The sequence below is a fragment of the Anolis sagrei genome, chromosome 1 (genome assembly GCF_037176765.1).
Source record: "Anolis sagrei isolate rAnoSag1 chromosome 1, rAnoSag1.mat, whole genome shotgun sequence".
NCBI classification, from domain to species: Eukaryota; Metazoa; Chordata; class Lepidosauria; order Squamata; family Dactyloidae; genus Anolis; species Anolis sagrei.
Genome location: NC_090021.1, coordinates 41,590,636 through 42,594,752, shown reverse-complemented (window position 1 = coordinate 42,594,752; position 1,004,117 = coordinate 41,590,636). Strand labels below are relative to the sequence as shown.

Below are 1,004,117 nucleotides of genomic sequence, written 5' to 3'. Positions count from 1 at the left end.
TCTATTAGAAAAGAGAGAAAAGAAGTCCTTATAAAGGCAAACAACATGTAAAGGCAAACAACATGTTTTCCTTTCATTTCTTGAGACAGGAAAAGCTTTATATGACACAGGGAAAGAATTTTAGCTCAGTGTGATCAACTTTGAAATTTCATGATCATCTTGTTTCCAAGTGGATTTCTAGTTTCATGTTTCAAGTTTAGCCAGGTTCCTGTTCTGTGTATTGGATCTCCATGCTGTCTTGTTCTTTTGGATTTTACATCCTTGGATTCTGTGTTTTTACCTTTGTACCTTGAAGTTCATCGACTATCTGTTATCTTTGGAGAATACTGTTCTGGACTGTACTCTTTTTACCATTTTTACTGCTTGCTTACATATATCCATCAAAAAACTACTTGCTGGTTTTACTGAACTGGTGTGGTATTTAAAGACAGAGGTGTTCCTGATCTGAGATACAACAGTGGCCATACCACACCTTCTCACTCCCATTTTGTTCCACACCCATTTGAACACCAAACAAACACCCATGCCAGACTATTAAAAATAGCTAGGCATCCATCTTTACAAATGCTTACCTGCTTCCAGAGTACTTTACACTTTCATTATTTATTTCCTTGATACTTAATCTTCCTTCCTGTAACTTCAATGCAGTGTACATAGCATTTCTCTTCCCTACTTTACCCTCACAGCTAGCCTGAGAGATAGGAGAGACTGTAAGAGAAGGTTTTTCCTCTTTTTTATAGCTGCTCTCCCTGACATTAGCTGAGAACTCTGATTTATTTTTTTTCCTTTTTAGAGGAAAAAGATCCCCATATTTGGACTAAAAAGGGTTTGCAGGAAAGTAGAGAAGAGACTGGGTCAACTGTGACAAATTAGAATTATTACTGCTACCCTGCCCCATGTTTTCTGGTGGTCTTGGTATTTTTCATCTCACAGTTAAAAAACTTTGTGGTTCCTTCCACATTGATTTTTGTATTACAGCCACCGTAACCCTCTCATTCGTAAATGTGCTGCTGAACATTTGCTGACTGTTGTGGAGCAGATTGGAGCTGAGAAACTGCTCTCAGGCAACCGGGAGAACACCGAGGCCCTGGTGCACACATTGGTCAAGCTCGCCCAGGACCGCAACCAAGATACAAGGTAACTCCCAACAGCTTGGACTAGTCTTCATAGCTTTTTGCATAATGTAATAGTCTCTGTGTTTGTCTCCTATGCTTTGATATTCTTAAAAATGATAACAAAGAAACGGATTGTATTTATTTTGGAGGACAAATAAGTATAGCTAATATATATAGAATAATAATTTAAGTTATCTGATGCTACTCTTTGAACAGAGTTAGGATTTTGCACTCAAGTCTTCTTAACTCTTCCTCTTTCTGCATTAGATTTTATGGCCGGAAAATGCTGCACATACTTATGTCCCATACAAAATTTGATGGGTACTTGAAGCAGAGCCTACCCTCCCATGACCTGCGCAATGTCATGGCTGCAATTAAACAGAAAGTGAGTATGGACATGCAAGAAGCATCCCAGTAATATTTGGTGTCACAAGATCAAAGGCAACATATTCTTCATTTGTTGGTAAATTATGTGCTTGGGTCCATGTGGCTCTTTTTTTATTGCTACAAAAATGTTGAAATGTATCTCTTCCAGATGGGCAAAAATATTGGGAATTTGAAATATTTGTTGTTCTATTTCTACCTTTAAAATTAAAATAATATTTTCCCCATATATGTATGTTTTGGGCTCCCCAGCTTTCCAACGTATTTCCTACCTACACAATACAAGACTTTAAAAATTGCTTATGATGTAAGGGTGGTGCAGTGGGTTAAACCACTGAGCTGCTGGACTTGCTGACCAAAAGGCTGTAGGTTCGAATTTAGGGAGCAGAGTGAGCTCCCGCTGTTAGCCCCAGCTTCTGCCAACCTAGCAGTTCGAAAACATGCAAATGTGGGTAGATCAATAGGTACCACTTCTGCAGGAAAGTAATGACACTCCATGCAGTCATGCTGGCCACAGGACCTTGGAGGTGTCTATAGACAATGCTGGCTCGTTGGCTTAGAAATGGAGATGAGCACCAACCCCCAGAGTCTGACATAATTAGACTTAATGTCAGGGGAAACCTTTACTTACTTTACTTATGATGTAAGCTGAGACATCAAATTTTTCTACTTCCAGGATGTTTCTGCCCTGCTTAGAATAATAGATCATAGAATTGGAAGAGACTCCAAGGGACATCCAATGAATTCTCCTGCCATGTAGGAATACACCATCACAGAATTCCTGACAGATGGCCATTCAGCATCTGCTTAAAAACTTCCAGAGATGGTGATTCCACTGCTGAACAGCTCTTGCCAACAGGAGGATTTTCCTAATATTTAGATGGAATCTCATTTCTTGTATCCCTGCTCTCTTCCATCTGAATTGTGTCCTTTGGATCCTCCCCATCTTCCATAAACCTCTCTCTTAAGTGCTAAAGTGATACACTCCAGTAATGCTATTGCTGTGCTGGAAAGGATCACTTTCTTCCCCGTATAACTCACTGTCTCATGAGGTTTATGTCTCTGGGAAAAAGAAGTATGCAAAGGCAGGAACTGGAGAAGAAGGGGGAAGCACATTATTGAAAGCTTTCCTCCATTTGAGTCCTGAAGAAAGAGAAATACGGCCTGTGAAATGAGTGCAATTGCTTCACACACAGTAACAGTCCTGGAGGATTTGACAATGCTGAAGAGAGGAAGAAAGGCACCATTAAGCCATTAACTGAATAATGGTTGTGTGGGTGGGAGGGAGGGATTTAATCTTTTCCAGAAAGGCAATAGTGGTATTGGAACCTATAATTTAACACTAAGATTTGAGAGAGATTTCAAAATCTTTCCATTTGGAGGTGTGTGTGTGTGTGTGGGTTGGAACAGGAGAGCAAGAGAAACAAGAATAGGTTGCTATCAACAAAAGTTTGTTTCTCCCACCTCCAGCCCTCTATTTTCTCACGATCATCACCCCTCAAAGTGTGTTAGGCCAGGGAAGAGGAGAAAAATGTCAAGACATGATTTTGTGTGTGTGTCAGGAGTGACTTGAGAAACTGCAAGTCGCTTCTGGTGTGAGAGAATTGGCTGTCTGCGAGGAGGTTGCCCAGGGGACACCTGGATGTTATGATATTTTACCACCCTTGTGGGAGGCTCCTCTCATGTCCCCATATGGGGAGCTGGAGCTGACAAACGGTGCTCATCTGCACTCTCCCCGGATTCGAGCTTCCGACCTGTTGGGCTTCAGTCCTGCTGGCATAAGGGTTTAACCCTTTGTGCCACGAGGGACTCCAAGACATGAAATGATATGGGTTTAATTGACACAAGTTGCCAATCTGGATGAGCCATATAGTGTGAAAATGTTGGGACTTGTCCTGAACGCAGTTCAATGAAAATTCTGTTCTTACTGAAATGTGTTTCTCTACACAGGGAACAGAAGACCCACTATCCCAGGCTCCTTCTGCCAAAAGTCACAGGGGCTCCAAGAGCAGCAGCTTGGCAACTTCGTTGGACAGCCTGCCTTCAGATGAAGGGTACGGAACAGAGCCTGCTTTTGCCTAGCAGGGCAGGGAAGCTATTTCAGACTATTTTAAACTTTGTAACAGAGCAAAAAATCTTGTGGCATATTCAAAGAAGAACACATTTAATTTTACATTAGTTTTCATCTATTGTACACTTTGGAGGAAGTGGTGTGCAATCCACGGAAGCATGTGCCAAATAAAATGTGTTGATCTTTAGGTGTCACCTTCTTTTCTGCAACTCTTGATTATAGAGATCACACAACTGGCACACAGCGAAGTAATTTTTGCTTTGTTAAAAAAAACTCCTCAGTTGGTCGTTTTATGTTGGCTGTGAAAAAGCTATAATCAAAGAAAGAACTCTTCAGCTTTTTTTGGAAAGCTGTGTTTATGTGATGTGCTTCCTTTAAAAAATAGTCTTTATAGTTGCAGAAAAGACTACTTTTTTATACAGAACACACACACAGGCATGCAGTAAACAATCACTCAGAAAAAGTTCTGCTTCCTTTCCAAAAAACAAAAAAAAAAAAACCCTGTCCCTTTCTGCTTGGGTCATGAGGTACTCTTGGGACCAGACTTGAGCCAAGCAGAAGATTTGGAGTGTAATTAAGGGCAATAAATGAATTATTTACATTAACATAATTATATTTTGCTGCAATGAAGTGATAGAGGAAGAAACACTTGTGCCTCTGGTGTCAAAATAATATGATTGGCCTTGAGTAATATGAACCTTGGCTCTACCATGTGGGTGTATGCGATATAGGAAGGGTGGAATTAGAACATTGCTTCCCAAATATGAAAATGAAGGTACTGCCTTGCTCCCCACCCAACCCGGATCTCCAAATTTCAATAAGACACTGAAAACCTCACTACCTCTGAGGATGCTTGCCATAGATGCAGGCGAAACGTCAGGAGAGAATGCCTTTAGACCATGGCCATATAGCCCGAAAAAACCTACAACAACACACTGAAAACCACTCATATGTGTACACAGTGCTCATCCTATGTTACTTTGACTGCCCCCCTTTTCTTTGGATATGTAACTGTATTTCTAAATGCTTATCTGACATTATATTTTAATGCAATGGTAGGAATTTGGGGATGGAAAAAAGTTTCATGGATGGGAAAGAAGTCTTACCAGGAGGGAACCCAATGCCCTCTCACCTTGCCCCATAGTTACACCTGATTGCTTTTCTATCCAGGTAAAAAGACGCCTTGGACTAATCTAGTCTCCTCCTCAGCTTTCCATCCCTCCTGGACTTTCTTTAGCTTCCCCCCCCCCCCCCAATAATAATCATATAGCCTCTGTAAATTAGAGCATTGTTTCTGATTTTCCATTAGTATTTTTTCCATCAAGTAGTTTTCTAGAAGAACACAATGAAAAATAATTTCATTTTTAACCCCAGGTCAATTTCTATAGCTCTGCCACAACCTATGGGTCGACGAACCTCCCTCCGCAGCATTGAAATGATGGAGCAGCTTAGGGAGCTGAACAAGCTACTGATGGCAAAGGAATTTCAGATCCGAATGAATGGAATCACATTGCTCATGGAGTACTGTGAGAACAACCCCCAGCTTGTCTCCTCAAACATTGTACAGGTACTCAATTGGAGCATCCTATTCACTGAGACTGGACTGGGCTAGACAAATATTAAAATTTAGTTTTAGTTTGGGCTCTTGTGATTTTTCCTTCTAGGGTTTGCAAGGCTACCCAAACTTGGGATTATTATGAAAGGCAGTTCTCTAGTGCAAAGGGACTTAAACCGGTGAGCGAGAAAGAGTGACTGGGTTCTGGATAGGATACGTTTTAGTCTTGAAAACATTTCAGTGCAAACTACACTCTACTCCTAGTAAATACGGAGTGTGATTTTAACTGCTCATAGAAAAAACTGGGTCCACATGTAAAAATTGTTGTGGTTTCCCATTAATAGCAGCAAGTGGCTGAGAAGCTGAAGGAAACTAAATAAATTACATTAATAAAGGATCCTCCCTTCATGGGACTAGTCCATGTCCAACAAAATTACCCATAGCCACCAAAATATATTTACGCATTTTCTATGTTCTCCAGCATGAGAGATGTCCTCGTGGTTTGGCGGGAGGTCCTTCATTTCAGTAGAGTTAGCTATTCTTCATTGCTTCTTCTATCCATGCAAAGTTCAAAGATGTATTTCCTGTGGATACAGTGTTGTACTATAAATTAGATAAAGTTCACTCCACCTTTTTTTCTTGGGGAGAAAAAAACTTGAAACAAAACAGAAATTCCTCCTAGCTTCCCTCCTGAAGGTTTTTGGGGTGCATCTCTCTCTTGCACTGGGTAATTATGCTAAATGCAAAACTGGTTTTCTTACACGGCAATGAAAACACTGTATTGCTTTTATATAAAGACTTGTAACTACCAGTATTTGGGATGGGTCTTCTTTCATGTGCCTTTGGTAAACCAAATAGCATTCAGTTTATAGCACAATTTGCTTGTTCTTATTTTAATACACACAGATCTTTGATGTATTTACTCTGAGACTCCAGGACTCCAACAAGAAAGTGAACCAGTATGCATTAGAATCAGTTATCTCTGTGATCGTCATCCTTAAAGATGGCTTAAACCCAGTCCTGGTATCAGTGGTGGCTGTGGTCACTGACAACCTTAATTCAAAGAATTCTGGGATTTACAGTGCAGCAGTGAAGGTGTTGGACACAATGATCACACATTTAGGTAATTGCTGTTTTTCCTTTTTTATATTATAGTTATCATTCTGTTTCTGACCATCAAAATGTAGCTGTGTTTGTTTCCATAGAATGACCTTTTCTGAAACAGTTACAACCACATCCCACGAGGAAATTTTATCATCCTGCCACCCTAGTTGAGTAATGGAGCCCCATGCTGCTCATCACATGATGTAGTCTCACTTCTGGTGGGCCCCATTGCTCAACTGGAACGGCAGCATGGTAGGACTCTACCATGGAGCTTTCCCATGTTCCATTTGTGATGGGGAAGCATGACTGCTGGCCGGGTGGGCACAAGGCGGTGGGATTGCCTTGCCGATTCGCCATGGAGACTGGCAAAACAAAGCAGGGCGATCTCATCAAGAAATGTTGCAGGCTTAATATTAAATATTTTAAAACAGGCTGTGATAATGAAATATCATCCCCAAACTTCAGATAGCTCCATAGCTATATTAGGCAAATGCCTAATATTAAGCAAAAACCCAGCTCAGGTGACAGGAGATGGGAGCATGGTTTTGAAGAAGACCATTAGAATATAGTCGCATTTGGTGGGAACGAGAGACAGGGACTTCTCCGTGGTAGCCCTTTGTCTGTAGAACTCCCTTCCTATTGAGATTAGATCTGCCTCATTCCTCCTGAACTTCTGGAAGAAACTCATATCTTGGTTGTGAGATCAAGCATTTGCAGAATAGACTGATTTAGTGGTGAAGATAAGGTTTTAGTGGATTGCAATTGGACTGATTTGGATAACAATTTGAACTGGCGAATTGTTTTAATGTATATTTATAACTCTTTTTAATGTATGCCAATTGTATTTCATGCTATGTTATTATATTGTGTTGGCATCGAAGAGTTTCCTGTTGGAAGCCGTCCTGAGACCTTCTTTGGAGATTGAGAAGGACGGGGTATAAATGATCTAAATAAATAAAATTGAAAGGGACTACAATGATCATTCAGTCCAATCCCCTGCCATGCAGGAAAACACAATCAAAGCACTTCCAACAGGTGACCATCCAGCCTCCACTTAAAAACCTCCAAAGAAGACGACCATACTCCAAAGCAGCACATTCCATTGCTGAAGCAGCTCTTACCATCACAAAATTATTCCTAATGTTTTCTTGAAATATTTTTTTCCTGTAATTTGAATCCATTGCTCCCTGTCCTAGTCTCTGGAGCAGAAAACAAACTTTGCTCTTTCCTCAATATAATATTCTCTAAAATATTAAAACATGGCCATCGTGTCACTTTTTAACCATCTCTTCTCCAAGCTAAACATTCACTAAGCCACTCTACCTAGGAATTGGCTTCTAGTCCGTTGACCATTTCAGTCCTCTTCCCCTGAACACATTCCAACTTGTCAATATCCTTCATGAATTGTGATGCCCAGAACTGTCCATGATGTTATTCCAAGTGAGGTCTGACCAAAGCAAAATAGAATGAATATTAGAGGCAAAGATGAAGTACTTTGGCCACATCATGAGAAGACAGGAAAGCTTAGAGAAGACAATGATGCTGGGGAAAATGGAAGGAAAAGGAAGAGAGGCCGACCAAAGGCTAGATGGATGGATGTTATCCTTGAAGTGACTGGCTTGATTCTGAAAGAGCTGGGGGTGATGATGGCTGACAAGGAGCTCTGGTGTGGGCTAGTCCATGAGGTCACGAAGTTGGAAGCAACTGAACAAATACACAAAAACATGACTTCTATTGATCTAAAATTAAAGGAAGAGGAACTGCCCAAATTATCTACCTGTTGATCACATAAACTATTGAGGTATACTGCGGAGGATGGTAGCTTTAACTGCATAAACAGATTTCATAAACAGACACCTGTCGCATTGAGAGGTAATTAGAAAACTGATCAGCAAAGATATCAGAATCAAATCAACACAGAGCATTGTTTATTGCTTCAGAGTAAGAAATTAAAATGAGCTTTTCAACACAACCATTACCACTATCTAATATGTCTGGGTGGAAACTGGGAGAGGACCTATTGACTGGCACTCCCAACAAATGGCCATCCAACCTCCACTTAAAACTTCTGGAGAAGGAGAGCCCACCACCCTCTGAGACAGGGTATTCTACTTCCAAAAAGCTCTAACAACAAAAAATTCTTGCTAATTATTTTTTTTTTAAATCTCTTTTCTCTGCAATCCACTACTCTATGTCTGAGTCTCCAGAGCAGCAGAAAGCAAGTTTGCCCTTGCCTCAATGTGTCATCCTTTCCAATATTTAAACATGCATAACATGTCTCAAAATGGTGGCCTGCTGCTAAATATACCATGGTCCCTAAACCAATTCCCATAGGACTTGCTTCTAGACCTATTGACCATTTTTCTCACTATAGTCTGGATACGTTTCAGCTTGTCAATATCCTTCTTGAATTGTGGTACCTAGATCTGGACACAGTATTCCAGAGGTGGTCTGGCCAAAACAGAATAGAGTGGGACTATGACTTCCCTCAATCTAGACCAGGCATGGGCAAACTTGGGCCCTCCAGTTGTTTTGGACTTCAGCTCCCACAGGAGTTTGCCCATGCCTGATCTAGACACTATACTGTACTCCTGTTAGTGCCTCCTAGAATCACCTTAGCTTTTTAGGCTACTGCATCACACTGTTGACTCATGTCCAGCTTGTGGTCAATTAAGATTCCTAGTTGTACACTATGTTGTCTGCCCTGAATCTGCCGAGCTTAGTCTGCTGCTTCCAGGTGTTGTGGATGACACTTTTTCATTGTCCTTATTGAAGAAAGACTCAGCTATCAATACAGATGAGTTTAGAACACAGAAGGGGATAACACATTAAATTAATCATTGATATGATACAAAAATCTAGTTCAATTATGCTTATCTTAAAAGAAAGACTTTAAAAAAAGAAAATTAATTTTTCATTCATATTTCAACTTACATTACATTCCAACACTACATTCTAAGAATGAAGATGAAAAATCTCATCTGAGTTTATTCTCATTTCCTGCACCTCAGTTGTTCTTGTTTTTATACTTGCATAGGAGGAAACAGCTGCTTGAAGTTTAGAAATCCTTTTCACCTCTTGAGAAACTCTTTCCTTTGAATTTCCTTTTGTTAACTTCTCATTTTTTTAAAAAATTCCTGTGGATTCTTATGGAATCCATTATGATTAAGAGCTTCCAAACTCAGTTTCCTGGGACTGATGGGACCCTGTGAACCAAGGATGAGGAGAAAGGTGCCCTCACCCATTGTAGTACATCCCACACCTGCTTACAGGTGAAAATTTCCCCCTAAAATGTCAGGTCCACACCTGCTAATCATCCTTTCTGGAGGCCTTCAAGAAAGGAACCTCTCCAAAATCTTCCTTAGATCCCCAAAACTCCCAAAGGCATAGCGGTCTTCTGGTGACTTCCAAAGGAGACGGAGGAGTTTATAAATGCCCTGTCCTGAATTCCGGATCCTAGGATTTAATGTGATGTTGCCATAGGACTAAAAGTTTAATTTCACACTATAACTGCACTGTGTAAATCCCTTGGTGAGGCATGAAGCATCACCTACACTGCCACATAAAATCCAGATTTTCTGCTATGAACTGCCAGTGTATACTCATATAATCCAGTTCGAATAAGATAATCTGAATTATATGGCAGTGTAGATCCAGCCTGATAGCTCTGTAGCAGAGAATTCTAAGTACTCCCCCATATAAGTAGTAGATGCCAAAGGATGAAGCCATGGCCATTAGAGTGGAATCATAGCATTATAATAGTGTGTCAAGTACCCCAGTGTCAAGACTGCTGTCTTTTTACATCTATCATTCTTAAGGGTTCATAGTGATATGTTTTCTCTCTCTCTCGCTCGCTTTAACACAGTGTTTTGCCCTACTTTTCAATGCATACAGCAAACCCATTCCTGGGGCTATAAATCCATCACCTTTCAACTCTACTAAGGTCTTACAGGAAAAGAAATGTTATATATGTGAAGTCGAGGCAATTGGGGATCTGAGATAGCCTTGCAGAAAGGGTCATAGGAGGACAAGCCAAAGGCTGGCAGAGGATAACCTCATTAAAAACTGATACGGTGCAGTGGAAGTATGTCCTAGGTGACCTGTGATCTGTTAAGATCTGAGACATATTGCTCTTAATGGGACATTTGGAGAAGTTTGATTACAAATAGAATATGGGGTGCAATACAAGCTGCTGTGAAATAGAGGTCACATCTGCCCATGCTTTAGAATTGAGGCAGTATGTTTCTACAACATGTAACATGAAAAGCAGGATAGTCAATATAGAGGTCATTACAACATACAGTGACTATTATGTCAAATTATAGGAAGGGACTCCACTTTTCATGTTACATCTTATACACTTCAAGATGAGAGGTTCTATCCGGCTATCTTCCTCTCATGATGATTTTCTAAATATACAGAAATGTATTTTAAAATGTGGTGCTCTTCATCCTGTGTTCTTAATGGCTAAAGTTCATTATACCACATAATTCTATATTATATATATCCTATATCCTATATTAAGACTTCTGAGTACCTGAAAGTTTGCATAGTATTTTCTGACCTTTGAGTTGATGTAGTAAAGGTTATACCATGGATTAGCACTGAGATTCTTTGAAGGTAGTGTGTGTGTAAGTTTGTGCACACATGTATAAATACAAATTTGGCTGGTGTCATCTTTCAACTCTCCTCAGATGTGTGTCTATGAGACTGTAATGATGAGCACATAGACTTTGGCGTTTACCACTGTACCATAGTTTACAAGTAGCCTCGTTGTCACCTGTATCCTCCCCTCAAAACGTTTTGTCATGAAAGTTTCATCCGATCTGTCTGGACTTCCTATTGAATTATGTCTATCTCGATTTGGAGGACATTTCTCCCAATAAGCTTATTCTGAGCTGGCTTCATGAAAGTCCTAAATTATGAGCTTCAGTTAGCCCCTTCTCCTGTCTCTAGTCCATAAATATCTCTAACATGCACTCTTCATTTTCCAGGAAAATTTACGGTTTACTGAGTTCATTTCTGAAGAACAAACAAACATAAATTCATGTCAGAATGACGACTTGCTCCAAATGTTGTTTTCTGTAGGCGGAAATTGCAGTTGCCAATAACTACATAACCAAGGACTGCTGTAAATCCCAACCCATGTGGATTTATGTCAATTTAGAGACACAGTATTGGGCGAATGGTATAGAGTGTTCAAGGATCACGACAGACATTTGAGCTAATATATAGGGGTAATATGAAGTAGACTAATATTCATACGTATAAGATCTCTAAGGACAAACCATCTCCGTATTAAACAGTGTGAATGGGAATAGAAATGAATGTCCTTCCAGTTCTGATTTCTAGTGACAGTGGAATGGATGAGAATGATTTTCTTGTAAAATATAGCTTGATTCACTTGCTTAAGCTCTTTGGATTCTTCAGTTCTTTGGCACAGGACTCCACAGCCGATTTCTAGAGAAAGACAGTGCTAATTAAATTATTTTTATTTTATTTTAATGAAAGTGGTTCTGGCATAGCAACATTTGTATGAAGCAGGACTATTGAGATTTAGGAAGCAATTGATCCTTGTGCATTTTCAGATTTTGGAGCAAAACTGTTCTTTTCGCCTGACTGGGATTATCTGTCTTCTCTCATTGCTTTAGGAGTCATTATAGTGTAGGGGGTCAGTATGTGAGTGGATGTTTGAATTTCCATGACCGCATTCATGGACTAGATTAAATGTATCTTATCCCATCTCCTTAAGTGTATGGAAAGGAACAAACCCCTCATTTTGCCTTGATTGTGGAACGGCTACTTTACTTAAGTTTTCTGTCTTAATTTCTAGACAGAAAAATATGCTCTCTCTCATGTTTGAACAGAAAGCAATTGTGAGCAGCAAGTGACTCAAATGCCTAATTGATATTAGGGGACCATCCCTAGTTATCTGGTTTTGGCCCAGAAGTTTCAGGATTGGTGATAATCCTGAATTTGTAATTCTAATATTTGGAAAAGTACTTTTTGGACTACTGTTTTATAGTCTGAAATAATTTTTCTAGCCTCTACTTTATCCCCTCTCCTAAATTGCCTAGAATTGCAATGTACACACAATCACAATGCAGGGGGTGCAAACTGCACTAGGCGACACCATCCAGGATAGTAATATCAAAATGACTGTTTATAAAAATTGTGCCATGTTTCAGTAGGAATTTATTATTGTTTTTAAAATAACAATATCCCGGGCTTAGTGAGCTTTCCTTCTTGTCAAAGTTGGATGCATTTCTTCCATCTTTCCCCACACCATGGGCATGTTGTCCCTTAAACTCTAACTAACTTTCTTAGTTGTCTTTTGGCACAGAACCATATAACCTTAGTCCCACACCACCTTTTCAGGTAGATCAGTAGTTCCCAATCTGTGGTCCATGGACCACCAGTGGTCTGCAAGAACGAAAATATGGTTAGTGGCCTCACCATTACTACACCGTTGCCTTAAAACCATGCAGCAACAAGAGTGACTGGTCTCATAAAAGCCTCTTATAGTGCCAGGGCAGTGGGGATGTTGGGTGGAGAGAGGCTGACTACCTATGAAAGATTACTGCTACCACATCAGCTCTAAATTATTAAATATGGTTTGCTGTGGGTGAGCAGATGGCGACTACTAGATGGCATATATTCTGTATCAAAAACTAGAGCTGATGAGGTCTACCCAATGTAATTTTCTGAATCAGTGCCCCAAATAACCAAACCAAATCTAAAGTTGACCAAAAACTTTTGGCACTAATTTTGGAGAGTGGTCCCTGGTTAAAGTGGTCCCTAGTAAAAAAAAAGAAAAAGGTTGAGAACTACTGAGTTAGATGTATGGTGACACTGACTCTAGTGATGCCAATTCATGCCTACATTTTCCCACCTGAAATTGGCAAACCACCTTTGAGTATTCCTTGCCTATAAAAACCCTATGAAGTTCATGAAGTTACCATAAGGCAACAGGCAACTAGAAGGTATATACACAATGTCTTTCAAGGACCATAAATCCATCCATATGGATGTAGCAATGGTGGCTTTCAGTGGAGCTATGATGATAATAATGATGACGACGACAACAACAACAACACTTTATCTATATACTGTCCTATTTCCCTGAAGGGACTCAGGACAGTGAAGCTGTTTTTAGATAGCACTGCAAAATAGATACAACATGTAGAAAACCTTTGAGAAAATCTAGACAAACCCTGAGTCGGGATCACAATCCCATTTTCTGTTGATGTGTGCATCAATAGGCTTGATATTTTTGTATCAAAAACTTTCCAGACTTACGTTAAAGTAGGCAATAAAGGAGAGTCAAAATAATATATTTCAGTATATAATCTCAAGTTTGTGCTTCTAAAAAAAGGTACTGCTTCGATGCACAAAATCATGAGATTTATTCAAACAATCTGTTGTTCAATCTTGCCTTCCTATCTGGTAAATGAACAGAAAAATGTATCTTTTATTACTGGTGGTGAAGGCAAAGGAATGTGTTAAAGTCACATATGCCACATGCTTTTTCTTCTCCTTTGTGGAAAGCCCCTTTGAAGCTAAACTCATGCTAGTTGCTTATAGGTCCTTTCATGGATAGCAAAATGCACAGCCTGTCTCTAAATGACAAAAGAGAGAGAAGTACACATGTACTGCACTTACTTTAAAACAGAATTTCAAAGGCAGATTTAAAGGTGACCAGAAATCTTTATCGATACTAATAAGGGAATAATCATTAATAATTAATACCCTGCCAGGTTCCTTTACTTCTTGCATTAGCACTTCAAAGCATTTATTCATCTTGCTGAAGCCAGCAGTTATTCTTTTTCATTCATCATTGAAACAACCATGTTGGCTGGCTCAGCACACGCATCATCATCCATCGGAAAACAGAGAATGTAAAACAGAAAAATGGATTTTCTGTTCTCTGTTTTGTCAGCTTCGTGGCAGTTGACTCTTGGCTGCATAAACTGTGAAGGGTCAAGCATTTTAAGAAAAACAGTCTGTTAGTAAAACAACAAAGCCTTTCATAATAACTTGCTCGCTTTATTTGTAGATCTATTTCATTCCACCATGGCGATTTGGAATGGTTTGCCAACTTAAAAACTGCTTATATAAGATATACGCAGTAAAACCAAGTGAAACAAAACATATTTGGAGACAAGAATGTGGAACGTGTGGCTTTCTAGATGCTGTTGGACGACAACCCTCATCGTTCTTCACCATTAGTTCTGCTGATGAGGGCTAACTGGAAGTTGTATTCGGACAATATTGGGAGGCCATTCATTCTAAAACTCTTGCACGTTAAAAACTAGTTTGGATAGATATGTTTCATATTGTACTTCACTGTGGTAACGATGAGCCCTTCCATACAGCTCTATATCCCAGAATATCAAGGCTGAAAATCCTACAATATCTGCTTTGAACTGGATTATCAGAGTCTACACTCAGATAATGTGGGATTTTTTTGCCTTGATATTCTGGAATATAGGGCTGTGTGAAAGGTCCTTATGTAGCATAATGTGACCCTACACATGTTGTTAATCCATAACTCCCAGCAGATCTAACCAGCAGAACCAAAGTAGAGGAATACTTGGAGTTGCACTCCAATATCCCTCCAAGGCAATGGGAAACCTCTCTAGAAATATTGCCAACAAGACCTAAAGGAAGCTTGCCATAAGGCAGAAAAGATCTGGCGACACATTATAGTAAATAAAGGCTGTTAAAATTTGTCATCTGAAAGATCTTGAAAGCAACTGATATTGGCCGGAATAAATCATCCTGAGATAGGGAGACCAATGTCTTGACTCAATATAAGATGACACTTGGTTGCTATTGAATCCTACATGGCCATAAGATTCTCATAATCTGAAAATTTGGGGAAACATTGTCAGTTCTTTAAGCAGAATGCAAAGAATTAAAATCTATATTATGCATGGAGGGTTTGGGCGCACTAGAGGGCAAAGATGGATTAGGGAATTTATATATTTATTTACCTTATTTATACCCTGCCTTTCTCAACCCCAAAGGGTACTCAAGGCGGCTTACATATAGGCAATTATTAAATGCCTTAGAGCAACATACAATTCTAATAAACATTAAAATTAAATTTAAAATTAATACATATCAAACATTTAAAAACATTACATTCAATATTAAATCCACACCATTCATAATCGTAGTCCAGGGCCGTTCCAATAGTCATTGCACATATTCCATATTCCACTATTCTCTGAAGGCTTGATCCCAAAACCACGTTTTCACTTTCCTTCTGAAGGCCAGGAGAGAGGGAGATGATCTAATGTCACTGGGGGGAGGGGGGTTTCCACAGCTGAGGGGCCACCATTGAGAAGGCCCTGTGTCTCGTTTTGAAGTTCACTTCCCAGAGCCAGAACGTAGCTGGCTTTCACACTTATGCAATCTGTTGCTATGGGGTGACCCTGACTATCTGTCCTTCCCAGTGTGAGAATGTTAGAATTGCAGTGTAAGGGTTAAAATTCCTGCAAAACTAAGTGCGTGTATGCCCCAGTTGTATTTCACATTAACGTTTCATATGTGAAACTACCAATACTTTCTTTACTCCATTTGGAATTCTTTTCTATATCCCACTGTGTGTAAATCAGCACCCAATGCTTCAACAGGATTGTCCTTCATGAGACACATTTTACTCTTGTCAGGAGTCTGGAGAGATAGTCTGCTGGGTCTTTCATTAGATGGATATGTTTTAGGTGCAACCAAAGATGCTGTTTGAGGTTCACCATTATACCTCTAATGTATAGCAATGATCTGTATGTGTACAGGGGCCTAAACAGCTCCATTGTCACAGAGGGGGAAATGCTCATATTACAATACTTTGTGGTGCTTCAAAACACAATTCTTTAATTGTGCTCAATTCACCCTTGAGTTGTATTTGCCTGTATGAGATGTCTTCAAGAACTGGGAAGCGAGTACCTCCTTGACTCTTTCTTTTTAAAAAAGGGGGCACTTTGACTCATGTACTGTGCAATACAAATAATGTTCTTTCCACCCACCCACCCCCATCTTCTTCTTCCTTCATTGGCAATAATTTTCACACACAAATGTTTCTGTCCCTTTCAGATAATCTTTTTCTGCTTCAAACGTTTGCCAGCAGGGTGCGTTTCATCGTTGGCCAAGCTCTGCAGGATATTACAGATCGCCTGTCAGGTAACAAACAGACTGCACACAGTTAGGAGTTTCTTCCAAATGAACAAATCAATAACTCAGATAACAGCAGGAGGCAAAGGGCTTCTTTCTTCACAGCAAAATGTCTTTTTTTTTTTTATTTTTTTTTTAAATAATTTTTTATTCAAATTTTCATCCATATACAATAAAAACAGGGAAAAGGCGGAAAAGAAAAAAAAAAAAAAAAAAAACCAAGAAAAGAATACATTTAGCCAACAAGAGAGTGCCCAGTAACCAATCCAAGATATGGAAGAGAAAAAAAAAAAAAAAAAAAAGAAAGAAAACACACACCCGGAAGTGACCTCCATTCAACTTACTTTGTACTTAACCCATAAGCTATATAGGCTTTTACCGCCTGGTTTAATATATATCTCTATCTTATATCATATAACTAATATCTAATATATCGTAACTCGTCGTATTGATCTGTAAGCATATGCAATGTCCCTTTTTATATCTTCTAATCTCCTTCTTAGTCAATTCTAGGACCAATTGTCTTTGTTTTCTAAATACTCTTGTAATACCGACCAGTCCGTAGGGTTGGTTACCCGACCCTTCCATTGTTTGAGCCAGTATGTAAGTTCGTCCATGTCCTTGATGTCTTTTATTTTAACAATCCAATCTGTTTTAGTCGGTATATTTTCCTGCTTCCACATCTTGGCATAAACCATTCTTGCCGCCGTAGTAAGAAAAGTAAAAAGTTTTTCCTTATTGTCGTCTTTCAATAGGTCTGAGTCAAACATCCCTAATAAATACAGTTCAGGTTGCAGAGGAAATTCTAATTTTAATATTTTCTTGCATTCAAGATGGATCATTTGCCAATAAGTCTTCGCCTTATCACAAGACCACCACATGTGGTAAAAAGATCCATCGTGGTTTTTACATTTCCAACAATTTATGTTCATTTGTTTGTACATTAATCCTAATTTTTTGGGGGTCATATACCACCTATGCATCATTTTTAGTAGATTCTCTTGTAAGTCTGAAGCATAGGTATATTTCATCCTTTTCACCCAAATTATTTCCCATTCCTTTAATGAAATCGATCTGCCAATATTTCTCGCCCAATTAATCATTGAGTCTTTTATCACCTCTTTTTCTGTAGCCCACTCCAGGAGTTTACTATATAATTTTGTAATAGTTTTCCTTTCTGATTGCAATAGTTTTCCCCAAAAGTCCTCTTTTTCTACAAAACCTCTCTTTTTATCAATATTGTAAGCCTCTTTAAGTTGTGCATACTGGAACCAAGATATGTTTTTAAATTGAGAAACAATATCCTCTTGTCTTTTTAATTCAAATAGATCTCCTTTTTTGCATAGTATGTCACCATATTTCGGCCATTGGGACCATCCCAATAGCCTTCTTTGTTTTGCCTCTAAGGGCGATACCCATAAGGGAGTTTTTTGGCAAAAAAGGTTTTTATATTTTCTCCAAACTTTTAATAATGCTGACCGTACGAAATGGTTCCCAAAGTTTTTCTCCTTTTGGGCCCCCTCATACCAGAGGTAATTATGCCACCCTTGTCTCAGGTCGAATCCTTCGATGGTTAGTATTTTGGGTTTTTTCAAAGAGGACCAGTCCTTTATCCACGACAATGCCGCAGCCTCATAATATAATGTCAAGTCAGGAAGACCAAAACCGCCCTTTTTCTTTGGTGTAATCATTGTCACAAATTTGATTCTTGGATGTTTCTTCTTCCAAATAAATTTTGAAATGTCTTTATTCCAGTTTTTAAAATAACTGTAATTTCTAATAATAGGTAAATTTTGAAATAAAAATAACATTTTAGGCAAAATGTTCATCTTTACTGCGGCTATCCTTCCTAACAGAGATAGATTAAGTCTTTCCCAGCTTTCCAATTCCTTTTTAATTTCCTTCCATTTATTTAAATAATTATTTTCCAGGAGATGGAGATTCCTCGCAGTTAACCACACTCCTAAATATTTAATCTTGTTGACTATCTTAATTCCAGATTTGTCTTGCAGTTCTTTCTGCTTTTCAGAGGATATGTTTTTAGTCAGCATCTTTGTTTTTTCCTTATTTATTTTAAAACCTGCCACTTCTCCGTAATTCTCCAATTTCTTAATCCAGTTCTCAATATTATCTCTAGGGCTTTCGATTATGGCTATAAGATCGTCCGCATAAGCCCTGATCTTACATTCCTGATTGTCTATTTTCAGTCCCTTCAGAGTCTTGTCTTGTCTAATATTTCTCAACAAGACTTCTAGCGCAAAAATAAAAATCAGGGGGGACAGTGGACATCCCTGCCTCGCCCCTTTTTCTATCTTTATTTCTTCTGAACTTGTGCCATTAATCCATAATTTAGCTTTTTGGTCGTCTAATATAGTTTCAATCACATTTTGGAATTGAAATCCAATATCTACTTCTTTACAGAGCAGTTTGACAAAGTCCCATTTCATATTATCAAACGCTTTCTCAGCGTCTATTGTCAGTAATGCAATCTCTTTTTGATGGTGGTGTTCATAATATTCTAAAGCATCAATGATTATTCTTAAATTGTCTTTAATATTTCTTCTGGGCAAAAAGCCGTTTTGATCTTCTCCAATCCAATCTACTAAAAATGTTTTGAATCTATCCGCCATGATACTTGCAAAAATCTTATAATCCAGATTCAATAATGAAATCGGGCGGTAATTTTTTATTTCTGTTGGGTCTGTTCCTTCCTTCGGAATCAATGTGATGTCTGCCAGTTTCCATGTTTCTGGGATTTCTCGCTCATTTAAAACTTTATTCATAATTTTTTGTAACATAGGTGTAATTTCTTCTTGAATAGTTTTATAATAAGCAGCAGAGAAGCCGTCCGGCCCTGGTGCTTTATTATTCTTCAAATTGTTAATTGCTTTCTTGATTTCTAATTGGGAAATGGGTTTGTTTAGGTTTTCTCTCTGCTCTTCTGAAATTTTTTCCAATTTCTGATTACTTAGATAATCCGTTATTTTTTCTTTGTCAATATTATGTTCTTTGAACAGGTGTTGATAATATTCTCGGAAGGCCTCCAGAATATCTTTATCTTTAGTTATCATCCGCCCATTAATATTGACTTTATTTATGCCTAGCTCGTTTTTCTTTTTCCTTAATTTTCTTGCTAGCCAGCGGCCAATTTTGTTAGCGTTTTCAAAGGAGTTTTGTTTGAGATATTTTAAATCTTTTGCCAGTTTTTCTATCTCCAAACTGTGTTTATCTTTCCTAAGGAAGGTCAATTCCTTAACCAACTTTTGATTTTTTGGATCTTTCTTCAACTCAATTTCTTTATTATGTATCTCTTTCTCGACCTCTGCTATTTTTCGGTTCTTAAGTTTGTTTCTTTTTGAGTTGTGTTGAATTAGCAGGCCTCTCATCACAGCCTTATATGCGTCCCAAACTATCTGAGTCTTTACCTCATTTGTGTCATTAATTTCAAAGAATTCTTGTGTTCTCTTTTTATAGTTATTAATATCTTCTTGTGTTCTTATAAGGTTTTCATTCAGTCTCCATCTCCTTACTGGTTTCCTGTAATTTATCTCCATTATAACAGGGCTGTGATCTGATAAGTCCCTTGACAGGATTTTAATTTCGTTTACTTTGGATGTTAGTAGTTTTGTAGTCCAAATCATATCGATCCTAGACCAGCTGGCATGACGATTTGAATAGAATGTATAGTCTTTTTCATTTGGATGGTGGGCTCTCCATGTATCCTCCATGTCAAACTCTCTTTTCAGCTGGTGGAAAGAATTCGGTAAAGTACTCTGAGTTTCTTTATTTTGTTTTCGATGGTGTTTTGTTGAGTCTAACCTTTTGTCCATGATACCATTAAAATCCCCAAAAACAATCATGTGGTCTATTCGAATGTCCAGTAAGTATTCTTTGAGAGTTTTCGCAAAATTAGCCTTCGGTCCGTTCGGAGCATAAATATTTACTATAATAATGGTTTCCATCCCTAGGGATAGTTTAACTGCAATCATTCGACCCTCCTGGTCCTTGAATAATAATTCTGACGTGAGTTTTTCATCTATATATAATGCCACCCCTCTTTTTTTCTTATCTGCTGATGAATGGTATAATTTACCTAATTGTTTTTGTTCTAAGTGTTGGGCGTGTTTATGTTTGATATGCGTCTCTTGTAGTGCTATGATACTATATTTGCCGCGTCGTAATTGGTTATAGAGTCTCCTTCTCTTGTTGGGAGAATTTAATCCGTTGACATTGTTTGAGAAGCAGTGTAAATGATATGTAAAATCCATCATAATTATTCTGTAGTCTGTATGTCTTCCGATTCTACCACGTCTTCTTCATCATCCTCGTCATCTCCGTCCTCATTCGTCGATTGCATGCTGGAAGTAGCGCCGTGTGGTTCTGGGGATTTTGATCTTTTTCTTTTGGGCTTTTTCCCTTTTTCTGCTGATTTCGGTGAGGTTTTTATCAGTTTGTCACGTTCCAATCTTTTATAAAAATCTTTGGCCTTTTCTTCCGACGTAAGCCAGTACTTTTCGCCCTTGTAAGTTGCCATGATGCCTTCATATTTTTCCCACCGAAATCTGATATTGAGTCGTTTGAGTTCATCCGTCAAAAAGAAATATTTTCTGCGCCTGTTTAGAGTAGAAATCGGGAACTCTTTTAAAATCAAAATTTTGTTATCTTTAAAAAAAATCGGCTTTATAGTACTTTGTTTAAGAACCTCATCTCGCACCCTCTTTCTAACAAATTTGACTATTGTATCTCTCGGGGTTTTGTTTTTCTTTGCATAGTTAGTTTGAATTCTAAATACGCGATCTATCCCCATGTCCAGTTCTTGTTCTGTGCAGTCTAATATTTTCGCTGTTATCTTGATTATTGTATCTCTAATATCTTCATTTTCGGCCTCCACTACATTTCGATATCTTAATTGGTACTCCGATTCATTCTGTTCAAGTCTATCTTGCAGTTTTTCTAGCTTGGAGTTCTTGTTGTCTATTTGTTCAATCTTCTTCTGAAGCTTAATTTGGGATTTTTCAATTTTTGTTTTATCTTTTTTTAAATCAGTTATGTCCTTACTCATCTTCTCCAGGTCTTGTCTTATCTCTTTTTTGATTCCTACCATCTCTTCTCTGATCAACTTTTGTTGTTCCTCATGTCTTATTGATCTCTTCTCAAAGTCTTTTTGTAAAAGGTCTTGTTTCTCTGATAGCTTTTGTATCTCCTTTAATATTTCCTTCCATCCTATTGAAGAGGATGCGGCCGATGTGGTTGGTGCCAGGGCGGCTAAAAGTTCTTCTTGGCCTGAGCCTCTTCTGGCTGCGGTTTTAGGATCCTTCAGCTCTTTTTCCATTTTAAATTTTGAAGTTGACATTGTGATATATTGTCGATGATATATTTTAATTTAAACTTATTGAATATTATTATTATTATTTATTATTATTATTATTGTTTTAATATTAATATTATTATTTTATTTTATTTTGTTATTATTCAATTATTATTCAATTATTTGTTTGGTTTTTTAACTGATGATTTAAATTATTTATTATTATTAATTTATTAATCTATTATTTGTATTGTATTGCTATTTCTCCAGATTATTGATAATTTAGTAGTGGGTGGATGAGTATGTCAGTTATTTTAAATGTACAGATATTATTATTATTAATTTTTTTTATATTATTATTATTTTTATTATTAATTGATTAATAGCATACATGTATTTTGTCTGTTGGTTCTTACTTCGTCCCAAATGGGTTCTTCAAGAAAATCAAAGTCTTCCAAAGTTTTTTCTCCACCCACTTAGTTAATCTTTCCTCCACAAATATTCAAAAAACAAATCTTATTTCCGTCTTCTTCTCGTCCTGGTCCGCTGCCCGTCTTTTTCTCGTCCTGGTCCGCTGCCCGTCTTCTTCTCTTCCTGGTCCGCCGCCCGTCAACTTCTCGTCCTGGTCTGCCGTCGTCTTCTTCTCATCCAAGTCCGTTGTCTATATTTTCATAGCTCTATAGCCTTTGCCCATTGAACTCGTCGCCACGCTGCTCTCTCCACCTCTTCCTGCCTCTATACTTTTACTAACTCTAAAGTCTCAGTAGTTTGTGGGTTTCGTTTCGTCACTTCCTGTTCCTGTTCCTGAATACACCCGGATACAGTCAGTCGTCAGTCAATCGTCAGCACTGGAGGTGGGGACCATGCGGGGATGTTTACAAGAAGAGCCCTCAGTAGACACAACAATTGCTTCTCAAGGTTAGCGACTCGGCCGTGGTTGTTGTTCTACCTTTTACATTCTAGTCCGCCATCTTAATTTCTTGAAATGTTAAGGAATATACTTATATCTTATGTCTTTGGCAAAAAGCGTTATGTTAATATAATATAGTATAATAAAGCCAAGATAAATGGAGCTGGAGGGTTGGAAGGCTTCTCTGCCAACCAACCCTGCTGGCTATATCGGTTTATATTCACTAAGTAAGCTTTTTCTTTTGGCTCTCTCCTTCCTCTGTAATCTTATATTTCCCTTTATAGATGATGGCACTTCATAGTGCTTCTCTTATCCAGTCAGGTATTTTGTTGAATATAATATCTTCCTCCCTCTGTAAGTCTCGTGGAGGTTTTGTAAATAAATCTTAATTCGGTCTATTTCTTAGGCTCCCCCTCGGGGCTTGGAAATTAGAATAGTTTCAAAGTAAGTGAATTCTCTCAGCTGAGCACTTACGTTGCTCTATGCCAGCATGTCTGGCCTTATTCTTCGTTCCGCTCTTCGATCAGCTAAAACGGACGATGGAGCAGTAATTGCGGGGTATCCCCCGCTTCCCGTTCGCGATCCGCTCGCCCGACCAGTCTCCTCACCGCCCTCTTGTAGCCCCCTCCTTGAGGGTGGGGGCCGTCTTGGGGCTTTGTGAGGGGGTCCGCTGGCTCCGCGACTCAGCCCCCTTCAATCCGTGGGCTGAGGAAAGGGATTACCCCTCTCGATCTGTCGAAATCGGGTGGCTTAGCTGAGAGCCCTCAGCAAGCCGCTCCTGCCACCATTTTCGTCCACCGGAAGTCCCACAGCAAAATGTCTTGTATTGGCATCTACACCTGTTCAAATTGGGGGCGAAGGCTGCATCTCATCTTTTCCCGAGAGCGAATGTGCCAACGTTCATTCTTTTTGGACGCCTTCTGATTTGTTGGTACAAGAGTGTTCCAAACTCCTGTGGTGGTGCTTGAGTGCTGGCCTACTTCTGTTTATGGCTGGCTTGAAATGATAACAGCCATTCCAAAGCTATACCATCTGCAATAAAATGTATGTTCTTGATGCATCCATCTTTGGGAGGAAACAGTTAAGAATGTCCTGCAAAACCATAAAAATGGTTTATTCAGAAGCAGACCTGTAGAATTGGGTGTGTGTATGTCAGGGATTAACAATGCATTTCTATCTGTGTCTAAGAGTTCTCAGCAGGACTTATTTATACTCAAGGAATGCACTGAAGAGTCAGTGTGAGCCATTTCACAAATCCATTATTGAGTTTTGCAGTTTTTGGACTGAATGATTGTTTTGTCACCTAGTCTTGGTCTGATGTGATACATTTATTTATTTATTTCGAACATTTTTACCCCGCCCTTCTCAACTCCTGGGGGGACTCAGGGCGGCATCCAATTGGCAATAATTCAATGCCGCATCATAAAATACAGAATAACAAATGTAACAATTAAACATGAACATTAATAAATAAAGATTAAAACAGTATACTTACACTCTGATTAGCTATTGCTAGTCTGGTGGCTGTTTAGCTAGCCATCTACTAATGATTACTCCGCTTAACTTATCCAAATCCATGGCTGTTGTACCGCATGCCCCTCCTTTCCTTCCTTTATTTTTCATGTCTTTAATGCAATATTTGTTGTGTTTTTCAAATTACAATTTCCTACTTCATCTCAGCTAGGAAACTCTTATTTACATCTTTGACTACATACCAGAGCATCAAGGGCGTATACACTATAAAGCGGACTTCTAATACGCTGTTTAAATTTGGAGATTAAACTGAGTTTCATGGCTCAGACGTAATAGGAAAAGAGATTTAATGAACTCTGGATGGGTGAGAGGTAGAAAGAAATAAGATGTAGCAATGCTGTTTCCTTGTCTGATAATTACGAGTTCATATGAAAAAGCTCTTGCACATACAGAGTGCAATAAAAGTGACATTTTAGGGTTAAGAGAAAGCCCAACCTCTTCAATCAAGACAACATATTTATATTTTCAAGTACAGTAGTGCACTAGTGAAGCAGGTTTCTGCGCTATTGGGGGGGGGTGTCTTTTTTTTATACTTATTCTGTATTCTTCATTCATACTCAAGGTGCATTACAATAACATTAAAATATTCATAAATTTTAAAATAAGAATCTAAAACATGTTTTTAAATAGAATCATAGAATTAGAAGGGACCACAAGGGCCATGTAGTTTAACTTTCTCCCATGCAGAAATATATAGATGACCTCCAACCTCTGTGTAAAGACCACCAATGCAGGAGAACTCTTTTGTGGTACTCTGCTTTATTCGCAGACAACTCTTATTGTTAAGTGCTTTTATCTAAAGTGTATGTTTGAAACCATTAGTTTATGTCCAAGAGTCTGGAACAGCAGAAAGCAAGCTGCTATGCTGTCCTTTCAGATATTTAAAGTTCTCAGCCTTTAGTTAACCAAGCTAAACATACCCTAAGCCATTCCTTATAAGACTTGGTTTCCAGGCCTTTGGGGGCACATCTAAGTACATTAACTCTATAATTCAGCATGGCAATGGTTTCACTGTGTGGGTGATTAATGCCATGCCTGGAACTGGTTTGAGACCAGGACAGTGATTACATTGAACATGGTCTGTAAACACTGTGCAAGTTTTTTTTTCATATTTCCTGCAGAGATGCACATCAGTGCACCAGAAGCATTCAGGATATCTTAAAGGGAAAGTGACAGTTAAGAGTTTAAGGGTGGTTCCAGACAGGCAAAAGATCTGAGAGGAATTGGGATTTTAAATCCCAGTTCCTCTTGGGATGGAGGCCACACAGCTGGTCTGAATTCTAGGGTTTTGCAGGAGGTGTATCCAGATAGGGGTAGGTATTCGCACTGCCAGCCTCGCCCTCCCTTCCCCACATTTTCCCCTGCACTTACCAGGAGAAGACCCCATAAGGCTTGAAAATCTTTTCCCTCACTGCACCCTCTCTTTCGGTAGGTGAGGGGGGATTTCTGCTCCAAGGTCCTCTGTTGGATCTTCCAGGAAGGTGGAAGAGGAAGAGAGACAAAGGCTTCAGTCCCTTCCACTCAGCCCTATGTCCCAGAAAATCAAGGCAGAAAATCTCACAATATCTGCTTTGAATTGAGTTACCTAAGTCCACACTCAAATAAGGTGGTATTTTCTGCCTTGATATTCTGGAATATAGGGCTGTGTGGAAGGGCCCCTAGAGCAACATCTAATGCTCTTATAGAGGGACATCTAATGCTTAAACTTGACTTGGTCACAGATTGGAAGCTAATGAAGTTTTCAAAGCTAGGCTGTTATAGATAACTGATGATTACAAAAGTTGAGCAGATACTTGAATTCATCCTTATCCTTTGTCTCTTGCATGTCAGTTCTTGTGGCTTTGGCTTATCCACGGAAACCTCAGATTGTGGAGCGTCATGTCCTTCCTGTTCTCTGGTACTTCCTGAACAACATGATTGGCAATGGGATATTACCTGGAAAGAGCGGGAATGTGAGAACTGTGGTGTCTAAACTGGCTAAGAGCCTTCACAAGCAAATGGGACTCAAGCTTATTGAATATGCCTCCAGCCATCCGCAACATGTGATTAAACTCTTGCAGGACCTTCTAGATGCAGACCTCTAGTGAAGAAGGCCAATGTTCTCTGGGACCATGTACAATGTGCCACTTCACGAGACAGGGAAAACGAAGTGATGGACATGATGCAGAGCTTGCCATTATTTAATTATGCTATTTTTATTTGATCAACTTCATATAGTAATAACTCACCATGGAGAATGTATATAATATTTTTGTAGTAGAAGTAAATCACATATTTTTCTAAGGCTTAATTTTCTAAAACTTTGATGTGTTAATCATAGTAATTTCACAATTATAATTCTCATATGTATCATAATAATATTGTTTATATAATAAATGTGTATCAAGGAAAGGATGGCAAAGATGAGCCTCAAGGCCAGAATTTTATTAATAGTCCCAAGTAAAAAAGACCCACTGAATTACTATGGTTTACATAAGTGTTGATTCGCCATTCATCAATTGATCCAATAGGTGTATCTTAGATGTGATTACCAACAGAATTGAAGTCTATATCATGGACAATACATTCTACTGTAGTAGTTTGCTAATGCAATAGATTGTACATTACATGGGCATCCATTGGATCTGATGGTGTTTTTCTTCTCTTAGCAGATTTCAAGTCAGAACACATTTTTAAAGGACCCTGTGGTCTCCTCCAACTCTGTGATTCTATAAAATAGCTCAGTTCTTTATCTTTCTACAGCAGAAATGACAAACCATGATCTTTGGATGGATGGGGTGGGGATAATGGAAATATCTGAATAAGAACCAGTTTTTTTTGGGGGGGGGGGAGAATGGATCACTCACTAAATGTTTTAACTGCAGATTCCCAGCAACCCTATATGTTTATTAACTGTAATTCCCACCAAGCCTATTTAACATAGCCAGTGCTGTCTGAAATCTGCAATCTACTAACACCTGGTGCATGGAAATTGCTCTCCAACAACATCTGGAGGAACACAAATTGCCTACTTCTGAGCAAAATGAACAGAGATGTGATATTTAGTTACTGTTTCAAGTATTAGTGAACATAACCTTAATTTCAGGTGTTAGATTAGGATGGCCTCTTAAAATGCTAGGCACACCAATCTGGCGTTCCTGAGATTTCAGAATTGCTCGGAGTTAAGAATAATCTGAGTGGAGTAGCCATCTGACAGCTACAAGATTCACATCACAAGACATTAATTTCTGTTTTATTCCAGAGGCCTAATACTTTGTTTACTGATAAACCTGTATTATGCAGGCTGGCATGATTAAATGGAGCTTCATACAAATAAATGCTTACAAGAAATAAATCAGAATTGAAAGGAAACAGCAAGTAGTCTCAGAAAACTGGACTTTTTATTAGCAAATTTACTAGCAATCCAGTTCAAACCATTCCTGTAATCCCTAGTTATCAAGACAGTCATGACAAATGGAAGACAAATGCATCACAGGTTGAAGGACACAGCCCAGCAACTATAATGCGATTATAAAAAGTAATATAAGGGTTTCTTTTTTTAAAAAACCCTTATGCTGCTTTTGCTAATTCATTAAAATATCAATTCATCTAGTTTTCCACTGTGAGCCTCCTCTAAAGGACTGATGCACAACATTTACATTATTCTCTGTTAAAATGTAGTTATTCCAAAAGCACCATTTTGAGACATGAGGAATTTGTTGAAATTAATACACAATGACAATAAATATTGGCTCAAAATTTGTAAGGTGTGGTGCAACTGAATAAATTATAAACATAATCCAGAGCTTGGAATACTTACTAAAAATGTTACTGTTTGTCCAATGCAATTTTTTTATTGATTTCTCACCAATTATAAATGTTCATATGCTATTAGAATATTTCTCTCAATTGTATTTTCTTTTTTTAAAAAAAAAATTAATATAAATAAATGAACTAAAAATGGCACCAAGATCCCTTTGCCCCCATCAGTGTATGTATGTATGTATGTATGTATGTATATAATTTTTAAATCATCACCAAGATCCCTTGAAACTCTCTATTAAGTAAAATTTTCATTGAAAGTGACAAATCTTTGAAAACCATGCAAGTTTTTAAGGCTACTCACAATTCGGGACTTAATTTTGTGCAAAATTCACATGTGGGGTTTTTGTTCAGAAAAGTATTTTCTGTGCAGGAAACCATATTTGCTACACAGACAACAATGTTTCTATGCAGAAATGTGTTTGTATGTTCCAGAAAAACTTTCTCCTGTGCAAAAAATGGTTTCTGTATAAATTCTATGCAGGGTAAGTTTTTCATTGTGGTATTTTCTGAGGAATAAACAGCTTCTTCGAATTTCCCCCCAGTATTTTTGCTGTAAAAATATTATTTGCTGTTTCATGTGCAGAAAAAGATGTTTTGTGTACAACATAAATATAGCATGTTCCTCATTGGAAAGATTCTTGTTAGTCAAGGAAGTTTTTCCAAAAATGTTTTGAATATATTTTAATATTCTTTCAATTCCTACTTCTCTTCCCTTTGGGGGGGGGGGGGAGGATTTTTTTTTTATACTGGCATTGACATAATAAATCAAGGGTGGCTGTCATGCCCAAATGGAGTTCTAAATCTGCTTTTGCCTTTGGAGTAATCTATAGTATTGCATTCGACTAGACCAGTGGTTCTCAACCTTTTTTTGACCAGGGTCCACTTGACCAGGACTCACTTGACTAGGACTCACGTTGACCAAGGACCACTCTCCAACATCAGTACCAAAAAAGGTGGGGCTGATCAGCTCTGCAGAAAGGAGCATAAAATAAATAAAGAGGACCAGATTTTTGTTCTTGTGGCCCATTACTGGGCCACAGCCCACAGGTTGGGAACCACTGGACTAGACAATCTCAGATCACTAGAGGACGCTTTGTCTTAGTAATATGATATGGTTTTAGATTACCTAGTTAATAAGGAATGCATATAAACAGTTATCTTTCAGGAGGCAGTAGAAGCCTAAAAATATTATTCTATTCCCCAACAGAACAAAATGGAGTGTCTTCCTTCTAGGTTTCAGTTAAATGACTGAGCCTTACACATGTTCATAATGAATGGATATGTAAAAAAATTGCTGACTCCAATAATTTTTGATCTAGTATAGTAATTATGAAAATTAGTTTGATGTAGTGGCTTGCATGTTGGACTAAAGTGCATCTACACTGTAGAACTAATGCAGTTCTAGTAGTGGGGTACCAGTGTGCAGGCAAGGGGGTGGAAATATGGCCTCATTTCTAAATGTGTGATGCCTGCTTAAAATAACTCCAAAGCAAAGGGGGATTTTTGTAATATTACACCAACAGTGGGACTCATGTAAACCTCCAGATGTTGTTCTAGCAATCCTAGACAGGGCAACCAATGACAAGAAATGCGAGAAGATGCAGTCCATTGCAAAACACATAGCTTCAAATTGACAAAATATATAGGAGAGAGAATAAATAACACACAACTGTGGCAAAAGGCTGAGTGACAATATGCTAAATTGTAAGTATCAGAGTACCTGTATAAAATAATTACACAATATATACTGAATATAGAAATATGAAGGACAGAATATAAGCAATCATTGTTCATAACTTGGGCACAAGACAAGTATAATGGAGTTTTGAACGTCTTTGTCAATATGAATACCACTTCTTAATTAACTTTTAAAATGCAAAAGCATTGAAACAAACCCACAAAGAGGTTAATAGAGAAGTCACATATGACATTTCATCCAATTCCAATAGAATTACTAAAGAGATATACCCACTTTGTAGCTTATAAACATTCAGTGTATGCAATAATTCACAAGCCCTGGATACAATAATAAGAATAATAAGCTGAATATGTTCCCGGAACGAATCTTATATTTTTCCAAATGAAAGAATTACTGAGGAAACAAATACGAAAGACTTCATTTTTAGATTACAACCAAATATATCTGAATAGAATGAAACATTACAAAACAACTGGCATTTAACACTAGATTCTAATTTAAACTTCCTTTTGTAGACAACATATTGCAACCTTGTTTATTTATTACTTTATATGTTTGCATTTAGAATATTGTGGAAGTATTTTTATGCATATATTTCAAATGTAATCATTTAGTGTATTGTCATTCTGCCCTTCATTACAGTATGCAATTCATTTCCATCCTACTCTCCTATAAACTTTATGTGCATTTGCAGTCACTTTGTATCTTTTTTGTGTGATAGCATATACAACTGCTACCCTACAACTGTGGGTAATTGCTATTCAAAATGTGGAGGGCTGCTTGATTCCTCATGGAAGAATTTTAAAAAGCCCTTATTCTACATTTCCTACTTAGCTGCACATTTGAGCCGGTGTGGGATTGTGGTTTGAACATTGGACTTCATAGATTCTGTAGACCAGAGCTTGATTCTCCATTTGACCATGGAAACCCATTGGGTCCCCTGGGTGAATCACATGTTTTCATCCTCAGAATCCCAGAGGGCCTCCATAAGTTGGAAATGACTTGAAGGCAACAACAAATGAAGTAACATCCCCTGAAGCAGACAACATTTGTTCTGAGAAACAGGGATCTGTTCTGATTGTGATCAGGATGCCAAGAAAATGACTTTTCCACCTTTCTCCCATCTATGAACAAGGCTATGGTAAAGATTTGTGATGGAGTCCTGCTTCTAATTGTCACAGCCTCACTAAATGGTGGGAGGACAAAACCATCATTCACTTTGTATTTTAATCACTATCAAAATAGATCTCCAGCTCCTGGAGAAGCTGCTAGTTTATAGGCTAGCTGGGGGCTGCTGGCTGTTTTAGTATTCAGGATCCCCCTGTCCCACCCCCATCCCATTTCTGCACACTTTAAAAATGGTTTACAGATGGACTGAATTCCATGGAACCCACCTTACAACAAAAAATCACTTCCGCTGGTTGCCCTATGGGTCTCCATCTATTAACTGTTTCAGAAGTGTTTGGAAATGGACAATTCTGGACCCAGGAAATACTTCTCTTCAGAGCTCCTGATGTGCGTGGAAACAGCTAAAGTCTGGGATGGGAACTCTTAGTTTTGTCTCTTTTAGTTCATTTTAGTGATATTTAGGGTAGGCGTCCCCGTGATCATTCTTGAAATGAGCCTTGGTGTTCCTTTTCTTGCTGCCACTCCTCTTTTACAAAACATTTACAGTAGTTTTTATATTTATTTATTTATTTGCTTTATTTCTATACAACATTTTTCAGCCCAAACAGGTGACTCAATGCGGTTTTATTAATTTATTCTTCAGGAATTGTGCAATTGTGGTATATCACCACTTTGCTGTGACTATATTTCCTCCTTTTTAGATGTAGATTTCAGACTTCTGCTATTGTGAAGTTTCCATTTTAAAAAGAAAAGAAATAAAGAATGCGGAATGGTTGGGGTCCACACTTGTCTATGTGATAGTTCAGAATGTGGAGGGTTACAGTCAAAATACATCTCATTTGTTGGGGTTGAAAATATTATCAGTTTCCTTTAAAAACAGAACGGAACCAAATGCTACCATAAGAAGATTATCCCCCCCCCCCCTTTCTATATAGATATAGTGAATATGGAGCAGTTACGGAGCTGCAACTCTAGATTATTTATTTATTTATGGTATTTCTATCCTGCTTTTCTTGAATCTGAAGGTGACTCAAGGTGGCTTACGAATCCTGACTCGCAGTACAGAATGCCAGACATCACTATGTTTTGAAAATAAATTCAAAATACACTTTAAAAGCTGACAATCAAAATATTTCAGAGTATAGCATAATATAATAACATATAAAGAGCTGGGGTTGAATCATAGTGTCTTCCTCTGTTAAATGTACAGAAACTAAGAGAACTGGTAGTTGAAACTGGTACTGGCAGCGGTATAGTCTCCACTGAATTGGAAAGTAACGTTCTAACTTGAGTATGTGCATATAACCAAATGGGTTATGAAAAGTCAAAGAGTTCAGAAACTACACATGGAGAGGGAGAGGGAGTCATTGATTTGATTGCACTGCTTGAGGCAGTTGCTTCAAGCAGTGCAGTTAGGCAAGATTACCCCTGCCTAATTGCAGGGGCAACCTTGCCACCTTCTAAGACTCTGTTACTGCTCCTGATACTTCACTATCTGTGACCTTAGACAACAGCCTCATTCTGCCTAAGAGGAGGGAACGGAAAGTAAAGCAGGTCAAATTTGGAATATAGGCTCAGCTGAAAGCCTTCATTACTGGTTAATAGATAAATTGAATCTTGGCATTCAAGAACTAACACACGTGAGCAATGAAAAAAGAAAATGTTTCTATTTTTGTCCGTCATTACACAGGGATGCTGGAAATAGGGGCACTGATTTAATTGCTGATTACCACACAGCTGACACTGGGTCTGGATGCCTTAATTAAGTCATGAACCTTAATTTGTTTGTGCCCTAGTTTGGAAAAGGCATACAAATAAAATGGCAGCCCCCAGAAATGTTTCAGCCTCGTTTCAGTCTGGCCTCATTGTATTCCTAAAGACCCGGAGACATATGAGGTGTAATGAAGCTCAAGCATTCCCATTAACCCCATTTGGACTTTGTGTACCTCCTCGAGGAAAGATCTGTGAAAGAGTTCCATATACGCTATATACTTCTGTTGTGTTTATCACAATCTTTGGTCCTCCAGGTGTTTGGGACTTCAACTCCCAGAAATCCCAGCCAGTTTACCAGCTGTTAGGAATTGTGGGAGCTGAAGTTCAAAACACCTGAATGACCAAGAACCACTGATTTATCATATTCTGAAATTTCTATATAGTCAATTGAATTGTACCCCTATATGCAATTTATTCCTAGTACAAAGCAGGATCAAGCACCAAGCAATACAATAGTCAATCCCCAACCAATAAATGCATGTGTTTAGGGGGTAGGAGTAAGGTCCAGTATGGTGTAGTGGTTTAGAAGTTGGACTTTGATTCTGGAGGCAAATGTTAAACTCTCCACTTGGCCATGGAAACCCACTCAGGATCATACGCTTCCCAACATTTCTTCCTCAAAAGGCAAATGTGGATGTATGCTTGTGGAACAATTACAGAAAAAAGTAGGTAGTTGGAAAGATGCCCGACCCCTTTTGTCCTTTGATACTACACACCTGAACACTGCATTGATTGAACTGCCTTTGCTACCCAACTCAGGAACTTGTGAAAAGGCCAGATGAGGAAGAGAGAGCTGAAAGAATGGGCATTTGCCAAGGGGAAAAAAGTATGGATAGGAGAAGATTGATAAGTATAATTTCAATTTGTTTGTTTTCTACTATCACAAAATCAAAAAGAGGCACGCAGATAACTCATGATAATCTGGATTATATGACAGTGTAAAAGCTGACATATTACTACTATTACTACTGCTGCTACTACTAGTCTCTTTACTGAGATGCACATCCTGGCTTTTCTGAATTAACTGCCACTGATAGCAGTGGTCCAAGATCTCTATTGCTTGACATGAGAGCAGAGGTGATGTGGCTGTTCTTGTTTTACAATGCCCTGGCCAATGCCTCCCTGTTCTTTTAAAAATCATTGTTTTGGTTAATTATGTATTGAACCATTGTGTGGAGAATGGAGGGACAGAGATATGGGAAGTTCATTGGAAAGGGAAAAAGGAGGGAGAGAAATGCTGGGCTTTGCCATGTGAGGCAAAGTGGTTGGGAAAGGGATGAGTTGAGGCAGCAGCAGCAGCAACAACATAGGGACATAAAATAAAATGGCAGAAATCCTCTGCTCCTCACCCCCCAAACTAAACTCTTTGTTGTACATCCATGGTTTTGGGTACTCTGTTCCAGCATCTCACTGAAGCTTACATTTTAAAGTTGGAATCTCCAGCTTCTGTTGTGGCAAAGAGACAGAATTAATTGTGATTATACATAACCCAGTGCGACTAGAAAAGGAGTGGTCATTGGCAGGGCAATTGTTAGTTGGCAAGAGTTTTGATACTGCTCAGGTTGCAGTGGCTCCTACTAGACTTACCCTGTTGACAAACGGAATGTTGCAGTTTCCACTCCATCCTATTAGCCTGACCTCCACAGACTGCAGCCAGTGGCACTTGGTTTGTACGCACAGAGAACACACTTGACAGAAGGAGGAGTTGGGAGACTCTGGAATAGCTAGACCTAAATTCCTTGGGCTTTCTTTGGGTTTTGTTTATCTTTGTGCCACTATGTTATTTGCTCTTTTTGGATACAGAACAGAAATAGAGCTCTGAAACGACATTCCTGTGGTCTGCGCTGCTGTCTCCTAATGTTTCAGAAATGATAACTCAATAAAATAAGATGGTAAAAATCCCTGTGTATTTTTGTAATGCAGAGTAGACCATTCTTTTTTAATTGCAGTGATTCCAAAATGTAAGAATGTCCTGAAGAAATGCACTCTCCAAGGCAGTGGGAATAAAACTACAATACTGACATTTGGAGGCTCCATCTCCGTAGTACACACATAACAGTAAATATTTACACAGGCATACTTTTCTACAAATTGTGGCAATTCTCTCTAGGGCAGTGGCCCTCAGTCTGTGGGCCGTGCATAGCAGTGGGTCATGAGAATGAAAATCTGGTCCATGAACCTCCTTCCTTTTTATTTATTTTATTTATTTTATGTCTACCCCTTTCCACAAAGCTGACCGGCCCCGCCCCTTTTGGTACTAATATTGGAGAGTGGTCCCTAGTCAAAGGGTTTTCTGGTCAAAGGGTCTCTGGTCAAGTGGGCCCTAGTCAAAGTGGTCCCTGGTCAAAAAAAGGTTGGGAACCACTGCTCTAGGGAATGAACATTTTAATAACTTCTTTTGAACCTGGGGTTGGATCTGTGAAATTGTGGTGCTAAAGCACTAGACAAGGGTTTTTTTTTTTGCATAACAACATGCTTACACTGTGCTCCTCTTCAACTCTTATAGCTGCATCCTATGGAATAGAGTTTAGAGATACAAAATTATATTTAGAATTCCCAGCCCAAGAGCTCTAGTGCAGTGGTTCTCAACCTGTGGGTCCACAGATGTTTTGGCCTACAACTCCTAGAAATCCCAGCCAGTTGACCAGCTCTTAGGATACTGGGAGTTGGGGGCCCACATCTGGGGGCCCACGGGTTGAGAACCACTGCTCTAGTGCATCATTAAATACAAACCCCGGGGGTCCACTGGATACAGCCATGCATAATGCAATAACTATGCTGTGTGAAAAGGTCCTGCACTGATGTTTGTTAAACTATATGATGCAAGGGACTGACATCAGGAATCAGTGCCATATTTGTGCTACAATTACCAGGGACTACCAGCAGAAGTCTTTGAGACCACCATGTCCATGTATCAACTCTTTGAATACCTTTGGAATAAATGGTTCCAGCAAGCATTTAAAAAACTGTTTTAAACCAGTAAATGGTTTGGTACCTGCCTATCTTTGTGATCACATCTTCCCCTAGGAACCAGTATGCACTCTAAGGTCATTTGAGAGGTTCTTCTCTCACTTCTGCCACCGTCTCAAGTGTGGTTGGTGGGGACAAGGGAAAGGGCCTTCTCTGTGGTACCCCCTCGGCTCTAGAACTTTCTCCCTAAGGAGATCAGACAGGTTGTTCCATTGTGCCTTTGGCTAGGCAGTTCACTAGAGAATTTTCCCAACCCTATCTAGCTCCCGAACTTTGATTGGTTCCTTCTTTGCACTTTTGATATGTTAATAGTTAAGGACATTCAAGCCAAGCCCTATATATCTCACACTTTCCAGTGGCTCTATGTAGGAACTATTGCATATAGGAATGATGAGCCCGAACCCAGCATTGATGCTCAGCCTTGATATGATAATTACAATGTTGTCTGATTATGATTTTTTTTTATTTTTTGTTGTTGATTGGATTTTCTGTGCCTGCTTTTAATCTGTATTCCTGGGCTTGTCCCTTTGTAAGCCACCCCGAGTTCCTTCAGGGAGATGGAGGCAGGGTATGAAAATAAAGTTGTTGTTGTTGTTGTTGTTGTTATTATTATTATTATTATCAACGAGCCCTATGAATAGATTCCACCTTCCTGTTCATAACAGATCCATTATGTTTGGATCTTTTTTTAAAGTTCAGAAATGTAAAAAATTGTCAAAGAAAAACTAGCCAAAATACGAATATCAATTTTACTATTTTTCTTTGTCAGGTTAAAGAAAAGCTACAACAGCCACAACAGAAAGTTGTTTACCAGAAAAGAATTAACAGCTCAGTTCTGCCCACGATTTACCTCTGAACTCAGTTGCTATTTGAGAAGGAGGTGGATATAAATAGATCTGAACAATCCTTCCCCACCTGTTGCTGCCTGCAGAGCCAGCTTTCCATTTAAGAAGCCCAATTGCAGAGGAAGATAGGGCTCTCTACTGGTAAACGTTGTACAAAGGAAGGAATTTCAGGAGGTCAGCATGTTACAGATATGAAAGTAAGCTGGATCTCTGAGGGCCAAATGACACTTGATGCTCCCTGGCAATCAATTTTCCTCCCAGCCTTTTAACAAAACGCACTGCAGAGATTGCTGCCTTCAGTGGAAAACCCAGAAAGGGAGAGTTTTCTTAACCTTTTTCTCCCCCATTTAAATGCTAAAAACCTTTCAGAAAATTGCTCCCACTACTTCAGTCCTAAAGGGAAGGATACAAACATCATATATTACTTGCAGTCTAAAATGAAATTGGGAGCTGCCATATACCATACTATATGAGGAATAGGAGTCAACATTTTAGATAGCTTCCTTAAAATCTGAACTAAAATCCAAAATGGATTCACCATCCTACTGATACTGTAATAAATAACAATACCTCCCATTACTTTATAGGTTTTTATTAGTTAGGGAACATCAGTCTTGAGTGTTATATATTCGCCCCATAAGCATTTGGTAGCTTTATGGCTGGCATCCTGTTGGAAATGTACATCATTGTAAATTGATTTATGGCCATGTAGTTGGAACTGAATACCCTAAATTACGAGATCCCATTGGGTCTTGGAAGCTAAGCAGGTCCAGTTTTGATTAGCTGTTGAATGGGAGACTGCTGATGCATACCAGGTGCTGCTGGTTATATTTCAAAGGAAAAACCTGCCCAAACAATTCTTTGCCTAAGGAAATCCTATTATATTAATGGGGTTGTGTGATAGTTGATAAATGACTTGGTATCATCTATACATACATAGCTGAATTCCTCCATTACACAACATTTGTATTCTCAGGAGGACAAAGGCATGGCTACAGAGTAGGGAACAATGTTCAAGCAGAGCCAGCATTGTGGCTGTTTCACAACAGTCTTGATTTGCAACATGTTCTGATGAGCAATGGGAGCTCTCATTGCAAATGACATCTTGTGTGGTTCCTGTTGTGCATCATCACAATTTCAATAGCACAGTTGCACAACTTGTCAGTGATGTAGTTCAGATATCATAACCACCTTTCCTCCCTCCCTATTTAATGTATGTTGTACTACAGATGAAGTTAGGGAACAAAACACTGAAGACAAGGAGCTTTTGTCTGATGTGCAGCCTGAGCACAGAAATTTCATGTTGTCTTGTTTTTTTTAATTTAACCACATCACCTTAGTGCTAGCATAGGTATTGTTCAGGTAATGCACTTCAAATTAAAAACTGCATGAAGTCCTTGCTTTGAGGCTGTGCTGGAAGTAACTCCTGGCTGGAAAACTGACACCACTTGATCTTTACTGCAAGGTAGTGAAATGTGATGAGAGGAGAAGGAGCGACTTCACTGTACTTTACGCACCCTGATGAGGTCCTGGCTGTGCATAAAACTAAACCAGTTAGCCCTGTCAAGCAATCTGCAGATCACAGTCCAGGTCCAGCCCTTTGTGTGAGATCATTCTAGCAACAGCAGTGCATTTAGAACTAGGTGTGTTCAAAAATGTATTTCAGAAAAGACAGGAGAGAAGAATCTTCCTTTTGTGATACAACTATGCAAAGCCATTGTATGATATTAATTCTTTGACAGTTATCTGGCAAGAGGAAATTTTAGGGAGATATGTACAGTACACTCATTTACTGTATAATTATACACATGTATAAATCAACCTCGTGTATAAGATGAAGGCAGATTATGCAGTCAAAATTATGACTTTTGCCATGGCTTCTGATAAATTGAGGGTAAAATTTAGAGGTATGCTCTTCTCATTTTAAAAATAGAGGGAACATGCTTAGGAAGAGCTAAAGAGAAGGAGAAAATCTGTTCATTTGAGGCATCATAACAAATGGGTGAAATGAAAAATAGGGAAAGGAATGTAAATATGGAAAAATAATCATAATGCAGCCTTAAAGGGGGGGGGCTTATTTTAATTTGGTTTTTATAAAAAGAAATTAAAATTAAAATTTAAATATTTCAAATATTTCAAATATGACTTTGTTAATTTCTCCCATCTCCTCCTTCTACCATTTATATTTTCTTTGTTAGTCTACACAAGACAGCTAGAAGATGTTCAGACTGGGTCCCAAAAAGTTCAGTATCTGCTATGAGACACTTAGCTGAGGTTTGAGCTGGTTTAGGTCTCAATCTTGAGAAAAAAAATGGGATGTAAATTAACAACATGTTGATAATGATGACACATTTACTTGAACTGTGTGAAACTTCTCCAAACTGATTTAATGCCTGATGCAAAACTTCAGATGAATGCTGACCCAATCTGACATGCTTCAGATTGTCCAAGAAGGAAGGATCTCCTGCCATGAAATGTACAGATATATTTAAGTAAATTCTTGTGAAACTTTTTTCATTACTTTACAAACTGATGGATAATGATAAAGAGATACAGATAAATGAGAAGAAATGCAGTTTTGCATATACAACAGTGCATCACTAATAACAAAAACAATTTTTGCATTTTATCACCAGATCTCTGTTTATGGACCTTATCCCATGCAATCATTTCCCCTCTCACCTCATTTCTAAACAGTTCTAAAACATTAAAGAGACAAAGTAAAATGGAGCCCATCGCACGACACAAGGAGACTTCCCCCTGTTGCCTCTTATGCTTAGTTAGGGAACTGTTTTGAAAGTATAAAGAAATGGGGAGGAGACAGGTGATGGGAGAAATTGTCTTCTGACCTCAGGAATCACTTGGAAACAGGGAAAAAATGGTGAAAAACACGTAGGATGGGATCTGCCAGATTCACCCGCATTGATTTGGTGAGGTGGAGCAATGAGCATTCGTATAGAACGTATCCTACAAAGCAGTGATGTCTTGGTAATCTCCCAAAATCCATCTACCTGATCCTTGCAGAGTATTTTAAAAAATCAATGTATTCAATAGAAATTGAACTTCTTCAGGAGATCTCTACTTTGCTTTCACTTGATTCTAACCTTTCAAGCTTGCTCTTTTCCCTGCCTTTTCTCCCTTTTTTAAAAAGTAGAGTTAGCAATCCATAAAAAAACCAATTGGGAGGGAGAGCAGAAGAGCCCATGGGGAAAAATGGGATCTGCCTGCACTCATGTGATAAATCAGAAAACTGATAATTTTGGGAGAAAAGGAAAGAAAAACCATGTGATATGTACTGATAAATGATATGATTTGCTTTTTAATCTAGTGCACTAAACACGACTTTAATACAACGCTTTCCCTCCGTCATAGTATGAGGTCCAAAATCTAAATCAGAAGGAAATTCCATTGTGCTTCCTGGGATTTAATATTATTAAAATTCTGAGAAAATAACACACTTTTTGGGCTTGCTGTCAGAGGATTCTTTCAGACTACCCAATAGTTTCAACAGAAGTTGCATGATTTTGGACATCATTGCATCTTGTAACAGCTGTTTCCGAAAATTGTTTGCATGACAAAGAATATCTCAACTTGGATACTGTTACTTGATCACCAACATGCCTATGTATATATATGCAATATAACTGAGAATGAGTTAAGAAAGATTTGATTTCCTGTTGAACATAATGTCCATATGTAAAGCTGCCTTGAGTTCCCTTCAGGGTAGAGAAAGGCAGGATATAAATAGAGTAAATAAATAAATAATATATTTCTCATGGACACATCTTTCTGCCCTTAGCCATGTAACGTAACCCTTTTCAGTAGCTTTTTGAATGGACTCTACGTGCTCTTTATTCCAGTTCCAAACCCCAAAGTTTCAAACCCTATACCAACAGTCATAGGGCTGCACTAGAGTTTCAGATCACAGGAGCTCTGCAAACGCACACTACAGTTTGGTTAAAGAGACGCTAGCAGATGATTTTGCTCAATCCAGGGAAAGTCTAACAAGTGCATAAGGTTGTTCAGGGTAGGTTTTACATCATTCTCCCATCCCCTTAACTACTTTAGCTGTACATATAAGCAGGTAAATACTGGCAACTGGCTATAGATGGCAGAAGATGAAGGTGTCAGTGGCAACAGGAGGGAATTGGCAAGTTTTCGCTCCTTTTTAATTGCCTTGGAGAACAAGAAACCTTTGTCCAACTCTACCTTAAATTAGACAGGCCTGAACTCTATCAGAGAAAGGTATAATGTCTGCAAATTTTATGTCATTTGGAGCCAGAATGCCATAATTATACATCCATCATAGACCCAACGATGAAATTAACCTTCTGAACTCTTCCTGTCCTGTGACTTCAGGTACAGACACATTTTAAAAGGAACTTTCCTCACTTAGTTTGCAAAATGGACAGTCTTTGTCAGACCTTTGTGAACTTTCACAGACATTATGTTCTCAGTAAGCAGGTTAAAGCCTACAATTTCATTCAGTTTGGTTTTAAAACTCTAATATGGAGCAGAAGCCAAGGGAGAGCTCCAGTTCAAAATAATGAAAATAATTTGTTAACCCCTTAAAAATGCACCTCTCATATATACGTGCTTTTCCATTTAAAAAAAGTTAGCAGGAATATGTCTCTGAAACAGATTTTATTCCATTTAGGCTTGAAATGCTGATGTTATCAATGGATTGGGGTGGGGGCTATAAATGTATGCTTGAGCTCCGTTATAAATGCTGTCCAACAAAAGTTCTGAAACTTTGACTTTATTGCACAAGGCAGGGGAACTGACATTGCAACCCCTTTGTATGACACTGTGCAGATGCCACCACTGGTCTGTCTCCTACCCAGCAATAGCTCCCTATCCTGCAACATTTATATTACCTACATTGGTACAATTGTAATTGTTTCCACAGCAATGTGTGGAAACAGGGAGTGGACAACACCTTTTCTGAAGCAGCTCCACTGGCTGTTGGTAAGTTTCTGGACCCAATTCAAAGTGCAGGTCATTACCTATAAAGCCCTAAACAGTTCAGTTCCTGCTTTTCTGGGGGACTATATTTCCCTATATGAACCGGCACAAGTGCTAAGATCTGCTAGGAAGGCCCTTCTCTTGCTCCCATCTCCGTCGCAAGCATGGTTGGTGGGGATGAGAGAGAGGACCTTCTCGGTGGTGGCTCCCTGGCTCTGAAACACTTTCCACGGGGAGATTAGATTAGCCCCCCACCTCTGTCCACTTTCTGGAAAGACCTGAAGACTTGACTGTTCCAATGTGCCTTCAAATAATGATTCAGCTGTTCTGTCTAGACCTCATCTTTTGGTAGGATCTCCAGCACTTTGTTCCCAGCCCCGGCCCTACATTTTGTGTTTGCACTAGCCCTTGTCCTGCCCTATGTCTCAAATCTGCACATGCCCACTTTTCTCAGCTATTGGTTGTTTGTTGCTTGGTTTATGTTTTATGATGCCTTAGATTTTATTGATTTTTTTGTTTTAAGATAATTGATTGTTATATGTTTTTAATTATATTACTTTGTAACCTTGTTTATATTGGGCTTGGTGCCCGTGCAAGCCGCCCTGAATCCCTTCAGGGAGATCGAGGCAGGATATAATAATAAAGTTGTGGTACCAGGCCTTCAGGTAATTAAGCGGACACTGACAATAACAATGTTGACAATGGCTTGGAAATGGATTATGGGTAAGTTTGATGGAGCATCCAACCATAGTTTTTGGCTAATAATGGCTACCAGAGTGGTAATTCTTAGTAGATTTTAATTGTATTGTTTTAATGTTTTTAATATTTGTAATTATTGACTGTTTTTATTATGTATATATTGAGGCATCAAATTGCTGCTGATTGGAAGTTGCCCTGAGTCCCCCCAGGGAGTTGAGAAGGGCGGGGTACAAATATTCAAAATAATAAATAAATAAATAAATATTATTATTGTTATTATTATTTCTAAAAGTCCAGATGGAAAATTTCCTTTCCTTTTTGGGCTCACTTTTGTCAATGTATGGATCTAGTTTGCCTATTGCAGCCCATTTTAATACATAATTTTCGTACCATCAATTTTTTTTGTATATACCTTCCTCCACAATACGTACATTAGAACAAAGAAAAGTAAAACCCAGAACTTTAAAAAGTGTGAATAATTGTGTCATGTTTTTCAGTTCATGTATTGGTTCAGGAGCTATGAATTCTAATTCTAATAATAATAATAATAATAATAATAATATTTATACCCCACCCCATCTCCCTTGAAGGGGCTTACAATCATAAAAAGAATTCAATCTAAAGAAATTTATCCCTTTTTTTTTGAGGATGCATTGGATTAATTTTTTTATAGACTATCTTGTAGAGACTTCAAAACCAACTGATGTCCCAGGTTTTAGTTATTACATTGCCTAGTCTAAAAACTTTGCAAAGTGGAAATTGAAGCGTCTACCAGTAAAATTAAATGAAGAGGAACTGCCCAAATTAGCCATTTGTTGATCACATAAACTCTTGAGGTATATTGCAGAGGATGGTTGCTTTAACTGCACAAACAGATTTCATAAACAGACACCTGTCCTATTGATAGGTAATTAGAAAACTGATCAGCAAAGATAGCAGAATCACATAAACATGAGGCATAGTTTATTGCTCTAGAGCAAGAAATTAAAATGAGCACAACCATTGCCACGATATTATCTGTCTGGGTGGGAGGGTAGACACTGAGAGAGGAACTCTTGGCTGGCACTCCCAACAAATGGCCATCCAACTTCCACTTAAAACCTCTTGAGAAGGAGACTCCATCACCCTCTGAGGCAGGCTATTCCACTTCCAAAAAGCTCTAGCCAACAAGAAATTATTTGTAATGTTTTCTTGGAATCTTTTTTTCTGCAATTGGAATCCGTTGCTCCATGACCTAGTCTCCAGAATCAGCAGAAACAAACTTGTCCTTGCCTCACTGTGTCATCCTTTCCAATATTTAAACATGGCTAACTTGTTTCATTCTTAGCCTTTTTTTCCTCTAAGCTAAATATACCCATCTCCCTCAACCGATCCTCAGAGGGCTTTTAGACCAATGGACCATGTTTGTTACCCTTCTCTGAACATGTTCCATCTTGTTGATGCCCTTGAATTGTGATACCTTGATTTGGACACAGTATCCAAGAGAAGGTCTGACTAAAGCAGAATAGAATGGGACTATGACTTCCTTCAATCTAGACACTATACTCCTATTGATGCAGCCTAGAATTGCATTGGTGTTTTTAGCTGCCACGTCACACTGTTGTTCAGCTTGTGGTCTACTAAGATGCCTAGATCCCATTAACATGTTATGTTTTCAAGCCAGATGTCATCTATCCTATGTCTGTGCATTTCATTTTTATTGCCAAAGTGTAGTACTTTGTATTTCTCACTGTTGAAATTCATTTTGTTCATCTTGGCCCAGTTCTTTATTCTGTTAAGGTAATTTTGGATTTGGAGTCTGTCCTCTGGGGTATTAGCGATCCCTCCAGTTTGGCGTCAACTGCATATTTGATGAGCATGCCTTCTATTCTGTCATCCAAACAGAGATAAAGATGCTGAATAACACTGGGCCCAGGACAGAACCCAGTGGTCAGTTCTATTCAGGATGAGGAGGAGCCACTGGTAAACCTCTTTTGCATTCAGACAGTTAACAAATTTCTTATCTACCATATATACTCAAGTTTAAGCCGACCTGAATATAAGCCGAGGTACCTAATTTTACCGTAAAAAACTGGGAAAACGTATAAGCTGAGGGTGGGAAATGCAGTAGCTACTGGTGATTTCAAAATAAAAATAGATACCAATAAAATTATATTAATTGAAGCATCAGCAGATTAAATGTTTTTGAATATTTACATAAAACTGTAATTTAAGGTAAGACTGTCCAACTGTGATTAAACCATTATTCTAACCTTCTTCAAAGTAAATGTGCTTACATATCTTTCCAATAATAACAAAAAGAGTAAAATAACAAATGTAATAACAATAATAGAGAAAAATAATAAATGTAATAATAATCAAGTAAAATAATAAATGTAATATAAATAATAATAATAGAGTAATATAATGTAAATGTAATAATAAGTGAAATAAGAAAGCAATTGGAAACCTCACTATGCCAACTAGTTTTGATGCGGATGACCAAGAGAGTTTTAAACAGTGGTCTTAATGTTGAAATCAATGATTTTAATGTTGATGTATGTGCATAATTTATTTGTCCAGGCATTGAATGTTTGCCGTTTGTATGTTGCATTCTGCTCCAAGTCCCAATCCGGGTGAGAAGGGCAGAATAAAAATGCTTTAAATAAATAAATAAATAAATAAATAAATAAATAAATAATAGAGCAAAATAATAAATGTAATAAAATAGTAATAATAACAGAATCAAATGAAAAATAACCTTGACCCGAGTATAAACCGAGGGGGGCTTTTTCAGCCTAAAAAGGGGGCTGAAAAACCTGGCGTATACTCACGTATATACAGTACTTAACAATAGATTTATTAAGTGTACTTACCAGACTGATCTTCTCAATTCTGGTTTATGGTTCGGCTACTGCTGAAAGCAACAATAGTTTGTTTTCCTGTTGATTGGGACAGAGCATTTGTACTCTCCTTCTCTAACATTCTCTTGTGCAGCAATTAAAACTGGATTCTCACCATTTCTCCTTGTATTAGAGATCACTGGTGTGTTTGTGTGTATGTGTAACTGTTAGGTAGCTTCACTCTGGTTGATATAAGAATAGAGCTCTGCTGTTCACGGCAGCTGCCGTTTGATAAAGAAAGATTGTGGGACTTTTATATTCCTGACAATAGTTCTACAATTGTGAATATGTAAGAACTGTGAATACATGAATGCATAATTCTATGTTACACATCTGTAACTGAAATAGTGAATTCCAGCCTATGTATTTTAGATCTTTAACATCAATACCATATTTGCTGTAGCTCTCATGGTTCAAAAGTAAACAAATACAAATGCAGTCTAAAAGTGTGAGCTTATAAAAAATCATATTTATTGAATCACAAAATTTCTCAGAGTGCATTAAAAACAGTAAATGAATGCAATTCCAAAAACAAAGAAAGTGATTTGGATTCAAAAATATACCAAAATAGAATAAATTGAAGCAGTGTTCACAATATATATGTATAAAGAGCTGTGTAAAACAACCTTTTAAATATTACAATTTTAAAAGCTCCAAACATATAAAACAGATTGGTACAAAAAGGGGAAAACATATGTATTTTGATTACTATTCTCTGAAAACAAGCAAGTAATAAACTACACCGCCTACACATTACAATTTTTCATTACTTGTAAAATCAATCTTCTGCAATGGCCCTCCAAGTATATTAGCTTGCCATAGTCATTATCACCACTGAGTATGTATCCAGCTAGTATGATGCTTGTAAGCCATATATCATAAACAAATCATATACATACAAGTCATATATTTTAATGAAAACACTTTATTCTTTCTTCAACATATCATTCTTAATCATCTCAATATTAATACAATTAATTATGGAAGAGAAGAACAGGATAACAGATGTGTTTTTTATTGTATTCTGAATCCACTCTAAAAACTTTTTAGTGCTTCCAAAAGATCCCACTTTATGTGACACTTTTGCTTTAATTTGAATGAAATTTTATATGCAGATACAGAAGTATGAAAACAATTAATTTATATGGTACTTATTTCATCCACTGGGAGAAAGAAAAACAAAATTTGCAAAAAGAGCCAGATTTAATAGTCATTATAATTAATTAGTATCCACCACTTAATTAACATGATTTGTCATTGGCTATTTATTTCTCATTCCCATTGATGTTACTGAGACCACTGAAAGCTCTGTGCAAATAAGCGGAATACTCAGTTATAATATACTTAGCTATTGCTTGAATTTCATCATTTGTATCCAAAAGACAAAGATAGAGCATTGTAATTTTTCTGTGCAGAAATGTGTTTCACTGGAAAAAAAAATCACAAATCCTAATGGGCTTTTCTGCAGAGAAAATTCTTTTTGCACATTTTTAAAAAAAACTCACGATGTGGGAAATAGTTGCAAAATGTGCAACAAAAGAGTAGCCAGTAGGAAAAAGTTTTTTCTAATTATTTGTTCTAACATACAGGAATAAAATAAGCAAATATTTACAAACCTAATTGTATTGGGCACAAGATCTGTTCTGGGTGTACTGCTTCAATGTGTGATATCTTCCTATACTACAAATGTCTGCTTTACTCACTTTCATTTGCAAATAGAAGCCATTCCTGAGGTCATGAACAGAGTCCACACATTGGGAGAATGATAAGGGCCCCAATTCTGCTTTAACACATACACACTGGTGCAACCAATGACAATATTGTCTTCGAATATTGTTTTATTTTTCTTGTCTTTGCCTCTTTTGCTTAATAACAATAATAATACACTTTATTTATATTCTGGTTTATCTCCTCAGAGGGACACAGAGCAAACTACAGTACACATATAAGGCAAACATTCAATGCCTTTTATACAACAAACAACAACATACAATAAACAGATAAGGTAAAGGCCTTTCCTTTTTATTTCCGGCCTCTGGAGGAGATGCTTAACTCCAGCCATGCGGAAGTGCTCTTGTTCCATTGTCCATGCCGAGGTGCCTGCTGTTCATAGACATCTCAGATCTTTTTGGTGGCCTGTCTGCGTGGGGCGCCCTTTTACCTTCCCAACAAGGTGGTACTTATTGATCTACTTACATTACACGCTTTTGAACTGCTAGGTTGGCAGAAGTTAGGGCTGACAGTCAGGAGCTTATCCCAACTCACGGCTTCAAACTGCTAACCCTCTGGTCAGCAGCTTTTCCTGCAGCAGTTTTTTTCTGGCAGTTAAAATTGAGTGGATGATTGAGTGGATCAGTTGAGTGGATCACTCAAGAAAATCCAATATTTCACTCTGGAGACACTTTCTTGTGGTTCACAAGTTCCCTGCAGCTCACCACATTCTGAATTGTCATTTGGGTCCTGGTTCATACATAGTCTTGTTTGTTTGAGTAGAGAATTGCCCAAACTGAATTTCAGAACTTTCCAATGATCAGAATTCAGTCTAAAAAGGAGACAGTAATGCTCCTAACAATATTGATTATGAGGCATGGCCTCTATATAAGAATGGCTGTATGCAAAGATTGTCAATCCTGAGTTGTAGACTCCACCTCTCAAGCTTACCATCTCCATTCAGTCTTTATGGAGTCCTTGGCCCACAATGTAGAGTTGAGAATGAGGAAATGATTTGCCATCTGGGAAACATGTATTTAGACCTTCCCCGCCTCTTTGAGAGCTATCTTCCAGGCTGTAGAGAGAAAAAGGCAGATGAAGTGTAACTTTTCCAACAATGAAATTATAATTGCAACATGATAATCCATTAAAGATTAGTAGCAGCACACTTTGGACAACCTAAATTGTTTATTACTGTGCAAAGAAGAAACTATGCAGCTTTTAATTTCCTTTTTTTCACACCACTTCAAAGCCTCATTAAAAGAAACCCTGAAGGGGCCAAAAATTATTATCACAAGCCTGAAAAAAATCAGCTAAATTTTGTGCCACAAAAAGAAGACTTCAGTACCAGGTGTGAAACAAGGGTGGGGAGACTTCAGCCCTGAGGGAAGTGTTCACTGGAAAGCAAAACTCCCCAAAACAGAGCTAGTTGCAAATGAGCTTCACCCCGTAAGGGATATACTTTATATACAAATCCACATATGAGTTTCCACAAATCATTGATTCAAAATAATACACAGTTAGAAAATGAGCTGGTTAAAGGCAACCACTTAATACTCATATTTTAAAAGTGAAGTACAACTGCAACTAAGAGGCAAACAATTAATAGTAGACCCCTCATGACAGGTTTTTTTTTAAATAAAAGAATAAGTTATTGTTAAACTAATGCAAGATTAAAACATAAGACTCAAAGTTAAAATTCATGATTAAAACTGACTGGGCAGGCCTGCCAGAAGAGATAAGTCTTTAGATGGTTCTGATAGCTCATTTAGTTGTCAGCTCTCTTCTGGCAGGTCATTCCATAGTCTTCAGGTGACCAATGAAAAGATCCTCTGGGTGACAGTTGCCAGTCGAGTTCTGACAGGCTGGAGTAGCTCCTCCCCAGAGGAGCTAAGTGTTGATTGTATGGGAAAAGACAATCCTGTACGTAACCTGGACCCTACAGGTCCATGTAGAGCTTTAAGGGTCAAATCAACACTTTGTGCTTTGCCCAAAAACTAATTTGCAGCCAGTAGAGTGACTTTAGTATGCGTGTAATATGCTCACCACTGGATGTTCCTGTAACCAATTTGGCTGCCATATTTTGAACAAACTGGAATTTCTGAACTTGGTACAAAGGTAGCCCAATGTAAAGTGCAGTGCAGAAGTCCAACCCTTGAGGTTACCAGCATGTGCACTACCATCTTTAGGTCCTTCAAATCTAAGAAGGGGCGCAGTTGGCATATCAGCTGAAGCTGGTAGTAAGTATTCCTGACTGTTGCGTCTACCTGGGATGACATTTGGAGAGATGGATCCAGGTACACTCCCAATCTGTGAACACAGTCTTTCAAGGGAAGTGTAACCCCATCCAGAACTGGTTGACACACCTCCACCCCCGGATTACAACCTCTGATGGCAAGCATCTGTTTTGTCTGGATCCATGTTCAATGTGATGAGGTTGTTAGACATACAGTGGGTTCTTCATATCAGGACTCCCCCATGGATATAGAAATCTGTAGCTGCTCAAGTCCTGGAAAATATTTGAGTCATAGTTCTTTGAATCCATGGATGTAGAATCTATTAACAGAGAGGGCTTATAAATCAACTAGTATATTCCAATCTAGTATAAAATGTCAAAATCAAGGTTTATCTTTTGGAATTATATATTTTTGAACATATTTGAGCCATAGTTCTTTGAATCTATGGATGTAGAATCTATGAATAAGGATAGGTCTATAAATCAACCAGTATATCCCAATCTACAAGCAAATGTGCATAGATTAGGCTGTATTGAAAAGTCTCTGCATATCTAGATGATTTTTTTTAAAAAATAATGAACTCCTCAGGCAGGCCCATAGCCAGAATTTTGTTTTGGGGGGAGCTGAGTTTGATTCGGGGGTGGGGGGCTGAGTCTGAGTGAAAGAGGGTCTACCCTAGCAAACCTTTTGTATCGTTACCCCAATACCTCCATGCATATGGGATACATTGAGCATGGTGATCAGATCATGATATGAATAACATAACAGTTTAAATAATGTACCAATAAGGCCTTCTCGCAGACCACCATGAGAATTTCGGGGGGGGGGGGTTGCTTTACAATTCCACATGTATCTATGACTTTCTTAACTTGTACAGAATCATAGTGTATGAAGACTTAAATGTGAATGCCCTTTTCCATCAACCAGTGTTTTGCAATTCAGAGAAAATACTGGTGATACAGTGTTCCCTGCTACTTCGCAGTTAGCTTTTTGCAGACTCGCTGTTTCGCGGGTTTTTCCTCCCCCTCAGGAGCCACGAGGAGGAGGAAGAGGAGGAGGGGAGGGGAAACCAGGCACTGGCAAATAGTGGGGCTGGAGGATGCTGGAACCCCAGGAGGCAGCGGGGCCTTGCTCCCTTCGGGCCAGGAGGAGGCGGTGGTGGCAGCGGAAGAGGGTGAGCACAGGCCTCAACTGAGCTGCTACTGGGCCAGGAAGAACTTGCTCAACGGGAAGCCCGTAGCCCAGTTCAGATTAGAAGAAGAGCAAAGGAGAAGAAGAGCACTTGCAGCGGGTGGCAACAGCGCAGCAGCAGGAACTCCCTCTTCCTCTGCCTCTTCCTCCTCCTCTTCCTTGGAGGCCCCTTGGGAAGCCCAGGACAGATGCAAAGAGTGAAGAAGAAGAAGAAGAGAGCCCCCAAGCACTTGCAGCAGTCGGTGACAGCACAGCAGCAGCTACTCCCTCTTCCTCTGCCTCTTTCTCTGAGGAAGAGGAGGAGAAAGAGGCGGAGGAGGAGGGAGTTGCTGCTGCTGCACTGTCGATGCCTACTGAAAGTGCTCAGGGGTGCTCTTCATTTTCTTCTCCTTTGCTCTTCTCCTCATCCGGCCTGGGCTTGAGGCGATTGAGTGTATGGATACTTCTACCCTTTTGAATGCAGAAAAGGTTACATGGTTGTTTAATATACCGCATGCGTCTCACATGGGGTGGGGGTGGGGGGTGGGAACATATGATTGGTTTGTGTAGAAAGATTTTAAATGCTATGTTTTTAGAGTGTAAGAATTTGACCCATGATGTTTTGGTCATGTTAATGGCGGAGGTGACAGCCATTGTAAATAGCCACCCATTGGTGCCCATCACCACAGACTCAGACATTCCACAGCTTCTCACTCCTGCTTCCATTTTGACTCAAAAGACTTCTGAATGGCAGGAGATTATGTACCCTGTCCCCAAAGGGTCTTACAAAGCACTCTGGGGAAAAACTCAAACTCTTGCCAATCTGGAAGGCAGAGTACTTGGCTCAACTCCAGAGTCGCAGAAAGTGGAAAGACTCTAAGCCCAACCTCAAAGTTGGGGACATTGTTTTGCTGAAGGACAAATCCTTACCCTGCTTCAAGTGGCCTTTGGCCAAAGTTTCAGAGACCTTGCCAAGTCCGGACGGATTGGTAAGGAAGGTAAAGCTAAGAGTGTGCCAAAATGGCAATGTTTCTGTGTTGCACAGACTAATTTGTGATATTGTGTTGTTATTGAAGGGGCAATTGTTTATTGCCAAATCAGATTTGTCAATTTTCTAGTGTAGATTTCTCATCATTGAGAAATCTAGGCCAGGGGTGTTCTGGAACGGTTGTTCCAGGGGCTTCAATTTTGTGTTTTGCACTGAGTGTTTGTTCATAGTCCTAAGTTGCAGGTGGCTTCCTTTGGCTGCATTCATAGGGCAAGCCACCTGTCAATAATAGTTAGAATCCATGGTCCCGCCCCTCTCTGGGTTTCTTGGAGGGAAGGGGCCATTTTTCAGTTAGTCTCAGCAAAGGAAGTCAATGCAGAGGATGTATACAGACACCCTCCTGTACAAAGGCTTCGTCCCTTAAGACTTCCCGGGGGAGAACAGTCTTAAGAGCCTCTAAAGATTCCCAAAGGTTCTGGGGAAACAGCCTTACAGCCCTGAGGAATTCCGGAGGGAATAACAGCTCTAATTGTCAAGATCTCCAGCTAAGAGACTACAGGCCTGCTGGTACGTCTGCTCGGTTTTGAGACACAGTTCAGCCGGTAGTGGATTCAAATCAGTCAGGTTTACGTTCACAGTAGCCTGGGAGGAGCTAGAAAGGGGAATTTTCCTTTGAACAAAGTTATTGAAGATAGTGCCTGTTCCCTGTGGACAAGTTTGAGAGAACTGGTTTTTTTTTTTGCCAAGAAAGCTTTACAATTCCTGTTTGTTCATCAATAAAAGACTGTTATATTTAAGCTCAAGCCTCCTAAAGACTGTTTAATGAGGGAAATTTCCTTAAAGGCTCCTTTTTGGGCCCCCTGGCTTCCCGCTGGATTCAAGCCATACATCCTTTCTTAAAAGCACTTCATTTCAGGTCCAGCGGCGACAGAACATCAGTGATTTTCACTTATCATGGTGGTCCTGGAACGTAACACCCACAATAAGTGAGAGAACGCTGTATTTATTTTTGGTTACATGTCAAGATTTAAGGTTCTACTTTTATATAGATCCGGAGATGTGGTGCTTAGGGCCCATTCACACTATATAATTAAAGCGTCAAGCTTCCACTTAGCTGCCATGGTTCCATCTAACTGAATCTTAGGATTAGAAGTTTAGTTAGGGGCATTTATAGTTCTTAGCCAAAGAACTCCTCCAGTATCCCATAGAATTTTGACATGGCGGTTAACAGTAGAACAATAATACTAAATATTTTTGAATGCTTTTAACTTAATTTTGTACAAATGGGCCTAGGGAGTCAATTGTATAAAAGCAATATTAATTTTTAAACAATTAGAAAACATTTAGCACAGGGCTGGACATCATGCAAGCCTCAAGAAATTGCTGGAATACAACTACCAGAACAATTTATCAGAACAGTTAATAGTGAGAAATGTTGGGCAGATGTAGCCCAACAACATCTAGAAGACCGTTATCCCCTCCTTGATCATTGTATCATATAGCAAGGTGAGCTTCTACATGTGTATGCAGAATCAAGCTCCCAGTTAAGTAGGTTCAAGATTGCTGTCCTGCATATGTGGAATAATCATGACACTATATGGGAAAATCCCAATGAGGTCATGATCCCATGGACTCCAGAAAAAAGATCAGGTAGATTTGAGTACCTCTAAAATTGGGTAGGTGAAAGACGTAATGATCAGGTAGAATTGGATCACCAAGACTGCGAGCCTCGGAAATTTACTAAATGAACCAGCATGTATTAAAATATTAAACTACGATTGTTATTGTGCCCTGCTAAGAATAATAAAGGAAGCCTGCTATCTATTCTAAGAGAACTGACTTGGGAGTAAGCTACACTGAACTTTCAAGGGATGGGGGGCACTTCTAAGTACACATTAGGCTTGTAAGAGCCTTCACGTTTAAGGATATTTGCAGAAGAATGGATGGGGAAAGCAATCCCCCCACCCCCTGTGAGTACCTGCAAGCAAGTAAAATTATGAACAACTTGCCTGCCAATGTTGATCCTCTTTAAAAACAATATTAGAGTCCCTGCTGATTCCATACAAATCTATCTGTACTTTGGAGGGATTCAGAAATGAAACTTTGCTTGGGTCCAAATCGCTAAATCAAATCCATGGCCTTGAGTTGCATGAAATATTTGAAGAATATTTCCTCTAAGCTTCTATCCCAGCTGTTACCCAATGGGAAATTCTTTAATCTGATATTCATCAATGGACTAAAATTAACTTTTTTCCCTATTACATATGCACAAATCCTATTATAGATTAGTGGGATTTGTACGAAGAGAGCATTCATGCTGTGAAAAGTGCCCCTCAGGGTTGATTTCCAGCCAAAGGCCAGGCTTGGGAGAGCAAAATAACTCAGTATGTAGCACCCCCTTCCTATTACATGACCAGATGGTTGCTACTCACACAGCTTAAAACACCAAAAGCCCATCCCTTGGGGACTTAAGAAACTACGAGAGACACTGGAATGCTAATTGAGGTTGTGACACATTTCTCTTTTACGAATGCAAGTTAGAAGGAAGAGTGAGCAAGTGCCTAGCAGAAAACTGATATCAGCTTTGTTTACATAACTGGTTATTCTGGGATAACAACCCCGTGCACTTTACTTCAGTCTCCTATTTGCTAACATACTGAAAGGCTGGATCCAATATGCACAGGGCTTTGTTAAAATCAAATATAGAACAAAGCATGGTTAAGATCAGAGGATTTTGATGCCCTCTCTTACTTCCCAGAATAAATGAATAAAGAACAGAACTGCTTTCTCTTTCTCTCTCTTCTCTCTTACAACCAAACTAGCTCAGAATATAACTGGATATTACAAGTACAGTTGTCCCCCTGTAGTAATAGATTCTGCATCCACAAATTTAATCACCCATGGCTTGAATTTTTTTAAAAAAATCCAAAAAGTAAAGCTTAATTTGCCATTTCAAACTGGGGACATTTTTTCTCTATGTCAATGTATATAACGAAACCTGGGCATCCACATTTTTATACACTTGGAGTCCTAGAACCAAACCTCAGTGGACATCAAAGGCCTGCTGTATGGCTGCCAATATAGTCTTGTTTCTTCTCCATCAACCTTACAAAATAATGCATGTTGCGATGCCATGTCCTAAACTGACTTCATTGGCTGCCATTTTCAAAGAAAGGAAAATCCCAGTGCAGTGATACCACCCCATAGATGTTATAGTATTATTCAGCTTTATTGGTGGAAGAGAAGGATGAGATGCAAAAATGCTGTAAAGTACTGAGAGATACAGGGCAAATACTATATGCCTCAGAGGCTGGATCTACTGCATGATTTGGCATGCAGTTTGCGTTCTCACCTGGTGGTACTTTTTTGACCAGTTCAAGTATGCAGAGGCACAGATGAACACATGCTGCCAATGTGAATTAGTGTTTACATCATTTGAACATTCTATTACACAATGTTATGATTAACTAAAGCACAACTGTCTCAAAACTTGAGTGCAAGATCACATTCCATCTCCTTGTTGGAGAATCTTGACTATTATCTCTAAGATTATTTTTTAGATAATAATCTCATATTGACTTGAACAAAACATCTCTGAGTGCTGTTTGTGAAGAGGCGCTCAGTCTAACAGCCACTTTCCACACTGCCACATGCTGACATGAATGCCTTAAGGCTTAAGAGAATATCTAGAAATGGAAGAGTCGCTCCATCATTCTCACCCTTCACATGCCTTTGTGGAACTCTTTTTAACATTCATCATTCCAGTAACTCATGGAAGCGATTGATATTGCACACATATTTTGTACCCAAAATGTGAGAGGGTAAATGCTGAGCTTAGAAAATTGGATTTAAGCAGAAAGCACATAGGTTGAAGCCGTTCATAAGAAAGTAATAGTAGGATGTCACTGTTGATTTCCAGAACAGACTCGTACGGCTTCTCTGGAATGGATGGCTTTAGCATCTTATTACCATATATTCATTTGTTATGAAACTAAATTTCAATTGTGGTGCTTCCTCAGTTAAAATTGGGGTGGGGAACCCCAAGGGGGCAACTTCTTCCAAACCATTTTAGAGGTCAACTGGAAACGTTTTTATTTATTTTCAAAATTCTAGGGTGCTGTGCATCCTAGCAGTTTGTTGAACAATGTATGGTTGGTTAATAAAAAATACAATGTAGAAATAAAGCTAACTAAGATGAATTTGTCTGGGCCAAAAAGTTTTTATCTGTTGGAGAAATGAACAAAACTTCCATCAAAAGTAGCAAAAGGGTCAAAATGAAGGCACTCTCTCCTCCAAAATAAAATCCCCACATGAAGTTTTTGTACAATCTTCAAATTTCTAGCATTGCAAATAGTGAACCATTAAAAATAATTTACCCATAGATTAATTACATTTGCTAGTCTGTATACCCTTGGTAACTTTGATTCTCTGTTTTCATTGGATACTTAAACTGTATTCTTAAATGCAAAGGGATCTTATAGTACATTTGAGACTGTGAGGAAAAGGTTTGTCGATTGGGCCTATATTATCAGATGCATGAAGTGGTTTTGGATAGACGTTTATACCCATGAATGAACAAATATGTATGTGTAAATAATAATAGAAATGCAAAACTTGTGAGTAATAATGTGATAAGTTTGGTTTCAACAATGGTTATTGGGGGATATTCCATATTATAGGTCCCCAGAGCAGCTGTCCTTGAGCCAAAAACAAAACAAAACCCATGCCTCATAAGGAAATTGGAAGAAGAATAAGCAGATTTATACAAACTCCATTGGCATTGACATTTGTTTCCTGGCACACTACACATATTATAACACTAGTTAACATCTCAGCCTCTTGGGGGCTCTCTTCCGTCTTTTATCAAAACTCTTTTCTGGTTCTCAGCCAGTGTCAGACTACATTGCATAGAATCCCTCCACCATTCACTTGGTTGCTTACTCATTTTGGTGATAGGCAATATATTTTCTCCAACTCTCTTCCCCAAAAGCAATCAATTATAACTGAACTTGTCACTTCATCACCATATCTACAAGTTTTGCCTTTCTATTACTATTCACACACATGCCTGCTCATTCATGGGTATAAATGGCTGTCTCTATCAACTTCATTCCATGCATCTGATGAAGTTGACTCCATCTATGAAAGCTTATGCTACAAACTTCTTTCTTTCAATTAGTCTCAAAGGTGCTACAGTATCCTTTTGCATATTGATCCAGACTTAATATGGGTATGTCTTATGTAGTTCTAAATGCTTGACTGAAATTTTAAATTACTGCTCTGCCAGCAAATTGGGGATTGAAGAAAATAATTATTTGAAGTGAGGCAGAATTTTCATTTTGTCTACCCATAGCTATACCCCTCTTTCATCTTTGATCATGAAATCATTATATGTATTTCATACTATTCCTTCAAGAAGTTCAGATAGGGTTCTAGCCCCAGAATTATTTTGTCAAACAGGATACTTGCTAAATGAGGCCACCTAGGCAGCTTCGTAGGTGAGGAGGGATTAGGAAACCCGGATTTCTCACACCCACACGTAATGGCTGACTCACCTTTAATACCATGTGGAAGAAAGCAAGCTGGTCCAAATAGACAGGAGCTGGGAAACCACTAGCCACTATATTTATATTTGTATAAGCATGATGGTGTAGCTGTCTGTCTGTCTCATTAGAGGAAGGATAAACTAATGGTGAGTGCTGTAATGACAGGGAGACTTTTCTTTGATGAGAGAAAACTATCCTTCCAGCTCCTCAGCCTGTAGGACAGCTTTCTTTGGCAATGGAGATGACTTTTTGATTCCTCTGTTGCCACTATGCATTGCTCCTCAATCTGCCTTACAGTTTAACACAGCATTAATTCAGTGTAAGGCACTAAGAGCATTCTTGCCAACTTATCAAGCCTTGGTGTTGGACTTCTTAATCAGTGATGTTATATAGAATGCTACTTCAGGGGGACGGAACAAATCAGAGTAGTAGCATATACCATATATACTCATGTATATGTCACCCATGAATATGTCAAAGGGATGTTTTGTGGTCAAAATTATGGATTTTGATATGACACATATATATGTTGAAGCTATTATGTGGGGAAAGGACTAGCTGCCCTAGCCGCCACTGCCACTTCCCTGCCCAGGCATTAAAGAAGGCCAGAAGTAGTGCCATGGTGGAGAGAGTAGAGAGGGCTGGTGCTTCTTTTATAATCTTGTGATCAAGATGTTCTTGTGATGCAGGTATCAGTGTAACAGGCAAGGTAGTTAACAGTCTCTATCTTAAAACCAGGTGATGCAACTAAATACAAAAACTTTTGAAAAGCACATTTCTTACCTTATTTGGCTAAGCACAGGCTCACCACCAGGTGCAGCAAAAGATGGTATTGGAACTGGGAATCCCGGTCGCCGGTCAGAGAAGCTCCTTTTAACAAAAGGCTGGGGAATGGCAGCACCAAATGCTGATTTTCTCTGCAGGTCCCCATACTGCCTGAGTTGTGCACTGTTTCTCCGTGGAAATGCAGATACTTTAGGGTTGTTTGTAACAGCCTCTGATGTGAAGCCCTGTGGTGACAACACTGGCTTGGCTTCAAATAAAGAGGATGAGGCTAGACAAAATATTGAGTGTGCATTGCTGACAATCTTTGGGGAAGCGAGTTGCTGCTCATCACCAGAGTCAGTATTGTTTTGTAATCCTTTCTGCAACCGAGAGGGAGAAGCAGGTGGGGAAGGTGTAGTTGAGAAAGGAGGTGAGCTTGTCTCTCTGCGATGGGCTGGAGAACTGGACCCTTTCCGTCGGGTTGGAGGGCTCTGCTGTTTACGTAGCACAGGAGGGCTAGAAAGTTTTTGTTGGGTTGGTGGTGAAGGCAGTTTCCTTTGGACTGGGGGGCTTGAAACCCTGTGGTTTGCTGGAGGACTAGGCTGCCGTGAAATAGTAGGTGAAGAAGCCTGACTATTGAGTCTGTGATGTAGTGGTGGGCTCGGGAGCCTTTTCTCACCAGTGGGTGAGGAAGGTGATGTTCTTGCTGGTGACACTCGCCTGACAAAACCTGTTGTTTTCTCACCTTTTCTGAGTGAATCAGGAGAGGTTCGCCTTTGAGCCAAAGCAGAAAATGCATCACTTCCATTCTGTTCTGACATTTCTTCGGGGTTTTGGAGAGGTATTATTTTACATGATTGGTTATACAGTTCTGCAGTTTCTTTCATTTCATTGTCCTTTTCAGATGCTAATAGGGTCTCTTGATAGCAACAAGATGTAGAATCCAACTCCACAGAATGTTTTCTAGGCACGGAATCCACTCCAGCACTTTTGGGTGCTTTGCTGATAATGAGATTAGGATTGTTGAGATTCTTACTTGGTAACAAGTTAATGGGACATAAAGAAGCTTTCATCCGTGGAGAAATGTGAGTTCTTTTCTTTGTGCTGTAATGTTCATTTTTTTGGGCTGTCTTCTTGGCAACATTTGAAGACTTTTTTACTATTCCTCCATCTTCTGAAGATCCTGTTGAATGAGATGAGATGTCCACTAACATTTCAGGAGGAGGTGGGGGCAAATTTTCCACATCACTGGCGTCATCATTATCGTCATCATCAGTATTTTCATTTGTGTCGCTTCCATTTGCAAGTTCAGGTGAACCAGTTGTATCAAAAATAGAGTTTGTTGGACTGCTGTTTTGACAATTTATATCTCCTAATGGTGAAACTCTGTGTTTGTGATTTAAAGGCACAAGCCCTCTAGGAAGAGGGAGATTGGGAGTAATGCTTGGAAGTCCAAACCTTCTGATACATTTTATTGGGCCCAAAGTTCTTAAATTTGCAGGTTTCACAAGGTTATCAGAAGGACAGAAGGTTTCGATTAATGTTTTAACAGATTTACGAGGTGGAGCACAACCAACACTATTTAACTTCTGTGTCCCAGGAGCCTCATTCTCTTTCCTAGACATCTGATCTCGCTTACATTTCCATTCATCAAGTGAAGGAATAATGGCATTTTGATCTTGCCTAAACACAGGCACCTTATCTTGATTTGGCAATATATTGAAGTTTTTGGCAAGTGATGCCTTCAATTTATTAGTAGATGATCTATGAGTAACATGCTCAGAATCTTGCAAGTCAGATGGTTCTTTTAAGTTCAGGTATATCAACTTCTTGTGTGCTTCTTTGTTTCCATTAAGTGTGTAAAACATCTCCAGTCTTTTGTTGAGTCCTTTTTGAGTCCTTTGAAGTTCCAGAAGAGTTGGGTCCTCAGTATGACTTTTGAGAGACTCTTCAGACCTTGATCTTTTTTGTTTAATGTGAGACTTCTGACTCCCAGCTGATGTTCTTGGTCTCAATGGTCCTTTTCCATTTTCATCTTCCATCCATTCCTTCTTCCCAGATTTGCCAGGGACAAATTTGATCTTTTCACTTATGGCATCTTTCATCTTGAGTATAATTTCTTCATTCTCGGGGCTATCTAGTCGTTTGGTAGAAAGCCTTTGTTTGCTATCTGTTGTTGCAGGTAGAGACACTCGTCTTTTAGGGAAAGCATTCTGGTCCTGCTTAGACAGACCTATATTGTCACCTTCTTCTTCAGACAAGGTATTATCATCACTGTTTGTGGAAGATGCATTGGGTGATTCACACACTTTAAAACAGTCACCCTTATTAGGAAAGCCACAGTGTACAGAGCTAAAAGGAGGTTTGATGATGTTTTGAAGTTGGACGTGGTTAACTATATTTTCTGGCATTATGCCTGAAGATGGGATTACATTCTTGGCAAGTGCAGGTGGGTAAAATATATCTTTAAATTGTCTTTCCAGTGCACAGTCATGGGACCTGGTAGTGGCAAACATGGAATTGGATGACCACTGGTTTTCTCCTGTTTTCTTAGTCTGACTTGCAGACAGATGAACATGTGAACAAGAGTCATAATTTGTTTGCATTCCCTGCTTTTCAACAAAGTGCAAGTCCTTGACTGATTCACTATCAATACCTATTCCACTGTCTTCAGAATAAAGAGTCATGTCATCAGGGTGAGGATGAGAGGGTCCAAGTGCAGATGCTTCAAGGAGTTTTATCATCCTGAGCAAGCGTTCATCAAAACCATGTTTGGCTTTCAGTTTTTCTTCTAAATTGCAGCCAGCATTAAAGAAAAAGCTACAAGACTCTTCTAGGGCATCAGAGGTTAAGGAGGCCACAGTTCCATTTAACAGTTGCATTTTGTTTACTGTGTACTGTAACAACTGCTGCAAGAGATCTGGTTGCTCTTTCGGGTCCCCTTTACTCGCTGGCCAAGCTAGATTCCCTCCCACTTCTTTCAATAAACTTTCTCCATCTTGGGCAATTTCTTCCAAGAGATGGTTGATTTCATCAAAACGAAAAAGTAAGAAGCTTACCATTTGTTGCACAATTAATTGTGTTTCAGTGGCCTGGTTGGCCATGCACAAAATGACCTCATATTTGGAAAGGTTTGGGTTCAGATAGCCATAAGCATTCTGATGAGCCTTAACAAGAAGATCTGGGAAATCCACCTTTTTCTCAGCCTCACTTACAGGTAAACAAGATTTTTCTTTAGTTTTGCCATTACGGCCTTGTTTTCCTTGCCTGTTGCTCTTTTGCTTTTTCACTTTCTTTGCATTTGGTTTTTCACCACTTTCATTTTTGTCTTCCAGGGTAAAGTCCTTTTCCCCAGAAGCACACGAGTTTTGTCTTTTGACCTTAATATCCTCTGCCATATGTTTGTCGGAATCTATCAGTTCAGATATGGCTACCTCAGTCTCTGAAACTATCATTTCAGTTTCCTTCTCTTCTTGGTCAAGGTCTGGTAGTGAAGGATCCTCAAATGACGACTGGAAATTAGTATTTCTGTCCTCATCTGATGAATTTTCCAAAATGTGATCTTTAACTCTAGCCTTTCTCTCACATACATCTTCTAAGTCATAGGAAGAGGAGTTTTTGATCAGCGATGGAAGTGAGAAGTTTTCACTTCCTGAATCAATTGGCAGGATACCATGTTTGGCATGATGGCTAGCAATATCGCTACGTGAAGGAGTACAGCCCATTTTGCTCCCACTTCCTAGCTTCCTGCACTACTGAAAAATGTCCAGTTTAATTGGGGAAATGAAATGGAACTTACAGGTTCAGCTGATGTTAGGTGTTGTCATTTCGGTGGAAGTTCTCATCATGAAGAGCCCCAAAATTGAAGAGTTGACTTATTGGCTGTTATACAATTCCATTTTTCTTAGTATATTCCTTAACAAAGGCATGCAGCATAATCTTCTCTTCAACAATCTCCCCTTTAGACACAAACCAGTAATGCAAAAGCTCTGTTGCGTTTCAAATGAACTAGTGGATTAAGTGCACTTGTGTATCTTGCTTCTGCCGTAACAGATGCCAACCCCAAATAAGATGCTAAGCTTATTAGGCTAAGTAGCCTTCAGCTAGCTTGTTGCCTTTGTAACAGGACTTTCTTATTACACTCTGGATTTTACAAATTAGCTTTTTATGCATTGCAATGCATTTTCCCACTGCACCTCATTTTCTCAACCATATTCAGTGCTCTAAAAATCCAAAGTATGAGGCAACTCTTAAGTTACTCTTTTGAAAATGGCAAGATACCAGTGCAGGAATCTGTGGAAGGACAACCATGACCTTGGATGGATAATTCAGCTCAGGAAGGAAACACAATGTGTAGAGTCAAACAAGGTGAGAAATGGAAAAGCCTATTAAGTCGTCCTGTTTCGGGTTTCTCAGTCTTCATTGACCTACAATGTCATCACATTTTGTTCATCCTTGTGATATACATTTATTTTCTTGCAGATTTTATCCAGTGGTTCTTTGACTAGCATATATGACAATCACTTGTAAGTCTTAAGACTTCTTGTATTTTGTTTCTACATTTACTTCTTCAGGTATCTACTTATAAAGAAAAAGACTACCTGATGTAGTTCCGGGTGGTCAGGTGATGTACAAATTACTCATCACGCTTATGGTTTTCAGCATTACGATTGTGTTTGGTAATCTCCTCTGTGCTAAAAGGTTGGATGAACAGAAACAGGTGCATTTGATTAAACTAATTAAAATATCATTTAGGTTATTTTGAATTAGTTCCAAACAACTTTACACCAAGTACAAAAAGGAATGCAATCTGTTTACATATAGACCAGGCGATGAACACTCTTGACAATGTTCACAGCCACACTAGATTGAAGCCCTATTCAGGAATTACTTTACCCAATTGTATTTAACATGCAAATATGGGAGCATTAGCCCCACCCTCTTTTAGTATCATTTATCTCATTCAAGGCAGTGAGTGGGGAAGACAGGTTCTTGCTCACGTGGAGGCTTTCCATGTGAGCGTATATGCTAGGGCATTAAGATTCCTGCTCACGTGGATAACCTCAATGTAAAAAGGAACCTCTTCAGGCTCACCATTTTCCATAACAACAGAGAGAATGGCAGACTTATTCTTTACATACTGAATCCATCAAATAGTCTTTTCAATATACAGATTAATTACTTAACAAATCTCATCCCTTATATTCTCCATATAACTGTCCCATTCCCTAGGATGGATGAATGTCGGATCTGAGTCTACTTCTCTTGTACAATTTGTAACACCTTTGCTTGAAGAAGAAGTCAGTAAAGCTTGTATAATGCAGTTTGTGTATTTTTGGTAAGCCTGATAAAAGTGTCACTGTTTTGTGAATTTTGGCTACACCAGGATGCAGTTTCAATTTCTCAGCTTTTCAACTTTTTATTGTCTTTCACTTTCAGTTTACATTTTAAAAGTCCTCATAAAAATGTTTGTTGCTGCATATTTCCATCAACATATGGACTTTTGTCTACACGTTTTGTCTACACTTACATTTTTGCAAGCACTTTTTTCCAATATAGTGGGGAGGAAGTTCTGTGCATTTTCTTTTAATGTATGCATTTTTGGGTGCTGTTCACTCTCATATGAATGGATGTGTGCACACAATTTTATTTGCAAATTATATGGTAAAGTTCAGAGAAGTGCCAATATCACAATCATAGTTTGTGCTCAGGATTAAATTTGAGCAATTATGTTTTGATAGGTTTCTCACTCAATTCCAAATGTTGGTCATCAAGCTCATGGTGGAGATTTAATCCAAAGTCCTGTTGAAGACCATGACTGAAGTTTGAGTGTGAAACAAGAGGAAAAAATGATTACGATGCATTCAAATGTAACATATATGGAAGTGGAAATTGGAAAAATTTCCAAGCCAAACAAGTCACATTGTACTTCAAACGAGAAAATTTCAGAAAGAGTTGAAGCAGGAAGTCAATGTGATTAGATCAGAGATTGTCAACCTGTGGATCCTTAGATGTTTTGATCTTCAACGCCTAGAAATCCTAACAACTGGTAAATTGGCTGAGATTTCTGGGAGTTGTAGGCCAAAACACCTAGGGACCCACAGGTTGAGAACCACTGGATTAGATCTTCCATGAATACCAGGAGGTACCTAAAACCAGATTAATAAAAGCGCAGCTTGAATCTAACCCACAAATCTATAAGAGATAGCATTAAATGTTGAATGAGGTTATTAAAGATTCACTACAATAGTATGATTACAATTATCCAAACATCTTGTTGGATTCAGCAAGAGCTGTACAGATGCTTTTTAGAGTCTTGGATGTTGCAATAGCCTTAATGGAGTCCAATAAATTGAAGGTGAATCCTGTCAAGAAAGAAAGGTGGTTTGACAGTTTCTATATTCAGGAATACAGCAAGTTACATGTCCTGGATGCACCCGGCCTTAAAAAGCAAGTGTCTAGATAGGGAATATTCCTAGATTCATCTATCAGCAGAGATCAAGGTAAACAGCATGGGCCAAATTACTTGGTGTCAGTTTTGGCCAGTCTGTCAGTTATAGCTTTCCTTGCACTAGGATGATCTAGGCTCTGTTTACATCAACAAAAAATTAAAACATACTCACATTGTAGCTGTTTTGATCCTGACATGTGCAGTGTGGCCCCTTGAGCAGTGAAAGCACTGCTTTTAGGCTTTGATGCTATTTGCCAATACTTGTTTCTTGCTCTGCAGAGTCTAAGAAAACCCAGTCTGTTGTTATGTTTTACTACATGTGTACAACGTAAAGTGAGCTGCTTTCAGGAGTCTGGGGCAGGACAGCTTACTAGGTGGCTATTTTTGTTGACATGCCCAGTGCTGGGATGGATGCTTTGTAATTATGCATACTACAATGCTTGCTCAAAGCAAAGGAAGGGATGGTTTATTTACAAGTGAGCAAGTAGGACTTATTTTGGTCAGCAATGTAACTGCTCTGTTTTGCACTAGTTACAACTCCCAATCTATTGCTCGTACTAACAGGCACCCCTCAATTCTCAGGCAGGTATGTATATAGAGAGGAGATCATTCAAATACAGAGGACCAAGCTTTCAAGAATTTGGTTGTTTTCATTTGGTATTGGAATGACAATTCAAACATGACTTTTGATCTAAATCTGCCCATGTCAAGCAAGGCAATAATAACATAATAATAGTTTATTTGTATTCCACCCTATTTCCCCGAGGGGACTCAGGGAGGATTCCAGCATACAAAAACACAAAGGTAAACATTCAATGCCAAGAAACAATATGACACAGGTAAAGGCTTCCTGTTCTGGCTCTGAGGGGTAGTATTCACCTCTATCTCTGGCGGGTGGTGCTCATATCCATTTCTAAGCCGAAGAGCCTGCGTTGTCTGTTGACACCTACTAGGTAATGTGGCTGGCATGACTGCATGGAGCGCTGTTACCTTCCTGCTGAGGTGGTCCCTATTAATCTACTCACATTTGCATGTTTTCAAACTGCTAGGTTGGCAGAAGCTGAGGCTAACAGCAGGAGCTCACTCTGTCTCGCGGATTCAAACTGCTAAACTTCCAATCAGCAAGTTCAGCAGCTCAACAATTTTACCCGTTGCACCACCACAGCCTCTGGAGGTACTCCAGAAAACTGAACAACTGCCAAAACTTGAGAAAGGGGGGGGGGGAGAATTTTGAGAAACATATACCTAATAATATGAAAGCAATAAAATAATATTTAAATAGATCAAGAAGCTGGTTGGAGAGGTGGTTTGACTGTTGGATGACAAGGTAGATAAAAGAGTTCTAAAAAGGATTAAAAAACACTGTAGGGAAATTAAATAAACGATCAGTGCCTGTCTATATTGCAGAAGATGTAAAGTAGCTCCTACAAATTCTGTCTGCATGGATTTTTGTGATGCAACAAAGAAATTCCTGACTTTGCCCTTCTTGTCCAAATTGTGTTGATACAAATGACCGATCCCCTATGCAGGAGACTCAAGTACAATATGGACAAGTTAGGTCCATCCAGATTTTGTTCTGGATAATCGATGATATGGGAGCTAAACGTTTGGGATTTCTCCCTTGATAGAATCATACTGATAACTCCTTTCTATTTATCTGTCCGCTCTCTGCCCCCTAAGACAATAAATGCATGAGAGGGAGCCAGAGATTTTTTTCTGTCTAAATTTACAAAGTTTGTCTTCGGCAGGAACTGAAATTGGTTTTAAGTGTTATAGATTCTCTGTGAGAAATCCTGGGAGGAAGGGCATTAGAATGCAATTCCATTTTATCATGGTTGTAAAGTGTGCTGAGAACAGTGGGGACTTCCATGTTCTCTTCATGTGGGTCAGTAATGGTCAGCAATACTGCTCATTAAACCCGACAGAATCAAATAAGGAATGCTGAGATACTCCACTGAGAAACAGTTTCTCAATATATACAAGAACACATTCAGACATTGATTCAGAATATCCCGTTAATTAATTTAGCAACTCCCATTCATTAGGGCTGCAGAGAGCAGAGCCAATAATAACATATCAGCTGCAAGCTCACGTACATGAGTCAAAAGTAAAACAGAAAATCAATAGTAATGTAGATTTTTTGGGGAAAAGGAAGACAGCAGTATTTTTTTCTGCATCTCATGTGTGCGGACCTTCATTATTTGACTCACTATGGCACAAAGCCTCTGTGGCAAAAAGAATGTAGCAATGCAATTAATGTTACAAGTATGTTCTTTTTTTAAACACTTTGGTATTTTGCTCACTGGCAATGGAAGAGAAATATACATACAATATAATAATAATAATAATAATAATAATAATAATAATTTTATTTTTATACCCCGCCTCCATTTCCTTGAAGGGACTCAGGGCGGCTTACAGAGGGACAAGCCGAAGGATTACAAATAAAACAGACACAGAAAAAACAATAACAAATAATAAAAATATTAAAATCAATTAACATCATAAAAACAATACCCTTGCTGGCCAATTTGAAACTGGTTTTGGCTCAGAGTAAGTGCAATGATTCCTTGGGAGAGCCGAGGGAAAGGGCAATAGTCAGAGGGCTGGGTTGCCAGGGTAGTGCCCTTGGACATTAAAGTGCCATAAGTACAGGAAAGGGGCCAACTAAAGTGCCGGAACTTAGATAAGGCCAGGATAATTCTCAAGTGAACCGCCTAGTCAAAGGCACAACGGAACAACCAAGTTTTTAATTCCTTGCAGAAAATGAAGAGAGTGGGGTTTGTCTGATCTCCCTAGGAAGAGAGTTCCAGAGACGATGTTAACTTTGAGTAATATTTCCACTTTATTTGACCCCATTTGAATTTAGCTTCTGGAGTGGGGAACATAAGCTTCCCATCACAGCATAGAGCCATCCCTATTTAATTCAGCTAAGCTAGTAGGGAGCCACCAGTGGCGCAGCAGGTTAAAGCGCTGAGTTTCAATCTATCAGTTCAAAAACATGCAAATGTGAGTAGATCAATAGGTACCGCATTGGCAGGAGGGTAATGGCAATTCATGCAGTCATACCGGCCACATACCTTGGAGGCGTCTATGGACAACACTGTCTCTTCGGCTTAGAAATGGAGATGAGTGCCACCCCGCAATGTCAGACACGGGGAAATCTTTACCTTTACCTAAACTAGTAGGGGAAAACCTGAAAGGGAACCCCTTGCTCTGACAGAAAACACACTGTCAGTAATGAGCAAGAAAGTTGGCAGGGGGCTGGAAAAAGGATTCAAAATGGTCATCTTTTTCTCCTTTTGCACTTTGAAGTCAGTAGAATTGTGCTGGTGCACTACAATACACGTGATTCCTCTTCTAAATCCCAACAATTATTTTTTTTGTCGTGTCAGGAGCGACCTGAGAAACTGCAAGTTGCTTCTGGTGTGAGAGAATTGGCCGTCTGCAAGGACGTTGCCATGGGGATGCCCGGATGATTTGATGTTTTATCATCCTTGTGGGAGGCTTCTCTCATGTCCCCGCATGAGGAGCTGGAGCTGATAGAGGGAGCTCATCCGCCTCTCCCCAGATTCGAACCTGCAGCCTGTCGGTTTTCAGTCCTGCCGGCACAGAGGTTTAACCCACTGCACCACCGGGGGGCTCTCGACAAATAAGAGATACAAATTGAAAGACACACTGCATGCTTTTTTGGATGCTTATTTAGGAGACGAAAAAACTAACCAGAGGAAAAAGGGGTTCATATTTGGATGATGCGGGAGACAAAAGATAATAAAAATGCATGTATTTATTTTTAACTTGTGCTGCAAGCAGATATTATTGGGCAGAGTACACTAGCATGTTGCCCTTAACCAATAACCAGGTCCTCCAAATCTTGAGTTTATCTTTTCATCTAAACTGGCCCAATGTGTTAGGAAGGCAGAAAACCTGCTTCCTGGCTTCACTCCACAAAACACACCCAGTCCTAAATAATTTCAATGGATGGGCCCGGTCTTGCCTTAGAAGCCTCTGAGGACATGTAGTTCCAAAACTGGCCGTGGATTGTACGTAGCTGGGCCCAACCCTGGCTGTTCTTACAAAACTGTGCAAGCTCAGACACTAAAAGTTGTTCACTCCTCTAACGAGCTATTCAAGTAACCAGTCTGATCATGTCTTTCATGTAATCTCTGGCATTTGATTAAACAAAAGCTGGTTGGCAAGATAAGTGAAAAACAAACTGCTTGGAGGAAAAGATTCATTTCCACAGAAGAGGGCTAGATCAGGCATGGGCAAACTTGGGCCTTCCAGGTGTTCTGGACTCCAACTCCCACAATTCCCAAGAGCCTCAGGCCTCTTATAGAATCATAGAATCAAAGAGTTGGAAGAGACCTCATGGGCTATCCAGTCCACCCCCCTGCCAAGAAGCAGGAAAATTGCATTCAAAGCACCCCGACACATGGCCATCCAGCCTCTGTTTGAAAGCTTCCAAAGGTGCCGCCACCACACTCCATGGCAGAGAGTTCCACTGCTGAACAGCTCTCAGTCAGGAAGTTCTTCCTCATGTTCAGATGGAATCTCCTTTCTTATAGTTTGAAGCCATTGTTCCGCGTCCTAGTCTCCAGGGAAGCAGAAATCAAGCTTGCTCCCTCCTCCCTGTGACTTCCTCTCACATATTATTATTATTATTATTACTTTATTTGTACCCCGCTAGCATCTCCCGAAGGACTCGATGCGGCTTACATACGCCAAGGCCTCAAAACACAATACAACAATACAATACCTAAAGCAAATTAAAAACAGTTAAGCAGTATAACAACAAACATAAACAATACATCCAGACACTATAAAACTGGGCCGGGCCAGAGTAATGGGTACAAGATTAAAAGTGCTGATGTGGCAGGAGATATGTAGGATTATAAAGTAAGTGCAGTGTGCAGCAATCTTAGTTCTACTAAAGTGCTTCTAGGACTTGGTATTGGAGATTCCTAATCTGAGATATTTATACATGGCTATCATATCTCCTCTCAGCCTTCTCTTCTTCAGGCTAAACATGCCCAGCTCTTTAAGCCGCTCCTCATAGGGCTTGTTCGCCAGACGCTTGATCATTTTAGTCGCCCTCCTCTGGACACATTCCAGCTTGTCAATATCTCTCTTCAATTGTGGTGCCCAGAATTGGACACAATATTCCGGGTGAGGTCTAACCAGAGCAGAACAGAGGGGTAGCATGACTTCCCAGGATCTAGACACTATGCTCCTCTTGATACAGGCCAAAATCCCATTGACTTTTTTGCCACCGCATCACATTGTTGGTTCATGTTTAACTTGTTGTCCACGAGGACCCCAAGATCTTTTTCACACGTACTGCTCTCCAGCCAGGCACCCCCCATTCCGTATCTTTGCATTTCGTTTTTTTCTACCTAAGTGGAGTATCTTGCATTTATCACTGTTGAACTTCATTTTGACATTACTCATTTTTCCCTGTTAGAAAGCTCTGACGCCCTAATAAACTACAAATCCCGAGGCTTCGTAGTATAATGTCGCCATGGCAGTTGAAGCAGTACCAAACCGCTCTGAGATTGCTTCAGGAATGCCAATCCTGGTTTTCCCCCGGTGACGTCACCAGGCGCTCCAACCGCGCCGTTTCCGAGGCGACGATCAACTGAAATAACGTCTCCCCAGAGGCAAGAAGGGCCCACTCGGTGCGGGGGCAGAGGACCCTCAGTCGTTTTGCATAAGGGGCGGGACTATGCTCGCCCAGGATTGGTTAAAGGAAACAAAGGGCGGGGCTTAACGCGGCTTGCCGTCCTTGGATTGGACAGCGGGCCGGTTGATGGACGGAGGCGATTGGGGGCGGGGCTAAGAGGCGAGTGGGAGAGCCGACGAGGCACCTGGAAGGAAGGAGGGAGGGAAGGAAGGAGCGGTGCCCGTTCTCCCTCAGTTAGAGATCCTCCGCGGGCGGAGAGGGCAGGTAAAGGCAGAGTGGGGTCACTGGCAGGGGGAAAAGGGCTGCCGTTGCCTTCTCGTCCTCTTCAGCTTTCGCTTTGGCGGCGAGGAAGGATATCCGAGGGAAGCCAAGGCGGGAAGAGGGCCGTTTAATTAAGAGGGGGAGGGGGCCGCGTGAGCCCCCCTTTGTGGCGTCAGGGGGCGGGGCTTGGGAGGTGGTAGGAGCACGTGGAGCCGGGCTGGCTTAGGGAAGGAAGGGCCTTTTGGGCACCCTTTACAACAGGCCTGGGCAAACTGGGGCCTTCCAGGTGTTTTGGACTGCAACTCCCACCATTCCCAACAGCCTCAGGCCCTTTTCTTTTCCCCCTCGGCCGCATAAGGAAAGGGCCTGAGGCTGTTAGGAATGGTGGGAGTTGCAGTCCAAAACTCCTGGAAGGCCCCAGTTTGCCCAGGCCTGATTTGCAGGTTTAATTTCTCACAGAGTTATAAGTATTGATAATATAATATAATATAATACAATATACTACTACCAATAATAATAATACAATATTATGATTATATATTTCATATTACATGTAATATTATTAACAATATTAGAGTATAATGGTACTACTCCGCATATTATCTGCTTCTCTCTTTTATCTTGTCTGAGTTTTTATTTAGTTTGTTTTTTAACCATTACATGCAGCCCGCCCATTGTTTCTGTGCCTGTGTCTATTGTAATTCTTATACTGTTATGTATTCATATGTTTTATGTAATCATGATGTTGTTTATTGTTGTGTTTTGGGTTGTGTTTTGGTATTCTTTATTGTAATTGGCCCCATGTAAGCCGCTCTGAGTCCCCATTGGGGAGATGGTGGCCGGGTCCAAATAAAGTTTATTATTATTATTATTATTATTATAGTACAGTATAGTAATATATAATACTAATATTGTTCTATGGTTATAATACAATATATTGTATTTACATATTACTTGTAAGCTGCTTTGAGTCCCCATTGGGGTGAAAAGGGCAGCATATAAATGTCATAAATAAATAAATAAATATTGAAACCTCTTTAAGACTGTTGGCCCACCCTATATAATGGCAAAATCAAGTTTTGGGGATATTTTTGGTGGGCGGGAAAGGGGTATCTTGAAGCTGTGGATTGTTGTATTCTTGGTGCATGATCTGTGGATATGGAGGACCAACTGTATTTGAGTTTTTTTCCTTGCCCCAATTGAGCATGCAGCATTAGGGAGAGAGTGTCCTACTGTGTTCTGAAGGAGGTCATTGCTCGTCATTGTGTTTTTGTCACATTTGCAGTTGTGTGAGTGTTCACCTTTTAAAGCCTTGTGAGTTTCAGATGCTTAGCATCAGCCAATTTGTAGCCACATCTCTCCTTTAGTTTTGTTTTTGTGAAAACGTGTCTGCTCATTGACAAGGCCTCGACACAGGCTGCAGATCATAAAGCCCCCCCCCCCTTCTGTACTGATTTGATTGAAATGTTGCCATTTATTTAAAAACTCCCAGCAAAGATGCAATAATAGCTTTTAATATGAGCAAGGTATATATGAGTTGAAGTTGAGATATTGCTTGCATACTGTTTGCCATCAATTATTCTCCTTTTTCAGGGAATAATCAGGTAGTGTCCCTTATACAGACATCATGAGTGGCTGATCCCTTTTACCCCATACTTTATGCTAGTATTTCTTCAAAGTTTACTTATACATCAGAAACAGTAAGACTACTGTTGTTGAAGGCTTTTATGGTCGGAATCACTGGGTGTTGAGTTTTCTGGGTTGTATGGCCATGTTCCAGAAGCATTTTCTCCTGACATCTTGCCCACATCTATGGCAGGCATCCTCAGAGTTTCTTCTGTTGGAAACTAGGTGTGAGGTTTATATATGTGTAGAATCTCCAGGACATTCTCCTACAATGGACATTCCATAGATATATAAACCTCACTTGCCCAGTTCTCAGCAGATCTCACAAGCTCTAAGGATGCCTCTCATAGATGTGGATGATATGTCAGGAGATAATGCTTCTGGAAATGACCATACAGCCAGGAAAACTCACAGCAACCCAGTAAGATAACAGTTGCATAGTTCGAATCTGATGTGATTTCTGATATCCAGAAATATTGCACATTCATGACTGGAAGGGGGAGCTTTTCCTATGTGATCACTGGGAAGTTTATTAATGCTTCCTGTAACAAATTTTGAACATTATATTAGTCTATGCCACACACAGCCTTCTCTAGTTTGCATGCAGTTATCATCTCATGTTTACCTGAAGGACTGTAAGCAGGGGGTAAATATAAGTGCCATTTAATACTCAAAGTGATTCAGATGTGATACATTCATTGGACTCTTGAAATATTAGGAGGTTGAAACTTTTGCACTGGGAAGTTGGCTTTCTGGCTGGTGTAGCTTGTATTGCATTCAGTAGCATGTTGATACAATCTTAATAGTTTGGCTTTTTTTCCTCATAACTATTAAACAGTAGGGCTGGGCGGTTTCGTTTCGTTAATTCGTAATTCATTAATAATTCGTTAATTTTTTCAATTACAAAACGATAACGAACCATTCTGGAGCAATTATTAAAAAAAACGAATTTTCAAAAACATTTTGTAAATGCTTCGTATTTCGATATTGTATTCGTTTCGTTATTGTTTTGAGGTTGTTTCGTTATTATTTCCGCATGTCTGGGCCAGTTTTATGGTTTAATTAGTGAAAAAAAATTATAATATCACACCAACAGTCAACAACAGAGGGAGAGGGAAGCTTCAGAAGGTTTTGGAGGTTTTTTAGCGTATTTCGCGGTCGCGTCCGCCATTAATGAATCGATTCGTTATTGTTCCGGAAATTGATTCGTTAATTTTTTACCATTTACGAAATTTCGTAAATATCGAACTTTTTAAAAGGAAAATTTTGTAATTATTTTAAATATCGAAACAAAAAAACCCCCCAAATACAAATCGATTTTAGAAACAAATTTTTCCGTTGTTACCCAGGCCTATTAAACAGACTTGGATTACTATTCTGCAGAAAACACTGTTTATTTATTTACGGCACCCCGAAGGGGACTCAAAGCAGCTTACCATATATCTATCTATCTATCTATCTATCTATCATATTATTAGCATAATACAGTATGAGTATTAGATATTACTATATTATACTATACCATTATATTATAATATTTCCCCTCAGATTCCTTTTCCAGCAATGGTGGGGGTGCATTTACTGATAAAGGGTTTTGAATTGGGTTGCTGTGAGTTTTTCGTGTGGTATGGCCATGTTGCAGAAGCATTCTCTCATGACGTTTCGCCTGCATCTATGTTAGGCATCCTCAGAGGTTGTGCGGTCTGTTGGAAAGCTTCAGAATTCCCTTCTGGTTCCTCTCCGGGACATATGGGGACAAATGGTAGTGCCTTTTACAACTTGCACCGATGAAAAATTGTATTGAAGAGTGAGAGGAGAAAAAGAGGAACTGGAAAGTTACAGCCTCTGGAGGGGCGCACACCTAAGGGTTCCTTGGGGGAGGGAGAGATGGAGGGGGAAAAGGAGGAGGGCTCCCTCCTAACTCCTCACCCCCTACACTTTTCTCTCTGCTCTTGTTTGGGTCCTTGAGGTGAGCACAGAGGCTTCAAACTGTTGCTGTGAGGAGCCAGTTACATGTGTGACAGTTTGTCTAGAATTACCCAAACTAGCCTGCTGCCCTGAGGTTAGTAGGTAAGACGAAGTACACAGATGAATGTGGTGAAGCTGCCATCTTCTCAAGCCTTAGTTAGCTAAAATGTCTTTGGCTGGCCTTGTTTGTAATCTACAAATGATGGGGATCAAATCCAGCTAGGTTGAGAAGATCCATTTAGGTTGCATCTACACTGTAGAATGAATACAGTTTGGCAGGACATCAACTTTCATGGATCAGTACTATGAAATTGTGGGAGTTGTAGTTTTGCAAGATCTTTAGCTATCTCTGCCAAATATTACTTGTGCCTCACCAAAGGGTAGGAGAAGGGGAAAGAATGGAAACATCATTTTAACCTGTCAAGCAAGAGTATATATAGCCTTTCCCACAGGTCCAAAGTGATGCAGTCCCTTTAAAAATGTGACAGGCCAAAAAGGTCAAATTCCAACCTGATCATTTTTTGGGAAACAACATGCTGATGCAAGTTCTCCCAACTGTTAATATATCACATTTTTCTTCGCAAGTATTATTATCATATCGGTCATCAAATTTTTCATTCAAATTTTAGTCAGAAATTAGATTTCCTGCTCCTAGCCTTCCTTGCCAAACAGTTGAGGGATGGTTGGAAGATTTGAGATTTTGAGTAGTAGATTTATAATAGGAAAATGTTATGTTTTGGAAACTTGTAGGCACTCCCCCCCCCCCCCCCCCAAATCCCCAACAACACAGACATTTGGGGGGAAATTTTAAAAAATGCAGTATTAGCACTTTTTCCAGGTTGAAAGTCACATTATGACATGGTTTAGCATAAAAGTATTATGTCGGACATACGCAAAATATAATTTATTCAGAAGAGAATTACAAGTTGAATTTACTTTTTACCTATTTTAAACGAATGGAGCTACTAAGATCCTGTACTATAAGTGACAACTGAACAATAAGAAGCCCTGTTAGTTTTGCCTGTTTGTGAGAAGTAAGCAAATCTATCTATCTATCTATACATATAATAAAAGTCAAAGGTTGTATGCGGTGGACAAATGTGTGGCGGTATGGCGGTGTATGTGCCAGCATTCTGATTGGCCAGCCTGAAAGTTCCAAGATTCTGATTGGCTGCCGCTGTGGTGCTATTTGCATATGGTCTCTGATTGGCCAGCTTTACAGGAGCCCCTGGTGGAGAAAAGGGTTCATGACAGAAACGGAGACATGAGAGAAGGAAATTTGCATATGGTCTCTGATTGGCCAGCCTCAATTCCAAGATTCCGAGATGACAAAGAGAGGAAAGGAAAAGGCCAGGGGCTGAGTCAGAAAATTACCAATACAGACCATACTTGGCACACAGAGCACCCATGACCCACTCTACATCCTACTACAGTTTGGAGGAGGATGAACCATGCATGATGGGACTTGCAGTACCATCACTCTCATTCTGAGACCGCTACTGTTGTGCCTCAGAATAGATTCACCTTGCTTTCTCTGACAAAACCAGCCAATCTTGAGAAGTAAAAGGTTTATTGAAACAATCAAAGTAAAAGCAGTAAAAGATTCAGTGGTTACAAAGTAAAAAGTCCAATATATTCCTTGGAAGTTTAAGCAGAAGACATGAAGCAAAACAAGAAGCCCCAAACCAGGAAGCAGCTTAAGGTTACACGAAGCAGGCCGTTGCTAAATCTCTAGCCCCGAGCTGGGTTACTGCAAGCCATATTGCAACGTTGAACTAACACAGGATCCCTGTCCAGGAAAATTACTTATACGTTTCACAGCAAAACAGCAAACATCAATCAAGCCTTTACGAGCAGTTTTCCCACAGATGAAGTCAACACTTCTCTGCCAGCCGCGCACTCCTTCGCACCACCTGTCCTGCGCGGCCTTGCATCCCACCGACCGTCTGACCTTGCTTCCCAGGAACTGTCTTATCACCCACATTCCGATCTTGTGAAGACATTGAAGACACAGACCTGTCTCTAAATCGCCTGCCTCTAAATTCATGGGAAGAAAGCTGAGAGCCCACATCTGCACTATTCTCAATCCCATCTGCACGCTCCTCACTCCCATTCCCATCATTCCCATCAAGTTGGTGCGGAACCACAACAGCTGTTAACCTCATCCAATGACTGATCAGGACCAAACTTGGCATATAGACCTCTCATGACCCACTTTACATCTTGGTGTAGTTTGGCCGGGGATGGACCATGGATTATGGGACTTGCAATACCTGCACTCCCTTCCTAAGACCATTACAACTGCCAACAATGATGGATCAGGACCACAATTTACACAAAGAGTTCGCATGACCCACTCTACATCCTGGTGCATTTTAGAAGAATTTGACAATGGATGATGGGACTTGCAGTCACTTCACTCACTTCCTGAGACCACTGAGACCCTCGCCAATGACTGATCAAGACGAAACTTGGCACACAGGGCCCCCATGACCCACTCTACATCCTGGTGCACTTTCAAGGAGGACAGACCGTGGATGATGGGACTTCAAGGACCTCCACTCCCTTCCCAAGATGGCTGCAACCCTCATCTGATAACCGAAAGGACGAAACTTGGCACACAGAGCCCTCATGACCCACTCTACATCCCAATGCTGTTTGGAGGAGGACAGACGATGGATGATGGGACTTGCAGTACCTTCACACACTTCCTGAAACCACAGTGACACTCATCCAAATACCAATAAAGACCAAACTTGGCACAGAAAGTCCCCATGGCCAACTCAATATTCTGGTGAGGTTTGGGGGAGAACAGAGTATGGATGATGGGACTTCAAGTAACTCCACTCACTTCCCAAGACTTCTGCACCACTCATCTAATGAGCAATCAAGACCAAACTTGGCACGCAGAGCTCCCATGACCAACTCTCCATCCTGGAGCAGTTTGCAGGAGGATGGACCATAGATGATGGGACTCACAGTACCTTCACTAACTTCCTGAGACCATTGCGAGCCATATAAATAACTGATAAAGACCAACCTTGATACACAATTCCTTTCTCAAATAACCCGGGCAGCGCCGGGTCCCCAATCTAGTAATTAAATAAATACAGCAGAAACCATTAACATTTGTAAGAAAATGTCTTTCCTAGCTCTCCATAGTGCCAAAAGAACATGAAATGCTAATTCCCAAAAAAGTAGACTAGGAAATCATGACCAGACGTTTTGATAATGTGAGGTACTGTAAATATTTTATTTAAAACTGTGTGGGGATGGGGTGGGGGAATACATATTTGAATACCTTGTATTAATTTGTTTTCAATATTCTAAAAGAAAACATTGCATAATTTATATTTTTCCCAGAAAGATTTTGCCCCGAGTCCCTACAGGGAGATAGAGCAGAATATAAATAAAATTTTATTGTTATTATTATCACAATAAAACAGTGAAGCCGGTTTCCCCATCCTCCAATTTTTTTAGTGCTTTTCTGGTCCGTAACATTTTCACTCTGCCTTGTTATGGTAAACATCAAAAGGAGAACTTGAGGAACTGCCCTGTCCCTTTTTAATGCAATTTATGCATTTCAGGTATACATTTGCTAATCACTTTCTCTTGTTCATTCCAGTCAGCTCATCAACAAATAGTATGGCTTTCTAGATCAGTATTTTTCAGTGTTTTGGACCTTTGCTATAATTGCTGAGGCTTCTGGGGGTTGAAGTTCAAAAGACTCGGAAGACTAGAATTTGGCAATCACTGCTCTTGGTGTTTGGCAGTCCTGCCCTAGATGTTAATACATCAAGGTTAAAGGTGCTAAGGAGAAAACAAAGCTTTCATTTTAGCAATTACTTAACATTGTTCTACATGTCTTCTAGATGGAATAACAGAAATTGAATGCAAAGCAATTTTTTCCTCAAGAGATGTACCTTAGTGCCCCAGTTTTTATAGATAATAAATTAGGTTGCCCTTCATTGGCCTTCCACAGCTATGGATGAAATACCACTGGCCTAATTTTCTTCAAACATTTTCACTTCTATTAACTTCCTCATTTTTTGTTGTAAGTTAACATGTTTACAAATAGCTGTTTTCCTGCATGCTTTTCTGATTTTTTTTAATGACATGCTAATCCCCATGGGGAGAAAGGCAGGATATAAATAAATATAGTAGTAATAATAAAAATGATGTACTGTTCTGCTAGCCTTCATATGTGTTGTACTATAACTCCTATCATCTCCAACCAGCATGATTCTTGGCAGAGTATTGGGAGTTTGCAGTCCAATATATCTGTGATGTAGCTTGTTAGGAGACGCTGCTATACATGTGCTGGTTTGTGTTCCTTTGAGCAAGTAGTTGAGATAGAAAATTTTAAAAACCTAGATTATAAGAATTTCCTCCCCTTTCTTTTTATTGTTGAACTTGCTTTCATGATCATGAAAGTGGGTTGCAGATGGGGTTACTAAGTATAGACTTATAACTTACATAACATTTTTCAGGATGCTGAGTGCCTTTCTTATTTACAAGGTAACTGAGGTTGTTTCCTTAGGCATTGTCCTAATCTGTGAAGCAGAAATGATTTTTAGCAGCTGCTGTACATATAAAGTGTCCTTTTTCCTCTTTATAACGGTGCCACATTTGTTGTACCTTCTGTGTGGATTAATAAAATCAGCAAAACTAAGTTTGCACTATCTATATTTTGGGATCATATCTGTCTCCAATGAATTGTTTTCAAGTGTGTCTGATGTTACAGATAAACAGAGCAGATTTACTGTAGTTATAATTAGTTTAAGAGATCAGGATGGTTTATGGTAATATAAACAATTTAAAACAGCAAATCAGAGCCCCAAAAATCTATAGAAGAAGCTAGTAAACAATCTTTCAGGAAAATAGTACAAATTAATCTCATTATTTTCATTTCTTTGCTCTTACTAGTAAAAGTCTCCCCAGTAAACATTACTGTATTATATTGTGAATTTTGAAAATCCCTAAAGTTGCACTCTGATTTGAAAGATGTTCTGTTAGTATAGGGCTACTGTCAAATAGTAAAAATTAAAACTTATTATTAGTATTACTCATTTTTGTATTAGGGAATACACTCAAGCTGTAATTCTGATTAATAGGCAGATCCTTTTGGTTTTTTCATTATTTTTAATTTGGCTGGAGTGAAAGTAGGATAGTCTGAAAATATATGGAAGAAAAAGAGCACATGTATCATGAAGATATAGGTAATTCTAGGTGAAAGAAAATCTTAGTCAATTCTACGAGACAAAAAATCGTTGTCAAATTTATTCTCCAGTATACATTCAGAAATATGTGCTGAAATTATACATAGCTATACATGAAATTATGTTTTAAACTTTCATAAATGTGATATAAACCTATGTACATGTTGAGCATCCCCCTATCTGGAATTTTAAATACCCCAAAATCCAAAATTGCCCACAAGAATGTCTGACAGCTTTGCTTTTTATAGTTAACTAGCTTGGGGACCCGGCGTTGCCCGGGTTATTAGAGAAAGTGGGTAATGGCGGTTCTGTATGCCAAGTTTGGTCTTTATTGGTCTTTGGATTACGGCTGCATTATTTTCAGGAAGTGAGTGAAGGTACTTGAAGTCCCATCATCCATGGCCCATCCTCCTACAAACAGCAGCAGGATATAGAGTGGGTCATGGGGGCTCTGTGTGCCAAGTTTGGTCTTTATCAGTTATTAGATGAGGGTGGCAGTGGTGTCAGTAAATGAGTGAAGGTACTGCAAGTCCCATCATCCAAAGTCCATCCCCTTTCAAACTGCAGCAGAATGTAGAGTGGATCATGGGGGCTCTGTGTGCCATGTGTGGTCTTGATTGGTCATTAGAAGAGGGTTGCAGCAATTTTTGGAAGGGAGTGGAGGTACTTGAAGTCCCATCATCCATGGTCTGTCCTCCAAACTGCAGCAAGATGTAGAGTGGGTCATTGGAGCTCGATGTGGCAAGTTTAGTCTTGAGTAGTCATTGGCGAGGGTCTCAGTGGTCTCAGGAAGTGAGCAAAGGTACTGCAAGTCCCATCATCCATCTCCAAATTTTTCCAAACAACACCAGGACGTAAAGTGGGTCATGAGAGGTCTATGTGCCAAGTTTGGTCTTGATCCGTCATTGGATGAGGTTTGCAGAGGTCTCAGGATGTGAGTGAAGGTACTGGAAGTTCCATCATCCATGGTCCACCCTTCTCCAAAACTGCAGCAGGATGTAGAGTGGGTCATGGGGGCTCTGTGTGCCAACATTGGTCTTGATTGGCCATTAGATGAGTTTTGCAGCAGTCTTGGGTAGTGGAGGTGCTTGAAGTCCCATCATCCATGGTCTGTCGTCCCCCAAACTGCTCCAGGATGTAGAGTGGGTCATTGAAGCTCCATGTGCCAATTTAGTCTTGATGAGTCATTGGCGAGGGTCTCAGTGGTCTCAGGAAGTGAGTGAAGTGACTGCAAGTCCCATCATCCACTGTCAAATTCTTCCAAACCGCACCAGGATGTAGAGTGGGTCATGCAGGCTCTCTATGTAAATTGTGGTCCTGATCCATCATCGTTGGCAATTGTAATGGTCTTAGGAAGGGAGTGCAGGTATTGGAAGTCCCATCGTCCATGGTGCATCCTCCTTCAAACTGCACTTGGATGTAGAATGCGTCATGGAGACTCAGTGTGCCAAGTTTGGTATTTATTGGTAATTGGATGAGGGTTGCAGTGGTCTGAAGAATTGAGCAATGGTACTGCAAGTCCCATAATCCATGGTCCATCCCCGGCCAAACCACACCAGGACGTAAAGGGGGTCATGAGAGGTCTCTGTGCGAAGTTTGGTCCTGATCAGTCATTGGATAAGGTTAACAGCGGTCTCAGAATGTGAGTGGTGGTACTGCAAGTCCCATCATCCATGGTTCATCCTCCTCCAAACTGCAGTAGGATGTCCTGTGGGTGATGGGGGCTCTGTGTGCCTATTTCGGTCTTTATTGGGAGTGTTCTGACCCAGCCCCCTTTGGCCTTTCCTTTCCTCTCTTTTTCATCTCGGAATGTTGGATTTGAGGCTGGCCAATCAGAGACCATATGCAAATTTCCTTCTGTCATGCACCGTTTCTGCCATGAACCCTCTTCTCCACCAGGGGCTCCTATTGAAGCTGGCCAATCAGAGACCATATGCAAATAGCACCACAGTGGCAGCCAATCAGAACGCTGCCACATACCCCTTCCGCCCTCCACAATTCCTCTGTCCTTCCCATACAAACACTCTTCTTTATTATATACTAGCTTGGGGACCCGGCGCTGCCCGGGGTTATTAGAGAAAGTGGGTAATGGCGCTGCTGTATGCCAAGTTTGGTCTTTATTGGTCATTGGATGACGGTGGCATTGTTTTCAGGAAGTGAGTGAAGGTACTTGAAGTCCCATCATCCATGGGGGCTCTGTGTGCTAAGTTTGGTCTTTATCAGTCATTGGATTAGGGTCGCAGTGGTTTCAGTAAATGAGTAAAGGTACTGCAAGTCCCATAATCCATGGTCAAACTTCCTCCAAACAGCATCAAGATGTAGAGTGGGTCATGGGGGCTCTGTGTGCCAAGTTTGGTCTTGATCGGACATTAAATGAGGGTTGCAGCAGTCTTGGGAAGGGAGTGGAGGTTCTTGAAGTCCCATCATCCATGGTCTGTCCTCCTTGAAAGTGCACCAGGATGTAGAATGCATCATGGGAACTCTGTGTGCCAAATTTGGTCTTGATCGGTCATTGGTGAGGGTCTTGGTGGTCTCAGGAAGTGACTGCAAGTCCCATCATCCATTTCCAAATTTTTCCAAACCACACCAGGATGTAGAGTGGGTCATGCGGGCTCTCTGTGCGAATTGTGATCCTGATCCATCACTGTTGTAATGGTCTCAGGAAGGGAGTGCAGGTATTGCAAGTCCCATCGTCCATGGTGCATCCTCCCCCAAACCGCACCAGGATGTAGAGTGCATCATGGAGACTCAGTGTGCCAAGTTTGGTCTTTATCGGTAATTGGATGAGGGTTGCAGGAATTGAGCAAAGATACTGCAAGTCCCATAATCCATGGTCCATCCCTGGCCAAAACACCAGGACGTAAAGTGGGTCATGAGAGGTCTATGTGCCAAGTTTGGTCCTGATCAGTCATTGGATGAGGTTAACAGCAGTCTCAGAATGTGAGTGATGGGACTGTAAGTCCCATCATCCATGGTTCATCCTCCTCCAAACTGCAGTAGGATGTCGAGTGGGTCTTGTGGGCTCTGTATTGGTAATTTTCTGTCCCAGCCTCCCCTGGCCTTTTCCTTTCCTCTTTGTCATCTCGGAACCTTGGAATTGAGGTTGGCCAATCAGAGACCAAATGCAAATTTCCTTCTGTCATGTCCCTGTTTCTGTCATGAACCCTTTTCTCCACCAGGGGCTCCTGTTGAAGCAGGCCAATCAGGGAGCATATGCAAATAGCACCACTGCGGCAGCCATTCAGAATCTTGGAATTGAGGCTGGCCAATCAGAGACCAAATGCAAATTTCCTTCTGTCATGTCCCCATTCCTGTCATGAACCCTTTTCTCCACCAGGGGCTCCTGTTGAAGCAGGCCAATCAGGGACCATATGCAAATAGCACCACAGCAGCAGCCAATCAGAATCGTGGAACTTTCAGGCTGGCCAATCAGAAAGCCGGCACATACACCGCCACACATCCGCCGCATACAAGTTTTGACTTTTATTATATATATAGATATAGATATAGATTTACAAAATTATTAAAAATATTATATATAGCATTATCTTTAGGCTATGTACATGGAACATAAATGAATTTTGTGTTTAGACTCGTGTTCTGCCTCCAAGGTATATTTACATATATACAAATAAAGGTATTCCAAAATTTAAAAAACCTCAAAAACAATATCTGATCCCAAGCATTTTGGATGCAGGATACTCATACTGTATATAGCTAATTATCATATGCACACATTTTTAAGTAAAAAGTTAAGTCCTTCAACACACTACATGGGAGCCCTGACCCAAATATATTATGCAAATGTTTCAGAGTACTATGGGGAACTGAATTGGCTAGAAGTACTGTATCATGTTAAAAAGAATCTTTCCAGATTTTTGAAGTTATGAACTTGAAGTTTGAAGTTAGCAACATGTAGAAACAGACCCTCTGCTATTTCACTTACACAGAAAATCAGATTATCTTATGAATCTTACAATATATATTTATTTATTATTTCCTTCATTTCTACCCCACCCTTCTCCCACAAGGTTCAACCTAGGTGAATATATAAAATGGCAAAAATTACCAACCATATTTAAGAAAAAAATTTGTAAAAACCTGCAAATGTGCTTAGGAAAAATACTATTTTTAACTGAATTATGTAAAGAATGTTCATATATAGAATTTTATTCTTTTCTGTTACGATATCTTGTAAAAACCCTCGAGTCCAGCTGTCCTCTTGCAAAACTCTTATGATGGGTTTTCAGGTGGTTTTCCATCCAGTTGTAATTTCAGGCTTCTTTGTTATAGTAGAGTGTCCTTGATGCAATGGAGGAAAGTGGCACTTTTCAGAAAGTACCCTATTGTGTGTGTGTGTTCATGTTGAATTGACATTTAAACATTGAATATTCAGGAACTATGGGACCAATGTACTGCAACACTGAGAATGATTAAGTTTAAAAAAATGTTTTGGCACTACATGGATTAATTTGACTTCACATTTGAATGTTGGATAAGGAGGAGTTGACTCCAGTAAAGAGGTAGAGGACTTCCATGCTCCCACCATTGTGGAGTGATGGACATATCTGCAAACCAAGCAGACAAACAGACAGTAACAAAGAGAAGTTCTGCTGAACATCCAAGTCCTGTTAAAATCTACCACATTCTTGTTACAGGATTTGATTCCTTTAGTAGGTACTCCTGCTTTGAACTTGTTTGTGCTAGGAGAACTTTGATTTTTTGATTCCGTTTTTTGGTCTCGTTTTGAATTTCATCCCAAATGCTCTGTCACAATTGTAACATCATAAAGTATCAAAATAACTTCTGAGGTTAGAGGGATTTCCAAATCAGTTGAGTCTCTTAATTAATTCCCAGTGTATTATAAAGTAATAGCAGTATTATTTTGCTAGAAAATCTTCAGAGGCTAAACTCTTGTGTGTTTGTGTATGTGAAAAGAGAAGTTTATGTAAAGTCCACTAAAATATATTATACTGTCTTCACTTTTTGAGATTTTTTATTTGATTTATTTCTTAAAGGTGGCTTTGTAGACAATGACCATAGAGGATCTTCCTGACCCTCCCATAGAAGGAGAGTTATTGACTACACGATACCAGTATTTTATTCCTGGCTCTGAAGATCCAGTTACCTATTCCGTGTCTGCAGCACCAATGCCTTCTGAATGTGGTAAGTATAGCTGTAAACAGAGAATTTGCAGTACTGTTTTGAAGATGTTGAGTCAATGAAGATGCATGGATCTGGAAAGGAGGGTGAAATCAACTGAAGTACCACACCTGTCTCTCTTCCCTAAAATATGTCAAATAATTGTATAATAAGAGCTGTAAAACATAAGTAGCTTAAGAGCCTTTCTCAGTCAATTGCTTTATGCAAATAAAGCTTGCATGATTCAGATGTTGTAACAGACTGGTGTATATAAGCTTCATTTTTTCAGCACTAAAAGAGCAATATTTTGACATGTGATAAGTGAGATTGTTCCCCTGTCAATCAATCTATTATGTTTTGTAGGACCTTGTAAAAGGTGTGTGAAAGCAAAATAGATAGCAATGGATGAGTGTGTAGAGTTTATTTTAGTTTATATTGTTTTCATACTTACTGAAAATGAACATTATCTACATGAGCATGAAAAATGCTAGTTGCATTAGCTGGGCCCATTCCTGTTGAGTGATGCTATATCCTTAACTTCTAGAGAAGGAGCTAAAGTCTCAGGAAAGGATCCAGAATTCATATCCATGTTCATAAAATACCTTAAAAAAATCTTCAAACAATTGTTCCAAAATCTCAAGTGTAGCTAGTCTGGGGGATTTGCAGCACCTCAGCTTTGGAATTCCTTTGCAAGGGAGGCCAGTCTGCCTCCAACCCTTCTAGGTTGGTAGCAGAATGTAAAATGCTGTGTTATTTTCACATAGCCTTTGGTTTTTCAAACTAGATGTGGCAGCTCTGACTTTTTTTAGTTTGTAAATTGTGGAGTTAAAATGATTTTTAAATAAGAATTTCAGTTTATTGTTTTCAGTGATGTATTTAATGTTTTCAAATATTTGTACCTAATGTACTTCACTTTGGGGACCCTGGATTGAGAGGTGATACATTCATGCCTTAAATGAGTTTTCACAAACAAAAACAGGACTACTGAATTGCCAAGCAAAGATAATGAAAAAATCAGGATAATGGTTGGAGTTTGGAAATATTTGGAAATGAGAAGCTTCATTTGTGATGTAAAGTTGCAGTGGTTTAAACTGAATTGTTTAGTGGTTGTGGCCATTTGGCACAAACACTATTGCTATTCTCAGCTATAAGTCAAGGAAGCTGTTTTGGTGCCAAACTGGTCCTTGCCCTCAGTAAAGATCTGGAAGATCGAAAACAAATTGAAACTCTGAGAAAAGATAGAGGGGCTCCTGACCAGTTAAAAGGCAAATGATGAAATAGAGATTCAGCCTATTCTGGGTGGGGGTTACATCCCCACAGTTTATAACTTGCGTTTGCTCCTGAATTCAACTCTGAGGTTGTAAGATTAGTTTTTGGCAGTAGCTAGAAGTGTATTTACTAGAGGTGTGCATTTGTTTGCTAGCCTTCGTAAGTCATATCAGATTTGTAAAATTCGTACTTATGTGGCGATATCCGATACGTGGGCATGGTCCACGCCAAAAATTTAAGAATAAAAATTTACCACATAGTTTTTTGTTTTACTTCTCAAAATCAGTTTCATATTTAGTGCAAGAAAGCAAAGCTGAAAGCGAAGCCAAAAAGACTGTCTTAGTGCCTTGCATTTCCTCTGTAAATTAATGGGATCTCGCCTTAAGGAGCGGGGAAAAGAGGGAGCAGTGTTTGCTGGGAACAGAAGTCTGGGAAATATAGTTTAGGAAGGGAGGAGCCCTATGCTACAGAATTCAAAAGGCCCTGTCTAAACTACATTTCCCAGAATGCAGTACACTGCTCAGCATCAGAGAGATTTCCCCTCTGTAGCCAGCCAGAGTTCCAATAAATGTAATATTCTACACTATGATTTTTGTTCCTGGGTCATAAATGTCATTTCCTAATTGATTCTATAATAAACACATGACAATTTATTAAACTACAAAAACTATGTCTTTGCGCTACAGACATCATGTTATAACACATTTTGCTGCAGTATACTATCTACCCAATTAGTAAAGTTTTTGGCGCAAACACAAAGTTCCCGGAGTAGATTTTCTTCATTATTTAAAAAATGCTGTTTATAAAAACTTGGAAAATTCCCCAAAACTCTGTGGATAAGTGAAGCATTCTGAAATTTGGTGGGCTAATCATGGTAAATGTGTTCTACCTTTGTAGCTAGTTCCACCCCAATATCTGTAAAAATGAGGGAGAAAGGAGCTTTGAAGTTTCCCCAATTATAGTAATGTGCAATTATTATAACGAAATAATAATTAAATTTCGTTACCCTTGTTATAGTAACAATTTTTTCACTAACTATACTTTAGAAAAACTTTGGAACTGAAAAGCCAGTTTTTTAATGGATCACACATCCCTAATATTTACACAGTTGAAGCTTGCGCACCAGCTGTACCCATTCTTTGAGAAGTCAGATCTGCCCATGGTGATCCATGCCTTAATTCCATCCCAGTTAGATAACAGTAACATGCTGTACATGTTTGAGAATGTCAATGGGTTCAAAGAGCTGCAGATTGCTAATTGGGCTGGCTACAGGAAGCATACAACTTCCTTGCCGCAACACCATTGTTTTGTTTTCAAGTTTCTTGGCTACATCTAGTTGATTCCCTCCTCTGATGGAAAACGTTTTGATCTATTGGATCAAGGTGCCTTCTGTCAGTGATGGGGAAGTATTGGATACTTGGTATGTTTGTGTCTATTCACATATGTATGAATGGACGTGAATAAAATTGCTGCAGTCTGGTTCTGTTGATCGTCGTTTTCATCCTTTCACAAAATACAGCTTGATGATAGCTTTGGCGAAAATAGACACCTGACCTTCAACTTCTATCCCTTGATTAAGTGAAGCGTTTAGTTTTCATTCCTTCTAAAAATAGCTTTAGCTGTCTTGATTTCTGTCCTTTCCAACCCAGCCCTTTCATTTCCTAGGTTTTCAAAGTTTGTAAGGATACAGTCTTCATAGGCACCAGCCACTGATGTCTTCTGTGTGACAATCTTGGTCACATCTGTTTCCCTCCACTTTTTCCTGTCCTTGCATTTTCACATCAAAGAAACAGTGCAAATAGAACCAAAATCCATGTAGTATTCATGCATCACATTGTGTTAGAGCAAAAGATGTATGAATAATAAAAGGATTGTAGTACAAGGATGTGCTGGTTGATTCAGAAACATGTATCTTCCTGTGTGATGCAGTAGAAGCAGGTTTGCCCTCCATATATCCATCATTTGGATCAGGGACATCCCCACTTTAAGCCATAGTCTTCAGACTGTGTCTCCCTGCTTTAGCCTAATAGATGCGAGCAAAGTTCCCTGGAACCATAATCTTAGACTCCTTCTACACTGCTATATAATCCAGATTTTCAAAGAAGATAATTTACATTATCTGATTTGAACTGGATTATATGAGTCTACACTGCCATATAATCTAGTTCAAGGCAAATAATCTGGATTTTATATGGCATTGTAGAAGAGCTTTAAATAGCAAACTTTATCTCAGTTGAGTACAGATTGCTTGAATGATTATCTTTTAACTTCTCCCCAATCTTACCTTTTCTCCAACACATAACTTATGTTTTGCTGATAATCATTGACTGTCACAAGGTTGATATATTTTTTTTAAAAAATAACTAGCTGTTCTCTTCCTCTTTAAGCCCTCAAAGAAGAAAGGATTTTTTGAAGGTGAAATGCAGCTTGAGACAGCTCTGTAAACAGTCTGTCCTTTAAAGTGCAGTAACCAAGATGATGTACGATAAATGGCTGTGCTTTTCCAGATGATGTGCATTCTTTCAGCTGTAAAAAAATAGGTTATTATGAACATTGCAGCAATTCTTCAAATCACCTACTCCAATACTTGGTGCCGTGGAGCTTGACTACCCACTACTCTATAAATCTATGGCTGGGGTATTTGACTAAATTCAGAAGTCAGTCAATCCTATTAAAACAATTTGTTTCAGTTCCAGATTGAATTACATTGGTTTGTTTCAGATGGACCAGAGTGATACATTCTAAGGTATTTTGTACTGCTCTGGATATTCAGGTATCAAAACAAGTGGAAGAAAGCAAGAAAATGTGTTTTCAACATATATGTATGGGGAAGATACCAAGTGGTATGTTGTGGAGTGAAACTAGGCTTTACTCATTTTCAATCTGCCACAAATCTACAATCATAGTGCTTTTAGAGAGGGGTGAGTGAAGTTAATATAGTCAGTTATTTCCTGCATCTGTTCATGTATTTGCTTAATTTAGCTGCTATAGTAGATTGTTGTGAAGGTTTGGGTTGGTTGTAGAGTGCCCTCTAAACTTTCTTTTTTAATGTCTTAACATTTTTCCTAAGTAGTCTGTAAAGAAGTTGATTATAAATTATATGATTTTAACTGTATTTGTGTTTGGATTGGTGGCACTAATGCTGGAGCGGCCTAGCTGAGAGGAGTGTGTTACCATGGAGACGATGCTGTAGAGAAGTGGGAGGAGCTTAGAGGGGAGAGTTTGAAAAACGACAGTTTATGTTCAGTCAGAGTTAGGGTTTAGGGTTAGAGGAGTGAGCAGTCAGGAGTTAAGATTTGAGGGTGAGGAATTGGTAGAGGAAAGATTAGGAGGTTATAGCTGTAAAAGAGTGAATTGTGAAGCAAAGTTTCGAGGCTTTGGAAAGCCAGATTAAGCTACTGGAAGTTTCTTAGCCTAGAGAGTCTGATAAGGGAAACATAACCAGTATTCCGTTAGTCTAAAGAAAGGCTAAAGAATAAGCTTATTAAGTATCTGATCAAGGGAGGATCAGATAAGGGAGACATCCCTGTATTGGAACTTTGTTCTGTAATAAGTGCTTCACCTCAGGAAGATACTGTATAACCTGAAAAAGTGTAACATTCATCTAACCAAGCATTATTCTGAGTTCTATAAGAAAAGTTACAACTTGCAACCACACGCTTTGTGCTCAATAAACTTGTTCTCTTTTGTTTGAAGACTGCCTCACCTCCATTAATTCTGCGTCCAGTGTGCCATATCTCCCAATAATACCTCACATCACACATTGGTGGCACCATTAAGAGTAATAAAGAATAAATCGTCCCTCCTCTCTCCTAACTCGTTACATAGTCTCTCTAATTCTTTGTTTACCTTTCTTCTTAATTTGAGTAGTAATTTCTTTTCTCTTTGTATGTGTTAGCCTCTGTGTGTTTTGGACATTAAATTTATTGTGTCATACTTGCTACTCCACAATTGCCCTTAGGTGTTGTTAGGAAAAGAAGAGAACCATTTTGTTGATGGATGAGTGCTAATTGGGTGACCCATACTTCTTTGGAAACTAGATCTTTTTTGTTCTGTTGCTGTTGCTGCTGCAGTGCTGTTGAAATTTAACAGCATCTGAGACAGCTCTGCGATACAAGTGATGCACCCTACACCCACATGGAGTAATTTCACAGGATTTAATTGTGCCTGAAAACATCTTTATAGAAATTGCTTTGCTCACTGCACAGTTTCGTTTGCCGGCTAATATGTATTGCAGGATGCTGCAGTTCTAGAGTTCTGTATAGTGAAGTTCACAGTAAGTTAGAACTACCAACTTGGTCTACATCATTATGAAATAGATGCTCCTATTTTATTGATTTAATTTATATTCAACCTCTCCTCTAATGTAGAACTACTAATTAAAACAAATAGCTGAAATCTATTTAATACAAAATTTTGCTATTAGAATGTGCTTATTTTTGGTATTGTTCTCACTGTTTAATTTGGCTCCCTTTTTTGTTTACAAACAAAATTTAATATGAATTAGCAACGACTGTGTATTGCTATCTCTGGAACTACCTATGTCTCCCTTGTTATCATTTTCAGTAAATTGTGGATGATTCTTTACTGATTTGCTGGATAGCTTCCTTAGATGTTCAGTTGGAAAACTATCTTATTTACACTTTTCTGAACATGCATACTTTCTTTTTCTTTCTTTGGTGACTTAGGTGCTTGTGACATTGTGCTTCAAGCTGGGAAGAAAACAATTGTCAGAACTAATCCACTTAATTAGAAAAATCTTCCTTGCATGACCAGGGATGAGGATGGTTAGCTTTCAAACTTTATTTGTTAATAGTCATTCTGATGCCTGACCTAACTGTGCAGTCACTAAGCATATTTAATTATACTATAAATAAAAGTACCTCTAACTGTATAATTCTCTTAGTGCCAATAAATTGATCTGTTTATCCAATCTGACAGTTGTATACATCAATAGGGTTTTATTCAAACTATATCATTACATGTCCCTAGTTGACAACATACACAGCTAAGATGTTGAGAATTGCTGCTGTTTATTTCTTGTGTAAAACTTTGTAGATTCTGAATAGCTTGCAAAATGTGCAACTTGTTTGTAAGACAGCTTATGGTAATTAGGAAAACTCAGATTTCTGGGGAGAGACAATTTCTGATGTTAATGACTCTGTGTTACATATGGTGATTTTTGTGTGTGCTAGTGTATTAGTTTCTTCCTCTCCAATATGTCTACTATAGTCTTGTTTACCTAAACTTTGACTTAATGGAATATAACCTTTACAGGTTTGGTACCCAGATCTCTGTGTGTACTAAGCTGCATATTCCATGTAATTCCTTGAAGCAGCCCACTAAAAGCAGGCTAAATTACTGGTGTTAAATCCTTTTTTATTGTTGCATACCTTCAAGTTGTTTCAGACTTAGTTAGAGCCTAAGGAGAACCTATTATGGGGGTTTCTTGTCAAGATTTGTTCCGAGGGGTGTATATGTGTGTGTGTGTGACATGTAACATCTGCTTCTCCTGCTTCCATCAGCAAATATTCACATTTCAAATTTCCACTGAACATCAGTATAAGCTACACATGTCTGTTACTGGCCATTGGGTCTTAATTACCAGTCAAGAAACATTTGGCAGTCATTGCATTTCACTTTTCAATGTTTTTTTCTGGTATGAAAAATGATATAGAGGATGCTGTGGGAAAGCATCAGAGGGCTCCATATGGTAGACTGTCCTTTCAACCTTCTAAATAATTTTGTGAATGAGGCAACTTGTAGCAAGAAGAATTTCCTACCATGTTAGAGTCTTCCTGACTGTTTATATAGAATGTGAATTTGGAGTTCACAAATGTTTGTTTTCTTTCTCTCCACATTCCATTGGAATATATTTTTTTTCAAAACTGTGCCTCTATCCTTTGTGTTCCCACAGAATTTTCCTTTTTTGACCCTAATGATCCAGCATGCCAGGACATTCTTTTCAATCCTAAAACATCTGTCTCAGAGCTATTTGCCATATTAAGACAATGGGTCCCTCAAGTTCAACAGAATATTGATGTCATTGGAAAGGAGGTGAGATTTCTTTATGAAGATTTTCTTAGTATACGTCATTAAAAAAAAAAAAGAATTGGACTTGGGTTGATATATAATTATACCTATTCTGCATTCAAAACAATGTGGTGTTTTCTATGCTTTTATGGCTGGGAACTGTGATACCAGTGGTTGGATGACTTATGAAGATGAAATGTGTACCAAACATCATGTGGAACTTTTTACTTGGTTGAAGTCAAGATGCATTATGTCACTGAATCAGAGTGATAATGGTCTTTTATCATCTTAGATCATCAAGAGAGGCTGCAATGTAAATGACAGAGATGGCTTGACTGATATGACAATCTTGCATTACACATGCAAGTCAGGAGCTCATGGCATTGGTAAGAGAAGACATGGGATATTTTTAATGGTTGTTGTTCTTCCTGGCAAGCAAGGCGTATGCCCTTCTGTACTTCTTCTTAGTTGTGCTGTCCTTGTTTAGATTTGTGAATACATCTATTTCTATATATAAAGACATGCTTCAGATGTTCTTTTTTGTGAAACATACAGTAAAAGAAACAACTCCTTTGAACAGCATAGAAATCATGAAAGAAGAGAAAGTCTAAAAGATACTTACATTTGAACCAGGTCTGACTGGATGGAATATTTTTTAAGACTTCAAAAATAAGAGAGATAGCATGTTTTCACTAATTGAGCAGTATGTCTAATTTCTCTTATTCAGTTCATGTCTGTATATTTTTTGTCATCTGCAAGACTATCCCCTTCTTAAAGCTGGAACTATGGTACTTGTGTATGCTCAGTTCGCTATAGTCATATGTCACAGAATTCAGTTGTATGTTCTTTACTCGTTTTTCACACCTGATCTTCTAAAGAGAATCGCTATAAGATTTCCCCCTTCCAATTTTTCAGCTCTCAGTTTTCTGATACTCTGCATTTAGTGATAAATGTTTTTCTCTAGCAGAAGTTTCAAATTATCAGGTAGGAACACATTGCAAATTATGTCAACTGAATGGGAATTTGACATTCTGTCATTTTAAAATTACAGTAAATTATTTCGGAAGCATTTGATAGATGCTTTGTAAACTCATTTTACACTGAAAAGTGAGTGCTTTTAATTCTAGCATTTGTGTGCTGTTGTATATAGAAAACAGATTTCTTTTACTCACTTGACTTTGAGCTTTTGCTTTTGAGCTCTTTTTGTCAATAGTCAGTAGGTGTATTTATGTTAACATAAAAAGTCTGGCCAGATATATATGACACTGGACAATTTGTTTTTGTGACCCATGGTACCAAGTGTTGGTTTTGTTTTTCTTCTTTGCCTTCAGGTGTTAGAACAGTGATATTCACCATACAAACCATGGTTAATGTTTTAACATCTGTGTAAGGGAGGAGGAGGTGTTCATTTTGGGTTGTGATAGAAAATCTGTTGCATTCTGATGGCTATTCCAAAATGGCACTACTACAACTGGTAGTAAAACATCCTGCCTGGGTAACCGGTACATTTGTAAGGCTTGCAATGTGTTTTGTGAATTATTATTATTATTATTGTTGTTGTTGTTGTTGTTGTTGTTGTTATTTATGCCCTGCTTTTTTCTATAAAAAGACACTCAAAGCAGCTTACAGTAAAACCAATGCAATACAATATTAAACCCAAAATGTACAAACATTAAAATAGAATAAATATTAACAGTATTAAAAATAAATAGTTAAGACTGATCGAAACCTATTCATGGCTAAAGCCATAGCACCTCGTGACTTGATATTAAAAATCTCCTTTAAAAGCCTGTCTGAAGAAAAAGGGTTTAACCTGCTGCCAGGGAGTTGACCATTCTGGCTTCCTTGGGTATGATGTTGCAGAGTTGAAGGCAGCCACTGAGAAGATCCTGTCTCTCGTTCCCATCAACTGAGATTGTGATGGAGAAAGGTCTCTCCTTAGGATCTCTCCTTAGGATCTCAGGACCCGGGCAGGTTCATACAAGGAGATGCAATCAGCAAGATAGCCTGGACCTGAGCCTTATAGGGCTTATATGCATATAGTTGGAAAAATTAATCTATGTGGGAAAACACACACAGATATTTAAGTTGATGGAAAAAAGTGTACAGAAATGTATATGTTAGAAAGATGAATACAAGAGAGTACACATTCCTGTGTGAGAAGAAAAAGAAGACTTACAGCCCCATTTGGTACTGAGATAGAACAAGGTCAGTGGTATGTCAATTTAATGGAAATGGGAATGTTAGGTTTTATATCCATAATTGTGAATAAATTAATTCCAAACCTTTTGTGTTGTAAGAGTAACAGAGCTGTGTCTTTTCTGTCTCCTATTTTATTACAGTAGAGCAGGCATGGGCAAACTTTGGCCCTCTGGGTGTTTCGGACTACAACTCTCACAATTCCTAGCAGCTGGTAAACTGGTTGGGATTTCTGGCAGTTGAAATCCAAAACTTCTGGAGGGATGAAGTTTGTCCATGCCTGCAATAGAGTGTCAAACAATGCTTAATTAAACCTAAATCAAACCATACAGTGCTGCCTGACATGTTATAAAAATTCCTAGAGGGAGGACATCTATTTGTTTGTAAAATCTGCACACCAATTTTTAAAAGCAAGTACATGTAGAAAGTACCACAGTAAAATGTAATTTCACTCAAGGTTTTCCTATTCAAAGTGTCTACCACTTATGGTAAATAAAACTCAGAGCTGTTCTGTGAAGAAATATCTTGTTAAAAATGCCTTGGTCTCATAATTGTTGCTGGAAATCTGCCAACTTTCTTTGGTCATAGTATCTGATAATCTGATGTGTTGCAATAGCTTTTTAAATGCCTGCTGAACCAAATAAAATTATTTTTAAAACACCTTTTTTTAGGAGATGTAGATACTGCTGCCAAATTTGCCTCCCAACTCATTGAATTGGGTGCAGATATAAATTTGAGGAGCCGTTGGACAAACATGAATGCTTTGCATTATGCTGCATACTTTGATGTTCCAGAACTCATTTCAGTTATTCTGAAAAATGCAAAGCCAAAAGGTAAATATTGCAAATTTTAACATCAGTAGGTGTTATATTTCTTTGCCAGTCTCCTTGTATTGGAAAGTTCTGCTTCCTGTTTTATACATGGACAAAAGGAGCAGAAACAGTGTAGAAAGGTCTATGTCCTGTGGTATAAGTAGATATTGTGATTACATGAAGGAGGGGTAGTGTATTAAGTTACATCTCTGACCATCTCAGTCACATCTTGTTATAGTTATGTATATTTTCCACATTCATGTTCTGTATCATTGGCTGCCACTTAGTGATTGGAGCCAAGAAAATTGCAGTCTCATCATGTTTAATTTTGCCATTAGTAATGAGGTCACGAAGAGTCGGAGACGACTGAACGAATGAACAACAACAACAATGTCCACATACATTCATCTGAATACATTCATGATCCACAGTTTTGAGTCTTGCAGAGACACACATCTTGTGATAAATATGTACAAAGTAATATGAGAAGAAATATTTCTGATTTAACCAGTTCACATAAAATGCATAGGTTTCATTTTAATCTCATTTCAACATCCCCTTCAAAATGTTTTGGTTTACATCATGATTTTTGTTGTTAATTGTAAATTATCATCTGACTTTGAGATCTCTCTGATAGGAAAAGTTTGGCTGTAACAATATTTGGCTAATGCATTAAATCTTTTAGCACTTCTCTGCTTCATTTTCCCTCTGGATTGGTACAAGCATGAGTTCCTTAGGATTTGGCTTTTTCAAAGAGAATAGAAGAAACTTAAGGGCTGGATGAGGAACAGCCATGGACACATCTAGTTCATGGGCAGAAATTTTGCATCCCTCTTCTAGACATTCTCTGCCTTCTGTTTTTGAAGATGTCCAGCAGCTGAAATGAAAGATATGAACTGAACTGTAAATGACTGGCACTGTGACTTTGTCATGTTATGGCAGTTGCACAGTTCTGGAGTACTCCCCATGATTTGTTAGCTGTGTTCTTTGTAGCACTATTGTATGCTTTTTATTATGACTGATCATTATAACATGAAAAGGTTACTGAAGGACTATACCTGCCAAAAGGGTTTATAGGATTCTAGTTCTTGCAGCCTTAAAAATAAACTTTTTTCAAGCTGAGTTAAATGAAAGTACTGAGAGCCAAGGAACCTTGTCTGTAATCAAAAGCATATACAAATAATTTATGGTCAGTTTGGCAGTCAGAAATTGTGGTGGTGTTACGTATAATTCCCTGCCATCAAGATCTCCAGAGGCATGTTGTGTTGTCTGTGATGCTAGATATTTTGCATCACTCCTTTTGTATGTTTGCTTCAGGAAATGGAAGGGTTTGCACAACACTAAAAGAAAAATATGCTTGATTGACTCCCAAAAGACTGAAGCCCTCAACTAAGGGAAGTGAGATCTGGAAGAAGTTGCAAAACCCTATTTGATTCAGTTCATGGCATTCGTTTAAATATTTCCAGAGGTTGAATCTATAAACAGAATGTAGTTAAATTTGGAGAACTACCTCTCTGTGCTAATTAATCCACTAGAGTGAAGTTGTCAAAATTTACTTTGATTTTGTCTTGAAAGTTAAGATGCTTACAGTCCAGGCTTTGTGAATGTCAGTCATATTGAATCAGCATGCCTGATTAAATCTGTGTGAGGCTGTGACTGTTCAGATACCTGGATTTCTTCCCCACTGTGTTGCCTTTGTAATTGCATGAAATCTGGAATGTTAGTTTGAGATGCAGAAATTGTCACTTGGGCATGAAAGTTTTGATCGCTGGGTTGCTTCACCATCTGCTGAAAGTGTATTGCTTTAGTACAGGTTAAATTTTTACTGTGTAGAGGCATCTGGATACTAGCCAGTGGTGGAAGCAAAAATAAATGGTCACTTAGAGAAAAGACTTGGCAAAACCACCTGAGTATTCCTTGCCTAAGAAATCTCTATGAAATTCATAGTGTTCCCAAAGTTGACAGGTGACTTGTAGGTATGCATGCGTGCACGTACACACGTGTGTGCATGAACATTAGGACACAAGTATGTTTTAAAGCACTATTCCTACATTATTTTCCCTGCTTTCAAATTTATCCCAAATACCCAATTTTATATTATTTTTCTCATATCATTATAGAGTTAACCAAACTCACATCATGAATAAGAAGGCTGGAAAGAGTTAACACTTCAAAAAAAAGAAAACAAATAATGCTGTTTGAATTTCAGTCTAGTGAATCTAAGATTTAGCATCACTTGTCTTGTTATACAGCCACTTCCTGGTACCGGTGACAGTATGAAGTAGGTAATAAATCGATACTATGCTTTAGGGAATGGGATGAAGGCACATAGTAGAGCAGCTTTGCAAAAGTTAGGGTCACATTAGACATAACTCTAATTATTTAAATTATGTTAAGTTGCATGGCTTTTAACATGGGAACTAACAGCCAGAGGGGAGTTTGAAAAGCATGAGTTCTTCCTCTCCAGCTGTTGTTCTGTTGAACTCTCCCTAGCTGCTTTAAGGTTCCCCCCCGTAGTTAGAACCTGATGGAGAAGTAGGGGGGTAAACTCTTCCTCATCTTTGTGCTTCTTAGAGTTCTCCACAGTTGCCATTATGTATTAAAACATGATAAATGTACGTAAATAACCTCATTTTTCTTTTGCTGGTCTTAGACTCTTCTGAATCATAGATCTGGTCAGTGCACAGGCTGGAAACTGCATCATTCGCACAATTAAAACTTGTGTGCTATCTGAGCCCCTATCCCAATTTCTTGGGAAGTCAGGCTTGGCCACAGTAGTCCACACTCTCGTTACATCTCGAATAGACTACTGCAGCAAGCTCTATGTGGGGTTGCATTTGAAGACTGTTTGGAAGCTTCAAGTAGTCAATGGGAAGCAGGCAGGTTCCTTACTGGAATGGTGTAGAAGGAGCATACAACCTCCCTTGTTGCATCATTTCCACTGGTCGCCAGTCTGCTACCGAGCACAATTCAAAGTGTTGGCTTTAGCTTATAATATGGTTCCAGTCCAGCTTATCTGTCTGAATGCTTCTCCCTTTATGAACCAGTTAGAGCATTAAGATTGGCCGAGGAGATCCTGCTCTCGGTCTTCGCTGCCTTTGCAGGTATGATTGATGGGGACGAGAGAAAGGGCTTTCTCGGTGGTGGCCCCTCGGCTGTGGAACTCCCTCCCAAGTGAGATTAGATCGGTCCCCTCCCTCCTGGCGTTCAGGAAACAGCTCAATATTTGGCTGTGCAAGGAAGCATTCAACAAATGATAGCAATACGCAAGCAGCTAAAGGAAACTGCGGGATTGATGCAATGTGCAAATGTCTTAATGTTTTAATATTTTATTATTACATCTGATGGTTTGTATAGTTTTGAATGATGTTAATTTATTGTAATATGTGATTGCTTTTAGGTTTGAAAGTTTTTTTCTTTATATTGATGTGAAGCATTGAATATTTGCCATTTAATATGTTGTGAACCACTTTGAATCCCCCTAGGGGTGAGAAAAGCGGTATATAAATGAAATAATAAATAAATAGCCATTCTGCTTTGATTGAAACAACATTGGATATGAATGTATATGCTTAGATTATAATCAGGATTAAAATTCAAATTGTACTAAGGCTATTGATAATATAATAACACTGCACAGTATCAGGCCAGCTTGTTGAAAAAAAGTCCAATCTCACATGAATCTGTTACTTAATTCTAGATGTGGATGCCACATGCAGTGACTTTGATTTTGGAACAGCCTTGCATATTGCTGCCTTCAATTTGTGCACAGGAACAGTAAAACGTTTGTTGGAACATGGAGCCAACCCTGCCTTTCGGGTGAGGTTTTGATTTGGAAGTTTTTAAAAAAGATTCTTTCTGCTACATTTGACTGTCAACTTTTCTTACTGTGTTTGTCAAAACGTCTTTCTGAAAGATAGAGATTAAAAAAATGAAAGTTTTGGAAAAATAATTCTTAGCATGTTTTGTGTTTTATATCTGTGTTAGGCTGTGCATTTGCCTCTGATTTTTTTAAAAAAATATTCTTGTTTTAAGTATTTACAGTAGTTAGGAAACTACTGGAACATAGCGGGTGCAAATTCAATGGTTTTCCATAATATACAAACCCTCAGGGCCATAAGAGATGATAATGTGAGGTGGAACCTTTCTTCTGAGTGGCTATCATCCTTTTTGTGGGGTAAATATGAGTTGAGTCAATTTCTATTCCCACAATTTTGTTTGTAAAAGGCAAAAACACAAAAGTAAACAAACAAACAAAAAGAAACAACCCCCCCCCCAAAAAAAAACTACACAGCAGATGGCTGAAATGTAGGTTATTTACAAGGTGTGAAGTGACAACATTATCCAGTTGTGTGTGAATTTTGCAACAAAGTGGAGATAAAATGTCCCACCTGCCTGAACAAAAGCTAAAGTTGTTTTGAGGTTTGTTTTAAAGAATGTTTTCATTCAGCGCTTACTTCAGCAGTCATTGCTTATCACTGTTCTGAACTCTGTTAATGGTGCCTCTGGTTTTCTTTCTTTTTTGATTTGGGGGTGTTGTTACAGAATGATAAAGGACAGACACCAGCAGATGTGGTTCCCGACCCAGTAGACATGCCATTGGAGATGGCAGATGCAGCAGCAAGTGCTAAAGAGATCAAGCAGATACTCTTAGATGCAGTGCCTCTATCTTGTGACATTTCCAAGGCCATGCTTCCTAATTTTGATAATGTCACTGGCAAAGATGTTCTAGGATCACTTGGTTTAAAGCTCGGAGATCGAGTTATCATTGCAGGACAGAAGGTATGTGAAATAAACAAACTGCAAAACAGGATTGAGAAGACTTCAGGGCTCAAAATGCGGAGGCACTGGGTTCCCATCGCCTGTCTCAGTCTCAAGAAGTGAATGGGCAGAAAGTAGATTTCTGTCTCCTAGGAAATCTCTAGATGATATTGTAGATATCATCAAGGGATTTCTAGTTTGTAATTTTTTAACAGCAGCAAAGGGATGCAAGCTCTGCTCCATTATTTGATTGTGCTTTTCCTGGATGGCCGTGTCATCTTTTTCAACTCTTTGATTCGATGTCAGGAATCCTCTGGTTCCAGAAATATAAAATAAATCCTACTTCCCTAATTGTGATCCATTCTGTTTTCCCAATACTTCTTTTTGTTTTGAGCCCTAGAAGTAAGGGCATGAGTAAGGGCATAGTTAACAATACAATATTATACACATCTTTAGGAGGAAGCTCCATTACATTTAAAGTTTTAAATTAAATTTTAACTTAAGGAACTTATTCAGTTTGTTGGTGTATCTTTCTGATCTTGGCCAGCAGTGATTGCTCTTCACGGTTGGTTGTCTGAGAATTTAGTCATGTTTTTGACTGTTATTGTATCTGATGGCATTAAGATTCACAGTAATTCTGTGCAAATGGGATTTTTAGGTAATAATGAACCCTACTTTAGCTCTGAAATGTAATAAAGTATAAAGCCATCTCCACAGTTACCCAAGCAAGTATGAAATAAAACCTTTTGCAAAGCTGTATGTTTTCACTTTCCACATAAGAGTATCAGGGAAAAGCATATTATTGGTCCATAAAGTCTGCATTTGATTCTGAACTGTTTCTCAGCCATTTACTGCAATGAACCAGTGGGAGATTGTTTTTGAGAACTATCTGTAATTCTGTATCCCTTGAATAGGTCAGGGAGTCAAACCCATATATAAATGTCACATAGGCCTTGCCCATACAAGGAATATGCAGCTGTTCTCTGTTCTGTAATTGATCAACAAAACATGGTATCAGATTAACTTGGTATCAAGGCTTGGCTTTTTGAGCAGGCATTTGCAAATACAGTGTAACAGACATAGGAAAATGTAAAGACTGGATGGTGTGATTGGACAAGGTTTTTAACAAGGAGACCCTAATAATATATGCTTTTATTGACTTTGTTATGGTTTTATATTATCTTAATGTTTTTAATTGTATTTTATGGTGTTGGTACCGACTGTAAACCTCCCCGAGTTGCCTGCGGGCTGAGAGAGACAGTATATAAATACAGTAAATTAATTAATTAATTAATTAACTGTGACTGCCCAAACTTTGTCTTTGTGACATTTTTTGCATCCATGAAGTTGTGTTTCAAAATGCAGTTTTCAAAGTAACGCTAAATGTTTCATTCTTCAAAGTTCCTGAAATTACATTCTACAGCTTATAATTAGATGTATGATGTATGAATTTTCAATTGTGATTAATTGATAGTGTTTCAGAATGGTTAGTCTTTCATGTGACTCAGATCCCGAAATCTATGCCAGTAAGAGTATCATTATATGAACTCCATGGTCTTGCCAAAGGTTTACACTGTTTTAAGAATTATGTGTCCCATAAGTACTATTATGAGTGTCAGTGTTATGTAGTGGTTTGAGCATTGGACTACGATTCTGGAAACCAGGGCTTAAATCACTGCTTGGTGTGGAAATTTTAGGCAAGTCACACTCTCAGATTATAGCAAAAGCAAGTGACCTCTGGTTAAATGTTGTCATAAAAACCCATGATAGGGTTGCCTTAGGTTTACCATTGGTTAGAAAGAATATAATAAAGAACACAACAACAATAAGGACAGTAAGTTTTCAAGTTACTGTTTCCAGAAATTATTAAAAACTAGTAATATCTACAGAATCCCAAATTATTAATATAGCAATTATTTTGTGTACTTGCAAAATAAAACATTTGTATGGACATTTAAAACACAGCCTAGTAATTTAAGAACACTTATTAGCATTATTGTTGTTTGCATTTCAGAGCAGTTTGAGGAGGGGAAGGATGGAATGGGAATCATCCTGTGAACAAGTGAAGCTTGTTCATGAAACGTTGAATTTAGTTTACTGGACACAATTCAGAGGATGGCAAGCTTAATAGGATGTCTGTTTCTACCACAGCATTCTCTTTGTACACTACACTGAATGAGTAAGGTCAAAGCTGATATTGCTGTTTGCCATATGGACTTGAAAATTTATTTATTTAATTAATTTATTTACTGCACTTATATACCTCTTTTCTCACCCCAGGGGGTAGTCAAAGTGGTTTCCAACATAAACATGGCAAAATTCAATGCCAAACATACATGTGAAAGACCAAGACATACAATCAAACAATAACATATACTATGAATTAAAATTATTACTTGGTTCATCTTGGTTCAGCATTTACCCTATACATATACATATGTGAGATACACACACACACATGCAGTGTTCATACTGGATCTTGACTTCTGGATCTGCCTGTCTTGGTTTTAGGATTGGGCAGAAACAGTTATTTGCATAGGCTATCTTGTATATACTCTGTATATTGTAAATTCTGTGGTCAGCTTCTGCTGGAAGTTGACCATAGAATTGCACTACAGGACCTAGATATGTCGAGGTATTATCTCCTGGAATCTCTAGGGGTATATCTACACTGTTGAATCAATGCAGTTTGGCACTACCTTGATTACTATAGCTCAATGCTATGGGATTCTGGGATTTTTAGCTTGGTGAGGCACTAGCACTTTTTGGCAGAGAAGAAGGTTAAAGACTGTCTAAAACTACAGCTTCCATGATTTTATAAAATTGAACCATGGCAGTTAAAATGGTGCCAGACTACATTAATGTTATAGTCCTCCAGCATGACTCTGGAGGTTCCTAGAGAGAATGTTTTAATCAAATCCACAAAGGTCAAATCTAGAAATATGGAGGTTAGATTTACTTAATTATTTACATCATTTGCTCAATTGTAGCTCAACAGTTTCATAAATTTATTTGTTCATTGGGTTAAATCCAGTTGAACTAAAAATTGGATTTAGGATTTTTTGTGCATAAATCACATAGAGATTTTATTAAACAGTAACTAAATGTTGATAAGTACAGCATGTTTTTCCTTCACTTTTGTTCAGGTTGGCACACTACGATTTTGTGGCACAACTGAGTTTGCTAGTGGACAGTGGGCTGGCATAGAATTGGATGAACCTGAAGGGAAAAACAATGGAACTGTTGCAAAAGTGCAGTATTTCAAGTGTGCACCAAAACATGGTAAAGGTTTTTTTTCCCCTTGTTACATTATCTTATAGTCTGTTTCATATAATCTTTTAATGTGATCAGAATAATTGTCAACCATTTTTTTCACTTTTCCTGAGTTGAAGTTAGGCTGGTGGTGCAGCATTCATAGACCAATTCAAAGTGCAGGTTATTACCTGCAAAGCCCTAAACAGTTCAGGTCTTGCTTATTTTCATGATATCTCCCTCAATGAACTGGCATGGGCTCTGAGATTTGAAAACTTGGATGTTCCAGTGTGCCTTTGAATAGCTGTTTAGCACCTGATTAGGACTGTCCAATTTCCTAACTTATCGTTTTGATTTCCCAGCACTTTACTTTCCAGTCCGGCCCTACAGTTTTTGTGTTTGAACAAACCCTTGCTCTGCCCTATCAAATTTGAACGTGCCCACTTTTCCTGGCTACTGGTATGTGCCTTTGAATAACGGTTTAGTGCCTGATTAGAACTCCCCAACCCTAACCTATGGTTTTGATTTCCCAGCACTTTACATCCGGCCTGACCCTACAGTTTTGCGTTTGCAAAGCCCTTGCCCTGTCCTGTCAATCCTGAACATGCCCACTTTTCCAGGCATCTAATAATGATGTCAGTTGAAGTCTTTTGAAGATTTTTTAAAAATTGTTTTGATTTTATTGGTTTAATTATATTTTATTGTTATATGTTTTACGTGTGTTACTTTGTAACCCTTGTTTATGCTGGGCCTGCTCCCCATGTAAGCCGCCTCGAGTCCCTTCAAGGAGATGGTGGCAAGATATAAGAATAAAGTTATTATAAATTTATTATGGATCCTGTGAATGATGCTCATAAGTAGATATCAACTAAATGTTTACAGTTATCAGTTGCTTCATCTTTGTATGTTAAATAGATTGCCTTGTAGTTTGGTTGACATTTCATATTGGTGCTGGCTGTAGTAATGGGAATAGTATGCTCTGTGCCTGTATTGTGACATTCCTGAAACTGTGTGTGTTTCTGTTACGTTAGAATAACAAAAACTATACTCGCAAAGTATGAAAGTGATGGGAAGATGGTTAGGGCACAAGGAAGACAAATGAGGCTGGCATTCTTCTTAATCATAGGCTTGTACTTGTGAATGCTTAAGTGTTCCAGGTTTATAATGTGCTCCACCCCCTGTCCATAAAGGAGAAACAGTAGCACTTGAAGGAGCATTGTAAGGATAGAAATGATTAAAGGCTGAATACAAAGCTGTTGAATGCTCTGCAGTCCTCTAAATAGTTGAACAGGCATAAATATTTGAATAGGGCTGTTGAGGAATAGCTGAGGTCTGCAATTAATAGCTGTTACCTCCCGTGTGTATTTTCCTGACAGGTATCTTTGCACCGCTCTCTAAAATAAGTAAAACTTCAGAACGGAAAAAGAGCACAAGAATTTCCTCCTCACGTCCTTTGCCTGTAGCAAAGTCCAAGAAAATTGATGTAACCCGTGTTTCTTCCAAAGTGAATTCTGGTAGGTATTATAGTCTTTTATTTTTATTTTCTGCCAGGGGACATTAGGACAGGGATGAGCAGTATCCAGAAGGTGGGGGCTCTTAGCCTTGGGTCTGTGATGACGCATCTGCTATGTATTCAACATTTTGCCATTCCAGACTAATATATGTTCCCTTTATGTTTAAAAAGACTTTTTGCAAGGTTTTCTCCATTAAAATGGTCAGATATATTCTGAGATGTATCTGGGATCAGTTTCAGCTCTGTGAATCCCTGGGGCTTCCAACCACTTATAGCTTTGAGTTCCTGAGCCTAATACAATTATTGCTATTTTGAGCACAGGTACAAAACCAGCAAAACTATTGTAATACTAGATAGAGCAGATAGAGCAGAAATAAACGTAGTATCAACCTACATTGATTTTTAAAAACTCGTTTCCACCTATTGTTGTTTAGAGTGTATTTATTCTTTTCCATTTGTTTTAGTTTGAGAAAAACTCTTTAAAAATACTAGTTATACTACATCAAACTACTTGTACATCTAGCTCAGTGTTGTCAGTACTTTAACTTTCTAAAGTTTTAGGCTTTCTCAGGTTTGCCTGGAGATGCCAAGGATGCTCAAGACACCCTCTAAATGTAAATCTTGGGCTGTATGTGTTCAGTTAGGGCCCATTCTATTGAAATTCTTTTCAATAGGTGCATGTGCAGCTTTGTCATTTTTTTTTAAAAAAAATATCTTCAGTTAATTCCTCAACCTCCCATTAAACAATCCCCTTGCATTTTAAAACTTTTTATAGGATTTTACCTAAAATACTGGCTGTAATTGTAATTTCTCAAAAGAGGCTGGCAGAGGAGTTGTTGAGTGATGGTGATCTAGCTGTCTGTCACTCAACACTACTAGTAGAAGAGAAAGTCAGCCATTAGAAATCTTGTGGTGGTGTAAAACTCTACTGTGAATGCTGTACCTATCAGCAGTAAGGACCATGATGGGATGAGCTGAAGTAGAGGCAAGAGCATGTCTTCCTTCAGGCCAAAGATATCTTGATTTAAAAAAGAAAATCTCCATATTCACCACTTTGGTCCTGGTGGTGAAGGATCCCTGGAGTCCTCTATCATTGTGTCCTAAATGGGTAGATGGCATTAAAAAAGCTCGCCAAGGCCTTGGTTTTCATTCTGCTTATTGTGGAAATCCACCCCTCCCCCAACATGGTAGGACCCATTGGAACAGATTCTTTTTTAAAAAATGCAGGGACTAAAAAAAAGGTGTTCGGCTTGCCTTTTCAAATGCTGCTTTTTCTCTCAAACATTTTATTTAAATAAATGGTTTGCTTATTTATTAAAATAGAAAACACGCAGGCAGTGGGATTGCATTGTCCCACTGCATGAATCCATTTCTGGAAAACTAATCTGCAAAAATTTGAGTTCCTGATAGTCTTTGAGACTGGTCTGATAAACGTCTAAGAATAGACCACATTCATAAGTTAGTAGAAAAAAATAACTGAACAGCTGGATTAAGCCAGTTGGTGTGATTTAGCTGATGAGAAATAAAAGTTCTGTCCTTTGTGATAGTTGCCAACAAGATCAGCTGCCAACTAACATTCTTTGCTAATCGTGGCAGGTTGTCTATTATTAATATGGAATAGAGATTCCACTGAATAGTACCTAACTTCATTACTATTTCTAGTGCATATTTTATTGAGGGTTGGTGCTATTTTGGCATAGGCAATTTTGTTATGCAAACAGTTGATTCTGTTTTTAGAAATTTTTTTCTGTGTATCAGAAATTTTATATTAAAAGCCCCTTTGGGATAATTCAGAACTTTTTTGATGTTAGTGCTGGCAAATTTTAGGGTGGAAGTTAAACTTTATATTAGAAATGTGTGATTACAGTCTCCTATAGTATAATTTACAGAATCCACATGGCTTGGGGTATTTTGGTTTCATGGTTTTAATTTTTTTTACTTATAAGTTTGTAAAAAAGCCGTGTGTGTGATTATTTTGCCTTGCTTTGGAGGTTTTCCTAGCTCAAATGTGTATCTACAGAACCTATCTTCCTCATAACTTGGGGATTGCCTATATCTGAAAAAGAGTAAGGGAACATTCTGTCATATATGATCAAAAAATTATCTATAGGAACTTAAAGTCATTAATTTGTTGTCATGATTGTTCTTTGGTGTACAATGTGGACTATTGTTATGTTGTGATGGCTTTATTGATTTGGCTCACAGGCTTGTCTGCACTGAAAAAGGAGAGTACTTCTGATTCTGCATTTTTGGGCAATGAAAGAGGAATTAAAACTCTACCCAGTAAAGAAGGTAATTTGTTCCTTAGATGTTTTTTGTCTGTTATACTTAGAATAGGCATAGAAAATGCCATATAAAACAGTAATATTCCATTTATTTCAGAGAAACATGTGTTTGTTTTTAGTCATTCACTGGCAAAAAGGTGAAACTGGAAAAAAGGTGAAAGAGTTAAGGAATTAAGGGAGATTGGAGTGAAGTTGTTCTTGTTTTAATTGTTAAAAAATGGCCAAAAAGTGTTTATTGTTGCTTAAATATTTATTCTTGGGCTATGTTTCACAATCTCTTGGGCAGTTAATGCTGGACACCAAAGTGCAGATGGAGTGATGTTGTACTTACTTTAATGGTTAGTAAGGTCACTATTTCACACAGAGACTAACACAGTTTTAAACATGTTTAAAAATGTTTCCACAGTCGTAAACTATAAATTTACCCTCTTTCTGATTAACATGTTTATATGGTGATGTTGAGCAATTCTATAACAAATTGTACATGTTCACACCCATTTGAAATCTTATTTCCAGATGCTTGGACATCCCATTGATTTTAATGGAGTTTATTTCCATATAAGTGTTCTTTGGTTCAGATACTTAAGCCTCGGGTGCTTAAATAATGCACTTAAAACTGAAACATTCACCCTCAATTTTAGCTGTAGGCTATTCCCTTTTTGATTAGATGGCAATGCATATATTATCTGCTAACTGAAGCTCTGGGATCATTCATATGTATACTATTTTTCCACAAGATGGTGCCCAAAGCGGCTCTATGCATATCAGATGAACGGGAATACATAAAACTATTCCAAAACATAGTACAGACTATATATATTATAATTTAAATGTTTCTCTCTGTCTGTTAAGTTACATACACCCACATGTTTGACTACAAAGTCATCAAATTTAGTGAGTTATTTAATAGCGCCCAAATGAAGAGCATATTGAAACCAAACCTCCTAGAGAGATTAAACTGACAGACTCTCTTTATTATTTTGCAGGCAGGCAGGATAGAGCAGTAGCTGAGCTGTGTTCTCTTCTCTTTAATTTTCTTACATTTTTGAAAGCTTATGTGGGGACTTTGGTTTGTGTTCTTTTCCTGAGCACATGGTTCAATGGGAATAGGGGCTTCTGATGAGTCATTGGCTTGCTTGAGGGTGAACCTAGTCACAAACACTCTATAACTGCTGGTTTCTGGAGTGGCATCTCTGAGGGCCACTGACATCCCTCTTGTAGCATGCGCTGCCATTTCAGTAAAAATTAAAACAGTCGGAAAAGGATGAAAGAAAAGTAACTGTAAGGAAGGGTAGCAGAAGGATCTGCTGTTTGCTGCACTGTGTATATAGTGTTTGTCTTCTTGCCAGAAAATCTCACTGACTACACTTTCAGCTAGTGCAAACTGGTCCCAGTCTTGTAAGAGAAGGTTGGTGCATTATAGCTACATGCTGAGATTCTTCAACACATCAGAGAACATCAGGACTTTCTGGATGGAACAGAAAAGGAGATCCTGAGAACCAACACAGGAAGAAACTGCCAGTGTAAATGAAGAGGGCTGTAACATGGAGGAAACACCCTGGAGGACAGTCACACTCAGAAGTAAACCATGCACACATTATTTGAAGCTGCTCAAACTAAACAGTCACTTCCTACATCCTGCCTTCCTGGCCCATGCAGCTGCCCCTCCCTTTGACTCTGCCAGTCTCCTCCCCTCCTCCCAAACAGAACCCAGACTCCTCTTAGCACTTGGTGGGTCAAGAACAAGCCTGAGGGAATGGGCTCTGAGAGGTCCTCTTCCGCTGACCCAGCCAAAAGTCAGAGGGAGAGAGCAGGAAAAGCAGTGTTGGACTCTACCTTCCTTAACTGCTCTTGAGGGAGAACTGTATGTCCAAGGAATACAAACCAAGTCATCCTGCTTTCAATACCAGGAAATATTTGAATGGATTAAGCAGGAGTGTGTCTGCAGGAGACAGTCTAGTGATTAGTAGGTGCCGACATGAGTTTGTTAAAACCAAATCCTGCCAAACCAATATTATATCTGGTTTTAATCAGGTCAGTAGCTTAGTAGATGGTTGAAATACTGTGGATGCCATTTATCTGGATTTCAGCAAAGCATTTGATAAGACGTCCCATTATATTTTGATTAGCCAATTGAATAAATAAAGAATAGATGGAAATGCATCAATGGATCCATAATTGATTGGAAAACCATACTCATCGGTGAGTCAACAATGTGATGTTTCACCAAATAAGACAAACATTAACAGAAGTATGGTTTCCAAGATGAAGGATGTAGTAATCCCACTATATTTTGTGCTAGTCAGGCCTCATCTGGAGTAGTTCAGTTCTGGGTTCCTCATTTTAAGAAGCATTTTAAGAAGAAGAAGAGCAGTGGAAATGATAAGATGTAAGGAGAACAAAAGGTAGAAGTTGAAGGTGTTGAGCATTTCAGCTTGGTGAACAGAAGATTGAGGGCTGACATGATTGCACTTTTTAAATACCTGGAGGGCTGCAACAAAGAGGAGGCTGCAGCTGCCTCAGGGGATAGAAGTAGGCCTAATGATTTTAAGTTACAGAAGGATAGATTGTGATTTGACATTAAAAGGAACTCCTTGGCAGTGAGAGTGGTTTGATAATAGAACTAATTGCCTAAAAAGGTGGTGGGATCTACTCCTGGAGATTCACCTTTGAGTAGGGGTTGGGCTTGATGTTCCATAGGATCCTTTTCAACTCCTTGGTTTTATTTATTTACCATATTTATATACCGCCTCTCTCAACCCGGGGTCAACTCGAGTTGGTTTACAGTCGGCAGTCAATGCCCCCAAACAACATAAATACAGTTAAAAATATTACATATATTATATAAACCATGTAAAAGCAATAGAACAATAAAACCATAAAACACAAGTCCTCAGCGTCTCATCACTAAAATCATTTTTCCATTGCATCATCCAATCGTTCTGTGGATCTCAACTAGTCTGTTACACTGTGTCTGCAAATGCCTGCTCAAACAGCCAGGTTTTGACTCTCTTTTGAAATGTTAGGAGGGAGGGGGCCGATGTAACATCCCTAGGGAGGGTGTTCTATAGCCAAGAAGGCCCCGTTTCTCGTTCCCGCCAGTTGCATCTGCGAAGGGGGCAGAACTGAGAGCAGGGCCTCACCAGACTATCTTAAGCGCCTAGATGGTTCATAGGGAGAGATGCTTTTGGACAAGTAAACTAGGTCGGAACCGTTTAGGGCTTTAAAGCCAGCACTTTGAATTGTGCCCGGTAGCAAACTGGCAACCAGTGGAGCTGGCGCAACAGAGGAGTTGTGTGCTCCTGGAGCACAGCTCCTGTTAACAACCTGGCTGCTGCCCGTTGGACCATTTGAACAGTCTTCAAAGGCAGCCCCACATAGAGCGCATTGCAGTAGTCTATATGATGTGTAACCAGAGCATGGACTACCGTGGCCAAGTCAGACTTCCCAAGGTACGGGCGCAGCTGACGCACAAGTTTTAACTGTGCAAATCCTCCCCTGGTCACCGCCGAAACCTGGAGTTTCAGGCTCAGCAATGAGTCCAGGATCATACCCAAGCTGTGAACCTGCGTCTTCAGGGGGCGTGTAACCCCGTCCAACACAGGCTGTAACCCTATGGCCTGTTTTATATATTTGATTCCTCAGGCAGAAAGGATGTTCATGCACTGTGCTATTTATATTTTGTTGATACTTTCATTATATTTTTAATTTTTGTGTGCCTTACATTTTATAAACAACTTTGACCAGGCAGGAAAAGTTACGTTTTTGGGTCACAGCTCCTGAAACCTCCCAAACAGGAATTATCAGCCTTTGATCTTAGCCCTTTCCAAATGCCCCTTTTCCAAATGCCCCATCTTATGATACTGAATTCTAACTTTGATCATTGAAATTCCCTATTATAGGATTTCAAATATTTAGAGCACATATGTGTGTAAAGATCTCAAGATGTCATACAGATTAGTAATTTAAGGGTTGCTTCCAGTATTAAGGGCATACCTAACAACACATTCTAGCCCTTTGGAATTGCTCTATCCATAATGATATAATTTTGTGTCAAAAACCAGCTCAGAGTAGAAAGCTCAGGGTTCATAGGACAGTAGTCATTTTTATAGCTCCCCAGTCATCATGGACACCCTTAAATCCTAGAGAACAACTTCCCATTTGTGTTAGGGAATGGGTGAAGTTTTTGGCCTGGAAATGGCTCAAAACACCATAAACCCTCCCTGGAAATGTGGCAGTTTAGGTTTTTTTGATCCTGAGTTCCCTGAACTCCTGAAACTAACAAATCTAAATAGGAAGCAAAAATGACATATCATCACTTCTAGTTTGCCAGTGATGCAGTGGTGAGTTTTCCCTGAGTTCTTGCACCCCCCACTGGACCCACACAGTTGTCTAGTCCTGGTTTAACACATCAGACTTCTATGAAACTGTTATAATTTGTAACAGACATATAAATCAGTATTATCCACAGATTTATGGATAAATCGGCTCAGATCTATATCTTGTTGCATACTCTTCATTATTGGTTAGAACGTACCAGAAGAGGAAGCTATAAAGAAAAGGGAAAGTTAGAGATAAATCTTTGTAGGCAGCATGTGCATCAAGATTTCATAAATTGAAATGAAAATGATTTACCTCACAATCTTATTTTATAGACTGGATTTTAATATTAATATGGTGCGTAATGGCATGCAGTAGGCACTAATCCACGCACTTCATAATTCACCCACAAAATGTCATTCCCCCTGTTTCTCATCAAAGATTTAATAGACTGGCTATCAAAAGCAAAGGGATGATGTCGTTTATTACTTTAGGCTACATTATTTTTACAATTATGCTCCATGTTTACAAGTGCTATATGCTATTAAAATAGGCTTGGAAGATGGAATGGTGTCCATCAGTAGCAGCCACCCTTTCCTCTTGTTCTGTTAGATGGGGGAATGGAAACCTTTGCAAAAGTCTGCCTTGGATGCCTCTTTCTTTTCTTTGAGTGGCTCTTTGGTTTATTAATTTTTAGCAACTTCCCTGGGATCTAGCAGCAATTCATCTTCCACTACTTCGTTAGACAGCAAGAGAAATTCTCCCAAGAAGTGGAACTCCTCAAGCAATAATAAGAAAGAAGGTTCAACATCCCATTCTGTTGCATCCAAAAATGTTGCTGGTATGGTTTCTATTCAGTTGTTCCTTTAGAAATGCTACTTTATGAAATACAATAGTAGAAACGGGCCTTGTGTTGTGCTAAGGTAAATGTAGACTTCTTTTAATGTAACAATTAGAGGTTCTGTCTACAGATTTTTGGGATGAGTTTGTTATCGTGAAAATCAGTAGGGTTGTTAGGGTTTGCAAAATTCAGTCATTATGCTGAGTGCAATAACTATATGAGGTCACCAAACCTTGCTGGTTTGACTTCTTTTAAACTTCATGAGGATGATGGCCATCCATCAACAGATGTGGCATGTTAAGCTCCAGATTTAAATTAACATATTAGAAAGGGGAGCATGCCAGATCGTTCCTTGTATGTCACTGTGCATGCACAAGAGAACTGAATTCTCAGGGTGCATTTTGTGAATGCTTCAATTGTAATTACCCCATTTTATTTAGCCGAACATTTTTGAAGAAAAGTAAGACAGAGCTACAAATCTTAAATGCTCCAAGGAACCTTTTTCATTCCTGTTCAGTTCTCTTTTGTATCACATCAAACTGAGTTTAGTGCTTGCCTGTTTCCAAGCTGTAGGAGGCTTTGTGTGGTTTCATGAATCAGATCCATAGATAAATCAACCAAAAAGACTCGCCTATCAAAAATGGTAGCACATGTCAGATTTCTTTAGGGAGCTGCACTTTGAAGACAGCTGCTAAATTTCAGGATTCTAATTCCCTCTAATTGTGCCAATCTTAACTGCATATAAATTATAGATATACAGTGTGCTAAATTTCAAAAGAGCACACAGGCATATTTACTTAGTATCTAAATTTTCTGCTGAGATGCTGCTTAGTTTCATTAAAGTAACCTCCATTGTGATGGTGTTATCTGTGAATAATTAGTAATAATCTTTTTCTCCTTTGATGTGGCTCAAATATGTCCCTTCATTTTTGTGAATTTAATTGAACAGGGGAAAATTACACTCTCCCATCTGCAAGGAGAAATCCTTTTGATGATGGGGAAATTCAGATTGGAGACAGAGTGCTTGTGGTTGGACAGAGAACTGGAATAGTTAGATTCCATGGAACAACTAAGTTTGCACCAGGTAAGCTGTTTACGTTTGGCATCCATCTACAGATTCTGCTTGATAGTTTTTCTTTCCTTTCCCTCCCAAGATGGCTTTAAGCTTGCCTTGATTCAGGGAGTGGCTGCATAGCTAATGTAGAGTTAAATCCTGTGGAACAGAAAAGCAGCGAGCATCATTGTTTAATCATTGTTTAATACTGGATATTTTTGTTACGGTTCTCACAGGGTTAGCTCAAAACAGAGGACAAAATACTGCTCCCTTGATTCAATGCACAGAAGCCACTGTTAGTGGGATCCACCACATCAGAATCTAGCAGGCTAGCTGAAATTTTTCACATCATGCCACATGACATGCATGGCTCTATCTTCCAAGAGATAGAAAGGGCTGTGAGCTCAGGTGGAACAGTCATGGGGTTGCTGTTGCTCCTCTGTGGCCTCAAGTGGTAGCCATAGTCTGCCAAATTATAGGGACAGCCCTGGGTTATTGTGTGAATTGCATAGACAGTTTCTTTTTTCATGGATGAGCTAGTACCTCTACTGGAAGCAGGGCACTTTTGCTGTAAAACTAACAGACATCTTGGGCTTGTCCCTCTGTAAGCCGCCCTGAGTCCCTTCTGGGAGATGGTGGCAGGGTATAAAAATAAAGTTGTTGTTGTTGTTGTTGTTGTTGTTGTTATTAGGTGGAAAACAGATACCAGAGAATAAGGGAAAATGTGGATTTTTCTAATATAGAAATAGGAGCAGTGGGGTCCTTTATCAGTTTGTATTAGAGGCACTGCTTATTCTCTTGTTTATAAATGACCTAGAGTTAGGAATGAGCAGTATGGTGGCCAAACTCATTGATGGCATTTAATTGGTTACAACAAAAGCAAATTGCAGAGAGCTCTTGTAGGAGTGGGTAGTTGGAACCGCCACAGGATGGAGTGATCACTGTCAATTTGTTTTAAGTAATAGTTTTAAGTTATGCCTTTTAATTATGTGATTTTAAAGTTCATGTTGTTTTATTTTTATATGTACCTAAGGCATCGAATTGTGCCTTTGTTGTGAGCTGCCCTGAGTCCCCTTCGGTGTGAGAAGGGCAGGATATAAATGTGGTAAATAAATAAACTTGATAGTTTTAAAACCAAGAAGGCGAGATGGTTGTCTGCTGAGACACTGAAAGTAGCCCAAGAATGAAGGAAAACAAAAAGGAAACAGTGATAGGGGGAGATATGCCCAATTGGATGCACAATTCCAGAGGTTAGTCAAAAGAGATAAGGAACTATTTTTAAACCTGTTTTAAAAAGAGCCAGGATAAATTCTGGGAGAATGGTATCACATAGATGAGGCCCACATATTCTCCCCTATACCAAAAGGAAATATGCCATTGTACTTCATTTTGTAAAGGAACACAGATGGCAGGATTCTATTGGAGTAATTTCCAGTTTATGTGTGATTGTTCTATTTGTCAAAAGACTAAGACCTTTGATGTGGTTCTTCAGATGTTTGTACATGTCAGGTGAATGAAAGTAAGACACCAGCCTTGATCATCTTTGTAAATGTGTGGCAATCTTATTTTAATGCTTCATTGATCCTATGTGAAATTATGACATTTTTATAAGCTTTTTGACTAAAAGTCACTGTTCCTGCACACAGAAATGGAATTAAGGGAATTACTTTAGAAAGTGAAATAAAATTTGAAAAGAGCATACTGTGATAATTTGTTCATTCAAGCTGAATTTTTAAAGAAGCATCCACTTATTTAAAAATTACCCATTCATTCCTCTATCTTACTTGCTACAGTAATTGCAGTTCATTTGCCAAGAGTATCATTGTACAAAACAACAACAGACTTTTCCCTGTATCTGATATTTAAGTCTCCTTTGTGGAGAGAAAAAATGGGGTATAAATAAACGTAATAGTAGCAAACATAATAATAAACAAACATAAACATAATAATAACAACAATGACACAGATAATACCCTTTCCTTGCAATTCTTCAAATATCTGCTTTGATTGTGGTAGGCCTTTGGTGTGGAATAGAATTGGACAAGCCTTACGGCAAGAATGATGGCTCAGTTGCAGGAGTACAGTATTTCAGCTGTCCCCCCAGATATGGCGTCTTTGCACCACCATCCAGAGTACAGAGGTAAGTAAGGGATTCCCTATCTGAAGGCTTCTTCATCTTGATAGTTTAGCAAATTCTTATTTGCTGTGTTGATTGCAAATTCAAATTGCCTAGAACATTTTTATAATGTTTATTTCTGGGTTTTGTGGTTTATTTTTTATTGTCTTGCTCTCATTTTGTAGAACTCATTTTAATTTTCATGCTGAAATCTTAATAGAAATAAATAAATAAATAGGTTTCAAATCTACTTTGGGTTGGAAGGCAGTTTAGAGGAGTGCCACACAGTTGCTGTTGCCTAGATTTAGATCATTCCTTTTCAGAGGCCCCTTTGATAAAAGGAAGTACTCTGTCTTACAGCTAATGTGAGAGCAATTAATAGTTGAGGTGTATTTTTTGCATCATTGCTATACAAAAAAGTGAAAGTGTGTAGGTTGGAGTTAGAGGATTTTTAAAAATAACTTTTAAAATTCTTTCTTTAGTATCAGTGAATTCCTTGAAGTTCATTATGATTAGAAGAAGTTTAGATATCATGGGAAAAGTGTTTGAAGTCTTTATTTCATTCTCAGCAGCATAAAGAAAGAGCTGTAGCTCAGTGGTGGATCATATATATGCTTTGTGTGTATAGTGTCTTCTGTATTATTCCCAACGTATCTAGGTAGCTCTAGGAAAGACTCCTATTAAAAGTCCTGGAGAACTTCTGCGAGTCAGTTTAGTCAACATCGACATAAATTGACCAATAGTTCAATTCGTTTTTTAAGACAGCTCCCTGTACTTCTAGAAAGGGGCAAACCAAACTGACCGCCTCCAGTAACAATCCTTAGCTTCCTTTGGACAAGATATTAAAAAAAAACATTTATGATAAGGCACAGTTCTGGCTGATGGTGTTTGGAATGAAAACAGGTTGAAATGACTATCCTTTTTGGACTACAACTCCCCAAATATTCTCAGGCAGCATGGCTATATCTATGTTAGCTAGGGAGTAGTATGAAAAGTTGATATGTGTATCACATTCATTTTATTGTTGTTCTTGAGAACTATCAAGTTGCTGTACTCTTGCCCACTAGAGACAAAAATGAGCCATAGCTTGTGACCACTGCCAAAAGTTCCCATAATGATCTAAGGGCAGCTTTGCTCAAACACAGACCCTTATGTGTGATGTTCATAGACTTCTGCAAAGAACAACATTGTTTCTTCCGCCTTGCGGAAATGGGTCTTGGGGGCACTGCTTTGCGGTGGCTCCAGTCATTTCTGGAGGGTTGTACCCAGAAGGTGTTATTGGGGGACTCCTGTTCAACCCCACAGCCTTTGACCTGTGGGGTTCCACAGGGCTCTATATTGTCCCCCATGCTGTTTAATATCTACATGAAGCCGCTGGGTGAGATCATCCGGAGTTTCGGGGTGCGGTGTCATCTGTACGCAGATGATGTCCAGCTCTGTCACTCCTTTCCACCTGCTACTAAGGAGGCTGTCGAAGTCCTGAACCGGTGCCTGGCCGCTGTAATGGTCTGGATGAGGGCGAACAAACTGAAATTAAATCCAGACAAGACAGAGGTACTCCTGGTCAGTCGCAAGGCCGAGCAGGGTATAGGGTTACAGCCTGTGCTGGATGGGGTCGCACTCCCCTTGAAGGCGCAGGTTCGCAGCTTGGGTGTGATCCTGGATTCATCGTTGAGCCTGGATCCCCAGGTTTCAGCGGTGACCAGGGGAGCATTTGCACAGCTTCGGCTTGTGCGCCAGCTGCGCCCGTACCTTGGGAAGTCTGACTTGGCCACGGTGGTACACGCTCTGGTCACATCCCGTCTTGACTACTGCAACGCTCTCTACGTGGGGCTGCCCTTAAAGACGGCCCGGAAGCTTCAGCTCGTCCAGCGCACGGCAGCCATGTTGTTAACAGGAGCAGGACGCAGGGAGCACACAACGCCCTTGTTGTTCCAGCTCCACTGGCTGCCGATTTGCTACCGGGCCCAATTTAAGGTGCTGGTGTTATCCTACAAAGCCCTAAACGGTTCCGGCCCAAAATACCTTACGGACCGCATCTCGGCCTACGAGCCCACGAGGACCTTGAGATCATCTGGGGAGGCCCTTCTCTCGATCCCGCCTGCCTCACAGGCACGTCTGGCGGGGACGAGAGAGAGGGCCTTCTCGGTGGTGGCCCCCCGGCTGTGGAACTCCCTCCCTGCTGACATCAGACAGGCGCCCTCCCTCATGGCCTTTCGTAAGGGCCTGAAGACATGGCTCTTCGAGCAGGCTTTCAACTGAGTGCTATGTTACTGGAAATGACAACCGGAATGAATTCACGACTACGAGATTGATTATGATTCCATAATATGACGCAGCGGATTTTTAGTGTAATTTAAATGTTGTGTATTAGTGATGTTAGTTTGTTGTCCTGATTGCTTTGTAAAGTGTCTTTTTTGTATTGTACACCGCCACGAGTCGCCCTAGGGCTGAGAGCGGCGGTTAATAAATGCAAGAAATAATAAATAAATAAATAAATATCTGATGTTCCTTGAGTTGTCATCTCTGTTTTCAGAGATAGACAGTGTATGCCACTTCATGGGAGCAAATGTAGAAAGAGAAAGGCAAAAGTAGAAAATGAAATAGAAGACCTGAGAACAAAGGGGATGGTAGCAGATGGAAATATGTGGTCTAGAGGAAGTTAGAAGGGGAATAAAACAATAGGAAATTTAGATGGGCAGAATGACAAAAAAAAAAAAAAGAAAAGAAAGAAAAAAAGAAAAATGATTACGCCATGCATTCTAAATGCTTCAAGGAGAATGGAATGCCTAAATAATATTGTCACTAGACATATTGGGAGAGTTAGGGCATTTTTAATGTTTTACTTCTACTTATCAACGGCACTTGCATCACTGTTGGGGAAGAGTGTCCCCAATTAGGCCATTTTGCACATATTGAGAGAGCAGACCTGCCAACCTTCTTTGATCTGTAAAAATATACAGGAAAAGCAAGGGGAAAATACTATTGTTGGAGTCCAGTGAGCTGACTGATCTCTTGCCTGCTTTGTGGTGTGTCCCTTCAGCCTTTACACACTAGAATTGTTTCAAGACACATGAGTTCTTTGTCCATCATATAGCATTATGTGTATATTGGGGGGGGGGGGGGGTGCTGATGGAAGACACCAGTCCAGGTTTTAAAATTTGCAAAACCAGTTTATTATTATTGATATTCTGGATAGAAGTACAACATTCTCATCCATTTCTCTGTAACAAGAGATGCCTCAGCTATTCATTCTTCTATCGTGCATTTAATCACAACAAATTTGGATCAGTGTTTAAATACACAGGCTGTGAAAGAACATCACCCTTCTCTTAATTCCAATGGAGGGTTTTTAGTAGGATCTGCTGTGGTGCCCTGTCAGCTTTATCATAGCTGAAGAACTGAGCCAATGTCTTTTTTGTTAAACGAAATCCATATTTTAGAGGCAGAGAAATATTAACACATGATTTTATTTGTAGGCTAACAGGATCACTAGACTCTCTCACAGATGTTTCATCAAGTAAAATGAACCACTCTTTGCCAGGTAAGAACGGAATATGTAACTGCTTTGTTCATTATTGCCCTTACAAACTGGAGCCAGTGCAGCATTCTAGATGTTGGTTGGGTTTAATAGGGACTGAATTTATAAGAGAAGGCTTGAAGGCAGGAGCCGGGAATGTTTATTTTGTTAATGGGGAAAATATAGATGATGTTTTTTTAAAGGTGTTTTGAATATGTACTGAATAGAAAAAAAAATGGCTGCTTAGGTTCCCAAGTGGCATAGCTTAGTCAAATTTGGCTAACTTGCCTAGGTATTGTGCAAGTCTGCTATGAAAATGTGATTTTGCTTCTTGAGCCTGGATTTCAGCGTTCATGCCATGAGATTGTTTTGTCTAATACTCCTGTTTTTAAGCAGTTCATTCAAAACTTAGTGCATCAGGCCCTTGCACTATGCAGTGTCTGTTACTTTTACTCGGATAATTCATAGTATAGGCTTAAAGATGGGGTGCCATCTAAGCCATAGGAATAGAAAGTACTGTATACTCTAGGAATGTATGTGGCCTTTCAATTTCAATATTTTACTCTGTCAGGATGCACCAAAAGTCCTTAGATTTCTTTTAAAATGTATTCGAGCAGGTAATTTTCACCTCACATTATTCACAAACCATGAAAAACTCCTCCTCACCATCATAACTATCTTATTTGGTGTATGAAAACAGGTCCCCTTGCAGCTCAAAAACAGATAGCTCAAAGAAATAGCATTAAGGCAAATATTGAGAAATCTTTGAACATGTATACCAGTTATAAATGTGGTTAAGAAAAAGAAAGTTTGGATCATGGATGTGGCAATCATGGCCAATAGCAAAATCATAGACAAGGGGAGTTAGAAAATGTTATGAAATATTGAAACAAACAAACTGAGACTTAGTGCCTCTGGGAAAAGAAAACACCTGTAGTTCCAGTGGTGATAGGTGCCCTTGGGAGCAAATCCAAGTGGACTGACAAAACATTTGTCATAGATAAGAATCATACATTATGATTCATGGCACTATGACTTTATAGGGTCTAAGATCCTTCGGTGAGAGAGGGCGGGTTAAAAAATAAACTGTTGTTATTATTATTATTATTATTATTCCCTATAAATAATTTATAAATTGTATTGTCGAAGGCTTTCATGGCCGGAATCACTCAGTTCTTGTGGGTTTTTTCGGGCTATATGGCCATGTTCTAGAGGCATTTCTCCTGACGTTTCGCCTGCATCTATGGCAAGCATCTTCTGAAGATGCTTGCCATAGATGCAGGCGAAACGTCAGGAGAAATGCCTCTAGAACATGGCCATATAGCCCGAAAAAACCCACAAGAACTGAATTTATAAATTGTTGGCCTGCTAACTATAAAGCCACCCTGAGTTCCTTCGGGCAGAGGGCGGGTTAAAAATAAATGTTTATCACCACCATCTTTATAATATTATAATAATATAATAATCCGAGTTAGTTAGGAATAATAGAAATTTTAGTGTTATATATTTATCATGTATTAGTGCAGTTCAAAAATTGTCTCAATTTTCAGGTTTTAGACGAAGCTTCAGTACAACCTCTGCATCTTCCCAAAAAGAGATAAACAGGAGAAATTCCTTTGCCAAGTAAGTGGCATCTTCCCCCTTTTAAACAGAATTTTTAGACTTGCCCACCTGCTGCAGTAAGCCCCACCTTTTGTCTATGGAGCCATACATCTTCATGATTAAGGAGACCCTTTGATATAGGTGTGTACTTCCCCGTTCATCCTGAATGATTACAGTAAGAAGTGAGGCTTGTGGTAACTTTTGCTTTTCTGTAATTCTATTGCTACACTGGGCAATAGCTGATAGGAATAAGCTGTTATATCTTATAACAGAAATCACTAAAATCAGAATGGCAAAGAAACAGCTCTGGGCCAGAACCCCATCTTGATAAAGCAATGCCTCTCCCCCCCCCCCCCCCCTCTCCATGTTTTGCATTTTCTTTAGGAGCAAAATAGAAAAGACTTAACATCAGTAGTGTCAAATCTATAGCCCTTAAGGTGTTTTGGACTTCAGCTTCCAGAATTTCTTACCATTGGACAAGCTGGCTAGGGCTTCTGGGACTTGGAGGCTCAAATATCTGGAGAGTCACAGCTTTGACACCTGTGCTTTAAATCTTAGTATTTAACAGTCATGCTAAAAAAACAAACCCCAAAACGAGATGCTTTAGTGATAATAATAACAATAGTCATTGTGTAACTGTTTTGTTCCTTGTTTGAAAGTGTTATTCCTGTTTAATTGTGGAGTACTTACTTTGAAAGTAGTTGTTATATTCCAGAAACTCATTTTTGTGGCTGTCACAAATTATGTTGAATTGGTTGAGACTTGATGAGATATTCATTGAAAAAGTATAGCAATCTGTGCTGCAAGTTGTACCGCAAAAATCAAGTTTTTGCAGTGTAATAAACCTTTTTCATGTTTTTATGATAAAACCAATTAGGAAATGACATCTATAACCCAGGAACAAAAAGTGTGTTACATAGCGTAATACATTGGGAAAGGAACTGAAAGGTATGGGCTTCTGCTCTGCTTTGGAAGGAAACCTTTAGTAGCATACCCTGGCTCTAACCTCCTTAACTTTGTTGCATTTAAGACCGCCACCCCTGGTCTTAAAGTAAGTGAGCTGTTAAATTCAAGGATGGTCTGCAGAGGCCCATCTGGAAATGGCCTTTGTAAAACGGTATAGAATCATGCCTTAAGCTTCTGAATTAATCTTCTCTTTTCTCGGTGTGGCTAAGTAATTATGATCTTATTTGTGGGGTTTTTTATAGTTAAAATGGGCTATTGCTTCCTCCTTCTTACCCAGATCAAAAAATCCAGTGCTGCGTCGCAGTTGGAGCAACACTACTACAACCAACACCGAGGGCCCTGTGAAGCTGCGCGAGGGCTCTCAGGTGCTTTTGACCAGCTCCAGCGAAATGGGCACAATTCGCTACATTGGGCCGACCGACTTTGCCCCAGGGATATGGCTTGGCCTGGAACTGAGGAGTGCCAAGGGCAAAAACGATGGCTCTGTGGGTGACAAGCGGTATTTCTCTTGCAAGCCAAACCATGGGGTCCTTGTGCGGCCAAGCAGAGTAACCTATCGTGGGATTAATGGGATGAAACTTGTGGATGACATCTGTTGAAGGAAAAATGCTCTGGCCTAAGATGAAGGGTGTCCAAAATAAACCACACAGGGAACCCTGCCATCTACCTGCATGGCACTCTGTCTTATCCAAAGTCCTAAAGTTGCACTTCTCTCACATGTTCACAGCACTAGCCAGATTGGAGGTGTGTTAATGACTCTGGAGGAATGAAATTGTAATAGCTTCACCTACAGAGCAAGCCCTTGTGTGAGTGCATCTCATCTAAAATAGTATCTTGGAGATGAGCTACCATGTTATTTTAATCACAGACTCTTTTTCTACCTGGCTCCATATTGACATGCTTTGCCACTTCACAAATGAGCTTCCCAGCCCAGATTCTAATGAAGCTGTAATATGACTTGAGATCACAGACACTGTTAAACAAAGCAGTCGGATTTGTCAACTTGTTAAATTGTCTTTGCCTTCTGTAGGGAGAAAAATAGCAATAAGGAGGGAGGAAAGTGACATTATTTAGAGGTGAAGAGCCGAGAAACTGCTAGCTTGTTAGTCAGACCAAAGGCTCTCCCAAAGCACAAATAACTAGTTGCTGAAGGTCTGGTGAGAAGAATGCATTATTTTTATGCTGTATATATGAGCAGCCTACATAAAGGGTGAGGGTGCAGTGCAGAAAGCTAATAATAGAGCACAAACATTTTTCAGGGTTATATTAGAAGCACTTTTTAAATGGTATGCATGTATATATCTCCCTCTGTGTGTGTGTGGAGGTGTTTATTTTTAATTTTTAAAAGCAGCATGCCAGAAGCACTTTCAAGAAAAACCATTGGAACAAATACTATGCACTTTTATTTCTCTGTGGAGATTTGTCCTGATATTTGGGGTAAATGATTTTGCTAGTTGAGTCTCCAGTTGTCAAAAGGTCTCTGCAACGTGCCTGATCAGCAGCTGTAACGGTTGGCTACTAGGTCATGTTATGGTCAGGGGGATTACCTTTGAAGACTGCATATGCCTGTGTATCTCCTCCTCTGCTTTGGGGACACATGTATCCTCCTGGCATGGAAAGAGGAAGAGGATTGCCTCTCCTCTTTAGCTTGTAGCAACAGAAGCCTTGCCAGCATCCCCACTTTGGCCCAACATGGCCCAATCACAGCTGCCTTATGGAAGGAAATGTTTCCAGAAACTTATGAAAGGTTGTAGCAGTGCTGCATATGTCAATATTCGTTCCTCCTCAAGGGGCGCAAGACTGTCCTATGCCTCTGTAGTGAGCCATGTGCCAAGCCAGCCACAGAGTAAGGTGGGAGTTCAGCCATGTGGCAATTGACCACTTGCCAGCATGGGTTAAAAATTAAAATGGTCCCATGCTTCGGTGCTTGTATCCCAGTCATTTAGTCTTTGATGCTCCTATACAGTGTGCAATAAGAAATCTTTATTACTGTAGTCACAACTTTAGAAGAAGCTACTTACAGCCTTGCTATTTTTCTACAATTACTACAGTGTTACTAGAGCATGATTTATGGGGGTGTGTGCGTGTGCATGTTGCATTAAAAACAGCATTTAATACATCTGCTGGCTTCATTTTAACATGTTCCCTAAATAGCAGTGATATGAATTTAAAGCTTCAAGTCATGAAAGATACAATACATTTGGTATATTTTTACTCTTACATGTGTTCTGCTACTTTACAATCCACAGAACTAACAAATTGGCGTGATCCTTCAACGTGGAGGTATATTGTCAAATTGCACTTAGCAGCAGAACAAATTAAAAGAACAGTAGTCTCACTTTTAGATGAAACCTGTATATTTAGATAAAGCTGTATATTTAAAGAAGTAATGGGACAATTTTTCTTACATACATGAAACATGAAAAAGCGACAAAATTCTCTTCTAGCTAATGGTGTGTTTAACTATGGGTGACAGCTGTAAATGGTGATTGTAAGTTTGTCTTTCATTACAAGCCATCTGAAAACTACTGATGCGCAGATGTACCTTGATGCACTGAATCTTACAATGTCAAGCATCTGATTCCTTAGTGTTAAATTTTTTATCTTGTGATAAGACTGCTTTTGACTAACTTTACTGGTGATCATTGCTTTTAAGAAAATTGAACTATCACAGGGTATCCTTTTTGAGTCACTTTTAATGCAAACTTGATTATGTATTTAGGATCAAGAGCAGTAATGGTAATATACTAAAACAGATGTTTTAAATACATTTTTATGTGTGTAAGATATTGATGTACTCTGTAAACTTGTCAGTCTTGAACATAAATATGTTTATGCACTCATAATGTATTTTCCAGCTTGTTTCTTCCTTTCATCTTCTCCTGTTTCTCTGGGTAATGAAGTTTCCAGAGTCAAGCTAGTTAACATGAATGGACAGACATTTCTTAGTATGTGTGAATGCAGTTGCTAAACAATCTCTACATTTAGATGTAATGATAACCCAGGGAACTCTTTAATCCCTTCCTGATTGAGTATGAGCTTTGTAAGCACGTGCTACCTAGTCAGTCCCACTTGCAACCAGCAGTGACCGAACATTACAGTTTTTTCCCATGATTTCTTTATCATCACTACCTGAACATAATAGCAGACGGCACATTGGCTTTCTTCTCTCCCAACAAGGTAGATAGAGTCCAAGGTTTATTTCTCTCCCAGCAAGCTAGGGAAAGAATTAGTGGTTCATTTTGGAGAGGTTGACAAGTCAGAGTAATTGGCTGCTGGCAGGTTCAAGTGACACTATTAAAACCCTTCAATGGTTTACAAGCTTTGTCTGCAAGTGGCAGCAGTTTGCACTAGCATGCTGCAGGATCTTGGCTTTTATCTGAACGGAGCTGATGGAAAAGCAGCCATGAAAGATAGATGGATATAGGTGGGTATCCATGTCCTCCAGGATTCGCAAATATAAATTGAAACAGATATAAAATAGGGGCAGATAGTTCCTTTTGGTGAATGCAAAGCTGGGGTGAAAATTGCTGGAAGAAACATTAACAACCTCAGATATGCAGATGACACCACTCTGATGGCCGAAAGCGAGGAGGAGCTGAGGAGCCTTCTAATCAAGGTGAAAGAAGAAAGCGCAAAAGCTGGGTTGCAGCTAAACATAAAAAAACCAAGATTATGGCAACAAGAATGATTGACAACTGGGAAATAGAGGGAGAAAATGTGGAGGCCGTGACAGACTTTGTATTTCTAGGTGCAAAGATTACTGCAGATGCAGACTGTGGCCAGGAAATCAGAAGACGCTTACTTCTTGGGAGGAGAGCAATGTCCAGTCTCGATAAAATAGTAAAGAGTAGAGACATCAGACTGGCAACAAAGATCCGCCTAGTCAAAGCCATGGTATTCCCTGTAGTAACCTACGGATGTGAGAGCTGGACCTTAGGGAAGGCTTAGCGAAGGAAGATCGATGCTTTTGAGCTGTGGTGTTGGAGGAAAGTTCTGAGAGTGCCTTGGACTGCGAGAAGATCCAACCAGTCCATCCTCCAGGAAATAAAGCCCAACTGCTCACTGGAGGGAAGGATACTAGAGACAAAGTTGAAGTACTTTGGCCACATCATGAGGAGACAGCAAAGCCTAGAGAAGACAATGATGCTGGGGAAAATGGAAGGCAAAAGGAAGAGGGGCCGACCAAGGGCAAGATGGATGGATGGCATCCTTGAAGTGACTGGACTGACCTTGAAGGAGCTGGGGGTGGTGACGGCTGACAGGGAGCTCTGGCGTGGACTGGTCCATGAGGTCACGAAGAGTCGGAGACAACTGAACAAATGAACAACAACAGTTCCTTTTGGAACAATTGGGATGCCAGGTGGAGGCATTCCAGTGGAGGTGAAGTGGCCACCTAGTTACCAGTTTTACTCACCAATTATCACATTTTAAAAGAGATAAAGCACAAAATATCTACGCTTATTTTTCCAGACTAGAAAAATGTGTGCAGGTGTTTTCCAGAGGGCCTAGATGAGGCAGCCCCTTTTCCTAAGGAGATTCAGCTGAAGTGAACTGGTTTGTCATTAAATAATTCATTTTCAGGCAGACAAGCAACAAGTGGTAAGACCTGCCTTTTTCTCAAGTAGACTTCCCAGCTGGAAAAAAAACATCAAAAAGGGAAAGATTCAACAGTTCCATTGTCTTCTCTTTCCTGCCATTTCCAACTTCATTAGTATAGTGGGAGACCTAAACATTGCAGGTGAGATTTTCATTTATTATTTCTTGAGAAACAAAAAAGTTGAATTCCTGTAGAGATTGAGACAAACTCAAATTGTTTTTCTCCTGTTTGCATATTTAGTATTCATATGCTATTGTTGCTTTTCATTGTTCTTTGCTTTGGAATCTTCATGAACACATCCTTGAGGATTCAATCTCTGTCACTATGCTCGTGGCCTTGGTAGCAGGACCAGCTTTTATTCAGGCCAAAAGTGTTTAGTTTAGCCAGGCATTAGAACTGCAATCCTACATATTACTAAGGTAAAGGTTTCCCCTTGACATTAAGTCTAGTCGTGTCCGACTGGGAGATGGTGCTTATTTCCGTTTCTAAGCTGAAGAGCTGCCGTTGTCTGTAGATGCCTCCAAGATGATGTGGCCAGCATGACTGCATGGAGTGCCGTTACCTTCCCATTGGAGTGATACCTATTGATCTCACATTTGCATGTTTTTGAACTGCTAGGTTGGCAGAAGCTGGGGCTAACAGTGGGAGCTAACCCGCTCCCTGGATTCAAACCACCAACCTTACATCAGCAAGTTCAACAGATTAGTGGTTTAACCCTCTGTGCCACTGGGAGCTCTTGTACATTACTAAGCAAATGAAAATCACACTGAGTTCACTGAGATAACTATGGGATTTCACTGGTGATTTATGTTTGGATTCACTCACTTCAGGATTTCCCCTTGACTGATTATACTACAGATCATTGGTAATTCCAACATGAATTGTTTCTATTTAAGGTTCTCTGTTTCATTAATGTAACAATGGGAATATGTGTACCTGATAATGTGCAATGTACAGTCTCAAACCATCCCAGCTCTGAGACAACATTACTTGTCTCAGAGCACACTTGACTCTTCTGTTTAGTATCTGCAGAATTGGTATCCGAGAGCAGCATTGTTTACATCCTTGGCACAATAACCAAGTACTGAGTTAATTCAGGGGTGGATAGTCCATCAGGTGCAAAAAGAATTTGCCATCATGTAAAGGCTATAAATTCCAGTCCTAAATGAATGTTTAACGATGTTTTCAGTGCAACGGAACCTTTTCATCTGAGCTAATAGTTCTGCAAGGTGTTAACCTCTATAAAGTTGCCTCGACTGCTGTAGCTCTTGTTCAACCAGAACTTAGTTTGTCTTTGTAAACTAAATAGGAATTTTTCATTTCACAGATTGTTGACTATTATAATTTCTCAAGTAGAACTTTCCTGCTCTTGTTAGCTAGATACTCAACCATTACTTGCACTCTTGTGTGCTGGGCTAGGTTTTTATCCAATTATGTTCCAACACAATAAAGAACTAATTGGTTTGGTGAATTAGAGCAGATATAGTAAAGTCAAACTCGGATCTTCCTTTACAGTCATTTTATTTTGTCTTCATGCCTTTAGCTTCACTACACTTGATTACAATACAAATACAATACAAAATACAATGACCATATATTAGTATTTTATCTTGAGAAGGATCCCTGAAATGCATAGGCCCTTGGTTTATGAGCAATGTTGCCTAAGCACCTGTACAAATGTGATGCACATTCCTAATGGCAAAGCTTTGATACAGAAGGAGAGGCTGGGATTGGGTACACAGAGTTTTTGTTTCCCTAAAAAGACATCTTGTGATTTAGACATTCATGAATTGGGTGATATAGCTGTGAGAAGACATTACAATGGTGGTAGTTTTTCAAAGTTTGGGCATAACTAGTGGCCTTGCTTTCAGGAAAAGATGTCCCAAAGGAAAGTCTTAATAGCCAGAGCCATGCACTGCAAAATGAACGTGTCAGTGCTTTATCAATTAAACATCCTAGAAATTAAGGTGAAAGGATAGCCTGTCTGCAGTGCTATGTTATGTAGCGTGGCACTCCTACATGTACAAAACTTTGCAAAAAAGTCCTATAGAAAATGGAGTGGGGCTTATTTATATTGAAAACAGGAGGAGTGGGGAAGTGGCATCCGTTGGGTACGCCTACCAGTAAATGTACTTGACCAGTTGCCTGTTAAAACTATTATCTGAGAGTGATGTCAGATGTGTAGGGAAGTGGCTTCACAGTTCTAACATCACTCTCAGTTTTACCTCCCACAACCAACAGGAAGAACATTTCAGTCAACAGGCTCACCCCCACCCCTGGAACTAACTTGCTTTTGTTCCACTTTTCTCATGGCTAATTAATTCTCTTCCCTGCTGTGGCTTGCCATCCTTCTTTCTGTTTTTGCCAGAATGAAGTGTACTGCACAATCAATAACAGGAGGCAAATAAGTCACTAAGTGAATGTTGCATTGAAACCACTAAAGGGCTTTAGCTCTGTATGTTCCAGCAATAGCGTCTAATGTTCCACATGTCATTCTTGAAAGGCCTGATAGGTTCCATTTTGACACGCTCCGGTGTATTCTCTAATGTGCCTCCAAAGGTTATGCTAGCATATAATCAGCCCTGAGTCTCTGATCAGACAATGGCACATTGGTGAGAAAGCAGAGATGGAAACAAATGTTCCTTTAGCTGATCCCATATTCCTTGCCACCTCCCATGAAACGGCCTCTATCTTAGGCAAATGTCAGCGTGCTGGAAGAAGCAAAGACTACCAGCATTGAAGTGATGCTCATACACCATCAACTCTGCTGGACTGGCCACGTTGTCCAAATGCTTGATCACTGTCTCCCAAAGCAGTTACTATACTCCAAACTCAAGAACTGGAAACAGAATGTTGATGGACAGGAAAAGAGATTTAAAGATGTGCTTAAAGCCAACCTTAAAAACTCTGGCTAAGACACTGCGAACTGGGAAGCCCTGGCCCTTGAGTGCCCTAACGAGATCAGCTATGACCAGCAGTGCTGCAGAATTTGACGAGGTATGAATGGAGGGCAAAAGGGAGAAACATGTCAAGAGGAAGGCACATCAAACCAACCCTGACTGGGACTGCCTTCCACCTGGAAACGGATGTCCTCACTGCGGGAGAACATGCGTATCAAGAATAGGGCTTCACAGTCACCTACGGACTCACAGCCAAGACACTGAATTTGGAGGACCATCATCCTTGGGCTATGAGGGATCGCCTAAGTAAAAGTATCTTAGGCAGTGATATGTTGTGAGGGGGGCAAAATAACTTCCTCTGAAACTCCAGTGTTCCCATTTATTTTTCATGCTGTTGTAGCCAGCATTATTGCCTGCCTTTCAGTCGAGGCTAATATAGTGTCTGCCTTGCAATGAAATGCCGCTCCAATTCTACTAGTGTGATGTTATCCTGCTGCAGTGTGACTCAAATCCTTTATCACCCACCTGTGCTAGATATTTAAGAGGATTGACTGTTCCATTTCCACACTGTGAACCAGCCCTATAAATAACCCTGCTGATGGGAGTGCTGAAGTCCTGCTTACGTTAATGGGCCTAAGCGTCACAAACAAGTATTGGCATAAAACCAGGGCCTGCCTTTACTTCGGCAAGTGCAATCTACACCTCACTATATTGAGATGGCTGTGGGAGGCTCGGTGATTTTAGAAGCTTCCCTTGATCTCGAAATTCGTCAAAGGTTATAACAAAAGAATCTGGTAATGCAGACAGGATGAGGTTCCTCCAATATGCCCTTGGGTTTATGCACATGGAAAGCCATGCAGCAATGGTTTGCAAGGACTGTGCAGGAATGTAGACGAATGCTCCTTTATGTTCTTAGCATGTGAGAAATGTTTAATTTGTGTTTTGCACCTAAGATAATTTTGTTGCCTATGTTGAATAACTGCCCTCTAGGGCAATTCATGCAGGTAGAGCATGCCCCCTGCTGTGAACAAGTGGGAGTGTCAAGATTGTCTCTTCTGCAATATACAAGGATCTTAAAAATAAAACTTTCTAAGTCATAGCTGGAACAGAACTGCTTTGTGAACAAAAGAACTGTCAGTGACTGCAAAAGACTGTGAGTGACTGCAAGCAAAAATCAGGACCAAACCTGAGCTGTTTCAGCTACATTTCAAAGTTCTTGTTTGTTCCATAATGGGAGCTATTTCAGTTAGGAATCCATGACTAGATAATTCCAGCTGTAATTCATTGCTAAGAATTCAGGCTCATTTCCTCATTGATTTATTGCTCCTTCCATGGAAAGTGGAGGTCTTTTGCCTATCATTCATGAAGGTCAGTCTTCTTTATTTGCATAAAATCCCAATCAAATCAATGGGGTCTTATGCAGTATAACTACACAGAAGTGCAGCTGCATTTATTTAATGGAGTATTATAAGCCCTTGTACTAGTCTTCATTCCCTTACACAATCTCCATTGGAACAAATGCGAGAGCCTTGTTGGTACAACTAATGTACATTTCCCATTTACTTCACTAAAAGATATGAAGTGGATCACCATTTTTTAATGAGTGAATGACAAAGTTGAAAATTTCTCCTGATACTCTAGAAGAATAACAGGTCAACCGACCTGCCTAAAACAGGTACCAACTATGCTTATATGACAAGCAGGCATCACCAGCACTACTCCCACCATTTCTTATGTTGGTCACATTATATCAGTCTTGGCTCCTGCTTCACAGGAGAATACTTTGGCAACGCTTTTCATTTATGGTAGCTTCATAGAAATTTTGAAGTATGTCAAAATATGAATCTATGGTATGTTGGGGGAGTTGGACAACACAATGAAGTAGGCAATGTTTCCATTTTTTTTCATGTCAGGAGCGACATGAGAAACTGCAAGTTGCTTCTGGTGTGAGAGAATTGGCCGTCTGCAAAGACGTTGCCCAGGGGTCACCCAGATGTTTTACCATCCTGTGGGAGGCTTCTCTCATGTCCCCGCATGAGGAGCTGATGCTGATAGAGGGAGCTCATCTGTGCTCTCCCCAGATTCAAAAACCTCTGACCTTCAGTCCCGTCGGTACAAGGGTTTAACCCATTGTGCTAACGGGAGCTCCTGCCTTCCCATTTCTATACTCAAATTGAGATTCCTTCGTCTGAGTATTGACTCCATCAGAGCTATGACTTTGAGGGATGGCAAGTGGCTGATGATTTAAAATACTCTTCACAAAATACTGATTCACAAACCTTTTTTACTCATCCCCTAAAGCAGGGGTTCTCAAACTTTTTAAACAGAGGCTAGTTCACAGTCCCTTTGGTTGGGGGGGGGGGGCAGCCTATAGTTTGAAAAAAAAATGAACACACTACACATATCTTATTTGTAGTGCAGAAAAAATGAAAGCAATACAATAGTTAAAATAAATAACAATTTTAACCAAGACAAACTTACCAGTATTTCAATGGGAAGTGTGGGCCTGCTTTTGGCTAATGAGATAGTCAAGTTAGTTAGGATTGTTGTTGTGTGTCTTCAAGATGTTTCAGATGTAGGGTGACCTTAAGTCTAAAACTTAGGACAGGGGCCCAGTAAATGGCTTTGGAGGGCAGCATCTGGACCGTGGGCCTTAGTTTGGGGACCCCTGTCCTAAAGTGTCAAGTACATAGTTGCTACTGATAAATAATATCCTGATGCAGAACAAAGAAATTTACAATGATATTCCTGCTTTACTGCCTGGACACTATCCATGTACACACAACACCAATGGCTTCCTTGCTGTACAAGCCGGAAAACGGAGATGAAGAACGTTGTCCTCCTTCCCATCCCCAACATTTCTAATTTGAACTCTCTCAAGCCTTAACCAGCATAGTTAAGGGTAAGGAGTTGCAACAGGTTGTAGCCCCAAATATCAGGAGAGCCAAAGATTTGCAGGCCCAGCTCTAAATTTTAGCATAAACACCTTCAAAATGTATGTATGAAAGTTTAAGTCGGCATCACTCCATGACAGATAATATGAAAGGATTTCACATTTTCACCAAGATAGCACTACAGAATTTTACCATGTTGCATTATTTCCTACAGTGTCCCTTTGGGGCATGAAAGGAGTGCAATTAATTTGGTTTTCTTGCTAACGATACAGTGGAAGGGCCCCACAGTAGGTGCACTGGCTACGTGCCCTTTCAGAGTCAACATTATCTGTCCCCGCTCTCCTGCTAGGAGTATGATTGTTTTCCCCATCGTCTCTTCAAACCTCTGACATCAAGGATTTCCATATTTTGCATCTGGCAGTAGAGGAAATCTCCGAACGCTTGAACTGTGAGTCATGAAACTGCACACAAACAACTGAGAGGAAGCAGCGCATGGGGAAGCACATAGCATATAGCAATCATGCAGATGATTTTTTTATGCAACTGAGAATGGGGCCTTGCTGATAATATTGACTGATGACCTTTGTGTGTAGGTATAGATATAGGAAGGGGCTCTGAAGCACGGAGGCTTCTCGAGTGCTGGAGGGAAAACAGCTTCAAAGGGTGCCACTTCTGAGCATGTTGACACAGAACAGAGGAGTATCTTCTTTTCTCTCATGCTTTCTGTGTTGATGACACTGAAGTTCATTCCAAGGCTCATGAGTCACGAGTCGCAAAGGAAGAAAGTCAAGAGAACTGGAGACTTTCAAGGCCCTGGACAGGCCAAGTTTCTACGGTGAGGACCCCCGTAACTGTTGGCACAAGGGTGGAGCAGGGGCTTCCAAAGGCAAGCCCTGCTGTTGGTATCCATAGTTAACAGTCCCACACGGGAAATGGCGGAGCCTGAACAGAGGCACTTCTTTAACACTGGCTGTCAGTGAAGATGGTTCTAGAAGAAGGGAGGAGCTTGGCAGTCTTCCAGTCACAATGCTGGGTCCCAAAGTACTGTTCCCTTCATGCCCAGAACCTTCCCTTTCAGTTGCCTCTTTTTCCACCTGTGAAGTGTTTTTGACAACTGGCTTCTCTGAAAACCAAGAGCCATATGTTGGGTTCCAGAGATTGGTGGGTTTGTTTCTGGACCCCCCACCTTTATGGAGCTCAGTCGCAGAGTTGGACTGAGCATAAGCCATGTTGACATGTCCTCCTTCCAGGGGTGCCTGTGGGTTGCCACGGACCGGCGGCTGCTCAATGCCAGCCACTTTCATAAGAGGCTTTCCAGGAGGGATGGCTAAGGCCAAGGAGAGAGGGGATGGCAAGAGCTGTTGAGCACCCCTTTTCTCTTGCTGTGGCAGGACTAGCAGAGGAGGAACTGCCTCAGGGTCTTCGGGACGGACTGGAACCTTTTCTTCTTCTTCAATGCACGGGCCATATTCCACAGGCAGAACAGTATTGATGACATCAGGATCCTAAAAGGTAGAACAAGGAAAAACTCAAAACACATTTCTTTATTATGTACTTTCTTTCACAAGTTTTGAGGCTAAAATGCACTGCTGGACTAATCCTTATTTCCAACGCACACGAATATATGAGCACCTACTCAAACTGACTGCCAGACAATTCAGAACACACAATAATAATAATAATAATTATTATTATTATTATTATTATTATTATTATTATTATTCTTTCAAACATTTGTACCCTGTCCTTCTCAACCCCCAAGGGTTGTAAGCCAACTCAGGGCGGCTTACAACGGCAACAATTCGATGCCAATACATACAAAAACGCAATGCAACATGGCATAACAGAGTAGATAAAAACATTAAGTTAAAATCCATGTAAAACATTATTATCAACCATATTGCCATATCCGAGTTTGATTCATACCATAGCTTCACAGATGTTATGGCAGAGTGGGCAATGTATGACCCTCCTGAGCCCCTCTTGCTGTCTTGTACTCTATTCCCAGATGGTGTTGTGGATAAGGATCAGGAGATTCCACCTGAATATTAGGAAGGACTCCCTGACTGTATGAGCTACTCTCTGCCTTGGAGTATGGGCTTTTAAACAGAGGCTAGATGGCCATCTCTTGGGGGTACTTCAATTATGCTTTTCCAGCATGGTAGGGGACTGGATTGCCCTTGTGGTCACTTTCAATTCTATGATCCTATGATTAGGCTCAGGTGAAAAAAAAAAAGCCAAGCAAATGAGCAGCAGCAACAGTGACAGAAAGACAACCAAGAGTCCGTGGATAGCAAGTTGCCTGACTCCCTGACCATTCTAAACCCTTTGGAGTTGATGTTGATAAGGAGCATAGTTGTTGTTGTTGTTCACAACAACTATGCTCCTTATCAACATCAACTCCAAAGGGTTTAGAATGGTCAGGGAGTCAGGGAGACCATTCTAAACCCTTTGGAGTTGATGTTGATAAGGAGCATAGAGAAAACAATAATTTGAGGAAGTTGAGAAACTCTTTCTAGGCTATTTTGCCATCTTGGGCATTAGTGGCAAATTATGACAATTCTTGCAACGTGGGGTTTCTTTTCTTTTCCTCATTTGTGGAAACAAGTAAACAATGACAGCAAGAGAATAGATAGATTTCTGTCAATGGCCCCTTCCCTTGCTCACCCCCAAACAAAGTAGTTTGCCTATATGTCTCGGGTAATACTAGGTTTGCATCATCCTTGTTATGCCCCACTCCCACAGGCTTCACCTTATGATGTTGCTAGCCTGCACCTCCTGCCAGTCCTAAGATGCATGGCCATTCTTGAGGAATGAGAGAAGCTGCACTCTAATGATATTTGGAAGTTAATCTATCCCTGTTTCTGCTTTAGAAGTGAGCCAAGTTCAGAAAGAAAGACAAATGTTGTCTGCTTAACAGGCACTTCATTTCTGGAATGGCCAAAAACCATTTTAAACATGCCTGACCCATATACTTTCATTACAGCCTTCTTAGTTAGGGCAAGGGATTAGGTAAGAGCAGTTGCTCTGATAGCCATTTGGTCTTGTGAAGGGAAGCCTGGAAAGACAAAGTAATATGTCATGCAAATTAATAACATAAAATAACAGTCAAGTAGACTCAGGTACCTGGGTGCAGTATTCAATCCTCTCCAGTATTATGGCAAAATTTGGCCTGTCTTCAGGCTGGTGTTGCCAGCACTGGGTCATTATCCGATATCTATAAGAGGAGCAGGAGACCAAATGGTAAATAGTAGGAAAATGGGACTGCAGGCTGATTTAGAAAGATGCACAGGCTGGCATTCTGTTGAATAGTTATGAATCCATAAGCTAGAGTTGCACATTCATAACTGCTTGATATTCATGTTTATAATTGTGACACAATAGCCATGGTCACAAATGCCTCCCTAAATCTACCTTAACAGTAAGTGCACTGCTTCTACGCTGGCCAGCATCCAGTCAGTCAACAGAGGTCTGTTCTGTCCGTGATCAGGGAGCAGCAGGGTGGTGCTTCCAGACCTCTCCCACCAGAGATTACTTATGTGACAATCAGAAGGAGCACTCCTGTTCCAACTCCTCATTGCACCATAAATTGCCAATGTGAGGCGGCTGGAAATGCCATCCTGCTGTACCCTGGTTACTACCAGCACAGATCTTTGCTTAACATAACCTGCTAGCTCTTTAGATGTTTTGGGGACATCAGATTTGGGGACAATATGCAGTTACATGTTTGGAATAATGTCATCGATGTAAGATCTTGGGCATAGTTTACTACTGAAGATTATAGGACGGCTACGTTAGTTATGTTTTGTCAATTCGATTTTGAATTAAGACGATTCTTTGAATGTGAGGCCTCCAAGGGCTCAGTTTCTCAATAGCCCTGCTCAGGTCTGTAAACTTATGGACATGGCTTCCTTGATTAAGAACATCTATAAGGTGATCTTCCTCAATTCGTATTGCCTTTTTCTTTATCTGGTGTTATTTTTTTCCAATAGCTTCTGCCATGATCTATCCAGACTAAATATTCTAACTTTGGTCATTTCTTGGGAGACTTTAGGCTTCATTTTTTCTCTTTACTTTTGGCATCTCATGATATCCATAAATTAGGCCAAAATTCTACTGTTTGTTTCAAGTACTATAGACCCATTGAATGAACTGAATGTACAAAACTTTGATTTATGGCCTAACAATTGATTCAGTAATACTACTGTAGCAGGATCTGCCAATTTAACTACATCTACAAGTCTAAATAAATGGTTTTTGTACTAAATGACTTTATTACAGTTCTAATCAAAATTTATATTTGTCATAACTTCCTTTAGAGCAGTGGTTCTCAACCTGTGGGTCCCCAGGTGTTTTGGCCTACAATTCCCAGAAATCCCAGCCACTTTGCCAGCTGTTGGGATTTCTGGGAGTTGAAGGCCAAACATCACAGGATGAGAACCACTGCTTTAGAATGTATTTCAAAGTAGTAACACTATGCACATATGTAGGCCCCACAGAAATAGTTGGAATTTATATTTTCTAAGCACACAAGGACAGGGTGCTTCTGCAGCTGAAGATAATATTAAATGGAATTCACTTTTCAGTTCTAAGTATCTTTTAACAGCTTAATTTGGTATTCTAAACTATTTGGCTTAGAATGAAAGAATAGGGCTTACAATTCTATGCAACAATACAGAATATTTGAAGCTTGTATTTTCGCTAAATATCAGGAACAAAATCCAAAGTTCCCCAGAACAACAATCTTGTGGTTACACATCTGATGACTTCAATGTAAGTAACACTAAAGCTTGGCCGAACTCAGTTCAACTCAATTATGCTAGAAATGGGCTAAAGCCCAGGTACTTAAATTGGAGGAAGTAGTATATTAGCTTGTGACCCAAGTAATGTCCATCCAAATGAGGAAAATTGTGGAAAGTTTGATGATTTATTACCTGGAAGCATTAGGACGCATCATTATGATATATCATTACATGGATTAAATTTAGTGAGAAGCTCTTAGGCTATTTGCAAGAGAAGGAGAAGGCCCTTGAATTATTGCAAGCAGATGAGCACTCTAAATGTGACATGAGCTAATGGCTGGCACCCACCAAAAATGGCTGACCGCTGCAGCTAATGGTGACACTCCTTGGGAAGATGCGTGGCATGGAGAATTTGTGTCTATTCTGATCTTGGACTGCAAGTGTCATCAACCCTAACCATTGCTAATGTGAGCTAGGGCTCATTAGTGCTGAGGTACAACATCTGTAGGGTTATATGGTCCTAACTTCTGGGATGGGGGAAAAGTGCATCTCCAAAGGACGGTTCTTTCATAGTCAAAATAGTAGCATATATTCAAAGAGGGAGCTATGTCAAGGGACCACAGACATTTTCAGAAGTAGAAAACATTAGAGTTCCAGAAATTAAAAAAATATTTAGGAAGAAATATTTAAGGGGTGAGGGGGGGGGCATTGTAAAGTCACTCCAATGAAGTCTAAGCATGTGGAATGATCATAGACTACTGACAGGTACATTGTGGGGATAGTAAATGAAATGTACTGAAGTTATCTGGAAAAAGTACATTTTTGAATGGAACCCTGATTTGATACTGCAGGGTATCATTTATTGCAAGTCTCATTTGCTTTAGCTGCTTGGTGAAATATATGAGCAATTAAAAAAAAAAAGCTTTTCAGAGCACAGAAAGTTCACATAACATAAATATTGTTTATGGAGCATAGTCCTTGAATATTTCATACACTGGGCCAGGGCAGTTTTTTGGTGGATCCATTCTTCCTCCACTTGTTACGAACTCTAGGACCTCCTGGTTACTTTTGCTGGGATAAGGCATATATCCAAGAGAGAATATTTCCCACAGCAGCACTCCAAATGACCTGCACACAAAAGAGCAAGATATAACAAGAAAAGAAGACAGTGGGCATTTCATATCAAATTCATACAGATGTATATGTGTTACTAAACACTACCTAACTGTATGGTTGGTGGGTTCATCTTGTTATACTACAACTACTTCAAGTCTCTTCTTGAAGTAGTCAGAGGCTTAAGGTTATAGAAAATGAGTTCTTCATATCATGACCTATTTCCAAACCATGGTTGTTACAGTTACCTGGTGACATGTTACTGGTGAAACTGGAAAAAATCAAGGCAAAGATTGTTCCTAAATGATTTTTAGCTTTGATACCATTATGACCCCTTCTATATGTCATGACCTCCTTTCCTGTTGCTGTGGGGAACCATGAAAGTAGGTCATGCCTTGGCTGGTAGCACACCTGAAGCAAGGAAGAACTGACCAGGGCGGAGGGTCTCCATGGAAATGGGATGGACATGGTGAAGGGGAGGGCCAGGGTGAGGGATATGAGCGGGAAAGCAACTTTCAGATGGAACTTTATGTCCTGCTGCTCTGCAGCTCTCTAGAGAAGAAATGACCTCACAGACAGACTGGAAGGCTTTTATTTCTCAAAGCACACAGTATAGTTACAAGCAATGTTCAATCTGAAAGTTGCTTTCCTGCTCACCTCCTCATATCCCTCACCCTGGCCCTCCCCTTCAGCGTGCCCACTCCATTTCCATAGGGACCCGCCATTGTGGTCAGCTCTCTCTTGCTTCAGGTGTGATACTGGCCAAGGCATAACCTACTTTCATGGTTCCCCACAACATCAGGAAAGTAGGTCATGACACTATAATCCAGATTATAAATGCAGATAATCCACATTATCTGCTTTGAACTGAATGAGTCTACACTGCCATATAATCCAGTTCAATGCAGATAATGCAGATTATATATGGCAGTGTAGAAGGGGCCTAAATGACACAGCACTGAACCACACTATTTCAGGTCTTTCAGTGCTATAGAACATTTTGGATTGAGACCTGTGTCTTTCAGGATCAAACCAGATCTTTAGGAGAATGAGCATTTCCTACAATTAACCAGCTTTCCCTTCCACAATGGGATTTTATCAGAAATATGTGCCTCAGCAACCAGTCATGGGAATTAAGCCAGTTTAAATCTCCCAAAGGTCAATCCAAAAACAAGGCAAAGTAAATGCAAAATATGTAGGTGAGGAAATTCAGATATGTTTTAACTCTTGGGGGAATACCTCTATTTAAAAGTAATTAAATGTGTAGCCTGCAATCCCGTCTGTCAATTTGAAATACAGTATATTCATTGAATCATATGGTGAAAGACAAATCAAATGAGTCAAGCCATGGTCATTGTAGTGGGCCCTCACTAATCAGGAATAGGAAGTAGACCATTGTCTAGTTTGACCTTCAGAAATAATGTTAAAAACATTTGGCAGGATGTTGGGTGGTATCCTGAATGGGAAATCAAAGGCCTACCAGGTGTCCGTTTTGGATGTAAATATTCCTTCCATAAAGGCCTCAGGTGGCATCCACTTGACGGGGAGCATTGCACACCCTCCTTTTCTGTAGTAGCTGGCCCTGTTTAGGAAGGAAGGAAGAGTTAACAAAAGGACATTTGGGCTTTCTTTCCAATGTAGTATTATTCATTTGTTCATGTCTGTGGCTCTAAGTGTGGCATTAGTAGAACAGTGGGGATGATCACTTCTTTCTTCCTCTACAAAACACTATGGCAGAATCATGGTGAAAACATTTTCTAACTTATAGAAAAACACAGAAACAAAATATGCAGAAAGTCTTACTCGTGGAGACCAACCCTTTCATTGTTGTGTACTGTGTAAGTATCATCTTAAGTATCATAAGAGTAAGCCTAAGTTATTTAATGAACCATTTGCCACTTGGAATGGTTTTAATAAGACCAGTGGTGTGGTACAGATGCTTGCTATGGTGACCTCATAACCCATCGTCCCAAGGATGGCCAACAAATGCAAATAATACAATTGGAATAAATGCTCATTTGAGACCAATCCATCAGTTTCATCCCAAAATATGTTCCATAATAAAAATGGTAGCTCAAAATACTTTCCTCCATTGGCTACAGGAAATACTTCAGCTAATCTCTAAAAAAATGGAGGCATTTGAGGGGCAATGATGAGCCAGAGAAGGCTGCCAAAATCCTAACTGGGCAGATCGATCTCAGTTCTCCAGTGCTATGAGCCACTGCAGCCCTATGAATACTGGAGTATACAGGTTCCCAGTTTGTTTGCTTTGGGCAGAAATCACAGGTGAAATGCCTGTCAGAACCCCAAATGGAATAACCATGTAGATGGACTAGGCTCATTCTGGTGACTTGGTTTCCCCGTAAAAAGAACAATAGTAATTGTAAAAAACCCCTGTCCTTAGGTAAACATTAAGGAACCATGGTGGCACAATGGGTTAAACCCTTGTGCTGGCTAGACTGCTGACCTGAGGGTCGTCAGTTCAAATCCACGAGATGAGGTGAGCTCCTGTCTGTCAGCTGCAGCTTCCCTTGCGGGGACATAAGAGTGCCTCCCACAGGATGATAAAACATCTGGGCATCCCCTGGGCAACATCCCTGCAGATGGCTAATTCTCTCACACCAGAAGTGACTTGCAGTTTCTGAAGTCGTTTCTGACATTTTTTTTTAAAGGTAAGCATTATGCTTTTTTAATTGTTAAGAACTCTCAAGTGCCATGTTCTCAAAAAGTGTCGACAGCATAGTTAGTTAAGAAACAATTCCAAGTTCTGTCCTTTTGTGTCACTAAGAATACAATTGTTTCTGTATCAAAATTATCTCTGGACTAATGGTGAATGGCCTATTGGGGAAGACAGATGTTCATTGTGACAGTTCCCATAGCCATGGGTTCACTGGATTTAATGCCAATTTGCGACCATGCCACCTCCCACAATACTTTGCATAATAACAGGAACAGCTAAGATTATTCGGTATCCTTTACATGAGACATCTTGCATTTGGAGGGTCAAATTCTGCTTCCATATCAAGGTCAGAATAGATGCCCCAAGTCCTATATTTCTTGATGAAGTGAGGATAAGTGTTTGCAGTGGTCTCAACAGACTACTCCCCACCAGGCATGTAGCCGGGGGGGGGGGGGGGGCTTGAGGGGCTTCAGCCCCCTCCCCCCCCCCAAATTCTCATGGTGGTTCGCGAAAAGGCCTTAATGATGCATTATTTAAACTGTTATGTTTATTCATATCATGATCTGATCACCATAATCAATATATCCCATATGCATGGGGGTATTGGGGTAATGATACAAAAGGTTTGCTAGGCTAGACCCTCTTTCACTCAGACTCAGCCCCCCCAATACTTAGCCCCCCCCCCCTGAAACGAAATCCTGGCTACGGGCCTGCTCCCCACCTTCAGTACCTGAAGCAAAAGGGCCTTATATCATATATCAAATGCTGTAGGATTCCATTTCTGGAAAAGCACTGGCTGGTAACCGCTCCTTTCTAGCTTCTGCCACCAAAGAAAAGCACATTATAATGTGCTCATAATCACAAAGACTCCTGGTTGTACGATGGTCAGCAGCAGTCATGAGATTTTCCTGGGGTTTGGGCTTCCCATGAGATATGAAATCTGACCTGGAGATCTTGTAAAGGTCCTCATTTCATGAGACAAGGAAGCCTAAGGTAGGTCTGTCTTATGTGTCCCTGGCCAATTTTAGATGGGAACTTGACCGCTGTTTTAAAAAATTGACAACCCTATAAACAACTCAGAGCAATTTACTATATTGTCATGTAACAGTCATTCTCCAGCCTGACATTAGAGGGCACTGTGGGGACAGTAGTATTGCATTATGGATGTGATGCCTGCCATTAAAGTCTTTCTTTGCACTCTCTGCTACTGCCAAATAGTTCATCCCAATATCCTGGATAAAGTCCAAGTTGTGTAATTACATTCTCCTGACCCTTCTTTTATATGCTGTCAATTGAGAAAGATTTACTAATGACATAGAAACTGAAGAGGACCAGGTCAACACCATGGAGGAGGATACTGAAACGTCAAAATAGGGCTGTGCCATTTGGTGTAGAAAAGGTGAAGCAAAGGCAGGGCAGCCCAGAGGATACAAACAACTGAATACAAGACAACGGACTCAGGCAATGAGGGAAAAATTGGATCTGAGGAAACTGGGAAATGTTAACACTGGAAGATGGTATTTGGAAATATTATAAGTCTTTTAACTATAGCAAAAATAAAAGTGTGAAATAGAGCTAAGACAGATAAATCAATATAGCATCTTCAAGTGATAAGTTCCTACCTAATGATGCTAATAATGAGCTATATTGCCTTACCTATATATGTCTCGAGCCATTCCAAAATCTCCAATTTTAGCTATTCTTCCAGGGCCTTTACAAGTAAGTAGGCAATTTCGAGCAGCAATGTCTCTAAGATAGAAGAAGAGAAAGAAAATTGTTCTTTGAACAAGTATTAAGAAATGAAAAGACATCTGTGAAACAAGGCCTTTGAAGGAGCAATTACATGATGCATTGGAAAACAAAGAGCGCATGTAACTGACTACTGAGCAGCACCCTCCCTCTTGGTTTTACAAACACAAAAGCCAAGGTGGAAAACTCAGCAGTACAAGATTAAAACTCCACAAATAATTCCCATAGGAAAATGCACAAACCACAATGACTGGATTAAAAACGCACAACCAAAAGCTAAAGGGGAATGAATAGCTTTATCTGGCAACTATCATAAAAGCAAGTGGCAAAAAAAAATGCAACGAAAACAAATACCTGCAGATTAACCAGTTCTCCTGATTGAACGGTAATGCAAGCAACGCCCACATGTTCACTTGAGCCTACGTGTTAAAATATATTCATTTTTGAAACATCTTAACATTTTATAGGAAATAGCAAGGAACACGCAGGAAAGTGGTCAATGTGTTGCTGCCCAGCAAATATAGTGCATGATTTGCTTCCCAATCCGGGAAGCTGCATGAGCTCCCACGGTTAGCCTAGCTTCTGCCAACCTAGCAGTTCGAAAACATACAAATATGAGTAGATCCATAGGTACTGCTACGTTGGGAAGGTAATAGCGTTCCATGAAGTCATGCTGGCCACATGACCTTGGAGGTGTCTACGGACAACGCTGGCTCTTTGGCTTAGAAATGGAGATGAGCACCAACCCCCAGAGTCGGACATGACTGGACTTAATGCCAGGGGAAAACCTTTACCTTTATCTTACCTTGCTTCCTATTACACTATATTACACAATTATTGTTCCTGAGTTATAAATGTCATTGCCTAATTGATTCTATCATAAAACCATGGAAAAAGTTCATTAAACTGCAAAAACGTTATTGTGGGACATTTTGCAGCACATTTTGCTATAGTTTTTCAACTCTCATCGAGTCTCAACCAATGCAACATAGTTTGAGCCAGCCGCAAACTTTCTGGAGTATAACAACGACTTTCAAAGTAAGTACCGCACAATTAAGCAGGAATAACACTTTCAAACAGGAACAGATTTTTTTTTACAATTTTGTTACATAGTGTTATTTTTAGATGGCTGACGCACTAAACCTCGAGGGGGCAGTAGAGCACAACCATCTTTCATAAGAAAGTCACACACGCTGCTGAAAAGTGCTCCCTTCCCAGTAAATGGCTTCTGCTACTTACCTGTGAATGAAATGGTTTTCTTCCAAATACTGACAGCCACAAGCAATGTCACGAGCCACGTGTAGCAGGTCCAGCATGACCAGGGAGGAGGGATGGCTCTAAAAAGACAGACAAAAACCAATGCAAAGCATGAAACTTCAAAGAGGCGTCTAAGTGAGCATGGCTTGCTGCAGAGTGCCAGGAAACCCATCTCGCGACACATTTTGCTGGAATGAAAGGTTTCAAACCTTTTGCAAATCCTGGCATGGACATGTGTTTTAAAAAGGACCACTGTTTTAGCTCACTTGACTAGGCATCAGAAACTAGAAAGGCTCAAAATGAAAATCACAGAATACCTAAGTATTATTTTAAATAGGTATCTATGTCATCCCTCCTCTTTTCCAGAGCTAAAAGAAATTACCATTTGAACTAGAACTTCCAAAATCTCCCAGACATTATAGTCATGTTGCCTTGAGGGTTTTGTAGTTGCAGTCATAAAATCATAGAATCATTGGGTTGGAAGACACCTCATGGGCCATCCAGTCCAACCCCCATTCTGCCAAGAAGCAGGAAAATTGCATTCAAAGCACCCCTGAGTGATGGCCATCCAGCCTCTGTTTAAAAGCCTCCAAAGAAAGAGCCTCCACCACACTCTGGAGCAGAGAATTCCACTGCTGAACAGCTCTCACAAGAAGTTCTTCCTCATGTTCAGGTGGAATCTCCTTTCCTGCAGTTTGAAGCCATTGTTCCACACCCTAGTCTCCAGGGCAACAGAAAACAAGCTTGCTTCCTAATCCCTATGACTTTCCCTCACATATTTATACATGGCCATTATGTCTCCTCTCAGCCTTCTCTTCTGCAGGCTAAACATGCCCAGCTCTCCAAGTAGCTCCTCATAGGGCTTGTTCTCCAAACCCTTGATAATTCTAGTCGCCCTCCTCTGGACACATTCCAGCTTGTCAACATCTCCCTTCAATTTCAGTGCCCAGAATTGGACACAGTATTCCAGGTGTGGTCTGACCAAAGCAGAATAGAGTCCAGCAAAAGGAACATTTTGAAGCTCTTTCCCTGCTGCAACATAATGATTACTCTTTGTTTTCTATGTGACACTAAACTTTGCCTTTATTTTTTCTGTTGCTAACAAATATATTCAGTTGCGTGCAGATTGAGGACTTTTAAAGGATCAGCCTAACTGAGATAATTTAATATGATTGCTGCCCAAGTCTGGGTTTTTCTTTCTAAGAGAGGAAATGCAAATTACAGAGGAAACACATTTCTCTTCTTCCCCACTACTGCTCAAGTTATTGTTTGGAAGCAATAGTATCTTCCCCAATGAGGGTCCCTCAAATTTTAAATGACAAGGCAAATAATTCCTCACTTTTGGCTATTTTGCGAGGGGAAGATGGGAAATGGTGCAAAGAACTGGACACATCAAGTTGGAGAAGTAGAAAGGCAACCTGAAAGGGAAAACAGATATCTGGATTCTTCTATAGCAGAAGGAAATATATATGCAGTCCCTAAGTTACGAACAAAATAGGTTCTGGAGGTTTGTTATTAAGTTGAATTGTACGTAAGTTAAAACAGGTACATTTTTAAGTATAACTCCAGCCAAAAAATATGTATATTAACTTTGGGTAGCATAGGGTTAGGGTGCCATCTTCCAATGCAGGGAGCCAAAGCTCTTTGGACTTGGCTCTGAGTTGCTAGCCTAGTACACTAGCCAAAAAAACCAGATCAGGAATTGTGGCTTTAGATACATTCTAGTAAAAAAATGACCATAATTTTTTCAGAGGGAGTGAGTGGTTTTGTACATGTGTGAATTCTGCTATCTTGAATTTTGTTACCTTGCAACTAGGAAGATTAAAAAGACACGTTGTTATACTGCATTCAGGAAAACAAACAAACAAAAGAAGGAATGCTGAACATTTGACCAGTAGGGAGGAAAGATGAAGGCATCTTTTTTAAAAAGCACAATTCCATGGTGAATGCTTTGGGATCAGGGGACATTATGGTCCAGTTTCAAATTTTTGTCCCAAATAAACTGAACCCATTGAATAACAGAACTTACAAGTGGTGATATATTGATTTCCAACAATAGGTTAAATCCTTGTGCTTGCAGGATTCCTGACTGAAAGGTCGGCAGTTTGAATCTGGGGAGCAGGTTGAGCTCCCGTCTGTCAGCTCCAACTTCTCTTACAGGGACATGAGAGAAGTCTCCCACAGGATGGTAAAACATCCAGATTCCCCCTGGGTAACGTCTTTGCAGATGGTCAATTATATCACACCAGAAGTGACTTGCAGTTTCTCAAGTCGCTCCTAACATGAGAAAACAAAAAAGTGTCTTTGTTCTAGTTGGAACTAAGAATAGGATTCAATACCTTTGGCAGGTTGGATCCATAAAATGGAAATTACAAAATTTGGTATCACATACAAAACCTGTGGCAAAGTATTCTACATCAAAGCTTCTTGTGCCCAGGCAGCACTCAGGCCTTGTAAAGATGATGCTATGGGCGAGGGGATGCTGAAGGAGGGAGGGAGGAACCAGGCATGTAGCCGGGGGGGGGGGGGGCTTGAGGGGCTTCAGCCCCCCCCCCCCCCCGAAATTCTCATGGTGGTTCACGAAAAGGCCTTACTGGTGCATTATTTAAACTGTTATGTTTATTCATATCATGATCTGATCACCATACTCAATATATCCCATATGCATGGGGGTATTGGGGTAATGATACAAAAGGTTTGCTAAGCTAGACCCTCTTTCACTCAGACTCAGCCCCCCCCGAAACTCAGCCCCCCCAAAACGGCCCCCCTGAAAAAAATTCAGCCCCCCCCCCCCAAATGAAATCCTGGCTACGGGCCTGGGAGGAACTATCATTTTTTCTGTCCTCAAAAAACTGATGTGTGAGATGCAATTGCAGCTGCCTAGTCATATACCCTTTCTCCCGTTCCTTCAATAGCTGTTTAATGGGTATTGCAAGTGGTCCCATGGGGCTTAGTTTCTGCTTTCAGGAGCAAGTTGGCATGGAGCACTGCTACACTTTGAACCTTCTATCTAAAATCTTGCTTCTTCTTTAAGCACTTTAGAAATACAAATTTCTGGCAGAGAATAATGACACAGTTAAGAGTGGCCAGTTCTTTTTGAATATGCTCAAAAACACATGTCCAAAATACAATCGAAATGCAATACACCAGAAGTGAGCATGACAGTGGAAGAAATGCGAAAGAGTGGATCTCACCCACTTCTCCTTCTGAATGTTCTGGGAAAGAGATACCAAAATCAGTTAAAATGAGCTCCCAGGGATCTAATCCAAACTTACTGTGGAAGCAGCAGCAGCAGAGGCACCTTGGATAGGTACATCTTAAAAGAAGGCACTAAGGTATTGCCTTGGATGATCAATTTCTTCAGTGGCCACTGGTGGCTCCAGTGTGAGTTGGGCTGTGACTCTACTTCAGGTCTCAATCTGAACTTTAAAAGAACCATCTATGGAACTGAACTTAATTGGGGGCAAGGTTCAATACACTGGATAGCTCCTCACACAGCCATTCCCCTTTGCACAAAATGCCTGAGAGATGAATCCTACAGTTAGAGTAAGTCATAGCATTGCTCAACTATTTATACTTGAGAAAAACAAATATTAGGACAAATATGACCCAACTCTTCTGCCACAGATGCCTTTGTCATCGTCTTCTACTTCCTTCTCATCCTCCTCTTTCTAAGAGGTAACATCAGACAAAGCAACAATAGACTTTGTTAAATCTTAATGCAGCAGAGCCATTAGAGTCCTCTCCCTCGTAATGCAGACTGAGCTACTACTAAATCTTATGTTAAACACTTTTTACCTTAGTTGAAAGGAAAGGCAACAACTCTATTGCTTTTTATTTCATCTCCACTAAAGCAAAGGCTCTTCTGAGTTCAGGGCCATTTAACAGGGTAATTTGTTTGAGACATGAAGCATTTGGACCCATTTTGTACAGAGATGTGGAACACGGGAGTAGCCTTGAAATGCCAAGGAAATTCACGTTACAGCTCCTTGATGGTCTGATTCCCACCCACCTCCGCCCTTGGGTTCCATGAAAGGATGATGCAGCCATCCAGAAATTGTCTGGTTGCAGCTGAGAGAACGAGATGAACAGGAAACTGGAAAGCAACATACCTCCTTGTTAGGTCAAACCTTCGAAAAGGTGACCACAAAATGAAGCGACTCTATTGTTCAGCATAATCACTGCTTTGAGCAACAAGCTGCAGGACACAAAGGAGGGAAATTACTGCTTATCTTCCCCAAACCTCTCCTGATTACTTTTCTATGTGTGAAAAACCCCTTGAACAGAGAAGGCTTTTAACTCCTTAGGAGCTTATGGTCTGGATTTGTGTGCACATTTCAATCCTTAAGGACCTGCACATCCTGGTGTCACTGCGTCTTCCTTCTCTATCAAGTAACACGGGCTTATTGTTGAAATAATGACCCTTCCCATAGAGAGTTTGTCTCATGAAAGCAACAAAGAAGACTTGGAGGAAATCCTATTCAGTCTGAGAAAAATTAAATAGCTAGTGTTGATTCATATTCTTAGACAAAGTTGGCAAAGCAAGGGATGTGTAAAAACGCATGTCTTCCCTATCTCTAATCCTCACACACCTGTGAGTAAAACCTGATGGGTATAGCAAGAAAAAGAAATCCTTTCCCAGGCTAGAGACAGAATAGCACATGGCACCCCTGACTTATGAAGGCAGGTTGCATAGGACCCTAGGGCAGGGAAATTGTTCTGGCACCTGAGTCTGACCAGCTCACAATGCACCTCTCTTTATTCCTGCCAGTAAAAATACAATCACAATGCATTCAATAACAACAATAGAAATGCTTCCCTTTCATGACACACTTAAAATCAGCTGCCTGAAATAAATCATTTACTGTGCCTTATGATAGAGAGGTCATGCTTGGAGGTCTTAGTTATTCTCCTGCATATCTTTTTGTGTATTTGCTCTTTTCTACCTTGCCTTGGGATTATGTATTTCTTTATAGTGTATTTAGAAGGGCTCATCTGGGCCCAGAGATATTCAACATTTTTATAAAAGACTTGGATGATGGAGCAGAGGGTATGCCTATCAAACTGAAAGATGACATCAAATTGGAAGGGATAGCTAACACCACAGAGGAAGAGATCACAACTCAAAATGACTTAAACAAATTAGAAAGCTGGGCCAAAACTAAAAAAATATGAACACCAGAAATATATGATGGGTGTCACTTGGCCTGAAAACAGCTCATATGAAAGGAATTTAGGAGTCTTAGTAGACCACAAGCTGAGCCTTCGTCAACAGTGTGATATGGTAACTAAAAATTCTAAGCTGTGATTCTAGACTAGAACGAATTACAGGGAGTGGTAAACTGCCCTATTTAAACAGCTTCACTGGTTGCTGATAAGTATCCAGTCCCAATTCAAGGTACAGGTTATCACCTAAAAAGTCCTAAATGTTTTGGGACCTGCTTCTCTTTGCAATTGCATCTTCCTGTACAAACCTGCACGAGCTTTAAGATTTTCTGGGGAGGCCCTCCTCTTGCTCCCACTTCCATCACAAGCGTGGTTGGTGGGAAAGAGAAAGAGGGCCTTCTTGGTAGTGGGCCCCAACTCTGAAACTCTATCCCCTGGGAGATTAGACTGGTGCTCACCTTGTCTATTTTTTGTAAAGACCTAAAAATGTGGAGGTACCACTGTGCCTTTGATTAATCGGTTCACTAGATAACTTTGTCCCCCCCCCCCCCCCCCAGCCATAACACAATGTCTTGTGTGTGCACTTGCCACTCTTCCCTGCCCTATAGTTATAGTATTCCAATTCATATTGCCCTTCTAGTCCTAATTTATCACCTGCCTCCTGCACTTTATCAATCAGCCCTGTCCTTGCAACTAATTGCACCAGCCCTGCCCGCCCAAGCTCAGTCAGGCTAGTGGTTGTTCATTTGATGACTGTTTTATGTTGTTTTATTATTTTGTTTCATAATTTTACTGTGTTATATTTTAAACTATGTTGTCTGGGCTTGTCCCCATGTAAGCTGCCCCAAGTTCCTTCGGGGAGACAGTAGTGGGATACAAAAAATAAAGTTAGTCTGCACCAAAAGTAGTAAGATTTCAACTCACTTTCTATCCCTGCGATTATTGGATTACAAATTGTCTTGTTGTGGAAACAAAGATTGGTGATAAAGCTTCAGTGGAGATACCTTTACCCAAGACAATTCTTTCAGGAGTGAATTTCCCTTCCTATGGGTAGATTTCTCTCACTTCCTTATGTCTCATCCCTGTTCCAAACTATGAGTCATTTGTAAGTTAGATGTTTGTAACTCAGGGACTGCCTGTATAGCTTTTAAATTGAGGGAATTCATAGCTCCACTCTATTCTGCTTGGTCAGGCCTCACCTGGAATACCAGTCTGGCAGATCAGGAGAATGTTGTCAATGTAATGTATCTTTATTTTTGCAAAGCTTTTGATCATGATATTCTTGTCAAGAAAATGACAAAATGTGGACTAGATGATGCTTTTCTTAAATTGATTTGTAGCTGGCTGATGGACTGCATCCAGATGCTCCCTAATTGATTCTTGTCATCTTGGTGGAAAAAAATGATAAATAGGACAGTGCACAGTTCTGTCCTGGCTGTGATGCCGTTCACCATTATTGGAAATGACTGAGATGCACACATATAGGGGATACTAATCAAGTTTGCAGAGGAAAGCAAACTGGGGTAGGAGTGAGGAAGTAATGAATACCTCTGAAGACAAAATCAGGATTCAGGATGACGCTAACAGATTGAGGAATCTGGCTAAAGCAAACAAAATGAATGTAAAGTACTACAGTTCAGCAGGAAATACAAAATGCATAAATGCAGAATGGGTGACACCTGGATTGGCAATAATTTGTGCCAAATGCATCTTGGGCTACACCACATCCTCCCCATTAACCAAGAGTACGATTGTAGGTTCAAAAGAAAGAACAGTAATTCAGTATTAAACTGTATTAACAAAAGTATAATCTCTAGATCAAGGGTAGTATAGATGGAGCACCCCTATCTGAAAATCCAGTATCCTCCAAAAATTCATGTTTTGATTGGGCTTGCAGCCACGTAATAGGCAACAGCTGTGGTACTCATCCTCATTTCTCTGACCCCCTGGTTCCTTTCCATCTTGTATGAGATGTGAGGCAGAAGAAAGGATGAGAGACTTGAGAGACTGAAATGATGGAAGGTATGAATTTGCATGAGGAAGCTCCTCCTTTCTTGTTTTCCTGCAGGGATTAGAGGTTAGTGAATGCTCCCTTTGTTCTTCCCCTGGGAGAGTGGTTGGGGTTGGGGGGGGGGGTATATTTACTGGTTCCAGGCCTCCCTTCTAGTTCTGCTTTAATATTCTTGCTGTGGCTATGTTAGATGATAGCAGCCTGTTTTTCTCTCTCCCTCTTCTTTCTCTTTCTTCCTTTCCTTCTTTTCCACAGAAGTGACTTTCCTCCTATTATTTCCTCATGTCAAGCTATGGGTCACCCCTTTGTGGCCACTCATGGCAGTCCCCAGCCTTTTCATAGACTATTGCATATTAATTTGTGTGTCCTGACCCCAAATGCGCCCCTCTTAGCCCAATGTTAAGATCACAAAAAATAGGGAACAGCAAACCTAGTGGCTGTTTCAGACATTTACATGAATCTGTTAGCAGCAATGCACAGTACTTTCAGAAGACTCTGCAAAAAACGCTTCAGTTGTACTTCATAAAAAAGGGGTAATCAGCCTGTTAGGCAAGCCTTGCAGATGCTGATTTATTATCAGTAAATGTTTATACCTAGTATCTCTTGGGTTGTGTAAAAATGTCTCAGGTGGAATGCAGTCACAGAGGAAAAAGATTAAGAAGACCTGCCATAGACAACACAAGTACAAAATAAATGAGACACGAGGCTAGAGAGAGACGTGGAGGTCTGTGAAATGGCAGGCAGTGTATATGTATAAATTCCTGTTTTCTGTACAAATATTACACACAATTTTAATGCATAGAAACTTGAACTGTAAATAGTATTTGAAAACCACATAGGTTTTTATGCTTTTCTTGCAAGAAATAATAAAATTGCTAAAATTTCATATTGCCTCTTTTGAAAGTGAAATTAATGAAAAAGAAATCTCTGCACTACTGATCCTGTTTCATTTGGTCTGGCTCTTCTTATATTTTCCTCTATCACAAAGTTTTCTCCCTGACAAGCTCTCTATTATGCTGTTTGTTTCATTATTTCTGGTGGAACTATCTCATGTGTCACTGTGTCTATTCACATTCTCCACCTTCCTTCACCTTGTCAAAAGAGTGGTCCTATCAGACTTCATTATTCTATCTGTATCAACAAGATAGTCACTACTTACTAATGGTATTTTTCATGATATGCAGTGAGCAGATCCATAATTATACAAAGTTAACTTTGACTTGAAGTAGGTATTGATCAGTATAATGAGAAGAGACTATAGTAATTTAAAATCACATTTTAAAAGGAATGAACTATGTACACACCGCTGCTATCACCAACTCAGAGCAAACACTGAGACATCTTGGTGTGCCTTCAATGTAATTCCATTTTAAAACGAAATTCAGTCTCATTTTCCAAGAAGTTTCATGATCCTTAGAATTTGAGCAACCCCTAAGCTCTAGTCATCAAGCCAATGAAGCCAACTTTTCATACCCCAGACCTGCTGGAGAAGGGTTTCAGGCAGTTCAAAGGGGGGGGGGGGGGAGGTAAATCCTTTGGTGCATGGATAATCAAGACTCAGACAGATGTTGGATATATGTTTATATTCTTTTCTGCTTGAGACTCTTATGACTCTCTCTGAGGCTTGCATATTTTCAGATATCAGAAATAGACCAATTCAAGAGATCATATTTTGTCTTTGCAGACAAATATAAGTACAAAAAGACTTAACAACAATAGTGCAAGATCTTTTCTTAATCCAAACTTAACCAATGAGACTATAAAAATATGAAACAGAAAGTCTTGTAAAAAAAATCCTGATTGCAGACCATGTGAACTTCATTCTGTCTGCATGGAAAATCTTCCATCTCAGCACTTTGTTATCTATTTATTTATTTATTTATTTATTTCACGCATTTCTACCCCGCCCTTCTCAACCCCCGAGGGGGGACTCAGGGCGGCTTACAAAAGGCACAATTCGATGCCAACAACAACAATAAAATAAAACATATATCAAAAGCAATTTTCAAACAATTTAAACAAACAAATCACAATCAATAACAATATCATTACTCAACTTTTTTCAGTCACCTTAAAGAATATCAGGAATGGGTTACTTTATAAACACAGTGAAAGAACAAATGACTTTAGACAAATAACTTTCCAATCTTTGGAATTAGCTTAGTGTTAAAAGTCTTTGTTAAAGTTCTAAAAAGTTCCCTTTAAAAAAAGGAAAGATTGATCAATGCTGCACAACACAAAATGTTTTTTTTTGTCCCTTACTGGTCTTGGTCGTGTCTCCCTTAGGAAAGATTTCAAATCTCCTCCAGCCATAAGCTCCAGCAGAATAAAGCGTGGCAGTGCCTGCAAGCTCACCCCAATGCAACGCACAATATTCTGATGGTTGAATTTGCTGAAAGGGAAAGAAGTGGCACATGTTAATTCAAAACATACAGAGTTGTCCAACAGATCTTGTCATATTGGACTGGGTTATCTATCTATTGCACCAGTCAGTGAGTAATTGCTGTTGGGGCAGGGTTGGGGAATGTGTGTCCCTCCGGAAGTTGCTAACTCCCATCAGCCCAGCCAGCATAACCACTGAGTGAAGGGAGGGCTAGTATGGCAACATCTGGAGGCAAGGGTGAAGCTTATGAGGGCATCTCAACAATTACAGCTCTGCCTCAATCAAATTTTCTTGCAGTCCCAAATCTCTAGTCTTATAGTAACTTAAACCTTCAGATGATAATGATATTTAGGTATATACATTTTTGTTGAGCATTTTAAAATGTAGTTTTGGTACCCTACCCCTCCCCCCAGAAGGAGGAGGAGCAGCAGCAGCAGAAGCAGAAGCAGAAGCAGAATAAAGGAACGGGCAAAGTTGCCAAGGGTATACGAACACAGCAAATATAAGAATTCTAGACAGGAATGTTTTTTTTTCCCAGTAGCTCATTCTCTTTAATGCTAGAAATTTGGAGAGTGAAAGAAAAAATCATTTGAGGAGGCAGAATACCTATCAAAGGGGGGGGGGGCAACATCCTTGGTGTGCCCCTTTCTTAAGAGTTCATTACATGTGTTGTGGTTGAGTTGCCACAGAAAACTACAAGACTTTTAAAACAGTCACAACAGTCATGGTTTTTTCATGTACCATAACGACAGTGCCCAGGTGACTGCTGGGCCGAAAGGTCGGCAGTTCGAATTCGGAGAGCGGTGTGAGCTCTCATTTGTCAGCTCCAGCTTCCCATGTGGGGGCATGAGAGAAGCCTCCTACAGGATGGTAAAACATCCGGATGTCCCCTTGGCAACATCCTTGCAGATGGCCAATTCTCCATACCAGAAGTGACTGGCAGTTTCTCAAGTTGTTCCTGACATGAAAAAAAGTATCCAGATATATGAAGCAATATTTAAAATAGCACCAGCCATTTGTGGGCCCAGCAATGGTTGTGACAGTGTGTAGAAAGGTACCCATAGTTTTCAACCATTCAGGAAACTTTAAGTCACTCTCTCACCCCTTCTATGTTTTCCTGGGTTTTTGAGCAAAAGTGGAAAGAGGTCACAGTGGGCTTGTTATATTTCAGTAGCTGCTCCAGGGTTATTGCCATTACTGAATGTCAACATTCACTTTGGGGAAAATGGTGTTCTTTATGGCTGTGTACAGCTAAAGAGACTTTACAACAAACTAGAAGAACTCGGCTATAAGTCTTTCCCTGTCTTCTCTGTCTCTCCCCCCTCCACGTTATTCTGGCATGAAAAAATATGACACCTTATTGTTTTAAACCTTGCAATTTTAGAGATTGCAGGATAATAATATACTGGAATTGGTTTGAGTACAAGTAAAATATTTTCAAAATGGGTTCACAGCACTCAGCCTTACCCCCGGCTTCTGATTTTGTTGCTGGGGCAAAAAGGCCATGAGCTGCTTGAACTAACATACCTGATTATAAGAGCTTCCATGAGGAAATCCAGTTCATCTTGCTCAGAACAAACCTCTGGCAAAGTCTAGACAAGGAAGAAGCAGCAGAAGACATGTGAGCAAACTTCCATGGGTCAGCACGCATCAGTTACACTCTCCACCCTTTGAGCTTCCACCTTTTTTACAGGCCACCCTCTTGTGAACATTTATCCCTAGATGGCATTGGACTATAATCCCCATTAACACTGATGGGTGGGGATGATGGAAGCTGTCATCACACAACATCTAAGGACCCAATTTTTGTGAGAGCTGTAAATGGAGAGAGAGAATATTGACCAACATACATTTTGGAGCTTTGGTGTTTCTGGGTATATTCGACCCACTGATTCAAGATATGGCATCAGTTTTCCCCTATAAGCTCTAGTATTTGAGATACAAAACATATGCCATATACCAGTTGCCATCGGCTCATCCATAAAGAATCATGATAATAATATCTACGAAACTAGAGCTGATCTGGTCTATCCAATAATATATTTCAGCATACTGAAAGCCAACATCAAAGTCACAACAACATCTATTAAAGAACTCTAATATGCCAATGACAAGTCGCCTGTGCGCATTCAGAAGAAGACCTACAAGCCAATTTAAACACCTTTGCAGAAGGGTATGAGAAGCTCGGCCTCTCATTGAACACTGAGAAAACCAAACTGTTCTTCCTGCAGTCACCAGCCAATCCCTCTGCAATGCCAGAAATACAGCTTAATGGTGTAACATTAGAAAATGTTGACCATTTCCACTACCTTGGCAGTCACCTCTCCTAAAAAGCCAACATTGATACTGAAATGCAATACCGCCTGAGCTCTGCGATTGCAGAGCTCAGGCGGTGTTGCATTTCAGTATCAATATTTCTGAATGAAGCAGATTGTGTTTGAGGACATCCATAGGGAGACCAAGGTGCTTATTTATAAAGCTATTGTCCTCCCAACCCTGCTGTACACCTGCAAAACATGGACTGCCTACAGACATCATACTCAACTCCTGGAACAATTCCATCCGCGTTGCCCCCAAAAAATCCTACAAATCTCTTGGGAAGACAGGCAGACAAATGTCAGCATGCTAAAAGAGGCAAAGACCACCAGCACTGAAGTGAAGCTCCTACACCATCAACTCTGCTGGTCTGGCCACATTGTCCAAATGCCCAATCACCATCTCCCAAAGCAGTTACTATACTCGCAACTCAAGAATGGGAAACGTAATGTTAGTGCACAGGAAGAGATTTAAAGACAGGCTTAAAGCCAGCCTTAAAAACTGGCATAGAGACTGAGAACTGGCAAGCCCTGGCCCTTGAGCACGCTAATTGGAGGTCAGCTGTGACCAGCAGTGCTGCAGAATTTGAAAAGGCACAAATGGAGGGCAAAAGGGAAGAATGTTCCAAGAAGAAGGTGCGTCAAGCCAACCCTGACCGGGACGGCCTTCCACCGGAAAACCAATGTCCTCACTGCCTGAGAACATGCGGATCAAGAATAGGGTTCTACAGCTGCCTATGGACCCACTGCCAAGACACTACACTTGGAGGACCATTAGTTTCAGGCTACGAGGGATCGCCTAAGTAAGTATTAGATACTGTTTTCTGAATCAGCATCCCAAATAACCTCAGGAACAGGCCTAAAATCAAGACACCAATACTTTTTTGAGGGGGTATGCAATCTGAATTTTCAAAATGTTACAAATAGATGTCAGCAGGAGGTTTTTTCCCTATATCCATGAGAAGAAAGGAATCATTTGCTAAAATCTGCTAATGGCGTCATGATGATGACAACTTTGGATTGGGTATCAATGCAGAATGAGAAAGATGTAAATGGTTACTGAAATGCCCTCTACAGGAAATCCCTGTTAGGGAGAGTGTTCAGTTAACTGAAGCCTTTAAAGATGGTTCTGGGCATTAAAATTTATCATTTTAAAATTTATCACTGGAGTGATAATGAATATTTTGGGTTTTCCCCCCTGATAACAATAAGTAGCGATACTTCCAGAGAGCTTAAGGAAAAGGGAACAGAGTCATTTGACAAAGCAAACCCACTAAACATTTTCCATGATATTATTTGTAGAGTTTTAAAAACTTACTTTTACAGCCACTTGCAAGGGACTGGGGTCACTTGGGATCCCAACCACTTGACCTTCATACACCTCCCCAAAGGCTCCATGGCCTAAACCTCTGAAGAAATCAGAAAAAAGAAAGGATTTAATGTACCGCACATATATTACATTGACCATTTTATACAAAATGGAGGTTGCCTTAATTACTTCCTACATTGGATGTATGAAAATCATGAAACTACCAGGTTGGTCCTTTAAGAGAAGTGCAGTTTTGTGCAGAACTTCTTGGTCAGACAAAAGCATGCATCAAAACTTCCTTGTGTTCTCTATAATAATAAATTACTTCAATAGTAGAACTACATCTTAACTATATAGTAGTGATATTATCCCTTCAGATTCATTCTCCAGATTCACTTCCTGACATTCTCTTTCTCTTGACAAAGGTCATCTGTGTCAAATGACTTTGTAACTATTGATTGCAGATCTTCTGGACTGCATCCAGTTATGAGTTCCAATAAGAGTGGGCCCACTGAATCAAAGGAAAATGAATAATTCAATACTTATATAACTGGAGCTAACAATCAGCCCTAGCCCTTAGCCCATGACCTTAGTATGTTGGATCTGTAAAATGGGAATAACCAAATGTTGCATCGCACAACACATTCATAGCAATTCTGTGCCATGACTAACCATTATTACCGGAGGTGCGGTACAATTTTTTCTAAAGTGGGTTTCAAGATTAATTATTTAAAAGAATACAGAAAACGAGGAAATAAATAAATCATGTACCCTGTTAAGATAGATTTTCTCTTGTGGGCTCATTACACAAGTTTTGTGTCACTACTCATTCCACCCTATGATTAATAAAAATGTAGAAATGCTGTACGTGCAGGCGTTGCCAAATCCCACCAGGCTTTTGTGTATCCAGAAATACAACATAGCAAATATAGGGTGTGCTGAGTTGACAGCTCTGGAACATTTGGGGGCATGTTTCAAAATGGGAGTGAGTGAAAGAAGGAGAGGGGCAAGGGATCTGTCTCACAAAACCTCATACTTGTAGGGAGTCTCAATTGGCTGGGTGAATTTGTGCAGACAGGAAAGGGCTGAAAAGATGCTTCAACACCCTAAGAATCAGTGGGGAAATAAACAATGAACACAAACCAAATAAAAACAATAATGGCAAACCTACGAAGGGAAAATGCCACATCAATAGAACAAATTTTATCATAATAAATGGCCAGCTGTTGATCTAGAAATTAATATAAAAAGTAAACAAGAGATGGAATTTTCTGCACTTCAAAGGTGTAAAGAGTTTTTGACAAGTAAGTGAATGATTGATTGTTTAACTGGAGGAGGGTTAAGGGAGGGATGCCATGCTTATCCAACGGAGCTTTATAATGAGAATGTTTAAAAAAAAATCAATGCACAGTGTGGTAGAATTATCAAATTGTCAAGAGCCTGTTTCTTAGGGCTTTTCCATTGGACATGTCCATAAAGAATCATAGCTTGTTACACAGTGCCGCAAAGAGTACTCTTTCAGTAGTAACATTCTTGCTGCCAGACTACTTCTAACTACAGCATGACTACTATATGCATGTGTGTGTGTGTGTGTGTGTGTGGGGGGGGGGGGGATTCTATTTATTTATTTATTTATTTATTTATTTATTTATTTACGACATTTCTACCCAACCTTGCACACCCTGGAAGAGACTCAAGGTGGTTTATTGCTGTTCCCCAAATCAATATTTGAACCATGGGAAAATTGCAAATATAAATATCAATGTTTTAAATAAATAAATAAATATTTTGACAATATATGGGCTAGAAGAATAGCAAAGAATAGCAATGGACCACTTAGAGAAGCCCACAGAAATATTTCAGGGGGAGGGGGATTTTTTTTTTGAAGCATCGGCAAATGAAACCAGGTGGGGTATAAATGAAGTAAATAAATAAAGAATTAAATAAACTATTAATATACTGTCTTTGGATGGACTACAAAAAAAAGTTGACTCTGTGCAACAATAAATATGGGGCTAAGTAATAAAACTAGCAGTAGCAGTGAAGTGGAATCTGAAAGAGGATCAGTAAGAGAAGGTGGGTGGTAGAAGGAGTAAAAAAACCAGTTCTAGTTCAAGGCATTGTTCTTCCTAGGGGAGAGTATTTATTTACTATACCTTTATCCTGCCTTTCTCCCAACATAAGGACTCAAGAGCAGCAAATGGCACTCTCCCCCCAAACTTATTTATTTACTACACTTTTATCCCGTCCTTTTCAGCCTGAAGGCGACTCAGGGCCGTGTACAGACTGGTAACATTAGATGCCGAGCACACATATGCATGACCCAAGAAAATCAAGGTGCATCATCCACATGAGGCAGGAACTTCAAGAAACACTCAAGAGAGCAATTGCTGTTCTTTATCCAAAATCTGCTCCACTAAGTAGTTGCTTCACTCTGACTGATGCTAGTGCAGATAGCTAGAAAGGCATGGAGATACTAGTAGGCCCTATACATGCTCTAGTCTACTTCACTTTATTAATAAAGTAGACTAGATGAAACATGGGTTATCTACGCAGGGTGACAGCTTCTTCCAAAGAGAAGGACACAATATATCATGTATCTTCTTCCCTCAGGTTTTAATTATCCTAAGGGAACCACATCATATTGGATTTTAGTTAGTAGTGTCAGTCCTGGTTAGAACTTGAATGGGTGACTGCCAGTGTTGTAGGCTATATTTCAGAAGAAGGAACTGGCAAAACTGCCTTGGAGGATTCCTTTTCTGAGAAAAACCTGTGAAATGCATGGGGCCACCACAAGTCAAAATGTAACATGAAGGCACATACTCTCATGCAGCTTTGATTAACAGTGTTGTTTTTTTCTCCTGCTGATTGGAGAACACTCTTTTAGTGAAATTTGCATGTTTCTTTTAAAAAACCTAAACACTGTACAAATGAGTGGGTGTGTAGAAAACAAAATGGGGCAGTTGACACTTTGCAGGTGGGCAAAAACTTTATGAATATGAGGTGAGCACAAGGAAAAGGAGAAATACATACTTTCACTCCTGCCTTGGAGCTAGCTATAACTATAAATATATAGAAGTGTTGACATTAAGTTTCTCAAGCCAACTTTGTTTGCCTTTAGTGCTTGCATCTGAAACCCAGTTCCTTAATATGACCAGAGGCCACAGTGTGGCTTTGCTTGTCATCCTGGCGTCTGGTGAAACAGATACGATCAGGTCATTCTTAATTGTCAGGAGTCCACGGTCTTTGCTGCTGAATGGATCTCCTAAAGGTCACTGCACCAGATGTCAGCACAATGCAACAGACTTGGCAAATTATGTCCAGTGCCTGAGGAATTGCTTACATTTTACCAATGAGGGTATTCTGGATCCTCCATAGGAAACAGATGTTGAACATTTTTGCCAACCAGTCAGACTGAAGAACCAGGGGCTAGGAGAGGAGATTACCCACTATGATTAATGTATAAATACAGAAGACTGTTGTTAGGATCAGAGTCTGGGTGATGTAGTTGTTTCAGTGCTGAAGAGAGACTAGGATTGAATCCCCTCTCCACCATGGAAACCTAATGGGTGGCCTTGGGCAAATCACATTCTCTCTGTTTAAGAAGAATGGAATGGAAAGCTTCTTTGAATAAATCCTGCCAAAAAAATTCAGGATAGAGTTGTCACAAGCCAGGTTCAACTTGAAGGTGCATATCAACAAGCAATTATTACAGCATCAGTAGTTGGGAATGAAAATGAGCTGATCTCATATTGAAGGTATATGTGTGGTGGAGGTTAATGGCTTCTGTGTCAATGAAGTGGTAATCTCATTCTGGATTTAGCCCAAACTCTAATAACTGGAGAGGGGTTAAGGGAGGGTCCACAAAATGTTGAACCGTAGCCTCAAAATCAGTTCACCACCTTGGTTAGCCCCTTCAAAGTTGAAACTAAAATCTAGAATGGATTCAACATGGGTGATTTTGCTCATTCTTATACACATAATGTATCTGAGCCAAAAGAGTTCAGATAGGGTAGTTTACCTTATTAGAGAGATATTTTTCCGGGGCACCTCTTTAAGGTCACTAATGGAAGTGGTCTTCCCTGCAAAGCAATAATTTGGGTTGTAGTCGGTCATAATGGTGGAGGTGCGCAACTTGCTCAGTTTATACTCAGGGCTCTGTAACTCCATCTGCATGGCTTGCAGTTCCTGGTGTTTCCGGCGGTACACTAGAAACAGAGCACAGGAAGTTAGGTAGGGATGTGGGCTTCCCACCAATCATGCATTATATGTTGTAATGGATAACATTTTTTTTCTGTGAGGACTCTGACTATTTCTCTTTTACTACTTCCAGATAGAAATCAGGATAAAGCTGTGTAGTATTTCAGTTCAAAAGAGTCTGAGAAATATTTCCAACTGTTTTAAGATGGGTTGAGGTCCAGAGTGGGTTGTATGGCTCTGGCTAACTACTAGAAAGTACAAGGGCAGAGTGAATGTGAAATAAAAGATGGGACGAGCTGTTGGTTTTGACAATAGTACCCAGAATACCTTAGCCAATAAATCCACTGGTCATGCTGGCTGGGGGATTCTGGAAGTGGTATTCTGAGAAAGTAACTTTCCCTCATGCTGGTAATGCACTCATTGACTTCAGAAAAAGCTTTCAGAACATCTCTGTTCAATGTAGCATCTGCTAATGTGCAAGTTGGCTGCTGTCCTGATTTGATAAAGACTTAGGTTGTCTTACCCTTGGTTCTGCATTGTAGCCCTAGTTATGACAAAATACCATTTACAGCACCGCATAGGATTGGTTCTCAAGATTATCATTAAGATGTGCAAGTCAGCACATAACACCTTCATTCATCAAAATCCCCAATGAGGCCCAACACTGACTCCAGTTCTGGACCATGACAATGGACAACTGACTTTCAGAGCTTCTCAACATTTGAAACTTTCCATGGTGTTCTGGTGCATAGGATGTAGCCATTGGAATTGTGTACACATGTACACAATTATCAGGTTAATACGAGAAACCTATTAAAATGATGTTTAAAATGATGTATTGTATATAACCTTTGAAATATCATATCCCAGGATGAAGAATTCTCTAAATTTGCATGTAACATGTCACAAGTGATGGCTTTACTTGTCACTTGAGGAGACAAGAAGGAGGCAAGGGAAGTCAATTTTGTGTTTTAGCCTTAACATAGGTTACAAATTTTTCAATAAGAAATAATACTTAGCTGTTACTTTCTTGTATTCCTTTGGGTGAAGTGTTGCAATTCTGGCTTTTTTTTTTTTGGGGGGGGGGGTATTTTTCAAGTTTTGAAAAAATAGCTTAAAAGTAAATATGAATAGGGGACTTGCAGCACCTCAGAGACCAACAGAGAATGAAGTTGATAGCCTGAGCTTTCGTAGACCTTTTGCTGCCTCAGACGTCGGGGCCAAATTCTCCAGTTAGGTCTATTTGGACAATGACAATGTAAATCTGCATCTGGACAATGACAATGTAGACCTGCATTTTGGACGATGACAATGTAGACCTGCGGACTTAGTTTACGAAAGTTCACGCTTATAACTTTGTTTTCTTGGTTGGTCCCAAAAGTGCTATATGTTGATTTCAGACTAACACCTATGTCTTTGAAATAAAAGTAACATATTAATAGCAGTTACTTTGTGTCTGATGAATAATGATGATGAATAATTGGTAAAAAAAAAAAAGCAATGCAAAAGTGCTAGTTTTTTTCCAAATAATATATCAAGTTCAGATGAATCTTCCATTGGCAGATGGTTGGAGCAGAAATTATTAGGATCCCTTCCAAGTCTACAATTCTGTGACTATAATTTTTGGGGGTGGGGATGAATGACACATCCTCACCCCACAAATCTAAAATGATGCCTCTTTGTGGCTGCAGTTTGTTTCTACAATAAGAAAATATATGCTCCTGTATAGACCCAGAGCCACTTCATACCAAATGCAGTGTAACACAATAGTTGAAAAAGTCTTTTTTTTTTAAAGCCAGTTTTCTATGCTTCTTTTATCTGTGCTTTTGCCCTTGGAATGTTTTGCCCTTTTAAAAGGGGGCAGCTGAATCTTTGACAATTTGAAACAGATCCATCTAGTCCTTGTTGTAACCTTTCAAAGTTCCTGTGGGAGCTCTTACATGCCAGGGGGGAAAGCACAGATCAGAATTAATTGGACATGCAAAACGTTACTTTGAAAAAGTAATTGGAGCTGGGCATAAAAGTTCCCCAAGCACTTTCTTGACTCTGGGCGGATTAACACCATACTGCCTGTAGTTCTGCTGTAGATTTGGCTGTATAAGGCAGGGTGTCTGTTCTGAGAGATAAAGTTATTTTGCTGTGTGCAAAGGGCAGGAATAGGATGAGAAGTGCTGATGGAATCAATCCTTTTGATTTGAAATTATGTCCTTATTTTATTACATTTCTGTTAAAATGTGACTCTTGCTCTTGATAATTGACTAAAAGATATATTCAAGGTCTTGAGATGAAAGCGTGGAACAGGAGTAATCAAGGGGGAGAAGCATCCAACCAAACACACACACACACACACACACACACACACACACACACACACACACACAGAGTTTGTCTCTGTCTGTTTAATGTCTAAAATGAATAAAATATTGGTTGACACAAAATGACAAGAAAGGAAATCAAGTTCAACCAGGAACAAAAAAGAAATTAGTGTTTAGATCCAGGTGGAAGAATCTTGAACTATTTAATGGTTTTGGACTTAAGTTTCCACATTCCTTTTGCATCAACTGTATTGGTTGGAGGTGATGGCCACAGTATTTATTTATTGATGACATTTATATCCTGCCTTTCTCACCCCAAAAGAGACTCAGAATGGTTTACAAATTATATGTACATACAATATATTATATTATTAGCACAGCACATTAGTACAACCTCGGTGGGAAGGTAACCAAATATTAGTATTATATATTACTATTTTGTACTATATCACTGTACAGTAATATTATTAGTAATATTACATGTAATATAAATATATATAATTATTACATTGCATTATTATTACAATTATATTGTATTACATTATAATATTATTCTCAATATTATATGTATACAATATATTATATTATTAGCACAGCACATTAGTATTATATTACTATATTGTACTATACCACTATTTTGTAATATTATTAGTAATATTACATGTAATATAAAATATATAATTATATTGTATTATTAGTATTATATTGTATTGCATTATAATATTATTATACTGCTTCCGGTTCCGGTATGGCGGTTAGCAGCAAGAATCAGAGCTGCGCCGATTAAAACCTAAATCTGAGGGAATCCAGGGCGAGCCCCCCCTCCTTGACCACCCAAACTCGAGGAGAGAAACACCGGAAGACCTCGGCTACTGTCAGGGGGCCTGAGCAGCCTGGGGGAATCCCAAGGAACACAAAAAAGGGATCCGGCAAGGCGGAGGAAGGAAGACAAGGAAGACAAGGGAGCGCCGCCATTACAACGCGGCCGGCTCCCCTCTCCTTCTCTCAACAAGGATAAGACCCTAAAGCCTGGAATAGACCCTAAACTCTAAAGCCTCACCGGTGAGTGTTGGGGCTCTAGCCACCCCCCTGGCACTGTGAAGAGGCGGTCTGCCCGGCCGGTGCAGCTGCCGAGGTCGCCACCAACGTTGCGGACGCCGCAGCCGCCGCCATTACAGCGGATCCGCTCCTCTCTCGGAGCGTGGGGAAGGGAAGGGACAGGCCGCTGCCTGTTAGCTTGTCATCGCGGTCCGGGCCGCGGCGGGTGTCGTCCCTCCCCCCCCCCGCTGTGCCGCTCCACCTCGGAGCGCGGGGAAGAGACAAGCCGCTACCTACCAGCTTGTACGGGCCTGCTGAGTTTGCTGCCCCCGTTGACCCCAGGGAGGAAGAAAGGGAAGAAAGGCCTCCGGCGCCCCTTGGGCCTGAAAAGCCCCATCGCCGTGCGTTCCTCCCCCCGCCACTCTGAGGGAGGGAAAGAAGGAAGGAAGGAAGGCTCCCCGGCGTTCCTCGGGCCTGCTAGGCCCCGCCGCCGCGCGCCGCTGCGCGCCTCTCCCCCCGCTAATCCGAGGGAGGGGGGGAGGAAGAAAGGCTTCCCGGCCTCGGCACCGCAGCTACGAGCGATCTGGACACTCTGCGTCCTTGGTGCCAATTGTCACCACCCCGCATCTCCATCTTGGCGGAGGAGACGCTTCCATCGGGTGGAGGGAGCGGCCTGGTCCCCTTGCGTCTTTAGTGCCAACTGACGCCGGCCCGCATTCCCATCTCAGCGGAGGCAGTGAGCGACCAGGCTCTCCCCTACGCACCACCGCTGCCGGAGTGCGCTCAGCCGGATGCCCACGTGCCTATTCCAACCGGATCGAGCCTGGTTGGGGAGAACCGCGGCCAGCTCGGCCTGTGCCGCTCCGAGTTACTCCTGAGTCACTCCTGCATTTCCAGCGGAGCGAGGGCCACAGAGGGCCCAACAGTGAAACCTAACACTCTGGACTGGAGGGCCTGTTCCTCGGCCTGATTTCCTCCGTACCCCTGGGTGGCGCTGTTGTCGTGGCTCCATCTTCTGCAGTCCACCCCTCGTGTTCCATCATAGCTGCTGTTACATCGACCGTCATTATTTGTGTCACCATCTTGTATATTTGCGGGGCCGCTGCTCTTTACCATCTAGGCCTTACCAGCTAGGCCTTTACCCTCTAGGCCTTACCATCTAGGCCTTACCATCTGCGAGGGCTGTGAGGGCTGTCTGAGGGCCCTGGCTACCTGGGCCTTCACCATCTTTTCACTTGGCTACTTGGGCCTCACCTTCTGTTACCACCTGGGCCCTACAGCCTGAGCAAGCCATGTGTAGACCTTTTGTGCCGACCCTCTGTGTTGACCGAGATAGCAGAACTGACCTTCTTGCGTAGACCGCTGTGTAGACCTAATGTTGGCCTTTTTGTAGATTCTTGTGTAGACCTTTAAGCTGGCTTTTTTACGATTGATATCTGTTGAGTAAGAGCGTGATTGACCATCTGTGCTGCCCCACCCCCGAGTTACCATCTCCGGAAGCCCCATCTGCTTGTATACCAACCGTCTAGAGACTACCGGGGTCATAGCAATAGTTAGCTAACTACCACCATTTCCACCCCATAAGAGGGTTCATATATTACCAACTAGTACATTCCTGGTTGTCATCTGTTGTTATCTGTTGCCAATGTGATAAGAACGAAATAGAGCACTTAGGCGCCTGCCATCTGCTGCTAGACTGCACCAGCACTTACGCCCCTTCCCCATCCCTCTGTGCCGCACTTTAATTATCGCCGAATAGAGCACTTTAGACCTAGCACTTTATGAATGTGCCCGATGGCACGCAGTGTCGCTGCTGACTGAATACGATTCTGACGGGCTGCTCCTAAATCTGTGCACTTTAAGAACTATCCCTTTGGAGTAACCGGAACATCGACTACCATCTGTACCGCTGCCACCCATGTGGTCCCCCGCCCCCCTTTATGTACTGTCTCTGTTGCTCCTGTGTAGCGGAGGGGGCGGAAGAGAAGGTGGGTGGGAGCTTGTGAATGAGGGTGTGGTGGGGAGGGGGGAGGAGGGGGAGAGAGGATGCTGGCAAGAACCAAAAAATCTAAGAACGAGCAAAGTAGAAAGTAATCTCTTAGCTCTGGACTGCGGCATGGAGGGGGGGAGGTGTTCCACTAGCCGAGGGGCCCCCATAGAGGTCGTGGTGGGAAGGAGGAGATGCGGGAAAAAGAGACCTCGAATTCGGCCTAATTCGGACCGCTTATCCAAATTAACAATTCCCAACCGGTCTCCTAAGGTAAACTGGTGTAACCAGGTGAGCGGGCCCTCTGGCTTGAAGGTGGTGTTGTTGAACGCCAGATCTGTCAACGGAAAAACGACCTGGATTCAGGATTTAATCCTGGAGGAGCGGGCAGATCTGGCGTGCATCACGGAGACCTGGCTGGACGAAGCGGGGGGCGTAAACCTCTCCCAGCTTTGTCCTCCAGGCTTCTCCGTGCAACACCAACCAAGAGCCGGAGGACGGGGAGGCGGTGTCATAGTGGTCTATAGAGATTCCATCCATCTAACCAGGAGCCCCATCCCGCAGACCACAAATTTTGAATGCGTCCACCTGAGGGTGGGTGACCGGGACAGAATAGGGATTCTGTTAGTGTACCGTCCACCTCGCTGCACTACAGTCTCCCTACCTGAGCTAGCGGGGGTGGTCTCGAGCCTGGCGGTGGAGTCCCAACGGCTTCTTGTGCTGGGGGACTTCAACATCCATGCCGAGGCAACCCTCACAGGAGCGGCTCAGGACTTCATGTCCGCCATGGCAACCATGGGGCTGTCCCAACGAATAACTGCCCCCACCCACTGTGCTGGACACACATTGGACTTGGTTTTCTGCCAGGGATGGGAGCAGGGTGGCGGTGTGGAGGAGTTGTCTACCTCTCCGTTGCCATGGACCGACCACTTCCTGATTAGATTTAGGCTCACTGCGCCCCCTAACCTCCGCAAGGGTGGAGGACCCATTAAGATGGTCCGCCCCAGGAGACTAATGGATCCGAATGGATTCCTGATGGCTCTTGGGGAGTTTCCCGCCACCTCGGTAGGTGACCATGTCGAGGCCTTGGTCGCTCTCTGGAATGGGGAGATGACCAGGGCAATCGACAGGATCGCTCCGGAACGTCCCCTCTCAAGTAACCGAGCTAAACCAGCTCCTTGGTTCACTGAGGAGCTGGCAGCGATGAAGCGAAAGAAGAGGGTTCTAGAGAGCGTGTGGCGCTCAGACCCAAGCGAGCCAAATCGAACACGGTTTGTGTCCTTTCTAAGGGCATATGCCGCGGCAATAAAAGCCGCAAAGAAAACTTTCTTTGCGGCCACTATTGCGTCTGCAAAAAACCGTCCGGCGGAGTTGTTTCGGATTGTCAGAGGTCTTTTAACTCCCCCTATCTCAGGAGGGAGCCCTGACAATTCGGCAACGCGCTGTGAAGCATTTGCTCGGTTCTTTGCAGACAAAGTCGCTTTGATCCGCTCTGGGCTGGACGCCACTTTAAATGCAGTCTCCGTGGATGTGACACAAGCACCTGCTTGTCCGATTTTGTTGGATTCTTTTCAGTTTGTGAAACCCGAGGATGTGGACAAGATACTTGGAGGAATGAGACCCACCACGTCCATCCTAGACCCCTGCCCATCCTGGCTTCTGAAGGAGGCCAGAGGGGGATTGGCCGAGTGGGTAACGGTGGTGGTTAATGCCTCCCTTCGGGAAGGCAAGATTCCAGCGAGCCTAAAACAGGCTGTTATAAAGCCGCTGTTGAAGAAACCATCACTTGACCCCACTAAATTTGACAACTTTCGGCCTGTTTCCAATCTTCCCTTCTTGGGCAAAGTCATGGAAAGCGTGGTGGCCTCACAACTCCAGGTATTCTTGAGAGACACGGATTATCTGGATCCGGCACAGTCTGGTTTCAGACCGGGACATGGTACCGAGACGGTCTTGGTCGCCTTAGTGGATGATCTGCGCCGGGAGCTAGACAGGGGGAGTGTGTCCCTGTTGGTGCTCCTGGACCTCTCAGCGGCCTTCGATACCGTCGACCACGGTATTCTTCTGGGGCGCCTTGCAGAGATGGGTCTTGGGGGCACTGCTTTGCAGTGGCTCCGGTCATTTCTGGAGGGTCGTACCCAGAAGGTGTTATTGGGGGACTCCTGTTCAACGCCACAGCCGTTGACCTGTGGCGTTCCTCAGGGTTCCATCTTGTCCCCTATGCTGTTCAACATCTACATGAAGCCGCTGGGTGAGATCATCCGGAGTTTCGGGGTGCGGTGTCACCTGTACGCAGATGACGTCCAACTCTGTCACTCCTTCCCACCTGCTACTAAGGAGGCCGTCGAAGTCCTGAACCGGTGCCTGGCCGCTGTAATGGTCTGGATGAGGGCGAACAAACTGAAATTAAATCCAGACAAGACAGAGGTACTCCTGGTCAGTCGCAAGGCCGAGCAGGGTATAGGGTTACAGCCTGTGCTGGACGGGGTCGCACTCCCCTTGAAGGCGCAGGTTCGCAGCTTGGGTGTGACCCTGGACTCATCGCTGAGCCTGGAGCCCCAGGTTTCAGCGGTGACCAGGGGAGCATTTGCACAGCTTAGGCTCGTGCGCCAGCTGCGCCCGTATCTTGGGAAGTCTGACTTGGCCACGGTGGTACACGCTTTGGTCACATCCCGCCTCGACTACTGCAACGCTCTCTACGTGGGGCTGCCCTTGAAGACGGCCCGGAAGCTTCAGCTAGTCCAACGCGCGGCAGCCATGTTGTTAACAGGAGCAGGGCGCAGAGAGCATACAACGCCCCTGCTGTCCCAGCTCCACTGGCTGCCGATTTGCTACCGGGCCCAATTTAAGGTGCTGGTGTTATCCTACAAAGCCCTAAACGGTTCCGGCCCAAAATACCTTGCAGACCGCATCTCGGCCTACGAGCCCACGAGGACCTTGAGATCATCCGGGGAGGCCCTTCTCTCGGTCCCGCCCGCCTCACAGGCACGTCTGGCGGGGACGAGAGAGCGGGCCTTCTCGGTGGTGGCCCCCCGGCTGTGGAACACCCTCCCTGTTGAAGTTAGACAGGCGCCCTCCTTGATGGCCTTTCGTAGGAGCCTGAAAACTTGGCTCTTCGAGCAGGCCTTCAACTGAGTGTTTATCATTGGAACGATACTGGAATGGACTATGACTATGAAATTGACTATGACCCCAGGATTTGACGAAGCGGATTTTTAGCATAAGTATATGTTATGTAGTAGTAGTTTGTATGTATTGTCGTGATTTATTGTATACTGTCTTTTCTATGTTGCTGTTCACCGCCACGAGTCGCCCTAGGGCTGAGAGTGGCGGTCAATAAGTGCAAGTAATAAATAAATAAATAAATAATAAATAAATATGTGTAATATTATGGTATATATAGTAGGTCCAACATGATAGGCCTGCTTTGAGTTTTGTTTTAGAGCAGTGGTTGTTGTAACTCAGTGTGTGCCTCATGTATCTACTTGTGCTAGTAGGAGGAAACGAGGCTTGGAAGAGGAAGACGCTCAGCAGCAGCTGAAGCGCATTAGGGACATGTTCCTAGAATCTAGTGATGGGGAAGAGTTTCAGGGGTTTACTCATGAAGAGATGGAGATGGAGGATTACCGTGGTGTAAAGCGAGTAGCACGCAGTTCAGATAGCGATGAGGAATCCATTTTCAAGCGTCTTAAAGAGATAGCAGATAGCTACGGGTCTGAAAGTGATGATGAAGAGCTTGACTGGACTAGGGTCCAGGAGGTTCAGGATGTGATTAATGCTCCAACCTCCAGTGATGAGTTCCAAGGGTTCACAGACCCATGGGTTTCGGATACTGCTTCTCAGGATGCAGCCCGGAGTGCAGACTGACAACATTGGAGGGAACGCAGTTCACCTGTGGAACTGGATGCACCTGGAGGTGAATTTAGTGATTCTGATGGGATTCTGATGGGTCCATCATGTTGCAGTGTTGTGTACCTGTGTATTCTGCTGTTAACTCTTGCCTTGAGTCCTTGCATCCAGAATCGTGTTTCCGTGACCGTGCTGACTACTTTGCCTGCCTTGGAACTGTGAGTCTTGTCTCCTGCCTTGACCTTGGACCGTCTTGACTATTCTGCGATTCTGCCTGTCTCCTGCGTCGACTTCGGACCGTTCCTCATACTGCTTTTTGCGTTGTGATTTTTGAACTGCCTGTATTCCATTCTTACCACGAACTGTTTGTCTGTTTTACTTCAGTTTCCTTTTTTCTTCCCAGACTGCCTGGGTTGCTGCCTTGTTTACATTCCTGCAAGCTGCAGGCTCTTTTGTTTACATGCTCTGCTGATAAGAGTCATTTGACTTGTTAATTTGCCATTAAACACCTTTTGTTAACCCTTAAGCTGCTGTTTCGCCTCGTTGGTCCGCCTGGGTCTTGATAGTGGTTCTCAACTTGTGGGTCCTCAGGAGTTTTGGCTTACAACTCCCAAAAATCCCAGCCAGTTTACCAGGTGTTAGGATTTCTGGGAGTTGAAACCAAAATATTTGGGGACCTACAGGTTGAGAACCACTGTTTTAGAGAATAAAGCATGATTATTACTATCATTGTCACCATCATCATCTTTTTCCAAAGATCCTTCATTTTGGTTTAGAGGTGGTAATTTGTTAAAAAAACTATTCAAGTTATTTTCTAGCTGGAGTGGAATTTGAACAGAGATCCTGCAAGGGGAAAAAAATAATCAAAGAGCCTATTTGCTCTACTGCAAAACTGATAAGGAACCAGTCAAAAGAATATTGCATGTGTGCCGATATGAGCATAAAGGGGCCGCGGTAGCACAGTGGGCTAAAATACTAGCTGCAGAAAACGGTTGACTGGAAAGTTAGTAGTTTGAAGCCACTAGTCAGGATGAGCTCCTGCTGTTAGCTTTAGCTTCTGCCAACCTAGCAGTTTGAAAACATGCAATGTGAGTAGATCAATAGGTACAACCTCGGTGGGAAGGTAAAAGGCACTCATGCAGCCATGCCAGCAAACATGACTAGGAGGGTCAATGGACAACAAGCTCCTCAGCATGGAAAAATGGAACAAGAGCACCTCCCCATGGCCAAAGTTGAGCATCACCTCCAGATGCCAAAGATGGAAAGGGAAACCTTTGCCTTTGTCTGTACTGTGTGCCATTGTTGTTACTGTATAAAAAGGCATTGAATGTTTGCCTATATATGTGTATAGTAATCTGTTCTGAGTCAGGGAGATAGAGCAGAATATAAACAAAGTGTATTATTATTATTATTATTATTATTATTATTATTAAATAATTCTACAGTCTGCAAAACAAAGCATCCACTGTTGTAAATTACACCATTAATCAATCTGATTATTTGTTTTATTGGCTACCTGTGACAGTGGAATACCCAAAGTAAATCCAGTGGCAGACCTGGGTGGATCAAACCCACTGAAATTTATGACAAATGCTAGCTGCAATTTACAGCAGTACCGTTGTCTTCAACTGCTCTTCCTTAAAGAGAATTAACACTGAATTTTGCATCTTGCAAGCCATATAAAAGTTTGCTTGACTCAAATTCTGCATTAAGGCTTAGTGACAAACATGTAAAAGCATTTAAATGCCATATCATTTAGATCAGGCATGGGCAAACTTGGGCCCTCCAAGTGAGTTGGACTTCAACTTCCACAATTCTAACAGCCTCAGGCCCCCTCCTTTTCCTCCTCAGCTGCTTAAGCGGCTGAGGGGGAAAAGGAAAAGGTCTGAGACTGTTAGGAATTGTGGGAGTTGAAGTCCAAAACACTTAGTGGGCCCAAGTTTGTCCATGCCTGATTTAGATGGTTAACGGAGGAAGATGCACTACATACAGTGACTGACTATGGATGATTTCTGCAAATTTTAGATAAACAGGGACCTCACCTATCATGATCCCTGAGAAGGCCAGAATGAGAGATGCAACAAGAGCAGAAGTCACTACAGACAACACCAAGGAGAGAGGAGGGTTCTTCGTTGGCTGCACCATTTCAGCTGCATAGAAAGAAAAGACATTTGTTATTCTCCATGCCCATCATATAATTTAAATGTACTTTTAACAAAATAGGAGCTATCACACATGACATTTCTGAAATGTTGTAGAAGATATTTGTTCAAGTTGATACCTACAAATAAATAAACACACACACACAAAATTATAATTTTGAAATTGTGAGGCTAATGCTATTAGGTTGAATTAAATGTAGTGATAGAAATAATGTCAAAAATTATTGAAAAAATGTTCTATAATGTGTTTTTCAGGTTTCAGGATACTTTAGGTGGAAGAATCCTGGACTGATTAGAATCCTGGCAGTTGGAGCAGAATTTGTATGTTTTTGATTTGTATACAAAAAAGAAAACAACATTTTTTTGCACATTAAGTGCAATAGGATATATTTTAGAGGAAAGAATTGGCCAAACCACCTCTGATTATGCCTTGCCTAAGAAATCTCTATGAAACTCATGGGGTCATCATACGTTGACAGGCAACTTAGAAAGCAAATACACATACAAGTTCTAACTATAGCATTTTCTGCATAGGAAATGCTGCTTACTTTCAGGACCCACTTACAAATTTGCAAAGAATCATGCCTGAACTGCAAATACTCTTTGAAAACTGGGCAATTTTTGAAGACAATGGAAAGAAAACCACACATTGCTCCCTTTGAGAATAGATTTGGCACAGAATTATATTGCTGGTAGAACACAATGAATAAGCAATGTAGGCTATGCAAGATCAAAACAATGCACACAATGTGCACAATTTACACTTTGAGAACTTTATATGCACGGTCACTTCATCATCAGAGAATAAGAAAAGGGGGACATCTTCCCTGTTTGCATGCAAATGAAGAATACTGTTGTGCTGAGATGGTAAGATGTATAAGGTGAAATTGAAAGGACAAAGACTGGATAATTGTGAGGGAGATTTAGTGCATACCCGTACTTCTGCATCCCCCTCTCACTGTATTCTTACCACATGAACCTGCCTGAATAATGCAGTCATCTTTGAGATACCTTTCCAAGTGCCCTTGTCCTCTCAGAATAGTCAGGTGGTAATAGGAGACAGGGCTTTCTCAGTTGTTGTGGCTTGTCTTTGGGAAGCTATCTCCATGGAAAGTAGCCTAGCACCTCTTACATCTCACTGTCAACATTTCGTAGTCAAATATTTCTTGGTCTGATTTTAGTTCTATGCTCCCTTAGTTTCTATTATTCTGGTGTTTTATTATGCTTTAATTCATCATGGAAAAGTTCTGGTTTATTTATTTTCTGAAGGCAGTGCACATAATCTTCCACAAAAACCATGCTTCCTTGTCTTGGAATAAGAGGACACAATGGTGAATTCTGGGGGAGCTTGACTAGTAAAATAGCAGGCATGGGCAATGGTTCTAAATGGTGCTAAAGTACTTACAAAACTAAAGTTCTGGTGGTGAAAAGTAGGGGGTGTTGGTGCTTTGCTTCTACAGTGTTGATAAAATTTCTGGTGGTGAATTTTAAAACTCTATCAAAACTTTCAAAAATTTGCAATAAATGGCAGTTCCTAATTGGTTCTGTCATAAAAATCCCCAATAATGAAATAATAAATTTTAAGTTTTGTTAGAATTCTGAAATTTTCACCACCACAACTTTAGCAACACTGTAGAAGCAAAGTACCAGTACCCATTAATTTTCAACACCAGAACTTTAGTTTTGCAAGTACTTTAGAATCATTTAGAATCATGGATTGCATATAACTATAAAATAGAATAGGCTGGCTCATTTTTACACATCTTGGCACAGAGTTTGGACTACAATTCCCAGAATAGTCAGTTGCCATGAACAGCAGACATTCATTTGATGTGCTGTGCTATTCTTCAGCATGCTTTAATAAGAGATTAATTAATCTTTCTTTAACACAGCTCCCTTCTTACAGTTTAGCCTTTCCATGGGCAAATTAATTGTTTCTGATACAAAGGGAATTCTTTCTTTTCTTTAAAATATTTCACACCCCTTCCATTGCTCAAATACCTACATTTACTCTGAAACTGTCTGCTGCTTTGTTTTCTAGCCCTGCCAACTTAACATTTCCACTCTCCCAGTTTTTATGACTTTCCTCTCATCTCCACTGAGTGCTGGTGTTAATTTCCTAATCAAAAACCATCTATTTCTATGATCTTAATTGAGAAAGTGGAACAGTGGGCTATTGGAGGTCAAAAGACCATGAGAACTGACTGCAACAGAACTTTTCCCTCCTTTCCACATTGCATAATGACAACTGGTGGAATGAAAAGGCAGGGAGGAGATGAAAGGCAGGATTACAAAACAGGAGAACAATATTCATAAAAGGAAACTGAATCCACCAGATAAAAGAAATGAGATAAATGAAAGTGTGTGCCTAGGTGTTTTGGAGGAGATGTCTTAGTTTCATCTAGTTTTGAAAGAGCATTTGGGCACATTCATACTGAAGACTTTTACAACCCAGCAGAAACCTGTTAGCTTGGGAATCAGAACTTGATTCCATTTAGCACCATGGTTAATCCATACCTGTTGGCTTGCTGATATACAGCCTAACCACCAATTAGGAACCTTGTACAACAAAGACAGATGTCTCAGTGGAAAACTTGACAAGTTAATTGTGGGAGTGAAGGAAAGTAGGGCTAACTCACACAGTTATGTGAATATGTGACTCTTGGACTCTACTACTGTAGCCTCTTAAACCCCTTACCAGAACCCCTAGATCCCCTAATTCTTTTAAATAGTGCAATTATAAAGCATCTTTTGTTTGAAATCCACAGAAAAAGAATTCCCAAATGTGCAAAAATACCAAATAAATCTCCAAAATCTTCACACCTCCCACCTTCCAATATTCTTTTTTGGTATAATGTCACCTTAGTCATCATTTTAAGCGAGATTCTAAATAAAACTGTGATATTTTGATATACTGGGAGGGGTGCAAATCACATAGGCACCTGAGTGGATGGGATAAGCCTCTTGCTCACTCCTACTTTGCAAGTACAACTGGCTCCCACTTCATTCAACACACAGAGGTCAGGAACAGAAAGCAAGGGACTGTGCCACAACAAAACACCAGTTCCCATTATCCACATGATTAATTTGGGAAAGGACCACTGACTTCTTACCTGAGCAAGAGATACCATTGTCAGCCAAGACATATCCATAAAGACAAGTGCAAACAATTTCCTGCGTCTTCGCATCCCTATAGCATAAATCATGGGCACAGTGGCTGCAGTTCACATATAACTTGATGTTGACTTCCCCATGCCCCTCAGTCACTAGGGAAGAGGCAAAAAAAAATGTTTCTCAGACTAAGATTTCCACATGACTGGAAATGTTACATCAGTGAAATATTTCCATGGGAGATCTGAAGTAGTCTAATTAGGAAGGTAGCCATGCATGTTTTATGAGGACCAAGTTAACACTTATAGCAAAGGATTTCCATTGGGGGACCACCTGGAACATGTTTTTGGTGGCATGTACAAGTTGCCTTTACATTAAGAATCCTGTTGGCTGAAACTGTATTTCTTTATCTCATAGAGGTGGCTGAATGGTAATGTAAGAATGAATACATACATTAACTTACAACTGAATATATGTCTCAGGCACATCCACATGCACTATGGCACAGGATCCACAACTCCTCTTATGCATTCTTGAACTGAATAAGACATACTGTCTGGGACAAAAATGTTCAAGTGCTTTAGTTATTTCAAATGTTTATAACCTTAAAATGAAATTTTGTATGTTTTTGGACATTTTCCTATTGCATGGGCAAGTGGGGAGTGAGTCCAAGTGCGCCAAGCACAGATTGTGCAAGGTAACAGATGTTTAATGGTAACAATACAAGGTGAAATGAAATAGTGATATCTAAGGCAAAGGACAGCATTAACTTCAATGCTCAACATTGTGTATACATCAATACCATGATATGACTGCTGAACAAAGCTTACATGACTTGAGAACTAAATAATTTAAATATAAAGTATAAGATAGTATTTTGTGGAGAGGTATGGACACAACTCTAGGTTTGGTTCAAGCTGCAGAAGCAGTTGGCACCATATGTGGGTTTGCATCCAGACACTGACCAACCCGTCTGTTGATCAATGAACCCATTCTAACTGGCCTAATGCCAGATTACTATAAGTGACCTGCAGGGAAAAGTTCAGATGGGTGGAACATCCCAATGGGCCACCTATTCCCCTCTTCCACCAGGCTTGCAGATGTGGCTTGCAGACAGCCACATGATAGATCTGCTGTGCCCATCCCCCACCAAGGTCCTCATATGATTCCAATGGTAAAAATCCATTGCCTGTTGGACATAGAACTCCACGACCTGGAGCCAGGACCTATGCCAACCTAATGTGTCATGACAAGAGAAAAAGAGTGGGTGGATGGGGTGCCATTCAGGAGATGACTGCTGGGATTGGCCAGCAACTTGGGATATATGAGGCTGCAGCCAACTTGTGTGATGGGTCTATTTTCACTCTGATCTTCTTGGAATCAACCAATCAGTTCAAACTGATTAGCTGCCGTCTCCGGCAGAGGGAGCACGAAGTGGAAAACCTAGCTGTGAGAAAGCAGCTGCCATCTTAGACACCTGGAAGCAATCTCACCCATCCTATAACAACTCCACAAAGCGATAAATGTGTTGGGGCCATTTAATATTAACCTTTTTGCTGTTTTTAAAGAAATTACCTAACAAGCAATGTAAAAGTTATGACCAAAATAACAAGTCACAAAACTTGCTGCTGCTATTGTTATTCTATGCCTTCAAGTAGTTTACAACTTACAGCAACTCTAAAGTAAATCAACAATGGGTTTTTCTAGGTTTGAGAGTGGTCCACTCACCCAAGGAGTTTCCATGGCTGAGTGGGCAATCAAACCAAGGTCTTTGGAGTTGTACTCCAACATTCAAACCACTACGCTACATTACAGCTCAAGTAACAAAACTAGCTTAATTTTTTACAGATGGGAAACAACATTGATGGTAATAAATTACTTGAGGGACTACTTGGAGTAAAAATAAGTTTTGACTTCTCATGCATTCTTCTATAAGCACACCATTAAAAATAACCATCTTTGATTGATAATGGTACCTTTTAATGCAGGGGTAAACAATGTACCATACTGGATATTTAGAAAAGAAACACCATCCTCTCCATCCATCTCTGGATCATTGTCTTCTGCTGCATTGCCACCTATAGAGAAGGGGAAATTTCTTAGAAAAAATTGCACTGCTAAGTTTTAAAATTAGACATAAAACCAACAAAGGGGTCCTGCAACCCCTTAACCAGATACCTGTACTAGCATTCTGGCAAATCATCATCATCATCATCATCATCATCATCATCATCATCATCATCATCATCATCATTGTCTAAAGATGAGGGAAAGCTGTCTGACCTCCAAATTTTATGCCACGATACAGGTTTTCATCTTTGAGGTGTAACAAAACTTTTTAGGTATTTTTAAATCTTTTTTTTTTACATAATACTAACGTGGCTGCTCTTCTGACATTTGTCACCATGATAGGTAAAAACATAATACCAACAATCAACACTACAAAATAAAGAGCATCTGACAGAGAAAAGGGCATTCATCTAGCAAAACATCCAGGAAATGCCATAATGGGTCGCATTTTAATGCACCTCCAGGCTTTTAACTTTCAGGATTTTGGTTTTATATGACTTTTGTTGTGCTAATGAAGCAATAAATGTTTCAGCCCAGTACAAGGCAGATGCACTGAGCACAAAGATTATAAGTCTGGAGAAATGGTATAAAATAAATCTCCAAATAGTTGTTTCATTGAAATACCAAAAATGACAGGGTACGTAACAGTTAAGCTGACACACCGAAGCAGCAATAATCTGAAAGCGTTTCTCTTTTATCTTTTTAGTCTTGTCAACTCAACTGGAAAGGAGGAATGTGGGTTTATATGACTGTTTTGAGTAAGTGATGTCATACAGATTCCAGGTCCGTATCGTACAATAATACTCCTTTCTTATCACTCATTCTTACTCCTTTCTCTGTCAATCAGTCAATCAAACTATCTATCCAAAGTGATATTTCAATTTTTATATCTCTTGATTATATATAGATGATAAAAAAGGACATCTGCAGATGTAATCACATAACAAGCATTTGGTTTCTCAAAAACAATGCACATAATATGCATGCAGTTAAATGGGGTTTTGTAATTATCTATCACTTGCTTTCTCTGGGTTCATAAATTTTGGTAGTTTCAAATTACTATTTTGGAGTGGCAACTGGTGTGTTGAAGTCATCTCAAGGTAATTTATGAGGCTTCTTCTGCATCATCTGCCATATGTTGAGAATAGGGTTTGCTGCATCCTGATTCAAACAACATTTAACATTCCTCAGGATGTGACATATCCAACCATCCCATTGAGCCAGAAGAAATCAGTGTGTTGGAAACATACAAGGAAGAGGAGCATGTTAATCTAGTCCTTCCTTAACTGTTTTGTCATCTTGTACACTTGGAATATTGACTTCCTGAGAGATTTCTGGATTTCTAGAGGTTCTCCACATGATTTTGAAGAGGTTTCCAAATATTCAAAACCAGGGGGAGAACTTTCATGGCTACAGGATATTCACCTCTTCAAAAAAAAAAAAAAAGCATCTTCTATGTGAGGGAGGCCACAGTGATTAAAACCAAGAGAATGGGGGCTAGTGTATTCCTCTGTATATGTTTACATACATTTATTTTGAGTGCTTGAATAGGTCTCTGAGATTCTTCACAGCAAATAACCAGTCAACAATCATGAAAAATACTACTTCATAATGACTTCATCACACCTGTCCCACATTACAGTCAAAGAGATAGCTTGTAACGTAAGATGTAAAAGACCACTCAGAGAAGATAAGATGTAGGATAGTCAAAAAGATTGAAACAAGTAGGGAAGACTGTATTTTCACCTCTTAAAGATGACTATGACTTGAACGTGACCAGTTTTCAGTGTCTGAAGATGTATTGTAAGTGGTCTCTAACACTGCTACTTTCATTAGCTTCTTTGGCAACTTCCAACAATTTACCAAAGAGCCTAATATTGTCTGTGAAGACTGAATTACACACTTGACTTCTGGAGGTTATTGCTACTAAAGCCGAGGTATATTTATGGCACAACAATCTTCCTGCCAAATGCACCCTGAGGTTGTAAGGCACAGAAAATGAGTCCACTTATTTCTCTCTCCACCCCGTGTTAAGAAAGAGAAATTTCAAGAAAATACAATAAGGATTCTAATTTTTCAGCAGAATCTTGCCTTTTTATGGCATGTCTTCCTACAATAATTTCTTATGGTGAAGATCTGGTGAATTGGGGTTGATTTTGCCTAACAGTTTACTACATGAACTGTGCAATCCGAAATGACTAGCATTTGAACACATATGTATTGCAGTAATTTGGCAAAGTTGCAGTACAATTGCAAAGATTTAATGTCATAAATTAGTGCCACAGGAACCTCTACATACACAAAATCACACTAGAAAAAAATTGCCTTTCGTTTACAGGATACAGGGAGCAAGATTGTTGTGTCTATAGCTTTTGATAAAATTCCATATAGCTTTCTTTTTAAAATCTATGAAAAATCTATGTGAAAATCCTCACATAATGTTACCTAGAGCTAAATAACAACATATATACATATACAGAGGGTCAAGAATTCTACAGAAGCCATCCAATATTTGTAACAGAAAACCCGAATAATGCATCTCTTGGATATAGTTCCTTGTGAATTTCTATTGCTATAAAAAGGAGATGGTGGCATAATTTGTTTATAGATTAAAGCCACAGAGAAAAAACAATGGGTGTTATTGTAAATTGCAATTTGGTGTCTAATCATACCTGGAAAATACTGATGCTTCTTATGAATGGTAGAAATTCATTGCACTACCGCTTACACTCCAGTTTTGGATTCTTTGGCTAGAATCATCTACCATTTTAGAAGTTGAGTCTATTTGAGGTGGGGGGAGTGGGGCAGGTAACAATTTACATAGTCAGGATTTTGAAAACAAAAACCCAAACAAATCTAAACCATTCTGGCAATGGACAACCAGACTGGTGTAATTATGGACAGGTGATGCAGGTTCTTTGACCCCTTGCACAAACACATTGCATTGCATAACATTAAAAATATAGATACATATAGGTAAGCCAGTATTGTTTCAGCATATATCTGAGCATTAAAACTAAGGGAAGGGAAGGGACACCTTGAACACAAAGCCACTTTACCTATATATCCTCCGCCTCCTCCACCTGAGGAGCACCCCCCGCCACCCCCTCCGAAACCCCCTCTTGTCTCCCACCCCCACTTCTTCATGGCCTGGGGGCAGGATTTTCCTCCGGTAGCGCCTTCCAGCAAAGACTTTCCCGACCAGAGGAAGGAAGTGTTATCATTCCAGCCACCTCCACCACCTGTAGTTTAAAAAAAGGAAAAGCAACTTGTGTAAGATTCTGTTGCACTGGGGAAACACAAGAAAGAATGGGAAAAACAGGCACATGCAAAGTAAATGCCATATATATATATATATGCAGAATAACAATGAAACACTTCAGTGGCAGAGATATTTTAAAAGAAATGGAGTTGTGTTGTTTTTTCCTTCATGTTCTATTTTATTCCCCTTTGAACTGAATTTTTAGGATGCAATTGTATAGTCACCCTTTTCATGTCTTATAATACCATTTGTACTGCAGACAATTTGACCTCATGGTGCCAATGAAGCCACTACCATAATATTTCAACGTTTAAACAATAACCCTATAACATATAAACATTTCTGTACAGAAAAACGTTTTCTGTGCAGCACAACCATGTGCAAATTTTGTGTTAAGTGCCCCAATTGCAGCAGTTTCTATTCAGAAAAAGGTATTTTCTGCGCAGAACCACCAAAGGCAAATTTTGTGCAAATTACCCACATTTAAATTTTGCGAAGATCTACGTTAGCTCAGGATTTGTCTTGAAAGGTTCTGTGAAATACTAAGGGGGAAAGCTTCTCTATTGTTTGAAATTTTTACTGATTTGGCTAATATCTCAACAGGCTTAACAATCATTCTCCTGTTTTCAGATATACTATGATGAGACCTGAGAGAGTGTAGTGTTCAGCCAGTCATCTAGAAAATGTATTTATTCTACAGAAATAAAGAATGAATTAGTGCTAGCCATTGATTTACATTATTATTTCCATTTTTTTTAAAAAAATCTTTTCATCTTAAGTAGGAAAATACCCAGTGCTATTCAGGGTATTTGTTCTGGAGCTAAGGAGGCAAACTGGTGGGTAAGGAGTTCAAAATAAGATTCTAAAACAAAATGGAATCTTATTTTGTTCCTTGATATCTGTGGAGGCAATTAAGGTATCCAAGTAAGGGATATGGTAGAACATCCTCCCTACCCCCAGTCCCCCAAAAAGAAGAGGCTGGGTGTTCATGCATGTGTGACTATAAAGGCATAGACACATTTCTATTTGGAAAACTGTAGCCAGTAATGAAAACAGAGGAAACATTGATCAGAACATGACAGCAGCTGCATCGTTACAAACTATAGTTGGTACTTGAAATAACCATCATAATTATAGTTAAGAGGGACATTGGGAACGAGTGGCAACAGAAGATTTTATATTGGTGGAGAAGTGAATGATTTGTGAAATTTAATTCAGAGGTTAGAGAATTTTTTCAAGTTACTGAAACTGACCCTCAAAATTGGTTTGGCACCATTGACTGCAGCTTGAAACTATTCACCACCCATTGCTTGGAATGGTAATAACATATTATACTTCAGTTTATGTAAAACTAGAAAACAAGCTGCATTATGTTTATTTATTTACTTTATTTATTTACTTTATTTCTATACCGCTTTTCTCAGTCCTCAGGCGACTCAAAGCGGTGAACAACATCAGTACAAAATATCACAAAACAAGTATAGGGCAATTAAAAACAATTATCACATAAATCATTAACATCAGTATAACAATCATTAGCGCCTCAACAGTAAAATCAGAATCCAGTCTCGTCATCCATTATTCCGTATTCCTATGTTCAATAACACTGTTTAATCAAATGCTTGTTCGAACAGCCAGGTCTTCACTTTCCTCCGAAACGCCAGCAGGGAGGGGGGCAATCTGATATCTGCAGGCAGGGCATTCCACAGCTGAGGGGCGACCACTGAGAAGGCCCTGTCTCTCGTCCCCGCCAAATGTGCCTGTGATGCAGGCGGGACCGAGAACAGGGCCTCCCCAGATGATCTTAGTGTCCTAGTCGGTTCATAGGAGGAGATGCGTTCGGAGAGTTAAGTAGGGCCAGAACCGTTTAGGGCTTTATAGGCTAAAGCCAGCACTTTGAATTGTGCCCGGTAGCAAACTGGTAGCCAGTGGAGCTGGCGCAACAGAGGAGTAGTATGCTCCCTGAGTGCCGCTCCTGTTACCAACCTGGCTGCCGAGCGCTGGACCATTTGAAGCTTCCGAGCAGTCTTCAAAGGCAACCCCACGTAAAGAGTGTTGCAGTTTCTACTAAATTATAATTTTTATTTCTAAATAGATGAATTCATTAACATTTTGCTATGACTGTGCTTTTGATATGTACAGTCATGACAGAGAATGAAAAAAATATTGATTTTTCTACTTTTATAGTATGTGTTTGCATAAGCATTTTTACAATCTTGCATTAATGTGGCCACATTGGGTCATATACTTCTGGTCTGACTATGTAGCAATATGGAAAAGCTCCCATTTTCTGAATCCTTAGTAAATATGTATGGTGCCTTCAAGCCACTTCTTGACTTATGGCGACCCCATGAATTTCATAGGGTTGGCATAGCCATGGAACTCTTAGAGGTAGTATTCATGATTTATTTCTGCTAATAGAATTTAAAAATCCACTAGCTGAAAGCAAAAAAGGTTATATTCTGCAAGTGTTGCTAATCTGAGTTAAGAGGTTTCACATTTGTGGCTTGTTTGAGATTAATGTGAAATCACTCAAAGTTAGCAATTATAGGGTAGAATTCCCAATCTAATATTTTTTATTGTTGTTTAAATCTTTAGTGGAGTAAAAAAAAAAGTGAAAAAATCTGCTGAATTGGTCTAAAGGTCATGCTTTTTTTTTTTTTACATCTTAAGCACATTTTCAACTATTGTATGTATATATGTATATCTGTGTACGCACACACATACACACACACACACACAAATGGAATGTCTGGATGACTGGATATAACATCTTTGTATGGCAAGAACTTTTAACTTGAGGATGAAAAATTGCCCTTTTGGACTACAACTACACGATCCTCAGTTGGCCTGAGAGATTCTGCTGGAGGAATATCGATGTATTAGAAGGGAGGTTCTGGGAGTTGCAATCCCAAATTATAACACTTCCAAGCTGTGAAACTAGGCATAAATTTCATAGACATTCCTTACCTGCAGCTCCTGGTCTCCCATTGAGCCCTGGTACAGAAGTATCATTCTCCAGTCTTTCAAAGTTGAATGTATATGTTTTGGCCCTATAGGCCCTACCACCTCCCCCTGCTGCAATGATCAAAGGAACTGGCTTTCCATTCTCCATCTAAACAGGTAGAATTAAGAAATGACTTCAACTTTTGGCTATATCAGGGGTGTAAATAACAAATCAATCATCTACACATTGGTTGAACTATACAAAGCCCTAGGACAGCTCGACGGTCTAAATTACCATTGCATTATTTAAAACAGGATCAATATTTGATAAGGGTATACATGTAGAAAAGCTGGAAAACTCTCAATCTACTAGTTTTTATGGGAAAGAATATGATATCTTTTCTAAACAGTGATAGGAATAATTGTCTAGGATTTGTCAACTTGTTAGCTCAAGACTAGTTCAATGGAAAGTATGCAACAGTGTAATGAAGCAGATTGTGGAACAACATATAGACCACAGACTTTAGCTTACAATGCTGAATCCAGTGGGCCCAATTCACACACTTTGTAATTGGCAAAAGCACCAGAATAAAGAACGCTTGTACCTTATTGTGGAAGGCTACAGCTCTAACACATGCATACCTTAAATATATAGGTTGCTCCTCCACCTCCACCACCTCCTCCTGCCCATTCATAGATGCTCTTGTTTGCTTTAATTTCCTCTTCAACCACATTATTCTCTCCAAGGCAGACTTTCTGAATGATGTGATTGGCCTGCAGGAAAAATATGAAGTCTAATTTTAGTTAGAAAATCAAATTCTTACCATACATAATTTTATTGTCTGGACCTATTGCTATTTTTATCTAAAATTACTTTAGAAAATGAAGAATTAACCTTTTAGAATTATAATTGGAACCAGGCAATTTGGAAAACACATTTACCCCATATGTGTTTAATTAATTATTGCTGCAGTAGTGTGTGGATGTGGGTTAGGGGAAGGTTTAAGCAGAAAGGTCTAATGTATTTTATGTGTAGATTCTCCTTTTTTGTATATTATACATATAATCTTCTGTAGTTGAAACTAAATAGTAATAAAATATTATTTTAAAAACGGTGTCATAGGAAAGAATCTACAAGATAGGACTGCATCATTCACAAACTCCCATTTAATATTTAGGTTGGAGAAAAGGTGATCCATAGCCTGCATGCAGCCGTAAGTTACTTTTATGTCCTAGGAATGCTCAAGAATTCTTCCAGCTCTCCCCCACCCTCACAATTTTCAAATTGTTTTTCAGTCATCAAATAATAATAATCTAAGAAACCTCCCCATTTCTGCTTGGTTGATATTTGCTGTTGGGTTCATTGAGGATGGTGTGTTTTAGTCTATATGTCTGGTGGTAGATAGTACCTTCTGTAGGGTTGGGGTACCATCCTATGGCTCATGAAGGCAACAGTCTTGGATAGTCTTGCTCCCAAAGTGATCCATTTAAAGTGGAATCAAGTGTCAAACAGGAATGTATTATTGCCCCAACCTTATTTTCCATCTTCATGGCAATGATACTGCACCTTGTTGATGGGAAGCTTTCCACCAGAGTGGAAATTACCTATCAGACAGATTTCAAGCTCTTTAACCTCAGCAGGCTGAAACTCAAAAGTAAAGTCACAACAACTTCTGTTATGAACTCCAAAAATCTGATGATAATGTAGTTGGTGTACATTCAGAGGAATACCTACAAGCCCGTATCTCGGGAAGTCTGACTTGGCCACGGTGGTACACGCTCTTGTCACATCCCGCCTGGATTACTGCAACGCTCTCTACGTGGGGCTGCCCTTGAAGACGGCCCGGAAGCTTCAGCTGGTCCAGCGTGCGGCAGTCATGTTACTAACTGGAGCGGGTAGCAGGGAGCACACAACGCCCTTGTTGTCCCAGCTCCACTGGCTGCCGATTTGCTACCGGACCCAATTCAAGGTGCTGGTCTTGGCCTACAAAGCCCTAAACGGTTCCGGCCCAAAATACCTTTCGGACCGCATCTTGGCCTACGAGCCCATGAGGACCTTGAGATCATCTGGGGAGGCCCTTCTCTCGATCCCGCCTGCGTCACAGGCACGGCTGGCGGGGACGAGGGAGAGGGCCTTCTCGCTGGTGGCCCCCCGGCTGTGGAACACTCTCCCGGCACACATCAGACAGGCGCCCTCCCTCATGTCCTTTCGAAAAAGCCTTAAGACCTGGCTGTTCGAGAGGGCATTTAATTAAGTGCTAAGCAACAACATTACGGTAATGAGAACTGGAATGGTATAAGGAAGATGAGACTGGCTATGATTCTACTAAGAGACGAAGCGGATTTTTATGTAGTTTGTATTTGTCGTATAGTTATATGTTGTTGATACTGGCCTTTGTAACTGTCTTTTTATGTGTACTGTACACCGCCATGAGTCGCCCGTAAGGGCTGAGAATGGCGGTTAATAAGTGCATCAAATAAATAAATAAATAAATAAGTCATTTTGAATACCTTTGCAGAAGAATACAAAAACATTGGCCTCTCACTGAACATTGAGAAAACCAGCAAATTTCCACCAACAAATTTCTCCGCAATGCCAGAAATACAGCTTAATGGTGCAATGCTAGAAAATGTTGACCATTTCCACAACCTAGGCAGCCACCTCTCCATAAAAGTCAATACTGACACCAACATACAACATCATTTGAGCTCTGTGAGCGAAGCAGTTTTGAATGAAACAGAGAGTACTTGAAGATAGGGACTTCTATAGGGATACCAAGATGCATAAACCTATTGTTCTCCCAACTCTGTTGTACATCTGCAAAACATACACATGTCACTTCCAACTTTTGGAAAGATTCCATCAATATTGCCTCAGAAAAATCTTGCAATATCTTGGGAAAACAGGTGGACGGACATCAGCGTTCTGGAAGAAGCAAAGACCACCAGCACTGAAGTGATAATTCTCTGCCAACAACTTCGCTGGACTGGTCACATTGTCTGACTGCAGGATCACCACCTCCCAAAACAGTTATTTTATTCTCAGCTCAAGGATGGAAAAAGGAATGTACTTTAAAGATGTGCTAAAAGCTAACCTTAAAAATAAGGTGTAAACACAAAGAACCGGGAAGTGTTGGCCCTTGAGAATTCTAACAGGAGGCCTGCTGTTATCAACAGTGCTATGTATTTTGAGGCGGCACGAATAGAAGGAGAAAGGGAGAAACGAACCAAGAGAAAAGCACTTCCAGCAGCCCTTGCTGGGTCCAGCTTCTTCTGGAAATGTATGTCATCACTGTGAAAGACCATGTGGATCCAGAATAGGTCTCTACAGTCATTTGTGGACCCTCCACCAAGACTCTACACTTGGAAGACAATCATAATCAGCCATGAGTGATAGTCTATGATGAGGATCAATTTAGATGGTTCATCTATGGAGAAAAATGTAATTCAACTCATTCCTCAGTGCTCTGGTGGTTTTCTGGTTGATGTGACTGGTGAATTCTTCAAGGCCTTCGTTACGTTATGGAATAGTGAGTACATTACGAAAGAGTTATTGATACAATCTGTCCCAGGTGTCCATTTCATTGGTTGATAAAATGTAGTAGAGTTGGGTTCAAGCAGTATTAAATGCATTATTATGTTAGATGAAGGTACCCGGTGTTTTAAAAGAGGCTGTAGTGCATTTTCCTTGGGCTCAGATATATTGTGAGAAACACACTCCAATTGCTCTTATGAGACATGCTGCTCAAGTATTTGGTGGTTGGAAAATTTCAAGTATTCTTGGAGGAGGAAGGAGATTATCCATGCCAATTTCAGTGTATTTTGAGGCTAGTGAGAGGTACCCATAATTGACATCAATTTTATAGGAACAGCATTGGATACCAATATGCTTGTAGTCTGAATTCAGAGTGCTGCTGCTATTTAAAGCTTTAAATGACACACAGTCTTGCTATCTAAAGCGGCATCTTTCTTAGTATATGGCTTTCTGAGCACTGAAACCTGTTAGGCAGAAATTCCTGTGTATCTCAACCGTGATAATACACTGATGGGGAAGAAGTCCTGCCATGGTGCTCAATTTGTAGAATGCTCTCGTCTTGGAGGTCTGATGGTCACAAATTTTAATTCCATTTTGGCACCACACTAAGATGTGATACTTAAAATTGCCAGATTAAAAGCCAGGAAGGGCTCTTGGATTTTTAATGGCTGAGCAGAAGAGGAATTCCATTAGGAGCTACTTGACACACAGCCAAGAAACGTGCAACACCTGCTGAAATTCCCTCTTTTATACAACCATCAAAGCTACAGAGGTCCTCTACAGCTTTCACTTTGGTAACTACTATTTAGCAAAGCTTTCATAGTGTACAGATCTTTCCTTGAGTGTACATAAATATATCATTTCTTAACCCCATTTAAATTATTTTAAATTGTTGAAATAATTATATATTTATTTGTTTTATATTGTTTTACACGGCTCTTAATGTTTTTAAATGATTTACCTCCTTCAGACCAAGGGCAAGATGAATGGTTGGCATCCTTGAAGTGACTGGATTGACCTTGAAGGAGCTGGGGGTGGTGACTTCCAACAGGGAGCTCCGGCGTGGGCTGGTCCATGAGGTCACGAAGAGTCGGAAATGACTGAATGAATGAATAACTACAACCTCCTTCGGATGTTACAAATCTCAATAAATATCTCCAAAAAAGAAAAGGAAGAGAGAGAACAAGTTTTCAGGTGGGATAGTGTGATGATCCATTTCAGGATTCGCAAGTATTTCCTGTGTTTGAAAATTCTACATAATGAAACATTTTGAAATCACTACAGGAAATAGAAAAGATATTTTCTTCCTGATGTGATTGTGAATTTTCTACTTGCATGTAATACGGGGGTTGAATGAAAAGTAATGCTTCCACCTTAGTTACTTGGGTTTGGATGGGAATATTTTAATAAATCAAATGCAGAAATAATCCTTAGAATGTGCTCTTTAACTAACACTATGCGCATTTCCACGTAATCCCCAGACAGTTTGATACATTTCTGCCAATGATGAACAAGTTTTCTGAAACCATCATGGAAGAAATTGACACTCTGTTTCTGCAACCAGTATCTCACAGTTCTCTCAATGTCTTCATCAGAAGCATAATGATGTCCCCACAGATCTTCTTTCATTATTGGGAACAGATGGAAGTCAGATGGTGCTAAATCTTGACTGTATAGAGGATGCCATACAGTGGTGAGATCCAGTCTCTGAAGTTCTGCTGTGGTGGCATGTGAAGTGTGTGGTCTGGCATTGTCATGCTGCAGGAAAATATTTCCTTTTTCACGCAAGTCAGATGTTCCCACCTGAACATCTTTAAACTTGCTCATCCAACGACGCACAGTACTCACATCAACACAATCACTGTAAACAGCTTGCATTCTCTGATGAATCTCCTTTGGGGTGACACCTTTTGCTGTCAAGAATTCAATGATTGCACATTGCTTAAGTTGCATTGACTGACCGTCTGCACAGGGTTCCATACTTTGCATGTTAACAACACAACTGATCAGTGCGAAGGCTTCCTGCCAAAATGGAACTGTAGAGGAGAGTCTCCTGAGCTAGTACCTGCCGCATACCAGTACTGCCATCTGTTGAGGAGTTATGAAGGTGGAGGCATTACTTTTCATTCAACCCATGTAAAATATGACACCCCCAACCTCCAGTTTAAAATGGTATAATCCACTCTATCATCTCAAGGTTTCTTCACCTTATTAGATAGCACAGGTAGAGTAGGCCTAAACCAACTGGAATGAAAGAGCTCATAAGTTCAATGCTCAGTGAGGAAGACTCTGTTCTCTAGTTCAGCTTAATGTCTAGGCGAATTTGCTACTTAATGTAATCATAAAAGTATTAGGCAGTCTCCCTAAAGTGATGACATATTTTTATCTGTGAAGAGATTATCGGAAAAGAGCCCATTCTTCCTGCCAATAATTAGGATATTTGGCCTTCATATCTGCTTCAAGGGATTCTTAAGGAGGGTGGTGAGGTTAATTGTTAGACTTGCCTTAGAAGTGAAAGGAAACAATGGCAGCTGAGAGAAAAGGTGAGTTCTTGGGCAAAGAATAACCAAGTTTGCTCCATGGTTCAGTCTACAAGATCTTGTCATGATGTGCTTCAGATATGTTCCTAGCACAAATTGCATCTTATTGTTATGAACTCGACTGGGCTGTAAGCCCAACAGCTACCCCATATGCTCCTTTGTATTCATTACTGGAAGTGGGTTAACAATGTGCTCACTTAAAATTTGGATAAGAAATACAGTGGGACTAAGCAAATGATTCCTTGGGTGCTTTAGCCTTTCTATGCAATATTTGCTGCCAAAGCTGATGCAAAGTGTAGCAACAGGAAAGGCTGTGATATACAGACTACGTCCAACACTATTGGATTGTGATATGGGAGAAGCTGGTATTCACCTACATCAGAGAAGGGATGGAAAGAAGATTCAACCTTAATTGTTTCCTTTCCCCCAAAAGGGGGTTTCTTGTCACTTAGAAAACACCTTTGGGGAAAAATAACACAACAAGATTTTGACCCAATTTTGGTATTAGGATATGCCAAAACAATGCAGTGAGTTATTTTGCACAAGAATACATATTGGGGGTGTGGGAGGGGTAGGTATAATTCCTCTGAACAATATATGTGTAAATATAAGAGCATGTAAATCAGGCCCGTAGCCAGGATTTCAATTCGGGGGAGGGGGGGCTGAGTTTGTTTCGGGAGGGCTGAGTCTGAGTGAAAGAGGGTCTACCCTAGCAAACCTTTGGTATTGTCACCCAAATACCCCCATGCATATGGGATATATTGACTATGGTGCTTGGATCATGATATGAATAAACATAACAGTTTAAATAATGCACCAGTAAGGCCTTTTCGCGAACCACCATGAGAATTTCGGAGAGGGGGGGCTGAAGCCCCTCAAGCCCCTCCCCCTGGCTATATGCCTGGCTCAGGTAGTACCTGGATGGGAGACAAGTAGCTTTGTCTAAAAGCAAGTTACAAATGATTGAAAATAAATAAATAAATAAATAAATAAATAAATATCTGCTCTTCTCCAAGATTTTTATGTCATTCCCCATAAGGCTTGTCTTCCAGATGACTTCATTTTGGTCATTGAATTTTGAATACATTTCTGCTTGTATTGTCGAAGGCTTTCATGGTCGGAATCACTGGGTTGCTGTACGTTTTTCGGACTGTATGACCATGTTAAAGAAGTGTTTTCTCCTGATGTTTTGCCTGCATCTATGGCAGGTATCCTCAGAGATTGTGACCTCACAACCTCTGAGGATGCCTGTCATAGATGCAGGTGAAACGTCAGGAGAGAATGCTTCTGGAACCTGGCCACACAGCCAAAAACGTAAAGCAACACATTTCTGTTTGTCAATATTCTTCTTGGGTTGTGTTGCTCAGAACTGGATACAACATTCTAGATTGGGTCTGACCAAAGTGGAACAGAGCAGGCTACTGCTTACCACTACTACTTGTACTACTATTTATGGACACTGTATTACTATGGATACAGCCTAGAATTGTATATATATCACTCAATTGCTTCATGACTGCTGGCTGAACTGTGTAACAATCAGGGTTGAAAAACATTTGCCTCTCCAGTTATGTTTGACTACAATACCCACAATATTTTGCCATTAGCCATACTAGCTAAGTTTGACAGAAATTAAAAGCAAAAATGTTTGGAGGAGCGAGGATTTCCAAGCTCTCGTGTATATTCACTCCATTTAAAAACATTGTGCTTAAAGTGATAAGATAGGGACATTCTTTTCTAAGGCTTTATATCTATGTCGACTTTTTCCCTTTCTGCACTTTCCAAGGGGAACAGGATCTGATCCACAGCAACTGAATTTTAAATTTATGTCTGTAACGTTACGCTTGCTGATCAATAGTAGACTCTCAGGGCTGCTCCACAGAAGGCGTTTGGTACCATAAAAAAAGTAAACACCTGCTAACTCTAATTCACAATTGGTGAAGGGATGGTTAATCAAATGACTTAGTGTAATGACCCAAAGAAACCAATAGATCACAACTAGACTTTTTTTCCTTACAGGAAGACTTCATGGCAAAGACATAACTGATTACAATCCAATCAAGTTAAAGCCACTTGCACAAGTCAATGCAATCTCTTTGCCTCAATGAAAGAATTACATTAGCACTCAATAAATCCTTGCTAAGATTACAGTGGCCTGTAATTTAATGGCTCTGTATATTACAGTGTGCTGCAATGCTTAGATTATGGACATAGAATAGAAGACTGAGTCTGGATAGTTTTCATTCTCCCCTAAATTAACCTCTTGCATTTATGTGCACAGTGAGTGTGGAAATGAAAGGATAAAGACTATTCCTATTTGAGGCCTTTTCTGATATTGCATGGTGAACTTTTGCACCTGAGACCCCTATTTCCTTTGTTCAGGCTGTAATGATAGCATAGGCATTCAGTGTAGAAAACTGGATCCAAAAGATGCTCTAGCCAAGAAACCTGCAGAATACTAATGCTCAGCACTATACGATTACTAAGAGAGGGATGTGGAGGTGGGAAGACCCTGCATTTCCTTCATCTCATCATATAAGAGAAATAAGAAAGAATTTTTTAAAAAAATCTATTTTGTATATTTGTAATTTATAACAATCCAGGGCTTTCTTGACAAGATTTGTGCAGAGAGGTTTTACCTTTGCCTTCCTGTAAGGCAGTGGTTCTCAACCTAATAATAATAGTCATCATCATCACCATCATCATAATCATTTATATTCCACCACCATCTCCCCAAAGGGACTCGGGGCATTTTACAAAGCACTCCAGGGTGCACATATAACATACATCAGGTAAAAACAAATCACATAAAATTATAACAACAACACATGTAGCTTAAATCAAAATAATACAATTTAAAACTTACTGCTGTCAATTCACAAGGTGCCAAGTGTCAGCTTCATATGGGCTCATTCATCCTACTCAAGGTCAAAGGCCTGTCTGAACACCCATATTTTCAGGTTGGAACGGAAGGATTAAAGGGTGGAGGCTAATCTAATCTCTTTTGGGTGGGTATTCCAGAGACAGGGGGGGGGGCACCACAGAAAAGGCCCTCTCTCTCATCCCCATCCACCACGTTAGAGACAGTGGTAGGACTGAGAGAAGGGCCTCCCCTCTTGATCTCATTTAAAAAAGCTAACTACATCACCATCTTGTTTAACCTTAGGAGAACAAGTGGAATACATGCAGAAAGTCCAGGGTTCACTTTCTGCACATTCTTCGATCTCAAAGAACCACTGTTCAATTGACAAGGATGGGAAATGTGTTATTCTAGATTTGCTATTGGATTGCAAATCCTAGTTCTCTGAGCAGCATGATAAGGAATTATGAGTTGAAGTCCAACATTTGGAGCAACATGCTTTCCATGCTTAGTATTGACAGTCCTGAAGTAAGCAGATCCAAAGTGTGATTTTTATGAGACAATTGTGATATTACCAACTCTGTACAGAGATGTCTTTTGGGTGGTATTTTACATTGAATACAGTAGCTCATTGTCAAATATCTAGAACTAAATTTATTTTCCCTGAATGGTTAAAGTACATAACACATGTAGTATGTAGTGATATTATTATTATTATTATTATTATTATTATTATTATTATTATCTTTATTTGTACCCCGCTAGCATCTCCCGAAGGACTCGATGCGGCTTACACGGGCCGAAGCCTCAAAACACAATACAATAGAAAACATAACACAACAATAAACAAAGCAAATCAAAACAATTAAGCAAAATAACAACAATGACAATACATCAATACATCAAGACACTATTAAAACTGGTTCGGCCGGCGTAATGGGGTACAGGGTTAAAAGTGCTGAGATTTTCTCTCTGCCTTTTTACTTCTAATTTTAAGTGTGGCCCCTAAGACTAGGATTTGTACAGGTAGGGTGTATAGCCCACATGGATGCTAAAAAGGAGGGAAAATACATTTCTACTGATTACAATGAATTCCCATCCACCCCCACCCCAACATGGGAGAATTATGATGCAGAGGATTGAACAGCTGGTGAAAGGGAAATAAAACCTTGTTGTGCATATAAAGTAAATTGGAATGAAGCCCCAAGCAGTTGCTCCAAAAGAAACGAATCAGCAGCATTCCACATATTTAACTTATATAACTGTGGATTTTAGTATTATTTTGTTTTAATTCATGTTGTAGGCTGGTTTTTCCTCTGAAAAGAGAAGGATATAAAACAAGCATGACATGCAACTTTTCCCTACTCAAATAATTAGAGTAGGGGCCTTACTCAGAACAAGTGAGAATTAGTCAAGGGTTCATGATGGTGCTAAGTTGCCTTGGCCAACATGTCCCCCCCCCCCACCCCCAAATGTCTTGGAGTAGCCACCCTATATGGAATAGCATGGTATAGTGGTTTGTGTGGTGAACTAGGATTCTGGAGACCAGAAGTTGCACTCTGTTTGGCAACTGAAGCTCACTGGGTGACTCTGGGTAAGCCACACCCCCCTTTCTCTGAAGAAACCCTGCCAAAAATCCCCCATGACAGGGAAACAGCAAGTAAAAAATGAGTTGAAGTCACACAACAACAACAGCAGCAAGGCACTTTGTAATTCCCAAACAGAATGACTGTGATGAGTGGGGATAATGGGGCACATACAGAAAACAGCAGGTTGGGGAAGAAAGTTTTAAGTGGTTTCCCAAAGTGAGCTGCTAGGTTGAAGATTACATTTTTGTTTCATTTTCCCAAGTTTTGATAGTTTTTTCAGCTGGAAAGAGCTATATTTTTAAAGCTATAGTTATGATCATCACCCAGAATATTTCTTTAGAAATTTGTACATATTTGTAAGGATCCATCCAACAAAACTATATCGTTGTTTTGCATGCCTTAGTAGTGTTAGTTCTATTGAGCAGTGGAGCAGAGACCATTCCTTCATTGTTTCAGAAGACTTGCTTCTTACATCCTTCCACAGAAGACACAGAAGTATGCCTTGCACCTACAAAAGTTTTCTGATCAAACTCTTGCAAGTACAGTATGATGTGTTTCTATAGAGAATATATTCTTGGTCTTTGCATGAATATGGATATATTCAGATAGTAGTGAATCCTATTGGAATGATGAATTTCTGGCCCCAGAATACCATAGAATTATGCTGATGTACCTAGAACATGTCTAGAGAGGACATATTTTGTCAGATATGGATAAATGAAATCATGGATACTGGTCCCATAGACACAGGGGTTGAACTGTAGTTACTTAGGAAGAGGGAAGCCCATGTTGTGAACAGATAAGGTCCCATGTGCAATCCCTGTCATGTCCAATTAAAATGATTTCAGGTAGTAGGGCTGAGAGCACAGAGAACCGTTAACAACTAATGCAAACAGAAGGCTGAAGAAACAATCTGAACAGAATGACACAACTCCCTAGGAAAACATGTTTCAGAGGATTTTAATGAGAATGAGAATATCCATCAAAGTCAATGTTTACTTATCAATCTGAAGAAGGCACAGCAGGTTTGATAATGGGAACTGAGTAAAATGAGTCCCATAGGTTTTGGAAAAACCTGAGATGCAGGTGGTATTTGAAATGGTGTCTATCTGTTGTCTATTTTACCTTCTGGGAAGAAAGCAAGAATTCTGGTCCTACTTTAAGATGCTACTATCAACAAAGAAACACATACATTGTGATACTGTGCAAGGAAAAATATCTGAATGATTGAGGAAGATAGTCATAGTTACCATGGCAGAACCAGTCCAGTGCTACCACCCTCATCAAACACTTACCAGTGCCCCTCTGTCAGAGCTCATCTGGTCCTTGTGGTGTTAGTGGCATTCTCAACATCTTTGATTCAAGTTACACCTGAGCTTTAGAGCACTGAATGTGACAGCAAGTGGCTGTCATTTTACCCCTCCCCCCATAATCCCTAAACTGCACTACTCAATATGACCATGATAAATTCTCAGGTAACTGGGCACAGCAAAACATAATATTTGAACAGGAGGCAATGGTTTGATTAGGAGAGGCAGATTTTTATAGCCTGGAAAAGAACTGGCTTTTTACTTTTCTTTTGGGTCATATGGATCCATCAGGGAAGTCGAATAAGGTAGGAGAACAGATCATGTCTAGGCCACAAGATTCAACAACATCACCAAGAAGGAGAACAAAGCATGATATCAGTAGCAGTGACAAAAGTCATCATCTTCATCAACATAATGTATTAAAAGGGATTACCACTCACACTAGGACATGCATCTTCTCCTTGTTGCCCCACCAAAATATACAAGGATTCATTCTTCTGGAGTTTAAATATCCCTGCTACATTCACACCATTTGACCTCATTATGGTGTTCTTCCCTTTGCCGCCGGCTGCACCATAAGTAGAGATGCTGAAAGTGAAAGACAAAAAAGAATAAGCCAAAGGGCACTAGTTGAACAGGTCTGGCACATCAAAGACAACTAGAATCATTTATTCTGAACAGAGATTAACCTTGGCTTCCCACCTGGAACAAAACATGAATGTTTCAGATTTTTCATTTTCTCAGCCATCCTATCCCTCCTACTTTTAAAAAACTAGCCTGTTCATCTTGGCTTACCACCATGGTGAGTTTAATCATACCTAGACACAATGCCCTTCCAAGACAGGTCCAAGCAGGCTTGGCTTTCAGGCCGGCTGCAAACTCCAAGTAGCTCACAAACCAGAAGGGATTCTTGGAACCTGACCCAGCAATGTTCATGTGTCACTTTCTGTAACCCAAGCAATCATTCCTCAATAAGGCAGTAACAGACGCAGGAGGGGAAGCAACAGCCACAGGATAGGGTCCCCTGAACAGATGCTACAAGGAACAGGAGCCATTGAACTGATTTTCTGCAGGAAGCTATAATGGCTAATGAGGTGCACTATTGAGCAAGGCAAGCTGGCAGGGCTAATTGGCGGCAATTAGGGGCCATATTTTTCTATGTATGAGTAGGTTTTGCATATAAGCAATAAAGCCAGGAATCCAGAGAGACACTGTCAGTGCCTCATTCACCAGCTGTGAAGAAAGAGGAGCAGCAAAGTTCGGGTCACGGCTATTCTGCGTTTGTCAAAGCCAATGGCTACAAATAGGTTATTTGTTCCACAATTGATAACAGGATGCAAATTTGAACATGCCCTATGAGTACTGGTGATCATCTTGGCAGAATGCTTAGTAATTGCTGAAGTATAAGGAAAACATAAACCAGCCATTTCTGGGAAGTCTGCAGATCTAGAAATAGATGGTGTTTGGAAGAGTAATTTTTTGGACCGCAAGTGTCAGAATCCTCCAGTCACAGATTTTTCCAGTGCCTGAAAATCAGGACTTAGTTATTTAATCTAGAATTGCACTTGTGCATTTTCTCTACCAAGTGACGAAGGTAACTCTGATATCATTTAGTGAGTTAAATTTGAAAGAACACAGAGTTGAAGGAAGAAATGAAAATGCCAAGACCATTTTCTGGTGATTTTGTTTCCAAATTTTCAAAAATATTAAGAGAATTTATTTTACTTTGAACAAGTAGGATGTGAAACAAGCAGGTAAGGGTTGTTTCTCACTTGGTATTAGCATTTATCCAGGATACCCAAGTATAAAATAAAATACAGTTGTGAAATGCACACAAATTTCCCCTTCAAAATGTATGCGTAGGGCATGAATCGAGAAGGGTAAATGATTTTCTGGTTATTCTGGAAGCAGAAGCCATGTGTACTTCATGTTATACCTGATAGCAATTCTTTTTGGAGTCTGGCCATAAAACCAGAGTTGAATGGTTAAGCAGCAACCTTAAAACAAAGAGAGGTGATATGCCTCTCATATGTTACATGTTTTTCCTTATTAAGTACTCTTGCAATCTTGACCACACTCTGATGTCACTTGATCACAAGTGCCCAAGTTTTATTCTGTCAAATGAGGGAGGGTGTGCTCTCTGAGAACTGTATCTTCTCACCTTGTCTGGGTTTTATGACCTCTGGGTGTTTGGGAGCTTTCTCTCAGTCCTATCACCTTAAAAGACTCACTTGATGAGAATATGAGATACAGTATTCTTGGTGTTTGCTGCCAACCTGTGCAGTTGCCTCCAAAAACACCTATGACCAATCAACTCACCCACACTATGTGAAAAGTCTCAAGATGAAAATAAAAACTGAAAACTTGCTGAAAAGGTTATGATAATTTCAGTCACTATCCTTTGATTGATGTGGTGTATTATAGACAGCCCTAAAGACCAAACTGCTTCAGACAACACAATCATAAGAGCAAAAACATGCTGTGGCAACTCTAGTAACAATACCAACTGTTGGCCAATTGACCTTCTTTTAAAAGCTCAAAGAAAGAGTTCATGGTGGCTGCCCCTACTTTACAACAGCACTCAGTATTAGCTGGTGGGTCTCATGCCAATGAGGTGAGAAATCCATGCAAGTTCTAGCCAAGGAGCTATCCCTGGTACTGAATCTTATTTGTAAAATTGGATTCGGCATCTCAAATAGTAGCTCCTTTAAATTTTGGAGTCAAACCTGGAACAAAGTGAGAGTGGAGCCACCGCAACAACTTCTAGCAGCAAATATTGTGTTTCCATGTTATGCTGGCTTTGATGTTTTGCTAGCAAAGGGGATGCTGAGACCCATTACAACTTCAAAACCTCTCCCACTAATTATTTAATCACTTACCACAAAATGTATAACAACATCCTTTCAAAACAAAGTAGTGTATATTGATGACCTGTAACTTTTGATCTACGGGCTAACATATCACAGAACAAAATCAGCCCAGGGATACAGTGTGAGTTTTGTTTCCTCCTTGGGCATTAACATTAAAGAAAATGAGACTTCTGTGCATATAATTTACTACTTCTCTCTTTTACTTTGGGGTTATATTTTATAAGCGTACATACTATATGCCAGCCTTGAAAAATTCTTCTCACCCGTTCCCCCACAGGCAAGTCATTCTTTTCTGGATGGCTGAGTGAAACATCATTAGTTTTTTCATTATCATCAATCGCCCTGAAAATGGGGCAGGCAAGCAGATTTGGTGCCTCTCCTAGTCAATCTCACTAGGCTTTTGTGCTTTGTTATTTTGTGTGCTGCAAACACTGAGTCACTGAGGGAGGCTCAGAATCCGACGTCTGTAGTGCAATGTCATTTTCTTCCTATACACTCAAAAATCAAGACAGGAAAATAAACACAAAAACAACCAGCCCTCAAAGCCCTCTCAGACATAGCATTTGCTGTAGGACGGCACTCTCTGTGAAAATCAACAGCACAGGTTCACGTAATTTCCATTACATGCAGGAAAATCAGTGGCTTAATTCCTTAGATCCAGCCACAAGTATCATAAAGATAGGGTTAAGATGGTGAAGTGACATGTCCTTGTACACAGTTATGAATGCTAGCTTCCATGCTATTAGGGGGAACAACCTACTTTTTATTTTGGTCTGAACTTTAAATGAGCTGTGCTATGTGATGAACCTTACTATGCATAGCTTGGAAAAATCATTAAAATACACGGATTCTCCACTCAATAGACATGGAAGCTACCAATTGCTACTTCTCACATGCTTGCGAAAACTGATGCAGGAGCAACTAATGATTCACAACATTAAAGTGCAGTCTGTGGAATTTCAAAATTAATTTCATGACATGGAAATAATTGTGTGTGAAATCTGGAGCACACCGATTATATTTTCCAGCGAATGTACTAGGAAGATTTTGTTTTCTTTTGCTTAATACTAGACAAATTTATATTCCAGTTCTGACACATACTGGTAATGTGGAAACTTTTAAATGTACTAAGACACAGTCTCTGCATTATTATTTCTTATATACTTGTTTATGTTTATATTCATATCTGTTCTTGGACAGGGAAAAGAGAGAAGAGGGAGGAATTTCTTTGAGGTTAATGGTATGAACAGGTCTCTTACCTGTAGGTATTTGTTGCAGGTACTTTCCAGATCTGTACACCTGGGAAACTTTCTTCTGCCCCTAAGAGTACACTGAGGTTGACATTCCTATAGGCATCATTACATTGGGTCTGAGTGGGCCCGTGAGGTCCACTGGCACCACAAGTGGTAAACAGCCAATTATCTGAAAGAGACAGATGTAAACATATACTACTGACTTGCAAATGAGTTCTCATCTGACTTGCAAATAAATTATCGGTTGCCTTACATTAATAGCAACAAAGCATAGTGCCTGCATAATCTACCACTGAGGGGGAAAGTACATTGTTATCACAACCGTATATTCCAATTCCAATTCAGTTCTCCAAGTGTTATCACGTACATAGCTGAAACAACATCACCCATGCACAAGGGAAAGGCATCAGAAAATCTGGGAGAACCTTGAGGTTCATAGAACTATAAAAACTTTAAGAAACAAAGCCTGAATAAAGATATATCACACTCTCACAAAAGAGCTGCATGAAGAATAAGTGTGCACAGAATACTTGGAATATTGACTAACTGTTCTCACTATTTGTAGAAGTGGACAAAGGTGGCACCATTTGATTCATTCCATAAATCCTTTGTTAATTCCAACTACAATAGATCTACTGAATGGCAATTCCAAACTCTTGTAAACTCAATCAATTCAATAGGTTTACTCCAGTTGATTAATACAAAGTTAGATTAAGAGAGCTAGGAGAGGCTACAGCAGCTGGCTTTTGCCTGAGACTGCAGGGGAAGAATCCATCCACCTTCTTCTCCTTTCCTTGGGGAGTTAATGGGGTGCAAACAACTTTTGAACTCTGTTTGCACCAACTCAAGAGGAGTACAAAAGGAAAAGTCTGAGAAGAGAGAAACTGGGATGACAAAAGATTAATCAAACAGACCCTGCCAAATTAAGTCAGTTGAAGAGTAACTGCACACCAATGTTGGTTGCTTCTAGCTATGTTTTTATTTCTCTTTCAGTATGATCCTTCCCATGATTAACAGAACAATCTTGTATATACATATTATAATGATTTGGATATGCTAACTCCCATGCAGTCAATGGACTCTTCTGGAAAACATGTAAAGGTCTGCAGTTTGAACAAGTACTTCTACTACTATTGTTGCTACTTTTTGTCTTTTCACCTTCTCCCTCTTCTCACTGTATTTTAATGCTCATTTATAACTTTTAAAGCTTCTTAGAAAGCATTTTTAAGGGAAAGAATTATTAAAATCAAACGAGTTCTTATAGTACAATTCTGTGTATATGCCTCTCAGCAGTAAACTGTATTGGAGTCAATGGGATGTACAATACTTCTTAGTAGATGAATGGAGAATTGCTGCTTTAAAGTCATACAGCATGTAAGTGCTAAACATCTTCTCAGACACTCTTACAGAACACTCCTATATCTATCTGTATATTAAGTGAAGTTTGTGAGGTTTTCTCTTTTGTAAGCGGGCAAAGGTTTGCAACCTTAGTGTAGGTTGCAATAATTCTACTTAAAATAATAGATGAGTAATTGTGCGGTGGAACTCATTATCTTGAATATGCATGCACTGTCGAAATAAAGGTGAGCAAACTGAAATGATAAATGCTCTGCATCATTATTTTTGTTAGACTTTTTTTCCTTGATGGAATAGATGAAGATTTTTAATATTTATAGAAATATTTCTTATGCCTTTGTCAGGCATTTTTGAAAGATGTTGTTCCCAAATAATGAAAAAGGTCAACACACAGTAATGTAATTCATTGAGGACCATAAATTGTGAAATTACTCAAAGGAAGCTTCATCTCTTGCTAAATGCTGCTGTGTTGCAGAAAACAGTATGAATTACACGACTTCCTAAAACTGAATCTATATGTGACCAGTGCCTTTATAGGAACCACAGAAGGATGACACAGATGCCATTTTGATCTTCACGCAGGAAAGGCAGCACATAAATGTAAGAAATAATGGCTGGTGTTTAGTACTGCAGTTAAATATTTGCAACCCAGAATTATGGACCCATAATAGCTCTGTAACCAGTAAGACTATGCAGTGTTACTGTAAAACTATGTAAATAACACTCCAGTCCACTTTAAGAGCCAGCAGCCAGATTGGGTGAGGAAGGACCATTCACCTTTTGGGTACAAGAAAATGAGATTTCAATTCCCTTTCACCAGTGAGAAAAAATCAGAAGCAAGTTCCCTATTGTAAATCTGTATTGCAGGTTATCTTTCAATGGTGGGTACTGAGTGGAAACATCAATCTTTTCACCCTTAGTGAAAGTTGAACAGGATTTCTTTGCCCATTTCAGCTGCTGGGTTGTAAGGTGGGCTTGAGGACAGGGCAGGCAAGAGACATCGTGTAATCAATTATACATATGTAATTCAGTAGCTGATGTAGAATATTGGTGAATATTTTCACTGTAAAGAAATATGGTTCTGATATGGACCTGTGAAAATAGTCAACATACTGTTAGTGACATATGGAAGCCTATGGATCTTATCATAGTGATGCTCCACTTTTGTTCCACTTTGCCAACAATCACCAGTGAAATGGAAGGTGTGTGTGGCACCATACACTGATCCATGTGCCCTTCCTCCTTCCCCTATCACATGGAGGAAAGGTGGCAGAAGGCACCCTGTACCTTTACCCATCAGAAAGGGGAAAGCATCAGATGGGGGAAAGCCTAAAAACCATAGGTAGCTCCATCAAAGCTACCCAAAAAATGGAACACGCACTGTGGAGCACGCTTCTTGCAATGCTTCCTTGCTACTTCAGTCATTGATGGGGTGGCGCCTCAGCTTGTATCATATGATGACATTTGTGGCCAAAGAGGAGCCAGGGGCCAACTTTCCCCCCTCCCCACCCCTGTGTGATGAGGTGGTAAGTTCACTTTCCATTTGATCATGCATTTCTTTTTTTCATTGCACAGAGTCATATTCTTTTCCACACTACACAAAGTACAAATCCTTCTGCCCCAGTATTCCAGATTTCACACACTTCTATTGCTGGTTGAGAGCAGAGAGGATTGTTTTCAAAGCCACATGAAGACCAAAAGCTCTAGAAGAACCATCAGATCTTGACAGTAGTTGGGACCTTACTAAGAAGCATGTCTGACTTCCCCAATGAAAGTGTAATGACAGCATATGAATCTTGTATTTACAGGAAATACATGCATGAAAAATCCTGAAGTGAAGAAAAATATCCAAAACCCACCTTGCTTTACAAGAAAAAAAAAAACCTGGAAATGATTGTCTTTTCCCAAATGCAAGTATGGGATAAGTAAATATGTACTTTTGGTGGACCTACAGTTTTCATTTAAGGTTTGCTAAACACTGATGTCTTCCTTCTGGGTTTTATTTTGGGGTCCCCAAGTGCACCTTTAAGCAAACTGGAAATGAATGGTATTTTAAATAGGTTGTGACTGAAGTGTGTCTTGCAATCAGAGAGATGTTGTTCTTTGGCCTCCATCACCAGACAAATGGGTTTTGGAGTCCTTGTTAGTGTTATGGCCAAAATGTTAACAGCAGCCTATTAGTGCAAAAATGTTAATTTGTATTAATTATTTTGTTGGATTTTTATTATTATAATTTTGCATTTACTTTGCAGCTTCAGTCTGGGAAGATACATGAAGTCTGAATATCAAGTGATCTGATTGCACAGTTTTTATAGTTATTGTGAGGTTTGTGTGTTTGAACTACTGGCTTCTGCCTGGAGGAGATGGACCCCAACCCTAGTGCCTCATACAACCAGTGGTAGGAAATTTTATTGCTGACTCCAGAAAGTCTGGGTAGAATTAGCTTGAGGGCCCAATTGTACCATTGGCTGTGAGGAGGGGATCCTGGAATGCATCTTTGCTGTGTACAACCTGCTGCATCATTTAACCACCACTAAAGTTCATTCTATAGCAGTAAGATGCACCAGCCTTCAGCACTAGGAGAACTCTCAGAGATGTCTGGAACTATAGTACTGGATCAAGCAGGAGGCCTAATCATGGAGCTACAGAAATGACCTTCTGTAATGGCTTGACAGGATAACTTCATTAAAAATCGCAAAACATTAAGGCTGGATGTAGAGATGGGCAGAGTGCAGTCCTAGGATTTCACACAGTTCTCCCAGGTCTTTCAATCCCTCTGTGTCCCTTTCCTGCCCCCACAAAAGATGAATGGCTTCTTTAGGAAGACAACTAATGCATAACAGATTTGGTGTGCATTTTGCCAGAGGCAGAACCACAGACTCAGTAGCACCCCCCTGCTAGTTCCAGCCCTCTGTCCCAGAAAACCAAACTTGTAAGCCTTATAGCCAGTTGGCAATGACACATGGCAAGTGGGTTTATTACCATAATTAATTTCCTAAGGAGAGATTGGATCATGGTGGCTGGGGCCTTATGCTGTGGCAAGTGAGCTAACGGCATATGTAATAAAGAATGTAATCCTGATCTAAAATATAAGTGGAAATTTTGTATCAGCTTTAATAGGATGTCAAAGGCACTCCTGAAGTTTCTGTTTTTATAATGCCTGGAGGGAAGAAAGGGGAAATCACACAGGAGATTTTCAAATTAATAGAGGAAAGATCTTGAAACAGAATGCCTGCTATACTTCCACCATAAACCTTTCTTTAGCCATTTTGATCGTTCTGGGGGTGGTGGTTTCCTATGGAAATTTATGTTCATCAGCGTAATTGCTAATAAGAAAATGGAAGTCTGTTCTGCCAGCAATCTTGGTATTTTAACACTTTGCTCCCCCCAGAAGGCTTGAGCCAGCTGCAATGGAGCATATGTTGAATGAAATGAGAAGGCAAAAACCTTACACCAGGCATAAGAAGAAACAGTTCTGATATCTCTGGTGAAAAATTAAATGTGCCTCTGCAGGTGGGAGCTGGTGACCTTGAAAGAAGTAAAAAAAAGAAAGAGAAGAAAAATCACATAACAAGAATGAAGATTAAAAATAGGAAAAATGGAATCGTGAAGAAATATCCCCATATCTGCTTGAGGAATAACAGCAATTTAGTAGTTGTTTTATATACCAAGTATACCAAACTCTTTCCTATCTCAAGACTGCATTCTTCATGTTGATTCTGTTTTTGATACTGCTTGGAGGGAAAAGCCTCAAGAAAAAAGAAGCACAGAATGCATCTGGATATACGACAATGAGATAAAAGCTACATGGTGTTCTTCACATTTATGGACCTGTAATGATAATTAGGCCTATGACCCTTCTTGTCTGCCAGTGGAGAGCCCTACTTTTATTCAAAAGAGTGAGACAACTGCCTGGTTTGGGAAATATTGGTGGGGGCAGGGGAGTATAGCATTTTCCCCATTATGTCTCTGGATATTTTCACCCAACGTGTCTTTGGGCCCTTAAACTAGCCTCCTGTCACTGAGTGCAAGTTAAAGAGAGAAGCTGTCATCTCAAGCAGGAACATAGAATCATAGAGTTGGAAGAGACCTCGTGGGCCATCCAGTCCAACCTCCTGCCAAGAAGCAGGAAAATTGCATTCAAAGCACATACCCCCCCCCCCCAACACACAGATGGCCATCCAGCCTCTGTTTAAAAGCTTCCAAAGAAGGAGACTCCATCCCACCCTGGGGCAGAGTTCCACTGCTGAACAGCATTCACAGTTAGGAAGTTCTTCCTGATGTTTCAGGTGGAATCCCTTTTCCTGTAGTTCAGTGGTTCCCAACCTGTGGCTTGTGGACCATCAGTGGTCCACAAGAATGGAAATATGATCCACGGCCTCATCATTGTTACACCATTGCTTTGAAACCACAATGCAACAAGCACGACTGGTCTTGCGAAATCCTCTACTGCTAGGAGTGTCAAGGTAACGAGGATGTCGGGTGGGGAGAGGCTGACTACCCATGAAAGATTACTACTACCACATTAGCTCTAGGTTATTAAATAAATATGGTTTTCTGTGGGAGAGCAGATGGCAACTACTGGATGGCATATGCTCTGTATCAAAAACTAGAGCTGATATGCTCTATTTAATGCAATTTCCTGAATCAGCACCCCAAATAGTGTTGGCCCTGGCACATTGGGGTAAAGGTGCTGGTTGATATTTATTTATTTATTTATTTTATTTGTATACCGCCGTTTCTCAGCCTAACCGGCGACTCAACGCGGTTTACAACAGGATAAAAACAGTCAACAATCCACAATTCAAATAAAAAAGCACAGTACACAATATTATATTATAATATTATATTGATACCTCACATCAATACTATTTTAAACTATTTTTAATTTTTTTTTTAAAAAAACCCTGCTGGCTGGATGATTATTTGAAATGCAGTCAAACAGCATTTTGTTATCAAAATCTAAATTCTGGAACCACCATGTGCATGTCTAAACAGACAAAAAAATCACCCTTGCTTTTGTAGATGCCTGATCCTGACACATTACAACCCCCTGAGCAGTAAAAACACTTGTTTTAGGCTTTAATGTGAGATAACAAAACTCACTTCTTGCTCCACAGTTTCCAGGAAAATCCAGTCTGCTGCCATGTTTTGCTATGTGTGCTTAATGTACATCTGGCTCCCTTTGAGAGGAAACAATGGGACTGTGCCACCACATTTCACCCCTGCTTCTCTCTTCTAGTGTTAGGAGTGCCAAGCATTACTTTTCATACCAGAGCCAGCTCCCCACTTTTTCTGTGTTGGAAAAAGGCACAACAAAGTGGCACTTATTGGATTTAAGTTGTGGGCAGAAATATGAATTCATTGCAGAGTATAATGGGTGCATGTGGCACTAACAACGGCAGATTGGGGGTTGATTAAACTGAATTGCAGTGGGATTATATTGGTGGTATAGACAAGAACCCAGAGACATCTTTGGTGCCTTTGAATGATGATCTTGAAATTGTTAGCAATAGCCGCATGCCTCTACCAATCTGAGTAAGACATAGAGGCTATTTGCCAACCTTGTCTAGATGCTTAGGCCCTGGAGACACAGCACAGGGACACATTGCCAATTTGGGCCATGGCTATGACCCCACCTCCAGATCCAATTAGCTGTTGCTTCTGCAGAGACAGTTCATAACAGCAGGCAATTATCTTATCTCTCTTTGCTTGCCGCTGTCAGGCAGTCTATTTTGTTTGGCCTTCTGCAGAAGCCCCTTAAGAGGGATAATCTGAGAAAACAAACCCATTCTAGACTCTTTTACTCCCCTTGCCCTCAAACAAGGCAAAGGCTACTTCACATTTAACAAGTTAAAAATGACTCTTATACCACAGGAGACTGACATTTCCATTAGCTTTTAAAAAATGAAATGAAATGCAGTTATAGATAGAGATGAGAAAAATGATGGCAAGATCGCACATGCACTTAAAAGAGATTGCAGCACTTGACAAGAGGAAAAGATAGGAAGCAAATAATGTTTCAGGTAATTGCACCTTTAGAAAAATGCAGCAAAGTCCAAATGACCAAAAAATAACTCTAATAAGCTTATAACAGAGAATTCACTTCTATAGTTATCTGGAAACTTTAACTGTACCTCAGATTTTATATTTATTTATTCATTCATACATAGAAATTTCTGTCCCTAGAGCTAGAGCATATACCTCACAAGTTGTATTACAACCTGTTGTATTACAAACAGCAGTTATGAGGTAATTTGAACAACACAACATTATCAATCTAGAATGTGACCAGAAAAGGTCAACAAAGATAGTAAAAGATCTAGAAGTTACTGTATACATACTAGAAAATCCAATCAAAAATCAACCCATAAGACCTGTGTCGATTTATCCATGGGTCAGCTTAACTACTGTTCTCAACAAAATGAGGAAGCTTAATCAGTCCCCCTCTGAGAACCAAAAGGAAACACTGATTCCCTCTATTCTATTGCAGCGTTGCTTCTGGCCTTTTTTGAATGCATAGCAGGGTAAATGCTGGTGGTTACAGCTCTTTGGCACTTGCCCTCAAAGCAGTGCCAAGTGAGTAGAGGGGGTAGGTGCTTCTTTGAGTTTCTCCAGGATAGACTGAGCTCTTACTTTTTATCACTTTACTCAGAGAATGAGATGGTTCCTTTTTCAATACTGTTACCAAAATACACACACACACACACACACACTATATTCTCAGTGGCGGCCCCTCGGCTGTGGAACTCCCTTCCCAATGATATCAGATGAGTTCCCTCCCTCCTGGCCTTCAGAAGGAAAGTGAAAACCTGGCTCTGGGGTCAAGCCTTTGGAGATTAACTACATATGTGTAAAGATTTTTGGAAGGGTCCCGGATTACGATTGTGGGTGGTGTGATTTTAATAGTGATTATAATGTTTATATGTTTTAATGTGCATTTTAACACTAATTTTAAATTTTATTTTTTTTAAATTTTAACTTAAATGTATTTAATTGTTTGTTCTCTAAAGGCATCAAATGCTTGACATTTGTAAAGCCGCCTTGGGTCCCCTTCAGTGTAGGGAAAGGCGGGATATAAATAGAGTAAATAAGTAAATGTATCTACTCAAATCTAATGCTCACCTATTTTGGCTAAATGACATTGCCAAAATTTGGGGTGTGCACTAGATTCGTGTCATACAGTAATGTTAATGCTGAGCCAAAGCAAAAGGGGAAGCTGCATCTGGAGCTCCTCTTTGAGGGATGCCATCTCTAATTTAATTGCCATGGCTCAATGCTATGAGATTCTTGGATTTGTAGTTTAATGAGGCATCAGCATTCTTTGGAGAGAAGGTTCAAGTTCTTGAAAAACTATAGCTCCCATGATTCCATAGTATTGAACCAAGACAATTTAAGTGGATTCATTCTACACTACAGCATAAATGTATCCTATGGTTTTCTTTTCTATTGCTAGAAGCTTTGGTATTCTAAAACTTATTTTTAAAGAAGAAATTCCAAGCATGCAGAAACTATAATGTGCAACTTTTTGGGCCAAATCACAAAGAGTTCCCTTTTGCCACTGCACATTACATTCAAGAGCAAATACTTTTTTTGGTTTCAGGGTTTTGTGTATTAGAGTCAATGGTGCATGACTCGAGTAAATATGGAGATGACGCCAGCAATACACAGGGGTAGCTGCCCCCCTGAGGTAGCACTGCAATTTAACTTCTTCATGAAATTGACCCCTGACTTATCCATAATTTTGACCCCCAAATCTGCTTTGATTTATGCATGGGTTTGACTTATAGATTAGTATATGCCCTAAGCTCTGTGAAGAACATCTGGAAGAGGTTTGCCTAAAGAAGAGTAGATTGAGATGATGTGATAGTCATCTTTAAGTAACTGAAAGACTGCAATGAAGAAGATGGAACAAGTGTGGTTCCTTTTGCTTCAGGGGGAAAGATCTGAACTATTTGTTTCAAAGAACAAAACAGAAGTTTCCAAGTAAACATAGCTTCCTGATTGTGAAAAATGTTCAACGGTAAATAGATTAGAAATGGAAGGTGGTGGACTTCCTATTGTTGGAGGGTTGTAAACAGAGATTTGATAGGCACCTCCCAAATGTGCCTTTAGTGTTTAACTTCTGTATCGGCAGGGAGCTAGATTAGATGGCCCTTGGGATTCCTTCCTAACTCTGTGTTTCTACGATTCTGTGATTAAAACCAATTACAAACTGCCTGCAGTTATACACAGTTAGACCTCCATCATTTCACCCTGATTTAGTATGTGATTTAGAGGTAATGCTAACTCTGTGCACTTTTAAATAATGTACATAGCAATTCCTGAGCTCAGGACCATAGGGACTGAGGGAAAGAGTTTAATCCTTTTTCTCTGGAAAGTCCTTATGCCCTCCCCAAATCTCTCTCAAGCTATTATTTGCATTTCAAGAGAAACTGCCATTGGTTCCAAAGGACTATTCTCTTGAAATGTAAATAGCGTTTAAATATTCTGTAGGAGTTCTGTCCAGGTCCAAATATCACAATTTTCAGGTTACATTGATGCTATCACTTTCATGTTTCTGATGCCACTTTTTTCATGACACTAACTGTTCACATTTTGATACAACAAGGACAAGTGATATCACTGTCTGGAACATTCTGGAAAGAAAACTAAGTTCTGCCACTGAAAATATGGATCTTCCCCATACATTTTCCATTCAGGGCACTGGTCACAGGTTCAACCCAAGACACACTACTTCCTGGAACAAAGAAAAGAGTGATGTACCTAACCCAAATCCACCCCAAGGAACCAACTACCCTTGAATCTGAGCCTTAATTCAGCAAGGAAGTCCCAAAGCCATATGTCAATTTCTCTGCTATTTCAGGAAACCACTTCTGAAGCAGAGGCTAGAAGATTGAGGCTCACTGGCAACTATGACTGGTGGCTACTATGTCAGAGAGGCATTGAATATGTGCCAGTATTTGCCTTGGGATTTTAAAACTGGGTATCTTATTTACAATTTAGATTACAACCCAGAGCAGGTTCACTAACGTGGAAGGCACGAGCTGCCATTGTCTAAAAAAAAGGTTGAAAGGATGGAAGGAATAAAACTGGGTGGGGAAAGATGTAGCAACAATAAAGACAAAGTATTCTTTAATTTGCCCATTAGCAGTCAGAACTTCCTGGGAAACTCACAGGGCAAGATTTATCATCAGCAGTACAGACTGAGAGAGAGAAAAAAGAAATCTGGCAGGGAAAAAAAGGCTGAGAAAGAACATACATAGCAGAAGCATCGCAGTCTAATCCTAGTAACAACAGCAGCTGATGCCAAGAAAGAGAATTAGTGCAGTCAAATCCACAGTGCAGTGAAATTGAATCATCCTCATTCACAATGCTGTGCAATTGAGCTATATTCTCAGGATGTATGTGGAAAGGAACTTTTTTCCCAAGCGGAGGAAAATTACCCTTATGATGCATGAATGTTATCCTGTGATAACACTCATGGAATGTATAGATGGGATTTGTACATGCCAAAGCTAAAAATAATAACAAGGACAACGACACTGACATTTCAAACATTACATACATTAGCTTGGATAGTGCATTACAGGTTTTGATTAGTACATTTTAAACACCCATTTTGGGGGTAATGGTTAGAGTATCAGATTGCAACAGGGAAGACCTAGGTTCAAATCTCTACATAACATGATGTTTACTAGGAGTAACCAAATTTGACCCTGACTTGATTTACAGCACTGGACAAAACTGAAGACAAGAAGCACCATATACACAAAAAGCTAACATATCAAATCCTGTTAATTTGATATGTGGTGATGGAGGAGAGTTTTACAAATATCATGGTCTGCCTGAAAAGCAAACAAATGGGTCCTAGAGAAAATTAATCTAAGATGATTTTAGAAGCCAAACAAGGCTATCAAACGTTGAACACATCATTACAAAACATGAGTCATGAAAAGATGATAATGCCTGGAAAAGGTGAAGGCATCGGGAAAACAGGAAGACCACATTACAGGTAGATTGGAGGACTATCATTTATATATTTGATGTCAATCAAAGTCAACTTGAGAGCATATACTGTATTACTTCAATTTTAAGATCCTCATATAAACATCTTGAAAATGGGGTGTGTCTTAGAAGTAAAGTTGCTTTTTTATATATAAAGTTTTTTTTGTTGCTGCTGCTGGTACTAAAATTACAGTGCATCTTACAATCAATGGCATCTTAGATTGAAAGAAATATGGTAACAGTAAAATTATGTTGTATGACATTACTCTGTTTTGGTTCCCTACCTTTCTGGATCTCATGTTGGACAATTCTTACACATAATTCGTATACAGAAATGCAACACATATCTGTATACCTATATGATGCCAGTTAGACTGGACAGGCTGACCTTTTTCCTGGCATTCAGACTGGGCCTTTACCAGTGTCAATATCTGTGATATTTTGCAAATAGTTAAGATAGTCAATGGATGCCAACATCAAGCAGGCATCGCTGTCACAGAGTTTGAACCAACTTCCACAATCTCATAGCCACCTGTTTTACCAGTGTTTTGCTATTTGGGAGTTGGAATTATGGGAATTGTCATAAAAAAATCAATCCAAGAATCTGAACATCCCTGGGGGAATTCCAGTGGAATGGCTACTAGTTGTGCTGGGTTTTTTCATTGCACTTCCCAAAACCTGCCATCTGATGGCATTGTCTTATATTGTCTAACAGAAGGACTGGCTTGCACGTATGCTTTACCATTACTTCCTCTATCCATGACATAAAAAGCAACCACACTATAATTATGCAGATGAATGTATAACAATTGATATTGATGCAAGAACCTGGGCCCTACATGGTTAGAAATTCTGCACAAAAAAAATGCACATTAGTAACATTCTGGAAAAAAATCCAGTGTAACTGTATGCACAATCACATCGATGCAACTACAAACACTACACACAATTTATAATGCATTTGTTAATGGAGGAGGAAATGATACAAAATAGAAAGTCTTCGCTAGGGCAACCCATTTGTGTTTGATGCTCAATACAAAATCAAAGATTTCTTTAAAACAGATTGATCAGAAGATTCTCTATGCATTCGCTCCTTCTTTGGAAACATGTAGATCTTGAAAAAGTTTTCATTGGGACATAAACTTCCCATTGTTACAATCAGTGGCCAAACAGCTTTAAGATAACTATAGTGAAAAAAGGGCACTTTTCCAAACAAAATCAGGCAATTCACAATTTCCAGAATTGGGAGAAGATAAGAACCATCTTTAATCAGGGAGTTGGAGGAGTTGAAAATTAAAGTCTGAGGCAAGTGGTCTTTTGAAGATGGAACAATATTCTTGTTTAAGACCACAACAGGTCTCTTCTCCTTCCTTGTTTCACAAGATGTATATGAAGATGCCACTTACAAAGTTTCAGTATTAATATAAATAGAGCTGAGCCATAGACTGATCTAATTCCCTGACATGCCCCAAGTAAATTTCATGAAACTCACATTGATCTAAAATCTTTATTAAATGTAACGTTTGCCTGAAGCTCTAAGATTATCAAAACGAGTATCGAAAGCTCTTTTAAACACTGCCTATGTTGCCTCAGAGGAGGTCATTTCCAGTAAAAATGAATGTTTCTCTTTTGTATGTTATTGATTTCCCCCACCCTTCCCTCCAAGGACTGGGAAAAAGAAATCAGCGGTGTGTCACACACAAGCCATTAAAACATCATACAGATTGGTTCCTACAGGTTGCCACATGTTATGGCAGTTTTGAGTAATTCAATTTGGAACACAGCTTTTGATCTCCACAGATGAAAGTAGCAGCGCTGAAATGGAACCCCTTTAACTAGCTCCAGAGACTGCAGCGTAGCATTTTCCATCTGCAAACAACCGTAATGCTGTTGTGCATTGTACTGGCAAATGCATGGTTCTTCTTTTGTTCTGCAGTGCAGAACACAGAGACACGACTGGCTGGATAATCTTATTACCCAGAGCACGGCTGCAAGCAGCAAAACCGAGGCTAGATTTTAACAAACTTGCTGAATATAAACTCCTCTGACTTTGAAAAGCAACAACCTGTTGCCTTATGACTTCAGCTTTAAAAAAGGGGGAGGGGGGGTTAACTGAGTGTCTGCCTAAAAAATCAGTATGAAGTTGCAGATCAGTCCAACATCAAATGGTGCTTCAAATTTCTTCAAGCTCTCCTCCACAGAGTCTACTTTTAAAAATTCACAGGCAAGTAATTAATAAAGGATTAGGTAATATTCCAGAAATGTATGCAAGCTTTCAAGTTCTTTGGAATTTGTCACCATTTAGGATGTTACAAAAATTGGAGAGGGCGTATGCAGGAAGAGTTTCAAAATTTAACTAGAAATTGACTTCTTTGCTTTTTCCCATTACTCCCCTCCCTCCTTTAGAACCATCTAACTTGATGAAGGGGTCTGAAAGAAGCTGAAAGATCAAACACTGCCATGGAATGTTAATTGGGCCAAAAAAGGTGAAGCATGTTCTGTTCTCTTAGGCAAGTGCTTCTCAACCTGTGGGTCTTCAGGTGTTTTTGCCTACAGCTCTCAGAAATCCCAGCCAGTTTACCAGCTGTTAGGATTTCTGAGAGTTGAAGGCCAAAACATCTGGGGACCCACAGGTTGAGAACCACTGTCTTAGGTTAACATGGCTACCCTACCTTTATTTTTTAGTTTTTACTCGATTGGGCATAATTTTAATCACTTTGATGCGTATTTAGCATGCATAATTGATTGTTGTCATGTGAGATGTCAAATTTCCACGTACTAGTTTCATCACAGGCACTCACTATAATCATAGTTTATTGAATGGCTGATGAAGTAGTAAATTTTGTTACGAATGCATGAACACAGATACATCTAGAGTGACCTACTGTTACACTTTAATATTACTTTAAGAGTTATCGCTCTGTCCTATGGAATTGAGGGGTCTGTAGTTTTGTAAAACATGAGGAATTCTTTGCTGTTTTTCAAGGGACTGGAAAATAACTCCCTAAAAAATATCACTAATTGAACTTTCCAGGATTCCATGGGATGGAGCAATGACAGGTAAAGTACTATCACACTGCTACCACTGTATTGTGGACTTATTCTCTCCTCCCTCCCCCCCCCCCCCCCCCCGGTCGCATTTATGAACAATTATACACACATATTTTCTCCCACTCTACTGTTCATTCAGTTCATGGCTGGAGCCCCCGGTGGTGCAGTGGGTTAAACCCTTGTGCCGGCAGGACTGAAGACCAACAGGTCGCAGGTTCGAATCCAGGGAGAGGCGGATGAGCTCCCTCTATCAACTCCAGTTCCTCATGCGGGGACATGAGAGAAGCCTCCCACAAGGATGATAAAAACATCAAATCATCCAGGTGTCCCCTGGGCAATGTCCTTGTAATGGCCACTTCTCTCACACCAGAAGCGACTGGCAGTTTCTCAAATCACTCCTGACACGACAAAAAATTTTTTTAAAAATGGCTGGCAGTTTGGAAAGTGAAAATGAACTGTTTGTAGTATTTTTTTAATAGCTGTTGACTGGATATTTCACATCAACCCTTAAATCCAGGCACCAGCCCACGCATACTACAGAATTATTTATTATTTTATTTATTTCTGTTACTTATACCCCGCCCTTCTCACCCCCGAGGGGGGACTCAGGGCGGCTTATGCCACTATTAAGGCTCCATCAATTGCGATCCTTGGATTTGTAGTTTGCTGAGGCACTTGAGTATTCTGTCTGAAAATTCTAAATGTTCCTGACTAAACTCCCAATCACAAGATCCCATAAGTTTAAGTGGAATAATAGCAGCATAATTCTGTAGCATGAATAGGCCCCAGGTGATTGCTTGCCCCTAAATATGGCTCTTTTACGGTATGTTAACTAAAGAGGTTTGAGATCAATTCCCCAAGCTATTTTTGAAAGAAAGTATTCAGTTAATTGACTTTTGCAGTAGTACAATGTATAATTCAAATAATGGCACTACCTTTCTGTGGTGTGGCATTGCATGCTCCTGTGAACAAGAGGTTGTGTCGACAGAAGCAGTGCTGATGGCAGGGTCTCCTATGTCAGACAGGTTTTCGCTAAAGAGCCAGATTGAATGTGTTAAAGTGTGACTGGGTGGCAGCCGCAGCCGTAGAAAGGGGTGACACTGGAGGATGATCTCTCTCAGAAATAAGGGCAGGGGCATCATAGCTACTGCTTGTCTTTTACCATAAGAACCCCATGATGAGGCAGTCTAAAATGAAACTAGTGGAAGTTCTAGAACAGGCACTCTCAAACTGCGGCCCTCCAGCTGTTTGGGTCTTCAATTCCCAGAATTCCTGACAATTGAACAAGCTCGTTAGGGCTTCTGGGAGTTTGAGGCCCAAACAGCTGGAGGGCCACAGTTTGAGGATGCCTGTTCTAGAAGATGGGATTCCAATGTTAGAAGGCTCTCAACAATTTATTGAGGAAGATCAGAGAAAAAGTAGGAGTACCTCTGTGGCTCATGGTGTCCCGGACCCAGGTTGAAAGAATCTACTGCTGCTGATGTGATCAGAGATGAAAAGAAAGTCTGGAGCAGCACAACACATATTATAAGAATGTGAAGCTGTCATAAAGGAACTAGACAAGATACTGAAGTGTTTGTTGTTCATTTGTTCAGTCACGTCTGACTCTTCGTGACCTCATGGACCATCCCATGCCAGAGCTCCCTGTCGGCCGTCACCTCCCCCAGTTTTACTGAAGTGTGAAGATACATCATTGAACACTAAAGTTAGGATTGTCCGAACCATGATATTTCAAGTTTTGATGTATGGTTGTGAATGTTGGACAGTGAAGAAAGTTGATAGGTGTGAAGAAGGAAAAACTCATTTGAAATGTGTCAGAGAAAAGTTCTACATAGCCATGGACTACTAAAATGAACAAGAAATTGGTTCTAGAGCAAATCAAGTCTTAACTCTTCCCTAAAGCCAGGAAAACTAAACCAAGACTGCTGTACTTTAGCCATATCACGAGAAGACATGACTCACCAGAAAAGGCAACAATGCTTGGTAAAAGCTAGCAGGAAAAGAGAAAGGTTGATAGACTCAGTCCTGGCAGTCACAGACCTGAGTTTACAAGGCTTAAGCAGGGCTGTTGATGATGGGATGACCCTCATTCATATGGTCACCATAAGTCAAAGTCAAATTGACAACAGTTAACGGTAACAACAACAAACAATATATATTCGTTTCTCACAAAAGGATAACTAAAGTGGGAGGTGGAACAACAACCATTTTTGGTGGATAGTGAACTCAGCTACAAGCAGGGTTTATTCCCCTCTTTACATATTCCACATTACATTCAACCTGTTCAACCTATATCTCTGAAAGGACCCACAGCCAGTGTTTCCCATGTCAATGGGCAGTGAATCCACTCCTGTGTTTAATCTGGATTTGAAAGCAGCTATGCAAGGGCCTCAACTTATTTTAAGGGACAGAGTAATCACCAGCTTGATTAGCTCTTTTTAAATTTTAATGAAAGGCCTGGAGTGGAATCACTAACTCACTGATAGGTCGCTGATGCCACTGTCTGAATATACAAATTCACAGCATGTGTAGAGTTTTACTTCACAGAATGCTCTTCCCCACAACTATCCAGTAAACTTAGTACGTTGAAAAATAAATCAGCAGAGAAATCTCATCTGGAAAATAAGCCAAAACAAAGACAAAAGAAATGAGAGGATCCTGACTTCCTGTTTCTACTGCTTCCTACAGAACACAGTGCTTATTGTAGTCCCAAGAAAAAAATGGTTTGTGAATCTGTTGCAGCACAGAACGACCTATACAAACAGTGAGTTTAGAAAACTCAGTTGGTAGAAATAGTATGAGCCTTCAGTATACAGAGAATTGCAAAGGGAATTTTAGCTCTGCTTCACAGGTCTAAGTGAATTAACATAAGTACTTCTGAGAAAATAGTTAATTAAGCAGACTTACTCAAGAAAAGCTTTTATTAAGATTGGAGAAGATAAAAAGCATCAAATGTACCATAAACTTAGCACTATCTTTGTAATACATTTTTCAACATCCCAACTATACCAATGTTAGGCATAACTTTTAAAAGAGAGGCAATTGCATTAGCCATTTCCAGCCTAACAGTTGAAGAATCTTGCAATACTCTATAGTCAGATTTAATATGGCATAGTCTTGTGTAGACAAGAAGAGAACTACATGCAATCCTTAGCTAGCTAGTTATTCACACCTTACCTCTCAGTATTGGTAATCTGTATCTATCAGTATAGAAATGACTGACTCCTGCATATTTGGGCGCTTGTAGGTAGAAAGAAGGATATTTATTGGTATTGAAATGTTGTGTGACACTCTAATTAAGAACACACTGTCAACAGCATAGTTAATAAGATGCCAGATCCTGCCTGATCTTTTTTTATTATTTACTTCATTTATATACCGCTTTTCTCAGCCCTCAGGCAACTCAAAGCGGTTAACAACAGCAAAATTCACTGCAAAACATCATAAAATGATTATGGGACAGTTAAAACAATAGCATCATCAACAATTAAACATCAATATAACAATCATTAGCAATCTTGGAAACTAAACAAGGTCAGCCCTGGTTCGTACTTGGATGGGAGAGATCATGCATGAATATTAGGTGCCAGAGGTTATATTTAAGATGAAATACCTTTCAATATTCCCTTTCTAAGGAAACCCTGTGAAAGTGATGGTTTGGCATTAGGCATGTGTGCGTACACACACAGAGTTAACTCTCAATATAAATTCCTATAGAACAAGCATCAGGTCTATAATCCTCTCTTTGCCTAATGCACACACTAAGAATGGTTCCTTATCCACACTCCTGATCCTTCTTCAAATTTCCTCTCTCTGATATGGCTGGTTTTATCTAGAATCATAATATCATAGAACTGTAGAGTTGGAAGAAGCCACAAGGGCAACCAATCCAACTTTGATTGTGGAACACACAATGAAAGCAATGGCCATCCAGCCTCTGTTTAAAATCTTCCAAACAAAGAGACCACCATACTCAGAGATAGCATATTCCAATGCTGAACATCTCAAGAAGCTTTTTAAAAATTCTTAAGTGTAATTGCTTTTTTTCTTCTGATATTGTGTATCTATTGGCACAACCACCAAAAAGAAAATGGCCCAACAAGGATGTGTATTCATTGACCTTCCAGGTTCTAACTGGAATATGGAAGAGCTGGGCCATGGAATGAAATTACCTATTAACAATAAAAGAGCAGAATTTGTACAAATGGCTCATAGATCTACAGGCTTGCTGACCAGTTTTCTTCCTTTGGTATTACTTCAATGGAACTGCTTTGTATCTTATTTTTCTTGCAATATATGGATGCGAAGGATCCTCCAGAGGCCGCATCAATCCTTTGTCATGAACCTGGAAGTTTCATTTCCAGTTTGGGGTTTCCAATTGTGAAACACACACACATACACATACACATTTTATGCTCCAACAAACTGTGAAGAAGGGCACAACTTGTTTTATGGGAATTGTGCCTGTTGGAGGTACAGCTCTCCAGGTTCTTCTTCTTCTTCTAATTTTTATTTTACTTTGGCAAGTCATGACCCAGAAAAAAGAGCAAATAAACTGAATGGAAAGACAAAACAATGAAAGCTTTGCAAATTAAAAACATTGTCACACAAATACATCTAGGTTGAGTAACAGTGGGCTTTCATTATTGCCTGATTTGTAGTATCTTCTGTACCCAGAGAAATCATTATAATACCAAGAAAAGTTAAAGAAATGCTTTACAATAATGTCTTACCCAGACAATAAGTAAATAAATGAAACTGAGGTTAAATCAGGAGACAGGAAGGGAAAATTAAAATTGAATAAGTCATTTTATTTATTATTTATTTATTATTTATTTATTTTATTATTTATTAGATGCACTTATTGACCGCCATTCTCAGCCCTTACGGGCGACTCATGGCGGTGTACAGTACACATAAAAAGACATAAAAAGACATTTTAGGTTAATTGCATTAAGGTGGAGTTTTTAAATGATGTAAATAGCAGTCCTACATAAATCTCAGATGGGATGAGAGCTTCTTTTTATTATAAAAACCACCTTTTTTTTCCAGAGGTTGGAAAATTACTTTTGGACTTCAATTCACACAATCTCCCAGCCACCAAGTGGTTTTACCTTGAATATGTCAGGAAGACGAAAATCCTTGCTCACCTCCTACCATACTGAAACTTCTATTTCCATTACAAACATGTGGACTCATGAAATTAAGTTACATCTAGTTTGTGCTCTAACTTTCTGGTATTTGTTTTGTATGAGTTCTGTTGTGGTCCTTAAACCTTATTTTGTCATGAGAGATGCCACAAGACAAATACATTTACCATTTGAGTTATTAGTAAGAAGCATGATTCATATGCAGTACTCTCAATATGCAGGGAAAGCAGCCAGACAAAACAGACATTTAACAAATAATTTCCAAGAAAATGACCTAACACAGTAGAAAAGGAACTTTTCATTTCTGTTGTTTCTGCTTAATAGTGTCCCTGTGTTCAATGAAGTGGGACCACAGCTATTACCTTTCTCAGCAATGATCAGGACAAAGGTTAATGGTGGGCGGAAATGTGAGAGATGGCCTTCAAGCTATCTGTGGATCTTAAAAAAATATGGCCTCTATCTCTCTTTTTCTCTCTTGATATATGCAGCTAAGTAGAGCAGCTGAAAGAATGTAGAATAATGACGACAAAAATTGTCTTTTCTCCAGTGTGGAAATTAAATGGGCTAGCAAAGCAGATATATTGAAAGAGGACAGGAAAAGAAGTTGTGTGTGTCAACCATCACTGCTCAGGTATCAGAGACACCTGGTATATATGTTTCTATATTTCACTTTTGTTGTTTTCTAAACATTCTTATGAGGAAATTTGGATATGTTATATTCTACTTTTATGATCTATATATATATATATATATATATATATATATATATATACTTACTTTTAAAGACAGAGGGAGATGACATGTTTTCTGCTGCTCTGCAGACTGGGACACGAAACAATGACTTAAAATTACAGGAAAAGAGATTCCACCTGAACTTTAGGAAGAACTTCCTGACTGTAAGATTGTTCAACAGTGGAACTCTCTGTCTTGGAATGTGGTGGAAACTCCTTATTTGGGAGCTTTTAAAACAGAGGATGGATGGCCATCTGTCAGGGCTTCTTTGATTATGCTTTTCCTGCATTGAAGGGGATTGGACTGGATGGCTATCTATGATTCAATTCCAACTTGGCAGGGACAATCCTGATAAGTTCTCTGTTCTCTCATAGTTTTTCAGATGTTTTTAAAAATGCCCTAGTTTTCTCTGTCCTTCTCTCATACTTACATCAACTGATACAAACTAAATTCAAAGTACAAAAGTCATTTGTACGAGCTCAAATAGTTCAGCAGTGGGAAGAGGAAATGAGGGGGAAGAATTCTGCCCTTAATCAAAGTGTTTATGTGAATGTGTCTTCAATTTGCCCTATGCATTTCATAATGTTGTCATAGCAGGCCCTGGCAAAGGTAATCTCGAGTGTTCTTCCTCATTAATATTTTTTTGCCATTTTTACCACACTCTGATGTTTGGCCACACATGCCCAAGTTTAGTTTTTGCTAATTAGCTAGTCCAGGATAAATATGACAGCTGAAGAGATAAGGTCAGCTAACAGTCTGTCCTGAAACACAATCACCTATATCCAAAGTTTATTTGGCATTCATTACTGTAGATTATAGCAACTTCTTCTTGCCACATTGGGCAACAATAGCTGGAGTTAGGACAAACCCTGCTCTTATTTCCTGATCCTGTTTACACTGTGTAGTCTCCAACTAGGTTTTCTACGCTGCTTTTTGGAATGCCATCTCATGTCTGGCATGAAGAATGCATTATCTTGGCACCAAGTTAAAACTTGTCCATCTGAACATTTAGAGGTGAAATGCAGCTGTGGTGCTGCTGGTCTTGTGTTTGAATTCTTAGGCTGTTTTAATGTATTTTAAATGATTACATTATTTGGATTATTCTAAGGCATTGTACCCTTCTCTGGAATCTGTTGATAAAGGGGAAAATACATCTATTTGAATTAATGATAAATATCAGTCAAGAATGAAAAAAAAAACCCCATTCACTTTCATTTTCTCATTCATCTGAATATTTTAAACATGAAATCATTTCACTGTGGAACAAGAGAAGAATTACCAGATTTGTTGGCAACCCTAATGTGGTTCCTATAAGGTTGATTAGATACATGTGGGGTCCAAGCCTGAGTTTTAGTAGCAATATAGTAAAGGTTCTGGGTCTAGATGTACCCAATATTTCATATTGCTTCCATTCTATATATGAAGCCATATATGAATTTGGGGGATTTTTTTAAAATCAAGAATCGCCTGAAACAAAATTGACACCTATCATCCTTAATAACTGGGATCCCAATGAAGTCTACAGCAAGCATCTGTGTAGAGAGTACAGATAAGCTTTACATCCCCCCTTGAGGTATTTGCAACTCAAGATCTATCTTTCCAGGCACACACACCTTGTCCATCATAATGACAGGCACTTCCTTGGTAATAAATAATCATGGATTACTTTTCCACCCTACTCCTTACTTTGACAGCTGAAGGGAACAAAACAGACAGTCAACACAAAGACAATCGAATCCCACTGCAAAGCCCAACTCATCTACCATGAATGCCTGGGAAACCAATCTTTTTGGGGTTGGAGCTGTTCATTCACCAAGTTAACTGCCACACACTTAATATAGAAATACTATTCTGCAGACATCTTTATTGCATTATGCCAACAGTTCAGTTAGCATAATTGCATGCGAAGAGCCAACAAATGTAATTTTCTTGTACTTAATACTTGCTCTGCTGTTCCTTTCAGCTCCTTCATCTGATTAACTAATGTGACTCAGAGTCCTTCCGAGAATCAGCCACGTGGCACAAGAAGCAGAACTTCCTCTGACAATAGGCTCTGAAAAGCCAGTGGAAATCACTCGTGATGGGGGCATGGGGCGGGGGTGGGGGGTGGGGAGAAGATGGAAGCGACAGAGCTGGAGGTGGGGGGAAGGAAGAAAGAAACATTAGTAGATGATCATCCACACAACAAAGCAGCTTGTCAAGATTGATGTTGGCCAGGGGAGATAACGGGCTCATGGTGATTCCTGGAAGACATAGGCATTGACAAGCTGACAACAGATTTGAGGGGGAAAGGAATCAAGAAGCCACTATTTAATTGCTTAATGAGGCAGTTCTTTCATCTGCAAAATTTGGTATGAGTAAGATGCACTTCATGATGTATGAACTGCTATATTTAATGAAATACCCAGGTGATCGAGGAACCTACCTCTGCTTATATATTCAGCTCTCTTTTCTGCTGTCTATTCAGTGATTGGTAGGAGAGCAGTCTTTTTGAAATATCCAATATTCAGAATAAATGGAGTGGACTAAAGACAAAAATAACCTTTCTAATTGTGTTTCTGTTGTGGTGGCATATCTTTTTTTTTCAGGGTACAGTCTGGTTTGCCAAGTTCATAAACATTTGGTGGCACAATGGATTAAACCCTTGGGCTGGCTGAACTGCTGACCTGAAGGTTGGTGGTTCGAATCTTTGAGATGGAGTGAGATCCTATCTGTCAGCTCTAGCTTCCCATGCGGGAACATGAGAGAAGCCTCCTACAGAATGGAAAAATATCCGGGTGTCCCCTGGGCAATGTCCTTGCAGACGGACAATATTCTCACATCAGATGTGACTTGCAGTTTCTCAAGTCGCTCCTGAGGCACACACACACACACACACAAAAACCTGAACATTTTATAGAATCCTGGGATTTGTAGTGTGCTGAAGCACTAGAACTCTCTGGTTGAGAAATCTAAATACATACCCCTAAATTGAAAAATCCCAGGATTTCATAAGATGTTACCATGGCAGTTAAGGGAATCACAGTGCTATAATTGTGTAGTGTGAAAATGTCCCAATTCTCCCTTTGGTATGAGTGTCAGCTGCCTAACTTCTTTTCCTTCCTCAGCTTCTATAGTTCAATTTACATATACAAAAGAAATCAGAGTCTTGTGTTTATAATAAAGTTTATAGTTATTTTGCATGATGGAGACTAATCCAAAACATGATTTTGTTAGCAATTTTAACATTTTTCTTTGCTAACAAAACATACTAAAACACCTTAAACTCAACACTCTGGATCAGTGCCTGACACAAACTGCATGTTCTCCAACTGTCCCAGTCTGGCAGTGACAGTCCTTATTAATCCTCTGTAATCTGACTTTTCTAGCTGCTTTTTAAATTGTTCCACTTTCTCTCTCCTCTCCCACTTTCCTCCTTTGTCCTCAGCTTACTTTCATTGTTGCAGACTGAGTTCAAAGTGCAAATGTAGTTTGTACTGAATTAACTCAGCAAGGGGGAAAGAATCTTGTCCTTCCCAGTAGATGAAGAGAAAAGCAAACTGCTGCAACCTCTGCTAGCTTGTGTGCTCTTCCCTCATTCATATTGTTTGCCATCTTGACCATACTCTGATGTTGCTCAATCATATATATCCTGGTTTACCATTGTGAAGTGATAGAGGTATGGAGCTGCAAGGTTAGCAGGGGAAAAATGTCTGAATAAAAGTGGGACCACGAGCCCCTACTTTGTCCTCTGCACACTTTCTCCACTATTAGGAACTATTTGAGGGCCTGTATCAATGGGATATGTATTAACTGTTTGTGCTCAGTGTTTGACATTAAATGCAGCATCCCTAATCACACAGAGTCGATGGTCACACTTATACAAAACAGTACACAGGTAGGATAAGATTATCAAAGTGATCCCTTCTTCTTTTCTCTATCTGATTGCAGACTTGCATTGGGCTTATTCTGATTGTGATTCAGTTTACACAAAGTTGTAGTTCAATTTCAGTTCCCCAGTTTGGCATTTGAACAGATGTAATCAGGTAATATTATCATGGAGCTCACAAGAGTGTAGTATCATTTATTAAGCCAGGTGTTAAGGGTGGGTTTTCTGGCAAACATTTTTATTATTTACATCTGGCAAAAAGTCAAGCAACCTGCTCAGATGTTTGTGCAAGTTGACCACAAACCCTGTGCTCTGTGAATATTTTGAATGGCCTCCCAACTATTACTCATCACTAAATAGTAGAACATCTAACAGAAAATTATTCACCACTGGTTGATCCTAGACCTTCCCCTGTGAACCAATAAACAAGGAAAGGTCTGAACATAATAAGCCATGGATGGGTGATTTTGGCCTTTCAGATCTTTCAACTATAATCCCCACATTTCCTAATCACTTGCTATATTGACAGAGGCAACTTGGAGCTGGTATGCAGACGGTTTGGTATAAAAAGGAAGAAGAAAAGGAGAGGAAGAAATTGCATAGTACCTTTAAGACTGAACCTTTTTTTTAAAAAAAAAAAGTTACATGAGCTTTCATGGATATAAATACACTTCTTTAGATGCAGCACTTCCAAAACACTCGGGAAGCAAAATCCATGGTAGCATTAAGCTAAGATGGCAAAATGGCAAATGCAACTCAAATTCTAATCATCTTGAGTCCAATACAAAGAGGGATTCTCAGCACAATTAATAGCATCAATATTGAAAAAGGGGTTTGCTCTGTGCTGGTCTGAAAATAGATGTGCACAGTATCCATGAATATTCAACACTTTTGCTGGAATTAGCTTACCCCCACCATTAGGGATATCAAAAAGAGATTGCCGATCCCAAGCGAGTCATAGATGCAATGTAAATTCCACTGAGCCACAATTAAGACAATGGATTTTCCCCAAGTGCATGTCGACATCATCTACTATGGTGCTCTCAGACAGTTTTTTTTTATTATACAGGTTTTCAGGGATTCAGTGAATGGGGCGGACATTTTTTAAAAAACCTCTCCGCTGTCTTGGTATAACAGAAATGTGCCTCCCTGCTTTAATCTGATTTGCGAAGAAGGAAATATTACAGCCTGTGATCCATCAAAGAAGCCAAAGATCACATTAGTTGTAATTACTTTTGGCTGGCTCCTATTGATCATTGCCCTCTAAGGGATTCCACAGTGGTGCTGATATTGCCAGTTCACCGGAAGAGGTTTGTGGGAGAGGAGGGAAGAGTGGGAGGGTAAAAAGAGAGACTTTCTTTGTCTCTCTCTCTCCATCAAATCAACAAGTTTGGCAGGCTCTCAACCCTGCTTCTTGGGTGCAGAAAGGACAGCAGGAAGCCAGCCCATATCTAATGATCATGCTCAGACAGTGTCTATTTATTTGTGGTGGTGGTGTACAGCCTCTTCCTCCAAATAGGTCAGGATAGTTTACATAGTTCTTCCCAACTCCTTTCATTTTGCTCTTACAAGAAAACTTGGCTAGATCTGAGATCTGTATCTTCCTAACTTTGTGGAGATTTGAAGCCCAGTTTTTCCAGATCTAGTTCAATATTCTGCAATACAAGATTGTTTGTCCTGAACACTGTGCTGATATAAATGGTAATGATTTTAATTTTGAACCCCAATTCTAAGGAAAAGGCAGGATATTAAAAAGATGGCAATGATGATTATGATGATGGCCAAGCTAAGCTTGAGACTAAGGACCCTTCCCCACAGCCCTATATCCCAGAATATCATGGCAGAAAATCCCACAATATCTGCTTTGAACTGGGTTATCTGAGTTCTCACTTAGATAAATGTGGGAGTTTCTGCCTTGATATTCTGGGATATAGGGCTGTGTGGAAGGGCCCCTAGAAAGCTTAAGAAAGAGAGGTAGTGAAAATTTATTTATTTATTTACCATATTTATATACTGCCATTCTCAGCCCGAGGGTGACTCAGGGTGGTTTACAATGGCACAATTCGATGCCCGCAATAACATAAAAACAATTAAAACATTTAGCATAAATAACATTAACTAGAATAATAAAACCAATAAAATATAGATCCTCAGCGTCTCATTACTAAAATGGTAGTAGGCAGATCAGAAATGTTGGATGCAAGGCTTTCAAAATTCCTTGGAAGCACTGACCTGCGATTTCTCTTTGTAATTTCATAATTTAACAGTGAAAAGCATGGTAGAAAATGTGCAGTTATAAAACATTTAGATAAAAAATGCTGGTTTTGGTTCTCCGAAACAATGACCTCAAAAATACATGTTTCATCTTTTTTTTCCTTTTCTTTAAAAATGATTCTGAATTAAATTTTAATATTTGCAGTATAGCTGTTAGAATACTGGATTAAGTTCAGCGAAACTGAGCCTCAAGCTGCCTTGAATCATAGACTTAAAGAAAGGCAGGTTATAAAGCCAATAAATAAAATAAAATAAATAAGTCCCTACTCAGCCATGAAGTTCATGATAGTATTGATTCCATTTCTACATCTTAGTTTAACCTACTTCCCAGGTAGACTGTGAGGATAAATTGGTGAGGAAAGGACCCTGATATGCCACAATAACCAGCTTTGGAAAATGTATTAAAATGAAAATGTATCTGGTCAATTTCAAATTATCTGCCTCGGTAACTTTGAAAATAAAAAAATGCATCTCATTTCAAGTTGATGATACAAAAATATTTCAAGTTGATGATGCAAAATGAATAAACAAATTGTATCATCTGTATTATACTGAAACTCAGAGGCTCCTATATGAGGTTGCAGTTTTGTGAGGAAAATGGCAGACTTTTGTAAGAATACACAGATCAAAATCCTCTAAAACCTTGGTTGTACTTTTCCGTACAATACTGAAAATATTCTACAATACAACATGGAGTCCTAATACTGTTGAAATAGTCTCCACATGAAGTGGGAAACAGATGTTCAATGTACATAACACAACATGAATGGCTGAGAGAGCTATTTCCTTTGCCTTTTCATTTAATGCAACCTATACCAGCAACTCCAATAACAAGCAAAAGATGGTGATAGCTGATGAAAAATGATGCACCAGCACTTCAAAATTAATGGTATTGGGAAAAAGAGGGGGAAAGAAAATGAAAGAAATGAGGGCGAAAATAAGGGGAAAGAAATAATTTTGCTAGAGTATTCGGAGTGGAAGGTTTTCACATCCAAAGACTGTTGTTGATATATAAAGCTGTTTAGGGAGCTTGGAAGATAAATCAGAGCTCTGGTTGGCAATCTAACCTGTTACCAGATAAATACACAGTGGGATACTTTCACTTATTTGTACTGTTTGTTCTATTCCCTGTAGGTTGTGTGTCCCTCATTGAAGAAGTGACAGTCTCACATTCCTGCTGAAGTTAAACACAGAAACACATACACACACAATCTGATTCTGCTACACCTCTGCAGGGATGCTGCCTGCCTCTGGTTTCAAAATAAAGCTGAAAGGGACAACAGGGGGCAGATCAATATTATTCTTTGGTCCACCATAGTCAGGTGTTTACTTCCTTGGTTTGGTTTAATTACCCCTCCACAACAAAAACAGGACATCAACAAGAAGGAACAGAGAGTGGCAAAATGATGCAAGTGTTTCTGAATGGTATAAATAATAACAGAACATAAAGGAAATCAAACAGCAAAGCATTTCATAAGTAGAGAAGATAAAATCCCTGCATGACACAAAAGCAACACATATTTTAATCCTTAAAGATTGATGGAAAAATAGGGAATTTTGTTACTTGCATAAACACAAATCAAAGGCAAGACCAGGGAAATAACCCTGACCAGGGAAACACTCTGTCTCCAGAATATGGAGTGCATTTAAATAAAATAGAAATAAAACAGTCAGATAGGCTGAAGCTTAATCCAGACTTGACAGAAATCCTCCTGGTCAGCCGTGGGGTCGATCAGGGTATTGTGTGGCAACCTGTGCTTAATGAGAACACAGCTCTGCAGTTTGGAGGTCCTCCTGGACTCTGCGCTGACACTTGATGCCCAGGTGTTGGCAGTGGCCAGGAGAGTTTTTGCACAATTAAAGCTTGTGTGCCAGCTGTGACCATACCTCAAGAAGTTGGACATGGCCACGGTAATTCACGCATTGGTTGCATCCAGATTGGATTATTGCAATACACTCTAAGTGGGGATGCCTTTGAAGATGGCTCAGAAACTGCAATTGGTAGAAAGGTTAGCAGCCAGGCTTCTAACTGGAGCTAACGTCACACCTACTAAAGCAGTTCCATTGGCTGCTGATAAACTGTCAGTCCCATTTCAAGGTGCAGGTTATGACCTACAAAACCCCAAATGGTTCAGGCCCTGCCTATCTTTGTCGTTGCATCTCCCCCTATGAAACGGCGTGGGCTCTAAGATCTGTCGGGGAGGCCCTCCTCTTGGGAATGAGGGAGAGGGCCTTCTAGGTGGGGGCCCCCTGACTTTGGAACTCCCTCCACTGAGAGATCAGACAAGCCCCCACACTGTCCTCCTTCTGTAGGTGTTTGAGAATGATTAGTCCCTAGGCCTTCCCTAGGCTGTCAGACAGTTCTTTGTTCTGAACTTTATCCACTTCCCTGGGCCTATGATACACTGTTACACTATCCCTTGCCCAGCTCTTTTATAGTTACCATGTCTATTTTGTAATCCTGGCCATTGGTATTTTTGAACCCATCTAATTTTTAAATTTTTTTAATAGGTTTTATATACCTCAACCTCAGAAGAAGGACTCAGGCCGGTTTACAACATGTATTCATATACAGTAATATAAAACAGTACCGTGCATCATCATTATACATTAAAATATAAAATACAGTAAAATACATCATCACATTACACAAGCCAAGTCGTCAAATGCAGTCACAATTCATCGCCATCCTTCAGTGTGGACAAGAGTTATTGACTCAATCATCAAATGCCATATTCCAAAGCCAGGTTTTTATTAGCTTTCTAAAAGTCAGGATGGAGGGAGCAGATCTAATCTCTAGTGGGAGGGAATTCCAAAGCCAAGGGGCCACCACCGAGAGGGCCCGGTCCCTCGTCCCCACCAGATGCGATTGCGAGGGTGGTGGGACCGAGAGCAGGGCCCCTCCAGAAGATCTTAATAACCTTGATGGTTCATAGGGGAGAATCCGTTCGGACAGGTAAATTGGGCCGGAGTCGTTTAAGGCTTTATAGGTCAGGACCAGCACTTTGAATTGTGCTCGGAAGCTGATTGGCAGCCAGTGGAGCTGGCACAACAGGGGAGTCGTATGCTCCCTGTACCCCGCTCCTGTTAGCAATCTGGCTGCCGCTTGTTGGACTAATTGAAGCTTCCGGGCAGTCTTCATAGGCAACCCCACGTAGAGAGCGTTGCAGTAGTCTAAACAGGATGTAACCAGAGCGTGGACCATTATGTATGTTTTAGTAGGATTTTATGTTTTATGATGTTTATTTTAATTGTCTGCATGGTTTTCCTTATGGGTAATTAAATATTTTGCCTTATATGTTGACAATAGCCCTGAGTCGCCTTGGGGAAATAGGGCGGTATACAAATAAAGTATATTATTATTATTATTATTATTATTATTATTATTATTATTATTAGATAGATAGAGACAGGGACAGTAGCGGATAGGAATGGACTTAAAATTTAAAAGCATAACATAGGGCCAGTTATGAGTGGGGATAGAAACAAAGAGGAAGAAGCAAGTGAAAGAAGATTTTAATACTTATGGCAATGATTTGACCCAGACTGGATTTTAGACTCTGATTTTAATAGGCATGTGTTAATCAATTGTTTTAATTATTGTTTAATATTTTTATATTTTAATGTATTGTTGATTGTTTTATTATGATGACACTGTATGGTGTATTTGTGAGGCCGCCCTGAGTCCCCCCTCAGGGGTGAGAAGGTCAGGGCATAAATATAGGAAATAAATAAATAAATAAACAAATGAGAGATTTGCACAGGGGTTTTGGACAATGAGCATGTGGAAATTGTTCAAGCAGAAGTTGTATTTTGTTTGAAATCAAAGAATGGCAACTACATAATAAATGTTCATGGGTTTTGTTTTCGACACTTCTTTCTGAATGTTTTCAGTTAAGAATCAATAAGGAAGAATTGGTTATATACTGCCACACTCAAACAAATAGCCAATACAACTACTTGTGCAATAGTGGTCTTTGAGGCCCGAGTACCACATCCAGAGAGGTATGTTAAGGGAAAAAGGGAGCCCCTGGGTTAGAATTGCCAACCTAAATATGGGATCTGTCACATAGATGGTGCTATTATTGAGAAAGCTTTGTGTTGATGCTTCATCCACCTCATCTTAGATAGGAAGGAGTTTAGAGTAGGAACATGGAGTCCAGATATACAATCTTGGTAGGTTCATGTCCATTCTAAAAGGATGCTAGATCCAGGATTTTTAAAGTTTTAGGAAGAAGTGTGAATGGCACCTTGATATAATTAGAAGCTTGAGTGTCGGGGTTCTTGGAAAAGTGCTATCAGAGCTCCTGGCTAAAAAGACTCTCATACTTTTCATGTCTGTAACTTGGGCCTAAATAAAATTATGATTGTCATAATATGATTATTTGACATTCCTACTAGACTTCCTTATGCATTTGGGGCCAACTTTTGTTAGTTTTTCAGAGTGTGGAAGCCACAGTTTGAGGTCTGAAAATGGCACCGTCATGAACAACAGATCTGAGAATCAGCTCTCAAAAGTGCTATTATTCAACCTCCAAGTAATTTGCATTCTTCTGCCCTTCTGACTCCCTAATTCTTGGCACAATAAATGTGAAGAGATACGAACACTTTAGGAACAAATAATCCTCTGACCTGTTTTACTGCTCTTCTGTTGGGGAAAGGAGCCTCAAGCGGAAGTTTTCTTGCTGCTCTATGCATGTTTTATACAAGACACATTATACAACCCACTCTTTGCCAGATGTATAGTAATTGTGAGTTAATGTTCGAAAGCCAAACATGATACCAGGAATCTCCCTTCTTGTCAGAGCTATTGCAACTGATTCATGGAACAACATTTCCAGAAGTGCTTTTTATCTTGAAAGTGCCGCACAAACACTCTAACTAATGAAATCAGCAGAGACGGTTGTTGTAACATCTATGTTTACACCATTTATCATGGCATTAATATATTCTCCCAGATAAAGCATGTCAGTTTTTGAAGAAAGATACAGAGTAAAACCTGAGGACAGCTGGATTGCTCATTACCTGTGCAGTCCTGTAACACTTTGGCTACCATCACTTATCTGCATTCTCAGCACAACTTGGTTAAAAAACCATTTTGGACTATAAATCCCAACATTCCCCAGACAGCATGCCTAGAAATCTGCTGGTTGGGGGATTATGGGAGTGTACTCCAGAATGGAAGCTTTATAAGCATGAACATAACACAGTTGTATCAGTTGCTTCCAGAACATCATAGCATCCCCTCTAAAGTCACTATCATTACCAATAACATTGCAGCTTCCCCTTCAGAAAAGATGTAAGCAGACATCTTTGGAGGTGAGACCATTTAATCTGAGCCAGCTGTTTCTAGAAAAGATACAAATTTGTAGTGCGCTTCTACAGTGCTATAGATACTGGGACCAAACACCCAAAGCCAAAGTTTCTCGATGAACTTCCATTACAAATGTTGTTCCACATGGAAAACAATTCAACATATAAATTATGATATTAATATACTGATGAGGTCAAACCCAGAACTCCCTGCTTTCAAGCTGATCTGACCTGCAGCAGGGAGTTCCTCAGTTCTCTATTGCTCCGCTTGGGCCAACCTACATGAATGTGGCCACAGCAGCAGCTGCAACCCAGAAACCTTCTTATTACTTTCTTCCCCTTCCTAACATTGTAACTAATCCCCCAATAAAGTATCAATTAATTGTAACTTTTTCCTCTCAGTAGTGTTACTTTGTGTCCTTTACTACCTCCAAACTCTTCTCTGCATGAATCTTTCCTTTCCCCGGCCGCAGATGGCTGCCGGCCTGCCCGGGATGCGATTTTCACGTCATGGGGAGGCTCAAACTGTGCTCCTCTAAACCGCATATATGGAAACCCATTGGGCCCCCGTATCTGCTAGTCAACGGATCGCTTCAAACCGGTGCCATTCTTCTCTGGAGAGAATTCTAATACTAATGGCTATCCCAGTTTCACTCTACTGACCTCCCCACCCCAGGAATAACAATTTTTGCCACCAAAACCTCAACCTGGAGCTCAGCTGTTTTCCTGAAGATACTGCCTTGCTGCCACCATTTTGTGGATGCCCAGGGAGCCTGTCGATCCTGGGAAACTGTCACGATCACCCCATAGGATCCCCAAGATGTCAGCGGGCCGCCTTGGTCCTTGGTGAGGAGGGATCTGTAGTTCTCTCCATGGATCTTGATCTCCAGCATTGGCAGTCACCTCATAATAACTCAACGGACTCTGGGACACCTTTTCCAACTTGCCTCCCGTGGATTTTACAACTTTTATCAACTTTTGCCAACTTTTAAGAACTTTTGGAAACTTTCTGGAACTCCTTCCCTAAGCCCCATGGACTCCCTTTCATGACTTGTATGATTTCACAATATTGGACTCTCTATGAACTTTGATGGGTGGGATGGGTTTATATGAATTTCCTTTTCCCCCTTTTCCCCTATGCATGCTTTATGAACCCCGGAATAATCTCTGGATTATTGCCGGCCATCGGACAAACCATTAAGTTCCATTTAATCCACTCACTTTCCTCTCGGTTCATTGTTTTCTCGCTTGTACCGCCTCCTCAACTCCCATTGGCTCAGGAGCCGAAGCGGCACTGGCTTTCCCATTGGCTGAGGTGCGCCTAAGCCAGCCACGCCTCCCTCCAGCTGATGACTCCAGCCAATCAGCACGAAGCTGGCAGAGGGGCGAGGGGGGGGGAGTGGGGTGGGAAGTTTGAATCTGACAACTCTGTATTTTCTATAAAATGTACTCTTTGTGAAAATTCAGTGGCTTTTCTTCAACTTGGTGAGACTTGATTTGGGAAAAATTAGGGAAAAATCTAGGGTGCTTTGCTTGTCTCACCAGGGCTCCAGACTCTCCTTGCTGAGTATGATTGGTCTTTGCCTCCTGGCAAAAACCACTAAATTCTTGCTCGACATCACTAATAGAATTCAGCCTGTGACTTACGTCTGAACATATTCTTCGTCTTGAAAGCAATAAATCCCATCCAGATTTGCTGCCATCTCATCTAGGGCCCCTTCCACACAGCTGAATAAAATCCCACATTATCTGCTTTGAACTGGAGTATATGGCAGTGTGGACTCAGATAACCCAGTTCAACGACGATATTGTGGGATTTTCCGCCTTGATATTCTGGGTTATATGGCTGTGTGGAAGGGCCCTAGCACTTCATCTCACACAGTAAAATTAGAGTTGCCACACATTTAAGAACTGGCAACCCACACTGTTTTTCACATGATGTAACTTTCAACCATGGGGTTGAGGTATTTTGCTGTGTTGGATTCTTCAAGGATTCCTAGGCTGGTTGGGAATTGATTTATTTTTACATTCCCCATGGATAGACAGGCAAAATGGCCTATTGCCCCATGTTATGTTAATCCCTGTTGCCTGCTTGTAAATAAAACAATGGCACAGTTTGTGGAAGGAGCCAAAATGCCAGTTTTCCCAATTTTAAATACCTTCTGTGATCGCAATGCAAAAACTTGGGGAAAAATCAGGGTTACTTTAAAGCTACTTTCTATGATCCAGGCTGTTTTTTTAAATAAATGAAAAATAATCAAAATCCTGGAGGGACAATGGGAGGAAACAAATCTCTACCGCATGATGGCAAATCAAACAGATAAATCCTAAAGAAAGTGGAGAAAAGGAGAAGTTGTGCTGGAGGTAGGTAAATCACCAGTTCAATTTCCCAATGGGGTGTTGCGAAGTTTAAAGGAAAACCAATGATCCCAAACACTTTACTTATCCCGTGGGGTGAAGTGCCTAGTTTAGAGGCCTTTTCACAGTACATAATCATTATTATGATTCCACTTTAATTGACATGGCAGTGTCCCATGGAATGATGGACTTTATAGTTTGGGGAGGTACTAGAGCTCTCCAGCTGGGGTTTCTAAATGCCTCTCCCCATACTTTCATAGGATCTTGCCACACATAGTACTATGATTGTATAATGGGAAAGGGCTCTAGTTGGCCAGAAAAGAATGGTAAATCAGAAGCATTCTGATTGCAGTACCAGAAAGTCAGGGCAATTACAAGAGACAGTTGTAGTTCTGGGTCAGAGCTTAGGAATAAAGAGGGGGAAATTGTATAGATGGTGATGATGGAATGATACGAGCATAATCCTGGGGTTAGAATTTGTAGCCTTCTAGACATATTAGCTTGCAACTTCCAACATTTTTCACCAGATATGCTGGCTAGGGCTGCTGGGAATTAGCATGCAATATCTGGAGGGCTACATGATAGGTACAAATGCCAGCATAAACTCTCATTTCAAAAAGAATACAGCAATTCATTTTTCCTTGCAATAAGTAGCAATTACTGTCTTTCAGCTACCTGTACAGACCATTAAAGGCATTTTATAGAAATTTTCAGGGGCATTTTAAAGACATTATGCCATTCCCTTACTACTGTTCCTTTTTAACAAAAAGGTAATGAGTAAAACAGCAAGGCATTGGGGAGGAGGATCGGTATTGTGATGAATAACAACACTGCATTTTTTTCAGTTTTGCAATGAATAACAATAATGCTTTTATGAATAATAACTTCCAACTTTAGTCCTTACATGTGAGTTCATCCTGTGTATCTGGCTGGTCATGGTCCAAAGCAGAATCTCCTTTGGTTTCATTTGAACCATTTTGGATAACTGGATTTCAGTGGCCACTTATGACTCCTTTCTCCAAAAAGCACTGATGATTGATGAAAGGTAAAGGTGTGCCCTGACATTTGGTCTAGTTGTGCCCGACTCTGAGAGGTGGTGCTCATCTCCATTTCTCAGCTAAAGAGCCGGTGCTGTCTGTAGACACCTCCAAGGTCATGTGGCCAGCTTGGAGTGAGCACCATTACCTTCCCGCAGAAGCATACTCACATTTGCATGTTTTTGAACTGCTAGGTTGGCAGAAGCTGGGCCTAACAGTGTGAGCTATTTTAACTGCCAACCTTTTGGTCAGCAAGTCCAGCAGCTCAGTGGTTTAACCTGCTGCGACTATGATGTTTAATAATTGCTATAAAATAAATAGATGCACCATACTGAGACAAACTTTGACCAGATGACCAACTTATGTGTTTGCGCAATCTGGTGTTGGGGAGCCAATTGTTGTTGGGTATATTCAAGGCCCCTTTCCTTCTTTAAATTGGACCTCAACTGGGCAATCTTTCAACTATAGGACACCCAGAGAAGTCTACTCCACAGTAAGAGTCCTACAACTCTAGTTCTCTGAATGGTAACTTATAATAAAATTACCACATTGTAAGTGATGGATTCACTGGGATACCCGATACTGGACAGAATTGGATAAAAGCAAAGTATTTAGGACATTTTTTTTATCTTTCTTCTCCTCCTCAAAATTTAATCAAATGGAAGTATTTCTTGAGTTTCAAAATTATGCCGTGTCAAAATTTGAAGCTGCATTTTGTGGGACAGATGGGTATGGGGAACAGGTTCCTTTCAGAGATATATGCATTCTAACAGGCTTAAAGAAGTTAACATTTGGCATGAAGACCTTCAGGAGCATCCAATCAACACAGAGGAGTACTTCATTCTGTAATTTTGGGAGCTACAGTATCAAAGTAGTACTGTGAGTAGATCAACAGGTACTGTGTCTGCGGGAAGGAAACAGCACTCCATGCAGGCATGCCGGCCACATGACATTGGAAGTGTCTACGGAAAACACTGGCTCTTTGGCTTTGAAATGGAGATGAGCACCACTCCCAAATCAGACATGACTAAACTTAATGCCAGGGGAAATCTTTACCTTTATTTACAGTACCAAAAGTCACCTGGCCTTCACATACTGCTTAAGAAATTGGTTTCAAATGCTTGCTTCTTTTCAAAATGGCAACAACCCTTTGCTTTGAGAAGAGTCTAGCCCCTTTCCTTGTTTTCTCAAAAGAGGGCTCTTGCAGTGTGTCTATTTTGTCAAGTGTGCTTATTTTCACAAAATATCTGTTCCACTGTGTATTTTTCTCCACCTAATTAGCAATATGGTATCTCCTTGCACTTGGCAGAAATCTATGCTCCTGCAAAGACTCCAAATTATCTGGAACTATTTGCAAGAAGAAATCAATTTCTTACCTCCAAAGCTAAATGGTGCAGGATCCTGGGTTGGCCCTTCTGTAAAATGTCCTTCGCCTCTGCCTTTTTCTGTGAGCAGATTGCCTGCATCCGGACTGTGGTCTCGAGATGTCTTCTCTTCATTGACTGGAACACAAAAAGGCACTCTGGTTTATGACTGTGTGGAGATGGTGTGTTGGTCTGGCAAAGTGAGGAGAACAGCAGCTGGTGGTGGATTGAACAAGGCCAAAGTTTTGCAACCATAACACATGATAGTGTTAAAAGGAAGGATAGGCTGGCATCCATTACTGTTGTGGGATCTGAAACAAATGGAGGGGAAAATAGGAGAAAAGGAGGGAGGAAAGCATACTGAAGATGCTAGGAAGGTGAAGGGACATCATTGCTGTCAGAAAATTTTTTTACAGTGGGTTCTGTTTAATTGTCCGGTTCTGGCATGCATATTTTTCAGTGTTTAATATGCGAGCATGCAATTTTTCATAGCTATAAATAATTAAAAATCTATCCTCTTACAACTGCAGATGCTAAAAAATTCAACTGTACTGGCATTTGGCATTAGGGCACACAAAGTGCAAGCAAATGGAACTCATTAGAAATGAAAGACAGATTCGCACATGGCAGATGCTATAGAGAGATGTTATAAAATAACTATAGAGGAGATGGTGTGAGTTACATCAGAGGAGGAACTGGCTAAAAGGATATTCACACAGAGCATTATTGATAATCTCAGTATTTGGAAAATCAGTAACAAAAGAAAGAAAGAAAAGGATTGTGTTCACATATTACTTTATCCCTTAAAAGTTAAACATTAATTTGTAAGACAATAAAGCTAAGTGTTATACCTGGAAAAGTATATTTTCAGATTTTGAATGTTACATTTTAAATTTATTATCAAGTAGCCATGCCAGTTGGGTGATTCTGGGGTTCTAGTTCAAACAAGTATCTTTTCAAAGCCCTGGTAAATAGTTAAATATTACCCCTGGACAAATACACCCAACATAATGCAAGATGTAAACTTGGTACCATTCCACTTCTAAATTCTGGAGCCAGAGGGCATGTGTGTGCGTCTTGTGGGCCTGTTGTGTTATGTGCTTTTAAGCCAACTCTAGTTAACCATATCTTAGTCTCCATCTACATGGCCAGATATAATCCAGATTATCTGTGTTGAACTGGATTCTATGGCAGCATAGAAGGGGCCATAGGCCCTTTTCAGACAGGCTGTTATTTCAGGAGCATCCGCGTTTAAAAATTGCAGATGTTCCTGGGGGCCCATCCACACTCACCCCAGAAGCATGTGCTTTGTGGGGTGGGTGACCAGATGTTGTACTGTGGCTTCCCAGTACAACACCAAGACACCTAACCCCCTCCCAGAAGCCCCCCTAAACACCGTAAAAAAGGAAGAGAACTCACCCGGCCTCCATGGGATGGCTGCTGGAGTTCTCCTGGCATGTAGAAATGACATGCCAGGAGAAAAAAAGGGGGGGGGGGGCAGAGCAATTTTCCTCCTCCCCCCTTTCTCTTGGCAATCCAGACACCAAGAAGGCCCAGAATAAACCCACTATCAAATTCATTCACCACAAACCAGGGTTTTCCTGGTTTGTGGTGAAGTATTTCTGGGTTGCCCAAAACGTTGTCTGGACAGCCCCCTTTTTATTGCAGAAGATCTGCCCATAGAGTCTTGTTCACATTCTTGTTCACAGCCCCCTTTTTATTGCAGAAGATCTGCCCATAGAGTCTTGTTCACATTCAGATTAGTCTTGTCATTCCTTTCCTATAGCTCAGAGACTGAGACTTGCTCAAGATTACACAGAAGGTTTCCATGCCGGAGCAAAGATTTAAATTCTTGTCTCCCAGAGGCAAACTATTACATAATAATTGCTCTAAATGTTGGTGTGCTGCACTCTATTGACTTCACCCAGGTAGCATTTTCCCCACAAAAATTATGTTAGTTAAGGTTGCAGAATAGAGTTAGGGCCAAAGATGAGCTTTGTATGCTCTGACTCGCCTCATCTGACTCACCAATTAAGCTTCTGGCATCTCACATTTTAAGCTACTTTTTAAATGTTTCAGTTTTTCTTTCCTTCCTGTATTTTCCCTCTTTGTCCTTAGATTAATTTAATTTCTAAAGACTGAGTTTAAAGTGTAATAAAAGTTTGCAGTGAATTACCTCAGCAATGTAATGTATAGGAGTGGAGGACTCTTTTCTGTCCTTGTAGGCTCAGGGTCCTTCCAGTCAGGCCCTATATCCCAGGATCGGATCCCAGATTTTCTGTTTATCCTGGATTATCTGGCAGTGGGGACTAATATAATCCATTTTAAAGCAGAAAGCCTGGGATCAGATAGTCAGATATAGGGCCTGTCTGGAAGGGGCCTCAGAGAAAAGCAAAGTCTCCTAGCTTATCTGTTCTTCATTAATAACTTCTGCTACCTTGGACACACTATTATGTTGTTTGATTACAGGAATCTCGGTTTTTCTCTGTGAAGATACATAATGCTTTGCCCTACATAATGTGGCCTTGATCTGAATTTTTGCCTCATACTTACTATTTACATTGGAAGAAAACTCTCCACTGTCACCAAGACCTTTTTACTTCAAGCAAATGAGAAATATGATTTCTTGCTCCCTGATGAAAATCTTTCTTGGAATGCAGTATCTATATTATTTGTTTTATTGTTTGACACTTTTCTGCATATGATCCTAGCTAAAGTACATCAATGATATGGAAGCTTAACACTGGCATCAGCATGGGGGACCATAAGACTTTCTAAGTCAAGGATGCTATGCTAATCTACCATATTCCAACTTTCCAGAATATCCCAGGTCAAATCCCATTCCAATTTTGTAGTCAACCCAAGATCAGGAATATTGCCTTTCTGGTCATGTCCAATCAAGACTGACACAAGGATTATAAAAGTTTGGGATTCAGGGAATTTTAGAACTAAAGAGAAACTTTTCCAATTCTGCCCTGAACAACATGGGCTGTATCACCTTTTCTCAGGGCAGCTTTGCACATGATGTAAAAGTGGCAAATCCAAGGATTCCACCAATGTTAACAGGTTGCCCACATAAGCCATTGGTGTGACCCACCACCTTCCCCCCCACCACTGCCCTTTGCCACCTGCTTCTTGTCCCTCCCTGGTCCACTGCTGACACTTGCCTTCCCCTCTGCTGCTCACCATCCACCCCCAGGAAGGAAGGAAGGAAGAAAGGAGGGAGGAAAGGAAAGGAAAGGAAGAAAGGAAGAAAGAGAGAAAGGTAGGAAAAAGGGAGGGAAAGAAGGAGGGAGTAAAGGAAGGAAGAAAGATGGGTAGGAAACAGAAAGAAAAGAAAGAAAAGGAAAAAGAAAGAAGGAAGGAAGGAAAGAAGGAAGAAAAAGAGAGGGAAGGAAATCAGAATTCAGAAAGCATGATATAGTGGTAAGAACCTCGGACTATGACTCTAAACTCAGTGGGTGGGAAGGATAGCATCTCTAGGCTCAGAGGAAGACAAAGGTAAATCCCCTCTGAATAAATCTTGACAAGAAAATTCTGTGATAGATCTGAAATGACTTGAAGGCACACAACAACAACAATTATACCTTAGTTGGAAAGTGAGGTCCTAAAGACTTGTTTTCAGCCCCACAAGATTTAGTCTATCTAATTTTGGCCCCTTACTACCAACAAGTTGTGCAGGTCTGGTCTTACTCCAATCTACTCTAGGTAAGGGCAACCCAGTGTACTGCAACACAGAACATAAATGAAATACTAATCACAGAAGCACTCACTTGTTAGGTAACAGTCCAGGCTGAGTGATACATTATCAAAAGCAATGATGGCTTCTGACCCAACTTTCCAGGATGTAATAATTTGAATCCAAAACCTATGAAGAATAAGATAAGTTAGCAAATTTGAGTAGATACAACATCATTTCAACTTGGTTTTGCTATACTTAGCCCAGACTTAGCAAAAGAAAGAGTATTGGATCCTAAGAGATAAATGTCATCCTGGAACCAAACAAAACAAGAGAAGAGAGGAAAATTGCTTAATCCAAGGCACAGTGTTAGAGGCATTGCTCTAAAAAGGTGTTAGAGGATTGCTCTAAAAAGAAAGGAAGGGTGAATAATATTGTACCTAAATACTCTAAAGGCACCAAATCCCACCTGGTCTTGGAAGCAAAGCAGGTTCAGCTCTGCTCAGTACTTGGATGGAGACCAGCAATGAATACCAGATGACAAAGGCTATACTTATGAAGAAGAGATTGGCCAAACCACCTCTGAGCAAACCCTGTGAAATTCATGGAGTCATAAGTCATCAGGCAACTTGCAGCAGCACACACACAGTGTGAAATTAAATAGGCTTATTATAACAATTCCCCACAAAGAGCCTTCAAGTCACTCATCTATTTTTCTCAGTTACAATGAACACCCCTTCTGACCCCACCCAATACTCAGATTCTCTCATTTTCCTTGCATATGTTAATTGGGGATCACATACAAGTGAATATGCTCTGCTCCCTTTGTGAATTTCCTAGACTCTTCAAGTTCCAAAGGTTATTGGTAGGAGGTGAGGGAATCTCAAAAGGGATTTTGATATATTCATTTTCAAAGGTGCATTGTCATTTGACATGTCAGCAGAACTGCCTAGAACCACGTATTTCTGACATGCCTTTGATGTACCTACTGGATCTGACAGGTATTCACATCAAGCTTTCAAAAAAGCTTCCTCAAAATCTTTTTCTTCAAATACTTTGGAGATACCTGTGAAGTGACAAGGAGCTACATGTGGCCCAAGCCCCACAATTAGAATAAGCTTAACCTAACTTTTGGATATGTACCCAATTGGAATCGCAATAAACACTCAGTAAGATAGTGAGGAATTATGAACTAATGAGGAATTATGAAGTATCTGAGTAATTTTGAAGAATGATGTCCACCTTCATTAGAAATGTTTACAAAACTTTGTTCATGCTTAACAGCCCTTTCAAAACACATGGTATAATTTCCAAGGCATCTAGCACTGAGTATAGCCACAGGTCACAAAGGCTAGAAGAAGGCCATAGAATTGATTTTCTTGGCAAAGAGGAATCTGTATGAATCAACAGAACATTAATAGTTGGAAGGCTCACCCACGCACACTATCTCCTGTACAAACCCTATTGGGACAGAGCATTTTCTAGTTGCTAAATGTATCCACATTATAAACAGTCATTAAAAGAATATGAATCCTTTGGGTTGAAGGGGAAGAGTAGGGCAGACAATGTTTGTGCAGTATAACTGCTGAAAAACAGCGCCAACACATTTAATGTGGGTGAATGATAACCTACAGAAAGATCATGACATTGTCTGTTAACTGTAGAAGATTTCCTTTCCACTGGTAATAAATGCAAGAACTGAAGCTGGAATGATATTCAAAAGTAAATGTTCACAGCACACTGCAAATCTAGCCTCACATTTAATGCCTATCAGAATATTTGTAAAGGAGGGTCAACTCAGAAAATAACATTGCTGGATAGAACAGACAACAGACATTTCCCCTCTTATGAGTTTTCAAGCCCCTCTGGCACACTTGAAAAGTTCAAGAGCCCAAACAATGCTCAAGAATCTGGGGCTATTTCCTGCCACTTATTCTCAGCCATGTCCCATTTATGCTTGTTCTCTTCCACACTGCTTTAACTCATCCATCTTCTCTGTCATCGCACGATTGATCCCCTTATGAGAAGTCAGAAGCACAGTTGGGTTGAGCAGAAGTATAACCGGCCAGCTAAATGATAAATGGATGCTAGCTTAAGGAAAGCTGGCCATACAAATTGCCTGGTAAATGTGGTGGGTTAATACCTGCCCTCCGCTCTATCTCTACAGCAACCATCAAACTGATGGACTAGCCTCATTAATTCCAGCTGAGATTTAGCAGATTGTACAATTTGTACATCTTGTATTTAGTAGATATCTTAGGTGGTCAATTAGGGAGCAAGGGACTCCTGCTTCCCATTTCTCATGATAGAAACATGAGATTCTTGTGTTGGATTGAAGTAATCAAAAGCAATATTAAACTGCAAGGAGAATCCATGAATCTGCCCCACTAATTCTAATGGTAACTTCATATTTATTCTGTAATGGGACTAAACGAAAAGCAATTTTTGTCTCAAACCCACACATTTTATTTGAAATGCCAAAGCTTTCTAAAAAAAAAAAAGGCCAAAGCTGATTGGAACCATGGTGAGTTGAAAAGAAAGGCCCAGAGAGGCCATGGCAAATGCTGAAATCAGGCTCTTGTCATAATAATTTCCATAACCATGGAGATTTAAAAAATTGTTCCTCCATATAAAGACTCCATTTTCCAGTTCTAGCATTTTTACTCTCTGCCAGAAATAAATTTTGAGCAAAGTTAATGGTTTTGAGTGTTCAAGACTAAATCACTGTGAAATATTTTGCATTACACCAACAAAAATCCGTCATTGCTGAAAGAGTGTGTTTTCCCTCCACTTACTACTTAGATTAACCTCAGAATAAACTGGGGAATCTAAGGAAGTTATTTTATTTATCATGTCAGAAGTGAATTGAGAATACAGTTATAATGTATGGAAAAACCACCAACAACATTTACAACTTGGCATTACACTAAATTTCCTTTGACCAGAAGCTGGCCACTTCGAGTCCCTCTGATGTTGATGTAAGAAGTTTCTCCATTGTGCATGTGGCACGGCTCAAGTTGTATTATAATAGGTGATCTGTGATTTTCTCTTTTCCACACATCTGAGGAGGTAGGGTAGGAATCGGTATCACCATCCCAAATAATCAAAAACCCCTCAGAAAAGTGATTTTCTAGGAAAGATGAACAGAAATGACAATAGTGAAACTCTGTTTTTCATGGATAAACATGTCAGGTTTTAATTCAACAATGACTATGTTGCTTTACAGGCATAGATGGAAGATATTACTTTCTTGGATCGTAATTTCCAGGAAGCTTAAATCAACATAGGTAGTGGCCATCCTAGCAAGGAGATTCTGGAAGGAATTGTCCAAAAAGAGATTATCTCCTTCTTCTTTTGCCTCTGTTTATAAGATGAATGAAAAGTTTTCTACAGCTGCAGTTGTTCTGTGCACATAACTAAAGCAATGGGAAAATGTGAATTACTTTCATGAACTTCTTAAAGGTACAGAAGAGGGGGTAAAACTGTGTGCATTAGGTTGTGGAGAGCGAGGCTCAGAAGATCTTCAAACAGGAACACCAGGCCATACCCATCAGGTGCCTACTAGATTATCCAGGGAGATCTATGAATTTTTTATCTTGCAGATGCCTGAAGTGCAAAAGATGAGGCATGAGGAATAAACAGAGCAAGAAAGAACATACGGATATGGAGTTTATGCAAGGATTTAGTCATGGGACATTCAGTTCAGGACTGATGGGTCAAAGTAGGTATTTAATTGCTGTCTGTTGTAAGGCACCCCTGAGTCCTCTTCTGGATGAGAAGGATGGGGTACACATGTTGTAAATAAATAAATAAATAAATAAATAAATAATAAATAGGTGGAAGCAAGATCCATAATATCCGAAATATGAACTTGGAGATCATGATCTCTGAATTATTCTATTTCTGTTACATGTCATTTTTTGCAGATTCTTGTTCTGCATAATCTCTACTTTAAAGAAAATTTGTGCAAGAATTGGACATTATATACTGAAATGCATGTTTGAGAACATTTTTTCTTTTAAACATGCATCTCCAATGGATTTTTAAAAATACATATTTAAAAATGTGATGTCTTTAAAAGTATGTGTTGATACACAATGCACCTCCGAGAATGCATTTTTGAAATGCCTATTGATAGAACATCACAACATCCACGGAAGTGTGTATGTCAACAGAGAGCTGTTTCTGAGCTACTCTGGGAGGTATAGATCTTATTCTGTTTGTATTAGAATTTGCAAAAATTGAATCCTTCACACATTTTTACCTGGAGGCAAGGGAAACTTATTTTCTTGCTGTCAACCATGCAGCAATGTCCTTGCCCTGACTTTTATGTTAGTTTATTTATTGAAATTTCTCCTAAGAACAGAGAGGAGTGCCCCAAAGAGCCAGAATTAGCATCTCCTCCTGTGATAGGTGGTGTAATGACAGGCTTCCTGCAGGGATTTGCTTTCTTTCTAGGCAGACAGGAAATATCTTACCAGGCAGAAAAAGAAGTCATCCAGCTTTCTGCCTTTGAACTACTTTCAAAATACCTGTTGAACTGGGGAAGCTTAATATTTAAGCTTGGTATTAGCCTTGGGGTGAGATCTAGCAATAGTTCAAAATACCAGAGAGCAAAGGATAAAGAGTACCAGTTAACTGGGCTCCTTTCCCCTGGTTTTTTATTCTGCTGCTTGTTCAGCATCAAATCCCAACTTACTCCAAGCTGTCTGATACTATTATCAAAGGTCCTTTCTTGTTGCCCTTGTTGTTTTAAAAGAGGTTTTTGACTCATGAGCTTTGTGTACAGCTTGTTTAACTTTCCCCCATATCTTCAGTTGTTTTATTGAATTGTAGAATCATAGAGTTGAAAGGGACAACAAAGCTCACCAATCCAACCACCTGCCATACAAGGAATACACAACAAAAGCACCTCTAAATAATGCTCATCCTACCTCTGCTTAAAGACCTTGAAAGAAAGGGAGAATTTCCTCTCCAGGTAATCAATCCTGCTGCTGAATAGCTCTTATAGTTAAAAAAAAAAGAGAGGTTCTTCCTAATGTTTAGATAGAAGTTAATTTTAGGGATACTCTTCATTCCTAGAAAACATTTCAATGTATTACTCTGGTTTTTTTTTTTTTAGTAATTTGAACCTATTGGTTTGTGTTTTTGTTTTTGGCACAGCAGAAAACAAGTTTACTTCAACTTTTACGTAACATCCCTTCTGGTATTTAAAGGCAGGTATCATATCACCTCTCTGTCTTCTCTCCTGTAAGCTATATCCAATTCCCTAAGGCAGTGATTCTCAACCTGTGGGTCCCTAGATGTTTTGGCTTTCAACTCCCAGAAATCCTAACAGTTGGTAAACTGGCTGGTATTCGGGGAGTTGTAGGCCAAAACACCTGGGGACTCACAGGTTGAGAACCACTGCCTTAGGGAGTTGGATATAGTTAGCTTGCAAAACATTGACAATCTTGGAAGCTCTTTTCTGGACATGTACAGACATGTATATGTACAGTATTGTTATGTTACAATAGGACAAAATGTATCAGCATAACCCTCTGCCATCCATAAGATATGAATTTCAGCACTGAAACTCACAATGTTTTCAATCATGTGAACACCAGTACTGACACAAATGATCTGGGTTACTGTCCAAAATAACAGGTGGTGAAAGTCTTTCTCCTTTGGAAAGGGAGGCAATATAGTATAGTGGTTTGAACGTGGAATACAGGATTCAAATCCCCACTCAGCCATGAAAACCCACTGAGTGATCTTGGGCAAGTCATATTCTCTTAGTCTTAGAGGAAAGCAACAGTAATCCTCCTCTGAAGAAATCCTGTCAATAATAGGTTTTCTTTAAGGTTGCCGTAAGTCATGATAAGCTCACTTTGGGGTTACCATAAGTTGAAAATAACTTGAAAGCACACCACAAAAAAGGCAAGCAAAGGTGGTAATTTTGTTTTGCTTAGCATTTCATCACACTAGTGTATCTATCCACTTTAAATCCAGCCCCTTCCTCCTGCAGAATTCTGAAGTTTGGAATTTAGGAAGAGGTCTTTAAATTGCTCCGTCAGAGAGGTCATGGGCCTCACGAAACTATAGTTTTGCAGGAGGCAGCAACTGGATTTAAAGTGGATAGATGCTCTAGTGTCATGAAGTATCAGGTGAAAGAAAAGAGCCCTTGTACTCCAGAGCACAACCTCTATACTGTGAAGGAACCCAGAGCTGTCCCTACCATCAGGGGGGATTTTATGGAAAGTCCAAAAAACTACTACCAAAGATGGGGAGAGGAATGCGCAGGATTTTTTGACTTGTGTACTGAAGAAATCTGGTTGATTTTGGTGTTCGGCACCTCAAATTGAGCGTCTGTGAGACATCATCACAAAGTTTGCAAGCTTGGTAGTTTATTAAATGTCCTTTGACCAGTATCTGGCCACTTGGAGTGCCTCTGGTGTTGCCGCAAGAAGGTCCTCCATTGTGCATGTAGCAGGGCTCAGGTTGCATTGCAGCAGGTGTTCAGTGGTTTGGTCCTCTCCACACTCGCATGTCGCGGATTCCACTTTGTAGCCCCATTTCTGAAGGTTGGCTCTGCATCTTGTGGTGCCAGAACGCAGTCTGTTCAACACCTTCCAAGTTGCCCAGTTTTCTGTGTGCCCAGGAGGGAGTCTCTCATTTGGTATCAGCCATTGATTGAGGTTCTGGGTTTGAGCCTGCCACTTTTGGGCTCTCGCTTGCTGGGGTGTTCCAGCGAGTGTCTCTGTAGATCTTAGAAAAATATTTCTTGATATAAGTCGTTGATGTGCTGACTGATACCCAAACAAGGGATGAGCTGGAGATGTCACTGCCTTGGTCCTTTCACTATTGGCTGCTACTTCCCGACGGATGACAGGTGGTGCAATACCAGCTAGACAGTGTAGTTTCTCCAGTTGTGTAGGGCGCAGACACTCCGTGATAATGCGACATGTCTCATTAAGAAGCACATCCACTGTTTTAGTGTGGTGAGATGTGTTCCACACTGGGCAGAGTAGCATAGCGCATACTGGGGCATAATTCATCTTCCTACATGTGCTTTATATTCCATTCTCATATACTGGGTTTGGGAATGGACTAAAAAAACATTCATATACAAAGAAAGAAAGAAATCTACTATGTTGATGTACAAATGCATTTCAACACTCACAGGATGTTGTTGAATTTGACTGATTTCTCTTTGTTTAAAACTGTTATTTGCAGATGGCATACCTGGTACTTTACCTGCTTCTATCTGTGGGCAGGCAGAGATGTTTTTTCCTCTGGAATGGAGGGCTTGCTTTGTAGGATTTTTTTTCTCACCTTGGCATTTATTCCTCTTCAGCACCTTCCTTTTAATAACAGTTTAGGCTGCAAGGCGTAGGATATCTTCTAAGCAATTTAATGTCGGCTTGCAGGCACATCAATCGGGATCATGCAAGTTTCCTCAAGCTACGATCCAAGAATGGCTTCATAATCATTACAATCAAAAATCCATTAAAGTCAAGGATGGCTATCAGAAAAGGAGCAATGAGAGTCACTCACATACTCACAGAGTAAGATAATCAAGAATGAGTCAGAGACCTACAGAGATAAACAAGGAGTGCAGGCACGTGCTGTCTCCCAACTTTTAAATAGTATTTCCCTGAATGACAAGGACTGCTGCTATCTTGCATGATTACTCTTGTCCTAACTCCAGCCCAAAGCATCTCTTCTTGAACAACAAACTTCATGAGCACAGAGTACAGTGTATATGATTTTGATTTTGATTAACAATAATAAGAAAAAAAAGACAGTGCTACCCTGAATATAATTCCAGTTCAGCATTTTGGAAAGGCTTCAAAACAGGATAAAATTGTTTTCTTAGTCAGATTTATAGTAAAAAGCAGGGCCTATCCTATCATTGGGTAAAATGAGATCTCTGTCTTCAATATAAAATGCTGGTTGACATGAAAAGGCAGACAAGTGTTAGTTTTTGTTATTGTTATATTTCTGCTAAGAGTATTTCTGAGATTTTCTGGCTCACAAAATAACATGGTGGGTGTTGGATACTATAGGCCAAAATGACAGCTGGAAGGGATGCAACACCACTTCCCAGTGTGGTTGAAACATGATTGTTATGTCTGTGAGGAAGAAGTGCAAGAGCAAAAAATCATTTTCACTTCCTCTATATTATACAATTCTTGACAGAGGAAACATATACAGTGGGTGGGTGAGAATTTTGTGGCATCCACAGGATCCTTCGTGATCCGAATGTAGGAAAAGGCTGCCGATTTTGGTTTTGCCCCACATTTGGCCAAGTCCAAAATGCTCCAGAGCTTCCAAAAAAAAAGCACCAGAACCATCCTGAACTTTTGGTTGGGCAAACAGTTGGGCTGGTTCTGAATCATAACTTGCCCCACTGTTCATGTGGTGCCCTCACAGATGTCAGCAATGTTGTCCAGGCTTAGTCAAGCAGAAGTACTGTTCAAGTTCTCCCAATTTAAGAAGCATTACTGCTCCAAAACAACAGTTCAAACAACCTGAAATCTCACAAATTAAACCGTACAGCCACAACAATGCAATTATCTTAGAAACTCTTGCAATAAAAATAACACAGGAGTTCGGCACAGACTGGCCATATGGGGATTTTGTGGTTCAGAACCACGTTTCACTTTTATAGAGTGTCTTTGGTTTCCCTCCATAGGAAATGATTCCATTTGAATTCCATTTGCCTTAAGGGTAATGAGTGGTGATATGCCCCAGCTCCTGCTAGTTTCATGCTACGCTGGGCTATTAATGGGAAGCATTAAACAATGACTTTTATTTCTCCTCACTTCTGAGCAAAATGTGGGGCTAGATGAAAAGCTGCTGCTCTAGTAATGCCCACCAGGAACAGAAGTAACTGAACATTACTGATGGGCCTGCTTGCAAAGGAATTAATTCAAAGTAGACCGCTAGCACTGATGTGGCAAATAAGCCTATTAAAACTAGGAAAGCCCATCCATTTTGCACATATACTGTTTTTACCTTCAATAATGATAATAACATTAAAAAGATGTTGCTGCTGCTGCTATATATTCAGCTGCCATTACTCCTGCATTCAATCTGCATTGAAGACAAGTCCTGAAAACTGCTTTACTGTTTTGCTTTTTACATATGTGCTTCCAGAGAAAGTCAATTGCTCTTGTGTAGAAAAAGCAAACCTGCTTAGTTCCAAAAGGCTTTGCATAAATATGGAGAAGCAAACAAAATAATTCAGAATGAACCTTAAGTCTCCAGTGTTCCATTCTCATCTAAAGTAACTTGAATTCCCATTCAAAGCCACTGAAAAGGAATCTAAATATCTGCCCTGAATTTCTTTTAAAATAAGTGTGTCCAGATCAATTTCAGAAACTAAGGAATGTACTTTCACCCATTACTTTCACCCTGAAATTCATATGAAGAGTGGGACTAAGGTGGGGAATGAGGAGACTTCTTGTGGTAGAGAAGTTTCCTACTTGGAAGGTTTTAGAGCAGAGATTGGATGGCCTTCTATTGGGAGTGCTTTGACTGTGCTTTCCTGCATGGCAGGGTATTGGACTGGAAAGTCTTTGTGGTCTCTTCCAACTCTATCATTCTATATCAGTGGTTCTCTATATCAGTGGACCCCTTAATACAGTTCCTTATGTTGCGGTGATCCCCAACCATAAAATTATTTTTGTTGCTACTTCATAAATGTAATTTTGCTACTGTTATGAATCATAGTGTAAATATCTGATATGTAGAATGTATTTTCATTTACTGGACCAAATTTGGCACAAAGACATAATACTCCAAAATTTGAATACCTTTGTGGGTGAGGAGTAAGGGAACTGATTTTGTCATTTGGGAGTTGTAATTGCTGGGAATTATAATTCACCTACAATCAAAGAGCATTCTGAACTTCACCAATGATGGAAATGAACCAAACTTGGCACAGAGAACTCCCATGACCAACAGAAAATACTGGAAGGGTTTGGTGGGCATTGACCTTGGAATTTGAAGTTTTAGTTCATCTACATCCAGAGAGCACTGTAGATTCAAACAATGATGGATCTGGACCAAACTTGGCATGGATACTCAAAATGTGAACACTAGCGAAGTTTAGAGAAAATAGACTTTCTTCTTCTTTCTTCTTTCTGCTACTTATACCCCGCCCTTCTCACCCCCGAGGGGGGACTCAGGGCGGCTTACAAAGAAGGCACAATTCGATGCCCTTATACAAATACATACAGATATAAAAACAGTAATTAAATAATTAACAGGTTAAAAACATCAATATATAGCACCATAGCACAACAGTAAGCAATCTCACTTTGACATTTGGGAGTTGTAGTTGCTGGGATTTATAATTCATCATCAATGAAAGAGCTCCTTGAGCCCCACCAATGACAGAATTGGGCCCACAGAACCCCCATGGCCAACAGAAAATACTGTGTTTTCCGATGGTCTTTGGTGACCCCTCTGACACCCTCTTGTGATTCCCCAGAGGTCCCGACCCCCAGGTTGAGAAACGCTGTTCTATATGAACTGCAAGAAAAGGAAAGAAAGGGAGGGGAAAAAGAAAGATAATAATTAAACATTTAATTCAACATTCTTACCAGAGCTTTACTCTTCTTTCATGACCAGAGCTCCTACTTTTACCTTTTATTTGTTCCTACTGATTTGCAGAATCTACAGTTAAAGTTTTATCCTTCTACAAATATTAAAATGTAGTTATCTTATGCTGAAATTGCTGTATTCTTCCTCTCTAACTAAACACAGTATCTCTCTTTGTTACAGAGAGACTTATTAAATATTAACATATTTTTAAGATCTTCTCTTTGTATTTAACCTCATCGGTATACAGTTGGTATTTTATTCTTCTGTTCCTGCAAACAATAGGATGCAATTCTCCTATACTGAAATGATTGTCTTCTTCCATTAAAGTCCAAAATTACAGCCTATATACTAAGTTTTATCATCTAAACATTAAGCTCTTAAATCTCTTATTAATATGTTTCTCTAACTAAGCATACTATCTCAGTAACTTAACATAATTAACATAATTTTAAGATCTTCTCTTTATGTTTAACTTCCCCACAAATCCTCCTGCTCTTCATTTTATTTAGTACATCAAACCTGAAGACTTCTAAACCCCTGTCTGCCTATTATTCCAAAACCATACAAAACCAACTAGCACTCAATTATTACTTACTTAAATCTCACATAAGATTTCTTTCCAAATCTCAGATTTTGCAAAAAAAAAAAACCAAACCCAATTACTCCAAAACCTAAAATATTCAAGTACTTGTATTATCTTGTTGTTCTTGAAAACTGTATCTGTTTCCCTCTCTTCTCCTTGCTGCTCTTAATCAACCAGTTCGTTCCCTTTTACAGTTATCCCATTCTCAAAGGTGATCTCCATTTCTATACAACAGAAAACATTTCTTTCCATAAGTTTCTCCGGCCCTTCACTTTTCCATCCGATTTAACTTATTTATATCCACATGCATTTTATCATATCCTTTTCAAATGGTTCACCTTTTACAATTCTTCCATTCTCCAAGCTAATCTTGAATTCTCCATGACAAAAACATTTATTTCTATAGGTCTCTCACTCTTCCAACCAAAGTCGATTCTTTCTGACCTGACCAATTTTCTCAGATCTTTTCCCCAATTATCACCACCAACATTGTTAACCCGAAAAAACTGCACTTTAGAGTGATCATTAATAATTTCCACATCTTCATGTTGTTGTCTTCATCTATTTTAGCATCATTTTCAGGGGGGAAAGCCCACATCTATATCCTTTGTTTCCCTTATAGCTTCTGAGCTAGCTCTTCCTGCCATGAACCCCAAAACTCTGAGCGATCCCAGAAAGTGACTTGTTCTTTTAGAATTTCTAGGGATTCTTCCAAAAATATCAACATAATTTCTTTCAAGGTTAATATTAATTGCTAACTTGTTTTAAAACTTACAGCATTCAGCCATCAGATAATTTAGACACAGGAACCAGCCAAAAACACAATTCCAGCATCAAAAGCACATTGACCTTGCATGGCAAGACATTGAACTACATCAGTGGTTCTCAACCTGTGGGTCCCCATGTGTTTTGACCTACAACTACCAGAAATCCCTGCCAGTTTATCAGCTGTTAGGATTTCTGGGAGTTGAAAGCCAAAACATCTTGGGGACCCACAGGCTGAGAATCACTGGACTAGATGGTCCTTGTGTCTCTATCAACTCTATGATTCTATGTCACACTCACAGATAAGTTTTCCAGATTCTTTATGTTTTGAATTCTGCATTACAAGTATGACTTTCCACTCATTCCAATTATAGTTTGCTTTTAATTTTTTAATCCTACATTGTAATTAATGAAGGAAAAAAACTTGTTGAAGTAAGATTACTCAATCTCTTATTTATATGTAGAAGTTCTAAGTTAAATTTACCCAGCATATTATGTATTTGAATAGACTGTAACTTCACTTAAACTGCCATTCTTTGGAATCCTGGGCTTTGCAATTTGATGAAATATTAGTGTTTTTTCTGAGAGAATGCTAAGCATCCATCTCTAAATTGTTGTTCTCACAAATTCATAGGAAGTTGCCATGGCAGCTAAAGTTGGACCATAGTGCTATAACTATGATGTGAAAGTGCTAGTAACCCCTTATCCATTGGTCATTTATAGTTATCAAAATAGACAACACTCACATCAACCCACAACATTGACAGAAATCCTCACTTGTCCTAAAATAATGCAGTGAAATGCATGCACATGTAAATGTGTGTATGTGTGTATGTGAGTATATGTGTGCATACCTCTATACTCATACACACACACACACACACACGTACATATACATACATTGACTACATCTTTAGTGATTGACTAGACTAAAGGTGCAGTCAAGCAATCTTTTTAGTAGTTGCTCTGCAATTCCCTTTTATGGGAGGCTAGGCTGACTCCCTCCCTCAGGCATGTAGCCAGGGGGGGGGGGGAGCTTGAGGGGCTTCAGCCCCCCTCCCCGAAATTCTCATGGTGGTTCGCGAAAAGGCCTTACTGGTGCATTATTTAAACTGTTATGTTTATTCATATCATGATCTTATCACCATACTCAATATATCCCATATGCATGGGGGTATTGGGGTAATGATACAAAAGGTTTGCTAGGCTAGACCCTCTTTCACTCAGACTCAGCCCCCCCCCGAAACTCAGCCCCCCCGAAACCCCCCTTGAAAAAAATTCAGCCCCTCCCGAAATGAAATCCTGGCTACGGGCCTGCCCTCCCTGCTTCCTTTTCACTGGTGGGCAAAGTCATTTTGTTAAGCATTCTTTTAACATGGAATTGCTTGCCAAGATGCTTCTTGCAGCAAATGTGCTACATTTTTAACTTTTCACACCCTTTAATTGTATTATATTTTAATGTGATTATTTTAATTGACTTTATAATTGTATTGCTAAATTTTAGTTGATTCTTTTTATAAGGCTCCTTGGTTCCCACTCTGGAAGAGAGGTGGCATACACATCCCTGGGCATCCAGGGAGGAGATGTAATTTGATCTCAACTACAACAAATTATGAATGTGCCTCTCAGGGAGGGAAACTTTCCATCATGTTTAAAAGAAGCAGTAATTAGACCGCTGCTGAAAAAGCCCTCCCTGGATCCCCTGGATCTTAATAATTACAGACCAGTGTCTAACTTTCCTTTTTTGGGGGGCAAGGTGATTGAGAAGGCAGTTGCCTTCCAAACTCCAGGCAATCTTGGATGACACACACGTCCTTGAACCATTTCATACCAGCTTCAGAGCAGGATATAGAGTTGAGACTACTATGGTTGCCTTAGTGGATGATCTCCATCTCAACATCGACAGGGTAGTGTGTTGTAGCTTCTAGACCTCTCAGCAGCTTTCAATACCATTGACCATGGTATCCTTCTAGAATGCCTGGCGGGGTTGGGAATTGGAGGCACTGTGCTGCAGTGGTTCCGGTTGTACGTCTCAGACAGGTTCCACATGGTGGTGCTTGGGGATAGCTGCTCCTCTAAAAATGAGTTGTTATATGGCATCCCACAAGGTGCCATTCTATCCCCAATGCTTTTTAATATTTACATGAAACCACTGAGAGAGATCATCCATAAGCATGGGGTGGGGTGTTATCAGTATGCTGATGACACCCAAATATATGTCTCCATGCCTTCAAAAAGAATCTCAGCTAAGGATAATGTGTCTTCTCTGAATTAATGCCTGGATGTAATGGGCTGGATGAGGAAAAACAAATTGAAATTGAATCCAGACAAAACAGAGGTGCTTGCCATCAAGGGTTCCAATCTGGGGATGGAGGTGTGTCAACCAGTTCTGGATGGGGTTACATTCCCCTGGAAAGACTGTTCACAGCTTGGAAGTGCTCCTGGATCAGTTTTTCTAAATGTCAGTCCAGCTACATCTGACAGTCAGGAGTACTTACTACTAGTTTTGAATGATACGCCAGCCGCCCCCCTATCTAGATTTGGAGGACCTAAAGATGGTAGTGCATGCACTGGTAACCTTAAGGTTGGACTCCTGCAGTGTGCTTTACAATGGGCTACTTTTGTACCAAGTTCAGAAACTCCAGCTGGTTCAAAATATGGTAGCCAGATTAGTTATGGGAACATCCAGGAGTTAGCATACTACACCTAAACTAAAGTCACACCACAGGTTGCGAGTTAGTTTCCAGGCAAAGTATAAGGTGTTGGTTTTGACCTTTAAAGCCCTAAATGGTTTGGATCCATGTTACCTTCAGGATCACCTTCTCCCATACACCCAGAAGACTTAGGTCTTCTGGGGGTGGCTGCTTCATCCTGTCACAACCTGACTGGCAACTGCCACCCAGAGGATGTTTCCATCAGCTGCCTTAAGACTGGAACAAACTGCCAGAAGAAATTCGGCAGCTAAATGAGTTGTTGGAATTTAAAACCCATCTAAAACCTATCTCTTCTGACAGGCCTACCCAGTCAGTTTTAAGCGTGAATTTTAAACTAATGTCCTATATTTTAATCTCTGTCCTGTGTATTGAATGTAAAATACATATGTATTTTATAGAAATATGTTTTAATATGTATCTTTTATAGAACTACATTTTAATATGTGTGTCTTTAGAATTCTTGCAATGTTTGTGTTTGACTGTGCTGTGACCTGCCTCAAACCATGAGGAGAGGCAGATAAGAAATAAAATAATAATAATAATAATAATAATAATTCATACATAAAAAAACAAATGACTAAAATATTGTATAAACAATAAAAGGCAGAACCCTTCCGTTTGATTTAGAATTGCTTCAGTATTTATAAGCTTTTATGAGAGTTTTTGGTTCCTTCATTTTTCAAGTATTCTCTCCCAGCTTGAAATACTGGCTTTTAAGCTTTGCTTTCACTTATGCTATTATGCAAAACGACCTTATTTTTTTCAAGTATTGGAACCTGTTACTCAAAATTGCATATGCTTACTGTGCAATGACCAATCAAAGCCCCTAGTCAGTCATGAAAAACCCTCCAAGGCTGATATGTCAAGGTATGCCAAGGAATTATATAGTTCTCTTCCCAGTATAAATACAGTAGACTGTCAAGGGATGTGGAACAGGGATGGGTTTTGCTTGGTTTTTTTTTCTGCTAAATGCTCCTAGACACACATATACTCCAATTCTTACAGTAGGAATGTTGGATTTTACATGATCCGATCACACTTCCTACTTTTCTCTGTCTTCCTCTGCCTTTTCCCCATACATATTTGCATAGATTCACACAGTAAGATTTGGTCACTGATGGCTTTGATATCCATATACTCATATTTCTTCAATTGTAAGACACCATCAATTGTAAAATGAACCCTAATTTCAATATCACCAAAACCAACAAAAATGTGTAAGATACACCACACTTGCAATTCTAAGACACACACCAATTTTAGATATGTTGATATAGGAAAAATATGTGTCTTAGAATTGAATAAACACAATACCAGTGAATCCAAATGAGGTTTTAATCTGAATGCTATAGGAGGTATCCAAGGTACTGAAGATTACTGCGCTCAAATAGATTCAGTGGCTTGAACAGCTTCCTTAAAATTCAAACTAAAAGCCAGAATGAATTCACTATCTCACTGCTGTGGGACCCATTAGCCAGCATTAGTTTTGTTTACAAGCCTTGTGCAGAATAATTTCCTTGGGAAATACTTATATGAAAGGTCTAGTTTCACAGCACCCACAAGTCTTTGTATCTGGGAATACTTTTTAAAAGTATGTCTGATGAAATGGCTACACTGCTTCCACAATCCCAGGACGGCTTTCAAAGACCTACTTTGAGCAGCACAGTTTATTACATTTCTCCTTAGATTCTTCCAAGATCACACACAGTACGATCTTTGTGCGATAATAACTCACACAGTTGTGCATTTGGCCATGCAAATAGTTAGAAGGGACAGCGTGTCGTCTGTTAACATTAGGATAAGGCCTGGCAAGAAGAATGCCAAAAGTATATAAGTATGGATGTAGTTCAAGGGGAAAACATGTTACCTTGGCAACACATAAATAAATTATTACTCCTAAATGATGCCAGCGAAATACCAAAGCTGTCTTCAAAGGAGACTGTAGATAAATGAAACATAGTAAAATTGAATAAAGCAACTACGTCTTCTTTCAGAGGGCAAAGGCAGCAGAGAGAAACAACAAACAGAGACAAATGTTGATATTTTTATCTGCCATATTAATTATGCATCCTGCGTTGGTGTCCCTTTTGTATTAAAAGGCTTTGTGCTCTTTCTGGAGTTAGCAAGATGAAAGATCCTTTCTACATAATATCTCAAGAGACAAGGTAACCCTTGCAAAGAAATCTATTATTCTTGGGTGAAAGAGCTGAAGGAAAAGTTATGGCTCAGATCCTCACAATCCTAATAAAACATCAAACGTTTCATTTGCATGAAGGTCCCAACTAGATAGTGACCTGTCTCATATTTCTAGATCAGTGTTGGAGTGCCCAAACTTGAGAGTGGGAAATGTCTCTGGGCTAAACAGATACTTTTGTGACTGCTTTCACCATAGCATTCCTTCATCAGGAAGGAGGCTGGTTAATATCCCAGAATGGTTGCCTGATATTGTCAGTGAGGGTGATAAGGAGATGATTCCAGAACAGATGGGGAGAGTTTGGATAAGGTGTCATCCCTTTAGATGAGAGGAAATCAAATGGAGTCCATATACAAGAAAGAGAGATATATAACTTAATGTAGAGAGGTAGAATTGGGGAAGGGTAAAAAAAAGGATAAGAGAAAGCCAAAGGGGCTATATCAAGGAAGAAAAATAGGAGTAGTGAAGAAAATGCAGAATATCTCCTTTGCTGCCTCAGAGGATGCCTGTTTACTTCAAATGCAAGTACAGTATGACACTCCTATCCATGATCCAAAAATATCTCCCCCTTCCAGCAGTTATTTGCTTTCAGTGCAAGAATATTCAAAATATGGGATTTGCTATTACCCACAATTTAGGTATTTGGGGTGAGGGTGGAATGTATGCCTCATGGAAAGGGGTGGGATACCGTTCAGCAAATTGTATAAAACTATAATAAGTCTGCCGTGTTCTCTTATCAAATGGCCCCAGAACTTCTCACCACTCAGGGATGTAAAAAACAAGCAATGCTCACATCTGAGGTGAAGTTCAGGCCAATTTTATTTTCCAGTGAATTGAGTTCCATGTGAAAACACCCCTGAATACTAGAAGAGATGAATCAGTAGAGAAAGTTGTTATAGTCTGCAGGTATGAGGATGCAGATGACACTTACCTTACTGAACTTTTCTTAAAGACAGAATCTTGTGCTGGCTAATGGAATTCATGGAAGCTTATTAGGCCCACCATTCAGACTCAAGCAACTGGCTCTGAACTATCTTTGAACAGCATCATGAGCTCAGTATATGTCAAAAAACAGACTCAACGTAGGGTTGGGCGGTTTTGTTCGTTAATTTCGTAATTCGTTATTAATTCGTTATTTTTTGATAACGAAGCAATATTGAACCATTCAGGAGCAACTAAAAACGAAACAAATTTTTAAAATTTATTTCGTAATTGTTTCGTAATTGTTTCGTAATTGTTTCTTAATTGTTTCGTTATTATTTCGTTATTATTTCCGTATGTCTGGTGCAAGTTTTATGGTTGTTGTTTGTTTTATCAGTGATAAAAAAATAAATTATCACACCAACAGTCAACAACAGAGGGAGAGGGAAGCTTCAGAAGTCCCCCCTGTCCCATTTGGAGGTTTTTTTTTAGGGTATTGCGCAATCGCGTCCGCCATTAACGAATCGATTAGTTATTGTTTCGAAATTGTTTCGTAATTTCCAAAATTTCGTAAATATCGAACTTTTTTAAAGAAAAAATTCGGAATTCTTTTAAATAACGAAACGCAAAACCCCCCTAAAAACGAATTGAGTTTAGAAACATTTTTTTCCATGGTTGGACAGCCCTAACTCAACGTGATCTATTATCATTGGCCCAAATTGAGATCCCTTGATATTATCCATTACACATCATAAGAAAGCACAAAATCATTCTTAGGACTTATTTCTAGGTGGTGTTAAAAGCATTTTTAAATTGCCTGAAGCTGCCCTATAAAAGCAAATTACATCATCATCAGCTTGACAGCAGGTGTAAAAACCAATATCAAAATAGGGTATTTTCTTCCAATGCAAATGCTTGTCCTCAGGACCAATGCATGTGAAGTGCAGGTTAAATTCCATCTCTCAGCCTAGGTGTGTGTGTCATGTTGACTTATGGCAACCCTGTGACTATAATAAGGTTTTCTTAAGCAAGGAATACCCAGAGGTGGTTTATCATTGCCTTCCCTTGTAATGTAGCTTACAGCAGTGATCTCTCATCCAAGTACTTACCAGAACAGATCTACTTAGCTTACAAGATGAGATAGGATTTTTGGTGCCTTCAAAGTGTATGGGCCTCTCTCTCAGCTTACTTCTATCAAATTCATCATCAACCTGCTTCCTCAGCTGTTGTAATCTGCATTTTGTCAAAATCAACCATTAATTTTTACACCATTAAATGAAAAGATGTATTCCACATCAACATTAATTTGTCTGCTAGAGTCTAGTCCACCATGGGTATAGTTTTTGATATATTTTCTCAAGAATTCCAGATACCTGGGAGTGGAAAGATGTAAAGAATGAAAAAAAAAAGGTATTATCTCTTACCTGTCTGACACATCAATGAGAGGCCTGACCATCTTCTGCCAGACCCCCAATCCTTTTCTGTTCTCAAAATGCCACAGCTTTCTACTGTATTCCTTCCCAGTCTTGTTCTCAACAAGGAAGAGGGAAACATCTCCAAGCAAGATACCGTGGAGGAACCATGCCAAACGAAGCTACAAGGAAAGAATTTCCACAAAGCAAATTAACATAGAGCAACAGATAATCAACTCAACCAACAAGCTTTCTCAGTTATGCCCAGTTCTTCTGGTATTATTACAAAAGGTGAAGCCTCCAGCCTTCTGGCTGGTTTAGATGACAAATTCCACCATCTGTTATTAATGATGAAGATGTTTGGGTTTTCTGCATGTTGAAACTGGACATCTGGAAGGCCAAATATTCTCAGTTTATACTCTTAAATGATGCAACGATGGATTAAGAAATGCATGAAACAGAGATTTCACATGGCCTATTAAGTGTCCTTCACAACAGAACACCCTTTTGGTTATTCTTTATGAAAACAAGAACTGCATATATTCATGTATCAGTTGACATCATGTATAAATTGAGGACTGATTTTGGGGACAAATTATGGATCTTGATATGACATGTGGAAAAGTCAAGGGTCATTCCATGCAGAAGGGAAAACACCAGTGCCCCCTCGGCACTGCTGCCACCATTTTTCTTGCCAGGCATTCAAAAAGGCCTTTTACCAGTATACTCAGAGAAGAAGCTGTCCTTTTTCATATAAAAGTTAATGTTCAGCATTAACTTTTATTGAAAAAATAATCATTTTCTCTCTCTGACCAGAACGATGAAAACCAAGAACTTACGACCTCATCACAAAAGGCTAAATTTGGAGGCATGTACTGGTTTGTCCCAGGTCACCCATGGAGCCCAGCAGCTCCCATCAAATGATGCCAGTGCAGCTCCATGGGTGAAGGAGGGTGGAGCCAGCACATGTCACACTACTGTGGCAACATGGGAAGCTTCCTGTGCTGCCATTACAAGCAATTGGGGGGGGGGGGGAGAAGCATATCAGAGTGAAACAGTAATCAAGGTCAATGGAAACAAAATATCTTCACTTATATATAATGGCGAAGGTGTAGAAGAAAGGGCCTATTTCATTTTTTCCTGAGAAGAGAATTCTCTACTATCTTGCTGTCCATCTGTTGCTGTAACCTGATATCTTTTCCTTATATAATAAAATCTAGAATAAGGAGTCTTTAGAAAATGTTAAGTCCTGGGGAAGTGAATGAATGAGAGAAAACATTCCTAAGATATTTAGGATATTTAAAAATTAACACAATGATCTCAGACTGATGAGAGAATATGTATTGAATTAACAGAATTTATAGAAGTGTTGATTTCATTCAGCAATTGGATCTGGCCCTTAATTTGATTTTAGTAACAATGCAGCAGATGCTCTGAAACAGGAAATATATAACAGGAAACAGGATATGTGTAGACTACTGAATTAGCTGAAGTTTTCAAACTGCCTTCAAAGGCAGTTATAGTATATTCTTCTTATTATTATTTGAAACATTATTATTATTATTATTATTATTATTATTATTATTATTATTATTATTATTAGAAACACAACAAGATGAGTCCACAGCAAACAAGATCACTCTGCTGGCTGTTGTATTGGCTCACACATCGGACACTTCCCAAGTGTCTAGGACTGTGTGATGTATCGGTGATGATGATGATGATGGTGATGATGATGATGATGATGATTATTATTATTCAGGGGTCACCACAGCATGAATGGCAACATGGATTGTTAAAGTCTCACAGTCTAAATGGCCAAATTTACATGGATTCTAAAGGATAAAACAATTCCATTTTTTGTTGAAGACTGGAAACTTCATGGATTTTTTGAGGAACAAATAAAATCTAATGATGTAATAAGCTGTGATTGTAGTTATCAATAATAGGGTTATTTGGTTGGATCTGTAACAGTAAAACCTTTCTCCCCTCCCGCTTTTTTATTTACTTTTCATTACAATCAAAATTGAGGAATCAGAGTTTTACTATGTTTTAATTACATGTCTTTTTCTTTTCTTCTTCCTTACTTTTTAAGTTTTTGAATTTTTATTGTTCTGAAAGTAAATTGGTCTGTTTGGGGTAACAAGAAATAAAGGAAGGCAGTTAATATCCTTAAGCATACATCTAAAAAAAAACAAACCCCCAAAGCACTCCAGTCTTGGTGTTAGGCTGAGCACCATTCTCAAGCTATAGATCTGGTTCTTGTAGCTGTGGATGACTTTGCCCAGAAATTGCATCTATTCAGGATGGCCCTTTTGGATTACAACTTCTTTTCATACAGGCTTCAATCATTACAGATCAGCTGTCAAAGATCATGAAGATTGCTACGATGACAATTATCATTGTCATTTATTTGTTCATAGCACTTATTAGTAACAGAACAAAAAAATATTTCCTGCCCCCCGGCCTTACAATATAATTAAGACAAGACACAAAAGGGAAATGTGAAGGCAGTGTGAGAAGGGATAAAATCAGATACAGTTTTTTCTTGTCTCCTTTTGGGGCCAGGGCAGGGGCAGCTGGGATTGAAGAAGGTCATTTCATCTACTTGTGGACCTAGGCATAATGGGAGTTGTACTTGCGTCCCTTTCTATCCCTTTAAGACCAGAGGAATCACCTTTCATCTACTTCTGGCCCTAGATATGATATACTGCCTCATCACTGGTATATAGACAAAAGCAGCCTTCACTTCTCATGACAACCTCTTCAGGTGATTTCATGTAGATATTAAACAAGATGGGAGACAACACTGAAGTTTACAAGTGCCATGATCATAATCCTAGGTCCGAGTCTGTATAATATCAGGGTTTAGAGAGCAGCCACTTAGTCATTGCTTTTGCGCCCTGGATGTCTCATTCTGCCACCTTACAATGATACTGATTTTTCTTGCTGCCGCCATGCTTTATCAGTGTCATATGCTGCTATTGCTCTTGTCCCAATTCCATCTCTCATTTTAGCTATCTATTTTTTCCTTGTGAGGACCCCATATTTCACTGAAAGGCAAGGTGTGAAATATCTAGCCTCTGATCTGACATAGAGCAAGGCCTTCTTTAGCAAAGCTGTCAGCTGAGTTCTGCTTTAAGTGCACATCATTCTATTTAAAAATGCACAGCATTAATACACTGTGTGATCCAAAATAGCAAGAATTCATCTCTTACTTTAAACATAGCCTAATAGATATAAGTTAAAATTGACAGATTTTCAGTAATGAACTCTTTTATATTCAGCTAGCAGCAGAGGCAAGCAAAAAGGCTGCACCAAGAGGGTGTTTCCATCAATTACACGATATTCCTACTTGATATTATTTCAAAAAAATGCATCACCTTCTCTGTGGGCTAGCACAGATTTTCCAGTTATACTCCAGTGGTACTGGTATTTTAAAAATTAAATCACTGGACCCAAAAGTGGTCCCGGGGATCTCACATAGGTTTAGTGTAAAGATAGTTCTCTGTGGCACTTCATGCCTTTAGATAAAATCATTTTTGTCATTTTCACCATTTTAAAACTTTATTGCTCCAATTGTCAGGAATTACATTAATATTTTGCAGTTGCTCAAAGTCAGTACCATGTGGACATTACCTGTTTTAACATTTTAAACCGTTTTTAAAAGTCAAATGCTACAAAGAAGTTCTCTCTCACTTTCTCTCTTGTTCTCTCTCTTGACATACACACAAGATTTATGCAATGTCATAGTTTTTAAATACAAGATACTATCTAGGAAATGAACTAGAAAATGTGTGCTTCTCTCTTCAAGTCATTGGGTGACTTGAAGGCAAATGGAGTATGGTGCCTTTAGACAGCTGTTCTTAAAGTGTGCTCCAGAGCCTTTGGGGCTCTGAGAAGCATACTGAGGGGCTCCGTGCTTCCCTTCTCCCCCTCCCAGCTTTCCTTCCTCTTTCCTACTCTCCCCCCCCCCCCCCCGGCCTCCTTCATTGCCAAAAGCTTTTCTTCTCACACTTGCTGCCAAAAGGCTTTTCCCATCATCTCCCTTATTGGCAAGCCTTTTTTCCCCCTTGCCTCCCTTCCTGCCAAAAGCCTTTCCCTCCACCTCTCTTGCCTACAAAAGCCATTTTTCCTCACCTCACTTGCCACCAAGTCTTTTTTCCTTACCTCCCTTGCCACCAGAAGTCTTGTTTCCTCGCCTTCCTTGTTGCACAGATTCTTTGCCCCTTACCTTGATTGTAGGTGAACTATACATCCCAGTAACTACAACTCGCATATGTCAAGGTCTATTTTCCCCCAAGAGTGCCTCAAGAGCGCCCCTGGGAAAAATCAACTATACTGCAAATGCTTACTTTGCGTAATGGGTTGAGCCGCCCCTGTATATCCATTATATATAATATAATATAATATAATATAATATAATATAATATAATATAATATGATTTATATAAAACCATTTCTTGGGGCTCCACAAGAAACCTTTCCTTCAAAAAGGGTTCAGGGGCAAAAAAGTTGGAGAATCCCTGCTTCAGCATATTTAGGCCCCAATGGGTAACAACTAGACCCCACCTCATTTGATCTTTGATGCTAGGCTGGTTAGTACTTAGTTAGGAGATCACCAATGAATACTAGGTGCCTAAGGCTATATTCCAGTAAAAGAAATTGGCAAAACTACCTTTGCTTAAGAAAACCACATCATTCCCATGTGGATTCCCTACCCCTGCTTTATGAGATGGGAGAAAATATTCAAGTGCCAACAACCGGCAATAACCCTCCAGAAATTCAAGGAAGGTTTCAAAGACTTTTCTGAAAATGCTGGGAGCTGAACCTGGGGCATTCTGTGTTCAAACCAATTACTATATCTCTGAGCTACAGCTTCCCCTCAATGCTGGTTCAATAAGCAGGCAATTGCCATTATATGCCATTATATGCATACTGTGCACTGTGAAAAATGACTGTAAAATGGTTTAAGATTTCCCATGCAGGAAAATAAAAGGAAAGTCTTGGGATCTGATCTGAACAAAGGATGGGACAGGAAGGCGGATGGGATCTGGAGGTGGAGGCTGAGAAGGTACTTCCCTTCAAGCATGTTTTCTTTCTGATTATTTTGAAATGACACAATCCAAAAAAACTAAACTCAGGAGAGAAGCTTGATTCTTAAAGCTATTTCTTACTATTTAAATGCATAACAAGTAAGAACATGAAAATAAAAGTTGTAGTAATTTGATTCCAAGATTAATACAAGGCCCATCAACGCATGCCATGTAAACAAAAACAAGTCTCTTCCTTTCAGGAAAAGCCATTTTGGCAGGATAAGATTTGGACATCATCATCATCATCATCATCATCATCATCATCATCACCATTTCTATTCTACCTTTCCTCAGTATTGTGACTCAAAGCAGCTGGAAAAAATTTGGAGTTCAGTAATGAAAGACTTAAGATAATTGTCTTCCAATAATTTTTCAAAATGTGTATTAATATCATAATTCAACTTACATTACTGTAATATGAACAATGGCATTCAGCCCCCATTGAATACCCTTTTTGGGTTGTCAAAGTGTGGTAATCAATCATAATATTAAGGATAGTATTTTAAAAAAAACTAGTCTTGATTGTTCACATCAATCACTTGGAAGCCATGGTTTCTGAAAATATGGGGGGAAACTTAGTGGTTCTAAGCAGTTAGGAAGGGAAGCTGGATCTTCTATTTGCCTATTTTTGCTCTTTCTAATTGTGCCAGGAAGCAGGGAGCTGTTCCGTTTCTGCCAACTCAGTGCAAACATAAGTGGCAGCATGCCTCTCAAATTATGCTGGCAGACATTACTGTAGGCAAATGCCGCCAATTTCCCTTTGTTCAATTGTTTTTTTTTTTTGCTTTCCTACTACCAAATGAGCATTTGACTGCATTTCCCTTTTTCTTTTCTCTTCAGAGGCAAAAGGAAGGTAACAGAGGCTACACAACTAGACTAAGCTACTAGTCTACACAACCAAATGGAGTTATTTTTTCTTTCTTCATTTTCTTTCTTCCAGGTTCACTTACATACTGACAACATCACCAGATTTTGGCCAATGGTAAAAGCTGCTAGAAGACCATGATCTTACCCGAGGCCAAAAGACATCAGATATTATCCCTTCATCCCCACAAAAGCTTCCTTGTCAGATTTGTCTTGCAGTTGGAACAACTGGAAGAACTGCTCATCCTGACTATACAACATCTTTGTTCTGACCTCACACTGGACTTCAACCCATGGTATTTCTACAAGCATTTCTAGACACTTGAAACACTGAACCCCACAGAGCCCATCAAACGATGCAAGAGTCCTCATTTGAGCCTATTTCTGAAGTGAAATGCAAGGATTTTGAAAATGCTTAGGAATACACTCCAGCTGGTTCCCTGATCATACAAATGGGTTAAAACAGCGAAACTGAAGTGTGATGGGAATTGTTATCTGAGGTCTATCTGTTTTGTGCTGTTTCCTTGTGGGCAGTCCTTAAATATGCCCCAAAGATAAGTTATTGCCATTACTCCAAGGACAGGAGACAGAGAAAAGCGGTATATAAATACTGTAAATAAATAAATAAATATATTTAACGAAAGCTTGCAATGCCAAAGTAATACTATGTTGCTGTATAGGAAAGTTTCTATTTTCAGGAAACATTAATTCTTCGGTACATTAAGGGTTTTTTGGATATCGATAAATTATTTTTAATGTATTTAAAACATTATTGCAATTTAAAAAAAAAACATGAGGAAAAATAACTTGGAGGAACCTGCACTCTCCCATGTGGTGTCAACAAAACCAGATGATTTCTGTAGAAACAGAAAAAAGGTTTAAATCTGGCTTTTTGGGCAAACTTTCACTAATGCAGCGTGATTATATGAAAACTTGGAATGGCTTGATAATGCAATTGGACAATGACTTTGGCAAGGAGACACTCATGACAATGTTTTTATGGCTATGTACATTTTTTATATAATATGTTAATGTTTTAATAGTATTTTATGATTGTTTTAATTGTTTCTAATTGTTGAGGCATCGAATTGTTGCTAACTGTGAACTGCCTTGAGTCACTTCAGGGCTGAGAAAGGCGGTATACAAATACGGTAAATAAAAAAAAAAGGAAAACATGTGTGATTAGGGTAAGTAAGTTCTCAAGATCTTTTGGAGGTGGAGCGACACAAAACTGCACAAATCTTTCCCACCCCACTCCCCTAGGATGAAATCCTTAGACAAGAGCTGCAGAGGGCAAACTGGAACCAAGCAGCACCATGGAAAGCTCCAAATAAGGGATGCCAACAGCATAGCTGAATTTGTATTTCTTTATGGAAATACATAGTTTTTAGCTCTTGAAAATGACAGAGGAATGGGATACATTTGGAAGGGTGGGCACATATATATTTTAGAGATGAGAATATCTATAAAGGTTGAGATTTATCTAGACAATGTTGAGAATTGTAAAACACACAGATCACACTCTAGTCCACTGCTTCATAAACTGTGGGTCCCAATTCGAAACAGTGTCCCCTTAGTTCAATGTTGTGATTATAAAAAATTTGGAAACAATGAAAGGTTTCTCACCCATTTACACCAATCTTTTTAGCAATGACATGCAGTGTTTACAGTGGACACTGCAGGAAATGCTTCAGCTATACTTCAGCCTGTTTAGCAAGCTCTGCAAATGCTGATTTATTATCAGTAAATTATTGATTTTATACCTATTTTATATACCTATATACCTGGAGTCACTTAAAAACTTATTGGACCAAACAGGGTAATGAGGGGAAAGCATTTAAGAAGTCTTGCTCTAGGCAACAGGAGAAGGCATATGAAATATATGCAGGAGAAAAACCACACAAATCAATGGAAATTAACCCTGACGTATAATTCAGCATAATCATTTAGTGGGTCCACTCTAGTAATTGGATTTAGGCCTAAAAGTGAGATGAAGCTTTTTATGCCTCCAGGGCTAGACCACACACACAAGTCTATGTCCTTTACTTTAGCAAAGGAATTCCCTGCAGGAGCAGGCTTGGAAGCTAGCATCTCTCCTCATGTAGATTCTGGTTTGGTGTGAAGGTAGAACATTCCTCACTGTGTGTGTGTGTAGTCTCTGAGGCTACAGAATCTGGATGGTCTTTTACTCAAAAAAACACTGATTAGATAATCTCTGATTTCTGTCCTAGTACTACCACTATGGTTGGTGTCAGTTTCCACCACGTCTGACGCCAACCTCATTTGTCTAACTGATCTAACTATTCTTTGCATATTCTGAATAGTGAATCCACACCCAGCCTGTTCCTCAGAACAAAGCCATCAAACCATGCCAACATGTAATTTGCATGAGTCAAGTCTGACCTCAGACCACCCATAAACCCTCAAGACACCAAAATAAACCTAAGTCTCTCAGCTTGTAACAAAAATATTAGTTTGAGAACTGAAAACATTTGGTAAATCAGAATGAATATTTTAGCTTGCACACATGTCAGCTGCTTGGATGCAGGAATTATTGGCAGAATACATGGGCGTTCAGCATATCCATGCACAGTCTGAAATGAGCTGGCAGAGATTGAATTAGGTGGCATGCTGCCTTGTGAATGTCTTTGGCTTTCATTTTAAAGTTCATAAGCTCAGTAGCAGGACAAACCACAGCCTTCCACACCTGCTGAAGAGGACAAGAGCAGGCCATGAGCTAGATGCCCCAAGTAATAAGACTCTAATGGGACTATATGAGATCATCATTGATGACAGATGGTGCTCTCCATGTGATGGAACCTTAAACAGACTCATGGCATGTTTTAAATTATATGAGTCTTGGTGCTTCTGTTTCTAGATTTATTCCAAATACCAATTTTTTACAGAGTAAGCAAGCCAGAAAAACCATTAAGAATGTAATCAACCATCTTGGCCTGATCTCATCAGAGCTTTAAAAACGTAACTGATCTACTAAACAGGAAACTGTTCAATGAAGAACTATCCATGAACTGGGTTCACTGTTAAGAGAGATCATAACATACCAACGTATGCTGAACTGTAGATTTGAGCCAAACCTATTCTCGATTCTGTCAATGTTTTAGAAAATGTAAAGGATGGACCAGAAAGTTTATTTCCAAAACATGCCAAAATTGCTAGTCAAGGGACCGATGCACGTTTTTTGGCTTCTTAATCAAAGAAGAAATAATATCACTAACACTGGGCAGTTTTTATCCTTGCGTCATAATCCTGACCTATTTATATTTGTGAATCTGCTAATCTGTTGTTCTTTCTAGTAGTTATGATCCTGTTATCACAGGTACTAACAACACACTACAGTTATATCACCGAGGCTCCTAAAAGCAAACAACTCAGTGGGTATATAAGGATTATACTACTAGCTATATTAAATGCCTTTTTTATAGTTAAGTAAATGCACACAGCCTCAGTTGGATCCAAATTATCATGCACGGATGTGTGTGTCCCAAGGTGGTGGGGCTTCCTAACCCTTCTTCACCCAGCTAGTTTTTCTTTCAATTTTTTTCTGTGTATAGGTTTTCAAAAAAAGAAAAAAATAAAGTTTTCATTGGTATCAATGAAGTCTACTTGCTTTGAATCACTATGGTGGGAATTAACAAAACATAACTTGGTGGTGGAATGTAAACATCTCCCTCTTATGCTTGCATCACATCTTACATTTAATGAAATGTAAAAAATAAACGAATCCTAAATTATGTATCTAATTTAGTGTTCACTTTCTGTCTAATAGTAGGCTTGAATACATGTATTATATTTCAGATGCCATAGGTACAGTTAATCTTACATCAAAGGAAGGGACTACATATCACCTGAGCAACATGCTTCTACTTGGCCTAAAAGTCTTTCCAGCTGAACTGTGGTGTTGGACTCACTAGGCATTAACCGAAGCCTCCACTGCTTTGTGATTAACATAACATAAAGGAGCAATGGCCTTATGCTTTCTCTTCTAGCAAAGGTGGCAACCTAAGTAGGAAGGTCAACTCTGACGGCTGCTTTGCAATTACAGTCTTATCATGCTGGAGCCTTCTGCCTTCCACGTTATCTATTGTAGGGCTCAGGCAGAAGATTGAGGAAGAGATTTGTGGGCAGAGAAATCTGAAAGTTTGTCCTCTAACATGGATGCCTTGATTTCATAAGTAGAAGTTACATATTCGGAAAACTCAGAAGAAACTTAATCATACAGCAGGTTCATGGAGAGAGAGAGAGAGAGAAAGAGAGAGAGAGCACCTGCAGCAGAATATATGTTGACACCAGCCAAACATAGACTGAGATGGGTCTAATTCTCTTGTGACTTTTGACATCCCCTCAAAGTCAGTATATTTTTATAGGTAGAGAGACAGGCATACAATTTGGGGTATGTAGTTTACTGTCACTTACATTGAAAACATTTTTTGTCAGGTGTATTAATAAATATGAAGATGTGGCATGTAGGAAAGTATTTATCTGAAATCTTTACACCTATGCAGAAACTGGACAAACTCTTTAGAGTTAGAGAAGACTCTGAACATTTTGCTTACAGAAAGGACTGGCAGTGTTATTAGAACATTTGCCTTGTGATCATGGCTTGTATAGAAGCAAAGTGAATAATGGACATGTAATGAGGTTCAGTCTTCCCAATGGAAATACTGTGACATTATCTAGTGCACTGGTAGCCAGATGTTTTGGGGAAAGTGGTACATATCCAAAGCATCAAACAGTGGGATCTAACAGATTTCCCCCTATACCTGCAGAGAGGAACTCACTAGGTGGACCAAATTTGTGTTCCCCATTTAGTACATGGGGGCTTTCAAATCATCCTTTCCTTTAACAAAAGCTCTCAATCCATCCCCTAAGTCGGTGGTTCTGTTCCTGTGGGTCTCCAGGTGTTTTGACCTACAATTCCCAGAAATCCCATCTAGTTTACCAGCTGTTAGGATTTTTGGGAGTTGAAGGCCAAAACATCTGAGGACCCATCCAAGTCCCATTTGAAAAGGAGTGGAATCATGAGGGAAATGGGGCCAAAGCTGAGCACTCTGTGGCCAGAAAACCACCTTTACTCTTCTTTTACTTCCTCTGAATAGGAAGGTGAGGTGCACTGGGGTGACACTTTGGGAGAAAACTAAGTCTTGAGGTCCATTCATGTTTTGTGAAAAGAATTCCCCAGGATAAATCTCTGGTGTCTTCAGTTAGAAAGATCAAGTAGGTAACCACCAGATTGAAACTACTGGTGGAATGGTGTACCTTGTTTGAGGTAGAAGGATAACCAATGCCCTCTACATCCATACTCTGTTTGAGCTGTTTGACCCTGCTTTTCAAAGAGCTTTATAACTTTTCTGTGCCTGTGTTTCAAAATTAACTGTGTCCAAATGCTCACTCTAAAGAGTCCTTTCTCAAAGTAAGGCATTATGGAAGAAGTTGTCACTGAAGTTGCCTGTATTTCATGGTGCCCTCATCCCTCCTTTCTTATATTGGAGTGATGTAATCAGAATGAGATACCACTTATGTAGCCATTCCAAAGAGCGCTGGTCCCTGATCTTTTGCTGTAATGTCTTCTTTGGTTGTTGGGGCTTTCCAGAACACCAGTGTCATTTGTCACTTATTGGTGGTGGGGACCACAATCTGCCACCCATCCTATTCTGTCACACAAAACACGGGAATACACTCCATCTCATGGGAAACTTGAGTTGGTTGTACTTGAGAGCCTGGAAAGCCACAGATACAGAGTCTGAACTCACACTGGGCAGTTTTCCTTGTTCATCATGCTACACTTCTCTAAATTGCATCCCATATTGTCATTAGGCACCGTCAGAAATAGAAAAACACAAATTTCCTCATTTCCAATCAGAAGGGATATTGTGATACATTAACAGGTTGTGAAAATGGTCAACCATTAGGAAACATTTTGATTTTCTTTGTGAAAAATTATTTAGCACAAATCTTTTTTTCACAGGAAACTATGCATCATTACAAAACACATTGAACATATTGTTTTTGTGAAAAAACCAGTTATTTTGTGCAAAATAAGGGCTAGTGTGCAAAACCAACATTTTTTTACAAAAAAAATTTTCACAAAAAAATTCCTGTGATGCTGACAAATATACAAAAGTTCTCAGACTCCCTAACCAACAAGAAAAATATATTTGAAATCATTTGTTCTTGCTTGCACAAAAGAAATAATGAAGATTTAATGCCAGGTGTCAGCTTTTGGAAGCACCAAGTTACTAGTAATATTTCAAAAGCAATACAAACTGATGTAACAGGTTTATTTTGTAGTCTTTTTTTTTAAAAAAAAACATTTTAGATGATTTTTCAATAGGTTCTATTTAAAAAACACACAATTCTCTAACAAGTTATACTTTTTTAAAAGAAAAAGCAATACATAATGCAATTGTGCATGTATGTTTGCATGGCATTGAATCGTTCCCTATATAGGAAAGCTGCCTTGAGTCTCCTACGGTGTTGAGAAAGGCAGGTTATAGAGTACATAAATATATAAACAATTAATAACATAATGACTTACTCAAACTTTACAATGTTAATGACAACAAATTAATTGAAGGTAGACTGTATCTATAACCAACTATGGTAACTTTCCGTACTCTGAAGCTACTGGGACCCAGCATAGATTTCCTTCCCCAGCCTCAGATATATTGATCAGTGGATTAGTAAAACATGAAGCAAATCCCATCCTTGGAGCTTTCAGAGGAGTATGTTAAGTATGTTTACCCTCTCTTTTCACATCTAGCCTTCTTACTGTGAAAGAACACAAGAAACACTCATACTATATACATTTGGAAACACATAAACACTTCCATTTCTGGAGGTCAGGAAGGGAATTGGGTGCTTCTGCATATCCTGGACTAGGCTTTATGTTCACTCTTTATTTCTTCACAGGAAAAGAAAAGGCGTTTCTCTTGGATGTCTCAGTGAAAAAAGATGAAAAATTTACCACGACACCATTTCAGTTTAGCACCATCCCTATAAAATCTACTGTGAAATTTCAATTGCCAGAGAACACAGCCTGATTGTGAAATGCTCATTTGAGTTGTCAGTGAAGGGGTGAGTGGAGCAGGGGAGAGAATTTTTAACATGTGAAACGAAGCCAGGAAATGAGGAAATGAAATAAATATGGAATAGCAGGACTTTAATTCACAATCACATTTTCCAGATATAACTCCCTTTTGAGGATGATCACTTGCTCCAATCCTCTAGGATAATTAGAGAGCAAGGCCTTGATTCCCTCCTTACATTGGGGAGTGGGCAACCCTGTTGAATTATTCTGGTCACACAGAGAAATTCTTCCACTGGAACAGAATTTGAAGCCCACAAGCAAAGGCTCATTCAGAATTGAAGCTTTTGCACAATATGAAAGACACACAGAGAGAAACCCACATTGCCAAATTCTGCCAAGGCTTTATTGCCAACAGCTGCAGCACTGGATCTGAGTGGCTGACATTTAAGTATCACAGGGAGTGACAGAGGTGGGGCAGTAATAGATGGCGACTTTCTCTCTTCCCTTCTCTAATCTGCTTTCAAATGCAAGTTTAATTATTCATCCTGTTTATGGACAAGGAAAGAAAATTAATACAACTTGGGAAATGATTCATCCAGTTTCTGGCAGCAGGCAGATTATGAGAAATAGTCACAATTGCTGGTCTGTGACAAAATGAAGTTTTAAAATATTTAGATCTTGCACGTGCTGAGAGCTGGAGGGAAGAAAAAAGTGAAGACTCTTGGAGAAAAATAAATGAAAGACATGAAACACTGAGGATTATGGGGGGATTGAGTCTATGTGCCAGTCTATCAATTAGAATTGAAGTAGCAAGCATCTCAATGTCCACCAAGAATAAATGCAGCCAGGCTATAAAACAAAGAACAGTTGCTATCACAGAGATGGAAGAAACAGGACATTCAGATCAAACTAAATCCAAGACATTTGTTTAAAACATCATTGTGGACAGGTAGGGAGAATGAGGGAGAATGAGGCATCTATCTTAGGGAGCAGACAGTGAGAGCAACCAAAAGTTATTGGAAAAAAGAGGTGCACAAAGACCCTATCACTGTTATTTTTGGTGGGGGGCAACATTGTAATATTGCATATTTGGAAAATTTGGAAAATTCTGACTTTTTTCCCAGGAAATTTCGGAAATAATTTCAGAACCAAATTGCCAGTGCCCCCTACATCCGAAACGAGTTTTGAACCATTTTTTTCCCGTGATCAAACAAACCTAGTGCATAGGTTGGAGTGCAGTTGTTTATTCAATTCCTGGTTTGGTTCAATGACAATAACTCCCTATTTTTTCAGATTTGATCATCTAGTACACTTTTGCTTGGTAATTCATGAACATCTTGGTGGAACAATCTCAGCAGATTATCTCAACTGGAAAAAATGTGAACAGGATGTGAGGCATGTCACTTGCATCCATTGCACATTACAAAATTATCGTGCTATGAATAAATTGCTTTGGAGTTCGTAACTTGGTGAGGTATTGGAGCTTTCAGGCCGAGAATACAAAATACTCCTCCCTAAATTGTAAATCCCTGGAACCCTAGATTGCAACCATGGAAGTTAAAGTGGAACCATAACGCTAAAACTGTGTAGTGTGGAAGGGTCACAGGATATTTCTCTTTGTGTAGGAGTGAGCAAATTAAAGGGTCTGAGAACCATTTCCTACACCCAGAACTTGATGTTGGCTGTTAAAGCTCATTCTAGAGACCCATTTCCTACACCGAGGACTTGATGCAGGCTGTAAAAGCTCATTCTAACAAAACTGGAGGAAACTAGAAAGTCACTTGTTTGAAAACATTTGTTCAATTTTTGATAAAAGTTGGAATACGGGATTGTCTTATTTTAGAGCAGGACTGCACTCCCTGGAGGAGTGCAGTCATTCTATCTTACTTTCTTACTCCCTCCCAAATATCGAGTGCACAGTAGAAGAAAATAAGCCAAAACTACATGTGACCCATGGATTGCCAGATTCTAAGGCTTGGTTTAGTTGAAGAGGGGTTCTTAAGAGTTTGGTGATGACAACTGTATGGTGGAGGTGCCATCCCATCTGAAGCAGCATACAACTACAAAGATATTCTATTCAAGAAGTTTAACGTATGTATATACATAGTAGAAAGATTAGGTGGAAACTTCTTATTTATCCCCCTGACCTTGCTTCATTAATATCTCTAACAAACATTTACAGAGTCACTTAATTCTAATAGTTTTCCAGTGTTTATGGCCATTGCCATCATGCTGCTCAGGTGTGTGGCTCTGCAGGACAAGAAAAAGTAAGGAACTCCATAAACCAAATTTGGGGGCTGGGGATAAACAGACTCATTAGGTTGTAGAAATGTAAAGACAAACATAGAAGAGCAAGAGAAAGAACAAGTGATACCACAAAGTCAGGAGTGGGTTGCCTTGGGAAAATGTTTGGATGCTTTAATATGTCCAAAATGTTCTTGAGGAGGTTAAAGAGAACATATAACCTCCATGTTGAAACAGCTCCACTGGCTTCAAATCTATTCTAGCTATGGCTTTTATAACTCTACAGGGCATCTATCCAGAGCATTTCAAAGACCTATCTCCCCGTATGAGCTTGCCTGTACTTTAATATTTGCAGTGGAAGTCTTTTTCTGGATCCTGCCACCACCCCAGGCATCTTTGGTGAGGTCACGAGAGAGGCTCCTCTGGTTGGCTGCTCCCCAGGCATGGAAATCTCCTCCATGCAAAGTCCATCTGGCCCCCTACTTGTTTAAGGAAGCTTTTGGGCTGTAGTGTGTTGCAGCAAATAAGGGTTTTAATGAAAGGGGTGTATGCAGTATTTTCATTTTATTATTTCAATTCTACTTTTAATGTTTACTTGTGGATTTTAAGTGAAACTATTTAATTTTATTTGGTTTTAAGTTTTAATTGGATTGTGTAATTACTTGTGAAGGGTGAGATATTAATAAATTAATATGAGTGGTCTCCTTGCCTAACTGCAACCATTCCTGTTTTGCAGAAACTGCATTTCCTGTAACTCCCTATTTGTCTTCAGAAATCATCTACATTTTACAATGGTTGACAGAAATTTAACACTTCCAAATCGGCCATCACACCCCACACTATACTTTGAGTCTATAATTCTGATAAAACCATAAGATAATTGTGAATTGGGAGTAATTCTTGCCTTACTTTGCTTTCTTGACTTTCTCAACTATTTTCCCAAGTGGGAAAATAGTTGGGAAAGTCAAACAACTCTTTAATCAGTTGTTGCTAGTTTTTAAAATATTCATTTTAGCAGTAATAACCAATAAAAGATAAAAAAATCTAACCCCATCTATGCAGCTTCCACAAATCTGGACTCCAGGGATTGGATGGGGTGCAGTGTGAGTACATGTTGCATTCTGTAATTATGGAACTCTCCAAATGAGGATATTTTTGTATGCCCTACCACATGCTATTTACTCATAATTATTCTGTATCTTCTGCAACACTGGTGGCAAAGCGGTTTCCAATTTTAATTTTATACGCCTCTTGGGTATGTCATTTCCTTGCCACTGTTAAAGAGCACCAGTGATTTACATCAGCAATGTTTAATTAATTCTAAAGGCCAAACAGTATAGTTCTCATTCTATCTTATTTGAGTGAATCTATCATTCACAGGTCTATAATGGTAGTTCAAAAGAAGGGGCAGGCCTCACTATCAAAGCTTTTCTTATTAACCTATAATGCATCTGACTCTGAACAAATTAAAAAACAAACACGAGCCTTCTTTCTAAATACAACATTTTAATCAGTTCTCATATACTCCAAAGTCATTTAGAATAATTCAAGAACATAGAAATAGCTCTGTTGGAGCAAATCAGAGGCATGCCTAGTTCAATGCTCTGTTCACACAGTGGTCAGTCAGTCTTACGGGGAATCCTCACAACATCCTTATGGTGCCCAGATGTATACTGTCTATGATAATAGTGTAATAGCTTGATGTCATAACTTGTAACTATTGATAAGCTTATGCTCTGTGAAAATTTCCAGTCTTCTTTTAAGCAATCCAAGTTGGCAGTCATCACTGTTATCTCTTGGCAGCACATTTACTGTGTGAATGAGTATTTTCTTTTATCTGTCACAAATGCCCAACCCATTAGCTCATTGAATGACTCCATGGGGTTCTAAAATCATGTCACTTGTCACAGAGCTTTCTTTCCCAGATCCAAACAGGAATCAATAATCAGAACAGGCATCTTGACCTTCTCTGGTTCCAAATATTAGTATCTAAGGCCAAGAAGACAGGCTGAGATCAAGGATGAGTCAAATATGAAGGGCAATGACCATTCCAGTCCACAGTGCAAATTGCTGTGTTTTAGAATTGGAAAGTCTCAAACTGAGGAAGACATTCACCCTAGCATACACATGTTACCCATGGGACTTTGAATATATGATGAAACCACGGTGTTCATAAGGTCTTTACTCTGTCCATATAGTGCAGTGGTTCCCAACCTTTTTTGACCATGGACCACTTGACCATGGACCACTTTGACCAGGGACCACTCTCTAACATTAGTACCAAAAGGGTTACGAATCAGTTTTTGGTCAACTTTAGATTCAGTTTGGTTATTTGGAGTGCTGATTCAGGAAATTGCATTGGATAGACCACATCAGCTTTAATTTCTGATACAGAGCACATGCCATCCAGTAGTCACCATCTGCTTGCCCACAGAAAACCATACTTAATATGCCTCAACACTATAAGGCGGTTTCATGAGACCAGTCGCTCTCATTGCAACTGTATAGTAATGGTGAGACCATGGACCATATTTTAGTTCTTGCAGACCACTGGTGGTCCATTGACCATAGGCTGGAAACCACTGATATAGTGCAAAGTCATTCTAAGCCAGCATATGTAATAGCCCTTGGAAAGATTATATTCAGCCCCAAAGTGTGGATGAGTGAACCTTCTCACCCAAGCTTTTCCTAGTTACATATTAAGACATTCATGTACAAGGAGCCTTAATAAGAAAAGGTAGGGTAGCTTGGTCTAAACTTGCTGTTAACCTATGTAGAGTAAGCAAAAGCACTTGCCTCACAGGGAGAGTTTTTCATTGGAGCTGGAAACACTGCACTGGTCATCACCACTGCTTCTGTAACTGGTATCTCACTGGTGTTAAGCAAAAATGAACATTCTGGAGGGGAGGAAAGGAGGAGAGATAAGTGGACTACTAGAGCAAGGTTGATTAAAAGAGTAATTAAACTTTTATGGAATAATCCAGACTATTTGGCTTTAATGGGTTTGTGTGTGTATGCACTCACACATGTCTAAGAGTGTTCATGCAGATGTCTGATAGTCTCTTATTATAGAAGCATAAAATACAACTAAAGGCATTTTCAATATTCTTTCAGTGTAGTGATGCAGTTTCATATACTCTAAGGTTCTCTACTTGGGAATTATATGCAAGCACTTTCTGTCTGCTTTCTTCACAAACAATGTTTATCCCCAGCTTGGGATTTGTTTTCTTTACTTGATCCGTATCAAAAGGCATCCAATTTTTTCTTCTTCTTTTCCCCAAAAATTGATTTTGAGTAAACCGTTGCTGTTATGAAAGATGCAAAAGTAATATTTCACTGAAGCTGCAGGCTGAAGGTCACTCCTATCATCATGAAGGATGCAGGAAGAGAACTCCAAAGGAATAGAAATCTTAGTGCTCAGAATTATAGAGCCTTAAAAATGAAGTAGGTTCTTATTCCTTCGTTTGCAGCCTAAGACATGGAAGGAGTACAATGCTAATAACTGCTCTCTGGGTTACCTCTCCCAATTGTGGAGGTGTTAATTTCTAATAAGGATTGTACATTTTTAAAAAGAAAGAAAATGGTTACAGTCTTCTGCTGCATTAGGAGGTGCCCATCATGTGTAGCAAGTGCTATGCTAAAATGTGCACACCCACCCCTCCTCCCCCAATCATAGAATCATAGAATCATAGAATCATAGAGTTGGAAGAGACCTCATGGGCCATCCAGTCCAACCCCCTGCCAAGAAGCAGGAATATTGCATTCAAATCACCCCTGACAAATGGCCATCCAGCCTCTGCTTAAAAGCTTCCAAAGAAGGAGCCTCCACCACACTCCGGGGCAGAGAGTTCCACTGCTGAACGGCTCTCACAGTCAGGAAGTTCTTCCTAATGTTCAGATGGAATCTCCTCTCTTGTAGTTTGAAGCCATTGTTCCGCGTCCTAGTCTCCAAGGAAGCAGAAAACAAGCTTGCTCCCTCCTCCCTGTGGCTTCCTCTCACATATTTATACATGGCTATCATATCTCCTCTCAGCCTTCTCTTCTTCAGGCTAAACATGCCCAGTTCCCTAAGCCGCTCCTCATAGGGCTTGTTCTCCAGACCCTTGATCATTTTAGTCGCCCTCCTCTGGACACTTTCCAGCTTGTCAACATCTCTCTTGAATTGTGGTGCCCAGAATTGGACACAATATTCCAGATGTGGTCTAACCAAAGCAGAATAGAGGGGTAGCATTACTTCCTTAGATCTAGACACTATGCTCCTATTGATGCAGGCCAAAATCCCATTGGCTTTTTTTGCCGCCACATCACATTGTTGGCTCATGTTTAACTTGTTGTCCACGAGGACTCCAAGATCTTTTTCACACGTACTGCTCTCGAGCCAGGCGTCCCCCATTCTGTATCTTTGCATTTCATTTTTTCTGCCAAAGTGGAGTATCTTGCATTTGTCACTGTTGAACTTCATTTTGTTAGTTTTGGCCCATCTCTCTAATCTGTCAAGATCGTTTTGAATTCTGCTCCTGTCCTCTGGACTATTGGCTATCCCTCCCAATTTGGTGTCGTCTGCAAACTTGATGATCATGCCTTCTAGCCCTTCATCTAAGTCATTAATAAAGATGTTGAACAGGACCGGGCCCAGGACGGAACCCTGCGGCACTCCGCTCGTCACTTCTTTCCAAGATGAAGAGGAAGCATTAGTGAGCACTCTCTGTGTTCGTCCACTTAACCAATTACAGATCCACCTCACCGTAGTTTTGCCTAGCCCACATTGGACTAGTTTCCTTGCCAGAAGGTCATGGGGGACCTTGTCGAAGGCCTTACTGAAATCCAGGTACGCTACATCCACGGCATTCCCCGCATCTACCCAGCTTGTAGCTCTATCGAAGAAAGAGATCAGATTAGTCTGGCATGACTTGTTTTTGATAAATCCATGTTGACTATTAGCGATGACTGCATTTGTTTCTAAGTGTTTGCAGACCACTTCCTTAACAATCTTTTCCAGAATCTTGCCCGGTATCGACGTGAGGCTGACCGGACGGTAGTTGTTTGGGTCGTCCTTTTTTCCCTTCTTGAAGATTGGGACCACATTGGCCCTCCTCCAATCTGCTGGAACTTCTCCCGTTCTCCAAGAACTCTCAAAGATGGTTGCCAATGGTTCCGAAATGACTTCCGCTAGTTCCTTCAATACTCTGGGGTGTAGTTGATCTGGCCCTGGGGACTTGAACTCATTAAGAGCGGCCAGGTATTCCTGGACGACTTCTTTCCCAATTTGGGGTTGGATGTCCTCCAATCCCTCATCCACTCCATCTTGCTGAGGTTGAAGACTCTCTTTTTGTGAGAAGACCGAGGCAAAGAAGGCATTAAGTAGTTCTGCCTTTTCCCTATCCCCTGTCAGCATTGCCCCATCTTCTCCTCGAAGAGGTCCTATCGCCTCCTTGTTTCTCCTTTTTCTACTGACATAAGAATAGAAGCCCTTTTTATTGTTTTTAATGTCCCTGGCAAGTCTGAGCTCGTTTTTTGCTTTAGCCTTGCGGACCTTTTCCCTACAGGTGTTGGCTATTTGTTTGAATTCTTCTTTGGTGATTTCTCCCTTTTTCCACTTCTTGTGCATGTCTCTTTTGTGTCTTAGCACAGTTAGAAGTTCTTTGGACATCCATTCTGGCTTCTTTGCACTTGTCCTATTTTTTCTCTTTGTTGGCACGGTTTGCAATTGCGCCTTGAGTATTTCACTCTTGAGAAATTCCCATCCATCCGTAGCTCCCTTGTCTTTTAGTATCTGTGTCCACTGAATGCTGCTCAGCGTTTCCTTCATTTTTTGGAAATCAGCTCTCCTAAAGTCCAAAATGCGGGTTTGACTTGTCTTAGTTTCGGCCTTCCTTTGTACCTCAAATTGCAGGAGCACATGGTCACTTGCCCCTAAGGATCCTACCACTTCGACCGCATCGATCAGGTCCTCCGCATTTGTTAGGATGAGATCAAGAGTAGCCAATCCCCTTGTTGCCTCTTCTACCTTCTGGACCATGAAATTGTCTGCAAGGCAAGCGAGGAATTTGTTGGACCTTGTACTCTTGGCCGAGTTTGTTTTCCAGCAAATATCGGGATAGTTGAAATCGCCCATGACTACTACATCTCTTTTCTGTGCCTGTTTGGTCAACTGTTGGCAGAAGACTTCATCAAGATCTTCCTCCTGGCTTGGGGGTCTGTAGTAGACGCCTACAACGACATCTTTTTGAGTCCCAGTTCCCTTGATTCTTATCCAGATGATTTCAAGCTGGTTTCCCAGATTGCTGTCTTGAATTTCTTGTGCAGCATAAGAGTTTTTGACATATAAGGCTACTCCGCCTCCTCTCCCCTTTGTTCGGTTTCTGTGAAAGAGGTTATACCCCTCGATATCTACATTCCAGCGATAGGAGTCATCCCACCAGGTTTCAGTGATGGCTATGATATCATATTTGTGGTGTAGTGCTAGAAGTTGGAGTTCGTCTTGTTTATTTCCCATGCTCTGTGCATTAGTGTAAAGACATGTGAGCCCCTGGGATCTTCCCTTGAGCTGTTTAATTGGTATTATTGTGCTTTTGGTACGTGGTCCTTGTTGTGTTTGTGCAGCCCTCCGTTTAGCCTTCTGGCGATTCCCAGACATTATGGGTAAAGTAGTGTTCGCAAGGCTGTTGTCCCCCTCCCCCGGTGGACCTAGTTTAAAGTGCGTCTAATGAGGTTTGCGAGTCTGTGAGCAAAAAAGTGTTTTCCTACTTGTGTGAGATGCACCCCATCCCTTGCCAGTAGGCCATCCTCCTGGAATAGCAGGCCATGGTCGAGGAAGCCAAAGCGTTCCTCCTGACACCATTTTCTAAGCCAGTCATTGACCTGTACTATTTTTCTGGCTCTTGTGGGTCCGTGTCTTACAACAGGGAGGAGGGATGAAAAGACCACCTGTACATTACATTCTTTTAGCATTGCTCCTAGAGCTCGAAAATCATTTGTGATCTTTTGAAACGTATGCCTTGCAGTATCATTGGTTCCTACATGAATCAACATGAGGGGAGGACGGTGATAGGGCTTGAGGAGCCTGGTGAGCCTCTGAGTGATATGGTGTATTTTTGCCCCCGGTAGGCAGCATATTTCTCGAGCCATCCCATCTGGTCTGGAAATGACAGCTTCCGTTCCTCTAAGGAGGGAGTCGCCTACTACCAAGACCTGTTTACTTTCAGGAATGACAGCGCCCCTTTTGTGCAATGTAGTGTGTAGGTCTCCAGAAAAGTGATCCTGTTGGTGTGAATTGTGTAGGTGAAAAGTGTTGTCCTCCTCCTCGACATCCCCGGTGCATTCGTCAAGGACAATCCATTGAGATTCGTCCGAGAGCCTATGGTTCTCCTGTATGTGTTCCTGTTGCTCCTGGTCTATGGTTGGGGATGGTACACCTGCAGGATTGTGCAAGTGTGAATGTTGTGAAGTGTTGTCCCAGTCAGGGCTGTCCCCCGCACACTGATCAAGGATGAGCCACTGATCAGTATCTAAGCCATTCTGGTCTTCCCCAATATGTTGTGTTTCTTGGTCAGGTGCTAGTTTTGTGAGAATTTGGAATCTATTGTGTAACTGCAGCTGAGCAGAGGTATTCTGAGGAGGCTTCTGGGTCCTATGTGTCCTTCTAAGGGTGACATTTCTCCAAGGCTGAGGGTTGTCCACATCTGAGGTGCTGTTCTGTTGAGCCTCCCCGTAATGTTGGTGTGATATGGGCTGCGTGTCTAGGCCAGTGTGGTGTGTGGTATCTAAGAAGAGCTCAAGTTCCTGAATGTCCTTAAGGGTCTTAATACGGTCCTCGAGTTGTCGTATCCTGTGTTCCATGCGAGTGATCTGTGTACACTTGGGGAAGATGTAATTGAGTAATTGTAGTGTGAAAAAGCTGAACATGCCACAGCTAGTGCATGAGATGGGAAGTTTTCGTGTTTGTTCCATCTGGAGGTTGCTAATGCTCTTGGTGTGTGTTTGATGTTGTTGTCTGTATGCAGGGTGAAAGTATAGGTTACTGAGTGTAACCAGGAAGCCCCGCCTCTCAGCAGTTATTTTTTAAACTCAGGAAGCCCCGCCTCTCAAAGAAAGCAGCCCTGAAAGCTGTTAAATTCAAACAAAGCTTACCCTGAAGCAGAAGGAAACAAAATGGGTTCCTGCTTCCTCAACTTCTGTGGAAAGCCCAGCTGCCCCTTGGGTTCAGACACTGGTTTATATAGGATAACCAGGAAGCCCCGCCTCTCAGCAGTTATTTTTTAAACTCAGGAAGCCCCGCCTCTCAAAGAAAGCAGCCCTGAAAGCTGTTAAATTCAAACAAAGCTTACCCTGAAGCAGAAGGAAACAAAATGGGTTCCTGCTTCCTCAACTTCTGTGGAAAGCCCAGCTGCCCCTTGGGTTCAGACACTGGTTTATATAGGATAACCAGGAAGCCCCGCCTCTCAGCAGTTATTTTTTAAACTCAGGAAGCCCCGCCTCTCAAAGAAAGCAGCCCTGAAAGCTGTTAAATTCAAACAAAGCTTACCCTGAAGCAGAAGGAAACAAAATGGGTTCCTGCTTCCTCAACTTCCCCAACAAAGAAGTTTCCATTTTGCTAGGAAGCACTTGATGGATTTTCCAGAATAAATTGAAAACTCATCCCAAGATGCTCAAAATATGGTTATTTTATTAGCAAAACTATTCAATACATTTCAGCCCATGTAAGATCTTTCTCAACAATTACTGGAATCAATGTTAAGAAATTTCTGGCTCGGGAATTCTCAAACTGATTAACTGAAAATGTCTGAGTTTGGATACTAAATAGTCTTCTGGGCCTTGTCATGTTTTCTAACTTTCATCAATGAAATTATGGAGCATATGCATCTTCAGCACAACATTGAGATCTTCTGCTCATTGGAAACCATCGTTGTGTGATGTCCTGGAGCTTCTCATCATAAGGTGTTAATCTAACCTGTTGTGGTTAACTAAATTAGCTTTGACTTATGATCAACCCATAAATGAGACACCCCAAGTCACCTCATCATCTCAGACCCTACTAGTAGTAGTACTACTGCCAGTATAGCATCACGTTTCACAGAAGCTTTTCCACAATGGAAAAGCAGTGCTTTTCTGACATACCTTTTGATAAACAAAAATGCTTATTCTGTGGGTTTCCAATATGCCAGAAATGGGCCTCTTGAGGGGTTGGTGAACTCTGAGTCCATCCACAGTCTCCATTCTCAAAGGAGCAGTAGAAGCCAGGGGGGAGTTTTTCTGCAAGAGAAATTATGATAAAGGACAAAAGAAAATCTGATCAGCAATTTCATCTGGTTATCTGGAGTAAGTATGTGAAAGGCCACAATATGTGATATCAAATGAATATGTATAGTATTTTTTCTATGTTTTCCAAGAGTGCCCACATCCATTAGCAAAAAGACCTTTACTGCTATAATTCTCAACATATGGTCCCCAGATGCTTTGAACTACAACTCATATCATCCTTAAACATAAGCCACACCCAACATTATAAACCCAGTCTCCAAGGGCCCAATATAGTAATTCACAGCATCCTGGTTACAGAGGCTAATATTTTTACCTTACCTTTACCTTCATATAATAATAATAAATATTGTGTGCATCATTCAAAAATACATCACACAGTCCTAAATGCTTAGGAAGTTTTCAACTTGCGATTTTGTGTTACAAAATTCAGCATATATATCTCGTTTGCTGTGTCATACTATGTTTTTGTGTCATAATAATAATAATAATAATAATAATAATAATAATAATAATAATTGTATACCGGCCTATCCCCCTACAGGGACTCAAGGTGGTTTCCAACATATAAGCAAACATTCAATTGCCAGAAAGAAAACCATACAGACAATTACATCAAAATAAACACATTTGACAATATAACACAGCCTAATTTAACTTAACAAACAAAATAAAAACTAAAAGCATAACAAAAAACCAAAATATATCAAATGAGTCTTCTTGTGGAGAGAAAAAGTGGGGTATAACATAATAATAATAATAATAATAATAATAATAATAATAATAATAAGTGTGTATCAGAGATATTGGGTTCCTATAATACTATAATAATAACTTTATTTTTATATCATGCCACCATCTCCCTGAAAGGACTCGGGGCAGCTTACAAGCAGACTAAGCCCAATAACAACAAAGTTAGACAAGTAAAAACACATTAAAAACACAATAAACATATGGCAATCTAATTACACAATTAAAACAGTAAAATATAAAAACATCATTAGAATAAATTAAAGCCAATCTCAATAACCAGAATCTCAATCTCCTAGAGTTAATTTTCTCAACTAAACTTTACCAACAACTTAGGCATTATGTGTGTCTATAATTCTTTCACTTATGATCTGGTATCAGCTAGTAGCCACAGAATGCCAACCAAAAGAATTAAATTGGAGGTGGTAGTAGAATTCAATTGACAAGGCACCATAGGAGGAAGAGCCGGGGGGGGGGGGGGGGGGGGAGAGGGGTGGAACGTGGCAGCACCTTTAAGCTTTTTATTTTAGTATGAGCTTTTGTGTATATAACCAGACTGCCACCTATAAAATTATATGCTACTTTCCTCCCTCCCTTTCTTCTATTTCTGGTGCAAGGAACTGACATGGCTATTTCTTTGAAAAATATCACAGTGTGTTAGAATATTTTTGGAAGATGTGTTTGCAAGCAGGTTCTATAATAATATTTTTTTTCCCTAGGAGGCTGCCTTAGATCTGGAGAGGACCCATGAAGTACTGGGAAAGTGAATTCTAACCTTCACAATGGAATAGTTTAATATAGAGTGTCTTATTTTTATTTCAGTATAGGACAACATTTCTCAACCTGGGAGTCAGGACCTGAGGGGGCAGTCGCAAGGGGGTTTCAGAGGGGTTGCCAAGAACCATCAGAAAACATATATTTAATAACCGCTTTGGCAGAGAAGGTTGAAGATATCTCCTGTTTGGAAACAGATGGCAAATCCTTCCTCCAAAAGCCCTCCTCCAGTGTAATTGGCTGGCTTCTGAGACTCCAAATGGGGAGGGGAGAGCAGGCATGCTCTGCGCATGGCAAGGTGGTGTGCATGTGCGGGTGAGGGAGAGCATGCAGGGCTGGAGGAAGGTTCATGCCAGTGAGTACCTTCAAGGCATGGAGGTTCCGTGTGAAATTTGGCCCAATTCTATCATTCATGGGGTTCAGAATACCCTTTGATTGTAGGTGAAGTATAAATTACAGCAACTACAACTCCCAAATGACAAAATCACCCCCCCCCCAAAATCCCACCAGTATTCAAATTTGAGCATATCAGGTATTTGTATCAAATTTGGTCTAGTGAATGAAAATACATTCTGCATATCAGAAATTTACATTACAGTTCACAACAGTAGCAAAATTACAGTGATGAAGTAGCAACGAAAATAATATTATGGTTGGGAGTCACCACAACATGAGGAACTGTATTAAGGGGTCATGACATTAGCAAGGTTGAGAAACAGTGGTCCATCCTCACATATTTTTAATACACTTGTATGCATTCTGATCTGTCCTACCCACTGTCTGCTACTGATGTAAGTTGACCAGATCCATGCAAATGTCCATATAATAGAGTAGCCTCTCAATCAGGGTGCCATTTTTAAACATTTCAGTATAGCTAGGGATGAAAATCTTTGCTCTTGAATATTCTCTATATATAAGAGGGGGGGGGGTCACTGTTTTATTCCTGTTAAGTGAGATTGTGTAAGCTTTAATTTCGAGTGTTTCCTGATTATTTTTTCACATTTTGAAACAGAAACAACCACAAAGGGTTTTTTTTGTGCACAAAATTGTTTTGCACAACATTTTTTAGAAGATTTTAGAATCTTAGAAAGAGAGCTGCATTTATGTCCAGGCTTAAAGGTGGATTAATGTAGAAATAGGACAGAAAGACCTTGTGAAAGAACGGATCCAAAATGGACCCAGATTCCATCCCTATAGGGATGAGAATAGAAAATTATTTTTCTACAACTATACAGGCAGTTCCCAAGTTATGAACAAGATAGATTTTGTAGGTTTGTTCTTTAGTTGATTTTGTATGTAAGTCGGAACAGGTACATTTTAAAGTGTAACTCCAGCCAATCTCTCTCTCTCTCTCTCTCTCTCTACACTCACACGCATGCATACTTTGGATTTATTTATTTATTTATTTATTTATTTACAACATTTGTATCCCACCCATATCAGCCCGAAGGTGACTGGATAACATAGGGAAGGGTGAACACCCATGTTCCTGTGATAATCAGATTTTGAAAAATGTATAAAGTTTCAGTTGAGACACCTTTACCCCATGATAACTCTTCCAGAGGTGATTTCCCTTCCAAAAAGCAGGTTTCTCTCACTTCCCCATTCTTAATTTGGAGTCATTTGTAAGTCGGAAGTTTATAACTCAGGGACTGCCTGTATAATTAAATAATTGTATTGGTCAGGCTATCACAGGCAGTACTCATGAGTTTTCTGTAGATGTTTTATAGGCATGAAAATCCATCTCCTGATGCCTATAAAATGGCTACAGAAAACTCAGGAGTGCTGTGATAGCCTTTCCAATTAAATTATTTAGTTATACAGCTTCTTTTAAAATATCCCTGTTTCTCTCTCCCTTCATCCTACTCCCCTCCCCCTTTGGGCTCAACTTATTTCACTTGCTGCAAACATAGGTGAATGGGCTAAAGTAGTTGGCAGTTAATGAACTCAGAAGGGAAAAGAGTAAAACAGCATATGGAATGTTACCCTTGAAGTAGGTTCAAGCAAAAGCAAACTTCTGCAGCTGCTTTTAACTTACGAGATCATTCTCATTCAATATTTCTTGATCACATATATTCTGGATTTCATCTTTGAAATGCTGGATGCTATACTGGTACATTTTACTATGGAAGTCTACTTTAATACCTTCAGTGACTAAGAAAGATTTCCTATAAATACATAACAGGTTAAGATATGTGAAGCAATGTTGCTGTTCATTTTGAATGTTATAGAAAGGGTAGGCAAAAAAATAAGAGATTTAATGACACCATAGTACGAGTGAAAGAAGCAGAACAGAGAAGAAGAGAGAATAAGAATTCTGCAGAAGTTGGACCTTTCTATCACAACTGAGCACTAGAGCATTAGACACAGCATTGATTCAACTACATCCAGGAATACAATTGTGGAGAAAAATCCATATTAGTTCCTCCATAGAAGCTTTCTTAGGAGAGCAAGATGGTAATTGACTAAATACACAACTTTAAAAATTGCCTTTACTGGAATTCATTAGAGATGCAAATGATATTTACAAATTTTCTCATCAGTAAAAGGCAGAGTGACTAAACATTGTCAAGCTGCCTCTGTGAGAGTCAAGGGACATCATTATTTGTAATTTCTAAAACACATTTTGTGACATATCTATATGATAAATTCCAAGAGATGCAGATATGCCATACTACTAGCACAAAAATAAAAATAAAAACCTCAGGATAATTAATGAAGAAAGTCAATGTAGAAGTGCAAAGGGAGGTTTTCAGCTGAACATCAACAAAATAAAATTAATAACCATATGTAACTTTCAACTGGACAATGCAGCTATTGAAATACTTTGAGATTTTCCATACTTTGACTCACTCATTAATCGAAGTGGAGACTGCTGTTAAGAAATCCAAAGACAAAGACTTGGAAGGGCAGCTATGAAGAAACCCTGAAGTCTACATAAAACTGAATATTAAAGATGGGGTGGCCCTATATTCCTTATTTCTGTGTATGTTCATGAAAACTGGACAGTGAAAAAAGCTGATTGGAAGAAAAGTAATTCATTTGAGATGTGGTGCTAGGGAAGAGATGTACATATATTGGAGGACTGCTACAAAGGCCAGTAAATGAATCTTAGGCACAAACTCTCCTTAGAAGCCAAGATGACTAAACTGAGGCTGTTGTACTTTGGCAATATCACGAGAAGATATGACTAACTAGAAAAAAACCCCATGATAATAAATTGAAAGGTGATAGGAAAAGAGAAAGTGTGAATTTCAGTTGGATAGACTAAATCAGAGAAGCCATGGCCCTGAGTCTGCAAGACCTAAACAGGGCTGCTGAGGCGACTTGGAAATATTTCATTCATGAGGTTGTCCTAAATTGAAGTCAGTTTGAAGGCCGCTAACAACAACAAATACATTCTGATTCAAGAAGTTTGAAATATAAAGGATAGCTGCCTTTGGCTTCACAAAGTAATCTTGGAGGTACAGATATTTTTCTTTCACTTTGAAATGCAAACTATTCAAAATCCCAGAGGACTATTTGTCTCTTCATTCATCTGCTCACCTCAAAGGCTCGGAATGAAGTTCAATCAAACAGTCTCTGAGATGTCACAGATTATTTCACCTCAAGACTAAGTATGCTGGGTCACTCAGGGATCTCTTGCACTGTCATTTCTACTGTGTAGAGGGAGGCAATCTGCATGAGTACAAAAGTGTTCATACAGATCAGGTCCATCCACTAAAATAAATGGGGAAAACATTCAGCCAAGGACTTCCATGAACACACCAGAGAGCTTGTCCACAACAAACCTCTGTCCATAGAGGTGCATCTGAATTTGCTGCTACCCATGCACTAAGCCCTCTCATGCCTTTCCTTTATTTATATTCTGCATTTCTTCAAGAATGAGATGCAGGGCAGCTTACATAAGACAGAAAATTACAATAAAGTTGCATGTCACTAAAATTATATGAAAGCTGATATGTAAAATGTATTAAACTAATAGAATTAAAACTACATAAAACATAACTTTAAAATAAAAAAATAAAAGCAGCACAGCGCCATAAAAACCTTTCCTTTAAAAGCAATCAGTTCACAAAGGCTTGATGGAATAAAAAGGCCTTCACTTAGCACTGAAAAGACAGCAAAGGAACTATCTTAATGTACATAGGAAGAGAATTTGAAAATGTAGGAGCATCCCTGGTAAAGATGCTCCTTCATGTTCCCACCAATGTGAAGATTGTGGGATTGAGAAAGGGGCCTCTGTTGAAGATTTTAGAGCATTTCACCTGAGTCCCTGGTGGCATAGTGGGTTAAATCCTTGTGCCAGCAGGACTGAATACCAACAGGTCGGAGGTTCAATTCCGGAGAGAGTGTGGATGAGCTCCCTGTCAGCTCCAGTTCCCCTTGTGGGGACATGAGAGAAACCTCCCACAAGGATGGTAAAACATCAAAACATTCGGGCATCCCCTGGACAACATCTTTGCAGACAGCCAGTTTCTCAAGTCGCTCTTGACACACACACACAAAACCCTGAGCTCAGAGGTTAATTCTGAACAAAATCCAATCCTTTACAGAAAAATGAGATATTGCTTATTTTCCAAAAACCAACTGTGCTGTTTTGTACTAATTAGTGTTACTCCAATTAATTCCCAAAGGGAAAAGATTCTTGATTGTGATCTTCTTTTCCTCTGCTAGGTACCTCAACACTCAAGACAATCTGTCTTTTGTTGTTGGTGATGCAAATGTCAATAAGCATTCTTCATATCCCTATCTTTGGACTATTTTCCTTGTATCCCATCTTCCATTCAGAGTTAGGACATATAAGGTCACTGTCAGATCTCAGGAATATCAGCTTTCATTGGCTAGAAGGCATTATGCCATCACCACATTGCTATGTAACCTTTCATTGGCCGAGATGATGTAGTCAGTGGGAAGAAGTCCTTTGATGAAAAAAAAATGTACTGAAACAGTTAACTGGGGGGAAGATTCATTCAGAGACCATATTAGATCCTACTCTTTTATTTATGGAAAACTGTTTAGCCAGAAAAGACACAATAGTGGAGATTCTTCAATTGCACCATTCTTCTAGTTTTCCTTTGATTTGAATGAAGAAGACTCATTCTTCTTTTGGTGGAGTCTGGCCTCCCAATCCGGCAAAGGTTTTGTCTTAACCTGAGGGCAAAGTTCTGAATGAATGTGAGAACTAGGTGCATACCGACATTTTCTTGCAACAGCTCAGCATGCAGTCTAGTTTAATTCACTTCATGGCATGCTTTACAGTATACAGAATGGTCTGCACAAGCCAGAGCAGTCAGGGAGAGACATCCAAGCATCAAATATTGCCTAGGGCCTAGGAAAAGAACTACAGAAAAGATTACTGTGGAAGCTGAAATAGAGATATATTAAAAGAGCTCTTGCTAACCTACTGTACTACTTTCCTTTGTCATAAATATGTTTTTATGAACTTGGACTCTAAATGTGCACAATTTTTCACTTATTGTAATATTTCCTACTTGTGGCAAACCAGTGACAAGTCATTTATTGAAATTACAAAGCTCTATGCCCTCCAGCTCACATATCAGACTGTATTATACTTAGTCTCGGGATTATACACTTATTAATATAATCTAGCTCCTCAGTCACATTGCACAGAGCTCTCTTTCTCTCTCACACACAAACACACACTCAAATGACGAAAATGTTTCTGTACGTTTCATTTAGATATTTGGAGTGATTAACACAGGCATGTTAACTATGAAATAAATGAAATATTTAACACATGTAAAAAGTCATCACCAATCAAATCTTTCAGATGTAGCTTTTATATCTCATGTCTAGGAATGTCAAAAATTCACACACTTTATATATCAGATAATAAGACAGTCCCTGTTACAAGAAAATGCATGATAAATCCATCCTCAAATAAGAACATTTATAAATCAGTCAAGAGAACCCTATGACTTTTAGAGTGGGGGATTTGTGTGATGAATGCTATAGCTGGTGCTCCACATTTGCCCAGTTTTCTAAACATCTATGATGCATTCTCATGCTTGCCTTGTTGAAAGCACACATCCAATGTGACATCTTCCTAGGGTCTTTAGACTCCTTAAACATTTTTTTTAAAAAACTTTGCTGTTGCTCAGAGAAAGGAAGTGAGAAATGCACCGAACACTGTGTCAGTCATGTAATAATATTGCTTCAGAATCCCACCTTCAATCCATTGGGATTGGAGAGCATTAACTATGGTTAGAACATAAAGCTGACAATTATAAATCTGCACTTTTCTCTCTCACACACACACTGTCTCCCAACCCAGGTGTTCTACTTATAAGGACAGCATGGGCGAAATGTTTTAACTTAAAAATCTCTCTACATCCTAATAGTAGTCAGATTCTGTTTTAGGCCCTTTCAGAGGAATATTGCTTCCTTTCAGACATCTGTCTAAATCATGCCAATTTCGCTTTTGGATAGAAACTACTCAAAATTTTGTGTTTTGTGAATGAACTTAGGCTCACCGATCTTCCACACCATTTTTTCTCCTGTTCCCACAAAGTGATTAGAAGCAGCATACTATAGTTTGTGTTCCATTTGAGGGCAGTTCCAGACAGCGGAAAAGTCTGCACACTGGCCCCAAAAGCCCGTTCTTTTTGTGGGGGGGGGGGGTTATCTAGAAGTCCTACTGGTACCTTTCAGGAGGACAGGGAGACATCTAATTCCCCCTCCCCACAAAAAAGCCCACCAGAAATATCTGGGAGGGTGCACATTTTGTTCCCTGTCTGTATGGACCCTGAACTGCAACAAAACCTTCCCCCCTAAAACAATTCGGGCTGGCGGCGGTTGTACTTATGTGTTTTTTTTTACTTTTGGGTAGGTTGTGGATTCCTAATATTTGTAAATGTAAGGGCTGACTGCACATTAACTACCAAAGAAGATATTATAATTTGCTTTCTAGAGTGGCAGATAACTTTTTATTTTCATGCATATAACATTTATTTTTTTAAATATGCTACTCACATATCCATTAGTTGAGTCATGTAATTAATTACTTCTCAGTAGGAATACACATTCACTTACTTCATTCTCACATGTAGGAAGGAAGATGTTTAGAACTGCTCTCCCTATTGGGACAGATTATGAGAATTTTTCATTTTAAAAAATAATCTGGAACTAGTTTGTGATTTGTTTTTGTTTTTGTTTTTTGAAAAATAACTGTTTGCATATCCAAACATATGCAATTCTCACAAAATGGTTAATGAATATATAAAAACCAATCCACTGTGATCACAGTATGTCTCTGATTAATCTTGCTTTACTTCATTGAAACGGTGATGTGATGGATTGTTGAATACTACATAATTTCCCATTTTAATCCTACTTAACACCTGAGGTGCCATTCTTTTCAATAAAGCCTGTTCAGACATTTAGCTGTGATTGTTTTGAGTGCTAAAATGTTTACTATCATGACAATATTGATTTACTATTAATTATAAGGAGGTGGTGCAATACAAACAAAGCTAATGATGTTTAATTCAAATAACACCCCTTCTTATAAACATCATCAATATTCATTACTATATTTATTACTATAATTTACTAATTATAGCAATGGCAATAATGCACCAGAATGGATACATCTGTAATTTTTCAGTTCACAAATACAGCATAATACTGAATAAATTTATCTGTAAAATGTTATTATTTTTCTGCTATTTGCTAAATCCTAATTCCCACTGTGGGCTGTAACATTTCTCTTTGTTGGAATGTAATAGATCTATAAACTCCAAGCCACAGACATCCATTTTTCTACATTAATCACATAATAAATCAGTTAAGGGGTCCTGAGAAAGTTCATTTCTTGCAATACTTTTTGCAGGTGAAGTTGTCCTCTCAATCCCAATGTCATAATATTTGAACAGAACCACCAGAAATTCATAAAATCATAACAGACTTGCCTAACACCTCTAAAAGATTAGGCAGCTGTAGCTATACATTATCCTTGTGTTTTATAGGAATAAAGGAAGCTTGCACTAAATATGACCTCTGGTTCTGCTAGCTAGGCAGTGTCACTTCTAACTGGTAAGAGCTCTCTAAGGTTTCAGAGCTAGATTCAACATACAGCTGGTGGACATTTTTGAACTTTCCATCCCCTACAGCAGGTCTTCTTCAACTTTTCCACTTGGGATCCTTTTTGGCTTGAGAAATAGTTATGTTGCACTAGGTACAGTACATATTGGTATATAAAATAGGTATAAAATCAGACATTTAGTATTAACAAGTCAGCATTTGCAAGGCTTGTTAAACAGGCTGATTTTCCTTTTCATGAAATACAGCTGAAGCATCTTCTGCAGAGTCTACTGTAAGCACCGCATAACAGATTTGTTTATGTGTCTAAAACAGCCAGTAGATGACATTCAGAAAAATGTGTCTAAAACAGCCAGTAGCTGACCTTAACATAGGGCTAGGGGACCCCACTTGGGGTTGGGGCCCACAGTTTAAGAAGCAGTGCTCTACAACATCCAAAACTGGCTCCAGAGGGTTTCACAGCTCTGCAGAACTGGGGTCATTCAGAAAGTTACAGTGGAGATATGGTTTGTTGCTATATTACACCATTCCAACAGCAGAGAATAATCATTGAATCCTACCTGTTTTGATAGAATGGCATAACATGAGCATCCAATGATGCATATTTAGATACTATGGAGTATGTCTAAGTTGTGAGTCAGCTTTTAGACATACTCTATGAGATAGAGCTGGCAGCTTCCACAAAATGGCAGGAAAGAAGGATATCTGGCCACAATAATTTTCTCTTGCACTTATGTGGGTGTGCTCGGCACAAAAGTGCTAGAAGTGATATTTGTATGCACTTTCAGTATGAGTACAATTCCCAAGAAATGAAAGAGGAGGGGGAAGAAAACTGTGGAAAGGTATCAGTGTGAGCTCTCCATGTAATCTAGGCTGTGCTGTTCTCCTGCTCACTGGAAATGAATGACTTTGGTCTCCCTACTACAACAGATGTCTCTCATAAGAATACCTGCTTTTTCTAGGCATGTTTTGTGCAATGGTGATGTGGCAAAGGGGTGGGGGTGGGTATCTAACAAGCTAATAATGAAATTGCTACAGAAAGAAACAGAAAGATTATTGTGCTATAAGAAGAGATTGCATCGTTTAGTAAACCAATCATGAAATTGCGCAGAGTGGAGAGAATTACAACAAGGGAGAATAATATCTGCAACACAGAGAATAATCCAGAAAATGCTGCACAAATTAGTTGACAGGTTACAGAAAAGTTCCAGTAGTTATGTTGAGGAGGAGGGCTGGATTATTACAGAAATGGTCTATTATTATTTCCTTTGTGGGTAGTTTTCTGCAAGCTGACATCTACCAGTATACTTCAAATGAATCAGTTTTTTTTCCAATCTTAAAATGGTCTCTGTAGAACTGTCAGTATGTTGCAGTCATCTCATTGAGTATTTTCTAAAACTCATACAACTCATTTCCTCCTGCAACAAGAGAATATAACAGGAAAACTCATTCCCTGGATCTCATTTCTCATGGTTCCACCTCCCACACACAGTGAGTGAAGCCTGAATCATTGTGTTTGATGGTGTTTTAGCTTTATAATTCAGGCTTTCTGTACTATTTCATGCGATCACCTAGCCTTGCCTACCTCTTTCTTCTTTTGCTACAGTAACTTTTCCAGACTTTAGAGTGGTTCCACTATTAACCCTTGTTGAAGAACTATTTCTTTTTACCTAGAATTCCCACGTGTAATTCCCACTTATTTGTAATTTCTCCATTGTATTAATTCTCATAATAAGATTGACTATTCTCTGTCTAATCCTCCACTATAAATTGAAGGGGATTAGCCAAAGAATAGACACATTACACTTACTCAACATTCACCTTTCTTTAATACTATAAATATTCAAGTGTGTGACTTGAGGGGGAAATGGGGGCATCCATCGAAGAAGAATTCTATCTCTGCAAATATAATTTCTTTTCAATCACTTAATTTCTAGCATTAGTTTCACTTAAAACTTTTAACTCGGTATTTAGACGTAGTGCAGGAAGGAGAACTGGTGTAAGAACTGTTTTTACTCGCTCACACTCTGCAGTGTTAGAACTTTGGAAACTTAAAGAAACTTTAAAAGCGGAGGGGGTAGAAATCCCCATCTCTCTTGTGTATACATCCCTGGAGACCTTACATATGATGGCTAAACATGACAAAGCATGGAAACTTTCCATATTGATGGTAAGGAGGGACCGAGTTATCAATTGTACCAAGGGACTGTGAACACAGCAAATATAAGAGGTCCAGATATGAACAATATTCAACAATGCACTCTTTGCCAAGCTAGGAATTTAGGCATTTTGAAAGATTTCGTTAAAAGTTATGGGGTGCTCAGGAGCTTCCCTGAAACTCTGGGACTTGTCTGTGTTTTGGGCCAGCATAAACAATTGTTCCACTTCCTGTTTACACTGCCATTTTGCTTTCCTGAGCAAAGGCAGCATGGAGGCCCATACCTTGCCCCCATCATTCTGAATTTTGTGCTGTCCAATGGGCATGAAAATGATGGTGTTCATTGCTTAACATCTCAACTGATACTAGCCAGAGTGACAAGATAATTGGGGAAGTGAGGGGAAAAGGAGGAAGCAAGTCAAAGAGTAACCCAAAAAAGTAACTTTTCCAACTTCTGGGTGTTAGGAAGGAGAATTTGTGCTAGAGATCCAAGAAGAATTTCATCTCAGGAGACATTCAACATCTAGAGGTCTTTTTGTTATTACTGTGTTTGATTTATTGGGAGATTTCAAAGTGTATGTTTTTAAAGCTGTGATCATGTGTTTGTAAAAGCTGCCTAGCATGTGTAGAGTTAACAGATCACAGAGTTTGAGTTTTTCCTAAAAGGACAAATGTGAAATTATTTCCTACTTCCTCCAATGATACCGGACTTTGGTCATCAAAAAACTATTTGAGAGGCGTGCCGTTACTAATTAGAGAAGTTTTAATTGCTATCTTGCCAAGATGACTTTGCCTGAGCAGACGCGTTTGCTCTGTGCCGCATTGAACTTTGTGTAAATAATGTAAATAAAGCTAATTACTTTATGGCTGCAATCCGTCGAAGTTTTATTACCGCATTTGACACTTTTCCCTCATGGGGATCTAGATATTGTACCTGCAATTCCTTCCCTTAATCAGAAATTCTAGCAACCTGATATTGCTAGTATGTAAGTGGTAGACTTGTGTATGGATCCGTTCTAGTCGTCTTCCTTTGGCTTCTTTGGTTTCTCCAGATGGCTGTAACAGCGAGGTATCAGCCTTCTTTTTTTTTTTTACCCGAAATGGGCCATGTGTCTGCCGGGCATGGCTTATTCCCTTCTATTCAGGAGCATGCAGTTCATGCTTCCTTAACCCCATTCTTCAAACCCAGGCTCCCTCGAAAGGAAGAAAGGAAAGGATCTCAGGAATGGAAAGGGGAGCCTTGTAAGTTCCCCATTCCTGCCACTGGGCTGGATTTTCCCTGATCTTTTGGCTGCCTACCTGAAAACAGATTTTTACTAAAAGCCGATTTTCGAGAGACCTCCGAAAATGGATCTGGGTACCTAACAAAATTTGGGTACAAAAAAACAGATTGCCCTCCAACTAAATTGCACAAGCCTATTAAATGGTGCTGGAATTCTCCTCCCCTGCCCTTCCCAGTGTCACTATGCATAGGTAAAGGTGAAGGTTTCCCTTTGACATTAAGTCTAGTCATGTCTGACTCTGTGGGATAGTGCTTTTTTGCCTCATAATTCTAAAAAAAAAAACAAACAAACTTCTAAGGCGGCAGGGAGGCCACCCCCCAAAACACTGTGCAAATGCCTCTGTATCTCTTAGAAACTGTTGGATGGCATTAGTAGGGCAGCTTTTTTATTTTTAAAATGATTTATTTATTTATTTTGCAGTCACAAGAACAGTGGTGTTTGGGCCCTTCAAGGAGTTTGTAGTTGCACATTCTGCATTAGATAGTTTTTTTTGTAAAAATGCTGAAAATACTCACTGCATTGCTGTCCCTCATCCTCTCCTTCAGCACAGTCTCTGGTGAAGTCACACACCTGTCCCAGCTTGATTGTCATTCCATTCCAACAGTTGAAAGAACTCTGCAGAGCCATTTTAGAACTCAAAGGAAGTCCTGCAGAGAGGAAAGAAAGAAATCTATTCAAGTCACACCAAACAAACTGTATAACATGCTCTGTGATGTCCCACTCTCCAACAACAGGTCATGTTATTAAGAAACCTCAAAGGCAATGCACTCTTTGTTTACTGTGTATTGTTGCATAAACACAAGCCACAGGAGCCATGATGGTTGCAGAGTGTTCAGCACATCTGATTATCTTTATAGATCTTTCTCCTTCTATGAGATCAATCAAGATACCTTTTGCACAATTCATTTCAGTGGAGCTTGGGCAAGAGATATTCTCAGTACCCCATGGAAATTCCTGTAATAATGGACATTATGTTTTATTCAAAATAGAGCTCCTGAATCCACTCCAAACTTTCAGCAAGTGATCGTGTATTAAATTGTTCACCCTGTGGTTTGTCATTATGGCATTGGATTATAGCTAGGCTGGCAAAACTGGAACCCAAAGTTTCCACATAATTAAAATACCCCAAACCCCAAGCATCATCATCATCATCATCATCATCATCACTCGTGTATATTTATACACTGCTTTTTTCTCAGCAAGGAGGCTCAAAAGGGCTTACATTAAAAGTATTTCAATACAATTTAAATCTACCAATATACAAACATTGTTGCAGAATGGTTCAAAATGCCTTCTGGGGGGGGGGGGGGCAGGGAGACCTCCAAACACTGGGACATTCATTGGGATAAGTATATTAGAAGCAAGAAGTTGCAGTTCTCTTCACACCTTTTTCATGTTTACACACACACAATGTTCTATTGAAACTTTCTCTAACTTGGTGCTTTCCAGTATTTTGTGCTACATTTCCCATCATCCCAGGCAATAGAGGCCACCTTCACTCCTATGAGGTGGCAATACTTGCAGCGAAGAAAGATTTCCTCTCTGCAAGCATTGCATCTGCAGATTCACATTCAGCTGAACTGTATAGAGTGGTGAGAGGTGCCCTCCACTCGGAACCCTTTGTTAGAACCTTCAGTAGCTCGCTGTGATGCTCTTAACAACCACTTTGCATATATAATATATCACATAAGAACCAACTTAAATGCTGTCATTGGAGTAGAGGTCAATAATGAGGTATCCAGCAACTCTGTAAGTGGGATTACACTGGACCAGTTTCAATTGGTGATTACTGCTGATGTGGACAAGCTGCTGGTGCATGTAAGAGAAAAAAAACCCTGCCTTCTTGATACCTGTCCATTTTGGCTGGTAATCCAGGGAGGAGATGCAGTTCAACCTCAAATACAACAAATTATTAATGCATCTCCCAGTGAGGGAAACTTTCCATTCTGTTTAAAAGAAGCAGTAGTAGTTAGACTGCTGCTGAAAAAGCCCTCCCTGGATCCCCTGGACCTTAATACTTACAGACCAGTGTCCAGCCTTCCTTTTTTTGGACAAGGTGATTGAGAAGGCAGTTGCGCTAAAACTCCAGACAGTCTTGGATGACACGCACTTCCTTGACCCATTTCAAACCGACTTCAGAGTAAGATATGGAGTTAAAACTTTGATGGTCGCCTTAGTGGATGACCTCCGTCTCAATATCAACAAGAAGAATGTGTTCCTGTTGGTGCTTCTAGAACTCTCAGCGGCCTGTGGTACCATCAACCATGGTATCCTTCTGGAATTTTTGGATACGCCCTAATGCCTGGAGGTGCTGGGAAGCGGAGGCACTGTGCTGCAGTGGTTCTGGTCATACCTTCCAGGCAGGTTCCAGATGGTGGTGCTTAGTGATAGCTGCTCCTCCAAAAAGGAGCTGTTATGTGGTGTCCCACAAGGTGCCATTCTATCCTCAATGCTCTTTAATAATTACAAAATGAAGCCCTGGAAAAATAATCTGTAGGAATGGGGTGGGGTGTTATCAGTATGCTGATGGAACCCACATATATTTCTCCATGCCTCCAAAAACAGCTTCAACTAAGGATAGCGTATCACCTCTGAATTTCCTGGTGGAGTTAATGGGCTGGATGAAGAAAATCAAATTGAAACTGAATCCAGACAAAATAGAGGTACTTGCCATCAAGAGTCCTAATTACATTAGGAGTTACATCCTAATGGAGTTACATCCAGTTCTGGATGGGGTTACATCCCCCCTGTGTTCTAGCCTGGTAGTGCTCCTGGATCCGTCTCTCCAAATGTCAGCCCAAGTAGATACAATGCTCAGGAGTGCTTGCTATAAGCTTTGACTGATCTGCCACCTGTGCCCCTTTCTAGACTTGGAGGACCTGAAGATGGTAGTGCACCGACTGGTAACCTCAAGGTTGGACTTCTGCATTGCGCTTTACACCCTTGTACCCTTGTACCGAGCTCAGAAACTCCAACTGGTTGAAAATACGGCAGCCAGATAGGTTACAGGAACATCTAGGAGTGAGCTTATTACACCTATTCTAAAGTCACTCCACTCGCTGCCAACTGGCAAAGTACAAGGTGATGGTTTTGACCTTTAATGCCCTATATGGTTTGAGTCTAGGTTACATAAAGGATCGCCTTCTTCTGTACAATCCACCCCACACACTCTGGTCTTCTTGGGGGTGTCTGCTCCAACCAGCCAGAACCTGACTGGCAACCACCACCCAGAGGAACTTTTCATCTGCTGCCTCAAGGCTGTGGAACAACCTGCCAGTAGAGCTCGACAGCTAAATCAGCTGTCAGAATTTATAACACAAGTGAAGACCTGCCTCTTCTGGCAGGCCTACCCAGACAGTCTTTAAACATAAACCTGAATTTTAATGCATATCCTTTGTTTAATCTCTGTTTTGTCTGTTTTAATATGTATTTCATAGAGATACATTTTGGTATGTATCTTTTATGGAGCTACATTTTAGTGTGTGTAACTCTAATGTTTTTGCTGTTTTTATGTATTTAAATTGTTTTGTAACCCATCTTGAGTCATGAGGAGAGGTGGGTAAGAAATAATAATAATAATAATAATAATAATAATAATAATAATTATTATTTATTGGGCTACGTTGACTAGAGAGAATGAATGCTTTTCATTAGAATATTTGGAGTCCACTAGGTGGGAGAAGGCTGCTCTACAAAAAGACAGAAAAAAGGCTGTAATTAAAATCTCTCTTGTTCCACTTGATGAATACTCCTTCACCCACTATCCATGGTTGACATTTAGAATGATTGTTCAAACTTTTCAAAAGAAAGACCTTTGGAATGCAATTCCTATATATATTCAAAGACAGCTACCCCCTAATAGCTAATTCACCATGTCTTGCTAGAGCTATTAATAAAATTCCCATCATTGCTTTCCATTAGCCATGTACTCTACAGAGAAAATACTAGTGTGCACTGCAACAAAATTACCAACTGAAAAACCCAGTATCACATCATTGTGCATATATGTGCAAAAGATACAACTTTTAAGAGTAAAATCCCACACTAAACACAACATAGAATCATAGAATCACAGAGTTGGAAGAGACCTCGTGGGCCATACAATCCAACCTCCTGCTAAGAAGCAGGAAAATCACATTCAGTGCATGATCTACAAGACATAATGTGTAATTCCACCAATGTCAAAATTTGCAGAAATCGGCAGGAAAGGGGACATACCACTGATCTGCACAAGGAGCCATATTGCAACATTCTGTTGCTAAACATTTCAATTCTGGGGGGCCACAGCATTTCTAATATGGCCAATGCCATAATTCCAGTAGACCCATTTATTGATCCAAACATATTTGAGTGAAAAAAAAGAAGAAAAAAGAAAAGTACCGACTAGACACCTAGATATTGTATGATCATAGTATACAGGACAATACAACCCTTGCCATTAGCACAATCCTCTGAATTCCATTCTTCAGTCCATGGTGATTCACTGCCACTGGATCACCTGGTAAGGCAATACTAAGAATGTACAAAGGATCTGCAGGATATCAACCTACAGCAAGAGTTCTTAAACTTTTTAAGCTGAGGGTTGGTTCAGAGTCCCTCAGTGTTCTAGGGGGCGGAATAAAATTTGGGGAAAAAACATGAATGAATACCTATGCACACTGCACATATCTTATTTGTAGTGCAAAAACCTCTCAAACAAACATGAAAGAACAATACAATATTTAAAATGAAGACCAATGTTAACCAACATAAACTTATCTTTTTAAACAATTTTCAATTTTAACCAACATAAACTTACTTTCAATGGAAAGTATGGGCCCAATTTTGGCTGATGAGATAGTCAAGTTAATTAGGGTTGTTGTTGTGTGCCTTCAAGTCATTTCAGACTTAGGGTGACCCTAAGTCTAAAGTTCAGGGTTGGGACCAAGTAAATGACTTTGGAGGGCCACATCTGGCCTTAGTTTGGGGACATCTGACATATAGGAAAGGAGCGGTAAATCTTCCTGCTCTCCAGCAACACAAAAATAGTCATGTTGCTTGGGGGGGGGGGGGTCACTTCAAATGTGAGTTTTATAGAAGATGTGGTCTTTGTAGTTGACTTCTACACCAATCCAAAAGGTGCGTTACAATATTCTAGATTGGACATTATAATTCACTAAAAGGGTGGCAGTTGAAGTCTCATTACTTGAAAGAAGGGTGGAAATCAAATGCAATGGGATACAGAGAAAGTCAATGGAGAAAGTGATAACATTTCACCCTATGAGAAAAGGAGCAACCCCCCCCCCCCCCCAACACCACCACCTTAATTTTCCTACTATGGACAGTGTACTGAAGCTGCCAACATTACAACGCAAGAAGGGAAATAGTTTTGCCATGCCTCAAAGCATTGATTGTATTCACAATTAGTCTCCTATATAATCTACTCTCACTGAAAACCTTGAAATTTGTTAAACAGTTTGTTCATTTTATATATCTACATTTCAATGCTTCCCAAAAAAAAGGGGAGGGAAGAAAAAATGCCAATGAAAAGCCATGTAACTATAATTGCTTCAAAAGACCTTGTTCTGAGACCATAGCTGAATTGATTCTTCATCTATTTTAGGGGAGGTGAATATGTAGCACACTCTTCATAGTACTCACTGAGGATTCTGGTATTAGTAGAGCAGGAAAGCCAAGGATAATATATTGCTCTTTCACTTATACTTCAAGAACACGTTGCTACATTAGCAGACTAAATGGAGAAACAAGAGTTTATAGTATGCAGCCTGAAAAAGATTGTAATGTCGGCTTTTATGGTTTTACATCTTTAATAAAGCATTGTAGTATGATAGATCCTAGAGCAGTGTAGAAAGACCTTGTCATAAAGGCTGCTGGATTCACCATGCATCATGCATGATGGGGGACAGGGGGAGAACCCGTCACCCCATGCCCCACGTCAACCAACTCACCCAACTGAGCATCATACAAAAGGCACATTGACCATCCAGCTTCCCCTTATTGTTCCTGGCAAAACACGGGAAGCCTCCTGTGTTGCTGCCATGGCAGCATGCTGCACTTCACTGCCCCTTCAAGCATGGAGCCCCACCTGATGTACTTGTGCATCGTGTAATGGGAACCGGTGCTCTGTGTTAAAGGGGTGGTTAAGTGGAGCATGCCGTCAATTCTTCCCCCATCTGATGAGGTTGGAAGAGTGGTGCTGAAGGAAAGTTCTACTGGTATCATGGATGACTAAAAAGACAAATACCTGAGTCCTAGAGGAAATCAGATCTGAAGATAAATAAAACAAGAAGATTAGACAAGCAACCACCCTCATGACTTTTAAGAAGGATTTGAAGACCTGACTGTTCGAACATGCCTTTGGAAATGATTAGTTAACACCCCCTTAATGTGGATGAGGTCTTTGTGATATGGATATATTTTGACTCAGGTATTTTGGTTTTTATTTAACTTTTATTTATCTTATAGTTAATGTTTTATACTGCCTATTGTTTAATTTATTTATTTTGATTTGTTTTGTTTTTATATTGATTTGTCATGCTATTATCTGGTTTATTTTTACTTTTCATATATTATTCATTGTATTTATTTATATTGTAAGCTGGCGCAAGTCTTTTCAGGGAGTTATAAATAAAGATGATGATGATGATGATGATGATTATTATTATTCTGACACAAAACACAGTATGACACAGTAAACATTATTATTGTTATTATTTGGACATAGTGTGAAATTATGTTATTCACTGGGCAAGACATTAGTTTCTTGTAGTGGATGAGAATGAGAAAACCACATTATGGATGCATTGATTTGATCAAGGAAGCTAACTCGTATTTCGATGATTCTGCGGAACCATATCAGGGAATCAGCTACCTGCCTGTTTGAGAGATTTCCATTCTCCCAGTGTTTGGACTATGGGTCTTACTGTGTTAGTCTCCTTCAGAGAGATTTGTGGCCCACGTAGGGGTAAATAGAAAGATAATTTGTTTGCTTGAAGGCTCATCTGTTTGCTTACTCTGGACTACGCTAAGAGACAAGGGCATTTTGTAATGCTTCATGTCTAGTACTTAGTGTCTCTCTTTTGCATCCTCATCTCAGAGCCTTTACATATTCTGAAGTTTATTTTCTTTTAGTTAATCTGGATAAACATTATTTACCTGTCCTCCAGTTCAATCTCTGTTTTTGTAATGACTTTTTGCACTGGGCAAAGTGCTGGTATGTTTTTTAAACAACTAATCTGTGGTTAGATATCCATCATTATGCTTGGAACCTTTTACTATGTAAAGATGATGATCACAGGGAGCCTTATGATCTTATGAACTAAAGGGATTGACCCATGGTGAATTTATGATTACAAACTTGTAGAATCTGTGGTAGATGTTTCCCACTGTGAATTTCTGAAGTTATTGGAATTGCTAGAAAGTAAAGACTGCTGCTTTGCCTTTTGTCTGGAACAGATAAATATATTTGCTTAGATTTTATTTTTCTGTTATTCTTCTCCTATTATTTTAAAACTGCTTGTTCCTTATGTGGTCCACTTTGTACCAATGAAACTCAGATTTCCCTTGTTGTTACTATTTGTATACCACATTCCTAGGTTTTCTACATCAAAGGAGTGTGTGTTTACTTTCATTTTGATTATCAACATACATTTAAAGATCTTTGTTAGCATGATCTTGGTGAGTTCATAGAATCACAGGGTTGGAAATGTATTTTGTTAGTTTTTACTCAACTTTCCAATCTGTTAAAGCATTTTGAATGTGGATTCTGAGGTACTAGTTACTCCTCCTAATTTGTGTGTGTGGTTTTTTTAAAAAATATCACCAGTATCAAAGGTGGCCATAAGAGAGATACTAAACAGGCATTTTTAAAATAATTTGATGTCACCTGTAAATTTGATAGCCTATTCCACCATCCAAGTTATAAAGATGGTGAATAGCACTGGCCCAAGAGAGAACCCTATGACACCCTACTAGTCATATCTCGCTAAGCCTGGAAATCATCACCAGAGATTTACTCCTCAAGAATCCTCTCTCCCCAGCACACATAACCAAGGCCTCTTTGACATTGCCATATAATCCAGATTATCAAAGCAGATATTCCACATTATCTACTTTGTACTGGATGATATGAGTCAACACTATCAAGCATGCCTGGAATTACTATTATATTATTATACATTATTATTTATTATCATCTATCATTATTATTATTATAATTATTCTATTTTATTATTATTATTAGACTTGTGCAGTTGGAAGAGACCCTAAGGGCCATACAGTCCCACCCCATACTGCTAAGCAACAAGATGAAATTACTATTCCATTATCTATCTATCTATCTATCTATCTATCTATCTATCTATCTATCTTTATTATTCTTATTACTATTATTACTATTATTACTATTATTATTAGACTCATAAAGTTGGAAGAGAACCCGATGGCCATCCACTCCAACTCCTTTCTGCCCAAAAGGAAGACCTCATTAAATTCTTCTTGACAGATGGCCATCCAGACTATGCTTATGTTGTTTATTCATTCAATTGCTTCCAACTCTTCATGACCTCATGGACCAGCCCATGACAGAGCTCCCTGTTGGCCATCACCTCCCCCAGCTCCTTCAAGGTCAAGCCAATCACTTCAACGATATCATCTTGCCCTTGGCTGCCCCCTCTTCCTTTTTCCTTCCATTTTTGCCAGCATCAGTGCCTTCTCCAATCTTTCCTGTCTTCTCATTCTGTGGCCAAAGTACTTCATCTTTGCCTCTAATATTCTTCCTTCTAGTGAGCAGTTGGGCTTTATTTCCTGGAATATGGACTGGTTTGATCTTCTGGCAGTCCATGGCACTCTCAGAATTTTCCTCCAACACCACAATTCAAAAGCATCTATCTTCCTTTGCTCAGCTTTCCTTATATTCCAGCTCTCACATCCACAGGTTACAATGGGGAATACCATTGTTTAACTATTTGGATCTTTGATGTCTCTCTTCACTATTTTATTGAGCTGCTTATAGAATCATAGAATTCTGGGAGTTTAAAGGGTCTCCCAAAGTCCAATCAGCACAACTCTACTCAACAGACAGGGAGATACCATCCCTAGTTGCATGTGGTTAAATTGAAAAAAAAATCCTAAAAATCAGAAAATAAATGAATCTTTCTGAAACCTTGCAGGACCGATGCCCAGCTCATGTTATAATATAGAATAGAATAGCTTTATTCATCATTGTACTATTGCACAACAAAATTACATGCCTTCCTCCACAAACAACACAAAATAATGCAACCATCCCTTCACACACACACACCCTACCACCACACAGCCCCCAATGGCACATCAGTGCAAAATCAGAGTTCAACATAGCTACAGTTCTAGGATAAAAACTATCCTCCAGTCTGTTCATCCTTGTCTTTGTCACTCTGTACCATCTGCCAAATGACAATAATTTTTTAAAAAAGAATATGCTGTGTCACTATGCAGAAATTCAAGGGGATCCCTTTTGTAACTTTTTAATTTTAAATTATTTATAAAAACTTATTTTTTTTCCTAAAAATTAGTGGATGACTGAAATAGTATGAAATTTGGCAGGCTTAAAGTGGTTAATGTTGCCTACAACTGCAGCAAGTTTCATCCTTATAACCATAATATGTATTTATTTATTCATTCATTCATTCATTTATTTATTTTTCAAGCCTCTCAGGCTGAGGGAGTATGAGTCACCCAAGGTGCTTAAATTGAAAAACAAAATCCTAATTTAAAAATAAAATCCTAGTTCAGAAAGGTTTGGATGATTGACACCCTGCATATGATGTTTCACTGCGGAGATATTCAAGGGCATCCCCCTTGTAGTTTTTTTAAAAAAAAAACTTGTTAAATCTTTTTAAAAATCTGAAAAATCAGTGGGTGACCAAATCTTTCTGAAACCTTGCAGGATTGACACCCTGCATATGTTGACCAAAACGTTGGCAGGCATACAGTCATAAATGTGACCTACAAGTGTGACAAATTTAATCTTGATAGCCATACAAATGACAGAGAAACAAGCCTCAAAAGTTTCCACACCATCATAATGGAATGGATCTTACCAAAATAATAATGAAACTTCAGAATTCTGAACTACCCCTCCCTCGAATCTTTCCGACTTGAAATGGGGGGGGGGGGGGCTATTCGAATTTTGAAAATCAATACCTGTTTGCTACCTCTCTTATGGTAATAATTAATATTGATGTGGTAATTTTTAAAAACACATACACACACAAATTAGGTACTTACTTATTTTGTTTTGTCTTTGTAACATTAGTGGATGGCTTAAATTCAATTATTTAGGTTGAGAAACTGGAACACAAACTCTCTGTGTGTCTGATGAACACTAAAGGGCACAAACATTTACTAATAGTTGTATTGTCCTTTAAAATAACCAGAAGTGTCAAATGGCAAAGAATCACACAGCTTTTTTAAAATCCATGGCTAATTATATGCTTCTGCATTCTTCACAACTGAAGAACCACATTATTTTATTCTGCTTATACCTGAATACAAAATGCCAAGCCAAAAGCAAATGAGCCATAATAAAAAGGTAAGTTAACAGAAATGCCACACACCTTAAGATTCACAATGGGAAGTTATGCTTGCCAGCTATGTATTGTGAACAAGTATGTTAACAAGCTCACTTCTTTGGGGTCTCAGAAAAAAGCAAAATAATATAAGGAGCCCCTGGTGGGCTACGCTATATTGAAGTAACATATAACAACTACCAAAGTTGCCTGTAATAAATATACCTTTTATAGAATTACATCTGAAATTGTAATGGAAGAAGTAGAAACAAAGTTACTCTGTTGCTGTAAAGAATCACATCTTCGAGTTACTTTTTCATTAAATTCTAAGACATTTTGGAATATTTTGTAAGGAATTGTTCAGGTTTTATTCACCTTAAGGATTCTTCCTCTAAACTGCATAAACACAAAGAAAAAATTGTTCCCATAGTACCCTAATGAATAGCAATGAATCACATGCCCCCAAGGATCCTAAAAATTGCATGAATATCTCAGGGAACTTTCAGGTATTCAGATAAACTATTACTTACGATCTTGTCATAAACTCAGATTCAGAACTCCAAAAGGACTTGCTGTCAGTGCACAGCAAACCACTTGTGTGATCAGGTCTCCTTCTCTAGAAGTTTTTAAACAGAGACTTGATAGCTATCTGTTGGGAGTACTTTACAAAAACCTGCCTGGCCCTTGGACTTGATAGTCCTTGTGATCTCTTCCAACTTGATGGTTTTATGCTATCATGTGGTCAATATAGTTCATGCACATTTGCATAAAACATACTTCTTGGGATTTCATCATGGAGGGCTTTTGAAGTGCTCACTCAAAATGATCCACAATGGATTGTCTGGCATCCCTATGGGATACAGGCTTGCTTTGGAGATGATGGATGCTATCAGCAGTAACATTCACCAACAAATAGAAACTTAGATTCTCCACACAAAACTTTCTACATGTAGCTGTGGTTGTTAAACGTTTGAGGAAATGTGTTAGCTGAAAAGCATGAGTACTGTTTTCTTAGTTCTTTCTTTTATGTGGATGAATAGAGTTCAATCAGTATCTTTTTACATTAACTACTAAATCCCATTAAAATGTTGCCCTGTGAAATGAGACAAGTGGGAGATGCCAAAAGTGACCCATAGGCTTCCTAGAGAAGAAGTAAAAACTATCAAATACATTTTATAGCTTTCATTTACTTGTTTATCCTTTGCTCTCTTTTTATTATGATCTCTCAAAAGACAGAAAATAAAACCTTGGGTTTTTGATAGATTTGTCCCATCTACAGATGTTGCTCACATTATCTTTCCTCTGCCAACATATTCTTTTCACAGCCTTTGAGAAACATGTCCAGCCCATGAGGCTCAGCCAAAACCAAACTGCTAGCTTGTCTATTCTTCATTAATATTTTTTGCCATTTTGACTACACTTGTCCTGACTTTCATCTGTGAAAACTACAGTATAGTCTTTGCTGCACAACCCCCATAAATGAAGAGGCAATGCATATAAATGGTTAACTATGGGCAACTTTATTAATGTTACATAAATAAACTTTGCAACTTTGTGACTTGCAGTGAGCACTAAAATGAGTACAAAACTTGGTAATGAACTTAGCCATGAACTTGCCTGTGGACTTGGCAATGAACTTGGCAGCAAATTTGGTAATGAGCTTGATAATGAACTTGTTGAGGGTAAATCCAAGGTGGTGACCTTTCATCCTACCCCTCGGCTGCCAAAGGAAGCGTGAATGTTAACTCTGTCCTCAAGCATGCATTGATGTAATATTCTCCAGCTCATAGGCCATTTGCGTTCACCCCCACCCCCTTTATTTACACCATAGATGAGGGTTTCTGCTCCTAGCCTACCAAAAATGGGTGTCTTGGGTGTGCAAATTCAATTCCCTAGCTGTTTTCACCACAGATTAGGGGCAAGCATCTCCTTTGCCCCTATCCTCCACCAAGCTTTCTAAAATAGTTCTAGTGCCCCTCTGCAAGTGAGACAGGAATTGAGCATTGCCCAGCTCAGAAAGATGAATCCCATTGTTCCGATAATATTCTGCATTGGTATGTGTGATGCCATGTTGAATATATGATCCCATACCCTCAGCAGCTATTTCCATGGCCCCGTTGACTCTTTTCAGTGTGTCATCAAATTTCCTCACATCACCTCCGACTGGCCACCTATGCCAAGGAATCATTTATGACCATACAATGTGGATCTGCTGCCATGCTGCCATGATCCCATACCAATCAGCCACTGCCTGAATAAAAAAAAGCTTTACCTTTCTGCAGGTCCAAATAATCTCCTCCAAGGTAGATAATCAAAACATCGGGAGGGACACCATTCCACCAAATCAGCCCCTGCCTGACTGAAAAATGCTTTGCCTTTCAAGAGGGCGGACTGCGGATGTAGACTACTTTCTGCCAGCATCTTCTGCGGTGTAGGCAGCAAACCTCTTTCCCGGCCCTTTTCCTGGCCCTTTCCCAGACTGGGGCCAGAAAAGTCCTTCTCGAATATTCATATAAGGAACAGAATGAACACATGTAGAGAAAACTGGATTTCTCTTCACCACCATTCTTCCTCTGTCTGGTCATAGAACCAAAGCAGATACACATTGTTATTTTTTCAAATTATACTATCTTCAAAAACAAAGCCTCCACAGGATGTTTCACAGAGTAAAACATTAAGATAGCAGCAACAATAACAACAGCAGCAGTCTCAAAGACAAGATCATCTGCTGTTCAATGAATAAGTCACAGTAGTGATTTGAGTGTTGCACTACAATTACAGAGTGTATATGTGTGTGACTTCAAGTTGCTTGTTGATTGATGGTAACTCCTCTGAGGAATATATGTTGATAGCAGGAGGAAAGAACTAATGGGCATAGCAGCTGGTAAGAAAGCTAGGCAGACTACCACCATTGTTGGAGGAAATAACCAATGATTCTGAGCTTGCTTGACAAATCTGCTCACCCCTACTCAGAAGTAAATCTCATGGGTCTCAATAAAGACAATTCCATGGTGACGGAGACACTGCCTTACTTCCTTTATTGTCTTTGTATGATTGACTTAAAACTGCAACCTCTAGTGTAATGGATGTTATATTAGGACATGGTACCAACAAGTTTGCAATCTCTATCCTGGTTCTGCAATCCTCCCTGAAATCTTAAGCTATTTTATGCACATTTTGTGTATGTCCCTATATACACATAGTTTGTCTAAACCATGTTTACGCACATTTTAGAATGGCATGCAGTATAGTCTTTGCATATTTTTCAGATATACAGTTATTGTAAGTCACATTTCTTATCTTTTGGTAGAAGATCAGAAATGTCTGTATTTTTGCTACAGGTTGTGCTTGAACCCAGAACAGGCCAACACCCTCAGTTTTTACTGCTTGGGAAACATGTACACAATTGCTTTGTCAATATTTTTTCTGACCCAGACTTAATGATGAAGTGGAAAGATGGATAGGCACAATGTTTCTTGCTTTGGCTCCCCGCTTGCACCTGTTGGCTCTGTCTATCCGAGTTCCTGCACTGCGTGGAGCACGTTTGAGTGATGCTACATCAGTTGCACATCAGGGTTGACAATCCTTCTTGTTGACAACTCTGATTTCTCTTTTGTACAATAAAGGCAGGGGGAGGAGGGGAGATGCCACAGAGGTGGTACCTGAGCCCCTGTGGCAGAATGAACCATTGTTTACCTGACTCAGCCAACCTACTAAACAATACAGCTACATCATGTTCCCTGGTGCTACAGGGAGTTGAGAATCACTGGTGATTCAATTAGATGTGCTCTTGATACTTTAATTTATATTGCCTGACAAAACTAAAAATTAATGAAGTGTGTAGAAAAACAATCGGTATTTCCCCCCACGAGATGATTTCACTGTGCAAATCAATTCAGAAGGGAAAGCGATCCCTCACTCCCACAAAGGCATGTTAATAAAGGGCTTGGGTTTCTGAACAGAGTATTTTGTATTGCCATCAGCTCTTTCTTTTAAAAATGGCTTAGACTGGTTCTGTTTCACCCAGCACTGCCCTTTTGTTTTGATGGGTCACAGAATCATTAAAAAGATCCGATCTGAAAGCCATAAGATGGGAGGGGGATGTGAACAACTCTTAGTTGTATACACATCTGAGAACTGCAAGACATTTACATATCCAAGGGTTGTGCCATTACATAAATCTGGAGAACACAAATTCATGGAAGAAAAGACTGACATGGGGGCTGATAAAAGCACAGTTAGGACAAGCCAAAGAAATTTTTAGAAGAAAGACACAAACAATATGTGAAAGCCAGCTCTGATGCTACAAAAATATGATTCACAAAGAGTTAGAGATGGCTTTAAACAGGGGTGAGCAACTGCATGGGGCCCAGGACCAATACACCCTCCCAGATCCTGCTGTAGACTGAACCCCTTCCAGAAAACATGCCACCCCCATTTCCCTCTGCAGTTCCTCTGAAAATAGCAATGTGAAGTAACAAAAAAGAATTGAACTCCATGTGTTAGTTGCTTGTTAATTTTTTATTCCTTTAAAAGAGGTCGCTATGGGGTGGGGGTAATTTTGCAGAATCTCTTGAATTTGAGAGACCTTCTGTGTGATTCTGGTGAAAAGAACTGACTAAAAGTCATGCTGTTTTCCTTTCCAGAAATTGACATTTGGGGTGTTGGGGGGCAAAGAAATGCATGCAACCTATAGACCATACTATTCCCACCTCTCCCATAAAGATATGAACAGGTTGCTTCTGAGAGGGAGAATATAACACAGAATTGCAAGGGGACTTACAGTCAAAACAACAGGAATGGACAATGCAGACAGCTACAGAATAATTAACAAATTAACATTTTGGTAATAATAATAAAAATCATGTTGTAATCCTATAACGTTAGCCGCCTTAGGTGAGTCACCTTCCCCATCCCCTCTCTTTGTTTTCTCTCTTTACCACTACTTATCCTACTCATCACCTTCTTTGTCCTTCTCTCTCCCTAGCTATTCGATTCTACAATTATTTATCTTCTCTCTGCAACAGACAAAGAAATATTTGCAACTTTACTGGGTTATGTTTAATTCCCAACATTTTAAGATGTGCTTCTCCATGTTTTAAGATGTGCACTTGAAAAAGTAGATTGCTAGCCATGGCAGCTAAATAAAGCTTGCGATAACTGACTGACTGACTAACTAACTATAACCAGTTAGTTTCCAAAGTGCTGCCGAATTCCAACTTTTCCATACTGTAAGGATATAAGCTGCTGCTTCTCCACTTCTTGGTTGCCCATTTAATACAGTTTTAAAAATCTCCCATGATTCCTGGCACCCAGAGATGGAAAGTAAGCAAGAGAGGGGTACAGGGAAAAGAAATAAAAGGTAAAAAAACTAAAAAGAAAGAAAGAGAATTGGAAGTCTCCTTCCCTGCCATCACTCTTACTGGAGGAATACTGGGAAAGCTGCAGCATAAAGTCAGTATCCTTGGCATTATCATAGTCCCCAGGTGGCACAGAAAGGAGAGTTGTTCTATAAATTTCCACATCCTTCTTATGTAAATCATAGTGTATATAACAGACAAAAAATAGAACAACCAAGACATTGTTGGTTGTCCCCCATGCTGTTTAACATCTACATGAAGCCGCTGGGTGAGATCATCCGGAGTTTTGGGGTGCGGTGTCACCTGTACGCAGATGACGTCCAACTCTGTCACTCCTTCCCACCTGCTACTAAGGAGGCCGTCGAAGTCCTGAACCGGTGCCTGGCCGCTGTAACGGTCTGGATGAGGGCGAACAAACTGAAATTAAATCCAGACAAGACAGAGGTACTCCTGGTCAGTCGCAAGGCCGAGCAGGGTATAGGGTTACAGCCTGTGCTGGATGGGGTCGCACTCCCCTTGAAGGCGCAGGTTCGCAGCTTGGGTGTGACCCTGGATTCATCGCTGAGCCTGGATCCCCAGGTTTCAGCAGTGACCAGGGGAGCATTTGCACAGCTTAGGCTCGTGCGCCAGCTGCGCCCGTATCTTGGGAAGCCTGACTTGGCCACGGTGGTACACGCTTTGGTCACATCCCGCCTCGACTACTGCAACGCTCTCTACGTGGGGCTGCCCTTGAAGACAGCCCGGAAGCTCCAGCTAGTCCAGCGCGCGGCAGCCATGTTGTTAACAGGAGCGGGACGCAGGGAGCATACAACGCCCTTGTTGTCCCAGCTCCACTGGCTGCCGATTTGCTACCGGGCCCAATTTAAGGTGCTGGTGCTATCCTACAAAGCCCTAAACGGTTCCGGCCCAAAATACCTTGCGGACCGCATCTCGGCCTACGAGCCCACGAGGACCTTGAGATCATCTGGGGAGGCCCTTCTCTCGGTCCCGCCTGCCTCACAGGCACGCCTGGCGGGGACAAGAGAGCGGGCCTTCTCGGTGGTGGCCCCCCGGCTATGGAACTCCCTCCCTGCTGAAATTAGACAGGCGCCCTCCCTGATGGCCTTCCGTAAGGGCCTGAAAACATGGCTCTTTGAGAAGGCCTTCAACTGAGTGCTATGTTATCGGAATGACGACCGGAATGGACTACGACTATGAGATTGATTATGACCCCAAAATAAGACGAAGCGGATTTTTAGCTTAATTAGATGTTTGTATTAGTAAGATGTTGTGTTGTGGTCTTGACTCATTGTAAACTGTTGTTTTTTCTATGTTTTGTACACCGCCACGAGTCGCCCTAGGGCTGAGAGCGGCGGTTAATAAGTGCAAGTAATAAATAAATAAATAAATAAATAAATAATTGTTAGTTATTATTATTATTATTTATTTCGAGGTTTTATATACCGACCCTCTCACCTTCAAAGAGGGATTCAGACCGGTTCACAACATGTATTTGGACCGGTTCACAACATTTATTCCTACTATTCATCAACTTGGCTTGGACTTATGGTGAGGGAATGAATAAAAACACTCTCAGAGATGTTTTTATTAACAATCCTCCACAAGTCTTATGAACCCAGAACTGTGGCTTGATCTGCTATGCACTTTTTGTTTTCTTTAAACTTTTCCCAGCATTATTATATTTTCTAGTAGGTCACATTTTCTTGATTTATGTAGCCCCAGTTTAGTCATTTGCGCTTCTTATGAGCATTGAGTCTTAATTTGCTCTTATTTGTCATTAATTCCCACTTCCCTTTTTGCCCACTCCTTCTCAGCATCATATTTGCATACATATAACCATAGGCATTGGTTATTCTGTACAGTTGAGCATCTACTTAGTTCCTTCACAGCTGTCCTTCTAAGTAGTCTTCTTCTGATTTCTTGACTCCAATCTTCATTTTAATTAATGTATGGATTGAGTTGTGAAAACCATCTGTGGATGGATATCCATGGTTTTTTTAGTATTCAAGAGTAACCCTGCTTTTGCACTTTCCATCTTAATTTAACTTAACTGGGAGCAGCAATAGGAGAGGCACTCCCAGTGGCCAGCTACTGGTCAAAGGAAATTTAATAGAATAGCAAGTCTGCAAACTTTGTGTTTTGTTTGTTTGCTTGTTATTAATGCAATACAACTGTTTTGGTTCGCCCCTGACATGATAAATAAAAATACAAAATGAAATCTTAAGGGACAACAGACTGGTGAAAAAGACCAAAATACTATCTTTTTTTCATGTCAGGAGCGACTTGAGAAGCTTCAAGTCACTTATGATGTAAGGGAATTGGCTGTCTGCAAGGATGCTGCCCAGGGGACACTCAGATATTTGATGTTTTACCATCCTGTGGGAGGCTTCTCTCATGTCCCTGCATGGGGAGCTGGAGTGGAGACTGGAGCTTACTCTTCTCCCTGGATTTGAACCGCCAACCTGCTGGCACAAGGATTTAACCCAATGCACCACTGAGGGCTCACCAAAATACTCTAAAGGCACCAGATGAAGTCTGGTCTTGGAATATAATTTGGAGCCCGCAGTGGCAAAGTGGGTTAATCTGGGGAGTGGCATGAGCTTCTACTATCAGCCCCAGCTTCTGCCAACCTAGCAGTTCGAAAACATGAAAATCTGAGTAGATCAATAGGTACCGCTCCGGCGGAAAGGTAATGGCGCTCCATGCAGTCATGCTGGCCACATGACCTTGGAGGTGTCTATGGACAATGCCAGCTCTTCGGCTTAGAAATTGAGATGAGCACCAACAGCAGAGTTGGACATGACTGGACTTAATGTTAGGGGACAACCTTTACCTTTTTTTTTTTTACCTATCTTAACTTTCACCTATAGTCATTCCAAGGTTTTGTTGGTTTCTGAAAACAATATGGTGCCATCTAACTTGTTAAGTTCCTCCTTCCTATTATTTTTTCATATCAGGAATGCCTTGAGAAATTGCAAATTTCTTTCTACAACTCCTTGAATGTTCTGCATATAAATCAAACAGATGGAACAGTAAAATGACTCTTGCTATCTGGAAGCCACTCATATTCTACTTCTTATACATAATATAGTTACACATTAGGGCAATCAGGTGTTGTGGCATGCCCATTTCTCATGATTTGTGAAATCAAAAACTTGCTATAATCAATAAAGCACAGGTTCCGTCTGTTCTGATAACCTTCGGTGCACTCCATTGACTAATACATGTTTGCAATAAGATCAGAAATTTGAACTTGCTTCTCCTATTTCCATCTCCAGCTCGCTAGTCTCTAGTGCACCGTATTGCATAATAATTAAAGAAGAGATGGGATTTGCATGGCCTTCCTGATACTGCTGAACTGCAGCTCCCAGAATCCCTCACCATTGACGAGTCTGGTTTAGGCAGCTATGAGTTGTAGTCAACAAATATCTGGAAGGCAAAACTATTCCCAGCCTGAATTAAGTCCATCCATAGACCTCTGTGTTTCTCCCCTACTAGGCAGACCGTTTTAGTATCCCGATGGCTATCAGTCTTGATCATTTAAAAACCATCATTCTCAATCAACGACTAGAAAGTTTTTACCACTTCTTGCTGTGAAACAACATACCACATTTGTCTGTTCATTTATCACCATTGACAAGGAGCCTGAACAGGCTTTAGATATGCATTACATACACACAGTGGCATATCAGGCAGTACTGTCTAAACAAAGAGTAGCAACATATACTGTGTGAATTAGCCACCAGATGAACTGCCATTCTGCTCATTTGGGTGCTTATTCAGAGCACGCAAGCAAATTGGAGTGATTCAAATAAAGCACAAAGATCAGACAGCGAACTATGAGTAAAGGAAAGAGCTGCAAACATATTCCATGTTGTTTTAACTTTTAATGTTCAAATAAAAGCATTTGTATTTGAGCTCTAAAGCCGGGGCACTTAATTAATTTTTAATTAGACTGATTTATTTGATATTAAAAATGGACATTTAATCTGGCTTTTCATTTTCCACTTTCACTGCTTTGCAGCTTGCACTCACTTGGGTCCTATCTTGTGCAAAAAACCTCCAAACAAACCCAAAAACAAACAAACAAGCAAACACCCAACCCCAACCGGGAAAGCGAGGATGGGGATAAATGATTCCAAATAAACCTCGAAGTAAAAAATTGTGGGAGACATCTTTTATATTTACAACCATGTTTATGCAGCCTTTGGTATTCATAAATTGCACCAGTCATTAAGCTGTAGCATGGCTGGCTAGCAGCCTTACAAATTATTATTTAAACAGCATTAAACAAATGGCACTTCAAGCTGCAACTTGACAGAAGAAACAAACTACTGCTCGGAATCCCAACTGGAATTTATCAGAATTCCTGCCAATGGCTGTGCTGCCAGGGGATGATGAGAGTTGTAGTTCAACACATCTGAAAATAAACAAATTAGTGAAAGCTGTCCTAGGTTTTTTAGATCAAGCCTGCAGCTGCTGTGGTTTTTAGCTTTGAATATGTTTTTTCTGGATTTAAACTTATTTTTAGGACAATGATATTTAATTGCTTTAATGTTTGTATATTTGCAGATTTTAAATTGTATGGAAATGCTTTTAATGTAAGCTGTTTTGAGTCTCCTGGTGGAGAGAAAAGGCAGAGTATAAATAAACATAGTAATAAATAATAATAAAAGTCTACAGTGGAAAAAAAATACTAGCCATTGGCTCATTTTTTAAAAAAAATATTTATATTCCATGTTAGAGTTGTTATCCTGTTCAATAATTATTGTTGTTGTTGTTGTTATGTTTATTTATACCCCCCCCCCTTTCCCTCTATAAGAGAGAAAAATGACCTAAATCTTATAACTTTTATTATACAATGGCCTAAATCTTATAATGTTTGGGATTCATATCTATGGTATTTGATGACCAAATGTGATTCCCCCCCCCCCAAGCTATCTTTTCAGCCAGCAATGCTCCATCTGAAGGGTTTTTGAGCCACTCCCAATAGTACTGATGGGAGCTAAACTCTCCCAGTTGCAGGGTAAATGGAAAGAATCCTCAGAGACCCTTCTAGCTGTCTGCTCTCAATATGTCCCACAATCAAAAGAGTGTTACAGTCATAATTTCCCAGCACTTCCATCTGCATTGTCTTGGAAACCCTTCTGCTCCTGGCATTCCAGGGTGCATCTAATCTGTAGAAGTAATTCAGGTTGACACCACATTAACTGCCATGGCTCAATGCTATGGAATTGTAAGATTTGTAATTTGATGAGTCACCAACATTATTTGGCATAGAAGGCTAAAGACTTTGTAAAACTACAACTCCCATGAGTGGATAGCACTGAGACATAGCAGTTAAAGTAGTGTCAATTCTAAGTGTGCCTGCACCTCTAGCCTTCGGCATCTTGAATACAAGTTACATCTGACAATGCAGGATCCTGATGTGAATATTTTCTGCATGTGATTCTATCCTGCCTTGATTCTATGCTCTAATGCTTAGCTAGCTTTGTAAAATCTTTGATCAGGTTATGAACAGGAATGTACAATACATCTTCCTGACAAATATCCGGATTAGATCTACATTCATATACAAAGACCCAATGCCAGATAATGATGTTGGGAGATTCCTGCTCAGACCCATGACTACTATGTTGTGGGGGTATTAACAGTGTTCCTTTCTTATTTTCCATATTGCTCAGTATGTATAATGAGATAGGAAATAATAATAATAATAATAATCATCATCATCATCATCTTGATTTATACCCCGCCACCATTTCCCCTATGAGGACTCGGGGTGGCTTACATGAGGCCAAGCCCATACAACAAATTACAATAAAATAAGATACAAGATACAATAAAATAAACAACATCGCATAAAAATACAGAACATATGACTACAATAGACAAAATACAAAAAAAGCAATAAACCAAACATAATGACAGCGAGCGGGCCGCATGTACATAAAATGATTTAAAAATTCAGGGTGAGATAAAGGAGCAGAATTATTTGTGAGTGAGAACTCGTAGAGAGACAGGGTGATAAACTGACCTTCATACAAGGGGGGGGGGGTGTACTCCTAGGACAGTGGTTCTCAACCTTCCTAATGCCATGACCCCTTAATCCAGTTGTCATGTTGTGGTGACCTCCAACCATAAAATTATATTCATTGCTTCTTTGTAACCATAATTTTGCTACTGTTCTGAATCATAATGTAAATATCTGATTGTTGTTCATTCGTTCAGTCATCTCAGACTCTTCGTGACCTCATGGACCAGCCCTCACCAGAGCTCCCTGTCGGCCGTCACCACCCCCAGCTCCTTCAAGGTCAGTCCAGTCACTTCAAGGATGCCATCCATCCATCTTGCCCTTGGTCGGCCCCTCTTCCTTTTACCTTAAGCCCTCCTTATTATCCAACATTTTTGCTTATCCAACATTTTGCTGGTCCATTTATGTTGAATAAATGAGGCTCTACTGTATTATGTTGTTTCCGACTCTTCAGCCAATGCCAGAGCTCCCTGTTGGCCGTCACCTCCCTCAGCTCCTTCGGAGTCAAGCCAGTCACTTCAAGGATGCCATCCATCCATCTTGCCCTTGGTCGACCCCTCTTCCTTTTTCCTTCCATTTTCCCCAGCATAATTGTCTTCTCTAAGCCTTCCTTTCTTCTCATGATGTGGCCAAAGTACTTCTCTTTGCCTCTAATATCCTTCCCTCCAATGAGCAGTTGGGCTTTATTTCCTGAAGTATGGATCTTCTGGCGGTCCAAGGCACTCTCAGAACCTTCCTCCAACACCACAGTTCAAAAGCAGATTATCTTCCTTTGCTCAGCCTTCCCTATGATCCAGCTCTCACATCCATAGGTGACAATGGGGAATACCATTGCTTTAATTATGCGGTTCTTCATTGCCAGTGTGATGTCTCTACTCTTCACTATTTTATACTGTATTATAGTTGATCTCCATCTTGCCCTTGGTTGGCCCCTCTTCCTTTTACCTTCCACTTTCCCCAGCATAATTGTTTTCTCTAGGCTTTGCTGTCTCCTCATGTTGTGGCCAAAGTACTTCAACTTTGTCTCTAGTATCCTTCCCTCCAATGAGAAGTCGGGCTTTATTTCCTGGAGGATGGACTGATTGGATCTTCTCGCAATCCAAGGCACTCTCAGAACTATGCAGGATGTATTTTCATTCACTGGATCAAACTTGGCACAAATACCCAATATGCCTGCATTTAAATACTGGTGGGGTTGGGGAGGATTTATTTTGTCATTTGAGAGTTGTAGTTGCTGGGATTTATAGTTCACCTACAATCAAAGAGCATTCTGAACTCCACCAACGATGGAATTGAACCAAACTTGGTACACAGAATTCCCATGACCAACAGAAAATACTGGAAGGGTTTGGTGAGCACTGACCTTGAGTTTTGGAGTTGTAGTTCACCTACATCCAGAGAGCACTGTGGACTCAAACAATGATAGACCTGGACCAGAATTTGCACAAATAATATACCCAAATGTGGTGGAGTTTGGGGAAAATAGACCTCGATATTTGAGAGTTGTAGTTGCTGGGATTTATAATTCACCTAAAATCAAAGAGCATTCTGAACTCCACCAACGATGGATTGGAACAAACCTTGGCACACAGAACTCCCATTACTAACTCCTTGCAAGGAGAGCCCTCGGCTGGGTTGCGGCCTTGCCGGAAGACCTTTCTCAGCAGTTTTATGTAGATGTTAAAAAGCATGGGGAACAGAATGGATCCTTGTGGGACCCCACAGGTCAATGGCTAGGGGTCCAAGCAGGAGTCCCCCAGCTTCACCAACTGGGAACGACCCTCCAGGAAGGACCAGAGCCATAGAAGAACTGTGCCTCCGAGTCCCATCCTAGTGAGCCTCCCTAGAAGGATACCATGGTCAATGGTACTGAAAGCTGCTGAGAACAAGCAGGGTCACACTCACCCTGTTCAGTTCCCTATGGAGGTCATCCACCAAGGTGACCTAAGCCATCTCGGTACTGTGCCCAGGTCGAAAGCCAGACTGCAAATGATATAGAAAATCAGTGTCATCGAGGAATCCCTGGAGCTGTGAGGCAACCACCCACTCCAGAACCTTGCCCATAAAAGGGAGGTTAGAAATTGATCTGTAGTTGTCACATATTGTCGGGTCAAGGGAGGCCTTCTTCATCAGAGGTTTTACCACCGCCTGCTTAAGATAAGATGGAAGTTTCCCCTGGCCCAATGAAGCATTTATTATCACAACAAACCATTCCAACAACCCCTCTCTGACCAGCTTAACTAACCAGGAAGGGCAAGGATCCAGAACGCAAATGGCCACCCTCACAACCCCAAGAATCCCCTCCACGTCATCAGGATGAACAAGGTGGAAAGAATCCCATAAGGTCAAACAGACAGGTTCCTTGGTTACCTCATCTGGTGCTGCGTTTAAACTGGAGTCCAGCACAAGATGTATCTGAGCAACTTTACCTGCAAAGTGGTGCACCGAGTTGCTGAGTCATCAGGAAGCTCCTCAACCTTAGGAGGCTGAAGGAGCTCCCCAACAACCCAGAACAACTCCGACAGTCTATTTGCTGTCTGTTTTCCTGTCTGCTTGCAAAGCCATGGTATAAGCCCTAATAGAATGCCTAGTGTTGGTACAATTCCTGAGGAAAATAACGGGGACAGGAAAACAGGATATGGCTTTCTGAGGTAATACTTGAAAAATTTCTTAGATTTTTTTAAAATGGGAGAAGGGGGAAACAAGAGATGCTATTAACCCATTTGGTACTATTTGGTGTCCATGGATTTATTTTGGGATATTAAGTATGAACCTAAAACACTGCCATATATATTTTGTCTAGAAGTAGTCCAAATACAGGGGAGTGTTGTATTTACAGATACGCAATGCTTTCTGTAAGGGACAGAGGATGTTTTTGCATGCCTTTTACTTATATAGCTAATGGTAGGAATTGTCTTAATGGTAGGAATGGTCTTATAGTGAATCCCTTTGTGGTAACATTCCACAAAAGGATCTGCAAAAAGCCAGCAAGGTGGCAGTTATTACAAAATTGATTTTATTCAAGACATTGTACCCTATAACATATATCTTACCATTCCAGTGCTGGAAATGCTTTGCTCCCCATAGTATCATTTATTTACTTATTTCTATCTGTTGCTGGAAAGTGATCACACAAATAGAGGAAAGCATCTAGTGAAAGGACAAATAGCCCAATTGCTAGGAAAATGCAACAAAATGTGATGTCAGCACAAACTCTTTAACTTGCTCTCTTTGTGATAACTTTTTGTTTTGGCTTTCCCAGTGTTTTAGGGCCTGTCAGTGATAGCACTTTGCCTCCTGTTACTCTAAGCTACTTTTATTATTATCTCCCTTGAAAAGAGTTGGGGGAATGGGAAGTATGGCGTGATAAAAGAGGTATGCTCAAGGTCACCCAGCGAGTCAATAGCACAACCGGGTAATCGAAAACAAGAGCCTTAACTCCCAAGTCACTCTAAGCACTATGTTTAATAGAACCAATAAAATCTCTTTGTGCTCAGTCTTTAAACACATCTGATTCAGAGACACCTGGATGCTGACAACAACATGGAACAAATGAAATTGAACAACAATAATGAATTCCCCCTGCAATACAAGGAGGATCAAGGAGGGTTTCACTTTTAATTACCTGATTATGGCTTTCCAGGATTCAGGTGATCTTTATAACACCACATTTTGGTCAAGGCAAGGCAAATTAAAGCACAGTGCCAGGCTGCAAGACACCTTAATTAATTAAATATTGTAGAAATAAGCCTTTGTTTTGAAAGAATGTGGAAAGGACTCAAGAGGCAAGGTTTCATGGACAGCTATTTCCGGCAGCTACTTGTATACAAATAAAATTAAAATGCTGTTTTCAGTGGATACTAGCGCCAAATGCCACCACAGGGGCTAATTACACTCCTACTGGAGTCCTTTCTGCTTTAAGTTGATGAGGCCAGACTTCACGCTGCAGGGGATGAAATAGAGAGATGTACACTAAACATAGGAGAATGAAAGTAATACTTTATTGGCTGGGCCAAAAAGTTTATTGGAGTTGTAAGCTTTTGAATTTTACTGAATTCTTTTCTGCATCAAATCATAATTCAGAAAACAAACACGAGTCTCTCACCAGCTTGGTTCCACCTTCTAACCTAAAAAGGATAACTACCTTTATGCTGCTTTGAGACTCACTTATACACTCTGCACATATCACTGAATCATCATTACATGTTTTTCAGAAGGTAAAGTGACTCACTACTGTGAACAGATAGAATACCTGGAGAGTCACTCCAAAATTTTGAGGTATATGATATTCCAACAGACATTGGTCATCAGCATGAGTTCGGTTTATAGTGAAAATATAGATCATTTTGGTAATTATGTACAAGCATCAAATGGGAGCTGTTTAGCTGCAAAAAGCACTCCTAGGATTTGGGGAGATAGCTTATTGGGTTACAAAGGTGTGAGTAACTGCTGGGAATGAAGAAGTTTGATTGTTTTTTTAAAAATATAGTACCAAAGTTTGAAAGGTTAAAACAAAACAAAAATTCCCTCCTGGATTTAGGAAATGACAAATGTTATGATTCACCTTGACTCAGGTTTCTTAGCTCTGTCTGACTCAGTTCCACATTTTGAATGGCTGTACATTATTAGGGATTTAATTCTTCACTATTGTTTCTCTCAAAGGAATAAACTAGTAGTTATCTTACAAGTTTCACCGTCTTCTTTCTGGCTCAAGAAATATTTTGAAAGCTGCATAGACTTCAAATACTATTCACAGTTTGGGACTCATTGTGTGCTGCGTTTATCTGTAGTATTTTTTTATATATATAAAATGGCACAAATGTGCTATTTCTTGTGAAGGGGATGTTCTTTCCTGTGCAAAATGGTCACATGGAAATTTTGAGCAGACTCTTGAACTGTGAGGATACTTGTCAGCCCAGGATTTCTCCAGTGTTTCTTGACAGTGGTAGGTAAAGGTACCTACCTTTCCTTTCGTACATTCTTTCTATTTTTGTACATTACAATGGGTGGTCGGAACAAATGGAGAATTCTATGGATTTCAATACCATCAATATCTTTTAGGCCCTTTCTGCAAACAAATCTAAGAATGAGCAATTCTATTTTTAGGATAAGAGGGATCAGAAATAGTCTTTTTAATGTGTGGGTTTAGGACAGGGCAGTCATGCAGCCCTCTACATATTGTTGGATTGGAATTCTCAGTGTATTGATGGGTGAATTGTATTCAGAGGGCCAGAGAATTTCCTTCACATTTTAAAAGGGAATGTTCTGATTAGACATTAGGGAGACCTTCTGAAGTACAATAGTGGAACAGCCTGCCTTGGAAGATGATGAGTTTTCCTTAACTGGGTCTACTTCAACCAAGGTTGGTGTCTCTCTAGGATGCTTTACTTATGGATTTCTTGTGTCAATAGGTGATTGAACTAGAATATTTTAGTGTTCATTTCAGCACTCCATTCTAGGTTTGTTTCTACCTTTAGCTGTTGCTGTTGTTATGTTCAAGTCTTTCCCTGATGAGTCACTTGCATCATTTTGAAGTCCCAAAAACACTGGTGAACCATGTTCCATAAGGGAAATAGTTAACCATGTTCCATAAGGGATGGTGGAGCAAACATAATGGTGGACCATGTTCTTAAATTTTGGGAACCAATCACAATGGTTCATCCTAGCAGTTTTATTTTATTTATTTATTTAGGGCTTTTATATCCCGTCCTTTCTCAACCTCCGCAGAGGGACTCAGGACGGCTAACAAAGTGGCACCCCATGGCACCCACAGTTGAGTTTCTACCCTTGGTAGAATTTTCTATTGACATGACTTGTGCATCTCTCAGAGCTTTGCTTATTCAAAGAGACATGGAGATACCTTGAATGGTTGTTATGACAATCCCAAGTACCCTCCCTTTTAGACAAATCTTATTTAGTAAACTAAGGAATTGATGAGGTTGGGCAATGTCACATTGCCAGGGCTCTGCTGTTATTTCCAGCAGAGGTGAATCAAACAAAAACCGAGTTTGATATAAAACAGTTTAATTAAAACAGCACTTACTTGCTGGTTGTTTTAATAGACCAAAATATAAAACATAAAGATAGCACTCAGCCACAGAATAAACAAAAACTGATAGCAAAAGCTACACCATAGTCAAAGGGTACAGTCCAGTGGTCAAACTCCGAGAGTTCAATAAACAAAGTCCAGGGATCAAGAGTCTATACCATAGTCAAAAGCCAGTCCAAAGGTTCAAGGTTCCAGAGTTCCAAAATTACAGGAGACAGAACAGGATACCAAAAATCCAAGAGACCTGGGGGAAAAACCAGCAACATCCACCACCAAAATATGACAATACTTTTCTCCCAAAGATCATTTCCAAGGCTCACTCCTTATATCCACAAACACCCAGCTGCAACCTATCTCTTGCATACCTCGACCCTTAATTGCTTTCACCCATGAACTCTTACTTACAGATTACTAAACCCTTTAGAACTAATACTTACATTAACCCTTCCATCACCAAGCACCATCAACTGCAGGACATATGACAGTCAATGACTGAAATGGCAAAAAATGAGAGTACAGCTGAACATATGCCTATCTTATGGCCTACTCTGTATAGTGATTTCAGTAAATAAACAAAACCTTTTGCCATAACCTATGCTGAAAAGTGATGTTGAACTGAACTTTTAAAAATGATTTGTGGGATTTTCTGACATGACCTTCAAAATTATATTCTAGAACCAAACAAATCTGCTCTGACCCATTCAGAGGAGGGAAAATCACTCACATTCAGCTCAACCTATATGTTACTGGTTGCATAGCCTAGACATAATGTCTTGTTTGCTTTTATTTATTTCTGATTGAGAATGAGATCAATGAGCTTGACCTTTGACCTTCTGGCCTTACAATCTTTAGCAAGAGATGAATTGCTTGCTATATTGAGTGAGTCAGTAATATTTACTCATGAGTAGGGTGGTCCCCGTTATCCTCAAGATATGGCAATGTTGATCGATTCCCAGTGAGGTTTTTCTAAACATTAAACATCGTTGGAATTATTAATTGGATTTTTTTAATCAGGCAAGGTGCTTGAGTCACTTTAGGTGTGTGACTTCACATACTCTGAGATCATACCAATTAACTTGATTCGCTGGCTTTAGAATAGCCACTGGACTGGATCCAGGATTTGCTTTCCACAGATGAAAAGGCTCTGCTCATAAAAAGCATCTCCATCTGCTTTTGGGAGACTTTTCCATCTTTCCTGCACCATAACTCATACCACTAAGAACCTCATCAGACAGGTGGGAAGGAAGTGGGGGGAAAGCATTTGGAAAGCATTGGGAAGAGTGGGTCTTACCCTGTTTTTTTTCTGGCAAGGTCCATCTTTGAGGATGACCAGCTGTCCCACATCCTTTTCCCATCTTCTTTCCACTTCCCCCACTTTCTTGAATTAGGAGTCGAGTGTTCCTGACTTCTAAAAATGGAGTCTTTGCTTTGTTTTAGCACACTGGCAAGACGGATTTCCATGGGTGGCCACCAGAAGTGGCCGTGCTTCATGGATGGCCTCTGTGGGATTCTGTGTTGCCAGTGTTCTAAGAGAGAGAAAAAAACAGAGGGAACCTTCAATGTGATGAAGTCCTAAGTTGTGTCTCCAGACCCCCTGTAGAGTATTTTCAGGGAGTTGGACAGTACTGCTATAGCAAGAAACCATATGGAAATCTTACTCCATCTATCCAATTGCCTATGTCTAAATCAGAATCTAACTTTAGATCAAGCTCATGAACCACCTTTTCTGGGAGAAGGTCAAAAAGATTGTAATTCTGCTAATCGTTACAGATCCCTCTATGAATTTCAACACCATCAAATCCAATTCAAGCAAGTGGATAAACCCAACCATATGACAAAATTGAAATCTGCCTGGCACCAAAACCTACGCAGTGCCTCACTGTAAAACTGACCAAAGCCATAATGAATTTCCTTAGTATTTGGAATCAGAATCTACATTTTACCATTTGATTGTATCCTCAAGTTGAGTTACTAAAACATCCAGAGCTTTGTAGAAATATAACTTCTAATACAACTTGGAAGCTGTTGGCTGCATGATATTAGAGAGTAGATATTTCCCTTAAAACTATAATTAAATAGAGATTTAAAGCATAAAACTGCCTATATTTAACACTCCCCCCTTTTCAATTATAAAGGTTGATATTGGATTAATATTTATCTTCATTGTACCACAGAAAAACAAACAGAAAAATAACTATTTGGCTGCAACAAACTACCTTGAAATGTTCTTCTCCATTAATCTTCAACAGAAATGAGGTGAATTTTACTGGATTTTTTTGCTAGGAAGCCCATAAAATGTGTCATTTTCCTCTGTGATTTGCTTAGTAATCAATGAACAACTCCTAACAACACATTGTTGAATTAACAGCAATCAGCAGCGGAAGGAGAGCTCTGCACTGAAAGCAGAGAGCATATATTATAAACCACTTACCCAGATTGCAGATCTAGGAGAACTTGTTCACTCTCCTCCACCCCTGCCTTTCCACAGTGGGAAAATAGGACATCTGAATCACAAATTACATCCTACCATGATCCCCTTCCCTCGCACCCCTAGGAATTCATCAAATATTTTACTTCTTCACCACTACAGAATTTTACCCTGATTGCAAAGATAGTGGTGGTGTTTCTATAAATTAGATGACAGAGTGCTCCTATGAGAACACCAACAGTTGTGACTTTGTGTGGTTTACCCATTGCATATTTGAAACAGGATTACTACTATTATAGAGACTTTATGCAGTTTTGTAAGATTTTTCATGAGCACAGGAGGCTTCCTATATGAGAAAGTTGTTCCCTATACATTGAGATCAACTATAATACAGTATAAAATAGTGAAGAGTAGAGACATCACACTGGCAATGAAGATCCGCATAATTAAAGCAATGGTATTCCCCATTGTCACCTATGGATGTGAGAGCTGGATCATAGGGAAGGCTGAGCAAAGGAAGATAATCTGCTTTTGAACTGTGGTGTTGGAGGAAGGTTCTGAGAGTGCCTTGGACCGCCAGAAGATCCATACTTCAGGAAATAAAGCCCAACTGCTCATTGGAGGGAAGGATATTAGAGGCAAAGAGAAGTACTTTGGCCACATCATGAGAAGAAAGGAAGGCTTAGAGAAGACAATTATGCTGGGGAAAATGGAAGGAAAAAGGAAGAGGGGTCGACCAAGGGCAAGATGGATGGATGGCATCCTTGAAGTGACTGGCTTGACTCCGAAGGAGCTGAGGGAGGTGACGGCCAACAGGGAGCTCTGGCATTGGCTGAAGAGTCGGAAACAACATAATACAGTAGAGCCTCATTTATTCAACATAAATGGACCAGCAAAATGTTGGATAAGCAAAAATGTTGGATAATAAGGAGGGCTTAAGGTAAAAGGAAGAGGGGCCGACCAAGGGCAAGATGGATGGATGGCATCCTTGAAGTGACTGGACTGACCTTGAAGGAGCTGGTGGTGGTGACGGCCGACAGGGAGCTCTGGTGAGGGCTGGTCCATGAGGTCACGAAGAGTCGGAGACGACTGAACGAATGAACAACAACAAGGTAAAGTCTATTAAACATCAAATTACATTATGATTTTACATATTAAGCACCAAAACATCATGTTTTACAACAAATTGACAGAAAAAGCAGTTCAATGCACAGTAATGTTATGTAGTAATTTCTGTGTTGGATAATACAGAAGGTTGGATGAGTGAAAGTTGGATAAGCAAGACTCTACTGTAATGACAATAGAAGGGACACATACATTTGCATAAGTTGACAGTGTATGGAGGAATCACTTATCTGTTCTGTTCTGGCTACAAGATGAGGATTTGGACTTGATCATGCAACAAAAGATAACAGTTCTATAGTTAGAGAACTAACAAGTTAGCTCAACTCTGGCTCAACTGAAATTTATACTCAGGTTTCAAAGTTTAACTTCCCCCTCCCCATTGTATCAGAAGGATAGAAGACCTTTTAATTATACACCACAAATTACATTTTGGGAGTTAGTTTGAGCCTTCTGCCAGAAGAAAAAATAGGATAAGCTTAGATAAATGGAAAACGAATAAACTAGTGAAATAATTCTGGAGACAATATGAAGGATAACAACACCACCCACTCAAAAGAATGCAGGGCTCTGCTTCTGCTAACCTATGGCTTTTAAAGTAAATACTGGGAATATGCAAATGCAAGTAAAAGTAAATCCAAGTATGAATAAAAATCCCCTTTCCAGTTGCCATCTGCATAAAAAGCAAGCTGCAGAACATTAAAATGGGATGCTGAAGCACACTCTTTTCCCCCCATGTATTTATAATGCAGTTATTTTATTTTTTCCATCCCAGACAATAAAGGTAAAACAAACCACGAGGGCAGGCATGTGGGGAGACAATTGAATTGGGGCACTGCACAAGCCATACCCCCAAAACTTACTTCCAACTTCTCCTGTACATCCTCTAGTGCCCCAAACAGATCTGGCATATAAAAAAGAAGGTGGTGCCAGCAAAAGTAACATTATGTCTTGAATAATTACATGCTTATCAAGTAGAATCTAGACACTACATGGCTTATGTTCTTTTTGAGAAAGCAATGCTAATCATGTCTGATGAAGCAAGAATCCAAAAGTGGCAAGCTCAAACCAAAACCTCAATCAATGGCTGATACCAAATGAGAGACTCCCTCCTGGGCACACAGAAAATTGGGCAACTTGGAAGGTGCTGAACAGACTGCACTCTGGCACCATGAGATGCAAAGCCAACCTTAAGAAATGGGGCTACAAAGTGGAATCCACGACATGTGAGTGTGGAGAAGAACAAACCACAGACCACCTGCTGCAATGCAACCTGAGCCCTGCCACATGAACAATGGAGGACCTTCTTGTAGCAACACCGGAGACACTCCAGGTGGCTGGCTACTGGTCAAAGGACATTTAATACAATACCAAGTCTGTGTTTTGTTTGTTTGTTTGTCTGTTTTTTAATGCAATACAACTGTTTTGGTTCGCTCCTGACACGATAAATAAATTAATTAAAAGGGGATGGTGGGTCCATTTGGCAGAAACAGATGCATATGGAGAGCATTCTCCTAAACTCTTTTGATTACAGGATTCATATGCTACTTAGTTCAATCTCATTGGCTGAGCCTTGAGGGAGACTGGAACTGCCGGCAAATGAGATTGAACTAGCTGATTTATTACTATAGGCTGGTGGACCTGCCTTGAGTGACCTGGCAAAGGCTTCACTCCCTTTTCCTGTTTCTTGGCAGGGGGTTGGACTAGATGGCCCACAAGGTCTCATCCAACTCTATGATTCTAAGATTATATGAATTGGGTAAGGGGGTGCTTTGGCTCCTGAAAGAATGATCAATAGTTGCTTTTTGAGGGACATCTCAACCTCCCTATATTAGGGAGTTGTATCACATATGTATGCAATGTCTGATTTCTGAATTGTCACAACTTTTAGGGATCATCAGATCAAAGACATAGATTTTAAATGTCTGATCACTATTAGTAACATTAAGGGGTCTCCATTACACAAATCAAAGTGTGTGGTGGGGGTACGGCTGGCCCTAGGCACAGGATCAGATGCCATTATGGCACCCTCTGGCAGCAAAGGAGGCTATCATTGTTGGACCCTCGTGGTTTCTTTCCTGTCATCCCTAGGATTCTGGTAGCAAACTGGAGCATTGTTTTAATTAACCAATAGATAGGTTGGTTGATGCCTTATATCAGAACCCATAGGCTTGGGCCAACTCTATTTGCTGCAATCAAAAAAATGTTTCCTATTTTGTTCACTACTGGTGTTTTGTGCCTTGGATTATTTACATCCAGAGGGGAATCAGACTTGAACATGCAATAGTGAATGCTACTGAAATGCAAGACTTCTGGCACAATAATACCACAGAGTCACACTAGACAACCTAAAAAATGTTTACAGAGAACATATTTTGTTGGACATGGAAAAATGAAGCCATGGTGACTAGTTTCATTGAGACAGGGGTGTACTTCATTTTCATTTGAGGCAAACTTATTTTTTTTAGTATTCAGATGTTTTGCCTTTGGCCCAGGATTGTGATACAGCTGTCACTACTAGGGCTGGGCGGTTTCGTTTCGTTAATTCGTAATTCGTTAATAATTCGTTAATTTTGTTGATTACGAAGCGATAACGAACCATTCTGGAGCAATTTTTTTAAAAAAACGAATTTTTAAAGACGTTTTGTAAATGCTTCGTATTTCGTTATTGTATTCGTTTCGTTATTGTTCTGAGGTCGTTTCGTTATTATTTCCGCATGTCTGGGCTAGTTTTATGGTTTAGTTAGTGAAAAAAAATATAATATCACACCAACAGTCAACAACAGAGGGAGAGGGAAGCTTCAGAAGTTTTTGGAGGTTTTTTAGCGTATTTCGCGGTCGCGTCCGCCATTAACGAATCGATTCGTTATTGTTTTGGAAATCGATTCGTTATTTTTTTACCATTTACGAAATTTCGTAAATATCAAACTTTTTAAAAGGAAAATTTTGTAATTATTTTAAATATCGAAACGCAAAACCCCCCAAAAAACGAATCGATTTTAGAAACAAATTTTTCCGTTGTTACCCAGGCCTAGTCACTACCACAGTGATCCTATAGCAAGAGAAGTGTTGCTAATGCAACACAGATACACAATTACAAAATCATACCAGGGGTTCTTAGCCTTTGGCCACCTAGATTTTCTTCATATTTATTTCCCAGGATCATGGTAATTCTACCTGGGACTTCTGAAGCCCCAAACACTAGGGAGCCAAGGTACTCTACAGGTCATTGGACAATGTAGAAATACCTTCCACCTGTCCCAATTTCATAGGAGCAGTGCCAATTAGCTGCTTTGAGTCTCCTTATGGAGAGAAAAAGTGGGATATAAATAAACATAAATTCTCTGTCACCCCACTTTTCGCAACCTCATCACAAAGGGCTAAAATCAGCGGCATACATCTGTTTAGCCCCGGTCACCCATGGAGCCCACTGGCACCCACCAAATGTGTGAAGTAGGGTGGACCTGGCACATGCTGCTGCTGTGGCAACATGGGAGATTTCCCTGCTGCCACTGGAATCCATGGGAGGAAGACGCGTGATTGATGCTTACTCCCATGGGATCACCCTTTACTGAAACAGGGCAATGCAGGGTGTGAGATGCTGAGTTCCCCATGCCTCGCGGTGATGCGGAGCAACTCTGGTGGCCATGTGAAAGGTCGTATGATGCTTTTGAAATGTTACTCCTTTCCTATCCCACTTTCTGGTGCAAACTGAATTGAAAGGGCCAATCAACTCCATAACATGGTTAGAAGAGGAAGGATCAGGATTTCGGCTTTATTGTGGGCTTAGAAAATAATAAATTGTTTCAACTTCTTCTAACTTGTGTATTCTTCCTTATTAATCACTTTGCCACCTTGACCACACTCTGATGTCCACATGCGTTTTCATCTGTGAAATGTTGAAGAATATAATCTTGGCACCTATTCTTTGTTCGCTATTTCAATTACTTTCTGCTTGTACTAAATCTGACAGTAGCAGTACCTATCTTGCTCTCTGCAGGCATTAAGACAGCAAAGCTACATTAAGTCAACAGTGTTATGCACATTTTCCTCATTTCCTGGGAATAAGCACCACTCAATACAATGGAAATGACTCCTGACTTAATAAGCATATGATTATGTTATGATATTATGCTGTTGTGCCTTCTATCCTACTCAGGCTATACTCCAACTCAAGGTTGGGTAACTGTAATAGCGATAGGACTCACTCATTGGGATTATTATTATTATTATTATTATTATTATTATTAAACTTTATTTGTACCCCGCTAGCATCTCCCAAAGGGATTCGATGCGGCTTACAACAGGCCGGAACCCAGCACAACACAATACAACAATACAACAATACAAAACATAGCAAATAAAACAGTTAAAGCAGAGAACAGTGGCAATACACAATACAACAGGACATATTAAAAAGAGACTGAGCCGGCTGGAGTGGGGTACAGGGTTAAAAGTGCTGAAAAAGTGTCGGGGGATATGAGATTAAAGTAAAAGTGCGGTGTGCGTTGAGAATGGTCTTGACTCTACTAAAGTGCTTCTGGGCTTTGATAGTGGGGTTCCTAATCTGAGAAGGCACGTTGGAATAGCCAGGTTTTCAGGTTTTTTCTAAAAACCGCCAAGGTGGGGGCCTGTCTGAGATCTTTCGGGAGGGCATTCCAGAGGCGGGGGGCCACCACAGAGAAGGCCCTGTCCCGCGTCCCCACCAAACGCGCCTGTGAGGCGGGTGGAATCACGAGCAGGGCCTCTCCTGATGACCGGAGCGAGCGTGTGGGTTCGTAGACTGTGATGCGGTCTTGAAGGTAGGATGGTCCCAAACCGTTCAGGGCTTTGTAGGTAAGCACCTGCACCTTAAATTGGGCTCGGTAAATAAACGGCAGCCAGTGGAGCTCCTTGAACAGGAGGGTTGACCTCTCTCTGTAAGGGGCCCCAGTTAACATCCTGGCTGCTGCCCGTTGAACCAGTTGGAATTTCCGAGCCGTTTTCAAGGGCAGCCCTACGTAGAGCGCATTGCAGTAGTCCAATCTAGAGGTGACTAAGGCATGGACCACCCCGGCCAGATCAGCCTTCGCGAGGTACGGACGCAGCTGGCGCACAAGTCTCAGTTTCGGCCTCAAGCGTAAGCGATGAATCCAGGAGGACTCCCAAGCTGCGGACCTGTGGCTTCAGGGGGAGTGTAACCCCGTCCAACACAGGTTGCCACCCTATACCCCGGTCTGGTTTACGATCAACCAGGAGGACCTCTGTCTTGTCGGGATTGATCTTCAGCTTGTTCGTCCTCATCCAGATAGACACAGCGGCCAGGCACTCGTCTAGCACCCGAGAGGCCTCCTTGGAATTAGGTGGAAAAGAGTAGTAGAGTTGTGCGTCATCTGCGTAGAGATGGCACCCAACTCCAAAACTCCGGATGACCTCTCCCAACGGTTTCATGTAGATGTTGAAAAGCATGGGAGATAGAATAGAGCCTTGCGGGACCCCACAGGTCAAAGGCCAGGGGTCCGAGCAGGCATCTCCCAGCTTCACCATCTGGGTTCGTCCCTCCAGGAAGGACCGGAGCCACGATAGAACCGTGCCCCCAAGGCCCATCCCCGAGAGCCGACCCAGAAGGATACCATGATCGATGGTATCGAAAGCCGCTGAGATGTCCAAGAGGACCAGCAGGGTTACACTCCCCCGGTCCAGTCCTCTACGGAGGTCATCCACCAAGGCGACCAAGGCTGTCTCGGTGCCATGACCAGGCCTGAAACCAGACTGTGCCCGATCCAGGTAATTGATGTCATCCAGGAAGCTCTGGAGCTGGAGGGCAACCACCCGCTCCAGCACCTTACCCAAGAAAGGGAGGTTGGAAATCGGTCTGTAGTTGTTCAGCACCGTAGAGTCAAGGGATGACTTCTTCAGGAGTGGACGAACCACAGCCTGTTTCAAGCTGGATGGAAAGGTCCCTTGCTCCAACGATGCATTGATGATCAACACAAACCAATCAACCAACCCCTCCTTGGCAGATTTAATAAGCCAGGATGGGCAAGGGTCAAGAGCCGAGGTGGTCGCCCTCACCGCCCCAAGAACCTCCCCCACGGTCTCCCCCACGGATTAGCTAGGGAGAAATATCTAATCTAAGGGTGGTATGTTTTTTAAGGGATTGGACCTGATTTTAAAAAATCAGTTTAATTATTGTGCAGAACTATGGTTGATTTTTTAAATATTGGTACATCAGGCTTAATAACTTTCTTTCTCTCATCATCATCTTTAATTACTTATTAATCACCCTCCATCTGAGATGCTCCAGGCAATTTACATAGCAGAAATTATACAGGATAAAACACATACATACAAATGTTAAAATTAACCTGGGTCAAATGCTCTAGTAAAAAGCCAGGTCTTAAGTGCTAGAATAAAATGCCCTAAGTCACGCATGGCTCTCAAATAGGGAGGCAAGGAATTCCATAACTTTACCAGCCTACCCACCATGACATTGTAAGGGCCTTTACTTCTTGGATTTTGGCCCTGAAATTGGAGGTCTTGGGATGGCCCTTGGGATGGCCCTGTCCTGCCAGCTCTATTGAGGTTATTTTTTTAAAAAACCTGACCTGATGCAGCATGTGAGCTTCACTTTCCTTGACTTTACTTTAAATTTGTAATATCAAAACACAAAAAAGTGAAAGTTATGAATTATCATCATATTTCTGACACTGCTTTAAAATTTCCTCCATACTTTCTCCCAATAGTAATATTTTTGCAGAAGATATTATTTAGGAGGGCGGGTCATTCTTTGATAAGCACATCACATAATTTGAAAATGTATTCATATCTTTTATAAAAATAATTCCATTCATTTTTTTTTAATGGAGGAGAATGCAAGATTGAAATGTTACCATTTGAGAGCTTCACTTTTAAGAATCTGGCTTTGAATCTCAGTGTATTCAAGTATGTTTGTGGTACTTGATTAGGTCTTCCACCTCTTTTATCTGACAGGTTTTTCATCTTTAACAGCTACTTGACAGGTTGGTGCAACATGGTCCACTTTACAGAGGGAATAGATATATCAATTTAATTCGGCCAGCTGAGATGGAAAAGAATTCAATGCAGTTATTTTATGAGAAAAACTTGTCATAAAGTTCTTTGTAATTTGATGGGAAGAATTTGAGATTTTTTGAAAAGATGAATGAAAGAGAAAGCAACACTGATAGCTTTGTTTATCCCCAGTAGCCATCTTGTGCTGCATTTGCTGCTGCAACATGTCAAGAAATTGGCTTTGATGGGGTCTGTCCCAAACCAATTTTACTGTTCATTTATGGAATATCAAATGCTTCTAAAACTCAGTAGGAAATGTAGCTGTGACTGCTGCATTTGATTTCTAGAAATCTTATTTAAGCTTCAAACGAATGTGGCTTTTGGAAGTCCCATACTGCTAGCAAAACATCCTAAGACAACAGCGGGAGTCCCAATACCTACAAGAAAACATAATAATGCTTTGTACACCTTTGAAGGCTTTCTTCTAAAGATCTGGCAGAGAAATAGTTCACAGGCATGTGATGTGATTTCCCTCCTGCCATGCTTTTTGGCAGCAGGAAAAATAGGGACAGACCATGATCCATGTAAGCAGGTGAATGAATCCAACCATTGATCTAGATTTATCATTTTATAGTTTTCAAACAGAAAATCCCAAAGAAAGCTGCTCTGTTTAATCCAGAGTTTGCATGCTGTACATGACTTATTAATGAATTCTGAAGCAGTGTGATTGTACTCATATTGCTCCACTGCATGTCCTCAAAGGTCGTCTGTAGTAAAGACAAGCTGAGTTTCTTTTGAGGGTACCCAGCAGGAAACCTATGGGTGCAGAACGTTTTATCACTTTTGCTGAATGAATAAATCAGCCAACTATCTTGGTTCTGGAAGACAGTAGCCTGCTATGTTCGCTATATCAGGAAAAGTAGTGCACATAGATGATGGCCTAAATTCATTTCCCAAGCTGTGCTGGCATAGTTAAGTGGCATTAGGTTAGGTGAGACAGGCACACAATTGTTGTTTAACATAATATAACAATGGAACAGATTGATTGATCTGCAGCATTCACCAGGTCTTTCTTACCCTGCAGAAAAGCATTTTGTATATTGAAAATGTTGATGTTAGCAAGGCTGTTGAGATGATGCCCCTAATATATTTTCATGGACCAGATGGTAAAGTGTGCACAATTATCAAGTAGATTTGTAATACCTTTACTGAACCAAAAATGTGCTCATCAGTAGTTGAGCACAAACAAGAAATTAAATGGCACAAGGTTCTGTCTTGAGCTTGGTTATTCAACATTTTCAAAAAGAAGATTGAATGTAGGAACAAAGTAGGCAACTAGTACCAAACAGACAACATGGTGTATTGGTTTTATCACTGGATTACAACTCTGGAGAACAAAGTCTGAATTCCCAGTCATCCAGGAAAACCTACTTGGTGATCTTGGGCAATTAAAATTTTCTAGCCTCAGAGGAAGACAAAGACAATCCTCTCTGATCAACTCTTGCCAAGAATCCCATTAGAGGTTCTCCTTAGAGCAAGCCTGCACAACCTGTGGCCCTCCACATGTTTGGGCCTCCAACTCCCAGAAGCCCTAGCCCTCTTGTCCAATGGCCAGAAATGCTGGGAGCTATAATCTGAAACACCAGGAGGGCCACAGGTTGTGCAGGTTTGTCTGAGTCTCCATTAGTTGGTGCCAACTTGAAGATACACAATAAGAATGACAACTAACTCATTACACAAAAAAGAATTCAAGATTAATTTAACAGATTGATGATTTGGACTACAATTTTTAAAATAAATTTAAACAGCAAAAATAAAATAAAATAAAGTCCTAAATTTAATCTGGAAATACTACATGCATAAATGTAGGATGAAAGATGACTAGTTTGTCAGTAGCATGTGTAAAAGGGATCTTTCACTCATCCATGGATATTCAAGCGCCATTATATATGTTGTCATAGTAAAATGGTGTCTCATATATAGGTAAAGGTTTTCCCCTGACATTAAGTCCAGTTATGTATGACTCTGGGGGTTGGTGCTCATCTCCACTTCTAAGTTGAAGAGCTAGCATTGTCTATAGACATTTCAAAGTCATGTGGCCAGCATGACTGCATGGAGCGCCATTACCTTCCTGCCAGAGCGGTACCTATTGATCTACTCACATCTGCATGTTTTCGAACTGCTAGATTGCCAGAAGCTGGGGCTGACCTCGAACCTGTGACCTTTCGGTCAACAAGTTTAGCAGCTCAGTGGTTTAACCCACCACACCACCGAGGGCTCAGTCTCATATATAAAATAGCAAAATTAAGGAATCTATGAATATGCCCTGCATACTCATAGATTCTGTATTTACAGATTCAATTATCCATGGCTTGAAAATATCCCCACGTCCACCAAAAAAAATTTTTTAAAAAAAGATCCCCCAAAGAATCCTTAATTTTGCTGTCTCATATATAAAATAGCAAAATTAAGGATTTTGGGGGGGATTTTTTTGTGGAAGTGGGGATATTTTCAAACCATGGATCATTGAATCTGTAGATACAGAATCTATGAGTATGCAGGGCGGATTATAATAATACCCTTTGTGCATTCATGTCTCTTCAAGCTACTTGTTTACTTATGGCAACTCTATGAATTTCATAGGGTTTTCTGAGGTAAGGAATACTCAGAAGTATTTTTGCCAGTCGCCTCGACTGAAATACTGTCTACAGAAAAGTTAGTGGGTGATTAATTCTCAGTGATAATAAAGCAAGCTCATTTTATGTTGCTCCAAAGGATAGAGACCAAACCAATGAATTCAAATTAGAAGAAAAGAGACTTTAACTATCATTAGGAATGACTTCTTCATGCTAGTGGTGGTAGTTGTCAATACCAACACCACCATCTTCATTCATCTTATCCCCAAACCCAGGATTCGAGGCAGTGGTAGGAGCTATTTAGCAGTGGAAGTGATTAGGAATGAACATCTAAAGGTTGTCTGAAAGATGGTTACCAAAATTCAGTTTAGAAATATCCACTTAAGTGGAACTCATTTTTGCCATTGAGAACATTGGCTGTATTGAAAAATATATTATCTTCATTCATTAAGTATCTTTGGATCTCTGTGTGTGTGTGGTGGGGGAGGGGGTTATAAGTATTTATCTATATGTCTATATATCTATATATCCTCCAGCTACAAAGCAGGAAAATATTGTAGAGATACAGATGACATCATGCAATGGGGAAACCTGGGAAATGTTTGCCCAATGATTTAGTACAGTGATTGGCAACTTCAGGAGGTTCAGAAAGATGTTATGCTGGCTCCGTCCTTTTCAGCTTGACTCTTTAAATCAGGATTGGCCTTTGTATTTTAAAAAGCAGATCTTAAAGATCTCAATTTCAATAATGTTTTCTCTCTCTCATACATTGTCTCACCTTTATTCCATCTATTCCTCAGAGATCTGGCAGGTTATCATCAATCAGGATGCCATTTATTAGTCTACTTCCCATTGGAGAGATGGGATAAAGTGACCTAAATATTTTTGTTCATTTCAGTGGGTGAGATGAGGATTTAAGTTGTGTCTCTGACATTCCAAACTAACATGCACCATGCACTGCATTCCAAAATGGCTAAAATAAACAATAGTCTAGTGCAAGGCCAGCCCCAAAGTAGTCTTGAGCAGAGATGAATGAAACAAATAGTTTTCTTCTTGGGCCCAATTTCAGCATCACATAAAATGGAGTGGCAGCTAACAAAGTGAATCAAATATGAGTGGAAAGAAATTGCTCAGAAATATTTTCTGGCAGGGGCAAAGATTTGTGCCAGTCATGCATGACAGGTTTGCTGCCAAAAGGATTTATAGCTCTTATTGCAGAGTGCCTGGCTTTTAGCTTCGTTTGTGGGGAAGAAAAGAAAATCAGCACCTGCCCTGGGTTTAGTGGCTCCTGCCATTGGTAGATATAACTGTGCAGTATTTATGCTTCTAGTTGAATGACCTGTGCATTGATTATGCCTTTGTGCTCCAAATGGAAATACAGCTTGTCAACCTTCTACACCATGCTATGCTCCCAGGGGCTTATTGTGCATGACCCGGAGCATCCCTGAAGATGGCCTCAATGAATGCGGGTGCTCTCATCTATCAGCCCAAAGCCATTTTCCTGTACATGTACTAGCTGAGGTAACATGAAGAAGAAGCTGAATGAACATGATGGTCCACCAAATCACAAGTCATAAAGGAAAGGAAGGAAAGAACAAAGAAATGAAGAAGGATGGAAGGAAAGACAGATGGAACCTGTGGATGAACCTGTGGATTAGGTAGTAATATAATAAGGAGAATTTAAGAATGAGAAGTTTGATATGAAAAATATAAAGGAAAGGAGGAATTTATGTGTTCATATGGATAGTTATTAGGGCAATTTCTACATTTCTGAGAGTGTAGTGTCCCTATATGGGAAATGAACTGATTTTAAGTAAGAAATCAATGAAAATACACATTGAGACTTGGAAACTACAAAATAATGGTGCCCCAGTGAGAAGGTTTGTAGACATTTGGGGACATCCAAACCAAGACTCCAAGAGTGCTGAGCTCAGTCCCAGGATCTGAGGTTCCTTATTTATGGTTTGCATCCTTCCTTTCTTCCCTCCTGAGCCTGGGATGCTCTGCTTCACATCTTGAAGCCACCTGCCAAGAGCAAAGAAAAGGTCTTCTTCTTCAACACCTGGGCTTGACCCTGCCATTTACCAGAGCCTGAAATACTTAAGGTGAGCTCTTCTAGGTACTGAGTGTTGGGAGGCTGCTGGAGAGAAGAAGGCTGAAGTTGGAGAACTTGGAAGTGAGGAAGATGTCAGGAGAAGCTTGGCCTAGCTCTCTGTCTGTCTTGTTTGGGGAAGTTTCTTCCCATTCAAGACTCTCCTGAAATCCAAACCATGTGTTAGACTCTCTTCTCAAGTTCTGGAGAAGTTTTGGACTTTCTCTTCAAGTCTCCAAGGCATTTTGGACTCTCAGTTCAGATCTTTGATCTCACAACTCAACATCTCCATCCGAGGGCTTCTCCTCAGCTACAGCGGGCCACCCAGGCTACTCTTTCCTGGTCCAAAGCTGCCTTAGCCACCTCCCGATGGGGCCTCATTCAGAACCGGGGCCTCCCTTTGTACCTGAGGCTTACAATGGGGTGAAGCCAGACTATGGGCCCCTGGGCACCCCGAACCTTCTTCCCCTTCTAGGCTGGAGGGGAGGCCTGGGCGTACCCCGGGGAAGCCAAGGGCCCCGAGGTCAGGCTGGAGGTGCAGTACTGGCAGCCCAAAGAGGGGGCCCACTACTACTACATGGTGGGCCTTGATGATGCCAGAGCAGCAGCAGCCGTCCCATCCTCCTCCTCTCTGGGCTATGAGCCCCAGCCCTCCTGCAGTCCCGGCAGCCCTGCGGAAAGCAGTGCCAGTAGCACCGGCACCAGTGGCAGCAGCAACCCCCCAGACAGCCCTCACAGCCACGGGAGCCCCAGCGAAAAGGGCACCTCCTGGGAAGGGCCCAGGAAGGCGGCAGCAGAGGAGGAGGAAGAGGAGGGGAGGAGGATGCCCAGGAGGACACAACCACAGCACAAATGGAACAATTTGCCAAGGAACTGAAGCCTAAAAGGATCACAATGGGTTTCACCCAGGCAGACGTGGGACTGTCCCTGGAATTGTTGTATGGGAAGATGTTCAGCCTGACCACCATCTACCACTTTGAAGCTTTGCAGTTCAGCTTCAAGGACATGAGCAAGTTGAAACCACTCCTCCAGTGTTGGCTGCAAGAAGCAGACAGGAATGAGAACTTGCAGGAGCTCTTGGAAACACACTTGAGCACTTTGGTGTATGGAGAGGAGGAAGAGGAGGAGGATTAGGACGTTTCAGCTCCACTGGAATGCTGACCAACCTATCTGTAGTCCCCTGCTGCTGTGGTACATGAGAAGAACAACCTTGATAGTCATTTTAATGTATTTTAATTGCCTTTTCTAGGCTTTATGTTTAAATGGTTAATTGCTGTTATTAGTATAATTAGGTTTATTCGATTATTTGTATTTGGTCCTCATTTTGGTGTTAATTTCTCTTTTGTCACAAGTTTATGGTTATTATTTTTGCATTATTGTGTTTATTTTAAAATATTTGTATTTGAGTTCGGGCATTGAATGTTTGCCTCCTTTGTGTGTAAACCGAACTGAGTCCCCTTGGGGAGAGAGGGCGGTTCTATAAATAAAGTTGTTGTTATTATTGTTCTCAAAATACACAGCCCAAACTGGATGCAATATACTACAGGAGGTCCAATTAATGACTGCAGCAGATTTTCACCATCCATGTTTATATATTTATTTACTTTATTTCCACCCTGCCTTTCTCAACCCGACAGGGGACTCAAGGATGCTTATAAATCTGGCAAAAATTCTATGCCGCACAGGTAAACAATGTTCTGTTGTTTTCAATAGGCATATCTTACAGTTACAAACTTACAGTTACAAACAGTAGATGAAATACTGTTCTTTGTGCCTGTTTTCCCCTTGGGAGTGAGACGAACAGAAGTAAAGTCATGATATGTTTAAGTTCTTGCCAGAAGATGTGGATAGCTAAACCTTCAGCAAGTGCAAGTGAGTGACTCTCTTTAAAGAGAAGATCCAACACCTTGAGGCCCATGTATCCACACTTCAACATATTAGGAAGGAAGAGTTTTTCTTGGATAGAATGGAAAAGACTGGAACACACAGGGGATGCCTTTGAGGAGGAGGCCAGTTCCCAAAATCAGAGACAGAAATTTGGAGAAATGTGACACACAGAAATAAATGACTGGAAATCATTCTTTGGGTTTCTGTAAGTACTGAGCAAATATGCAAATACGTGTATATAGATAAAATATGACACTTTTTTGTATCGACCATATGTACGCACTGATTTGACAGTGCTCTTGGGCGTGAAATTAGATGCATGAAATTAATGATACAACTTACAGAGATGGCATCCTGAATATGGGATTTTTCCTTGCTTTTAAATTGGCTATAAACCACTAATGCAAAATGAGGTTTTCTCTGCAACTGGTTGATCGCATAGAGGATTGAATGACGTCTACATCACTACTCCGAAGCAAGTCCCATAGAATCAGTGGGTTTTACTCCCAGGTAAATGGAAGACAAAGCTGTTGCAGACATTTCCTTAGGCCTGGCCTCTCCCTCCAGTGCAGCATTCACTTTAATAGAAGGGGGAAGCACTGCAGCAACTATAATGGATGTCTCTAGACCAATATTAACACACCTGCTGCATCTCAGAGTTGCAGTCCTTAATCCATAATGCATAGAAAATCTACATTTAGAAAGTTCAGTGAAGTAGCAGCCACAAAATTAACTGCCCTGAAATATGTACCTAAACTAAAGAAATGACTCTTAAATTGGTCATCCAACTTTGCAAAGTGTTTTTTTGATCGGCAGCAGAGGCAAGTTTCAATGTGGTGGCATTTGCACTCAATGCCCGGAGCTCCACTTTGATGGAATCTTCCCTAACCTCCTCCCTCCAGATGTAATTACTGCTGTTTTTAGTGAGCTATATAATTTTGAAGAGCCTGTCACCAAGGTATCGCAAAAGTGATAGAAGTGCCTGGCCCCAGCATCTAATAGGGAGGAAATCAATGCGCCCCTCTCCCAGAGGCGGCAACACATCAGAAAATGTGGGGCCCACTGAGATTCAACACCAGCAAGTTCTTCATGGGTAATAGCCATTATGTTAGCAAAAGTGACAGGGCAGCAGGAGACCTTCGCAAAAAAAAAAATGTTAAGGGGGATTTTAAGCACCAGCAGAAAGGCAGCTTGGATTTACAGTTCCTATGGACCAAAAGCCCTCTGCTACAAGGCAGTCACAAAGCAGACAGCTGCAGAGGAAAATGCCCATAATCTCCTGGCTTTAAATGAAATGCAGGTCAGCATCACTAGGAGTAACAGGAGATTGGGGAGTCCTGGGCATCCCTCTCCTGGTAAAAAGAGGCTGAAAGCAAGCACAACAGCCAGTGCCTCTGAGCACGCAGAGCACTTGCTATCATATAGTCAAAACACTGTGCATAGGTTTAGCCTCAAATAAGCTTGTTCATTCTTTACTAGTGGAAGTGCCAGCCTTGTAGATTGTGGTCTCACATTGAGAAAAGGGCAAAATTGAAACCAAATATAAACAAGCCAGTTAGTTACCCCGGCACTTTCTGTCTTCTTTTCCCTACAATAACCTCCCATCCTTTTAATTTCTCTCTGTTTTTTTCCTCCTCTGCCTCCATCTTCGGCCTTGCACTCATCCAATTTCTCTCTCTCTCTTCTCTCCATGTGTAGCAAACATCATAAATTATCTTCTTTCCCCCAGAATTGCTTGAAGTGCTGTGTATGGAGATTCCAATGTATAAAAAATCAGTGCATGAAGTTGTCAGGTGGCTTTAGAAGAAACAAATTTCCTGGGCCTCCAGCTTGATCTCTATGGTGTGATGGCCAAAGTGCAACCTCCAAGTCTCAGAGCACCTGTAATGACCCCCATGTCTCACTCTCCAAAATGCGTTAAACAATAAAAAAATATTGAAAAATCACCCAATGGCTCTGGCAGTTGATCTCAGCACATGGGCTTTCTTTTAGTAATTTGTAGTGTCATCCTTTTAGGAGAATGGCTTCGCCTGGTCTTGAAAAAGGCAAAGAGTTCCTCAATACATGCCACTGAAGAACAAGTGGATGTTTCCCAGAAATTTTATAAGAAAAAATTACAAAGGTTCGGGTCAGGCATGAGGGAGGGAGGTGTAGATAGGGCAAGCATGGTTTCCCAGCTGGTAGTCTGCCAGTCTAAGTAATATTCCCTTTTTGGCAAGTTTCTGACCTACACAGAGAACTGGGCATGGGGGAGTGTGTCCCTGTCGGTTCTACAGGTTGAAGCCATCAACCACGGCATCCTTCTGGGCTCTTCTCGGGGAACTTAGGAACACTATCATGCAGTGGTTCCAGTCTTTCTTGGGGGGGGGGGGGTGGACTTAGAAGATGATGCTGAATGACTCCATTGGCATGTGAATCTTCATGCTGCTATTTTGTCCACTATGCACCTATATGATTCCATTGAGAGGTCATCCACGGTCTGTGGGTTTGCTGTTATTAATATGCTGATACCATCCAACTCTACATTTCATTTCTATCTTATCCCAAGAAAGCTCTCTTGGTGCTGAAGCAATGTCTGTTGCTTGAAATGGATTGGAAGTGAACAAGTAAATTGAAAATTATTTCAGACAAGGCTTTCAAAAGGCAGATCAGGGACTAGGGACTTGCCTGTGCCGGATGACGTTTTATTCCCCTTAAAATCTCAAGCTTCCAGCTTTAGAGTTCTCTTGGACTCAACTCTGAACCTCTAGCCCACGATTCAGCATTTGCACAGCTAAAATGAGTGTGCCAGCCATGCCCATTGTCAGATCTGGTTATAGTGATACCATTCGATTTAGACCACTACTCTAGGGCCAGAGGCGGCCCTAGGTAATTTTCAATGGTAAGCAAACAATATCCCCCCCCCCCCCCCCCAACCATCACTGATATATATTTTCTGTTCGTCATGTGTGCCATATTTGGTCCAGTTCCATCACTGGTGGAGTTCAGAATGCTCTTTGATTTTAGGTGAACTATACATCCCAGTAACTACAACTTGCATATGTCAAGGTCTATTTTCCCCCAAGAGTGCCTCAAGAGCACCCCTGGGCAAAACCAACTATACTGCGAATGCTTACTTTGCGTAATGGGTTGAGCCGCCCCTGTCTAGGGCCCCTTCTACACTGCCATATAGTTCAGATTATCAAAACAGATAATTCTGATTATCTGCTTTGAACTGGATTATATAAATCTACATATAATCCAGTTCAAAACAGATAATCTGGATTGTGTATGGCAGTGTAGAAGGGCCCTAGGTTCAAAAACTCTCAGTAGGATCAAAATGCTGGGCCTGAAGGCTGATTGGGGCACTTTTAGAGATCAAGGACCTCTTCACACGCGCTGCTAGAATTGCTGAGTATCACCATGGATTGTGCCCTGTACCCCCCTCCTCATCACATGAGGGGAAGCCCCAAGAATTGAAAGCTGAACCCATCTTTCTTTATGGGAACATGGGAAGCTTCCCATCATGTGCCACCTGCTATTTTTTGGCAGCAGGTTTTGCTCCAGAGATACTTTCTTGGTGTGTGATGGGAGCTGGTGGGCTCCATGACAAAACTGTGAAAGAACTGTCACCACTGTTGAATTTTAGCCCATATGAAGAAGTATCAGGTAACTGCTTTTGTTAAAACAGCTTCACCTATTTTATTTCAAGGCACAATTCAAAGACCTACACAGCTTAGGTCCACACTATCTGAAAAACCCTGTCTCCCAGTATGAACCTAACAGAATTCCACAATCTGCAGGGGAAAGCTTTCTCTTGGTCCCACTGTCCTTTGCAGGCTCACTTTATGAGGACATACATATAAACAAAACAATAAAATACCAATATTACCAGAAGCATATGCCTCAGTCAGGTGTTGGGAGGAGTGGCAGCAACAACCATGCGACTCTTTTCCTGACCCCGAGACATTTACTTGTGCTGGAGGATGTAGAAATACATACGTTCAAAACAGCCTGATCCTCAATAAATCTGCTAGGCCCAAGAATGGTAGAAGATGCTGTTCCACTGTCAGTAATGCACTGGTGTCTTTGGATGTAAATGAGAAAGAAAGGCACCATCTTGTCCTTTCTCTCATGCAACAAAATATCTACAGCCAAATGAATATAAAGCAGATTGATGTTGTTCTGTCTGATGGAATGAGAGTAAGCTAAAGAACATTCCCATGGGGATCTGTTTGGACAACAAGGACATCTGGAAGGTCACATCCTTACATTAAAGGCAGTTTGAGTCCTTTTATATAATGTAAAATCGAGCATCCTTTTAAACCAATTTTCTCCATAGCCTAAATGAATGCTTAAGTGTTTGCCAAGCACTGCACAAGTGTTACGTTGTTGCTGTGTTCTCAACCACTAATGTATTGAAATTAAAGTTAATGTCAAGTTTACATTAAAAATTACATTGGCTATTAAGTTGACAAATTAATCTGATTTACATGCATTTTGCAGACTGATTTGATGCTCACTGATTAATGCAGTAAATTAGATGCTTACAAATCCCATGAGTGATTACATAAATCACCAAGTCCCACCAGGAACATATATTTAGTGTCAGAATTCAGTGTCAGCTGCATTGGAAGTTATGTGAAAACTTCAGACAAGAGGATCTCAGCATAGAATCAGAAGTTGATCTTGATCAGAAGTTGGTAAATGAAATCTTTTCCTGCTTATGCTAACACCTAATACTGGATGTCTGTGTTTTTGCCTGAATGCTCTTCAAGTCTATTTTACTCCATTTGATTGATTAAAAAACTGTTTCACAGGGGGAAATAAGGGCCTCTCCCACATGTAGAGTGCACTAATACTAAAAGGCATGGGTCCCATATCAGCACCTGGGGACTGACATATGCTCCTGGGATTTGGCAATGTAGAAGACAGGAAGAGGTGGGACCAGTATCTCCTAGTATTTTCTTTTAAATCTCATCATGAGATTGAACAAAAGCATGGAAGATAAGGCTACCAACTGGAAACAGTTGTGGTGGATCTATATTACCAGCAGTAGTAGAAACAGGCAGGAGCATTCTGTCTGATCATGGAAGCTATGGAAGGTCAGCACTAGATAATACTTGGATGTAAACTCATCAATGAATAGAAGGTGCTGCAGACTATACTGTATTTCAGAGGCTAGAAAGAGGAGAATCACCTCTGAGTATTCCTTGCCTAAGAAAAGCTAATAAAATTTACAAAGGTGCCAGAAGTTGATAGGGACTTGAAGATGGTTTTATATCATTTCAGTTGGTAAGTGCAAGGCTACTACTGTAGGACCACTTCCTATCCTAATTTCTGGGCTTCCCATAAGGATTTGACTGGCGATTATGGGAAGAGAATACTAGATGCATTCAGATTTTAGATCTGTTTCTATACTATTATGTAGCAGAAGAAACATATAATATGTAAAGGGAGAACTCAACTTCTTTCTAATCCAAACCTAACATTTTACAGATTAAAAGAGGACATATGTGGTTAAACCACACCAGAGTGTGTGCAAGATGCCAAAAGTTATTAATAAAGGGAACATATAAGCTTGAAAAGGCTGCAACAGTTTGTTTTTGCATGAACTTACTGGGAAGGGCAGACATGTGCCACCTTTTATCTTTTCCTCCTGCTAAATCAATAGATTATGAACCACTTTTATATATTGAACTCAATTTGCAGTCACTGAAGTAAGCCAAGGAGAAAGGGCAAATATGGATGGAGAGAGAGAAGCTAGAGGTACATCTACACTGTAGAATCAATGCAGTTTTACACCACTTTAACTGCTTTGACTCAATGCTATAAAATCATGGGAGGTGTAATTTTATAAGGCCTTTAGCCTTCTGTGCCAAAGAGTGCTGCAGCTTCACCAAACTACTATTCTACTGATTCCACAGCATTGAATCATGGCAGTTAAAGTAGTATCAAATTGCATTAATTCTACAGTGGAGATGCACCCAAGGACATAAAATGAGATAACAGATGATTAATTGGAACTGTCCCTGCCAAATCGGAACATTTGGAATGGTATGCTAGATTGCATGTGGGCAGTTAGCACACAACTCCTTTGCTGGAAATACACTGAAGGATAAAGTTTCTATTAATTCTTAGACATCAGGATACTCTGACAGGAAAACACACAAATCCAGTATGAAAACATACTGGCAGTTTGTGTTTGCATGCATATAATGTTATTTATTTTTTTATTTACTTCCAATTGCCTAGGCAAAACATCAACCTGTCAGATCGCTTGTGATACTCTGATAATATAATAATTCCTAGTTATCTTCAAGACTTCAAGTACATCAAGAAATGCTCACAACATTCTGCTAAAAAATCAGGCATCAATTGGGACATGTGCTTTCTTTTTTGCTTTTGCTTTTGCTTTTAACCTAAGAGCCACAAAAGTAATAGAGATAGAACGATGCACTAGATGGCATTATTGTAAATCCTAATAGTCATATATTAAAATCCTCAGTCCAAGTGCCTACTTAATTACTCAATTAATGAACTAATAAATCTATCCCATACTTCAGATCAAAGACTCACTGAAGACTTGGAAATTCTTTGTCTTTGGTAAACAGGCCACTCAGCTCCTGCTAACCTGTTATCGGTCTCAAGCACTTTCAAGACCCAGTACTTCATTGCAAGTCATGACATTTAGGAGGATTTATACCATGTTTAAAGAGACAAGTAGCTATTCATTGCTGCTTAGCCTTTGCTGAAGTGTGTAATTTTTAGAACAAAGAAAGTGTGGGTGAGGGGAGCTAGTACCCTTTCCTGTCTTCTGCCTAATTTATCATGCCATTTCCCATGCTCACTGCTGGTATCAGAAATCCGCTCAAAATGACAAAAAAAAAAAAAAAAATCCAGAGGAGGAGCAGAGAGTAGAAAAAGCATTCATTTGGATCTAAAACTTTTATCACACAAACCTGCTATTCTGCTACAATTATGTTATTGTTGATCATGTATACCTATCAGGTTCAACATCTTCAAGATCTCACCGCTCTTCAACAGCAAAATTGCACCAATTCACCATTGTGCAACAATTACCATATGAACACCATCATAACAACTTCTTCCTGAATTACTTAAATCTTATTGATTTTATTTTTTTGTACAATTGTGCAATTTCAGTATTAGAAACAAAATAAAAAAAGGCAATATTATATATAAAATAGAAGGAAAACAGACAGCTTGGGAATAGGGGAAGAGCAGGAGAATTGCTGCTGGCATAATGGCACAGAAGCAGAAGGGAAACCTTCCACCAAGGTTGGTGATCAGAATGTTTTGGGATTGGGAGCTACTGATGGGCTTGTTCAGACTGCCAACAGTAAAGATGTTTGAACACATGCAATATCAGAACATATGTGACCATGCTTAAAGCCTGATGGAGTGCAATCAGGGACTCCAGATGGATGACTTTTGGATTGAAGCATAGAAAGATCTATAAAAAGACAAATATGGAAACACTGAAATATTCCAATCCCATTGGCAAGGGTTGGGCTAGCTCTTCTCTGTAGGCACTTCCAGTTTTGTGATTTTATAAATACCCTATAACAGTTTACTATAATTTACAAACTTGTGCATATTCATTTCACCAACAGTACTATATCCCATACCTTCATCATCTATTGTGTTTTCATATACATCACATGATATTCCCATTGTTTGTCAAAATTATTTTTATTCAATAAATAATAGCCATTTTTGTATTTTTCACATAATTCCATAAACATAAGCACCCAGTTTTATAGGCATAGAGATAACTAGATGCCTCAGGATGTTTTTCCCCAACCAATTTTAGAAGATACTGTTTTTGTTCAAACTTCTTTATAACTACAAAAATGAAAGAAACTCACTCTCCTTGAAAATAAAATGGATTCTGAAAATAAATTCAATTCCACAACAGAATACTAAATGTCATTGTGTTCAGGACATATATATCCAATGTTACAGTTTCACCTAACATCTGGTTCTATTTGATCTAGTGTGGACATGAATAGAATATTCTATAGTTGCTTCGATACAGGCTCAGTTGAAACAGAACTGTCCAAACAGTTCAGAAAACTCCAATTTCAGACACTGATGGAGAAGTGCTTAATATACATTGAGTTTGTGAGAATTTGCTATTGCTAACCTCATACTGTCCTCAAATGCAGCAAACCAAGCTATGATTAAGTTCCAAGTCAATTTCTACTATGTGATAATGGTTCCAAGTTGCCTTCTCACAGCTAAGAGAAGGAATTCTGTGAATTTCCTCTAACTTAAATGTGTCTATAAGTAACAGCTAAAGCATAAATGACAGACACCCTATAAGAGTTTTATCATTTCTGTGCTAAGTTTTCATTGTTGGACAATTGCTGGATGCTATAAAAAGCAAAGTCCAAAATAATTCCTAATATGCAAACATTATTACAGTTTCAAAAGTTCAAGGCACCAAGTGATAACTGCAATTAGTGTACAAATAACATAACAGCTGAATTCATTGTAAATTACTTCATTGCTAACTAAGGGCCATTTCTAATTAAAGTTGGACATTATGAAAGATGCGAATAGCAAATTCTAGCAGCATTTCTCCAATTAGCAGCTTAAAATTATTAAAGCATGACAAGCCTATAACCACAAAACTTGTACTGATTTTATCTTTAGATAAACAACATTTTATGCTAACTATTTCTAATAAAGATGACATATTGACTTCCATAATGTAAGGAAATGTCAGGTGGCTGATGGTGCTCTTAGTGGCTCATTACATTGAAACTGGCACTGAATCATCTTGAACAATTAGATTTGAACTGAGACTTAACTGTAAATGGATACCCAGGCATGAAGCTAAAGCTCAGAGCAGAGGATGAAATTAGTATGGACTTTAATGTCATTTTCAGCTGTGTCCTCTGTACAATATGACCATACAAAGCACAACGAAGTTAATTTCATTAAATTGCAACCAAAATTACTCATGGGATGGTGTCCATTAGTACTTATGTATGTATGCATTGTATACAAGGTAACAGCTGCAGAGATTTAACAAATGGCACATCTGATATACATGGCTTAATAAATAAGCTAAGCAAGATAAATGTGTGGATTGTTCTTGCTAAACGAATAACTAGATTCTGGCATAGTTGTTTAGCAGTTACAAAAGAAGAGCAGGATCCAACTTAAAAGCAACTTAATTTTTGTTGTCATTTTCCTCCTATAGGTTTTGACAGATATTTTTTCTTATGAAAACTGTGGAAAGCATAGACACCAAAGATAATCTACATTATTTATGATCTTAGAGAATTGAGAGCTCTTGAAGTTGAGTTTGAAGTACAATGTTGAGAGCAAAACCCAACTCCAGTTTAGATCTTTAGAAATTCAGTTGGTAAAGCTTTTCATGGCATGGTGGAATATGAATAATGAGGTGAAAAAAAATCTACAGCTCAAACCACCATTGAAACCCACCTAGCCCTTTGCCATTCAGGCCTCAAGCTTTCCACTAACTTCAGTGGTGAACTACATTTCCTCTAGTGCCAATTATACAATTATACTTAAGGCTCATAGATTATGTCATCAATCTTTTCTCTCAATGCCTTGTTTTAATAGTGATGGAGCTCAATTAAAGAGATGAAGATATACCTTCAGTCTGTTCAAACCCTATTGCACATATGTCATAGTGAATGTGAAGATTCAGATCATCACCATCACCTTTGGTCATGGGCATCAGCCAGCTGTAAATGTCATAACTTTTATAAGAGACTATTTTCTACTGTAGCTGGCCAGGCACTTTGGGTACACCATAAGTAGGAAATATAAATAATAGCTCTGGCCAACTGTTTTTCCTGGAAATGAGTGGTACACTAGATAAAAAATGTAGGCTTCATGTAGCTGCCTTCTCTTGAAAAACACCTATGACAGTGGACACAATACTAATGGAGACCCACAGAAACAATTCTTGAATGATAAGTTGCCACTTAAGTAAATCCTTGTAGTCATGAGGAACAATAACATTTTGGCTAGCTGTAGTTCTACAAATTACTGAGATTTTCTCTTGAAAATGTCATTCTGCTTACCCAGGACTTTGAAAAGTTTTTTGGGGGACTGAAACGTACAGCAGCGCCTTGCTAGCATGGCCCATCTTGAACAAAACATGTTTCTCTCTCTCTCCCCCCCCCCCCCCCATTTCTAGTCATGTCTGGAAATCTCATTACGTTAGCATGATGTCAACTATTCTGTTGTGTTTTTTTGGATTCTCGATCACAAAAAACCATACTTGTTCCACTATCTGGATGCAGCCAGAAAAGGAGATAGCAGCATAAATCCTTCATTGTCAAACAATGAAAGACCTGCTGGCCACAGACAGTAAAAATATCTAAATCTGTTAAAAAAGAAATAAAAAAACCCCCAGAAAACTGGATAAGGAAGGTGAGAAAAAAAATAAGCCAGAAATTATATAACAAGAGGGAACTGGCTACATCAGAAGATTAAAATAGCACGATCAGTTAGAAGAATCTATTTCCTGAGCAGGCTCACTGGAGAAGATATTGTTTTATTTTCACTTCTTACATTTTTTGCACAGAAGAAATGGAAATGAACATCTGTAGCTATAAAAGTAAGTAGAGATCTAGGCAGGTGTCTTGGAAAAATAATGTTACTTGCCGCAGTTGAGCTTTTCTGCTCAGATGAACAACTCAAAAACAGAGGCTTTTTTGAGCAATGACAAGTCCAAGAGAAATGATTCTAGTTATATTTAAAATACAGCTAACACCATCAAGGCTTAATAGTGAGCCAAGAGCTCAAGAATGGACAGCTCATCTATTTTTCCCCACCTTGGGAGCCAAGCCACAGAATTTAAGGTTTCTCTATGCCGAGCATGCTAGGCATCTATTGGTACTATTGAACATTTATCTTTTGGGGGACACGTGTGTGTGGCATGGTTCCATCAATTTCTTCCAAAATATATGGAAAGTGAAAAACGAACCTCAGTACAAATTCATATATTAAAAATATCTATAGGACTCACCAGGATATTGAATCCTCCTTTCACCATTCTTTAGAGGGGGCTGTCTATAACTCAAACTACAGCAAGGCACATTTGGCATAACATTGGAAATATAGGAGACGTTACAGGATCTCACAATCTGTGCAATGAAATTTTCAAGATAAAGTGCTGATTAAACCTATCCCACACCCAATCACAGGATCTAGCAGAGAAAAGAGATAAGCTTACTCTTCCTTTTAAAATACATAAAGTATATTTAATTAATAATATTTTTGCATAACCATATAGGCAGTTATGAACAAGATAGGTTTGTTCTTAAGTTGAATTTGTTTGTAAGTCGGAATATGACGTGTACATTTTTAAAGTGTAACTCCAGCCAAATATATACAGGCAGTCCTCAAGTTACAAACATCCAACTTACAAATTTAGTGGGGCCGTAGTGGTGCATTGGGTTCAACTCTTGTGCTGTTGAACTGCTGACCTGAAAGTTGGCAGTTCGAATCAGCGAGATAGGGTGAGCTCCCGCTGTTAGCCTTAGCTCCTGCCAACCTAGCATTTTGGAAAAATGCAAATGTGAGTAGATCAATAGATACCACTTTGGTGGGAAACGGCAAAAAAAAAAAATGCTCCAAGTAGTCATGCCAGCCATGCTCCAAGAGCCAAAAATGAAAGAAGCCTTTGTCTTTGTTTGTGTGTTTATGTCTCATTGTAAGTCATTGTAACAAGGCATTGACATTGTAAGTCATTGTAACAAGGCCCTTGGGGAGAAGGGTGGAATATACATAAAGTGTTGTTGTTGTTATAATAATAATAATAATAATAATAATAATAAGCAGATGAAACAATAGATCATATTCTCAGCTGCTGCTAGAAGATTGCGCAGACAGACTACAAGCAGAGCCATAACACAGTTGCTCAGATGATTCATTGGAACTTGTGCCACAAATACCATCTGCCTGCAACAAAGAAGCGGTGGGATCACAAGCTGGAAAAAGTTACAGAGAATGAACACATCATTCTGGGACTTTCGAATTCAAACAGACAGAGTTCTGGAGCACAATACTCCTGACCTCACGATCGTGTTAAACAACAAAGTATGGATTGTTGATGTTGCAATGTCAGGTGATAGCAGGATTGAAGAGAAACAACTGGAAAAGCTGACACGATATGAGGATTTAAAGATCAAACTGCAAAGGCTCTGGCACAAGCCAGTAAAGGTGGTCCCAGTGGTGATCGGCACACTGGGTGCAGTGGCTAAAGACCTTTGCTTGCACTTAAACACAATCGGCACTGACAAAATTACCATCTGCCAGCTGCAGAAGACCGCCTTACTAGGATCTGCACGCATTATTCACCGATACATCACACAGTCCTAGACACTTGGGAAGTGTCCGATGTGTGTTCCAATACAACAGCCAGCAGAGTGTCTGTTGTGGACTCATCTTGTTGTGTTTCAAATAAAATAATAATTGCAAATGACTCATAGTTACAAACAGGGGTGGGACAACAGGAAATGAGAGACATCTGCCCCTTGGAAAAAGGTGTCTTCATTAAATTTGTATCTCCAATCTTTGTTTCCACAAGCCACATTACTCAAAATCCAATAATCTGAGGGGCATAAAGTTAGGTACAATCTTCTGAACAGGGGCACAGACAACAAAGGAAACACCACAGTTGACCTCAGTTGTGAATGGTGCGGGGGGGTCCCTTTAGGAGGCCTGCCCAGGCAGTGCCAAATCATGTTTGGTGCAGCAGGGCAGTGTGAACTCCCTGCCACCTTTGAGGCAGCTATTGGGCCACCAAGAAGATTGACATCTTGCATACTGGAGAGATCCTATTTTGTGGATTAGTGTAGAGGACCCATAGCAATCACTGCCCCCACTGTTGATTGTAGTTTATCTAAGTTGTTGATCCTGGTGAACTGTGTCTACAGTTTGTTATTGGTTTTATTGTTGTTGTTTTGTTGCATTAAATCACTTTGAGGCTCTTTTTGAAAAATGGGATGCAAGTATTTTAAATAAGTACCTTTTGCAATTTTCAGAAGACTATATAAACCAGATGGAGCCCCCCCCTCCCCCAGCAAAGCCGCATACTGTACAAGTCAATGAGATTTTTTCCTTAACTGCTTTCCTATATTTTTTGTGGCACAAATTTGTTTGTTCATTTCAAAGAATGCAGTTCTAGACAAGTAGTTGTTTACTAGTTTACTGGATAACAATCTGCAGCCAAGTAAGTTACAGTCAGCCACTGGCTTGGGATTCTACCTTCAAGCCAAAAATACGTTCAGGTTTGCAAGTCATAAATGATGTTTATGTTTTGTTCTTATTTGAGAAACTCTGCCCATAATAAATATAACTTACATCAGTGCCCTAAGCTTCAGTGTGATGGAGGGGGGAAAACTCTGGGAAACAGAAAAGGGAAATAATAATTATCTTGCTCTCCTATTTAACCCCCCTAATAACAGCAAGTCATTCTGTAGAAATATTTGCAATGCTATTTCATTTATCATATCAACGCAGAAAAATGAAATTGCTGTGTCGAATAACCAGGGGCCGTAGCAATAATAATTAAACACAAGTTACAATCTTCCAGCTCTATAATAGCAATTAGACACAGTTCCTGTTCCACACAGAAAGAAACCTCTGTTTTTCACAGATTTTTGCAACCCTCTTCAAAATTAATAACAATTAACAATTGTGGCAAACAACTACCCAACTCCTTAAGGTAATTTGGTGACTTCATACCACACTTGTATGAATAGGAAGATTAATCAAGTATATTTAAATATTTAAAAGAATAATCAGTACAGAAAAACAGTACAGAGAAACAGTGGGTCATGACCACTGTTTTATTTATTAGTTTATTTATTTATTTATGACATTTCCACACCACCTTTCTCATCCTAGAGGAGACTCAAGACGGCTTAATATACAGGCAACAATTTGATGCCCTAAAACACATTGTACACTTAAATAAATAATAATAAATAATAAACTTCATTTATACCCTGCCTCCATCTCCCCAACGGGAACTCGGGGCGGCTTACATGAGGCCAAGCCCAACAGCATATTACATAAAATAAGATAAAGCTAAAACACAAACAACAACACAGTAAAATACATAAAACATATGGATACAGTAAGCAATATAAAAATACAGTGCAAAATCATTCACAATCACAGTGAAAATAAGTGGGCTGCATGTACAAGATAAAATACTAAAAACTCAGGGTGAGATAGGAATGGAATGAAGCAGATTATTTGTAAGGGAGAAGCTCATAAAGAAACAGGGTTGTCCAAAACAGGCCTTCATACAGAAGGGGTGGGGAGTGTACTTTAGGGACAGCAACGTTGAGTGGGGAGTAACAGTGTGTGGTTTTATGGTTACTCTCCAAAAGCACAACAAAAAAGCCAGGTTTTCAGGGTCTTCTTGAAGGTTTCTAAGGTGGGGGCATGCCTAATCTCACCAGGCAATGAGTTTCAGAGTTGGGGGGCCACAGAAGAGAAGGCTCTCTCCCTTCTACTCACAAGACAGGCCTATGATAATGGCAGGAGTGAAAGGAAAGCCTCCCCCGATGATCGAAGGGCTCGGGCTGGTTCATGGAAAAAAATCTGGTCGCGAAGGTAGGTGGGTCCCAAATAGAATTTAAAAATACATTAAAACAATTAAAACATTTAAAAACAATACATTAAGAGTTAAACACATAATCCCTGAGCATAATCCAGGCCGTTCCAATGGTCATTACACATTGTCCCAAGTCTATCTATTGCACAAGTTCTTTAAAGGCTTGGTCACAGAGCCATGTTTTCACTCTCTTGTGCAAGGTTAGAATGGAGGGGGCTGATCTAACATTGCTGGGGAGAGGTTCCACAATCGAGGGGCCACCACTGAGAAGACCCTGTCTCTCATCTTCATCAATCGCACCTGCGAGGAAGGCGGGACTGAGAGTAGGACCTCCCCAGATGCTCTTAAACTCCATGATGGTTCATAGAGGGAGATACATTCCGACAGATAAGCTGGGCCAGAACTGTTGCCACTCCAAATTGATCAAGGAACTCCATGTGAACTCTTGGTCATGGAGGATACCTCTGCTCACATCAGAATGGGATGCCCACACAACAAGCCTAAGGAAGGGGTACAATTCCCTCTCCTTCATCCAGGTAATCAAAGTCAGAGTGGGGCACCTGTACAATGGAGCCCCCGGTGGCACAGTGGGTTAAACCCCTGTGCTGGAAGGACTGAAGACCAACAGGTCGCAGGTTCAAATCCGGGGAGAGCGCGGATGAGCTCCCTCTATCAGCTCCAGCTCTCCCACAAGGATGGTAAAACATTAAAACATCCGGGCGTCCCCTGGGCAACGTCCTTGCAGACGGCCAATTCTCTCACACCAGAAGTGGCTTGCAGTTTCTCAAGTCGTTCCTGAAACAACCAAAAAAACCTGTACAGTTAAGAAGAAGGGAGTCGCTCCTTCCTCAATATGGTTGCATGAGAGCCTTATTCTGATGACAAAGACCCAGGTTGCTTCAGGGCACAATTATACCAGGATGAATTGCTCAGTGTAGACATGCCCAGAAACACTATTTTCTGTATAGAAAAAAAAACATTTTCTTTGCAAAAAAGGTGCACATACTGTTGAAAATAAGTTTTTAACTATAAATAGTCTTAAAACACTGTAGTATTTCAAGATTTGTATTTTGCAGGTGGGAGAAAATCATTTAAATTGCACATTGCTTTCTTTCAGAATGAAATTACTGAAGAATTATATCCTTACAATGCTGCCGATAAATTGGTATTAAGTGCTCTGACTAGAGTTGCCTGAATTATCAGGAAAAAAAGATTTGACTGACAAATCAATCACAAATGAATTCTTTCCCCAGTACTTTCCCTTTTAGTTTCCTGTTTGAAGTATTTTTCTGACTTTGAAGGCAACTGTGGTTACTCGTTAAGAGCCAGTGTGGTGTAATGATTGGAATGGCTTTCTCATAGGCAACCTTTAGCTTTTGAGGACTGGGTACATGCTGGATACAGAAGAACCAGATCACACTCATGGTTCTCTCCTTCCTGTACCTGTTTGAATAAAGTGCTTTGACTGATCTCACAGCAGATGGAAAAAAATAATGTGAAAGTGGAAAACATGATTGGCTTTAGTCAGGTCACCTTATCACAAAGCGAAGCCTTTTCTCTGACTGACAGTGGAAGTGTACTGCCAGCAGATTAACAATGAAGAATTAATTGGTAAGAAAACACCACGCCCAAAACATGCCCTAAAAGACACATCAATGGTGCAACTGGTGAGATGCACATGAGAACATGATCACAGCTTGCTGAATCTCTTCTGTGCGCTAAGACAAGAGCTATAGACAAAGACAGTAAGAAATCTGTTTTCTGAAAGCTATAGGCTGCACACTTGATGCATACAAGTCCCACAGGATGCACACAAAACTCAATGTGTTCTTTGTGATCATACCTATATGCACAGGACTTATATGCACAGTATCAGAGCTGGGGTAGTTTCCTTTGTGATAAGGTCCTTGGACTAGGACACTGGAGACCAGAGTCTGAATCCTTACTCAGCCATGGAAAGCACTGGGTGACCTTGGGCAAGAAAGCCCCAAGGAAAGAGTTGTCAACTTCACTGTGTACAAATTCTTCCTAGAAAATCCCATGATGATGATGATGATGATGATGGTGATGGTGATGGTGATGGTGATGGTGATGGTGATGGTGATGATGATGATGATGATACTTTATTTATAGAATGCCCTATCTCCCCGAGGGGACTCGGGGCGGTTTACAGACAAAAAGTGTCTCCTTAAGATTTCTATAAATCAAAACGAACTTGAAGGCACACACAACAAAAACAACAGGAGTTAATTAGCTTGACCAATATCAATTAATAAGGAGCCACTAAGGTATCTCCTTTCTTGTACTCTTTATTCACTTATTTCCTTCTCTTCCACATAAAAGTACCAAATCAATCTTTCAGTTGATAACTTCATGTTCTCTATTAAGACAATCTTTTAATGATTTGTTTCATTGTTGTAGCCACAACTGTTACTTATCCATTTTTTTAATTTAAAAGCTGCAATGATATTGTCAAAAGAACAAGCAAATTAGGAAAAATGAGAAAACAAAGTTAAGGGCTTGCTACTACAGAACAAGCTCAAAGTGTCCATTCACTAATGGCACAGCTAAGTGTGCTTCCACACAGCCCTTTAACCTGAGAACATTTGTGTTTAAAAACGTGAATGTTCCTGGTCCCCATCCACACACATCTTAGTAAGTGCGTGCTTTCTGGGATGGCTGTCCTGATGTTTATTTATTTATTTATTTATAGTATTTCTATACCGCTTTTCTCATCCCTAGGGGGACTCAAAGCGGAACTTTCTGGGAGAACACCTAGAAACTCTAACCCACTCTCCAAAAGCCCTCAAAATCTCTTTTAAAAGTAAAAGAATTTACCTGGACCCCATTAGAGTGGTGCTGGAGCTCTTCTGGCACGTAGAAATGACGTGCCAGGAGAAGAGGGGGGGAGGAAAATCGCTCCTCCCCCTCTCTCCTGGTGTGTTATTTCTATGTGCCAGGAGAGCCCCAGGACCACTCTAATGGAAGCCAGGTAAGTTCTTTTACTTTTAAAAGGGTGGTTGGGGCTTTTGGGGAGGGGGTTAGTGTCCTTGTGGTTTTCTGAGCTAATTAAGCCTGGAAAACAATGGGATTACTGTCTGGACTGCCCCCTCAAAAGTCCAAAACCTTTGCGGGAGCAGTCCAGTCAGCAGAAGTAGTGGGTTTATCCCGTGCCTTCCAAGAAGGTGCCAAATAAACCCACTAACAAATTAATTTGCCACAAACCAGGGTTTTCCTGGTTTGTGGCGAATTAATTCGGGTTCACCTAGGACGTCATCTGGACAGCCCCCTTTTAATTGTGGGAACTCATGCGTTAAAGGGGCTGCCTGGATGTGCCCTTAGAGAGAACAGGACAAGGACTAGTAACAGAGAGAACAGGACAAGGACCAGTAACAGAGAGAACAGGACAAGGACTAGTAACAAAGAGTACAGGAGAAAGGTGATAAGAGAGAAACACCTCTATGCAATTGGGAAGTTATTTCCATAACATGGGATGCACACCCGCCAATGTTTCATAGATGAAATACATGCAGCCAGATAACTTCAAGATACTATAAAGATAGCAAATGGTATTAATGAACAAAAACAGACAAGCTAGAAGAGGCTTCTGCAGTTTGCTTTTGCTTGAGTCTTCTGGGAGGAGCATGCTTCCTGCCCTCCTCTTCTGCATTACCACCAAGCTGAGGGCTATTTTTTTGGCATTTTGAGTCCATCTTATTATTACATTTATTTATATGCTACTACCCCCCACAAAATTTGGTCTCAAAGAAGCATATAATTTTAAAAGCCTGCAGCAACTAATGTGAATAGAGGAGAAAAGGGGGAAAGGGGGGGGGGGGGAGGAGGAGAGAAAGCAGGATGTCAGAAGTGTCCCTGCCAAATCTGGACAGTAGGAGGGTATTTTGAATGGAGCCCAGAGCCCAGAATGAAGTCAGCAATAATTCCACTCAACCAACTGAAGAGCAATGCTTTTGCAGCCCTAGCATGTCAGGAGGAAAAACTTACATTTGACAGATGAAGCACTGCTTTTTTTCTGCTACATTTAAACTTCCATTTTCTTCTTATGTGTAAGGAGAAAACAGAAACACATCCATCCAGTTTGATATTTTAAAGGGTGCTTGATGATGTGGCTGGAACATCACAAGCCAATAAATAAGAGAGAGAGAGGCTGTTTTGCTGGAATATATGGCTGCCTTGAGGGTCCTGTGATGCGATTAAGACAGTCGATGGAGCTTTATGACTAAAAACAAAAGAGAAGGATAGCCATCATGAGCAAGGAGAACTGCCTGACCCAGGCAGAGATGAAATGAGCAAGAGGCTGGATGTGCCAGAAGTAATCAGCCAATGAGGCCACACAAGATGCAAAGGCTGCTCAAGGCAAACTTCGATATAAAAGCAAGAACTAGGAGGATGGTAAGGAGGTCAGGCTTGTTGAGAGATCAATACAGCAAAAGAGTCTCTCGCTGTGGAATTCTTCCTTTCATTTAGAGCACAGAAAGAACTAAAATTAATTGCCCTAGTACATGTTCTGCATAGCTGGTCTTTATGAGTTGAGAAAAGCATGGTTAGGAGCACAGCTTTTTAATATGGATTGATATTTTCAGAGTAACTACTGGTGCTGAATGCATATGAAATCTATAGTGCAGGATTACAGTCCGTATTTAAAGGAAATATGATGCAGTCATGGAGGTGGGACACACAATCTTTTCTCATTATTCATTAATCACCTGAGATTGAATAAGTGGTTAAAATATGCTGAGAGTATATAATCCTACATTGTTTTGGAAACAGGGTTCAGTATCCTGCAAAGGTTAAACACCAGTGACAATGAACTGACACGAACTTTGGTTTTAACTGGCGTGTTTTTAACAACTGTTTATTTAATGTTGTTTTAATGAATTTGTTGAATGTTTTTTATGATTGTGATGGCACTGAATGGTGCTTGCTGTGAGGATGCCCTGAGTACCCCCTCAGGAGATGCCCTGAGTACCCCCTCAGGAGTGAGAAGGGCGGGGTACAAGTGTATGAAATGAATAAATAAATAAACAGCACACCAACTGACAAACAAGACACTAACTAACACTGGAAGTAATATGGCCATATTCAAGATTGCCCTGAACAGTTCCGGCCCAGCTTATCTGTCTGAATGCATCTCCTCCTATGAACCAGGACAGTTGTTAAGATCTTCTGAAGAGACCCCACTCTTCGTCCCACCTCTTTCACAGGTGCTCGTGGGCATGAGACACAGGGCATTCTCAGTGGTGGCCCCTCAACTGTGGAATTCCCTTCCTAGTGATATGAGATCAGCCTCCTCCCTCCTGACATTTATGTAGAAAACAAGTAAAATCCTGGCTTTGGAACCAGGCATTTGGAGACTAGCTACAATGCAATAGATAGCAGGAAATCAATGTGACTGTAATTGGAATGGCACATGGCCTCTGATTATGGACTTTGGGATTGTTGTTTTAAATCCTGTTTTAATTGTATGTATATGTGATTGTTTTATCTGTAATGATTTAATGTTTCATGTATTTATAGTTTATTATGCTTATGTTTTGATGTGGCATCAAATTGTGCCAAGCTGTAAGCTGCTCTGAGTCCCTCCCTTGGGCGGGATAGAAATATGAGAAACAAAGAAATAAGTAAATTCAGTGGTATCCCAAGTTTTAAAGTTTGGTTCCCGAGACAACAGTGCTACTACCAAGAACCCAAATAAATAAAATGGAGGGGGAGAGAGAAAAGGATTAGATGTTGTAGTTGGCAGCCCTGTCACCAGCTCCGGGATAATAAGGGAGCCTCCTACAGCCTTGCTAATTAAACCAAACAAAACTAATCATCTTGGCAAGGCACTTGACCATTTTTAAGGAGTAAGCTCCTAAATTATAGTGTGTTGTTAAAGGGCATTAGGGAAAATATGGGTTGTGAGGCTTGAGTCCATGATAGATATTTAATGCCTCTGATTTGCCCTATCTTTCACAGCTCATAGTGCCTGGTTCAGAGTTTCATTAATGCCAGTACATGAGCACAATGCACACTTGATTATTCATTGCTTCAGGGGTTACTAGTGGCTACATTAATCAATAACAGCAGTAATGATAACACTACGGGAGCAATGATCTTGAATATTCCATTGTTTCTTATTTATCTGCATACTGAAGTTGAAATAGTCACTACATGAAACTATAAATGTCACAAGAGAAAATGGGGGGAGGGATAATCTAGAATAGCTCACTGTTCTTTACTCCACTCTCAATTGTTAATTGGGCAATCCCTGCTATAGGAATAGAAAGAACTGCAGAAGCCATTTCACTTGTAATTTATACATCACAGGTATTTCCAATGAGCCACACATTGCTTTTTTTGTTTTTACAGTTTTTCTAATTTGACAAGCTCTTTTGTGTTTGAAAATGCAAAGGAAAAGAAAATACTGATCCTCACATCACAAATGTGTTATAAAGAAATGCCTCACATAATTTCAGTTTGAAGTTCTCTTACCTGGAATTCCAAAATATTCCTAAATCCAAAATTGTCCACAAGAGTACAGAGATGTGATACCTTTGCTTTTTGGTGGTTAAGTGCCCACAGACTTTGTTTCTTGCACAAAATTATTATAAATATTGTATATAAAATTGCCTTCAGATGATGTATATTAGTTTATTTATTTATTTATTTATTTATTTATTTATTTATGTATATTAGGCACATATGAAACATAAATGAATGCTGTGTCTAGACATGGGTCCCATTTCCAAGCTATCTCATTATGTATATATATGCCAATACAGGTATTCCAAAATTCAAAACATTTCTCGTCTAAAGCATTTTGGACAAATGATGTTCAACCTATATTAGCAGATACCCATAACAAAATTCTAGATTCAGCTGAACAGAATTTGGGTTTCGCAGCCCACTGCTTGTATGTAATGAAAGAATTAAAAATAAATATTTGGAATATATATTCATTATTTATTTTATTTAAAATATTTCTGTATCACTTCTCATTTCAACTGATGTCTCATTTTCAACGCCTTTACTTTTCATCTTTCCTCAGCCCTACTCTTTACACACCCCCTTCCAATCACTCAGCTGATGTTCATCAACATGCCTTGTGTTTTGACTTGGGTCTCTTCCTGCTAGATTAAGGGAGTGTGTTTTCTTCAGCCCTCTGCCTTCCTTCCTCACACTCTTACAATGTCTGATGATGCTATCATAACAAATGATGCTGCTGCTGCATTGAACACAAATGTCTAATGGGGAATTCATTTTCATGTATAAGACACCAATAGAATTACAACCATTATTATATTTTTCAGTGGTTTCTAATGTGCCACTCACCATTAATTGCTTTTCAAGCAGCTCAAAGAAAGCATAAATCCCTTCATTATGAGGTTCACAGAAAGCATATATCCCCTCCTTCATTAACTTATCAACCACGATTATTACTTTAATGGAATGCAAACCTTCTAAACTCGTATGCTGTTGGAATGAGAGAGGACAACCTTTGCTTTTTTGGGAGGGTGGGGCATGCTTGAATTGTTATGTCTTTGTTCAGGGCTGGCACTCCTGGGACTTCATTATATTAGGAAATACTCCATTTCTATGCCTGTTTGAGAATGGGTCTCATCACATGACATTTGCCCCATCCCGTCGGTAATCCATCTAAATCCATCTGCAAAACATCACAGAAATGTTGTATTTCCAGATAGAATTCTAATTGTAGTATTTGAAATACAACAGAGTTTTCTCTTGCTGAAGCGCTGTTTTTGCATGTGATCGGGAAATCAGTCTGCATTCTGTTAGCAGTGATATGACTTGTCATCGGGGGGGGGGGGGTGTGTCTGGTGGGTGGAGTGTCATGAATTTTTTTTATACAAGTCACAAAGTGACACAGGGAGTCTTTTGGATGGATTGGGAGGAGCCAGCCTTTGAAAGTGGGATGGAACAAAGGGCAACATTTTCTGAAAGTAGAAATTGTAGTATTTGGGCGTGATGGGGTCTGTACACATTCTGATTTCATTCAGTATGCATTCAGTCAAACTACAGAATGCATACTGATAGAAATAGAATATTTCCTAATGTGATAAGGTCCTTAGGCTCTTGCACCTCCTCCCTCCAATTCCCAGGCTCTTCATAGCAACCACGGCACCCCTCAATTCTTTCAAACCTTGTTCATTATTCTGCCATCCCTCTTTGTTATGACTTTCATTCACTTTCTTTTGATTAAAGTGAACAGTCAAAATGTAATAGGCCAATTTTCATTTGATCACCTTGTTTTTTCTGTCTTTGAATTTGCCCTTTCATTCATCACTTTTATGAGCTGATTGATTCCCTCCGTATTTAATCATTTTGCTTAATTAACTGAAAGACCAAGTATTTGCTTATGTGCAATCTCTGCCCATTTATGTTGCTCCTTATTTGTTTACAAATTCCTTTTCAGGCTTGACTATCTGATTAGCCCCAATCACTTAGCTTAATTCACTTCATTAATAAATGTAATTCTTGAATATTTGAAAATCTTCTAACTTGTGAAGCTCCTTTTTACATCTAACTGCTCCACAATGACTTGATTTCCCTTCTTAAATAAATAATAGCTACAATAGAAATATAGTAATAAATTAATATAAAATATATACAATGCATAGTTTGAGAAACTCTGATCTAGGCAATTTTTTTTTGCTGTTATTATAGGCCTCCAAATTAACTCTGATTGAGGACAATTCTATCACTGGAGTTTCTTGGCAAGATTATTTAGAAGAGATTGCCCATTGTTTTCCTCTAAAGTTGAGTGCTATATGAGGAAGGGAGAATGAAAGAATTGCACAAAGATGACTAAGACAACATGTGCAAATTGCCCCATTATGCTAACCTTCTTGGACTGCTACACTAACTTCCTCACCTTGTCCCAGGAGTAAATGCAGCTTTAGCTGAAGCTCAGCATTAAACTTGTACAGCCTTGGCAACTGGCTATGCTTATTATCACCACATGCTTTCCATGACTTTGGATTTACTATACTATTACTATCAGCAATCATTCGTGGCCAAGTATGATTGTCTTCCAAGGGTAAAGTCTTGGAGGTGGGTACATATATAACTGTAAAGACCTATTCTGGATCTATATGGTATTTAAAACCATAGAATAATAACATGGGCCATCTAGTCCAATCCCCTGCTATGCAGGAAATGAGCAAACATTTCACAATGAGGACATGGGTTTTCAGGAGGTTAGCGGTCACAACAAAGGTTTGCTTGACATTTTTCCTTCTTGAGCTGCAAGTAAAGTAACTGTTTTGGGAGACACCTTAAACCAGGCACAGGAAGGATCTGGATGCTAATATGAAGGACAAACATAAACAGGGCTGACGCTAGAGCAATGAAAACACAGTATTTCCATGGAACCACTAGCCTTTACAGCCCCATTTTCAGTCTTTTGGAGCATTTTACTGCATTTCACAGTCTCTAGAGCAGTTATTCCCAAAGTGGGCGCTACCGCCCCCTGGTGGGCACTGCAGCAATCCGGGGGGTGGGGGGTGGGACGGGACGATAATGGCCACAGGTGCATTTGGAGGTGATGAATAACTATAAGGGGGAGGTGAAAGCATAAAAGAAAGAAGAGAAGATTTAGAAAAATAGATTTCCAGGGGGTAGGCCAAATAAGTTTGGGAACCACTGCTCTACAGTTAGCCCGGAGAAGCTGTTTGTCCCTCCCATTAGGTTTCAATCTGATAGTTCTGTTTGACTCTGTGGGAGTTTGCAGTTGGTTCTGTGTAGGCACTCCAAAATGAACAGGATCTCTTTAATCCACATCCTGCTTCAGATTAAATAGTTGTGTGGAAGCAACTTGTGATCCTATTTTGGGGAGAGTAGCCCTTTGAGCAAAATGCAGGCTATTATTTTTAACAGTTTTTTACTTGTTCATTTTAATGGGCTTTTAAACAGAATTGCTTTAATAATTGCAATATTTAATTATATTTTAATATTTATATTTTGTAAGTTTTAAAATTGTATAATCTTTAAAGGTTGTAACCTACTTTGAGTATCAGTCCTAAGAGAAAAACACTGTACAAACAAATAAACAAATAATATCTGCAGAAAACACTTTTTCTGCAGAGGAAAATTGTTTTCCTGCCAAATAGCCACATGAAAAGTTTTGATGTAGAAAAAGCCAGACGTTTCAGCCCAGCATTCGCATCACCAGTGTTTCCTAACATTCGACAAGCATATTTTCCACCATTTTCCAAATATTTTCCAATATTCTTCCCATTCCCAATCCCACAGAATGCTGTTCTTTTAAAACTTAAAATTTTTATGTTTCATTTTATCTATTTTCTACAACAACAATTTTAAAGACAGAACAAAATGAAACCATGAGGCAGAAAAGTTCATAGAAAAAGGTTAATGCATTCCGTCAATTTGTCATGTGCTAAAAATGAATTCAATTGCATTTACATTAGAAGGAAATAATTAACTATTAATATTAAATTGCTATTTAAAAGTAAGCTAAACACTCAAGGGCTTATGAATTGAGAAATACCATTCATTTATTATTATTTTTTTTGCATTAGTTGTACAGAAACCTATAGACCTACTTTCCTTTCCTCCCCTATATTTTATCTAGTCAACCCATTCCCTACCTTTTTTTAAAAAAAATTCTGATTTCTATAATAATCCCAACAGAGTTTCCCAGGAAAAATGTTCCAAAATATAAGTTTTTGAGTCAAACAAGAAAACATCACACAATCTCTAGTATAAAATACAGAAAGATCATCTACATAGATCTTGAGGTTATTTTTAAGCCTGAATTCCAAGTCATTTGTGATCTAAACACTCGGGATTTCCCAACTTTAAGTGAGTAAAACAGACTAACACACACAAGTCATTTTGCAAAAATGTAAGAGAACAAGGCTCTGGGCAGAGGACCATCTGGGAAATGTAAAATTTGTTGGCTCCATAACACTACCACTTAATTAATTAATAGTTAGAAGCCCCCAGTGGTGCAATGGATTAAACCCTTGTGCCGGCAGAACTGCTGACCAATAGGTCAGTGGTTCAAATTCTGGGAGAGCGGGTTGAGCTCCATGTGTCAGCTTCAGCTCCCCACACAGGGACACGAGAGAAGCCTCCCACAGGATGGTAAAACACCAAACATCTGAGCATTCCCTGGGCAATGTCCTTGCAGATAGTCAAATTTCTTATACTTTGTTTTAATATTGATATGGTCAATGGACTAATCAATAAACTTTACTTATACTGGAAGTGACTTGCAGTCACAAAAAAAACCTTAATTAGTAATTTAATCTTGCAATTTAAATTGATGACAAAATTCTACCTTTTGCCATCCATGTTGGTTAAAAATACGCTGAGCTTCCATTTGATTTTAACTTTACTGATAACTTAATTTATTTTCACTAATTAGCTGCCATTTCCGGTTAAATGACAGAAGTAACAATAAAAGACAAAAGACTTTTCATAAATAGAAGAGGGTCTAACAAGCAGCAACACTCAGTCAAAGATACTACTGATATATTTATCTATAGAACAAAAAGGTTCAAAAGCATCTCATGGCATTTTGTGGAATGAGGAAAGACAAAATTTAACTATAACATAATTTCCACTTTTAATCAAATCTGAGTACCACTGAGTTAAGGAAGATTTACCCTTAAAGAACCATGTTCAAGAAGACTGATAAACATTAAGTGATCGGAAAGAGCTTTTCAGCAAATCTTTTCTTCTTGAACTAGTGAGTTTCACAAAATCCTGGCTGTATCTCTTTACTTATGCCTGGGAGCATTGAATTCATTGGACAGAACAGAACTGATTATGACTTAGCTTTGACTATTGTAATGTAAATTATCTTTGTAGTCTATGGTCTATTTTAAAATAAATAATCTTTTATGAGGCTTTTTTTTAGAAAGATGAAATGAGACAGTAACCCACTTGCAAACTGGTTTACTGCGTTGAGCTCTCATTAAGTTAGAGCAACGTTTGAGGCTTGAAATAACCTCTTTCTCAGTAAGGTATAACTGCTCTACAATTTCAGTAAATCCGTGCAGTTAAAATGCCACAGAAACTAAATGGCCCCAATTAATGGTAATAAAAATAAATTTGATGCCGAGAAAGAAGATAACGGAGTTCATCTCCTTACACTGAATCAACAGCTTTTCGATTAGGGGAGACTTTAATTTAAGGGCAAGGGCAAAATTAAAATCATATGTAGAGATTAAAAGTAGAAGAAGATTCTTTATGGCTCAGATCATTCTCATTTTCCAACTGAAGCAAAATAGGAGCACTTCATGGGTTCAAGACTGCTGTAGGTCATTAACGTTTCGAAATTTAAGTGGTATTTTATCTGAATCTATGTACTGGTGAAACACAGTCAGGGCTAATTATTATTTTCCTTTTTTAAAACACACATATATTCTTGGGGAGTCACATTTATGCCTGAAGAACAAAATGCAATGGTGGATTTAGAATGCCTGTGTTTAGGTCTTACAAAGCAGATATCCTGCTAGTGAAGTCTAAAGCAAGTAGAAGCGCCAGTGTTATCAGCTCTGAACCAAATATATTTTACAGTTAAAACAAGTACAGTAGAGTCTTGCTTATCCAACATAAATGGGCTGGAAGAACGTTGGATAAGCAAAAATGTTGAATAATAAGGAGGGATTAAGGAAAAGCATATTAAATGTCAAATTACATTATGATTTTACAAATTAAGCACCAAAACATCATGTTTTACAACAAATCAACAGAAAAAGCAGTTCACTCCATGGTAACGTTATGTAGTAATTACTGTATTTACAAATTTAGTACCAAAACATTGCAATGTATTGTAAACATTGATTGCCTTGAGAAACAGCTGTGGATTCTGGTGGGAGGCAGACTGCGAAGGATAATACAGAAGGTTGGATGAGTGAAGGTTGGATGAGTGAAGCGAGACTCTACCGTACTTTCATTTGTGTAAACTCACTCTATCTCAAAGGCTCCTATTACACTGCCATATAACATTCAGATTATCTGCTTTGAACTGGATTATATGGCAGTGTAGTCTCATATAATCCAGTTCAAAGCAGATAATGTGGATTACCTGCTTTAATAATCTGGATAATCCTACTGTTGCCTGCGATTGCAACATCAATGATCCATACTTGGTTTTTTAACATGATCATGAGGTCAGGAGTATTATTATTATTATTATTATTATTATTATTTGAAATACAACAAAATGAGTCTAAAGCAAACAAGATCACTGTGCTGGCTGTTGTATTGGAGCACACATTGGACACTTCCCAAGTGTCTAGGACTGTGTGATGTATCGGCAAATAATGAGTGCAGATCTCAGCAGAGTGGCCTTTTGCAGCTGCCAGATGGTAATTTTATCAGCGCCGATTGTGTTTAAGTGAAGGCCAAGGTCTTTAGGCACTGCACCCAGTGTGCAGTGCACCACTGGGACCACCTTGACTGGCTTGTGCCAGAGTCTTTGCAGTTCGATCTTTAAATTCTCATATCGTACCAGCTTTTCCAGTTGTTTCTCTTCAATCCTGTTGTCGCCTGGGATTGCAACATCAACGATCCATACTTTTTTTTAACACAATCTATTATTATTATTATTATTATTATTATTATTATTATTATTATTATTATTATCAGCTCAATGGAGTTATACAAAGTTTAACAACAGCAAAAAGTTTCTGAAATCCACCTAGAGATTTACACTAATCTGTTAGCAACAATTTGCGGTGTTTACGGTGGACTCTTCAGCTGTACTTCGTAAAAAGGAGAAATCCACCTGTTTAGTAAGCCTTGTAAATCCTTATTTGTTATCAGTAAATGTTTTATTTTCATTCCCATTTTATATACCTATATACCTGGGATCACATAAAGATTTCCTGGGTAGAAACAATCACAAAAAATATCAAGTGGAAACTGGAAAAAAAGTTTAAGAAACCCTGGCATATATAATCCACAACCTTTGATACCTCTCTGTTACAGTGATAAAGTCCCACTCTTAAGTCATTTCACTTTAACAAAAGAAACAGAAAGCTAATGTCATTCTAGCTAAAGTGGCATCCTATGTACTGCAGCTGAGACTACATGCCACGGGGGGAAAGTTGCCCATCCAACTGCCACAATTAGCTCCCTGATCACTGCGTAAAGGGGGCTGTCCTGATGCTCTGTTGCTACACATGCTGTGCTCTGAAAATATTCCAGCAAAGCAGCCCCGACAGCTGCTGGTGGGCCAACAGTGAAGTCTTCCTTTGCTCATATATACTTTGAAAACAGAGTGCCAATTAATAGGATTACTGCTGAGGAACTTCAGATGTTAACTTTATAAAAACAACTCTCCAGAATGTGCCTTTCCAGATGCACTTGTAAGCTTGAAATCCTGAAGCTAATTGCTTCCTCTCAGACCTGCTGAGTTTGAGAAAAAGATGCTTTTATCAAACACACCATACCATAAATGTTACACATATTTTACAGGCTTTGTTTCTTTGTCTCCATTTTTTTCTCTGAAAAAACTCCTGCTTAGCTGTGTTCAATTTACTGATGTTAAATAAAAAACAATTACTTATCATTTAGTTGTGCTTATTACTATGTACTTTAATTTAATTAAGGGTTTTTTTGTGTGAAATGATTTAGTAAATTAATTACTCAAAGATGAAAGAAAGTATTAGTAAGAAAACCATTAAATGCCATTAATAAGTCAATACATTACTCAGGAAATGAACTCAGCTTTTATTACTAGAAATTGCCATCAATTACTAAATATTGCTGTACCAATTACTGAGCTGGTGGAATAGGGAAAATTATTGGGCGACTATTAATAATGTCACTTACAAATTATAATGGCAGAAAAGTGGTTAGTAAATTCTTTGCTCTGGGTTCACGTATTAGTGGATGACATGTCAGAAAATAGCCATCCCTTAAAAAAATATGAAGTAGGCATTGAAATATCTTTTGCTAGGCTAGGGTCTGCCCATAAAAAAGGATGGAAGGGTACCTTTTTTTTCTTCAGAAAAGGAAAAAAATCAATCAAAGCAAAAGCTGTTTAGATACAATTGGTATTTGGCTGTATGTTGTTACCATACAATATACTTTCTATTGTGCTTTTTAAACATACTGTACATTATGAGATTTTACTTGTAGAATCCTTATATACCCCAAAGCATTATGCTCTGTTATCATCCTATGTCTTTAGTAAATTAATTAAGTTGAAGGCTTGATCCAAAACACATTGGAAGTTACAATGAAGTAAAACTCAGCTATGTATGATGCAAACTATAATCTTACTGATGTCAATCAGAGGGGGAAAAGATGCAGAAATAAAGCAAAGAAAATACTGTAATGTTCCTGCAGGTTTGACTTCATATCAGTTGATTTTGGAACACATACGAAACATCACCATGTCCTGCAGGACACAATATTCTCTGACAAATGCATCCTGTCTAGGGTCGAGATAGAGGGATACCCTAATAGGTACAGTTTATGTGCTGCACGGCAGTGCCAGGAGATTTGAATTTCTTTTTCTTGCACTGCTAGTTTGCATTAATCTATTTAAGCCATGCATTCTGCAATAAGATAGCTTCTCTCAGGTTGCAGTCGTAGGTCCAGCTACCTGCCAATCATCATTAGAATCTTTAGACCTGCCCTTTTCCCCAGGGTTTTGGAGGGAAAGGAGGACTTTTTTCAGTCTCACTGTTGGAAGCCTAACAGAAGGACACGTGGGTCTCTCTCTCCCACCTGCACAAAGGCTTTATTTCTCACAACCTACAGATGTGAGAGCTGGATCTTAGGGAAGGCTGAGCGAAGGAAGATAGATGCTTTTGAACTGTGGTGTTGGAGGAAAGTTCTGAGAGTGCCTTGGACTGCGAGAAGATCCAACCAGTCCATCCTCCAGGAAATAAAGCTCGACTGCTCATTGGAGGGAAGGACACTAGAGACAAAGTTGAAGTACTTTGGCCACATCATGAGGAGACAGCAAAGCCTAGAGAAGACAATTATGCTGGGGGAAGTGGAAGGCAAAAGGAAGAGGGGCTGACCAAGGGCAAGATGGATGGATGGCATCCTTGAAGTGACTGGACTGACCTCGAAGGAGCTGGGGGTGGTGACGGCCAACAAGGAGCTCTGGCGTGGGCTGGTCCATGAGGTCACGAAGAGTCGGAGATGACTGAACAAATGAACAACAACAACAATTTGGACCTCTTCACATAGGCTAAAAATGGGTGGTGGAGATGGGTTTTTTTTTGCTGTTTTGCCACAGTGCCTGCCTAATCCTATCACACACCAGAAAAGTACTTCCTGGGCAGATCCATGGTGAAAGTGGGACAAACCCCCTTCATCCACAAAAAATAAAAATAAAAAATAAATTAAAAAAAATCAGCAGCCATAATGGAAGGCTTCCCATCTTTCCATAGAGAAAGATGGGTTGAACAGGTTTCCTGAGGCGTCAGGTTGAGATGGGGGGAAGCTGAGATGGTGCGGGGCATGAGGGCAATAGGTCCCCACACCCTCAGCTGATGCCAACAGTATCACAACAATCTGTGGTAATACTCAGCCATTCCAGCGGCATGTGTGAGGAGGTCCTTTATCTAAAATGGAAATATGAGTTGACTAGTACGGATATATGGTTCTACTACATAGTAACTTCACTGGGCTTTCTGTAGTGTCCCAGAATTCCTGAACCCATAAAAATACCTCCCTTTAGGTGATATGAAATTTTTGTATTGCATCACTCTCCCCTCCCCAAGCTTTTAGTCACCATGTTCCTATCACAAAGAACCCTCAACTCTGAATACAACCAGTTGTTTATCTATAGCACATTCAAAGGTGCTCAACAAACATAGTACTCATGTCCTAAATCTGAGTCAACTCATCAGTGAATCACTCTTGTTTCCTTGTTTTTTTTAACCTCAAGTACTTTTCAAAGGTACCAGATCTTTTAAGTTCTGAAGCAGGAGCACCCTGAGATTGTACAGCACAATTCTACTAAGGCTTCTTGAAGTCCAAGATGCATTCCTGCCAACAGGAATAACAATGAGCTTTCAAACACTGATTTTAATAGGGCTCCTCTCCCTCCCTGTCCCAGTTCTGTGGCTCTCTGTATATTTCACACATTGTGAGGTAAAAAAAATGACAGAAGTGGAACTTTCCAGATCCAGAAGTATAGGAGAAATATTTCTAGCATACATATGTCTGAGTGCAAGTAAGTCATTTTCAGGAAAGAATGCAGGCAGGGATAAACAGACATCCATCAGCTATCTCCCTTCTGCACCAATCCATATCTACTTGTTTGTATCATCCAATATGTTTCATAGTAAAAGTTAATATGCAAAACTTGTAATGACGCAGTTGGGACACTCTTTTATGGATCTGAAATGACAGTCTTGTCTTTCTGGTTTTGATTTTATTGCTTTGGTCTTGAACATATGGCACTTGAAAACACAGTACTAGCCACCCATTAGTTGAAACAGTGTGTGTGTGTGTGTGTGTGTGTCTGAGACCTTTATTGTGCAATTGCCATTAAAATTTCATGGTGGCGCGTATATTGTTGGCTTCAATTTGCAGAAGTTTTCCTGATTTATTTATTTATTTACTATATTTATGTACCACCTTTCTCACCCCTAGTGGGAACTCTTGGTGGTTTACAATGTATTAATGGCAAAAATTCAATGTTCACATATATGTAGAAAGGGAAAAAATCATAATAACTAAATACTAACATATAACTTTAAATTAAAATAACTAAAACCATTAAACATATAATATCTTCCATCTTTTTTCTTACTAGAGAAAGTCTGGCAAAGTGAAAAAATGGAACTGTGCAGCGCATTTTAATTATGACTTGTGAGAGCTTCTTTTCTGGAAGTTAAAATGTATTTTGTGTAACCAAAAACTGACATCACTGAACAGCACACATCTCCAATTCAAAAGGTCATTTTCTTGAGACACTGCTTGATGAAAGGTTACTTCTATGGCCTTTTGCATTACTTAGTTAGATAATGTTCATACAGGCTGAGATTATTCTGTCTTTCAAAACACCTTTTTCAAAAGCCATATTTCCACCCTGCTCATAATTTCTTCATCTGCTTTTTGTGAAGCCTTGGGTTTAAAAAGTCACTGAAAGGAATACTCATTTAAAAAACTTCATAGTACTGGTGCAAATATGCAAAATATACCTTCATAATATGGTTTTGTGCAGTTTAATTCACAGATTCCCTTTACATTTTAAACTTTATACTAATATCTTCATGATGCTGTTGGGGTGGGAAGGAACTTGGGGCAAAAAATAGATGTTCTGACATTATTATCAAAAATACAAGAAAATTGAGAAACTATGTAATGTTCATTCAGGGTTAGAAATTTTCCTCAGGTTAACGTTCTCAAGAAGAATCTCTGGTACAGATTCCCATAATTTCCTTATTCAGCATTACCTAGTGGTATTTTTCTCACAGACAGAGACATTCAATGGAATAAGAAAAAAGTTTTAGTAAATTATGAATGTAGTATTCCTGTTGCAAGCCTTGAAACTATACCCAATAATTCAATTATAAACACTGTTTTTGTGTTCATGTGTTTTCTAGAGCCCTAAAATTCCACCTATTTTGTAACAGAATTATGAACCAGTTCACTTTTGCTATGTTCACCACTGATATTAGGAGCCCTGGTGGTGCAATGGGTTAAACCACAGCTGAACTGCTGACCTGAAGGTCAGTGGTTAGAATCTGCAAGATGGGGTGATCTCCCCTCTATCAGCTCCAGCTTCCCATGCAGAGACATGAGAGAAGCCTCCCACAGATGATAACACATCTGGGTGTCCCCCTGGGCAACATCTCTGTAGACGGGCAGTTCTCTCACACCAGAAGTGACTTGCAGTTCCTCAAGTCGCTTCTGACATGATTTAAAAAACCACTGACATTTGTCTCCTTATAGAAGCTGGGAAGAATTTCTTTACAAGATGTCTCATTGTGCATACATAGTTAATATTTCAGGTCTTCAAAGTGTGAATAATGTAGAATGTGGCAGAGAAGACAAAATGGTAGCTCTATAAAAAGACTAATGAGCTGTATTGCACAAAAAAGAATATCCAAAAAAGGTGAGAAATTGAAGATCTTTGTATAATGCTAGATGCTTGAAGGGGAATTGTCATGGAAAGGGAATGAAATATTCCAGATCATCGACAGTATCTGATGAAACAATCTGCACCAGTGAGATGAGATTACCTATGGATATTCATTATTTGTTGCAACAATTTCTGTCTTGCCTTTCTATACTGATGAAATCAAATGGCACCTGACACTAAAGCTACAGCAATTAGAAAGGTAAAGCAGATAAAAACAATTAAAACTCTAAACAAATCCAAAAATATAAAACATAAAAAACCCAAAATAGCACAATTTTGGAATCAGAATCAAGTCTTGTTTTGAAAACACTGATATACAAGGAGTGGTGGAGCTGAGATTACGATGAAGACTCTAAATGGAGAAAGTTCCAAGCATTTCTATAATCAGAATTTTATACTAGAAATTTCAGATTGAGCGAATACATTACAATGAACAACAAAAACATTTACCTATGCTGCAGTTCTTCATTGCAAATGAATCGATGGCAGCAACACTTCTGTTCCCACTAGGAGTATATTCCAAGAAGATCCGGAAAGGTTTCTCAAGGTGCCCAACTCTTTCCTGGACAAGCATCCAACTGTTTGCATTGCAGAGCAAGAAGAAAGAACAGAAGACAAAAATGGTAAGAAAAGCATTGAGTTAGCAAGAGGCACAATTCCAGAAGCAACTGTTTCATATCCGCTTTTCTGCTGTTTTTACCCTTACACAACTATGTGTTTTCTTTTCTATAAAAAGTCAGAATTAAAGAACAAAGGTTTTTAGAAAGTTGGGATATTTACAGATATGGAAACTGCCATTTCTAACTGCACTTTCATCATTCTGATCTGTTACAATTCTGCACTTAGAGATCTCCCTTGCAGATCTCTGCTGACTTAAAAGAGATACTACATTTTTGTCCCTGTGTATGTTCTCCTCATAAATGAAGTTGTGAAACATATAACACCCAGTCACATTTCAATTTCTACAGTCTTCATCAATGCTCTAGCCCAGGGATCCTCAAACATTTTAAGCAGAGGGCCAATTCAGGGGCTCAACGGACTGTTGAGGGGCTCAACTATAGTTGGAAAAAAACCCAACTATGCACACTGCACATATATTATTTGTAGTGCAAAAAAACCGTGAAAGAGCAATGCAAAATTTAAAAAGAAGAACAATTTCAACCAACACAATAATAATAATAATAATAATAATAATAATAATAATAGGACTGCTGCAAGAAGATTGCTCAGACAGACTACGAGCAGAGGCATAACACCATTGCTCAGATGATTCATTGGAACTTGTGCCACAAATACCATCTGCCTGTGACAAAGAACTGGTGGGATCACAAGCCGGAAAAAGTTACAGAGAATGAACACGTCAAGCTAATCTGGGACTTCTGAATTCAGACAGACAGAGTTTTGGCGCACAATACTCCTGACCTCACGATCATGTTAAAAAATGAAGTATGGATTGTTGATGTTGCAATCCCAGGTGACAGCAGGATTGAAGAGAAACAACTGGAAAAGCTGACACGATATGAGGATTTAAAGATCGAACTGCAAAGACGCTGGCACAAGCCAATCAAGGTGGTCCCAGTGGTGACCGGCACACTGGGTGCAGTGCCTAATGACCTTGGTGCTGACAAAATTACCATCTGCCACCTGCAGAAGGCCGTCTTACTGGGATCTGCAACCATTATTCACTGATACATCACACAGTCCTAGACACTTGGGAAGTGTCCGATGTGTGATCCAATACAACAGCGAGCAGAGTATCTGCTGTGGACTCATCTTGTTATGTATCAAATAATAATAATAACTTTATTTTTGCATCCCACCACCATCTCCCCGAAGGGACTCGGGGTGGCTTACATGGGGGCCAAGCCCAGTCAAACAGAGTTAAAATATAAACAATAAAATACATACACAACATAAATTAAAAACATAATTTATCATACAACAAGTAGCCGAGCATAGTAGACATTTCAAAACTAAGCAGCAAGGCAAGGGCCTGTGCAATACAACTGCAAGGACAGGGCTGATAGAGCATTTTAAGAACCAGATAATAAGTTAGGGTGGGAAGGGCCAAGTCGAATTAGTGTTCTACAACTACAGGGCAGGGACAATAGTAAAGTAGAAGAGCCTAAGATTAAGTTATGGGTCGAAGGGCCAATTTGTCTAGTGAATCGATTACAAACTTACTAGTATTTCAATGGGAAGTGTAGGCCTGCTTTTGGCTCATGAGATTGTCATAGAATCATAGAATCATAGAGTTGGAAGAGACCTCGTGGGCCATACAGTCCAACCCCCTGCCAAGAAACAGGAAAATCGCATTCAAAGCACCCCCGACAAATGGCCATCCTGCCTCTGCTTAAAAGCCTTCAAAGAAGGAACCTTCACCACATTATGGGGCAGAGAGTTCCACTGTTGAACAGCTCTCACAGTCAGGAAGCCCTTGCTAATGTTCTCCTTTCTTATAGTTTGAAGCCATTGTTCTGTGTCCTAGTCCCCAGGGCAGCTGAAAACAATCCAAATTAACTAGGATTGTTCTTGTTGTGTGGCTTCAAGTAATTTCAGACTTAGGGTGACCCTAAGTTTAGGGTAAATGACCTTGGAGAACCACATCCGGCCCGCAGACCTTAGTTTGGGGAAACTCCTGCCCTAATCCATTTGAATCTGTTACTTGGATTAAAAAAATATACAGTAGTTGCAATTCCTACCCATATATCTTGAATGCATTTTGCTTCACTCAGGCAAACAACATCTCTTCCTGACACCAATATAAGCTTTAAAATTAAGCAGGCCATTTACCTTTTGAGTTATGCACTGATTCCATTTTTTAAAAAGCAAACCACTGAATGAATGGACCTGCACATCCAGGGTCATGAACCTAGATGTGATCATGCATGCTATAAAAACCAGTAAGGAACATATTCTGCCCTTTGGAACTACTTAAGGACAACAAAATTGCCATTTGAATGACATACGGGTCAGGAGTACTGCCTGAAAAAACTCTTCCTTTGCATCATCAGCATTTAAGAAAAATGGTCTTGTAGAATTAAAAAAATGCTAAACTTAATGAATTGATTAATTCCCTGGTATAAAGAACTAGCAAGATATAGTAAATGTGAAGTTAGCTCTTTGTTTCCTGTCCCTTGGACTGTTTTACATTTCTAATCTCTTCTGGGTCACTAAATAGAGAAAAGAAAGCCACATAACATAAAATAAGATTCCTTGTTTAGCTCACTGCAGTGGAACATTGAGAACAAACAAAAGAGCAGGTGCTTGGGAAAGAGTGCAAGAAAACTGCAGCTGAAATTTAAAAACAAAAACAGCTCCATGAACAAAAATCTCATTGTGTTTCCATGAGTTGCTTTCAGAGATCACCATCAGACATTTGTGGATGAATAGTCCAAATATTTCAAGTAAATTTAAGAGGCAAGAGAGGATATTTTTCACAGAGTTAGTTTTATAGCCATCACCTGAAGCTAAATGCATTCCGTATTAAAATTAACCTCCTTTTCTTCCATGTTTCAAACACATTTCTCTTCATCTATGATTTCATATCCCTGTTATATGATCACTCAAGGAGGTCATTCAGTTATTTCACTTGATTAACTTCTCTATTTTGGATTCTAGTTTCATATGTTAAAAAAAGCTTTATTTGTGTTGAACTTAGTCTGGGAAGACCAAGGTTCAAACTACTTGCACCGTTCTGATCCATCTCTCATGACATATTTGAAAATTAAACACATACATCCAGTCTTGGGCACATCACCACAGACCTATTATATCAAACAGGGGTAGGGGGGCAAATCAGCTATGTGGCAGCAGCACGATTCATGAAGCTGATTTGAGTTAACAGGGGTCAACACTTTTAATGTGGTTTTGAACCACATTAACAAAAGTTGACGGTTGTCTAAATTTTCTTTGAGAATCTAGAGCAATCTGAAAGTTTGGGCTAATGTAAATAATTGGGCTAGTTCTTTGATGGAAATGGTCACAACTGTTTACATAGCTGTCCTTTATTCCCTTGGCTCAGGTGGCCCAGGAACATGGGATGGCACTCATTGTCTCCCTCCAATTATCATCATAGTGGCAGTCAGTGGGTGCAACATGGCTAGTGTCTGTCGGACATTACCTGAAATGACTCAGCTGGGGCACAAGGATGATTTGCGGGGGGGGGGGGGGGGGGAGAAGGCAATTCCTCCTCTTCCCTTCCCTTGCCTATGCCAATGTCGTTCCAGAATGAGCCATGGACACTAGCCATGTTGCACATGTTGGGCACTGCTACAACAAGAACAGGAGGAGGACAATAAGGGTGCTATCCAGCAATGTTTAATTGGGTTTGGTGCCACTGGACAGTTAGGACTCCTTTCCACCTCTATAGTGGCCAGAGGCTAGGAGTCAAAATCATCATTTTGCCGATCTGGAAATTGACACTCCATGTTGGTTGCAGGATAAAGAGTCAATGTAGATGTGACCTGGATTAAAAACCTCTTTTGTTGGAAGTTTAAAAACAAACACTGGATGATGGTAATAATTTATTACCCGCCTCTTCTTGTGGCTTGAGGCAGGACACAATGTAATTAAAACAATGAGCTAGAACAAATCACCATTAAAATACATATAATAAATACACACAGGTAAAATGTAGCATAAAATTTACGGATAAAATGTAGGTTAATTTCACAAATTAACAATGACTATGTAGGCTTGCTGGAATAGACAGATCTTAAGTTGTGTCTGGACAACTGATTTAGCTGTTTTATCTCTTCTGGCAGGTTTTCCCACTGTCCTGGGGCTGCTGATGAAAAAGTATTCTGGGTGATGGTTGCCAGTCAGGTTTTGGCTGACTGGAGTACCCCCCCCCCCCCCCCAGAGGACCTACGTGTTTGTGGCAGATTGTAAGGGAGAAGCTAACCTGGACCCAAACCATGTAGGGTTATAAATACTTTGATCTTTGCCCAGAAAATAATTGCCAACCAGTGGACTGACATTAGAATAGGTATAATATGCTTACTCCTGTAACTAGTCTGGCTGTCTTGTTTTGAACTAACTGGAATTTCCAAACTTGATAGAGGTAGCCCAATGTAAAGTGCATTACAGAAGTACAACCCTAAGGTCACCAGTGTGGATGGCTATCTGCCAACAATGCTATAGCACTTCTAAAATTCTATGGCTCTGAAAGAGCTAGTTGAAATGCAACTCTGACAACCTCATCAGACGGGCTTCTTTTCTCCGCCATACACTGCTTGTTCTTCCCTTTCAGGATGGAGCCCATTACACAATGCAGATGTACTTCTAGCTGGGCTCCATCGGGAAAGGGTAGAGCAAGCAGCCTATGCCACTGCAACACAGGAAGCTTCCCGTGTTGCCTTCAAGACAATAAGTGAAAGCTGGGCAGTGATGTCCCCTCCCCCATGGAATGGGGGCCTAGATGAATCACACAATATGGGGTGTGGAGCAACAGGTTCTCCATGCCCCCTGCCAGGACGATGTGTGGCGAATTCATGGACCTTTGTGATGAGGTCCCTAGTGACAACTAGAGTAGATTCAGTGAAGCAATAAGATTCAAATAAATAGTTTTACTAATCAGCATTAGATTAATCAGGTGCTTTCTAGTTGGGATTAGGGATTTGATTGAAACCTAAAATGTTTCTTTACTACCTCAAGTTCAATGTGATAACCTCCAGAAAACTTGACTTTCACAAGATGGATACTCTTCTCTGTGCAGCTGTGCTGGTGGAGATAAGGATATGATCTACAGGTTACGAATAGACCCGTGGAGTTCCAAAGATCATGCACTTTCAGTTTCCCCAAGTTCTTTAACCCACCTTCGTCAGCGACTCTTAAAAATCTCCCAAGAAAAGCTACGGGATCAACTCACTTGGACAGCTTAATAGAGAATTATTCCTTCAGAAGCAGGGGCTGAGCTAGCTTTGAAAGTGATTTACAGTGAAACACAAGAGCATCTGTGTGTCCTGTGAAACATTTCTTACCATTTCCAAGACAGATGGATTTTAATTCCAGGTACACGGTAGCCCTCGAAAATGATTTCTATTTCTTTTTTACCCCTAACCTCCTGGCTAAATATGTCAAGAGTTTTAGGAATTGCTTTTCTGAGTTACTGGTGCAATAAACTTTACTTTCAAATTCTCTGGCCTCCCATAGTTTACCACAGAAACTATATTAAACTTTCAGAGCTGATGCCAAGCAGGTGTTTTATGCTGCTGGAATTCAGGATAGTGGAAGGCCCACTTGGGGCCAGGTTAATTTAAAAATCTGCTGCATGAGTATCTTGAAACATGAAATGAGTGAGCCATATGAAAAGAAGGGGTGGTTTTTAGTCCAATTTCGGCAAAGCAGATATCTGCACCCCACAATTAAAACTTCTCTCTTTCCAAATAAGAATTCTGAGCCCCAAGAAATTTTCCTTAAGACTTCACATTTCTAGCATTACAGAGAGCAATACATGGGTAATACATCATGCCTAGAACTATTATATTTGTTGTGTTCACACATCCCTTGTTAACTCTGCCTGTTCCTTTTCTTTTGATGTCTGTGTAGGGAAGGAAATATCAGCCCCACAATATCCTCCAGGTAGGACACAAGGCGATGTGGAGCCTTTAATCTGAACAGGAAGGCAAACAGACAAGAACAACTCTGGCAAATCTATGGGCTCCCGGCAGCAGGCGTGGAGAACCCATTGCTCTACTCCTTGCATCATGCAACTTACTCCAGCCCCCATCCCATGGGGGAAAGCGTTGTTGCCAGCTTTCTATCATTGCTGGCAAGGCAACACAAGCTTGAATTACTATATGACAAGTTGGTGTAACCAGGATGGCGGTCCCTCCGAATTGAAAGTGGTGCTGTTGAACGCCAGATCTGTCAATGGCAAAACAACCTTCATCCAGGATTTAATCCTGGATGAACGGGCAGATCTGGCGTGCATCACGGAGACCTGGTTGGACGAAGCGGGAGGTGTAAATTTGACCCAGCTTTGCCCGCCAGGTTTCTCTGTGCAGCACCAACCGAGATCCGGAGGGCGGGGAGGCGGAGTTGCAGTGGTCTATAGAGATTCCATTCTTCTGACCAGGGCCCCCATCTCGCAGTCAACAAATTTTGAATGCGTCCACCTGAGGGTGGGTGACCGGGACAGATTAGGGATTCTGTTAGTGTACCGTCCACCTCGCTGCACTACAGTCTCCCTGCCTGAGCTAGCAGGGGTGGTCTCGGACCTGGCATTGGAGTCCCAACGGCTGCTTGTGCTGGGTGACTTCAATGTCCATGCCGAGACTACCTTATCGGGAGCGGCTCAGGACTTCATGTCTACCATGGCAACCTTGGGGCTGTCCCAACAGGTATCTGGCCCCACCCACAGTGCTGGACATACATTGGACTTGGTTTTCTGTCAGGGATGGGAGGAAGGTGGCGGTGTTGAGGAGTTATCCATCTCTCCGTTGCCATGGACCGACCACCACCTGGTCAGCTTTAGACTCACTGCACCTCCTAACCTCCGCAGAGGTGGAGGACCCATTAAGTTGGTCCGCCCCAGGAGGCTTATGGATCCGGATGGATTCCTGACGGCTCTTGGGGAATTTCCCGCCACCTCGGTTGGTGATCCTGTTGATGCCCTGGTCGCTCTCTGGAATGGGGAGATGACTAGGGCAATAGACACGATCGCTCCAAAACGTCCCCTCTCAAGTAGCCGAGCTAAACCAGCCCCTTGGTTTACCGAGGAACTGGCAGCGTTGAAGCGAAAGAAGAGGGAACTACAGAGCATGTGGCGTTCGGATCCGAGCGAGCCAAATCGAACACGGTTTGTGTCCTTTTTAAGGACATATGCTGCGGCAATAAAAGCCGCAAAGAAGACTTTCTTTACGGCCACTATTGCGTCTGCAAAGAACCGTCCGGCTGAACTGTTCCGAGTTGTCAGAGGCTTGTTAAAACCCACCACTCAGGATGGGTGCCCTGATGACTCGGCAGCTCGCTGTGAAGCTTTTGCTCAGTTCTTTGCAGACAAAGGTGCTTTGATCCGCTCTGGACTGGATACCATATTAACGGCAGTCTCTGAGGATGTAACACAAGCATCTGCTTGTCCGGTTTTGTTGGATTCATTTCAATTGGTTCAATCCGAGGATGTGGACAAGGTGCTTGGAGGAATGAGAGCTACCACATGCATCCTAGACCCCTGCTCATCCTGGCTTCTGAAGGAGGCCAGAGGGGGATTGGCCGAGTGGGTGAAGGTGGTGGTTAATGCCTCCCTTCGGGAGGGCAAAATTCCAGCCAGCTTAAAACAAGCTGTGATAAAACCGCTGTTGAAGAAACCATCACTAGACCCCACTCAATTAGTCAACTATCGGCCTGTCTCCAATCTCCCCTTTTTGGGCAAAGTCATGGAACGTGTGGTGGCCTCACAACTCCAGGCATTCTTGGTAGACACGGATTATCTGGATCCGGCACAGTCTGGCTTTAGGCCGGGGCATGGTACCGAGACAGCCTTGGTCGCCTTAGTGGATGATCTGCGTTGGGAGCTCGACAGGGGGAGTGTGTCCCTGTTGGTGCTGCTCGACCTCTCAGCGGCCTTCGATACCGTCGACCACGGTATCCTTCTGGGATGCCTCGCGGGGATGGGTCTTGGACGTACTGTTTTGCAGTGGCTCCGCTCATTCCTCGAGGGTCGGTCTCAGAAGGTGGGAGACTCCTGTTCTACCCCACAGCCTTTGTCTTGTGGGGGTTCCTCAGGGTTCAATACTGTCTCCCATGTTGTTTAACATCTACATGAAGCCGCTGGGTGAGATCATCCGGAGTTTCGGAGTGTGATGTCATCTGTACGCAGATGATGTCCAACTCTGTCACTCCTTTCCACCCACTACTAAGGAGGCTGTCGAGGTCCTGAACCGGTGCTTGGCCGCTGTGACGGTCTGGATGGGGGCGAACAAATTGAAATTGAATCCAGACAAGACAGAGGTACTCCTGGTTAGTCGCAAGGCCGAACAGGGTATAGGGTTACAGCCTGTGTTAGACGGGGTCGCACTCCCCCTGAAGACGCAGGTTCGCAGTTTGGGTGTGATCCTGGACTCATCGCTGAGCCTGGAACCCCAGGTTTCGGCGGTGACCAGGGGAGCATTCGCACAATTAAAACTTGTGCGCCAACAGCGACCGTACCTTGGGAAGTCTGACTTGGCCACGGTAGTCCACGCTCTGGTTACATCCCGTCTTGACTACTGCAACGCTCTCTACGTGGGGTTGCCTTTGAAGACAGCTCGGAAGCTCCAATTAGTCCAACGGTCGGCAGCCATGTTACTAACAGGAGCGGAGCGCAGGGAGCATACAACTCCTCTGCTGCACCAGCTCCACTGGCTGCCGATTTGCTACCGGGCCCAATTCAAAGTGCTGGCATTGGCCTTTAAAGCCCTAAACGGTTCTGGCCCAACTTATCTATCCGAACGTATCTCGGCCTATCAGCCCACCAGGACCCTAAGATCTTCTGGGGAGGCCCTGCTCTCTATCCCGCCTGCTTCACAGGTGCGGCTGGCGGGGACGAGAGACAGGGCCTTTTCTGTGGTGGCCCCTCAGCTTTGGAACGCCCTCCCCATAGAGGTAAGATCAGCCCCCTCGCTGATGGTGTTTCGAAAAAGACTGAAGACATGGATGTTCGAACAAGCATTCGGTTAACTCGGTGCAATGAATCTGATGATCAAGGACTGGTAATCACAGACGATGAAATTGGACTGCGTTTTTAGTTAAGAGATGCATTGGTTCGATATTGGTGGCCCAATATTGTATATTATGTATGTGTTTTTATGCTTTTTATATTGAATATAGTTGATTATTGTAGTGTTGTAAACCGCGTTGAGTCGCCAATGTAGGCTGAGAAACAGCGGTATACAAGCGCAGTAATAAATAAATAAATAAATAAATAATAAAACATGGGAAGGCTCTGCTTCTGTGGCAGCAGCATACACGACTTGCTATCCCTTTTCTAGATTGAGCTCAACTGGAAAAACACATGCCTCATGTAATGGGCTCTGTCCTGAAAGGGGAGAACAAGTGGTGTACAATGGGCCAAGTAGCCCATCTGCTGGCATAGAAAGTATGCAGGAGCAATATCTAAAGCATACATGGCAATACTTATCAAAAGTCTATGTGACTAGCACATAATGGAGACACAGATTATTTAGTGTTTATTAAGGTGTTCTCAGGGCCTGGCAGTGTAGCTGTAACATCAGATGGGGAGTACATGATATTACAGATACAGCATTTCTAGCATAGGACAAATGGCAGAATGTGGCAAAACAATAGAAGCCATGGGTAAAATGTCAGGCATTGTCAAAATGGAGTTGTTCAGGTAAACGAAAACAGATCAGCATACACCAACATTTAAATTACAGTATTTTGCTAAATGCTTAAATGACATTTTAAGTATCATAGAATCATAGAATCAAAGAGTCGGAAGAGACCTCATGGTCCATCCAGTCCAACCCCCTGCCAAGAAGCAGGAATATTGCATTCAAATCACCCCTGACAGATGGCCATCCAGCCTCTGTTTAAAAGCTTCCAAAGAAGGAGCCTCCACCACACGCCGGGGCAGAGAGTTCCACTGCTGAATGGCTCTCACAGTCAGGAAGTTCTTCCTCATGTTCAGATGGAATCTCCTCTCTTGTAGTTTGAAGCCATTGTTCCGCATCCAATTCTGGGCACCACAATTGAAGAGAGATATTGACAAGCTGGAATGTGTCCAGAGGAGAGCGACTAAAATGATAAAAGGTCTGGAGAACAAGCCCTATGAGGAGCGGCTTAAGGAGCTGGGCATGTTTAGCCTGAAGAAGAGAAGGCTGAGAGGGGATATGATAGCCATGTATAAATATGTGAGAAGAAGCCACAGGGAGGAGGGAGCAAGCTTGTTTTCTGCTTCCCTGGAGATAGGACGCGGAACAATGGCTTCAAACTACAAGAAAGGAGATTCCATCTGAACATAAGGAAGAACTTCCTGACTGTGAGAGCCGTTCAGCAGTGGAACTCTCTGCCCCGGAGTGTGGTGGAGGCTCCTTCTTTGGAAGCTTTTAAACAGAGGCTGGATGGCCATCTGTCAGGGGTGATTTGAATGCAATATTCCTGCTTCTTGGCAGGGGGTTGGACTGGATGGCCCATGAGGTCTCTTCCAACTCTTTGATTCCCAGATTCTATGAAAACAGAGGTGCTTGCCATCAAGGGTACTAATCTGGGGATGAGGGTGCGTCAACCAGTTCTGGATGGGGTCACACTCCCCCTGTAAGACTATGTTTGCATCTTGGGAGTGCTCCTGGTTCCATTTCTCCAAATGTCAGTCAAGGAGTGCAACAGTCAGGAGTGCTTACTACCAACGCTGGTTAAGCTGCACCCCTTCCAAGATTTGGAGGATTTTAAGATGGTACTGCATGCGCTGGTAACCTCAAGGTTGGATTTCTCCAATGTGCTTTACATTGGACTACCTTTGTACTAAGCTCAGAAACTCCAGTTAGTTGAAAATACAGCAGCCAGATTGGTTATGGGAACACCCAGGAGTGAACATATTACACCTATCCTAAAGTAACTCCACTTGTTGTTAATTAGTCTTCAGGCAAAGAACAAAGTGTTGGTTTTGCCCTTCAAAGCCCTACATGGTTTAGGTCCAGTTTACCTACAGGCTAGCTTTCTCCCATATAACCTGCCTTGAACTCTAAGATATTGTGGGAGGCATGTGCTTGTGCCTGCCAGAACCTGACTGGCAGCCATCACCCACAGGACCTTTTCATCAGCCACCCCAAGACTGTGGAATGACCTGCCGAAAGAGCTCTGACAGCTAGATCAGCTATTGCAATTTAAGACACAAATGAAGACCTTTCTCTTCCAGCAGGCCTACCCAGATAGTTTTAATGATTAATTTTAAACTTGCAACTTATGTTTAATCTTTGTTTTGTGTATTTATATATGTATTTTGTAGAAATATGTTTTAATATGTGTATTTTTTAAAATGTTTTCAGATGAATGTGTGTTTTAGCAATGTTGCAACCCACCTCAAGCTGTGAGGAGAGTCAGGCAAGAAATAAAAATTATTGTTGTTGTTGTTTATTCATTCAGTCATTTCCGACTCTTTGTGACCTCATGGACCACCCTATGCCAGAGCTTCCTGTCTGCCGTGGCTACCCTCAGCTACTTCAAGGTCAAGCCAGTCACTTCAAGAATAACATCCATCCATCTAATTATTATTATTAATTACATTTTTTTATTCCTCTGATGCCTTTGGTAGTGCCACAGAGTTAATGGGACATAAATTGCCACTCTGATTATTATTGTTTTTATTAATTAATTAATTAATTAATTGCATTCAATTCTGGAGATGTCGCCCTTGCTGATATTCACTATTTGAATAATCTTTTTTGGATTGCAGCTGTTTCCCATACACTTTGTCTCTCTTTGTTCTGAAAAGACAGAAGGCCTGCAGTTCACAGCGATGAAAACCTGACAATTTGAGTAGCAGAATGTTCCCTTTGAAATTGGAATGCCAAAGGAGCAGAAAACACCTTGTTTTACAGCTAGATGTGGTAGAGGGCATTTTGTATGAGCTGCTGTGTTAGTTATTCATGTTTTCATCAGATTTCCATTGGACGTGTTTCTCTACTCTTTGTGAAAATGCCTGTTTTATGATAACACTGTTGAAAAGCTATGGAAAATGGTCTAAAACATTACATTCCTCAGTTATATTTTATTTTATTTCCACAGAATTAGAGTGCCTTCCATTCACGTACAATCCAGAACTGGATCTTAAAAAAGACTGCTGCATCAGATACCTTCAGGTGATAAATCATATACCTTCAATTTGTACATTCTGTACTTAGCTACTATTGCTTTTAAAATGAATGTTTATTACCAGTAACATCAACACAATGTTCTCACTCTCAAATGACTGAGGGATTCCTAATATGGGCACAACACAACATTCCCTTCAAATCTGATGCTGGATTAGCAGACAAAGCAATACTGCACTATTTGGCCATTCACCATCACCAAATGCAAAAGAAAGCAAAAGTTCAGGTATGCAGCAAGACACAGTAGAGTTGCACAACACTGAATGATGCATTGTGGCATGACAACAAAAGAAGAAAGTATAAATGAGGAGTAGTTTCCTATCTTGGTAACATATAAGGGATGTAAAATAGAGTGAAAACAAAGTAAAGCAACTGGAGAAGATTCCTGCATTTTTGTAGTTGTATAGAAGAGATTGTGTATGCCAGAGTCAATATGTGTATCTTTTAGACAGCTGATAAGGATAGAACAACTCTTGATTCCTTTGCATCTTGTCTCCATAGAAAGTAAGTAGAATGTAGGGACATATCTCCATGGAATTCACATTATAACAGTGGTTAATTCAAACTCATTAATGATTCATAATTTGGAACTAAAACAGCTGTGCAAGTTTTATGTTTTCAGGGACAGGAGAAACAGGATGATATAGTTTGACTATGAAATTAGATAGCAGGATTTGACTGTCTTCTGACATGGAAACCTCCGGCTGATCTTATTTGGAGTGCTTTGGTTGGATGTTCCTGCATGGTAGGAAGTTGAACTGGATGGCTCTTGTGGTCTCTTCTAGCCTGATGACTCTATGATACTAAGTCATACTCTCTCAGCCTGCACTTTTGAACAAATCTTGCAAAGAAAATCCTGGTATACGTTCACCTTAGAAACACCATAAATTGGAAAGGCACATATCAAGTTACAGAGGCATTTGGATTATTTTTCTAGAACAGAATTTTAGAAGTGCAATGAACTTCCAAAAAGAAAAAAAAAGTCCTAAACAAAACCATACTGAATCTCACACTACAAGCTAAAATGACTCAACTGAGACAATTATACTTTGGGTATGTTATCAGGTAATCCAATAATTATGGTATTATCAGATAGTTCACTAGAAAAGATAATAATACTGAGGAAAGTTGACATCAGTAGAAAAATAGGAGAAATGTGTAGTGGGCACAGTAGAGTCTCCCTTATCCCACATATACTGGCCGCTAGAATGTTGGATAAATGAAAATGTCAGATAATATGGAGGGATTAGGGAAAAGCCTATTAAATTGGAGCAAAGGCAGGAGGGAGGGAGTGGGGGCTCTTGACATCACTCCCAGGCTCCTCCCGCACTCAACCCCCCCCCCCTTCCTTCCCTCCCGCCTTCAGTGCCTGCTTTCTTTCTTTCTTTTTTTCTTTCTTTCTTTCTTTCCCTCCCTCTTCCATAAAGCAAATATTTCTGCTGCTGGAGGGAGAGAGAGAGAGAGAGAGAGAGAGAGAGAGAAAGGCCAGGGCTGCAGGGAGCAAGGTGAGGATGGGCGCTGAGGTCAAGAGCGCCAGAGAGAGGCCAGTGGAGCAGCCAGGACAGCAGTCAGCCTGGGTTGGGCTCTCCCTTTCCCCATGCAGAGGCCCGCCGCTTCCCCAAAGCCTTGCCTGGGCTGAATGTGAGGCCCCAGGGAGGAGAAAGAGATCAAGGAGGGAAGTGGAGTCCGGAGCTGGAGCCAGAGAAGGAAGAGAGGAAGGAAGGGAAGCCTTGTTGCAATTCTCTGAGGAAGAGGAAGAGCCTTGTTTTTATTCTTCCAAACCAGAAGCAAGCAAGGCACGTTGGATAACAGGGAATGTTGGATAAGCGAAGGTTGGATAAGTGAGACTCTACTGTATGTTGCAAACAGTGCAGGGCTGTTAATAATAGGTTCTCTTAGAGATTTCTCATTCATGGGGTTACCATAGAGTGCAGTCAATTTAGTGCCACATAACTAGTGCAAAATTGTCTTCATCAATGACAGTGATTAAGGAAAGAACAGCTGTTCACAAATGATAGAATAAAAGATGTATTCCTTATAAAAGTTAGCATTCATTTCCCTTTCCCATCTGAAATAAAATGCAGAATATAAAGGTGAAAATCCTAGATTGAACACCAGGAGCAGAACCTTTCCCCATACATTGCTCCATTGAAGAAGCCCCATGGGGCCCCACAGGGCTTGGCAGCTGGCTGATTTTGATGGGGCGTAAGAGACTATATAGGCACATATGTCACAGCTGGATGTCTGTGCAAGTCTAGTCATCAAAGAACCCTCCTTTTCTCTTTTGAGTCCCAGACAGCAGAACTCCAGAGGACAATTGCATCTGAAAAAGAGAGTCGAATCAAAGCCTTCTTTGAAGGACACTATTGTACAGTGATTGATAAAACACTGACATTTCAGAGACTCAACTTTGCAAAAGCTAGAGGTTATAATAATCTGAACACTGGTTTGGTGTTATATTTTGGAAAGTTTAAGTCCCTAAATCTTGAATAATAAAGGAAAAATAAAGATGTGCCCTAAGGACCTTAGACTTAGGATTCACCATGCATTGTAGCAAATCCATGGAGTTCCAAAAGGGGGAGTGGTGATCCCATCACTCCACGCCCCACAATATCCACTTTACCTGGACCTCCATTCTATAGGGCGAAGTGTTGCCACCCAGCTTCCCCCCATTGCTTTAAAGGCAACACATGAAGCTTCCCGCCGCTTCCTCTCCTCTTTCACTATGGAGTCCGGCCAGAAGTTCATGTGTGTTGTTGGAAGGGTTTCCATGGTGAAACAGAAAAAGGAGTGTATAATGGGTAAATCAGCCATCTCATGAGGTCATAAATCGAAAGAGTTGTGGTTAGGAAACACATCCTGTTTTACTCTAAATGAGAAAGGAATCAACAAGCTAAGGTCTCTGGTCACAGTGTGATCATCACTATGCTAAAAGCTGTTAATTTATGGTTTCATGAGATCTGAACCCTAAGACAGTACCTTTAGAAGATGCAGTTATACACTTTAGCATATGGAGAGGAGGAGGAGGAGGATTAAGATACTATTTCACTGGAACACCGGCAAATCCATTTGCACTACATGATGGCCATGATAAATTTTAATAAACACCTTGTGTTATCCATTTCATATGCAACTCATGTCTAACCTTTCAATGATGTATGTTTAATGTTTACATGTCCTAGTTTATTGTATGATTGGTTTATCCCCGTCTCAACATTATTTTTTTCATTATAAGTGTATTGCTATTACTGTGTATTATTATGTATTATTCCTGATGTTGTTTGTTACTTTGTAAGGTATTGACTGTTTGCCTGTTTTTGTGCTATAAACTGCCCTGAGTCCCTTTTGGAGAGAGATGTGGTCTAAAAATAAAGCTGTTTATTTATTTATTTCCAGCATTTCTACCCCATCCTTCTCAACCCCCGAGATGGGCTTACAAACTAGCAACAATTCAATGCCACAACATGCAAACAAATATAAACTACAATAACAACAATTTAAAACCATAAATAAAACATGGATTTAAAAACAAATTAAACATTATTATCAAACCATATAACAATTTCCAGTCCAATCCAACATCCAAAGTGCTGTCATGCCTGCTGTCCAAAAGCCTGGTCCCAGAACCATGACTTAAGTTTGTTTCTAAAGAAAGGAGGGATGAAGCTGACTTGATCTCCCTGAGGAGTGAGTTCCACAGGCTTGGGGCCACTGCTGAGAAGGCCCTGTCCCTCGTCCCCATATTTGCGAAGCTGGCGGGACTGAGAACAGGGCCTCCTCGGATGATCTTAAACTACAAGGCAGGACGTAGATACTTTTGGACAGGTAAGCTGGGCTGGAACCGTATAGGGGTTTATAGGCCAAGTCCAGCACGTTGAATTGTGCTCGGAAGTGGCTCTGTGTTTAATACGCTTTTCCTTAATCCCTCCTTATTACCGAACATTTTTGCTTATCTAACGTTCTGCCGGCCCATTTATGTTGGATAAGTGAGACTCTACTGTATGAGAAACAACAAAACTGAGAACTTCTGTTTTTGTCCATTTGTAACATGAACCTGAATGTGGGAATGTGTCCAGAGGAGGGCAACTAAAATGATCAAGGGTCTGGAGAACAAGCCCTATGAGGAGTGGCTTAAGGAGCTGGGCATGTTTAGCCTGAAGAAGAAAAGGCTGAGAGGAGATATGATAGCCATGTATAAATATGTGAGAGGAAGACACAGGGAGGAGGGAGCAAGCTTGTTTTCTGCTTCCTTGGAGACTAGGACGCGGAACAATGGCTTCAAACTACAAGAGAGGAGATTCCATCTAAACATGAGGAAGAACTTCCTGACTGTGAGAGCTGTTCAGCAGTGGAAATCTCTGCCCCGGAGTGTGGTGGAGGCTCCTTCTTTGGAAGCTTTTAAACAGAGGCTGGATGGCCATCTGTCAGGGGTGATTTAAATGCAGTATTCCTGCTTCTTGGCAGGAGGTTGGACTGGATGGCCCATGAGGTCTCTTCTAACTCTTTGATTCTATGATTCTATGAAAATCTAATATACTTGCTCCAAATTTGCTCCTAATCCAAAGCTGAGTGATGTTCACCTCAAAGGAATGAGAATAAGGTTATTACTTTTGGATCATCATTTCTGAGAATGAAAATATCAGTGGACTTGCATTCAAAACAACACAAAGTTATGTAGTAGAACTAACACACAGGAAAGGCTATGTCAATGCAAGCTTATGAAGCTAACCTCAAAACTACTCTGTATTTGCTTAAGAAGCTTTCTGCCTTTTCTTCAAGATATCTTATGATTGTTTGAAGCCCATGCTTTATTTCTAATATCTCACAACTTTATGAAATGTACAGTTCTTTTTTCCAAGCACTAGTTTCATGTAGATTCTCCCATTCCTTGTGCCAAATAAAAATGTCAGTTTTCTTGTACTGAAGTCATACTATTAACAAGAAGAATTCCAGCAATGTCTTTGGTTTTGGTTCAGAGTCAATGGAAATATCAAGTTAATAAAGCAGCTACTGCAGACAGTTGTCCCCCCTGCCCCCCTTTAATATATTAGTGGGTTTCTCCCCCCCCCCCCCCATCCATTTATTAATAAATAGGAATACCATTACTTCCTATTCTTTTGGTGGAGCAAGTAACATTGTCTACTGTTTAACATTACTTTAAAAAAACATTTTAAAGCTTTTTCAGGTATTTGGGAAGAATTTTTTCAAACTTCATGCCATTTGTCAATCAATCTGAAGAATGAGAAAACAATGTTGCCAAAGATAAATAGGTGAGCAAGTACAGAAAAATATAGCACAGTGTAGTGGTACAGTTGAATTCTACAAGTTGTGGAAATGCACAATAGCAGCACTGCTGTATTCCACAGATCATTTTAGATTATGCACTTCCCAAGTGTTAGACTACATGCCCCACTAGCCAGCAAAGATTGGAATATTTGCACACATCTGGAAAATACTAAACTAGATTTTCCAGATGTGTACAAATCCTACAATGAGATTAAGCCCCGATGTCAATCCAAGTATTATATGCTGATTTCACAGCCAGTCTTGTGCCTTCTAACATTTACAACTGGCATAGTGGTAACTTTAATGTGTAAAATATTCCTCATAAAAATCAATTTCGAGCTCACTCATGTTTAATGAAACATGCTAAATCTTTTCTATTGATTCTCCAATTGCTGATTTAGGGTTTTTTTTTATCCTTGATGAAAAAGAGTGTCTCAATACATATAGCCACCCTAGTTAAAAACAAGTTTCAACTAGAAGAAAGTTGCACTTCATGTATTTTTCCCCAAAAGTTATTTCCTGGAAAAATGGTTTTGCATATAAAACAACATCTGTTGTGCAAAAGATGCTGTTTTCTTTTTAAAAATTACTTTTGTTAATGTTTTGTTGAATAATTGTGAGATTTAAAGTCATACTGAAGTAGCTTCAGTAGTCTCTGTAGTTGTTAGGTGAAGTGCCTGCTTATCTCTCCCAACAACTTGGAAATTGATGTATTGGGGGAACTACACTACCTTAAATGTGAGGTTTAGGGAGCTTGGAGAAAGGAAGACTGGAATTTTTTTTGTTTTATGAATTTTTTTGTTTTATGATTATTATTATTTTTGTTTTATGAAGGCACTGAATGCTTCCTATTGTTATGTTGGAATCCGCCATGAGTCCCCTCGGGGAGATAAGGCAAAATACAAAAAAAGTTTTATTATTCTTTTAATATAGTGAAGATTCATCTATTCTTTGCCCCTTTTGCTATGGAGCCCATTACACAGTGCACATCTACTTCCAGCTGGGCTCCATGGTGAAAGGGGAGAAGAAGAGGAGTACACGGCTGCTGCATCAACACAGGAGGCTTCTCATGTTGCCTTTGTTACCGTGGTGGAAAGCTAGGTGGCAGATTATTCCCACTGTAGGATGGAGCTGGGGTAAGTTAGGTGATGCAGTGCTTGGGATGACAGGTTCTCCATGCCCCTCACCAGAACCCCATGGATTCACTCAATGTGTAGTGAATCCAGAGAAATGGATTCAAATTGCAGTAAAGAACCTATTGTTTCTAAGAGCTGATTGCCAGTCGACTATTCTGCCTGCTCAGAGTGTGGTGGAGTCTCCTTATTTGGAGGTTTCAAGCAGAGTATGCTGTGTTACTGCATGGCAGGGGGGTAATGTGGATGGCCCTTGTGGTCTTTTCCAATTCTATGCTTTTATGATTTTAAGATTCTATGATTTGGGAGATGGGGGTGGGTTGGGGGGCAAGTGCCTTCTGATACTTAGCAATGGAAGTGTAGTTATGTGATACACACATGTCTCTTAATGATGAATCTTGGTCAAAGTTGAAAATGTAAAGGGGAAATAGAATTTCCACTGCAAATTAATTAGGTGATTAGAGACCTCACATTTACTCCAAATGCTTTCATTCTGTGTGGCAACAATACTTGTGTCAAAGTACTCCAGTTCTGCCTTTCCACTCCCCCTTAATTCCTTGCTCTTCCAAAAAAATGACAAAGCTATAAAAGCCCTTTTCATAGAAAATGCAACGTGTTTATGAGAGATAAAATTTGGGGAGAAGGGGAGGGCTATTTCATACACCTTCTAAGAGTCTTTTCTTTTCTTTCAACTAAGGGATGATTTTGTGACAGGAAATCCAAAGATAATCCCTCTCGCTACACAGACATTCTGTATTTACAGCTGGTGATGAAACCTTCCCTCCATAATAATGCTGTATGGTCAGGTTGAGCAGAAGGAACTATCAGCAGATCCTATGTGAGGTGAGAACAAATTACACACTTCCCTCTCAAAGCAAGATGGATATGAAAAGAAAAATGTTCAATTTTCCTTGGCTAACTATCACTATTGAATGGAAAAAAAGAAGGTAAGGAAAGAACAACAGGCAGGCTCTGAGGGTTCTTACTCATTTGGCAATATTGTGCACGTGTAGTATTTCACTTCTGCTTGTTTTTAATTGTCTAACTTAACTTTTTGGGGTTTTTATTTATCTTCAAATTAGTAAGAAGAATTGTTGGCTCCTTGAGGCTGGTTATCTGCTTTTTCACAGAGCCTGGACCTGACAAAAGTTAATTACCACCAAAATCTGAGGAGTTCTCAGATCCAGCAAAAGGTTAGCCTGGGGGCAGTGGTTATAGCCTGGCTGAGTTCAGCCTCTCTCCTTGCCCACATTTTAACTTGGCACCAAGAGCCAGAGTGCAGAAGCACGTCCCATTAAAGTTCAGTAGGCTCATGCTTGGATAAATTGGTAAAGGAATGTAGCCTTGGTAGTGTTTTAGATCTATGAGGAGAAGCCTTTAGTTATCGCTTTTATATATGGGCCTCTCAAGACATTCAAGGCCTTTTCAGGACCCATTAAAAAGAGAAAATGATACAACCTATATGTACAGAAATAGACCATGCATTTGGGAATTATTCAGATTGAAAATATTGCTATATTTCCATTCAATATATCAGGTTCCAGGAAATTATACAATACTGATGCCTGTTGAGGTTCGTCCAGAATGAAAAAAGAAAATAGCTGGATTTTCCCCCATCAATTTCCCCACTCTTGAAGAAAAGGGGAATTATTGTGTTGGAGTGGGCTGCACCGCTTAAAAATTAATTTCTTTGGGAATGGGGAGTAGCACTGGTAAATTTAGCTATAGTGATATATCTATATGGTACATATAATTCCTCGATATAGGATATTGGCCATATTGGCCAATATTTCATTTCATGTGGATCCCCCTCCAAAAAAAAATCACAAAGAATTTCCATTTCTTTCTTTGAGAAAAAACAGTAGGAGGCATCCTCTAGAAAACAAATGTTTTCCATTTCCTCCAGTCTAGATATGAAAATCTTTGATTAAATTTGCCACATGTACTTTCCTTGTTGTCTGCCACAAAGCTTGGAATTATGTATTATAATTAAAATTACTTCAGTTGCAAATGTGTAACCTGGAGTTAGAAATTACGCACTGGTTTGTATTTACAATCTCTATGTATACAATGTTGTAGGGAATACACAGAAATTGTAAAAGCCCACTAGTCCTGACTTATTGGGTAGCAGCTGCTGTGAACAATGGGGGTCTGTTCTCCTACAAATCAGGGCAAAGTAGATGAAATTTGTAAAAAACAACAACAACAACAAAAAACAAACAAACAAAAAACAAATCCGGCAATCTTTAGTTATAAATAGGACCCCCATTTGCCAACTCTGCCTCGTAGCCAAGATAGCTGGAAGAAGGGAGGGAGACATGTTAGTCTATTGCACCCTGGTTAGTAGAAGAATAGACTCTCATTAATCACAGCAGCCACTGCCTAGTAAGTGAGGAATGTAAATATAAACTAAGTAACTGATTGACAATCTTGGCCATTGCACTGTAACGTTTTTTGGTGTGTGTGCGCGTGCATGTGTGTGCATGTAATGATTTGGCAACAATGTTTCTTTCAAAAATAACATCAGAAAGAGGAATAATTTCTATTCTAAGGTAGGGGGTGCTTGGGGGGCATTTTTAGGGGATTTCTTCCCCTCTCAATTTGATGCTTTTTAAAAAAATAAATAAATACTGAAACATTTTACAAGTTGTGTGTTTTTCTATGAGCAGCAAATACCCTTATTTTTTTAAAGTGGGTAGTTGAAATTATTGAGTCCTTTAAGAAAAAAAATCATCATTAATGATTTATTTAAGAATGCAATTTTCTCACAGTGTCCAGAGGTTTATGCCAAAATGGGAAAACACTATGTAAGGTTCATTTTGCTCTGGTCACAATGCATACTGAAATATATTGCAAAATATTCCCTTCCAAACAGTATTGTATACCAGGGAGTCTGCACAAAATCATCGCCTTCACACAACAAAATTATTTTAGAATCTATCCATCCTGCACAGAGTTATAAAAATTTTATTACACTAGCTAGTTTCTCTCACTTTCAAAAGTAAAACAGAATGCGATGGAAAACAGTGTTTTCCCATCTCCTGTGGAAGAAAGATAACAGCCATGTAATTCATGCTGATACAACATATTTTGTAATTGTTCTGGAGGTGGAGTTTCACATTGGATGTGCAAATAAATTAGATTTTTTATAATGCTCCTTTAATGCTTCATTGCTCTGCAGCTTCACCTTTTTCACACCTCTCTTCGCTTTGTATACATGAGCTTGATTACACTTGATTTTACAAAGTGAGCTTTGCTAAAAATGAATTTGTGCTCTGAGAAAGCAGAGCACAACAAACTGCTGGGAGAATAACAAGTAATGCCTTTACTTCCAGAAAGCTTTCAAACCAAAGAGTACAGTGATGATATGAGACAGTTAATACTCCAAATAACTCTCCAGGGGAAGCCATTCTTATTTCACTTTGCCAACAGTAAAAATGGGACATGGAGGGGGGCTAAATAACTTGTTCAGAATTGTACAGTGAGTTGATGGAAAAGCTGTGTTAAGCTCTCAAAATAAACCCAAATGCAAATGTGCTCAAATGTAAGCCCCACTGTGTTCATTGGGGCTTATTCCTACATAAATGTGTATGGGATTGCAGCCTCAGCTTTTCACAGTGTGCTGTTTTTCTTTCTTGGTTTTTTAATGGGTATGCTTTAAATTGCTTAGTATCATTGATAGTTTAATTTTATTTCAATTTCCTTTATATTTACAGATACATACTTTCATCTGTTTTCCTTGCCTTGCTTTTTTGATAAGCAGATTTGTGTTCCAGATACCTCACATCCTACACTGTGTTTGCAAAGTGTAAATCTGCAGTTACATAATTATAGAATAGTTATGTTTCACGATCCTTCTGCTCATTATCAACATTGCCAACCAAGAGTCTGAATTCCAGTGCGTCTGCTTACTGTCCAATTATTCAATGGTGGATGATGCACTGTGGTTGCTTCAGCATATCAGTGAGTAAAATGGTACACTGGTGAATAGTTAATGAACTATTCAAGAATGTAAAACTCTTCTGGAACCCTTTTGACTCGTCCCAATTGGAGTCAACCACAGATCCAATTTTCAATAGTGTCACACAGCATTCCTTGAAGTCTAAAGAAGGGAGTATTTTGAATTACTGTAATTAAACTGCTTAACACCAGGATAGAATATCTTAAGCTGATATGGGGACTGGCACCCCCCTCCAAATGTGTCAAAGACTTATACCATATTTGTGCATATTGGTTACAATTGTTTCTTTCTTTCCTGAAAGCTCCACAAGGATCACCAGCAGACTTGGTGGGTCAGCATCAGTCCATAGACTACCAACTTCAATAGCACTGATCTATAATATCAATTCAAATTCTTTTCCCAAGTTCAAAGATGAAGACTCTTAGTAGTAAAAACTTTAAGGTAAGATTGGATAATGAAACAAAAGAGTGTTGAATATTAGAAAAGTTTGGTTACAAAGAGGTGATAGAAAGAATATCCTAAAATATTAACAAAATGGTTGGAAAGCATCAAATGTCCAGCAGTCTGATAAGGAGAATACTAGATTGATGAGAAAATGCTGTTGATGTATTTTTAATTGATATTTTCCACACTTTGTATTATGAAGTGAAAGGGATGGGTAACACTTATCCAAATTATTGTTAATAATTTAATTTAAAAATTTACATAAAAACCATTTGTGAATGTTGTGCACAATATGGTCCCACCTACAGCTTCTGTAAAAGGAACAGTATCTCCTGAACAGAAAATAATAATTCTACATAGAAGCATGATATTCTGGGCTGAAAAAGCTCCTTCCTGTGCAAAAATACCATATTCAGATTTTGCACCTAGAGTCTTGAACTGTGAATAGCCTTTGAAAATTTACAGAGTTTTCTCATTGTAGAAAGAAAATTGCTAAAATTACACATTGGTTTGTATAAATAGCAAATTAGGTAAGAATTATATCTCTAGCAGATATTACATTTAGTTCATTTCACAGCTCTGCAAAAGAGTATTCTAGCTATAGGCTGAGGTTTCATGTTTTATAACAATGATTTCAGAAGAGTGTCTCAATCAATTACATTAGTGATTAACTGAATTGCTCTTTGGGTCAGATGATGGCAAAAGGGTTATGTGACACTTGACTAGAACATTGACTCTAATCCCTTAGGATTTTGAAACAACCTAAAAATCTACAGCTCATCAATCAAGGACAGTTATATATAACCCACTGTTACCTGTTTAGATTTAGAAACTCTAAATGGCATAAGCCTGAAGTGAGGCATGTCAGCAAAAATTGCTTTTTGCATACAGTCAACATAAATGGCATCCAGATTTAATTTATTACAGCTGCTGAAACAGAAAACCATGTGCATAACTGCAACTTTACACAAAGTGCACTTGTAACTGCAATCAGATCATACAATTCAAAAACCCTTGTATTTTAACTTTAAGAGAAGTGCACAATATCTCCCTGTGATGTGTGTCCACGTGAACATGAATGTGGTGTTTGTTTCCAAAAGATACCCAATTTAAAAAGAAATGAATTATGAGTTAAAGGTGGCAGAGCATTGCTGACTAGGAGAGGAAAATTATGTACAGACCAAAACAATCAAAATATAACCAATCACTTTTTGTATAGGGCTTAGAAAATTGCATTTGACAGCAAAATAATGCATATTCTCAGCAAGATTTTTTTTATTCCTGTAAAATTTGTTCACATGGATTTAGTACTTTTGGAAACAAACTCCACAAATAGGCTTACTTTTTTCAATTCAACTCCAATATTAGACAGGCTCCAGTCATTCTAAAATTAGATTAAAGTGAATTTTGTTCATGGTTCTACATTTAAATTCAGTATTTGTACACCATTTGTATTGTTAGGGTGTCATGAGCCAGAGTTAACAAACACTGTTCCATTGGAAACTGGGAATGCCACTGAGGAAGATTGGTTTAAACAAGGCCGTGGTGTGTGCATATACATTGTAGAATGAATGAAGTTTGACACCATTTTAATTCTTGGATGTGTCTGCCAATGAACACCGATTGGTGTAGGGAATTTTTTCAGAGGAAGGCATTGACAGAAGTACCTCTGAGTATTCCTTGACTGAAAAAAATCCTTTGAAATTAATGTGGTCACTATAAGTTAACAAGCAACTTGAAGGCACATATGGCACAAAATGGAAGAGCAAGAGAGAAAGAGAGAGAGGGAGAGAGAGAGAGAGATCCAGACAGCCCAATCTACACAGTACAAAGAAAGACTTGGGACATTCTCATATTGAACTTTTGTCAAAGTAACTCCTGAACACTAATAGTGTCCAAAATAAAAGTGTCCAAAATGTGTTCTCCTAAGTAGTGATAGCCTGGCTAGAAATCAGCACCTTTCTCTTGTGGTTCCACTTCTTGGCCAGTGTCTTTGGACCTCTTCAGATGGGCCACTGGAATCGCCACACATCATGGTGAGTCCAGCGGTGTCTGGGGGGGGGGGAATCCATCACCCCACATTGCCTGATTCACTTGTTGCCCCATCCCATGGGGGGAAGTGTCCCATGGGGGGAAGTGGCTTCCACACCCCCCCCCTCCCCAGTTGATTGCCATTGAACATAATACACCTCCCATGTTGCTACTCCAGCAGCAGGTGCTGCTTCCTCTACAGTTTAATGACAGAGTCCAACCAGAAGTTGCTCAATCTCATGGCATGGGAGCCAGTGGTCTCTGCTGTAAAATTGTAGAGGAAGTAGTGCATGTCAGCAAGAGACACATTGCCTGATAAGGTTGTTATTAGAGTCCTTTGCTATTGAAAACCTGTGTCAACCTTGATTTTCTTCGAGTTCAGTTTCATGCTTTTGTGGTTCCTCTTCCCTGTTTAACCTCTTGCTCTGCATTGTTTTGGTCTGTTCTTCCCAGATATTCCACTAGTAGCAAGATGATATATAGCATGGATTCACTGTTTTTATGGGAAATGTGCACAGGATACAAAATGTGCATCTTCTCATACATTACAAGTGTATGGGTTTTTTTTTTAAAGTTCTGTGACATTAAAATTTCTCAGCCAGTTGGTGCTAGAGGCTTCAGTGTTCTTATCAGATGCACTTCCTTTTATTTCTTGCCTAATTTATAAAATAAATTTATAAAATTGATCAACAAAACATGATTGTTGCTTTAAATCTTACATCAATTCACAATATTAAATATTAAGTGATGAATCCTCTAGCCAAATAACTTGTACGTTTTTTTCTTGAAAGGAGACACAGTCCATTGCTTCTGCAGTGAGTTGTTATATTATCTGTATGCTTCCCACACCTTCTCTCTCACTTCCTTGGATTTTTTCTCTCCAAAAATTGACATTTTAGTAGGTGACGTATATTAAACAGGGAAGCTAATATCAAACACAGCAACAAAATAGTGATTACTGAGTCGCCTGTGGGCTGATATGGGCGGGATATAAGTGATGTAAATAAATAAATAAATACTGAGTTAAATACATCAAATGTCTGATTTGGTTGTTTTGTTATTTCTTCTTCCTGTTGGCTTCAACTCACTGTGACTTTTTGAATAAGAGTCCTTCAACAGTTGTGGACATCAACTGCACCGTCCAGGGCCATGGGTTAATTGAGTGAATCAATCAATTTCTAATTAGCTTTCTTTTCCTGCTCTCTTCTACTCTACACATCATGTTGAGTCATGATGTGTCCAAATTTTAACGGCCTCCATTTAGTTATTTTGGCTTTAAAGGAGAATTTAAGCTTGATTTGGTCTAAAAACTACAGTAGAGTCTCACTTATCCAACCTTCACTTATCCAACCTTCCGTGTTATCCGACACTCTTATCCAACCCCCCCCCCCCCGGCCCCTTTTTCTCCAGCATTTCCCCTTTAGAGGCTATGTTTTTAGTTTCCTTCTTTCCCCCCATGCTGGCCAATAGCACTGTGTGAACTCCGAAGGAGGAGTCAGAGCATAATGGCTCAGTTCTCCGTCACACTCTCTACCCCCCCCCCCCCCCCATGCACAGCAATGGTTCAGTCTGAGTTGGAAGGAGGGGACATTTGTAGGAAATATGGGAAGAGAAAAGAAGAGAAAAGAATGAAGGTGGGCAGTTGTTTTGAGGATTTGTGTAAGTGTACTATCTACCTTTTCATTATAATTCATTGTTTGTTGCTCTTTTCCCATCAGTGGTGAGTGAGTTCTCTCCTTGTGTCTGGAAAACTAAACAGAAGGAGAACTCACTCACCACTGATGTCTGCCAGGTTAGAGATATGGACTTCAACTCCCAGAAGCCTCCCTATTATCTGACATTTTCATTTATTCAATGTTCTGCTGGCCCATTTATGTTGGATAAGCAAGACTGTACTGTAATTATTTGTCATCTTCTCCTCCTCCTCATTCTCCTCCTCCTCTTTTTCCAATGCTATATTTCAAATGAACTATTTCCCTGTCAGCCTTGTTCAATGATAAGCTTTTATGACTATATATAGAAATTTGAACAATTTAATCTCACTTATACAAAGTATTGCCATTTTTAAATTTCTATCTTCCCCACTTTCATGCTTCTCACATTCCATAATTCTATTGCGTGGAGTGTTCAGTTCACTTTCCTGTCGCTGACCATAGCATATGTTCTGTATCAGAAACTAGAGCTGATGTGGTCTATCCATTACCATTTTTTTAATCGGCACCTCAAACCAAATCTAGAGTTGACCAAAAATTGATTCGTAACCCTTTTGGTACTAATGTTGGAGAATGGTCCCTAGTCAAAATAGTCCTTGGTCAAGTGGTCCCTGGTCAAAAGAAGTTTGAGAACCACTCCCCTATAGCCTGTATTGTTTGCTGCACCCTGCCATTTGTGCTATGCTGTAACTGCAGCATTATGTGCTCAGACCCAACAACCAGAAGTTGAGATATTGGACCCTGAGAACATAATCTTGAATAAACAAATCCTTGCCACTTGCTATACAAGCTACAAAGACCTCAGATAAAAATTACCACATATGCTTTAGAATACAGAAGACAATTTTGCCCATGTGCACTTTTTCATTGCTTGTATAACTCTGAAGTTCTACAAAATACTGATGCTTAAAATAATCTTTATCATTTTTGGTCAATGCTATTAGTAAGCAATACTAAAACCTAGTGATTGTTTGGGCCAAGTTATTATTTCATTGTCTTTTTGTCTTCCTGGCTTTCTGCTCAGTTTGGGACTCCTCTCAGCTCTGTATCCCACTTGGGGACAGGGGCGGCTCAACCCATTGCGCAAAGAAAGCATTTGCAGTATAGTTGATTTTGCCCAGGGGCACTCTTGAGGTGCTCTTGGGGGAAAATAGACCTTGACATATGCGAGTGGTAGTTACTGGGATGTATCGTTCACCTACAATCAAAGAGCATTCTGAACTCCACCAGTGATGGAACTGAACCAATATGGCACACAGAACTCCCACGATGAACAGAAAATATATATCAGTAATTGGTTGGGGGGGGGGAGCAAAATACTGTTTGCTTACCGTTGAAAATTACCTAGGGCCACCTCTGCTTGGGGATATCTTGTATTTCACTATATAAAAGTAACCACCATGTAAGGGTGTTTTTTGCCCCGTCCCTCAAATAGGTATGCTTGCTTTCATTGCATAAACATTGCAGCCATTCTGTACTGGTCTCATTTGCTTTTTTGCCCCCAAAAGGCATAAAATGCATACTACACAATGACATATGGTAGTACCACTCACATCTCAGCCCTACCCAACTCTAACAAAAAATAGCTAAGATGTCACTGCCTTTTTCTCAAAGAGATCCCCTGCTAATACCTGCTCTCCACGACTGCTGTGGCCCAGGAGCAATTTGCCACATTTAGTCTAGGTCTTTAGCAAATGTGTGACAAAGAAGGGATATCCTATTGTGACCAATGTCTCTTAGCTTACAGGAGCATGCAATTCCACCACCATTGAAACATTGTGCCAATGTCAGTTTGACTCAGTAGAAAGGTATTTCTTCTGCAGTTTGCTCTTATTTCTACCTGCAGTTGTTCCATTCTTTATAGATCTAGTTGCTTTCTTATTCTTTGTTTATAGATCCTTTAGAATGTTTTAAAACTTTATTAACACCCCATCTTTTCCCATCACTGGAAAACTATTAAATGTGGAATAACCCTGTGGCATACATTCTATCACTTGCCATAGCAAATTGGCAATCTGGGTAAGGCAGGATATTTCTGGAACTTCATTGTGGCACTTGTGTTCCTTTGCCATTAATTAAAAAGCTCCTGGTTATAGAAATCCTCTCTAAATGATACACCAATGTACTTAATTATTTCCTCCTTTTATAGAATCATAAAAGAACTGGAAAAGATCCAGAAAGGCCATCCAGTCCAAACCCCCTGCCATGCAGGAATATACAATCAATTCTGTGTGTATGTGTGTGTGTGAATATAGAACCTTGTCTTTTTCATCAGAATTAAGATTTATTGACATTTAAGCCTCTTGCTCTAACCTCAAAGTTTCCCGAACAAACAGGGCCAAGAAGAGCTACCCGACGATGTGTCTGCCAGGAAGAACAATCAATACTGCTGAATAAAATCTCACCTATAGATCACAGGTACCTTTGCATCTACCCAGCTCAAAGGTTTTGTGAGTTTCCAGCTTGTTTCTCAATGTTCAAATTCCTGGATGATTGAAAGTTCAGAAACACCTGAACAACTGCTAATGCATTTTGCATGAATGTATGGTGTTGGGAAATAGCAAATCCCAGTTACAGGAAGAAAAAAGCTCTGGATGTTGATGCAGTCTGCATAGCGCAGAAGTCAGAAAGATGATACATGAGGTGAGGCCCTTGGGCCATGTCTATATCACAGTAGCTGATTGTGTTTATCAGTCTCTCCTAACTCAACACAAAGAACTAGCTATACTGAGTTTCGCTGTTAGTTAGATTCTGCAAGATTAAGAAGTTTTTTTAGGCATTCGAAAGTTAAAGTACCCTAGATAGAAGCATCAGGTCAATAACTAAATTATTGCCACAAAAAGACAATCCTGAGTGACAGTTACATGTATTCCCATCAGAGGTAGGTTACAGGAACATAGACACCAATGTAGATACAACAGCCTTTTAGTGTTATTACAAAACTGACAGCACTTGTTTCAGTGCTATTGACTGAATTCAGTTAAACTCACCAACTTCTTAATTGTTTTTCAAAGTATCTGTTGGACTTAATCCCCTCTTCTACTGCTATTCCCTTTACTTTCCATGTTGTTGTTGTCCAAAACCAGACCCAAGGAGTGAACCTCAGAATCTTATTGTTTTGTATAGCTGTCAAATTGCCATACAAAAATCCATGTGTTTGCAATTGCACTTAGGTCGGTCTTTGGAGCACAGACACTGTTGACATTCACTTTGCCTTCATCCTGCTGATGTATTATTCGGTCCTTTGGGAAGCATGACACACTTAGCTTCCAAACCCAGGTTCTGCTTAACTAAAATCACTCAACATTATGTCTTAATTAGATAGTAAGCCCAAGGGCAATAATTCAGAATTTTATTTGTGACGTATCACCTAAAATTATTGTGCTATATAAATAAATATATAAATAATTTGCAAGCAAAAATATCCAGAATTATCTCAAATGATGCTTGCTGCATTTGAGGTAGAATGCTAGAATCATGGTGTTGGAAGAATCTCGTAGTCAACTGCCCGCCATGCAGAAGTTCACAATTAAAGCACTCCCAAAATATGGTCCAACTATCCACTGTTTAACAACCTCGAAATATGAGTCTATCACCATCCACAGTAAAAGGTCTTCCTAATCTTTAGATGAAATGCTCTTTCTTATAATTTAAACCCATTGGTTCATGTTCTGGTACACAAAGCAGCAAAAAAAAAAAAAAACAAAAAACAAAAAAAAAACAGGCTTGCTCCATCATTGACAGACATTTAAAGATTACTAGCATATCTCCTCCTCGTACTTTCTTTTCCAAGTTTTTCAACAAACACAGTTCCATAAATCATTCCTTAGAGGACTTGGTTTCCAGACATGTGATCTTTTTGATTGCCCTCCTTTGAGAATAATGATGCAGCATACAATAGTATCAGCTTTTGGTTTGTTGAATCACATTGATGAGTCACGGTAAATTAAACTCATTGCAACCTTCTCCTCACTATGAAGTTGGTCATTACACTATTTTTCAATATGACAGTGTTCACCCTCATTTGCTACAAAAGTAAGTAATAAAACAACAGAGAACACAACAGAGAACACACACTCCACATCAACCAGCTTGTGAACTCAGTACTTAAAGAGCTGTCTGCTTCCATATTTACTGCTATATGATTTTAGCAACATAAGTCCTAAACATTCAATGCCAGGAAGCAGACTGAAGATACTTTGGGGGGGGGGGGGGAGGCGGGGATCTAGGAATTATAAAGCTATGGATGGATATAAATAAAGAGGGAATAGGCTTCATTACATATCCAAAGAAGCCAGAAAAGACAGGTCCAAGGGCAAAATGATGTCCCTTTTCTCTTACAGAGTTCCAGACATTAATTTTGTAGACCTGAATAAACAACCCCTTCATCAGAGGTTGCCTAATGGGAATGATTTCTGCAGTGGCTGAGTTTCTATGGAGATTCACAACCTTCTGCTTACTGAATCACTTTTCAATATCTACCCTCTTAACTGCGATGACCTGGCATTCTGATGAGATAAGTGGAAATAAAACAACCACATGTTGTAAGCAATGCCCCATTTTAACAGTCACATTGTCACAACAGAGAAACCATGAATGCCTGGAGTTAATAGCATACATTACATTCCCTGCTTGCTGAAGTGGACCAATGTCAATTTCCAGAATTTGTCTAGCAAATTTGGTGTCTGTGAAAGATCAATGCATATCAGGAGAATATAAGCAATATACGGACAAACAAGCTTAAGGGTTTAGAAGGACTTGATGGTGCTGAAAACATGACATATTCCAATGAAAATGTAGTTGAATTGTGAACTGAACGACATTAAATCAGATTATGTTTATAAAACCCCCTTAATCAGTGCAGTGCATTAGTCCTAATGAATTTGACTTTGATGATCAGGGTTTGAACCTATACTCAGCCATAGAAACTCACCTTGGGCAAGTCAGTCTCTCTCAGCCACAAGGGAAGGCAAAAGCAACCCCCTATGGACAAATTCTGCCCAGAAAGCCCTGTAACAGGTTTGCCAAAGGGGCATCATAAGTTGGAAATGACTTCAAAGCACACAACAATGGCAGTGCCAGCAGCAACATGAATTCATTAATTTCCAATAAATGTTCCCACATGTGAGCTGGTGGATGGATGGGTGGGTGGAGTCAGGGGAAAATGGCAATTTTATAATGTCATAATGATCTACATAGTACACATCTATTCTGTGCAATTTATGTTAAATTAAGAAGCAATTTCCCTTAGATCTGTAAAATTAGCATTGTCAACACCCCTGATGCTTTTTTATATTACCTGCCTGTTTTTTTCATTGTACTTTTAGTTCTTCTTCTTCTAATAAATAATAATAATAATAATAATAATAATAATAATAATAATAATAATTTGTTTGTGTACTCCTCTATCTCCCCGAGGGGACTCAGGGTGGTTTCCAGCATTTTCTTTCTTTCTTAGGCAATCCCTCGTTGGACAAGTAGGATAGTCTTCCAGGATCAGTATTCTTGTGGATCCGTAGGTGGCTGTGGAGCCCTATTCTTGACCTGCATCTTCTCCCACAGTGAGGGCATTGGTTTCCAGGTGGAAGGCGGTCTTGGTCGGGGCTGGCTTGACGCGCCTTCTTCTTGACACATTTCTCTCTTTCACCCTCTATTCGTGCCTCTTCAAATTCTGCAGCACTGCTGGCCACAGCTGACCTCCAGCTGGAGCGCTCAAGGGTCAGGGCTTCTCAGGTCTCAGTGTCCATGCCAGAGTTTTTAAGGTTGGCTTTGAGCCCATCTTTAAATCTCTTTTCCTGCCCACCAACATTCCATTTTCCATTCTTGAGTTCGGAGTAGAGCAACTGCTTTGGGAGACGGTGGTCGGGCATCCGGACAACATGGCCGGTCCAGCGGAGTTGATGGCAAAGAACCATCGCTTCAGTGCTGGTGGTCTTTGCTTCATGCAGTTTGTCTGCCTGCCTTCCCAAGAAATTTGCAGGATTTTCCAGAGGCAGCACTGATGGAATCGTTCCAGGATTTGCATGTAATGTCCGTAGACAATCCACATTTCGCAGGCATATAGCAGACTTGGGAGGACAATAGCTCTATAAACAAGCACATTGGTATCCCTACAGATGTTACGGTCCTCAAACACTCTCTCTGCTTCATTCAGAAAAATGCTGCACTCACAGAGCTCAGACGGTGTTGTATTTCGGTGTCGATGTTTACTTTGGTGGAGAGGTGGCTGCCAAGGTAGCAGAAATGGTCAACATTTTCTAATGTTACACCATTAAGCTGTATCTCTGGCATTGGAGAGGGATTGGCTGGTGACTGCTGGAACAGCACTTTGGTTTTCTTGATGTTCAATGACAGGTCGAACTTCTCGTATGCTTCTGTGAAGGTGTTTAGAGTGGCTTGTAGATCTTCTTCTGAAACCACACAGATGGCATTGTCATCAGCATACTGGAGTTCTATAAAAGATGTTGTTGTAACCTTGGTTTTGGCTTTCAGTCTGCTGAGGTTAAACAGCTTGCCATCTGTCCGACAGATGATTTCCACTCTGGTTGTAAGCTTCCCATCAACAAGGTGAAGTATCATAGCAATGAAGTTGGAGAATAAAGTTGGGGCAATAACACATCCCTGTTTGACTTCTGGTCGCTTCTGGGGTGAGAGAATCAACCATCTACAAAGACGTTGCCCAGGGGACGCCCGGATGTCTTGCAATCCTGCGAGGAGGCTTCTCTCATGTCAACGACTTAAATCTAGAAATAGTTTTATAAGATCTACAGAGACACTCGCTGGAACACTTCAGCAAGCGAGAGTCCAAAAGTGGCAGGCTCAAACCCAGAACCTCAACCAATGGCTGATACTAAATGAGAGACTCCCCCATGGGCACACAGAAGACTGGGCGACTTCGAAGGCGTTGAACAGACTGCGCTCTGGCACTACGAGATGCAGGGCCAACCTCAAGAAATGGGGCCACAAAGTGGAATCCACGACATGCGAGTGTGGAGAAGAGCAAACCACTGACCACCTGCTGCAATGCACTCTGAGCCTTGCTACATGCACAATGGTGGACCTTCTTGCAGCAACACCAGAAGCACTCCAAGTGGCCAGCTAGTGGTCAAAGGACATTTAATCAACTACCAAACTTGCAAATTTTGTATTTTGTCTGTTTGTTTTGTTCTGTTAGAAATGTAACACAATTGACTGGTTGCCCTGACACGACAAAAATAAATCCCTGTTTGACACCTGATTCCACCTTAAATGGGCCATTTTGGGAGCCACTGCTGTCCAAGGTTTCCAGCATGGTAAGCATGGCAATAACCGACAGAAAAACATACACAAAGTCATTATAAAGAGTATAAACATAATAACAATACATATTTAAAATTTAAAAGCCAGTTCAGTACTAATTACATCAGGCAGCTCAGCTTCTAATGGCCAAGATTCCAAAGTGGGCCTTGGCAACTATGAGGGGGCTAGGCTAGTACAACAAAGTAGACTAGGGCCTGGGGAGTGGGTAAAGTGCAAACATGGCCTACCTAATGGTCCAGGTGATTGAGCCAGCTTTCTGCACACTTAAGAGTAGATTAATTGAACTCAGTTGATTTATTCAAGTATAATACAATTGAGATTTATAACCTGTCTAAGGAGCAAAGTCTTGATCTAGAAAATATAAATACATACAACCCAATGCCTATTACATTGCTATTCAAATTCTGTTCATTTTGGTAAAAAGGGTGAGTTTTGTCTTATAATAATAATAATAATAATAATAATAATAATAATAATAATAATAATCTTTATTTATACCCCACCACCATCTCCCCGATGGGGACTCGGAGCGGCTTACATGAGGCCAAGCCCAAATAACAATTACAATAAAGAAAAAATCAAAACACAAACCGAAAATGCGAACAATAACAGTAACAATATATTAACATAAAACATATGCATACATAACAATATAAAAATTACAATAAGCACAAGCACAATAACAATGGGTGGGTTACATGTAATGATTAAAAGACAAACAAAATTAAAACTAGTTAATTAAAACTTGGGCGAGATAAAAGAAGGAAGTTGATAATTTGTGGAGGAGAGCTTCAGGAAGATGGTGTAATTTCTTCTACCACTTCCATGAGGGTTGTTAACTACAGCTGTAGTAAATTTTACACAGTATTTTGAGAAGAGCCAAAATTCAGATTTAGTGGTAGGAGTGCCAGGAAAAAAAAAATCCTTCACAGATCATTTTGAGTGTATTTATCTTTTACTGGAGGCATTTGCATGAAAACGTGAGCAAACTGTTGCAACATTTTATACTAAAGATAAAAGATAAATGGCATGTTTTAAACTATAAACCCAATGTTAAACTTATTATCTTATGATTGCAACATAATACACGGTTTACTAGTGTTTGCATTTTGTCTTTCACAAACAAGCTCTATCCAAGCAAATCCATCTTATATTTAACTTTCTGAAACCAACTTTGACATGTTAACTTGGATGAAAATGCTGAGCCCCACAATTTAACATGACATTCAATTGAATTTTATGCCTTCTCTCCCAAATTCAATAGCAACTATTATAAGAAATGGAGAATATAATTCAAAATTTTCACAGACATCTGCACACACACATGCACAAAGAGAAGGCAAGTGTCCAAGAATTTTCCTGCCCATTAAATCTGACTTTCCTAAATACTCAACTGTGTGGCCAATGGATTTATTACCAAAACACTCAAGCTATGGAAACAGAGTGATATCATGACAAACCAAAAGTAGTGTTAGTGGAGCTTATTTCCTTGGGTATTTCTTCTTCTACTACTTTATGCTTTCAGATTTGAAGCTGAATTATTGACACTTCTGGATCAATGATACCAAAACCTCAGTGGCATCATCTTGTTATTTCATATAAATGAGCTTTCGTAACAGCACCAAGCAGCTGACATAACAAATCTGTTAAAGCAATGTGTCTGACCCTTTCTTGGATATTTGCCTCATTCTTTCAGAGCACTAGAACAGTGTAGTAGGTTATTATACCTTCAGGCCAGCATCTATGATTTTTATTATAACTTTGTCTCCTGAGAGCCTTCATCATAGACCAGGTCCTCTTTGCGACAGGCACTGTACAAAACACACAATGATTGTTTCCTCCCCAGAGGGCTTGTAAGCTCAAGGGATACTTAAATCTTTGCTGTCCTCTGCACAGTCAGTCAGTCAGAGAATGAAAGAACTAAATGTGCTGAACACTGTAATAAAGTATTTGGGATCCCTTAGAATTTCCCTTGAGGCTATACAACATCGCTGCTGTTGTGTGCTCTGAAGGAGGTGTGTTTTTTTACAAAAAAGAAAGAAGTGCCGCTCACAGATTTGTAAAGGCCACATTAAAGTGTTTAAATACTAATCATTTGAAAAGAGCACCTGCTTCTGTGAAAACAGTGCTTCCATTCCCACTGTTAAGTCTAACTAGACTAGAACCCTTGAATCAATTGGATTTACCTACTTATTGATTCAGCATTTAACAGCTGATTGAATGACTTTACTTTAATCAGGACTAACATAATTCCACTAATTTACTGATACTAATCAGGGCTACACATGGGCCTCAAAATTAGTTTGGAACCCAATTCAGTTATCTCGAACGAGACCCAGTTTGGTCTTAATTGGTTTAATCTCATTCAATCTGATCCAGACACAGAATCCAAATCATGATCTGGAAATAGGAATTTCCATTCCTCTCCTTTGAACTTTCACTGGCAAACCAGCCTAGTTACACTTCTTTGTTTTTGTTGTTACATGTCTGCTTAGATCTGGAGACTACTGAAATGGGGATAAAACGAGTGGGATTTTAGATGAGTAGCTCCAGAAGTATTTGCACTAGTCTTCAGATCAACCTTCAGTTAGGATGGAGATATATAACATGTGTTTGATTAATCAGTTCACATTCATTAATGAGGTATGGTGATGAAACAACTGCTTATCTGAGGAGAGGTAGCTTTAGATTTCTTCAATCAGAAGTGCAACTAGTCAGATTCAATGACACTGCACAAAGCAGAAGGGACTTATAAGCAGATGAAATGGAGAAAGAGACCATCTGCATGTTTTTGATATGCTGATAAAGATTTAGTCCAAATCCCTATATGGAGATGCCTTTGAAGATAGTTTGGAAACTTCAACTGGTTTAGATAGGCAACCAGATTACTAACTGGAGCTCCATACATGGAGAGATCCACTCCCATGTTACAACAGCTCCATTGGCTGCCAGTCTGCTTCTGGGCTAAATAGAAAGTGCTGGTCATTACCTTTAAAACCCTAAATGGCTCAGGTCCAGGCTACTTGACCAATCACATCTCCTCTTACAAACCAACTCGAGCACTGCGGAGGAAGCCCTGCTCCTACAGCTGGTGGGAACAAGAGAGAGGGCCTTCTCTGTGATCACCCCCCACCTCTGGAACTCCCTCCCTAAAGAAATAAAGCTGCCCCCTTCCTCCTCTTCAAAAAATAACAGAAGACTTACTTTTGCTCACTAGCATGTGGAGAGGAGGGGGATTAGACAATGAGAGAACACTATTGGACATCAGGTCAAGAACTATTATTGTATCTGGGCTCCGCTAGTCCATGTTAGCCCAGTTACTATCATTGTCCACACCACAAACCCACATAATTTTGTGAATTTTAGTTGGCTTTTGTAAATCAATGTGGATGTTTTATGTTCAGATTTTATGGCATTGTATAATTTTTGTTTGATTACGTTTTGTTTAATTTAGTGATGTCAGGTTCTAATGTTGTTTTCGTATATGGTTTTTTGGGGGGATTATTATGTCGGTACTTGTTTGTTCTATGGTGGCATTGAATGTTTGCTTTATATATTGGAATCTGCCCTGAGTCCACTGGGAAGTTAGGGCAGAATATAAACTAAGTATTATTATTATTATTATTATTATTATTATTATTATTATTTGAAACACAACAAGATGAGTCCACAGCAGACACTCTATTGGCTGTTGTATTGGATCACAATTCTCCAGTATCATTTTTTCAATCAGAAGCTGATCTTTCATGCCCCTACTTCTTCTTTTATTGCCTTTTTGTTCTACTGGCAAGATGTTATTTTCCTCCAAGTAATCCTGGATTTGATCAGCTATTATGCCTGTCAGCAGTTTAAACATTGTAGACAGACATGTTATTGGCCTGTAGTTTCCTGGTATTTTTATTATTATTATTATTATTATTATTATTATTATTATTTCATTCAAATGTATATTCTTCTTTGCATTAATAAAACATTATTTAATCAAATTCACTGTGAGAGCATCATGATACATAAAGTCAATTCAGAAATATTCTTCCATTCCAGAAATGTGAGCAGAAGACTGGTGGTATTTGTGGATCTCTCTTCACCATTGCTTTGGCCAACAGTGAAGAAAATCTGTGCAAGCACAGGTTTTAGTCATTGGACTAAGACTTGGGTTTGTCCCTGGGCTTGTTTTCTACCTTACTGGTGTTCTTAATACATGCCTTAAAGTTAATCCAAATTTATAGCAAACATATATCAGGGTTTTCTTGGTAGGAAAAGAAAAGTTGGGGCTGTTCTCTGTTGTTTCAGGGATTAGGACAATGTCTAATACTGGTAGTATGAGAGTAGATTTACAGGAAAGTAGATTTTGATATAAAATTAGAAAGAACTTGACAGTAAGAGTAATGATGTCAATTACCTACAGGGGTGGTGAGGTCTTTTTCTCTTAACATCTTCCAAAATGTCTGGACAGTTGCCTGGTGGGGATGCTTTACCTCAGATTGGATTTTGATGTCCCATGAGGCCCCTTCCAACTTTATGATTCTACTGTATAACTTTAAGACTTAGTCATAGGAGAGTCACACTGGGAAAGTGTCACTTGCTGAAGGTTATCCATCAGGCTTTCAAGGCTGAGTGGGCAATTAAAAACCTTTTCTCACAAAGTATTTCATCACACTAGAGAAAAAAACCACTTAAAATCCAGTTTCTGCCTCCTGCAGAATTCTGGGGTTTGTCGTTTAGGGAGGAGCCTTCAACAGCCTAACACCTTAGTCTAACACCCAGAGCTGCTATCTATGACAACTAGAATCTCCCATCCTTTAACCAAACTAGCTGCAGAAATTTTAGGAGTGGTAGTCCAAATAAGGCAGTTTTGTCTTTTTTTGCTCTGGATACAAAGCTATTGTATTAACATGTATTCATCTATGGATTTTCTTACAAAACTATCTTTAATTTAGCTTTTGGGAAAATGTGGCTTCATTGGCCTTTGCAGCCTAGAAATCCATTCTTTTTCTTTTAATGAGAAGACTCTTAATTCTATGGGAGCTCCACAACTGAGTCGTAAAAGTCCTCACTCTGCAAATTGCCACAGACCTTTTGCCTGCATGGCATCAAAGAAACTGCTTATTTTGTCTGTGCATCAGATCTCATCTGTTAGGTGAAGATAACATCCATTCCCTGTCTCTCAGGGATGAGGATAATCACATTACACTTTTCAAGGTACTGTTATAATCAGTGTTTTATTACCAGAGAGGTAAGAGGGCACAATACGAAGAAATGGATCCAACGCAGTAAGGCAAGGGGGGAGAAACCGATTGCCTTGTGCAGGTCCTTTCTACTAATCTTTTACTTGTAACTAAACAAGGAAAACCTGCCCTAGCTTTGCATGCCATCAATGCTCCATCATTTTAGTAGTACGCCATGATCTAGAGAGAACTCTGTTACTTTGGATTCAGCAAAAGTCACTTGTAAATCTAGAAAGTGAAATAATGAAGAAATAATGCACTGGGGAGTGGGCAAAGAGGTATATTGACCCTTCTCTGTGTGGGTCTATCCAACCAGGCTGGACATATTACCAAACAAAATAACCTGCACTATTCACCTTCTATTTATCCAATGTTCATTAACGTCTTATTTGTGCCCTTTGCAAGGAACCTCATCTATTTTGTATTAGCTACAGAGAAGATCAAGATGGAGTTTACCAAGTGCCCATCTAATATGAAAAACTAAAAGGACAATACCATACTCTATGGGGCTTGAAACTGCAATTTCAAACTCCCTAAAAAGTGATATGCCTATTTCTGTAAAAAAAAAAAAAAAAAAAAATCATATGGCCAAATTAGAACAGTTTTATTTTCCTAAAATAGGCAAGGCTATATACATTTTAAGAAATGTTTTACTTCAATACCCATTACTTTTTAATGATATAATCAAATGTAATGAATAGATTGATGGTCACCAGGAACTTTTTTAGTATTGACTCCATAGTAGAGGAGTTCCACCAATTCTCGTATCTTCTCACTTCAAAATGGAATTTGAAAACACTTTTATTTTGCCGGTGCTTGAATATAATTTACTTGCTAATGTGCTTTTAACTCAATTTTTTGTTAACTATGTAAACTGCCTGGGGGGAAATATTAACATAGGTGGAATCACAACATGCTGAAAATAAAAAGGAAATAACTAGGGAGGCTTTCATTTCTCCTATCTTGATGTCTTGAATAAACATTTTAATGTTGCATCCACTCTTAGTACGAGAGACCAGCAGGAACTGGAAGAGCTGTTTCAATTCATATATGTTTTTCAATAAAACATTATGGAGTCTCTCTTCACTTGCTTACCAACCACTCCAGGGACATTAGACCTTTTTGTGACTTGAAATAGAGAAGGGGGTTTTCAACCTCCAATTAATTAAACCCAGGAACCACCTCTGCTTTGATGGTATTGTTTCTACAAAGGAGTTGAAATTGACTGGATCGAAGACCATTGATCCAAGCATGCTGGACTACACTGGCCGAGCTATCAATCCCATTAATCAATACAAGACTTTTCTCCTTCTTCTGGGCTTATGCCACTGTAATTCTGGGGTGAAGGAAGGGTTGGGATAGCTTTGCATCAATAGAACGCAATCTTACTAACAACCTAAGGGAGGCTAGAAGTCAGGAAGCAGCAGTTGTATTGCATCACTTAGTATGTCTTTCTCCTTAAGGTGGTGGTAGTGTTATAATTTGGAAAGCCTATATATATTATATATATATATATATATATATATATATATATATATATATATACACACACACACACACACACACACACATATCACAAACCATAATCATGAACAGGGAGGCATCTAAACCTATTGGACAGTCAAAATCTATTGTTTTATAATGTAACACCAGTAGATCTGGGTCTAACCATCTGGGTCTAACCACTCCGAGAACAAGTCTGCCCCTCATCTCTGTGGCACACTTTGAAGTATTTAAAGATAGCAGTAATTCTCTTCACAAAGCCAAACATGCCTAATCTTTTCTCGTATATTTTGTACTTCATACCTCTTATTACCTGAATCTGCTTCAAATTGCCTTTATCCTTCATAAGATGTGATTCCCAGAACTGAAGGCTGATAAGTGATGAATGCAACAAGACTATTATTACTTCTCTTGACTCGAAATGAAATGAAATGAAACTTTATTTATAGCCCGCCTTATCTCCTCAAAGAGACTCCCCAACTCCCAGAATGCCTCAGCGGGCACACCCAAGGCACACCGCTGCCCAAGGATGCTGGAAGTCACTCCAGAGGTACTTCCTTGGACCTAGATGAGCCCTGTGGCCTTCGGAGGAGCAGAGCGGGGAGAACAATGTGGGTGGAGGAGGGCCTTGAAAGTAGAGCGGGGAGAGCAGCAGGGTAGTGTGGATAGCCCAGTGGGCCATCACCCCCCACCAAGCTCTGTGGCAATGTGGCCTGCTCCTCCTCCTCCCCACACCCTCCCTCCCTCCGCTCTCCTCCTCCTCCCTCGCTGCGCATTGGCAAGGTTTACACTTAGGATTTCTTGTGACTAGATGAGCATAGCATTGGAAGAGGGGTAGTCATATGGTGAGTATATCCCTAACTCTGTATTTTATCTTGAAAAGATGGGGGTCATCTTATACACTCAGTCATCTTGTACTACAGAAAAATATGGTAAATAAACAAGACATAACACAATCCACATAATTACAAACATATTAAGTCCATTAAAATCTCATTAAAAATCTCTAAAATTAGACTAAAATTGTTGGGAGGGGAGATGGCAAAAAGTATGCTTCTATTAATACAGACTAAAGTAGCATTTGCCTTCTTTGCTGCATCATCTACTTCTAGCTTCTGTCAATTTATCATCAACAATAATCCCAAGATTTTTTTTCCTCATACAGCAGTTCTTACCCTATATCTGGGCATTTGATTTTTGTGGTCTATATACACAAATATGTAATTTGAACATATTGCATTTTATTAATTGCATTTTACTAATTTCTGCCTGATTTTCTAACCTATACACAAATATCAAAGTACTGAAGAAATGGCTGGATGGGGGGAAAACCAAAAACTGTCAGGGCTTCAAACCCATGCTGAATGTCCCACAATACTATAAATTCTCCTAGAAAGCAAACTAAGTACTGCATAGCTGTACAGCTGAATTAATTTTGATTTAAGCAGTCCAGTTCAGAAGATTCCATGGCAAAACATTATTCGACATATTAAATTAACTATCTTAGATTTATACCTCTAGTTTAAGCACCAAAACCCCCTCTCATGAATACACTGGTACCCTGCCAAAATCATACTGCTGTGGACTTAGTGGTAATTATGCCTGTTAGGTTGCCAGGAGCCAAATGCCAATTAGTTCACACATTTTGCCCTAAAATTGTTTAGTTCTGATAGGCAGAGGCTTCAATTAATGTTGCCTCCTCTACTATACTGCATCATACGTTAGCATTTTAATTATGTAACTTGCACTTTGGGTACTCCCTAAACAGATGCTTTGAATTCCCAGAGCAGTTTGGATAGCCAAAAGGATAATCTTACAAAATTGGTAAGTATGTACTTTCCCCCCTTAGCCGATCTTGGAGTCTTTCTGGACGCTTTTGTTGCTGACATGCTTTGTGCTAAGGTGGCAGAGAGGATCATAGAAGGCTTTTATCAAGCCACTGCCAGGCCTCATTCATTCCACTTGTAAGTCTCCTCTGGTTTCCAGTATTACTTCTGTCTTTTTTCTTAGCAGGGATAGGAAATTGGTGTCGGGGGGGGGGGGGGGGGGGGGAGAAGGAGAGAGAGTGGGGGAGAGGGAGAGGGAGAGAGAGAGAGGCTGAAAGCTGTGTCATGTCACCAAATTGCAAGCATTTCTGTTTGGAAATGTTCTTACAGAATATTTTAATCCAATTGCTCTTTCAACTAGTGCAAAGCAACTAAATTAAGGGATACTTGGTAAATTAGTGTTGGGTTGATTCATTAGATCTACTTGAGTTGAGACAAGTAGTTAGGTTTAGGATAGACTGAGATTACGACACAGTGTATGTATACACCCCATGTCCAGGCTATCAGAAGGACAATAGCCGCATCCACACTGCCATATAACACAGTTTCATAATGCAATTTAACTATAGTAAACTGCATTATGTGACAGTGTGGACTCATATAATATACTTTAATGTAGTTAAACTGCACTATATGGCAGTGTAGATTTATTTTATTTATTATTTACAGTATTTATATTCCGCCCTTCTCACCCTGAAGGGGACTCAGGGTGGATTACAATGTACATATACATGGCAAACATTCAATGTCATAGATACACAACATATATAGACAGACACAGAGGCAATTTAACATTCCAGCTTTTCATGAGGGTTTTCTGGCCACCAGGGGAGCTGTTGCTTCACCGTCCATTTGTGACACTGATTAAGTACTTCCTCATTCTTTGCAGGCTTGCTGGAGATTTTTATGGTATCGTAAATTAGTTAAATTAGCCTCCACGTGTAAGCAGTACCTCAATTTCCTATTTGACAGATGCAACTGTCTTTCGGGCTGCAAAGGTCAACAGCAAGTTACACAAATTGGTCGGACACTCACTCTGACCCGGGTTGGCTTTGAACTCATGATCTTTCGGTCAGTAGTGATCTAAATGCAGCTGACTCCTAGCCAGCTGCGTCACAGACCCTGTGCTAATGAGACCCTAATATAATATTAGATGGGACCCTAATATTTCCAACCTCTTGACATTTTAAGATCTGCAGGCGATGCCTTTTTTCATTGCACCTCCTTCAAAAATATATTTGATGAAAATACGAAGATGGCCTTCTTGGCAGTTGCTTCTATTTATTCATTTAGTTAACATATCAAATTCCTAAATTGTTCACTTCTTGTTGTTCTTTCATTTGCAGGCAAAGCTTTTTTAAAAAATTACTCAAAACATTACTAACTAATCAATTCTCTGGAGCTGTTCTGAAGTACCCTATCACTGATATCATTTGGGCAGGAAGGAAATGATGTTTCATGACTTTCAACCACTATTCAAACTGGAAATATACCAATTTCAGAGTGCCCCTCTTCCAAAAATCTTGAAACAACCTAATCTGGCTCCAATAAGTGTTTATTTATTCTGCCAAATATCGGTTTAGCAACTAAAAAAAGTTGGTGAGGCCTCAGGATGGCTGGGGACACCTGGAGATTTCCAAAGACTGTACATCACCTTCTGTATGATACTCACAAATCACATGATTCCCAACTCCATAGTTGTTTTAGCATGATTTAATGATTCTTTTAAATGAATGTGCAATGTTATAATGTATTGTGCTTATAATTTAGTAGATATATTAATATATCATCTTGCATCCTAACCTTAGGAGGAAGGGAGAAATGAAAAATAAATAGATATGTGAGATGTCTTTTCCATTCATCATTGCTTTGTTTTTTCTGGTGCTATTTTATGTATACTCATTTTTGCACAGTTAAATTCCAATCCATTAGCAGAGCAATGAACAAAAGTAATGGTTTATTGCACACTATACCTATCAATACATTAGCCTTCATAACTGCACAGCATTTTTTCTACGAATGTTTTGACACTGAGGGAACTGATTTTAGTAAGCAGATCTATAACTTTCACCTATCAATACTAACAGACCAACTACCTGTATTATATCAAAAGACCTCCATTGTCTTATCCAACTGTTTAAAGACTTATGACTAGGATCATAATTTACTTCTTTCTGTATTCTATTCTATTTTTCCTATTCTATCCCCATTCCACAGCCACATAAATATGCTTAGATATATCTTGCTTTAATATTACTCCATCAGTGCATCCAAAGTAATGGATTGATATCCTTTTAAGCTATATTAAAACTAATCAGTTACTCTCAAAGGTTTTACTGGTTTCTTTACCCACACTTTCTATCTCTATCTATCTATCTATCTATCTATCTATCTATCTATCTATCTATCTATCTATCTATAGAACATTTCTATCCCATTCTTCTCAACCCCCGAAGGGAGACTCAAGGTGGCTTACAACTGGCAATCATTAGATGCCAACAAACAAACAATCGTAGTAAAAACAACAAGATTATAAAAGCACGTTAAAATATAGACCATTAAGTATTAAAACATAACCAAGCCTAAGTCTCCAAATCCAAATCTTAATCCAGAGTTCCAGTCCAAGGTCTATTCATTGACCATTCTCATAAGTCATTGCAGTTGCTGCTTGGTCAGCTGCCTGAATGCTCGGTCCCAAAGCCAAGATTTAAACTTTTTTCTAAAGTAGAGGAGAGAGGGAGTCACCCTAATTTCACTGGGGAGTACGTTCCATAGATGGGAAGCCATTGGCTCTCATCCCCACCAATTGTGCTTGCAAGGATGGTGGGATCAAGAGCAGAGTTTCCCCTGATGATCGTAAACTCTGAGGTGGCTCATTTAGGGAGATATGTTCAGACAAGTAAACTAGGCTGGAACCGTATAGGGCTTTAGAGATCAATACCAGCACTTCTCTTCTGTTTCTTACAGGATGTCTGGCATCCTGAACATCAGCAAGCTAATTCATCTGGTATAATATACTTTATGTGTCTAAGCAACACCAGAGTGCATGCAAGATAACAAATATTATTAGTAAGGAGGAATCCCTCAGCTATGAGAGGCTGCAGCAGTTTTCTTTGCAGGGAAAGGAAATATTTTGCCCCAGTTTTTATCTCCTCTCCTCTACTGGTTGTTTGCACTTTGCTTTTACCCAGAAACCCAACTGCTGGTGGTGATTTTGGCCTGTTCCATGTATACTCATTGCTGTGAATGTTTTTTGGGATAGGCAGCAAAAGAGGCTCTAACAAGTTTCTCTGTGCAGCATTGAGTTTGTAATATGCAACAGCGCCTGAGTTTGGCTGTCTCACTCAGGCATGTAGCTTGGCTTCTCCACCCTTAGCAGTCAGTTCTTTTTGTATTGTATGTTTGATGTTTTATTGTAAGCTAACTTGAAACTATTTTTGAGAGGGCTTTATGTATTTTTTAAAATAAATAATACAACAAAGGATGATACTTTCTCCCTGGTTTGAACAATGAATCCATGTAGAGAAATCGATTCCTTCACTTATGCATTTCCATTCTCTTGTATCTGATTTTATCTTCTTTTGTTTTATGGAAAATCAAATCAGACTTTTCCTTCTTTTGCTTTATCGAAAATCAAACTTTCAGGGATTCAATACCATTGTCATGAATTCCTGAACTCCAGTAGTGTCTGGATATTAACTGTCTCCAGGCTTAAATCTAGGATTTAATAAAATTTAGCCTATGAGCTTTAAACTTTTCTCCTTCTGGCTGAGGTATTACTTGCCCTCCAAGACACGATGCTTAGATTCTAAGGGCTTATTATACTTCAGGAAATGACCTTTATATTACAGTGTAGGAATTATTAATCCTGAATGGCTATATAGCAGAAATACTTTTCTGTCAAGTTGACTATGAAGCCTGGACATTTAGAGGCCCTGAGTCGAAATCTTAAGATGCTTGGTGCATAGTTTGAAAATAGTTACAGAACTGTTATTAAATAATTTATAAATAACCTGTTAGTTGTAATTAATGTATAGACAACTATTAACTACATTATGGTAATTTTTCTTTTGCATATTTTCCAATTTATCAAGAATAGCCAAGATGCATCAGATGGCATTATCACATGAGTCTAGTAAAGTGTACCGTTTGTTGCAGAACAGAGGGGCAGCAGGGTAAATCCGTCACCCCATGCACTGCTCCCTCACTGCAACACTACCTTGTCAAACATGGGAAGTGTCACCCAAGTGATGAGGAGAATGGGTAAGTTATTATGTTGGGAGGGAAGTGTTGTATGATGCTTCCACTCCAGTTGTGGTTTAGGCCTCCACGAGAAGTCCAGCAACACCATGGCAGAATGCCCATCCATCGCTGGACTGTCAGGGAAGCTTCCTAGAATGCTTCCCAAGCCCCGACTGATGAGGTCAAGAATGTGATCATGACAGCAGAAGTTATAAAGGAGAAAGAACACACAAGGAAATGCTACAGCAGTTTGCCTTTTCCTAAGCATACTAGGTAGGGAAGATTCTGTCCTCTCTTCTTGTTCTCTGCATTGTTGAATTAATTGAGCTCAAATTAACTTTTAACTCATAGTGTTTTGTAGCTGTTGAAGTGACAAGGTAGATGGAGGGAGAATGTGTTGATAAAAGGGAAATGGAGAGAGACCACAAGGAGAATGCATTCAGGGATTTTTTCAAACAAAGAAAAGTAATAATTGTGGGTCCTGAGCTCCAATCAAACTCCAAGATGGCGGAAGTGCTGGCAACACCGTCAGAGCTTCTGTAGTTAAATTGTAGGTCCTTTCAAGAAATGGGAAATAAAGACTTACTTTTAAAAATAGTTACTGTGGTGGTAACTAGCTACTCAAAAACTTGAATCTATAACTAATTGATTTTTAAAGCATATTTCCAAGGTTTGTTCTGCTTTGAATTTGTCATTGTTGGAAAATAAATTACAACATGCCTCTCAGTTGGCAAACAAGACATTCTATTGTGTTTTCTATATGTCTGCAGTCTTTTTTAAATAGAGAGATAGCATCCCTCTTTCTCTTGGAAAACATGGTCAATCAGTGCAGAACTCAATGTACCCATTCACAAAAAGTGAACATAACCCATTTTCATGGGAACGGCTTACAAAAGGAAGAACAATAGGCAAAGTATTTTTGCTGTTCGTGTAGTTGGAAATATTTTTATTGCCATGGCATCTGGCTGTATCCAGATATATTAGCTGAAAAACATTTGGGTCAGATTGCAACAGTTGGCTGATCTAAATGTGATGGGCAGTTGAGCAGATTTTAGCTAAAATGTCTAGCTGTCAAAAGGGAAGCTTTCCAGTATGTGTTTATTGACATTATATTCTTTTCTCATTAACACATTTTAGCCAAATAATTTAGAAAACTAAAAACAGACCCCATAACATTTAATGAGATTATAAGAGAAATCATCTAGTTCTAGTCATTTCAGAGTTATGACTTTATGTATTTGTAAGTATGCTATTCTATTACAAGGCAAGATATTAGCATAAACTATTTGAATTGCCATTGTTAGAGGTTAGTATGCTCATACTATGTAATCACTAGTTTTAATGTCTTAATAGGGGTTCTACCAAAAGTCATTAGATAGTTCATTGATCTTAACCACATCCCCTTTCTTCCTGTATCAATCAAGTCTATGTATATCTGAATCATAGAGCTGGAAAATACCACAAGGACCATCTAGTCCAACCCCTTGCCATGAAGGAACACACAATCACAGCACACCAAACAGATTCAGCCTCTGCTTAAAAACCTCCAGAGAACCTTCAGCACACTCTGACCCTGAGTTTGTTCAATCACATTTTACAGAGCCTCTTATTATGAGATAACTACTTGTAGTTGTAATTAATTATACCTACAATGGAGCCTTGTAGAGCCTCCCAACTTAAGAGCATTTCAAGTTAAGAGTAAGCACCAGAGGGAGCACTACCACGAGAGGGAGCACTACCACTAGATTACAGGGTTTTAGGGCTCAAAGGGACCAGCCTTTATGCCTTGTGCCTCGTGCTCTTGTCTGTTTTGGAAGATTGATGTCTGCTTTGCTCTTGTACGCTTTGAGGAACTTCGGGTTATTTGGTTTTGTGTAGTATTCACTCCTGGTATGTTTGGCTTCATGGAGAGAGAGAGGGAGGGAGCCTGGAGTGAGTGCAGTATGAAGAAAATGATGCTTCTGCCTCTTCATTGCGCTTCCTTGCCACAATTTTGTGCATCTACCATTTTAAAGTTGATCTTTCTTTTTCTATTGTTCCATGCGAATGTGCAGTTATACATTATTGGCTATTTATAAAGTGCATTTTCTTATTTTAAAACATGTAAAATGGTAGTTCGGGGGGGGGGGGAGAGAATGGGTTAATAGAATTTCAATGGGAAAATTCACTTTGAGATAAGAGCAATTGGAAGGGCTCCTGGCGTATGTTTTCAGATTCTGTGATTTTAACTCATTGTTTTAATTGATATATTTTAATTATGTGATTTTAATGTATATTTTCTTTTTATGTTGATAAGTGTTCAAGGCATCAAATTGTGCCTATGTTGTGAGCCACCATGAGTTCCCTTCTGCCTTGGTCAGACCACACCTGGAATACTGTATCCAATTCTGTACAATTTAAGGGAGATGTTGACAAGCTGGAATGTGTTCAGTGGAGGGTGACTAAAATGATCAGGGATCTGGAGAACAAGCCCTATGAAGAGCAGCTTAACGAGCTGGGCATGTTGAGCCTGAAGAAAAGAAGGCTGAGAGAAGAAATGATGGCCATGTCTAAATATGTGAGGGGAAGTCATAGAGAGAAGCAAGCAAGCTTGTTTTCTGCTGCCCTGGAGACTAGGACATGGAACAATGACTTCAAACTATAGGAAAGGAGATTCCACCTGAACATTAGGAAGCACTTCCTAACTGTGAGAGCTGTTCAGTAGTGGAACTCTCTGCCCTGGAGTGGAGGCTCCTTCTTTGGAGGCTTTGAAACAGAGGCTGGATGAATTGTTGTAGGTTTTTTCAGGCTATATGGCCATGGTCTAGAGGCATTTTCTCCTGACGTTTCGCCTGCATCTATGGCAAGCATCCTCAGAGGTAGTGAGGCTGGATGGCCATCTGTCAGGGTTGCTTTGAATGTGATTTTTCTGTTTCTTGGCAGGGAGTTGGATTGGATGGCCCATGAGGTCTCTTCCAACTCCATGATTTTATGAAGGGCGGGATATAAATAAATAAATAAATTCGAGTTAAGAGCTCAGTGATGGAACAAATTAAACTCTTAACTCAAGGTATCACTGTATCTTGATGTTTTTACAAAGAGAATTTACAAGCCTACTTTATTTTGTCTGTTTGAACCTGTATATACTAGGGTGGATCACCTTCTGCTTAAAAATACTAACAGCTCTGTTTGTGAGATGAACTACTATGATATCTCTCATATTCCTCCACAACCACAAAACACTGGATGGAAAGACTAACAATAGGAAGTATCTGATAGGTTGGTTTGGGTGATGGAACATCTGGGAAACTCTATAGCAGTTATTGAAAAACAGCAGCATGGCATAAGAGCAATTGATGATGTCTCGTCACATTAGCAGTTGTCTTCATTGAATTTAGACCAAAGCAAATTTAAATGCAAGTCATTCCCAAATGATAGTAAGGACTTCCACAACTTTAGGAATGTTTGACTAGAAAAGAAACAATGGGCTTTTGAGAAAGGCAATAATCTAGGTTAGGTAAACTTTGGGCTTATTATTGCATGGGCATAGCAATTTGGCCTTCTAATTTAGAAGTATTAAGAAATGCTAGTGAAAGCTCTGGAATCCCCCAAACCACTATGTGGATCAGACTTTAACTCATAAACCATGATTATGGAAGTAGTAGAGATGAATGGAAATCTGAAGTTACATCAAGAATTAGCAACCTCTGGTCCAAGCTGAAGAGATGCTCCACTCTCATTATTTCCTCCACTGTTTTGGCATGAGTGCCTTCCTCTCCCCCAGGGACCAATCCTGCAATCAGCATCATTTTTTTGCATAGGTTGAAACAATGTATCATCTACTTGTGTAAATACATGCCCATGATATGTATCTATATCAAGGTACATTGTCACCTACTCTACATTTCCATATCTTTTTCAAACAAAACAGATGGATTTGCTTATGATCTTCAGTGATGGAAACAATTACCAGTAGTTTCTATATTTGTTTCTGATACATGAGAAAAAAAATGTATGCCCATGTTTAATTAAAGATGGGTGGAGATAAAATAGGTATGGAACTTAAAAGAGGGATAGAAAAGAAATTGGAATAAATTATGGTTAACTTATGTTGCCTGAAAATAAATGTAGCCCAGGGACATTCTCATATTTTCTCTACTGAAAGGGAAATTAATATTGATTAGAATCTGATAAATGATTTAATTGACTTAAAAAATTAGGAATGTCCCTAATTTAGAGTGTTATTTGCAATGCATTTTTCTTTCTTGCATAGTGTGTTTAAGCATATCAGTGACTGGGAAGCAGAACTGCACTGATGCATCATAAATATTACAAATGTGAATGGTTTTGACCTGTCTTTTAACTTAGCTCTAAATCATGGAGAAAGTAATAACAAAGGGGTTTAAGGCTTTAAAAGTTTGCAGAATGCTGACGGAAAATATGATTAAAAGTCCAAAGTGGGTATTTATCAAAATACCACTAAGAATATGAGGAAATACATTGATACGAGTCCAATATTGCACATTAAACTCTGCCTTAAAGGCTCCTGAACAACCTCAAAGGTGCTAAAGAGACATTTTAAATGGAGCTCAAAATATTTAACAGCATGAAAGGCACATACTCCAGTCCCTACTAAGCTGAATCTGAACTGAGCTGGAACCGTGCAATAGAGATATTCCTTCACACAGCAGTTACTACATTATATGTACAGTATAAAGAAAACCCCTCTTGCTTATAGGGGAATGTATGGTTTGATAATTGCTGTGTGACATAAGGCATTTGCATATTTTCTACTTATTTTAAATTAATTAACTCATCAATTATTCAGCTAAAATTAAATATTGGATGGTACTTGGAAAGCTATGTAGTCCATTTCCATGCTCAATGTAGGATATGTGGTGCAGTGTGCAATAACAGTGCTTGTTTAGCCTTTGGTTGAGTATCTCCAGCAAAAGTGGATCCCAACATCTCCCAAAATAATCTGTTGTTTCAGTACCAAAGAGTGCTTCTTCTTACCCAGTTTTTTTCTTTTCTTCTCCTGCTTACCCTTTTCCTCAGTTAATTTGAATTGCTTCAAACTGAGTTCAAAGCCCAAAAGTACTTTGTACTAAATTAACACAGTGGGGAAAAGAGCAGAGGAGAAATGAACCTCTCCTAGCTTGTCTTTTTTTCTTCATTAATAATGTTTGCTCTTTTGACCACACTCTGATGCTGCTTGGCCACACATGTGCTGGTCTTCATCTGTTAAATATTGGAAGATACATTTCATTTCTTTATTTCTAAAATGCACTTTCCCTCCTATAAACATGTCTCAAAATGGGTCATGTTCTAGAATCACAGAGAATTGGCTATCTGAAAGGATGTTAACCAGGGAACGCCCAGATGTTTTACCATCCTGTGGGAGGCTTCTCTCATGTCCCTGCATGAGAAGCTGGAGGTGACAGACAGGAGCTCACTCCACTCCTCGGATTCGAACTGCAGACCTTTCGATCAGCAGTCCTGCCAGCACCCATTGTGACACTGAGGGTTCCTAGAATCACAGATGCATTTTATGTATTTTTGTTGCTGGTGGTGGTAATTAAATGTAGGTGTGTCATACAATCAATGCCATCTTGCTAATGAAGAAATATGAGATGTTAAATTATGGCCTCTTGAGATAGGATCTGAATTTAAGGATGCATGATGTCAATTCCTGGCATTCCTTTAAAAAATGGCTGAGGGGCACATGCTTCAGAAAATTGCAGGTTACATCCAAATATGGAAGTGCGAAGACTTCATTATGGGAAGGCAAAAGCAACAACAGGGAAAATAAAATGTGCAAGTATCACCATACTATCCTATCCACTTTTAGAAAACTAAAACTGCTTTTAAAGACAAGCCAGACACCAAGAAGAAAAAGCTGATAGACTCAGAGCAGCTCCCATACATACAGAAAATTGTAACACACATACAAATTTCAAAAACTAGTTAAAATTATTAAAATCATACTTAAATATTTTAAATAAACACTGGGATGAAATAATTACATCAATATGGAATAGCTGAACTTTAATCTATTTTGAAAGCTTGGAGTAATATAACAGTCTTGAGCAGCTTATTTGCTCAGTAGTGAGAAAGCTACTGGATCAGATTTAGGCAATTGCAGCTCAGAAAAACTTACGCATGTGAAAGTAAATGTATTAATTTTCATAGTGACACAAAACACCTTGTTATTTTTCAGTGTTCTGCACAGTCTTATGTTACAGTCCATTTTAAATTTTTTAAAATCTATTTTAACTGTATTTTTTGACCCGTGAGGTGAGGCGAGTAATAAAAATGTATTGTTGTTGCGTGTGCAAGTGCGATACACCTCCCACAGCCAACCCAAGAAGTACGATCACACAAGATGTGGGATAAACAATGGCCACAACTCATTTATTGATAACAGGAACAAGGGTTGGCAGCCAAACATGAGTCCTGGATCACGATCGGGCAGCCCAATACTGCCCGATCCCGCACACACCAGGGTGCCACCGGCACAATACCGGGCAAACGCAACTCGGCACCCCTGGGACTACTGGGCGTCCCCCCTTTCCGCTAGGGGGGATACCAAACCAGATCCAGGGCTCATGCCCCACGCCAACAAGGAGTTGTGACAAGGAACATAAAACAAACAAGTAACTGTTAACAGGTAACCAGGACAAGGTAAACAACCACAAAAGTTAACCGCCAATGAAAACAATAACCGCATGCAGGATGGGTGGGATGGATCAGCTGTTGCAGGCCCAGTGCTTGCTGGGGAGTCTGGGGCAGCCTTATAAAGGCTGCCCCACAAGGAGGGAGAGGCCAGCTCTGACCTCTCCCGAAGTGGGTGTGGTCAGTTGGCCATTAGCCGATTGACCCGCTGGCGGGAGACCTTCCCACCATCTGAGGGGGCTTCTGGGAGGAAGAAGCCCCCCTAAGGCCAGAATGGTGGTGGGGGACGCCCTGCACCGCAACTTCTTTGGCCCGGTAAGTCGGGCCATGCCTTTTGTGATTATTATCATTATTACTTAGGAGGATACAAAGCACATTGAGAGTTACTCAGAGACTTATTTTTTAGTAATTTGGGGAAAATATATAGTAAAGGTAAAGGTTTTCGCTGACATTAAGTCCAGTCATGTCCAACTCTGGGGGCTGGTGTTCATCTCCATTTTTAAGCTGAAGAGCCGGCGTTGTCCATTGACATCTCCAAGGTCATGTCGCCAGCATGACTGCATGGAGTGCTGTTACCTTCCCGCCAGAGGGGTACCTATTGATGTACTCACATTTGCATGTTTTTGAATTGCTAGGTTGGCAGAAGCTGGGGCTAAGAGTGGGAGCTCACGCCGCTTCCTGGATTCGTACCTGCAACCTTTCAATTAGCAAGTTCAGCAGCTCAGAAGTTTAGCTCACTGTGCCACCGGGGCCTCCACTGGGGAAATATATACAAGAATATATAGTAGTGGGTAAATTATTCTATTTCTTCCTATAGAATAATTTACCCATGCCAATGTGACTAAACAATGATGATGTACAATTCTCTATTTACTAGGTACCATTCTTGAATGTATCATTAAACACTTGTGCTTATAGTGTTTGTATTTTCTTCACAATTTTTGCAAAGCTCAGTAATAATATTTATGCTGGAAACCTCTCTGAGAAATCTGTTGGATTCCCCAGGCTAAACGGAAAAAGTTACAAGAGAGCAAAACAACTTTGAGTTGCATTGCATGGCACTGGCACAAATCACTTCTAAACAAGCTAAATTAGACCTAATTGAGCAGCAGATGTCCAATCCCTTGTCTAGAGCTGGTTTACACTTGTTATTCTAATCATTTCAGTCACTGTAAAAGAGCCACTTCAAAGTCCTCTAGACCAGCCTTGTGTTATGCTGTGACTGTCAATCAGGAAAGAATATAAACACTGCCAAATATATAACAAAAATTAACATTTCCCCCCTCTCATGAAGGAGATCACATGGTGAGGGAATGATTCAAGTGGATGGAACACCCCCCCCCCCAAACCTCCTAAATCTCAGGTGCTAATCAGTGCAAATTACCAAGTCCTTTGTTGATTTCCTTTCTCAGAGCAAAGACAACACACGGTTGGTCTGAAATACAGGTGATGCTATCTCAAAATGGGGATAATAGGAAAGAAACCATGCTGTAACTTTGCATTTTCAGAATGTGAGAGTGTAATAGCATCTCAGGAGACCTGGCTTTATTGAAAAACAAAACAGCAGCATGAAAAACATGGCCCAAAGTTGGGTCAATGGGCAATACTGGCATTTAGTTAAAGACGGCTGGAATCAACAAGAGCACAATTGTTTTGAGCCATTGAAATCTGAAGAAACATTGCAACCATTCTATATAGAAAAGATAGTCAAAAATCAATGACAGAAAAATCCTAGATGCTCCCATTTGTTGCTAAAGTACATCTCTGTTAGTAAACACTACAGGACCCTGGACCAATATGATGCCCATAGGTAAAAATTAAGGCTTCCCCTCAACTTGTTTCCGACTCTGGGAGGTGGTGCTCATCTCCATTTCTAAGCCAAAGAGCCAACGTTGTTCGTAGACACCTCCAACATCATGTGGCCAGTCTGACTTCATGGAGTGCCGTTACCTTCCTACCAAGGCAGTAGCTATTGATCTACTCACATTTGCTTTTTTTTTTTTTTTTTGAACTGCTAGGTTGGCAGAAGTTGGGCCTAATAGCGGGAGCTCACCCCGCTCCTTGGATCTTAACCACCAACCTTCTGGTCAACAAGTTCAGCAGTTCAGCAGTTTAACCTGCTGCACCACCAGAAGACCTTAGAATGTGTTTATTTTATCTTTCCAACGTAATGAATAGAAAAGAGGTTATTATTAGATTTTAACATATGATATTATGATGATGCTAATCTCGAGATTTGGGGCAGCCTTCCATATGTTGTTGAATTACATGTTCCAGAATTTCACCTTGGTATATGATTTAGAACAGTGCAGAACCCTTGTATTAAAGAGTTTTGAAATCTGCCCAATAGATGATTGAATAAGTTGTAGTAGCAATAAACACTACTGTGAAAAGTTTTGAAAATAAATTTGGCATAATCATGAAGGTTAAGGGCTATCAACTGATACTAATCATGATGGCTGGCTATATATTCCCTTCAGTATCAAAAACCTCTGGATCTCAAGCATTGTGAGTACAAATAAACAGTGTTCGTTATGACCTTTAAAGTACTACATGGTTTGGGTCCAGGTTACTTACAAGATTGCATTCTCCGATATAATTGTCCCTTACATTTAGGTTCTCTGAGGGATGTTTACTCCAACCAGCCAGAATATGATTGGCAACAATCACCCAGAGGACCTATGCATCGTCTGCCTTGAGTTTGTGGAATGACCTGATGGAAGAGATCCAACAGCAAAATAATCTATAAAAATGTAAGACACAATGAAAGAACTATCTCTTCCAGCAGGCAACTTTAAACTGTAAATTCTCACTTTACATTTTCTTACTATTAGTATTTTAATCTTTGTTCTATGTATTTTAATCTTTGTGTTTTAACTATAGTACAGTCTTGCTTTTCCAACATAAACGGACCGCCAGAATGTTCTATAAGCGAAAATGTTGGATAATAAGGAGGGATTAAGGAAAAGCTTATTAAACATCAAATTACATTATTATTTTACAAATTAAGCACCAAAACATCATGTTTTACAACAAATTGACAGAAAAAGCAGTAAAATAAAAGGTAACATTATGTAGTAATGAATGTATTTGTGAATTTAGAACCAAAACATTGCAATGGGTGGGGGGCAGACTGCATTGGATAATACAGAACATTGGATGAGTGAAGGTTCGATAAGTGAGACTCTACTGTATGTTGTACCCTGCCTTGAACCATGAGGAAAGGCAGGTAACAGATGATTTATCTTCATCATCAATGTCATTATCATTATCGAAATGGTTGACTTGTGCTTGTGTCTAATATCTATTTGTGGGAAAAGAGTGCTAGATATCCCTCTTAACATGACTGGCTTTTCTTATTTACCTATATCTTTATATTCAGTGATGTGATTAAAGTGCAACACAAGCTGTTCTGTTTTTTGTTGTTGTTTTTTTTTGTTTTAGATTAGTGAAAGCAAATGGAGTTATCCTGTGTGTGTTTACTCTAAAGTTAGTACCAAACTGTTCAACATACTTCACTTCCTTGTGGTAAATACTGCACATACCGAAACACTTTTCTTCTAGCATGAATTCACTAAAATGAGCACACAAGAACACTATGAAGTACCACACTCCCATCCTAATTTGGTCTCTCTCTTTATTGCTAATAATGTTCAAGAGTTTGGGAGATCTTGTAGTGTAGTGAATATTTAGACGTATTGCTTAGGGAAAAGACCATTTCTTTCCTATAGAGTTGTTTAAACAAAAGAATAAAAATGAAGAACTGAAATGGTATGCCAAGAAAATAATATATATTTTCTGAAATGGGAAAAAAACAGCCTGGGAACATAAAAGAGAAAAATAAAATTGGCTTTATAAGGATTTGGGAGCAGATGCTGTAATTTAATGTTGAATATCTTTTCCTGTGGCTGCTAAAAATTGCTGGGCGGATGTTGAATTGTCTTTGACTGTGAAAAGACGAGGAAAGTACAAAGTATGCACCAAATATCTAACAAATACTTGCTTCTGGGGAGAGGCAGCTGCTTTGAAAAGTAAATAGCATAGATTTTTCAGAAAGTTACTGGAAGTACATGGCTGCCTGTTCTCTGTAAAACCAATGTAAGGCTGAAAGAGATTTCACACCTTTGGATGTATCGGGACATTGGTGTGCACTAGTCTAATGGGAATGCATTAGCTGTCAGAAAAATGCAAGCACAGTATAATGATACTGTTCAGATCTTGTCTGGATGACTGCTTGCTTTCTATTTCTGAGGGGAAATTATTTCCTCTGTAATATTATTGTGTCATTTTAAAATAAAGCATTCCAAGGGCCTGCTGTCTCAGGATTGCTACAGCAATATTTCTGCAATTCTTTATCAGGTTGTTTCCAGAAGGACGGCTACAAGTGCTATCAATCATTACTCTGTAAGAATAGCTATTGACTACACACTTGTAAGGGCATAACCCTTTTTGATATGTGCATTTCCCTGTGCTTCATCCACACCAATTCTGTCACTGATATATGGCCAGTAATGTCCCTTGACGCTTTGTTTATGCCACCTCTTCTCCCTGCAAATCTGAATGAAGACCATGAAGAGTCCTCCACCTATGCTGAGTTGCCAAATTCCAAAACAGGTTTAGATTTGCATGCTTGGATTGCAAAGCACATGCTACAAAGAGCCTTGCCAAGCAACACCAGTGCCAGCATTTAGTTCCAGCAGTGCCTGATCCAATTTCTGAGAGAACTCAAAAAGCAGGGCATTAAGGCAACAGCATCATCTCAGTTGTATCCTCCAGCCACTAGCATTCTGAGGCAAAGATTTACCAATACTGAAGATACTGGTAATCATTACTGTCAGTAGTTGATAGCCAGAACTTCTGTTAAAGTGCCTATAAAATGGTCCTATCACACTGGAGAAAAAAATCTACTTAAAATCCGGTTTCTGCCTCCTTCAGAATTCTGGGGTTTGTTATTTAGGGAGGAGCCTTTAACAGCAACACTAAACTACAATGGTTTTAAATCCATTGACTCAGATTGACAAGCATCACAATATGTTGTAGAATATCCATATCTTATTTATTTCCTATATAAAAATATTTGTCCTCTACTTTTATTTTCCTCTCCAGCCCACTCTACTGATGAGCCATAGGTATCTGCATTAATGAAACAAAGCTAAATACAGGTTGAATACCCTTTATCCTAAGTACTTGGGATCAGATATTTTTTATTATGATTAATTCAATTATAATTTTCTTGGAGATAGAACGCAAGTCTAAGCATGAAATTCATGTATGTTTCATAAACACATTTACAAATGGCTTGGAGGTGCATGAAACCATCAGGAAGCAGAAATATCACTATCTCAGCCACTGATGTGGACAATTTGGGCATATTTAGGAATTCCAAAGAAGAGATGATCAACTGGTATCTCACTAAGAACTTTATCCATACCATACATTTCTGTTTTCCTATTTTGTTCTCAACTGAATTCATTCAACTGTCATTAGGTTATTTTTAAAAATCCAAAAGAAAAAGCTCAGCTTTTCTATTTTAAATAAGGACATCATCTAACTATACCACTATATAGTATAGGACTTGAGCATCTACAAATTTTGGGATCTGTAGGACGCACTCTACATGGGGTTCCCTTTGAAGATTGTTCGGAAGCTTCAAGTAGTCCAATGGGTGACACCCAAATTGCTCACCGGAGCAGCGGACAGCGAGCGAACAATGCCCCTGACTGCTAGTTTGCTACTGAGTACAATTCAAAGTGCTGGCTTTAGCCTATAAAGTCCTAAAAGGTTCTGGCCCAGCATACCTGTCTGACTGTATCACCCTCTATGAACCATAGCAGAGGTTAAGATCTTCTGGGGAGGTCCTGCTCTCAGTCTCACCTCCATCGCAAGTGTGGTTGGTGGGAATGAGAGACAGGGCCTTCTCAGTGGTGGCTCTTCGGCTATGGAACTCCCTCCCCAGTGAGATTAGATCAGCAACCTCCCTCCTGATGTTTAGAAGGAGAACAATAAAAATAGCCAGTAGAGTAGCAGTATCATGGTGGTCAAAGAAAGATTGTGTGTGTGTGTGTGTGTGTGCGTTTCAAGGGATTGCTATATACCATTGCACCAATCTCCCCTCAATGATAATTAAGGCAGAATTTGGCACCATGTCCATTTGATCTTGGAAAGCCAGATGAAAGTACATTGCCCAGCAGTGATATTGCAACCATGGGGTATATTGAAGCTAACAACAGCAACAAAATCACATGGAGACAAATGACCCAATCTCACAGCTGGCAGCAGTAAGACAATCACGGGGGGTGGGGGGGGGGAGCAAGTAGCATGTGTAGTGTGTGTGAGTTCCCACATGGAGCTGGCAATATGGGAGATTCCCCATGTTGTCAGATCCAGGCCAGCTCCATTGGGAGGAAGCCGTGAGCACTATGCATGCGCCTTGCTTCCCTCCATGTGAATGCCCTGCTGGCTGGCGAGGTGACATGAGGTGAGACAAGGGCTCCACGCCTGGCCTTTAAGAGGAATACTGCCAGCGGTGGCCATGTGACAAGGTTCAAAGTCAAAACAAAGTAGAGACCTGCAAAGAGAAAGGGGTTTAAGCACAAAGTAAAAGGCTGACAAGGAAAATTCATAGCACCTGCCAACTTGTCAATCATTATACTTAAAATTCATGGAACACAAAATAATTTATGAAATCTCCTGAGTGTTTCCGACATAAAAAGACATCCGTTTTCCCCAAAATCATTGCTCAGTTCTGAGGTACTTAACTTGGCTCAGGCACATCAATCATTATAGCAGAATTTAGCATTTCAGAACTGAACCTGGCAAGGAGAGGTATTAATGGCCCCGTTTCTTCATTTAGTACATGCAATTAGCTCATCTTTAGTGAGACAAGTAGATGATTTATTTAACTCTTCTCAAAATCACACTTCTGTTAATTCTACACAATGTAACAGCCTTGCATGATAACACTGAATTTAATGACAAATGTAATTGTTGGTATACTGCTATAACATACTGACATATGACCTTATCACCCCCCCCCCCCCATACCATTTTGCCAGCAAGTGTGGCACAATGGCAGGTGCACAGGGGAAGCATTGCCCCATCAGGGCAGAAGTGTGCTCCACTGGAGCCAGCACAACATTCTAGGATGCTTCCATGCTGGTTGAGGGACGTTGTGTAATGGCTATATGCCCATCTGTCCCTCAACTGGCTGGCAAGTATCCTAAGATAATTAAATTGATAAGTTTGATGAGGTCTTTAGATTTCATACATTCATGTATAAGTCGACTTCAGTATAAATCAAGGGTAGGCTTTGGAACCAAAATTATGGATTTGGGTATGACCTGTGGATAAGTTGAGAGGGCCATTCCTGGCCAACACTGCAATTTTCCCATTCAGGAATGATAGAGGAATTGGTGCATTTTGTCAGATTTTTTCAAATTGTGGATGGACAAAGTTCTCGCCTTTTACTACCCTACTCTGAGAAGGGATTTCCTTTTTTATATATAGGAGTTAAACTACAGTACTCACATTGACTTGTGAATAAGCTGACCCAGGTTTTTTTTTTTGGGGGGGGGCACTTTTTGATTACAATTTCAAGACTTATACAGGAGTGTATACAGTAACTGTGATAGTTTTAGGAAGAACAATCTCAAAGTACTTTTCAGACTGATTATTTTAACATGAAGCTTTGTGGACATTGATTTTTTTTCCAGTACTTAAGTGCAGGTGCGCACAGTTGTAGGATTAGGTTAAAATGTAAGGTGTTTTGAGTCCTTCATGAAGCTGGCCTGTTAATATTGAATGTGAAAGCAATATATTTTCCTACCAAAAGTCAGTTTTCTTTGAGTTAAAATCTTCTTTGAGGAGATTTCTTTTGTTAGATGTGCATTTATGAAGACTCATGTGCTAAAGAAACAATTATCTCTGTGCATACCTTTGCTAATGGGTTGGTATGTGTGTATATATATATATCCCATTTTAGCTGGTTTTGTTTCCAACCCCCTTTTTTTTAAACAAAGATCTTCTCCTCCATTACATTAGAGCATTTGAAAAGTGGATTTATATCAACAAAAGCCCAAGCTAAAATAAATCAGTCTCAAAAGTGCATCTTGATTGCTTCTTCTCATCACACATGCCCCCACTTTTGTATGGCAGTACTATGTCTGCAGACAGAAATTGATCAGATTGACAATGAGGATGATATTCTACATGGCAATTGAAAGCAATAGGTTTGCCTAGGAATATGCAGATTATTGTTGCTAGATGGGAACTATCTAATGCCTTGAGTTTTGGGGGCCAAAAGCAGAGGGCTTTACACAACCCCCCTGATGTCATAGGAAGATGATGTTATAAGGACAAAGCTAACATGGCCAAGTCATTAAGTACTCACCATAGTTGTTTAGTATGCACAATTCAAATAAAACTATTAAGTTGAAGTAATGAGGAATACACATATACAAAATTTTCAAGGCAGTTGGCTTGCCGTAGGAGTCCCCTGCTTTGTATTGACAACTGGAAAAGAGGGTCCCTGCCTTGGAATCTGGCAACTTTCATGCAATGCAGGCCAATTGGCACAAACAGCTCTGTTTTCAAGTAGTGAGGAACAGCTGTGGGCTGACATAACCATCACCATCTTATCTTCTACCACCAGAGACAGCTAAATTGTGTCTGAACATTGCAATTCATGGGTATGGCCAACTGAGTAATCCTGTCTAGAATTTAATGCCAAGAATTCACTGTCTGTAGCACCCTCCTTTTACAAGGTAAACTAGTTTCAAACAATGTAGCTGATGATTGCAAAGATGGACAGGGAAAGGTTTGATTCATTTTGAGAGCCTTTACACTTTAAATGACACCCATTACTTTAGCATTTCCTCAAATTTATATTGATTTTCACATTCTCTTTGTTGTTGTCTTACTAAAAAGCATGCAGGGCAAATTCAAGCATTCATTTTTTTCTGTGGTCTTGGAACAATATTGTGTTGTGAGTGCTTAACTGAAAAGATTGTTTTCTCTGTATACAGTGCAGAGGAGACAGGATGTCTCCTACCCTACATCCTTTTATGAGGCTTCAGGGGTCCAACTCTTTTCATTTGTTACATTAAGTTTTTCTTTTAAAAATGCACATGCACAGACATACATACATGGGAAGCATTTTATGTGTCCAGGGCAAGAGAGACATTTATGCCTTTCTAACCAGAAGGCTAAACGGAGGGCTGCACAAACACAACAAGGACCAAGTACCAAAAACACAATAATCCCAATTAAACAGCTCAAGGGAAGATCCCAGGGGCTCACATGTCTTTACACTAATGCACAGAGCATGGGAAATAAACAAGACGAACTCCAACTTTTAGCACAACACCACAAATATGATATCATAGGGATCACTGAAACCTGGTGGGATGACTCCTATCACTGGAATGTAGATATCGAGGGGTATAACCTCTTTCACAGAAACCGAACAAAGGGGAGAGGAGGCGGAGTAGCCTTATATGTCAAAAACTCTTATGCTTCAGAAGAGATTCAAGACAGCAATCTGGGAAACCAGCTTGAAATCATCTGGATAGGAATCAAGGGAACTGGGACTCAAAAAGATGTCATTGTAGGCGTCTACCACAGACCCCCAAGCCAGGAGGAAGAACTTGATGAAGTCTTCTGCCAACAGTTGACCAAACAGGCACAGAAAAAAGATGTAGTAGTCATGGGCGATTTCAACTATCCCGATATTTGCTGGAAAACAAACTCGGCCAAGAGTACAAGGTCCAACAAATTCCTCGCTTGCCTGGCAGACAATTTCATGGTCCAGAAGGTAGAAGAGGCAACAAGGGGATTGGCTACTCTTGATCTCATCCTAACAAATGCGGAGGACCTGATCGATGCGGTCGAAGTGGAAGGATCCTTAGGGGCAAGTGACCATGTGCTCCTGCAATTTGAGGTACAAAGGAAGGCCGAAACTAAGACAAGTCAAACCCGCATTTTGGACTTTAGGAGAGCTGATTTCCAAAAAATGAAGGAAACGCTGAGCAGCATTCCGTGGACACAGATACTAAAAGACAAGGGAGTTACGGATGGATGGGAATTTCTCAAGAGTGAAATACTCAAGACGCAATTGCAAACCGTGCCAACAAAGAGAAAAAATAGGACAAGTGCAAAGAAGCCAGAATGGATGTCCAAAGAACTTCTAACTGTGCTAAGACACAAAAGAGACATGCACAAGAAGTGGAAAAAGGGAGAAATCACCAAAGAAGAATTCAAACAAATGGCCAACACCTGTAGGGAAAAGGTCCGCAAGGCTAAAGCACAAAATGAGCTCAGGCTTGCCAGGGACATTAAAAACAATAAAAAGGGCTTCTATTCTTATGTCAGTAGAAAAAGGAAAAACAAGGAGGCGATAGGACCTCTTCGCGGAGAAGATGGGGCAATGCTGACAGGGGATAGGGAAAAGGCAGAACTACTTAATGCCTTCTTTGCCTCGGTCTTCTCACAAAAAGAGAGTCTTCAACCTCAGCAAGATGGAGTGGATGAGGGATTGGAGGACATCCAACCCCAAATTGGGAAAGAAGTCGTCCAGGAATACCTGGCCGCTCTTAATGAGTTCAAGTCCCCAGGGCCAGATCAACTACACCCCAGAGTATTGAAGGAACTAGCGGAAGTCATTTCGGAACCATTGGCAACCATCTTTGAGAGTTCTTGGAGAACGGGAGAAGTTCCAGCAGATTGGAGGAGGGCCAATGTGGTCCCAATCTTCAAGAAGGGAAAAAAGGATGACCCAAACAACTACCGTCCGGTCAGCCTCACGTCGATACCGGGCAAGATTTTGGAAAAGATTGTTAAGGAAGCGGTCTGCAAACACTCAGAAACAAATGCAGTCATCGCTAATAGTCAACATGGATTTATCAAAAACAAGTCATGCCAGACTAATCTGATCTCTTTCTTCGATAGAGTTACAAGCTGGGTAGATGCGGGGAATGCCGTGGATGTAGCGTACCTGGATTTCAGTAAGGCCTTCGACAAGGTCCCCCATGACCTTCTGGCAAGGAAACTAGTCCAATGTGGGCTAGGCAAAACTACGGTGAGGTGGATCTGTAATTGGTTAAGTGGACGAACACAGAGAGTGCTCACTAATACTTCCTCTTCATCTTGGAAAGAAGTGACAAGTGGAGTGCCGCAGGGTTCCGTCCTGGGCCCGGTCCTGTTCAACATCTTTATTAATGACTTAGATGAAGGGCTAGAAGGTATGATCATCAAGTTTGCAGACGACACCAAATTGGGAGGGATAGCCAATAGTCCAGAGGACAGGAGCAGAATTCAAAACGATCTTGACAGATTAGAGAGATGGGCCAAAACTAACAAAATGAAGTTCAACAGTGACAAATGCAAGATACTCCACTTTGGCAGAAAAAATGAAATGCAAAGATACAGAATGGGGGATGCCTGGCTCGAGAGCAGTACGTGTGAAAAAGATCTTGGAGTCCTCGTGGACAACAAGTTAAACATGAGCCAACAATGTGATGTGGCGGCAAAAAAAGCCAATGGGATTTTGGCCTGCATCAATAGGAGCATAGTGTCTAGATCTAAGGAAGTAATGCTACCCCTCTATTCTGCTTTAGTTAGACCACATCTGGAATATTGTGTCCAATTCTGGGCACCACAATTCAAGAGAGATATTGACAAGCTGGAATGTGTCCAGAGGAGGGCGACTAAAATGATCAAGGGTCTGGAGAACAAGCCCTATGAGGAGCGGCTTAGGGAACTGGGCATGTTTAGCCTGAAGAAGAGAAGGCTGAGAGGAGATATGATAGCCATGTATAAATATGTGAGAGGAAGCCACAGGGAGGAGGGAGCAAGCTTGTTTTCTGCTTCCTGGGAGACTAGGACGCGGAACAATGGCTTCAAACTACAAGAGAGGAGATTCCATCTGAACATTAGGAAGAACTTCCTGACTGTGAGAGCCGTTCAGCAGTGGAACTCTCTGCCCCGGAGTGTGGTGGAGGCTCCTTCTTTGGAAGCTTTTAAGCAGAGGCTGGATGGCCATCTGTCAGGGGTGATTTGAATGCAATATTCCTGCTTCTTGGCAGGGGGTTGGACTGGATGGCCCATGAGGTCTCTTCCAACTCTTTGATTCTATGATTCTATGATTCTATGTAGCCTGTTAAACAGATTAAACACACTTGCTAGGATCCAGCTGGGCTCTTGTGCTGATAGAAGAAAGAAATCTAGAAGGATTGGCCTTTTCTGCCACACACTCAACCTCACACACCTTTCCCCCACACATTCAGTTCACACACATCATTCAGTGAGAAGAAAAATTGTTTCATTGTTCCATTAGCCTGCACTAAAATGAGGGAATAATTTGGTGACTTTGGATTGGTGGATCAGGGCAATTTCCAGGAGTAGGAGTAAAATTGATCATAATCAATGTTCCAGTCCATGGCATCAGTGGTGTAGTTGATGAGTGCTATTACATGATTTATGAGTTACCAAATGATATTAATGTTGGGAAAAGAAGATTCTATGGGAAACAGCCAGGTACATGGAAAGAAAAGGAACCCCCAAAGGGTCAAGCTAAGGAGACAATTTAGTGTGCTTCCTTATTGATCCCAACAGCCCCAACATTTTTGGGAGGCCTTTTAGTAAATTTTAACCTCAGCACAAAACACAGTTTGGAAATGTGAGTTTCCAAAGTAATCTGTCATTTGTTATGCATTGTCATTTGCAAGATTGAACCATTACTCATTAATGTTATTTATTAATTATGGATAATATGAAGTTGTGAACACATTGCCAGTCAACGTTTGATAGTTTTGCCCTACATAACTTAACATGGCTCATATTGACATCTTGAAGCCATCCCTAGTAATGTTTCAGCAGCAATGATCATATGTTATTTAACAACAATGGCAACCAATGCTATTTTAACTGTGTTATTTCCAACCTATGGTCCTAACTTGACTTAAGCCATCTTGAAGGCTCATAAGATGAAAGAAAGAAAGGGCAGAACACACATGTATTTGGAATCATTGTGATGAAGGAAGGTTTACTCAAGCAGAGTCTGTGCCTTATAGTACCAAAACTCCACCCTTAGTGATAGATCAGTGATTCCCAACTTTTTTTTGACCAGGGACCACTTGACCAGGGACCACTTGTCCAGGAACTATTTTGATCAGGGACCACGATGACCAGGGACCACTCTCCAACATTAGTACCAAAAAGGTTACGAATAAGTTTTTAGTCAACTTTAGAATCTGTTTGGTTATTTGGGGTGCTGATTCAAAATATTTCACTGGATATACCACATCAGCTCTAGTTTCTGATACAGAACATATGCTATCCAGTAGTCACCATCTGCTTGCCCACAGAAAGCCATATTTAATAAGCCTCAACACTGTAAGAGGGTTTCGTGAGACCAGTTGTTCTTGTTGCAATGGTGTAGTAACGGTGAGGCCGTGGACCATATTTTAGCTCTTGCGGACTACTGGTGGTCCATGGACCACAGATAGGGAACCACTGTGCTAGATACATAGAGTTGGAAGGTACAACCCCCTTTGTCAGGATCCGCTGGATCTTAGAAAGGAAACTCGCACTCACAAGCAGGTACTCGGATTTGGAGTTTATTTCAATCCATACAGAGCGAAAACAAAGCGAGAACTGAAGTTTCCCGCCCAAAGGTCCCAGATCTCCCCTCCTGGCTTCCCTCCTCCTTCTCCCCCTTCTCTTATCACAGTTTAGTCTAAAATCCCTTTTCCCACAGCTTCAAAGCCAGACCTATGCCCAGATGTCCCGTCATAAACTCATCCATCATGACTACTCCCTCTAGTGTCAGGAAGAAGGCTTCGTGGAATCCCAAACATGAAGGCACATCCTGACATATCTCCCCCCCTCGGAAGACGGCCCCCATCTGAAAAAGAAAGAAATACATAGAATGAGACAGTAAATTCAAGGCTTGGGTTTCAGAGGAAAAGCAGAGTGGAACCGCTTCACAAGGCGGGGGGCCTTGACGTGTTCCTGTAACACCCATTCAGGATGGATGGTCTTAGAGGACCACTGGACTAAATAATAAAGTTTTCCCCGAGTCCTTTTTGAGTCTAAAATGTCCTTGATTTCAAAGTGAGTGTGAGCCCCCACCATGATGGGGACCGGCTGGGAGTCAGCTTCCGACCACCTGGGAGAAGCAGTTGCGGCCTTGAGCAAGCTCACGTGGAACACCGGGTGGACCCTCTTCCATGTGTGGGGCAATTCCAGTCGGACCGCGACAGGGTTAACTATGGCCTGAACGGGGAAGGGCCCGATGAACAAAGCTGACAATTTACGTGAAGGCTGAGTGGATCTCAGATATTTGGTGGACAAGTAGACCAGGTCACCTATTTTAAACTGGGGCTGAGGGGACCTCTTTTTGTCAGCGAACTTTTTGTAATCCATTTTGGCCCTGTCTAGAGTCTCTTTGATCATTGGCCAGGCCGCCGCGATGGATTCTCCCCACTTATTGGGGGTCTCTCCTGGGTCGGGGGGCGTTAAGCCAGGAAAGGGGGGAAAATCTCTGCCTCCTACAATCTTGAAGGGCGAGGCACCTGTGGATGCATGTTCGCTATTGTTATAGCTATACTCGGCAAAGTCCAAAAGGGCAGCCCAATTGTCCTGTTGATAGGTGGAATAGCACCTTAGGAACTGTTGCAATGTCTTTTGGACCCTCTCGGTGGCCCCATCGGTCTCAGGGTGGAAGGCCGTGCTGAGTGCCCGCTCAGTCCCCAGCATAGACAGGAAGGATTTCCAGAACTTGGAGGTGAACTGCGTGCCTCTGTCACTTATAATCCTGCTGGGGCAGCCATGCAGCCGGAACACATGGTGGAGGAACAGCTTAGCCAATTCAGGGGCAGAGGGGAGTCGTTTTAAGGCCACAAAGTGGGCTTGCTTAGAAAACAAGTCAATTACGGTCCATATGGTATTGTAACCCTGGCTATCAGGCAGTTCCACTACAAAGTCCATTGCAATCTCTGACCAGGGTTGTGAGGGGTTGGCTACTGGTTGTAACAACCCCGTGGGCTTTCCCACTTTTTGCTTGTTCCTGGCGCATGTTGGGCATTCTTGGGTATAATCTTTTATATCCCTGCGCATATTGGGCCACCAGAATTGGCGTGCTAAGAGCTTGAGAGTCTTAGTGAACCCGAAATGGCCTGCCAGCAGCGAATCATGGCCCCTTTTCATAATGTCTTTTCGCATGGAGGCTGGCACGTAATATTTGGACCCATAAGTCCACAGCCCCCCCCTCTGGGTCAGTTCCTCTTTGTGGTTTTGCAGCCACTCATCCTTTTCGGCTGCCTCTTTTAACCCCTGTAGCACCTCGGCTGGCTGGCTGGGAGGTGAGGGCTTGTCCCGGAGACTGGCCCGAGTCTGTACTATCAGTCCCAACTGTTGTTTGTCAAAGAGTGTTCCTGACTCAGTGGGGGACGAGTAGTCTGCCTCAGGCATACGCGAGAGTGCGTCCGCGACTTGGTTTGTCCTTCCTGGGACGAACTTAAGGCGGAAATTGAATCGCTGAAAGAACTGGACCCATCGGAGATGTTTGGCGTTAAGTCTCTGTGGGGTCTGCAGGGCCTGTAAGTTTTTGTGGTCCGTCCACACCTCAAAGGGGGTCTGGGTGCCCTCAAGGAAATGTCGCCAGTGGGCCAGGGCCGCCCGCACTGCGAAAGACTCCTTTTCCCAAACATGCCAACGTTTTTCAGTCTCAGAGAATTTTTTAGATAAGTAAGCGCATGGCTTAAGCTGGCCTGACTCGTCGGCTTGCAACAGCACGGCCCCGTAGGCCGCCTCGGAGGCATCACATTGTACCACAAACGGCTTGGAGGGCTGGACATGCGTTAAGACGGGCTGGCTCGTGAACCTTGCTTTTAGGACTTCGAAAGCCTTTTGGCACTCGGGGGTCCATTCCAGCCTCGCCCCTGGGGTCCTGGCCTTTTTGGTTTCTCCCTTCCCCTTAGTTTTCAACAACTCCGTGAGGGGCAGCGCCACCTCGGCAAAGTCTTTGATGAACTGGCGGTAAAAGTTTGCAAACCCCAGGAACCCCTGCAGCTGTTTTCGGGTACGGGGAGGTTCCCAGGCTAGCACATCCTGTACCTTAGCTGGGTCCATGGCCAGCCCCTCTGTGGATATTCGGAACCCCAAATAAGTGAGTTCGGTGCTATGGAACTCACACTTTGAAAGCTTAGCATAAAGCTGGTTTTCCCTCAGGATTTGGAGCACCTTCTGGGTGGTTTTTATATGTTGGCCTATTGTGTCTGAGTATATCAACAGGTCATCAAGATAGATCATAAGGCCGTCATATAACATCTCTCGGAAGATGTCGTTTATGAATTGTTGGAACACCTTTGGCGCCCCCTTTAGGCCAAATGGCATTACGGCCCATTGATACTGCCCATAACAGGTGTTGAACGCCGTTTTCCAGCAGTCCTCTTCCCTCACCCTCAGGCGGTAAAAAGCCTCTCTAATGTCCAATTTTGTGAAGATCTTGGCTTTGCCCAATTGGCCCAAAATCTCTGACATGAGTGGGAGGGGGTACTGGTTGGTGGTGCATATGGCATTTAGGCCCCTATAATCTACGCACAGTCTCAGCGTCCCGTCCGCCTTGGGCCTAAAGAGTACTGGGGCTGCCACCGGTGACGTGGAAGGTACTATGAACCCCCTTTCCAGGTTCTTGTCCAAGAATTCTCTCAAGGCTTTTCTCTCTGGCTCCGACATAGCATAAAGCTTGGGGCTAGGCAGCTTAACGTTTGGTTCAAATTCTAATGCACAGTCCGTCTTTCTATGCGGGGGCAACTGGTCACATTCGGTTTCGCTAAAGACATCTGCCCACTCCCTATAAGCCTCTGGGATGTCAATCTCTGAGCCTTCCGGAGTCGCCTCTGCCTGCGCTCCCTGTAGCTGACTGGGGAGAGGGGCCCCTTGTGGCTGGCTGTGTCCCTCTGGCTTGTACTCTCCATCCGCGAAGGAAAGCACCCCCTCCGCCCAGTTAATCTGAGGGTTTTGCCACCTCAGCCAGGGGATCCCCAAAATGACTGGCTGGTGGGCCATGGGGGATATTACAAATTGCAAAGTCTCTTTGTGAGTTCCCATTTCTAGACGAAGGTAGTCTGTTTTCTCCCTTACGGGGCCCCCATGTGCTGCTGTCCCATCCAGTTGGGAAAAAACCACGGGGGTCTTTAAAGCCAGGGGCTTGACTCCCAGTTTGGCGGCCAGGGAGGGGGTGATTAGGCACCTGGTGCACCCGCAGTCCAGCATTGCCACAGTTTTTACTTTCAGTCCCGTGTCGGGGTTGGTCAGGGTCACAGTCATTTTAAGCACATCATAATTCAACTTTCTCAACTCACCGCCTGTCGCCTCCACGATCTTCCTGCCGGCGGTTCTCAAGGAAGATCTTGTCCGTTTCCCGCCGAGTAGAAGTCTCGGTCTGCCCCCTCCGGCTCCGACTCATCCTCCGCGGGGAGTTGATACGGGGCCAGCGCGGTCTCCACGGCCGTGGAGGCTTTTCCCTTTGCTGGTTTGGGTCCTGGCGCTGGCCTCGGGGGCGGGGGCGTCTTGTCAGGTCTGGGGGCGTTGGGAGGGGTGCGTCCTCTCGAACATTCCGCTGCTCTATGCCCCTCTTGGCCGCACGCAAAGCAGGGGCATAGAGCAGCGGAATGTTCGAGAGGACGCACCCCTCCCAACGCCCCCCGCTTTATGTCAGGATCCGCTGGATCTTAGAAAGGAAACTCGCACTCACAAGCAGGTACTCGGATTTGGAGTTTATTTCAATCCATACAGAGCGAAAACAAAGCGAGAACTGAAGTTTCCCGCCCAAAGGTCCCAGATCTCCCCTCCTGGCTTCCCTCCTCCTTCTCCCCCTTCTCTTATCACAGTTTAGTCTAAAATCCCTTTTCCCACAGCTTCAAAGCCAGACCTATGCCCAGATGTCCCGTCATAAACTCATCCATCATGACTACTCCCTCTAGTGTCAGGAAGAAGGCTTCGTGGAATCCCAAACATGAAGGCACATCCTGACACCCCTTAAACAAATGCTTAACAGTTCGGTACCTACAGGGTCAACTGGCAACTCTTTGGCTCTGCAAAGGAATTATCACCAAAGCAAAAGGATCAGAGGACGATTCATGTTTCATCATTAGAAGAATATGATTCCACTTTTATAGCCATGGTGACATCCTATGAAATCCTGGGACTTTTAGTTCAGAAGGGAGTATTTTAGCATGATCAGGAAGCCAGCTCTAATGCCTCACTGGACTGCAAGCACAGGCATCCATAGAATTGTGCCAGGGGAATCATATTGTTATATTTGTATTTAAGAAGTGGAGTGGGTTTCCAAGCTGGGGCAATGTCACCCACAGGAGGCATACAACAGGGAAGAGAAAACTGGAGGCAGTTTTTTTACACTGTTATGTGTGATTAGGTATTGGCTTTTGTAGACGGTGTATAGCTAAAATAGTCGGGCCCTTTAAATTTTCAAATTTAAATTTGCATTTATGGCTTGTCTCATTCCTATTTGAGGGGACTAAAAGGGCAATGAGATGACTACAGAATATTTTGCTGCTGAAGCTGAGCAGTACCTATGTTTCTAATTTACTGCTATGTAAATGATTGCAGAATTGTCTCGCATTTTCATTATTTTTATCCTCTCCAAAACACACGTTTCCTGATTTTAAAATCAGAGTACAAAGAAAACTGTAATTGCAAAGCTATCTTTGTCCTTTTCAACGCAGGTTTGAATCAAACATTTTTAAACAAAATTCTGTCCATTCTCTTTATTTAGTCAGTGCAATTATTTACCTGATAAGAATTTATAAGACTGTGAAAGCCATATATGCTTTTTGAGAGCAGTGGCAGTTGATGACAATGGGGTGTCTGCCTTATGAGCATTAAAACAGGTGTTGTGCCTTGATGAAAAATGCAGTATCTGGGCCCATATTTTCAGAGAAATGAGGAAAAAAGAGAGCATAGCCCTCTAGACATCCCGAGGGACAATTCTTGTTGCTTGTGACATTATGAAATAAAAGGTTAACACATATTTGCATGACCAACAGCAGAAAAAGAAACAAAGCAGCTGTATATAATTGTCAAGAAGTGACATTTTCAGGTTGTACCAAAAACCTCAGGTAGCACTGACAGCATTTTCCTCCTTACTTTAATCCCTGGCATCAGAAATGCAATAGAAGGACTATTTTGATTCATCTGGTAAGTAAATGAAAGGTAATCAACAGATAAAAGTTGGTACAGTTATTGCTTGTTTTCTCCCTCTTCAATCAATCTCATCATATGGGCTGATTTGCCCATCGTACATTGCTTCCATGCCCTTTTCACCAAGGAGCCCATTACATGATGCCAGCCAGGCTCCATAGTGAAAGGGGAGATGAAGAGGTGTACACTGCCCATTACCTACATCCAGCTAGACTCCATAGTGAAAGGGGAGAGGAAGAGGTGTACACTGCCACAGCACAAACATAGGCGGCTTCCTGTGTAGTCTTTGTTACAATGTGTGCGGGGGTGGGTGGGCAGGAGGAGCCAGGAGTAAGTCGGGCAATATGGAACATGGAGCAATGGTTTCTCCACACACCCCGTTGGGACCTCACAATGCATGGTGAATTCCTCACATAATGTCATAAGGTCCCTAGATACAAGTTTCAAGCCAGATTTGATGAGGAACAGGATTATTTAAGAAGGTCTTTAATATGAACATGAAAAACAGCTTTGTTGACCAAAATCAGGCCACTGTTTCATCTTGTTCTGCATTATATATACTGGATGGCAGCAGTTTCCCATGGTTTAAACAAGAGTCTCACCTATGGCAAGATGTGCTCCTTCCTTCTGATGATGTATGAGATGTATATTTCTGTATTGTACTCCCTATTACTATAAAGTGATGAGAGAGTGCCTAATTTACTAAAAAGCAGTGAACAAAGAAGGAAGTACTTCAGCTTGAACCTAACAGCTGTCAATTTACCACAACATGTAGGAAAATGGCTGCTTAACACGCAAAAACACACAATTCTCCTTCCAAACAGTGGCAGCTAGTGATGGCTATAGAAATGGGACAATAAATTGCTCTGAATTTTAGGTACTTATCACACTAGTCAGTCATTTTCAGTTGTTATTTTTGAAAACCATGTCTATATGCGGAAAGGTAATAGAATGGCAATCCATTTTTATACATTATCACTGTATTTATACTTTGTTTTAGTTCCCATGTTTGCTTTTTTGCACTTGAGGTATTACAATACTATTTACACCACTCTATTTGCTTGATCTCCTGTTCAATATTGGTGGCATTTTATTTTTCAAAACAAAACACAGAAAGCTGAAATTGTGCAATTATATAATGATGCTTTCATGGACCCACTCACTTCCTGGCCCAGATGAACATGCCATCATCACCACTTCCATCATAATAGTTCCTTCCCCCCACCCCCTGTGAGCCAACAGTTCCTTGGTTCTGCATTTGTATATTTTTAAAAAGTTTTATATACTGACGTTTTAAGTATTTCTTGAATGCAGTAGTTCCTTTGGGCATTGCTCTGCTCTGAGTCCCCTCGGGGAGAGAGAGCAGAATATAAATATTCTAGTTGGTGGGGATGAGAGAGAGGGCCTTTTTGGTTGTTGCCTCCTGAATCTGGAATTCCCATCCCAGGGAGATCAGACAAGCCCCCACCCTATCCACTTTTTGTAAAGATCTAAAGACATGGATGTTCCACTGTGCATTTGACAAAACATTTCCCTTGACAGTTGTCCCTAGTTAGGCCCCAAAAATTTGACTATGCACTTTACTACCATTTTATCTAAAATTAGAGTTGACCTCTTTTATATTGCTCTTATCCTTACTGCTGCTACATGCCCTATGCACTTACCCATTGGCCCTATCCTCAGAAATGTTGCGCACCAGACCGCCCACCCAATCCGAGGCTTGAATCATGTTATTGCTGTTGGTTTTGATGCTTTTTTTATAGTTTGTATAATGTTGTTTTATGCTGCTTTAAATTTTTGTTATGTATTCTAATGTGCTATGTTTTAACTCGCTTATTTGGGCTTGGCTCCATGTAAGCCGCCCCGAGTCCCTTTGAGGAGATGGAAGCACAGTATAAAAATAAAGTTATTATTATTATCATTGTTATTGTTGTTGTTGTTGTTGTTGTTAGAATTACATATGAAATGCAAAATTGTGCTTCTTTCCTTAAATATAATTTGAAACAATATAAAAATTGTGAAAATTGTGAAAATGACCATGAAGTACTCTCTTCAGAGTCCTACGACCTCATCACATTGGGGTTTTTATAGCTCCCTTTTCCTTTTCTGGATGGGGACTGACAAGCATCATCAGACGGTGCTGGCTTGGCTGCGCCCTCATTTCTCCATATGCCACGACAGAGAGTAAAAGTGTGTTTTGACCGGGTTTTTTTTGCCCTTTCCTACATCTGTTGGGGGAAAGGGCAAAGTGACAATGTGCCTTGCTGCCATTTCACCCATATGATGGGACAGGGGGAAGGAGAGAGGGCACACAGGGTGCCATGAGGAGTCGTGTGAAAAGGTCCCTAGTGCCCTCCCATTGAAGCCACTGAAATCACTGTTAAAGATTAGTAGAAAACTTCCAGAAGAATGAACAATAAAGCCACACACACACTGTGAACCCTATGCTCTAAATACTGCAACAAAGCAGAACAAGACATTGATGTCCAAAGGGGTTACTAATTCACGGTGAGATGGGGAATCATAAACAGATTATTTCCAGTGGGAATAGAATCAGTTTGCAGATGATACAACTGTGGTACAACAGGACAATGAGAAAGTCATACCATTATGTGATAGAACACCAGTGCAACTGAATTATAACATTGTTGAGTAATAAGCGTCTTAGCTTGGATTTTAAGAGAACTACTCAATGTGCAGAATCAATTTTGAGTGAAGCACTTTGAAGATTTTAAAGTCTGGACTAAATTCCAGAGCAGCTCATGACATGGAAATCTTTACCTGCCCTACTTCCCACTACTGATCTTCAGCTACAAGTGGGACTCCTCTAACTAGTCAAGTTGTTTTCTTCCACTCCTCCTTTGTATTATTATTCTTCTATTTGTGTGTATCCTGTTTTTCTCCTGATAATGGGACTTGTGGCAACTAACATGTTAAAACAAAAAAACTTAAAGCAATACAAAGTTAATAAAATATAAATATAAGATTTAAAAAACAATTAAACATTTTATGTTAAAACAGTAGAAACTGAATATTAAAAGGCATTTTAGCCATATACAAATGCTTTAAAATGTATTACTAGCACAATGCAGTGCTAAAAGCCCTCATCGGTATGTAAAAGCTGGGCAACGCAAAAGTGTTTTAATCTGCTGCCATAAAGAGAGCAAAGATGGTCTTTCTAGGCAGGGTCGTAGCCAGAAATATTTTTGGGGAGGGTTGAAATTTGGGGGGGGGGGGGTTAGGGTCAAGCTGAAGCAAAGAGCACAGCAGGTGGCAGAGCAGCCTTCTATAGCCTGCAGCTCCGCCCCTGTCAACCACCTCCACCAAGTCTGGCCTCCTTAATGAGAGCATTCAACACCACTCCCAACTTGGTTGTTTCGCTACATTGGCTATTGCTGCAAGTAATGACAGTGTGAATAAATTGTCAATGTTTGCTTGAGATAGTGCTTGCAGTTCTGGAAGGATTCTTAATTTTTTGCATCACATAGACTTAGCATGGGGATTTGGTTAACCAGTTAGAATTCGTGAGTAAACCAGGTTTTTTCTTTAACCTGAAAATTTTCGGGGGGGGGGGGGGGGTGGAACCCCTAACCCCCCCCCCCCCCCGGGCTACAGGCCTGTTTCTAGGAAGAAAGTTCAGGAGTCTGGAAGCAGCCACTGAGGAATCCCTTTCTCTTGTTCTCACCAACTCATCCTGAGAATAACCCAGCTTTTTTAAATAGCAGAACTAATTTAATGATTTTTTAAAAAAATCATAATTATATTTATATGTTTGCATTGTTTTATGAACATTGTTTTTTTATTTATTGTTAACCATCTCGAGTGTCTATTTCAGGAGAAAGGCAGGAGAAAAATGAAATAATTAATTAAATAAAAATCTTCAGTATTCTAAACTCAGGTCTTAGTCTTAACCATTTCATTCCTGTTGTGTCAAGTTGACCATGAGGTTGTTTAGAAGTTCATCTTTCCAGCCTTGTCCTTCTCCACATTCTCTGTTAATATCCTAGCTAAATACCCAGCTCAGTCATTGTAATCTTCTTTTTCTGTAGGGCTTTTAATTAATTTAAATGCCTTTGATTTCCCTGAGAGGTGCTTTATTACACAGAGTTATTAGTACAAAATGGCTGATGTAAATCAGTGACAGAAGAACTACCAATTAAATCACTCTTGGACTTTTGAAGAACAGGCACTATTTCAGAAATTTATTTTTTCTGCATGTTATTCTGCCTTGATTTTCTCCCATGACAATTTAAGCAGCTCTCTTCTGTGATAGGGTTGTATTAAGCATTAAAAACAAGCACGTGTTTTTTTTTTCTAGTGTTGCCCAAAGATTTATACAATTAATTTGTTTTTAGTGACTGGCAAATCTAAATCTAGAAAAAGATGCCAGTGCTCTGTGCTCTTACAGGAATGGGATATTCTGATGTTGTCATTTACATGATATGGCAAATGCTTGTTGAATTATTTTATTGAGTATGATGACTTTGTGTTTAATACTAAAATGACTGCCAGGGGGAATAGAGAACTATCCAAGGTGCTGAATCAATCTTGAAACAATAGCATTATACTCAAAAGCATGGTAACAGAGTATTCAATAGCATGGTTGAATAGTGAAGCCGTAGTTGGTGATAAATTCAGGTATGTACTTTTTTTCCCCTTTGGCTTTTTTGTAGGTTGTCAAGAACCAAAGACAAGACAAATATCACCCTTTTTCTCCCACATTATTCTTATTTATCTCTATTGCTATCTTTATCTCTATCTTTATTTATCTGTCATCTATTTCAGTTACATGTTAATCACTCTAAAGAGGACAAGTCGGTCTTTAAAAAAAAGAGATCTCCAAAAGAGATTTATCAATAGATACCCAGGTAACAGCTAATCTGACTGCTTATAATGACTGGCCATGGTGGTAACCAAGAGGATTAGAAAATTGTAGGTCATCATAGAATTAAAAGGGGCCACAATGGCCATCCAGTTTCACCTCTGTCATTGAGGAACACAGTTATAAAGCAATGTAAAAACAGGACCATCCAAATTCAGTTAGAAGATCTCAAAAGAAAAAGAATACAGAATTATCTAGCGTAGTGTTTCTCAAACACTGCTTCTCCAGCTATTTTGGACCTCAGTTCGCAGAAATCCCATCCAACTTTCCAGCTATTAGGAATTGTGGGAACTGAAGTCTAAAATACCTGGAAGAGAAGAGTTTGAGAAACACTGGTCTAAAGCACTAATGCTCCACAATTAAACATCTCGTACATTCAATAGGTTTTTCCTAACAGTTAAATGGAATCTCTTTTTCTTGCAATTTGAATCCATTAGTTTGTGTTAGTCTCTGTACCAGCAGAAAACAAACTTTTCCATCTTCTATATGATAGGCATAGAAGGATTGTTCTTATAACTCTTCTTGTTGTTCCTCATGCTTCTTGATTTCTAGAACCATTATCATCTTGGTCACTCTCATTCCAGCTTGTCAATCTCCTCTTTGAAATCTGTTGCTTAGCACCTGACACAGCATTCCAGAAGAGGACTGACCAAAGCAGAATAAAATGGAACTATTTTCCCCCCAGTCTTCAGAAAGCTTCAAAGAGCTTGAAAGTGTTAAATCAGCACTTTGCATTGAGTTGATTATGGAAGAAGCTACCATGCCACAAGCCTTGACAGCTGGATTATGTACTATTGGAAGCATCTTCGCAAGGCCTGAGTAAAGTGAGCCTCCAACAGCCTCAGCTCCTAAAAGGCATTTTATAGAAACAAGCCTGTCTTGAAACAGGCATTGTGGGGAGTGAGGTTATGTATAAATGGAAAATTGCATTCTGGGATGCAATTTGCCATTTTTGAGAGGATAAACCGGGGATGTTGCGTAGGATCAGGAGGTGCATCCTGCCAAGATCCAAGGTAGGGCAAATGCCTACTGAGCCTTTAGAAGCTGCCCATTCCTGTGTTAAACATATAGTAACATTATATCTTGATTAAACTTAAAACAAAACAATACAGTAATAATTTCATTCGTTCCCTATCCTGGGGAGATTTTTTTTTGCCCCTCTGTTCAGTACTATTCCACTTCAAATGGAAGAATTCCAGGTCAGAGGGGCATGATGACTTCCAGGCTGGTTTGGTTCTGGCAACTCTTGACAGAAGAATCAAATTGAGAGGCAGAAAAAAAGGAACAAAGTCTGTGAATGAAGTGCTTGTGCGAAGTATGAGGTTTTTAAATGCCAGATGAAGGGAGATCTAGCATTCATTTGAAGATGGGGGTCACACAGGTTATGTTGCTTTCAATTTGGCTTTATAACACCTTTGGAGAACCTAGTGACTTTCACAATCCACTAGGGATGAAGTAAACTCATTTTGTTCCCATTTTGCACCCCCTGGTTCCAGTAATTGTAAGGATTTCAGACACTTGGTAATTTTTCTAGCTGTTGGGTATATATTTCAGTTAGGTTTATAAAGCATGCCTTGGCCACACAGCACATCTTTCATTATTTCCAATGGAAAGTTTCAGTGTTGTGTGACCTATAACTAATGATATGTGTGCTATGAAATTGCTGTGGAAAGGAAAAGAGTATGAGGGTGGGAAACGGAGAGGGAAAACTATTGCTTTGGTCACATATTACTGAAAGTAAGAAAGCATCCCTTCCAAATATTGGGACTGTGTATGTCTGTATGCATACACATGTAAAGAGACTCTTTTGGCATTCATGACAGAGTGAAGCTGCAGGCAAGAAGAGGTTAATTTTCCCCCAGTTCTTGACTGCTGTCCAACCAAGTGAGGAGAATGACTATTCCCCCCTCATCTCTCTCTCCAGGCAATCTGAAGTACCCCCTATGCATGCAGCCTCTACACACAATTGAAAAATTCTGATTTGTAGGGATAGCCGTCCTGAGTCCCTCTTCGGAGGTTGAGATAGGATGGGATATAAAAGCCCAAAATAATAACTAAATTATGGAACACATGGTATTTCCACACACAGGTGCCTCTCTTTTTCACCACACATGAAGAGGGTGAGGGAAGTCCAGGCAATACCCTTTCCTTAGATGTTGGGATTAAGTGTATTTCAAGTGTCTGCAAAGAGCTTATTTCCTCTGGATGAAGAGATATGTTAAGTCTGGTTCAATTATTGCTTCTCCCCATTGCCTGAATACTTTCATCATGTAAAGCAGCTCTGGGGGACCATGAGAGAGCACTTTGTCTTTCTCCGCAAATAAGTTTTTTAATACCATCCTTTCTAGTAGTTTGTCAGCTCAGAATCATCTCCTTCATTGCTTCACTCCAAAGGCCTCTTTAGTATTTCCTCACTTGAGCAAAAAAAGTAATGTGGATGGGTAAAATTCTGAATGTAAGAAATAGTAAAACAACAACAAACAAACAAACAAAAACATGCAACCAGCTCAATTCTCTATAATTATGTTAGCTCAACCTTGAGCATTTGAACAATAAGTTAAACATCTTGGGAAAACAATAACAAAACTGTATGTAACACATCCTTGTACAACTAACAACTACCGTCCAGTCAGCCTCACGTCAATACCAGGCAAGATTCTGGAAAAGATTGTTAAGGAAGTGGTCTGCAAACACTTAGAAACAAATGCGGTCATTGCTAATAGTCAACATGGTTTTATCAAAAACAAGTCATGCCAGACTAATCTGATCTCTTTTTTCGATAGAGTTACAAGCTGGGTAGATGCGGGGAACGCCGTGGATGTAGCGTACCTGGATTTCAGTAAGGCCTTCGACAAGGTCCTCCATGACCTTCTGGCAAGGAAACTAGTCCAATGTGGGCTAGGCAAAACTACGGTGAGGTGGATCTGTAATTGGTTAAATGGACGAACCTAAAGGGTGCTCACCAATGCTTCCTCTTCATCCTGGAAAGAAGTGACAAGCGGAGTGCCGCAGGGTTCCGTCCTGGGCCCGGTCCTGTTCAACATCTTTATTAATTACTTAGATGAAGGGTTAGAAGGCAGGATCATCAAGTTTGCAGATGACACCAAATTGGGAGGGATAGCCAATACTCCAGAGGACAGGAGCAGGATTCAAAACGATCTTGACAGATTAGAGAGATGGGCCAAAATTAACAAAATGAAGTTCAACAGTGACAAATGCAAGATACTCCACTTTGGCAGGAAAAACAAAATGCAAAGATACAGAATGGGGGATGCCTGGCTCGAGAGCAGTACGTGTGAAAAAGATCTTGGAGTCCTCGTGGACAACAAGTTAAACATGAGCCAACAATGTGATGTGGCGGCAAAAAAAGCCAATGGGATTTTGGCCTGCATCAATAGGAGCATAGTGTCTAGATCTAGGGAAGTAATGCTACCCCTCTATTCTGCTTTGGTTAGACCACACCTGGAATATTGTGTCCAATTCTGGGCACCACAATTCAAGAGAGATATTGACAAGCTGGAATGTGTCCAGAGGAGAGCGACTAAAATGATAAAAGGTCTGGAGAACAAGCCCTATGAGGAGCGGCTTAAGAAGCTGGGCATGTTTAGCCTGTAGAAGAGAAGGCTGAGAGGGGATATGATAGCCATGTATAAATATGTGAGAGGAAGCCACAGGGAGGAGGGAGCAAGCTTGTTTTCTGCTTCCCTGGAGACTAGGACGCGGAACAATGGCTTCAAACTACAAGAGAGGAGATTCCATCTGAACATGAGGAAGAACTTCCTAACTGTGAGAGCCGTTCAGCAGTGGAACTCTGCAGTGGTGGAGGCTCCTTCTTTGGAAGCTTTTAAACAGAGGCAGGATGGCCATCTGTCAGGGGTGATTTGAATGCAATATTCCTGCTTCTTGGCAGGGGGTTGGACTGGATGGCCCATGAGGTCTCTTCCAACTCTTTGATTCTATGATTCTATGATTCTACTAGTGTATCTATGAGAGTGCATATTTGTAAATTTAGGGTATAAAATAGCATGGGCCAGATATATCTTACTACCGCAGAAAGTACTAGGATATGTGGTAGAATGTGAGATATTTAAAGAATGACCATCTGGGACCTCACCTACACTATAATGTGGCTTTGACATGACTTGAAATGGTGGCGGCCACAAAATGTACATTGCCCATGCATGCTGCAACTTGCATTTAAGAATATGGTGCATGAAAATGGCATAAACATAATTTACCAGTCTTGAAGTTGTTGGTGTGCATTGTGATCCCTTTTTGTGAAGAAGAGTATGTACTGATTACAATGTTGTACTTATCACATATTTGCACCTCCACATTGATTTAAATCTCTAAACTATGTAAATGTTAAGCCCTTATACCACATAATCGTCAAGGCTTGGCATGGACAGTTTGTTTCCTAGAAGATAGAAAGAGTTGGAATAATCTTAATCCTTCACTGCAAGTCAAACTAATTATCTATGCAGGTTTTTTTGTTTCACCTTCAAATATGCAGAACCAGCAATTCACTCTTCTCTAGCTTGCTGTTATTATGCCCAAGTGGATCTCAAGGGAATGTGTGCAAAATGGGCACACCTCTTTTCTTGTTTCATCACATACGAAGCACAGAGACACAGTAGATAATATTACCATTCTACAATTATTACAGTCCTTTTTATATACAGGACTGTTTTGGGCTCAATTTAGGGGTGTGCACAATTCTGTTTGATGATACTTGATTTGGGGAAATTCAATGATCCAGCTGCCAGATCACCAAAAAGACAAGGCAGGACCCAGCCAAAGGCCCAGCCAGAATGGATCACAACAGCCAGATGTTTTGGCTACTGGGAGCAATGGGGCTGAGTGGAACTCTGCCTGAGGCGGAGACTGCAGCATGTGGGAAGCCTCACAATCAGGCAGGAGCAAGTACCTTACCTGGTGGCAGCTTCTTCTCTTCTTTTCCCTCTCCTCCATCCCTTCCCAAAGACCACCCCCCCCCAGCAGGGTGCCTACTTGAGGCAAATAAGGCCAGAAAGAGTGAAGAAGGCAGGAAAGGCTTCCCTAGGTCTCCCCTCCAGAGGGGGCCCCACAGGAACCAGCTTTCCCAGCAGTCATTTGCGTGTGCAGGCATTGAAGGAGCCTCTGCACTCCCTCCTGGGGCTTGATGGGAGTTGAGGCTTTTCTCTCTGTGTGTTTCTCACATTCCTTTCTCAGCCAATCAGAGGCCTGGTTGACTGTGTCCATTCCCCTCCCCTTTTGTGGTGTGCGCTACTTGGGATTTCAATTCCCAGAACCCCCTCTTGTTTTTTTTAAAAAAACATTATGGTAATTTAAAAAAATCCCAAAAGTCATTGGATTGATGAAACATTCTGAAACTTGGCAGGTTTGCAGTTGTAAATGTGGTCTACAAAATGACCGAGAAATAAGTCTCTAAAGTTTCTCCATTGGTTCCAATGGACCAAATCTTATCAGACTGAAAATGGTACCCACCTCCCAATTTCAGGAATTTCCTGGTAAATGGAATGGCGGGCTGGCAAAAACAAGATCAAAAGTGGCAATTTTTCACTGAGCCGCACACCCCTATCAAGTATATAGGCACCAGATAAACACAGATAATGATAGAACAGCGTATGAATATCAGAATTAGGGTGGAATCACTTTCTACTTTTTGTTTCTGTAATAAACTAATATTTTTGTTTAATTAACAATGCAGATTTGCTGGAGAATTGTAGTGAAAGAAGTACTTTTTCCTATATATAAGACATAGCTTGGAATTTGCTTACACAACTCTGGTGAAGATCAGCAACATGGAGGACATTAATCTCTCTTGATTTTTTGAATTCTTGGAAGACAGTTTACTAGTTTTGATGGCTATATGTTGCTTCCAATGCTAGAAGCAGTTTTCCCTTTAATAGTAGTTTCTAAGAAATTGGTATTTCACCTGCCTCAAATCTAGTTGATTTCTCCATGTGATAACAGAGTGCTGCACTAGATGGGTGTTTCACCTGAACCAGACAGCTCTACAATCTTAACAAATACATGGCAATCAAGCTTCCACTGCCAGAAGAAGCCCAGCGGCAAAACTTGGACAGAAGCAGTAATGGAATAATAATGCTGATCAATAAATCAACCATCTTTCATTTTTGTCCCTAGCCCAAAACAAGCTCAGGTCTTGCAAACATAGGCCATGGCTTCCTTGATTGAATTAATACATCCGCAGTGCAGTCTCATTGTTTTCTTCTGTCTTCTATTTTACCAAGCATTTTTATCTTTTAAAAATAAAAATAAAGCTTCAAAACCCTTTCAGATTTAATATTTTTCTACTAAACCAGTTCCATCACTATCTGTAGCCTCTTCTAAAGTATGTTAGAAATGTGATATATCCATCTCTTTCTCAGAAGAGGGAATTAATTTCCTCTTATTCCTGGCATTGGCACAAAAGATGGATTGCTGACAATGTGATCTGGCCAGGTCTCTCTTGAAGGCTTATTCTGAATTCTCTGAAGCAGGTCAGTGTGGCTTTTCATTTAGTTACCATCCTCATTTCCTCTAATAGCAGTTTTACAACCAAAGTTTTAGCAGTTCACATCTGCTGCCATACTACAGGAGATATCTACTGAGTTTCTCTTCAGCAGAATCATGAAGAAACTTTTGATGAAAGCTGTTCAGAAGATTCAGAACACCTCACTTTTTAAGGTAAATAACATTACTTTTAGTTTTTTTATGTCAGAAGTGACTTGAGAAAGTGCAAGTCACATCTGGTGTGAGAGAATTGGCCGTCTGCAAGGACGCTGACAAGGGGACGCCCTGATGTTTGATGTTTTACCATCCTTGTGGGAGGCTTCTCTCATGTCCATTATTTTTAATGAGGTCTATATAATATGTAATAATATATACATTTCAGAAGGAAAGAATCCATTCTTTTATCAGACCTTCAACATCTTTTGACCTGTAATATCCAACTGGTGGAAATTTGAAGCCATTTTCACCGATTTTAACAATCACTAACGTCAATTTGCAAGTTACACAATAAAATAATATCATCATATCATCCAAAGAGATATGGAATCTTAAACTGAATAAGGTGAATCTACATTGTAGATCTAATGTAGTTTGACATCACTTCAACTGCCATGGCTTAATGCTACAGAATCAGAGGTATTGTAGTTTTACAGACTTCTCTTTCAAAGGATTCCATAGTACTGAACCATAGCAATAAAAGTGTTGTCAAACTGCATGAATTGTACATTGTAGATAAACCTTTACTGAATCTACAGTGAGGAATTCAGCGACCAAGCAAGTCTGATAAAAGGATGTCCAAATGAACCAGAAGTAATCCAAGTAAGATATTCACATAATTGTAGAGTTTGTGTATATGTTAAGTAAACAAAAGAACACAAAAAGGATTCTGACCTTAATGTATTTAAATAGTGGTGGCCCGAGAAAGCAAATAGTGTAATATGTTACAGTACAGCACATTATAGCTTTATTTATTCTCTCCTTTTCTGCAAAGCTGGAAATCAAGACAGTTTATAAGATAAAAAGAATGCAAAGAAAAATCTATGTAGATAAAAACATTTTAAAATCATGTTAAAAATGGCTTGAAACTCTCTACGGGATTTAAACCATTTAAAACATATTCTTGAAAGCAATGGATAAAAGTACTACTGTACATTAAAAAAAGCTCTTTTCTTGTAAATTATTCAGGTACCTAAGATCTGTTGAAATAAAAAAAGGTCCTCTCTCCTGTCATTGAACAGGCAACAAGGAAGAACCAATTTAACACTCCCAGGAAGGAAGGAAGCTGCAGAGCCCAAACACTGCCACTGAAAAGGCCCTCTGCAACATTCCCACCAAACATGTTTGTCCACATGACAGAATCAAAAGAACCACCTCCCCCAAAATTGCAAAGCTTGGGCTAGCTCATATAGAAGACATAGTCTTCATCATAGCTCCTTGTTGAGCATTATAGCTAAACCATGCATTACTGTGGCCAATTGAGGAATATATATATAAATGGACACAGTTCGTGCACTAGTGTTAATTGTCAAATACATCCTTGGCTACTATCAAAACCTGAGCATCAAGGTTTAGGCATAATCCCAAGAATACACCCCAAATGTGATCCTATGTCTTGAGAAGAAGTGTAATCCATTCTAACACAAGTTGAATCCTTATTCCTTAATTAGGATTTCACCTGAATAAGAACACTTTTGTCTTGCCTAGATTGAGTTTCAATTTCTTCATCATCATGCAGCTGACAAAAATGGTTTAAAACAAAAATACAGTAGTTTCCTTGATTCCCATCTACACTAACCATTTATTGCAGTTTCAAACCATTAATGGATAAAGTGTTTTTGCTAATTAGATCAGAAATCCTGGAATCAGTTTGCGGTCTGGATGGTGCTTACACAAACCAGAGAGCACATTAAGGACTTTTTCATATGGTTTTATGGATGTTTGTTGTTTGTCCACCACAGTTGGACTGAGACAGAAACAATGATCTGAGTTGGGTACCATCAGCACTCTGATGTCACTGAACATAATTTGTGCTACTGACAGTAATGAAAAGATTGTCTTCATCAGTGTTGTGTCAGCAAAGACGTATCAAGTAGAGATTTTTTTTTTGCATGTTTGGAGACCAACCATGGCATCCTTTTTGTGGCACCTTGCTGGGATGGGACAGGAACAGTATTGTATAGTTTTTTTCACTCTTACAGAGCTTCTGAGTTCCAGTGAACACAAACCTAATTCAATAGTGATGTTTCTGCAACAAAACAAACATGGAAAGCTTTTCTATGCTAAATCATAACTACCACATCTAGCAAGGAAAACCAGTCAATTCAAATACCCATTACGGTATTGAGCCACTCCCAACATGACATCCACAGCATGGTCACTGAAGTGCCCCAGAATCATAAGCCAAGGGGACTCCAACCCCAACCCTGAAATCAATCCAGCTACTTTAGGAAAGGGGACTGTTGAGTGGTTGGATTTTTTTTTTTTTTGCAAGTCATTTCTGGTGTCAGAGAATTGGCCATCTCAGACCCATCAGCATCAGAAGCACAGTTGGTGGAGATGCAAGACATGAGCTTCTCAGTGGCTGCCCCTCAACTCTGGAACTCCCTGCCCAGGGAAGTCAAAATTGCCCCTCCTTGCTCTATTTCCTGTGGAAGAATAAAACCTTTATATTCATTTTTAAAGATTTTTTTAAAAAAAAGAACTAGCCAGAATGGGTGTCATGTACTGTTTTATGCCTTTAGTATGTCTTTAATGATTTTATCTCTTTATTTTTAAGAGTTTCCATTCTATTTTAGTGTTTACATCCTGTAAGTTTCAAATTGGAAATGTTATCATTCTAGCACTATAAACCACTTTGATTTTTCTTTAGGAAGGGAAAGCAGGATAAAAATATGTAGAATAATATAATGTTGCACTCAATTTCAAATAAATACACAAGAACCCTAGAGATTGCATGAGAAGAGAGCTGTTCATTGGGTAAAGAAACAGAATTAGCCACTGTGACTTTGCTTCTCTGCCTCCTCCAGGTTTCAACAGCTATTCTAAAAAGTCTCCTGGTGGGCAAATCTGGGAGAGTTAACCCACTCACCTTCTCTATCCATACCACTATGAAACATGGTATTCATCATGGTATTCACCACCACCAGAAGCTTCTGGTTTTTTAATGCTAGGTCTTCCTAGCCCCACCTACAGTTAAATGGAAATATGTAAATGAGAAATTTAGTGCATTGGATATTTGGATAACACAACAGAAATGTAGTTTGACATATTATGTTTTCATCATATGTTTTCAATTGTGGCTCTTTCATATATTGTGTTCCAAGATTAGCACTAGAGAGATTGGATCAAATTATTAGCTGTAAAAACAGATGCTGTTTCTCCAGGGTTGTGGGAAGAGTTACATGGCAACAAATCCTAAAGTGTATTTTTGTCTTAAATGCAAGCAAGTTAAACACCAAATTCTATTATTCTGATTCCCTAATTTATCCTTGTTTACTCTGTTTAACTGCCAAACATGGAAGTAGTCCAATTCAATTTAGCCAAATTGGACACTTCTAAGAGCAATCAAGAACAAACAGGAAAGCTGTGTTAATAATGCTTTTAACCGAACCATATCCTTCTTCTGATAATAGCTAGCAAAAGGTGGCACTCAAGAATAAATAATTTCAGATGTGTTCACAGAGACCATCACTCATGTCAGTTGGTGGTGATGGTTGTTATTGTTATTATTATTAAATTGATATCACACAAAAGTTAAAATGTAATTGAACTATAATTAAAAGTAAAAGCAATTAAAAGATAACAATTAAACAACAAATGTAAATAATACATGAAAAGGTCCATTTCTCCTGAGCAAGCAGATCTCAAAGGCCTGATTCCATCTTCTATTGTTTGGAATGTAACCTACTGAACATTAGCCCCTGATAGCTTTGTTTCACATGGATTTATTATCATGTATTATTTTATCATGTGTTACTTTACTTTTTTTCGTGTCAGGAGCAACTTGAGAAACTGCAAGTCACTTCTGGTGTGAGAGAATTGGGCATCTGCAAGGACGTTGCTCAGGGGATGTCCGGATATTTTGATGCTTTACCATCCTTGTGGGAGATTTTACTCATGTCCTCGCATGGGGAGCTGGAGTTGACAAAGGGAGCTCATCCACGCTCTCCCTGGATTCGAACTTCTGACCTGTTGGTCTTCAGTCCTGCTGGCACAAGGGTTTAACCCATTGCACCACTAGGGGGTCCTGCTACTTTACTACCTTCCCTTCCATTCTATGACGAGGTGAAGAATTTGATACATGTATTGTTCACATGGTACACAATCCATTTAAAAAATCATTGGGTAGCCTTATCCAGGCATGTCAATCATATGTAAACGTTGGTGATACCTATCTTTTTGCATCAGTGGGGCAGCAGCAGCAGCAGAACTGGATATCTGGTCCATGTGCTGTTATCCTTCAGCTTTGAACTTATTGTGTGCTGCATGGTTTTCATTTTTATTTAAGTATACACTTACAACTACTCTCCTCAATAGCATCTTGTCTTCTAGAATTTTTTTAAAAAGTTTGGTAATATGTTCACTGAATACCCACAGCACTTGGATTATCTTGAGTCTCTGTTTTATAACAAATTATAAAATCACTTGCCTTTTTCCTTTCTTCAGGTGGATAGATTTTGTTTTATGTTGTCAGAAAGCATCATAGGTACTGAAATGGAAATTCTCTATTCAGAGATCCTGAGTCACTTTGGGGCTCAGCTCACCCAAGCCCTAATTTGTATAGTTTGGCCCAGTCTTGTGTTTATTAATGACTCTGGTACAGCCAAGCTATTTGAAAGTTAATACCAGAGTCTCTAAGGGGCAATTAAAACTGCTGCACTTCTAAGCCTTGTTACAGGGTGGTCCAGTTCAGTAAAGCATATAGTTTTTACACTGAAAAATTATATCAACTTTGCCTTGGGGATAATTAAACTCATATTGTACCCAAAAGTTACAGCACTTGGAAGGCTTTGTATATCAAGCACGGCTTTAATTAGAAGGCAGCTTGCATATTTTTCTGCCTCAAACAATTCTGTCCCTTGAGTATCTGAGAGAGAGAAAAAACAAAGTTGGTTAGCATGCCCAATTCAGTTTGTTTCCCTTCTCTGTTTGTGAAATATCATGGAAAGTCAGACAATTTTAGAGTCAGCCGTAGCTTACAAGGTGTTTCGTCAGCCTTAATGAGTTCTTGCCACATTCCTTGGAGAAGAGAATTATTATTTCCATTCCCAAGTGGGGGCATCTCAGATGCTCTGGCATTGCTGAGCAGCTCAAGGTCACTTTAGCAAAATTATGTTTGAGCCGCAAACTGAGCAGAGGTTGTGACTCCTACTTCTTTCTTTTCATTGCAATTCATCTCGAAAATGTTAGGGCATTCCACGTACTTTCATACAGCCAAAAATTAGCAGCTTTTTCAAATTCTGGTCTGGACATTTGCCAAGTTGTTTCTATGTTTACTGCATGGTGAGAGCTTATGAATACACAAATTAAATTATAATGAAATTTGATAATGATAATACTGAATTCAAGCCCACTATCACTGAATCTGTTCAATTACATGCTTGAGCAAGATCTGGCAAGCATGTATCAAGAAGCAAACACTGCAATTGTTCCAGTCAAGACAACTTCCTGAGTTTAGGATCAATGTTCTGGATTATCTGAAGAATTCCATCTGTCCTGGAAGTAAATGTCCTATGTTTTACTGATTGATTTCATTTCTAGCTGCTTCTGTGCTACCAAAGGACAGAAGATATAAGGCAGGATAGAAAATGTACAAAAATTGGGCACATTCACACAATAGTATTTCAGATGGGACAAACATTAATTATCTTCTCCAAAGGATACATCCATATATACAGCCAGTTACCAATGAATGATCACATCATATTCCATCCAGATGGAGCAGCCAGCAGAGTTATTCTCTGAGGACATGTATGACTCTTTCTTATTGTTCTTGAAAGAGTCTATGGAAGATCTCCCTGAGGGATCAAACACTAAATATTGACTAAATCATCATGAACCCCAGTATACCATCCTCGTAATTCATGGAAGGGGAATAAATAGAGCAAAGAAATGGGGCAGCAAAATTAGAGCTATGAAAACATGGATTCTTTAGCTTGTTTCTATAGATTATTGAAATTGCAGAAATTCTTAAGTCAAGAACTCCAAAACCATTTACTGGGAAATAAAAAAATATGTACTGATGTTTATTTATAACTTAGGAGTAGATAAAAGAAAAGCAAACATATAATGTACAAGTAAAAAGGTCTATCTGAAAATCCTGATTTTTTTGTAGGAGTGGGTCCTAATTAATTTTGAATCATTTGAATCTATTGAGAACAAAGATTCCAAAATTAAAATCAATTCCACTTTGTTCCTAAGAGAACCTTCTCATCATGTTCTACTGCCCAAAATCTAAGATAAATTATAGAATTGTGTTACTCTCAGATGTTGTCACATCAAGGTCAGGCCATTTTCTTATTCCTTGCATTACATAAACCTTTTTTGTCTGACTTAATTAACAAAACTGCTATTGTAAAGTGAAATATATGGTATCAAATATGTTGATTTATTTTGCTCATCTGGTCTATGAATTCCATCAGGCTGGAATGCCTTCCTCTGAAGCTGGGAGAGCCCCAATCTCCCAGAATTTCAGTTTAGTACTCAAGCCACTACATCCTCCTGTTTTTCTGTCAATATAAAGACATCAGTTTCATTTGTGAAGTGTGTTTTAACCTGAGGAATTGTCCATAGAGAAAATTACTCCTAAGAGACTTGAAATATGGCTATCAAACCATTAAAAGGTGTTAGGATTTCTATGTTTTCTACATAAGGAGTCAATTGCCTTTCTATTTTTAAGACTAAAAAATGAATTTCTAAATTATTGTATTAGATATTAAACTATATGTTATTATCCTTGGAGTTTACCTGCTCATAAAGGATCATAAGGATTGTCCAGGTGGTGAAAATATGATCAATACATCTGAACTAAACCATCAGGTCTTTCAAAACAACCAACTCTTTCAAGAATTCCTTCATCCCAATGTACAATGTGCTCAATCTGTGAGAAATATGTGTATAAAACCGAGCATTGTAACATCAGACCAGCATCTATATGTGCAATGGGATGTGGATTAGATTTCAAGTAGTATAGTTGTGGGTATCATATATATTAAGAAGAATTTTCAGTAATTTCCCACTCACTCACTCTCTTCATCTCTGCTCAACTTGGGCAAGAGTATGAGATTCTAGAAACCAAGTATATCCCCCCCCCCCCCCCCAATGGAAAATAAATCAGAGAGGATTATGCATGGGAAAGGTCTACGATCGCTGGCTGCATAAGCAGAATAAAAATAACTGCATTTGAAGTCAAAGCATGTATATGTTTCAGGCATACTTAATGAAAAAAATCATGCTGTGCAGAAAATAAATTTGTTATTACAGTTTACTCTGTAGAGTGAATGGTTGAATGGCGTGAGTGCTAGACTTCAGTTCTAAAATTCTAGGAAACCAAGATTTGGATCTTCACTTGGCCATGGAAACCTTTTGGGCAACAAGTCACACCGCTTTCATTTTAGAAAAAGTCAGCAGCAAACCTCCTCTGAACAAGTCTTTCCAATGAAACCCTAAAATAGGATCAACTTAAAGAAGCCTAAATACAACAGCAGCATTTGCAGAAAGTTCTCAAGTTACAAACATCCAATTTACAAATAACTCCTAGCTGAGAACAAGAGACAACAGGAAGTGAGAGAAATCTACCCCTTAGGAGGAAAATTCACTCCTGGAAGAGTTATCATGGGGAAAAGGTGTCTCCATTGAAGCTTTATCACAAATCCTTGTTTCCACAACAAGCCATTTTTTTCAAAATTTAATTATCATAGGTACAGAAAGTAAGGTGAACACACACACACACACACACACAAATATATATGCTGCTGGAATTACGCTCGAAGAACGTACCTGTTCCAACTTGCATACAAATTCAACTAAACACAAACACAAATTCAACTTAACATAACCTATCTTGTTCTATATGTAAAGCCACCTTGAGTCCCCTGCGGAGTTGAGAAAGGTGGGATATGAATAGGGTAAATAAATAAGTAAATAAATAAATAGTTCATAACTTGGGGACTGCCTGTACTCTGTATTTTACATGTGGCATGACATTTGCACCTGAATAAAGTAGAAAACATTTTTGTTACTCAGGATTACTTTGGGAGGAACCTGCTGTTGGGAACTGAGAGGAATGAAGAAACCTTGGTGTAAAATAGAATATTTTCTTCTTCTTCAGGGGCATTCCTGTTGCTTCAAATCAAAGGAAAAGATAATTATAGTGATATAGCTTACTCAAGAAATGGAAAATAGATAACTATGAGAAAGAGATATAAAATTGTTGCTCTCCAATGGTAGTCACACCATGGACCTGGAGGATGTTCTCCTGACTCTTGTTGCATCACTTAGCATTCTTACCCAACAATGGAAAGTTACACTGAAAATATTTCTTTCCCATAACAAGTCCTTCACAGGTTGCTAACAGGAGCAGCACTCAGAGAGCATACTACTCCTCTGTTGCACCAGCTCCACTGGCTGCCAGTTTGCTACCGGGCACAATTCAAAGTGCTGGCGTTAGCCTATAAAGCCCTAAACGGTTCTGGCCCTACTTACCTCTCCGAACGCATCTCCTCCTATGAACCGGCTAGGACACTAAGATCATCTGGGGAGGCCCTGCTCTCTGTCCCACCTGCATCACAGGCATGCTTGGCGGGGACGAGAGACAGGGCCTTCTCAGTGGTGGCCCCTCGGCTGTGGAAAGCCCTGCCTGCAGATATCAGATCGGCCCCCTCCCTGCTGGCATTTCGGAGGAAAGTGAAGACCTGGCTGTTCGAACAAGCATTTGATTAAAAAGTGTAATTGAACATAGGAATACGGAATAATGGATGATGAGACTGGATTCCGATTTTACTGTTGAGGCGCTAATGATTGTTATACTGATGTTTAATGATTTATGTTACAATTGTTTATAATTGCCCTATACTTGTCTCATGATGTTTTGTATTGATGTTGTTCACTGCTTTGAGTCACCTGAGGGCTGAGAAAAGCAATAAATAAATAAATGAATGAATAAATAAATAAATTCACAAGCCAGGACAGTATTTCAAGCTGAGATCTTCATGGAGAGGCATATAAAAAGGTGAGAAAATGGCTAGATATCTGTCAAGCCCCTGGTGGTGCAGTGGGTTAAACTGCTGAGCTACTGAATTTGCTTACCGAAAGATCACAGGTTCAAATCTAGGGAGCGGCATGAGTGCCCACTGTTAGGCCCAGCTACTGCCAACCTAGCAGTTCAAAAACATGCAAATGTGAATAGATCAATAGGAAGGTAACGTGCTCCATGCAGTCATGGTGTCCACATGACCTTGGAGGTGTCTATGGACAACGCCGGCTCTTTGGCTTAGAAATGGAGATGAGCACCAACCCCAGAGTTGGACACGACTGGACTTAAAGGGGTAAACCTTTAACTATTTGTCGATCAACATGCAAGTTTATTCTGGCTTCTGACCATCCAAAGGCTTAAGATATTCCCTGAGAATTCATATTGCATTGATAACATATACTTGTCTACGTCTGGAAGCTTGACTCGCAAAATTCACCCCATCTGCTTTCTTTCTCAGTTTGGCATTTTAGGGAGAAATGTCCTCTTAGTGATTTTTATTTTACTACAGTAGGAAGCCTGCTTTATTCCATTGTTTAGAATGGTTTCAAATTTGGAAGCTCTGATCCAGATTTGAATTGAACTAGTTCAATCTGATGTCATTTCAAATCAGTCCAATTTGGTGTAGAGCCGTAATACAAACTTACATTTTCTTAATCTTTTAAAGAAACAAAGTGACAATGGCAAATAACACCTTAGGGGAGTGAAGGATTCTTTGAATTCCACCTGCATGCTTTTAACTCAAAGCAATCTAGTGATTTTCATTAGCCAACTTGTACACAGAAGAGGTAGATTGAACAATATACACTATGGTTCCCTATAAATGTTATGTATCCACTAACATCATTCAACACAAAAGAAACTGGCACATAGAGATTGGAGTACATAATAACGTGCTAAAAGCTATAGAATTAGATAATGTAATTTAAAAGGATGTGTCTATTAGAGCAGCGGTATAGATTTCCCTTTTAATTTTATCTCAGGGCAAGTAAGTCATTTCCCTGTATTTTAAAAAATATTATTTATATTCTGAAGATAGATATGATTGTTTCGGATATATTTAATGGATGCATGTGGAATAGAGCTTTTAGTCATTTAGGCTTTTAGAAATATAAATGTATGCATTTTAAAGTCCCTAAACATTTAAATAATTTTGTAAGTGAATAAAGTGTAGTTTTTATCAATTGTAAATAACATTAATTTAGCAAACCATTATTTTCTGGATAGAAACACAACATAACGATACAAGATAAGCTGACAATTACATGTGGTTCTTTTGGTTGTTGATGTTTTGTTTAAATAGTTCCACTACGATTGATAGAGGAAGTTAAACTCTAAAATTTGATTAGGGGGGGGGGGGGATGAAAGGAAGATTGGTATGATATGAATGCAAAGGAAGACAAATAAAACAGGGAAATATACATTCAAAAACTAGCATAATAGTGAAGACTCTGGATCAAGACAAAGGGAGTGAACTCTTCTTTGACTAACCCATTTTACCTCCTTTAACAAGATTTCAGCGATATTTGTCTTATTTATCAGATTTGCAAAATAGGTGCATGCTTGCCTTTCCCAAGATTCATAGGTAAAAAAACCTACATGCTATGACACTGTACCACTTAAGAGAACATCTGCTCTAAAACCACATTAAAAGTTGTTTAGATAGGAGACCATGTGAGAAGCTTCACAAAAGAAGACATGAATTTTCAGGTAGGATCAGAAGGGAACAAGACACAGCTTCATATGGATGCTTTAAGGCAATGGTTCTCAACCTGTGGGTTCCCAGGTGTTTTGGCCTACAACTCCCAGAAATCCCAGCCAGTTTTCCAGCTCTTAGGATTTCTGAGAGTTGAAGGCCAAAACACCTGGGGACCCCCAGGTTAAGAACAACTGTCTTAAGGGAAAGTTAAGAGGCAGCAAGAAAAAATTGACAGAATGATTTAAGGTTGCAGAAGAAAATGATAGAAATTGATCTGGATAGATGAAGTTCATGGACAGAGAATGTATTGATGCAAAGACTGGAGAGATAAATCTGGTCTACACCCATTTTGTTTTCTTTTTTTCCCATAGCCTGACATGCCTCCAGAACAGTGGTTCTCAACCTGGGGTCCCCAGATGTTTTTGGCCTACAACTCCCAGAAATCCCAGCCAATTTTCCAGCTCTTAGGATTTCTGAGAGTTGAAGGCCAAAACACCTGGGGACCCACAGGTTAAGAACAACTGTCTTAAGGGAAAGTTAAGAGGCAGCAAGAAAAAAATGGACAGAATGATTTAAGGTTGCAGAAGAAAATGATAGAAATTGATCTGGATAGATGAAGTTCATGGACAGAGAATGTATTGATGCAAAGACTGGAGAGATAAATCTGGTCTACACCCATTTTGTTTTCTTTTTTTTTCCATAGCCTGACATGCCTCCAGAACAGTGGTTCTCAACCTGGGGTCCCCAGATGTTTTTGGCCTACAACTCCCAGAAATCCCAGTCAGTTTACCAGCTGTTAGGATTTCTGGGAATTGAAGGCCAAAAACATATGGGGACCCAAGGTTGAGAACCACTGCTCTAGAAATAATTAGATATGAAAGTGGAAAAATTAAACATGGAAAGGGCAGACTGTCATGAATCTAACCTTTTGCCAGGAAGGCCGAAGCCTGGAAAGTCAGTAGCTGACATGTTCAGAGATAGGCTGGAGAGCTAAGAGGCAAGAGGGAGGAGTCAGCCGACTTCTGATTGGCTAGAGCAGTCAGGGGAGGAGCTAGCTTTTAGAGGGAAAAAGGCTGTCTTATTTGACAAGCAGAGGGAGTTGAGTTTTAAACATCGGAGAGTGAAGAAGTATTTTAGGGAGAGGGAGCTGAGAGGAATTTAGACAGGGAGAACTTTTGAAGTGAGCCTTGTAGTTAGAGCATAGGAAAGGCAAAGGTTCCTGAGTCACTGTGCTTAGTAGGGTCAGTGAAGGAAAGCCTAATTTTGCTCTGTGAGACAGTCAGTGGGGCTGTTCTCAGTGACACACTGTGTCAGAGTTAGTGAACAGTGTGAAGCAAGGAACTCACAGGGAACAAAAGTTAAAGTCTTGAGTGAAGACTGCCTGTTTAACTAGCTAAGCCTCAAGTAACCACATTAAGCTTTTGTACCACTCTTTTCAAGAGTTGATTTGTTCACCAAGTTTAAAATAAACCTGTTTATAGTTTCATCTTTAAACTGGTGTCTGCCTCGGTCTGTGAAACTCATAAGATCTCAGCTAGCCTCAATTAGAGTCCAGTCAGTGAGAGAAACAGCCATAAAGAAGAACAAAGGGCTTGAACCTAACTTTATCTATTTTTCACATTCACACTCATGTTTTCCTCACATATATTGAGGTGGTGGCGGCGAATCTACCTGTTACATCGGTCATTAACAACGTTAATACAATTGGTCACTTAATAGTAATACTGAGGTGGGATAAGAGAGTCTTTCCCCCTTTGTCACAGCCATTTTATCCTTGTTAAAGTAGTGTCCAGCTGGACGTTAACATCTTCACACTGTTGGGCAGTGGTGAGATTGGTCTTCCATCTGCCCAGTGTGTCGTTGATCCCCGTTACACTGGTGGCAGTGGTTGAATTGTCTGTCCACCCTGCCAAAGATTAACGTTGATCTCCTTTATACAGACCATAGCAGATTCTGAAGGTGAGGACAATTGGCTTCCACTGGATCCATACATGGACAGGTAGGATGTTTTGCATATCATCTGAAAGATTGCGCTTTCAGATGGTAAAGAAAGATTAAATATTCTGGTTCACCCCAGACAAATGATACTAAGGGCCTTTCCAGAAAGGCCCTATAGCCCAGGATCTGATCCCAGGGTTTCTGCTTTAAACTGGATTATATGAGTCTGCAATGACAGATAATCTGGGATACACAAAAAACCTGGGATCAGAATCTGGGATATAGTGCCTGTCTGGAAGGGCCCTAAGACTTTAGTATGGAGAAGATAAGCATTGACCAAATATGTTCCTAACTTAACTCAGAAAAAGCCTTATGGGCTGTATACATCCTCACTGTTGCAAGAGATACTGCAAAGGCAATTTAATCTTGCAGCATGAAAACCTGAGACAGGTTCATTGATAAACTATTCAAATTGCATATTAAAACCACGAGGCAGAGATCTATAAATGTCTCCAAATGAATGTACTTGATATTGTATCCCTGTAAATGTGTTGATGTTATTTACTGTAGAGAATTTACTGTACTTAATACAGGTCAGCAGTTTGCAGGCCAAAATTATATGCCAGACAGTAAAAGCATTCGATAGTCAGGCATAATAGACTTCGGCATTTAATTAAAAAGTCAGGAGCTGTTTTCAAGGGCCAAATAAAAAAACCCATCTCATTCCCATTGAACTTCAACAGAACTTACAATCAAATGAACAGAGAAAAGGAGACAGCATTCATTTTTATTTTTTGATGTAAAATACAAAGTAAGCACCATCATGATAGAAAACCGTGTTATCGCAACAGTATTACAATTAGAACTTGGAAAATTACTCTTTTAGACAACAACTACAGTTGATATTCTGGGAATTCTGGCATCATTCAGAACCACGACATTCACAAATTCTGAAGTTATGACTGCATTCAACTTTGATACAGATGAACTGGGGTAATGTGCCCAAAAGAAAGGCACTTTGATACCAAAGAATCCTAGAAATGGTCAAAGCTTCTAGTTGTATATTAAACTATGTTGTATTCAATTACAATTTACACTGAACTCCTACTCTTTTGTGTACTGGCTGGTCTGCTGCAGTATCTTGGAAGACTAGTCATTTTATGAACTGAATGCTGAAGCAGAGGGGGGGGGAGGGGGGTGTCACAGAATGCTTTCAATGCTGAAGGCTCAGGGTCAATTCCCGGCATTGCCAAACAGGACTGAGAAAGATCTTTATCTAAAACCTGGAAATCCTGTACTGCTCTGACTGCAAACAACACTGCATTGGAGGGCAAACTATCTTGTTTATAGAAGGTAGGCTTTTGTGTTTCCAACTAAAATCAATTAAGCTTCAGGTATTCAGGTAAGCTCCAAGTGGCCAGATACTGGTCAAAGGACATTTAACCAACTACCAAATTTGCAAAATCTGTGTTTTTTTTCTTTTTCTTTTTAATCTGTGTGTTTGTTTTGCTCTGTTAGAACTGTAATACAATGGTATGGTTGCTGATGACACGATAAATAAATAAATAAGCTTCAGGTATGATAAGGGTTGTATAGTTGTGGTTGTCACTGTTGGTATCTGGAACCCAATGTTGCAAATTTAACATTAATTTGAATGGATTCCATGCTAGTGTTTATTCTAAACTTTCTGAATTCCATGTTTTTGGCATATTTTCAAGTTATGCAGCATGTTTATTATTGACAATTTTCTAACAAGCCCAGCTGCGGAAGCAAGGCAGGTAGAGATTACTGTACTTCACCATCAACTAAAGCTGGTACAACCAAAAAAAGAGTTTTATCAATGTGCACTAGTCCCTTGTGATGTCACAAGTACAAAATACTGTACAAACTACATGCTTTACTTGCTAAAAATTTTTAAATCCCTAGCATTTCCAGACAAGGCCTGAGAAATACTCTTCTCTGGATCTGTGAAACTATTTCCAATTTAGATATACTAAGCCACATGAATATCTCAATAGACAATTTTATTGAGTCCAAAAGTCAATGATGAGAGGCTTCCATCTCAGTCTGGCTCTAGTCTGAAAATAGGGTTTAGCACTTTGGATAGTTCTGTTATAGCTCTAGAATAATGTTTCTCAAACCATGGTCCTCCAGATGTTTCAACTTCTGCTTCCACAAATCCCAGTCAGTTTACCAGGTGTTAGGAATTCTGGCAGCTGAAGTTCAAAACATCTGGAGGAGCACCATTTGCGAAACACTGCTCTAAAGAAAATCTAGAATTAAGGAGCTGATTCAGGTACTAATCTTCACATCTCATATTTCCCAAGGGTCACACTCACACACCAGGAAAGGTGTGTGTGTGTGGGGGGGGGGGGGGGGAGTTAAAGCAATATTTTTTTTCCTAACGGAGTTTGGTAGGAAAATACTACAATAATTTAAAGCAAGCAAAGTCCTTTAGGCCAAAGTTTCTCAAGCTGTGCTCACTCAGATGTTTTGGACTTAGGCTCCAAGAATTCCTAACTGCTGGTTAGCTGGCTGGGATTTCTGGGAGCTGAAGTCCAAAACATCTGGAGGAGAACAATTTGAGAAACGCTCCTTTAGGCTGTCCTGACTGAGATTGGCACTGAAATTCATCACCATGATTTGGCACTAAATGTTTGTCAAGTTGTTTTCAGGTATGTCTTGAGGAAAAGACTGCAAAAACAACAACCAAAATATAAGAGTATATGTGGCTCATGGACCACATGTTGGAGCTAATAATGCTAATCTTCACGGGGGAAGAAAGAACCAAGATGGAAAGCTGAATGTGAGGAATTGTCATGTGGATTAGAAGTAATAAGCAAAACATACAGTAAATGTTAAAATAAAGAATGAAAACAGCAAAAAAAAATCATTGTGGTAGATAAACCAAAGGAAAAAAGATCAAGTAGCAGAGAAACCAAAGGAAAAAGAGCTCAAACTGATTAAATACATTATTTTGAAATGACCAGGTATTCCGCTCTCCACCGTTTTTTGTTTTTTTTTTTGATAAGCAATATTTTAAAGAACTGTACTCACATGTTATAAAATAATATTGACTGGAAAATTTGTGGGTTAGAGGGTTCAAATATAAATTCCTCCAATTCATAAGTCTGATCCCAGATATATACAACCTACTAAACTACCTATAAGACTTTGGAATGCTGACATTTGTCCACCTGTCTTCCAAGAGATTTGCAGGATTTTTGGAGGTGACACTGATGGAATCATTCCAGAAGTCGAGAGAGATGCTTGTAGACAGTCTATGTTTTGCAGGAGTACAACAGAGTTGGAAGAACAATAGCTTTATAACAAGCATCTTAGTATCTGCACAAATGTTCTGATCATCAAATTGTCTTTGCTTCATTAAAAGAAATGCTGTGCTCTCAAAGCTCAGACAGTGTAGTATTTTGGCATTGATGTCGTCTTGTGAAGAGGTGACTGCCAAGGTAGTGAAAATGCTTAACATTTTCTAGCATTCACCATTAAGCTTTATTGCTGGCATTGCAGAGGGATTGGTAGGTGCCTGCTGGTAGAGCACTTTGGTTTTCTTGATATTAAGTAATAGGCCAAGCTTTTCATATGCTTCTGCAAAGATGTTTAAAGTGGCTTGTTGGTCATCTTCTGAATGAGCACAAACTATATGACTGTCAGCGTGTTGGAGTTCTAGCATGCTCAGGTTAAACATCTTGCCATCTGTCCAATATTTGATTTTCACACCGGTGGGAAGCTGCCCGTCAACAAGGTGTAGAATCATAACTATGAAGATGCTCCCTACTGTAGCCTTCCTCTCCTCATACTTGCTGTCTTTAGGCACAGAACAGAATTCCTTTAAAAAGCCTGAACTTAGGCATTAGAAAGCTCTTACACCATTTGGAAGGACTGGCTGCATTCTAAATACTAGAGAAGTCTTCTTCTATCACCACTCAGACTCCTAGCATACTGAATTGCTAGCTGCAAATAATGAACTTATCAAGAAACAATTGCTTTCGCAAAGTGAAGCAACTTAGACCCCCTTTTGAGTACAAAACCCCAATGCCAATTAACCTCAGACTCAAATGTGCCCACTGAGCAATAGCAACCATTGCTAGGACAGATTTAGAACTGGATGAAGAAAAGAAAATCCATTATGTAAAGATCAATAACAAACTTAATGAAAATTACAACACTTTTTGTGCCCCTTGGAACCTGTTTGTGGATTAATAGCATGCTTGACTCTATTGCACTTCTATCAATTGCATCGCTTTTGCTGTACATCTGCCCTAATGCAAGACAACTCTCAAATTGCTAGTTTCCAGAGCCAAACAAATCCTTTGGCCTATGGAAAGGTTTATATTCACAACTCAAAACGTATCCATAAAATTGTTTTAATTAAGGAAGAAGACAGAGGGTGAAGACTACGAAGTCATCAGGTATTTATTGAAACTATGTACACCTATGTGTGCTGTCATTCATTATCTGATGGTCAATGGAAGAACGTTTGTGTGAGGAGTCCCTGGTTAATTCAGAGGTGCTATTAGCTTTCACTGTTCTGGTTGCTTCAATTAGCTTTGAAAACATGTCTAACTGAGCACAGGAGCACTGTTTGTCTTTGGCATATAATATTTTTACCCCATCTGTTTTCTGAATCCCCAAAGTAACATAAAGCCAAATTGAGAATTTCTGGGGATTCAGCACTTACTCAGATCTGTGGACCATCTACATTGTAGAATTAATGTAGTTTGACACTACTTTAACTATCATACCTCAATATTATGGAATCATAGTAGTTGTAATTTGGTTAGGCACCAGCGCTATTAGGTAGATATAGACATTTTAAACTACAACTCCCATGATTTCGCAGCATTGACCCGTGTCAGAATTGCATTAATTCTACAATGTAGTTACACACTTGGAGGAAACATTCACAACATTTTCCCACATCTTCAAAATGGATTTGACTTCTTAGAGAGATCCTTTAAAATTCAAACCAAATATTCCAGGACTCATTGCCTTGTTGACATGATCCTTGTTGGCTGATAGGTTCTATCAGCCATGACTGACTCCTATGTACTACTGTACCAGGGCTGTACCAATTTTGCACCAACCCACTTAGTTGCTGATGTTCATGGAAAGAAAAAGAAGAGCTTTTGCCAAAATGCCTCTCACCTTCCAGAAGTGCTTTGAGTTTTCCCCTAATCACTGGAAGCTGTTTGCCTCTGATTTCTCTAACAAAAGATGCAGCTGGCAATTTACCCTGCTGGCTAGAACCAGGTATTCTAGTTCCACTCATCATTATCCATTTTTTATTCCAAAAAGCTTTGAAGAACTAAAGTGTTTAATAAAAACGCTTTTAAGAGGATGCCATGCTGTTTTAATTGTAAAGTTATTTTTTAAAGGTTTTAAAAATAATTTTAATTGCAGTCTATATTTTTTTAATGTTGTGAACAATTTAATGGCATTTGCATGTTGATTTTTCACATGTATTTTTAAAGCTTCAAACTTGTAATAATACACAAACATACTGTACCTTACACATATATGGTTTAGTCTCATGTAAGGGGAAGCAGCTTTAGTGAACCTCGTGTTTCTGGACTTTCACAGCAGCTCATACGAGAGACCCTTTCAGCCATTTGGTCCAGAGCACACGTATGGCTTTATATGTAAGCATCATAACTTGAACAAGACCCACAACTAATCTCAGCCAGTGCCTTTCATATAAGACCAGTCTAATATTATCTCTAAAGTGTTCAGCACAGAGATCTGGCTACCTCATTCTATAACAGATGGCCTTTCCAAACCCTATTCAAGGACAGTCCCACATATTGTGAATTTGCTAGCCTTCATTTATATGTTATTTCCTTGTTCAAGATCACTGGAGAACCACATTTTTTTAACTGTATTGAAAACACCTGTTTTTGAAAAACGACTGTTAAATATATAAATAATCCTCGTTGGGTTTTAAAATAATAATCTTATCTATTGTATATCATCTTGAGAAATGATAAACAAAGATATTAAAAATGAATAATCATGAAAAGAGCTATAGTGCCCTGAGTAGCATAGCCTAAATCTATGTACTTTAAAGCAAACACCTGACACACTTCCTGCCAGCACAAGATCAAAGGAATACAAAAGGGGCTTCTCTTAAACAAAATATGCTGTATTATTTCTTGGCGACAAGCCAGGAATTAATTCTGAATTTGTAATAATCCTACCTTCTGTAAAATTGATACTTTGGTTCATTTATTAAGATTAGATAGCTGTAGAATGGGAGAACGGTATAACCTTCATGTTTATACATGATGTGGAAACTGTGTCGTTTCAAATGTCAACTACAAGTCCATTAGCTCCAGTCTGTCTGTATGGATAAGGGATTGAAGTGATAGTAGTTGTGGTCCAACAATCAACTCCCCCCCCCCCCCCACACACACACGCTTACAGCTGGGGAGGAAGTGGCTATGCCGCCTCCCTCCAGAAGGAAAAGTGTTAAAATAGCTCACTCCAGATCTATTTGCAGGGGCAGAACTACGCTAGTACCTATCTGCCCCCTGTTCTTCATTCTGAGACAAGACATTGACCCACCGGCTCTCCACTAACAGTGTATTTTTTATTTTAGTTGGGTAGGAATTTTTTTTCCTATGTTCTAGTAGGATTTTTTGCCTACCCTATACAATTGTAAATGGCATATCGGGAGGTGTGGTTGCTTAAATGGACTATAACGGAAACAGTAAGGGATTGACATCTTTGGTGTACATCCAAGGCACCTCAGTTGTGTGTAGGCTAGGAACGGAAACTCACCTAGGATTCAAACAAACCAGATGAGGGGGAATAGAAATGGCCTAGGAAAGAGGGATTGTGACTTCACTTAATCACTGGGACACAATTCTCCAACACACTTCCCTTAAAGTTCATCCAGGATTAGTTCAGCTTGGGACCTGGTGTTTCTCCCAAATTCAGCCCAAGGGTAGGTCAGGAAGGACCACTACCTTGACTTCATTCCACAGCAAATTCATACCATGCATTAGAATTAGCATCAAGTTACAAAAGTTTAATTAGGTAACATTTAATAAAGTTGCCCATATTTGAACCCATGCCTGTTGTGTTGGTCTCCTTATTTCGGTGGGTTGGATGGCAATAGCCTGACATCTACTTCTATTTGTCAGTCTGTCTGTTGGTCTGTCTCTATATCCAGTAATATTCTCTTTTGTATCCTATGATTACCAAATAATATATCCGTCACTACAAGAGTACACATTTCTTTTTGCCATTACCCTGTATAGCAAAACCCATTAGGAAAATATAGAACTAAGGCTTTTGCTAAGGAAGCATCTGGTAAATCAAGGTACTGAATTATGATCCAATGAAGCTAGAAATAAATGGAAATATGATTCCACAGTACTAATTTTCTAAAATTTGCTGAGGATAGGAATTAAACATGAGCGAGAGTATTCATTAGCATTGTGGATTAATCATATTTAATTTAATTAACATACAGGTGGGGGGGGGGGTTTGCATGCTGGGATCATTTGCATAACAGTAGTACTAATATTTGCAAATTGCAGCCAGTTAAAAATCACCTAGATGTGTAATAGCTAAATGACAATACCTTTTGAATATGATTAACCATTACTGTATAACACAAAAAGAAAACAATCTTTAATCAAACTGAGGAAAAAATAATCATCTCATTTCCATTTCTAACACTTCAAGAATTTATAGTAGAATACTGAGTAGCTACATGAAACAAATTTAACCATATACAAAAATGGAGAAAGGAAATACCCACTGAGGTTAACTTTAAAACCTACACATTTTTGTTATTTCTTTTTCTAAAGGTAATGCCAATAAATTACAGAGGAAATGGACAAAACAGGGTATCAATCAAAATGAGCCCAACTGACTAATGTAAGAGACCTAAGGATTATTCGAAGTCATCAAACAATTGTTGGCAATGCTGGCCATTTATATTAGAAAAAAACAATTGACTGCATCGCATTGAGTGTGTGTTCCTGAGTCTGAAAACCAGGGATAGACTGGGGATTCTGTTAGTTTACTATCCACACAGCTGCCTAACATATTCCCTGGCTAAGCTCACAGAATTGGTCTCGGAGGTGTTGTTGGAGTCACCCAGACTTTTGCTTCTGAGTGATTTCAGCATACCACTGGAGACCAGTTTGTCATGTGCAGCCCAGGAGTTTATAGTATCCATGACTAACATGGGCCTATCTCAATTGGCTTCTAGATCAACACATTCAGCAGGTCATATCATATGCGATTGTAAAAAATTGCATACCCTTCATGCGATATTCAGCTCAGAACATATGGATCTGTGGGTGGATGTGATCAATACCTCCAAGTTGTCATGGACAGATCACTTGCTGGTTAGGGCTAGTATCACAACTACAACCTACTCTTGCAGGGGTGGAGGACCTATTAAAATAGTCTGCTCTCAAAGACTAATGATTCCTCTGAGATTCCAAAAGGTCTTGGAGCAGTGGTTCTCAACCTGGGGTCCCCAGATGTTTTTGGCCTTCAACTCCCAGAAATCCTAACAGCTGGTAAACTGGATGGGATTTCTGGGAGTTGTAGGCCAAAAACATCTGGGACCCCAGGTTGAGAACCACTATCTTGGAGAGTTCTATGGCTGGCATCACCAACAATTTCGTTGAATCCCTGGTCAATAAATGGAATTAGAACCTAACCAGAGCTATTGACAGAATTGCTCCCAAACTTCCTCTCCGACCCACTACAAATCAGGCTTCCTAGTGTACAGTAACCTTCTGGGAAATGAAATGAGGAGGTTGACGATTAGAGCACAGATGGCAAAAAACTCAACCTTTATGTGACAAGACACAGTATAGAGGGCACCTCTGCTCTCTGCTCCTATAAGGTGGCAAAATACACAGCTAAGAAAGCTTTCTTCTCTGCATGCATTGTGTCTCCAGACTCACATCCACCTGAGCTGTTCAGTGTTGAGAGACTTAACTCAGGTACCCTCCCCCCCCCCCATTATTAGAACCTTAGGTAGCTCACTGTGATGCTTTTAACAACCATTTTTCCAATGAAATCTCTCCCATAAGAGCTGACTTAGATGCTGTCATTGCAGCAGAAGCCAACAAAGAGGTGTCCAGCTAATTGGGCTACTGGAATTTTAAGACCATCTAAAGATCTAAAGACCTATCTCCTCTGGCAGGAGTACTCAACCAGTTTTAGTCAGGAATTTTAAACTTGCATTATATATTTAATCTGTATTCTGTGTTTTTATTAGGTGTTTTGTAGAATTATGTTTTAATATGTGTATTTTGCAGAATGTTTTTAGGTGATTGTTTTAACCCCCCATGAGCCACAAGGTGTAGGTGACATGAATCAATGTACTCTTCAATTGACTGTTAGCTTTATCTACTTTGTTAAAGCTATCACTGACACTTCCATCCATAATAATAGAAAAGGACAAAGACAATCATCATAGATGAAGACTACCAGCAGGAGAAGGAGATGGGAGAGAGAGATCATTAAATGTTGCCAAGCTGCACACATAGTATATGTAGCAGAAGGTGTTATATGAAAATTTTGTAAATTGGGGCTTCTCTGCCACAGACTATGTCCACTGAAGTATGACTGTAACTGGTAGTGGACACCAGATAACATGACAAAGGTAGACAGGCATTGTTGTTGTTGTTCATTCCTTCAGTCATCTCCGACTCTTCGTGACCTCATGGACCAGCCCACGCCAGAGCTCCCTGTTGGCCGTCACCACCCCCAGCTCCTTCAAGGTCAGTCCAGTCACTTCAAGGATGCCATCCATCCATCTTGCCCTTGGTCGACCCCTCTTCCTTTTACCTTCCACTTTCCCCAGCATATTGGCATATTGGCCAATATGCTGGCATACTGACAGGCATATTGGCCACTGAAGCTTTCTAGCAGCAAATAAAAACTGTTGTCAGTTTATGCCACGTTGAAAGATATAAAGGCACATCAATGTGTCTGAATGGTTGTAAAATTGCAGTTTTACTATGAATATAAATCTAAGTTTAATCTAAGTAGAACATAGAAGGTATTGTAATCAGCCATTAAAGGGTAATGGTTAGAGCTAGGGCTTGATGGGGAAACCTGGACATAGTGCTATGTTTAAACAAACAAAACTGTTTAAATCGAATGAAATAAAATAAAATAAAATAGTGTACAGATTATTACATTCCACCATGTACACTTGCTCCAGATAGCATTATCTGTTGTTGACAATTTCGCACAGAAAGCAGAAACAGTAGCTGCTAGGAATTTATCCCATATACCTTATTTTATCAAATTGAGCAAAATATGTGTAGAGAAATACATCCAGGGGGGACATCCGGGGGGGGGGGGGGAGTGCAACTTATTTACGAAAGGGTTGCTATGATAGGGCCTTATTACAAAGATCAGATAAAAGTGAAGCATACCATGACAACGCTTAGCATATTTCTACAAAATGCTACAGAACAGGGTTGCTGAGAAAAGGACTCTGGAGCGTTTCATTGCCTGAATTGGGGCTGGCAGTTAATCTGGTCTTTGCTTTATAAACAAGTACCTCAAGCCGAGAAGAGGTTTACAGTCAATTAGTAAAGTGTTAACAAGCTAGGGGGATATCTGAACATAATCCAGTGCATTAAACACATGCACACACGCACACACATACACAGTAATATGCAAGGGAATTAAATCTTCCCCATGGGAAAGTTGAAGTGATACAGATATTAACAAAATAACTGTGGAACAGACAGTGCATCATGCAGGGACCATGACTGATGCAGGAGTCTAAGGTTGGTCATATTAATGGTAATAAAGAATCCACTCCTGTCTCTATCAAGAAGGCTGCAGAGAAAGAAAGAGAGGCAGAATAAACGCTATGTCCAGAAAGCAATGATGCTCTCTCGTCTTTGAATTTGTTATGAAAACCAATTAGTTACTATACACAGCAATTGATTTACCTATTGTCCAATATCATAAGGTGCTTTTAGAGTTTCCCCCTTGCTTCTGCTATCTTTTTCTTTACTACAAAATATCCATTACACCTGGGATGAAGGAGTAGAGGTAAAGATGGAATGGCTTTTCACTGGCTTTTAGTCAGGGTTGGCATCCAAATGAGGCAACTGCTTCAGGCACGAAATTTAATGCATTGTAAAAAAAAAAGTAGCAAACTTTTAGTTATTGAATTTATTCTTGCAATTTAATGACAGGAACAGGGAGAGGTATCATGGGAATCTTTGCTTTACGTGCCAAAATGCCTTGTCTACTTTGAGGTTCTATCTGCCATAGTGACTTGGTGAGTGGCAGGTACAATTTGTTCCTCTGCCTCAGGTCAGCCCTGGCCAGAGCCATCTGGATGGGAGCATTCATATCTTTCTATTGCTTGAAAATAAAAACCACACAATTGATGTTGTCTAAGGTTTTATAAACCATGACTGGCATTCTGTTCGGTAATTACTCAGTAAGTCATAAACCTGGCTTAACGACAGTATAATTATTCCAGTTCACATTTATGACATTACACAGTTGCAATGATCAAAAGACCCCTCCATCTCGCTTGCAAATACTACCTTTGAAGTTTTGCAGGTCTATCAACAGTATCATGTCTGAAGCTCTAACACAGGTTTTTTTATATACTGTGGGCCCTGACCCCAAATGGGATCCCCTTAGCTCAATGTTGGGGCCCTGAAAAAAATTCTGAATATCACCTAGTTGCTGTTTTAGAGTTTTTCATGAATCTGATGTGCAGTTATTTCAGTGGACTCTGCAGAAGATGCTTCAGCTGTACTTCATAAAATAGGCAACTTAGTCTGCTCAGCAAGCACTGCACATTCTGACTTGTTATTAGTAAGTGTTTGTTTACCTATGTACCCAGGGTCATGTAAAAAAATCTTAGTCTGAAAGGGGTTCTGAATTGAATACTTTCAGATGCTTTGTTCTGGGGCAATAATTCTCAACCTTTGGGTCCCCAGATGTTTTGGTCTTCAACTCCCAGAAATCCTAACAGCTGGTAAACTGTCTGGGATTTCTGAGAGTTGTTGGCCAAAAACACCTGGAGACCCACAGGTTGAGAACCAGTGCTCCAGAGAATGAAGTAAATGGGTAGTCATGTGTACATCCCTCTCCTGATTCTGGGACACATTATGAAAGATAGCTGCACCAGGACCCATGCAGGAGTCTGTGATGCTGTCTCAAAGAGGCCCACAACCAGGACAGGGCTGGACACATCATTGCTCACCATTCTGCTCTCCAGAACCTTGGAGATTGTCAAGTTTGAAGGTAGAGTGAGGGGCACACCTTCAAAAGTAAAATACTGAAAAATAGCATCGGAAAACATTGTAGCTATATTTCCAAGTCCAGCATCTTGGTTAATAGTTTTTATTTTATAATAAATGGATGAATGTCCAAATAAACAAGCTCTCTTCTGCAACACATTTACGAATATGAAAATACACAGACTGCATGCACCAAAAATGATGGTTGTCATGATTAACAACAAATCAGGAAAGCATAAACACCAGTCAGTTAAAACCTGTATGACTTAGCAGATGGAACTTATGGTTAATCATTGAAATTTCCCTTTCCATTTATAGAACAATTTTCTAAAATGCACATCTACAAAAATATCACATCTACCCATGATTTCATCATTTTCAGCATAAGCACTGGTAAATTTACATGAAAAATATTCTTTCTCAACGATCGTTTAGCAATTGGGTGATGGCAAGAGAGCTAACTAAGCTGAAATCGTATTCAGCCCAGGGAGAGTTGGATGTCAGATTTTATGTTTCAAACATGAAAATAAAAAGGAGAGTTGTTATTAGGTAAAATAAAAGGAGAGTTGCTATTAGGTAAAACAGTTCTATATCAGTTTATTCCCGCAACCCTCTATCTGCCACATGTTGTTTGCATTAAGGCTACAGGAGTCGAAAAGGTTTAGACTACACAGTTTCTGCTCCTACACATTTTACAGCACATTAAGAAAAAAAATGAAATATCTAAAAGGTTGGCTGCATTTTTGGCTGCTATATCAGGGCTAGCCCCAGTACCTATTCAATCCACCCACTGTTGCTTTTCACAAGCAATAAAGCACACACACAAACTAGTGTATCAAATGTGACATATACTTAAATCTAGTTGAAGTCAGTGTGCATGAGCAAGTGGTAGAGAGCTTATACTCTTGTAGCTGAAACATGGGTCTGATAAACTATACAATCTGTTGAGGATGCCATACTACCAACCAGTAGAAGAGGGAAAGGTTTCAAACAATAAATAAAGATGCCTCAAACATTACTCATTGAGCTGTATATTTCCAAAAGTATTAATACCAACTGTCTGTGCAGATAATCAGTGAATCAAGGTTTATAATTGTAACTATGCTAGCCTGAATAGAAACCCAACAACCCAAAACATAGATATGAACATTTATGGAAAATAATATAATAAAAAAAGAAACAGAAGAAACAAAAAGTCAAGTCCCCATGTATAAAATTTGTACATGATGGAAATATAACCCCTCCTGAGAACTTGTGGAGTTGTTTCATTGGTCTTCTTCTGTGGAATGAATTTGAATGTTCATCACTTTCTGGCAGTGCACAATTGTATCAGTCAAGTGTAATAATTGAAATATGGAACACTGATTATTTCTTTGAAGAAGACCAGCAACACGACTTTAACATTTCCTGGATGAAGTCATCTTGCTTATTTAGTAGTCAGACAGGTAAATATCAATACAGACAGAAATGTCATGTATCATTTCTATTGTTTGTTTGAAGCATGTTTACTGTTACCTTTTTGTTTGATAAAAGCACAATACAGAAGCTACATTAATCCTGCTCGTCTGGACAGGTTGGAGACCCAGGTGCATGGAGCCTGAAAGAGATGGCCGATGTGCAATCCTGGGAACTTCTACCTTAGAAATGCACCAAACACAGGTGTTCTGCTAGGCAATTTGTGCATACCTGCTGGGAATGAGCCTCCCATTATAGCACTGGTTCCTAGAGGAATTCTGTGCCAGTTGGTAGGTTCAATATAGCACCTGTGAGAGCAGTGCATATAGATAAATCTCTGATATCCTTTTAGAAACTTTCACACAATATAATGTTCATGTGAAATATCTGCTTTTGTCTATGAGAGTCATCTGTACCTCAGTTTACCTGAAGTTTCCATAGAAGTACCTCATTTCCCTTTGAGCTGTCCCTTGCAAATAATCTGCTCCTTTTATCTCACCCTGAGTTTTTAATCATTTTATTGTACATGCAGCCCACTCACTGTTATTGTGATTGTTCATTGCATTCTTACGTTTGGTGTTCATTGCTTATTGTATTCATCATGTTTTTGTATTTTACTGTGTTGTTGCTTGCGTTTCGGTTTTTATTTTATTGTATTTTACTGTTTGTGCTTGGCCTCATGTAAGCCATGTAAGCTGTTGGGGGAGATATTATTATATTATTATTTACTCCATGAGTAGGAAAAGAAGGCATTATTACTATTTTTAAAAAATGGAAGTAGCAATTTTACATTCCATTAATGAACCCCAAATCTTACTTTTCTCACTCATGGGATCTGGATTTTTTTGAGGGGGGGGGGGGGGTTGTAGAGGTAAACTGTGAAATGATAACCTCAGAATCAGTTCTAATACATTTCCAACTTTGGATCTGAAAGGTTTGTTGTATGCTTCTGCCACTTGGTGGTAGGGATGAAATAACACAAGATATTCATCAAATTGGTAGGGATCAATGATGTTCATATCTTTGTCTTTCAGCCATATTACCTCCAAAGAGTTCCTGGTCAAATTGGAGTGGCTTTACTGATGTTTGCAAGAGCACCCATAGAACCGAAAGAAGAGAGGGGGATCACCCCCCCTCTACATATCGTGTGACCTCTTGCAAACGAGAAAGTAAAGGTGGCCCAGGAATGACAGAATCACTGGAGTAGGTGCTGTTCCCCTGTACCTGTGATGTAGGGATGCTCTGGAGCATTCACCAACTTTGGTTCACATGGGGCAAAACCATGTTTAGCAGCTTTGTGGACACCACAAGGCCGATTCTTACCCACTGTGGATTATATGGCTCATAGTCTTTCATCAAAACCCATTTCATAGGTGTTCCAGTGAGACGTGTGTCACACAGTTCCAAGAGTAGCCTTTTATCAGTGATGAAACCTTGGCTTTAGGAGGCACCGCCAAAAACATCCATGCATGGCTCTTACTTTATTTTTTTTAGCATCATAGTTCTGTTTATATTTGCACTAGCATTTTAAAGCATAAGAGATAATTGTTGTTTGATGTCAGTATTTTTACATTTGTTTCAAATGGTTGTATTATTTCTGTTAATCATCAACTCAGAATCTGTTCTGAAGTGGCATCAAAATGTTTTAAATAAGTAATTACAAAAATACATTACCCCAGAGCCCCAAATATGTTGCAAATCAGTAAGGGGTACAGTATTTTTAAAGATTCATTCACTCATTGTTTTACATGTATATATTATTGGTGGAAATTTTTATTGGGTTCAAAATTCAGCAATGCCCATATTGGTTCATTTGTCAAATAGATAGTGCTTTTAGGTCAAATCTTTTTAGATTCTAGTGTTGCTTCTGGCATAAAAAAGCTATTCTAGAAACTCTAATAGATTTCACCAAGACGGTTAAAAATCAAAACACATATCTGCCTAATCTTTCTACAAGGCTTCCCAGAAAATATGCTGCCTGAATTTCAAATAGTGGAAGATTTTCTATAATCTATGCATACTGAACAAAGGAAAAAGATTTATACCTCTGTTGCTGGAATTAATGACAATTACACATGAATTCCAAGGACAATAGACTCTTCCATATGTAGAAGTATGAATTAAAATTTATAGTTTAAAACTGATATAGCACACATAAAAGCTTAATTATAGTTACAAAGGAAACACTAAATATATCATTCCTGCAGTTTATGTATACAATTATCACTTGAAATAATAGCTAATCTGTAATAATAATGTGTAACTTGAAATACACTTAATACCTTTCCTTTGAGATTTTTTCCCCCAAGAACAGTAAGAAGGAAAATGTAAGTTTATTACATGCATTTTTCATTAAAGGAATGAAGTAGGACATATATATTTCTGATCCCTGAAGTACATTGCTACTGAACATGACAAAATAACAGTATCTGCTCTTCCTCCACTTCTTAGTACACTAATACTAAAATATAGATTTACTTTTAAGAATTCAGCAGAAGAGATGGGGGAAACCTCCCTCTTCCAGTTTTCATTTATAACCTGGTTAATGAAACTCTGGCACACTTTCACTTAATATCTTTCCCTATTTCCATAGAGCCACATGGGATATACTAGAACTGTGATTACCTTCTCCCTTTATTTTCTTAGTAGCAGTTCTGTGTGGTCTCTTTGAAAAGAGAAGATAGAGGTTAGCTCCAATTCAGATTGACTCTTTGATTGAATTGTAGGGGTGTGCAATTTGGCTAAACCCCGGTCCATTTTCAGTGTCCCAAATTTAGTGGCCCTCCCTTTCCGTATTTTGGGAGCTTCCTGAATTTGGGGGGACTGAAATCTATTTTTCAATCCAACAACTGAAAGATCTGTGAAGATCTGGCCCATTGGCAGCAATGGAAAACTTACAAGGCTTGCTTTTCCATCATTTTTAGGACATCAGTCTTAAGAAACATCACTTTCTGGGATCCTTTTCCCTTAAATTCTTCAATAGGACTGGGATTAAAATCATCAGGCTTAAGATCCCTTTCTGGGATTGTTGGTCCTCAACAACCAGGCCCGTAGCCAGGATTTTGATTCGGGGGGGGGGGGGGGGGGGGCTGAGTCTGAGTGAAAGAGGGTCTACCCTAGCGAACCTTTCTATTGTTACCCCAATACCCCCATGCATATGAGATATATTGCGCATGGTGATCAGATCATGATATGAATAAACATAACAGTTTAAATAATGTACCAGTAAGGCCTTTTCGCAGACCATCATGAGAATTTCGGGGGGCGGGGTGCTGAAGCCCCCCAAGTCCCCCCCCCCCCCCGGCTACATGCCTGTCAACAACCTTTCAATGAAGCTGAATTAAACACTTATTTCAATGGGAGCCACACCACCTGAAGCATTAGATATATTTTTTAAAAGGAGCATTAGCTATTCTTTGAAAAAAGATGTAAATTGCCTCTTCATTTTATGGCAGCTTTAAAAATAGTAAGATACAGCCTCTACTCCACATGTGAAGCTTGTCTCATGTGAAGGGCACCATCAGTGGCAGTTTCTTAAGTGTGTAGAAAGTAAACTGCTTATTTATTCTTAAGTGTGTAGAAAGTAAACTGCTTATCCACCCAAACAGCATCCACCCAAACATCCAGTTCACTATGGAAAAAGAAAAGGAAGGAAGACTGCCTTTTCTAGATGTCCTAGTCATCCGTAAACCAGATCAACAATTGGGTCACACCGTTTACAGAAAACCCACACACACAGATAGATATCTACATCAAAACTCCAACCATCACCCAAGTCAAAAAAGAAGCACCATTAAAGCCTTGGCAGACTGTGCAAAAAGAATCTGTGAACCCCACCTCCTCCAAGATGAACTGAACCACCTCAACTGGGCTCTACAGGCCAATGGATATTCCACCTCAGACATCAGAAGAGCTGCAAGACCAAGAACAAGCCACGAGAGTCAAGATGAAGATCCACCCAGAGGAAAAGTGTTCCTGCCATACATCAAGGGAACCACTGATCGCATAGGGAGCTGATGAGGAAACACAACATACAAACAATCTACAAAACCACCAAGAAAATCCAACAAATGCTACGTTCAGCCAAGGACAAGAGGGATCCTCTCACCTCTGCAGGAGTTTACCGTATACCATGCAGCTGTGGACAAGTCTACATAGGGACCACCAAACGCAGCACCCAAACAAGAATCCAGGAACATGAAAGGCACTACAACTACTCCAACCAGAGAAATCAGCCATAGCAGAGCACCTGATGAACCAACCTGGACACAGCATTTTATTTGAGAACACAAAAATGCTGGACCACTCTCACAACCACCATGTCAGACTACACAGAGAAGCCACTGAAATCCACAAACATGTAGACAATTTCAACGGAAAGGAAGAAACCATGAAAATGAACAAAATCTGGCTACCAGTATTAAAAAATTCTAAAATTGCAACAGCAAAAACAGCAGAGAGAAAAACAGGCAGGGACATCTCACCTTTCAAGAAGAGTTTGCTCCAGGCACAGTCAGCCCATTGCATGCTAATCAAGGTGGTCAGTTGAAAGATTCACACCTAGCCCAACTTACAAAAGCCCTTTGTCTCACCCTGGTCATTCCACAGATATATAAACCCCTTTTTTCCCAGTTCCAACAGACCTCACCTCTGAGGATGCTTGCCATAGATGCAGGCGAAACGTCAGGAGAAATGCCTCTAGAACATGGCCATACAGCCCGAAAAAACCCACAAGAACTGAGTGCTTATCTATTGTTATTTGAGTCAAAATGCAAGCAAAGCCATTCAGAGTTGTGAGTGGCACTGAGAATTTAGATCACCAATCTGGCCTGCTTGCAACAGAAACATGGAAGCCCAGCTTGGCTAAAAGACACGTCATGGCTTTCTTCTGTTCTGATTGGCTCAACAGGCAGGGCTCACAGGAAAACCTCATGTAGGCACATGGCTGCCTCTCTGTGTTCCACGTGTAGCTGAAAGCAGTTGTTTTCAGCAAACCACATAGTCTGTTGCAGCAGGGGAAAAATGGTGGTGGAGCCTGTGCCCTGATGGTTGGCCAAACCAGATCAGTGCATAACCCTATTCAATTGTTCAATTTTCAGTTAACAGATAGGTAAACCCCACTGCTTCAATGGGTCAATTAGTTATTATCTACTGACAGGATTCAGACATTTATATCCCTCACTATCAAGGCAGAAAGTAATATAGTACATAGAATCATAGAATCATAGAATCAAAGAGTTGGAAGAGACCTCATGGGCCATCCAGTCCAACCCCCTGCCAAGAAGCAGGAATATTGCATTCAAATCACCCCTGACAGATGGCCATCCAGCCTCTGTTTAAAAGCTTCCAAAGAAGGAGCCTCCACCACACTCCGGGGCAGAGAGTTCCACTGCTGAACGGCTCTCACAGTCAGGAAGTTCTTCCTAATGTTCAGGTGGATTCTCCTTTCTTGTAGTTTGAAGCCATTGTTTTGCGTCCTAGTCTCCAGGGAAGCAGAAAACAAGCTTGCTCCCTCCTCCCTGTGGCTTCCTCTCACATATTTATACATGGTTTTATACATAGGTTTTTCCTAATGTAGTTTGAGATGGTCAGAAAATCAAGCTAGGTTCAGCTGTAGTATGGTGAAAATCCTCAGGAGATTATAAATTAAGCAAAACTTGAGGTACCATGGGTGTTTAATCTAATTTAAATTGCAGCATTTCTATATGGTTTCAAGTGAGATGATAACTGCAAATTGGTTCTTACTAATGAAGCTCAGATATGCCACTAACAAATTGTTGCAGGATTGCAAAGGAAGAGAATAGTGTGATTAAGTTGTTCTCTACAAATGCATCTTCTAAGAGAACATGCTTTGCAAACTATTAGAAAGTTGAATGTATCCACTTGCTCCTCTGGCCCATCTCCTTCTGTCATGAAACAACAAAATGATTAAGAATAAAATTAGTCATGAGCAGGTTTGGATGTGTCACTACTGTAGTGTTTTAAAATTATTGTGAACAAACTTTGGGAAGATTTTAATATTTGAACATTTTAGAGTTTAAGATTGAGTTTCTTCAGTATATATTTTAAAATATTAAAAGGTTCCAACTGTTAATATGAAGAAGAACTACGTCCTCTGTGCGCAAAACTCTTCATCATGTCTGTATTCCTCTTGCTTGATAAGTGGGCTGAGGGAAAACAATCTTTCAAAATGATCATTTCATTCAATAAATGTAATTTCAATTATTTTTGCCTAATCAGATTCAAGAACTATAATCAATTTAACAAGAGAATTTAACAGTATGTGTGATTTATGGGCCTATACCAGACTCCCCAGCTCTAACAATTTCCAGCTCTCCCTGAACAGAGTGAAGACCAGATGGAAGGAAGCAGCTGAGTCTGTATAGAACCATCTCTGGCGTAGGGATGAAAGAATACTAAATAATATTCAAAATATTAAAAATTGTTTTTCTCAAGCATTGGGAAACACTGACAACAATCTTAGACTTATAAGAGTCTTCACTGTTTGGAAATTATTCTGTTCAAAATTTCTATCTGTTTGTTTTTACTATATTATCTGCACAGAAATTCCAGTAACGGAGCAAGAAATTCCAAAGTTGAAGAACGTTTTATTAGCACAGGTGATATTATATGTTACACACATTATTTCCTGTCATTCCCTGAGCAGCAATCCTCAAGTAGAGAGAGAGAGAGAGAGAGAGAGAGGTATAACCATTTTCTGAGCTATAAAATATTTACCTGTATGCATTTGCTAGCCCCATAAGGGTTGACTAAATCGATGGAATTTTATTAACATTTATGCAAACTCCATAGATTCAATGGGTCTTCTGTTCTTAGGACTAGAAATGGAATTTACCACATTGTTGTGAATTTTGTCTTTATTTGTGTTTTTCAGGAAGGAGATGTAACAACAAGGCTATTTACATTTCTGAATATTCCTTAAAGCTATGTTGTGTTGAGCACCTGTTCCTTGGAGTTTTCTACTGTACGCTTGCCTGTACATCTTCCCTTGAGTGATCTCTGCAAATATAATTATTTCTCCCCATCTCTATATTGGTCCTTCAAGGCAGGGATAGTTATTTTCGGGAAATGAAGAAATGTTAAAGATCTCCTAAAGGTGTACTAAGAAAGATCTGATAAGCCACATTCAAACCTGTGGGAAAATTTAAATAGATTAGACTGTGCTGCTGTAGAAAGCTTGACAAAATGCAATTTTAACCTTAGATAGCCTACATACATTAAAATAAACTAACAGCACCCCATAAGGCCAAATTAAATGCCTCATTTCTAAGGAGGAAATGGTGACCCCTTAGCCATTTCCTCCTGCAAATTTGGACACTCCATTTTCTTCCTTGTTTGGATTTCAGCACAGTGGTTGGAAATGTGAACTCTCAGCTTTATGGAAAGTGGTTCTACACTGACATGTTATGCTAAGGGCAGACCTGGAGTATCAAATTCTGGTTCGATCCTGGGACGGTTTTTACCGCCACCCCTGAGACCACTGCAGAGACAGGAAGAAATAATTATAATCCACCACAGACCATTTAGTGGTACCGAACCTGTCTCACACACATTATACATTATTGTAATTGGGCTTGGCCCCATGTTAGCCACCCCTAGTCCCCTTGGAGAGATGGAGGCGGGGTACAAAAAGTTATTATTATTATTATTATTATTATTATTATTATTAGAAACAAAACAAGAGGAGTCCACAGCAGACATTCTGCTGGCTGTTGTATTGGATCACACATTGGACACTTCCCAAATGTCCAGGACTGTGTGATGTATCGGCGAATAATGTGTGCAGATCCCAGTAAGGTGGCCTTTTGCAGCTGGCAAATGGTAATTTTGTCAGTGCCAATTGTGTTTAAGTGCAGGCCAAGATCTTTAGGCACTTCTTCTTCTTCTTCTTCTTCTTCTTCTTCTTCTTCTTCTTCTTCAGGTTCTATAAAGTTTTATTAAGTAGAGCAATAGTACTTGCGGTTCCTAACTTTCCAATCCCCAACTTCCTCCCCCTCAATCTCATCTGATTATGACGAGGAGAAGGATGGATTCAGAAGAACATCAATTTCTCTTCTCACTCATTGCTACTCCTTGCTCCTTTCCCTTGAAATCCAATGCACTATACAAAGCTTAAAGTACACAAGATTCATCTATACATATTGTCCATTTTCCTGGATCTCCAGAATTGCCAGTATTGTCCCCAAATTCCTGCAGAGGCTCCAGGTCGGTTGATGATTTCTCATCCAGGTACTAATGAGGACTCACTCTGCTTAGATTACAATATCAGTAAGGATTAAACATCTTAACTAGGGACCACATAGCCACATTGGTATTTTGCTTGCTATGCATAGTGGTTTCAGAGAGCTCAACAACCTCATCTGTTATTGGACAGGGCACTGTGTATTTGTGACTGGATCGTTTTGGTCTCCTTTTTTAAATATTGGGACCATTATAGAGGAGGTCCATGCGTTTGGCATGTACCCCGTTTCGTTGATCCTTGTGAAGAGGATTGCTAGTAGATTTGCCCACCACAGTGGGTTTGCCTTCAATATTTCAGGGATAATGGCATCGCTACCTGGGGCCTTATTTGTCTTTAGGTTGTTTATCAAATCGATGATTTCCTGAGATGTAACCGGCTCCCAGCTTGGACCCACTAGCTCTCCACTGTCCTCGTTTTCTTGGGGAGGGTTTATTCCAGCGAACACTTTCGAGAAGTGCTCGGCCCATCTCTCTAGGGAGATATCTGCTCTGGGTGGTTCCTGGGGGTAGTTTGTTTTGTTTACTATTGACCAGAATTTCTTGGTGTCGTTTGATTGTGATGCCTCCAGCAGCTGCTTCCAGTCAGCTATGATGCGTGCCTTCTGTTTTTGGCCCATAAGGAGCTGGAGCTGTTGCTTAGACTCTCTAATTGTTATAAGAAGGAGGGTGTTTGAGGTGGTGCGATAGCCATTGTAAAGTGAGCGAATCTGTTTATTTATCACTATGCACTCTTTATCAAACCAGTTTTTTGGTTTGGCGGTAGGTTGCTTCAAAGTTCAACGAACTATCGGCCCATTAGCCTGCTCTCCATAATAGGGAAGATGTATGCCAAGCTCCTGAAAACCAAGCTAGAATCATGGGTCAACCAAAACAACATAATTGGCCCAGAACAAGCAGGATTCGCTAAGGGGAAATCAACATTAGACCAGACTCACATCTTGGCCCACCTAGCCAACAAATACTCAAAAAATTGCCCTAATAAGCTAAATGTGGCCTTCTTGGACCTGAAGGGGGCATTTGACTCTGTGAACAGAGAAAAGTTGTGGGAAAAACTAGCAGCCCTCAACATAGACCCAAGACTCCTCTTCTTGATTAAGAAATTGCACAACCAAAACCTCTGCCAGGTGAAAGACCACAAGGGATGCCTGTCAAAACCGATCCTGGTCCAAAAGGGAGTCAAACAAGGGTGTGTACTAGCCCCACTCCTCTTCAACATCTTTTTGCACGATCTCCCTACTGCCCTGGCTCAAGTTGACGGGCATAGCCCCAAGATTGGCCCAAAGCATGTCCCCCTCTTGCTATTTGCGGATGACGCAGCCCTATTATCCCTCTCTCATGTGGGCTTAAAAAGACTCCTGCATAAATTTGTTGACTTTTGCGAGGCGAACGAACTGCAGGTGAACTACGACAAAACCAAAATCTTGGCGTTTGGGAAAAGCAACAAAAGACAAGTCTGGAAGATAAAGGGCCACTATATTGAGCAAGTAAAACATTTCAAATACCTAGGTCTCTGGTTTAGCAACAACTTGTCATGGTCCACCCACTTAAAATATACACTGGCCCGGGCCAAATCGAGTGGCTGTGCGACCAGGAGGTTCTTCCACTCCAGGGGTAATCAATATATCCCCCTAGCTCTGCAAGTCTTCAAAGCAAAGGCGATGTCACAACTTCTCTATGGAGCACCCATCTGGTTAACCCCCAATAACAGCGCCATCAGATCTTTTCATTCGAAATTCCTCCACAAACTATATGGTGCCCCCAACTGTGTCCCGTATGCAGTTCTTTGTCTTGAATCTGGGCAATATTCTATTGAGGCTACTATCTGGCTAATCGTCATTAAATTTTGGCTATCTATACACTATCAAAGTCCCAGAGACTCTCTGACTCAACTCACCTTGAGCGAACTCCACCACTCCAAATGGTGCTCAACTGTCCTAGCAAAGATCGGGGAATTGGGCTACGACAGCGATTTCCTGACCCTACTATCTTTTCCCGAGATTTTCACCCTCATCAAAAGGAGGCTGCTAGATAGGGACCACAACCAATTGTTGAGCTTGGCAAACAAATCCTGCTCACCTATTAACTTGGCAATTCCATACACACAGGGAAATCCAGCCTTTTACATCACAGAGCTCACCAACCCCTCTTACAGAAGAGCCTACATGCTGGCTAGATTTAACATCATGCCATCGCCGCTCCATAGAGGAAGACTCAATGGCCTCCCGAGCGACAAGAGGGTCTGCCTCTGCAGCACAGGACAGCTAGACTCCATACCGCATATTCTCCTGCACTGTCCACTCTACCAGGAGCTAAGATCCAGCCTGCTAACACAAGTTTTAGACTCACTGAAGAACCGCAGCGATTCTGACAAAGTGATTTTGCTTTTAAATTGCCAGGACTTTAGCTGCTGCCTTTCAGTGGCAAGATTCCTGAATGAAGTCTGCAAACTGAATGTGTAGCAAACGAGAAGCCCTTTTTTATTATGTGTACTATTTTTTATACTCTCTGCCATGTTATGCCAATAAAGGCTTATTGTATTGTATTGTATTGTATTTGTGACTGGATTTGCACCTCTTGACACAGATCTAAAGTAAAGACAAAATATGACATTTTGTAAGATGTGATTGGGCACCTCTAGTTCGATCCTGGGATGGCTCAAACCGTTAGGAACTGTGTGTGCAGCTTGAGCAGAGTGAAGGGAGCCAACAAAGCACAGCATTTTTTCATGCACAACATTTCCTTTCATGGGTGTATTCTGAACTAGCAAGTAGGAGGGTCTGTTTCCCTCATGCACATAGGCCAATCTGAATATTTATTTTTAAGATGGCTGAAATAGAAGAAAGAGATACTGACCAGAGTAGGGAATAGTGTGCATATTAACCTTAGAAGCTGATTTTCAGATGTTAACAGGGTTATTTTCGTTGTAAGATAGTATCACAGAAAGGTTTCACAGCTTTAAATGTAGGGCAAAATTGATTTGAGCACTTAACTCTTTTTACAAGACTGCCAACCACTAGTTAAGCCTTGATATATCCTAATTATTACAAAAGAGAGCAAAAGTTGACTCCTCACTTCTATGAATTGAAAGTATTTGCAGTAATTCTACAAGTAACTTCAAAGGAACAGCAGGACATAGTGGGTTTAAGACTTCAGCATGGGAGAAATCTTTCTTTGTACTTTGTGTTTGATTCTGCACTAAATAAAGTAGTGTCTCCTCACAGAAAAGATTTTGATTTCTTGTAATGAATTAAACAGCAGAAAAGACCCGAATTGATTTTGGACTTTTCACCTTTAAACTAAAAATGCAGATACACTGAGTCTCAGACCATTACAAATAATCAATGGGTGGTCTGTCAAACCGTGAATTGGTTTTGAAAGCTGGTTAATTGTGTTGCTGCAACTGTATTTTAATGGGTTAAAAAAACAAAGATAAGAAAATCTCAATCTATTCCCAACTTTAAAAAATCAATTCAAGTTGCACAAATCAGATTATTTTCTAATTGTTTTAATTTTGCTTGTCTTGGCACAACCTACTTACAGATCCTTTGCCTGAAGAGTATACCTGGTCAGGTGCCTTGCTTTGCAGAGAACATTAATCTATCGAAAGGCCGTTAGATGGCATACTTCATTATCACTGAAGTCACTGCCCCTTTAAATGTCTATCCAGTCCAGTTTTGGATTAAACTACACATGTCAAATTCAAGGCTCACAGGCCAAATATTCCCCCATGTCATTTTATGTGGCATTCCAGATGCTGGAGTACAACTTTGCTATTTCTTATCAATAGATATGATGACTAGAGCTGAAGGGAGATGTGGTATAGTAACATCTGGAAGGCTGCCATTTTTTTCTGTTTATTCAGGATAGTGGACTTTAAATTTAGATATAAGGCTTGTGGATATGGTGTCTGATGTCAAAATGCACTTTAACTTTTCCTCAACCTCAGACCCAAAAGTGTTATTGGGTTGCATTTTCCATTACCCCCAGTCTGCATAGCTGATAATAGAAAATTATGGGAGTTGTCATTCAGTAACATCTGATGAGGACTTAAAATGGATAAAAACTATGACCAAGTTGGCCCTCTGTATCCATGGATTCTCCATCCATTGATACAATAACCCTTTGAAAGCAACTATAAGGCTGATGGGGTCCTCAATAAAAATGAGTTTTATGCCTCTAGTTTAAAAAAAAAAAAAAAACAGAGGAGAACAGGGGTCTCTAAATTACCCTTTACTTGTGAAAAATGGCTGGAAGAATACACGTCACAGGTTTTCCTAATCATGCTAAGAGATTAACTGTATTTCTTAATGAATTTGATAAACTTGCACTTCTAAATTAGCAACTTCTAATTTTAATTAAGACTCTATGACTTTCTATCCTTTCGTTTACTTTGTTTCAGCCCTGTAAGTGGCCACCCTGTTGCTTGCTCTTCTATCTCCAGGAAACTGTGGTTCCTTTGTTCAAAAGCCAACAGCTTTCGGTCACTTTTCTCCACATGATACAGTAATTAGAATATAATCCCACAATGTTTCAGAGTATGGTAGCATTTAAAAATATACCACATAGAGGTGAAACTATGAGATGTAATCAGAGCTTGGAAAAGTTTCTTTGTTCAAAAGTCAGGTGTCTTCTTATGATACAGTAATTAGGATATACTTTCACCTTTATTCAGAGCACAGCAACATCTTATATAACATCTTTATAGGTATAACGATGAGTTGCAACATAATCAGAGCTTGGAAAAGTTACTTTTTTTGGAATAGGACTCCCAAAATATTTTCCCTCCTCTGGCCATGATGGCTAGGGGAATCTGGAAGTCTGAGGCTGAACCCTGTTGATGAGTGAACTACACATGGAAGCAAGTGTATAGATGGCAGTGGAGGGACAAGGGAGCATGGGAGCAAGGGCCATGGGCACAGTAGCAATGTGATGCAATGGTCAATGGTATAGGACATCATCATTGTCAAAAGATAAAGTGGCCCAATCAACTCCTCAACTGCTGAGAATTCAGCAAGGCAGCCTCCTCTAGAGCACTATTTCTTAAAATCTGAGTCCTGGCCCCAAATGGGTCCCCTTAACTCAATGCTGGGGTCATGAAACATTTGGCAACAGTAATGGGCTTCTGAATGCCACCCATTTATACATATCTGTTAACAACAATGTGCAGTGCTTACAATGGGCTCTTTGGAAAATGCTTCAGCTTGTACACCACAAAAGGGAACTTTGACCTGTTTAGGAAGCCTTGCAGATGCTTATTTATTATCAGTAAAAGTTTGTTTTTTATACCTATTTTATATTATCTATCTGGCGTCACAGAAAAATTTATTGGGTGGAAAGGGATCATGATTGGGAAAAGTTTAAGAAACCCTGCTCTAGAGGCACAGAAGTTTTTCCTCGTTCCTTCTATTCCCATTGTGTGCCATTCCTAAAAATGTCTTACAAGAAACCTTGTCTTGTGTATATGCATCTTCAACTCACTTGTTGAATTTCATAGGGCGTTCTTAGGCAAGGAATATCCAGAAGTGTTTTCCTTCCTCTGAAATATAGTCTACAACACTTGCTATTCCTTGGCAGGGCTGAAACAACTTAGTTTCCAAGACCAGGTGGTATCTGGTGCCTGTAGAGTATTTAGGTTGATAACAATCTTAGTATGCAGACACTTAGTAACTGTTAGTTTGCATACCATGTATTCAGATCATTTCCTGTTTTTTGTGGCCAGACCTATCATGCACCAATTACTCTGCATTTAATTTAAGCTTTTGTCTTCCATTTTGTAGGCTGAGGGTCTCTATTTCTCTGGGGGGTGATGTGGTGGTTGTTGTTCAGTTTTTCTATGCAAATGCGAAGTATTCTGTATGCACTATCCCATTTCTCTACAGTACTGCAGTATTATGCCAACACTGGAAGTATGTATCCTGTAGACACCTCACCCCCCCCCCCCCCCAGTAACTATTCCAAGTTTGTACTTGGAAATATAAAAGAATAAGCAGATAATGCTGAATTGCACCATTTCAAACTACAGACAGAATGCTGCAGTTTGAATGCCTCTTTCATATATTAAAAAAGGTCCCAAAAGCCCCAATGTTATCCCCAATACTCAAGTTCTTCATACGCAGGATATCCCCCCTAGGAAATAATCAAAACATTTATTTTTGTGTGGGAGTCTCACTCCTTGGAGTGATACAATATGGCAGGTGTTGAATTATGTGACTTTCCTGATTATGTATTGAATCTCATGTGGGAGTTTTCTTTTAAATCTATTTATTCTTTTATAAAATATAAACAACAGATAATAAAAACTAAGTTAACCTAAGTAAAATAAAGAATCAAAGCTGAAGTATGCAGCAGATTCACTGCCGCTTCCAGTAATCAGAAATACTAACTAGTTCTTTCTATATTTTTGTTCTCTCTGCCTGCCATTCCTGTCTGAAAATTTCAGTCCATTTTGACAGCAAAATACTAATTCCATTTTTTCTTATCCACCCTTTAATTATGCCTGTTTTCTTGCTGCTCCAAGTAAAGCTGTTTATTACTGAAGACATATGACCTCCTTCAAAAACCCAAGAAACAAAACTTCAGGGGATAAGGAGGTGCTACATGTTTTCATCCTGTCAATTTCCTTACCAATTTTCTTCCACTGCACTGCAGGGCATAACTACCATATATAGAGGAAATCACAGAAGGGAAATTACATCAACAACTGTTATTTATAACTCTATAGATCTTGTTCTGCTTGTCTGAAGGCAGATACTAGCGTTGTAGACTCCTCTGTAATAGTAAGTTTGGGCAAATGGACTTTGCTGCTCCACTAGAAATATTATATTCTAAACTAAACCAGCAATTGGGTCAGCTATGTTATTGTTATTCTGTGGTGGACTTGGACTTATTCTAGGGTATTCTTGGCTTGGTTTATTCAGAAGATTTTGCCAGTCCTTCCTTTTGGGCTGAGAGAGTGTGACATGGCCAAGGTGACTTGGTGGGTTTCCATGGATGAACAGGTTCCTCCCGTGTCCTGATTCAACACTCAAACCATTATGCCATGCGGGGTAATTTGCCCCTTCCCCATTATGTTCTTCAGCTACTGCTCACCATTATCAACCTGATTATAAGATAATATAACTCAAAAATATACTATAGATCACTTACTTCCCTTATAAAATTTGCCCAATGTGCCACAATATTCATAGAGTTTTGCTTAAAGACATTTGATTTATATCAATGTTAAGTAAATAATGTATATAGGTTTCGGTTCTAGTGCTTAGTCCTAGGAGTGGTTCCCAACCTTTGGGCTTCCAGGTATTTTGGACTTCAACTCCAAGAAATCCCAGCCAGCTTACCAGTTGTTAGGAACTGTGGGAGCTGAAGTCTAAAACACCTGGAGGACCAAAGGTTGGGAACCACTGGGAGCCACTGAATTAACTTTTAAAAATATCAACATATACATCAATCCCATTGATCCAGTAGGTCTAATGTAATTGGGACTACAAATAAGGTTAAAGCCACAATTATTTCTTTTCTTTTCTTTTCTTTTCTTTTTGAAAAAATGTGCTACAGGTATACCTCGTTTAACAAAATAGTTATGTATTTGGCATTATTTCTTTAACAGAAGCTTTCATATTGAAAAAAAATAAGGATAGGTCCTTTGATCTATTTTTTAAAAATATTTGGCTGAGGGGGTAGTTGGTGAGGAAGGGTCATATGCTCTCCCATTTTTTCTCTGTTTTGTTATTCATGCATGCTTCTTAATAAGGAATCTTAAGGTAGCAAGCAACTCTGTACTTTGCCACTCTTAATATAGAGGATCTGTGTATTTCAGAGTGCAACTTTTGGCTGCAAAATTTAGAAATGACCATTTGAGATCAGTTCACGCCAACTTGACAGCAGTTAGCCACAACATTTGCTTTTAAAATGTAAACAAAACTCTCCCATCACTGCTTTCTCATGACAAGAAATGTTAGCAAAATACATGAGTTTGTTGACACTGAAGATATGTCTTTGCAGGCTTGCCAGTGATTAAGAAAAATCCCTAATAATATATTCACCAGCCATTATAATGTATCGATTAAGTCAAGTGCACAGGGAAACAACTCCAGAACGTGTGGGGTGGGAAGGGAGGCAGCCCAGATTCTAATTTCTCTGCTCAGTGAAGCTTCCTATTTAAAGGCAATTAAGTGCAGGCATCAAAAATCACAAGGAATTGTAGAGTGGGTAAAGATGAATTTGAGAAGAGAAGCTTTTACAATTCAATTTGAGAAAAAGATTGATTTATTTGGAGTGAGCAGTGAGATACATGTATCAGATTTTTTTAAAAAGATAGGCAACTATATTCTCAAGAAAGGGGAGAGGAAATCAAGGCTAAAAGATGTGAGGAAAAGGATGATGTCATGTGAATTTCCCTTGGGAAAAGGAGCTTTTAAAATCTCTGTTTAATGATCAGGGGCCTCTTCATATGTGCCATCGGAATTGGGCTGTCTCGCCTGTCGCCCCATGCCCTGATCCATTGTGATTTGCCTTCATCACATGGAGGAAAAAAGGAGAGCCAGGGAGGAGCCCAAGGGAGATGGCGGCCCCTCTCCACACACACACCAGTTGACAAATTTATTTATTTATTTGCTTTATTTCTATACCGCATTTTTCAGCCTGATAAGGCGACTCAAATAAAGCCAAGGCAAACTGATTTCCCCCCAGAAAGGCAAGGCAGAGGTAGAAGCTGAAGAAGACACTCCAGTAGGTCAACGTGGGCTGCAGGTGCCACTGGAAGAGTGTCACCATCTTTGCATCCCACCACCACATCCTTGCCCCGCAGACACGCAGGACAAGGCAATGGCGACAGAGGAGGAGAAGATGATGCTCCCATAGCTGCTGCTTTGCTTGCTCTCACTCTCTTTTCCTCCTCCTCCTCCCCATCCCAATCTGGGGGGGGGGGGGGGGAGACCAAAGGAAGTGCAAGCAGATCCATGCTTTTCCAATCAGAAGAAGGCAAACATTCTTATGCATAGACATTGGAAGCTAGGCTGCTATTCTTAGCTTCCAATGCCTTTGATCTGCAAAAGGCATGTTTTTGTAAAGCAGGGTGCAGAATCAGGGAGATGGCCCTTTTACAAGCTCTGAGACCATAAGCCTGCCCAGGGAATTCGGGGATCTGTCAACCCGTGCCCTGCTCCACCTTGGCTTCACCCTGCTCCATCATACAGTATAAAGCCTTAATAAGCCACCTCAACCTGATTTTCCTTATGGAAAGATGGGAAGCCTCCTGTTGTGTGCCACCAGCTTCTTTTCAAGGCAGCAGAGATTTTTTTTTCTAGTTTGGCCACAGAGCCACTTCAGAAGTACTTGTAATGGGTGTGATGGGAGCTGTCAATGTTCATGGCTGAACTTGAAAATCCCAGTTGCTGTCACCAAAAAGAAATATGTGTGAAGAACTCCCAGGTCACTGATAGTTAGGCAGAGCTCTATGTTATAAAGAATATGGCATGGAGAATCCAACCTTCCTCAATCAGAAGATGTAGCTCATATGGTCATATACTACATGGTTCACTTATAGGGTGAGACATCCTCACCTCAACTTTCTGGAGTGGGAAGGAATTGGGTGAAAATCTGAATTGTTTAACCAGTCAGATTGCTGTGCCTCCAAACTTTTCAGGGCCTCAAGCCAAGAATAAAAAGTTCACAATATGCATAGTGCTAGAGGATAGAATCATAGAGTTGGAAGGGACTTCATGGGCCATCCAGTCCACCCCCTGACAAGAAGCAGAAAAACTGCATTCAAAGCACCCCATTCATCCTCTCTTTAAAAGCTTCCAAAGAAGGAGCCCCCACCACACTCCAGAGCAGAGAGTTCCACTGCTGAACAGCTCTCACAGTCAGGAAGTTCTTCCTAATGTTCAAATAGAACATTAGGAAGGAGAGGATGTCTCACTTTTGCTTGCAAAAAACTTTCAAACCTGGCCTGCTAACTCCACTCATTTCCATTGGGCCCCTATACTCTATAACTCAGTGCAATCTGATATTGCTTAGGGATGTAATTTGTCACTAATTTTGTTCTTGAAGGATGAAGTAAGTACTTTTAGCAATTTTCTTCTTGCTGTGAGAAGGTCTTTGGAAACTGTGCAGTTTTTGAAGACTATATGCAGTTTGTTCTTGTGGGTTTTTTCGGGCTATATGGCCATGTTCTAGAGGCATTTCTCCTGACGTTTCGCCTGCATCTATGGCAGGCTTCCTCAGAGGTCTGCTGGAGCTGGGAAAAAAGGGGTTTATATATCTGTGGACTGACCAGGGTGAGACAAAAGGCTTTTGTAAGTTGGGCTAGGTGTGAATCTTTTCAACTGACCACCTTGATTAGCATACAATGGGCTGACTGTGCCTGGAGCAAACTCTTAATGAAAGGTGCTTAGATGTCCCTGCCTGTTTTTCTCTCTGCTGTTTTAATTTTAGAATTTTTTAATACTGGTAGCCAGATTTTGTTCATTTTCATGGTTTCTTCCTTTCTGTTGAAATTGTCCACATGTTTGTGGATTTCAATGGCTTCTCTGTGTAGTCTGACATGGTGGTTGTGAGAGTGGTCCAGCATTTTTGTGTTCTCAAATAAAATGCTGTGTCCAGGTTGGTTCATCAGGTGCTCTGCTATGGCTGATTTCTCTGGTTGGAGTAGTCTGCAGTGCCTTTCATGTTCCTGGATTCTTGTTTGGGCGCTGCGTTTGGTGGTCCCTATGTAGACTTGTCCACAGCTGCATGGTATACGGTAGACTCCTGCAGAGGTGAGAGGATCCCTCTTGTCCTTTGCTGAACGTAGCATTTGTTGGATTTTCTTGGTGGGTTTGTAGATTGTTTGTATGTTGTGTTTCCTCATCAGCTTTCCTATGCGATCAGTGGGGGACCCCACATATGACTTAGCCAAATTTCTTGCTGCACAGTTACAAAGCCACATTGGGCTCACAACACACTACATCAAGGACTCAGCCCACTTCATTGAAAAAATCAGCAATCTCAAGCTAAATACAAATGACATACTGATCAGCTTCGATGTGGTGTCTCTATTTACCATGGTCCCAGTTGCAGACACCATGGCACTCATCAACCAGAGGTTCCCAGAAGACATCACGGCGCTGTTTCACCATTGCCTCACCACCAGCTATTTTCAGTGGGACAATGAATTCTACGAACAGAAAGATGGAATAGCTATGGGGAGCCCTCTCAGCCCAGTCATAGCTAACTTCTACATGGAACAATTTGAAAAACAAGCTCTTGAAACAGCAACCAAAAAGCCCACTATATGGTTCAGATATGTGGATGACACTTTCACCATTTGGAGCCATGGAGAAGAAGAACTCAACAGGTTCCTGGAACATCTTAACAGCATCCACCCTAACATCCAGTTCACTATGGAAAAAGAAAAGGAAGGAAGACTGCCTTTTCTAGATGTCCTAGTCATCCGCAAACCAGATCAACAATTGGGTCACACCGTTTACAGAAAACCCACACACACAGATAGATATCTACATCAAAACTCCAACCATCACCCAAGTCAAAAAAGAAGCACCATTAAAGCCTTGGCAGACTGTGCAAAAAGAATCTGTGAACCCCACCTCCTCCAAGATGAACTGAACCACCTCAACTGGGCTCTACAGGCCAATGGATATTCCACCTCAGACATCAGAAGAGCTGCAAGACCAAGAACAAGCCACGAGAGTCAAGATGAAGATCCACCCAGAGGAAAAGTGTTCCTGCCATACATCAAGGGAACCACTGATCGCATAGGGAGCTGATGAGGAAACACAACATACAAACAATCTACAAAACCACCAAGAAAATCCAACAAATGCTACGTTCAGCAAAGGACAAGAGGGATCCTCTCACCTCTGCAGGAGTTTACCGTATACCATGCAGCTGTGGACAAGTCTACATAGGGACCACCAAACGCAGCACCCAAACAAGAATCCAGGAACATGAAAGGCACTACAGACTACTCCAACCAGAGAAATCAGCCATAGCAGAGCACCTGATGAACCAACCTGGACACAGCATTTTATTTGAGAACACAAAAATGCTGGACCACTCTCACAACCACCATGTCAGACTACACAGAGAAGCCATTGAAATCCATAAACATGTGGACAATTTCAACAGAAAGGAAGAAACCATGAAAATGAACAAAATCTGGCTACCAGTATTAAAAAATTCTAAAATTAAAACAGCAGAGAGAAAAACAGGCAGGGACATCTAAGCACCTTTCATTAAGAGTTTGCTCCAGGCACAGTCAGCCCATTGTATGCTAATCAAGGTGGTCAGTTGAAAAGATTCACACCTAGCCCAACTTACAAAAGCCTTTTGTCTCACCCTGGTCAGTCCACAGATATATAAACCCCTTTTTTTCCCCAACTCCAGCAGACCTCTGAGGAAGCCTGCCATAGATGCAGGCGAAACGTCAGGAGAAATGCCTCTAGAACATGGCCATATAGCCCGAAAAAACCCACAAGAACTGAGTGATTCCAGCCATGAAAGCCTTCGACAATATATGCAGTTTACGTTTTAGTCTGCACAAAAGCAGCATGTGGCTTTTTTTGCACAGGAAATAGTATTTTCTGTATAGAATATAGTACTTCTTACACCATTGTTCACTGCTGTGTGGTTAACCATAAGAATTTTGCTGTGTCTTCTCTGCTGCCCCTCTCTTCTCCCTCAGCCAGTAAATGGCTATACTTTAGAAGAATTGAAGGACTGCTAAATGGTGGTTTTCAGGGGTGAAGGAATTTTGTCTGGTGGAGACTTATGTTCCTTTGCAGTATTGCTTAACTGTTAAAAAGTAAAAGCACTTTCAAATATCCAGTCTGCCAAATTCACCTCAAGAACATGTCCCAGTCTCAGATTAGGGACCTGAAATTCTGGGGAAGAGGACACTGCTGAACACTGCTCACATTCCCTTCCTTTTGGATCTCCCTCAATCTGGAGGAGGCCCATTTAGCCCCTCTCTCCTGGCTTTTGATCTACTGGGCTAATGAATTTTAATATACTTATCAAGTTTATTGCTTGTCGGATATACACTCGACCTTCCCCTACCCACAAGACAGCTTGGGAAGATCACTAAGATTGCATAAGACACATACAAATAAGACTATTATACCATTAATTATGTTTTATGGAGCATAAACACAAGTTAAGGAAAAAAAGTAAAGTTTCCCAAATGTTACTGGAAATCACTATTCATTACAATATATATGAAACTTAGGTATGAAGAAAAGTTATTGCCAAGAATATATGATGAGAAATCCTTTTATATTGCATTTTGTCTTTCACTGCATTCCCTTGCATAGTTGGTAAAAGATGAAACCTAGTAAGATCAGGCAGAACTCCCCTTATTCTCAAAAGAGTCAACCTTTACTGCTGTTATTTCAGCTGGAAAATTAGGTTTGGTAAACCTATTAAACAAGGGGCAAGAAAAGAGCTGTGCTTGAGAGATATGTTTTCATTTTTTTCTATTAAAAAGCCATATGGCTACTATATGCTTCCTGTAATAATGGGTAGCGACATTCAGTGATTCAAAGAATTTCATACTTTAGAAAGAGACCATGACAACTGCAAACTGCTGACAAAGAAATAAGAAATTGTGAATGTGGCATGACAGAGTCTCCTCTGCCAAGCTTGGGATGTGAGTGCTTTTCTGTACAATGCAAAATAGAAATCAGAAGACTGGGATTTGGAAAGCAGCTATGAAAATGCTATACAACATCCTCAGGAATAAAAATATAATTAAATATGAATCTTCCATGCAAAAGTATTTTCCATTTTTAAAATTTATGTGAAAGCTGGCAGACAGACAATCAACTCATTTGAAATGTGGACTTGAAGAAGCATTTCACACTTATTTTGGATTGCTAAAAAGCCCACACAATATTAAACACACAAAACAGTTTAACAAAACAGAGGCTTTTGTTCCTTGGACATATCATGAAATATCATGATACATTGCTTGGTGAAGAAGAAGAAGAAGAAGAAGAAGAAGAAGAAGAGGAGGAGGAGGAGGAGGAGGAAGAAGAAGAAGAAGAAGAAGAAGAAGCAGCAGCAGCAGCAGCAGCAGCAGCAGCAATTTGCATGACTTGAGCAGGACTGTTGATGAGCAGAGTTCTTGGAGGTTTATCATTTATAGGGTCACCATAAGTTGATTTCATGGGAAATAATAATATAAACAATATAAAAATCCAAACTGTTGCATATGTGATCTATTGTATATAAATCAATGTACACAGTAGTTCCAGTGTTGGAAGCAGTCAAGGCTGATTGAGTAGCAGCAGAAGCAATAGTGATGTGGGGTGCTGAAAGAAGCTCAATGGTGCCATGGTGAATCAGACAAGCCCTATTTAATTCTCCTATAATGTCCCCAACTATAATGTTGCTGCGCATCTTTGGTCAGGCATCCATAGCCCTCCAATGTTTTTCTCCCACAACTGTCATCAGCCTTAGCCAAAGGTAAGGGACTATTAGAGCTCTTATGAGCAAACATCCGGAGGACCACACTAGACTGTTTCTGCCCTGGAGACACAATGTATGGTGGGATAGTGGATTTAAAAAGTATATATCTGTAGTTGATCTAATTGGATCCTTTATGATGTGTGTGTGTGTGTGTTGTTTGCCATCACTGAGAGGAGTGCAAGAAAGCTGCAGCAAGTTTCCAATTTGCTTCCACCCTCCAATGCCCTCAAATCAAGAACAATGCTATAAACATAGACCTCACCAACTATCACTTGAGCTCCATAATAAACCTGAGATAAGGGATTTATGCAGTTTCCAAGAGCTTCAACGTGCAATTGCTGATTTTTTTCCTGTAATAAGAATTTACTAAAGCCGGTTTATTTTCTTTGACAAAAACAAAATAGATTTGTTACATTCAATTTTAATACATCCAACTACATTTATTTCTGAATTAACTCTAAAATATTTCTGAATCCTCCACCTTTCTCTTCAGACAATCCAAAGTTGCATTGTTTTTCACATAATTTGATATCAGTTAACAACATTGACCATATCAGTAACCACAAGTTGAATGGAAAGCGAAAGGGTTAAACAGGTGGATTTGAATATAATAGGGGAAATATGGAAATCCTTAGAACAGAATGCAAAGACATTAAAAGGACACAACACTGAATTCAGGAGAAAGCTCCATTAAAAACATTGCAAAAGATAGAGCTCTGCAGCTGCAGGTAGGAAAATTTGCAAGGCAAACTGAACCTGGAGAGAGAAGGAATTTCCTGAGGTCTGTTTACATCTACATAAAGTTGAATAATGGGTTACCATGAGAATGTCTTCAGAATGGCATAAGGAGTATGGACTCTCATTAAAGTGGCTTAATAAAATCCCAAGGTCCATTCAGAGACATCAGCTTGGCCAGTTCTGAATGCCATACTTTTTTGAAAACTCTCTTCTCCGGCTTTTTTTCTTTTTTCTTTTTGTGTAAATTTTTATTGTGATATTCCAGCTTCTTATCTTTGGAAAGAAGGACAACGAAGTGGGCTTTGGGAGAGCATCCCTCCCCTTTGGACTCATTAAAAAAATTAAACAAGGAAAATGTCAAAAAGGTAGTTGTGAGGGAGAGGGAGAATGGGAATGAGAGAGCAGCTAACAATGAATTGTTGTAATAAATAGCATTAGTAAATGTATATTGTTGCGTATATAGGTTTTCTAGGCAATGCTTGAGACACCTCTGATTGACTGAGAACTGGAGAAGATGAGCTTGGCCCATCTTCTGAGATCTCTGTGACTGACACAGCTGTATTCTATACTTTATACCTAAACCCTGATCCTCATTGCAAGTTAAAGAAAAAGCTCTTGTAAATTTCTTTTCTTAAGCCTTCACTTTGACCAAAAAAACAAAAAAAAACCCCTCTTGTCAGCATCTATGACAAAGTAAAATTGAAAAGGCATGGCAACCTTGGCACAGCTGATGAATTTATTCTCTTCTGCAGTATAAAATGCCTTTTAAAGAGCAAAACACTTATCAAAATCCTGACCCTGGATTCAGTCAAGAATAGAACTGGACCCATAGTCAAAGAAATACATGCCTGATATTTCATATATCAGCAAATGGTGCTGAGTCAATTGATATGTAGTACATAAAATAAGCCTATTTCAAATATATATACTATATCAGGAAGTGTAATGGGCAGTCAACCACTATATGATTTCAATATACTTGCTTTAAGCATATTAAACCTGATCGCAATCCAAATAGTATGCTTGTATCATCACATACACATTGAAGATGTGAGTACAGTTTACTTGCAGTCCTCTTAATTAATTAAATTAATTAAATAAGATATTAATTATGGCAGAAGGATTAAGATATCTTCCTCATATACTAAAGCTAAAATATAACACTTCAGTATTTCTTCTAAACAGTCAGGCATTTGACAACTTTAATCATTTCTAAGATAGTATCGAATTCTACTAAAATTTGTTTATGTCTTTTTAAAATAGTCATGATTGCAATTCCAGTTTATGCCTAGCTGATATGAAATAAATGGAAGTGTTATTTTTCAGGTCAGGGACAAAATGGCTCTGCAATTTTCTTTTTTTTTTTAAAAAAAGAAAAAGAGCGGAACAGAGTTGTTTAGAATTGTAAAAGAAACCTCACTTTTTAAAAGTGTAGTTTGAATATAATTTTACAGACATGCTTGTCATTTTTTAAAAAACTCAATTTCATGTAGAGTACAAAATACACTTTTGCACCAGTTTATAACAGGGCCTGTGTATTCAAATTCTGACTTTTCTGCACACATGCAAATGACAGTCAGAAAAGCCCTCTTCTTCTGGGCAGTTTGCCAAAACAAACAATGATTTAAAACGGTTGTTTGTTTAATCACAACCCTGGTGTCTGAGGAAAGGGGTCATTTGAAGCTAGGGGGAAAGTTTCCTTTCTGCTGTTCCAGGGACTTGGACACAGATCAATGGATTCAAAATACCTGTAAAGAGAATCCACCATTAGGAAGAACTTCCTGATGGTAAAAGCTGTTGTATTTCCTCGCATAATAGTTGCATCCTTTATTCACTCACCTGACTGGGAGAGTGAAGCCCCATAGCTGGATTTTATTTCACTGCATAACCATGTCCTAGTCACCCCCCCCCCCTTTTTTTTTTTTTTTTACCAAAGAGGGTGCGACTAGTACATGGTGGACAAAGGCAGTTTTCAACCAAATGTTAGATGCCCATCTGTCAGGAATGCTTTATTGCATTTTCCTTCATAGCAGTGGATTGGGCTGGATGACCCTTGTGGTCTCTTTCAACTGTATGATTTTATGACTCTGGTCTCCTTTGCAGCTAACCCTTTCACATCCAGAATTGTGCATATGCAGGCACATATGCAGGCACGGGATGAACTCACAGTTAGTAAGGTTCTTAACTGTCTTAACACTACAGGAATCACCAAGCTGTTGAGTGTTACACCAGGAAAATGATCAAGGGAGACTGGAACTGTAGGTTAGAGTCCTGCTGGTGACATTGATGTAAAAATCATTATGCAAAGAGTTGCATTTTCCAAGTTGCACAAGGAAAATTGTCTGGATAGTGGAAAGAATGCTATACTGGGGCAAACATTATATAACATCCTCCTTAGGATGTTGCCAAGTTCCCCTATGTGATTTTGGGGGTGGGGAGAAATGACAAAACTGTACAACAGTTGAGTGCTTGTTGGGTGATTGCTTATGCAATAGTGTGATCCAATAAAACTCTGGAACAGTTAAAACTGGCTAGCTACAGTGGTCTATACTAACTATGCACAGCCTCCACATAGGACCTCAGTTATGCTTCAGAAGTTAATTGAAACTCCCTTTCCACATTATGCATGTTTCTGTGGCCTTTGTAAAGTAAAAGTATGTATTCTGCTGTCATGGTTCTACAACTTGAATGTTTACAAGAGGCAATATCTAGTGAATAACATAAAATGAAAAGTATTCCAGACTCAGTCCCTCCTGAAAATCATCCATAAAAACCCTTGCTTTCTTCACAGAAATTTTTTAAAATAGTGTTTTTTAAAGTATTTTCAGGTTTCAGAGTGAAGCATATATTCCTCCATCTGTTCCATTGGCTGGGGAACATTTAATATATATGGGTTGGTTATTTACTACTGAATTAATTTCACATATTTTTGTTTCTCTATAGACCTATGGCCGTGTGTTTTGAGAATCATTCTCATTCTGGGACCATCAGTCACCCCCCTCTTCACTTCAAAAAGAAAGAAAGAAACCTTCAGCTTTCACGTTTGCAATGTCACAGCTGGCAGAAAGCCCTCATTTATTTTTCTTGGCATCTATCAATGAAATCAAAGTAAGTGAGTTGTGTGCGCCACAAAACCACCGTCTATCATGTTTATCAGTAACCTTCAAAACTCAAGTGCTATTTTGCTGTTAAACATGTCGAGTACAGGATTGCCTTGGTATCTAATAAATATGAATCCTGCAGACATTTCATCTGCAATCTACCAGCCTCTATATTTATGGTCACATATGTTGCATTCCAAGTTTAGAACTCCATGTTTAATGCATGGTGAAAGTTTCAGATAATGCCTAAGAGCTATAATGCAGATTTTTTTAAAAAAAATACATATCATTAGTATTATTAAAACAGATTGGTAAACAGTAAGAATTCCATGTAGTGTACCAAGTCCAGGTCCAAAAGACCATGGATCAACTAATTCATCTCCCATGATTCAACCCACAATCCATCATGTGGGGAAGAGACAGTGACACGATTCCTGTTTGACCATGTGGCATATGATCTCCAGCATTATGCACATGTAAAGTTACAAACATACAAACCACAATGTATAGGCATTCCCCGAGTTACAAACATCCAACTTATATATGACTCATAATTAAAAACAAGGGTGAGATAACAGAAAGTGAGACAAATCTACCACTCAGAAGGGAAAATCCTTTTCTTCATAACCCTGCCCTATGCTATCCAAAGCATATATGTATGTGCATGTGTGTATGTATGTATGTCTCTGAGTTATGAACAAGATAGTTTCTGTAACTTTGTTCTTAAGTTGAATTTGTATGTAAGTCAGAATAGGTACATATTTTAAGTGTAATTCCAGATATATATAGAGAGGGGGGGGTGGGTGGGTAAAATATCACTTATTCTGACTTACATACAAATTATATATATATATATATATATATATATATATATATATATATATACATATTGTATGTAAGTGTTCAGTGCACCTTGGTAGTCCTTTAATATTCAGACTAAAATTACCTCACTGACATGCAAGTAATCAGCTAACAATGGCAAGAAATGGAAAACAGAACTAGAGAAGTTTCTTAAATAATAATAATAAAAGAATTGTCTCTCTGTGTGTAAGTAATAATGTGCCAGAAATGAATAACATAAATAGATATGAGCCAGTAATTAATTGTAATAGTATGTTTAGATTAACTTCTAGTATGACTATTCCAAAATTGTTGCTGCACTCCAGAACGTTTGTACATAAAAAGAATAGGTATGTACAGCATCCATAGGATGGTGTCAGTATGTCCCAAAATTAGTGCAAAAAGAACAGTATTTTTTATCTAAATCAAGAGTGCAGATAAAGGCCAATAATTGTTTTCTTCCATAAAACCCAGACTTCTTTTCAACTTGTCAAAGAATGCATATTTTTATGGATAAGTGAGTGCACAAAGCTAATTTAAACAACTTGGGCAATCCTATCTCAATTGCCTAGTATCTTTCCATTTATTTCTGCTTTCTAGATAATGCTCAGACTGTACAATTGCAGTTATGATAATAGATTATGAAAATATAATTGCTTTGCTCTTGCCTGCATTTTTCTGAAAAAAGAACTCCTTAGCAAAGTGATTTATATGAGCAGATCGCCCAAAGCATTCTTTAAGCAGCAAAATAATACAATGCAGTAGCTAGGTGACTAGTACCATTAGGGAATAATCTGACACTATTATGCACCCCAGGAGTAATTATATCAGCTCTTTCAGCAGCCAGATAAAATAATTGATTTCTTTATTACAAAGGATCAATAAGAGTGCAGAGCCTGCCTGTCATTAGCTCCAGATTTACCTATCAAGAGACAAAGAAAATTGCAATAGATGACAGAAACGACCAAGAAGATCTGAATGCAACTTTAGGGTTGGTTACTTGCAGTTCTGTCTTCTAGCTATAAATTTAATTTTAGTCACTTGCAATGTTGCATTATCTCTATGAAAAAATTATATGGAATTCAATAAGAACTGAATCAATGGACATCTAAAACAAGAAATTCAGTCAACAGTCTACAAAATGTAATACAACAAGCTGTGGAAAACAAAAGGTAAAGGTGAACTTTTCTGTCCCATTTAGGGGAAAAATCAGGTTGCCACTACAGAAGCTGCTCAGGTGTGTAAAATCCTTACAAGTGAAGTGCCCCAACTGAGAGCCCTTCCTGGTTCTTCAGAGTAAATGTTCCATTAAGTGTGCTACAAAATTACAGCAACTCCTGCAAACATTTGGAGTGAGACAGAGAATAGGCATGGCTTTTAAGGATGTGATACTGTACATTCATCATTTTAGTGCATTTTCCCCATTTTAGTTTGTAGGGGAAAGCAGTATTTCTGAATATATGTGAAGTGTTTCCTGAAAAAGCAAGATGACTATGATTATTTGCAGCCACTCTTTCTCTTCTCTGTTGTTGCTTTAACACTAACATTTTCTCTACCTTACCTAGAGTGATCAAGGACATTTAATGATGGCACCATGAAACTATCCCGTGGTGACATCTCAAACATATATTTCTAAAAGGAAGATACATTGGAAACATAAAATACTTTTAATAATTGCAGGAGGTAAGGGGTTAAATTTTACTGAGTGATCATCTTTGGGGCACAAAGATTGCAGAATCAAACAAAATAAAAAGGGGTTCTGGCTGGCAGTCCATCTCCAGTTTTGAAAAATTGTCATTTAAAAAATGTTAAACATGCAGGGGGAAAAACTGTATGCTATTTGAAAGCTAACTTAGCACTCCTGGAGATTTCCAGAGAAAGCCTTTTCCAATGGATTGTTTGATTGATTGGTCAGAGTGAGTGAGTCCAGGGAATGTGAAAAATCCAGGGTCATAAAAAAGAGCCACGAGGTTTACACTTCGTTCATCACTGCTGAAGACTGTGGAGTTTTCTGACTTCCATCTTTGATGAAGATATTAAGTAAATATTTATTACAGACTCCTCTATGAAACAATATAGCCTTGCTTAAACTTGGCAGTATGGTCTAGTAGCACTGCAATTATAAATGGAAAGTGATGTGTTTATGCATGGGTTAATAACTGGTTGGTGATTGTTACAAGCAGATGGGTTTGAAACTAAACAAAAACCTCATGCCCAAGTTGTCTGATAAACATATGAATAGCTTGTAGCTGCAAATGGCCTGAATTCAGAACATTTGGATCTGTGTTCGGCTGCTCCATGCGGTGATTTATTGGACTATGGATTAGAGCCTTGGCTCTAAATACCTTCAGGTCCTGAATTGGTTTCATTAATCAAAGCTTGGACATTGGACTCTTTTGAACAAAAAGGACTATCAAAGACTTTCCCATTTGTGTTATGCCATGCCTAAGGAAATCAGCAACAATGAGTATTAAGAACTGAGATAGGAACCAAGATCCACAACTTGAGCCAGTGTACTGTAGCCAAAAAAGTGAATGCCAATGTTGGAGTCAGAGCACAAGCAGATATCAAAATAGTAGTGCAAGCAGAGGTTCGACTCAAGGGATAGTCCATATTTCAGAGCCAAAGAGAAGGCCAGGTGCTGCCATGCAGATGGAAATATTGCCAAGATGAAGTCAATTAGCAAACAACCAAGACAGAAACCAGGATAAGAAATGGAAAGAATATTAAAAATATTTGGAAAATGGCCAAACACATGTGCTTTGAGTATCGAGAATCCAGGCACGAAGAGACTTACACCTGTTTGATTTTCATAGAAACAGCATTTTCTGTGCAGGAATTAATATTTCTGAATTGAAATATTTTTCATACAGAAAATGAAAGGCAAACATGTACTAATTTTGGGCAGAATAAGTTCTGAATTGTGATCAACCTTCAAAAACTAGTGGTTTTGAAACACTTTCTCACAACCAGAAGGAAATTGTTGAAATTAATTTATTTGTTGCTACATTTGAGAAGAAATTTAGTGAATAATTACATCCTTAAGTCAGGATCTAAGAACAAATTTAGATCAGATCAGACCTCAATTCACCTGCCACCTATCCTTTCCATGAAGGAAATCGTATTCAATATGGAACAATATGCAAGACAACCGTCAGTCAAAGTAACATAAACGTACACATGGCATAGTTTACAAAGTAATGTAAATATTGCAATAATTTCTTCATAAATGTTTTTACCAAAATTATGAAAGCTTTTCCATAAGTATACATATTTAAATATCCAACAATAATATAAATCATTAATGCAGTTTTGGAAATTATCAATACCTATATGAACTATTTGGAAAATGTATTTATACTAAAGCTACCATCCCTTGGGTAGTTTTAAAATCCAAGAAGAATACAATTTTGGTCTTCCTTGGCTTCTACACATGTAGAAATCAGTTTTCTGAGAGCATTGCGGTATATATTTTGTTTGCACACTACCAATTGATACAGCCAAAAGCACAGTTTGGTATTAATATCATTTCCTGCTTTGTCAAATTACTGTTTAATCCCTATTCTATAAGGTGCACACAAAAATCTTTGCTTGTCTGGCTTAACCCCAATCAAAGAGTAGTGTATAACAGCGCTTTCCTTTTCTTCCTCCTGTAAATGGACATGACCTGTGAAGACCTTATCAGATATTAATACATGTAATTCAGGCTAACAGGGGAGAAAAAGACAGTTGCTGACACAACGAGCAACTTGAGATATGAGAAAATCCGACCTGGAATTAATTTATCACCTCACTGCTTTTCAAGTGCATTAATTTCGGTGAAACACATTTTCTCTTTCTATTATGGGACCTGATCGTCAGCGATGTCAAGTAGTCACCTCTTCCCTTTGAAATCAGGGGGGACTTGAGATTGCTTAAGTCTTCTGAAAACCAGACTCCAGCTGGAATGTGCCTTGAAAATTGACTAACGTTAGTCCAAATCCCTGTTCTCTAAATCTCTCCCTCCCACCACCTCTTTTTTGTTACAAATACCTGGAAGCCTCCTGCTCTCTTTTGCTAAAGGAGGAATAAGCTTATATTTGGAAGCCAGAACCCTACAAAATCAACATGCACCCATGCCAAGAAATGAATAAAGCTGCCAGGAGAATTGAGACATAGGTGATTACATTTTTGAACTTATTCCCAGTTGTGAATGCTGTGTGATGGAATGTAACATGTAGCTACAGCCTTGAGGCCAGCCAACTTTCATGCATCCAGAAGCGTCCACAGAGACATTCTTACAGTAAAATGTACGATTCCTGTGTTAGACCCTCAGAACAATAGATCTATTGAATCAAAAGGATTTTATTCAATATATTGGTTCATCATACAACAAGTAATTCAGTGGATCTACTTTAGTTGTAAATAACAAATATGGTCAAGTCCATATTATTTATAGTTAGCATCGAAGTTGAGTGAGAATGTAAGTTTTTCATATTTATAAGACCTTTACAGATTTGCAAATTTTTGTAGAAATACAACCAAAAGAGCATATTATTTAAATAATCCAGATGTAAAAGAAAGTGAAACTGACATTTCTGTTCCAGTTGGATGGCTTTTAGTACATAACATTCAAAAGTTTAGTACCAAATTCTTTTTTATTCTGTGATGAATTACCATTGCCTTGGTTTCTTTTCTGACACATTCCACTCCATATTTTGTAATAGCTAAATCTCTTAAATGTGCCCAGAGAAAATTGTTGAGTTTCCTAAGAACTTCTGAAAAATTGCAATTTCTTCATAAAATAGAAACAAATAAAGAGGGATCTGTAGAAACAAAGCTGATAGATTTTCCCATCCATAGCTAGAACATGCTGTTTATTCATTGAAAATTTACAAGGTCAATACATGCCATGATTATGTTACATTACAATAATAATGGCTCAGTTAACAGTCTTAGAATATATGTGAGGTCATGGCCATTAGTCAAGAAAATGATTGACATTGCATGGTCCTGCTTTCCCAAGGATTATTGCAGTTATCTTTTATCAATAGAAAAGCACATTTAATAAAAGATTGAGGGAATTGTTGCAGATATCTTTTCATCATAGAACCATAGAATATTTCAGATGCAAGACATTTCAGTTAATCTAGTCCTGTGGTTCTCAACCTGTCCTCAGATGTTTTGGCCTTCAACTCCCAGAAATCCTCAGCTGGCAAACTGGCTGTGATTTCTGAGAGTTGTAGGCCAAAACACCTGGGGACCCACAGGTTGAGAACCACTGATCTGGTCTATGGCTAAGTATGTATGGAGGACCACAGAGTCATTTTCACATCCTCCTGATCTGTATGATATGGGTTGTTTTTTTAGGGAAAGGACTGAAACTGTTATCATCCTCAAATTCTTAAAGGAACTTCTTAAAGGAGTTGTTGAGATGAAACTTTCTATCTGAGGGCACTGGAGGCCACATAGAAGCCAAGTGGAATGCATGTAATGCACAATTTCTGTCCCTGATGCTCAATGCAAGACGCAGATTTTTTTGCATTTCCAGTAGGTGGCCATTCAATCTCTGCTAAAATTACTCCAGCAAACCTACTCCAGTTGAAAAGTTCTTACCATTGGGATTTAGCCAGTTGAAAGTGGAAGGCATTGCCTGAATAATCAAGAAAGTCTGTAGGACAGAGTCACCACACATGTGGCTCTCCAGATGTTTGGTTCTTCAACTTCCAGAAGCCCTTGTCAGTTTGTTCAATGGGCAGGAATTCTGGGAGCTAAAGTCCAAAACATCAGAAGGACCACAAATTTGACATCACTGCTATAGGAGGTAATGACTGGCACCTTGACGGGCACAAATTGGAGCAAGTGAGGACATTTAAATACTTAGGTCTTCATTTTGCGGCATCAGGGGCATGGACCCAACACCTAAAATTAAGTATTGTAAAAGCTGATAATGCTGCACAGGCAATTCATAAATTATGCAACCACAATTACCCGGGTTCCTTGCACCCCTTTCTGAAGGTTCTTAAGGCAAAAGTGTTCCCCATCGCTTTGTATGGAGCTGAAATATGGGGTGAGCAAGACCCTTTATTGGTAGAGAGATTCCAACTGCGCCACCTGAAAATTGGCTTAGGTGTGGAGAGATCATCCCTGTCAGCTGCAGTGAGATCAGAGATGGGAGTAACCCCAATTTCCACTGTAATCCTGAAGAGGCAGATCAACTGGTGGTACAAAATAAGACAAATGCAACCACACAGACTCCCAGCCATATGCCTTCTAGAACAAGAAAACCACAAAGAGTGGTCATCTTGGCTTAGCAGATTTGGCCACACAGTCAGTAGGTTAGGTTTTGCCCCCCACGAGTTAATACATTTTGGGGCAAACGTATACTCAATTGTATATCAAAGAGCTCTCGACATTGCTGCACAAAATGATCTAATGATCATAGCGCAAGCTAGAGCCACTCCATACCTGGCCAAATTTAACGTGGGCATGGAACCTTACCTCTCTTTTATACTTCCACTATATATTAGAAAACTTTTTATCCGGGCTAGATTTGAGCAGCTCGACATTAAGTCCAAGTTGGGACGACATCAGAATATTCCCTATACAAGGAGAACCTTTGGGTGCCGTGAGGTAGATGCAGAAGTGGAGGACTCTGAACATTTTTTCTTAAAATGTCCCTACTACAACAGGATCCGGTCTTACTACCTAGAGCCTCTGCTGGAGAATCATACTTATTTAGAGAATAAAGAGAAATTGCACATCCTCCTACAGGGTTCAGATAAAAACTCAATTTTAAAATTGACCCTTTTTACGCAAAAAGCACTGGCCATCCGCAGAGAGAGGTGACCTTGCTGCCATCAACAAAATTCAAACTTAAAAACTTAATATGGACATGCCACTAGTTTTACCTACCCGTGTCCCTGCCCAAACCCTACTTTAAGGAATTAATCAATTTTTAATCTTTTTATCTTTAGTTGCACAATCATTTAGGAATGGGTTGACAGGCCAGTAGGCTGGGATGCCTTGTATTCATATATGGTTTTACTGTGTGTATGGGCAAATGTGTATGTTTTGTATGTTTTGCATGTTTTGATATGGTCAAAATTGACTAATCAATAAAGAATTGTTGTTGTTATAGGAGGTAGTAAATCTAGAGTCAGAAATCTAGGGTGATCTGGATGTTTCCAAACTTACTTATCTCTATACCATTATGCAGACAAATAAAGTCACAGGAGAGATCATTCCACTTCCAATCCTCTTCCATTTCTTTCCTACCACGTAACCTTCTGAACTTAAATGGAGTAGCAATAAGAAAGCCTATCCACTTTGTTTCTCTGAAGACTCTTGACCCTGTAATTGACTCTTGACCCTGCACTGAATCTTTTATAGTTGAAATTTGTGTCCTTGTCATGTCGTCTCATGAGTTCTAGACATGCTCTCTGATGCAAGATAAGAAGTTTTCTCCACAACACTCCTAAGTGCCTAAAGGAGCTGTCATATTTCTGCTTAATCTTCTCATTTTCAAGTGTAACATACTCAGCTTTTCCAATTATTCCTCAAAAGATGTGGAACCTTTAAATTATGACACAATGATTCCACCTTAAATGTCATGGCTATATCATATAGAATTCTTGGTTTTATAGTTTGTTCAAACACTTGATCTGTCTGGTTGAAAATTCTAAATATTTTCCTCAAAACTGAAAATACAGTTAGTCCAAAGGTTGTTGCATGACAGTTAAATCACAATACAATTGCATAGTGTGAAAGCCTTACTATTCTGTTCTTCAGAGACAGTATTTTTACCATGTTCTTCTTAAAATATGGTACTGGCATCACACACAGTACCAGATTTGGTTTGCTCAGTATATACCTGCACAACTGGGTTAAATTTCTGTAGATTTCAGCCATCTTCCTTAGGATATCTAAAAGTTAACTCTTCTGTGAAAGCCATGCAGATAAATAATTACCCTCTTTATGAAAAAATAAACTAAAAGTCTACCACAAACCAGTATCCAGTTGCTTTATTTCTACCTATTTATTATTAATTCTCTTATAATTTTATTCTTCTTTATTAAATCAGGTATTGTTTTTATAGATCCCAAGGACCAAAATTCATATGAAGAGGGCTTTATACTGTATATGAGAATGGGCCCCACTCAATTAAACTTTATTTTCTAAGTGGTAGTGACAGTGGGAGTTAGCAAAGTCTTCCTTCTGTATGCTAAGAGGCCACCCATTTCTCTTTCTTGTAAATTACTGTGGGCACAAATGATGGACACTTGACACTGTTTATATCATCAAATGGTGTAGTCAAAGGAGCAGTCATTTGTCTGCCAAACTTAACAACCTTGTGAGGCAGTGTTCAGTTTTAATAAGTGACTGAGAAGAAGAGGGTGACATATTTTCCCACTGCCCTCTAACATAGTCATTCACTTGATTTAAATCCCAGAAGTCCATGTCGGTCTCATATTCATGGGAAGCAGCATGAGATTCTACTGGCTTCCAACTTGCATACCTAGGCACTTGATCCACGTAGTATTAAAAGTCTCATCAAGCATCTCCTTTAAGTTAGGAACAGCTAAGCTTTCAAAAGTCTGAATCAGAGGGTGCAACCCAGGGTTCACCACTCTCTGAAAAGGCTGTGAATGGTTTGAGAGTATGAAATGGTGTGCCGTCGCTGCCTGGGGACCATAGTTCTTAGTGAAAAAACAAGGACATGGCAACTTTTCCCCAGGGGATTGCTTCTTGCCATCCTTTAGAGAACTGGAACCCTCAAGGACCAACAAACACTATAGATAACTTGAAATGGGCTTTATTATTCACAAAGAGTTATCTTTCTGAGGCATTAAACTTGATGTTCCAAAAGGGGAGTAAAGAAAATATACACTACAGTCTTTGGTTGCCTTGGGTGCAAGGAATTTTCCAGCTGAATAGCTTCCAACTTCCCTCTTTCTCAATGGATATGAGGTCGGAACACTGACAGCCCCAGTCCAATTGCCTATATTGAAGGCACAAAGTCTTCCTCTTAATGCCAAAGGACTGGTTTGAAGGCACTTAAGATTCCTCAACGTTGTCCAGATGAGCTGGGCATGAAGTATGAATCTTAAGGGTATAAACCTGAGAATTGGTGGTAAGAAATGACTTGACCAAGCCTTTCGCACATCCATGTGTTGAGCCTTTTGGTGGAAGAATGAAAAGGAAAGCACTGCCCTCCTCCCTAGGAAGAGGTGGAGCCAAACAATTGAGCTGGGGGAGCAATCCAATTGATGTAAAACAACATTGATAGACAGCTGTAGATAACCAAACAATTCAACTATACATTTACATACAAGTGGCGCCAGTCGCGCAGTCACAAATGGCAAGGTTTAAAACATCTCCCAGTTGAAGTCAAATGTGGCAAAACAGTTGTTAGAGTGGTCCAGCATTTTTGTGTTGGTTCATGTCCAGGTTGGTTCATCAGGTGCTCTGCTGTGAATCTGTGAATCCCACCTCCTCCAAGATGAACTGAACCATTCAAACTAGGCTTTACAAGACAATGGATACTCCACAACAGACATCAGAAGAGCCGTAAGACCGAGAACAAGCCACACAAGTAAAGACAAAGATCCACCCAGAGGAAAGTGTTCTTGCCATTAATCAAGGGAACCACTGACCGCATAGGGAAGCTGATGAGGAAACACAACATACAAACAATCTACAGACCCACTAAGAAAATCCAACAAATGCTACATTCAGCAGAGGACAAGAGCGATCCTCTCACCTCTGCAGGAGTCTACCATATACCCTGCAGCTGTGGACAAGTCTACATAGGGACCTCCAAACACAGCATTGCCCAAACACGAATCAAGGAACATGAAAGGCACTGCAGCCTCCTTCAGCCAGAGAAGTCAGCAATAGCAGAGCACCTGATGAACCAACCTGGACACAGCATATTATTTGAGAACACAGAAATGCTGGACCACTCTAACAACTACCATTTAAATTCACAAGCATGTGGACAATTTCAACAGAAAGGAACAAACCATGAAAGTGAACAAAATCTGGCTACATGTATTAAAAAACCTCTAGAATTATAACAGTAAATAAAGAACAATAGTCAAACACAGGGGAATTCCAGAGAAGAAACAATCAGGAACAGCTAATCACCTCTCAACAAAGAATCCCCCCAGGCAGTAACAAGTCACACCTAAAAACTGTCAGGCCATCAAATGCTAATCAAGGTGGTCAATTGAAACATTCACAGCTACCTCCAACAGACAAGAGTTCTTTCTCCCACCCTGGACATTCCACAGATATATAAATCCAATTTTCCTAGTTTCCAACAGACCTCACAACCTCGGAGGATGCCTGCCATAGATGCAGGTGAAACATCAGAAGAGAATGCTTCTAGAACATGGCTATACAGCCCAAAAAAACAACCCAGTTCAAAGCCAGTTTGGGGCTGCGGTGACCACAAAAATTTGCCCACTGTAGCATACATCTAAGGGTATATAGTGCATTAAAAAGTCTCAGGAAAATATGTGTTCAGTTAAAAAATGTGCCATTGTATCCCAGATCCTTTCATTCTCTGAGTATATTGAAGACATTTGTCCCTGCTGAACTGATCTAACAGGGAGGGGTAACTGATAACCTCTACTGCTGTCACTTTCCCTTTTTTCACCCTGTATGCCTCCAGTGCATTGATGCACGATTCTCCCAGAAATCTGGGGGGAAAAGTTGTTTGAGGCCAGGTTCCATTGCTAATGTAATCATTCTCCTGGCCTCCAACTGGTTCCAAGCATGCCAATCTACGTTATCTCCTAATTAAAACCATTTTCTGCCAAACTAGTTTTAAGATAGAATATATTGTCAGTGTAGAAGTGCCCTATTTCTTCATGGCACTACATTAAAAGCACTCCAGACCTTTCTACTTTTGCCTCTCTCTTGGTGGCACTAGTAATTTCAAGGAAGGATATTTTTCCCATCGGGCGTGTAGTGCAAAAGGATAGACTGAACTATCCCCCACAGCACACCTGCTATTTATCATTTTAAAAAACCCAAGCATCCAAATGCTACTAAAACATTTAGCACCACATGTAGTCTTTTTCTCTATTTTGTTTTGATGTTTGCTACTCATTCCTCCTAGACTTTCCCCCTCTATTTTTGGATGAGATAATAATCGATGCTGTCTTTTGGAGAATTTCAAGTTAAAGAAAAAAAAACATGCTGAGTGGTTTGAATTATTCTTCTTAGTATAGATTCTGAAAGCACGGTAATCAAAACATCAGAAGTGTACATTGCACATATAGTCAAATCAAATTCTAAATTAAATCAAGAATATTGTTTTAAAGCATCCAAAATCAGTTTGTTTAACTGTGTTCCTGCTGTTTTGCTGCTAAGCACAATCTAAGAGAATGCAGGGAGAGTCTGACAAATTGAGACATCACTGGCAATTAATCTTAATTACACAACCGGAAGGGGATATTTCAGCTGGTCATGGTCTGGAAGAGCAAAATACTTTTCCTTGATACAAAGCTTGAAAATATTTTTCAATGCTGAAAGCATGTCTAAAATCTTTATGGATTAGGAGCTTTCTGGAAGGCCAAAAAATAGAAGTATATGGACTAATGGGTCTGATTTTCACCATCCATCAAAATATAGCGTATTAAATAGATTAAATCCCCTCTCTTGGAGAAAAAGAAATCTGAGGGCATGCCCTGACAACAGAACTGGGGCTTTTTCAGTAAGGGATAAACTAATGTAAGAGCATATTTTCTTGTGATGCTTCAGCCTAAGCTTACTCAATTCCATTGGAAACAACATTTTGCTCCTTAAGACATAAAGTATCATGGGATCATAGAGAGGGGAAAAAAATCAAAAGGGTAATCTAGTCTAGCCCCCATAATGTTGGAATCCACAACTAAGGTACTCTTGGAAGATGCCTATCCAATTTCTTTTTAGGGGCTTCCAGTGGAATGAACTCCCTCTGAAGAAGTTCATTCCACTGCTGAACATCTTTCACTGTCAGGAAATTCTTCCTAATCTTTAGGTGGATTTTTTTTGTCATTTGAATCCACTATTTTTTATCCTCCTCTATGGGACGGTAAACAAAGAACTTGCCCCATCTTCTGTCTGTTGTTATTGTGCACCTTCAAATCATTTCCAACGAATGATGATCCTAAGATGAAAGTATCATGGGGTTTCCTTGGCAAGTTTTATTCAGAAGGGGTTTGTATTTGCTTTCCTCTAAAGCTGAAATCATTGATTTGCCCAGGATTATTCTGGTCTCCAGAGGTATAATCCCAATGCTCAAACTACTATACCAACCACACTGGCTCTCTTCTACATGATTTTCCTTCAAATATTTAAAGATAGCTATCTTCACATCACTTTTGTCCTCCCTGTAAAAATGCCAATCTCCTTAAACCCATCAGTGTTCAGCAGATTTTTTACCATCACTGTATAAACTATCATAGAGAAAAGTATACTTGTCATTTCCTTCTGCTTATCCCCCATTCCTCCAGCACTTACTTATAGAGATTCTGTCCTTGTTGGAATATGCCAGTATTATCTGCCACAATTTTATAAAGACATAAAAACCCAGAACAAATACTAGGGAGAGAATGAATGTCTCAACACCCATCACTGATTGGCAGAAGTTAGAGGCCAGTCCACATTGTCACTGTCCATCCAGGCACCTTACCTGATTTTAATGACTTCAACTGCCCTTAAGGGACAGAGGGAAAATTGTTATAATTTTGTCTCTTACTGACCATTTTGGACCTATGGCAGAACCTTATTTTCAACAGGAATGGATCTGAAATACAACTGCAGACTACTTACTATTTGAAAGAATGTCTCTCCTAATCATAAAAAGCCATAGGGTGGCAAGGAGACAAAATTGCTTCTCGAAATGCCTACAGGTATTAAGGATCTCTAGGATGTGTGAATGGATAGTGAAAATTACTAATGTAGACACACATATTAAGGACACAACCATGAAAGCTCAGTCTGAACTACTATTATTGCTACTATTACTATTACTTCTACTGAGCCTATTTGCCTTTTCATCTTTCTACTTGAATATATCCAGGTTAAGCAATGGTTTAGAGATGGTTCCACTTATGATGCTCCCAACAGACCCCATATGCAACACTTAAAAGGATAAAAACAGAATCCCATTACTGAGAGACCTACCCATGTTTTTCTCTGCTTGATATGAGTGGGATTTTGATGCGACTTTCATTAGCATGGTGAATTTGAATGACATATTCCCCACTTTGCTGGTAGTATCTGTAGATAGCGACTTGAATAGTGCAGTCTTCACTACTGCTTTTCAACCAAGGACTCAAAATTAGGAAATTCGTGTTTTCTGATGTATTAAGGTACAGGAATGAGCCTGCAAAGAAAAAAGAAGATGGGAAGTCCGGTTATTGGAAAAGGTACAATTGATGCACTGGCTGACTTTTAATCATGGCATTATTCTGTAGCATCCTTCCTTAAGCAAAGAGATGGAGAGGCACCATTTCCAGAACAATCATCCCAATCCTACTTTTACAATTCTCGAATCTCATATTTTAGAATACATTACTTTGCCATACTCCTCAGATTTATAAGTTACCACTCTCAATGAAACCATATCTCCCTTATACGTCAATGCTTGCAGGATCAGGCAAAAGCCCTTTAAATATCAGAATGGGTTGAAAGTCTCAAACAGTCTTTGTCTCAAGGTGTTGTTGAAGGCTTCCATGGCTGGAATCACTGGGTTGCTGTAAGCTTTTCCGGTTGTATAGCCCAGCTATATTCCAGAAGCATTCTCTCCTGATGTTTTGCCTCATCTATGGCAGGCATCCTCAAAGGTTGTGAGGTCTCACAACCTCTGAAGATGCCTACCATAGATGCAGGTGAAACATCAGGAGAGAATGCTTCTGGAACATGGCTATACAGCCTGAAAAGGCATGGCCTGACTTACCGGGCCAGAAACGCGGTGTGGGGCGTCCTCCGCTGCCATTATGGCCTCAGGGGGGCTTCTTCCTCCCAGAAGCCCCCTGGACGGTGGGAAAGTTTCCCGCCGTCCAGCTGGAGGGCCAATGGCTAGCTTGCCATACCCTGCCACTGGAGAGGCTGGTGCTGGCCTCTTCCTCCTCAAGGGCAGCCTATTTAAGGCTGCCCCAAGCTTTCCGACAGGCACTCTACCTGTTACAGCTGATCCATCCCACCCACCCTGCATGCTTATTGTGTCTTGATTTTCGGTTAGCTTGTTTTGTTAACTTGTCATGGTTACCTTGTGCTTGTTGGTTTGTTTTGTGCTATTTGCCGCAACTCCTTGTTGGCGTTGGGCATGGGCCCTGGATCCTAAGGGAGCGGGGGAATGTCCAGTGGCACAGGGGTGCCGAGTTTACGTGGGTCCGGTATTGTTTACGTGGGTCCGGTATCGTGTGAACATTTTCCTGGGGCAGCTGGGGAGGTGTATCACCCGTGCACACGCAAAAGCTTACAGCAACCCAGTCTTTGTCTCCTCCTCAAGAATCCAATCCCGTATGCTGATTAGAGTACTTCAGCAACTATGGTGTTCTCCAGCCATTCATGGTGCTCTATTATGGGTTCTGACATCCTCAACTTTACCGATTTATGGGGTGATCATAGGTTTTTGCCTTGCTCAATCTGACCTGCTCAAACTTTGCCTTAACGGTAGGTGTCTCCACTATTAGGCCACTTTCCTTGTAAACCTCATATCTTGCTGGTGTAGAACATAACCTGTTTTATCAAAACAAGTATGAAAGTTACTTTATTTCCAAATATAGCTATTTATTCTAGAACTGCTGTGGTAAATTTGTACTGAATTCACCCGAATTCAATTTCCTTCTCTTTTGTCCTTCCTTTGTACCAGTGCCCAGCTTTACAGGAGCTAATCCCCCATGTTTACCATATGCTAGTTTTCTTTTCCTTTCTTCTTGCCTCTGACCTACACATTTTCTAAACAAGATGTTATTTCTAATCTTACTGACTTTATCTACTACTTTAACCATACATGTGCTTTTCATAACCCTGCATCTATCCACTCACCCACACGATTTTCCTATTCCCCATCCCACTGATATATCCCCCCCCCTTTTACCTCCCCTATTGATTTTCTTTTTCGTTAGTCCTTCCATCCAGACACTCATCTTCCTTCCAGCCTAGTGCTCATTCTGTCTTTCCCTAGTATCCCTCTCCTCCCCTTCCCTTATCAACCATTAGAATTACTTCCTTCCTTTCTAAGTATTTGATGAGTATGGGCCCTACAAAGGAAGACATTACATAAAGCTGCCTCTGGAGCAACTGAAGAAACCAGTATCTTTCTGAGAGTTAAGTAATGTTAGGGATGTCTGTCACCTTGTGATTGAACATAATAAAACAGGCTAAAGAGAAATAAATTATCCAAAATTAATTGATCTATTTAAAGAACAAAATAACCAAGAGGTGCCGCCTAAGGTTCATTTGCTGTGCATGCCGAGTTTCAGGTATTTAGATTTCAGTCTCTCAGAGCCAGGGAAGTTACATCCACACATTCTCTTTCATAATCATAGATTTATTTATTTAAAGTATTTTATATTGCTTTTCAAGATTAAGCCTCCACAAGGTGGTTTACAAGATAACAGTTTAAAGCAACAAATGTAAAATATAAATAACTAACGCAGCAGCATAAAACTACATCTGAAAATTAACTAAAATTAGCTGAAACAGTAAATGCCCCAATTTATATAACAAAGTTTGCTACACATCTACTTTAAAAGCATTATGAAATGTCTAGGAATTTAAATCTTCTTAACCAACAGCCAGAGATGGATACATACATGCATCCAGTAGCAAGTTGTTCCACAAGATTGGAGAAACATTCTAAATTGAGCTCAGAAATGCACTGACAACCAGTGCCAGTGGCAGATGACTGGCTTTTATCATCTAACTTCTGCCAATCAGTGATGGGTGTTGACAACCTGCATTTGTTTAAACTTCTCAACCACATTTTAAATATGTTTTCACATACAGAACATTGTAGTTGTTGAGTCTGAATGTAACTAGCATGTGGATTAATTCAGCAAGGTTTGCTTTCTCTGTATACAGCAGTAGGTGAGAAACCAGCTGATTCTCAAAAAAGATGTCCCAGGGAATTGGGGTAACTGATATCACTGTTTCCATAGATACTGCAGAATCCAAGGGAACACACAAACTGCAAATCTGGTTTTTCAGTGAATTGAACCCCACTGAATGGCAGTCTCACAACTATGGATCACTCCTAAAACAGAAAATCAGGACCACTGTTCTGGGCTTGATATTAATTGAGAAAGGCCCCACTAAATCCCAGACTACTTCAAAGGCTGAAATCCAACAACACACTGGGCAGTGTACGCCCCACCAGTATACTTTCCAAAGGTGGCAAAGATGGCAGCAGATCATTCATTCTGCAAGAACAGTGAGTGCCAAGCACAGATCTATCTCTCTGGCCAATGCTTGGCCATTAGGACACACCTGTGTTTGTTCTGGTTATTCTGGAGTGTTTAAAGAAGGTGTACACTTTACCATCAGGATAATTCCAGGCTAGGCCAAGGGTGTTATAAAATTCTGTATCTTCTGAACAACTCTGATGCATTCTTTTGTGAGACTGTTGCACATTTTATCCTTGAGATTAATAACTTCTAAGTATGTTTTCTTTTTATCTGTTTCTTCCTCTTGTATGCCAGCTTTGTTGTTGTATGCCAATAAAGTTTGTGTGTATGTACTAGCCAGGAAAAACATATATTTTCCTCCTCTGTTCCCAGGACAGCCATGTTGGAACCGGGCTGACACTTAAAGTCAATCAGTGGTCAGAAATATAAGTAGTATCCAAGAGTTGTTACATGCTGAGGTGAGGACCTTATGGAAAGAACATGCATGGCAATATTTCATAGATGAAAACCAGGACACATGGCCAAGCAACATCAGAGTGTGATCAAGATGCCAACTTTATTAATGAAGAAAATACACAAACTAAGAGATACTGCAGCCAATTACTTTTGTATGAGCCTGCTGGGAAGTACCAATTCTTTTCTTCTTTCCCTCTTTCCACTGCTGATATGAATAAAAACTGCTTTTATTTTGAACAACTTTTGCAACAATTAAAATAAGTTAAAAACAATTGGTGGGGGGGGGGGGAGAGTGAAAATAGGAAAGAGACTCTGAGACATTTTAAGAAGCAGTTGAAAAAATGTCTCAAGCTTAATCAGGGCTCTCCATACCAAACAGGGACAATTGAGATATATAATGGATGTACTGGAAATCTCTTTCCACCACAAAAAGTGCATATGCAAGTGTAACCATGAAAAATACCTTGCATGTCTGTAACACAATGCTAGCCAAGAGGAAATCATTCAGTATGGATTTGTGAGACAGGTCCATGGTTGGCGGAGCTCAGGGTTTGCCACTCAATCTCAGGGCTTGGCTCTACTATTTCAATAGTCAAGGGGAGTTGAGGTTTATTGAGGTAAGAGTACAGCCTTGAAAGTATGTAACTTTCATGTAATCCTCATTTGTTGGACTTGCATCTGTGGTTGATGCACAATATTTTGTAATGCACAAGATATGAAATAACAACATAATACAGGGCCTGCTTCTTGTAATATCATCTGGTCCTACACTTCGATGACACCACATGAGATTGCTTCAAAGTCTCAGATTCTTGCCCTACAATTGCTCTCTCATTAAAGGAGAAACAAGACAAGTGAGAGAGCCAGTATGATGTAGCTGTATGAGCATTGGATTATGATTCTGGAAATTGGGCTTTGAATCCTCACCCCAGCAATGGAAACCCCTGGGCAACTTTGGACAAGTTACAGTCCCAGACTTAGAGGAAAACATAAACAAACCTCCCATAAAGAAATTTTGCCATGAAAACCTCATATTAGGTTGACTATATGTCAGAAATGATTGAAAGGCAAGTAACAAAAAAAATAAGCAACAAAGATCCTTAACATTTGGTCTAAAGCATGAAGGAGATTCACAACTCAATTGACATGGAGGCACTATTGGACCTGATCATGTATTTATTTGCCAATCAGACAAGGATTTTTCCAGAATGCCCATCCCACCTGTGACATGTCAAGTGTAGTAGGAGATACTTTCACATTTTAGATGTGACCTACAAGCTATGCCCTGCATATGTTGTCATTTCTACAAATTTACCACCAGCCAATTGATGTTTTACATTCATATCTTTTACCTTCTACTGGGAACCACAAGAATTAGAGTTTTAAATCATGTAGATTTAATCACGTATTTCTCAGAGGAATGGTGAAATCACTGAGATGAGAGGGAACAAACTGATTTCAGCTGCTAGCAGACACATTCTGAAGGCTGAAATAATTGCAAATTATAACCTTGCTGATTCACAGGATGTTTAATCATTTTCATGCCTTGCAAGGAAGATTTTAAAACACATCTCCGTAAAACAAAAGAATTCAGATCGATTGATCCTGCACAGGGCTTTCAGAAGTTACTTTCTGGATGACAGTTCTCAGATTCTGTCAATCAGCCATGTGAAAGAGGTCTACAGAGCAAACAACCTTCAACAAGACTAAAATAATGTAAAGCTAAGAATCGGATAATAAATTGTTTTAAACACAATTAAACAAATTATCAAATTAAAATACTATTCCATAAAAGTGTTTTAAAAAGGTAAAACCAAAGATAATCCTATTAAAAGGTCAAGCCAAAAGTGTTTGCAACAGTTTTTAAATGTTAGCAGCAGTGTTCAATGCTTTCTACAGAGCAAAGCAGGGTGGTATATCCCCCCAAAGTATTTTTAATTAATCTGTTGTGCACTAACTGCATTTTCATCATCAGAAGCTAAAAAGTTTTACTCTCTCTTGATCGTCAACATAACAAAATCTAATATGCACAACATTGTACTTCAATACCAGTTTGCCTCCTTCATGTAATAAGGTCCTCTGTTACATGCAATACAAACCTATTGAAATCATTTAGAGTTAAATTAGTGGAACTAACTTCAGAAGGTAGGTACTTGGAAAGTGCACAACAAGTGCAAAAATTCAAGCTGATCAACCAAAAACAACAGATATCCTGAATTAGTTATTCCTAAAGTAAGCTCCTTTAAATCAATGGAATTGAGGTTAGTTCCAGTTATTTAACTCTAAATGATTTAACTTCATATGTTTTCAAAATCAGACATTTTGGTGTGCATTTTAGGATACCATTTCTATAATAGCTTTGAATCTCATTTTGATCTTCACAACTGTTTTCAAAGGGACTAATTAAAACAATATAAAGGTACACAACAACAGCAGAAAAATGCAAAGGGAGGGGGCACTGTATAATGCTTTGGATGTTGGAGCAGCATTCCAGGAGTCCAGGATCTGAATACTTCTGGACATACTCTCTCAGTTTAAACAGGCAATAGCAAACCTCCCCTAAATACATCTTACCAATAAGACCCCAGGATAAGTTCACTTTAGGGTTGTTGTAAGTTTAGGTTAACTTGAATAGCAATGAAACAGTTGCAAAATGAGCTGCATTGTGACATCTCAGGTGAGGATTCTCAAATAATGTGCTATGGGTAAAAATAGGGTAAGCTGCATCCCAAAGAATTCTTAAATGTAATTTCTTCAGATAGAAATTGTATTACTCAAAGGCAGCAGGTACATCTGTTCTGATGCACAGACAACCGCCCTCTCTATTTTTTCTGAACCTAGAGCAATCAGAAGTTACTTTCCATCTAGCATAGATAGCATGCTACCCAGCCCCAAAAACATATGATGAATACCACAGAATTGACATATCACCTCCTCTCTTTAAAGGACTTATCCAAGATGCTGAAACTACCGTATTTGGGGAACTTCTGTTTATGTTTCAGATCAAAAAACTGGGACAAGGATGGTGCAAGGCAGCAGGAAATTGCAACTGAATTAGAAGCATTAAGATAAACCATAAAATGATCTAGGTTAAATCCCTGATCTAGGTTGTCTCTGGGCCTTTTCCTTTAACTGTTATAAGGTGGTCTCCTTTTAGTTTGCTGCATGGATGCTCGGTGTGGTTTTTTTTTTTTGTCCTATTTTCAATACCCTTTATGCCAGTGGAGTGATGAGTCCACTCTGGATTTTAGTCTGCACTTAAAAGAGCTGAATCTGTTTCAGCTTCAAGGTTCAGCAGCTTAGGCAATATTTCAAATATCAGATTAAACACAGCATTTTTATTTTTTAAAAACCCCCTACGTGTTTCTGGGAAGCTCTGGTCATACTGACTGGGGAAGAGTGAGAGTCCAGGAATTCTCTACAAAGTCAGTTTGCCAAGCTTTTAGCAGCAATCCAGCCCCGCATTGATGAAGCACACCATAATATATGGGAGAAAAAAATTGTCCTGGTGTTACATTCATGTGATGGGGAACCTAGGCATAGCTCTGTGAAAAACAGCCAAACTGCTTTATTTTTTCAGGGATATTGTTTCATTTGTATTCCAAGGAGAGGAGGAGAGCCACTATGCCATGTGGAGCTTTGTGCAAGTACAGCCAATAGCATGGCAATAGTATTCCAATGCACATTGTATCCCCGTGTGAGACATGTCTTGTTATACCATGCATTCCATCACGCAATTGGAGCTCTTGTTGAACAAGGGGACATCTTACTCAGCACTTCAATGTGTATCGACAGAATTCATTAGCATGGCTGCATACTGTGTTAGTTATATTGGCCCTCCATCATAAAGTTATACACCTCAAATTAAGAGTTATACACTCTTACTATGGTTTATAATGATTATGGCAAAATTATTTCATATGATCTTGTTAAGTAAAAGAAAAGTTAGACCATAATGGTGTGTGATTTGTTCTTGTTCAACCTTCAAACTTTCATATAAATAATCAGTTATTTTATTTATTTATTGTGTCAGAAGCAAATTGCAGGTAAAATTATCATGTTAAAAACACAAAGTAAAAGAAAATTGGCATTATACTCAATGCCCTTTGACCCAAAGTTGGCCACATAGAGTGTCGATGTAAGAATGTCCTCCATTGTGCATGTGGCATATAATAATAATAATAATAATAATAATAATAATAATAATACTTTATTTATACCCTGCTACCATCTCCCCAAGGGACTCGGTGCGGCTTACATGAGGCTGAGCCCAAAATACAACAATACAAGCAATAACAATAACAATACAAGCAATTTAAAATAATAAAACAATAAACCAATAACACATACAATATCAATAGGACAACACACTTTAAAAACTATGCGTAGGCCAAATGTAATTAAAATTAAACGATTAAAAATAATGCTGGACATGGACAAAAAAGTGATGGCTAAGTCTGCATTATAGTAAGTAATACACTTACTATAATTATCAGATAATGGCAACAGAGTAGATAACAGAATAAATCCACACAAAATATCTAAATTGACTGTCCTCTTTGAAATGGCATTTATTCTAAAGTTAATGTCGAAAATATAGCTATTAGGGAAGAGTGATACAAAATGTGTTATTATTAATTTTTGTTTGATGTTGTACCTTAAAATTTAAAGTTTAATAAATTATGGAAATGCTATAAGTGAAACGAAGATTCTTCTTCATGTCAGCCATGACTGCTAATATTTCTGATCTATTAAAAACTTTAAGGAACATGTAGGGACTTCAAAGGTTTCCCCAACCTCACTTACCAGATAGTGACTCTCCCCTTGTGGGTTATGTTTGGTGCAAGAGGGAATTGTGACACAGACCCTGCTGCTAATTGTTGCACAGGAGACTACTTATGAGAGCTTATGAAAATATTACTTGACTGTTTCTCAAAGGACAGGGGAACAGATCCCCATTTGGTCGCAGTGGCCCCTACCCAGGTTGGAGACACTACACAGATTTAGAACTGTGGTAGTTGCTTAGCTATATATCTGATATTCCAGTCATAATATCAGATTCCATGCATTTGAGACCTAAAAGAAAACTTAGCAATTTTATCCTGAGAACCTAGACAGGATTCTATCATTATTCACAACATCATGAAAAAATATGATCAATTTATCTTTTGTTGGGAGGCGATCAGACCAAATTAGAAGCAGTCTTCTAATCTCTTCAACAGTCATTTTGATTTTCATCCAGCAAACTTAGCCAATGTGGAAAGCTGATTGGCAGATATCCATTGAAGCCTTTGCTTTTTTATTTTTATAGCTTCATCTTTAATTTCCTTAGGTTTTTTTCATCACCTCCTTAATGGGATACAACCATAATGAGGCCCTTGGGGATGATCCAGGGTGGATGAATAACAGAGAAAGCACACTGTAGCTTCAAATAGATTTTCCTCCTGATATTTGAGCACCTTGAGAGAAAAACTTAGATGAAAGCAGCCTTCATGGAACATGTTGCTGGCATCATGTACTACTCTGGGCACAATTAAAATAAAATGCAAACACTGGAATCCTGTAGGAGCCCCGTGTTGGTTGCCCTGAAGTAAGGCAGAGTGTGTGATCCGTGATTCTGATTAACATGCTGAATCATTTATCAGGAGATGAGCTTTCACTGTTGGAGGCAAAGCAAGTTTTCTCTATCATTTCTTCTTCAATTACAGTAGTTTATATTAAAAATTATACCTTTTTAAAGTATAGTAGTACCTGTACCAGAAATTATTATGAATACTGTCAGATCACTCAACTTTGCTATCAACAAGCATAGCATGCTGTTCAAGACCCCTTTTGCACACAGTCATTCAGATTACCTGGAGGCAAAGCTCTCATTGCATGACTTTTAAGTAAGCTTAGAAATCCTTGCTGGGGATTTTTTCAAAAGCTGTTTGGTAGACTACAGACTTGAACACTGTATTTAAAATAGTACTGTAATTTATTCTTATTACTGTTTTCAAGTAGACCAACAAAAATCTCCTTGTAATTTGCTTCATTACTCTTTGGTAACATTTTACTAACCTGCTACTTTTTACTGCTTTTTAAAATAATCATATTTTTTAAAAAATAAATAAATAAAAATGGTGCCAAATGACCCACATTATTTCCTAAAGAACCTATATGTGCAGTTTTAGGAATAATTTCCACTGAACTCTAAGTTTGTTATCAACCATTGTATTACTTTTTAAAAGTCATGATGCTATGTATTTTTTCCCAAAAGGTAACATGTTGCAGGTAACATCATTACTTTTGATATTTCTGTTGTGCCCATTTTCAAAGCATAGTGAAATAGAGCTTGACTTATCAAAAACAGGTTGATTTTGGAGAAAAGAGCTGGGCTGGACTTTTGATATACTTCACAATTCAATTTTTCATTATGTTTTCTATCAATTTAATTGGGTTGGGATGGGCATTTGACAATTTCCTGAATGTGGTCAAAACCTGGTGTTCCCAATCACTCAAGAAAAACTGATGGGGAAGAAAAACAGAGTTTGGAAAATTCCAGCAACTTGTAGAACTAGAACACAGAAAAAGAGCACATCTTTGTTAACACCAAACAACTGAAATACAGCAAAATTTGGCACTGTTGTCACACAGTATTAACTACATCTGGCCATTTTAAAAAAAGAGTATGAATGATTCACAAATGAAAAGAGAAGATTGAAGTAGAACATTTACTGAATGCCATGCCCTAAAGTTGTGCACTAGAACTGTGAAAAATAAAGACAGGTTTTTGAATGCATTTCATCTTTTCCAAGCCTGCTCCTCTCCTTTTGTTCTGTCTCTTCCCCAACTTTGTTGGGGAACAAGTTCATGACACTATCTGTGTCTTCTGTCCCCTTCCTTCTAGACCTGCCTGCCCTCTCTGATCCCCCAGTTCCTTCTCATCCATCTATTTCACTTCATACCCACCAAACCTGCTCCCCTTTGCCACCCCATTCTCTGCCACCAGTTCTGGGCTGGTTTGGTATATGCAACTTGCTCCTTGAACTTTGTTTACCCTGAGTCTGTGATGCACTTTTTTCTTGACCTGCATGACTGCTCTGATTCACCAGTTTGTACTCATCCCTGCAAATTCATGTCATTCTTACTAAAAATGCTCATCGCCTCTTGATTCCCACTCTTCTGCTGGTCTTTCTTGATGTGTGTGGGTGTGCAACTTGCTCCCTGTACTCTCTGGGATCTAACTCTGAGTGACTCACCTGCTTATTCCATTTTGTGGTTGAGGAAGTGATGGGCAAAGTAGCAGCAGCCTTGGTGGGAATGTGGTGAATTAGCAGGGATGAAAATGAATCAGAGTATGATGTCAAAAAAGAAGGAGAGAGCAGACTCAGAGCCCAGAGAGTACATTGTTTGGATTTACCTTAGACTAGAAAGTGAAATGGGAGTGAGACTGATTTATGTTACACATCTTGGTCTTTCTATCAAACAAGACTAGAAAACCAGTCTCAAATCCCTGATGCAGAACACCTTTATTTATTAATTCCTGCTCTATAAATCTATCTCTTCCTGTGCTGTCTTGTCTTTCTTTCCTCCAAAAAGTTGCACAACATTAAATAGTGATGGCCAGGGGCAGACCTATAACAGTGCAGTGGTTCTTCAGAAAGTTGAACATTTCTGGTTAAAATTGTGTGAGTTTCTTGAAAATGGACATTTTGAAACTATGATGTGTTAACCATTCTTTGCAGGAAACAGATGCCAAATGTTTCAACACTAAGGGAAGAAATATCAATGCCTTCAATTTAACATATATTAGGAAGTTGGAAAAAGTACAAAATTCCATATTTCAATTATGCTAACCAATTGCAGTGACTCAAATCAATTTTCTACATATTTCCCAAAATTCACTCTCGCAAGCATACAGTGATGGTACCTTTCTTGAACCAAGTACTGCAATCAGATGTTTTGGACATGAAAAAGCCAGTGGATATCTTCCAATCAACACATTAATCCAGAATGTGCAAACCCAATCAGTTTTCATCATAATTTATAACTAAGAAATTCCTCAAGGATCCTCATAACATCTTTCCTATTTTATTTCATTTTTCAATGTGTGGGAAGAAACCTGATTTATTGTACACATTGGGACTTCTTGTCTGATACTGTACATATAATCAGTTATTGTGGCCTCAACTAAAGGCATACTCGTGTTGCAGGACAACTGCAGTGGAACTTCCTTCCATTTTCCGCCACAAAAAAATCAGAGTGGTTCCACAGTCTGTGAAGCCAGCTTCTAGAGAACACAGGGTCTGTAACCGAAATCATATCCTCTTGATTCTCTTGAATTCTGCATAGCCGTGTTCATTGCTGTTCTGTTGTTCTGCCTATAATCAATGTCACATAACAACCACACTTATGCTTAGCTGTGCCATTGCCATGAATGTGATGACCTCAAAATGATAAGTCCATAGTTAACTGTGTCTTTCTCCATCTTTTAGGGCGCATCTGTTTGCCAAGCAACTATGGATCATAGAATTACAATAATTGTTTGGAACCAATTATACACAACCAATAACTCTATGATTCTACTATATTTCTCATTTCTTAAGATGCTCTTTTTCCCTATATAAACATCTCTAAAAATGGGGTGTATATCATATGTACTTTCGTTGGTGGTAGTGGTACTGAAATTAGGGTCTGTCTTACAATCAATGGTGTCTTACAATTGAATAAATAGGAAAATTAATTAATTATATGACACTTTAAATATTAGTAATTGTATGATACACAGTTACTTGGTGGGCAAATATTAATTAATATAGTAATTATATTGATTAATTTGAATGAATTAATTGGAATTCATTATATTGTTAATGGAACAGATGGGGATGGTTATGTTTAGATGGAAACCTTATGAAACAAGATAATGAAATGAAAAATTGAAAAATCATTATGAAAAGCTGTGGTCCTCAGGAAGTTGCAAAGTGGGACCAGAAACTGAATATATTTGCCCACCCCAGTTTTTGGTGCAATTATACGCACTCAAATTTTTGAAACAGTAATATGTACACCAAACTATAACATGTTTTTCTTCCCTTTGCTTTTCTTTTTAGTGTTCCTATGAGGAAAAAGGTGAGATAAAAATAAAGTAAATAGAAATTGATTTTTTTGCAGATGATGTGAGATGAAATTAATTTACACAAGGAATTCCACATGAGATTGTCTTCTTGCACCTTACACACTGGTGAAACACTTTTACAGCAGGCAAATGTAGAAATTGACAGTTCAGATTCTTGGGGACCTTGGGCATATAACATTTTCTTGGCTTCAGAGGAAAGCAATGGCAACTCCCCTCTGAAGAAATCTTAAGAAAATCCCGTGAAAGGCTAACTTTGGGGTTGTCGTAAGTTGGAAATGACTTGAAGGCACACAATATTTATTAATTTGTTGTCACTTCAAGTGATATGCAGAATTTATTAATCAAAAGTTCAAAAGAATTAATATAAGCTCATATTAAAATGTTTTTAGTGGTCTCTAATTGCAGCAGCATTCAGTAGGAGATAAATGAATTATCATGTGCTTAAGGGGGTTGTCTAATGGTTGTTGGCAGAATTTCGGAAATTGATGTTGAAGAGATGAGTGACATGATAGAATCACTTTGGCTTCAAAGTAAGCCTGGGTCATTTTATTGTTGATGATGCAACGGTCAATTTCATTCAAAATGTAGAAGACATGACTAATAGGAAGACATCCAAATAATTGCATTTTTGTAGATTTTTAGTATATTGAATAATTCATACAACATAAGCAATCTTTTATTAAAATGGGCTAAGGGAAGATGGAACTTGACAAAACCAGCTGAGTCCAGTTTCTGAACCATCTATTTTATTTGGACTGCACTGAAGACAGGTTGTTTTGGTTCCTTTCAGTGCAGAAAACACAATGCTTAGGTTTTCAAGTGTAATATATTTTGATAAGCTGTTGCTTATTAGCTACTTTAGTCACAGGATATGCATTAACTAACACACATCATTACTGTTACTGAACTATAGTTAGTTTTTCTTCACAATCCTTAAAACTATAGTGGAACTCGATTTTCTTGCTCAACAGCAAAAGAAATAAACATATTTTCCTGATGTCTGGGTTTTTAGGCCTGTTTTAGGTTATTTGGGCACTGGATAAACTGCACCAGCTCTAGTTTCTTAGCTATGGGAATCATGGCTTTTTATGGGTGAGCAGTTGGCAACTGGTATATGGTATATGCTCTGTATCTCAAAAACTAAAGCAGATAGAGGAAAATTGGTGCCATTTTTGCAATCTGCAGCTCAAATATACTCAGAAACAGATCTAACACCTGAGACACCAAAATGTGTATTGGCCAGTGCTATCAACACAAATGCGCACAATGGGATTTTGGGATAGAGTCAGCCTACCCACTAAGTTCTCTGCAAACAAAAAAAAAAAAAAGGGGGGGGGGCTTTCAAGGCATAAGAAGGCATAAAAAGGCTCATGTACTACAACTAATATCTTACAAAAACTAGTATCTTGCTACAACTCCTACAAGACTCTCCTTATCTTGTTTGTTTTTTTTTTTTTTTGGTCACACTTCATCATACCTCGACCACAGCCCAGTCTTCTATCAGACTGATTGGCAGGTTATCCACTTGAACATGGATCAATTATTCCTTTTCAGGTTTGCACCACTTTTGCCCCAGTTTGTAAATTCAGGTCAAAGAGTAGTTTGCTAGAAGATTTGTATACATTTCCAACTGTTTTTCTTCAAATACTCATTAATTATAATGCATATAGTAATTTAGCACATATACCATTTGTATATTGAGGAAAATATATATAGAAATGCTTATTATTGTTATTGGCATTTCTGTAGATTATTTTCCCTAATATATACATTTTGTGCAATTTTTCCTGCAATATGTACATTTTGTGCACAATTTTGGGTAGTAAACTACAGCACTAAATTTTTAAAAAGACATGTGAGATAAAGGACCTCATCACATTGTGGTCCAAAAAGCAGGCAATAGTGAGGGGATTCATCAGGCAGAATGGCAAGTGCAGAGGGTGGGGGAGGAAACTGTTGTCCTGCATCCTGAATCACCCATATCGTCGTTTTCCCCATCCCATGGGGAAAGTATAGCTGCCTGGATTACTTCCACACTGGCCCCACTGCTGTCATCACATTTGACAATTTCAGCATCCTGGCATGTTGCCAGGATTTTGGGAGGATGGAGCTCTGCCGGAAGTAGCTGTGTGTCTTCTGATGGGATCCGGCAAGCTCTATCCTCCCAGCATGCTGGAAGCATCCTAGAATGCTGAAATTATAAAATGTGATGAGGTCCAAAGAGAACCATCTTCTGGTGGATCTCCAAGCTAGGGAAGGGTTACATAGAGCATAATGAATTATTTTATGCTGATTTCTCAGCACAGAGTGACAGTCAGCTTATCTGGTTATAGGCACAGCTGGGGTCAATCTGTTATTTATTGGAAAAGGCAAAACAGTAATTCTACATAAACAGGTTTAAGTCATTTATCTTGGATCATTTCAACAAAATTTGAACACACCTAACTTAGGCAGACTTTCATTATCTGAATCTGTGACATTAAACAGATATACTAACTGTAATATTGACCGAGTGAGATGAACAGCTATAAAAATCCTATCTATATGATATACACAGAAATACCTACCATCTTTTTCAGTTTGGCAGTCCTACTTTTAATTAATTGTGTTTCAACTTTTCAACTGAGTTTCAGCTCTAGGTATGAACTCTTTCAAACCAAAACAATTTTCAAACTGACAGCTATTTTAACCAGTTGCAAGAAAAGCATCCTATAGTGTTTTAATATGCAATCTTCAAAATGCTTTTCAGAATCATCATCAAAATATGACAGATACCTGCAAATCAAGACAGACTATCTAAGAGTTTAGTGAAGTGTCAAACTGATGCCACACAGAGCTCAAGGGTTTGTATCACCTTCTGGATAATCTCCAACATTGTAAGAGTACAGTGATATAAACTGCTTAACTGATTTAAAAATAGTAATTCTCTTCATGCAAAGATATCACCTATTGTGAAGAGAAAATACTTCTAAAAAATATCTATTATGACCAGGCTTTAGCACAGCAGGTTAAACCACCAGCTGCAGTAAATCTTGTCAGTCGAAAGTTTGAAGCCCAGGTCAGGATGAGCTCCTGGCCTTTAGCCCAGCTTCCATCAACCTAGCGGTTTGAAAGCAAAATATGTGTAGATAAATAGGTACCACTTAAAAGCGGGGACATATTTTAAGGCACTCATAAGGAAATGCCAGAAAAATGCCGGCGATTAGATCAAGGAGGAAGTTTTTGAACAAAGCCTTTTGGCAGGGAGATGGAGCAACAGCACAACAGCACTCACCCCCCCCCCCCCGGACTGGAATTCAGCACAAGTATCCAAGATGCCGAAGATGGGGAAAACCTATATATACCTCTTTCTAGGTACAAGATTCTGTCTTGTCTGTGTATAAACAGCACTGAATGTTTGCCGCATATCTATGTTCTGTAATCCGCCCTGAAACCCCTTCAAGGTCAGAAGAGCAGAATATAAATACAATAAATAAATAAATAAATAAATATTTGGAGTCCAGCTGGAATGCTTCGACATAAACCTTATAGTAGTTTTCTAAGAACACAAATCCTTTATTAACTTTGCCAGAAAAATGCATTTCCAAACAAAGGGTGGCTGTACACTGCTGAATTAATGCAATGTGACACAACTTTAACTATCTTAATGCTATGGAACTATGGATGTTTTTTAAAACTTTTCAGCATTTTCTGCCACAGGCGCCTTCCACACAACTGAGTAAAATCCCACAATATCTACTTTGAACTGGAATATATGGCAGTGTGGGCTCAGATAACCCAGTTCAAAGCAGATATTGTGGGATTTTCTGCCTTGATATTCTGGGTTAAATGGCTGTGAGTAAGCTGGTGCCTCATCAAACTATTCCATAGCACTGTGTCTTGGCAGCTAGTGATGTCAAACTGCATTAATTCTACAGTATGGATGTGCCTAAAGGCAAAAAATGCCAGCCTTCATAAACCAGCAAAGTAAAAACAACCATTTGAAAAAGGAGATCATGTTGACTCTAAACATCATTTTAACATAAATATTATGATGATATTATTACACAATTGTGAGTTATTGTTTCTTTTCATTTCTTATATACAAACACTTCATCTGATCAGAGCAGCAAAGACCATGCAACAGACACAGACAGCATCTATAGGGGCTCTTACAGGAATAAACAACAGAATATTTCATGTTGTTGCTTTCACAGAGCTAACTTTAACAGGGGAAAACATTTTCATTACAATCAGGGAAACAGACATAGAAATAATACTTCATATTCCAGTGATGACTTGGAAGCTGTGGGACCACAGTTCTGTTTTTCTTTTCCAGAAAAATGTAAACAGGGTTGGCCTGAGGAATGAATGAAGCTGCTTCTGTCTGCTCTCTGAATCATTTGTTGACGTTTTCCTGCCAATCTGCCTCTAATATGAACACAATTGGACTTCTACCTTTTGTCAGCTTGTGAACTGCTCACAACACTTCCAGGAGAAGCAATAAATATGCTAGACATGCAGTGGGAGTATGGAGTACAGACATTACGTGTTTCTTTCTTTTACCAGTTATTCTTTGCAAAAAAATTACATATATTCTGAACTCCACTGAATAATTATTCAATGCACAGTTGAACAGAACTCAAACAAGACTTTAAATAAAAAAACATCTTTTTATAATAAAGTAAAACAGGAAAACTGTGTTCCATTAAGTTAAGTTGGTCTTTATTGTTCTTAATTTGCATTTATTCACAGTATTTCATTATTAATATTGAGTCACTACAGAGTTTATGGCATGGTATACTATGGGGTATATCATTAGTTAGGCTTATTTTTAATACACTCAACCAACCAGAACCTGAATCTCCCATCCAATACTAACCAGGTTAATCCTGCTTAGCTTCCATATTAGCAATGATCTTGTGCCTTTAGAGTATCTTAGTCCTCTTGCATCACTATCCATTTAAAAAACAACAACATAGTAATTACTGCACACATATGTGCAAGCATTTTGAAATTTTGAAGGCAGCAGTTTCATTTTGGTACAAGCAGAGATTTCATTGAAACAAGTTGGTCCAGCATCAGTTGGATGACCTCCTGTTTTAATAGGAAAATACTGTATTCCTTCATTGATTTCACTAGGATTTTTTGTCAGTAGTGTGGCTACATGAGAAAAGGAAACTTTTAAAAATGAAAGTAGAAGGTGTAACAGAATACAGTAGGCCCTCAACTAACCAGCACCCATGGGGATGGGTAGATTCCGGATAAATGTAGTTTCTGTGGGATATATTTCAGAGAAAGGAACTGTAAAAATCTTCTCTGAGTATTCCTTGTATAAAAAAACACCATAAAAGTAATTGGGTCACTATTAAGAGATAAAAACCAGGCAGGAGACATACATCTTGAAAAAACAAACATGTGTAAATAGATCTGTATTTGTGTGCCCTGCATTCAAAAAGCCATAATTTTCTATCATGATCTCATATTGTGCAATAATAAATTTTAAGGGAGATGTTGACAGGCTAGAATGTGTCCAGAGGAGGAAGACTAAAATGTCCAAGGGTCTGAAGAATAAACCTATGAGGAGCAGCTTAAAGAGCTGGGCATGTTTAGCCTGTAGAAGAGAAGGCTGAGAGGTATGTATAAATATGTGAGGGGAAGTCACAGGGAAGAGGGAGCAGGCTTGTTTTCTGCTGCCCTGGAGACTAGGATGTGAAGCAATGGCTTCAAACAACAGGACAGGAGATTCCACATGAACATTAGGAAGAACTTCCTCACTGTGAGACCTGTTCAGCAGTGGAACTCTTGGCCCAAGATTTTGGTGGAGGCGTTTTCTTTGGGGGGTTTTAAACAGAGGCTGGATGGCCATCTGTCAGAGGTGCTTTGAATGCGATTTTAGTGCTTCTTGGCAGGGGGTTGAACTGGATGGCTCACGAGGACTCTTCCAACTCAATTATTCTATGAAATCCAGAATGAGCACTTTGCGTATGATGAAGTGGAAAAGAGCGCCCAACATCCAGCATATGTTGGATGGATTATGTTTAATTTGCACATTAGTACTCTTACATAGGAATCCTTCATTAATTTCATCCTCAAATAATGCTATTTTTGTTTCTGCTGTATGGAAGCCTTAACCAATTGTGCAATTTTTGAAGACAAATCACATTTCAGGGTTTTTTTCTGCACCAGATTTTCTCTATGTGTCTCTGTCATACAGCCACACATATATGTACACACTTGTTTCATGTTCAGGTAATACTGTTTTCCATGCCAAAGAAATGAAAGGAAATCAGACATACAGACCACCTAGAGATTTTGTGCAGAGTACATCCTGAACTGTGTGTATTCTCATGCTATTGTTTTCTTTAGGGTTTCTTGATGTTTGAGAAACATATTATTCAACCATATTAAAATATTATGGAACAATCTTTCAGCCTCTATATTTTCACAGGCTACGGACCTCTTTGTGGGAATCGAATGGCAAAGTTTCCAAAAACCGCTTTTAGTCTCATTTAGTCATTTCTTTAAGAGAGGAAAGTGGGATATAAATAAATAAGTATAATGATAGTAATAATTATGAGTTCCTAAAGCCCTAATAATGGACAATAACATCCAGAGAAGTATTTTGAAGCCATCCACTAATATCGTCCATCCACTACTTAGGGTGTACTGAATCTACATCATCAAGTGAATGCAGTTTGACACTACTTTAGCTGCCAGCATTAATGCTATGGAATCCTGGGAGTCAGTTTGGTGAGGCATCAACATTCTGTGGCAATGCTGGTTACGAGTATTGCTGCCTTTGGCAGTAGGAAGGTGAAAACATTGTCCTATTTGTGCCCTAATCAGATTTCAATACGGTTGCTGACTAAGTTAGGAGAGACATTTGCAATCATGGCAACACAGCTGCATTTGGGACTATGTAGTGTAACTAAAGATGGAGCAGTTGTGGATCTGTAACTCTAGATTATGAATCTGTAACTACAGTACAGAATGCTACTGAGCACCATTCCAGATGGTACATCCTCCTGTTCAAACAGGAATCCATCTACCTCTGTACTTACTGTAAAATTTACATTGCAAATGGTTTTTCAGTAGAAAAGAGCACTGGCATTTCAACTCAGGAACGTGCCGAAAATAAAACTGTCAGAGAGAGAAAAATTAAGAGACCCAACACAAATTTAACATCTATAATCTTAATTACCACTGGACTGTGGTAATCAGAACATCCTCAACTACTGACTTCCTATCATAATGTAAATATTTTGCTGAGAAGGAAAAGATAGTGAACATTGCAAGGAGCTAATTAGTCCAACATGCAGAGGGGGGAAGTTTGCAGCTGCCACAATACCCATCATATTGAAGGCAGCCTGAGAACACAAAATTAACTTTGTGCAAAGGTCATATCATGCAGAATGTAATTACTATCCTATGCGGTTTATCATATCTTGGCATTAAAATTATTTAAATATAGGTAGAAAAAAAACCCTCTGAATATGGCCATGCTGCTATTTTACAAATTTTCATCCTGCTTTTCTATCACAGAAATGTTCAACATGAATAATGCTGTTTGAGTCATAAGCAGTAATAAAGTATCAATAATAAAACAAATTGCCCAAACCAAAATTCTTTCACTGGAAATCAGTTGGAAGATTAGGATGCCATCCGGGGAGGCCCTCCTTTCACTCCCACCACCGTCACATGTACGGTTGGTGAGGACGAGAGAGAGGGCCTTCTCGGTGGTGGCCGCCTGCCTCTGGAACACCCTTCCAAGGGAAATAAGACAGGCCCCATCCCTCCCTTTACTTTTGTAAGAGTTTGAAGACCTGGTAGTTTTAATAAGCGTTTGAGAATGAATAGTTCTAGCCCAGGCCCAAACATTGTGGAATATGGCCTTATACTTCCTACGTATTACCCCGGTCATCCCTCTAATAGGCCCTGGAAATGAGCAGCCAAAGACCCGTACCTGCTATTGCTGTTAGCTTGTTATAGCACTGTACTTAATTCCCGGTCCCCTCCTGTTTTGGGTTTGCAGTAGCCTCGGCCCGGCCTTTAAATTGCTCTGAACAGGCAGGATTATTTTTTAATATGTGTGTGTTATTGTGATAATTTTATGCTTATGTTGTTTTGTCCATTTTATGTTATGCTGTTTACTCTGTATGTTTTGGTGATGTTGCTTGGAAACCATCCTGAGTCCTCCTCGGGGAGATAGAGTAGTATATAAATAATAATAATAATAATAATAATAATAATAATAATAATAATAATTATTATTATTATGTAGTGCTGCTTCATGAAAAAAATCATAGGGGAAAGGAATGGCAGTAGAATATTTTCTATACATGGTAAATCTATACTGTACCATGTATAAACTTGTGAATTTTGGCGTAAGTTTAATTGCTGTACCTCAGTGCTTTGGAATCATGGGAGCTGTAGTTTTACAAGGTATTTAGCCTTCTTTGACAAAGAGAGTTGATGCCTCATCAAACTACAACTCCCATGATTCCATGGCATTGAGCCATTGCAGTCAAAGTGTGTCAAGATGCATTAAATCTACAGTGTTGATGCACCCAGATTGAAAGGGGGGGGGGGAGGGATAACAGATTTCCTACAGCATAACAGTTATCTGAAATATTTGATGCTCCACTCAAACTGCCCCCAAGTTTGGGGAATACTGTATTCTAGGACTCTCTTATGAACTGAATAATGGACGGATTCACTTGGAAGTATCTATTTCTATTTATTTCATTTCTATACCACTTTTCTCACCCCTGCGGGGACTCAGTGCGGTTCACAGAATCGTAATGACAAAATTCAATGTGTCACAAAAAAGTAAATACATCACATATCTAAAACAACATATAACTATAGATTAAAACCATTAAACTATAAAACATTGAATATAAACATAAACATAAAACAGTAGACGTTGCACCATTCCCGAGGTTGTCATTTAATTACTTCATCTCACTCTCACAATGCTTGCTTGAAGAGTCACATTTTAAGTTGTTTTCTAAATGCCAGGAGGGAGGGGGCTGATCTAATCTCACAGCCAAGGGACTACCACCAAGAATGCCTTGTCTCTCATCCCCACCAGTTGTGCTTGTAAGGGTGGTGGGACCGAGAGCTGTACATCCTCAGCCGATCTTAATGCTCTAACTGGTTCATAAAGGGAGATATGTTCGAACAGGTAAGCTGTCTAGCCTGTGTCACGTTTACACACATTTAGTAATAAGCCAGTTCTGCCGAATTTCAGTATCAATTTTCCTAATGCCAGCTTCTACACCACTATAAAAAATGGCATTTTAACAATACAGCTTACCCTAGCATAGGAGCCCCCGCTGGTGCAGTTGGTTAAACCCCTGTGCTGGCAGGACAAAAGACCAAAAGGTCGCAGGTTTGAATCCGGGGAGAACGCGGATGAGCTCCCTCTATCAGTTCCAGCTCCTCATGTGGGGACATGACAGAAGCCTCCCACAAGGATGGTAACACATCAAAACATTCGGGGATCCCCTGGCCAACATTCTCGCAGACTGCCAATTCTCTCACACCAGAAGCAACTTACAGTTTCTCAAGTTGCTCCTGACATGACAAAAAAACAATAAAAAACCCTAGCATAGATATGCTAATTTATATAGGACTCTCTTTGCTGTCAGATGGGTACAAACCCAAGGGTAGATTTTTCTTTTGATGACAGAATACTTCAAGAAATCTAGAAATTATATATATTTTTAAACCCCAGATATCAAACTTATTATCTTTTCCTTTATAATAGATTCCACGTTTATAGCGGCTAGCATTGGATTAGAAAAATGCATTGGTTCACAATAACTGAGACAGATGCAAATTCTGTTCCAACCATACACTTCAATACCTGATATGTATTAGACAAGCAGTATTATCATGGCTTTTTCATAAAATTGCAAATACAATGTGCTAGAAATATAACAAACAGTAACGTACATATACAACATACAAAATATTTAAATTGTAAACCTGTTGTGGCAACGGGCATCCTCCCATCCACCATTGTACCTGTGGGGGACTTCTTCTCAGAGCTTCTTGTGAGGTGGAAAGGTTTCCCACCAACCTGCCAGCCAGCCAATCAGCAGCAGGCCCCACTTCGCCTCAATTGGTTGGGGCCAGACACCACCTCTGATTGGTTGGGGCCAGCTTGCCAGCTTTTGTGCAGCTTTGTTCCTTTGTCATAACTTGCAGATGTATAGCATGGGCCCTGGATCTGGCTTGCTTATCCCCCCCCCCCCACCCCACTGGAGGAGTGAAGTGTCCAGTGGTTTACCAGGGGTGTGGCGGTAACAATGTCCCGGTATTGTGCTGGTTGGTAACAACAGCATCCCCTGACATGGTTAAGTGATATCGGTCAGCAGTGGTCTGCCAGATTCCTGATCCAGGACCCATGCACGGTGGCCAATCCCATTTCTCATTTGTAATCACTAAACAAGGTGTGGCCTTTTGTTATCCCAACACTGTGTATATGTTGTCATTGGGTTTGCTGGCAGGAGGTCGTAGTTGCCCATGCCCACGCAATAAGTCCCCTATGAAGATAGCATTTTATCCTAACAAAGTTTGCATTATATATTAAAGATATCATTGGGGAATATGGGTATAACATTTCCAATATTACATTCTGCTATAACTATAAGTTGATGTAACTCCATTCCTAAATGGCTTGGTGGTGGTTTAAAACTCCGATGATACCCATTGAACTGAAGTTAATTAAAACTTGAAATGCAGCAATGAAATCAAAGCTTTCCTGGTGAATTTAAATAATCCAGCCTCACACAGTTGATCAGCCAAGGTCCAAAACAGCAACACGTCAACAAAATCATGTTCTTTCGCCATTGTGTAATCACTGCTGCACACTTTGTGAAATCCTGTTTACTTCAACTGAGCTTCAGAATTCATGAAACAGTAGATGTATCTGTTCTTCTGGAACCACAGAGTAACCTCCAAATGTAGGAGAATTTAAAATATTATTGGGTCACAAAACATGGGAAACTAACTCATCATATTTCAAGCTTTTCTGCCACAGTGGTTCCCTTATCCATTCACTGTTTAAGAAGTTGGAAGGGTAGGATCTCAGGCTTGAAATGTCCTCTTTCTACTTTGTCTTTTGCTTCTTTTCATTCTTCAAGGCTAAACATAGTGTCTGAATCTTTAAGTAGAAGACTGGGATGAAGAAAAGCCCCCCTGGAGACATTTTCTGTCTTTGGGATACTCTGAGGACTGCACAGATGGTACCTGTCTTCTCCTCTCTTAAAGACTTCAAATAACCAAACAAGAAGTTCATTTTTTCTTTTAACAAATTGGTAACTTTTGATGTTAAATAGAGCAGGAAGGGCATGCAACCTATTTAAAAATAGGTTTAGAAATAGGGGTTTTTTTTCTCTCTCCCCCCCCCCCTTTCTTTGCAAGTGAAAGGGTAGTTTAGCAAAGTTGGGGATAAGCTTTGCTCACTCTTGTTTAGCAAGAATATAAATACCCTAAATGCTCCAGATCCTATATAATCTTGGAAACTAAGCAGCAGCTCGGATGGCTGACCACCAAGGAATACCAGTGGCTGGAGGCAATGCAGTCAACCCTCCAATTTCATATGTTTCAGTTTCGTGAATTTGATCATTCATTGATTATTTGGCACCACCTTTGCTTCAAACCTGATAAGTCTTAGAACATGCACTGAGGTTTGTACATTCCTATAAAAAATGTAGGGCAGCAGTGGAGCTGGAACCCACCCCTACCTGCCTCCCCCTGCAACTCTTCAACCCCCCTGCAAGACCTCACTACCTCTGAGGATGCTTGCCATAGATGCAGGCGAAACATCAGGAGAAAAATTGCCTCCAGAACATGGCCATATAGCCCGGAAAAACCTACAACAACCCAACTCCTCAACTGCTAACTGGCCACAACTGAAGAACAGAAAAAGAAATGGAAGATGGGAGACTTTCCACGTTATCACATTAGGACTTTAAATCAGGTAATCCTGTTCTTCTGGCACCTGCAGAATTCTGGAAACTATAGTTTAGGGTGGGGCCTTTTGAATACTCAACTAGAGAGGTCCTCACCTTCCCAAACTACATTTTCCAGAATTCTGCAGGTGCCAGAAGAACCGGACAACCCACATCAAAGTCCCAGGACATGAGAGAATTTACTGCCTGATTCATCAGGGGAAACAGAAACAAAATGTGGTCTTTGAAGGCTAAGCTCTCTTTTTTTTCTATTTCCCCCCAAAACCAGGGCAAAACACAGAAACGTATGCTGTCTGGCTCTCCTGTCCTATGTTTCTGTGTTTTGTTCAGGCAGACTGGGAACTAACAGTGGCAGTGGAGAATAGGGTCTGCTTTTCCTCCTTAATGCTATTGGCCAGGGCAAGCGAGGCTGAGATGGGAATCCCAGAGGACTTGGGCCCCTGCCTGCAAAGAGACCAGTGCAACAGTGGTGGTGGTTGATCTCTGTAGCACAGCTAGCAGTTGAGGGAAGGTAGGATCAGAACTATTGATTTAAGACTGGAAGAAGGAGCTATTCAGGCCAAGACAAGCCTTGTACAAATGTGAAAATATGGAAGAGCAAGCCTTGGGCACCTAGAGTCAGGCAGTTTAATAGGGTGCTCTTCCACTTTTACAGAGGGTCTTGTGTTCCAAATCCCCACGAAAGTGGAGGGCCAACTGGATTTCAATATAGTTAATACAATAACATTATCCCAGCAACTCTGTACATGTTTTATTAAGTATTATCTCCCTGAACATTACATAGGACTCGATAGAAATTCACTGGAGCTAAATTGGGAAAAAATCTACCAAGGTTATCTTTAATTTCTCCATCATTTCTTTTCCTTTTATCTCTCACATCTCTCTGCTTCCATTTCCCTTCTTCCTCTCTGTTTCTGCTTAGTTGTTTATATTCTTTCTTGGGCTCCATGTGAGTCTAGATTGAGACAGAAAACTCAAGGAAGGAGGTCATGGTTGTCACTGAGAAAGAGGGGGAAAGTGTTCTGTGAAATTATTAATTTGTTTTCAATGATTATGCACACATGGGAGACAATTTGTAATAATGACCACAACATTATCGAAAAATCTGAATGTTCCTCAGAGAGCTAGGGACTCCTGAATAAGTGGTATAAGAAAAAACATTTGGGAATCTAACATAATCCACCAAAGTGCCATGCTGCATGGACTTTGTTGAGGTTGAACAGTATTTTTTTGAAAAAAAATGCACATCATTTTAATTTGCAATCTGTTTCAACCTGTTTATCAGTTATTGAACATTTCAGTGTGCTTCTGAGAGCATAAATGAGAAGAAGGCACACATTTCAAATATCAGGCACTGGATATTAGACAGCATAAATCCCAATTTATTTTAATCTAGATCTGAGTACCACAATAAATATTCTAACATTTGCCCCCTGGTGTTGCTGATCGTCTTTTAAAAAATGATTTCATTAGTGTCATGTGCCCCCTTTTTTTCTGGTTACCTATTTGTTTTAGAAAAGCTGTGCACACTAATTCCCTTTTAAGTGAGTTCCCCCATTATGAAAATCCTGATATCTGTTTGAATGCTATGTTCTCCATTAATCTTCTGATACCAGCTAATAGCCTCTTAGCTCAGTGTTTAAATTAATCCACCACTTCTGCAGCAGTTTGGCATCCGGCAGTAAGTGGCTGAATACTGTAAGTAATGGTGACAGATTCAGAGATGCTTTTTTTTTTTTTTTTTGGGGGGGGGGGTGTTATAATTGTGGCAAAGGGGAATTTTGGCAGGAACACTGTAGGGATGGGAAGAATATATACCATTATTCAATCCTAAATCAAAAAATGGGCTTCCCAAGAGTGGGAAAACCACTTTGGCAAAAATAATAGACCAATAACTATGAGCAGTTTTCTCCCAGTATTTGAATCACACACACACACACACACAAACAAACACACACATTTTCGGCATAGAGAATCGAATTTCTATGCACAAACACTGGTTTTACTTCTAATCAAAATGTGTTTTTCCTACACAGTAATTCTTCTGCATCATTGCAGGATATTTGAAGAGGAAAATACTGCTGCACTGGGAATTAAAATGCTATAATTAATAGTTGCGGATTTACATCCCTAGTACAGTGATGCCTATTCCAATGACAGATAAATAAAACATCTGTAATTTGGGTCTGGGTCAGCTTTTTCACTGCTTACCTCACAATAGTGTCATGAAAAGCTTCGTACTGGGGGTGGGCACTACAAAATACAAGGTTGGGTGTTCTGGGAGATACCATTTAAAAAGTGATTTTTCTAATCTCTTCTTTTAAAAGTATCATGTATGAAGCTACGAATAAGTACAGACATCTGAGATGAATGATTGAAAGTCAGCCATTACACATTATGAAGGAGAGGCCACACCTTGAAACTGCTAGGCCATTAAATGTTAATCAAGGTGGCCAATTGAAACATTCACACCTACCTCCAACAAACAAGAGTTCTTTCTCCCACCCTGGACATTCCAAAGATATATAAACCCGATTTTCCTAGTTTCCAACAGATCTCACAACCCCTGAGGAGGCTTGCCATAGATGCAGGTGAAACGTCAGCAGAGAATGCTTCTGGAACATGGTCAAGCCGCCCAGAAAACTCACAATACACAGGAATAATGCATGTCAGAACTGAAATTAACAAAGTAATTTTTTTCACAGGGAATCTGTGAGCAGGATTCTAAATTTTAAGAAAATGCTAAGAAAAGTTGCACAGACTACAACTCTGATACAGAGTTGTATAAATAGGTATCACTGGCAGGAAGTGGGAAGAGAGCTTGATTGACGTACACCTTGATACCCCTCCATACTGGGGTGAAGGGGGAATTTTGCCCTTAGGGCTTCTATGGGGGGGGGGGGGGGTTCCTTTCTCCTATAGGGCTTTATGGTCCAGGGAGGGAGTGAGGTTCCCAGGGATGGCCTTCCAGTAATGACCAGCCAGGACAGCAAACCATCAATGTGGAGTGCCCCCAGGGTCAGGTGTTTTGCCCAGTGGTTGGCTTTGTAGGTGTTCCCAAAAGATACCTGGCCTCACATCATTGCCCATGTTGCAGTGCTCCCCCCACTGTTAGTCAATTAGCTCAATTAACAGTTTCTAATTACTGGGTTGTTGTAGGTTTTTCCGGGCTATATGGCCATGTTCTGGAGGCAGTTTTTCTCCTGACGTTTCGCCTGCATCTATGGCAAGCATACTCAGAGGTAGTGTGATCTGTTGGAAGTAGGAAAAATGGGTTTATATGTCTGTGAAATGACCAGGGTGAGACAAAGGACTTTTGTCTTCTGGGGCTAGCTGTGAATGTTTCAGCTGATCACCTTGATTTGCATTCAATGGCTTGGAAGCGCCTGGGGAGAATCTTTTGTTGAGAGTGATTTTATGTGCCTGTTTGTTTCCCCTCTGTTGTTTTGCTGTTGTAATTTTTGAGTTTTTTAATACTGGTAGCCAGATTTTGTTCATTTTCATGGTTTCTTCCTTTCTGTTGAAATTGTCCACATGCTTGTGCCAAGGGAGGTGACGGAGGCATCTGCTTGTCCAATTTTGTGGGATTCTTTTAGGCTTGTTCTTCCTGAGACCATGGGGGAGGTCCTTGGGGCTGTGAGGGCGACCACTTCGACTCTAGACCCCTGCCCATCTTGGCTTATTAAATCTGCCAAGGAGGGGTTGGTTGATTGGTTTGTGTTGATTGTTAACGCATCGTTGGAGCAAGGGATTTTTCCATCTAACTTGAAACAGGCTGTGGTTCATCCACTTCTTAAAAAGCCTTCCCTTGACTCCATGGTGCTGAACAATTATAGGCCAATCTCCAACCTCCCTTTTTTGGGTAAGGTGCTGGAGCGGGTGGTCGCCTCTCAGCTCCAGAGTTTCCTAGATGACATCAATTACCTAGATCAGACACAGTCTGGTTTCAGGCCTGGTCACGGCACCGAGACAGCTTTGGTCGCCTTGGTGGATGACCGCCGTAGAGAGCTGGACAGGGGGAGTGTGACCCTGTTGGTTCTCTTGGATATCTCAGCGGCTTTCGATACCATCGATCATGCTATCCTTCTGGATCGCCTCTCTGGGATGGGTCTCGGGGGCACGGTTCTGTCGTGGCTCCGGTCCTTCCTGGAGGGACGAACCCAGATGGTGAAGCTGGGAGACGCCTGCTCGGATCCCTGGCCTTTGACCTGTGGGGGTCCCGCAAGGCTCTATTCTATCTCCCATGCTTTTTAACATCTACATGAAACCGCTGGCTCAGGCGTCAGCGGTGTCCGGGAGGGCTTTTGCACAATTCAGACTTGTGCGCCAGCTGCGTCCGTACCTCGCGAAGGCCGATCTGGCAGGGGTGGTCCATGCCTTGGTCACCTCCAGACTGGATTACTGCAATGCGCTCTACGTGGGGCTGCCCTTGAAAACGGCTCGGAAATTCCAGCTGGTCCAACGGGCAGCAGCTAGGATGTTAACCGGGGCTCATTACAGAGAGAGGTCAACCCTCCTGTTTAAGGAGCTCCACTGGCTGCCGTTTATTTTCCGAGCCCAATTTAAGGTGCAGGTGCTCACCTACAAAGCCCTGAACGGTTTGGGACCACCCTACCTGTGTGACCGTATCGCTGTCTACGAACCCACACGCTCACTACGGTCATCTGGAGAGGCCCTGCTCGTGATCCCGCCCGCGTCGCAAGCGCGCTTGGTGGGGACATGAGACAGGGCCTTCTCTGTGGTGGCCCCCCGACTCTGGAACGCCCTTCTGAAAGATCTTAGACAAGCCCCTACGCTGGCAGTCTTCAGGAAGGAATTGAAAACCTGGCTGTTCCGATGTGCCTTTTCAGATTAGGAACTTCCAGTACCAAATCCTAGAAGCACCTTAGTGGAACCAAGATCACTGCACACTGCACATTGCACTTATATTTAATCCCACATCCCTCCTGCCACATCAGCACTTTTAACCCTGTACCCCTATTTCGGCCGGCCCAGTTTTAATAGTGTTTTGTTGTATTGTCACTGTTTTCTTAACTGTTTTTAATTTGCTTGGGTATTGTATTGTTGTATTATGTTTTTTGAGGTTTCAGCCTGTGTAAGCCACATCGAATCCCTCGGGAGATGCTAGCGGGGTACAAATAAAGTTAAAAAAAATTCAATGGCTTCTCTGTGTAGTCTGACATGGTGGTTGTGAGAGTGGTCCAGCACTTCTGTGTTCTCAAATAATATGCTGTGCCCAGGTTGGTTCATCAGGTGCTCTGCTATGGCTGACTTCTTTGGTTGAAGTAGTCTGCAGTGCCTTTCATGTTTCTTGATGCGTGTCTGGGTGCTGCATTTGGTGGTCCCTATGTAGACTTGTCCACAGCTGCATAGTACACGGTAGGCTCCTGCAGAGGTGAGAGGATCCCTCTTGTCCTTTGCTGAACGTAGCATTTGTTGGATTTTCTTGGTGGGTCTGTAAGTGGTTTGTATGTTGTGTTTCCTCATCAGTTTGTATGTTGTGTTTCCTCATCAGATTCCCCCCAGGCGCTTCCAAGCCATTGAATGCAAATCAAGGTGATCAGCTGAAACATTCACAGCTAGCCCCAGAAGACAAAAGTCCTTTGTCTCACCCTGGTCATTCCACAGATATATAAACCCATTTTTCCTACTTCCAACAGACCACTACCTCTGAGGATGCTTGCCATAGATGCAGGCGAAACGTCAGGAGAAAAACTGCCTCCAGAACATGACCATAAAGCCCGGAAAAAAACTACAACAACCCAGTGATTCCTGCCATGAAAGCCTTCGACAATACAGTTTCTAATTAGGTCAATAAATGGCCCATTTATTTCTCCACATCTTGTGGTCTGGTCTCTTTATTTCACAGTGGAGATTCAAAAGGGTTTTTTTCTTCAACTCTGACATTCCACAGAGAGATAGATAGATAGATAGATAGATAGACACTCCACTTGCCTCACCTCCAACAGACCTCTGAAGATACCAGCCACAGATGGAGGCTAAACATCAGGAGATAATTATACTGAAACATGAACATACAGCCTGAAAAACTCACAGCAACCATAGTCAGGCATGTAGCCGGGGGGGGGGGGGCTTGAGGGGCTTCAGCCCGCCCCCCCAAAATTCTCATGGTGGTTCGCGAAAAGGCCTTACTGGTGCATTATTTAAACTGTTATGTTTATTCATATCATGATCTGATCACCATACTCAATATATCCCATATGCATGGGGGTATTGGGGTAATGATACAAAAGGTTTGCTAGGCTAGACCCTCTTTCACTCAGACTCAGCCCCCCCGAAACTCAGCCCCCCCGAACCTCCCCCCCTGAAAATTCTTTAGCCCCCCCCCCGAAACGAAATCCTGGCTACGGGCCTGACCATAGTGTCAAATGTTTACTTCATATTTCATTTCCGTCCTCACAGCTATCCAGTCAACACTTTTGCTAGATTTCCTGCATTCTGTGACTTTAAAAAATGTTGGAGAAAGCAGCACCAAAGCCTTCCAACTTTGCTTTTAAATAAGACAGCATTCTTGCTATCTTCAAAGAGCTCAGAACAAATTGAACTGTACTTCCCCCATTTAATTTGTACAGTAGTGGATGACTGAGATGGAGGAAGAAATAATTGTAGCCAAGCAAGATAAATATTGCAGATCAGAAACTTCCTTGTAGAGTTCTGTCTTGCTCTGGCAAATTAGAATGTCAGTGAACGAAAGATAATTTGTTTGGAGAGCTAGTGGAAGAATGGGAAGTCAGAACATCCCAATCTGTCTCTCATTAGATAATATAAGTGAGATTGGAAAGTGACTGAAGATATTTAGAAGAGCTAGTGGCTTTTAAAACAAGTAAAATACTGCCCACTACTCCTCACACTCTAAAACTGAAGTCTTGGTGTTGGTGTAAAGAGGAATTTCTATAATGACATATTACGTTTTCTTTTTTGGGGATTTTAAAATCACTAGAAGTGACTGCAGCTCTGCTTTTCTAACAAGTGGGATTCATATTTCAAACCTTTGAAGCATTAATCAAGTGTGCTTGATTTAGGATAAGAATACATTTGAGAGTCTGCTGGCTCCTTCCACTCTATTGTTGGTCTTTCTCACATGAAGAGCAATTTTATGAAAAGGATTGGAGGGGCTACTTTTGCAAAAGCTCCATGAAATTTATTATGGGGGGGACTCTCTGTTATTCATGCATTCTGTAACCATGGAGTTGACCACTCACAACTTGAATGTTTTTTTAAAAAAATCTAAAGAGCAAATCTTGATTTTGTAAAAAGGGAACAATTTCACTCTGCTATATAATGGGACTTGAACACCCATGAATTTTGGTATCCACAGGGGAGGTGTGTGGGATAGTCCTGAAATGAAACCTCAATGGATATCAAAGCCCCATTGTGCCAAAATATGGTTCCTGGTTTTTACTGAGAACTGCTATGCATAGCAGTTGAGTCCAAATTGGTGAAAATTGATATGATCAGTAAATTCCTCTACTAGTTTGTTTACTTACAAAAATTAAATCATCTGGATGAACAAGACTATATTGTGGAACTGGAATACTTATAAAAGTAGGATTTTCTTTTGGGGGCAGGGCTATTTCTGCTTTGCTCTACATGTGGCCACAACAACTTCTCTTTGCAACTGTCAAGAGTCCCATCGTTGTTTGTATTAAGTCACCATATTAGAGAATTAAAAATGAACATCATTTATCCCCTTGAGGTTTGATAAGATACAGGTCTACAAAGTGTTTATTGCTACACAGATGGATTTTAAAAGCTGGCTTTTGAGGTTCACTGTAGGTAGAACAAAAACATGTAAAAAATAGAGATGTCAACATTGGTTAGGAGAAAGTAGTCAAAAGGTGCTGCATTTTTTCCAGTAACATAATAACTTATTCCTATATTTTACACAAATATTTTAAAAAACTAACCCTTCTTTATTGCTGGTTTTGTCTAGTAGTGGATGAAATGTGAAACAAAATGAGTCATACATAGCCTCTCAAAGCCATTCAAAAGTCCAGTAACACAGCCAGGAATTTCACCCAGAATACTATGAACTAATTCGATTTGCTGGTGTGTGTGTGTGTTTTTTTTTTTTTAGAAAATGTTTCCTTTCCAAAAGATTCAAGTTTCTAATTATATGTGATACAACATTAATGAGAATAGCAACTAATGCAAACGTGAGATTAAAGTCTGACATGCAGGAAATGTGGCCTGGTTGTTATCTTTTATTTGATTTGGGAAATTAATTTTGTATTTGGCTTGCTTTTAAAAAGGCAGTAAACAAACAACTGGAAGTTCTTGTTGCTGGCAAGCTTGATACCAGTTGCAACGCATAAATGAAGCAATTTTCATTTGTTTATTTATAGAATTGTAAAAACCGAGGCAAACATGAAATTAATTCACCAGATCAAATCAGTTTGTCCTGCCATACAAGAAGACTGTAAAGATATACAACATGAAGTAGAGTAAAAAGAAAAGCAAAAGAAAGATAAAAGGTGAGTAGAATCACAAATTGATAAACTGCTTGTCTGTTGTTACTATAGGGTAAGCATTTTGACATGAATTATGGAAGCCATTTTAAAATTTGTGTAACTTTGGCATGTTACACAATGGAGGATGGGTGGCTAGGAAAGCCCAGAAATGAAATTTTAGGGAGATATATAGTTCTGTGGAAATTAAGAACATGTCCCTTATCCACTGAGGATCTTGCAAACATCAGTGGTTCATCCAAGGACACAAGATAATCTTTCTCCAAGAAAGACACTGTGCATCCACATTGATGAATTAATGCAATTTGACTCCACTCTGGATCTCATCACATGCGAGGCCCCCAATTTCCATACACTTCTGAAGCAGTTCATAGACAAAGCAACACGGATCCCATCACACAGTGCAAGGGGATTTCCATTTCCTCACCTGTGCTGCTATGAAGTTTAGGGAAATGGGGGAAACTGGAGCTGGGTTAGAAAGCATGTGCAAATGGGAGAAAGCAGGGGGAAACACATGGGATAGGATCTGTCAAATTTGCCCATATTAAATCACTTCAATGGCACTGAGTCATGGGTAGACATTTCTTATCCAAAATCCTGCTTCTGGGTCAGTACTTTTAAAAAATTAATTTAGAGTACAGGGCTTGGGAAAGAAAGCAACCCATAGAAGTAGTGTTTAAGAAGGAGTTTAGGGAGGGAAGCAGTTCATAGAAGTAGTGTCTTAGGAATGGGATTTGGGAAGGAAAGCAACCCATAGAAGTGGTATCTTCAGAATGATGTCTTGTGTCTCCTCTAAGCAGATGATTGAGCTAGAGATGAGAGGAGGAGATGGGGGTAAGTATTTTTTTCCCCTCTTATTTAAAGACAGAACATGACACAAAGACAATTCTGCATGTAAAGAAGCCTATTTCACCCACCATAATACCTCCCAGCCAATCAGGGGAAAAGTTTTGGGGAGGGGAGGGGTTTCAGCGGCCATTGCTCTATATAAAGGGGAGCACATGGTTGAGAGACTAATTCAGAGCCCAGGAAGGGAAGGGAGAAGGGAAAGGCAAAGAGAAAGGAGGTTGCATTGACGGGAGGTTGGAAGAAGAGCAGGGCAAGCAAGCATGCAGAGAAGAAGGGCTGGGAGAAGGGCTGTTGCCTGTCTGGCTGCCTGGCTGCCTGCCTTGGCGCTTGTGTATTGTTGCTGTTGGGGTTTGGGATGGGTGGGCACCGCATGGGTATTGAGGTGTGTGGGTGCGTGGCATGGGTGGAAGGAGCAACACCGAGGAGCCAAAGCACTCCAACATTTTTTTAAAGCCCCAGTGTTGTAGCAGGTCTCTCTGGCCTCAGTATTTCTTAGTTTGTTGCACATTGCCTCAAAAGAACTAGATCTCTCATACATTCAAGCCTCTCTTTGAACACAAACTCAGCTTCCAAAGCCAAAAGGTCTTTCTGTGCTCTGTTTGTTCCTTGGTTTGCTGTGCATTGCCACAGAAGACACTACAAATCCTATAAATTAAAGCCTCTACTTCACAAAGTTGTGAAATCAGCTTCCAAAGCCCCAAAAGGTCTATATGTGCTCTGTTTGATTCTTAGTTTGCTGTGCATTGCCAGAAAAGACACTACAAACCCCATACTTTCAAGCCTCTTCCTCCCTAACTTGTGAAATCAGCTTCCAGGGCCCCAAAAGGTCTCTCTCCACCATTAAAAAAGTGATTTGGAAATTTTAGAAATTTCTGAAAGTTCCACAGATGAGAGCCAGACGTCTGTTCGTATCATATGATGGCCTCTGTGGTACTTTGTCTATGAACTGTTGTGGAAACGGGGGAAGGGGAAACTTGCATATGATGAAGTCCTAAGTAAAATCCAAGTGCTTTGAGAGTATTCCTATGTGGGAATATTATATTACCTTCTGCTGGTTGAATAACTCAAAATGAAAGATCCAAGCAAGATGTGCCTCATGTTTTGTTTTTATTTTTTAATCTTATGCAGGAATCTATATATTCCTACATGAAGTTCTGTACATTCTGTGCAATGTACATATAGGTAAAGCTAAAAGGTAAAGGTTTTCCCCTGACATTCAGTTCAGTTGTGTCTGACTCTGGGGTGTGGTGCTCATCTCCATTTCTAAGCCGAAGAGTTGGCATTGTCCATAGACACCTCCAAGGTCATGTGGCCGGCATGACTGCATGGAGCACCGTTATCTTCCCACTGGTGCGGTACCTATTGATCTACTCACATTTGCATGTTTTCGAACTGCTAGGTTGGCAGAAGCTGGGGCTGACAGCGGAAGCTCACGCCGCTCCCCAGATTCGAACCTGCAACCTTTCGGTCCACAAGCTCAGCAGCTCAGCGCTTTAAACCACTGCAACACCACAGAGACAAGAGAGAGTCTTGTCGAAAATTACTGACCTCATAATCTCCATGCTAGCCTTTTATGTGGTATAACTTGTTATTTTTTAACAATGAATTAACATGACTTCTCTTCTGGAAGTACAGTCTATATTATGAGACAGTGGGCAACTGTTAGTATTCCACTGTTTGTTAGATATAGTATGACAGTAGATCTGAAAAAGAAATTGTGATGATAACAGAGAACACATGAGTATTGCCTAAGTTATCTCTAACTGGCATAGATTTCAAAAGCAGGTTTCTCTTGCATTTCCCTGTTGCATTGTTATAGCACACAATGTGTATATAGTTCATATCCAAAGCAATCAATAAAGGTAAATAATAATAATTTCTCCCTGACAGATGAAGCAAAATATGATGAAGGTATAAAGTTATTGATTTTGAGTTGTTTAATGTGAACCCATGAATCTCCTGTGATTGAAACTTAGCACCGCTGGGCTGATACAGATATTGCCAAATCCTGATCATATTGAAGACTGTAGCACCTATACCCTTCCCTTGCAGCACAACAGAAAATTATGGCTCCTGGTCTCCTCTCCATTTTTGTTGCTCCCTTTCTCTTTGGCTTGCTTATTATTGTCTTTCCCAGGCCATAACTCAAGCCTGGGAAAGACAATGATAAATTCCAGTAAATCCCTGTTGTTATTGTCCTTCAAAGAAAGAACCCTCACAGCAACCTTTCTATTGATCTCCAGTTTCAGTAAAAACATGTTTTTACAAAGCTTCATTTCTGGGGCTAAATCGAACTGACAGCAACTCTTTATGGGAGCAAAACAAATCCCCTAAGGAATAAATGGGCAAAAGCAGCAGAGACTGTAGCTGTAATGCAGCAATGAATTGCAAACACTAGATTCTCCTCATTGTTGAGACATTCAGACTCATGAGATTCATCTCAATCCCCTATCAGTAGCTTCCTTTAGGTTCAGTTACAATCACAGCACCATAAGCTTTGACTAGGAATGAATCTGCAAATGTTTGACAAGAAACCCCACAGGTCTCTGTTTGCTTGCTACTCTTTCTTGAAAGACAAGGTTACAAGGTGCTAGGAAAGTAATGGTATATAGACAGCTGAGCCATGAACTAGCCAAAGGGAACAGCTCACATATGCTTTATCTGCCAGTACCACATATGACAATCAGCTGGCTTTTATCAACACAGCCCTAGAGGTTGCTTGTTTACAGCCAATACTATTAGTGTACGTGAAGTTTGACTTCAGCATGCTCACACCATCAGCATTCATCCTCAGAACACATTGGACAGGTTCTGTGTATCTGGGGCCAATTTCAGTTCTATGTTTCCTGCCACATACCACCCCAGTGTCTTACCCATTTAGACAGCAGTATAGCAGTGGACCTGAGATATGTTTGTGTCAAGATATGTTTGTGTCAATATGTTTGTGTCAGTTTCAAAGAAACCACTTTTTTGTGACAAAGCAAAGTGTATAGAAACTGTAGGCATTAAAGAAGAACCAACCTCTCTAGAAGAAAATGATTTTTTTTAAAAAAAAACAAGATAGAAAAATAGGAAATCAACTTAGGTGAAAGACTTGAAACAGGACTGAGGCCCATATGGTCCTTATGCTGTTTTGCATCTCAATCAGGGATGCAAAGAAGCTTAAAATGAGAAATAATAATAATAATAATAATAATAAACACTAGACATCACGATTGTGGAAAAGAAAAAAGTCTGGATTATTGATGTTGCCATACCAGGTGACAGCCGCATTGAAGAAAAACAACAGAAAAAACTCAGCCGCTATCAAGACCTCAAAATCGAACTGGCATAAACCAGTACAGGTGGTCCCAGTAGTCATTGGTGCACTGGGTGCCGCGCCAAAAGATCTCAGCTGGCATTTGGAAACAATAAACATCGACAAAATCACGATCTGTCAACTGCAAAAGGCCACCTTACTTGGATCTGTGCGCATCCTTCGAAAATACATCACACAGTCCGAGACTTCTGGGAAGTGTTCGACTTGTGATTTTTTGATACGAAATCCAGCATATAGATCGCATTTGCTGTGACATAATGTGCTTTTGTGTCAGTAAAATAATAAGAATAAGAATAAGAATAATGCAATTTTATTTATTTATTTACAGAATTTATATTCCGCCCTTCTCACCCCACAGGGGTCTCAGGGCAGATTACAATGTACACATATATGGCAAACATTCAATGCCAAAGACACACAACAGATATAGACAGACAGTCAGAGGCTATTTAACTTTTTCTGGCCACCAGGGGAGCTGTCGCTTTCATCATAGAATCATAGAATCAAAGAGTTGGAAGAGACCTCATGGGCCATCCAGTCCAACCCCCTGCCAAGAAGCAGGAATATTGCATTCAAATCACCCTTGACATATGGCCATCCAGCCTCTGTTTAAAAGCTTCCAAAGAAGGAGTCTCCACCACACTCCGGGGCAGAGAGTTCCACTGCTGAACGGCTCTCACAGTCAGGAAGTTCTTCCTCATGTTCAGATGGAATCTCCTTTCTTGTAGTTTGAAGCCATTGTTTCGCATCCTAGTCTCCAGGGAAGCAGAAAACAAGCAGAAAACAAGCAGAAAACATTGTCCATCTGCGACACTGATGAAGTACTTCTGCATTCCCCGCACGCTTTGCTGGAGTGCTTTGCTGAAGTCTTGTTTATGGCCACGTAAATTAGTTAAATTTTGACCCACAAGGTTTCTTCCAACTCTATGACTCTATGATTTAATAATAATAATAATAATAATAATAATAATGGCATTACATTACACCCGCGTAGTGATGTCAACATAATTTACCTGCCCAGGAAATCAGGAGGCAGAGGGCTTCTGCAAGTGAAACAAACGGTAGAAGAAGAGAAACATGCACTGGCAGATTATGTGAAAGGCAGTCAAGAACCAACATTGAGGGAAGTCAATAGTAACTGCTTAAAGTGCAAAAGACAAAGAGTGCATACCATAAAAACCATCGAGAGCAGAAGAGAAAACTGGTGAAAGAAGGCTCTCCATGGACAGTTCCTGGCAAAAATTGAGAGCCAAATTGACAAAGAAAAAACATTGTTGTGGCTCACAAATGGAACTCTGAAAAAGGAGATGGAGGGCCTGATTCCGGCGGCCCAAGAACATGCCATTAGAACCAATGCCATCAAAGCAAGAATTGAAAAGTCAATAACAGATCCCAAATGTAGATTCTGCAAGGAAACAGATGAAACAATAGATCACATCCTCACCTTCTGCAAGTAGATCACACAGACAGACTACAAGCAGAGGCATAACACCGTTGCTCAGATGATTAATTGGAACTTGTGCCACAAATACCATCTGCCTGCGACAAAGAACTGGTGGGATCACAAGCCGGAAAAAAGTTACAGAGAATGAACATGTGAAGCTACTCTGTGACTTCTGAATTCAGACAGAGAGTTCTGGAGCACAATACTCCTGACCTAACAAGCGTGTTAAAAAACAAAGTATGGATTGTCGATGTTGCAATCCCAGGTGACAGCAGGATTGAAGAGAAACATCTGGAAAAGCTGACACGATATGAGGATTTAAAGTTTAAACTGCAAAGACTCTGGCAAAAGCCAGTCAAGGTGGTCCCAGTGGTGATCGGCACACTGGGTGCAGTGCCTAAAGACCTTGGCCTGCACTTAAACACAATCGGTGCTGACAAAATGACCATCTGCCAGCTGCAGAAGGCCATCTTACTGGGATCTGCACGCATTATTCACTGATACATCACACAGTCCTAGACACTTGGGAAGTGCCCAACATGTGATCTAATACAACAGCCAGCAGAGTGTCTGCTGTGGACTCATCTTGCTGTGTTTCAAATAATAATAATTGCACTTTTTGTAAACAGAAATCTCACCTCAGATTCTTCTGAAAAGACCCTTTTCCAGACCCAAATTACTGGATTGCCAGTCATGGTAAATAGAACACACACATCACACTGAACATAAAAATATTTTTTTTTCATTGCACAGGTCACAAAGAGGCCTCCAAACCTATTTAATGTGCTCACCATTGATTCAAATGTACACATTCCTATAAATTCAAACCAATCCTATAAAAATATTCAACCATCAATGGATGTAACCAATAGATTAATCTTTCTGCTATGTGGCTTGGTTTAGTAATGTTGCCTTTGGTTAGCAACCGAAAGTACAAAATCATGTATATTCTCCCATGTCTATGAACAAAGCATCATAGATCAAAGGCAGCTAACATTTGGGAGACTACAGTCTCTCTGAGGCTTTATGCAACATAGCTGCTATGGAATGATAAAAGTATCAGTGCCTGTTTATACAAAGGGCAAACTTCTAGCTTTCATGCGTTCTGAGAAAATTCTAAAAGCCAACAGGCGATTTTTGCCGGAGGTTTTCATGCTAGAGGGGATTTAGATAGGGTTTCCAGACATCATGGGTAGAGATGCTTGGAAAATCTGTTTGGCACTGAATTTTCAATTTTCAAAGTTCCAAGTCCAACACTGCAAAAATAACGTAACATGAGAAGCAAGAAGACTGCCTGATAGATCCATGGGAGTGCCTGATAGATCCATGGATGTACCGATCTGCCAGTCATTGAAACAAGTTATGCAAAATGTTTGAAAATTTCCCTGTCATAGAATGGAAGAAAGGTGAGGTTATTGAGCCAACTAGCTATGGTCAAAAAGTTTTCCATCCAACTCATTGCCTTGAAACAAGAGGAGTGTGTTTGTATGTGTTTGTATATGCATGCACAGAAACACAATGATCTATAAAGAGTCCTCTACTAGTGATCCCTTTCACAAGCTCTAGTGAAAAAAGATGTTGTTATATTTTGAGAAGAAATCTCAAAATTAATGTCAAAACCTTTGCATTTCCTAACAAGTAAACTTCTATGTAAGCACACAAATGTACACAGAAGAGAGATTTTCCTTTAGAAACCTGTGTGCATTTATGTGTGTGTGTTTTCGCATCCACATGTATGTTTTGCAACATGAAGCTAGTGTGCTTTGTTTCTAGTCAGCTCACATGAACATGCTGTAAACATTTAATCTCCTTATTTCGTTCCTAAACCACAAACAAGAGTTGGCTGGAGGTAAATAATAGGCCAGATAGCTGGGGCACAGTCTCTCAGATGATTTTTCAGAGATAGCCATTGTTAGTGTCCTTCATTGTGAGATATGTGTGCACACTACACAGCAAGCAGAACAGAAATATGAGCTGTAGGAAGGCCATGTACAAGCTTTTAGTAACAGAGTATAACTTGGCCAGTCATCCAGTGGAATTTGAATCATAATCCTCTAAAGTCATAGTCGAATATTCATTACACTAGACTGGCTTGACATTACCTGTGCATAGAGATCTGGATTTCACCCTTAATGCATCCCACACATGTTGTGACTCAATATGCACTCGTTTGTTCTGCCACATACACAAAAAAGAGACATAATTTTGAATACAAAATCAGTTTAATGCACTCTTTCTCAGCTTCCCTTTCCTACCAGGCCTTATTATATGTGTACAAGAAAATATATTAGCGGAAAGTGACTGATAATATACACATACACACAGAGATCATGGAACAAATAAGAATGCATTCAGCCATAACATGCATGGGAACATTGAGAGTGATTTCCAGTCCCCAGCTACAGATGGTGAACAACCAGTATAGTGCAGTGGCTTGAGTGTAGGACTATGACTCCGGTTGACTATGACTCAAACTTCTGCTTACTACACTCTCTAATTCTCAAAGGAAGACAATGCAAATAATCTCTGAGCAAATCTTGCCAAGAGTATCAAGATGTGCTCCTCTTAGGCTTGTCATAAATCAGAACTGATTTGATCCACACAACAATCAGCATGGGTGAGGTATTTTATGAAGAGGTTACCACATCTCTCCACAGGGTATGGCAACCATTAGAGCCTGCCTTCTGAAATGGTAGCCGGCACCCTGCTGTATAAAGTGAGATTGAAAATGCTTGTGAACAGAATTTCATTTCTGCCTGTAAAAACAATAGTTTATTTTTGAATATGTGTTAGTGGGAAGGTGGAGAAAAGCTTCTTTCCAATACTGAAATCTAGTACTGAAATCTAGGAAGTATGTGGCCGCCATGACTCCTGACATTTGCATAATAGACTGGGCAAGCAGATAGAGACCATAGCAGATGGAGGCAATCTCAGCACTAGCTGAACATAAAAGGCTTCCCTTTGTGAACAGATTTGCTCAGTTCACAATTATCTTTGGATTGACAATGTGGACAAACAAAAGCCAATTGTTATATGGATGTTATGAAGGAAGTAGTATTCTGGCTGCAATCGTAGTAACCCCTGCTGACAAACTGGCAAAACCAGAAACCAAAAAGCCAAGAAGCAATGAAGAGGAGCTTGCTCCTTCTATTATGTGCAGAAGAGGGATTTCCCAGACTGCAAATCATAGTAATAGTTAGGAAGCTTCCTCTGCATAGATGCTGCTGATATCTCTGTAGTGAGAAACAGGAATGGGTACTTACAAAGGAAATTCTCTGCCTGGACATTTGGCACTTGATGTCTTCTTAGCACTGTCAACAGGGAAAGAAGGGACAAGTATCTGTCATGGAGACAGAACAGCATTCATGTCCCGATATGTGACATTTCCTGCTTCTAGATGTTATAAAGTAGGCAAGTCAACAGACTGGAAATTTCAATGTAGATTTTCATGCAGGATCCTATTGGACCTACCACGTTGCCCAAATGCCTGCTCACTGTCTCCCAAAGCAGTTACTCTACTCCGAACTCAAGAATGGAGAATGAAATGTTGGAGGACAGGAAAAGAGATTTAAAGATGGGCTCAAAGCCAACCTTAGAAACTGTGGCATAGACACAGAGAACTGGGAAGTCCTGGCCCTTGAGCGCTCTAGCTGGAGGTCAGCTGTGACCAGCAATGCTGTAGAATTTGAAGAAGCACGAATGAAGGGCAAAAGAGAGAAACATGCCAAGAGGAAGGTGCATCAATCCAACCCCAACTGGGACCGCCTACCAGCTGGAACCAATGGCCTCACTGCAGGTCAAGAATAGGACTCCACAGTCACCTACGTATCCACCGCCAGGACACCGCACTTGGAGGACAATCTTACTTGGACAACAGGGATCACCCATTGTATATTGCTAGAAAGTTAATAGGAAGTATAAAAGGAATGCCTTTGAATCCTGATTTCAGTTATGTGAGATTTTATAGTGATGGAAATGCAAGACTATTGAAGGTTGTAGCACTGATAGCTTGGAAGTTACAAGAGCCAGGTAAAGTTGTTAAGCTATTTTCATTGTTAACGGCCACATATGAATCTATTAAATACTGCAGACTCTCAGTTAACTGGAATCAAGCAACCAGAACTCAAAGCACCTGTCAAAAATTTGAAGATACTTCATTGACTAAACTGTTTGTATAAAACTACAAAACTGTGTTATATTAGGAAGCTTATGTGATAGCCAGCACATAATGTGATGAACCTTCTTCCTGTGTTGATGGGGAATTTTCCTAAGATGCTTCCACACTGGTTGGGAGCCATACCTCCATCGGAAGTTGTGGGATATTGGGCTGCCTGGCCATCCGTCCCTCAACTCACTGGCAAATATCCTTGAACGCTTAAATTGGTAAGTGTTATGAGGTACTAAGTTTATCTTTATTTTAATTTGCTTTTAAATATAGTAGTTCAATATTAATATCAAGTCAATATAGAGTGTATGATATAATGTGCAGTATAGCATTTGTTAAGCTTATGTTTAATAGTAGCTCTCAAACAACCAGAAACTACAATTATCTAGCATCTCGTACCTATCCCCATGGATGCCAGTTAACTGAGAGTATACTGTATAAAACAGAACAATGAGATTTATTTTATTAACAAAAAAAACCTTTCAAAATAATAATAATAATAATAATAATAATAATAATAATAATAATTGACATTAGTTCATGTCATCATATATGTCATCATATAATGCTAAGTTACATTTGCATTCTTGGCTGTTGTGGGCATTTGCTTCAGAATTGAGCAAAATAATAGAAAATAGAAGGCTCATCTACAAGGTATATTCATCCTGAATTCAGGGTCATTGTTCAGACTGCCTGGGAGCACATCTGATCTGCTGAGGCATCTCACATCTCAATGTCATGTCAGTGCCCCAACTGGGCTCCTGGCTATCAAGGGCACCTCTGCTGACAAGAGAACAGGGTGCCCTTGTGACCAGCAAGAAGGAATGGAGTAATTTCCCCTGATCTCCCCTCCTCCTTGCTGATTGTCATGAGTTACTCTGCTTATATCAGAACAAGGTGCCCACATACCATTAATGGGAAAAAGAGATTGTGCTTTCTGTGTGATAGCCAAGAGCAGCTTTGTGCCTTGCTAGAAGCAGCAATGGCGGTGCCACAGGCATGATCCATCTCCTTTATTGTACTGAAAAACGAGATGGTGCCAGTGTCCAGTCTGTTGTCCAGACCTGAGTTTCCAGCAAACCCCTGAATATCACTGAACTTCGTCCCAAATAAGCAAAAATCAGTTTTAGTCCTCCGCCACCAACTCCGCTGGACCGGCCACATTGTCCAGATGCCCAACCACCGTCTCCCAAAGCAGTTGCTCTACTCCGAACTCAAGAACGGAAAACGGAATGTTGGTGGACAGGAAAAGAGATTTAAAGATGGGCTCAAAGCCAACTTTAAAAACTCTGGCATAGACACTGAGAACTGGGAAGCCCTGGCCCTTGACTGCTCCAGCTGGAGGTCAGCTGTGACCAGCAGTGCTGCTGAATTTGAAGAGGCATGAATGGAGGGTGAAAGGGAGAAGTGTGCCAAGAGGAAGGTGCATCAAGCCAACCCCGACCAAGACCGCCTTCCACCTGGAAACTAATGCCTTCACTGTGGAAGAGGATGCAGAGCAAGAATAGGGCTCCACAGCCACATTCGGACCCACAAGAATATTGGAAGACAATCATTCTCGGAAAACGAAGGATCGCCTAAGTAAGTAAGTAAGTAAGTAAGTAAGTACTAGTTTCTAGTATTTCTGTCAGCAGGCAATTATTTTGTGGTTACCTAGATAATAAGCCGATTATCTAGAACTCCGGGAAAAAGCAACAACTAGCTTTTTGGGGTAAAATCTAATTGCAGCTAATAAAGAACAAATGCTAATATCTAAAGTAAGCAACAACCCTTTGAGTAAGTCCTGGCTACTAGCCTGTATCTGACTAATAATAGGAAAGTGGAGGAATGAAGTCTATCCCAGAAATCACAAGTGTCTCCTCTGATGGCTGGGAAGTGGTTTCCACAGAAGCCACCTTAAATCCAATAAGCCTTTCTGAAACTTTGATTATAAGCAGAATTATAACTCCATTACGGTAATCACTGTGGGGAGAAAAAAAAGGCAAGCAATGCTAATTGGGAATTAGAAGACAAAGGAAAGCATATGGCTGCTCACGTAGGTGCAAAAGACTTTCTCATTTCTAAATTAAATTAAAGGAGGAAGAAAACCTACAGAGATAATGTCATTGCATTAATATACTGGGCATTCACAATCATATAAGAAAACTGCCCAGTTAACCTTTTTAGCTACTGTCTAGAGTTGCTAAGATTTTACTGACCCTGACTTTCTGTGTGGTCTGAGGTACAAAGAAGTATGTGCTGCTTTCCCTATAATTTCATTTTCATGCCAAAAAAGTGTCATTATCTATATTTTTGTCTTTTTCTGCCTGTGGTTGAAGACAGAGGAGAAAACCAGTTAAAAAGTAGACAGCTATGCTTCTACTGTCAGTTTCTAATATTCATAAAGCGACAATAACATGCAATGTCTATTGTGTGTGTACATGCCTTTGCACCATCTCTTTATTTATTGTGACTCCGTGGATTTGATAGGGTTTTTGTAAGCAAGGAAAACTCGGAGGTGGTTTTGCCAGTTCTTTCTTCTGAAATAAAGCTTATAACACCTGCAATTCCCTGGTGGTTTCCTATCCAAGTAATAACCCGAGATAGCCCTGCTTAGCTTCCAAGATCAGAGGGCATCTCATGCATAGTACACAACTAATTTGCTGAGAGCATCTGCTTTCAGTAAATTAGGCTTCTTTGAACTTCAAAAGCAGATAGTCATTCTTTCAAAGACAGTTTTGCATTTACCTTTCTCTCCCTTACTTTATAAATACTCTACCTTGTACTTTGCATTGATAGTTGTGGATGCAGGATAGCTAGCTAAAGGTTCAGTAGTTATTAAAGCTCCAATGTGCACACAGAGACAAAACAACTAGATGACACAAGCCACAATTTTATTGGCTACAGCTAAAAATACATTGCACATGAATATAGATTCAGATTCATGAATCAACTGAACTTAATACCAGTTGATGTATCACCATTAACCCAGTCCTTTTGCTGCACAAAATCCAGGATAAAACACATGGGATTCCATATAGGAAAACAACAATCAGGATTCTCCTCTTGCATTCCACTCCTAGGGTCTCACAAGGTAACCCCCTTCCCCACTTTACCAAACCCAGTGGGTGCTTCAGATGCTCCTCTTTCCCGAATTGATCTGGATCCCATGCTAAAGTGCTCCAAAAGTTGTAATGAAATAATAACAATTACATGCACAGTAAACCTACAATGGGAGGAAAGGTGACATGAAGCTTTCAAGAAAACTGAGAAAGGGGCACTGGGGGACTGATTTACATATGCCAGTCCCCCACCCAGAGGGAAGCTACTACTGGTCCCATCTACCAGGAGGTCCCACTTCTAGTCTGCCTACTAATTAATTCCACTGTCCATGATTGGCTAGTCTTCCCACTCCTTCTTGAAAAACTGTGCAATTTTCTGGGAAGGAGAAGCTTGTTGTGCCATTAGAAAATGGTGCTAAGTATCACTTTGCTTCCAGCAGCATGGACCACAACCAATACCACCCAGTAACTTGTGAAGCACAATTAATCTTCTACTGGGGCTGTGCTATCCGCTAGTTTGATATTTCTCTTTAAGCACTTTTTGTGTGTACAAGCTCCAAGATTGAATGTAATAATACCAAAGTCATTTTGTTGGTAAAAATGACGAAAAATCAAACCACGAACACTCAAGGTTTGTTAATCATGGGTCTCTCCTCCAATAAATCCTTCTCTTGCTTTGTTTTATATTACATTCACATAAATAAACAGCTAAATACATTTTGAATCTTGATGAAGCAAAACAAATTATTAACAGGCTAATCGTTAAGCATGCCTCTAGGGCAGCAGGCTGCCTCTAGTCAAAACTTCATTATCTTTCCCAGTTCTGTTTACTAAGTAAATGAGATGACCTATTTATTTAAGAATATAAATTTAATTAGGTGCTTGATTTATTTGTTCAGCTCTCATCAATAACATCCTTCATCAGTGTAGTTGAACACATGGAAAGGTAAAGAGGAGGCATTGACTACACCCTGTAGGTACACAATTATGAGGTCCCTTGATATGTAAAGCTCATTCTATCCTCCCTTCAATTTTCTCTTTCAGCTGTACTAACTTTTACTGCAGTTAGAAAAAATCTTTAGGAATCAAGCTGAATCGAGTAATGAATAGGGTGTGTCTCTGCTCTAGAATGCATACAGTAGGAAATAATACCCCTGAACAAGCTGCATACAATTCCATCTATAAATTCTTTGATTTAATTTCTGAACAGCCACAGATCATTCAGTACAAAAGAGATCGGAATGACCAGTAAGCTACTGAAATTCACATTGTATAACCTTCTCAGGATGAAGGCCAGCATTCACAGAGAACATACAGTTTGGTAGGAAAAGCAGGAAAATAGTGAGAGTACCCTTGGGCATAGCAATTATAGGTGTCCCCTTTGGCAATGAGGATAATTTTCCTTAGTATTGATATGATGTCTCTGACACTAGTGCCACAGTATCTGAGCATTTCTGGAAATGATTAGGTGGATTTCTGCAGAGAGACATCCCCCAGGGTTAGTGACAGAAGTGCAATCCTACAGGGAAAGTGATATTTCCTTTATTTTGAAGTCTTAAATAGATTTAAAAGATGAGACAAATTCATGATGGAACAGACTACTAATTGATACTAACCTTGTTATCCATTACTATTTCCAAAGTAAAAGGTACTCTGAATACTAACTTCTGGGCAGCAACAATGAGAGAGATAACATCTTCATACAGGAAAACAGAACTCTGAGCAAAAATGCTCTTTGCCTTTCCCCCCAGTACAGTATTCTATTATTTCTGAATTAAAGGGTAGCTGATTTTTCCTGAAATGCTGGAGGATAAAGGTTTCATCTGTATCAGGATCCCTTCATTGTGGAAAAGCTTCAGGCTAGTTCCATTTTGTTGACATATACTTTTTAGTATGACAGTATGATACAGTTACAGTAGACCCTCAGTATCCACTGGAGTTTGGTTCCAAGACCCCCTGTAGAAACCAAAACCCATGGATCTTTGTCCCATTATATACAAAGGGGTTGTAAAATGTTGGGCCTTATATACAGTGACTCATCCTGGATTAGACCCTGGATAACTGCTGTTTTTCCATTCACAGACCTAGCAATCTAGAAAAACCGCCATCCTGGTGGTCAGGTTTACCAAATCAAGAGACAGTTTTGGAACTAGTAACATTCCATTCCCTAGGTTGAATTAATTGTCTCCCTTTCCTATATCTCCCTCTCCCCATTATTACTTCTATGGGGACCCTTCAGCTAGTGGAACTCCCCCCTCCCTCCAGGTGATCCGTCTCCCCTTCCTCGGTCAAAGGACCAGCAGTGGCCATTGCACAAGAACCCAGTTTTAACTGTATCACTTTCCTCCCACCGGAAGATTCGAAAAGTCAATGGTTGAGACATATTACCATAAAAGGAGGTGAAAGAAGTGAACCGCTGGCCTATATCAGCATGTACATCAATGAATATGATTTAACCACTTGAAGTGGATTTAATTTCTTTTCAGAAATGAGGAGATGATAAACAGGAAAATCATTCTTGGAGAAAATTAAGTTGCAGTCAAATTAAACCAATTGAGCCACAGTCCAGAAGCATGAGCTATAATGAGCTCTTCATTCCTAAATCAGAAACATGACGTTCTCCCACAGTTTTTGTTATTAAACTGTAGTCTTTAAAATTCATAACCAAAAAGCCCAAAGACATGATGATAAATGCACAGGCTTCCAGTAAAACAGTGATAACCTATTTAGTTATCTTCCTTTTACATGAAGAGCTTTAAAGATTTTATCCCTTGACATCACGTTCAACAACATCTCCCTTCTTGGGGTCAGTACACATTTTTGGTATGGAGAGTATTTATTAGGAACATAATATGATGAGAAAAGAGTTAAGTCCTAGCAGGTTTCCATGTCATTACCTGTTTGTTATCCTAAGACTCACCCTCTCTCTTTCTGTGTTGCTAAGTATGAGTTTATTTACCCTCCATTTTAGAGTCTCCATTTCTCTCCACATCATGTTTCATATTGTAGAACCATTCCTCATGAGATGCCATCATGTTAGTGTTTGTAAGCAAATCTACTTTATATAATTTTTTAAAAATAAAACAAACCTTGTTTTATGTTCTCTTTGGGATGTGTGGGATGGGACTGGATGTTGCTCACCTTCTGCCTCTAAATGCTAATTACTCTGCTTGTGGAATAGACTATCTTATTCCCCAGCATGTTGTGTAAAACAGCCATATGTTCAGTGCAGGTTATTCTCTCAAAAATGGTTCAGAAAGTATAAATATTAGGAAAGCGTTGCTTAGAGATTATTGCATTATTGTACAGCAGAGACTATTATTTGTCCTTGTACATGAATACAAACAACATGAAGATTTACATTCTTAATTTCCAGACCTGAGGAACTCTTGCCTTCACGATATTCATATAGATTCTAGCAGAAACTGTTTATTAATTGCAAAGATGACAAAACACATCTAGTAAAATAACTTGCAAGTGATGAAGTGCAACTATTTCAAAAACTATCCTACAGGACCAAACCAATCCATAAATGTGTCTGAGGGTGAAATGTTGTATCAAAGTCTTCTTTAATTTTCATAGCATGACATCTACTCACTACCACATCAGATGGGCTCCTTTCCCCATCGTATGCCGCTTGCTCTCCCCTTTCCCGACAGAGCCAATTACATGACGCACATGTACTTTTGGCTGGGCTCCATTGGGAAAGGGGAGAGCAAGCAGCATAGACTGCCACTACAGCAACATGGAAGACTTCCCATTGCCTTCAGGACGGGGGGGGGGGGGGGGGGGAGCTGGGTGGTGATGTTTCCTCCTATGTGATGAGGTCTCAAGTACGTTGTGTGATGCCTGGCATGGAGCAATAGGTTCTCCATGCCCTCTGCCAGGGCCCCATGGATTCACTATGAGGGAATCCATGGACCTTTGTGATGAGGTCTTAAGGCATAAAGATGACATTAGTATCAGATTGCATCTTTATAGTTGCCAGGTCTTCAGCGTAGTCCTTTATTGTTTACTAGAATTTAGTTGCTCAGACCTAAAGTCATAAAATGCTTGCTTGAACTACAGATGCAAATTTTCTGAAAAATTTTAATGCCAGGAGTTTTAATGCCTGGTGTTTTATTCCTTTTCTCTCAAAGAAAAAAATCGAATTTTCAGATAAATACTGAAAAATAGAGCTGTTAGTTACCTTTATGGAAAGAAAGTCACTTTGTCACTATAGAAACATAAAATATGGTATATATAACACATAAAATTACCATGTATGATACTAAAAGTGGACTGCATTGAAAATAAAAATTAAATTTGCTATTTTAAAATGAATAAATTTTGTTACAATGAGGATATAATTGATGGTTTCTATTCAGTAGAGATTTTTGTGGACAATGATGGAAAAGTGCAGGAAATCTCTCAGAAAGATCTCTATATTTCAGCTGTGAAGACAAGCTTAGGCATTGAAACAAGAAAACCTTGGATGCTTTCAGTTATATATCCATGTGATATCATATAAACATACAGAGGGTTCTCCACATTTTGGGGTGGTTGGATCACACAACCCCCGTGAATGTAAAAAACGAATGAATAAATCATTTTTTTACTCTGAGAGAATACCTCGTCCTCCATCATGACTCTATGGTAAACTCCAACATAAATTGACCATAGAGTCACAATCCAGTACTTAGAAATTCCTTGAAAGAACATATTAATCAAATCAACAGAAGTTAAACGCATAAATGTGGAGGACCAACTGTATGATGTGTATATAGAACAGAGAATGTAGTTAGTACAAAACAGAGGCAAGCACAGGGGAGGCATTATCATTTCAAAAGAAGTAAAATCTTAAATGATCTCATTATATTGGGGTTTTTATGGCCCCTTTTTCCTCTTCTGGATAGGGTCTGCCGAATGCCATCAAATGACGCTGGCTCACCCTGCCCCCATTCCTCCTGAATTGGAGGGGAAGTGTTGAAAGATGCTACCTCTGCCACGATAGAGAGGAAGTGTATTTTGGGTAGCTCCAAAAAATATTTTGCTCTTCCCTTCATCTGATGGGGGAAAGGGCAACATGGCAATGTATGTTGCCACCCTTTCACCCATCTGATGGGGAAAGGGACAGGGTGCCAATGCATCTTGTACCATCCCCACCATGTGATGAGGGAAGAAAGAAGGGTGTGTGGGGCACCATGAAGGTGCTGTGTGATGATGTGCCATGTGAAGAGGTCCATAGTCTTGGTTTAATTGCCTTGGCTCCTACTCAGCTTATGACTTTGCAGGAACCCTATCTATTAGGCTTGGTCGATCAAGAAAAAAATGGTTCTAAACTCGTTTCATATATAGGGGTGCTGGTGGTTCGATTTTGAAATTATTTCCAAAATTTTCTTTAAAAAAAGATTGGAAATACCAGGAAATACGAATCGCTTCCTTTGTTTCGTTAATGGAAGGTGCCCTTCTTTCCCTCCAGAACCATTAAAATCTCACAGTTTCCCTTACTTCCCTTGCAGCGAGCTTCCATGCAGAAGGGAGAGGTGGGCGTGGCCAAGCACAGCCCTCCTCGGAATCCTTGCCCCCAGCGACCTCCGAGGAGGTCGCTGTGCTTGGCCACACCCACCTCTCCCTTCTGCATGACTGACAGCTTGCCAGGGAAGGGAAAGAAAGGTGAAGGATTTTAAAACTGGCACTTTAAAAATCTCTCACCTTTCCTTCCCTTCCTGGCAAGCTGTCCATCATGCAGAAGGGAGAGGTGGGCGTGGCCAAGCACAGCACTCCTCGGAGATTGCTGGGGGTGAGGCCTCCAAGGAGGGCTGTGCTTGGCCACGCCCACCTCCTTCCTCTTTGCATCGGCAGCTTTGCGAGGTGGACTTTGCGAGGTGGGCATGGCTATGTCCAGCTCTTCCTCATTGCCGCTTGTCGCCAGGGAGGTAGCCACGCCCACCTCACAAAGCCCACCTCGGAAAGCCGCCGATGCAAAGAGGAAGGAGGTGGGCGTGGGTAAGAACAGCTGTTCCTGAAGGCCACGCCCCCAGCATTTACGATTCACTGGCGGAAGTTGTAAGGAAGGCGGCGGACGCGGCTTTGAAATGGCAAGATTACTTCCGGGTTCCCAGATACCACTTCTAAAGGTATTTATTTAATGAATTAATAATGAGATAAGAAATTAACGAACTGGATCAACCAAGCCTACTATCTATGTACATATGCTTAAACAGTGCCCACTAAAATGCAAATGTTGTGACCTCAACTATATATATATATATATATATATATATATATATATATCTCCCCCTCCAATACTCATTTTTAATTTTTGATGAAGAAGCCTGTTAAGATTTGATAGTGTGTGCCCTTTTGGGTCAAACCAATAAAGTCATCACTACAAGAAGGATTTTGCGTTTTCAAGCATTTGCCTTTGGTTTATATGGTGTTTCAATGAACACCATGTCATCTTCTTTCCATTTCAATAATCAGGTTTTTATAGGTTTTTCAGCATGCAGTGTTTCTGATGTTCAGAAGTTTTCTTTGAGCCAATTCCTACTTGGAAATCAAGTAAAGGGTCAACAGAGATGTTTTGCTTCTGTGCATAAATCAGACCACACTTAAGGAGCTAATGTCAACCTTGGGGTGTGGAGGAGGGAGATACAAGATGAAATGCTTGTTCTGAAAGCCAGTACTTCTTACACACTTCAAAAATAGAGAAGAATATAAATCAAAGCATGGTTTAAAGTGACAAAGCTAATTCATTGCTTGGCTGTTTCATTTCTGTTGTCTCTCCCTTAATATTTTCAGTGCCTTAACACAGCCTTTCCTTGAAAAATACATAAGGAATCAAGAAGTGAAGTAAGGGGAGACAGATTTATAGCTGCCTAAAAGGCAAGGTGACACAAGAATCTTGTATTAACACAATGGTGAGCAAGAGAGAGAAGGGATTTGCCCTGAACTGGTTCTTAATTAATGAGGAATACTCTTGATTAAGGATAGCAGGGGCAAGAATGTTCTAACTGATTAACATCGGCTCTTTTTATTTTTTTAAAATAAAAATTGTATTATATAAAACTTCTTTGCTAACTGCATGGTTAACCAAAATCTAGAAAGCCTTCTGAATGTGCATTTTACTCTAAGAAATACTAAACTAGTATCTGTGAAGAGGAAGAGTGCTTAAATCAGGAGCCAAGTCACACTGCAGAACTATAGCACCATTCTTCCCCTTTAACTACTATGACTCCAAATTATAGAATTCTGGCTTTTGTAGTTTGGTTTAACACTGGAGCATTCTGGATAATAACTGCAAACACCTTGATCAGGGGTCTGGAGAACAAGCCCTATGAGGAGCCGCTTAAAGAGCTGGGCATGTTTAGCCTGAAGAAGAGAAGGCTGAGAGGAGACATGATAGCCATGAGAGGAAGTCATAGGGAGGAGGGAGCAGGCTTATTTTCTGCTGCCCTGGAGACTAGGACATGGAACAATGGCTTCAAACTACAAGAAAGGCGATTCCATCTGAACATTAGGAAGAACTTCCTGACTGTGAGAGCTGTTCAGCAGTGGAACTCTCTGCCCTGGACTGTGGTGGTGGCTCCTTCTTTGAAAGCTTTTAAAGAGAGGCTGGATGGCCATCTGTCAGGGGTTCTTTGGGTGCAATTTTCCTGCTTCTTGGCAGGGGGTTGGACTGGATGGCCCATGAGGTCTCTTCCAACTTTATGATTCTATGATTTTATGATTCTATGTGATACACTACAAATTCAAGGATCCTAGAGAATGGAACAATGGCAGTTGAAGTTGAAAATTACACTATACATAGATGCACTAAGCAAAATAAAAGAAACAAACATCCACACTTGTTTCTAGACAGCGGCTGAGTATCTTCAGAAAATCAAATTGCACTGGGTAGGACAAGAATGATTCCAGTATTTCTGTGGAAGAGGATCCTTCGCTCATACCAACTACTTGCATGTTAAATGGTTGCAGAGAACTGTTAGTCAGTCTGTGGTCAACAAAACGTTTAAGTAGAATAAATGTGAATTTAAGTCAATTCAGTCTCAATGGAGATGGGAGAAATAGCACGAGGAGTGAGTGAGAGAGAGCTGAGGATATGATCAAGCTAGCTGGCTATGCTTAATAAAGATGTTCCAAAAGGAGAAATATTGTGAACCACCTTGGTTATCAAAAAACCAACCAACCAACCAGGACAATCCTGGCAAAAAGCAAGGCCATTAAAATTTGAGCAGTGGAAAACACTGGACCCCTATAAACTGTATAGCGGTGCTGGTTCCTTGATAGTGAATGGTGTTTTATTCAAGGAAGGACTGGTTGACAGATATGTTTGAGGAAGATGCCCATTTCCTGAGTAACTAGTAATAAAAGCTGGGTAAGATGAGAGAACATCTACTATAAGATCCTGAAGAACATGATAAACACTACAAAAGAGTTATTACCTCTTTAAATCAAATATTGCAGCTTAACTATGGATGCAGTGCCATGCACACATTTTTATGAATAACACACATCAAATATAATAGAGCTTAGCTTGGAACAAACATGCTTGTAATAAATTATGGAGCAGGCAGTGAAACCCACCAATGTCAAATAATTTGGTTTAACTGATTTCTAGAACTGCAGCTGTAGTTTTGCCATAAAATATTGAAAAATACCTCCAGATTTAGAAGTTTAAGGTGCAGAACTCACCCAAAAGTGAAAATAATATAAAGATTGGCTCAATTTTAAAAAAAATCTGAGATAATATTTCAGTAGGCATTTGTAGGTTCCTGGTGCAATTCTAAAGTCAGATTCTGGGATGAAAGGCAGCAGTTGAAATGGTGGCAAATATATCAATCCACAAACAATCAAATCCCTGACTACTTAACCTGCAATTTTGGAGAAAAAAACTTGTATATGAATTGCTACATGGGTCTTCCTCTTAGTAATAGTTTAAATATTAGGCCTGGGTAACAACGCAAAAATTTGTTTCTAAAATCGATTTGTAATTGGGGTTTTTTTTTGTTTCGATATTTAAAATAATTACAAAACTTTCCCAAAAAAAAGTTTCGGTATTTACGAAATTTCGTAAATATTTACAAAACATTTTGTAAAGATGGCGCCCTTTTTTTCCCCAATATTTTTAAAATATTTTTTAAATTTAATTATTAATTTAGTAGAATAGGGATTAATTATTATTAATTATTATTAAGGAGGGAAGGCAGGCACTCACTCTGGCGGGCCCTCTCGCTCGCCGCTCGCTTGCCCCTCTCGCTCCAGCAGACAAGAGTTCTTCCTCCCACCCTGAACATTATTCCACAGATATCAACCCCACTTGCCTAGTTTCCAACAGACCTCACAACCTCTGAGGATGCCTGCCATAGATGTGGGTGAAATGTCAGGAGAGAGTGCTTCCGCCCCTCTCGCTCGCCGCTCACTCGCCCCTCTCGCTCGCCGCTCGCTATTATTATTAATAGGCAATGCTAAGCAAGCTGGCCAATTGCAACATTCAGGCAGGAAGCAGCCAGACCATGAAGCTGCAAGGCCATTCGATGCTCATCAAGCTGGCCAGCTGCAACATTCACGCTTGCCTCCAGCAGACAAGAGTTCTTCCTCCCACCCTGAACATTATTCCACAGATATATCAACCCCACTTGCCTAGTTTCCAACAGACCTCAACCTCTGAGGATGCCTGCCATAGATGTGGGTGAAATGTCAGGAGAGAGTGAAATGTCAGGAGAGGGAAGGCAGGCACTCACTCTGGCGGGCCCTCTCGCTCGCCACTCGCTCGCCCCTCTCGCTCCAGCAGACAAGAGTTCTTCCTCCCACCCTGAACATTATTCCACAGATATCAACCCCACTTGCCTAGTTTCCAACAGACCTCACAACCTCTGAGGATGCCTGCCATAGATGTGGGTGAAATGTCAGGAGAGAGTGCTTCCGCCCCTCTCGCTTGCCGCTCGCTCGCCCCTCTCGCTCCAGCAGACAAGAGTTCTTCCTCCCACCCTGAACATTATTCCACAGATATCAACCCCACTTGCCTAGTTTCCAACAGACCTCACAACCTCTGAGGATGCCTGCCATAGATGTGGGTGAAATGTCAGGAGAGAGTGCTTCCGCCCCTCTCGCTCGCCGCTCGCTCGCCCCTCTTGCTCGCCGCTCGCTCGCCCCTCTCGCTTGCCCCTCTCAGCAAGCATCGGCAGGCGGCCATCTTACGTATTTCCGAAATGGACGGAAATACAAAATTTTTTGGCGCCTGCCGTTTCGATATTTAAAAACACTTCCAGGTTAAAAAAAATGTTTTGTAATCGTTTCATAATTCAAAAATTAACGAATTTTTTAACGAATTACGAATTAACGAAACGAATTGACCAGCCCTATTAAATATATATGGGTGATGAATGTATCAATCAAAATGACTTGACTTAAGTATTATACTTATTTCAATTGATAAGCTTTTGGGGGGAAAATTTATAGTAGAAGCAATTTCCAAATATTGTACAGTTTATATATTGAGAAACTGATTGATTAAATGAATATTTCTACAAGGACATCAGCTAGTGAAACAGGATAGTAAAACTCTCCTAGGGATTATTTTTTTGTCTTGACAATATTTTTTCAGATGAGGTTTGCTATTGCCTTCTTTTAGGCTGAGAGAGAGTGATTTGCACCTTTAAACGCTAGGTACTTATGGATGACTAGGGATCAGAACTTCAATGTTATGGAATTCTGAGAGTTGCAGTTTTACAAGGTCTTTAGTCTGCTCTGCAAAATAATACCAGTGCTTCACCAAACTACAAATACCAGGCTTCCACAGCAGTGACCAATGACAATTAAAGTGGCATCAAATTGCATTAATTGTACAGATTGATGATTCTGGAGTCAATGTATAGCATATCTTTAACTATTTCAATGACAATATAGCATCCCCACTCTTCGTTTTAATTGTCTTTTGATATCTCAGAAAAGATCTTTTGTTTTCCTTTTTTGTTATCATCTTCTATTTCTCTGCACTGACTATTAAATGGTTCTCCTGATTCTTGCCTACAAGTCACTGAACAGTTTCATTTATGGCCCTGACCTTATTTCTAACACCTTTTACTTTTGCTTCTCTGATCTTAGCTGCTCCAAGGGTTTCATTGAGGCATCATTTTCATTTTGGCAGCAGATAGTGGTTGTTGTTTTTTTTTGGGGGGGGGGGGGGGTTGCATTTCCCCTTGCTTCAGCATCCACTCAAATGAACCTAATAGTACAAATCTATTTTACATTATCTTTAAAATTCTGTACAAATGTTATTCCAGTCATATTTTTGCATGGTGGCTGGGTTGGAGCTATTCTTTAGCTTTTCTTTGAGTTTTTATAGCAGCAGTTCATAATATTTGCTACAATCTGCTCCTGGTATTGTATTTGCAGAATGAATGAGGCTCCTTCATCTTCTTCTTCCAATTATGGAATCTGTTTGATTCCTCTATAGGCCACCTGGTGGTGTCCATGGATATAAATTGCTTTTGGGTTGCTTAAAAATATATTTGCAATGAACAGTTTGCCTTATAAAATTTCCTCCTGGAATCTTTCAATTCCTTCTTCTTCTGCCTCTGTAGTTGAAGCATAAATTTGGTTTATGTTTGGATTTTACCTGAAGTATTATTAATATTGTTCTGGCAGATTTTGCATTATTCTTTTGCTTTTGCTACATGTCTTCTCACTATTAATGCCACCTAATTTTGTCTTACCTGAGTAAAACACTGTGTAATTTACATATCTCAAAATGTCCTAATTCCTGTCTGTTTTAGCTGTCTCATCAAGGTACTGTAATGTTTATATGTTCCCTATAGTATTGTGTTCATTCAGCTCTAGTTGTGTCATTACATTGCTACTTATAGCTGTTTTCTGCTCGACTCCACTGACAACCTCATCCAGTGTGCCGCTAGAATCGCCATGGGTTGCTCTGGATTGTCTTATCATTTTGATTGTCTTAGCGTACGTTTTTCATGGTAAAAGACATTCAAAGGGGGTTTAAATGAAATTGGAAAATGAAAAACCCAGTGCATAGGTAAGTTCTGATTCATACATTCATCTGAAATGTGCAGGTCATGTCCTTTGTGTAATAAAGACCAATGTCTGACTTCTTCGAGCATCCCTAAGTATACATTTATATGATCAGGCAGTAAGTTTGATAAATTATTATATCCAGCTTTTCCCTTATGACTTGTAGAGGGAAGCCTTGGAGAAAATCTCCCTAAGTAATGTTTTTCCAAAACTTTCCAGTTTAATGACTACCTACAGCCTGATTTATTATGCAACAGTAATGGCTGTTTTTCCATTTATATAACAAACTGCTTTTCAGGATGTCTGATGCAATGGATAAATAAGCTTTTTACTTTGTCCCTGATGTACTGTAAATTCTTTGGATTGAATACACATCTGCAAATATTCAGCATATCCATACTTAAAGCACAAGTGTCAAGAAAAGCTCTATTTAAACTGACAGAGCAGTTTTGATTTTTTTTTAGCATGACTCGATTTGTGTAGATGAACTGACAACCAAACAAAAATACTGCAGTCTCCCATCAAAGACACCAAATATTGGATTATTTGACTGTCACATGCATTGTTTTGGACACTGTTAGCAAGACTGAAAGCTCCAGTGCTATTTTAACATGGAAATTTCAGTTTAGTTTGGAAAACTGAACTCTAGCAAGCATATACTATCAGAATAGTCAAATAAAGTAGTTCACTCCAAATGTTGATTGGGGATGGAACATCAAGAAAATGTACATGCTCATCTACTTTACCTGACTCCAATTTAATCAAGCTGCACACTATATCTATCAACAGCTGGGTCATGGCAATATGGGCAATTACAAATTTCACAGGGTCTGAAATTGTAATGGTAACAACAAAGTCAAACTGCACAGTCAGTCTAAGCACATTAAGCAGATAATTCATATCCTTAGCAATAAAAATACGGGAGTAATAATATAAGTTAACAATTAGCTGTTGCATAGTATGGAGACTCTAATGTCTGAAATTATTATTATTTTATTATTATTACACTTTATTTGTATCCCGCCACCATCTCTCCAAGGGACTCGGTGCGGCTTACATGAGGCCAAGCCCAAAAACACAATACAGGCAATAAACAACAATACACACAATTAAAAATAAAGACACAAACAATAAAAATATACAACATTATCACTAAGACAAATTGCTACCTCCCTCAGCCAAATGGTAAATCTAGTGATTTATCCATCAAATTGAGAGCCAGTGTGGTGTGGTGGTTTGAGTCTTGGACATCTGGATTGTGATCCCCATTTGCTGTGGAAATTCAGTGGGTGATCATAGGCAAGTGACACTTTCTCAGCCTCTACGAAAGGCAAAGGTCAATCTCCCATGGACAAATTGTGTCAAGAAATCCCTATGACAGGTTTGTAGCCTTGTTTTTCAACTGTTAATTTATGACAATCTTATGAATTCCATAAGCATTTCATAAGCAAGGAATTCTCAGGGATGGTTTTGCCAGTTCTATCATCCACAATAAGCCTACAATACCAAATATTTGTGGGTGGTTGCTCATCCAAGTATTAATCAGGGCTATGCTTGGGTTTACCCTATGTTAGAAGGGACTTGAAAGTACTCTACTAGAATAGCCCATCAAATTGATTTCGTAAATAATGCTGGAACTCTTGAGAGTTTTCAATGTCCTGAGAAGTCAACTGCAGAAACAATAACATAGTACCCATTAAGGTTGGGTTTCTATATCACAAAACTACATGGACACATTTGGGATCCTCCAACTAACTAATGTATGTCTTTATTTAATATCTTGCCTTTTTCCTAAAGTGGGATCCAATGACTTCTTGAATGTTTGCATCACCAACCAACTAATCAACAAAAACCATCCTGATTCCTCAAAATGATTATTATGTGTTTGTCTCTGGTTAAAGGAAAAACTCATATTTTAACACCTGTTTCTGCTCTACTCTGTGCTGTTCAAGCAAAACTTAACTGTTTAATTTAAATGGTTCTACACAGTTTTCACTTGTAACTAATTAATATGCTCAGTTACTCCAGTACAAGAGGCACTCTTCCAGTACTCTAAAAACCATAGCACAGATGGGTGGTCTACATGTAGTCTCTACCCCCCCCCCCCCCACCCCAAATGTCTTTGTTTTCAAATACCCTCAGTGGATGTGGGAAGAAACTTTGGCATATGTTTCGCATCCTTGGACCATTTTAGGTTCAGGAGAGGCTTTTTTTTTTCTCAATAAGACGTGACCCAGATGTTATCTTTCAGATCACTCCTGTTGGGGAAAAAAGGCATCTCCTTAATTAAAATGGCCAAGGGAGAACCAAACTGTTTCCTATTCCCCCACAACACTGGTTTTTCTGATTTTTGAACAGCAAGTCCCACTGCACCTACATTACAACATTTTTGGCAGACCATTTATTCTCCACTTCTTTTCCAGAGGAAGAACCCATACTTCTAACCCACTGTCACTGTGGATATCATCTTTCCCATGATGAGAGGAGAGTGCTGATGCTGATGCATTAGGCATAGGGAATCCTCTCTGTGGTTTAGTCCAAACAATAAAGGAGTAGAATAGTTTTTCCAAGCTGCTCAAGCCATTTGAGGATGAATGTTTAGCACCTCAGATAGCTCCTTTAAACTCTGAAGGAAAATCCAGAGTGAATTAACTGTCCCATCATTATCAGTGCCAGCAGCCCCCTTACAAGCAAAGGTGCCCAAGTCCTTAGGTTCTGCTTTACATATCCCTTCAAATGTAGGTGGAAACCATATGGGAATCGAATTCTGTCAATAACCATCCAGCAATTTCTGAAAAGTTACCTAGGGAAAACTGGAGAGACAATTGCTTTGCCAAGAAATATATACTTGTAGTTTTGTGTAGGAGTACACCTCACTGAATGTGTTGACAATTCTAATCAAACGTGCACACTATTTCTGCTGTTCAATTCTATGTCACTGCATGAAGGAACCATTGAGCACTACGTTTTTCTCTATGCTCTCTAGGAGGCTGCTGAAATGGATGGAAGGGTTCTGATTCAAGCAAATGCTAGCTAGAAGCAACAAGGGCTTCAATAGGTAAGGAATTCATTTGCAATAATTTTCATATTCTGGCTTTTTGCCTGCATTCTGCTTCCACTGTTCTGACTGCATTTCTACATGAAATGTATTAATTTAGATTTGCTTGCCTATCACAATCTCTAGGTGCTTAAAGCCTTGTATGTTAAATCAAAAGTGTCAGAAGTAGACAGAATCACCTCCCTCAAAGCACCTTCCCTATCCCAAAGCAAAACACCAAATGTCAGATGAAAACATACTCAGCAATACATCTTGGGTATTCTGCAATTAATCTCTCCAGCCATAAAACATAAGCTAGGCTTCTTCCCAACATATAGTGTGAATATTCCCATAACAATCTTTCTGTGATGGAAATATTTTTTTTGTGCTGGATAAGCTCATTATGTAAATGTTTTGGAATTAGGCAAAACAACACAATGTAAGAAATCTGTTGAAAAGTAGGAGGTGGAAATGAAGCAATATTAAATCTATGTTCAAAACATGCATGGGAAAGATATTTGTACTGTTTGCAGTTACCTAAGGCAACAATTATTTTACACATTTGAAAACTGGGAACTATATTTCCAACATAATATTCCCACATATCAGAACAACAAAAAACATCCTTCCCTCCTTTGTGATTTTTTTAAAAAAATAAGGGACTTTTGTATTATAACATTACAATTCATTTAAAAATAGGAAGGAGAAAATTTGCTCTTCAAACTATAGGACCACCTCTATGCACCATCTTCACCTTTTACTTTGAAATTTTTTTTTGGAGGAGCCCTCCTGCAGACCCTTAAATCTCAAAATAATGGGACCAGTGGAAGTGAAGGTTACAAGTGATAAGATAAAGGTAAAGGTTTTCCCCTGATATTAAGTCCAGTTGTGTCTGACTCTGGGGGTTAATGCTCATCTCCATTTCTAAGCCAAAGAGCCATTGTCTGTAGACACCTCCAAAGTCATGTGGTTGGCATGACTGCATGGAGCACTGTTACCTTCCTGCTGGAGCGATACCTATTGATCTAGTCACATTTGAATGTTTTTGAACTGCTAGGTTGGCAGAAGCTGGGGCTAACAGCGGGAGCTCACGCTGCTCCCCGGATTTGAACCTGCAGAGGTTTAACCCACTGCACAACCAGATTAGAATCTGAGAATCAATGTGCGAGATACAAATTCCCCAGGGCCTGGTTCATAGCTCACTAGAAAAGGTAATAATGCTTGGAAAAACAGAAGTCAGCAGGAAAAATACATGACCACATTGCAGGTAGGTAGATTAAGTCAAGGAAACCATGGCTCTGAGTATGGAAGACCTGAGCAGACTTGTTAAAAGGATGACATACAGATGTTTATTTCATTGTGTTACCATAAATCAAAGTCAACATGATATCAAATAACAGTAACAACAACATTCATTTCAGTAGGTCTATTCTTGGATGTAAGCTAGAATGACCAACTCTCATGTGTTTCAGCCAATTTTGGGTTCCTCTCAATTTCTACATGGCTCTTTAATTTCTCCCTTATATTTAGAAGCACAGCCTCACTTGGGGTGGGGTGGGGGGGGGGGGGGCGGCGGGTGAGGGAAGGCATGGGAAGGGGGCATTTATGAGAGGTGGGGGTGGAGAGAAGCCACCAGGGAGAGGATGGGGAACCCATGCCTGAGTGATGGCTCCTTCTCCCTTCTCTTCATGACATAGGGAAGGCTCTGTAAGATCTGTGTTGTTGAAGGGTTATGTTGAATCTTTTGCTTGATGCATCTCATCTGCAGTAAGGAAAAGGGGCTGGGATTATGGAGCCTCTCTTTCCCACCACATTGCCAGGCAAGTGAAGGAAGAGGTGGAGGAGTAAGAGGAGGAGGAAAAAGAAGAAGAGGAGGAGGACCAGGAAGGGGAGAAAAGTGGAAGAGGAAGAGAGGAGAAAGCAGAGGATGACGGCAGAGAAGGTGAGAAGGAAGGGGAAGAAGAATTTGCCATATTCTCATAAACTTTTCACTTATAACTAACAACGTGCATATAGGAAATGAAACAACCAGAACTATTCATTCTCTCTTAAGGTTTTATTGCAATTTTATTGTGGACAATGCTGCTGCAATCTCACACTGAATGTCTTTTTTCTCCAGCCCTATTTCACAATCCTTCCTGATGCTGGTTAAAAACATTCAGCTAGACAAACAACAAAGAGGAAAAGTGGAGTCGGGCTGCTATGCAGCCTTTGTAAAAAAAAAAAAAAAAAAAAGAGTTTCACTGACACATAATATATAATACATTCTTTGTTTAACATTATCAATTTCATGAACATTTACTGGAATGATGCTGCACTGAAAATGGGCACAGTTTGTTGCAACTAAATATCCCTTAAATTCATGGGCAAAAGATGGTCAACTTAAGATAAACCCATGTGTTTCCTATTCAGAAGATGAGCAAATCCATAATAATAATAATACTGAAGTCTTTAAAAATGAACAAAAAATGAATTCTTTCTTATTTGCATTACCAAATTTAAAGATTTGTAGTATGGCAGTGAAGAAAATTTAAAGCAATGCCCAAAATCCAGGCTAGTAATGTTCTGCTTCACAGTGATCATACAGAGATAGTAAACATGAGCCTGTGGTAGTACTTAGAACAGGCATGGGCAAACCTTTTTCCTTTGGGCTACATTGTGGATTTGGCCGGAAGGTGGGACCAGGAAGGAGGGGGGCGGGAACACGCTGGGTGGGGACAGGCCTGGGAGTGGGAGAGCCATGGAGAAGACGGCCAGGAGGGGGCAACGCAGGGCCTGGGTTATCCTCAAGTTGTCATCCCAGAATTCTTGCCCCATCCTTGTGCCAGGAGTAAGGCAGGACACATGGCAGCTGCCCCAATCCTCCTCCCTATCCTCCTCCTCTGATCCTTGGCATTATGCCAGGAGAAGAGTGGGGCAGACAGTGGCTGAGAGTGCTCATGGGACTCTCAGCTGCCACATGCCTTCCTTGAGCAATCTTCCCAGCATAAGGATGGGGCTGCTCGCACTGTCCTTATGCCAAGAGGAGTAGGAGGATGAGACACACGGTGGCTGAGAGCGCTCCCTCCCTCATCTTTTTGGCATAAGGACACACTATTTTGTCATCACAGGATAGCAGATGCACAACTGATACACAAGGACTGTATGGGTCTTAGAACCACATCCCACGAGGGAGGAAAAGCTGGGGAAATCATTTTCTTATTGTGGCATTTGATTCTGTTCCATTTTTAAGGAAAAGAGGTAATACAGGTGATGTATTTTGACCATTGCTACTGTAATCCTCTGCATTCTGAGATATCACATGGGTGAGTGTAGTCCCCACCCATTCCACATTTTTCTTTTTTTAAAGCGAAACTTCACAATTGTGGAAGTCTGGAATCTAGGTATTTAAAAAGGGGGGAATATAGCCACAGTGAAGTGGGAATATATAAAAATGCACAATTCCTGATGAATAAATTAATCTTTAAAATTAGTTTCATGCAAAAGGATTACTGGAGGGAAAAGGAGTATTGAGGTTCATTTTGAGACCACCCACAAGAATGCCCACTGACTAAAATGACCTAGCAAAGGTGAATCTTACAGTTCTCATCGCACGTGCAAAAAAGCACCTTTAGCCATTTCCGAGTGCATCAAGGAGCTCTGAAGATCATTGCTCCCTTACTCCAGAATCCTCTGTTCTGAAACAGTTTACAGAGTTTCACAGGGTGACTGGGGGAAGTAGTTTTGTGTCATATGATGGGCTCTGTGCGACTCTTGTCTGTAACTGTTTCTAAAGTCTGTAGAAAGGGGTGGCCCTTGCACTTGGTATTACCCCTATTATAAGAGGAAGTGGCAGTTATTTTGTTCTATCAAGCAAAATTAGGATTATAATTTAGCAAACTGAAGCCTTTTTCCTTTAAAAACTCAATTCCTTAAACATTTGATTATTTTTTTCTGTTTTCTATTAATAATGTAATATCACATCCGGAGTTTTAACGTTTTAACATTTTAACATTTTATCTTGCATATTTGGCCCACCCTTTGTGATTGATTTTTATTATGTTGTTTTGCACTGTTTATTTTATTTGGTTACTTCATGTATTTTGTTGTGATGTAATTTTTCTTGTTATTTTGTGTTTAAATTTGCTGTATTATTTTTGGGCTTGGCCTAATGTTAGCTGCCCAGAGTCCCTTTTGGGGTGATGGTGAGGGGTATAAATAAATTTTATTATTGTATTATTATAACAATCACTGCATTAAGCAATGACACTGAAAGATAACATCTCAGTCATTGCTGCATGCCTTCTTTCCTTACATCAGTGTATCTCTAGAACCACTCCTATATATAACAAATAGGTTTAAGGAAAAGGTTTTATGTGAAAGGTAAAATATTATTGAGAACATATTAGAGAAAATAGATTCTTTATGATACTTTTTTTTGCAAGTGCTTGCATTTTAGACTTCAGCATTCTTAAGGGGAGAAGATAAAGACAAGAACAATAAATTAGGATATAGCTAGAGAAGGTGTACATTTACAAGGCTGGCAGTATAAACAATTGAGCAAGCTGGCTTTAGCATTGGGATAAAGCCTCACAGGTCTCAATATTCCAGAAGTACATCATTTTCCCCATCCCATCTTCTCAGTTCTCCTGACCACTGAGCAAAGGTTCAGCATCTCCTCCAGTGTAGATGAGGGATGATGTCTGTAGTTAGAAAGACTGCATGCAATAATGTCTCTCCCCAAATGCCATTTTTGAAAAAACTCAAAGGGAACTCCCAGTTCTCAATACAATATTATGGTTAGTCTATTTAGATAGAATTGCACAAAAATTGGACACAAAGTACTACTCTTAGTTGCATCAGTCATGCGACATTTGACATATAATATTATATTTCAGCACATGTTTGAACGTTTCCACATACTGCTAAAATAAAAACAAATTACTGAATGTTTATCCATGTATATAATGGGAAGTGCATTTCTGTGTTCCTGCCTTTTAAAATGAACTCAGATAAGCCTTTGAATCACACCTTAGAGACTGAAAAATCCATAATTTGCAAACCAATATATCTGGGATTTGATGAGCTGTGATCATGCCTCAGTACTAGTAGATGGTAAAGAAACACCTCTATTTGATTTATTTACAAAATGGTTTTGTATAATTTGACTATAAACTGCTAACAGGCGGAAAAGCAAAGTCTAGCAATACAGCTTCCCATTAATTAAAAAAGTAAAAATAAAAGTGGTTACACAGGTATGAACAGAATAGACAGAAAATATATCTCTGCCTCATAACTGTAAAACTGAGGCTTGTCTTGAATGGAAATATTAGCTTTGGATTCAGGGTGCCCACAAGGGAGTGAAAACTATTCAAGGTATGGAGAAAGTGAACAAAGCTATCTCATAATATTAGAACTTTAGGTAATCCAGTGAAGCAGAATAGTTTGAGATTTAGGACATCACTTGCTTGTATGCCCAATATAGATATCTGTTACCTTCAGGGAAACCAAGAACTGTTAAGACACCTGTGAATCTTTCTTGAAAACCCCCAGCAAGGGCAGAGAAGCCAAAGAATTCGAGTTAAGAACAATCTGAAATACCTTTCCAAAGTCTGGTACCTTCCCTTCTGTCCTTTCATCATCAAGTGAAGAAGATCTTTGTGTTCCAGAAGATGTTAAGGAAGTGCTGCACTTTTTAAAATCTATGTGTTTAACATAATAATAATAATAATAATAATAATAATAATAATAATAATAATAATAATAATAATAATTTTATGCGTTACCTGCTTCTCCTCATGTCTCAATGTGGAGCACAACACATTCAAAACACATTACTATAAAATGTATGTGTTAAATACATGGTATAAAGATTAAAGTACAATGGTTTAGAATGAAAATTTAAAATTAATGTAATTTCTTATTTTAATCTTCACATTTTGCATCTCACCGCCACTAAACATAGACTATGTAAAATATATTTAGTTTGTAGACTAAACATACAATATATATTTAGTTTCGGATTAGTAGCATATCTTGTTCATTAGATTATGATGAATGGGAGACCTCCAAGTCACTCGATCATCAACAAACCTCATGATCATGTTGTCTTTGACTGAGTTTATCCATCTATAATGTGGTCTTCTGCTTTGCCTCCTGCCTCTACCTTATCAAGAATTATGGTCTTTTCTAGTAATTCATGTTTTCTTATGAAATTTCCAAAATGTGAGAATAGTTTAGTCGTCTTAGCTTTTAGGGAGAGTTCGGTCTTGGATTTGGATCCACAGAACTCTCCTCCAGCACTACCTTTCAATTAGTTTATTTTCTTCCTGTCAGCTTTCTTCATTCTCCAGTTTTCAAAGCGATGCATAGAAATTGAAAATAAAATGGCATAGACCATCTGAATTTTAGAATTCAGTGAATGATACAGCTTGACACTTTGACACTTCTTTCACAGCCATCCTTCCAAGTTCTACAACCTCATCATATTGAGGTCCAGAAGCCAAGGGACAGCAAGGGAAACCGTGGGGTAGCGTAAAGCTTTGTGCCCTTACCATCGGTGATTATGGGATCCCTTCTCATGATGTTTCCCCACTGTACCCGGCTTCCTTTCATATCCTCCCTGGCTTCTTCAATGAGAAGTCAATTGGACACACAATTCCTCTGGACTCTGCTTCTCAGTGCTGCTGGCATAGAGCCTAACAAAGCCCCAATAGAAGTAGTCTTGTGTCATTTGATGGGCTTCAGAGGACTTCATGCTGGCAGTGTGCTGGCAGCGCTGAGAAGCTCAGAGAAGATACTTCTGGACCTCAGTGTGATGAGGTCCTTTGCCTTCTCATTTTTTACTGTAGTTTTCATTCTAATTAATGACTGAGCCAAGCTTTGGAAATGTTTTATCTATTCCAGCGCTTTTATTGTCTACTTTAAAATTATGTAAATACTCAGCCATTATTTTTGTTTATATAATGGCTGCCCTTTCCTCAGTAATCCTCCCCAATTTTTACTATTTAATGCTAGTAATATGGTTTCATCTACCAATCATAATTTGTCAATGTTCATTTCCACTTAGTCTAATCCAGCTTTAAATATGGCACGCATATCATATTTGTTACTTGATAGGCATGCCTTCATATCTTCCTAGGGTAAAGGTAAAGGATTTCCCTTGACATTAAGTCTAGTCCTGTCCAACACTAGGGGTTGGGGCTCATCTCCATTTCTAAGTTGAAGAGCCAACGTTGTCCATAGACACCTCCAAGGTTATGTGGCCAGCATGACTGCATGAAGTGCTGTTACCTTCCCACCAGAGTGGTACTTATTGATCTACTCACATTTGCATGTTTTCAAACTGCTAGGCTAGCAGAAGCCAAGCCTAACAGTGGGAGCTCACCCCTCGAATCTGAACCACCGACCTTTTGGTCAACAAGTTCAGCAGCTTAGTGGTTTAACCCGTTGTGCCACCAGGGGTTCCATATCTTCCTAATTATTTATTTTACTTATATCCCACTTTTCTGCAAAAAGAGATTAATTCCTCCTATGTTATTAACTACATTTGAATTAAGCTATGCCTGTCTATGTCCCAAAATGTGGCATAATTTAAAAAGAAATGGAAACCTATTTGCTGTAAATCAACAACTATTTACATTGATGACTGATTGCAGTCTTTAGGGGTGCTTTGGTTTTTGCTGGGTAAGGATTTTGCCACCATCGTGGTTTCCCAGAAGCATCAATACAAAGTAATATGGAGTTCAAAATTAGGTAATATCTTAGCCTTAACCTTAACAGTTGTTCTTTTTTGTTTTTCCTTTTGTTTTTCTTTTTGGCAGCAAGCTTTTCTGAATAATTTATATATTCATTTACTCAATGTATTGATGTAAGCATATTAGAATAGGGTACAATAACTTGATACAAGGAAATAAAAAAAAAACCCTCTGAAGATGCCAGCCAGAGATGCAGGCGAAACATTAGGAGAGAATGCTGCTGGAACATGACCATATAGCCCGAAAAACTCACAGCAACCCAAATCCAAAAGAACTTACAATAAAAACAACCACATACACAAAATACTCACTGGATTTTAATAGAAAATACTTGTTTGAAGAAAAAATATTCAATAGAGACAAAGAAAAGAGAAATGCGAGCATATGAATAATCTGGAAATCACTACATTAAAGGCATTTCCCTAGTAGATTTCAAGTGGATTTCAGTTTTTAGACTTTCACCTGAAACACAGCAGCAACATATTATGACACGTGAGCTAAGACCAGGTTTTGTCATGGACATTATCATTTCTTATGCTTGAGGAAGATTTTAATAAAGGTAGGTAAAGGTAGTCCCCTGACATTAAGTCCAGTCATGTCTGACTCTGGGGTGTGGTGCTCATCTCCATTTCTAAGCCAAAGAGCCAGCGTTGTCCGTAGACACCTCCAAGGTCATATGGCCGGCATGACTGCATGGAGCGCCTTTAAGATTTTAATATGTTAATGCAAACCCATGTAGTTTTAATAAAGGGGTTTCCTTGAGTTGGAGAAACTTGAATGGAGTATGACTACGGCTGTTCTTTCATAAGTTCTTCATGAGTCCCCCCACAAAGAAAAGTAAACAAAAGAAGATTCTGTGGAGAAAGTCATGCTAGCTGAATGCAGATTTCTCTACTTCAATATATTTCTTCTATATAAAAAATGAATCAAACACGCTAACTGCACTGTTTTTGTGGCCCGACTGAAGAATTTATTACAAGTTTCTGCCACACTGTATTGATTTTGCATAAAGTCATTTAGAATCTCTCTTCTTGAAATGCTAAGAAAAAAATATTTAAATTTTTTTAAAAGTTCAGAAAGGGAAAACCGTATCTTTCCATAAGTATTGACAGTATTTTAAATGTAACATTTTTTTAACAAATGGATTTAATTACATTTTAAAAATCCAATGTATTGGTATTACCCTCATTCACCTAACATAATATTTAAATCATTGTGTTTGACTTGTCTCTCATTTTGAAGCAAAATTCCTCTTCTAAATTTTACACAAAGCTGTCTTCCCTCCATATTTTAGTATAAGTTATGATATCTCCAAATGTTTGTGTTCTGGAGCTAAGTAATAGACATGCTATTTCAATTAAGAATTGATGTATAGGATTTATTTATTTTGTGTCAAAAGCATTTCATAAATAAATTAATAAATGATAAAATAGAGGGAATGCAAACCACTAAATAATTTTATACCAAAACCGGGAAATGGCGACCGCTTTCTCTGTAGCTTGAAACAGTTCTTCCTCTGTATATCAGGCATTATGGCAAGCATACAGGTGCTGCGTTCCACAGTCACACAAGGTGGAGGGTTCTTCTAGGTAGTGCCATTTAGCCAGGTTGTCTTTTAATCTGCCAACACCACTTCTGGGTCTGTTCAAGGACTTCCACACTGCCCATTCTTGGTTTGCCCCTGGAGGAAGACCCTTGTGGTGGTGGTGGTGTGGGGGGAGAGGTAAACAGTTGGAATTGCCTGATTTTTCTTCATAGAGGAATATTCTTGTTGTTCTGGAAAAAACTTCAAGAGGAGTGGTGGTTCTCATGATATACAGGATGAGTATCCCTTATCTGGAATTCCAAAATCCTCCAAATTCCAAAACTGTCCATTTGGGCATCTGAGATAGTGCCACCTTGGCTTTCTGATGTGTACACAAACTTTGCTTCATGCACAAAATTATTGAAAATATCATGTAAATAATTACCAGCAGGATATGTGTACAAGTTGTATATAAAAAACTAATGTACATCATGTTTTTACTTGGGTTCCATCTCCAAGATATCTCATTGTGTATATGCAAGTATATTAAAATCCAAAATAAAATAAAAATCCAAATTAAGAAAACTTCTGGTGCCAAGTTTTTTTCTCATAAGGAATATCCAACCTGTATCATATCCACTACCTACACCCTAAATTCAAGACTCAGTTCATTCAAAAATGCATTCAGTTTTACTCATCTAGGTAATATGCAATGCTAGATACAATTGTGATATAGTGATTTAATTGTTAGACTAAATCTCTGAGACATCAAGATTCAAATCCCTGTTTGGTCATGGAAACTTCAGAGAAAGACAATTCTCCCATGAGAAATCTTACCAAGAAAACCCTGTGATACATTCATCTTATTTCTGCAGACAATATTAAAAATATGCAAACATATTTTCACATGTACCAGGTGTACCTATGCCAATAGTAGAAGGAAACCATGAATATATCCTTCTATTTTTCCCAGTTTCTGATTTCAATCATTTTGAAGGGCTGCATGAACCAGCTGTATCCTGCACTCTTGAAAATGATTTGCGTCTAAAACTAAACACACACAGACATACCCACCAGAGGATGTGATTCAATCTGACATTATTTGTTAGAGGAGATGGATGTAGTTTTATGTGTTGGAAAGAAAACAAAACTAACAGATAAGGATTTATGCATCAATCTGTACTTGCTTAATACTTAGCAGTCAGTCAACTTATCTAGATCATTGTTTAAAAGAGTGTTAGGCTATTCATCTTTCTGTCAGCCAGCTGTAGATCACTCGGTGGTAACACTGGGGGAAAAGAAATTTCTTGTTTTCTGAATTAAAGTTCACCATGTTCCCGTTTGCGACATAAATTACAGCTTTAAGGTCAGAGCTACCCTGCTTTAAATGCACAAAACAGACCTTACTGTGGCAAAAATTCCCCTCATGGCATATCCATGATTGAGATATACAAAAGGTCCATGTATTATGCAAGGGATCACTTCCAGGACACTTTGAGGAATACAATTTTCATGTATAATCTGGAACCCTATTTTTCTTATCTGTCTAGCACACCATTGAATTGCACAGGAGGGTCTAGCAATGCCTAGGAAAGGGTTCTCCCTAGCTTCCAGCACAATTAATTCCATGGACAACTTCTGGCAGGGTGCTGAGGGGAAGTTGATCATAAAATCATGCTGAAACAACAGAGGGATCACTTATCTGAACATTAGTGCATCCTCCTGTATGATTCAATGATATTTAAAACTCTGCCCATAACTGAAGTTGTATTCAATGAGCCCATATGATATGTGAGCATACTGTGTTTCTAATAGAACTTCTCATTTAAACAAATGGACACACAACATGATATGATTCAGAGATGAGAAAATAGTGAGAAAGGAGTAGCATTTTATGCTAATCACAACATCATTAGCAAGTTTTAAAAATTCAGTACAGAAGTATTTCCTTTAAAATGAACAAATAATTGAGAGACCTTCCAAAGAAAACAACAACAACAACAACAAAACATCTGAAAGTCCCAGGATTTGTTGCTTATAACCTAATTTTATTTTGAGAGATCCACATGATGTTTCCTCAGCCCAAACATTTCCTGGCAACCATTAGTATTATCAATGGCCCTTCATCCTTACTTACCAGGTAAGTTTAAATTAACACAGTATTTTCTGTAATAAAATGTATCATATTATTCCTGAACTAGCAAATATTGCTGTTGCCAATAAAACAGCTGTCTTCTTTTCTCCTCCACTCTCTGGGTCACTCTGGCACTTTTGCAATTGTTTGTAAAGGTGACAAATATTGCCCAGCACCACTTCTGAGCCCTGTGACCACTTACGATAGCAACAAGATGATATTGATAAGTGACATCCCCTGTGCCTTGGCAATGTAAGCAGCCGTGGTCAGTTCCAAATTGGAACTAGACCAGCTCTTTACACTGTCCCAAATGCAGAGAAGCTCCAGAGCTTGGGGAAGCTCTGGAGCATTCCCTTACTGACTAATGCAGAACCAGACTGCGATAAGTGATCTTGCCTGGTGTGTGTGTGTGTGTGGGGGGGGGGGCGGGGGGAGGTATGTGTGTGTGAATTGACTCTGTGAGTCATATGAATGCCCACTGAGTCCATTCACCTTTGCCCTGGGTTATTTGGCCTGTGTAGGTGGAACCTAGGTTTCTTGTTATTATTGGCAAATAATCAACATGATTTATATCTTTCTTGATTTCAATTTGTTCGTTCATATTGCATAGAGAACAAAGATTAAGCATAAGATGCAAGTTTAAAGTTTGTGATTAAAACTTGCAGGATAGGTATAATATGTGTAGAGGGACTTATTTAAGAATAAATCCCACCAGCTGTACACCACTTATAAAAGGTAGGGACTTATTTGGCAATAAATCCCACAAGCTGTACCACCAAATATAAAAGATAGGGGATTGTTTATTCGCAAAATCCAACAAGCTCTCAACCACTTATAAATGGAATGTGGCTTCTTAAATTAAAAATCAAAAGCTGTAATAAGCTAGAACAATCTTCTGGCCAAAAAAACCTTTCAAAAGAACACTGGCTACCACCACACTTAAAAGAAATGATAAGCCCTTGGTTTACTTAAAGTACCTTTAGGCTAGAATGTGCTGGATTTGCACTCAGGCTTTGTGCTCTGAGGTAACAATAAAGAGATTACTTTTTAAAATATACACTGCTACCCTTTAACCTTTCATTTCTTCAGTAAACTGCTTTAGTTCTTCCCACACAGAGGCACACGTGAGGCAGATGTTGTGAACAAAGAACAATGTTGTTTATTTGAGATAACTTGAACAAAACAGGCATTAAGCTTAGCTGTTTTGAAATATTGACATAAAAGCGTATGGTTTCTTTAAGCAGTTCAAAACATAGTTGCACATAACACTCCTCTCTCCATCCAGAAATTACTGACAGGATTTCTCTCTGCCCAGTAATCCTAAACTCCCCCACAGACAGTCCTTTCCTTGATCTGTCTCTCCACTTCACCAGCTATCCTCGGCTGTGGAACGCCCTGTTTGCAGATATCAAATTGGCCCCCTCCCTCCTGGCATTTCGGAGGAAAGTGAAGACCTGGCTGTTCGAACAAGCATTTGATTAAACAGTGTAATTGAACATAGGAATACGGAATAATGGATGACGAGACTGGATTCTGATTTTACTGTTGAGGTGCTAATGATTGTTATACTGATGTTAATGATTTATGTGATAATTGTTTTTAATTGCCCTATACTTGTTTTGTGATATTTTGTACTGATGTTGTTCACCACTTTAGAAATAAAGTATAGAAATAAAGTAAACAAACAAACAAACAAATAAATCCTTCCCAATAGGTATAATCGTCTCACTAACTAACTCTGCTTGCTAACTGACCAACTTCAGGCTTCCCTAACTCTTCTTTTCTTCACACCAAACTCTAACTCTTTCTCCTTTGACACCCAGACTCAGTCTGAGCTGCCAGGTTTTAAAACGTTCCCTTCTAGTTGATTTTTTTCCTTTTCACAAGTTAAGCTTCGCTCACTCTCTCCCAGCCAATCACAGACTCTCCTCATTTCCCTCCAAGCTGCTCCTAAGCACATCCCCTTCAGGAAATGAGATTCTAAGATGGATGCCCCCAGGCACCCTTCTAAAATGGCTGCTGAACTTCCTATTTTTCTGGGCTTTTCCTAGCCTAACAGGTAGAGAATTCAGCAGGGTGACTGGAATGTGAGATAGATATCTCTCTCCTTCCTCCATAACGGCATATGACCCTCTCATTGCCATATCTCCCTCTGTCCTATATGACTTGGTCTTTTAAACGCTTACAAAATGTATTCCAATGTATCACTTCTATAGAATGCTTGGAACTGGGATTTAAGGTGTGTGGGGTGTGGATTTTGTAACACCTCTATTTGCATATATGTACATAATGAGGTACCTTGAAGATGAGACCTAAGCCCAAACATAAAATTCATTTTTTCATATACACCATATATGTTTTATAATTTTAGAGATGTTTAATAATTTGTGCATAAAACAATATTGAACCAATAAAAAGCAGAAGTGCCATAATCTCAATTCCCAAAGAGGATAATTTTGGATTTTGGAACATTAAGTATTGCAGAATTCTACTTAAGGGATGTTCAAACTGTATTAATTTATTCATAGAATAACACACAGTGAATTGTGGCAAACTTGGTATAATAGTTTGAGCATTGGACTATGGTACTGGAACTAAAGTTTTGAATTTCTGCTCAGTTAAGGAATACTGAGCAAGTCATAATCTCAGTCATAGAGAAAGGCAAATGTATCCCTCTTAACAATTAATGCCAAGATTTCTTTCAGCTCGCCATAAGTTGGAAATGAATTAAAGACACCCACCTCACCAGAACAGTACAGTGAGCTGTGTAGTTTGGACATGATCTTCACTGCACGTCAGCTCCAAGAAAAATGCAGGGAACAAAATCAATCTCTGTACATGGCATTCATTGACCTTGCAAAGGCATTCGACACAGTGAATCGCAGCACTCTGTGGACCACCCTCCAAAAATTGGGTACCCAAACAAATTTGTGAACATCCTGAGGCTCCTCCATGATGACATGATAGCAACAGTTTTGGACAACAATGGCTCCCAAAGTGACCCATTTAAGGTGGAATCAGGTGTCAAACAGGGATGTGTTATTGCCCCAACTTTATTCTCCATCTTCATCGCTATGGTACATCACCTTGTTGATGGGAAACTTCCCAGTGGAGTGGAAATCATCTATCAGACAGATGGCAAGCTGTCTAACCTCAGCAGACTGAAAGCCAAAACCAAGGTTACAACAACATCTGTTATAGAACTCCAGTATGCTGATGACAACGTAGTCTGTGCGCATTAAGAAGATCTACAAGCCACTCTAAACACCTTCGCAGAAGCGTATGAGAAGCTTGGCCTGTCATTGAACATCGAGAAAACCAAAGTGCTGTTCCAGCAGACACCACCCAACCCCGCTCCAATGCCAGCGATACAGCTTAATGGTGTAACATTAGAAAATGTTGATCATTTCCACTATCTTGGCAGCCACCTCTCCACCAAAGTCAACATCGACACCGAAATACAACACCAAGAGTGTTTGAGGACCGGGATATCCGTAGGAATACCAAGGTGCTTGTTTATAGAGCTATTGTCCTCCCAACCCTATATGCCTGCAAAACATGGACTGTCTACAGGCGTCACACGCAACTCCTGGAATGATTCCATCAGCGCTGCCTCCAGAAAATCCTGCAAATCTCTTGGGAAGACAGGCGGACAAACGTCAGCGTACTGGAAGAAGCAAAAACCACCAGCATTGAATTGATGGTCCTCCGCCATCAACTCCGCTGGACCGGCCACATTGTCCGGATGCCCGACCACCGTCTCCCAAAGCAGTTGCTCTACTCTGAACTCAAGAATGGAAAACAGAATGTTGGTGGACAGGAAAAGAGATTTAAAGATGGGCTCAAAGCCAACCTTAAAAACTCTGGCATAGACACTGAAAACTGAGAAGCCCTGGCCCTTGAGCACTCCATCTGGAGGTCAGCTGTGACCAGCAGTGCTGCAGAATTTGAAGAGGCACAAATGGAGGGTGAAAGAGAGAAGGGTGCCAAGTGGAAGGCACATCAAGCCAACCCCGATCGAGACTGCCTCCCACCTGGAAACCAATGCTCTCACTGTGGGAGAAGATGCAGGTCAAGAATAGGGCTCCACAGCCACCTACGAACCCACCCCCAGGACACCAAACCTGGAGGACCATCATCCTCGGAGTACGAGGGATCACCTAAGTAAATAAGTTTGCTATATACAAACTGTCAAACATGTGCATACTGAAAAAGTGCAAACATATGAAAAACCACTGTGCTATCAAGTGATGACCCAAATAATTTAAATAGTCATAGAGACCTAGTCATATAAATTTACCAGTATCTTCTGTTATAACTTCAGTAATATAAATCCCACACAAACAGCAACCCAGCAAGACTTTTCTTTTCATTGTGTTCAGTGCAAACCAGATAAATGAAATCTGATTTCATTTAGATAAGAATATTAGAGATATTAGGCTGCATATATATAGACTGATACTTGTTTTTCATCTGATACAGTTCCTCTTCCAGCTGGAAAGTGCATTGATATGGGAGTAAAGGCTGAATTGTACTGTATATGAATGATGCTAGAAGATTTCTCTTTAATTTTGACATGGGGATTGTGTTTGTATTGGAGTCAAAAGCAACAAAAAAGTTTGAGAGGAACATCATTATGTAATCTTTAATGTAGATCTGGGTAGAGAACCTCTGGGTAAAGAACTACTGTAGAGGTATTGGAACCATGTCCCATTGTAATATGAATGTACAGAAACCACTTTTATTCTGCTTTGTTGTTTCATCAAATACCTCTTGTAGAAATTAAACTCTTAAAGAAAGATGGTCATACTAATATGCGATGGTGAAAAGCAATGGATAGACCAATCACAACCGGTTGTTGTGCTTAATTAAGTCCTGACAGAGACAGATTTGTGGGAAGATGAACCACTTGAAGAAAGTATCTATGATTGGTAATGCATCATTGGTTTAACAACACACAACAGCACTTCAGATTTGTCTCCTCTTGGTTGTTGATACCGTTGTTTTCCTGTCATGTGTGCCTCTTGTCTTTTTCAGTGTTCCTACTTTTGAATACCACCCTCAAATTAAAGCTACTTCTGTATTTATTTAATCAGTCTAAATGCCTTATTAATAATCAAGCCAAAGTATTAAGGGGCAGCTCTAATCACTGAAGCAGCCTATTAAAGCTGGCAGGCCTGTACACACTCTCATGCAATTGACCGGGCAATTAGACAATGTCTTTTCCGAAATATACTGCATAACACACAATGCATCATTGTTTACGCGAACATAAAGCAAAGCTTTTGAGATTATTTTAAGATGCTTGCTGCATAGTATTTAATAAATATCATAGTAAAAGTTTTGGGATAGTGTTAGGAAAACCAAATATAAAATAATAATTTCTTAATTTTGAAGTGAATAAAAATACGTCTAATTCTGAGTCCATGAAACTTTATTCTGAGAACATAAATCACTACAGGAAGATTTAAGAGATTAGAAATGAAAAATTGAAAAAAAGCAGCGAGCTGCTTCTAGCAAAGGAAGTCCAATAAAACACAAATGATTTAAATCAGTGCTATTCCACTAAAATAAATTCTGTACATAATGGTGCACTGGATCCAGGACTTATTGAATCAAAGCAAAGGCAGTTTTTGATTAGCAGAGATGATGGCTATCTTTGCTCCCTTCCAAGTTTCCTTTCTTCCCCAATACTTAGCTGTGATAGTGACAACAGCCGATGAACAATGAATTTTCCAACAGCAGTACATGATTTTGAGTTATTTCCTGTAATAATACAATATTTTGTGCTGATTTTGTACAGAATGGGCAGTTCAAAAACAATAGCTTTACAAAAATTTCTGCACATTTGGGGACTCAAAATTGTTAGAACGGGTTTGTTGGGGTGAATTGAAATATGTGAATCTAATTCAGAGATGCATTTACTTACTGTTCATCTGAAATTACATATGTCATCTTATGTCAACATTGTCCCATACATTTGACAAACAGGAGAGTCACTGCACAATGAATGAACAGAATTGTATTATTGAAGGCTTTCATGGCCAGAATCACTAGGTTGTAGGTTTTTCAGGACCTCACGCTCTCTGAGGATGCCTGCCACAGATGCAGGTGAAACTTCAGGAGAGAATGCTTCTACAACATGGCCATACAGCCCGAAAAACCTACAACAACACAATAAACAGAAACCTCACATTAAAAATAGCAATATCCCAAAACCAGCTGCAGAATATTTCAACCTTCCTGGACATGCAGTAAGGAATTTAAAGATTAGAGTCCTTGAACAAGGAAATTACAAAGAGGAATAGAAAGAAAAACAGCTGACTTAAATTATATCAACAAGTTGCAATCCATTAGCAGAGAGGTGAACAAAGATAACATCTTCATGGCACACTAGATCTATTAATACAAGAGTTTTCATCACTGCACATATAACAAAAAAAATCTTCCCAGAGTTTTGGCCTAAGGAAATCGACATTTGGTAAGCAGATTTATGCTGTTCACATAACAACACTGACTGACTGACCGTTGTAAAGATCTGAAAGACTTGGGTTACTTTGCCCAGTCCTTTGTAAATGTTGGGCAAAGGACATGATTTCCATCTTTCTGGATCCAATCATATTTCTATTTCACTGCAACAACAAATATTCATTATACCTGAGACCTTTCAGCACTACATCTGAATGTTCATGTTCATGAAAGCTCATGCTAAATAAAGTAAAGCTGGTGAGACATTTCTTTTTAATCCCTTCCTCTTTTTTGAAGGGAAATCTTGCTGCTGACTTCAAATACTTAGGCTGTGCATATCAAAACACACTATCAGTTTTGCAAGCAGTAACCATGATGGTCTGTTTCAATATAAAAGGACAAAAAGGCATCCACTGGCACCTCAAAGTAACTGGGGAAAAGAAACATCAAGAATAATCTTTCATGTACTACAGTGAACTTCTGTGCATCTGACAAAGTGGACTATCATCCATTAGCGTTTATGCAAGAAATTTCTTTTTCCCATCTAGTCTCAAATATACTAATCATCAAGCCACAAGTTTGTTACGTTTTGCAAAATTTCTCACCATCCCACAAAATGATGAGAGTTCAGCAATATACTCTGTATTAAATTACCATCTTTTCCCCTCTGTGGGAAGAAAAGCAAGGTGGGGAATGAGAACTGATGAATGCAAGGATTCATAAGATGAACTTTGTGATTTTTCAAGCTATTGTATTTTTGTGCGATTTCACATTGCACAAAAAAATTCTTCCAAACATGGGAATAGTGACCAAAAAGGGTGCAGGAAATACCTCACAGGAGAAAAAGTATGTAGTTTTCATTCTTATGGGAAAGAATGAGACAAACAAGGATTGACAGCCCCAGTAAGCAGTTGCAGTTTAGCCCTCAAAGAGTTTATCCCCCCCCCCCCACACACACACACAAATGTCCAGATATAAAATGGGAATAACAATGATATGCTGGGTTGTCATGAAGATAAATAAAGATGGCAAAGTATTATGTAGTATAATAATCACTTCCAATTAGAGAAATTCACTTGTGGAAAGGATGTTGGGCATATTGTGCCATACACTATAAAAAGCTCACTGTAAAATTAAACTGCAGATAATAAAATAAATGTGTTCATGGTCTTATGGTGCATTTTTATCTCTATACAAGATGATCTTTCTGGTCACTTTATTATGAATTATTGTGACTGATGCCCTAGAAACACAAAAAAGAAGTAATGACTCTCAGCCTTATTCTTCCTTGAGCTTCAAGAAAGACTAATAGCCTTTACAATTATGTCCTGCAGTGAAAAGCCTTGATGTAGGAAGCTTTTCTCCACTGATAAAAGATCCAAGGTCTTTGCTTTGAAACAGAAAACAAAGTAAGAATAAACAGTTATGGCATTTGATGTGTATTTATGCAAACTACTTTCTACTACCTTTGTAATGATGGTAGTCATATTTTAAAAAGAGCAAACTGTGTTTAGCAACTCTAACACAGAACTATAGTGTTGGAAGGGTTCACAAATCACTCTTGGAGGATGCGCATCTAATCTCCGATTAAAAACCTCCAAGGAAACAGAGTTCACTACCCTCTCATAGAATCATAGAATCGTAGAGTTGGAAGAGACCTCATGGGCCATCCAGTCCAACCCCCTGCCAAGAAGCAGGTATATTGCATTCAAATCACCCCTGACAGATGGCCATCCAGCCTCTGTTTAAAAGCTTCCAAAGAAGGAGCCTCCACCACACTCCGGGGCAGAGAGTTCCACTGCTGAATGTCTCCCACAGTCAGGAAGTTCTTCCTCCTGTTCAGATGGAATCTCCTTTCTTGTAGTTTGAAGCCATTGTTCCGCGTCCTAGTCTCCAGGGAAGCAGAAAACAAGCTTGCTCCCTCCTCCCTGTGGCTTCATCTCACATATTTACATGGCTTTCATATCTCCTCTCAGCCTTCTCTTCTTCAGGCTAAACATGCCCAGCTCCTTAAGCCGCTCCTCATAGGGCTTGTTCTCCAGACTCTTGATCATTTTAGTCAGCCTCTTCTGGATACATTCCAGCTTGTCAATATCTCTCTTCAATTGTGGTACCCAGAATTGGACACAATATTCCAGGTGTGGTCTAACCAAGGCAGAATAGAGGGGTAGCATTACTTCCCTAGATCTAGACACTATGCTCCTATTGATGCAGGCCAAAATCCCATTGGCTTTTTTAGCCGCCACATCACATTGTTGGCTCATGTTTAATGAAGACTCCAAGATCTTTTTCACATGTACTGCTCTCGAGCCATGCGTCCCCCATTCTGTATTTTTGCATTTCATTTTTTCTGCTAAGTGTAGTATCTTGCATTTGTCACTGTTGAACTTCATTTTGTTAGTTTTGGCCCATCTCTCTAATCTGTCAAGATCGTTTTGAATCCTGCTCCTGTTCTCTGAAGTATTGGCTATCCCAGTTTGGTGTCATCTGCAAACTTGATGATCATGCCTTCTAACTCTTCATCATTAATAAAGATGTTGAACAGGACCAGGACCAGGACGTAACCCTGTGGCACTGAATTCGTCACTTCTTTCCAGGATGAAGAGGAAGCATTGGTGAGCACCCTCTGGGTTCGTCCATTTAACCAATTACAGATCCACCTAACCGTAGTTTTGCCTAGCCCACATTGGACTAGTTTCCTTGCCAGAAGGTCATGGGGGACCTTGTCGAAGGCCTTACTGAAATCCAGGTATGCTACATCCACAGCATTCCCCGCATCTATCCAGCTTGTAACTCTATAAAAAAAGAGATCAGATTAGTCTGGCATGACTTGTTTTTGATAAATCTGTATTGACTCTTAACGATGACTGCATTTCTTTCTAAGTGTTTGCAGACCACTTCCTTAACAATCTTTTCCAAAATCTTGCCCGGTATCGATGTGAGGTTGACCGGACGGTAATTGTTTGGGTCATCCTTTTTTCCCTTCTTGAAGATTGGGACCACATTGGCCCTCCTCCAATCTGCTGGAACTTCTCCCGTTCTCCAAGAACTCTCAGAGATGATTGCCAATGGTTCCGAAATGACTTCTGCTAGTTCCTTCAATACTCTTGGGTGTAATTGATCTGGCCCTGGGGACTTGAATTCATTTAGAGCGGCCAGGTATTCCTGGATGACTTGTTTCCCAATTTGGGGATGGATGTCCTCTAATCCCTCACCCACTCCATCTTGCTGAGGTTGAAGATGACTTTCTTTTTGTAAGAAGACTGAGGCAAAGAAGACATTAATTAGTTCTGCCTTTTCCCTATCCCCTGTCAGCATTGCCCCATCTTCTCCTCAAAGAGGCCCTATCGCCTCCTTGTTCTTTTTCTACTGACATAAGAAAAAAAAGCCCTTTTTATTGTTTTTAATGTTCCTGGCAAGCCTCTGATGCAATCTAGGTATATTACAAACAGCTCTTAGAATCAAATGTTTAGATGGAATATCTTGGAAAGATCAAAGGGACATTCATCTAAAAGAATGGTATAGAGAAATTTCGAATATAGCCATCAATGACAAACTGACTTGTGACATTAAAGTTAAAAATGGTATTTGGAAACAAAAATATTTTTGGGATATATGGAGTAAATTTATTGAATATATATTCACTGAAGGAAAGTGGAACAAATCTACAACAGAAATAATGAAATTTTGGGAAAATTAAATAAAACGAGTTGGTCCAGGTGAAGGTGACACACACAGAGAAAAGGGAATATGGGAATAATAATAAAATAGAGTACACGTAAATGGATAGAAAATTGTAATAGAACTATAAACATAGTTCTATTAGACTTTAAAGAAGAGAAAATTGAAAACTAGATGGGTAGCAGGTTATTGTTATGTTCACTGTTATGACAGATTAGAGTATGCAAAATGCTAATATGCTCAATGATGGTATGTATAAGTTGTATTAAGATGTTAAATATATGTATATGTTTTATTAAAAATACCATGTACTTTCCCATTATAGATACTGGTTCTTTATTTTCGTAGTTTTGGAAACATTGTTAATTGTATATTCTGATAATAAAAATAAAATAAAAAATAGATGGAAAATCTTTGTAATGTTAACCAATTGATTCATGTTCTAGTTTCTGAAACAGAACAAAGCAACATTTACCATCTTCTACATGATATCTACATAGCATCCCCTTATATCAGCTCTCAATATTCTATTCTTCCTAAGTCACTCCTCAGAAGGCTTGGTGTCTAGGCCCTTGATTATCTTTGTTTCCTCTTGTCTGGATATGTTGCAGTTTGTCAATATCTTTTTTGAAACTGTAATGCCAAAAAACTGGGCACAGTGTTCCAAATGAAGTTTGAGTAAAACAGCATAGAGTAGCACTACTATTTCCTTTATGTTTTTTGAATTTAAGAGGTGACCCTTATACCTAATTCTTATTTACTCTCCTTATCCAAAGATGTCATTCAGTAGCATATAATACATTTGACAAATTCATTTCTCGAAATCATAAATCCCATACGGCACAGCATACCTGGATGGAGATGACACTCTGATCTGTTTAACACGAATCAACAGCCAGAGCACCTTACTGTGACTAAGTTATCCTTCTTCACAAAAGATCATCCCTGGAGAACTGTCAAAACTGATCCAAAGAATTTCAAATGATAGAGTCCATCTGGACATCCAGTGACAAAGATGGATCCCACAGTGCATCCTAGCTATACATCTACTCCCTTGGGGTGGGGGTGGGGGATTTAATCATGCCAATATACAGAGCCTCTATTTTATGAGTATAGCTTTATTTGCACGAATCCAACCCATTGCAGTGTCCAGGCACTATCCCAGTATCTCCACTGACTTTGCTGACAACAAGAAGTAACAGCGCTGAGTGCCATCAGCAGACTGACAGCATCACCCAGCAGAGAATTGAATGAATATCATTTGAGGATGCATTAGCCAATTAATACCAAACAAAGCCTTAGTGAACTTTGTTTGTTGTCTATCTATAATTGTAAACAAATAAACTCACTTCCAAAAAGGATTTATTTTGGATCTGGCAAGCAAGAGCACATGGCCGTTGAACTGCTTTCTGCTCAGTTGTCAATAATTCCTATTCAGTCCAATTGAAGTGAACAGGGGATAAGCACCAGCACGGCCCATTCCTCATAGTAATAATATATTTGAATAAAATCACAATTCCTTCTTTTAAAAGAATGGTAACACCAATATGATGAATATTCACTCAGATGCATGCTTTGCAAGATTAAATTTAGCAGAACTGAAATGTCTGTACTTCACGATAATAAAAACTAACAGTATGGTAATAAACAGACTGTGTAAATACCACAAGGTGAACATAGTCAACAGTGGTTCGTAAAACAGATAGAGAACATTATAACCCTATGGCTGGTCAAATGTACAGTCATTTTAAATTCCAACTTCACACAAATTCCTGTTGAAATGTCTATTATTTATTTGCTAGACTCAGATTCAAATTAACTTATTGGGTGCGGCATGTTTCAAGTGATTTTAGCCAGAACTGGAAAATAGTTTGTACTTAAAAATCCACACTATTATGAGCTTTTGATACATTCCACAAAATAACAACAAAAAGCACTCAATTCACCAACACATTTTTAAAATTAGACTTTAGCAATGGATTCATGCATCTACCATCACTGCAGTTGAAAAAAGTATGCAGATAAAACCTACACATTTAATAAGGATTTGCACTGCAGCAAAATATGTGTGGGTTTTGATGGGAGGAACATAACCACACTGGAATCTGGGTATGATAAATTTGAGGATAGAAAAGCAATTGTTGTAATTCAGCCCATGATAGTGTCTGATTTTATTCTCAATGGAGATTCTGGGCCTGAGATTCAGAGGCTGAAACTCCAGGTACTGAGAATAATGAGCTTCAAGATAATAGTAATGACTTTGTTGATATGAGATCTAGTTTTAGCAGACTTAGGGCTGATCAACAAAGAATACGAAGGTCATGGTACTTAGAAAAGAGGCCCATATATGAATCTCATGTGAAAAGACATGATTTTGGGGTATATTTGAGAGGCCAGGAGTTTTGCCCAACAGTCTGGTCAACATTGGTAATGGATACAACAGCTTTTGTCAGGCCATGCCTGCAGAGAAACTTCTAATTTTATGCCTTTGTTCATGTTCTTGTTTTCATATTCTAGAGATTGTTCCTGTATTTCTGTATTGGATTCTATGTTTCTTGGGTTTTCTTGTATTTGTGTTTTGGATGCCTTGCTGCCTTGTGACTCTTGATTATTCTTGCACCTGGAACGTTATGGATTATTGATACATTTGGTCTTTGAAGTTTTTACTATTTTTGCGGTTTTGTTCTTATGTATTCTTCAATAAACTGCTTTGATGATTTAATTTGGACTGGTGTGAGGTGGTTAAGTACTGAGAGGTTTCCTGGCCTGGGGTGCAACAGCAATAACCTGAGCAGGACAGAATTCTAAAGGTCTACACATTCTTACTTTAAGCTCTTGATATTCTGAACATATATGTGTGTCCAGTACAACTACTGTTTATGTTGATTTATAACAGTTCTTTAATGAGTGACCATCACAAAATTAAAACTGTCCAAGAAATGATGGATTCATCTCCAAAATGGCTCATAGCCTACTTCAGCATGGAAATAAAATAGTAACCAGGTTTAAAATCTACATAACTTATCTATAAACCAGTGGTTCTTAACCTGTGCGTCCCCAGGTGTTTTGGCCTACAACTCCCAGAAATCCCAGCCAGTTTAGCAGCTGTTAGGATTTCTGGGAGTTGAAGGCCAAAACATCTGGGGACACAGATTGAGAACCACTGCTATAAACTATTATCACTGCTTTACTTTTTTAAGCCTATGGCTACATTGACTAGAGAATGGAGCTGAGTGAGCATTGATAATCATCCCATCATCCATTTGTGCATCAATATAAGGTACTGGACTAAATTGTTGAATATGGCTTTTTGGCAAATTGATTCAGAATATGCATATTTGGATATTTTAATCAGACCTGGCATGCTGTATTCACCCTCACAGGTTAGATGTTCATTTTGGCGTCTTTCAGAATGCTAGTGAGAGCCACTTTGGATGATTCACCTTTTTGAGGTGAACTGTTGCTAACATATCCCATGATGATGATACACTGCAGATTCTAGCTATCACTAAAGTTGTCACAGTGGTTACAGCACTACTTTGCTCAACACCATTTTCCAGGTGGCAGGGCAATCACCTTGCATTGGTAAATCTCCATTCAGCATCACTTCTTAAAGTCAAATGCAACCACATTTTATCCCATCTCATCCCATCTTCTTTATGTACTTAAGTCAAGGATGTAATTCCTTGCCTTAAGTACAAGAACAAGAAAATTGCCAATTTTTCCTCTTAAAGATTTGACAGTTTCTGCAGAACATGCATATTCACATACAGCAAGTATAGGAAGACTGGCAGATTGATCAAAAAAAGACATAAAGAAACTTGCTTTATGGTTCTAATTTTTAGAAAGTCATAGAACTTTTGCACAGCAATGCAATTTAGAATAATTTATGCAAAATCATTACCACAAATCTGAAACCTCTTTTGAAATTTACTGAAATGTCTCACCTTCTCACAGGCCAAGGGAAAATGTGTTTTCTCCTGTTCACACACCAAGAATGAGGAAAGAAACACAACTCCAGGCAGAATTTTCCAATTTCTAATGAACTAATGTCCACGAATTAGAGTTTAGTCTGTTAAGGCTGCACCGTTTACTTATTTACTTCCACCTATGGAAAATAGCAAATATTTTGTCTATATCTAGCATGGCATGTACTGTAATTCATATTTATTTAACTGCAGCTAATCAAAAGACATGGAACATTCAGTCTGAATTCCTAATATGCGACTCTTATTCAATGGCACGTAATAGCTGCCATTTCTCATTGCTAACTAGATATAATAACATGTGTATTTTGCAAAATAGAACAAGTGTCTCCCCGATGAATTAGTCTCCCCACACACACATCCCATACCTATCCCATAGCTATGGGATCTTTTGTACATTTAATTTCTGTGGCACCATTTTGGTTAATAAGAACATTTTGTGATCTCTAAGGAGGCGATTTGTAATCACTTAGAATGCTGCAATTACTGAAAATCAACATGGATTTCTCAAAAACAAGTCATGCCAGACTAATTTTGTATCTTTTCTGATAGGGTTACAAGCTTGATAGATGCAGGGAATGATGGGAATGTAGCATATATTGATTTCAGTAAGCCTTTAACAAGGTTCCTCACGATCTTCTTGCAAACAAACTAGTAAAATGTGGGCTAGTAGATAATAATACTGTTAGGTGGATTTGTAATTGGTGAAGCAACTGAACCCAAAGGGACCAATGGTTCCTCTTCATCCTGGAAAGAAGTGAATAGTGGATTGCTGCAGGATTCAGTCCTGGGCCAAGTGCTGTTCAGCATCTTTATTAAAGACCTAGATGATGGATTAGAGGGTGTGCTTATCAAGTTTTCAGATGGCACCAAGTTGGGAGGGATAGCAAATACTGAGGACAGGATCAGAATTCAAAATGACCTCAAAAGATTAGAAAGCTGGACCAAAACTAACAAAACTAACAAATTTCAACAAGTATAAATGTAGGATACTTCACTTAGGCAGAAAAAAAACAAAATGCACGGATACATGATGGGTGATGCCTGGCTCAACAACTGTCCATGTGGAAAAGATCTTGGAGTCTTAGTGGACAGGAAGTCCAACATGAGCCAACGGTGTGATGCTGCAACTTAAAAAGTCAATGGGATTTGCAGCTGCATCAAAAGGAGTACAGTGCTTTGGTCAGACCTCACCTGGAATACTGTGTCCAATTCTGGGCACTACAATTTAAGAGAGATATAAACAAGCCAGAAATTGTCCAGAGGAGGACAACTAAAATGATCAAAGTTCTGAAGACCACGCTCTATGAGGAGCAGCTTAAAGAGCTGGAGAAGTTTAGCCTTCAGAAGAGAAGATTGAGAGGAGACATGATAGCCATGTTTAAATCTTTGAAAAGCTGTCATAAGTAATAGAGAACAGGCTTGTTTTCTGCTGTCCTGGAGACTAGGATTGGGAGCAATGGGTTCAGATTATAAGAAAGGAAATTCCACCTGAACATTAGGAAGAACTTCTTGACTGTATGAGCTATTCAACAGTGGTGAAAGTTCTTTCCTTGGAGGCTTTTAAACAGAGGCTAAATGGCCATCTGTTGAGGGTACTTTATGCTTTTCCTGCATGGCAGGGGGTTGGACTAGATGGCCCATGTAGCCTCTTCCAACTTCATGATTCTGTGATTCTAACAGAAACATATGATGCATAGGTCTGCAAAATTCTGGCTTTTGTTCTTTTGTTAATGAAAGGATCATATTTTTGAAATGAAGTAGATAACATATGCATACTAGCCTATTGTGTTTTATCAATTCATTCACAGCACACTACATCATGTTGCTAGATGTAGGACATAACAGTAGATACATCACTCACCTCAGGACAAAAGGCCAATCATATGGTTGGAGGGGAGCATTTGAATTCCCCCGACAAAAGTCCAGGTATCTCCTAGACTGGTGTTGCCACCAGTCTGCAAAGGGGAGGGTCTTACAGTAAATTCCTGTGGTCAGCCCCTTCCCGCTGCATTCAGTCTTTGGCAGTGCCTGAGTCTTTTGGTGACAGGAAGTGGGGAAGGACATGGATCGGTGGACACCTTGGTACCCCTCCATTTTGGGGTGAAGGGGGACTTTTGGGTCCACTTCTATAGGTTACATGGGTTAGGGGCTCCCCCAAAATATCTCTTTTAGGACTTACTTCGGGGGTTTACCTTTCTCCTATTGGGTTATTTAGCTCGGGGAGGGGGATCTCCAGGGACTGCCTTCCAGTAATGGCTGGGATAGCAAACCATCAACATGGAGTGCCCATAGGGTCAGCTGCTTTGCCCAGTGGTTGGCTTGGCAGATAGTCTGAGAATGATATCTGACCTCATGCCATTACCCATGTCACAGTGCTCCCCCACAACTAGTTACTTAGCCCAATTACCAGTTTTCTAATTAGGTCAATGAATGGCCCTTTATTTCTCCACATCTTGTGCCTGGTCTTTTTTTTTTTCACGGTGGGGATTCAATATGGTTCACCACAACTGTGCTCTTGAGTTGCATTAGGCATGGGAAATATTATTTATTTATTTATTTATTATTTAGAGGTTTTCTATACCGGCTTTCTCAACCTCGACGAGGGACTCAGGTCAGTTTACAGCATATACAAAATACAATCATATAAAAACCACAAGTATTAAAATAGTACAACACAGTACAATAAAAAAATCATCATTATCATTACATCATTACAGTTTCCTACGCCAAATCGTCAATCCAGTCAGTCATAGTCATGTTCGTGGTCACAGTTCATCATAGTTCATCATAGGGAAGGTTCTAGGTTCAGTCCTCGAATGCCACATTCCAGAGCCAGGTTTTTAGTGATTTCCTGAACGTCAGGAGGGAGGGGGCAGATCTAACCTCTGTCACTGTGGGTATGGATGCACCTTGTTGTTGCTGTGACCCTAGCCGAGACTGGCTGTTTTGGAATGGCAAGGGAGCATTCTACAGTCTCTTCAAGAGATGTTGTTTCCAATATAATTGTAAACTGCCCTGAGTTGCCTTTTTTTGGAAAAGACAAGATATAAATCAAAGAAATAAATGAATAAATGACATAGCAACTGATGTTTCTGCAATTTGTACTTGATAAACTCCTGTCTCTAGGCAAAACTATTGTCTTTTTCCCCTAGTTTGATAATAAATACCCACAAACAAACACACCTACACATAATAAGCCCAAGAATGAAGACAGATTAATTACAAAGATGTATATAAAAGAACCTCACCCAATATGGCAGTTATCACATTTTATACTGTACAGTGAAATGAGCAAAAAACACTAAAAAATCTACAAATGTCTCTAAAACCAACAGTAATGCAATACAGTTCTCTATCTTATGACATCTAACAACAGCGGGAAGGTTTTTAAATATTAACTTGGATACTCTGTGTGGATGACCAAATAAGGATTTATCCTTAAAAGTGACAGGACCAGTGGACAACAGCACCTATGGGGATTGTTCTCACATCTGGTTCACTAGTATGGAAGCAGAAGCTCAGACAATATTATCTGCCAGCTTCAGTCTCAGAAGTTGTTATTAGTGCAACTCTACTGGAATCCTCCAGTTTCTGCACTTGACATGGCCTTTAATTGCCCCCAGGTTCTTCTCAGGTGCCTTAGTTTTTTTTCAATTTAATAAGGCAATGCTTTTGGTGCAAAAAGTACCATGTTAAGTTCCTTGATACACTCAATTAAAAAGATCAGGAAGCAGGTAACATGAATAGCTTTAGTCATGGGACTCTAAATCCTGCTACCATCTAAAACAAATTATGCTGACCTTTATGAACAAATAAACTGATATCTTCCAGTTCAGCTTCTTATGTTTTCATGTTGATAACATTAGGAGGGCATCATTAGGAGGGTGTGGTATGTGTGAACCCCACTGGGTGACACAAAATTGAGTTGCCTATAAAATTTTTGTGCATTGTTTCAGCATACTTTTATTATTTTTTGTTTTGAAAATACTACTGTAGTTATATATAACCAAGATATAACCCCAAAGACATCATCACCCCAGCTTACTACACTAGATCAGCATACCTACAAAGATAAAACTCAATGCTAATTTTCTCTTTGGACCTTTAATGTACATGTGCTCCAGTCAGAACTATTATTATTATTAAATGACAATAATCACATGGCTTCATCTGCACACACTACTGTTATTTTTCTTGCTGGTAGTTTTCACAGTTCCTGGTTTTGTCAAATTTTCTGATATTTTAGTTACAAAATTGTGGTACTGTCTGGTACAGGTGGATGACACCTTGAATTACTGCAATGCAGGATTACCAGCCTTAGTGATGCATGGTCATATCTCTAGAGCTCGTAGAACTAAAACTTAATTTTATGTATGAATTAAGCTTTGTTGTTTGAATATTGTACCTCACTCTAAGTGTATAAACTAAAAAAGTGTCAGTCAATTAAAAGCTAACAAACCTCTACTATCTGAGTGCAAAATAGGATGTCATGATGTAAAAACAGGCAAGATTCTTCAATAATTATGTAGAACAAGAAATGTCAATACGTGTTGATTGCTACGCAAAAACTTGTGACATGACTTCTTGTGTGCAACCATTAAAGATCTAGCTTTTTTTGTACACTAGTTCAGCAAAAGCATTTAACTTACATAGCAAAGCAAAAAAGAATAGTTCACCCAAAGGGACATAAAATTACTTCCTAAACTATGTGTTGTAACTCGGAGCAAGAATACCTCTGTCCTTAAACACCACACCAGTATAGTAAAATGAGCAAACAGTTTATTAAAGGATATATAAAAGCAAACCAATAAAAATGATAGAAACAGTAAAGTCCAAAACAGTATATTCTAAAGGTAATGAATAATCAATGTACTCAGTTTTATCAGTTTTATCATTTCTTATCATATCATAAAGAGTAAAAACCTGGCTCTTTGAGCAAGCTTTGGTAACACGCCATAATTGGATAAATATAGTATGATGAAATAATGAACACGGAACAGCTTAGATTATGCAAATGGATAAGGAGTCAAACTGGTAGATATTAATTACAATAGTTTTAACTGGTTTTTGAATGAATTTTTATTAAGTGATATTAAATGTTTTTATTTTATATGTATGTATGTATGTATGTATGTTTATGGCAACTAATTGTTGCCAATCTGTATGCCGCCCTGAGTCACTTTCAGGCTGAAAAGAGTGGGATAAAAATGCTGTAAATAAATAAAATAAATATTTATTTACTTAAATAAATATTTACTGTATTGTTATGACTGTCCTATTTTAACTTACTACATAGAGTGCAATCAAGTCTTATCAAGCCTTGTTATTTTGTCTGATATTGTGATATGGCCTAAGGGTTAATCAATAAAATTACTACTACTACTTCCATGAACTTCAAGGTAAAAAACACAAGATCCAAGGATGCAAAGTCCAAAGAACAAGACAGCATATAGATCCAATACCCAAGAACAGGAACATGGCAAAATTTGAAACATGAAGCTAGAAATTCACTTGTAAATGAGATTGTCATGAAAATTCAATGTTGACCAGACAGAGCTAAAATCCTTTCCCCATCTCATATAAAGCCTTTCCTGTCTCATGAAATGAAAGGAAAACATTCTGTTTGCCTTTACAATCAGATAATGATTTTTATCCCTCTTTTCCCGCAGACGGGCTGACCTTCAGTGAGCTTGAGAACTTTCCAAAAGATTTGTCTTCTATCTTCAATCTCATTAATTTCTGCATCTGACAAATCATCTTCAGAAGATAGATTCTCAGAGAAAGGCTGCTGTGAGCCTCTTTCAGGAGTTTGACCTTGAGAATCTACAGGAGAAGCACTCAGTTCAAGAGAAACCTCGGGGTTGGTTATACAATAGTAACAGAGCCCTTTGCCACAGCAAGCTTTTATAATTATAGCACAACTCATCTTGCTTGCCAATGTTTTCCACATCATCAGGCTTCACTGACTTTGACATTTCTGTAGTAGTTTTAATATTTTAACATGCCTATTCTTCTCTTAATTTAAATCCTCATCGATTTATTTACTGTGAATTATAGCGGTCTGTAACTAGACAGGTGCCAAGTGCATCCAGCTCACCTGTTCTTTCTTACCCAGTAGTCAGAAAGTTGGAAATAAGCAATGGAAGTTGACAGAATAGAGTGAGCTCAACTTTCAACTGAGCTAGGTTTCAACAACTTTCTGAAATGTGTTGTAACTGGGTTACTCTTAATCTGTTCAGTAACAATTAGTTCTCAAAGCTGCAACAGCTGCATGATGCTGAGGTTTTCCAGATGTAAGCAATGGAATTAAATCAAGAGCTAATTCAATTGGAAAATTGGGTGTAATTATGGAGAATGCAGAGTCTGTTAGGCTCCTTGTGGTAATTGCTCACTATTTTAAAAATAGCATACTGGTCTTCTCCACAGTGCACGCTGCATACAGATAGGTAGCTATGCTTAGAGAAATTTCATTTGGTTTCATGAAGATAAAGATTTAATGTTATTAGAAATGGGTTTGACAGCATGAACATGAGCCTCTGCTCACTACAGTTATTGCCAAAAGGAAAATAATCCAATATCACTTGCACATAGCATAATAATGCTTTGCACTTATACCACTTTCCATCTGGAGAAACTCACAGAACTTTGCTTACAACAGCAGAGCAGTTCTCTGAAATCAGCAATGGAAACACAGGCTGTGTCTACCCTTAAACTAATCAGATCCCTCTATCAGCCTGGTGGCCAGTTCATTAGCTATCCTGACTGAATTAACCTGCTTCTGCCCATGTTTATTCTGCAAAGCCAAATCAACCAAATAAAATCCTACACAGACTACAAAAAACCCCACTGACGCGATTAGATTATACTTATAAAATGCCACAATTTATTGCATTTTAATTCTCAACTAGGTAGGCGGGAAAATTTCAGTCTCACTGAATCATTTATGCTCCCAGTTTATTTCACAATTCACACAGTTGTAAATGTGTGCAAGTTGTATATGTATGAAAATATGGGTATTCCAAAATCTGGAAAAAAATCTTACATCCAATGCACTTCTACTTCTAAGTATTTCAGATAAGAGATACTCAAGTGGTATTATGGTTTTGCAAAATGATACCTGATTATGAAGATATGGATTTGCCAATGGTTTCCATTTAGCCATAGCAAAAGGATGCTCTACATGAGAATGAAAAATTCATTAGAATTCAGAAAAAACGATTAAGTAGAATAATAAAGATGTGTCAAATATATTTTATGCTAATGACATATTAAGACAATAGTGGCATATGGAGAAATCTCTCCTTAACTGCCATATGAGCCAGTAAGATGAGCAATTGATATAAATCCAAAAACATTCCTATAGAGCAGTGGTTCTCAACCCATGAGTCCCCAGGTATTTTGGCCTACAACTCCCAGAAATCCCAGCCAGTTAACAGCTGTTAGGATTTCTGGGAGTTGAAGGCCAAAATATCTGGGGACCCACAGGTTGAGAACCACTGCTATAGAGAGAAAGAGCCTACCACCTCACTAGGTCATTGGATCTTTGTTGAACTGCTCTCATTGACAAGAATTTTCTTATAACGTTCAACCAAAATCTACTCTCATGTCACTTAAGATCAGTTAACTTTGTCTTAGGCTCCTTCCACAGAGCTCCTATATCCCAGGATCTTATCCCAGATTATCTGGCAGTGGAGACTCATAATTTAAATCATTTAAATCAGATAACCTGGGATCAGATCCTGCAATATAGGGCAGTGTAGAAGGGGCCTTACTCTCAGAGTTAGAATAAAACAAACCTGCACACTCCTCTCTGTAACAGGCCTTTAGTGTGCTATCATGTTATCCCCTTCCTCCCCGCTTTCAAGAAACAGCTGAATACATACTTTTGGTCACTGGCTTACGAGGAGGAGGAATAGTAGTTGGTAATACTGTACTACCATTATACCTCTGATTAATAGTTGCCATCTGTATCCATGTCCTGCTCACCCCCACCAGCTCAATAGATATCTTGAACAATGATTCATTGATTTGCCCCATGGAAATTGGAAATTATTGTTTCCATTCAACGTTTGATGTTTTGTCTTATGTCTGTTATAACAGGCTGTGTTTTTTAATTTAATCTTAGTTTGTTAAGTTATAATTTGTGTTCATATGTTGGGTTGTTTAAATTTTGGTATTATGGATGTATTGTTAAATGTTTGCCTTTTATGTTTGGAATCTGCCCTGAGTCCCTTTGGGGAGACCGGAATATAAATAAAATCTTGTCGTTATTAATATTATAACATTATCATCATCATCATCATCATTATTATATTCAGTCTTCTCTTCTCTTAACATACCCAGATTCCTCAGCCTCTCTTCATGTGTTGTCAATACGTCTAAACTTTGCTAGACTTCTCTGAATCTGCACAAACTCAGATTCTCTGAAATCAGGTCTAGATGCCCAGACCTGAGGGCTGACTAATACAGAATGTAGTGGAGCTATTCCTTCTCTTGTCTAGTATGAAACTAACCACTTTATCACATGGGGGAACCCCTCCCCGTGTCATTTTGTCAGCAAGTGTGGCAAAACAGCAGGTGAAAGGGGTGACTCTGTCGTCCCATGTGCCACTCTGGTGCAGCACTGCTTCCCCCATAATATGGGGGAGGCATCTCCCAAACAGGGCAGAAGCATACTAGCTCCATTGGAGCCTGCACCCATGGGAATGCCTCCATGTTTGGGGAGAAGCATCCAATGATGCTTTCACCATGATTGGGTGAGGGGGACCTCCACCAGTAGCCACACAACATTGTGTAATAGCTGGTGTGGGGCTCCATCGCTGTAGAAGGTTTGATGTGTCCTGGTATGCTTATTTTTTTAAGTTTGATTAGGTTGTAGGGTTCTATCAATGCAAGCCAAAATAATATTTGCCTTCTTTGCTGTAGTATGACACTGCTGGCATGTTCAACTCATGTTCAACAATCATCCTAAAGTTCCATTCAAATATACCATTTATTCACCAAATATCTTCCATTCTACATCTGTGCATTTGGATTTTGTGATGTAAATGTAGAATTTTCCATTTGTTATAACTGAATTCAATTCTATTAGTTTCATTCAGTGTTTCTAGTTTCAAGTGCTTTTAAATCTTGCTCCTATTATCTACTCTCCCAATTCTGTACTGTTTGCAAACTGTGAAGGGATTACTTCTACCCCATTATTGAAGGGCACATCTACACTGACACTATAATGCAGCTTGGAACCTGTTTGGGAGAAACCTGTTTCCTTTTGAGAGTGATTAGATTGACAGGACTGGAACCAGTTTGAGTCCAGGAAGGTGATTATATTGACTATGGAACCTGGCCTCAAATTCCTCTGAAAAATGCACATCAGTGTACCAGAGGCATTACAGGATTTAAACAAAGGAAATTTGACAGTTAAAAGCAGAAATAATTAATTCCCCCTCCCAGAAGGTCATTTAGTCCCTTGCTGCCTAGTCCTGTCTTTGGGGCATTACTTGGGGCAGCCTTGTTCTGGATTGTTCACTCTGCTTGAGCAGGGGTGGGTGCCCAAAGTCTGCATTTTGAGCAGCCAATTTGACTCTGGATCTGGGATATATTTGGATCTGCTACAGTGGATTTTATGACATACAGTAACACTCTGCTAAGCTTTTAAATGTGCTGTATCCCCTGTAATGTGCCCTGCAATGTGTGTTTACAGTGAGCATTTTTTTTACTGTTATAGTTGAAGTCATCTTGAAACTGCAATATACTGTCAGTGTGGATGGGGCCACAGTCACTGATATTTTGATGTTTCTTCTAAGCAACTTCCTTCGTAGGTATTTTTCCAAAGCGCTTGGTGTCTTTATGTGAAATCACATCAACTTCAAATCTGTGGTGACCCTCTGAATTAAAGACTTTATTTCCATGTTGCTGGGACTGCGTGCCTCTGTAAGATAAGAGGTTATGCTGATGGTAGCATTACTACTGGTAGGGTCTCTCATCGGACAGGACTTGCCAAGTTGCCATACTAAATGTATCAAACAGCAACAGTTGTGGAGGGTGACACTAGCAGAGGATTTCTCAGAGGCAACAGCAGCAGCACTTTAGATAATCCTTGTTAGTATTTCACAAAAGAATGCACCAGTAAACTACTTCTGGGTGCCTTTCTCCATTAAAATCCTTTCACAAGGTTTACAAAATCCACATATCCCCAAGCTACTATAAACAATGGACAGTTCATTGAGAAACAGACAGAGGGCTGGAAATGCTTGGATTTTCATGTTTACAGAAGTCTTTTCATGCCTACAGAAGTTATCCTCTGTGCTATGGCACATATATATTTGCAAACAAAGGCAAGGGTAGAAAACAAAACAGGCAAATTTGATGTTGATATCTGTGCTTTTCCATACTTTGGATAATTCTTTAAAATTATGATTAGATAATTTCCCTGAGAATTTTATCAAAACACTTGTAATGATCCACTCTATTGCAAAATAATATAACAATTCTGCTAATCTTTTACATAGGGATGTGGACATGAAAGTTATCAAAGAGCAACATCACCACAAGGAAAAGAATAGGAGAGCATACTTTTTAAAGTGGGAGAGAAAGAGGAACAAATATTAAGGTCATTTCATCCTGAGGAAAGAAGTGATTTGTTGTCTGCTACACTTACCATAGTGTGTACTGTGACTAATAAGATTATTTTAGCTACAGAGAAGTGTTCAATAACTCAGTACCATCATGAGAAACTGTTTGGCTAGGGTGATAAAAATGGCTTATTATCAATTACACAGCAAGTTAATTAATTTTTGCTAGTCAACCTTCTCATCAAGTCATTCTCACTACATTGTGCATTTGTTTTTCAATTAACTGAGCATCTAAGAGAGAGGTGTTTTTCTCAACAGACCACCCACCAGGATGACAACAAGCATGGTTATTTGGAGGTCATTCCATTAGCATGGAACACAAAATAAAATAAAGCTCAGTCTATGTCATTCTGCCATCCAAATCTAAATATAGCAACAAATGCTGGCTTCCTCATCCTTGGCCACAGAAAGGGACACCACTGCAGTGCTTAAGGGTGATGTAAGTGTGAGCCACCAACCAAGATGGAAATTTGTCTAAAGAATGAAGATGCCCCTAAATTTGGTTATCAACTCTTCTCCAGCATTCTTGGACAGGCAATTAAGAAATGTGGCTCCTTATAGAACATCACCCAGTGTTAAGTGCCAAGAAAGATGCTTGGAGAAGGAGAAAGAAGAGGAAAATGCCTCTGAGTGAGAGAAAGAAAGGGGATATGCTATATATGGATAAAAATAAACAAAAAAAAGTAACATAATGTAATGTAATTTTCTATACATTATGCTGATGCTATTTATTTGCAACTTTTACAATGAAGCAATCACTCAGAATATTTAAACCATTCTTTTATTAGATGATAGAACTTGAAATCACTTTACAGTTCATAATCTCAGCAGGGGTTGAAGAATGTCTTTCCCTTCTTCTGTAAACTAACATTTCTGAGACTCTGTCTTCTTTAATGATCCTCTTGAGTATTATATTCATCTCACAGATTACTATTGGGTCTTGGAAGTCATCTCTTCAGTTCTTTTCTAAGCCTTCTTTGTTAAATACTTTCCTCCTCTGGAGAAGAAGAACCAAACAGAGCTACCCACATTTTCCTCCCCCTTTTGTCATGTAATGCCAGAAAGGGTGGTGGGGCAAAGTGCATTGCCGCCCTTTCTGCCACATGATGAGAAAACTTCTCTGTTTTCTCATCTGCACTCCATCATGTTGTGTTGGGTTAAATTCAGCCAGGTCTTATAAATTGAGAGCAAGTCATATATGTTCTGGACTCAAAACAATTTACAATATTTACTATTTATCTAGCAGAATTAGGGAATATTGATAGTAGCATGCAATAGTAGCTGGAAACAGCAGAGGAGGTGATGTTGTCTTTTCCCATTGCAATCTCACACTACTCCCAAACCTGGATCTGGATGATGTTTAATGAAGTAACCTTATACTCAGTAGTTGCTAGTTTGCTTCTCTTGCTAAGAGTTCAGTCATAGAACATATTAATAATATTTCCCATTTGTTAATCTTAGCCACATCTATATCCTTCTCCATCAGTCAGACCAGGGGTCCTCAAAACTTTTAAACAGAGGACCAGGTCACAGTCCCTCAAACTGTTGGAGGGCCGGATTATAATTTGAAAAAAAAAATGAATGAATTTCTATGCTCACTGCACATATCTTATTTGAAGTCCAAAAATAACACTTTAAACAATGCTATAATTAAAATGAAGAAGAATTTTAACAAATATAAATTTATTAGTATTTTAATGGGAAGTGAGGGCCTGCTTTTGGCTGATGAGATAGGATTGTTGTTGTTGTTGTTGTGTGCTTTCAAGTTGTTTCAGACTTAGGTTGATCCTGAGTGAGGGCCAAGTAAATGACTTTTGAGGGCCGCATCTGGCCCCCGGGCCTTAGTTTGAGGGCCCCTGAGTTAGACTGTAAATGGAACCAAATGCTCAGAGGAAGGTCAGGCAAAAATGGATCTGGCTGCAAAATGCATGGAAGCAAATCCTCAATGTCACTTGCCTGTATTAATCAGTGAGGGCTAGTGTTCAAGCATCATAATAAAGATGTGAATATCTTTCAAGATCTTGGTTCTTTATCAGAGCAAAACCTCTCATTAAGCTTGCCATCTCAAAGCTTTTCACCTGGAATGATGAAGAGCCTACCTCCAGGAATTTATAATCTTAGAGGAAGGCTAAATCACAACAAAATGGTTGCATGGTGTTTTAGCCAAAGGATACTTGGCCATACTACTGACTTGAGGCCTCTTCAAACGGCCCTTTCAGGCTGTGCTATTGTGCCAGTAAAAGAGAAGGCATGTGGGGCAGCTTGTGGTACCCTGCGTGCCCTCCCTCCTCTCCTCATCACATGGAGGAAATGAGAGAGGGTGCTTTGGCACCCTTCCCCTTCCCACATCAGATGGCAGAAAGGGTAGCAATGGACATTTCCCTACCACTCTTTCTGCCTTTACATGGCAAAAAGGGAGGGAAAGTGTGGCTAGCTCCGTTTGGTGCTTTTCCTCCACTTTATGAGGAATGTAGGTGTGGCCTGCCATGCGTTGTGTGATGGAGTGTCCTTGCCACTTATAAAAGTAGCAAAACAGGACAAAATGCTCTGTGTGAAGGGGTCTGTAATGACAGCATAGGAATGTGTTGGTGATGAGTTCATTAGAACTATTTCACTTTTCTTCTTCCAAATTAAGTGCCCTAAATGAGGGACTATGCTTTCTTATTATAGCTATAGTTATGAGGCTTGTTCACACTACCAAATCATTTTTCTACAATGCCACTTTAACCATCATGACAACATCCTATGGAGTTCAGGGATTTCCATTATGGGAGGCCACTTCGAATTCACAGCCAGAGAGCTCTAATGTCCCACTAAAGCATAAACCACAAGTTTTCCCAGGGTGCAGTCACAGTAGTTAATGTGGAATCACAGTTCTGTAACTGTGTAGTGTGAAAGGTCCCTTGCAGAGGGGAAAAACATTAGAAAGAGAGTGATAGCATTTTGTTTAATTAAACTCAAGTGCAAGAAAAGGTAAAAGGGTACTCTAATTTTGTGAATTGCAAAATAGACTTTCCTTGTGCATAACAACAAGTTAGCCAGCTGGCTAAATGAGAACCTCTTATATTTCCTTCACCAAACACTTAGTGTTAAATAATATTTTGCATGAGGAAGATGCATGTAAATTAGTCTTTGATAAAAAAATATTATTTTCTAATGTCAAAAGCCCATTGCTCTTTTCTAGAACAGGATTTCAAATACTCACTGCTATAAATACAGATTTCCAGGAAAGGAAACTGAATGCAAAACATTAATGAGAGCATTGGTCTTGCCAATATTACAAATCTGTTTTTATATTAGCCTAGATGTTTAGAGACCTTTTTAGATAGTCAAGAAGCTATTGGTATCCCTACATGCCTAGCAAGGGTCATGAGCAGGGATGCCAAAAATGTTCCAATTCCATTACATTTATCTGAATCTCACCTGTGTTGCTAGTATCAGTTTGCCAGGCTGTTTTTCCTCCAGCATAGACATTATGCATTTTTCTTATGCATTTCCCATAATGGTCAGAAGCTCATTATTGTACTTAGTGCCCAGGGTTGCAAAGCAGCAGCAAATGAAGGCAGACAAAACCTACTGACTTTGAGCAGCATCTTGTTCTGTTTTCTAACTTCCTTCACAGCTGCTGTGTACATGGCCTTCCCTCTCCTGCCACCACCACGACACTGGCATACTTACATCAGCATAGTGCAATGTTTCCTCTTTTTAAATGCACAATTTAATAGCTACAATGTTTTAATTTGTGATCAAAATGTGCAGAACTGGTAAATGTTGACGCAAACATTGAAACCATCAAAATTCTTTTCCATCTCTACTTGTTAGTGAAATGTCATCCTTGCTCCTTTCATGGCCACTAGCCAACTTTAAGAAAATGCAAATAAAGGTTAGCCTGCTAAATTCCATTTCAATTCAATACATTGACTTAGGATTTTAGTATGCACAAGATTCAGGTTCAAATCTCCACTTAGCCATGAAAGAAAAGGGAGGGAGGAAAAACTTGTGGGAAATAAATATAGTACAGTCTTGCTTATCCGACATAAACGGGCAGACAGAATGTTGGATGAATGAAAATGTCAGATAATATGGGGTTTCCTACTGTTACCCATCTGACGCGGTGCTGGACATCTAGAATACTAACAACAGGGACTCACAGGCTTAAGGCTAGGCAACAATTCGGGGCTAGAGTGGCCCAGCAAGAAGTGCCTGGATGTGGAAGGGGAACATGGAAATCACAGGGGGAAGGAGGGAGGACACTTACGTTTCTGGTCCTGACTCTTTTCCCCCTTTCCTCCCTCCTCCTGTTCCTTGTCTTGCCTATTTCACTTATTGAGAATGAAGGGAGAGTTGGGAAGTGCTCCTTTAATTGAAGGGGAAATGCTGGAGGAAAAGGGGACATCAGCTAAGAGGACTGGATAAGACAGAATGTCAGATAGTGAAGGTCAGATAAACGAGACTCTACTGTAGGTAAAGTCATAGGAACAGCTTCCCATTCCAAATCACATTGCAAAACTCCAATAAACTCAAAAATACTTCATCATTTATCTATCCACTCCATTGATCTGAATCTGAAGTTGGCCTTACATGCAAACAGAACAGCATAGGAATCAGGTAGTCGCCTCTAAAAGTGGCAAAAATGTCATCTCCTCCATCCATAATTTGGACATAGCTTTTGGCTCCCAAGCAAAGACTCCCAAGCAAAGAGAAGCACTTCCACATAACCATGTTTTAATTGTACTAAATCTAAATGCCTCCAATGTTCTCTCAGAACAGAACCCAAAGTAAGCTACAATAATTTTAAACAAACAGTGTACTCTAGGTAGAACTATCCAGAACTTTAAACAGCAGAATTGTACAGGGTGTATTTTAATACAAATATTAAAATAGAATTAAGTATTAATGGTATTAAAACAAACAGTTAAAATCCTTAAAACTTATTAAAAACATATTCAGTAATATACCATTGAAGTACTCCTGACAGATGGCCCATCCAGCCTCTGTTTAAAAAATCTCCAGGGTTGCCAATTGCTTTCTGTGATGAATTCAAGCTGTCAATATAAAAGTGTTCTGGTGATCCAGGAAACTGGCTATATTTCTCTGAATATATCCAGATGTTAATATCTTAAGGATAAGTCTTTTTGAGGATACTGCCACCTGTAAAAGGTCTATGTGATGGGTAGCTGGGGAAAAGCTTTTTCTTGTATTGTTCTCACACAATGGCATCCAGATCCCTAGGAGTAGCAATGATATACCATTCAGTGGTTTTAGGATAGGTCTGAAGACAAATCTCTTCAAACTGGCCTTTTAAGCTACTTTAAACTGATCTTTGTGGTGACTTTAATTGCCTAATAAGTGTGATGGTTTTAATGGTTTTATTGTTTTATCTATTTTTAATTTGCTTTTAATCTGCTTTTAATTTGCTTTTAATCTGTTTTTAATGATGATGTTAGCCGCCTTGAGCACTACTTTTTAGTGGAAAGACAAGAAAGAAAGAAATACGTTTTCTCCACATGCATCCACTGCTGTCCAAAGTTCTACTACCTCCTTAAATAGCTCCTTTATGCATTCTTTTTAAAGTGGAATGCTTAGTGCAATACTTTATTTCTGTCTTTCCTCTTATCCCTCAGCAAAATCAAGCTTTTCCATGAAGTATCTGGTAGAAACACTTGATTTTCGTCCACTTTGTGTTGCTGTTACTTGCCATCAAGCCATCTTAAACATATGATTTTATCATATGGATGAAACACCCCACTTCCACTGGTTTTTAAGAGTCCTGCAAAGGTTTTGGAAATTCAGGGCTGTAGGTTCCTTCACTGAGTACATCCATAATTTGCTTTTGCTTTTCCCCCCTGTTGCCTTGGACTTTGTCAAGTACTATCACTTTTTCAAATCAGTCAGTTTATGTCATGAAATGTCCAAAATATGATTGCCTCAGTTTAATCACTGCTATGAGTGCTCAGACTTCCTCTTTTGCTCATATCGATGTTTTTAAGTACTCAATGGAACCCACAGACTCCTATAATAGTAGTAGCAGCAGTCTATTGATAGTATTACTACTACTACTAGTAGTAGTGACATTTGGTTGAGCTATACACATCTTTTGTGAAGTTTATCCCTGGTTTCTTTCTTCTAAGTCCTTTGCCATCTGCCAGGGTTTGGCTATAGGATAACCTTTCTATGTTCTTGGAACTTGATTAACAAACCAGTATAGGCATGGTACAACACCTAAAACTGATCTAGATTGTATTTAAAGTAGAAGTGGGCAAAGTGCAAGCCAAGAGCTTTTGACCATCAGCCTTCCTGTTGCTAAAAAGCTTCCTTTGGATTTAAATGTAGGGAAGGGATTCCCCAAACATGAAAAGTTTCTCCATATCCTCTAGAAGGCATTTGGGGCAGAGGTCGCAGTAGGGGGAAGGCTTCCTAAGGGATTAATGCATCCCTCTAACCACTCACATTTTACAGTTAAAGGAATGCTTTACTGAACAATTCTCAGTTTAAAAATGATCCTGATGGGTACAGGCAGTGCGACAAAGTGTTTGACACATGAATACATATGTACATACATACATACATACATACATACATACATATATACATACATGCGATGTTAAAGTAGCCATTCTACATGTTTTCTTGGGTTAATGTTGTGGCCTAATCATGCAAAGACCCTCTGATTTGAGATCTAGGCAAAAGCTCTCAGCAGAGCCTTTATGATTTATATGAATGCTGCATCCATTTTAAGGTACCTTAGACCGTAGTACTTATGTGAAAGCACATGCAGGACCTGTCTCCCTCTTCTCTCTCCCACCACCATTAATATAATCCGGATGAAAGAAAGCTCATTAAAAACATATATACACCTTTATATAAAGACTGCTGTGCATCACTGTTCCAGCAGATCTTGGCATTTGTTTATAATTGGCATCATTTATCATGTGCTTTACTAAGTAGTTTTTAAATAGGACCTCTGGCCTTGTTTAACAGACACATACTTCATTACACAAGCTTTAAAAAACCGAAGTCATTAATTCTTAAAGAAGCTACAGCTTCTAAATGAAAACATCTGGTATTTATAATAAATACACTGTATTTATTGTGTCCATTCTTTTTCATCATTAGAATCCAACAGAATAATCTAAAACAATAAAAACAAAAGCCAATTACTTAAAGAGTTAAACCTTTTACACAGAAAATACTTGAAGTAAATGCTTCAGGCAGATGTGGGTGGGCATCTATAACAATCCTCTTTCATAAAAACAGCAACAACTGAGCACTATTTAAGGAAATTACTGCACTTCCCTTTTACACTGGAGTTCCAATGATGACGTCAGACAAGATTATCATTTGTCAACCCATACCAACTTCCTACAGAAAATTCCTAACTTTTTATATCATAATATAATATGAGATAATATGTATGTGATGAACCATACAGTATATGACATTCAGAACAAAATGCCTTCATTTAAAAGAATGCATACGGCATGCCCTGTCCAATAATTCTATACGCCAATGTCAAAAACAAACTCCTAACATTGCACAAAGGCAGCACAGTGTTGCTACCATGGTGGCCTCATGGATTAAAAAGAGTGTGGATTAATTTATACATTTGCATTGTTTGATAACTTCTTTATTTGTTGAAAATTAACAAGTGGAGAGGGCTCAGGGGCCATGTGTATCCCTGCATGGTCTCTATTCTGTCCATTTCTTCCTCCTGCAATCTCCTGTACCAAGTATTTGAAGATTGGTTCAAGTGAAAACAAACCAGATTCATTTGTTTGACCAAACAGGTGAACAGTCCCTAAACAGGCTGGTAAAAGTGAAACTGCCCATGTAGAACATACAATGCATGGACTTTTATACCTTTTCTCAAAGTAAGTTTCTATTTCCAACATAACACACGAAATCAGGTGCGTTTTTCTTTACTAGCTGACTGGGTAAAGTGTGATCATGCGTGGTCCTAATTTTTTAGGTAATTTTCCACTTCTCTAAAAGCACATGATTTCTGGTAAACCAAGTAGGTACTTAAGAGTCCAATCAGCTTGTGTCTACATGATTATTATTATGTGCTATATGATTCACCCAAAGCAGGGGCCCTCAAACTAAGTCCCGGGGACCAGATACGACCCTCCAAGGTCATGTACCCACCCTCACTCAGGGTCAACCTAAGGCTGAAATGTCATGAAAGCACACAACAACAACAACAACAACAACAATCCTATCTCATCAGCCAAAAGCAGGCTCACACTTCCCATTGAAATACTAATAAGTTTATATTTGTTTAAATTGTTCTTCATTTTTAATTATTGTATTGTTTTAAAGTGTTTTTTGCACTACAAATAAGATATGTGCCGTGTGCATAGGAATTCATTCATGTTTTTTCAAATTATAATCTGGCCCTCCAACAGTTTTAGGGACTGTGATCTGGCCCTCTGGTTTAAAAAGTTTGAGGACCCCTGACCTAAAGGCACCCCTCCCAAGCTGAACAATGAAGTAGGTTTCTCTTTCAATCTGTTTCTTAACTTAGCTTTACAAATATTTCTAAAAATAATTTCTTTAAGCTTTCCAAGTTCCCTCAATTCAATAAGTAGATGCCCGGAGAATAAGGCTGGATTTGCAATGAACTGGATTTTATGGCAGTGCAGACACATATAATCCAGTTCAAAGCAGATCATGTGGATTTTCTACTTTGATAATATGGATTATGTGGCAGTGTAGATCCAGCCTAAGTCGGAATCAAGCACAATGCCTGAAATTTGATTCCTATGTGTTTCACCCTTAGTGGCAGGTGTTTTTGTTGTTAAGGCCCTTAAAGCCACGTTTTTTTAAAAGTTACTGGATATTGTATTATTTTCACCAGATTCATCACTAGTTAATGCCAGTGAGTGAAATTAATAGAGGAGTCTGATTCATCCAAGTGAGATAAATAAAATCTGACTTTGGCCCTCTGCCTACATAAACTCCAATTAGCTAGTGCTTTATTAAACAAGATCAGGCAGCATTGTTCCTAAATCATAATTTTCACGATAATTATAGCCTTAAGATCTCGTGGAAATGATTCAGTGATGCAATGCACTGCATACATCTGATGGCATTAAAATGAAACAAAATACAAAGATATCAAGAAGATAAATGCACATGACTTGATTATGCTAAAACATAGTTTCTTGTCATTACATTGCAGGCCCCGTTTTTGGACACTTTAACTAGATTAAAGCTACCATAATCATCTTCTGCTCTCTTTTAAATTAAAAAATAGCACACACAATTGGATTTTAGCATGATTTCCCTCCAATCTTCTTGAATTAGAAAACTGTCTGAATAGTGATGTCAACCGTTAGCCTATTGCCAATTCCCATGGGGGTAGTTTTAAGTAGAATTGAACTTTCATAGTGATACAATATTTTCCAGATGCACATAGATGCTATGCATTGTATAGCTTTTAAGGAGACATTTACTTTTCTGAAAAGTAGCACTTACTTGCTAATTGTAAATAAGCACATAGGAATACTCAGCAATGCATCTCATATGTTTTCTATTGAGAGACATTTCAAAATTACTATACGAGGACCACAGATCATATTAATAACCCCCCAAAGCTTTTTGCCCTGAGGCATAAAATGTTTTGCTGACTTCATAAATACAGCACAGTCATCAACCACCAATGGAACCAGACTTTGCATGTGTGGGCTTATTGTTTGTGGAAGCCAATGTGATATAGTGGTTTGTGTTTTGAACAAGGACATCAGGACACCAGAACAGAAAAATCTGCTCAGCCATGAAACCCTGCTAGGTCACCTTGGGCAAGTCACATTCTTCTAGTTTTAGAAGGAGGCAATGGTAGACCTCTGTTGAGGAATCTCACCAAGGAAATTCTATGACAAGTTTGCCATAAGTCAGACCTGATTTTCACGTAACAATATAGTATGTTTGGGAGGATCATGTTTGTTTGGGGTTTTTTAAACTATCAATTGCTTGCTTTTGGCCAGTTTCATACCATTTTGACTACTAATTGCTCACTTTTGGCCAATTTTATTGTTATATCAATCCTCCATTCTGGTATGGGAAGAGATGAATGCTACTAACTTCTCTCTCCATTTAAATCCCATGCCCCAAATTTGTCGAGAGAAAGTAGAGGGAGATAAAGTTTTGTGGGTGTGATATCTGTTTTGCAAAGATTGAATTGATAGTCTATTTCTGCTACTCAATTGCTTTATAACTGCAATGTAAACTGGAAAGAGGAAGTTACCTGAGACCTTTGTAACAAAATCTAAGGTCCATGACAGCCTAATTAAAAGCTGGTTTGCTGTTTATTCATTACATTTAGTTATATTTTGCCATTTTGAGTACAAATTCCATGGCAGCTTGCAGTTCATAGGGATCCTTTCCACAAATCCAGCTGGGTACTGCTTCCTGCCCCAAGTGGCCATTACCATAATTTCCATAGGGAGTTGGCAATAATACCCAGTACATCTGACTAGATCATGTTTATTTGCCTCCTGATCTGTCCACCAGTATAGTGCAGGAAGCAGTTGCTATATACAGATTCTAAAATGATGAGTTGTTGTTAATAATAATAGAGCCACCTGTAATAAGTTCATTAGTTTTGGTAATGAGGGCAAAGTACATAACAAAATTATTGCAAAGACTGGGAATAAACAACTCAATTATGAGTCCCCACTAGTGTATACATATTAAGCCAATAAGATTTTGGAATGCCATCAATTATAGAAACTTCATTAATTCAATTGATCAGGATCCACAAATGGATTTAGATCACAGTTACTTTTACTGACCCACCAAATAACATTTTCTTGTTACTTTTAGACATTGTAGGAAAATTCTGATAGCAATTTTTCAGGTTTTATGCCATTCTCTTAAGAATGCTAAGGTCATCTCCCTTTCAAAAATAGCTTGCAATTAACAGCAAAGTAAGAAACAATGCAATAAGTACTGCAACAAGTTATTTTCAAAAAATGTAATCAGCAACAAGAACCAATTCCATTTTAAGGAAGAAATTTTCCAAGATTTTGTCATATGCTGGTGGTGATTCTGAGATGTCAGTCAAATGAGATGCTGAATCATGGGATTCCATGTGTGAACATTACCCAACCACTTTGGTTTGCTTTCTGCTTTAAAGAATCAATGTACTGGAATGACACTGAATGGGAGCAAGCATTAGAGGGAACAGCATCAATCTTGCAGTGTGTGGTTTTTGAGTTATTTGTTAGAGCCAAAAAAAGGCTTTGTAGTTAAGATTGCCTTTAGGCCTATCAGTGTATCAGGGAAAGGTGAAGTTCCAAGGCCTTCAGAAAGGCCATGCAATGCAGACTGGATTTTTTTCTGAACATCTCCATACTTCTTGTCTTAAGCACCTCCTGCCTGCCTAGAAGGTTCTCCAGCCATATCAGCTGGCTGGTTCTGGAGCTTTCTCCTTGCACTACTGGACATTTTGGTCTTGGTGGGAGATAGGAAATACAAACTACAGTTCCAGTACTGGTAAGAAAAGGATACACCGCAATATTTATGTTATAGATCTGCCAAGCTGTAGGGTATATCTTTATGACAATATCAAACTGCTGTTATTGTCTAGAATTGCCTAGTTTGACTGAAAATGTGTCCTCAAGTGCTACACTTTTTAAGAGCTATCAAAGACATTTATGTGAAAAAATAGAGAGGCTAAAATTTGTAACCGTACTGAGGTATGGGGAAATATTTTTCTGTCTGAGACACTGAAGTAGAAAGTTTTAGTTTTGGGGGGAAATGGTTGGGGTTTTAAAATCTGTACCTCAGTGATAGTGAAAATTTTAGTGTCAGGGGGAGGGGAGTGCAGGGAAAACGAGTGGGTGGGTGAGTGAGTGAGTAGGTGAGTGAGGAGGAAGTTTGCAAGCAGGGAGCAACAGGGGGCCAAGTGGGTGGGTGAGGGAGTGGGTTGGTGAGGCGACAAGCTGGGGGGGGGGGGTGAGCAAGATGGGGTGGGTGATGGGTGATGGCGCATGTGCCAGAAGAGAGGGTGCTGTGTGCCCCTTCTGGCACGTATGCCATAGGTTTGCCACCACTGCACTTCTAGAATTTCACCACTTCTAGAAATTCATAGAAACAACACATCTACACAGTTATGCTGAAGACCACTTAAGTAGGGATTGCTTTCTCTCTTTGTGTATAAAATGTACTAGATTGGGGTTTGTTTGGGGTTTTTTTGCTATGTTCTCCAGAAGTTATAAAGTTCAGAACAGTTCAAGGCAATTAAGGCAAAGAACAAAACAACCATTCTCAACAAGATTTCACACAAAAACAAGCTCACACCGATCCTGGCTTTTAATTCTGTCTAACTAAATGCCTAAAGCAACATATACACACTATGAAAAAAATTGTTAAGTCTATGAGAGGATGTAACTGCTCATTATACAGAACAAAGGATGAACCAATAAAACCTAACTGTTAGTAATGAGTCCAATGCCCCTGTATTAGCTAGCATGAAAACCTATATATTTATATGTATAAATTCATACATTTTAAAGTATTTTTCTTTATTTTAATAACTCAGCTATGTTCCTACTGGACTATTATTTCTTATTTTCTTTGTACAACCCCTATCTCTACTTTTCTTTCTAGATAGCTTATGTTGCTGTGCTAAAACTTAAAACGATAATCCTAGCATGATATATAGCTGGAGGAGCTGTTCATTTTGAATAAGAAACATTATGAGACAAACGGCAGTCCCTTTTGTTTACAAAGATCTTGGAAAGCCCATCTATTCAACTTGGAAAGCCTGTCTATTCACTGTAACCTTGATAAATAATGTCGGGTATATAGCCATTATAGTGTTTGATTCATCCTTTTCTATGGCATGAGGATGAAATGAAGCAGATGTAAAGTGTGTTCATGGCACTCCTTGAACAGAAAATAAATTAATAAATGTGGTTCTCCCTGGAACAAAAACCTGATTTTTGAATGGTAACTTTTCAGACTGTAATGTTCAAAGTGAGAATAGATTGGTACCAACAAGTGAATTAAAACAGCATGAATCAAGAAAAATCTTACCTTCCACAGTATTTATTTTACATATATTGTATTTTTAATTTAATTTTTTTTATTTTGTCGTGTCAGGAGTGACTCCTGGTGTGAGAGAATTGGCTGTCTGCAAGGACGTTGCCCAGGGGACACCTGGATGATTTGATGTTTTTATCATCCTTGTGGGAGGCTTCTCTCATGCCCCCGCATGAGGAGCTGGAGCTGATAGAGGGAGCTCATCCGTCTCTCCCCGGATTTGAACCTGTGACCTGTCAGTCTTCAGTCCTGCGGTCCCAGGGGTTTAACCCACTGCGCCATCACAGTATTTTTAAGCAAGAATATGATGGTACAGCCAGGTCATGAGAAGAGAACCAACATTAGTAACACAAATAGCACTACATTTGGAGATCGTGGAACAACAAACATGTGGACAGTCAAATAAAAGATGGATGGACACCATCAATGAAGACATGTCAACCTGAGACCTGAGGATGCCCAAAACAAAGACCTGTAGATATAACAGTCATGATACTAACCCCTCCTTGTGAAAGTAGCATAGAAAGAAGTATAATAAATTCACAGATCCAGCATTCTTTGATGCCTTGCTTTTTGATGATCCACGCCTGAAACCATTTAAAACGACTATATAATATCACATATTTGATGTATGGTCTGCTCTCTTGACCACGCGTCAAATTAATGGATTTTGGTTATGTGTAATTTAAAAGGGTCAAAAGAGTAGTACAACAGGTGTAGCTACTACAGTCATTCAATCTGTGCTGCATTCAGACTGAATGAAAAAAATGGTGCACAATTTTTTGCAAATATGCAGATTTGTTTTTGACTCAGTCTGTTGTTCAGTGTGTGTACTGTACAGTACAATGAACCTTATAGTCATCTCATAGCTTTCTTATTCTTCCTCTGATGTTGAAGACTACAATTGGAAGGGATGTTCCATTGCACCTAGAGGTGCTAAGGATAGTTTGGAAACAGATTTAAGGAGCAAACAGAGCATCCTAGCTTGCTCTGTTGAGAAATGTACAGGAGAAAAACAAAAGTGTGGCAAGAGAGAAAGAGGGTACGGAGTGGGTACTTTATGCAAACTTGTTTTACCAATACACTAGAAAGCAGAGTCTGACTGAAGTGAGAGGTAAGGATTGATCGTGGCAGGAGGTGGCCACTCACCACAGCATCCTTCTCTTTTGCCAGATGAAGTGCATCCAAATTAGGCACACATTCCTTTGAAAATGTGGTGCACTGTTTAAAGCAAGAAGCTTGGGAAAGTTCCTTTTGTTACTAAAATTCTTGGAATCTAGCCATGTTTGCTAAAGGGTTCTAAGACCTGTAGCCCAAAAGAGATAACTGGAAATTTCTGAGTATGAAAATAAAGAATAGATGTTCAGGTCACAACAGTACTGTCTTGATCTTTAAAACATTCTAGAAACATAGCATGTCCACCAATCTGCCTTCCACCTATGCTTCCAGTGTTCATGTACTTCATTCATCAGATTATCTGCACCAGAGTATAGAACAAAGAGAAATAGATTTACAGGCCTTTCAGAAGGGCTTGCCATTGGTGGCAATAATATAACGCAGTCTGAGGATTTCAAAAAGAAAAACTAAATCTCTCTAACACAAGTGGGACCGTGCCTTTAATCCCACAAAATACGCTATTGTAGTTTAAAATGCCTCCTTCAGTATCCTTTTACAAGATCACCCTCCCAATTATTCTGTCTCCTCAATTGTCTGAGCATTCATCCACAAACTGCATTCTGTCGCCATTGAGCACACTCAATCCTCGTCCTTTTTTCCTGGAATAATTTTTATTCCCACTGCTCTTGAGCCTGATAGTTTCTGTATATTCTATACGGAAACTGCTATTTTGAATATAAATACATTTGAACATCAAAATTCATAATTTAAATCTCAAAACAAAATTGAAGGGGTCAGCAAGGAAGATTAGTTCCCACAAACACATTTCCTTGTGAAGTGTTCCTCGCTGCTTAGAAGAACAGAAGATGCACAAGAGATTATTATATGTATATACCCAAAAGCATGGCACTCGTTACTTATTTGGCTGCCATATATCTCTTCTCATAAGGGCTACTGCCTGATTCTATGTAAAGAGTATGAAACTGTCCTGAGCATAACATCTGAAACATTGTGTGGCGAATACATTACCAGCTCTCAAAAATGGGGCTGTGGGAAGACAATGGCAATGTTCATTTTCAGTGTATGAGCACAATCAATGCTCCTTATCTGACACAAACTTTCTAACTTCCATGTACTTTTTATCTCTCTATCTGCATTTCTCATTATATTCATGTTAGGAAGCTTGATATTTCTTTGTTACTTATTTTCTCATGAGTGCATGCCTTGATTTATCCTCACTGGTTGTTTTCATATATAATATTTTGTTCAGGATTATCGCTTTATTATCCTGTAGTGTCTCCCTCATCCCTCTCTGTCAAAAGGGCCATAAATTAAAGTCAGCAAGCATTTACAGTCCAATAATTCATTGTCTCCAAATGCTAATATTCTAGCTGCTTGCAACCCAGTACATTCTATCCTGTGACCTTTGCAGCTCAGTATTTTCTGAGGAAATAAAAAGAAAGCATCCCATGAATGGGGCATGTAAATCTTTGTGTGTGTTTTAATTTCTTCACATTTGGGGAACAAAACCCTCAAAATTCATTTATAACGTCATCTTGATGTACTTATCCCTATGAGGAAAGCTGTCTGTAGGGAGTAGATGAATAGTGTGGTTAGATCTCAAATCATACCCCCTCCCCAAAATGGGGAGGGGGCAGCACTAGGAGCATTGGGGATGTTTAAGGGTTGGCAAAAAAAACAGGAGTTGGAGATAACAATGCAGTCCACAGGCTTGAGTTTCCCTACTCTTGGTCTACATGGTTCAAAGGAATGTCCACAAATTTGAGTCATAAGAGTACAGCATACCGAGTACGTGAAAAATACCCTTCCAAGCATCTTTGAATGAAAACCAGGGACCTCATCACATGGAGGTCCTTAAGCCAGAGGACAGCAAGGCAATCCATTGGGCAGTGGAGGGAATCCATTGGGCAGCGGAGCAAATCTGTTGGGCAGTGGGGGAAACAGTAATTAAGCATCCCACATCATCCCTTTCCCTATCACATGGGGGAACTGTTGCTCCACGGCATCCCCCCATGCTGTCCCTGGCTTAGTTAATATAAACACAGGTAGCCACCTATGTTCTCCTTCTATGGAGGCTTTTAAACAGAGGCTGGATGCTTTGACCGCGACTCTCCTGTTTCTTGGCAGGGGGTTGGACTGGATGGCCCACAAGGTCTCTTCCAACTCTATGATTCTATGATTCTCAGAGCTTTGTCCTACAACACTGTCAGGGCAGAGCTTTGCTGTATGTAGCCCTGTGTGATATGATGGGCTCCGGCAGGCTCTGTCCTGGCAACATCCTAGGATGGGGCAAAAGCCCTATGTGATGAAGACGTAGCACACATATGGCAAAGCAAAATCAGTATGTGGCCAAGATGGTAAACATTATTAATGAATAAAATAACATAAACTAGTAGAGCCTGCTGGATTTTGCTTTTTCCTCAGTATACTAGGAAGGAAAAGATTCTATACCTTCTTTTGCTTTTGTCTATTCTCCCCTGAGTTAATTGAGTCTGAGCTATTTTTGCACTTTGAACTTAGCTACTCAGGTAAGCAAAGAATGATGGAGGAAAGGGAGAAAAATAGATATTTTGAAAGCAGCTAAAAATTGCACCACACAGGATTAGTCAGCTCTTGCCAAATTAGGACAGTTGAAAGATATACATGAAACAGACATAGTAAATATGGAGAACTTCTTTTTGAAAATGGGAAAAATTCCAGTGGACAAATCTCTAAATCTGTTATAGGAAAACACACACTGTTTAAAATACATTTAAAACTATTAAAGATACACATTATCCTTGCTTTCAAAATCAGTCCCCAGAAGGAACAGAAACTATAATCAGAGCCTCTGGCATTTTTTTCATAAGCACTCACACATATTTTTAACAGGGCTATCCAACCATCAAAGAATTCCATCAAAAATGCCTGGAGCTGTAGACAATCAGATAATACAAACCACCAGGAAAGGCAGGAGCTACAACCAGTTGGAAACATCAGATTAGTGGAAGCATTAGGAGAAACAGTATATTCGCCTAAATATATGCCAGTCCACCAGGACGCCAAATGAAGCAAACAAAGCTTGCCAGTTCTCTCTGTTGATCAGAGAAGCCAACCCCATACAAATGTGACTGTGAGGCATATCCTGTTCATAGCAAAACAGGTCTTTTACAACCACACAGCTGTTCTCTTAAAGAGGTTCTAAAGAAGATCACAACAGGTAAACCAAGTTATTCTCTGAGCTATGCAGACTCCAGGCCACAAAGGGCTTTACATCTTAATACAATATCTTGGATTAGTTTGTAAAAGGCACTGGATTTGTGACAATACAAAAGAATGGATTACTTCAAGAAGAAATAGAATTATTTTTCTCTTTGACGTTTTATTAAGTAGTGAACCTCAAGTAATTTTTTCACAAGATAAAAGAAAGTAGCAAGAGCACTGTATACCTAATGTATGAGGTATGTTGAAGGGGGGGGGGGATGTACAACATCATGTGAGCTAAAGTCACCTTCTTGACCAGGAGTGGTAAGCATGCATCCACCTAAATTATTGGATATATCAGCTCCCTACAAGTATAGCCAATGATGAGAAAGAAATGCTGGAAGATGCAACACAACCACATATGGAAGGTCACACAATTCCTACTACAGTACTTTTTGAGATACTGTACATCTTTCTCACCTGTTCTTGTGGATAGCATTTTCAGTTTGATTTGCCTATCTAGAACTGGTAAAGGCAAACAGCAGCCCTGAACATGCATGAAGAGCGAAACATAGAGTAAAGAGGATAAGCCTGCCAGTTCTTAGCTGTGATCAGCATATTAAAATGAGTAGATCTATACATTTTAGCTATCAAAAATTGGAGGCTGATTTTTTAAAAAACCATGCCTTCTGGAAAATTTTCAAGTAGTTTCTAGAAGATTCAACATATGGGTTGTTGTAGGTTTTTTGGGTTGTATGGCCATGTTCTAGAAGCATTCTCTCCTGAGATTTAGCCTGCATCTATGGCAGGCATCCTGAGAGATTGTGAGGCCAGTTGGAAACCAGGAAAAATGGGTTTATATATCTATGGAAAGTCCAGGGTGGGAGAAAGAACTCTTGTCTGTTGGAGCTAGGTGTGAATATTTCAATTGGCCACCTTGATTAGCATTTGATGGCCTGACAGTTTTTAGGTGTGGCTTGTTACTGCCTGGGGGAATCCTTTGTTGAGAGGTGATTACCTGTTCCTGATTGTTTCTTGACTGGGGTTCCCCTGTGTTTGAATTTTGTTCTTTATTCAACATATATCTGTTACCATATGCTTACTTCGCATGATTGAATCGTGGTGGTATTATCTAGCTGCTCATTTTAACTAAGCAATCAAGGAAAGTTGCCTTTCCAAACTAGCCTCTCAAAGCCCCAAATTAGGTGTTCAAAGGTGAATAAGCTAAGACTGAAACCATGTACACTGGAGGCAATGATGGCTGGAGAGACTGGAACTACATTTTATTATGAGCCCAAAAAGGTTACTTTTTAGGACCACACATTTTTGCACCACACCAATGGGCATTCTAGCTGACTGTATTATGGGGACTGCAGCCTCCATAAGTAACTTTTCTGACCTCTGAGTGAACGTAGTCATGTATTTCTGTTGCTCTACTTACCAGAACAGGCACTCTACATAGATTGCCCATTGCATAAGCTGCTGCTATAGAATACTCAGACAGCAGCAGCAGCCAAGGGCTTGTCCATGTTAACCTGAATGAGGTATGTGCATCATTTAGCTACCAGGGGGCTGATTCTCCCAACTCCCTAGGTGTCAATGTAGATGTGCCTGGAGTTATACTTCGTAGTTATGCAGAGAAAATTGAATACTGTACGCATTCTACATAATGCCATCCCTGAAGTTGGTTTGGGGGCTACTGCAGCTAGAAAAACACTCAATTGCTTGTTGGTAGCTACTGGTAAGGAGAAACATATTCAACCAGCTCTTTAGGAACTGTTCTCACAATTTGTAAATCCATTTTTTGCTGTCCGCTCTTGATGCTCTTAATAGATTAGTAGTAGAGCTTGTATATTTTAAATCATTTTTTGAATTATATCACAATCACTAGGGTCATGCTGACTTCGGAATTCTAAAACCCATAGTCTACAAAGTAACTTTTCCAAAGTGTTCCCAGATGGATATATCTCAGAAGTATCCTCTCACTGTACTTTTTTTTTTTTTGGAAAATAATTTGTAAGAGCCCTGTTCCAGGCACCTTTCATTTACTAGGACTTTTTCTATGATTTCCTTGACTTTGTAGAATGACCTCTTCCAAAATGTTTGCTAAGTGTTTTTTTTCCTCCTGGCTTTATGACACTCATAAAAGACCAATCTAATTCAAAGGACTTTTGTTCAGACAATAGTTGCTTTGAGATTCAATATTACTCATATTTCCGCTTTAAAAATGCATTGCTACATGTTTAAATTTGTGAGTTTTTAAACCGATGATCATCTTAAATGACAGGGGCCAAAGTGGCATAAGCTTTTAGTATTTTTCAGACTATATTTCTTTCAAAATTTACTAAGTATTTTGACCCTTTAATCACTAACAGATGTGAATAAATGGATGAAGAAATTAATTTTGCACCTGCTCAGGGATTTTCCCATGCATAAAGGTAAGGGAGCACTCTATAGGCACTTCCAGACTACATTTAAAAGTGCTACGGAGCAGGTTTAAGTCTCCCCCCCCCCAATGGGATTTACCCATTGGCTGTTCCCAACACTCCCCCCCCCCCCACCTCCTGGTCATTACTGCTACACTACAGGAGGCCTCCAGAGAGGCCTAATGGCAACCCAGTAAGTTTCCTTCATTTTTAAGACTTGGGAGAGGGGGTGTGCATGCCCTTCTCAGTTCTCCCTGGCTTTTTGAAGTCCGAAGAACTTAAGTGGGCTAAAGGGATAGATCCCTGGGTAGTCCTAGGACTACCCTTTATTCATCTTGTTTCAGTAAACTCACTTGGTTATATTTTCACCTTGCCTAAAATGCGTCTGTCTGCTAAGGGTCTTAATAACTCAACCCGGGACTATCATAAGGTAACTAAACAAAACACTACAAAAGGAGATTTTTCTGGTTGCAGTCATCTTTCTGGAATCTTTGAAAGTCTCTTGTCTCTGGTACAAAGTGATTGTTATAAACAGTTGCTTACAAACTTATCTCCTGTGAAGCTTAGGCTGGCCAAAAGCTTCTGTTGTCCTTTGGACTGTTGGTATAATAATACTGCTAAATGCAGCAGGTGCTAAGAATGCCTGTTTTTGGATTGCTTGGTCTAGGATTACCAGACAATGCCCCAAGACTCTAGTGACTGTAGAAAAGGGAGGAGTCCACAAGAGAGCTCTATACAGGGTAATGGAATAGACCAACTAAGGTTGGCCTCTGGGGAGTGTTATGCTCCACCCAAAAACTAATACAAAGGAAGGTATTTACACTATTGGGAAAATCTATTAACAGGGGGAACTAAAGCAAAGGAGAGAAAAGGCACAGCCAAGAGTTCACATTTATCAAGAATCTTTGTAAATGTAGATGGTCCTTTCCTTTTGTATATCCCCAAACACCTCTAAAGGTAATAACTATTTATGTCTCTTTTATTTATTAGGAATGGATATATCCTGAGTTATACAATTTGTAGATATAGCTTAAGAGCCAAGTTGCTTTCTGATGGTAACTCAACACTCTGCTTATTTACTCCTCTTACTCACAATCCATGAATGGAATTGGAAAGGGAGACAGCTAATTGAAGCTGCATTTGCAGGAAACAAACAGTAGGGGTTGAAATTACTCTGCCTAATTATTCTAGATTGAAACAGACCACACACAATATTCCACTGCCAAACAGCTGTGATTAAAATGATATAAAATCAAATGGGAAATGCTAGCTGAAAGAACAAAATTTCAAGTGGTTATTTAAAGGCAGAAAAGGGAACTGCCAGCTGTGATTCACAAGACTGCAGTTCTACTAAGAGGCTTTGTCAGGGCTCACTTGACTACATAGGAATTATTAATTACATATCCTTTATTTTCCTTGTTTGTCTCTGGAGTTGGCATGCCAAGATAAAAACAAAAGGGAAAGGTCTCTAAAATTTAAGACAACCTGGGGAAGAGGACCAGAAAAAGAAAGACCATGCACACAGAAAAATTACCAACAAAATTAACAATCTAACAAAAATGTTCTATCATAAAATATAAAACACATATAACTTCTCAATCACTCTGCATGACAAGAATCTAAATGCAATACAGTCATGTTGAGCACAGCAATTTAAAAAGGCACATTGGATCGCAATACTAGTGAAGGGTTGTTTTTAAAGTTACAAGTAAAACTTCCAGTTACAGAATATAATCATAAACTATCCACAAAAAGGATTAGAGCCACACAGGTATTGAAGGCCACACGTGGACTGGATATAAAGACAGAATTGCAACCTCCATACAACAACGCACTTGTTTCAGTTTAAATGTACAGTATCTTCCTTTATTGGTCCCATTCTTTGGGTCACCTTACTCTCCCAAGTTAGCCAGAAGCACACTGTACACCTTTTTAGGGCAAGGGCAGTATTTTGGAGTTACAACCGATTGCTAAAATGTTTGCAAGGGTAATCTTTCTCCTCAGCATCTAATCAAGACAGTTCCCACCCAACTTCATGTCATTCAACTGTGTTGGACAACAGATCCCATCATCTCAGCCATCTGGTGATAATTTTCATGGTAGATGTCTAACATCAGGATTGAAAGAGGGTGGTTTGCTGTTTATGGCTGGTTAAAATCTTAAGAGGTGGTTTGTAAATGTTGTGTTGCCACAACATTCACCTGCAAGGTCAAATTTGAATTTGTATATCATGTCAGTGGGTGGAAATAGTCTTGCATGTAAAGCAAAAAGTATGCACACAGACACTGGAGTTTACAAAGAACAATATAAATAAGTTGTAGGAATGCACAAATTCAATGACGTAGAAGCAGTTGAATTGTATATCATTTGTGTAATGATACACCATAAGTGTATCTAAATCTTTATTAATGAGTGTCCTTTATAAATAATAAGCTTGGCAGGGAATCATGAGACATCCTTTCGCAGAAAGGTCATTGTTACTCCATAAGTAGAGGCCCGTTCACAGAACCTCATTTGCAACTGGTAATTTAGGGGAGAGCACTTTGAGTTCTCAGCCAAAGAGCTCTAGTGTTCCACTAAACCACAAGACCCAGAATTCTATGTAACCTTGACATTATGGTTAAAGAGGAACCATCTTGTGATATTTGTATGCTGCATATGTGTTCTTGAGGCTGATATAGGATTATTATGATGCTTAAGTAAATAAATGGTCCAGAGAGACAGGAAAACCATACAGTAGAGGATCCAAATGTCCATGGGTATTTGGGCAGTAAGTTTACCATATGAAGTCTGCTTGCTTAAAGTTTCTACGACATATTGATCTTGTCTCTTTTACTCCTTGCCAATAAGAACATAGCTCTTGTATAAAGATATCTACTTATTTAGGAGATTGTTTGAACCCACCATTAATGTATCCATTCAAGTTTGGGTTCAGTTATCATATTTTGTGAAGAACATTTCCAGAGAATCTACTTGAATTCAGGACACTGTCCATATCACTGCACATTATGAAAATATATGTGTTTTGAAATCCTTCACAGCAAACATATTGGTTCTAATTTCTGTTAAGAAGCAGACAATGAAATCATAGAAAATGTCAAAGAACAATTGTCAAATTTCTATCAGTAAGATTTCCACTATTGCACTTACTGAATACATTTATATATATATTTGTAGCTCTCACCTTTTGTTGAGTCTTCAGAGTGATCTCTATCGGGGCCATCCAAAAGATGGAGCTGTGAGAGCTCATCTGCACTTACTCTGTGCCAGGACCCCTCCCTCATTGGTGGGAAATACTCCAGATCACAGGGAGATTCAAAATTGCAGTCAAAAACTGAAGAAGAAAAGAGAAACATTCTAAGGCTGAGGAAATTGTCATACATCTTTTTCAGATAATGGAAAATATACCTTTCATATATACTCCTACTTTTTTTAGTTTTACACACCACATCATCAAATATAATGGTACATACCTTTTCCCCGTAATTGAACTACAGCCTGTACTGAGAGAGAAGATGCAACTGTACAACTGGAAATAAGATTTAAGAGGAATTCCTCTTTGCCTTTTCTTGCAACATTGTAGTCCTGCTCTGATATAGTTCTCCACCTCATTTTTGTTTTATCACAAGTTGGTATGGCTGGTTCCAAGGATAGCACAGGAATAAAAAGAAGCAAATACTAAAAGACTATGATACTGACACCTTCTTCATTGGGGCATTCCAGGCAACACTGCTCTCCTTACTTGTGAAGAAATTTGTGCAAGAGCAGAAGAGAAGGTTGGGTGTTGTCTTTAAAAAAAAATTACTTGAAATCACGGAAGGTTGGATATGATGCTTTAATTCCACTGAAGTATTTTTTATATGTGTGGTTTGGTTATGTTTGCCCTCTGTCTGTAGCTGGGCTAGACATTTCAGACCTCAGAGCAAAAAAAAATCTGCTTTTTGGAGATTTTCATTAACATCTATTATTCTGGTCCCGGGATGAGATTAACCCAAATAATTGAAGTTGACACTAGCCAAACCAGCCAAGACATTTTTAAAACTTCAATTAGATTCTCTATTAAACATCTCATTTCTTTCCAGCTCACATAGATTTACAATCCTCAGCCCATTCTCTTGGAGGTATCATACCTTTTAATCCTAAGGTTAATACCCTTGCCCTTTTTCTGATCTATTTCAGATAATTCACCTGTTTAATGACAAAATGAAATGAATTAGCCTTTTTACATTTTTCATTCTACTTTCTTTACCAGAGATACAAGCATTTCCATGACACTGCTAGCACCTTATTCACACTAGGTGTCTTGAGATAACAAACTCACAGCAAATTAAGCAGGAGAAACATTAGCTCCTTTCTATCCCAGAAACTATGAAAGCTGAGTTATGCCATGGGGGTAGAACCATGGCTGCATCTTCATTCCCAACCTCCCTGATTTTTGTAAAGAAACTGCCTGTATATTATGGATCCTCTTCACATTAATGGGGGAATTTATATATATACATATATGGGTTTTTGTACATAGTTTGCTTATCTGCTTGACTTTCTGGGTTGCTCATTTTTAAACAAAGAAAGGATGTAAATTCAATGGTTAAAGAAGTTGCAGAGCCCACTTGCACTGTTTATCATTGAAATACCTGTTTTTGTGGCATTTTGACAGTCTGTATAGCCTCCCAAAAGGACTCAGAGACAGAAAATTGACCCCCTGAGCCATGGCATGTATTCATGTTTACTGTTTTCTTAGTGGAGGATATGTAGGTAACAGGTGTTTGGTCAATCCTGCTTTTTCAACATGGCAATGGACCAAATGGCCTTTGGGAACCTATTAGAGCTGGCAATTGGGAGAAGCCAACAGATGAACATGGAAGGCAGGTGAGTTGGAAGTAATAAGCAGGCAATTTGGAAAGCTGAGAGCAGGGAAGTGGGAAAGTTACAACTCATTAAAACGGGTTAAGCTGTTTCTAGTAGGTTTTCTGTCCCTGGAAGGTGAAGAGGACAAATTTAATGATACCTTGGTCTTTACTCAAAAGAAGAGCTGCTAAGACTATGGAAAAAAACGCAGATTAAATTCAGGATTTTACAGAAAGTTAGAACCCCGGGAGCAGTGGGGCCCTCTGCAGTGAAGGCAGCAGAATGCAGCAGAGAGCTTTCCCTTCTGACAAGGGCCACAGTGAAAAATGAAAAGAAAAATGGGATTCAATACCTTAGTGACAACTATATCGGTTAAATAATAATAATAATAATAATAATAATAATAATAATTTATTTGTACCCCACCACCATCTCCCCAGAGGGACTTGGTGCGGCTCGCAAGAGAACATTCATATATGTTTTATATATGGTTTTTATAATATGCTGAATGTTTTAATTGTATTTTTATAAATGTATGGTATCAGATTTTGCCAATTCTGTAAGCCACCTTGAGTCACCTTAGGGCTGAGAAAGGTGGGTTACAAATACCGTAAATAAATAAATAGATATTCAAAAAAGTGACTGTAAACTTAAAGAGTTTGATTGTATTAGAACCTTATTATAGGGATAGAGAAGGCTTAACCCCTTACTCTGCCCTTATATCCTAATAGAGTGAGTCATAAAAGTAAAAGACATACTTGAGATTCACAAATTTGATGTTACCAGCCTGGATGTACTATGCCTTGCTAAATGTTCAGGCCTATACAAGACAATCAGAAAAAAGAAAGGCGATGAAGATACTACTTTTGATCCCTCTTATACAGGAACAGGAGTTTTGAGCTACAACTCTCATCAATCTCAACCACTAATTGTTGGAAATTACCATCCAACAATTTTCTGGAGATGCTTCCTCTTTGCTCTTATATCTTATAAGGAAAATGAGCTGTAATACATTATTCAAATACCTGATCTATCCTTAGCAAATACAACTTAGAAAGTGATTTTACAAAAAGCTATATTTCCTTTAGGCAATACAGTATTTACCTCATGTAACTTATAAGAAGTAGTTGAATTCGAAGCTGGAATAAAACTAATATTAGACTTCCTAATGAATGTAAATGCACAACATGGATATGGTATACAGCCCCATTTGCAAAAAGATTATGTTTTATAACCTCTTACAACTACTGTTTATTGGCTGCTGTAAAAAAATATACCCAAGCAAACATATAATTTGTTCTAACAAATTGCTCATCAACACCTAGCCATGACCTGAACTCAGTTCCTATATTTGATTACTATATTTTTAAGCTAATAATTGCTGTTATGATTGCTCTATTCCTATTCTATTATTTGTTCTATCCATCTTTTTTGACCAACTATCCTTTAATTTATTTTGCATCTTGATGCCCTCCCCCCAAAAATGAGATTAGGGTACCTATGTTGTTGCTTATGATGCTTGCTTTTATTGTTTATGATGATGTTGTTTTTATGCTGTTTTATATTTTGTTCTGTTTTTAATTGTATGTTGTTTGGGCATGGCCCCGTGTAAGCCGCCCTGAGTCCCTTCGGAGAGATAGAGGCAGGGTAGAAAAATAAAGTTGTTATTATTATTATTATTATTATTATTATTATTATTATTTAACAATAAGTATTACCAGTTGGAGGGTATTTCTCATGGAACACCATCATATCTTTGATACATTTTATACTTCAGTAACAAAATGCTGACTATTTTGCCTGGGGAAAAAATACATTCAGCTACTGGAGTTTTTAATATATATATATATTTAAATGAAAGCCCTATCTTAAAAATAATGAGGTAAAATAATTAATTTAATTTAACTAAGAGAGTTCTGTTTTATGGATATCCATAAAGGCATAACTAGACATGGGCATTTAAAAGTAGCTACTGACATATTAAGTAATTTTTTTGTAAGGAGATTTTCAGAAGATTTATATTTGTATATGTTTATCCAGCAGTTCTATGGGTTCAATGAATCATAGCACTTGAACAGAGTTCCTCAGGTCCAGTGAACAAAAAATCTACATTTTACATATGACTATTTTTTAAAAATCAAGTCATTTTGCAAATAAATACATTGATTTACAGTGAACCAACTCTATTTAAATGTCACATTTTCATTGTATGAAATAAAAACATCTATTTTGTTTGTTTGGAGACTGAATCTCAGCATATCTCATGAGAGAGACAAATGATTCAAGTATATGGTGTTCATTTACTTCACACTGGGACATCATAACAATGTGTATAACCTCTAGTCATACTGCTCTTTGAAGTTTTCTAGGTAGGGAGAGAAAGGCCAGTACTATCCAATATGATTACAGAAAACACCCACAAAAACTCCTTCCAAAGACCTACCTAATCCTATGCCAAGGTCTGAAATTCTCAATGTAGATCTAAATGCTTTGAGTAAGCTGCTGAACATGCTGTCATACCCATTTTTCCCCTGGCAAGCCCAAGAATTACTATTTTGACGCTTTTAAGCAGTAGGGCATAATTTTATTATTATTTTCTGTTCTTTATTCTAGAATATAAAAAGTAGCTGGGAAACTACTTGCTAATGATTAATAAGCTGCTTTTCTCAGTAAATGCCTATGTTCTTTCTCAATATGTTTCTTACCACAAGGATCAACAAGAGCAGTCTAATTCACATTGACCCTGGAAAGTGTAATTTCACAAATAATTGCATAACGCCAAGCTGTATAGACTATGTTAAGACATTTTACTACAGAAAGCCCATCGAAATAAATATATTCATAGGCATGCATTAGGGAGGAGATACCATTTAAATTGCCTTTGTGACAGAAGTACTCTGCTCAGTGAGCCCTGGGACCTCTATTAACATCAGCTAACCTCTGTATACTTAATTTATAATGTCTATAAGCTTTTAATTCATGATGGGGAATTGACACATTGATTTTTCAGTTAGTAGTTGCAAATATTCCCCAGTTACTTTTGTAACTAGAGTTATTGGACCTCCTGGAGAAGATGCAAAACATCTTCAGCAGATCTTCTTTTTGCCCTCTAACTGTTCCTATCTCAATGACACTCCACCCCATGCATCTAATGAAACAGTCCATAAACACTCACATCACAAACTTCTCTTTGTTAATGTCTACAAGATACTACAAGATTCCTTTCCTGTCCCATTGCCTGTATATGTTTTCACAAATGTACAGGGGGAAGAGTCTATCTGCTCCTTGCTTTCTTCTTAAAACAGGAATAGTGAATGGTGGCTCTTATGTTGTTGCGAGTAACTGCCTCCAGTCTCAATCAGCATAATGAATATTGAAGGATGGTGAGTTGAAATCCAGTAACATCTGGAGATCTGTGATTTACCCACAGCAGTTTGCATACTCATACATGATGGACTTTGAAGGAAACAGACACCACTGAAAAAGCATAAAACCTTTTTATTCAGGCAGGCTTTCAAAGAAGAAGGTTTTTAAGATCAAGTTAGGGGGTGCTGTGGTTTTACCTTTGAATAAATTTAAATTAGTTTTATGGATTTTAATTGTTTAATTCTATTGTAAGGTTTGTATATTTATGAATTTTAAATTGTATTGAAATGCTTTTAATGTAAACTGCTTTGAGTCTCCTTTGTGGAGAGTGAAAGTGATGTATAAATAAACACCATCATAACCACCATCATCATTTCTCTACATCTCCCTCCCTACTGAATGTTATGACACATCTATGCACCTTATGTTTTACAGAGGCTGGATGGCCATCTGTCAGGGGTGATTTGAATGCAATATTCCTGCTTCTTGGCAGGGGGTTGGACTGGATGGCCCATGAGGTCTCTTCCAATTCTTTGATTCTATGATTCTATGATTCTATGAAATGTCATCATAATGCACAATCCACTGGGCTAACCTCTCCAATCTAGGAATAAGGATGCTATCATCCCCTGACCAAAAATATTCTGGGAGATCTTGAGATTGAGAATTTACTCACACAGGCATCCAAAGGAGAAAAAAAATAGTTTAAATGTGAGAAATGGTAATTACTGGGCTGTAGAAAATTTTGGTCTTGTAACTGACATGAAAAAATCCAAGACCAACATTGATCTTATGTGATGCCAACAGTTGCATAATAATAATACTTTATTTATTCCCCAGTACCATCTCCCAGAGGGGCGGCTAACAAAGCACTCAAAGATGTGAGCACACAAAATACAAAAATTGCAGAGACAATAACATAACAAAACAGCCTACATAAATATCTCACTTCACAAAATCCCCTAGTAAAATCAATACAAATACTGCAATTGCTGCAGGTATAAGCAACAGTAATCATCAATCTCAGTCATGTAAAATGATTGGTGAAATCTGTGGATCCTCACCAGGCCCGTAGCCAGGATTTCAATTCGGGGGGGGGGGGGGCTGAGTCTGAGTGAAAGAGGGTCTAGCAAACCTTTTGTATCGTTAGCCCAATACCCCCATGCATATGGGATATATTAAGTATGGTGATCAGATCATGATATGAATAAACGTAACAGTTTAAATAATGCACCAGTAAGGCCTTTTTGCGAACCACCATGAGAATTTCGGAGGGGGGGGGGTTGAGGGGTTTCACCCCGGCTACATGCCTGATCCTCACATATATTCATTAAAGGAACCTAAATATGGTCAAAGGCTTGTAAAAAACATGTCTGCAATTGTGTATGGAAGGCTTGGAGAATGCACTTTAGTCTGATCTCCCTTGGGAGGGCATTCCAAAGATAGTGGGACACCACCGAGAAGGTTCTCTCTCTCGTCCCAACCGCACTTGAGACAGAGGTGGGAGTGAGAGGAGGGCCTCCCTGGTAGATCTTAGCACCCGTGCCGGTTCATAGAAAGAGATGCTGTCTCGAAGATAGGCCGGACCCGAAGCGTATTTCTGAACCAGTAAGAAATAATAGACACATTTTTGTCAAATTTATGGATAACTAGCCTATAAACCTGGCATTGCTTGAGTATGAATTTTCTTTGAGACACTTAATTTCCTCTATTTCCAACATACATATCCCCCCTCTTTTCTTCCTTTCCCCCCTTATTCCCTTGTTTTCCACATAATCTCCCTCCTTTCTTTTCCTTCCTTTCCTTCTTCCCTTCCTTTCCCACATAACTTCCCCTTCTTCTTTCTTTGCTTTCTCTTCCTTACTCTTCCTTCTTTTTCTTTCTTTCTTTCTTTCTTTCTTTCTTTCTTTTCTTCTTCCTTTCCTTCCCTTTCTCTCTCTTCCCTTTCCTTGTCTTCCCTTGTTTCTATTTCTTTCCTCCCCTTCCTTCATATGCTACAAGAACATACCAACAATATATATTTTTTTAAATGTGAAGAGGCAGAAAACAGAAACATACTCTTAGAATATGAGTGGAGAAGAAGAATTAGAATGCTGGTTGTTCAGTAGTAATCATGGACTGGTTTAAAGAAAATTATATGGACTGACATGATAAAGAGATTCTATGATTCACAAAAAATAATGTGAAGCATAAGAAATGTCTGATCTTCAACATACTGTTAAAATGCAACCACATTAGCCCTAGCTATCATAGCAAATAGTGAGGACCAATGAAAGTTGCAGTCCAATGACACCTAGAGGGACACTCACTTTTCTGATGCTCCTCCTTCTAGAAAGAAACTCAATGTGCAATCATTCTCCAAACATCTTTTCCTTTCTGCGGAATCATCCATCACAAGTCAACCACTATTTCCGTGTTGTCATAGATAAGTAACATCAATATAACCACTTTCCTCCATGAATTGTCTAATCTCCTCCTAAAAGTTTCTAAAGTAGCAACCAATATGATCAATGTCATGAGCACCTATCTGTTTTGCATTGATAATCTTGGTAAAGGACATAAGGTACAGATCAATGAGATTGAGCCATGTTTCTCACATTATTAATGGAAAGCTCTTGCTTGCTATTCTACCTGTCTCATTTAATTTATTTATTTATTTATTTATTATTTGCATTTGTTAACCGCCACTCTCAGCCCGAAGGCGACTCGTGGCGGTGTACAGAACATAGAACATAAAGACAACAGTTACAAAAATTCAGGGCCAACATACATCTTACTAACACACAGCTAAACTAAAACTAAAAATCCGCTTCGTCTTGTTTGGGTCATAATCAGTCTCGTAGTCATATTCCATTCCGGTGGTCATTCCAAAGCATAGCACTTAATTGAAGGCCTTTTCGAAGAGCCAGGTTTTCAGGCCCTTGCGGAAGGCCATGAGGGAAGGCGCCTGTCTAATTTCAGCAGGGAGGGAGTTCCATAACATAACATAACATAACAAAAAGCAGTCTCCAGGAATGCTATCTATTAACCAGGGATGTGCATGGAACCATTTTTTAAAATGAGCTCTGGCTGTTTCAGCCGGCCGTAATGGCATGGGCACTGTCACCATGCTTTTTTTTTTTTTTTGCTACAACAGACCATGTAGCTGCCAACCACAGCTACTTTTGGTTTCATTTGAGTACACGTGAAGCATGGAGAGGTAGCCGTGCACCCGCATGGGGTCTCCCTATGAGCCCTGCCTGTTGAGCCAATCGGAACAGAAAAAAGCCATGATGTATCTTTTAGCCAAGTTGGGCCTCCATTTTTCTTTTGTGAGCAGGCTTCTGAGAGAGACAGATCATGCTGGTGAACTAAATGCCATTTGCAGCTCTGCATTCATTGCCTTGCTTTTAGACTTGAATAGCAATAAATAAGTGTTTACTTTCTACACACTTACAAAACTGCCACCGATGGTGCTCTTCATGATGCGAGCTTCAAATGTGGGGTAGAGGTATCTTCCTGCCATTTCTAAAGCTGCCATAAAATGAGGTTGTAATTTATATCTTTTTAAAAGAATGGATAGCTAATACTCCTTTGGGTGATGTGGTTCTCAGTGAAATAACTGTTTAAAAAGGGTACCTTTGCTTCACTGAATGGATGTTGAGGAGAAAGGATTCCAAGAAGGGTGGTTTCTTAAGTCTGATGCCTTACCACCTTGTCACCTGGCACCCTATGCCCCACATCGCTGGGCTCCTCTTACAGCTGATCCCCTGAGGAAAAGCATGCAGCACGTGGGCTCCCCCATGGATTCTAATGGCAACATGGGAAGCCTCCCATGTTGCCATGGAGGTGGCATGTGCCAGCTCCTCCATCCTTCACCCATGGAGCCACACTAGCATCATTTGATGGGAGCCAACAGGCGCCGTGGATTATCTGGGCTAAATGGTACATGCCACTGATTTTAGCCCCATGTGAAGAGGTAGTTAAACCCAGGTCTAGTTGGATATGAGGAGAAAAGTGTATGTCAAAAAAGTATGTCATACACATACTCTTTTGTCTAAGATACTGTAAAAAGAGAGAAGAATGTATGCTTATACATTTTGTTGGACAAAAAAAAAAAAATTAAAAAAATGAGGAGTGTTTCTCCATTGCTCCCAATGGGTCGGATCTGCTGGATCGAAAAATTGAATTTTGCCCTCCAGACTTCAGGAGGAGACTTAAAAATGGATCAGGGGGGGGGGGGGGCACCAAAATCCAGACACTAAAAATGGTACAAACTTTAGCCAAATTGTACACCACTACTATTAATATCCTCAAGTATCAGCTTGTTGATAGTTCAGAATAGCTAGCTGAAGCTTCATAAAGTCAGCAATATGTTTGGGGAAAGCTCATTATGCTTTTGCGTTCTCCTATGCTTCTCTTTGCCCAAGAAGGATTTTGACTAACAATTCAAAACACGGTAGAAACAAAACATCAATGGGTTTAAAGAGAGAGGGGGGAGGGGAAAACATCACTGTCATTTTGAATCCGTCATCATAGCAAAGGCTCCAAGGTGGCAAATTTGCTTTGGGTTTTACCCTGATTTTTAAAGATGCTGTTTGGTGGCAGGTTCGATACCTTGGAAAGGTCCTTCAAAGTCTGCATTAAAAGCAAAGAAGATCTACCATCTTTCTCACACTAAAGCCACTATCCTCTACTGCTTCCTACTTTGAGAGTGTGTGTATATAGGTACCCGAATTTGGAAAGTAATCTTTTTGGGATCACAAGCCCAGTGATCATGGGGGATTCTGAAATAGCTACTTTTCCAGGCTCTGATGTTTGCCATATATCCTGACAGAATATTACATCGTCGTTGTCATCATTATCATCCTCATCCTCATCATCTGTCACTGAGTTCTTCCCATGGATCAAAGCAAGAGACAAGAGCATATTAAAATCCAACAGATTTTTTTTTTACAAATCCACTTTTTCAGCCTGAAAGCAAGAATAATCTCAGTACGTTTTATAGCTGGATATGAGGGTCCATGCTTCAATATAGGAAATGAGCAAAGATGACCTTCTGACCCCTTCTGTCTTCTAATTCTTCAGTTCTATAATATTACAGTGGAGGCTGCTCAATACTCAGCCTTTGAAAATAAAGCCTTGTGATCTCAGCTATTAAAACCCAGCACTTGTGTATGATGGGGGCGGGAGTGCTGATTAATTGAAATTTCAGCTTTGAAGCTGTGGATTAGCTGCATGCATGAGACAAACTTTTAAATGTACTTATATTAAACAAAGTTACTAGCAAGAAAATTTTAAAAACTTCGGATATGTACATATGTGATACCATTGTTTCTTGAAAAACAACAGTCAAAAGCAGGCAATTAAAAAATTAAAGTCCTTTCCCTGGAGACAAGTTTCACAAGGCTGCCAGGCAAAATTTACTGATATACTAAGTTCATGAAGACTTGATTTTTCAGCCTCTACTTCAGATCACTGAGTTATCTATAGGAGACAAATAATTATCATGTATAGATGTTCTCAATATATTATTATTTGAGCAACTCATTATGTAAGTGATTATTTTCAAAGCATAGGTAAGGAAGTTATAACTAGTAAACCTCAAACAAACACAATTTAGTATCTGCATTTCTTGAGGTTAAATCTAACGGTCTAAAAGTCTTGGCTTTTAGTATCAGTCACTTAAGAAATTTAATTTTATTTATTTATTTGTTCAGTCGCTTCTGACTTTTTGTGACCTCATGGACCAGCCCACGCCAGAGCTTCCTGTCGGCCGTGGCCACCCCAAGTCAAGCCAGTCACTTCGAGAATACCATCCATCCATCTTGCCCTTGGTCTCCCCTCTTCCTTTTTCCTCCCATTTCCCCCAGCATCATTGTCTTCTCCAAGCTTTCCTGTCTTTTGATTTCTTTTATTAGAAGAAAGACAATGTTGGGGTTAGAAAATTAGGAAAGGAAACTTTGACAGATTAGAGAAAGATGGACTAGAGGAGTAATTGCAAAGGGGTAGCAAAGCCTAACATATTACAGAAACCTATGATCTTCAGGTTTTACTCAGAGCTTTAACACTTCACACAGCTTACCTGGATTAAGTTACTGCTAAATTGGATTTGAAAAGGAATGAATGCTTCAGTGAGCAAACAAACCTCTAACTCTTAACAGGCAAGATGAGATGCTCATTTCCATATTTGCCTAATACCAACATGTTTTTTGCATCATTTCTGAAGGGACTGGTATGTGTTGGAAACAGGATATTGGATTTAATGTGTAAAGAGGCTTATCAAGTATATCAAGCGGCTGATCAGCTATATGAAGTTCTCTTTTGCATTTCTACAACCAATCACAGTTAAGGACTGCATACTAAAACAACAAGTGACAAACAATAAACAAGGAATAGAATAGTCAATGGAATATGACTTTACAATAGCTCTTACCAAGATAGCTGCATTTGTACAACAATCCTGCCAAAACCAGTATGTGTATGTATGTATGTATGTGTGTGTGTGTGTGTGTGTGTGTGTGTATATATATATATATATGATAATGGAAATAGCTTGCTGAACTGAAAAATTATCTGGCTAGAACAGGAAGGCATGAATAAATCTAGTCTTTAAGTCATCCTCCTAGAAAAATTATGTATATATATTCCACAACAGTTGAATGTTGAATCTTTTGAGGAGAGAAATCAGACATTGAATATGAAGATTCCCATGCAGAGTTTTATTTCCTTGTGTGATATCTGCAGTTGGCAACCAAGTCTTTATAGGCATGGATCACAGTGGCATGAAGATTTCCTCTTGCTCAAAGTCTTCAGTTCAGCTTTTTGTAATTTATATCACAGCCAAGTGAGCTTTATTTAGCAAAGTGATGCTAGATTATAAAACAATACAACATGTGAAACAATCCAGGACTTCACTCACAAAATCTCATTAGCCAATTATGCTTCTTATATGTATATTCTGGTTCAGATGGCCTTGTTGCTCTTCTTTACAAAGGTCTAACAAGATAGGAGTGCCACTTGTTGTCTTTTCAGGAGAATTTTCTTGGCTTATTGGTAGGTTCCTCACTTCTTTTCTCTTTAGTGTGTGTGTGTGTGTGTACATGTACACATGTGATAAGTCTCAAAGAAAGGTCTTTAATGTCTCAGTTTCTCAGCCATCACTCCTTTCTCTTCCACTTCCCCAAACACCAATCTTGCACTCTGTAGTTCCACCACTGCTGGTAGGAATTTTAAAACCTTAAATCCTACCTTCAATGCAATTGGGAGAGAAAAGCAGTGAAATAAGTATTTATTTAATTAATTATTCATTCCTCTGCCTCACAAGTTTTTGTGAATTAATATTTAATCATTTTGAATAATTCTGCTCTATTAGGTAGTTATTCATGTTATCCATTGATTGTTTGCCATTTGTAAAGCTGTACATTTGCTGTACAGCTGGCCAGCCACATTTGATGGGGCTAGAATATAGGACTTCCATGAAAGTGAACTGAGATTTTTTTTTAAAAAAAACTATTTTATTGTGATTCATGTCATTGCTATTACACAAATCTAAATGAATATAATCTTTTAAAATTACTTATTTAACTTGAGAAAACACCTCTAAATGAATTTTTGGGTTCTCTAGCATGGCTAGACAGAACCATCTGGAAGCCGAGTGTAGGAGGATTTAGAGAGTCTAGATTAATATTTTCATCAAATTAATGAATCACAAAAGTCAAAATCGCAAATGTGAAAGGCTGAGTGTATTGTGTATTAATTGAAATTCGCCTTTAAAGATCTCTGTGTGGATGTTGCTTCTAGAATACAATCTACCAGAGATGTACTATTGTCAAGATAAAAAAATCGTCACTTCTATGAATGAATACTCAGAATATGTAAGCACTCAGAAAACATACTTAGTAATATAGCTGTGGGAACATCACAACAATCACAAGTATAAGACGGTGGTATAATTTCCTTATCTAATTAGATGAGACATTTCCATTGACAAAAGATGGGTTTCATTGTTTTCCATAATCTTTAATGGTGTGGGCATAGATATTAAAAGCCTTCAACATTATGGCATTGCATGCATTTCTAATAGGAAGGCCCTAATTTAAATTACAGTCTGCAATAAAACTCCTGTTTTGCCTTGGGTCAGTTATAACCTCTACTAATCTACCTGTTTGTAAGATTAAACCATGCTATTTCTTCATATATATATAGTACAAGATGGGGTAAAAATACAAAGAAAACAACAGCAAATCTACTGAAAGAGAAATCAGTACCACAATTCAGCTACCACAATTCAGATGGAGTGGTTGACTCACATATACAACAGAAAATTACTCCAAGAAACAAAATGTTGGCAGATATATGATAACATTTGTTTAAAATGTTAAGGAGGACAAATTGAAAAGAAAAAACAAGTAGTTAAATTCAAAAGCCTCCTTAAATATTTGATACAGAGCACTGGTCAATACTAAGTCAACAGAGAGACAATAGTCAGGAAACTTTTGGCTTCAGACTCTTAAGCCTCTTCCATAATGAAGCAAGCTCAAGTAAGCAAGTAAGAAAATACTTTCAGTACACTTTTAGTGACTAGAATTATGGTTAAAGTCAACTGAAATTAATTGGGCAGCTTCACCAACCCCTGAGGAATTTGTACTGGGTGTTAAAAGATGAGTCAAGCAACAGTTCAAAACATATATATTACATAAGGACTTTCTCTGAATAAATTGATCATCTGGGAGAGGACTTTCCTCTTCACAGTTTTATGGGAAATCTGTGATTAGTCTCTAATTTTTGTTTTATCTTGGCTAAAAGGAAATATCTTATAATACAAGTTATACATTGCAAAAACTGTTCCTGAAAATTAGTGTGTATGATCCACTTCTAGTTAAAGAAGGAATTACATAGCCTAGTTGCAATTAGAACATGCTGTTACCTGCCAAATACTACATGTAGGTACTTCTGAAATTACATGTAATATTTTTACATTCATTGGCCTTCAATGCCTAAAACATTTTTTTTCACCTCATTCATTTCATAATAGATTTTTTTCTTCCACTGAAACAAAAATAGAGGTTGGTTCACCTACCTCATAAATGGAGTTGGAAAAATTATTTTGTTCTAGAAATCCCACTCTTCCCCAGTGAGCATTCAAATTCTGGGAGTTGTAATATAAACACTCACTATTCCAAGCACTATTTAGAATTGATCTGTATTGGGAGCCAACCAAGATGGCTTAAGTTATTTTACAAGTAATATGAGACAAAATCACCCTGATTCTGTTATTTTGCTAAGGAATTGATCTTAACCTTTAAAATAAAGAGTCAAACTAAAAGAAATGATTTTCTGATCACTACAGAAGAGAAAATCATATTTAAAAGTCTGGGCATGAACTGCAAATTTAACACAAAAGTAACCTTCAGGAAAACAGCAAGACAGGGCATGGATTTATTTTCCTGAAGGTAGATTATATTTTATGATGCCCCTTTGCTGCTTCAACGTTCCTAACTAGTGGAAGTTTTGATTCAGACCCTTACAGTCCAAGTAGAGACAATCTTCTTTAATCATGCGAGCACATGCCCTAATATAAACTTTTGTGTGTGACACTGAAGAGAACTAAATTGTTGAAATGCCATCTGCAAAACAAGAGTGTTCACAGTTTATGGGATTGTTCTTGGAAACCAGAAGATATGATCATCTACAATAGGTTGTGATGTACTTTTCATTTGCCTTTCATCACTCACCACAGTATGTCCACAATACATATGATTATGGGTTTGAGAAGTTCAGAACATCAATTTCTATGTTTGGAAACTGAAAATGGTGTCTCTTGTTTGCTGCAAACCTTATTTATGACATTTTGGCATCACATTTACAATGTTTATTTTTGTGCTAAATTTGCCATTTGTGCTCTGCCCTTTTGAAGATTATTCCCTCAAGCTTTAAAGAACTGAGCAGTTTAGGAGCCAGGTACCATATGATCTTTTATCCCCGAATGTTCCATAATAATGTGATCATCTTCATAAGGTCTTCCCGCCTTCATAGGTTGGGCAGTTTTTCAGTAGAAATAGTCCTTTAATCTAATATTATATTTCCTACTGACATGAACCCTCCCTCCAGGATATTGTCTGAACATTAGGAAGAACTTCCTGACTGTGAGAGCCGTTCAGCAGTGGAACTCTCTGCCCCAGAGTGTGATAGAGGCTCCTTCTTTGGAAGCTTTTAAGCAGAGGCATCTGTCAGGGGTGCTTTGAATGCAATAGTCCTGCTTCTAGGCAGGGGGTTGGACTGGATGGCCCATGAGGTCTCTTCCAACTCGATGATTCTATGATTCTATGGATACTCAAGCAATCCAGTTCATTCTTCCTCCGTGTTCAAACTCACTGGTAAGTATGTATGTATGGCTCTATTTTGTTGTCATACATGGATCAAGCAAGTGTGGTATGTCTGAATTTCTGTTTGGCAATAGTCAAAAAATTGCCTGGCCTATTAATAAAAACAGGTGATACTATTGAAAAGCAATGAGGCATGAATAAACACTAAAATATAACTTCTACAGCCTTTTTTCTTCAATCTGACTGCTTTCTCTGGGGACTAAATAACAGTTCTAAAAATGTGATCAAGACAAGTACTCTACATTTATTCCTTCTTTTGTAGAATTAATTGAGTCAGGGAGTTACCCTGCAAAAAAATTCTTCTGCCTTTCAATCAAAGGCATTGATCAATTAACAGAACAAGGGGGAAAACTAATTAAAAAGACTAATATTTCCTCACTTCAGCAGTGCCAGTCACTTAATTAGAAGGGTCCCATCAGATGATTAGGCAAACAAAGTTTTAATAGAAGTTTTATTAAACACTCACTTGTAATCTTAATCAAGCAACAAAGTGGTGAACTGTTAGAAAGCGATTTGTTCATTCCTTACAAGAGAACTGGGAGATTTTTAGTAAAAGTAAAATAGGCTACTCGGTTCAGAGACCTTGAACAAATTGTTATTTTACATTAGCTCAGTCTTAACATCTGCAAAATGGTGATGTGCAAGTGTATTAGTAGGGTCATATTGATCTATCTTCAGGGTATAAAAGCAAATGAAACTATCTGAGGATCTTCTTTAAACTTTTCAAGCATATGTTTCCCCTTGGAATGAGGTTTCTGAGGAATGGAGAGAGGCTGAAGACAAATAATGACAGGCTTAAATAAAAGCCGTATTTGGAAAAGTCACAAGAGAAGAAAAATCTGTTGCCCTAAGATGAAACTGAAGTGTCTGCATTGTTCAAACAGATACAAAAGTCAGGAGCAGATATCTTTGGGATGGCAAAGACTATGTACTGTACAACATAAAAGGCTAAGACATAAATTTAAAGAAATATGTGATGCCTTCACACAGGTAGGTCAAACCTCTCCCTCAAGCAGATAATTAGAAGCCTAGGGTGAGTAAATCTTATTAGCCTCTTTCCACCTCATCTGTTCTCACAAGGGGCTAGCAATAGATTCATCCTCCTTCATGTTCCAAATGGATTTGCTGAATAGCCTTTCCTTCGGCAGCATGAACTGTAAGGATACTAGTGCCTGGTAACTAATATTGGTGACTTTTTTCAATAAGCTTGTAAAGTTAGCCAGTGGTCACCAGTGTGGTGTGGAAGGCTTTGCTTTCAACATAACTATAATCACAAATAACATCATGATATTATTTGACATATTGTTTTCCCAAGCTCCAATAATTTTAAAGTGATGCCCATCAATAGACTTGTAGTTAGTTAGAATTCAACACAAAATAATTGTGGAGATGGTGGGGTGATGTTGATGATGATATAGTAACTTTTGTACACTATACTTTACAAAGAACAGGATGACTGGCTCCTTTCTAGACAATAACAGGCATCCTGAGTTACTGACAATTAACAATAGCCATAAAAGATAGTACTACAAGGGTTTAATGAAAAGTAATGCCTCCAACTTCGTAACTCCTCAACAGATGGCAGTACTGGTATGTGGCAGGCACTGGCTTATTCAGTAGACTCTCCTCTACAGTTCCATTTTGGTGGGAAGCCTTAGCATTGAACAGTTGTGTTGTTAAAGTGTAAAGTATGGGACCCTGCGCAGACGGTCGGTCAATGGAACTTAAGCAATGTGCAGTCATTGAATTCTTGACAGCAGAAGGTATCACCTCAAAGGAGATTCATCAGAGAATGCAAGCTGTTTATGGTGATTGTGTTGATGTGAGTACTGTGCATTGTTGGGTGAGTAAGTTTAAAGATGTTGAGGTGGGAACTTCTGACTTGTGTGATAAACAAAGAGTTGGACATCCTGTGACAGCAACCACTGAGTTTCACAAGCAAAAGGTTGACAGATTGATTCAGGATGATCGTCATATCAATCAGAGAGAAATTTCAAGCATAATCAGCATTTCACAAGAACGTGTGGGTCACATTATTGCTTTGTTTGGCTATTGGAAGATCTGTGCATGATGCCCTGAGAAAACAGTGTCAAATTCTTCTGTGATGGCTTCAGAAAACTTGTTCATCGTTGGCAGAAATGTATCCAATTGTCTGGTGATTATGTCAAAATAGTGGTAGTTAAAGAGCACATTCTAAGGATTATTTCTGCACTTGATTTATTGAAATATTCCCATCCAAACCCAAGTAACGAAGGTGGAGGCATTACTTTTCTTTCAACCCTCGTACTAAAGCAGAGCTCCTGCAATAAAGATTGAGGAAGATACCACAGCAGACAATTAGGTTAAATGCTCAATCCAGATGTTGCCCTATGTGAACTCAAAAAACTTCTCACAATCTTTTTAGAGGCATTAAAAGGATTAAAGGTGCATCAATACTTCTTCTGATTGCCACTAGTCAAAAGGATCAGTATACTGACTCCGTTCAGATTAGTGTCAATATCATCCAATCTCTGAGCTAGTCAATTCCTCTTTGGTTGAAGATTTTTTTTATTCAGCTCAACAACTCCTGGGATATATTGGCAAGACATAATTTGGGTCAGCCTGTCAAGCAAAGTTATGCCCTTTTCAAAATCTTGATGCTTGGGCTTCTTGCCACAACATTTTTTCCAGAGTGGACACTGCACTGAAGTTAAATCATCTAGTAAAGGAATCCATATGAGACTGTATTGTGTAATGATCAGAACAAATGCTCCACCATCATCCTCCCATTATTATTATTATTATTATTATTATTATTATTATTATTATTATTATGTAAAACATTTATATTCCACCCTTCTCATCCCAAAAGTGGCTCAGGGTGGAGCACTGCATACATATGGCAAACACTCAATGCCGGAACATAAAATAAACTATAAATATACATAAACATTAAATAAATTATCTCCACTTTAAAATCAATTATTTAAACTATCTCGGATCAGTCATACCAGATCCGGTCAGCAGGGTAACTTTTCCTACTGTTGCCTTATTGCACTATTTTTAATGCATAATGCTCTTACTGGGGAGTAAGAAGCATTGATACTAAAGCATAGTAATGGATTATGTATCACATACCAGGCTCCATTTTTTATTAGACAAAACTGATATGGTTCTGCTCACATATCCCTTTGTTATACAAAATCAGCATTACATAAAGTCAGGCATTCCAACTTTATGGTGGGGATAGATGTATCTGTCTTAACATTATCTTTTTTTAAAAAAAGTTTTGTAAATGTTGGTACTGTTCTCTTCTTGCATCAATTTGTGAGTATTTTCAAGTATGTATTTTTGTACATGATATATTGTGCATGAAATATATCTATTTATTATTTAAAACACAACAAGATTAGTACACAGCAAACAAGATCACTATGCTGGCTGTTGTACTGGATCACACGTCAGACACTTCCCAACTGTCTAGGACTATGTGATGTATCAGTGAATAATGTGTGCAGATCCCAGTAGGGTGGCCTTTTGCAGCTGACAGATAGTAATTTTGTCAGTGCAAATTGTGTTCAAGTGCAGGCCCAGGTCTTTAGGTACTGCACCCAGTGTGTCGATCACCAGAGGGACCACCTTTACTGGCTTGTGCCAGAGTCTTTGCAGTTTGATCTTTAAATCCTCATATTGTGTCAGCTTTTCCAGTTGTTTCTCTTCAATTTCTCTTGCCTGGGATTGCAACATCTATGATCCATACTTTGTTTTTTAACACGATCATGAGGTCAGGAGTATAGTGCTCCAAAAACTCTGTCTGTCTGAATTTGGAAGTCCCAGAGTAGTTGGACGTGTTCATTTTCTGTAACTTTTTCAGGCGTGTGATCCCACCAGTTCTAGATGGCATTTGTGGCACAAGTTCCAATGAATCATCTAAGCAATTGTGTTATGTCTCTGCTTGTAGTCTGTCTGTGTGATCTTGCAGCAGCTGGAGATGTATCTATTGTTTCATGTGCTTCCTTGCAGTTTATACATGGGATCTGTCTTTGACTTTTCAATTCTGGCTTTGTTGTTCATTCGTTCAGTCGCTTCCGACTCTTTGTGACCTCATGGACCAGCCCATGCCAGAGCTCCCTGTCGGCCGTCACCACCCCCAGCTCCTTCATGGTCAAGCCAGTTACTTCAAGGATACCATCCATCCATCTTGCCCTTGGTCGGCCCCTCTTCCTTTTTCCTTCCTTTTTTCCCAGCATAATTGCCTTCTCTAAGCTTTCCCGTCTTCTCATTATGTGGCCAAAATACTTTGCCTCTAATATCCTTCCCTCCAATGAGCAGTCGGGCTTTATTTTCTGACAATTCTGACTCACTTATTACTTATTATTATTATTGTTGTTATGTTTATTTCTACTGAAAAGGAAATGGTTTCCCCTAAAACTGTGGAGACTAAAATTTCTACCCCACTTTTTCTCTCCACCAGGAGAGTCAAAGCAACCCTGTTATATACATTTTGAAACTGCCTTCTTGTAATATGTCCCTTTGGGTATGTATTTTAAATGTATCTTAAAAATTGGAAGAATGCTCTAAAACATTTGGAGAAGCAAACTAGAGGTTAATTGAATATTTATTTACAACTTTGCCTGAGATATACAAATCAGATTGGTTTGTATTACATGAGCTTTAGGATGTCTTAATTTTATTGAGCAGTTTCCTTAAACATTCTCACCAAGAAGACCTCTTATTTTGCTTTTCCTTGATTGAGGAGACTTTTCTATACACTAGGGCATCTTTTTTATTCATACACTAACTCCTTGTTATTTTATTTTTAATATATTAAAATATAGCACTTCCTTTAACACTTGCAGTTGTGTACTGGTTGTTATTTAAATTCTCAATTGCTGTAAGTCACACCATGAATATATTTAGATATATTTATATTATTTCACACATACACAAGTAAGCAACATGTGCACATGTCTTATTCAATCCCATTTTCTTCCTCTTGTTTATGCACACCCTCCTCTCCCACCTTCCTTTCCCTTTCCCCCTGTCTAACTGAATGGGCAGGTACTCTCTTACAGTCTTCTTTGAACAAATGTGTGTCCATGCCCTCCTCATGTGGTATCCCCTTTCCTCTTTCTCCTGCCTATGTGTATTGGATGGGCCCAACCATCCTGCCAGTCCGATTTCCTCCCTTCCCCTCATGCCAATTACTCCCAGTGGCACAATGGGTTAACCTTTTGTGTCTGAAGGACTGATGACTGAAAGGTCAGTGGTTTGAATCCGGGGAGAGTGGATTGAGCTCCCTCTGTCAGCTCCAACTTACCATGTGGGGATATCCCACAAGGATGGTAAAACATCAAATATCTGGGCACATCCTGCGCAACATCCTAGCAGATGGTCAATTCTCTCACACCAGGAGCAATTTGCAGTTTCTCAAGTCGCTCCTGACATACAGACACACACACACACACACACAACCCCAATGATATAAAAATCCTGGTTTGAAAAGGCACAGGGAAGTAGCAGAAGCAAATAATGTGTGAGTAATTAGCTCCATGGATGCTTTACCTGCATATGCGGAGGGTTAGCAGCAATACATCAAAAGATCACCTCATAAGTTTTTTGTACATTCTTTTATGGAAGTGGGATTTTCTTAAAATGTCATTTTCTTTTCTGATTTTATTACAAATGTAAAATGGATGCACTTACAGTGTCGCCCTCTGGGAGCAAAGGAAGGGAAGGAATCTTTCATGACCCAGGACAAATTCCATGCAGAAAAATCCAAAGAGTGTGGAGGGATATTTGTTGGTGATTCTGGAATGCTGAAGCCTGCAAAATAAAATGAGACAATTCTGCTGAAACAGCAAGATAAACAGATAGATCACTATTGCTATAAGAAAAGCACATCTCAGACATTAGAATGTGAAGATATTTTCTGGAAAGAAGCATTCTTGTAACTAGCTTTTTAATATCAATGAACCCATTATCCAGTGGCTTCAACCCATGTTTCCTTGGTCTGAGCAATTGCAGTTTTTCAAATAAGATCGGTTTTGAGACACAAGCTTAATTAGCAACACAAATTCTTCATCACGTCCTAAATGCAAAGCTGAAATTATATAAACTGCAGTGATACTTACTCATGATTTCATACTAATGAAGGGTGAGACAACTGCTCATTTTCAAATAAGAATGTACTAATTGTGAGTGGCCTTCCTATTTCCCTGTGCTTTTTAAAGACATCAGGTTCTCAAAACTTGCACAATGTTTTTGTGTCTTATTGTTGTCTTGGTTGCATTATAAACACGATCAGGTATTTGGAATGCATTTTCCATTAATACTTTTGCATTAGTCCCATCATCAGTCTTTTGTACATTACTTTAAATTGTGCATATATACAGGCCTGAAAAATTACTTTTAAAAACCTTCATTTTCTTCAAGAAAGTTTGCTCTCATTCCAAATAAGTCTTATTGCCCTCAATAATAGCAATGCATAGTCAAATTGGATTGGCTGCATCATTCATTGTAGGGGTTCTCAAATAGATCCTCTCTTGCTCAATCATATTGTAGAAGAGGGAAAAGATTATTAATATCAGCTCATTTTCAGCATTTGACATTATTTTTAATATTTGCACTGATTGACACACTGCCGAAAAGGGACACTTAAATGTATGTAGCTATATATTCTTTGCCTATTCCACATGAATGAGATGCTAAAAAATGTTATTAAGAGGTTATGCATTCCATTCAGAAATCTTGAATGAGCTTCCTGTAAAGATGGGACAAAAAAGCTACTCCATTGTTCTTTTCTTAGAATGTATCTGGTATTCACTAAATACAGGCAACAGCTTACCAACTGTCTTGCATTGAGGTTTTCAGCTTGCTCACTTGTCCTTAGCACACTGAAGTCTTTGAAATATCAGTTGTTTTTAATTAAAGCAAAATAAAAAACCCAACCAGTTAAATTTTAAAACACATGTCCTACACAATGTATATGTTATCCTGGTAGTAATATGTTAATACATGCATTACTACAGGGACTGATTTTTTTTATCAGTCCCCTTGGGGAGAGAGGGTGGAATATAAATAAAGAAGTTGTTGTTGTTGTTGTTGTTAGTTTACCTGCACCCCCACTTCCTCCCAGACTGGTATTATTAATATTGAAACTTTTATCAGCTCTAACCAGTAGAGTCAACAGTAACTTTTGATGGGAGTTGTAGTCAAGCAATACCTGCAAAGTCACTTCCCATTCTTTCCCTAAGGAAATTGTTTTGGTTTTGATCACACTATGAACTTTGCTGTCATAGAAACTCAATTCAAATGTATGAATTGAGAAAGACTGGAGGATATAGTAATAATGAAATAAGCCACCTATTTTGGTTGGAAGAAAGATAATAATAACTATTGGTACATTCACATCGGCACAGATGTTTAGTAATGAACACAATTCCCAGTGGGAAAATCTGGTTCTCATTGATCATTTAAACAGCACACACCAGTTTGCTATAAAGCAATGCAGTTTTCAGTCTGTAAAAGAATATTCCTTCTCACCTTCTTCTGCATCTGCAAGCCACAAAGTATAAATTGCTTTTAATGGAGGGAGGAAATTATTAACTTCTGTACTGAACTCGAAGCAATATCCCTCTGTCAGAAATTGCAAATTTTTGTTGTAAGGTCTCACCTCAGAGCATTTCTCACTCGTTACTTTATTTTTAGCCTCTGGAAAGCTGGCACATAAAGCAGGTACCTTCACACCCTGCTGCATTTCAGTGTCACAAATTAGAATGTTTGATGCAAGCCTTGAGGGATTATCCTCTGTCCCAATGACCCCACATCAGCTCTGGCAGTCTGCTTTCATCTATATCCACCCTGAACACCTGCCAGACCAGCATGGATCTTCTGAGAGGGTGAGATTAGCACTTCTGATGCTCTGATCAGGAAGAAGGCATGTGCAACAGAAACCAGGGGCACAGCAAGCCTGCCACATCATGGAGACCTTTAATTCTTCATCCCTGCATTTTAATAAGCTGTGTTTGACAGCTTAATTTTTCTTTTCAAGAGAAGATAGAAAACTGGAACCCACCCACGACAATATTGGTTTGATTGCAATAAACCTCCAGCCATTCTTTTCAGAGATAGTGCCTACTGGCTCATGAAGAAGAATATTATCAGGACAGTTCCACTAACATAATCTTCTGGTCTTTAGGTTTTAATACTAGGCTTGCTAAGTTGTCCATATGTTGAATGACTCCTTTCAAAACTGGTGTGTCTTAATATTTCCCCATTCACTGACCAATGCACACAAAAGTCAGCTACAAACATACACATGTACATACAAAGCCATACACAACAATATACATAACTCTCACCTCCTACCTCCCATTCCACAATCACAGTCTGTTTGTAGTGTTTGATCTGTCCAGAAACAAGTACTCATAGATTAGAGATGTGCAGCAGATCAAATGACATGCCAACTATCCCATGTAAATCTATGCCGTTTTCATCACATAACTGAAGAGCTCTGTTTCCACCAATTTCTTCCTTCTCCAAGTACATATGATAAAAGACCACAGTGGTGGCCATCCCAGTGAACAAGGCACACAAACAAAGTGATGCTTGCTAGAATGCTGAGTTGATGGGAAAATAACTGGGTCAAGCATGCCATTGGACAATAGCTAGTGAGACTTCAAGGCTGGCTAACACAATCAATGCTGATAAGGGAACTGCAGTTCAACACCTGGAGATCTACCCCTGACCACAAAATGTCACCATTTCAACATTGTGTCAAGGTGGGTGACAATGGTAGTTCTTTTTAAAGAGATTTTGTACCAGAAGGAAAGCAGGCACTCTCTGGGTGCAAATATCAAGGATCACATCTGCTACAATATAACTTTACTTAGTTTAGAACACAAAATGTAGATGTTGTCGAAAGGCTTATTTACACTGGGGAGATTAGCTTGTGTAAATCTGGCCTGGAACAGCTCTGGATCCATCACGGACATGTTGAATCTGGGGCTGTTATCTAGATGATCTTGAATATAGCCCACGGGGCTGCATCCTTCTCTCTGTCACCACTGTAATTCCTAGCTGGCCACAAAACTCAATCTCAGTGCCTGGACACTCTGGTTGGTGCTGCTGACATCCAAACGGGGCACCCACACAACCACCAAATAAAAGGAGGTCACATGCGTACCCTGTTCTGACATTAGCAGAGGCAACTGAAGCAGTCAGGTACTCAGACAGAGCTCGATGACCAGCTTGTGACACTGGTACAATTCATCGCTTGTCCCTACACAGGGTAAATGTAATGGAAGTAGTGTCTGTCTGGGTAGGGTATCAAGCTGAATTGAATCTGATCCCATGTTAAAATTGCCAGAAAGACCAGGGATACTCTAGTTTCAAATCTTCCTCCAACCTTTCCCAAACTGAAGAAAAGTGCTTTCAAGTGGAAACCCCAGGATGTTCACTGAAAATCACTGTGCATTATGAAGACAGCCCATGGTTTGTTCACATTGAGTATGATTATTTTGGTGCAGAAAGGCAAAACCTGGGTGTAGTTTGTGTTAAATTGCAAGAAAAGAGATTAGGGGAAGCAGATTGGCATTCCAAAAGAGTAGCTCCTCAAACTGCACAGAATGCTGGCACAAGTGGGTGACAAAGAAAATTGTTGGACACTAGAGGCTTTACCAAGGGGCTGTGGTGGCACAGCAGGTTATACCGCTAAGCTGCAGAACTTGCAGATCAGAGACCAAAGGTTTGAATCCACAGGATGAGGGTGCTCCCACTATTAGCCCCAGCTTCTGCTAACCTAGCAGTTCAAAAACATGCAAATGTGAGTAGATCAATAGGTACCACTTTGATGGGAAGGTAACAGCGCTCCATGCAGTCATGCCAGACACATGACCTAGGAGGTGTCTACGAACAACACCTGCTCTTCAGTTTAGAAATAGAGATGAGCACCCACCACCCAGAGTCGGACTTGACTTAATGTCAAGGGCAAACCTTTACCATTACCTTTACTAAGGGCTTTATCAGAATAGTGTTTTAAAGTGAGTGCCCCCGCTCTCTTAGTGTCTTCTGTGTCCTGGAGAATTCTGGGAAATGTAGTTTAGTAAGGCAAGGACTTCTCTAGCTGAGAATTCAAAAGGCTCCACCCTAAACTACATTCCCCAAAATTCTTCAGGAGGCAGAAGATGCCAAGAATTTGGGGGTGAGCACTTTAAAACACTAGCCTGATAAAGCCCTAGGAGTTCCATTCACATCAGATATTGGAAACTCCTGAAGCTCCCCCCGAGTTGGAGTCCTTTCTGGCTGAGGAGTTTCATAAAATAAGGTTCAGGATTCTGTGGTGATAGAAGTCTGTGACCCCACCTGGCTCAACTCCTTCACTGTGCTAGCAAGAATGGAACAACCACTAGAAACCCCCAGTCAATAATGGTTGGTACTAAGACTTGCTCAAAAAGTAGTTTTCCAATCTCTGGGCTTGACAGTAACCTTTCAAACCATTATATAATTAAGTATAAAATGTTATCTTCAATTGACTGAATAATTTATTATCCCTTTTCTCCAATGATGTTCTGAGAGCAATCTTTTCATGGGTGCATAGTACTATAGTTTAAGCACAAAGTTTGCTGACACATCTACAGCAGAGTGAAGATTGTATCTGAAGACATAAAACCTTTCCAATTAACCTATCTTCAAAGGAAGACAGGAGTAGAAAGTTGCATATACCTAAGATTTGATATGAGATACCACCATGAAAAATTAGTGAAGGAAGAAGCAAATACATTTCTTCCTTTTGTTCTCATAAACTTCTGCAAAAGTGCTCAAATTTTAAAAAAAGTTCTGACAAATGTCAATACTCAGTTTGGGCAAAATCCTCATGGAAATGTTAGAAATCATGTATGGGGAAGTGGGGAGGAGGAAATTGACCAGAATCCCAGTTCCAGGAAACTGGTTCACAACCTTTCATTTTAGGATGTACATTCAAATGCACAGTTGACTAAAAATAATGCAGTGCAAAGCAACATCGTATTCATTTGCACATACAAAAGTGTGTCTAGAAGTGGCTATCATTTTTCTTCCCAGCAATGCCTTTTTTTCAGTTGGAGATGCTGCCACTACATTTCTGGACAGAAATTTTAGTGTTTTTTTTTTTTTTTCATATCAGGAACAAATCACTTCTGGTGTGAGAGAATTGGCCATCTGCAAGGATGTTGCCCAAGGAATGCCTGGATGTTTTGATGTTTTATCATCCTTGTGGGAGGCTTATCTCACGTCCTCACATGGGGAGATGGAGCTGACAGAGGGAGCTCATCCGTGCTCTCCCCAGATTTGAACCTCTGGCTTGTTGGTCTTCAGTCCTGCTGGCACAAGGGTTTAACCCATTATGCCACCGGGGGCTCCATTTTAAGTGGTCATGATGGCACACAAAGTCCTTACCCACTTAGGAATTTCAAGTCTGCTGAAAGGCCTCTTTTCTGTTTCCCACCAATGGGCATAGTATATTGCAAGAGGACATAGGATCTCTTCTGTGATGTTGCTACATTGGGAATATATTTTATCTATTTATTTATTTTATTATTATTATTATTATTATTATTATTATTATATTATAACTTTATTTGTACCCCGCTAGCATCTCCCGAAGGATTCGATGCGGCTCACAATAGGCCGAAGCCCAACACAATACAACAATACAATATCTAGCAAATAAAAACAGTTAAGCAGAAAAACAATAACAATAGCAATATGACAAGACCTTATTAAAAACTGAGTCGGCTGGAGTAGGGGTACAAGGTTAAAAGTGCTGATGTATCGGAGGGGTGTGGGATTATGATATAAGTGCGGTGTGCAGTGTGCGGTGATTTGGTACTAAAGTGCTCCTGGGATTTGGTAGTGGGAGATTCCTAATCTGAAAAGGCACATTGGAACAGCCAGGTTTTCAAATTCTTTCTGAAGACTGCCAGTTTAGGGGCTTGTCTGAGATCTTTAGGGAGGGCGTTCCAGAGGCGGGGGGCCACCACGGAGAAGGTCCTGTCTCGCGTCCCCACCAAGCGCGCTTGTGACGCGGGCAGGATCACGAGCAGGGCCTCTCCAGATGACCGGAGTGAGCATGTGGGTTCGTAGACAGTGATGCGGTCACGCAGGTAGGGTGGTCCCAAACCGTTTAGGTCTTTGTAGGTAAGCACCTGCACCTTAAATTGGGCTCGGAAAATAAACGGCAGCCAGTGGAGCTCCTTAAACAGGAGGGTTGACCTCTCTCTGTAATGGGCCCCAGTTAACATCCTGGCTGCTGCCCGTTGGACCAACTGGAATTTCCAAGCCATTTTCAAGGGCAGCCCCACGTAGAGCGCATTGCAGTAATCCAGTCTAGAGGTGAATAAGGCATGGACCATTTACCATATTTGTACCCATCCCTCCTCAACCCGGGGGGTGGGGGGTGGGGTCAGAGAGGCTTCATATAATGGCAACAACTCAATACCTTAAAAACACACAATTGGTTAAAAAAACCTGTCTACATTTTAAAAATTATCTATTTTAATAGATAAATAAATAAATATATACTAGTGTAAGGTGTATGGTCTTGATTGCCTTGAAACAAAGCATCTCCTTCCTGTTAAATAGATGCAGATAGAGGAGTATCAATTCATTGTGAACACACATGCAAAAGCATGAAAAATAATGGAATGCAAGCATAGTCATTTTACAAACACTGTCATTTCTTATGGAATGGCAAAAGGCATAGTGAAAACATATCTGGTGCAGTACTAATTCCAGATATTTCAAGTCTTCTAAGATAATTATAGTAGGCGAGCAAGTAAAAAGAAGAGACCATGTCTGTATTTTTAAACAAGAGCCACATGAAAAGAAACCATTGAGAAATTATCATAATCCACTGAGAAATCATTTTCTAGTCTTTTCAAAGGGATTAATGCTTTTTCTTTTTTATCTTTTTGCACCTTCTAACAATACAGTATCTATCTAAAGTCAAAATATATTGAAGAATGTTAGCTGAAGCTGGGATGTGCTAGCTACCCCTTCTGGCTCCCAGGACCATGGAGTTTTATCACTTTTCTGCAGCCACACTAACCTTTTCAATAAATGAATGAATTAACAACTGGAGGCTGACAGCTCCATTTTTAGTAGCCAGGAGTTTGGCAGGACACAATAAACTATAGAGAGGAGAAATGCTGAAGCTCTCCAAGCTTTTAATTTAAATTCTTTAATATAAATTCTTTATATCTATAACAATTTTGGATACTTATGTAGAAAGAAAAACCTGGAGCCAAAAGCAGTCTTCGGTTACTCAAAAGCTAGTGCCTTCATTCTTTTTTGGGAAACATTTTACTGGCTTTCTGGAACAATACAACTTCTGAAGGGCAATCTAAGGAACATGCGATTTGGGATTTTTTGCAGGATTTGATGGGCCATTTGATGCCTGCACCATGCCATTGCATTTCCTTATTTTCTATCTTGCATACTGCCCCTATCTAGCTTAAATAGTTGAAAGAAGTCTGGAAAAATCATTACACTTTCAACACCTAATTCTCTGGCTCCCACCAATAAATGAGCAGATAGAGATATTCCAAAGCTATCTTCTCTTCAGCTGTCACACATTCCTCAGTGGGAGAGATGCAGCAGAAGATTACTGTTTCTATTTACTTTCTTTACTGCTGCTAGACTAAAATACGTAGAAACAACTGCTGGTAGAGAAATGGAACATTGGTCTTTATGAATATAAAAAGACCCCTACATAGAGGCAGAGAATATTTTTTTATCTAGGTCACTATTATCCAACCTGGCTGGCAGCATATTCTGAAGAAAGGCTTTAGTTTTGGAAGCAGTAAACGCATGTTATTTCAGTAAATACTGCATCATCTTTATCTAGTTATTAATCTTTATACCCATTGTCATGTCAACACATGGGCAGCACCAAAACCATCTGCTGTGATGTCAACTCCAGGGCAAAGCAAAGGGAAGTTTTGCATATAGCAACTTGCATTAAACTATTTAAGATGCTATTACAAGCTATACTGTGGCCTGATTCTTATCTCTGGTCCTTAGCACTATAATAAATTCTAGAGGAACAACTATATCCCTGTGCTGAGCTGCTAGAGCATGTATAACCTTGGGCCCATCCAGACACTCTCTATATCCCAGGAGCTTCCGCAGCAAACAGGTGGGTGGGCGGTCACTGTTTCTTGTAAACATAGAAGCAATCTCTACAAAAGTGGGGGGGGGGGGAGCAAGATTCCCAGGCATGGGAATATTGCAGTTTTGACCCAAATATCCACATTTTTGAATGTCCCTGCAATCAGAAATCAAAGGATTTTTATATAGGTTTGTTCCCGGGTTTTGGATGTTTCTTCCTGATTGATCAGTTTCTAAAAAGAAGGTGACAGTTAAGTAGAATGCGAAAACTTTGTATGCCACAAACTTTATGAAATGTGTTTAGGGCACATTTTCTCTTGCCAGAACAAAGTTTTGGCCCCCTAGTCAATGTTGTATATTTTTCACAAGAAGAGCGATCAGGAACAGCCATGTATAATCCAGGAACAGCACCCTGTTGTTTGAAGCCACAAGTACACAACTAAAAAGTGTCAATAATAGGAAAGTTCTGTTCCTGGCTTGAAAGTGTATGTTCCTGTTTGATTGTGCAATGCTAACTTGGGCAGCAGTGGTGCTACCCCATAAACTTTGCTTGTGTGGCAGATACTTCATGAAACGTCTGGAGGGAAAAGTTTCTCTGGTCAGGACTTAGAACGGAACTTTTGCTGCAGTGATTCTCTGCATATCCACAGAAGGTTCCAGCAGAAGTCCTGTGGCAGCCATCTTGGAAGCCTCTAAATCTTGCAAGAAAGCATCATGTCAGTACAATGGAGGCAGAAATCCCAGGACCAACAGGTCTGTATGTAGACCTCTTCTGAAGTCCCAGGATTTTTAGTCCCTGTTCAAAACCCGTGATTTAGTGCTGTCTGGAAACACCCCTTGTTTGAGGTGTATGCTCTCTTAAAATATGTATGCAAAAGCTTTAAAATTGTAGTAAACTTTTTAGAATGTTTTAAGAAGCTGGCACAGTTTAACCTACACTAAAGTTAATCTTTTAACTATTGCTGTAAGAGAGACTTTTAAAATTAACGTTGTGCTTTCAAAATGTAGTACACCACCTTGAGTTGCATGGTAAGAGAAATGTAGGATATAAATTAGGGTAATTAAATAAATAAAATAGTGGCTTGAGTGTCAGGCTAGGACTCCGAGAGACCAGGACTCAAATCCCTGGTTATTCACTGAAACTCCTGAATGACTTTGTGGAAGTCACACTCTCTGAACCTAAGAGGAAAGCAATGGCAATTTCCCTTTGAACAAATCTTATCGCGAAAACTCTTTAAGTCATCATGTCTGAATTTATTAGAAAGCATGGAGAAGCAACCATTTTTATTTTATCAATTTGGGTGACCTGTTTCTACTCTATTTAAATTATACCACCATAGTAGACAAATAGATGCAAAACCTGAGTAAAACTGAAGTTATGTTACTAGAAATCAGCTATTTTTTCAAAAGTTCTAAAATGCTATAATTGAATTGTAGTTCCAAGATTCCAGGTCCAATTCTACTCTGTTACCTGGTGAGCTTGTGGAGGGATATATAGCAATATTACTCTCAAACAATTGTTTGAATAAAAGCCAAGAATTCACCTTGGTAGTAATTCAAAGCCTTTTTTATTCATTTTCCAGATGAGTGATTCCATGACTGGCTGCAGAAAGCAGAACTCTTCAACTACACTTCAAAAAGCTGAATTACAGTAAAGTGTCTTTCTAACTAGGTCAGGAGTACAGAAGTTTAGCCTGTGTAAGAATAAAAGATAGTGAACATCCACACATAACCATATAAATACTGCATGGTTTGTATTTCATTTAACTCTGTGATGATTTTGGCCTTGCTTCTCCTTTGACAAATATGCCAACTCCCCTGAAATGACATTTTATCTAAACCCCTAAGCCTTGATCTTCCTTACTTCATGGGTAAGGAATGGGTTATACTTGATCTTCCTTACTTCATGGGTAAGGAATGAGTTATACTTGTCATTGGATTCTTGGCAAGGATTCTTGGATTCTGTTTCTCTTCCCTAAAGGTGAGGCATGGAACTTTCTCCTGTGCTCCATTCAGTAATTGCTTATGACTCAATGAAAGAAGGTTCATGACACCATCACAATCGACCAAAACACCAGTAAAAGAAAACAGTGATCAAAGTTCTGCTGGTTCTTCTAGTTATACAAGCACATTTGTTCCTAGGCCCGCCAGCAATTGTACAAAAGAGTGTGTAAGGCATGTTGTGCAAGGATCATACAAGGAGTTTCACCACTTATTAGGCAACCATTTTTCAACTGTATTTACAGCACATTCTCAACTATGTGGACAATTCGTTTTTTAACTGCATGTTGCAAAAATATACAAGTGGGTGTCCTCCATATTTGTAGTTTCAGTAGCAATGAAGACTGGGCTTGGCAATTAAGACACAAATAAATGTAGTGATTGTACAAACCTATACATAATTAGGAAAGATACAAATATATGACCCTCATTCAGATACAAAGGACTTGGGCTATGACTCTGCAGATCAGATTTCAAATCCAGATATGGAAACACATTGTGTGACCTTGCAGAAGTAAAACTCTTAGCCTCAGAGGAAGATCAAGGTAAATCTTGACTGAACAAAAGTTACCAAGAAAAAATCCATGATTGGTTCATTTTAGGGTCACTATAAATTGGAAATGACTTGAAAGTACAGAACAAAAAATGTATCCATACTGTCTTCTTCGCACAGTCTGTGAGAACAGTTAGGAAAAAACCCACTCTCTTTGAAGAATCCTGAAGGCACGAAGACCCTTTTGTGAAAATCTCTCCTTTGGGTAGAGATCTGAGAATTTATCCAAGATCATCTGATTTAGTTTTCCCAGAAGAATTTAGATAATTTTCAAGATAATCCAAAAGAAATTTGAAAAATGTTGTCAATTTTTACGGTCATTTGTATCTATTACTTTATTGTAATAAACCAGCAATCTCCATATTGAGCTATGCATAATATAGATGTAACTCACAAACTAAAAGCCTATGTTTATTATTCTGATCACAATGCAGCTATAATCAAATATTTGTAAGCTTAGAGGGATTTGTGTTTAAATCTCTTCTATTGTAATGAATGAGGCAGAGAATTGTCCAGGTTTGTCTGGGTTTCACTTTTGTTTGTGATCTGTCTGTGCTAAATAGTTTGCACCTGTTCACCTGTCCTAGCAGGGTGCCCAACTTTAGTCCAGGTTTTACAAACCTTTCCCAAAATGCTACGTGACAAGCCATCACTTCATCTTTTCCAGTTGGAAAACATGTTAAATTATGTATTAAGTTACAATGATTTTATGTCACTCTCTGAAAATTTGATGAGTGCAAATAAACAGCATTACAGGTGTCAGAAAATCTGTACTAAACTCTTGCTGAGAAGGGACCATATACAGGTAGCAATTAGCAGGTGGCAGTAGATGACAAGATGTTTCTGATGCTTAGATGGAATGTGCTTTTGGAAACACTTACAGTGACTGACAGTGTTGATGGATGGTGATCAGTTTGACTATGATCATCCCATTTATTTACGTGCAATACTTAAGTGCCTAGGTTTTTTCCTAAGCCAACTAAACATTAATGGTAGCAGATTTTAATGCCTGCCTGTAATTGCTAGAGCTCTCCACTTTATCAAACCCTAGGTCTTGTTGAAAAGATTGGATTTTACAGAAGACAGCATAAATCACTTCTGACTATCTTCTTGGAAGACCTGTGTTGTGCTATTTTTGTTAATATTCCCAGGTACTACAACAAAGGCAAATCCAAGAGAATATTCTCAATACAAGGTGCATATATGCAGCAATCTACAATATTATTTTCTATAGTACTCATGTTTTTAAAATACACACATTTAAAACCTAAATATATGAATTCGACCAATGAAAATTAGTCCACCAATCTTCTTGGTATATTCAGAAGTGCAAATGATTCTATATAGCTTCTCCTTTCCTTGCTGCAATCAATACAGACAAAAAGATTGTGTGAGATTACACATACAAACACATATATAGTCACTTGGGGGGGGGGGGGCAGTGGTTAGTGACCCATAGGAATCTCTTGTTGCACTCCAGAACAGGAAAAACCCTCTGGCTTTAAAACACCACATATTAAGTAGGAAAACAATCCTTTTTTATTGAAGATAAGTAAAATCAGCAAGGTAAAAGTACACTTTAAGAAAATAGATAAATCCAATTAGGTAGGAAGATAAGCAGACACAAAGTATTCCAAGGTAGGGTTCAACAAAGTTCAAAACGAAGTCCAGACTTCTCTAATAAAATTCAAAGAACCAGAAAAACGTTGATCCAAAGCATGAGCATAATATCACAAGAAACAAAGAGTCAAACCATAAACAAGAAATCCTTAAATATTAATGTTCCAAGCAAGGCTTCCATAAGATAAGAGCAAGAACATAGCAGGATTCTGAAACGATGCTTCATCTGACTATATTTCCCATCGTGGGAACTTTATATCTCCTCTTTAAGCCATTCCAAGCACTCAGAAATTGGTTTCGTTTTCCCTGAAAGCCTCTCATCCTTATCTGTCGAAGCCTGGCAGAATGGCGAAGGCCTTGGCCGAGCTGTCTGTTTTGGCTAATTTTTACCCGTCTGTCTATATGCTCATTAGTTTCTCTAAGTGTCAATTGTTTTAAAGCCCAAATCCTGACAACTCACTGGGAGCAATTCAGGGAGTAAACTATCATCCCTATCCCCTGTAGGAACATTCTCATGGGAAACTACACTTGGAACCGGTGTTTCTATGTCATTCTCTGCATTAATATCATTGACCAGACCATTGCCATCTTGACCCCGATTGACATCATTCTCCACATCTATTAGCACCTTGATCTTGGAACACAATTACAGGCTGAACTCCAACACCTGTAGGCAAAGGATCTACCATGAATACTTCTTGTAAAACATAAAACAATCAATACCATTTGGCTTCAAATTCTCCATGCATGTGAGAGATTGGTTTTTTTATGTAAAGGAAGCCAGAGGAAGTTTGGCAGAGTGGGTGAAGGTGGTGGTTAATGCCTCCCTTCGGGAAGGCAATATTCCAACCAGCTTAAAACAAACTGTTATAAAACCGCTGTTGAAAAAACCATCACTGGACCCCACTCAATTCGTCAACTATTGGCCAGTTTCCAATCTCCCCTATTTGGGTAAAGTCCTGGAACATGTGGTTGCCTCGCAACTCCAGGAATTCTTGGTAGACACTGATTTTCTAGATCTGGCACAGTCAGGCTTTAGGCCGGGACATGGTACTGAGACAGCCTTGGTCGCCTTAGTTGATGATCTTCGCCAGGAGCTGGACAGGGGGAGTGTGTCTCTGTTGGTTCTGCTGGACCTCTCATCGACCTTCGATACCATCGACCACGGTATCCTTCTGGGATGCCTCGTGGGAATGGGCCTTGGAGGTACTGCATTGTAGTGGCTTCAGTCCTTCCTTGAGGGTCGTTCCCAGAAGGTGTTGTTAGGGGACTCCTGCTTGGCCCCACAGCCATTGCACTGTGGGGTCCCATAGGGCTCAGTTTTGTCCCCTATGTTATTCAACATATAAATGAAGCCGTTGGGGGAGATCATCTGGAGTTTCGGGGTACGGTGTCACCTGTACGCAGATGATGTCCAACTCTGTCACTCCTTCCCACCTGCTACTAAGGAGGATGTTCAAGTCCTGAACCAGTGCTGGGCTGCTGTAACGGACTGGATGAGGGCGAAGAAATTGAAACTAAATCCAGACAAGACAGAGGTACTCCTGGTCAGTCGTAAGGCCAAACAGGGCATAGGGTTGCAGCCTGTGCTGGACGGGGTTATACTCCCCCTGAAGGTGCAGGTTCGTAGCTTGGGAGTGATCCTGGACTCATCGCTGAGTCTGGAACTCCAGGTCTCGGCAGTGGCCGGGAGAGCTTTTGCACAATTAAAGCTTGTGCGCCAGCTTGGGAAGTCTGACTTGGCCATGGTGATCCACACTCTGGTTACATCCCACATCAACTACTGCAACGTTCTCTACATGGGATTGCCTCTGAAGACTGCCCAAAAGCTGCAATTAGTCCAACGTTCGGCAGCCAGATTACTAACAGGAGCAGAGTACAGGGAGTGCACAACTTCCATGTTGCTCCAGCTCCACTGGCTGCAAATTAGCTTCCGAGCACAATTCAAAGTGCTGGTCTTAACCTACAAAACCCTATACAGTTCCGGCCCGGTTTACCTGTCTGAACGTATTCTGCCTTATGAACCATCAAGACAAATAAGATCTTCAGGTGGGGCCCTGATCTCGGTCCCGCCACTTTCGCAATTGCGTCTGGTGGGGACGAGAGACAGGGCCTTTTCTGTAGTGGCCCCTCAGCTATGGAACTCTCTCCCCATTGAGATCAGATCTGCCCCCTCCCTCCTGTCCTTCAGGAGGCTGGTGAAATCCTGGCTATGGAAGGAAGCATTCCCAGAGTAATGGTTGAGACCGGCTACAGAACAAAGTTATCGATCACACACATGGGCTGAATTGAACATGATTTTATCCTGGCGATTTGGCTTATTGGTAAATCTAATCTATATGTATTTTAACTTGTTGTCATTGTATGTTGTTTTATATTGTATTGTTATTATTTAATTCTGTTGTGAGCCGGTCTGAGTCCCTCTACGGAGGTTAGAGAAGGTCGGCATATAAAAGTTTTAAATAAATAAATAAATAAATATTTTATGTGTGATCACCTGCCACTCATCAGCTGCACAACTGACATGTCTTTCAGGGTGTATTTTAGGGGGTGATCTTTTCTTATCACTAACTTCATCAGATGACAGTACAATTCATGTAGCAATCAGAGAAACCATAAGTAAACCCATAAACACTTTCTCTTAATTGTGTCCTTTTAAATAAAAAAAAATGACATTCTGCAGCTTGTTAGGATAAGATAAATGTTTTGGGATAAAATAATGGAATTGTGAAAGATCTGCCAAACCATTTTTTACAAAAGGGATGACAGTGATGTAGGGGCGCATCAGAGAGTTTGGGAGGAGTCTTCCGTTGGTTGTGTAATAAGTCAAACACACATTACTATATTTGATATAGAAAGGTGAAAAGTGGATGCAATAGGGTGGATATGCATTCAGTATGTATGTATGCAGTCCTCATTCAGCCTTCTTTAACCATGGAAGCCCACAGTGGAGCTGTGGGTTAAACCCTTGTGCCGGCAGGACTGAAGACCAACAGGTCGCATGTTCGAATCCGGGCAGAGCACGGATGAGCTCCCAGTCAGCTCCAGCTCCCCATGCAGGGAAACGAAAGAAGCCTCCCACAAGGATGGTAAAACATCAAAAACATCTGGGCGTCCCCTGGGCAACATCCTTGCAGAGGGCCAATTCTGTCACATCAGAAGCGACTTGCACTTTCTCAAGTCGCTCCTGACATGAAAAACATAAATAAATGGGTTGACTACTTAACAGGTGTTTTCTCGAATGTGTGCGATAAGTAACCCTTGAATACAGTGAGTACATGAACATGATTACAAAAATTGTTTGAGATTCTATGGGTGCATTTACAGCGTAGATTAATGCAGGTTGAAAACATTTTAACTGCCGTGGCTCAATGCTGTGGAATACTGGGGAATACAGTTTTACAAGATCTTTAGCATTCTCTACCTAAGAGTGCTTGTGCCACAACAGACTATAAATCCTAGGGTTCCATAGCACTGAGCCACTTCAGTTAAGGTAGTGCCCAACTGCATTAATTCTACCAGTGTACATAAAGTTGAGCACACTAGGGTATTTTAAAGATGGAGGGTGCGTGAGTTAAAATTAAGTGCAATGTTGTGTTACTATGACATTTGGTCTTATCTATCTAATTAATAGCTGAAGTATTCTATCATTATACATTGGTTCTTTGTTTACAGACTTAAATCTATTCCCACTGTATTAAATTTTGTTTCCATTGATAACAATGCCATTTTAAACACCTTTTTTGGTTTTGGTTTCCTGGGAGCTGTTTCAAGCTTTTATTAAAAGTTGTATTTATTTATTTTTTAAAAAAAAACAACAACCTGTAAAGTACTTTACTGTGGCACCTTGCCCATAGATGATTCCTGGTTTAATCCCATCTCCAGTTGAAAGGATCAGGTAGCAGAGTAAACAAAGACCCTTGTCTGAGACCCTAGAGGACTGTCATTATCCAAAAAAGACAACAGTGGGTTTAAAGGATTAATGGTCTGAAAGCAGTTTCATGTGCTCATATATGGCTTTTAACTGAAAACAATAGATTTGTCAACAAAATTGATGAACAGTGGATTTGTCAACACAATTCAGCAGTAAATGCTCTTTTTGAAGGTCCCTACATTCTGGCAGATTTGCCCTTTTACAAGCCATTCCTCTCTGTTACTGTTTACTCCTCAGCACTCAGTTTGGGCCTCAAGGTCCTAAGGATAGTGGAATATGTTTAGCCCATATTTTTAAATTAACCAATCTCATTGCAAAGGCTGCATGACTGTTCTTTTTTCTGATTTTTTTCTATGACACTGAACAGATTCCCAGTTGCAGCTTTAACTTCTGTATAAATCCCAACCAATCTCATTTGATCTTTCCAGACTGAAACACTGGCAACCTTTTTCTTCTGCAGATCCATTCCCTTTTGTCTTAACATTTGGATTTCAAAATGTGATTTCTGATTAAAATGTTCATGTCACACACAGTCACCTATTTTCAACGCTATTTATCACATTAAAAAAAATATTTCAAAGTATGGAAGTATATGGATAAAATTAAAATCTGAAAACCAGGAAGAGAAAAACAGGGGGGGGGGGGGGAGCCATTTGTTAGATGTCAGCCTTCATGCTTATTTGCTTTCATATTTTTAAAATGCATTTTTACACATTAAACAAATATACCAAAACAAGACTAACTGGCAAACATAAAAATTAGTCTACAGATCTCTCACTCACTGTCTGGTGTGTGTGTTTTTTTTAGTTCTAATTAGTATGGTCCCTTTAAGACATCTTTCAATGTGGCTTCTCTGGGCCACATTGAAAGATGAAGAATTGTCTCAGGTCACATATGGTGACACTAACTGCAATCACTATTGGAACAGCCCCGAATTACAATTGCATGGTTAATGGTTAAGCTACTGCTTTAAATGTTTTTAGATGCATTTTATAATTCTATTTTAAAATGCTTATTTTAATTTTACATTGTTTTAAGATACTGAATAGTTGTGTATATGTAAAGCTGCCTTGAGTCTCCTCTGGGTTGAGAAAAAAAACATCCATCTGCCATAACAGATAAGTAAAAACAGTCCTTAAACAATAATCCTAATTATATGCCGCCCCTTAATTATGTGCCTTTCATTCAGAGGGTCTTTTAAAATGGTTGAACAGGTCTTCTGGTTGAACTGTTTGCAATTATAATGAGAACTACAGACAATACTCTGATGTTTGTAGATGTTACATACATTCCATTGTCTTCTACAAAATTCATGCTCAAGAACTGAACTATTGAGGTACAAAAACATTCCCAAAATTCTTCATATTTTAAGTCAGTTTACAAATTTGTGTTGGGCTGTATTTATAAGCATTCTGGGCTGCATGCAGCCCATTAATCACAGTTTGTACAATTCTGCTTTTACAAACATTGCATAGTCCCATTTCTACATTTAATAACATACTACTAGCTCATAGATCCCATGATGAATGACGCTTCCCCCAAACAATGTTTTTTTAAAAAAAAATTACTAGGCAATCCATGGATCATGTAAGAAAGATTTTGAAATATATATTTTCAATGTTTTTCTTTAAAAAATAATAATTTCCAAATGTATTTTCTCTTCTTCTACATAACACTTCCTTGAAAGCTTAGGTTTCATTTAGATCTCACTAGTGGCTGCTTAATGAGCCATTCTTGCCTCTGTGGACCACCGAGCTACCAAGCCTACCTACTGAGGAGGCTACTTGACTGAGACTGCACATCTGTGAAGCTATCCACAACCTATTAATTCCTAAACCTCCCTCAAAGTTCAGACTATTAAAGCTAATGCTAAATACTCCAAAACATCACATTTACACAATGAAAACAAATTGTGATGACTGTAGGGCACTGCACATTTGAATTTCCTGTCTTTTGTGTGTTTAATACCATTTATTAGTAGCATTAGGGTTCAGGGATGAGAAATACTTTCTCAGAAAGATAATGAACTCACAAGATGGGTGTTTTTTTAAGATGCAGAACGAATACTAGCCATTTGTTATGAACAGGAAAGCTGCATTACCCCGCAAGAAACACCAATAAGATGGGATTACTATTTCCATCTAAAATCCAGCTGTCTTGGCAGTAACAATAAAACCCTGTTCATATTCCCTTGACTGGGAAGGATGCCAATGTACTTACTTTGTCTGTTTTCACGGCAATATTTCTGCTTTGCTTAAGGTAAAGGATATCTTCTCTGGCTACAACTGTGGGAAATTTAAATACATAGAAACATTTCTCATGAAAGTTTTGTAAGTGTTCTTGAAATGGGGGCCATAAAACACCTGAGTAAAACATGAAAAGCTCTTATCTCCACCCGGATAGACACCCCCGAACTGATTGCAAATGGAAGCTGTAGACGAGAAAATTGCAGTACCTCATCATTTTGTTTTCAGGCTGAAAGAGTAGCTATAGGAGAGAGATAGGAAGCACGGTGAGATCTCTTCTAGATAGACAAAAATGCAGCCCATAACATTATTTTCTTTAATGTCTAGGTTTCTGTCACCAACACATCCTTTGTGGCTCTATAAAGAATAAATCTCTGTACATGGCATTACATATTTAGTCAGTTCTCACAGGTCACATATCTGTGTTCTCCCAAAGATGCTCAAGTGTCTTATTTTGCAGAAGGCTACAGCTCTATGAAGACCAGTCAGTGGACAGCTCTATTTTTATTTTATTTTATCCTGCTTTTTCTAGAATGGGGCGAAATGACTGGCTGTGGCTAGGCTACATCTGATTTAAAGAAAGGATCTTAATTGGCCATAAATGCCTGGCATCAAACTAAAAGGCTGAACAAATACACTACTTCTCTCTATGGTAAAATAATAGATATTTCTATTAAAATTGCAATAATTCATCCTATATCTGAGACTCTCTGTGTATGTGTCTGCACACACGCACAAACACACAAATATTTTATTTTTATTCTGTTTTCTTTCCTTCTTTCTTTTTCTCTCTCTCTTTGATGGGAGGGTGGTTGATCCAGGGGCAAACTAAATTTAATCAATAGTGAGAGCACTGATGTCAAGATGCTGGCATAGAATTCATATTCACAAATTCTTTCCAGTTATGGCAAAGGGTTGGAAGGGCAAACAGCTTAATTCTGGCAGGTATGGCACTGGAAAGGTACACAAGGATAAGATGCTTTAAGATTACACATTGTGCAAGTTAGTGTACAGTTGGGTAAAACAAATCTAGCAATATTGTTTTTTCACATTTTCATTAACAAAAAGTCAATAAGCCTGCAAGTTCTTTCTGAGTTATGAAGAACTGTATGGTTTTGTGTAAATTCTTTGGATGGATAGATGGGATGAAAAAGAGAAATTGCATATACCAGCCAAATGGTATAGGTACAGATATTTTGAGCATCGACCAGGTTACTATAAATTATGAAAGCTATGAAAAAATGGTTGCAGCTGCAATTAATGGGCTGTACAGGTGACCAGAGAGAAGTTGAAATTGCTTCAGGCAATGCAGCTTGCTGAAATAAAGGCTGCAAGGCATGGTGATGATGTGAGAGAGACCATCCATATTCCATTTTGTATGTTGTATTTTCTTCCATTTTCCATCTAATAGTTTACAAATAACTGGCTACTTTAATGAATTATTTTCTTCAAAACAAACAATTATATAACTCTGACTCAAGAATGGACAACTTTTCCCTTTGTGGCACAGCGGCATCATTTTAGTTATATTTATAGATTTGGAGATATGACCTTACTAAAGGATGGAGTACTATAACAGGATTCAAGCTCAGGCTCCACCTTGTGCTCTCTTTGTGGATGTTGGGTTGATAAGGTGAAGAATAGAAGACTGTATTTTGTACCACAGGTCAATATCTTGTACCATACATATATGAAGAACTTTGTGTGTGTTGGGGGGGGGGGGGGGGTTGATGTTAACTGCCATCAAGACTCTGTGAATCAGGCATGTCCAAGAGGCTTTGTTATTAACTGTCCTTAATTGATGGCATATCTTTAATGTGAAATTAATGCAAATTGACATTGTCGAAAACAAAGACAATAAAATATTATATTATAAATATACCCTAAAACCTTATGACCCTATCTCTGGGGATATAAAGAGACAGAGTTGTTTTAATAGCTTAACCTGACAAATCAATAAGGACTTCAAGCAAAACGAAAATGGGTGAGATTTACATCTTCAGTTAACAGTAGAGACACTGGTGTGGAAGAAATCTTGAATCACTCACTCACAGTGGGTGATGTGCAATATACATTTTCACTTAATTTGTTCTTACAATAATAAAAGTCTGTTCAATGCTGCACAGGATGACAAGGTTTTCTTCCTGAATTTTAACTATTTTTATATATTATGGTGCTTTTGTGTACAGATGCCATAGAGGCTACTCAAACCCTGGTATAAAAAAAGAACGTTTACAGAATTTTCACAAAGGAATCCAAGAATGCAAAAGGGGGGGGGGGGCATTGTTTGTATGTAGTGCTAAGAGGTATTGAGCAGTTCTTTCTTGACAAGGACAAGGCAATCTGGGAATATTGTTTATGATCCTTTCTCTAGGAATATAAAAACTGCTCACACATTTTCTTATCAATGACAAGAAAAGATGTCTTGACACATTGTGACATCACTGTTAAAGAGAAAGGTCAACTCACATGAGGTTAAGAAAAACAAAGGTCAACATGTGCTTCAGATCCTAGATCACACTGGCCACTTTAAGTAACAACTTCAAAATCCTGCTCTGCCATGGACTCCTCTGTTATTCTCTGATATCCTTTCATTTTTCACCTAAGAAAACTCAGAATTATAAGGTTAAAGGAGAGGTGCACTTTAATGCACTTTGTGCTATAAAAATGATTAATGGTGATTTGGCAGGTGTATCAGGCATGGAGTTTGGCAAATGGAATTATCTCCAGTTTATAGGTCAGTAGTGCCATACGCAATTGATTGACCATGTAGCTCAGCTGTGATCCTTCCCTGTTTGGCAGTCATACATCATGTTTGGGGGCCTTCAGTCTGTTTCCTTGAAAAAAGAAGTTTAAATGATTCACTAGAAAATTGCTATGGCCATTGGATGCAGGATGTAAATAGCTTTTGGCATTCAAAAATTCCCGTTCTGCCTAGGAAACAACTGACCCATGCACTGATGGCATCTGGCAGAGATTTCCTTCCGATTACAGCTTGAGAGCTTTTCTTTGCAAGAGCCGTCCCTTGCGAGGATTGGCTGGAAGAACAGCCAAGGGAGGAAGTCTTCTTAAAGAAGTGTCATCTGTCATGACAAGTTGCCTATCCTGAAGAGACTTGTGCTGAGGCCGCATTATGATGACTGATGAGACCGTCCGGAGCAGTTAGCTCCACCATTTGTAATCATTTCTCTTTCAGGTCTTTCAGTAATCACTTTGGGAAATTCCTTTCGAACAGCACAGCAATCTGGGCATCGGAAATGGGAAGAAAGTTATTTCATTTTAGAAGGAAGGGGTTGAGACAGTCATAAACTCAAAAGGGTGCAGAAAACAAGTTGGTGTAAAACATCTGCATATTTTGTGGAGACACTTTATTTCAGACCCAGTGAAAGCTTCTTCCTGTCTTGTGGTATTCATTTTCATATAGCACCATCAAGTATATGATGCTTTAGAAGTAAACAACCCCCAAAAACTGGTATTGTGAAAGGCATAAAATTTAAAATATATACATATACACACCCACAAACTCAGAAGGAAGGAATAATAAAACTATGTCAAAACAAGTTATCCAGATAAAATACAATATAAAGAAAATTTACAAACTCATACATGACAATTTGCCCCAACATTGCTAATCTCTGACTCAGGTTATTGCATTACTGGTTTATTATTATATCATGTCCATCTTCTGTCTAAATTCATTGTTTCAATAGTAATTTTCTTTAGTCACTTTAAATAATTCTTTTGAAATTGCTTTTTAATACACCACTTGAAATCTCATGACATACTATGGGATATAAAGACTTCAATAAATAAATAAATAAATAAATAAACCTACAGTGAGGGAAACTTGGGTTCAAGTTCAATCATTAGTGTTGTTGTACTCCAACATCAGACCCATCCCTTTGCAGCTATGAAAGTGATTCCTGAAGAGTCCGGTTTTCTTTTCTGGCCCACCAAATGACAGTTTCAAGATTAATCCCATTATAAAGGATTTCTAAAGTCTGTATATCATAATTTTGAAATTAATCCATTTTACAATGCATGTCAAACAAAATCAATAAACAATGAGATATTATGACCCACCTATCCATACCTATTAGGCCTGTCGGTTTTGTTTCGTTAATTCGTTTTTCATTTTTTAATCGTTATTTTTTGAATATCCGACGCGATATCAAAACATATTTTTAAACCCGGAAGGGTTTAAAAATATCGAAGCAGCAGCCCCATGTATTTTACGAGCTTCAGCTCGTGTCGTTAATGGCATGGAGGCTGCTGCTGAGTGGTGCTGCAGTGCTGGTGCCTGGGAGCCAATCCGGCGCTCCCAAGAACCCCAGCAGTGCACCGTGGCAGAAGCCGGATGGCGCGCGGAGGCCGCTTGTGAGTGCGCACGCGCCATCCAATGGGCTCCGGCTCCTGCGCCCCCCTCCTCCTCCTCCTCCTCCTCCTCCTCCCAGCTGTGTTGCAGGAAGTGCAGCTGGGAGGAGGAGGAGGAGGAGGAGGAGGAGGAGGAGGGGGCGCAGAAGCCGGAGCCCATTGGATGGCGCGCGCGCTTACAAGCGGCCTCCGCGCGCCATCCGGCTCCGCCATCCGCCATCCGGCTCCGGTTCCTGCGCCCCCCCTCCTCCTCCTCCTCCTCCCAGCTGGAGGAGGAGGAGGAGGAGGGGGGGGCGCAGGAGCCAGAGCCCATTGGATGGCGCGCGCGCTTACAAGCGGCCTCCGCGCGCCATCCGGCTCCGCCATCCGGCTCCGGTTCCTGCGCCCCCCCCTCCTCCTCCTCCTCCCAGGGAGGAGGAGGAGGAGGAGGGGGGGCGCAGGAGCCGGAACCGGATGGCGCGCGGAGGCCGCTTGTAAGCACGCGCGCCATCCAATGGTCTCCGGCTTCTGCGCCCCCCCCCTCCTCCTCCTCCTCCTCCTCCTCCTCCCAGCTGGGAGGAGGAGGAGGAGGAGGGGGGCGCAGAAGCCGGAGCCCATTGGATGGCGCGCGCGCTCACAAGCGGCCTCCGCGCACCATCCGGCTTGTGTGACTTTTCAGGGCTGTATATGACCATGTTCCAGAAGCATTCTCTCCTGACATTTTGCCCACATCTATGGCAGGCATCCTCAGAGGTCTGTTGGAAACTAGGCAAATGGTGAGTTATATATCATCTAATACTATGGAATGTCCAGGGTGGGAGAAAGCCATTCAATGCTAATCAAGGTGACCATTACTGCAACATTCTGTTTGATCAAGAAATTTTTTTTTTCTAAAATGTTTTGTAAATATTTACGAAAATTCGTAAATAACAAAACATTTTTTTTGGTAAGTTTTGTAAATATTTTTAATATCGAAACAAAAAAACACCCCAATTAAGAATCGAATTTAGAAACAAATTTTTTCTTGATCAAACAGGCCTAATACCTATCACTTACCCTTACCAACATATCCCCTGCAGATATGGAGTTTGTGCTGTATTACTGGGTAATACAGCACAAAGAGAGAGTTACTTATACATGAGAGTGCCTTATACACAAGTATATAGGGTAATTTTTATTTTTAATTTCTTGAAACTGCCTTGGAATTTTATAATTGGAGAAAGATGGAATATACATAGAAGAAAATAACAACAGCAACCGCAGGCAGGCCTGATCTACAGATAAAAAATAGGAGAATTGATTGCTCTACTTCCAAATACAAGTGGGAGCTTCCATTTTTAGATATCCCTCTGCATATAAAAAGAGAAAAAATAGCACAGGAGGAGAAATATTTCTAGCTTAGCCATCTCTCTAATGTACTTCATTTTGGCAAGGAATAAAAAGTTGGCAAGGAATAAAAAGTGCTGTCCTTTCTAGTTTCTTAGACTCTACAACACCACTATCTCATTGTTCTAATATTTGATCCATCTGCAAGCATAGCTACAGTCACAGCATATGCATACAACAGTAGCACATGTCAATTAGCCAACTTGTACTCCCTCACCCACCAAAGCAGTTACTCCAATTGCTTTGCAGACTACAATTATACAACCTCTGAGCTAGTCTGCATTTTTTCCAATTATCTATTTAATAAGCACTTATGCTTCTGATTCAAATTTACTATATTGGTTTGTAGCATAGTAATACATTTGGTTACATGTCATGAAGATTTTTGCTGGAGGTCATCATATACCTGCTGGAGAGATGATTGCAACAACTCTATTTTTTTTAAAAGAGAACCTAAATCTTTCCAATTAAAATGAACTAACATCAAGTAATTTTCATTCTATGATTTTTTAAAATCACATTTTGTTCAAGGAAAGGATGTGGTGGTGACTAACTTCAAATAAGGTATTTATTAAATGGGATTTTGGCAGAGGAAAATATGATATAACACATTCTGATTATGAGCATAACTTGATTATGAAAAGCAATGCAGTTTGGTAACACCCAATAGAAGGGATGTAGGGAAGAAGCAACGGCTCTATCTACATGTATAATTAATGCAGTTTGATATCTGTGGAATCCTGGGATTTGTAGTCTGGTGAGACACCAGAATTCATGGGCAGAGAGTGATGTTATAAAACCATATCTCCTGTGATTCCACATCTTACCACATTTCTTTCATTTTGGATTTGGGAATACATTATGGCTCCTTTTCCATGTGCTGCGGAAATGAAGTCCCACTGGAAGTGCCCTTATATCATGTGATGGCCTCCATGGGACTCAGTTTCCAAAGTTCATTGAAATAGAGCCCAGACTGCATGGGATGAGGTCCTAAGTTAGTGTTCGTTTTTAAACATTAAGTTACACAATCACATTTCTTAATGTATTGTCATCTTGTTGATTCAGCTCCCCAAACTTGAGAGGCCATGGGGAAATGGCAATTGTACCTATTTTTTCTGTTAGAAAAAAAACCTAAAATGCAAATCTTCAAAATTGCGGGAAACATGTTTTAGAGTATAGGGAGTTTTATGAGATAATCTTGGACTAATAAAAAATCTTCAAAATTTTGGACTTATTCTGTGAAAAAATGTGGTTATTTGTGTAGAAAACAGGTTTCTCTGTGAAGACATATTTCTGTGTAGAAAATGTTTTCTGTGCAGGACCACACGTGAATTTCCTACAGAAAACTCCTGAAATACAAATAAGGTTCGAAAGCTATATTGTTTCCAAATATTTTCTCTCTGTAGGATAATTTTTTTTTTTGCTTTCAAAGAAGAATTAAAGAGAGCTAAATTCTGATTATGCACAGTGTAACGGATTGGCCTACCCTACGGGTTGGTGTAAGGGCAGAAGCCAGAGCTGAGAGATGGAGCAATCAGGCAGTCTCTAAGGCAGAAGTGTCGCCTTAGCAGATGAAATTGGAGAGAAAAGCTCTGAAGATGGAGATGGGCAGAGCCTGAGGCAAAGGGAAGATGAAGCAGCCATTTTAAGTTCAGTTAGGAGATTGGGGTGGAAGAAGAAAGTGTTAGGGTTTTGGAAGTGAAGAAGAAGAATGAGGAGTGTTGAAGGAAGGGAGGGAGGGAGGGAGAGAAGGAGGGAGGGAGATTTCAAAAGGTTTTAAAAGATTCCTGTTTGGATTTCTGTGTATATGTAGAACTGTGTGTTAAATAAACTCAAGATAGAAATACTATCCTCTGTAACCAGATATGCCTGATAAGTGATCTGCAACTATTATGCTTATTGACTGTTCAAAATAAACAACAATTTCCTGTTTTATTCCAACTGAAGTCTCTGTGTGGCTTTTAAACATTGCAGTAAAGGAGATGGCCTATAAAAATAATAAATTGGTGGCAGCAAAAATAATCTTTAATAAAAAAAATGGAAGCAGCAAAGGCAAAATATCATATACAGTGGTGGTTTCTCACTGTCTGGTTTTCTGTGAATGAGGGTGTGCATGTGCTGATTCCCTCATGACCTTGCCTTGGGCAAAGCTTTGTGGCTTACCTATTTGTCCTCCATCTTGTGTGTGGTGTGCCCGAGACAGATTCTGCCTTCTGTCTCTCCATTGTTTGTTATAATTGGGGGCAGTTGGTTATAATTGGTGGGATATCCCTAATTGGTGGGACATTCTTTGCTATACACAGCACATAAAAATCTATGGAAAATACTCACATGTGTGTCCAGGAAAAGGCAAAAGAAGCCAGACAGCAAAACCAACACATTGTCATGTTTGTGAGCAGACAGGAACTGCCTAGTGAAACCAACTACATGCTCTTCACTACCTCCAGAAAAAAAAGAACTATTTATGCTTGGGCTTTTATAAGAGACAAATGGACCCTCATTGGCCATTGTGTCACCTGATATCACTACCACATCAATTCCTCCCCACAACGTGGTGCCAGCAGAGAATATTGCACTATTCCAAAATATCATGAGAGCATGGAGAACATTGCAGCTAGGAATGGCTACCAGAGCTCATTGTTCAAAATTCCCAACACTTTGCAGTTCTGGCGGTTTATCTCACAACATAAATGGTCACAATATGTCTTCCTTTGTTTACCTTATATGTAAATCACCTACACAACTATAAATGCTGAACTTTCCCCCCTCGTTTGGTACAGTGATCATCTGGAAACTAAATGGGCACAATTGGAAACTAAACACATAAGTGTTCAATGGAAAAATCTGGCACCAGCAAGCTGTCATGCTACAGCTATTCCACAGATTAAGAGAAGCCATCAGTCTATCTATCAAGCACACGCTTCTCACCATGTTTTCAGGAAATAAGGTGCTTGCAGGGAAGATGCAGCTCAGAGGCAAAGCTTTTAATCTCAAATTTCACAATAGTGAGCAAGTAAGAGAAGATTGCAGCTCTTGAGAAAGAATGAAAATCCACATACTTTTTCCTCAAATGCCCCCAATATCAACAATTTCAGTACTTTTCACCTTAGTAGTGACGGCCAGTCCAATTTCTTCCAATCTCATTCTGAGATATATGAGACCTAGTTTTTGTTTGTTACTATCTCACAAACACACCTGCTCATGAAGGATAAGTTGATCAGAAATCCAGTTCATTGGTTCTAAGCATCTACCTTATTATCAGTAGCAACAGCTTGCTTGAATCATAAAATCAACTTAAGAACTTAATCCTGCAGACATTTGTATTTGCTTTCCTGTCCCTGTTCAGTTACCCTGAGGTATGTGTGTTACGGATATCATTTTTCCTCTTAGGACATTTCATTAGGTATCCATTCCTCTTCAGTATGTCACTGCTTAACTTAAAAAACCATATTTACTCAAGGATAATGTACCATCAATTGTAATGTGCACCTCGATTTTGAAGGTGTTCATTGCAAAAAAAAAAAAAAAGTTTGTTGTTGAATGTAATAAGTGGCTTTTTCTTGCCTGACAGCCATTCTGGCAAACTCACCAGCCTTGGCCTGACAGAGGTGTGGTGGCTTCCCAAGTAAGGCCTAATTCAGAAGATCTTCAAACCAAAGGGGGCATTTTTGAAGGTGTAATGAATGAGGCCAGACATGTTGGGCAGCCATGCTCTCCCTCAGGCTGAGACTGACATGTTTGCTGGCCTCGGCCTGACAAAGGGGTACAACTGGGTTTATGTGTGCAATTCTAATGTGCCATCAAATCTAATGCAAACCTCACTTTTGACTATACAATCCCCCCCCCCCCCCAAAAAAGTCAGCATTAGATTTGAGGAATTATAGTATGGCTGATATGAATACATTTCTTATGTTCATATCACCTGTAACCCTGAGGGTTTTGCAACATGACCTACAGGTTGACTGCAGAGTGTCAGTAGAGTACCAGTTGTTACAGAACTACAAATCCAATTAATGCTTGAAATGATGACAGCTGCAATCCAGCAACATCTGGGGGAGGGGATACAAGTTGCTCACACCTGTTATATATATTATATAGTTAAGAGATAGGGGAAGAAATCAGTTTCATCCATCTGAGAATTGATAGTACCTTTGTATTTACACCTAAAAATATAGAATAATCATAATATAATTACAAATATAATAGCAGCAGTCATGATGGTGTTAATATCAGTCAGTCGCATTAACTTATTACAATGATAACAATGATGATGATAATGATAATAGCTACATGAAGAGCACATCTGCTATTTTTACTTGATGCAAGGAACTTTTTTAAATGTGAGAAAGCATTAAAAATAAGACTTTCTAAAAATAAGATATCAGGAACCCAAAACACTCATATGCACACACAGATTCCTTAAATATTCTTCCCACTTCTGAACCCAGTCAGTTCTAATGGCCAAAATTACTGCTACCTAGAAGAACTAGAGGGAAGTAAGCCAGAAAAATTCAAATGAATAAAATTCTTAATGGTTTGGCAAAGCATCAGAAGGATACTTTGTTAAATAAATAAAAAAAACCTCTTGGTAATTTAAGTAACGTTTTTGCCAATATAACATCAGTGGCTGAGTTCCAGGTTATATTGATTAAGCATAAAAACCCATATTACAGAGATATACTCCAATACTTTCATCTCCTAACAGATTCAGTAAAAGATAATTTCTGTGTTTCATATTGACTTTCAGATTCCTGATTCTGGTTAGACTTGGTAATCTTAAACACAATTAACAAGAAAAAAATATCAGCATTTAAAATTCCTAGTTTTCTAAACTATTTACTTTGAAAATTACTTTGGCATCTGTGAAACTAATAAAAAACCTCTTTCCTTAACTTTCTTTAAACAGCACAAACCTTGAAATGGGAAAATCTTCCTACTTCAAGTAAGATTAAAAATATCCAAAGCAGAACAGGGTTCCTGGATGTTCAGTCAGAACTTCCAACAGATACTTTTATCAAGTTCAACTTTTCCCATACTGGCTGGAGAAGGTCTACTAAAATGGTTTCTACAATGTATCTAATCTTCCAGAGGACAAGTTGTTTATAATTTGCATCCTGGTCTTAATTTGTAATGGACTCCCACAACCTAGAAAACCTGTACTAAGATAAGCATTTTCTATGCTCTAGATCATGTTTAAGCACGCTTGCCACATGTGTGAGCCTATTTGCATAACACCTGGGCACCATTCAGTAGTTTGGAATGCTATAGTTATACATTAATGGGCTAAATACATGTGGGAAATGTCCAGGGATGTGGATCTTCTATGTGATATGCATCCTGTACATCAGGCCAATCTTCTTCCTTCTTGTGGCATTATTCCCTTCATTACCTAACCATTTTTTTTAATTTCATGTCATACTATTCTTATGCAACATGGTTTTCATTTTGAATGGGAGCTCCTTAGTGCCACAGGCTCCACTATTCCTTACCCTCTCAGAAAAGATGTTTATTCTGTTGATCCTGAGTTAGTTCATCCTGAACTAGAGATGATCTACTAAATAAATGGAACATACAAATGTATTAACTTAGCAAGTTTCTGTTGATTTAGTGCATCTTGTCTAACTGGCACTAACAATTGGATTTAGGCCTAGGTCCTAGAGACAGATGAGGTGTTATTTCCTTTGGCTGCATGTCCTACTTACCCCTTTGCCAGATTTCTCACAGACATATTGGAAAGTACTTTGTTCACTAAACATAAGGTAAATCCTTGTATATGATTATTTATATTATTTCATCGTTTTAGCCAATTGGCTTCTGAATGTGTTGCACATAAATAATCCAGAAGGATGGCAATAAAAATAAAGATACTCAAGAGACTAAGAACTGCATTACAGCAATTAGCAATTACTGTAATATCATAATATACATGCTACTGAAACCAGTGATTGACAGATAGCACTGATTCATAAAATCTGGTTCAAATCCTCTCCAATTGCACCCAGATGAAAGGAAGCATGTTAGTCATTTATTTATTTTTTTACTATTTTTGTTAAAATACAAAAACTTTTTATTAGTTAAAAATATGGAAATGATAAATCATCCTTTCATAATCTGTGTTGCTTCTCCTTTCCATTTTAATATTTTGTAACACAGAAAGTAAAAGAAAACATTCAAGAATGCATCAAGTAAAAGAGAGCCAGTTAAATATTCTGCAATGAAATAATCTATTTTCTTGCACAGCAGTGAGCTTCAACTGATATTTTAGAATTGGTATATTCAATATGTACACAAAAAGAACTTCCCTCTGTATAAACCAAGCATAAGAGAACAGAGACACCTACAATCTATTTATTTTATATGTGAGTATGAAACTAACTTATCAGTTTCTCATCCTACGCCCATTTACTTAAAAGTACATCTAATCCACATTGATATTTGCTCCTAAGCAAAGGACTGCAGCCCAACAACCTCATCAGATGGACTAAATTCAGTGACATATGCCCGTTCATCTCCTGTTTTGCCACACAGCCCACCATTCCCATTCCATGAAGTATATCTACTAGTACTTACACCAGGGCTCCATGGCAAAACTGGAGAAGAATTGGCATACACTGCTGTGGCAGCAACATAGGAGGCTTCCTGTGTTTCATTAGGATCAATAGAGGGAAGCCAGGCAGCGGACACTTCCTCCATGGGATGGGCTAAGGGGCATAGCGTGACAGGTTCCCCACGCCCCATGCAGGGTACTGCTAGATTCACCATGATCTGTGGCGATTCCGGCAGCAAATGTGATGGGATCCTTAGAGACTAAGATGGGCCCATCTATACTGTCATATAATGCTATTTGGAATTGCATTATATGATCAGTATAGAGAGATTCATTACTTCTTCCCTACCTTTTAATACGTACATGTACTCAACTGGCTTACAAATTTAGTGTAAGAAGAAAGTAAAAGAAAACATTAAAAATGCATCAAGTAAAAAAGAGAGCCAGCTACATATTCTTTCTTGAAACAATCTAGCTTCAACTGGTATTTTAAAATTGGTATATTCAAAAATGGGCCCCATGAGTACATATACTGGGACAGTACCACTGATGGTAGTTGGTTCCTAAGGCTCTCTGAAATACTATAGTAAACAAATTCCTGTACTGACAGACTGCTTCTGACATGCCTTACCCTTGACACTCTTGCACTTAATTTTGATTAAGCTACTTTACTGGCATCATGTAATAAACAATGAAGCCAAACAACAATTAAGCAGCTATAAATTAAAGATGCTTGGTGCACAGGAAAAAAGAAAAATGCCAGTAGCTCAAGAAAGCTACACTAAACACATTTAATTTTTATACAAAGTTAATGTTCTTAAGGACACAAGAAGGAGTGTGACACCCTGGAATTCTAAGCACACCGTTGTCAATTAAGATTGTCACCTGGTCAAATGTCCAATGCTTAGGCTTTCTTTTCTAATAAACATGATGAATCTGTAGCTTAAGGGCTTTTAAGGCTTGTTTACACCAGCCACACCATTTCAACTGGCCCAGAAGTGTCTTCATAACATTCCAGTCCTTGGTGTGGTTTTCAGAGCAGAGAAAATGGGACAGATAGGGCATTTCTGCTAATCCAAGCAAGTGGTACCTCAAATGGCCAGGAACTGTCCTGGAATTCTGCAGCTGTCCACTAGGGTTGCCAATCTAAGGAAACATAAGGTGACAATTCAGCTGGACCATGTTGTCTCTGCCTCCCAATTGTGGCCCTTTAGAGCAGAGTGTAAGCATTTCAGGTCTAGAATTGTCCTGAAATAATTAGTCAGTGTCGATAATCACATACCACTCATTGGTTTGTTACTATTTTCCAAGTGATTATGTTTAACAAGAATATTGTGGACATTGGTAAGCACAAGTACTAAATTCAAATGGTTCACTTTCATCCAACTTTTGACTTCAGAAAGGAGTTGAATCCACTGGTGTTCTTGATGTAGACCAAAGATGGAAATTATATGACCTGGCAGATGTTGTTGAAGTGCACCTCCCAGCAGTCTCAGGGAGCTTAGCTGACAGTGAGGAAAGCTAAAAGTTGCAGTTCCTTGTCTGAATGAATATGCAATTCCTACTTCTGCTATAGACCTAGCAGAATTGAATTTTTGATCCTCAAACTCATGCATTTCCTTATAAAATGCAGTATTTTTGAAAAGCACAGCATGTTTTCAAACATTACTCATCTTGTATTGTTGAAGGCTTTCATGGCTGGAATCACTGGGTTGTTGTAGGTTTTTCAGGCTATATGGCCATGATTTAGAAGCTTCTAGAACAGGGGTACTCAAACTTTTTAAACAGAGGGCCAGGTCACAGTCCCTCAAACTGTTGGAGGGCCAGATTATAATTTGAAAAAACATAAATGAATTCATATGAACACTGCACATATCTTATTTTTAGTGCAAAAACACTTAAAAACAATACAATAATTAAAATGAACAATTTTAACACATATAAACTTATTAGTATTTCAATGGGAAGTGTCAGCCTGCTTTTGGCTGATGAGATAAGATTGTTGTTGATGTTGTTGTTGTTGTGTGCTTTCAAGTCGTTTCAGACTTTGGTTGACCCTGAGTTAGGGCTGGGTAAATTACCTTGGAGGGCCATATCTGGCCCTCAGGCCTTAGTTTGTTCTAGAACATGGCCATATAGCCCGAAAAACCTACAACAACCCATTACTCATCTTGTTACACAAGAACTGAGTCATATCTAAATACAATTGCTTATTCCAAATAGAGTAGACCAGCTAAATTAAAGAAATTTACATAAGTATTGATATACTAAATCTGCATTGATTTCATGGGTCTCCTCTAGATGTGACTCAACAATAGGATTTAATCTTCTGTTTTCTCCATTTGTTTTTTTTAAAAAATCAGATTAAACAATTATAAAATTAGATTAAAATTATAAAATTATGGAAATCAGATTAGGAATTAGGAAAATCAGATTAGAAAATGTGCAGATAGCTGCCAAACTAGAATAGGTTTGTTAGGGATCTGCTGTAGGTGCAATAGTGCTGAATATTTTCTTAAGTTACTTGGATAAAGAAAAAAGTGCATCCCTATTAAATGTGGTAGAGCAGTAAAAGAGCTGCAGTGGTATGATTGCTATAGCAGTAAGATTTTCAGGCAAAATATATACCTACATGTATGGGTATAATCACTAGGAGATAGGTTGATATGTGGATGTGTAAGATTGTAACCCATATGTCTCCAAATAATTGTTCATATCTGCTTTGTATGGAATGGAAGGCTGCTCAACTACAACTGCTTTCAGGTCTGATGTGGCATCATTCACCCGGGCTGGAAGGAGTCTTTTCTAGTTCACTGGTCTCTTATTTAAACAAGTTCACACTGGTTTTTAGTGTGACACATCTTGTCTTCACTTTTCCTGCTTTACAAATAATTTTCCAGGTCTAATTATTATTTATTTTATTTATTTTTGTCCTGCCTTTTCTCAATATAGGGAATAGAACCGTACACAGTTGTCCACACATGTTCACCCCACAACTTGAAAAATATAAATTAGTTCTTTACATTCGTGGTGGGGAAGGGGAGATACGGGAAAAGGAGACCTTTAATTCGGCCTAGGGAACGTGGAACAACTTTAGTAATCCCAAATCGGTCTCCTGATATGGTAAGCAGGTGTAACCAGGATGGCGGTCCCTCGGGATTGAAAGTGGTGCTGTTGAACGCCAGATCTGTCAACGGCAAAACAACTGTCATCCAGGATTTAATCTTGGATGAGCGGGCAGATCTGGCGTGCATCACGGAAACCTGGCTGGACGAAGCTGGAGGTGTAAATCTGACCCAGCTTTGTCCACCCGGGTTCTCTGTGCAGCATCAACCGAGATCCGGAGGGCGGGGAGGCGGGGTTGCAGTAGTCTATAGAGATTCTATTCCTCTGACCAGGACCCCCATCCCGCAGTCAACAAATTTTGAATGCGTCCACCTGAGGGTGGGTGACCGGGACAGATTAGGGATTCTGTTAGTGTACCGTCCACCTCGCTGCACTACAGTCTCCCTACCTGAGCTAGCGGGGGTAGTCTCGGACCTGGCATTGGAGTCCCAGCGGCTGCTTGTGCTGGGGGACTTCAATGTCCATGCTGAGGCTGCCCTAACGGGAGCGGCTCAGGACTTCATGTCTACCATGGCGACCATGGGGCTGTCCCAACAAGTATCTGGCCCCACCCACAGTGCTGGACATACATTGGACTTGGTTTTCTGTCAGGGATGGGAGGAAGGTGGCGGTGTTGAGGAGCTATCCATCTCTCCGTTGCCATGGACCGACCACTTCCTGGTCAGCTTTAGACTTACTGCGCCCCTTAACCTCCGCAGAGGTGGAGGACCTATTAAATTGGTCCGCCCCAGGAGGCTTATGGATCCGGAAGGATTCCTGATGGCTCTTGGGGATTTTCCCGCCACCGCGGTTGGTGATCCTGTTGATGCCCTGGTCGCTCTCTGGAATGGGGAGATGACCAGGGCAATAGACACGATCGCTCCAGAACGTCCCCTCTCAAGTAGCCGATCTAAACCGGCCCCTTGGTTTACTGAGGAGCTGGCGGTGTTGAAGCGAAAGAAGAGGGAACTAGAGAGCGTGTGGCGTTCGGATCCGAGCGAGTCAAACCGAACACGGTTTGTGGCCTTTTTAAGGTCATATGCCGCGGCAATAAGAGCCGCTAAGAAAACTTTCTTCGCGGCCACTATTGCGTCTGCAAAGAACCGTCCGGCCGAACTGTTCCGAGTTGTCAGAGGCCTTTTAAAACCCACCATTCAGGATGGGTGCCCTGATGACTCGGCTGCTCGCTGTGAAGCTTTTGCTCGGTTCTTTGCAGACAAAGTCGCTTTGATCCGCTCTGGACTGGACGCCGCATTAACGGCAGTCTCCGAGGATGTAACACGAGCATCTGCTTGTCCGATTTTGATGGATTCATTTCAATTGGTTCAAACCGAGGATGTGGACAAGGTGCTTGGAGGGATGAGAGCCACCACATGCATCCTAGACCCCTGCCCATCCTGGCTTCTAAAGGAGGCCAGAGGGGGATTGGCCGAGTGGGTTAAGGTGGTGGTTAATGCCTCCCTTCGGGAAGGCATTTTTCCAGCCAGCTTAAAGCAAGCTGTGATAAAACCGCTGTTGAAGAAGCCATCACTGGACCCCACTCAATTGGTAAACTATCGGCCTGTTTCCAATCTTCCCTTTTTGGGCAAAGTCATGGAACGTGTGGTGGCCTCACAACTCCAGGCATTCTTGGTAGACACGGATTATCTAGATCCGGCACAGTCTGGCTTTAGGCCGGGACATGGTACCGAGACAGCCTTGGTCGCCTTAGTGGATGATCTCCGTCGGGAGCTTGACAGGGGGAGTGTGTCCCTGTTGGTGCTACTCGACCTCTCAGCGGCCTTCGATACCGTCGACCACGGTATCCTTCTGGGACGCCTCGCGGGAATGGGTCTCGGAGGTACTGTTTTGCAGTGGCTCCGGTCATTCCTCGAGGGTCGGTCTCAGAAGGTGTCACTGGGGGACTCCTGCTCTACCCCACAACCTTTGTCTTGTGGGGTTCCTCAGGGTTCAATACTGTCCCCCATGTTGTTTAACATCTACATGAAGCCGCTGGGTGAGATCATCCGGAGTTTCGGAGTGCGGTGTCATCTGTACGCAGATGATGTCCAACTCTGTCACTCCTTCCCACCTGCTACTAAGGAGGCTGTCGAAGTCCTGAACCGGTGCTTGGCCGCTGTGACGGTCTGGATGGGGGCGAACAAATTGAAATTGAATCCAGACAAGACAGAGGTGCTCCTGGTCAGTCGCAAGGCCGAACAGGGTATAGGGTTACAGCCTGTGTTAGACGGGGTCGCACTCCCCCTGAAGACACAGGTTCGCAGTTTGGGTGTGATCCTGGACTCATCGCTGAGCCTGGAGCCCCAGGTTTCGGCGGTGACCAGGGGAGCATTCGCACAGTTAAGACTCGTGCGCCAACTGCGACCGTACCTTGGGAAGTCTGACTTGGCCACGGTAGTCCACGCTCTGGTTACATCCCATCTTGATTACTGCAACGCTCTCTACGTGGGGTTGCCTTTGAAGACGGCCCGGAAGCTCCAACTAGTCCAACGGGCGGCAGCCATGGTATTAACAGGAGCTGGACGCAGGGAGCACACAACTCCTCTGCTGTACCAGCTTCACTGGCTACCGATTAGCTACCGAGCCCAATTCAAAGTGCTGGTTTTGACCTTTAAAGCCCTAAACGGTTCTGGCCCTACATACCTATCCGAACGTATCTCGGCCTATCAGCCCACCAGGACCCTTAGATCTTCAGGAGAAGCCCTTCTCTCTATCCCACCTGCTTCACAGGTGCGGCTCGTGGGAACGAGAGATAGGGCCTTTTCTGTGGTGGCCCCCCGGCTTTGGAATGCCCTCCCTACTGAATTAAGATCAGCCACCTCGCTAATGGCATTTAGGAAAAAACTAAAAACCTGGATATTTGAGCAAGCCTTCAATTGACCCTCGATGTGATGTTTTTATCTGACCATGGATTAGCAATTGAGATAACGAATTTGGATGATGATTTTAACTATGAGATGTCCCGATCTGTATTGGTGGCCCAATACTGTGTATGTTTCTTGTATGTATTTTTAATTTTAATTTTATATGCTTAAATGAATTGTATATTTTAACATGTTGTGAACCGCAATGAGTCGCCGCACAGGCTGAGAAATTAGCGGTATACAAGCATACCAAATAAATAAATAAATAAAATAAAATAAATACATTCCTGATTCACCACTTTTTCTAGAGTTTTTACTTCACTTGTCAGATGCTGATCACATGCCAGAAGGAATCATTGCTTTCAGAATGTTGGAACTCCTTATTAGTGGAGCTCTTCTCCTGTCAGATTATTCAGTGGATCACACACTTTGACAAAATTTCTGAGCTTGAAGTGTGGAGTCAAAAGTTATCATCAGTTAAACTTACACCTTCCTATCCTTGAGATAAATGCCCTTCATAGTTTGGTGAGTTTGTCAGTATTTAATTTGACACCAAAAGAATGTCAAATTGATCTGTCTACACCAATGCCCTTCTCATACCTGCTCAAAAGTATCCCTTCTGTAATCCTTCAATATATTTATTATTACTCACACAGTACTGGACACCTGGAAAATTAAATGGAAAGTTTTTCTCAATCACTCATTTCCTTCATTCTTGCCTTTTCCCTGCTTCTCTTCCATTCCCTCCATTCTGCTATCTACCTGTTATCTAGGCACAAGCACAATTTTATGGTGGTCTTTAACCTAGGCACAATTTTATTGTGGTCTTTAAAGTCCATAAACAAGGATTTTGTGTTGGAGTAAAGCAACTTTAAAATCAGTTGTGTTCCAAGTATCAATGGTGATAACCTCCATGGAAGCTTTTGCCAACCCCTTAATCTGTCTTGAAAATTGTTCAAAATGTAACTAAACAAATTCAATTATTAATGTTGCTGGTAACGTATTAATTTGCAAATCAAATATGTCCAACTGTGGTTTCTCTATATATTGATACATGTTTCTAATTCTTTGTTCAGTCATGGTTTCTGGTTAATCTTCAAATTACTCAGTAAGCTATGTTTATAATTACCAGGTCCTGTCCCACCGTAACTGCTATCCACAGTGTAGCCATAATGCATATACATTTTTCAAACTAAGTGTGAGAAGAAGCCTTTGACTCTTTGCATGTTCTGGACTTCTCTGAAGCACCCATCAATGTGGTCAATAATGTTGGATTATAAGAATTATAAGCCAAAATATCTGGATGTCCAAAGGCTTACCACATCTGACATACTTCACTGAAGATATGAACAGCACTATTTTTTCATATAAAAAACGTTTGAGACTTTATCAAGGGTTTATGAGTCAATTCAATATAGCATCTTAAATCTATGCAATGTATGAAGAGACAACGTATGTTGTGGGGATGTGATAGTCTTTAATTTCTCTTAACTTTACAAATATTATTTAATTCCTGGGTTTATGAATTGGATTTTAATTCCTCCATTTGTGAATTAGGCTCAGAACTGGGAATCAACTCTACTTTCATGTTTAAATCATCCTCACTAAAGTCAACAGATAGACTTCCCACTGATTTCCCACAAGCCTTATCTCTCTACTTTACATAGTTTTCAAATACATCAAAATATAATATATCATCTCAAAGCGAGCAGGAAATTCATGACATTACAGTGCCACTGAAATTTTCAGATTATCTTGAAGAAAACCAATGCAACATATTCATTTTACAGGACAAGCAGTTTGGGAGCCTCATAACAGAAAGAGCTTAATATAAGTCTCAGCTGGATTTCTTTTGCTTTCTGTTTTTGTTTCTTTCCTATTATCAGCTTGAACCCTTGAAAAAATCTAAAGTAATTCTCCACCTGGAGCTTAATCTTAAACAATAATGAGTAAACAGCTTTCATTTCATCTGTGCAATCCTGCAGTATGTTTCATGAAAGCTCTAAGGGCCTGTGGCATTACTGAGATATTGGCAGAGCCTTTTTTCTGAGTTATAAATGAGAGAGGAAAGGCCTCTCTTCAAATTTACAAAGGCTGTTCTAGCAGATTAAGTTTAGATCAGTTATGTGTTTGATTATCTAACTTTATTCTACAAATCCCTTTTCAGGCCTTGGTGTTGCTAACCATGAAAATTAAGGACCTTATCACATTGGCATATGGATTTCCTATGCATCCATGGTGAATCCATGGGGTCATGGCGAGGGGGAGGGGGCATGGAGAACCTGTTGCTTCATGCCCCACATCATCTGACTTGCAGCTGGCTTAATCCCACGGGGAAGCATCTGCCACTTAGCTTCCCGTCATTGTTTCAATGGGAACACAGGAAGCCTTCTGTTTTACTGCAGTGGCACCATATGGCGCTAACTCTCCCCTTTCACCATGTAGCTTAGCTGGAAGTACATGTGTGACATGTAATGGGCTTTGTGGCAAAAGGGGAGAACAAGTGACGTACAATGGGCAAAGTACCCATATGATGAGGTCGTAAGATAGTTTACAGCTTCAATATGCCACTTCTTCCATGCTGAGAGAAAGGTGTGATATAAAACAAACAAACAAAAAGAAAATAAGACTGCTGGCCACCATGTTGTCAGATGGTTCAAGAGATTAAAAAAAAAACATGTTCTGATGCCAGGACAAGGAGTGTCAATCCATATCTTTGCAGGCCATTGTACATGGGACGGGGGAATAGTTTGAACATGTCTAAATCCTACTAGCAAGTATATGAATATAATTGTTGCTGCTGTTTTTGTTTTTTTTCATCCTTATAATAATAATTTCCTGCTTTGGGTGCATGTCATGTCATGGGAAAATAAGTGTCTTTGAGTGTGCAATGTGAAGGAACTATCTGTTATTTAAGCATTGATTGGTCTTTGCAATTGTCAATCAAGATAGACTCGTCAAAGAGGTGAAAGTGGTTGGGAGATTATATTTGTGACTATTTAATAGGGCTGGGCGGTTTTATTCGTTAATTTCGTAATTCGTTATTAATTCGTATTTAAATTAGCTTACGATCCGATATTGAGCCATGCAGGAATAGTGTGAGGAGTAAACTGGATTCAAAATATTTTTTTCAATTTATTTCATAATTATTTTGTTATTATTTCGAAATTATTTTGTAATTTTTTTCGTAATTATTTCGTAATTATTTTCGCATGTCTGGTGCAAGTTTTATAGTTGTTGTTTGTTTTATCACACCAACAGTCAACAACAGAGGGAGAGGGAAGCTTCAGAAGTTCCCCCTGTCCCATTTGGAGGTTTTTTTAGCATATTGCGCAATCGCGTCCGCCATTAACGAATCGATTCGAAATTAACGAAATTTCGTAAATAACGAAACTTTGAAATCTCAAAATTTCGGAAGTATTTAGAATTTGGAAATGCTAGCGCTCCCTGGAAATGAATCGAGTTTAGAAACAAATTTTTCCGTGGTTACCCAGCCCTACTATTTAATATTTCGGAGGCTGATCAAAGGACCACTTCATTTCTTTATTGATTTATTTAGATTTTTTATCCATGCTTGATTTTGTGCTAGTCAAGGAGGCACAAAACCTAGCTGTGTGTGTATATGTAGGTAGGGGCTTTAAGGAGAAAATCAGATAAAATATTATCCATTGAGTTGCATTTATGCCTTCTTTGAAAAATCTGTCTTGCCCTCTGAGAACCTTGGATTTATGCAACACTTAGATCAAGTACATTAAGTTAATAATCTTTCTTTACTAACTGTAGCCTAGGTCAATATGGATCTGGGTTGATAAGTACAGCTAAATTGTTCAGTGCACTCTATTATTGTCTAGGTAAGCTGAACAGCATAATAACATTGGTCACATTGATCAGGTCAAATTGACCCATGCTGCTTAGATAACGACACTTGTCAAAGTGGACTAAAAGAGTTGTCTTTTACATCATGCGCAGTAGTGGAAAGAGTAGAGATGGAACATTCTAATTCTTTTGAACTAAGGTCAATCCTTCATGAACCATTACTTTTTAAACCATTGCCCACTTCTATTAAATCTGCTTTCACAGCATTTTGTAGTTGCACACCATAAAGAAGCTACATGTAATATAAAGTATTCAATTTCCCTGAAAGTCCTGTCAAATCAATAACAAAAAATTCAACTTCATCACATACACAGTTTCCTATTTGCCCTGCTCTCCACTCTTTTTTTTTAGCTAGTCAGGTCACACCAATTTATAAAAGTATACAACTTATAAGCAGAATTGAGTCTAGTCTGTGCCAGCATGTACCCTATCTACTTTTCCTTGAATCCCATCTTTAAAAAATGAACAAATGTAAACCATGCTGTGGGAAGGAGAGAATACAGGTTGTGGTCCAGAGTAGGTCAAAGGCTATTTTGGACTCCCAAGATCCGTCTTTTTGAAAACATGGGCTGCCCTTGAAAGGGACATGGAAGTTGCAAGAAGTATAAAATTCATCATATCATCAAGTTATCATATAGAAATCATGTTACACTGGCTACCAATATGCTTTGGGCTTGAATTCAAGGTAATGCTGATGACATTCAAAGCCACAAATGGGCTTTGTGACTCTGATATCTGAAGAAGCAGCTCTCCTTCTATACATCTGTATAAGAACTTAGATCTGATAGAGGAACCCTTGACTGTTTTTCATCCAATGTTATTTATTGAGAAAATGCAGGAGAACACCTTGTCTGCTTTGGCACCTCATTTGTGGATTATTCTTCTATTAGACACCTGTCTGGTACCACACTAATTTCATTTTAGCACCAAAAGTTAGAACATGACTTTTTATTAAAGCTTTTATAGTCTAAATGAATTTTTCAAAAAATGAAATATATGAAGTTTTACTTATTTATTTATTTCATATACTTTTACCCCACCCTTCTCACCCCCGAAGGGGGACTCAGGGCGGGTTCACCGCAAGCACCAATTGGTGCCATCACAATAATAAAAACAATCAGCAATATGGAGTGGATGAGGGATTAGAGGATATCCAACCCCAAATTGGGAAACAAGTCATCCAGGAATACCTGGCCACTCTAAATGAGTTCAAGTGCCCAGGGCCAGATCAACTACACCCAAGAGTTTTGAAGGAACTAGCGGAAGTCATTTCGGAACCATTGGCAATAATTTTTGAGAGTTCTTGGAGAACGGGAGAAGTTCCAGCAGATTGGAGGAGGGCAAATGTGGTCCCAATCTTCAAGAAGGGAAAAATGGATAACCTAAACAATTACTGTCCGGTCAGCCTCATGTCGATACCAGGCAAGATTCTGAAAAAAGATTGTTAAGGAAGTGGTCTGCAAACACTTAGAAACAAATGTGGTCATCACTAATAGTCAACATGGATTTATCAAAAACAAATTATGCCAGACTAATATGATCTCTTTTTTTTGATAGAGTTGCAAGCTGGGTAGATACGGAGAATGCCGTAAATGTAGCATACCTGGATTTCAGTAAGGCCTTCAACAAAGTCCCCCATGACCTTCTGGCAAACAAACTAGTCCAATGTGGGCTAGGCAAAACTACGGTGAGGTGGATCTGTAATTGGTTAAATGGACGAACCCAGAGGGTGCTCAGCAATGCTTCCTCTTCATTCTGGAAAGAACTGACGAGCGGAGTGCCACAGGGTTCCATCCTGGGCCCGGTCCTGTTCAACATCTTTATTAATTACTTAGATGAATGGTTAGAAGGCATGATCATCAAGTTTGCAGATGACACCAAATTGGGAGGGATAGCCAATACTCCAGAGGACAGGAGCAGGATTCAAAACGATCTTCACAGATTAGAGAGATGGGCCAAAACTAACAAAATGAAGTTCAACAGGGACAAATGCAAGATACTCCATTTAGACAGAAAAAAATATGCAAAGATACAGAATGGGGGACGCATGGCTCGAGAGCAGTACATGTGAAAAAGATCTTAGAGTCCTCGTGGACAACAAGTTAAACATGAGCCAACAATGTGATGTGGCGGCAAAAAAAGCCAATGGGATTTTGGCCTGCATCAATAGGAGCATAGTGTCTAGATCTAAGGAAGTAATGCTACCCCTCTATTCCGCCTTGGTTAGACCACACCTGAAATACTGTGTCCAATTCTGGGTACCACAATTCAAGAGAGATATTGACAAGCTGGAATATGTCCAGAGGAGGGCGACTAAAATGATCAAGGATCTGGAGAACAAACCCTATGAGGGGTGGTTTAAGGAGCTGGGCATGTTTAGCCTGAAGAAGAGAAGCCTGAGAGGAGATATGATAGCCATGTATAAATATATGAGAGGAAGTCACAGGGAGGAGGGAGAAAGCTTGTTTTCTGCTTCCCTGGAGACTAGGATGTGGAACAATGGCTTCAAACTACAAGAAAGGAGATTCTATCTGAACATGAGGAAGAACTTCCTGACTGTGAGACCCATTCAGCAGTGGAACTCTCTGCCCCGGAGTGTGGTGGAGGCTCCTTCTTTGGAAGCTTTTAAACAGAGGCTGGATGACCATCTGTCAGGGGTGCTTTGAATGCAAATTTCCTGCTTCTTGGCAGGGGGTTGGACTGGATGGCCCATGAGGTCTCTTCCAACTCTTTGATTCTATGATTCTATCAACAAATTCATTAAAATAGAACATTAAAATAAACAGTTGTTTTAGCTTGTTATGCTAGTTTACCTTGTTTAAATATATTTTATTTTAGATTTTAATTTTTTCAACTGTCAAAATACGTTTAGCTTGAATACTTTCCTGATATTACATGATATAGGATGAGATACCAATAACTAAATAAAGCAAAATAAAAATTACATTTAGTGCTCAATTTCAAATAGAATTCTAAATTTTTAAAAATAGTTTGTGGGTAAAGGGCTTTGAATCACTTCCCTTCTGCTAGTAACAGCAGCTGATTCCCTGAAGTGTCGTTATCTCATCAGGTAGGGTAAGTTTTGTATCAGAGCTGAGGTTTGGAACAAAGTGCCTGGACAAAAACTCCACAAAAAAGTGAAGTAAGCAGGGGAAAATGTCTGGTAGTGTTCACTGATACATTAATTTTGTTTCTTAAATGAGGTTCCTGCTCCCAACAAATTATAAATAATTGTGGCAAATTCAACTTTAAATACTTGATCTGGCATCATACCATCTGGATTTATGAACAGAACTATCAAATTCATGCCACAGCATAAAACGTATTAGTCTTTCTCATTTTCATTTGATATAAAGCATGTGTTATAACTGTGTAAAGAGTGAGGATAACTGAATTACCAACCTAAAATATAATCATGAGTACCCTTTCTTAAATATAGCCATTATCTTTATTTTAGAGACAGCTAGAATTAAAATTATAACTAAATTGTCATTTAGTAGAGAACAATTTGATTTCCACATGATACAAATCTTAATTTCTAGCTAGATTGTTATGTATTTATCTACTTCAGCATTTATCTGCTTAAGCGTGACTCATACAAGTTCTTTATTGTCTCATACATGTTCTATTTGATTTTAGTTCAGAGTCCTACTAAAAAGATTCAGGAATGCGGTTCTGGCTAGGATCTGTTGACTTTTTTTCCTTTGTGTGCAATAATCTTTTTAAAAAGTCTAGCTTATGAAACATTGCTGTTTTATATTCTTATGTTTTATTTAATTGTGTTTTTATCTGGATTTTTAAAATTCTACTATGCTTTTTTAAAATTGTGTTTTTGCTTTAATTATTTTTCTTTTATGTTTTGTGGGCATTTTGACCCATATGTAAGCTGCCCCTAGTCACTTCGGGGATATGGTTGCAGGGTATAAGAATAAAGCTGCTGCTGCTGTTGTTGTTGTTGTTGTTATAAAAAACCTTAAGAGTGCCTAGCTGTATAAAAAAGCATTAAGAGAATATGATGTACAGTGTCAAGCATTTGTTGAACAATTCTACAAATAAAGGTCATAATATTTTATTGCCTTGTGACTAAGAGAGGCCACTGTCATATTCATCAGTCTTCTGCCATGCACTGCATGCTTGTTGTTCCTTGGGGTGCAAACAAAGACTTTGCTTAACCATTAAAAGGAATTTAATACAAGCTGCTCTAACAGAACAGAAAAAGTACAAAGTGATTGATACATGAGGCAAGGGGTGTGTGTGTGTGTGTGTGTGTGTGTGTGTAAATTCCCCCTTTGGTTGACAATATTTCCACATGTAACTCAGCAGAAGGAGACTATATACTGTATATGATTATGGTTAAGTAGACCTCATGTATAATTTGAAGACTGGTTTGAGGCCAAAATTTTGGATTTTGATATGATCCATGGATAAGCTGGTGGTCACTCTGCAGACAGGGCAAAGTGCTAGCAGCTCTTCAGTGGGCCAGATGCTCCTGGCAGCTGCCATTTTCCTGCCCAGACATTCAAAAAGGCCAGAAGCACCATGGTTATAAGGGGAATCTTCTTTTAAGTTCTAAACCCTCTCCTTTCACCACTCTCCTTCGAGAAGGGGGTTGTGCCTTCTCACATATAAGAGCTAAGATTCAGTATTTTCATTGACTCGCAGACAAGTTAACCTAGGGTTTTTGAGTTGAATTTTTGACTGAGAGGAGAATTATGGAGAGTTCATTTAGTGAAGCTAAGAGATTACATTCTAAACCAAAGAATTTAGTGTTCTTATTCTTTCTTCCATTATCAACTCATTAAGAAGGCTTAAGCAAGTTACTTTTAAGTATGAGTTGTCAGTGTTTACAACAGTTAATACACATTTTTTGCTAGCTTGATGTGGAAGGATATTATGAAGAAAGCTTCTTCATTTGAATTCTACTAGAAAAGGATGTGTGTGATTGATGGGGAACGGTTCCTTGGGTTCTTTCATTTTTCCTTGCTATTCTGTCACTATGTTTCCCTTCTTGTGCCCCTTTATTAGGCTGACCAATCAGCAAGGAAAGTCCTTTTTTAAAAAAGTACTACTCCGTTACCAAGATACAGCATGGACTCAACAAAATAGTCAATGGTATCTCCCAATGCACTAAACACTGTATTTATGCTCAGATGATCTCCCACCGCTTCCCTCTGCATAAATCGGTACTTTCATTTGGGACAATAATATCAGTGGAAATAACAATATGCATAAAACAGTGGATGATTTTTTTTCTCCTTCTGTTGACAAATACATTATTTATGAATGTATTCCTCCAGTGTATCCTCTGGTCTTAAAGAAAGCCTCAGAAACATATATCAAATATATTATTCACATTTTCCCCTTCATCAGCAAATGCAGTCTTTCTGAATATTTTTCACCCCATAAAATCAATCTCCTTCTACTTACAGCATAGAATATTTCTCACAATATTTCCTTGTCACAATTTTTTTTTAAAAAAAACAACACCTCCACTACCACCCTAAATCAATACAAAGCCAGAGAAGACATGGATAAATAATTGAACTTTTCTTACTTATAAACACCCCCACTTTATAATCCCCTGATCCAAATCTGCAAATGTTGCCTCAGTGGAAGAAAGAGAGCTCCCCGATACTTTATAGGCACACTTGTTTTCTATACGGATCCTCCCTACAGAAAAAAAGGTTTAGGCATGTACTCACATACATTATTTAATAAGGATCAATATAATACATCAATATGATACATAAAGTGTTCCAAATTACACACCAAGTTTCTTTCACAGATAGAAAGCTAGACCCGCTGGGAAATCTTCCCATGTAAGCCATTTGGAAGATGCAGGATGCTTCCCTTGCACAGCTTCATTTAATTTCAAAGGAATTTGTCATGAACTATCCAATGCATTATCACCAGAGGAACTGCACCAGTATGCATACATCCTGTCCTAATGGTAAACTATATTTCCAGTCTGTAAGGGTGAAAAAATATTACAGTGAGTCTGGATTTGCTAAGGCTTACTCCAGAAATTTGTTTTTCGTTGGCAATGCTTAGCCATCAGGAATATTGGTTTAAAGAAAAGAGCAGAGGAATCCTTTCACTTACCAGTGAGGAACTGCAACAGCCTTCACCCATCTGTGCTGTGGAGCATTGGCACTCAAGGCATTGCATTGGGCATCAGACAGTGAAACTACATTGACTAGCTATATAATATGAGCTCAGTGAAGCATAGGAAGAGAAGAAATAGCATAAACAGTGCTAAGAAAATGAGATTCATATGCAGTAATGAAAGATGCATTATGGGCATAACCCAGGCAGAACATTCAGTGAAGTTCATTTGCAACAACTTCTATATCCAGGAGCAATGGGGAATTTGTTTATTTGTGTTTGAGGAGGAAAAACCCTATTATTTGCCATTCCAAATGAATCTTATCATACTTGCAACTTCAAATATGTTTGCTGATGCCACAGTCCTACAAAATATTCAGTTTCATTGTAGTCTTTTCAGAAAATACAAGTGCGGATAGAAAACTACCTTGAAAATTAAAACTGATCACAATGACCTACTACATAATGAACAATAGAATAGACAACATCTGTGCCTTCATGCCATCCAAGCTCTTTCAAAGACCATTTGAAGAAGTCAAGATTTGCACACTAACCATAGCCTTAGTAGTAATTGTAAATATTAGGGCTGGTCAATTCATTTCGTTAATTCGTAATTCGTTAAAAAAATTGTTAATTTTTGAATTACGAAACGATTACAAAACTTTTTTTTTAACCTGGAAGTGTTTTTAAATATCGAAACGGCAGGCGCCAAAATTTTTTGTATTTCCGTCCATTTCGGAAATACGTAAGATGGCCGCCTGCCGATGCTTGCTGGGAGCTCTCCTCTCTCGGCGCCGGCTGAGCAAGCGAGCAAGGGGGCGAGCGAGAGGGGCGAGCGAGCGGCGAGCGAGCGGCGAGCGAGAGGGCCCGCCAGAGTGAGTGCCTGCCTTCCCTCCTTAATAATAATTTTAATTTCTCCTCCCTATTCTACTAAATTAATAATTAAATTTAAAAAATATTTTAAAAGTATTGAAAAAAAAAGGGCGCCATCTTTACAAAATGTTTTGTAAATATTTACGAAATTTCGTAAATACTGAACTTTTTTTTTGGAAAATTTTGTAATTATTTTAAATATCGAAACAAAAAAAACCCCCAATTACAAATCGATTTTAGAAACAAATTTTTGCGTTGTTACCCAGGCCTAGTAAATATGCCTTCTTCCATTCCGGAGATTCAAAATTAGTGAAAAACATAAAACTTGTGTGCGTGTGATTGTAAATTCAGAAGAGATTTAGAAAACTGCCTAAACACAAATGAATTTATATTTTCTATGATCAGAACTCACAGCAGTGTATTCTACCTAAGAGAAATGTCCAATGTGGCTCTGACTAAAACTAGATGTGCCAAGCATCAGCCCAAATAATACTGATCTAATTGTTTTTCTAAGTGGGTATTTATTTATTTATTTTTAAAAAAAGGTTTATAAGGTTGAAAGCACCAAATGCCCTTTGTTTATTGTTCTCCTCTGAGCTATCCTATCCATTTCTATATTCTTGTGACTGTGACCACGTTTTCACATGTAATTCATACAGTTACCAATCAAAACACACAGCGTTCAAGTCTTCAGCTGTCATCTAATGTAAGCACAAGAAAAGTTGTGAAGGTAGAACAGCTCCACATAATCCTCTGTGTTTTTAAAAAAATCAGTGCTCTTTACTGCTTGATTATCTCTTTATGTGTGTATATTGCATTTTTATTTCATTTTATTTTACCTCTATGTATTTTAGTATTCACTCTTTTTCAATTCCTTCTCCCACATCCACTCTGCTGCTTACTCCCACTTTAGTAACTGTAAACAGCTTGGATATATATCTCACTTCTCACAGTGATCAAATTGTGGCAGAAAGAGGGTAATTCTTTCATATATTCAGATTCTTTTCAGCACAGGTGGCAATTATATGGCCCTCCAGATGTTGTTGTATTATGATTTCCAATGTTCTTCATTATTACTTTGCTGGTTAGGGATAATGATAGTTCATTTCAACAATATCTGGAGTTCCTCAAGATTTCAACCCATTTTAAATGGATGCCACATTTTAAAAAACACAACAAATGTACAAACATACACAAGCATTCATGCATATGTATGGGAGTACCCACACACTGTACATGGTTGATAGCATTTCTCTGTTTTCAATCTGACTGTATTTTCCAGATACTATCTTGTGAATATTGTTTAAACTGGTTATGACCTATAAAGACCTATGTGGTTTCAGTGGCTCTCTGACTCACTGTACCAGTTTCCATGAATCTACCCTCAAACATTTTTGTTTAAAACAGACAGAACTCACAAGAATACATTATTGCTTGGAAAATAATTTCCCCTCCTGATGAGTATGGCTAGTTACAGCTAAAACCATTAGAAACAGCAGAATCCAAAGGAGTTGGTAGATGATATCACAGTCCCTCCTAAATAAGACTAAAAAAAAACTATGTAACCCCCCCCCCCCCCCACCAGAGTTCACAAGTTTCACTGAAGTGAAAAGATGGCAATGGCACTAGTCCAAGACTGTAAGATGCATAGTAATGTTTTAGGATTTTTTTTGTTTCAAATTTTCAATCACATGATTCAGATTCACATATACAGGAAAAATAGGCAGATCAAGCTACAATTATTATTAAGTTTACCTGATTCTCGGGATATCATGATCGTTTGCTCAAAATATAATTTTAAAATAAAAGGCATACAAAGTATGTATATAATAATATTTAAATGTATTGGAATGAATTTTGGATGTAAAAAATTCACAGATTGAAATGGATATATAAAGGTCACATATGAAATAGATACATTGGGAATTAAAAGTGATTCATCCATTTGTTACACAGAATATACATATTACTAAAATTAAGTACTGTTGTAAAACAGTGCGGTTAATGAATAAGGGGCTGGAAGATTGAAACTCGATTACTCAAGGGAAGATGTGATCAAGTGCTGGAACTAAATTTGCCCTCCTATGATACTGTCCAAAGTCATGCAAGAAACTGAGCCATCACTTGAAAAAAGTATGCTTTGATCCCCTTTGGAGATCAATTATGTACAGTACAGGATACACTTTAAATTTTAAAAGGGCTAATTGGAACTTATTGCCTTTAGCAGGTGGAAGTTCCCTGCTTGGTGCCATGTGGAGAAAGGTGGGATATTAGCATTTAAAGCAAATGACAAATAAGATTATCTTTGCTTAGAAATTTGTGGGCAGGGATTGGCAGCAGCAGTAGTAAAGGTGACCACAATTTGAAGTATGTGAGATTTGGATAGACTTTGACTTTAGTCCTGTCAAGGCCTAAAGGAAACAAAAAATATTACATGTTATTCAAATGTCTTGCATAAGAATTGATTTAGTGATGAGAAATTATTCCCTATTTTGTTACCGTTTCCTTGCACTTTACTCTTTATGAATGTCAATGCAGCTCTGATAACTTCTAAAACTACAATAATAATAATAATCATCATCATCATCATCATCATCATCATCATAACTTATTTATAAACTGTCCTATCTTCTAAGCCTGATCCAAACAGAAATTTTCTGAGCCATTTGGTTAGGCATTTGGGCCTTGTCTCTAAAACTGGAATCTGGTATTTTGCTTAAATTGCTGAATGTTTGATCAAGAGTACCTTTAAACAAGAATGCACCAGTCCCTTTTCACATGGGGCTAAAATCAGCAGCATGTGCCAATTTAGCCCAGGTCACCCACGGAGCCCACTGGTTCCCATCAAATGACACTGACGTGGCTCCATGGGTGAAGGAGGGGGGAGCCAGTGCATGCCATCACCACAGCAACACGGGAGGCTTCCAAAGTTGCCATTAGACTCAATGGAGGGAATCCACGTGTTCCATTCTCACACTTCCCCCTAATGTGATTGCCCTCAGCTGAAGCCAGGCAACACGGGGTGTCAGCCCCCCGATGAAGCAGAGCAACTCCAGTGGCCATGTGACTAAGTCAATAGTTACATAATCAAGATACATTTTTAGGGATAAAGCACAAAAAGAAGATGAACAAGAAAAGTGAGACAGCCCATACTAGAAAACCAGAGAACAAACCTACAAGTTTACCAGGTCCTGTCTCACAATAACCCAGAGTCATCCAATTTGGCAGTTCTCCTTTACTTTCACCTAACCCTTGAAAATCACACTAGCTTATGAGAAGGAAAAACAAGACCTGATCCAAGAACATGGTATCAACCATGTACTCACCTGCTGCCCTAAACCATAAATGCTGCGCCTGGTAAGTCAGGAATGCCCTTGGTTTTTTGACCATCTTAGAATAGTCCCAATAGTATAATAAATATTAATTCATGTATTTACATATGTCAATTTTATCCTTCAAAATGGTTACAGAAAATGATTTTTTTTCTTCCAAATATGATGTTCCGCTGAAACCATTAACATTTATTGCTAGCCGCAATAAATAACCAAAGCCAGATTTCATTTTTCCTAAGTAGTAAACTGCTTTGGGCTGGAGACAGAATGAACCTAACTGAATATTTCTCTGAACAGACAATAGGAAAGCACATAGAAACTGGATGTCAGGGTGAAATATTTTAGCCTGAACATCTTTCTGGCAACTAGCTTTACAAAAGATTGTGTATGTGTGCATGTGTGTATGATAGAATTGTGTTCCCACATGAACAGTCAACACCTGTACAGCTCAAAAGTGTTGTACTACTCCATTGACAACTACACCCAAGAGATTGTAAAATAAAGTAAATTGTCCACTGACCTCTCAGCCCTTGTCTTAAAAATATCCATGCAATACATCTACCAGGTGTGTTAGGGAATTAAAATTCATAACTACACCTGATTGTATTAAATGGAAAACTTAAGAGTCTTGGGTCATTACTTACAATTTCCTCCTGGCCCACATTTTAGCCATGTTTTATGTGATAAATGCTCTATGCTTTCATCACCAGCCTATTGAGAATATTTGCACTTAATTTAGTTTCCTGTGTATTGAAGTAAGTAAACTATCACACGATTCTCTACAATGAAGAGCCTTCTGCAACTTCAGGAGTTGCAATTTTATACTCCCACACAAACAATAAGTTGTGTTAAGACTCATCTGTGTAAAATCAGCTGACTCAATAAAAAACTACAAACATAATGAAATTGCCTCTTGGTTTACAGGAGCACTTTGGCAGGAAGGTCCTATCGAACAAGGTTCACCTTTCTGATCTGAATTTTATTTGTAATCCCAATTAGAGTAGAGTCATTTAACACATTTCTAAATGGTGAGTCAACACTTCTCTAAATCCTACTAATTCCATGGGTGTATTCCAGTTAGAACTACCAAGGCAGGACATACACTTACCCTTGAAAGAAGATCTGAATACAACAAAAAAAATTGTAAAGGCGGCTTCTCTACTCTTGAGTCTCTTATCTGTAGATGCTAAAAGTAAATTAACAATCTAATTGCCTTGGTCTATCTGTTGTAGATAGAAGATCCAACCAGTGTATACTTCAGGAAATAAAGCCCGACTGCTCATTGGAGGGAAGGATAGTAGAGGCAAATATTAAGTATTTTGGCCACATAATGAGAAGACAGGAAAGCTTAGAGAAGACAATTATGCTGTGGAAAATGGAAGGAAAAGGGAAGAGGGGCCAACCAAGGGCAAGATGGATGGATGGCATCCCTGAAGTGACTGGCTTGATCTTGAAGGAGCTGGGGGTGGTGAATTTTGGTGTGGCCTGTTCCATGAGGTCACAAAGAGTCAGAAGTGACTGAATGAATGAACAACAACATCTATTGTACAATAGAACTGTGTTATTGATCAACACATCACTTCTGCTGTCCTGGCACAATGTCACTACAAAAATTAAAATTAAATGTTCCCTGATCCAGTCACTCTGTAGCGTTTCCTGTCATAGGGAGGACATTGTACTGACAGCCTTGAATGGGTCTTCAGGCTTTGATGATTGCCCACATTATTAGTTAATTCCAGGCTGGCTGATGGATTCTTGGGGTTATGATCCAAATTCTATAGACATGCAAGTCACTCCTTATATTTATCTTTAGATCTGGTCTTATAGGCTTCCAAAAAAGACAGTTTGCCCACTGCTACTAAACTTTTTCTACAGTGCTCATCGACAAGGAGACAACAATGGTATGGATTTTGAAGAGACGCAAATAGACACTGAAAAGGAGAAATGTGCCAAGAGAAAAGCACGTCAGGCAAAGACTTGCCATGACTGCTTTCCATCTGGAAATCTATCTCATCACTACTAAAGACCATGAAGATCTAGAATCGCCACCTCATCACACTTACCAGTGCATTTCAGACACGGAGCCCCATGCTGCCCATCTCACAATGCAGAATGACTTCCAGTGGGGCCCTCTGCTTGAACTGTAGATGAAGTGTCCTATAACACGATCACCATAACCCTAACCCTCCACAGGTCAAGCAGAGAGCTCCACCAGAAGTTACCCTTCATCATGTGATGGGCGGCACAGGAGATGACCCAGTGCAGTTCAGACATGGAGCCCCACACTGCCCATCACATGATGCAAGGTGACTTCCTTTGGAACTCCATGCCTGAACTATGGAGAAAGTGTCCTACGTAGCTCCCTCCTAAACACGGGAGGCTTCCCATGTTCTACTGGCTTTGGGATCCAGCATGCAGTGAAGCCCCGTGGCATCGCTTTCTCCCCTGTGATGCGGGATGAGGGGATTGCCACGCTACCCTGCCAGGTAAGTGCATCGTCCCTGCTTGGATTTCTCAGATGTTTTCCCCATCCCCATCTTCCCTTATCCATCCTTTCCTTCCATCCCTTAACCATTGAGAGAAGGGAGAAAAAATATTAAAATAATGATTATTTTTAAGCTCCTAATGGTGAGAGTGGGGCTGGACTGAGTGCATTACTGGGTGCTTGGTTGCTCTCCCGCTTCTTCCCCAGTAAACATTAACCATTTGCAATCCATATATGTGATGACCTGCACACCTAGCTAGCATCTTTTTCTTTTCCTCCACATTAATCCTGCCCAAACCCTTAAAAAACCCGGCCAGATGCAACTTGGAAATCTCCAGCTTCCTCTCCATCCAAGACAAATGTAGCCTGGAGTCAGGGAGAGAAATCTATCCTCCCAAAACTATCCAATCTCCCTTTTCTGGGCTGTTTGTGGTCTGGGGCATCTACAAGTGCCTTCCTTATCCTAATCCCATGATTTTGAGCCCTTCTCCCCGATCCCCCTCCTTTCTTTCTCTCTGCTCCCTCCATCCCTTCCCTGATATCTCCACACACACTCTCCCCATTCCCTGCCCATCACTCTCTTCCTTTCCCCCTGCTTTGGCTCTTCTCTTTCTCCATTTGAAGGTGCTCAGGGACCAGGAAGGAGAGGTTTTCTCAGATTCATATTACCCTCCTCTGGGCTGCCTACCTACTTCCAACTGTGGTGAAGTGTTAATTTTAATCTGCAGTTATGTGTAATTATAGATAGGTGTTTAAAAGGGTAAGTATATAGAATAGCATAATTGGGGAGATGGTAGCCAGCTTAGCTCACTCTGACCTGGGTTGCCATGGGAAAAGGGGCGGAGCCAACTGCCACTTGGCAGGGCAGCCATTTTAAAACAGTAGTCTGTAGTCAGCGAACTATAGGGAAGGCTGGTTCTGTTGTGCATTGAGAACAAGAAAGGTAGTCTGTAGTCTAAGAACTACAGGAAAAGGCTGATTCTACCGTCTTGAGAATCAGGAAGGTTTTGGCTTTTAGCCTGTGTAGTTTAGATAGGTCGAGTTGACTTATTTATATTATAAGTTTGTGTATGAGCAAAAAGGGGAGAGAACCCTAATAAGAAACTTTACTGCAACAGAAACAACATAAGGAAAGAATAAGCTTGTACCTGAAGTAACCTGTTAAAGAAAGAAACACATTTTGAAGGAAAATAAGTTTGAAACCTGAATAATGGAAGGAATAGTACTTTAAAGAGTTGTTTTATGAAATGTTATAAATGTAACCTCTGAAGATATGTGCCTCTAAGAGTTAAGATACATTGAAACCATCAAACTTATTCTATACTTCAATAAACTTGTTACAGTTTCTTCTAAAGCAAAGTTTCTGTTACAAATACTTTCAAGTTAAGCTACGCTACACATTTAAGAAAGACCAAATCAACATTACAAGCTATTAGTTTTGTTATCAATTTAATAAGTCCTTACAAAGTGGTGGCTCCTTGACAAACCATTGCAAATTGGTGGCATAGTTACAGACTGGGTGCCATCATCACAAATTGGTGGCCTCTTTGCACAACCAAATCTTCCCCTCTTTTTCCTTTTCCCCTCCTTGCTACCTGAGATGCGAGTGATGCAGGACACTTGGCACTGGATTCATCCCACCTCGCCAATTTGAGATGAAATGGGATGGATCAGCTATAAGTGTGATAAGGTTCATTAGTCTTTACAGTCATTTATGGACCCACCACCAAGACAATAATACTCGACCATGAGTGATTCCCTATAGCAGGATTTATTTTTAAAGGGATTCATTCTTAATCTAAAACCAAAGAGGGGCTGGGCCAAGATCTTTCCCTGCCTGAGCTGAAGGACAACATGATACCACCATCCTAACACAGAAGCCAATTGGCCTTGTGAGTTGAAGCTACCATAACTCTTTAAATGTAGGGTTGTCTTCCACCATATCTTAAGTCCACCAAACTACTTTAGCTGGGGAGCAACTCTTCCAACACAATGTGAAAATCAAACTGGTTCTTGAGGTGTCACACATCCATACTGGGGATAAATCTATGGTTTGTTTGTTTTTGTTTTTTTTTTGCAAAGGAAAAAGGAGCTTATGGTGAAGTGCTTATTCTACATAAAGGTCACTATTTCATCTGTTTTGACTCTTAATGGTTTTTATTACAACCATCTATTTAGCTCAAAGCATGCTTATTGTGGAACAATTAATATCATAAATATTTGTCCATACTTGCTATTGAGGTGCTTTCTTCTGTCATTTTGGGGGAAAGGGAGATTTTTGGATCTCTAGACTTAAAACCTGAACATCATTTGGCCTCAGCTTAGAAGATAATGCCATCATCCACAGAAAAGATGCTGGAAACTCATGAGTGTTTTAAACTATCACTCCGTACTATCAGTTGTATCTTTACCAAAGTAAGGATGTGAAACATTTTGCTTATGTTATGTTTCTATTCTCTTTGATAAACTTCCATAAATATTTAAATATTTGGCACATAAATACAAGGAAAAAACAACTGTTCTTGAGACATGGTCATACTGTATTACCTGTCCCCATACCACATATTTTATTTCATTTCATACAAACAGAATTTCTTGGCTGGGGAAAAACTATTTGTTGTGAGTAATTCAGTCTTCCCACTCACCCACAGCAATGTTGAACAATTTTAATTGAAACAGAACTTTAGTGTTATTTCTATTATTATTAGCATCAAAGGTCTCTTTTAGAAACATGTCCCATTATTCAGATATACCATCCTCAGCATTAATTGAACTTAACATTGCCCAGCTGTTTGACAGTTGATTATCTGCTGATTTCCCTTCAATAGGGTCCTGTTGCTGAAATTACTAATCCATCAGTCAAGCAGGTGAATTTAATAGCACTATGCAGGCATTTCCTCTGCACTTAGGAAGTGAGTGGAGAGCCAGAGAATGAGTCAAAACAGTGCTTTGCAATCTCTACTATGAAATATCGATAAATGACTGTACCCAGGAATTATTTCCACTTGGATAATTTCCAAAAGAAAGGGGGGCGGGGAGAGAAAGAGAGAGCTGCATGACAACTTTTTAAAATGAGTACATGCACCAAGTTGTGTTGGAATGGTTTGCTATGACATGCAGGTATATTTATTATTAGTGAGATGTAAATGAAGGAATAAGAGGCTAATTATACATTGCAAACAAATGAACCTGTCTAAAGCACATTGGTTTTCCCCTCATTTTTTTTAAAATGCACCTTCAGAAGGAGAGCCAGCATGGTGCAATGGTTTGACTATGTTTCTGGATAATATGGTTCAAATCCTCATCCAACTATGGAAAACAACTAGGTGACCATGGGCAAGCCATACTCTCTCAAGTTCAGAGGAAGGCAAAAGCCCTCTGTGAACAAATTTTGTTGACAACCTCCTATGATAGGTTGCCATATATTCGAAAAAACTTGACAGCACACAACAATGGAAACAAGATTTAGAACAGAGAAGAATCTGATACAGAAAAGTTGTGGTGAAGAGAGTGTTGAAGGTTCTCCGATTCACATAGCAACCCTCCATCTTGTTAGCTTTTTTCTCAATCAGAAGTAACCCACATTATGTACCCATTCATCTGCAGGGTACATGCAGTGCAGAAACTGTGAAGAAGAGCTCTACACTCATCTCTCCTATAATCCAACCCACACATCTTTTTTCTTAAAAGCAAAAGACTACAGATAGATTTGATAGAAATATTTCACATGACATGAAGTGAGAAATTATGGCCATTCCTCGTCATCCCCTAACCAGAACGTATACTTTGGGGGGGGGGGGTCAACTTCATTATAATTTACTGTGTTCTCTATTTCCTTGACTCTAGAGAGTTATTTTGGTTCATCTCCAGTAGTCATCTTCTCCTTATGCTTGACCATGAAAAAAAGCAAGCGTTTCTTTTCAGCTGGTTCTCTGAACAGTAGGTAGGATCAAAGCTTTAGCAACAAAAGCTTTTCACATCAATTTCTGCCAGCATTCTTGCTGAAAGACCAACGCATTTAAACACAAGTTCACAAGGTCCTCATAGAGCTTTGATTTACTGTAGCAAACTCAGCACTTTGCCAACTTCCCTTAACCAGAGATGACACTGATGTGGAAAACCTTACTGAGAATTCAACTAGCACTTGCCTGATTCAATATGAAAAGGAATAACAAGCAATTATTTTAGCTCAAATTGCATTTGCAGTGAGTTTTCTGGAAAGGGCAATTCACGTGTAACATTGGTGCATATGTGCACATGGTACTGTGAATATGAACCATATTGCACTTTTCACTAGCATACTTAGGAGGAAAGGAGTATTTTAGATATGGATATAATAGCAGGCATATATGTATTTGAAAGAGAGGGAAGTTGCACAAAAAGACTGCTCGATTTGGTAGTGTAGTCATCTACAATAAGAGTTTAATTGAAAGAATGAGACATCCACATGTTTTTATATGGATACTCTGGTCTGATGAAAATGGAAAATGCATCAACAGAATCTCATTTTCAGGAAGAGAAAACTATCTTGGAAAAATTATGCTGAATAAATAACATGTTCTGAGGATTTGATCTGGACAAGTCTGCATTCCTCGCTAGATATTTATAACACCATGGCACCAAATGGTAGTTGCTGTGAGGATGCCCTGAGTCCCCCTCAAATGTTTTTGTTTTGTTTTGTTTTGTTTTTGTTTTGTCATGTCAGGAGCAACCTGAGAAGCTGCAAGTTGCTTCTGGTATGAGAGAATTGGCTGTCTGCAAGGACTTTGTCCAGGGGACGCCCAGATGATTTTTGATGTTTTATCATCCTTCTGGGCGGCTTCTCTCATGTCCCCGCATGAGAAGCTGGAGCTGATAGAGGGAGCTCATTCGTCTCTCCCTGGATTTAAACCTGCGACCTGTCGGTCTTCAGTCCTGCCAGCACAGGTGTTTAACCCACTGCGCCACCGGGGGCTCCCCCCTCAGGGGTGAGAAGGGTGGGGTACAAGTATATGAAATAAATAAATAAATAAATAAACTTTCACTAGAATCCCTTTGGCTAGCCCTGACTAGAGTGGATCCATTCCATGAAATGCTGAATGGTAAGTCAACACAGAGACAAATCCCATTGAGTCTAAAGTAGCGAGGGCTATAAACAGAGTGCAGGCATTTGTTGATATCAATAGAGATGAGTGTAACTAATGAACAAGCTATTCTGTTTTTTATATCCCAGGCATTGATATGGCACCTCTGTGAAAAAGGGATCCAATTGAGAAAAGTCATTTTTGTCTACTTCAGCAAAGCTAGATTATATTCTTTCTTCTGCAGTACAACACAAAACTAGTTAGATGCTTTGGAGGTTTCACAATAACCCACTACACTCGCATCTAATTAAAATAAAACTAATGGAGTCATTAAGCTCTGAAATATGTGACATCTTCCAAATTTACTGTGGTTCCCAAATCCGACTGAGAAATGGGTCTTGTGTGCTTTTTGTTCATAACATAAATCTGATGGCATCTTACTAGACAGAGTTTTGCTTTTCAGATAAATCTTTCTTCTTCATTGTCCCAGACACCAAATTTAAAAAATGCCGTCAATTTGATCTCCATAGAATATTAACTATCCTTTAGTTCAGGTACCTAGTTATCCATGAGCAAAATATTCATCATTAAACTGTAGCAATGGTGAGAGAGAATATAACTGAACCAGTTGTCATTAGATATCAACATAATCTAACCATCCAGTTAGATTCAGAGCCTGGTGTTGGGTAGAGAATCAAAAAGTAACCAATAAAATTGTCATTTTAAAAAATATATTCTGGAAGCATACAACTGTATTGTGATGCTTGGAGAGCTTGAAAATGTTCAACATTTGTGACACTTTCAGTCAACACTGAATTTTCCTTCCATTCATGGTTCACATGGCTACTTTTTGTTTTGTTTTAGTGTTAGAAATACCATGATTATCCTATCGAGAAAAGGCAAAAACAACTGTTCTGCAAAATAGCACTCTAGTGAAGGTCTAAACTTTTGAATTAGCTTTGTTTGACTGCTCTTTTGCCTAATGCAGTATCTAAAAGTATTATCCATGTTTACAGGCAGGCATAATGATTGCTATGTGGCTCATACGCTTCTTTTGTAGGTCTTTTCAAAGGTCTGTGAGTTTAAAGCCATAGAGTGATTGCGAAAATTTGCAGCCAGGCTTTGTGACAAGAAAGGAATGGCTATAAACAAATATCTTAAGACAGTGGTTCTCAACCTGTGGGCCCACCTCTGTTTTGGCCTTCAACTCCTAGAAATCCTAACAGCTGGTAAGCTGGCTGGGATTTCTGGGAGTTGTAGGCCAAAACACCTGGGGACCACAGGGTGAGAACCACTGTCTTAAGACCTTTCTGCAGTCTCCTTCTTGCAAACTAGTCTATCAGCACATACAAAGGCCATGACAGCCTCAGACACATACCATGGCCAATTCACCCACATTTTTGTATAATACTTATCTGGTAAAGAGTTTTAAATATACTTAAAATCTCATGATGTTTGTGACATCATGAGCTTTTGTTCAACCTTGAATTTTGTTTCTCACAGGAGTAAGTTTCATAATTGCAAATATGCTATAGGTTTTCCCTCATTTTCCGCCAAAGACATTTTTGCCCAGAAAAAAGGTAAAAAAGGAACATATTCTTTGAGATTAATGAATAAAATGTTTAAAACTAGGTTTTCACAAAGCTACCTCTCCAAAACCATTTCTAAAACTATGTAAGAGGAAAGATAGACCATTTCAGATAAATCCTTGGTTTGTAGTTCTCTTTATGGGGTGGATGCATTATGTCTACTTGACACTATATAGAACAAGTGGAGACAAAATATTTTTCTTTGTTATATTAATGCTAATGATTTCTTTTTCATACAGGATACTTTTGTTGTTGTTGTTGTTGTTGTCTGTTCCTAAAAATAGTAAAAGAAGAGGTCCCTTATAGTTCAGGTGCTTCTTACAGTTTGAGGCCTTATAGCTTTATTTGTAACATAACAATATCATTCCAAAAATAATCTCAATTTGTAAAGTATTCTAACTAAACTGTACTTTTAATGTTATGCCACATTAGATTATATATAATGCATTTCATATTCCTAAAATAACAGTGACTTTCTATCTAGAAGTGATGTTAATAATTTTTCTATTTTTTTCATGTTTTCCATGGATTCAAAATTATCTAGAAATTTTACATCTCTACAATCAAATTAAAATATAAGAAGATTTTTGTCTGAAAATTTGCCTCCAAATTTAAATACCATAATATTGTTTTATTATTTGAAGACTTTTACAATCCTGCTAATTGTTTTTTATTATATTTCTTTATATCGTTTTAAATGGTGTGTTTTGTAGTCCCTAATCTACCCTGAAATATGTAGATGAGGAACTTGTATCTCAGGACATGGTCCCATGCTTATTCAAACTGCTTATTCAGAAATCTAGCAGAAAATTGTAATTAAGCAAATTGCAAAACAGCACAAAAGTAATTAGAAACATCAAACAATGTTAAAGTAGAAAGAGCAATAAAAAGCTGGCAGCAGTACTAGCAGCAACTACAAGGTTGCTGTGTTTGAGGTGCATCATCAGACAAAAACCTGAGACTTCATGGATTAACCTAAAGATTGAATATGAGGACCAAATGCACTAAACCAAAATGGTTTCTTGGTCTGTTACATTTTCATTCCTGTTTGGTCCTATTAAGCTCAAGGCAGCCCAGATAGCATCCTCTCCACTTTATCACCACAAAACCCCTGCAAATTATGCCAGGTTGAGAAAGTTTGCGTGTGTTGTGGGTGGCCCAAAGTCACCCAGTGAGTTTTATGCCTGAATAGATTCTTGAATTTGAATTGTTCAAATCCCATTTGAACCCAGCCAAACTACTACATTATGAACATGCATGCATGCATGCATATACACAGCTCTTACAGGCACATCCAATGGGAATATTCTTTCCTTGTTTGAAAAATTAATTGAAGTCCTTCCCTGTGAGCTTTCAAGAGCTTCAGACTTTCTGAAACTTGGTTTTGCCTTTGAAAAGTGAAGTGCTGCTTTATTAAAATCAACCTCGACAGCATTTTTGCCCTATGAAAATGATTATAGACAGTACATTTCTACTTCATGCATTTGTTCTCAGTCATGTCTTTCCCAGCTATTTGGATTGCCACACACTTTTGACAACATTTCACATGATGAAAAGGTATACGCCTCCACCTAAATATCTGTTCCATCGTAACGGCTTGAGCTGAACTCCTCTATTATACATGAAACTGCAGAAGATACAGCTGTGCCTAGAAAGGAAAAAGATGTCCTCCAAATGGCTTGCAACATATTGCCGACAAATCAAAAGCAAGTTCAATAAACGTCAGCCACTCTTGCTGTTAAAAGAATATATATCTTAAAAGGAATAGCAGACACACACAGAAAGTTACATCAAAGTCCCAATGCAGTTAATTTGTTGGGCTGCCTACACTGAATTATTCCATGCAGGATTTTTCATACATAGCCAAATATCCTTACAGATATCACAGTGGCTTACGCAAAGAAGTCCTCTATATAATCCATGCCAAAACACACATAGTTTTGTAACCCTATATGTCTTGGATCTACATGCATTTGAATTACATTGTTGGCAAGAAGGGTGTGTGTGTGTGTGTGTGTGTGTGTGTGTGTGTGTATAACAAGTGCATACAGATCAAACTCCAAAGATTCAAAACCAACCTAAAGATTCAAAAGAACTTCATCTTTGAAATGATTTCTAGTCAGTCTCTTGACATCAGAAAACTCTAATGTTGGGTTTTGATGAAAGTAAAGGACTCCAGGGAGGCATAAGGATTTCATTTCTTATAGACTGCTGCTTCATGCCTGCTTCAGGTTGATCTCTTAGCAATGGTATCATCTTTTATCAGTGTATCTAGCTAGCTGTATATGGATTGAACATAATCTAGGAACCCACATGACAGCTTGCAGACTTTAGTACAGGAGTTGATTTATATCAATGGTTCCCAACCTTTTTTGACCAGTGACCACTTGACCAGGGACCACTCTCCAACATTAGTACCAAAAGGGTTACAAATCAGTTTCTGATGAACTTTAGATTCGGTTTGGTTATTTGGGGTGTTGATTCAGAAAATTGCATTCAATAGACCACATCAGCTCTAGTTTCTGATACAGAACATACGCCATTAAGTAGCCACCCACAGAAAGTAGCTTACCCACAGAAAACCATATTTAATAATCTAGAACCGATGTGGTCTATACAATGCAATTTTCTGAATCAGAACCCCAAATAATCCCAGGAACAAGCCTAAGAGTAAAGACGCCACTTTCGTGAGTAGTCAGCCTCTCCTCGCCCAACATCTCTTTTAGTTATTGTGGTGGTCCATGGAACACAGGTTGGGAATCACTGATTTATATGAAACCCTGAAACTGTTAAATTTACTGCCTCATCACACTATATCATGAATCCACATTAAATCTGGGTTCTGCCTCCTGCAGAATTCTGGGGTTTGTAATTTAGGGAGCCCCAGGACCTGTCTGGCTGAGCAGTTTAAAGGCCCCTACCTAAACTTCAAGTCCCAGAATTCTGCAGGAGGCAGAAACTGGATTTAAAGTGGATCCATGGTCTATTGTGATGAGGTTCTTTGTGGACTACAATGCCCAGAACCTCCAGCTAGTAAGGCCAAATCAGCAATTCTTCCTAGATCTATTTTATATGGCAACAAAACATAGGCCCATCTAGCTCAATGCCAATAAATAATTATTTGAACCATCACTTTTTTCAGGTTTTCAAGCAATGATGGTTTTGGGGTGCTGTGTGGTTTCCAGGCTGTATAAGATTTTAAAAGATGGAACTGTAAAGGCTTCCTCTTCGTTGTCTGATATTCTATTCAATCTAGTATGCTGCCACCATCTGTGAGGTACTAGGCTATGCTGCTACCAATTAATAAGGGTTTCCTATTTAGTTTATTAATGGATTCCCCTATTTCCAAATAGATTCACTGCTACCACTCTGTAGTGTTTCTTCTCTTCTCCTAAAGTATAAAGCTTTATGAGTTACAGTTTCAACAAATCTTAATCTAACTTTAGGATGTCTTTTACTTCACCAACTAGTTATTTAGTTGTTACACTTCTAAATATGTTTCCTTATTTGACAGATTAACTAAGGTCAGCTAATGCCCTTGTCTCCCTTCAGCTTCCTGCTGAAGTAAAGATTCCCAGTGGGATTTCTTCTATTAGCACACAGCTAAACCACAAACCTAAATAAGTCCCCTTGACTTATTTAAATCACTCAGGCTAAAAGCTTTCCCTTAGTTTGGTTCACCACACGTTTAAACCACCTTCTCTTTGGCTCGATGACCAAAGGACTGAAGCCTCAAAATGTCTGCATCTGGTAAGTGCAGTTGGCTCCACCCCTTTCCCCATGGCAACCTAACTCAGAGTGCTGAGCTTGGTCCCACCCCCCTAGTTCTGCCATTTCTAAATGGTTAACCCTTTATGTACATCCATAACTGTCTTTTACCTCCTGAACACATACATATAATAATATTCAACCATCTAAGCATGCATACACACAGACACACACACACACACACACACACACAATCATATTTAACTGTAGAGACACATATACATAACTATGCTTAACTTACAGTTAAAAATCAATGCTTCATCACAGGAACAGATCACAGGGCTATCTGGTTCAATATCCTGCCATGTAGGAGCACACAACTAAAGTACAGTACTCCCAAAAGATACCCCCCCCCCAAAAAAAAGACATAGTGTCCACCATCCTATGAGCCATTCATTTCACTGTCAGAATAGCTCCTTTGTTATTCATAGAACAGACTACACATAGTGTATGAGGTGTATTTATTTGTAGAATATTTGCAGGTGAAAGTACTGTATTTACTCAGATCTAGTGCACCACTGAATGTAATGCACACCTCAATTTTCAAAATCCTAGAACCAAAAGAAGTATCTGCTGGCTAATATATGTGTGTGTGTGTGTGTGTGTGTGTGTGTGTGTGTGTGGCTGGAGTTACACTTTAAAAACCTATCTGTTCTGACTTAAAATTTTAACTTAAGAACCTACAGAACCTATCTTGTTCATAACTTGGGGACTGCCTACAGTTGACCATAAATCTGCTGTTTCTACAACAGTTTTGGAAAACATGAGACAGGAAGAGAATATCTTGAGGAGATATTGCAAGAGGAAGTTTGGGAGAAGCTAACTTATTTCCAAAATCAGAATAACTTAAAAATAAATCAAGCTATTTCCCATTTTCACAAGAAATGGGGAATAGTTTATTTCCTTAGTTAATCCTGTGCAGTCCTAAGGAATTCACTCACCTCTTGCCTCTGACAAAAACACCATCAGACAAATATTTTATCTTTGTTTTAGATTTTAGATTAAGTATCAGTACATATTAGAGTATTGTCTTCGGTCCAATGGATGTTAAGTCCGTTACTTGCAGTTTTTAGAGAGGAAAAACTCATTTAATCTCTCCCCCACACATATTGAGACCCAGTGTATGTCTTTAAATAAAGAATCAAAGAACATTTGAAAAGGAAGATGTGGTCAACTAAGTTAATCTGTTAATGCATGAGCATGTAAAATGACCAGCAGCTTTATAATGATGTGAACAGCTGGACATTTTCTGAAAAAAATAATGAGACAAGCTTTGTACCAATTCATATGAGATAATTGGGGGGAACGACTGGGAGGCCAAAGGTGCATAGAGACAAAATGGAAACTTCCTGCAGTGATATGGTAATTTTAGTACCCAATTTCACTCAGGGAGGCAAAATTACTGAAACCTGTAAGCCATTGAAAATGAAAGGGCTGTTCACTGAACATACTAAAAGCCAATTTTTGGTACATTGGTGCTGCATCCAAGCAAACAGCAATATTGCAATCATAAAATTATAGTAAGAATAAATTGATTTTGTGTCACTCTTCCCTTATGCTTTCATTATAGGCTTGGACAAAAGAAAGGCTTCATTTAGTTTCATTTTCTTTTTTAGTAGAGATCTCTTTCTCTCATTCACTCACACAAAAACACAAGTGGACACCTTTACCTTTTCTCTAATTTGTCAAGAAATAAAAAGCAGTAGATGTTTTTGCTTTTCTCATGTGTACCTCCAACATAATTTAAACAAGATTGCTAAAGGAATTTATCTACAGATTGTACGTTTTTCTAGACATTCAGTGAGGACAGTGGTGTTCCTCTATATCTATACAGCTTTTTATACAAAAAAGGGATGGCTGAAATAGCATAATAAATATGTCAAGTGAAATCTAAATGTTACTACTGCCCAAGATTAAACAGAAAGAACGAATGAGATCTTGGTGAATCACCACATATATAAGAGCTACTGATCTAATGTGTTTACTATAACTGAAACGACGTTTAAACCACTGATGAGAATTATGCAGTCCTCCAGTTATTTTTCAACTACATTTTCCAGAAGGTCAAACCAGAATAGCAAATGGTAAGGTTTGCTAGGAGATGTAGATCAAGTACAATTGGTGCATGACTCCCATTCTTGTTTTAGAATGTTACAATTACAAGCAATGCTGGAAAAGGAGCTTTGCAATTGCAGGTTTTCCTAGGAAAAATCACATTAAACCTAAAGTCAATCAGTATTAGTATTAAAAAGTTAGTATTAATTTAAGTAATAATGCAATTAATATTAAAATAGTATTGTAAAAAATCCAAGGCTAATGAGATGTTTCCCCATTCAGATAAAGAATAATGACAGCATTCATAATCCCCCGTGGATTGGTGAGTAAATGGATTGTCCTATCTGCTTATCCTGACTAGGAACAGGACAAAAAAGAAGCATATAAATAGGCTCTGTTCCCAAATCTCAATGCAAAGTTCTAAGCACCCTAACCAGAATTTGGGTCTCTTGAACTCCTGACTGAAAAAAATCTGTGTGGACCAACATTTTTTAGTGGACAAGGAAAACCTTTTCCCTAGAGGCGGGGATTAGGGGGGGGGATTAAATACTACAATGCTAGAAGTTCATAGTCACTTCATAGTAAGTATTTTCATCCCACCCATCCATAGTGAAATCATCAATATTGAAATTTCTCCTACCATTGGCCACAACAACAAAGATCAGATGAAGATGAGGAATATTGAGATATAAGTTCAAACTATCTGATGGATCATACCCTCTTGCTGAAGTGTGCTCAGACTCTGAGCTCTTCAGTGGTTGCTCCTAGCTTCTGGAATTCACTTCCTAGAGACTAATATGGGCTTTTAAGGATGTGTTATGTTGAAGCAGTACACCAGGGGAAAAAAGCAAGAGTGGGTACATTTCCCATCCTGGTTATCAAGCCAAGATCTAGGTCTTCAATTCCCTTTATATGAGCAAACATCAGGTGCTTGATACCACCTTGCTTGAGACATTGGTCTCTGAACCTAGATAAAACCCAGCCTAGAGTGAGAAAAAAATCTCTTGTACAACGGAAAACAATACCCAGCACCTGCACTCATTGGTACCATTGCCTGTGGCTGATATCCTATGCTGCTTTGGCTACAGCCAACTGGGGAGCTCTTCCAGGCTCTATGCTTCTGCTCCAGTCTGTTGAACAAATGTTACCAGCCTTTGGGGAGATTTTCAAGACACTGCATCAATATAGCTAGACTATGTAAGAAGCCGAAGGACAGCTTGCTGATGCACTTGATGTAAACTGGAGGGATAGGAAACCTATCTGGGTACCAGTCAAGCGGACTAGTAGGGCCAGCAATGCAAAAGAAGAGAGATGAGAGAACACAACTCACCTGTCCATTAGTCCCAGCAGGTAAAAGCTGCAACAGATTGGACTGTCTGGTGCAGAGAAAGCTCCTGAGCCCTCCACTAGGAAGTCTGCAACTTCTCATGGCACAGTGGCAGAAGGAAGCATCTGAATGAAAACTGGAGATGGCAATGGTAATGCAGAAGAGGAGTTCCAGCAGGTGCTACCTGTTACTTGATTATGTGATAAGCAACACTTGCTGAAAACTCTTCTACACTACTTTTAATGCTATAGGAGCATTATATTTCAACTGGATACATAGTTCTGTGTGGCATAGGTTCACATATCGTAATACCTTCTGCCTGCCTGTTTCTCCCTCCCTCCCTCCCTCCCTTTTAAATTAGTTTCTGCTATGGCCACACATATAATTCTGCAGAAAAATCCAGTGGTGCTAATGTTTCTCTACAAGGGGAAACATACAGCAAAAAATGCTCATAAAGTGTTATACTGTTGCTCTGCTCCCTGCTTTTCTACAAATGCCGTGAGGAGCTCTAGGACATGTGCCAACTGATGTACCCTCTATCTTGGTTCACCATCTGCTTTTGGTCATGCTCACATTGTGCAAATGCAACCTATATACAAGTGTCTTCCTGCCGCACCTGAGACATGGGTGCATGGGTTTGTAAAGCGGAGACAGAGGAAGCATCACCTATCGGCTGTATGGGCCCCCAAATACTACTTTTTAGCCAGTGAATACAATGGCCATCCACCACAGCTCTTCGTGCCTTGGAAATATTTTTAATTCCCCAGTGACTCTGGTGATTTTGTGCTCAAGGACTGCATTAAAACATCCACCACTATCCACAAACATGATAATTTGTCTCTTTACAACCCCCAGAACCCACCAAGCCTCAATCAAAACCTTCATTTCAGCTATAAATTGGCTGAAAATGGTGGCCAAAAGTGCAATGATTTAAATTCTAGTGCATGCATTCCAGAGGGGTGACATGGGGGCCAAAAATAACCTTTACTCCCACACAATTGTCCAGCCTACTTTAAAGCCATCTCATGCAATAAATTCTTCAGTAGTGCTTTTTCTTTTTTAAAGATATCTTCCTGTAAGAGATTAGGAAATCTATAGCAGGTCCCCAAGACCTATCAGCAATATGTTAACTGAAAAATACAAGAGACCAGTTTAATTGACTGACCCTCATTATGTCTCACAGAAGTAATTTTGCTTCAGTTATATTATGTGCCATAATATAGTTTCTTAGAATAAATCTACATGTAGAATTAAGGCAGTTGTCCACCCCACTTTAACCACCATGGCTTATGGGAGTTGTAGTTTGGTGAGGTACTAGACATCTTTGGGGGAAAAGGTTAAAGGCCTAATTTGAATTAGTTGGTCTGTGTTCACTTGGCTGTTGTCTTTGTTGCTTTTGAAATGTAAATTGGGTGTTTTTTTTTTCTTTTGGTTTATGTTATTTTGTATTTTTATACAGCATTGAATGTTTGCCTCTCTATATGTTGTATGCTGCCCTGATTGGGGAAATAGACTGGGATAGAAATAAAGTCTCATTCATTCATTGAAAAACTACAATTCACATAATTCCATAGCATTGAACCAAGGTGTCAAACTGCATTGATTCTACAGTGTAGATCCACCCTCAGATGTTAAGGTTTAATGGTTGTTTTGCCTTTTCTTTCTATATTTATATCAACAGATTATGTGGCAACACTTTCAAATTAAGGCACGGAAATTAGACAAAATGAAGTAATTCAATTACAAAAGGCATTTAGAATTGTGTTCATATAGTTTCTGATCATTTTACTTAGGCTACAGTCACATGATTAACACTAATGAACATCACTGAACATAAATGAATTTCTGTACAAATAATTTGTGCAGATAAATCATGATGGAACCTTCCTCTTCATATGCATTTAATTCAGACTTCATCAGCAAGCAGACCCTACGTGAATACAAACAGGTGCACATGTTAAAGAATCCTTCACAAGGCTGGGTTGCCAAATGATGAGTTTGTATGTACATATGGTCTGTTCATATGGCTAACTCTATAGCTGTCAGAATCCTAATGCAATCACTGCTGATAAAGTGGTTTCTGAAAAGAGTCTATAGAAATGGACCTTTGAAATAAACACCTTCATGTCTTTTTATAATTTTAGGCTCTGTCAAGTATTCTGTCTAGAATGTAAACAGCCATTTTTATTCTAGATTCTAACACCATTTCGATTTCTTCAGCAACATTACATTTCTAAAAGAACTATTACAAATATATAAAATACTAGCTGTCCCCGGTCATGCGTTTCTGTGGCCCAGTCTGGTTAAATAGAAAAGAAAGAAAAGAGAAAGAGCAGGTTTTTAATACGTATAATGAATTTCACAATGCTTATGGGTATACAATTTTTGTTGTTCTTCCATTGTCTGTGCAAATATAGATTGTCTGGTTTGCTGACTGTAGAACATTCAACATATAATTGTCCATGAGAGAAGTAATGGACATAGGAAAATGGACTCACTGGAATTGGACGTTTTAATAAGGAGACCTGAATGACAAATGTTTTTATTGTTTTTTATCGTGATTTTATATTGTTTAATTGTTTTTATTGTATTCTTATGCTTTGATATTGACTATAAATTGCCCTGAGCCACCTGCGGGCTGAGAGGGGTGGTATATAAATGTAGCAAATAAATAAACAAACAAACAAATAAATAAATGTCTAAATCTAAACCGCAGAATTCTAAAGATTAGATGGTAATTGCAAATGCCAAGCGAATTGGGAATTGCAATCTCTCAAATTGAAATAGCATATCCGTTGGAATCATAGAATTGCGAGGAATGAGGATACCTTTAACTCAGAATATCAAGGCAATTAATCTTTGATCTGGGTTATATGGCAGTGTGATCTCTGGCCCTTCCACACAGCCATATAACCCAGAATATCAAGGCAGAAAAACCCAAAATATCTGGTTTGAACTGGGATATATGGCAGTGTGGACTCAGATAACTCAAGTCAAAACATATACTGTGGAATTTTCTGCCTTGATATTCTGGGGGCCCTTCCACACAGCTGTATAAAATCTGCATTGAATTGGATTATATGGTAGTGTGGACTCAGATAATCCAGTTCAGAGCAGATATTGTGGATTTGGTGTCTTCATATTCTGGGTTATATGGTTGTGTGGAAGGGCCCAAAGGGAGAGATAAAGCAGAATATAAATAAGTACATTCTGTCTGTGGCATTCAGTCTTTGAGCCTCCTCCTGCTGTTTTTCTGACTTCATTTCCAGAAACCAGTGCAATTGAATTCAGGAGTCAAAGTCCAAACAGCTTGGAACCCCAGCGGAGGGTGTTCCATCCAGGAAATCCTGACCCCTGGGTCTCTGGCCCTTTAAGACTGATGGGAGGGGCGGGGCATGACTTGGAGTGCCAGGAGTGCCCGCCCTTTCTGCACTCCTGGACCCTGCTGCCTACTGCTTTCAGTTACACCTCGCCTGCTTCTTGTGCATCCCCGCAGTCCTTCCTTCGCCACTGCTCCACCATGAGGTCAGTGGCCGGGTTCCTCCTGGTCCCAGGAGCTGCCATCGTTGGCCTTTTCCTGTTTTCATCACAGTTCCCTGGAGAGCCGCATGTGGGGGACAAGTGAGTTGCTGCTGCCATCTCCTTTAGCTCTCTGCCAGGAGAACGGGTGCAGCCTTGACACCACCCCAACTCAAAGGCATGAAGTCATGGGAGCTGTTGTAGCTCAACAGCTTTAGCCATCTCTGCCATCTCTGCCAAAGTCTTTAGCCATCTCTGCCAAAGAGTGCTGCAAAAAATTGCAACTCCCACAATCCCACAGCCTTGAGCCTGGATTGTGAAAGTGGTGTTAAACTGCATCAGTTTTACAGTGTAGTCTCTTGGCATACTGATATTCCACACATTGGAGAATTTCAACACAATTCAAACAAAATTAAACTAGATCAAAATTGATGAAAATTCAATGTAGCAATGCATTCAGAAAGATTGAAACGGAATTGTAAAATATGTAGTATAGCGTTTGTTGCTTGGACGTCCAGGAGATTGCACTGTTTTTGAAGAGAAGCATATTTTTACCGGTCACAGTAGGTATGTGAAAACATAAAAACATGTACCTGTTCAAATGCTACATTGTGTCAAAATTTAAAAGCAATTGTTGAAGTATTTTGGGAAAATTGAAGTTTTGGACAAACAGACATTTACATTTTTTATTTATATAGATATCCCAAGGGACTGGCTAATAATGCTGGTAGGACAGGGACAATACAAAAACCACAATAACAAAAAAAATAGTGGAAATCTAAGGGAAGTTTGATTTCAAAAGAATAAAGCACCCTGAATATATATCGACCTATATGTGCTTTCTCCTTTTTATGTCATTTATATGCATGGTTAGAAAAATATACAAGGCCATGCTCTAACACCAGATAAATTCAGATTTTAGTGTCAGTCCTTGGTTTTCTATTGATTATCACAAATGCACAATATCACAAGTGGTGTCAAGGCTGCACCCGTCTTCGAGGCTGCCATGAAGAAATTGGTGACTGGATATCCATAAGCACAGCCTTGAGGATACTTTATCTGAACTATTAAAGTGTCTAGGTGACAACTAATTTTCATTATGAGAATTGTTAAGCAGTCATCCTGGCCATTCTTTTTTTACTACTAATTTTTATTGATATAAAAGAAAATTTATAATACTACTATAATAAGGTAAGGGTGCACATTATAACGTACTTCCTAATACATAAAAGATCTGCAGATGACAACACAAAGAATATATAAACACAAAGGATAAAAAACCTTAAATGCACAAATACTTAACATATATACTAAAATAAGACTTTATTTATTTATTTATTTATTTATTTACAGTATTTATATTCTGCTCTTCTCACCCTGCAGGGGACTCAGGGCAGATTACTATGTACATATACATGGCAAACATTCAATGCCATAGACACACAACATATATAGACAGACACTCAGAGGCTATTTAACATTCCAGCTTCTGGCCACCAGGGGAGCTGTCACTTCACCGTCCGTTTGTGACAATGATGAAGTACTTTCCTCATTCTTTGCATACTTCCTGGAGATTTTTATGGCCTCATAAATCGGTTAAATTAGCCTCCCCACATAAGTGGTACCTACATTTCCTACTTGACAGATGCAACTTTCTTTCGGGCTGCAAAGGTCGACAACAAGCTACACCATTTTGGTCAGGAGCAGACTTTGTCCCGGGCTGGCTTTGAACTCATGACCTTTCAGTCAGTAGTTATCTTGGTGCAACTGACTCCCAGCCAGCTGCACCACAGTCCCAATGCATAAAAACTTCTCACTCTTTGCTTGCTGGGTTGTTTTGGTTCTAACTAGTCAATTCCCTTGAAGGATTATTCTATAGTCACACTTCTATATTTAATGACATACAAGACACAAAGAAACAACAACTTATCTCAAACCTGGAGCCCCCAGTAGCACAATGGGTTAAAACCTTATGCCAGCAAGATTGCTCACCAACAGGTCAGTGATTTGAATCTGGGGAGAGCAGGTTGAGCTCCCTCTGTCAGCTCCAGTTCCCCATGCAAGGACATGAGAGAAGCCTCCCACAAGGATGATAAAATATCAATCATCCAGGTGTTTCCAGAGCAACATCCTTACAGACAGCCAATTCTCTCACACCAGAAGTGACCTGCAGTTTCTCAAGTCACTCCTGACACACACAAAATCTCAAACCTAAGATATATCAAGGAAGATAAACCATTGCCTTACCTGCAGTCTATGCATATACCTAACAAATATTCTGCAAACTGACCCTTCTATTTTTGCTTCCTCCAAATGATATGGGATGTATCAGGTGACCATTTTTAATCTCGATTTCTTCCTGTCTCTGTCAGGCATCAAAATCAAGGGGGTAATCAAGTCCCAAAATGTACAGTGGATTGCAAGCAGAATTTGAAAGTTACTTTTTGGGAGTACAACTCCTGCAATCCCTCAGCCATCATCGACAGTGGGTTTTAGGAAGAACAGTACCCAAAATAACTTTTCCAAGCTTTGCTTACAAGTCATGAAGGCTTCTGGTAATGGGAGGGCAATCCTTATAATTAATGTGTTGACTATTTGGCAAGGTAGGAGGATAAATTCTTGTCAAACAGTCCACCCAGCAGCTGGCTGGACATATGGAAATGCACTGCAAACTGCATTACACAGTAAAGATGTCAATCATTTTTATATGCCAACATTTGCCATTTTGCAAAAGACCTTGCTCACACAAGCAACCAGAATTCCAGCTTTGCAAAAAATGAGACTAGGGATGTTATTCTTCACCAGGTTTCTTTCCGAAGAAAGCAATATTATTCCTGCTGTGGAAAATCTTCAAAAACCACATAGCTTTCAAAGGCTATTTGTAATTCAGAAGAACATTCATGTCTGCTTGTTTTGCTCAAGAAACAACATGTACTACATGGGGTAAAAATTCAGTGCAGAAATTGTAATTCCTGAGAAGAAACGACTTTCTTCAGTGGAGAAAATACTGTTTTCTATGATAATCAACTATGTGCAAATTTTATATTAAATTTTCAATATTTTCTGCACATAGAACTCATGAGAAAAGTGGGGGCTATTGAAAGAAATCATCCTAGAGTGCAATTTGGATCCAGCTGAAGGTTTATTGCTAGAATAATTAACAAATTTTTGTTTACATATGCTATTCTTATCTATCCTGATTGTTTTATTTCATATGTGCCTAATGTTAGTTTTGAATAAAAATAGCTGTGATTTGTTGAACTGTTCTTTTTTTGTAGTGTAGGAACCTATCTCCATTCCTTCCATATTATTTTTTATCTCTGATACCAAATTTTCTGTTAAAGACAGCCCAAGAAAAATTGACTTAGTTAACTGAGGTTATACCTGAAGTATCATAGGGAAAGCATTAATTAACTGACTTTGGTTAGTGAAGCTCTAAATATATTCCTAATACTCAACATTATCAGCCAAGTTTCAACAAGCTGCTTAATGAAGACAAGCACACATTCATTAAAAAAGCAGCATTTCAGTGACAGGAAATCACACAGAAGGGGGAGACCTCATTTAAATGGGAAAGGAAGTAGGTGCGAGATGTTAAATTATCTCTACGTTTGCTATTGTATATTATTAGATGCCTTGTTCCAGAGAAGCCACATGCCCAATGCAGGTATGTGGTGTGATAGCAGAGAATATCCCTCTCACCTATAAGCCACATTTGCTCTTTTAACCAGTTTCTGAGCTCTGGTTAAAATATATGGTTTGGCTTCTCCATTTTAAAAGACAGGCCTGCAATGCAGTTTTCATCTCTCATTCCGTCCATTGTCATGCATTCTAAAAACCTATATTATGTAAAATATTCATTCCCTGAAAAAGAATACACTAACTCTGTATGCACAAACATTTTTCTAAAGGGCAGCTTCTGCAAATAACACAGCATTATGTATTCCATATTTATTTGTCTCGGAATGTAGATAAGCTATTTTCAAATGTATACTTTGCATCTTCATTCTCCAAAGTTAGGTATATGGATTCATAAGTAAACATAACTGATTTTAGTGATACATAACTGTCCACCACATACTTAGGATTAACATTGCAATGTGGGAGAGGAAGAGAAGGTTTTTATAACAAAGACTTTGTCCCTCATCCACTAAAACTTTTCTCCAATAGGCTCATGGCTGATAATATGAAGAAACAAAATGAAGCTGCAGTAAAAAAAAAATACAGCAGTCTTAATTTCCCTTGATTTATTAGGTGAGCATTAAACACCAAGCTAATATTGCTTCATGTTAATGGTATATCATGAGAAGATCTAAAAATGGACTTTGTACTTGAAAAGATTTTTGAAATAGACATAGCAAAATCTGAGCAACTTGAATGTTTCTATAATTTTAGAGTTTTAGATCAATTACAGAAATGTAAGAAGATGGAGAGGATATAGGCAGCATGGAGCAATTCAGACTGATTCCTGCCGCCTATGCTTTTCAGGTTGTGGATCTTTTAACTTCAAAGCAACTTTGCAAAATTATAAGCTGGCCACAGGGCAGTTACAGTAACAGACGCTTTATGGAAGGCTCTAAAATTGTGAGCTCAGCATGGACAGTAGACAGGCGTCTATAATAGCAGCTTTCAGTGGCATGTTACTAAGATGGTACCAAGCTAAAACATTCACTATAGAAAGTCAGTGCACATTTCCACCTTGGAATTGTAGGTTCCGGCAGACACAACTGCTGTTGGAGGAAAAGGAGGTGGCAAAAATGGATCAAGTGCATGTGAAACATATGACTGACCAGGGTAGAAAAAGGGAAGGTGATCAATGCATAAAGCTAACTTGTTTCCAGTTTCCATGAACATGGGAATGCCTGGCCTACTTTGAGACTTTGAACAGACTGACACTTTTAAATAGTCATAATTCTGGAAAATATGTTTCAATAGTTTTTAGATGTTCCATTTTAAAGAGAAATTTTCAATATTGACTCATTAATTATTTGTACATTTCTTCGGTTAAGCCTAATATAATGGTAAAAGACTTTGGAGTATACTGAATGTTGCACATTGTTGTTGTTCATTTGTTCAGTCATTTCCGACTCTTTGTGACCTCATGGACCAGCCCACACCAGAGCTCCCTGGCGGCTGTCACCTCCCCCAGCTCCTTCAGAGGCAAGCCAGTCACTTCAAGGATGCCATCCATCCATCTTGCCCTTGGTCGGCCCCTCTTCCATTTTCCTTCCATTTTCCTCAGCATCGTCTTCTCTGAGCTTTCCTGTCTCTTCATGATGTGGCCAAAGCACTTCACCTTGGTCTCTACTATTCTTCCCTCCAATGAGCAGTCAGATTTTATTTCCTGAATTATGGAGTGCTTGGATCTTCTCACAGTCCAAGGCACTCTCAGAACTTTCCTCCAGCACCACAGTTCGAAAGCATCTATCTCCCTTCGCTCAGCCTTCCCTAAGGTCCAGCTCTCACATCCGTAGGTTACTACAGGGAATACCATGGCTTTGACTAGGCGGATCTTTATTGCCAGTCTGATGTCTCTACTCTTTACTATTTTATCAAGACTGGACATTGCTCTCCTCCCAAGAAGTAAGCATCACCTGACTTCCTGGCTGCAGTCTGTGTCTGCAGTAATCTTTGCACCTAGAAATACAAAGTTTGTCACTGCCTCCATGTTTTCTCCCTCTATTTCCCAGTTGTCAATCATTCTTGTTGCCATAATCTTGGGTTTTTTGATGTTTAACTGCAACCCAGCTTTTGAGCTTTCTTCTTTCACCTTGATTAGAAGGCTCCTCAGCTCCTCCTCACTTTCGGCCATCAAAGTGGTGTCATCTGCATATCTATGGTTGTTAATGTTTCTTCCAGCAATTTTCACCCCAGCCTTGCATTCGTCAAGCCCTGCAGATCGCATTATGTGTTCTGCATACTAGTTGAATAGGTTGGGTGAGAATATACAACCCTGCCGTACGCCTTTCCCAATCTTGAACCAGTCTGTTGTTCCATGGTCAGTTCTTCCTGTTGCTACTTGGTCCTTATACAGATTCATCAGAAGAGAGACATTTTGTATAATGTAATGATGCACATTACATTACACAAAAATGTTGTGTGGTCTCATCATTACCCTCCTTGACAGTTTGCTCTAAACATACAAAACAACATTATCCTTCAGCTGCACATTACTGAGAAGAATGGTGTCTGTACATAACCTTCAGGAACAGTATCATCTGTCACTGAAAAATCACATAAAAAACTTCTAGGGAATAATAAGGGATGGGGCAATACCTAAGTGGCAAAACATGAACTATATATGCAAAAGCTCCAGGGTTCAGTTCCTGGCATTTTCAGGACCCATCCAGTCAGACCCTTTAACACAGGAGTTCCTGCAATTAAAAGGGGGCTGTGCAGATGATGTCCCTGAAAAACATGAATTAATTTGCCACAAACCAGGAAAACTCTCTTTATGGCAAATTAATTTGTTAATGAGTTTATTCCGCGCCTTCTTGGAAGCATTACTTCTGCTTTCTGGGCTGCTCCCTCAAAAGTTCTAGTCCAGACAGTAGTCCCACAGTTTTCCAAGCTAAGATAGTCTGGAAAATTGTGAGAACACAAACCCCCTCCCCCAAAACCCATTAAAAAAATATAAGAACTTACCTACCCTCCATTCGCGTGGTGTCGGAGCTCTCCTGGCGCATAGGAATGACATGCCAGGACAAAGGGGGAGAGGAGGAAAATCATTCCTTCCCCTCCTCACTTTCTCTTGACACATCATTCCTACATGCCAGGAGACCTCTGGCACCATGCAAATAGAGGCTGGGTAAGTATTTTTATTTTTAAATGGGATTTGGGGGGGGGGCTTTTGGGGAGGTGGTTAGAGTGTCTACACACTTTCTGGGGTGTGTGTGGATGGGGACTCAAGAAGATTCGCATTTTTAAAAAACAGATGTTCCTTGGATAAAGGGCTATCTGGAAGCACCCCCAGTTAGGTTTGACATGATATTCTGGTAGGACACCTGCATGGAACCCCAGATAGCTTCAGCCAGGCATTTTAGATCATGCTGGGCTACATAAATCATTAAAAAAAAATAGTGTAAAGCAGCTTCTGGTAGACTGTGCTCTCATTTTGAAAATTTATGTTCTAATTGCTTCATTCAGTCTTTCCTGGCCTCAGTGCCATCCAAAAAAGAGACACTATACAGGCAATTTTAAAAACTGGAAAAGGCAACACCTATTTTTAGAAATGCAAACAGTACCCTCTTGGTGAAAATAATATTTGTTACAGGTTTTATTGCCTTCTTGAATCATTTCATTTGAATCAAAGAAATGTAAATAAGGATTTTAAAGCATTTATTGTTCAATAACCTACAATGTTATTTTAGAAACTTCTGAAGTGTATATTATCTTCATTCTGACTGGGATTCCATTAATGGCTCAGGTGAGTCTGGCAAAGAGAGGAGATGAAAAATAACCTTGGAGAAGGTAAATTAGCCTAGGTTAAATAAGTAATAATAGCCAATACATATGTGCACATTTGAATGGGTAATATGTGTATCATGCAGAAATAGAAAAAGAACAAAGCAGATCATATTTCAAGTAAAAGAGAATTAGAGAATAAAGCAAAGGACAGCTAGGGAGCAATACATTGCTTTAGAAAACCCCTACAGGACAAAGCCTTCAGGCAGTATGTCAATGAAGGCAGCAGTTAGGCTTTAGAGGAAGGAAATAAAATTGGTAAAATATATTCAACATTACTCAAACATATTTTCAAGAAGACTATTAACTATATGTCTTCTAGGAAGAGCTATAGTACTATGATTTAGAAAACCGAAGGACTGAGGAGACAAGTCTGAAAGTGTATGAACTGTAATTATAGAAACCTGGTGACATTCTCTGTGTCTCAATGAGGAAAATTCTTATAAATGGGACCCAACCTTTGCTGTGATTTCCTACAGAAAACTACTGCACTGATATGCGATGAAAATAGCCACTGTGGTTTCATCTGAACTCATAAAGCAGTTTATACTATAGAGGGCTATACTCCAATCCCTCAAATTTGGAACCCAATTTGCATATTACTCTATTTTTCATTCTAATTATATCTCTATATAATTATACCACTATATTTCAATTTTGATAGCATTTTTCTGTTAAGATTGATCTGAAAAAAAATGGATCAATATTTTAAAAGCTGGTCTTGGAACAGGAAGATGCATGTTCAGATCTCTGCTTTATCATTGAATTCTCCATGTGACTAAGGACCACTATTCCTGCCACTACTTACCTCTCTTTGCACCTTTGCAATGCACCCCTTCACTTGCCCTCTGCTATTTGCACCATTCACTTTCCCCTTGCTACTTTGTCCATCACACTCAAGCCCTCACAGTAGTCCTCCTATGCTTCTTCTATCTCTGCTACTGCCTCCTCAATCTCATCTCATGCTCCTTCAATGAGTTTCTTTTGCATTCTGTCACATTCTTCATTCTTTCTTGCCATTCCATCAATGCCCCGCCACACTCTACACTGGACAAATAAGACAGTTTCTAAAGTTTCCCCTGACATTAAGTCTAGTTGTGTCTGACTCTGGGGGGTGGTGCTCATCTTCATTTCTAAACCAAGAGCTGGCGTTGTCCATAGACACCTCCAAGGTCATGTGGCTGGCATGACTGCATGGAGCACCATTACCTTCCCGCAGAAGTGGTACCTATTGATTTACTCACATTTGCATGTTTTCAAACTGCTGGGTTGGCAGAAGCTGGGCCTAACCGTGGGAGCTCACCCGCTCCTCTGATTCAAACGTTCAACCCTTAGGTCAGAAAGTTTGGCAGCTCAGCGGTTCAACTCGCTGTGCCATCAGGGGGCCCTTATAGTCTCTAAAAACGACATTAGAAATTGCAATACCTAAAAACCAGTAGCAGAATATTTCAACCTTCCTGGACAGAAAGCAAGAGACTTGCAGGTCACAGTCTTTGAACATGGAAATTACAATGGAAGAGTAGAAAGAGAAATGGGTGAATTGAATTGTTTTCAAAAATTCCAATTTATTAGTAGAGGTATGAACTAAGACGATGGCACACTACATATATTAATACAAGAATCCTCACTTCTGCACGTATGACAAAAATAATATTTTCAGAAAGACTTTTGGACCCAGGAAAACTGATTTTTGATAAGCAGGCATATGTTTTTCATACATTAAGATTTAATCAATGCAAAGAGCTGAACATTCTATATCATCTTGCCTAGCACTTTGTAAATGTATAGCAGCAGACATGATTTGCATTTTTCTTCATCATATTATGGTCTATTTCACTCCCACAATATAGAATTATGCTTTATATCTGATAATTTAAAATCATTTGTACTTCATGAGACGTCCATGAAATATCATGTTGAAATAAAGACCAGATAGTCTTAAACATAATGTCATATTCCCTTTTGTTGTTGTTCATCCTCCCTTCCTTCGTTTATGTGATTAGTTTGTCTTTTCCTCTCTCCATCTCAAGGCACTTTTTAGGCCTAATTCTTCCTGCACAATGCTTCACCTGAACTGGACACATTGGAGAAACATTTGCCTGTACCATTTAGTTGATAAAGATAACCCGTGACTAAACTGTGACAGATGTATTATCCTCTAACTTAGCTACTACTGTTTGGAGAGGTTGCTTAATGGGACAGATGAAATCGTCTGTAATCAGGATTGGATTGATTTATAATTCTATTTAGTCCAAAATGCCCCTGCTATGATCTATGATGTTATCTGCTCTATAAGGTCCCTGCCATGGTTATATTATCTAGGAAATTTCTGTTCTATAACCTTCTTGTTGAGTACACTAACATTTCCTTGAGTTCAAAAGAACATAGTGATTTGTTCTTGTTCTGTCTTGCTTTCTTTATCACAGGATGTGGGAATGAAGGACAACAATGGATCTTCTCCAATTTGCAGATGAGAGACACTACGGTACTTTTGTATCTGATCAACAAGGATTAGTTACAGTACAATATATGTCAAGTGTAGCTGCTGACCAATCAGTTTTATTTCACATTTATAGATGCACTTGTACCTCTTTTCTTTTGTGAACAGGGAAACACATGAAAAAGAAAATTCAGCTTGTGACTCTGAAAGGTAGACCTGAAATCATTTCCAAAACAGAATTTTAATCCCATTTCTCCCTGTGATTCAGCATTTGACAATATGTGTAACATTACATCATGTATTGAGATATGGTTTAAAAACCATTGTACAAATTCAGAATTTGGTCTGACACCTGCAACAGCGGCAGCAAAAATAGAAATATGTGAGGATGTCCCCACTAGAACATAAATAGAGTAAATTCCATATTTTAGGACTAGTGAAAAAGATGCTTTCATTCCGTCAACCGTTCAATGTTATATTTTGCTGCCACTGCTTTTTAATTTAACTGGAAAACATAGGAGCAGTGAACACACAAGGATGTTACCTACTTCTCCTCTTCCTCATGACTGATTCTTTCTTCATCAGCCCTGAAATGCCCCTCATCCCATCCACACTTGGATGATCAGAGCAAGAAGTAACTAAACAAGGAATGATAAACATATTGTGGAGGAGCAGGCCTGGGGGGGGGGGGGGGTGGCAAATGGGGAACCGATGAAGTGAGGATCTTTGACAGCTGACCAACCAATTTTCAAGGTCCACCCTAACAATGCATTTGAAAAGGAAATAGTTGCACAATGACAGAAAACATGGAATCCTTATCATATATTTCCAGGGATTTTTTTAAAGGAAACTACTGTATTCTGCCATTTGGCTGAAAAGGGGGGCTGCAACTATTACATAGTGGCAATTATTACGAGGTGAAAAAATTCCAGCTACAGGGCTTCACTCTGAAGCCCCACAGGTCCAAGGAGGCAGGCACATGGATAAGTGAATTAGGGGTGCGACTATTATGCAGGGTATAGCAAAATACTAACTTTGCCACCCCAATATGAGGGTGTGATTTATATGTGGTGCCATGGCGGTGACTATTACGCAATTGTGACTTGTATTTTTCTCTCGAATGAGTATGTTTAATAGAAAATTTCACACAAATTTTTGCCTATGGTACTATCCACAGAGATTTTTTTAGTACAAGGTAAGAGTGGGGTATTCATTTTTCTCCACTGTTAATTTTAATTGCTGTCACATTTTTACTTGCTGTTTATTGTTGTTTATTTAGACAGGATCTCCACTAAAATAGCACCTCCCATATATTAAGGGCATCATTGATACCAGAATAATTAAAAGCTTAGGAACAATGTGCAATTATGGAGAAACCAACCTGAATACAATTATACCTGTGAAGATTCATATATTCTTTTGACTCTTCCCCCCTTTGGAACAGTTATAGAACAAGACAGCTTCTCAGAGCAACTGTTTACTCATCCTCATCATAATGGAATCCTACAGTTTGTCATCTACATAAAAACGTTAAGAAATAATTCCTTAGACAACAAAGTAGTTTGGCACCACCTGGAGATAATACTGAATTTCACAGCAGGTTGAAATGTACATGAAAATAGACGAAAAATACACAATAAAAAGAAATGTACTTCTCACTGTGAAAGTGACGAAGATTACCTACAAACTCAAACTGTCAAATGTCTAGACAGATGAGGAATGAAACATTATTATTTCTAGAAGACCTACTGTAGTTAAATGTTACTCAAGAATAAAACAAGGAAGCCTCACCGCACTAGCTGACAAAGTGATGGGATACATTTGATGAATCCAGTCTTTGCACAACCTGAAATAAGTTCACTTGATTCACACCTTTGAGATGAATGTGGAACCAAAATTTGATCATCCATCAGTTTTTGTACGTCTTTAATACTACAACATAATATTTGCCAAGATGGAAAGGGAGGCAATGCAAATATGCTTATTTTGATCAAAAATATATTTCATAATATTAATAAACTTTATTTGTATCCTGTCCCATCTCCCCAGAGAGACTCAGGGTGGCTTACAGGGCAACAACAATACAGACCAAGAATTTAGAATATATTTAGAAATATTCCAAGGGAATAAATCTTAAAATATGTATTTTATACAAAATTCTTCAATTAACATTGTATCTTGCAATAAAATAGTAAAAGCATCCATAAAGTAACAAATACAATCATGTAACCTAAAATCAGTAAATATGAAGCATGAAATGATCTAAGAAAATACAGATGAATAAAATTAAGTGGAGTTTAGGATGGGGTAAGGTTTGCATTGTGCTGAAAAGAGACAAGAATGGGCATCAGAGATGTTTCTGTAAAGAAAGTATTTCAAAGCTAGGACACAAGCATAGAATAGGCTCTCTGCCAGTGAAGTGGAGAAATTACCTTTTTTGGACTGCAATTCCTAGAATGCCCTAGCCAACATGCCAAACGGAATACATAAAGAAGACTAAGCTGCAACAGGAAAGCCCTAGGATGGGCTTCTGATGAAGATCAGTAAGTACTTCATGTACATGTTGGTTTAAAATGAAAATGAAAAAATCAACTGGCCTATTGTAATTTGCCTGATTAACTCTATTTTCTCAATAGCTGGCATCACATCCATGGCCTGCATTGCTTTGCTGGCCTCTGCCATCTGTGCTATGTAAGAAATGCTGTAACAACAATAGGATGTGCCCAGAACTGCCCCATCTGATGTTATAGTAACAGTGCCAGATCCTGAGAATATCCTCTTAAACAACAAATACTCTCTAGATGCATTCTGTGCTGGTCACATAGACTTGGGTACAAATTACCAGGTGCATTAGATATTGCTTATATGTACTTTATCTTTGCCTGTATAATGCAAAGCTGTATAAAATGTCAATGCTTGGAATAAACTTTATCTATTTAAGTCAGTCTGTGACTAAATTGGACTGAAATGACAAACAATAGCTTGATGGATCCTGTGATCAATTTATTTGTTGTTTGTCTGCCTTCCTGTTTAGTTTCAAGGCTTATCCTAGCTTTGTATCCCACCTAGAAGGATACAGAAGAGCTGCTATTTTAGTCCTGTCCTACAGGCACATGTGGAAATAGACATCCTTCAAGTCCCCTTGGTTCAAATTGTGAAGGCTTTAACAATCAAAACCAAGACTTTGAATTGAGTCCCCAAATTCTGTGTTTCAATATACATTTAAATATAAATGTACATGCAGATTGCCAAAAATAACAGGTTAAATGTGAAAATGGGATGAATATATACACTGGAGTGCTCTTTCTAGGTAAAGGAAAGATGGCAAAGTGGAGGAAATATTGAGGAACTGGGAGGATCAATAGTAATTGAACAGAAGGAAGAACTGGCTATGAAGACTTCTTGTCTACTCTGAGGTTCCCTTATTCTTTTGCATTCTCTTCATGAATTAATGCATATGTAGTTATTATTTTTTGGTGCATTAGTCTAACAGACATAGAAATAAACATGCTGTTGTGGCCAAACTGGTTTTTCCTTTTTAGACACTGCTAGCTATAGTATTGGCTGTATTCATTCATTCATTCATTCATTCATTCATTCATTTATTCACTTTTTGCCCTGCCATTCAACTACCATGAGACCCAAAGTGCCTTAATATTATTTTAAAGGTTAACATGTACATTAGAAATAATAGTAATAGTAAGAACAAGCAATAGTTCTATTAAAACCAAAAAGAATAAACACACATCACACCAATATCAGCACTTTTCCATCTACACTAGATGAGTAAAAACAAATTGAAATTGAATCCAGACAAGACGGAGATCCTTCTGGTCAGTTGTAAGGCAGATCAGGGTAACAGTCTGTGCTGGATGGGATCACAGCCCCCTGAAGACACAGGTCCGCAGTATGGGGATCTTCCCAGACTCATTGCTAAGCCTGGAGGCCCAGGTGTCAGTGGTGGTGAGGAAGGCCTTAGCACAAATAAAACTCGAGAAGACAGACTTGGCCATAGTGATCCATGTCTTGGTTACATCCCATTTAGACTACTGTAATGGGCTCTACGTGGGGTTGCCTCTGAAGAATGTCTGGAGATCTGCAGCCAGGTTATTGGCAAGTGCTGGACCCATTACCTGTACTACTGACCTGCTGAAGTTCTCCACTGGCTGCCAATATGTTTTCAGGCATGATTCAAGGTGCTGGTTTTGACTTTTAAAGCCCTAAATGGTTCAGGTCCTACTTTCTTATCTAACCGCATCATACTAACCTGCCTGAACATTAAGATCTTCTAGAGAGACCCTTCTCTCATTGCTGTCACCATCGCAAATGTGGCTGCAATCTACCATTACACATTTAACATCAAAAGAAAACACAAATGTAACCTGATTAAAAATACATTTAAATTATTAAAATTATTTTTTAAAAATAAAAATTTAAGCAGCCAACAGATTTAAATGATCAGAAATATCACAGAGTTACACGTAGTGCTGGTAAACATTCTGATCGCTAGTGGATATACAGTCATTTGATAAATGGATTTTCTTTAACTTTTTCACATTTTCCATTTTTCATTTTAGGCTCAGATCTCAGGAAATATATTATGTCAATACTATCTATATTTAGCTGACTATTGTACACAAAGATGTTTTAAAAAGCTGAAAAGGACGCATATGATTTTGCTTTTCTGCCTTGCCTTTTTATTATTATTCCCATTGTTTAAACCACTCTAGGAATAACTTTTGAAGGAGGTTATAGACATTTCTGGAATATATACTCATAATAATAGTTGCATATCAATTGATTTTTATTTTAAACCTCTTCAAATAAGTGCCTGTCATTTATTTGGCCATCTCTAGAAGAAAGCATTTCCAATAATAATATAGCATTTTAATATTTTTCCCTAGGCTTCTGATCGTACATTCTTTTAAAAAACGAAACATTTTAACTCAATTTTCTATACTTATGATTCTGCTTTATGCTCAGTTCATAGTTTCCCCCCATGCTGAGGAATGAAACAAATATTCCTTTGCATTTCACCCTGTATTTCAGCATCTTCAAGTGCTATCGAGGAAATATTCTGCAGAGAAAAACACATGGTATTTTTGTACAAGGCCCCCACTGCATTTTCTCTGCAGAAAATAGATTTCCTATTTGAAGAATATGAACTTTTCAAAGGTATTAGATTGGCTTTAGAGAAAATGGGAACAAAATATAATGATAAAGCAGATAGGCATGTAGTGACAGACAAAAGAATAATGCTCAATTGCCACAAAACATGCCTCTCCTTTAGAGATAGGGTTGCCAAAAAAAAGTGAGTGAGCATAGTAAACACTTCCCTCATATGTTATGTGATCTCCAATTGTCCAGAATTACATTTTTAAGCCAATAGTGGTTTGTCTGTTTGCTTGGTTTTTTCTCTCTTAATGATACAAAAGCAATTATTGACTCAATAATAAGTAGAATTTGAAAGCCAGGGGAAGGAGAAGAGCAAGGTTGGATGGCAAACCAATAAAAAGATCAACTTTTTTGATATGTACATCTGAGAGAGAGAGTGTTAAGTATCTGCTTCTTGGGATTATATTAAAAGTGCTCTATAAATATGTGAGTTACATCATCAAAAGCCTCAAAATCTAGGACCCCTGCAGAGGGCAGTATCTAGATTTTTAATTCTTATTCATCTGCCATCAATATATCCATTCCTACCCCTATTTTCTATTGCTTTTATATCAGAAATAGCTATATATTTCTTTCCCTTCTAGTTCAGCACTACTTCTTTCAAATTCCATTTGAAGTTGTTTCTAAGATGGACCTGAATAAAAGCTTAAAGAGATGAAAACTTGAAGACTGAGCTGAACTCTGGCTATCATGTGCAGACATCAGCACAAATGACCAAGTAGCAACTGGGGCAAACCATCCCAGCCCTTAGGGCCCCCTGAAATGCCATTTGAATGCTCCTGTCTGGCATCAACCCTGGTGAGGGAGCTGCTATAGTAAAATGGAAGCTGCAAACTTCCAAAATCCCAATTAAATCAATGGTCAAATGCCTTCCAGCAAAGGATGTGCTTTGTTGAGTATCTATTCCAGAGCTTGGGAAAGTTACGTTTTTCAACCAGTGGCTAAGTGGGCTAGGAAATATTCAGAGTTGTGACTGAAGATTTAATAACATGTGTTCCTTTCTATTTATAATTGTCAGGAAGCATGAACACAGCCTTTAGAAAAAATGATACTTAGCAAGGCAGAAGGTAATAGGGAAAGAATGAGATAGCATTAAACCATGCACTGAATTTGCAGGACCTGAGCAGGTCTGTTGATGCTAGGTTGACTTAGAGGTCTCTCACAGGGCCACTATAAATCAAATTATGCTAAACTCTCCCCATAAACCAAAAGGACTAAATTGAGATATTATACTCTGGACTTACCTTTTTGAAATGACTCATTAGGAAAGATCATGATTCTCAGCAAAGTTGAAGCCAGCAGGAAAAGAGGAAGACTGCATTAAGACTGATAAATCCAATCATAGCTATAGGCTTGAGTTTGTGAGTTTGCAAGACTATGGACACATCTACAATGACCATTTAGGTCAGATTGGAATCAGTTGGGGGGAACTGGATTTGTTGTACAGGTGATTTGATGGAGAGGTTTGGAACTGGTTTGAGGCAGGAAGGTGATTACATTAAAAATGGAACATGACTTGAAAGTATTCTGCACTTTCCCCTCCCCAGTTTCCAGGAGAAATGCCTCCAGAGTCATATGAGGTAAAGAAAAAAAAAGGAAAGCAACAGGAATAGAGATAATCAATTACCTGTCCCATGGGGTCAATTAACCACTTGCTACCCAGCCATGTCCTTAGAGCATTTTTTACAGCTCCTCCACCACCATTTCACGTTCCAAATTCTACATAGCATTTAAGTGAGGCAAGTATCTACAACACACTCTGCATTCTATGGACTTGATTTCACCATGCAATACATTTTGATCTACTGCAACACGTTAAAGGGCTTATCTCAAATTTTCCTGCAACTTTCTTTAATGTGCTGTAACCTTTTTAGTCCACATGGCATTTTGTAGCCACCAGTTTCAAACCTTCTTGAGGCTACATTAAATAGTCAGTGTATTTCAGTATTCTAGATGTATAAGAAAGTATGCAGGAGGATGTCTCCTATATATAAAATGCCAAACTATGACTTGCTGATGCTGCCATCTTGGAAATCATTAATTTTTAACATTGTCATTAAGATACAATGGACAAACATGACTTCACTTCCTTGAATTCAGAGAAAATTTGACACCATCAAAAGAAATACAAATCTAGTATGAAATGACTTGGTAGAGTCCCATAAATCTTTTTCCTCAAGAGCTATTTTAGGGCAAAACAACATTTTTTTCAGAATTTTAAACAAAAATGATAAAACTATTAAAATACATTCATGAAGATATTTTCTTCCTGAGCATTTTACCATTGCACACTGAATAAAGCACACACAAAAAGAAAAAGATAATGGGTTTATTCAAACCCCATCATTTAAAATTCATTAAAATTGCTGTCTGTAGGTATATTACCGAGAATATCTATTAGTAAATTTTTAAATAGTATCATCATCCTGGAAAGAAAGACTCTTTAATCTGACCTCTTTGTCATTGTGATTTGTGGCAGGAAGAACTGTAATTCTGCCACTTCATTTTTGTCCCTTATCATTATTTGTCATTTCCTCCTGCCCTAGCATAGTAGCACTGTGATCAGAAACCTTATAGAAAAGCATTCATTTGCTTCCAACTTGAATAAAGAATGCAACAAAAATGTTTTACAAGGCTCTTGTCTTCATGAGATTTACAGTGCCATTGTGTACCACCTAGCTTCTTGTCTCCACATTGGGCTTACACTGCAAAAAAACATGCTCATAAAATATATGTATTCACATTTTAAGATGAACTTGCTATGATAGCTGATTCACATCTCTCTTATGTTTGTTTCCTGTGAATAGACTATTGAGCATATTTACTAGCTTGAATATTTGCTGAAACTGTAAATTTGAAATAGATTTGGCAAGGCTGTACCATCTCCACTATTTGTAATGCTCTTCATTCATACAGGTTTGCAACATGAAGTCTACTTAAGTAATGTTACAGCATGGAGTAAGAGGTTTTTTTTTTGGTTTTTTTTTAAGTTTTCCAGTCATAGGAGAAATAAAAATGGTGTGGTTAGAGTGTTGGACAAATATTTGGGGGATCCCTTTAAGTCTGCACTGAGCCTTGAAATGAGTCTTTTTATGGTGTGTGATGCTGTATTTGTATTTCCAATGCTATTTTTAAAAATGACATTACACCTTTTAAAACGAATGCCATTTTAACATATCTCATTTTCCAAATTCTCTTGTTTTACCCTTATTTTAGCCCACTGTCCTGGTAAGCACCGAGAATATGGACAAGGGGTTATTGGAAGAGCCAATGATGGAGCTAGAGACTAGTAGCCCCCCAACCGCCTAGCCCAGCCTAGTTTAGCTGTTGGAAAAGAGGAGCCACAACGTCCCAGCAGGCAAAGCAAACAGAAGCCAGTACATCAGGGCAGGTTATGAAAGGGTAAATACACTATCCCTTTTTGAACAAAAACAAGTGATGCCAGACTAATCTGATCTCTTTCTTCGATAGAGCTACAAGCTGGGTAGATGCAGGGAATGCCGTGGATGTAGCATACCTGGATTTCAGTAAGGCCTTCGACAAGGTCCCCCATGACCTTCTGGCAAGGAAACTAGTCCAATGTGGGCTAGGCAAAACTACGGTGAGGTGGATCTGTAATTGGTTAAGTGGACAAACACAGAGAGTGCTCACTAATGCTTCCTCTTCATCTTGGAAAGAAGTGACAAGTGGAGTGCCGCAGGGTTCCGTCCTGGGCCCGGTCCTGTTCAACATCTTTATTAATGACTTAGATGAAGGGCTAGAAGGCATGATCATCAAGTTTGCAGACGACACCAAATCGGGAGGGATAGCCAATAGTCCAGAGGACAGGAGCAGAATTCAAAATGATCTTGACAGATTAGAGAGATGGGCCAAAACTAACAAAATGAAGTTCAACAGTGACAAATGCAAGATACTCCACTTTGGCAGAAAAAATGAAATGCAAAGATACAGAATGGGTGACACCTGGCTCGAGAGCAGTACGTGTGAAAAAGATCTTGGAGTCCTCGTGGACAACAAGTTAAACATGAGCCAACAATGTGATGTGGTGGCAAAAAAAGCCAATGGGATTTTGGCCTGCATCAATAGGAGCATAGTGTCTAGATCTAAGGAAGTAATGCTACCCCTCTATTCTGCTTTGGTTAGACCACATCTGGAATATTGTGTCCAATTCTGGGCACCACAATTCAAGAGAGATATTGACAAGCTGGAATGTGTCCAGAGGAGGGCGACTACAATGATCAAGGGTCTGGAAAACAAGCCCTATGAGGAGCGGCTTAGGGAACTGGGCATGTTTAGCCTGAAGAAGAGAAGGCTGAGAGGAGATATGATAGCTATGTATAAATATGTGAGAGGAAGCCACAGGGAGGAGGGAGCAAGCTTGTTTTCTGCTTCCTTGGAGACTAGGACACGGAGCAATGGCTTCAAACTACAAGAGAGGAGATTCCATCTGAACATTAGGAAGAACTTCCTGACTGTGAGAGCCGTTCAGCAGTGGAACTCTCTGCCCCGGAGTGTGGTGGAGGCTCCTTCTTTGGAAGCTTTTAAGCAGAGGCTGGATGGCCATTTGTCAGGGGTGATTTGAATGCAATATTCCTGCTTCTTGGCAGGGGGTTGGACTGGATGGCCCATGAGGTCTCTTCCAACTCTTTGATTCTATGATTCTATTCTATGATTCTATGAACACAGGCAACAGTATGAAGAGGCCCACAGGTCTGCCCAATTAGTGAGAATGGCAACAGGCAACAGCTGAGAGCACAGGATAAAAAGCTGTCAAGGTAAGACTTATCAAGGGATATAATGTTATTGCTTTATGGTGTGAATATTGACTTTCATGCTTTTTGTATTATCAGTTCTGGATTGTACCCTTGACTGCTGTATGCTGGCTCCTGGCTTGAAATTCTGACTGCTATTTTCAAACTGCCGACTTTGTTTACTGGAATTCTGGCTTGTGTTTTTTCTTGACTAAACTCTGAAACTTCTTTGGTGTGACCATGGCAAACTGGACTTGGGACTTTGGCTTTATCTCATGCACAACAGTTTGTGCTTAATATTGCTAGCTTACAATGATTCTACTAGCCTACAAGGACTCTGGTATTTGAGGCTTTTTCTATTAACATATTAAGACTTTGACTCTTATGTTGCTTGTGAAATCTTTGTTTGTATAACTGGAACTTGGCAAAACATGACACCCACCTTGAGTCCCATATCAGGACAAAGGCAAAATATAAATTAAATTAAATTAAAATTAATGAATGAATAAGAATGTTGTGAAAATAGTATAAAACAACAAGACATCAAAAGCATTAGAGAGAAAGAATGTAGAAAATTGCTATTTGAATCAGAGAAACTATATAATATCTGTATTGAATTAAGGAAAGCCCTGAAAAAAATACTGGCATCAATAAATCCAGTATGATGTGTATGTGCAGCAAGATGAACAATAGATATTATACAATACATCGTTGTAAAAAGCAAAATGCCTTTATCAGATGTGCTCAAACTAGCAATAATTTCTGGATGGTAAAATTAAGGCACATGTTGAATTTTAACAGCATTGCATTCAAAAAACTCTTCTATGAATTGGGAATCAATACAAGTAGAGACTTTTTTTCCTAAGATAACACTTGCCACACTGCAGGAAGCCTTTTTCAGCAAAAAGAAAAAAGGAAAATTAAAATTTGAGGTTGTTGTTTTATGATGATCTTTTGTGTTTTGAAAAAGTCAACTGGGAGTTTAATCCAAGAGATGGTTCTAAAGAAAGGCAAAAAAAATCTTATTTAGTTTTCTTTCAAGCAACCTAAGGGTAGATTTAATAAAGATTAAGAGAAATCTAGCTGTAGAGGTTGGAAAAATGAATTTTATTTTGAACAGTGTAAAGACTGAGACCATGTAATTTAAAAACTGTGCAAATACATTTTAAACTAGAAACAAGTCGTGAACCTCTGAAAGATTACAAGATAAAGTGGGCATCATGTTGAAATAGATGTATGAGGGAAAGGTGGACTAAAGATATAAAATTCACTTTGTGCAGGACTTTAAAAGAAAACATGTATACAGTGATGGTATCTAACTCCAAATAAACTATCAAAATGTGTAAGAATGTTTCAAATCAATGCGGGGACTATCAAAACAAGGAGGGCACCACTGAAGTAAGCCAGGAACAATGGAGGAAAGTGGGTGGCGGAAAGAAAAACTGGAACACGTTTAAATTGCTCATAGACATATTACTGAGGAATTAAAATGGGAAAAAAGCAAATTCAGATAAATTTGATTTCAGTCGAAGTTCAAAGACTTACTGTGTTTAGAATCATATGATGGTTAAAATGTATAAACAGCTGTGATTTATTTATTTATTTATTTATTTCAAGCATTTATACTCCGTCCTTCTCGACCTCCAAGGAGGGGCTCAGAACGGCTTTCAATGGGCAACAATTCAGTGCCAAACATGATATAAAACACATAATAAATACATCCATATATATCAAAATAATTTAAATATATATACATATACATTGAAATGGAGGAAGAACAAGTGAAATATTGTGTGGTTACATGGGTTCAAAATATAAACACATATTCAGTTGGAACAATGGGAAAAGGTGTGAAGAGTTTGAAGTTTACTTTGAGTAATTATTTGAAAAAAAATGTATCTGATCTACAAATGACATTTTACATCATTTTAAAGATGTAAAAAGGTACTTCTTGGAACACTTTATATGTGGCAGTCTTGGCCCAGAGCCTTAGCCCAAGAATATGTTTACATTTTAAAAAACAAGAAACCTACACAACACTAGGACATAACTTGATTCAGAATCTTAACATATAATACAAGTTTTACTAGATTAGAAAATCTTTCTTGATTCATAAGTGGGAAATATTGATAGCATGGCCAGTGACTGACAATTGATTGACTGCTATTGTGAAATATCTTCCTCTGAGCTCCTAAATAATATATACTAGAGTTCAGACACTAACTACATTTGAAGCAATTCTTAATACACACCAGGAAATGTGTGTTTCCATCCATCATAATGTACGTTGGGTGCATTTGATAAGTCCAAAGAACAGCTATGTAGCACTGTACATCTGATATTCAATAATGTATGGTCATGATGCCTATGCAACTAAGTGTTTCCCATTTAGATAAGAAGCATATGAACATTCTTAGCAGCTTAGTCACATGTTAAATTAAAATGAAGCATGTTAACTGCATGGACTGGTTTGCAGGCTGTGACATTTCTCTCATAGTCTCCCTGAAATTTGGTGCCATTTCTGAGAAAGAACAAAGATCACCAGTTTTTCTGTCTGACTCTTCCCTACTACACACAGATCTCACATGGACTTAATTTTGCTTTGTCTGTAGATGTTTTGAGCCACAATGATCACCAGCATTTGTTCTTCCCTTTCTATATACTAATAGTGTCAAAAGAAAGAAATGCCTTCTTCCTTAAGCAACTGGGTAATTTCTGCCTCCCATTGCTCTACCCTCATTATTTCCAGGTTGCCTCAATCACAAAATTGTTTCTTGTCTCTCTCTTTCAGTGTTGGAGAAAATGGCTGCCATTATTATGGCTGTGAAGCACCATAGAAGATCTGAAGCAGAGTTAATTCAGAGAAGTGTGATCTGCTGGCTGGTTCTGGGTGCACTTACTCTGTAGAATTAATGCAGTATGATCTTACTTCAGCTGTCATGGCTCAATGCTATGGAATCTTAGGATTTGTAGTTTGGTGAAATACCATCACTATTTTGCCAGAGAAGCCTAAAAACCTTTTGAAGCAGCAACATCCATGATTCTATATAGCATTGAGCCATGGCAGTTAAAGTAGTGTCAAACTACATTAATTCTACAGCATACTCACCCTTAATTCCATTCAAAATAGTTATTTTTAAAACAAAATTGGATACTTTCCTACCTCCACCCCTACAATCATCTTCCCTTGGTGCTGTTCCTTCTTATTCTTGTGCCACAAAAACCCTCTCCACAAATCTTGCTGGGCCCTATCGCTTGTTGAGTTCATCCCACAAAACCTCCTGTCTGAATCTGAGGTCTACTGCTGGCATTCTGTCTCATTCCTTCATTCCCTTCTTAAATCAGGTTGTTAGAGAGAATCCAAACAGAAACAAAGTCACCATCAAATTTCCTGGCAGTTCATCCCTTGCTGTCATCATCTTTCAAAGGCAATTTCTTCTCTCTATAATGTTTATGGATGCAGCCACATGAAAGAATAAAAGAGAACTCTCAATGGACAGGTGGCACCACAGTTCCCATTGGTGATTTTGGTGACATGTTATTTTAGTTATCAGGAAAATCCACCTGTCAATGTGCTCTTTTAATTTCATTTTTGAGGAAACTCTGGACATATGAGCCTCTGAACACATGTAGAACACCTTTCTGCTCCATGCTTCCCTAATCTCTTTCAAGAGGTATGATCTAATTCAGTGGTTCCCAACCTTTGGTCCTACAGATGTTTTGGACTTCAGCTCCCACAATTCTTAACAGCTGGTAAGCTCGCTGGGATTTCTGGGAGTTGAAGTCTTAAACACCCAGAGGACCAAAGGTTGGGGACCACTGATCTAAATGGATCAGTGGTATGAATACATGTTTTGCTCATTTCATCAAATTTACTTCTGCTTAGTTTTTTTTTTAAAAAAATAAAGACATTTCTCTTAAGAATTGTAATATTTACATTTAACCTTGGCAAAATATTTTAGAGAAGCCATTTTTCTGTACCATGTCCTACATTTTCCAACATTTTTTTTAATTTTACAAAGAGTGCTGTTGTCAGAGTACTGCATCCCTGCATATATTGTTAAACTGTAACTTTCAACATTCCCTTTAGGGCTGGTCTGCACAACATATAACCTGTGGGCCAGATGCAGCCCACAAAGTGTTTCCTTTAAGTCCATACATGGACTGGACTTCCCTTTCACTTGTTAGCTCTTTACAAGTCTGCTGATTGGCAAAGAAAAACTCCAAGCCCTTTGCCAACCTCACAATATTCCATGGGGAACCCTTGCTAGCCTTACCTTCTTCCCTTTGTATACTCTACTCAGCACATGTGCACTTTTCAATTCTTTTATGTATTTTATGTAGTAATTGCACAATTATGGCAAAATTATTAAAGAAAAAAGAAACAGAAAAGAAAAATCCTACTTGGGAATGTAAGGGGCAGCGAAGGAGAATCACTCACTCCTGCTCTATGGATGCCAGAATCCTAGAAATGCATTATTGATTACATGAAAGATAGTATTGGGACAATAGTGATATTGAGAACAACTGATGTTCTGTAAGTAATAAGATGATTTCCGCTAATGATTGAAATTGAAAGCTGCAACAGAAGAGACATAATGTTGTATGAAAAATGCTACCCATATATGGTGTTATTCTACAGTAATTGTGATTTTCCAGCCTAGTGATAAAGCCCTTTGTAATTTAGAATCAAAGTAAAACCATATATGTTGTCCATCATAAACATCTATCAACAGAGAACACACTGAATAGGGCCCTGTATGGTGAGAAAAGTGCTCATACACATGGGTAAAGATCTAGATTTAGGAGGGCAGGCGAATAATAGCTAAGAGTAGGCCTTTTGCATAAATGATGCTCTCACTGTACATCTCGCTTCAGCAGCATCATATATGCAAAGTAAAGGAATAAGCAAAGAGCTCCAAATGGGATTCAATTGCATGAGCAACTTCCTTCTGTCCTTTCCTCCTTATTGCTCTTGACCTTTGTGTCAACTAAAACCACAAGCTGTGGAGAATACACAGGATATTGCTTTCTTTCAAGTAAAATGAAAAGCTATTGCCATATCCCCATGTGCAATCTCCTGTTATCACCCCAATTACTGAACTATCCTGATACGTTTCTCAAAACCTAAGCTTGATTACTTTCCTATATACTAATAAACTTTAACATGCATAGGCTCTCATCCCACTCTGGTGCCCCTCTTCTTCCCATTCTTCCTCCCCCCCCCCTTTCCATTATTATTATATTCATACACTCAGGCACACAATAAGTGAAATTTAAGACCTACCTTGGCCTAGACGACCTTTCTGAATCAAGAGTTAAAAGCATTACTGTTTAGCATTTTATTTTGTGCCCAAAGAATAATGTCTCCATACTGAAGTATCTTTAATAAATAATAGAAAGGTTTCCCTGCAATATTATTTTTCTTTCTCTAGTCCAAATAATTTATCAATATATTTCTGCAAACCAAATGAAATAATAAACCATTTGTGATGACATAAAAGAAAAGCAAAACCATTACTACATACAAAGAGTGAAACTGATTGAAGATTTTAAGATCTTTATTTTTCAATATTATATGGTGTTCTATTCAGGAGAAAAATATTTAGTAAAATATGGTAATTAAAGATCCTTAATAACAATGAGACATGTACATAGTGCCTTCATTTATTGTGCTGTGCCAAACAGTGCCTCTGTTTTACTAGGATGGTTATAAAAGTAATGCTTTCAGAAAGTAAAATATTTTTGAAAACTTCAACATTAATTATGTGACTTTTCACCTTGTTTGGCCATTTCTTTTTTCCCTTGGAATATTCAAGAAAATTGATTATCCAAAGCAAACAGGGATCACATAGTAAACAGGATTTAGTTATTAGAATCATAGAGTTGGAAGAGACCTTGTGGGCCATCCAGTCCAATCCCCTGCCAAGAAGCAGGGCAGTTTCATGTTCAAAGCACCCCCAACAGATTCTAAATACTTCGTTAAGATTTTCTTCATTCTATCTCATTCCCATTATGACATTCAGTACAGTCTCATATTTTCTATCATCTCTACTTTTTGGTACATCTTCTGCATTAGAACCTAGGTGGATTCTATCCCTTACAGGTGCACATATATACTCTATGTATTGCCTGCAAACAAGTAGTATTTTGATGGTGTGTTCCTGCATGACAGAGAGTTGGACTCGGTAGACCTGTGATTCTTTGGTTTTGTTGTTTACTCTTTAGCAGATGAGAGAAATAGGATCAGAACCTTGAATGCAACCATTCATATACTTGTGCACAAGGACAAAGAAAAGTACTGTAACAATCAATGCAGAGAAATAAAAGATGACCACAAAAACAATAGAAATTTTCCACAGATCCAAGAAATCAAGGGTGGGGATCATACATAGCTAGCAAAGAAACACATTGAATGTTCAAGAAGAAATAATAACACATACAAAAATATACTGAAGAACTATATGAAAGAGATGAAAGCATAACCACAGATGATTCACATAACTTTAAAGTACACAATGAAGACACTGAAATAACAAATTACATATGGGAAACTGCAGTGAAGAAATCAAAAGACTGAGGCTTGTGACCTCATCACATTGTGGGGTTTTATGACCTCTTTTTCCTCTTCTGAATGGAGTCTGCCAAGCACCATCAAACGACACTGGTTTGGCCCCAGCCACATTCCTCCCGAAATGGAGAGGAAACATTGCAAGATGCTTCCTCTGCCACGATGGAGAGAAAAGTGTGTTTTAGATAGTTCTGATAGAGCTACCTGAATTTTTCTGCCCTTTACTCCATCTGATGAGGGAAAGGCCAATGTGGCATGTGGATTGCCACCTTTTCACCCATCTGATGGGGACAGGGACAGAGCGTCCCCGCACATTGTCCTGTCCCCAGGACCTTCTTCTGATAGGGGAAGGAGGGAGGCCACGCGGGGCACTACAAGGCATCCCACTCGCCTGCCGTTTTGCTAGCAATTGCCAGCAAAACAGCATGGCCCCAGGGACTGTGTGAAAAGGTCCATGAAAGAGCATACCGCATATGAAAGAACGGAACAAGGTGTAAAGACATATAATTGACTACCAACATCAGGATTGTCCATGACGTCATATTCAAAATTTCTATGTATGCATGGATATGAAAGCAGGAAAGTGAAGAAAGCTGATAAGATTAACCTATTTGAAATATGGTGTCAAGTTCTACAGATACCATGGATCTCCAAGAAGACAAATAAATGGACCCTAAAGCAATCAAGGTTGAGCTCTTTCAAGAAGACAAAATGAGTAATTTGAGATCATCACTCTCTCAGCATATCATGAGAAAAATCTCACTCTTTAGAAAAGAAATTTATGTTCATTAAGGCAGAAGGCAGTAAGAAAAAGAAAAAACTGCATGACACTGAATTTGCAGGGCTGCGGATGACAGTGTGATTTGGAGGTATTTCATTCATAGTCACTATAAATCAAACTCAACTTGACAGGAATTAACCACAAGATTTATTAACAAAGAAGAGCTAAACCTAAAACAGAAGAATTAATGATAGCCCTTTTACTATCAAAAGTAATGTGATCCTGCAGCTGGCAATGCAAATTAAGAATTTTGTTGAGGTTTTCTTAGTTTGTTTTCTGAAATTGCATCTGGTGGGGTAGAAAGATGATACGATCCAAATGGAAGAATAGAGAGGATGAACTTCATACCTTGAAATCAACTGTTCTCTTCAAAAGTCAGAAAACATCTTAATCGTTTTTCTTTCAATTCTGAAACACATTAGACTCCATAATACTTGGCCCACCTTAACCCTGACACATGTTTAGGCAAAAGCCTAAGAAAGTACATGAATGGATGTCAGGTCACTAGGGTATTGTATTGCCCAGGTTCCCTCCTCTGTTTCAAGTTTACTAGACAGATACCATCCATTCATTATTCTAACTGTATTAGACCAAGGATCCACAAACTTTTAAAGCAGAGGGCCAGCATGGCCCCTCAAACTGTTGTGGGGCCAGACTATCATTTGAAAAAAAACATGAATGAATTCCTATGCATACTGCACATATCTTATTTTTAGTGCAAAACCCACAAAAGAACAATACAATCTTTAAAATGAAGAGCAATTTTAACCAACATAAATTTGCCAGTATTTTAATAGGAAGTGTTGGGCCTGCTTTTGGCTGATGAGCTAGTTAATTTAATGAGAACTGTTTATTCGATTTAGCGTGACCCTAAGTCTAAGATTTTGGGGTGGGGAAATGACCCTGGAGGGCTACAATCAACCCACGAGCCTAAGTTTGGACACCCCTGTATTACAACAACAATCAGCTATCTGTTGGGATGAAACAGTTGTTTTCTGGCTCAGATTAAATCTAAAACAGATTATTTGGAGACTCTTGATTTGAAGACCTTGGGTGCATCTACACTCCACAATGAATGCAGTTTGACATCACTTTAACTACAATGACTCAATCCCATGCTACCCTGGAATTTGTAATTTGGTGAGGCACCAGCACTCTTTGGCAGAGAAGACTAAAGGACTTGCAAAACTACAAATTCCATAATTCCATAGCACAGAGCCATGCCAGTTAAGATATTATCAAACTCCAGTAGTTTTACAGTATAAAATGCACTCTGCGTCTTAATAAAATTCAAATTAAGTAAGCACTGCATACCAACAATGTTTACAATGTGAGGAAGAGGTTTATGAGCTTTAGTGATATCACTACACAGGAAGGGGGAGTTTTGTTTTCTATGTTTTTTGTGGTTTTCTTGTTTTGTTTTGACAGGTATGAAGACAGTGTGGAGTGGAGCAAAGGTTAAGCATCTTCCTGCATTCACTGGTCCCTTGTTCAAGACTGTAGCTTCCCAAAGCGGGCTTTCAGTGTTTAAAAATTGAAGGAAAGACACAAACAGTTGGCCTTCCATATCCAAAGTTTCTGTATCCATGAATTTTATCAAAAGAAATCTTTGAGATATGTCATTCTATATTATGGGACTTGAGTGAGTAGCTATGGATTTTGATATGGGGGGGGGGGGTTCCAGGAACCATAGTGGGTACTAAAGGCCAACTGTACAATAGCATTATGATAAGCATTCAAAATGATTTACTTATAATGATCCTATCCTAGGGATTTGTAGCAAGATTTATTCAGAGGAGGGTCGCCAGTTATTCAGAGGATTGACTTGGAAGTCTTCAGGGCTGAGTTAGGATTGAATCTCAGAACTGACTCATAGTCTAGCACTCAAACCACTAGATCAGCCTGGTTTATGCTTTTTTAAGTCTAACCTTCATTGGATTCATGAAGCACACCATAAAAAAATCTGAGCACACCATAAAAGCTGCTGTTCACAACATTGAGAATACTATGAAGAAAAAAAGCACTAATAATATCCATGGTCCTGTACTTTATATACCTATGTATACATGTGCAGAGAGGTTCCATCCCTTCTACAGCAATTTAACCTATGATAGTTTATTTTTAATAGCTTTTATCTTGTCAGTCCTCAAAGCTACTTAATCATAGATGCACTTCTATAATTCATAACCAAGGCTAATAGAGTTTTAGCAAATTGGATTCCATCCATCAAAAACTGTGACTCACATAAATAATGAAAACCTGAATAAAAAAGATGAACCTGCAGCAAAAAAAGGACCTTGTTCTTGGTACTGCAATATCACTAGTGATGGCAAAGACTACTACTGTATTTCATCAACTGTAAGATGTAGTCCAATTTCAGAAGAGACAGGAAGGAGGGGTGTTTGTCAGGAGTGTCAGACAACTACTCTCCATTGCTCTTGATACACAGGGCTTCTTCTTGCCTTCCCATCCCTTCAGCACTACATCCTCCACTTTTACTGGTGCAAGCAGAATGAGAGAGAGGGAAAGAGGGAGCAAGAAAAAGAAGCCGGATACCACATCTGGTGTCCAGGTCCTCCAGCCACTCCAAACTGGAGAGCCAAACAAGCAGAAAACTTCAAAGTTTTCTGCTTGCTTGTGCCTCCAGCAATCTCAGATGCCCTTGCCCCTGATACTCTGTCATATAAACAAACCCTACAATATTAAAGCAATGACAGGATAAAGACCAGTAGTGGCAGCCAGGGAAGGAGAAGCTGCAATAGCAGTAGAACCTGTTTTGTTTTTTTTAAAAAATCCCATAATTCTAGGATGCCATCAATTCTAAGATGCACTGCTTTTTTTGAACCTCAATTCTTGGGGGTGGGGGGAGCATGTCTTAGAGCTGGTGAAATATGGCATGACTGTACCAATGTTTGAGTCAGTGGAAAAAGATTTTCTTTAAAAATGTTTATACGTGGTATGATACACAACCCAACATAATTTGTACATATCACTTCAGAGCGAAGTATTTTATACATGTAGTTATATAGTGCCAGTCCTGCTACTGGGTTATTAAAGGCAAATATGCAGGCAATAAGAAGGGAGAGTAATAAAATCCCTCATACTGACAGTCCTGCACTCATATCTAGTTGCCTCCAGTGTACCACAGACTGCTCCCCCATCAGTTGTAGTGAACTAAAATTCAGTTTCCAATACATTTCAAATAACCTGGGATGGGATAAGTCTCTTGCCTCAGACAGAAAAACAGCTTTGGCTAGTCCTGCAGAAACAAAACTACCACACACAGTGATGTTGCTTTGGAATTGGCTCAGTTCAGTTATAGTGAATGTTTTCTAAACAAATCTAGTATTTGCTTTTTTTGAATAGGAAAAAATCTAGTTCCAGTCTATGGTTTCTTCAGTTATAAAAGTCACTTTTTAAGAGGCCTGAAATAGATCCTGAGAAATCAAACTATGTTGGGTGACAGAAAGATAGATCAATAGTCAAACTTAATGCACAACAATGACATAGGCAGATGAGCTGGAATAGTTTAAAGAGGGCATTGCATGTTACCCCATGACTAAGAGATGAGCATATAAGCATTATAACAACTGTAGAACAAAACATGGTGAAGGCAGTATCAAACATTTTCTAAACCCTGGAACCTCAAGGGCACAATATTCTAATCCAGTTTGGGATTTGGAGAATATGACTTTGAAAGTCCGGTGCCTTCTGAGGTACCACACATTCTTTTCACAAGTGTGATTAAAGCCCTACAGTTCTTCAGGAAGAGGAGAAAGACTGCTTACTCAAATGAAATAGTTAAAATTGTCTTATGGTCTTTCTTGATGTGGGGAAGGAGGGATATAATGGATATGAGAAAACACAAGATAAATCCACCACTAAAAAAAATTTAGTTGAAAAACACATTTACTAGACTTGTTTGTATTTTTGCTCTCCTATGCTAGATGCAATAAAAAGTGCTTTGCCTTTTATTTTTATATTTCTTTTTAAAGAGCACGGGAAAAAATGTGGATGTCACTGATTGAATGCTGTTGTTAAATGAACTGTGGCAAATTGAAGAGAAAGCACAAGGGGATCATTTTAAAGACCCCAATTATTCATTACAGTACTTCGGTATACCTTGCTCTAGTGGTATGATCCATTTTTAATTAGCTATGACACAGACTTTTCAAGTCATGATAAAATTTCAAATTGTATACCACAGAAGTTACACTCCTTTTGGGGTTGCAATCATGTCTGCAAAATCTATGCTAATGGCACCCCAATGTTCCAACAACATTGCTTTAGCAGTTGGCATCTTTCAAAAGCCCAAATATGTCACTAATTATGAGTAAAACCTGAATTCATGTTTGTAAATGCATGGTTAGATATGTCACTTCCTTAGGATTATCAACAGAACACCTCAGAAGATTTTCAGCATGAAAACAGAACAATTAGTTTACTGACTGTAAAACAGTGTCCACAGAAAGGCTTGATGAACTCCTTAGATCTATCGATGGATAGTTCCATATATGAGTAAAGTCATAGCACATGAATTACTATTGCAAGATATTTTTTTTTGACAAATCCATCTCTGATTAGATGTTTGCTACATTTTTAGTTTTTCAGTTTGAACGTCTACTATCATTCATGTTTTTGTCATCATGAATCTGGAGAAACCTGAAACTGTATGGCTGGACTTTACAAGAAGCAAAAATAAGTGTTTTGCACTTCTGCTTCTCAGGGTGCCTTTATAATTATTATAATTAGTATTATCGGGATCAGTTATAGTATTAAGCATAATGAGATAGCTGCCATAGGCAGTTGCTTTGGATTGTCATAAAAAAAGAATTTTGAAAAATTGTTTATAATAACATGGAAGATCATTTGGGATTTTCTATCACTGGTGCCAAAATACATTGCTTAGCCCTGGGAATAACTGACAGTAGATGTCATTTCCAGCTTTGGCATTGTAGCAAAATGTCCTGGGCAGAGTCCAGAGTTCCTTCACACAGAGTCCAGAGTAGTAGTAGTAGTTGTTGTTGTTGTTGTTATGCTTATTTATACCCCTTTTTATCTCTCCTGAAGGAGACTCAAAGTGGTTTACCACACAATTTAAAATATACAAATATGCAAACATTAAAACAGAACTGAACATAACCGCATTAAAAAATCAAAGTGAAAATCCATTGAAACATATTCAAGGCTAAAAAAACCCCCAAAGAGTTTTCATTTTATCGTTGCTTACTAGGGATTAGAACAGATATCCCTGGTTTATACATATCTCTCTAGACAGAAACTGCACTACCATTGCAGCCTCCCTGCCAAGACTTGCCCTCATGCCCAGCACTTCACTCAAAAATATCTAACATTTTAAACAGATTCTGGCTACTCTAATATATACAGAAGATAACTCTAAACCTTGTATTTTCTAACCAGATGTGATCACTGAGACATAGCTGATAACCTAATCTACTAACTCTCCCCATTTTTCAAAACAGCAGCAGAAATTTGCTGTAATTGCAAAATATATTATCATAATGATGGATTAAAGGTTCTGCAGAAATAGCAGGTAATTACTAGTGCACTGTTAATAAAGTAGGAAAACACAGGTAGTCAAAAGATTCAGAAACACAATATCCCTAAGGTACAATTCTAAATTAGTAGAGATGTGTACCCTAAAAATGTCTAACTACTTATAAAATAGATGATTCCTCATTGTTTTCTTTACAGATCAAGTTTAGATCACCAAAATGAAAAAGTGTCATATATGCTAAATGCATATGGCTAGTAACACCAGATAATCAAAGTGTTAAGATTCCTGAATGAATGCCTAGGGAGGCTAGACCAGGACAACACTGCTGGTCAAGGAACATCATATCTGTTGGTGGTAAGGTAACTGAAGATAAGGAGTCTGTTAAAAGCAGCAACCATGCAGTTGATCTTTCTCTTTATCATCAATCTCTTACTATGACTGTCCAATCTGTAAGTAGTAGGTATGGTTAGGTCCAGTCGGAATCTTCGTTATTTGGAATAAAGTTGGAAAAATTACCTTTTTGAAGCGATTTTGAACTTTTTTAGGAAACTGGAAGTCCCCTTGCCCTTCCAAAGCTAGTCTCGCCATTTCCCCCTTCTGGCTCAAGCCAGAGAAACCAGTTTTAAACCGGAGAAGTGTGAATTTCCTCCTGTTTGCTTTTTCCCCTTCTGGCTAAAACCAGAGAAGCCAGTTATAAACCGGAGAAGGGTGAATTTCCTCCCGTTTGCTTTTTTCCTCTTCTGGCTCAAACCAGAGAAGGTGGAATTTCATCCCGTTTGCTTTTCCCGCTTCTGGCTCAAGCCAGCGAAGCCAGTTTTAAACCGGAATAGGAAGGAATTTCATCTGCTTGCTTTTCCCCGCTCCTGGAGTAAAACAACTACTATTAAAGTAAAGACCACCCAATGAAACAGGAAATAACACTTTCAAGCCATTAATGAAATGATTTGGCAGTCTCAGAAGTTTAGCAAAGTTTTGAACATTTTTTTCTGTGAAAATCGGAATTGACTTTAGAATCGAACCACCAGTACCCCCTACATCCGAAACTAGTTTTGAACCATTTTTTATCATACAAGCCTAGTAAGTAGCTGTAGATAAGCTGTAACAATAATACACAGTATGCTGAGAGACTGTGGTCCAGTGTGCTGCTGATTCAGAGCAAGCATGGAGGCATGGAGAAAAGAGCAGCAGAGTAGTGCAGTGAAGGCATGCATGGGAGGGATAGCCAATAGTCCAGAGGACAGGAGCAGAATTCAAAATGATCTTGACAGATTAGAGAGATGGGCCAAAACTAACAAAATGAAGTTCAACAGTGACAAATGCAAGATACTCCACTTTGGCAGAAAAAATGAAATGCAAAGATACAGAATGGGTGACGCCTGGCTCGAGAGCAGTACGTGTGAAAAAGATCTTGGAGTCCTCGTGGACAACAAGTTAAACATGAGCCAACAATGTGATGTGGCGGCAAAAAAAGCCAATGGGATTTTGGCCTGCATCAATAGGAGCATAGTGTCTAGATCTAAGGAAGTAATGCTACCCCTCTATTCTGCTTTGGTTAGACCACATCTGGAATATTGTGTCCAATTCTGGGCACCACAATTCAAGAGAGATATTGACAAGCTGGAATGTGTCCAGAGGAGGGCAACTAAAATGATCAAGGGTCTGGAGAACAAGCCCTATGAGGAACGACTTAGGGAACTGGGCATGTTTAGCCTGAAGAAGAGAAGGCTGAGAGGAGACATGATAGCCATGTATAAATATGTGAGAGGAAGCCACAGGGAGGAGGGAGCAAGCTTGTTTTCTGCTTCTTTGGAGACTAGGACGCGGAACAATGGCTTCAAACTACAAGAGAGGAGATTCCATCTGAACATTAGGAAGAACTTCCTGACTGTGAGAGCCGTTCAGCAGTGGAACTCTCTGCCCCGGAGTGTGGTGGAGGCTCCTTCTTTGGAAGCTTTTAAGCAGAGGCTGGATGTCCATCTGTCAGGGGTGATTTGAATGCAACATTCCTGCTTCTTGGCAGGGGGTTGGACTGGATGGCCCATGAGGTCTCTTCCAACTCTTTGATTCTATGATTCTATGATTCTATGTTACAGGCAGCTGCTTGTGACTGCAAATGACAGGGGAACCTCAGTGCTACCATTTTTGAGAACCCCTGACAAGTTATGATTTGGGTAACTTCAATGGAGCTACCCACATTTTTCTCCCCCTTTCCCCATCTGATGGGGGAAAGGGCAGCATGGCAATGTACATTGTTAGGGACAGGGCACCAATGTGCCTTGTCCCATCCTCCACATGTGATGGGGGAAGGCGGAAGGGCACACTGGGCACTGTCTTAACCTTGTGAAGAAAGGTTAAGACAGTAAAGTAAAATTCTATACAATGCTGCCATATTCAACATCATATTTCACTGAATCAGGACAAAAAGAGATTTGGAACAGCAAAAAAAAAAGGTAATCATGTGTTTTGAGATAACAGTAGGATGTTTGCATGTTTATACTTCTAAAAGATCTCAGACACTCATGCAAAACCAGCTGACAGATTTATGATAGGTCATCTCCACATGACAGGACACTCTCAGAGAGGATGAGAAAATTAGTATTATTTACAATCCTAGTTAAGAGTGTTAATCCTGAATCTTCTTTGAACTTTGGGTCAATTGCTCTCTTACATCAGAAATATGTACTAGTATCAATTGGGTGCATGCATACACACAATCTTGTATTTATCTACATTGTATACAGAGATAGAATTGGGGAGGGTTGCACATGTTTCAAGGGTGTGCATATTTCCACAGTTCTTTTTCATTTGAGAAATACATAACAATCCCTGTAAAGCACGAGTATCCAAATAATAATTGCATCTATTTTACATTGCTGTGGGTGGATACCTCCTTTAAAAAAAACAACTCTTAGTAAAGTGAGTTTCTCAACTTCCCTAGTGTACAATTATGGGTTCTGCATTTTAAAAAGAATATTGTGCAGCCAGAAAAAAGTGAAGAAAACCACCTGGGGATAATTTAATGGGAAGTGGAATATACATATTTTAAATAAATAAATAATATAAATTTTAAAAGGATGATAAACTTATCAGGAGGCATGAGAAACTTTCCTATGAGGGTGGATTACAATTTTTGGGACTTTTCAGTTTAGGGGAAATTGAGCAAGGAAGGGGGTAGAGTTGACAAGGATTTACTGAATTATGTGTTGCAGGATGCACATAGATGGAGGGCAGTTTTTCTTTTTATGAACTCAGGGTCATCTTAAATAGCTGAATGGGAGATGAGAACACTCAAAAACTAGCATTTCATCAGACTGCACTTGAGTTTTGATAGTATTATTCCAAGAAATGGAAGAAAAACTAAAGTTGGCCCGCTGTACCCACAGATCCTGTATACATTAATTCAACCATCCACAGCCTGAAAATATTCCCCCTCTCCCAAAGAAAATTCTAAATGCAAATTTGATTTTGCCATTTATAATAAATGTAATTGACTATTGTATTATATACAGGGTGCAGCAGCATAACTTCCTTTTTTTAAATGCGCACCAAATGCAGCGGTTAACAAATTTATTTATTTATTATTATTTATTTATTATTTGCACTTGTTAACCGCCACTCTCAGCCCGAGGGCGACTCGTGGCGGTGTACAGAACATAGAAAAGACAACAATTTACATTAGATCAAGACCATGACACAACATCTAAAAATCCGCTTCGTCTAGTTTGGGGTCATAATCAATCTCATAGTCATAGTCCATTCCGGTGGTCATTCCAAAAAAAACATAGCACTTAGTTGAAGGCCTTTTCGAAGAGCCAGGTTTTCAGGCCCTTGCGGAAGGCCATGAGGGAAGGCGCCTGTCTGATTTCAGCAGGGAGGGAGTTCCATAGCCGGGGGGCCACCACCAAGAAGGCCCGCTCTCTCGTCCCCGCCAGGCGTGCCTGTGAGGCAGGCGGGACCGAGAGAAGGGCCTCCCCAGATGATCTCAAGGTCCTCGTGGGCTCGTAGGCCGAGATGCGGTTCGCAAGGTATTTTGGGCCGGAACCGTTTAGGGCTTTGTAGGATAACACCAGCACCTTAAATTGGGCCCGGTAGCAAATCGGCAGCCAGTGGAGCTGGGACAGCAAGGGCGTTGTGTGCTCCCTGCGTCCCGCTCCGGTTAACAACATGGCTGCCGCGCGCTGGAATAGCTGGAGCTTCCGGGCCGTCTTCAAGGGCAGCCCCACATAGAGAGCGTTGCAGTAGTCGAGGCGGGATGTGACCAAAGCATGTACCACCGTGGCCAAGTCAGACTTCCCAAGATACGGGCGCAGCTGGCGCACGAGCCGAAGCTGTGCAAATGCTCCCCTGGTCACCGCTGAAACCTGGGGATCCAGGCTCAACGATGAGTCCAGGGTCACACCCAAGCTGCGAACCTGCGCCTTCAAGGGGAGTGCGACCCCGTCCAGCACAGGCTGTAACCCTATACCCTGCTCGGCCTTGCGACTGACCAGGAGTACCTCTGTCTTGTCTGGATTTAATTTCAGTATTTTGTTCGCCCTCATCCAGACCGTTACAGCGGCCAGGCACCGGTTCAGGACTTCGACAGCCTCCTTAGTAGCAGGTGGGAAGGAGTGACAGAGTTGGACGTCATCTGCGTACAGGTGACACCGCACCCCGAAACTCCGGATGATCTCACCCAGCGGCTTCATGTAGATGTTAAACAGCATGGAGTTAACAAATGCAGTTAACAAATGCAGCATTCAGTCGCTTGAAGACGTAGCAGAGCGCAAGTGGTCTCGTTCGAGAGGCGGGCGTATAAAGTTTTGTCCTGACATAGTTCAGTTGCCGTCATGCGTTGGAACAGTGAGGAGAATGCTTTTGCCACTGAGGCCAACTTTTCGAGCAGATTTGGAGTGGCTGGCCCACTCTCCAGATTTGGCCCCTTGTGATTTTTTTCTATGGGTTTTTTGAAATCCCATGTTTATGTGAACCATCCAAGCACCCTACAAGATTTGAAGACCAACATCCAGGAAGAAATTGCCAACATAACGCCTGCTATGCTGGCAAGAGTCATGACAAACGCCAGAAATTAGTTTACTCAGTGTATGGAGAATGGGGACGTCACCTACCTAATTTGATCTTCAAAACTACGTAAAACAAAATTTTAGGTATGCACCTACATTACTAAAAAAATAAAAAAAATCTGATTTATACAATGGGTTCTATTAAGTTTTGAAAAAAGGATGTTATGCTGCCTCACCCTGTATAATGGGACTGGCAGATCCACGGATTTTGGAGCAACAGCAGAGAAGGGCTATAGGTCTGACACCCTGAAAGCACTCATCTGTACAAGAATACACTAAGAAATTGTCCCTATAAGTATTCTGATGTGGAACTAACTTTTCCTATATTTCCAGTTTGCTGTAAACCATCAAGCTGAATGTAACTGCATGTCTGTGTGATCATTCCAGATAAATATTGATATCCTTCAGGTACATTCAATGAACACTCTCAACACCTTTATAATTTCTGAAGTTTTAATATACGAAAACTTCAAATCCTAATTAAGCAATTACAATATCAAAATAACAATTTTCACTTAAGCTATTTAGAGTGCTTGTACTGAAAAAGAATAATTTCTTCTCAAAATTAAAAGTAAAAAAGCAAAATCAGATTTATCTTGCTTCAGGGCAGTAATTATAATTATGGAGGTTTATAAGACTTTATCACAGGAAGCTGCTACTTCACAACAGTTGCAGTATCACCAGTAGAACTTATCAGAATGAGCATTCCCACTACCACACATCTCTGCCTTCATGCAGGTGCACCAATTCATGAATCTGTGGTCCCAGAACTGTGCTTCCAGATAATCTCTTACCCCCATCCTCTCACACTTTAGCTGCTCCGTAACTTTAAAAATCCAATGAAATCACAATATTATTGCCTCACAAAGCAGGGAAAGAAAGGGGGAGAGAGAAGAGGAATTTAGCACAAACTAGATGGTTAACAGGCTGTTGACAGATTTTTCCCATCAATAGCAAATTTATCACAGGGAAGAGACAAATGGGCAATAGGATGCACACAGCTTCAGTGCCAGCTTGCCTTCTTCATGTGATAAAGTTTATAATATAAATTGTACTTCTATTAGGTAACTAACAAGCAACTTCACACAATCCTAGCTATATTCGTAAGGAGTAGTCGGGGGAACACAACGTGCCTTATATAAAGGCAATTGTATTTTCCCTCTGGTTATTGGGGACTTTGTATTTGGCTATTATAGCTTCTAAAATAATACACCACTTTGCCCATTTGTTCACTCATGGGTTTTTTCGTCTTGTTTGTTTTTGAGAAATATCAATGGCTGAGAGTCTGAAAGTGGTGGCAGGGGCAGGGACAGGGGCACAAACTGGCAGGGAAAGAAAATCACATGAAGAGGTAATTAAGGGAACAGTGCTTCACTTTCAGATTATTCTGTCTGTATATTCAAAACTTCTGGGACATGTATCTACTACCACCTGCTGACCTAGTCAGTAAATGCTAGTTATGGGTAAAACCCACAGAGAACTAGATATATTTAATTGGCTAGTTAGCTAACTGTCAAACTATAAAACACTTGCCATATGCGAAAGCAGTAAACAAAAATGTTTAAAAGAGCCAAAATGATCAAGAAAACTATAAAGCATTATGTAGTTACCAGAAATTATATTAAAAATCAGAATATTCACAATGTGAACTGTGTCGAAAAGTCCATCAGCTGAGGTCACAGTTGATTGCTTCCTAAACATGGTGGGGCATTCCAAAAAGAGAAGGACAGAATGTTCACTTTTGGGGGATCACCAGTTAATAATCTTTCAGCCTGGACAACTAGCAAGACCTCTTATGATATCCTTACAGATCGCGCAATTAGGGCAGCAGATGTATGCAGCTGCTTCACGTGAATCCCAGAACCTAAATGATATTAGGCTAATTTGAACTGGATCAGGTTCAGATTGAATCAGATTAGCACAATTCAATTTTGGTGTGGATCAGCACAGTCCAAAATTATCCTGACCAGACTGGATATTTGGACATTAAAAGTAAGTGGAGAAAAGCCAGACAGTGTGGCTCCAGCATGATCACACAAGGAAAATATGTAAATGATGTGATTCAGAAGAGGAGAAAGGGAGCTGGAATTTTATTATGAACAGCAACAGGATACAGTCTGGGGCAAGAAAAGGGATTGTGTATCATTGTTGAAGTGATACAATCAAATATCTCGTAATCTTTTTGTTCATTTGTTAGATTTTGTGCTAGAAAAAGACAATTGAAATAGTTGTAACTCTGGCTCCTGCTTGTCCAGTGTTGATGGTTACCTTTCAATTTGTGCAGCCTGAGAATGTGGATGGGATCCTTGGAGAGGTGAGAGCTACCACATGGAACTCTAGAGTTTTACCCTTCCTGGCTGATCAAAGAGGCCAGAGTGAGTCTGGCAAAGTGGGTGGAGGTGGTGGTCAATGCCTCCTTGCAACAAGGCAGAATTCCAATTTGCCTAAAGGAGGCAGTTGTGAGACCCATATTTTTTGTTAAAAAAACAAAAACCATCCCTGAACATAATCAACAGCCAGTGCCCAATCTTCCCTTTCTGAGCATGTGGTGACCTCTCAACTCCAATGATTTTTGGATGAAACAGATTATCTAGATCCATTTCAATCTGGTTTCAGGCCTGGCTATGGAACAGAAACAGCATTGGTCACCTTGGTGGATGATCTATTCAGAGAGCTTGACTGGGAAATGTGTCCCTGTTGGTTCTCCCTGATCTCTCAGTCGCTTTAGATACCAACGGCCATGGTATCCTTCTGGGTATCCTTCTGTGTGCCAAGTTTGGTTCAATTCCATCGTTGATGAAGTTCAGAATGCTTTTTGATTGTAGGTGAACTATAAATCCCAGCAACTACAACTCCCAAATAACAAAATCATAATTTTTGAGTGATGGTCACTCCTTGTGTTGTGAGACATTTTGTTGCCAAATTTGGTGTGATTTCATTCATTAGTTCTTTTGTTTCTAAGATACTCATTATGACCAGAGAATTTTTATATATATATATATATATATATATATATATAGAGAGAGAGAGAGAGAGAGAGAGAGAGAGAGAGAGAATAGATAATAGTAATCCTGGCAAAGAAAAAGAAAAGTCTCATTCTCAGAAAACTACTACCACCTAGTCATCTCTCCTCTAGAGTAGAAAGTAGAAACAGCCTTAAGGGGGTATTAAAACCGAAGCATAAAGGTGTGTGTGTGTGGGGGGGGGGGGAGGCCTCACTCCAGGCAGGGCCTGCAGTGCAAATCAAGAGAAAAGGAAAGCCTTTTTTAAAGGAAGCCCAGGGTAGGATAGCTCCGGGTCATTGCTCTTCTTTCCCTGGGAAGTGGAGAGGCCTTCTTAAAATAATGGAAAATTGCATGCTTACTTTTCTCATGCCATCCCCTTTATTAAAGAAAAGAGAAGATAGAATGGGGCATCAAGGTAAAAATCAAGGCCCAGAAACCATTAGCTCCACTCCTACAGCACTAGCATAATGTCTTTCTAAAATTCATCCCTATGAATTCGATTGTGAATTGAAGAAGAGTGTGCTGAAACTTAGAAAAACATTTCAAAAGTGGCATGTGACAATCTGGCACCATGTATTTATCAAACTGTGTTCCTCCAGATGTTTTGGACTTCAGCTTGCACAATGCCTAACAACTGGTAAAGCTGGCTGGGATTTCTGGGAGCTGAAGTCTAAAACACCTGGAGGAGCACAGTTTGAGAAACACTGCTATAGTGCATTCTGTAGATACTTATCTGATAGAGAATGTAATAATAGAATTTTGCTTTTTGTGTGAGAACTTTCAATTTTCAAATTACCTATGGATTTGCAGCCTCCTAATTTCAGATGTTCTAAGTACAATGACATCATAGAATGCAAGACAGACAGATAACTGTTTCTCCATTGTTCAACTTCACATATTCAGAAGTGTAAAAAGAAAATGTTGCTGTTTTTAATGTATTTTGGGTACTGAATTTGAAAAATACAATTAAAATGTTGCACCACACAGTTTTTTCACAAATTCAGATTTTATCAATGGAGTTGTTATTCAATTTTGATAGGGTACAGATTTATTTTAGCACTTTTAAAAGGATTTTTGTGTTTTACTGCAGCTAATTAAAGTGCTCCAAAGGAATGTTAGAAGTTAAGCGATTTTAATTTTTTGTATAGTCTAGTATGTTTCGGCATTTAATGTTTGCCATTTATAAGTTGTGCTCCGCCCTGGGTCCTCTTTGGGCTGAGAAGGGCGGAATATAAATGCTATAAATAAATAAATAAATAAGACTTTAGTCCCTTTCTTACTTTTTCTATTTACTCCCCAAGGAAATAATACTTGGTCACATATTAGAAAAGAAAACATCAACATAAGTTGTGAAATTACTGTACAAACTGGAGCAAATCTGAAGTGATTTTTTGATTTAGAATGCCAAATTCCTATTAAAACAGACAATTTTTTTTTTATAAAAAAAAACATTTCTGAACTTCAGTGTTACCATCTATATTACCTTTGGGGGAAATGTCTATGTTTTACCCTCATTTGCGGCATGCACAGTGAAAATGAGACTTAGTAAAGAAAAAAAAGCAGTGCTATTCCAAATGTAATATGACATGGAAAGGGAAGCTTTGATGTAGCTAGCTATAACCACTTAATTCAGAAGGACATTTCAAGAGCCTTGTCTGATGAACATAGGTTATGTAGTCTGGATGAGCTTCACACTCAAGAAACATCAGAATTGATATTTGCATTAGAAGGTAATGTCTCTATCATGGGGATTGAAGAGATAGGAAATATGAAAAAGGTGATCATAGCACCACTATTATTGAACAAGAACAAGGCCTGGCATTATCAGACAAATGTTATTAGAGACTCGTCTAATAACCTCAAAATCAGTAGCACCAAGGCTGCATAGTACATATAATGGGAATCTCTTTTCAGTAGGTGAGCTTTCCCCAAAACTATCTGCTACATACAAGGGCTGTCAAGGAATTTCAGATTTCAAAACTGGCATCAGAAGCAAAACTTCAGACTTTTAATCAACAAGTTATTTAGTTTTGCTGAAGAATTTAGGCTGGTAGATAAATCCTCCCATTCTTCTTTCCCCTCTAATGTCAGGACAATAACACTGTCTACTTGTTTACTTTTCATTTTCTCCTGCATTTTAGCAAAAACAAAAATACAAAGTAGTAAAGAGCCCAAAAACATATATTTTATATTTGTTTAAAAATGATTATTAGTGTGCATTTCAGCTTAGTGAAATGATTATTTTAAAGAAAGTGTGAGAGAAGAAAATATCCAGGTATAGAAGGAAGAACTAAAGGGTAGAACATTACAAACATATTTGTGCAAAAAGAAATATGGGGCAAGCAATACAGAAAACAGGCTTTCATGGCACTGTCACAAACTGAATCATGAAACATAGCTCCCACCATCAGGAAATTGCCAGTCCAAACTGAACAGATTGGAATTGTAACTATGTTCAGTGTAAAAAAAAAACGCAAAAAGGAACAACCTGCCCCTAAGCTTTATAAATATAGAAAAATAACAGGGAAAGCAATGGAATACAGCATCTTGGCAACAATAGCTGGATTCTCTCTGAAAGCGGCATTTTATCAGCTTGTGAACTAATGGCTAGAATGGAAATGTCCTTCTAGAATGAAAAATGGCCATGGAACAGTGGCAGAGCCAAAAGATCTCAAGTTTGCTCTTCTTTCAAAAGATCTCAAGTTCCGAGGTTGCAAAAGATCTCCAGAAAGAAAGGAGAAATTGTTTAAAACTTCAGAATTCTTTCAACACAGACAAAAATATCATAGATTATTTTTGGTTAAAAAATTCATCCTGATTCCTCCGTATTCTCAACTGTCCTAATTTGTCAGCAATAATTCCGATTAGTACATATTTACAGCTATGTTAAAATGTCCCAGTTTATCTCCTACTTCCACTTTCCACATTTGTCTTCAGTTGACAAAAGTGATTTGCACTCCATTAACTCAGCAACTAGGAGAAGAGAGGCAATTGCAGAATATTGGTCTTTCCAGCAGATTCATGCATAATCTGCCTACTGCAGTTCCTCTCAGTTTGTGTGTTTTTCTTGATTAATAACTTTTTTTGTAGAAAAAATAAAAAAAAAGTTTATTATAGCATAGTGTAATCGTTATTACATTAAAGAGGAAAGGAAGAATGAGAGGGTTCATGTGCCTGCCCCATAAAATCTAAAATAGTCATTAACATTTTCTCATTCTATGTTTGTAGCATCTTGGGAGTGGGGGGGGGGGGTCCACAAATATTTTAGTGAAAGTGACCAGTTTTTTGGATTTTTTAAAAAGAGGATGCTATGAAATCTACACTATTACAGAAGGTACGTATCTGGTCTTCAATCTCTATGACCTTCAGCTTAGACCTCAGTTCATCAATCTGTCAGCTTTTGACTAAATGCCAGATAGGATGTGGCATTAAATGTGTGAATTCAATCAATGTACATATGTGTATGCCGTTGTGTAAATAGCAGCCTTGGGGAAAACTTGAGGAGCCTTGGGAACATATTGGTTAGGGGAAGGGGAAATTAATTATTTCTCCTCTTGTAACAGTCCTTTCTTAAGCAGCTATTTGCATTTCAAAGACAGCTGCATTCTATTCTAATGGGACCTCCCCTTAAAAATCAAATAACAGCTTCAGAGGGGAGATATTTGTTAGGAGTATACCAAGAAGAGTAAGAATTAACCTACCTGCTCTATTCTTCCCCTGACTGCTATTGACATAAAAATGCTGTTTAATCCCATCTACACAATTAATGTCATCCCTACCTTGGCTGTAGGCACAGAGTCTTCATTTCTAGGGCACCTACTTGGGGGAGGTATCTCATTGCTAAAATACATTAAGATGAAGAGGAGCTGAAAGCATTTCTTGTCTGCTAGATTGTCTGCTGGATACGGAAATTCTACAGCCAGGATCTTCTATGGTGAAGAAGGTCCATGAGTATGGGCTGCTCTCTGGGGGGCCTGCCTGCTTGCCTTCCAAGATTTTAACATATGTGTGATCATTCAAGCTCAGACAAGTCTCATGTAATATTAAAATGTTTACGCAAGTCCTTTCTGTGCTTGAAGCGGCAACAGCAGCACAGCAACATGGGGCGAAAAGAGTAGAATCTCAGGAGGAGAATGCACTGTGTTTCCAAACTGACTTCTAAGCCAGCTCCTGATTAATCACTGCAATAAATCCCAGAGCATTTAGCGCAGCTTGTGCTGTAGCCATCCTGCCCTTTACCACTGCATTTGGAAACTTCTTTAGCATGTCAGTGCATCAATCATGGCAGAGAGTGTACTTTTATTTCAAGGAAGATTTCTCCATTTAATGCAGTTCATTGATACTGTGAGAGCATTCTGAATACATCTCAAGGTTCTTTTAGATAGCAAAAGTGGAAAGTCAGTGCATGTTTCCTTTTTTCACATTTCTGCACATTTAGGCACAAAAGGAAAGTCACCCATCTCCCAATGGGGAGATTCACAAGTTGTTTATGAAGACAAGACCTCCCACAGTTCTTCGGGAAGTACCTCTTTCACAATTTTACAAAGAAGAAGTATGAAGAGAGGAAGCACTTTAAAACCAGCAAGCCATCACCAACCAAGGTCAACAAGTGTGCTGAAGTGGTTTGAGTGCTGGGCTACAACTCTAGAGACCAGGGTTGAAATCCCCACTGCTACATGAAAACTTGCTGGATGACCTTGGGCAAGTAACACCCTTCCAATATCAGAATAAAGAAAAAGCAGCTCTGTGCTGAAGAAACTTGCCAGGGGAATCTCCACAATAAATTAGTCTTAGGGTTGCCACAACTCAGATTTGAATTAAAGCCACACAATTGGATGTATCTTTCCCCAGATTCCCTCACAAAAATTGAAGGGAGAGAAACAGATTCTAGATAGGTTGTAACTCAATCTTCTTAATGTTGTGACCCCTTAATACAATTCCTCATGTCATGGTGACCCCAACCATAAAATTATTTTTGTTGCTACTTCAAAACTGTAATTTTGTTACTGCTATTAATCATAATGTAAATATCTGATATGCAGAATGTATTTTCATTCACTGGACCAAATTTGGCACAAATACCTTATATGCCCAAATTTGAATACTAATGGGGTGTGGATGGGGGGGTTGATTTTATCATTTGGGAGTTGTAGTTGCTGGGATTTATAGTTCACCTAAAATCAAAGAGCATTCTGAACTCCACAAATGATGGAAATGAACCAAACTTGGCACACAGAACTCCCATGAACAACAGAAAATAATGGAAGGGTTTTGTGTTTCCATGCTTGCAGGGGATGATATTTGTTTACTGCCATGTTATGCAGGTATGCTGATCTCAAACCAGTTTCTAGTCAGATTATAAAGCCTGTGTGGATGGGACCTCTGTGATGGGTGAAAGTGAAGTGAGACACACACACATTTGAATGGAGATAGAGAGAGGCAGATTGATTAATAAACAGCTATTATGTATTACCTAAAGTAAATATTTAAAATATCTCATTGGGATATTTATTTATAGTATTTGTATACCGCTTTTCTCACCCCGAGGGGCACTCAAAGCGGTTTACGTATAAGTAATGGCAAAATTCAATGCCAGTACAAACAATTACAACTATATACTACAATAAATCAAGTTAAAAATAGTACATCCACAAGCAATAAAACAATCATTAAAACAATAAAACAGTCTTGTCCGTCAAATCGCTGTTCCAGTCATTGTCTTTCTGAAATGTTGCATTTTGGAATGATTTAATATATATAATACTGAAGAATTCATAAACACATTAAAAACACCACTACCTTAGAGAGTCAATGGAGACAAGCCAAAACAGTTGGATTAGGACAGGAGAAAACCAGGTCTCAGTCCTTGTATCACCTGTCAATCTAACATCCCTCAACAATAGTTAGGAAAAGAAAACTGAGAATTGCACATATATCATTTTAAGCTATTTTAAGGAATTTGCAGGATATAACTGTAATAATAAATAAGGTATGCTGAATACATTATGTATTATCACATTTATATTCTACCTTTTCTCAAAAGAAAATGTTGTTAAATATATCCTTTCTAAATACCCTAAAAGCACCTTATCCTGTCTGATTTGGGAAATAAGTGGAGAAGCCTTGTTCCTTCTTGAAAGGAAATCCTATAGAAAATACTACCACAAATTGGATACAAACTAAAACCTCTAATATATAGAAATTTCAAATGGACAGTATGGTACTCTTCCCATAACCAGATAAATAATTTTGAGGATACCAGGCTCTGCTTGCATTAGCTGTTTCAGATATTCCATTTAATAGCAGCTCCATTAGACATACCACAACATTTGTGTTAACACGAAGTGTGGGCAATATAATGAACAAATAAGGAACTCATGCAAGATTTTTTTTCTAGTTAGCTGTTAAATTAAATTGATATGTATGATTCATTTCAGATTTAATCCACAAATAAAGTATGCCTGAAAAATTTATTTGGAATGCTCAGTGTGATTAGCACACTAAGTCAATTCCTCTGCATGGTATCACTTGTGAGTGTTGGAATGAATGCATTAGCAAAGTACACTTTTGTATCCATTAGTGGATGTTCTTTAGATGCCTCATGTAGGAATAAGAAAGCAAAGAAAAATCATAGCTTTTAATGCCAATGTACTCAGATAATGTATATACAACTAACTGCCCAAACTCACAAAACATTCTTAATATTTGTTCAATGATGTATTAGTTGTGGTAGAAAGCTTCATGAGGTAGCTCACGATATGGTATCTCAGTCTTTTCATTTCAAGTATTAGCTGACCCACCAGGATCCCTACAAGTTGTTGCAGACTGACTAAAATGAATTTAGAAGAGAAAGCAGCTGTTGTGGAGACATGGCAGTGTCATACAAACTATGTGTTTCCAGCAGATTTGTGGTTCCTTCTCGAATTAGGATAGTGCATGACTTGAGAATTGGACTATAACTCTGGAGACCAGGGTTTTAATCCCCACCCAGTCATGAAATTCACTAGGTGACCTTGGGCAAATTATCCTTCCTCAGTTTTTGAAGAAGGAAAGAATAAACCTCTTCCAGATTCTTGAAATTGAAAACCTAATTGGCAGAAAACTGTTTTACAGGCTACAGAACTTATTAAATATAAGGCAGGGCCCAGGATGGTACCAACCCTGAAATAATGGATAGCAGTCATCCCAAACTTTATTGGAATTGTCAGCCCCTCTGAGCCAAAATAAGTTTATGCCAGCAACTGAAGTTTGTTCAGCCTCATCCATTTTCCAAATTATATTTTAAATTTTTGTTAAGGACACGTTTTTCACTATCTTCTGTTGCTATTTTCTTTTTGCATTCGGATTTATTGTGCTTTTATTGTGACTTCAGGTTCTAAACAAGCAACTCTTATTGGTTCAAGGGTGTATATCATTTCCAGAATGATTTTACTATAATGTTCTTTAATTCTGATGTATACAAGGGAAATAGCACTGAATGTGACCCTAATGCTAAGAAAAACAGCAAATTGAATGCTTCCAAGTTTTATTATTTGCAACTCCACAATTTGCATCAGCCAACTTTGTATGAATGGTATTTGCTAACTCTTACAGCATTAATGAAAGTGTGCATCTGTGAAAAACATACAATGAATCAACACAATAAGAAAGTTTTTCTAATATGAGCATTCCATCATTAGATAATACCAAGAGGTTAATTACTTATAATAACTGTAGTATAATTCTTTACAGGACTAGAATATTCTGGATCATTTTCACCATTGTTCACCCGAAACATGATGCTTCCAAGACTGAATTGTAGCTATTATGTTTTTGTATTAATTGTCTTGTTTACATTTTCTGTCAGCAGACTGTTGAGAAATGCTTGTCTATAAATATCTCCTATGTCTTTGCTCACTTATAGGTATTTATTCTACATTTGTAAAACAAGACCAAAAACAAAACAAAACAAACAAAAGCCACCGTCCTCGATGGCTAAATAAACAAGAATATCTTGGCACTCCAATTATTTAAAGTTTCTAAGCAGACAAAAATTAATGTATTGAATGTTCCCATTCTATCTTTTGAATAGCTTGACAATAAAACATATTTTGTATAGTTCGTTTCTGCTTGAAATTAGGAAGCATTGATTTTTATCTCACCAGTAAAAGAGCCTTGAATATAGTTATTATCCATATTATAAACTTTAGGGAAGTACTAAAGATGTATCAACCAAATCTAGTTACATGAGCATGTTGGTATGCAGTCATCATGCTGCACTCACTACAATTGAAAATTTTATTTCTATATGAAGAGTTAATCCATATAAATGGATGAGAACTCATGCCATTTATAAAATTGCATAAGTAACACACACAAATGTAATGTCACATACCCCAAATGGAGGTGTCCAATATCTTCTTCTGCAATGTTCTGTGTGGCTTTCCTTCCTGCTACAGGGACACCTCTCCCTCAGCCCACCCAACCACCCAGTGACCAAGGAGATATGTCTTCCTCATGTGTCTCACTTCTAGAACACTAAATGGTCAAAATGGAGGCATACTCCTTGGTATCTGAAATGACATTATCCAGTGCACTGAGTAGATCAGAAAATGGGAGGGATTCCTCCTTATCCCCTCCTACTTCCCTTGTCTTTCAGTGCATTGGTTAACAATAATAACTTTATTTTTATACCCCACATCCATCTCCCTGAAGGGATTTAGGGTGGCTTACACATGGGACAAAATGTCCACAGTACATAAGGCAAAAACATAAAAGCAAAACAATCCATTAAAAATGAAAAAAATATAAAATAAAACACAGCAAAACATAACAATCAGATAAAACACAATTAAATAAAAACAGGGGTATAAAAATAGCAGCCTTAAAACTCAATCAGACAATACACACAAAAAAACCCAATAGCCAGAAATGCTTAGATGGGTATGATCAGGCTATTAGAAGGACCAGGTATAGGATAGTGCAAAACAACATTGTATAGGGTCAACAGATTGAAAGAAGTGCAGAGAACAGAGTACTATGTGGAGTGCTAGGAACTCGGCATTTATAAGTAGGGACTAGTCATTCTCAAATGCTTTTTGGAATATCCAGATTTCCGGCTCCTTACAAAAGGAGGACAGCATGGGGGGTTGCCTAATCTCCTTGGGGAGGGTGTTCCAAAGTCAGACGGCCACCACCAAGAAGACCCTTTCCCTTGTCCCCACTTGCTGTGCTTGTGACAGTGGTGGGAGTGAGAGGAGGGCCTCCCGGATGGATTTTAAAGCCATCATTCTAGGCACCAATGAATGTCTGGCTCTATTTTGGTGCCCAGTGGGCACTTCTAAGATAAGTTAGATAGGAGGAGATTTGGGTGGCAGGCAAGTGGTGGCAAAGTGGTTCTACCACCACTTGCCCATGTAGCCACCATGCAGTTGACATGCCAGTTTGGAAGCTGCAGGTGCAGCTATCATGTAGCTCCCAAGCCAATGTAAGGGTTGACAGTGCAGTTACTCCTGATGCTGCTCTGGAATAGCTCACTCCAGGTGAACATTAAGGTAACTGCTTTATGAAGATGCACCCTATATTATCTATATGTGTTATTGGCATGAGGTGGGTGTCTCATTCCTTTCCTCATATGTCTCTATGTTCTAAACAGGTACTTTTTTTTTTGCCAAGCCATTTTATAATGATGCTAAAACACTTCCACAATTTATCAAAAGTGTGCAGTAGTTCAACGAAGTTCCTTAGGAGTGAAAGAAGATTGTGTATGGTGGTAGAATACAAAGGTTGCATATATATGATCAGAGGATGATCCCTGGCATCAATAGTTAAAAGATCAGGTAGCAATTTTTGGAATAGCTGCTGACAGAGAATTATTGGTGCTGCCAATTTGAGCACAAAACACTAGCCCAGAGAAGACAAATAACCTGATCTCTTATAACCAGTTTTTTATATTTCTAAAGTTTAAAAAGATTGCGCTCCTAACACACCTTTAAAACATAAACACTGCTTTCTGCTTCCTACCAGATTATTCAGTTTACCATTCTAGAAATTCAGTGTTAACATCCATTTTTCCAACTTAGTTAACAGGATTTTAAAGTATTAATCTTTTGGATGCCTTCTTTAGATGTCTACAGTAGCAAAACTGAAGTGTGGGGTTTCCAGTTCTTCATAAATCATTGTATAGACAGTTAATTTGCTGTTCAATGAAATGCTGTTTAAAACAGCACTATTTAAGTTATTAACTAAAAAAGAAAGAAACAGACAGAAACAAGAGATGCTTGAAAAGAGCAATGACTACCTAATTTGTTTAGCTACCTTCAAGAAGCTAAACAGCATAGCACTTTTTGAAAAGTCCAGAAATGAAGCAGTTATTTTGCGTCAAAAGCATTGCATACATATGTAAAAAACTGATAAAAATAGAAGGAGCAAAAATAGAAGGACCAAAACCAGGCAACAGCGACTGCATTGTCTGTAGCTTTAAACAATTCTTCCTCTGTACAGGGCATTGTGGACAAGCATACAGGTACACAGTTGTTTGTTCTGCTCCACAGTCGTACAAGGTGGAGGATCCTTTTAGGTAGTTCCATTTTGCCAGTTTGTCTTTTGATCTGCAGTGATGACATCAGTGTGCATGACTGTTTATCAAAGTATCATGCTCTGATTCTATAGTCTGCATACCTGTATACCTAAGACAGGGGTCCTCAAAGTAAGGCCTGGGGGCCGGATGTGGCCCTCCAAGATCATTTACCCGGCCCTCGCTCAGGGTCAACCTAAGTCTGAAATGACTTGAAAGCACACAACAACAACAACAACAACAACCCTATCTCATTAGCCAAAAGCAAGCCAACACTTCCCATTGAAATACTAATAAGTTTATATTTGTTAAAATTGTTCTTCATTTTAATTATTGTATTGTTTTTAAGGGTTTTTGCACTACAAATAAGATATGTGCAGTGTGCATAGGAATTCATTCATGTTTTTTTGAAATTATAATCCGGCCCTCCAAAGTTTGAGGGGCTATGATTTGACCCTCTCTATAAAAAGTTTGAGGACCCCTGACCCAAGACAATAGTACTACTAACTTCATTCTGTGCTTGACATGCTCATTTGTCTTTTTAGAAGGGCTTTGATTCTTCAACAAGTTTCTTCTTGAAGGTAACAATGAATAATTTCAGCAATATTTTTTTCCACTTTGAGAAAGCCATGCATTTTTTGAATGCTGTTTGTATTTTAGAATTTACTAAAGTAGTTATAAGGGTAGGTTTTGTTAGATATAAGATTCACAATGAGTAGTGCCAGAATTCATAGGTGGTGGGTTCATGGGTGAGAGGAAGGATGGAAAGGGTTTGTTAAAATGTTGCAATATACCCGTTTTTCTAGTTAATATAATTTTTGCTTTTTGTAACTTGTATGCAATAAAATTAAAAATTAAAAAAGAACTTATTTTGTGCAAAATTCACACATGGTTGCTTGCAGAAAACAGCAATTTTTGGTATGTCAAACAGTATTTTCTGTCTGGAAGAATAATATTTCAATGCAGAAATATTTATTCAAGTGCAGCAAATGCTGTTTTCTACACAAATCTGTTATATGGAAATTATAAACAAACTATATTCCCAATTATAGAATTTTATGTGCAGAAAACTACATTTATTTATGATGGTATTAGTTTTGCAATAATGATATATTAATTTTGAAATGCTGTTTTTTGAGCAGAATTAGCCACATTCCAATTTTGTGCACAGTAAGTCTTGAAATACAAAAATTCTGATAGTCCAGAAATCTTGCCAGGATTTTTCAAACCTTAAAAACCCATTTCCAATCATTTTTATATGATCAGTCCTAATTTTAGTAGTTCATAATAATTACAAGAATTTCCTCCAACACCACATTTCAAATGAACAAGATCTACCACACTAGTAGTACATTACTGCCATTCATTTGTCTTTTTAGCAATCATTTGTATCCATAAAACTCTACTTCACTACAACATTTCAAACGAGTTGATTCTTTTCATATCAGTTTTCCTCACTATTTTCCTCACTGGCATGAAGACTTGTGACTTTGATGTTCAATTACATACGAGATGAGACGTATTTATTGTATACCATTCATTACTCATGTATAATTCTAGAAATTTTAGTTAAAAATCAACCTTAAAAAACTGGATTGGTTTATTCATGGTTCCATTCAAGAATGGAACCATTTCATTCTCTGGGCTTGAACCATTCTGGAGAACCTAAAAACACTGCTCTCCTCTACTCTTACTCTTGTGCTGCTATCTTCTGGCCTTTTTGAATGTCTGGGTGGGGAAATGGCTGCAGTCAGGGATGGATGGCCTCCTGAGGTGGCACAGGAGTTTTCTTTGCAGAATGCCCCTCAACATATGCATGGGTCATATCAAAATCCATAATTTGGCCCAAAAACTTAGCTTTGACTTATACACACACATATATGGACATATTGTAAGCCTTTTATCCATACATCATCTTAATAATGAAGACTTATTTATTTATTTAGTCCATTCATGTGGAAAGATAGTAGTAGTATTAGCAACAACTGACACTTTTTTCTTACATGCTGTAAACACATCACATAAAACTCGTTATTCCTTATGTATTAAAACACATAGCATAGACCAGTGGTTCCCAACCTGGGGTCCCCAGATGTTTTTGGCCTTCAACTCTCTCCTAACAGCTGGTAAACTGGCTGGGATTTCAGGGAGGTGTAGGCCAAAACACCTGAGGACCCACAGGTTGAGAACCACTGGCATAGACAAAGCATGGCTCACAATATGCTCCTCTGTATTCTACAATTTCAAATTTAAAATGCCCACTGTGCCCTCTGAATGACTTCTGGTCAGTTCTACTTTTAGAAAAGCCTCCTAAGGGTCGTCAAATAGCTCAGGGGGAAGAAAACATGGCAAAAATACAATTGAAACATCCTAGAACAATGGTGTCAAGCTTGTGGCTCTCCAGGTGTTTTAGACTTCAAAACTTCAGAATTCCTGTCTATTGATTAGACCAGCTACCCAGGGCTTCTGAGAGTTGGAAGTCTGGAGGGCCAGAAGTTTGACACATCTGCCCTAGAGTATAGGAAGGATATTGTCTTTGAGTTCTCAGAAAGGCTATTTGAAAGAAAGAAACACATAATAAAGGCAATCATTTATTTTAAATTTGCTACCTATAGCTAAAACACTAGACACATACTGTCCTATTATTTAAAGAAAGCAAATCTGAAAACGTATTCAACATAATATGTTTATTTATAATAAAAAAAACTAAAATAATAAAACTTTATTTGTATTCTGCCCCAGGAGGATTGTTTATGGTGGGTGTTTTTAAATATATATACTTTCAGTAGTCAAACTTTGTTTTTCAAAAGAGATAGTTGATTAATGGCCAACATGTAACCTTTGATTAATTAGCTGATCTCCTAGGATAATATCCTTGAACTTTAAGGTGAATTAGTATAAGAAGCCCCTAGAAATTAATTACCGTATATCAAAATCAGACATGATAAGTGTACGTGCAGATAAAAGGAGTGCCTTGAAGAGGGAACAAGACATTATCTTTGCTCTGTTCAAGAGGAACTGATGTGAAGGAGACTGCAGTTATGATTACATTTTATCATAATCTTTTAAAGGTATTCTATGGCCTTGATATTCACCATAATATGCCCATAAACTTGCAAAGTCCCAACCTTAGGCCATGAAATAAATGGGTCAAATAATATTTCAAGTCAGAAAAACATTTTGTCTGCATGTTATTTAAAGCAAGAGTGTTCTGTTTTAAAATGATTACTGTTAACTATAAGATATGGCATCTTTAATATTTGTAAGTAAAGTTATGTAATTTTTGTTTACAAAAATATACAAAGCCTGCTTAATATGTTTACTAGATGCTCAATGTAGGTGATGGTAGCATGGGACTTGTTTATCTCTGACTTGTGAATATTAATTGTAAAATACAGTGTAATTTCACATATCCCCCAACAATTAAAGCATGGACCTAGAGACTATCTGCTACAACAAGATGGAATGAAGACTGTATGTTGTCAAACTATACTGTTTTACTTCCAGTTGTGAGAATCTACTGGGAAAAAGCATGAAAAAAGGGATAAAAGACCAGACAGAACACTCAACCACCTGCTACATTCTCTCAATTAAAAATTGCAGTAGTGATCATTTGCTTCCGTCAAAATCTCCAGGGATCTAATTTTGGTAGAAATGAGAATAATGTGTTGTGAGGAAGCACTCATTTGTATTAAACCACACCAGTCACATTGGTATTCAATTCATAAATTTACAGCAGTGATCTGTTCTACAAGAGTGTAACTTAATTCCTATATAAAAACTTGCTTTATTTTTACTATTAATTTATAAATTGCCTCATTTCTGAACTATGTTCTGAATGGCTAAATATCTTTTTCATTTTTTTGAAGTTATGTATGAGTTGTAGCAAGATAGACTGATGTCATGAATTGCCAACATATTCCCCTCCAGAAGTTGTACTCCTAGCACCACAGCCAACTATGTTGGTTAGGAACCGATAGGTATTGCAATCTAACATCATCTGGAGAAAATCCAACATAGCAACTTGTGTAAGTAGGCAGGAGATTGACTAATATTCTTCTGTATCTAGCATGGTTCTAGCAAAAGACTGGAGTAGTTTTTACCAAGATAAGGGGAGGAAATTGTTAACCTACCTTGTGAGTATGCACACAATTTTTACTCATGTGAAAGGTATTAGAACCCAACTCCTTATCTGAAGTAGAGTGCCAATATTGTTTAGCCACTGAGCTGTTAAGAGACAACATAGGCCTAGGTTTTATTAATTTTTGCATACAATACTTTGTCACTGGACCCTTCTACAGACCATATAATACAGTTCGAGGCTGACTTGCATTCATGTGGCTACAAAAAGCACATTGCCAATGTGTATTGTAGCATGCATATACACTGCATTTTAAAAAGTCGCTAGAAAACCCAAGTTCAACCATAAGAATTGTTGCTGTAGGAGCCAGTGTGTATCCCAGATCCAAGGAAAAATGTGGAGAGCATTGTAGACACCTGCCCCTGCTGAGGAATCTGGAAATGAGGCAATTAAAAATGAGCCAGGGATATAGTTTTGCAGGAGGGGGCTAAATAGCCACCCGCTCTTGGCAGTCACTTTCATTTCCCCCCCCCCCCCACCCCATATGCCTTTGGTACACTGATGTCCATCTCTGCAGGAAACAAGAAGGCCAGTTTCCATGGTATATTTAATTACCTTCTTTTCTCCAAACTGGTTCCCAGCATGGCAATCACCCACACAGTGAAGCTGGTCCAAGATTGTTTATAGTGTCTGCATTGCAGTGCCCATTGCAGTTTAAGATTCCTTTTGTTGTCATTGGAAGTATTAGGTCACAACACATATTCCTATTTCAGTTTATGAACAAAAAACTTTATTTCTGTACATGATTTCACTTTATTTCTGTACATGATAGACATGTTCTAAACCAGCAGGGGCCAGCAGGACAAAGGCTAACAAGCAAGAATTCCTACCTTACTTTTGCATATATATTGAAAAAAAATTCTAGTCTATCAGTCTATGATAATAATAATAAAATAAATGTCATACTTATAACCAAGTTCTCAAAGTAAGGTTATGTGATACATTTTTCCATAACTTTAGTGATGTGACTGTGTCCTTAGCCTAACACATAATTTCTATTTCTCATTAATCATGTCTTTCCCAAGACTAAGAATTTGTTAAAGCACGATTAAAGTGATGCTGTCTAATTTGTTAGCTTTTCTCTCTTAAACAATGTCACATAAATCTTTATCAATCACTGGACTGAAATGATTTACCAATCACTGTGTGATGGAATGATATGATGTTACTGATAGATCAGTGCCAAGAATGGCTTGTTCAATAAATTATTGTGATTACTATTTATACAGCACCTAGTGCTATATTAATAGAAATACAAATTATGGGCTTGCTGAAAAAAGTCACAGTGCAAAATACAAAGTGTATGTGGAAATTAAAATGGAAGGGAAAGAAGTCAATAATTTTAGCAAAAACTTCAAGAGTAAGAGAAACCTCAGCGATACAACTCATTTAAAATAAATGAAGAAAGGCCTGTCCAAAGAGAATAAATACCTGTCCAGAGAAAATTCCAAAGATAATACTGGCTGAAGAAAATGTGACTTTTTCTTCAATACAAAAGAAAAATAGAGGAGTGGGTTAGGGTTTAAAGAAGAAGTAACAGAAAAATGGGATGGTACATACAACTGAAATGGAAGTGCAAGATCCATCCACTCGCCATCTAGGTCTAGACCCTTACTTCTATGACTGAACTAGCAATACAAGAACAGAGATATAACTCTGGGTTGTATCTAACATAATACTAGTGGGAAAAATATAAAAGGTAGTGTTTTGCTAGAGGCGACAAGCTCTGCAAGCTGCTACACCACTAAAGCAAGCAAACACATATGGTTAATGAAGTTACAACGTTTACAAGGAAAAGGGAAATGGGATAAATATATTTAAACTTTGCAATTATGTTCTGCAATGACATTAAACTTTATTGCTGCTTTCTGCTGGTAACAAGAGGATAGGGCTAAATCCACTGATAGTCCTATCCAGAAGAAAACTATTGAAATTAATTAGATTGACATTAATTATAACAAAAAGAATCTCATTCATTTCAATGTTTCTACTATGAGAGAACGAGAATTGGCTTTATTCTGTTGTCTTGTCCATTTGTTCATTTCTGGAAGCAAGAAGGAAAACAGGAAAGCAGTTCTGAAGACAATTGTGGAACAAGCGTGCATGAACTGCTGAAACACATGTGAGGTTGATTACGTTTGGTTGGTACATCTTTAATATTCCCATCATTTCTTTCTATGTGACTTCATGATTTGTTTATACCTAACTTGAAGAGTCTACTGAAACAGTAAAAAAATATTCACAGAAAGCTAATTTGGCAAAGAAGCACTCCCACAAGAACCAAAAAGGATGTAACTGTCAACAAGGCAATTGGATTTCAACTAAATTTTCTTTCTACTTTCAATTTTTACAGGTTTAAAAAGATTTATATTTTATTTGATTGAACTTAAAGCATACATATTGAAAGACAGTAAGAACAAATGGCTAAATGGCAGGTTAGATTAATGTATTAAACCCCAGCGTTTGATCTATTTGGAGACAAGAGTTTCAGGTAGGGGCAACTTGGAATGCATGCTTAGCAAGTAACAGTACTCAACAAAAATGTCCCCCACAATTTTGTCTCCAGTTGTTGTACTATCTGTTCCTCCTCCTAAAGGCTTTCATATATCATCCTAAAGAGTCAACAAAAGCCTGTAACCCTACAATATGACATACTAGCTTGAGAAAGTGCTGCAACCATGGGGAAAGTAAGCACACTATTGCCTCCCAACATTTCTGAAGTCAAGACTGTCTTTTGAAACTGTTTCATACTAACAAAACATGTCCAAAATACCATATAAAGAGGTGCCTTTCCCTTTTCCCTGCTTCCCCTCAGAGTATGTACAAGTTGAAGTCCTTTTCTGAGAGAAAAAAGAAGTGCCTCAGGTCTTGCTTCCAGTGCTCTCCCTTCGGCTTTGCCTCTGGGTTGCCTCTGTCACCTTCTCCTACAGAGGTAAAACTGTCATTTCTACACCATTCATTTACCTCATTTGTGAGGGGAAAAATTAACTTTCCTATGAAAACCTCACAAAAACTTAATGGTGAAGCTACTTTTTTCCTTCACAAGTGAGGGAAGTGAAGGATGGGGAGTTTCTGCTTTTTTTCCTACCAGAGGAGGATGAGACAACAAAGGTGACCAGGAGGCAAAGAAACAGTGCAAAAGCTGACAGTTTTCCAGCCAAATGAGGAGACAGATAAAAAGGAAGAGTAACAAAGGCAAGAAATGAGCCCATCCTTCTTTACTGCCTCCTTCTCTCTCTAAAATGACTAATCTAATGCTAGAGGCCAAATTCGAAACTACCTGAATAAAGGTCTGATAACCCCTAAAATTTTATCCCTGCTCCCTATCACTACAATCTGAGTACAATCTGAGTCCCCAGCATTCTGCCTGGATCTATTGGCGGTTCCCCTTTGTCACAAAAGGGGTGTGATTGGCTAAGTTAGAGTGGGCAGAGCCTAACTTGCCAAGAGGAAAAAACTGTCTTTTAAAAGAGAGGTTTTTAAATCCCTGTCAGGAGATGAAACCTGGGTGTTGAAGAGAGAGGGTTTTTCGGCCAGGCAGAAAGTACCACCTTTCTATAATTCAGCCTTTTGGTTTGGGGCTTGAAACAGCAGAAGCCCATTCAAATCTTAAGTGGTGTTCGGCTGTGTGTGTGTGTTTTGGTGGGATTTTTTTTATTATCGAATAAAATAAATATTTTTCTTCCTCCCAAATAAATAACTCACCCCACTACACTTACTATTTCCTGTATGTATATTCTGTTATGTTCTAATATGCAGCTTCCTTTACTCTATGGTTCCTGAGAAGTTATAAAAGCACCTTCAGACCACATGACTACTACAGACTACTTCAGACCTCAGATCACACACTTGTTTGCTGTTTTGCTGTAAGAGACATCCTGGCCGAATGACACAGAAAATTATCTCAAACATATCTGAGAATTTTGTAACTGTGTATGCTGAACACATGAAGGTTGTGAGTTAACCAAATATGTTATTGTTATCAGAGTCTACTTCATTTTTGTCTCTTGAGCCCATGATATAAAACAAGCTGTTTTATGGGGAGTATATTTTTGGGTACTGAAAAACACTTCTGAAGCACTGTTTTTTTGCACTGGCAAAATCTCCATTTTCCTAACAGATGAGAGATAGCAGGTTTTTCAGTCTAACAACTGAAACCATTGCCTAGCATAATTACATCTGGTTGTATATACAAGAGGAGAATCTACTCTAAAGGGGTTTTGGGTCTTCTCTGAGAGGTCATGCTTTCCTAAAAAAAAAGTTATGATCTCCAAAATGATGTTTTCCTAAAGTTTATGAATGGCATTTTCCAAAATCTGTAGTGGTGTATGTGACATCCCTCTCTAAGGCTTAGGCTCAGACCCTCTGCAGGTTGCACCAAATCCTTGTGAGGGCTACATTTGACCCCCAGGCTACATGTTGTACAGAGCTGTTATAGTCATCCTGGATGGCCTAGAAATTTACTAGAAAGAGCATAATTTGTCAGATGTGGATAGATGAAACCATCAATACCGGCCTCACGGAATGGGGGTCATATTGCATACCAAAAACTTTGAGAACTGTGGTGGTCCATATGTTAAGCATTTAAATCACATATAGCTAGGTCTAGCAACATGCCTGAAAAATTGCACTGCAGTCAGGGGTTTAATACAAGTAAAATTAGTTCTCAAGTACATTTATTATTTTCAAATGTACAGTGGGACTCGTTTTCTATAAAATATGCACAAGCCTTGTCTAAATGTCAATATGGCCAATTCCTATGGACTGACAGAATTGGTGCTATGCTGACATATCTATTCTAAGAAAATGTATTAGCTTCACACCAAGAACACCAATATTCTGCATAGTTTGATGACAGCATAGAAGCATGTGTGATATATATACTGCATTTCACCCATTAAAATCCGCATTTTTGATTTGATATCCAGTAGCACACAAAATATATGTATTTTGAGCCTACAGCTACATGAAGTCATTGGATCATCCAAAGACAAAAGTGTTTCAATCTGTGTATTCGTTTGAGAAGTATGGATTAGGTCATTTCATTTAAAAATGTACCAAAATAAATTCCCCTCTTCCTTGCTCAGATGGTACATAGTGAACCTAAAACTGTCCCTGAGAAAACTCTCACAATGTTAAGAAGGATTGGGAAGCATACTAATGACATCAGCAGCAACCAAAATATATGTGGCCAAGCTTATTTCTATCCAACACATCCACTTTCTTCTGTGGATTTATTTCCAACCTAAAAATACTAGGGGATATGAGAATGGAAATAACATTTGAGGAATAATACTTGGCGATCATGAAGATTCAATTCAGTGGATAACAACTGGGGGCCCTTCTACACATGCATTATAACCCAGGTTAAATTGGGTTAAAGGGAGGGGGTAACAAAAAAAATGTTTAGCCAAAATGTGAAAACAATCTGGAGAAATTGGTTTAATGGCTGGAAAACATGTGTTTAAAAGCAGCCCTTTAAACCCTGAGAAGCACACACCTTTCCATGCCTGTGTTAACCTACAGGCATGGAAGACTCGTATTTCCTTTCCCTCCCTTCTGGCTGGACTCCCTCCCACTCACCATTTCCCTCTAAAATAACCAGAAGAAGCCTTCCATGCAAGCCTGAAGCCTTTGCCTCTGTTCCTCCTCCCTGGAAGATTCAACAGGGCACCTTGGAGGAGGAATCCCCCCTTCCCTCCTAAAGCCCTCTTTCTGCTCTTCTAAGGAAGGGGGGAATAGAGGGAGGGAGATTTCAAGCATTGTCAGAAGGGAAGGGGAGGCTGGCAGTGCCAATGCCCACCTTTGCTGATCTCAGATCAGCAGGGGTGAGTATCTGGACACAAGCCCTGCAAAATCCCAGGGTTTAGGCCAGCTGTGTGGCCTCCATTCCAAGTGGAAGTGGAATTTAAAATCCTAATTTCTCTTGGATTTGTTGCCTGTTTGGAAGGGCCCTGGGAAGCAAGAAGTTGCAAGTAACAAACAAGTGCTCAAATTATAGATTCTGATTAGAGCATGGTGATATATTTAAAGAAGGCTACAGAAGAGAACATGGGTTTGGCTAAAAAATGGGGGCACGAGGAGTATTAACACTTGTGGATTAAATTCAATAAATGCCAAGTTTTTGCCCATCATTCACAGGAAGAAATGTTGGTTAGATGTGGGGTAACTGATCATTGATGCCAACATGAACACCGCCTTCTGATTTTGAGGACTAAGCAGGACCAGGCCTGGCGGCTACTACTACAATAAAAGGTTATCAACAGAGAATACCAGAGATCTTCTGGTAAAGCTTGAGAAGAATCCTGCTTGAAACCCTAGAGCTGTTGCCAATCACAGTTGTCAATATTCTTGATGCACCATTTATCTAATACAGTGTAAGCTTTTCTGTTCCTAACTTTGAAGGGAAAAAATAGGATGAATAAAAAAACATTTTAAAAATAGATATTTTTTTAAAAAAAGTAAATGAGATATATTCTATTTTAAAAGTAATTATACACCAATGTCTTTTTTTTGCTTCAGACAAAAATATAAATTTAATTTTTTTAAAAACTTTTAAAAGGCTGCACACCTGTAATCTCTGAAAACAGGTTTCTCCAAGAAGAGGAGATGGAATATCTGACTATGGATGTTAACAATGATAAATGACACTGTAAATCACATCTTGTATTTATTATTGTAGGCTTGCTTCCTACTGGATCTTGAAACTAGCAAGACATTATAGTTGCTAGGATCCAGGAAATATCATCTTGTATGTCACCCAGATCTAATACTATTTTACATCTTTTCTGCAATATGTTGCCTCCATTAGCTAAGGAAATAAAAACTGTGGAGCACCCAGAATTGGACACAGTATTCCAGGTGAGGTCTAACCAAAGCAGAATATAAAGGCACCATGACTTGATCTATACTCCTTTTATTGTAGTCCAAAATCCCATTGGCTTTTTAAGCTACTGCGTCACACTGTTGGCTCATGTTCAACTTGTTGTCCACAAAAACTCTAAGATTTTTCTCACACAGAGTGTTGTTGAGCCAGGCATCACCCAACCTGTATCTTTGCATTTCATTTTTTATGCCTAAGTGTAGTATCTTACATTTGTCCTTATTGAAATTCATTTTGTTAGTTTTGGCCCAAATTATCAGTTAAAGTCATTTTGAATTCTGATCCTGTCCTCTGGAATATTAGCTATCCCTCCTAATGATGATGATGATGATGATAAATAATCCAGCATATATATCTCATTTGATGTGACATACTGTGTTATCGTGGCAGTAAAATAATAATAAATGCTATTAGTACCCCGCCCCATCTCCCTGAGGAACTTGGGGTGGCTCACAACATGAATAAATACAATAAGATACATAAAAATAAAATACTCAAATAATAACACATCCCAATTTGGTGTCACCTGCAAACTTGATAAGCACGCCGTCTAAACCTTCATCCAAGTCATTAATAAAAATATTGAATAAAACTGGGCCCAGGACCAAACTCAGTGGCACTTCACTAGTCACTGTGAGGATGAAGAGGAACCATTGGTGAGACCCTTTGGGTTCGGTTGCTTAAACAATTACAGATATACCAAATAGTAACATTGCCTAGCCCACATTTGACTAGTTTGCTTGCAAGAAAGTCATGAGGAACTTTGTCGAAGGCCTTACTGAAATCAAGATATGCTACATTCACAGCATTCCCTGCATCTACCAAGATTGTAACTCTATCAAAAAAAGAAATAAGTCTCTTAAGGAGACTCAAAACATTGAACAGTGTTAAAGCAATACAAATAGACTGTGACAGACTGTAATTATCCCTCATTACTTATGGAAAGTGCAACCTAGGATGTTTACTTGGAAATATTCCACTTTTTTAAATTGAACTTTAGGACTGCAGGCGTAGTTCCCCCCCCCCCTCCCCAAAATGATAATGCTGAGTATACATGCATGTGTACTGAAGCAAAGAAAGCCAAACAGAAATCTGTGCCAAAATAACTCTGCCATGCATGTATGCAGCTGAAGTTTTTGGATTGTGTTCACACAAAATGGTTTGTTAGCTACATAAAATTTAGCTAATTTTCATTTTTATTTCTGCCAGCTTGAATGGACACTCAATCAGGAAATAAATGTATTCCATAATGGGAAATGTAAATGAAACCAGCAGTTTATATTCATCCCTTTTTTGCCCCTTGGTTGTTTAAATCAATTCACCAAGGGAGAAAATAAATATAAAGGGATATATGTGTTGTGGGGTTGCTCAATGGCATATGTGGTCCCTGCTACTCCAGTGCTTTGCTTCCCACAATGAACAAGCAGATGCCAATGTGAAGCCCACAAGCAGGACTTGAAGATAACACCCCCCCCCCCAATTGTCTTACCACCAGGGCTTTGTAGAGAGACATCATGATGGAGAAGTACACTACCTCTGCCATCTGGATGAGGCATGTGGCTAATATGACTTGCAGCCATTGATAGCCTAATCCTCCATAACTTTGTCTATTCACCTTTAACCATGACATCTTGTGCCGGTAAATTGCATAAGTCAGTTTAGGGCTGCAGGAAGAAGTATTTCCATGGTGTAATTTTGATTATTTATTTCTTAAAATATTTATAAACTTCCTTTCAGCATACCAATTTTTAAAAAAAAAATATTCAAAGAGACTCCAATATTCAGGGCAGAGCTAAAGCTCCAGAGATTGGTTTCATTTCCATATTTAAAAAAATTCTAAGTAGAACGGAAGAAAACCATTTTCTCTATTCACTTAAAACTGCTATAGAAGCGAGCCTTCCCTGTTTAACAATACATACTCTTTTAGTAGATGAATTTCTAAGTGCTATCACATCTGATTTTGGTACAGAATCTATCTTGTTTTTATGACTAGGTTGTCTTCTAGTGATAGAATAGAGCTAGCTCTAAAATAAAGTGCTTTAATTATATGCATGCTTAGGGAATTATGTCTTTGCTTCAATTTATCATTGTTATTGTTAAATAATTTTTTAATCTAAAAACAATATAAAAATGAACACATCACTCCTGGCAGTGTTGTACAAGGCAATATTACATTGGCCAGCTGTATATCAAGAATGCTATTTTAACAGTTTTAATATAGAGTTTCAATTGGTCTATTTAATATATTGAGTGGGTCAGACCTTATTTTCATAGGGTCTCTCTATTTCTGTATTTTTAGGTGCTGCCACCTTCGCAAGGAACAAGAAATAGCTCATTACCACAAATCTAGCATCAGAACGCAACATGCAGCCAGCTGTAAACATTTTCAATTCCATTGCCCTAGTGCATTTTATGGAAAGTGCAGCGGGCAATTAAATAAACATCAAAGGCCACACTTTGTATAATACTTATTTCCCTGGGTTTCAAATAAATGTGTATCTTATGTTTTGTTTCCCACACCTCTATTTTGAAACTTCTTGAGCCCATTCATTTGTATGACAGAGGTGCAATGGAAGCATGGGAGCTGGCATTTGACTTATATAGTATATGATGCTTTCATTAGAAAGTGACCCTGTATGAACACCCAGCTATGCAGAATAATAAGAGCACAGGAAGGAGAGAGTTCAAAATAAAGGATGGGAGAGGGAAACACTGGCCCACATGTTTTGATTTAGTGCAAACAAAATCTTATAGAACTAAACACATATAAACCTAGATACACAACACATAGATATGCTTGCATATAAGGTCTTTTAACAACATCATTGTGCCTAAGTTACGAGGTACAGCAGAAAAGTAATGAGACTGATTTTCTTTTAACCATGAATTTCATTTTGTCCACATCAAGGTTATCCCCTTCAAAGTAGTTCCCTTGGGAAGCTACAAAAGAACGAAAGCATTGTGTCCATTGTTTGTAGAAGTGCTGGAAGGCTTCTTCTAGAATCCATTTCAGCTCTTCAGTTCGACTCTTCTGGATATGAAATACAACATTTGATGTTACAAGGTTGCCCTAACATACCTCAAAAACACAACTTTACATCAGCAATTGCATAGCAACTGTAGCAAGTTCAAACTGAGTTTAAAGCATGGGTTAACCTAACTACCATATGAAGGTAGAGGTAGCCATGTTGTCAGTTTGTTCAATTTGTTCATACCATTGCCAGTTCCATTACTTTTCTGCTGTACCTCATACAGATTCCAGCAAAGGATCACCGCCTTGTCGTGGCGCTGGAGCTTGAGCACCTCAATGATGTCATGAGTGAAACCGTGAAGGGCCACTCAAGACGGGACGGCTGTGGCAGAGAGGTCAGACCAAGCGTGATCCCTGGGGAAGGCAATGGCAAACCACCCCAGTATCCTTGCCAAGAAAACTAAATGGACCAGTACAACCAGAGATATGTCGGTATGCCATTGGAAGATGGGACTCCCAGGTCGGAAGATGGCCAAAATGCTACTGGGGAGGAGCAGAGGATAAGTTCAACTAGCCCCAGATGTGATGACGCAGCTAGCTCAAAGCCGAAAGGAAGGCTAGCGGCCGACGGTACTGGAGGTGAACGACGAATCCGATGCTCTGAAGATCAATACACCATAGGAACCTGGAATGTAAGATCTATGAGCCAGGGCAAATTGGATGTTGTTATTGGTGAGATGTCAAGACTAAAGATAGACATTCTGGGGGTCAGCGAACTGAAATGGACTGGAATGGGCCACTTCACATCAGATGACCACCAGATCTACTACTGCGGACAAGAGGAACATCGAAGAAATGGAGTAGCCTTCATAATTAATAAGAAATTCGCTAAAGCAGTGCTTGGATACAACCCAAAAAATGACAGAATGATCTTAATTCGAGTGCAAGGAAAGCCTTTCAACATTACAGTGATCCAAATATACGCCCCAACCACAGCTGCTGAAGAAGCAGAAGTAGATCAGTTCTATGCGGATCTGCAGGACCTACTGGATAATACACCAAAAAGAGACATTATTTTCATTACAGGAGATTGGAATGCCAAGGTGGAAGTCAAATGACAACTGGGATCACAGGCAAGCATGGTCTGGGAGAACAAAATGAAGCGGGACGCAGGCTGATAGAATTTTGCCAGGAAAACTCGCTGTGTATAACGAATACTCTCTTCCAACAACCTAAAAGATGGCTTTATACATGGACTTCACCAGATGGTCAACACCAAAATCAGATTGACTACATCCTTTGCAGCCAAAGGTGGCGGACATCCATCCAGTCGGTGAAAACAAGACCTGGGGCTGACTGTAGCTCAGATCACGAATTTCTTATTGCTCAATTTAGAATAAAACTAAAGAGATCAGGGAAAATACACAGACCAGTTAGATATGATCTCACTAACATTCCTAGCGAATATACAGTGGAAGTGAAGAACAGATTTGAAGGACTAGATTTAGTAAACAGAGTCCCAGAAGAACTATGGACAGAAGTCCGTGACATTGTTCAGGAGGCGGCAACAAAGTACGTCCCAAAGAAAAAGAAAACCAAGAAGGCAAAATGGTTATCTGCTGAGACACTGGAAGTAGCCCAAGAAAGGAGGAAAGCAAAAGGAAACAGGGATAAGGGGAGATATGCCCAGTTAAATGCGCAATTCCAGAGGTTAGCCAGAAGAGATAAGGAACTATTTTTAAATAAGCAATGCATGGAAGTGGAAGAAGACAACAGAATAGGAAGGACAAGAGACCTCTTCCAGAAAATTAGAAACATTGGAGGTAAATTTCAGGCAAAAATTGGTATGATAAGAAACAAAGAGGGCAGGGACCTAACAGAAGCTGAAGAGATCAAGAGAAGGTGGTGAGACTATACAGAAGATCTGTATAGGAAGGATAATAATATCGAGGATAGTTTTGATGGTGCGGTGAATGAATTAGAACCAGACATCCTGAGGAGTGAGGTTGAATGGGCCTTAAGAAGCATTGCTAACAACAAGGCAGCAGGAGACGACGGGATCCCAGCTGAACTGTTTAAAATCTTAAAAGAGGATGCCGTCAAGGTGATACATGCCATATGCCAGCAAATATGGAAAACACAAGAATGGCCATCAGACTGGAAAAAATCAACTTATATCCCCATACCAAAAAAGGGAAATGCGAAAGACTGCTAAACTTCCATACAGTGGCCCTTATTTCTCATGCCAGTAAGGTAATGCTCAAGATCCTGCAAGGAAGACTCCAGCAATACATGGAGCGAGAGTTGCCAGATGTTCAAGCTGGGTTTAGAAAAGGCAGAGGAACGAGAGACCAGATTGCCAATATCCGCTGGATAATGGAGAAAGGCAGGGAGTTTCAGAAAAACATCTACTTCTGCTTCATTGACTGTTCTAAAGCCTTTGACTGTGTGGATCATAATAAATTGTGGCAAGTTCTTGGTGGGATGGGCGCACCAAGCCACCTTGTCTCTCTCCTGAGGAATCTGTACATGGACCAAGGAGCAACAGTAAGAACTGACCACGGAACAACAGACTGGTTCAAGATTGGGAAAGGCGTACGGCAAGGCTGCATACTCTCACCCAACCTTTTTAACGTGTATGCAGAACACATCATGCGATGTGCGGGGCTGGATGAATGCAAAGCTGGGGTGAAAATTGCTGGAAGAAACATTAACAACCTCAGATATGCAGATGACACCACTCTGATGGCCGAAAGCGAGGAGGAGCTGAGGAGCCTTCTAATCAAGGTGAAAGAAGAAAGCGCAAAAGCTGGGTTGCAGTTAAACATCAAAAAAACCAAGATTATGGCAACAAGAATGATTGACAACTGGAAAATAGAGGGAGAAATTGTGGAGGCCGTGACAGACTTTGTATTTCTAGGTGCAAAGATTACTGCAGATGCAGACTGTGGCCAGGAAATCAGAAGACACTTACTTCTTGGGAGGAGAGCAATATCCAATCTCGATAAAATAGTAAAGAGTAGAGACATCAGACTGGCAACAAAGATCCGCCTAGTCAAAGCCATGGTATGTAGTAACCTACGGATGTGAGAGCTGGACCTTAGGGAAGGCTGAGCGAAGGAAGATCGATGCTTTTGAGCTGTGGTGTTGGAGGAAAGTTCTGAGAGTGCCTTGGACTGCGAGAAGATCCAACCAGTCCATCCTCCAGGAAATAAAGCCCGACTGCTCACTGGAGGGAAGGATACTAGAGACAAAGTTGAAGTAATTTGGCCACATCATGAGGAGACAGGAAAGCCTAGAGAAGACAATTATGCTGGGGAAAGTAGAAGGAAAAAGGAAGAGGAGCCGACCAAGGGCAAGATGGATGGATGGCATCCTTGAAGTGACTGGACTGACCTTGAAGGAGCTGGGGGTGGTGACGGCCGAAGGGAGCTCTGGCGTGGGCTGGTCCATGAGGTCACGAAGAGTCGGAGGCGACTGAACGAATGAACAACAACAACAACCTCATACAGACTTTTACAGAAGCTCCGGATGATGCTATCCTCCACTCTCATCTTTCTATACTACTTTTCTGATCTTCTTACAGTTGCGCAAAGAAGATCATGTGTTTGGTTAATACTTTTTTATTCTATACTTTAAACCACTGGGATTATTATTATTATTATTATTATTATTATTATTATTATTATTCCCTGTTTTATCACCCCAAATAGGATTCAAAGTGAGCAGTAAACAAAAGTAGAAATAATTAAACAAGAAAGACATGCAGTATAAGAAGACAAATCAAGAATAGATGAGAAATGAATGGCAATGAAAGCGCTAAAATGTCTGGTGCCTAGTATCATCCATATTAGTGTTAGGCAAGCCCTAGTGGGGTGCATTTATCAGTGGTTGTTTGCTCTTGAGTTAGTGAGGTAGTGAATCAGCTCTGAATTTTAGTCAATACGTTGGAGAAAAAACGTATTGACTAAACGTAAAAAACGTATTGACCACTCTACTAACATGGAAACGTATTGACCACTCTACTAACATGGAATCCACCACATGGAATCCACAACTGGGGAAATTCCAGAAGCAAAGGCTCTTTCTCCAGCACACATTTCTACATTGTAAATGCACCCACAGGAAATAACACAGATATTTCAAAACAGGTGAGATATGTACTTCTTAACAGTTTCAACACAGCATAATCAATTACAGGAGTCCCTAAGGGACAAGTGAACTTGACCAAAATAGTTAAAGACTGACTATATGTGGACAGTGGGAACTTCACAACATTTACACATGAACCTAGAACCAAGATCACAAATATCACATTACATTAATCTTTACATTTGCATGTGTAGATGCTTTTGAATAACAGTCACAGGAACACAGTACAGTTTATATATATATATTTTTACATTTCATCAACATACATGATCTCTCCTTTTGAACATCTTGATTACCATATGTTAATATTTTCTAAATATCAAATCCATTCTTTGCAACACTGTATATCAAAAATAGATATTTTTTGCATCATTCTGCTCCAATTACCCTAATTATGTCTAATTATGTAAGCAGGCAGTGCTGTTTTGAAAGATGCCATTGCGTTCACATTACAAGCACCCTGGGTACCTGTCACTCCATGTGTCAGACCTACAGCCCTCCTTACAACCCAGCTGTGACTCACAAGAGGAAATGTTAGAAAATGAATGCTGCATCTCCTCACCATTTGGCATCTTTCAGCATTTTGTTAGATTGCTCTGGCCTTGTTCTTTCCCCCTGCGACATCAACTGTGAATTCACATTGTTTTCAAAATTGGAAACTAATTAACACTCCATTGTGGCACCAGGCAAGTACACCTCATTCATTACAGTACTAAATGGCTTATTGCCAAGGGAACTTTCAGAATAGAGCCATTCACATACAGCCCTGTTTGCATTTTGAAGACACAGGACAAAGGAGAGGAGGAAAAAAGGCTAAACTATAAATTAGGTTGCTTGGGAATGAATGGAACAGAGCAACTATGAAATGACAAGTGATACTGTGGGCAAACTGGTGTTCTCAGATAGGTTCAGACATGTGCTCCACTTATTCCAAGGGTCATACGAATGCAAGGGTAGCTCGTTTGAAATAAAAGAAACTCCAAAGCCTATATTGTGATAATACCATTATTTATTTATTTATTTATTTCAGATATTTATTAGACTGGAGGGGGAGCAGGTGGGGGGATGTAAGTAGTTGCAAATTTTCAAAACCATGTGAGATGGCTTTTAAAAAAGTTTTGCAAAAGAAAAGGGGAGAGTCTTGTCGTCTGCATTTTATTTTGGCATCAAAAGAAGGGACCGCACACAATCCGATTACGCTCATCAAGCCATACTCTCAAAGACCCTGATCTTACTGAAACTTTCACATAGGAAAAAAAATAGAAAGGAAAGAAAAGACAAAAAGAAAACTCAAACCTGTCTCTATCCAGGTCCTTTGAAACTCAGTCCTTGTAAATTTTTATGAAATTATAGACTTGGCTAGTAAATTACTGACTGCAGTATATGACAATTAGTTATAAATGGCAAAACACAAACCCACACACTACTGTATAAGGATAAAATTGATAAAACTGAAAATAAAAAATTGGACTAGAGAGGTTAATGGATGGTTGTTGGATCTTTAAAAAATGACACTTTGAAAACACTCAGTACTGACATAAAAGAATTCAGTGAGGAAGCTAACATGCATGGGATGATTTCTAATGACAGCCCCTGTCACTGAGTGTTTTCAGTCCAAGCATTTCTATTATATTTCCTTTCCATCCATTTCAATTTCAGAATGAATAGATTCAGAGCTTAGTAGAAATTTTGGAGGGTCCATCAGAATTGGCTCATTTCCCTCCTTTCCTTCTCCCTTCATGCTGTGCCCTCAGAGGGTGGGCTTTCATCTTGTTTTACAGTTAATTTTCCTGTTTCCATCACTGTTTAAATGAGTTGCTTTAAATTCGAATGATTTGAAGCTTTATTCCTTGGGTTCTTTTTCACTCTAGAATTAGATAATTGTATTTCTATCTGAGATTAGGTAGAATTAGGAATTCTTGTAAACACCCTTGAGGCACTATGTGACGAAGGTTTCATCTACCCAGAGGTGTCTTCATAGTGGCTCAGAGAGTGGCCTTTGTTTTGGACATGTCCTTCGAGGAAGTAACCGGCAGAGCACAACACAACCCTACAGTGGGATGCCAATGAGGTCCTCCCACTGAATACTCAATTTGGGAATTTTCCATGCAGTGGAACATTGCCTCATAAACACCTGTTTGGATGGGATGACATGCTGTTCTATATTAGCAGGTTTTTTTCTGCAAAGAAGATTGTTTTAGCTTAAATGAAGTTAAGTCCATGTTGTTGTTCCACTAGGTAGAAAGGAAAAGACTAGGGATTCCTTTTAAATTTGTAGCCACTTCCAAATGAAGTGCTGTGCTCATTAAGTAATTTTAACTTTTTTAATTACTTGTCTACTTGTCTACCATAATTAACAAACAATAAGAGTATCCCAATAACAGGGGAGGTTAACAATGTTTACCCTATTTTTAATGTCATTTTTTTCCAGGATCTTTTCTCTCATCACAGTTGTATAGAAGTAACAAGCATATCAAATCCAGGCCAACACAAGCTACTTAAATTGGAGTGATACTTTTAAGTCTAATTCATGTTAGAAGATACCATCTGTAGAAAACATTAAACATATCTTCCTTCAGAGATAAGGAGAATGATTTTATTGAAGGACTTGTCTTAATAGCACCATCAAGTCAATCTTCAATCTCAATTCCCAGATCTGTTCCCAAAACATTTCAAACTCAAGTAATTTTTGTGAAATTCCAACATTAAAGAGTAACGTTTGGAGGCTGTAACTGCCATAGAATACTTAGCATTTTTGAGTCTCCCTCGCACACAAAAAAGCCTGTTCAGAAGTCGAAACGATTGTGTTTTTATACTGAAGAGATGCACAGTGTAAGTGAACAGAGGTATCTATAGCCACAAATCATCCACAGTATGAAGTTGCTCTTGTAGTTGGAATCCCTATTTAAGATATCTACCTTAAGATATATACCTTATAGAGAAGACAATTATGCTGGGGAAAGAGGAAGACAAAAGGAAGAGGGGCCGACCAAGGGCAAGATGGATGGATGGCATCCTTGAAGCAACTGGACTGACCTTGAAGGAGCTGGGGGTGGTGACAGCCGACAGGGAGCTCTGGCGTGGGCTGGTCCATGAGGTCACGAAGAGTCGGAGACGACTGAACGAACGAACAACAACATCCTTATAGTGAAGGCCATGAATGTCAGTATTTGCCATGTCAGTTGTCATTCAACTTCCAAAAATTAAACAGCATAGAAGAAATTGATAAACATTGTTAGTCACTTAAAGCAAGAAAAGGATTAAAATATTCTTTAAATATTTTTTTAAAAAACTTGAAGCTAATTCACATTAAACTTGCCAGATACTTGTAAATATAAACTATTAATATTATCCTGCAACACTAATCTGATAAAACATTTAAGTTGGGAGGCATCACAGTTGTTTGCTTGTTATTGTGTCTTTTCTAACTTATATCATCTGGAAGCCCTAAATGGTTCTGGCCCAACTTACCTGTCTGAACGCATCTCCTCCTATGAACCAGTTAGAACATTAAGATCATCTGGGGAGGCCTTGCTCTCGGTCCCGCCTGCCTCACAGGTACATTTGGTGGGGACAAGAGACAGGGCCTTCTCAGTGGTGGCCCCTCAGCTGTGGAATGCCCTTCCTACAGAAATTAGATCGGCCCCCTCCCTGTTGGCATTTCGGAGGAAAGTGAAGACCTGGTTGTTCGAGCAGGCATTTGAATAGGCAGTGTAATGAACATAGGAATACGGAACAACGGATGATGAGATTGGATCATGATTTTACTTGAGACGCTAATGAGATGTTATATTGATGTTTAATTGTTTACTATGTTGTTGTCTTAATCATTTTAACTGCTTTTATGATGTCAAGCATTGAATTTTTGCTGTTGTTAACTGCTTTGAGTCACCCGAGGGCTAAGAAAAGCGGTATATAAATGAAGTAAATAAATAAATAAATAAATAAGGCAAACCTATCTTGTCAGAATGTGTTCAGTTACATACTTTATAAGGATGTTTATATTTAATACACATTTATGGATTTTAAAAATGCTAAAGGGGAGAAAACAGCCTAGTCCTGAATGCTATTACTCATCAGTGAGGTATGTAACTGAACACAGTAAAACTATGCTTCTTCAGAAATATGAGACAACTTCGTTTAAGCACTTTTTCATATTTTTTTGCTAAAAAAGGATGGATGAAACAAACATAAGCAAAAAACAAAGTAAGGCAATAGTTTGATAATAAATGTTTGATAGGAGTTTATCACACAAACCTGCCAATCCACTGCAGTCATATTACCATTGATGTTAAATAAATACAAGGCTGAGCACCTCACCTCTCATCAAAATCACAATTGCATTTATTTATCAATTAATGGCCCTGCAATTGTAATTCTTCCCTTCCTTATAAGAACACTTTTTCACACTTTTCTCTCTACATATGTGTTTGTGTGTGTGTACATGTATATGTGTATGTATAGCACATTGTACAATTTCAGCATTTTAGAAAAAAACTAACTATAAAAGAGATAATAAAAGGAAAATGGCCAGTTTGGTAATACCGAGGGGAAGGGGGAAGAGAACAATTCTGCCTCCTTACATCACTTTAATTCTGCCATGCCGACCCAGAAGTAGAAGGTACCCATTGCACTATGTTATGGGATGGGAACATTGTAGGATTGGTAGCTCTTGATCAGTTTTACCTGCTAATAGCCAGTGATGGGGGGGATCATGGGCAGGAGACAGACTGGCAGCTGAATGTATATAGTGTCATATAGTGCAATGCGAGTTTGCCCACCTCATGTGATAAAGGGCATAGATAACATAGATAAAAGGAGCAAGGGAGTTATTAGTATATACTACATTTGCATTCACTGATATCCTATCATTTCCAAAAAGTGGGACTCAAGGCAGTGCACAAAAAATAAAAATAAAACAGACAAAGCACATACAGACACACAGAAGTGAAAGTGTGCAAAAAGTTATTGTTAAGATTTAATTCAAACACTCAAAGCAAACTCATTAAAAAGACAAAAGATAAAAGAAATTAAAATAGTCAAAGAATGTCAATTACAGATTTTATATTTAGTATGGAGAAAACCAAAGTTTTCCATGTCCAGATTAGAGTTTGGAAAAGTTACTTTGTGGACGACAAGTACACAAATTTCCTAGAAAGAAAGAGCAAAAACACTGATGTCCTGAGATTTTGGGTTTTGTTGTCAAAAATTCTTTTCCAAGTTCTGATCAAGATGAATTTTTATTAATTCAGTATTATGGATTTTTGTTTTATGCACGATGCATATTTTATACCACAGAATCCTCCATATATATTTCATACATAGGAAAAGGTTATGTTAAATTTATGCATTCCTGTAACTTTTCCTTGAACAGCCACATCAGCAAAATTTTAGATTTCTATTGATTTTCCTCCTTGAAAAGTCACATGGAAAATCTCATCACCATGAGATACCTTTGGGAGGAAAGCGCCAGGACTATCAGACTTTCAGAACACTCATCTGTATGTTTTCTCAGAGGTAAATCACATTGTGTTCGGTGGTGTTTACTCACAAGTCAGCAAACATTGGATTGAAACCATAATGTCAGAAAAGTGCCTCAATACTGGTTTTTTTTTTTACTTCCCTTGTGATATTGTATGATTTGCTGACATAGCTCTACTGAATCCAATTTCCAAGATAATATCTGCACAGCTCCCAGACATTCTGGACAAAAAGCATCAGAATTTTATTCATTCAGAACTTTGTGCCAAGAATACCTCCAAACAATGACATCTTTTACTTTCAGCACAGTATTCATTAAGTTGTTCCTGCCACTTTAGTGTAGCAATGACAAAATGTAGTCATATTTGGATACCAATTTTCATTTTCACTGCTTCCCTACAGCTTTCTGCAGAGGCAAAGGTCTACATCAAACAGCAGTCATGGCTTCAATACAAGCTGGGTTACAAATCCAAATATGAGGATATTCTTTTTTTAACACTTCCTTTAGACACAAGATTGCCTATCTCCCAAGGAATTCATTACCAGAAGTTCCTTGGCATTTGTTCCACTGAGTTCTAATCTTGCACTTTCATGAAGATATTTGATTATTGTGAAATGCATTGCTTTTTATAACTGCTACCTCAGTCAACTGTATGTGACATTGCTTCCTGTCTAAAAAGCAGATTTGTCTATGCTGGCTGGAGGATTCTAGGTCTTGTAGGCTAAATATTAACTTTTGCCAATTTTGATAACTTGGGGCAGGCCCATAGCCAGGATTTTGATTCGGGGGGGGGGGTGAGTTTGATTTGGGGGGGGGGACTGAGTTTGATTGGGGGGGGGGGGAATGAGGATCTACCCTAGCAAACCTTTTGCATCGTTATCCCAATACTTCCGTGCATATGGGATATATTGAGCATAGTGATCAGATCATGATATGAATAAACATAACAGTTTAAATAATGCACTAGTAAGGCCTTCTTGCAGATCACCCTGAGAATTTGGGGGTGGCTCAAGCCCCCCCCCCCCCCCCCCGGCTACACGTCTGTCTTGGGGGTCTACTTGTACTTACTGTACCAAACTACTCAGTAAGCTCACAATAAACTTACTGGAAAACAGACTGAAGATTTCCTACCCAGGCTCTTTTAAAACTCATCTTAGTAATTCTTTTCAGTGGAAAGCCTTGTCATGGAATACAATATATGAAGTGAGAGATTAAGTGTGCAACTAATCATGGACAAAGTACAAAGATAAGGGATTAATTGTGCCTCAGATACTTCTGGATTATAGTTCTCTCATTATAGGTATGGTAATGCTACTAGGCAGATGGAGCTGCAGCCTAGTGTCTAGAAAACCACACTGTCAAGGTGCAACACTCATGCATCCATTTTGGTTTCCTCTATACATTCATGAAACTGTATTTACCACTGTAGTTTTAAAGGAATCTTACTAGGTTCCTTTAAAAATGCATTGATCTATAGAAATACATCACATGGCATATTTTTCAGACTTAAATATCTTCCATTGGTACCGATGTTTGACCCATTTATTCAGTACCAGAACTTGACTTGATCTAACATTATGTCAAAATCCTTAAAATCCTTCATTGAGCAGTCTGCAACATCTCTGTCTTGAGATTATATCACACAGCATTGCCTGAAGGGGCAAGTATTAGAACCATCTCATCTATCAGTATTGTAGACCCAATAAATTCTACCCTTATAATAATTTACAATGTTGAAATAATTATTCTCTGGCCCCTTTTGCCTGATCCTACCTCCAAAGTGGTTTTGAGCTTTTTTAATAGTTTGTTATTGTTGTTGCTCAAGAACTACTGCCTGGTGTTAGAAATGGATTGTCCAAGAAGACTGAAATGTTCTGTAACTTTTTGTTTTAGCATTTACACTCCTAATGCCAGACTATTCAATGTAGAGTGCTGATGGGCATTGTTGACAGAGTATAGCATATAATATATTAGAGCAGGCCTACACAACATTTGACCCTCCAGATGTTTTGGGTTTCCCAGAATTCCAAACCTTCAGACAAGCTGGATATGGTTTCTGGAAGTTGAAATACCAAACATCGGTAGGGTCACAGGTTGTGCAGGCCTACATTAGAGGAGGAGAAAGTGAAGGTGACTTTAACATTTATGGGCAATGTGATTCGATCCTGTGGTCACAATTCCATGGTAGATTTGTCAGAAGAGTTGACATCTCAGTTTGTGGCAGGGTATTATACCTATCTCCCCACCCTTGTTGCGTGTCCTTCTTGCTTTAAATAACTGTTTTGAGATTAGGAAGTGGTCTGTAGCACATAAGGATCTGTCACCAAAGGCCTTAGAATAGGCAATGGTATTTTCCAGAAAAAAAATTGTGGTTCATTGATAATACATCTGAGTGGTCTCAATTGGGAGCTGTATATTCAGGGTGGAAACTGGAGGCATGTAAGTTTGTGTCATGGTAGGTTGATTTTATAATATAAATTGTGATAGCTTTTTAGATGGATGGATAGGATAAACAAATAGATCTTCTTTAATGGACTATTTAAAAGCTGTAGTCTGGAAGACAGATAGAACTCTATCAATGAAGAGAAATGGAAAAGATATAAATATGGTATAAAACCAAAAACACCCTTATGGCTAAGGCCATTAGAAGCAATACTGAAGCCAACCCCAAGGGAAGAAATCAGAACATATAGGGAGTATCTAACTAAGGAAAAGGGACAATGGAAACTAAGAGGAAGAAACAAAATAACCATGAATGACTGGTTCCATTACCATCAACTACATGCAAGATTTAAAAAGGATGCAGGGGTTGGCTTTGCAATAAGAAAATCAAAATTATAAAGTATGCTGGAAAGGGGGAGCAAAGGATTTATTTCCAGACTATACAAATATTTACTAGGTTATAACCTAGAAGACAATGGAGTAAAATCAACAATGATCATTTGGGCTAGAGACCTAGGGAGAGTTATAGATCTAGATACCTGGGAACTACTCTGGAAAAAATAATTCAAATTTACAATACTGGGGTCAGTTAGGGAAAATGTATACAAAATGTTCTATAGAAGTTATACAACACCAGTCCTACTCACAAAAATAGATAAATCTCAATAAAATAGGTGCTGGAGATGTAAAATGCAGAGAGAAACCTTCTTCCATGTGTGGTGGCCATGTGAGAATGTTCAAGGATTTTGCAGTAAAGTAATTAAGGAAACAAATAAAATGATGTATTGTCAAAGGCTTTCATGGCTGGAATCACTGGGTTGTTGTAGATTTTTTCGGGCTATATGGCCATGTTCTAGAGGCATTCTCTCCTGACATTTCACCTGCATCTATGACAAGCATCCTCACAACCTCTGAGGATGCTTGCCATAGATGCAGGTGAAACGTCAGGAGAGAATGGCTCTAGAACATGGCCATATAGCCCAAAAACCCTACAACAACCCAAATGAAATGATGTGAAATAAGGTAAAAATAAATTCAGGGATGTGTCTGCTGGGCTTATTTAGAGAAGGGAAAAATGTTAATTAAAAAGGATTGGAGAGATAAGATAATACATTACATGCAAATGACCAAGATATCCAATAACTTGGTGGGCAAAAACAATGAAGAGTTCCTAAAGAGATGGAAAGAAAGTCAAAGAAGTGAATGATAAATAGTCCCAAGAGGAATTTATGGGCAAACGCGATAGAAAGGTAAATAAGTGATGTTATAGGCACAGTGACTAGGGATGTAAGTCAAGGTGCAAGGTGTACGGGTGTGTGGGATAAGGGTTATCTTTGTGTAGGATGTGAGCAAGAGGGATGTTTTATATGTTGTGGAATTGGTGTCATGTGTGTTATGTGCAATGTGTGTATCTATCATGTTTGTAAATTTTAATAAAAAAATTGAAAGAGAGAGAGATGCTGCTGTGCCAATACAAACCATGTAAAGATACCATTCCTGTTCAGTGACATATGGATTGTGCCTGAAAGCCACCAAAGTTCTTGAACAGCTACAAATGAAAGAAGCTACTAAGAACTGGTGACTGGACAAGGAAAGCCTGTAAATGAGAAAAATGATCATGAAAAATACATAAGCTGGAAGATATACTTGAAGATTCACCATCATCCATCTAAAGCACTTTTGAGTCAGAGAGTTTAGTAATGAGGTAGTTTGTATGGATTACTCCCCACTTCTAGAGTTGATGCAGTTGCTTTCATGTGGACCATTTGAATGGTTTGTGTGATAGAGTGAATCATCCCAACAAATAACCTTTTTCTGAATGCATTTTCATCTGTGCAATCAGCTAGGAGGGGCACTTAGCTGCTGGTATTGCTTATTTTGAGGGTATGTAACATTTGATTTTTTTTATTCTAACTTTTCTTTTGTTCAAGGACCTCATCAGATGGCCGGTGGCAACCTGCAGCAATGCTCTCCTTAATAGAGGAGGCAGTCATTTTTCCTTGCCTTCTTTCACTCCACTTTGCTGGTTGGTTATCATGGCCATCCCACAAAGGGAAGCGAGATGCGTGTGCAGTGCAAGCAGCTTTCCTCTGCCACCCAGGAAACATGGGGGGCTTCCTGTGTTGCCAGGTCCAGGCTGCCTCTGTGGAGAGAAGCTGCACACGCTATGCACACAATTGCTTCCCTCCATGGCATGGCAGTGCCAGCCTGGCAAAGCAGAGTGAGGAGAGATTAGAGCCCCAGGCCTCGCTACTAAGGAAAGTGAACACCAACAGCTTCCAGTGTTGCAGCTGCATGTGTGATGAAGTCATAAGAACAAAGTGTCTACCCAGAAGAATCCCAGACCTTGGAATGAGCAACAGCAGAGGGAATCTATTCTAAATAAATCAAGATATTTCAGCCAATACCACTCCTGGCAACTTTACAAGCCTTTGTAATAAAATATTCAGTCACTAATGTCAAGATCCCACACCTTTTCCAGTTAAGTTACATGAAGGAGGAGGAGAATATTTTGTCAAAAAGAAGGAGGAAGAAAATAAGAGAATAGCAGCAATGGAGGTGAGGGAGGCAGCCAGCTCCAAACCACCTACTTATTGAATACTAGTCTCCTTATAAACAAGGAACTATGGGGAAAAGGATGGAAAATTGCCCCTGCTGTGGAGACAGGCAACTAGGATCTTTGAAAAGCATTGGTATTTTCCTGTAGTTGAGGTAGCGGAACAGTGTGGTGGTGGTGGTTGTGATTGTCATGTGGTTTTTAATGGTTACCTATAAGCTGTTCTCAACAGTTCTTGTAAATTTATCTATTTGACAATCTATTTGTCAATATATTTTCATACTTCCTTTTACTTCACCAACATTATAATCTATCCCAGTGTGTTGTGTAGTCTTATGATATGTCCACATTTATTATTTGACCAGATGATACATTATATAAGCTGACTGCTTTTGCTTCACAACAAAAACACCTCTGTTTCTTCTCAGATAGACAAAGTAAAATACTATGTAAATTGTCTGGTTTAAAATGTCCTGTTTCACCCCTGTACAATTTGCTCATACCAAGCACTGCAATGTTTATGTATACTACTGCTGACCAATGGCCTCTTTTCCATATTTTCTTCACCATTCTCAGCACTGAAATTATCAGTTCTCTCCAGGTGATGCAGCTTTTACTTCCTGAAAAGAATGGTTCTGTACTAGTTCCTTCCTCTTCATGTTATTGACTTATGGGATACCTCCTTATTCTACCTTTTCTATATGTTCTATAACATGTATATGATGCTTCTGTAAAAACATTGTCATCAGTAGAGAGATGACACCATGCACCTCTGCCTCTAATTTCCACTTGTAAATTCCAGGAAGGCTGTGAAACAGACATCTAGATAAAGGCAAATATTCTGAAACTTAATCCATACATGACAGATGTAATTGGGGTAAACAAAGGGATCATATAGCACCTTGGAATCAAACTGATTGAAACATGTAGCATAAGACTTCATAGATTGGATATGCCTCATAAGACTTAGCCAATGAATGCTTATGCTGTGAACTTGATTAGCATACACATACTCTTTTCAATGATGGCATCATCATTCTTGAACTCTGCCTTTATCATTATCATTGTCTGGAGTTTAAAGTTTATCAAATTTGCTATTAACTGATGCTGATCTGCAACTGCAAAATGTAACAGCTGGTCTTATTTGTACTGCTGCTATCCGTACTGAATTGTTTCTTTTGTTTTTGTTTTAAATTGTTTGTAATTTTGTAACCACCTTACCTTTCTTCTTAGAAAGGAAGATCATAAGTACATTAAATAAACAAATAAAAATATTAGCAAACAGATATCTAATGTGATACGCTGATAGTTGTAGGAGCTTTGAGGAAGTTTTAGTCAGAGACTGAGCCCTTGCTACAAAACACAGATTTTAATTCACTTTGGTTCAGTTGTGATGTCGAGTTGCAAATTAAAATCTGAGAACATGTAATTTTTTCCCATTTGTGCTTCTGTTGAAAAGACTTGATCCCATTCCTGTTCATACTGATGTGATATCATGGGATTATATGAATTTATTCTTGTTTTCCTGACATCTCAAATAAAATCAGTATCTGACAAGCTATCACAAAATCTGTTATCTTCTGAACTCATGGAAGAAAATGAGATCCAAGTTCTTCAATCCCAACTGGCAACATCTTATGATGCAGATGAACTGCTGGGTTTGCTCACTAATCTCTTTTAAATGGCATACTTATTGACTGATATGCACAGGCTTCTACAGCTGCTCTAGGACAAGTTGTCTGATGAGACCATGGTTGTTCTGAACACAAAATGTAGAAGCCTCTTTGAGTGTTATTCTTCTAAACTGCTTTCTTCTCCCACAATAGTGATAGCAGATGCACATAATGGTTATAGAACTGATAGTAGGTACTGTTTATAGTTGTAACAACTTTGATCTTTATGACAGCATTCCTGAGGACAGGAATTTATCAAATTCTGGAAACAAATTCCAAATGTTATAAATAGAATTAGGCAAATAGAACCCAACAGCAGGAGGGGGTGGCTTAAATAAGCAGCTAGGGGGAATGATCTATGATTTTAGAAATTGAGCATGGGAAATAAACAAGATGAACTTGAAATTTTTACACAACGAAACAATTAGAATATAACATGTATCTATGAAAACTGGTAGAATGAATATTGTGACTAGAATGTAGCAATAAAGAGGTATAACCTATTTCAAAGAAATAGGCAAAAAGGAAAGGAAGAGGAAATGCATTATATAGCAATCATGTTAGCATCTTTAAAGAGATCAAGACAGAGTGAGGACTTGAATTATGCCCTTCTGGAACAAAGCACAAAACATTAAGAAAGGGAAAGAAAAAATGAGAAGGAAAAATGGGAGATGTTTAGATAAACTGTTATTATGTATTTATACCTCACTTTTCATCTGCCAAAGGAAACTCAAAGTAGCTAACATTAGAATTCTAAAGAGCTTTCAACTGAGTTAAGATTTGAAAGTGGCATGTACAAGAAATGGAAAAGAGAGGAATCACCAAACAGAAATGAATAGTTGGCATTAGTATGGAGACCAAGAAAAGGAAGAACAACTGAACACCTTCTTTTTTCAGTGTTCAGGGCAAGATGAACTATATCCAAGGATATTAAAACAACCAGTAGAAATAATCTCAGAATGACTGGCTACAATAGTTTGAAATTTTCTGGAGAATGGGAAATGTCCCAGCAGATTGCAGGACAACTGTTGTCAGCCTATGCAAAAAGGAGGAGGGAGGACCTGAACAATTATTGCCAAATCAGCACAACGTCAATACCAGGGAAGATTTTAGAGCAGATAATTAAACAGACAGTCTGAAAGCATTTAGAAAAAAATGCTTTGATCACTAAAAGTTAACTTATGTTTCTCAAAAACAAGTCATGCCAGATTAATCTTCTCTGTTTATCATGATAAGAGTTTATTATTATAAGAATCCCCTCAGGGAGATAGAGCAGGTTATAAATAAAATTTTATTATGTTTTTGTAACAAGCACAATGGATGAAGGGAATTCTGTGAATGTAGCTTATCTTTATTTTTGTAAGGTTTCTGATAAGGACCCCCTACAATATTCTTGAAAACAAGCTAGTAAAATGTGGTTTAGACAATGCTATTGTTGAGTGGTTTTGTAATTGGTTAACTAACCAAACCAAAAAGGCCTTCATCAATGGCTCTCCCTAAATTGGGAGGGATAACTACAAGGGGCTGCTGATAAGTCTTTGGCTTTGTGTTCTTGTTTTGTTTCTATAGTAACGAATGTTACATCACATGAAAGCCTTATGTGTCTAATATATGTTGTCAAAATTTTGTGTTTGTAGCTTATCACAACAGTGATCTAGTCACATGGGGAAACAAAATGGAGGAGTCTAAGGCGATATTCACAGCAAAAGAGAGCAGAGAAGTGATACAATTCTTGTTTCTGCAAGGGAAGCCTGTGAAGGATATTCCCAGTGATATGTCGCACACATTGGGGGATCAATGCCCTTCATATTCTACAGTTAAGAACTGGGTTGCCAAATTTGAAACAGGCCACTCCAGCACCAATGATAAGGAACGTCCTGGATGATCAAGAGTGGTTGTTGTTCCGGAGATAATCGATGCTGTGCACAACCTCATACTGGAGAATCAGCGAATTTCAGCGAAAGGAATAGCAGACATCATGGGCATTTCTCATGAACATGTTTGTGTCATTATCCATGAACATTTGAACATAAAAAAGCTTTCTGCAAAGTGAGTCCCCAAATGTTTGACAACAGATCAGAAAAGGATGCGAATGAAAACTTTTGTCAGTGTTTCCGGACTGATAAGAACTTCCTGGATTGACTGGTCACTATGGATGAGACCTGGATTTATTAGCATGACCCTGAAACCAAGGAGCAGTCAAAAGAGTGGAGGCACAGTGGTTCTCCTCATCTTAGAAGTTCAGGGTACAAAAATCAGCCACTAAGGTGATGGCGTCTGTGTTCTGGGATAAGGAGGGTGTGCTGCTAGTGGACTACCTTCAAAATGGTTCCACCAGGATACTCCCCATTCTTTCTACTGCATGTGGCATTGTTCATTTTAGGGCACAGACAGCTGCCATTTAGTTAACTGTGAAGTGCCAAATGCTATGGAGGTTTACCACCATGGAGCTATCCACAGTGCTGAATCTGCAATCTGAAATCAATGCTTGTGCTGTATACAGGTATGTAATTTTGGGTTTATCAAGTAATAATTATTCTGATGGTTTTTTTCTTTTGCTCCTATATGTCTGCGACAAATCAGAATAAGCTGAGAAAAGCAAAAATTGGGTATGCATGAAATCAGGAGCCAAGGTTAAAAATGAAACTTTGATTGCTCAGTTAATCTGGTATTCATCAGTAGATGGGATAGGGTAATCAGAAATAACCATGCATTCTCGAGGATCAGTTGCCAGCGCTCTTGTTGGTGATTATGAGTGAATCAACCATTGTATTTCTAGTCTATGTGTTCATGTGTTCACCTGTATCTTCTGTCCCATTTAAGCATTCTTGTGCATTTGTTTTTTTTAAAGCCAGAAAATATGTAATTTAAATATGTATTTAAATACACAGAGATGTATTCTCTCAAAATACACATTTCAACATCTTTTAAAAACGTGACTATGGTCAGAAAATCTGCAAATCCTATTGAACAATTTAGTTCTAAACCACCATTAATCCAAGAGATGTTGGACCAATTCCTACTGAAATTGGAAAAGACTTAATTCCTCATGTATCTCTGAATTATGACTTCAGGTCACGGAACATGTTTTTTAAATGGAATTTTACTATACTGTATTGAGTGAACAGCTATTCTAGGCAACTTATGTTAACACACATTTTGAACAGACCAAGACTAAAGAGCCAGGAACATTGGCACTACTTCCGCACAAGTGAAGACTCCCCAAATGCTCTAAACCTCCTCTTTCGGTCCATGAAGAGCATCAGAGGAGGTGCTTTGTATCTTCCTACATTTAACAGTATAGCCACTCACTACCAGACACAGAGAAAGTCAATATAAATGTCCCATTGCAATCTTAGCTCGCATGGGAATAGCAATGCAAGATCTATAAGATGCCTTCTCCTGCTTCTTGGCAGGGGGTTAGGCTGGATGGCCCACAAAATCTTTTCCAACTCAATGATTCTATGATTGGATGAATCACACTTTCTCTGATTGAAATCAAGCTGCTAGTTCCAATTAAAATATATCCACTGAATCAATGTTTGAATGGCAACCCCATTTCTAGTGGGTTTACCAGAAGTTGGGGGATTTGAGAACTTCCAGATGTTATTAGTTTACTGGGCTCTATCTGGAATACTGGTGCTGAACCAAAAAGTTTGATTTCAGAAATAATAATCAGACTGTGACAGATAGGTATGGGACAGGATTTTGACACAAGGCTGTTCAAGTGTGCACCAGTTCTTAAAAACTGAATAAAGGTAGGCAGAATCTAATAAAAATCAGGTCCTTGCCTCAATTCTTTCTGCACATTTCAGTGTGCAAAACTATCACCTCTCCATTCCCCCATGTCAGCCAAAAGCAAAAGAGATGCTAGCTGTCATGAAGTTCTGTGAAGACTCCTCCAGGCATCATGGGAATCTGTTTCCAGCTCCATAGCTTGATGAAGAAAACATGGTGCTCTGTCTGGCTTATGGGATAATCTTCTGTTGCTACTCCCAATCCCCAATATAAGGGTTATGTAGGGTTTTTTAAAAACTAAGACAGAAAAAAATTGTGATCTGGGATCTGAAAATTGTACCTCTAAGCTGGAAAAAACTAAGATCTATACTCCAAATGAATAAGTTTTCCACGGGTCTAGAACCTGTGGGTCTCTAGGTGTTTTGGCCTACAACTCCCAGAAATCCCAGCCAGTTTAGCAGCTGTTAGGATTTCTGGGAGTTGAAGGCCAAAAAATCTGGGGACCCACAGGTTGAGAACCACTGGTCTAGAAGATGAGGTACCTCTTGGGGTTTTGCTTGACATAAATGCATAGGTGGATAGTTCCTTGAGACAGTTCAAATGTTAGATTGGGACACCTGAAAAATCCACCGAGGAAATAGGAGGGCATTCCCTCATCCCAAGTGACAAGGCCCAAATATAAAATGAATAAAATTATGAAAGCATCCTTTGCCTTGATCTAAGCCAGCATGATTATTGTAAGAGGCAGCCACAAAGAGAAAAGAAACATCTCGGGATGCTTAAAAATGTCTTTTCCCTTTTAAATAATCCAATATATTTTAGTTTGAGAATACTCAAAATCTTCAGGGAGATATATAGAACATCACTCAAGGGCAACACACAAACACATGCATCAAATTACCAAAGTGCATTGATATTTTTGTGTGTTGGTTATAGCCTGTGTATATCCACTTCAAATCAAAGCAACTGAAATTTCTGCGCCAGAAAATGCAAATCCATTTACTGGTAGAATGGAAGCTAAACTCTAAAGAATGTAAAATTGGGTGTAATTAAATGTTAGGAAAATAGACATAATATTCAAAGGCACACAGCTATACCTGGGCTAAAAGAAGAGTCTGTCTGAAAACACTTGAGATTTTGTTAGAGTACAAAGTAGACAGCTTCCTTCTTTAAGCTCTGGTCTCTTTCCTAAGATTCTGAACTCTAGATGATTTGGATAAGAGTGGAAGATAGCCAAGCATGAAGCTGCCTTGCTTAATCTTGAAGGTGATAACAATTTAACTTTTTCAGCAGCACCTTCTCATTAATAGAGGTCACCTTCTCTATCGTCCAGAATCTTAAGTCTATAGAAGAAAGGCGTTACTGCAAGAAATTACTTATAGTGGAAGCAGTTAATTCACTATTTTTAGATTACAGCAGTATTCCCATCTACATCTTAAAGTGGTCTGATTGTTCGCTATATAAACATTTTGACATTTACACTGTACTACACAAACATCAATGTTGCTGTTGTGGGTGGTGAAATGATGCAAAGTATCACACATTTTTTCTACTTTCCTCCAACCTCTCTCTTTGGGCTTCAATGTGGACTCAAGGTTCATTTGGAGCTTTTACTACAATAGCACCATGACTACAGATGATGTCCTGTGGATATGTATGTAATGTGGGTCTGGGCTCTGTAAACGGAGCCCAAAGTAAGACTACAGTTAAAATGGTTGGACTGTAGTTTGTGTTGTTTTCTTAGAAGTAAAAGAACATGTTGTTTGGGATGTGTTATATAAGTTTAGAAACACTTCTTTTTTGAACCTTTCATTGGTTTGTCAGTCTACAAAAGTGATTATCACTAAACAATTGGATTTTAATCTCCATCCAGGAGATTACATCTGAAGGAATGGAACTGTGAATTATCAAACTCTGAGCACGTGTTCACATATATGGTTTATTTTCTATACATGACCAATATATACAGTATGACACCCACCCATCTCAAAATCTGCAAAACAAGTGTATGTGGTTTCATTTATCCTCATCTGATAAACCATGCCCTATCTCAGTATTTTCTAAGTTGTCTAGAACAACTCTTGAGCCAGAAGTCTTTCATTTTAATATTATTCAGAGTTTTCTGTATTCATATGAAGCCTGAGAATGCATACCCAACACGTACAGGTGTTATATTGCATCTATCTACCTGTGATTGGGGGTATATAATAATAATTAAAAAAACAACAACAGTAACTGGTGGGATTACAAACCTGAAAAAGTTACAGAAAGTGAACACGTCAAACTACTCTCGGACTTTCGAATTCAGACTGACAGAGTTTTGGAGCACAATACTACTGACCTCATGATTGTGTTAAAAAAAGAAAGTATAGATTGTTGATGTTGTGATTCCAGATGACAGCAGGATTGAAGAGAAACAACTGGAAAAGTTGACACGATACAAGGATTTAAAGATCAAACTGCAAAGACTCTGGCACAAGCCAGTAAAGGTGGTCCCAGTGGTGATTGGAACACTGGATGCAGCGCCTAAAGACCTTGGCCTGCCCTTAAACACAATCAGCACTGACAAAATTACGATCTGTCAGCTGCAAAAGGCCACCCTACTGGGATCTGCAAGCATACATCACACAGTCCTAGACACTTGGGAAGTGTCCGACATGTGATCCAATACAACAGCCAGCATAGTGATCTTGTTTGCTGTGTACTAATCTTTTTATATTCCAAATTATTATTATTATTATTATTGCTGCATAAGGCCACCCTACTGGGATCGGCAAACATTATTTGTCGACACATTACATAGTCCTAGACACCTGGGAAGTGTCCCACATGCAATCCAATACAACAACCAGCATAGTGATCTTGTTTGCTGTGTACTAATCTTGTTGTGTTTCCAATAATAATAATAATAATAATAATAATAATAATAATAATAACAATAATAATTTTTTTACCTGCCTATCCTTGTGGCTTGAAGCAGGTTACAGAAGAGTTAAAACACATAAATATTGTAACAATCCTATAAATACATGTATTAAAATAAATTTATATAAATATGTATTAAAATACACAGAACAGAGATTAAAAAACGGGACATCAGTTTAAAATTCATGATTAAACCTGGCTGGGTAGGCCTGCCAGAAGAGATAGATCTCAGCTGGATTTTAAATTCCAACACCTCATTTAGCTGACAGATCTCTTCTGGTAGGTCATTCCGCAGTCTTGGGGCAGCCAATGAAAAGGTCCTCTGGGTGATGGTTACCAGTCAGGTTCTGGCTGGTTAGAGTAGATGCCCCCCAGAGGACCAAAGTGTTTGGTGTGGATTGTACTGAAGAAGATGATCCTTTAGGTAACCTGAACCCAAATAATGTAGGGCTTTAAAGATCAAAACCAATACCTTATACTTTGCATATATAAGTGCACACATACCTAGGCAACCAGATCAATGGGAAGGCATCAATTTGCATTATAACAAATATTTGTTCTGTGTGACAGAGTACTTAATCTGTATGAAACAATTTTGGAATATGCATTTATAACCTTGTAATCATAACTTATCTTCCTGAATGTTAAAAACATCTACATTGGCAGATATCCAAAGAGCATTATTAGAAAATTCTTCCAGTTGTAGTTTCCTACATGGTATATCTTTACTGGATGTTCTGTAATACTTTTTTAAAAACTTCAATTACAGAATGCTCTTCTTAATGTTCAAAAAGGAATGTCCCAGAGCTTGGTTCAAAATAAGATCTTTCCTTTTAAAATGAAGTAGGGCCTTGTGACCTGTCGGTTCTCTCCCACCCTCACATTGTGCTGGTGCTGATATTGCAGCTGGGGAAAAATTCACCAGCTCAGCAACCCACTTTTATGGCTATTGCTCAAGTGTCATTTCTGACAATAACAATGGCAAATGTAAGGGCAGGTGAGTAAGGCCTCTGTGCCTCTTTCTGCTTCCTCCGCTCTTCTGCTCTTCTTGGAGCTTTTCTTCCTGGCACAAAGAATTGCATAAAATATAGTTTTCTCAGTGGTATCTCATAGTTATGTTTCCCAACTACTATTACAGTGTACAGGTCAGAAGAAGTTTTGATATAAAAAAGTTTTCCCTCTCTTTCTCTCCCCCCCTCCCCCACCTTTCCTCCCTCCTGTCAATAACAAGAACAGCAGCTATAGCAAAAACAACGATGAGCATGCCACAACATGGGGAGTAGAAGAGTTTAAAACTCTTTGAGAAAATGTATTTATTTATTTACTGTATTTGTATACTGCTTTTCTCCGCAAGAGGTGACTCAAGGCGGTTCACAGTTGGCAGGAATTCGATGCCATAACAAATATCAAAATACAGTTAAAACAATTATAAAACAATTCAGCATTTAAAATGTAATATAAAAAGCAACTATATCTGTAAAAACAAGATCCTCGGTGTCTCCTTACTAAAGTCGTTGTCCAATTACAAAATAACTTCCCAAACATTCTCCAAATAATTCTGAGGAAAGTTTTCCCACATCTAGTTTAAATACCAAACACATAATGATGCATAGACACACCTGAACACTGGTGATAAGCACTTCTTCAAAGGCATTTAAATCAGTCGAGGAAAGAACATTTCTCCTTCCTAACACTGCTAGGTAAGAAAGGTTGTCAGTCTAATAAATTAATAAGCTATTTATATTATTATAGGCTAAGTGCGAAAGCATCACTAGTTTCCATCTGCTGATATCATTACATGGTTCCTCAAGGGGACTAAGGAACTATACATCTTGACCAGTCACTAAATCTTTTTGGGGTGTTATGATTTAGATGATTTCATCCTGTACTGAATCCTATTAGACTGTTTCTTTTTATGTCTTCAGAACAGCTGCTCAATATGATAAGATCATTGTGTGCTGCGCAGAACCCCCCATGTGTTTGTAAAATGAAGATTAATGCTTGAGTAGCAAATGCCACACTGATCTTTTTCCATATACAATAACTAATACATTTTCATTTCTAACAAGAAAGCTGTAGAAGAAAAAAGGAAAACATCACAATACCTCAAAAACATGGAGAACAGAATAGATTATTTTGTGCTTTTAAGAGTGAGGATGATGTGGAGATAGGAAAGGAGGGCAATTGTCAGGGACACAAAGTTCAACCCTTCCTGTGATCTCTCTCCAGATAGTATACACCAAAATAGAAACCAGAATTGACTGAATGTTCATTTCAGTTTAATTAAAAATACTCTTTTGGCAAAGGTAAAACAATATGCTTTATTTTTAAGGAGCATCACAACTCCTAAAAGAATTGTGATCCCAGGAATCACAATTCTCTCTTTTAAATTTAAAATGTTGTGTGGTATCTTGTGAGAGTGAGATCTGCACCCACAAAACTGGCTATTAGCATTTTACTGTAAGTTGTCCAATTTAGTAAAAAGACTTACACAGATGAATGAATGTCATAGGGCATTCAGATAGCTTAGGATGGATGGATAGTAGGCTTGGTTGATCCAGTTTGTTAATTTCTTATCTCGTTATTAATTCATTAAATAATTACCTTTAGAAGCGATATCGACGCGTTTTGGCAACCCAGAAGTGTTTTTGCCATATTGAAGCCGCGTCCGCCATCTTCCTTACGACTTCTGCCAGTGAATCGTAAATGCTGGGGGCATGGCCTTCAGGAACAGCTGTTCTTACCCACGCCCACCTCCTTCTTCTTTGCATTGGCGGCTTTGCGAGGTGGGCATGACTACCTCCCTGGCAACAAGCGGCGATGCGGAAGAGCTGGGCATAGCCACGGCCACCTCGCAAAGCCACCGATGCAAAAATGGTTCTAAACTTGTTTTGCTGGAGGTTCGATTTTTAAATTATTTCTGAAAGTTTCTTTAAAAAAAGATCGGAAATACCAGGAAATACGAATCGTTTCCTTTGTTTCGTTAATGGAAGGTGCCCTTCCCTCCCTCCAGAACCATTAAAATCTCGCAGTTTCCTTTCCTTCGCTTGCGGCGAGCTTCCATGCAGAAGGGAGAGGTGGGCGTGGCCAAGCACAGCCCTCCTTGGAGGCCTTGCCCCCAGCGACCTCCGAGGAGCGCTGTGCTTGGCCACGCCCACCTCTCCCTTGGACAGCTTGCCAGGGAAGAGAAAGAAAGGTGAGAGATTTTAAAAGTGTTAGTTGTAAAATCTCTCACCTTTCTTTCTCTTCCCTGGCAAGCTGTCCAAGGGAGAGGTGGGTGTGGCCAAGCACAGCGTTCTTCGGAGGCCTCGCCCCCAGCAACCTCCAAGGAGCGCTGTGCTTGGCCATGGCCACCTCTCCCTTCAACAGCTTGCCAGGGAAGAGAAAGAAAGGTGAGAGATTTTAAAAGTGTTAGTTGTAAAATCTCTCACCTTTCTTTCTCTCCCCTGGCAAGCTGTCCAAGGGAGAGATGGGTGTGGCCAAGCACAGCATTCTTCGGAGGCCTCGCCCCCAGCAACCTCCGAGGAGTGCTATGCTTGGCCATGGCCACCTCTCCCTTCGACAGCTTGCCAGGGAAGAGAAAGAAAGGTGAGAGATTTTAAAAGTGTTAGTTGTAAAATCTCTCACCTTTCTTTCTCTTCCCTGGCAAGCTGTCCAAGGGAGAGGTGGGTGTGGCCAAGCACAGCGTTCCTCGGAGGCCTCGCCCCCAGCAAAAGTGTGAGTTGTAAAATCTCCAAGGAGCGCTGTGCTTGTTCGCTGGGGATGAGGCCTCCAAGGAGGGCTGTGCTTGGCCATGCCCACCTCTCCCTTCTGCATGGAAGCTCGCCGCAAGGGAAGGAAGGGAAACTGCGAGATTTTAATGGTTCTGGAGGGAGGGAAGGGCACCTTCCATTAACAAAACAAAGGAAACGATTCGTATTTCCTGGTATTTCCAATCTTTTTTTAAAGAAAATTTCGGAAATAATTTAAAAATCGAACCTCCAGCAAAACGAGTTTAGAACCATTATTTTTCTTGATCAACCAAACCTAATGGATAGCATAAAGCATTCATTCTAAAGTCCCATTTTTAAATAAATATTGACCATCCGGACTGGGACTGATAGAACCGGAAACTGAACATCTTGAAAGCCAGAGGTTTGGTTTTTGTTTTTGTTTTTCAAATGGCGGCTAGCCTTCACTTACCTTGGAAAGAAGGCAAAAGTTGACTTTAAGGATTCTGCGAGGAATACTATGTAAGGAACTTATGACACCTATATTATAGAGTATAGGCATCATAGTGGACAGGGATGGAAGTCCACGGTGGTTGGTTCACGGGTGCAGGGATGGAGGGACTGTATTGTCTACTGTGTTTGTCACTGTCTCTGTATGTTGTGTGCTCTGTTTGTAAATTTATATCACTGCCCCCCCTTTTTAAAATGAAACTGAAAAATATTTTTTAAAAGAAGGCCAGAGGTTTTTAATCCTGTGCTTAACTTTTTGAATGGAAGCACACATGATTTAGATTCACCCCATTGTTATATATGCAGCCAGTGTCCCCAAGCAATTGTGTGCAATGGAGAATGATTACAGTAAGCCTATCATATTTGCTTGTTTGAAATCTGTAGATTGGGTCATGTTCAAGTTTGCCATCACCCACCATGGCTGCTTTCATCCTGTTTTCCAAGACAGGAGGCTTCACTCAGATTCCTTTACCCATTGTGACTGTTGTATAGACTACATATTCCTCTCTCTGTGGGCTAAGGAACACATTGAATGCACAGCTGGAAGCTACCTTGGACTTAAGGAAGGTGGATCATGTACAACCACTTCTAACACCAGCCTCCACAAGCATGAGGCTGCCATGTGAATGTGCACACTATAGCTCTAAGCTTCAGGAAAAGGTGGTAACAGTGATTCTTCTTGCTTTCCCCTCATGAAACCCAAGGCTACTGAAGGCTTATTTGCATTACAGGAAGCAAAACAAAGAATCATTTCCGTTGCCAACCCCTCCACCCCAATGCCTGAGTCTGCCTTTCACACAATAGCTTCAAGTTTCTGAAGGGGAAAACATAAGGAATTGCCACTGCTGCCAATTCTCTCACCTATGCTTGAGACCGCTACATGGATGAACAAAAAAATCAAGCTTCAGGGGGAGGAACATGAAGAATTGTACTGGCAAACTCCTTAAGCCTTAAGCTACCACATCAAATGTGCACTTAGCAGCTTCAGGAGAGTTGATGGCAGTAGCAATGACTATTTGTGTCTGGATGAATGGAGAGTGAGTGAGCAGTCAGGCAGCTGGACACTAGACATGGGAAATGCCCTAGAGACCCACCATTGTTGCCACCACCACTAAATGGCATCCTGCTGGATAATGTCCCAAGCTGGCCTCTGCCTCCTCCTTTGCTCACCTCCTAGTTGCTTAATGGCTAACCCATCCACCCACCACAATCTTTATAGCCAGCTAGTTCAAAGGTGATAGTAGCTGAGTCTCCTTGCAGGAGAGGGGAGGAAGGGGTTCTGTTTCCCATGGCCTCATTGTCATTCACCCTCCCAAGCTACTTCCTTCAACTGCATCTGGTACCTCAACATGTGTCCCAACAGTCAGAAAAAGAAACAAGGTTGCAGGCAGGCAGAGAAAGATGTAGAAGGGTGAGCAAGTCTCTAAGAGCCGTCGCAAACTCTGTTCCTGCGAGAGAAAACCTTGCTAGCATGTCCCTGACGTCACGAGACTCCGCCTCTCTCCCCGCCCCTTTCTCTGCCCCTTTCTCCATGCGAGCGTGGTTTTTCCTTTGCTAGGGCAGCATTGCCCGCATTTTCTCTCAGTTGGCTGAATTCAACTGAGAGAAAATGCGGGCAATGCTGCCCTAGCAAAGGAAAAACCACGCTCGCAAAGAGAAAGGGGCGGAGAAAGGGGCGGGGAGAGAGGCGCAGGCTCATGACGTCAGGGACTTGCTAGCAAGGATTTCTCCAGCAGAAACCTAGTTTGCGACGGGCCTAAAGGAGCACAACTAAAGTGGCCACATGCCTCTCCTAACCATTCCAAGAGAGTTCCAGAGATATTCACTGTATTTTCACTTTCACAGGGCTGGCTGTTATTTGGCTTAAACTAGTAACCAACATTCTGAATATGTTACAAGCAATGGGAAAAAATCTTGCAAGGAGTCACATAAAAGTAAATACTGCAGATCAGACTGTTTTGCCAGATGGATTGTTACCAAACAACCAGAAAATGACTTAGTAAAAGGATGTCAGAAATAGGTCAAATGTATGATGCTATATTTTAAATCTCTTGAAAACAATGAATAAACCATAAAACACTATGAACATTGAGCAGTATTTACTGGAGGGCAATTTCCCCTTTCGTATTTAGACTAAACATTGTACAGTATTCATGTCTGGTGGAAAAGAATATTTGAAAATTATCAATGTATCTTTAATTTTTTTCTATTTTGTTAGTAATCTTGGGAGCAATGGTGCCGATGGACATGCTTGGGAGCTGCAATGCTAAATGTCTTCAATAAAAATAATCAAATTCATAGCATAAAATGCTGCTTATTTGCCAACAGGACAGAAAACATTGGCATAATTGATTAAATTCTGCCCCATCTCTGCCAGAAAGTTGAGGAAATATTGAGGTTTTTTAGTGATACAGAAGGGAACAATGGAAAGTCCTTCTGCATGAGCAGAAATCTATTTCTATGATGTTAGATTAATCATCCTCCCACCCACCAAAAAGGATTAGGAACAATAACTTAGAATAAAAGGATATACTTCTTTTGTTTTCCAACAAATATATGCACATATTGCAGCATGGCCCACAGTCTAATAAGTGACATCCCATGCTGTGAAAGTAGGACACCATCTCTACCGATAAAATTGCTCAGCCTGGCTAAATATTTCCATTAAGATTTTTTTTAAAAAAAATCTGCTGTCCAATAAATCAAAAGCACTTAATCCAAGCAATTAAGGTTTCAATCCCACATGGACATAAATTCCATTGAACTTAGTAGAGCTAATTTCTGAGTAAACATATATAAATTGCAGTGTAAATGTTGCAGTCCTCCTATGAACCCCTAATATTCAGTTAGTGCATGCAAGGAATACTAGAAAATGAATCTTTAAAATGTTTCCCCTCTTTTACTGCTAACAATGAACAAGTGGCAAGAGATAAAAATGCTGCCCTTGTGAATGAGCTCATTATTGGTTTTGTTTAGCAGCCAAACACTTGAGACCATTCTTCTGAGGCATTAAGAGAGCTCATGTGTGACTCAGAACTCAATGATCTTGTCAAGAGCCTTCTGAGACTGACTTAACAAGTCCTTGGCTATGAATGTCATTTTATTCTGCTGACCCACATGAAGAGCAATTGTGTGCATGGGACACAATAAACTTGAGCCTCATATTCCAAAAGACAAAGGATTTTGAAAGAAACAAGCTGCATAAAACCAGAACAAGAGTACTAAAGAGCATGCAGATAGCACAGAGCAACAGATTGCAACGCTGTCCATTCTGGGAAACAAGCTCATGGAATTTATGCAAGACCAAAAATGTTGGGCTTATTACAGTCTTCAGTGGAGCTGGAAATTGTGTTGTGGCCTCTTTAAATTAAAGCGCATCACTGCGGAGAAAAAGTTATATTACCGTAGTGCACTACAGTAGCACTCGTTCCAGTTTGTGAGAAAGAGATAGTGACTCCTGCAAAAGAAGAACCATCAGAGCAACCTTGTGGTTCTGAATATAGCATAAACTGCTTACATTTGGAACCTTCATGGAGCAGCCGAAAGGCTTCATGTAACTTCTTGTGCCATTTTTACATTTAAATTGTAAAGCTTTGTTGTCAGAGATTCCTGAAGTCAGGGCCCACTGACAGAAGTATAAGCATTTAATTACGAGAAGTCTTAACAGGGAAACATTTTTTTTTCTTCTGAAGTATACCTTTTCCCCCTAAAATACTTCCAGAAAAGAAAACATCATTTTGCCATTTACTATATATTCATTCTGAGCTGTCAATAAAGCACTAGAATGACATACCACCTCATCACATGAGGCGAATTTAGCGTACTACTATGCTGTCAAAAGACTTCCTCCTCGGAGCCCGCTGGATGCCATCGCATGATGTATGGCAACTTCTGGTGGGGTTCCATAGAGGAAGAATCCTGACAGCATAATAGGATGCTTCCCTTGGAACACGGTAGGCCACAGGGCCAGCACGGGGGAGGGGGGTGTCATGTGCTGATGCTTCCCTATGTGGGATGGGAAAACACCACTGCGGGTGAGATGGGCCATGGGAATTGCCCCACTGCCCTGCCAATTCACCATGGAGGGTGGCGAATCCCTCCATGTGATGAGGTTCATAGAATTGTGTTTCTCTCTTTCAAAGGAAATGACCAAATAAATAAAATATATTCTTTAATATTGTATTCCTGCCAGAATTCTTCAGCACGTGCAAGAGAAAAATGCAATTACTTACAAGTGCAATATTAAATGTAAAAACAATGATGAGGGAAAAGGTGCTACCATGAACCAGAATGAACTGCCAAGCTCAACCAGAATTCAGTACATCTGTTCTCTCACTAGAAACCATTACACGCTACAGTTATATGGTTCCACTTTGTCTGCTTTGAGGACCTCATAGGTGGCTACGCATATGAAAGGATACTGCATGACTATTTTATATGTTTAGATGTGGCTAACAATTTATATGTTTAGATGTGACTAACAATTCCTCTGAGAGGGGCACAGATGCAGCCCTTACTTACCGCAGTCTTTCATGGATATGTCAGATAAACCAGGAGAGACTTGAAAGAGGCTTTGGGATTATCTAATTCCCCTTCATGCAGTGAACGATAGTTTTGAGAGATAGAATAAATTTTGCATATCATTTATTTCAGATTTTCAATCTTTAGCATTTATGAAGAAGGAAGACCTTGGGCATGTGAAAATGAGAAACTGCTACAATTTTCTCAAGACAGGCAATATATTTTCTTAAATTCAAGAGATTATGTTTGCATTCTTGAGAACTGTTCATGCACAAATAGCATAAATTGCATAAACTGTGTGAACCAGTTAGATTTTACTATCCTTTGTCTTGGTACCCACATGGCCAAAAGAGAAGTGGTCTCTAATTGTATCAAGATCTTTCGAGACTAATCGAACAACAGAAACAAAATCTGATACACAGTGTGGGCTTATGAGTTTGACATCATTCATTTTCTTTTATTTTTAACAATTTTTGCCAGATGAAGCCAATGGAGCTTTCAAAGCTTGGATATGTGCCTTGTGTGTTTTGGTTGGACAACAAAACAATTACTCCTTTGTGTATGTTGGGTTTTGCTTTGTTGTGTGACCAACACAGCTACCTCTGAATATACCACATTTCATCGCATAATAGTTGTCACTACATAATAGTCACACTCCCATTTTTTGGGGTGCCAAAATTTATATTTTTGTTTTCCTCACATAATAGTTCCACCCCTATTTGAGGCTGATTCTCCGTTTAAAGGCAAGACAATTTCAAAACTATAAAATGGTGGTCTCTGAAGCACTAGTCTTTTTTCCTTTCTTCCCTCTCCTTCCTCTGAGGCAAGGCAGTTAGAAAAAAACCAAAATGGAAATCTCTGGAACTCAGATCTTCCCTCTTTCCTCCTGTCTCCAAATAACTACATTCCAGGTTTTGTAAAATGCCTTGCGTCAGATGAAGGAGTAAGGAGGGAAGAGTGAAGCTCTAGATACTTTCATTTTGTAGTTTTAAACTGCCTTCCCTTCAAAGAAAGGAGAAGGAATGGAAAATCAGCCCCAAATGACTCTAGAGTTTTGAAACAAGCAGACAGAAATGGAGCTGGATAATCCCTCCTTCTGCCCTTTCAAAGGTAAGGCTTTTTAAAAAACAAAGAAAACCCAAAACAACAATATGCATAATATTCATACCCCCTATTTATATAAAAAGGGGGGATGCGATTATTATGAAATGAGATAAGATATTTGCAAGCTAAGGGTGCATCTGTGTTGCAGAACTGGTGTAGTTTGACTATCATGGCTCAATGCTAAGGAATCATGGAGTTGCATTTCAGTGAGTTGTATTTTAGTGAGGCACCAGCACTCTTCAACTGAGAAGGCTAAAGGCCCTGTAAATTAACAACTCACATGATTCCATAACATTGAGACATGACACTTAAAAGTGTCAAACTGCATCATACACACAATGTAGATAGATACACTACAGTGTAGATCAGGGGTCCTCAAACTAAGGCCCGAGGGCTGGATGTGGCCCTCCAAGGTCATTTACCTGGCCCTTGCTCAGGGTCAACCTAAGTCTCAAACAACTTGAAAGCACACAACAACAACTATCTTATCTCATCAACCAAAAGCAGGGCCACACTTCCCACTGAAATACTAATAAGTTTATATTTGTTAAAAGTATTCTTCATTTTAATTATTGTATTGTTTTTCAGTGTTTTTTGCATTACAAATGATATGTGCAGTGTGCATAGGAATTCATTTGTGCTTTTTTCAAATTATAATCTGGCCCTCCAACAGTTTAAGGGACTGTGACCTGGCCCTCTGTTTAAAAAGTTTGAGGACCCCTGGTGTAGATGCACCACAAAGCACTTCTGAAATAGGTTTCAATAATAAATAAAACAACAATAAATAAAATATTAATAATAAAACACTAATACATATTTAAGTAATACAATTAATAAAACAACCAAGAGGATCAAAGACATTCTGGCATATTGGAAGAAAAAAGGGAGAGAAGGTACTAGAGAGTGGCAGGTATAAAAGGCACCCAGTTTAACCAGCAGGACAATGTATAGGACAAGGAAATTTCTGTATTAGCCTCTCCAACTTGTTATACTCCAGATGGATTTGCCTAATTTGCAGAAGTCCCTAGCCGCCTAAGAGCTTCTTGGAGTTGCAGTCTTCATCAGGTTGTGGAAAGTCATTATGTTTCTTCCTAGTTGCCAACTAGATATATTGTAATCTTATGAATGAATATACCAAATACATATATGGGGGGGGGGGGAGAGACACCATTGCGCATCTAGTGCAATGGTTTCCAGCTTTTGGTCTTCCATGTGTTTTGGACTTTAACTACAAGAAATCCCTGCCAGTTTACCAGCTGCTAATAACTGGATGCATTTTTGTTTTGGCAGGCTTTGAGGGATGACTGGTTGGCAGCAAAAAGGACTTTTATGTACCATGCTGTACATCAATGGCTGGTCTTCCAGGTGTTTGACTTCAGCTCCCACAATTCCTAACAGCTGGTAAACTGTTGATTCCTTAACAGCTGGAGAACCAAAAGTTGGGAAACACTGTTCTAGTAGTATTCTTTTGCAGTACTTTGGCTGTAATTCAACATTTTTCAAAAGGTAACTTCAGTTTGTAAACAAACACTTTTTAAAAAATTGTCAATACTGGCTCGGTGCTTTTAATGGCAATTTATTTCACTTAGCGTGGGAATATATTTTGCTGCTATTGAGGCTTGATTCTTCTGGCACTGATGCTCATCTAGTACAAATCAAATGCTGCAAGAATCATCACTCTCTCATAGGGAGACCTAAGTTAATAATCCATCACATTGTTTCAAAAATAAAATAATACAAAAGTGTATATTTTGGTCATATCAGAAGTATATAGAGACTGAATATAACATTGCTAACCAACAAAAATACATCATATGTGTAATCACATTAAAATCTTGTCATATCTGCCACTCTCCCAATAATTTACAGAATAAATTATTAGGGGTGTGCAATTTTGGACAAACCATGGCATTTTTCAGTCCTGTTTTCGGCTAACCCCTCATTCTGTTTACTGGGAAATTGCCAAAATGGAAGGAGGGGGGATTTTCATTCGGGAAAGATTCGACTCATTGGCTATAATGGGGAAACTTTAAAGGCTTGTTTCTCAATCATTTTTAGGCTTGTCTGCATGAAACCTACCTCAGTTGTAGACCACATAGAGGCCAATCTACCAATCCTTTGGAATTATTTAAGTTGTTTACCATAACATTTTTTAAAATAAGACAAACCACAAGAGAGGGTTCTGGGAATAGTTGTTGCCGGTTGTGTCCGTTCTCAGCCAATCAAAGCATGGACACAATGAGGCTTTTTATTGGCTGAGAAACAGAGATAAAAACTTCAACTCCCATTATGCCCTGGGTGGAGCTCAGAGATTTTTCAATGCGCACCCCACAGTTTACGCAATTTATGCTAAAGCAAGTTCCCAGCAGGGTCCTCTCTGGAGGAGGTGCCTAGGGAAGTTTTCCAGAAGAAATGAAGGATGTTGTCCAGGGCAGGGCAGAAGAGGAGTCCTCTGTGGCAGGCCTCTGCCTCAAGTACAGTGCAGTTAACCCCATCATCTCCGGTAGCTTAAAGATTCAGCCCTTCTTGATTTGTTTTGGCCAGCCTTCCCCACCCCCCATCCTGTTTTCAGGGATGTAGCAACCGAATCACCAAATTTTCTGAATCAGTTTTAGTCTAAATGAATACGTGCACAATCCTATAAATTATCACTCTGCCAAAGTAAAGGAAACCAATTTCAATCTGAAAGTTACAAGACAACTCCAGCATTCCCATTTTACAAGAAATATCAGAAAGAAGTTGCACAACTCACATTTGACCTGGTTTTGCACTTAGATGACAAAGTGTAAATGGATAAATCAAATGTCACCCCAAAAGGAAAGGTGCATGAACTATATCACAGCAGGAATTCATGCATCTCCTTTTTCAGACAGCACTTGAATTATCTCTCCATTCAACACACTGGTAGTACAAATACAGAGGCTACAACATCTGCTCTTTTCCACCATTTCTTATACAGGTATATCTCAGTTAATGAAGGAGAAGTGTTCCTGGACATGAAAAGAAAAGAAGATATCAAGTAACTTTTGCATAAGCAATCCATCCATTTTCATGGAGGTTATCACCTCAACTAAAATGGGCAAAAAGACCAATATGTCTAAGGGGATAAATGAGATGCTGCTGCTGTCACCTAGGGGGAGGGGGGACAATCATGTAGTCCCTGGAGGAAAAGGAGGAGTCATCCCTGCCCATCCAATCACTTTTCACTTATCCTGCAGGTTCCAATTACTTTTCCTTTTCCTGCATTCCACAAGTGTCTGTTTTGAGCAAAGAAAGGTCACACAAAAGAGAACAGAAACACACAACAAATAGGAAGAGGAGGAAGAACATGCCTGGAACATCACTTCAGATTTAAAGTGATCCTAAGTCTAAAGTTTAGAGCGGGGCAAGTAAATGACTTGGAGGCCACATCCAGCCTATAGGCCTTAGTTTGGAGACACCTGGCCTAGATGAAAAGGGCATTTATGGCACACAAGAAGAGTAAAGTGAGCCGCATCCACAGAGCAAGTGAAGTTTTACATGGGGCCAGGTCCTCCTCTTCCTGCCTGCCACAAGTGTCTGCTTTGTCCAGGAATGGAGGTACTGGTTGAAATAGAACAACCACTGATCACATCCTGTTGTATAAATGTTCAGCTTTTCTCTCAATTTTGCTGTTCACATGTGCTCAGTAAGTAATTCTGGAGGCAGCTTCGTTTATCTTACCTGTTGTATACAGCCCCTTACAATAGGACTGTCTATAGGGCCGGAGGTTCAGCACAGCTGGTAAATCGCAGCAGGTAAATCACCAGCAACAATAAGATCTATCAACTGAAAGGTTACAAGTTTGAAGCCACGGGTTGGCATGAGCATCTGACAGCTCTTTGTCATAGAGGATGGCGCGACAGCACCCCCTGTGGCTGGACTCGAGCCCAACCTTACATGACACCAAAAGAGCTGGACACTGAGTCAAAACAACACATCTTCTTCTGTTCTGTCTGTGTATTGTCTATACAAAGCGGCATTGAATGCTTGCCATGTATGTGTACTGTGATCAACTCTGAGTCTCCTTTGAGGTGAGGTGGAATATAAATACAGTAGCATTGTTGTTGTTGTTGTTGTTGTTGTTGTTGTTGATATTTTGTTGTTGTTATTATTATAGAATTCCATTGTTTCCCTGATCAAATTTTATGGTATGGTTCACTGCAGACACACTGCTGTAACCTATTACTGATATTTTGTGTTACTCTAGCCCTTCATCATTCTTTCAGTGCTGATATTATTAAAATGTTCAATTAAACAGAGGATAAGGAGGAAAAAGCAGAGGTTGGGCAAGTGTAGCAGGACTTTGCAAAAAAAAAAAAGCTTTTTCAGAAATTTTGTTAAATGAGGTGTGCCAGAAAGGTGAAATAATGTCCATTAAATTTATAATTGAAAGTTAAGCTTTAGATACTGAATTGGACACCTTTTTAAAAGTTTATCAACTTTTTTAGAAGATCAAATTTACAAGATCAAGAGAAAATTGGGTATGAATACTGACAAATCTGTAGTGGAAGTATTGAAAAAGAAATAGAATATCAAAGTGTAAAATGCTAAGAAATGAGCACTTGAATTGTCTATACATTTTACACCTTCTTCATTCAATTTGCATTTCAACGATTCCTGTAGCTAACTTTTAATATGCTGAAACTTCTGTAAGAAAAATAGGTTTCAGACTGGGAGTTGTAGTGTATCTTATGGCATCAGTGGAACACAAAAAAATATTGGATAGATAAACAAATGTATTATTTATAAGGTAAGCAAATTACCTTAAGGATAAGCCTGGATAACACAGCTTGGAGCTGTTTGTTTCACAGCTCCAGAATCCTTGAACTACAATGGTTTGGAGCCACTCTGATTGGAAGACTTTGAGAACTGTTGTCCAAATAACTATTTTTTCCAAGGTCTACTGTGTAGCCTTTGTAAGAAGTGACATGCATACAAAGATTCATGCTGTTGCTGAGTTCTGTGCAATTCCGGGTGTCTTATTGAAAGCTTTTGCATTACAATCATTCCCGATTCCTCCTTTACTTATTTATGCATTCCAGTACAGTTACAGAGATCTGAGTGATTTCCCTGAGATTTTAGTGTCATCAGAAAAGAGCAAATTATCCCCCCACCCCTTTCTCTCTCTCTCTCTCTCTTAAGAGTTAAGGCTGGGTCATCCATAGGATTGACTGAACAGTTTCCTTCCTCCCAACATTCCTCAACCAATTTCACAAACAGTCTTCAAAGATAACACAAAAACCCACCCATATGAAACCAAACCAGACATGCTTAGGACTATATCACATGAAGCTCATAAGCCTGCATTTCAGAAGGACCATTACGTTCGACAAATAAATGCCATATGACAGAATCATGTTCATGTTACTGCTTTTGAGAAATTGAAAACAAGAGAGCAAATGGAGCAAATTAATTAATTGCAAAAAGTCAGATTTCACTGAGAGGATCCAATTCATAAAAAACCTCCAGGAGCATGGCAGTTAATGAGAAATATATATTTGTTGCTCCTGGGAATTGAACTACAAAATATAAATGAGGTACTTCTCCATTTCCAGTTTTGTTTAGGTCACAGAGAATCATTGGAAAGCACAAAACAGGTAAATGAAAGCACACAAGTCATTATGTTAGTAAGGCCAGTGATTGCTCTCGGAAAGCAGACAAAGATAAAGGGAGTCAAGTGAAGTCAAATATGATGGTGCTTACACAGAATTACTCAAAAATCCTGTGGAATTGAATACTGCTTTTCTCAAGAACTTCACTTACTTGCAACTCACAAAATTTTATGCCATATTTTAGCCACACATGGAAGGATGCTTTGAGATATATCATTACTATACTTTCTGACACAATCTGTTCAAGAAGTGTATAGACTACAAACAACTGCTGAATGCACCTGGATTTAGATTAAACTTGTCTGTCTTCTAAACACAAAGAGCTGACTGAGCTAACAACAACTGAAACTATTAAGTTAACTAAAAGTGATATCTGAATTCAATTTGAACAGTTAATTCCTAAAAGTTTCAATATAAATTGGTTGTTTGTGTTGACAAGGTTTGCCATGAACACTACTAATATTCTCTACAAGATTCTATTACTTCATGAAAGAAAGTGGAGAAGACTAGCCATGAACACCTATAGCTGCCTTTCCAGGGCAGGATTAAAGATGATCTCTAAGCAAAAAGGGAAGGCATCTTTGAAGTCAATAAAAATGTCTTGTCTTTCTCCGGTCAATAAATAAGATCTTTTCCATAGGTCAAAATCACAAGTAGCTGATTCTGTAGGTTATGAAATCAGAAGACCTTTAAATTTTCTTAAAGACCGTTTATTTGCTGACTTTACTGTACAACTAGTCCCTCTAATGCAATTTTTTTGTTATCTGCCTCTATTGAAAAGAGAAGTCCCCTCATTTCTCTTGTGACATATGTGTTTATTGATATAATACTGGAATCGGAGCTCCCCAGTGGCACAACAGGTTAAACCCTTGTGCCGGCAGAACTGAAGACTGATAAGTCGGAGGTTCAAATCTTGGGAGAGCATGGATGAGCTCCCTCTGTCAGCTCCAGCTCCTCATGCGGGGGCATGAGAGAAGCCTCCCACAAGGATTGTAAAACATCAAAACATCCAGGCTTCCCCTGGGCAATGTCCTTGCAGATGGCAAATTCTCTCACACTAGAAGCGACTTGCAGTTCCTCAAGTCGCTCCTGACACACACACACACACAAAGACTGGAATTCATCATCATTTATATTATTTACTCAGAGGAAAAGCAAGCACAGAATCAAGTTGTTTGAATTCTGCCTATAAGAGAAGAGCTGTACTATACAATATATTTATAGATCACAAACACAGATGGATTATGTTCTAAATTCAGTAACCTGCCAAGTATAACAGGATTCAGATTAGGTATCCCTACAGTTATGTTTTCAAAACATAAACCTGAAATACTGTGCAAAGTGAACTTGAAAAATCATACAGCCATACATTAATATAAAGGAGAAGAAATCCCATTTAGTTAAAGCAATATAACACACCCAGATCTGCACCTTAGTTCATGTATATTCCAAAACAATTTCAGTTTTCTAACAAACTGTATACCTTCATATTAGAGGGAAGAACCTTCAAGTGGGAATAATAGCACCCTCTTTGATTTATCATTCCTATCAGTTTAGACCAGATTCTGCCACAATCTTCCATTCAGAAGAAGAAGGTATATTTCCTAAGTAATAATTCCTGCCTTTCTTCACACAGGTCTTGTGTTCCAACTGTTTACTGTTTAAAAGATACTGCTCTATTCAACCACAACTTCATAGCGTCTTTTATGTTTATCTACCACCATTGCCATCTTTCAAACTATGTTACATAAAGATAAGACATTCTGCATCTGAATGCTATCCTGCTATTTACTGCTAGCATCTCTTCTTGTAATCCAGAAATATTTTGCATATTCGCTGACGGCTTTCACTATTCTATTGTCCCAATTGCTGTCAGAAAATTAAAAAACCAGGAGTTTATTGATGACTCTTGAAACATAAGTGTCAACCTGTATCCAATATTAATTTATTTATTTACCAATACATTCAAATTTAACAATAATGTCTGCTGTAAAGAACTGTTGTTGTCTAACCCAGGTTGTTTGGAACTGCAGCTGAATTTATTTGTTTGGGTTTTTTTTTCACAGTGTAGTGTTATTTTGAAATCCCTTGTCAGTGAACATATCTACCCAGATGTCTCAAGGCAACTTCCCAGGTGTGAATACATGGGATGCACAAGACTCTGGAAATGGACCAGGAGTGTGGAAACTTCACACCAGTTCTTGCTAAAATTAACTTCTAACAAAGTTCCCATTGTACTGAAGTTTATTCATTGGCAACTGCAGAAGTTTCTGTATGATGCAGGAAAGTACTGGAGCTTCATCCTTAAATAACTTTGAATTCAAATATTTCATCCATTACAGAACTGGCTTTCAAATTTCAGGTTTCTGTTGAAGTTTCTTGGGAATTACTTGATGACATAGCAGTAGCAGCAAACCAATACAAGACAAATCTTGCCAGATGTTATCAATTTACTCTTAAGTTGAAAAACCAATTAAAGCACTGAGTATATTGTACAGCTGTACTACTAGAAATGGTAGTTAATAGACCAGTGCAAGTACACAAGCAATCGGTTTTTGTTCCCTAATGACTTTCTAAGAAAGAAAGAAATGATTGTAACCAATGGACACAAATATGGTACACTGGCAAAAGCCTGCCCACTTCTCCTTCAGCGGAACTATGAAGTAACATTTTTTTCAAAAAATATGACTAAATCGCATTTGTATTCCAATATATTTCTTCACACATTTTGAACTGTAGCTGTAATGCTGAGTTACCTTTATAGTTTTTGTGACATAAATACTAAATAAATACTAAAAAGTGGGTTATCATTTGGGTTAAATGTCAATTTTTGTAGTACTGCATTAAAATGTGTAATTATTCTAAAAAGAGAGAGCATTACTCCTGCAACTGTTATAAATACCATATTGCTGTACCTCTATAGTCATAAGTTCCTGTGCAACCCTTTTTTCCATGAGGGACTAGGTCATAAGGAATCATATATATGATCAGATCTCAGGAGAGCCCAAGGGCTTCATCAAACAGAGCTGGGGGAAATGTGGAAAAGAGGGGGAAATAGCCTTTTTTGTATGTAGAACAATTTTCTTTGTGTGGGATTCCGTCTTTCAAAGAAGACGGAGAATTTACGTATCCCCATCATACAGTATTGCCTCCTCCCACCTCAACCATCCATGTGGGGGTATTTCTCAGGACACAATTTCTGGGCTCCTTTATGTTCCCGCTCAATCCTATTACTCTAGAGAAGACCCAAGGCACCATTTCACTTCTGGGCTCTTTTACATTCCCTCTCAATCTGCTTACTCAAGAGGAGACCCAAGGCATTTTGAAATCTGAACCACTTCTGGTCCTTTATGTCCCCTCCAATCTGCTTACTCTTGAGGAGACATGAAGCATCGTTCTTAGTCCAGGCCCCACTTCTCTGGGGTCCTCTCATTTCATCCCAATTTCATTACTCCCAACAGACCTCCACAGGCAGAGGTCTGGTTTGTGTCATATGATGGGCTGTTTGATGCTTCATCAGGAAACTGTTTTAGAAATGTGTGGAAATGGGGGGAGAGGGATAGTTTTTAAATGTGTCGTGGTGTTATTGTCTAATGTTTATTGCTATTGTTTTAAAGTTTATTGCTTGTTTTTTTAGTTTATTTATTGTTGTATTTTTTATGCTGTTTTATTGATGTGTTGGGCCTCGGCCTCTTGTAAGCCGCACTGAGTCCTTCGGGAGATGTTAGCGGGGTATAAATAAAGGATTATTATTATTATTATTATTATTATTATTATTGCATGTTATAAGGTCCTAAGGCTATCCACACTTAGAATTATAACAGATACCACTTTAAATGCCATGGCTTCACTCAGTGGAATCCTGGGTTTTGTTTCTCTGAGGGAAAATAATAAATATATCACGGAATTCCATGGTATGTAGCAGTTAATGTGATGTTAAACTGCTGTAATTCTGCTATGTGGGTACAGTCACTGTTTCAGCTGCTTTTGAGAAATTGAAAAGTAAAGTGTTAGGTTTTTTAAAGAATGTCAGAGTAAGTACTTTTAAACTATAGCTGTATTTAAAAAAAACTCTAAACTCTACTCTTTGTATAGGAAGAATGTCAATGATATCTTAATAGAAATGGGAAACGGCTGCTGAATAGCAGAGATGTCCCTCCCCATTCTCTTATTTGAGACCAATTTCAGCAAATGTCAGGAAGGCTTCTAAAACTCTCCCAAGGAAATTCAATTTTAACACCTTTAGAGGAGACACAATATGCATTTTTCTCTCTCAACAATACTTTAAGCAATTTCTCACTCCATATTCCAGCCAACCTTGTATATTTTCATTAAAATAAAAGTTTCCCTCTCCATTAATCTTGCTGAACAAGTTGCTTTTTTCCATCTCCAGGCTCTATTGCCCATAATTTGGAATTCCTAATTCTTGAATATCCATCACATGCAAATTGATTCTAAGTGATCTCATTACTCACATATTTAGGTATGTCAAAGCAAGGCCACAAAAGAACTTCAACACCTCTTAGGAATATCTTTACTTTTCACACCAGAGAAGCTAACCAGTGAAACAAGTGAACAAGAACATACAAGAAAACTATTCTTTGGAGAGAGGGAGGCTCACCCAGAAAATGAGATAATTCAGAACAAAAAATGCAAAAAACATCTAGATGTTTAAATGCTTCACTGAAATACAGAGATGTGCACATGCTATGAAACAAGAGCTATATCTTCAACAAGAATTAATCTTGTATTGAAGCCAATTAGATGCATTCTATCCACTGCACATTTTAATCAGCATTCACCTGTTAAGTATTAGAGTGTACACATTTAAGTGACAGCGAATTTAGTCAGCATATGCTTTATTCCAAGAAAGACCTCCACTCAAAACCTGCCAAATCCAATGGACTGCCACTAGCCACGTATAGCACTCTTTTGTCCTTCTATTTTCTTACTGTATCCAGAAGCATTTGGACATAGCCTAGGATGGTGTTAAGAACTTATGAACAAATCTACAGAATCTATCTTACCTGTAATCCAAGGTCTACCTGTATTATGGAAGTGGGCTCTCCAACATATATCTGGCAGTCATTGACATATTTAATAACTAATGGCAGCAGGCAAAACTATTTACATGGCAGGGGAGCAGTACGTTCAGCTGCCTCTTGAATGCAAAGACCTCACTTCCTTCAAGTGTACAATGCATGAAGGAACATCTTTCCATCACAATTTCTGCCAGAACCCCACTGTTTCCTTAAATTTCTTTCCTTTCCACCTTTTCAGTGAGGTTCCCGCTCACTCTACACTTACAGTCAAATCTAAGCAAATGTTAATGCATTCCCCATCACTTCCCTCTTTCTTTCCTTTTTTGCCCAAAGTGTCCTATAAAATGTGTTCAAATCCATTTATTGTAGCCTATGGGCACTCATTTTTTTCCCATTTTATTCTCACAATACTCAGAGAGAGGGTAGGTAAGTAGGGTAAATATAGAGGCAAAATATAGATGAGAGATTGTGATGGGCTCACTGAGTTGGGATTTGAATTCAGGGTCTTCTCTTAATCTGTCAGCCTCTTGTTTACATTGATCAAGTTCTCATACTGTTCTAATTGCTTCAGCCTGACTATAATGGCAGATATATAATGAACAGCCTAAATCCCATTGTGAGTCTAACTTGAATAAATCCACTGAAACTATGGAATTTGTATAAGTCTTGATTATCCATTCAGCAATTGGTTCAACGAATCTATTCTAGTTGGACTAAGGCTAATGGTTGCCACAAAAGGACAATGATAACAAGTACAAGACAGCTTGTACACCAAATTCCCCTCTCTGGTACCAATAAGTTGCCAGATGTGCTGAATCTTCTAAGATGTTGATGAAGTGTAGCTAATGATTTTTTCATGTGGTGATAATTCCACAAATGGCATCTGTATGACTGGACTTCTCCCTTAGTGGAATGCATTTGCCTTCTACTATTTCTCTTTGGAACCTATGTGTCAGTCATTGTTTTACAATCCTGCCCAAAACAAAAGTCAAATAGGTTAGCTAGAATGGTAATAAACTTCAATACATTAAGTCATTCATAAGCTGGCTTCTTAAGACTTACTATCAGCCCATAATAATCATTCATAAAGTGTTATTGAATCAGCTCTTAAAACTTAATGCAGCATTCAATATACCTAAAGAGGAGAGAGTTTTGGATTGGCAGGCATGGATAAGAAACACCTTCCCCCTGTGGTTGTTCAAGTGATTGGAAACTATAATCATTACCTGAATGTTAGCCATTCAAAATGTTGCAATTTGACCATCATCATAAACTCATATCAGGGAACTTTATCTATGTACATATAGACATGTGGAAGAATCGGTATCAATAGAAAACATTTCTCATTTCACCATTGGCTACTCCTTCCTAGGAAAAGCTACATCACACTTCAAGAACCATCACATTTGCACAGTTCTTTTGTAGTGACTGGTATTCGGAAGTATTTCTGCCAACCCCATAGCACTGTGTTCTGTGGGGTGACATGAGTTGACTTGCTTGTTATTTTATGGCTGGGCTGTCTACAAGATGAGACATATTTTTTTTTAAAAAAAGTGGGGATGGGGAGCTGAGGTTCATAAAAAGCTGTTGCCATTGAAGACTGTATTTAAATGAAATATTTTTGAAGTTCTTTCTGCAGGTATTCTATTTTTCCCAAAGGAATGCATGAACATCTGGAGATTTTGTAGGATAACATTTTACGCAAGCTGTTTAAGATACTTGTTTATTTGGTTATGCTAATAGCTATTTAGTTTGAACACCTGAGTCAACAGTTCAGAGAAAAATATGGCTGTTCTAAAGGCAAAAAACTTCAGTGCCTTTACTAAGTGTTGCAAAAATACATTATATATACAAGTTCAGCATTCTTAAATGAAATATTGAAGACCAGAATTATTTTGGATTTTGGACTTTTGTGGATTTTGAATATTCACATTTGCACATATGTATTAAATGAGATCTCTTGGAGATGGGACCTAAGTCTTAATAAGAAAGGAATTTATGATTCATATAAACCTCATACACATGGCCTATTAAATGGCCATATTAAATACATAATATTCTTAATAGATTATACATTGAAATACCAGAAAACAAAGGTGCTGTGACCTTAACACCTCATGTAATCTGTTTTGGATTTTGGAGTACTTTTGATTTCCAGATAAGGATGGGCAACCTATATTACAGAGCTAGGACATTATCATATGTGGCAGGTAGCACAGATTTAAAGCTCCCCAACCATGAATGGAAAGGTTTACTATTGCCTGACATAGTTCTATAACCACTTCCAAACAATTCCCAATACATGTCAATGGAGCATTTTTTAAAATATATATCTAGGGAACCCTGTTTTTAGGCAGTTGAAAGTGTTTTGAATCTGTGCTAAAGTTTTTAAGGTGGTGTGGTAAACCAAAAGCAATGAGTTTAGAACTCTTATATGTTACTGTAAGAGGCATCATTTTTAACTGCTATATACTCTAGTCTGAGCTGATTTGGCAATGAGACATAGATCTCTTCCTTGCCGAATACACAAATGAGGGAAAGGCTTGTCATTGCCAAATGCATATTTTCTTTTTATTCATAAACCTATTCAAGGGACAGTGTTCCTGAATTTGCCTAAGTATTTAATTACGAAGCCACCGTTTTGTGAAATTCTGAACTCACAGAGGGCTCTTCCACACAGCCATATAACCCAGAATATCAAGGCAGAAAATCCCACAATATCTGCTTTGAATTGGGATATCTGAGTCCACACTATCATATATTTCAGTTCAAAGCAAATAATGTGGGATTTTATCCTCCCCCCTCCCCCCCCCCCACACACACACACAATGGGGGAGACATAGACAAACAGAAGACATTCACAGATTGTAAGGCAATCAGTCCGTGCAGTGTCAGTATATGCTAAAAATGCTTCCAATTTTCTTCTAGCACTTGAGGAACAGATTGGTGCAATAAGAAGAGTGACCATGTTGATGTGCACCAGCACCTAGATAGATTTGCAAAGCCAGACCTTGTGTAATAATGTCTCTAAAGCAGTGGTTCCCAACCTGTGATCCGTGGATCACCAGTGGTCCACAAGAAAGAAAATATGGTCCACAGCCTCTCTATTACTACACCATTGCCTCGAAACCACATGACAACGAGAGCAACTGGTCTCATGAAACTCTCTTATAGTGACAAGGCAACAGGGATGTCGGGAGGGGAGTGGCACAAAAGACTACTACCACATCAGCTCTAGATTATTAAATATGGTTTTCTGTGCATGAACAGATGGTATCAGAAACTAGAGCTGATGTGGTCTATATGTGGAAGATAGCAGACTTCCACAGTAGGAATATCCCTCCATCTTCTCCTCAGCCCCAAACAAGAACCAGAAGTGCTGGGTGTATGACAAAGTTGGTAATTTAGCCATTCTTCAAACATTGCAGAACAGAAGTTCGCAAGACCCCCCCCCCCCCCCCAGTTCACCATAGCTGCTAGGAGTTCAGCAATATCAAGAAAACTACATAATTACAACTCCTGGTGTTTGAGAAACGTTGGGGTTGAGACATAATTCAATCTGCAAGCAGTTTCCATTGTCCTGGAGAAAGAATTTGATTGCATTCATACCTGTATTTTAAAAACTAATGAGCATTCTCGTCCTGAAATAATGTAGCATGAACAATTCAAGAACAGAGCATTTGATCAGTACTAGGATAGCAATTTTTCATGGGTCTTTCTTCAATTTGTATTGTAGGAACAGCAAAAAAACATTCCAGTAAATTACTACTCTAAAGGATTATTTATATCATAGCATTCAAGTGGTCAAACTGCCATAAAACTGCTTGGACTTAATAGTACTGGTATGTACCATTCTGCTAAACAGCACTTTGGCAAAAGCGCAGTAAAATATAGCACTCAGCCTGGGGGTTGAATCATAATAATGCTGCAGCCACCAATACTGTTCTTTATGAGCAGATATTCTGGAAACTTGGAATACATACAGTGATTTATTACCACTTTTTATCATTTAAAGTTTGCTTATTTATCTCAAAGCATGTTTACCACTAGAAGCAGGCGAAAAGAATATGCTAGCCAACAACCAATGTCTCATTCCATCCTAACTCAATCATGTTCATAAAATTAGTGAACCTTGTTGTTGTTACTGTGTGCCTTCAAGGCATTTCCAATTTACGGCTCTTTAAGACAATGTTATAATGGAGTTTTCTTGGCAGAATTTGTTCAGAGGAGGTTTGCCATTGCCTTCCTCTGAAACAGAAAGAGTATAACTTGCTTACTATAACCAAGTGGGTTTCTATGGATGAACAGGGATTTGAATCCTGGTCTCCCTGAGGTCTAGTGGAACCTTCAAAATCAACACCAAACTGGCTATCTAAGCCATACCAACACAATTATATCTAGCCTCACATAGCTATAAATTACATATATCATTTTGAATAAAAGGTTAACAATTATTTTTAAAGGATGTCAAATTTAGGATATAATTGATATTTTGAGTAATGTATTCAAGGTGCAATTAAATGACCCTGTACTAGGGGCCCGAAGTCTATGAACATCAATTGGACAGCTAGGAGCTTCTTCTGGCCTAATTCATGGTTTGTGGCTAGTGTAGACAAATCCTTCGAGATGCAATCTTTTTTTAAAAAAGGACATAATGGCATAAACAAATGCCTTTTGGGAGAATGGGGCAGGGGGGAGAAACATTTAACAACACCCAAATAAACCAGTGGTTCTCAGCCTTCCTAATGCTGCAACCCCTTAATACAGTTTCGCCTGTTGTGGTGGCCCCCAACCAGCAAATTATTTATTTATTTATTTATTTATAACTTTTATATACTGGTCTTCTCACCTCCGACGAGGGACTTAGTCCGGTTTACAACAGAGGAATTCATACACAATAGTTATAACATCACATCCTATAAACATTAATATAAAACACATTAAAATACAATCATATAATTACATAAGGCCAAGTCGTTAGAATAAAATCACAATTCATCACCATCCGTCCATGTGATCAAAGGTTATTGACTCACCCATCAAATGCCAGATTCCAGAGCCAGGATTTCACCAACTTTCTAAAGGTCAGGAGGGAAGGGGCAGTTCTAATCTCCAATGGGAGAGAGTTTCAGAGCCGAGGGGCCACCACCGAGAAGGCCCTGTCCCTCATCCCCACCAGACGTGATTGCGAGGGTGGTGGGACTGAGAGCAGGGCCCCTCCAGAAGATCTTAACAACCTTGATGGTTCATAGGGGAGAATCTGTTCAGACAGGTAAACTGAGCCGGAGTTGTTTAGGGATTTATAGGTCAACATCAGCACTTTGAATTGTGCTCGGAAGCTAATTGGCAGCCAGTGGAGCTGGCGCAACAGTGGAGTAGTATGCTCCCTGTACCTCGCTCCTGTTAGTAATCTGGCTGCCGCTTGTTGGACTAATTGCAGCTTCCAGGCAGTCTTCAGAGGCAACCCTATGTAGAGAGTGTTGCAGTAGTCTATACGAGATGTAACCAGAGCGTGGACCACCGTGGCCAAGTCAGACTTCCCAAGGAACGGGCGCAGCTGGCGCACAAGTTTTAACTGTGCAGAAGCTCTCCTGACCACCGCCGAGACCTGGGGTTCCAGGCTCAGCGATGAGTCCAGGATCACTCCCAAACTGCGAACCTGCGCCTTCAGGGGGAGTGTAACCCCGTCGAGCACAGGCTGTAACCCTATGCCCTGTTCAGCCTTTCGACTGACTAGGAGTACCTCTGTCTTGTCTGGATTTAATCTGTCCCTCATCCAGTCTGTTACAGTGGCCAAGCACCGGTTCAGGACTTGAACAGCCTCCTTAGTAGCAGGTGGAAAGGAGTAACAGAGTTGGACATCATCTGTGTACAGATGACACCGAACCCCGAAACTCCAGATGATCTCTCCCAACAGCTTCATGTATATGTTAAACAAGAAATTATTTTCGTTGCTATCTAATAACTTCATTTTGATGCTGTTATGAATTGTAATGTAAATATCTGATATAAAGGGTGTAGTTTCATTCACTGGACAAAATTTGGCAGAAAGACCCGATACACCTAAATTTGAATACTGGTGGGGTTAGGGGATGATTGATTTTGTCATTTGGGTTTTATAGTTCACCTACAAGCAAAGAGCATTCTCCACACCACCACCAATGAAATTGAACCAAGCTTGGCACACAGAACTTCCATGACCATCAGAAAATACTGGAAGGGTTTGGTGGGCATTGACCTTGAATTTTGGAGTTGTAGTTCACCTATATCCAGAGAGCACCTTGGACACAAACAATGATGGATCTGGACTGAGTTTGGCAGAAATACTCAATATGCCCAAATGTGAACACTGATGGAGTTTGGGGGAAATAGACCTTGACATTTGGGAGTTGTAGTTGTTGGGATGTATAGTTCATCTACAATCAAAGAGCATTCTGAACCTCACCTATGATAGAATTGGACCAAACTTCCTTCACAGAACCCTCATGCTTTAAAGGGACTCACTGGCACAAGCCTCACTCGAGCCTTGCATTCTCTCCTTCACCCATGCATGCGCACCACGTTGCCATGCCCCGAGAATGCCTGCTCTCCCCTTGGAGTCACAGAAACAGCTGTCCCCTTAGCTGGGAGGCTGGCTGAGAGGCCAGCCAATCACAGCGGAGGAGGGCTTTTGGTCTGTTTCCAAAAGGAAGAGAAGGACAGGAGGAGAGATCTTCAGCCTTCTCTGCCAAATAGATTTCTAAGACCATCAGAAATATATTTCTGATGGTCTTTGGCAACCCCTCTGAAACCCCTTGCAACCCCCCCCCCCCCAGGCAGGGTCCCGACCCCCAGGTTGAGAAATACAGATATAAACAAACCATGGAATATTTTATTTATTTGAAAAATCCCTGAAAATCCAATTTTTCATTGAAAATATATGTGACCATTTGAGATTGGCATTACCTGTGGGATTTGAATTCTAGCTTATATAGCTTGTATTGTATTGATGGACATGACCACATGTAAGCCACAACGAGTCCCCCTAGGGGAGATGGAGAGGGGTATAAATAAAGCTATTATTATTATTATTATTATTGTTATTATTATTCTAAAGCATGTTTTGTGCTAAGCATTTATTCAAAATCCTCATCTATATAATTGTTTATGGTGATTTAAAAAAATTACTACTGTAATTTCTTACCTAGGGTTTAAAAATAAATTTTGCATTTTTCAAAATTAAAAGCTGCATGAAGAATGGAAAGAAACATGTGGAGGGCAGACTACTTCATATTCACTGTATGTAGATAAAACACTGCGTTTCTTTCCTTAAACATTTTATTAACCTTTTGCTGATACAAAATGATTGCTGATCAAGCGATAGATGGGGTCAATGCTGCAATTCTATTTTGAATTCTCTTCCATCAGAACTCATGCTGCATGGAAAGAGAGAAGCAAAAGTTGATAAAATGGGTTGTTCCTGAAATGGGGCAGTTTAGAAGAATAATTAACCTATTATATCTGTTTTGGCTTTCTCTTAAGCCCTGAAAAGTAATCCTTCCTCATTAGCTTCAAGTTTAATTAGCTCCAGTAATGAGGGTTGCTTCTGAAACTATCATAAGGTCAGGCTTCCTTCATCTACAAAAGATAGTATTAGAGGACTGACCATTTTGATTTGACCAGGTGGTCCAAGTTAGGCCACAGCCACAGGCTAAAAGACATCTTGCTGCTTGGAGTAATTAATTATCCACAATATGGGACTATGCATGGTGTTTCACAGATAGCGGTCAAAGTTCAATTAGAGCTGTTCAATAGTAAAATAGGCTTAGAAGATAAGATGGTGGGATCTCCTTTCTTGGAATTCTTTAAATGGAGATTGGATTGCCAGTTCTCAGAAATGCTTTAGCTGTAAATATCTACTCTGATGGAATGATTGAATTAGATAGCACGTGGGGTATTTTCAAATTCATAGAATCATAGAACCACTGAGGTAGAAAGACCTTTTGGGCCATCCAGTCCAACCCCCTGCCAAAAAGCAGGAAAATCACATTCAAAGTACTCCTGACAGATGGCCATCCAGCCACTTTTTAAAAGCCTCCAAAGAAGGAGCCTCCATTCTGTGATTCTATGATTTCACATCCCAGACATTGCTATTTGATTTGTTTGATTTTTTTTATTCTTGTAATGTACTTCTCCATTAATGCTCAACAATGGAAAAGTTGGGTTGTTGTAGGTTTTCCGGGCTATATGGCCATGTTCTAGAGGCATTTTCTCCTGACGTTTCACCTGCATCTATGGCAAGCATCCTCAGAGGTAGTGAGGATGATTGCATCTGGCAATGATGCTCACTACCTCTGAGAATGCTTGCCATAGATGCAGGCGAAATGTCAGGAGAAAATGCCTCTAGAACATGGCCATATAGCCCGGAAAACCTACAACAACCCAGTGATTCCGGCCATGAAAGCCTTCGACAATTGAAAAGTTGCTGAATTCTACCACTCTAACTGCATAACTGCCCAAACTTGCTTCAGTACTTCTCGGGAACCATTATAATTCCTCCTGAGTTAATTAGAAATGTGTGAGCCCAAAAAACAATTAATGTAGTTTGACACCACTTTAACGGCCATGGCCCAATGCTATGTAGTCCTGAAAGTTTTACAAGATTTTTATTCTTTCCCTCCAAAGACTGCAGAAGCCTCAGAAAACTACAACCACCATCTTTCCATAGCATTTAGCAGCATCAGTTAGACTGGTGTCAAACAGTAGATGCACTCTAATTTCTAATCTAATGTAAACAAACCTACATCAAATCCTAGAATTAGAGATTCACCCCATGGCCTGCGCTCAATCCTACTCATTTTAATTCCAAAACAAGGATAACTTTATTCAGTAGGGTTTTTTCTCAACAATATATATGATTATAAGTATAATATATATTTCTCAACAATATATATGATTATAAGTCACATCCCGCCTTGACTACTGCAACGCTCTCTACGTGGGGCTGCCCTTGAAGACGGCCCAGAAGCTTCAGCTGGTTCAGCGCGCGGCAGCCATGTTACTAACTGGAGCGGGTGGCAGGGAGCATACAACGCCCTTGTTGTCCCAGCTCCATTGGCTGCCGATTTGCTACCGGACCCAATTTAAGGTGCTGGTTTTGGCCTACAAAGCCCTAAACGGTTCCGGCCCAAAATACCTCTCGGACCGCATCTTGGCCTACGAGCCCACAAGGACCTTGGGATCGTCTGGGGAGGCCCTTCTCTCGATCCCGCCTGCCTCACAGGCACGTCTGGCGGGGACGAGGGAGAGGGCCTTCTCGGTGGTGGCCCCCCGGCTGTGGAACACTCTCCCTGTAGACATCAGACAGGCGCCCTCCCTCATGTCCTTCCGAAAAAGCCTCAAGACATGGCTGTTCGAGAAGGCATTTAATTAAGTGCTATAACAATGTGGTAAAGATGACTGGAATGGAACAAGGAATATGAGATTGGTTATGATTCTACTATGAGACGAAGCGGATTTTTTGTGTAGTTTTGTAATTGTTATGTAGTTTATATGTTGTTGTAATTGCTTCTTTGTAAATTGTCTTTTACATGTGTGTACACCGCCATGAGTCGCCCTAAAGGGCTGAGAATGGCGGTTAATAAATGCATCAAATAAATAAATAAATAAATAAGTAAAATGTATTAATTTAATGAAATACGTATTCATCAAATGTATTCCAAATTTCAGAGTTGCAGGCATTTTCTCAGAGCAAATGTAACATGAACATGGATAGGATGGAGAATACTTAGCTCAAATTGGTGCTCTGAAAATAAAGGAAAGCAAATTATAGTAATTAATAAAATTACATCCCTTCAGAATCTACCCAGGGGTATAGATTTCTGCTTTGTGTGTTGAAGGATATATGTTGAAACTGTTCAACATTATAGTATTTTAACATGATAAAATATATAATTTTATTTACTCTATCTGTGGAATAATAAAGTCGGGGCTATCCATGCTGTTATAATTCCTATTTCTATCTATGGATATGAAAGCTGGGCAATGAAGTAAACTGAAATTTGGAGCTGGAGAAGACTTCTGTGGATAGTGTGGACTACTAAAAGTACAAATAAAATTCAGAGCACTGTACTTTCCCCAGAAGCTTAGATAACTAAATAGAAATTGTCATACAATCGCCATATCATGAGAAAACATAACTTACTAGAAAAGACATTTATGTTTGATAGCATATAAGACAGTGGAAAAGAGAATGACTCATTCCAGATGGATAAACTCAGTTAAGGAAGTGGTAGCCCTGAGTTTGCAAGACCTGAACAGAATAGTTGATGACATGATTCTTTGGAAATCTCTCATGTATGGGGTCACCATTAATAGAAGTCAACTGGATAGCAGTTAACAACAACAATTTCTGTTCGTGATGCACAACACTGCTACCAATACTTTGCTAAAGACTTGCATAGGTCAGGTCGTAATATAGAAAATCAACTTAGACACAGAAAGGACTGTTTTGGAAAATTGCCACCTTGGAGTTAAATGAGCCAATAGACTGAGAGTGGGTTCTATGGTCCTCGAATACATTCAACTGCAACCTCCAGCATTTTCCACAAACTGACTATTCTGGTGGGAAGTGATGAGAGCTACAGTCCAACACTATCTACAAGACTGCAAAGTTCCAATTCTTGCAGCAGATAAAACATTCCATAGGAATCTGCTATCCAAACCTGCCTCCATAGGAATCTGCTATCCATTTATAGATGTAATAGGAACCATAAATACCCATATAAAGTAAAAGCCTATGAATATTATAAAAGGCCATTGACTTGCCTAAAAATAGCATTTTTCCCAGCAAAAGTAGATCCAGTGAATCAATGGAATTTACAAAGCCACTATTGGTTCAGTGGCTCTAGTCTAATTGGGACCAACAATCAAATTTAAGTTACTCTCATATATATATAGTAAGTATTATACCTCCATTCACAAAAACTACTATTGTGACTGTTGGCTGTTCTGCAGCCCCTGGATTTCAGCAATCAGGTACATTTCAGTGCATGTCAGCATGGAATTTAAATGAAACATGTTTACTAACCTAAAAGGAAGTGCATTGGGACTCTATTTCTAATTTCAGAAAGATGTTATTTCTTTCAGTAAAAAATCCAGTGACCAGGAGAAAACATTCACTTCATATTTATGCCTTTCTGCTGAATTTTGAAAGTGTACAACAGCAAGAAGGGTATGACCCCTGTTAGGATCTTGGGACTAATATTGCCCACCCCAATGTACACAAACTCCAAAAATGGTTTATGACTCACAACAGTCTATTCTATTTCATATTAGGTTTTGGACAGAGATAGTGAGAACTCCATGCCAAAAGATTTGGAGTACCAGATGTTCTTACATCTGCTCTAGAGTCTGTTTCTCTTGAAAGAAAGAAAAATTATAACCATGGTTGTGAGCAACACATGGCTTGGGTACAAGATGTGGACAATAACAGCTATAAACTGACATCAAGATTCTGTAAACTAAATCGATCAGATTATGTCCACATAAAAAAAATTCAGGATTGGCCTCTATTTGTATGTTTGTGCATGCTAGTGCCACCTTCTGGATGTAGTCAGAAGTACTTAATTAAAAGGAGTGCATAAAGTTGTGCAATGGATCCATTTAAGTCAGCAGTGTTGTATCCTAATTTAGATAAATTTCTCCTTAAGTTTTCCAGTAGTTAGTTAAGTATTCATATCACAGGCTCACATTTTATACAAAGGAAGGAAACTCAATTCTTAACCAAATCATTTTTTTCCAGAAGAAAAGCTTTTAACTCTGAAGGATTTAAAGTATCAAAATTACTTGAAGCTGATATGCAAGAGAAGCTCCCATGTTTCTCAAAGACAGAAACATGCGGCAGAGTTTCTTACAAACATAAATCCTGATTCCTGTATGAGTCATTCTGTGATTTTATACTCTATCTTTGAAAGGTTTAAGCATGAGGCACAAAGGTCTTTTTTGTTGTACTTTCTCATCACAGTTCTTGTTCCTTATCTTCAATCTCAGATGCACCAGCTATCATCAATACTCAACTCACCAGTAAAGTGGAAAACAAAACTTTAGCCAGAGGTGGGTAAATACAACTAGAACCTCACAGCCAGCATGGCCCGCAGACATGCTGGCTGGATTATTCTGGGACATGTAATCCTCAAATGAGGATATTTCCCAGCTCTGGTTGTAGCACTGTGCTGTTAACTCTCTGCCCTTCTCCAAAGTATGCCTTTTCCACTAGATCAATTCCTATGACCATGCTTATTGACACTTTTTGATGAACTCTAAAAGGATAGTGGTATCTCTGCAGAAGCAATATTGAGCCTTCTGCAGAAATATAGAACACTCTGTTCAATCAACAAACAAAGGATTATTCCTTAGCTTACCCATTTACTTTATAAATGGGCAAGAAAAGGAATGGTAAATACAAAAAGCCCCAGAAAAATCTCAAATCATCTTCTCTATCTTATTTTTTAAAAAATGTTCTGTCTATTTATTAGATTGAGATTAACTCATTTTGTTACTATAGGTAGTGGTAATGGTTTTCCCCTGACATTAAGTGTAGTCATGTCTGGCTCTGGGGTGTGGTGCTGTCTCCATTTCTAAGCCAAAGAGCCGGCATTGTCCGTAGACACCTCCAAGATCAAGTGGCTGGCATGACTGCATGGAGCGCCGTTACCTTCCCACCAGCGCGGTACCTATTGTTCTACTCACATTTGCTAGGTTGGCAGAAGATGGAGCTAACAGTGAGAGCTTATGCTCCTCCCTGGATTCGAACCTGCGACCTTTCAGTTAGCAAGTTCAGCAGCTCAGCTGTTTAACCCACTGTGCAACTAGGGGCTCCTTTGTTACTACAACATTTGCAAATATGTCAACATTTGTATTTGTTCTACCTTATCTTTTTCCTCTTTGTACATATAAATATTGATTACAGATAATAACAGAACAAAATTGTGCAAACTGGATCATCATGAATAGGAAAGGAAAATGTGTTTGTTTTTTTAAAATGACATCTTCACCTGATTTTCTCAAGCAAAAATGCTGTATTTTATCACAGTTAACAACATGGAAGAATCCTTGCTGTTTACAGAAGGGCAACACTGGATCTATTGTCACTTTTAAAGGAAAAAAATAACAAAAACCAGGTAAGTGAAGTAATATCCATGAACTGAGATGTAAGCATGTATTAAAGAGTCCACAGTTTAGAGATGTCTCTATGGGATTGGGAAATGAGCGTTGCAAAACTGGTATATCCAGAATTAGCATCTGTTTTATAGAAATGGTGCATGGAACTACTTTTAAATGAAAGCATAAGGTATGAGACAAATATATCTCTAAGTGCATTTGTATCCAGGGAGATGATACACTTTACTGAATTATGGGAGTCCAGAGAAGCCTTCCCAAGGCTGCAATCCCCATTACTATAAGGAGAAAAAAAACAGAATAAACTTTGGTTATATCTAAGGATATTTATACAAATGTATTTAACTGTTTCTATGTGTGGTGTAGTTGTTTGAGAGTTGAACTACAATTCAAGAAAACAGAGGTGGATCTACATTGGATGACTCTAATGAGGTGTATGCCAGAACAGCCTCAGGATAGTTTACACACATATACAAAGGTAGGAGGGAGTCCTCAGTATCAGACAGACACACTTCCTGATCTCCCTGTTTTGGCATTCTCTGGCTGAGGGTCCTGCTACTTGCTCAGCACCTGGAGTGACATCAGCTGAGGTTCCAGAGCAATGAGGGAGGAGAAAAAGATTTTCCCTTTCTCCTATCACCTTATTGCTCTGACCAATAAGCAACTGGCAGGACCCACATTGTAGCTAGAGACCAGTGTCACAAGGAGAATGGGAGAGGACAGTGGGTGCCATTCTATGTTTCTGGGCCAATTCAGCCCAGTAAACCTTGGATGGCCATGTAAATAGTTGTGCTTGGTTTCATCTCAGAACAAGCCCAACAATTTACGTGGACCCAAAGTCACTGGTTATTCCAAATTCCATGACTTTATTTAATGTAGGTTAAGGCCATGTGAAGCAGCTTTGTCCTGCATTACTCCAAAGCAGCAGTGTATAATGAACATGGAACGGCTTGGATTGCGATTATGGATGGCGTGATTTTAATATGGAATGGAATTAAATATCTAATATGTATCAATTTTAACTTAAATTTTAATTTTCAATTTTAGTATTTTGGAATTGTATGTGTTTTATGGCATTGAATAATTGCATTTGTTGTAAGTCGCCTTGAGTCCTCTTCGGGGTAGAGAAAGGTGGGGTATAGATAGGGTAAATAAATAAAATAAATAGTCTGGCCAGAACAGTACTGATTCAGGCACCCTTTGCACTAAGTGGTCAGTGTAGATGTGCCCCAGGATTCAATTCACCACGCGGTCATGGAAATTCATTGAAAAACAAGTTACATGTAGCTTCAGAGGATCACTATAAGTCTGAAATTACCAGAATGCATACAATAACAAAAACTTTTTCTGGTAGCCAGATCTTGCTAGATCAAATCAGAGCCAGTGTTAAAGCAATTTTAAGCAACACTGCTTATGTAGCTAGGACAGTGTGAAACTGAGAGAGAGATTTCATTTCCTCTATTTGATGTCATCTAGCTTTTCAATAACTGCAAATGCCAACATGCCTTGTGCATAGACCAGAAGAAGAGACTCCTGCTGAGAAGGGCAAAGAAACGACTATAAATGAACAGAGCAACTAGTATCTTTTCTTCGGGCGGGATCTCAAACCTGCTACATAAAGATCAAATGATTCGATCACACTTTCAGTGAAAATTTGTACAGTGCCATCTGTGTATTAATCAGATTTGTTTCAAATTTCATGCAGTCCTAATATATAGGCCATTAGAACCCAAGGTATGGGAAGAAGCTTCTACATGTCTGCCTCATAGGTGTTCCAACAAGATTTTCTGACTAATTTAGATCACTTTTAGAAAAGAATATGAATAAATACAATTTAATTTACAAAATGAGATTTAGAATGAAAACCACTAGAAAAAATCAATGAAGTGTACATAGCAGACTGGCAGTAATTTCAGCAAAAGCTAAGAAGGTTAATCAACTAACAGTCATCAAAAACTGCAGGCATTTTTTCAGTATGGCAAGAACAGTTAAGCCATCTGGCTGTCAACTGAGCATGAACTTACAAGAGGAATTGACTTTGCAGTGGATTCATTCTTGGATTTACAATGAAAAAGAGCAGAAAATATCAACTGGTCTAATGTTTGCAGCTATTGCATTAGAATATTAAAAATTAAGACATTAATAGGAAAATCCCTTTTTTAATGATTAAAAATACAAAATATTTAGTAAGGTTGTAGGACACTTTGAATGGATGTTATTAAGCAAAAGCGGCCAATAATGAAAGGACCAAGGCAGTGACATCTCCAGCCCATCCTCTGTTCAGATATCAGCCAGAACGTCAATGCCTTAAATCCAAAAAATAGTTTTCTAAGATCTACAGAGATACTTGCAGGAACACTTCAGCTAGAGAGAGTCCAAAAGTATTAGGCTAAAACCCGGAACCTCAAGTCATGGACACACAGAAGACTGGGTGACTTGGAAGAGATGCAGAGCCAACCTTAAGAAATGGAGCCACAACATGTAAGTGTGGAGAAGAGCAAACCACAGACCACCTATTACAATGCAGTCTGAGCCCTGCCGCATGCACAATAGAGGACCTTCTTATAGCAACACCAGAGCCACACCAAGTGGCCAGCTACTGGTCAAAGGACATTTAGTATAATGCCAAGTTTTTAAACTTTGTTTGTGTTTTTAAATACATTACAACTGTATCCTTGATATGATAAATAAATAATAAATAAATAAATAAATAAATAAATAAAAACCAGCATTGATTTTGTAAGCATTTTTCAGAAAATGGTATGTATTATTGTAATTTCAGAATTAAAACCATTTTAATGGTTTGTAAGATTATATTGTTCTGCCAGTGGGGTGCATGTTGCAATTTTGTACTGCAACCAAATAAATGAGACTTGAGTCCTGCCAAACAGCACAAACCTAACTCAAAGACACACCAGCTGTTGGAAGTTAATATTAGGCACAAGCTTTTTCTACTGGCAGAATCACACTGCTAACTAAAATCTGCTGGGAGGAGAGCCAAAAAGGCAACATCAAAGGGGCAAGGTATATGATGTGAATATCCAATTAATTCATCCTCCCAAGTGAGAATGAATTTTCTCCCCAATTTAAAGAAAATGTTTTTTCCTACATAATTCTTGCGAGATGGTCACATACTCTAAAGTGTTTCATAAATACAAATTTTTGGCATGAGGATTATAGGATTTATTTAAAAATTTTGAACAAAAACTGTTTGTATATAGCTATGGGAAGGCGGCATTATTGTTCCTTCTTTTTGTAACCGAGAAGGCTTGCACAACAAAAGTTAACCACTTAGAAGGTTTATTCAAGATAGCTGGCTTTACCACATATACACACACAATAGCAGATTTGCGCAAAAACTATGAATTTGGGTTTTTGGTGCAAGCTTGCTGTGTTTCCACCAAAACAAAGAACTGTATACAATCAGTAAGAAACAATGTTTTTGTGCACAACTTAGCTATTGCATAGACTCCTTATTTTTTCTATAAAGAAATAATCCATAACCATATGTGAAGAAGAAGAAATTCCCAAACTATTTCAGCATGTGTTATTATGCTGCAAAAACAGCAACGTTGTCACCATCTTGTTATTCTTCTTGACCAATTTCCTGAGTTGTCCCTTGGCTGAAAAGGTTTTCCATTCAGTGCAACTTCGTTTGGCCTGGAGCCAACTTTGCCAGTTAAGGATTGCAGAAACACAGTGATACTTTTCTTTTAACTAATTCCCAGAAAGTTACTGCCATTCTAAATGAGGTACTAACTTTCAAGTAACCAAGAAAAGGAGTACTAATTAGCAACAAAAAGTGGAGAGCTACATCATCTCCCCATGCTGCTTTGAGTGAGAGATCTTTTTAAAAAAAAAAGTTAAGTATAGTAGGTATGGCTTTTTAAACTACTCTGAAAATCTCATAGTCCAGCAGCATGCAATTGCCTAACAGGGATCAATTGTTTCCTTTGAATTAAAGGAGGGCCTTTGTCACCTCTTGAACAGTGTCTTCTTTCGTTCTTTCTTTTTTTTATTGCTTTCTTTATTACTTTCTTTTCAACTATGCTCTTCTTTACCACCATATATGCATATTTGTTAGAAGTGCTTATTTGTTTATATTCATTGGTCTAAGTAAATGAAATATTATTTCTTACCCTTCTTTCCCCATGGATCGAGGGAAGAAACAGCAATATATTAAAATATCATATGAAGTTAACACATGTAATGCATAAGCCATTTAAATAAAAGGACAGACTATAGTACAACATAGCATGTAATATGAAGAGCATGTCGACATCCAAAACTTTTACAACATCCAAAATAAACAAGAGTGCTACACATTTATGAACACATCAACATGGGAGACATGTCAACCATTCATTCTATTAATCTTAATTAACAAGAATGAAATAACGAGGCTTAGAAAGAGAGGAAGAGTGTGAAAAGGGTCTCCTTGGAGGCTTTCTGTTGGATATTGCAGACCTTGAGCTATCAATTAAGTCAAGTAATTTACTACAAATAAACACCAAATAGGTTAGGAATATATGACCTTCAAAGGTGTTGGACTGTACCTCTCATCAGCCCCAAACAGCATGATGAGGAATCTGCAATCCAAAAACAGCAAGAAGGCCACATATTCTTCATCCAATATAAAAATTGTAGCTTCTATGGCCCTGTCCACACAGCTGAATAAAATCCCACATTATCTGCTTTGAGCTGGTTTATATGTCAGTGTGGATACAGATAATCTAGTTCAAAGCAGATATTGTGGGATTTTCTGTCTTGATAATCTGGAATATAGGGCTGTGTGAAAGGGCCCTAAGAGTCTTATTTCTGCTATTACAGTACTGCAAATCCCTTTGCAGTCATGATTTTCAACATAAAAAAAACTTTTGAGTCATATCAAAGCAACCAGTCTTCACTTCTTCCCCCTTGCATTTTCCCCTCTTTCCCAATGCCCCCATACAATTAAGCAGAAACAAACTGTGCCTCTTGCCCTGACTGGTCTCATATTGTAAGCAGAAGTAGAAAAGGCTAGATACATTATTGACATCTGCACATACACTTGCCCTGTCCAAACATCTCTACTTAGCCTGTGAAAGTGAAGAGAAAGCAATGTTAGAGATGGGTCAGAGGTACAGTTATAGCCTTAAAGGTTACCTTTGAAAGCTAATTCTTTCTATCTATTCTTAATAATTAATTTGTTCTGTTCACTTATTTTTTTGGATGTGTGGCTCTCAGGAAGGATAACACAATGACATAACTTGAGAAAAAATACTGGCAATTTAAAAAACTTCATTGTACTATTAACCTTCAGAAACACATCCCCGGTATATTTAAAACTTGTTGCTTCTAAGCTGTGGACATGGCCTCACTTCCTGCTGATCATTTTGAACACCCTTTATGGAGAAAACAATGACACTGGGATTTTCTAACTTCTAATAATAATTAAATAAATACTCAGAGAAAAAAGATGATTTCTTTTTTGGTAGAAGTTAATACTCTATTTCTGCCTTCTTTAATTTTTAAAAATGAAACCATTCCCTTCTTAGAGAAGACCAAGGAAAGGCCTTTTTAAATACCTGGGTGGGAAAGTGGCAGCCAGGGACAACTGTTCCTAAAAAAGTGCTCGCGCTTTCTTCCCAATACACTAACTCTAAATTTATCCACAGGTCATCTAAAACCCAATAATTCAATTTATACATGAGACCAACTTACCCAAAAGAATGTACAGCAGTAACTACTACACATACTAATAAAAGAGAATTAGAAAACACATAATAAACTCAAGTCTGCATAAATACAGTCTGTGAATGTTGGCAAAAATTCCAAACAGTGTGTTCCTTTCATAGATACCGAAGGAAATACATTATATGAGATAATATACAAATTTCATACATATCATCCTATGTGATCTGTCTAAATAGAGTTAAACTTGTTGGTAAGTATGTTAAAATGTGTGGGTAGATACTGGCAAGAGTTCACGTGTAAGCTTTGTACACACTAAGTAATTAAAAGCCTTGGCTGTTAAAACTAAAATGGTATTTCTTATCTGGTTTTGGCCATATCTCTTTCAAATAATTTAACAACTAATGTTGATTGTGGGAATGTAATGGAATTAAAGTTCCTGTCTGTGGGGAGCTCTGGAGCTTGCAGTTGCATGTATTAACTGATGCATTGGGAGGCCTCTGGTGAGGAAGTAATTGTGGGTTCTTCATATCAATATGCTTATGCATTGTATGGAGCCCCTGGTGGTGCAGTGGTTTAAAGCACTGAGCTGCTGAACTTGTTGATCGAAAGGTCGCAGGTTCGATTCTGGGGAGCGGCGTGAGCTTCCGCTGTCAGCCCTAGCTTCTGCCAACCTAGCAGTTCGAAAACATGCAAATGTGAGTAGATCAATAGGTACCACTCCGGCGGGAAGGTAACGGCGCTCCATGCAGTCATGCCGGCCACATGACCTTGGAGGTGTCTACGGACAACGCCGGCTCTTCGGCTTAGAAATGGAGAGGAGCACCACACCCCAGAGTCAGACATGACTGGACTTAATGTCAGGGGGCTACCTTTACCTTTACCTATGCATTGTATACATTGGAAGAAGTTAAAGTTGGGCTCCATACTATCACTATGATACAACTACTGTTAACTTACTATTGCTTTTCATGCAGAAGCACTATGTGACATTCTCCAAATGTAATGTTGAGACAATTTCGTACTGGTAAAATTCATTCTCACTGATATTGTGGAAATCTCAATATTCTCACTGTTATTTTGGCTTCTAATTTTCTTCCAGGAGTATGATTGATATTATGGGATTCTGGTGTAGCCTTATCCCCCATCTACACTACTATTAAAATGCAGATTGAACTGGATTATATGGCAGTGTAGAGTCATATAATTCAGTTCAATCTGCTTTATATGAATCTACACTGACTATGTAATGCAGTTCAAACTGCATTATATGGCAGTGTAGATGTGGCGAATCCTGATATATACTTGATGCCAGAATATATCAGGATCATGGAACTGGCGTGTTAGTTTGACAATGTATTTCTTACCTAAATATTTAAACACATAAATAACCTCCAGCTACTTCACCTTGTCATTTTAAGCTTTCTGACATTTATTGTTCTGAAGAGAAGAAAGGTCAAACTTATCAAATCTGCATTTATGGTTCCATGACATTTTTCTCCAACCATTTCTTTCTGAATTACAGAAACAAGACAAATGTAGCTCCTTTCAGAAAAGACCTTTTTCATCTATGCATGGCCACCTATGCCTTTGCACACATTTTTGAATATTCTTTTTGTAATGAGGGAATTTTATTGGGAGATAGGGCCTGGTGCCAGTTCTGCCACCTCTCTATTAAGAATGCAGTCCTAGACAAGTCTATTCTATACCAAACCCTATTGAGTTAAGAAGGATTTACTCCCAGGTAAGCTTGTATGCTATAACTTACCAGGCTTGCCAGCCATCGTGCATAATAACTCCCATTTCCATACAAAACCTTCCATGGATGTAAGCCGTTCACTACTGCTCAGGTCCTGGCCCTTTGATAGTCTCTTATCTGCAATCACTAATGGGTTTTTAATAGTCTTTTATTTCCAGTCACTCCACTGATAGAGATAACTGCAAAAGGATCTGGTGGCTGAATGAGGTATTCCCCTCCTGTAGCCTGTTTAACTTGGATGAGGAAACTTAGATCCCACTTTCCAAATAAGTTTAATAACTTACAGTGGCATTTTTTCACATAAACAAAAATAAGGCTGTTTGAATCCAGCTTTTGTTCCTCCAAGCAGTAAGTCTGCATGCAGATTTGTTATCGTCTGTTGATTTTTAGCTATAATTATATTTCTACCAAAATATTTACATAAAGCAGAATCCCTTGAGGGACTGCCAGTTTCCAGAAACAGATGTATGAAATAGCCTTAGCTAAAGTAATCACTTTTAAAGAAATCCTACATTTATTCTTTTATATTAAACAAATTCTTCTGGCTGATGCATTGCACAAGGCATTATTATCTATCAATATTTTAGTAGACTATGTTACTGTTAGGAATTCCTTTAACATCCTACTAAATTTCAAGCAAGAGTGAATTGTGCATTTCAAGAAAGCAAACTTCGGGTTTCATTGACAAGTCTAAGTGTGAGATAGATAGCAAAACAAATCCATATTCTTATATTCAAAGAGAAGCTTGAACTTTGAATATCAAATGTACAAATGTACGAAGTGACCTTCATACAAACAAGTTACAGACCAAGAAACATTTGCTGAAATTACATGGCAAATAATTCTGACAAGTCAGAGACATCCATAAGCAGATAAGCTGTTAGCAAACAGGGAACAAGGCTACAGTTTGTCAAATAAATTATTTTTCATGAAAACTGCTGTGGAAAAGGAGGAGGAAAGTAACTCATGGCATTTAGAGATATTTTATTGGGTGGATCAGAGAAAATCCAGACATTTTGGCTGCTATTACAACCATTCTTCTAACTCAGTGGTTCTCAATCTTCCTAATGCCGTGACCCCTTAACACAGTTCTTCATGTTGTGATGACCACCAACCATAAAATTATTTTTGTAATTTTGCTACTGTTATCAATCATAATGTAAATATCTTATATGCAGGATGTATTTTCATACACCATGACAAAATTTGGCAGAAAGACCCAATATGCCCAAATTTGAATATTGGTGGGGTTTGGGTGGGATTGAGTTTGTCATTTGGGAGTTGTAGTTGCTGGGATTTATTGTTCACCTACAATCAAAGATCATTCTGAACTCCACCTACAATAGAATTGAACCAAACTTGGCACACAGAACTCCCATGACCAACAGAAAACACTGGAAGGGTTTGGTGGGCACTGACCTTGAGTTTAGAGTTGCAGTTCACCGACATCCAAAGAGCACTGTGGACACAAACTATGATGGATCTAGACCAAACTTGGCACGAATACTCAATATGCCCAAATGTGAACACTGGTGGATTTAGGGGGAAACAGACCTTGACATTTGGGAGTTTTAGTTACTGAGATTTATAGTTCAGATGGTCTTGGTGACTCCTCTGATTCCCCCCCCCCCTTGTGACCCTTCCCCCCATGGATCCTGACCCCCAGGTTGAGAAACGCTGTTCTAACTAAATATAGCTCAACCTGAGAATTTCTGTGGATAGTCAGGCTGGATCTACACTGTCCTATATCACATGATCTGATCCCAGATTATCTGATTATCCCAGATTATCTGACAGTGTCAGATCATATAATCCAGTTCAATGCAGATAATCTGGGATCAGATCCTGCGATATAGGGCAGTGTAAATCCAGCCTCAGTCTATTGGAAAATTTGATTCCTCCCTGCTGTTAAATTGGAATACCATAACTGCATTTTCATTATTGTAATATGGCTTGCATCAATGTTTCAGTACATTGATATCTTTCAGGTCTGGCTTTCAACCAGAGGCATTGTTAAACCAGACAAGTGAAATGGGTGTTGAGGTGGTGGATCATTTCACTGATCTCAATGGAATCATCTACTTTCCTCTCTTCTGGATGGGATAAGATATTTTTTACTTTGTGAAAGAAGGGAGAGGAAGAGGGAGGGAAAAGGACTGAAAAGTGGGAAAGCAACAGAAAGGAATGTGTGAAGCAGACAGGGCAGAGAAGAACTATTACATCCAAAAAGATGAAACAATAGGGACAAGAGGCAGTGGTAGCATGAATTCCATGTTAATTGGGTAGTGAATCACCCATATCTCATCTGATCTTACAAGGTAAGGTCAGCCCTGGTTATCATTTGGATGAGAGACTGCCAATTAATATCAGGTTCTGCCGCTTATATTTCAGAGAAAGGACAAATTATCTCTGAGTATTCTTTTACCAAAAACCCCTTATGGAATTCATGAGGTTACAGAAATCGACAGATGACTTGAACACACAGAGACACCTATCCAAGGTACTGAACTCTCTTCTAAAGATAGATCTTAGTACTTTGGATAGTTCCTTTAAAGTTTTGACAAAATTCATATGGGACTTGATGCCATGGAAGACACCAACCATCACTGGCCTTTAGTGCCAAAATTATTATTTCTGGAATGGAGAGAAGGAGAGAGAAATATCTCTTCTCCATGCCCCTCCATGCTTTTTTTTCTACTTAGTTCAGGATTACTATCTTATTCTGCTCTTGTGTTTTTCTATGTCTCATACATGTGCATTCTGGAATGTGTGGAAGGAAGTTACAAGTATCCAGCATATATATAGAAAAACTGTTCAAATTCAGAGTACAGCAAAGGAAACATCCATTCTTCCACTACACTTCTTTTCTCTCCCTGCTTCTCCATATCTAGTATTTGCTCTTTCCTTCCTCTTCATTGATACAGTGGTTCTTTGCTTACTTCCTCTTCTTCCTAACCTTCTTGCTTCCCCTTTCCATCAGTTTCCAGTTCTCCCACCAATCAACCTTTCTGATCTTCAACCAACCAACCATTTGGAATTGTGCCACACTATTTTTATTTTGAATGCAGGCTATTGGAGCAATGATAATGACAATACAGAATGCTCAGTGGAAGAATTTTTGAAATGATTGTTCAGAATCTATGTGGGTATTGAAAGCTGCTTGTTGTTAACTCAGTGTTTGCCCTGACTTGCTTTTCTTTATCACCTCTCAATCCTATTGTCAAAGTGGAATTACCAGTAATTCTCATTAGCATTTTTTTGTTTACATCATTTTAAATTATTATTGGAGAACAGCTACTGGTCTGTTATGATTTGGGGTTGGATGCAAAGAAAACAGGTACAGGTGTGAATTACCACATGGAAATTATATGCAGATTTCTGTCCAAGAGTCTGAGCTCGAAATCTTTCAAGTATCTAGCAACAATTCCTATGCTACAAAATCTGTCAGCACAATTGTGGGGAAAGAGCCTTTTTCAGTCAATGTTAGGTCTTGCAGAAAAGCCTCTTCATGCATACTTGAGCAACAGTTAATTGTTCTTTGAACCCTATATCTGAACAGCACATTAGAACAAGTGGAATCCAGTGGATTGTAATTTTTTTAAAATGTAGAGGTAGGGTTCAAACCTAAGTCTAACATGACTATGTTATCTCCCTGTGTAAGTCCTTCATTAAAAAAAACAGGAGTTGCAACTACAACATCCTACTACTGTAGAACAGGTATAAAAAATGGCAGCAAAACACACATGCATGCAGAGAAAATTGATTTCTATGGAACTAAGGTTCCATAGAAATCAACAGGATAAAGGAAGACATGAAAGCCTTAATTGTGAAAGTCCTCAGCACATCAAATACACATTCAATTAATGATCAATCAAATGAAAAGTTTGTGCTTAAAATATAAAACATGGCTTTTAAATTTGATTGACATCAATGAATATCAGAGAGAAAAAGATGTTCCTTTGGACTGTAACAAAGTTTTATCAAACACCACATTTTGTCTGAAGTTGAATGCCAGTCAAAGGACACAAATAGTTAAGTACAAGCAAAATTCTTTTAGTGAAATGAATTTTTTAAAAAATCAAAGCAAACAGCAAAATAATGCAGCTATTTGTATTAACATACACCACCAATCTCCTAGTTTAGATTATTCATTTTAACTCTCTTATTTGTTGTTGCTTGGATTAGAAAACAAATCAAAATCACAACATAAAATCAATGTTCCACTGGAACCATTGAATATTGTACTCTAAACCATCTATATGGCAGATGTCAATTAATATATGAGGGTGGATAAAAAAAGTAAATGCCTCCTTCTCTGAATTATTTCTTTCACAGCTGCTGGACTATCTATTAGGGCTGGGCTATTCGTTTCATTAATTCGTTAATTCGTTAAAAATTAGTTATTTTTTGAATTACGAAACGATAACAAAACTTTTTTTTAACCTGGAAGTGTTTTTAAATATCGAAACGGCAGGCGCCAAAAAATTTTGTATTTCCGTCCATTTCGGAAATACTTAAGATGGCCGCCTGCCGATGCTTGCTGGGAGCTCTGCCGGCTGAGCAAGCGAGCGAGAGGGGCGAGCGAGTGGCGACGGTGAGAGCCATTCAGCTGTGAAACTCTCTGCCCCAGAGGGAGTGCGGTGGAGACTCTTTGAAACAGAGGCTGGATGGCCATCTGTCAGGGAAGGGCTTGGTGGGTCATTGACCTTCAGTTTTGGAGTTGTAGTTCACCTACATCCAGAGACCACTACAGACTCAAACAATGATGGATCTGGACCACACTTGGCCAGCGAGAGGGGTGAGCGAGCGGAGAGCGAGAGGGGCGAGCGAGCGGAGAGCGAGAGGGGCGAGTGAGCGGAGAGCGTTTCCTCGGCCCCTTTGCCCCGTCAAAGAGGCCCCCCTTTCTCTCTCTCTTCCCCTTCATAAAGTATAGAACCACAACAACACTCCCTCCCCGCGTCATGACAGTCCCCAGGCTGTGAGGGGAAACAGGCCTCCAACAAGGCGCTTCCCATTTATCGCTGCCTCTCAGCCTCAAAACTCTGGCGCACGGTCGAAAACTTCTGAGGTACTTACCAAACCCGTCGCCATTACAAGATTCCCTCAGGTTTTTTTTTCCTCCCCCCTCCTCCGTGTCTTGCCTTCTTTTGCCACAGGCCCGCCCACTTTAGGCTGCATTCAGCCTCTGGGTGGCTGACGTGACCGTCCGTCACTTCCCTCTCCCCTCATTGGATGCTCGAAGTGCTTATCCTGTTTTTTTCCGTTAACAGCAGCCTTGTTTTGATGTCCTTCGCGCAGTCCATTTGACAGGACGCGGAGCCAATCGCACAGCCCGAAGAGGAAAACAGGCCGGCCTCCCAAAGCCGAAGAGGCCTGTGGGAATTGTCGTTCGGTTCTCCTTGATAAAGCGCTCCAGACGGAGCTGAGGAATGACAACTCCCAGAAGCCTCTCGGTCGTTGGTAAACAAGAGTCTTCGACACACGTGTATTTGCAACACGAGCCCTTTGTGACAGGTTTAATGGCAGCCCAAGTCTTTGAAAAAGCGGGGAAGACATACTCAACAGACCATTCCAGTAATAATAATAATAATCTATATAAATAAAAATGTAATGTTCGTTTGTGGGATTAACAGAACTCAAAACCCACTGGACGAATTGACACCAAATTTGGACACAATACACCTAACAACCCAATTTATGTCCTTCACTCAAAAAAAAATTGATTTTGCCATTTGGGAGTTGTAGTTGCTGGGATTTATAGTTCACCTACAATCAAAGAACATTCTGAACTCCAACGATGAAATTGAACCAAACTTGGCACACAGTTCTCCCTTGACCAACAGAAAAAACTGGAAGGGTTTGGTGGACATTGACCTTGAGAATTATAGTTCACCCACATCCAGAGAGCACTGTGGACTCAAACAATGATGGATCTGGACCAAACTTGACACAAATATTCCATATGCCCAAATATGAACACAGATGGAGTTTAAGGGAAATAGACCTTGACATTTGGGAGTTGTAGTTGCTGGGATTTACAGTTCACCTACAATCAAAGAGCATTCTGAACTCCACCAATGATGGAATTGAACCAAACATGGCATACAGGACTTCCATGACCAACAGAACACACTGGAAGGGTTTGGTGGGCATTGACCTTGAGTTTGGGAGTTGTAGTTCACCTACATCCAGAGTGAGCGGAGAGCGAGAGGGGCGAGTGAGCGGAGAGCGAGAGGGGCGAGTGAGCGGAGAGCGAGAGGGGCGAGTGAGCGGAGAGCGAGAGGGGCGAGTGAGCGGAGAGCGAGAGGGGCGAGTGAGCGGAGAGCGAGAGGGGCGAGTGAGCGGAGAGCGAGAGGGGCGGGCGAGCGGAGAGCGAGAGGGGCGGGTGAGCGGAGAGCGAGAGGGGCGAGTGAGCGGAGAGCGAGAGGGGCGGGCGAGCGGAGAGCGAGAGGGACTCAAACAATGATGGATCTGGACCACACTTGGCAAAAGCACTCAATATACACCCAAATATGAACACAGATGGAGTTTGCGGGAAATAGACCTTGACATTTGGGAGTTTTAGTTACGGGGATTTATGGTTCACCTGCAATCAAAGAGCGTTCTGAACCCCACAAGCGGCGAGCGAGAGGGGCGAGCGAGCGGCGAGCGAGCGAGAGGGCCCGCCAGAGTGAGTGCCTGCCTTCCCTCCTTAATAATAATTTAAATTTAATAATAATAATTTTAATTTCTCCTCCCTATTCTACTAAATTAATAATTAAATTAAAAAAATATTTTTAAAATATTGAAAAAAAAGGGCGCCATCTTTACAAAATGTTTTGTAAATATTTACGAAATTTCGTAAATACCGAACTTTTTTGGGGGAAAATTTTGTAATTATTTTAAATAACGAAACAAAAAAACACCCCAATTACAAAACAATTACAAAACCAAATTTTTGCGTTGTTACCCAGGCCTACTATCTATGTATGATATGATAGAGGTAACCTTATTCTACTGATATAGTCTTTTCTTTTTCCAATTGACTGATTAGAACCATGAATCTGAAGCTAAAATAAAGAGTCATCACTGAATTTCTGGCAAAAGAAGGTTGTGCACCTAATGAAATCCATAATCTATTGAAGAATGTTTATGGAGACACTTTAATAGACAACAGCAAGTGTGACCTCAGACAACCTACATGGTTTCAGATTCAATGACTTGAATGACATTAAAACAGCTTTGAAATCATGGGTCACAAAGTAAACCCTGAATTTTTCCAAAATGGTTTTGATGCCTGAGTTAAACGATGGCACAAATATGTACACATTGATGGCGACTATATTGAACAATAGTTCTGTGTATAGGATAGTTCAGGTTATGATCTGTAGCAACTTCTGCTATTATATGTTCATTCATAATGTTTTTTTGTGAGATGGGGGAAAAAGTTTGGACTCATCCTCGTATTAATCCTTCCTTTTATTTTGAGAGTGATGGGGATTGTAGTACTTTGGGCAGGTGAAGAGGCTCAAATGAAGAATTCTTAGTAATTTCATAAAACCATAGTTTCTAAGATTCCTTAGGAGAAGTTGTGTCAGATAAATAGGTATTAGAAACATTAAAATGTATAGTTTGTTAATAAGCCCTAGGTGCAAGAAAGTTTTTATACACTTTTTTCTCATAAACCTAGTACGCCTAGAAACCATAAAGAGGTAAAAGCTTGGAAACATACCTTTTCTCCCAAAATAGTTCATTTCTATCCCTTGTTAGAGTTCACAGAGGGTGTTATTTGTTATATGTTGTTTTTCATTATTTTTCCATTGCTTTTGGGAGGCATCTTAGATTTAATATCAGAATGGCATAAAATAAGATTTTTTCCCATTACAAGTGCCTCTAACATGTATTAAAAGGCCTAGGGAAGACACTAGATAAATGTAATTTGTAACAAACACCCTCCTCCTTTAATATCATTTTCACTCATTAATGTTACTATCAATTAATGTTACTATGAACCATATAGAATAATATTAAGCAGTCACAGCAATGTACCGCCACAATACTGTTAATATTTGCTGTAAGAATATCATCAAAACCAACCTACAGAATCTGAGCTCTGCCTTGATCAGTATAGCAGTTTACCATTTGTATCTCCTGCCTCAAGTTAAGAATTTCTACAATCATTCTGGTAAATACATGTTAGGGTATGGGGGTTTCAACACATGATGGGAGAGATTCATGTAGTAATTCTAGTATTCTCCATCTCATGGTATAGATGCTTCTACTTGTTATGTTGCAACCATTTTGGCAGCTTCTCTGCATCGAATGCCATGTGTCTTGTGGCCTAGAAGAGTATTACTGAACATAAAGTCTTGAGGCTATACCGTTGCCAAAGCAATTAAACAGAGATTCTTAAACAGCTTCCTCTAATAGCCCTCCAAATGGTACTGAACTAGGATTCCCATTAGTTGTAGTCAGCAAAGCCTGTGGTGAATAGTGGTAGGAGGTACAACTGGTTAAACAGTCCTCATCTTTGCTATAATTTAAATCAATAGAAACCAACAATGAAATGCTCAGATACTACATATAGGGAGCCATGCCAACAATCCAGAAGGGCAAGATGATGGATGGTGGAGGAAGCAAAGTGATAGCTGGCAGAGAGTATTGGTGATGTATCAGCTGCACAGACAGTGCACCTGGCAAATGAAGAATTGTGGCCAGATAAAAATCTCTCAGAACCATGGCTTCTTTGCCAGATTGTCAGTACCGTAGTTCCTGGAAATGCAAACTCTAGTTATCTTGCAAAAGGGAGATGAAGAATAGGACTGTTTGGGTACCTGCTGATAGCTATTTAAAGGCGGCAAGACTAGGGTTGAAAAGGAGTTTCTTGGGGTTTTATGGAGTGCACAACAGAAAAGAATGGAAAGAAGAAAGAATGAGTAAGAATCTTTTTAAAGCTTAAGTTCACAATAAAACCAGGAGTATAGAGGCATGGGGTTAAAGCAGAAATGAGCTACATTCTGTTTTCAGTAGCAGAGGATAAAGACCACACATCTGGAATATATGGAGGCAGCATGAAAAGCAAACAGCAGGATCAGTTGGGAAGCAGACATTCTGAGAATTGCTGCATTAAGCCAGAATGATCTAACACAAGGTCTGGTTTGGATGCTTTTCTTTTGGGATGGGAGGCAAGGAATCTGACTAAAATTCCAATTTAATAAACAGTGTGTATCAGGTGAACTATCTATGCATTCTCATTCCATAAATCAACTGTCATGCCCATCTCTTTGTCAGTTTCCAATATTTAAGACAATAGAATAGTGGGGACTATAGGGTCAGTGCAAACCAGTTAACTGTTTGGGGCATTATTAAAGAAAAAAAAACAACCATCTCTTATTAGCAAGTACTACATCTAGTACTACTGGTTTTATACTAAACTGTACAACCCAGCTATCCAAGATGTTGCCATGGATGGTCTGTGCACTCATGCAACTAATCCATCTACAACAGTATATAGGCATTTGGAGTGTATTTACAAGTCACTTCAGTGATGAGGGTCTAGGCTACTTAAAATCTGAAGCAGCCTTGCTGTTCTTGATCTGTACGCATAAGAAGCATTACTGTGAATAAAAAGCTGGAGTGATGGAGACCTTCAGAGAAACATTCAAGAGCTTTTAAAGCATGAGCTGGCAATAATTCTAACAAGAATGCAATTACAAGCTCACAGCACCTGAACAGCTTCAAATGTAAACCAATGCTAAATTAGTATTAGTCCACATATGTGCTATAGATTGGGCAAAAATGCATCCTCATGTCTCAAGTGGATATATTATGTATTGCTATTAGAAACTGTTGAACTTCTCAATCTTGCTCATGCATCAAATGGTCATGATTTTCTGAGTCATCACCAGAATGTGCTGCCCTGTCTGTGCTTTTATACACATGCTCAGACATACTCCTTTGGATATGTAGGTAACAAATTTATCACCACATGAAATTACTTTTCTGTTATCATCCATCCATTACTGAAATAGCCCAACACATTTGTTTGAAGTTGCACATGAAAACATGCCCAGGAGATTTCCTTGTGTCTGGAGTTTATGACCCAACTCATACATTCACTGCGGCCTTCCTTGGCAAGGAAAATCCATCTTATGCTTCCACTTTGTAAAACAGAGCACAAGACCACTTCTTTACCACCATTGAATAGATCATATTTCCTTTTCATGTTAATGACACATTATTCACACAAATGTTCTATCTTTCCGTTAAAAAAAATGAAAATAAAAAGTAGCATTTGGGTGCTTGAGTAATGGAGAGATTGGGTGAATTTAACATTACAGAGTGAATATCCCTTGTCCAAACTGCTTTGAACTAGAAGTATTCTTTATTTCAGATTATTCCCAGATTCTGGAAGACTTGCCTATACATAATGAGATACATTACTGATGAGACCCAAGCCTTAACATACACCTTATAGACATAGCCTGGGGGTAATGTCATACATAATATTAGTATTAATTTTACACATTAGACCAGTGGTTCTCAACCTGTGGGTCCCCAGATGTTTTGCCCTCAAACTCCTAAAAATCCTAACAGCTGGTAAACTGGCTGAGATTTCTGGGAGTTGTAGGCCAAAACACCTGGTGACCCACAGGTTGAGAACCACTGCATTACACAAAATTTGTTCACATTGCATTGCCAGAAAGCAAAGGTGTCATTTGTAGACTATTTTAGATTTTGGAGTATTTTGTATTCCAGAATTCTGCATAAGGAATGCTCAACTTGATGCCTGTGTGAAACATGGGACTCACATCAAACTATTTGTGTGGTAAAGGACATGGAATTGGTTTGCTTCTCTATCATCCAAGAATGACACTGTCCCCAGTAAAAGTAGAAACTGAAACTTTATTGAAGCAGATGTTCCAGCCTCAGGTATTTCTTCTCACTTCCATAATGTCAGCATTCAAAGCAATGAAAGTTATGGATTGAAATCCAATTGTTAGTCTCATTGAAACATTGGGTACTTTGTATGTCAACATTTATATGTTTCATTGGTTCATTGAATCTACTGTAGTTAGCCCTTGCCTTTCTCAAACTGTGAATGTTACAACACATTTTTTGAAGATCTTTCAAAATGTCACAACTACAAAGGTTAAGAATGCCAGTCTAGACTCCCCTTGCCTCCCACTGAGTAGGCATGCCATCTAAGTGCATACGTTGCCATTTTCAAAAGAAACTTCCTCAAAGCATCTGTAGCCAACATTTTAGATCATTTTTCTTACACTCTTTTCTATCTGCTTAAACACAGTTTGTGCAACTGAAGACCATTCTTCATAGAAGAACTGTTTGTAAAATAAGAAAATAATGGATTTCAGCTATGCATTTTTCAGTGTGCGTGCATGCGACAATTAAGACGATGAGGACATTTACTGGAACTTCTTCCTTATTCAAATACAAGGCAGAGTTCAGCTGCAATTCCCAAACCATCAATATTTTAACTGTATTTGACATGAAGAACAACTTTGCAACCCAAAAATACACAAAAAATAACAAATTCATTATATAATGCCACTTGTGCCAGTTGTGAACTACTCACTAAAAATGGAATGAGGAAAACCCTACTGTTCATCAAATAGTGTATAAAGGCTTTGCATTGTTGATCTTGGATCTGCATTGTTTGCAACATGTTTGCAATTAACTTGAACAGTGGAAAAACTGCTTGGTTGTCTTTGTGGGAAGACCTTAATGCTGCCATTTCTACAACAGCTTGGGTGAAATTAACAATCGTGAAACCTTTTGTGAAGATAAGCTGCTGCCTATGAATGGCAGTATCAAGAGATCATTGATTAGATATGCCTTGAAAACTGGGTATTAGTTATGCTTAACAATAAAGCAAACCTAACTATCAAGGAAGTAGTGACAGAAGGTCTAGAAATACACAGAGTTCTATTACTCCTTCACAATCTCTCATGCACACACACAAAAACTCGTAGATAAACTTGAATCCAATAATTCAATTAGTGGAAGTGGTTGACCCACAGACAGAGTTGAATCTACAATCAAGTAGTAAGAAGAACCTCTGGCCTTCTAACATTTCTCTGAAAATCATATTCTGGAAAAGAGAGAAGATCTATAGATATTCTCTTTAGTCCATTGGACATCTTCTGCTAGGGTTAAAAAAAATCTGAATATAAGATATGTGCCCTATGTTGTTGTTGTTAGACTGCTTTCAATTGAGGATGTGTCTACTGAAAGATTTCCTGAAATTTCAAAGTTCATGGCTGTCAATATAAAACGGAAGCTGTATACAATTTTGATTTTCAACTGTTTTAGGTTCTGGCTCTCTTGAAAGGTTTATTTAAGGTCACTAAGTATGGGGTTACTGATACTTCAGTGTGCAGGTTTCTGGTTAATAACCACTGACTTATACCCTTATGACACATTATAAAGTAAATTATGAGACATTATTTAAAACAGACAGATCGAATACAGATTATAGCTATGCTAGGAGGAGGTGGGGGTGAAATCTTGATTAGGAAGTTCATAATGGGGCACGAAAATGGAAAAAAGACATACAAGATTGATTCAGTTATCTTTTATGGTAATTATACAAAACCAGGTGTGGTCAAAGTTCAGATCTGAGCTTATAAATGGCCCAGCAAAGCTGTTTTTGCAGCAATAAATCCCAATATTTAAAAATAATACCCAAACAGTTGAACTACCAGTCAGTACAATTTTCTTGGGGTTTTTTTTTTTTTGGGGGGGGGGGCATTATAGAAACTTGTGAGGTTCCTGAAAAGTCTTAGAAGCATCATTCTACACTTTTACTAGCATAATTGGAGTTTTGTCAATATAACTAATAGAAGCACTTTCATTCAGGAAGGACAGATCCTTCTTGGCCTCAGAGCAGTAGATAGCATGGATGAGTTGCCCAATGAACAACTCATCCATGAAAGGTTCCCACTCTTAAGTAAACAATCTTAACAAATGTTCCCACCTCCCCATACAAAACAAGAGTGCACTTCAAAATCAAAGGCAGAAAACCTCATGCAACAGCCTTTAGCATTGCTTCCATTCAGGCATGAGAATTGATGTGAGCCTGGAAGAAATGGAGGATGGGAAAGATAGAGCTTTAAGGCTGCCAGTTGGCCATTGATGCCTTAAAATATGGAAGCAGATCCCTAAGAATAGAAAAGGTATTAAAGCACAATGTTAAAGAATTTCCCTGTCTGCACTCTTCTCTCTCTTCTTAGGCAATGTTCATTATTTCTGCATGCCTACTTATGCAATAAATATTAAAAACTTTTACCATATTATTCAGCTTCCACATAACAGTGTACTTTCTATGCACTGCAGTGCTTACTCTAAAATAGCCAAAAGAAGGCCAGAACTGATCTGGCATTAGTAGACTGAGTCATGAAGTCTGATATACTATTCAGCCTCAATACTTGTATCTTTCTGCTTTATATTAATGAGACAATATTAATGTAAATGTTAATGCTTCAGATTAGGAACATGAAAGCTGGCTGTACTTCATTGTATCTTCACATATAGTTGTCCACACTGTAAAGTCTGCATGCTAGCAAAGTAAAGATAGGGACAATCATTAACTACTTCATTCAATGCAGGTATCACACATTTTAAATATGGAGTTATCAATGACTTTGGGGGCTTTGTTTATCCAGTCCATGGAAATGTCTAGATCAGGCATGGGCAAGCTTCGCCCTTCCAGGTGTTTTGGACTTCAACTTCCACAATTCCTAACAGCCAGTAGGCTGTTAGGAATTGTCAGAGTGGGAGTCCAAAACACCTGGAGAGCCAAAGTTTACCCATGCCTCATCTAGATTCAAACTTGTGTTAAATATACCTGCACTGAAACTGTAAGAAACTGTTTTTCAACAGTAAACTTGATGGAAGGAATATGAAATTAAAATGACTTGCCATTGAGTAGTCATTATCATTTGACAGATTTAGCAACTGTAGACTTATATGGGACCTTAGAGAATCTAAACCATTAAGTAGCATCTTGATCACAGCTAAAACATAGTGTTTACAAATCATCAACTTTGTGAAATTCTTTCTGAAAGGGTAATGCAAAAGCACATACAATTTTTTCATAACATTGTTATTCCAATAAACATATCATTTAATGCACTTTTAACATCAGATTCAAAACCTTGTTTTTTCCCTATTTAAAGCATTCCTTTAAATGTGACTTGTTTCTTTGTATCTCACGTATTTAATAGTGTAAATTCCCACTGAACTCAGTGGGTCTTCTTTTAGGTGTCTAAAGATAAGGCCAATAGTCAGTGAACTAGACTATGAATGGGAATCTTTCAGTTCTCCAGATGCTGCTGATCTCCAATTTCCAGAAGCTCTATTCAACATATTCAGTTGAAAGGATCATGGGACACCTGGGAGACTACACACTTCCTACCACTGACCTAGAGAGACAATGCAGTTACTATTTTTTTACCTCCAAAGATAAAATTTACAAATCCCTTGAAGTGGATGAGTTAACATAGTATGTCAACACAAGTCCACTATGTTGCTCCAAAGAAAGTACTTTCTTCATTTTGAGCAACTATAATAGTTTCAATTTTCTAAAGAGGGAAAGAACAACTTCTTAGATGAAATCATCCTTTGCTCACCCAGAAGTAACTACATCCGGACTAAAGTTCCTGGACTGCAGCAGCCTCTTGCTTACAGACCTGCAGTATATTAATTTACAATGAACACTGCAAGGACTAGGTGTTGGAGGAGAAGAGGAAATTTCAATAAATATCACTGGAAGAGGAAAGTAGTTCTCAATAATTAACTGTTCCAAGGCACACCCCTTTCCGACAGGACTCTGTTTTAACCTTCTGCGTGATTTTTTTTCAAAGCAGTTTAAAAACTCTTCCAGGAGGAATCTGTATGATTGATATCATCTAAAAGTGGTGCAGTCTTATAATTCACTAACAAGATACTTTGGGGAGGTTCCTGCGATATGTGAGATCAGAGAAACTTCACCCCAGTATAGCCAAAGGTCCCATCTACACTGACTATGTACAACAGTTCAAAGCTAGTTCCAAATGGCAGTGGTTAGATAACAAAAACCCACAAGTGTGCCCTCAGCACTCTGTGGGTTGTGTCATCATCATCAGGACCTCAAACTGATTCCAGGATTTCCTGTGTCCAGCCACTTTATTTATATTCCACCCTATCTTCCCCAAAGGGACTCAAGGCAGATTCCAATCATAAAATATTAACAACACAACATATAAAAACAAAATGTAACTTAACAACTAATGTTAAATGAAAAATGCAACCTATTATATCAGACATGGAACAAAACATTGAGCAGAATTATCAATTTTCCAGAGCCAACAGAATTCCTTGGGGGCAGATAAGAATTAGCATTGCTCAAGATGTCTATTGAGCTAGTGGGGCTAACAGGGCATGGATATGGATAGCCACTACTAATCAGAGGTATAATGGCAGTATTGCCATCTATTCCTCCTCCTCCATGTAAGCCAGTCAGTGGAAGTATGTCTTCAGCTGTTTCTTAAAGGTGGGAAAAGAGGGGGCCATCTTTAATTTCTTAGGAAGGGAGTTACAGAGATGGGGGGCAGCCACAGAGAAGGCCCTTTCTCTCGTTCCCACCAGCTGCACTTGGGATGGGGGTGGGACTGAGAGCAGGGCCTCCTCCAATGACCTCAGCATATCCAAGTTGGTCTGTAGTGGGAGATGCGGTTTGCCAAATTGTCTGGACCTGAGCCTTTTAGGGGTTTAAAGGCTTTACTACTGGGTTGAAACTGCCTTAAATGGATGAAGTATATGTCTCCCTTAAATGGATGCACTGAGAGCCCTCACCTCACCTGACTCTTCCTGATGGGTCAGAGCTTTCCAAATTGGGAGTCATGACATATTGGTGTGTTGACTGCAAAGTGTAGATGTGTTGCATGAACGTAATGAGGGCCCTCTGAGTCTATGTGAGGGAACCAATAAGACATTTTTTTAAAAAAAAGCATAAATGAAAGGTTTTCATGAGCTATACTGTATATATTAGAGTATAAGCCTAGTTTTTCAGCCCTTTTTTTAGGCTGAAAAAGTCCCCCTCAGTTTATACTCAGCTGAGGGTCCTGGCGGGAAGTTGTGGGGCTGAAAAAAGGGTGTCTTTCAGTCCCACGTCTTCCTGCCAGGACCCTCATCTCTCCACATAGCAACCCAGCTCTCCTTCCTCTCCAACTCTCTCACGCAGCACACACCTTCCCCTCCTTCTCTCTCAGTGCAACCTGCACCTTTCTCTCCTCTCACAGTGCCAGTCTTTCCCACTTTTCCTTATTCATATACACACAGCATTTCCCTCAACATGTATAGTCAAAATAAGCTATGGTGATAACTGGAAGCATACGTAAGCACACTTACATTGAAGAAGATTAGAATAATTGATCAGAGTTGGACACTCTTATCTTAAATTACATTTTTATGTAAATATACAAAAACAGTTACCCTCCTGGTGCCTCAGTTAATTGGTATCTATTTTTCTTTTAAAATTTACCATTAGCTGTTGCATTTCCCACCCTCAGCTTATACTCGAGTCAACAAGTTTTTGCAGTTTTTTGTGGTAAAATTAGATGCCTTGGCTTATTGTCTTATACTCACGTATCTACTCAAATATAAATGGCTCTGACCCAGCTTACCTGTCCAGAGGTATCTCCCTGTATGAACCATCTTGGAGATTAAGATCAACTGGGGAGGCCCTGCTTATACTTGAACATATACAGTATAGTGTCCCAATACATTACAATTTATTTATACCTCAGTATCAAGTGTTGGTTTAACCCGGGCATGGGCCAACTTGGGCCCTCCCTCCAGGTGCTTTGGACTTCAACTCCCACCATTCCTAACAGCTTCAGGCCCCTTCCTTTTTCCCCCTCAGCCACTTAAGCGAGGAAGGGGCCTGAGGCTGTTAGGAATGGTGGGAGTTGAAGTCCAAAACACCTGGAGGGAGGGCCCAAGTTGGCCCATGCCTGGTGTAGACTCATACTCCAGTCCATCTGCATTCTGAAGCTGCATTACATGGCAGTGTAGCTCGAGCCCCCTGATGGGACTCTGGAATAGAAAGGCTGGAGGGTCCCTGTTGGGATCCCCAGCGCCGCAAGGCAGCCCGAGGGCGGGGAGGGCAGTCTGGAGGGACTCACCGGGGGCGACCACGTGGAGGAAGAGTCGGGGCTGGGCGGCGCGGATGGCGGCGGAGAGGCGCCCCTCCCTGCCCTGGAAGGAGGCCCTCCTCTCGGGCATGAGCCGGATCCGGAGCCTGCCTTCCCCGGAGCGGAGCCACCAGTGGAACTCCTCGCTGAGCGCGAACCGGAGCTGGCTGCCCTCCCGCTGGGCGCATCCGTCGCGCAGGTGCCCTTCCCCGACTTCCAGCACCAGCTGCTTGGCGCGGCGGAGCTTCCTCACCGCCGAGGAGCCCCCTCCGCCTCCTCCTCCTCCTCCGCCGCCGCCTTTCAGCACCTTGGACGGCGCCCGGGTCCTGCCAGTCCCCAAGGCCTCGGCGGGCGCTCCGCTTCGGGGCAGCCAGGCGCTGGCGGCGCGGAGGAGCGGCGGGCAGTCGAGGACGAGGCTGCAGCGCGCTGTGAAGCCTCCCTCGCCGCCCAGCACGAGCTCCCGCAGGTAGGTCCGGAAGAGCGACGGCACGATGAAGTCCATGGCTAAGCTCTTGCGCTGCAGGCGGGAGAAAGTGGGCGACGAGGAGGAGGACGAGGACGAAGAGGAGGAGGACGAAATCCCTGCTTCGAAGAGGACGACGAGGAGGAGGAGGACCTTCCAAAGGGCTTGGGATGGAGGCATGGCGGGATCCACGTCGAGGCCGAAGGGAGGGACGGGCTACTCCTCTGCCTGCTTCGCCTGCATCGCTGTTTTCAGGCGCGAAGGTCCCGCCGCCTCTTCGTGCTCCGCTCGCCCCTCAGAATTGAGCACGGTGTGATCCCCACTCCACTCCAAACAGGGCCACTTCCTCCCTTCTGGAGAGTCCGGCGTTTCCTCAGGAAGCCCTCTTTCCCAAACCCTGAGAGAGCTGGAGCGAAGAGGCGCCTTTTTTGCCCTCTTCCGACGGAGCTTCCCCTCTCTCTCCTTCTCTCCCTTGTTGCCTCTTCTCTTTTGGCGGGAAAGGCGCCCCCCTCCAATTGCCTCTCCCTCATCCGCCTGCCAAAAACGCCTCAGGCAGGTGCGGAGTCCTATCCGCCTCCTTTCCAAGTCTGGTCAGTGAAAAGGAGAGGGGGAGAAAAAGGAAGCGCCGGAGTTGTTGCAGCCACAGCCACCGCTGCTATTGCTACGGACTCCGGTTCTTTCTGGGCGGCGCACTTGCCGGGCTCTTCAGCCCCAGCGCCTGCCTGCCTGCCTCCGTCCCTCCTTCTCTCCTTCCTTCCGTCCGTCCGTCGGCGGGGATTTTTTCCCACAGGCTCCAACTACCCGCCACGCGCCGAGCCTTACCCGGGGAGCGCTGACATCACGCGCGAGCGCGGCTCCCGGCAGCCAATGGCCGTTTCGGAGGGGGATTTATTATGCAAATTAGCCCTGGGAGGCGGGGCGGACGAGCTGGGCTTGCTGTGCGGGAGAAGGAGGGGAGACCATTGAGAAAACGCGGCCAGGCTCCTTCTGCCCGCGCGCTCGTGCGTTCTCTCTCTCTCTCTCTCTCTCTCTCTCTCTCTCAATCTCTGCCTGCCTTCCTCAACCCTCTCTGTCAATCCCTCCCTCTCGTGCTCTGTCCTTCTCTCCCTCAGTCTCCCTCTCTATATGTCTGCCTTTTCCGATCTCTCTCTATTCCTCCTTCCCTCTCTCTTTCGTTCAATCTCTTTTCTCCCTCCCTTTCTCTTCCCTTTCCCTGTCATCCCTCTCTCTTTCCGTTTTCTCTCTCTCTTTCACACACCCTGTCTCTCAACCTCTCTTTTTCCTCTTTCCCTGCCCTCTCTTTTTCATTCAATATCTCTCTTTTCTCCCTCTCTTCCCTTTCCCTGACATTCATCTCCCTTTTCTCATTTCCTTTTTCAGTCTCCCTCCCTCTCAATCTCTCTCTCTCTCCTTGCCTTCATACCTCCGTCTTTCTTTTCTACCCCCATCTCTCTTCCCTTTCCCTCTCATTCCTCTCTTTTTCCCTTTTTCCTTTCAATCACGCTGTCTCTTTCTCTCCTTTCCTTCCTTACTCCTTATCTTTTCTCCCCATCTCTTCCCTTTCCCTGTCATCCCTCTCGCCGTTTTCTCTTTCTCTCTTTCAATCACCCTCTCTCTCAATCTCTCTCTCCTTTCCTTCCTCCCTCCTTCTTTCTTTCAATGTCTCTCTTTTCTCCCTCTCCTTTCCCTTTCCCTGTCATCCCTCTCTTTCTGTTTTCTCTTTCTCTCTTTCAATCACCTTCTCTCTCAATCTCTCTCTCCTTTCCTTCCTCCCTCTGTCTTTCAATATCTTTTCTCCCTCCCTTTCTCTTCCTTTTACCTGACATCCTTCTCTTTCTGTTTTCTCTTTCTCTCTTTCACACACACACTCTCAATCCCTCTCTCCTTTCCTCCCTCCCTCTTTCAATATCTCTCTTTTCTCCCTCTCCCTTCCTTTCCCTGTCATCCCTAACTCTTTCCTTTTTCTCTTTCTCTCTTTCAATCACGCTGTCTCTCAGTCTCCCTCTCCTTTCCTTCCTCCTTCCCTCCCTCTTGCTTTAAATATCCCTCTTTTCTCCCTCTCCCTGTCATCCCTCTCTCTTCCGTTTTCTCTTTCTCTCTTTCAATCACCATCTCTCTCAATCTCTCTCTCCTCTGCCTCTCTGTCTTCCCCCTTTCTTTCTCTCTCCCTCCACTTTCAGTCTCTCTCTTCTCCACTTTCTCTTTTCCCCTTCTCTCTCTCTTTCTTTCCATTTCACTGATGGCAGAACAGGCTGCCTTGTTTTAGGCAAATGAGAGAGAGAGAGAAAGAAAGAGTCCTTGGAGGCGAATTTGCAATCATGCACTTTCCCTAATTATGCATTAAAAGATTAAGCAGATCGAGCAAAAGGAGGCTTCTTTAAAAGGAGGAGAAGAAGGAGAAGCCCATTGGTGTGAAATAGTACAAGCTGTGTCTGGGAGGCCTTTAATTCACCGCCTCCGTTATTGCCTGTAACAAAATATAAATCACCACCGAGGAGAGAGTGAGGGAGGAAAAGCGGGGGGGGGGGGGGGGACAGACCCTGGCTAATGTACAAGACAAAGGTAGAATAAAGCAAAGCTGTGAAGACTAGCACTTCGGCACACTGGAAGGAAGGAATACATTTGGGAATAAATAATAAATGCAGGTTGAGTGTCCTTTTTCCAAAATGCTTAGTACCAGACATGTTTGGGATTTTTTAAAAGATTTTGGAAATCGGTATTTGTGTACATGTACATAATAAGATACTGGTATCTTGGAGATGAAACCCAAGTCAAAACTTGAAATTCATTGATGTTGCATATATACGTGGATTGATGGAGGCTCCTTCTTTCAAGGCTTTAAACAGAGGCTAGATGGCCATCTGTCAGGGGTGCTTTGAATGTGATTTTCTTGCTTCTTGGCAAGGGATTAGACTGGATGGCCCACAAGGTCTCTTCCAACTTGATTCTATGAAGGTAAATGTATACACAATATTTTTAATAACTGTGTTCATGAAACAAAGTCTGTGTATATTGAACCACCAGAAAGCAAAGATGGAGCAACCTTTTCTCCCTCTTTGAGCAACCTTCCCTCCCTCTTTCTTTCATTCTTTCCCTCCTTTCTTCACTCCCTCTTTCCTTCCTTCCTTCCTTCCTTCCTACCTTCCTTCCTTTTTTCTTATTTCCTTCCTTCTCTTTCCTTCCTTCCCTTTTTCTTTTTCTTCTCTTTCTCTCCGTTCTTCCTTCCCTATCTCTTTCCTTCCTTCCTTTTTTACTTTCATCCTTCTTTCTCTCTTTTCTTCCCTTCCTTTCTCTCCTCTGTCTCTTTTCTTCCTTCCTTCCCTTTTGCTTCCATCCTTCTTTCTCTTTTTCCTTCCCTCCCTTTCTCTCCATTTTTTCTCTCTACCTCTTTCCTTTCTTTGCTTTTTGCTTCCATCTTTCCTTCTCCCTTTCCTTCCCACCTTCTTTCTCTCCTTTCCCTCCTTCCTTCACTCTGTCTTTCCTTCCTTCCCTTATTTTCTTTCCTTCTCTCCTTCCTTCCTTCCCTACATCTTTCCTTTCTTCTCCTTTTCTTTTCCTTCTTCTTTCTCTCCTTTCTTCCTTCTCTACCTCTTTCAATCCATTACTTCTTGCTTCCATACTTCTTTCCTTCTTTCTCCCCCCCCCCTTTCTCTCTCTCTTTCTTTCTTTCTCCCCTTCCTTCCCTTTTGTCTGTACCATCACTTAGCTTTTCACCATTTAGCTTTAATGGGGTTTTAAGTCCTTTCTGCTGTTTTCTTTTCTTTTTTGGGGTGAGGGGTATGAGTGATGGTCACTCGTTGGTCTGTTAGGGTTATAGTGTCCAAATTTGGTGTCAATTCACCCAGTGGCTTTTGAGTTATGTTAATCCCATAAACTAACATTAGATTTTTATACATTTATTGAAATAGACATACATTTGTTTGTTGTGTACAGTGCAATATTTCCCAGCTATATCTTTTTAAAGGGGCCACAGTCTTCTATTTGAATAGTACATACAAAGGAATCACAGGCTCTAAAATAGTATTTGCTTCCTCCTTGTCTACAACCTTATAAAATCCTCTATGTACATTTTTAGTTTAATTTTACATTGAGATGCTGAATCGCTGGTTGCCATTCATTAACAAAGTTCTCTAATAGTTCTCCTCTCAAGTTATTTTGTCCATTATTAGCAAATCTGTGATGTATTTTTCCCATTCTTCTAAGGGGGGTACCTCTGAGGTTTTCCAATATCTAGCATATACTATTCGGGCTGCCACTGTCATATAAAACAATTTTTTTCTGAATTCCCTTTCTAGTGGCATGTTCAAAAGGTACATTTGTGGTGTCATTTTGAAGTTTGTATTTAACATCTTTTTGAGATATACATGAATCTGTTTTCAGTAGTTTTTTACTTTGTTGCACATCCACCACATGTGTTAAAATGTGCCTTTTTCTTTCCCACATTTCCAACCTTTGTCAGTGCAATTGTACATCTTCACTAGCCTCTCTGGAGGGAGATACCAACATAGGTGCACTTTGTAGACATTTTCCTTCAAGTTCTGACATGCCATGTATTTCATTCTTCTTTTCCATGTCTTTTCCCATTGAGCCATTTTTATCTCTTGGCCTATATTTTGAGCCCAACTAACCATTGAGCCTTTTAGTACTTCCTCTTGCCAAGTCAGCAGATTTTTGTATATATATCATATAAGTCCATTTGTTTTCTGGAACATTGCCACATCAAACCATGTTTTCACAGTCTGGAAGCCCAAGGTCCTCAGTTGTTCTTCAAATTTCTCATGCAGCTGTCTATACAGAAGCCAATTGCATTTAGGGCCCATTTGGTTCCATTCTTCTAGGGGTTTCATTCTGGATTTTCTAGTTTCCAACAGACCCCTCAACCTCTGAGGATGCCTGCTATAGATGTGGGCAAAACGTCAGGAGAGAATGCTTCTGGAACATTGCCATACAGCCTGGAAAACTCACAGCAACCCAGAAATAGCAACTGTTGAAAAACAGAGGTTAACCATGATAATTTCCAGAGTCACTGCCAGCAAGGAGAGCCTAAAATTGCAGGCAGCTGTCTTGATCCACTTCAATAAACTGAGTTCCAGAGTCTTCATTTCCAGTAGAAGCAAATCTTTTGTAAAGTTAATGGGTTGTCATTCCAAGACCATTACAATACAGGCAACTCATTAGCATATATTGTTGGTGAGACAGTCAATTTCTACCCCAGTAACTGTGAAATGTGAAACTAGCTCAGAGTTGACCAGGATGGAGATAGTTAAAAGTCTGAATATCTGATAACACAGATCAATAACAACAAACACATTCTCAGTGTCTAAACTTTTAGGTCTGTCCCTGGGGTTATTTGGGGCACTGACTCAGAAAATAGCACATATTGTTGTCATGATCTTCTGTGGGCAAGCAGATGTGGAATTTATGTTTTAATAGATTTGAACTGTGAATGTTTAAAACTGTATACGATTTTGCTTTAATGTTTGCAAATTTTAATTCCATTTTAATGTTTGCGTATTTGTATATTTTAAATTGTATGTTAATGCTTTTATATTAAGCCATTTTGAGTCTTTTTCAGAGAGCTAAAGCTGGGTATAAATAATAATAATAATAATAATAATAATAATAATAATAATAATAAGTTCTGTATCTCAAAAAATTACTACTGATAGGGAGAAATTGGTGCTGTTTTTTGAATCAGCAGGTCTAATATACCCAGAAACAGCTCTAACATTTGAGGTACCAAATGTGTTGATCAGAGTAATCAAAAAGGCAAGTCACTTTATCCTTTTGACCCCTGGCTCCATTTTATCTCTAACAGATAACACACTTTCCTTTTATTTCCTCTTGTCTACCTCCCTGTTTTGCTCAGCTGAGTTACTTGGGCAAGAAGGGAGGAGGTGGATATGCCAGATCGGTTACATCATTACTTATAATGACCTTTTGAAATGATTTTGAGGTTCATATGAAATTAAAGCAGCATGTGACTTGAGGGCTGTGCTGGGTTTGCAACTTGCTAGCCAATTGGTAGCAAGTCCTTCCTTTCCTCAGGTCATGACACTACCACCAATAGTGAGAGTAGCAAAAAGTGTCTTCTTTCTTGAAACTTTTTGCCACTCACTTCCCTCCCTAATGTTTCGGGTGGCTTCCATCTCTTTCTCCTCCACTCCAGACCCCTTCAGCATAATAGCACTTTTGGAAGGAATGCTGTCTCTAGTGACTGGTGGCCTGCACTCCACAAACTAGGCAAGAGGGAGCACTCACAAGATGAGATCTCAAAAAAGAAATGAAAAGGGAAGAAACTGATCCAAACCAAGAGATCTTAAACCTTCATAGCTGTTGCTGACCTGGCTTGAAACTCCATTTCAAAGCCATCTCAAAGGCATAGCTGTGGTGTAGCCCAATCTGATCAACATCTAGTACTGGGAAGAAAAGCTGTATATGAGTCTAGAAGCCTTTCTCTTACAACACTTTGAGTTTGGTCAGTTTTCTATATAACCTAAGAGGGTGTCTCAGAAACCTGTATGATGCATCAGGTGGCTCTGTGGAAATATTTCAACCATGTGGGGATGAACACAGGAGAAGGTCTTCTTGGTGGCTGCTCCCAAGCTCTGGAATTCTTGCCTAGAAAGGATAGACCAGCATCTTCCTCCCTGTCCTTTTCTAGAGACATAAAGAACTTTTTACTTATTTTATTTATTTACAGTATTTATTTTCCACCCTTCTCACCCCAAAGGGATTCAGAGTAGCTCACAGTACATATATGGCAAACATTCAATACCACTATACAATGACAAGACAGACTACTGTACATATATAGTGGTATATAGGCTTACCCATCTTTGGCATCTTGAAGGCTGTGCTTGATTCTGGCCACGGGGGGGGGGGGGGGGGCTGTTGCTCCATCTTTCCTGCTGAAGAGCTTTGTTCATAAACTTCCTTCTTGATTGAATCACCGGCATTTTTCTGACATTTCCTTATGGACACCTTAAATACCTCCCTGCTTTAAAGCAGTGCCTATTTACTCAGAATTGCTGTATTTGACCTGCTAGGTAAGGCAGAAGCTGGGCTGAAGATTACCCGAAGTTTACCCCAACCCTGGCTTTGAACTGTCAACCTTCCGATTAGCAAGATTTTACTGTAGTTGGCAGTTAACCTGTTGTGCTAAAGCCCAGCCCTGTTTCTGGTAAGCTTTTGATGACTGATCACTCAAGGATTAAAGGTCATTCCTATTCTCTACTGATATCTTTTTAGTGGTCTTGCTTTTAATTCTATCATTATATTATATTATAATTTGTGTATGAACTTTAAAATTGTTATTTGTTTTAACCTTTGTAGTCCACCTTGAGTCTGAGTTGGAAATAAGTTAGCATATAAAGGTGATGACAATCATTGCCATTGTCATCATCTCACTTATTTCAATTGGGGTGTATTATTTTATTTATTTATTTACTTACTTACTTTGCTTATATACCGCTGTTCTCAGCCCGGGGGCGACTCCCAGCGGTGTACAACATAGAAAGAACAAGGTTCAAAATTCAAGACACAATCTAAAATAATCAGTCCAGCATTAACCAAAAACATCATCATCAAAAGCATCACCAATACTACAAAAGCCATTCCACGTCGTCTCATCGTCTAAACCACAATCCAATATCATTTTCCATTATTCCATTCCTGTCGTCATTACCAATTATTGCACTTCTTGTTCAAACGCCTTCTTGAACAGCCAAGTCTTTAGTTTCCTGCAGAATATCATCAGGGAAGGAGCCAGTCTGATGCCCATGGGAAGGGTGTTCCACAGCCAAGGAGCCACCACCGAGAAGGCCCTATCTCTCATCCCCGCCAGGCGTGCCTGTGAGGCAGGCAGGATCGAGAGCAGGGCCTCCCCGGACGATCTCAAAGTCCTGGTGGGCTCGTAGGTCGAGATGCGGATGGATAGGTATCTTGGGCCGGAACAGTTATAGGCTTTATAGGCAATGCCAGCACCTTGAATTGAGCCCGGTAGCAAATCGGCAGCCAGTGGAGCTGGTACAACAAGGGCGTTGTATGCTCCCTGCGTCCCGCTCCTGTTAGTATCATGGCTGCCGCATGTTGGACCAATTGAAGCTTCCGGGCCGTCTTCAAGGGCAACCCCACATAGAGAGCGTTGCAGTAGTCTAAACGGGATGTAACCAGAGCATGGACTACCGTGGCTAAGTCAGACTTCCCAAGGTATGGGCGCAGCTGGCGCACGAGCCTAAGCTGTGCAAATGCTCCCCTGGTCACCGCCGAGACCTGGGGCTCCAGGCTCAGCGATGAGTCCAGGATCACACCCAAGCTGCGAACCTGCGCCTTCAAGGGGAGTGCGACCCCATCCAGCACAGGCTGTAACCCTATACCCTGTTCGGCCTTGCGACTGACCAGGAGTACCTCTGTCTTGTCTGGATTCAATTTCAATTTGTTCGCCCTCATCCAGACTGTTACAGTGGCCAGGCACTGGTTCAGGACCTCGACAGCCTCCTTAGTAGCAGGTGGAAAGGAGTGACAGAGTTGGACATCATCTGCGTACGGATGACACTGTACCCCGAAACTCCGGATGATCTCTCCCAGCGGCTTCATGTAGATATTAAACAGCATGGGGGACAGTATTGAACCCTGTGGAACCCCACAAGACAAAGGTTGTGGGGTTGAACAGGTGTCCCCCAATAACACCTGAGTTCAGTGGAGCCTAGCTACAGTTTTCCTGTATTCATGCACATTCTGATTCAGTTCTAAACTTCTGTTGGAAAGCTTATGGGGAAAAAACAAAAGCTGCCCTCCTTCTCACAAAATCATCTGTGAGGACTGGATCCTTTTTTTGCATCCAGTACAGCCCCCCGAATTCTTACCAACATGTCCACCAATTATTAGATTCTCCCTTTCTCAGTAATTTTGGGTTGGTGATCTACCTATGTCAACAGCAGGAGGGAAAGATGAAAGAAGAGAGGGAAGTCTCCCCACGAGCAAGATTATGTGGTATGCCAGGAGCAACTAGCTTAGGAAATGTAGTCTTGGGGGAGCATATGGTTTTGTGTCAGTGGGACAGGTTTTACACCAGTGGTTCCCAACCTGTGGTCCACAGAACTAAAATATGGTCCTTGACCTCACCATTACTACAGCATTGCAATGAGGTCCTCACTACCTCTGAGGATGCTTGCCATATATGCAGGCGAAACGTCAGGAGAAAATGCCTCTAGAACATGGCCATATCGCCTGGAAAAACCTACAACAACCCAGTGATTCTGGCCATGAAAGCCTTTGACAATACGAAGAAATAATAGTTTTTTTTTTTCTTTTCACTCCAATTGATCATTGCAGGCAAATGTTACATACATTTACAACATGTGTTTATGATCCAAGACAAACCAAGGGTTTTTTTTTACATCAACTAATGATTTTCTATCAATTAAAAATAATGGATTGACCCTCCAGAATTTATGTTTGAAGCTTTTCCCAATGCAAAATCAGTTGTAATTTTTGAATATATTTTTTCTTATTGCTGAAACTGGTATACCAAGTGAAATGTACACATGTCAGAGACTACTAGATATCTCTTGGCTGTTGCATTCTGAAGTTATAGGAAAGTTCTGTCTAGATCTCTTGGGAAACTGAAATGTAATTCTTATCCTCTTTGGCAGAAGGCTTCATGGAAGGTCACATGTGTGTAGTTTTTCTTGTCCAGTGAAGATTAATAGCATCTGCTCTGGGGTGACTTTCACACTAACATGTAGTTAATTCCTTTGCTGTTATAAATAATATAAAGGTGGGCTTTATTTGTAAAGCATTCTTAATGTAGGAGATACAATGCAGGCCAATACATCAATTTTATTTCCAGCCAAATTACAGAGACTCATGATCTCAGTTTGAATCTTTGCCATCCAACTTACCCCATTCAGTCATCTGGTGATTAGTGCTGTTGTGCAGTTCTCTAATTCATTTATAGTTGTTGCTTTAAGCTGTGGAGATCCTAGTATGCCTAAAAGAAGTACCTTCTAATTGGGAAACAACTCTTTTTTCAGTGATGGGTGCTGATTATGACAATGATTCAAAATCATGAACACTCAACATTGTCCTGCTGTCTTTCAGCAAAAATATGTTCTTTCCCAGAGAGCTTTGGGGGTGTGCTGACTGCTTAATTAAGAACTTAATGGTGCTTCCAATTATTTTGTTTGTTTAGTTTGGTTTCTGCTTCTTTCATTAGTTTGCTGCTGTGAGTTCATGCAATAGTTCTAATTTGTAAATGTTTCAATATACTATGTAAACAAGGTTGGCTACTTTAAATCAAAAGGCATTTTAACAAATGAATATATACAATTAGAGACAATCTCCATGGTTGACAAGAACCAGTATGGTATAGTTGTTTAAACACTGCATTAAGGTTCCATGTGACAGAGGGCAGAATCCCCATTCATCTATGGAAACCATTGGACAAGTTGCATGTTCTCAACATTAGAGGAAGGCAATGGCAAACCTTCTCTGAACAAATATTGCTATGGGAACCCTATGATAGTGTCACCATAAGATGGATTCATCTTGAATGCATATAAAAATCATGTCATTTTGAAACTGAAACAATAGTGGTTTGTGGGAGGAGGGAGAGAGACTTCATTAGATATGAGTTCTGACTATTGATTCCATGATCAAGCTTTCCAGTATGTTTCCCATTCCTTTCCATTTGCCAGTGTCAGGACCATGGGTCCAGATGAGAGGGAGGGTTAGGAAGAGGAACAGCCTGATATTACTAAGTCTGAGCCTCAGGAAGAGGAACAGCCTCATGTTACTAAGTCTGAGCAGGAACAGACCTTTCCAGGAATGGAAGCACCTGAGCTGGATCAGGAGGAGGAAGAAGAACAGGCATTGGCTCCAGCTCAGGGTCAATGCCATCCAGCTGCAACAGTCAAATCGATTGCTGAAAGAAGAAAATAGCAGCTGCAAATCTTTGTCAAGATCTGTATAAAAGACTCCTGGAATAGTTGACTGTTGGAGGTAATTGTTGTTTGGTGTTATAGTTATGAATCTTTGATGCCTTTGTATTCATGTTTGGACATTAGACCTGTGCTTTGAGCCTTGGACAATAGGCCTGGGTAACAATGCAAAAATTTGTTTCTAAAATCGATTTGTATTTGGGGTTTTTTTTTTGTTTCGATATTTAAAATAATTACAAAATTTTCCTTTTAAAAAGTTCGATATTTACGAAATTTTGTAAATGGTAAAAAATTAACGAATCGATTTCCGAAACAATAACGAATCGATTCGTTAATGGCGGACGCGACCGCGAAATACGCTAAAAAACCTCCAAAAACTTCTGAAGCTTCCCTCTCCCTCTGTTCTTGACTGTTGGTGTGATATTATAATTTTTTTTCACTAATTAAACCATAAAACTGGCCCAGACATGCGGAAATAATAACGAAACGACCTCAGAACAATAACGAAACGAATACAATAACGAAATACGAAGCATTTACAAAACGTGTTTAAAAATTCGTTTTTTTAAATAATTGCTCCAGAATGGTTCGTTATCGTTTTGTAATTGGAAAAATTAACGAATTATTAACGAATTACGAATTAACGAAACGAAACCGCCCAGGCCTATTGGACAACTCACTATGCTAGCTGAGGAAAATGGGATTTGCAACAAGAAACACTAGGGTGATAATATTTCTTCATACCAGATAGGTAGAAGATACAGTATATATTAGTAAGACTGAAGGTAACATAATTAGTAAGACTGAAGGTAACAATTAACAACAACAATATTGGTCTTTATTTTTTACTGTATAAGACGGTATACAAATACAGTAAAGAAATAAAGACCAATATTGTTGTTGTTAATTGCAATCAAGTCTACTAGAACTTATGGCAATCCTATGAATAACACACTTTCAAATAATTATGTTATCAACAGCCCTGCAAATTCAGGGCCTTGGCTTTCCTGGGTGATTTTATCCATCTGAAATGTGGCCTTCCTCTTTTCCTGCTGCCTTCTACCAAAACTAAACATTAATGTTTTCTAGTATAATGTTTTATCATGATATGTCCAAAGTAGAGCAGTCTCAGTTTGGTTGTCTTGACTTTTAGGGACAGTTCAGGCTTGATTTACTTTGGGATTGATTCATTTGGGTCCAAAATCAATTTGTATCATGAAAGGCATAACAAAAACAGCACAAAAGATAAAAATTTCACTTGCTGCTTATCAGGTCGCTCTGCTCAAAAGTATGCTATATAATAGTTGCCAAATACACTTCATAAATTTAGCAAGAAAATTAATCATGACTGTAACTGGATTCATATCACAGCATATGATATTCTAAGTTTATCTGAGAGAAATTTTAGCAAATCCATCTGATGTTTTGCTATCTATCTATAAAAATAAAAATATAATGTTCGTTTGTGCTATTCACAGAACTCGGAAACCACTGGGGCAATTGACACCAAATTTGGACACTATGTCCCTAACAACCCAATGTATGTTCTCCACTCAAAAAAACAAGGAAAACAAAAAGCAGAAAGGAATTCTAAACTGCATGTCCACAAAGGAGAAACTGCATGTCTACCGAAACCCATGGCCATGTCCTCTCCTCCTCCTCGTGGGGAAACAGCTGGCCATTAAAGCCAGGTGCACGTGCACGGCCACACACACACACACAAGCGAGTGGAGTGGAGGTGGAGGCTTGCCGCATGCAGCCCCTTCTCTTCCCCTCCTATGTCAGGAGAGCAGTCTCCTCTTCCTTTCCCTGTTGGAAAGTTCCAGCAGCAGCAACAGAGTGCTCCACGCAAGGAAGAAGGGGAGGGGGAGGGAGAGGAGGAGGCGAGGACGGTCCACGGTGCTTGAATGAAGGACCTTCCTTCTCTTCCATTTCCTTTCTTTCCTTTTCTTCTTTCCTTCTCCTTCCTTTCCTTCTTTCCCCCCTTCCCTTCCTTCCTGTCCCTCCTTCCTTTTCCTTTCCTTCTTTTGCTTCCTCCCTCCCTTTCCTCCTTCTTTCCCTTTCTTCATTTCCTTCCCCTTCATTTCCTTCCCTCCCTCCTTTCTTCATCCCCCTCCTTTCTTTCCCTCCTTCCTCCCTCCCTTCCAGTCCCTTCTTTTTTTCCTTCCTTCCCTTCTTTCCCTCCCTCCTTTCCTTTTTCCTTCCTTCCTTCCTGTCCCTCCTTCCTTCCTTCCTTCTTCCTTTCCTTCTTTCTATGTAAGATATAAATACAATATTAAATGGAAGAGACAGTCAAGAAGTAACGAGAGAATGAGGGAAAGAGGGAAGGAAGGAAGGAGAGAAGGAGGGAGGGAAAGAAGGAAAGAAAGAAAGATAGAGAAGCAAGGAAGGAGAGAAGGAAATAAAAAAAAGTGAAAGGAAAAAGAGAGGGAAGGAAGGAGAGAAGGAATGAAAGATAGGGAGGGAAGGAAGGAAGGATGTAACCAAAGAGCAAAGAAAGGAAGGAAAGAAACAGGTAGAGAAGAAAGAAAGATGAGAGATAGGGAAAGAAAAAGAAGAAAGGAACAAAAGAGGGAAGGGAGGAGAGAAAGAGGGAGGGAAGGTTGGCCACAGCAACGCATGGCGGGTACAGCTAGTTTATTCATATATAGCCTTCTAGTGCTCTGTTGGTAAGACTGTTCAGTTTATATTCTGTTTACTCTCTATGATTCTGTTGATCATCTGAGATTATTTAAAAGACAGGGAGGAGATCTACTGGTGAATAATTTGCAAGGCACCAGCAAATTGAGACTAAGAGCGCATCCAGACAGCCCCTTTTATTGTGGAAACTCCCATAATAAAGAAGGGGCTGTCCAGATGACATCCTGGACAATTCCGAATTAATTCAGGAAAATCCTAGTTTGTCATGAATTAATTACATAGTGGATTTATTCCGCACCTTCTTGGAAGGCGCAGAATACACCACTACTTCTGGTGTCTAAACTGCAGTCCACACACTATTTCCACAGTTTTCCAAACTAAATTAGTCTGGAAAACTGTGAGAATACCCACCTACCCCCACCCCCACAGCCCCCAAACTCCAGAAGAGTGTAGTTGGAGCTCTCCCAGCATGTAGAAATGATACGACAGGAGAGCAGGGTTGGGGGGAGGAGGAAAATCGCTCCCCTCCCCCCCTCCCCCCCGCTCTCCTGGCGCATCATTTCTACATGTCAAGAGAGCTCCAGTCTACTGGAGGCAGGTAAGTTTTCCTTACTTTTCAAATGGGGTTAGGAGTTTTGGGGAAAGTCGGAAGGGCCTCCAGATGTTCTCACGGGCTAGTCTTGCGAGAGCATCTGGACAGCTACCTCAGAAAGTGCGCACTTTCTGGGGTGCGTGTAGACAGATCCTCAGGAACATCTGCGTTTTTTAAACATTGATGGTTCTGGGATAAAGAAAGGCTTGTCTGGAACTGCCCTATGGCAATATGACTTAAGTGTTTTACCCTTGCTACCTAAAACAGCTTGCCATTAGAAGAAATAGTTCCCCAGATTCATGATGCTTCCAAACATCAGCATGGTAAAAAATATCCCTAGGCTTGGCTGCCTAATCTGTGCAACCAATTTTTAATGAGCTCTACAGCATTTAGGGTTTTCTTGTCTCACTTCATCTATGCTGCTATCCAGAATCCTACCACATGCTTTTCTTGGGCCATATTCACTATCCTTATCTCCTCTAATCTTTGGCTGCCTGGCCCTGAACTAATCCCTGGCCTGATGTTGCTTCCACTTGGCCGTTGGCAGTTCTGGATCACGCCATGTGTATCTGTTCCTGACATCACCTGAAAACAGAGATGAAACTGAAACAGAGGCTTATTTACATTGGCTGAAAACCTTGTACTTGCCATGAGTGATTGCTGGCTGTCTCTACGAGGCACAGCAGTTTCCAGTGACAATTTCATTTATTGTGTTAAACCAGCTTTGGCAAAGTTGGGGAATACTCTGGAGTACCCCTTGACTCTGAAGTATCCCAGGGCTTGAAGCAGTCTGGACAGTGGGATCAGGTCCAATTTGGCCTGATTTGTAGTTCAGATAGACATTGTCAGTCTCTGTTTCCTTGTATATCCTCCATTTCCTAGAACACATTGCATCAGGCAGCGAAGAAATTGGTGTAAACTGTGTATATGGTATTTAAAAGTTCCATAATCCCACAGGCAATATCCCATATACATTATTATTGGAGCTGCACATTTAGGGGAACTAAGTTCCAAATATCTCTGTGTATCTCCCCAGTGGTGGTTTCCCTCTACTGGGAGAGTCATACTGAGAGAGATATTGTGTTCACCAAGAAACCGAAGAATCAGCAGTAAAGTTGATACATATAATGTAAAGTAATTTCAATTTCTCTAGACTTCCAGACTATGGTAATACACAGAGTATTAACACAGATTGAAAGTTTGGGACTGTGGGTTTGTCCAATTTTTAATGTTCATTGCCTTTTCCCTTGATATGTGCATGGCGGGGACTTTCAGTTGCTTACCAATTACAACATTATTTTACTTTCTTTCATCTGACATTATTCTAGCTCACCTTTAAAAATGAAACCCAGCCAAGGCATGGTAGAATTAAGAAAACTGTAAAACTGTTTAACAGTAAAATAGAATACAATTCAGTTAATTAAAATGATACAAAATATCTTAGCCTTAGGAAAAGGCCAATGAGAAATACATTTTCACTCTGCTTTATATACATGCCTAAATCACAAACTATGATATATTAGACCACTGGAGGAGACTAGTATATCACAGGATATAATTTAGGGGTTTGGTGTCTGTTATATAAAAGTATTTTCATGTTCATTTACTTTAGAAATGGATTAAGTAGCCTGCTTTTAGTTTTATGTTGTTATGCGGTTCTTGTGGCCATAAAGGTTGTTAATGGGTATCTGTAAAGTGTTTATTTAATGAATGTATTCATTTATTTGGTATTGTATCTGCCAACTGACTGTTACGAGGTTTTCATTTCAATGCTCTTGACTGGACTCTCATGTTGCTTGACTCCACATGTTCTAGTTTTCATCAAGAAATTTTGGAGTGTGCATACTTAACATTTTCTTCACGTAGCTGCAGAGACTGCTAGTTACCAGTAGATAACTCAGTCTGAATTCAAGATGCTAGTAGGACCTTGATATTTTAGACTTTCATAGCACTTTTTCTTATATATACACACCTATCTGAAGATTGAAGTGTACAGCAGAAGCCAGCCATTGTGTGTTAGCAGTGGCAGCCATACAAAGTAGGAGGAAATGAGTCTTCTCAGCTGTTGTGATCTAATTGAGGAACACTCTTGTCTTTTGGAGGTCTAATTGACACTAACATCATTGTTGTTGTTCCTTTTTTGTATCCTTCCTTCTTCTCAGAATCAGTACTCAATGTAGCTTACAGTTTAAAAGAGCTATACAGTTAACATGCAAAGAAGTGATCATTTTACTTATTTATTTGGGCATTTCTATATCACCTTTCTCCATGGACTCAAGGCAGTTTACAACAACAGATAAAATGCAGCAGTATAAATAGTCCATTAAAATAATCTGAAGCCAGTCCTTGTTAGACATAAAATTATCAAAAATGATTAAAAACACTCTAAAATGCCCAGGGAGGTAAAATATAATTATAAAGTGTAGGTCCTAGGCTTCTGTCCCCCTAGACAAAAGCTATTCCACATAGGAAAGTTTTCAAGTTTTCCCTAAAGGCCAAGAGGTTGGGGCTGCTCTTATTGCTTCTGGCAAAGCGTTCTACAGTTTTGGTGCCATGCTCGAGAATGTGTCATCTCTAGCCAATCTTAAATGACAGCTGTCCCTAAGTGTTTCACTACTCAACAAGAACAACAACAACAACTTTATTTATATCCCACCACCATCTGCCAAGGGGATTTGGGGCGGCTTACAAAACAGCACAAATTAGTGCTATAAAACACATAAAACGCAAGTAAAATATATCAACATTACTAAAAACACAATATCAAACATAAACAACACTTACAAAAAGTAAAGTGCAACTCAATTTAGATAAAAAAAAATTAAATGCAGCAATAGCAATTAAAATTGATAATACTATATTCCTAGTGACATAAAGTGCCAGAGTCAGTTTGTTTGGTCAGCTGATGTCTTAGGCATTGTCGAAAGCCTGCTGAAAAAGCCATGCTCCTTCCAAAAGCATTGCAGAGTAGGAGCTTGCCTCATTTCCCTGGGGAGGGTATTCCAAAGCTAGGGGTCCACCACTGAAAAAGCCCTCTCCCTCGTCCCCACCTACTGTGCTTGAGACAGAGCTGGGACTGAGAGGGGGGCCTCCCTGGCACATCTTAGAGCCCACACAGGTTCATGAGGGGCGGGGGATACAGTCATAGGTGGATACTTGATTTTAGTAATCTACCCAGCTTATACGGTAGGACACAATGTCTCAAGTATTCTGGACTGAAACTGTGTAAGGCTTTGTAGGCTAAAACCAGCACCTTAAATTGGGCCCGGAAGGCAATCAGGAGCCAGTGGAGCTGAGGGGGTGATGTGCTCCCTGGAGTCAGCTCCAATGAGCAGTCTATTCAAATAGAATTAAAATATTAAAACACTTCAAGTCTCTAGTAAAAAGAACAAAATGTAATTTGAAAGATTAAAAAGCTATTAAAAACAGTACAGTTTAAAACAATACAGCTCTCTCAGTCCATTCTTTAAAGGTTTTCTATATTAAAAGCTCATTAGAATGAAAAGGGTTTTGTCTGCCATCAGAATGATAACAGGGAGGGGCCCATTCTGGCCTCCCTAGGAAGAGCGTTCTAAAGTCTAGGAGAAGCTATGGGAAGACTGGATTAAGTTTCTATGTGTTTGCCCTCATCTGTTATCACAGTCCATTACTAATGAAAACCAGAATAAACAGGGACACACTCAGGTACCTCAGGGAGAGGTCTTTGGCAAGATGTCTCCAGTGGCTACTTCCAATGATTACACTGGTTGTCAGCCCATCTCTTCTTTAGGGGCTGACTGTGAAGTAGGAATAGCTGGGACTGTTCTGAGTATGCAACAGTTGTACACACCCTCCAATTATTTCAATATGACAAGGGCAATAATCTGCAGTTTCAAATTTTCAGTTGATTTAAAATATTCCAGTTTCTCTCTCTCTTCTTACTTTCTCCCTTAGTCCTCACTCAGTTCAACTGCTGCTAATCGAGTTCAAAGAGAAAAATTGGTTTACATTCAATTAACTTGACAAAAAGGAGAGGGCAGAATCTTGTCCTTCCAACCAAGGAAAAAGCAAACAACTGCAGCCCGTCCTAGTTTATCTGTTCTTTCTCAATAATGACGTTTGACATTTTGACTACATTCTGATATGTTTGGCTACACGTGTACTCATCTCCATTTGTGAAATGTTGGAGGGCATGGTTTCCCAAATGCAAAAACAGGTGGCTCTGGCTGTGTCTGCCATCCCATCAGGAGGCACATCAACATCTGTGAGCTGGTACTTCCAACAGAATTGCTCAGAACAGAATTGCTCCGAACAGCCACCATCAAAATGAAATGTCTCCTCACCAAGGATGTCATTCTGTCTCTGTGTTACTTGCACGCTGTATAATAAAGTGTTCCTATATTATTATGTACAGTTTACAGGTTTCTTGTTGTTACTCACACTTTTCCAATTGTAACTAATCTTATTAGGAAAGCATGTTATAGAAGTTCCAACAAATTCAATCTACTAATCTAAATGTTTACCCCAAATAAATCTGAAATCTTGTGTATACTGAGCGAATTTGACCAATGTGAAGATAGTTCCTTCCTTCTATCCTCACAACCTAAAAGAAAAGCAAAACAAATAGGTAACCTGGTGGTAATTCATAATTATTCATTTCAAAGTGAAAACAAAGACCAGGAGGCAAGGAGCAAGGTCATTCATGATGTAGCCTCACAACTGGGCTAAAATTCTAACCCCCTTTTCTGATTGTCATACAATATTTGTGGCCTTCTGATATGTTCAAATAGCCTAGAGCTTGGAGTACATTTCATTATTTAGGTTCTAAAAATGCATCTTCTTCCAGATGACAAGTGTCCTTCATAAAAGAAGTGACCTGTGATTTCTTTTGTTTGTGTAGTTCCAGTGAAGTCACGGAGACTCTACTTCTCTATAGGTGACTAAATTGTTCCTTAGAGGGTTGTCGTTAAGGAACAATTGAAGTCAGTGACACTGTTGTGATTAATTTTAATGGTTCAGGATCAGGAAAAGCTTAAACATTACAATTATGTGGTAGATGAAGAGTAATCACCTCTTGTGGCTGCTCATTCTGACTGAAATCAATTATTGTTTCTTGCCATGTGTAGTTAGTGTGTATGTTTTTACAGTGCACACATGCTCTCTACATAGTAATTCCAGTGGTTTTATTCTGTTGTGTATTGCCATATCGTTACAGGAAATTATCCATAATTGCAAGTATACAAACACAAATCAGCATGACTTTTTCTTCCATTACATCTTAATTGCACTGACTACATGGGATAATTATTGCCAATGTGTTGGGATGTATATCCAAGCCTGTTTATATCCATATGATACAAATCTAAGGATTCCAGTATTATCATCACATAATTTAACATTTAATGTGTTCTTTGGGCAGGATTAAAAAAATGCAATATAGGAAAAGCCGTTTGAGCCTTTCATGGTAAATGACAGGCATTATTTGTGTATTTCATTATACCTTTATCTTGAGCTCTGTGTTTTTCTTTTGCATACAGTTGAATACAAGTGAATACAAGTAAATAATTGTGGTTAACTTCTGAGAAAAAAACCTCATGTTTGAATGCTGGAAGTCACTGACTTTTGATAGAAAATGCATTCCCTTTCCATTTGCCTCCTCATATCGCCAAAAATTGAAGCAAAAATTTGATATATAATATGAGCCAGCACTGTTGGTATTCTTCTTCTACTATTGAATGAGTCTCCCTGCCCTTCCTCATAATTTTAAATGTAACTATTTAGTTCCAGATGGATCTCAAAAGGAGTATAGTTTAATGTACAAGTTATTATGTATCTTTGTCAAAATAGAATTACACAGAAATAACAAAAACTACTTACTTAATATTATAATACTTTATTTATAACCCTATCTCCCCTGGGGGACTCAAGCTCTTAGGAGATTGCACTGCTGTCAATCTTTCATCCAGTGTAAGTATTATAATCTTTGATCTACTGCTTCATTTGGTTATGCCCATTGGATCAGACTCTTTATAAACATCATTAAAGACTTTTAATAGTGGCACTAGCTTGCAGATTGAGATGAGATATTTTCAAAGTAGCTTGCACTCACAGGAATCTACTCACTTGCTCATGTTAATGGGAGGAGCCATGATTCTAATCTATTTATTTTGGGAGAGTCAAAAAACAAGATGGAACTCTTGCAGTTGTGGGCATTTTTACACTGGAAGCTCAGATTGCTGTGCTGTAGAAGCAAACAATTGTGGCTTTCCAGATGTTAGTGGACTGCAGTTCTAATTTCTTAATACTGGCTGTTCTAGTTAAGGCTTTTTTTTTCATGTCAGGAGCAACTTGAGAAACTGCAAGTCTCTTCTGGTGTGAGAGAATTGGCCCTCTGCAAGCATGTTGCCCAGGGGATGCCGGATGCTTTGATGTTTTACCATCCTTGTGGGAGGCTTCTCTCATGTCCCTGCATGGGTAACTGCATCTGACAAAGGGAGCTCATCTGCACTCTACCCGGATTCAAACCTCTGACCTGTCAGTCTTCAGTCCTGCTGGCAGAAGGGTTTAACCCATTGTGCCACCAGGGGCTGATGTTAAGGCTGATGGGATTGCAGTTCAGCAGTCTCCTATAGCTATGATGTTTATTTACTTCAGGCAAAAAAAAATGATGGGAACTTCAATTTTTTTCAGAATTTATTTCAAGATATTTGGCTTCAGGAAAAGATACCACTGTGGAGCTTCTACAGTTTCCACAAATGTGTTTCTAGATGCTGATGCGATATCCAATACCTTACACACATACAGAACATCTTGTTCTGAGTAATGGATGATAAGTCTGCTGTAAGGAGAGAAGCATCAGAGCAGGAATTCAAGTTTGCATTGCTGTTTGATGGCTCATGGCTGCAAAGAACACAAAAAGCTGAGAGAGATTGCTTTGTTATGCCTTGTATCATATAGCCACTGTTATCCTGCAATAGGATTATCTTTTGTGAACAGCGCTATTGCCTGGATATCAATTGCTACCTTTACTGCTAATACACATTTGTCTCAGATATTCTGAGGACATTCACTGTGCTTCCTCAGAAGCTGAAATGATACAATGATGTAGGTTTTCCAAGAAGAAAAAGAAATCTAACCTTGTGCACTGTTGCAAAAAGTGTAAATCTTAATGCCAGTTTCATGAAGTTATTTGTATACTGGACTATGATTTTTAGGATTGAGCCCAAATCGGCTTGAACAAAAATTATTTGTAATATTCGGTGGTCCATTCAATATAATCTCTGAAAACAGAATGGGCAGGAGGGAATTGAAAAGCTTGGCAAAAATGGATTAAGAGAGCCAGATTTTATCAGATACTAGAGAGGATAGAGTTAAGTCTGCAATATACCTGAGGCAGGGGTCTGGCAGGGCTCCTGGAGAAGTTGGGGTTACCTGCAAGCATCTTTTCGGCTTCCGTGGCAGCAGCAGTGTCTGTCCATTTTTTTGGGGGAAAGTTTCCTAGGCTCCTCCTTCAGAGAGGGCCCTGTTGGGAACTTGCTTTCCCAGTAGCACTTGTATGGGGCGGGCACTGGAAAGTCTTTGAGTTCCTCTCAGATCATGATGGAAGTTTCAGTTTCTCTCTCTCTCTGTTTCTCAGCATGTCCATGTCCATGTTCTGATTGGCTGAGAATGGACACAACCAGCAACTACAATTCCCAGAACCTCCTCTTGCAATTTGTCTTATTTTTTTAAAAAAATATGATTAATTCTAAAAAAAAAAATCAGTAGGTGGGTTTTGAAACTTGACAGGCCTGCAGTTGTAACTGAGGTCTAAAATTGAGGTAGGTTTCATGCAGATAGGCCTTAAAATGGCTGAGGATTGAGCCTTAAAATTTTTCCATTGTAGTCAATGGGCTGAATCTTTGCTGAATGAAAATGGCATCACCCCTCCCAATTTGAGTAACTTCCCAGTAAACAGAATGAAGGGTTAGCAAAAAAAAAAAAAAAAAAAAAAGCCCAAAACAGCATGCCTTTTGGCCAAACGGTACATTTCTAATGACAGTATATTTGGATTCGAACCCTCTCTCAAGCATGGAAATACACAGAGCAATCTCACATTCACAGAATCATAGAATCATAGAGTTGGAAGAGACCTAATGGGCCATCCAGTCCAACCCCCTGCCAAGAAGCAGGAATATTGCATTTAAAGCACCCCTGACAGATGGCCATCTAGCCGCTGTTTAAAAGCTTCTAAAGAAGGAGCCTCCACCACACTCCGGGGCAGTGAGTTCCACTGCTGAATGGTTCTCACAGGCAGGAAGTTCTTCCTCATGTTCAGATGGAATCTCCTTTCTTGTAGTTTGAAGCCATTGTTCTGTGTCCTAGTCTCCAGGGAAGCAGAAAAAAAGCTTGCTCCCTCCTCCCTGTGGCTTCCTCTCACATATTTGTACATGGCTATTGCACCCGGATTTGAACCAGAGACCTCTTTTCTCATCTTCAGACGGTGGCAAACCTCCTCTGAACAAATCTTTCCAAGAAGACCTAATAAGTTCACCAAAAACATCGGCATAAATCAGAAATGGCATGAAGACACTAAACAATAAAACCACAATTTCTACACTGACGTTGGATTTTCCAATGAGTGTGCACACACATGTGTACGTGTAAAAGAGTCTCCAAACTCAACTCTTCATATTTTATTTATTTATTTACAAAATTTATATCCCACCCTTTTCACCCCAAAGGGGACTCATGGCGGCTTACAATAGAGGCACAATTCGATGCCTTATGTACATATAAAAATAAAACATATACATTAAAATCACATAATTAAAACCTATAAATTAAAAACAATTACTTACAATCACATAGTCCAGAAACATAAGGCCAGAGCCATTCCAATTGTCATTTGAATTGTTCATTACTGCACTGATAGCCTTTTTATCTATTCTTCAGTAATTTAACACCGTAAAAAAACCTTGAGGCATCTTCACTGTATGATCCTCACTACTCAGAGATCATATAGCAAACCTGGCAATGCCACCGTGCCATATGGCCAATAGGATTAGGATTTGTAATGACATCTCTGAAGATAGATACATACACTGATAGAATGAGAGAGGGAGACAGAACAAGATAATCTTATAGGGTAATAGGTTTCCTTTTTTCTTTGTTTTTGAAGAAAAACTGCATCTGTTTGGCTTGGAGAAAAGAAGGGCAAGGGAACAGAGCCATGTTTAAATGTGTGAAAGAAAGTCACATTGAGGAGGCAACAGAATTATTTTCTGCTATTCTAGCCTGTATGGCATTTTGCAATGGATTCAAGTTGCATGAAAAAATATTTTGCCTAAACATTAGGAAGAACTTCCTGACAGTAAGAACTGTTTGGTAGAGGGAATATGCTGCCTTGGAGTGTTGTGGAGTCTCCTTCTCTGGAGGATTTTTAGCAGAGGCTGGATGGACATCTGTAAGGGGTGCTTTGATTCATCTTTTCCTGAATGACAGGGGCTTGGACTGGTAGCTCTTCCAACTCTGGTTTCTTCCAACTCTGTGATTCTATGACATAACAGAAGGCCACACATGGAGAAATAGTATTTTATGTGGAAATAGATACTTATATACAAACATTTTGTTACTATTAAATCTACAAAACTATGAAATTTGTTGTTGGTTTGTTTTTTTTAAAAAAACCCACATCTTGCAAAATAACCCATTATTTATTTATTTATTTATTTATTTATTTATTGTGTCGGGGCGACTTGAGAAATTGCAAGTTATTTCTGGTGTGAGAGAATTGGCCATCTGCAAGGATGTTGCCCAGGGGACACCCGGATGTTTTGATGTTTTACCATCCTTTTGGGAGGCTTCTCTCATGTCCCCACATGGGGAGCTGGAGCTGATGGAGGAGCTCATCCATGCTCTTCCCAGATTCAAACCTCCGACCTGCCTGTCTTCAGTCCTACCAAACAGTTCTTACTGTCAGGAAGTTCTTCCTAATGTTTAGGCAAAATATTTTTTCATGCAACTTGAATCCATTGCAAAATGGATTCAACACGTGTTCAACCCATTGTGCCACAGGGGGCTCTAAAATAACCAAAAGTTTTGTTTTACATAAACTGTGGTGGAGAAGTGGCACTGACTAAATATCTATTTAATGTGACTTATCTTGTGAATACCACAAAGCTGGGAGAACATTACAAAGGCCAACAGAGTACTGTCCCTTTCAGCCACATTTCATAGTTAAGATGTAGTGCTCCAAGATCAGAAAAGTCACAGGAAAAGACATTTGGGTCTGTAGCTAAATCAAAGACACACATTTCTTAGTAAGGCTTGAAATAAATATCAGGGGATTTAATGTACCAAGAGAAATGAAGATATTAGAGGAAAGACTAGGTCTATTAATAAATAAGAAGGGAGACAAATTTCAGATCTCTCAGTGGATAAACTGCTGAATTATTTCTTGGGTTGTTTTAGTGGTTGCTAGTGAAAGGTTGAATAGTGATAATAAGTGATCCGGACAATTAGAAACTGGTTATAACACCTCCTAACAAAGTGAAAACTGCATAACAGCCATTAAGGGTCTACTCTAGATGGTAGCACTGAATTTACATGACTCCATATGTATTAATTAGGAAATGAATTGATTTGTGTTACTGGGATTAGAAAAGCCCAGGAAAGTATAACTCCAAGCATGCAAAGAAAAGCTGGGTGAGTCTTTTTGAAGAACCAAATGGGGATTCTTAATAATTCTACATGTTAGCCCTAGTAAAATAATGACAGAGAACGTGCCGTGAATTATATTCTGGGTATAATACATTACAGGCTATTTCAATCTATTAAAAAGAAATAACGTATACACAAAGAAGGTAGGAAAGAAAGAACGGCACTCCAAAGAATCCAGCTTTTAAATGTCAAAGAGTAGACTAGTCAGGCAATCAAGATGGAAGATACAATACAGTGCAGTGGGGATGAATTAAATCTCTTATATTTAATAGTCTGATGGAAAGAATGAGCTATTGCCACTTTGGTCCCAGAGAATGAGTAGTACAAAATAAGTATTTTAATATCTTTAATTGGATCAACTTCCATGGATGAAGGAGATTATAACCACTGATGCTTAACAAAAATCTGGCACAAGCAGAAGGGAAAGGTAGCCTTAAAGCAGGCTCTTGTCTTTCAGTGAGCATTTTATTTTGTCTAATTTTGTTTATATTTAGCTTGAATTACCACTTTCCTGCAGTTGAATGGTCACTGGAGAGTTTTCATTCTGGATCCAGATCAGGACTACGAATACCATTACAGTTCTCTAAAGGGAAGTCAGTGATGATGCATCCAAGCGTAATGTGAGTGCTGGCCATTAAAATTTTATCAGAACAAAGCAAATAAGCAGTCCATCATGTGAATAAAGAATGTGTAACCATCAGTGCTAATTCTTGCCCCCATGCAGAGAAAGCTCTCTTACTAACTCAAACAGTTTAGCAATGAAGGGATCAAGTAATGACCCAATCACAAGGGAACTAGCCCAGATGAAGTAAGTAGCAATAGTTTGTAAGATCGTCACAATTAAATGGGATATTTGGTTCCAAAGGATTGTAGGAGTCAAATATTTCCAGTTACAGAACTTTGTTTCTCCTCTATGAAACCTCAGAGTATCTTAAGCATGCAATGCCTTTAGATCACTGTTTCTCAACCTGGGGGTTGGGACCCTGGGGGAGTCATGAGGGGGTGTCAGAGGGGTCTCCAAAGACTATCAGAAAACACAGTATTTTCTGTTGGATATGGGGGTTCTGTGTGGGAAGTTTGGCCCAATTCTATCATTGGTGGGGTTCAGAATACTCTTTGATTGTAGGTGAACTATGTATCCCAGCAACTACAACTCAAGTCTATTTTCTCCAAACTCTGCCAGTGTTCACATTTGGGCATATTGAGTATTCGTGCCAAGTTTGGTCCAGATCAGGCCCGTAGCCAGGATTTCGTTTCCGGGGGGGGGGGTGAATTTTTTTCAGTGGGGATTTGGGGGGGGGGGCTGAGTCTGAGTGAAAGAGGGTCTAGCCTTTTGTATCATTACCCCAATACCCCCATGCATATGTGATATATTGAGTGAATGAAAATACATCCTGCATATCAGATATTTACATTATGATTCATAATAGTACCAAAATTACAGTTGTGAAGTAGTAATGAAAATAATTTTATGGTTAGGGGTCACTACAACATGAGGAACTGTATTAAGGGGTTGCAGCATTAGGAAGGTTGAGAAACACTGCTTTAGATCAAGGAAAATCATGGTGCCCTTCTATTCTGCTTTGGTCAGACCTCACCTGGAAAACTGTGTCCAATTTTGGGCACCACAGTTTAAAAGAGATATTGAACAAGCTGGACAGTGTCCAGAGGAGGGCAACTAAATGATCAAATGTCTGGAGGCCTTGCCTTATGAGGAGTGGTTAAAAGAGCTAGGGATGTTAACCTTCAGAAGAGAAGGTTGAGATGAGACACAATTGCCATGTTTAAATATTTGAAAGGCTGTCATAAGGAAGAGAAAACAGAATTGTTTTCTGCTTCCTTGGAGTCTAGCGAGGACCTTGACTCGAAGGCAAGGACCTCTGTAGCTGAAAATTCAAAAGATCCTTCACTAAACTACATTTCCCAGAATTCTGCAGGTGGCAGAAATGCGGGCCTGCCCGCTTTAAAGTCCTGATGTGATGATGTGGTAGGACCTGGAGCAATGGGTTCAAATTACAGGAAATGAGTTTCCACCTGAACATTAGGAAAAACTTACTGACCATGAGAGCTGTTCAGCAGTGAAACTCTACCTGAGAGTGTGGTGAAAGCTTCTTCCTTGGAGGCTTTTAAATAGAAGCTGGATGGCCAGCTGTCAGAGGTAGTTTGACTGTGCTTTTCCTACATGGCAGGGGGTTGGACTAGATGGCCCATGTGGTCTCTTCCAACTCTATTATTCTTAAAAATTGTTCCTATGATCTAAACCTGGACAAGTAACAAGTCTAATTGCATGTTATTTTAGCAATGTGATCAGGTACCTGCTTTGTTTTTTAGCCAGGTCAATTTTCCATGTGTGATGAAGTGGGTTTCTTCTGCATCCTCTCTTAATGCTGTGTCAAGATTAAATCTGGCGGCTGAACAGAACCTCATGATGACCACTCTGCTGCCTGGCCAGCTAAAATGCACATCAAAGTCAACATGCTGCCAGCGATGCTTCTCAGCCATGAAAATTGGCCTAAATACCCACATAAGAAAAGTAGCAAAGCACTTTCTCGTAGTCACTTGTGATTACAAGCATTTTGCTTTCTCTTTTGACAGAGTGCAGTTCATATAATGCTCTCCCTTATTAACCTGGGGTTTGTTGTTTCTTTTAGTCGTTCATTGTATCATAATAATTAGTGTTTTTGCATTTTGAACAGTGATCCTGCCTAAAAGCAATCTGGCTGCTAATGTGACAATTAGTCTCTCATTCTGTTGGACCAATTATGGATGCTAATGTTACGATTTGACAGTGTTTATGTCCTAATTAAGAACATGGCAGAAAATCAGACATACCCAGATCAGGCCAAGTTCCTGAGCCTTTGTTTGGCATTGACACACCTTATTCCCCACTTTTTCTTTATGTTGTTGGCATTGTACGGACGGAATAAAAATAGATAGGTCATTCTCTGGCTCGCTTTCATGCAAATTCATCTTCTCAGGCCCTAAATAGCCATGGCATTCTGTAAGGTCAACTTGACCACCAAGGACAGAGCATGCCAGGGACGAGGGAAGTCAGAGCCTTTGCCTACTTGATTTTAATATCCAAAGTACTAATACTTTTAAAAAAAATCTGCAGAAGGCAACACTGATATGATGGAGTTTTAGCATTGTTGAAGGAAGAGAAAGAGGAATCTGTGAACAAACATTATAATTTAGGACACACATGCAGAGATATATTGCTGGTGATTAGACTATTTTTATTCATTAAATCTGGCAATTCCTTATTGAAAACATCTGGTGTGTTTCAGATTTAAATAACAGCCTTGCAGCATTCTTGACTTTTGGCCATGCTGAGAGGGCATGATGAGATTTGAAGTCAAAGGCTTCAACCTCAGGAGCATCACGCTGGGAAGGCTGCTGTAAATATTCTCACAATGCTTTCATTTCCACAAATATGACAATATATTTGACCACTTTTGTATTCCTGACCTTCAAGGCAGTATACATACATAGTTATGCTTCCTTTCTGTCTCCATCTTCATAAAAATCCTGCGAGTTTAGTTATCCAATCCTGAGTGGAGATTGGAATAGGTGAAGGAATTATTTTTTCTCTAATGAAGATATTATATCATATTGGCCTGGACTTTATTGGAGGAATAATTACATATTTGGTTGCTGTGAGTATTCCAGGCTGTATAGCCCACATCTATAGCAAGCATACTCAGAGGTTGTGAGGTCTGTTGGAAACTAGGTAAGTGGAGTTTATATATCTGTGGAATGTCTAGGGTGGGAGAAAGTACAACACTCAGAAAACAGGGGAATTACAGACAGGAAACCATCTGGGCCAGCTAACCCCTCCCAACAAAGTATTCCGCCAGGCAGGAAGCAACCAAACTTTGAAGCTGCAAGGCCATTCAATGCTAATCAGAGTGGCCAATTGCAACATTCACATTGGCCTCAAGCAGACAAGAGTTCTTTCTTCCACCCTGCACATTCCACATAAACCCCACTTGCCTATAGAATATTGTCACAACCTCTGAGGATGCCTGCCATGAATGTGGGCAAAATATCAGGAGAGAATGCTTCTGAAACATGGCAATACAGCCCAGAAAACTCACAGCAACCCAGTGATTCCAGCCATGAAATTCTTCAATGACAAATTACATACTCCACTGTAGGAATAATTACATGTAGTGAACATTGCTGAAGACATTACTATGTTGTGTAACACTTGGATATAATGTAGAGTTCCTTAAAAAATTACAAGCATGCCTCAATTAGAAGAATCATTGCAAACACTTATCTTCTGTGGACTTTTCATGTAATACACTGTTTTGAGAGTAGTGTTGTGTCTTCAAACGGCCAGGTTCTTGTGTCAGTGTTTAAGGCAGTGGTTCTCAACCTGTGGGTCCCCAGGTGTTTTGGCCTACATCTCCTAGAAATCCCAGCCTGTTTACCAGCTGTTAGGATTTCTGGGAATTGAAGGCCAAAACATCTGGGGACCCACAGGTTGAGAACCACTGGTTTAAGGAAATGTACTTTATTAGCAACAGAGTTGCTACCCTACCACTCCATATCTAAAATGACTGAGTTAAGTAAACCAATAGTTTGATTTGATGGGAAACAGACTACTACAAATACAGACAGACACCTATGATTACTTTATGCATTCAAAAGGAACAAATATATCATGGTGGAGGTCAGAGTCATGTACATTACTCCTCCACACTGAAGATGAATGTCAGACCTTTGTGCACTAAGCATTGAGTTCTGAAGGAAATATTCAGCTGAAGAAGTTCAGAAGCTATGCATACACACATACAAAGCATATTTGGTCAGGGAACTTACTTTAGCACAACTAGAAGCCATCTTGCTTAGAAACTTCCCAGTGATGCCTGCCTTATATATTGAAATGCACAACAGTCAGGAGTGAATTCTGTGTGTAGTAACTATTTGGAGTAACACTATCTGAGTTTGCACTTGCTTTTCTTCCTCAGTGCAAGCTCAGCTGCTCTTCCACAAAATTCCTGGATGATATCAGTATGTCCATGGCAGCATTCTCTGCAGTGTACCAGTGTACAAGGAACTTGATGATGGCATATAAAATTATTGCAGTAAATATGCCTTTAAGAAAAAAAAAGATAGAATAGAATGGATTTTAAGAATTAAATCACTAGAGCCTACAAGTCTAAATAAAGATTTAAATTTACAAAGATCGTTATAGAAAGGAGGATTGCATGAGATATCCTTGTAAATTTTTTTAGAAAAATCATTTGTTCTTTTCTTCTTTTTCCTAACAATGTGAGTTTGTGCATAGTTTTCCAGGAATGATAGTCTCTTTCCTTAATGGTCCATTTCTTTAGAGAGGATATTACACAACTCCAGTAATTTCTGTGTAACTGTATGTGCAAGTGCTGTGTTGCACCGTTCCTCCCGTCTTCAAATAACACCAGAAGACAATTCATGGCTCGGAGAGCTTATGGCAAAGCGCTATGACTTAAAGAAATGGGGCATTACCATTAGGAGGGTAGTTGTGGACCCTCAGATACGCCCCTTATTTGCCTCCGGGGTTCCTTCTTGCCATACTCCATCAGGTCCCCGTGCATCCACAACTAGCTCACCGGTTAGGGCCCCCCCTCCTGGTTCGTATAATTTTGAGACTCCATCCGTCCCAGTGGCCCCCACTCAACCAGCTACACTCCTTCGCTCGAGAACCCTTCCCTTATTCAGTCCACTCAGCTCCCTTGATGTTTCATTATCTACCTCATCATCAGAAACATCCCTTCCCAATGCCCAAGGGAGACTATTCCCCAGCCCGACTCCTTCTTCTGAGAGCTGACTAGTTACAGATCCCGGCCATGCAGGGGGGGGGGAGGGTTCCGGAGGAAGGGGGTGCCATTCAAGTCGTGTGGGGGAGGAGATCTGCGGGTCACCGATATCCCAGGGAGAAGCGCAACAGAGTCCTTGCGACCCTGGGAAAGGTGGGTAGTGGTAGGCTCCTTGGCAGCCCCCTTGGTCTTAAGGTCCTGCTGATTAATGCCAGATCCGTTAATGGTAAGACCGCGGCCATCCAGGACTTGATCCTGGATGAGAGGGCGGATCTGGCATGCATCACCGAGACCTGGTTGGACGAGCTGGGGGAGTAAATCTCACTCAGTTGTGTCCACCAGGTTTCGGAGTGCATCAGCAGGCCAGACAAGGGGGGCGGGGAGGAGGGGTCGCAGTAGTCTTTCGGCAATCCATCGCCGTGATCAGATGCGCTGTTCCGCAGGCTTCTGGGTTCGAGTGTGTCCACCTGAAAGTGGGGAGCCGTGACAGTGTGGGGTTCCTACTGGTGTACCGTCCACCTCGCGATCCAGTAGCCTCCCTGTCTGAGCTAGCGGAGGTGGTCTCTAATTCGGCCTTGGTTTCCCAGCGCCTGGTGGTGCTGGGAGACTTTAACATCCACGCTGAGACCACCCTATCTGGCGCAGCTCAGGACTTTATGGCCACCATGACGACCATAGGACTGTCACAGATAATATCTGGCCCCACTCATCAAGCTGGACATACTCTCGACCTTGTTTTCGTGGCGGACAACGAAATGATCAGAGTGGAAGATCAAAACATCCTTCCGGTGTCATGGTCTGATCATTATCTGATCACTTTTAGACTTGCTGCGACTCTTAACCTCCGCAGGGGTGGAGGACAGATTAAAATGGTCCGCCCTAGGAGACTGATGGATCCGGACGGATTCCTGAGGAATCTTGGGGTTCTTCCTGCCTTGGAGCCTGGCGATTCTATCGACGCCTTGGTAACTCTCTATAATGGGGAGATGTCCAGGGCGTTAGATACGATCGCTCCCGAACGCCCCATCTCGTTGCGTCGTGACAGGCCATCTCCCTGGTTCACCGGGGAGCTGGCTGTGATGAAGCATACAAGAAGGGGGCTAGAGCGCAAATGGAGGAAATCTCGGGCCGTCTCTGATCGAGCACGGGCTAAAGCCTCTCTTAAGGCATACTCCGTGGCTATACGGGTGGCCAGGAAATCATTCACGACCACCCGTATAGCGTCTGCAGCTAACAGATCATCGGAGCTGTTTCGGGTCGTGGGGGAACTCCTCCACCCACCTGTGGTCGAGGAGGTCACTGACGACCCAGCAGCTCGGTGTCGCGATTTCGCACACCATTTTGCAGATAAAGTCGCTCAGATACGCCTCGAGCTCGACTCCAATTCTATCGCAGTGCCAGAAGAGGTGACGGAGGCACCTGCTTGTCCATCCTTGTGGGATTCTTTTAGGCTTGTTCTTCCTGAAACCGTAGAGGAGGTTCTTGGGGCTGTGAGGGCGACCACCTCACCTCTAGACCCATGCCCATCTTGGCTCATTAAATCAGCCAGGGAGGGGTTGGTTGACTGGTTTGTATTGATTATCAATGCATCGTTGGAGCAAGGGATTTTTCCATCTGGTTTGAAACAGGCAGTGGTTCGTCCACTCCTCAAAAAAGCTTCCCTTGACTCCACGGTGCTGAATAACTACAGGCCAGTCTCCAACCTCCCTTTCTTGGGTAAGGTGCTGGAGCGGGTGGTCGCCTCGCAGCTCCAGGGCTTCCTAGACGATACCAACTACCTAGATCAGGCACAGTCTGGTTTCAGGCCTGGTCATGGCACCGAGACAGCCTTGGTCGCCTTGGTGGATGACCTCCGCAGAGAGCTGGACAGGGGGAGTGTGACCCTGTTGGTTGTCCTGGACATCTCAGCGGCTTTCGATACCATCGATCATGGTATCCTTCTGGGTCGTCTCTCTGGGATGGGCCTTGGGGGCACGGTTCTGTCGTGGCTCCAGTCCTTCCTGGAGGGACGCACCCAGATGGTGAAGCTGGGAGACGCCTGCTCGGCCCCCTGGCCTTTGACCTGTGGGGTCCCGCAAGGCTCTATTCTGTCTCCCATGCTCTTTAACATCTACATGAAACCGCTGGGAGAGGTCATCCGGAGTTTTGGAGTTGGGTGCCATCTCTATGCGGATGACACACAACTCTACTACTCCTTTCCACCTAATTCCAAGGAGGCTTCTCGGGTGCTGGGCGAGTGCCTGGCCGCTGTGTCGATCTGGATGAGGAAGAACAAGCTGAAGATCAATCCCGACAAGACAGAGGTCCTCCTGGTCGATCGTAAACCGGATCGGGGTATAGGGTGGCAACCTGTGTTGGACGGGGTTACACTCCCCCTGAAGCCACAGGTCCGCAGTTTGGGTGTCCTCCTGGATTCGTCGCTTACACTTGAGGCTCAGGTGTCGGCAGTATCCGGGAGGGCCTTTGCACAACTGAGACTTGTGCGCCAGCTGTGACCGTACCTCGTGAAGGCGGATCTGGCCGGGGTGGTCCACGCCTTGGTCACCTCTAGAATGGATTACTGCAATGCGCTCTACGTGGGGCTGCCCTTGAAGACGGCTCGGAAACTACAATTGGTCCAGCGGGCAGCAGCCAGGATGCTAACTGGAGCTCATTATCAAGAGAGGTCAACCCTCTTGTTTAAGGAGCTCCACTGGCTGCCATTTATTTTCCGAGCCCAATTCAAGGTGCAGGTGCTCACCTACAAAGCCCTGAACGGTTTGGGACCACCCTACCTGCGTGACCGCATTTCCATCTACGAACCCACACGCTCGCTCCGGTCATCTGGGGAGGCCCTGCTCGTGATCCCACCTACGTCGCAAGCGCGCTTGGTGGGGACGCGGGACAGGGCCTTCTCTGTGGCTGCCCCCCGACTTTGGAATGCCCTTCCAAAAGAGCTTCGTCAGGCCCCTACTCTGGCAGTTTTCAGAAGGAACCTAAAAACTTGGCTGTTCCGATGTGCCTTCGCAGATTAGGAATCCCCACCCCAAGTCCTAGATGCACTTTAGCACAACTAATGTTGCTGCACACCGCACTTTTAATCCTACGTTCCTCCTGCCATCTCAGCACTTTTAACCCTGTACCCCATTGCGCTGGCCGAACCAGTTTTAATAGTGTCTTGATGTATTGTCATTGTGGTTATTTTGCTTAATTTGTTTGATTTGCTTTGTTTATTGCTGTGTTATGTTTTCTATTGTATTGTGTTTTGTGGCTTCGGCCCGTGTAAGCCGCATCGAGTCCTTCGGGAGATGCTAGCGGGGTACAAATAAAGTTAATAAATAATAATAATAATAATATAGAATATTGTCATCTATATGTTTTTAGAGCAGTGGTTCTCAACCTGTGGGTCCTTAGATGTTTTGGCCTTTAACTCCCATAAATCCTAACAGCTGGTAAACTGGCTGGGATCTCTGGGAGTTGTAGGGCAAAACAACTGGGGGCCCACAGATTAAGAACCACTGTTTCAGAGGATATAACCAATTTTGCATCTTCCTTGTTAATGAATTAAATGGAATTTTATTTGTATTTTTAGTGTCGCCCCTGAGAAAAGTGACCTCTGTTAATGGCTGAAATGTGCTGGGATTTTAAAAACAAACAGAGCAAGTGCCCATTTATCAGCATGTGAATTTTTGTCTCCTGAATTCCTTTGCGTCATTTGGCCATGTCATGAATGTCAGTGAAGCCATAGCACCATAGCTGACCTTTGTGAAGGACTCCAGCATAATTCTCCCTTCCCTACAGAATGGGGTTGTCTATGTTGTCAACTCGCTTCTGTTGTTACAATGAAGCATTCAGTAGCACCAGCAACCTCTTGAGAAATCAGTCAAAGCACTAGAAGATGATATGAGAGGAATTGTTTCTCTTGTTTCATCTCATCACATGCTATGTTTGTGACCATTTTAAGAGCACTAAATCAAGTCTGAAAGGCAGACTAACTTAACAGTGTTAAACTTCCCTTCGTGTGAGATTAAATATCTTTTGCCAAAATAGACAGGTATGCTGTGAGTGTTGTGACACCTGCTGATTGCAAAGACCACTTCTACCACTTGTTCATTGGGATCGATGTAGAGCAAGTTCAGAAGTATTTCCCGGTGTTAATTCTAAGAAGTATAAGAGGTCAGGTCATTGAGAAACCAAGACAGATCATTCATGTATATTGATATTATCTTGCATGAATTCTCGCAAGGTTATCAAATTTGGGTATTGCTCACTATGTTCAGATCGTCACAGGTCACAGTTTTAAAGCTCACCAATTTCTATGGCAGCTCGGGAGCAGGGGAGGGTCATATTATTTTTTACCATGAATATGTCTTTAAATCAATACTCCTTAATGAAGGAGAGAAAAATGAGTTCTTATAGCATCTTCCTTTTGCAACCTTTCAAAATCTCCTCAAAGCTTCCAGATTCCCTCCCATTTAAAATATCAGGTGAAAATCATCCAAATGAATATTTAAAAACCCAAAATGCAGCAATTTCTTCTCACAACCCCACAGGCATTAAAATGAGGAAGGAATGTTAATGGTAAAAAAATACAGATGCAACAAAATCACCCATAAAATCTACTAGGGTTGTGCACGGATCCGTTTTCAAAAATGGTCTTCAACTGGTTTGGTTGATTTGGATGCTTGTAATTGCATGGGCTCCACTGCCATTTTTTTCCCATCCGCAAGAACAACAAAAAAAAACCAGCTGCTTTTGGTTTCTTTCAGCTACAGGTAGACTGCGGGGAGAAAGGCAGCTGCTAGAAGGGAAAGGATTCCAGAAAGGGTGGTTTCTTAAGCCATTTCATTAAACCTAGGTCTCCTTGATAGGCAGAAGGGAAAGGATCCCAGGAAGGGAGGTTTCTTAAGCCCTGCCTTAAAACTAGGTTTCCTTGATAGACAAAAGGGAAAGGATCTCAGAAAGGGTTGTTTCTTAAGTCTGATGCCCAAAAAATGTTGAAAAGGGAAGCCTCATAAGTTCCCCATTGACACCAATGGGTCGGATCTTCCTGGATCTTACAGTTGTGGAGTGAATTTTTTTTCATTAGCCAATTTTGGGAGGCTCCCTAAAACAGATCCAGGTATCCAACAAAATTCGGATACTGAAAATGCATCATGGTCCAGCTGAATTGCACGGCCTTAATATCTACACTCTCTTGGGTCACCCAGAATGCATTAGTAGTAGGCATACTGTGTGAAAATTGGTTTCTGTGCATGGTAGTGTCCCACCACAGCCTTAAAGAGAGGGGGCCTTCTCGGTGATTGCCCTCCGGCTATGGAACTCCCTTCCTGGTGAGATCAGATCAGCCCCCTCCCTTCTATCCTTCAGAAGGATGGTAAAAACTTGGCTGTGGGACCAAGCTTTCGGGACAGTGCAATAAAGCAGCGATAGGAAACTTTACCAGGCCAATTAGATTTGACGCAGATGACCAAGATAGTTTTAAACAGTGTATTTTAATATTGAGATAAATGTTTTTTAATGTTTATGTATGCATATAATGTATGCATTGAATGTTTGCTGTATATATGCCCTAAGTCCCCTTCGGGGTGAGAAGGGCGGAATAGAAATGTTTTAAATAAATAAATTTAAATAAAAGTAGCATAATGCTACTTTATGCTAATGGAAATGGCAACAGACTTACATTCAGTTGCTTCTATCTGACCTCAAAGTACAAAGTACTAACTCAGCAGTAGGGAGCGAAGAGAAGACAGAGCCTTGCTCTTTCCTGTAAACTCTGGCAAAAGCAAATTGCTGCAAGCTCTCCTAACCAGTCTGTTCCTTCTCATGAATAACTTCCTCTGTTTTGGTCACACTCTGGATGTTGTTTATCACATGCATCCTAATTTTCATCTGTGAAATGTTAGAGTGTGTGTATCCTCTGGTTTCTTCCTTGGACTATGTGGTTTTCAGAGACAACTATTTACCTTGAATACTCAGAGAAAAACTATATTCTCTGATAAAGTGCCCACTGAGGCAAGGACAACATTCTTTGTGTGGCATAAATCTGCCTACAAGTGTCCTGCATTTGTTTTTGAACCTTGTGCACTCTTGCGTTCTGTTTATAAGCTGCTGCCTCTCACCTAATATCTTTCAAGTGGCCAACCAAGGAAAACATTGTGGAATTGACAACGAAGGAGTTTTAAGTCAGATGTGATATTTTCTTTGTAATCTTCACTGGAGCTTCTAAAACTTTCTTTTGTAAGGAAAAGCCCCATTGACAAGATTCTTCTTCCAAATCTGTTTGAAGTGAATTGCTTTCGCTCCAGGGTTTCTAATAATGGCTTAGCCTCCCTTCAGTTTCACCATCATTCCCACAACTACAGGGTTATCAAGAGTCCAGTCAGCTGTTTGGCTGTCTCTCCATAACCTGATACTTAATGGTGCCTACAGCACCTTGAGGCTAAACACCCCATTTCTGGATCAGAATTCAAATTAACACATTAGCGAGCAGCCTGTGCCTGCCCTTCAGCACTTTTCAAACTTCTGGCAATGGATCTGGAAGGTACGTCCCCTGGCTCCCATCTATCTGATATAGCAATCCTTTATTTCTTTTTCTTCCCTTTTACATCTATACATTTCTGCCCCTGTGGTGCACCCTGTTTCCATATTCAAGCATCCCTATAGGCCTCCAGTCCCTCCACACCACCATCTTTAGTGTCATCTCTACATTTTATGCCACAAAGACTATTTCTCCTCCACACAAAAAAACGGCATCCTTTTTGTTTGGGGCCAAGTACAATAATTAAGTCATTTCTGTTTAGGGAAGGTATGCTAGTAAAATATTATGTTGGAAAATTAAATTTGTGCACTATTGGATGATTAAAAGTCACAATATTTTCTCTTGGAAGCTGAGTACATTCAGCCTTAGCTATTACTTGGATGGGAGACCACCAATTAATATCAGATGCTGTGGGTTATATTTCAGAAGAAATATGACACACATTTGCTACAAATTTTATCACAATGAGTATTGCTTGTATGAGAAAATTCTTTTCAATTCATGGGGTCAACAGACAACTTGAACACACACACACATCAGTTAAATTCTTGAAATTAGAAATACATAATACTTATCATATACAAGACTATAAGTCTGCAATAAGACAGCCATGCCCCTGGTAAATCTCTGTTCCATCTTTCATGTAGACATGAAGCATATTTAACCATGGGCCATGGAAAAAGAATGCTTATCAATAGACATAATGTCTGAACCATGGAACTCTCAGCCATGCTGAATGATGAGCCCTATCTGTAATGTTGTGCATGACTGTCTTTCTACAACATACTTGTGACTTCTGTATGCCTATTAGCCATTTCTTATATGTGAGTCACAACCAATGGACAACTTGAAAATCCCATTATCATTTCATTAAAATGGCCAGATCAAAGAGGGTTCATCAATGATCTTGGCATTCCAGAAGATGGCACCACTGCTCTCACTCTGAGAAGTGTCCCTCAGCTCCTTTCCACTGCATTTACCTTCTACTATACCACTGCTACAATGGGTAGAAGGAGGGATTCCCTACTAAAGGAAAGAAAATTATTTCCTTTTCTGCCAAGCATTGTAGAGGTCCCGGGGCCCTTCCACACTGCCATTTATTCGAGGATTTGATCTCAGATGATCTGCTTTAAACTGGAATATACAAGTCTCCACTGCCAGATAATCTGGGATAAACAGATAATCTGAGATCAGAGCTTGGAATATAGAGGCAGTGTGGAAGTACCCCTAGTTTTATTTGTCAGCACAAATTTGCCACTAATTGTATCACAATCGATATAAATAAAAATGTAATGTTCATTTGTGGGATTAACATAACTCAAAAACTACTGGACAAATTGACACCAAATTTGGACACAATATACCCATCAGACCAATGGGTGACCATCACTCATAAAAACATTGAAAAACATAGGAGAGACTTAAAAAGCCAAAAACATAAAATACATTACAACGCATGCACAAAACCACATATATACACACAAAACACATATACACAGACTGGGCCACAGCAATATGTGGCAGGGATGGCTAGTGTTATATAAACTAAGCAACCAACCCTCTTTTAATCATGTGGAGTTAAGGTTGCTCTTTTAGCACTAGAAGTGAAGCAAGTAAAATAGAAGAAAATATTACAGGCTCAAAAGAGAGTCTTAGCTTGAAGTCATGGAGACACTTTGGTTCCCTTCCTAAACTCAGATGCCATGAATTAGCCTGCTTTTATGCATCTATTTATGATTATTTCTTCCAGATTGTGTGTCATAAATATCTTTTTTAGCAGATTTATCATCCCTTACAGTATGGATTATTTGTAGATGCAAGTGAAGATCTCAGCATTGGATTATCAGTCCCTTCATATTGATTTTTAAATCTGAAACCACTCCAGACTAGAATAATGATCTCGGTATTTTAGCCAATTTGAGGACGGGCTAGCAGGATGGAATGAAAATCCAATTGCCAAATCTTCAGAGAAAGTCCATTTCCTCCTGCCTTGATGACCTTCCCTTGTTCTCCAAGTCTCTCTTTTTCTTGACGCAATGTGAGGGGCTCAGTGCCAGCAACAATGCTTTCCAGTGTTCATTTCACGGATGGCTTCAGTAATATTGTCAGAGGCTATCCTTGTTTAACATAACATTCTTCAGCATTCTTGGGCTCCCCCATTGTCCTGGTGTCAACAGCCATTTAAACACACTGTAAGCTTTCAATATCTCTCTTAACTCCGTGTAAGCAAATATTGATTGTGACTGGGATAGTAATTGCACTCATTCATGATAATAGATGGCCCATTGGCTGCAACCATTAGAGCTTGTTTAATCGCAGAAAAACAACTTTAATTGCCTTTCTGGGGAGACAAGTGGCGGTGGATGGAATTGTATTAATAGGAATGCAGTCCCAGGGTTTTCTGTGTTAAGCTGAGACAGCACCAGAAATAAAGAGGCAAGACTCAACAGCTGGGTTAATTAGGGTTATGTTTATTATTTACATAAAAGATTTCAGCAACAAAAAACCTAGCCATGATAGGGCCAATAAGGAAACTTGTGCTTTGATATTCTTACACAAAGCACCTGGGTGAGTCTATCCTAGGAGCCAGCATATTATCTATATATCCTCTATCTTCTACATCTATTTAACAAAAGTGAAAATATGTATGTGTATGTGTGGTTGGGGTGCCCACTTCCACAGACAGGCTTCCGCTTTCACAAACAGCTTTAAACCACAGTGCTGAGGAGCCACCAAAAGTCCTCCCTCCAATAACATTGCAGGTTATAGCAAGAGCCATGAACATGTAGACCAACTCCTGCTAACGTCCTCCCCAAACACTATACTACCCACTACCCAAGAACTGCTTTCATTCAGGGACAATTTGATGCTAGATTTTACATGTTTCCTCCACTACAAAGACATCCCAGTATTTCTTACTCTCTCCATTGGTGTGGAATTTGCATGATCCTGCCCACTGCCTCTCCCTTCATCCTTTCCTACTCTTTTTCAACTCTGTCTACAAACAATGCAGGCTCTTTGGTTTAGAAGTGAAGATGAGCACCACCTCCAGAGTCGGACATGACTAAACTTAATGTCAGGGGAAACCTTTACTTACAATTAAAAATTGACTTTTAAAAAATAACCCAGCTAATGCCGGGGACCCAAGCTAGTATAAAATGAAAGTCAACATTTTTTCTTTGTTTGTTTGTTTGTATCTATCTATCTCATATCTGTCTATGTTTGTATGTTTGTGTGCATTTTTCAAGATGGCCCCTCTTTCGGGGAACACTGTAAGTCCTGCCAACTTGACACACAAAACCCCCATGACCACTTTAAGTCCTGGAGGGGTTTGGGAATAGGGGGTGCAGGTGAGGAGATGGGCCCTGGATGATGGGAGTTGCAGTATCTTCACCCACATCCAAAGACTACTGCAAACCCCATCAGCCATGGATCTGAACCAAACTTGGCACACAGATCCCCATGACTACTTTAAATACTGGTTGGGTTTGGCAGGAAATGACAGAGGATGAAGGGACTTGCAGCCCACCCATATCTGTATACATTTTCTAATGGGATCATTCATAAAATCCAAACCCAGCAATAAATACTTTTAATGCTTATTTTTACAAAAGACCTAACCCGGGCATCACCTGTTACTTAAACAAGTATATAATAAAATTTAAAATATGCTTGTATTTAAAATATGCTCATTTCCAAGGCAACTCCCATGTCCAGAGAGACCTGTGATTCCTGGCAACAATGGATCCGGACCAAACTTGGCACACAGACCCCTCCCCCCCCCCCCCACACACACACAATGGACAAGTTTAAGTATTGATGGATTTTGGCAGGCAATGACAGAATGATGGAAGTTGCAGTCCACTCACATCCAGACAGCACTGTAAATTCCACCAATGATAGATCTGGACCAAATTTGACATACATACCCATCATGACCAACTGGTGAAAATGTGGAGATGGACCTGGGATGATGAGAGATGTAGTTTGCCCATATCCGTATGCATTTTCTTATGGGAGCATTCATAAATTCCAAAACAAATAATGACTTTTTCTTATAAGTAGGATTAAAAATTTCCCAACGTAGGCACCCCCAGGAACCTAAGCTAGTCTATATTAAAAATGAAAGTTTGTGTGAAATTCTTGTTTTGTATATTTTCTTGCTATCTCAGTTTACATGACCCCCCCCCCCCCAAGCTGTCACTTATAATTTCTTCCCAATTACTAGAAATTGAAACACATGTAAAATTAACTATGGCAGTTGCATTTTAAAGGGAGTTAAAAGCAATTAGTTTCCTTTAAAAGTTACAGAAAGATGAAGTAGCTATGGGAGCCCTCTCAGCCCAGTCATAGCAAATTTCTACTTGGAATACTGGAAACAAAACCTGGAAACAGCAACAAAAAGCTCACTATATGGTTCAGATATGTGGATGACACCTTCACTATTTGGAGCCATGGAGAAGAAGAAATAAACAATTTCCTAGATCACATTAACAGCATCCACCCAAAAATCCAATTCACCATGGAAAAAAGAAACTGGAGGAAAACTGCCATTTCTAGTTGTCTAGTCATTTGCAAACCAGATAAACAATTGGGTAATACAGTTTACAGAAAACCCACACACATGTATATATACCTACATAAAAACTCCAACCATCACCAAGTCAAAAAAGAAGCATAATTAAAACCCTGCTAGACCGTGAAAAAGAACAAACAAATGTCTTATTAATGTAATGTTTTTCATGAATTGTTTTATATGTATTCTATATATGACTGTGGCTAGCATTTGAATGAATGCCTGTTGTGAAGATGCTCTGAGTTCAATAAAAGAGTCCAGGAATCAAGAGTCTATACTGTAGTCAAAAGCCAGTCCAAAGGTTCAAGGTTCCAGGGTTCCAAGTTTACAGGAGACAGGTCAGGATACCAAAAATCCAATAGACCTGGGGAAAAAACCAGCAGCATCCACCACCAAAATGCAACAAATACTTTTCTCCCAAAGATCAGTCTCAAGGATAGCTCCTCAAATCCAGTAACACCCAGCTGCAACCCATCTCCTGCACACCTCCACCCCTAATTATTTTCACCCATGAACTTCCACTTACCAAACCCTCTAGAACTAATACTCACATTAACCCTTCCATCACCATCAACTGCAGAACATATGACATCTTTCTCCCACCCTGCACATTCCACAGATATATTAACCCAATTTTCCTAGATTCCAACAGAGCTCACAACCTATGAGGATGCCTGCCACAGAAGCAGGCAAAATGTCAAGAGAGAATGCTTCTGGAACATGGCCATACAGCCTGAAAAACTTACAACTCAGTGATTCCAGCCATGAAAGCCTTCAACAATACATTAATAACAATTCTTTAGCATCCCTCCTCTCCCCAGTTGGCACCATCCCAAGCTATTGCATACACTGGGCAGAAGAATGTAGTAATGACAGGCAAAAGAGATGACAAGCCCAGATAAAAATGTCCTGTTCCATCCTGTGAAGAAAACAGCATGAGATATGTATATATGAGTACATTCTCTCTCCCTACTCCCTAAATAAAGTCTAAGGGAGGGGACTGTACCATGATGTCAACTGAAGAAGTAAAGCAGTACCTGCCTTAAAAAGCCTGTGGCCCTTCCTGTCACATATGAATGTGATATGTGTCCACACTTTCTGTCATCCAGCCTTGCTTTTTGAACAGCAGAATACCCACACACACTGCTGACTTCTCTCTTGCATTTCTTCAAAAGAATGGTAAGAAAAACACTAAAACAGCGTTGTTGTTTTTTAAAAAATCTTACTTGCTGCAGTGCCAAAATAATAGAAATCAGAAGGAAGTCATCTTGAGACTAACTCACATTAGTTCAATGCACTGAGGCAATGCAATATGACGGACAATGTGTCCATTGGATTTGGACCAAGAACAGATGCTATATTCAAATTTGTAGCCATATATTTTCTGGGTAACCTTACTGCTGTGGGCACTATGTAGAAACTATAATCGAGTTCGAAGTCTGCTCAAGTGCAGGGTATCTACAAAACAGACACTCCCAATGTGCACTGTAGCAGAGACCAAGCCAGAACCAGCACTTTAAAACAACTCACAAGAAAGCCTGGAATACAACAGATGATGCACAGGAGCTGATCAAACCCACAAGGAGAGACAGGGAATTATTATTATTATTATTATTATTATTATTATTATTATTATTTCCATGAAGGTTTCAAATCTGGGGTGATACCAAACAGACATGGATATGTACATCAGTGCATCTCAGGGATTGGGTAAGTTAAAAAAAATCTGCATATTCAGGTATCTGTCTAGCCACAGACACTGCAGTTCCTGGGCTCAGTTCTGATCTGCAATTAGTGGATATTGTATTCATTGCTGAAACCCTAAACTGGTTCCAGGTGTATTTGTGTAGGTCAGTGGGTCCCAACCTGTAGACCGTTGCCCACTGGTGGGCCTTGAATTCTAAAATAAGGTCTGCAGCTCTAGATTATTAAATATGTTTTTTGTGGGTGAGTACATGGCGACTACTGGATGGCATATGCTCTGTATCAGAAACTAGAGCTGATGTGGTCTATCCAATGCAATTTTCTGAATCAGCACCCCAAATACCCAAACCGAATCTAAAGTTGACCAAAAACTGTTTCATAACTTTTTTGGTACTAATGTTGGAGAATGGTCCCTGGCCAAAGTGGTTTCTGGTCACGTGCTCCCTGGTCAAAAAAAGGTTGGGAACCATTTAGTGAAAGTGCTGCACAGCAAAATTGTTTTATTTTAATTCACCTCTAAACTGGATCATAGTGCCTGTGTAGAACTGCCCTATCTCTCAGCAGTTCTAGACAGATATTATAATCTTTCCTGGAAAATTTTACAGATAAAATAGTGGGCATAGCAGGACTTAAGATTTGGCTGCAACTATCCAGGATCTCTGAGCCTATCAGCACTGTACCATTGTAGGAAGTGGTGGAAAAATGTATGGATCAACAATAGCACTCCACAGTCACCTATGGACCCACCGCCAAGATCCTACGCTTGGAAGGCCATCATAGACAATGAGGGATTGCCTAAGTAAGTAAAGTTCAGTTTTCATTGCTACAGTTCAATCTTAACAGTTTGTGGGATTTATAGTTTAGTACAAATTGCAGTTCTCTGCTAGAGAGCACTGGTGTTTTAACCCTGTGGAAGAAACTACAGATCTATGGCAGACAATTCAAAGTAGCTCATGAAATGACATATTCAAGTATTCCATCGGCTAGCAAGCTAGCTAGGCCATAGCAGTTAAAGTGGAATCACAGCACTATAATTGTACAATTTAGATATACCCTCAAACTGATGGTTCTTTCCCAGTCCTTTCTGAATCTGGGACCTTTAACTTGCAAAGCATGTGCTGCTAATAAATATGCAGGATGAGTACAAGTGGATTCAAATAGTTGAAGCATGTATGTGTGCAGTAGGCAATTCCACTAATACTAAAGGACATTCCAACACTACTTCATTGGTCAAGTATTGGATATATCCATTTTTTTACTTTTTGCTTTTGTTTTTAAAAGGCTTTCCCATAATTTTCCTCAATCTTTTTTCTCTTTTGCTCCTTCTCCACCTGGTGCCAGCCACCTAGAACTGAAAACATTCAGAATAAATAATTGTGCAAATGGATTTGATATGTTTAAACAACTTAAAATAACATGCATCCGAAATAGATAGGATCAAACTTGATATAACAGAAACGATTATAGTTTGAGAGGCTTATGGACTCAATTTTAGCTCAGTGCATGTCCTATCTGAATTGTCTGATTTTAATGAAAGAAATAGCTTGACTTCCACTACAGAAGTTAATGAAAGAAAATGATGAATAAATAGCAAGTCACTTTTCAGTGTAAAGACAGTCAACGGAAATAAAATAAAATGCCACTCCTAGTGAAATGCACTGGAAATGCTGCCATTGACAAAAGGAAGCAGTGTGGCATTTGCATTGCTACTAAGCCCGGTGATTGTGTTGTTTCCCAATATGAATTCAGAATGCATAAACTCAACTGAGATTTAAATTCCTTTTTTTAGAAATCCTGGAGCTAAGCTAGGCACTTTCACTATTGATGCCCACATTTCTCTTTGCTGAAAGAAAATCCATTGGAATTTACAGAGACCAATTCATCCACAAGCACCTGTGAACCTGGTTTTCTTAGGTAGCAGTCCAAAATCTATAGTAAAGCAATGTTTGTATTAAGACAACCAAAAGGTACCAAGCTGTGTACAAGCTTTTGGATGGCTGAATAAAAGGCATTACATAAATGACTTTGGGCATTTTTCCCTCTTACATTCAATATGCCTTCATTTTAGAAGGTATTGTTATTCTTACAGAATATTCAGTTAATAACTGGTTTTAAAAGAATATTGGGGATTTCATGTATTCTTTATTGGTGGCTTTATATTTTCTGAGAGTAAGCAATAAGAAGGTACATTTCATTCTAAGAGCTAATTACATATACAAAGCAAAAATACGTGCACCACATAATAACTCAGAGCCACTTAAATACCCCAGTATGTTAAAAAAGATATACTCATCGTACATATGTGTCTATTCAAAAGGTCAATGGGATTGTATTGTCAAAGGCTTTCATGGCCGGAATCACTTGGTTGTTGTGAGTTTTCTGGGCTGTATGGCCATGTTCCAGAAGCATTCTCTTCTGCCATTTTGCCTGCATCTGTGGCAGGCATCCTCAGAGGTTGTGACTTTACAACCTCTGAGGATGCCTGCCATAGATGCAGGCAAAACAGCAGGAGAGAATGCTTCTGGAACATGGGCATACAACCTAGAAAACTCATAATAACCCAGTCAATGGGATTTATTTCTATTTTAGTTAATATATATACTGAGTTTAGAGGTGCAGTATAATAGCATTTCTTGTTGTTATTCTTGTTAACTGCTATCAACTCAGCTTCAACTTATGGCAGTCCTATAAAGGAAAGATCTCTAAATCAACAGCCCTGCCACATGTCTAGCAATCTCAGGGCCATGGTTTTGTTGACATCTATCAATTTGGAATTTTGGTCTTCTTTTCCTGAAGACTTCAACTTTACCAAGGGTTGCTGTCATTTCTAGTGAGTCATGTCTTTTCATGATATGGCCAAAGTATGACAATTTCAGCTTAGCAACTTTGACTTCTAGGGAGAGTTCAGGCTCGGCCTGCTCTAGGACCCACTTATTTGTCTTTTTGGCAGTCTGTGGGATTCATAGAACTTTCTTCCAATGCTTGTATGTGAGTGCCTTCATGTTATTTGTCGACTTATAATAGCCCCCTGAATCCTCCAGAACCACATTCCTGTTTGCTTTCTTCACTATAAAGCTTTCACGGCCATATATGGCAGTTGGAAATATGACAGCATGGACAATCTTGACTTTAGTATTCAATGGCATATGCATTTCAGGATCTTGCCTAACTCTTTTCTAACCAACATTCCTAACTTCTTATCATTTCTTGACCATAAAATTATGGAAGTTATCTGTGGTCATTATTTTTGTTTTTCCATTGCTCAGCTGTAATCTTGCCTTTGTGATTTGTTTTCCTTGGCTTTCTCCAGCCAGACACACATCCTAGCGTTTAGCTGGAATAACCTTTCAAATTACAATATCTGCATTTTTATTATGCATTTATTAAATTAATATCCTGTTTCTTACTAACATGGTACCCAAAGCAGGTTATAATACATTAAGCATCAGGAAAAACTTGCTGATAGTAAGAACTATTTAACTGATACAATTGATGAAGGACTCTCCTTTTATGCGGCTGTTTTAAGAGATTTTAGACAGTCACCTCTCATGGATGCTTGAGTTTTGGATTTTCCTACATTGACAAGAGATTGGAGTAGAAGTCCCTTGAAGTTTTTTCCAGCTCTACGAGTCTGTAATATTCTATAGGATTGCAGCCTAATAAGCTTTTTTCCAAAACTATATACCCATTCCTTCCCTATGGGTAGGGCTTTCTGAGACCACAGCAGAACTGCATGGTACTTTAGAGATCATAAGTGACTATGGCAAAATCAATACAATATTTTGGAGCACTGCCATGTCATAAAGCAAGTGCTGCCTTAAGCATTTATTCTATCATTAGTCAATAATATTCAGGACAAATGAAAACAGACTTTAATAAGAAAAAAGCATTAATGCATATTTCATTCTAATTCTAAATAACTGACTCTGAAAAGAGATAGTGTGCGTTTGAATATATACTGCCATTATTGTTCCCAAGAACAAAATTTAGGAGTTCCTCAGTGCGTAGTATTGTTATATCAAACAAATAATAAATATAATACCAAAGTAATTGCCATATTCATGATAGTTTGTACCAATCAGAATAGTGATTAAAAACATACCAAATGAATTAATATATTTTATTTAGTTATTAAAGAAATCTCTGAAATCATTCAGTTAGAAAACTGTAGTGTTTAGTTGATTAGCTCAGTTTCCCTAGAAATCTATCTTTGAAGTATGTAGAAGAGCCCAGCACAGTTTTATAGGATTCCTAGGGAAGAGCTTAAATCATTCAAATAATTTTTTCTCCACAAGATTTCTTATGTAATATAAAATATTTGTTCCAGTCACCTGAATGTGTGTGCTTCCAACATAGGAGCAGAAGAATCTATTGCAGTTATTGGCAAACCCAGTCCCAGATGCAGCCCCTCTGCGCAGGCCCACTGCTCTCTCACCATCCTATCCTTCCTTCCCTCTTCCTTTCCTCCTTCCCTCCCTCCCTCTTTCTTCCACCCTTTCATCCTTCCTTCCCTCATCCCTCCTTCCCTCCCTTCATCTCCCTCTTTCTCCCTTCCTACCTCCTTCCTTCCGTTCCACCCTTTCATCACTCCTTCCTGCCTTTCTTCCTTCCCTTTTTCCTCCTTCCTTCCTTCCTTCCCTCACTCCTTCTTTCTCCTTCCTTCCTTCCTTCCTTCCTTCCTTCCTTCCTTCTCATTGAGGAGGAGGAGGAGGAGGGGGACTGACTTCCTGCTGCTCTAGAGACCAGGGCACAAGAAGGGAGCAGTGGGTTCAAATGGCAGGGAAAGAGATTTGACTGGAAAGATTAGGAAGAATTTCCTGAGAGTAAGATTGTTGGAGAGTGGCATAGGCTTCCTCGAAATGTGGCGGCTTTTCTGCAGAGGCTCCCTATTGGGAGTGTTTTGATTGTGCCTTCTTGTATGGCAGGGGGTTGGACTGGATGGCCCTTGGGGGTCTCTTGCAGCTCTAGAATTCTAGGATTATATATTGGAAGTAGGCAATAAAGGGTCTAACGGATACACTTTTTCTCTCCTGTCCACCATGTCATCCTGACTAAGGCTAACACTTTTGGGATCCAAATGTTTCCCATCTTTCCTTCACTTTCTGTCTCCAAAAGAGAAGAGGAAAGGAAGGAAAGGAAAGGAAAGATCAGGGAAGGGACTTGGTAGGAATCCTCTCCCGCTCAGCTTGCCCACCCCACTCCGGCCCACTATGCAGCCCCCAAGTTTGCCCATGTCCGATCTCTTACCTGAATCTAGTTTGGAAGGATATAGCAAGTCGTAGAAAATCCATCTCAAGCTAAGTAATAATATTTACTTCTTCAAATTATGAAGTTCTTTAAAAAAATTAAAATAGGAAATGGGTGTGAATTTCTCAAGTCCAAAAAAGTACAGTCTCCTTGTCTATTGCTTGGATCAAACCCTTCACAAAGAAGAGAGTACAGTTGATTCTGCATATGAAGAAACCCTTGGCCTTCATGGTCAGGATTTCTTTTTTAAATGCCCTTCCTCAGAATTGGTATCTAACTATTTCAGCTCTTTTTTTTCTCACTGCTGACCTGTCCAATCCACTGCTTCATGTGTGAAAGCAATTTCTGTAGATTAGCTAATTAAAAGATCTTTCTTCCTTTCTAAATTCTAGCTGCATGAAGTGAGGCCTACCTTGAGCTTAGCAGAAAGTAAAAGAATCTTTATAGATTAAGAGTTCTGGTCCTTTCACCCTTTTCTAACAGTAGCACTTTCCGTACAATCCAAAATTACTTCCTTAATTCACAGAGGTCAAAACATTGAGTCTTGGAAAAGCAGCCTTGTAAAGCTCTTCCTTCTGAAGAGGTTTTCATTGATCTTGATCAGAGGTCAAAATCAATAGTCAGCGCAGAACAAAATGGATCAAGCAAATCTTTGCTTACACTTACCAAGCCCAGCAATGCTGTCTGCAAAGAAATGGCAGAATATTCATTTTGTTCGTCCATTATTTATTCTAGACTCAATATTGTTGTATTGTTAACTAAGTCAATAAGTTCCTGGACTCAGTTCTGGTACTCAAAAGTAGTTTGACCTCATACAGCTTCATCATTGTTATGTGGTTGTTGTTGTTGTTGTTGTCATTGTTGCTATTAGTATCATTTCAGATTGCTTTTAATTGACTTTGCAAGAACTACTTAAAATTAGTTTCCAGAAAAATTCAGTCAAATCAGATAGGCCTAATAAATTGTGAAGCCATGTGATTATTATGCTGAAAGAATGAAATCCTCCCCGAACACATAATATAGCCAGCATACCTTTACAATCTTTCAGAGCCAAGAAATCCTGAAAAGAGATAAAGTGCTGGTATTAGTAAAGTATGTCTCTCTTTGATCATTGCATAGGAAGGAATTCAAAACATCCATCATGTAACACCCCCACATCCTCAGACCTCATGACTCTCCTATTGGACTACTTCAACATAGCCTTGTTGTGACCAAGAGATATTAAAGAGTATTTGGAGGAGAAGACAAGAGTCTTTAAAATACTCTGGAGCTCTTGGAAGATGGTGCTGTCATTGTATATCCAACTACATATTTACATCCAGCTATAGTGATATAGTTGGATGCTTTACCATCAGCCCCTGCCTCTTCCAACCAGCACAAGTCCATATTAGGAAGTCTTTCCGGAGGAAGGCAAATCCTAAGGGAGAGGAGATAGGGCACAGTTCCCCCTGGTCTGAATGTTGGGCCTCATATCCCAGTACAAAATCATATCTAGTGTTGCCAGATTTTCAAGTTCATGACAAGCAGGGTTAATAAAACAAGAAGCTATTCACAAGTTTGTGTTCTATTGAAATTCCAAATGAAAATACAATATGATCCCCAGCACTGTGTAAAGAGGAAAAAATAGATAATATAATGGAAAGGAGAAGAATTTGGAAGAGCCAAAGTTGAAGTTAAAAACTTTAGCAGAACAAAGAAAAGCAACGTAAGAGATTAATAGTGGAATTCACTTCCCAGTGAAATTAGGTTATCCACATCTCTCCTTTCCTTCAGGAAGAAGTTAAAAATGTGATTGTGGGACCAGATCTTCGGGTAACACGCTGACAATGACAATGACGACAATTCGCTATGAAAATGGACTATGGACAAGCTTCTAATAGAGTCTCTGGTCACAGAATTTGGCTTAGATTAGGCCACCAGGCTATAATGTTTTAAACAGTTTTTAAATTGACTTGATTTAATGTTTTATTTATATGTAATTATTGTGTTTTATTATGTGTATATAGGGGCATCGAATCATTGCAGACTGTAAGCCACCGTGAGCCCACCCCCCCCCCGGGGGGGGGGGCGGGTTGAGAAGGACGGGGTATAAATATTTGAAATAAATAAATAAATAAATAAATTTTAAAAATCATTTCTGAAGAAGTTGAATGGTAACAGTACTGGTAAATATGGACTGAGTTAGGGAAACAGTTTAGGATAGGAGTAACTGTGTTTGATGATTTCTGTTTCTTTTTAACTTTGGGATTGCCTTTTGCCCTACTTGATCTTTAACTTAAAGTACCATTTTTTTTCAGAATGACTTTTTCTATGATCTTAATATTCATCCTCTCACGTGTTATATTCCATGTCACACTACATATTATGGAGACATGGTTATCCAGTGACTAAGCACTGGAGGACAAAGGGCTATTCAATGGAAGGAGGCTAAAAATAATGGCTGTGGTGAGGACTAGTTAGCTAGTTTCCTCTGTTCCTCTTTCTCTGATGTGAAGCTGCTGACAAATTTGGAATAAATAGTGGGGCAACACTGTAACATCTTATCTATTCAGGGTCACAGACAAACTTTCAAAAGCCTACAAAAAGATGTTTGGCTCCAATGCATTGGTGACTCAATCCTTGTACTTATATCTAAACAGCAGTGTCTCAGGGCAAAGTTGTATGATACAACAAAATGTTGTGTGCCTTTGCTCTTCCTCTGTTTTTTAATGGCTGTCAGATAAGCATATGGAGCCCCCATTTGGTTAGTGACAACCAAACACAAAATTGAGAGAATTCACACTGTTCCCTCAACTTTTTTGTGGTGTGCCTTCAAGTTGTTGCTAATTTATAGTGTCTCTAAAGAAAACTAATTATGGGGTTTTCTCTGCAAGATTTGTTCATATGGGCTTGCCATTGCCTTTCTTTGTGGCTGGGATAGTGTAGCTTGTCAAAAATCACCCCTAGCATTGGCTGAAATTGGCTGAAATTGAAACCAGAAGTAATGCTGTCAGATGCAATTATGTTGAGCAAGCCAGTTTGCCCCACTTGGGGGGCGGTGGAGGGAGGCATGGAGTGACAACCATCCCTCTACAGTTGCTCACCTCTTGTCCAATTATTATTATATTTATTTATACCCCACTTTATCTCCCACGAAGGGGACTCAAAGAGTCAACGGCAGTGGTTCTCAACCTGTGTGTCCCCAGGTGTTTTGGCCTACAACTATCCAGAAATCCCAGCCAGTTTACCAGCTGTTATGATTTATGGGAGTTGATGGCCAAAGCATCTGGGGATCCACAGGTTGAGAAACACTGCTCTAAGGAAAAGAGAAAATATTATTAGAGGTTGTTTTGCAAATCAGTTAAAACGGATTTTATGATTTTTACTGGGCTGTGAACACAATAAGCAAGCAGAATGTGCTTTCTAGAGATCGATCATCACACTCAGCATAATTTCTTTTTAAAAAACCCACTTATAAGCAAAGTATAAGAGGAGATAGGCCAAATTTATCATTGGTGTTCATATCACCATGTTTCCATCACTTTTTTTCTTATTTACACAGAACATCTACCCCTCCCCCTTTCTTTTTTTTAAACAGAGGATTATGGGATGCCTGGAATGGTATCAAAAAACAAACAAGATTCACAGTTATCAGGCTTAAGCTATCTGGCTCCACCAAGATCTGAAAAGCTAAACTAATGGGCTCCTTTGAAGTTTCTCTGTTTCTGACTGTCTCATACACAAAAGGCAATTGATAAAGTCGCATTTTCAAAAGTTCAGCTGAATGGAATAGTTGGGGGTGGGCACAGAGACAAAGAAAGGGAAAGAAGGGCTCTCTGAACTTCAGCGCTTTAGTCCTGCCCTGCCCTCCTCAACCTTATTTATGTTTTCTAAATGCCATAGTTCAGTTTTTTTAAAGCTGACTCAGAAAGCTGAATAAATATTACCCATATATTTTAAAAATCTAAAAACATGCTGTGTTGTACAATTACCGATATGAGTACCAGGGAGGAGAAACAACAGACAAATGTGGTGTAGTGGCTTGAATATTAAACTAGGGGTGCAACTCTTGAATCAAAGCAGTTTGATTCTACTTTAACTGACATAGCTTAATGCTATAGAATCAGGGGAATTATAGTTTTACAGGGACTTTAGTGTCCTTTGCCAAACAGTTTTGGTGACTTATGAAATTATAACTCCACAGCATTAAACCATGAGATTTAATTGTCAACCTGCATGAATTCTACAGTGTAGATGCAACCTAGAACTTCTGAAGATGAGGATTTAAATCCTTGCTTGGCCAGGGAAAGCCACTGGCTGACCCTGGACAAGTCATACTCTCTCAGCTTCAGAGGAAGACAAAGGCAGACCACCTATGAATAAATAAAACCCTGTGATAAGATTCATCTGAGGATTGTCATAAGTAAAAAAAAAAAGACTTGAAGTGCACGTTAGAAAAGGTAAACTTTCTGTTTATCATTTTCTTCTCCCTATTCTACTCCTTTCATATAGATTTTTTTTTTGTAGGAGCCCCCGGTGGCGTAATGGTTAAACCCCTGTGCCGGCAGGACTGAAGACGGACAGGTTGCAGGTTTGAATCTGGGAAGAGCGTAAGGCTCCCTCTATCAGCTCCAGCTCCTCATGAGGGGACATGAGAGAAGCCTCCCACAAGGATGGTAAAAACATCAAAACATCTGGGCATCCCCTGGGCAAAGTCCTTGCAGACAGCCAATTCTCTCACATCAGAAGCAGCTGATTGGTCCTGACATGACAAAAAAAATTACTTTGTAAAGTGCTATGTACATTTCTTGGGATTCCATAGATCAGTGGTTCTAAACCTTCCTAATGCCATGACCCCTTAATACAGTTCCTCGTGTTGTGGTGTCCCCCAGCCTTAAAATTATTTTCATTTTTTTTTTGTCGTGTCAGGAGCGATTTGAGAAACTGCGAGTCGCTTCTGGTGTGAGAGAATTGGCCAACTGCAAGGACGTTGCCCAGGGGATGCCTGGATGATTTGATGTGTTTATCATCCTTGTGGGAGGCTTCTCTCATGTCCCCACATGAGGAGCTGGAGCTGATAGAGGGAGCTCATCCACCTCTCCCCGGATTCAAACCTGCAACCTGTCGGTCTTCAGTCCTGCCGGCACAGGGGTTTAACCCACTGCGCCACCGGGGGCTATTTTAATTGCTACTTCACAACTGTAATTTTGCTACTGTTATGAATCGTAATGTAAATATCTGATATGCAGAATGTATTTTCAATCACTAGATGAAATTTGGCACAAATACCCCAAACGCCCAAATTTGAATACTGGTGGGGTTGGGGGGGGGGGGGTTGATTTTGTTATTTGGAAGTTGTAGTTGCTGGGATCATTCCGAACTCCACCAACAATAGAATTGAATCAAACTTGGCAAACAGAACTCCCATGACCAACAGAAAATATTGGAAGGGTTTTGGTGGGCATTGACCTTGAGTTTTGAAGTTGTAGTTCACCTACATCCAGAGAGTACTGTGGATTCAAACAATGATGGATCTGGACCAAACTTGGTACGGATACTCAATATACCCAAATGTGAATACTGGTGGGGTTTGGGGAAAATAAACATTGACATTTGGGAGTTGTAGTTGCTGGGATGTATAGTTCACTTACAATCAAAGAGCATTTTGAACCCCACCAACAATAGAATTGGGCCAAACTTCCCACACAGAACCCCCATGACGAACAGAAAATACTTTGTTTTCTGTTGGCCTTTAGTGACCCCTCTGATACACCCTCATGGCCCCCTCCCCCAGGGTCCCAACCCCCAGAAACACTGCCATAGATGAATCAAAGCCTTCAGATGCTCCAGAGTAGTTCAAGCAAGATGATATAACAATTGACTAAGGAAGAAGCAGGGAAGTTTTTATTTAATTGACAGATGAAATCTGTAGTTAAGTAAAATCCTCAAATGGAGATTGCAGACTGAAAGATACATTGGTAAACATACAGATATCAGATTCCACAGTGCATCCAGGCATGCAAAGGCATTGGTGGGTCTCCATAGTTAAAAACACCAGTTGAGGTTGACACCTAATAGATAGTCCCAACTAGATCAGACTCATTGAAAAAGCAGCACACACTGTTAGTTCAACAGCATTACATTGCAGTTACTTACATTTTACACACTTAAGGGTCTCTTTACATTTTAAAAATAGCTTCCCAAGCACTGGTTATGGCTAACATTAATTTCAATAGGTCTAGGCTACATACAACCAAGCCTGTACACAACCTGTTGCATTTCATTCATTGTTATAAGATACATTTTGCATAGAGCAACAGGAGGGACAGAAATTTGCACGTAATTAATGCACAAACAAAACTAATCATGCAAAGTTTCAAGAGTAAATGTTTTTTCAAAAATAGAAAGGATGCCAGCAAACTCTCTCTCTCTCTCTCTTTCACACACACACACACACACACACATTCCCCATATCTCCCTGTTTTTCATTGCCATGATAATTTGACTCCCTTGTCTACTTAACATGAAACAAGCATAATCATTGAGTTAAATGTCGGAGGGTATGGATATGGAGTTTATCATTTCCCATTCCAAGCCACTTTTGTCACATCCTTCCATATTCCACGCCTGGAGTAAATCAGTTTGAGTGATAGCCTGAGCATTTCTTTTCTTTGCCTGCCTCTAATGCAAAGCACTCAGAAATCCTTCATAGTGAAAGGCATTATACTAGCATTATTGGTACATTATTACCCAGTCATAGACAATGTCATATTGTTTCATGACTTGTTCAACAGGCATCAACATTTCAAAACTACCAGACAAATGTCATTTTATTTGACCTTTTTAATGCACTGCTGTAGATCATTTGCAGATATAACAGCTTTCAAAACACTGATGTGGGTGTGCTTGCAAAATAGATATGTCCTCACTCTCTCTGCCCCCCTTCTTCAAATGCCATGAGAAATTATTTAAGGAAGTCTTAATGAAATGCATCTGTCACTTATGAAGATAAATGGCTAGGGTATGGCTTTCCATTACTGGAAATGGCAGAATTAAATTAGAAAATTACAATCCTCAGCATCTTCTCCTGACTTGTTTTTGCATAATGTGTTAGAAAATATGCCCACATCGGCAGAATGCCGCCATACCAATGGAGCATATCGTAAAACAAGACTTTTTAAAATAGATGTTTTCTTAATTTGCAATGGGGGGATTTTTCTCCTGGGGATAATTTTGCTATCCGCCTGGTCATTCAAATTCCCAATTAGCACCAAAGGAAGAAATAAATTAGGATTTAATTTTTTTTAAAAAGCACCCAAGACAATAATCTCTTTTTAAAATCCAATCATTGATAGCTGGAAGAAGTATTAAACATGCTAATTTTCCTAGCTGGAGAAAAACAATGCAGGACATTTGGTTAGGAAAGTAAAAGTTACGAGGTGGGGTGGTAAGGAAGAGGTATCATCAAGTCCATAGCATTGGTAGTGCCTTTGGGGAAATCTGAATGGGAAAATCTAGCTACAACAAGATTGTAGCTAGATTGCATCATTGTCTGTTCTCATTGGCTGTTCTCAGGCTGTGAAACTCCCAGGTTGTGATCCTATCCCTTTTGGTTTTTCACTGGTGGGCAAGATTTATTCATATAGCTTGGAGACTGAGTTTTTAATGGAGATGGAGGGTTGCAGCTGTGTTTTTACTTCAATTGCATTCAGATAAAATAATTTTTGCAATGTTCTTTTAACATTACAGTGGATCATGTTTCTCTTTATTTTTGCTTCTTAATCTTCTTATGGTTGCTTTCCATCTCAGTTGTGGGGAAAAGTCAGGGTTCAAATTAAACAAACAAATACAAATGTATTGTGGTTGTTTTGAAAATGACAATGCAAGTTTTTAATGGTGATGATAAGAATATTTATTGATCCCATTCAAAGTGATAATAAGAAATGGCACGTCACATAGCAGACTCACAACAAGCAAAGTGAATTGTTGCTTCACACACAACACGTAACTGACTTACATCATGCAGTTCCACACAGGAAGTAATGATAGGAACAAGCTTTATTAAAAATGTGAACAAATTGCAGATGACAGAACTGTTAGGAGTCTCAATAGCTGCAATAGCCAAATTAACCCTTTGTTTTCATTTGTTCTCTTCCAAAAGAGAGTAAATCTCAGTCAGTATTTTTGGTGGGATTTCTTGTTGCTTCCAGAAGTAGAGAGCAAATCCTGATGATAACAATCATCACCATCGTTCTCTTAAGTGTTCTTGCTGAAAATAGACATTAATCTGTGTGATATGCTGTTAGCAAAAGAATATGAGAGAGTGTGTGAGAGAGACACTCTGTGTGTTTAGCTTTCGAGCAAAACTTGAAAAGCAAACTAATATATTCCCCCTCACCCACCTCCATCTAGCAGCAATCTGTAATGGAATGGATATATGTCAATCCCCACTCCACTTCATTACTCCTTCTCTGACCTATCAGAGTGATTTGGCTCGTGCAAACAGCAAGGTCTTGCTTGCTTGTTCCATTCCATCAAGCTTGGCAGCCGACTTGAGTTTTCTGAGCCAAAAGCACAGCTTTTTCTGAAGCCCCTGGCACAGGGCAGTTACTTTCGACAGGCTGAGCTGCTGCTCTGTTTCCCCTCTTGCTGTAAACCAGGTAGACCAAAGCAGTGATTTTGTTTGCTGAGTATTTCCCAGTAATTCAGGACATTATTACTTCCCCGTGGACAAAAGCTTGAGGTTTAGGAGGAAAAAAATCATGGTTTTAATCAGGTGTCATAGATTCCTTCATCCTAAATGTGATGTAGCAGATTCCCTATAGAGAATCAGAGGCAGAGATGGAATTGAGACAAGGCCTCCAGGTCAGACCTTGGGGGCATTTTGATTAGCAGGTATGATGGCATCATTTGCCATCTTCCACTTGGCTTCCTTGTTTCCACTCAGCTGAGCTATAATTCTCACAATAACTGTCGAGGTGATTTCTCCCAGTTGATATGTAAAGTATTCAGGGATTACTTGGTGCTGAAATGGGTGATTTTTCAAAAAATCCAGGGGCCCTTTCACACTGCACAATTATACAGTGCAGAAGTGTCAAACTCATTTTCATCAATGGTTGCCTTCTGTTGAGGCCTGCTCTGAGGAAGAAGAGGAGGGCCCTTTGGTGGGGCCTTGTGCTCCTGAATAGAAGACCACAACTTCTGTAGTATTTAAAGGAGAAAGTAATTCTTCCCTGGATGATGGGAATGGTTTTACAAATAGAGCTACTTTTAGTGAGGATGTTTCACATGAATGCTGCCAGAGGTCTTCCCTGACCCTGGGAAAGATGTGAGGGAGGTGGAAGAAGCTGGATTGTTGCCCATAATTCAGCGTCTTCAGTTACAGTGAGATAATGCCAACCAGAGGCAATTAAGGTTTTTTCAGCGTTTGATAGATAAACAGAGAGATTCCGGGTGTTATAGTGTCTCCATAGGAACCAGTTTGGTTTCTTAAGCTAACTCCTTGGATTGCTCTGTGTGAGAGGAACTTCATGTTTTCTGAAGAAAGTCACCTTTTCCATTCACTCCATGATCAGAGATTCTGGCCTTGCTTTCATGTCACATTTTTCCTGTTTGGGATTGGGGAATCTCATTTGGATACAGTTCTTGGTCTAATTTTTGTGGAGTTTGGCTTTATTGTCAGTGCAGGACTTTTTTATTGCAGCCTCAAGAATATTTTGACTGTAACCTATATTTTGGAATGACTTTTGAAGCTTATACTTTTACTTTTGCCTTTTACGTATACCTTGGAGGTACTTTTGTACTCTTTACCTTGGAATGTATTTTTGAGCTAGTTTTTTTCCTATAGAACACTCTTTTCTTTAATAATCTTTTAATTAGCTGATTGATTCCTGTTGGCCGAGCTATATTTGGGCTAATTAGCTCTTCATCTTGAGTGAAAAGGAGTCACATAGGTGGCTGGGCTGCAACACCTTCAAAGGGCCATTGTGAAGTCTTAGCTCTGCCTTTTCCTCTCCTCTGTTTCAGTTTCCCCTGTTTATAGGCCTTCCCAATAGTGTAGAGGCCTTCCTTTGTATTAGTTTTTGGGTGGAGCTTTAAATCCCCCCAGATGCCAGTCTTAGTTGGTCTATTCCAGTTCCCTGTACAGAGCTCTTGCTGGACACCTCCTCTTCCTGCAGCAGAGCTTACAGAAGCTTGGATATTGTCTGGAATTATATGCCCAAGTAATCCAAACAGGCCTTCTTAGCACCTGCTTCATTTAGCAATATTATTATACCAACAGTCCAAGGACAACAGAAGCTTTTATCCAGCCTAAGCTTCACAGGAGAGAAGATTAAGACAGTTTGTAAGCAACAATTTATAATCCATCACTTTGCATCAGAGGCAGAAGATTCCAGAGAGAAGACTCCAGCCAGCAAATTCTCCTTTTGTAATGTATTGTTTTAAGTTATCCTATGATAGTCCTGGGTGGAGTTAACCCTTTATTCATCTTGTTTCAGTAAACTCATTTGGTTTTCTTTTCACTTTGCCTCAAAGTGCCTCTGTCTGCTAAAGGTCTTAATCTTAACAGAAGGTGTCAAATAGCCCCTGAATAGAGCCACACACTATAGTTTTGCATAGGCTCGGACGTGCTATCACAGCCATTGAATCTATGGATTGAGAATTTGTGGATACAGAGGGTCAACTATCTATCTATCTATCTATCTATCTATCTATCTATCTATCTATAGATTACATAGTGATTGGTGCTCTTTAGTTTTCACCCAGATGAAAAGTAAAAAGCATTTGGCCTCCAGAGGTCATTGAATGACTCCCATCATTTTTCATTATTCTTCATGCAGATTGGGTATAATGTGAATTGCAACCCAACAGCACTTGTGGCTCTGAAGTTGGGGAAAGGTTAAAGGACATTTTAAAGTTAGACATTATATCCACAATATTTAAATTCAAACCCCATATCCTGATTAAACAGAACAAACTACAGCCTTCCAAGTCTTACTGTATCACAACTCCATTAGTAAATGGCTACTTCACAAACACTATAATGAATACTTGGGAAAGATTTGTTTTTTAAAGAATAACTTCCTTATTGGGACCCTAAGGTGAATCTCTCACAGAGTTTCTTGATAAGATTTGTTTAGACAAGGTTTGCCTTTACCTTCCTTTGAGGCTGAGAAAATATGACTTTGTCCAAGTCACCCACTAGGTTTCCATTATTGATTTGAGTCCTGGTCTCCAAAATTGTAGTCCAGTGCTCAGACCATTACATTACACTGAATCTCTGTTTTTTGTTTAGAGCAGATAAATATACTGACAAATATACAAAGCTCTGTTTCCACATGCTTCTTCTTCTATATTGATGATTTTTCCCCAACTTTTAGGAAAAAATGCAATTCATCAACTTTCAGGATGGTTTAGAAACATAACAATTATCACATTGGATTAAACCAATATCTTATCCTGTCCAGAATACTCTTCATGCAATGGCAATAAGATGTCTTTCAGAAGCCCACCAGCAGGAGATTAATACAACTGCACTCTCCATGTTCCCACATGCACACACACACCACTTCTAAAATATAAATCTTCATTAAATTGCTTACTTCCTTATGGGGTGCATGATCTAATTGTGGCCTTCATGCCTGTGCTTTTTCCCTCCTTGTGCAACCATTAGCTGCTAGGTGCTATTTTTTTTCTATGGGAACCCTTGACTCAAAATGGGGTGGATTTTGTAGTTTAAATTTCACAATGATTTGAAGTTGAGTAATTAAGGGTATGTGTGACACATTTGGTCTAGATTCATCAAACCATAGAGAAACCTTTGGGGTACAAAGCAAGCAAGCAACAAACAAACATATATACTTCGACTTCTGTATATAGATATAGATAGTAGGGCTGTCCAACCACGGAAAAAATTGTTTCTAAACTCAATTAGTTTTTAGGGGTTTTTTGTGTTTCGTTATTTAAAAGAATTCCGAAATTTTTCTTTTAAAAAGTTCGATATTTACAAAATTTCGGAAATTACAAAACAATTTCGAAACAATAACGAATCTATTTGTTAATGGCGGACGCGATTGCGCAATACGCTAAAAACCCTCCAAATGGGACAGGGGGAACTTCTGAAGCTTCCCTCTCCCTCTGTTGTTGACTGTTGGTGTGATATTTTTTTTATCACTGATAAAACAAAAAACGACTATAAAACTTGCACCAGACATACGGAAATAATAATGAAATAATAATGAAATAATAACGAAACAATTTCAAACTTCAGCCCCCCCCCCCCTTGAAATTCTCATGGTGGTTCACGAAAAGGCCTTACTGGTGCATTATTTAAACTGTTATGTTTGTTCATATCATGATCTGATCACCATACTCAATATATCCCATATGCATGTGGGTATTGGGGTAATGATACAAAAGGTTTGCTAGGGTAGACCCTCTTTCACTCAGACTCAGCCCCCCCCCCCTCCGAAACTCAGCCCCCCCAACCCCCCTGAAAAAAACTCACACCCCCCCCCCGAATCGAAATCCTGGCTACGGGCCTGACTGAGGCCCATTCTACACAGCTGTGGACTCAGGTAACCCAGTTCAAAGCTGATATTGTGGGTTATCTGCCTTGATATTCTGGGTTATCTGTCTGTGTGGAAGAGTCTTGGGTCCTTTGTAGTTGGAATTAAGCAATAAGATTCAATCTTTTACTGCCATTTTTAAACATTTGCTTAATATCGTTCTCTTCCTTGCTTGCTGTGTTAATTTCATGTTTTGATCAATTTTGTTAATGTCTTCTCCATGGTAATCACATTGTTATTTCTTTCTGCTAGTGTCTTTCATTATCATCAGTATTGTTATTTTATTTTATTTATGTTTTCATAAAAATGCACATACAAGTATACAAAATCCAGAATGTTTACAAATTTTGGCTGACCCTCATCCCCAATTCATTGTTCAAAAGTATTACAGGGTTTTCTTGGCTAGATTTGTTCAAAGGGATTTGCTTTTTCCCTTCTCTGAGGCTGACAGTGTGTGAATGTAGATGTAGTGTGATGTCTCCTGGATCCTGGTCCAATATCCAAACCACCACACCACATTATTGTGCAGAAATGTTATCTTCAGTACAGAACACATTGTCTCCTGCATAGAAAATGCCTTTTTTGCGCAAAACTTCCTTATGCAAATTTTGCCTAGAATAAGCCCCAAACTGTAAATAATCTTAGCAAACCATAATTCTTCTTGTAAGAAGTATCTTAGTATTAAAGAAACACTTTTTAAACCATTTAAAAATATTATTTCTATCCCTAACACAGAGGCACGCATCAGCTTCCTCCTCTTATCTCAAAGGTAGACTAGTGTGAGCCTTCCCATATACAGCACTGCATGCCACATCAGTCCTAGCTAGCACAGATAATGGAGATGAATGTTAGGTGTTGCACATACAGGTGAGGTTCATGATTTTCCATCTGTGCCTTTGATGAAAGAATAAGAAACATGCCACTTTCCTCCTCCAGCTTCTCCCATTTTAAACAGATAGCTTTCCAACTAATTTCTCACTATTAATTTCCACTGAGGACGCATCTACCCCAGTCTTCAGTCTGACAAATAAGAAGCAATTTTTCTAAACAAAGTTTGACCTATCACTATAAAAGCCCTCCTCTCCTTCTTTTTTCTCCTCTGTTCTAGATAATCATCACCAGGTATTTTGAATGAAATTAAGTTGGTTTGTTTTTGCCATTGACATATTTCTCTATATTTTCAAAAATATCTATCAGATTTAATTTGGAGGGCAACTATGGCTCATGAAAATCTATATAGCCTCAGTGGTTTCCAACCTTTTTTTTAACCAGGGACCACTAGACCAGAGACTACTTGCCCAGGGACCACTTTGACCAACATTAGTACCAAAAGGGTTGAGAATCAGTTTTTGGTAAACTTTAGATTTGGTTTGGGGTGCTGATTCTGAAAATTACATTGGATAGACCACATCAGCTCTAGTTTCTGATACAAAACATATGCCATACTCAGCGACAGGGGAAGAGAGGCAGGCAGCGTGAAAGGAGCAAAAATAAAATAAAATAAAGAGGCAGGAGGCTCGCAGTCCAGATTTTTGTCCTCGCGGCCCACTGATGGTCCACGCTCCACAGGTTAAGAGCCATTGTTATAGCTGATACTGAATCTCTTATCACACAAAATATGAGAAATGCTGCAGATCTTCTCAAAGGCCCCTCAAGAGTCAGCTCCTCCAAATATGCTTCAAATTTCATTTTACATAGTGGTGATCCATTTCTATCTCTCATAGTAAGTAAAGGCCCAACCTGATAATATAAGTTCACTAAAATGAGCACATATCTTTCAAATTAGAATTCTCCTTTGAGTTGGCCCTTCCAATTCATGTATAATCTTGGTTTTGGTAATATTTGGTAGCACTCTTACTTAAAGTTGGTTAAATTAAGCTGGTTTGCCTTGTGCCCTAAGAAATGTGCTGCAACGTTATTGCTGCCATCCTCTGCCCAAGTCATACAAGTGGGATCCATGAGTTCCCTGAATGGGAATACCTTTATCTTTGCAAATTCACTGCATATTTCAGTCTTTTGCTGAACTACATCCAAGCAAATTGAAGGTAGACAGAACTGCCAGACAGCTTCAGAGTGGTCAGAAAACCAAGCTCCTCAGTGTTTAAAGAAGTAATTAAAGTGATTTGCATTTGGGAGCATGCAGAAGAGATAAAAGGTCTGTAAGATTGCTTTGGTTTCTTTCCCTCCCCCAAATTCTTTCCGAGTTGTGTTTTCCTGTAACACCAAGAGATCCCTTCAAAGACGAGTCTTGAAATGAAAGGGAAGAAGACTGACAGGACACTTTGTTTGTTCTGAAGTCTTTTCTACATTCCCTGTGATTCATAGAGGAGTTTGCAACACAGAAATGAAATAGACCTTATGGAGGGCGAGCAAATGTAAAATAGTTTGAATATACTTCAATTTGATTTCAAAGATACTTTAGCAGCATGCAAAGTATACAAGGATTACCAAAGAATGTGACAAGAAGAGCAAACATTCCCAATTTTCATGCTAATCTTCAATGTCAGTATGCCAAACTTAAAGGTGGCTTTTGTTCTGTAATGCAATTCATTTGAAAGTAGGCATCAGTCATATAGTATAAACAAGCTGCATACTTAATGGTGTCTCACATCTCTGTCAGTCCCTCCCTCTGCTTGCCCTTACCTTCTGTAAAGCGTTTCCAATAGAAACCATTTGGAAAACAAAAATGTATGATCAAAGAAGGCTCCAAAGAGGAACACAGGTTTGCATATGCTAATTTCTATATGCAGATGCAATTTCCATATGCTAATTTCTATATGCAGATGCAAACTTTTAAAATTACTATAGCTTAAACAGAAATACTATCATCATACCAAAGTTGAAAATACTGTAATAAGTGGGCCTGTGCATTTTATCAACAAATTAGATAATACAGTTTATTTCTAATCCTAGAAGGAGTACCTTCACTGTTTGAAGCTACTCCTTCAAACGGTGAAGAACTCCTTGTTATATTATGTGATTGTCTTCAACTGCAAGTCTTGCATTTAGCATGTTTTCTTTTGTGGTTTGTCATTCAAAAGTAAATATTGGTTTTATTTACAAGTCTGAGGTCAAAGTACATATCTGTAAGGAAACCCTCTTGTGGAAGGGGAAACAGATCAAACAGGGTTTCTGCTTAATTTCAGCCCTCCCTCTTTCTCTCTCTCTTTCACACACACATGATGTGCTGTTTAGAGTGTCACTGTTGATGGGCAACTTTGAAACCCCTTATCTCCCTTGTGGTTCTTTAACTTGAAGCCATACATGGAGAACAAACTGCATATCCTCGTATAAGCCTGCCTGGGCCCTTCGATCGATGGAGGAGGCCCTGTTCTCAGTCCCACCACGTCCCAAGCATGGCTTGTGGGAACAAGCCATGTCGCACCCTGCCTTTGGATCTCCCTCGCCAAGGAGATCAAAATTCCCCCGCCTTACTCTCCTTTTAAAAACAGCTTAAAACTTTTTTTTATGCTAACAAGCATACAATGAGGAGGAGTTATAAACCCGTAGTATGGACTAAGTGGAATGGAAATGGAACTGGTATAATACTCTGCCTAGACTGGCCGTGTAATTTTTTTATTGGGTTTAAATTGCATATTATGTTTAGTGTTGTTTTATGTTTAAATTATCTCTCGGGTTTCTGTTTTATAGGCATTGAATGTTTGCCTGTTTTGTTGGAAACCACCCTGAATCCTCACAGGGAGATAGGATGGGATACAAATAAAGTTGTTGCTCAGGTGTTGGCGGTGTCCGGGAGGGCTTTTGCACAACTAAGACTTGTGCCAGCTGCGACCGAACCTCGCAAAGGTTGATTTGGCTGGGGTGGTCCATGCCTTGGTCACCTCTAGATTGGATTACTGTAATGAGCTCTACGTGGGGCTGCCCTTGAAAACGGCTCGGAAATTCCAACTGGTTCAATGGGCAGCGGCCAGGATGTTAACTGGCGCTCCTTACACAGAGAGGTCAACCCTTCTGTTTAAGGAGCTCCATTGGCTGCCGTTTACTTACTGAGCCCAATTCAAGGTGCAGGTGCTTACCTACAAAGCCCTAAACGGTTTGGGACCTGCCTACCTGCATGACTGCATCTCCGTGTATGAACCCATGCGATCCCTTCGTTCATCTGGAGAGGCCCTGCTTACGATCCCACCTGCGTCACAGGCGCATTTGGTGGGGACGAGGGACAGGGCCTTCTCTGTGGTTGCCCCCCGACTCTGGAACACCCTCCCCAAAGATATTAGACTAGCACACACGTTGGCAGTCTTAAGGAAGAATCTGAAGACCTGGCTATTCCGATGTGCCTTTCCGGAATAGGATAATCTCCAGCACTACGTCCCAGAAGCACTTTATTAGAGTTTAAGACTCTCTGCACATTGCACTTGCCCAGATATCCAAATACCACCTGCCACACCCAGCACTTTTTAACTTGTACCCATCACTGGCCCGGCCCTGGTTTTTATTGTGTAATTGATGTATTGTTTTTTTATTGCTTATGTTTTTAATTTGCTTTAAATTGTACTGTTATTGTTTTGCTGTTGTTGTGTTGAGGCCTTGGCCTTTGTAAGCCACATCGAGTCCTGCGGGAGATGTTAGCGGGGTACAAATAAAGTTTAATAATAATAATAATAATAATAATAATTGTTATTATTATCATTATTTGAAACACAACATGATTAGTACACAGCAAATAAGATCACTATGCTGGTTGTTGAATTGGATCACACGCTGGACACTTCCCAAGTGTCTAGGACTATGTGATGTATCGGCGAATAATGTGTGCAGATCCCAGTAGGTGGCCTTTTGCAGCTGACAGATGGTAATTTTGTCAGCGCCGATTGTGTTTATGTACAGGCCAAGGTCTTTAGGCACTGCACCCAGTGTGCTGATCACCACTGGGACCACCTTGACTGGCTTGTGCTAGAGTCTTTGCTATTATTATAATTATTATAATTATTATTATTATTATTATTGGACAGCCTTTCAAAAAAGGATGCTCTGAGCTTAAAGTTAACTTGTAAAAACCCTGAAATGGGATTCTGCCACCTAGGTGACTTTTCAAAATGCAGGACAAATATTGCAGGTAATGTTTTATGTATGCCTTCTGTCTTGTCTCCATAGTAGGTCCATGGAATCCATCTTGCTGGGCAACAGGGATTACAGTACAAGGATTAATTTTGCCTTTTTCAGTTCTCCCATCTGCCATTGTAGACCCAGGACTATCAAAGTGCTTTAAGTAAAAATTAGTGTTTGCCTAATTCCACCACTCAAATATGCAAGATAATGGCCTAAATCCTACTGTTAGTCTCAACTAAGTTAGACCCACAAAATCAATGGAATTCACACATGTGTTATCATTTAATAATTGAGCCAATGGGCCTACTGTCCAAACGTATCTCCTCCAATGAACCATCTAGGAGCTTAAGATTGTCTGGGGAGGCCCTGCTCTCGATTCTACCTGCCTCGCAAGTGCGATTAGCAGAGACGAAGGACAAGGCCTCTCAGTGGTGGCCCCCAGGCTATGGAACTCCATTCCCCAGGGATATTAGATCAGTCCCCTCCCTCCTGACTTTCTGAAAAAAGTAAACACCTGGCTCTTTGAGCAAGCTTTTGAGAATGCAACGGAATAGATAACATGGAACTATTAATGATGAACATGGAGTGGCCAGACAATGTGACTGGATAATGTTTTTAACAAGATGACACCGAAGATTATATGCTTTAACAGTTTTTATTTATGTTTTATATCATAATGTTGATTGTTTTTAATGGCACTTTTATGAATGCCTGACATCAAATTGTGCCAATCTGTAACCCGCCTTGAGTTGCTGTATGGCTGAGAAAGGTGGGCTATAAATATTGTAAATAAATAAATACTTTTAATTAGAACTAACCAGTAATATTCAACATATTAATGTTATTAGCACTTTGATAAAATCCACTAAGGCATATGAGCTTTCTATTAGTCTGGGCAGACTTACAACTAATGGCTGATAGCTGATATAAAGGCTGATGTAATCCCATTGTGTAGTTTTCTTCCAATTTGTCACCATCAAAAGAAAAGCGGATGAGTAGAACTCAGCTTCTCCCATTGCATATCTCTATTGTAGGTCCTAATATTACCCAAAAATCCAATAAGAGTGTTTTTTATTCCTTTGTGTTTACACATTGAATCAGACAGTTAGCGGGAGAGCTTTTTAGATCATTATATAGATTTTGTTAAAATGCATTATGATTATCCCTTCTGTCATTCCCAACACCTTTCAATCTCTGCTTGCTTTGGGCCTTGAATAAAACCAATGACTGGAAACTACAATCCTCTATTCTCAAATCTGTTTTGTGACTCACATTTTTGGATAACCAAATATCTAACACAGGTACCTTGGCTTCCACTGTAGCAGGCTACCATGATGAGTGCTTTGTTTGTGTATTTCTGCATGGCAGGGCTTGGTCTTTGTGATCTATTCCAACTCTTTAATTATGTGATTCTAATGTTGGACTTGGTGTAAAACTAGATCAGTTCCTGCCACTTGGCTTACCTAATCTTCATGTACAACAGAGAGCTGATTGTAGATTTCCCTAAATGGTGCAAATCATCAGGACCAGTTTTGAGATTAGCTGCGAGTGAACTCCTGCCATTAGGTTTCCCCAGCTGTATGGAAAACTAATTGCAAACTATCCCTACCAGAGGAGGATGTAGCTGGACACTCAAACTTTTCCAACAAAGGCACAAACAGCAGGGATCCTCCCTCATCCCCAGTCAAATATTCACTTGACCTTCACGACATTGGAAGCCTCCTTTGTTTCTACTATCATTGAATGTCCCAGAGGATATACCAGAGAATTTTACAGCCCTATACTGTATATTTTATCTGATATTTCCATTTTATCTTCTGTACCTGACTTCATTTTTATATAATCACAATTATTATTATTATTATTATTATTATTATTATTAATTGTAATTTCTTACCAGCCTCTCCCCATGGCTCATGGTAGCTCACCCCACATTTTCTCTCTATAAAAGAGACTCAAAGTGGCTAACAGTAACACCAGTACAACACAATATAAAACAGAAATATACAAACATTAAAAGAGATTACATATTAATTGTATTAATATAAACAGTTAAAACCCTTAAAATCAATTAAAAACCTATTCATAGCTAAAAACACAGCACCCTTGACTTGAGCTTTAAAACTTCCTTCTTTAAAAGCCTGCCTGAATAAAAAAGGTTTTAGCCTGCTGCTGAAAAGAAGGGACTATTCTGGCTTCCCTGGGCAGAGAGTCAAGGGTCAACTACTGAAAAGGCCCCCTCTCACTCCGACCAGCCAAGCTTGAGATGGAGGTGGGACTAAGAGAAGGGCCTCTCCTGAAGATCACAGGGCCTGGAAAGGTTCGCACAGGGAAATGCGATCAGCCAAATAGCCTATGGCTTCAAAGGTCATAACTTTGAATTCTGCCCAGAAACAAATTGGTAGCTAGTGGAGCGGCTACAACAGGGATTGTCAGCTGCATGTAGTCAGCCCCAGTAAGCAACCTGGCTGCAGCTCTCTGGACCAGTTGATGTTTCCGAACACTCTTCAGAGGCAGCCCCATGTAGAGCACATTACAGTAATCCAAATGGGATGAAACTAAGGCATGTACCCCTGTGGTGAGATCTGGCATTTCAAAAATTATTTAAAACATATTATACTCTATGCCAGTTTAAATTATTATCAGCACCCTATATGGCTAGTGCAAAAGTATAAGAATGGTTATATCATATATAAAGGGAGGGGGTATAAATAAATAAATATGAAACATATAGGGTTGCTGTGAGTTTTCCAGACTGTATGGCCAGGTCAGACCTCACAACTTCTGAGATGCCTGCTATAGATGTGGGCAAAACTTCAGGAGAGAATGCTTCTGGATATGGTCATACAGCCCGGAAAACTCACAGCAACCCAGTGATTCTGGCCATGAAAGCCTTCAACACCACATGAAACATATATTCTCAAAATCTGATTGATTCTGAATATTACCATCGAAAATATTGTGCTTCACTATTTCCGCTCAGAAATCTACTATTATTCCCCATTATTATGCATAGTTTCTCTCGATGTCTTGAAATGTAGATATTGGCATTCAGCCCTGGTTAATTTATTTGAAATATGAAAATTTCCTCATCTCCATTAAAGTATGGATTTTCGACAGCTATATATCACTTGATGAAAATGCGTCACTGCCCCATTTTCTTGTGATACTAATTCTAGCTTCAATCAACAACTTGCCCATTATGTTATAATTTTTTTGCAAGAAGGTATTCCTAAAAATAAAGAGACATCGTTGAAATGATGTTGAAGAAATCCATTGAATAAAAATTCCCAACATGTATTAGGATTTAAATTATAACATACTATTAGGCAGAGCCTCAAAGATGGGTTATAACCTAAGTTAGCCAATACTGCATGAAGTAGAAGCAAGAGATTTTCTAGCTATTCCTTCCTGCTTGAAAACAGACTATACCTGCACGAGGTTTTCAAATATGGTGAAGGGTGCATTTCTTGTATCACCAAGAAAATAAGATTCTGCCTCATCAGCTTCAGGCTGCAAAATATAGTTGACTGGCCTTAATGACTGGAAAATAATGCTTCCAGCTCCAGAACAAATTGAATATTCTCATGATCTCTTTCACTTAGCTGAACACTTAGTTTTATAAGGTAAAAAATGTAGCCTCAGGTTCTATCTACACAGAAAAAAAAATGAAATGCACAGATACAGAATGGGTGCCACCTGGCTTGACAACAGTCCATGAGAAAAAGATTTGTTGTTTACTCATTCAGTTGTTTCTGACTCTTTGTGACCTCATGAACCAGCCCATACCAGAGCTCCTTGTCAACCATTGCCACCCCCAGCTCCTCCAAGGTCAAGCCAATCACTTCAAGGATAACATCCATCCATCTTGGCCTTGGTCAGCCCCTCTTTCTTTTTCCTTCCATTTCCCCCAGAAAAAGATATTGGAGTTTTAATAGACAACAATAGACAAAAGCAAGGAAAAGCAAAAGGAACTATCTTTCATTCCCTTGTTGCAGCAGATTCGTTACCCAAGATCAGATGAGTGCAATCAGGAAGGAAGAGAAAGGAGACAGCAACCGATTCCAGGCTCTTTATTCAATCAAGCTTGATCGGGTGTTCAGAATACAATATCTGACACACCCTGGGAGTCAGATTTGCTCCAGCATTTATAGCATAATTCTCAGGGTTACACATGCGCAAAAGAGTCCTAACATTTACACAATCTAATCAACATCCGTTTGTCCTCGAGGAATCGCAGCCAAGAACATTTGTTGGCAAGATACTATTATTTCCACTGTTTTCCCTTCCATCAGCTGACTACGTTCCCAGAGGACTTACATAATCTTTAGAATGAATCATCATTTCATATATTTTTCTTCATACATATGTCTTCATATATGTATCTTTAATTTATTCAAAGCAAGCATTTTCCTTATTAATTCTCCTTAATTACCCTCACAATACATTCACAATATATTCATAATACATTAGTTCTTTCAATTGATCAATTAAAAGGTGTATATAATTGCCTGCTATTTACATCAACCAGACAGGAGGTGGCGCTGTTATACCATATCTTCAGATGTTTGCTTCTCCTTAGATTAATAATTATCAATTTGTTCTTGGCACCAACTCTTGTAACCTTCCACATTTAGCCCAGCTCCGGCCTTGGCTTATTCAAATATTGACATAAGATAGAACCAGCCTGAAAGGTTTCTGAGTCATCTGTAAAATTTCCCTTCTACCAAAGACTCTGCTTTCCTTCTCAAAAACAAACAGGTAACCCCTCACTTCTCATTATTTTCATTTTAAATTATATTTTATTTTTCTTCGTACAGCCACCACACCCTAACATTGGATCATGTGTCTTTCCCCATCCCACATCCTTTCCCCACATCTATAGCATCTACCCAGTTTCTACTATAGAGAGTTAGGTAGGATTCAACATCAGCCAACAATGTGTTGCAACAGCCTAAAAAGCCAATGAGATTTTGGGCTGCATCAAAAAGTGTATAGTGTCTAGTAGGGCTGGGCGGTTTCGTTTCGTTAATTCGTAATTCGTTAATAATTCGTTAATTTTTTCAATTACAAAACGATAACGAACCATTCTGGAGCAATTATTAAAAAAAACGAATTTTCAAAAACGTTTTGTAAATGCTTCGTATTTCGATATTGTATTCGTTTCGTTATTGTTCTGAGGTCATTTCGTTATTATTTCCGCATGTCTGGGGCAAGTTTTTTGTTTAATTAGTGAAAAAAATTATAATATCACACCAACAGTCAACAACAGAGGGAGAGGGAAGCTTCAGAAGTTTTTGGAGGTTTTTTAGCGTATTTCGCAGTCGCGTCCGCCATTAACGAATCGATTCGTTATTGTTTTGGAAATCGATTCATTAATGTTTTGTAATTTTTTTCACATTTACAAAATTTCGTAAATACCGAACTTTTTAAAGGGAAAATTTTGTAATTATTTTAAATATCGAAACAAAAAACCCTCCCAAATACAAATCGATTTTAGAAACAAATTTTTCCGTTGTTACCCAGGCCTAGGGAAGTCATGATGCCTCTCTATTCTGCTTTGGTTTGACTTCACCTGGAATACTGTGTCCAATTCTGAGCACCATAATTCATAAAAGATATTGACAGACTAGAATGTGTCAAGAGCAAGGTAACTAAAATCATCAAAGGCCTGGAGACCTGGGCTGTGAAGTGTAGCTTAAAGAGCCAGGTATGTTTAGCCTGCAGAAGAGAAGGATGAGGGGAACCATGATAGCCATGCTTAAATATTTGAAAGGATGCCATAAAGAAGGACCAGGCTTGTTTTCAGCTGCCCTGGAGAATAGGACTTGGAATAATGGATTCAAATTGCAGGAAAGGAGATTCTACCTGAATATTAGGAAGAACCTCCTAACCATAAGAGCTGTTTAATAGTGGAACTCACTGCCTCAGAAGGTGGTGGAATCTCCTTCTTTGGAGGCTTTTAAACAGAGGCTGGGTGGCTCTCTGTTGGGGTGCATTGATTATGCTTTACCTGCAGACAGGTGATTGACCTGGATGGCCCATGTGGTCTCTTCCAACTCTATGATTCTACACTACATATAATACACTTTCAAACTGTATTATATGGCAGTTAGATGGGGCATAGACTCTCTGAACAAACTTCGACAGCAAAAGTACATGACACGTTTGATTAGGACAGCAGTATGTCAATTTTGACTTGACATCACATCATAGCAGCAAATGGTTATAATGCAGGCTAATATCAGTTTTGGTTTTGGTGCTTGAAATAATATTTTACTGAGTATTCATAGAATATAAAGATAAAAAATTTAAATCAGCTTAAAATTCAATAATGAGATTGGAGAAAGCTGCATAAAAGAAGGATTCACATGTACCTAAAACTTCTTTTAACAATATGATACTATGAGCTATTAGAAATATGTGTCTGATAAACTAAGAGATAAGAGGAAAACACAAGCCATGACTGATTTAAAAAAAGCAGAGATGGCCACTTCCCTAAGATCAAGAAATTGCACATCACCCTCACCAGAATTCTAAAAGGAAGAGGGGGAAACAATTAAAAACAACAACTCAAAACACCTTCTGTGCCTTCTAGGAGATACAGTGGAACACTCTCCCCATGTCATTTTAACCTTCTTGACTGTTTTATACCCAGAAGATACTTCTTTCAAAACAGGACATGACCAGAAAGTCATTTCTTGTTTGTGGGAGATATAAACATGGGGAAATGTTTCATGCCAGAGGACAGTGTGCTGTTGTTGTTTATTTGTTCAACCACTTCTCTTCGTGACCTCATGGACCAGCCCACGCCAGAGCTCCATGTTGGCCATCACCACCCCCAGCTCTTCATAGTCAAGCCAGTCACTTCAAGGATACCATCCATCCATCTTGTCCTTGGTCGACCCCTCTTCCTTTTTCCTTCCATTTTCCCCAGCATAATCTTCTCTAGGCTTTCCTGTCTTCTCATGATGTGGCCAAAGTACTTAATATTTGCCTCTAATATCCTTCCCTCCAATGAGCAGCCTGGCTTTATTTCCTGAAGTATGGACTGGTTGGATCCAAGGCACTCTCAGAATTTTCATCCAGCACCACAATTCAAAAGCATCTATCTTCCTTTGCTCAGCTTTCCTTATGTTCCAGCTCTTACATCCATAGGATACTACAGGGAATACCATTGCTTTGAGTATGCAGATCTTCGTTGCCAGTGTGATGTCTCTACCCTTCACTATTTTATCGAGATTGGTCATTGTTCTCCTCCCAAGAAGTAAATGTCTTCTGATTTCCTGGCTGCAGTTTGTGTCTGCAGTAATCTTTGCACCTAGAAATACAAAGTGTGTCACAGCCTCCATGTTTTTCCCCTCTACTTGCCAGTTATCGATCAGTCTTAGAGGACAGTGTAGGGGACAGTTGCTTTTTAAAAGTTTTTCTTTTCCAAAAATTATTTTGGCTATGAGAGGCCTAGGAGGGTCATATTTAAAAACAATGGTGTATTTTTCCCCATTCTTGACATAAAGGCATGCCAAACAACACAGAATTTATCAGCTCAGAACATATCTTCTGGTATCCAAACATTTCTCTAGAAAAGCCTGGTGCTATATATGAAGATACAACAGAATTTACTCAGAAGGGTTACTGTAAATCAAGAAGTGCATAGCCCTCCAGAGACAGAAGCATTCAGAGCAAGTGGTTCTCCAGCCTCTTCAGAAGAAAGACTTCTTCTGGCAAGCCTTGTAGATATGGTGCTTGTGCTAATGTTGAGCCTTCAAGTCAACACTGATATCTGGCAACCTTATCATAGAGATATTTTTTTTTGAAAAGCAATACATTTTACAGATGAGATTTGACTTAACATTTCTCTTGGGTGTGAGAATGCAACCTACTGAAGGTCACTCAATTTCACTTTGATCTCTATGGACAAGAGGAGCCATGAAGCCTGTCTCATGTAGTAATAGTACATCTGGCTTGCAGATTACAGTCATCTCTCTCGATACATGAATTTATTCCATCTATGGTTTCAACCATATATGGCTTTAAAATATGCTGGGAGGGAAATTCCAAAAACAAAGCTTTTATATAAAGGATGGCATTTTACTATGCTGATGTACATAATGGGTCTTGATCATCCGTGGATTTTGGTATCCACGGTGGACTCTTGAACCAAACTCCAATGATACCAAAGACCCACTATATATATATATATTTCATGCATTCTATATGTGCAGTAAAGAACACAACTTCTCTGCTTAGAACGCAGTCATGAACTTTTTCACAAATCAAAAAACATCCATGGGGTCCCATTTTGATGTTGAGCTGCACTTTTAATATTAAAAAAATAATTTGTGTATTTTAGCAAGCAAATGTGAACTCAAAACTATGAGTCATATAGGGCTGAGCTTTTTAGTAAATTGCTCATTTTTAATTCTAGCTTAAATACCAATAGGTCATACTTCGAAGTAAAAAAATGAACATATCTGAACTATATACATAAAAGGAGAGCTTTGAATGTCACTTTAAAAAAGAAGAAATTGAATGGCAGGGTGAAATCATGCATAAATGAGTACCGGTAGGATAGGTGCTTTGGCCTTTTAATTGGAATGGAGGTGGGGAGTGTACCACATTCTGATGTGCCTTTAAATTGCATTGAATTCAATGATTTAATATGACACTTTGTTTAGTTTGTCTTTATATAATAGTATATTGTGTATTCATGTGTATCTGCTTTGTAAACATGTTCTGAAATGCTTTGTATTCTAATATTGAGAGAAATATAGTCATTTAAAACAACATTTAAAATATTATTTTATTTTAAACAGTTGCAATGAAGTAGTTTAGAAATTTACAAATGATTGATCAGGTCCTTTCTCCTGTCATTTGGTATGCTGCTCCGATGCTACCAATATAACTCATGTACAAGATGACATTGATGTCATATGCTCTTAAGTAATTTCCTACCGGTGGCAATCCTATCATGGGGTTTTCTTACAAAGTGTTGTTCAGAAGGTTGCCAGTGCCTTCCACTAAGTTTTTTTTCAGAAAAGATTTGCCATTGCCTTCCTCTGATATAAAGAGAGTATGAAGAGAGCCATGGGTGTCCAAAACCAAGTAGGGATATGAAACCTATTTCCCCAAAATTGTAGTCCAATATTCAAACCATTACAACACAGTGGGTTGTGGTTTTCCAGGTGTACACACTGGTCTTGCAAGAGAGCCACACTGCAAGTACAGGCAGTCACTGAGTTACAAACACCCGACTTAGAAATGACTCATAGTTAAGAATGGGAGTGAGACAACAGGAAGTGCGAAAAATCTACCCATGGAAAGGGAAATTCACTCCTGGAAGAGTTACCATGGGGAAAGATAGATATACACTGAAGCTTTTTCATCAATCCACAGCAAGCCATTTTTTCCAAAATCCCATTGTCATAGGGACAGAAAGTGATAGGATAGAGCCTATCTTAGAATCATAGAATCATAGAGTTGGAAGAGTCATGGGCCATCCAGTCCAACCCCCTGCCAAGAAGCAGGAAAATTGTATTCAAACTACCCCCAAGAGATGGCCATCCAGCCTCTGTTTAAAAGCTTCCAAAGAAGGAGCCTCCACCATACTTTTGTTCATAACTCAGAGCCGCTCTGAGTCCCCCCCCCCCGGGGGGGGGGGCTGAGAAGAGTGGGTAAAAATGCTGTAAATAAAAATAAAATAAATAACTTTGTGACTGTCTGTGCCCCTTATGCTTAACCCATTCAGGATCAGGAGATTTCCAGACCATAAGGAAATCCTTGATAATCAAAGGAAAGAAGAGACAATCACATTCACTATCTCTTAACTAGATTAAGCAACTTTTACGAGCTCAGCAGATGAGCCACCGGAATTGTCACACATTGCAGCGAATCTGGTGGTGCCATCGGGGGGGGGGGGGGGGAGCATGAGGATTGGCCACCTGGCTTCTCCCATTGACTTCTATTTAAGACAGAAAGCCTCCCATTTGGGCACCACTGTGGCATACAACAGTTCACATATACTTTTATGACAGAGCCCTGCCGGAAGTTACTCTGTGTCATGAGATGTGAGCCGGTGGGCTCTTTCATAAAAGTATACCTAAACCAGTGCATTCTGCTGAAAAGGACCTTATGTAATGAGGTTGTTTTAGTCAGTAGGAATGTGGCTATATACCAGCAAAGTAATGGCTTTAATAGGAGACCCCGGTGGCGCAATGGGTTAAAGCACTGTGCCGCCAGGACTGAAGACCAACAGGTTCGAATCCGGGGAGAGGCGGATGAGCTCCCTCTATCAGCTCCAGCTCCTCATGCAGGGACATGAGAGAAGCCTCCCACAAGGATGATAAAATATCAAAAATCATCCGGGCGTCCCCTGGATAACGTCCTTGCAGACGACCAATTCTCTCACAACAGGAGCAGTTGCTCCTGACACGATAAAAAAAATATGGCTTTAATAATAACCAGGGTGCACAATGCATTTACATGTGAGGAAAAGATGAACAGTTTGAAGGTTGTGCAACAAACAAAAATGAGATATATAACTAGATTCCAGTCTTTATATACTGAAGCAAAAACCTCAAACAGAACAGAATCCATGACCAAAGTAACAACCAATAAGAAAAATCAATGTGACAAAGGCAGGCTCCAAGGCATTCTCTTTTGTACCCCAAAAACATGATAGAAAGAGTGTGTGCAGTGGATATCAATACTACTTAAGAATCAAAGACTCCAAACTACGGCTTTATTGTAAGAGCTCCATTAAAGACAGGAAAGCTCTCTGAGGGTACTAAGCTAATACTGGACTGCACACGTTTCAGTTCTAATAGAAATGAGAGAATGAACAGGGGGAAGAGGAGGAGTGAAATGATCCCCAAGTGTTATCAGTTTACCTCTCAGAATGGTTAGGATAAGTAGAATGAGGAGATTCACTCTGTTACTGCTGCTTTCTCTAAGACATCTTTAACTCTTTAAGTGATTAATGTTGTATTCCCAATAAAACTAGCATTAACTCAAGCCAGATGTAATGAATTAATCAAAGCCTGAATAACCACTACATTCTCAAATGTTACAACACAGTGAGAAACCATGTTGATTCTGTTGTGAACACTGTTATCTAGCAGTGACAGAGCAGCTGATTAGCTGGGATACATCTCCGACTTTGAAAATCAGAGCCACCAGGTAGGCATACAAGTAGAAATCAATGCCTACATGAGACTGTCACTCACATGGCATGGTCACAATTCCCAGAATTCTCAGAAGACATAGCACAGAACTATTACCAATCTGGATTTTATTACATTAATTATGCTTAAGTGTAAATTGCTTTGAACTGGTGAACTCCAGATGCTTTGGACAACAGCTGTAACCATCTCATGGTAGCACATTAGGCATTTTCATGCAACACATCTGTAGGGCACAAGACTAGAAAAGACTGCATTATGAATAGAAAGCTCAAATTTAGAGTCACTTTATTCTATCAAGTTGAAATGTGAGAGCTAAATTTGTGAAAGTGATATCAGAGAGTGAAGAAAAAGGATAGGTTTTAGCTCATTAAAAATGTCTGAAATCTCATGAATGGAACCTGTTACTGCCAGGTGATGTTTTTTCATATGAGACTGAATCTTCTCCAGGTTTCATGGAAGAGATTAAAGGAGCTATCCAAGGTGCTGAATATATTTTGAGGATAGGGTTCAACATCTTGGATAATCACTTGGAAAATATCGGGGGGGGGGGGGTTGGTCTATAAAAGCCAGAGCAGATGGATTCACCACAATCCTGACATGGAAACCCTTGGCTAACCCTAGTATGAACCCTTGTTAATTGTTCAGCTAAAATAGGGGTGGGTGGTTGCTAAAAGAAGCAATGTGTTGAATTCTGAAAATTGCTTCCAACACTTGGAATTTGACAACAAAGTTCAGATTTGATAACTAAGTTCAGACCTAGAAGTCAGACAAAAAAAATTGTTTTGTTTTCAAGCTGTTTGCACAACACAAAACAAACTCTAATGTGAAGTCCCACTGTGTTTATTCAGGCTGACTTCCAGAAATATACCCAGAAAGGTGCAGTCCTGTGCTTGCTTACATGTGCATCAACTTATCTCAGCATAATGGGATTTTTTTACTCTATAAGCTACACAGGGTTCCACTATAATTGTTCAGACTCTTGAGACATTATCTAAACTTTCAGCAGCTGACTACTGGGAAACTGAATTGCAGGTCATTTGTAAGTTTTAGATCTTCTTCCTACTTTTCCCAAAGCATTGAACTGACTTTGTTTTCTCTCCCTTTGCTCCATATGTCCTTGGACTGTGCACAATGACCTTTCATATACTTCCATTTGGATCACCAGCTCCAGCCATTACATTAGCAACACACAATTACCCCCTCAAGGTAGGCTCAAGTGCAGATCCTACCTTGACATAAATACCTTAATGAGTTGAAAGTAATGCAAAACTTCTCAGTCATTCAAATAAAGACTTTGATGTATTACACAGGTAGGTTTTCAGTTCACGTAGCAAAGGATAAAAAAGACTCTTGAGATGGATTAGTGAGTGCAGTCATCACAAACATTATCAGAATGTTTGCGTTCCATTCAGTCTGACTCATTACAGGCTGTTTTCTACAAAATTGCTTAGCCTTCACACACACCCCTTTTAAAGAAGGGATGTTACAGCAAAAGTATGCCAAGGTTGCTGCATATGTGCTATGAAAGACAATACAGCTGTTTTAAGGGTGCTGCCCTTGAAGAGATGGAAACTACTTCAAAATCTGCTACAGTGCAAGGCACCAGATTAATTCAAATGGAGTTAAATCTGTTAGTCTAAAAGGTGGCACATAATTCTTTAAAATACAACAGAATTTAGCTTCATGTGCAAAAAGTCTCCTCATTTTACATATTTATAAAGCAAACTCAAAATCACAGAGTTGGAAGACAGCACAAGGGTTATCTCGTTCAACTCCCTGCTATGCAGGGATATATATTCAAAGCATTCCCAACATTTGGTCATCCAAACTCTTGGAACCTCCAAAGGAGACTCCACTACACTTTGAGGTAGCATATTTCATGATTTCACCACCAGAAAAACTTTCACCACCAGAAAATTCTTCCTAATGTTTAGATAGAAAATCATTTCCTATAGCTTGTAACTATAGCTTCATGCCCTAGTCTCTGGAGCATCAGAAAACAAGCTTGCTCCATCCTCAATATTTAAATGGCACCCTGCACTGAGAATGTATTAGGACACAGTGTGATGATGAAGTCACAGACATTCCTTAAATATGCAATAACAGATTAACTTGGCATAGGGCACAGAATATTAGATGATCATTTTTTTTCAGCTGTTAAAATCTCCATCCTTCCAGTCTAGGGTGCATCCAGACAGCCTCTTTATTGTGGTAACTCCAACAATAAAGAAGAGGCTGTCCAGATAATGTCCTAAACCATCCTGAATTAATTTGACACAAACCAGGAAAACCCTGGTTTGTAGCTAATTAATTACATAGTGGATTCATTCCGTACCTTCCAAGAAGGCACGGGATAAACCCACTATTTCCAGTGTCTAGATTGCAATCCAGACACCATTCCCACAGTTTTCCGGACTAAATTAGACCAGAAAACTGTGGGAATACCCACCCTCTCCCCCAAAGTCCCCAAACCTCTTTGAAAAGTAAAGAAAACTTACCCAGCCTCCAGTACAGTGTTGCAGCAGCTCTCCCAGTGCGTAGAAATGATGCGCCAGGAGGGGAACGGGAGGAGTGATTTTCCTCCCCTCTCTCCCCTGCTCTCCTGGCACAGACATTTCTATGTGCTGGGAGAGCTGTTGCAACAGTGTACTGAAGGCTGGGTAAGTTTTCTTTACTTTTCAAAGGGGTTTGGGGGTGTTGGGGGAGGGAGGAGGCTCCCTAGATGTTCTGCCAGGCTAGTCCCGGCAGAACATCTGGATATCATGAGCTTTCTGGAGTGGGTGTAGACAGCTCTCCAGGAACATCTGCATTTTTAAAATGTGAATGATCCTGGGATAAAGGGCAGTCTGGAACTGCCCCTAGTTGCTGGAGAGATCCTAAAGCAATGGTTCTCAATGTGTGGTCCCCAGGTGTTTTGACCTACAACTCCCAGAAATCCCAGCCTGTTCACCAGCTGTTAGGATTTCTGGAAGTTGAAGGCCAAAACATCTGGGGACCCACAGGTTGAGAACCACTGACCTAAAGTGACAGAATCAGATTCCACATGGACAAATCCCTTCTGGGTGAGGCTAGACTGTGGCCCTGAGCAAGGCATGTCTCAACTGCTGCAATCTGAAGTTTCTTAAGGAGACACAAATCCAAGTCCCCCTAGTTTTATCCAGCCCATATACAATCCACCAAAGTCTAACAAGATTATTTGAAAGGTTCACCCCAGTGAGTTCTGCAAATTGCAAACCAACAGACCATCTGTGTCTCCACTTTATTCTAGAGCATTTCAATTCCCTAATTACGTTGGGTATTTTGGACTTCAATTCCCATAAGCCTCAGCTGCCTTGGCTAATGATCAGGGATTTTGGAAGCCAAAGTCCAAGACATCTGGAAGACCAAAGTTTGGGAAACACTATCCTAAAGGGATGGAGAGAGAGAAATATGAAGGTAACGAGAAAGCCAGATCTCGGATGATGGTTTAATGCCACACATGCAGATACAACTGAAGCCTTAGGTTGGCCTGCATATTATGTTTCTGATAGACAGTCTAGTTGTCTATCAATCCAAGCACTGACTGGGAGCAGTTCACCACATTCTGCAGGAGTGAAATTGCAGCCTGGCACACAACACCATTATGACTTTATTGTGCTTGTTGTCCTTGAAACCTGGATGCAAAAATAGGGGCTGAAGGAAGAATGGGTACCCATCATTGTAAATCTTACTGGAGCAAGCTGATGGAACGGGAGAAAAGAATGTCAGTATAAAATGGGCAAAAAAAGAACAATATGGAATGGTGCTGTTTTCTAAGAGCACATGATTAGTACTTCGGATTCTTCGCTCCTCCCCCAGTATAGAATGCACCATGCTTTTTCAGCTTTCCCTGAAATTGGTAGTTAAGAAAAATCTTCTGCCTGCCAGCAAAGCTTCATTACATCTGGTTTCACAGCCCACTAGCACAATATGTGATAATACTGCCCTGGAGAACTATAACATTTGAAAAACTATGTTCAGTTGAGTGAAAATTTTTGAGAGTAGTTGACAACCTACAATATAGAAATATGGCTGTATTGTATAGTAATGGCATCATCATCCTGGCTATAAAAGTTTCTGCCTCAGGTCAAAAGGGTCAGACTTTCCAGCTTGAGCTAACCTGCTGGATGTACCATACTATAGTAAACAAAGAAACCAGTATCTTTGCTAAGATGTGATTTTCATTGATTTTTTTCAATAGAATTTTCCTCCAAGCAATGCATTTCTTTCTTCTAATACATTTAGAAGCAGGTGTAAGTTTTCTTGAGCTTTGTTGAAATGGATAGAAGTTTTTATTTACTTCTTTTGGAATGGAACTTATCGGAAATTACTGAGTTCAAAACTTGAAACAGTGGTAGTTGGTGGTTGTAGGCCTTCAAATAGTTTGCAACTTATGGTGATGCTGAAGTGAACCTAGCATAAGCTTTTCTGCAATTGATTCCATGGCTGCATGGGGAATCATACCTTGGTTGCCAAATTCATAGGATTTCATCACATGGAGTTTTTTTGCCTGTCCTGGGATACTGCCAAGATGCACCCAGGATGGATCTCACTGGAGCCAAACACATGACACCGGGCTACTTTCAATGGGGTTCTATCTATATATGCTGTGTCTCAGCAATGTGCTAAGAAACAGCCCTGAGAACATGGGTGACTACCTGTGTTTTTATTTAGTAAGCCAGAGACAACAGAAGACCAAGCCGGAGACAAACTGAAAATGCCGTATGATAAGGGGACGATGCAGGATACTTCCCAATGGATTCCCCCACTGTCCCCCAGCTTAAGGCCCATGTTCAAACCATTCCACCTTACTGACTTTATTGGATGCTTACCTCTTCTTGGGTCAGATGGATTACTGGCAAGCTTTTCCTATTAAGGGCCATAGTTAGGCTTAGACTGATGATGACCTCTAAGTTGATAGATCTGTTAGGGTGTTTCATCCCAAATATTTATGGCTCTGGGTAATTTTCCAGTGCTTCTTGGGGAATTTTCTGTTGAAATCCAGAGCATCTCTGATATTGGGAGATTACCAAGGCAAAAAATTAACTGCCTAATATACCATTGTCAAGCAGTTATAAATTTCCCAGAGAAGCTCTTGTTGCAGACATCTATTAATCACTCTGGTGCATCATACTCACATACTTCCAGATTTTTTGGATTGTTGACCATAGAATTTGTACATCTCATCTTCTCCCTTCAGATTTTTTTTTCTGAGTATTTTAGGGCACTTGGCATTTTTCTCATTTTGGAGAACTCTTTAGACCAGAGCTTCTTGCACTTTTTCCACTCGTGGCCTCTTTTTTCTGATAAATTGTATGTGGCCCAGGTGTATAGCTGTATAAAACCGACATAAATAACATCATCTATTTACCAAAAACAAACTAGCAATTGCAAGGGTTGCTAAACAGGATGAGTTTCCTTTTTGTGGAGTACAGCTGAAGCATTTTCTGCAAAGTCCACTGTAAACACTGCATGTTGTTGATAACAGATTTATGTAAATAGGTTGCATTTAGAAACCTTTTACTGTTGCCATTTTTTCGTGACCCTAACATTGACCTAAGGGATCTCATTTGAGGTCGGGACCCCAGTTCAAGAAGCAGTGCTCTAGATCAGGGTTTCTTAAACCTTTCCACTCTGGGTCCCATTTGGCCTGGGAAATTTTTGCATGACCCTGATATATAGGTATATAAAATAGGCATGAAATCAAGCATTTACTGATAACAAATCAGCATTTTGCAAGACTTGCAAAACATGCTGGTTTTTCTTTTTAAGAAGTAATATTTACTTATTTATTTGCCATATTTATACCTCGTCTTTCTCTACCCCAAGGGGGACTCAAGGCGGCTTAGATATGGAAATTATTCAATGCCTCAAACACATAAACATTAAGTTTAAAGTACAGCTCAAACAACTTCTACAGTATCTACTGTAAGCACTGCACAACACATTAATGTAAATAACTAAAATAGCCATTAGGTAGTGTTCAGAAACAACTTCATCTTCTGTTGTTTATTTACTGTTGTGAACTTTTACTGTTGCCAGATTTTGAGACCCCAGCATTGAGCTAAGAGGACCCCATTTGGAGTCAGGACTCACAGTTCAAGAAGCAGTGCTGCAGATTACACCTGTATGATTCAGGCTGGCATGTCTCACCTTCACTTTACTACTGTCCAATTTTCTCACTACTTGTATAGTCTAGGTGTGGACACCAAAGCAATATTCCTCCAATTAGCAGAATCCAGAGGCAAATAACAAGAGGTAATTATCATGTCTGATCCAGCAAGTCAATACTTAATTTATTTTGGATTATAGTTTTTAAAAATAGCCTTGGAATAGATAAGGTGAGATTTGTTTTTCTGGAACTGGTCTTTCCCTGGGCTCATTAGGGTGGAGATGGTGTGCTGATGATAGAGGATATGGCGTGTGGAGAACAGAGGACTGAAGCAAGAAATTTGGAGTGGCATGCAGCTTCAATAAAAGTAATAAGAAAGAGAATCCATGCAAAGGTAACAAAGCCAGCACCTCAGAATTTTTTCTTCCACAAGACATTAATAAGAGTAGATTAATATTTCCTGGGGAGATTTAGATAAAACACTTGCACTTGCCCCCTTTTGTCCTACAATTCCTGAAGTACAGATTTCACCCTTTGTCTCTTTACTCCAAGTGTGAAAATGCCCTCTTTGGAGGTCTGTAACTAACAACCTCACACAAATTTCCTTCCTTCTTCTTCTGTGCATGACTGTGAATGAGAGTTGACTATTACCTCTTTTAAATGTCTGCAGGGTATGACCTCAAGTTAATATGCTGAATAATGAAAGAAAGCAGATTGATTTTAGCATGAGAATTCTATACCGAGGCTAGCCAGAGGCAAGTGAGCACATACAAATTGTTCAGTTGCTGTCAGCAGGCACAGTGACTTTAAAAAACCCTCCTTTCTTAAAGTATAAGAAGGGAATTAAATGGTTTGAAATTGTGGAAATGTTGGCTTCAACACTTGTTGAAATCTCAGTGCAGTTCAAGGCTAGGGTGCATTCAGGAATCATGCAGTCAGGTATCTATCCTTGTGGATATATAGTTAAATGGGTTCAGCCTGGTCAATAACTTGACCTCATTGTAAATTTTACATCATTATAAAGCTCCAGCTGTACCTTGAAAAGCTTCAATTATTGGTGTGTCAGTATTGTTTTCACATAAAGCAAGGGGAAGGTGTTTGACTTCAGGAGTAAACACTAGAAAGTTTTGGAAAGTTGGTTTTTGGGCTACAGCTCCCAGAATCCCCATCCAATATGGCCATTGTAATTCAGGGAAATGCAGTAGAACTCTCTCGCAGAGAATGTGAAGTACATATTAAACTCAATTACAATCTTTTACCGAAATGGTTCCCAACCTTTTTTTGACCAGGGACCACTTGATCAGGGACCATTTTGACCAGGGACCACACTCCAACATTAGTACCAAAAGGGTTAAGAATCAGTTTTTGGTCAATTTTATATTTGGTTTGGAGTGCTGATTCAGAAAATTGCATTGGATAGACCACATCAGCTCTAGTTTCCGATACAGAACATATGCCATGGTCAGTGACGGGGAAGGAGAGGCAGGCAGCACGAAAGGAGCAGAAATAATATAAAATAAAATAAAGACAAAGGAGGCTCACAGGCCTGATTTTCATCCTCACGGCCCACAGGTTAAGAACCACTGCTTTACTGGATGGTATCATAACATTTGAAGTAGTATGAAACTGATGCAACTGTATGGTGTGAATATACTCACAGGATTTATCCATTACATTTACATTCCACCCTTATTTGAAAGATTTTTAGATGGAGATTACCCATTTTGTTCTGCAGAAAGTTAAATGGAGAGTTAGGCCCCTTCTACACTGCCCTATATCCCAGAATCCAATCCCAGATTATCTGCTTTAAGATGAATTATATGAGTCTTCATTGCCAGGGGTACTCAGATAATTTGGGATCAGATCCTGGGATATAGGGGCAGTGTGAAAGGAGCCTTAGTGACTCATCCAAGGATGTCCAATATGCTTCAGGTGAGTTTCATTTGGAATCATTTTTCCTTGTCCAAATTCAATATGAAGCCAAACTGTTCTTGTTATAAAGTACCCTACTATTTCACCATTTCATTATTTTCTGCTTTATCCATTTATAGGTTGCACTCCAACTACTTCTAGTCATTTCCAGCTACTATCCAGGCTATTTAATATTATTCACATTGACAGGCTCACCGTTGCTGGTACACATGAGGCAGGGGAGGAAGCTATAGTTGACTACGGGAGTATAAAATGGGAGAGTGCTGTTTATGCATGCAAAGTGGCATCAGTGGATCACATTCGTCATGTTGCGTGTTATATTTATGGGATTCATAAACTCACCCACTTCATTTTGTGGCTGGTTGGAGATGAATAATCGGAGTGATGCATATTTGCTCCACTGCTGTCGGGGGCAGGGAGCCTGTGTGTTTCGTGATGATCTGCAAAGGCATGCTGCACACACAAAGTCATAAACATCTCATCTGGGGCACATTAAGTGCTGAAATGTGATAGTCAGCTACCATATTATCTTCTCCCTTATGGAGCTGTGGGGTATCAAAATGAGCAGCAGGAAACAAGGAAACAGAACATGTTTTCTTGCCTAGGGAAGTGGGAGGCAATAACAGTGCTGTTAGGATCTTCCTAGCTGTTCTGTCTCTACTGTAAATAGCATACTCTGAGCCAAGTAGAAGCATGCAGGTGGGAGGAGAGCGGAGTTTAGCAAGAAAAAATAGGGGGGGAAAGAACGGCAGCCATAAAGTGAACCAGCACTGCCATCTTCTGGCCTTGTTCACTATTCTCAGCACTGGGGGAAGTTACTTTTTAGAATGACAATCTCCAGAATCCCCCAGCCAACATGACCAACCAAATTTTAGGTATTGTGGTAAAAGTGTCAGTCTCAGAGTGTTATAAAGGACCATTCTAGTCAAACCTCCATCATGCAGAAATACACAGCTAACATACTACTAAGATAACCATCCAAACTCTGTCTAAAGACATCCAAGATCTATCAGTAAAGTACTGAATTCCAACTCATCCCAGAGGGTTTTAGGGCCAAATGCATGTGTGAGACCTCAACTGTTAAAATTATACTTGAACCTGATTCCTATTGGATAGTCCCAACAAGAGTTTTTTTAATTGGCCTAGCCCACTGATTAAAGGTCTACTTGAGTGTCCCCTATCAACAACATTTAAGCCTTGGGGTATATTTTATTATTTATTTTTATTTATTATTTAAACTTATATGCCGCCACTCCCCTGGGGCTCGGAGCGGCTTACAAGAATAGCTAAAATCTAACAAAGTTTAAAAGCAATTTAAAACAATTTAAAAACAACAGTATCGAACATTAAAAGCCTGTCGGAACAGGTATGTCTTACATGCCCTGCGGAAAGCTGGTAAGTCCCGCAGGGCACGAACTTCAGGTGGCAGAGCATTCCAGACTGATGGCGCCACTGCTGTGAAGGCTCTGCATCTGGTTGCCGTTAGACGCAAGGTACTGACACTGGGGACTTCCAATAGATCTTGGTCCTCAGAACGGAGGGATCTCTGGGGTTGGTAGGGGGTGAGACGATCCCTCAGATACATTGGCCCCAGACCATGCAAGGCCTTAAAGGTGAGTACCATATTGTTCAAATGTGTCCCTTAGATGTTAAAGCTGTTAGCTAAGGAACCCTTTAATAAGCAAGTAGGTCCAGAGATGCTATGCCACTTGGGCTACAATAGCTTCCATCCCACCTGATACTCTCTAATTGTGTTGGATTGTAACCCGTTCAGCATTTTCATGTTTGTGACTTATCCAAGGATACCCAATATACTTCAGGGTGACCTTTTCATGATTTTTTTAAAAAATATGATTGCAATATTGGGTAGAATTTGGGAAAATTTGACGATCATGGCTTAGCCAACCAAGCTACAAGGCTATGTTAGGGAGAAAATTGAGAAACAGAAATTAGAAAAGCTTATTTAATGACATGGTGTTGGTCTAGATCAGTGGTTCTCAACCTGTTGGGTCCCCAAGTGTTTTGGCCTACAACTCTCAGAAACCCAGTTTATCAGCTGTTAGGATTTCTGGGAGTTGAAGACCGAAATATCTGGGGACTCACAGGTTGAGAACCACTGGACTAGATGTTAGTATTCTGCCTGGCAGTGAAGCAAATATACACTTTTCATTTGTAGCAGTTTGGGAATGTCATACTACATATAAGAAATCACAGAAGGATTGTTGAAACTGCCATCAAGTCAACTTCAGCTTGTGGTAACCCTATGAATGAGACATCCTCAAGTTACTCAATCGTCAACAGCCTAGCACAGATCTTACAGATTCAGGAATGGGGCTTCCTTGATTGAGTCTATCTATCAGGAATGAAATCTTCCTCTTTTCCTTCTGCCTGCAAACTCACCAAGTATTATTATCTTTTTTAATGAGTCATGTCTTCTTATAATATAGCCAAACCAATCCATAGAAGGATACCGGAGATATAGCCAATCATGAAACAGCAGTCATTAAACTAAAATGGGAAATTACTAAACAAGCACCAACATGTTGAACCTTTTCCTTCCTTCGGCTTGTTGTTATTAGTAGAAAGTAGCAGTCAATGATAGGATTTAAATGTTTTGATAAGTTGATCTGTTTTTCCTTGATATTCCTAAAGCCTTTATTTTTCTGGAGTTTCTAATTTTTCCTTATTCTTTTTATGTGTCTGTATCTTATTTTAGCATTGTGGTCAGCCTCTGACCGTTCCTTTTCACTTTTACTGCTGATTGAGGAGGGTAGACAATTCCAACACCTATGAAGAGCCACTTTACAGTCTGCAGGTGGACTGGGATGGATCGTTCTGTGTTTGTTTGTTCACAATAACCCTGTTTGTTTGGAGGAAGACCGTTCTCATGTTCTTTTCTCCTCTGGGAACACAAGGTCATAGAATAGCAGTGGTTGAGAATGAATTGTTTATATTCTTTCCTTTGCTAGTTTGGGGTTTTCAGTTGTATTCTGTACACAGCTAAGACAAGGAAGAAACCTAATATTTGCTTTCACTTGTGCACACTAGTTGGAGTTTATATTACTCTATAATCTGTTCGGAGAGAATAATAGCAAGGCAGTCTGATGTAATTTATAACAACCGTTTTAAATTCTGACAGTTCTGACAGTTTCTAAAGTGTATTTGCTTTTTGGATTTGCTTATCTGAATGGCATTTCACAGGGAAATATTTGCACTTTATTCAATGTATTATATACCTACACCTGATGTTGCAAGGAATGTGAAACAAAGGTAGAATAAAAAAACCTGCAGCAACTTGCCTTTTTGACTCTCATGAAATATGGCTTCAAGCCATAGAGACTGCAAGCAAGAGATCTGGACAGAGACCCTAATTAGGTGTGCAGAGAAATTCTCCTGTTGCAGACCAGAGTCTCTCCATTCCACAGAATTTCCATTGATTGTCTTTGGAATATGTGAAGCTACCTTATACTCAGTCAGACCACTGGTCTACCAAACTCAATATTTTTTAAAGAGATAACCATGCTACTCTGTTTTATTGTTTAATAAAAGGGAGGTAAAGGGAGTTTTAGGGCATCTCCAACACTATTTTACTTCAGCATGGAAAGTCAGCCCACTTCTTCAGATGCATGCTTCAGCATTGTCTAGACATAATGGGCAACAGCACTGTAAGTCTGATCTGGAGATGCACAAGGAATGAGTCTGGGACAGTCAGCACACAAACCATGTGTTCTGTCTGGACAAAGTACCGCAATATCCAGTTAAAATATGGTGGAGAATATATGGAATGACCATCAGCCCTAGGTAGTATAACCTTATGGAAGGGGTGAATAGAATTGCAGTTCAAAAATATCTGGAAAGCAAAAAGTTGGCCACCCTTGAATGTGAGGAAGGGGAATGTTTAATTCCCCATAAGTGATCAGAATACAACTCCTATCATTTGTCCTCACTGAATATGCTGGCTATGGTTGCATCCCAAAGATTCTACATTTCTAGTCAAACCAATGCATCTATTTTATAGGTACTGCTTCCAAGAGGCAATGCATAATTTCATATTTAATGACAGCTAAAATGTGTGCTCTTAAACTTACTTGAATTGCTGCCTGAAATGGAGAATGGAGGGGAGCTATAAGCCATGAATGGATTAGATCAGGGGTCCTCAAACTTTCTAAACAGAGGGCCAGGTCACTGTTGGAGGGCTGGATTATAATTTGAAAAAAACATGAATGAATTCCTATGCACACTACACATATCTTATTTGTAGTGCAAAAAATAAAATAAAAACAATACAATAATTAAAATGAAGAACAATTTAAACAAATATAAACTTATTAGTATTTCAATGGGAACTATGGGCCTGCTTTTGGCTAATGAGATAGGATTGTTGTTGTTGTTGTGTGCTTTCAAGTCATTCCAGACTTAGATTGACACTGAGCAAGGGCCAGGTAAATGACCTTGGAGGGCCGTATCTGGCCCTCAGGCCGGAGTTTGAGAACCCCTGGATTAGATCTTGCATATAGAGCTGCTCCAAATGGAGTGTCTTTTATTATCTGGATTGGTTTCTTGAACTGTAAATTCTAGAAATATCTAGAAATGACATGATTCAGGATTTTACATCAAGATGTACACAGATTTCTTCCTCGGGTATACCTGAATTCTTCCATCTTCTGTTTAGAAATGCTTCTAGTAACAAGTCTAGGGCCCTATCCCTGTTACCAGACACAAATGTCCTCAGAAATTCTGATAACTGCTCATTTCTAGATATTTTTTTAATCCACATGTATACCTCTCTGTTAGCTTTAACGCATCCATGTGTAATGTGTATACGCAGACTATTTTTCCTGTACATGAGTTTTTGCTCTTTATTTATTGAATAATCAAAGCCTTATTGTTGGAATCCGGCTAGCTTGCAGCTGCAGTGAGGCGATGATCCCAGAATTTTAAGTTACAGGAAAACAATAAAGGTCACAGGAGCATAGCTTTCTACATGAACAGAGCTTTCATTAAGACACCCAGCAAGAACAATAACAACCCCAAATCCCAGATACATTGGGTTACCCTGGTCACCAGTGTATTGAACGGAAATAGCAACATCAGGCTCTAATCTGAAAAACAAAGTAATTTATCATTGTTAAACAAGGGGAGGAAGGTTGAGAACAAAAATAAAACAAATGCCCTTTTCTTAGAAAGCAGAGAAAAATGGACACACAGAGCTGGCAAGTAGAGCTCCTTATTTTTCTATTTTGAAGCAGGGGTTTATGACCTTTTCAACCATATGGGCAACATGTGATTATGCATTGAGGTGTTCAGAAGAACAAGCACACATTTGTCCAAATGAACTCAGTTTTCCTTTGTCTCATAGCATGTGAATTACGGCTGCCAGATCAGGACTACTCCAGACCGTAATGGTTTCGTGCCAAAATCTGAAAATGAGAGATAATCCCTTTTTAATATCAAGACTGAAGTTACAAGGGGCAGAAACCAATCACAGTTTTAGAGAGTATGCCATTCAGCTAACAACACCAAATTTAATAAATAAGGAAAATACAGACCTTTTAAGGCCGCAATCTCATTATAAGATCCTTTCTATAATCCTGAGGACTCTGGAGTAGAGGGTCTGAGCCAGTGGTCCTGTAGATGTTTTAGACTTCAACTCACAGAATTCCTAACATTGGCAAAGTCATTTAGGGCATCTGGGAGCTGAAGTAGAAACACCTGGAGGGCCAAGATTTGGGACTCAAATGAGGTCCTTGGATCTAGAAACCTTAATAAGGATCTCCAAGCAAGATGAAGACATGTTTCTCCTTCCAGATAGCCTTATTCAAATGGCTCATTTCTCAATGATAGCAACATGTGGGGGATACCACCTGTATAAAATTGTCAGGAAATTGGTTGATGGAGTGGTTTGGTGGTAAAGATCTCAGTGCATGCATGGGGATTACACTTAAAGACTGGAAGAGGTACAATCATTTACTGCTGATCTAAAGTTGAGAAAATTGGCATGTATAAAGAAGAGCAGCAGGAGGCATCCTGAATTAATTGATACAGCTAAGACATGCTTTATGTCTGACCCAGAATAAGGTAGGTGGAACAATGAGCTGGTCATGTGGGCTTTGCCACTTTAGTCTTCAGGTATTTGATGAATTGCCATTGAAAAGATCTCCCAATTTTAGCAGGAGGTTCTCTATATTTGTGTATGTAATATGTAATATGGAAAAGTTCCTTAAAATGTGCTGCCTCCACTTACTGTTCAAGGTGATGTTATATATTCTCTCATCCTGTGTTCAATATTTGCACTACTTCCAAATTCAGTTGCATGCATAGACCAGGGCTGGATAAGCCACTGATCAAAGTAAACACATGCATAGGACAAATTGAAACTGAATCCAGACAAGAGAGAGGTCCTCCAGGTCAATTGAAAGGCTGAACAGGGCATAGGGTTACAGCTTGTGTTGGATGGGGTTACACTCCCCTTGAAGACACAGGTTTGTAGCTTGGGAGTGATCCTGGATTCATCGCTGAGCCTTGAACCCCAGGTTTCAGCGGTGGCCAGGGGAGCTTTTGCACAGTTAAAACTTCTGCACCAGCTGTGCCCATACCTTGGGAAGTCTGATCTGGCTACAGTCATCCACACTCTGGTTACATCCTGAATAGATTACTGCAATGCTCTCTACGTGGGGCTGCCTCTGAAGACGGTTTGGAAACCCCAGCTAGTCCAATGGGTGGCAGCCAGATTACTAACGAGTGACATACAGGGAGCATACTGTCCCCCTGTTATGTCAGCTCCACTGGCTGCTGGTCCACTTCTGAGCTCAATTCAAAGTGCTGGTTTTTACCTATAAAGCTCTAGATGGTTCTGGCCCAGCTTACTTGTCTGGATGCATCTACGTCCCACCTCGTAATTTAAGATCATCCGGGGAGGCCCTGCTCTCACTCCCGCCAACATCGCAAATGCGCCTGGCAGGGACGAGAGAAAGGGCCTTTTCAGCTGTGGCCCCCCGTCTGTGGAATGCGCTTCCAAATTAGATAAGATCGGCTTCATCCCTCCTGGCTTTCAGGAAGAAATTGAAATCATGGTTTTGGAACCAGGATTTTGGACAGCAGACATAATTAGCACTTTGGTTGGAAATTGACTGGAATGGCTTACAGTTGATGATACTGTTTATTGTTTTAATTAATGCTTTATGTACTGTTTTTAATTAATGCTTTATATATTTTAATGGTTGTTGTATTATTGCAATTGTTTATATGTAGCGGCATTGAATCACTGCCAAAATGTAAGCCATCCTGAGTCCCCTTTCGGGGGTAGAGAAGGACAGGGTAGAAATACCAGAAATAATAATAAATAATAAATATAAAGTGGTAATATACAGAAATAAACATTATTTTCCATCTTACTGTAAATTTTGTTTCATTTTGAAAAATATTTTAATGATTTATTATTGTTATATTTTGAATTGGATATGGATATACTGTGTGTGTGTGTGTGTGTCGCTTTATTTATATTCCGTTCTTCTCCCCTAAGGGACTCAGCACGGATTACAGCATATACAGCAGACATAGGCAAACATTCAATGCCTTTACAATCACATACAATGAGACACACAAACACAGGCCAAGGCTTCTCCTTTAATTTCCGGCTTCTGGAGGTGGTGCTCATCTCTGGGGGAGGTGCTTTTCTTTATTTTCAAGCCGGGGAGCCTGCATTGTCACCTCCTAGTCGTGTGGCCAGCAAGATTACTTGGAGTATCTCTTTGCCTTTTCCCGCCAAAGTGGTACCTATTTATCTACTCACATTTGCATATTTTCAAACTGCTAGGTTGGCAGGAGCTAGGGCTGACAGGAACTCACTCCATCTCATGGATTTGAACTGCCAACCTTCAGGCCAGCAGTTCAGCAGCACAAGGGTTTAACTCATTGAGCCACAGTGTCCCAAGGACACCATACTGCTCTTAGAGCTTCTGCAAGTCTTATTCTGGCCCTGATGTAGACCAGGCTAGATACATATACACAAAGTACTTGTTTAATCACTCCCTGCCCCTGAAAAGGTACCTTAGAGATCTACATTATATAGATAAATCTTCTCTGATGTCTGATTTCTGACTTCAGAAAAGATGTAGGGACTCTAATGAGGAACTTACAATTGATGCATCAAGGACACTGTCTTCATTGCTGTCAGTCTGCACAGGGGAGACATCAGTAAAGGTAAATTAGTGGAGGGATAAGAAATCACAGTTCATCAATACAGGGCATGCTTTGCATTCAGATTTTAGATTCAATCCCAGGCACAGTTAATAGATGATAGGAATGTATAAGATCAGACAAATACTCATAGGAAGAGGAGAAACTCGTGATATAGAAGGACTAATGATTTGGAATAATCCTGCTTCTCCCACTGTTAGGCTGCACTTTTATCATAAATATATCCCTATTTTTAAAAATGACTTAAGGTGTGCATGTTTCCTCAAAAACGATACAGCTAGTTTTAAGGATCTGTTGCCTTGACTGTATCTTTTATTCTCTATTTCCTACTTAACAGTCAGAAAAGGGTTGGTAAATTTGACAAACAATTCATTTGGTTTCAGAAAGAAAACATCCTTTCAAAGTTGCAGTCAAAAGCTGGGGACTGATATGATCTTTCCTCTTTCTTTTATGTTGTGTTTTCTTTTAATGAAGGGTGACTATGACTGAGTCATGAACAGTCGGCTTCCAGAAGGACTCCCAGTTGTTTGGGCTGGAAGAAGCAAAGCACTTGTTTGAAAATATGTGCTTAATCTTGTCTGCCTTTCAGCTGTCTTCGAAATGACAGAACAAATAGTGTATTCCCCATTACACAATGACTCAACAATCTTCTCCACCTCCGCTTTCTCAATATGTTGTTAAGTGATGAATCTCTTGAAAGTGACACAATTCATTATTTCATTTGTGCATGGATTGGATACAGTGGGGATTCAAAGGCAGTATTTACGGAAATAGCCCGCAGCAACAACAAAAATAGTTCACGTGTGGGTAATTAAGAAGCATTCAGCTTACATGCAAACAATCCTTTATTGCTAGTCCTAATTTTTTAAATTGGAACTGCAAAGAATCATCATGGAATGTTGTTGGTAGAAAACTGAGCTGGAAGGAAAATATGCTTTGTGCACAGTGAAAAACATTTGAATCCTTAAGGACCAGCTGATATGAATATGTATTTGAATGTTTTAGTAACTCAGTTACAAAGGAAGTTCAGTACCAAAAAATCAATACAACTATTAGGTTTATCCCTAGATTCATTTTATTTTAAATAATTCTTTTCCTTTACAGCTATGTTATTCCCAATGAAGAAGTCGAACTGGAAGTGGGAAGTTTTGAAATGGGTTTGACTCCTGATGAATGACATGCCAATTTTTTGGTGTGAATGAGAGCCAGATGGATACCTTGAGGAGGGACTGTATAGTTAACTTAGGGGACATAGATCCATAGAATAATGGAGATGGAAAATACATCTAGGGTCATCTCGTGAAACCCCCGCCATTGCAACTGAAGTATCTCCATCTATTTAATCTCTTATGCAAACCTTACATTAAAGAGTGTCTACCATTTTCCAAGATAGTCTATGTCACTATCAAACAGCTCTTAATATCAGGACATTGACCTTAAACTGTCCACGGTGGCGCAATGGGTTGAGCCAGTGGTTCTCAACCTGTGGATACCCAAATGTTTTGATCTACAACTACCAGAAATCCAAGCCAGTTTTCCAACTGTTAGGGTTTCTGGGAGTTGAAGGCCAAAACATCTGGGGACGCACAGGTTGAGAACCACTGGGTTAAACCCTTGTGCTTCTGAACTGCTGACCTGAAGGTTGGCAGTTTGAATCTGCGAGATGAGGTGAGCTCCTGCTGTTAGTCCTAGTTTCTGCCAACCTAGCAGTTCAAAAACATGCAAATGTGAGTAGATAAATGGGTACTGCTTTGGCGAGAAAAGGCAAAAAGACACTCCAAGAAGTCTTGCTGGCCACATGACCAGGAGGTGATAACACAGGGTCCTTGACTTGGAAATTGAGAAAAGCACCTCCCTGGAGTTAGAGATGAGCACTGCCTCCAGAAGCTGGAAATGAAAGGAGATGCCTTTGCCTTTGTAGTTTGTGTGTCTCATTGTATGTGATTGTAAGGCATTGAATGTTTGCCTATGACTGCTGTATATGCTGTAATCTGCTCTGAGATCCCTAGGGGAGAAGGGTGGAATATAAATAAAGATGATGATGATGGTGGTGATGATGATGATGATGATGATGATTATTATTATTATTATTGGTATACATTGATTATATAAGTTTTGTTCCATTTTCTGACCCACTAGAAAATAAGAAGTGCTAGTGGGGGGAGGGGGAGGAGTAATTTATCCCAGCTGTGGCCACAACTCTCCTGTGTTGCCTGAATGCCTTTGCCATGATCCAGAAGACTGCTGAGATGACACATCATTGAGTAACATAGGAATGCTTTAGCAGTGAATGAAAAATCAATAATACAAAGCAGCAGCTAGTTAGTTCCAACTAATCTGTTCTGTAGGACTGATCTAGCCTTTGGATGGTTGGGATCCAGAATCTTTGTTCCACTCACAATACTGATTTCAAAAGGACAGCATATCTAATAGTGGGAAGAGAATCAAGTAGGAATATTTGTTGATAGACTTCAAGTCCCAGTAGCCCTAGCCAGTATAGGCAATAGGACTTCTGAGAGCGTAGGCCAACATCTGGAGTGCCACATAATTTCTACAATGATCTAATGCATAAATATGAAAGGATTTCATGCAGTGGCAAAAAACATAAGCCTATATGGATTTACTGAATTCAGTGTATAATGCTGCTATTTATTCCAAATAGCCAATAACACCCTTTTTTGAAATACTGAGCAGTATTCCCTACCTGCCAGTTATTTGTTTTCACACCCACACATAGAAAAGCTCATTCCAACACTTAATTTCATGTTCATGGGGTATGCTCAATTCTCATTGGGTTATTCTGCCCTTCCTACCTGGGATTTTCCCTAAAGATGTTGCTGTGCTTCTGCATTCCCAAGCCTAATTATATTTCCCACAGTGTGCATGCTGCTGTTTTTAGCGATGTAGGAGATAAAATTTGCTATTAGTATGTAAGATGTTTGTTTATCTTCTACCAGAAATGTCTTCATGGAAACCCAAGTGGATTGATTTTAAGGGTTTTCCACACCCCCACTTTACTCTCTTACTTTTCAGATAAACTTTGTTTCTATCATGCTGATTGGGCAATCCTGGGAGCAATCATCCAAAAGTAAACTTTTCCAAACTCTGATTATAAAAAATTTCATCTTGACCCAGGTCTTGACTTTCAGGAGAAATTAGCTGAAGTGGCCTTCTGTAGAATGCTATGCTAGATCATTTTCTGTATGGAGTACCAGGCATTTCCTCCTCACCAGCTTGGCCATAAAATTCCAAACCTTTGTCATTATAAGCTCTGACAATTTTACATAGCACAATAACACTGATGGATTTCATGACATCACTTGTTGGCACTGTGTTATGCAGAGGCAATGGTGTTATGCCTGTACACAGCTGAAAATGTGTCGGCAATTAATTCAGATAGGTAATTGGACAATAGTCTGAGTAAGTTAAAATTACCCATGTAAAGGATATACCGAGGAACAGGCTAAGATGCCGTCAAGGTGATGCATGCCATATGCCAGCAAATATGGAAAACACAAGAATGGCCATTAGATTGGAAAAAAATGACTTATATCTTCATACCAAAAAGTGAAATGCTAAAGATTGTTCAAACTTTTGTACAGTAAGGTAATGTCAAGATCCTGCAAGGTAGACTCCAGCAATACATGGAGAGAGAGTTCCCAAATGTACAAGCTGGGTTTAGAAAAGGCAGAGGAACAAGAGACCAAATTGCCAATATCTGCTGGATAATGGAGGAAGGCAGGGAGTTTCAGAAAAACATCTCTTCCTGTTTTACTGACTATTCTAAAGCCTTTGACTGTGTGGATTATAATAAATTGTGACAAGTTCTTGGTGGTGTGGGGATACCAAGTCACCTTGTCTCTCTCCTGAGGAATCTGTATAAGGACCAAGTAGTAACAATAGGACCAGACCACAGAACAACTGACTGGTTCAAGATTGGGAAAGGTGTACGGCAGGGTTGTATCCTCTCACCCAACCTATTCAACTTGTATACAGAACACATCATGCGATGTGTGGGGCTTGACAAATGCAAGACTGGGGTGAAAATTGCTGGAAGAAACATTAACAACCTTAGATATGCAGATGACACCACTTTGATGGCCGAAAGCGAAGAAGAGCTGAGGAGCCTTCTAATCAAGGTGAAAGAAGAAGTGCCAAAGCTGGGTTGCAGTTAAACATAAAAAAAACCAAGATTATGGCAACAAGACTGATTGATAACTGTCAAATAGAGGGAGAAAACTTGGAGGCAGTGTGAGACTTCATATTTCTAGGTGCCAAAATTACTGCAGATGCAGACTGCAGCCAGGAAATCAGAAGACATTTACTTCTTGGGAGGAGAGCAATGACCAATCTTGATAAAATAGTGAAGTGTAGAGACACCACATGGGCAACAAAAGTCCACATAGTTAAAGCAATAGTATTCCCTATAGTAACCTATGGATGCAAGAGCTGGACCATAAGGAAGGCTGAGCGAAGGAAGATAAACATTTTTGAACTGTGGTGTTGGAAGAAAATTTTGAGAGTGCCTTGGACCGCAAGAAGATCAAACCAGTCCATACTCCAGAAAAGAATGCCTGACTACTCACTGGAGGGAAGTGTATTAGAGGCAAAGATGAAGTACTTTGGCCACATAATGAGAAGATAGGAATGCTTAGAGAAGACAATTATGCTGGGGAAAATGGAAGGAAAAAGGAAGAGGGGCTGACTAAGGGCAAGATGGATGATGGTATCCTTGAAGTGACTGACTTGACCTTGAAGGAGCTGGGACTGGTCCATGAGATCACAAAGAGTCGGAAGTGATTGAATGAATAAAGAACAAAAAAGAATAAATCCTTTATAAATGCTTTAAATAAATAATAGAATGTTCCATAAATATTAATTTGGAATTTTCATGTGAATTTGAAATTCTGCTTCTGTAATAATATGTTCACATTCTCATTGTGTAGCTACTGGGGGAATAGCATATGCATATCCTGGTTCGCTGTTGGTAACAGCCATCAAGTTGACTCCAATGTATGGCAACTCCATGAATTTGAGACCTCCAAGTTACCGTATCATCAACAGCTCTGCTCAGGCCTTGCAGATTCAGGACCATGGTTTCCTCGATAGAATCTACTCATCTGGAATGTAATTCATTTATCCTACATAAATACATTGATTTAAAACCAATTGCTAGACTATTGATTCAATAAGAAGACCTACTGAATCAATAAGATTTACAATGAATTTACCATTCAGAAATTGATTCATTGAGATGAGCAATCAGAAATGGTTTTACTTATTCACTATTGCACCATAACACGATAACTCTAAGGGGAAATTATGAGCAATAAGGAGAAAGAAAGAAAAAGAAACAGTTTTGCTGACAATGGTTGTCATAGAATAAAACTGTTGTTATGGTTCTGATATATCTCAAAATTAAAGAAACCCAGTGGAGGGCTTGGAATAAAATGTTGAAATTGATGCTCAGAACTGCTAGGACATAGTCTAGCGCCCCATCTACACCACCATATAATGCAGTTTGAAACTGAATAATATGATCAGTGTACATCAATACAATGCAGTTTAACTAGGCTAGGCTACACTAACTATATAAATGCAGTTTCAAACTGCATTATATTGCAGTGTAGGTGGGGCTTGAGTTAACGGAAGTGCCATTTAATGTATTTCTTTTTTAAAATAAATGAGGGCTAAAGAAACAAATACTGTAACCTCCTGTACCATTTTCTCTGCCTGGAAGAACCAGTCATCACCACAGTATATAACAACACAAATAGAGTCTCCCTTATCCAACATTAACGGGCCAGCCGAACGTTGGAAAAGCAAAAATGTTGGATAATAAGGAGGAATTAAGGAAAAGCCTATTAAACATCAAATTACATTATGATTTTACAAATTAAGCACCAAAATATCATGTTTTACAGCAAATCGACAGAAAAGGCAGTTCAATACACGGTAACGTTATGTAGTAATTACTATATTTACAAATTTAGCACACAAGCTTTGCAATGTATTGAAACAGCTGCGGATCCGGGATGGAGGCAGACTGCGTTGAATAATGAGAAATGTTGGATGAGCGAAGGTTGGATAAGTGAGACTCTACTGTATTTCTAAAAGCCAATAAAGTGTTAACGGGTGGACTAGAAAAATCTTCAATAGATGTTGTTTCATTTTTTTAAAAAAAGAAACAGCCTTGCTGACAACGGTTGTCATAGAATTCAGAAAACACTGATGGGGAGGTCTACTATTTTTAGAATCCTCCAGCCGGCATGATATGATGGAGATGGTGGTGGCAATTCTTGGAATTATGTCCCAAAAATATTGTTTCTCAGTTCTGCACCTAGACATTGTAAGAAAATTATGTCCAATACCCATTATTCGACAAGGGAGTTTTCAGGACCAAACAAAAACAGAAGCCACAGTAGATGATGCCTAATATATATAAAGAGCTTTTAATTCCCTTTTTTGTTTCGAGCAGCACATTTGAGAAAAGAGGATATTGTACAGCTGTAAGGAAACTGACGTGCCCTTAGAACGAACTCTGAATCAAGGTGACTGGTTCCCTCTTCTGCTGGGAATCCAATCACAAAGCTCTAAACATCTGCTATGGCTTGGCAAGGGAACATCAGACTTATTATTGTATTATAGTAAATTGTCTAAGTACTGTTGAACAAGAACATCATTAAAAGTATTGTATGCATTAGGGAAGTGGCCAGTCTGAATGGCCAGATGCTTTCTAATTAGCAGTTTTCATTATCCTTGACCTTTTAACTCATATACACACAAGAAAGAGAGAGAGACAACAAAAAATGATCTAAATGATTATATATTCCCATCATCACAAGGAATACTTTGTGTCAAGGAAACACCTGATTATTGCAATATTTCTCAGAGAAGGAAAGCAGTTGTACTTTTTCTCTGTGTCTTCCTGCAAACAGACATGATAAAAGTTCTCTGCAGGCAGCAACCAAGGAGAATTGTCAATACATGGAGTGAGACAGGGAATTGTATTCATTGACCTTAGTCCTGACCTCTATGTATTGATCAGGGGTTTTGTGCACAGCCCATCAACATTAATCTGTATTTACTTTGTGTTTATATTTATTTGTTTACTGGTGTATGGCTGTTTCAACCAATAAATCCCTATAGTGGCTATCAGTAGACTAATAAAACAATGGGTGAAATCCAATTGTGTTCAACTCGCAGGGTTTATCTCCATCACCAAAATAATCCAGTTGCAGTATAGATTCAGACTCAGAGTGTGTTGAGGCGACACCAAGCTATATTATACTGCACTGAAATTTCATTGCCATCCACATCCCAACTTGGGTTGAGCATACTTTTTTATTTCTCTTTTTCCTCCAAAGTAATTCACTTGCTGCTGCCACCTTTCTGATCAAGTAGCTTCCTAGCAGATTCCCATTGGAGAAATCATTTGATTGGATGTCCATCCATTCAATCAGTGGTGATAAAGTAGCCTGATCAACCCCTTCATTTTTGATCTAATGGCTGGGCACTTTGTTCTGAGCAAAAGACTTCACCAGTTGGGCTTTGCTAGGAAGCTGTTTGATCAGGAAGGGAGCCATGGAAGTGGATCCAGGCAGAAAGGAAGAGCCACAGGCCTCCCTTCTCCTTTATTTTTGGGCTGAGAAGTGACAGTTTGGGAGGAGGAGGGGAGGGGAGGGAAGAAGGACCTAGACCCTTATGTTTTGAAAAAATTAAGATGCTTGCCACTAACCCCTTACCCCAAAGTCACATTGTTATAGGTTGTACCTTTATACATACAAAACAAAACACAGCAACAGGACTGATTTTTTTTCTGGAAACTGCAGAGCTATCAGTCTGTTTTGTTATATTACAATTAAGACTAAAAGAAGTGCTTTTGCTACTAAGGGCAGGCCTGTAGCGAGGGGGGGGGGGTTAGGGGTTCAACCCCCCCCCCCCCGAAATGTTTCAGATTTTTTTAAAAAACCCAGTTTACTCATGAATTTTATCTGGTTAACCAAATCCCCATGCTAAGTCTATGAGATGCAAAAAATTAAGAGTCCCTCCAGAACTACAAGCACTATCTCAAGCAAATATTTATTTATTTATTTATTTATTATTTGAACGTATATGCGGCCACTATCCTGGGGCTCGGAGCGGCTTACAAGAACAGGCTAAAATCGAACACAATTTAAAAACAATTTAAAACAATTTAAAAACAGCAATATCAGAGAACAAAGCCCATCAAAACAGATATGTCTTACATGCCCTGCGGAAAGCTGATAAGTCCCGCAAGGCACGGACTTCAGGTGGCAGAGTATTTCAGAGTGATGGTGCCACTGCTATAAAGGCTCTGCGTCTGGTTGCTGTTAGACGCAAGGTCTTGACACTGGGAATTTCCAACAGATCTTGGTCCACAGAACGGAGGGATCTCTGGGGTTGGTAGGGGGTGAGGCGGTCCCTCAGGTACATCAGCCCCAGACCATGCAAGGCTTTAAATATTGACAATTTATTCACACTGTCATTACTTGCAGCAATAGCCGATGTAGTGAAGCAACCAAGTTGGGTGTGTGTGTGTTGAATGCTCTCATTAAGGAGGCCAGACTTGGTGGAGGTGGTTGACAGGGGCGGAGCTGCAGGCTATTGAAGGCTGCTCTGCTCCCTGCTGTGCTCTTTGCTTCAGCGTGAGCTAGAAGGCAGGTTTCAACCCCCCCCCCCACAAAATTTTCAACCCCCCCCCTGAAAATTTCAACCCCTCCCGAAAATTTTTTCTGGCTACGGCCCTGACTAAGGGATAGCATGTCAGGATCAAGGCAGTTACAATGTGAGTGTGAAAGAATTCTTTCACAATGGAAGAACATGTGTATGTAGTTTGCATGTGTGTAACCCCACACCCCCAAACCCTCATCTAGGTGTTTAATGAGACCATCATATGCATTCTACTTCCCCTTCACTTATAGATTATTTCTACAAATTACCTTGTGCAATAGCAACTTTTATATATCACCTTTTAATTATTTGATGGAATAGCATGTTGATCTCTAAAGGCTCCATGATTTTTAAAAAGCTTCTTGGATCTTTTTAATCTAAGAGTTTTTTGCTATGGTGAGGTTTATTTTGTAAGGTTATTTGGGCTACTTGGGAAGAAGCTAATTTTCAACCCTGACCTGAGCATAATATGCTAGTCATATATTCTGCTTTACTGAAGACAGTCCTGTACTAGAAAAGTCCTTCTATGATAGTGTGTCTAGCAGATTTGTCAACATCACTATGTAAATCTTATTTTTGGTACTATGATCATCAAACACCACTTGAGGCATGCTGGGAGTTGCAATTCAAATGCACCTGGAAGGTTACATGTCTCCAACATTGATGTATTAATAAATGAGTGTAGCTTTCATTAAACATATGACTGATCATGTGGGATAAGAACTGCAGAGTTGCCAGCAGGCATAGCAGAGGATTAATACCTGGGTAGCTATAAGGCGCCTCTCCCTTGATTGAGGGGGTGGTCGCAAGGGCAGGGAAGTGGAAGACCGTTGAAGCGTCTTCATGCTCTTACCTGGCACTAGCCAATAATCCCCAGAAAGCTGTTGCTTTGGCAAGAAGCCACATCCTCTTAAACCTGTCAGAATGAATAGCAGCTGGGTACTGGGTGAGAAGGGAGTGCAGTAGGTTTCAGCACTGATGCTATTGTTCACTGGCATCATTTAACGGTGTGGGGGATGATATCAGATGACACTGAAATGACTGTATTTTTTCTGCAGTGTTTCAGCAGACTGTATTGTTTTTCTAGAAATATCCATGCAGTTAGATATTATATATATTGATTGATTTTATTGATTTTATGGTTATAATGCATGAATTGTTGTCAACTGTGAATTGATGTAATTTTGTGTATGATTGTTTTATGACCTTTGCCTCTGTAAGCTGCCCTGAGTCCCCTTCGGGGTGAGAAGGGCGGGGTAAAAGAACCCCAAATGAATAAATAAATAAATAAATTACAAAAACATGTTTCCTAAACCCAGATTGCATGTATGATATACGTGCAAGGCTGCATTCTGTGCTGAGCCATTTCTTAAACCTTCTGATGAATATCAGAAGCATATATGCTCTGATGCATATATGCTCAGAACTATCCCAATTACAATACTTTAAATTACATACACTACAAACATGCAACGTTGTGTTAGTTGCTGCAGTTTTTTTTAAAAAAAATAACCAATAGTTTTGTGAAATGTTCCCCTACAATACTGTGGTTTGGCCTGGTCTGGGAAGAAGTCCAGGGAGTGACAGGAAGAGTTACCACACTAGGTGGCACCAACCCCCGTGATGTCATAGTTGCTTCTTCTTCTATCTCCCCATCATCATTATCAGATTGGTACTATTGTTACTGATGTTCTTGTATCTGCAGCCACTGCTGAGAAGGGATTCATTATGAGACAATGCTCATAATGCTTGCTGAGTCTGACCCACATCCAATGCAATCCCATTTGTCTTCAAGACAATTCTCCTCCTTATTGTCTGTATAACCCCTATGCCATTGGCCCTCCATTTCACGTGCTGTACAGTGCAAGGTAACTGTAAAAAAAAACCAAAAAAACAAATGTAGAAAGAGATAGAAGGGTTCTCCATCAACAGAGCCAAGGTAGCAAATGGCACAGGACACAGGCTCCCTAACAATGTGAGCCAAATATTTCTGTTTAAGAAATTTTGCTCCTTTGTAAATGTTTATGATATCAGATTGTTGTAGTACAGTGCTTCTCAAACTGTGCTTCTCTAGGTGTTTTGAACTTCAGCTCATAGAAATCCCAGCCATCTTACCAGCTGTTAGGAATTGTGGGAGCTGAAGTCCAAAACATCTAGAAGAGTACAGTTTGAGAAACTCATGTAATAGTTTGAATGTTGAACTGGGAGATAATGGATTTCAATCATTGTTCAGTCACAGAAACCTACTTGATAACTTTTGGCAAGTCATACTCCCTCAGTCTTACAGGCAAACTCTCTCTGAAACCGATCTTGCCAAAAAAATCCAATGAGAGGTTTACTTTAGGATCACTATAATCTGGAAACAACGTGAAGGCATACAGCCATAAATTTAATGGATGATGGAACCTATGTGCATTTCTTCAAACCTATCCTATTACACTGATTTAATTTCCTCTTTATGTGCTTCTATACAAACCCTTCTAATTTGAGTCCTAAGAAAAGCAAGGGAGAGTCACACATAACTGTCTAATCCATTGGAGCAAATGAGGACTACTCCCAGCTATTTTGTTCCTTCTCTGCATCTGCATATATATGACCGCCTTCTTGCCTACTTCTGTGTGCATATGTGATACCATGAAAGTAGATAAGGATATATGAAACTCATTCAGATCCTAGTTCTACCTGATACTCCTTGTTCTGCTAATCATTCCCTACCCTAATAAAGAGTAAGGTAGATTTTGATGTGGTTTTTCATAAATAGGGCAGAAGGAATCCTACACAGTTATGTTTTTTGAGGTTTTCAATGAGATGGGTACAATTGCTAAATGTGATAAGGTTCTTAAGTTTATAAAAGTAGACAATAATGAGAGACTTAATTACGCAGAGGTTGAACCTAACATAGAGGAAGAGATGGGCCTTACTGCATGATATTATGCAGTACCTTCTGCATTATTAGGAGCCCCTGGTGGTGCAATGGGTTAAACATTTATGTCAGCAGGACTGAAGACTGACAGGTCAGATGTTCGAATCTGGAGAGAGTGTGGATGAGCTCCCTCTGTCAGCTTCAGCACCCCATGCGGAGACATGACAGAAGCCTTCCACAAGGATGCTAAAACATCAACACATCCAGGCATCCCCTGGGCAGCGTCCTTGCAGATGGCCAATTCTTTCACACCAGTAATGACTTGCAGTTTCTCAAGTCGCTTCTGATGCCAAAAAATGCAGTACCCTCTGTTCATGCACCAGCTTTCTGTTATGAAGCTGTTCCCAGGTCTGATGGCCTCAAGGTCCCAGGACTTTCCTGGTGCAATGAGATCCAGCTCTTCTGTGGTGGCATGCTGCCCTCTCCCCTAACTGATTTTTATTTTATTTTATTTTTTTAAAAAAATATAACACTTCATAATTGCAAGGTGTCTTTTTAAAAAAAATTCAAAGTGGGCATGGCACAGAGGGCTAGTGGCATTACACTACCTAGCTGAAAGTGCAACCTCTCACTGCCGAGACAGCACAGTTGTGTGATGCCAGCAATAGTTCAATGAGGAGAGTGATAATACCACTAAAAAACTGCTATTCCTGGTTACAATAAAATCAAGGGTAGCAACTTCTTGTGGTAATGCTTCACATCAAGACCACTGCTTCTTAAACTTTGGATCTCGACTTCAAATGGGGTCCCCTTAGCTCAATGTAGGCTCTCCCAAAATTTAGCAACATGAAAGGTTTCTGGACACCTCCCATTTACACAAAACTGTTGGCAACAATGTACAGCATTTACAATAGACTCAGCAGAAAATGCTTCAGCTGTAGACCACAGAAAGGAAAATAATCCAGTTGAGCAAGTCTTGCAAATGCTGTTTTATTATCTGTAAATGTTTGTACCTGTTTTATATACTTATATAGCTGGGGTCATGTAAAACTTCCTTGGGAAAAAAGGGGTTGTGAGTGGAAAAAGTTTAAGAAATCTTTTCTGTTTTGAGTATATACACTTATCTTTGGAACCCTCTTCCTTAGAAATTTAGAGTAAAGGAAACATTATTCAGCGCCAAGTATTTGCTGAATATATATTTGTTTCTGCAGAAATTTGCATATTGTTCTCACTGATTTTTTTTCTTGTATTGACTGTTGGCATGCTTTTAATTTAATCTGGAGTTTTCAATTATTTAATCTTTTACCATTTCAAAATTACTTTAAATTGTGTTTTCCTGCAGTCAGCCACATCTGGAAGGCCACATGATTCCTACACTAGCTAGGGCATACTTTGAAGGCATGTAAAGCAGTATCCTTGCTAATGCTAAGCAAGTCTGTTTGCTCTGTGCCTGAATAAAAGACTGTTTGGCAAACATCTGAGTAACATATTGGTCTCATTTGGGGGGGGGGGGATCTTGGGGGTCATGTACTCTCCTGTAGTGGAAGATGTCAGGATATTAACTAGAACCTGGGGTCCCCAGATGTTTTTGGCCTTCAACTCCCAGAAATCCTAACAGCTGGTAAACTGGCTGGGATTTCTGGGAGTTGTAGGCCAAAAACATCTGGGGACCCCAGGTTGAAAACCACTGAACTAGAACATGGTACAAATAACATACACTTAAAAAGCAGAAATTTTAATATTTGTATAGCTCTTGTATGAAAGGACAAATAGTTTTTGTCAGTATTCTCCATGCTTTGGGAGAATCCCAAGGTCTCAGAACAGTATCCTCCCAATAAGTTTTCCAGATAATTATTTTGTATAGAAATATCTGTGATTTAGGCATTCCCAGTGGAACAGTGGGTTAAATAGCTGAGCTGCTGAACTTGCTGTCCAAAAGGTTGGTGGTTTGAATCCAGGGAGTGAGGTGAGCTCCCGCTGTTAGCCCCAGCTTCTGTCAACCTAGCAGTTCAAAAACATGGAAATGTGAGTAGATCAATTGCTACTGCATCAGCGGGAAGGTAACGGAGCTTCATGCAGTCATGCTGGCCGCATGACCTTGGAAGCATCTACAAACAACGCTGGCTCTTCGGCTTAGAAATGGAGATGAGCAACATCCCCCAGCGTTGGACACAACTAGACTTAATGTCAAGGGATGTAATTGTGTATAGATGATAGCTGTTTTACCTTTTTTAAAATCTGTGATTTATCTGTATAATTAAATATGTAACAAAACAGTGTTATGCACAGGGATTTTCCACAAGATTTTCCCAAGCATTGTATGTGTGTGTGCGCGCGCACACACACACACACACATGCGCGTGCACACACATTCCCCAACAGGATGTATTATTCCAATATTCCAAGGACAGGCAAATCTGCCAATTCCATGTTTGCATAGTTCATTCTTTTCCAAGCTGCAATCCCATTTTATGTCATTTCTATGCAGATTGGAGTGTGTGTGTGTTCATGCATATTCTCATGTATATTTTTTAATTGATGCACAGCCTCACCTCAGTACTCAAAATACTCAGTATACATTTCCAGTGTAAATATTATTAAAATACCCCCCCCCCCCCAAAAAAAAAAAAATCAATTACAGGCCTGGAAATGTATGGACTTGCAATCACCAAGTGCCTCTTTTTTTAAATCCAGAAGGTGTGGAATTAGGTCATTCTGATTAGTTTTTGTTTTAAAAAAACTGAAAAACAAATTTTTCAACCTTATTTAGGAAAGCAAATGTTCTTCACTGCTAATATGCAGGACAAGTGTGACATCTAGTGTTCAAAGTATGAATTCATCTTCTTATTGTTTCTTTCTCACCTCCTCATAAATAAACTATCAAATGCAAGAGTGGACACTAATTCCAACTTGTTATGCACTCAAATACCAGTCCTCACAATATTTGTAAATCCTAAGCCAGTAGAGCTTTCCCGCAAGTCCATTTTTTCCTTTTATGATTCTAGTTAAGAATTTGTTCCAAATTTTAAAACTATTCAGTTATGTTGTCAAAGGCTTTTATGGCTGGAATCACTTGGTTGCTGTGAGTTTTCTGGGCTGTATGACCATGTTCCAGAAGCATTCTCCCCTGACCTTTTGCCCACATCTATGGCAGGCATCCTCAGAGGTTGTGGGGTCTGTTGGAAACTAGGCAAGTGAGGTTTATATAACTGGAATGTCCAGGGTGGAAGGAAGAACTCTTGTCTGTTTGAGGCAAGTGTGCATGTTGCAGTTGGCCACCTTGATTAGCATTGAATGGCCTTTCCACTTCAAAGCTTGACTGCTTCCTGCCTGGGGGGATCCTTTGTTAGGAGGTGTTAGCTGGCCCTGGATGTTACATGCCTGGAATTCCATGTTTTCTGAGTGTTGTTATTTATTTACTATCCTGATTTTAGAGGTTTTTTTTAAATACTGGTAGCCAGATTTTGTTCATTTTCATGGTTTCATTCACACCTGCCTCAAACGGATAAGAGTTCTTTCTCCCACACTGGACATTCTACAGATATATGAACCTCACTTGCCTGGTTCCCAAGAGACCTCGCAACCTCTGAGGATGCCTGCCATTAATGTGGGTAAGACGTCTGGAGAGAATGCTTCTGGAACAGGACCCTACAGCCCAGAAAACTCACAGCAACCCAGTGATTCCGGCCACGAAGCCTTTGGCAACACATTATTCAATGACTGATGAATGAAAACTTTTAATTATCTTTTTGTTCTCTCTAGTTTTTAAAAAAAGCTAAGACAATCTTTTGAACTTATTAAAATTGAGTCATAAACTTTAGCATTCATGGTGGGCATGAAGCAAAAAAAAATCAGCTCTAGTTAGTTATCACAAATCTACCACCAACTCAATTTAATTTGGACCAATGATTGCAGATATTTTCTTTATTTAGTACTCAAGTATAATTGGTTTTTTTTTTTACCTTAACTCTAAACAGAACAAACAAAACTACTTGGCAAGAATTCAAAGGCTAATCCAGGAAGCAAAGGAGGCTTTGAGAAATATTCACCACTCAAGCCATGCATAAACTGGAGACAATCACTGAGCAAGAGCAAATACTAGAGCTTGTAAACATAAATTTTGAAAATATAAAAAAAACATAAAAATTACAGAAATTAAGACAAGAAAAGAACTAGGAAGAGAAAAAGAAGAAGAAAAGGCAACTTCTGAAATTTCTTTTGGCATAATAAATGTATGTATTCTTGCTCACCCTCTTAACAAATAACAGTCATTTATCAGCACCAACAGACATTTCTTCTTGATTGGTAATATTCCTTTGAAACATAACTTTTCCTTTATTTGTTCCTATTCCATTATAAATTTCAATGAAAGTTTATGCACTTTTAATAATTTCCTTGAAAAAGCTATTGTCTATACACAATTACATCTCAAATTCCGAATTATTTTATTAAAATACATAAATATTTTTATTCCTTTTGAAACTACAATAATATCATTGTAAGAACTTATATCCCTCTATTATAAATAACTCTGTTTATTTCATTTTATATTCACCTTCACCAACCTGAATGTTTTGGATTAAAGCTTCCAGAATGCCCCACCTGGAACAGACTCAATTACGGTATATTGAAAACATATGCCATGGAAAGCCAATGCCCAGAAATGATTGCAACTGTAGGCATGAATGGTCATAACTTAAAAATGGAAGTTGGCTCTAGAACAGGATTATCTGTCATACATAAAAATATACTCCTCTAATTTTCTCAGTCCACTCTTCTAAGTTAACAAGATCAAAAGCTTGCCTCCAGACCTGTATCTAAGGCAGACTAGGGATGAACCAGATCAGGTGGATTCTAAACTGAATTGTGTGTTGGAGGGTGAAAACATTCTTAGGAACAGTAGTTTATCAAGGCTCAGAGGCAACAGCCCAAAGATAAAAGAGAGAATTAGACAAACAAAACAAGTGCCAATGAGTGAGAGGACAATAATCTCAAATAAACTGCAAGGGGGAATGCCCCATGCACAGAGCATGGGAAATAAACAAGATGAACTGGAACTCTTAACACAACACAACATTTACAGTGTAATAGGCATATAGGATGAGTCCTATAACTGAAAACTAGTAATGAAGGGATATAACTTTTTTTCAGAGTAATAGATCAAACAGGAAAGGGAGTGAAGTTGCATTATATGTCTCAATGATGTTTGTTTACACCTGTGAAGGTATCCTAGCAACCAGGTTGATAGCATCTGGATATGAATTAAGGGAGAGAGAACTGAAAAAGATGTAGTTGTGGGGGTCTACTACAGACCTCTAATCCAGACTGAAGAACCGGATGAAGCCTTCCCGGGATAGATGGCCAAACATGCAGAAAGAAGAGATGTAGTAATGTAATGGGGGGAGTTCAACTATTCTTATATTTGTCAGGAAATAAACTCTGCTAAGAGTATGAAATCCAACAAATTACTCACTTGCCTTGCATGGAATCTGCCAATTCCATGTTTGCATAGTTCATTCTTTTCCAAGCTGCAATCCCATTTTATGTCATTTCTATGCAGATTGGAGTGTGTGTGTGTTCATGCATATTCTCATGTATATTTTTAAATTGATGCACAACCTCACCTCAGTACTCAAAATACTCAGTATACATTTCCAGTGTAAATTTTATTGACCAGAAGGTAGAAGAGGCAGCAAGGGGATCAACTATTCTGGATCTGATCCTAGCCAAAACTGAGGACCTGATCAATGGAGTGAAAGTGGTGGGATCCTTAGGTGGGAGTGACCATGTGATTCTGTAGTTTGTGATACAAAGGAAAGGGGAAACCAAGAGAAGTCAAACATACATTCTTGTCTTTAGGAGAGCTGACTTCAAGAAATTTAAGGAAATAACGAGCATAACAATCTTGGGTGTCACTGAAAGATGGGAGGTGTGTGTTTGTTCTGATTAATAGCTCTGCTCCTTGGCAGGACTAAATCTGCGATAATCTTAGTAAATACGGCCACAAAATATATACAGTATGGTTGATGCAGCTCCATTTTCAGAAAGAAAAATAAAATATTTGGCTTGGATTGTTATCTGCCAACTTTCTTGCATATTTCTTCCATTAACTGATGCCTGCACAGGTCTACAACTTTATTGCTTTGTTTTAAGTTTATGAGCCAAGTTCCAGAACAAAATGTGATATTTCGAAAAACTGCCCCCCCCCCAAAAAAAAATAACAGGATAGGGAAGTCTTGGGCTTATTAATCAGTGGTGTGCATCTCTCCAAACAAAGAGGAAATGATCCTTTCATACTTTCAAATTGTAACACTGTGTTTTTACTTTCACTTCCATGGTTGTGTTATCGAGAAATCAGACCCCCAAATTAAGAATTATTATCTGTGGCTCCATTGTGATATACAGGCAGCATGCATTGAATTTTTTAGTGTAGCCTTTCATGAATTTCATAGGAATGTTGCCCCACCACACCTAGGATTTCAGGAGATAACCTCACAATTACCATGACCCTCTAACAATGCCTTCACATACCTAATAATGGAGTCAAACCAGAATTCACAGAAGTTGCCCAACACCCTCTTTTGTCCTCCTCCAGTGAACCCATTCAGGTTGGCTAACACTCATGTTACCCATTATTTCACCAGCACAGATGATTGTCCTCAGACTGGGGAAACTACCATCATTAGCATCCTTTACCTCAAACCGACGCACATTCTTTCCTTCACACACTCTATGAAAGGTGGAACCGCTAACGGCCACAAAACGTCAAACTGAGCAATGACAGTGTTGTAGGTTTTACCGGGCTATATGGCCATGTCCTGGAGGCAATTTTTCTCCTGACGTTTTGCCTGCATCTATGGCAAGCATCCTCAGAGGTACTGAGTTCTGTTGGAAGTAGGAAAAATTGGTTTATATAACTGTGGAATGACCAGGGTGAGACAAAGGACTTTTGTCTGCTGGGGCTAGGTGTGAATGTTTCAGCTGATCACCTTGATTAACATTCAATGGCTTGGAAGTGCCTGGGGGAATCTTTTGTTGAGAGTGATTTTATGTGCCTGTTTGTTTCCCCTCTGTTGTTTTGCTGTTGTAATTTTTGAGTTTTTTTAATACTGGTAGCCAGATTTTGTTCATTTTCATGGTTTCTTCCTTTCTGTTGAAATTGTCCACATGCTTGTGGATTTCAATGGCTTCTCTGTGTAGTCTGACATGGTGGTTGTGGGAGTGGTCCAGCACTTCTGTGTTCTCAAATAATATGCTGTGTCCAGGTTGGTTCATCAGGTGCTCTGCTATGGCTGATTTCTCTGGTTGGAGTAGTTTGCAGTGCCTTTCATGTTCCTTGATGCGTGTCTGGGCGCTGTGTTTGGTGGTCCCTATGTAGACTTGTCCACAGCTGCATGGTACACGGTAGAGAAACACAACATACAAACCACTTACAGACCCACCAAGAAAATCCAACAAATGCTACGTTCAGCAAAGGACAAGAGGGATCCTCTCACCTCTGCAGGAGTCTACCGTGTACCATGCAGCTGTGGACAAGTCTACATAGGGACCACCAAACGCAGCGCCCATGAAAGGCACTGCAAACTACTCCAACCAGAGAAATGAAAAACAAATACAGAAAAAGGAAAATTGTAAAATATTAAGTAGATTAAAAACAGACAACTTAGGAATAGTGAGAGGTAGGAGGAAAAAAGGGAGAGAGGAAAAATATCACCTGTTAACATCACTTTATTGTTGGCACAGAAATGGAAAAGAGCAATTGCACGAGATAAGGAATGAGAGCATTGGAGGATTGCAGGGCATCTATGGGTTTTCCCCATCAATAATGGGGGATGGATTCATCATAGGGAGAATGCAGGCCAGCAAAGACTTATGAACAATCATGCAAAAAGTATCATTTCTTCAGCTGCAATGCCAATTTCTCTGCCTTATGCAATAAAGTCCTTTGTATTGTTCTTCTGCATTACAAACATGAATATTTAAGCTCTGCCACAGAGTAAGAAAATGGGGATGTGCAAAATTGATTTTTTTAAATTTACATTAATATTAATTAATATTGTCTTATTCTGTGTGTTCCTGATCATATTTTCCACTTGTTGTATCTACAGGGTATTTCAAAGTGATGGATCCAGTATGTGTCATGATGAGAACATGATACAATTACACACAAAGTTTGAAAGAGTTGAATAAGTTGTCGACTTTTACTAACCATTTTGAGCAAGAAACAATTTTTAAAAATAACCCTGCAAATGGAGAATATTTCATTGGACCTTATCTTGCCAGAACATGTGCTTTTCATCTTAAGAACAGACAAGCATCTCAAGCTCTGAGGATTACCTGGGAAGGAATCCCATTAAAGCACTGCAGCACACCCAAATACCTGGGAGTTATCTTGGACCGTTCTCTGACCTACAAGAAGTACTGCCTGAATATCAAACAAAAAGTGGGTGCTAGAAATAATATCATACGAAAGCTATCTTGTACAACCTGGGGATCACACTCAGACACAGTGAAGACATCTGCCCTTGCACTTTGCTACTCTGCTGCTGAGAACACATGCCCAGTGTGGAACACATTTCACCACGCTAAAACAATGGATGTGGCTCTTAATGAGACATGCCGCCTTATCACAGAATGTCGGCACCCTACACCACTGGATAAATTACACTGTCTAGCCGGTATTGCACCATCTGATATCCGCCGGGAAGTAGCAGCCAGTAATGAAAAGACAAAGGCAGTGACATCTCCGGCCCATCCCCTATTTGGATATCAGCCAGCACGCCAATGCCTTAAATCAAGAAACAGTTTTCTAAGATCTACAGAGATACTCACAGGAATACCTCAGCAAGCAAGAGTCCGAAAGTGGCAGGCTAAAACTCGGAACCCCAATACATGGTTGATACCAAATGAGAAATTCCCTCCTGGGCACACAGAAGACTCAGTGACTTGAAAGGTGCTGAACATCTCTGACACCACGAGATGCAGAGCCAACCTTACAAAATGGAGACACAAAGTGGAGACCACGACATGCAAGTGTGGAGAAAAGCAAACCACAGACCACCTATTACAATGCAGTCTGAGTCCTGCCACATACACAATGGAGGACTTCTTATAGCAACACCAGAGGCATTCCAAGTGGTCAGCTACTGATGAAAGGACATTTAATATAATGCCAAGTGTTTAAATTTTGTGTTTTGTTTTTTAAAAAAATACATTACAACTGTACCCTTGTTTGCTCCTGATATGATAAATAAAATATTTCTTTCCAGAAATGGAAAAGATGGGAATAAGCCTTTCCCTCTGTTCATGTATTGTCTGTCCTTATTAACTGCATAACAGCATTGAATGTTTGCCATATATGTGTTCTGTAATCCACCCTTGAGTCCCCTTGGGGAGATAGAGCAGAATATAAATAAAGTATATTATCTTGTGCATGACTGAATCTAGGGGATGATTGTGTGTTGCAAGAGGCACCTAGTAGTAATAGTTTGAAACTCTATGCCTCATCCTTTCAAGTGGTAAAAGTTTCATTCATGCGTAGCTTGTGGTTGCGGAGATATTGCAATTTCAAACCAGGTCCATCTTTTTGAAACATCCTGTACTTTCAAAATTCAAGAATCCCTGGTCTTCACTTTAACTGAAGCTTGGATAACAGATCAGATCCGGCTACACAGAGTATTAGATCCAACATCCAGCTAGAACAGTGGTTCTCAACCTGTGGGTTCCTAGGTGTTTTGACCTACAATTCTCAGAAACCCCAGCCAGTTTACCAGCTGTAGGATTTCTGGGAGTTGAAAGCCAAAATATCTCGGGACCCGCAGGTTGAGAACCACTGAGCAAGACAGAGCATGAGGAAGAAATGCTGGAGCTGGGAAGACATTAAAAAGCCTATCTAAAAAGCAGCTTCACTGTTGGATGTTTTCTTAACCAAGATATTCCCATAAACAGGATCACTGCTTTAGACATTGCTGTTGTAATTATTATTACTGCCGTGATCATGTTTTGTTGTAATTATTATTACTGCCGTGATCATGTTTTGTATTTTACCATCATGTGTGCCATTTCAATATATTTTATATTTTATTGTCTTTGCTGTGGATCTGCCTCAATGATGATTGCACTGGATCAAAATGCAATACTAGTAAAGTATCAATTTATCAAAACTGATATCACCTGAATTGTTTTTTAAAAGAGCAATTTATCTTTTCAGACATCATTGCACTAGAATATTAATTCCCTGGAGAAATGTATATTCCCACCCAGGCCCGTAGCCATGAGAGTAAGAAAAGTAGTCATTTTAAAATGCATACCACTGGATTGATTGTGGAAGCAAGCAATTGTTGTTGTGTGCCTTCAAGTCCACCTTGACTTTCTTTGAAGGTTTGTTCAAAGGTGGTTTGTCTTCTGAGGCTGAGAGAGTATGACTTGCCCAAGGCCACCTGGTGGGGGATGGGCAAGCAGGGATTTGAACCATGGTCTCCAGGCTCATCATCACATGTTCTTATTCTATAATGCAGTGGTCCCCAACCTTTTTTTTTTTTAACCAGGAGCCACTTTGACCAGGGATCACTCCCCAACATTAGTATCAAAAGGGTTACAAATCAGTTTTTGATCAACTTTAGATTCAGTTTGGTTATTTGGGGTGCTGATTCAGAAAATTGCATTGGATAGACCACATCAGCTCTAGTTTCTGATACAGAAAATATACCATCCAGTAGTTGCCATCTGTTTGCCCACAAAAAACCATATTTAGTAATCTTGAGCTGATGTGGTAGTAGTAATGTTTTGTGGGTAGTCAGCCTCTCCCATCCTGACATCCCCGTTGCCTTGGCACTATAAGAGGGTTCTGCAAGACCAGTTGCTCCTGCTGCCACATGGTTTCAAGGCAATGGTGTAGTAATGGTGAGGCTGCAGACCATATTTTCGTTCTTGTGGACCACTGGTGGTCCTCGGAGTACAGGTTGGGAACCACTGCTGTAATGCATTAAACTAATTGTTGCTACTCGTTCATGTGTGTGCATATACATCCAACAAGCACTTAAATTACATTTCAGTGTTTCATCTTTCTTCTTTCCTTTTCTGTATAATGCATCACTCTATGTTCTTTCACACATCAAACAAGGCAGACTGGTTTGTCTGGTTTAGACCCCTTCTATACTGTTATATAAAATCCAGATTATCTGTTTTGAACTGAATTATATGGCAATGTAGAAGGGACCTAGATGGGGCCTTCAAGGAATTCAGGGCTAAATCCGATTACTAGTCCCAAATTGAATAGACCCTATAAAATGAATGGGCCTTAGTAAATGAATACTACTATCTGTGTGGATTTGTAAAGAGACACCATGATGTGGTGAGTTGACTGGAAAGACATGTGTTGGCAGCTGATTGGCTGAGCATGCCAGGAGCCAGGGTTCTGATTGGCTGATGTCTCTGGCTTGCTGCTGAGACAAACAGTTTTAACTGCCACTTTCACCTCAGAGTGTAAAGAGAGTGCTGACTGAAAACAACCAGGAAAGAAATGGCTGCCAACTCTCTGAAGCCTGATTATTTTTAAGACATGAAGCATATTTTAAAGACTGTTCAAAAGGACTGTTTAGTCCCTCTGTTCTCTGTTTGAATTCAGAGAGGCCACTGTAAATATTGTTGCCCTGTTTGATCTTTTGAACTGAAGTAAAGATACTGTTACTTGTTCCACAAGCCCAAGTGACACTTTATTATACTGCAGGATATATATTGATTCAGAAACTGTGGTAAAGCTTTTGTTTATTGACGAGGGTTGAATGAAAAGTAATGCCTTTACCTTGGTAACTCCTCAACAGATGGCAGTACTGGTATGCGGCAGGTACTGGCTTGTTCAGTATACTCTCCTCTACAGTTCCATTTTGGCGGGAAGCCTTAGCATTGAACAGTTGTGTTGTTAAAGTACGAAGTATGGAACCCTGCGCAGACGGTCGGTCAATGCGACTTAAGCATTGTGCAGTCATTGAATTCTTGACAGCATTCTCTGATGAATCACCCCAAAGGAGAGTCATCAGAGAATGCAAGCTGTTTATGGTGATTGTGTTGATGTGAGTACTGTGCGTCATTGGGTGAGTAAGTTTAAAGATGCTGAGGTGGGAACGTCTGACTTGCGTGACAAACAAAGAGTTGGACGTCCTGTGACAGCAACCATCGAGTTTCACAAACAGATTGATTCAGGACGATCGTCGTATCACTCAGAGAGAAATTTCAAGCATAATCGGCATTTCACAAGAACATTTGGGTCACATTATTGCTCTGCTATTGGAAGATCTGTGCATGATGGGTACCCAGGATGCTGACGCCTGAAATGAAAGCGCACAGACTTTAAACTTCAGAGACTGGGTCTCACCACCGTACGACATACAGTCCAGAGTTACAGTCCAGAGTTAGCACCGTCTGACTTCCATCTGTTCACGATAATGAAAGAAGATCTGCAGGGACATCATTATGCTTCTGATTAAGACATAGAGAGAGCTGTGAGATGCTGGTTGTGGATACAGAGTGTTGACTTCATCTGTGACAGTTCAAGCATTGCACACTTTCATCACATTTGAGTCAGATCGTGCTCTGACCTACAAGAAGCACTGCCTGAACATCAAACAAAAAGTGGGTGCTAGAAACAACATAATACGAAAGCTGACTGGCACAACCTGGGGATCACAACCAGACACAGTGAAGACATCTGCCCTTGCGCTATGCTACTCTGCTGCTGAGTATGCATGCCCAGTGTGGAACACATCTCACCACACTAAAACAGTGGATGTGGCTCTTAATGAGACATGCCGCATTATCACAGGGTGTCTGCGCCCTACACCACTGGAGAAATTACACTGCTTAGCTGGTATTGCACCACCTGACATCCACCGGGAAGTAGCAGCCAATAGTGAAAGGACCAAGGCAGAGACATCTCCAGCTCATCCCCTGTTTGGGTATCAGCCAGCACGTCAACGACTTAAATCATGACATAGTTTTCTTAGATCTACAGAGACACTCGCTGGAACACCCCAGCAAGCGAGAGTCCAAAAGTGGCAGGCCCAAACCCAGCACCTCAATTCATGGGTGATACCAGATGAGAGACTCCCCCCTGGGAACAAAGAAGACTGGGCGACTTGGAAGGCGCTGAACAGACTGCGCTCTGGTACCACGAGATGCAGAGCCAAACTTAAGAAATGGGGCTACAGGGTGGAATCCTCGGCATGCGTGTTGGGGTTCACTCTGATCCTGATCTGTGTGAACAGGATTCTCTGATAGTTTTTCAAACTGAGCAAGCTCTCCCTGACTCTGACAGTGTGGAATGTGTTGTTGATGCAGAGGTCAGTGGGAATGAAAACGAAA

At 39.5% G+C, this 1,004,117-nt stretch overlaps 4 protein-coding genes, 1 long non-coding RNA gene and 1 pseudogene across 8 annotated transcripts in view; 3 read left to right on the top strand and 3 right to left on the bottom strand.

The window, feature by feature from the left end:
- Positions 1-28,490, top strand: part of TOGARAM2 (TOG array regulator of axonemal microtubules 2) — an 87,256-nt gene extending 58,766 nt beyond the window's left edge. The window contains exons 7-13 of the mRNA XM_067462883.1: positions 979-1,137; positions 1,383-1,500; positions 3,450-3,553; positions 4,945-5,137; positions 6,032-6,248; positions 16,328-16,414; positions 25,987-28,490. Of these exons, the coding sequence (XP_067318984.1) occupies positions 979-1,137; positions 1,383-1,500; positions 3,450-3,553; positions 4,945-5,137; positions 6,032-6,248; positions 16,328-16,414; positions 25,987-26,240 (1,132 nt within the window). The 3' untranslated portion in view covers positions 26,241-28,490. The remainder of the gene's footprint in view (positions 1-978; positions 1,138-1,382; positions 1,501-3,449; positions 3,554-4,944; positions 5,138-6,031; positions 6,249-16,327; positions 16,415-25,986) is intronic.
- Positions 28,491-45,507: 17,017 nt separating this feature from the next.
- On the bottom strand, positions 45,508-61,479 carry PCARE (photoreceptor cilium actin regulator). The gene is made up of 2 exons (XM_060754125.2): positions 57,356-61,479; positions 45,508-47,706 (listed from the first exon to the last, which is right to left on the bottom strand). Exons 1-2 carry the CDS (start codon positions 61,060-61,062, stop codon positions 47,592-47,594), a joined length of 3,822 nt encoding a protein of 1,273 aa, XP_060610108.2. The 5' UTR covers positions 61,063-61,479; the 3' UTR covers positions 45,508-47,591.
- An 8,133-nt stretch (positions 61,480-69,612) lies between these two features.
- Positions 69,613-123,076, top strand: CLIP4 (CAP-Gly domain containing linker protein family member 4). Of its 2 annotated transcripts, XM_060754127.2 has the most exons (16): positions 69,613-69,735; positions 83,564-83,711; positions 90,874-91,013; positions 91,282-91,375; positions 93,860-94,021; positions 97,701-97,819; positions 98,546-98,782; positions 101,908-102,043; positions 103,390-103,527; positions 105,732-105,818; positions 110,829-110,972; positions 111,922-112,056; positions 114,043-114,166; positions 117,622-117,686; positions 119,213-119,285; positions 120,508-123,076. In XM_060754127.2, the coding sequence occupies exons 2-16, from the start codon at positions 83,579-83,581 to the stop codon at positions 120,827-120,829; spliced, it is 2,109 nt and encodes a 702-aa protein (XP_060610110.2). In that variant the 5' UTR covers positions 69,613-69,735; positions 83,564-83,578; the 3' UTR covers positions 120,830-123,076. The 2 variants fall into 2 exon arrangements, with proteins under 2 accessions (XP_060610110.2, XP_060610111.2); XM_060754128.2 differs by lacking the exon at positions 93,860-94,021.
- Positions 123,077-126,334: 3,258 nt separating this feature from the next.
- ALK (ALK receptor tyrosine kinase) lies at positions 126,335-886,259 on the bottom strand. Of its 3 annotated transcripts, none has more exons than XM_060754129.2 (29): positions 884,959-886,259; positions 667,354-667,473; positions 646,272-646,421; positions 526,002-526,203; positions 374,511-374,638; positions 295,673-295,804; positions 281,988-282,122; positions 275,667-275,767; positions 257,631-257,800; positions 238,531-238,625; positions 234,770-234,895; positions 198,253-198,415; positions 194,564-194,711; positions 182,932-183,063; positions 182,314-182,458; positions 179,141-179,323; positions 175,988-176,089; positions 174,014-174,166; positions 170,781-170,888; positions 159,371-159,557; positions 155,359-155,449; positions 153,253-153,317; positions 151,605-151,734; positions 142,148-142,245; positions 140,816-140,908; positions 137,960-138,061; positions 136,360-136,494; positions 133,751-133,841; positions 126,335-132,129 (listed from the first exon to the last, which is right to left on the bottom strand). In XM_060754129.2, exons 1-29 carry the CDS (start codon positions 885,608-885,610, stop codon positions 131,455-131,457), a joined length of 4,812 nt encoding a protein of 1,603 aa, XP_060610112.2. In that variant the 5' UTR covers positions 885,611-886,259; the 3' UTR covers positions 126,335-131,454. The 3 variants fall into 3 exon arrangements, with proteins under 3 accessions (XP_060610112.2, XP_060610113.2, XP_060610114.2); XM_060754130.2 differs by lacking the exon at positions 884,959-886,259 and adding an exon at positions 782,944-783,047; XM_060754131.2 differs by lacking the exons at positions 182,314-182,458; positions 182,932-183,063; positions 194,564-194,711; ... (10 more) ...; positions 667,354-667,473; positions 884,959-886,259 and having other exon boundaries at positions 179,215-179,275.
- Positions 297,322-339,573, top strand: LOC137095852 (POU domain, class 5, transcription factor 3-like; annotated as a pseudogene).
- LOC137096094 (uncharacterized) lies at positions 441,792-445,859 on the bottom strand. Its single transcript, XR_010909258.1, has 2 exons — positions 445,558-445,859; positions 441,792-442,094 (listed from the first exon to the last, which is right to left on the bottom strand). It is a non-coding gene; the product is annotated as an uncharacterized lncRNA (long non-coding RNA).
- Positions 886,260-1,004,117: the final 117,858 nt, after the last annotated feature.

Coding starts and splice junctions, on each gene's coding strand:
- PCARE (XM_060754125.2), bottom strand. CDS start 61,062: ATGGGCTGTACTCCTTCACGTAGCGATATTGCTAGCCATCATGCCAAA. Junction 47,707..57,355: donor CCTGTGCTTAGCCAAATAAG/GTAAGAAATGTG, acceptor TTCTCTCTACAG/CCTGGAAGATAGCTCTCAAA.
- CLIP4 (XM_060754127.2), top strand. CDS start 83,579: ATGACCATAGAGGATCTTCCTGACCCTCCCATAGAAGGAGAGTTATTG. Junction 102,044..103,389: donor CAAGTGTGCACCAAAACATG/GTAAAGGTTTTT, acceptor TTTTCCTGACAG/GTATCTTTGCACCGCTCTCT. Junction 103,528..105,731: donor TTCTTCCAAAGTGAATTCTG/GTAGGTATTATA, acceptor TTTGGCTCACAG/GCTTGTCTGCACTGAAAAAG.
- ALK (XM_060754129.2), bottom strand. CDS start 885,610: ATGCCTCCATCCCAAGCCCTTTGGAAGGTCCTCCTCCTCCTCGTCGTC. Junction 238,626..257,630: donor CTCATTGATGTGTCAGACAG/GTAAGAGATAAT, acceptor TATTCTTCATAG/GTTTTGGATTCAAATTATTA. Junction 136,495..137,959: donor ACATCCAAAACGGACACCTG/GTAGGCCTTTGA, acceptor TTTTGTGTGCAG/GTCATTTGGAGTGCTGCTGT.